At 40.1% G+C, this 985,951-nt stretch overlaps 17 protein-coding genes, 4 long non-coding RNA genes and 2 other non-coding genes across 48 annotated transcripts; 13 read left to right on the plus strand and 10 right to left on the minus strand.

Moving 5' to 3' along the window:
* Positions 1-63,606: 63,606 nt before the first annotated feature.
* Positions 63,607-219,727, minus strand: BMPER (BMP binding endothelial regulator). Of its 5 annotated transcripts, none has more exons than XM_071804832.1 (16): positions 218,547-218,562; positions 217,353-217,650; positions 216,431-216,516; positions 193,011-193,110; positions 181,789-181,871; positions 180,160-180,250; positions 179,260-179,342; positions 142,940-143,039; positions 139,201-139,310; positions 138,414-138,554; positions 136,024-136,128; positions 130,250-130,295; positions 121,029-121,358; positions 114,910-115,246; positions 77,293-77,423; positions 63,607-71,092 (listed from the first exon to the last, which is right to left on the minus strand). In XM_071804832.1, exons 2-16 carry the CDS (start codon positions 217,549-217,551, stop codon positions 70,911-70,913), a joined length of 2,124 nt encoding a protein of 707 aa, XP_071660933.1. In that variant the 5' UTR covers positions 217,552-217,650; positions 218,547-218,562; the 3' UTR covers positions 63,607-70,910. The 5 variants fall into 5 exon arrangements, with proteins under 5 accessions (XP_071660933.1, XP_065688684.1, XP_071660934.1 ...); XM_065832612.2 differs by lacking the exon at positions 218,547-218,562 and adding an exon at positions 217,824-217,841; XM_071804833.1 differs by lacking the exon at positions 217,353-217,650 and having other exon boundaries at positions 218,547-219,727.
* A 470-nt stretch (positions 219,728-220,197) lies between these two features.
* BBS9 (Bardet-Biedl syndrome 9) lies at positions 220,198-550,422 on the minus strand. Of its 5 annotated transcripts, none has more exons than XR_011737694.1 (24): positions 550,013-550,422; positions 548,803-548,923; positions 542,255-542,405; positions 540,922-540,986; positions 538,424-538,537; positions 514,717-514,891; positions 512,089-512,173; positions 510,122-510,305; positions 508,997-509,126; positions 492,138-492,319; positions 488,320-488,396; positions 485,999-486,052; positions 482,908-483,010; positions 482,613-482,717; positions 480,469-480,483; positions 470,379-470,519; positions 468,143-468,238; positions 462,637-462,809; positions 460,371-460,523; positions 408,516-408,698; positions 391,279-391,501; positions 352,639-352,749; positions 220,918-221,144; positions 220,198-220,285 (listed from the first exon to the last, which is right to left on the minus strand). XR_011737694.1 is itself a non-coding variant. In XM_065831489.2 (24 exons), exons 3-24 carry the CDS (start codon positions 548,912-548,914, stop codon positions 236,761-236,763), a joined length of 2,670 nt encoding a protein of 889 aa, XP_065687561.1. In that variant the 5' UTR covers positions 548,915-548,923; positions 550,013-550,115; positions 550,202-550,421; the 3' UTR covers positions 233,298-236,760. The 5 variants fall into 5 exon arrangements, 4 of the variants coding, with proteins under 4 accessions (XP_065687561.1, XP_071660931.1, XP_065687562.1 ...); XM_065831489.2 differs by lacking the exons at positions 220,198-220,285; positions 220,918-221,144 and adding an exon at positions 233,298-236,798 and having other exon boundaries at positions 550,013-550,115; positions 550,202-550,421; XM_071804830.1 differs by lacking the exons at positions 220,198-220,285; positions 220,918-221,144 and adding an exon at positions 233,298-236,798 and having other exon boundaries at positions 550,013-550,421.
* A 125-nt stretch (positions 550,423-550,547) lies between these two features.
* Positions 550,548-577,788, plus strand: NT5C3A (5'-nucleotidase, cytosolic IIIA). 6 transcript variants are annotated; one of them, XM_065832869.2, is made up of 10 exons: positions 550,548-550,862; positions 565,132-565,238; positions 572,123-572,221; positions 572,685-572,754; positions 573,457-573,503; positions 573,892-573,977; positions 574,238-574,327; positions 575,633-575,795; positions 576,257-576,457; positions 577,164-577,788. In XM_065832869.2, the coding sequence occupies exons 1-10, from the start codon at positions 550,751-550,753 to the stop codon at positions 577,263-577,265; spliced, it is 1,077 nt and encodes a 358-aa protein (XP_065688941.1). In that variant the 5' UTR covers positions 550,548-550,750; the 3' UTR covers positions 577,266-577,788. The 6 variants fall into 6 exon arrangements, with proteins under 6 accessions (XP_065688941.1, XP_065688936.1, XP_065688937.1 ...); XM_065832865.2 differs by having other exon boundaries at positions 550,751-550,888; XM_065832868.2 differs by lacking the exon at positions 550,548-550,862 and adding an exon at positions 564,614-564,774 and having other exon boundaries at positions 565,127-565,238.
* Positions 552,837-566,419, minus strand: LOC139827255 (uncharacterized). The gene is made up of 3 exons (XR_011737695.1): positions 566,010-566,419; positions 558,881-559,039; positions 552,837-554,011 (listed from the first exon to the last, which is right to left on the minus strand). It is a non-coding gene; the product is annotated as an uncharacterized lncRNA (long non-coding RNA).
* A 6,119-nt stretch (positions 577,789-583,907) lies between the features above and the next one.
* On the minus strand, positions 583,908-601,187 carry FKBP9 (FKBP prolyl isomerase 9). 3 transcript variants are annotated; one of them, XM_065831101.2, is made up of 10 exons: positions 600,769-601,180; positions 596,899-597,044; positions 596,119-596,308; positions 595,337-595,482; positions 593,932-594,121; positions 591,472-591,617; positions 590,053-590,239; positions 588,038-588,183; positions 586,845-587,008; positions 583,908-585,561 (listed from the first exon to the last, which is right to left on the minus strand). In XM_065831101.2, the coding sequence occupies exons 1-10, from the start codon at positions 601,029-601,031 to the stop codon at positions 585,379-585,381; spliced, it is 1,761 nt and encodes a 586-aa protein (XP_065687173.1). In that variant the 5' UTR covers positions 601,032-601,180; the 3' UTR covers positions 583,908-585,378. The 3 variants fall into 3 exon arrangements, with proteins under 3 accessions (XP_065687173.1, XP_065687174.1, XP_071660937.1); XM_071804836.1 differs by lacking the exon at positions 583,908-585,561 and adding an exon at positions 585,604-586,450 and having other exon boundaries at positions 600,769-601,182; XM_065831102.2 differs by lacking the exon at positions 586,845-587,008 and having other exon boundaries at positions 585,390-585,561; positions 600,769-601,187.
* A 16,023-nt stretch (positions 601,188-617,210) lies between these two features.
* On the plus strand, positions 617,211-629,456 carry RP9 (RP9 pre-mRNA splicing factor). Of its 3 annotated transcripts, none has more exons than XM_065832951.2 (6): positions 617,211-617,422; positions 618,671-618,701; positions 619,497-619,626; positions 619,929-620,020; positions 621,459-621,520; positions 628,761-629,456. In XM_065832951.2, the coding sequence occupies exons 1-6, from the start codon at positions 617,226-617,228 to the stop codon at positions 628,858-628,860; spliced, it is 612 nt and encodes a 203-aa protein (XP_065689023.1). In that variant the 5' UTR covers positions 617,211-617,225; the 3' UTR covers positions 628,861-629,456. The 3 variants fall into 3 exon arrangements, with proteins under 3 accessions (XP_065689023.1, XP_065689021.1, XP_071660940.1); XM_065832949.2 differs by lacking the exon at positions 628,761-629,456 and adding an exon at positions 622,414-623,595; XM_071804839.1 differs by lacking the exon at positions 628,761-629,456 and adding an exon at positions 622,414-623,595 and having other exon boundaries at positions 617,313-617,422; positions 619,497-619,726.
* LOC139827256 (uncharacterized) lies at positions 628,379-636,981 on the minus strand. 2 transcript variants are annotated; one of them, XM_071804838.1, is made up of 6 exons: positions 636,418-636,496; positions 635,415-635,579; positions 632,791-634,713; positions 631,697-631,822; positions 629,686-629,805; positions 628,379-628,648 (listed from the first exon to the last, which is right to left on the minus strand). In XM_071804838.1, the coding sequence occupies exons 2-6, from the start codon at positions 635,560-635,562 to the stop codon at positions 628,611-628,613; spliced, it is 2,355 nt and encodes a 784-aa protein (XP_071660939.1). In that variant the 5' UTR covers positions 635,563-635,579; positions 636,418-636,496; the 3' UTR covers positions 628,379-628,610. The 2 variants fall into 2 exon arrangements, with proteins under 2 accessions (XP_071660939.1, XP_071660938.1); XM_071804837.1 differs by lacking the exon at positions 628,379-628,648 and having other exon boundaries at positions 629,529-629,805; positions 636,418-636,981.
* A 1,325-nt stretch (positions 636,982-638,306) lies between these two features.
* KBTBD2 (kelch repeat and BTB domain containing 2) lies at positions 638,307-652,375 on the plus strand. 3 transcript variants are annotated; one of them, XM_065832292.2, is made up of 4 exons: positions 638,307-638,516; positions 645,882-646,411; positions 649,069-649,234; positions 649,670-652,375. In XM_065832292.2, the coding sequence occupies exons 2-4, from the start codon at positions 646,242-646,244 to the stop codon at positions 651,203-651,205; spliced, it is 1,872 nt and encodes a 623-aa protein (XP_065688364.1). In that variant the 5' UTR covers positions 638,307-638,516; positions 645,882-646,241; the 3' UTR covers positions 651,206-652,375. The 3 variants fall into 3 exon arrangements, with proteins under 3 accessions (XP_065688364.1, XP_071660941.1, XP_065688365.1); XM_071804840.1 differs by lacking the exon at positions 638,307-638,516 and adding an exon at positions 638,791-638,992; XM_065832293.2 differs by lacking the exon at positions 638,307-638,516 and adding an exon at positions 639,058-639,233.
* Positions 652,376-657,122: 4,747 nt separating this feature from the next.
* On the minus strand, positions 657,123-699,480 carry AVL9 (AVL9 cell migration associated). The gene is made up of 16 exons (XM_065831850.2): positions 699,280-699,480; positions 684,095-684,215; positions 681,983-682,068; positions 679,626-679,697; positions 678,769-678,858; positions 678,342-678,408; positions 677,625-677,665; positions 676,461-676,499; positions 671,961-672,030; positions 670,772-671,319; positions 667,822-667,956; positions 666,771-666,990; positions 665,253-665,370; positions 664,287-664,340; positions 662,243-662,331; positions 657,123-661,003 (listed from the first exon to the last, which is right to left on the minus strand). The coding sequence occupies exons 1-16, from the start codon at positions 699,343-699,345 to the stop codon at positions 660,909-660,911; spliced, it is 1,911 nt and encodes a 636-aa protein (XP_065687922.1). The 5' UTR covers positions 699,346-699,480; the 3' UTR covers positions 657,123-660,908.
* Positions 699,481-699,507: 27 nt separating this feature from the next.
* LOC139827257 (uncharacterized) lies at positions 699,508-702,519 on the plus strand. The gene is made up of 3 exons (XR_011737696.1): positions 699,508-699,975; positions 700,865-701,032; positions 702,266-702,519. It is a non-coding gene; the product is annotated as an uncharacterized lncRNA (long non-coding RNA).
* A 4,021-nt stretch (positions 702,520-706,540) lies between these two features.
* On the plus strand, positions 706,541-708,757 carry LOC136098739 (uncharacterized). The gene is made up of 2 exons (XM_065832397.2): positions 706,541-706,706; positions 707,168-708,757. Exon 2 carries the CDS (start codon positions 707,605-707,607, stop codon positions 708,547-708,549), a length of 945 nt encoding a protein of 314 aa, XP_065688469.1. The 5' UTR covers positions 706,541-706,706; positions 707,168-707,604; the 3' UTR covers positions 708,550-708,757.
* A 2,248-nt stretch (positions 708,758-711,005) lies between these two features.
* On the plus strand, positions 711,006-764,204 carry GLB1 (galactosidase beta 1). The gene is made up of 16 exons (XM_065830526.2): positions 711,006-711,132; positions 723,148-723,317; positions 730,973-731,123; positions 731,424-731,484; positions 732,286-732,380; positions 733,649-733,829; positions 735,109-735,167; positions 736,055-736,176; positions 736,271-736,311; positions 736,786-736,898; positions 739,818-739,892; positions 745,305-745,394; positions 747,305-747,418; positions 748,570-748,701; positions 753,749-753,979; positions 758,525-764,204. The coding sequence occupies exons 1-16, from the start codon at positions 711,079-711,081 to the stop codon at positions 758,780-758,782; spliced, it is 1,947 nt and encodes a 648-aa protein (XP_065686598.1). The 5' UTR covers positions 711,006-711,078; the 3' UTR covers positions 758,783-764,204.
* On the plus strand, positions 711,033-719,061 carry TMPPE (transmembrane protein with metallophosphoesterase domain). The gene is made up of 2 exons (XM_065830527.2): positions 711,033-711,132; positions 714,497-719,061. Exon 2 carries the CDS (start codon positions 714,586-714,588, stop codon positions 715,903-715,905), a length of 1,320 nt encoding a protein of 439 aa, XP_065686599.1. The 5' UTR covers positions 711,033-711,132; positions 714,497-714,585; the 3' UTR covers positions 715,906-719,061.
* An 11,488-nt stretch (positions 764,205-775,692) lies between the features above and the next one.
* CCR4 (C-C motif chemokine receptor 4) lies at positions 775,693-776,923 on the minus strand. Its single transcript, XM_065831526.2, has one exon. The coding sequence runs from the start codon at positions 776,909-776,911 to the stop codon at positions 775,835-775,837; it is 1,077 nt and encodes a 358-aa protein (XP_065687598.1). The 5' UTR covers positions 776,912-776,923; the 3' UTR covers positions 775,693-775,834.
* Positions 776,924-777,672: 749 nt separating this feature from the next.
* Positions 777,673-783,761, plus strand: LOC139827258 (uncharacterized). The gene is made up of 4 exons (XR_011737697.1): positions 777,673-778,330; positions 779,531-779,769; positions 782,706-782,775; positions 783,695-783,761. It is a non-coding gene; the product is annotated as an uncharacterized lncRNA (long non-coding RNA).
* Positions 783,762-789,323: 5,562 nt separating this feature from the next.
* Positions 789,324-802,386, minus strand: CX3CR1 (C-X3-C motif chemokine receptor 1). 2 transcript variants are annotated; one of them, XM_065831734.2, is made up of 4 exons: positions 802,251-802,386; positions 800,930-801,001; positions 797,684-797,788; positions 789,324-791,438 (listed from the first exon to the last, which is right to left on the minus strand). In XM_065831734.2, exon 4 carries the CDS (start codon positions 791,422-791,424, stop codon positions 790,360-790,362), a length of 1,065 nt encoding a protein of 354 aa, XP_065687806.1. In that variant the 5' UTR covers positions 791,425-791,438; positions 797,684-797,788; positions 800,930-801,001; positions 802,251-802,386; the 3' UTR covers positions 789,324-790,359. The 2 variants fall into 2 exon arrangements, with proteins under 2 accessions (XP_065687806.1, XP_065687805.1); XM_065831733.2 differs by lacking the exon at positions 797,684-797,788.
* LOC139827259 (uncharacterized) lies at positions 790,441-812,224 on the plus strand. The gene is made up of 4 exons (XR_011737698.1): positions 790,441-790,515; positions 800,656-800,820; positions 811,175-811,561; positions 811,914-812,224. It is a non-coding gene; the product is annotated as an uncharacterized lncRNA (long non-coding RNA).
* Positions 812,225-813,835: 1,611 nt separating this feature from the next.
* Positions 813,836-817,403, minus strand: LOC136098735 (C-C chemokine receptor type 8). The gene is made up of 2 exons (XM_065832386.2): positions 817,350-817,403; positions 813,836-816,160 (listed from the first exon to the last, which is right to left on the minus strand). Exons 1-2 carry the CDS (start codon positions 817,401-817,403, stop codon positions 815,081-815,083), a joined length of 1,134 nt encoding a protein of 377 aa, XP_065688458.1. The 3' UTR covers positions 813,836-815,080.
* A 4,871-nt stretch (positions 817,404-822,274) lies between these two features.
* Positions 822,275-833,016, plus strand: SLC25A38 (solute carrier family 25 member 38). 5 transcript variants are annotated; one of them, XM_065832925.2, is made up of 7 exons: positions 822,275-822,498; positions 824,840-824,961; positions 825,596-825,680; positions 826,202-826,381; positions 826,843-827,011; positions 827,612-827,778; positions 829,201-833,016. In XM_065832925.2, the coding sequence occupies exons 1-7, from the start codon at positions 822,472-822,474 to the stop codon at positions 829,321-829,323; spliced, it is 873 nt and encodes a 290-aa protein (XP_065688997.1). In that variant the 5' UTR covers positions 822,275-822,471; the 3' UTR covers positions 829,324-833,016. The 5 variants fall into 5 exon arrangements, with proteins under 5 accessions (XP_065688997.1, XP_065688998.1, XP_071660942.1 ...); XM_065832926.2 differs by lacking the exon at positions 822,275-822,498 and adding an exon at positions 823,809-823,851; XM_071804841.1 differs by lacking the exon at positions 822,275-822,498 and adding an exon at positions 823,831-823,884.
* Positions 833,017-837,811: 4,795 nt separating this feature from the next.
* Positions 837,812-842,020, plus strand: RPSA (ribosomal protein SA). Its single transcript, XM_065832503.2, has 7 exons — positions 837,812-837,886; positions 838,143-838,310; positions 838,802-838,920; positions 840,161-840,406; positions 841,277-841,405; positions 841,616-841,784; positions 841,877-842,020. Exons 2-7 carry the CDS (start codon positions 838,178-838,180, stop codon positions 841,969-841,971), a joined length of 891 nt encoding a protein of 296 aa, XP_065688575.1. The 5' UTR covers positions 837,812-837,886; positions 838,143-838,177; the 3' UTR covers positions 841,972-842,020.
* LOC136099150 (small nucleolar RNA SNORA62/SNORA6 family) lies at positions 839,499-839,658 on the plus strand. Its single transcript, XR_010651043.1, has one exon. It is a non-coding gene; the product is annotated as a small nucleolar RNA SNORA62/SNORA6 family (small nucleolar RNA).
* LOC136099151 (small nucleolar RNA SNORA62/SNORA6 family) lies at positions 840,557-840,715 on the plus strand. Its single transcript, XR_010651044.1, has one exon. It is a non-coding gene; the product is annotated as a small nucleolar RNA SNORA62/SNORA6 family (small nucleolar RNA).
* An 11,982-nt stretch (positions 842,021-854,002) lies between the features above and the next one.
* Positions 854,003-886,381, minus strand: TMC2 (transmembrane channel like 2). Its single transcript, XM_065830505.1, has 20 exons — positions 886,336-886,381; positions 885,975-886,022; positions 883,658-883,979; positions 882,774-882,926; positions 880,241-880,331; positions 879,254-879,335; positions 878,803-878,909; positions 876,936-877,034; positions 872,956-873,098; positions 871,396-871,543; positions 870,761-870,949; positions 869,140-869,319; positions 868,142-868,294; positions 866,636-866,764; positions 863,898-863,965; positions 862,814-863,053; positions 861,069-861,194; positions 856,286-856,364; positions 855,400-855,520; positions 854,003-854,256 (listed from the first exon to the last, which is right to left on the minus strand). Exons 1-20 carry the CDS (start codon positions 886,379-886,381, stop codon positions 854,003-854,005), a joined length of 2,778 nt encoding a protein of 925 aa, XP_065686577.1.
* Between the last annotated feature and the right edge of the window lie 99,570 nt (positions 886,382-985,951).

The following is a 985,951-nucleotide window of genomic DNA, read 5'->3' on the forward strand; positions in this document are numbered from 1 at the left end:
CCAAGGTAATACATGCTAGAGCAGTCAGCTTATGAAGTGATCATGTTGCCCAAGTGGCCATGTCCTGATGAGGTACTTACGTCCTTAATGACACCTTGTTAATGAAGATGCTGCATTTGATTGCTGCTGAAAGAGTTTCCATTGCAGCAGAGCAGACTCTCTTGAGATGGGGAACTTGCTTGCGTGTCTGAGCAAATCCCAAACCAAATCCCCTCGTGGAGGTGAATTGCCAGGCTTTTCCTGGTGTATCCCATCTATCTGTGCAGTGGAGAAAAGGTAGTACTGCATGACTTTAAAATGAAGCATTGTGCCCGTTGACACCTAACTTTCTTCTGGATATCAAAGTAAATATGATTTTTTCCCCAGCTCACAGTGAAAGCTCAGTTTGATCCCCAGCCTGATGAGACAAGACTAAATTTTATTTGCATGTAATTGTTGTCCCATAACTATATTAAAAAAAAAAATCAATAGCACAGCTGTTCTGTGGCATGCCTTTTTCATAAGGAACATTTATGCTACCAAAACCAGTGGCTTTCCCAGAAGCATACTGCCACAATCAAGTATAAGAAACTTCAATACAACAGCTTGCAAGCAACTGATCAGATTCTAGCATTTTGCAGTATTGTGACACTTTTTTCACCCCAAATGTCTTTTCAAAGACCACTTAAATTCCATGCATTCTCTGAAAATACAACCCACAGTACAGGGCCTAGGCTTATAAGAGACAGGAATCGGTTGCTGCCTGTGTGCGAGGCATCATGCTTGTTTCCAAACTCAGGTGGAAATTTGAGGTCAAATCCAGCGTTTAAAACTCAGCTAAACTTCTATGAGTTGTCTTGCAAAGTTAACGAGGGCTTGACAGAGCATCAGTGACAGCAGGGAGGATCTTGAGGAAGAGCTGGTACTCCATGACTCTAACCATAGGAACCAGCGAAAAACAGAAATGAAAACTGACTATGCTGATGTTTAAAAGTCAGCAACAGCACTCATCTAGCCAGACTCCAGCATCTCCAGCAGGAGCCCCACATGCTGCCCATTGGAACCAGCAGAAAATTCCCTGAAGATGAAGGAGGCAGCAGCATGGGTTTCTCAAGGTGATTACAGGTGCCAGATACACCGGTTCTGCCTACATATTCTGGCAAAAAAGTTATACAAAGGGCACAACTGACAAATTATATAAAACTCACCACAGTATTAGCCGCACTACTGCACCATTCTCCCATAGCATTGAATTTTCCACCCTGTCATATCCATAAGCATACCTACACCTTCAAGTATTTCCAAGTATTCTGCACAGACAGATTTCATTATTGTACCTTCAAAGGGAGGAAGTTAAAAAGCAGAATTCTGAGCTCACAAAAACTTTTTTCCCTTCACTCACACAGTCACTATTCTTCCACTTTGCCTTTCCAAGCTTTTGTACAATTTGACAAGCCAAAGGTCTGAAAGAGCTCTTCTCTGAGCAGCTGTCTACTGAGAGCCAAAAATTCGTGAGCTTTTGGTTTCTTAAAATTAAACAGAGATGTTGAAAGGTCTGGTGTGTTGCCTGGAATTCAGAAAAAACACACTAAACCTGACATGTTTGATATCTAGTAGTTCAAATAAATCACTTCTTTTTGATAAAAGAGGCTCCTGCCTCCTTCTTTAACAGCAGCTGGTTTTGCAAGTTCTGACTCTCAGCCAGTAATGATCTTTTTTACTGTCCATAACATCTCAATGTCATAAAAAGCAGTGACTCCTAAATCAGCAGTTCACTGATAATTTCTGCTCATCTATAGATCCTACTCAGTGCAGTGATAAACCAGCTTTGTCGGTGCAGTTATGAATTCACAAGAGGATGTAGGCTTTGCATCACTGTTCTCCACTACCCTACATGATACCCAGCCACCGCAGCAGATAGCACTGATTTAGACAGGTAGGCTCCATATGTAATGGGCCAGAAGAGTTCATAGAATAGAATCATAGGATGTCCTGAAGTTGGAAGGGACCCACAAGGATCATTGAGTCCAACCCCTGTCCCTATATATGACAACCCCACAGTTCACACCATGTGTTTGAGGGCATTGTCCAGTCTCTTCTTGAACACTATCAGGCTTGAGGCCGTGACTACTTGTGCTTAGAGCAATGATCTTACAAGTCAACAAGTAGAATAAATGAACGCTTGAGCTAAGAAAAAACACAGTGCTGCTTAAATCGCAACTACATTTAGAAATTCAGGATTCTCAGCTGCAAGAAACTTAAAATTTACAGTCTGTCCTCTAGGTGTAGGTAGGCATCACAGCATTTCCACATAGCAAGATGAGTGTTCCATCCAGACAAGCTATGTAATAGACAGGAGCAAAACAAGACAAGCATATCATCTCTTCAGAAAAAGGTCCAAACACTGAAAGCTTTTGCAGCTATATAGCAACTGCCCTCTTCAGTGTTTTCAAATAGATTTTGCAGTCATTGTTATTCAATTGCACCTCTTTCCTTAGCAAAAGAGAAAAAATAATGCCAGTGAATAGAAGATATATGATATATAATGTGGACATTATTAAGTGCCTTATTTAAGCATTAATCTTTAACCTGCACAAATGTAGTGACAACACACAATGATATTTGCTAGAGGCAACTGTTCTTTCATATGCACACAACAGCATTATTTATAGCAACAGTGCACATCTGAACAACAAAGGAGCATGAAAGGTAGTGATGAAAGATGCATTGTAACAAGCGATAAATCAGACAGCACTAAATTGTTGAATACTAAAAAAAGGAAGCCACCTGAAAATAACACTATGATATAGTAAAAATGTTTTAAAATGTGCTTAATGCTAAGCGCATATTTGTTTCTTACAGAAGTAGTGAAATGGAAGCTTTTATTCAGAAATAAGTATATTCTTAACTGCTCTGCTGAGTCAGGATCTAAAGCAGGATGACATTTATGATGATTTCCATCCAAGTCTACAGGATAAACAATGTTTTCAGGGAAATTCATGAAGTCATAAAACACAGGTGCATCTGAGTCGATAACAACAAATATCACTGTCAGAATAAACTCTATTAGTATTCATTCCAGATTGAATTAGTGGCATTCCTGTAAGCGTTCATTTTTCACTTTCCACTAAAGTGCTTTTACTCATGAAAAACTGCTTTAAGAGGCTTAAATACATCTCAGAGCTGTTACAGGTAAACCTTTCTTCTTTACCCATCATTTTCATGCAGCACTAGGGCAACAATTCAAGAAACTCAGGAATGAAACATTGAATTAATATCTTTGATCTCAATCTTTATGGACTGCCTATGATTTTCATATATGTGGGATTCTTTAATACATGTATATACTTGTTTGTGTGTATATGTATTACCCTAAACAACAATTTAAACATTTATCTAAAGAAATCTCCAAATTCCACACTTTCATTAAAAAAGTGCTTTTCAGCAAACCATTAGGATTTGGTCTTTCCAATATTTAGCACTAATATTTTATTCAAATAATTACTTTTGTACTGATTTAACATAAAAAAATCTGTCACAGTAAAAATGATCAACATCTTAGGGTATGTGGCCTGTGCAAAGACATGAAAGAACTGTTTAACCAGGAAAGGAAATGAGTGAAGAAAGACATGGAACTAGTCTTCAAATCCATCAACATGGGATGGGACAAGACATGATGGACATAAATTGCAGCAGAGATTTTAAGGTGGATATCAGGAACAAAAAAAATTCTCTAATTGTAAGGCAAGGGAAATTTCTGAGACAAATTGCCTGGGGATGTAATGGAAGTCTATCCCAGGGGCTTTTCTAGTTTGCTTAATGAAACATCCATCAAAAAAGGTTTTGGAATAAATTTTTCTTACCGCAAGGGTAGGAGACAGATCTCTTGACATGACGTTCATCAGTATTTTTTCTATTTCTTTTAGGTAAAAGCTGAATAGAAAGTACTAAAGGAAAGGAGAGCAGAGGAGAAATCATTCTAGGTTGCCCTATGCCAGACCAGAGAATCAGAAGCTACATGGTCCTTGTACAGTTGTGGCTTCCCATAGTACCAATCTATGATGCATGTTTGTATCACCTCAGCAGTAGGAATCAGCTGCCTCGATGCCCTAAAGTCTGCAGAACACCCCACAGGGCTGGTATAGGCTGAGTCATTTCCCAGTTAACAGACCTTTATATCGACTAGGTAATTTCCATTTATTATGATAAATGCAAATGCACCGACTCTCTCTTAGTGAATGTTTGCTCTTTGCTCACTCCTGCTCAATTGCTCACTCCAATTTTCATATACATATATGCTTCGACCTAGCAAAACTAGCTCCTGCTATTGGTTTTTGGTGACACAAGGTAATATATGTGATCACAGGAAGCAATCTTTGATACAAACAGAGAGCATCCTCATTCATTGAATTAGTTTCAACCTGAGTCTATAATAATGTGACAGTGTCTTCACAATGAAAGCCATTTGACTCATATTCTCTCTTTAAATACTGAGAATCTGAGCAGCTGCAGAGGTCATCATCAAAGTATGAGTCATAAAATGAGTTTCAAACTCAGTCGTGTAATGAATCTGAACATATCACCTCCTTTGCACAGAAATAAAGCAGAACTTTATGAATCAAATGAGAAATAGCCAGAAGGAGAAAACTGTTTTCTAGTCTTTGATGTAAGTCACTGGTCTTTTTCAGTTTGAAGACCCCATAAAAGCTTTCCAGTGAAGCTGCGTATTGTCTTCTGTGAATTTAAGCCTCTGCTGATAGCTTTGCTTTGCTTAGTGCTCCCACTGATCCTTTAGAAGTTGAAAAACACAGGCATATGTGAATTCCCTGAATCTGCTGAAGTTTAAAAAGGGAATAAAAATTATGTTCTTCACAAGCCTGCCTGAAAATGTTTATAATTACCTAGCTGTTCTATGTTACAACTGAGGACAGTGCATCCTGCTTTGTGTAAATAATCTAAAATGGATAACCTTTTCCTCTCAAAGACATGACACCAAAGGATGTAAGAATATTAGTATTTCAGAGCAGAAACAGGCTCCAAATAAGGCTTCTGTTGATGAATTTTCCAATGTCTCCATGCTGAATTAATTTCAGCAGTTTTTTAGGCTACCATTCCAAAATCAACTGAAGTCAATGATATTGATATTAACAAAGAATAAAGACCAACTTGTTGCGGTTTTAGAGTATTTTCAAGTTTTCTGTGAAAAATATCAAAAGACCAATAAATACTGGCCAATTTTGCACATCTTCTCTACGCTAGGTACTTCTCTAGTTAACTCATTCCTGCTGTAATTATGACTAGCCCAATTTTAAATTTTTTTCAGCAAAGTTTGTTTAATTCAGTGTGCAAATCTGCAGGATTTTGGCCACCAGTGCCTGGAACCTTGTCTGGAACTCTGGAAATAATCCAAGGGAGCATCCAGAAGGGATTTTGCAACAAACATTAAAGTCCACAGTTCAAGTATCAGACATGTCTCTCCACCAGTTGGTGCTTTGATCAGTCCAGTACACTGATGCTCCAGAAGTGATGTAGAACATAGCCAGGACCACATGGTTGCAATGAATTACATGCTCTGAACAGCTGCACAAAACAACACACTGCAAAGAGAAGACAATGAGATTTTACTGTAACCTCATCTTGGGCTTTTAACCACCCATTTATTATTTATGCCAAGCTGTTAAAATGACCTGTGCTTAGCAGTCCTAACAGGATTGAAATTACCTAGGTGAAGTGACATAGTTCTCAGCAGTTGACCTTCCTGCAAGTAGGGCATACCTGATGCAACCTGATTTTTATTTCATAATTTTTCCAGTAGGAAAACACTATAATAAATCTCTCCAGCTATCTCTCATAATAAACTTTATATGTGGTGCTATTTTATTTAAATGTTACAAACCGTGTACATATTTAACTTTCTCACCTAGAAGCAGCACAGAAATATTAGAGATCATGATCAGAGCATTTAATTTTTAGAGAGAATGTCATAGATAGTGAAAATATGATGGGCTCCTCATCCTTATTTACTGAATTTCTCTGTCTTGCACTGAAGGGGACGTGCTTTCCTAACTCCTCCTTTCTCTTTAGGGATTCATTTCAAATTCACTCAATTTAGAGCTTTTTTCCATTCACATATTGGGTCAGAATCCAAATGGAACAAACCTCCAGGTTCATATCCAAGCCATAAATTCTACTCTTAAATCCTTCATCTTTCAGCAAATCACCTTTATAACCACTTCCTTCCATTCTTTTTTTTTTTTTTAAAAAAAAGCTGTATTAATCCATGGCAGCATCTTGGTAATTTCTTTTTAAGTAAATCTTTCTTCTGGGCCTTTTCATGAGTAAGGTTTGGGTTGGTTGGTTTTTTTTTTTTTTTTGATCTTCCTTTCTATATCGCTTGGGAGATCTACAATAAAAACATGAATTATCTTCTAACAACAAGAACAACAAAATAAAGGGCCTGCTGAAATCTATGGAAAACCTCCCACCAAATTCAGTAAGGTGACAGTTTCATCCTCTAAGAGAACAGTAGTTTTTCCAATATTGGTTCATGTCCATGAACAGTCCCAGCTTTCAGGAAGTCATATCCTTTTCCATGTACATATTGCTTTAACTCAAAGCAGTAACAGGCACTAGTCAGAAAAATGTTATTTTCCCATGCCAAAAACAAAACAAAATCAACCATCAAAATATCCGGAACCACTATTTAATACTAATTAACGCATTGCCTACAGCCATGACTCTGCATGTCACAGTTTCCCTCTTCTACCTCCACCTGGTACAGTTATTGCACAGTAATAACATGGTGCCTTCACTGATGATACAGGAAATTCCTTCTTTCTGTACCTGGACAGCTGTAAACAGCATCCTCATCGACAGATCTGCTACCACACTTTTTTTTTTTAATCGGGGTGACCACATAGTCTGGGCCTTCTTACAGACCTTTGTATACATCTACTGCTGCACTGGCATCCATTATCCTTACTGTGAGCACATTCCACACCAAAACATCTTAGCACAGACATCAGAAACCCCTAACTTCTAACTCTTGCCCTGCTACAATGTCATTATTATACAGTTGCTAGTGGCCAAAGACAGTTTTCTGCAAGAGCACTACAAGCAGGCAGGTACAGTTTTTTGACTGGGAGAAAGGCAACTTCAGTAGCATTTTGGTTTCCCCAGGACTCACAGCAATTTTAGAAGCTCTTCATAAAAGACCTTTCATTTGTCAGGTAACCCAATAACAACACTGTTACGTCACCAGTATTTCACATAATATAATTAATTTTAAAAAAAAGCTTGAGTATTTTCATATAATTTCATAAATTGTTTTTATTTTGCAATAGATTTTTGCACATTCCTGATAAATTTTCTCTGCCTATCTTTGTAGCCAGTGTGTAACTTCTTACACTTGCCTTTCCCAAAGAACAAGAAGTACCATTGTTCAGTTCCCATTTTCCTATTTTTTCTCTCCTTTCCTTTCTGAAAAGTCAGATAGAGTAACAAAGAGCACAATGAAAACAGTATTGACAGAAAAAAGGCATTGTATTTCTAAAATAGAACTGCATTTCTGCCATTAATCTAAAAGCCACCTATACCATTATTTTAACATTAAATCTAACATCGTGAAGCGCTATTTTTTCAGTTATTATAAATTCCTGACAGGTTCCCTTTAATGAGTTTCTTCAGAAGCTGACAACTGGAAACTAATTTTAAGGTAAACTTCTATAACAATACATTTCTGCAGTAAAGAAACAAAAAATATCCACATGGATTCTGTCTAATCATGTCATATATTCAGTATTTTTTCAAACAAAGGTTTGTTGTACCAGCTGTGTCAGGCTAAGAACAGAGTCAAGAAGCACCTTTTACTTTCAGGTTTTTACTGTTACATGAGTTTTGGAGGAATTTTATTTTCCCATTCTTTTCTTTTTCTCATCGTACTTCTGGTTCACCCAGGGGAAAAAAAACACATTTTTTAAAACTAATGTTTAACAACACTTGTCTTCTTCCTATTACTTTATTTACTGAGCACTTTCATAAAGTCAAACACCCAGAAGTTAATTGTAAACATTTATTCTCTGGAAAAACAAACAAACAAAAAAGAAATAAAAAGAAAAAAAGAAAAACAAAGTCAAATTTCTCAAACTGACGTACCCAACTAACCCTGGAGCAAACCAAGAAAAACTCAGGAAATTCTCAGAATTCAGTGTCTCAGATTGGATAATCAGATTTCTGGTTTCTTAAGTGTTTTGGTCAATCTTCCTTCTAATGAAAGCCAATGTTTTTTAATGAATGAGCAATGGGAATGGCATTCAGAAAACTTCCACTGAGTAGCCTTGGTATCATATCTTTGCCTCAGTGTAATTGTAGAGCTTTAGACCTTAGCTTCTTAAAAGTTGATCTTCTCATGACATGTTTAAGACATATGCACAGCATTCAAGTTGCACTGTATTGTCATGCAAATTTAGCTTATTTAATTATAAGTGAAACAATGTTTTATTAAATTATTACATAGTTTTCTCATTTTGTAAACAAAATGCAAATTAAATGTTTTGTCTTTATTCTCTCCTTTTCCATTTCCTCTAAATTCACTGATATAAGCAAATCAATCAGCAGGTAGTTTATTTGCATATTAATGTAACGGTATAAGAGATGGGAATGTTAATGCTTTGGACTCCTTGCTACATTGCAGTTTCAGTTTTCTTCCTCTTTTAGCTAGCAACTCTACTAAATAGTTTTCAAAACTTTTCAAATGAAGACTGCTTGAGAAGGAGAAACCAGGTGCCCCTTCTCTACCTCTCTCGGAATCTTTCTGAATATTTATTCCCTCTGTCCACTCATTTTAAACTTCTGACATGGATGCCATCAGCTGCTGAAACTGTCATCACTCAAAGATCCTGAATTTTATCTCTTCTGTTCAAGAAGCTGTTTTTAATACAGCCCTGAATGTCATGCTGAACTAATCTGAAGTGACAGATGTAAATCATTTGTCCTTTCAAGCGGCGCATTCCCTCCCACCAATGGCAGAGAGACAGAAGGGCGCATCATTCCAACAGATTTCCAAGGGCTGTTTGTAAATACTCTGCTCGCTGAATATTCTGGCAGGATTTGCAGACCACGGGGGACCCACCACTCTGAAGTGGTCTGATCCTGAGGAACTGGACCCTGTGGGAAAGACCCACACTGGAGCAGTTCAAGAAGGATTGCCTCCCATGGGTGGGACCCCATGCTGGAGCACGGTAAATGTGTGAGGAGGAAGGAGCAGCAGAGATGAAGGGTTATCAGCTGACCACACCCCCCCCCCCAATCCTCATCCTCATGTGCCACTTGGGGAGTGAAGGGGAGGTGGAAGAGTCAGGAATGGAGCTGACCCTGGGAAAACGGGGTGTGGAGTGGTGGGAAGGTGGGTGTAGTTTATTTCTCACTATCCTCCTCTGTTGTAAATTAACAATTATTTAAATTACTGTTCCCTGAGCCGAGTCTGTTTTACCCATGACAGTGATCGGTAAGTGATCTCCTTGTCTTTATCTCAACCCATGAGCTCTGTCATTGTATTTTCTCCTCCGATTTTGCTGGGGATATGGAATAAGCAAGAGGCTGGTGGGCAATTGGTAGCCAGCCAAGGTCAACCCATCACATGTAGAGAGAGGAGTGGTGGTGGGATCCAACTTTACCTGGAGACCCATCTAGAGATGTGTGAGACTCCTTTTCTCCTTTTTTGTTCTGACAAGTCCCTGGTAGAGCTGCAAATGTGCTGGTGAGTCTTCTACAGCTTTGCTTGCTTGCTGTTCTTTAAACAGTGAATTTTAAAAGATATAATCTAGGCACATTTGTCTGAAACAAAAATGGACAAGTTCGTTGAACAAACCTTTTGAACAAACTGGTAAGATCAGCTATTCCTAGCTGGCGTTCTATATTTTTCTTATTTGTGACTTTCTTTATACGCATATGAGTGTTCCTTAACACCAAGAGAAACATTTAGCTTCTCACCTGCAGTGGAAAGGGCAAATTCCTGGAAGGCAGCAACGGCACATCAAACCCCAGCTCCATCCCAACAGAGTTAGCGTAACACACTGCCTCACACCCTGCAGAGAGGCATAATGAAACCAGATGTGTTAAGCATTTCAGAGCCTTGAAAGAGAGACAAGAGCCCTCCCTGTGTTATGACAAGTATTTTTGGAAAAGAAATACAGTTAATATAACCTTGCATTTTGTGAGAAGCATCTGCACTTAAATTTTACAAGGAATTTGTCAGAGGCCACAGATATGACCTCTGCCTCACACATTGGTCTGCATGATTGAATGGATGCAGGCTGGACCAGCCGGGAGCTGTGCTGCACTCTTAGTTAATGTGTGTTACCGTTGCCAAGTAACATAAATTCAGTGCAATAGTCAACTACTGCCATAAGTCAACAGCTTCCCTCCAGCTAGTCATCAATCTTGAAATAAGTTGCTGAGATGCAAACACAACCTTTTCATCATTTCTCTACAATGGAATATTGCTTTTTTCCTCCTATTTTCTCCCCTCTATTTCATTCTCCTCCCACCCTACTATGGGTAAAAGAGTGTGACAAAAATGTTTGCTGCTCTGTCACCATTTCTTTAACACTAAAATCAAGAGCTACTACACTCCGTCCAATGTTTTGGCATGTTGTTTCCTAAGCTGGAAGAACCCAGAGTCAGGCTTTCCAAGAGTTTCCTTCCTTCTCCTGCCACAGTCTACCCAACCAGCTATGCTTACATGATCTGGGGGCTGTGCAGGTTTTCAGTCACTTGTCTCAGGTATTCAAAGTGAACACGTCTCTATGCTTCACAATGTACAATGAAGTTGGAGGTAAGAGGACAGGATATCCTTGTGAACTGCAGAGCTCAGCAGCTTTCCAACCTAAGGGCCATAAACAAACAAACCCTTTCAACCTTTCACATACAGAGGTATGTACGGAATTTCAAAATACATGACATCCCACTGGATTCAATGAAAATGCAAAGACATCTTTACATACCCTGACAGGGCAAGGCCTTTGTGAAAGTTATGCAAGGTTTGTGCTCCGAGAGCTTTATGTGGTGGCACTGCATAAGGAGGCAGGCGACATCTTACCTCTACTGAAGTCAGCAATGCAAACCGCTTCCACTGGAGAGCAACAGATGTCAGGATGTCTTGATCCAGGATATCCAGAGGCTGGTCTTATAAAATGTGGCTTAACCTCTCAGAGGGAGGAAAGAGTTCAATCATTATTTACTTAGGTTCAACTCAGACTTTAGTTCATTCACAGTTAATGGGTTCAGGTTCAGTCCCCATTTAACCCACCAACAAGGAGAGATTGAACTTAAAATGGCAATATTAGAGATCTTTGGATTATTTTTAAATTTCACCAGTTCTAAGACCTTTGCAACTAAATGTATTTGAAAAACTCATAGATGAATTAGGTAGCCTGAAACAACATAATTTTTATTTGTTTAGTTGCTGAAGACCTCAGAGAGACTGATAACATCAGGGGACAGCAACATGGACTGACATTGCTGGACTAACTAGTTGAAACAGCTGAGTCACATCACAGAGAGTTAGCATGGTTCCTTGCTTATTGATATACGATCCATATGCAATGCATTCATCAGATTCTTCTTCAGAGCATTCTTCCATCCAGATTTCCATAGAGTTCATGAAATCTTCAAATCGGAAGAAAGAAATTCCACTTTTCATATGCACTTCCAAGGTCAGGTATATTTAACATTGATTTTGTGATGTCGTTGTTTTTGCTTTCTGAGTAAAGCATGTCTCAATTTATGTGTGTATAAGAGAAAACTTCATGCTACTATTGCCAAAATTTGAGAGTAGGACTACTGTCTGTGACCACTATACACATCTGATGAAATACGTATGTTCATACAGTGTTTGCTCTTCATCTTTTTCTTCAATGACATTTATAAAGCTTCAGAAGAAGAAACACCCCAGTGGTTAGAGATGACCTTTTAATAAAACACCATGGGGTTCCCCACAGCACTGTTCATATTGGAGAGTCTTTGTTTTTGTCTTAGCAGGCTTTAGCACTGCCATAATTCTTGCAGTGGTACCCCAAGCCCATTCCTGTTTCAGGATAAGTACTTCAGATCATTTTATATGGTAGTCAGGTGTTTTATATGGTGGTAGAAATTCATGGACTGAAAGAGTTGCTTAAACATACTTTAATTTGAATGCAATTTGACAGGACAAACTAGCCTGCTTTTCTAAAAAAACACCATAACTTATGTAATCACACTTTCTCTCCAAATCCCCTTAATTTTTGAGTCCACTGGCAACTTGCAGGCATACATGACAGCACTGGATATGTCCAAGATGTTAAGATCCTACAACTTCATGCACCTCAGCTGTAGAAAGCATGGGTGTCAGTACAGATTACCCACAAAGAAGAATGCTTTTTTCCTGCTGGAAAGATTTTTCCATGCTCCTGAGCAACAGCAGGCCGCCCAATATATACACACAGGAATGTACACACAGAAGCCACCAAAATGCATGGCACAGCCACCAAAATACGTGAACAATCCATCGCACATTGTTGCTTCTGCCCAGCCAAAGATGTGCAAAGACAGAAAGGAACATAGGGGGCTGCTGTAGTAAATACAGTATGATCTTTCACAATTGTTTTTAAGCAGAAATACATTGATGCCTTGAGAATTATAGGAGAGATTGCACGAATTTTACTTAGAAAATGAAGGAAAAACACATCCCTTTTATTATAAGTGCATAATTTGTAATGCCCACGGAACATTCTGTCCTGCAACAACACATTTATGGTATCTTAATCCTTCTGGGCTTGAGGCAAAATGTTCAATCACTAAAATTTTTCTTCCCTTAATTTTTATTGATGTTAATGACCTTTATTACTATTCTCCTACACCTCAAGTCTTTGTAATTTTCAGCATTTAGTCAAGCTTCAAGTCCTAACAGTACAGGGTCAATTATTTGGCAGATTTGTAAACACTTAGGGTAACCAAATTTAGGAAAGAACACAAAAGGTCATTTGCTGCACTTTTTGTAATAGTGACTATGAAATACAAAGAAGAGATCATGAAATACAAACCTTGTGTTGCAGTAGCCTTCTTGAATATGGAGTTAACCGAGAATGTGTTGTTGAAGGAAGAAGTTAGGATCTGAAAGAAAGGCAAGTGCAGCAGATTTCTCGGGTGGGTGTATTTGAGCGAGTCTCCATGCTGGCAAACTGCTGTTCTGGTCCACACACTTAGCCACTAAATTTGTTTCTTTACTCTAGCACTGTCATATCTCAAAGAACATTCCCAGCGAATGTTTTCTTCCATTCTCTCCATGACGGCAGCTCCACTGTTGCTGTGACATACACTGCAAGAATCATTTTATGAATTAACCAGAGGCAGGAGAGATGTCTGCCTACATTTTCCCAAAACTGAATTAAGGACAGCAACATGCTTTTTGAAAAATAACACTAAGAGGCCTGAGATGCTGCACAGTAGCCTTGATCTGTGCATGGTCCTTCCACTTCAAAACCCGGTGCTGTATACAAGACTTCTCCTACCTTTGCATGACCAAGGAAGTGGATTGAGTGAAAAATATCCCCCCCTCACCCCCTCCATGTGGCAAAGTGTGGCCATGTGCTTTTCTACATCAGCGTTACTCAATTTGTCATTCTTAGCACAGTTGTACAAAGCACCCTCTACTGCCTGTTATTAATGAAAAAAACAAAACAAAACACAACAACAACAAACCAAAAACACCCCAACAGAAATTAAAAAAAAAAAAAGAAAAAAACACCACACACTTTCAAACATAAAATAGTTTTTAGTGTTTTTTTCAATAAATCCAAGAGATCCTTCCCTAGACAGATACACACTGTTTCTTTCTGGTTTGGATTTGGTAGATCTGCGCTGGTTCAAACGAAAGCATGCATTCCAGTGAATTTCTGCTTTAACCCCTTGCTGGACAGTAAGCTCAGGAGAATTCAATAATGACTTCTAATGCCATGATTCACTGAGCCCTGGTTCAAGGGTTGGTCTTTACTTTGCAGCCTTACTAAGGTTATCTCAGGTGAGCACTTGTCTCCTCCCCAGGTGTGCAGGAGCACTGTAGGCAGCTTGCTCCATGCCACATTAAACTGTGGCACCTCAAACTGATCCTTTGCTAAGCCATACACCATCCTACCTGCTCTGCTGGTAGTGTCTATCTAGGTTTGCTGCCTACACAACCCTCATTTTCACTTTCCTCAAAGGATAGCCTGGGCTCACTTCAACATCTGCTCACACAGAAAAACAGCTCTAGAGCACAGCAATTGCCCAAAGGGACCTGGGGTCCCATACACAGGATGGAAAGAGATGCAGCACTGCACTTTTGCCCTGCTGAGGACCCACAAACACCCACCCTCACCTGTCGCCCTGCCTTTGGCAAGCTTGAAGAGCGGACTAAGAAGCCAGCACACTCTTTGTGGTTGGGGCAGCTTGCAGAAGCCTACCCAGCCAATGCCCTTGACAGCTCAGCTGCAATGTTCCTCCTGGCCCAGAGTCTTTTGGCACATCCTGACCTGTTTCACAGCTGGACCTTTCTCCTGCTGCTTTCTCTCCTCTCTGGCTTCTCCAGCAGCCTTCTGGGAATACTCTCCCTCAGCGGACTTTTGTCCCCTCACCTGAGGGACCATCCCTCAGATGGAAAACCACTTCAGCATAATACTAATATTGCCAAATTGTACAGCTGCATTGGCAGCATTACTGGGACAACACCACCACATTCAAACTTGTACCTGTCTGAAACCAATATTGGACAAAATCTTTGCATCTTTTTGTTTGCTTTTTAAAAGCCATGCTGCCCATTAGCTTTTCTACATGATCACTTTACTGAACAATTTTAATGAAGGAAGTGCTTTCATTATCACGTTTACTGAGTTGGTTTGTGTTGTACTTAGATCACTCAAGTCTTATCTGTGAGCAATGTAACATGCTTGCCTGTATTTCCTGTAGTGTCAGAGGTAAATGCTATCATCCTGCTTCAAATGGTTAATTTTTAATTCTTTGGATTGTACTGATCATGGAAAGACCTGTGCAATATTGATTTTCTACAACTTTCTCTGCAGTGTACATGTGTTTTGAGTTACTCTTCCCTTAAGATACTAAGAGTGCAAGACACTGCAAGTATATTGGTGGGGCAAGAAAAGCTGTATTTTATAGTAAACTACTCTTATTAAACTAAACGTGTATTAAGTTGTCCTTTAAAATGTATATGTCTGTTCCACAGTGTGTCTTGGTGCTCTGGAGCCCTTGGAGCCACAGAAGTTGCATAACAGGGGCTGTTCCACAAGTGCTTACTCACTAGCCACTATCAGTAGACTAATTATCTGTCTCACTCATAAGGGATCCTACATCCTCAGTCCCCATTATCCACATGCATTCCTGAAGACCATCTTCACCTGTAAGACTTTGACTGGACAACATCTAGCATGTCTGGTTGATCAAACAGCATGTAGGAGGGTCCACCTGTAGCTACCGAAGAGAGAAGCAGCCAGATCATAGCTCCTGTCTGCACATATCTGATCAACTCTTCAAACACGGCATCCTGTACTTTCCTATTAGTTGAAAGGCCTCATTTCATTAAGCACACAGTTGAGCCTCAGTCATTACCAGCAGCATGTGCTCAACTTAAGCTTTTGATTGCTATATTGGGCCATTTCCAGCCTTCACATCCCCAGCACACAATACTTCAGACATCTCATGTAGAACTCTTGATGTTCTGACAGGCTATAAAATCTCACCTGTTAGTCTGTTGTCTGACTGTTCATCAGTCGTGCTCCATTACCTCACCCATGTTGCAATAATAATTACACTTTGTGTTTACAGGCACAAGTAGCACTGCTACAGCATGTACATGTCTAAAGCAGAATTCCAGGCAAATAAAAATGGGTGCAATATATTCAAATCTAATGCACAGGCAAGAACATAATCGTTTGACCTCTGTATTGGATAATGCACTTCTATCAGTAGAGAATACAACACTGCCTTTATTTAGATGGTATTTGACATTTACTACATGATTCTAAGGTAGAACACAAATTTAGTTACTTATTTATTTATAAGAATATCTGCTTTTACATGAGTTGAATTTTCCCTTTGCTTTCTTTAGTGTGTTCCAGCAGCTCTGTACCAGAACACAGAACTTGAAGGGACATCCTTAGGTGTCATTGTATCCTGTCCCCTCTTCTTGCAGTCACAATGTCATATTATTTGTTTTACAAAATATTATTCAGCTCTGTCTTGGACATAGGTTTTTTTACCCCCACTACTGTCAGAATGCCACTTCGGAAACTCACACTTCTGATGGATGGGAATCCAATTCGCATGTTAAGTTTATTCATGGCTTTTTAATATCCATTTGTTCATGCTCCATTGTTGTCACTTCACTTAGATTTGTCTTTCTGACTCAGAAGTTGTCACTCTTGAGTGTTTACAATTGTCATGTTCCACCCAGTTTTCATTTCATTTGGCTAATCAAACCATGCTTTTTTAATGTTCTCTGCATGGACATTAGGCTCTTGCTCCCCTCATCACTCCTCTGTGACTGTTCTACTCTGACTTCGTCTTCAAGAGGAAAGACTGGAAGTTTACACAATTGTCCAGCTAAGGTCTTACAGTGTCTCATCCCATGATTGCTGTCTTTGTTGAAAAGTCATCCCTGAAACTTGATTAATTATCTCAGCTGCTTTTTTTTTCCAGCTAACTTCACCTTTTTCAAGTCACCATACGGTGACTGAACCATCTAAATTTTCCACATGAGATCCCAGCTTTACAGATGTCATTAGCAAAACTTGCTGAACTTCCAGTAGGGAAATGATTTCACATTCTGAATCCTGATCAGTGGCTTCAGCTTCCTCCCACCACCTGGACCATGACACACAAGGATCACAGCTTCTGTAATCGTGCACAAAACTCCAGCAACCTCAGCACAAAAACATTCATTCTTCCTTGAGTCCTATTCACCTCCCTCAGTTCTCACATGTTTGAAAGACTGTTCTTCACATCTCTTCACTTTCAGCTGAGGGGAAAAAAGAAATAAAACCCCACAGCCACACACAGTATAACACAGACAAAAGCTTCACTCAAGAAATGTCGGTAGATGTTTGAGCTTGTGCTTCTGCTCCACAGGAAAACACAATTAAAGTTGACCCATTTGCTTGTGGATCATAGTTTCATAAGACACCCTTGGAAATTTCATTACTGAAACAGTGCCACAGAAAACATAAACCTTAATTTTCTTTCTCTGGTAAATTTAATTAAATGCAGATTCTTAAGAAATATCGTAAGAAATTCCGTCAGTTTTCACATGCCCTTAATGATACTTGGATAAAACCAGTAAGTTTGCTTTCAAGCAACCTGTCTGTGTGAGCTGCTAGACTGCAGCAAATAGGCCTTTGTTAACATTCCAACACACATGATGGGTTTTATCACCAGCTAAATAAACTACTTGAGCCACAACTGGACATTTAATTTGGGAAAAATATTACCTTTGCCAGCACTGTGATAAGAAAGAAGTGTGAGACCTCTGCAGAGCTTTCAGATTTGTGGAGCAGTTTCCTAAGCTATTTACTAGAAATCCAAGATAGGCTGAGAAAGATTATGGGTGTGTCTATGTTAACCTTTTCTTTCAGATCAAGAGTACCCTTTTGAAGTGAACCTCCTGACCATCCTCACCATGTCTTAGTTCACATGGCTGAGCAGTCCTGGAGAACACAAACTGGATGTCTTTCAAACGAAACTTATTTCAAGATTTCCATGAATGCCCCTAAGGCACTCTAGTTGCTGATGGATGTAGACTCCACAGGACCAGACTACGCTAATTCAACGTAACTCCCCCTGAAATGCATGTATCTTGAATGTCAGGTCTTCAGTGCCAGCTGTTTTGCTCTGCAGATCCACTCCTACTGGTCCACTGTACTCACTGATGCAGGGGGACACCCCAGGTCAATCCAGATGTGGTGCTTCTCAGGCACATCCTTCTACTGCTTAATTTCATTGCTTTCAGAAGTTTCAGGGCTGGAATTCAGTTATACCTCAATACATTTGGATGTTTCTTTAAGCACATCTGTGCCTTGTAAGGTAGCAGAATGGGGCTAAGAATATTGTATGCATTTACTTACTTGCCAGGAATGTGGTGTTTCTGCTGGAGGTAACATAATGCAGACTTTTCTGCAGTTTAAGCAATTCTTCTTCCATGCCTGGCTGGAAACCAGTAATGAAAAGGAATAAACACAAAGCAATAAAACAGAAACAACTAACATCGCTCACTCAACTAAAACATGTCTCTTTGGCTAGAATGAATCATAACACCCAGTGGAGTTAGAAATGCCTGCTCATTTTCTGTCCCCAGTTGAAAATTACGTGGCTGTGAACTCACAAAAATCAACCTGGAGTCTTCAAATACAGAAGATACAGAACACTGTCTATTTAAATCAGTCAATTTACTTATGAACAACTCTGAGCATCCTTTCGGGTTGTGCTGTGTCACTTTTTGGATCACAAGGCTCAGAGGGATGAAGGTACAGTCTGGTGGATGTAAAACCATGGCAGGGACACTTGTATCAAAGACAGATGTGCAGAAATTTCTGTGGTGAAGCAGTGCAGCAGCTTAGTAGTGTATGGCAAAAAGCAACAGCTGAGAGTAAACAGTACAGCCTGAAAATCCTTATTCAGAAAGGCAGCATTATAAGGGGCTTTTAATATCATGAATGTGCCAAATTCTAAGCAGAAGTAAGGGCTTATTCATTTAAGGAATGGAATACAAATATAACCACATACAAGCAGCACACCACTATTTTTTCATTCTGTCCTGTCATACACACAGAGCTTCCAACTACATGCATCCACCGCCTGCCAAGAATGGTCTCCAAGGAGAGATTACCATGTGCTGTCATCCTGAAACGCATTCATTTGATCAAGGGAGGTTATTAATAGAGGCCAAATTCTTTTGCAAATTTCAACCTTGTTTGTTGCCAGTATGTTACCCACAAATATCCATAAATCCCAAACTATTGATGACTCTGTGAGTCTTGCTAACAATTGAGTTGCTGCCAGGGCCTTGAGGGCATGAACAGCCCTTTCTCTCTCCTCCTGACTTCTCCTGGGGACAACCCTACTCATGCCTATGGTCCAGGACCCCATTCTGTCCCATGCCCCAGTGTGCAGCAGTATCAGTCTCCAGCTCCCCACAGCCCTGCCCTGCCTGGCCATGAGACCCACTGATCCTGTCTCCTACTCATGGGCTGATGTCCCTGCCTGGCCTCAGCCCATCCCAATCCTTACAGAGGTGCCCGATGCTCTAGGCTGGAGCCCCTCATGATGCTCCAGCCCCAGCAAGCAGTTGGTCTGGCAGCACATTGGGACTGCCGCTTCACCCAGCACCCATCACTCACTGTCAGGGACTTGGTCCAGATGGTTCACACTGATTACTTCTGCTCCCTGGCACAGCTCTCAGGGTCCTCCATGAATACCACTGCTATAAATGCATTTGCTAGTACATCTTCACAATACTACTTGCACAGCAGGGCCACGTTTCCCTTTGTGCAGCATGCAATGAACTTTCTTTAAATAGACACACTAAAAAGAAATGCATGGGTTTATTAACAAAACATTGAAAATACAAGTTCAAACACAACAAATCAAGTTTAAAGCACTGGGTCCAGCCAAACATCATCCACCTGAAAATAAGTATTCAAAAGACTGAAAAAATAAAACCATCTCTTCCACGTCTCAGAAGTCACTGTATAAGGACAAGCGAGAGAAGAAGGCTTTCCACAAATGAAATTTGGGTGTTAATCTGAGAAACCTGTAGGGAACTGTATACTTCTGGTTTCCCTGTTCAGCCTGAGCTACTTGGGAACAGACTAATTTTCCAAGAAGTGTTGCCAAATGTTGAGAATTAGGTTATCCTAGATGCAATCCGCATCATGCAGAAAGCACTCATCATTTCTGAAAAACCTGGTTTTTATCTGTGAACTTAACAACAGTAACACATAGGGGACACAAGCAAAGCTACTCTCTGGATGGCAGAACCATCAATTTAGTGAAATTCTTATGGATGTATAACCTTCTTTCAGCTAATGACATAAAAGTGACCATGCCAGGTCATGCCAAAGGTCCACCTAGCCTCATACTCTGCTTCTAAGCATGGTCAAAACTGAAAAAAAGAAACAAATTGGTCAAGCACAGAACAATATTTCTCCAATGCTCTCTTCCAGCTTGCAGCAACTTGTAGTTCAGGACTTGGTGAGATGCAGGTAGGGTCACCAACTAAGACTACCAAAATGGTAGCCCAGTAGAGGTTATCCATTTGTACATACTTTGAATAAAAAGAAGGGTGTCTGTCAGAATGCTGCATGCAAGCTTTGTAACAAAGCAAAGCTTTCTACAAAGTCTGTGGTAGGATGCACTCCAAGAAAACATACAGCTTGGGACCAAATTATCAAGTATTTCATTTTCTCTCGAAACTTATATTTAGCCAATGCTGTTCACAATTCTGCTGTCATAATTGGCGTATGTAATCAGGAAAAAAAATATTATATGTAGGTCTTTATCAGAAGACATTTCTAAACTGCTGAGTATCAATGGTGATTAGGTGAAAGAAACAAAGGGACTTTTCCCATGCCAATGTGCAGCTTCAGCATAGACATAGCCAAATGGCCATGGACAGCTAGGATCTGTCGAAGAGATCATCTTTGACATTTCACTTGGCTTTCTGCTCCATCGGTCCCCCCATGCCCTGCCTCCTGGTTTTCTCAGGGAGTTCCTAGCAGTGTCCTTAGAGGAAATATCCATCAGCCCATTCTGAAGGCAAGAAAACAAGCTGTCCTTTGAACTGCCAGTATCTGGCAGGATTATAGCAGCTGAAAAGGAGTCTTTCAACAGAAAGCAGATACACCTTTCATGAAAGAGTTGTCTCCAAATTAATAATGTGTGTACTAAAAAGCAGACAAGAAAGAGAAAGTTAGCTTAAACCAGACCTATATCCTGGGGAAAGTGTGCCAGTCTCCCTTTAACAACACTGTGCAGCTCCCATGAAGCCATTCCCAACTGGATAAAGTACAGACAGGCAATTGTAGAAACATTTCTTTTCCCATATCCGTCCTCATCCCTGTCCAACCTCCAAGCCAAGCCACGGGGGTGCAGAGAGACCTGCACAGCCCCCACCAGCCTGGTCCCCTACTCTCCTGGGGGTGACGAGGGAACAGGGTGACACCAGTGCTCCCTTCCTCTTGCATCCCCTTTGGCAGCGAGCACCGATGCTCTTCTGCTCAGGAGATGTAGGAAGCCCCATCCTATGGGGCCCGTCCTGCAGGCTCTGGGTGTCAGCAGGATGTGCAAATCATTGCTCGGGTAGGAGGACATCAGTCAAGCAAGAACAACACTGTCCCAGTTCATTCACATGAAAGTTAACAGATAATTCAGCGTTTACAGAAGGTGAAACCACTCACCCAAGGCAGGATACCACAGACTCCACACCTAAGCTTTGAATCAAGGAGTGAAAAGCAACAGTTTTTCAGGGATTACCAATCTGACCCTTTCCCTGATTGATTCATTATCTTTTAAATCCACTGGGAGGAGACCTCTTAAAAATGTATATCTCAGTCTTTGTCACAAGCCCCCACAGTGCAATGACTACAGAGTGAGAGTATTTCCACTTCCTATACAAAGTGCCATTAGCAAAGAAGTAAAATCTGCAAAGATTTAGTGTGCCAGATACAACATACTCTGTTCAAGAACAGAGTTGTATAAGAGTCTAAAAACTAACTATGATGTTACCTTGGGCAATAATCATAACTAAGATATTTTACAGAGAGCCATATAATCATCCAGCTTATGTTCTCTGTGTGCAAGGATGAATTGTGTTTGCAGAAGTTTCATGAACAGGGGTATGCATGGAGATATACAACTTCCTTGTTCATATTCTCCTTAATCACTCAGTGCCATCTTATAACCAAGTCCATAAACTTAATAAACTGACAGAGGGAATGATTTAGCATGATATAATTTTGCCGTCAACCAACAATGTACTGCCGTTAGGATGTATTTTCACTGGAAGTTGCGGTCATTTCACAATGAAGCTAGATGAAACAAAATACAAAATATTATAGCTTCAGGATTGCCCTCACTGCTGTATTAACACCAGGAACAATCCTGCCATTACTGCTACAGGAACTCCAACTTCTGTCCACACACCAAGATCCCAAATCTTCACTTAAACTCTGCCTCACAAATCCTTCAGACAGGTAAAGGAAAAGAAAACTGATAAACTAAGACTAGTTAATAATAAACTTGATAAACTTAGACTAAATAATCAGTTGCTAATACAAGTATTCTGTCTTTCAAACATTCCTGCAAAATGTAGCCCTTCTTCCTCAAGTACAGCAAGTGCAGGATCAGGTCCCAAGTACCGCAGTCAGACAAGGCCAGTTCTGCACTTCTCCAGATGTAGACTGCAACCAAATCTCACCTTGAATGAGATGAAAAAGCATCAAATAGGTTACCTGTTCCTACTTCAAGCTCTGGTAAATGTATCTGACTAGAAGGCAGATAACCAGTTTGTATGTTATTCTTTCTGTTAAAAGACAACATTTTTAAGCTAATAAGCAAGATTTTAAGACAAATCTTTAGGCTTACAGCACTAAGGAAAGAAAAGACAATATTAATCTACCTAGCTCAGTCTAAGTTCTATCAGTACAACAGTTGTCTCTATCCCCAAATTGGTATTTATGAGTCAGTAGGTAACCAAGGGATACCATCCAAAGGAATCTGCTTCAAGGAGGTGAATACATTGTTGGTTCCTAACCTTGATTACCAGTGGATGTACTTCTGCAAGACTGCATTCACACATGGGAGGAAGAGTCAGTTTGCTCTCCTCTGGATAGTTTCATCTGTTTGCCTAAAGACAGGATAAACACTCTGTAGAAGATTAAAGGTGATCAAGATGAATGCAAAGATATTATAAGGGCAAAGTAAAGCTTCATGTAGGTATGATCTACTTACACTGCCCCTTCAAACAACCAGGAAACGGGGGCAGGTAGCTAAGCCAATATCTGAAATAGCAAGTAACATAAACCATGGGGGTGGACTTGCAGAGTGAAACACTTGGTGCTGAGGACCTAATTTCTAGACTGTACTTTGTTTTTATTTTCAGACTATTGCTAGTCTGTCCTCTTGGTCAGGATGACCTTTTGTGGCTGAAGCGCTGCACTCCAGCACATCATCTACCTTAATTTCCTCTTAAACAACACAGCTCATGAGCTCTGAGACCACTCCATGGTACAAAATGAAACACAGTAAGTGTGGGCAACCAGGAGGTTCACTTCAAAATGGCACTCTGATCCAAACAAAAACATTAATCTAAGTGCATCCTCAGTGTTTAATTGATGCTACCAAAATGCAGCTTCAGTCTATGATACCCAGCATGATGGGGAGAAAGGATAGAGGAGAGAGATGAGGGAAAAGAGGAATCCACTTAGAAGTCTGGCCGACTTGAAAATCCTTTTGCCAAGAACAGAAGAACTAATCAAACAGGTCGTAAAGGTACCATATATATTTTTTTTTCCACTGAGCTGTCCAACATTTTTTTCTTGTCATTTATTACAATGACTATTGGTTGTATTTTATATAGAAAAATCACACCTGATTTCAAGCATTTGAAGACTGTTGGGGCACAGCTGGGAGGGAATAAGATTACTTTTGGTAATCACACTGGAAGAAAGAGTCATCTAATTCTCCACCAGAAAGAAGAGCTTTTAAAGTACAAGACGACATTGGAACAAGAATAAAAGGATGTGAAACAGCAGTGAGTAAACAGAGTCTGGAAAAACAAGAGATTTATAATCATCAGAAAAATGGAAATGTGGAACTAGTTTCCAACAGAACCCAGAAGACAGATTTTTCAGGTGAAATTCAATCATTTTCTAGAGGAAATTGCTGGATGTAGCTGCCTGCAATGCTGGACCACCACCAGAACATCTCACCACGTTCCACAGGACTGCTTCAAAGCCCCAAGTCAGTAACAGCCACCAGAAACCATTCTCCCCCATGCAAAAGGAAGCCAGCTTTCTGTTCCCACAGCAGGAAGGTGGTGGGTTTGCATACTGTCAGGAGGAATGTTAAGGACAGTCAAAGTGGCAGCATTAGACAGAAGTCTCCATATCTCAAAATTCATTGCTTGCCCTCTTCTTTGGCATATAGATACATGATCATGGGTTCAGTTCTCATTTTGGACATATATCTCTTGCTACACAGTTTATTGCTTTGGCTAGCCAAACAGCAGAGAATACTGTCTTTGGAAAAGACGTTGTTATCCTGTAAACATGCAACTGACTTTCATTATAAGCTGTAAACTATGAAGTTTTAGACCAGCCTCACAGTAATATGAATATACAGAATCATAGAATTGTTTCAGTTGGAAGACACACTCAGGATCATTGAGTCCAACCATAATCTAACTCTGGCACTAAACCATGTCCCTAAGAACCTCATCTAAATGCCTTTTAAACACCTCCGGGGATGGTGACTCAACCACTTCCCTAGGCAGCCTGTTCTAATGCCTGACAACCCTTTCCATGAAGCATTTTTTCCTGATATCCAATCTGAACCTCCCCTGGTGCAACTTGAGGCCATTTCCTCTTGTCCTGTGACTTGCTACTTGGGAGAAGATGCCAGATCAGTGATCTACAGCAGTACGTGCACTATCGCACAGTACATTCAAGCAACATTGCCTAAAGATTAACTCATTTCCAGTGTCCTACTTCCTTTCAAATGCCCAGATTCTAGAGTTTTAACTATATGGAGAACTACTAACTACTGCATATGTACATATAAAACCCAAAACCTTTCATTAATGCTTTGGAAATGCAAAGAGATCTGTTCTTGTGCTTGGAATTATGGAGATGCACCGGACTGTTGTTATGGAAATGTTTTGCACTTCTTGTGAATGCTAATCATATGAAAACAAAAAGCAAGCCAAAAAAGTAAAAAACTATTTTCTGTATTGTAGTATTTCAAAGGGATATATTGACAGACCCTGTGAGATACCAGACAAAAAGAGCAAACCAGGAATAGCTAATTGCTAGGTTTGGTCTGTAGTAAATGTCAAAAAATAATCAACACACAAAAGGCATCAACTAAGCCATCACGAGCTCCTACTCTTGTTATCTTCCTTTTCAGAACTGCTCCTCTTAATTATCTTGGTTTAATTCAGCATTGCATACACATACACACTGGCATACAGAGCCTCAATTTCTGTCCTTTGGTCAAGACATAAAATTGTAAAAAATATATTAATACTACTCATATTTTGTTTTATACAAAAAAAATTAATTGTTTCACTAACAATGGGGCAGGGGCATGGGTCTTGCAGTGTTTTTCAAGCGGACACTAGGTCAGGTTTTGAAGAAAAGCATAAATTTGAAACAAAGTATTACAACGCTTTGATTTAAAAAGATCCACGGTTCTTCTGCTCTTCTGTTTTTCTTTTTGCTTATGGCTAAAACTATTCATTGACTTTTACACAAATTCTCTCAGTCAGTCTGAAAATACACTTATTTTAAAAAGAAAAGGCTATTTGTTCCAAAATTTTCACCGAACTCCATATGGACACATGCAGTGCTAATACACTAATAGCACAGACCTCGCCACCTCTTTGGGAGTGTATCTTACACCCTTGACAACCTAGGAACTGTGTAATTAGCTACAATGATGCAATATTACAGTCCCTCTCCTTCTGTTTTAGGGAAAAAGGAGATTTTTGAGGTCAGAACCTGGCAAGTGGCTTCAGAGTCACATCAGAACAACATTAGTAATCACAGAAATCATTGCCATCATGGCTATGATCTCATTAATCACAACTATCAACATGTTTTTTGTAACCATTGACGTTATTATTCAGCTGTATGTTTGTCTCAGTTTTGGATTTCAGTTACTTTCTTTTTCTGCATCTACTTCTTCCAAAAGAATTAAAAGCAAACTAATGCACATAATTTCCTATGTATGCTTACATTTTAATCTTTCAGTACAGTTTGCTTTTAACTACCTTTCCTCCCCACTTCCATAACTGCTTATCATTTATCATCTGAAAAAAAACCACTTATGCTTTTAAGAAGCCATAGCATTTACTGGCATCATTACCAGCACAGCTTTTTGTCTAGCATTAAAATTCATATTTACAGCCCAACATTTGTTTTACTCCCTGTGGTAGCAGAAATACCATATGCAAGGGAGCTCCCTGGGGAGAGAAAAAGGATATGTGTGTGTGTGAGCGTAAAATGAACCATAAATATGGGTGAGCACATGCAAACTTCTTAGAGCACCTGGTTATGGGGACATCCAAACATTGATGCCCTCTTTGGTCGACAATGTGACTATTTTCATTGACTGTTCTTCCTCCTGACCCATACACAACGGGCCCATACATTTGTGGCACACAGCTCACCACATAAAAGTGGCTCTTTGCTAGTAGCTTCATGCACTGGGAGACCTCAAAACACCTTCCAGGGGAGGTGAGGGTGGACCGGCGAAGAGGAGTAGGGTACCTGAGGTCTTGTGCCAGCTCAGGTGCTCGGGCATAACTCTGGTTCTCCTGGCACCACGTCCAGTGCCCCATGTGCTGGGCCACACTACTCAGTGGTACCTTCAGGCCACCAAGATGAGACTCTTCTAATCTGAGGTCCACTTCTCATCCAACAGTAGCACAAAAGCATGGGTGGTCCCTGCAGAATAAGCTGCTGTGTTTGGTGTTAAATGCTATGATATGCATTTCCCTTCCTTCCTGCTCCCTCACACTTCTGCAGTAGTGTAATTCCAGCCCCTATCTGTAAAATAATTATTCTTCTGATGAACCAGAGAATCCTGGTTTTTTCCATATTGGCTACTCAATGTGAATGCCATAAGCCCACTGAAAGGCCAAAGGCATTGATACAAGCTACAGATCATTTTGACATCAAATCAGTCTTGTAATGCTTAAATAATGAAGTCTCATTTTCAATAGTGACATCATAGCTGATTTGTAAAGGCTCTGCTCTGCTTTCAACCTCACATATGTTCCTATCTGGTGTCTTTGAAATAAGGAGGTACATAAGTCTCATTAAAAATAATTGGCATTGAATATGTAGCTACTTTGGAAACAAATGTCTAACTACCCACCTGTATCTTTAAGTACCTAAACACCTTTAAAATCTGAGCTGAAGTGAACACAAGTCATTTGCATTTCCTGCCAAGCACCATTTTTATTTTTAATTAAAATGATGCTACTTCTGTTGATCCCATTGGTCCTTTCAGTGACCAACTGCCAGGAACAGCAAGTTCTATATTGTCATAGTGCTGTGAAGGTGGGATGGAGCAGCACCAAAAAACTTGCATAATGAAAGCTTGCTGTGCAATACTCTTGGGGCATGCTGCAATCAGCAAAGGCAGAGAGATCAGACCTTTCCCACTGCTTCATTATCCTGCTTGCAGCAGCTCTGCAATACTCTGGGTTGCCATCTAAACCCAAACCTATGAGACACTGTCTTATAACCTGTTGGTGGTCTGCTTTTAATGTCAGAAGTGGGGCAGATTGCCCAGACTCCATGGATAATCTTATTAATTGTGCCTATGTATCTAATTATCAGTACTCACACCTTCAGGTTTTTGGATCAGACAACAAAAGAATAATTTGAGAAAGGTAGTTTACTTCTAATCTGCCTATGCTCAATTACACCAGCATATAGCCTTGACGAAGGAACAGGAAAATCTTTTTCAGGGAGCAGATTTACATTTATTTCTAATGAACAACAAACACACTGCTGAAAGGACATTTCAGTGGTGTTGCTTCTAACACCTAAGTGTGGCTAACACACCTTTCCCCAGGGTTATGCTAATTTCTCAAGGCCCATCTCTATAGGTTGACCCAGAAGCATGTAAATAGTGCACAACGCTCATATTACCTCATTTAAAAATACCCTGAGTACAAATTCATTAAGAGAAAGAAATACTGATACGTTGTTTGATACTAATAAGCTAATAACATTGTTTAGGAAGGAAAGAGAAGAAAGTTTTAATTTTTAAGGAGGAGTTGAGAGCTCAGTTTGCAGATGTCTGCTGCCCATGGCAGCTACTGCTCTGACAGAGCACGGTACTGCTTCTGCACGGCGGCTCCACATATGCCATCATGACCTATAGGTAATGTAATTTTTTAAGGCACTTGGTCTTGGAAAACTTCAGCTTACCTTCCTGAGCTGTTGCCAAAACGTCATCACTTTCCTTCCTGCCTCTGACACCAAGAGAACTACCATTTCTTGTAAGCAAAGAGTTCAGCACCAAACAATTCCATGTGGCTCAGAAACCTGTCAAGTGCAAGAACAGCTCACACAAATAGCCACTATTGTTCTTGCTTCAGAACTGTTACCAACAGCATACTGTTGTAATGGGTAGATGCACACACCCAGGCTAAAGCTTAGCTTTCTCACAGCAGAACTGTTCAGGACAGTTTAGCTGGGAAAGAATCAGCCCAGAGAGTCCTGCCTAGAAGCATGAAGTGTCTGTTTGTAGAGCTCCACTTGCTAACAAAAGCTTTGAGTTTGAACTCTTAAAACAATTATTTATCTCAGCCTTTGGAAGTGCATTTGCTAATAAGTACGCTCAGATTTGTTCTCTGAACTTCAGAATCAACTTAATCTCCTTGCAGTGAGACAAATTTAAAACTAACCTGGAATCTATCCCTTCATTCTAGTTTTCTTACCTCTGCTGCAAACATCCTTCCCCTTTAGGTAATGAATTTTGCAGGCTCAGCTTCCTGTAATCAGTAAAGCATATGCCACAGTGTAAGCTGCAATGCAAAACAAAGCATGAATTCACCATATTCAGGAAAACAAATACATAAAACGAACATATGTTTCCTTTCAGAGACTTAGCAGCTTACTTGACTGCCTCTGCATTTACCTTGGCTTTTAAAAACCATCCATCCAAGACATTCCAGTGGACACAGCTCACAGCCTCTAGTGAGTCCAAATTCACACCTCTTGGACACATGTATAAACTATGGCCCTTTCACAAATGGGAAACCAACATAAAGGTAGATTAATTATTCTTGTGCTGCACAACAGAAATGTGCAGCATATCAGGGAATCAAATGAAAACCTTCAATGTGCCATGCAACTACTCATTCCACTATGGCACATCCGTACTACTGCTTGTACAGATCTATGCTTAAAAACTCTTAATTTCTTCTTTTACCCCACTGGCCTCTAGACTTCCCCTCTTTCACTGCTAACACTCCTGCTCTACACCAGTGCCAGTTATGTCCACAGCTCTCCTGCCATAAGTAAATAATCCCCAAAGTAACTTCTCCTGTAATGGGTTAGCCTGAAAGTGAAAGAAGGGCTTATGTGCCCAAAAGTCCTTTCCATTTTTTTTTCTCTTCATCTGTTCATACAAACCTTTCTTAGGACCTTCACAACTGCAACACAACCACTAATCACTACAGTATCCTCTACCAGGAGATAAAAAAATTGAGCTGAAACCAAAAGTTGAGTCCAAAAAAATGAGCTGCAGAAAGAAAACTAAGTCTAGAGTTGAACTCAGCATTTGTTCCCTCACTTCTGAGGTGGCCCAGACCGAAACCTCCACCATGAAACCATTTAGCTGCCAGAGAGATGAAGACTGAATAAGCACTCTTTCCATGTCATTTCTGTATTTTAAATCCGACCCTGTTTTCCAGTCTCATAGCCCTGCATCATCATAAAGAAAGATGCTGGTTTGACTGAACTACTTATTTTTGTGTCTTCTCAGCCAAGGCCTTTGTGTGTCAGGATGAAATTGTGTCCACAGCTCTGTAAAGCAGCTTATTAGACTTACTATTTTCATCTCTTATGTATTGTTGTTTAGTAGCTTCTCAGCCTCAAATAACCTACTTACTTTCTTGCTGATATTCCAGTCAAGAAATTAAATCCTTACACTGTTTTAAAGTAGCACTTTAAATAACACACCAATAATACCTTCAAATGATTTCTATTGTACAGTAAGAAAACTCCTGAAAGAAACAAAAATCTTACCCTGTGGATTTATTACATCCAATAGTCTGTGTTTGAAAGTACAAGCTTTGCTGATTTGTATTAACTGCAAAAAATAGTGGTAATAATTGAATACTAATACCTCCATTTAGATAAGGAGAAGGCAAGTCTAAGAGCATTGAGTTGCAGGTTTTTTTGTGATGGCATTGCTGATGAGTTTATACAAACTCCTGTTTCGATTGCACTTATAAAGGTAGTGGTGCAAGTTCAAGAGAAACCTGAACTGCAAATCATAAACATTCCTCTGTTCTGTCACTCTTTGATGTAATGCTTTTTTTTTCCACTAATGAAGTAAATGAAGTAGTCTCCCTTGTTTCTCTTTTCAGTTCAGCTAGGACAGATCTAGCCTAACAAATCTTCACTTGAGGACTGAAGGAACTGAATAAGGGTCACAGTTCCATTTCCAGGAGATGCTGGCTCCTGAGTAGAACACACATTCATCCTGCTTAATTCTAGCCTGGTAAGAATGAAACCTCTAGACTAAGAGATCAAGTAATTCAGCTGGTTTTCAGTAAAGAGAAATAAAGTTTTATAGAAAATTTCCTCCCTTCTTGTAGGATGTGCTGGATCACCCTTGAAACTGCCTTTCTCTGCTTAGCCAAGAGAAAGAATCTACATGACAACTTGAAGTGATCACCTAGCTTTTAAATACTAAGCTGAAGGAGATTAGTATGTTGCTTGGATTCACAGCAATTCATTGCTGCCAGGAGAGCTAAGAAAAAATAGCTACTGGGCACATCTCTCAGCTGCAGTGTTGGAAAAAACATGAGTGAAACTGGAAAGCCACTTGACAGCTTGACTGCTTCCTTGTTTCCTGATTATTCCGTGAAAATATTGATAGAAGGAGAGAAAAAAAATATGGTAAGCCAGAGAAAGAGCAGATATTTCACTGTTGTCAAAAAGAGAGCATGAAATAAAGAGAGTGCTGAAATAAAGAAACTGATGACAGAGAACATGCAAGCAGAGTTCATAAAAACCACACTTTTAAAAAACTTTAAAATTAAATCTAAACATTAAATATGCACACATTTAATCTTTTCTTTCCCATGGAATGATGCAGCTGTTCAACTGAAGCAAGTCATCTGCCAAAGGAAACAGTGTGTGGAAACTCTCTCCCAAAAGGCAGGTTTCAAATCGGGGAAATAAAGATGATGTCTGGCTGAAGTCTCCTATTAGGGATCCACTTCCCTAGTCAGAAGCAGCCACGGAGATCCAAGTGCTAAGCCCAGACACGACGGGTGCCCACGGTGGCTGTCAGCATCCCTGAATCGCTCTGATAGGACGACTCCCTTTCCCCCTCACACACACCAAGAGCAAGTGCCACCAGAGAAGAGCTCTGCCAATAAAAATACTGGGTTGACTGGCTTGCTTACCTCCTCCTGTGATTTTAATCTCATGTTTTTGCAAATTAAGCAGAATCCTCTTGATTTCAGCAGGGACCAGATGAACCCCATTCGAGAGAACAGTATCTGAATATTAAACATCTGCCTTTACCAAGTTAGCTTGATAAAATATAAAAGAGCATACGGGCCATTTATTCAAGTCAGGAGTGTTTCTTTGGTTATAGATGTTGCAGCTGCCTCAAGACTACCTAGAAATTAACTGTTCAGAATTTGGATGACATTAATTAGCCCTCCAGAAAGGAAATGTGTAATCTACCATGAATGAGAGACTTCAAGAAAAAGCCATTTACACAGGGCTGCAGCTGCAAACATAAAAGTATGAGTGTGTGTACAACAAACAAACATTTGGGTTTCATATTTTAAGGCTTTGAACTTCGTGAAAACACATGGGAAGCAGAAGGAGACATCCAAACAACTTAGATAGCTCAAATTGTTGCAGCTACATAAATTGATTACAAGTGTCTATTAAATATGTTCTGAAATTACCTAATAATGCATTGCATACTTAAAAATCACAGCTGAAGACGGATTATCTCCTTCTCCTGATGTACCTGGGGCCAATCAGGGTCACTGAACTATTTTTAAAAGTCCCCATGGACTTTCAGAAGAGCCTTGTGGCAGGCAGAGACAGGGAAGAGAAGGACAGGAGTTCCCAGGGACCATGACACAGGTGGGCCACAGACAGGCTTGTTTCACATTTTTGTTTCATTTTGGACATTCAGTGTTTCTGAGCTTTTGGTCAGGTGGACATTTTAGTGCATTTATCTTTGTGCCTTAATTAACCAGGTAGGGGTGGGGAACACAAACCTACATATGCTTGGGAGCCACCATGATTTGGGTGAGATAAAATCAGTAGTACTGCTAAAGTCTCATTATTTTTCAAGACTCATCATGATTTTTTGGGGCATAAAACTTCATAGAGCTCTGGAAAGTGGGAACATTTGGAAATGGTAAGAACTGGGAAAAAGAAGCACAGTTATTAGTCTCTGGTTCATGTAATGATTTTAGGTCCTTGTCTCATTTTCAGACTTCAAATTTTAGCACAGTTTTTTAAATTAGCATTTTACTTCATCACTAATTGTGAGTTTGATGTAATAACATGAATTCAGGTGCTAGGACTTTGAAAATAGCATCAAGAAATGCTATACCAAATACCTCAGGACTAAAGATTTTTAAAAAGAGACCCAAGTGTGTCTCCATGGGCTGCATTGGTTGGGTTCCTGACAGGACTGTACACAGCACTACTACCACATCCAGGGACCCCTCTGCCCTTCACTCCCCAGTCCTGGCTGAGAGGAGAGGTTTATTGGTAAGAATGTGCCAGATGAAATTTCCTCATCAAAAGAGATGTCTCTGCTGGATATTAGCAACTGTTTCATGACTGAACCACCAGGAAAATATTTAATTAAGTTCCTGTACCAAACTCTGAATTGTTATCTAGTCCAGGAAGGTCATTAAGATTGCATTATAATGAGCTGTCATAAAATCCTTTTTTTCTAAACTGACAAACTCTTGGCAGTTCTAGATCTCAAATATAGTTTCACAGAAGAGTTTCAGACATCTATATTTTACTTAGATGGTTCAACACACCAAATCCCCCCACCAGCATTTAAAATAGATTTAATGTAAAAATTAATGAAATGTGGCACCTTTAGCTTGTTCATATAGAAGCCACGTCAAGGAAGGTGTTTAAATCAGCATGAATACAAATCAGTTTAAGACTGATCCTTCCCATTATGTTATTAATGCACCTATGCAAACTGTTATACTTCTGCAGAGTTAAATTAGTCTGTGACTGATAATGCAAATTCCTTTCCAGAAGCTCTTAATATAAACAGTCCAGTGTCTGCCTTCCTGTTCTCTGCGGGTCCAGGTCAGTCCTTATCAGAGACCACTACCCTGAATTGCTTTACTGAAAGGATTCAAGGTCCAAAGTGATAACGTTGAACACAGGCAGATATTCAAATCCACCTGGGAGCAGTGTGTTTCACTCCTTTTAGTCCTTTTGCTTCCTCAAACATTCAGGGCTGCATTTCCTTCTTTTCAGAGTTCAAGGCAGAAGTTAATTCAGTAAAAAAAGAAGGCATTACATTACCTGCCCGCTACAAGCTAGAGTGGTCCTAGGCTGCTCTGACTTGCATGGAGCTTGCTGAAGGTGCTGAGAGCCAATTCTGCATCACTGCCCATCATGTGCCAACATATGTGCGCTGGCATGTCTCCATCACACTCCCCAGCTAATTCACTGGTGATTATTGCTTACTCAAATGCTGAAGTTTCTCGTACCACATTTTCAGTAAAAGGTGACTCAAGAGGAGGGAGCTTCATTCCTCTGATATATTTCCCTGAGAAGTAGCAAAAGCTGTTTGCACTTTCCTGCCATCTGGAAAAGTCTTCTGGAGACTGAGCATGACCCCGTACATTAATGATGGTTTGTAAGAACACTGAGCTGTGAAGTGTAAAAAGCAAACACATGCATGCAAAACCATGCCTGCACTCCAGGATTCAAAAAGATGGAGAGCATTTAATGATTGACAGAGGGAACTTCTAAGATTAAACTGCATTTCTTTAAAGAATTACCAAAAGAAGGAAATAGCACATAATAAGTAGTGAAATTTTTCCAACTGTCCAATTGCTCTCCAGCATTGTATCTTTGATTGACATTGTACAACCCAATATTTACTAGCACTTCCAAAAACCTGGAGACACAGCATTTGAGGCAGCAAACCTGGAAATACTACCAAACACTGTTTACCTCCCACTTTCTGCCTAGTTCACTCTCCTCAGTTTTCTGTTACCAAAACCATATTTGCATGCACAGAAAGCCTTGCTGGAGCTGGAAGCATGTTCACTTACTTGAATCTGCCTGACAGATGTGATGCAGTGAGATAATGAATATGCAGTTGACAGACGTCTACGCTATGTACACACACATAGTAGGAACCAGGGACACAGATTTCCTGCTACGGAAAACAGAGGGAGAGATGCTCAGTGGAGCTGAGCTCAGAGATTTTGCAGATCTGTTTTATTTAAGATAACGACATGGCCTGAGCCGAGGCAGAATTTGGGAGAAGCTCCAGACCACTGGCTGTTATATACTGTCATATACTCACCACTGCTGGAAAAGGCCTTTGCTTCCCACGCTGGTCACACGACGCCCTCTCTGCTTTGCCAGGGTCCCGGTACTTGCTGTACCAGCGCAGGGCTTGCCAGGCAGCAGAACTGGGGCAGGGGCTCTCCACTTCCAAAAAGGAATTATGTTGCATCCCCTTTATTGTGCTCCGACTCATCACCTCCCATGCCCATACAGTCCTGCTTCCTCCGCAGCCTCGGCTCTGCCACTCCTCAGGCTCTTCCAGGAGCAAATTCAGCTGTTTACAAGGGTCTGCTTTATAACAGTGTGGCACCTGGAATAAGCCAGTCTGGCTGCAAACAGCAGTGATCATTTTGTCACTGTTATTCTGAGGCAGTGAACACTGATGGGGTGTTCTGCAATTAACACCAGGGACAACAGAACAGCACAAAGAGAGACTGACAGGGATTGTCATTATAGGTGATGGTGGCAATGGGATTTTGATGAGCAAGTGTTGCAAAACCAGCATACCAGTCCCATATATCATTATGGAAACTCAAATTCCACATGAACCAGGCTCAGTCAAGGATTACAGTTGAAGGTAGTATTTTAAACATCACCACAATGCAGTAGGTGGTGCACTAATTTCGTATGTATTTAAAAAACTAGATGAAAACTACCAAAGGGAGTATGATTATCACCTGGCAATGACTTCACCACCTGCTTTCTAAACAGTGGCACTTTAATTCTTGCTGTGCAAAAATTATGTCCACAGATTGGAAGTCCATACATACTTTGGCTGTGTGTCAGTCTAGAATTTCCTCTGGGACTCTTCACAGGATTCAGAGCCTGTGCCAGCTTCTTGTACCAGTGCCAAAGGCATGAGAAACTTTGAGCTTCTCCTGAGGGGCTGATTTTCAATTGAGATTTGAAACTAATAAGAAATTCAAAGTGGAAAAAAACCAAACAATTTAGGTCTGCATGTGCAGCAATCAAAGCTGAAGGTTATGTGAACAGAGGCTGTGATGTACCTGCCTCCTTCCCATATGCTTCATGAATTGGCTCTAACTTGATGCCACCCATGCCTCAGTGCTTCCAAGAGCTCACAGCATCCATCAGCATCACAAGGATCAGAAGGTGCTCAGCGCCTTGCAGAACAGCACAGCCTCTGTTTGAGAAGACACTGGAGAAAATGGGTGACATGTTTCCTTTCATCCCAGATTGAATGCTTGCCAGCTACCTTGCAGAAGTCACGCAGAAAGCACTGGAGATTCTGGGGCCATTTGCCATGTGGTTGAAAGTCCACCAGTGGTGAAGGCAGTGAGGCGTAACACAGTCATGGAACAGCAAAACTGGGACTTCAGAGGCTTCTTGTGAGTCATATAACCAACTCTACCACATGAGGGAAGGTAGCTGTGTGTTTCTCAAATAATAAAAACCAGGCACATAATTAAGGACGGACGTATAAATCCCCCTAAACCAAGCAAATAAACAAAAGAGCAAAAGCAAGAGAAGACTACAGTCTCCCTTTTTTAGATGGGAAACTGCAGCAGAAAGGTATTAGACATGTACCAGGCCTTTTTGTGTTCAAAACTGAATCTGTATCTCAGCCTCCTGGGACAATGCAATCCTTCCTCACACCTGTCTGTTTTGGAAGCTATGAATTCCAAGGAAAACCAACACTAACCAAAGAAGAGAGCTGTCAGTGGGTCAGCAAGAGGTACAGCAGTAGTCCATGGATTTTACCACTTTCCCCATCTGGAGAGCAAGTGGAGGTTGCTAATACATGGCCCCAACAGAGGTGGATGAGAAAAGCAGCCTGCCCTTAATAATAACCCACTGTCTGTCTTTTTATCCTTTTGCATTTGTGGGTTAGAGGGAGACATTGCTTTGTGGGTTTACGGTCTTAGAATATCCTTCTCTGCGGAACACTCCCATAGGACTTAATGTTATTTGGAGGACCCACACTAAGGAGACATAGAGAAACGTACCCTTACTTCATGGTACCAGAGTAGGAACATGAGTTAGCACAGGACAAGGTACTGAGAAACCTGTATCTGTATCCACACTTATACACAGACATTTACATACATGTGTACCTACATAGATAGACATATTTATATTACAAAATTGGCCTAAACCCTTAACGTTTGTAAATTAATTCTGAATCTCAGCCATGATCTGAATAATGGATTATCAATTATTCAGTCATTAACACCTTCAGCTGCCAACTTTTTTCTATGGTTTTCTAGTTGAAGTCAATACAAAAAGCTAATGCAAAAGATTGATCAAAGTTTGATCACGTTTGATCAAAAATGGTTCTATGTCAAGCTCAAGCTTTGCCAAACCTGTGCAAGACACAGATCCAATCCAGGTTTCTGTCCAGAATGTTGTACTGGACCAGTAAGGCAATTAAAATGGTATAGCTACATAAAATGAAATAGAAACTCAAGCAAACTGGCACACTCAGTTCAAATCAAAGAAATGCTCAGTCACACAAGCCCAGACTACTTATCGAATGGGTGCATAGCATCGCTTTGTGTTGTGTAATGACAGCATCACAGAGCAATTTCATGAAGGTCAAGGAGTTTCCTCATCCCCAAAGATCTCATCATCCCCAAAGATCTCAGTTTGGCACATCAGGCACTTTAATACTGTAAATACAAGTAAGGCAATAGTGACAGTAAAATGCACAGATCCTGACTGTAATAGTTAATCAATATTTGCATATATAACTGCCATCTAAAGTATTTTTGGATGTATTCTGTGATCAGTAGAATGGAAAGATATAAACTTGCACTTCATATAATTGTTTTCAAAGCTTGGCAGCATCAGGAATTAACATCCTGCAAAACTGCATGTTATTAACAGTTTCTGAAGCTAAAATGTGATGGTAAAATGATACTATATGTTAACATGTCACGGTAAAACAATACTATATGTTAAAATGTAGATACCATAATAAAACATACATGTGCCTTCCCTGTTGCATTTCTTGAAGTTACTTCAATCATTTTGCCATATTTGCAATATGTAATAGGGTTTTGTTTTGGTTTTTAATTTGCCAAGGATCATTAGAATTCTTTCTATGAGCAGAGGATTTGCACTAAAACATTTCTAATTGAATGTTTGATGAATGTGTGCAGTGTTAGAATGGTTGCTGAGTGTTAAAAGCCTTATAATTATGATTTTGCAGGTGATAAGCAGACATGCCTTGAGGCTTTCTGGAAAAGTCAAATGATAGTGAAGCATAGATAGATGACAGCCTCTCTCAGAACTATCCCATTCTGACAAGAACCTGAGTCTTAAAAAGGGTGAGCCTAACTCATCGCTCATTGAATGTGACAGGCAATAGGCAACCAAGACACCAACACAGAGAAGAAAAAAAGTGAAATTGGCAGTAGTCAGACTTGCAAACAGGAAGATGCCACCCATAAGTTGCCTGTGGTGGCTAGCAGTAAATAATGAGTGGGCTAGGAGACACTCATTTCCAAAAGCACATGCCTCCATCTGTTTCAGCACATGCAGCACTGTAACAGCAGGTACCTTCCAGCTGTATTTCTTGGCAACCATTCAACTTGTCAACTGCAGGCTGTGCACCTGGTGCTAGAAGATCAATTAAAAATGCCGGCAGGCTGTCAACTGTCAAATTTCTGCTTTCAGTTGTGGAAAAATTCACTCAACACAATTGTTGTCCTATTTAAAATTCTATATTTAAAAAAAAAAACAAAACAAAACAAACAAACAAACAAAAAAACCAAACAAACCCCACACACAAAACCAGCAGTAATGATGAACGGAAGGCAATAAATTGTAGTCCAACAGCTACAGCACCCTTCCTCCTCTCCTGATGCCTGCCTCTCCAACAGGCACAGACTTCCAACAGTTTAGGGTTTCTTATATTTCAGATGAAATATCCAATTACAGATCTATGAAAGCAATAATTATCACTACAGTTTTGCTACTCAGAGTACACGTTTATATGTGCTGATCACCCACTTCATAGATAATAATATAAAACACTCAAGTAGCTGACTGAAGGATACTACTATATAAGCCAGATGCTGCTGGGCTTGCTGCTGCAACAGTCTGGGAGATACTGTGAGGCAGCTGCCTACTTCATCTACGCTGAATGGCCTTCTGTGTTTGTGGACATACACTGAAGTGACCTTGCCAGTGACGACTGTCTTTGGCATGGTATTCTTTCAGCACCCCATGTTAGACCTTTGGCATGTGACACCATAGCTATGACAGAGATCTCATTTCTATGTCCCAGAGCCAACAGAGGAAGGAATATATTCATTTTTGGTGATGGTATGAGAGTTTAGCTGAGATTACGGGTAGGGGAAACGTCAGAAAAAGGAATTTTTTACAAAGTTCTCACAAAACGGAGAGCAATAAGTAGAAATGCTCTTGCTGTAAAAATGCTACAGTTCTGATAAGCAATAATTTCTCACCTGAAAAATGCCTTCAGTGCATACATTTTTTTGCCTGGATATTATTGTTGTTTCTATCTGTCTCTCAGATAACTTTCAAGTTGCACAAAACCAAAAAGACATGGAAACTGTGTAGACAAATTTTCACATCATACATTGTTCCAAAGAATATCAGTCAGGCATACCAGTCTAGTAAGGCAGACTAGAAGTCATCACCACTTTAACTGCCAGTTAATAATCGTCCACATGATATTTAATCTTGAAGGCACCCTACAATCTATTTAATCCTCACAGATACCAGAAAACATTAAATGCACAAAAATACTTGCTTAAAGAGTAAGGAAATTGCAGGAAGAATAAAGAATTCACCCTAAAGTCAGAAGAAAATCCACATAGAGTTTCTTATATGTGCCCTCTATTAAACTGATTTCTGGGTATGAAAAGTTCATACATTACAGGCAGTTGGGCTACTTAAAGTTTAGCAAAACACACAGAATCTTTTAACAGCTAGAGACGTGAGAGATGCTTAACCTGATCAGTATTTCAGAACATTCAGATTTCTCTTTCAAGAAATCTCTTTCATCTGGTGAATGAAAACCAGAAAAATAAAGTACATGGTACAATGATTCACAAGGGTACAAGAAGGGCACCTGATTTACATCTCTTGTCTGCAGAAGCACTGAATGAAGTCTTGGCACCAAAGTCAAGAACAATAACAGTGAAAAAGGTCGAGGGCAAAAACAGCCAAAGTTTTCACTTTTCTTCAGAATGCTTATGTGTCAAACCACATACACAATCTTTGTTAAAAACAAAACCATCAATGCCTTTTCATGCAGATAAACATTAATACTTAACCCTGTGAAACCAGCTGCCAGTGAATGGGACAACAAACTCCTGCAATTCACTGGTAGCAAAACTATATTTTTTACTCAAATACTGCAATATTTCGGAAGCCATGACACAGCATTTCAATAAGCTGCTTGAGGAGAGGGAGCAATTCCCTAAAGATTGCAGTGCAGGTGTAATGCCAGAACAAAGAAGTGAGCAAAAAAACATGGACTGGTTTGTGGTTAGAAATAGCATTTCTTGAAGCATTTCTTATTAAGAGAATAAAATGTGATGAATTATAATACCATGAAGATTTACACTAGGGTTCATTCACTTTGCTTAATAATAATAGTTGTTATTATTAGTGGCAGTAGTATTAAAATTATCCAAGATATAAGGAAATACATATTTTGCCCCAGCATCTTGTAAGAAGAGACACTTGCCTCTTCCCAGAATGTCTGCAAAATCTATTGAAGCCTTTGGTGTTGCACAAGTGAAACTGACAGAAGCTCAGCTGCTTTCAAATATTATTAGATCAAACGTCCACAGGAGCATCCTTTGGCAATAAGGTCAATTGACACAGAGCAATCTGCATTTATACTCTTTATCTCTCCTACCCTCCAAAGCAAGGTAGCCCCATTTAAACTGTCCACTGTGAGTGGCCCCTGGCTTAACCCAGACTCTGGCTCTTGCTCAGGAGTCGCTTGGGAGAACACTACTTGCCACCACTAGCTGTCAAGGACCTTCCTGAAAACACCATCACAGTCCACCTACAGTGCCCAGGACTAATCCCTGGCACCATGCACTGGTAACCATCCTCCTTCTGCATAACCAGTGTCTGATTATGAAATAAATCTGCAGCGTACAATTTAGATGGTATTTATCTTATATGACTGGTAGTTTCAGACACACTAGTACAGACTCTCCAAACATGATGTTCACAATACCTTTGAATACAGGGTAAAAAAGTCCTCTGTAGACATTTTATCAGTGTTTCATAAAACAGAATTTATTTTATCAGTCAGCCATTGGAATAATCTTCCCAGGGGAGCAGTATTTTCCCCAACATTGGAAACTTTCAAGATTCAGTTGGACAGGGTGCTGGGTCTCCTTGTCTAGACTGTGCTTTTGCCAAGAAAGGTTGGATCAGATGAACTTTGAGATCTCTTCCAACCTGGTCTTCTATGACTGTATGATTCTACGATCATTCTATTTTTTCAATACAGTTTCATAACATAGATTCAGGTTTCAGTCCCTCTCCCTAGAGCAAGTTTTCCAGATCTGCTTTGTTAATAAGGGATCAGTTAAGTTTACAGGAAATTCATACCTTGCTCTGGAGGGGGGTTCTTCCATGGTTTGTTGGCTAATTTGAGCTCACCATTCAGGTGGTGAAGGGGGTTATCCAACCTATCAAGACTGTTAAATGTTCCCATCACGATACCATTTACTCCTTCCTAATATAAATCTCAAGATGGTAGCAGTTGCAAAGCCCTTAGATAGTAGATGGCTCTCACATTGAGAACTATCCTTCCATGTGCAGCAGGTCTCATCCTCTCTGATCCGCATCCAGTTTTCTATATAGGGAACAAACAGCTGTGTTCTCATACAGCAGGACACAACGCCTCTTCCCTATGATATTTAACAGACACGTAGCGGGAACCCCAACTTCATCTCAGAGGGGAGAGGGGAGTAAGTCTGGGCATGTCTTCACCTTCTATGAAAGGAGGTATGTCACTCTTTTAATTAGCAGAGGTCTATATTAAAATTGATCATCCTCTGATCTATATAACTATTAACAGCTTTCCGTACTCAAACACGTCTACAGAAAACAACAGATGTAGTACTGTAATGCATTTTCTTTTCCTCCTTTAATGGTGATTTCTTTTATTTAAAGCACTATTAGGGGAATATGACAATAATGGATGACTTTAGTGAACGCAGACAAATTTTTTATGTTTCCAGTCAGTTCATGGCAATACCCCAGTTTAACTGCAGGTAGCCTATTAAGTCTCTGGTAAGCCATTTAGTGCTCTGGACAGATTCCAGAATTCCTCTGCGCTTAACATCTAAAACTACACAAATCAAAAATCTTCATTTTCCATCCCCTCTTAGTCTGAGCTCATTAACAGCCCTGTAGGACAGAGCTATCTCTGCTCCCGTGATAAGCCAGTGTAGTCCTAACAGAACAATAAACCATGCACCATCTACATCTGTCATAAGCTGATCTAGCCCCAAGTACTGCCAGCAAACTCCTCCTGGGTAACTGTATTTGGTTTTGCAGCCAAGTTATCAATTACAAACTAAACGTATGAGCTGGGGTCAGCGTTGTGCAACGCAATTCAGTTGTGCTTTCTTATGCTCTCAGTGCTAATTGTACCACAAGTCCTTGCAAGAGGTGAACTTGAGCCAAACGTTCTGGTGCTATGGACACAAACCGTTTCCAAGTGCAAAGCAGCCAGACATTCTGCTCCCACTTACTTCTATTTGCACAGAAGTTCACATTACTAGCTGATAGAAAGCCCTGAGCAAGAACTACTGTTATTCCCTATTTTCTAATTGACATTTGCACCTGTCAAGAGTAACGACCAAAACCACTTACGCTGCACGTGCACAAACTTTGAGTTAGGCAAAAGTGTTCTCATTCAGCTACTGAAATTGTACTGAGACATCAAGTTGTGGAGCATGTGGCCTGCCAAGGTCCTGTATTAAAGTCCTATTTGTACACACTAAGAAGTCAGTGACTTTTTTCCTTTCAGCATGGTTATTTATGCTGCCTTCCAGGTGGTTTGCTGGCCTATTACTCTCCCCGAAAACAAAACAAAACAAAGCAAAGCAACAAACACAAAGACCCAGTTAGCTATACATACAGTTTGTAAGGCATTTCCTTTATTCTGGTAAATGGTCTACAAAGCAGCAGGGAGAGAGATACAGACAGTAAACACAGAGGAAAACTCACAGAATCACAGAATGTTAGGGATTGGAAAGGACCTCGAACAATCATCCAGTCCAATCCCCCTGCCAGAGCAGGAACACCTAGATGAGGTTACACAGGAAGGTGTCCAGGCAGGTCTTGAATGTCTCCAGAGTAGGAGACTCCACATCCTCCCTGGGCAGCCTGTTCCAGTGCTCTGTCACCCTCACTGAGAAGAAGATTCTTCTCAAATTTAAATGGAACCTCCTGTGTTCCAATTTATACCCATTGCCCCTTGTCTTACCATTGGTTGTCACTGAGAAGAGCCTGGCTCCACCCTCGTGACACTCACCCTTCACATATCTGTAAACATGAATGAGGTCACCCCTCAGTCTCCTCTTCTCCAAGCTAAAGAGACCCAGCTCCCTCAGCCTTTCCTCATAAGGGAGGTGCTCCACTCCCTTAATCATCTTTGTTGCCCTACGCTGGACTCTCTCCAGCAGTTCCCTGTCCTTCTTGAACTGAGGGGCCCAGAAACTGCATGTCTCCCTTGTGTTATGTATTATTAACCACTGCAATAGGATCAGGCAATAACACAGACTGTAGTGTACCTAATCCTCAGCTCGTTGGTGGTAAATCTACATGAGTTCAGAAAAAAAAAAAAAATAAAAATCACGATTTCAAATGACATCCTTATTACCATTTGATATTGGGAATTGAATGTAAATGCATGATCATTGAAGTCTTTCTGGTAGAAAACTCATTCTTCTGCATAAACCTTTTCTTTGTATAAGGGCTGAGAGATTGGACAGTACCTTTTCTCTCATTATGCTAGAATACCTTTCCCAGTGTTGCTCAGGAAATGTCAGTCACCTGTGAAAGTTGCAGTACCGTGCAAGAATTCTGAACCCAGCACAGACAACTCTGCCATCACCCTCTTCCTCCACCAGAAAGAAAGGAAAAGAACCCAAAACTGCTTGAAAAGCAGAGTGAATGTGTTTTTGAGAAATATGCACCTTCAGCATACCTGTTTGTATCCTTCAGGGTTTTCTTCTTGGAGCCAAAGTCAGACAAGAAACGTTATTCAGAAGCAACATAAATTGAGGGTCTTAAGGCTGAGATTTCTTTTTTCAGTATGAAAGGCAATGACAATTTGACAAATCTGTAGATTTTTTTAGTTCCCCTCTGGAAAAATTAATTTTGGTCACTTTATTATCAGTATTTAAAGTACTGTTGAAGACAAAGGAGATAAAGACCTAATGTGTACCTAGGATATATTTACCACCCCGTCTCATCACTACACACAGCACAGTTTATGCCTTTCACTACTCTCCATGGGATATTTTACTATGCCTTAAAAAATGGTCTATACTTAAATTAAGAGATAGTTGATGAACGTCAACCATCATTTGGCAAAACTTTACTGTTGTATTCTAGAAACTCAAAACTCCAGCCTCATGGCACAACAGCCAGGTATCAGTGGCCTTAAAAGGTTTATTTAAAATGTATTAGCATTCATGAGGCAAGAAGCAGGCCTCTGCTCTGATTTTCCTCTGGAAATAAACTGCAGCATTAGGGAGGACATATTTTTGTGATAAAGACAAACATGTTATGCATGTTTTCAAGCGAAGATGCCGTGACGCACCTGTGCTGCACAGGTGCTCTGGCTGGGCAGGAGGCTGCTCTGGCAGGAACGCTTTGGAAGGTCTTTATGAAGATCCAGCAACAGAGAGACGCATCACAAAGGGCTGCAGAGAAATTGGTGGAAGAGAAGAGAGCAGTCACTTGTGTGCCTAAGAGGATGAATGAAGAAAATTTTGCAAGCTGCTGGGCTATTCGGGCATTCACTAATAGACTCAATAACTCAGACTGCATTTTTTTCTTCATCAAAGTCAGTACATTTAGCAAGTTTTTCACCCTATACAAGCTTCAAATTCATTTTTATTCAAAAGCATCCAAAACTTCAAGGAGACCATGACTAACAAATTATTGTTAGAACAGCAAGCCTCTTAAAGCAACCAAAACCCTTTGAAACATTCCTCCAGGAGAAGGGGAAAACAGCAATGAAATCTGCTGGGAAAGAAGAAAGAAACAACAGCGGGAATTTTTAGTTTAAGCACAAAGTAACAGTGTTAAACATTTGATAAGTCTCATGGTTTTGTTCTGAAAATAGATGAGAGCGAGTGTTTTCGTGCATGACTAGTCACATAGCAAATAAATTCATGCTTAAAAATATATCTTATGCACAGATGGCTGTGGAAAAATTACTACATATTAGTGTTTCTCATTCCACATTGAATTTCTGACGCACCAGGACCTCCCTCTTCATACACTCCAAAGATTTCTCAGAGGGATTTTATTGCATCATTAGTTCAATAATTATGACGTGGTTGTATCATATTTAACTTTGTTTTATTTCTCTGAACACATAATAGTCATCTTTCTTTTTAACCAGTTCCTTTCATATAACAAAGTTACAGTCTTCTTTTATTGGTAAGAAACTAGCAAGTCAGATGCCATCTGGCAACACCAACAGCCTGCTTGCCATCCACACACATCATTCAGACTAAAATTAAATTAAAAAAAAAAAAGAGAGAGAGAATAGCCAAGTTATCCATCTGCAATTTAAATGGTAGGTATTTCAAAATACCATACCTTAGCAGCAGCCTGTTTTTTTAGTACGGATACTATTCATTCAGCTGAACATGGTGTGCACAACCTGTGAGGAGGACATACCAGATACACTGCAAAAAGGATTCAACGGATTCTACTTCTGAGAACAGATACAGTAATTCTGTCAAAACACAGAGCTGACACTCAGATTACAGTCCCTTCTGGCTCAGATTTGGTTTATAATCAGGGAACAATTACTGACACAAGCAGGTTTGAAGATATAGACTATTTTCTCTTATTCCCTTCTAGAACTGTGTGGAAAGTAACACTTTTCATGCTATTATGCCATTTAATTCTGGAATGCTTCACTTTTTGTATCACAATTTAGATCTACTTGCAAGAACATATGCTCAGTCATGGGATCCTTTTTAAAACTCAGTTTTCACTTATCTGGAGTGTTCTGGGCACACAATCAATTTATGTCAGTGACTTTTTTTCCACATCTTCAAATTATAACTATGCCTAAGAGCTGTTTTCCTCACCTATCATGTTCTCTCCTTTTGTAAGTATTTGACATAGGAATGACGTTATAATGTATACAAAGTCACCTGGAAACCACATCCATTCATACTTTTTTTGAAAGCTACACTAATACAGTTTATTCTCCAGGAGAGCATCATCAAATAATGTTCTGGTTCTGTAAAACTGAGTCACTTTAGATCAGATTTGAAAATAAAATATCTATTTGGCTACTTATACCTCCATCACAATGCTGTCTTCCTTCACATATCCCTCACAGAAGTTGAACATTAAACTCACACTTGAGCACCACCTGATACAGGTCTTGTCTGACCCAATTGGGTGTTGTCTGTTCATTCAGACAACTGAACCCAGACACTCTCCCACCAGGATATATATGTTCATATACCAGATTATGATGTGCAAGTCATATATTGCAAGTGCACAAATGACACCACACTGGGAGAGGAGGCACATCTGTTGGAGGAAAGAGCCACCTCATAGAGACACAACGACAGCCTGAAACAACAGGTCAACAAGACCTGTATGAGGTTTAACAAAGGTAAATGTTAAATCCTATGCAGTAATGGATGGGATGTCTGACTGTCTGGGGTACAGCCTGGGGAGTCGTGATGGATGGCAACCTGAACATGTTCCAGCAGTGCATCCTTGCAGCAGTGAAGGCAAACCTGGTCGTGAGCTGCATCAACAAGAGTACAGTCAGATAATTGAGGTCTGTGACTATTTTAGTGATGAGGGTTAGGATTGCGGGGTGACAATGAAACCCTGGCAGATGTATTGTTAACCTCCTCTCCCCCCCACTTCCCCCTTTTTCCCCTCCCTCTCCCCCCTTCCCACTCAGGACAGGCGATCGGGAGGGAAAGAAGGACAGAGAGAAGAGAGTTGGAAAAGTTAAAGATGTTTTACTAATGCTACTAATAAGAATAGAGAAAATAATACAAAATATACAAAACCAATCTTGTAAGTCTCAGCAACTGCAGAGCCAGCACCCAAAGTCCTGGATTAGACTCTGTAGCCAACCGGAGCTGGATTCAGTCTCTCACTGGCCTCAGTTCGCAGGGACAACCAGCAAGGTCCTCTCCTAATGTCAGCCATGAGGAAAAAAAAAAGGGAAAGAGGGCAAAGGGCCGAGATCCTCGTGATCTCCCACTTCTATATGAAGTATTCACGTGAATGGAATGTTATACACCGTTGGTCAGTCTCTCGGTCATCAGTTTTCTCGTTGCCCCTCTCGCGAGGTATCCATCCGTGCTTATCGATAAGTTTGCATTCCATTGCTAGGTTTAACCAAAACATGTGTCGGGTTCTCCAGGAAAATGCAGCTAATATGAAGGCTTTAGCTGACAGGCAAAAATTCACTAAAAGAGAAACTTGTTTTTTAACAAAACCAGGACATTTAGTCATTTAGCACTTGTTAGGGCATACCTCTAATACTGGTTCTAGGTTTGGTCTCCCCAGCTCAACATAGGCACTAAAAAATTGAAGACACTCCACCAAAGGGCGACCAAGATGATGAGAGGGTTGGAGAACTTGACAGATGAAGAAAGATCGAAGAAATTGGGTTTGTTCAGCTAGAGAAGGCTTGGGGGGCGTCTAATCTCACTTTTCCAACACCTGAAACGTAATTACAGAGGAGAAGCAAGAACTCCCTTCACAAGGATGTACAGTGACAGAAAAGAAGAAATGGCTACAAACAGCTCCAGCAGAAATTCCATACAGATAGGGAAAAAAAAGCACAATGAGAAAAAATAAACATTGGAATAGGTTTGCCCTACAGAATCTCTCTTGCTGGAAGTATCAAGACTTAGCAGGGACCTGGGTAACTCAATTCAAGGACCTGCTTTCAACAAAAGTTTGGACCATGCCAGAGGTCCATGCCAACCTGGACTTTTATATGATTCTGCAATACTATGCAGATCTGCTGACTGGTCCATGTTCAACCCTGACAGAAGTAAACTTGAGGGATTAAAACTCTGCAAACAAACAAGCATCAAAAGCAAGATGATGTTGCTCCCATCTGTAACCAGGAAGGTGCACCTCCTGGGTATGAAGGAACTTATTGTTGCTATTTACAGCATTCAGTACCAGTAACTTGTGAAATAAGGTTAGAAATAGAATAATAACTATGTAAAAGTTGCCCCATATCTCAGAAGATAACGTTCATGAATTTAAGTACACAAAATGTTACAACAAGCATTTTCTCACTTTCCCTTTTCACTGCCTGTGAAAATCCACGTCATGTCTACTTCTATTTTCATGACCGCTCTCTTCAAAATTCAGGGGTTTGGGATTCTTCTGAAACCACTGTGGAATACAGCGTTTCAGGCCCCATCTCCAGCTGCGACAGAATGGCCACCCTGCCTACCAGCTGAGCATCACACCAGTAGCACTGCATCCCTTTCACCCTGCCTGCTCACCACCAGGGACAGAAATCATAAGAAAGAACGGGAAGCTGGGGAGAGGGGAAGGAGAATCACTTAAACAGGTTAAATAGGTAGTTCCATACTGGTAAATCACTATTTACACCGTTCGCCCTGTCTGCTAGCTACAGAAGAGCAGCCAAAAAAAGGTATAGAAGTCTGTCTTGTGAAATCATTTATTGCGATTACTCAGGCTGAGCATGATAATAACAAAATCGTATCTCAGAAAATTGAGATTATAAAAAGAGAAAAAAAAAAGAAAGAAAGAACGGAAAATACTCAAATTGGCATTACAGCTGTGGATATGTAAGATGAAAAAGCTCTTCAGTACAGTCTTTCAACAATACAGTTAAGTAAGTTACAAAGGAAACATTGGCCTTTCTTCAAAACCATTTTATCCAGAGTGTTTCCAGAGCATTGATCTAGCATATAATCAGGCTTTCAGAAGAGGCAGGAACCCAAATTTTTTCTTAGTTTCCCCCATTTACATGAATGCTACTAATGGAATTTGTTTAGCATCTTCAGCGTTAAAACATTATCATTACTCCCTCTAGTGGGTGTCCTAAATGAAGCAAATACTCCCTGCTCATTTCTGAATAAAGTATTTCATTATCAATAAAGTTACTCTTAAATTTAGCATGTAAGCATCTGCAGCTATCAGAAAACAGGGTGTTACCAAGTATCTCAGGAATTTTTGTTTCCTTAGAAGTTGTAGGGAGGCACCAGCAATCAATATAAGACTTTTCCTGGAACTGGTAGGAGCAAGCCAGATAGAGAAAAACACTGTTCCACAAGAAGCAGTGCTCACAGACACTGGTTTCCTTTGCATGTACTCCCTGCATCCCTGCACAACCATTCACAAAACCATCCGTGCCCCTCTCCCTCCAGTGCGTGCACACCAGAGGCTGGGCGGGAGGAAGCATGTGCTCTGGCTTGCCTTTTGGGTTATTTTCTATTTTATTCTGGTAACTTGAAAAACAAAGAGAAGGATAGAAAATATTAGAAGAACCCCAGTGCCAAAATCTGAAGGTGGGAGTTTTTAGTGAAAAAAAATTCATCTTCTTCCAGCCCCCCCATGAACAGCAGGCACAATTCTTTGACCAGATTTATTGTCCTTGCATGAAATTCTGTCTGGTTTAACTGATCAAAGTAAATCACAAAACTCTCGCTGAAATCTTTGCTTTCTCATTAAGAGCAAACTATGAAGAAAGTGATGCAAAACTGGAACCACTAATTGGAAGCACAGTATTGATTAATGTGATCGCTTCGCATGCTTTCTGAGTCAAAATTCAGCTTCTTTTCCTCTAATAGGAAAAAAAAAACTACACCATGAACAGAAAACCATGCACCATGAACTTGTGAATCACTGCCAGATGAAGCAATGGCAGTAGTTATTTATGAATACATTGCATTCTTCCCATGTTTTGTAAAACTATGGCTTAGTTCTTCTGAAGACATCTTTCCAGTTGATTTAATTGTTTGAAATGTCACCTCTAAAAGATGTTCAGTTTAACAGGGTTTGATACATGTTTTTAGAATAGGAAAAAAATATAGGTTGCTTCTGAAAAATAGATATATCAAGAACATATTCATGTTTTTCTACATTTCAGGGCTAGCACAGCATTATCTCATCATAGAAAAGCCCCTTAAAACTAAATCATCATGTTCACGAAGCTTCCATGCTTGTGTGATCTTAATATCTTTAGATCCCTTTCAGAATTCCAGGCAAAAAAAAAAAACCCACAAACAATCTTTCTCTCTCTAAATGTATCGATCAGGAAGCAATCTTGTTTTCTCTGGGCTGCTTCTAGTCTCTATTTGTTTACCTTACACCCCTCTGCTCACCATTAAAGGACTCTGAATTTAATAGCATCTTTTGCACAGCCATCTGCCCATTACAGATAAGACCCCAGGAAGGCACTGATACTGGAACCTCCCTCACACTTCCTTTTTCCAAAAATGCAAGATGAAACTCCAAATATAGATATTATCTTCATTCCAGTTGAGTTGCTAACAGGCTGCCTCAGACCACAATTTCAAATATAAATGTAATCTTTCTCTTCCAGCAAACCTTAAGGAAAAAACAGCAGAGTTTATCTGACCATGTAAAATGGGAAGACACGAAAATTAAAATGTAAAACCAAAAAGCTTCACTTCAGAAAGTTGATAAGCCTACACAATAAACAGTCAGGCATACAAGAGGAAGAGAAGATCTACCATGAACTGTTGAAGAAAACTCCTGTTTGTTTATATTATATATATAAGCTGTAGGTAAAACGGCAAAACAGGATATTAAAACCTTTGAGAAAGTGAATAAGTACACAGATTAAAAAAACAAGTCAGAGGAACGAATTATTTTGAATGTGAACGATTTCTAAAATCAAACCCAGAGTCTTTTACTCTTTAAATATCTTAATTTAAGCATTTGTCCTTCGTTAGTCACCAGACCATTGCCATAATACCTAGATATTTTTTTCGTTACTTTTCAAGAACTAAAATTTGATGCTGAAAGACGTGAAAACTACTACCCTTTTGTACTAGTGCTTCTCAAATTCGATTATACAGGTACCTGCATATGTTGAGCTAGGAACGAGAAAACTGATAGCTTTAAAAACTGGACTCTTTTAGTTCTGGCATGGTTCTCTCTCTCCACAGGCTACAGGTCCTGCTGCACCTCTCCCCTGCTGGCCCATGTCCTGGTCACTGCAATGGAGTTCCAGCAACTGCAACACCAGAAGAGGGATGGATATACTTAAGCTTCCAATCAAAGTGACTAAGAAAGCCCCATTAACCTAATAATAAAATAAACGTGATAGACCATTACTGAGAATCTTTTTCTAAAGCTGCATTTGTCCAAGCTAAGAAAAGGTATCTGCCATTTAGCCTGCACAGTTGAGATGCTAAGTTAGTGAAACGTTGTAAAACACACGTCAGCACGCTAACAAGTCTGAATGTCAAGAACCAAGTAAAAATAGAACTGTTTCACGAGCAAAGTGGTGACATTTATAGCACATCTCATTAATTACAGGCCATGAGACAACTTCATGAAGCTAAGCGTGGGAAATGCTAAGATGAATTTGAGGCCTTCAGTTACAGAAAACAAACTAAAAAATCGGAAAGATGTTAAGAAAAGTGATACAGCCTTAAATATAGCTTATCACCTTTCCAAATGGCCATTCTTCTGACTTTTAAAAGACACCTGTGCAGATAAGACAGATTCAAGACTGAAAAAAAAATAATTAAACAGGTAAAACAGAAGCATAGCACAGACTCCTACAGGTCTTTGAATTATTTTTTTAAATTCTTCTTCATGATCAGGGAATTCGCAAAAAGGTACAACCTGACCATATGCTGACATCTACGAAAAGATGCCCTGGAGGGGTTTCCCAACAATGAGGACAAAAAGACTGCTGGATATCAAGAACTTTGGAACAATGTGTGGGTACCCACATCTCTGAAGCCCACAAGAAACTAGTCACAGTCACTGAGAATTAACTCTGCACCAACATGTGAAGACAACATTAGTTTCCTATTCAGACTATAACTGAACAAAACTCTCAGGGAAATCAGCAGCAAATTGTCATAAATAAAAGGGATGAGTAGCAAACTCAGAATTGAAAACCCGATTCACTAAAGGAAAGAACATCATTATCTGCCACTAACAGAATAGGCAGAAAACACATATGCACGTATATATATAGATATGTGCGTACATATATATGTATACTGGATGGAGACACTCCCATGTAACCAGCACATATTGTGAAGGAATCATCCAGTTTAATAACAGGCAAAATAAAACCCTTTAGACTGGTTATTTCTAAATACTTTGTGCATTTTTTGCTGTAAAAGCTAGACTACTGTGGGTTAAAAAAAAGTTTCATGTTTAGGGATTTTTTTAAAACGATAATTCCCTTTATCAAAATGGAGCATTTAATTGTGAAGAGATCTGCTTTTGGAAAGAGCATGCTGTTACAATGCTTTGCATATATTAATGCAAATCACAGATGTTAGAGAGAATTAAAAAAACTATTCCCAGAGAGATTAATCCAAAATGAAAATTTATTCAGCACTAAGTTAAATAGGCCATACTGGGTCCTTCTTCGCTGATCGCAAATAAAATAAACTGTAGTTCCAGATTGCGAATTTCTTATGTTCTTGTAACAGTGATGACCTGTTTAATACTTTGGTGCTCTAGTATTTCCAGGGAACATTTGTTATGTTTTCGTGTGTACTACATATGTACACACCAACTGTATATATTCCAACAGCTTTATATCAAACAGGAACAATTTATAAGGAATGCTTTTACAACGGTGAGCAAGTCAGCCAAGACTTGAAAGACCAAGATAACTGACTACAGCAAAGTTTAGCAAGCTACCGCTGACAAGTTCTCAGCAAAGCAGTAAGAAATCATTACCAGAACACAGTTTAGAAAAGCCATCTTAACAAAGTCCCTTGACACTATCTTTATGCACATGCATTTGCCAAAATAAAAAAATAAATAAAAATAAATGCACACATAGTAACTAGTTCATTTTGGACAACATTTTTTGCTCCACTTCAGCCATTTTGATGTGCATAGAAGCCCACTCTGCTGGAGGCTTTTGACTGAAAATAAAATCAGTCACTGTAACATCCCTCTACCTCTATGGAAGCACTTACACAAAATTTGACCATCTGCATAACACAACCTGTTCTTTTCCCCCTTAAGGAGAAGAAGCATTCAGCAACTCACACCATGGTATATATTTGCAGCGACCCCAAGCCAAAAGAAAATGAACATGTAGTGTAGCTGGTAGATTTACAACTGCAGGTCAAAATACTCCAAAATTAAAATTGCCAGCGCATTGTCTGTCTAGAAAGAGGCTCAGCCTCCAAATTTCAAACCTAACCAGCAGCAGAAACCTCCAGAGACAGCTGGGAAAGCAGACATCAAAGCCTCTGAATAGGTGCAAAAACAAAACCATATTGATCAAAAGAGAAGACTGAGGTTTATTCAACATAAACAGAATTTTTAAAAGATTCACTGCAGCTGAAAATTTGGGTAAAGCAGGTGTTGGCAACTTGGTAACGAACCTGGTGGCGGGGATCTGGAGCACAAGTCTGATGAGAAGCAGTTGAGGGAACTGGGGCTGTTTAGCCTGGAGAAAAGGAGGCTGAGGGGAGACTTTCTCTCTCTCTACAACTACCTGAAAAGAGGTTGTAGCATGGAGGGGGTTGGTCTCTTCTCCCAGGTAGAGAGGAAATGGTCTCAAGTTGCACCAGGGGAGGTTTAGATTGGATATTAGGAAAAAATTCTTCATGGAAATGTTGCCAGGTATTGGAACAGGCTGCCCAGGGAAGTGGTGGAGTCACCATCCCCGGAGGTGTTTAAAAGTTGGTTAGGTGATGTTCTTAGGGACGTGGTTTAGTGCCAGAGTTAAGTTACGGTTGGACTCAATGATCTTGAAGGTCTCTTCCAACTGAAAATGATTCTATGATTCTATAAACTTCTTGCCAGGGACTTCAAATAAAATGGTTGAGCTCGATACAACACAGGAATGAGAAGCAAAGTGGGAGAGACCAGTTGTGTTTTCAGACCAGCAGGTGAAGATGAGCCCTGTAATTGTTCTGCACACCCTGATGAAGACTACAGCAGAGCAGATCACAATAATAAAGGCAGAAGATGACAAATTTTAGCTCTGAGGACAGACTGGGGGAGAAGCATCACCACAGCAGGAAGAAGTGGTTCTGTGTGAAGAAACTGAAAACACAAACTGCTTTGTATGGTGATACCAGCACCACCAGCCCCTGTTGTTTCCCTGAGGGGGTGTTTCTGGAGGCCTCATTGGCTGCCGTCCCAGAGACCCCCTGCACCCTGCCCACCCCGCGCTGGAGCGACCTCATTAATATTTATAAATATATTATTTATAAATACAAAAAGGGTAAGTGTCATGAGGATGGAGCCAGGCTCTTCTCGGCAGCAACCAATGGCAAGACAAGGGGCAATGGGTATAAATTGGAACACAGGAGGTTCCATTTAAATTTGAGAAGAAACTTCATCTCAGTGAGAGTAACAGAGCGCTGGAACAGGCTGCCCAGGGGGGTTGTGGAGTCTCCTTCTCTGGAGACATTCAAAACCCACCTGGACACATTCCTGTGTAGCCTCATCTGGGTGTTCCTGCTCCAGCAGGGGGATTGGACTGGACGATCTTTTGAGATCCCTTCCAATGCCTAACATTCTGTGATTCTGTGACTCCCTGCAGGTGTCGGAGCACTGGGCATGCTGCTGGGTGGTGGGGCAGCAGCAGCCCTCAGGGCTGCGGGAGGTACAGGTGCTCCTGGGTGCCACTACCTGGACAGCACCGATGGGGAGGGGGTTTCTGACTGATCATGCTGTGTGTAACATCCATCATCCCTTCAGCAGACTTATCATTACTGCACATAGCACGTAGCATCCCTTTGGCAGACTGATCGCGCTGTGGGTAACATCCCTTCATCTGCTGGAAGAAATCCCTGAAGTGAAATGCTTGCCGAACTGAGAGCTGCTGCTTCTTGAGACGTGGCCATCTTTGCCCAACAGTCTTCAAAGAAAAACAAACTTATGCACTTGATGTATAGCTGAGGATACAAACTTCAAAATAGCTTACTATCCTTCAAAGCAAAATGCTTTTATGTATTCATCTCTTGTGAATGAAGACATTCACACACACACACACACAGACACAACATCAGAAAAACAACAAAACAAACAAACAAACAAAAAGCAAAACAAAACACCAAAAAACAAACCACAAGAGTTAGGCCTTAATCTGTTCATAGCTATCACAGCTCTTCCTCCTTGACTGTTAACATTTGTTGAGAACTAATCATTTTACAAAAAATTTAAATTGCCTTTTAGTATTCAGAGCAAAATCTCTGGTTGTTTACGGCCAGCAAAGGTAGTTTGCAAAGATACAGTCTTCAAAGCTACCCATCTAAAATTTCATTTCTGTTGGTTTTTCCAGCAAAGGCAGTTCGCATAGATACAGTCTTCAAAGCTACCCATCTAAAATTCCATTTCTGTTGGGTTTTCTATCTAATGAGTAGAAGAATCCTTCAAACCAAATTCACAGAGGGACTGTGTTCTGAAGATGCACTTTTACCCTACTCTAGTCAAACTTCCTTTACGATTAAATGCACGAGTATGAAATTCTGCATGAGTTATTTACAGCTAATGAAAACTGTTCAAAGAGTAGTTTGCAGAGTGGTTATTTGTCTTCAAAATAAGCAAAAAAAACCTTGGATTTTTGTTTTAAATGCTATAAACAATGTATATAGCTTTTTAGGAATGCACCATTGGTGTCTTACAGTCCAACTAAAAATTGTTCTGGTGTATTTCCTACTAGTATAGGTAATCTATTAAAAGTTCCTTGGAGTATGGTTATGAATTCTTACCAAAAAAATGTAGCTGCTGTGTAGAGTTTCAGTTACACTAGCCTATACAACTACAGGGGGAAATACAAGGTGTTTGTAGTCAATGTTTCACATCACTCTGATAATATAATCCTTATTCATTCTACTATGGAGATGAATATTCAGCCTTGTCTTAGTTTTTAGTCATTGCTTGCAACAAACTTCAAAAGTCACTTCTCATGGATTTACCCTGAATTGTGAAAAGCCCTTTTTCCTGTCTTTCAAGAGAGGCTGATTTTCTAGACCACCTAGAACCAGACTTTTTAGACTATCTGGATCAGGCACAGGAGTTAAAATAGCTGACTGCAACTGCTGGGAAGTACTGTAGTACAAGGACAAATGAACTTGCCATAGATTATAGAGGTTTTTTATGGCTAATAAGTTGATCCCTTTAATAAAGAGTTCAGCTTTAAGAAGACTCTGGGACTTGTGCTTTGCTTGTCTGTGATATAGCAGCACAGTATGGACAAATGGACACATTAAATGTGCAAATGGACACATTAAGAGTGTTTTCAGAGCTGGATCTAAACTTCCTGATTCTGATTCACAGCTGTCTATAGAAACTGCATGGAGTCAGTCTGACAGTAATATAAGCTGGATTTTTCTATTAAATTCTCATCAGACCAGTGCCTAGATTTGGCTCAATTGTTTGGACTGCTAGAAAGACAAATGCATATCAGTTTTCCATCCAAATGGAATTCTTGTCTTTAGGAAATGTCAGAAGTAGTCAATACTGCTTCAAGACTAGTCAATAGTGCTATACAGAAGTAATACTGATTTATGCAAATAGATTATTTGACTAATAGATTATTTTTCCAAAAACTGGAAGCCTTTTCTTTCTGAAATGTAATCTTAAAGACCTTCATTTCTATCATTTTGATTGCCTTGCTGATAGGTAATCACAAAGGAAGGGTCTGGAAAAGTTTCTTTGTAGTCTTTTCAGAAAGTACTGCTACAAAGCCATCCTGTCTCCCTCAGAGTGGACACTACCATAGTATTGATCTGAAGCAGAACAGTGAGCTAGCTAGCCAGTCTTCCACCTTCCTTCTCAAACTGAGTCACAGCCAGAAAACCCAAAACACAAAGTCACAGCTGTGGAAGTCAATGGGAGACCTTGCAAAAGAAAGTGACAGGTTGTGGCCTGTGGAAGGAAGCCCTGTGCTTGGGAGGGTTGCAGGAGACACGTGTGGAACATCAGAGCTCTGAGACTGTTGTTCTAAGGATTCCTGATCATAATGTACCCCCTGCAGGGAGAAAATCATTGTTTTGACAGGTCAGGTGCATTTATGAGATGTAGACAGGGCCCTAGATGGTTTGCTGGTCAATAATGAAAGGAGCTGAAGGACTGTGTCAGCTGATACAGGCTGGTAGGGTCTCTAGCATTTCACTGCAGCTATACTGGAAACAGATTATGCGAACTTATGCTATTAAACATCCAGTCTAAACACCTACTTTTTAAATTTGAAGTATTAGTCCTTAAGCAGACAGCCACAACAAGAAGCTTTGCTTCCTAGAAATTGGTTGTGTACATCACCTTTGTCTGTCTGGAGTAAGGAGTTACTGTTTTCGATACTGTAGTCCTATTTACACACAAAGACAGCAGGAAGCATTTTTTCTAAAAACAATTCAGTACAGATTAAGTCTTCCAAGCAGTCCTTGAGCACCACCACCTTTTCTTACCCCTCTTCAGTCTCACTCTCACACTTGCTGTTCCCTCACTTTCGGATTCCAGTCACACAGAACTGCAATGAAACCAGTGCCTCAGCCCCTGTCCTTGCTGCTTGTTTGCAAGGACTCGAAGCAGAGTTCCGGCTCAGATTTTAATCATGCTACACCATGCCTTGGGACCATGATTTCTGCTGATCCAATTGACATTAAACAAATACATGTAATTGCCTTTCTGTTTCCTCTGAATAAGAAGTACGTGGCATACCTGTTGGTGTCAGTGAGAGACAAGCTTAGATGTAGATGGAATGGCAACCACCCACAGCCTTACAGGACACCTCAAGAGCCAGTTCACTGTTCAAAGTAGTAGGTATAAGAATTTATTTCTATATTATGGCTCCAAGATGGCTGGAGCTTACACTTGCTTAACTTCACTGATGCAAGTCACTTTCTTTCAGTTTGATTGGTGCAGTTCACAGTGGTAGAGGTAAACCCAAAGATAAGAAAAAGCAACTCTGAAGTCTTTAAATGGTACAACACAATAACTTCAGCTCCTGGGGACACCCTTACTGTACCCAACTCCAAGTTGCCATTTTCAATTTTGAGAAAATAGAGTAAATTTGTGAAATCTAGCTATATTTAGGCAAGCATAATAGAAACCTACCTTCTAAATAACAAAATTCCTTTTATACTTTCTTTCTAAATTTCACCTGCAGTCAAGCAGCTTCCCCTGTCACGGCATCTGACCATACCTTTCCCCGGCTATGGGGACAAGTTTTAGGCTAGAAGTGACACTGCAGCCAAGCTTGGTTTCATTTTAATTTTTTTTCACTGAAAACTGTGTCTCTGAATACACCTCCCTTTAGATGGATGGCAGCTTTGAAATTTCATAACTATGAAATTTTAGAGCGCAAGTTCTGATCAGCTACCGGTAGATACAGCAGTAAAATTTCTTCCTTTCAGCTTCAGCAGGGATTTGCTCTATTTCTATTTCTTCTAATGTTATTTTAGTCTTAACCAGCCCTTGAAGCAGGTCTGTGGTAAACCAGATCTACATTTCTGTTCAGCTCACTATAAAATGTTACTGACGGTGGTAGGGACAGAAGCAGGAAGGAGGACCTCAGCTGACAGTGTGACTCCTCTGGTTACCTTGGCATGACTCAAGGTGGAGAAGCACTGTCATTCTCCATAACAGAAAGGGATATTCTGATTTTGGGAGGAAAGAAGAAATTGCCTTCGCCATTAAAATGGACAATGCATTCTGCATTGTGTGATACAGTCATAGTGATTCTGCTTTTTCTGTGCCTTCCCCCATCACACCTGCATACACACATGCAACACACACATGTGCACACACTTGGGCTGATCTGACTTCATGCTGGAGAGCACACCCTTCGCAAGCCTGGATAAATCACACTTCCTTACTGCAGCCCATAAAAGATTTTTTTTCAGTCTGCTTTGGCATTTGCCCAGTGCTCTGTAAAATGAGGCTGATGAAAAGGGAGTTGATGCATTTGTGACAGATTAATATATCAGTGAATCTTTTTCCTATGACTTTATAATCGTAATGAAGTTGCAACTTAGCACAGCCTGACGTTCAAGTTTGTTTTCAAAAACTTCGAGATTGAACTTGGCTTTCTCAGTGGCAGGCGAGTTAAAATGAGAGCAGTATTGATTATTGCCTCAGCAGCACTGCGATCTGCTCGCAGCAGTCTGTAGAGAATAGAAATTTAAACAAAGGGAGAAGTTGGGCCAAGAGCTGCAGATGATGATTAAACAGACACTTAGTTGCACACAGGCTCTAAATGATCTTGGCTGTAATTGCTCACTCCTCAAAATGTTCTTAGAATCATTAAACAGAGGGTCCTTTAATTGTCTGTTGTTATAACAGTTTCAGAGAGAATTTGGCCGTTTCTGTTTGGCTACCCCTCAGATAAATTCACATCATTTCCCACTATCCATAAACAATCATGCCATCTTATGCCAGAGAGATGCATTCTCATTCCCTCCAGTTCCAGAACAGGGACCTCTTCACACAGCTTTCACATGTGAGGTCCTGGTAGATCTTCAATCTCTTTGCTGAATGGTTGGCAGCTTTTCCACTCAGGTCTTGGGGGCTTTGAGTCATCAAAGGACAGCTTACCTTTGCTCTAAAACCTGGGGTCTGGCTTGGTTTCATCAGCAAAGCTGATGTTTTTTTCCCTATCTGAACAGGTAGGTATGATTCATAACATCTCATGGCACCATGTATTTTTAAAGTTAATCTGATCAGGCCCATATTTGAAATCACTCTGGTTTTGAATCCTAGTGAATCTGCTAAAGATGTGAGAATTCTGTATCCAAGTCCAACTGGCAGGTCACCATGTGCATCCCTATGCAGATGTGGTGGAAAAGCGTCCAATTCATGCGTTCAGGCCCTTAAAGGAGTCTTAACACCAGAACTAGGCCTGCAGCTGTGTTAGGCTGGCTTGCCTTTAAAACTGCTACAGGCAAGGATGAGGACTGCATCCCCCACAGCTGCCCATAAGATGTGTGGAATTCTCATCTCATTCCACGAGTGGTCAATTGTCTCAGTTCTGATAGAGAATCAATTTTTGACCCTAAATTAGGGAAACTATGGCAACACTGTGGCATGACTGGGTATTTTGCAGGCAAGCAGAGCACCTAAAAATGCTCCATTCTTTAACATCAGTGCAACTTCAGAGATTTTAGGCCAATTATGTGTGCATGGAAGTTTTTCTTGATGAGTTTTGCATGGCCGTTGCTACAGCTTACAGGCTGCAGCCAGGTACCCTTCAGGGTTAAGAAGAGACTCAACAAGGCTGGGGTTGATACACCACTACTGAAGACTGGTGTAAATGTTTGTTTCCTGCTGTTCATACCTTATCAATGTTTGTGCAGGAGGAATTTCCGTCTCTGAGATGTTCACTCTGAGCCCTTTCATCAGTAATGGAAAAAAATCACACTTTTATATAAAAAGAAATTGTGGTTTTTGGGGGAAAAAAAAAAAACAAACAGGTCTCAAAAAGAGTAAAGCTTAGTTAAAACTTACGAAGCATGTCAGTAAATTCTCTTTAGCTTTCTGATTCATTGTACCCCTTCATGTTATTCCCTTGGCTCAAGGTAGCTTATGCTTCTGTATAATGACAGCTGCCTTATTAGAGATAAATTTTGAGGTTTTGACACTGCAGAATGTAAATAGCACCTCAGAGTCACAGCACCTTTCTTATCTTGCCAGTAAGGTACCAAGAGGGGAAACGGTGATACAAGTTCTAGTTTGGTCCTGAGACAGGTCCCACACACACTGGGAAAAGGTTGTCCAGAGCCACAGCACAGGCTCATCTGTTGGTACCAGCAGAAAAAACCAGAACAGAACAAACCGCACACAAACAAAACCAACAACAACACAGCAATGACAACAAGCCATACTTGTTTGACTGAAAGGTACACAAGAGGGAGTTCAGGAACATCGGACTAGGTCTCATCACATCATTTTCTTCATATTCTTTTTTTCATCTGGAAAATAGTACTTGCTTTGGATCTTTCCCATTAGTTAAGTAAACTGTGATGAGGCTAGAGGGAAAGGGCAACAATAAAGAGAGAAACAGTCCTGCTAATGCCTAATTCCTTTCCAAATCTATAGTTCCTTATAGCACACAAGAGGCTGTTTTCAAAGAACTGTTGCATCCTCATCCTTCAGACATTGTGCACACTGTATATATTGAAGTCAATCCTGTTGGAGGCCTTCCATCCAAATTGCTGTTTTTTCGATTAGAAAAGACCAGGAAGCACCATTAAAATCCAAATTGCCAGGCTTCACTGTTTTCAGACATTGGCTGTAAAGCATATTTGTTAAGCACCATCTGCTGTACACTCAGAAAATAGCAACCAAAATTGCTGTTCTCTTTCCATCTTCTTTTAAATAAAATTAAGATTATTCTAATTCTGTCTCCTATCAAATACATTATTTCAGCTCAGTTAAAGCTGCATTTATATAGTCCTCCAGTTGCATTATCTGTCTGTGTACAGTTATATTTAGATCGCAGACTAGAACTGACACTTGGGGGAGAAACTGGATTACGAAACACCATGTCCTAGAACAGGACAGTGGAAGGAGGTACGGAAATAATAGCAACGTTGAGCCTGATTTCCAGATGTACTAAATAAAAGAGGATGAATGCAACTGAAGACAAGCATTGTCTTTCAAGGGCAAATTTAATGTGTGGTAACCGCAGGACACAATGATAAAAACAGAAGCTATGCATCATTTCAGAATCCTAAATGGAGATTATTAGCTTTTCAATATGGTCTAATTAGCAGAACAATTATTACCAATACTCCCAAACATCACAACTCTATTGACGGTGAACTGTAAGTGATGAAGAAAAGTATTCCAATTATTAGACTGAATTAAGTGAACAGCCTGAAAGGCATAAATAAACCTAGAGATTCCTTAAATTAAATACAGCCACCAGGCTTTTTCCCAGCCTCCATGTAAGGCTGTTCTTCCATACTTTTCTTAAAGATCTTTCTCATTGAGCATTTTACTGAGAAAAATGAGTGTCAGAAGCTGTCCAGCTCAGAACGGCACACTCAGAAGCAGGGAGGGAAGGATTGCTGCTGTGATGTACAAGGCACAGGCTGCCCAAATGAACAAGACGGGTCTTCTGCTGGAGCTCCTTGTCCTCTTCTCCTGTCCTCCTGTGCCCTTCCTCATTGTCCTTGCAGCCCATCTGCCCATCATGCTTTAAGAGAGTTTCTCATTTCGTGCCTCTGCTTCCATCTCAGGGCATTTATTGCCCAGCTGGATCTACCCAGCAGTGAAGGTGAACCTCATAGGCTGGAGGCTGTCATTGGCAAGACCCATAAACCCCATGTTGGAGGGGGCAGTGGGTGAGGCAGGGACAGCAGAGGGTGGCATTTCAGGGGTCTAGGTTTCTATCCTGAAGCTGTGGATTGTAGCCTGGTCTTTTCTGGGAGTTTCCTATGTAAAGCTGGACATCTTTAATACTGTGTCCTAGACACTGGGGGTCAGAGCACTTGTACCTACAAGAGGCGCCCATGGAACCTCTACTCTGCCCCCATGAGCAGTGCTAGTGGTCTGAAAAAGGTCAGTCTGTAAAGTTGGGCAGACAAAATGTTGACTATTTTTGAGCTTAAAGGGCCAAGTGAAGTCTGGCAAGAGAGAACTGAGGATAAAGTCTGTAACTGCACACCTCTTGGGAGGAAAATCAATATTGCAGCATTCTTGGTGAGAAGGCTGCATCTGAAATGGGTAGGAAGAATAATACAGAGTAACCATCACCACCAAGTGGTAATTAGGGGTAAAAATTACATGTGTCATGCAAGTAGCCACCTGGTACAACAGTATGCAGGGCCAGGTCACCCAGCCTTTGAACTACAAACCTTGCCACCTCTGAATTGCCCTCACATCCCAGTGATGAGACAAGCCTGCCCTTCTCAAAATGAACATTCAGTGTCTCACCATACTGAAGCAGCCTGTCAGTGGGGAATTCACATCAATATATTCAGTACAGACCAAGCAAGGAGTCCCACACCTACAAAGCATGCAGCACCAGCAGTTCTATGAATATAAAGCAAAGTGCTGAATCTCTTACCTTCTGTGCTCTCCTCATCTTGCTCCAGGAGGAAGAAATCCACTAAAGAAGGTCTTCTTCTCGGTTCTGTGCAGAGCAAGGCCTGCTCTCAGCCCTGGCCTTTTGGGTTCATGATCCACTTACCCTTTCTGAAGTGGGGCAGGTTGCTCTTTGCAAAAACATAAAAACACCTGGCAATTGTGAGGTCTGATCTGGAGCCCAACAGACATTAACAGGAACCTTGCCGAAACACAGATCAGTGGATTTTTCACAAACTCATTGTTCCTAAAGTTTCTGTGATTTTTGCAAAGCATTGTAATTTCTGTTCCACCAGTGGGAAAACCAAGGCAAATAATCGTGAAGCAACTTGGCCAAGTGCTAACACATAAACAAGTCACCAGCTGAACAAAGCGTCCCAAAATTCCAGCTCCCAAATCACAGGTAAAAGTGAAGGAAAGCAGTTTGTGTGACTCCTCTCTCCTCTCCCAAGAAATAACAGTGTTTAACATCAGTTCTTACAACACAGTATTAATCATTGTGTGGGAGACATTCCTTTTCTTGCAAATCAGAACAGCAGTTTTCACTGATAGCTATGAAATAATCAGGCATCAATATGTATCTGCATAAAGATAATAAATATTAAGTTTATAAGGGAATAAATAATGTCTTTACAAACATACTCATCACAGTCCTATCTTTACAAAATTATATTAGTACAATATTCTCGCAGAAACTGTATAGACACTCAAAGACAAGTCATGTCGAAGTTACTGCACAGTTTTGCAGTTCTGTAAGATACATAGAACTACATAATCATGTTAAATTCAACAAAGGTATAAAGTGACATACTGGAGACAGAAATTTAGTAGAATTTTAAATAGATTTCTTATTTATATGAATGAACATCAGGTGAAATCTGATAAAAATTTAGCATGAGTAAGCAAAGCAATTCTAAACGTTAAAATGTAAACATTCTGGAGTGATGCTCTTGACACTACAGAGCATTCTCCACAAATTGCATATAAACTATTTCAAGTAACCCATCTGTACATTAATGGCTTCAAACATCTAATATATGTCCTACACACTGTAATTTTTCCTGTAGCTTCTCTCCTCCTTGATCATTTGCAGGGTAACAGTTAATTATACTGAACAAAGAATTAAAAAAAAAAAAAAAGCACATCTTGTCTTTTGAAATGACTGTTATTCTATGGGTTCCTCCAGAGTTGATCTTGATGCTCACCAACATGAAGAAAGTAAGGGCTGTATGTCAGACATGGTGGGGTTTAAACACCTGCATATTTATATCTCAAACTAGCAAACATTCAGGTGCATAAGATGAGAGAAATAATTTAATAATTTCCTCCAAACTCTGCTCATTTATTTCACTCCTTTCAAGACACAGTGCAATTTTAACTGTAGAAATGCATCAGTATATATCCACTTCTGGGTTTTGATCCATATTCTGTAGAATCCAATAAAGTTTTTGCTGTGGGCTCCAATGCCACTCAAGCATACTCTTTAAGAAGTTGAATACTTCAACTAAATAGTAATAAAAAACCCTTTAGTTTCAGAATTTCTTCATCAGTTTCTTCATCAGTTTCTGTAGTCACTCTTCCTTATTAATACTGTTTATCAAAGTTTTTGTGAAAGTAAGTTAAGTACAACAAATTACTTCCCCTATTTCATTTATAAATTGTGATCTCTTGTAGCAAATTTTTATACTGATTTGGGCTGCAAATTTTGTTATTCTAATACAGTGTTAACAGAGATTTATATTGAACTATAGCTAGAGGCAATGAGAAGTAATTAGAAGTCTAATTATTGAGAGTAGCCACACCAGGATTGTGGATTATTTGCACACCTATAAAGCCAGCATGGTGCTGGTATGATCTCAAACCAGTTTAAAACTAGTATACAGTAACAGTGAACTCACTGAAATTGCTCCCTGCTTTTACCAGTGCAAAAGAAAAAAGTCCAGTATGTCCCTTTCTTTTAACAATAACAAGAAATAAAATAGGGTAGGAAATTAAAATGCAATGTAAGATATTATTATATTGACATTGAAAATCAATACCAAAAAAATCTCCAATCTTCTAAAGTCTTAAAAAAAAGGCTTGCAAAAGCCTTAACTTCTATGATGTTCTAGCAGCAGATAGCAGCATGATCATAAAATAGATCTATGTATAGAAATCATGAAGAAATAAGAAACATCATGCTATGAGGTTTAATGGTTGATTCTGCCAGATGCTGAACTCTCTGGCCCTGACCCAGCAAACCATTTAAGCATGTGGTTAGAAGTCAGCATGCATGTTGCCTCAGTGAAGCCAATGAGGTTATTCAAAGTTTGAGCACATAGTTAAGTGCTTTGAACGATTTGGTCATTAAAGTACCAACCACTTACTGCCAGAGTATGAGGCTAAATTGAACAGGTTGTTGCATAGCTGTCCATTATGCAGCTTACATACCGCTCTTTGAAGCATTTCACCACCACTGGATAAGAAAAAAAATGTGGGTCTGTCTGGGCAGGAAATTCCTACATTCCCATCGTTTCACTTGCATGTGCAAAACCAAATTATATTGATGCCCAGATATAAGCATCACTTAGGGAAATACATAGTGCTATCAATAATAATGGTAATTATACAATGCCACCTCTCTCCGACCGCACATACACACTCGGTTAGAGCCAACTTCCTCCTGCATGCAGGGCTAGCATTAACTCACAACTTGCAATGAAAAGGATAAAGTCAGGCAAATAGCAAATGCTACAAGTCATATTTAACGTTGCTTAGAGTTTCTAAGCTGCTGCTGAATGCTGAGCAACATTGCTACCTGGTAAAAGTGTTGTCAATAAGAAAACTTGTGCCTTCTTAGCAGGAAGCAGAATTTGCAATTTTATCTCAAATTCAGGAACAACACTAGTGATAGAAGTGCATTCGTAGCCTTTGTTCTGACAGTTGTAGACTGGGAAATTAAAACACATATCCTGGAAGACACCAAAACAGGTTTGACATGCTAGTGGAAGCACAAGAACCAAATTCTGCAGATGTTTACCATGTCCAAGCCCAGGAAATAAGATCCCTTTCTTTAAGTTGGGTGATTTAAGGGTTGTGAGAAAAGTAGGAATAGAAGCTCATACACGTATTTTAATTATGGATTCTATACCTACCAATATACACCTGTTTTATTCAGATCTCAACATACAATTCCGCTGTGGTTGGCTGGGATTTTTTTGGGTGATTGGTAGGACTTTTTTTTTTGCTCAAGGGTTATGGGTGTACTTTGCCTTTGTCAGAGAACACTTTCAGTTTAGTTCTTACCATTTAGATGGAATATATCCACATAGAAAAAAAAAATCTTATTACTACTTTCTCCTTTGCCTCATACCTTTGTTCTGCTATCCTGCCTCTTCATTTCCTCACATTATCATCCCATCTTCATTCAAACATAGTGCTATGGGCTATCTGAGGGATCAAAAGTACCTCATTCTCATAGGAGAACCTTATTTTGCAGGTTTAGACTGTGTTTGGCGCTCAGGTGTCATGGTGATTATTGTGCTAGAAATATACATATTGCAAAAACCTTTACACAGAGAATGGATTCTCTAATGGCAGCACAGCTAGGCCTGAAAAAATTGCAGTCAGAGACTAGAAATGTTTCTGTAAGGAAGGAGAAACATCTCTCTCACTGCAGGGGTTTCTAAAATGGTAAAATCAGGGACAGCAGAACAAGGATTTGATCAGCATTATGTAATTTAAATGTCTTGTTTGTCAAACACCGAGACCTTGGCATAATGCCCCCTTAGTTGCGACGGTTCTTGAAACACCTGAAACATCTCACCACTTCATTGCTAAATGCTGTTGAGTGCCTCTTTCCAGCCTCTCCAGATGCAAATGCACGGGCTGTTATTCTCATATCCGTTAGCTCTGATATAACCTTGTCCATTTTTGATGAAGGAAAAGAAAATGTACCCTTGTACAGTCACTCAAGATCAGTCCAGCTATTGTAAATGCCAGGTTTTGACAGTGGGAAGCCAAGCAGTATCCAACTATAATTGAATCCAGTGTTCAAAAAAAGCAGAAAAGCCTCTGATGAGAAGAACTTGCTTCTTTTAGGTTATCTACTGGAAATGATGTAAGGATGGGGTCACATTTGGGTAGGATATTAAGAATCTTTTCCTTTTTTGCTCCCAGTGGATACCTTACTCTATAGAAGAAAGGTGTTCTTGGAAGATGTGGAAGTACCTACAGAGTCCTGGGCTACAACTCAAATTGCTCTACTTGGTTATGGCTTGTCTCCATGGCTTATAAAACTCAATATATATGACCAAAATAGACACAATTGAAAGTAAATGAGGAGAAAGCAAATGTATTTGACCTCCATGTATGCCATCTAAAAGCTGACTTTGAAGTGATGGTGACATGGGAGATATGGGACAACCTGATGCAAAGCAGACTTAAGTAGATGTGCAAAATACCAGCTGACATTTCCCTGGTGGCACATGGCATTTTAGAATATTTTCTATCCGTAACCTTAAAAAATACACATAAACTCAGAGCCTCATTTCCCCACTGAAGTGCAGAATATTGAATGACTTGCCAGGGAACACATGGCAGGTTAATGGTGAAGCTATTGATCCAGGTCTTTCCTTGATTCCACCCATTGGATTGCAGAGCTGTTTCTCAGACTTCCCTTCTGGATCATACTTTGGTTGGAACCTCTGCTCCTTCAAATATATTTCAACTTACAAATTGGCCCAAAGTTATATGCACAGATTGACATAAGCATAATCAAGACAAAAACTTACACAACCATCAGTTTTGCATGGTGAATATACCATATGGATTATCAACCTTATGCTATTATTAAAAACACATTATAGCATACTAAACATGTTTAGCATCCTAAAATGGGATTATCAGTGACTCTTCTCAAAAATAAATCTCCAGTGATATGCAGGAGGTTTCCATCTTTAGCATCTTAGCGGTAATATTTCATGAGCCCTAGCGTCCTAGGGGTAGTAGTTCATGAGCCAAGACAGCAGAATTAGAAGGAATGCTGCACTAAGGACTAAAATGGGCTGCAACCCAAACTCTATGAGGCCAGCAGTAATGCTGTTATTGATGTTATTGGGCTACACTTTCAACTTTTGAATAGCCTGAAAGAAGAGAGGCGAACGGAAGAGGGGAGTGAGACAGCCCCAGCTGGAACTGACCTCATCTGAATAGCTGGGTTGGGTGCAGGGTAACTACAGATACAGATATAAAACCTGTGCCAAGTTGAAACTTGGGCATAATTTCTAGAAAAGCAGAACTCCTTTACCTTAGACTGTACATGTGAACTGAGCAGATGACAGCCCATATTGCTGCCTTGAAAACTACAGAGTTTGGAGGAAAAAGCTCTGCAGAACCATAAGGGCACAATCAGTCAGCTTAGAGGTAAAACCATTTTCCTCTTTTCCTCAGTCTACATCATTAAACCAAAAAGCAGGGGGCTACCCTTAATTAGGCAGATGTGGAAAAGCTAAGCAGAGGAATGAGTCCTCATTTTGAGATGACCTATAGGTCAGGTTTCAAATGGAATTATTTTAAGATTTAGAAACAGTGATCGTCTACAGATAGACTGAGTCACCTCTTCACCTGGCATCAATTAAGCACTGCCTGAATGCGATCAGTGGACTAAGGGAGCTGCAGGGCTCTCCCTTCACCTTTCACTCACCTTTGTCAAGAGAAGAAAAGGGAAGGACAGTTCTATATAGCATTCATGTATGCAATTCGCTTTGCCTGTGTTCTTATTTTGGAAACACTGAGCAGTAAGTAATGCAAATCTATCAGTAATGAAAATCTATCCTAAACCAGAGCTAGGCAAATAACCTTTTTAATAGTTTAGACCCTGTATCTCAGTATCAAAAGCCCACAGGTTAAAATGCTTTGCAATGCTTTGAATTATCTTAATGACTGTCATTTTATACTTTAACTCGTTGCACCAATTGCAATTGGTCGAAGTTCCAGCTTCACCATTCAATTGTCAATGAGCCACTTAAAGCTCTTCTAGTTTCCTGCCCTGGTGGGATCTGCACATTAGCAATTCTGCTTCCCAGTGCACTTGTGTATGCAGCTTTGAAACCCCTTCTGACAATAAACCAAAATTATTTGATTGTTCTGAGAAAATGGACGCAAAAGGGACATACAAAGATCAAGCTGAGTTTATTTAAGATTTGGGTAAATGTCCATGGAATGCTCCTGGCATTATTTGCCCAGCTCTTTTTAACACTGTGGTGGTGCAACATTTTGGATAGTGTGGTCCCTAAGCTAATCAGGCTCATTCAGCATCTTTCTCCAGGATGGGATAGCAGACAGGATGTAAAACCCAACTGTGTTGTGCCCACTCACTGTAAACTCAGACCCTGCAAAACTTCCTGGAGAATGAAGAACTAAAGGAGACGATTGTTCAAAGCATTACGATGTGCAATTTAAATGCAAGGCATAATGGAAGTAGCTATGTGGGAGGATATTACTTCATTATAAACCTAAATCAGATGCCCAAAGATTTCTGTCATCTCCAGAGACTGTTCCATCACACTCTACAAGAGGTTTTCCAGTGGAAGAAAATACCCCTCCCCCCCTTCAGGCTTGAGAAAGTTGTATGGCTTTTTTAACAGTTTCTAATGAAATCCCATATTATTGCTTCTCCCCTGGGAAACTTCAAAAGTCATGCAAACTTCACAGAGCCCACATGTTCGTAAACCTCAAGAAAAGACCAGTAAGGAAATAAATTGCAGTTCTCCAGTTAGCTTTTGACATTTTCTACTGTTTTTTTGGTGAGGTGAATTTGTCTTTCTTCTAAACCATGCTGATACATTAAATGAGTTACTAAACCCGGCATTATTTCATATTTTAAGGCACACTGAAAAAAAACCACTCCAATTCACTGTGGGATTTGCTTTCTGCATAATATTTGGGGAAAATATGAAACAAACCCAGCAGTTTCAAACATATTAAAGGAGCTAATATGTACATGAATATTTTCTTCAAGCTCCTTATTGTGTATTCACAGCTACTGCCAAACACAACAACAGAGATGGGGCATTAGGATATGAAATGGGAAGTGGTCAAATTTTCAAAGCAAGCTGCTGGGTGCTGAACACTTTTGAAAATCTGGCCCTTGACTCTTTGGTGCTGTTCCAGAAAGAAATATCTCTCTGATGGCAGCTGGCCAACCAGCTTTGGAAATAATTTTGCACAGTTATTTCAGTAAAGCATAAAAGCCGATCCTCAGCTTTCTCTGCCTGATTAAGCACTGTCACCAATCACTATGCAGCACTAAGGTACGCATGAAATATTCCTAGATAAATCCTCCATCTGCAGAGAAATGTGTTTCCTGTACAACTCTGAATCCAGGTTCTGTGTTGAAAGTAATCCAGTCTGGCAGTGCTATGGCCCTTGCAAAGTTTCCTTGGAAACTACAAACTTATGCAATGGCAAAGTCATCCAATCTTTTCATGCCACTATATTATATTAAAAACACCTGGTTTATTTATACAATGACTTACAGATCAGGGTCCTAGAAATAATAATACATAAACTTTATAGCAAAAAATATACATATAATAATTCATCCTTCTATGATATATAGAAATGATGTATGTTCGTGTGTGTGTGGACATATATATAAATATATGGGTTGTACTTACGTTTAGGGCACTTGTGTACAGATGTGTATCGACATACACACAGTATACATTTATATCTTTCTAGGTGCCACGTGTGTTTACACAAACACACACACAGGAGCATATTTACACTCTGTGAGTAGACGTGTACTTTGCAGAATCTGCACGCAAACAGCTGGAGTCCTTCACTGGCTGTGAGCATCAAAGGGGTCAGTGACCACCCGCATCAGTGTCCACGGAAAGAGAACTTGTGTCATCGCTGTGGGCACAGGACTGGTTTGATGCATCTTCCTTTGTGAAGAACTAAATTTGCTGGACAGTGGCAGCCTGCAACGCAGGGCTTGTTGCACGGGCCAATCTCGTTCCAGTTGTCACATGTTTTCACACATCCTGGACCACAGGTATCATAAACTGCACCGTGTTTACACTGGGTTGCTGAAAGGCAGTTAAAAGGAACAAAATATGCATATTACATAGAGTCTCATAGGGAGAGTTATGTATCTGTTTGCTGGGTTTCTACTGCAAATATATTTTAAAATCATGTTTTGGTATGAGGATCATCTAGAGGAAAAAAATTACTTGTAAAGAGACTCCACTATATTAAATGCAACATCACAAATATAAAGGTAGCAAAACTCCTAATCGAAAAGGTATCAAGTTCCTAGCAGTCTTGAACTTTTTGAGAATTTTAGCACAGCTGATGGCATATAAAGCTTTGGCAAGGTTTCTATCTATAAGCAGACCTATGCTTTAAATTTAAGGGTTAACATTGTTTATTTATTTGTTACAGTGGCTTTTATCAAAGATTCCTAAAACATTTACAAGGACAGACAGTTATTATCACTCACACTCCTACACAACGAAGAGGAGAAAGAAGAGTCATTCACCATGTACAACTTTCTATTCCTATTATTATAGTTCCAATATGGCATATTTCAGCAAATCAAAACAATGCTGATAATTCAGCAGCACCATTTCTAAACTAAATAATTTTTTAAAAAAATCAATTATTTCCATGCTTTATGCTATTTTACCAAGGGATCACTGAGAATGAAGATTCTTGTACTTAATGATTCCAGTTATCTATTCATTGATTTATGTAGTTGACAGTTCAATGCATTTCCAACATAAGAGACCACTGAGGGCTCAGTTAAAAGCACTATACCCCCTCCCGATCAATATCAAAACTCTTAACATTTTATATCCTGCCTTTTTAGTATGGAGAATAATATACGGTTCGATAACGAATGAAAGCCTGTTATTCTTTCTAACAGCTGTGCTGATGGCAAAAACAAGTACCGATAAAATGGTTTATAGATGGTAAGGGACCCTCAAGCATCCACAATCATCTTTTGCTATTTACAGAGAAGTGATTGCATTAAGAAGGTTTCTTCCATGTTGAGAAAGACTGCAGGTCCAGATTTTTAAAGAACAGTTATGTTATGGACTGAAAAATGCTGGTTTGTTGTGAGGATTTGCCTTACATTGCCAATACAGTACTGCTATTATTCATAAAGAAAAAATAGGCAGAAATAAGTTCATTAAATACATATAAGAGTGTATCACAGAGAATGGAAGTTTTTGTGCTAAAGCATCATAAATTTAAGGGGTTCCTCTTCACCAGTAACAAAACAACATTCGAAGCAGCATCAACTTCTTGCAAGTTTTACTTCTCGTGCATTTTATAGCGTCTGTATATATATGAAAAGCAGTCTGAAGAAGGAATTCTGGCAAGAACGCATACAGGGTTTTCAGGACACAGATATAAATTAAGCAAACAAAACATTGGAAAAAATACAGCAGAAAATGACCCTGGACTTGCAGAGAATCAACAGTTGAATATTAGCTAGATATCAAATATTAAGTAGATATTAGGGGGAAAAAAAAAATCTTCCTAGCTTTAAGCATGGGAAAGCACTGGAGCAAGCTACCTAAAAGCTCTATGAAACATCTTTTATTGAACATCATTTTAGAATAGGTTGGAAAAACACAACTTTCAGCCATGTTGAAGATAGGCTTATTCTGCTTGTGGTCATACATTTTTTGAGAACGTCTTTCTAGCTTTACATGTTTGTGTTGCTTTGCATGATAACTTTCATGCACATTAAAGAAGGAACCAAGAAAAGGAATAACTAAATTGAAATTCAAATGAAACAGGAAATTTAGAAGGTGGGAAAAAAATGCAAACAATATTGAACATACAGGAAGATATCAGATTCACAACAAACTCTGCACTTATGTAGTGTGTTAAGAACAGAGATTGAATCTCTATAAGAGAGGAAACAAAAACGTGCAGAGCTCCCAGGAGCATTGCAAACAATGTATTAACTGTCTAGAAAAGTAGACCAAGATGTTCAAGATGGATAGTGATTGTCCACACACAACATGAATTACCTCAAGGGGGCTGTTTACTAGAAGCTTTTGTCCCTCCTCTCTGAAAACGAGTTTCCCTTTGAAAGACTGACCAACCACGAACTGAAACACCAGGCTTCAGTACACGCAGTTTCCATGTAGAAAGGTCTGCAAGCTTCAGTTTTCAGGCTGTACGGATTTAATACCACAAAGCTTTACTGCAGTAATAGCCAGCTCATTCATTCCACCTGAGCTGTGTTTGGTGCCTCAGCTGCTGGGTTTGAGGAAAGTTGGCCAAGGTCTCCTTTCCACTTCCTCATCCCTGCCCCAGAGCAAATGAGAATATATTACACTACAACATGCACTTGGCAACCGTGGTACATGGTATCTGTGAGTACTCCCCAGCTCTGCTCTACCACACATGGATGAGGTATGTCAAAACACCTCCTTCTCCTTCAGATGATGCCATGCGGAAGATATGATGACTTTATTTTTTGCTGTAGGCAGTCTACAATGGTATTATTAACTTGCTGTCAAGGGAAAAATCAGAAAAGTACAATGGCTGCTGCTTAAGTTCCCTGGATGGCTTTTATTGCTGAGTGCTTCAGTTGTTAACATGTGGTGTGATTGATCCAGAACATTCAACTTCATCAACAGTTTAAAAAATAAAAAATAAAGACATTCTGCAGTAGGCTTCCCAGGGACTGATGAAATGAATCAGTACCAGGTAAACACAGAAAACAGAAGTGATACCTTTGCACCCATCTTTCAAGGCAAATCCTCTCTTAAAGAACTGAGCTTTGTTAGTAATAACTCCCTTAGTGCACTAGCAAAAAAATGAATTTAAAAACAAAAACAAACAAACAAAAACCCCAACAAGCCAAAGTACAAAAGTTACTAATAATACTGCATTTTGCAACATTACCAGTCCCAACAGGATTTTTCCACTCTTCTTCTCAAACATGTGTTTGGCATGACGGATGTGAGCTCCCTCAGACCACTTTCTGAGCTGGTGGGATGATAGCCAGCTCCAGTCCAGAAGCCATATAGTCACATAAATACAGCACTGTGCCTGAGCTAATAAACCCTGCCTAATAAGCCTATACAGTTTTCAGACCAGAGCTGGCTTATTCCAGCCAGTTTGGCAGTTTCACAGAGAAGGCTTGTATCTGTCTGTGCCTGTCTTTGTAGACATGGCTGTAATTATTTAAGAGGAATACTTGTTCCCAAACACAAAAGCCAAAATATTTAACATGAAACTGTTGAAGGATACCCTTGGTGGATGATATCTGGTAAATCTGATTCCACAGAAATTTCTGAGCTAATATTTGTGCATCGATGAATCGCCCTACTTTTGTTGGTGTTGCACAGTTCGGGCTTTTGAGGTGTTTTAGGACTTTCAATCTGAATATCACTCATGGTGCTTGCAATTCATAACATCTCCTTCTAACAGAGTAGGGGGCAATAGATCTGGGCACTGACCTGCTAGTGTGTTATCTTTTCAACTTTGTGTTTTAATGAATTTCCACTGAAAATTCAGAATAGCCTTCTGATACACGTTCACATGGAACAAAACGATTAAACGAAAACAACATATAGCAGTGAAAGAGTGAATTTGCACAGAAAATTTCACAACAGAGAAGAGGGGACCCAGGAGAGAAGAGTCAAAATCAGATATACACTCATTCTCCTCTAGTTCAACCAATCATATGGGAAAAACTGTTCAGTTTTTATGAGGCTGTTGGAGCGTGTCAGCACATCAGTAACACATCAGTCCATACTTGCTTTTTCTTCTTGCTGGTGTAGTCATGTCCATGGCAGAGTTATTACCATCTGCCATCCTTGACTCTTCTTTCTCTCGGTGTCCTCAGAAATTCAGTGTCACATTACTACGGCCCAAGGCCTATTGCCACTTCAGTTTACTTAATGGCACTTTATAAACTGCTTGTTTAGCCTTTCTTGTGATAAAAAAAAATACTTTTTCTATCCCCTTTCCTTCTCAAACCTCTTCCTTCCATTTGTATCCTTTCTTTTCCCTCTCACTTGTTTCACTCTCTTATTTCTTATTCCCCTCATACTGGCTCTTCTGTGGTTTTGTTTTTTGGTTTTTGGTTTTCTTCTTTTCTTCTCTATCACACATCATATTTCTTCCTATGCCCAGCCTGACAGGTCTCACTCCCCACTACTTCCCATGGAAACCCATATTCCTTTCCAAACCCTCTCAGTTCCTGTGTGGATATCACCAACTCTTTCCTACCCTAAACATTTTCCTTACTCACTAGCTTCTTCTCTTCACTGCTCTGGTTAAATGACAGCTGACATTCCCCTTACTGAGCCAGCCTCAAAGAACAGCAAACCTTGAGCAGGAATATTTCAGGGAGGACTTAGAGGAGGATGCGCTGCTGCACTGGGAAAGGAGGAAGTGTGTGGAGGGAACAGGACACGTAATTCAGCCTCCTAAGCATCCTGTTCGGTTGGCCCTCCAGACAACATAGGCTTTCTGAAGATCACAAAAACAAGCTAAGCATACAGCCGTCAGGGTAGAGCAACTGGCAACCACACAAGATCTGGTTTTATAATGCACAAAAGAATAAAATCTGACTTTACTAATAAGTATACTCCATTTTCATCAGAACAGAGCTCTTCCAAGTATCCAACCAGCTATGAAGTGTCAAGCAGGAAATGAAAGTCACTGAACACCGAAGTTTTATTACAGATATATTGTTTCATACCCAGAAACTTTTATCCATAATTAGGACACAATAATTGTAACTACAACTTTCAGGGAGAAAAAAAGTAAGTTAAACATTAAAATCTTGATGCTGACCACTGGTAAAATATGGAGGACAGTAGATGTACGTTGATGAATATTGTATGATTTACCATAGAAGATGGTGCCACTTCTTTGAGGCTGGATGCTTAACTGTTTTGAGGGTACTTGACCATATACGGCTTATCGATATTTTCTGCTTAACAAGATTTCCCCTTTTGCTCTAGAAGTCTGTTTTGAGATTTAAAAACTCAGGTAGATTTAAACACTTATTTCATTAGCTTTAATGAAAGATGTGTATTTAAATTATTTTGTAATGTTCTCTCAAGGACTGTTTTTACCTTAGAAACTTTTCTTGTCTTTGACAAAATGCCAGAAAAAATTGCAAAAAGAAGCCTCAGTTAGTTAGGCCGTGATATGTCAACACTTGTATAAACTCCTTAAGGCAAGGACTGGACTTGTTATTCTTTTTACAGCACCTGCCACAGTGAGGTCTTGCTCTGAAGAGCTTTGGTCAAAAAAAAAAAAAAAGTCAGGATGCTTGTTTCAGGTTCTGCATGGATTTTCTACCAGATCAATAGATTAAAATTACATACATTAGTGCTGAGACCACATCCTTGAACAAAGCTTTCATTTAGTGACACCCTGTTTGGATTGTTCTGTTCCTCTGTAAGAAAAAAAATGAGCCTTTTGGGAACAGTCAATCAAATGCAATTTGCTCTGTCACTCACCCATCCCTACTATCTTTCCTTCAACATAAAAGGAAATTGAAGTTGAGAGAGTAGACCCTGAACTGCACACAATCATCAAAATGGACCACAGAGCAATAGCTCTTTGACCAGCACTGAGTATCCTTCTCTCTTTTTTTTTTTTTCCAACTGCTGTCAATTGCTTTACATAAATCTGAATGCATTTCCAGGCAAAGCAATGCCATTATAGAATGTCCTAAATTAATGAGATCATCATCAGGGGAAATATTCATCTGCAATATTGCATTTTACTTCAAGTGCCCATGACCACAGGCCAGCACTTCTCATGAAAACAATTACTCACAATTACTTGCAATTAATACAGTCCTAATCACATGGGGAATTTGGTCCAAGTACCAACATTAATGCAGGTTTGCATTTTAATATTCCCATTAAATACGTTCTCTCTTTTCCCCTTGTTGAACCTACTGCAGAACCAGAGGTCAAGGGAGTTTAAACATTGCCGCTAAGCAACTCTTTACGTATCCTGAAACAAAAAGGCATGGACTTCTTTCTGGAAGTACATAAAAAAAAAAAAGATTGGCATTAGAGGTTAGAAGTTTTGCAAAATAAACATTTCTAGTATTTGATTCTTGAAAATCTTTCCTTAAGGTGTTTCTCCAGAACTCTGAATGCAACTTTGCTGTTGGTACAATCTCAGTCTTTTCTAGACGGTTTATTTTTGATCTTTCTCCATCAGTAAAAGGATAGTGGCCTATTAGCCTATGCACTGGCTTACAAAGAAGCAGTCCCAAAATGCTTACCTGCACAGTTCTGCTCCGGTACCCACTGGACTTTCAGCCCTTCCCTCTGACAGGCTCGCGCGTATGCCAGGAATGACTCGCAGTAGCAGTTTTTATGGACCGGGCACTCGCACATGTCTGTCACGCAGGACCTGCAGAACAAAGCCCCAGATCAAATGAGCAAGGAAAGCTTTGGCAGATACTTGTCCGAGGTTTGGAGTTGGTTAATTTCCATGAAGTTAATGCCACAGCAACTTGTGCTAAACAGCAAGAAAATTAAATGTGCTGTCACATCACAAGGGCTCATCTCTGTTTTGATGTGCTGCTCTGATGCAGGGAAGTCTCAACAGCATCAGGGAGAGAACCACAGAGAAACAGGGAGGTGAGAAGAAGACCCAAGAAACATCAGGCAGAGAGGACTGAGACCACACTAGGAAAAGGTAAACTCAATTTTTGCAATGATTTTGTGTCAACACAAGATAATGACTTCTTTCTTATTCCTTGGAAAGTCATCATTTAAGAACTTTACCAATAATAATAGCAGCAGTGTTAAGTGGACAACTTCTGCAGATGATGAGCACATGCCCTTCCATGCAATAGATGAGAAACGGTGCCTTCTCTCCAGGTTACTTCTAGCCTTTCCCCAGTTTGAAGTCCCGAAAATAGCTATATGCCATTTTTTCTCAGTAGCATCACTATTGAATACCAGACTTCAAACAACTCCAAAGGAGCAGGAATGATGCAGCATAACTGAGTAGTTCTCATACTAGGAAATCCCCAAGGCACTTGTTAATATCACCATCATCTTCCATTACATAAGATGGATTCACCACAAAACACGGCAGGGAGCAAAGCTGCTAACATGGCCCTAAGTAAAACTGCTACTGTGTGTGTCACCACTATATTTCGAGTTAGCTCATCCAGAACACGTGCCCGTTTGGCACAGACCTAAACTATAACTGGCAAGAGCCAGCAGATCTGCAGTCAGCAGTTTCTGCATGTGCAAAATGCTTAGAAGCTTCTGCAAACGTAGCAACGCAAATTCAGAAATGCCAAGTATCTGTTGCCCCGAGTGGAATCATTAAAAGGCAGGGACAAGGTGACAGGAAGACATACTCAGCCCTCTGAAAATCACACCCTCAGTTCCTTGGCTTTCCACTGAGGGTGCTCTGTGCATGCACCTTGGCTGTCAATGGACAAGAGCCCCCTGGTTTATGCACATTCAGGAACGTATTCATTCCTGAGAGAGCAAGGCAACGTTTGTAAGAGGCATGAATCCTCTAGAAAGAACAAGACTTGAAATAAAAAATGAGGTCTCCATGTTAAGTGCTCTTACTGTGGACCAAAAATTCAGTTGTCTATAGGAAAAGGATGGACATAGCTTAATTTTCCAGAAACTTTCCCTATAGCTGATGAGGTAGTAGCTTGGAAAAGGTGCAGGCACCTCAGTCAAAGTGATCAGGAGCCCTAATGCCCATACAATGCCTTAGAATCATTGGGAACCCTTTATTTAAAACCAGGAGAGAGGATGAGTGGACCTTCAAACAGAGACAAGTTTGTTTCTGCATATCCAACACTGCCCCTTTAAGAGGAGTATTTCCCCTTGCCAAAGTCACTGGTTATTTCAGTGACCACTCATAAGGTTAAACCTGACAGTTCTGCTTGACATTTCCATGAGCTTTTAATAATTTTACTCTCAGTGAACTCCCAGCATGAAATTATCTGAAAATTCACTGCGACAAATAAGCAACATAAGTACTAATGCAAAAAGGTTACCTGTCCTGCCTTTATCAGTATATACGTACTTTGGATAAACAGAATTGCTTTGGATCAAATATATAACATTCACATTTACAGACCAGTGGTTTTCATTCGAAATTACTTTCTGGGGACAATGTAATTCTATTTCACTTTAGTTCTGCGGTAGGTCCCTTTACATCTTTCCCAGTAACAGATGTTGCTGTATGGATATCACAGCCGATAGGCTGCAAGGAACAGACTAGCACAGCATCCTTAGCTTTGTTTGATGTTGTTCGCTGATAAAAGACCTTGTATAAGAACAAAAGGTCATCTTTTTATGTGACACACTAAATAATTTTGCATTGATTCCTTTGGTCACAACATGTTTATGATTGTTTCCCAGCATCCCTGCAGCAGGCACTGCTCCACGTACCCCACACCAATTAGGAGGTGTATGTCTCATTTTAAAGTGAAGTGGGTGCTTGTTTGCTACTGCAGCAAAGTATTATCACAAAGAGACTCTGTAATTATCTCCACAGATAGAGTCCATTATCGAGATACCATTTCACCAACCTTTTGTTTCTGTGCTAGCTTCCTTTATCCACCACATTTTACTGCTCTACACTCAGATTTAGTAACCATTAATGCTTGTGGTGTTTAAGGATGCTCGCCAGTGCCAGGTTGGGTATATGTTCACTGATTTCCCACCTTAGAAATTATAGAATCCTAAATCCAAGGTACTTCTTCTGCTTTTTAGAGCACAAATACACTTTTTTACCATTACTCGGGGGGGACACCACCTCCTGCACTGATGCAATGCACCTACACCTACTTCAGGTGCGCATATCAGGTCAGGAAATCTCCAGGCAGACCATCAATCACCCAGTATTTTTCACCATTAACATGTTGGTGGCAAGGTTAGTACTCAACCTGACAAAGTCAGGGCATGCTCTGGGTGATTAGGGAGGCCAGGGCACGGTTCCCAGGAGGGCAACCATGTGCTTTGAGGGTGTAGAGAGTTTAGCCCCTACATGCACATGAGCAACGTGACACCATTAAGCCTTGGCATTGAGGTGGCCTTGGACATGCAGACAGGCTCCAGCATGAAACATCTCCTCTTTGCCTGAGATCAGCACTGTTTGCTACAATGTTCAGCACAGGTGTCCCCTAAGGAAAGTAGCGTGCCACATGCAGCACAAACAATCCTCTGATTCATTACACACCTAATTACTTGTGTAATTTTTATTTTCCTGAAGTGTTTAATCCCAGTGAGAGCTACTGGGCTCAAGCCCTAGGCTTGGCTGAGGAGTGATCACTAGATTGCGGTGGTTTTATTAATAAATTACAATTGCTTATTATTTGTAATGTTAAATTAATTAATTAATTAAGGTTAAATAAAAAACGAGAGTAAAGGAAACAATACCCACAGCTGCCAAGACTAGTCAATCAAAATAAATACTTCTTTTTCTTTTTTTCTTAATTAAACGCCTTGCTGGCAAGTTTAATACATTAATATTAATTACAGTTAGATGGATCGGCAGTCAGGGGGGAGGGGACTTCTTATATCGCTTCTGAAATCAGCAGGGAGCAGATACACAGTTTATTTGAGAGTCACTGTGAGAGTCAAAGGGCAGTTGTGGGAAAGGACGTGGAGACAAAAGGTGTCCAGGCTCTGCACACTGGCTGGTGGAGGGACCTGGCGATGGCCCATGGCAAGCTTTGACTTTGGGTTTGTATTTTTTCAAAATGTGTTTACTTCTTGCATTTAATTATATTTCTCACAGTTACTGTTCTCACAGTTGTATGAGAGGGCTATTATGGGATGCTTCACTAGGTAAATTTAAAAACCGATTTTTTTGTGTGCTGTCCTAATCCTTTCCCCTTGCAAAAATCACTAGTATGCCAATAGGTTTTTTTTTTTCTTTTTTTACCCTCTCAGGTGATTGATAGATTTTTAAAAATATTCCCTGCTACATTAGATTCTGCCTCCTCTTCATTTCTCCTTTAAATGTGATAAATAGATCCTGCGACACTAACTGCATGTATGCAGATGCTTACCTGTACTCTAATCTGACTGGGCTGTTAACAGAAAAATACATTTTTAGTAAAACTTTGGGATTATGCCAATAATGAAGCCATACTGACAAGTTAACGTGCTGCACACTAATAGAAGCTTTGGGTCTTCCAAGACATTGTGACTCTTTACCAAAACTAAAAATTTGCTTAAATTAAATAAAATTGAGAATGCATATGAGAAGTTTAGTCATCTAAACATTACAGTCATATAGAAATAATCCCACAGGAAGACTGCAGTGCAAGTTACGTATAAAATGAAGCCATTTTACCAGCTGTAGAAATACACACAAGATATATCAGGCAGCTTTATCTCTGCCTGCAGTATAATCATATAGAGATGTAACGATGTTGTGGTTCAAAAGAAAATTACATTTCTTTAAAGGACATATTTGCATTTCTGAAAAAAAAAAAAAAAAGGTGTTAGACTGTGATGGTGCACTTTATCTGGAGTCCCTGCTCTGAATAAGCACTGGACCACAGCTAATCTCTCAGTCCTCAACTGGTACCAAGTGATTCCTTTTGATGCTGCCCATGCTGCCTGCAGGGTGTGTGTCAGGGATGGCGCTAATTGGGTGTGCGTAATCGCAAACCATTGCGAGGGGAAATCCATGAAAGTGAAGGCATCCGCCAGCTGTGGGACACACCCTTGGAGGAGACAAACACACAATCACTCTGCCTACACATCTTCAAAGCGAACTGGATGAGTAGATTCCCTCAGCAACAGCCCTTTTTCACATTAAACCGTGGAAAGTCTCCAAGTCCCACAAAGGGCAAAGAACTGAGTCCTGTGCTACATGTACTATTAAAAAAAAAAGCAGAAAAGATCATAGCAACAAGTCCTACAGCCTTAGTCTATGCCATGTGGGATTGAAATTGCAGATGTTCACTTGCTGAACATCAGCAGTGCCTTTTCCTTTGCAGTACACACAAGTTCAAAACCAGAACCAGCCATTTTAAGAGGGACTATTTCTTTTTGGCCTTTTTTTTTTTCACATATCACAACAGGAATATGATGTAGTACATATGTCAAATCTTTTGGTACCTTCAAGAAGTTGCTCTATGCAGATGGAAAACATTAATATCTTCCTCTATCCACCAGCAAGTCTCAACAGACTTTAGGAATTAGAGATGGTGCGTCACTATATCCACTTTATGTATGTGAAGAGCCATCAGATGGTGAAGGGGTTTGGCCTCTATACCTGGGATAAGCTGTGCATTTGCAGACTCCAAAGTGTGAAGGGTCATTTGCCTGGGGAGGATTAATTCCCAGCCCCATGATCCTGTGAGACAGACGTCTTGGGATAATTTCTTATTGGTATTCCAAATCAGACTTTTAGTACAAGCTTTGCCTAATTTAGTGCTGGTTATCAAAATAGCCAAACCCTACACAACAGCCAGTTAGGATTCCTATAATCACTCCGGAGTGCTCACAATTCACCAGCATAATTTAGGAACCTTTTTTGTCCTGATCCAAAATTAGCCCTCCTTTCTGTTCCTTTACAGGAAAAATAAAAAGCCAATGGCTTCTGTCAGTAGCTTTGTTGTTACAAGAAATTTTGTTTGGGCTGGTTTTTTCTACAAAGTTTCAATGAGTTCCCATTATTTATGGCTCCATCTAGAGAAGTCATTTTGGAAGGCAAGAAGATGGGAAGATGAGCCATGTACAATGTGAAGATGAGCCAATGTAAAATGGAAAGGCTCATGCTGTTGCTATCACAAGCTCTCTCTTGTCTGAAGGTGCGTGTTTAATCCTACTGAAGTACTGAAGCATGGTATATAGAGCTGGAGACTTTTTATGGCTTTGAGGCTTGAGATCAGAGGCTTGCAATCACTCTCTCTTTCTCGAGAATTTACTAGTATTAATGCAAAAGCAGCAAATAACTCATAAGGAAGGTAATTTTGGAGGCTGCTGAAAACATAGAAGCCCTTACATCTTTTGAGTATTTGTTCAAAGCCCTTGCCTGGGGAACAGACTGTTTCATACAAAGGCAGTCATTTTCAAGGATCATTTTTTCCAAGACCAGGTAACTATATCTGCACTCCCTCTGTGCTATTCACACACATCATAACAATGGTAATACTGCCTTAAAATGACAATCTGATAAAGGCATCTGTGACAAAGTTAAATCAATCCCCTGACCCATTTTTCCAGTGAGTGGGAAAGTGCCCAGAAAAAGTGGCAGGCAGCCTACACGCACTTTGTCCTGGAGACTCCCCCATTGTACAAGAACTCCCACACTGCTGAACTGCCTCCAAAAAAACCCTAAAAATGTGGGAACAGAAAGGGAACTCACAGCTCATTTTTGGTGAGCAGAGTATAGCAGATCTACTGCAGGCTTATGCTTTCCACAGGGAAATCTTGTTCCTATAAAGAGATCATTGGCCATAATGCTTGAGAATATCACAGTTATTTTTATCAGATTGCAGAGGAGGAGTTTGCAGTAGTAGACACTTGAATCATGCATTCAAATTCCATTCTGATCCCCAATTTTTGTGCAACTTTGAGTCAACCATGGACTGCATTGCCACATGGAACCAAGCAGAAAGAAATAAAATATGCAACTGCACCAAAGGGCAAGAGCTGCATGTGATCTAAGATTTCTAGGACATAGCAGTCATGTTACACACACACCAAAAAGTCCTAATTTAGCTCTGAGTGCCATTGTTCCTGCTCCAGATATGGACTTGGCACTCAGAGATAATTGAATGGAATCACACAAGATATCCGCATCCATCCAAGCCTTGCCAAGGCATCTTCCCAAAGCAGTTATTTAGAGGAGTTCAGTCAGCTTGGGAAAAGGATGCTTCAATGCAAGTGGCAATTATTATTGCTAATTTCCAACATAACAGAGACAGACAGCAATTCAATTTTGATTTCATTGCATATTCAGCTCCTTTAAAAAAAAGTCAGAACCCATACTTTCCTCACAAAGGGTAAGCAAAAATAGTATTTTCCAGACACTGAATAAATGAAGGTCCATGTAGAGCTCTGAAAAAGCACACTGTGCTGCACAATATCACCATAAGCCTATACTACGTGCTGCTAAAAGTATTACCCAAAAGTCTTTGGAAAAAGCCAAAAAGAGTGTTCTATGTGTATTTTTAACCTTTATATGAAGAGCATGCTGTGCCAGAATTGCTTTTTATTGCCTTAACCAACATTACCCACAAGAATATGGTAAAATGAACAATGGAACATTCTGGAACATTTTCTAAAACTGCATATAATAAATTTATCTGCACATCACTATCCTGACACCTATTTATAATCTCTCTGAATATGTAGTAGCAGTGGTAAAGGCACTCAAAAGGACGGAAAGAGGAAGAACCAAATAAAGAACAAAGTAGTACAGCAACCTTCCCTAGTTCTTTCTTCATGGTATCGCTCCTACTAATGTGTCAAATAGGCTTTTTGTATCTTGTGCTTGGATCTTTACAGGCGTTTGTGGCTTTAAATGTTCTTTCTGGTCCTGAGAATGGAAAGGTTGGCTAAAATCCCTCTATGGGGAAATAACTGAACCATGACTGAGGAAGACAATGAAGTCCCATGCTGGGCTCCAAGAAGCATCTGGTATGACCCAGAATATTTCCTAGAGCTGAAGGTTACAGTACAGTTGAGAAGCTGACTTGCCACCTTTAGAGAGAGTGAATTTTTGCTCAGGCAACTCCAACAGAATATGAAGCACCATCCACAGCCTTATAAGTGCTGACCCCTTACTCATTTTCAGAAAGTGGGAGAGAGTTTTCACTTCCCCTTCTTCTGTTTCAGTTGTGTTCGGCCATGCAGAGTTTAACCTGGCATTTGAAACAAATACCTGTATGCATGAGAACTCAAGTGGTTTGAGTTCGAGTTCATATGTAGCATATCGCTTGAAGTGAAACAGTTAAAAACCACTTCTCTGTGCACATTACATACAACTTTGTATACGGAATTATTGGAATAAAGAGGACATACAGCATAAGTTTCTTAACTCATTTCAAACAAGTGTTCAATATCTCACTGAAATAATAAAAAAATGTTCTATTTCATTTGCTAACTTGAGCAGCATACATACAATTTGCTCCCCTTTCTTTGGTGAGATAACTTGAAAAAGGATTTGGCTGCCTGTACATTGTATGATCTGTGATTTGTATACCTGGCTGGAAAATACAGGGAACATAATAACTCTGCTCTAGAATAGACAGAGGTTCCAAAGTCATTTTAGAGAGGTAATGTGCAATAAAAAGTTTAGACCAACAAAAAGATACAGAAGCAAATTTAGGAGCATCAACTTGAACCTGACACTGAAGATTTAAAAGCTGGAACCTAGTTTCTGAAGACACATTAATTAATATCCACAGTTAATTAATATCCACAGTCATTCACTTGCAAATATGCATCACGTAATTGGTAAAGATTACAGCAGCTGTATGGCTAATGCTACCTGATACGGCTTATCACGCATTTGTGCAAAAATTTCTGGTGAAAAAACAAAAAACCACAAACCACAAAAAAAAGCCTCTTGGTTCTCTATGGATTTAATGTTCAAAAAGAAAGTCATTTCCTACCAAAAATCCCATCCTTCATAGGCCCAGTAGTGTAAGGTGTACAGCCTGTGTGCTTATCACTGATTCCCTGTGGCAGAGTGTTTTGACCAAACTGAACTGCTTTGTGTTTCAAGAAGCCCATCATTTCCCCTTAGAAGCCACAACCTAGACAAACTCCTAAATTTCATAATTTCCTGTTATGAATTTCTTAGGCCAATATGATTTCTTATTATTCATCCCATTCTGGCATAACGCAGTAGTATTCAAGCTACTCAACTGACCACATCATTCTGGTATTTCAGATGTTTCTATGTTTATGTCAAGTTTTTCTTATGAGAGGAAAAAAAAGAAATGGAGAATGTCTTAGTGGACCTTCTCAGTAGCTGTACTAGCACTTCTACATTTTCATTCAGCTCATTGTGCACACACTTAGCTTAGCACTTACACTGCTAATGTGACTTTGCCTTATGACAGAGTCACTCCATCGTAATGGAATTTTCAGTGTCCTCTGGCATAGCTACCATGGAAAATCCATCATCATTTTGAGCTTTTGCATTATGCAATTACATAAAGTTTTATCTTTTTGTCCATGTCTGGACTTGATTTTTAAAGAAGGCTCCACCCAGTCTCCAGTTCTTCAGGCACAAGTGGAGACTGAACTGTCATATCTTATCTAGAGAGAGGAAAAGCCAGTCATTTCAATTCAATTTTTAAAAGACAGGCATGTTTTAATATCTAACTTATACCATTCAAGTGGTACTTTCAATCAACTGTTAAACTTTGTTATTATGTTTCATACAGTGCAAACAAACATGGCACAAAGACTAAATGAATCTAATATGACTACATCAGCTTTCACTCTAGTATACTGAGAGCCCATTAGTGTATTCTGTGTGACAGCCCTTGTCTGAGAAAAGCCAGAGGTTTTTCAGGAACTTATAAACATCCTAAACAGAACCTCCAAAATTATTGAGAGTCATGGCCCTACAGAAACATAAACCGTGCAGATATACCAATAGCATATTGCCATAGTAATGAGATAAAAATACAAAATAAAACAATATTTAAATCTTCTAAAATAAAAATTCAAAACAGATCATCTCCTTCTCTCTACCGATAAAATATGCCATGGCCCTGCTATGCTATCTTTCATAAAAACATGTCATATCCAATAACAAGTACAATGATAACATGAAGCAGGAAATATTTCTGAAGTGTAAACAGAAATTGAAGTTATCTTCAGCTTTTGATGATGATTCACTGTGTATATTTCCAAGGAGGTCTTGAGATATAATAATAAACAGGCTGGCTAGTTTAGAAATTCACATTCTTAAACTCTGCAGAGCCCACTCACAGTCTTAAGCCATATAAGATTAAGTTAATCAAGTGTATTTTTCCTCTAGGTGGCTGCAGAGCATTTAAAAAGTTGCTGGTTCCAGATGGAATATGAAAGAAAGAGAGCAAGGGAAAGAGCAGATAGGAGACTGCTACTCAGAAAACAGCTTTTGTCCTCATCTTGCTCCTTTACAAACCAAGAGCCAGAATCTCATTTCAGCAAAGTCAGGCTCACTGAGCATGCCACCTTTCCAGCCTGTCACACACTCGCAGTGCATTTCATCTGAGAGGTCTTCCTGTTTGCTCTTCATCAAAGATAACTGCTAAAAATAGCACTTGCAAGAAGTGGCGTAAGACCCAGCTTACCTGAACTGAAACATTCAAAAAAACCACTCTGTTCCTAGTTTTATGGCTTCCTGTGTGGTCCTGGCCCAGATCCACACAAAGACATGCACATAAAGCATGATTTAGGCAGAATTCAAACATGCAAATGCAAAGCTGCGATCTCAGCTTGGTTGCCCTGACCTCATCAAGGATGACCTTTTCAGGCTGGATACTTAGCTTCTGTCTTTACATTTCCTCAGGCACCTCTGCTTTTGCTCTGCATGTTCTCAAGACTGTGTCGGCACTGATGGGCATCAGCCCAACCAGCATCCCATCAGTGAGATCCTCCTGGCCACTCGGGAGATCTGTATTAAAACAGTGGCAGTGCTGCTGCAGTCCCATAGATTGGATATTAGGAAAAAATTCTTCACGGGGAGGGTTGTGAAGGATTGGAACAGGCTGCCCAGGGAAGTGGTTGAATCACCATCCCTGGAGGTGTTTAAAAGGCATGTAGGTGAGGTTCTTAGGGACATAGTTTGGTGCTAGAGTTAGGTTATGGTTGCACTCGATGATCTTGAGGGTCTTTTCCAACCAAAATGATTCTATGATTGAATATTCAATAGACCAGAGGGAGAGGGTAAGCGCAACTGTTTGATAGTGATACAGGACTCAGCCAATGTCTCCAGTAAAACCGATGGGGATTTTCTTACTGACAACACAGAAACCAAGACTTAGAACTGTCATTAGCCTTTTTTTTTTTTGCAGTTCTGTACTTCAAAGCTTTGAAGGATCCATGCTCTTTCAGGATACAGCTAAACATGAAATTCAAGCTTCCTGAATTAAAATGCTATGCATTAAAATTTCCTGTACTAGACATAGTGACTCCACAACATATCAGCCTGGTCAGAGAAGCCACAGGAACCCACATGGATGTTTCAAAGTCAGAATGACCTGTTTCTGGGTGAGGTGGGATGAGATGGTACGAGCAGATGGAGCCAAGGTTTGTTCACCTTCATGATAAACTTACCTTTCAGTCTGTTGGTTTGGGCATAGTCACTTACTTGGCTAGATGCAAAGAGAGCTCTGATGTGAATCAGCAGTCTTTAAAGAGAAATACCGGCCATGAGCATGAGCAAACCTTCCCTATCACAGAATAATCATGATCACAGGTTATTTTCCTGCTCATCTGTGGTTTGATGCCCAGTGGAAATGATGCTGAGATAATTCTGGGCTTTGTCTTTTATACGAAGTCCTAAATATCTGAATTTGGCTTTGCCTCTTTTTGTTGGCTAGCCAGGGACCCTATGGAGCAGATCAGTGCCACCCTGAGCGTGCCGCCTGATGGAGCCACAAAGCCATTCATTCTCTCTTTATCACTTTTCACTCCATAAAATCTTCCCTGGCCTCCCCACAGAAGCAGCGAAGAGATGTCAGAGCTGTACCAGTTTGTTATGAAGCTTGCTGTCAAACTTGGCAGTGGTTGCAAGCTACTTTAAACTTTTCTCACAAGTCGAGTTTGCGGGTAGAATTTGTCAGCTCTAAGTGTGCCTTTCGGTCTTTGAAAAGAGGGAGATGGCACAGCTGTGGCAAAGTAGCCCATCCAGAACGTCTCCTGAAGAAGCCCAGCTGACAGGAGAGGGAAATCCCAGAAGGCAATATGGAAGGAAAAGCTTGTTGTGATAAGTTATACAGGATTCATAGTTCATGTTCTCCATGGGTCCTCAGGAACCACAACACTTAGAGTCTGTACCTGTGGGAGGCCACTGATTTCTTCCCTTTGAGGTGAGCGTGTGGCACCCACTCAGCAGTTTTCCTGCTTCCATGGATCTTTCCACAGGTGGGGAGCCTGAGGGCCCATATGAAAGCATGAGCAGATTAGCTCTGTCAAAACAAAGATCCTGTTTTTGTGCCAGTAAGGAAAAAAAGGAAGGAACAGTGAAAGCATAAAACAGAGCGTATGATATATAGAAGGAAAATGGTTTTTTAATAGAATCTTTTCAGAGTTTTCCATTAAACTTTGGTCGCTTGCAGTGCAAGTTTTGGAATGCAACTCCCTCATCCCCTTAGGATGGTCTGCATTTTATTACATTAGTAAGGAAGCACAGCTTACTCCTAGCAGAGCTACCGTATGAAATGTTTCAATCTCAAGCCAAAGTGGCAGGAGTAAAAACCTCTTCTGATTGATTTTCAGCCACTATTCTAGGGCCAGTGATTTAATGCAATTTTTATAATGTGCGAATGAAACTTTTGTTACCAAGCGACAGTAAATCACAAATGATTGCATCATAATGAACAAGATGATACGCATCCAAATGTTACCATATGATGACTAGATTTCGGCTGAGATACCTAATAAGAATGAGGAAAGGAATATATCAGAAGAGGGGAGGAGGCATTGGCTATGAATCAGGGGAGATGAACTGAGTAATGAGAGAACATTAGAAGCTCTTCCTTCCCTCCTCTATCCTCCCTTCCATTCCTGCTCCCTCTCCCATTTCAGTGATGTATGCACATGTACATTAGAAATAGCTGCACTGAAAGAAGAGGAATAACCTCAGTACCAGCAGTCCAGGAGAAAAAAAGATGGGGATCTGGACAAGTGGCAGTACCTTAAGTCTGGCCCCTTGGAGCAGGCAATGGTAGGGCAGTAAGGTGGAGTAAATACTTTTACACATATCTGTAGCAGTTCTTATGGTTCAGAGATAGCAGAGAGGCAGAATGAAAGCTATGCCTACCAAGATTAACCCGCAGAAAGAAGGAGACACTTCAGTAGGAACACAGGAGTGTAAAGAAACTTGTATATATCTGCATAAACCCTACCAGTTCTGCATATTAAAAGTGGCAATTTAGAAGATTTCATGAGCACTGGCAAATTGTTACACACTTAAGAATCAGAGGAAATGATCAAGTCTTTAGGGTGCAATTCACCTCACAGTGTAGCCAGGGTCTAGTCTTCTCAAGATTTCTCACTTTCAGATCTAACTTTCCTGGGTAAAGACTGAGCCTTCTGCTTTGATTTGTGCTGAATTCTGCAGAAAATACTACAGAAAGTGACGTGTTTTTTCCTTGCTTTCTGAAGCTACTTGTCTGGATGCAGTCAGCTTTAAACCTCTGCTTTCTCACAGTCTCTTCCAGAGATACATGGCCAGGACTCATTCCTCTGAGTTGCAAGATGGTGGTTCTTGAACACGCTGTGAAGAGAGATCCGTTCTTCAAAATACTTCAGAAGAAACACTCCAGTACCAAATCTTCCCTGTCTTCTACATGAATCTCATAAAAAAGATCTATGTTGATCAAAACCGGTACCATTTTGCTGTACTTTTCTCTTTCTCTGTATGTCTGTATAAAGATTTGCTCCTTTTCTACTCTCTCAGGTCAGTAATGCAATAGGCGATGTATTGCACTTTAGGTTAGACAAAAGTCTCGTTTACTCAGTTGCCCTTGTATTACATTAGATATCTTGCCGTTTGCTGGAAGTACAGTAAAACAAAAGGAATGTAAATTAGTTTTCTCACCAAATAGGTTGATGAAATCATACAGCACCCCCACGGAGATTTGTGCATGTTCAGCACACTCCACGTGGATGTCAGCTGCAGTCAGACCTTATCTCCCTCCACTTAACAGGAATGAATAGGACCATAGATGCAGAAGTTAGAATTTCATCTTATCCTGAAATCTTCTCAGAGAGATTATATTATTGTGAATGTCAAGGTCAGTGGTTCTTAGAGATCCCTTTTATGTAACAGTAGCAGCAGCCATGGAAAGAAAGAATCAAGAGGCAGTGAAGTTCTTGATTCCATCTGGGCAAAGAGTACAAAGGGAATCATCATGTCTCCATGAGGAGAGTGATGGTGATGGAGTAATAACAGAAGAGGCAGAGTCCCCAGAGTCAAACACTGTGGGAATGAGTAAAAGCCACAGGAGGAAATGCAGGCTAAAGAGAAAGGCCCACAGTAAATGTCTGCAGATGCTGTCATTTGCAATGGGGGCTGAACCAACAGGGATATAGTCACACTCATGTAGCACCTACTAGCCTTAAAAAAAAAAAAAAAAAAAAGGAAAAATAAAAAGCCAAAAAAAAAAAAGCCAGCCTCACCAGTGAAGGAATATTCTTTTCAAGATCAAAAGTCAAGCAGCAATAAAATCCGTGTCAAAAAACATAGGCAGAGGAGGGTGTGCATGCTCACTTGTGAACATCTGCACTCAGAAGCCACTTAAGTAACCATGCAACAGCATGGAAGAAACATCTGCAGCGTGTAGACCACCAGCTGTGCAGTAATAATACTTTGAATATCCAGAGTGCCTTTCATCTGAATACTGCAAAGCATTTTCCAAACAAATTAAGCTTCACAACACCACTGTGAGCTTCTTATTTAATGGTAGGATTATTTCATCCTGCACCAAAATGCCGTTGCTGCCAGAATGAAAAGTAACACCTGTTTATCATCTCACAGAAATGTTGTACAATTTTCATGACGGGAAGTGACAAAAAGGCTGTAGTTAAAGTGCAAGAAGACTTGAGGTGGTCAGAGTTAAATGTTTAGAAATGAAACTCAGAAAAGCAGAGTATTACCCCCTCTTTACTTTTTATGCAAACTGTCACATTAATTTTTATGCCCACATGCTGTTACTCTTTGGTCTTTATTTCACATTGGGAAGAGAGAACTTCCTCAGGTATATGCTTGCAGGGTGTTTACAGACGTGCTCAGAAGTACAGAAAAATACCTTTCTTGGTTGTGTACGCTCAATAAAATGTATTGCTGTGCACTGCAAATAGCTTTCCTTTGTACTCCTTCAGATCTGTTTTTATAAGGCATCCTGATGATTATACTACAGCACTGCCTTCCAAAGCAGCATGCAATCTGGTAAGCCCTAAAACAAACTTCTTGCTGTGTGTGCTTTCAACCCCATGGGTACTCTGTGTAAGCTGCATTCTGACCTGACTCGACTGAGTTAGCAAGATCTGACTGTACATTTCTCAAGAGCAAGGAGAAAGGCTGGAGAACATGACATTTAAAGACAGGAAATATTACAGGCACCCCATTACGATTTCCTCTCTCATCTTCTTAATACACCCGCTTTTCAATCCCATTGAAATGTTAATGGAGGAAGCAGTTTGATGGGAAGCTGTAGCAGCAAAGCAGGCTGGTTCTTTATCAAATGAAGCTCAGTACCAGCAGAACAGTGTATAATACTGTATGGGACAGACTGTCCTGAACTCTCCAAAGCTAAACATACATTTTTAAAACTTAAATTTTTGAGGGCAGCAATGAGATTCTTATCTGTGCTTGACACTAGCACCCTAGGATCTTAACCTATGAGGATAGCTTTTTGATGTTATGCTTAAATAAAAAATTCAGCTAGGACTTAGAAATAACTAATTGTATTTCTAAGAAATTATTAAGGGTGTTTGGCTATTAAGCACGTCGCTCTCGCTTTGGCTGAGGACTTTATTTTAAGCATTTCTACATTTACAATCTCTGAGCTGGTCCCAGCTGGGCATGTGGTGGTTAACCTCAGGCCAACTTCTCCCTTCTGCTGAAAAGATGGTTACAGGAGGACATGGTCTGGCTTGAGAAAAGAAGGCTCTTTGATGGTTAAGATTTTCCAAAAGCACTTGGTGTTGGTATAACTCCATTCCTGTTGAAGCCCAGGGTAAAATTTTTTTTGTCTGTAATGCAGGTATGGTTGGCCAGCATCAGCTGCTTTTGACGTCTCATTCTACACGACCAGCTCTGAAAAAGTTCTCTTATACTCACATACAGACATTTCTCCAGAAAGAGCTGTTTCTTTTCTCCATGGATGCAACCAAACACATGTGCCAAGTTGCTCACTATCCCACCAGGACTGACTACTTCATTTCAAATAAACCATAAAATGGCATGAATTACTTGGGGAGAATAAAATGTTCCCTTTCAGTATGTATGTTCATTATTTTTTCCTCTTGTATGCTGGTTTTGTCTGTTAGTTTCATACAGGATTTTCTTTAGCCATATTTTAAAATAGTGAGTAGGACAATTAAATCTTAAAAACAAAAAGATATCATTTTCAGTTCTATCATATGTAGGATAAGCAGTTAATCTGCTTTTTGATATATGATTTCAAGCTGCCCAAACAGTCTTACTGATTTAGAACAACAGTAGTAAACTGTGAGGGACTTTGAAAAGTTTCTGTCCATAGGAATATCAATGTTTTTTACCAACATCTATTTCCATTTTGGTTTTCTGAGATCGTATCATTTGAAGTCTATTGTGCGTTTCAGTTCAGATAAACCTCAGAGCTCAGAGAGTAATAAAGCTGCACACCAGCTCAAACTTGCCCGCTGAAATGATAGCATCACATTGTTTCCATGGGACAAGGACAAGAACTGAAATCTTCAATTCCAGATCTGACATCTGTTCCAATTTAGTAACGAACTAAACTCATTTTCCATCCCCCATACACATATCCGCACATATGCACAATGGAACACTCAGTTTTAAGGACATTTGCCTCTGAATCTGGATCCATGTTGGGCCACTTCTAGTTTCCAGACACAACCATAAATCAATCCAGCTTTGCTCGAGAGAGCGGAGATTCACAGAGAGCCTCAGGCAAGTATCTCTACCCAATTTTCCTAACCCCAAATCTGGCTCTACAATAATACATCATATTTGTTTTCAGCAGTGGAATAATTTCGCATTCAATCATAGTCCTAACAGTGACAATTTATGAGATTGTTCCCCCTAACCCTCCTACATCTGGTCCTTCACAGAGCTTCTATCTATATTCAGAAATCATATGAAAGCCATGTCTTTTTCCAAGTCTGCTTTGAACCCCTGCCGTTCAAAGCAGAAAATGAAATGCAGTAGTAAGAGGAACAAGAAGAGCTGTAAAGGACAGCAAGGTGGAGCCTCTGCTCTGGGGACACTGGAGCCCATGCGCCTGCCTGACGCATGGCTCAACTCAATCCCTTGCTGTCCAGGTTTGGAACATCTTTGCCCAGCAGCACTACGAGCTGGGGTCAAAGCATCCTCCAGTTGGGCAGCTGGTTTGTCAGTTTGGGAGGCTCAGCAGGGGGCCGTGGGGGTCTCATAGTTAACTAACCTCGAACCTTGACTCAGCTGCTTTTGCGGTGATACTAGATGCAGGAGTCTCCCTGACCTCTTCTTCCCTCAGCTGCCCCTTCCCACTACAGAAAGTGTTCTTCTTTCTTCTCTGTACATTCAAATAGAATCCAAAAGTTGAGGAAATCAGAAATACACTGCTGATGTACTCTCGAGATTGCAAACAGCAAGACAGGGAGGGAGCTGGTCACCCACAAACACGTTGCTCTTTTGCACCGTGAACTCCATGAGGGTAATAGCCAACCTACCACTTGGTGGGTTTTATGCCTATCAGAAGCTGCAATGATAGCAAACAGCCTTGAATGCCTGAGATCAGCAGATAAGCCTCAGAAGCATTTCATTTTCCCATGGTCTGCCTTCATACTTCATTTCACACACAAGTACATGGGCAATTTGGAGCCTCAAACATGAATGCACAGCACAAGTCAATACACTGTAAAAAATATTTACAGCCCCAAAGCATAACTACATTAATGTGCTAATACAGTAAATATTTTTAAAGTCAAAGTAGCTTGAAATGCCATTTTTCCCCTTATGTTTCCTGCTACACTTTTTCAGCTTGTGTGCTTACTAACTTGCAAAAAATCCTAAATTTTGTATTTATAACACACTGGCAGTGTAAAATCCCTGGCACTAAAATCTCCTATTTAACAAGAAATTAAGTGAAGCAATGTATTTCCATAGAGTACTGACAATGATCCTGCTGTACAGGTGGGGAAAGATGCCAGCATCTTTACATAGCTTCTGCTGAGGATACAGCTTTGCTGCTAATTATTTGTGTAAATGTCTAAAAAGAGAGGGAAGTCACCACCTCATTTAATGCAACTTGTGTACTGCTCTCTGAATGCAAACAGCTTTCAGCTCCAGCCTCAATTCAAACCAGAGGCCATTGTTGAAGTGTTTGTATTGATGGTCAGAACTCACATCTGTGGGGACGGAAGTGAGAAATTATGCCAAGTCTTATGTTTTTTCTTTGCAAATTCAAGTCCATGGTCAGATCCAACCAAGGAAACTCTGCCTTCCCCTTAGGGACTCAGTTATACAGAGGCACAGGAATGGCAACAATTTGGGAAGTGATTTGTCCCACGTAACACACAAGTCATGTCTTCAGCAGGGGGAGAATGGCAGAGCTGGCTCTGACCCCATCTGCCATCCTCTCCATCACTCTGCCTTGCAAGACACTTCATCTCTGTCAAGGCTGTTCCTCAGACCATCCCTGCATGGAACGCAGAGCCTCTCTCTATTTTTATTTTTACTTCCAGTGCATTCCTGAGGATGAACAAAATGTACAGATCACACCTTGTGACCACAGACTGATATATAATTCATGTTTCTGGGATACACATGCTTCCTAGGCCTTCCTCTGAGGCTGCCTGGCGCACCACAGACATGTGCTATCTGGTGTTTCCAAATACCAACCCTCTGCAAGGGCAAGCGTAGTGCACAGTCTGCTGCATCTGACTTGCAAAAGCACTGGGAAATATGCACAGAGGTGGATGATGTCCCTGCCTCATCAATATTATCATATTACTTGTCTAGTATTTACCTGATTTGCTAGACATACACTCTCCTAGTCCAAGGCTGTAGCTGCATTGTTTTAGATTAATCAGGCCTGAGGTATCCAGGTCAAGAATGGAATCATGAGGGGTGACATTCAAAATGGAGAGTTTGTCTTGACAACAGAAGAAACAAGTGCTGTCCCATATTATAGTATGAAATAAAACAGCAGCAGTTTTCCAGCAACTTTGTGAAAAAACTAGACTACATCAGTCATGATGACAATCCCAGCATGCATCTTCTTTTTCCCATTTTCTTGTGCAATAAAGTGATCCAGAGATGTTTTTCCATTCATTAAACAAATAGGGAAATGTCAGGTTAAAGGCTGAAAAGAACAACTTGGCTAGCAGCAATGTTTCCTTACTGTTATAATTATTGATAATGTTACTTTATTACCTAATGAAATAGCTGTATTGTTTTATGCAGCACAAGTTTCAGGCCCTATGGTTCATTGCATGCAGTTGCACAGTACTCTTGAGTAAGTTTAAACCACACTTTCTCTATTAATCCTGAATAGACATGTGAACCTGTATGTACAATGTCCTGGGGTGACCTCAAGCAAATCATCTCATCTGCAGTGAAACGGATGAAAACTCTGCCATTAAGGTCTTATATTGAGAGCATCCCTTGGAGCCAGAAACAAATGGCAATACGTGGTCCTAGACCTCTCCATGTTCTGCACCACAAAGGGACACTCCCTGTAAAAATATCCATTTACAGAGCAACAGTCAAAATAAATTTATCCACTTAGATATTCCATTTGCATTGCTGGTCACACTCAATGGTCTTATCTGCAGGAAACTTCAAACAACTTCATATTCTAGTTGGAGTGCAAATTCCTAGGACATGAAACAAACCCCACTGTCTCCTGGTGCAGCCCTTTTCCCAGAAACCTATGTAGGAAAAGTTATGGCACTCTAAAAGACGACATAGCAGAACTGAACCTTTTCATTCTAAATCCACTTTTATTGCTGCTTCCAGCCATCATGGGAATCGCACAGCATGTAAGTCAGAAAATGCAGACATCAGAGATCAGCTAAGTGGCAAATACTTTTCACTTGTGAGTTGCAGATCAAGCACCCAGCTGCTGCCCTCAGCACCAGACTCTTGCCCCAGCTCATACAGACTCCAAAATCTGGTGCTAACCTCAGCACTCCAGTCATCAAACTGGAAAAGATGCCAAATACAACCCCTACAGCCTGCCTGTGCAACTTGTCTTCCTTAAAACACACTCCCCAGCAACCCTGCCATAAGCACAACAGTGAACAGCAAAGCTGTTCGGTTCATTTGAGACCTAAACCCAGCAAAACAAGCCCCTCCACAAGGACATTTCTACTCCCTGCCCACTAATTGGGCAATGAAGACAAAGTGAAAACCCCAGTGCTGAGCCAATGGATAAGCCGCCAGGAAATTTCAAACTGCTCCAAGCATGACGGCCAATGGAAACCATGACGTAAAGTTCAGATGAAGGTCGCTGCTTCAAGATCTCTTTCTAAAGAGCAATTTTGTTATGATTTTTCTTTTGCAAGCATGCATCAATAGAGCTAGAGTACCAGAGAGCAACGGAGGAGAAGGGTGGATGTACAAAAGAGATCCAAAATAAATTTTAAAATGGTTTTTGCCTGCGTGGTTCGAGCACATGTTTCCAGCCTTTGGTACAATGATTGATAATATTTCAGCCTTTGGTACAATTATTGATAATATTATTGTATTTGCATCTGCAAAACTCTGCATTGATGGCCATGGAACTGGTTTAAATGGCTGCTCATGTTCTGCACAGCTGATAACCCACCTGAACCATAAGGTCAGTGGGGTTGGACAGACTCTACAGTAGCACTTGACTAGTGTTTAGAGGATTCACTCTGAATTTGGAGGCTTTATCTTGCATATTCACATTTTAAGACTTTGACTGAGGTATCCCTGAGCTGATTGATATGTGACAACAGGGCAGACCTAAGGTCAAGCCTCACAGCTCCCATTCACCCAGCTCCAAAACACCAGTTACCTCCTGAAGGCGTCAAAAAACTTATGCTTACTAAAAAACTCTGGAGATTCAAAATGAAAGCCCTTGGAAACCTGAAGAAAAGGGATTACTTCCTTGCAATGCAACTCTGGCCTTTTCCTGTATCTAACTGGGTACAGCTGAGTGTATCACCACAGTGCTTGCAGGTTTTCTATTTAGTGTCATAGTAACACAGAGAAATATTACATTAAAGTGGGTACTGTTCCTCTTCATAGGGACTGGATCACATTTGTATTTAACAAAGAAAATTTAAAAACAAACAAACAAACAAACAAAAAAAACCCCACCAAACACACCACACACACACCCTAACAAAAAGCTCTGAGTTTTCTGCCAAAAGCAGTGTGCTCTTCTTTGACTAAAGTCCTCTAGGAGTCCTGCACAAGCTAAGAAAACAGACTGAAGGTATTTTGTCTTGTGCAATTTGGATATAGAAATAGGGTTTTTTCAGAACTAAAATAGAAACATGACACCAGTTCAGCCCCAGGTGTGTTCCTCTTTTCTCATGTTGTGTTTCATGGCAGCTTTCTATATTTGAAGGCTAACACACATGGAAACCCATCTCTTATAACAACCCACAATCATTATGTGACTCTTCAGATCAAGTCCACATAAGAAACGTGTGGAATTCTGACAACAGAAAGGAGGTTCAGAGATGATCAAAACAACCAGCATGGCTACACTGCTGCGAGATCTGTCAGTCTAGACGAAGGTCACTTCTAAATCCCACTGGCTGTAAATACATAATTTGCAACCTGGCTGCTAAAGAGTTCTTGCTGGTCTGTCAAAATATTTGCCTATAATCTGTTGTGTAGTTCCCCGTAGGGTCCACTTCTCACAAGGTGATTGCTTGAAGCTTCTCTAAAATACAGAGCAAAAACATGCCACTGAGTGTTTTCAGAAAAATCAACTCATAATGAAAACCCAGCAGGAGACCAACAGATCTTCTCTCCCTCACGCCCAACACATGCGAATCTCCAATGTGGAGTCCTCTGATAAAGAATTAAATGACTTGTGGGTAGGAAATGACAAAGGGCAATTAAAATTGTATTAAACTTTCTCATGGCTTTTCTCTGGTATTTTCTGCAACACAAATGTCAGAAAATTAATTTGTTTACTGTGCACAGATGCAACAATAACCACAATTGCTTCCCAAGGAACATTCAGAACAGCAGCACTCCAGGTCCTTCTCTGCCACAACAGCATTTTTCCATGGCATCTACTGGGGACTGTCACTGTTGAGAATACCACCAGAGGCCCTGCCTGAGCTCAGAAAGCCAGAAGGAGAAAACACATGCTGTCTGCATGTGAAAGAGACCAAGAGAGACATCATGCAACCATGGGCTACAGTGCATTCTATGCCACTAACGGCAAAACTCCTGACTTTAAAATATTATCAATGAAAGAATCAGGTTAACAAGATTAGACATGGAGATGTTGCCACACACTGAACCACAGAACTGCATCCTTACATGCATCCATAAAAACTCTCACAAGGATTTTACTGAAGCCCATCAGTGACTACTCACCCCAGCAGCTGCCCATAGCTGCAGGTAAATTCCTTATCACATCACAGCCTGGCCTACTGCATGTTAAGCACATTCAAATGAGAGGAAAAAAAAGTGATTTGTTAGGCCTGCTTCCATTTTTGGGGCACGACTTTGACCTCAGTCATTTGTCTGGGCTGTTGCCATTACCCTTCCCTTTTCTGAGTGACTATCAAAGTTCTCAGAATAGCAGGAGGAAGATCTCCTCCTGAGCATTGCAGGAGCTTAGGATGTGTCAGATAAATGCATCAAAGAGGAGATTATTCCTGAACGCTAAAAACCCACTGGAAATATATATGACAGCCCCAAGGCAGTCTGACACTAGCATCCCTCAGCTGGGTCTGTTAGACAAACAGGTCATATTTTACTCAGAGTGAAAAAATCACACACACTGTGGTTCTCTGACAGTCTTTAATCTTAACACAGCTGTGAGCTGATTTCAGCAGAGAAACCTTCTGGGTGAATGTGACCTTTGGATAAATCCTTGCATGTTCTCTGTGGTGGTATTTATTGTCACGGTCAGGCTAATGATTCACTTTGTGAACAGCCCTGGGAGGGATCTTTTTTCCAGCAGCCTCACAGACCTGTAAACATGTCCCTTCATCACTGTCACACCTGTACTGCAAAAGGGGAAGACATAGGGTCAACCAAAAAAAAAGGCATTATTTCACACTTTCGTTTGGATTACTGCACAGAAAGAGAACATTCATGTTTACAAGACATACACAGGAACACTATAAGTTTTTAATGTTGAGGCAACTGGCTTCTGGTAAACTCTGTGAGAAGCTATTACTGTTTCCTGGAAACACCAGCTACCAGGACATAATGTATTTTCCTGAGCCAAAAGGACAAGTAAGGCGTCACTGCACTTCCAGAACATTCCCATTCAAAGCAGGCAGTGGATGCTACAAGAGAGGAGGACAAAACCAATACAAGCCTTGAAAAGTAAACCACACGTCTCTCTGATGTCTTTCAGGAATAGCATTAGTCTTAAGCTGGTTTTCTTGCAGTTGACACTCAATATTACAAAAATTGTTTCTGTCCCTATTGCACATAAGCATAGTCACCCTCTCTTGGTCATTTCACACTCAGCTCACAGAACAATCCTTTTGTTGAGCCACTAAGAACCCTGAATTTCGTCTGACCATGTAATTTGACAGGCTCCAAGCTGCCAAAGAAGGGACGTGTCAAAAGCTCCTGGATAAACTACTTCCCTGAGCCTAACTGTTGAATGGGTTATTGGGCTATTTCATGAAATACAATTCTGTCTAGAGCCCTGAGAGCTGAACTAGCCCCACTCTTGCCACTGACAAAAGTTGAATCAAAGAGCTGATTCATGTCAAACTGGAAGGCTTTCTCACATCTGAATGGAAAGCAGACTTCAGAATTTTATTAGTACCTTAAGCTTGAAAATGAAGGATGCTGCCAGCCTCAAGCCAGCATCTGCAGGAGATTAATTTCATAGCAACTGTTAAAAAATTGTACTCTTCAGATCTTTAAGCAATGTAATTCAGGCAACAGTCAGAAACAGGCAAAATACATACACTGTATATGTAGGCGTGACAATCATGTAAAATGTTGGTTTATTAGATCAGGCTCTGATCTCTGACTTCCCTGGCTCAAACTCTCTTCTTTCAAGCACCTGATATTTTCAAATGATAAAACTTCTAACACAAAAGCAAGAGTAGTGGTGACCTGGAATGAGTTCAGCTGCATTTTCTTGCTTCCCAGGAAAGAGCAGCCCATGTCACAAAAGTCACCAGATTGTTAGCAGTAATTCTGAGACAGGGACTGCGCAGATACATGGATGACACCACCCACGGGCTTCAGCAAGCTGTGCTGTCACAGCCCAAGGTGGAAACATAGCAGTAGGACGCTGCAAGAAGCTCCTGTTGCTGCTCTTCACATTGAACCCACTCAACACACAATGCTCCCTACCTGAGGCTACCAAGACACCATTTTCATGCACTCTACATAACCCCAACAATTGTATGTTGAAGGGGCATATCCACAATTTAAAAGGCTCTCTAAAGCAACACTGTAACACTAATTTCTCTGAAGCGTTGTAACAAACATTATAACAAGCTTTGGAGTAATTCTGAAAGTGGAAGAAACATGTTCCTGTCCGTGGAAAATGTTGCTAATGGATGTCTATACCATGCAACCTTCTGTTTTCAGTCAACATCCAGAGTTGGTAGGCCTTAGGGGAAAAATCAAGCTTAGTTTCCCCTCAGTCAATATTGGTTCTCAAGTCAATAAATCTTAATATTGACCACAACATAGAAACCAGTAACTGTTTAATATCTTTTTCTGGGTTTTAATTATGAACACTGAGGAAATTTGTCAACTCCTGACTTCCTAGTCATATGGAAAAGCTTTAAAACATTCTGCATAGACCACTGCTGATCAGGCCCATCATGGTTATGGAACTAAAAGATACTCCACCAACAATTCTCCAAGCATGTGCACAGGATCTTTAACCTTGGCATAACTCTGAACTCATTGCCTGCATCTGCTCTAGGGACAGTGAAGATAATAAATAGCATCTTTTTATGTTGCAAGAGTTATTATTTCCAGTGCCACATTTAAACTTCTGCCCATATAAAACTAACTTCCATATATAGGGAATGTTGAACAAAATCGCTGTAGTATTCCATAACTAAAAATGTTTCTGGCCAAGTACTTTATCATTTGGAAAGAAATATGAACAGCACTGAGAAACAAAGAGAAATGAAAGACACAGGTGAAGGAAACTCTGGGGGCTACGAGACAGCACAGTTTGCGTGCAGTTGATAAAGAGAACCACTCAGTGTGAATTCCTCACCTCGAAAAACAGATGGGAATCCTGGCCAGGGATACTGCCTGGCTGCTCCATAACACAGGCTATGGCTATGGAATAGATTATGTCAAGTCAGGCAGCAGCCTGGATGTCTTGGGAGAAAGCCTGGGCTCAGAAGAGAATAAGCCACCAGAGAAGGCTGTTCCCTCATTGCCTTTCTGCCACAGTGTTTTGTGTGATCTTGCCTGACCATGCAGATTACGTGTTTCACAGGTGCCTGCTAACTGCATTCTTCATCTCCAGGGGATGGATGGACACCAGTTTGAAATTACTGTCTAAAGATAAAACCAACCATAGACACAAACTATCTGGAGATCAGTACAGTTGAGTTAAAGGAGATCTGGAAGATGAGTCAAATATCCCTTACTAATGGGCTGAAATGTCTGTGCACTGTATTTCAATTTTGTGCTTATGGGTATTTTTGAAATCAGATATTCGCTGCTAGTGGTTGCAGTGAAGATCTGGATCTTCTGTAAAGTCAGGAATCGTGATGCAAATGGTTAGAACTACATATTGCAAATGCTGACAAAACACAGCCTAATTAGTGAAAAAAATCTGAGGGCATGTTAACAACTTCAATGACAGATAAAATAGCCACTTGTTTGTGGCATCTGTACAGTTCTTCTCTTATTAAAGAACAATCTTGAACCCCTTCAAGTGCTATCTTGGTGATCCTTTTCTATATTGTCAGGAAATCATCTTTGCCTTTGGAAACAAGGCCAAGAAGTTTATTCTTCATGCCATGCAGTCTATAAGCCTTTTTTGAAAAAGTTTTCTCTACCCACAGCAAATCTTGAAATAATTTAAAGTTTATGTCACCCTTTGAGGACACCTAGAACATCTAAGATCTATGTCATCACCTTGTCATGATGAAAAATATCCCTCCAGAGAATATGTAAAGTTTTTCATTAACAATGGACTAAGAAATCAGTACATCAGAGGAGAACCATGTAGACAGAGAGATGAGCAGAATGACAAAAATGGGCTTTCAAATCTCAGCCAGATCCTTGATATCCAAAACCAAAGTATGGGGTTTTCTTGCATGTTGACTCCTTCTGCTCCAAAAGCAAGTATTTTATAGTCCATGCTTCAGTCCTTGTTTTAAGGCTCTTACTTGCCAAAGACGCATTGCTGCATAGAGAATTACGAGGGCCTTACAGAAGTAGAGAAGACTTAATGCTTTCTTAAAAAGACCAGCAATGCTTTCTTCCAAAAGTTTGAGAAGAATTTGGGCTTTGACAAGAATAAGACAATACATTTCTTGTGCATGTGAAACCTCTTAAATCCCATCAGAAGGACTTGAGCTTGAAGCCAGGAACTGGGCACTTTCACATTTTAATCTCAAATCTGCTCTTGGCTTCCTGCACAGCAAAGAACTCTTTCTTCATTTCAACAACTTTAAACATGGGTGCAGTGAGAATTAAATGTTTACACTGCAATTTGAAAATGTAAAGTGCTAAGAAGGGGCACTTAGGAAATGAACTTTACAAACCCTTTCCTCGCTGCCATGGTATCCACCATCCTCAACAGCCTCTTACTTCGTGTACTCACAGACTACATAACCTTAAGCACTCACTCTCTGTAAACTACATACCTCACTTGAGAGCTGATGTACAAAAATCAGCTGTCTGAATACCTTAACACTTACGACAGCTTCCTCTGGACTGATCATACGAGAAATAACTTGTTATTAATTTTCACATTCTGGATTTATTTTAACTTTTATGTTTCAGGAATATGATATAAACAGAATGTTATTTGTAGGAGTACACAGGAATGCAAGAAAACATATGGCTCCAACTCCCTTTAGTATTCCCAGCACATTCCCCACCAATTTTAATTTCAACTGGCTTTAGTGGGGGAGTCAGGGAGAGACTTAAATGTTCTCATCCTCTGCATATCATGATGAAGAGCTGAAATCACAGCACCTGCTCTCACATATGCAGAGCTCTCCATTTGGATGAAAATATAACCCTACTGCTCTCTTTGGGTAAGGAAGGGACTGTTTATGGCGTATTTGGGGTCCAGTGGCATTTCAGATCTACCCCTGCTCCAGGACGGCACTTGCATTCTCCAGTCTTGAGACCTCACCATGTTAGCATAAGTCCGTGCCTGGTCTGACAAGTTCACCAGAGACAGCATTAACTATGAGACCAGAGCCACACACGAGCATTTCTAAGTGGCATCTCAACAGTTCAAAGGGTGGGCAAACCTGACATGCAAACCCATGCATCCAGCCTGTGCTGCTTACCTTGCCCAAGATTAGGGATTGTGATGGTAAATATTTGAGACGGATAAATACATATTCCATATAAGCACAAATACCTCCACCCATTCTTGCCTTACTTCCCTTGAGTCTGCTTTTTGCTCTGGTGTTGCGATGCCAGAGGGTACAATAATCCTCAGGTGCCAAAATTTGCCAGGGGGTATCACAAGCTTTTGCTATCATGCCCCAGTCCTCATCAGTGCTGGCCCTGTCACATACAGATGCGTAGGACCCCTGTGCTTGCACTTAAATGAGGGCTGTGCCTGCCTGTCACCACACTGCCAGTGCTTGGTGCTTGATCTGCTCTTGCTCTTGGTTCTCTGCTGCCCAGCAAGCGAAAATTTTGCAGGTTGAATGGCAGCAGTAGAGGCCTCCTGAAATGGCTTGTGCTGTGCTTGTTTGTGAGGCTGCATAAATCACTGCAATGTGAGGTGCTGACACCTCCATGTGCTGTGAAGACTGAAGGAAAAATGAGGCTTGAGTAATTAACAGAACCTAATTGCTTTACACATTAGTACTTTGCACACTTGAGGGAGAAAGTGTGGGCTGTAGGACCTTCACATGCCTATCGATACAGCAAGCCCTTACAGGGACGGTCAGGAGAGGAGCAGATTTGCCTTTATCCTGGATTGCTCCTTTATACTACAGACAGCTACTAAAAAGCTGACATAATGCAAAGGTCCCCAGAGATCTCAAATACTGGGAACACACCAGATTTTTTGGTTACCCTGTGAGACTTAGGAAACAACAGCAAAACTGAAGGAAAAACCTCCAGCTATTAAAAACACCCACAAGAAAGCTTTCAGTTAAATCTAACCCATATAAAGTCTCCAGAATGTATCCCTTTCATGCGGCAAGTTGGGTCTCTGAACAACAGCAAAAGCAAGGTTGATAAGCTGCTCAGAGCTGTCAAAACCTTCCTAAGGCAAACTTTCTACAGAAAAGTTTTTATGCCGGTCACAGCTCACGTCCTGCTTTGTCTGGTTATCCTGCCAGAAGCATAAATGAACTCAGAAGAATAACAGGAGGATTAGGTTAAGCTTATTTTTAAAATGTTTCCCACAAGTTCGTCTCATTTGCCTGCTTATAAACACCCTCATTCATCTTTGCTGTGTGTCTAATTAGGCAGGATATACTGCAGGTGGCTTAAAATAGGAGCTGAAATATAGTAGCTTTGCAGTTACGCATGTTAAAGGAAAGGTAATTAAAATTTCATGCTATGAGATGTAAACTGATCATCTCAGGGGCCTGGAAGGGATTTCTCCACCATATATGACATGGCACAGTTGGCCAGCTACAGTATGGGTGGGTTTCCTCTTCCTTGCAACACTTGTTAGCCTCTGACCAAGGCAGAATATGAGATCTGATGGGTTGGCTTCTTGAATTATTTATTCACAGAAATAGACATATTACCAACAGCTAAGCATCTCTGGATTTTATTTAAAATCAATACTGCAATAAAGCTTAAAACATAAAACACTAAAATTAAATTAAAACAAACTAGCAAAGAAAGCCCTACTGTGAACATGTCTTAGAGGTTACTTAAATTACATCGAACAGAGGTCTAGGATTTTGTAGCAGCTGTAGTTAAAATTCTGCGGTACCTGACAGAGACACAGGGTCGTTTCCTCTGATGATGCTGACAACTTTCTGAATAGCATCTCTCCAAAAAAAAAAAAAAAAAAGGGAGAGGGGTGGTATTTTTACAGCTAAAAAGAATACTTCAGTGTAGCAAGTATTTTTGCTTTGGGAATGGATCGAGTTGTACCAAATGGCAGGTGGAGTCTTTTAAAACATTTCCACAAGGGTGGATATCACTCTGTTTTTCTACCAGTTCCCCACACCTGCTCTCTTCTTCTTTTTTAAAAATTATGCATTGTATTATATAACTGAAACATCAGGGGTGTTTTCCAGAATGTGAAAGGGCCCTTTCAAAAAATATTTATTAGTGTATACAACAGGGATGTGCTTGTATTTTGCAATTATAGTCCTACAGCACACTCATGCTTACTGTGAAATAGTGGCATTTTAAGATTGCAGCTTCAATAAGGATATTTCAGAAGGGGAACTCTGTATTGAAAAAGTTATGCCTAGGGCACATTTAAAAGCCTATCAGATCAACTTTGAAAAATGTGAGGGACAGCAGAACTAGCACTGCAGTCTTTTTCTACAAATTTCTTACAGCCAAGAGAAAAGAGCCATGAGTGAGCTCGAGCCAGTGAAATATGGAAATGATCTCCCAGTTGCCTGTGGCCAGGCAAATTAAGTTTTCTGTCTTGGAAAGCCACCCCTTAGATTTCAACTAGGAGAAAAAGTGGCAAGTATATAGGACCTGGGAGCCCCAGTTTGCACGCATTTTACTTTGATTACCCCAGTAAATAGACCTGCCCTCCCTGAACCAGGTGAAGGTTTCTTGAATTGTCTGTGGTACAGCAAATGGTGGGAAGGCCAACCAAGGATTACTAACTGATGCAAGAGATTAGTATAATAAACCTGCATGGAACAGGAACACTCACAACAATGAAAACCTGTCGCTCAAATTTAGCAAAACTCCTGTTTACTTCAGTGAGAAAGGATCTTATCCCATGACTCCAAGGCACTGTAGAAAAAGGAACAAAACCACCCCCCAAACATATGTGAAATGTAATCCAGGAAAAACAAGTTCTGAGAATGCAGTCCATATAGACAAATGAGAAGGGCATTTATGGTACCGTGCTTTTCTGATAGATGTCGCCCCCTCTCCTCCCTTCCCCATAGTTCCTCCCATCTTCCAGGATCATTTTTGTCTCTGTCAAACTGATCTTACGTTTTCATAGAGAGTCTCACATCTGTCAGACACTGCGCAATGAGGAAGACAGTATTTGGTTATGAAACACCCGACTTGAATTTCATTGAGACAGGTAATATAGCAGAAAGAAATTAAGTTTTACTAGGCAGAAGTGGGTTTTTGTAGTAAGTCTCTATATACCTAAACGTGTGATAAACCCAAATTAAGTTATTTCCTGGAAAAGAGAGAAAAGAAGCCTGATATTGCTCTTGCAATCAGTAGGAAATAACATCTCATTCAGTGTAAAAGGACAGCATCAGGTAGGGTTGTGATCATGTAATTAGGTAAGCAAAACAAACACATTCCAGACATGTCATTTTTTGAAGGAAAGGAAACTTCTCTCAGTTTTAATCAGAGTAGTATGAGGCTTCATCTGATTTTCCTACCAAAAAAAAAAAAATTCCTTTTTATAAAAAAAAAAAAAAAGAAAAAAATCATTATCTTTCCATATAGGGAAGCACAAAGTGGCTCATCGGGGAAGCATGTGCTTCTCGGATGGAAGCGAGCCACAGACGGTCCCAGGTGAATGGTGTCTGTCCAACACCATGGTCTTGTCAGATTTTGGAGCCCTCCCCACCCTCATCCCCCCCATTCCCAATACCTCAACAGGAAAGGAGACATCTGTGAATCCTCTGGCACTGCTTCGATGTTTTACAGCTGTAATAACCACTGATACAAAGAGAAGAATGTTTTCTAGCCCCAAATTCCCGAGGTGCTTTTCTAAACAGACACAAGTGGATGGGGCTTGGTTACATGAAAAATACCCCACCAGGGGCAGGGATGTGGGGGGAAAATGAAGAGGAATCATGATCTGCAGATAATTTAACTCAGCTTGGCTTCAGATTTATCTTTCCTGACCACTCAACCTATTTGTCAAAATCCAAACTTCTAATCCTTAAATCTAAACAGTATTTTTCTGGCAGTTTGCATTCACTCTTGGCTACAGCAGATGAAAAATACTTCAAGCAAGAGGCTTAAAACAATGGATATCTATAGACTTAGATATATGCAGTATTTTTGTAGTACTCCTTACCATGCGCAAATAGGTAGCAAAGTTTCCTTACTGTCTGCTAGAAATCCCAGAGTGCATCAGACACCGCAAAGTCCGTTTTCTCCCATTTGTTAGCACTGTCAGTCACCAGCAGCATAAGTCATGGTGCCTCTTACTTGTATGTCAGTGAGCTCATCACAAGCCTCACACAAGACACACAGGCTGGCATTTAGAAGTGGTTTGTGGAATAACGTCCATTTACATAGCAGGCATTAAGTAAAGGCAGTAGGCAGCCCGGCCTAATGTGTGGAGAATGTGTTCCCAAGCACCAGTACTCTTGTGAGGGTTGGGAAGACCAGCTCTCCCAGTACCTACATGTTTAGGCTTAGTCCTTTGCACATTTCTCCAGTGCAGATCTGCAAGGATCACCATGTATAAGTAGCATGTTAGAAAGAAGAATATTTCTGTATAGAAAGCCTGAATTATTAAGCACTTAACAATGCAAGCAACTGAAGTTCCTGTGGTAGCTTCAAATGGATGAAAGACTCAAAGATGCTGAACAGAACAGACTGGAAAGTAGAGCATCCAGCTCATAGAAAACTTAAGTCCTGATGCAGATTTGCTTTAAAAAATACAATTATTATTTCAAATATTTTTCAATTCCTTTCTAACCAGAAGCCCCCTGGCTCATACAGCTGCACAGTGACAATTTGCCCAAGAAGCTGAGTAAATTGTTTCATCCTGAGCTCCTTTGCTGTGGTTACACTCCTGCTAGTTTCCAACCTCATGGCCAACTTCAGGCAGGAGGTCTGACAGGCATGGGACAATCCCTACCTTAGCAGGAGGGCAAGTGGGAACAACAGACCTTGCACTTTGCCAGGTCTGCAAGGGGACCAGCCATGGTTTCATGCATCATTCCTTTTCTTGGAGCCAACACCACCAGCCTGTCTTCAAGTGGGTGGACAAGCTGGCTCTGCCCTGGGATGGGTGGAAAGACAGATGTGGAGGCTGGTGCAGGGACGTGAGTGACCCTGGTGAGCAGTCAGAGCTACAGCTGCACTTCGCTTACACCAGAGAAAAGCCCTGGGGCAGCCCAGCCTCAGCTGGAGCAGCGCAGGCGACTGCTCTGCCCACATGCACAGCCTGGGCCAGGAAACCTCAGGGGAGAGAATTTTGCAATATGCCCCCTTGGCAGCACGCAGAGGGCTCCAGAGATCTCAGTTCCACCCACCTCTTTAACACTTGAAACCGGCTTTTCAGAAGTCATTCTTCAGCCTGCATTTCTTTTGCGCCACCCTGCTGTGTGAACATACAGGCATAACCACATGAATTTTACAGCTGTAGGACATCATTGTTAACAGGGGAAAAAAACCTTCAAACCTTCTCCTTCAAAGCCACAAGTCCTTGGTCCCCATCTTTTAAACAGAGCTTGTAATTAACTTAGCAAGGCTATGGCTCACATGCTCTCTGCAGCCATTCACGGCATGTCTGTCAAACTTAATAATAGGGAGCTGATGGACTAAACAACATTGCAATTGATGTTCTAACTCTAAACAATAATATTTTATCTAGTTAAGTGGAAAATTTTATAAAAACTGCAAGAATGCAGCAGTTGACTGCATAAAGTTAATTGGTTAACTGAAAGAGAAACTCATTAACTGATTAACCTGAGCTAAGGTGGAGCAATGTCAGCACAGTCACAAGGAACATCTAAGACTAGAATTGCAATAAAGTAGATTTGCAATTCCTGGATGTATTTGATTAACAGATTCAAACAAATGAGGCTATTACTATGTTAATTACTGCTTGCCATCAAATACTGAATATAATTAATTCAACTGTTTGAGAGAAAAACATACCTCTTAGGGCAATTAGAAAAGAGAAAAACAATAATTAATTATTTGGTATGCTGTTGTCTGTTAAAAACAGAATAATAATAATAACAATAGCAACAACAACAGAAATATTATAATAATAATAATAATAAGGGTAATAACAATAAAAAGGCTTGTCGCAAGAGTTAGAAGCACAAATTTTCCAGTCTCAAGTGGGGAAATCTACTGCATGGCAAAGGCAAAACATCTAATATTTTTCCAAACTTATGGTAGTAGTAAGAATCTTGAGCAATGTCTAATTAGTAATTTATGAATTCAGTTGCTAAGCAGGTGTATTAGAGATGGGTGATATACTGATATCACATTCCGAATCTGTTGGTGATACCAAACTATTTTTAAAAACCTACTAGAAAGCCACGTATGCTAACGAGGAAGGTGTTACAGAATGATTCGTGTTGAAAGGGACCTCTGGAGATCATCTAGTCCAACCCACCTGCTAAAGCAGGTTCAACGGGAGCAGATCACACAGGAATGCGTCCAGGAGGGTTTTGAATGTCTCCAGAGAAGGAGACTCCAAGAACTTTCTGGGCAGACTATTCCAATGCTCTATCACCCTCAATGAAGTTTATTCTCATGTTTAGATGGAACCTCCTGTGCTTAAGTCTATGTCTGTTGCCCCTCATCCTATCGTTGGGCATCACTGAAAGGTGTCTGGTCCCATCCTTTGACACCCACCCTTGAGGTACTTATAAGCATAAATAAGGTCCCCTCTCAGCCTTCTCTTCTCCAGGCTGAACAGACCCAGCTCTCTCCATCTCTCATCATATGAAAGATGCTCCAGATCCCTAATCTTTGTAGCTCTCCACCAGACTCCTTCCAGTAATTCCCTGTTCTTATTAAACTGGGGAGCCCAGAACTGGACACAGTACTCCAGATGGATTATTAGTCTTCTGCCTTCCTTTACAGTGTCTCCTGCAGGCCAACTTGTCCCTGTATCACACAGTATTGCTGAGCCTCTCTCACTGTGGTCCCCATACCTCTGTTTGGGCCTGCCTGCTTCTGTGCCTCCCAAGGAGGGTCCTGAGAGGTGTCAGCCACCGCTGAGCAAAGCAGGGATGGTGGCACACAGGGGACTTGCCCCCCACACCACATTGCTCCCTGGCCTCACTGGGGCTGGAGTCATCTCCAGGCTCCTGCTACAGCACAGCTTGAAGATACACAATGAGATCAACCATGGAACGGAGCTTGGCGAGCACAGAAAGTCCTCTTCTTCCTCAGGTCCCCTGAGCTCCCCAAATTCTCATCTGAGAGCTTAAATAGTACTGTAATATTTCTTGATAATGTAATAGAGCTTTTTTCTGGTAACAGCAGCATGAGAAATGCAGATGGTATCACCTATTTTTAGTATTGCTTATACTCAAGAGGAGCTTTAGGAGTGTGAGTGCAATCTTTGTTGCTTACATGGTCAAAGTATCCCCTCTAGAAACCTTCGACTGAGTAACCTTTGTAACTGTTTCTTTTTCGGTAAAGACTAATCCAGGATGTTTAGCCATATTAAAATAACAAAATAGACAAGTGGCAATGGTGATGACTGTCACTGCTAATCTCTTCTTCAACCAGACTCTACCAAAATCTCCTGGAAATCGAAAATTGTTTCCCTGCTTAATGAAGTTGCCTCCATAAAATTCAACCCTAAGGGTTATTTTTAGAGTATTACTCATGAATACTGAACAACTAGCAATGCATTGAAGACAAACAAAAAAATACCAAACCAAAACTAAACAAAACAAACCATAATTCAAAGCTCATAAAAGATGTCTAGTTACAAAACAACGAATTAAAAGAGTGGTATAAAATTAGAAGCTAAAATTGTTAATGTGCAGTCTGGACTATTTCAAAGTCCTTTCTTGTACACTTATATTGTGCTTTACTCTACCATGCGCTTTGCAGAGAAACACAAGTCACCAAAGTCACAATATTTAAAAAGAAAAGGATTAAGGACAAGCTCCTAAGGTGTCACAGGTTCTTTACCCCACAACCTTGCAACTGTATCTCTGCTCTTTAAAACATTAACCATATTCACCTAACAATCATGACAATCTTGCTGTATATGTTTTTTGGATGGCTAACGAAAGCAGAAACTAGAGCTGCAAGAATGAGACTTAAAATGAATTTGAGACTTCTTCACACGCATCTCCCCAGTAACACAATGTCAGACAAAGGTTTGCAATGCATTATCCGCTGCTTTTTTGGGTATTTGGAGAAAACACACCCTAATTTGTAATGTTCCTGCTGAGTTTATTTCTGTTTCTGAGGATTCTTATTAACAGCAGCTCACTACCAGCGCAATATAATGAAAATGAGGCCATGTTGATAATACAGGGAAGAATGACTCAGAAACGTTAACTCATGAGAATGCAGTATTTCAAACGGAAAAATTCCACAATACGTAATGTTGGAGGGAGAAAACTGAGAAGCTTTTCAATTCAAAGAGGAGATTAATAGAAAAATGAAAGATCCTGACCCTACCATTGTCTCTCTTTTCTTACTGCTAAGAGCTTGTTCATAGTCAAAAAAGCAAAACTGGGAATTTTTTCATTAAACTTAGCCTGAAATTAGAAAATATTGACTAAATATGCTTTTCTAAAAGACCTCAGTAAAAAGCTGTAAATGTTAATTTAAATTTATTTTAATTGTAATTTAATTTTTTTTTTTTGCAAAAGTACATCACCAGCAATGGCTTATTTGAAAAAAAAAAAAAAAAAAAGTGAAAAATGCAAATCTCTTAAGTACTTATATTTATGTACACAAACATAGACACACATGCATGGACATATCTATATATGCAAAGATTTATGTTAGAAAGTTTCCCAAAACTTTCTTGAATGTATGTCCTATAATCATTACTTCCTTGTGGGAATTTCCTAGTATGAGAAATGGCCATGGTCATTTAATAAATTGCTTGCTATAACTTTGTCAGTTTCTAACAAGAAGTAGCATTCTACTAAATGGCATTATTTAATTTTAATTTAAACTTATCCTTGATTCCTGTCTTGGGAGCTGAGCATTCTAACAGCTGGCAACATTTACATGGAAGGAAACAAACAGCTACCTCTGACAGAATATGATGGTCATTTCAACATAAACCTTCCTTAGGGAAAAATAGACTTTTCAACAAAAGAACATAATAAAATTAAATTCTTGTTTGATTTCATTGTCTTTTCAGCACAAATAGAAGGCTTCATTTTAAAGGAACAGAAATGCTCTATGGTAATTCTTGTGTGCAAGCATGTAGAGAATTTTTTTTTTCTGGCTGCTGTAGCCAAAATATAAATCATTTTCTGCTGTGGTGTCAGGAAGTGTATTGCACTAAATTAATCATGAGCTACTTTAAAAAAAGGGACAAAAAATCCACTGCAAAATGAAACAAATCTCTCTGTGCCTGTTTTCCATTCGGATTGTCATCACTTACCTTTAGAGGACGATGGAAGTGAGCTGGGAATGTTGCTGAAATGCATTCAACAGACCCCATGTGCATGTGTGTGTATCTCTAGTGCTCTCTGCTGTATCTCCAGCCATTGGAAAAGATAAAGTATTATAACCTGCACACAATATAATCTTCACTCTTTGCCAGGCTCCAAGTACAGGGATACTTTATAGCAAACTAAATGCATAAGCATATGGACTACAAGCCAAGTTGTGTATCTTCTTCTAGCATTTCCGAGTCCCAGACATATTCTGCTGGGGTAGATAAAAGTCTTTCTGTCTCATTATAAAAGAAGAGGGAAAGCAATTCATAAGGGAAATTGAGTCATTTTAGAAAGCTTTTCTTAGTAAGCTCAATAGTTCAGCAGATGTGTGCAAGTGGAGAAAGCTGGGAGCACAGAGATCAGGCAGCTCTATCCACCAACATACAACTCTGACTCAGCTTGCTTTTGTCTTTTATGTCAGGCAATCACAAGAAAAGCCAATTTTATTTACTGAATAAGGGGCAAATAAACTCATGCCAATTAAAGAACAGAAATGATGTCTCTGTGGTTTAGGCTGGAAGCATTTTAAAGATAAAAAAATCTTAAATAATGCACTCACACAAGGCTTCTAGATCCTCATCTGCCTGCCTTTGCTCCCAGGGCAGGATGGGCATGCACTGAACTTTTTGTTAACTCTCTCCTTTCAAACTCTCAACCCACAAACTACGTCATCCAAGAGGTACTAGTAATATTTAGTATCCCTGCTTTAATAAAGTCATTTTTGAAATGTTTCTGTGAAGACACACTTCTCTGGACCACAAGAAACAGCAATTAAAGCCAGCCTCAACTACAGCTGACTTTGAAATCAGAAAGTGCTCACCAAAATGATTTGAACTCCCTTCCTCAGTCTCCAAAAGTACTTTTTCTCTAGGTGATCACAAGCCTGCCTATCTTTCTCACTGTTGGCTGCTTGGGTCTTTATTAGCTCAGGACCATCTTCTTCTGATTCCTGACTGAGAAAAGCTCATCATATCGTAACTCTAAGCCTATATATTAATTCTTAGCAAAAGCAGCTCAAAGCATGTGCTCAAATGCTACTGAAATTAGGTCAATTGTACAGATTTTCCTCCTTGCACAGTAACTTACAATGTCCCTCCGCAGCAAGCCACACTTACCGATAAAATGTGGTATAATCCACTGTTGAATGGCAGCTCTGAAACTCCCATGCTTTGAGCTTCTGGCATTCCCGATGAGCTCGGAGTTTCACCCTGACTGTCCCGTGACAGAGCTCGGGCACGGGTTTTTTCTGTGGGCGGCTGCAGAACTCATTGGACTCCACGCGCCAGGATTCAGCAAAGTCATCCACATCAAACTTAAAATTTCCGTCACCCCCAATCAGGTCATCTCGCTTGTGCCCGTTGTAATTGCCACAAAGACCACAGAGTTTGCCTTTCAGATGTGGCGCGGCCATGACCTCCACAAAACTGTCTCCATCCCATGAGATTTCCAAGCCTAAGAAAGAGATGAGACAAAAACACACATGTAAAAAAAAAAAAATAAATAGGGAGAAGAAGAAGAAAAAATTGAGGATAACAAAATATGTCTTACGTTTGTGAAACAGTGTTCATGGGAACCTAAACAAAACCATGGGCTTCCTTCTGATAACATTGTTAGATTTCTATATACCTCCCAATAAGTGCCTCTGGCAAGTATAGTGTTTCTTAAATCACAGTCAATTACCATACATTCACGCCTGTCTATGTTTATTTTTGTTCCTCCTTGCTAATGAATGGGGTTATCCTAAAAAATGTGGAGCCAAGGCAGAACTATTCTCAACATCAGAAGAGGGCTCTTGCAAAATTCTGCTAAATGAATTTTCTAGAGCAAACTTCTAGCTGATTTTGCAGGAGGGGTAGAATTTCAGCCGTTGTCAACCATTGCACAGGACATACAAAGGTGTCCATGCCTCATGAAACACCACCAGTGACCACCTTGTGGAAAATATGCTTTTCTTGCCTGCAAAGCTGACAGTGATCACTCTTTTGGGTGAATACAACTGTTCCAATACAAGTACCTTATTTCGTGCGGTATAGAGTTAAAAAGAACTGTTATAAGCATGCATTCTGAACTGGATTCAAACTGTTCATTCAAGAGATGTTAATTACCAGCTTTTTGAAGTCATCTTCATAAGTCAGCAACACTGAGGAATGATGTTAAACATCCAGCCTTCGTCTAGTGGCTGGGATGTAACTGCTCTGCAACAATCCGTTTTACAGTAAGGTTTTGCATTTCTAGTATGTCAAAATCACTTTCTGTGGGTGAAATCCATTTTCTCTGTCTGGACCCATCTAAAAGCTAGGTGTCTAGTTTATGTCAGCTGTCTGGGTCCCCTCTTCGATGGCAGCTCTGGGTCACAACTTGGGTATCTAATCTAAAGGGAAAAAACTACCTTATGAATGCCTTTCTGTTTCCAGTGATACTCTAGAGGGCCCAGACATCATGTGGAAACTAAACTTCCAGTTTTTACCTGGGTGATTTTAAGTTAGAAGAATTCCATCCTTTGAGGAGTAAATACGTATATCATAAGGGAAAGCTGCTTAACTTTCACCCAAAAATGGCCTTTCTTTTAATTAGAATATTTCCAATACCTGATGAATGCTACTACCTCACATCTCTGCAGTAACCCTGCATCTGAAGGTCACAAACCATTTTTCTGACATTGATTTCTTTCCATAAAGTACCTGTGTGCATTAGTTAACTAATGATGAACACAGGAACCTGCTCTTAAATGGGACAATCCAGACTTCACCCTCTTCTCCCTGCCTGGCCAAGAATACCAAACAGCATCACTCCACAGTGCAGGACCAGGGCTTCACTCCAGCTTTCTACATCTGCTATGTGCACTGGCTTAGCACCACCACCCTTTCCTCTTGTAAATCTTGACACTATGTGATCGAAATCCTGCTCTATCCTCATGTAAGTAATTAACATACCAGTGACTCAGTTCAAAGCTGGAACCCTTCCTTTAGAAACATATCCCATTGTCTCCTGTGACAATTCCTATCTGTACCGCAGACAAACAGAGTGAGGCTCAAACAGCAACTATGGCTATAGAAGAGCTGCTTTGCCATTGATACATACTGTCCTCGTGCTTGTCTGGCTTACATCGTGTCACCAAGAGTTTGGGGAATGATGTACCTGCAAGGTTGTGCAGAAAATTCTGCATCACTGGTCACAACAGTCTATTGCATCATGTTTTCTTATTACTATAGGTTAGCAATGATAGCACAAATATGTCCTGAGCTGACTATGCCTGAAAGCAGCTTCAAATTATCCAACAAACCCAACATGGGTAGGGCCACTGTGTCCTCCTCCAAAGGCACTTCACACCCAATCAACTGAAAAATTGTAAAAGACTAAAATTATTAACGAAGCCAGCACAGTGGCAAGGAGGAAAGCTGCCTTTTAAGCTGCTTCATTCATTATCATTCCTGGATAAATTCAAATTCCAGCTGTCTTTGCTTCTGACAACGCTGAACAAAACAAAACATAGCTTGATTTGCAGACACCAGATTAATACTGCTGTGCTGGCATTTAGAAAAACCTTGCCTCTAACTTATAAACTAAGATTTTTTTTCAGACTTGGGAATCATATAAACTTTCTCAAAGCTTGAAGCATCAAGATCTAAATTCTCAGACAGTTCTCTTCAGAAAATAGCTACAGATTTTAAGGCGATGTTCAACTTCTTCCTCAAACAAGCTCCCTCAGAAGCTGCTGACTCTAAGCAGAGTCACAAAAGACTGGTTAATGACTCTGTCTTAATTTTCTTTTTACAGCTTTTTGTGAGCCAAGACTCACTGACTTTCAGAGAAACCACTCACTTAATTACAAGAGGTTAACTATAAAATTATCCCAAATATTTGTGTGTCGTTTATCAGATTCAAGTTAATCTACTTGGTACTTGTTGCTCTGTGAACTCTAGGTATGAGGACAAGAATAACAAAAATGTATGACTTTTCATCTCAGCGTATAAAAATGAACATTTTTAAAGACAGAGATTCCTGCTCTGGTTCTTGGATTTAATTGAAGAGACTCACAGTTTAACTACTATGAAAGGATGTACTTTCATCTAGCTGGGTATTGTGCAATTACACTATATTCTGTTGTAATTGCTCAGATGGAAGGATAATTTGTAGTTTTGATGAACAGACTAAAGGTTTCTGTCCATAACAAAGCTTAGTCCCCTTTGGGTTAATGAGGAAGGGTATTTACTCCTACAGGCATAACTTTGTTGGGGCCTGATCGCACTGTGAAGTGAATGCCTTTTTTTTGTTCACAAGGAGAAAATATATTTGTTTTCTGTAAACCAACAAGCGCTGTGACAGACAGGTTTATTCTATCGAGCTATGTTTGAAATGATCTCCTTGGCAGACATAAATGGTTTGGAAGAGTTTCTTGGTGCCTCTGCCCCCCTTTTGCTCCACCCCAAAATGGATGAGTTTCCCATTTACTTGGACAAGGATTGGAATTCAAGAGACATGAAGCCAAAGGATGCAACATCTGTCCCATCTGGGGATGTGCAGAAAAGCAATATTCTCTGAGTTACTTTTTAAGGTTTTCCAGTTTTCCCCTTTCTTTGAAGGATGCTTAACCAACTTATTACTTGATTTCTTGACTTGGGACACTATGTGCTCTATTGCATTTTAAAAAATCCTTCTGGATTTATGCACATCACATACTGAGTTCCCCATGCTGGGAACTCCCATCGATTGTTCTGCATGATTTTTCATGGCAAAGGTATCCTCGAGAAGTGGCAGACCGCTCTTCCCTAAAGATTTGGTACCAACATGCTAGAGAAAAACCTCATCAAGGCAGCTTCATGCAAAAGAGCACAGAAACAACAACAACAAAAAATGCTCATGCAGATAAGTAACACCAGCCCTGTCACTCTCTGCTCTCTCATCTTTTTAACACACAAATTTTCGACAAGGATGCAGCACCATCCCAACCACACCCACGGTGAAGCACCTGCAAGTGCAGGTTGCCAATATTGCTGCTGCATGGCATCCAGGGCTACAGCTAGTGAGGAATTTAGCAACAAAACAGGTTTTTCACTGGAAAATGCCAGTTCATCAGAACTGAAATGCTTCAGGGAGACATATCGGATTCAATGAACTTCCAGCACAGCACAGGCAAGGCCCCAAGCTGGTTTCCTGCCAGCTCGCCTGGTGGGCTGCCTGGAAACCTAGGCTCTCAGGGTATGCAACTCCAGGACAGCCCTGCCATGCAGATCACCCTGTAGCCAGGGACCACAAGGTTTCCTGAAGCTTTGGGCTCCCCTGTTTTATCCAGGGCTCAGCTCCCAGCTCTGTAAAAATAAAACTAAAAGCCGTGGCAATGCTGGTTGATCTGTAAGCACCAGACCCTGTATTTCCCAGCCCAGATTTACTTCAGATTTTGCTTCTAGTGCAGCGATTTTGCTTATTCTTCACTACTGCCTCCTTCCCCAACTTCTTCTCACCCTACACTGGGAAAACATATTTTTTTAAAAAAATCCATGTTTCATTCTGAAACAGAGAAAATTCTCCATTTCTTTTCCCCCAGCATTCGGAATTTCCTGTGGAACAAAGTTCGTCTTTAAACCAGTTCTACTCAGCACATTCCTGTTTTCTACAGCCCCTCTGCTGCTTGTCCTTTCCCAGCAAAATGGAGCCATGCTGTTCTGCCTCTTTCCAGGCCTTATGTGCTGAGGAAAGGAGGACTTGGCCCATCGTGCTGCACTCAGCAAGAGAAACCTGATCCTGCTCCATTAAGAGGAGGAATTATCTAGGCTATAATTTGCAGTGATTACACCCTGTTTGGTATGTTGTCATACGCCATGTTTGCACTCCCTCTGCCAACACATGGACAAGGATGTGTGTAGTCATTTACTAGGCTTGCACCAGAGACAAATGGAATAGCAGCAGGATTAGCTGTCATTCATCTTCAATTGAAAACCTTTCCTTAGCCTGTGGTTGGCTAATGAAATCCACATCTCCAGAATTCATAGCGTTCAGCTGGCTGCAAAGAGAAACCCTCAAGATGCTTTTAATTAAAAGTTGTGAATAATGGTCAACTTGTGTGCATTTTACAGACAGCCACAAAAATCTGCATTGCCACTTTGAGGAATGAGCCCAGAGCTGGGATCCACATTATGCAGACTTACATTTCCAGAGGTTATATGAACAGGTGTCTAAATGCTCAGCTCAACAGTGGGTGCTAGTGTCCCCCTTGAAAAAATATGATGCTAGATAATGAGTATGACTATGCGTCACGCTTGTGACCATATCACTCCATAAGAAAGATTGGTTTCACTGCTTTCACATGGCATTTAATTGAATTAACAGTAAATAGTATTCTCACTGAAACAGTGCTTCACTGTGTAAGTGAAATCTCTCAGGACTACAGTAGTACCTAACACATGCTAATGAGAAAAATTTAAACTTCCCCTCAGTATTTATCTATGCAAGGATACTATAGTTTCAGAACAGTTTATCAAAACAGATGTAAGTCCTCTGGTTTGGTATTTTGACAATTAATGTATTTTCCAAGAGTCTTCTATCTCCCCTCTCTGTTTCTACAAATAATTTACTAGATTCTCTGATATTTCTTATTTCCTTTTGCTTCTGGTGCTGCAGACTTTCTGTTCCTAGCAGACAAACTCTCACTCGAGCACAAAGCAAACCCAACAAGATGGCATTGAAGAGCAAATTAGGCTTTGCTTTTCAAGCCAGGACCTCCATTTCGCTGGGTAGCCCCAGTGAAATGTTTCCATTATTTGACATCTTGAATGCATTCCAGTCATTAGTAACTATGATTTTATATAATTGCTGACTTACATTGTCATGTCTATTGTTGGCTGCAACTGGGAAAAAAACTGACTGTTTTCTTTAGGAACTGATCTCCTCTCTGTTCTTATCTATAAGTACCAAACAATGACTCTGCATAAGCCACTTCTAAGTTACTGGAAGTGAAAACCACGGCACATTCATCTATGCAGGCAGTTAATTGTCAGCTGCGGAATGAAACATAGCTTAGCAAATGTTCTGCAAAGACCTCAAACTCACAGCTGGGATCTCTGTCCGCTATGGGCTGCAGGGGTTTTGAAAGCACTTTGGGTTCCTCAGATCTCTAAAGAGTTATAACTACATCTATTATTGCTATCATGCTTTTTTACTGACTGTTGTTCATGTTGCACTTGAGAAGTTCTTCAGGGAGAAAAGACACACACACACACACACACACTTGCCCTACCTGCTTTGGTTGTCACTTTCAGCAAATAACCATCCAAATCGATCTGAAATTGTGGTGTCTCGCAAGGAAGTGAGATGCGTGTCCCATTCCACTTCACTGTGAGGTGCTGCTGGAGGCTGATAGTGCTCCTGCCCAACACAAGGTCCACTGACTTTGTCCAGGAGAAAGAACGGGTCCGACGGGCATCGTTTTTTACCAGCACCTGGAAGGGCGAGGCAGAGGAGGAGCAGTCTTTCGTCAAAACGTACTGACATGTTCCCTGAAAGTTAAATGTCCGTCCATCAAAAGTGTTGTAGTGAGGGTCTCCAAATACAGTGCAAACTCCAGGCTCTGCAGGTGAGTGAGAAACAAAAGTGCCATATCAGGATCAATCAAATTTTGAAAAAAAAAAGACAGTTGATAAGAACTTAGAGGATGCCGCTCTCACACCTAATTTGTCTGCCCTACGGAGCAGATTTGGCTGATGCCCACTAGGAATATATGTTTTTGAGAAACAGAAGCTTCATGGATTTAGTAGAAGTCTTTCTCAAAGCTGCTAGGAACTAAAGGCCAATTGATCCTTGGGGCAGCATAGGAAGACTAACCTGCAGCTAGGAACCAAAGGCACATCTTCCAACCTATGTGTTTTTCCCTCAAACATAACATACTGCCTGAACAGCCTAGATTATTACAATGCCTGTGCAATTGTTCAAATTATTTCATTTCCAGAAAATAGAAGCCCCACTCATGATACCAGCGCAAGAAGAGCCCTGAGCTTGCAGAGCCCACATGTCTCTGGAGATGTGTGATGGAAGCCTTCCCACCTAGCTTCAGCTTTCCAAACTTGAAATGTCTGGTCCAATCAATTCATCCAGTCTCCCTTTCACTGACAGAGAGAAACAGACATGACTAGAAAATCTTCCATCTCACCAGTTTTAGAAATCTCTTTTAATATATAGAGAATTACTCTCTGGAGGAGCTTGTCCCTCTGCTGCCAACTGTGGGAGTGCAAACAAGTATCTAAGACTACAGATATTCCTCTCAGACAGTTAAATGTGGCTGGCATGAGCTCCCACCCTTAAGTCGTGTTGTAGGAGTAAAGCCTAACCCACTAACAAAAGCAGAATTCAAAATATCGCATGTATACTTTTGAGGCTAATTTAAATGTCCCCAGTTAGGCAAGGGTGATCCCCTGAAATTAAAAGCCATCAGATCACTTCAGCATGACCTGGTTCTGCCCGTATTATACATAGACATACTTATAAATATTATACATTTATAAAATATGTATATTTATGTTTATTGGGTTTTTTTTCCTCAAATTATATATAGAACCAGTATCTTTATTTAGTGTTACAAGGTATCATATATGTTGTTTATACACAACTGACTTGTATAGCTATTTTTACTATGCTACTCACTAAAAGCCAGTAGTACGTGACTAACATGATGCAATGACTGACTAACGGCATGATACCTCTACCAGTTATTTGCTTCATTACAAACAGAGGGAGATTTCTTATTGATGTTTGCAGCCATACACTGGTTAGAGAAGCCGCAGCTCAAAGGCAGAACATTTCCATGCTCGTGTCAATGATGCTGAGTTACCCTGCAGCTACCCAGCAATTGATTGAATTGCTTCACAATCAAAGAGAGCAGCAAACTTATTTGCATTGCAGCCTTCTGGTATAACAATAGGTCCTAACCACATCACATTGCTGCTGTTCCTGGAAGAAGAAGTCTCAAGGCAGAGAAATGCACACTGCTACTGCCAGCTGGATACCCATGGGCTGAGGCTGCTTTTGAAAGATGACGCCTGTTTCAGGAGGAGGGCTTGGCGCAGTAACAAAATTTGACTCAGTAATCAGAGAGCTGTGAACAGCATCAATCAAAAAAAAAAAAAAAAAAGAAAAACCAAAACCCAACAAAGGAGGGGAGAGTAACAGAGAATACAATTTATTCACTGAAAAAAAAAAAATTATCCAACTAACAATGGCTCACTTGAAAAGGCAGCTAAAATAAAGCAAATTCAAACCCACAAAAAAGAAGGGAACATGGATGTTATAGAGAACAGGAAGGGAATTTCTGCCATGGAGTGCAATACAACTCTGACTATGCAATACACCTTTCTCAGCAAGGTTTTTTGGCCTAGGCAGAGTGCTATGTTAAAGCAGATATGACATTTCTGGTGTTTTTCTAGCTGTTGTTAAAGAGTATCCAAGGATATCTACATGGAGATGCAGAGAATGAGGCTAAAGGGGACCCCAGGAGACATAACCTTTTCCTTCTCTGGCTGTAATGCAGAATCACCTGTACCGATGTTATTCCTGACAGACGTTTATCTGACCTGCTCTTAAAAAGCAGTAGTAACACCAACTACACAGCTGCATCTGGCAACCTGTTCCAGTGCTCAGCTCTCCTCACTGTGAGCAAGGTCTTCCTGAAATCTAAGCCTAGTTCCCCTTGCTGCATGGTGCAGTCTCATTACCAAGCTGGTACCTGGGAGATTTGTTCTTTACCCCTAACTTGCCACATGCATGCTTCTTTAGCTAAGCCAGAAACTAGTCTTGGCACCATTATTATGCCTGTTTACTACGTTGGGCAAATAGGGACCAAAAGTTTTGATTTCTCAAGGACATCAAGTTGACAGTTCCATTAGAAGGTCAAAATGAACTACACTTGATCAACACCTCTGGAAATCAGGCACAATGGACTTCTAGCAGAGCTCAAAAAGCAAGACGCTTAAGAGAGTGCTTTTAAAAATGTGCAATTCTAAGAGTCTCATTTTCTCCTTGATAACAATGAAGATATTATTAACTGTTTTCCACAGTCCGTAAAAAGGTTAATTGATTCTCCACAAATTGGAAGGAACCAGATTATTTTTAATCACCAATGTGATTTTTACCAATGGGAAAAAAAATCTGTATATTTTACATGGAGACCATCTGACTTTACCATTACTAAATCATACTAACATGTTTCTGATTTCCTTATGTACGTATGTAATAACCCTCATGATGAATATTGAGATACATTTTTGTTACCTGCTCAGTGAAGATTTCAGAGGAGAGAACTGGTTTTTGTCTGCCTTTCTAGAGGCCAAGAACATAGACATATTATACACGTCACTAACTAACATATTGGGAGGCAGAGGCTGGTTCTTCACCTAAGCAAGGAGCTAAGAGGCAAGGCATAAGAGGACCAAACATAATTCAGAGATATGCAAGTAAAATTGATAGTACCAATGGGATCCAAAGGAAATATTTATTTTTAATTTCCAATGTGTTATGCACAGTAATGTTGTTTTATGTTATGTTACATCGTGTCACATCATATGTCAACTTGATGCAATGCAGTTAAAATAAAAAAGAATATATTTTGGACTGGATAGCTGAATGTCTGATCCAAACTTCACTGTTTTCTTTAATAACCAAGGAAATGGGGGAAGGAAAATCTACCTAAAACCAGCCCAAATAATTGATTCTCTGATATCACTGTGTAAAACATTCTTGAAAGGTTTGCTAAAATCGTGGGTGTAAGAAAAAAAAAATCCACACCCTGCAAGAGAGTGTGTGATGACTAAGGCACTGCCAGTGAGAAGAACTGGTTGGCCTGGAAATAAACCTTAAATACTGGGTGTAACAAGACTGCAAAAGACAGGCAACATGAAAAGAGTTCCTGCCATTTTTAGATTTTGGGCTGCTGTTTATTCCCTTTTGGGAGAGTTTCAATCACATAACATTTTATGGTTTGCTTCCTTTCCCGCCTTCCCCCCCTTTTTCTTTCCGCTTCTGAAACAAACAAGTCTTCCTTCTTGACTGTTTTTGAAATCTATTGGAAGCACCAGTTCTCTATTAGGATTGTGTGTGACTTGCACCTCTATTTGGACATAATGGAGAAGTGTTGCTGCATTGCCAAAGCCAAGTTCCCCAGACCACTGGCATATGAATTTTGCTAGCTTGTGCTAGCAAGGCATAGGGTCATGGATGACCTACAGTAAATTGTTCCCAGCTCGTTGCGGATACTTCTTGTCTCTATCAGCTGTTGGTGGAGTTTAAAAAGGACAATTACATACAATATACAAAATACTTCCCCTAAGACTCTGCTAGCCTCCATCTATTTTCAACTTAGGGATTTCCTGAGCTAGACATGGTTTCTCTTTATTTAGCAACCTTTGATAGACTTATTTTCTGCGAGTGTGTCCAGTCTACCCTTGAATCCAAAAATGTTTCTAGCATCCACAACATCCTTGGGCAAAGTACATGAAAGACCATTGCCTCTTGCTTGTTTTGAACCTGTCATTCATGACCTTTGAGTTCTTCTTTTGTTCATCTACACATGCACATGAAGGCAAATATACCAATTCCTTCTCAGTCCCTGAAAAACACGGATTTTTCAAAGGAGAGCCCCAGACCTATGTTCAGGAGGCTGCAATTCTCAAAGTACCTTAGGCACTCAACTCTGATTAAACATTATTGGGAACTGGCTGCAAACACCACTAAACCTCTTTTGGAAATCCTGCAGTTAGGCTCCCAAATCAGTATTCAAATCTTCTGGCTTACACAAAGGCTTCTGGGAGCGCAGCAGTTTTCACATTTGTTTTTTAGGCAACTAAATGTGGACTTCACGCTTTTACATTTGACAGTCTTAAACTACATGCATGATTCATGCAGTTTGCTCAGCTCCTACCTAAGGTTCTACAGCTTACTTGCAAACTAATAATAATTTTCTTTAGCTTATAAAATGAATACTATAGAACTCTTGGCACGCTTCCCTTGCATTTACAAGTCATGCATCCACTTCAAATGAAATAAGAAAAGGTAATGGGGAAGGTAACTGTGGCCAAGGAGCACCATTTTTGAAAACAAATTTATCTGTACGAAAAATGAAGCTGAAAAAGCAATAACAAAGAAAAGAACATTTTAGCATTCCTTAAGTTTGAATGTACTCTCGTAAGGAGGGGAAAAAAAAAAAAAAGGTTTATGAAATCACAACCTGTTTTAGCCAAAACAGAGGGATAAAAGTCTAAAAGTCTGAAAGACTTTCTAGTAGTAGTATGCTGAGCAAAGGTAAAAACCACTTATTGAAATAAGTGGTTGTCACAAAGTACCTTTCTGCCTCCCACCCAATGCCCCCCACTCCCGAGACAGTATTTAAACCATCTAGAAAGGTAATATATATATATACATACTGCTTGGTGGAGGCCAGAAAGACAGTTCGCACACACATCCTGACCAGCTAGAAAGCGTGAGCATATTGGCTGGGCAATTAGTGCACCAGAGCAGCCACAGGATATATTGTCTCTAGCTGGGTTTATTATTTGTTGGGATATAAAGGAAATGGGACACAAATCCATAGGAAACCAGGCTTTGTTAGCTCTGGTGCTCGTGGAATAGCTTGTTTTATTTTTTCAGGAGATCAGAGCAGTCAATTGAAGTCCAAGATGTCCAGATGTCTGGTCACACTCTTCTGGGCTTGTAGCTAGTTAAGAGTGGCCAAGAAAAATACACTTTAAATTATAACTAAAATTGGTTTGGACACTTTCTAAGTAAGGAGAGAGAGGAAAAAATACAAGTTTACCAGTTAAGGGTGTTCTGGTTGCACATCTGTAATTCAAAAAGATCTCAGCTTTTTAAAAATAAAATGAGACTTTGAATGCAATTAGCCCATATGCTGAATTAAGCCCTAAATCAAACAGAACACATTATTAACTTTTGAAAACTAGCTACAGAACACGCATAATAGAATTTCATTAGCTTTTCTGTAAAAAAATGCATAGCCATAGAGTACTTTCCTCATAACTGCTGCATAGTGCAGCTTGATATCATACACATTACAAGGTGTGGTGTCAAAAACTCCACAGGAGTCTTTATGGTCTATTTCATAAATAAAACAGCTATTCCAATTTGTCCAAATACATATTTATACAGTAGACCATCATGGCTGAAATAGCTGAGGAGGTAAATCACGAACAGCATTCCAGTATGAATAAACAATTGCAGTCTTTTTGTTATTTCCCCACAGCAAGGAAATAACAGAAGAAATGAGACCAGCAGAGGCCTATGTGATCCTTCAGTCCCACACTCTGCCCTCACAGCTATCTACAATGCATAATCCCACCTTTTTTCTTCCTTTTTTTTCCTTTGCTTTGAAGAGTCAGCATTTTTCAGTATTTCTATAAAAAACACATTAAAAGGACACAGAAACAGTAGAAAGTACCAACCTCCTATTCCTAAGGCTGGGTTCAAATGCCCTTGCATTTGGTTAACTCCCTTGGTCATTTAGTCAATTTTAAAACCTGCAGAATGATTTGTGATGAATTAAATTTTCTGCCCCAAAAGACACCTTTACTGCAAAATTAATCACGTGTATTGCTACACCTAGATGACTGCTGTCCACTTTGAAAAAAATTCACCCATAAAACCTCACAATGACTTGGGTAAGACTGTGTTAGGATTATTGATCATTATTAAAGTATATTTACATAGTTGCAGTAGAAAGCTTTCTTACTGCATGCTGTAATTTCAGAAAGGCCTATCAATTCTTCTATGTCAAGAACTAAGATTTAACCCCCACTGCAAATTCCCATCTTCGCCTGGAGTTGAGAGCAGTCTGTCAGTGTTATTTGAACTCAGGTTTAGTGTTTTCTTTTTTTAATAGGAAAATGACCTTGGTCTAACATAGGATTACTAATTTATGGAACTGACGTCAGTGGTGATTTTTCTAAATCAAGCCCAAAAGAGTACATTTCATTACATTTTTACAGCAGGATAAACTAAACTGTTGAATTTTCCACTGGTATGACCACTGTGTTTTATTAGTGATAACTGTACACCAGCCATGGACCTTAAACAGCAACATGCCAAAACTAACCATAGTTAACTTCAGCAACAGTAGACAAAAGAGACTCTCCAGCCCTTTTGCAGATGAGGTACTTTTTCTCTCTGCAACAAACTGCTTTGAAAATAATCCTTTGATTGTTTTTTTTCTGTCTAAAGTGTATCCTTTAACAACGTGACTGTTTTTGATCCACTTCATAGAAATTGGCTGCATTTAAACTGTACTGAAAGCTCTCCTGTGTACAGTACGTTCTTGTACCTCCTATGTTGTTTTTACTTTGGAAAATTAATATCTGCTCGACCGCCAGAAATGTCTGGTGTGTTAATATGTGGCGAGAGGATCAACATGAGTGGGTGGGTGAGTGAAAGGGCTGTGCATGTACATCTTATCTCACCAGAAATTAGCTGAATTAACAAAGTTTCTAACTACTATCTGAGATAGCAATCATCACTGAAATCCTCATGCCTTTTGCTTGTCTTATGTCTTGATGAGATTTACAGCACTTCTGGCTCAAAGGTGGAAGTAGTTCCTTGCAAATGGCAACTGTTAAAACACTAATGGCCACCACTGCTCTATGGCAGTGGGTATTTAGGTTCTTTGATTACGTTACCTGATAAAAGATGGGAATGGCCTATTAATCATAGAAGTTTAGAATCAGCTTAGCATCAGCTCTCCTCCAAATACTAAATGGGTCCATAGCAAAACACCCCTCTGTTTCATGTGAAACAGAAAAACACACCACTGTGGGCCAGGGCTTTGAGCCTCCCAGCTGCATGTACAGCCACTGCAATGCAGACAGGATCCAAAAGAAAAGGCCAAGGGAATAAGGTTGTTTATTCTAAAGGCTTCAAGGACACCTAAGAGCAGCCTGCCCGCACCTAGAAGGAGGTTACTGGGAAGATGAAGTCAGTTTTTTTACAGATCTGCATTGGCAGGAGGACAAGCAACAATGGCCTGCCCTTGCTTTCACGTGTGTTAGAGTCATAACCATTCCCTTCTTATCTCACCACGAAGTTCTGACTCTTTCAGCAACCTGGTTCCTAGATGAGTTATTTTTTACTTTGAAGAAATCTATTTATTGCCTCCTTCTCCCATGAAACATTTATCACAAGTCATCATTCCCTGGCAGCATTGCTGAAGGAGTCACTGTACTCTCTTCTTTTTAACCCCCTACAGTAGAGGGTCTCCAATGCCTTGAGAGAATGGCTGGTCCCATTCTGTTCCTCCCCCCTCTCATGTTACAAGTGAATACATGAGAAAGGTTAAATGAGATTGAAACATGAGAACAGAGGCAAGACGGAGATCAGTAAATTCATTACACTAATGACATGTCATGTTTGAGCAGAGGTCTACGCAAACCTCATCTACCTTGAAACTGAGCTGACATGAAATCAATTGTTGGTCAGTTGAATCCTTTTTAATTTCTCCCTCTGCTCTGTATTATTTCAAGTGTTTTTGAGGTTCCCACTTGCATTTTCATTTTGATACTGAAAGACTCATAAACTAGATTTATTTTTTCAAAATGTTACATTACAAAACAATTGAGCTGCGGAGTGGAAAAGCAGGTATTTCACATATGGAGTTTGTGCAAACCAAGCACAACCAGAATTGAGTTGATCAGCAAAACCAATTTGATTTTAGAGAAAAAAATAGTTAACACTCTCCTTAAAAACCTGTTCCTTCTCTCTGAAGCCTTCCTATAAATCATAAAACCCCATTTTAGCAGTCTGTTTGTATTTGGTAAAATACTTAAACATGTTGTGAAGGAAATATGTAACTATATCCTGTTAACTTCAGTGAAGATAGGTCTCCCTGCTGGCTTCAATAGGACAAGCTTAAAGATAAGTCTTTGTGTGTTTGCTGACTAGGAGAGAACACAAATAATATCATAGGATGATCATTCCTGAAGTGAAGAGTAAAGGGATAAAAAGGTTATGGCTGAAGGACAGCTTTCTATTGTACTTTCCACTGCTGTCCCAGACTGGGTCTCAGATTTCTGCACACCTTTCTTTAACTCTCACAAATCATCTGTGTTGGATTATACATACACATACCTGGGCCATTTTTTACAGGTATAAAAGGTACCCAGACCTAAAAGTTACAACTCTATTAAATTGCTTGTTTTATTACCTACAAATTTCACAGGCCAGCTACATCCTTCAAAAAGCAGCACCTCAGATTTGACGAAAATAGTGTCATTTCGAAAAAAGGAAATAAAATAAAAATAAAATACCCAGGCATTTTATTTTAAATTTACAATTACATAGGAGGTAAAATCTGTGGCCAGCAATAATCACTTGCCCTTCAGCCCCCTTTAAAAAGAAGGCAGAAAAGCAAACATACTTATATTTATTTTCTCTGAAAGAATAAAAAAGAATTTATAGAATGAAGAAAGGACTTACTTTCAGTGCAAATAGGACAGCATCCTTTTCTGTTCAGGATTTTACCCTAATTGGGAGAAAGACAGGCTGATTTAATGAAAGAGTTTTTGGAGCAATGACTGTGTTATGTTGTAAGCCTGGATAAGCCTTTGAAAATTGTTCAAGTTGTGCTTGAACTCAATGCCCTGGTTACAGCTTCAAATATCAGGTGCTAAAACCAGACAGAACTATTCAAAGAGCTTCCTGGCAGTCTTATAAGAAACGAAATACTAAAAGGGTTATCTGTTGCCACTTTTCTCTTTAGAGGGATTGTGAGAGAATTTTGGACTCGGGTATTCACAGATATCTAAAGCAGACTAGTCACTGGGTTAACAAGATTGCTAACTTCCCACCCCCCCCGCCAAAATATATACAATACATTTCATACACACACCCTTTTAGTCACCACACAGAGGCGATCTGCTCCACACCCACTCCCACACTCCCCTCACAGAAGGGAAGGGAAGGGAAGGGAAGGGAAGGGAAGGGAAGGGAAGGGAAGGGAAGGGAAGGGAAGGGAAGGGAAGGGAAGGGAAGGGAAGGGAAGGGAAGGGAAGGGAAGGGAAGGGAAGGGAAGGGAAGGGAAGGGAAGGGAAGGGAAGGGAAGGGAAGGGAAGGGAAGGGAAGGGAAGGGAAGGGAAGGGAAGGGAAGGGAAGGGAAGGGAAGGGAAGGGAAGGGAAGGGAAGGGAAGCACTGATAGAGATCTAGTTTGGCCAGATTTCTTTCATGGCTAAATCTTGTGGTATCTCTCACCAAATCATATTACCAATCATGGTTTAGTCTCCCCAGTGAGGTAAATTGGCATGCATCCAAGGATGTGCAATGTCTAAAAGCAAATGCTTTGGTCTAGTCATAGTAATATGGACAAAAGTTTCAAGTCTTTATCACTCTGCTCAGGTCAATTTTTGTTATGGCTGTGTCTTATAAAAGGCTGGTTAGAAGCAGAAGGCATGCCTCTGTGTAGGTACAATCATGGTCCTTTTCAGTTCTTCATCCAATTAAAGGATGCTCTATCTGATTTTACTTAAATTTCCTAAAGCTAGCTGTCAAGCTAGAGGATAAGCCTGGAAATTTTCAGACTGAACAATGTGTTTTCCAAGCAAAAACTGGCAACACTTATGGTGATATTGGAGCTCACCTGCATTCCCATACAGGGAAGGAATATGCATATGGAGCTGTGCTGCTCCCCAACAGGTGAACATAGAGAAAGTCCCCTTTGCGGGACCACTGCTCCTGTTACCCACCAGGCGGGTGAGCAATGAGCAGCCAGCAAGAGCAAGCAAACAGAGCTGAGCTATTCTGTCCACTCAACATACTCAACAGTGCAAAAAAACTCATGAAAACAGACAAGAAATAGGTGGTAGGTCTACGCAGAGAGCAGGGAAGCAAGCATACACAGCAAGCCCTATTGCTGTCTGCCTTGCTTTCTGCCAAGCTTCGACAACGTGCATGGGGAGAAATGAACTCTTAGTATCTGGCGGCAGACTGGAGCGGAGCACACTCCGTCCTGCTAATGCTTGATGTACCCAGATGGCATGAACGAGAGCTTGGTGATGAGTGTGCTTGGGCTCAGCATTCGCAGGGCATACAAGTCAGTGTAAGCTTGTCCTTGAACGTGCATCTGTGTGTGAACAGACTTGAGGCACATCTGGACTTGAGAAAAGGGCTGTGTCAGAGTTTCACTGGTAGTGTGGGCAATGCTCAGACCACCAGGGCCTAGAGCAAAGAGAATAACTGAGGACCAGGCTGCAACAGGGAGACACCTCAAGCACCTGTTAGGAGAAAACTCCTTAAAGGAGGAACCATTAAAACTTCATAGAAATAGGGAGCTGGACAACACTTATCTGTATGAATGGAAGATGTGCAGCTGAATGCCACACACCGCACTGAACAGCTTTACCTTTCCGTTTCAGTAAAAGAGTTGAAATCATCAGCCAAGCTGAAAGTGGCAAGAATTCAAGTGAAATTGGAATCTCCAAGGCAGCCTGCTGAGGCTGGTTACTTGAGCCACCATGTTGGCCCGAGATCCTGTTTTTGTCTTGTAGAATAAGGAAACCCATTATTGCTAACATGTGCTGCAAGAGTTCGTTAGCATTGAGGGTTCCCTTAGGAGTGGGCTAAGTGATGTGATCCCATTTTTCCCTATGAATATTTATAAGCAGACCACATTTGAGTCTATTTCTTTTCTGGGACTTTTCTTCTTTTTTTATGAGGTTTTCAATTTTATGTCTGAGGTTTTTATTTTCTATTTTTTCAAGGCAAGACTAATTGCGGAGGGGAAGGGGGTTGTTTGGTTGTGCAATAGCAACAGCTGTTGTTTTTTTGTGCCTCATTTGGCACTAGAGTAAAAACAGCAACTTTTTGTTTGTAATAATAACAGATGTGTATAACATTAAATGCAGTCTGTGGTAGAGATGGGAGAACGTGTTCTGAATAAATTTTCAACTCACTTGAAGTTCACGGGTTCAAAATTTACCCACAGAATCGAACTCTGCAAATGTCTTCACATGCCGTGAATTTAATTCTATTAACTTTTGCACAGCCTTGGAGCTCAGAAAAGGCTGTATGCTGTAAAATTCACCAGGCTCTCCTCTAGCAGTACAGAAAGAGACGTGTCCATGACCACTGACCGTTATGACAGGATCACATTGTTAGTAGTGAATACCAAAGCATAAGGAGAGGAGGCAAGGTGGAAAATTACAAGGATGGGTAATGGAAAGGAGATGGCATGAGGCAAGAGGTTGCGTTCAAAGGGTCCAATGTAATTTTAGGACTGTATAAATGTAACTACTTGTTACTACTAGTTACATTTATACAGTCCTAAAATTACATTGGGTCCTTTGAAGGCAACCGCCAGGCTGATGTGACCCCTGGTGAAAATGAGTTTGACACCCCTGGTCTAAAGGATCTCTGAAACTCAGCCTTGCCAAGTGTTGAGACTACTCCCTTTCTATAAAGTATTTAAGCATGTGTTTAAGTCTAAGCACACATGGAAGGCCCACTGACTTCAGCAGGACAGGACACATGCTTAATAGCTTTGCTGGATGGGGCCCAGTGTGTAGCACACCTTGCAGGCCAGGTAACCAAGAGAGGAAATATCTATGTGGAGACAGTGGTCAGAAAGAGAGAAACAGAAACCACAAGCCACAGGGCTCACTAGAAGCCCAAGGAGGACTGATTTTACTATATATATGACAGGAGGGATTAAATTTGTGAGATGAATTGCCTCCACTGCAGATGAAAAGAAGCTAAGAAAGACAGTTCCTGATATTACTGATAGAGGCTTAAATGTGCCAAAAAGAAAACAAAAGAAACTGGATAAACAGCCTTATGAAGAAAATGAAAGAAACAGCAGAAACAGTCTTCAAACATATGTCACCCTGCCACCAACACATTGAATAATACACATAGCTGCATGGTATTGGAAGTTTCTGTAGAATCACCTCTTTAAAACTTATTCTTTCAAGAAATAATTGGCCAAAATCTATGTTGATGAACTAAATAATATTCCATCACCAAAAAAAACCCACAAATCATGTAAAGAGCATTAAGACTGCAGGGTAAAGCATCTAAGTCAAGGAATAATATTGTAAGTTCCTTGTGAATTTTCAATCCTTTCACACTCAGTGGTGTGCATCATAACATAATTTTAATGAGATAACTTTATGTGGCCTGACACCCTAAAGGACACTAAATAGCAGTCTTCAATAGTCAGGAGAGACTGCTTACTGCTGGAAACATTGTGAAGAGAGAAAACACCTCTACAGTTTGCAGAGGTAGCAGCATAACTGTGTGCATGATATCCAGACCTACAGCGTCAGAATCACTAATACATCTTTATCTTGAATAATGTGGTGTGTTTAATTAATGTTTATAGATTTGTGATAGAATATCTCATCAAAGAGAGTGGAACATAGATGAAAAGTAAAATATTTCAATCCATTAGCATACATTATTTTCTTTAAAATTAGTTGGTGCCCACTTGGAATAGGAAAATTAATCTCACTCTAGATTTTACATTCTTTGTCCTATTTGTTCGTCCAATTTAGCGTGGAAGAGTAGAAGTGTAATGTGTACCTGTGGAGGAGGGTGGGTTTGTATGCAGCTTGCTGTATACTCCATATTAAGGCAGGGAACAGGCTGACTGGTTAGATACTGGAGGGAATGTGCTGCAGGGTAACAAAGTTGGTCTTTTCAGCCCTAAGGAGCTGGACCTTGTCTGAAGACTCAGCTTGGAGGTCTAGGGCAGTTTAGGACTTCACATTAAACTTGGAGCAGAATGTGTAGCAGTGCTGAACAGATTTGTCAGTCAGTCAGTTACACTACCGCAGGACTGAGGATGTTGAATTTTTACCCACCTCTGTTTTCATTTTAGAAGCCACTTCAACTGATCATCTCAATGCTTAAATTTATATATTGGTACTGCTGAAATGATGTATTTCACTTAAGATCTATTATTAAGCTATATTAGTTATTTGATCTCAAAAGCATCTTAAACATTTGAAATGTGTCAGCACAGGGAAAATATAAACAAGATGCAGTGCACAGCAGGTTCTCAGCCAACAAAGAATTTGAAGAGACCTGAAGGGTCCAAGCTCTCACCTCCTGCTTACACTGTGAATGATCTGAAGGGAGCAAACCTGATTGTCATGAGCCTCATCTATTTCCCAGAAGAGCGGCTCCATTTGTTCACACTGTCGAAGATGTATGCAACACCTCCCGTGAGGCCCATTAACAGGAGAACTGCCCTCTGCAGTGAGCGCCAGAGTGACAGGAAAAGGACATCACCTCTTCTGAGGATGCAAGGATTGCTCTTGCAGCCCACTGTCACAGCAGAACCCGGAGCGCCAAGGTACAGGCTCTCTATTCTACCACCACTTCTGGCTGTCAAAAGTTCACACGTTTAAAGTTTTACAAACTAGAGTTTGTCATTTAAAATTTTATACCTAGGTGTCTGTGACTCATATTTTCCCCACTGGCTTCCAGGATGGAGAAGGAAACACTGAGAAGGTGTGATGCTAACGACTTGGCTCTTGCTTCTGCAGTTCTGTTCAAAGATCTGCCCCTACAAGAGGTGTTATTTAGAGCTCCCTCTTCTGAAAGCTTGAGCCATTAAAACAAAATAATTTGTCAGTGACAGAAATCCAAGAAACAAAGGCTGACTTCAGCTTGAAGTTTCAAGTAATGCTAAAATTTGAAGCAATTAAGTAAAGTTACAATTACACTGCTCTTTGGGTTCAGTTCAGACTTTCAAATAAAAAATACTCAGGCTATACCCTTAGAGAAAGTGGCATGGCTTGATTGATTGAAATTATTTGCTTTCCTTTGCCTAATTTTCAATTAAGTATTAAGCCTCACATGCACTGAGAAATGCAAATACAACCACCTCCTGTGGCTTGCTTTAACAACATGCATGCTCTTAGAAGATTAACATAGTCATCTCACTGCTTTATAAAGCTTTAAATATACGTGAAAGAGATGTTCCAGTGCAGATATTTGGGACAGAGAAAGTTAGAGGGACGAGGAGAAGCAAAGTCTTCAGAGCAAGGCCAGAGGATAGAAGCCCATATTCAGGGTAGCAGCAGCACATTTGTGGAATGCCAGCCTAAATCAATATGCCAGAGGACCCCTTCTTTCCAATCTGCATGCCCCACTGCCATGGACACACTTCCAAGAAACACTGAAAAATACAATGGTGCAGGAAAAGAAAAAAAAAAAGAGAGAGAAGAAAGCTCTGTTCTTTAAAAAAACTCACATGAGGACAGCTGCTGACTGGAATGCACTGTTTCTTGCGACACTCTGTCTTGCCTTTCACACAAGCACAGATGGTACAGTTCACAGAGGACCACATCTCTCCATCCTGGAAGAGGGAACATGATATAGTATCAGCTGGGGTGGCAACAGAAAGCTATTTCAGCAATGTATCATTGCACAAGAAAGGATGACTTTCCCTGTTGGCATTGTGTCACTGTTTAGTCTAAATTATTTTGAGGTGTCTGTCCATGGCTAGTTGGATTAAAGACAAAGACCAAATTCAGCAGGATTTTCTTCCCTTTGGCCCTCTAGGTAAGAAACCCATTTTTTTGCAAGGCTAACCAAATCACATTTGCATTTTTCATCAGTGTCTTGATTATTTGCATTGTTTTCTCTCCAGTATGTGTCAGATACGATCACACCTACCACAAATTTTCATTTAAGCTCACATAATTAGAAAAATCTGATTCATTGGGTTGAGCAACGTCTTTAAGTTCTTACACGTGAAAGTATTTGATTAAGACGTCAACATACAGTGAATTTATTCCCAGATGCAGCATCATTTTGACTTAGGGCAGGAATGGTCAAATAATGAATTCTAATTTAGATTACTTACAGAACTTTTACAGATACCTGATCTGCTAGACATCTGAAAATATTTAGAAGAGATACAGTGCTGAACTTGTCAAATGCAGAAGAGGTAAGACAGCCTATGTACAGCTCTTAAGTATTAGGTGCAGAGCCTCATGGTCTCGTCCCCACTTACTTGGGAAGGATTGCTTGTAGAACTACTTTGGCTCATTTTTACATAGTGTTGCATTTGCCAAGCATGGCTCCTAAAACATTCTGTCTCACCCACTTACAGTCTTGTGTTAGCCTGCTTAGAGCCAAAATGCGCATGTTTTCTGTTTAAAGGGCTGCTGTGAAGGAAGGGTGAGGATAGATGTGACAGGAACAGGAAGTCCAACCAGACAGCTGTGAACAATTACCTGCCCACCTCAACATGATGTTTTGACCAGAGAGAAAAACAGACTAAATCTGAAATGCCAAGGAGCCTATCTTATTCAGTGCAGCATACTTGGTCAAAGGCTGTCTCTCCCCTATCTTTTGTTTCCAGGTCACGTTATAATGACCTGGTGTTCCTGACGCAGCACATGTTCTTGTGGACCTATAATGACCACTCTCCAAACATCTGCTAAGGTACCAGGATATATCACAGGTGACTGCATGTAGCTACCCTGATTTTTTGTCTCATAGCTGGTCTTGCACAGGAGTGCAAAAACACATTCAATGTGCCCATTCTACCTGTGTTAGACCATTAACTTCAACAGAGCGATGCTGGATTTACCCTTTTGCACACGAGGCCAGAAATGGGTATACTGCCTCATTATTTTTTCTTACTCCGTAGAATACTTAGAAATATAGTAAAATCTCCACAAGAAGCAGAATATTTTAGTTGGGTGCCTAAGAAGCAGGCATTTGTTCTTGAAGCACAATAGCACCAGTGTGAAAGTGCCAATCAGATGGAGTATAGTCTCAGCGTACAGTAGGTTCACATGTAATTTCCAGAATAAACACTTTAGCTATGTACACAAAAGATGGAATAAATGGGAAGCAATTCTGGCTGAGCAAACCAAGTATTCACAAATGATTTAACATTTGATCTGATTCAAGGGTCTCTTAGTTCACAGATGGCCCATGAGGTGACAGAATCTTTTCTTTGACACAGTGTGAAAAAAGCCGCACCACTTGGAAAAACAAGCAGGGTCTCAGCAATAGTAGAAGTATTCTGCAGGGAATCCCATGTGATTTGAAAATATTGGGTGAGAGTGCAGTGAGTAGCAGTTATTACATGGTTATCCCAATATAACATGTCAGGGGTGCTGTCCTTAGCAGAGATGTGAAATGTAGTAAATTTCAGACAAGACTAACTTCATAAAGCTCCTGTGGATCACCTGTGGAAGAGACTCTTTGGCTCAGCAGATAAAGCCTACATACTAAGTACTAAGTACTAGGCCAACACTTTAGTTCTCAAACTCAGAATATCTTCTCCATGAATATTAGTGTTTGTTTGGGAAAGCAGAGTATTACTATCTCTTATTAAAAATGCATTACTTGTCATGAAAGAGACACTTGAATCTCTGTGCACAGAGATGGAGACAACATGTCACATCAAGAAGGAACTAATCTTTTACTATAGGATTTAGATGAACTCAGAAAAAAATTGCAGATGGTAAATTTTCCAAAGCTTTGCTTCCAAGTTGTTCCATCTTCAATCAGGATGGTGAGGATTCTGCTAAAAAACAAGCCACAAAAACTAATTTACAGTAAACTCATGCTGTTTCAGCTGTTACAATGGCACCTATTCTTGAGCCACACCTGAAACTTTACCTGGAAGATCTTATTGCCAAACTTGCACACTTTCACTTCCTCAGGAGGGATATATGAGACACACTCCTTGCAGCAGTGATCATTGTTTTTATTGCATTCACCAGGAAATAAGCACCTCTTCTTGCATATCACTGTTGAATCCTAGGTAAAAAGACAAAAGGAAAATCAAGAAATCATCACCGAGATGTTTGTGCTCCTGTGTGTCCTTACCATGATGTTTCTGCTTGCTCAGTCATCGCATCCATTCAAGCTACAATCCAACTGCTTTGAACAGGTCAGCTCAGAAAAAAATAAAATTGTTTACTGGATTAAGGGAATCTTTCATGGTCTATGAAGCTAAAGCCCAGCTTGTTCTTCTGTTGGCCTGCAAAATCTTACTGATTCTGTGACATTTTTATATTTTTTTTGCCTAGGTGCAGAAGTGCAATTGGTCACAGTAATGTTAGAAGAACTGAAAACAAACCCACTGCCCTTCAGCAGAGATATGGTATTATAGTTTACCATTTAGAAACTCCTCTTCCACTGAAATGCAAATTTAAAGAGGATCACATAATTTGACTAACTTCATTTTGCATCCCACAGAGTCAGACATCATGTCTCAGCTGAGGCAGCAAGAAACTTCTTAAACTTTCCTAGCACCACTGCAAGTGCTCTTCAGATCAGATTCTAGGAGACCACACAAGATGCCAAAGAAGAACAGTATCATGGTTTACAGTTCCACAGCCCTACAAATTACTGCTAAGCCAGACAACCACCAGCACACAACACCAAAGCACTGTGGACTTACCTTGCATGTACATACTGTGCAGTTGTCATAAATAAATGAGGACCCATTATCATACACATTGCTGTGGAAGAGGCAGCTTCCAAATGGGAGGTCAAACACTTTCCTCTGTCCTGAATATAAATAAATAGTAATAGAAACAGAATGTGGTTGAAAATATTTCATATTGTCAACAAAAATAGTAGGGCTTATTGTCACCAGACCAAATTCATGCACAATGTGTCATTTTGCTATGTGTTTCCATTTTGGTGTGAAAAAAATATGTACTTTTAACATTTCACTGTTCTTCTAGCACACACTCATCTGTACAAATTCTACCATTGGAGGGAATATAAATATGATTTATGGCATGTTTTTATTGGAAAAAGTCTTTCTTCTCTTTTTCATCATAAAGTGCACAGTGTAGTTTAAAGGAATAAAATGTAAGCACTGCAAACTCTTCGGGTAGGTACACTTAAAACTACTTTAAACAGCCTTTAACTTAATGCAGTAACTTATCAAATAAAGCAGCCTTTATTGGTTTTAGCATATCTACCTCAGGGGTTCACAGCAGCCAAACTAAATCAACTTAGTGGCACTGATGCAAAAAAACCCATAGGTGTTATCCTGCCTCATTAAGATAGCCTGGTGTATCATATTCACACAACGTTGCAAGAAATACAGGCATTTGCATCATTTTTGAGCAGAATGAGGGCAACACAAGATATTTAGTTTTTGTAAGCCATGAAATATTTGGGCTTCATCAGAGCAAGGTACGGTTTAGAGCACTACACAGGGAAGGCATCATGAATCTCAAATCCTTCTTGAAGTCCTGCAATGACTTTCAGTTCCCAGTTGCAATACACGTCGTGGTTCTGCAAGCTTTTCTTATTCCTCAGTTTCTTTCCTAGTAGGTTATTTTAAACAAGTGACCATTATGACACATGAACATGAGCTCTTTACAAAAACTCATATGAAATCACTATACTTATCGTCCTCATTTTGAATACCTTCCCCTGTTTACTTTTGGTGGCAGTCAACTAATAAGATCTTTTCTGAGTGGCTGCCAGTCTCTTAGCTTATCATTTCTGAGGCCTGATGTTAAATAGGCATTGGTTCTGAGGTAGGGAATGGCCACTGCAAGTACATACAATAAGTCACTAAGTACTAGGCCAATACTTTAGCTCTCAAACTACCAGGTCTTTGCATACTGCAATTCCTTCCCTTTTCAGTAATTCTTAATAATGTTGAACAGCTTAAAAGGTTCCATTTTCCTCTGAGATATAAGTGAACAAAAGCATTAGCACACAGAAAAATCTATGGGATTAGCCTGGAGTTTTAGCAAATCTAATGTCAAAATAGCTATTAAACAAATAGTTAAGAAATGATTGCTATTGTTCATTTAGACACAATTTGAACATCTCTCTCTTGCAAATCAGCTACCTTGGACTAATCTGTTCTTGCATAACCAGCCTTCCTTTTACTGAATGTGCATCTTTCTGAAAAGGTTTAAATTTTCTTGCAGGATTGACAAATGAAATCAGTTTTGGATACTCGGTAGCCCTAAAAGGAACTGTTCTACTTCCATGCACCTCTTTTGGGCAAAGCTCATCCATAGTTCTGCCTGTAACAACACTTCTGTTGCTCTACATAGGGTCAGGACTTCAATCATATAACTTACGTAAACAAGTGAACAAAAGTCCAGTTCTCTCTCACAACCTCTTGCCATGCCTTGCAAACCACCCAGTACAATTCTGGGTGGCCAACCTAGTTCAAACAGTTGGTAAAAAACCACTGACAAAGGAGCTACCACTTTAAAAGTTGTGGTGGTGAAGATATTGGCTTAATGGCCGGCTTTGCTGGCTCATAACCACTATTTAAACTAATAATTCAAGTCCCAGTAGAGTCTACTGCATTCTTCTAAGCTATATACGCTGAGTATCAGGAATTCAACTGCAGGGAGGTCCTCCACATGATACTCAAAAAACCATGCCTCAGCATCCCTGAAAATATTTCTCTTTCCTGACTGCCACGAGTGTGCTACACATTCCTTGGCTCTACCTCCACTCTAAAACACCCAATGTTTCCCTGTGCATAGACATTATCTGTTCACAGGTATATGACTTGTTTTAGAGCAAAGACCACATAAACTGAAAATCATTATTACTAGTGAACTCACAGACTTTTATAGGAGGGGAAAAAGAATCTGTAGAAAAATCTCCATGAAGCAGTCAGAAATTAAAGCTGGGTTTTGAATGCCTAGAGCAAGGAGAGGAATGTTCAGTTGGGAAAACCAAGGTGTGGAGAGGACAAGGGGATTTTATAGAAGGAAAGGAAAAATGTCCTCAGCCGAAATAGAAGCTCAGCATTTGGACTGTTTTCCTCTCCATTTCCTTTCTCTAGTGTATTACTCTAGGGTGCCGCAGTTAAGTGTTCCAGACAGATATTTAACTGTAGCACTTCTTAACCGGTAAATAAATAAATAAATAAAATCATGTTTGTTTCAAGCAGTCAAAACTATAAAATATTATGAGAAGTTCAAATTCTCTATGGCTTGCTGTCTCCAAGGCCAGACCTCTCTGTAAATCTAATCTAGCCCTGGAAACAGACTTTGCCTAGTTGCAAAGATATGGTCAAAATGTCAAAAGGTTTTTGTTGAAGAACTGAGAGTTATCAGCTCTAAAAAATTTCCAATCCTAGTTATAACCTCATAGACCAAATTAAAGCTAATTTACTTGGTAGGATGTGACTGTTCCTTGTTTATGAAATAGAATGACACGTAGAATCACTTTGGTTGAAAAAGACCCTCAAGATAATTGAGTCCAGCCATTACCCTAGCACTGCCAAGTCTACCTCTAAACCATGTCCCTAAGAACTTCAGTTACACACCTTTTAAACACCTCAAGGGATGGTGATTCAACCACTTCCCTGGGCAGCCTGTTCCAATGCCTGACAACCATTTCTGTGAAGAAATTTTTTCTAATATCAGATCTGAACCTTCTTTGGTGCAACAGGAGGACATTTCCTCTGGTCCTATCACTTGCTACTTGGGAAAAGAGACTGACATGCTAAGGAACATTAACCTGTGGTGTCTGTGGACATGGTAAGAGCAAAGTAAAGACTCTCAAAAGGCTTGGCCTTCCTTGGCATGACCTGGAAGAACTAGCCATTCTTAAAGGGCTCTGACTTATTCCTTTAAAATGTATTGGAAAGCCGTAATTGAAAATATTCCTGGCTGAAACTGCAATTTGACCTTAAGAAGGCAACCATGAGGCAGACTCTTGGGTCCCTGGCCTCTCTGACAACAGCTTCTAAGAATGCAATTTCAGTCCAGAAGTTTCCTTGGACCTGCATTTCCTCAAAACCAAGAATGCAAATGTACACTTGAATAAAAATATGAGAGGGTGAGGCCTTTTTCTTGTGGCAAATTCCAACAAAACATATCCTCCCACGTCAACCTCCTTCGTGAAAGGTGCAATGAAGGTAGGAAATATCTCTATATTTGTCTCTCTAAGCAAGCCAGCTGGTCTATGCTCAAATGCTCTTCTGCAGCTGCATGCTTAGCACCACCCATCACAACCCTACATGCTGACCTCAAGTACATGTTTATACCCTTAGATTACAAATCCACTGAGCAATATGTTCTCTTCCACCTCCCAGAATTTACCAGTGTCATGAAATACTGGTATAAAAGATGCTACACTGAAACATATAGTATTAATTACAAAATTTCCAGGGGAAAAAAAAAAAACCAAACACTCACCTAAGCATTTAGGGCAACACTGTCCAGCAGGAATATGACTGAGGTGCTGGGGACACGAGAGAATGGGGCAGACTTCTTGGATGCACTGTGTCCTGCCATCCTGAAGGAAAATAGGCTCAGTTAGAAAAAGAAAAAACAAAACAAACAAACAAACAAACAAAACAAAACAACAATCACCATAAAGCAAAATGTCAATGATTGCACACACCCCCACAGACGGGTAACAAGTCTTGAAAAGCCTTAGCCAAAGTAATATTTGCCAACAGAAATTTCTGCTTGCATCAGGCATACAAGGAACATGCACAATGCTCCTTCAACACTTTCTATATTGCTCGCAGAGACCTTGGTTTATTCATATTTTTCCATTCTCTCAAGAAAGGAATGTAATAGTTGAAGAAACAGTGTCTTTCTATCTTATTTCTTGGTATGAGTATGAGAAAAACAGGGAGAATAAAAATCTTTATCCATTGACCTTTCTGGATGTTCAAAAAAGTTATTGAGCAATTTTTTACATTACTGTTCACCTCCTGTGCCATGCCCTTCTAGGCTTGTCTGGGACAGGGATTAAGTGCTGAAGCAAGATGAGAGCAGGTGTTCTTCCACTATGCCCATGACCTCAGAAACCAAATAAGCCAAAATCACTTAAGAAAGCACATTTTTGTTAGCCTCCAAGCCCAACTATGCAAACGCAGAAGGTCTGCTTTCTTCAGAGGACTGAAAACCAAGAGATTATGAAATATTGGGAATTAATGTGGGGGTTTGAAGGGGGTGGACAGGGAAGAAAATAGAAAAAAAATAAGCAACCTGGATTTGATATATGCTATTGTACCAATGAATATCAGAAACAGGGAGAGGCAAAAAGCACAGCAAAGATGAAAGCAAAGAATATATGTCTATAATTAAGTCAGTCAAAAGAGATCTTTGTTCTCATTCTGCTCCACTGCGTGATTACTTCATTGTGCTTATAGAATACCGTGTTTAGCTCTGGACCCTCTACCAACATGTGCTCCATAGGCTCATTGGGGTCCAGGTTGTTGAACTTAAAAACTTTAAAAACCTTTGTCTCAGCAAGAGAAATCAGCTCTTTTCATCTTACTGCCCTGCCTTATTTATCACTCAGAGCTGCAGGCTCATCCCAACAATAAGCTTTGTGTTCCTGGATGCTGTGATGGAAGACTTATGAACAGTCTCCTCCCACCTACATGCTGGATGCCTCTCGGGGCTCCCCAGGGAAAGATGGAAAAAGCTGTTCACTTTGAAGAGCTCTGTTGCCTGAAATGATGGTATGCCATTCCCCTCCTAATGGCCTCAGTGAATCATGTAAAAGCTTTTACATACACGCAGACCCACATATACACTGTTATATAGAAAATAACATGCTGATTGTACCCCTGTTCTATCATAAGTTTTCAGGAACTGAAGTCTACCTGTCCCATGGGGCCACCAAAGCATCCTGAGTGCACATGGCTAAGGACTGCTCGTAATTCTTTCACTGTGGCATGCAGGAACACAGAGTTTATTGTAGACTGAAATGACTGCTCTAAATTAAGGGTCAGACCAGAAACTTGACAAAATGAAATTAATTCTTCACTGATGTTCCCTATGATGCTCAGGGAATAGCTCTGTGAAAAAGAGACACAGGTGCAGAATAAAAGAGAAAATACTAAAGAAGGGCTCTTTGAAGCAGTTCTGTCATTCAGCCCAGGGTAAAAGGCTACGAGAAAACAAAGTTCAAACTTCGGTGACAATTCAGCCAATGGGAAAGCAGGGCATGGAGAGCTCAGCTAGCCTGGTGACAGGATCAGTGATATATCCATGGAAGACAAATCAGTGTCCCAATGCACGGTCCTTTCTTGCAATCTTGTTTCTGCATTTAATACTCCCATATCCTATACCTCTGCGGAACTGCTCAGGAGCTTTGCTTCTGTGACAGACTGAATCAAAGCTCAGGTTTAGCACAGTATGGAGACATCGTCTTTGCAACATGTATTTTTTTAAATACAAAATGCCACAGATAATATTGATTATTTCTTCATTTTAGCCTCTTTTTATAGCTCCTTTTTTACCTTTTGTACTTGCCCCTCCTCTGCACACAACTAAGTACAGTTGCATCTCTTTACCACACTGCTGCTCCTACTTCCAGCCTGTAATGCTGCTTTTTAACACAAAACCATTTTCTATTTTGCTGTTGTCCCAGATAGGCTCTTCCAGCCTTCAGTATCATGACAGAGTAAAAGTTCAAGAACAATCTGAAACAAATCAACCTGTACCATTTAAAGTAAGAATAATTCTACTTGCCCGACAGAGCTTAGAGAGAGAGCTCAATGGACACTGTTAGGAAATGTCAAAACCTACAAAATATTTCTGTTTTCTTGAAAGACTCAGTCATTGCAATTCAAAACTCACAAAGCATTCAGGATACCAGCTTTCAAAGCAGGATTAGCTAGTGCTGCCAATCCTCTAAATTGCATGGAATAGAGCTGTGTAGGAAAAACCGTGCAAAAGATGTTCAACAAAAAAATAAAGGGAAAAAATAACTCCAGAGAACAAAAAGATTGGCTCTGGACGGCCTAAGCCAGGGCGGGAACGGCACAGTAAACACCTTGCCTCACATCCCAATTACATCTACAGCTTTTAGCCCACATTTCCCTGTTAAGTGTAACATCTTTCAGGCAGTCAGAATATTCCAGGTTTGAAGCAACACCTTTCAGTAAAACCAAACCCGAACTGGAAGCCAGCACAGACCAATAAAGTAGAAGTGACATCTACTTCCTGTGAGAAATGCTATTCAAGAGCTAGGCAAATAAATCCTTGAGCGATAGGGATGTGAAGCCTTAATCAGGGAATGCTGCTGCAGTCCACAGTCCTCTGGAGGTTAACGGATTTTGTAACAAATCTACAGTCTACGATGAAAAGACTCACTTTCCATCCCAGAGACAAGCAAAACCACTCCTGCTGCCACCTCATATCTGCAAAACAAAGCAAGAGGCTCCCTGGCATCAGCTCAGAGGACAGTACGGACTGAGGTATCGTCTCATTTCAGTAGCTTTCTTAAGAGGTAGAAGAGAGGGGGAGATAAAATAGCACTTTCTAACTCTCCCACAAGAGGTCCATTTTGGAGAAAGATGACGACAAGTCTTTGCTAAAACAAAAGCATGGAACTAGTCCAGCTACCCATCCATCTACTTCTGCTAAGTTCCCACCTCGGCTATGATACTTGACTGTTCAATAAGGACAGAAGAGACTTGACAGAGTTGAGAGATGCACCCATCCAGGCTGTGGCTGGATGAAGGGTGGAGTGCAGTTTCTGGGCAGGCTACTCACATGTCTGCGGCACAGCATGTATGTAGCTTGTGTGCTAGGACAGATGGAGAGAGACATGCCTGCAGAAAAAACTGTCTACCCAAAACCAGGTTGGGAGCTTGTTGCAATTAATTTCCAAGAGTCTTGGGCTTCATCTGTCATAAGGGTGAGAACAGTGACCACCAACAGCAGAGCTGCTCTTGTCGTAAGCAGACTTTTAATGCATTCAGAAAATCTCAGGAGGACAGAGATTTACACACTCCCAATTTGTTTGCTACTGATAATGAATTCGTCTAAACTTAACAATATTTATATACATGTTACTTAATGTTAAAGGTTAACTTCAGCAATATCAAGAACCATGTTTCTTGTGGGCATCTCATTTTCCATTCCATTTTCAGGCTTTTTCTCTGTGCTTTAGTGAAGCTATAAATAATCTAAAAAAGATTCGTCCCCAGTTTTGCCCTGTGTTCACCTTGTGCTTGAAAGAGTCTGCTAGTTCCGCAACAGAAGTAAAATTTCCATTGATTTTGTCTAAGTGCTAGCATTAAGATTCAGCCCACAGTGGATTGTAGGCATTTATTTTTAACTTTTACTCTAAAAGAAGTGTGAAAGGTTTCATTTGAAACCAGTGAGGCTATACTTATAGGGGGATAAAAGGAAAAATTATAAAGAATATAAAAATTGCATTTCTCTCAACTCCAGAATACATATTCCAGACACTGAGAGCAAGATCAGATGTATACTGTAGCCTCAGCAGGGGTTCCTGTACAAACTAAGACAGATGTTCAAGGTTGTCTTCAGCTATGAATAAAGATTTTATGCCACCAGCATGAAAAATACCTTTGAAGTTCAACAGGGTCACTACTGAGCGAGTCTGCCCCATGCCAGTGGCAAGAGAAGCCAAATAAACACACAACTGTATGACTGTCTTCAACAGCTCCAGCATAGTGCAGATGACTACAGCCACCATGAACATATTAAGAGACATTATTATTTTTGTGACAGCAATGGCATAAAGGCAATGAATAGAAATCTGCTGATAAAGAGATGGACGTATCTTTTGATATTCAGATAATGATGAGTATTACCATTCTGGAAAAAAAAACTAAAAATGAAGGCATACCAGGACTCCTTCACTACACCACATTCCTGATGTGTATAAGGCTTCCTGCATGAATTGGATAGTGAATTGGTTTGCATACATTTGTTGGTCACTAGAAGTTCTGTCTGATGTATTAACTACTATGTGATCAAAACGCTTCCACTATCTTCCAAATGTAAAACAGGCCAGCACCATGTACTATGCAAACATCTTCAAAACACCCCTGGAACTGCATGCCTGTAAACCCATCCCTTGAGTTTACAATCAGATGTGCAGTCCATGACTCATCATATATAATAAGTAGACTTGAGGCACAGAAGGGAGGGGACACCGTATTTAGAGTATGGTTTTAATCAGGAAATAGAATAGGTGCTCTCTCCCAAATCAGATGAAAGACACTTGTTCTTGTAAGAACACTGGTGGAGTATGTGGCAGACAGTCCCTGGGAGTAACTTCACCCTTGCACAGTATTTCAGGGTTCCTGAAATAGCCATGTCATGCACAGTAAGAGTTCCCTGGAAAGGTCACGGAGGTGAGAAGGTTTTTAGGAAACACACAAAGTAGCGAAACAGTTCTCAGTATAAAAGCAAATGGCATATCAATCAGTTCAGCAAACAGACAGACAAGCCAGAACTTCCCACATCACTGCAGTCTGATCTACTGTCTAGACAAGTATTTTTAAAATGTTTCTTTAGAAGGTATTGGATAAGATTCAGAATAGAGAGATCTTGAGCTTCTGTTCAAAAAACCAGGTATTTATACTGTCTTGTGTGTGCTAGATCTTTAAACTCTGGATCTAGATCTCAAACTGGATTTTTGCTGGGATATCATTGCTATAGGAAGGCTTTAGAAAGCGGCCCTCGTGCCAGTCTAAAGCAGTTTGCTATGAACCGCATGTGCGGCCAATGCTCAATACAGCTCTCCTTCATTTTAGTACCGGATCTTGCACATGAGTGTGGATATAAAATATTACCTTGAATGTCTTAAATATGAGCTAAAATCTATACAGATTAGAAATGGTAAATTGAAAGATTCTTATGAATAAATTTCTAGACCAAAGGCACAATTCTTAAACTATCATTTCCCTCTGTCTTCTCTCAATCTGACGCAAAGCCGTTCCTTGACACAGTCAAGAGAAGCCTAAAGAGCTCCCTTTATTTTTAACAGGTAAGAGTTTGACTCTACCGCATCCCCCTTCCTATGCAGTCTTATGAGCAGTTAGGTGTATTATGTTATCAACAAGATGTATTAATAAGAAAGTTCAATTAGTTGTCTACTACCAATGTGAATTCCTGTCCCTGAGCTCCTAGCAAATTCCAAGTGCAGTTGGAAAGTGTCACAGAGTTAGAACATCTTGACCTAAAACCAGGAGGTCAATCTGCATGTGGCTGTATCCCACTGCTGATGAATTATCTAAATTACCCATTAGTTACTAGTTTAGGGCAAGATGAAGCCTCTAAAATACTGTCATGCTTTCTATCACCCAAATACCGTGTGTACAAAGTGACTCCTGTAAGTGCCAAGCCAGTCTAATCTTTCCATCTATTCCACTTCCTGAAAGTCACATTTCCTGGGACTGCTTAGATGAAGAAAATAAATTTTCTCTTTTTCAGAAGGAAGTGGTGTGCTGTGTTTGTTTGCAAGTGCATGTCTGAAATAGCACAGCATCCTCCTAGAGAGTGAAATACGATATCCTGGGGTATAGCTCTACACTTTGAAATCAGACTGCTGGGGAGCTGCTGGTCCTGCTTCTTTCAAATTTCAAAACAATTTGCACCGATTCTCCCAAGGGAGGAGATGGAGGACCAGGGTATTTACTGCTGTGGGTGAAAGGAAACATTCTGGAAAATGAAATCTTGGGTTGCACAGTAGCTTTGTTTAAGTATGCACAGGCAGAGACACTGCTCCTAAAATTTCACAGTTACTGGAACTGCAGAAGGGCTCCTCAGGGAAGGTCACGCAGTGCTCTGCTCTCAGCTGGGGGACTCAGCGCAACCAGCACTTGGTCATATTTCTCTGCTCTAATAGCGCTGTGCAGAAGTGTTGCTGGGATTATGTTGCATCTGGCTTCACAATCCAGCTGAAATCAAATCGCTCGCTGACCCAACAGCCTAGCTGCAGAGTCTAGCAGCTGAGCAGCCAGCAGTCCTCTCCCCTCAGGAGTCCACACACTGAGCTCTTGGCTATGTTGAAAGCAATGCTGTAAATAGCCCTTCTTCACTTGGAAGCCTTGAAAGGTTTAATCACAGTGTGTACTTTTCCCCTTTCAGGCTGATTTCCTAAGAAAAGAAGGCTTATGCAGGCACAAACCAGGCACACCTGTAGCTTGTGAATCCCTGATCAGCTCCAGCCACAAATGATCAAGGGACTCCTCTGAAAAACGTATCTAGAGATAAAATAGCAAAAATAAAAATGACAGTAAGATCTCAAAGACATTAAGTTCCTACAAGTTCTCTCAAAACCAGACTGCTTCAGAGAGTACAGAGTCCCCAGTTTCTTTCCAAGAAGACAGCAGCTGGCTGTCCAGGCAGCATCTCCCAGACCTACTCCTTTTGCTTGGTGCACCTCAAACACCCTTGTTGGCTGTGTAATTATCCAAGGAACTATTCTCAGCAACAGAGCATCATTTCTCAGAATATTTTTCCCAGCAAGAGAGTATCTAAAATGTTATGTTCATTTTCTCAGCGCTACAGACAATGGTCAGTGTTACATAGCTGATGCCAGCATCTCAAACCCAGCTTTTCCTCTGGTCTAAATCCTTTCACATCACCTCCATCACTTGCTGCCATTTCACACACTTACTAAACAAACTCTCTTTCCTGCTGCAGGTCTCATTAAACTGATCACTGTCACCATGCCTTATATAGTCCATGCTGGGTGTTAGTATCAAAAGGCTTCAGAATTCTGAAATCTAAACTAGCTCTTTATTAAGAGAGTTACTTAACAGAAATGCTGCAACCATAGGTACCACTGCACATATCCTCAACACATTTTGGTGTTTCCTATAAGCTAGACATGCTTCTATAGGCTGTGATCCTCCTGTGATTTCCCCACAAGTTGCTGCATAGGGCACACCCAAACAGTGCCAAGTCATCTCTCTGAATGCTACAAGGGAAAACAGAGAAAGGGATCTAGCCATACAGCACTCACTATAGCACAATGCCTTTCTGTAATGCTGGAGGTTAAAAGACATACACCTTGTGGAAGAGGCAGATTTTAAGGCGGGATGCGGGAAGGACTGCCTCAAAGTTCATATGAACAAAAGTCCTGGAAGTTGCACAGGGTAACGGTGAAAAACGAGCCAAGATAACCACTTTGGTAGGAATGGGCCATGAAGGCAGCCCCACACTGCAGAAAGGGGCAGAACTCTGCAGCACCTTGGGGGTAAAGAGCAGCAGCTTCCTGGGGACAGCAGAAGGGAAACAAAGCCATTGGCAAGGAAATGGTTCTGGCATGCCACTACAGGAGAGAGTTCAGCTATTCATGATTAATTTAGCTGTTACACCAGAGGTCTCCAGTGACTATGGAAGCTTTGCCGTGAGCCACACAATTATTTATTTCTCTTCTAGAAAGAACTGTTTCTATGAAAAATTGCAATAAAACATGTTATGCTGGAAACCATCTGTTGCCAGAAAAACTATTAAAAACCACTAACAAGCTTCTTCAACTTATTCATGTCCCATCCCAGATAGTAAGAAAGTTAGGGTTAAATGCAAGGGACTTTCCTAACTTCAGTTATTAGAAGCAGAGCAGTAGCTCTGTAAAGCAGGTCCTGGCTTCTTGCAGCCATGACTTTTCCCCTGAATCAGTTGGAGGCTGCTTTGTTTTCATTGGCATCAAGAACACATGAAGCACAGTCCAGTGGGTGTACAGTTGTGTATACACCACCAGTGCATTTGCATAATGTTTCAAAGTCCTAACTCAATGCTTGCAAAATGATGGTCACTGCCACAATGTGTTTATATAAATAGCACTTGCTTTTCATAAGATAAACTTGCACAAAGGTTTTCTTTTGTTTTGTGTTTTTTTCTTTTACTGCAGCATGAGCTTTGTGATGCTACCTTACAAGCTTTTCTTGCTATGTCCTACAGTAAACAGTACTCCTATAAACTCCATACTTTAGCAGCTCTTGGCGACTACCTTCACCCCCACTTCCAGTTCCCACATTACAGCTCAGGACTGGCCTCCCTTCTGAGAACAGGTTTTCCTTCTGAACAGTCCATTTGCAGAGATACACAGTTATTAAATCCCTCCAGTGTTCCCAGCGTGTTTCTTGCACACACAGAATACTGGTACCATTGTGGTCCTGAGAAAGGTGACAATTCAGACTCTCACTTCATCATCATTCTTCAAAATACTTGGTCATGACTAGAAACTCTACAGATGTATCCGCACAGCTTCGCCTTAGAGTATTAGTTTTAAATAAGTCGCCTGAAGTTATCTGCAGGACTATATTGCAAGACTCAAGCGAATTAAATCTCCGAATGCCCAAATGCAGACATCTGGCATTTAGATACAAAATAAAGTCTTTATTTTCAGTGGTGCAGACACAATCATGTAGACAATATAAGCTTCATTTCATTGCATGGTTTGAAGCTTCATTTTTGGGGGATTCAAATGTATAAACAAGGTCATGAATAAAACCAATTAGGGTTGTTCTTGGAAGAAGAAAAAAGCACACAATTTAGAAGAAGGTCCCTACACACCTGAATTTGGAAAAGTTGTTACTAGGTCAAAAGCTGCCAGAATAACCCGCACTAAGTCACTGTTCCATTCACAAGCAAAGAGAACAAATCTCCTTCAGTGATTCAAGGCAATGAGGTATTGGAGAAGTTGAGATTTAATCCTTCACTGGCTGTTTCTACAATTTACAGATGCCCTTGCCTGAAGGTTTGGTAATAAAGCACGTTGATATCTGTAGAACATCCATGGTAAAATAAATCCTACTGTTGCAGTTAGAATGCTACTTCTAGTTTTTTACAAGCCCTTTATACATGTATGTACCCTCCTTAAACATTATGCTCCACACATACTGCTGAGGTAACCTCAGGAAGTATAGGATTACACACGCACTGCTTCCTTAATGCATCCATCAAAGGTTTTCATTAACAGGAGATCCTGTTTGTCCTAAGCACTTAGCAAAGAGAGTTAAAAATATACTTCAAAGCATTATGCAGACTTCAGCAAGAGAAAGTGCTAAACTACAGGTCATTCAGAAGATTTATTGGAAATAAAATTTTAGGAAAACTAGGCTACCTTTATGAAACAAGTAGATTACAAAACTGTTCCTACGGTGAAACAGTCACAGGGGTAGCTTCAGTCTACCTGAAGTGGTGAAGGATTAGACTTACTGTAGGCCAATGGTACTTTTCCATAGTAACATCCCTAATACCACAGTGCACAATTCCACTGCTTTGTATTACCCAGAGCTGTCTGTCCACAGAGATCTGCTTTGGCTTTACTCCAGGACAGGGCACACTCTGTCTTGTGATCAAGGGAACTTACACATTTTAGTCCTAAACACAAGCCTGAGTAGGGAGTGCTGAGAAATCTGCAACTCTCCAGGAATAGCCTTGGGAAGCACTTTGGTTAGGAACCATTTACAAGTCACGATTTCTCTACTGCTTTCTCCTTCCTCCAGGGCTAATGACTTACAGAAGCATCATCAAGAAATTTTAACATTTCCCAGTCCTGGCTAGCAAGACTGATAGGGGAGTCACAGTTTCTTCCCCTCCTTCCTAGCTTGCAAACCATCTGCACATGCATGGAGAAAGGGTAGATAAAACCCTAAGAAGCCCATTGCTCCTTCGCACCCCTGAATAGACCATGACACACACTCAGGTCTCCTCTGTGTTTTCTTCCAATGTTTCCCAATAAAGTTCATATCCAGCTACTGCCTTTCATTTATGGGTGGGATCCTGTTGCTAATTACTGGTTTCTCATTGGCAGCAATGCATCTGTAAAAGGCTGATGCCCAGATCTATAAAGATCGCAGGTTCCTCAGAGACAGCTTAGGCATGATGTGGAACCTACAGAAATGTGGATTTAACCATTTAGGCAGCTATAGCACACCAGGGCTGGCTAGAGTTTGGCCAGGCCATCTCTTCTGGCACCTGCTTAAAGTCCTGCTGCTGTTCTTGTGCAGGATCAGCACTGTTACGTTAAGCCCATCAGCCTGGCACTTTTCTCCAAGCTAAGCTCACATGACATTCACAAACTGGATAGTCTTATACCTAAATTCTTTGCAAGGTCAAATACATAGGCAACGTTTAGGTCACAGCACATGACAAACTTCATTCAAAAAGGCTGACAGAGGATTTTGAAATACATGTATCTACCTTTCTCATAACATCCTGCTAACCAAAGCACTTCCATATAGAGGCACAGCCCAAGGAGCAGGCACTCCATCGTCCTCTTGATAAAGCCACAACACCAAGTTGTCAAAAATTAAAAGGTCCATATGGAACCATTAGGTGATCTAGAAAGAAGGATTCTGTTTCTGGAGCCTAATGAAGAGGGCATATACCCCAAAGGAAGAATTTTTCACATTCTGAGACTTCTTGTACAGGAAGATCTTTCAGCATTTTGTATTTCAGAAAATACTTAAAACGTATGAAGACTAAGAATGGGGGTCACAGCAAATGCAATTGGAAATGCAAATTACAATGCATTCTCATATTTGGCTTACTGCCTCATCATCAAAAGCCATTAGTAGTCCCTAAGAGAGATAATAAGCAAGTGAGTAAAATCTAGTTTTGGTTGCGAGTGCAGGTCTCTCCTTGGCCCTGTTAAGTCTCCTTTGTACCTGTCTAATGATGTAAAATGGTCTTACAATCAGTGCAAAGTGACTCATTGAAGATTCCTGTAGGAAATAGAATCATACATTTTTATGTGTAGGATTTGTTGACCTACTGGAAAGAAGCAAGTTAATTAGCAGAGCAAAGACATTTGAAAAAATGTGATTTATTTATACTGCAACCCTCATCCCACTGGCAGAGAACTTTGATAATTTACTTCTTCAAAACTTCTTGTCCTTTTTTTTCCCTACTCTTTGGATTTTTTTAACATGCTCCTGAGATTACAATCCAAAACTCTCTGCTCAGCAAGTTTTCAGCATTTGCAGTGTTCTCAGCTGCATGCACTTCCAGTTATTAACCTTCCATTTACTCATTCTGGCCTTGCAGAGAGGTTTTCAGATAATGTGAGAAAGTGTCATTTGAAACTATTCTAAAGCAGTGAACAGTTATGCACTCCAAGCTATTATTGTAAATTAAAATTAAAGGCACCTATACCTTTCAAAATGATACAATATTTTTATTATTTAAAAAACAGGCCCATCATATAAAACAGCTGCCATGTTTATTTAGATAAGTGCTCCTCCACTCTTATAAGCGGAGGTTGATGACAGATGTGTTTTCAAGGCAAAAAATATTAACTCTAGAAATGTCAGCATCTGCTTCTTTTCAGGATAGTCTTACAGATTCACACATCATTTTTCATCTACAAGGAGGGGTTCTTTTTTTCTTACAGAGAATCTCAAAACACAGGTGTAAATTACTGGTCCTGGGGCCTGACAGTTTTATTAGCATGTCACCAGTGCTACACGTGTTAGGTCTGATCAGACATAGAGAGTGGCTGGTTTCCATGGCCTGCTCCTCGTGGGATGAGAAAGATTTGTGCTTCCCCTGCAGGAATTTTCCACCTGACTGCTCCATTTCTTTGAACCAGTATTTGCTAAAGTTACAAGATGCCATACAAAAGCACTGTACAGAGTTCCTGGGGCTACTGGAAAGAGAAAAAAAGCAAGATTTTTCTACTGAATTCAAGAAGTCCAGCCTTCTAGCTCACACAGCTAGCATGCTATAATCAAGTTTCATGTATAATATTCCATCTGGAATATTGTGTCCAGTTCTGGGCCCCTCAGTTCAAGAAGGACAGGGAACTGCTGGAGAGGGTCCAGCGTAGGGCAACAAAGATGATTAAGGGAGTGGAGCATCTCCCTTATGAAGAAAGGCTGAGGGAGCTGGGGCTCTTTAGTTTGGAGAAGAGGAGACTGAGGGGTGACCTTATTAATGTTTATAAATATATAAAGGGTGAGTGCCACGAGGATGGAGTCAGGCTCTTCTCAGTGGCAAACAATGATAGGACAAGGGGCAATGGGATCAAGCTGGAACACAAGAGGTTCCACTTAAATTTGAGAAAGAACTTCTTCTCAGTGAGGGTAACAGAGCACTGGAACAGGCTACCCAGGGAGGTTGTGGAGTCTCCTTCCCTGGAGACATTCAAAGCCCGCCTGGACACCTTCCTGTGCGACCTCACCTAGGCGTTCCTGCTCCAGCAGGGGGATTGGACTAGATGATCTTTTGAGGTCCCTTCCAATCCCAAACATACTGTGATACTGTGTGATAATTAAGTTTCATGCATAACCATTCTGCTTTTAATCATGTACATCGTACTGTTAGTAGATACAGCAGATGAAGCCCTATACCTTACTCATTGCACACACACGGAGAAACCTCCTACATCTTTAGCCTACACCACAGAGGAGCTCTGCAGTACTCACATTGCCTCCCAGATAAATGCATGCCAAAAGAAAACATCACTCAAGGATAATTATGTACAATCAAACCATGAACAGATGTATGAACAAACAGCAATTAGAAGGTGGCTGCTAAGCATCAACAATTCAAGACTAACCATCTTCCAATCAGTGACCAGTTAGAACAAATTGGAGTGGTAAGAACAAACCACACTAGCTAAAAAGTCCCTCTGGGCAAAATTTGCATACATGCCACTAACCTGTGCCACCTGAGACCCAGTGACTATTCAAGACTTTTCTATAGCACTGGCAGACATGATAAAGGATTTACCACTTGAGACCAACACCTTCCTAACAAAACAGGGAGGAGCCAGGTGTGCTACTCAATGGCACAAAAATGTCCATGTTGAATAACCAAAAGCTGTCCTACCCTGAAGGGTAGCTGTTCTCCACAGCCAGCTATCTTCAATTCAGACTATGCTCAGGTTGTAATGCTAGACATTTTAGTGACAATAAGACCTCCCCAGCATGACTGCACAAAAAGGTACTGAGAAATTCCCTCATTTTGACATTTTGAGCTGGCCAGAAATGAGACACCGCTCCTGACTTGCCTGCAGGCCACACTGACCTCTTAGCATGGCACTGTATCTAAGTGATACATCCCCGAAGATGAGCTGAGAATATGAAGCTGACCACATCCACTATAGATGTTCGTACAAAACACTGTTGCTAAATGACTTAACAAAATTCTCCCAGTTCTCCTTGGAGTCAGGCAATGCAGATCTTCTGTAAGTAATGTATTTACATAGGTACAATGTGCTGCAGGGTCTAACCATAAATAAAAAGCCAAATGATCAAGTTCTTGCCCAAGCAGTTCTGAGATCTATTTAGGTAACAAAAAGCCAGAGAAAAAATGAGAAGCAGCTTAACAAAACTGCAACTGTAACTGCCCTGTAAGCTTTGTGATTTCTTTGTTTGCTTACATGCTTTCAACAATTTATCCTGCTTTTCCTCCTTGGCAAAAACATTTTTACAGATGGGGCTAAAAATAGCAGTGGATGATAGAACAGAGGACCAAAGAAGATAAGTGTTGCCAAGTGAGCCTGCATGAGGTCTCTGCAATTTTTTGTCCAAGTTAAAGTGATATTAGAGCAGCCATTGCTAAAGGCTTTCTATTTTTTCTCTTTTTTTGTGGGTGACAAGCACTTCTGTTATTTGTTATACTTTATATTCCTGAACTCTTAATTTCTAGGATCAAACAAGTGTTCACTTTAAAAGAAAAAAAAAGTTACTTTGACTGACATTAAGCTGATAATTTTTCAGTAACACCACACAAGCCTGACTGGAAATTCCATTTTGTTTGTAGTTCAAAGATTCTATAGAGACATTATTTCCAAAATAATTACTTTTTTTCTTTTTTTAGGAGAATATGCCTTTTCTCTTATGCATTTTCAGATCGCAGAAAAAGATGGGTTTGAATTTTTTTGCAAGTGGAAGCACAACTCTGCCAAATCCTGCACACTTTAGAGTCCTGGTTAGGATCTGCAAAACATCATATTTTGAGAAGATTAGATAAAAAGGTTATTTTTCTCCTTGAGACTTCCATTTCTCCCAAGGTCTATGTAAAAATCATGCAATAAGGTTGTCCAGATGCTAATCTGTAAGCGCAAACTGTCTTCCCCAGCACTAATTAGGATGTATGTAAAGGGAAAACCAAAGCAAATCTACTTGGAAGTCTACTCTGCCTTTCAAGGAAGGAAAGTTTAGCAGATATTTTCAGTGGTTGAGGATGGCCATCAAACTGCATGTGCCAGGCATTTTCCAGGCGGCATTAGCAAGACAGGTCTCCTAGGAGAGGCAGCATAGGGGTCTTGTTTTGGCATAGGCATGACATGATTTCTTCCTCAGACATGAATGTAAAAAAAGCAGCAAAATAAGGATGAAGAGAAATTTCTACTGGGAACAACCCTCAAAATGCAGCTTCCTCTTCTCATGACATTTAAGAAAGTGCATGAAGCAAGAGGATTGTCTTTCAAGCGAAGACACAGAAAAATGCATCACTCAATAGATAACAACACTACATTTTGTGTGTGCGTGAGACCTCCCCCCTCAACTCACTTCTTCTGTTTTAAAGAATCTGAAGTAACTAAAATAAATGTAAAGAAAAAAGGATTACTTTGCAATTTCATCCTCCTCCTAAATGTGAAACACTTGCTTAGGAAGGGTTTCTCTTCAAAGCCAAATGAAATCTTCCCTGTATTATCCCTTCCATCCATAGCCCTCTCAAACTTTCTTAATTAATTTTACTGCTGGTTTCAAAGAGTTCTCCAAGTTGGCTCAAATCCCTTTAGATCACATATCAGTGTTAGCAACAGAAGATATATTACAACTCTCTCTTTTTCCTTTTCTCCCCCTCTTTCTAGGAGGAAGCAAGGAAGGATGATCAGTCACGTTATCACTCTGGAGTATGAGGCAACTACTGTATCTGAGACAAACTCTGGACTCCGCATGTGTAATTTTTAGACACAAAATTAACTCATTAGATGCTAGATTTGTTTTATCTTTTTTCCCTTTAGCTTTTTCTTTTTTTGGGGGGGAGGGCAGGGGGCAGCGGCTAGCGAATCCTAGAGGAATCAGTCTATTCCATAATAATCTCATCAAGCCAAGACAGGTATGAGTTATGTTTCTGTTTTCTTCCTTCTTTCCAGCTTTACTGCAAGGCTCAAAAAAAGAAAAAAATCACTCAGATTTTCGAAAGCACCACAACTCTTACATAGATACAACGAACTCTGTGTAAGCGGGACCACGGACAGGATATTTCCTAATGCAAGGATTTTTCAAGAAAGGTCCAGAAGCTTTCCAGTGTAGTCAGGTAAGGTTTTACAGCCAAATTCACACACAGCATAAGGTAACGCTACTCTAGTAATGGCAATTTGAACATAGGGAAATAGCATCTCCTTATACCAAAGCTGAACTTGACAGAAGTGATTTTAATGGATTCTTTTACTGAAGTAATTATTCACTCTTTGTTCCTAAAAGAGTGAAAGAGAGGGAGGGAGGAAAAAAAAAACTGTACAGATGTCAAACACTCATAAACAGGGATTATTCTATTTTGGTGCAAATTCTTTGCAGATTGCACCATGTATTTGTCCCATTTGCAAATTCATTAAAAGAGAGAGAGAAAAAGCATTTTTTTTCCTCCAGAGTGAAACTTTGTAATTACAAGCAGGGTTTCAGACTGACACTAGAGTGACACATAATGAAACAGAAATCCAACATTTGCAGTTATTTTTAAATGCAGCATACCAAGGAAAAAAAATTGCCTGCAGTATATGTTGAAGAGAATTACTAAAGCCCCTCTCCATCAAAAATCAGAAGAACCAAGAGCACTATAAAATTAACAGTTAACATATTTTTAAGGGAACACTTTAGTTGTGAAATTTCAAAGGAAAACAAGCAGTTCCTCCCTTTTCTTACTCTCGCTAGTAATGCTCAAAAAGATATCTCCAACTTCCACTTCTCCATGTTTCTAATCCACCAAGACTGTTTAAAAAATAGTTATTTTATATGGAGCATTTATCAGAAGGAAGCAAAATGGAAAGGATGGAAAACCTGAAGTAAACTATTTTCTGTTTATTTGGACTTGAAATTTAAAAATGAAAATAGTTGAATTGGGACACTTTGTTAGGTATTTGTTGCTGAGCAGCCTGTGTGGCACTTCCTTGTTAGGAATCTCTGGTACTGGCAAAAATTCCTCTCTGATTCATCCTTGCTGCTTTTCTCTTAGTTGAAAAGAGTGTTTCTTTAATTTCTCTGATCTCTCTTGGAAAACCAAAGACCATAAAGGCCCTCATCATTGTATTTGGCAGCTCATGGTCTGGATGGGTGTACTCTTTGATGGATAAAGAACTGGCTGGATGTCCAGGCCCAAAGAGTTGTGGTGAATGAAGCCAAATCCAGTTGGCGGCCGATCACGAGTGGTGTTCCCCAGGGCTCAGTATTGGGGCCAGTTCTGTTAAATCTCTTTATCAACGATCTGAATGAGGGGATTGAGTGCACCCTTAGTAAGTTTCCAGATGACACCAAATTAGGCAGGAGTGTTGATCTGCTGGAGGGTAGGATGGCCATACAGATGGATCTGGACTGTCTGTATCGTTGGGCTGAGGCCAGTTGTATGAGGGTCAACAAGGTCAAGCGTTGGGTCCTACACTTGAGTCACAACAACCCCAGGCAGCGCTACAGGCTTGGGGAAGAGTGGCTGGAAAGCTGCCTGGCAGAGAGGGATCTGGGGGTGTTGATTGACAGCTGCCTGAATATGAGCCAACAGTGTGCCCAGGTGGCCAGCAGGATTAGAGGAGTGACTGTGCCACTGTACTTGGCACTGGTGAGGCCACACCTTGAATACTTTGTTCAGTTTTGGGCCCCTCATCATAAGAAAGACATTGAGGTGCTGGAGAGACTGCAGAGGAGGATGACGAAGCTGGTGACGGGTCTGGAGCACAAGACTTATGAGGAATGGCTGAGGGAACTGAGGCTGTTCAGCCTGGAGAAAAGGAGGCTGAGGGGAGACCTTATTGCTCTCTACAACTACCTGAAAGGAGGTTGTAGTGTGGAGGGTGCTGGTCTCTTCTCCCAAGTAGCAAGTGCTAAGACAAGAGGAAATGGCCTCAAGTTGCGCCCGGGGAGGTTTAGATTGGATACTAGGAAAAATTCTTCACAGAAAGGGTTGTCAGGCATTGGAACAGGCTGCCCAGGGAAGTGGTGGAATCACCACCCCTGGAGGTGTTTAAAAGGCATTTAAGCAAGGTTCTTAGGAACATGGTTTAGTGCTAGAGTTAGGTCATGGTTGGACTCAATGATCCTGAGGGTCTCTTCCAACCAAAATGATTCTATGATTCTAAAACTGGAAGGCGAAATTTTGCCTCTCATACACAGCCCTGAGAGCACAGATCACAGAAACACAGTTGCAGTGCAAAGCTCACACAGCTCACATCTCTTGGCAAAGAACAACCATCTGAGCAGGAATACCGGCTGCGCTAGCATTCAGTATACACTTAAAAGCAGAGATCCATCAGGACAATGTGACTTCTGCTGCAACTCAAATGCTGTGATTCTCTCTGTTTCCCCCCTCTCTCTTCTTCTGAGCTTTTTCTCTCACCCTCCCCATCTTCAGGGATCTGTGTTTTTCACAGAAATATTATTCTTCCGTAAATTGCCATTTTTATCTCATGTCACAGATCAAATCCCCCTCACCTGGCTCATCTTCACCCTCATCCAGTTGCACTACAGACCCTATGAACCTGCTCACCCAGCAGTGAATCTAAGTGACCTGAGCAAGGAGTGTCTTGCAGCAGTATCACCACGGGCCTCTTGCTGGTGCATTCCCGGAGAACTTTACACAGCAAAAGGACAGCTGGGAACTGAGCTCTATGCAGCTCTGTGAGCCAGCCCATCCAAGTCCTTCCATTGTGATACCACACCAGACCTCTGTTTTCTTTCACTCAGCTGCCTGTTCTCCAGGAGCTGAATTAGGCAATACCGCTACACAGCTTCACATAGGTGATTGAATTCTGTAGGTTTAATTAGAAAAATGCTTTCTGTGCAGCAGGAGATTTCTGCTGGGAACCTCCAAATGACTACAGCAATGACCCAGAATCGGGCAACCTTCTGCCCAATCTTTTCCAGGAGGCAGCTACCCACTCTGCTCAAGGGGAGGCTGAGCACAGATGAGTTAAGATCACACATCAGTCAGGTGAAAAAAATCACAATGTCAAACACTGAAAGCAAAACCAGCTCCTCCAAAACCCCATCTCTACAGCAAGGTCCTCCACACTCAGCACTGGGTCAGCTTAGACTTTTAAAGCAAGGTTTGCTTTGAGTGCTTGAAGTAAGGAACAAACAATTCAAAACCATAAAGACAATAAAGATGGTTTAAAGCAACATTTCCCTCATTTTTGACCAACACAAGGGAAGGGATAAGCATGAATAAGGGTGGTAGTTTTGACTCTAAGACCGGGACTTGATGGTTGCCTTCCAGAGCTCAGAGTTGCCAACTGAAGGCTACCCCATACTCAGAGTTTTACCAAGGAGAACAGTTGCATGAACTTCAGGCAAAGGCAGTCAGATTATCTCAAGCCACCTATATCAGCTGCTTGAATTTATTCATCTAACTCTGCCTGAAGCCCATTTAGCAAGTGCTTTCTGGCTCCCTTCCATTGATGGAGCTCAGGAGACAGGAACATACGCAAGATGGGAATATCAAACATCTGGGGATGGTAACTTCTTTACCAGCACAGCTGCTGGCAAAGTGAACATCTGTCTGTTGCTCAGGTCTTCTTTCACAAAGGAAAATGCTCTCTCCCACAGGCTCATCTGTCCACATTATAAGTATCTGCTTCCTTACTAAGAAAATACCTTATTCGTGGTTAAGTTTGGCTACAGTGTGAATTAGCCTACGCAATGGTCTGTGTCACCACAGCTAGACTGCTTTGGATAGCAAAGCTAACTTGAGCATGCTGCAGTGTCAAGCACACCTAGCTTTTTTTTTATTGCAAGTTTAAGTGTAAATGAGCCATGGTAAAACTAAGAGGAAATGGCACCAAAGAGAATATTCTCTATGACTTTTTAGCATGACCAGTACTCCATATATACTGGATAATAACGATGCAATTCCCCCAGACTACTTTATTTCCCAAAAAAACACAACACATGGTTCGGTTCTCAATGTTTAAACTTTTTTTCCACCCAATAATAACTTGTCAAGCAGCTCTCCCATATGCAGGCAAAGCCATTGTTTATTAATGTCTGGGGCCTGCTCTAAAGCACTGCTGAGGATTTGGAAAGCCTCTCTGACTCTGCTAACAGTGTCACATACACCCCATCTACACTGACCTATGCATCATGAAGAAGGAAATGCTACCACAGATGAAGGATGTTAGTAAAGACACAGAGAATTCCAGATTCAGGAAATCCAGAGCCTCAGAGCAGATCCTAAGTCTCATGCCAATCCTGTCCAAGAATGTAAAGAGCGTTACAGCATTGCTACAATAAGAGAAGTGTCAGGTGGGAGGTAAATACTTACCACCTAGTGTTTATCAAGAACCTTTCTGGTCTGGAAATATCCTGTTCTCATGCCTCCCAGTCACTGCTGGCTTCACCCAGCATGAAATCACTGCTAACACTGCCTGTCTCTCACAGTTGTTTTTTTTCACTCCAAGATGCAATTAATTCTTATTTTACTCCAACTCGCACATTCCTACTGGTGATGTCTTTAGGTTCTCCTATTCTCATGACATCAACAAGAGATTGTCTTGCTCTTACTAACCAACAAAGTTTTCAAAGAACTGTGTCTGGAGAGGGAATGCCTGCCTGAGAACACAAGGAGCCACTTCTCTGTCTGGTTGCTTCACTACTTCTTTTATCAAATCTTATTTTGCTTCCCAAGCAAACACTCTTCTGCCTCACCTCCAGCTCAGTATGGCATAGCTGAGGGCATCTCTCAATTCCCCTTCCACTACTGCTGATTACAGAGAAATTACATGTTTTCAACCAACAGAGAAAGATAAACATATCCATGGTCTGTTTTTTCCATGCTTGGTTAAATATATCTTAGCTATTGCTCCTGAAAGTCTGTATTGCAGGAGGAACAGCAGGGAAAAAAGTAGCCATTCTTTTACCAAATTCCTCAGTGTAATGATTTGTTCTTCTAATACATTTCCTGTGTTTTGAGAATTTTCTGTGTTCTAGGGGAAGGTAAATAAATCCTGCAACTCACATGAGTGTTATATTTTTGACAGTTCTCAAGGATATCATATTAATGGACAACGTACAGTATCACAAAAATACTGTGCAAGAAAAGGGAAAAGCCACACTCCCTGGGAAAATGAATAGAGATTAAGTGTTCCAGCATGAAATATATTTCACTGCTCTCCTGCTGGCTCTTTGCCTGCCTTCATGTGGGGAGAAAGGATAAGGTGTGAAGCCAGATCAAGCTTCCTCTTCTGTCTCTAACAGGACAAGCCACAACCAAGGGAAGAGCTCTGCAAATAAGCCCTGCATACAGACGCTTTTCAAGAAAGCAGGACGGGCAGTCCCAGTGGAAGGTGAACTCATACTTAAGTTTGGTTGGCCACATGCCAATTTTCTACAGAGAAGGTGTTACCAGTCCAGGGATATAGCTGTAGTTGAAGTCATATGGACCGTTCCCTACTTCCTAAAATTCTTCTGCATTAGGGCTATCACTAAAGTAACACAAAAACATTTATCTCATTTTTAACAGCTACAGAGAATGTGTTCCACCATCCACAGTTAAACTCAAGAAAATTCAGATATGACTTTTAATCCTGTTCCTCTTGTGACCAACATATCTGCTAGGACATTTCCTTCAATGTGAGGCAATACCCAGCTCTCAGGATGCAAAACTCACAGAACTTGTCATGTTTGCCTACTTTTCATTTGTAGCTATTTAATGTTAGCCCAACATCTGTATGTCACATTCTCTCCTTAAAACCGTGTTTTTCCAAGCCTGCCGTATGCCAGAGTTTTCTCAGTTATTGCTGGTCACTGGAAGACATTTCTTCCTCTCCTAGTTTTTGGAATGTCATCCCTGTAAGTGACCCAAGCAGGTGCTGTGGAAACAAACACTGCCATGCTCTGGCTACCCTGAAGTAGCTCATTGGAGAGCTGGTGCTTACTGTGAGTCTATCATCATCCCAGTTAAAGGATCCTCCACTGTACAGTAAATGTGTGCCACATCACTCAGAACCAGCCCTACCAGCAAAAGAAGACAAAGGTTAAGAGAGTGCGTTCACTTAAAAGCACAGGCTAGCAGTACGGGAGTAAAGATACCAAAAAAAAAAAAAAAAAACCACACACTCCGAAATTCATAATTAAGCTTTGGTACATAACAAATGATCCCCCTCAACTGCCCAAATATCTCAGGCATCTTCCACTTGTCCTAAAAGAAGCCAGTCTTCCTCTGCATCCTGAAGACAGACTCTGTAGCTTCTGCTGCTTGAGATGGCATTGTCCTCTACCTCTCGGCCTCCCACTGTGCCTTCTTAAAGGAGTGGGAATCCCTAGAGAAAAACTCATGACACTTCTTCTAACTACATCCAAAGCTAAAATGCCTTTGACCTTCTGACTTCTTGTAACTGCATGATGGGGTTCTACATAACACTGAAGGGATGAAGTCAGTCTGGCTTACCCAAAGTTGTATAGTTGATATTTCTACTACACTTATTAATTAGTGCGTTCCTGGCCTCAGCATCTCTCACATTCATCTGAAGAAATTGTGATAAAACTTTACGTGCTGAATTAGGAATTAACATCTCCTTATAGCAACTGTTGGAGACAAGCCACTTGCCCAGATGAACCTTTGTCCTGCCTCCGTCTGTGGATCCTTATGTCTGAACAAGCAAACAGTGTTCAGAAAGCACTTGAACAGGTTAGTGTAGCAACATGCACAATGGAAAGGCATCCTTAATAGTTCTAGTGAACACAAAGACACTGGTTAAGTAGCCCAAGATATTTCTTTGTAAATAGTCAGTTGTGAGTGAATCAGTGATGACTCAAAGAAAACAGCTCTCTTGTCTCCCTATGAGAAGCCAAGCACATGGCATCCAGGATTGCCCCAACAGAAAATCACGTAGGCAGCTTTTTCCCAGGATTAGCAAGTCATTCTCTACTAGAGGGAAAAGGAGTGAAAGGAAAGCAGAAAAGAAAAAGAAATTAGCTGAAGAGAAGGTAAGTCAAGTGTGGACAACCCTGCAGCAAACCCACTGCATCCTGCTAACTGCTGTGAGAAGGCTGTGCTGAGCAGTGCTAGCTGCAGCAGCCACCTGGGACTCCGCTGTGTGCATTAAGACATTTCAGAGCTCTTTTCACATTGTGAGCTAATGACTGGTGATTTCATTTATCTTCATTCTGATAATAAATAACAGCTCAAATTTAGCACTTGCAGCTGACTGGACTCTGACTCAGTACTGCCTTTTTTAACTTCCCAGCAGAGCACAACTGTTTAGATTTCTTTCCCTTGTATCCTCCCATCATTTTAATTAGGCTGAAACCCAAAAGCCATCTATTAATGCTCATTATCCCAGTATTGCAAATATTTTATCAATCTATATATGCAAAAGTTTACTTTAAAAACTGCACCGTCACCAGAAATCAAATCCAAGAGTTTTACCCAAGTTTAATTATCAGATAAATCAGTATGGGGAGAAGCAAAAGCAGAGAACAGAAGCACTATTAAAAGGCATCAAAACACCTACATGATAACACCACCAGCCAAGAAGTTAGCTCAAACACAAAAAAAATCAAGTACTTCTAGGTTCTGGGAAATTATATTTAAAATGGGGGTTTACTGTATGCAGAAACAGAGCTGATAGAGTCTCTGAATATGGTTTTCATTAAATGTCTGTTATTAATTGTCTGTTTAGTCATAGTTGGCCATTTCTCTGCTTAGGACTTTCTGAATTCCAGGACAGCCTGTGAGACTGCTTGTAGCACTTCACAGCACCTTTCTACTGGTACAGTTAGTTACCACCACTTGGGGTAACTTTTCCTTTTGTCTCACTCCGAACTGAACTTCTCCTTCTGCAGCCCCATGTGCAGCTGGGCACAGGAACCAAACACTTTTTGGCCAGGCGAGGCTGCACCTCTCCCTCCCCACACAGCCCAGTGTTGTCCCATAAGTGGCTCCACCAGGGCCAGAGGATAATTTGGCGGCTGTTTGCCCTGTCACTTGCCTGTCACTTTTTGGCGACGGATATTCTGCGCACCTTGGTGCGACACATCTCGTCAGGCCTGACTAGCACTGAGCCCATGAGGCAACCCTGTCAAAGCCCAACGTGAAGAAGGTGGGCCATCTTGAAAATTCATTATTTTAAGGTGAATACTTTAAAAAGGGCCGTGATGCCAGGACTAGGCACAGCTTGCGCCCCTCCCGTCCCTCCCCACCGCCGCCAGGTGGCGCTGGGCAACAGCGCGGAGCTCCCGCCCGCCCGACGTGGCCGCGCCCGGCAGCGCCGCCCTGCGGCGGGGTGGGCTCACACACCCACCGCCGGGAGTCGGTGGAGGGACTAGCGGGGTCGGACACTTGAGGACACGCAGACAAGGACATCGAGAGGGGCACAGACCTCAGTGCACACACACGCAGACATCAGCAAGCACACTAACACACTCACTCACACACACTCATGTATGGGCACCCACCAGCGTGCACACAAAATAGCAATACAGTCATATGCAGACACTCACATACACAGAAGTACCTCCTCCCAAAAATACTTTCTCCATTTCACTGGGGGGGTCTTCCCATTTTGTTTGTTTGTTTGCTTTTTTAAATAAACAGCATCTCTCACCACCCCCCTCCCCTACCACGTTGCTTTTGCTTTTTTTTTTTTGCGATATGGCAAAACAATCTATTTAGACTAAATTTTCCATTTGGCCTCCAAGCCATTATGCAAGATGTTACTGTAAAGTTTGCCAGTATTTGGGTCTTCAGTACCAAAACTGTAACTTACAAATGCAGGACTCAATCCATCTCTGAGTTAACACTGCTGAAATGAACCTAATTAAACCAGGAAATCATGGGTCATGCAGGACTACATGAAAAACAACACTGTTTTTTCAAAATTTAGAGATAGGATACAGCAATCTCCAAAGACAGCAGTCTGCTGTTTTGACATTGTTCTAGCAAAAGGTGATAAAATTATGCAGCGGAGACAATTAGTTTCTCATTTTTATACCACTTAACCTAGCTCCCAGATTGCATTTTTACAAACAGAGTTATCTCAACTTTATCATAGAAAACCACATGCATTTTAATATTTGTCACCTTTTAAGTTCAGCATTGTTTAATTCAGATAAAAGGAGGAGACATCAAGTCTAAGTGAAATCAAGTTTAAAAGGGCTGGAACAAACTTTGTCTCCAGGGCCAGGGTTTCAAAGCCAGCGCTGTTTAGACTTTCTTACTGGACTAGGAGGTCATGATGTTCAGCACGATCTTATATGAGGCTGTTTAGATTTTGGAACTGAAACCCAAAACCAAGAGCACAATCATTGGCTTCCATGTTTGAAAATTTCCATCCTGTTTCTTTTCATTTCTTTCCTTTTTGCACCAAAATGTTGAAACTCTGAGTTGTCAAAAGAAACCCTCAATTTAATTTCTGTCAACAGACTGGGGAGAAACATCTTGATAATATTTCATAGGGCTGACACGTCCTCATTCTGGTGTTCTGGCTGTTGAAGACACATTGTCACACTCCTACACATTTTCAACATATTGATTCTGATTTATTAAAGTGGTAATTTTGCAAGCTGTTATAGAAGACTAAATTTTATCCGAATTACTGTTCAGCATTGGGGAAATAGGGAAACAGAGTTTAATACATTTTGATATTATAGAAGACCCAGAGATTGTGTGCTGAAATAATTTTTCATTAATAATATTAAATTGTTATTTATTCTGTAGTTGAATGACAAATACGCTTGTTGACATTCTAGATACAAATATTTAATGTCATTCTGACTAGGCATGTGTGGTATGCTACATTTTATTTTAATTTTCTTTCTGTGGGCAAGTGTCACTCCTAGGAGAAAATCTTCCGTCTGATAAAAGTTGATATGAATTTCAAATGAGATTTTAGAAATTATTTTTGTGATACTGACTTAAAGCTCCTTCTTCCAGTATGACTGGTTTACTTAGATTGCAAGAGCACAAATACTGTACAAATCTTGTACACTAGAAATTACAGTATATTTTTGCCTTTGCTTTCATCTGCCCACTTCCAGGACACATTTTATGTGTGCTACCTCACTTTAACAAACGTAAATATTTAGAAAAAAGATAAAGTTCAAAATGAAAGAATTAGTAGGGAGCTGGAAATTGCAGATTTTTATCTGTACCATCTGGATACCCCTGGGTTTTGATGGGAAAATTGGCACCTTCCTTTGCTGAAGCAGCTCCATGGTCCCAGTGAGTCTGAGCCCTGTTTGTTCCCCTTGGAGCACCATGTGCTTTACACGTTGTTTTGCAACCACTACATCATGAAGGAAAAAAATATTCCCTAAGCGTGACTCGGCTCCCCTCCGCTAAGCTCTGTCTCATCCTGAGAAGGGTCCATCCTTCCTGTTTGAAATCCATTGCCCTACACACAAAATCAGACAGGAAGAAAAAAAAATATATTGTAATTATAGTATACTGGGATACTCACTAAAGTCTGAAGAGCCATATCAAGGAACAAGCAGGCAACACCCAAGTCTACTTCGGGAACTTTGCCATCTTCTCTTTCCGTAAGTTTGAAGAAAGTCTGAGATAAAGGATTTCCCAGAGACTGACAGCAGTGACAAGCAGCCAGACAAGATGTTTAGAAATAGAAATACAGGCATTCACTATGAAAACTGTAAGAAGTACTTTTTGGCATTATATTATTAGCCTCTTGTCTGACTCAGAGAAATAATGCAAAACCAGTCGCAGGAACAACAGCAAATGTGCTACACAGGTTGACTAAGGCTCATGATATTTCTGCTGATGTACAAGCATGTTTCTTCTCCCTCCACCCCCCTCAGCCCTCAGATTAGCCTGCAACTTACTCCTCATTTAATATAATTGCTTGTTGTTACCTCTGCTGTACTGAATACTCAGAAAGCGAGAAAGTGTCCTCCAAACACCATAAACACTAAAGCTTCAAGCAATGACTATTTGAACACAGCATAAAACCCCGCAGCCCATACTTCAGGTTGCAGAGCTGTTACTGCTGACCACAAGGAATGTAACAACACCATGGGGAAAGAAAATGCCTGCCTGGATTGGTTTCCACCAGGTGTCAACTTTTATGGGTCCTATTCCCATTTAGCTACTTTATAAAAAGTGCTCACCGTGTTAGAATCAGGTTCACAATCAAAAAGACGTCATAGTAGCAGATACTGTTCAAGTACTACTGATAAGAGATTTTACACGTGCATGTCAACTACAAAGGGCAGTGGATAGTAGAAGATTTTTTCCGCTCTCTGCATGGTACCAGGCATGTATATAGCCATACTTGCTTAAGTGCAACACTAAAAAACCTACATGGGGGGAAGAATGGTAATTGCAGGAACCTTGGAGAATTAAAAAAAAAAAAAAACCACCTCAAAAGACAGAGAGCAGGGGCAGTTCAGCTGTCTGCTGAAAGAACCAATAGTACATCAGCAAATGAGATTGCTAGGAAGAATTGCTATTCAGCTGCATCCAGGAGAAGGAAAGTTATGCTGCAACTAGGAGAGGGAGCACAGAACAGACCAAGCGCTGAAAAACACAAAATCCTTAGACTTCTTGGAATTACTTATTTTCACATACACTGTCTAGTTTTCAAATTTTTGTTCAGCATGTTGAATATTTGGGTGCAAGGCAGAGGATGGTAAAAGCAATAGGACTCTCCTCACTGTCATGGACTCAGAGCCGAGGCCGACTGTTTTTTCCTGTGAAGAAAGATATTATTGGCAAGGGCACATTAGGTTCTGTTCTACTCTCTGAAAACTCCTATTACTGTGTTCTGGAGAAAGAAAAACGAAAACAAAACAAAAACAAACAAACAAACAAAAAGACAGAAAACCCACCAAATCCTTTTGCGCTCAGACACCTCAAACGTCAGATCTAAGCCTGCTGGATATCTGGAGTTTGCCCTTTCAATTGCATTGGCTCTGACACCCAAGTAGGAGGGTGAGAAATAAATTCTTCCATTTCAATTTTTTTAGCGCAAAATATTGAGTAATTCCACTAAACTTCAGTTTAAAAAGAAAAAAAAAAATCAACAAACCCCCCCACACACATCTGCTTTCCGTAGAAAATCTCAGTGCTTCATTACGAAGCTTCTGGCAGAGAGCTGAAAACTTCTTGGGTTTTCAATGAAGCTTGGGATTGTCAAGTTTAATGGTGTTCTAGTCATGCTTGGGACAGAAGTTCAGGTACCATAACAGTGTGACTTCCTGGAAGAAAGTTAAGACATCCAGGCACTTTCTATCACTAGAATTAGAAAGCATTTTTAAGGACTCACCTTTTATATTTAAACATCTATGGTGGAAGCTTGGGGTGTACATCCCACTGCTGGCTCTAACCCTGAGTTGCCCACAAGGATTTCTGCATCTTTCCTTCAGATTGATGTACCCACAGCAGAGTGCCAAAGATGTTATGATAGCCTGGTTCCTAGTCAAATTTTATTTCTGACAGGTTAAAGGCAGAATAACTAAATCACTGTCACGTCTCAAAGATTTTTTTTTTTTCTGTTTCCCATGTATCTTTTGACAGGCAGTGAATTATTCTGTCTATCCTGCTCTCAGCCTAAGAGTATAAGTTGTATTAAAAAGTTACAGCCTGTCACAATCCTGAAAATAATTTGCTGGGTATCATTTTTCTCCTGTTGACTATGCAACGTGTTCATCTCTCATCGTTAAATAATGCAATACAAGTAATAAATATGTTCATTAACATTTAAAAAGTTGAATCCAAGGAGCCTTTCTATATGACTGGTTTGTTGTAAGCAATGTCAATTTATCACACATCCCAGCTGGAGAATAGCTTATCAGGTAGGGTTGGAAACTTGCTCCTTTATCAACACAAAGTGCTTCCAGGGCAGCAAACAAAAGCAATGGTGTAGGATGCAATGGAAAGAGCAAGAAGAATTTAGCCAAACTGATACAAAGTCAAGCTGGAATTGGCAATTGCACTAGATCTCAACAGCAATTCAAACTTAATGATGCAAAGTTTCACTTTACATCTTCCACAAAACACATTAAATGTGAACAAAGTCAGTGGCCACAGCATGATTAAGTAAAAAAATATAGTAAACAAAGTAATGCAGAGGTCAATCTTGAGAAACGGAATATATCTAAAACCCGAAACCCCACATGCAGCAATGTATTGTATCCAATTTTTAATTTTTTTTTTTTTTAATTTTTGAAAATTGGACAAAGGAAAACAAGTAGGTGTTATGCAGTTAATTAAGCCCTCTCGTGTAAATTCATTTAGCAGTATTGTGCATACTAAGACATCTTGTCTCAGAACACAGAGAACTGCATGCAAGTTTAAAATCATTAACTATTCTTAACAGATAACAACTCCCAAACCTGTGACATCCAAGTTTATTTAAACTGAAAGGGTGACAAATATGAAAGCTGAGCACTCCTACTCCTCTCAGCCTTTCCTTCATTGTAACACCAGCCAGAAGAGTCTTGGACTCTCCATAAAATATTTGGCAAACAAAGGCCCTGTTAATTGACAAGCTATTGCTTTTACTGCTTCCTACCACAACTTGTGGGAATCTTTTAGACCCAAATCAATTCTGCGCAGAAGTGTTCCCATGAGATGCCACACGCATTCCCATTTGAAGTCACTTACAAGAAATGCTACAGCCGCCTCACATAAAACCTTTGTCTTCACCAGGGACTTCTGAAACCACGTGCAACCCTTTCATCCCCTGCTGGCCAGCAAGATCCCTTTTTCTTTTTTTGTTTGCTTAATTTAACCAGGTTCTTTGTTTTCTGCTGTCTTACTGCTTTGTTACCGCTCCAAGATAGTTCATTGCCTTTGCAAGGAGTGAGTTATAGCAGAGATGTTTGCAGTCTTAATTACAGCCCAATGCCAATAAAAAATAGTGCACTCATCAGAGGCTGCCTGTTAACAGCTTTCCTCTATGTACTTAATTCTTCTTTGTTAATAAGGACAATCAATCTCAGCCTGTTAATTAGGAAAAGTTGAACAAGGCAGGAGACAGACACCTGACAGCATAAGCTCTGTTCTTTTGCTCTCAAGAATGACAGCAACCTACACTCAAGGTAAAAGCTTTAACTATGACCATTTAAAAGTGGTCAACCTGCATATTTTTTTTTATATGCTCTGTGCATTCTTTTCCTTTAAATTATAAGAAGTCCTAGACACTCTGTACTGCAAGAGGTTGTTCATGCAATACACAGTCACGGGGTGTTGTTAATCAGCATTTACTTAGGCTCTTCAGGCTTCTAGTATCACTTAATTCATTAATTATCCCCAAAACATCTTGGATCAATAAACTGGAAAAACAGTCTCTGTCTAAACAACAGTCTTATAAAGACAGAGCTCCTTCATCCAATTCCTCAGCATTTCCACCCTCCTTTTCTAGCAGGAAAAATTCCCCTCAGTAATCTGCCAAATCATGCTTTTATCTTTTTTTCACATGCTTCTTCCACACTTTCTTCTATTGGGGACAGAAATATGATAAGATATCCTATGATATAAAGCACCATGAGCACTCATCTTTCACTGGTGGCCATAAGTGGAAAAGAAGGAAGAAAAACTGGAGGTAGACCCCACTGACTGCACAGCCAGAGGAGCATGGACTGTGCTGAAGCATGGAAAGTAAATTCAAACCAAATCCCAAAGAGCAGGACAGACAAGCAAAAGGCTCTGAGGAAGGAAGAGATATGAGAAAGATGCTGCATATTCTGTGCCCATGATCCTTAGAGAGTCACCTAGATCTTCAGGAAGATGTTCAATGCCTTTGCTCCCCTGGAAATGTGCCCAAACTGGGCAGAGTCCCTCACTGCACATAAAGAGTCCTTCAGTCCTCACCAAAATTAAAAAAGTATGACAAAGAGTTTCTGCAGCCTGAGCTGGGAACACACCCAGACTAGGTGAGCTATGAAGCTCTGCAAGTGGGAGGGATGGAGGACAAAATTCAAATATCCACAGAGGGAGGAAATGAGATCTTGCCATAGAAAGATGCTTTCTAAAGTCCGAGATTTGAAGTGCTTATGAATATGAATAATTGACACTGAATAATTACACTAAATTATGCCCACTTGCACTGTAATTCCAGAGTTTACTTGTATTTCAGAAAAGCAGTAATTAAATTTATTTTTAACTTTACTCCATTACTTTTATTAAAATTATTTTCTACTTTTTCTCAGACACATTTTTTGAGAAAATTTTTGCATTTTTTGAGAGAAATCAAAAGAAAGATTAAAAATGGCTATGCATGTCAACGGGAGAAAAGAAAAAAACTCAGTTATTTTCTAATAGATTTTTTTTAAATATCCAAACTAATTTTTTTAACTTTGATATTTCCAAAATTAAAGGAATTTAATATTTCAGACATGGCACATGTAGTGTACAATCCCCATGGAAGTGGGTATACTTTTTGAAGTCTGAAGAAAAACAAATAAAAAATAAATAACAGGACACTCTGTGCCACATTATTTTTCTTGATGAAGTCCTTGGCCTTCCACACCTACCTGCACAGCCACACTTCTTCACCTACCTGGAAGACTGTGTTTTTATTAGGTTAGTCAGAAAACCAAACTTTCTAGCCTTGCGAAAAATCTGCAGACAAAATTACAGGGGGTTCCCAGAGAGACATGGTGAGCACTCTGCCACATCCCATTTCTGAATATTTACTACTCTCTATTTGTATCCACCCATAAGCCAACCACTTCTGTTTATGTCACTAACTTTGAGAGAGTGAACACTCCTCCTACCAAAAGACCAACTCTTTCCTTTTCCACCCCTGACTAGAACTCTGTCTCCATTTCTTAGCCCCTGAAGTGGAGGAAGATGGTGTCTGCTGGAGTTTGGAGCTGAATCAAAGCAGCTGGAGTACATGGAAATTTGGGAAGATCAGCATTTGGCACCGCACTGAGGATGGAAATTTGAATTCAGACATAGCTTCTGCTACCAGCCTTCACCGAGGATATATTTAATTGTGTGTTCCCCTGAGTTTCCCAGTAGACTGCAGTACCTCCCCCACAGTCCATTGGAGTGGGAGCGTATTTCAGCAGCTCCCAATATCTGTTAAAGTCAAGTCTTTAAAGCAGTATCAGGACGCTTTATCACCTAGCTGACTGCAGGGGTGTGATCCACCTCAGGTATCTCCAGTCATCTCAGAGGCCAGGGAGCCAAGCAGGCTCCCTCTGTAGTTACTGGAGGAAGATAGGCATCTGCACAGAGTAATCCATGCCACCTCTCTCTCTCTCTCCATTAACTGAAGAGAAGCCCAGATAAGCAGTTCAGACCAGACACATTACTTCTGAGTGGCTGGAGCTAGACAAGAAGAATTCCACCCTCAGTGTCCAAAACACTAACATATGTAGTTTCTCATTACTTATTACAGTTGCAATGCCTGTTACTCATTGATTTAAAACCAGATTTTCTTGGTGTGATATCCTTTTCTTTGTGCAAAACTTTCATTAAGCAGTTTTTGCACCCTAGCACTCAGGAACAAGAGTGACAAGACATTTCCTGCACAGACCCACAAATACACCTGCAGACCAGGAGCCATGTGCATCTTGAGCACACCCGAGCAGCAGTGTATAAGCCCCCGATGATCCAAAGGAGATGGAGCGGAGGCTGCTTTTAAATTCAGCTCTCCAAGGGTCCCAAATCCCTGTGCTCTGCTTCCAGCCATTTGGGTTTCACTTGCTTTGAATTGTTTCGCAAGAGCAGCTAAGAGGCCAGCTTTGCTTATAAGAAACGATGCTGCTTGGCGACCAAACATGCGTGACCACACTGCTGATGGTCACCCCAATGACATGCCTCCATGCAGGACAACCAGACAGAATGACCCTTTCCGCTGCCAGCAATGCCATAATCCAGCCTCCAACCACTCCCAGAGCGGGTCCATTCCCCTTCTCCCCACGGGGGTGTGGAGGAAAACAGGTCCTGGGCTGGGGCGTCTCCATAGTGCTGCGTGCTCTCAGCATGGTGGTACCTCGTACCGCCGCATGCCTCGCATGCCGAAACACACAGCGCCCAGGGTCTGGGTAACAGCAATGTGAGTCAAAAGGGGGTAGTTATGAGTTTGGATACTACCATTTAAAGATAAGCTTCTCCATGGTTACTGCTCTCATGAAAGGTCACTTTCCTGCCAAACCTCCTCTCTTCCCTCCCTGGCTTTCCCTCCTTCCCCCTCCACTATATGTTTTGGGTTTGTTTTTTTTTTTCCTAAACGTGCTACATCAAAAGAGAAAATGAAAACATTTAAGATAATCACAGTCTGAGTATTTTAATGCAGGCTGTAGGAAAGGAAACATGTAAGCCAAGTGCTCTCACTGTGCAAGCAGAAACAGACTCTTGACCTCGTAAAAGTAGTATCTGAGAAATAACACTTGATTAAAGCAGCCAGTCCTTCATTTAAGTAGGTGCTTATGGTAGGGAAAATATCCAAGGTTTCTCTAGAACAGGCTGCTGGCCTATCACGAAAAGCAGGAACAGGCCAGACAGATGAATTATTGTGAGACAGCTGGGTTTCAGCCGGGGTGCGAGGAGATCCCTATTATCCCGTCCACCTTTCTTACACAAATGCCTCTCCCCAGAGAAAGAGAGTCATTAAAAGCCAGCTCATTCGCTCCTGACAAGCAATATCCATCGAGTGAGAGGTGATACATTTACATTTTCAGCGAGAAATCTTAGTCACCCCAAGGAGTGGCTCGCTCAGAAGAGCAGTAATGGAATACAGGGACTTTCATGTCCGCCTCGCTGCCGCCAGCATGGCCTGGCTCAGTAGCAACCCAAAAGTTATTAGCTAATGGGTTGTTTTGGTGACTTACACAGAATGAGTTTGATGGGTTTGGTCTGGTTTTCAGCAGACAATAACTAGAACCACAAGCAGTGTCAAACAGAAACCATGCTAACAAGTTGAGCGTGCAACAGGTAATGGCTGGATGAATTGCCCATGTGCAGCCATGCTTTCCCCACCCCTCTGGGCTGAGGAGCACAGGGGAAGCCTCAGCCAGTCTGCTTCACTGAGACAGGCTTCCCCAGCTCCTAAATCCCAGTTCTGTCTCCACTCACAAGCAATGAGTTTAAAACAATGAAACATCGTAACAACTGTTTCACACTCTTTAGGGGTCCAGTAGTACATATTAGGCACCAACTTGAGCTGAAAATACCACAAACTTGAGCTACCAAAGAGCTTTCCAAAGACTGGGTCCCACAGTCCAGGCCGGCTGATGTGTGATGACTTCTGAGTGCATCATTTTGCAATGGTAAAATTCCTATTTTGTAATTCCTCATTTTAATACATAAAGTGAGTGTAAGACAACCTTACATCTCTCCAGAACAACAAACCACAGCCATCCCTCTACTTTGATCTTGTTTAATGCTGCCTGCAGTCCCAGCCTGAACAATCCCAAAAATACTGACAACCCATGGAGTCCAGAATAATCCACTGTTAGAGAAGTTTGCTCCGAAGTAAAATGCAGAATTCACCCTGAAGTGAGAGTAGCTTGAATCCTTAAACCACAACCCAAAAATATCTTGGCAATAATTTGTGCCACTTCTTCTGCCGCATGTCCATAAACAACTCACTAAATAGCTACAATCTGAGATCCTAGAAGAAATCTAATTTGTGGTTAGGAGCTGCCTTTCATCTGTTAAAGCCTGCACAAGTTATAGAACATCACACAATCACACACAAGCTTCTTGCCACCACATTGCATGACTAGACAGGTCTCTTTAAAAGACATCCACTAACTGCTTAGCTAAGAGATTTATTGGAGACCCCTCCCCAAAAGGGAATGGATGTAAAGCACTCAGCAACTGCTATCACAGCCATGAGGATGCCCTCATTATTTGCTTTGAATTTAAATTATGTAGAAATTAGCATGGAGCCAAATTCTGAAGGAAACAGGCAAGAGAGCAAAAACAGGCATTGCAGAGAGAAGGAAGGGAGGTCAGGTGTGTCTTACACATAGATGTCATTTAGTTTGCTGTCAGTAAGACTCAGAATTAGAGCTGAACTTTTTATAAAGATGCCATTAACATCCAAAAACCATCATACCATTTTTCTCAGAAGAGATCATTAAGCCTCTTGTTTGAGGCTTTAAATGTCTTGCTATCAGTAGCTGATGCATTTACTCCTCTAACATAGCTAAGACTCCTAACTGTCAAGGAAAGCCCGACAGGCCTGGCCCTATATTCCTATATTTCTTTATATTACTCTTCCCAAATATCTCCCACCTCCCATGCTCTTCTTGGCAAAGTTGCTTTTGACATTTAGGGAACAAAGGAAAGTTGATGAACGAGATATTGGCATACCAACAAGCAGGTGATAGGCAATATCTGTACAGTGCTTAGAAACAAGCAAAGTACAGGCTGAAAAGACTTAAGTATGTCTCCACAGATTTCTCAACCATGCAGACCTCCCTTTCCCTGAGGAACATGACTGAGGAAAGCCAGAGTGTGAAGCTACTGCTTTACAGCTGAAGCTGAATTGGAAAGGGGACCCACCAAGTACAGAAGGACCCTGGGACAGGAGGCATTCAGCAGAGCAGGAACCCAGGGCATACATATATCACTGAGACATGTGTGATAGTATATTTTCATTATTACAGGATTAAAACTTAAAGAAAACTCAAACAAAAGGACCTGAGCAGCCTAATTCTCCATAGGACAAGTAACAACTTAGTGTAAATTAATTTTGCAGATTACCAGGATTTTTTTCCCCACAACAATCCCACAACAGAACGAAGTTCTCTGCAGCAGCTTCCTTAAATATGTGTACGCCTATGTATACATATACATTATTTTTTACATTCTATCATTCTCTCCTCCCTTTAAAATTTTATTTTCACGAAAAAGGAGAGCTGTGCCTAGTACTGACAAATCTCTCAGCTTTCTCCTGAAATGTAAAGTTCCAACACCTTGCATTTTCTGCTGATAACCAGCCCATCAATTGGAACAAAAGCAGTGATTTGAACTTTGCATTTTACTGGTCTCACAGATCGCACCAATGAAGTCGAAGTTATCTGCCCCAACTCATACAGCATTATCTTTTAACTTAAAGGAAGTGAAAGAGAAGCCTGTGCTCATCACCCAAAGGATGCAATTATTACTTCCTCTCTATATTGTTTCCAGTCAAGGATAAAATCCAGGATATGACCTTTTCATTAAGCATCAAGACAAAATCCACCTGGGACAGCCTAAGAAGGCTACCCTCATCCTTTCACTCAGCAATTCAGAGCAAAGGCACCTGCCGCATACAGCTGAAGGGAATCCTTGTGCAAGATCTGTTTAAGGAAACATCTAATAAATGTTGATCAACAGATGAAACCCAAAAAGCTTTCTGTCTCCTCCTGCATGATCCCATCACAAAAAAAAAGCATCAAAATTTAACACATCAACCCTCTCCCAAATATCCTGCTCTATCTGTGTACAGTGTAAGCCTGACAAAAGGATTATAAACTCAGAATATGAGTGATATAATGTATTAGTGCAGTAAAATCTTCAATAGAAACCTGAGCTCCAAGAGAAGAATGCATAATAGTGTTGAACGCCTCATATTTTTTCCTTTGTTCTGGCAATAATAACGTGCCTTTTGAAGTTCATACAGGGAGATATAATGCCAAAAGGCAAATACTTACAATACAAGAACACTTGGTACATTTATTTCCTTCAGGCCTAAATTCTTCTCCTTCATTGTAGTGCCTCCCTTCAAATATACAACCTGGAAACAGCATTTGAATAAGTTTAGCTCAGGACAGCATACTCCCTTTTTGCTATAGTACACCCCACCACAGGACAATATGAAAATCAAATTGTACCATCCTACCTGAAACAAATCACTCAAGAACCCCAAAATACATTTTTTGGGGAAAGAAAGCATCCTTCCATGGCAGATAAATTTGCACCAGCGAAGTTAAGGCGAAGTCAAGTCATCCATTGAAAGTGGCTTTGAAACACTTTTCTAAGTTGTTTGCTTTTTACTACTCATACTTACTCCATCAGCTTATATTAGATGTTGGCAGAAGTTTTAACAAATTAGAATATAATAAACCCATTATATTGTAATTGGAGCAGTGCTTACCTACAAAACTTCTGTTAAAATCAAATCAGCCTATAAAACTATGTTAATTTGCCACTGTGCTTCACAAAGGTAAACCATTCCCACTCCCCTTCAAAAAGGGAGTCTCCTTTTTTTAGGATTACTCTTATCTTTCGCCCTCTAACAAAAGCCCAGTCATCAGACAGGCAAACCCAGATGACAAACTCTCTGAAAAATGATGAAAATACGTATGTGGATATTGCCTATGCATCCCCTAGTCTGCATGTCTTCTACTAGAAAATATTAAGCATGCTGTTCTTGTGCTGTTTAGTGCACTTCAGGTCGCTGAAGTGCACTAAACAGCACATTTTAAGAACTTGCACATTTGAAGAACTTGTAAAGTATAATGAAGAAGTTAGAGGCAGCCTCCCAGGTAATGATGGTTATTACTAGAAATACAGTTGCACTTGTAGAACAGCATCTTCTCATTAAATCTCACCTGGACACACAGGACAACATGTTCCCATGAGTCTGGAAGGATTTTTGCAGTGAACAACACACTGTACCTCCGACTCTACTATCACTCCTTCCTGAAAAAGAAGCAGACCAGACATGCTCATTGTTAGTGCTGTAGCTGCTTTAACAAGCAAAATTCCACAATTACTAGTGGTACAATTAAAGCATAGCACATGCTGTGGAGCACTGGATTTCAAAAGCTCTTTTCTTTCTGTACCTGCTGCCTGGTATTAGGATTCAGGTTAATTCACAGTCAAAAGATCCACTTGAGTCTCCTTGACTCCAGACCCAGGATTTGCCTTCAAATGCATCAGGTAAGAAACTGGGCACCTTCTTAGGAAAAGGAATCCTGTTTTATCAGGAATCCTTAACCTCAGTAATCTCCATGCAGTTCTGGTGAAAACAGGCCAGAGACAAGGCATTCTCGTCCCTCTCCCCTTGGAAGAAAAAAGGACTTAGAAAGCAGATAAAAGCATCTTGTTCTGTAGAGGGGTGACGCTTATCTTCGATGCTTTGCCTGATAAGTATTAGTAAATTAACATTTCCTGTACTTCTTGTTCGAGAAGTCAAGAGTCCTCCTGAACAAATCTAGGTGTGAGGATCTGTGCACAAAAGGCTGCTATGGTGGGATTTTATTCCACTTACAGCTTTGCATTTGGAGGCAAGGGAAACCTGTTTTTTAAATGTATGTGTCTAGAGTAAACAGAATAACCTGGGTTTGCATTTATACACTAAAACAGGCAATAAAGAATTGCTCATTTAATGTAGTTAGTAGTGATCAGACTACCTAAATTCAAGCTGTATCTTTCCATTAAGTGCAAGGATACAGAATAATTCTGCTCAAACATCATTCTTCTTAGTACTTTTGTCTTTAAAAACATGGGTGGGGTTTGTAGAGCAGAAGTTTCACAGAAAAAAGAAAAATCTTGAAGCATCTTTTTCTTATTTGTAGAAGCTCTTCATGTTCATGTCTCCTCTTTCAAAGCAGCTGTGATTCTTAGTAGCTGCTGTTATTAAAACTGGATCAAATTATCAGCAAACATTGCAGATCTGTTCACAGACAGAAATAAAACTATCTACATAATTACTTGTTTTGTGCGTAAAAGTCGGCAATCTTGTAAATGTTAAGGTTGCAGATAGGCAAGCTACCCAAAATACCACTGTGTCAACAGGACAGAAGCTCGGGAAAAGCTTTGATTGTGTGTTTCTATTAAAAAACATCCCAGGTAAAATCCATGGACACATACACATGAAAGTGTGCAATTACTAAAATAATAATTTGTATTTCACAAAAGGTTTAGCATGCTAAAAAAAAGCGGGGGGGATTGATGGATTTATTTCAAGGTCAAAACAGCAGGAAATGGCACAGCTGCATAACTCTCCTTCAGTAATGTTCGGGTATTGCGGTACTTAGGTCACATATAACCTGTCCTTTAGAGTGTTTGGTTATAGCTGGCCATATCTGAGTGGATTTAAATGACTTTAAATGCAAAGTCCATATTGTGCTTTGGGTATAAAATATTTCAGCTTACTTGGATTGGATAAAAAAAGGTCCAGAATTTCATGGGAAAAGCCTGCAACTCCATTAGCATGATGCTGATGATATCCTTACCTGGCACTGGTATGTAACACAGGGATTGCTAGGGAGATGCCATTTCATAGAGCTGTTGTACGTATTTCCTCCGAAACTGCAATCTAGGAGAGACAGAAGCGTCAGTCTGGCTGAATAGAGTGATCCTGTGGGAGGCTACTGCTGAGAATCACAAAGCACCGTCCTCAGTGTGCCCCATCCTGTACCCTGGGTTAACAGAAGAGGTAGAACTGAGAGTTGGGACTGATGAGAGGGATCATGCCTTGGGAGGGCTGACAGCAACACCTCTCAGATGTCTTCTCCTGGTCCATGACTGGTCAAGCTCTTTACAAACTACAGCCATGCAAGACCAACCAAAATCAGTGACAATTTACCTAAAAATGGAGGTTGGTGGCTATTTTGCTGTCCATTCAGGAGCTGCTCAGCCACCCGCGCATTGTAGTGGGGAGAGGTAGAAGAGAGGGTAAGAGAAGAGCTGGAAACACTCATCATCCAGCCTGGCTCTGCTATCCTCATCCATTAATCAAAACCCTCGGGAGAGCTCTTCAGCCAACACAGATCACAGATGCACTGACATCGGCAGAGCTACTCCTCCTTTACGCCTTTTCACCTTCATAACAGAAGGGCTTAACATCCACATAAACTAAAAGCCATGAGGCCCTTCTGTGTGGGTGGTGAATCTCTCAGTGGGGACATTTTGGAGTCCCACAGGGTTTGGCTTTATATGTCTGTGTGTGTATTATATGACAATGTTGTTAACAGCAAATAGGTTGGTTTGCCCATACACAGGAGCAGCATGCATTTTTTGTGCATAATGAAGCTTCATTGAGCTGTTTTGAAAAAAAAAAAATTAAAACATTAATTTTCATATTTCTGATTACTTGATCCTACTTGTGTTCCTTCCCACCCTTCCATTGTTTTCTGGTACTTTGCAAAAGAAAAAAAAAAAGGTTAACAAAGAAAATAATAAAATAGCTCATCAGAAAAGTAAACTTGAAAACGTATACTAATTGCAAATAAAATATTTGTTAGTTTATTAATGCAGAATTATTTCAATTAAAAATTAATGCTTTGGAGAGCTGAAAAGTTTCTGAAAAAAAAAAAAATCAGAAGTATCCCATTTTCTGCAGGAAAAGTGCCCTTTTTTCTATATACTGCTCTAAGGGGTTTTTCCCAGTCTATTTTATTCAAAATGAGCTTGATCAAAGAGCCCATGAAACCAACGGGAGACTTGCCAGAGACTTTGAAACACAGCATAGAGTCACCAAGCACAAAACTACAATCAATCAAACAATGGCCACGGCACCATTTTCTTTCTACACCCTATCTCAACAGCTATTCTAAGTCATTCTATGCTGTGTAGTGTACTTTGTCCCAAACTGCTTTGGGCTACGTTTTATGCCCTTCTGAAAATAAAGGTAAGTTATCAACCCTACACCAGTAAATCTTTGAGCTCACTGTATAAGAAAACTTGAGGATCACAGCTCTGAACTGTCAAGGAACTTAAAATACCCAGAAAAACATTTTGCATTCAACCTCAAATTTAGATGAAACCTGATATACAGAGATCATTTCCAAATGTATTAACTGCCTCCAGTTAAGATCTTAAACAACAGAAGACTTGTACTTCAGGATTTGCAGTACTCAGACATTTTTCCAGGCTCAGTACAGAGCAACATAGGAGAAATTTGCTGACGTTGTGGCCATTTCACTTAACTAAGCTGAAACAGGTATGTTTTCAAAAGAATTGATCAGTAGTCTGAGACCTGGCTGTTATAATTTAATCTTTGATAAATATTGAAAGGTAAAAAGTTTTCATCTGAATCTCACTTTTTTAAAGCAGCAAAGTCTCTATGAAGCTTTCTTGAATAATAAAAAAAAAGTTCAGAGTCTCAGTATATTAATAAAGTGCTGTGTGAGCTCTTTTGCATGCAAGGCTACATGTCAAAAGAGGAACATGAAGCCCTATACTCCTCTTAAGCATTTTGAAGTCGCATTCTGAAAAACACCTAGCTGACTTTGTGGCACAGTCTCACTTAGTGCCCACTGGAAATTCTGACAAATAGCAGAGCCTATTCAATGCATTTTGGTGGTCTCAGGTTGCAGAAACCCAGGCCATACTGGTCCCAGTTTGAGAAAGAGTTTACACATGTGCTTGACTCTCAAGATGGAACAAGCTGTGTTGTTAAATACCTTTGCATGTTTATTACTGGATGGGTCTGGTGTCTTCAACACCATGCAGAATCAAGGGGCAGGTTGGAAAGTACTACTGACTGCAAAATGCCTTGCATATTTGCTCACCAATTATGCGCTTTAATTTGAAGTGTTCTCTCTGTAAGAAAGCTAGTGACCCTGGGCTAATCTGTGTGTACAGATATGCATATTAAACTGAAATTTTCAGTTCAAGGATTAGTCTACTTGAGAAAGCAGGAAGGTGGTATATCTGTGCAGTCACACGGCTCTTGCTTGAAGTGCATATCCAAGCTATGCTGCAAAATCTTCTGCCTTGCTCTGCCAGCTGTTTTCCCCGTGGAAAGCAGCAAGGGGGAAGCCAAACTCCACCTGCCCACAAGCCACTTCTGTCACTGATTTGTGGTGCTGGCAGCACCAGGGCATGGTACACCAGAAGTAGCTCTGGCAGGGAGAGCTTGTAGGCAGCAAAAGCAAAATCTAGAAATGGAGACCAGGATGGAGAAGTCTGCAGAAGCACTGGAGATACTAAGACCACTCCCACGCTTTGGCACAGGCCAGCAGGTTGAATAAGGGAGTCAGAGCAGCATCATGAGAGCACCAGCGTGAGGCACAGTGGGAGCTGGATTTCAGCAGATGCTCCGTTGAAGAAAACACACAAACACCGTGGAGAGTCAGCCAGTAACACAGGCAGGCTTGGTGAGAGCTGCCTGAGGGTCAGGCAAACTGAAGACAGAGCAAGAAAGGAAATGTTTTACAATATCCAGGTAAGATTTTAACCTGTCCCTGACCAGAGATGTGCCCTGATACTCTGCCCTTTGTACTCCTCAGAGTTACACCCTCCACTCACTCTTCAAAAGGAAAAAGAAACAAAGCCCACATACCTCACTTTCAACATACATATCTCTCAGCTGACACTTGCAAACATACACACAGAATTTCCTAGCCTACCTATCCATAGAATGAAAGTTCATGAGCCTCAGCTAAATTCAGCTGAGTTGAAATCCACCTGTTTCCATGCATTAACTCAGTTGAGCCATTCTAGCTCATCCATGGTGAAAGGTTCATCATACTTGACTTGGAAAGTAGTGGTCACTGAATAGCTCATGACCAAAAGCCTCAGCAAAGTCCCTGATGCCAATTTCTACAACCAAGTATAGTGGAACATACTTCAAGTTCCTAACAGCCATTTTAATTCCCTTTGGAAATATTATTACATTAACTTGCTGTCTCCATCTGCCATGTAAAAGGGAGATCAGGAGAAAAGAATAAATCAAGAAAGATCAGAGCTTAGCACAATCACTGAAATGCCATCCTCACTTCTGCCTGAATACACACTTTAAACAAAACTTACTTCAAAAGAAAGGGCTACACAGAGCAGGTTTTCAAGAGGGGAACAAGAAAAGCCCGAGAATGTTCTAAGTAGTACATCAAAAGTAACAAATTTTACATTTATAGGTAAGTTAGATCCCGCGACATATACCACATAAGGAAAACCTTTAGGATTCAACATAGAGGAGGAAGTTCAATATCGGTAGCCTACATCAATTTTAATAGAGCTAAGGTGATGTGTATCAGTCAAGGAGTATGTCCTATTTTTTTTTTTTTAGTCTTTCCTGCTTCTTTCTTTAAGAATAGCTAGTGTTTTATTAATGTAAAATATTAACTTTTGGTTAGTTGTAGGTTTTGTTCCTACTACCTACTTCAACCCAAATAGTTCAGATAAGTCCTGGATAAATATGCAAGCTGAAAGTTTGAAAGTTGCTTATCTGAATCAAACCAAACCATTGTATACTTTGAAGCTGGTCAGTTGTTGTATATGCAATGGAAACTACTGATTACCTTCTAGTTCCCTCATAAAGGCAAAATGATCCTCTAGACTTCACACATTCCTGCACAAAAAATAAAATGACGATATAATAGTTAAGTCACTTCTAATTTACTAATGTAGCTTTTTTTTTTTTTTCCAATATTGTGCATGCCTTACTTGGGCACCTTAGTTTTAAACATAATAAACCAATCTTTGGCTGACTTTTTTTGAAAGAGATCAAATTAATTCCAAAACAAGCATCCTCTCCTCACATGGAATTGGACTGGAATAACAAAAGAAGCAAAGTATAGCGGATTTTGTCATTGGCATGTGGACAAGTTGACAATCAGGAAGCCATTTGTCTTTCCAAATGCAGTAACATTGTTAAATGACCTTTCCTTTTTTTCCTTCCCCAGACACTCCAGCACAGAGCAGTATCATGAAGATAGAGAAACTGACTGTATGGACAGTTCAGTAGTGCTAAAGCTCAGCCAGGGTCCTCAGGAGTTCATTAAAAACAAGCCTTTATTACTCAATTTGACATTGCCTAATAAGATTTCAGAAGAGACTTTTGCTTATTTTAGGCTAATGAGAATTTTATAGACAAGTCATTTCCTTATTCTCCCAAGAGAAAGTGATAAATTGGTGCACAATAGACTGGCTCCCCATCCCTCATTTCTTCAGCATCTTTCTTCTCTCATTAAGTCTTTTTCTTGCTTTCCCTCCACTTTCTATTTAAAAAAAAAAAAAGAAAAGAAGTAACCTCTCTATTGGCATGGAAAATAAACATTAGGAAAAAGAAAACAACCAGAAGACATGTTTTATTTAGTGTTTGACAAATTAATCCTCAGGGAGGTATCCAGGCATGCTAACACTAAATACCAGTTCTAGCCAAAAAAAAAAAAAAAAAGTCCCACCACACCATCAAACAAAAAAAAACCCAACAACTTGCACATTCTGCAGTATATCCCTGGCATGAAATCTGTTGACCAAAATAAGAGAATCATGAATCACACACATACACCTATTAGAAAATATATTTTCACCTCTTAATGATGGTAAAGCCATTGACAGCTACCAGAAAACTGAACTTCCTATTGGGTAGCTCTGGTCTTCATTTGTCAACACAGAAGCATGAAAATATAAACAAAATCTCCCAAGCTTATTGTCTAACTCTAAACAGTGACAATCTAACCCTTTCCTCTGTAACTGAGTGCAATCAAATATTTTTGCAGCTGAGACAACGCAATTAAAATGCCCAAGAGATGCAGGGCACAGGGGCCGCAAAAAGGGCATACGACAGAGCAAAGTGGCCATGAGGGTGAGCGGTGCAGGACTGTGTGGTTCACAGGCATGCGATGCAACACAGCTCACGATTGCTGAGCAAACAGTGGCAGAAATAAAGACATCAAGTCCTCCCTGTGCTTTGGTTTTGCCCACTGCACCCCACTAGAACTCGGTTTCACCTTCCCAAATGACTTGTGTTTCACCAACATACTTAGGGGGTCAAAGTCACTCTGCAGGATCCATAAGAACTTCATGATCCAAAATGCCACTTACTTAGAGCTGCTGTTGATTCCTGAGCTGATACTTGATGTGCTTGCCAAGCCTGGCAGCTGGAGAACTGTGACCTCTCATGGCTGTGAGGAGCATCATGAATAATGCTGCTTGGTGAAACAATTATTTGCCATTTATACCTGTTTGCCTCATGCCAGCAAAATAATTCACGATCAGTACAACTTACAGTTTCAAAGTCAAATGGTACCAGAAATTCTTATTCCAGTGTTAACTGTATTAAAATGTTTACTGTGTTGTTCCAGATAAACGCATAAATGTTGTGTAAAGCCTCCATTCTGATCTTAAATTTCCTTTCGCTGTGCTGCACTGGACACAATGCCCACACACAAGATACAAGAGCATCCATGTACGGCCACAGTGGTTTTGTGCCATTTTCTAACACAGAAGTCCTGAAAAGCTTCTCTCTGATTGTAAAAGGTGGGGTAACTGATGTTTGACAGCAAAAATATTTATGACAAGACAGTTCATAAAAGTTCCTGAAGTAAATGAAGAATTATAGTAATCAAGGTATAAAGAAAATCTGAAATTTGAAGTACTACTGAATCCTATCAATACACCAGATAGTCAAGGGATATGAAACGTATGTGCTACGACCTTTGTAGAAAGAGCTAACTCAAAAGAAGCGGTAGAGCGGTTCTTACCCATACCAGAAGTAACCAAAGCTGACACCATGATGATATGGATGATACTGTCCTTAATGGCTATATGTGACTGCTTCAAAATCCCATTCTCTACTGAAAGTACAAAGCTAGAAACCAAATGAACGTTGAGAAGAACCTGTATGTCTATCCTCAAGAAACTGAGGCGGAACACAGCACCAAGATGTTGAGAGGCCGTGAGAAGGCTGAAAGAAAAGTTAAACTTGTTTATATCCCCAAACAATCTCCTTCCATAACCAGTCTCTCTCAGATACCAACACTAGATTATTCAGATAAGAGTGGTAAAGATGTTAGTAGGAAAATATGTTTTTCTCTTCCCAGCCCACTACACCTCCATCCATGTACTGGGTTGCACTCTGGTCTCTGAAAACTTGCCTCAGGACATGCAAGGATGGGCTGCAAGTTATAGTGCCCCACCGGGGCCCCACACAAAGACCTCTCTTCCCTCTCTTTTACAGCAGGGCACCAAACTGGTATCAGATATCTCATGCTAGAGGTGTCCACAGGCAAACAAAGTGTCAAAGGTATGCATAGCTCCTGCAGAGTGTTAGTAGAGTAGCCAGAACACTGATAAACTCATAACCTCCCTCTAACTTCCTTTGCAAGCCAGCTCTAATAGTTGAAATTGGCTGCAATCCTCAACCATAACAGTTGATATCCTTTCCAAGAAATACACAATTAACTGGGATAGCTTTGGATATTCAGTATTCAGGGGAACTAGTGCTGCTGTTGCCTGAGCTGTGATTCCATTCTCAGGTAGACTTCAGATCAATGGAGCACAGCATGTGTGTTAACTTCTAAGATCATTAATTAATAATAATAATTTTAAAAAAACAGCCTACAGTAACTCTCAAAAGTTAACAAAGGCAGAAAGAGCAAACTCGCACACAGGAAGTGAAAGAAACTTCAGAACAACAAGTCGCATCTGTTTTAACAAATACCCACCAATTTTATGTTTGCGCATTCATGGAAGATTCAAATTCTTCGAATAAAATAGTAGAATATGCTACACAATTTTAGAAATGCAAACTTATGCAGCCCTAAGACAGTAATACCACTTCTTCAGAGAGCAAATAACTTACTAGAGGTGTAGAGAGCTCTATATCCAAGTGACAGGTCTCCATCCAACTAAGTAAGAAAATGCTGCCAATTCTGTTTCTATAATGTCAGTGATCTCACGTGTTTTCATTAAGCATATTAAATAAAATGAGAGATGAAAAGTGGCGTATTTATCCCATGCTAAAGTAATAAGGGGGATTAATTTTTTAATATTTTCAAAATGAAAAGTATGCTAGAGGTATATAGTATGTTTTATAAACTATAGTAAGTGTTTCTCAAAAGAATAATCTCACTGAAAGTTGTCACTATTATACTTAGTTGCTTGCATTCTCTTTGTGGCAAGGAGCCATAATCATGGGCCTACATTTCTCTGTTCCAGATTTTGCACAAACACACAGTAAAAGAGAGCCATGCCTCACCAACTTTACTGTCCGAGGTCCTATGAACCTGAAGTCAAGAACAGTGTTAAAGCACATTGTTAGTCTGGAGGATTAAAATCTTAAGTAAAGCCAAATCTCTTAATATCTTAAGGAGAACAGGTTGTTTCCACCACAATGAATTTTCTGGTTGCAAAAGCTATACTTGCTGCTGTTTCTTACTTTTTTGTTTATTAGGAAAAAGGAAGAAAGTGCTAGAAATTATCTAAATAGCATGCAAATACCCAAATGGAAGCAAGGGAATTATGCTCAGCACACAACCACTTGCCGGAAAAATTATCTGCCAACAATTCAGTTTCTCCTGGATGAAAAGCTCTACACACAGGAGTTCAGCTGGATGCACTGTTGCAGGAATATAGTATTTCTTCCTTTCAGACTACTGCCTTGCTCTCAGAGGTGCTGAGCCTACATACCCAGTCCTCATGCACTCCTCATAACAGAGTAAAATATCCTGGCAGCAATGTCACAAATGACTCATGAGTGGTGGTTTCCTTCCTACATGAGCCAATTCTTGAAATAAACCCTTTGGTCTTGATGTTATCCGCCTGATGCTGTACTTAAATGACAGCAACCATTCATTCATTTCTTCACAAGGCAGGAAGACGTGAAGCTGTCAAAGGGAGCTGGCAATAGCCCGTAAGGCCTGATTAAGCTTTTCTACACTTTGGGAATGAATCCAAGAAAAAAGCCATCAGGTTCTGATGTCTTTTCTTCGTAACATTTTGTTCAGGTTTAGATGAAATGCAATCAGTAAAAAAAAAGAAAAAAAAAAATATTTTTTAAATCCCTGTTTCCCTTTTCCTGCTTGCATTCCTGATGGGCCCTCTGGCAGCCTGACAAAATAGCAACTGAGAACAAGTGCTGCAGGGCCAAGTCCCGGCTGCAGCTGAGCTCCACGCAGGGAGTGCCGGGGAGCTCCCGGGACACCAAAGGGAGTAGCTGAGGTTCTCTGCAGCCAGGCTGCCATTTGCACGCTTGATTCCCCAAATACTCCCCACAGGACACTCATTTTGGGTTTTGCACAGAGCAGAGCAGGTGTTTCAGCAACGTTCAGTGTGGCAGGAGAACAAGAAGAACAATTCTTGCAAACCCCAGGGACAGATGTGGCTCCATCATCCCCTCCATGGTACCTGAACAACCTGGTGACAATCTGTGGCATTTGGACTGCTATAGTTATACAGGTGCATATTTAGCTTTACCTTGTAGAAAAAGCAGAAAAACTTATTCAGAAATTTCTCATTTACTTTGAAAATTAAGCCCTTAAAAAAAAAAAAATCTGAAATGTAAAGCTCTTCTTGCATCCTAAGCACATAGGAACTGGCATCTTGGATCAAACCAAATGCCCTTCTAGCCCAAACTTGGTTTTCCCTTTTGAGATCTACTGAGGGTCGAGCTGATCCTGCTACAGATGTGTCTTTTATGACACTGAGAAACACTTGTTAATAGGTAATTTTCAACTCAGAGCCCAGGATGATGTTTGTATAGTTAGGACTGTTTTGTCCTGTGCACTTATTTATTCTCATCCACATTAACTTCCTTTGCCATTTTATCACCAGTTGTTCAGTGTCCCAAGAACCTCCTGCAACTCCTAGCAGGCAGCCTTCCTCCTTTACTATACTAGAGAGGTCAGGTCTGCAGTAGCAAATTTTGTGTCACTCTCCACCCCTTTTCTAGATTATTTTTGAGAACTTTGACAAGTTGAGATCTTTGCAAGGATCTGCTGGTAACCTTTTTCCATAATGAAAAATAACCATTAATTGTCACCACCTATTAGTTATTCATTGATGAGAAGAGTTTCTCTACAAATTGCTTAGTTTCTTTAGAAGCTTTTGGTGAGGGATCTTGTTGGATGCCTGTAAGAAATCCTGGAAGACAACATCATTTGGATCCCTCTGCCCACATACTTATAATAAATTCTAATTACTAGTATTTTTATAAGACATAAGTCTTCTTCCTTATATTTCAATTATCCACGTGTCTCCTAATTCTATTTTTGACCAGTTTTTACTAATTTTCCTGTTAGGGATGTCAAGCATATCAAACTGCAGATGCCAGGCTCAAGCCTATTAATAATGTTCTATAGGAACTCACCCCCATTCAAGATAGACAGAACAGAGTCTGAATTAAAATTTTTGTCTAATGATATCCCATACACACTAATATCTGTATCCTTATCTTTGAAACATTAATCTTCTTTAATGTAGATTCATTTCATATGTATATGTGCACATATGCATATGTGTGTATATAAAATTTTCATGCAATTGACCAACCATGTATTCCTTTATCAGAATGGAGAAACAGCTTCCAACTTAATCAAACCAGTATTTAGCAATCTTGCTATAAAGCTGACACAAAACACAATCTGACAAAAGAAATAACTTACACTTATGTAAAACTTGTAATTACAAATTCTTACTGTTTTAGTAATGCTTTAATTTCTCTTTTTTTCCCCTGTTCATTTGCTTTTCTATTAAGTGTCAGGCTTTTAGACAAATCCTAGATTTGGGGTTTGCCAAACCTATTGCAAAGTCGCATTACAGAAGCAAATCATGAGCACAGCAGCTAACACACCTCTGAAACCATCCAGGAAAAACACATATCCATCATATGTCTCTTCCTTCTGAATTTCAGTGTAATCTGTTTTCCTGCATTTGTATTTCCTCTGGGAAGGCAATAAACGCTTGCATTTCCCAAAAATGTATCCTACACTATGTGCCTCTGAGAGCTACTCTATCACCACTTGGGAATTGAACAACAAGGAAAAAATAAAGCTGTCTAAATCTGGCATTCTCCATCTCATTGACTGTGTCAGCAGTCCCTCACAACAATAGGTGTTTTAGGGCATATTACTTCCTGCAGCAATTTAAAGAAAGATTAGTTTTCAACTTCGTCTACTTGCACATTATTCATATGGATAAGTATGGTAGTTACATGCTATACATGCTTACACAAGTAATTTATTAATTTTTTTAGATCTGATAATTAGGTCATTCTAAAGAGCCTGGAAGATACACTGTCAGTCAACAAACAAATGTACGATGTTCAGATTGTTGCTCATTTTGGCTTTAATAAAAATGTCCATAATATTATTATTTCAATAGGAAACAGTAAAATGAATATCATTTAACTGGTTTGTTTCTATTATGAGGAGAAATAAAAATAGACAAATTGATTTTGACTTAAAATATTTCTGACAGATAAAGTTAGAACAGGAAATATCTCTCAAAAGACTGACAACGTAACAATGAAGTACAACAAAAACGTATTTCTAAAGGATTGTCATTGTGCAAGGACTAATAATTACAGGATGAATATGTGAATTTATACGTTTCCATCAGCTTTGGAAACATATTGATTTTAATTGTGGTTACTGCCCTTTTCAAGCCTTTGGTGACAGGCAAGTCCCAGATGAGAAGCTCCCAACTTGTCCTATCTCTGACAATCTGACAGTGGATGTGAACTGATGACATTTTTAGAAGAGGGGAAACAAGAGGAAAGGAACCGCACCTTTGCAACGCTCACAGCATGCTCCTCTCTGCTTAATTACGAGAGCACAGTCCTTGGAGAGCATCGGACACTTCTCTCTCTTGCATGTCACTTCCTTATTCTGGAAGAAAAAAAAAAAAAAGGAAAAAAAAAAAGACAAAAGCTATTGCTTAGCTCCTTTAAAACTCAGAATATAAAAAGTGAGGATAGCAATTTGCCCTCTCACTCAGGAGAGGTCCTTGTGATTCAAACACCTTTCTCTCCTTGAAGGAACGCAGTAGAAGACAGTCTGTAAATTATCCAGGAATTCAAGTAAATGGTGTTTAACCTCCACTTAGACAGCAATTCATAACCATTACCTGTCATAGTACAGAAAACGTGCTCCACTGCCGAAATCCACTTTACTTAAATGAACAACTAGCTACATGATGCTCTTGTTAAAACATCCTCAGAGTCTTGAGGTGCTGCCCCATGAACTGCACAGCTCAGGAATTATTTCTCACGGTGACAAAAGGACAGATGGCTGAGGAAGAGGTGGCACCCTCAGAGAGAACAAAACTCTGCCACTGCTGAAAGTAATTTTTAGCTGGCTGTACTACCTAGCTACCCAGATGGTCTTCAAAAGAGCCTGCATTATACTATACTAGAAAAGAAACTACTGTAATTCATCTTTCTCCCCAAAATGCTGAAAATCGATGAAACAACTGAATCACAGGCAGAATCGCTGTATATTATAGTATCATCTTTCTATGGCAAAAAGCCAGCTCCCAAAGAGCATGTTGACCACATTAAGGAATGTCAATAAGGATGTGCAAAAGCAGACCAAGGAAATATTCCATTTATAGCCCGGCTTGCCTCTGTGGTGTCAACCCTTCTGGTTATCCCTGCCTTTAAATGAGGGCAGAAAACAAATGCTTCGGGGGTTTCTTTCAGTAAAATTTTGCTACTTGAAATTCCTGACTGAAAGTAGCCCTCTGAAGCGACCTCCACCTATAATTAGTAGCTCAGTTCATTAAGTGACACAGGTGGCCATTTACTACAGGCAAGCACCCATCTCACCCAACCTTATGACTTAATTAGAGACCAAAAAAAAATCAAAGGGCTAGAAAAATGTAAATCATAAAACTAAAGGAAAGAAACTGCTTTCCTGCCTTTCTCTTTCGGTCCCGGTGGCCTTATTCAAGGTGCCTGTGAAGGATAACATGTAGCTTTTATTACACTCCAGCTCTTTGTCTGAAATAGGAGGTTTATTTTCTTAAAAGTCACTGCCTGATCTGATGGGAGCTATAAAGGCGCTTCAATCTTATCAGTGTAAATGAGGAATCTCTCTCACCAAGCCAGTGTGAAATCAGCAAATGAGAATCAGGCCCTAAAGCGCAGCTGCAGCAGCACAAACAACTACTGTAAAAAGCCAGGTCACTGCTACGTGCTGGCTGCTCTGCATCACTCCCCCATTTCAGACCAAACATAAATGCAATTTAACTGGCAAGTTAAGCTGAATTTATTATGGCAGGTCTGTAGCTCTGGACTGGTATGAAGTAGCCACGGCACAGCAGTGCAACTGGCCCAACAAGTAATTTTTAGAGCACAGGGTGAAATCCTCATTGTCTTTATGTGAACATAGTGCCCCCTGACTTTGCCTCCTTAAAGCCTGTTGAAGTGCAACTGAATCAAGTTCACCAAATCAACTACAAACAGTCTGTATTTTAAAGGGTTCTGCTAAGATCTAATTATCTCTAATGAAGTTTGCTCAAGAAAAGATTTAATAAGCCTAGCAGCCCTGTTATCTTTATCTGTGCAAAAATCTTCTGCATGGTGAAAGCAGGTTTGAAGAAAGGGCAAAATCCAGTTTAGAGTGTGCTACTTCGGAGAACATGATTTTCTCAGCTGCAACATGCATCATGGACCTCATGGTGCCCTTCTGGGTCATCCCAAATGGATTGGACCCATGTCAAGGTGTCCAGCAGCCAGCTACACATCAGACTCCCTCTTCAAAGGAAGAAATTATTATTGGAGATGGCAGCAACAAGAAGTAAAAACGTGGCTCTGATTTCTTTTTGTTCCCTGATTCCCACGGGACTCCTGGGGTAAATGTCTCATGTAGCCCAGCTTCCCAGGCAACTTCTTGCCCTCTCCCCTGGCTGCCTCCCTCAGGTACATCCTGACGTGGTTCCTCCTTGTTGGCAATACAAAAAGTCCCTAAAAATCCTCAGGATGCACCTGACACACATATTTCAAACAGGAACTACTTGCTGGGTACTGTTCCTAACTAAAAACCTCCTGTTTGTCCCACCTCACTTAAATCAGAAATCTTCTCTGCCAATGACAAGTTTGGTACCATTGAGCCAACCCACAGGGAAGCCTAACTTGGATTTCACTCTCCTTCCCTCATCACCAGCACTGCTGGTGGCTCAACCCTGAATTCAGGACTTCTATTACAGATGAGGATGGAACTGGAATAAGAAAGCAAAACCGAGCGGGGCTGTATAGCCTAGTGGCTGGGAGCTTTCCTGAAAGGGAGGATTTTGGACTTCACGTCCTGTTGTCAAGGGCTATTTTAAATTAAGAGCTGTTCCACATAAAGCACTTTAGTGGCCCACAGTGCAGCAACAGGAACTGAATCATCCTCCCTCCTTGGAGGGCATCTTAAGCAGCAGGCTACAGATTCGTATTTCCTTTATCCCAGTAGACCTTGAATGATTTGCTGTTCAGTGACCCAGCTTCAGCAGAAGAGGGGCTTGTTCCTTGCGCTCCTAAAAGGCACTGATCTTGACAGCAAGGATGCTTGTGGGGTACATGGAAGAGGAATCTTTGAACTGCCTCTGGACATGGAGGGCACTGAACCTGGATCACCATCTCAAAGGTGACAGCATGGTACTAACAGGTGGGCAGGAGGTGCTACATTCACCCCCCTCCTTTTTTCTTCTTTTTTTTTTTTTTTTTTTCTAAATAAAAGAACAAGCTCAGCTCTGTCCCTTGGAGAAGCAGCTGCATCCTCCTGTCTGCAGGGACAGGCCTGTGTATCCCAGATGAACAGCAAATTTTGCCACAACAAGAAGGGTGTGGCTAACCCCTACACGAGGTGGGACTGTAAAGCTATTGTTCCTTCTCTCAAGCTGGTATTACAGGCAAGCCCTTGCATGGGTCCGAAACTGGCTGTTTCGGATGCCACCCTGAGGAGCCTAAGCTCCCTGACACTGGGGCTGGTCTGCTCTTCCAGGCTGTGAGCTACAGCACCTCTCAGGGCTGCAGCCCCCACTGCTGCTGAGCAAATATACAGTAGAACCACAATTGCAACATACAACCCCATCAAAGTCTTCAGATCAAAATCCCTCTTGCTTCTTCTAGGACCATATTTAATTCTGAAATTCTTTCTGAGAAACCTTGTTCTGCCTCAGTGCTGCATCTTGGGGAAAATTAGGCCAGCAGATGTAGAGGAAAGGGTTAATGTACCATGCTGATCAACCACAGGACAGCAGCAGATAAAACAGGGCTGGTAAATCATTGTTTAGTCTATTGCAGTCGGACATTATCCAGTGCAGATCTCCTAGGCCCATTGGGTGTAAAAGTACGAAGATAAAACAAAGAGCAATTGTCACTAGGAACTAACTTTTTTTTTTCTTTCTTTCCTTCATGCTGTCATCCAAAACACTGCTTGATGTGTACTGTCCATCTGCTTATTTCAATTCTGCTGCCTCATTCCCTCCCAGTTCACAAGGGCAAGGCGAGAAGTGGACTTCAGCAACAAATCCTTTCCTTCCAAATATGTCCCCTCCTACCCTCAATAATCACAACATTTCATTACTTGTCCCAAACATACATTTAAAAAGTCGGTAAGTAGCTGCATGCAGTAGAGCTGTATTACCAAACCTCCATCTACGTTGTCAACAGCGTTTCTGGAGTTGTTGAAAGCTCTCAGGTACTTTGATTTTTGCTGTTCTTAAGAGAACACTTCTTAGACGGCAACATTCAGAAGCCAACAGCTATGGGAGGGTAGGGGATTTTTTTTCCTTTTGTTTACAGGCCACGCACTCTGGCACCGAGAAGTGCAGAAGAGACACATGGCTCATAAATACATAAACCATTTGTTAAATCAGAAACCTGGGAGTCAGTCAAAATCCATAATAGGGTCCTGAGATTCATAATAAATAACTTTTAATTATAGTTCTGCACAATAGTTATTTTAAACAGATGGTTTATAGATTCACATCTGGGATTTTTTTTGTTGTTGTTAATTTAGTGCTCAGGCACACACACAGAAAGGGAGAGAACCTCAGCTAAGGTTTTTATTGGTGTTAGAAAAATACATTTTTTTTACAAAGAGGCCAGGCTGATTCAGAACAATGCTGCTACAGCTGACGCAACTCCCCAGTCAGTGCTCAGTCGGCAAAGGGTTTGCACGGGAACCCCAGGCTCCCTCAGAAAGGAGAATTTAGGGAAGTGCTAGAGGATCACCCTGGACTTCTCTCCCACACTCACCAAATCTCACTGCTGGAGAACTCGCATTTTAATGCGTTAGGGGAAAGATCAGAAAGTTTTGTTGGGTGCCCACATTTCTCCCCTCTCCCACGTTTTGCCAGTGGGAAGCAAAGTTTTCTTTAACTTGGCATGCAAAGGCGACGTCACGTTCCTACACAGGAGAGATACACTAACCAGGCCTAATACCAGTGTTACTGCTCCATGTTACCTTTACTACAACCTCCTCTCAACGCAATTTGTTCACCTTCTACATACACCTCATATTTTTCCCTTCCATCAAAGAACTCCACACAAAATAGCCCTTTCTGGTGACAAAATTTATCAAACTAACAGCCTTAAAACTCATGTGGTACAGTTAAATAAAATGCCAACATGAAAAGAAAAAAAAAATAGAAAAAACAATAAAGAAATCTGAATATTTGGCAGAGGTCTGGGAGAGGACGTGTGCCAAACCACAGCTTGGAAGCTGCAGCCAACTTTCTACAAGGTTCCCTACTGGGCTCCTGACGGCCCACAGCAGCCACTGGGAGGATGGCTCTTTTCAACATGGATTTGGCTTGGAAAAGGAAGAAAAAAAAAAAAAAAGAAAACAACACCAACAACAACCACCACCAACCAGGAGTCCATTTCTTCAGGACTGTGCCAAGGAGCACCTCCATCAGTATCCCAAGCCCACTGTTGTGCTGTCACAACTGGCAGCTGAAAATCTTGCAGTAGTGGGTTCTCAGGGAACTAAATTTCCACTGTGAAAGTCTGTTTTTTCCTTTTGTTTTGTTTTTCTTTTTTATATGTTGAAAATGCTTTTAGGAGGCTCACAATGCATTTCTGATATCCTGAGATTATTAACTATTTATACGGAATAGGAAAAAATATTTCTTAAACTTTCATTTAACCAAAAAAGGCTGTGGAGAGAAAAATAATAAAAGCAGCAGTGACAGATTAGGTAGAAATATGAACTACCATTAATGGCTAATCCTGAAAACATGCTTTTTTTACCATTATTCATCACAAGCCCACTAGTAACTCTGATAGGACTCCTCACCAAGTAGTTCAGAGTGTCCTTAAATTTCTGCCAGGAGATGCCTGTGGGATCATCCACCAAAAAAACAAAAATTTTCAAACAATAGCAAAAGTTATCCCTGGGGAATTTGGGATGCAGCTTTCAAACGTGCATGTATGACCTTGGGAAAAGAAAAAGCCATTTAAAATTAATGAAGCAAGTGCACTCAAAGTCACTTTGGCAACATCTCTACTGCAAGGCATAGGGCAAGCTCAAACAAACACAAGTCAGGGCACACCGCATGCCATGACCCACATGTTCTCTGGCCGTGCTGCTGGCTCTCTGCCAGATGTTGCATGTGGCCAGAGCATCCTCTCCAGTGTGCATGGAGCCATGCTCAGTTCATGCAGGCCACAGGAGCAAAGGTTTGGGCCAGTGCTGGCCACAGGCTCTGTCCCTCAGCAAAGCCTGGGAGCACCAGGCTCCCAGGAGTGTGCCTGCACCTATGCTTACGTGCACACAACCCCAATGTTGGGCCAACTTAAACTTGAGGACAGGCTCAAACACGTGTGTAACTCATGGTCTAGATAAATCCTGAGGCGCTTTCTGAAAATAGTACCCTTGCTCCTTTGGCACTCCTGCCTGGAACTCGCTGTCTTGGGTCCAATTTACAGCCTTCCCTTTAATTGGCAGAGTTGATGCAAGCAAGCAATCTCTGCTATTACTGTGGGACTGCCATGAGCATTTCTCTGCTTGAGCAAGAGCTGCACAGTTTGGCCTCAGGGAGGAGACACCACTGCCCAAGGGAAGATGTCTGCATACATTTTGAACCACTGTCAAGGGAGATGAGAAAAAGATCTCATTTCCTTTGTTCCTCTTCAATAATCTGTTTGGTTTTTTCCTTGCAAAAACAAATTTTGTGGGTAAAATAACCAAAATGGTTTAGTACACTAGGTGTGTGTTTAAATTCAAGATGGAAAAAATATTTTTCTGTGAAACAATCTGTTTTCTGCAAAATGGTTCAGTTCTCTTTGTTTACCCACATAAACCTATGAACATCAAGGTATATGCTTTACCCCACAGAGAGAAAAGTCCTATTATTTTAAGTGTGTCTTCAGTTTCAGCGAGGCAACTCACAGGAGTGAAGCCAAACACATGCTTCGGTACTTTCAGCATTAGGTCCTTGCCTGTGGCACAACATGACCACAATTTCAGCATGAATTGCATTAGATGTAAATGATAGTATTTCATCAGGAACAAAATATGCCAGTTCAGTCCACAGAGCTTCTTTTTCCTTTTTTGAGCAGAGCACACAGTAGCCTCCAATTTATCCCCTCATCCCTGTAATCTCCTTAGCTTATCTGGCCTCTCTGAGGGTGCACAAGGAGGAGGCTGCAGCTCTCTCTGTGGTGATGCTCAGCCAGCATCCGCCACCCCCTTCATAATTTGAGCTCTTTCCACTCCCTAGGAAAGGCAATTAAAACAAAGGCCCAGCTGAAAGATGACACCGAATTTCACTGCAAACGGGCAATCTCCACCGCTGTAAGGAAGGCATGGGTATATGCAAGTCATTCAGGACACATCACCCACAACCTCTTATGAACTGAACAGGTTTTTATTTTCCACTGTGTTTAATGATGTTCACCAGCATGCGGAAAGTGACCTCGGTGGCCTGCTGCAATCCCAGCGCTCCCTGACAGCAGTTTGGTGCACGACTACACGGTGAAAAGAAAGTGCTTTCTTCCTCTTACATTGGTTTGCATTAATGCAACTACTGAGGCTGCAGCTGGGATCAGGGTCCCATTACATCAGACATCACGTAAACACATCATAGGACAACATCCCTTCTCCAGTGAGCTCATCGACAAAGACACAGCCACATTAAGTGACCATAACTGCAGATTAAGTCAGTGAAAAAGACAGAGCAAGATCCAGACTGCCACCTCCAAGTGCCATTTTGGGTAAGAGCTCTTCAGCTGTAAAATTAAAGGCAAAACTCTTTACCTGTCAACAGAATAGCACGACAGTCTTCTAGCAATAATAGACAGGGTTTTCACAGGTTCCCAGCAGTTCATACTGTAATCTGAAAAATTACATGTAGTAATCCAGGAGCCAGGTTTCAGAGAAGGAGCAAGCACTGGGGTTCTTGTGGGAGACCACACCTTTGCATATCATGAGATGCATGCATTTAAAATTAATGGCTTTTCCACAAAATTTAAATGTGTTTCTAAACAAACAAGCAAAAAAATTCTCTATTTTATCAATAAAGAATTCACATTAATTATCAGTCATCTAAATTTGACACCAATACCTAAGAAAACAGTAGACACAGGCAATACCTATCAATTCGAAGGTCAGGGTGCAAACCTGTGCCCATGCTGCTGCAAAATGTTACAGCTCACTAACCCAATTCTATGAGCTTACAGGCTACCCCTTACTGGATGTTCCCAGTCACTCAGATCAGCCAGCAAAACTTTCTGGATGATCACTGCCCAACTCATTTTGAGCAAAAGGAGTGATCTGGAAAGTGTGGTCCAGCCTAGTCTGCTTTACCCTGGCTGAAACTGGTGGGGCAGAATTCGTTCTCCCAGGGAAGGGACAGGCAGCTGAAGGCCATAAAATCTTACACTCCCTTAGCTGGATCCAGAGGCCATCCACACACAGCTGGAGTCAACAGATGTGGAAGAACATCACTGCTCTGGATGCATTAGGTCCTGGAGCATGCTGCTCTGCTGACCCCCCTTAAGTGCCATGGGATGGCTTAGAAAAGGAGGAGTTTGCTCATAGCATCCCTGAGCCAAACCGATCTGAAAACACTCTAAGTAAATCCTAACTCAAAAAATAGTTGAAGGTGGTACTGACAAATCATCAAGCTGATTTCATAGAAAGTAAAGCAGACTGTGCCAAAGGTTTAAAATAAATGATTACAGGATTTTAATTCAACAAATTTTATATCAAGTCATGGTGTCATGCTTTGTACCATCTCAAAAATTAACTTGGTCCCATCAAAATAATGTCCTAACAACACTCTGCTTTTGTTTCTTAACTACTGCCATCCTAGATGTATAGACTGCGTCCAGCTTATTTTCCAGCAGACATTGCCAATGAGAGAAAAACAAAACCATGAATACAATAAAAGTACATAAAAATCTGAGTCCATCAGTTTAGAATTCCTATTTTTGGATAAGATAACTATATCTCCTATTATAGACTGAATACCGACTGATAGTAATTTTTCTGATGTGAATTAAAACTTCATTTGACATTTAAAAGACATGCATTGCCTGATTTTTTTTTAAATAAATATCATTTAATCACATTATGATGGGCTAAATCTACAAATATATTATTCAAACAATAGTTACCTGTCATTGCATCTTTATTGCCTCCTGTCTGATGTCTGCTTACTCGACTTACACTGGAGATACAGGCAGTGGCAAATGCTCTACTTTTGGGCTTGAGCCTGTTCTAAAAACTTTGAACAAAGCAGCCCTTGAGGCCAGGTATTTCTTAAAGAGTTTAAAAAGCCCAATGGGCCTCCTAACTTACTCTGGAACAAGTCATATCCCATGAAGAAACTCACTTCTGTACAATACAAAAACAGGGCTAGATTAAAGAAAAAGGAAGAAAAAAAAGCAAGGTCCCCCGCTGCTCTGTCTGGCCAGAATCATGTCTTTTACTGCCCATATCCTCTAAAGAAACGATGTTCTCATGATATATTACCCTAATACATCACCAAGTGACAGTTTTCTCATGATACTGTATCCACAAAGATGTGATGCATGCCAGAAGCACCAACAGGAGATCTCAGCTGGGGGAGGAAAGGGGAAGGGGCTTTTATTTTCTTCCAAATTTTTAATTTACAAGTTGGTTTTCTAATGTTATTTTGTCAGGAAAATCCCTGTCAATCCTAGCTTCATAATCCAGAGGAGTCCTAGAGGTGTTGCAGTAGTAGCACAGCTTTTAAATTAGAAAGCACACACCAAAAAAAAACCCAACACTCTAAATTTAATTGAAGTGAGATTTGAAATAGGACCAAAACGCTTGAGGAACAACAACCAAATAAAAAGAGTAGCCCAAAAGAAAGCAACAAGAGCCTGTTTTCCGTTATAAAATTATTTAGGCAAGAGGTCTCCAGACACTGCTGTTTTAATGAACTTGCAAGTAAACTCAGCACTGACCCCGCATTTGTTTTCTTAGGTGATCTTGCCTGTGCTACACAGTGGTATTAGCAAAAAAAGAGGAGGTTATTCATGGAGGTCTGCAGAGAGAAGGGGAGCCACCAGCTTGTCAGTCTGTCTGGAGATGAGTGGGAAGGGACAAGGACCAAGAGCATCTCAGCCAGGACTCCTTGAAGGGGCAAGATCTTTCGGGGTCTTTTAGTGATGCCTTCAACTCACAGAGGCTCACTTCTTTCTGCTGCAACTGCTCCGTGTTAGTGACCTCTCAGAGGGGCAAGCATGAATCCTAACTCATGGACAGCTGGTGACAGCAGTTATCTTAAAGCAGGCTTCATCCAGTTGGTGTTGGCAAGAGGAGGCCCAAGGCCACAGGAGTACATAATCAAAAAAACTTAGCCTACAGTGATGTTTTATTTAACACATCACATTTTGGTGTGTTTCTACTTCATACCTACTCAAAGTTCTGATGGATACAAAGCTTCCATCAGATGCAAAGAAGGAGGGTGGAATGAGCTTTCCTTTGTTGTGATGAACAGCATTGCCAAATTAAGCTAGACTTTGACTTCCAAAACTTCAGCGAGTGCTGTAGCTACAAGGAGAAAAAGTGTATTTTGACTTGTGACCTAAGCAAAAGCCACTGAGAGGAAACTAAAAGCCAAAGCTGTCAAAGCCACTTTCACAGTCCTTGAGCTGACTTTGACTATATTTTGTGGCCTGGCCCTTGCTGCTTTTGGGTGAGATGTAGCAGCCCTCACTGACAGCAGCGATCACTTAGCCATGTGACAATACCATTGCAGTCAATGAAACCACCCACACGAATTCAGAGGTTTGAGCTGAGCTCTTCAGCACAGACACATGCACAATGCCCTATGTACTGGGTAGACCCAGTTAATTAAACAGTTATTTTTAAATGCTGCTCTGGAATGAAGTTTGCTGTCCAAAATAAGAAACTAACATTGCAAAACCACTTTCTGCTTGAAAAATCTAGTGGTTAAAACATGTTTTGCATAATAGTAGCCCTACAGGGACAGTTCTCACTTCTGAAAAGCAAATTCCCTTTTTTTGTTTTGCACATGTACAAACAAACAGATTCTGGTATGTCCAAAGCTTGCAATTCTCAGCTATAATAATACATTGAAAAGAAGCCATACAAGCAGATTTTTCCTCAGCCTGTCTTCCCTTCACTCCTTCCCTTCCTCTGCCCCACTTGCACCGCTGGAAGTAAAAAAAATACTTGTTTCTGACAAGTAAATGGAGCTGACATTAGAGCAAAACTAGAAGGTGAACAGGGTATGCACAAGCCATTTGTCATCTTGACAAAGTGATTTTCAGTCACCAGTGGGACACTTTGAAGACATCTGAATGGTCGGCCTTGACCACCAGCATTTCTTACAGCTTATAAAGGGACCTATGGGACCAAGAACACAGCCTGCTTTTGGAAGTGACTCCTGATGTGGTACCTCTCAGTAGATGTAAAGCCAGTGTGATATATCAGGTGCCATTAAGATCTTTGCTAGCAGGTTATATTTACATAAGTATGGAGCACAGATAGCATCTTGTTAACCCAATCAATGAGATTCAAATGTCAGGAAAGGGATTATGCCTGGTTGGAAGTCCACAGCACTGGTGAGGCAGCCAGAGATGATTCCATTGTGTGAGACAGCACTGTTCTCTTTGAACAGCAAGAACTCAAGCAGCAATGCTACTGGCTGGACAGCTTGGGGGAAAACACAGGAGAGGTGGAAAGATGGTCTGAAAACCAAAGGTTTCACACCTTTAGCATAAGAAGGGTTCTTTATGATGAGAGACTCAAGTGCCGTGTAAAGAATGAGAACCTGGGGCTGAACTGAAAAAAACTAAAATCTATCTACCTGAGGTCTTAGAAAGTTAGTTTTTAATTAACTGTACCTTCCTCTGCAATAAGAGCAGTCTCACATTGCCAAGTCACAGCCCAGTCTGGGTTGGAAGAGGAACAACATTTCATCCAGCGTGTCCACACTGCCATGTTCTACACAGGCAATTGAAACACACTTCTCTAGCCTAGAGAAGAACAGGAAATTTCCTAACCAAGATGACCTCACTAATTTCTGCATCAATGCCTCTTGATATACTTTACTATAAACTGCTTTTTTCCCCACTACCTCCAACTACTAAGTTGTATGACATAAGAGGAGATGCCTCCTGCCACCCAGGCCAGAGCAGGAACCCTTAAGGGCATAGCATGAGCTACCTGACCCCAAAACAGAAAGTGGGGCTTAGGGTATGGCCTCATACTCAGCAGCTCCTGTCGGCTCTCTGCTCAGCATGTCAGCTGTAAGAAATCCCTGTTCTGAGTTGTCTTCTCAATGGAGGAGACAAGACAGTTAAGCATGGGCTGCTTGGGCCAACAGCCCAACCTAAGCACTATTCAGCGGGTTAACCTAAATCCTTTCATGGTAGTGGTACCTTATGGCCACACAAGCTGTCCACCAACACACAGTAGTAATATTAGGTCTCCAGAAGATACTTAAAAATCCTTTTACGCCTCTGGTTCCAGAGTCATACATAGCCACATCCATGTCTTTTCAACCAAAGGTTCGTCTCAGCAGCAGTTTTTGTGCTGTCTGGTACATGAGACATAATGCTCAGTGAACAGGCTGGAGCTGCCTACTCATCTCTCCAGATGGCTGCCTTCCAGCAAACCTCCCTTTTGTTGTAGGTGATTTGTTTTCTTTTTCCCTTTTTGGCTCCCACCTTTGTATGCTTCCATATGTGGACCGGTTTAATCATGCCAAGAAACCTGATGACACTAGAGATATTAATCTTATACTAAAATTATTATACACAGTTTTAGGCACCAAATACATACACTTCGTGTAACAACAAGTACATAAAAACACTCAAATTTCTTACTATCATGGCCTAGAGTTCTAGATATTTTTTTAAGTTTCCACTTAAGATTGATTTTTGGGTCAAGTAGTTTTTGCTTTAGGATCGGAAACCTTGCGAAGTTCAATCAGATATATACGGACATTTATCCAGTAGCTATAAAAATCGCATGCTTCTTCTGTTTCCTTCGCATTTTCACAATAAGCAAGGTCTGGTTCGGTATCAGTGCACTATGCAGCATCTTAAATGTCCACATCAGCAAGTTTCTCCAGCAATGCTTAATGCATATAGATCAGACAAACTATGCCTCAAGCATAGTCTGTTCAAAAGGTTTCTTACACAACCACACCATCAACATTTTAATGTATAATGACTTTAATTGTCCAGCATTTTTTATCCACTGCTTTTACAAACAACTCATCCACCACTCCTTGGTTTACAGGTTAAAAAGCTTGCATGCTTTGCACTCTGCCTGCCAACATAATTTTATTCATTTATTTTAATCAAAAGCATTTGCCAGATTGAATCACCAATCCACCTAACACAGTTAACTGTGCCAGCTCTCCCCAGAACTGAGCATTTGATGGTACCCTGCCATATACAGACAAAAAATATTCTCTGTCACAGACAAATAACCACCAGTCTCCCTGTAGTAGGAGAGCCAGCTGCTCTTATCAGTATTTTAGGTCCTACAGGCAATCCTTCAACTAATAGCCTTATCTCAAGCCCAGTCATCCTGCCTGGCTCCTTCCCGCTCCAACGATTTCCAAGCAGCACAACCTGGAGGTGTTTCACGAACTGGCACAATCAGATCGTAACCACCACATAGCCCTAGAGCAGTCATTTATCAGCTCTTCCCCATCTCTTCCAAACCATGCCTCAACTGTACATCACCACCCAGACAGAAAAAATGGAAGAGGAGATAACCCCAGGATGATCAAGGTCTGCTGTTCTGCAGCCACTAATAAATCATAAGACAAGCCAGAAACACAGATTCAAATATATGACTCTGGCTGGCCATCAGAATACATTTTGATGGTTCCAAACCATTCCCATTGAAGGCACTTAATATAATTGAAAACAATATGTCAGGAACAGCTAAGAAAAAAAACCACTCACAATGTTTAGCCTATGAGCTGTCAGAAATCTGATTGTCCTGGTCAGGGCTCTATGACATGTTGGCTTGCATTCTTCCAGGTAAGGAGGAGTATGGAGTTGCTGCTTCCACACCTCAAGCAAGATCTTCAGCTACAAAACAGGTGAGCCATGCATACCATGGCCATCTGGAGAAAGGGGCAGCTGGCCCTGCAGCCAACAGGGGACTCTGGGGTTACACTGAGCACCTTAGCAGCCCAGGGCTGAGCAATACCTGGGTTTTTGTGTGAAGTAGGAATGGCAGACTTCAACTTCTCAAGTCTGGCACAGCTCTGGACATGGAAGCCAATGCAGTGCTCAGCACAGAGAAATTTAAGACTGAAATTGCAGCATCTACATGGTTGAGGAATTTGCACTAAATATGCAATATACAGGAAGCTTCAGCACTGCAGGTTGGGATTTATGCACACACAAAGCAGCATCGCTACCATGCGACCAACTGCAGATGCCTCACATGAACTAGACGTGCTCCATAGCAAAATGCAGAGTAACCATGTAAACACAACTCTAAGACAGGGTGAAAGATGACCTGATTCAATCTTTAACATTTAAGCTTTGCAAAAAGGTTTACTTAAAACAGGAACTCAGAAGAACTGGGGGCTTTTGAATCGTTTTTCTAAATGGCATTTTATCACATTCCCATCCTTGTGCTCAACAAGAATAGATCCCCAGCTCTAATGCTATTTCGCAGTACTGCATTTTGCCATATCACTTTACAGCACAAATACATAATGCTTCCCTCTCTGAAAAATCTAAGATACAATACAGAAAATGAAAACTACAGCCAGGAGCTTGATGAGTGGAATGGATGAGGAAATAGGTAAAGAGTATGCAAAACACAGACGGTGCGTGAAGATGTTATGTTTTTCAGTGAGGTGGTGATACACAGTCCTAATGTAACAGCCCATTTTGGACCACTATCTAGAGGAGCAAGTGGATCCCAGACACAGGAGTAAAATAGGGGAAAAAAAAAAGGGGGGGAGGGGGGCAGGATAAAAAGACTAATAAATAAATAGGAGAGACAGACAAAACTTGTATGAAATACAGGTATCAGAACACAAGATCAGCTCCTGGGGATGACAAGGGACAGGGCCCATGCTGTACTTGGGCCCAGAGCTCAGCACTTGGTTCAGCTGGAAGCAAAAGGCTGCCCAGAGCTCAATCGGACAAATGGTCAGGCAAGGAATTTTTTAGCTGCAGCTTAATGCATAAGATAAAGAGGCCAAGAAGCCTCAGAGGAAGTAATTACAACAGTTACTAGGTACAATATGAGCAAGTGCCAGTACGATAGTCATTTTAGTAGCAGTATTACAGTTAAGAGTTTTTATACAATATTGGGTTTTTTTCTTCACAACAGTCTTTTATTTGACCATAAGCTCGATATAAAAAGGTTGCATTTTCATTTGATTTTTTTTTGTTGTTGTTGCTTAATATTTTTCTTCCCTCAAAAATTTATATTAAAACATGATGGGGAAATAAAACCAGATATTTGGTAGGGAAAAAAAAAAAAATCTATTTTTATATAGCAGCACAAAGCAGAACAGCAGAAATACTGACACTGTGAACCATTCACTTACAGGACCATAATTCTTAAAAAGACCGTTAACAACTCAATGGAAGAAACTTGAAAGCTAATAAAAACTATATACAGGTAACCGTATGCTTTTAAAATGCCATTTTGATATTGGACCAGTTCTTTAATAATGTTTTTCTTATTGGCAATAAAAAAGTGCCTTAACTTAGGCTGATCCATTTTGCACTTATTGTAGACACATTCCAAAGACGTTTGCAACTTATATTACATTTTTCCATTTAATTTATGGCATTTTTGTGCCCTTCATATTTTTCCACATATTACTTATACATTTTAAATATGTTCTTTTGTATTTGAGTTCTCTGATCCTTTAATTGTGCTAAAGAGAATCGCATTTCCACACTTGACGGATTGGATCTTCACCATCGTTACAGTGACATATCACCAGCTCCCTTACAGGAGGATTTTGCCAAGATGTATAATCAATTCAGCACTGTGTGCATATGTATGTTTGCTCAATGCAGCTGACTCCATGTTAGAAATGCGTAAGTAGTGAACTCTTCACTATCCCACATGTTCTGAGAACACCGTGAAATAGCTTCTCCAAGTCTGCAGATTTCCAAAAGGCTTCATCATAAGCTGTCACATATAACAGTGTGTCGTGTCTCCAAAATAAATGGCATGATAAAGCACAGCAAGTTGAAGGCAAACATACCCGCGTTAGGGATGTGCCACATTCTGAGGAAGCCCTGGGATGTGAAGCAAGGTGCAGAAAGCGGACTTCAAGAGGTCCACAGGTGGCACAGACAACACCCAGCTATACAATCCATACTCATTGCTCAGAGGAAAAAATGAGATCAGATGAGATGCTGCATGTGTTACTGCTTGGCCAGGGTGGCCATATCTCTGTATGGCACCAAACTGACCTGAACATTGTCTCACCACTGCTGTTGGAAACTTAAGGGGATCAAGTCAGAGTAACCGTCTTCTGCCATTGATAGTTTGTGTTTCATTCTCAGGCCAAAGCCTTGTCTCACCTAAAGGTGTTACAATAATTAAGAACAATTACAACTGAATCTACATAAATCATGCTTCAGAAAAGCCTACCAAAGAAATCACCTCCACAACAGGTAATCAACCAGCTCTGGCTCTCAGTTCAATTCAATTCTCACTTGCAAAACCATCTTCACATAGATATATAATATATATATAAAATATATATTTTTATATATAATATATATTTTATATTATATATATCTATAATAATATATAATATATAGATAGATATAGACAAAGCAAATATGGGACACCCAGCTGCATCCAACATGGATCTTTGACTGGTGTTTAGTTTTGGGGTGTGAGGCGTTGGTTTTTTCATGTAAGAGGTGGCATATGCATCTGTATCTTTTTTAAATTGGATAAAAACTAATAAAGCTTTCATCATGTCAAGGCATGTTTCTGTTCCAGGAACCCTCCAAACACTGATCAAAACAACGTTCTCTTTTGCGTAATATGGGGGCAAAAAACACCAATACAAGAGAGACAAAAAAGCCTAAGATAGTGTTTGTTATTTTTGTGGGTGAAAAGAAAGTTGATTGTATTACACAGTAATAAAGACCAAGAATATTGAAATTGAAAGAAGATGCAGTCTTGGTAGATTCTGTAGTTGATGTATGTAAACTATTGAAATTAAATTAAATACAATAGGTATGAAAGAATTGTTTGATCATTTTTTTTTTCAATATGCACTACTCCACTAAAAGTCATCTGGGCCACATTATACCTTGATGCAACAGCAATTGAATCCTGATGTACTAAAACACTGCCATCTTCACTGAACATGTGTCAAACACTTGCTCTCAGGCTAGCTATGAGCTTTCAACTTGTGTACTGTGCCACAGAAATCAACTATGCTATAGGTAAAGAACCCCAGCAAATCTATTATAGTAGCTTTCTTGCTTTAGCCTGCAATGATGAGATGGGTTTTGGGGGGGGCAGTGTAGGGAGGACCAAGGGTTGAGGTTATTTCTTCTGTTCTTTGGTTTGCTTGCACTTGATTTCACTACTCTGTCAATTCAAACCAGATAGAACACTAGGTCTTATAACAACGAATTTAACATAATTTTTTTTATGAGCAAAGGTCAAAATCTACATTGTACATTTGGATTTAAAGGCGGAAATTTAAACTACAGAATGATGTTTCATGCTGAATGAAACGTATGCCAAGCAAAGCTCTGATTTCTAGTTTCCTGAGCTCCTGTCTCCAAACTTTTCTCAGGTTTCCAACACTTGGTTACACTTTCTGGCTCACATTTATTTCCTTCTGTTCTGGATTTAGGTGATAAAAGGTTGAGACATATGATTACCACTCCTCAGGTGCAGTTGGCAAGTTTGAGGCACAGGCATGAGGGAAGGGGGGAGGATATAAGGTGGGGGAAATGGCACTGATTTAGATGTGGTTTGTCAAGATCTCAACTGGCTTTTATCAGCTGTTTCTTGACACAACCCACTTTGTTCTAAAGTATTTTGGAAAAATTTAAAAAAAAAATAAAAAAAATAAAAAAATAGGAGACCTTTTCTCCTCACAAAAAACACACCAAAACCAAACCCTTTCATTCTCCTGAAAAAATAAAAGTCTCTTGCGATGTGAAAACCACTGTTACCTGAGGTGTACTTATCTATTTCCTTGCACTTCCTGGCTTCTCACCTGTCTCTTTCAGCTGGCAGGTTTGGGTACATTCATTTTAAAACTACATCTACCACTGGCCAACTGACAGGTTGTTCTTGGATCTCTGCTTGTTTCGGGCAAGGCATTCAGGGTCCATGCAGATGATTATAAATGTGCATGAAATGACATGGCTCTCCTCACCACCATGGGCAACACCACCTGTCATCGTTGTCACTGCTGAGCTCATCTCACCTCCAAAAAACTCAGCACTCAGAAGTTTAATTCAGGCTAAGTTACTTCTATGGGTTTTTACATTCTCATTCTATAATTATGCACAGGTTCCCATTTCACCTATTTCTGACAGACTGTAGCATTTTTATGTCTTTTCCACGTGTATGTTGAAGTATATATTTCTTGAAAGTAAATGCCATAATATCAGGTGTGACCCTACTTCTATTTTGAGTTTTAGATACCTTCCAGCTAAAAACCTGTACCAACAAAAACTCTTTCTGCACTTGATCATTTACCATGCTTTTACCAGAGTTGAACTTAAATATTCCATACCTACTTCATATGCTGACACCCATGTAAAAGAAATCTAACCAAAAGTTCCCCCTATATTCTCTTAATAGCATTTTTCCCTTAACATTTCAAAATACTCAATGTATATTTTGCACTACAAAAAGTACAAAACTTACCAAAATGTGTTAGGTTTTTGCATTCATGAAGTTTCGTTTCTACTAACAGAAACCGACCCATGCCTCCACTACCCTCAGCTTAAAACTTTCACATCTGAAATATAAATATCTGACTCTGCCATACATGACATATTCGGGTTCTTCAAACTGCACAAGGTGTATGAAATGCTCCTATGGATTGAAATAAACTCATTCTTCCATGTGTGAGTATATTTTTAGAATATTTTTTGCATTAGGTATTGTAGTTATAATCGTTTGCAGTCTTAAAGCATTTAATAACCACAATAAAAAAATCTATTTATCAAACTGAATCAATATAATTGCATTACAAATACTATCAAGATTATATATTTTTACCTATAATCATCATGCCAATTCAGATAAGTTCTTTAAAACCCAAACTTTTTTCAATCAACTTCATTACCCACAGTTTCATTACTTTGATTTTCAGAGAACAGCAGGACATGAGATTTTCTTACTATTGACCACTAGGTATAAAATCATTCCACAACTATATGTTCTCTAACATCTTTTTTGTACTGTTAAGTGCCACATCATTATCTGAAATAAGAGTTTCCCTTTTTTCGACAGTATTTTTTTCCTCAGAGTTGTTTTACTTAGTCCTTGTTACTGTTCATCACATCTAGTATTTCCTTTCGGTTGTTCACCTTCCTCTGACACAGAGCTTGCTGCAGCTTGGAGTGTTTTCAACCCTTTCCATCATAGAAGTCTTTATAAAGCCAGTCAACCATGCCATACTACACTGGCACTTCACAAGTAGGCCAGCCTGCAATTTTCACGTGGCCTAGATTCAGAACAACAATTTTCCAAGTGCACCCTCTGTATTTCTGTTTTACCCTTTAGCTCTAAGTACTAAGGATGCCAGTGTTTTATCCAGTTCTTGTGTTTAGCAGCATATAAAGTGAATGCCCAAGAAAGCAGGTAGTTTGAGTTGCCTTCAGCCTGCTTTGGGCTATATCCTTATGGAAAGCCAGGTGGTGCGGTAACTTCCCAGAGATAGCATATCTCCTGGGAGATGTAGAACCACAGACATTCCAAGTGGACATGGGCAGAAGACCAAAGCACATCAGTTCAAACAGCATTTTGCAGATAGCAACAGCAAGTCATAAATCACAGTTCTCAAAACCTCTGGATCATGAAGTCAGCTTGTATTTGCCTTTGCCCATTCCATGCCTCAGAACAAACTCGGAGAGCAGACACACCAAAAACCTGGCATCTCTGCAGCCTGCCTGTTGTCAGAGAGACAAAAAAGAAAGTAAGTGTATTCATACTGTGACTATACCACCCACATCCACTTGTAAAGCGAAAGTGCATGAAGTGAGAAGGGATGGCTTTGTAGTCAAACCATTAGACCAGGAGTTAGGAGACCTGAGCTTTCATCACAGTCCTACAAGAAATTCCTTGTGGATAAACCACAATCTTTCTTTGACTTAGATGTTTTTACCAAAAAAAAAACGGCCACTTTTTGCCGTCAGCTGTAATGAATAACCAGTTCTTTAGAAATCAAATTAATCCATGTTTATTAAGTGCTTAGACAGATGATTAGTTGGACAGCAATATACCATTGCTAAAGTGTTGTAGTTGTAAAAAACTCACATTGAAACTATTGTCTTGCAGATGTTAAAAATGACCACTTTAATGGGCATTATTAAGACCATAGAGACATATAAATTACAAATTAGGGAACTCTAGATTTGAGCCATAGTGGCTTGTTTAGCTGGTAGTTCTTTCATACAGAGGTACAGTGCACATTTACACACGTGTACATACTCTTAATCTTACCTGTTTCCATATATTAAGGGCAAGTATCAGTGCTGTTCGTGCACTCCATCACATTTCATTTTGACAAGTAGGGAAGTCCAAAACACAGCTATCTCATGGTGGGTGTGCTGCCTTTTTATTAGAAAAGTATTACCTATACTTTAGAAGAAAATTATTTACTACGTACTATATAAAAAATCTCCAGCACATGTCCCCGAGTCTAAATTTCCATATCACCACAACTTCTCTTTGCACATGCTACAGCAGATGTGCAAGAATGAACTCGCCTTGGTAGCTAGACTTGGCTGTGTCTAGGAGATCAGTGTGCCTTTTGTATTCAAGATACAGGGGTTTGTGTTACAAATAACTCTAAAACAAGAGCTAGAAGCTTTATTAAAGCAGCACCCCCAGAAGCCAGTGTCTGCTCTATCTGCCTTGTTCCTGTTCATATTCCTATCATGAAAATCAGTCCATCCTGTCTCCACTAATCAATGAGAAAATACAACTTTTGGTTTTAATCTTCCTTCCAAGACTTCTCGATGTGTAACGAACTGTGTTTGTAATTGCTGTTCATAGTCTTTGTTGCATGATTGCAACTTACTCATAGCCTATAAGTTTCTAGTTTTCACCACATTTGCTCTTAAAATATTACCCCTTGCTTTGTCCTCCCAGCTAATTTTGCCTGTTAAGAGAAAGCTGGAGATGATTGCTTTGCTTGTGCTGCCTGCTTCTTTCTCCCTTGCTAGGATGCATCCCTGTGCTTTGCCAGACACAACCTGCAGAGTCAGGTCTGTCAAACACTTAATGATTATTTGGTTCCAGCACTTCAGTTCTGTCTCCTCTCATTTGTGAAATGGGAATGTCCTGGAAGGGAGTTATATATTCTTCCCAGAGTCATTCAGATTTCTGTAACTTGTGCAGTTATTTATGGCAGCTTGCAGTCATGGAAATGTATCACTGCTAGGGGAGACCTGCCATAATCCCATCCAATATTTCATTTACTCTCTTTACTAGTGTTTCTAGCACAAGTGTCCTCTGTTGAATTTTCTGTCCTCTCCTGGACAGCAATTTGTTCCTTCCTGAAACAGCTTATTAAGCTCTTTTCGTAGTCGCTTGCTTCTTATGATACGAACATCCATCAGGTTTGCTCTTGAAGAGTATGATCAGTCTTCCAGAGAAAGTTCCTCACTGAATGGCTATTAAACAATCAATATTTCTAGTTGGATGTAAGGAAACCTGGTTCCCTCTTCCCTCCTGGTCACAAATCACCATATGTTTTTGTTTGTTTGTTTATGTCTCAGACCTCTTAAAATGTATCTTTTCCCTTGTGGTAGGCCTGAACAGAGATTTCAGCAACTGGCTGTCCAGTAAGTCATTGCTTTGGATGCCACACAGCATTAAAGTCATTTTCTCCAGACCAGTTTCCTTCTCCTCTACCAGGTGTGCCAGTTTCCAACTCAAGAAACAGAGACCGAATTTATCCTTTGGCAGAAATAAAACAGAGCATAGCCAGTGCAGGCAACTGTGGTAATTCACTAGGCATCCATATTCTTGATAAAATGTAGCGTCCTTCTTGCACAGAAGGGAGCTAAATGCCCTCAGTTGCTGTTTCATTAAAGTATGCCCTACAAACCACATAGATTTAGAGTTCTTACATCCAATGTTTTTTGCAGTTCTTCATGTTCATGGACTAAAAGGGTGCTCATTGATTTCATAAAGCCAAGGTCTAGAGAGATCTATAAATACAAGTGTTTTACCCTGATGCATTATTGCCCTGATGCCCAAGACTGAACTTCTGCTCCTTCACAGATAAATTGCTTCCTCGCTGGTTAACACCAGCTTCCATTAGCAAGAGTGGTGGCAGACATATTTGGGAAGGTGATCCATGACAAAACACAGCTTCATGTCTTTTTTTGTTTTCCCTTGATTTCCTTTACTCACCACATCCCATGCTCCTCCTTTCCCCATCCCCCCTCTATCCAGAAGAATAAATAACTTATTCTTTATCACTATTAGCTAAAAAATTGCCATTGTGTCTCACTTAAAATCTATTGAACTCAGTGCAGTGATATACATCAACCTCAGGAGGCTCAAGATCAGGTTCCTACAGTTGCCAAAACTGCCTTCTAAACAGCAGTTTGAAACAATTATTTAAGTCTTTTATAAATTTATAATGATGCTGGCTAATACTAATAATATTAATAGCGATAGGAGAAGGCGGGAGAGTGCGCGTCTTGATATTTAAGTCCTAAAGTAGAACACAGTTTCTACAGTCAGTTACTCTACAGCTTCCAAAATGTAAAACATAGTGCTTTCTGGTCTATACTTTTCTTTGCATTCAACAGCAAATTAAAGTTTATGGTTTTCTTTTAAATATGTTGTACAAAGTTTTCTTTAGAACAACTGTTTTTCAATAACTCCTAAAGCCTTGGCTTGTCCAGTTGAATTGCTCCCAAAAATGCTTAACTCTGAAGCCGAGTTACAATGAAAGGGAATGTTTCTCCCCAAAACGTGTGTCAGCTAGCGACATTATTAACCACTGCATTCCCAGCACAGCAGGCAGTGTCATCCTTGGAATAAAGTGGTTTGATGAAAGCATCACTTCTGCTTTCACTGTTGTCTTATCACAGCGTGTGTAGTCACGTTGTAGCCTTCACCTTGCACCCTTGAGCAGCTCTTCAGCCACTGGTGTGTGAAACTACACACATGGGAGCTTAAAGCAGCAGCATTTCCAAACCTTACCTTTTACCCTTCTTGCTGAACTATATGCAAAGACTTCTGTGTGCACCCCTGACTTTGTGAAAACAGTTCTCCCTCCAAATTCACATGGTAAATTCAGTTTCACAATGTCATACTAAAGTCAGGTATAACTTCGTGTCTGAGAGTTTAAAAGTCAAAGAAGTGATTGCCAGATCATGGATTGGATTACTTTCCATTAGCTCAGTTCGGAGATAACCTTGTGTTACATAAAGGCAACAGAGGCACCCAAGATTTGATTATGTGAAATATTCCACTCTCAGTGCAGTTACTTTCAGCAAAGGCCTGAATGTTCTTATTATCTGAAATCCAAACTTACCAGGCAAACACACATTATGCAAGGGTTGTCTGTGATAAACGGTATCTGCAGAATTTCTCCTTCATTTTCACATTTTGCAACAGATCCTGAAACAGAAATCAAAATTTCAAAATATTGACATATTATAATTCTCCCAGCTGGTTTTGGAAACTGTCTTTATCACACTAATGATTAACCTCTGTTCCATTCCTCGCCTTTGATTTTAAATCTTGCCTTAATTTGCCTGTTTTAAGCAAGCAAGGATGTTCAGTATTTCTATAAGATTCCAAAGGAAACCGGGAAATAACCGGCCTTTTATTGCTGCACAAACCTAGACCTTCTTTGTGCTCCAGTTATAGCAAAGAAGAACGCTGTTTCTCTTCTCAGATGACGTGTTGAGAATAATGAGTACTCCATGCAAAGCAGGGTACTTCTATAACGATAGATCCAGAGCTCACTGAAATCAGCAAAAAGTCCATTACCCTCTGAGGACTTGGACCAGGAGTACAGCATGAGCTTTGAACCAAGCATCCTTTTAATGCACGACAGCCAACTGGCAAATGAGTCAAAATTAGCAAGCTGACTGTCAAACAGAATCAAATTAGAAATCCCTTTATGGCCCTCACGCTGATTAGCCGGTACTGTGTCATGTTGGAATCACTTCTCAAAATCTAATGGCTCCTCGCTTGCACTAGAAATCAATTCAGCATTTCCCTCTGTGAAAATACATCAGGAAAATATAACCCTCGAGGGGAAGGGGGCAGAAAAAGAAAAATAAAAAAGGGAGAGGGAAGCACGGTTCCTCTGTTCACCTGCCCCAAATCACGCGGTTACACCTCCAGCTGTCCGCCCTTCCCGCGCTCCGGTGAAATGCCAGGCAGCCCCCGCGCCCGACGGCGGGTCCCGGCGGCAGGTGGGCTCCGCGCCCCCCGCGCCCTCTTACCTGTGAGGAGGGAGGAGGCCAGAGCCCCGGGGAGGCAGAGGGCGCCCAGGAGGACGGCGGCGGCGGCCGGGACGAGGCGCGGCAGTACCGCCCAGTCCCCGCAAAACCGGGGCATCCTCCCGGAGGTGCCGCTGCCCGCCAGCTGTGGGGCAGAGTCCGGCACGCACCGTCGGGTGGCGGAGCCCGGCCACCCCAGCATCGACCCCCGGCGCCGGGCAGCAGCGGGGGGGTGGGGAGCAGGACGGGAGACGGTGTCCCGCCGGGGAGTCCCACCCTGCGGCGGCACCGGGGGAGGGGACTGTGGGTGAGGGGAAAGCAGCTGTCAGCGCCTGCCCCTCGGCCCCACACCCCCTCTTTCCATCACCCCCCTCCCCTGCCCGCATCCCTTCTTATACCTTCCTCTCCCCATAGTCCCTCCTCCGGCACCCCCCGGCCCCCGTGCCTCCCTCCCCCAGAAGCGCACACACGCACAGACAGGCTGCCAGCCCCAGACCCCGTTTCCCTGCCGGGAGATGCCCGGCCACTCCCTCCCCCGGCCCCGCCGAGCACCGCCCGGCCCGGCCGCGGCGTCGGGGGGCTGCGCCCGCGGCCGCTCGGCGGGTGGGGCGGGGAGAAAGGGAGAGGACCGAGAAGAAGAGGACGAAAGAAGAAGAAGAGGAAAAGGTAAAAGAGAAGCAGGAGGGAGGAAACGTGGATCCTCGGACAAGTCCGGTGCAGCCGAAATCCCGGTACCTGGGCAAAGAGCGGCGGCGCCGGCTTTCTCCAGCGGGCTCCGCATTCCAGCTTGTGTCAGTGCCATTTGTGCTTGCGGACAGGTTTTACCGGCCGTCAGAGAGCCGGCACAGGGAAGGAGGGACGCGCGGGAGGGACGGAGGCTGCCCGCGGGGAACGCCGCGGCGGGGCTCCGCTCCCCGGCTGCCCGCCCGGACGGGGCCGCCGACATCCCCTCCCGCCTCCCTCCGTCCCCTGTGCTGCCCCCTCTCTCCCTGCAGCCGCAGCACAAACTCCCGCAGCCAGAGCCGGCCGCTTCCCGGGCCCGCTGCCGCCCGAAGGATCTTTTCTCCGGCCCTCCCCTCCCAGCTCCGGAGCTGCCTCTCCCCATCGGGGTGGCCCAGGGCTCGGCGGGGCTCGCCTCCCCGCCCGAGGGGCTAGGGAGCAGCAAGGTGGCAGCTACCGGGACCCCGCTCTCCTGACCTGCCGTGCGGGTCCCGCGGCCCATCGCTTCTCGGTGGGCTGTAGCTACTGCAGCTCCTCCTTAACACTTTCCCCCTTTGCAGGTCCACGCTTTGCTCTCCTAGGTATAAACACAAGCAATATTAGCTACAAATATCACCAAAATCGAGCTTTTGAACACATGCATGCATGTATGGTCTGGATGGGATGACGCTTGTGGTGTATGGCAGGAGGTTTTTCTGTGACACATCTTCCCAAGCCTGTTTTACGAATTGTTTTCCTTCGAACTATGATGTTTCATTTGGAAGAATGAATGCTCTCTGAAATAAACTAGTCTGACGACAAGCTGAAAAACGTTTTCAGATTTATACATGTTCCTATTTTCTTTGGGGGCGGTGGATGTGAGTTGCTATTTCAAAAAAGCTTACAGTAGTGACAAATCAGGTGCATGGCAGACTGGTACATACATGACTACTTTAAATATGTTTCAGTTCCCAGTAAGAAGCAAAACAATTAGATTTGTGTGTCCATTTTAAGAATAAAACCAAGACCAAAAGCCTGCATCTTTGTTCTAAAAACTAAGATGTGTACACCTCTTTTCCAATACAATTCATTACCTACCTTTGGAATAGCAAGCAAAAGTAATAAATTAGCAAAAATTGCACATGTGACAGGGACTACGGAAAACTGATACTTGTAAACTTGTAGACATCACTAGCAAAATCCTTCTCTGAGAAAAGAAAGCCTGCATTTTTCTTATCTCAGCCTCAATCTGTACAGGTTGAAGCTGCACACGTAAATACAATAATTTAGATGCCATTAAAATGGTTTCATATTCCATTAAAATAAAACTGTGATAGAAAATTTGCTTCACACATTATGCAAAGTACACAATGAACCCAGTACATAAATGTAGCCTGGATTTTTTTTTTTTTCTGAGAAACATTGTCTTCACCATTCTCTGCATTTTAAACATAGATGAGCCTGTAGAGCTACGTATTATTGCACAGTACTCCAGAAGAGATTTTCACGTCTGAATGTTTTTTCCATTGGAAATATATATTGCATCTTTTGGCAAACTGGCTTTTTCTTACCTCTCTATCTGTAATTAGTGGCTACATTTCCCTTTTCTAATTCCAGTGCAGCCACAGCCCTTCTACATCAACAGCCATAGGAAAAAAAAAATCTACCCTAATGATTTCTCAAGTGACAACTACCACAGGAGAGTACTTACATCATTGTGTGCATCGAATCTTCTCTTCGTGATGGCCTAAATTTCATTAAATATTAACATCACACAGTGTGAGAAACATAGAAATCACAATGAGGGCATCAAATAACAATTCAGGCATCCAAATAACATCAGGGAACTCACTAAAATACTCTGAAAATGTGAAAATTTTCATCTCCTTTATAAAATGAAGACAGGAGGCTACAGCAACTGAACTGCACGCTCAAGCCCTGCCATAACTCAATCAGTTAAAAAGGGCATATGATGAAATCATACTTAAGACAGGGCAGTTATGGAGCAATACACACAGATTTGTTATACAGTTTTGGTTTTCCTGTGGAAAAACACACAAACAAACAAACACTATGATTGTCACTAAAGCACCTTCAACACACTGATTAGGTATAAAACTTACCTCTGAAACAAAATCTGCAGGATGAAAATATTGTCCGTGGGGTGAGCTCAATGAGTCTGTGCTGCTTTCGTGGTAGCACCGGTGTTGGGGTGAGGAATTTGCCCATCTTCGTTGCTTAAAACATGTGAAACGAGACCCTAAGCCTCCCAGTACCATGCCTACACCACACTTCACAGACTGTTAGCTGCCCAGTAAAAGAGCCAGCTGGGGACTGGTGCTGTCTTGGAGCCTCCTGATGCCCTGATTCCATATCTCGCCTCTCATCGGGGAAGAAGGGAGATGCTTGTTGTGAGCAGCAATCTCCGTTTCTTCCTAATATTGATAATGGTGGCATGACAAGGAGGAAGGTCACTCTCTCATTTAAATCTCTCATGAAGTAAAACCCAGCCTGTGGGGGAAATCTACTATCTTAATCCTCCCCCCACCTTAGTTTCTCCCATTCGGTGCTACAGGTATGGGGGTTGTCTCAGCTTTTTACCTCTCCCTTAACCTATCTCCCACGTCTACCTTATCAGAGGTAAGCATCCTTTGTGGTTGTAATGCCACATTAAGTAGAATGTTAGGGCTTTTTTTTCCTTTTGCATCCCTGTTTGAAGAGGTACTGCTTTTTTCCAACCAGCCTTCAAAGCTGTGGTAATTTCAGCAAAATCAGGTCACACAGAAAACTTTGTCCTACTATTGGATATGCACAGAGACCTTGTTGTATGCCAGTAATTAAAACAGAAGTCACATCATCAAAACCTTACCTCTTTTGTATAAATGTTAATGCTCTCAGTTATTACTGACAGGATATATTCATTAGTTTTGATTATTGCTCAGCCTGGGTTCATCCAGCTTGACGGAGCAGTAGCTGTTCACAAATACCACTTTGTATGTAATTCAGCTCCTTCTCCAGTGATGCTTTCCCTGCAGTCAGCCATATAACAATGTCAGCCATTAGCTGGTCATAATAAAGGTTCAACTTAGCATCTGCCTAAAAAGAAAAAAAAAAAGCTTTATGGTTAACTGTAGTTAACAGTGAATAAGATGGCAGTGATCACATTCACACATTTCATCATGATTATCTGTTTTACTGGCAAGTCAAAAACACTAGAAGGCCTGTTCTTCATGGGCTAGAGAATTCTTCCAGAAGCGGAGGAAGGCACCGAATCACTAGAATTCACATGGATTTTACTTTGTTCAGGAAATTCATCCTTACCATGCAAGAAAGTGTGCAATAAACATGCTAATTTGGAACATGTATACGTCAGCACTGGAAGTGGCCCTGCTTTTATTATTTTCACATTACTATGCATTATTTTAGCACAGTTTCTTTGTATTTATGAGATATCTCAAAATAAAGAAAAAAAAATGTCTTGGATAAACACTGTATTGAAGGGTACATAAATTGGCACAACTCACTGTTTCCAGTTCTGTTTTGCTAAATGGCCATACATTCACAAGGCACTGAAGATGGTTTGCATATCAGATTGAACTTACACATTTCTATTGTTATTAACATCTTCCTAAAGAATTCTCCATCCAATAACTTAGATAATCATCACACATATCTGTTGCAGTTGGAAGCATGGCTCTGATAAGCTGCAACCCTACAAATTCTTGCCAAGAGACCTGTAATTTGGGAAAGTATTTTGTTATCATTGTTCATCAGCATACAGCAATTGGGAAGCTCAATAGTAACTCACAGCATTGCAATGGAGGGAAGCTCTGTAGTAACTCATAGGGGGATCGTGGTAGAGACATCGCACTTTCATGCAGGAAAGGGCATGGGAGTTACTCTACTGTTCATCTTTTGGTGTCTGATCAGGTCTTTGCAGCTCAGTCCTACTGAGCTGGGCTGCAGCCTCTCAAATGCTTATGCATGTTCCTTCACTCTGTGCTTAATCATGTTTTAAAGTTAAGAGTGTGTATCAGTGCGAACAAACAGTATTTCTTGGGTGGACTCTTTTCCTCCAGGAGATAATGTTAATAAACCTTGAGACTGGCCCACATATAGCAAAGAGGTGCTCCTGATAAAGCTCCCCTTCGGCAAAATACTCAGAAAACTAAATGGATGTAAATGAGGTCTGGAGACCCCACTAAGAGGGTTTTAAAACTGTAACAGGATTAAAAATGGTATATGGTAGATGTCCTTAAATAAAAGGCAAGTACAAGAAAGTATCTAAAATTTACAGTGAGACTTACTTGAATAAATGTTTATAAATTTTATCAAACCACTCATCATTTTGACAGTTTTCCATAAACCCCTGGAACATGCAAAGCATTTAATTTATTTGTGGCAAGATAAATATAATGAGTAACATTTTAAAAGTTTATTAACATAGAATGTCCTGGCACAGAAAAACTTGCATACTTCTGTTGTTTGAATTATATTTTCTATGAACTCAAAAAAGCCGTACAAAAGGGAGTTTCCCATTGCAAGAATCTTCAAAACCTCTATTTGTACAAATGCAACCCAAATGAACAGAGCATAAACTAAACTGGGCATAAATGCCATTAATATCTCAAACTGAAAAATACTTGTATGCAGCAGAAAAATATTGCTCCAATGTGGAGACAATGGACTGCTGTAGCAGTCCATATCAAATATGCTAAAACAACAAAAAAAGTAAATTATAACAGAAATGCTGATGCCGTCTTAACTATGGGACTACCAGCAGAAGCGATTCAAGAGGCCACAGGCCAAGCAAACAGAATGAAGTGGCAGATGCTCGAATTCCTCTTTGTTACTTTGCTGCTGTAAATAGTTTGTCTTCCAGAGATAATAAAAATTATTTTGTGTGAGTTATGTGTTTTTGTGTTAGGTTTACCCTTGAACATCTGCTGTGTCTGATAAAGGATAAGGGCTAATGAAATCACATGAAGTCTGACATACATGAGGTACTTCTTTGTTTTCAATTTCTGAGAGAAACCAAAACCTGCATTTTGCCCATCTGCTATGCTGGCTAATAAATGCAACAAGCAAGGAGTACTCTAGAAATGTTTTATAAAATGGAAAATTGATAATTGCAGATGAGGAGGGATCGTCTCCGTACTGCAGAGAGCCACTCTGCACAAGCAGAAACTCTTGATCCCACCCCCCGCTGCAAAAAGACATGCTTAGTTTGACAGATAATTTTTGCCTTCAGCCAGGATCCAGTTCAACAGCAGCTGCTCCTACCCAGCACAGAAAGGCAAAGGCTCATGTTTTTGCTCAAGAACAAGTTTTCAACAGCATGTGCCCTGTGAGATCATCATTTCACCTACTGAGACTCTAAGCAGCAAGTTCACTGCTGTAAAGCAGGAATGGCAGCAGCAGAAGAATTTATCCCAGGACTTTTTTCAAATGGCAGAATCACAGAATGTAAGGGATTGGAAGGGCCTTGAAAGATCATCCAGTCCAATCCCTCCCCTGGAGCAAGGAAACCTATGATAAGGCTACACAGGAAAGTGTCCAGGCGGGTTTTGAATGTCTCCAGAGAAGGAGACTCCACAACCTCCCTGGGCAGCCTGTTCCAGTGCTCTGTCACCCTCACTATGAAAAACTTTCTTCTCATATATAAGTGGAACCTCCTATGTTCCAGTTTGTACCCATTGCCCCTTGTCCTATCGTTGGTTGTCACCGAGATGAGCCTGGCTCCATCCTCGTGACACTCATCTTTACATATTTATGAACATTAATGAGGTCACCCCTCAGTCTCCTCCAAGCTAAAGAGACCCAGCTAAAAGACTTAAAAACTCACAGGTGAGGTCTGAGGAACGAAACACACCAAGTCGCAGCCCCCTCTCCTTCACATGGGTGCCCTCGTTCACACCGAAATGAGCTCGAGGAGACCGAGGGATGTTAATTTTACCTCGCCTATAATAAAATAAAGTGATAGCTTGTCGAGAAGGGCCGGGTGGGCAAGCGAAGGTGCTGCGCTGTGCGGCCGCGGGCAGGTGGCGGTGTTGGGAGCGTAGAGCCCGGCGGCTGCGGAGCGGGGACGAGCTGGAGCTGCAGCTGCCCCTGCGGGGAAGCTGAGCCGCGGATCTGTTCGTGGCAACCTCACCCGTGTGTGCAGACGCCTTGCTCATACACGAGCGAAACGCTCTCTTGGTTTTGTTCTCAGAACGTGCCTTTTCTTTTATCTCATTTGGCTTTGGCTGTACAGGGTATCCCGCTGTTAGCGTCCCTGCAATTAGTGTTACATACCTCATTTTATCTGGGGAAAAAAAAAAGAGGAAAAAGAAAGGAAAAAAAATAAAAAGAAAGAAAAAAGGGGGGGAGAAGGGAGGAGAGGAGGGGGAGAAGAGGGAGAAGGGAGGGAAAAGGGAAAAAGGGGAGGGGGAGGGAAAGGGGGAAAAGGGGGGGAAGAAGGGGGGGAAGAAGGGGGGGAAGAAGGGGGGGAAGAAGGGGGGGAAGAAGGGGGGGAAGAAGGGGGGAAAAGGGGGGAAAAGGGGGGAAAAGGGGGGGAAAAGGGGGGGAAAAGGGGGGGAAAAGGGGGGGAAAAGGGGGGGAAAAGGGGGGGAAAAGGGGGGGAAAAGGGGGGGAAAAGGGGGGAAAAGGGGGGGAAAAGGGGGGGAAAAGGGGGGGAAAGGGGGGGAAAAACCCACAGTTTACAAAGAACTCCCCCCCTTTTTTTTTTCTCCAGATAAAAAGCTTAAACAATTTACTGACTACCTTTTTTTTTTTTCCCTTAAGAAAATTTGCTACGCAACATTACAGCTAGTATAGGTAAGAAATCCTCCCTATTATTTCTTCTTGGCTTCTGATTTAAAAGAAGCACGCTCAATTAAACGGTAATAGCCAATCTGTACTACTGACTGACAGTACCACACATACAAAGAGCAATGAACTGACAGTCATAGGCAGTCTTTTCCAGATCCAGCTGTCAGGATATGTTCAGATAATATACATGAGCAAATCAGGGTAATCCTGCACCGATCTGTTGAAACTCCTGCTAGTTGTGCAGTTTCATAATGAGTGATATAAACATTATTAAAGCAGCAAGACTACAAGATTTCATAGTTACACTGAACGGCTCACCGGACTCATTAAATCCTGGATATTCCACATGTGCTTAAACCCCAAAATAGACAAGAGTACAGAAACAATCAAACAAACAAAACAGAAATAAGCAAGTATACTAGCAACACAGTAGAAATTTGTTAAAAACTCATCTCATTTTGCTACTGATTCACCCAGGTCAGATTAACCTTAGACCTTCACCAAAAAGAAAACACACAGTCACCCAAGGAAGAGGAAAAAAAAACTGTACTTCCAGAAGGCAGTGCAATCCATCTACCAGCCTCTCAGCTATCTAAGGCTCTTTCAAGGGGAGATGAGAGCATTATTAAATGTGCCAGAGGTGAGTTTTTGGTTCCACTACACAGATCTGCAGGGGGTTTCTGCCAAATCCCCTGGTTATCTGACAGTAGCATACCTCTAAATACATCATTTAGAAGCATGAGGCAAACAGAGACAGGGAATAGTATTTACTTTGGGAAAGTATCAGTCACATGTCTTGTATATATTAGGCAGGTTAAACCCAAGAGTCAGCTGAATTACTTGTGACTGAAGAGAACAATTAATCAACAGTTTTAAGGCTCCACAGAATTTTAAATGTGTATTTACGTGTGGTGTACGCTATTTAAGTATCTTTAAACATGGACTCTGAAGTCTCAAGATAGTGGCTGGCAGGTATTCTGACATACAAAATGATGTCTTACGAGAGACTGGTTGGTGCTAAGCTATTTTCAAAACATAATTTGACTTTGGGGATTTGGGCTTTTAATTAAGCTAGTTTGAAAAAACACAGAGCTACCCCTTTACCAAGTCATGTAAAATTCTAACTAGTTGTATTACTGTTAGGTTTTGATCAAATTTGATCAAAATACTCTTATGTTTTGATCACAGTGAAGTCAGTCTTTATGACTGTAGTGTAGTTGGTATGGAAGTCAGGAAGTCAGATAGCTATTAAACAAAAATAACATTGAGGCGCTGGAAGGACTTCGGAAACCACTCACCATGCTTATAAACCACATAATTTAGACCCTTCTCCAGGAAACATTCGCATATCAGAGTAGCCCCGACAAGGCCAATAAGGATATTCACATAATGGGCAGAAGGCCCTTCTCTAAAGACTTGCTGCAGCAAGTCCCCAGAGGAACCTGCCAGGATAACACCATTCAAAAGTGGGGTGACTACAGCATTGGGGTGCCTCTGTGTTCAGGTTCACTCTGTGTTGGGCAACCCAAGGAATAGGTCTCTTCTCCCAAAGGAATGCATCTCCACGGCTCCCAGGAGGAGTAATTTGGGTCCATAGCTCTCTGGAAGTGGCAGCACTGAGTGATGTGCATAGAGAGAGCCACATCTCCAGCCTGGTGGGATGCAATTGTGGTCCCAGAAGAAGTCAAGGACACCCCACTCCGTTGCAACCCATTTAGTTAGCCCTTGTCTTCAAACTGGTGTCAGACTTAAATTAATGCACAAACTCAGCTAAGCAGCTGTCAGTGTCTAGGGTCTACCAGGATGCCCTTGTGAGCCAGTGGTTTCATGGAAATTAGACAGAAACAAACCCAGAAGCCCAACTGGAAACCTTCAGAGGAAAGGCGTGAGACTGCCCCTGTACTTACAGACTTGGTTGCCCACTGGCATTGCTTGGATGGCTTGTTTGAGACACGCACAGCATGGAGCACCTGCAAGATGCACACTCCAATTGTTCCCTAAGAGATCATCTAGGATGGTTTTTCTTCAATTTCACAATTACTTTCTTTGATGGATTTGTTTTGAAATGTGTGTTTACCTTCACAAATGTTCATATGAAGAAAAACTTCAAGTAATAAATGACAGAACTGATGGTTTTGCCACCCCACAGTGGAGCTGCTTTCAGCTCTGTTGTGCCAGAAGGAATGAAAGCAACTGGATGTTTTTGAAGATTATTTTTGTGCGTTTATTTAAAAATAAAAAAAAAAATCATCCCCACACTCCAAATGATGATGAATTGATATCTGAGCATTCCACAAAATGACAATACAGGCCATTACAGAAATTAACAGTGTGAGCACTACCCACTGCTCACAACAGTTCCATGCTTTGCTTTTGTATCCACTCCAACTGGATGAATAGAGAGCACAATTCCCAAAATGCAGGAATTTTGCTGCTATGAAGCACTCAGAGGACAACAATCAAGCCTAGGCTTTGTAATGATAGGATTTCAAAAAATGGCCATTTATTTTAAAATAGTCTCTGTGGTTTGTAAAGCTGTTTCTGCAGAGCATACAGAGGATAAAATACATTTTTGCAGGCTTCCAGCTGCTGGCCCGAGTGCAAAAAAGAATTAAAACAGTTTGAATTTACATGATGCAAACTAGAAGAAATGAGGAAGAAAAGATGGCTCTGAAAGATATACTTTGTTTTCTCTTACAAGAGGTGTAATGCAAAGTAAGTACTTCTTCACAGCTGGTAGATTCCAGCTGAATTGCAAAGATTTGAGCATGGGAGCAGCTGAACAATAGCTCTATTCACCTGCAAACAAATTCTCCAAATCTGCAGTTTCACTTTCGAATTTAATGGGGCTATCTAGAAAATGAGCGCAATCCAAATTATCTGCTAGTTTTGATAATGCAGGCCTTAGTGAGGGAAAGGACAGGGACTGAGCACTAGCAGAGACAGTGCAGTACACTAACCCAAAAAATATCCCTTTGGGCACACGGTGGAGATGGAGAAAGATGTGGGAGCCTGTAGGGAGAGGTTAAAATTATTTTACCTGTTTATGAGTATTTGCTAAGCACCACTTGGTGCTATAGTTTACATACGGTGAAAAATACATGAAACCTCTGACGTGATCCAGGTGGAGGCATGAAGCTGCGGGAATCCATGGCGCATCTTAAAGGATGCTGGCACAGCCGGCCTGCAGATGCAGCCTTCACTGGAGTTGTGTGCTTGAGCAGGAGATTTGTCCTTAAGAGGTAAAATTGAGCATCCCTGCTCCTGGCCCTGCTCAGAAGCACAGACAGAGGAGTCTGTGTGTGCGTGGGGAGATAAGGAGAAGGGGAAAAGGGCCAGTGCGTGGCTCTGGGGCTGCTTGGGCACACTGTCAGAGCCTCGACTACCCCAGTTTTGGTTTGTCCTAGCTGAAAGTCAAACTCAAAAATCTCCTCGCCACAGAAGCCACATGACTAACAGTCTAGCTCTAATTAACAATGAAGTATGCACAAGAAATTAAGAAGGTGTTCCTTTTGCTTATACCCTCAGGCTTTTTTTTTTTCCTGAACAGACATGTCCTCTGGCCACTCTGGTAAGTTTACCATTTTGGAAACTGCTCCACCACACCTGCTGGATGCTGAATCAGTGAGAGTTACACAACTTCGCTGTTTACAGGTGGTTTGATCTGCTCACCTCTGCTGTGCTGCTCACTTTGCTTCCAGCACTGCACGTCTGCTTTTGAAGGAGATAGGTACCAACAGGGGTAAAAGTGATATGGAGAAGGAATAATTTAGCTATAAACTTGGCAAATCAAAATTTACAGTAGTGAGGACAATGACCAGAAAGAAAGAGAAGAATGAGTTTCAAATCAGAAGTCAACATGAAAGTGATTTGGTAACAATTCTCTGCACAAAAAGTTACAGTGCATGTGGCTTTCCGTAAATGTTATCACAAAGCCTCCCCTGGCTTTACTATAGCAACTCAACTAAACACACATACAGGTAAATGCCTGAACCCACTTCCTACCTTGGCCACAGAGCCGACATGCCCACTGGCTTGAGACCTAAGAAGCCTAACTCAGCTAAACACTGAGGGTCCAAGATTTGTGTACTGATATCTCTAATGGCAGAGAGGTGGAAGAGAATTTGTAGAAATTGTTTTTCTGGCCAGCGCAATAACCCTGAACAAGTAGGACCAGATTGTATTTTTGTGTGACCAAAATTATCAAGCCGAATGCAGGCAGCTCACCTTGCTTAGCAATCAGGTCCTCTCCTGGCATGCTGTAAACTGGAAGCCAAAAATGAGTGGCCAGGTTTGAAAAAGTTGATGTTAATGAGACACACAAAAGGTTAAATGTACTAACTCTGTTACTCATTGGGATTTATTTGCTCAGTTCTAATTTTAACTTTGGTTAGCCCAATAAAAGGTATCACATCACCGTCTGGGTAGCTGTCTTACAAAAAACAATGCAGCTACCAACTTTCCTTTGCTGGATGACATACTTGGGCAGTAGCCCTTTAAAAAAAAGCTTCAGTTTCTTTAGAACACATTTGGTTTTCCACTCATTATTTTCCTGATGCTGAAAGCAATGTTATTCATCCCAGAGAAGAACAGCTACATTGTATTTCAAATGTTTAACCAAAACACTCATTTTGCTGCAAGTTTTCCTTCTTTCAGGATTTTAAGACACATCTACAAAGTGGCTGCTGGGTAAAATCATCAATTCATGGTCAATGGGATCTGCTAGAAAACACCACAGCAAAAAGGAAAATAAATGAATGACATGATCACAAGAGTGACTGCTATCTACAAAAATGTGGATGATGAGAAGGACTCCTCTCCCCATGAGATGAGCTAATGAATGCCGAATGTGGAATGACTGTTAAAAGAGAGAGACAAAAATAGAAGAATAAAAATAAATTCTTCACACACTAAGTGTGTACCATCCACAATCTATAAGCACCTACACATTTTTAACTCCCAATTTTCTGTCAACCCCATCCATAGCACTTACACAGAAAATCACCCTTTACCTTCTACAGCTCTGTTCACCTGCAGTAAGAATTGTCATCCACTTCTGCTTGGACCTTACTTTCCTGTGGCTCACTATCTCTTGATTCACAGTGGTGTGGGATTAAGTAGGTACAACTGACACAGCAATGATAAACCACTAGCTATTTTGAAAAAGCAGTCATATTTTACATATTATTCTTTGTTCTTTTGGCCACAGAAACATTCATCTTTTACTGATGTCAAGCTGATTGTTCTCACTGCATTCAATCCTGCTGCCTGGCCACCAAACACCCAAATGTGCTAATCCTGGGGGCACAGTCTTACCCAGGTGAGCCAGGATTCCTCTTTTCAGGAGAGACATTGCTCTGTGGCAGCCACATGGGAGCTTTAGGACAAGATCCTGCTGGGAATCAAAGAGATAAGTGAACTCTCCACCTCCTTGAGTCTCCTCTTCCTCCTCTCCCAGGCCTCCTGGTCATGGCCAGAAGGGGGCAAATCCTCACAGCTGAAATACTGTTGCCCAGAGTCATGGGCAAAACACTCCCCTCACAGGTCACCGACCTACCAACTGCTTTTGGGACTTGCACCCTGACGTCTGTAAAGCAGCTGTCCAGTGTCATGATGAAAGATACGTGTCGTACCACCATGAAACATCCAGTTAATGCTGGAACATGGCACTCAAATATGCTGCCAAGAGAAACTCTCTTTGTTTCTACTGGATCAGAAGCAATCACACCATGTTAACCAAGCTGTATTCTCACCAGCTCCTAGTTACAGTCATTGCTCAAGCAGAAGGAAGATACTCCACATCCAGACAGCTGGAAAAAGCAGTTCCTGTTATGTATGCAGGAACTTGACTGTTCTCCAATATTTATGGATCCCAACTGCCTCCACTTCATTACACCATCAGGGGAAGAAAAAGTACAATAAACCCCTTTATGTCTCCTGTAATTGAATCCAACCATGTTTATAATATATTGTAAGCACTTCAAGTAACAATTAATTATTGAGTGCTTGCTTCATAATGAATTGGAATATCATCTGTTATAGACCAACTTCTTCATATATTCTCTAATACTTCCAAGATGCTGTGAAACTGGTTTGTACTTTAAAATGAAGTAATAAAATCAATACAATAAAAACTCATTTCTTTCCCAAACATTGCCTTTGCAATACGGTCTCATCAAATTTACCAAAGTAAAGAAGACTGGTCCAAGCTATCCTTGGATCAAAACCCTTGTTGTTTCCTAAGATTGTCTAAGAATAACACCTATGCTACATTCATTAACAATGATAAAATGTCTCAGCATAATGAGAGGAGACTGGAGGTGCCAATTTCTGAATAGTATGTGAAATTCAGGAAATAGTAATAACAACATCAATTTAGAGAAACCATGGCAACTTATTAAGAGATAGAGGGCCAAGCTTTCTGTTGATGAAAAGCCAAATTAAGTAAGTGCATTCTTCTTCATAGAACGTGTCCTGGAAATACTTCCCTCTACTCTCTTGGTTGAAGAGTAGAAGAGAAGCATGCTTTTCATTGCTTGATTTCCTAAACAATTTAATAGTGATGCTTTGATTGTTGAAAAGCTGCTATACATCTTATTGAGAGCGACTTCAGCCCATAAGTGGTTGAAGTAATATATAACATGCTCTGGGTTTTTATTTTGCAAGGGCCTGTTTCACATGCGGTATCACTCTCTACAGAGAAGCAACCACTTCTGGGGTGGAATGCAGCAGTTAATTAATATTGACTAATCAACTGTCATGCATATTGTATTTTAGGAACAGTACCTTTTGGAGGCACCCTCATAATTTATTACACCATCTAGCTAGGAGTTGAGTGGTGTTACACGTTATCTTATTACGACATGCAGCCTCCTGTAGAAGAGTATGGATGCTCTCCTGTCAAAATAAATGGCAAAATGCTCAGTTAAACTCAACAAAAGTAGATTTGGACCTCTAATCAGGTTACAGTAATGACTCAGGATGACTGACCTCCTTCAAGATTTCTGATCAGGCAATAGCTTACATAATCAGAAGAGCTTTTATCTTGTTTCTGCAGCTGAATACACCATCAGTCTGCACCCAGCTGGAGCTGTGGTGGAGGGCGAGCTATGATCTGCAATGATCATTCCCACTTAGGAAGCACTCCAAGTCTCTATTCTGCTTATAAAGAGGAATCAAAATATCTTATCAAACACTTATTTTCCTCTGGAGTCTTAACTGGTTTTGCCAAAAAAATATTTCTATTGAAAATTATTTTATGATAAGAGTATAGTGTTAAAAACCACTGCTAGCAAACAAGTGAGTAAAACAATATAGTCATGCTATATCAAATGTAAAATACTCCCATTACAGCTAACATCAATTTACATGCTCCAGCCTGAGGGTGTGGATCTCTTCCAGGGCTCCTGGTTACTTTTCAGATTTTTTCCTGCTATAAAAACATGGTTTTGCTCAATCCTTACATTTTAAGAATGAGGATGGATACTGGCATCTTCAATACAGCAGATTCATCTGCAAGCATGGATGTCTCAAACACATAGGCAATCTAAGCACATGACAGTGCACATGGAAATATAATGGTACTTTACTCTGTTTCCTGCTTTCAAAAACGCTTGGAAAATACCACAGTACTTTAAAATAACAGTAACACTTACTTAAGTGTGCTTGCATGTTGTATTTGCTTGTACTCCTTGCTATGGCAGATATAAAGATACAGCAATCAGGACACATTGTCAGAGAACACCAGGTCAAATCAATTAGTTCAGTTATGACTCCAACCCATGATTAAGTAAATCACATGCTATTCATTTAATGCTAACAAAAGTGCCAGGTGTGTCTGCTATGATCTGCTGGTCTCCTGGATAAAGCATATTCCTCAAAACTAGCAGCTTCTATACAGCAAACAGCTAGCTATCTTGCAAAGGAGAAGAACAGAAATAATCATTCATTATACTATTGACCATTTTAAGAATTTACAAGATGGGATACAGACAAGTAGAGAGGAATTTCAGACTCTAAACCAAGCAGTGTTTTTTCAGTCAAATTTGTGTTGAAATTAGTCTACGGCAATATTAGAATCAATTCTCATAGAAACAAGGCATTTGAAATCACTTCTAGTGTGGGTCACATTTGCTGCTTATAAACCCAGCCCTATAGACACTGAGCACCTCCCAGTTGTTTCAACAGGACCCGAGGGAATTCTGTCCCCTCAAAAGGATCAAGGAACCAGTGAGAAACTATGCAAACTTTACCTTTGAACTGCAAAAGAACTATGCACCACCTGCAAACAGCATATGAAGGTACCACATAAATACTGGACAAACCTTATGCTGCAACAGAGTAAATGAACTAAGCAGCATGACGTCAAGGGGTGACAACAAACAAGGCTATGGGAAACTCAAGGTTGATTTCAAATAAAGAGGCAATACAGAAGCTTGGTTTCAGGAGTACATCATGTATTTTACAGCACCTTTACAGCAGTTTTTTAAAAAGCTTATTTATAAACAGGGTATTCTGATAAGACGGGAAGATACTTATTCAATATGATGCATAACTTGTATTTTTTTATGCTGGAGGGACTTCACATAGAAATACAATCCCAGCTCAGAAGATTTCAGTTTATGGCAGTAAATTACTCTTTATAAGCAATACAAGAATATTGAAACATCTCTAATGCTCACTGTACAGTAAACGCTGAAGAGGAGAAAAAGACAAGACATTACAAAGCAAAACCCAGCCCCTTGAAAGCAGTGTTGTTTTTCTGTGTCATATTTTAGTAACAGTTGGACAGAAGAAGCAATCTGGGGCTGGAAAACACAGTTCTAGTTTGAAGTCAGCATTGTGTTCAAAGCCCAAAAGATGATCAGAGCCCAGACCTCCAGATTTTGGTCATCCGAATAGTAATTGTTTTAATCTGTTTTTCTAAATTGCAACAGCACAAAAACAAAATAAAAGCCCTTGGACACTAATATTCAGAAAATAAACTCCACCAAGAAAATAAACTCTGTAAGTACTCGCCTGTTTAATGGAATATATATATTTTTTTTTTATGCTAGGAATTATTTTAGAAAATGCATTTCAAAGTGCTATAGCACAAATATAATAAAGTTGCCATGACTCACAGCATGGTTTTCAAAACATCACAAAATTCCATTTGATATACGCACACAAAATTAATTTCAATAAAAGGAACATTAAAAACTCCTTTTTATCTGTGAGCCACCTAAACATAAAATTCTCAAATAACTAAATGTGCAGACGGGCTGCATATTTCAGCTCAGAAAGTAACAGTTGTCATATGAGTAATCTTTGCAGAATAAATCACTAGGTTTCTAGGTATGACATTTATATAACTTGATTTGAAAACATTATGATCTTACAATTAACAGAACAGCTGATCAGGCATTACTCTAAAATCCTGTTCAGAGAAGTCTGATTAGCCCGCATTGTCTGTCAGGGCCTCAGAAACATTGTCAACGGGAACCGAACATTTGGTCCCCCCCGAACTATCAACATTTCCTTACATTTTTCTCTTTAACTGCAAAACTTCCTGTAATTTGCCTCACTTTTTTCCAGCCAAAAAGAACTTAAAAATTCAAACTACTTTTCAGAACTGCTAAGAATTACTTTACAATATTTCCTTTTAGCCTGCTGCATAAATGACTACATTTCAATGACTTCCTTCCTCTGAATTAGATGGAGTATTTGGCATTGGGGGAAACAAAGTAATTTTTACACAAAGCAATTGTATTTCTCTGTTAAATCCTGATGATACTATCAAATACTATGCAAGAGGTCATACATTACTATTATAGACAGTTCTACTTTCTTTTTTCCTCTTTATTACCAGTATGTTTTCCCCTTTCCACAAAACTATTCTCATGAGAACTCATTTTACAAAGCATGAAGTAGAAAAGGCTAACAAGAGTGCTCCTAAGCCTTACATCTTAAAATAAGAGAAAATAACTTAAATAAGAGTGGATGATATAATTGACCTGAGTGCCTACTTGCTGTTTACCCTAAACTCCCAATGAAGCCAGGCAGCTCTGAGCACTGGGATCTCATTCAATAATGGTAATTATGACAGAGTAATATATTTCACAGAAGTCTCACAGTAGTGTACTTTCCAGCTATGTTATTTGCCTATAGCTTAGGGTTCTTTGGTCCAGGATTCTACACTATTATAGTACAGGCTTTTCAGTAGTAACCGTGGTTGATTTCTGTAGATTAGGTAGTAGCCACTGACAAGAGGACAAAAGAAGATTTGAGATCTATCGTTAAAGTTTAAGCCTAATAGCTACAGTAATTGATTAGTTCTCCATGGATTTTCTTTGGTCATTGAGGTGTGTACAGAAACTACAGGAGATTATTTTATTGTGTAATTTTCGCAGCGCAGCAGGGTACCTTGAGAATGGGTTGGATACCACCCTCCTGACAAAAACCACAGGGGAGGGATCAGAGTGAAGAAATCTCAGCCAGCAGAATCACTCCAGAACAAGCAGGGGGGAGGATTTTTCCATCCTGGGAAAGAAACAAGATTTCTGGCCCCACAGTATGCAGGTATCTGAGGTCTCCCTGGGGTACAGAGCCATTTTTATTGGAATAATGAAGGTTGACGGCTTAGGACATTCTAAAAAAAAGTCACATCTTCTTTTTGTCCACAGATCAAGCCTAGCACAGACCACAGAAACTGTCAGAACCTCTGCGGAAACCGCACAAAAGTGAGTTGGAGGGACTTCTTCGACAGCTAGAACAGGAGTGGTGAACCAACCACCAGAAACTGAGCTGAGACCAGTAGTGCTTTTTTGCATCTGTCATCCAAAAGACTGAAACTTGCATTTTGGAATGAAACAGCAACAGTCAGGTGGGGCCTCGTTCAAATGCCTTTTATTATATTTGACCCAGGCATCAGTTATTTTCAGTTTTGGGTACCTTTTATCGATATCTCAACTCATTCTCAGGAATCCACACATGATCCTGATGCTTCCAAATCCTAGGCCAAGGTCCTCTCAAAGGTTGCCTCAGTTGTTGGGTGTTGCATTTTAGGCACCTTGCATGGACTTGACTTTCAGAAGACAGATACTCAGCACTTCCTAAAAACTCAAGCCTCAAAACACCTTCCAACTGGATTAATTAAAATTAAGGCACTCAAAAATTGCTGGCTACTTTTGAAGATCTTACCCATAACTAGAATAGACTGATTGACAAGAAAATTACAGATAACTATAAAAAGATCCATGTGTTGCTACACTCAAGGTACTTAGAGTGTAAACCTTATTTACATCTGTAGTGACATAGTTAATGCCAAAAGGTTTGCCCTTTATGTTCAGTAACCATATTTTACTCTATATCTCTAGAGAGCAAGAGTGTGTATAAGCAATGAGAGAGGGGGAAAAAGTTGACAGATTACCAGTTTTTCTTCTCGTGGTGAATTAAGTTGTCTGGAATCACAAATGTTAGTACAGGAGGAAGTGAGATAGTTATCTTTTGTCAAAACTCTGATATAAACAATGTTAATATATCTCAAAGGGATGTACAGTTCAGAATATCTTTTAAAAAATAAATGATAAAACGTATTCTGAAACAAAAGTTGTTTTTAACTATGTGTAAACAGTCTTTGATCAAGCAAATGAATCCTTAGAAAGGGCTTACATTTTGCAGAACATAACATGACACCTTTACCACAGCTGGGTAAGTGATTAAACTTTGTTCACAGAAAGGATGCTAGTAGTTGGCAGGGAGACCAAATAAAAATTATTAGAATGGAACTTTTTGTATAAATTAGCCCATTCCTCTCCTTCCAGAAGCTGCAATCAGTACAAAATAAAATGGACTGGTACTGCTGCATTATAAATGCATTTGATATCAGATAGAAATTCTTCATGAGGGTCATCTTCAGATTTCATGGCTTTTCTTCCTCTGCTGCATCCTCAGACAAACCTACAAAGCAGAAAGAAAATGCTTAAAAATTCAGTGTACCTGGCAACTACACACACTATATTGTTGATTCCATCAGTTTGTAGAATGGTTATAGCTGGAGGAAACAATTTATTACATGCAAAGCAGTTAGGATAAAAATGCATAACTTGCAGATTCAAGCACTCACAAGTTCAGAAAACATAAAAAAATTAAAGCAGTAAAGGCAATTTCACATCAGCTTTTTTATGCATATGATGGATGATACAAGCCCAAGTTATAAAATCATGAACTACTTTTACATCAGAAAAAAAACCAGCAGAGAAAAACTGGGCCTATGATCTGAGACACAGTTGCTCCAATCTACTTCCATTTTCCTGCCCCTTTTTCTAGGTAGAACTTGCAATACAGATTGCAAAACAATAGAAAATTAGGCTCCATAAACTCATTAACAGTAATATTTATATATGTGTATATATATAAAAGACTAATACTTTGGGCACGGGGAAAATAGCAAAACCCTTGTCTTGATGATAACTGCTGCCTTAAACCAAGAGTATGAGTTTCCTGTTTTCAAGTGCCAGTGCAAGAGATGAATACACCTTGGAATGGAAATTAATCTTTGCAATAATGAATTTAACAGTATTCAAAAAGTGGGTAGACATAAAAATTTGCTCAGAATACCTAGGGAGAAAAAGAACAGTGGATAATCATGCAAATTTGTATATGCACATACTTGCATGACTTGAATTTCAAGTGATTGTTTAACCCAGCAGTTTCTTACGTGTCTATTCTTAATTTAGGTTGAAAATTATTTAACTTAAATCCTTTTCTAATGAGCATGAAGCAATCCAAGATAAATTGGCAACATCTCCAAATGTTTCATGAATAATAACATTAAAAATAACACACAGCTTTTGTGTTTGTTTCCTTTTTTATGCATTTTTTAAATTTTATTTTATTTTGTTTGTTGAGTTTGTGTGTTTTTTTTTTCTTTTGATGTTGCTATTGTTTGTTTGGTTTTTGTTTTGTTTTTCCCTGAAAGCCATGTCTGAAGAAGGCTGAAATCCCCACATACCCAGTGAAGTGAAATGATCCAGCAGGTCAGCAGAATAAAATTTGGGCATCTAGGTCTTCCAAGTCCAAGCCACCAATCGCCTGTCAGCCCAACTGCCTTCACAATCAGGTTGATACAGAATTTATCACCAATTTACCTAATTTTAAAAGAATACGCTTTCATTTAGATTTGTGCAATTCCAATATGAACAAAACCATACAGATTTCTTCTCCGGGTTTTGTTTTACACTATCAATGTGTTTTGGTGCTTGGGGATTTCAGTATTTCAAATAATTTTCATGGTTGATGGTACTGAACCAAACAAATTTATCTCAAGCCTTGAGACTGAAGCAAAGCATCAGTGAAGTTAACAGAGCAGGAGATCAAGGATAAAATTGTCAAGATACAAAAGACTAAAGCAGTAAAATTTCTGCAACAGCTGGAAGCCCAAGCCCCGCAAGGGGCTAAGAAGTTCCCTTACTGAAATTTCTACTTCTTTTCTTTTCCTTTTTTTTTTTTTTTTAAAAAAAAGGACAATTAAAAATACCATGTTAAGAGCTCACTTGGGCTTACAAAGGTCAGCCATCAAATGATAGTTCTTTTGTTCAAAACTCTTATCACATCACACATGCTGGGATGCCAAAGGGACCAGCAGCAGGTCCCATCTTGTTTCATTAATGATCTAGGGGAAGGAGGTAGGTAGGATGATAAGGAAGTGTGTAGATTATAAGAAACCAAGATCTACAAATACTGGAGAAGAGAAAGAAATATTGCTCTAGGATCTAAGAGATTAACAAGGCTGAGAGAAGATAAAAGGAGAAACCACTTGAAATACATCATGAAAATAACAATCTTAAACACAGCCACTTGCTGATGAAAGCCCTGCAGAAGTAGCACAGTGGAAAAAGCTGTTTAAGACATGCATTTGCAGTGAAATATCCTGTGTAGCTCAATACACCACGGGAGCCACTGCAAAGCTCACAGTTAATACTGTTCCTGACTATATAGCTTTGTTGAGATCACATCTGGAGCTGTTTACAACTCTGTACTACATTAATAGATGCTGAAGAATATCTTACTTTCCCACCGCAATTAAGGAAAATAACTCGCAAGAATTAGGAAACAGGTTTCTGCACACTCTTACAACAGCTGGACAGGCACGTAGTTCAGATGAGAAACAGCAAAAAAAGTGGTATGGTTATGGTTGGCTCTTTGTACCTGAAGAGAATAGCCACAGATTTTCAGAGACCAAGAAGCACTTACCTTTGCACTAATGCTGCCCACTAAGTTGCACAGTCAAGACGTGACACTGCACAGTGCCCTCAACCTCAATATGTTTGAAGACTGGCTAGAGGACATCTAAGCAGCATAACAGCACAGAAATTAAGGAAGGGAGGTTTACAAAAATATCAGGAGGGAAAAAAAAGGTCTTCATGAAAGGCTATAATATCCTTAATATCCTTATGCATATTTTCCTTTAGTCTGCTGAAAACACAGCAAGTTAAAAATTAAAATGTTATTAAAATAAAACGGTAGCACACACACACACACAAATATTTGAGCCATAAAATAGCACCCAGGGTACTGCTTTCAAAACCTGTTTCTTCCATGACACTGACTTCTTACAACTAACCCTTGTGTCTGTTTCTACAAATTGCCATGCCAAAATGGGTAATGTGAATGGTTACCCTCAAGCTCATGAAACACCGTGGATCCACTAAACATAATACATTAACTGTAATTGTGGGCTGGCAGAACCGAAGTAATATAGCAGGATTTACCTCAATTTTACACAGCTTTACCCGACAGCACTGGGAACCAGAATGCTTCTGCATGGATCAAAGAACTACCACATGAGAAACTGTGGGAGAGGTGAGCTGACAGGTGAGGTACAGACTGCAGCTATTTTTATTGTGTAACTCCAAAATGGGAGGCAGTATGAAAACACAGCTTGTAACGATCAGCCTTCCCACCTCTACCCCATATTTTTTCAACATGCAGTATTTATTAGTCACCTAGGAGAACGACAAATTTCACATTGATCTAACTGGCATGGCTGTATCACAACAAATTTCACATTGATCTGGCCCAGGCTGTATCACAATAGGTGAGATGATTAACATCGGAGAGGTTTATCATCGCTGTATTCTGACAAGCTTAGGCAGATCCTAAGAAATACTATTTATCAACACAGTTATGAACTGGAAAGCTGCTTTTGAAAATAATAATGATAAATTTTAACTCCTCTGCAGCAGACAACTCCAGGAGTTTTTGGAGGAAAGCTTTCAAAACAGAGTTAAAATATATGGTTAAATTAGTATCCTGGTTAGTTACACGAGATTGAGTATATCTGAGGTCAAGAATAGAGTCCACCTCCAGTCACTTAATCCCCTCAGATTGTTTGTGGATTTGTCAATCAGAGCACATTAACACCCTCATGAAAGCAGCTTCTACAAACAAAGACACAATACCTAAGTCATGTTAATTTGCCTCTTGAAAGTCACAACGTATGCATATCATTGAGTCACAGAAAGTTCATTTGTAGATCAAACTGTATTTTTGAGTCTTGAAAACTGAAAGTTCAAAGATATTCAGTTACAGTACAGAAGCACCAAAGATCGCTAAAAATACCAGCTTTCCTGGAATTATTATTCATGCAGCTAGAGAAAAAAAAAAATAAAGGGATGATATTTGAGCATGATGGCAGAAGGGAGGAGAAAGGATCATTTTCTGTAGTCATAAATTGTTCACACTGAGCATGATGTTGTAAGTTTAAAGATGATTAGGTTAAACAGTTAGGCAATGGAAGAAGGTACCCAGGGAGGTGGCTGAGTCAATATAAAATGTTTGCAAAGACAGGGTAGATGAAAACCTAATGGGGATTAGTGAAGAGGAAGATACACAGGCTTTGAACTGGATGACCTAAAGGATCTTCTCCAACCCTATCATTTATGCTGCTATGATTCATCCCAAGGAGAACATTTTGGACTCTTATGAATCACTGGCTGAATTTCCTGGATACTATTGTACATTAGTCTACTCTGAAGCATGCATAAAACTAAGTCAAAGTTGGCTTTAAAGTGTTTGAACTACAATATTCAGCACTTCCCAGTCTCTTTTTCAAACAGTGACTCAGAAAAAGGGGCTGTTGTAACAAGACAACAAAAGTTATTTTGCGTTCAGATTAAGTTAGAGAAGGGAGGCACTCCTTTCTTCAGCTATTGCCACCTAAAAGAGGAAAAGAAACACCCCATCTCATGACCTGATGGTTAATACTGCTATTTCTAGACCTGACATGAAGCAGTTTTAGAACAAACTACAGCTTTAAAGTAACTGTTTTTCATAACATTTTGGATCCAAAACTAAACGTTCCAAATGACGAAAGTTGAAAGCTCTTTTTGCCTTTTTGTTAACAAAAGATGATAGATTTTTCCCAGCACCTCCAAGTCAGATTTCTGAAAACCACGGTAATTGTCTTTTTAAGAATTCCCATCTATTCACCACTAATAATTTTCTTTATCACTAAAAACTGCTATAGGAAATATATACAGCTTCCTTTTTTCTTAGTATTTAATCTTATTCCATGAACACAATTGAAAGAGTTTTTGTGAAAGTTTAAGAAAGTACAACATCTTGCTTATCCCAAGCAAACCAACACGGTTTATTTGGAGTGCAAAAAGGGATTAGTGTAAAATCATCAACTCTAACGCAGTGCAGAAGACGGATCACCATGATGGACAAGCTACAAACTTTTCTAAACTGCTTCAGTAGCAGCAACTGGACTTGATCAATACTCTATATCACTTTTTATGGAATGATAAAATGAGACCAAGCCTTACCATTGTCTGCCAAGTCACCAGTGAGTCACATTTTCAAATGCTCCGAGTTTTGCATCTGATATGGGAGTGATGGCAGCTGAGTGGGAAGCACAGACTAACTCATTCATTAAAGAATTGTTTAAATCAGATAAATTTGCTTTTCCTTTAGGAAGTAGGGTGTCTGAGAAAAAGGACTTCAGTCATTGAATTTTGTCCTACGGGACGATATACATCACAGGATGGATAATGCGAAACAACAGTTTCAATCACTCACTCTTAAATACGCCCCCTACTAACTGCAACTAATGTGACAAGTCCAACCTATATGATGCTATCAACAGTTAAGTTTCTAAACGGCCACATAATAGCAGGGGTAGCAAGAGCAGCTCCACCTTGGGGATAGCAGGGTCTATTTCCACAAAACTTTAAAAAACTTGCTAAAAATTTTCCTTTTGTCATTCTGACTTAACAGTGACATGTAGCAGCAGTGTAACACAATGGAGATAACAAGGAGGTAACAATGACAAAGGCAACATTTACCAAGTGTCCACTTTTTTTTTTTTAATTAACTTTTAAACAGCTTACAAAGTCCTTGTGCATTCATGCCCCTAGGCAATATCCATCAATGGAGACTCTGTAGACATGGGCTTGTGGCAACTCAGGCCGACTGTGAAAAGGGACATGTTAGGAGAGGTTACAGCGTCCCTTCCACCACAGTTCCACTGTTTTGTTTCTTTGTTATCCAAAGTAGAGCCACGAAATATCATTAATTTTATCCTCATAATTAATAACCTATGCTATGCTTGTTTGTATAATACTGCTGTCTTCAACCTTCATCACATTATACGGTGTACACGCACACCCCCATACACAACGCTACTACAAAACTTTCTGTTGAGAACCCCAACAGCTAAAAAGCATTAGAGCTACCACCAATGGGTCCAAGGAATAAACAAATAGATTGAATTACTGCCCATCTGTTATGGCAGGTAAGGAGGTGTGCACCAGTTCACAGTTCCTGGGATCATCAAGTACTCCAACTATAAATGGTAGAGTTCAGACTCCTACATTTATAATGCTGCAAAGTTGTTATGCTTTCTTTTGGTCTTCTGCTTCATATTTGGAAAATGCAGAAGACATATGAAATATTTTTAACATAAAATTACCAAATTTAAACATCAGGAAAAACATCCAGTGACATGACCAAGAATTCCCAAGGTGCACAGCTGTTTCTTCTAAAGACCCTGGTCACATATAAATATGTATATACATATACACACATATACACACACTGCTGGAACGAATGCATTCTGTAAGAAACAAGGAGCTCCCAAAATACTGAATCTATCTTACATTTATAGATATCAAGGAGAGAAGACCAAGAGGAATGGGATGCTGGCTAGTTTGATGCAAGGCAGAGCTCTGTAAGCAGCACTCTAAGAGTATTCTAAGCTCAATTCAGGAAACAAACAAAATTATTACAGAGCAAACTGAATATGTTTGCAGAAAGACAAGCTACTTAAAAAGCAGTTACCTATCAGAAAGGAAGCCACTGATCATTACTGTGGGAAACATAATTTAAATTAAGCCAAAATTTTGGATGAAAAAAAGCCTATTTTCTCCAAATACCCAGCTTATCACAATCACCCATGAAATACTGGACATTTTTTCTAGGAAAGCTTGCAATTTTTTAGAGAAATGGTTGTTTTCATTTAGAGATGATCACAAGAAGCATAAATGACACATTTCAGCTGGAACAGATATTTCTTGCCAGGAAGTAAATCCCTAAAAATGAGTTCGCTTTTCAGTGGCCAAACCTCCCTCTTTCTAATTAGCTATCAGGCTTTGTTAGGGTAGTAAATTAGTCCAGTGCCTTCAAAGGCAAATATGTACAATACAAACGAACAATTTAATTATGGCCACACAAATGTCTATGCTTCAATTTATTCTTCATCATGCTTTTATCTTCCCATTCGCTGCAGCCCAAAATCCTACTAAGATTTTAAGAAATGTTGGTTCTTCAACAATTTGCTGTCAGAAATAAATAAATAAATAGAAGTATTTGGGTCATGCACGTTGAGATTAGACAGATGATAATACATTAAAAACAAGGCCTTTTTTTGCATAGATGTAACTCTTAGCTTTTTCCTGGGGAGCCACAGTAATCAGTCTTTTGCCTGTTTGACTCATTGTGCTGTTTTGTTGACTTCCCAGACAGACAGACCAGCCAGCTGACTATTAAACATCCTTTATCTTCCCAGACAAGTGATCACCATGACAGATAGGCAAAACTCCAGGGGTAGGTTAGCTTTAGGGCAAGATTTTACACCATTTTCATGTGAATGGCAGTGAATCTTATTCCTGGAGACAGCCACCCAGTGTCTGCCTGCAGGAAGACCTAACATCCTTCACAGATATGAGATATATATATATATATTACAGTCAATTTCTACTCCCATAGGTTGGCTGCAGCTCGTAATTGACATCTGAAGACCTACAACCTCCCTGCTAATATAACTTCAAACACTCCTCATATGCATACGCAACCTTAGCCAATGCTGAGCAAACTTTTCAGCCGAGATTATTTTTCTTAGAGAATTGCAAATGCAGGACAAACAGTTGGTCAAATTTCTGCTGAATTTGTCAGATCCATTTGGCTAAAAAAAAGAAAAACACAGCATTTACTTTTTTTTTTCAAAATATTTTGAATTTTAATTTCACACTGAAATATCGCAAATAAACTTCCTTGAATATGTTTGTGTTTGCTTTTGTTTGTTTTGTTTTTTAAACAAGTTAGCAGATATGAAGTCTAGGCAAAATACTTGATTTGAGGAGAAAAAGAGAAACTCGAATCAATCATTGGAGGTTGTCACAGAATAGCAAATTCTCTAATTTTTTTGCTTCAAGTCAGAAACACAAAAAACCCTTAAAAAACTCTGCTCTTGTTGGTGTGTATCGTGAGTCAAAATAGCGGAGTTAGCCTTTTAGTATACAACATGTAATTGTCAAAATGAAGCTTTCAACAAACTTAGCTACAATACATACATGAGAAGTATATGTGGCTTTACTCAACACCTCTTCAGTCAGAATAAAAAGTATATTAGGTTTATAGAGGTGAAAAAAACCCCTCACCTTTTTATGAATACTGAGTCTGATATAGACTTGAATCTAGTGCCTGTGCTGTGCTTCTTGTGAAAGTTTAACTTGTATGGCGACAAAACAGCTTAGTACCTTCATAAATAAACATCAGTTTCTCCAGTAAATTTTCTTTTTAGCCTCTGGTACACATAAGCCCATGGTTCCACAGTACCAGAAAGATACAACAAAATAGAAGAAATTTCAAAAGGACTAGAGTAAATAATTGTGTGATTTTGTGGAAAATAGAAAAGATGGGAGGGAAATAAACAGAATAGCCAAAGACAAAGCAACATTAGGAATTCAGTTCAATGAAGAGATATAAAAGAGGATCAAGAAGATGAAGTCAAGGAAAGGAATAGTCAAGGCTATTTTAATGACATATATTGCCCCAAGGGAAGTGGTGGAAGCCACATGGCTTATGACATTTGGAAATTAGTACCACAATGAAGACAACAATCTGGCAGTGTCAGGGAGATGGTCAAGCTGATACAACAGGAGTTTTCCATTTCTAACTCCTATTATCATACAACATATCTGAGGTGCTACAAATTCCTAACTGTTTTGTAATATGCACAGAAACATCAGCTTTTGCTTACCAGCAAACATTTAGCAACTGAATACTCTTCAATATGTTGCTCCTTTTAGCAATGGAACATTACAATGCAAATGATAAAATCATATTCAAAATTTCCATGGATTCTTCTGGAAATAACATACAACAGGATTTTGCCATTTGATGTAATTTTTCCTTCGGAGTCTTGTGGGAAAAAGATATTGGTAGAGAGGTAGGTTTGAGGAAAAAAGTGTTCAAAAAAAAAAGGAAAAAATATTTTTCTGTAATACTTTCCAGTATTGAATTTCACACATTCTTTTAAAGCTACATTATATGAGAAAAATGCTCTAAGAGTTTCCTTTTTTTTTTTCCCCAAATGCAATCTTTTGATAAGTCTCATTGTGCATTTAAAACCAAAAGAACAAAATAAAAAGAGCCTGTATTAAAGTAACAGATGAAATTTCTCCTAAATAGACACAGAATTTCTTTCTATTGTTCACCAAAAATCTATATCTGCTTGGGTTTTTTATTTTGTTAAGTTAGGATTTTTTGGTGTTATTTTAAAGTTTTATTTATTAACCATATATTTGCAAATGCAAAGTAAGTTTTTGGGGGGATGGAGGGGTAATGTGATATCAGATAAAAAAGATATGAACTGCTATGTACTTACCTATTATCTCCCTACACCAAAGACCTGTAATGTAATGCTCCTCATTTCCCTGACTTTTCCAGACATCAGTCTTGTCTCATCCAGATGGAAGTAGAGCATTACTCCCCTGCTACACCCCTGGATATTTCCAGGCATATCTTGACCTTAGTAGCTATAATAGCAACTTCAGTACTTACAACAAAAATTGTGCAGCTACTCAGATTTGATGATCCAGTTAAGAATTCCTTATGGAACAAATCTGTGCGTTTCTGAATGACGACTATAAAGTTCTCAGCCCTCCAACCTCACACCAAAATCAGCAGAACCAGAGGGAGAGCAGCACTTCACAGGACAGAGCCTTTTAGCACCTTAAGAAAGAGCAGTTGAAGCCAACATGCCTGCATTGAGGCTTGGAATGATGAAAGCAGCAGTTTCAAATGTATTATGGATTTTCTCATGGGCTCAGGAAGCAATAAAAACTAAGTATAGTCAGACTGCAGGAGAGCAATATAGCTTTCATCATTCTATGATTTTTTGTGACTTTAGGGAAAACACGCTCAACTTTTATAGACACGCAATTTGGTACTACAAATTTTCAGGAGACATCACTGCTATGGGATTCCCACAAGAAATGCAGGTTATATTCAAATTATGCTTTCTACAAGGACACTGCTCAAAATTAATTTGTCATGTAAATGAGCTGATTTAATTGCAGCGCAACACAACCAGCTGTCCTAGATTGCAGGTTTCTTATTGAACGGGACACTACTGAGGCTAGGAAGAGCAAATGATTTAATTCTGGTGGTCATGTAATCTTATTTCCTCATTGACTAATAAGGTAAGTGCCTGAACAAAGCACAAAAAGCAAAGACAAACATGCAAAACCAGGGAAAAAAAAAAAAAGGTAAACCATTTCCAGAAAATACACTGAAATACAGTGAGGAGGAGATCCTTGTTGTGCAATGGTTCAATTTATCAATCACTTCACACTTCTTTCCAAGATTGGAAGACACTTAACATCAGCAGCTCAGAACATTTAGAAACAAAATGCCAAATCCCATTGTTAAAAGGTATGCCACAAATAGTTAAAAAAAGATCGTAGATTTAAGGTCAGGTACTGTGAACACTTGTTGTGGTTTATGCATAAGTAATTCCACTGAACTTAAGGAGCCTTACAGGAATTCTCAAACATGTAAATGCTTGCAGATGTAGAGCCTAATTTTCATACTACATGTTTTTTGAGCTGCTGATTTTCTCTTTCTAGTCCGGTATGAGTAGCAAAATACATGCAAACAAATAATCTCTCTTGAAGTATGAAAGTCAGGTTTCCCAGACTCCATAGTTGTGTATATATATAGTGGAGAAAGAGTTGCCTCTGGAGCTGCTTTACTTCTCACTTGTCATCCACTTGAGACGGCATAAATACAGTTCAGTCATACTTGAAGGTAACCTATCTGAAGGAGGAACCTCACAGTTTTCTTTGTACTCTGAACTTGATGCTGTTCTTCCATACTTGATACATGCAAGGACCACAAACCTGTACTTGAAGACAGCATCTAGGCCATTATCGTGGGTCCCTTCCAACTTGGGACATTCTATGATTACCTGTCTTTATTTATGTAAGCAATAATGTAAGCCTCCCCAAGAAGATGGGCTTCCAGATTTTTACAAGCCTCCTTGAAGTCAGTGAAAGTCCTCCTCAACTACATAAATCTGCTCCTACTTAACAGCTTATAGGACAGAGCTTTAAGACTCAGATTTACTAGTTTAGACAGTAGCCAACTATTCAATCATGTACTTAATCAGCTCCAATTCCCATTTAGAAAACTGTCTCCTATCACCTAAGCGTATGATCAATTGAGATCACTGGAATTGAACACACCATTTTTGTGTCCAAGTTATCAATATAGGTTGGGTACATGCACAAGCACAGTCTTAGAAAAGAATCTAAGTAAAGCCTTAAATGCTTTCCTAAATAATGCCCCAGAATTCTTGGGTGCCGTAACATATTTTAACCTATACTCCAAAACCAGTGATATCAATGCATTTATGTATTTCAATATTACATAAAATTTAACCTTGTTAGATTATTAATTTCAGAAAAAAATCTTTGAAACATGACAGTGGTTTTGTGTATATTTTTTTCCTTTTCTCTTCCTCTTTCTCTCCTCAATTTTGATCTCTGAAACTTTGACATAAAAGAACTGTGGTGAAACAGAAAATAGAATTGTTTTAAAAATCTACATTCATGTACTGAATGAAATATAAAATGCTAATCAACAATGCTCATTTAGTAACAAAAAGGAAATTATTTTCTTTTAATCTTTTGCATTTTACTGTGCACATGACTTGCAAGTAATGTTGGTACAGGTTTTTTGTGGGAGATTTTAAGTATGAGAAGAACCTGCTGACATAACCTAAGAAAATACCTAATCATATTCCATATAACTCACTACAATTTTTTAAACAACTTTTTCAGGAAACATATGCTTTTCTGTCTCCAAAGTGGTCTCAAGGGAGTCTCTGCTTTTACACACAGCATTTCTGATCTCTCACTGCGGGAGAGCTTAACATCAAAGTTCACATAGAGCTCCAAAAGCTCCACTGGAGCCTCTCAAGGTGATAGTTTGGGCAAAAATGTAAAGAGGGATAGGTTATTGAGAGAGATTCTGCTACAGGAAAAGTGAAATATAAATATAGTATGTGGAGATTTATCAAAATGTAGACACAGTCCCACTGTGCCTGCCCATTACCTGCTTCTGCCTGGATCTTGCAACAAGTCGGATGTTGTTGCTTCTCTCCCAGTGCATTTGCAGTTTAGTGGTCTTGTTGCTGTAATCAGGGATTTTGTTGGAAGAAAGGCAATGTATTATCACATGTAAGATGTTTTGAATGGAGCTGTGGGTTAAGGTATAGATAATTTTTGCTTCTAACCATTACTTGGAATGGTAACAGCGTTTTCTAATCTGTCGTCTGCAACCCGTAAAACCAAATTAAACAGGAAAATAAATCTCATTCTTTCAGTTTTTTCAGTTAAAGGCACAAATATATGATCATCTGCAGAAAATGGGCCAGCAGGAACACGTGATTGTGAAAGTGTGAAAAACACTCATTCAGTGGTGTGTGAAGATGAAAGGTAGAGGACCAAATTGTACTTTTTACTCGTATTAATTTAAACTATAGATGATGAACAAGAAAACAGTAAAACACAAACAAGAAAGCCAATGTTTAACAAAGTTTCAAATACACTATTGAAAGTAGCACCCTACCCTTCTATCATGCCTTCTGGAAGGCAGTAAAACAGAAGCACTTCTGAAATAGGTCCAGGTATTAGCATGTCATCTAATAACGGGGTTGCAGCAAGAACTACTGAGTAGCTCAAGACAGAAAGTTCCTTTAAGCATGGTGGAACATTCTGCTGTCTCACACTTAACATGGCCAGATCTTCTCCACCCACACAGAAGAATTCAGATTGTGCTGACAGAAATAGTATTTGCCTGAAGGATTCCATGCATGTTATCAGACCGAGCGCCTGTGCAGTAGCTTGGAAAAGGATGGCTAGTCATTTTAACAAGTTACAGATTTAAAAAAGAATGTGCTATTCTCATATCTATCACATATCATGCATGGGATGACAAGTTAAATGACTTCATGTTTGTAAAACTAAACTGGATCATATTGAGATACCCATCCTCAGAGATGCTGCAACACCACTTCCCAATCAAGCCAGGATTGTTTTGAATGACTTCCTAGAAATACTTCTTTACCTTCCAAATTCCGGGATCAAAGTGTTCTCTTCCTTTATTCTTTCTCTTAAATCTGATCTAGAAATCCCTTTATCTAGCATATGGTGCCACCTTCACGTGACAATACCAGATCTGGCACATTTGAAGCCTGACCTGTTTCCCCAGGTTCTTCCAGGAGAGACAGAAGTATATAAGGAGGGTGATAAAGTCAGAAATAAAGTTGGATGATAAAGTTTGAAATAAATCACTTATCTTTGCAATATCGATCTTAGTCATTTTGACACACTGAGCTCTGGATTGGACTCAATGACACACTGAGCTCTTTTGACACACTGAGCTCTATTATTTGACTTGATTATCTTAAAGGTCTTTTCCAACCTAAATGATTCTATGGTGAGCGCAATCTAAAACTTCAGGTAAAGACTTTTGTAAATGTGAATAAACAATTAACTCAATTAGCTGATGGAAATAATACAAGGCTCTACCATATCTTCTTTAAAGGCATGTGCTCAGTTGTCCACAAAGCACATTATCTACTTTCTTAATGGGTATTCAAATCATGACAGGAACTGGCATTGGGCTTCAGGGTGGGAACAAAAAGAGACCCACAAAGCTCAGTGGGATTATGAGTCAACTGAAGTCATGAGTCAACAGCCTGTTGCTGATTGACTCTGCCTCACCAGTAGGTGTTACTTCAGCCATTAATGCAGATTGCTGTATAGCTGCAGGGATATGCATGCCTGCCAAGGTACATAACAAACATCCAAACCAAACTAAAATCTGCCAGATCCTGAAAATATCATGTAACACCCTGCTCTGTATCTGCAACAGCATCCAAAGTAATGTTTGGGAGAGCTGACCACAACCACACCCTTCCCTATGTCTGCAATACAGCCTGAAGGTTTTTCATTGATGACCGTTCCACTTAATCACACAAAGCAATGCTTGGCTATTTGATTGCCATGATTTAACACAGTAATAACAATAATCCAGACTATGTTAAACCACTCATAGTACTTCCAAAACTGTTTATTAGTATTGGCTTCTGCTTTACTAGCTATTTTCAACACCCTTAATACTGAAGTTCCTCCTCCGGCACCTCTGAGAAGGCCAAGAATATATTAAAAAGGAGGCCTTATTTTTTGTTTGACCAAGTATTTGATAACTGCACTTAACTTCACAGTTTGTTTATTTAACCTCAGCTCAAGCTAAAGCCATCTAATATGCCCTGTGCATTGTAACTTGAGGTTCAAGACAGAACTAACATACAGAACACAGTCTCATCTCTCTCTTGAAGTGAAATCCAATAGCTCCTCTTCAATCCATGAGTCAACTCCAAGGCCATCATACAATAATCCAGTCCTTTTATTGCAATTCTAGTCTGAAAATTCAGGTCCTCATGGTCAACACCTCTGAGCAGATCAGACATATCAGACTGAGGATTTCTGTGATGCTTTCAATCTTTGAGCTAGCACTTTCCAGATGGTAACTGAACCTGTTTCTGAAGACCCTGAGAACGAGCAGCTCATCACTGGCAGTCTATTCTATCCTAATCCTGGAACACAGATAACACTTTCCGTGGGCTGGAATGACTTTTTTCTTAATGTACAAATTTCATCCTTCTTAACATTAGAATTCACAGGAACTCAATGCATACGACTCATACCCCAACAAAAATCAACATTTTAACAAGCAGTCATTAAGACCGGACAAATGGAATTTCCTCCTAAAAGTAGGTTTTGTTCAACAGGCAAGGCACAAGAGCAATATACAACACAACAAAATTATTTGTGTATTGAACATAAAATATCTCGCATTTGTTTTCTAAAAATGTTACAGACTGTTTAATGTACCCAACAATATTTTTATCAGTGTTTCTATGAAACTTTTTTTTGTCTACACAAATGCAGTTCATAACAAGCAGAAGTATGTAGGCTTTCATCTATACACAATAGGAAAGAACAGCATTTATCTAGGCAACTATTTTACTGTAAATCCAAGGCTTATGAAAGCAGTGCAATTGAAAGCAGGCGGGATGCAGTACAAGGGTTTCTCATCATTCTAAGCACACAGTTCGGCTCACTCAAATAATAAAACCTCTATGCTTATTCAGTCTTGTACTTCTCTTAAAGCTAGGCCACTCAATTGTGCCAAATAACGTGTTGTCCAACTTGGACTAAACTGACAACACTAAGCTCATTTTCCTAGTGAACCATGCTGTACTTGTACAATTTTTACATTATAAACAGACACGATAAGAAAAAAAGAAATTAAAACTTTTTAAAGACAGCACTGTTTCCAATTTCTTATATTACTGGTGAAATCTTAAAGGATAATATACTTGAGATTAATACTTAGAAATAACATTATTACCATGATGTAAATATATCACATGATCATATAAAATTAGATAATCGTGTACATACATATGCAGGCCAAACTCTGCCAAATTCTGCACCGCCGCTATTATTTATATTTGATCTGATAGCGGGAAGACACTTTAGATCATTTTCTTTAAATCTGTAAACAGTAGATAGCAACATCCTTCACACTTACAAAAGATTAACAAGTTGCTAACAAAACTTTTACCACATTCATTTTTGCTAACTTAAAAGTAAGAAGATGATAAAGGGTAACTTGCATCTCATTATGTTAAATTGTAACAGTGAGAAAGGGAAACAAAGAAGATAAGGCAGGGGTTTACATGGTAAATCTCTGATTAGCTAAACTTGATGAGATAAAAATAAAGGCTATAAATCAACTTGAAATAGCTGGAATTATTAAAAAGATCAGGTAACCTTCTGGTGTCTTCCATTCTTCCCACGTCATGTTATCTATTTTCATAATAATCTTTTAAATTTGGCTTGTGTCTAGTATCAAACACTAAAATGAGGAAAGACAGTAAGAACAGGACTTTTCTCTGAAATCTGACTTGCTAAGGAGTGGAAGTGTCACCCAAATTGGCAAAGGCAGTTCTTCTGAGAGCCGTATGTAACTTTGAAGTGTCAAGAGGCCAGAATAACGAAATCAGAATTTTTAAAGTCTGATTGTCAGTAATTGTACTGGACAAATACATATCCTGTGAACTGTAAAACATTTGTGACTGCAACTCAGTTCTGGAAGTGAACTGCTTGGTTGCTAGAAAATCTTGGCATTTGCCATAGGTTTTTGTATTCTGCTATACCAAAAAGACAGAAATATAACAATGGAAGAAACTTTTCACTCAGGTTCAGATTAGCAATGTCACCATAAAACAAGTTGTAATTATGAAGAACAACAGAAATTACAAAGTCTCATTTCCTGTCCTGATTCCTATTCCTGATTTCTGTCAGAGTTACATACTCCCTCTACCACAGCTTGCCCAGCGAAACCCACTTATGTTTCTTCTCATCTCACCTCACAATATACTCAGCTTCCCTTCACATCTACTAATTTCATCCCATGCAAGAGGCACAAATTAGGCTGTTTTTGAGGTAAGGGTGTACTGACTCAAGATCGCATCAAACACAGTAGGTAACTATTAAATTCCTGTTGGAGACTTCCTCATTTGCTTTACACTCACCTGACAACTATGAAATTTGTATGAAATAATAAATTCGAGATTTTATCTCTCTTTAAAATGCACTGGAAACTGTCCATAGGGATTTAACAAGGGTGGGGAGAGAAGAACAAGAGACAGCCATTATGATTACACAAGGTTTCAAAGCAGGTTAATAACAAAACACATTTCTGTTAGATATGAAGTAGCTAGACATTATCAGACATTTTAAAACTATAATTTGTGAAGATTCCAGTTCAGCAGATCTACATGTCTGATTTCAATATGTCTAATTGCTTCAAGTCAAACAAAATTAGATGCATTTTCAGCTTGGTTTCATGCAATCCATCTGTGTCTCAGAGATATTTACTCAAGTTGTGCGAAAACCTTTACATAAACTAATCCACCACAGTGGAAAATAAAAATGGTATTGCTGATTTTCCCTGTATAAGAGTAGCTTTATATGAGAAATTCTGGAGAATCAAAAAGCACTCAAAATCAAAAGCCCACACCCTAACATTTAATTATATACTGTACTGGGAAAACAGCCTATAAGGAAGCACTTTCAACTCAGAGGCTTGTATCAAATTTAAAAAATAACCCTATGATTTATACTAATAGTTAGCTTTATAAAATGCCACATCTTAAAAAGCAAACATAATTTTAAAAAGCACAGTGAATTCAATACCTCTAAAATGCCTTCCTGATTAAAATGTTCTGTAGAAAGATGGTACTGAAAACTGCACCATTTGAAGAGATAAAGAAAATACCCTTTAACTGGAGATGACTTATTTTACCCTTGGGTTTCCATGGAAGAGAGCACTGGGTTCATTAATGCCAGCTCTGTCCCATACAGGTGTGATCAACACAGTGGCAGGACCACAGCAGATATCTCCATGCACATGCACAAAAACAGAGCTGGCACTGGAGACCTCACCACATGCCCTGCGCACAGCTCTGTCAGCCCACACAAGAGGTGACCAGGAGAGCTGTCACCCCCACTTCGCATCTTTCTGGCCCTGGGTCTCTCTTGAGGCATCGAGAAGATTTCTGTGAAACTGGTGGAAACCCATTTCTGGGGGAAGGAGCAGGAGCAGTCACTGAACTCTTCTCTTTAGTGACCAATGACAGAACCTGAGGGAATGGCAGGAAGATGTGCCAGGAGAGGTTTAGGTTGGACATTAGGAAAAGGTTCTTCACCCAGAGGATGGTGGAGCAGCACTGGAACAGACTCCCCAGGGAGGTGTCACGGTCCCAAGCCTGACAGTGTTCAAGAAGGGACTGGACAATGCCCTCAGACACATGGTGTGAACTGTGGGGCTGTCATGCGCAGGGACACGAGTTGGACTCAATGATCCTTGTGGGTCCCTTCCAACTCAGGACATTCTATTATTCTATGATTCTGTAGGTTGCTGCCTGTGAGATAAAGGAGAGGACAGGAATCCATGGAGTGAATACTTCTGGGTAAGGGTTTCCAAAAAGAGGTGCTTGTTTTCAAAACGAAATTATCAGGTCTTTGATTTATTTATTTTTTTTCTTTTAACATATACTTCTGGATGAAGTACTGAGTGAAGGGCCTTATCCTTGCATAAGAATGATGGGGACTTCTTTCAACTGGTACCACACATTTCTAAAGCACTTCATCAAAGTGACGCTTCAATGGATTGGCGGGGAAAGAAAGATGTGGTTGTGTGTCTGACACATGCACACCCAACACAGATAGCTCTGTGCCTGAAAAACTCTCCATTGGGAACCTACAAAAAACCCGCTGGAGCTAAACAAAGCAGAATTTGACTATTTTAAAGGAATACTGGGTATTATTAAGCAACCTTTAGAAGGCTGCTGCTCACTGGAGCACACCACTTAAGAAAACATAGCTCAGTAACACAAAAACATACACCAGGAGGCTTCAGTGTTCACATATTTTAAAGAAGGGTTTAGACTATGACAATCACAATACAACCATCTAGTTGGATACCTAGAATAATACAGAATATAGAACTTAATTTAATCAATAAGCCCTTAACTTCAAGTTGAGTTTTTTGATGTAAAAACTTCAGTGAAGAATGAATCACATCTGTAAGGAAGTTATATCTCTCTGCCCAAAATTTGTCCTTCATTTCTAGGTCCAAATTTTTCTTGTTTCTGCTTCTAGCCATGTACACGTGCAATACATTGGCTCTAAAATCATTGTCTGGTTTTGTTCATCTCTACATCAAACAAAACGTAAGAGGAAGTAAAAAATAGCTGTAATATGCACATTACAGAGCACTTAATCTCACGTCTAATGTCATACAAAGTACAAGATAACGATCTTGAATATAACACACATTGTCTACTGGAATTGTCATTGCTTGGATAATGAGTTCAGTTTGCCAGCACTAGAAGGATTAAGGCTAGGTAAAGCACATATCTGAGCAAACTATGCCCAACATGGATAGTTTCCCCATTTGTCAAGGAATGCTTAGGAAATGTTGGAGACAAATGACACCCACTACACTCTGTGCTTTTGCAGTTCCAGCAGATTTTTCTCTACAGGTTAAGTAATAGTTCAAAAATAAGCAAGAAAAGTTCACCAGACTATGTTTGAAAGCCAAATGACTTGACTTATGCAAAAACCTTTGCTTTAACAAGTCATTCTACCACCAGATGATTTTCTTTACAAAATAACAGTACATTTTTTTTAAAAAATGGATTTACTTCTCTGGCCATAACTATGCAATATGAACTCAGTGCTGTGTTGTGTGTCAGTCATTGGAAAAGCAGAGTGGAGATGCTGAGGGTCGTAGCAAACTAAATCTGTGTGTTATAAACTAAAAAATTCTACTCCGCACATTGAAACTTTATACCAGAAAGGTTCCTACTGATTAGAACACGGACGTCTTCTTCAGCAAAAGGTACTAGCAGGTTTATTTCCCCAGAAGCCTTCAACTTTAGCTTCATAACACTGTAAGAATGGTAGAATAAGCTTCTTGTTAGGAAAGATTCATACTTTATCAATAAAGAGGAAATGGCAAAGCTCAGAGGAGCTGTGTGTACAGAAACAAAGATAAACTGGACATTTGTTCAGTGTCCTAAAAATGCCATTTGAGCAAGTTGCACCAGTAGTGTAAGAGGGAAATGGAAGACCACAGTTTTATGCTGTTCCTGAATCAGGGGTGGTTCTCAATCACGTCTGATGGAAGGCACTGACTAAAGATAGTGGCTGGCAGTTGAATCTCCAGCCATGTTTGTGAGACTAGATGGCACACAGCAATGGAGCAATGAAAGCTGAAACAGAGCTCTCTGTGGGACACTGGCTAAGCTGAGGTAGCAGAATTTATAGTGTAAACAGAATAATTATCACTTTACCATGTCCAGCAACAAACCAAGAACAATACCAGGGCCACAGTTGCATCCACATCTACGTCATCTTTTACTAAAGCCTCAAGCCCTAAAGCCATTCCTGGCAGCTGCTCTGCAGAAGGTAGTATTACTAAAGACAGCGGCTTCAAAATTTAGGCTTACACAGACACTGGGACCAGGTCCCCTGGTCAGGTCATCTGGCTGAGAATCAACAAGCTACTGTTGCTTTGTTTCTAACCACTTCCTGCCTATAGTTTGGCTATTTAGTCTTTCACCACCTGGTTTGTATTTGATTTGCAAAAATAAAAATAAACAATCTCCCCTAAGGAACAACAAGAACATTGCACAGTATGCAATTTGTGACCAAAGCGGAGCTGAGGCATTACATTCACTGGTACCTAAGCCACAGGTCAGACTGGTTGCCAGCTAAGCCAATATTTCTGGTTTGAAGGATCTGTTGAACTCTCTCAAACAATAAGAATTATTTGTTCCATCATCAAAATAGAAAACCAAATTTAAGAACGGCTGTGTAAATACAGTGGAAGTTCATTCTAAACCAGTGACCCAGAGGCCAACTATTTCCGGATTATAAACAAAATTAACCCGAGAAGAGGTCTTAAAGTTTGAAGCCGTAATTCTAATGGTTTCCTTCAATATGAATATATACACAGAAATAAAAATTGCTCCAAAATATAAAATTTAAAGAACAAACCGTTGTTTTTCTTTCAGATATTTCTTTGTGGGTAGAACTTTAAAGGGCACCTGCTGAATTAAAAAACTTTTTCCTAGTAAATAATATTATATGTTTTATGGCACAATTGCATGTAATACTCCAACACCATAAATATTTTGTAAGCAAATCAATCCATTGTGATATTTTATAGCTATCTCATATCTTATTTTTTCCACTCTTAACTCTGGGATTTGTTCTCCGTATGCAATTAAGTTTCAGGCTCTAAGTAAAATCTATATTCCAAATGCCTGCTTAAAGTTACAGCATGTTCGCTTAAAAATACAACTTTTCCACTAAGCAAAACTGAATAACAGCACTTCAAAACCCCGTGTAGAACTTAAATTCTCAAATGAGTTCAGGGTTACCCAAATCTCACTGAAATTTGATTATCATTATGTTCCTCATCACTCTTTTAGGATGGTGACAGATGGTGATGGGAACCTGAAAAGAATCAAATAGCCACTTTACCATCTACGTCCAGAGGATATATAGCAAGCACATTTCATTGCCCCAGTTAATGCTCAGTGTTGGCAGTTGAGCAGAGTGGGAAGAGGAAGAACTGCTTCTGTTTACCACCCTCCTATTTTCTTATGCCCCAAACCTGCTGCATATCTGATTCCCCATCTGCCTATTCCAATTCCCAATTAGCCAATCTGCATTGAAAAAATCTATTATCTGGCAATGACTACAAAAAAAACCAATGATCTTTTGAGTTGCCATTTTATATGTTCCTTTATATCTCCATTTACTTCTGTGACAGTATTCACATGTTTGAAGTTAAGCATCATCTAATTTTTTAGAATAAACTGAGTAACATCTGCTTCCTATTTCTTTCTATGCCTTGTGTTTCTGCCTGAAAACAAACCTTTCTTTACCTTTAAGAAAAAAAAAAAAAATTGAAAGTACATACATAAAAGCACAGTAATGGCATACATAATTCAGCTTAGCCCAATAGCCACCTTTTGATAGTGACCCAAAGCAGACACTTTGTTGGTGTACATGAAGCAGAGGGCAAATACTCTGCAGCTGAAAAGATTCCTGAGCTACAGATCCGTTTTACACCTTCGTAGTTAGTAGTTCTCAACTGATTTTTCTTTCATAAATTCATCTAATCATTGAACCTATTTGTAATTTGCATTTCCACAACATCCTGTGGGAAAGTGTTCTACAACTTATATGCCACATAGAAGGGTATCCCCTTTATTTTTTTGAAACCCACTGCCTCCTAGTTCAGTCAGTAGCCCTAATTTTAGTATTCTGAGAACTATTGAATAATCCCTCCTGACTCCCACCATTCAAGTTTTTCTGTGTCTCTATCATAACACCTCATGCTTCATTCACCACTCTTCTATTCTGGAAAATGCTATGATGAAGCACCTGGTCTTCAACTTAAGTTTTGCCCTTTGGATCCATCTCCTCTCCCTCCTTTTCCTTTGCTGTCCCTATGGTTATCACCAGCAACTCCCCTCTCAATTTTCTGATAGATTTTCTAAGTGTATTGATAAGTCCACCACCTCTGCATACCTATCTCCTACCGTAAGTAGGAATTTGTCCTCCTTTGGTTAAGTGGTCACAGTTGGATAAACTAGTTTTTTTTTACTCCCATTCAGACTCTATTCCAAAAAGACTTCCAGTCACGTACTCTTCCCTCCCTCAGCAGGTCTGGAAGGAGATGGCATAGGTAAGGACAACACTTCTATTTTCAAAAGGCCCCATTGTTCCAGCAGGTGAGAGACACATGACACCAAAATGGCTAGATGGCTTTTTCACACTTTCCAGAAACAGTGCTTCCACCACCACTCCTCAGGTGCCAAATTCCTGCCAGCAGAATGTCCTCATTCATGACTGCCACAAGTACAAACAGGACTCACAAAATATATGGATTCATAACTGAACCTAATCCCCAAACTGTGACAGAAGCCATTTGAGTAATCCTTTATCTGTCAGGGCCATGTTCCACATCCTCTGCACATTCCCCACCAAAAAGGGCAGAGATGAGTAGAGTATTTCAGTTGTGGGAAGCTGCTGGCATGGAAGGAAGCTCCAGCTGAGCTTATAATGGAAACCACCTGCCCCTTGGTTAGGACAGAACAGAATTTCTCATTATATTCCCTCTATAGTACTTACTTTACATGACAGGAGATTTTCTGTGTCATGTTAGAAGAGAGAAGGCAATTTAAAAGGATAAATGCATATGAAGAAGGCTAAACATAGAAGGTGACTTTTTTTTCTTTTAACTGGTCCACCTAGCACCTGGATGGGTTAGTAAACCAGAACATATGCAAATGAGATGTAAAACATGATGGAAAAGACAGAAACTTTAGAAAGAGTTATTACAATTTCTTTTGATCTCAAGATAATGTCATCATTGCAGACAGTAGCAAAGAAATTCCCTCTGCTTTCAGTAACTGATGTATTGCTGACCTATGAATGTCCCAGCTCAGATTCCCAAAGCAAGTACTAAGCACCAATGGCATGAGCCCCTTCGTCCTTTCTCCATCTCAGTTATGTTTTCTCATTTTAGTAAAAGTCAAGCAGGGCACGTTGAAAGTCAAAATTCCACAACCTGCTACTCTTCAAAGCAAATTAGCCACAAACAGGCATGTTTGTATTCTACAGCACTCAAACCATGACAATCGAAAAATGTTTTGGTCTACAACTTTGGTAAGAGTTGATTCAATACACTAGCTCAGTTTTGAATGTAAAAGATAAATCAGCTAACAGAAATAGCAGTCTGTCTTTTTTTTTTTGTACCATGACATGATTTGAGAGGATAACTGTACCTTGTGTTATGATCCCATCAGATCTTACAAACACAACTGGGATGGACCAGTGTGGTACTTGCATGGTAGTCTTCCAGGGAAGAAAAAGGTGCTGCCAGTCCACAACTGATGGCAGAGCAGATGATATGCTCCATTCTTTAAATCAGTATCAAACTATCAAAGCATGAAAGTAGCAGACACAGTGTTTATTAGAGGGGACACCTCATCAAATGGAGCATCACAGCACTTTGAGCTGTCACACTTAGGCAAAGATTGTTTGGGGGGGACCTGGAAGCAGGTCCCTAACCCCTCGCAGTCATCAAAAAGGTGGTGGAATTTAACCTACAGCTAAGAAGGAAAAGTAACAAGCGAACAGATAGGCTGTCTAACAAGATTCACCCTGCAGTCTCAGTGGGATACAGTGTTTTCTTCACACTCTCTCCTGAACTGTTGTGCAGTGTTGCTATGTACTATTAAATACTTATCACATTCCACCCCAGGGGTGGCTCCGTTTCAGCGCTGGGTGAAATGATCCTTATTTAAACATTACTTAGCTCACAGGAGTGCTGTGAAACTTAATTAAATTAATGCCTGTAAAGTGCTTTGAGGTTCCCAGATGAAAGGTGCTATAGAAATCCAAAGTACTATTAGTGTTTCTAAGGATAAGTGAAGCAATTCGGACAAACTGAAAACCTACATAAATCTTCCCTCAGAGCAAGGTTTTTTGCAGTTTCAGTTAACCTAGTTTTTATTTTTGTTTTAATTTTTTAAGACCTTTACAGTTCCTGGTTTCACCTTCAATTGGAATAACCATTTTATAACTACAAAAGACAAAGCATGCTAATACCTCATTCATTTTCAGCCTCAACTTTACTTCTGTGTAAAAAGGCACTCAATGTTTCAAACCACACTACTCTTGAAGCTCATCGCTATCTTTTTATCTGTGATCCATTACACAAACAACTTTATTAGTCAAAAAATAACTAGGTCTTGGATCTTCAGTGAATCTACAGTTCCAGAATTAGCAATCAACTGTTACTGGAGAGTTAGCTCCAGTCTCTAACTACATCGAGCAATAAAAAGCTGAAATGAAAATACAAGCTGCAAGTACCATCATCTTGATTCTACAGACAGGAGAAACAATAGCTTTCAGAGAACAAAACAATAGCTGGAGAGACAGGATTTTCCTCTCAGTCTCTGTGACTGTCTTTGGAATAATACAGGGTTTTTTATATCTAAAACTAGGACACTTCAGAAAATTGTCTGTCTTAAAAAAATAAATATATATATATATATACACACTAATATACACACACACATATATATATGTATATATATATATATATATATATAAAAGTTCAAAATATAATCAAAGTACTCTGTTACCTTGCAGAGGGCAGCCTTTTATTTGACATGTAGTTGAAGACTACATAAGAAATGCATTTCTAAAAACATAAACATGGAGCATTATTAAAATCATGTTACAACATGTAAAACGTATATCAAACAAAGTAATTAAATCCCAGAAAAATCATGAAAATGCTTGTTCTCATGAAATTCCCAGCTTAGTTTCCAAATCAAAACAATATGAATAAATATGCTAAACCGAAAAACTACAGAAAGGGAGCTTTCAATTCTTTTGAGATTTGCCCCTCACCATTTATTTCCTTTGCAGACTGGAACTGAGGGGAGGAATGCTGCAACCTTGTCACCTGCCAGAGAGTGCCGAGGGATATGGGTACATAAAACAGTATGGCTACTCCACTTCAGTACCACTTTATTCAATGCAGACCAAAAGGAATTTTTATTGATTCAGTGCACTTTGGGGGTTTGGCATCTAGTTACAGGTTGTATAACACTACTGTGAGAAACCATTTTTAACCTTGAGTACGCATGACTGCTTATGACTACTTTAATGTTGTGAGGTAGCGATACAGGAACAGAGAAGGCTGTGGTCAAAGGGAAGGAAGTCCCAATCTTTGGCCTATATATATTCACTGTAATTGAACATCTGCGTATAAAAATATATGCTTGGTTTGACTAAGAACACAGAAGATATGTATGTGTTCTTTTGAGAGAACACAATAACATCAACCAAAATAATATCTTGCATGAGGCAAGAGAGTATAACACATCAAATGTTGCCAAAATACGAAAGTGCAATTTAGTGTGCAAATAAACACCCACCAGCCTAGAGATTGATCAAAATGCAGTACTCTCAACTTCAATGCAACCATAAAGGTGAAATTCAGTGACTACTAGATCATATACACCAAAAAAACTACATGTTGCAACTTCCCTGGTAAAGTGCCTCTCCCAGAGCCTGGCACAATTTCCTGTGTTGTCCACCACCATGGACCAGGAACCATCCATACAGAGATTTCCATAAAGAAAAGCCAAAAACCCATGTAGGACATTCCTCTCATTGAAGTCTGTACACGTTCACTATGTATTTTCTTTCAAATGCCTATTCATACCTTTTTTTGAAACCTCTGTTGTTTCTCTGTTGTCTTCTCTCTGGAAGCCATACAATATTAATAACCATGTTTATAAAACAGCAATTCCTCATCCATTTCTTGCATACATTGTACTTCTCAAATTTTGTCCATAACTCCTTGTTTTCTGCCCCAGACTCTTTTTCAAAAATCCTTATGGATCCTCTTGAAATTCTCTTAAAAATTACATACATTTTAAGTGGAATTCCTCCCCCTTATTTCAGAAGGATCCCCTTCTTCCTAAAGAGCTCAGACCTAGTTATTTTGTGTATCCAAACCCCTGTACTACTGTATTACCCTAGCCGTCCTTTGCTCTGCTAAAACTTTTCTTTCTGTATTTTTCCCTCTTTTAAAATAACGTGCATTCCTTACAAAGACCTAGAATTATTTCCCACAGCTATTCCTGAAATTTTAAACAGTGTTTTTTGCAGTTTAATACAAACAGTATTTATACAACACCTTCCAACCAAAAAGCTTGAAGAACTTTAAGTTACTTTAAGTGAAAGTTCAAGTTTTACCATATCTCTATGAACTGCCTCTTTATTTACAACTCTCTTCCCTCTGGGCAAGTAAGACTATATCCATATCACAGAACCAGAATCAAAAGCAGCAGGGACCAGAAAAGCCTATGGGCACAGCTTCACCCTTGGCTGAAGCTCATCTAGTATGGGCTGCAGCCCAGAATGAAGGCCCAGCCTTCCTTCTCCTCCCTCCTTTTGGGTCCCTGCAAACAGGGCTCGCACAGCCAAATCAGGGAATAGATCCAGCTGAAAATAAACCTCTCTTCTTTTGTCAGGTTGCTAACTGTCTTTTAGCTCAGCTGACCATCCCACCATGCATGCACTTGTGGTGTCACCACAAGGCAGGGACAATACATGGCTTAGAGGCAAGCACAGGCCCCATTCCTTTCAATATGAGCTTGAACTTAAATATGATCTGGATAATTGTAGAACTGCAGCCACAGTGTAGAGACAGGTAAGACAGCTGCTCTAAGGTGTCACTAATGGACAACGGTGTCAAGCTTTGCTCTCACCCTAACCTCTGTCTTATCCACTGTATTTTACTCCAGCTGCTTGTTCCCATTCCTTCCTTGTGTCGGTGCCAAGGCCCATTGGACTTCACAACTGAATCAACATATAACCCCAAGCAAAGCTACACCAGCAAAAACTGTACAAACATGTATTTTTCTGGTGGTTTAGAGAATGGAGTTCTAGCACATGGGCAAGACAGAGGGCTGTGCTCCAGAGCTGGGGGGGCAGGAGCAGGAGGAAGAAGGGAGAACAATCTCCTCTTCCAGCAAGGAGTGATCCTAGACCAGCTCAGTCATTTCACGTAACTCTACACTACAGAACTTCTGTAAAGGACCTCGGCTAGTGAGTTGTGAGAATTAAGCCAGAGAAACATACTACCCATCTAGTGCTGTACTCACAAACACTTCAGACCTTTATCTTAAATAGCCTTAAAGACCTTTTGCCTTGCTCATTGTTTTCCAGTATTTGACTACTTCTTAATTTCTTTCTCAATCTTACTTTTTAATATCTTACAATTCACCTATTAAGCTCTGTTAAGTGTTTACTGACTTCCACATTCCCCAGTCATCCAAACCCTGAATCACACTATTTCTTCTATTAATCTCCTTCAACTTCCTTAACCTGTTTTACTTTTCACCCAAGTTCTTCAAAACATTTATCATAGTACAAACGCTGTCCTCCTTGTAACTTTTCTTCACTAGAAGTGGAATTTACCCAGATTTACTTTCTACTTACAATTATGTCTTTCCTCAACATATCTCCAAATTGCCAGTCTTCCCCTTTGAGCTAGCTTTCAGCAGATTCAGTTTGTTTCCTCTGCCAGGGAAGAAGTGCCACCAAACCCAAGAATAGGCAGTAGTTGTGTGGTACCCACAACAGAATCCCATCCCAAGCATAACACAGACAAGTCATTAGAGACCATACGGCTACCAAATGAGACATTTATTGTAACAGACAGCTGTCACAGTCTACCAGTTATCTCCATTATCAAGTGTATCCTAAGCATCACACCATAAGTAAGTTTTAAATTGCATTTCACCTTCTGTCTGTTGGCTCTCCATCTTATATTCAGATATCATTAGACTGTGTTAATAAACAAGTTTGAACAACAAAAACAAACAAAAAAGTATAAAAAGGGACAGAACAAGAGCTGAGCAATATCCTCAGTAGAAGGACCTGATTCTATGAGGTTTTGAGTGCCCAGAAGTCCAATGCTATTAATGTGAGGGTTCCAACTGAGCAGTAAAAAAATTGTACTGTCTCAACAACAGTATGTCACCAGTGATCTGAAAAAAGTTTATGTGCCAGGCTATATAAGCTTTGCCTCTGCAAATCTCTAGAGATTCCATTTACGATAATGCTTTACCAGAAAACAGTAGATAATCTCTTACCCACATGGAACAACCACACACAGAAAAGCAGTTTTAAAAATCCCTCGGCATTGGTCCGGTCATGAGAACCTGTGATCACCCTTAACTTTAAACTCTCGACCAGTCCTAAAGCATTAAAGGGAATTACACAATTGCATAAAGGTAGACACACAGGCTTTTGCAGGCTTCTACAGAGAATGAGATCTACATTTCTTTAAAATAAGAGAAGAAAACTTTTAAAATTATTTTTAATGCAGGGGCACAAAGTATTTTATCATTTTAGTACTTGTAATATCATGGCATGTTTAGGTTCCTGTGCTTTCTTACAAAAATAGTCATGCAAAGAACGAAACTCCCAAGGAGAATGTGGTCCATACCTTCAGCTTAGAAAGCCTCCAAAAACCAATATTAATACATTACTACTAAGAGGAAAAATTGGCTACTCTGTCAACAAAGAACACCAAGAAGTCGACTAGCCTTCTTACGAGATGGGCAAAGATGAAATGTGATGAATATGCAGCTGATGAAGGAAATGTATAGTGAAAACTCTTCAGGATGGTACTCAGTCTGCTAGCAGAGGGCTCTGCCTTGCCAGCTGCCAGACCTCAAACAAAGCCTTTGATGAAATCACAACTACCCTTGTCTCAGTTTCACAAAAAAAAAAAAAAAAAAAGAGACTGTGGACAGTTTAATTATCACAGAACCATTACCATCAGCGGCAGTTTCATAATCTTGAAATGCTGCCATTCTCAAAAGCCATTTGCCTGAAAAAGAAAAAAAACCTTAAAACACAAGAGGCTGTCATACTGTCCAAACAATGGAGCAATTCTTATACAATCAGACGCCATAACTAATTATTCAAAACAAAAACACCCCCCACCCTTATTTTTAAGCAAGGGAACAGAGGATGTAAATTTTATCCAGAAATATTAGATTTTGAAAGGAGTAAAAATATCCTAAAATCAAAACAGATGAACACTATAGACTTGCTTTTCTTCCATGCCTGTGTGTGCACAAAACTGATTCTGTGTTGAAGGCATGAGTACATAAACTGTTCAATGTTCCTAACAAATGTAATAAAAAAAAAAAAAAAAGTAATAAAAGCAAGCTCTGTGGGAGCTTTTTTGGTCACTTTCACTTGTATTTCAAAGGAATTGCCTGCTCCATTCACACCGTATCTTGTTTAGGTTAATCAAACTGTATTTTATTTTTTCTTTGGCACCTTCAAAGATTGTACTGATATAAGTGCCTATTAAGATAAGTGTTTCAATGGTCTTTCTTCTTACCATTAGTCAATTTCCTAATGCTGATATTTTGCCAGGAAGACGGAGGAAGGAGTTACAAATGCAAGTGATTAGTATGTATGTGAGTGCCTTGACACACAGTTTTGGTCACTTACTCATACAAATACTGACCTGGCCTAAGGGCATATTTGTGTCATTTTCCATTAATAGAAAAATATGAACTCTTTGTAATAAGTTGCTACTAAGCATTATTTCCTTGACTTCTACTGAGTTAACTTCTCAAACATCTGATGTTTGTTATTCATTTTGTACAGCGTTTGGACGTTCTAAAAACCTCAGTAATCAAAGCAATATGCGCATTGGAGAATGTTCTTTTTGTTCGTCTATATTGGTCATATATCAATCATCTGACTATACAGAGACTGGAGTAAGTTCAGCTTATTTTTCTTTTATGAGACAGATCCATATGTAACAATTATATATGCAAAGAGTGCCCAAACACATGGGAAAAAAAAAAAAAAAACTACACAAAGAGGTACATGGCAAAATCCTCAGCCAGTTGACTTGAGTGAGGCCAGAATTACATTCCTAAAATTTTGGCTTAAGACATCCTGTTTGAAAAAGCAAAAGCAGTCCAAAATGACAGAGTTTATGAAGAGGAGGCTCAGAGGCTGCAATAAAAACACACTGCCAAAACAGGAAGATAAGTGAGAGATAACTAGAGAGGAACTGCTGCGGGAAAAGCACAAGCAGATCTGAAAGTCTAAAAGGACAGCGTGGAAGAAATGAAGTGAGAAGACAAATGTAGATGATTCAGACAGGCAAATAAAACCAGTGGCCGTCAATAAAGGAAGCGATAGAAGAGATGTATCTAGTTGGTGGTACATTTCATTAGATATAACTGAGCAGGAGGAATATGGTTATTAGGCATCAGAAGGGGTCCTGGACTAGCAGGGGGTTTTCAGGAGAGGTGCTATGAGCAGTTCCGTAGCATGTTTGAACTGAGCCTGAAGTGGGCACACAGGCTTGTCGCTCCTGATATCTCAGTACTTAGATGTGGGGGTAGTAGTGTTGGGATTAGAAGTCTGCATGGTCCAGATGGAGAATGGATGCAGTAAAGGTAAGCAGAACCAGCCCAGAGCTTGAAAAAAAGAATCAACTGACAGGAGCAGAGTACTGAAGAAGGAAGGCTTGTACCTGGAGGCTGTGAACACCGTAAGCAGCAGCTCCTGTTTCTCAGGTGGCTGACCTACATTAAGGCTCAAAGCAGCCCTTTGGAAGAAATCCAAAAGGATTTCTGCTGCTACAGGGGGGCCCTGGGATTTGGGGTCACCTAGCGTCCAAGAGAATGTGTCTCTGGTTGCCCTGAAACAAGAACAAGGCAGAAAAGCTATCTTTGCTTCTTTCTTCTGAGCTGCCTGTTTTGTCTGCAGAATCTTAACCAGGAGCAAAAACGTGCAAGACTGCTTCTACAAAAATATATCAGTGGGGATCCATGGAAAAACAGGTTACTGTGACCAAGACCTGCCTTTCTTGATTTTAGCTAGATATTTTCTAGCTGCACTGGAAAAGGAAAAATGCTTCTTCCTCTTTCTCAAGTGCCTGCCTTCCCTGCCCCCAAACCAGACAATTAACATATAAAGTAGTTTTGGAAAGGTGCAGTGTGCTATGTACATTACCTTTATAGGACACATAACAAACAGCCCATAAGGAATAGCTGCCAAGATGGCTTTAACTCACATCCACATCTAACTAAGTTCTGCACAGTTGGCAATATGGGGAATGCAAGTGTCACTTCAATGACATCTGTTTCCATTGCCAGTCCAACTTTCAACTCTGTCTCTAGCAAAATAACCACGTCTAGAGTAAAATGTTTTAAACTCTGTATAGCTGTAAGGCCAAAAAAAAAAAAATTGTTTCACTTCCAAGGAATCAGTTGGGGAAGGGATAAATTACAAAACAAATTCTAGATATAACTAGAGTTGAAGTGAGGTGAACTTGTAAACCAGCAAGGTACCACTGGCATCCTGTGAGACTTTTCCATGAAGTCTACTTTTTTTGTTGTTTTTTTCTCCCTTAGACACACAAAAAGGCTGTTTAAGCAGCATGCAGAGCCCTAACTAACCATGTTCTTAACACTGTCAAACACTTGGAGTCTCAGTGGCTGCCACCACACAAACCGGGAGAGCAGACTGGTGTGGCAAGAGATAACTGTGCACGTTGCAAAGCACTTGGATCTTGCAGCCATCTCATCAACATCACGTGCCAGGGGCTGGGGATACTCTGCTTGGCGGTTTGACTGGCTCTGTGTTGTACTGGAAAGCAAACAAGTGTCTTTGTACCTCTCTGTATCCATGAGCCAGGGATAGATACCAAAGTTTTTCTTCAGCCTTTACTGAATGCATAAACCCTTAAGGTTCTACAGCAGCTAAAATACAATGCAGAGAATATCTCAACCACCCTGATAACAATGCATTTGCAGAACGTAAAATAATGTAATATAGGTGAAATATAATTTACACTGTCAGTCTTCTACAGTATTCAGATATATATATTAGCTGAACTCAAAGACAGGAGGAAGAAAGATTATCTGGAAAGATATCACATTAAACAACAGAACAAATGCATAAGAAAATATGTATCTTCTATTTGGGACTTGGCATAAAACTGAAAGGAGGGAAAAACACCACCATGCATTGTTGACAGCACAGAAATGTATTTAACACTTCTTTGACCTTATATAAATAGTAAGCTTATTCTATGAAGATTTATTACACTAATTCCACTAGATTATTTATTTTAAATGAGGTATTTAAATCAATTCACAAATAGATTGTTCCATGCCAACTTGGATAGTTCACAGGCACTGTATAATGTTTTTAACATAGTAGCCCTTTTGGCAGGGGAGGGGAAATAGTCGTGTTTTCCCTTCCCCACCAAAAAAGGCTTTTCTATTAGAAATACAAACTCAAATCCAGGGTGACAGCTCATCTCTCCCTAAATCTAGGCATGTTTTTTTAAAAAGCCTATGAAATTAGAAAGAGTTAGGAATTATATACAAAATAAAAATATGACAGAAAGGGAAGCTTTCATCTCTCATGGAAGCAAAGACTGTTTTTGTTGATACATATGGAAAAAATCAGGCCCAATTATATGTTGTGCTTTGGCACTGGGGTTCCAACTTCACCACAGGCTTATTTTTTTCACAGATATACCATTACAGCCAATTCTACCCTTGAACATTTGAACTCAAACCTTGTAACACAGGCATTTTTGTTGCTAGATTACTTGTACCCTGGATGAAATGCTCTGTGTTACCGTTGTACTATATTCAGAGGTTAAAACAGGGTTATCAGTATAGACTCCAGAGAACATATATTCAGAAAAACATAATAAAGCTTAAAACATCTTGTGAATAAAAACCACTTTATTGTAGCATAATTTCTCATTTTCTACATTAGATTGTGAATTACAGTCCTTGAAATCATGAGCTAAATATTCACTCAAATTAAGTTTTTAATACAGCAAAACCATTTTATGTGATAAATCTTTGAATGAAGATAGTTGCTTTTGCGTGTTAAAAGGTGACATGATTACTGACAGAAACAAGACTAGCTAATCCTTCAGGCCAGAAATCTTGGCTGATAAAAGAGGAAAAATTCAAGAGTTTCACAACTCTTTTGTTACAACAGCCAGAGATGCTAACTTACTAGAGCCTAATTTACAAGAGCCTGTGGACTGCTCAAGTATGGTTGGTGACACATTGACCAAGATAACACTGTGTCTGGCACAGACAATTGGATGCTCTCTTTCCCCTGAGATTTTTCAAAGAAACAGAAAATCCTTAGCCAATGTGGGGTTGGAAAGTGTCTTCTCTGATTTCAGAAAGGCAGGATATTGGGGATCCACCCCTCTTTTACCCCACAAATGAGACAACCCAGTTAAAGCCTACAGTCAAAACTTGTGATCCCTATTGTAAAAAGAACTACATAGACTAACGTTTGTCCTCTGCACCCCTCTCTTCCCCACCAAATTCATGTAACTGTAAATATTTGGAATCAGACAAGCAAAACTGAAACTCCTGAAAAAGACAAGGTACAAAATGGAAAATGCAAAGGCTCATATTCATGGCTGAGCGACAATAATAAAAACATGCACTCAGGAACAAAGGCTCCTATACTCATTATAAACTCCATTCCATGGGGGTTTAAGCCAGAAGAGAATCTCTGAACAAGTAATCTGACCACCTCCCTATCAAAAACACTAAAGTTCATCCAGATATCTCCGTATTGATAATGCAAAACTTGTGTTTGGCAAAAAGATAGCTTTCTGAAATGCATCTCTTTTTCATACAAACCCACCAAAAATGCAAAGTTTAACTAGTAATCACCTCTTAGTATAAGAAATATTGACAAAAGACAGTTTTTCAAATCCTCAACATCTAAAACAATTAGGCTCCAAAATTCATTACATTAACTTCAAAAATGTTAAAAAATTATATTAGGCTGGTTTTTTTTGCTTTCTCATTCTTGAGCTTTTAATGCAAATCTTTCCATAACCATGATTTCTAGGGAAATAATTGGTTTAATATGAAAGTTGACATAATTTTCCATTCTGTTTTGTTCAACAGCTGAAGCTCTTACTGAAGCATCAGATTTTGCAAGACATACAACTGAGAGCTAGCAACATCATCAATAATTTAGGCACCATTAACTGGAATCCCTTTGCCAAAAAGCATATCACCTATGAGACATAAGAAAATGCACAGAGGAATAGTTAATGAAAAGAAGTGCTCCTGTTCTTCAAGTGAAGCTCTAGAAGGAGTTTGGGAAAAAAGGGTTCTGGAAGGATTGTTTCAGGCCTGGAGCATTAAACACATAGAAAGAAAATAAGACTTAAGAAGGACTGTACCCACCAGAAGAGCATACACCAAAAGCAGCCCAAAAGAAGGAAGCAAAGCAATGGGATTCTTGACAGCTGAGGGCCATGAGATTGAGTGTGATGTGGTGAGAGACAGAAGAATAGAGACAGGGAGAGAGACACACAAAAAAATTATCTTAGAAAGATATTTGTACAATTTGTAGACGAGAGAGATGATGGAGAGGAAGCCATGGTGAAGAAAAGACCATAACAGCCACGGTAATGACAGAAGCGACAAAAAGAGAAAAATACATTACAAGTGTGAGGTTTACAGTTGAATATTGTTATGATAATTCTATTAATTGTCATTTTAGGAAGGACAGTTAACAATACTTGAAAACAGGTATCTTAAATTTGTAATCAACGGTCTACTTCTAAAGGCCTTGAAAAAACAAATTTTCACTAGTCTGTCAGCTCTTTCAGAAAAAGTGTAGTAGTTTACAAATCAACATATTTTGAAAAAGCACTAGTCTTAATTAATCCATAAGCATTTCTGTGGCTAAGTCCTTATCAAAGTTTAATTATATTTTATTATTTGAATAGAGAACACAAAGGCACAGCTATCTTAAGAGTCTGTACTACACAGCTCTGCCTGAAATATCCATGAAGATCATTAGCCATTCCTGGACTAAAAATACAAGCTTCCCAAAGATCACAGGCATAAGTGAAGGTGGTCAGGCTGTCTACAACCCGCAAGAACAAAATGCCAGGGCAGACAAGCCATTAAACGTCTATCTGTGGTATTTCCTAAATGCCTAATATACCTTGATATACAATGTCACCTAACTGAAATACTATAACAATAATTAGTTCTTCCTGTACTTAGACAAGAATGAACATTATACACAGAAAATTGAGAGGGACAATAAAACCAAACATAGAGGACAAAGGAGAAATATTCACTGGAAACATAATGCATGTAGTGAATACTAATAACCTGAGCTATTGTGGCTTACAGGAAAGGATCCTGAAGTTTTCCCCTTGTGGAGCAAAGTCTGCCACAGAACTAGAAAGGATTATTTTCAAATGGATTTGCTAACAGCTACATGAGCATAAAAAAAAAAAAAATTTGCAGATTCACATCAGTTTTGATTAAACCTTCAAATGACTTCAAGTTCATCAATAATCATCAGATTTTGTATCCTAAATAAGGTTTACAATATCTCCTCACTTTAAAAACAATGGGGAGAAAACTGAAAGTGACTACATGTACCCACTTTTATCCAGTCTTTGGTGATGAAGACAGCAGAAACACTTTTCCCTAATGCCTGTATAGGACCTGTAATCGATTTTCTTTCTTGAGAATTAATGTTGTTCAAGAATGTCAACACAAGAAATCATCAGTATTATTAAGCAGAATACGAACTTACATGGTTTATTTAAAATGAGCTCCAGCCATCTTGAAAATACCAAAGATGCTTCTGTGAATACAGTGCCCCTTCCAGTCTTTCACGGGAAAATACAGCTACTGTTGATATCTACAATCCTGACAGTATGGATAATCACATCCTGATAAGATCATGTTGTCTGGGCCCTGCAAAAGTACATAGTTCTGTAGTCTGCTACACGCTTTTCACTACATGCACAAAGACAGAGCAGCAAATTCTGAAGCAACGTAGCATTTGCTTTTAGGGCAATACACATATCAGGCTGATGAGGCCACGTCTCTGGATTATCCAAATCAAATTTGTAACTAAAACCAGAGTTTGATAAACTTATCTGGATATGAACTTCATGATAAGATTTTAGAGGTCGTGTTTATAAAACAGACTAAGGATGAGATGAACAGGAAAAACAAATGAACGAAATCCCTTAAAGATACAGTCTTTTAATACATCTATTTCCAATTTTCTTACATTTCAATTTTGCTGTTTCCTAAAAACACCATAAAATTTTGGCTATCCTCCATTAGGAATAAAATAGTTATTCCAGTTGAAGAAACAACTGCATCAATACAAAATTATTAAATAAAATTGTAGTTATGTATTTGGGCTGGTACACTAATTTTAAAGAAAACTGCAACTGGCATTTTTGTTTTCTCTCTAGCCTTACAAATTGTTTTAGAATATAAAGTAGAAAAACATGCATATTTTCGTGGAACTATTTGTTCACTACTGAAAAATGGGTAGTACAGTAACATGTTAAAAAAATAATCAGTATTGCATCTTTTAAAGGTGGGAACTCACATTAGAGTAGACATATTTTCTTATAGCACTGGTTATTGATTCAGTGGTATTTGAAGAAAGTTTTTTAAAAGTGCCATTTTACATTTTATGTTTCCTGAAAAGTTTCCTAGAATAGCTTCTCCTGAAGGACACTTCATTTCGTAACTTTCTCACACTAGTTGAGAATGATGCTGAGATTGCAGAAGTCTAAGCTAGTAAATCTATATAATGTAACAGCACCATGTATATTTAAGAGAGGTATATTTAACACAATGGTTATGGGAATAGCATAACTGTCTTCACATGTAACTTTCACTTTTGGAGTAAAAGGGATTTTTGCGCTTGTTTTTACTTTGTTTTTCATTAAAATAAAATTTAAAAAAATCTTCCCATTCTGCTCACATGATGAAATTAAGACACAAATAAACCTCACATTATCACCACAGAAGCAGAGCAGTGATCCACTGTCTGAATTAGCCACAAGCATCTGCTTCATTCAGGAAAGTTAAAGTGATTAAGCAAAAAGGTTTGAAGAAAAATGCATCAAATAACATTTGTTACACCTTGTGAGGGGAGTATTTTTAGCACCCTGGTGGCATACTCTACCATCATCTTAATTCCAGCAGGACATTCATCAAATTTTTGTCCTATGTGCTTTATTTCTCTGTCTTAAATAAATTCACCTTCACTTTCTTAGGCATTCCTATACACACAAGCACTCTGGAAACAATTCCCTGGAATCCTCTTCCTTTCCCCTGTCTCTACAGAGAATTATGCAGGCCACAGTTTTAAAGAAAACACAGTTTATGAGTCAAAAAGACTGTCTGGGGAAATACAGAGTAGGTGACAGATTTGTAATACAATATGGAACTTGCATACGTGTATGTAGGGACATACAGGTTAAATTATTGCCTGATGGGTTTCCCATGGTAGTAAAATACAGGCTGTCATTCTGACCTTTTAAAAGTTGCCCATTGCTACTCTGGTGCTAAAAACCAATCATTAAATATTATTTTGTGTTGTAAACAGATGGTTCACCTTTGCAAAGGAGCTCTCAGGTGTTCAAGGGTATAGATAATGACTCCTGTATTTCCTCACATCCCACCTGCTGGTCATGAGGTAAGGAAAAAGGAGAAATAACTGGAACGACCCTAATTCTGACTAGACTCGTGCTGTTAAACAGCCTTTGGGCGCAGAACAGGTAATTTATGACATCTATTAGAAGACTCATTTTGAACACTGCAGAGAAGCAAACAGACCTATAACTGCTCATGTATATTAGGTCACCTATATCTCTGTTAAGTCAGTGAAAAGCAATCCAAGAAAGTAATACATTTTTATTGGACACATCTTTTGGGAGTTTTGTCTGAGTAGCATTACTACTTTTTGACCTGAGCAGGAAGCCAAAATTTAGCATCCTCAGGGTATTTCTACCACAACGAGAAAAATATGAGAAAGTTGCATGTTTCTTCAAAGCGACTTTTCATTAACAAGGTTATTTGCCTTTCACTCAAGATTGGGCCTGATCTTAGATCAGTCTTTGCTTTCTTCTGAGGCTGTGTTTTCACAATTTTGTGTCCCACAATTCTCCACAGGCTCAGTTTGTTTGTCTTCCATATATTTCCACAGAGAGAGGGAAGGCTTACCAGGAGTTTTGAAGACATGGCACCAAGGACAAGCCACGAGCCTGTCAAAGTTTCTCAGTCCTCTTTGGTATTGTTGGCCTGTGCCACCAACACCGGAGTAAAGCATCTTGTGCTGAAGTCACAGTCATTTACTTGCTTGAACATACATGTAAACAACATTCAGCAATACTCCTCAGTCCACATGTGTCTTACTGAGAGTGAACATTAAGTGGCAAAATACATCTGTATTTTTGGCTAGAAACAGCTTCTCCCCATCAGCCTCCAGCCGATTCCACAAAGTTTTACTATTTCTTACTCTGAATAAAGTCCTAAATTGAAACAAAGCAATGGGTTTAGGGTTTAAGGTTTTGATCACATTGAGAAAAAACATTATGGAGGAACTGTTCTAAGGTAACAGGCCTGGAGGTAAAATTAAGATAAATATAATTATCCTAAAATTAAAAACAAACAAACAAACAACTGGACCACTACCATTCATTCTGCACCACATCACTACAAAATACAGTACTTCCTGTCAACAAGGTGATGCCCACAATTCAGACTGAAATTGCCACAGACAACAGCCCAACTCTGGAAGATCCTTTCCATCTTCAAATGTTCACTGAAGCTCAGACCCTCTCATAATAAAAAATGAAAAGCATTGCAGCAGTTTTTAGCTACTAGCCAAATACTATGGTTTCACTGAAATTCACTGAAATTTGGACCTATCAAATAGGATGTTCAGGGAATTTGCAGGGGAGTGACAGATTACACACATCTTATTTTAAAATAATACGAATGCTATTTACTTTTGACATTTACTATCAGTAATATACTTTTCCAGATTCTGTGTAATTAATATATTTATATCTATGCACAGGCATAAAGGCAACATTTTGGTCTCTGACTTACTAATTCTTTGAAGTAGAAAAACTCCCTTTTTTAAGGTAACACTATCCTTCTGGTGTGGCTCTAGTACCAGACTACTTAACTAATCATTTTATTTTAATGATGCAATGAAAATACCACAAGGCTGTCCTTACAGTCCTAATTACTACTAAAGGGATCTAAGGGGATACTTTAGAATATATTCATCCTGTACTCTGTAAACCATAAATTCAATTAGGAAGCTATATATTCATACTTAGATTAATATATTTCAGAGAAATTAATTCTTCATTAGTGACAGGTGTACTACATACTTCATTCTTGTTTGTACCAGCTGCTATCCTAATTATGATTTACTCTAGTGACTGATTTTCAGACTTTGACATAATGGAAGACTACTGTTGAGTGGCACACAGAAGTGACATTTAATAGTATATATATTTATCATTCTCAAGAAGTTAATATCAACGAATCTGTCTATCTTAAAAAATACTCCCATTTTCCACCCAGCAAGTGTCCAAGCTAGATGCAACAGCAGAGCTTTAACTAGGGTACTTTTTGAATCTCTTGGTTTATTGTCCCACCTTAAATATCTTTCTATGTACTAAATAACCCATGTCTCCTCATTTTTTAGATTTAAGTTGTATTTAAATTTAAAAGGCTCCACACAAAAGGACAAGTTTAAACATCCTACATAATGAAATTAGATCCTTAGGAATTTCTGAGGCAATTAAAAAAACTGTGCCCCAAGAACGGACTTTTATAGGTTGGTCTAAATTCTTCTCTAAAGAATTGTTAAAATAATTGTCTTCCTTCCAAATTTCCTCTTTCCAGGAGGACCTTGAATATGTTGTTAACAATCAGCACGCTGGTTATTAACTGTAATATTAAAGATTGACATTAACTACTACATTATTCAAGACTGACATGCGTAAAATAGATCTGCCTTTTCTGAATCTTCTTTTTACCTGTCAAAGAAAGAAACAATGGGTTCTGGTTCATTTCACTGCAAGTGTACAGAAGCCACATTATTTTGCTGTCCACCAGCACAGATTTCTTTTTCTCTTACATTCAATTTATAAATGAAAACAGATGAACTCAATAAAATGTAAGTCTACAGAATTACGGCTTCCCTTTTTCTAGTGGTAAAGAAGTTTATATGTAATTGGCACATAATTTTATCCAGTGGTTTAATTTTTTTCTTAAACAGAGTGGTTCCCTTCTTGAGTTCAAGAACCTGATGGTTTCACTTCAGTGCAACCCATCATATTTTCTGATGCTAGTAGATGTGGATCGACTAAACATCACTGACCTACTACACTACTTGATGCTCAGGAAAGCTTCCCTATTCTAGTCTCAAGCCTAAGTGCAGACCAGCACAATGGACCAAGACAACCAGTAGCTTATCGAAAATAAAAACAGGGTGGCTTAAGAAGATGGAGGCCAAATGCTCTTTCCACATTAATGATATCAGGAAATTGTATTCCTTTCCAAGAAGGGCAGAACTTTGCCTTCTGTTACACCAACACAGTATTAGTGAAATGTACTTCTCTATGCATTTCATAGTTATATGTCAAGCTTTATTTGAGGTATATATTAAAGCTTAACATTTGGGATTCCTGCCAGCACTCAGATGGCAAAAACTGCTTTGTATTTTTATTTGTTTCTGGGCCAACCAATCAATTATCAAACCTTCTACATGCTTCATAAGCAATTAATAAATGCCAGTTCTAAAAAGAGATTGACACAAATATATGGCTCTGCAGTGTGGTTTTGAGACACTAATAAAGTAAAAGGTAAACATAAAATGTCCTCCACACTAGCTCCAGACACAGGCCTGATCTTCAGCTCACACAAAATCAGCAGAAGTCCATTGACTTTGGTACAGTGGCACTGATTTTACATGCAATGAGTTTCTGGCTTTTTAGTAAAGGCATTATTTCTTTCAAAGCATTACACCACTATAATATATAACAAACTAATGATGTTAAAGTTTCATTTGTTACCAGCTTCAGTTTTATCTGGCAATTGACTTCATTACATGGGGGAGGTAGGGGAGTAGGATTCAGCTCACCTTATGGCAATTGCGCAAAAATTAGACATCCGCTCGGATATAACGAAATAGACTCCTTCAATAGATAACGGAGAAAGGAATTCACAACCAGATTAATCCATTGCCTTATATAAGACATCCATCTTAGAGTGCAATGATGTTTCATCCTATCCTACTTTCCTGCATACTGGAAAGTCTAAGTAGCAAGCTCTGATCGCACATCCAACTTTGAAACTAATTGTGAAAAGTTGTTGATTTAGATATTTCATATTTCTCTTTTTCTGCAGCTTACCTGGAGCTGAAAGACGAATTAATCACAGTGTAGAATGTACATAGTAGCTGGTTCTTTGCTACATTGAATGAACTAACATTGATCAACAGCCTACTTTTTTAAAAAAACTATATGAAACTACACAAGCTGAAAACAGACAGGATGTGTAGTACTAATTTTTTCAACACATCACTGAAGATAAGTCGGTTTAAGATCACAAAGCAGTATTGTTTCCATCTTAAACTACAGTATACTCAAAACTTATATCTGCCTTGAAATAATAAAACAGGAATAGATTATAAACTACAATCTAGTCATTAGCTTGAAGTTCTTTCCATCACAACGAGACCATATGGAATCACTTTTCCCTCTTTAACCTCGCTTACCATTCAAAAGAAATTAGTTTTGGAAAATTTTAATGGTATGAATACATTTGTGTGGATGAATACAAAAATCCCACTTTTCAAGTCGCCTAAGTCATTCAGCCAAAGACAGGCTGTTTTATAACGCACACCTTGTTGTGTGCTGTAGCTTGCACAAAAATATTATTCATACAAAGTTTGTAATAACATACTTTTAGCATTATGATAATAAACATTGTTAACAAATGTTCTGTAGTTGGCAAGGACAGGAGCTGGGGGTTCCTGCTCAGCAACCTGCCCAACCTCTCCAGCACTTTCTCACAGAGTGTCACTTTAATGGGTTAATCCTTCCCAGCTGCAGCACTTTGCACTTGTCCTTGCTGAATTTAATAAAGTTCCTACTGGCCCTTTCCCCCAGCCTGCCAGGGCCATGGTGACTGGCAGCCCTGACCTTGAGGGTATCAACTGGTCACTCCAATTTCATGTGGTGCATATCTGATGAGAGTACACTCCATCACCCCCTCCTGCTGGAGGATACAGATGTTCAACGTCACAGATAGACCTCATTTGTGGCTGGCCTCCAGGTAGAGTCTCACCCACTACTACCCTCCGAGCCCAACCATCTAAGCAGTTATTTGTTCATCTAACTTGTCTCCCTCTCCAGACCATGAGGCCCCAACTTGGATACCTTTCTTTTTGAGTTGTTACAGTGTAGAGCTATGTTCTCATGTCAAATGTTTTATTCTTCATAAGTCTGCTCTATATCATTTATAATTTGGGAGTTAAGACATGGAAGCCAAAGCTTTTTCAAGGAATTTATCTTGCTAGTGGACTATACATCATAATCTATATTCCAAAATATGACACCTCATTTGGATAATTAATGTTTTTAGAGTATTTCTTCAATTTCCTTCACTGTTTGTAATTTTTATAGTTTAGGTTACATTATCTTAATAATATTATACCATGGCATATTTAAAATATTGCCATAGCAATTAAGTACTTGTAGTTCACACTTTCTTCCCAGCTCAATTTGGCTGCTAAGTCTGCCACACTAGCAGCCATATAACTTGGTTCATCAGATGTAGGCTATATACTTCTAATGCTTAGACTTTCTTGGCTCATTACAACAAGTTGTGCATCTGTTTTATCAAAGATTTTGTCCAAAATTTTAATATTTAGACCATGATTTTCTTTCAGTTTGAATGACTTGTAAATTTACTTTTGTTCTCTTTCAGCAAGATTATGGTATCAGCAATACGACAACAAAGCAGCTAAATACAGTTGCAGTAAACAACCTATTTAACAGGAAACTCTCAGTTTGTTAAGAACCCCAAAGGGCCACATAACATATCATATATATTTTCAACAATAGTCTTCTATTCCCGTGCTCCCACCCCCCGCCCCGGGAAGTATTGAAGGTATTTCTTTGAGCCTTTGGAAGGCTATCAATGACTTAATGGTTAGATCAGGAATCTCAGTCCCTCCTGAATTTATTTTAAGAACTCTTCTGACTAGACAACTCAGAATGCATGAAAGCTCCATTAGCTTTCTTTGTTTACATAAAAAAAAACCAACTTTACAACAGTAGAAAGTACATTCTCATTAATTACAGAAAAATGGAGCCAGTGAAATAAACTAGGAGATTCACTGAAAGAACATCCTTGTTTTCAGTTACGCACAAGGAAAGACTTAAATTTGGGTTGATGCAGCGTCTTGGAAAAATTAACATTATCAAACAACTGACATTTGGTTCCTGTTGCAAACTTTGGAGGACATAGCTTAGTACGACAACTGGTAGTTGACCCACTTCTTGTTGGGAGTGTAGCTTCAACCTTTTTAATTAGTCATATTAAATGTTATAATTTTAGCATAATGAAAATATGACCTTTATTTTTGTACTTGACTCAGTCACTGTGCACTTAAGAATGATGTAAAACTCCAAATAAAAAACTCAAATGAATTTCTTTGGCAAATTGAAACATTTGTCTGCTCTCTTGGTTTGAGAGTCACTACTTTCTTTTTGGCATAACCTATAGCAAGGCCAAATGAAGGAATAGATCTCAGATCACCTAATTCCATTGAAAATAATTATTGGGTTGGTTTTTTTTGTTTGTTTGTGTTTTTCTTTTTATACAAGTATCTGGGCGGTTCTTTTGCTCAGAAGCTGATAAGAATCTAAAAAAGAAAGATATTGGAGCCTTTGATCCCACCAGTGACTAAAAGCAAGATCAGAAGCACAATCCAGAAAGTCATGAGCTTTCTGGTAGTTTTAAAAAGACAGCATCTTCAAATGGGTAGAGAGGAAAAGTCAGTCAGGAAGCTATGGAAGTTATTCTCAGATGAATGAGAGCTGGCTTGAACTAGAAATAGGGTCATGAGAGAACAAATTCCTAGGGAAAGAAAAAGCACTCCTGTGTATTCCTTGGGAGAGAAAAAGACCACCTTTGTAAGACAATTAGTCCAGCTACAAAAAGCCTGTAAAATGCAGAAGCCACTGAGTCTTATCCAGATGCAAAGCATCACTCTTTGGAACAGAAAACTCCAGCTCCTCCATCTAAACTATTTTTCAGCATAGAAATAAACTGCAGATGCTTAAAGAACAGACTTTCAACCCAGCTCTCTTTGTCAGAAGCAAGCTGAAATACCAGGAAAAATAAAGTATCCTGAAGCACTCAAAACCTTTCAAAATGTCAAGATTCATTTGCTACTATACATCTTTGTATTCTAGCCACATCCTTAACAAAAATCTGCCTAATCCTCTGCACCATTTGGACAGTATTTAACCAAGAAGTAGAAACTAATTGCAATAAACACTGACACTCACTTCATCTTACGTCATTAATACAACTGGCCTAGGGGATTTACTGCCATTATTCTGTCTATAACCTAAACATTGAAAACTATGTGAAGGTAAAGATTCATCAATGGGTTTACTCCTCTGTTCGAAGCCACTGAAAAGGTAAAGGCTCTTTTGATCAAATACCAGGTTAAGTTCTTTGAATTCTGCTGCTAGCATGAATCCTCCATGACCATTTCAGTCTCATCTTCTGTCATTCAACCTCTACTCATTTTTAGAATTCATGTTTTGGCTGCACTTTACAGTAAATGATGAATCATACCTGCTGCTCTCTTACCACATTGGATCCAGGTTACCAGGAAAAAAGATTAGTCAGGAGTGCAGACCAGAGCATTAAAAGAGCATCTTGGATTTTTTTGTCAGAAACATCACAGGAAAGCCAGAAATGGGAAGGTCGCATTACAAAGACAAGCTCATTTGACAGAATATGAATATCAGTTACAAAATAGAGGCCTTTGAATGTTGTATTACAATCATAGAAATCTCAGATGGCAGCCTACATGCAAGTGATCCTGTGAGTCATCATCTTAATTATTCAATCTGTAATATTTTAAAATCTTGCATTGATACACTTATATGCACTGAAGCCACAAAAGAATAAAAATAGCAATATGATCAATAAAGCAAGACAGGAGCCAGTAGGATTGAACTCCGCAACAGATATGGACAAATCATTCTCCCCACTTGTACATTTATAAAGAGGTGATAATTCCAGCACTTCAACAATGCTTCTCAAAGGAAGTTCCAAAAATACCACCATGGTTCATACATCACTGCCTAACACGGGATGTGCTTAATGCTTGTCAATGTACCTGACTTCCATTAACACATTCCTTTAACTGCTCAATTTGTTAGCACATGATTCATTAGTGTCAGAAAAAATACCTTAAAATGTTCTAAGACAATACAAATTATTATTATAACTAGCATCAGCCAGAACTACATTCACCTTTCCCACATCTAACTGCGAACATCAGATGTGTCCTACATTTCTGGATAGACGTAAAGAAAATAGAACGCTTTTCCGTGACTTTAACTGACTTTCTGGTTTGGTTCTGAAAGAAGTTTGTACTCTGGCTCAGACAAGTAATAAAACTTTCCTTTGCCAGGATTCTATGACCTATTCGGCACCTTCAATTCCTACCAAGTTGACAGCACTTCGACCTTCAAGTTCATGTCACCCCCAGCGAAACATTTATGAGGTTTGGGAGTAGTTGCTGCTTATTTCCTTTCTTTCTCATCAAAATGATAATGCCAAGTCATCGTGTCTGGTTTGCAGCCTTGGATGTTATCCTGAACTTCCTGAAATTTTTCTGTTGTGTTGTTTTGCCTTATTTGAAGAATGCAAATGGAAATTCTGTCTTGAAATGAACAGCTCTGCTACAAAATCTCTGATTCCTTCCAGCAAGTTCTGTAAAAAGTTAAACATTCACATTTGCTTTTCTAAAGTCACTCACTAGCCCTTCCACAAGGAAAAATAAATCATCTTCACTAATGACCACTAATCATCATATTGGGTTAAAAAAAAATTCTCAAGTCCATTTTTCCTTTGATGTTGTCTTTGGGGAATTGGTTCCAGTTAATACATAGTGCACCCCTCCCTTGGCTAACCAGCATTGGCTGGAGGTGATTTATCCAACTGCCATTACCTAGGTAATTTGCCATGTATCATTACACTGTTGACCAGTGATTTGGGAGTCCCAGCAGTATCCCCAGGATGTAAAACTAGTGAGAACCTACTATATGAAAGCTGGAGTTATTATACTGCTCCTCTCTGAGCTATTTAAGCTACTTTTAGGAGACCCTGGAGCTTGCTCCTTAAAGTGCAGTATTTATTTTCCATGACAGTTACAGACTTAAAAGCTCAAGGCCTGATCCAAAGACTCCTGTAGTCAATGGCAAACCTTCTACTGATCTCTTCTGCATCAAAGCTTCACACACCATTCGCAAAAGTTACAGCCACAATAGGACCCTGTTTTAAAGACACAAATGATAGCTCATATGGAGTGAGCCCCTACATTTACCCCTACTGCTGCTAACAGCTGGGGAGAAGAATATGCTGCAGAGCCATTATGTTGCCAACTCACAAACACGTACATGGGAAGCAAGGAGACCCTTGACTTCAAGTCCTCAATTTCACAACTTGGGAAGAGTTTGGTCTCTTGTTCTTTAACAGCAGATTCCTTTGGGGGGGTGCTTTTGTAAGAAAAATTGTTTTCTGTAGATTTGCCCTGTGAACAGAAATACTGGAGTAGGTAGATTAAAATGTCCTTTTCCTTCTAGCTGTTCAAGATTTTGTAGATGAAGTAATTTCTACATGAAGTCTGCAGGTATCAGCTCTGACTTTCTACATAGAAGAATTCTTACCAAGTTAAAAAAACCAAGCAAACAAAAACCAACCCAAACAACACCTACCCAGACTATTTAGGAAAAAACATATATGGTTTCTGCAAATTATCCTAATCTTCAGTTTAAGGATTTTGAAACAGATATAGCCTATGTATAAATATTTTACTCTCTTATACAGGAAATTTTAAGGCAGCACGAGACATGTTTTATACCGCAATGATTTTGAATATAATTTTTCTGTCATACAGAGGCAGTTTACAGAGCCCTGGATCTGTGATTTATCCATTGGGTTTGTTTCATATTTAAAATCTCGTGTTGTACATTTAAAACATCTGTTGTTCTGAAAGTTCTTAGCAACAACGACAGAACAAACTCCAAATCCAAGATCATAATATGGCTAAATTACTCCTCAGTTTTACTTTTATAGTAGAGCTGCTTTGGGGTTTATGAGCCAGAGAAAGATCATCCCCTTACCAGAAGGAAATGAACATACACCTTGAAATGAGTAAGACTACTTATAGTACAGATTGTCATCAGACAGATGGTGCTTTCAGCAGCTGGAACAGAGCAACAACATATACTAAAAGTTATCAAAATAATATAACATGACTAAAAATCTCAAAGACTTTGTTTGGCCCATTAACTATAATAGAAATTAATCTGGTTTTAAAATACTAAATAGGAATTCTCCTCTCAGAAATGGTACAAACAATTCCTTTTAAGACCAAGCATGCAAGGTTCTATTTTTTTTTCCTAACGTAGCTATATAATGCAGCCTGAAAAACTACAAGTACTTTCACAGCTAAAGAAAAAACAAGAACATCTATAAAAACTTATCAAAAGGTAACTTGTTTTTTTCCAACCCAAAAACCAGAATTTTTTTTTTTTTAAAAAAGCACAAAAAACCACAAACAAAACAAAACTCAAACAAACAAAAAAACCAAACAAAACCCACCACACAAAACAAAATAAGACTAAGTATTAAATTTATGTATGTAGATTTATATTTTTCACATAACGGAATTAAATCAATCCATTAAAACATTTATATTGCCTATTTTCAGACCACACATCCTCTTGACTCTATAGCTTGCTGTAGGATCTTTCAACTTGAATATCCTTGTTTCACACCTGCCTTACAACAGCGATATATGTTTAAGTTATTACATTATGCACGTGCATATGTGGCATGCCAGAAGTTAATGTTTCTGATCTGTAAAGAAAACAATGGCTTCCTATTACCAGTTAACCAGTATATTGTGCGTATGAGTTCACTACAGCACAACTGCTGGGAAATTACATGCACCACATACACTTCTTTGACTGGTGCCAATATTTTCCCCCGTGTCTAACTTTTACACTCTAATTGCATAAATTCTTCTGAGGATTCCTCTACCTTATTCGTTCCACAAACCAGATCTAAGCACACCTTCGGCACAGCAGCTGCAGATAATCCTTTTTGAAGAATTCCACAAAAAGGTCAACTATGCTTGTTAAGATATTTAAGGTGTCTGTTCTATTTAAATCAAGTTTTAAAAAAATGAATGAAGTCTAGTAAGAGAGAACAGTTTCACATAAATGAAAAACACGTGGAAATGTTCTACAGGTCAACTATGTAAAAACGTGTTATATACTGTGTTTATAGGTATTTTATTCACAGGCAAGGCTGGCATTAGGGTTTTATTGATATCCTGGTGAAAAGCATGCTAATCTGAAGGTTGCAAACCCCTTTTCTCTGCATTTTAATACAGACCACATAACAGCACAGTAACATACAATTATTTTCAAAACATATTAACTTGCACTTAATTTACATTATATTTTGATTGTAAATCTCTTCTGGTTTTGTATCCAGATTTACTTGCAGGTGACCTGTACAAATATGCCATTCTCTTTCATATGCCATATGAACATTTCTGAACTTAAAAGCTGAGATTATAGATCCAAAAAAATCAGAATCCTGTATTATCTATATTATACTGCAGGAACTTCTGCAGTCAAAAATGCTGGACACTTTACCACAACTAACTAGACAATCTAACTCAAATAATATAATGTCTGATTTTGTTGTGCCTGGGATCTTTCAAAATTTGGCTGAAGGCATCTAGGCTGAGTCTAAACATGAAAATACAAAGGTGAAAAGCTATCACATAGCAAAGACCTTGAGGGTGCAACAGAAACAACTACATCCAGCAAACAACCTAAAGGGGGAAATTTGTGCCTGCAAATAGTCTTTCCTTTCAGTGAAACTAATGACATGATCATCAATAAAATCCAATTTAAGCACAGCGGTGCATTGAGCTTTCTATTTCTTGCTTCATTATCAGCTGGTCTTAACCAACCTGCACTCAATTGACTTGTCAAGGAGCTTCAGTCACTCTCTGAAATCCTATGCAACCTCTTTTTGGAGCAGATGAGACCCTGACTTCTAAAACCACGTATCTGAAAACAATCACACTTACATAGTTTTGGAACTGTATCACTACCACACAATACGTTTGCCCCTAAAAATCACACCAGTTCTGTATGGAGCATAGTATCCAGTTAGGTACTGCTAGGTATCAGTTTGATACTCCTAGGTAGCAGTTAGGAATCTCAGTACAACACATAGTATTCTGCTTAAACTATCACCTTGGTAATGGTCCTTATCCAGCTATACCACTAATGCATTTAAGGAACTATATTTAAGTCCTACAGGGAATGTATGAGCAACTATGGCAGGAAGTTGTTAGCTGCTGGGCTCACGGCTCAGAAATCTGCTTTCCATTTACACCTGCTCCAGCCAGAGCTTGCAGACCAGAAACAAACCTTTGATTAAGGTTGGGAGGTGTAATAGTAGGTGTGATTGTAGAATATGGGAAAACATTTGTGGGTTATGTCCCTTCTCATAAATTATTTAAGAAGCAACCATGGATAATAGATTGGTTTTTTTTCAATCAGCAGGTATGTGTGGTACAAAGGGTCAAATTTAAGGATAAAGACATCTAGTTTTTTCAGAAATTGCACTATTCTCCAATACTCTGATCCAATAAATTTGCTGTACTGAATCAATTTGGATGTCCCTACGCTCTTTTATAAACAGGTACTTCTTCCTATACGCACCTGTCACTCAACCTAAGCAGGCAAATCAATTTAGACTCTGGAGGATGGGGAAGAAGGAGGATGAATTTCAAGATGGAAGAGGGAAATGACAAAAAGGAGATGATTCATTGAGGAGACTTAACCCTCGCATTACCTTTAACTCACATCCATGCCCACTCTTCCATTATTACTTTTTCTTGAATTTTAAACAGTCATTATTGATAGTTGATGAGACTATTTTCTAAGACACAATTACTTTCTGCTTGGCCATGATTACTTCTGCCTTTATCATTTTAACTTCTGAACTCCTTTAATTAGAACATCACACAGATAAAATTTAACAAAATCTTACACATGAACTACAAGTCTCTGACAATTCAGCCAACGGTTGTCACTAGTGAGATGGAGCCATTATAGGATGACTAAATGCCTACAGTTAAGCAACTAGAGCTGCTTGCTTTCATTCTATACAAACATCATAAATGCTACATAAAAATAGACAAACATTTTAAATACTACAAAACTCCTAATGAAATCCAGTTTGGGCAAATACAATACTCAAGATGATCAACCTTCTTGTGATACATTCATATTAAATTAATGTTAGCATAAGCTTTCAAAAAGAATTTCCATGAGGGCCACCATTCAATGTACATGAACGTGAAATTTGAAGTGCAAGAGAGATTTCAATAGAAGAGCAAAGACAAAGACATGAAACAATGCCAGTGAGGAGAGGATGATACATTTGAAAGAGAAACACAAACAAACTGAAGTTGGTGGAACTTTTCAGAGACAGAATGAAAGCAACATAAAATTGGGTCAGATAATGACAGCAGTCACATAGTTCAGTCATATGGAGTAAACTTGGGTCCAGAGCATATTATCTGCAACAGTGTTCTGAAGACCGAAACTCTACTTTACAAGCTTACTTTCTGGGATTTGATCTGAACAAAGTTTTCAAAAGCAACTCTGCTCTTCCTGCATAAAAAAAATAAAACTCACATTACTCTTGAAAACACAGTAGCTCTTGAAGCAAGTATATAAACCATATACGTTTTATTACTTACAGTTTCCATTCAACTCATTTATGTGGAGAATGGGTGAACTGCAAGAATTTTTGGTAGCCTTATCAGAAGAAATAAAAAATACAGATACTGGGAATAGGAATTGGAAATCTTGTAATGAATAGCAGGATCCACAGGTCAAAACCCTCAAGCCAAATTGTTTTCCCTAAACATCTGGCTTTCTTTTGCAGGATTTTATATCTATAATAATAAATAAGTCAGGTTTAAGAGTGCCAGTTTATTAAGTATTTAAAAATGGCTAAGCTACAGCAGCTGCCCGGATCTCACAGCACGTCCAAATACACCAAATGTTCCTTGTTGGTAACAGTATATTCAAATACAAGTATTACTATTATGGATTGATACTAATAAACACAAGGTTAAATTTTAAATGGGGCTTAAAAATCCATTTCCTTCCCTTACCATTTGCTATTTATTTTTTAGCTACTGAATATTCGTGGACAGTTAGCAAAAATGTTAAACATTTCATCACTTTGCAGTACTGTTGAAGGCTTCAGATGTAACAGTACAATATTTCTGAATTAAAGTTACTTCTCTGGAATCAAGTAAGTAAATACATACCATGTTTGTATATTTTTCTTTTCAAAGTTTCATTTTGCTTCATGCCTTAAGGTTTCAACTCACCAAATGCTCTCATCTGCACTGAGGCCGAGGGACAGTGAACAAACAGGCTTTTAATGTCACCACTCCTACTTACTGCTCTCTCAGACTTTTCACTCTTAAAAGCCTACGGAGCTGATTAAAAAGGACATGTTTTTCATCTGGATTTAGTTTATAAAACGCACAAAATCCATTTCTGAAACTAAGCAATGTTCACAACCAACTAATTAGGATTTTTGACCCTTTGGGTAGTCATTTGGATGAGGCCACTAGGAAATTTTATTGCTTTAAAGGAAATCTCTGGGTAGCAGAAGGACAATTGAATTGTTAATAAAACTTGTTTTAGAGAATCATTGCATATCAGGTGCAGCATGGGGAAGGAAAAGAAGTTAACTACAAAGCTGTAGAGCTATGAGTGCTCTTGGTTAACAGCCAACAGCTGCAGACAGCTCCCACACTCCATTTGTCAGGTGGTCATGTTCTGTCATTTTGAGTCCATTACACTGACTGTATTGTAAAAACTAACTTTGTCTCCAGTTGTTTGGACACTAAGTAAGGATGTATATGGGAGAGAAAGCTCTTCAAGAATGGCTGCATATGACCACCATAATAACTGAAAGAGGACGAGGTCTGTTGTACGCACATGACAGATACAAAAAAAGTATTATAAATACATAAGAATCTCTGCTTTTGCAAGATATGTAAATCTCATCAAATATTCATTCCCATTTGATTGACTAGCCCTTCTCAACAATAGAAACAATATTTGACAAAGGTGGGGCTAAGTTTGGAGACCCAAACAACCCACTGAAAAGGTGATCTCTGCCTTCTGCCCATGATAAGACTGAATCCAACCTAATATGATGACTTTGCGCAGTACGATGCAGCATGCATTCTAGTATTTGGCACGTGAATGGATATTTTTTGCCTAATATTTTTACTGTGATTCTATTATTACAATTAAAATAATTCAAGCCAAGAAAAAATAAGTTCTCTTTTAAAAATTATTTTAATCATCTGGAATTTTTGGAAAAGAATTTTATAATCCAAAACACAGCCTGCATCAAAGCTCAGAAAGTTAACTAAATGGAATTTCTTTATCCTCCAAGAGACACTGCCAAAACTGCTTTTCAGATTTTGAGCTGAATTTGTTGTGACTTATTACTAGAAAATCAAAGTTGAGAGCATAAATAGTATATATTTAGGGATTTGTAGCTAACAAAGGGTGCAAAAGATCATTGAAATTATTCAATGGATTGCACAGCAAGGCATAAGAGAGGATTCTGAACTAGTTTAACATGTTTCTATTCTATCGAATGTTATCAAAAGCAATAAATTTTGAAAATTGAAATTTTGCAATATTATTTTCCTCTATAATGAATTTTTAAAAGCCAAAGTTTCATACAGCATTTGACATATCATTTTAAAAAGCACAAGAAATGGGAATTTATTATCCAAAACTAGTAAATCTAGAGTATTAGTCAGCATTAGAATGCATAGGAAAGAATCACCTAAATGACTACAAGCAATTATCTGAGTTAAGACACTACCTTTCAAGTTTCAAACTGATTATGTGGTTACTTGATACATGCTCTGCAAAACACTATTTCTGTAAAGGAAGGTGATGCTCCCTGAAGCGCTCGCAGTTACTCATCCCGACCCTCCTCACCAGAGATGCCCACCTTCTCCAGACCTGCCGACAATATCCTTCCTTAACCTATTCCAGACAAAATAAGCGAAGTTAACTTAGGAATTTAAATGGCACCTCTTTGCTAAGCAACATCATTTTGTCTGAAGTGGTTTAGACAGCATTCAGCAATTAGCTCCACTCAGAAGTCTAAATTGTTGCTAATCTCTGACAGGGTAAAAAAACAAAAGAGGGGGAAAAGGGAAACGAAAAATTATGTGTGCCCATGGAAAGGTTACACATTATTTCTTTTACTGACACAGCAGAATATAAAAGCCTGGATGTCTGTGACCTAAAGCATTAGACAATTGCACTTGTGCATTCTTATAATGCATATTTCAGGGAACAGAAATCTTTGGGAACGAAAGCCTGTCTGGATTGGTTAAGTCATCAGATGCAAAGTGTTAGAATTGCTGGTCTTGTTTCCCTGTCTAATCTCTTGTTGAGGGAGTCCCCAAGGCACTCTTTAATTGTGTTTATATAGCAAAGCAATGATATATCACATGTGGCAGTACAAAAATATTTTCATGCTGATTATATAGGTTTGTATAACTCTGATGAAGGTACTTCTCCTGTTTTAACTTTACAGCTGGACTTCCAAATCTACATCTGAACTTATACCTGAACACTTGCAAAATTTGCACTCACATAATTAAAAAATTCTATTAACAAAAAAATAACATCTGGTTTGATGTCATTTTAATTGCATTTCTTTTACATGATTACATTAAGACTTCATTTAAATGTCTACTGTGCATTTATTGCATGTACCTTCACAGACAAAAGCAAGCACATTCCCCTGTGATCACCTGTTCAGGTAGCAGAGTACCTAAGATTAACTGCAAGCCTGTGCAGAAACCTAATTCTACACATCTTTTAAGAAAAGCAGATTGCCATTGTTTTGTATTTTATTCACTTGTTACAATGTTGCACACTTTCCAAGCACAAATGATAAGAATAGTATCAGTTACAGTCTTTAATCATAGCAGATTCAATTCTCAGACTAGTTACAGTTTCACATGTGAACTACCATATGAAGAAAACTTTCCTTTTTTTAAAGCCTGACAGATGTCTAATGTTTTGCTTTTATTTCTTAATATTTGTATGATTTAGCATTGTTCAGAGAGTCCTGGGTGTGGCCAAGAAAAACCCTCCAGTGGTTTCCATTGCAAATGAAAGGCAAATGTTTCAGATTGCAATCTAGCAAATTCACACTATTCTACAAATATTTTTGGAAGGAACACCAATTGTTTCAGGGTTTTTTTTAGCCCCCCAATTGTACCAGCCTGAAGAAAAAATCCTGTTGGGTTTAACTCCTATAAACAGACTTCATGTACAGCAATACAAAACATCGACATTTACAAGGAAGGAAAAGGCATCTCGAGGTTCAAAAGTGGAAATAATTATACATTCCTAAAAAAAAAAAAAATCTCAGGTCTTGTTTGTGAAGTTGCAGCTAGCAGAGACCTGTAAAATCTCTTTTATATCTATTTTGCACAGACATATCCACTCATATATGAACTGTATGGATAAAGGTTTATAGATACTCTAATACTATGTGCTATGCAAGTAGGCTGACTTAATATCTTTTGAATTTGGGTAATAATGATAATCACACTATAGTTTATGTTGTTTAGCATGTATAACAGCTTTGCTAAATATAAGTATTTCCCTGAAATACAGAAGTATAGCAGCAAGTGAGTTACTCAGGCACGTTCCTATATAATTTTCTGATGTAGGGATCACATATGCAGCAGGAATTGGGCCTCCAATAAACTATTTCAAGTAATATTTATGTATACCAAACAACAAGCCCATATGAAACATTGCTGTTCAAATGATCCCACACGTACTGGCCAGAGACCTCCAAAAACAGCAATCAATGTTATGCACCATAAGTGTTAGACTCAACAGCAGAAAGCCATCAACAGTTAATTTTAATTGGTTTGCATTAGTTTCTGCCACTGCCAACACCCATTTCAAGTCAGATGTGCTTGTTTGCATGTACACCCTGTGCCTACGCTACTTTCATACAGCCATAGAACATATAAAAGTCTTTGCACATGATTTTCAAAAGCAGTTTAATAAAAGCAAATAAGCCAGGGACATTTTTAAAAGAAACACCACTTGCTGCCTATATTCCATTACATTTCAAAGGAATTTAAGAGCTCAACTCCCTTAAGGTCTTTAATGTAGGTTAGCTACATACCATTTATCAAAACAGTAACTATTTGATCCCCACTTGTTTAAAAAAAGATGGGCGCCAAGAGGCAGCTTCGGCATCTTAAAGTCAGTGATTTACATATATCAATTTAACCTTATACATGGTGACTCCACAGTCATTACCTAATAACTGCTTTATTGCTTCCTGGCAGGGGCCTCCTCCACTGTACCACAGCCATTAAATAATACACTCGGGCTCCTACACCTCTTCCACATCACAGGTCTATCACTGGATCACTAACCAAGCAGTTGTCATCCTAAGCTGATGGGAGTTCAGAAAGAAAGCTGAAGACTAGACCAGGTACGATGTATCTTTTCAAAAGAACTCAGGAGAATATTCAAAGAGTGCTACAAATCAATTGGATGCACCAAAAAGATACAGTTTTTAAATATACTGACTTCATAACTGTAAAAATAGCCTTAACACCATACACTGTCTTTGAGGGAAGAAGATATTTGAGAAGTGGATGCTCGCATGTGTTTTCAAGATATCTTCCTACTGTGCCTAGGCATGGCTCTTCAATGCCACCTAGGCAATTTTTCACTCTTCAATTTGGCAATTCTTCTTACACTCTGTAGGAAAAGCGACTGCCATTCTTATCACCCAAAATGTAATAGCACGTAACATTTAACACAAAAGCAAAGACGGCAAATACATGAGGCAACTACGCCCTCAGAATAGATCAGCAAGAAAGAAACTAACAGCAGAAACCAGAGCTTGACCTCATGTTGTTTTGTAACATAAGCACTTTCCACCCAAAGGGCAAGAGTCAAGGAGGGTTTGATTGTGGAGTCAAAATAGTCCTACCACTCTGTTATTTTAGCCTCCCTTTCTTCCTCCTGATTATTCCACTCAACATAACCCACAGCATTTAGCGATAAACCTGCTGGCACACAATTTATAGAGAAACAACACTTGACTCGCTCTTGGCCACTTATCTTTTTAAGCAGTCAAAAGGAAAAAAAAAAATACCACATATAGTGACTCCTTGGTGTCTAGCCGTCCCCCCCACTTCAGCCTTTGTTTTTTTGTATGTGCATGGGGCACAAAGGTTTTAAGCAGAGCCATTGAGAACATTTCGCTTTCCCAAAAGGACATAATAGATGATTTTTCATAGACCTGAAAGCAACTTGTAATGCATCGTTGATCATAAGAAGTAAATGCAAAGGGATGGTAAGATCAAGTATCTTTGTCTATATGAAGAACCCAAAGCCGTTATGTTTATACCACTAATGAAGAATCATTATGTACTCGCATATGGTTCAAACAAAAGGACTATTCCATTATAAGAATAATTTAAGGGAAAAGCAGCATAATTAGACAAGTATAAGAACAGCAAAGGAGAAGTAAGAAAAAGAAATCAGCAATTGAGGAAATGGCTTTCCTATTCTCATGAATCTGTGAAATACCGGTGACTGATGAGTGGAAAAAAATAGAGAACGGGAAAGGTATTTTGTAATTACTTTGTCAATCAGGGGTACAATTCATTTTTCCAAAGGAACGTCTCTAATATTACTATATCATTACCTTACACATTGTACATTTAATGTTGTAACTATTCTGATTTTATAATTAGACAAATTAATGTACAGAAAACATTTAAAAATTGTAAATGGCACTCCAGCACTGATTTAACTAATTAAACATTTCTAAGACAGATATTTTTTTTTTAAATATCAAACTGTTATTCCACTACTGATATAACCAGTGACCAAAAATAAGACACTTGCCCCTCAAATTTAATTTGTAGACCAATGCCAACCACCTTCTCAGATTGGAGACATACCTCTTTATGGAGTCGCACAGAGATCATATTCAGTGCTATATTTGGGCTTCTCTATTTGTGGCCAATAATATGACTAAGAAAGAGTTGAAGGACCTCCAAGAAGGTGTGAAGGAGCAAGTGAACACCAGGTTGCAAAAAAATTAATACCTGTTGCAGCCTGCATTGTGGAAAGGTAGCGGCCAGAGAAACTGGTCTCACACATCTCAGCCAAAAGCAACTATGTTCAAATCACAAGTGATATGCACACGAAACCAACACTTACTAAAGCACAGAGAAGTATAATTTAAACCAGAGAAAGAAGGAAAACTGATTTTGCATAAAGAAACAAACCCAGAAAAGAGTAATTTTATATCTCATCAAAATTTTAGAAATTTCAAAAATTCTCTATATTTTTTTATTTGTTGTCTTTTTGGCAAGAAAAGAAAAAAAGCTCTGTTTCATAAACTACAACCATGCTTCTGTTATAGGTATCCCTGCATCTTGCTCAGCCTGTATCTGCTTATTTTCTAGATAAAACAGTATTTTTTTTCAATCACCTACCACAAAACAATAAAAAGAGGCTACAGGGGAAAAAAAAAAAAAAAAGTCTGGATTACACATTTCCAAAACATCTAAGAAAAAAATATCAACTAGAAAGAATAATATCAGCTGATTCCAACTGTGGTTTTTGCATGCTTATATGTGGATGACGCATGAATCCATAAGAACCTAATCTGATTTTTGTATAACAGGCCAAGTTTCCAGAAGTGAAACTTACAAAATCAATAGTTTGTTTTTTTCTATAATAGGAAAATGGATCATGTTTGACTAAGAAACTTTCATTAGAATACTCCTAAAAGATACAAATGATTTACTGTTTTATTCTACAGTACAGAAAAACTGTCTTTCAGGAAACACTTATTATTTTAAATTTAAACCAGCTTTTAATCAGTAACTCACAAGTGGTTTCAAAACCCAAGTTGTTCACAATTATTGGTCAACATATGGTGACTATCGAAGTTGACCATAAAAAAAATTAATCAAATTAAGTGTACTCAAGAAAGATGTTTGGCTTCTGGGGGAACATAACTGAGCACTTTCTGCAAAGGTTTCTGCAACACAGACCTCCAATCTGCTTTTAACACAGATTAAAGGACAATATGAAATAAGGATAATGCTATCACAAAAACAATTGTACAGAAAGTGCACCTACAGACAGTGGCAATAACTTGACTTGGCTCTTACATCAATAGGAGCGAGTATTCTCGTGTGCAGGCCATATGCAGGCTGCGTAACAGCGTTACAACTATGAAGAAACAGCCAAGGGACTCATTTATATCTGTTTTTGCAGATGAGGCAATTTAATATGAGGATCCATGGGGTGCATAGCTGTAAATCTATGACTGAAAATTACACATGGAGGCAGAAAGCAACAGAATTATTGCAATACTTTGAGCCTAACAATGAACATCTCTGAGCTCCTACAGCATCAGTACAGGATGCCAAAGACATAAATCATTACCCTGAATAAAAATGAACAAGAAAATGTTTTATTTGTGTAAAAACATGAGAAAAGATTACTTAATTACAGAACAAAACCCTCAGTGTATCCAGTTGATTTATATGGGGTTTTTTTAATCTATGACACAACACTATTTTGCATTACATTTCCCTGCAATAAAGACTACGAGTTATCCTTCACTATCACAGTGAACACAATAATACATCAAAGGGTTTAGGAAAGGTATGTTTGATGATATCCCTTACAGAGTCCATAAAGTAAAACAACACTTATGGCTATTTCACTAATCCCAACCATCCTGCCTCCATGAGTATCTCATAAGGCAAGCAGGCTCACCACTATCTCAGCACAGCTTTACCAGAAAGAGACTGCAATGAGTCTCTTACTGCTAACATTTTATGGTATTATGTAGAATATTTTACAGAGTTTACAGTACTAATCAATAAACTCTGAATTAATACCTTTATTCAAGGCAACCATACCTTTACAAAACAGAAACCTAAGCATCTCTTTTCAATTCGGTGCTGCCCATAAGCCTCCTCGGTGATCAGGACAAGTCTTTAGAATTCTCCCTACCTGTGGTCTGTCTTCTTCTGAGGTGGGAGATCTTGCAAGTAGTCTGAAGCACAAGATGTCTTCAAGAGCCAGAACTTAATATTACTACTTGTCCAAGTTCACCCTATCCACATACCCTCTCTGCCCAGCAGTAATGAGGTCAAGCTCCTTTCAGCTCTCCTTCCTTACCAGCATCAGTCTCCTAACACCATTTTAGGGCCAGGTGATATCAATAAGCCCTTGGGCCAAGCAGCAGACCTAATTTTCCATGTTGCAGGTGAGAGAGTCTAGGATGCCATAGTCTTCTCTGTAGGGTTGTGATTGCGATCAACATCTAAGCTCAACAGATGGCAAATCTGGTCTTCCTCTGCACAGCAGGTGGAGACTGAGCTTCTGTATTACCATTTGCCAGCGGAGAAAACAAAATTCTCAGGTCCCCAATATGCGAAGGCTTAAAGGCAAGGGTCAAATGTATATCTCAGGCATTATAGCACTATACGTCATACCAGAGAGCCTCAGATCCACCTATGCTCCTGTGTCACAATCTGTGGCATAAACCTTCAGAAATATCTAAACATAAAACACAAGGTAGAGATGTGTTAGGTGGAATTTAGGTTACCTATATTTGGTATGGGTCCCCCAAAAGATGCTTAAGTAATTAGCCTCTACTGAGGTGATGAAGTCAAGTTTCTCCACAGTGTATTTAAGTTTACAAAACAAACAGAAGCTTGTATTAACAGTTAGTGCTATTACCTACTAGGATTTAGGCAGCATACTTAACTGAGCAAGGCACATGTGTGCATGTCCCTTCTTCAGTGCCAGCCTAGAGGACATATCACTTCTGAAGAAGCAGGAGGCAGAACTAAGTTTCTTTTTCAGACTGAATCAAAACCACGCTGTGCTCTTCTCAGAATACTAAACCACTTGGTTGCTGACAATTTTCATCTGCAAACCTCTCCCTCCAGGACATGCTGGGCACATTACCGCTTCTAAAGCAAAATCTTCCCAGAAGTATTATCAGAACACAGCTTTTACCAACCTCACCCCCTCTCCAAAACGCAGTAGTGATTCAGCTGCAGGATAGTAAGGCTTAAAGCATGCTGAAATCACTCCTTTGCATGCACACTAACACTGTTCTCCCTGTATTCCCATTGTCTTCTCCATTTTCACTTCCTCCCTTCTGTTTTGCCCTCTGACTGAAAGCTCAGGCACAGGCTGCCATGCTGCTCTCCGTTTATACAGCACCTACTATAAACAGGGTCACAGTCTGCGAAATGAATTCCAGTGCACTACAACACTATAAACAACCACCACCACCCAAGCCTGTCAGAGCAAATTAACTAAGTATATTTTGGTGATGCATGGTTCCCAATTGCTTCTTAAGCAGTTTCTCTTACTGATTTGTGAAATCCAGTTTTCTGCAATGAATTAGATGGCTGTTAGTACAAATTATTGAAAGTCTGCCTGATTTATGCAAAACACTTCATGGGCAGATCCTCTGCTGGTGCAAACTAAGAGCTTCAACAGGATAATAAGGACAACTTATATCACCATCTGCCCCTTTATCCACATCAACCTCAGCCCTCCTCATAAACACTCCAGTTGTGAGAGTATTACTCATTCCACATTTGTATTGAATTCTCAGTCCAGTGGTAAAAAAAGTATCTTTTATGGTTGGATGCAGGTACACTTAGTGAACTTTTCTATTGTATCCTGACATTGTACATACCTGTAGGTGGTCTCAGCTGGATGGCAGGGTGGAGCTTGCGGAAGGAAGATACGACTTCATCTCCACTCCTCTGCTACTGGCAAAGCCATGCTTATGTTTCAACCATGGGACAGAGATGGATGGAGTACACAGGACCTCACTGGCATTCAGAAGTTTTTCCCAGCAGTAGCTGGTTGCCACAGCTTGGTCTAGACACAAAGAATTTTAGAAGTTTCCTTCTAACCCCCAAGGGAAATGGCCAACTGCGAAAACTGCTGGAATTTCCTGATAACCACGGCATCCTGCCCTGTATTTTAGAATAAACAACACTGACAGCAATACAGCACCAGAAGTAGACTTGACCGGTTTACTGCAGCAACAGGGAACTCGCACCTACATTTCACTTTTCCTTATTACAAGAACTGATATGTATATCATGAGCTGTTCCTGACACACTCATACACATCCCCACAGTTGCAGAAGTGAATACATATGGAAGAACAGAGAATATACAGTAAAGCAGAATTATTTCAAAAAGCAGTAGCCATTCTTATAGTTTCTTTTATTACACATCCTACTATACTATAGTATATACAAATACTATAATCAATACTCTCTTCATCCTATTTTTATAGAGTAATTACATTAAACTAAGAATTCTTGTACTGTATAAAATCATACACAGGGAAAAATATATAAAGTATACATCTTTTTTAACCCACCTTTACCTCAAACTACAGGCAGCCATAAAACTGGCTTTATGACTTTTGTTTTTAAATCAGCATAGAGTCTGGATTGTACTTCCAGAAAGACCAAGAGATACCACAAATACTTCATACCTGTATGCTTTTTGCAATTATAATAACAATTCACAGATTTAAAACATCAGAAATAAGAAATTATTACTACATTACTTTTAACTATATCCCCATCCCTGCTTTTATGGAAGTCTGAAAGAAAACCTTTACATATCTGGTGAAAACTATTTTTATGTGAGGAACAAGATGTCAGGCCATGAATTAAAAAAAAAAATCATGCAACCTAACCAACAATATGTTTGCACTTCTTAATAAGAAAAACCCATGGAATTTCAGAAGGGTTTGGTTTCCCCATATGATTTTAGAGATAAGTGATCAGTTCAAGTAGCTGCATGTTTAGCCATCATCTGACTGGACGTGGTAATGTGTTAGCTATTGGTGACATGCCATTACACACTGTCTGTTCTTCCTATCTGATATATTCAGAATTTGTCAAAAATGTCCTTTCGGACTCCAGGAAATTCCTGCATATCCATCCACCAAGCTTGATTAGCCTGCAAAAACAAATGGTGAGGGAGTGGCAGCTACCAAAGACAGGTTCAAAGGCAGGTCAGAAAGTAAGAAAGCTCCATATGAAGGAGGACAAGTTGGCTTCAGCAGCTTGCTGTACCACCAAACAACATGGTAATGTCCCTCTTTCATTAGGACTACATCAAATTCCTCCATTACTTTTTTCCAAGCTAAACTTTAATAACAAACTAAAAATATCCAGCAGCAGACCCACAGCAAGTGAAGGGTGGCAGCAGCATCAAACAGACACAAATTTTCACAAACATCAGCAACTGCTTTTGGGGGATAAGGGTCGCAGGTCACCAGCTACACCTGGTCACACAGACCAAAGACAAAGAGATTAATGGAGTTGGAAGATGCCAGTAAAGTATGGCCTTGTTGGAAAAGGCATAATAGAAGATGGAAATTTGTCACAGTTGAGATGGACAAACGACATAGACCAAGTTCTTCTGTACAAACAGCACCCTCCATTTATGGCCACAAATGCTTTTTTATATAGTCTTTACCAGCTCAAGTGTCTTTTTGCTACTGGTTACAGGCTGCAATAGTAACATATCACTGGCAAATTATGCTATCATCACTGTTAACTCTTTTGCTCCCTTCTTTCTCATGGGTACACCTTAATATCTCTGGATACTCCTTTACTCCCTTCTTTCTCAGGAGTATACCTTAATATCTTCAAGGCCAAACTCTGTTCCCACACTCTCTGTCAGGGAAGCCACAGACCCACCATAGTCCCTCACAGAAATTTAGTGGCTAACAGAGGCCAAGAATAAGACAGAACAGATAGATTCAAACCAGGATCACACTTCTGTTGGCTTTCAGTTGGATTAAGCCAAGCAGCTCATGTCAAATCATGTTACACTATTGCGGCACGTCTGTGAAGTCCGAATCCAGCCCCTGATGTCTGAGTAACAGTGCCAGACGTACGGAGCTGCTCGTGCCTTCCGTCAGGCCATTAAAACGTGCTACAGGTCTCAGACCTGGCCCAGGAGGATAAGTTTTATTTGACCAGCCAAGCCAGTGAAGGTGGCAGGCAGCAAATGTGCGCTGATGTGACTGCCACAGGGAGAAGTTGAGTCACTCTTCACTGTGCCAGCTGGATTCAAACACAAGTTTAATAAACTGGTTCACTGCAGTGATCATGCCTGGTTGCTGCTGGCACAAAATGCTTTCATCTCTAAATGTCACTGGCAGGTTAGTGTGGCTTTTTTTTTTTTTCAGGAGGTGAATAGAAATGGGGAAATTCCAGCTCCAAAAAAACAGAATGAAAGAGAACAGAAAAAAATAATCTACTTTTGATGTTGTTTGTTGCCGGTATAAAGTGGCTCCACAATTCTAGTTCCACACTAGAAAAGGGAAACAACAAAAATAAGCCTGTCCTCCGAACTGATGAAATCTTGGAATTATTTTCAGTGCAAGTTCATTCTGCAAAGGTTTTCTTGGAATGGGTTGGGGAAATATCAGGCAAGGAAGTAACTTCTTGTCAGACAACCTGAAGAAACATGTCCAGGCAAGTGAGATGTAACTAACTCATTGCTTGCCAGGAAAGTTGCATGTAAATGCCACTGAAAATCCTCAAGAAATGCATCATCTGTACTGCCTTGTCATTTGTTATATTCCTTCTCTGGTTGAAGTTGGTCAATTTCGAACTATATTGCAATTCAGGAAAGGAATTGATATCTAGACAGGTATAAACACCACTTAGGCCTTTTTCAGAGCTTTTTAACCAGATCTCAATGTGATACTAGTAAGCATTCATCTTCTCATGTCACAACTAGGAACAGCAAGGTCAGCAGCAAGATTTTTGGGAAGTATCTTTGAATCCTAGTGTCCTAGTTGATTGCAAACTAAACTTAGCCCTCACTGCTCCCAGTGCTTCCAAAAAGTAAGTTAAAGTCATACCAAAAAGTTTGCCGCACCCAAATGTTGGCATCTAGTAGCAGAAGGACTTTTATAAAATTCCGGTTTATCTATTTTGTTGTGTCACACAAAAAATGCCAATGATTTAAAAAAAAAAAAAAAAAGAAAAAGGTGCAGGATTACTTTTCTTTCCTGAGCCATTAGGTTCCACATGTCTGCTGACCACTGAACTTGTTTTAATTGCAAGGGCAGCAGGGAACAGTAAGTTCTCCAACAGAAAGTGAAACAGAAGAGTTACAGAATCACACATAACTCTCCCCCCCCCATCCTTCTAATGATCAAAAGAAGAAATATAGCCATATTTTCATTGTGGATGATGAAATTTGAGATTCAGGTCATCTTCTTGCCTGCTTGTTGGCAGAATTAAGTTAAGGAGCAAGTCCCAATTTCCCACTCCAAACATTTATGCCATATTCAAAGATAATTCATACTTTTTCTCTTTCATCAAAGAAACACTACAGATACAAAATGGGCTTTTAGAAATGTGGAGATCATAAATTTGATCATATTTAAAAGGAAAGAACCTTTGTGTATTTTTATACACTTTTGCAGCATCTAAATAGGGAAAATGACTTACTTTGCTCCTGTTCATTCTGGATACAGGTCAGAAGTACCTTTCAACTACTTTGCCTCACCCATGGCATCACTAAAGATTGCCAAGCCTTCACAAGGCTGTTTCTAAGCTTTGAATATTGTGAAGAGAGCAAAACTGCTTCAATATATGTCAGGGAGACATTGAGGAACTTGCGTATTGTAATATTTGAGTTCTACCTGAGGCTGAGATTCAATGAGGTCTTGTTTCTTCGTGATAAAAGCTATTTCCTCAGAAGTATAACTTTACATGGACAACCAACAAGTGTAACAAGATTAACAGTCAGGGCCATTCACAGTGTCATTGCCAGGCTAGACAGTCATGCAAAATACTATGCCATGTCTCACAAGGCTCATTATATAAAACCATACAGAAAATAAACCAGGAATGAGTCAGCATTTTCTGCCAGGAATAATATTCTACGGCTTACCAGCTACTGAGGACAGGAGACTGTGAATTCAAAGAAAAGTATTCAAAGAAAATTATGTGATTCAGGATCTAAATGTCTCCTCAAAAAACAGGAGCCAGCCCATGGCAGGATGCATTAGCAGGATTACTGGAGATGACTTAAGCCAGTTCTGTACCTCAGAGTAGGAAATAAAAGCCTATTTATGTGCCTGCCTTAGTGCCTTCTTGGACAGCACATCAGACCTGTTAGTGACCTTGTAAGTTCTTTTTCCTACACCCATTTGCACATCAAAACCTTAGACTGCAATTTCTTTTGGTAATATTACAATAATCCATGTTAAATCAATGATGTTGCTTCATACCACTGGTTTACTATAAATTGATGGCAGTAAATTTTTACCTAACTAGACAGTGTGGGAATTCGGGTGCTGCATTTTAATCAAACAAGCCAACTGTGATCACAGCTCGGAGACACATGCACGAATTTTGGCTTAAATCAAACACAATTAACAGAAACATGATGAAAAACCCCAAATCTAGCATTCTTTCTAACTACTTACAGAATAAAAATGCAGAAACATGATTTATTTTGTAGAAGTAATGAATTTTTTGCCACTTCATGTGAGGTCTGACCGTCGCATGAGGTCCAAAATAGCCACCTCTCTAGTCAAACTCCTTCAGAGTTCCCCAATTAGCAAAGACAGGTCCAGTGACATAAGTGCAGTTGTTTTATTTAGATACTGATAGCCTGATACTGATTTCACTTTTCTAGAAACTGTAAAGCAGTGTATTATGTGGCTGGAAATATAGCAGCTTGAGGTGGAACACCAGAGTGCATCTCTTCAGATCTACTAAAGTTTTTAGTGACGATCCAAAGCAGCATTTGGATGTATTTCCCTCAGAAAAAAGGCCTTCTCTTGATACTTAAAAAAGTAACAAAAATTGGCTGTATATTCCAATGTAGAAGCTGACTTATACTGGTAGTAGACACTTAATACTAGAGAATAATTCCCATAACAGTAGAACAAAGTTTTAGAATAAAATTTGGATTGACTGATGAAGCAACAAAAGCAGAGTTAGGCTTTGAAGATTCAGAAAGACTGCAGGCTGGAAATCTAAAATGTCAGAGCTAATTGCAAAGATTTTTAACGTAGGCTCTTTGTGTCGTCTCCCTTACCCCCCCACCCCTTTTGTTTTCTTCCCCACAAGGCCAGAGAAGTCACACAGGGAAGCAAATTATTTTATTATTAAATGTTATTAATCATGCAGGATCTTTCTCATCCTTTGAACTTGAAGAGAAATCAGAGCCATCAGTCATCTGTAATGTTTGGAAAAACTCAGTTTTTCACAGTCAGGGCTGAATTTTCTCCAACATGTCCCTATAACTACTGAATTTGACTGCCACTAAGTGTTACACACATAATCAAAATATCATAGTCTAACAAACTGTGAGATTCAACTTAAAGAAATTCTGTATTTTAGTCCCTGATTCTTCCTCAAACTTATTCAACTAATGTAGTCTGTCTGCTTTACTTTCTCCACATGTATATACACCTAAATATCATTACCTGCATCACAGTGGTGCTTTGATGACTAATTAATCTATTAAATGCTTACACTCAGATCTGCAGAATGATCATGCAAAACTTTCTTGCAGATAGGGGCAACTACTCCCTCCCCAGTCCCTTGCAATCCTCATTTACACTGCTACCTCTTGCAAAACACTATCCAATTTTAGTAAAGACATTCTGCGTCAAGTATTTGGCATCATTCCTGAGACAGAAAATAAGACAGAGAGGCAAGCAACTACCTGGCGCATCCGCATACATTACAGAAAATGAATCAGAGTCAGGATTCACTCAGTATTTTTCTTAATACATCTGTGCATAATTTCTGTAGCACAAATAAGACTACAGTTGAAAGAAGGCAGAAACTGATTCAGAAACTCCTTCAAAAAGACTAATAGCAATAGCATATAACCTGCTTTGGATACCCACACAAAGCATCAAAGATACCAAAATGGAGTGGCCATGTGGACTTGGCAGATGTCCTTAAACAAAGACGGTTAAACTTTTGCACATTTTTTCCCCCCTTTTCTAAATTTCAGAGATGGACAAAATACAACATTCACTTGATTCTGGGGTGATCAATTTGTGCAACTGGAAGTACTTTTTATCCAAAATTCAAAAATAAATGGCTGCACGCCCTTCCACCATTCAAAGGGCTCTAAAGGATACAGGAAATGTACCATTGTTAGTTCAATGGCTTCTGCAACTATCACTCCATTGAAAGCAATTTTGGGAGGCTTAGATTTAGACTTTCTTCTACAGAGACAATGCCGCCTTCTTTGTTGTGTCTCATACCTTTTTCCTATCAGGAGCTTCAGCATTCAAGCAGTAACACCCGAGCAGATTAAAATACTAAAAAAGACAGTAAAAACGGGGAAAACATGAACGTGATTCAGATACACTGGGTAGTTTTTCAAGATCCCAGAAAGCCACGATATGAAGCTCTTTCTTCCAAAGAAAATGCAGCTTGTTCACTGCTTCAGATGTAGTATTTTCTGTCTACCACAATGACAATTTCTTACCCTGGAAAAATATTTATTTTTCAATTGAAAAGCTTTATAGTGATTAGGGGTTTAAAGTGCTGGTATGGAATCTTTACTCTTGATTGATTATAATACATCCACACAATTCTTTTTATAGTATGCAAACACAGAATAGTAAAATTTTAAAAAAGCTAGTTTATTATTTATCTGTTGCTGATTCATTCAAACAACGAGCACCATTCATATCCCTGTAGGTCTAATATTTTCAGAGTATTAAAGGGAACAACAAGTTGTGTGACACTTGTCAGTTTATTAGAAAAAAATTACCCATGGATTTCATTATGAAAGGGGAAGGTCATCAAAAGCTATCAAGATTTGATTAAGCCTTCTTGATCAAAAAAGTACCCCTCTGACCTTTCCTTTTCCTGTACTTGCAGCAAGGAAGTTATTCCATACAAAACATTTCTTGCAAAAGCTCCGATTTCCTAAAGACTACCGGACCCTTTGTTTTCCCAATTGTGAAAGTAGCAACCAGCAGTGCTAACAATATACCTACTTGAAATTTGCGTGCAATTATATTGTGTACAAACAGTCAGAAATTAGTGAATTATCTCCCTCTACCCATCAACAAATCATTTTCTGCGTATCATTAGATAAACCTATTTAGACATATATTTCTGTAAATCATGTTGTCAATTACCTTACTTCCAGCATCCCAATGCTAGCAGCTGAATGAATAAGCAGAGAAGATATTGCCATTTTCTTTAGTGACATGATATTCCACAGGATTGATTTCCACTATACCTTCCTTTTCTGTAGTGATGCTTATGCTAGTAATCACTGTTAATGTTATGTTCAATATATTTAGCACAACTTCTTGCTAAATTGCTAAAGCAATGAGTAAATACTAAGAAAATAAAAGAATGAACAGTTAGAAAATGAAAACAAACCAAACCATGGTCCAGTGAGCTCTGGCTTTGCTTTAAACACATTAGCAAATAAGTACCTCAGCTTCTCATTTCTCCCACATTTCATAAAGCAGTATTAACCCCTTCCCTTTGGTCGTGGGTGGGAGTTCAGTGCACCAATAAGGTATGTTTGAAACCAGACAGCCTTCAAGGAGTTAACTTTTCTTCCACAAAGGTGAAGAGTTTTGCTGACCCAGTGTGAGTTGGCTTGAATAAAACTCAATTCTGCTGTAGTCAACAGGAAAGTAGGAAGGAAAATAGGATTTAACAAACAAAGCATAAAAGGTTCACAGCAGGAAATCATTATTTGTGCAATTGTTCACTTTGTTAAGAGACTGGACTGTATTAATATCTATCAGGGCATACTGCTGTGTTTGTGGTTTCTCTTTAGTGCCACGTCCAGTCTAATTAGTTACAAAGTGGTCGTACAGGCAAGTGAAATCTGCAATTGTGCGAGGTTTCTGAAGAATACAGAATACATATGTCATTGAAGCATAATCTGGCATCAGCTTATTCTCGTTAAAGTTTGAGTGGTTGACTAAAATTAAATCAATACTAAAGGAAGCTCAGAATGCCAATAGAAGTGGTTTACAGAAATAGTTTCACTGACCATTACAGCTGCTATGGATTAGGCATGTTAAACGGTTCAGTTCAAGTTAACATTTTCAGTATAGATACACAGAAAACTGCAGCCACAGTATTCTGCCTGCATGTTTGCAGTTAAAAGCATTCTAGGAACACACATAACATTGTTCCAAGTTACCGTTTTATATTTATCAATTTCAGCCATTATTCTCACCACAAGAAGGTTAAATTAAAATACATTGAAATATAATATTAAAATATATATGTCTGTATGTGTGTATAAATATGAGACTGCTGTTAAGAAATAGGTTTGTAGACAAAAATCCTGTGAAGTGCTGGGGAAAGCCTGACATTCTATAGGGTTTTACAGATCACAGAGCCTTACTCATACAGGGATCATAATTATTATATTTTGAAACATAAAAAGTTACCAATAATAACAAGTGAACAAGGTAACATCAACTGTGTTTGTACTGAAACAGTTCCTTGACTTTCATAAGTATGAGAGCTGTCATAAACCAGTTTCTTTAGTGTATTCTGAAGGTTCTGGATACAAAGCAGACCCACAGGCCGAACATTTACCTCACAATCTAGCTATATTTTAGCTCCTCTTTTTCCATGCAAAGGGAAATATTTCCCTGGCTGCCTGCCTTACTCAAGCTCATTTGAAGCTACTTTAAAAGCCACAACCAGCCTCTGAGAAATGAACTTTTGGTCACCAGCTGTAGGTAGTGTGGTAAGAAAAGGCTTGCAATGTAACACAGCCAAACTTTTCATCAGACTTGGACAACATAGATCAAAATGAAGGTAGTAGATTGATGCCAATTTACATCGGTTGATAATGCAATTCAATGTCTTGTACTGAAGAAAGATTTTTATTTACTTGCTTTAGGATGGGGCTGTGGCCCCGTCAAACACTACATCCCGATACTGCAGAGACTTAAATGAGACACAGTCTGAAAATATCACCCTGATCCATGCATTTATCATCTTTCATGGAATTCGAGGGATTTGTTAGGGCCACTTTATTAACATTTTATCCAGTTCACAGGGCATTAATTACTCAGAAGAAAAATGAAAAAGGTCAACATGCACAGCCAGTTATTGCAAAGTCCATCACATATGTTGTATTTCACTCCTGACCCAATAACTCCCCTTTCCCAACCTTGATGTTTCAGAAATGTGGGTATTTTTTATATCTGACACTTGGTAGGACTATCATTTGCCTGCTCTAACAGTACTTCTTCATTTCAGAAGGGAGAGCCACCCAGCAGAATTACCTGGATAGGCTGGAAGAGCGGGCTAACAAGAACCTTATGAAGCTCAATGAGGACAAGTGTAAGGTCTTGTACCTGGGAAAACATAACCCAGAGTGCAGCACAGGCTGGGATCTACCCAGCTGGGGAGCAGCTCTGTGGAAAGGGACCTGGGGGTCCTGGTGGACAACAAGCTCAATATGAGTGACCAGTATGCTGCTGCAGCAAAGGCAATCAAGAGGATGCTGGGCTGCATCAACAAGAGCATCACCAACAGAGACAAGTAAGTAATTATCCTGCTCTACTTGGCTTGCCAGGCCACATCTGGAATACTGTGTTCAATTCTCGTCCCCTTTATACAAAAAAGATGTGGACAGGCTGGAGAGGGTCCGGAGAAGAGCCTCAAATATGACTGAAGGACTGCCATATGAGGAAAGGCTGAGGGAACCGGGTTTGCTCAGCCTTGAGAAAAAAAGGTTTATGGGAGACCTTATCACTGTGTTCCACTATTCAAAGGGTGGCTACAAAGAAGATGGAGACTCCCTTTTTACAAGGAGTCACATGGACAAGACAAGGGGTGATAGGTAGAAGTCACTCTTGAGGAGATTCTGATTTAACACAAGAGAGAAATTGTTCATGATGAAAACAATCAGCCATTGGAATAATCTCCACAGGGAAGTGGTGGGTTCCCCAACATTGGACACTTTGGACAGGGTGCTGGGCCATCTTGTCTAGACTGACCTTTGTGAGCCCTTCCGAACTGGTATTCTATATTTCCATGACACTATGCTTTGGCCACTTTTCAAGGTGTGGGATCAAAACCAGTATTTGGCAACATATTTAATCCCCTCTATCCAAGCTTTGTGCTGAAATGTAGAAAACTGGTGCAAGACTCTTTGTAGCAGTTAAGCCCCACATAAAATCAGGATAAGCTTGCCTCTTTTAGTAAGATCTCATTTGGGAAGTACAATAAGATAACCTTTATAAAAATCTGTTCTAAAACTTCAGACCACAATCTGCACTGACTTGAACTCAGGAAGAAAAGGGGCACATATAGACTGCAGTGACTCTGAACCAACTATGACAATAGCAAGAGTGCACTAAGTGCCTGCAAAGTGAAACCTAGGCATATTAAATATAAAAACTACCGTGAACAGCTATTTTATACTCCCTAAATTGTGTTACAATCACTTAATGTCTTTTATACTTCTTTTATCCAGTGGCATATTAATTGTATTTCAATTACATACCAAATCAATACTAAGACAATGTGAGACTTTTTATTCCTTAGATTCATAGAATAACTCTGGATACAACACTCTAAATCAAATCTCCTGCTCAAACCAAGGTCAATACTCAATTCAGGCCAGGTAATTCAAGCTTTTATCTCATCTATCTAGTACTGAAACCTCCAAGAAAGGAGATGCCACAGCCTCACTTCCAAGTCTGTACCAAGGTTTTACTGTCCTCATTGTGAAAAGTTGTTTGGGCTTTTTTCCCCTCTTTCTGTCAATTTGGAACCTTCCCTGTTACAGTTTATGACCACTGTCTCCTCTCCTACCTTGCAGCTCTGTGAAGACTCTTCCTTCTCAAAACCTTCTCCTTAAAACTGGCAAGCTGCTCCCAGGTCCACACCAAGTATCCTTTTCTCCAAGCTAAACAAGCCCCATTCCATCAGACTCGTCTCGCAGGAAAAGTGCTCCACCTCTCAACTTTGCAGTCCGCTGCTGAACTCACACAACTTTATCAACATCTTTCTTGTACTGGAAGGGACCAAAACTGGACACGATATTGTCAATGTGCTTATTTCCATGTGGTTTTGTTTTGGGGTTTTTTTGGCAATATTTTTGCCCAATTACTTGAGTTACTCTAAATAGAGCCATTAACAAAAAATAATATAACGGACTACTAGGAAAGATATAAGACCTCATGGCCTGCATCCTGATACTGTTGTGATCTCCTAAGATGAAGAACATTCCTTTTTGAGTATAAAGTTTATTTATACTTCCTTATTTACATCAAGATTTGGCAATATTTACTGTTTTAGGAGTGTCTATTTTAGATAATTTTATAGTTCAATACCATTTTGTTCAGAGATCAGATACGTTTTAGAAATACTACATATTCTGCATATACAGTACTTCTGCTATTCAAGAAAAAAAGTGTCAGATATAGCTATTAAAATCCACATCAACTTTTCACATTCAATGAATTGTCATTTCCTCTAACTTTAAATATTTGTGGACTAATTCCTGCATCAGCTATAATTATTCTGTTAACCAAACTACTAAAACCACTCTCAAAAGCCCCCACTGGGATTCTTTCTCCCTTTGGAACAAATGCAATTTTTTCCATCTACCAATCTCACACTGTTCTCAGTCGCCTACATTTACAGTAGAGAAAACTGTCTTCCTGCACTAATACTATGAAATTTAATCCTTTCACCATTGCTGTCTTTTAGAAATCAAGAACAATCATCTTTATCTTCATACATTTTAGTCACTGTTTTCTCATGTCACTTTTTCACTGAAAGTTTTATGAATATAAAACCTTTTTCAGACTAAAACACAAAAAAACCCACAAAACCCTACCCAGCCCTGCAGTAACAAAACTTGCCTTATTTGCTGTCCTCTTATCTTGATCTTATTTGTTTATCAGTACCTCTAGTCTTCTCCCTCAACCAACATAAGACATTTGAACAGAAAAATTGCCTTAAATCTTTTTGTAGGAAAATTATTGCAATGCATGACTCCTGTTATATGCAAAAAGCAATACAGCAATTACTTCATTTGCTAGGTAGAGGTTAACATCACTCTGTGGGCTCCTTGCAGAGCTCCAGCAGTCATAAAATGTCTTTGTGTAATGCATCAGAATTCCTGAATTTTTGTGGCACTGAAGAAAAAAAAAACAACATGAAAAATCAGGGAGCTGGAGTCCTTACATGAAATACAGTTTTGTTCCTACCACAAAGTGAAGTGTTTTTGATCTTGCTGAACTTCTCAATCATGTGTGACCAAGGAATTCTTCACAATGAATTATGTTTAGTTTCTATGTTAATGAAAAGCCAACATGTATAATTTATAGAGGCTAGGAACCAAATATTTTAAAAAAAAAAAATCGTAAAAAAGCCATAGGAGTCTTTAATGGGAGAGTCCTTACAATCTAAATGGCACTTTTATATGATATTTTTCTGTCAGATGTATTAGGTTTTATTTGAATAAGTTTGACTTCGCAATGATGTTTGTACAAAAATTCCAAGGAGTGAAAACATTAAAACCCAATAAAAATCAAACAAATGAATGGTCACAAGAAAAACAAGGAGTCTGTAGAAGAATTCACTTTCTTTTAAAGCCGGTATTAGGTTTAAATCTCAGTCATAAGTATCTTAAAAACAATGGCCCTCTTTCTCAAAGATGGATCCTGATGTTTTTCTTTCTTTTTAGCTTTTATGCTTCTATTCCTAAGTACAATGACTTCCCGTAAGAAGTGGTGTGCCACCAAAATAACTGTCATCTTCATTCTACAGTGACAGAGAAAGGCTTCTTCCAGAGGCAGGAACTGAAGAAGCAGTGGACAATAACATAAGGTCTGAATCCTGAGCCACAAACATCAAGAAGGAGCACTTCCATCAGGTTGTGTCAATTTGAAGTATTGGTAGCTATGTATGTTCTGCAGTGTTGTGTTATGTCCTCCCTCATCCTCAGAACGAGATAAATATTCTATTGAAAACAAAGCTAGCAATAGAAAATATATTTCTTCACTCTGTTCCTTCTTTGGGAACATATTACCTGCTTCTTACACAGAACAATCAGCTTTTTCATGTAATGAGTAAGAATCAACTCTCACCCTTTTAAAATCAGTGTACTTCATTTGAATTAGTCTACATAAGGCAAGATCTTTAATTTACACAATTCTAGCAAACCTTGAGTTGCCTTATAGATATTTGCTAGACTACCACTCTTAAGTGCTAAACTGTCACTGTAGGCACCAGACCATCTATGGGCTTATCTTATCTGCAGAATTAATTGAATAATTAATCTGAAGTTTCTCCTACCCTGAGTCATGTCTACACACAATCTTTCATATGACAATGCAACTTTCTGAGAGGTATTAACAGAGATTTCCAGATAAAACAACTACTTTGTACATCTGAAGAATGAATTTTCCAAAGTACCCCCAGTAACTAAATGTAAATACAGGCACCAAAAACTTGAGCAAATGGCACATAAAATATTCACATTTACCTTACTAGATCCATGAAGACACTTAATTTGTATTCAAATTACATTTAATACAAAAAAAAAAAGAATATTGACAGAATATAAATCTCGGATCTCAACCAAAATATTCAATAGATAGTAAGTTTGAAGGTACATATTAGGAAAATATTATGTTATTGGTAGTTTACTAATCTTATTCAGTGCTGATGCCAATTATTCACATATTGGCTGAGTTAAATACAATTAGATTGTTTATGTGCTACTTGTGTAAGCAGAGGAATGAAATAATTTCTACTTTGAAAACAATTCAAGAGCTGGATCTCATTCTCAAGGAAAGCCTGATGAGGCCAAAGTATTTGACAAGTGAGCTGGTTGGACAGCACAAAACTCAATTTACTTACAATAAAAACTGAATCATCAGCACAGTTGGGCAAGAGCTCTTCTGAAGAAGCAAATCCCTTGCTTCTTAAAATCAGTACTTAAGAAATTCATCCTATCCATTTAATATTGCAACATTCTTTATGAATCATGAAAGTATTAATTTGAAGAGGAGCCGTTATGAAATCCATTGCTAAGTTTAACAAGATAATTTGTTTGTTCCTACATCGCTTGTAGCCATAATTACAGATTACAAATCCAGAAACAACCTTGTGTTTACCTTCTCTTCCAGCTGACCTACTACCTTTTATAACAGCATATTCTGTTGGCCTATAGCAGCTCTGTCCAGAGGCTGCAAAAAAAACCCCAAACAAGCTAGGAGAAGAAACAGAAACACATACTTTTCACTGTGAAAGCAGTCGTCTTTTTCCTGAAAATATTTCCTATGGAAAGCCATTCATCTTTATAAACATTTTAACATAAAGACCTACTTCTCAAGGTCAGTCATAATAAATTCATCATCTTAGTTCCACGAAGACTTACATGCAAAGACCTGTTCCGCAGGTTGTCAAAAATAATTGACTGATTTTCTTAAACAATTGAATGGAAGGAAGCATTGACAAGATACTACAAGACAAAAAATTATAATTATATTTTTTCCAATTCCACCTTTAAGTTTTACAGGGAAAATTACTCGAATTAAAAACCTCATGAAAGAATTATTGTTAGGCATTTGCTTCCTGTACATGACTTAAAAGTTAAAACCATTAACTCAAACCTTTTAAAGTGTTAGTTTGGCTGTGACTATTACAGAAATTAAGCCTTCAGACATCTGAAAGCCTCACTAGTTTCATAAAGAAAGTATAACCAACTCCATATATCTTCCTACACTTCACAATGACATACGCTCCATTATGATTAAACAGATTGGGAATGGGAGAATAATTATAATAGTTCAAAATGTTCATTTAATGTATGATCATATTCAGTACCACTGGTATACAGATCCTGATGACTTTCATCACTGCACCAGTGGACAAGAAATTAATACCATTAAAAAAAAAAATCTGTGCAGAATTTGACAGGCTTTTTTGACATTTCTTTCATATTTAATTACATTCCTCTCAAATTTCTCTGGGAAGATTCAAATTTGACATTGACTTCTATTAATGCCTTCAGATACATTTACAACACATAGAGTTATTAGTTCTCTCTGGAAATTCTAGATCTTAACTATAATTAATTTTTACAGAATTTTGCATTAGGACACTAGCAAACACGATGACAACCTCAGAGGCCAAAAATTAAAATATCTTCACATGCTTTGATTTAGTTTCTCCAATACAAGACAGACACATCACAACACCATGACATGAAGGAATCTGTACCAGTGCTGTGTTTGATCTTCCTTTTCTTTGGAATACACAGTTAAGTAGGCAATGAAGTAATAACACAGGTTCTGTAGCAACTACTCTAGCAACCTACTGAATTGTCAGAAAATAAGATCTTTACTATTTGGAATCAATTATAAAACCCCATAACAAAGAAAGGATTTTTCTCTACCCTGTACCAAAGTCCTCTATAGGACAATTCACGAACATTATGCAAAAGTAACCTCCAATACAACTTTAGCACAAACCCAACTCATCAGTCATGATTTATCTCACCATAAGGAAAAAATCCACTGCATATAAGGTCACATAGTATTCATTATAACTTCTCAAAATGAAAATTCAATAACTACATTATTTATAGACTGTCATATTGAGTAACTAATATATTTATTGATGTTAAACAATGTGAATTATTAGTAAATACAATACTTAAAGCCATATATTTTTAAAGTACCCGCTGCAGTTAAAGTCTGAATTGCTACAGTGACCTGCACCCAAGAAGCCATTTGGCTGAATTTCAATCAGGGTTCTCCTATGTCATACAAATTCAAAGCTTCAAGATTACAGAATTAAAATGGTTTCTCAGTATGCAAAAATGCAATTAGTTTTAGCATTAAATGGTAACTAGCATATTTGTAACAGCCTAGAAAACCCTTATTCTCATAAGCTCTTTCTTTACCAATACAGTCATAGTAACAAAATCGGCAAAAACTTCTCTCCTCTGTTTTAACCATCTCAAAGTAAAATTAATATCAACATCAAATAGGATAATTTAAATACTACTGACACTTTCTTTTATGATTTTTTTTTTATATAAAGACTGAAGAAAATTAACACAACCCCATTCTTCAACAGAAAAGTAGATCTCCGTGGTTAACATAACGAATGAATTTAGATAATTTATTGTCTGGTCAAACTGTCAATCGGGGTCCTTTCTTAGATCAGAGAATGAAACTACTGTTGAATTATCTTATGCAAATACTCTAGATGTCCAAATATTACTTTTATAGTTGATATCCTTCTCTTTAAAAAGCATGATCTGATCGTGCACCTTTGATGCTTTGATAGAAAGACTAAAAAAGATTCAGTAATTGAAATAATCAATGCTAATAAAAAGATAAATGGAAGACACATGCATGTGATACACTTATTTAATTAATTTTTATCATTTTTTATATTAAACTCTGAGTTATCAATCATAAAATAAAGTTGATTTTGGCTAAGACAGAATTATATGTACAAACTTGATATACACATAGACCAAATTATTCTTCCCTACATAGCTGGAACCACGTAAAGCAGTAAATAAAGCATGATCAACAACATGACACAAACTTGAAAATCTCATTTCTGATGACCAGTTACCATATATCTACCTGTAAACACAGATAAACAACTTGCTAGATAGAATTTTCCGAGGTGATCAATGTTACCCCAAGCATGGTCATATTTAAATAAAATTTCAACTCATGCATATCTTCGATCTAAAGATGCCAAACAACTGCTTACCAAAGCATAAAACAGCTGGCGTGTTCTCACAGTTCACGAAGTAACTCTGTCTTTTACTGCCTCAATTTCATTCTTCAGTCAAACTTAGGGAATACAATGAATGACTTTGAGCCGCATTAGTAGTAAGGGTGAGTGTTCACACTCTTGACCCTTTATTAGTGCTTTTAACATAGCCATCAAACATTATGCAACTGTACATTACTTCCTGTTCAGCAGCCCACTAAGAACACCCTCTCAAAAAAGGAGAAAAAATATCAAAGTAAATATGGAAAAATTATTTATATTAACTTTTCACATTTTGCAATCTTAATTGTTCAGTAAAGCAGCATTTCAGTGAAAAAAATAGAACACACAAAACCAACAACAAAAAATTAAAAAAACCAAACAAACAAAACAAAAAAAAAAACCCGAACACCAAAAAACCCAAACCACAAGTAACCTTAGCAAGCCTGCTTCTAGTTAACTGCTTTCCTGTTTTTAACAGTAAGAAGACAAACACAACCATACAAAGAATACAAATCTTTCTATAAGAGCAACGTCCCGAGTTGACTGTTGGTGCACATGAGAATTTAGCACAAAGACATTTTCTGCAAAACTTGCAGTTTACACAAAGATTACTCTCAAGATATTGTATCTCTGTTAAACTGACTTACTATTTATTGGGAAATTCTACAAGGGAGACTGATTTTGGACATAATATTTAAGAATGAATGTAGATATGGCATAAAGAGAATTTTCACTTCATTATTGAACAAGTCTTGCCTTCTACATCTCCCATTTGATCCAAATACACAGATATTCTTATACCTAATTAAGTTGTCACTGTATACACACTGCACCCATCATGGGCCTAAGCAGCAGAAAATTGCTAAGGGTTAAACTATTTACAACCACTGTCATTATTTTTTTCCTGAAAGAAAACACTGCAGCAGTATGTAATTGTTTTACAATGTCTATTGTTGAAGATTTCACAAGGAACATATAAGTTTGTGTGGAGAGCTGTTTTCTGTAAAGGGAGTAAGGTTACAGATCAACAAGAAAATTATATAAAGATTTTCACTGTCACCAAGCGGTCAGTTTGGTTAACCCTTTATCAGTAAAGCTTTGCTTCAGGAATAATTTTCCAGTTTCAGAGAATTTTCCCCTTACTTGTCCCAATAGCATTACTCCTTCTCAAAAATCCAGGCAGTGCTCCTGACTTTAATTTTAGATCTCTGCTAATTTACTTCTTAAAAATACTACTTCTGTCTTAATACGGTGCATTTTGAAACATTGCCCATTCTGTAGCACTTAGAGAAATGTATGTTTAAAAAAATAAAAAGTAATTATAAATATTCACTGTTTTCATGCACAGAACAGGACCAGAAATTTAATACTGTGTCAGCAGACTGTTTCAGAACTACCTCTACACATCCACACACTCTCTGGCAATATGTAAACTTGCTGCCTCACCCTTATACACTTTCTTCTTCAAAGCAGATACCAAAGAAATTAGTTTGTCCCCAGTTTTTTAACATCAAAGACAGTAAGTCAAATTAATCCCTAGTGTAATTCAATGAGCTTAGTCCTTGGTCTTATTCCTTCAGGAATGCACTATTCCAAAACATACATTGAATTAATATCCTCTCTCGTCTATAGATTCCTACAGGACTTTTGAACTTTTCCTTGTGGCATACTCTTTGTAAGCTATATAAGTTAATAAAAAGGCCTCATCTATGCTGGCGCTTTATTAGTGTTAGGAAATAATTATAACATGTATGTTTAAAGATGTTTCCAGAAGCATATGGATAACATGGAGTGACCACTCAACAGTGGAATTATGCAACTAACCTAAAGAAAAACCAAGAAAGTAGCTTTATAGTCTGTGACAGCGTAAGAAGTAGTGGTGGAAGAGAAAGAGAAGCAAGTCCTCAAGACAGATAAAACTAGGTATGGGAAAAAAATAATGACCATCGATCCTATCTCATCCACATTAATATTCAAAGGCAAAACTTCTATTAGCTAAAATTACATAGGATCAAGCTTTTCACGAAGAGGGATAAAGTTGTCTCAGGGCTCTCAATCAGAGATTATTACTGAATTGATTCAAGCATGTATTTAAAAGTCTATCTGAAAAAATCACCTTGAGTGTCCACAGAAACAAAGGAACGATGGACAGTTTCTACTGAATCAGACCTCACGTGAGAAAAATACCAGCCAGGAAGGGAAAAGTGAATGTAAGTATTATGGAGAGTAGTAACATATTCTCTTAACTGCATTTGGCTTCTTGCAATTAGGATTAGACAAACCAGATAAATCAAGACTCAGGATTCAGTGAATGTTGGTTTTAAAAATCCTCTCATCCATTTACCCTTTCTAGTTCTGAAGTGCAGTGATGCTGGACAGCAGAGTCATATAAATATTTCAGGTTATAATTTGTAAACGTGTATATTTTCAAGGAAGTTTTCTTGACAAAGAAAACCAAATATTCCCTAAGACCCCTGCTCCACAGTTAGAAATTAGTCAAACTTAATAAGAATTTAAAAAGCAAAACTATAAAACCAATAATAGAAGCAAACAAGAGACCACAAGATATGATTTCTGAATGGGACACCTCTGAAAGGTTGGGACTATAAAGTAACAAAAGGAAAAAAAGCGTTTGGGAAATGGCATGATTCTGAAAAAAAATTAGCCTCCAAGTACTGTTATACGAGAGAGAAGGAGGGAGGAAGAGAGCACTAATGCTACTCCAAAACTTTGGTTCATATCTAGGCAAGTTACATAAGTTTGGAACTTTCTTCTTGAGCAGAAGAAAAATGTGAGGTTAGATTTTAAAAAGAAAAATGATATCATTGTGAGATTGCTATGCATTAAAAAATACATTTCCAAAACCCACTGTGACATCATACATCTCCCTTGATTACTTAGAATGCTGACCTTTAGGACCAGAGATTCACACAAGAAAAGACTGGTAGAAGACCACATGGCCAAATCCAATGCTCTAGTCAGGGTATTTATCACATGAGGCTAATACCAAGAGTAGAAAACCTGTCACAAACTTTTGATTCTTGGAATTTATCCTCTGCCTTACACTTGCTCTGGTAATAGCCAGCTGAACCAAATGACTAGCCATGCTCATGCAAATGTATTTGATTACAAAGCATCCATGAGGTCAGAAAAAACTCAAATATCCGGAATTCATCTTCTGGAAGCATTTCAAATGGCATCTCATTTTCCACAGCTGATAAGAATATGACTTCATAGAATGTGCACTTTGTGGTGTGATACGATCTTCTAGTAAGTAGGTCATGCCAAACATTCCATATTTCATTATTTTCTTATGTGTGCAGGCTTTGTACATTAGAAATGTCAGCTTTTAATGCACTGTATTTTCAGCTGCTAGGACTCCTAAAGTACAATATGATTTTTGAGAAAGAAATTCAATGTAATAAGAGCTTGAAAACAAAATTAAGCTGGTGCCTTTCAAATCTCTTCCCCAAATTTAAGTGATCTTGCACATGCAATTTTTAGCACAATCCAGTTTAAAATAATTGATGATTTGCAAAGCATTCTAATATATAGTATTTACACAATTTTGAAATATAACACTGTTAATTTCTATTTTATTTTCCAAAAACTTCTGAGAAATAAAGCCCATCAGAACAGCACTCAAAATCGCTGTTCACCCGAATGCATTCTGCAGAGAAAGCTTCCTCATTACCATGGGAAACAACTGAACATTGAAATTCTAGAAACAATCTTCTTTTCAAGGGATAAGCTTTCTAATTTTATATTCAGCTTTTGTTCAATTAAAAATTCAGCACCAGTTTCCAACGATCACAGGGCAGACATTATCCTAACCATCTTGGTAAGATCCTAGACATATTGCACTCAAAGGGAAAGTACTTCAAGCTACTTCAGGGAAGGAAGCCTTCAGCCCTGGTATGAAGTATTACTCCACCAGCAGTTCCACTTGTCTGCAACTATGCAACAGCAGCAAAACATGGTAGAATAACTATTCATGCAGGAATACTTATGCTTATTGGTTTGAAGTTCAGTTTTTAAGAAAATATTTTGTATTGTAAAACTTAATTCTGAAACAGACTTTCTGCATGACCTTGGGTGAATCTCAAACTAAGTATACCTCAGCTCTTCCTACACTAAAATCAATGCAGCCTAACTTACCTCTATAAATCTTTATCCTGCTTAGATGAAAGGCATTTTGCAACGTAAGTGCAAAATCTTGTTATTTATTAAAGGAGGCTTCTACCCCAGCCCCTCGATTAATGTTGTTAGGGCTACCCTTTACCTTTAAATCTAGCAAGACATTTATTGATTAATGACCACATAACCTCTGTCAAAAGTATAAAAGCAATATAAACATGCCTGTGCCGGACAAAGCAGCCACCTTAAGCAATGATTTGCGTAACTTTATCTATTTATCCTAATGCACCCCCACTTTAGTAGTTTCTAGCAGTCTTAAGTGGGTACACTTACATTAGCCCATCCTAATTCCTGTGGGTGGTATGTGGGCACTAGTGCTGAGCTGCTCTCGCCTTTAGTTTATGAGCTACTCAGAGGTTATTGCACAGATCGGTTCTCTCTTCCTCACATTTAGGTTTTTCAACTCATTGCAAACACAGGTTCAAATTTCCAGCCCAACAGGTAGGACTAAAAAGTAAAATATTGGTTTAACCTACAAAATAGTTATAGTAGCCACCCTAGTAAACTTTATAGGAATCTACACTACCCAGGGCAAGATTGCCCCATTCATTTCAGGAAAAAAGAGAATTTACATTGACTTCAGTGACAGCATATCGGGAATGCTGGGATTGCTGTAGTTCTTAATACAGAACGTAATTTACTGCATATAATTAATACCTACCTACAAACAGAAAAGACTGAAAAGATACAATAATAGTTATTATTATTAAGTAAAAGCAGCCAGTTAAGAATCTATTTTTTTGAGTGTACCACTGAAAGAAATTTCCTAGTTATTACAGGGACCAGTTCTTTGGTGTTGCTGGCAACAATTTCACAAGTTACCAAAATAAATCTTAAAACTACACTTGGCCTCAATGAACCCTAATGGCAAGCTGTTTAAGAACATCACTATGCTTTGCAGATGGCAAAGTGGTGAATTATTTAGAAATTATTTCATCTTGGCAAGAAGCAATAAAAAGAAAGATATTCAGCTAGAAAGTAACAGTCTATCTGGAGTAGATTATATTTATATAATATATCATTGTTTATATAATATATATAGTTGATATATCTAATAATCAAAGGTGGACTTGCTAAGAATAAAACACACAGTCTCCTGCTAAAATTAATTAAAATTGGTAGACTCTGTAAGAATGATGAGTGCTTGCTGACTGAAAAATGTTATAGTAGTAGTAGATAAACTGACTGAAGTAAGTAAACTGTCACCATATGACAGGAGCAAACTGTTGCATCTGAAATATGAGGACAGTTTTTTTTAACATGGCAATAAATTATGACTAAGGAAGAATGCACACAAATGACTTTTTCATCCCTCATCACAAGAATTTGTTACAAACGGTAACTGACTACACATTAAAGCTACTGTCAAAAAATGTGAACCTGAGAAATGTAAAAATGGCAAATGTGTTTTTTAAGACAGTAGAATTAAAAATAACCAACCCAAAATACAGTTCTTCTCCATTTGCCAATTAATAAACCCATCTATAGATATTTGAAATTAAAAACAACAACAACAAAACCCACGCAACTCCCTGTAGCAGTTTTTGTAGAAGACCATTACTATTTTTTTTTTTTCTAACAGTTGTACAGGTATGTCACCCTAAAACAAGGAGAAGACACAAGGCATGCCCTAATTGTGACTCTAGGTCTGAAAAAAACCCTCTAAGCCCTAGGAAGCTTAAAGGAAAACCAAAGCTTGAAGGTCCGGTGGAGTATTGGAGGCATTTCTTTTACTGTACGCTGTACTTTGAAAGCATTAGTATCTGCTTTATCTAGAGACTGATGCTATAAAATATAGTATCTGGTCATACACAGAATAATAAAAAGGAAGTGCAACGACAATAAGAATCACTGTTTTAACCACTCAGCCTAGTCTGAAATCAGGGGTATTGATAGTTTTTAATCAAATATACTTCTGTGGCCTACATTTTGCTGAAAGCACTTGTATCCAATGGATACCACAGGCAGTGCTGACAGGCCATTGCCAGGGTAATTCAAATGTGTAAGAATGTGTAAGAAACAGAGACAGCCTATGCCAAATTAAACATCCTGGTGCCTCTTCCACTAAGTTACGAGAAGTTCCACCACTGAAACAGGCTGCTTTTATCTTTCTTTTATGCTCCATTTTCTTCCTTGCCCCCCCCGGGTACATTTCTTGAGCATAAATATTTGTTACCCCTCTGAAGAATCAGAGGCTTATAGTTCAGCATCCACAGATCTGCAAGACATCTTTGCTGTCTTCAACAATACAGTAGTTGCTTAAGCACAGTCTTGCAAGAGCTTCAGTGTTTAAAGGAAGCAAAAAATTCAGAATTTGCAAGAGGATCTAAAAAAAAATTACCCTTTATTTAGTAAAAGAAATTTATGTACCCAAGTAATCAGAAAGATATCTGTATGGCCATCACAGCCTCTACCTCATCCTATTTCCTAAGAGTTCAGAGGCAACAAACGAGATGTTTACGTATTCATAATGCCCCTTTCATTTTTTTCCTACAACATCACGTTGCTCTGAGTTTTTCCTTCTCTCTAAACTGCTTGGTAGAAAAGTTAAGTCTTTTAAAGTTGCTGTTCATTGAGCAGAGGATTTTTGATCATATTCACTGTATGACCTGTTGACTACTGATGAAAATGTTAATCAACAGAAACATTTAAGAAAAAGAGCACTGGGTTGTTTACAATTCAACACTTGGGAAAAAAATGGAAGTACGAATATTTAGCCATATTTTGTCAACAAAAGTGTTTGCCTTTGAAACAGTTACATATTTCATAATACAACTGAATAGACCTGGTCTCTAGACCTACCCACCTTTTCTCTCAAAATGTAATTTTTTTTTCATTGCTAGCACTGTGCCATGAGCCTGGAATTACACCCTAAGCCTCAGAAAAAAAGAAGAGAGGATGCAAGTAGCCTTACAATAGAAACAAAATTTGCAGTGTGATAAAAGCATATGCAGGGTGGCCACAATGACAAACCAGTATGCACAAACTGTAGATATACACAGTCCCTATGGAAAGCTTTTAAAGCTCTGCAGGAGCTGCAAATAGCAGCGAGGCCTAAAAGCAAAGCCAAGGAACACTTGGAACTTCTGAAAAACTGAACGTCAACACAGTATCATTTTTGAAGGTATGTGGTGAATTCTGAGAATCTGCCTCGCAACTCTCAGTTCAACCAATGACTTTAGCAGGAGGCTTAACTGCTTTTCCTGCCACCCTTCTTGAACCAGTTCTAGTTTGACCATAGAGTGAAAAGCAACAGCCAGTGTAAATTGCCTAATCCCTCACTCAAGACATTTAAACAGACTGTCATGAACAGTGTGATTCAGGTTAAATTTCCATTAAAGGACTTCCCCCCTTGTCCTGGTTTTGTTAAAAAACAAGTTTCTCTTTTAGTGAATTTTAGCCTGTCAGCTAAAGCCTTCATATTAGCTGCATTTTCCTGGAGAACCAGACACATGTTTTGGTAAACCTAGCAATGGAATGCAAACTTATTGATAAGCACGGATGAACATCTCGCGAGAGGGGCAACGAGAAACCGATGACCAAGAAACTGACCAACTGTGTATAACGTTCCATTCACGTGAATACTTCATATAAAAGTGGGAGATCACGAGGATCTCGTCCCTTTTTTCCTTTTCCCTTCTGCTCATGGCCGACATTAGGAGAGGACCTTGCTGGTTGTCCCTGTGAACTGAGGCCTAGTGAGAGACTGAATCCAGCTCCGGCTGGCTACAGAGTCTAATCCAGGACTTTGGGTGTTGGTTCTACAGTTGCTGAGACTTACAAGATTGGTTTTGTATATTTTGTATTATTTTCTCTATTCTTATTAGTAACATTAGTAAAACATCTTTAACTTTTCCAACTCTCTTCTCTCTGTCCTTCTTTCCCTCCCGATCGCCTGTCCTGAGTGGGAAGGGGGGAGAGGGAGGGGCAAAAGGGGGAAGTGGGGGGGAGAGGAGGTTAACAACACATCTGCCAGGGTTTCATTGTCACCCCGCAATCTTAACCCTCGACACTCCTTTAATTATTTTTTCAATGAAAGTTGACAATAGTAATGCACACACACACAAAATGACAAATAGGCAAATACGCTGGAACTCTACCAGAAAGCTGTCACGAGACACAGTGAAGAACTGAGTATCAGATGGTATCAGGAGGTTACCTATCAATGGAAGAAAAGTCATTTCTATACTAAAATCCTCATCTTTTGGGTCTGCATGAATTCCTTCTGATTGTGACACACTTATTGTTTGAAATAGGTAATACTGGAGTTCAGAGGACTGTAGAAATTCCAGACAGCAGAAAAGCAATGTAACGCAAAGATTAGTGTCAATAACTATTACTTTTCTCTACATCAGAGCCAATAATTCCAGGTAGTGATATAATGAATGCTGCAACTATGTAAGAATATATTTAGTATTCATACTGCAATGGCAATAGAAATACAGAGGACCGGCACATACAGGAGGACTGTTCCAGCCTTACCTTTCAGCTCAGTGCATGAAATAGTTACATGCATAAATCCATCCCTACTCAGTACAGCAGTCCACTGCTATAAAAACACATTCTGGAAAAACACTGACTTTGGTGGCCTGGATATCACAATTATCACATTAAAATAGTTCACTAATAAATTGGGTCCCCATGTGACTATTTCCATCATAAAATGTATCCAAATAGCTTCAGTAGTTTAAATGCCATTATTAAGAGAGATAATTGAAAAATCTGGTTCCCATTCATTTGCATAATAAATATTAGACTATAAAATGGGATTTTTCTCATAATTGTTAGCTAGTAAAAAGCTACTTGTTCTCTTTTATACAGCTGCTACTGTTTTCAACATCTGCAGTAACAGTTGAAAAGAAACTCAAAGAATTTACAGCTGCAGGAGGAATTACTGGATCATTGTCATAACTTTAAGAAAAATTGTCAGTAAGGCTTACAGAATCATACCAATGGCAAAATTCAGTAAATTCAGGAATATCTCCTTTGGATTGACTGAAGAATATCCGATATATTGACATCTGATAAAATATATAATTCAGTAAAAATTTATTCAACCCGATCAAAATCCGTACTTAGCTTTATGAAATGTGATGATGTAACAATTAGATGAGACTTAAAGCAAGCTTGTTCTACTGCATTCCCTTCATCAAAAAACACTGAAGAAATCTTGAGGGGAGAGGATGAAAGCCCCAGCATTTTTCTAACATAGAGAGAACTCTTTTTTTTCTGGTTAATGTGTCTCTAAAATTATGTCATTACCAAACATGAAAAAACGCATAAGATGTTTTAGAAAATCTATAGATGTGGCAAAAATCTATAGGAGATACAGGGAACTGACATCTTTTTGATGAAACTGTCAGTATGACTCATTCATTCTTCCTTTGCCATTAAAAAAAAAAAGAAAAAATACAGCCCTTGGAGATTTTTGGTGTTTATTTCTTAAATTCTTTAACTCCTAGGCGAGACATAGACACAGATAAAGGGAATACAGCTAAGCAGTGGTACCATAACCTCCTCATCATCTGACATACAAAGTGTGCCATGAGATGCTAAAACTGAGCTCTGATGCCTTTTCCAAGTACCTCCCTTTTCTTTATATGACTGTGAAACCCTCAAAAATAAATCACCATGTAACTGAAGACAATACAAGCAACAAAAAGGAGGAAGAAGTAGACCCAATTCACCCCTCTATTCACCTCCATTTCTTCAAACCAACAGCCCAATACCATCTTTCGCTTCAACGTGGAATTTCACAGTGTGTAATATGATCTTCTTTTTAACCGCCTTAGACATACAGAAAATGCAGAATGGTTGGTTAAACACACATATATAAAATCAGACAAAGCACTCATAATTAACGAGACAAGCTAAAATTGTATCAGCCCAATTCACTTCTCTTTAGGTACAAGGATATAATCAGTTCTTCAAACTGAATGTCAATACAATACAACGGAAATCTTGTACCAACAGCTTTTTTAAAAAGGTAATTTATCTGAGCATATCTTATACAGAGTAAATTTAAAGACAAATTATAAACTTGTCAGTTTTGTCATAGAGGCTGTTATTTGTAGTAATATAATTGTCAAGGAATATACAGATGTTATAGTCAAACCTCAAGCATGTGGCTTCTTGCAGAAGGCTGTAGTGTCAAGGAATGTTTTGACTACATAGTGTTTCTTGAATGAATGAGAACATAAGACCTTTTTACTCATATGAAACTATAAGTATGAAAATACATAATGTTGATGATGGTATAGCTTAGGAACAAATTAATGTAGAAGATTATTTAGATTTTTTTTTTCCTTTTAAAAATTCTACTTAGAGCATCCCTTCAGTAATGTGTCACGTGCATCAAGGATAAAAAGAGGGTGACAGAAAGTTATACTGTCTACAGCTATAGAAAGATTTTTATTGTGTGTTTGATGCATGAAACGCATAGAGTTTCAGCTATTACAAAAATTCAAATATGCCCTTCAAGTGAGTTGCACATGAGCAGGACCACTGTCTTCAAGCTAATTCGTGCTGCTTCATAAGCAGTTATTAAAAATAGTTTTATATTTTCCCAATGAATTTTTTGTTTATCCTCCAGTATAGTTATCTTTTTCTCCAGAATAATATTGTTTATGACCACAGTCTTTTAGTGTCTTGTGTCTAAGTCCATAGGCCTTGTTTTCAGAAAGCAGATCAGTCAGCCTTAACACCAAGTTGTGAAATAAGACCAAAATAAAAAGACACCTTCAAAACCACAAGAACTATTAATTCTGCTTGTCAACTACATTTTAATAGTTTTTACAAGTCTAATTCTGAGTTGTGTGAGAACTAGTTGGCAAAAAAACCTAACTATAACTTATCAGGGAAAGCACAAAGAAATGTAAGCTATCTTGAGTGATTCTCAACAGCTGCATTTTAAAAACAGAATTGGGACTGCAACTGCATAAACTCTGATGAAAACACTGATTTATTTTTAAGTATGTTGTACTTGGAAAATCATTATAAATGAAAACAAGGCAAAGCTCAGCAGTGGAAAAGAAGCTAAAAGAAATCCATATGGGCTTCATCTTTTCACATTTTTTCCCCAGGCAAATCCCGCTGCTCTTCACTGTTCTTTTCTGTGACCCAAAATGTGTTCCTGTCCTTCTCTTGTATTTGTGCCACATTCAGTATAGACCTCAGAGCTTCTAGTCTCTCTCTTTTCCTTCCCTAGAGCTAATTATCCATCTGATTGTCATTCAGATCCTTCCCAAAAGTTCTTTTCTCCAACAAATCTCATTCAACAACACTCCACAGACATATGCATTCATACGTACAAGCAGGACAAACTCAAATCCAGAAGAAATTAGGTTTTCAAGTCTACTTGTGAACCTGGATCTGAAAGATTAGGCTGGAAAAAACGAGAGATAACATAGCTGAATTTATTCTGCATTTGATTCTGCAGATTGGATGGCTGATGTGCTAAAAGTTGAACCAGAATGGTGGGAAAGATCCAGAAATACCTGCTCAGAAATCTCTAATTTAAAGGCTGAAATAACCAAGAAGTGGATGTCTGCTTCCAGAATACAATCCTGGTAATTTGTCTATATAGCCTACAGACACAGCAAAGTATCTTCAAAGTAAAGAGTCCAAAAGCCCAAAAAGCTATGTGTAGAGCCACCAAGGACAACCAGTAGGAAATACTGTACTTCACATGTGTTGGAACTTCATCTCTCTTCTTCTATCTAAAGCACGACTGCCTACCAAGTGGCTCCAGCTGGAGTGGATCAAGGGCAGAAGTCTTTACTGAAGACAGGCACCTTAATATACAGGGTCCCCTGTAAAACTCGCTTCTTGTGTTTTTGAATATATGCAGCGGTTGTGCCTGACTTTTGCTGTGAAACAGACAGTGTGGGTGCATTTTAATAATACTCAGGGAATGCAACTCTGGTAATATTCAGGCACAACCCGACTTCCATGGTGAAAGGCAGTGAAAGTGAGGGAAATTTCTAGTCCAACAGACAACCTTAGTGCACTTAAGGCATTTCTAATGCTGAAGTAGAGCATAAGCTCACTAATGTTTTCTTATGATTTTTGTTCGCTCCTTTTAAGTCCCATTTTAAACACCAAACCAGGTGTTTCAAATCCTGCCTTTAGAAAAGGGACACTGTGAAAGCAATCTCAGTTCAGTACAGCATCATGAAGACTATGTGATCTAATAAACAGATTAACTACTGTATATGTTCCTTTAAAGATCAAAGTTGTTATTGAAAAATAATTATTGTCAAATGTATCATTTCATGGTGTCAGTAACAACAAAGCACTTTTATATGTTTAAAGAGATAAAGACTCAATTATGAAAGGAAAAGATCATAAAACTGGATTTCTAGAAACATGAATGCTGGCTTCATCAAAGAGTATAGACTGTACAATAAAAGATTCAGAAAAAAAAAATAAACAAACACACAAACAAACAAAAAAATAACACGCAAGAGAAAACAACCTCTTTCCTCAGTAAGAAATTCTCTGTGTTATCTCACCAAACATCTGTAACTGCAGTCCCCACCTTCACTATTCATGGCATTGTGTACGTAGAATCAGCCAGCCATCAGCAATGATGCAACCCAATAAACAATAACCTGCTATACAGTTTCAGAAAGTAAAACGATTGAGAAAGGCAATAGAGCAAAAGTAGTTCCAACAGAAAGTTGAAGATACAGAGTTTGTTGCTGGCAACCCACTTTTGTACCTCAGGAGAAAAATCCTTTCCTGCCTACTTAAACAACAGCAATGGACATGTGCAAACAAAAAGAACACAGACCACTCAAAATTTTGGTTCAGCACCATACTTATGGGCGATACAAAAGCAGCAGGGTATGAGATGGACAGACAGTAGGTGCTGTATGTTGAGAAGTGCCAATCACCGCATGCAAGGTATGAAGAGCCTAGAGCTTCTGCTGAAATAATTTGCAGGCACTTGGGACCGAGCCTCTGGTTGCACACTGCCAGCTGTTGCACAACACATTCCTGGAATGAGGTCAGCGTAGATGAGCAATGCTACGTTTAGTGCAGGATATAATGGGTTATGAATCAGAAGCAGTGAAGACAAGAAGCTATTCTCTTTTTAAAAAGGACATATTTCCAACATGTATTAAAAATACCAATAAAACAGTGACTGCAACTTCGAAAATATCACTGCAACCATTTATTCCATTTAACATACCACCTATATGACAGAAAACAAAAATATGTGAATACAAACGGAAAGTAAAATTCTGCCACAGTTAAATATACCACACAGAGAGACCTTTTCATCCAACATTATCAGCCAAAATAAGAAATGTCAAAAAACATAACGTCAGTGAAATCTACTAATAAAATTAAATTTCATCAAGGCTTAAGCCAGAGGAGACAGCAATAAAACCTTGGTAAACAACCCTACACTATGCTTTAGGAAAAAATCGGAGGGAGAAAAGTTAGTACCGTTTTCTATTTTTATTTCAATCTAGACTACAATCTAATAGAGTTCTCTTAGCAATTAACTGGAGAATCAAATTAAGGGGTTTAGTCATCTAACTACCTAGCAGGCAGGTGCAATCAACTGGCTAGGTGACTAAATCCCAAAACATGGCTGTGCAATTTAACAGCAGACATAAATTTGTCCTTATAAAATTATAAGCCATCTTTTAAAAGTAACCCCTTAGGGGAAGAAGAAAAAGACAAAAAAAGGAGAGACTTACTTATACTTTCTCACTTTCTCTAAGACTTACAAAGTAACTGATCCTTATGTTTCACCACCAGAAGAATTTTTTGTTAGAATGACATTTGGAAAAAAAAAAATAAATAATTAAGGACTTGTGAGAGGTACATGAGTAACAGGTATGCTTTTTTCAGTTCCCTTTAATCTGCCATATAGCTTTATAATTAGACAGATCTGATCCAAGTGAGCCAAATTACTCCATAAACCCGATTAAAGCCAAACTCCAATTGAGGTCTCTACTCTCTGTTCTGTGGATTAAGTTATTAAATTACTTTCACCTCCACCAGCACAGATATAACATGCTCTCTTTTAAAGCCAGCAGATTTATAACGCCATTAATTTTTCTCAGAAGTCTCTGGACAAGTTCAAACGTAAGCAAACATCAAACCTGACCAATGTGAAATGGAGGTAGAGGGAAAACAAACAAACAGACAAACAAACTATCTCTTTAACTAGCCTCCAAATTTCTGTTAAATTAAAACCATGAAGTTATATGGCGAGGCTAATTATCATGTCAACTTGGTTACTTTTTCCTTCCTGGGTCTTTTCCTGATGTAGGTCTTGTAAAGAGGAAACATATACAAGAGATCTGGTATTTTATGCAGAGAAGATAATTTTATCAATGAAGCAGTACACAACAGACCACCTGACGGTGTTTTCCACACCCTGAGTTACAGAAAAATTGAACTGCAAGCACACTTAAAAGAATCAAGTTTTGTCCTGCTCTTCCTTTCAAAACAAATAGTTTTATATACTTCACCAAAACATAACAGAGAACCACAAATTCATGGTACACTGTATAAGAAAAACTGTGAATGCTGCAGTTCAAAACGGTTAAAAAAACAAACCATAACAGCACAGCTCTCCAGTGGTAGTGAAATAGTTTGGCTTAAAAATACTTCTACATTTAAACCAAAAAGCAGACAATATTTACTGAAAAAACTAAAAGATCAGAACTAGCTCAGGCCTCAGATCTGCACATCACCTGTATATGAATAGCACCACTTCTTATACACATAGTTATTGTCATAGCTATATGATTAGGCCCTAAAATAAGCATATAATTTTACTACAATGTTGGAATATCCTGTTTGTAATATTAAAAACATGTATATAAATGGTTAAACTAGAAGTAGCTACACAGATATAATTGATCCTGAAAAATGATACAGTGAATCTTCAACTCTATTTTTAAAGTATGGTTCTTTTCTTTATCCTGCAGGGCAAGATGAGAGAATATAAAACTAAACAAAACTTCAATTCAGATAAGAGAAAAGTGAGTTAAAAGATATTCAGCCTTTGTGCTGATGACACATCATTCTTCTGAGAAAAGGCTTTGCTTATCAGACAAACGTCTAAGGGAGAGTGCCCTTGAAGAAGCACTTTTTCCTAAGATAATTTCTGCTTAGAGAAAAGAAAACATGTTCAAATCAGCGGGTTTTAGATGCATGAACCTAATAAGACACAGCTGTACTTTTCCCTTCTCCAAAGAAAGAAGTTTAAATCAGATTGAGAAAACAATGGTTAATAGTCTAAAGAGGAGAAGTGGTTACAGCAAACACTTTTTAGACTGACCTTCTTCTCTACGTATGTACATATATTAAAACAAACAAACAGGTAGATGTTACTCAAATAACAGATGAGTGATCTCCTCAGGGGTTAATAATAGGCCCAGATAAGTATAGTCACTTCTGTTCCCACCTGAACTGCTGAAGATTGCTTTGTAGACAGGTGCAGATGGATATATGTTATACCTATGCCTGCATAGCTAGGCAGAGATCTCATAGATCTCACTCCATGGCCTCCTAGGAAGGAGGTAAGAGCTCTGAAAGGACAATAAATGAAACTCAGGCCAGGGAAGCTTTTATGTAAATTATAGAGAGGACCAAGTTGGATCAAAGTTTGAGCTGGTCAGAAAAGCAATATCCCTATTAAAAAAAAACTAATGTGAATGAAACTGTAGAACCCTTGAAAAATCCAAGCCACATGAACGAATTTCGTAACACCTGATTAATATTCTAGGCACTTGGCAATTATTGAGTAACCCACCTTTTCTGAAACAATACATGGCTCTGGAAGTTCCCTGAGCATGTTACTAAAGGTTTGTTTGATTGATGGACAGGTGTAGAGTGATTGCAAAATTTTACACCTGAGCAACAAAATAAGAAGTTAATTTCAAAATTATATCGTGACTTTGAACATTTCTCATGGTATTTGACTAATGTTAAACTCTCAGCCCAGAAGAATTCTTAAATTTCACTGTCTCCCAATTTTTGTAATCTATAGACATATACACAGGTCTGTACATTAAAAAGGCATCACAGCATGCGACTAGTTAACTTTTATTCTGCTTGTATCAAAGATGTATCCACTGAATGACAAATGTAAATATGACTGCTGCATGAAGACCAGCCTAATCTGAAGGTGTAACCAGTACTGGGCATCCACAAATCACAACAAAAAGTTGATCCATATTTGCTAAGTCTGTTTCATAGCCTCACAAGAGAGAAGCCATGGAGGGAGTAAAAGGCAAACTAAACCAATATCAAGGAAATAGATTTTAATCAAAAAGGCAAATTTCTAGTTTTGCAAAAGTTGATTGTGGATCATACTGCAGATATCTCCCATACTTGAAAATTCAGCTTACATTTCATCCTACTGATGAAAACACATTTGGCCAGTTCTTCACAGAGTAAGATAGCCCTTAGTAGAGAAGGATGTTTAATTTTTTTAAACTCATATTGCTATAAATTTCTACATAAAATCCACCTACAACAGGTTAGTATAAAGTAACAATAAGGGCACTAAGAAAATATCCTTTAAATTAAGTATCACAATGTAGCAACATTTCCTATTCCAGCTTGGTGGGGAATGTAGTTATGGAGGTAAGAACAGTGAGATTTAAGATTAAAATATACTTTTCAACATTTACTTGAATGTGGAAACACACTTAAATCAAATCCATACTTTAATGACCTGTAACAGGAACTATTCAGTTAAAAACAGAACTGGAGGACAAAACATTCTAGATTAAAACAGTGGCACTGCAATTACCATAAGAACATAATTCATTTAAAGCTAAAATAGCATAGGCTGAATTGGAATATTTTAATAAGCAGAGACCAATTACTGAAACACTTTACTCAAATATGAATAAAAACTGAACAGCAAGTTCAGTCAATTCTGTTGCCACTATCAGTGCCATATACTGTGCGCATCTACATTTCAATTTAAGTTTGGAACAGAAGTCAGCTTTTGAAGTCATTCCCCCTTTCTTCATATATCATGGAATAGTCTTGAAGAATACAGATGAGCCTCCTTTTAGATGGAGCAACACTAGAAAATGTACTTCAACCACTAATGGAGTCCATTGGACCAGATTAGAGAGAGTTGGAAGTGAAACACCGTGAAATATAGATAGTGTGAACATCAAGCTCTCCACATAAACTGTTTCCTTCCACAAGCGTTGGAGGTTTTCTGCCCTCCACCATTTAGCATAGCCATTACAATCACCATTTAGACCACAAATTATGCCTACTGTCATATGCACTTCCATTTAAGTACTACAGAGGAAACTGCATAAACAGCACTGAACCTGTTACTTCTCCCTGCTCTTTGGCATCTGAATTTCAGAGTGCTCAGTCTCCACAGCCCCAAGCGGACAGAGACAACCTGCTGATGCTACATTTCTACAAACCTAGAAAAAAGCCTAAGCGATACTGATTCTAAAATAGGCAACTGCATTTTCACAGCCCTCATCTTTTAACTTTCCAACACTGGCTCAAACATATTTGGAGCTGCACAGAGAAGTGGATCAGAGAACTGCTGGAAATGAAACTACCTCAATGGGTGAGCATGGCATGCAAAGTCCTGACACAAAGACACATTCAGTCATGAATGCCTGAACCCACAGCTTCCCCCAACATCACATGGTTCCCTGCATGGCACGCAGGAGCACCAAATTGCCACATCCAGGCATCAAGATTAAACCCCAGCACAATCCATGGGAAGATACAGGTATTGTCACTAGTTCTTCAGAGGAATCTGCTTTCTTCACTAAATATCCAGAAGCTTAGGCTGCTAATGCAGGTGGAACGAATGACCAAGCTTGAAACAAACACTCATGTTTTCAGATACTGAAATACTTTGTTAGGAGCCTGAAGTAAGCAGTCAAAACATAGCTCTTCATGTCTGATGCAAAAATCATTTAATTAAAAATAAAGCCTATCAGTAGTATCAAGGATCTTGAATATATTGGATATATATCTATATATTATGCTAATATATAGTAATCAATACTAATATTCAAAATAATTTAAGAGAAACATGCCATCTGCTTTCTCTATACTGAATACTGAGGTCAGTGGAACAAAACTCTGACTTTTGAGTTCACCGAAGACAGTAGAAAATTGTCTTCCCTTTCTTTCCTTTTAAAATGCTAGGGATCTTGTAGGGCTGACCTTTGGAAAAGGCAAAAGTCTGCTTTCCAATTCTAATAGATTAAGTCAATAACCTGAATATCTGGATAAACATTCCAATTAAATATCAGTACTTCTAAGTAAATCTCATACAGATCCAGATGCAGAATTCAAAGCTACCCAGGCACAAACCCTCAAATAATAAATTATATCTCAAATAACTCAGAAGTTCATTCCAGAAGAGATTTAAAATGTTCATAATTCAATAAGACATTTTTGTTTAAAGGTTTAATGAATGAAATGTAAGATACTGGCAGCTTTGCCTCATTCCACTGCTGTGAGCTCAGTAGAATTAAAGGGACAGAGGTGGATGGACATGTATTTCAAGTCACATAAGCATGAGAAGTAGGTGTTAACATATGGTTAGCACTGTTTTCTTTATTATACTGTGTGCTTAGTAATGTACTTGGCTAAACATATTTTCAGGTTCCATATGTACCACTTAAGCATACAGAGCTCTGCAGATCCTCCAAAGGTGGAAAAGCTCATACTTTCCTATTCATACTCTTTTTCTCTTGGATCAACCTAATCAGTTACACTAGAATAAAACTGCACTTCTTGTGTTTGGTATTGTGTTGCCAGTGTTGGTGGTCCTAAATTTCCACTGCTATCAAACTTCCCTGCAGGTACTCAGACATCATTTTTCCCTTCTCTATTAAATACCTATTTTTTAACATATCTAAAAGCATGGCAATGATTTGAGGTAGCATGGAAGAAATAAAGAGCAGAATACCAAGTCTGTAATGTAGCTCTGTCTTAACACTCTTAACTGGATGGGAGATGGGGGGAGGAAGCACTTAAAGGTAATTTTCTGAATTTTCTTACTTTAAAAAATAATTTTAATTTAATTTCTCTTTACTTTTTAAAAAATATTTCCTTACAATGTTGCTAATCCCTCATTGGCCTAAGATACACCATAAATTGCTATCAGGTATCTGTTACATAGGACAAGATTTAACCGTACTGAAAATTCATTCAATGTTTGTTCAGCATTTAGAAAACTGGACTTCATAAACGTTCAACTTACTTTATCTCTGTAAAAACTGATGATCAAATAATTTCAAAGCAGGTTGATCTATATTAAGGCTACTCTAATCACAACATGACAGACTGTTTCTGTTCTTGCCTGAACTAATAGGTTGTCCTGTGCAGCAACAGAAGTTGGACTCAATGATCCTTTTGGGTCCCTTCCAACAGAGGACATTCTATGCTTCTATGATACCACCCTTAAATGAAAAGAATATGCCCAACATAAGTTGGGCTAGAGGAAAGATTTGAGCCTATGCTACAACTACCTTTCCAGTGCTGATGTTTCTACCATCAAATGACCTGACAAATCAGTTTGCTTATCATTGCTCCAGTATCAGAATTCTTCTGTTCCTTCAGCAAAGTTGCATCATTTACCAAGACACCCCCTTTTCTATTGGTCATAAATCTGTGTTGGAAAACAGCTTTTGGAGAAGTTTTTTGAAACTTCTCAAATTCAGCTCAACATGAGACAAATTGCATCTTGCCAGAACAACTCAAAAATACCGACTCCAGTCTTTACTGGTATGGCAGGTAGAAAGAGATGTCATAGCACAGGACAAATCACAGTATCACAGTATCACAGTATGTTTGGGATTGGAAGGGACCTCAAAAGATCATCTAGTCCAATCCCCCTGCTGGAGCAGGAACACCTAGATGAGGTCGCACAGGAATGTGTCCAGGCGGGCTTTGAATGTCTCCAGGGAAGGAGACTCCACAACCTCCCTGGGTAGCCTGTTCCAGTGCTGTTACCCTCACTGAGAAGTTCTTTCTCAAATTTAAGTGGAACCTCTTGTGTTCCAGCTTGATCCCATTGCCCCTTGTCCTATCATTGTTTGCCACTGAGAAGAGCCTGACTCCATCCTCGTGGCACTCACCCTTTATATATTTATAAACATTAATAAGGTCACCCCTCAGTCTCCTCTTCTCCAAACTAAAGAGCCCCAGCTCCCTCAGCCTTTCTTCATAAGGGAGGTGCTCCACTCTCTTAATCATCTTTGTTGCCCTACGCTGGACCCTCTCCAGCAGTTCCCTGTCCTTCTTGAACTGAGGGGCCCAGAACTGGACACAATATTCCAGATGGGGTCTCATCAGGGCGGAGTAGAGGGGAAGGAGGACCTCTCTCAATCTACTGACCACCCCCCTTGTAATACACCCAAGGGTGCCATTAGCCTTCCTGGCCACAAGGGCACAGTGCTGGCTCATGGTCATCCTGTTGTCCACCAGGACCCCCAGGTCCCTTTCCCCTACACTGCTCTCTAATAGGTCATTCCCCAACCTATACTGGAACCTGGGGTTGTTCCTGCCCAGATGCAGGACTCTACACTTTCCCTTGTTAAATTCCATCAGGTTATCCCCCGCCCAACTCTCCAGCCTGTCCAGGTCCCGCTGGATGGCAGCACAGCCTTCTGGCGTGTCAGCCACTCCTCCCAGCTTAGTGTCATCAGCAAACTTGCTGATAGTACACTCAATTCCCTCGTCTAAATCGTTAATGAATATATTGAATAATATTGGCCCCAGTACTGACCCCTGAGGCACTCCACTAGATACTGGCCTCCAACTGGACTCCGCACCATTGACCACCACTCTCTGGCTTCTCTCTTTAAGCCAGTTTGCAACCCACCTCACTACTCTATTGCCTAGACCACACGTCCTCAATTTAGCTGTGAGGATGTTGTGAGAGACTGTGTCAAAGGCTTTACTGAAGTCAAGGTAGACCACATCCACCGCTCTGCCATCATCCATCCACCTTGTTACATTCTCATAAAAGGCTATGAGGTTGGTCAAGCATGACTTACCCTTGGTAAAGCCATGCTGACTGCCCCTAATGACCCTCTTATCCCTGATATGCCTTGAGATGACACCAAGGATAAGCTGTTCCATTACTTTCCCAGGGACAGAGGTGAGACAGACATGACTGACAGGTAGATATTTTTCTGAGAGAAAGGAGTTATACAAAACACAGGAATGTACCTTTTCTATCCAGAAAATATGATGGAAAGTTTTGTGTGTTATTTTCTGTATCTGTACAAAGGCCGCAGGTCTCTTGGGATCTCTCTCATCATAAGCCTGTTAATCCCACTTCAAGCAGTGCCTGCCAAGAATAGTCTCCCTTGAAACTGTTACTTATTACAAAATCAGGCAACATGCATTAGTTAATGTACATTGCAGATTTTAAAACCCAGCCCCTTTGCTGTAAAAACAGAGATTTTCTTTGTGGTGTTTTAGAATGAAGCACATCGCCATGGTTCTGCAAGGAGGACAACAATACATATCTAACAGAATCACAGTCCAAAGATGTAGAACGGCTTTTAAAACTTGTCTCAAGAACCCAACCCAACTCCTGTTTTTCTGTGGTAGCAGATAATGGTGAGCAAACACACTCAAAGTACCTGCTTCCAGAGAGTTAGCAAAGTATTTCATTATTTAGGATTTAAGGAAGAGAAGGCAGGAGGGGAGTCCCCTCCATCTGCTTTTGTGACATAAGAACCAAGTACTTCTTGAAGCTGGTGCAGAGGAAATTACAAACATTAGCACTCAGGGTTTGTTGTTGGCGGTGTTTGGTCGGTTGTTTTAGAAAAACACAACAAAAATGGAATAAATTAAAAAATAAAAACAAACAAACAAAAACACTACCACAACAAAAACCACCTTTATGGGTTGTGTCTCTCAGAACTACAGGGCACTCAGCAGGAAAACCATGAAAGACGGCTACTTCAAGAAGTACTGAAATCACAGGTAATTCAGATACCAAAAAACTGTTGGGAAAAAAAAACAGTGATTTAGGTAGAAGATTTTTTGAGAATTAGAGAATGGCCAATAATACTTAATTTGTCCTATAGGAATTTTTAGTTGCCATATGAACTCTATTATCATCTTCTCCACAAACGTATTCCCATTTATTTGCAGAAATAAGTCTGAAAACACTTTCAGGTTCCTAGACTGAGCTGCATGCATACCTAAAATTTCAGTTGGCTACTTCTTTGTCCTTTATTAACAACTGTATTAGACATGGCTTTGGCCTCTGTTCTGTGAGTCTATAAATAACCAGAATCTGACTTTAGGAGCGAATAAACAAGACCAGCGCCACACACAAACCTGTGAGGTGTGCTTCTGGAACAGTTTTAACTGATGTCTCTGTTGCCCTATTTGTGGCTGCCCACATGTAATCTTCTGTTTGTATCAACACCAGTTCTCATTGGCTCTTCTGGAGAACAAGCTCAGGGATGTAACCTGGCAGAAAACCATTCTTTTGGGCATTAGGAACTGAGAGGCAACACACAGTTCCAGAGTGAATGGCAACCTTGAAAGCCATTGACCTAAAGTACTGTAGAAATGATCCCGAATTTGAAAGAAGAAACAAATGGGTAGTAAATACAGATAAGGCAAAATCCAGTTTGGGGAAAATGTACTCTAATTACTCAAATTAATGAAATTTTTTATTCATTTCAACTACATTTCTCACTTCTAAGTATTACCTATGATTGTTCTTTAGATTTCAGGAACATTCTACACTTTGAGAAATAGTTATCTGATTACTCTTAATGAAATTCAGACTACAAAATCGCAAAACTGAATATGCAGACCAGCTGTGATATCTGGACAGGGAATCAAGCAGTCCTGATGACCAATAACCATTAGCATCTTCTGCATCTCTACAAAATATTACAAGCAGAGCACTGAAAATAATGCATTATTCTCCAGGAAGAAAAAAAGACTCCAAGATTGAAGAAAGAAAAAAGAAAGTAAGAAGAGCAGAAGGGGAATCAGTCCAAAACAAAGCTGATCAACAGAAAAAAACAGATCTGAAATATAGATCTTAAGGGTTACCACAGGAGAGAGGGATGCAGTTACTGGAAAAATACATCAGTTTTGGCTAAATACTCTATGTTTTCTAGATTGTCTTTGCATCAAGGTAACAATTATAGTCATGTAATACATCATGACCAATAATATCCAATATTGGGGAACCAGAAAAGAAGCAGTGAAATACAGGATATGACACATTACGTTAAGTCAGTGCATAATTGTCAGAACAGTAGTCCAGAAAGCAAATGAAATTTAACAGAGGTTCTTGTGTTGTCCTCTATCCCCCCTCCTATTTTTTTTCAGTTTAGTCACGTTTATTGTATTATACTGTACGTATCAGACAGCTTCTCTGAGAAATCCTTTTAACAAAGGGAAAAGAAAAGAAAGACTGGTAATTTAATTTTAGACCACTCCAGATTGATTTCTAATCCATGCTCAGATGTCTGGAATTCAGCCAGAAGAAAAATTGTATTTTAGAGAAAATGAACTAACACAGCTCATGAACAGTTTATTATCCTGAAGTTTAGCTGTTAGCTATAAATATTCCAAAATGTTAAAACTGCTGCTCAAGGGTATTTATGTGTTGGCTTAGCTTCATGTTCGTGATGGAGCCTTGACCTATTCTCCATTTGATGAAACCAACAAAATGCTAAGGAGAATAGGAGAAGCAGCTGTCCTAATATGACATTTCTTTCAGGTTTACAACCAATTTTATTCCAAGAAAGAGCAAATACAGTTGATATAGAAAGACCAGAGGGTGTTTTCACTTTGCCTACTATACTCCCTTGTGAGTTTGGTGAGACCACATATACTTAGCAGTGGATGTTCTTATGAATTTTTTTGGATTAGGTCCTGTGTCTACAACTTTAGAGCTGTACGAAAATTGCCAGGAAAAAGCATAAATGAGTTCTGGCACAATGGATTGTGAACACAAGAATGAAGAGGCTCCCCATCATACACAAACCACCTTCCTCGGCATAAAAATAAACTAGTATTTCCAGCACTGACTCATTAGGTAACAGAACTCAGAATAACTTTACAATTTCACTTCATAAGGCATAGCACACAACTTTTAAAAAGTCCTAAAAGCATCCTGGGTTCTTTTCTCAGTACTCCTGTTTATTAAGGGTCTGAATGTGCTTCAGCTACTGCGGCTGCAGGTCACACGGCAGCATAAGCTAATGTGAGCTGTGGCAGTCATGGCTTCCCCATTCCCTTCTCCTTCCTTGAAACAGCTCTCGTGACCCAGAACTTACGTGGTGAAGGATTCAGGAAGCTGATTGAGTCAAAAGCTAGGATGCAATTTCATCTTGTACTTAATTTGATGTATCTATGGCCTACTGCCAAAATGGATAGTCATATTCTCCTCCATGTATCATGATGCACATACCAATTTTCTCCATTGCAGAACTAAAAGCTTTGTACCTGTAGACTCAGTTACAACTCATTGACCGCACAAACTAATAGCCTTTCCTTTTGATTGTGTAAATATAATAGATAAAAACTAAGGTAAAAAAGCAGTTTTAACCACATTTGGGGCAAGGTTTCAATCAGCTCAGCTCCCTAAAGCTGCCTTACCACCTGGTCATACAACCAGCGGTGCTGGCACCTGCGAATGGAGAAACACTTGGTGGCTGGAAGTGAAGATAAAACTGTGGCAACAGCCCTAATTTAGGCCACAGCTCATTGGGACACAACCAATCTAGTTTTAAGTGAGCTAACCCAGGAACTGCAAGTAGCCCAGCTATGCAAAAGTTATCTTTTCAGGCACATTTTGCAACATGCACTGAGAACAGTTGCAGTGATTGTTTGCTTAATGCTGCTAGCAATGCAGGCCACATGAAAGCATGCACATGTTTTTAATCATGCTTTTTTTCACAGTTTAAAACTTTCCTGGATTACGACTACAGGGGAGAGAACTAATACCCATGTGATGTGGAACATTTAGTGTATTTTCTATTTTTCTCATTTTCTACTGCGCTATGTTCTTCTATCCTCTGTTCTTACCCTGCTTCTTTTCCCTCTTTCTCATTTGCACTGATAGAGGTTGCCAATCTCAAAGTGGCAAGTTGTTAGTACATGAAAAAAAAAACCCAAACCTAACATTTGCTGGAATATTAAACACACCAGAATAAGCCAAAAAACCAACAGAATTTTCTTGATAAACAGAGCCATGGGAGATCTCTAACTTTATCTAAGTGCATGTAATTTCAATGTTTTTAACTCCTAACTTTCACATTTATGGGTTTCTTGAATGGGATCAGAGGTCACATCAAAATCCAGGTTACAACATTTTGCTAAGGCTACTTTCCAGAAAACAAGCTTATCTTCTATTTTTTAAAGCAGTATTCTCCAGGGTGCTAATACATAGCTGGAGTATTGCACAGTGTGAATCAGTCTGTCCATGACAGTCAGGGTACTGGACCTGAAGACAGATATGACATCTATTAGCCAAAATACATTAAAAAAAATAATCACAGATTAAATTCATTATTAACATGAAGACAAGGGCAACCTTTACAAAGAAACCTTAAACACAACTGAATGAAGTATGAGTTTAGATTTGATTAAGTTGTAGATTATTTGCTGTCTTGCTAGTTAGGAGCTACACACTAGGGTGAAAAGTAATCTGGCCTAACTGGTGTCACAATTTTTTTTTACTCTATTTAGGAAATGTAGCAAGGTAAGGAACCACAGGGTTTCTGTTGTTCACCTTGTTCTGTGAGGCAACATGTGCTATAAATAACATGCCACTGATAAAAGTAAACATGTCCTCAGTAAGTGGCATAGTACCTTTGTTTTGAGGGTAGCAGGAAAGGAAACAGACCTAGTTGTAGCACCACTCCAGATATTACATCCTGTGCTGCTAAACATTTTGGAATCTTTCTCTTTTTCCCGAAAAACAGAACCCAATTTTCAAACCAAAGTCTGCGCTAAGAAATACAAGCTATTTTTCCATCCACCATATGTCAAAGACCCAAACTTGATTAGCCTTATGCACTGGCATCCTGCTTACTAACACTCAAGTCACAGATATAGATTTACTCTTGCAATAACACAGGGTGGTAGGACACAACACCACTTTGTGCAGCGTATTTCTGCTCATACATTCCAGTAGCTATTAGAAAATCTAGCACTTACACTGTTTTCCATTCACTTCTACTTTAGCCTTATATCCTACTTTTGGAAACACTGAAGCAGGCTTAATACTAAACCAATAAGGGTGACACCGCAACCACAGGAAGACACGATTATTGTTACAAGTGAAAAAGATGAGAGGATACTCTGTGGAGTGTGAAAATACAAAATAACTCAGAATTACAATGTGCTTAACAGAGATGGCTGATAAATATTTGACGACGCTGACAAAATTACTATTTACCTCAGAGTAAGTAAAAAGCACTGCAGTGTTGGGACTGTTGATTTTAATAACAAGTGCTCTTGCTCTGCTGTTTATTGTCCTGTTTGTGGAAGTCTTCCTAACATGTAATACTAGTTGGTCACAGCATATCAAACAATTCCTTAACAAAGTCATCCAACCATTCTCATTCAGCATGGTGAACATGAACCAGTGCTTGAAGCCTAACTTTTGAATTCCGTTATTGTAACTGATGTGTCCCTTGAACAGAAAATGTCAGAAGACCTGAATTAACTACAGTCAAACTTACAGAGTCATCAATTACTTAATTTTAAGTCTTCACTGGAGTTGGAAATATGACACATTCAAGCATTAGGGACAACAGGATCACACACGCTGCATCTCATAGCTGCAGGCAATGAGAATCAAGTCAAGAACCAAGGAGTTCGTGACAGGCCATCAGTTATGATGGCTGTGATGGCACACAGGGGTGGGGCCCCAAAAGACATTACTAATAAAAGCACAGCGTGGTCTCCTGTTTATTAGGTATATGATTACTCTGGGGAACTGTGTCACCAAGCATTCAAAAAACTGCAGAAGAGCTCTTAACGCTACTGCATACAGGCGTAGAATAAGAATTTTACTGTCCACTTTAAATGAACAAGTCTTAAGAGCTACAGCCAGCATGACTGAAATGTGTACTGCTCCAGCATACACAAGTGAGAGCAATTCTGAGCCACAACAGACTACTGGGATTCGAGGTTTAAGCCTCTTCCGAGATACCACAACCCTAGCATTGCAGTATCACCCTCCTGTACAAACACAGAAAACCTGTTGCCTCTATAGAAAAACTCTGACTTATAAAACCTTGATGATACAGTAATATTTTGAATACTTCATTATAATAATTAAGAAAAAAAAAAAACTGACACAAACACTGAAAACATTTCAGTACTAGTCACAACTTTATTTAAGACAACATGCTCTGGCATTGTACATCATCCATATTACCAACAACGTCCATTCCTTGACAATTCAAAGCTCCACCAATATTCCAAAGTGGCTTATAATGGCACTGATAATTTCCACAAAGTGACACGGAAAACCTATTTGCAATTCCAGTAACAGTCTCCAACAAGAGCATGCGGGAATGTGCTCCCTCATTTCAGGCATGTCAGCAGTTCTTTAAAAGAGAGTCAACGTTTCCATTCAAATCCCTTATTTTTCAAGAGGTTGCAGAGTCAGCCCTCAGGGAGAGAGAACCGATACTCGCAGTTTCAGGTGCTTTCATACAATCTTGTATCTCCAAAACAGTCTTTTTTCTAAAGAAAGTTTAAGCCATTAGCTCATAATATGGATGGCTGCCTTCTGGAATTGGGAGGGGAGAAAGGGGCACAGGACACTAAAATTACTTCTAAAAGAAGATCTTTTGGAAAATAACCGCTAACACCTCCACAATGTCATTTTTTTTCCAGCAAACAGTTCCTAAAGACCTAAAGCTAATCTCCCTTTGGTGGCCAATGTTGACAAGCTATGAAGTGAGTCTTGGCATTTTGTGTAACCTGGAAAAAAGTCCTGGAAAACCATTTTACAGCCTCATCCTAGATTTAACTAATACTCATCTGATCAGACGATTACATTAGTATTAACTTTAAGATTCTGAGAAAGGTAGCAAAACAATCTGAGGACAGAAGTAACCTTTATTATGTGTAGTGTGACTTACACATATAAGTCACACAATTCTGACCCCAAGTTTCTGCATCAGAAAAACTCCTGCTTGGAGCACTCAATGAGTTTTTGGGGTTTCCTGAAACTTGCAGTACTGGTTTTCTGGTTTGTGCTGTTGAACACCTGACTTTTATTACAAAGATGGATGGCAGAAGCCAAAAGTGTCTGTACTCTCTTCTACCTGCCAACCTTGTTGTCCAGGCCCATGAGCAACTGGCCAGGATTCAATAATAAACCTGGCAGCCACTAAATCCTTCTTGGCTGGGAGTGCTGAGTGGGCATTCAAATAATATTTTGATGAGTTGCTCTGTTCTTCTATTTTATTTAATAATACCTTATAAGAAACCAGAATTATTTATATTTCTCAAAGACTGACAAGAATATATAGGAGCCATTAACATCCAACACAAATGCACATAAAGAATCATTAGGAGAAAGTAAATTTTAAAGACACGTTTCTATAATGTCAAGAAAGTAGAACAGATATCTCTGTACTATCTCATCTCACTAGCCAATAAAGATCTGACAAAAGAAGTTAAGCCAGGAATAATATACTAATCCAAACAACATATAATTTTCAAAGTTATCCGTGTTCTGAACAAAATGATGGTTTTCCAGTTAAACAAAAAACTAGATATAAAAGTTTGTGAATATGAACTGGAGAGACAGTGAAGCATTAGGTAGGAAAACAGATGTCTTTCAAAACAAGTTTCGCTGAGTATTCAGTGAAAAGATTTCACCACAGAGTTAGAGAAAACAATAGCCAGCAGTTCATATGTACCAGAAACAAAGTGCTGGGCATGTTTGCAGTGTGCATTTTAGATGGCAACACTTGATATGATGGAGAAAATAACTGGTGTGAGGAAGCAAAAACAACACAAGAAATCTTACAAACACTAGCAAGGAAAACACAGTATTAACCTTCACCTTCACACAGGAAAAGTAAGCAACAGCAAATAACAAAAAAGTCAGACTAGTTTGTGTCCTATCCATCTTCACTGGCAGAGGTCGTGCAAGTGAATGAATCCTAGTGACAACCATCTACTTCTCGTAAGCTCATAGTTATTTAGTCACATAAAAAGCTTTTAAACCTCTCTTTTTTTATTCCTTCCACTGTGCTATAGTTCCCCCTTCTTGCATACAAGACCCATGCAGAATTTGCAAAGTGTTTAGCTTTGATTTGTGTTTTGTTCCATACTTAGCATGCCCTTATATGTGCTCATTATCTTCTATTATCCATCAGCAGTTCTCATGTTCACGACTTGACAAAATAAGGAAAGGCTTTTTCATAGATTCCAAAAAGCTTTCGATATGGCCATAAGTACATTGTTATGCCTTGTGCCACTCTTTACTGCACCTTTAACTGCAACAATAGCAACCTTTTGCTAATAATTTTAAGAGTGCCTTTGAACTCTCTAATTAAAAGCCCTTCAAACAATTTTTCCATTAAAGCCACTGAATATGAAGGAAAAGGTTCAGGCTCTCTGTACCATGACTTGTTCATTTCATACCTTTTTTTTGTGATCTCATAGCAATTTCTGAGTCAACTCACAAAGCAGAGAGTAAAATACCCCTAGGTTCTTTGTTTCATTGACAGTCATGAAACAAACTGGAATTAGTAAGAGATTGTTTCAACCTCCGAAAGGAAGCATTCTGTAAAACACTACCACAACCATTGGTATAGGGCAAACACACAGAGGCTGATCTTTTTACCCACTGCAGTGGATGATGTACATTCTAATATACTTGAATCTGCAAATATTAGAACATAAATATGGCTTGTTATGTCCTCATGCTTTATATTACATTTCATAGAAGACGTATACACAAGCTCCTGCTAAAAGAGAAATTGTATTTCATTTGGTATTGACTTAATGAAGGAATTCTCACATTAATCTCCTAAGCTGCACTTCTCTTTAGAAAAACAGACTCTGTGGAAAAGAAAACCTCAATAAATCTCTTCAGTTCTCTCCAGAAAAATAGGCTTTTTGTAGCCCAGTCATTTTCTTTGCACCTTTTCTTGTGGAAACAATTAGCTTAGCAATTTTGAAGTATTAGGTGGGCTCAGGTACAGGCTCCTGGTATCTTTCCTATTATATAGTAATGTGCATACAGAAAGAAACAAGGACCTGGTCTCATAGTACTACAATACATCAGTGGAAAATACATAAGTCGGCTACTAATAAGGTTAGGTCCTGAAGGAGCTTTCACTTACTTGAGGCCATCACAGGTTTCAGCATTTTTGTCAGATTTGTTTCAAATTCAAGACTCCTCACTAGCTCAAGAACAACATATTGCGTTGCAACTCATCTGTCAAAATGCTTGAAACTGAACTCAAACTGTCAGAGGCACATTTAATCCCTCAGATAAGTGCCATTAATTGGTCCAATGCATTTAAAAAAATTAGTTTGAAGTCAGGTCTGTTCTTACTTTTGTCATGAGCATAGAAACCAAACTACAGACAGAAGTTCAGGTTCAAAGCTGTGACTACGGACAGCTGAAAAGTCTGCATTGCCAACAATACTGATTCATTTGACTGATTGTTTTGAAAGCTTATTATGGGCATGAAATCCTATTCCAGACAGCACGTACATTTTTCCAAAATGATCCTTAGCTTAATTTATACCTTTTCCTTTTATTTAATCTCATGTACAATACAGTTTGTATTGATTTCTGTCCTATTATGCTGTCTAACCTGAAAAAGATAATTGTTTGGCTACATATATTGAAAATACTTTTGCTGTAACTGGCAAGAATATCAGTATCCAAATGATTACCAGTATAGCAAACAATGATAATTACAATAACAGCAGTAAGGCCACCTGTATCTTACTAGTTGAAAATTTAGTGTGGTTATTAGCCCAATATATAAATAATATGTCTGATCTCGAGCAAACAGAAATCCTTCATAGATGTGTTTTAGAGGTTTTACAGCATATTTAAGCACCCTTTAAAACATATTCAAGGGTATGCCTCTCCTTGTTTATGTAGGTAGAAGATAATATTAAGAACAGCACAGTACAAAAAAAAAAAAAGCCTCAGTGGATAGCTGGCAACAATTTATATCCAAAAGCTCTTTACCATCTAACTGTTTGTACAAAGCCAAGTGTTTAAGAATACTCCTTTCTAAAATCAATTAAATGAAACACTATCATAAAATTCAACTTATATTACATCACTTTGTGATGAACTACTTTATAGACGGCAGTTTCACACAGTTGTGCATTCATGTAAATAATGATTCATAAGAAAAATTAAGCACATAGCTAAATTTAAATGTGTCACCAGACCCTTTAAAGAAAAATAGTTGGAAACTTGTTTACTAACAAGAGTTGTTTACGCAAGGTTGTGTAACTGAGCATCTTTGTGGGCTGGAATCATCTGACAGTTCCTAAAGCTGTCTAGCCATAATAAGGACAGCAATCTTCAATTAGAAGGGTAAAGTTGAAAGATCCTCTTAAACAGCACCCACGTCTACATGAACATTGCCATGCAATGCTGTAGGTAAAGTAACAAATAAATAAAACACATGAAGTAAAACTTGTAGGAAAAGATGTGCAGCTGTGCAATGTCTGGGTGCAAGTTTGAAGGGTGTTTTAAAAATTTGGCTCAGAATGTCTGTTTTACTGGAGTTTATAATTCAACCTCACAGTCATTTATGTATAGCTGCCTGTGTATTTAATCAAAAGTAATAAGCCAGATGCTTCAAATTAAAGACAGTTAAAAAATCTATTCCAATATATAAATATAAATGCTGAGACAGTTTTTGGTCTTAAATACTATGAGTATTAAACTATGAAAGTTTATTTATTTTACTAAGTATAATCATACAAGACGAGAACTTTGAAATTTAATCTTTAAGTCATGTAAATATTTGCATGACAGCAAAATAAAAGAATTTAACTAAAAACAGTGGCAGCACAGTAGCGAGTGCAAATGCCAAGCCTTCGGTCTCATGAACAGCTTCTCAGAAATGTTCATCTTTAAACAATAAATGTAAATACTGGGCCATGTTCTCTGTTGCTCTCTCAGGAAGAGACAATGGTTATTCTGAATTATCACGGCAAAGTCAGGCAAACATTTCCCTTAAATATTTAAGATTTTTTCCTTTAGATAGATCATTTACAGGATAGATTTACAGGATCTTTGGCGAAAAATTCTGCCAGGAAAATCAAGACTTACAAGTTGTGAAAATTCCAACAGCTGCATGACATGACATTTGACAAATCTGACTCCCAGTGTTGTAAAATCCTGAGCTACTGATCAGCACCATTGTTCCACACTCCCCACCCCCCAAAAAAAAATTCCCAAAGATATATTTTTCATCCCAATCATTCTTTGATTCAGGCCATCAACTTAGTGGAGTTACTCCTGATTTATCAGCATAAAACTCTTTCCTCACAGAAGAGCAACCAGATCCTTTCTGTCTAAAATATTCAGTAGGAGTACTGCTAAGAGAAATACATTTTCGGAAATTCCCTTTCGCGGTAAGTAGTTTGCAGCAGTAGCATATGAGGAACACAGAACACTTACTTAAAGGGCTCTATCCTGATAAATACAGACATTGTTATTTCAGCCTACAGCTCATCACCAGCACACTTTAATTGTTCAGAGAAAAGTTCACCATATCTGTTAGAAATATCTCTAAAAAGCCAGCATATACGAGATCTTCCTTATAATTATTTGCTACAAACAACATTTTCAACTCATTTCACCAGAAATATTTAAGAACAAGGGAGAACTTAAGAAGTGTGTTTCTGCAAATCTCCTTCTAGAACATATTAAAACTTCTCCTGGAAATCAAACCACTCATCTCACACAGACTGCAACCCTAATGAGAAACTCATAACTTCTAAAGAAGAAAATGGAAGACAGTGGGAACAACATAACAAAGAGAAAGCAAATCCACAGGACCTACATGAAAGAGTAACTACATTTCTACTTGTGATTGCAGCAGAGGTCAGCATATCTGCATTGGTACTGTAGCTGCAAGCTCATGGAAAAAGTAATGAAGTAACAAAAGAGACTTCAAAGCGGACTCAACTTCAAATTATATTCAAACTCTCCACCAGGCTTGTCCAGCCCACGATGAAATTTGTGCTGCTCTCTCCTCACTCTAAGCAAAAGACCAAGATCAAAGTTAGCAGGGATAGATTTATCATGCTAACGTTACTCCCCAAATTCGGTACACACAGTCTCAGTGCCTTGAGGAGGCAAGCAGGAAGAATTATTTTCCATTCACCAGGGCAGAGAATGTTTAAGGGAGTACTTTTGTACCTACTCAAAGCAAAAGCTGTTGACAAGAAGCTGATCCTACAACTGCAATAATATCATTAATTTCCAAATATCATGAAGCTGATGCCATTCTTTACTACAGAATCACAACATACTTGGATCCAAAAAAGATAAATAAGAAAAAAATCAGTGCAAACTATTTCAGCAACAAATAGAAAACATCATATAACCATTAATTCCCCTTCCAAAGAGACTCTGTGATTGGGACAGAATCGTTCATTGTCTCCTTTAAGAGGTTTGCAACATGCTTACCAGATATTATTTTCTGCTGTACTAAGTAACTATTTCAAATAAAGCCAAAAGCCTCATTGATACGTTTAGCAGCTGCCTGGAAAGTCTCAATATAACATTTTGTATGAGACAACTTGCAAGTCTGTGGCACAATGCTATCCTACAGCATAATTTCTCATAGCACAGCACAGTCTTCCATGTCTTAGTCCCTCATTGCCTTCACAGTGCTTTGTATAGCTCATATAACATATTTAAGGCAGTGAACTCTTCTTGGTCTACATCTACTCATTAAATTCAAAAGGTTTTTAAAAATTCTCAGCATGTCCAAAGAGCATAATAGCATACAATGGAGTGACAGGGAGTTACCTCCATACACTACATACTATATCTCAATAGCAAGAGATTAGCAAGCTCAGATATTAAGAGTTTCATGTAAATTAACTGTTGAGCAGTTCTTTTGAGTTTTGGTAAATTCTACAGCCAGGCATACTATCACAGGTAGATTGCTAGCAATACTGGAGTTTGGTAGCTCAAAACTAACTGAACATCATCTATGCAAGCAGCAACCACAGCAGTAATAACATAGTCGTACTCATAAGGAGCTCACAGAGTCTGCACAGAATTCAGGTCTCCTCTTGCTCTTGAGGCTTCCTCCTTTGCTCATAATTCCTCTGTTTAAAACGTTCTCGATAGCACTTCTCTTCAGCAGATTTAGACACACAAGCAATTTAACTATAAGCAACAGTGTCCAAGTTCAGGACACCACTGAGAGGACTTATTTCTTCTTTTCTCAGTGAGGAATTCTCACTGCTTCCTGCTGAGACCTTTGCAATTCAGGTCTTAAGCGTCTTTTCAGTAGGTAAGGCACTCTGTTCTGCTTTGTTTTTCTACCTCTACAATTGTACTTTTGAGAACTGCTTGAGTTTTCTCCTAAGCCAGTACACTGTACCAGTGGGAGAAATCAGAGCTTACCTTTCACTCTGATATAGAAATATATGTGTTCCAACTAAGGCAACTTCACTACTCCCCCCCCGCCATTGTGTATAACTACAGAATTCAACCTGTACAAAATCCTGTTGCTAAGATTTGGTCTGGCACCAGATGGAGAAGTACGTAACTGCACTTCTCACTCTGTTTCCATAGGTGGTAGTCCATTGCATTCAGCTCAAGTCCTCCCATGACCTACAGAATCCTCTGGAATATTCTAACTTGATCAGCTCATTTTATTCATTCGATTTCCATCTTCCTCTGTGAATGCAATCTGTTACTCTTCAGTAATCATGTACTGTAATCATGTTTCTCTTCAGGTTTCCTACACAGGGATTATCAACCATTGTGCCCACGTTCATATTAAACTACAGGTGAAGAGACCCAATTTTCACTCTTCAGTATTGAGCTATTTGGTGTTGTAGCCTCAATCTATTTTTATCTTTTTAAACATCTATCATTAAACTGTGGGAATTTTTTGGTAAAGAACATTAAGAAGCTTAAGCATGACATATCAGTTCAGGTGATACAGCCAAATGAAAAATATTAGCTGGACACAGAAACCTTTCTAAAGCCAGCATAATTTTGCATTGCCATTAAACTACCACTACAGATAGAGATACAAATAACAAAAGTCATCTACAAGAAGAAGAAAAAACTTCTCAACTTATAATCAACATCTATCTTGAACTCCCTCAGTAAATGAAGAGAGATATATCAAGAAAAATATTTTTTACTTTTCTTTATCACTTTTTTTTCTCTCTTATTGACTGGACATAGTTAAATTAAGTTCAAACTTATTTAAAAAAAAAAATACATAAGACACACCAAATATTACTTCCTGGAGCCTTTGGTGCCTGAGCAAGAACTCAGGCCAAAAATATCATGTACAGAAAAACATTGCAATGCTGTGATTTCATGCCTAGTGTTCCCTTATGGTTTAAGTAGCTCCCTTGGCTCTTACACTTGTAGCAATTAGAATTTCCAGACAGCTCAATAGCAGATATTCTAGGTGCCCTATATATTGCAGCATTAACTGGCAGAAGGCAGTCAATTCTTATTGTGAATGAATTAAATTCACTGGTATAACACGTGGCTGTAAACCTAAAGATGTTTTTAAAGCTTTCAAAGTTTTCATTCTGCCTTTTATAGTTACAAAGCAACAACAGCCAGCTGTGTGATGTAAGTCTCAATTTTTATCACGGACTAGGATTTACAGTAGGATATGGTGTATCTGGATCTCATGAATACGCTTCTACACTTTTCCTCTCATGCTAGTATTTTCACCGATAACGTTGTTTAAACATAGCAGAACACTGTCTACTGAAGAACAAATATGTGCTTGATCAGAAGAGTGGAGCATCAGACAAAAAAGAGGGATTGCCTGCCATATGTTCTTGATTTATCGGTCTAGTTGCCTGAATTTGGAATTTTATCAGGATTGTATCCTACCTCAGAGAGACAATATACTTTTCCACTACCAGAAGGGTACTTAATATATCCAGATGATAAAGGTTAAACTACGCGTATGTCAACTTTGACAACTTCCCTTCTTCTTACAACCTGAAGTGCCTGAGGACTGCAAGTAATTAGCACTCTAGAAAAGCCAGAGCTTTAGGCCTTCAGTAGATTTTTCAGGTCATTTTTGTGAGCAGATACTCACTTTGGGGTTTTAAGTTACACTATGGCATTATACATTTCTGCATTAGACATCCTTCTTCCCTGCCCACTATTAAAAATTTGCTAATGCAAATTCAGCTTTTGCAATTAACTAATCATTCCAATTCCCTGGCTCTCTGTGTAACAGTTAGCTGGGCAAACAAGCAACTGAATGCTTTTTAAACATACAGTTAACTGATTTTTGCAGATCTATAACGACTTTCTGTCTATTTCTGACTTTTGTTGTCACCCCTAAGCTGCCATTCTTAACTTCAACACTCATATATTAATATAATGAACACATCTTATTTACAAACAACATTCAAATACATTTAAGAATAAATATTACAGGACATAAACAGATAATGAGGGGGGAAAGAAGAGTGAAGGTACAACTTAGTAAACAAAATGGGAAATAGCTGCAGTCAAAGTCTGAGATCTTACCAGGCACTTTATTAAACTGCAATGCACTATTACACAGTGCTGCTTTTAAAGTATGCTAACACTATATCACAGTTCCCGGCAACATGAAGTCTTTCCAGAAAACGTGTCATTACTGTATGCAGCATATTTTATAGCCAGTATAATTTCATTTGATTATATCCAATAATATTTTTCTGAAATTCTAGTAAGTCTTTCCACAAAAGATAAGTAATGACCATATTTTAATCAGCTGGCACAAATACTAACCACAATACTGCAGGGGAAAAAAAATAAGCCTTTATTACACCAAAATGTCCTCAGTTTCATTTTGCCCCTGTTGAAGAAGTCGTGAATAAAACCTGCAAGAATCTCATTCAAGTATTATGTACTACAAAAACTTTCAACTGTGAAGGTATTTAATACCAAGATTGATCTCTAGAGTTTACCTATTCTTTGATAGGAGAAGCTGAATAAACTCAGAGTCCTAAACATCGTATTATTACTGCAAGAAAAATCGAAAATTTTGCTAACAAAGTCTGAAATCTGTTTCGTATGTCCGCAAGCATTCTGAAAAGATGAGCTGTACACCTCTAAGTAAAATAATATAATGTTCCTTTACTTACCAGGCTTGGATTTCTGCTTTGCGACCTGTCTGTGAGTGGGAAACTTCGCTGTGTAGCCCGGTATAACTGGTCTTTCCTCCAAATCAGACTCTGGGATTGTAGTACAGCCACCTAGTTGAAAATGGAGGAAACTTAATGTGGTGTTCGTGTAACAAAACAAATTCATCAGTGCATAATTAAGGAACAGAGGTGATAAATTAACTGACAGGAACATACACAACTGAAATAATCTTTAACTTCACAGAAACATTTGTTGAAGAAAACTACCACCATTGTCTGGAAAGTTAGTTGTGCCTTAATGGCTTCTCTCCACTACTTATTCTGGTTTCAAAAAAAGTTTGGATGTATTAAGACCACAGAATATGTAAAATTACTTCCACATAAAAGATGGAAATAACACGATTTGTATTAAAGACCAGATTATTAGGAGCTAATTTTGTAATAGAAGTAATTACGTGTTAATGAAATAACTTTACCAAGACAACAAACCTTATGAAGATTGTTAGTTTGCCACAGAGAATGACAAGATGGTCTTTTTTTTGGATGAGCTATTAAATACAGTATTTTACCACGTAGTTCTAGAGATATGGAAACACAGGGACATTTTCACTGGCTAATAACACACTGCACTGGCAATGCCTTACTCAAGTTATTTTAGGTTGCATAGAGTAATAGATTCTTCATATTTTGCAATATTGCTTTCTGAGTAGTTCATTAGAGAACATAAGGACTTCCAGTTTTCTCTCCAAATGTGTTTAAATGCCTATGTTTAAAATATGGAAAGGGAAAATCTAGCAGTATAATAGTATCAACTGAAGATAGCTGCAGTAGCTTGCAGTGGAATAGGTTAATGGAAATTTATTTCAAAACAGATGTGATCAGGACATTGGAGGATGTGTCATTATTCCACAGCAAAAACATGGCCATACAGTAAGTGTATTGCCAACAATTTAGTACACAGCTGAGCTGCATCTCTTTCTCACAGCCCTCCCAGGATCACCACTAGCAAGCAAACAAATCTATGTACTTATCTATTGTGTTCTGAAAGCACGTGTTTATAAACAGCACATCAACTCCCAATGGGGTGCACAGACTTTTCACCTTCATGGCAGCTTTGCTCTGTTTTGAAAATAAATGTCATAGTCCCAGCCCCATAACCGGTGGTGTTTATTTGCAGCAACACAGGCTATTCTCTCCTTACAAACTAAATGAGTAAAACAGTTGTTAAAAATAAGGTTGCATGCCCAAGTAGAAGAGCTGCAGTTTCCCCAGCAGTTTCAGAAGCACTGGCAAAGCAACACATGATGTCCTGCAGAATGTACCGCACCATCTAGGGCAGGGCAAAGCCCGGCAGCTCTAGCGAACCCTGTGAAAACACACATTCCTACCAGAAGAAGAACTGATACAGAATCCTTTGTTCCTAAGGAAAAGGAAAGACCCAGATATACCCTGGTAGAAAGTATGAGGCACATTGTGGGGTTTATGTTTGATTTAGAGCAAGCAAATTTTTTCAGTTAGAAAGGAAATTTAGGAGTGAACATAACAGCAATGTGCAAACTTAAGACCCATGACTACTTCAGATATTTAGGGTACCTGCTATGAAACTGAAGGAGAAAATGGGAAATGAGAAAAACGTCTTCATGTTGAAAAACTGTAACGCTGGGAAAATGTCTGACAATTCATTAAATGTAAATGTACCTACACCCTAAATGAAAATAAATATCAGTAAACTAATACTTCTGTTCCCATTTGCAAATTGTGACTAAAATGTAAACTATCAGATTTGATGAAATGGAAACCCCTACTTTAAAAGTCAACTTGGATATTTTTCACTTATTCTTCAGATAAAATCTACCCTATTAAACAGTAATCTGTAAATACAGGACACAAAATTAAGGTTTCTTGCACAAAAGAACTATTAAGAATGGCATCATACATTTTAAAAGGCTTTATAACATTTTCTAACAGCATAAGTGAAAACTTGCCTAGTCAATTAGTATTTATTGAATTTCTACATGGAAGTAAAACAACTTTTACAATGTTCATTCTAAAACCTGAAATTTGGTAACTTACACAGCCTTGAGAAATGATGGCCTTTGATGCCAAAATATTTAATTAGTCATCCAAGCTGATAGTAACTGAGTAAGAGTCGGAAAACTTTTATTTGCCCTTGGGTACAACACACTACTCACTGAAAGGAAACAAGACTTCCTGTTCTTGATTCTGATGTGAGAGATTTGTTAAGATTTACTTGTCATCTGATACTATCAGAAGTTATTAAAACGTAAAGCAAAATTCACTTCTTCCATAATTTTATTTTCTTGACACAGAATAGTGAGGACTGAAATGTTACCAGTGATGACAGATTATTTTACAAGCAAAGTGTAGCCAGAATATAGAGCAATAGTATCATCATCAATATTAAGAGTAGTAATTATTTCTTCTGCAATGTTACTAATACCTGTTTCCAGTGTTTTGGGTTTTAAATACTACTGTTTCATAAAGCATTCCATGTGCTGAAAGCACTGTTCTCAGTGGGGCAGGATTTCACCAGGATTCTTGCACCAGTAATTATGCAAACGAATGACCAGACAAGAAAGTAATATAATGTTTTTACTTTTTCAGGCAATGAGGCTTACATTATCAAGGTCTTTGTGCCCCCACTGCATTTCTTATTCTTTTAATACTAGTATTACCTTCTAACTGAAGGAACTACTAGGATTCGCTGGGCTATGGTCCTTAGCTTTTTCAGCTGCATAGGGCTAGGTAGAATGACTGCACCCTCATCTACACATCAACCTGCATCAACATAAGTGGTATCTGCTTCTTCCAATGGAACTAATGGCAAATTCCATTTTCTTGCTCCACTAGGCACAGGTATCCATCCTCCAGATAATGATGGATACCCTTGACAACATGGATACCCTTGGATGGATACCCTTGACAACCCTTCCCCACAGGAAGAAAGGAGTGGACACCACACTAGGACAACTGTCACACTGAAAGAACTGAAACGTTCCAAGTAAATTATAAACTTTCACAAGACTAAAAATGAAACTGGATAAGGCACAAATATACACCACTGAATATCATATTTAAACCACAGTAGATCAGGATTTTGTAATTCAGAAACATTTTACAACTCAGAAGGATAGATATCTTATAAAAAGGAGGGGAGGGGAGGGGAGGGGAGGGGAGGGGAGGGGAGGGGAGGGGAGGGGAGGGGAGGGGAGGGGAGGGGAGGGGAGGGGAGGGGAGGGGAGGGGAGGGGAGGGGAGGGGAAAGGAAAGGAAAGGAAAGGAAAGGAAAGGAAAGGAAAGGAAAGGAAAGGAAAGGAAAGGAAAGGAAAGGAAAGGAAAGGAAAGGAAAGGAAAGGAAAGGAAAGGAAAGGAAAGGAAAGGAAAGGAAAGGAAAGGAAAGGAAAGGAAAGGAAAGGAAAGGAAGGGAAAGGAAGGGAAGGGAAAGGAAGGGAAGGGAAAGGAAGGGAAGGGAAAGGAAGGGAAGGGAAAGGAAGGGAAGGGAAAGGAAGGGAAGGGAAAGGAAGGGAAGGGAAAGGAAGGGAAGGGAAAGGAAGGGAAGGGAAAGGAAGGGAAGGGAAAGGAAGGGAAGGGAAAGGAAGGGAAGGGAAAGGAGGGGAAGGGAAAGGAGGGGAAAGGAAAGGAGGGGAAAGGAAAGGAGGGGAAAGGAAAGGAGGGGAAAGGAAAGGAGGGGAAAGGAAAGGAGGGGAAAGGAAAGGAGGGGAAAGGAAAGGAGGGGAAAGGAAAGGAGGGGAAAGGAAAGGAGGGGAAAGGAAAGGAGGGGAAAGGAAAGGAGGGGAAAGGAAAGGAGGGGAAAGGAAAGGAGGGGAAAGGAAAGGAGGGGAAAGGAAAGGAGGGGAAAGGAAAGGAGGGGAAAGGAAAGGAGGGGAAAGGAAAGGAGGGGAAAGGAAAGGAGGGGAAAGGAAAGGAGGGGAAAGGAAAGGAGGGGAAAGGAAAGGAGGGGAAAGGAAAGGAGGGGAAAGGAAAGGAGGGGAAAGGAAAGGAGGGGAAAGGAAAGGAGGGGAAAGGAAAGGAGGGGAAAGGAAAGGAGGGGAAAGGAAAGGAGGGGAAAGGAAAGGAGGGGAAAGGAAAGGAGGGGAAAGGAAAGGAGGGGAAAGGAAAGGAGGGGAAAGGAAAGGAGGGGAAAGGAAAGGAGGGGAAAGGAAAGGAGGGGAAAGGAAAGGAGGGGAAAGGAAAGGAGGGGAAAGGAAAGGAGGGGAAAGGAAAGGAGGGGAAAGGAAAGGAGGGGAAAGGAAAGGAGGGGAAAGGAAAGGAGGGGAAAGGAAAGGAGGGGAAAGGAAAGGAGGGGAAAGGAAAGGAGGGGAAAGGAAAGGAGGGGAAAGGAAAGGAGGGGAAAGGAAAGGAGGGGAAAGGAAAGGAGGGGAAAGGAAAGGAGGGGAAAGGAGGGGAAAGGAGGGGAAAGGAGAGGAGAGGAGAGGAGAGGAGAGGAGAGGAGAGGAGAGGAGAGGAGAGGAGAGGAGAGGAGAGGAGAGGAGAGGAGAGGAGAGGAGAGGAGAGGAGAGGAGAGGAGAGGAGAGGAGAGGAGAGGAGAGGAGAGGAGAGGAGAGGAGAGGAGAGGAGAGGAGAGGAGAGGAGAGGAGAGGAGAGGAAAGGAAAGGAAAGGAAAGGAAAGGAAAGGAAAGGAAAGGAAAGGAAAGGAAAGGAAAGGAAAGGAAAGGAAAGGAAAGGAAAGGAAAGGAAAGGAAGAAGCGAAGCAAGAAAAAACCCACCACCTTTCCTGCTAGGACTCTAAATTTTTAAATTTCATGCTGCAGGGGTTCTACTGAGGGTATCTACTGTGACTTCTCTGGTCAGAGACTAACGGAACTTTTACTTTAAGTAAAAACCCTCTTTGAATTCCTGTATATCTCTCTATACATTTCAAAAAGTATCCACTCAATGTCCATTTTAGCAAGCATTTAGAATTTGTATGCACCTGGAATCCTAAAAGAAATCACAACAACAGAATAATCCACATTAATTCATAATTAAGTGGATGGTACAAATCAGAAGTGAAATATTTAAGGAAAAAAGGGGGAAAAGTGAGGCAGGAATAGTAGTACATAAATCTACACACTGGAAATGATCCAAGTTGAGAAGTTCTCCAGATGTCAGTCTGTAAACAGTGCTTCATAAAATGAATTTCCCCATTAATTGTTGGCAGGAATAACATCTAGAATATGTTATTACATTTGACCCACTCTTTCCCCCTTTTCTGTGTAGCTAAATTCTTGTCTGACATCACAGATCTTTTATCAGTTGTGATAAATCCAAGAAAGCAAGCTTTGGTCAGCAAAACCATTTGATAGGGTACAACATGCATAAAACTACACTCAAGCTAATTGTGAACTTTTCACCAAAGGAAATGAGACTTCTCTTGTTTATTTTCACTACGTTTGTTTTTGTAACACATTTGGTTCTTAAGTTGGAAAAAGACACCCACACCCAAAGGAAACATAAACATATAATACATATAGAACAAAAATAAAGTACTGACAGTTTTCCTACAGGTTCCTATCACCATGTTTTTACATGTTTTAACATGGCTCTAAAAGTTGAAAAACAGGAAAACAAAAGTAGTATACATCTGAAAAATGAAAAGGTACTTTGAGGGAAATACTGTTTGGGTTTCCTCTTTCTCTTCCACTCAATCACACTCTAAACTATGCATAAAGTTTCCATTTTCCTCCAAAATTAACTCTCAAAAAAGTCTGCAGAAAGAAAAAGAAAAAAGCTTCCTGAGCAGTCTTTGGCAGCAAGAGTCAAATGTGAGCAGGAAGCTCTCTAAATAATGGGTTTGCTATCCACTTGTATACCATTATACAATGGAGATAGATAATCTAAACAGCAAAAATATATCATAGAGATTCCAAAACTATATGCAAAAGCATGTTCAGCTAGTTTTTCTGCACTGCCCATAATTTTTAGGGAAGTGTATACTAAAAATGCAGTCTACGGCATTAGAGATTATTCTGAAACAGAGTTAATCAAATACTTCTACTGATGCTACTGGCTACATTTATTCAAGTCCTGTAAATTTTATTAGGATCTGTCCATCTGAAAGTAGCTTGCCTGTTGAAGTAAACGCTGCATGTAGGTTTTGTAGACAGACAGTGCTATTGTTGCTTTCTAGAAGGAACATGATAAAATCTACAAAAGAAAGCAATACATATTTGAGTGCATGATGAGGTCCAGAGAACATTTATTCACACACCAGATCTGGATTAGAGGCTGTCATTTGAATAGACACATTCCAGGAATGCAAGCGTATTTCCATTGCAGAGAGTAAGGGGAAAAAGAAAAAGCAAGAGAAAAAGGGAGAGGAAAGGGGAGAGGGAAAAAAAGGGCTTTTTATAAATGGGTGTGTGATAATGAACATGGTTACCATTCACAGTGGAAAAAGTGCAGGCTTAGTTCAGATATTAACTAGCAAAATGTAGAGTCACTAATTAATCAGTTATAGATTTCAGAAGATAAGCACTTAAGTCTAATAGTGTGGCTACAATTGTGCATTCATAAAATTCCATTGTTTTGGGGCTGATTTGACATAACCAAATGTAATTAAATGACAGAAAATACTTCTGTATTGCATTCCATTAGAATAATAAATTAATGAAAAATCATAGCAACTGAACATGCAGTCCAAGGTCATCGAAGATCACCAAAACATATTTTCAATGCGAGTACACAGAGACATACCAGACTATTGTTCTGCTTTACTTTTGTTATACTGAAATGTATCTTAACAAAACTTCCAGTTCATAAATTCCATAGCTTGTGCTATAATAAGTTGCCACTATTTGCATCGAGAGCTGTGTAGAGATAATTTGCACCAATTGTGTGGCTTCTGTTTGACCTTGTAGCCCATGCAAATAGTTTGGACATGCCTAAATTAATAAAATCTTGACTTCAGAAGTTCAGGGTACTTTGGTAGTATAACCTTTTCATGGGAGCAACTGTGCTGTTTAAATTGTCAACTTGCCTTGGCCATTCTTCCAGGATGAAGCTCAGTGTATGTGCTGTGTAAGTCATGGGAATGGCATTGGGAAACACATTGCATCTAACAGCTGTTTTCATTAAGGAATCATTATTGGACATTTAGCCAAGGACACAATGAAGATCAACATTCAGTAGTACCCTTACTAATGCAAGACTGAGAACGAAATAATGTTAAACTATATAATGCCATTCAATATATACCTTTACTCACTATTCAATTATATTCAATATATACCTTTACTCACTATAAGCAAAGGATGAATGATGACAGTTGTGCTTCGAGCACATAAATGTACTGTTCCATCCAACAACCTATTCACCTGATGAGCGCAGACTGGCTGAAAAACACGCTCCGTGTTCTGGTATGTGTTGGAAGAGGTAATTGTTGCTGAGTTTTGTAGTGCTTGGAGGACTTCCATCTGCCTTCATGTAATAGCTTTTAAAAAATCAGCTTATAACAAGAACATTTCAAGGGGAATATCAACTCCTGACAAACACCATAAGCATAAAACTCACTGTATTTTCCAGAGCACACTGCCTCACATAACACCTGGTGTTTTTTGTTAACTGGATCTCATATCCTCTTCCGCATATTCAGTGTACCACTAAGTGTAGCTTTCATTTAGCATAACTAGAAAAGGTTGCATTTCAAAATGCTTAAATACAGCAGTAGCAGAATTTATAGAATATACTGGCATCAGCATATTTCAGGACAAGATTCTTCATTCAGTAACAAACCCAATGTCATGCTACTCCTTTGGTGAGCAAGAGGAATATCCAAGGGTTTTGATGGAATTAGGGGTTTTTAACATATATAAATTCTTTTGGGACATGTAAATATACATACACGTGTATTAGGACATACGTGTGAAATACATAAAGAATTTTATACCAAATATTTTGTCTTCAGTAAGACATTCTTCCACTTCTCTAAAGCTTGTATTTATTGCATTGTTTTGCTAATGCACTGTGGTAAGTAGGCTATTAGATCTTTGCACCTTTTTACCAATTTACATCAAAAACTTATATAGGTAATGCTCCCTTGATAAACACTTTCCTAATTACTTTTTCTAAAAGTGTATTCTCTACTGTCAGTTCTGGTTTCTATCTGCCAACACACCCCAAGAGAACAACTGAAAGTCAATGTTCAGAGCAGCTGGGATCTCCAAAGCATGCTTGTTAAAAAACTATTCACAATCTTGTCTTTGTGTAGTCTCTAACCTTTCTGAAGCATACACTGTAAAGGAGACAGACTACAACTGACTGTTGTAACCTTGATACCAAACCCTCCTGGTTTTCATCTTTCTAAAAAGTTTAGAGAAATGTTTTTCTCCTATTCCCATTTAAACACTTCTATTTCCTGGAGCAGATATATGAAGCATTCTTCAATTTGAAGATGCAAGCATGCAGACACATATATAGACACTATGTGTCAATATGTATATATACACATATTTTGGACTTATTAGTAAAGAAAGAGCAAGTCCTACTACCCTGCAGTCAGAAGTTGAAGGGAGAGTAAATGTTTGTGGCATGGTTTGCTGGGTTGTAACCCACAAGTTACAAAAGTGTTGCGTCACACAACCATACTGCAAGACTTTCAAGGTGAATATTCTTTGGCTGGTTCAGAGGAACAGACAACTATTTACTTGCAAGGAGACTGAGGCATATTGACCTATGTAAAACACTGTTTACAAGCTCTTAACAACAAGAGGAAGGTCACTAATGCCAATTACTGAAAACTGGATTTTTGTCTCAGCTGTGAACATGAAATAAAAGATAGTGTAACTTGCTGCATGAAGCCTTGTTATGCAGGATCTTTTGGATCAGCCTTGATGAAACAGTAGTCAGACAGAAACAGTTAATGAGGGGCATATTCCCAATCCAGATCAGAAACTGACTGAAATCAAAGAAAAAGCATTTGAGATGTACACTAATGCTTTGTTTTGGGCAAGAGAAGACAGGAATAAAACCTACTGACATCAGATGCAATGTCAGATATACTGTGCATAACAGAAGGCAATGGACTAGTAACTGGGATTCAGACATATATACTGAGGGATATATGTTGCTCCAAAAGGCAAAATTAAAGTGGTAATGATGAGCTACTGAAAGAGTCTTATACAGAACTGGTCAATTTGGAAAAGGATGATGAAGAAGTTTAATATCCAAAATGTCAAATTTCAGCTACAGAATGCCAAGATCAGATTTCAATAACAATTGCAGTTGCTTTAATATTATGAGAGAAATAATTGTTATCAGAAGTAGTGTTGTTACGGAAATCAAAGAAGATACAAAACCCACAGAAATAATCATAGGATGATAAAAGAAAAATGGTCCAGTGGGACGACCAGGAAAAAGTTGAATGCAATTCTGAAATAGACCTGACATTGTTCCAAATAAGTATCAAGAAAGCAATAATATTATTGAACAAGGCACTGCTAAAACGTGGAACACTGTGTTCAATTCTAGTTACCATGTTCATGATAGATTAAATAAACCTGGAAAAATCCAGCTGAAGGCTACTAAGATCATATAGGAATCACTGACCTTATTGACACATGAGCAGACGACCAGTCTTGCTTAGCAAGAAGACTAAAAGTGGAACAGACTGATCCTTACCGATAATGCAATTAGGCCAGAAATCCTTAGTGTCTGGCAAAATAAGACACTCTTAGAACAAAAAGGAATTGATCAGAAATTAATTTTTACTTGAAATTAGGTTTCTGAGTACCAAGAGAGCAAGGGCTTTGAACAACCCCTGAACAGAAACCATGGAGGTAAACAATTGTATTTATGAATGAGACTGAACTACCTTATTCTAACACTGAGGAGTTCCTGAACCAGGAATTTCTTTTCATCTTTTCCCCCTCCCCTTCACCCCCTTCAAATCAAAGATATAGTGGATACAGGACAAAACAGATACAGATTTATCTATCAGTATTCTGAAATTATCCAACTATCTGTTATCAAAGTATGAGTAGTTATTTAATCATTAGGACATGAATGAATTACTATTCTCTATTTATCTAAAAATATTTTCACAGCATTCAAAGTGAACATGAGACACCACTAAAAATAGGCTACCTGGCTACTTTAACAAGCTGTAGGTAGTAAACCATCACTTCACAACAGAAAATTAAAAAAGGAAATATTCTGGGACCAAAGCATCATTGAAAATATTTCATTAAAAACCAGCAGTGATATTGCAAACACTTAAAAACTCTAGTTCTGACAACTCTGGTTCCCAAAAGTATTAGGCAATCAAGCTTACTAAATCCACATTTGGAGAGACACTGGACTATAAAATGTAAAATGTCAAGTGCTGAAATTTAACACAAGTAATCAGACATTGTATTTTTAAGAGGGTAATGAACTAGCCTATGTTCTTTTGTATGTCCAGATATTACTTGGAAATAACTCACTGATGAAACAAACATGGACACCGTCCTCCTCTTTTAATGTTACTGAAATAAGCCCAATAAACATCTATCTGGTGCCTTTCCAAGATAAACAGTATATAGAACCTTTGGGCACTAGGAGTCTAGAAATCAAAGTGTTCATAAGAAAGAAAGAGAATTCTCTTTTATTATAACACAGAAGTTCCCTTCTGCACTTGAAATGCAAACTTTGCTGAAAATACTTGCTTTTCTGTTAATCATATCAAAGATTGCACATTGTTTTCATGTATTGTAAATTTCTACTTTCTCAGCTGTACCTCAATATCAGATTTGTCCATAATATGTAAAAGCTGAATAACACTGTATTTGTTTAGTCTAAAAAAATGTCACTTTTATTTAATGACCAACTATGATTTTTATTAATTGTACTAGGAGCTAAGAACAAATCAAATTATAACAACCTATCTTCACTCCAATACTGCAATATGAAACATACATTGCTTATATTTACTTTAATCCCAATAGTATTTAATATTTCATTTACTGTATACTCCACTAACCAAATAAATCAAAGTATTCTCTTATGTTAGTTCAACCTTTTACAACATGAAAATCTCTGGAATTGATTTTGGGAGGAATAAAAATAAAAGCAACTTTGGCTCCATTTAGCATCATAATGCCATTCAATTAATGAACTTTATTTGGAGGAAATGAGTACAGAATTGTACATAATACTTTAAAATTACATCTTATCCTGCAGACAGATTTTTTTCCCTTTGTTTAGAACTTCCTATGCAGCAAATTTTGCTTTACAAACTGCATAGAATTTATTTCACTAGTACGACACCTATATCTGTGTAAATCTTGTGATTTTACTAACATCAATAGTGTTCAAATGTTATGAAAATCATACAGCTGAAAGACAAAAGAGATGTTCCATTACTGTGGTTACTTTGGACCTTTCTTCTTGTTTAAGAATGAAGTACATAATTCATAGAAGCCAAAATTTTGTATAGTACCTTCTGCAAGTATTTTCAGAAGTAGCCAGGACATTTGGGTGGTTCACATGAAAAACCTTAAAGAGAATCAACTAACCAACTTTACAAATCTGCCAAGTACTTTTTTACCAAACACAACAAAAGGTATCTGAAGATATGAGAAACCACACTCCCAAAAACCTCTAATAATCTCGGAGAACCTTGGCATTGAACTATTGAGACAGGAGGAAGAGTCTGAATCTGGCCAATGTCATAAAATAAATTACATCCACCAGATGATACTGGATATTTAGGGAGAACAGTGTTCAAATCCAACCTGCTTTTTTTTGGTAAAAAAGCAAAGTCTGTTTTTACAATGAAATGCTAGGTCTGAAACAAAGTGGCTTTTTATATGGGAAGGCATAGGATTATTAACTGTTCTGTTTCATCCTATTTAAAAGCTGACATTGCTGCTACTGTCCAGCATGATAAATAAAGTAAGTGACAGAGCAAGTTGAATACAGAGATGCTCTCAGTCAGCTACTTTAATGCCTTATGCTTTTTTAATTCTCTCAGTCAATTCTGTAGCTTTTAAGGATCATCTTGTTGCTTTACTGGAACAAGGGGTTACTCATTTTTTAAAAACTGTTTTTGTAACTGTGACTGGATATCCTGAAATCTGCTGAAGTACAAAGTGAAAGTTGTACAACAAGGGTAGCCTCTACTTCCCTTCCTCTCCAAATAATATTTTTCTTGGTTTTGTACAACACTAGTACATGTTAAAGAAAGTATATGTCAAATTAATGCATAGTTTAAGTAAAACATAATTTAGAAACATCTACCTCATCTGCAGGGAAGCAACACAAAGTAATCCAAAGACTAAAGGATCAAATATGCTATTCAAAATACAACTAAAAGAATTAGAAAAATAACCTGAAACTGGAGAAAATAATTGAAATTACAGAATTTTACAAGTTGCTTTGCACAATCACACCAATCAAGAAAAAGAAAGGAAACAAGTTTAGAGCTCCTTTTTACTGTTCTGTATAATATTGTTTCATGCCTGCATATCTCTTTTTTAAAAGTAAAAATATTTCTTTCTCCTCACTTAATAAAGCTGCAGCTTAAGATTCAATTTTATACGTATTTTAAGCCAGTCACGTGAACCCCCAATAACATAAGAAGCTCATTCTGTCATCCTGTTTTTCAGTCCCCATTATCCTCTCTGTGCCAGCACAAAGATACACCTGAAGTTATGTGATACAACAGATCTAGAAACTCATCTAGCTGAAAACACAACAGTAAAACAGTAACGTGACTGAGTCTCAGTTTCAATGTTCTCACTATGATTCACAATAGAAATCATAAATGAGATCTTATGTATAAGATCACTTAAAGACAGACTTTGTCACACATTTTGAATTTAGCATCTACTACCTGGAGTATCTACCCTAAAGAATTTCTGAAGATTTTCTATATTTGTTTAACAAAACATTTGATCCTCTATTTTCCTCAAATATCCCATTTTCCCTACAGTGTCCTATGGAAAGACCAACCTTCTCTTAATTGTGAGGCTGAACATTTTAGAATTCCTAAACAGTACAACTTTTTTGTCATGTATAGTTATATTAATCTTCAGTATTTTTTTCCAAGGAGAATTCTGTGACAATTAAGTGACAGATTTATCAATATATATTGTTTATGAAAGCCATAAACAATCCAGTTAGTAAACAGAGCTTCAAACTATCATAAAGAATTTCCCAAGGTCTAACGTGGTTGTGTAGTTTATATCTATTCTGAATAACATTACACCCATGTGTGGTGGGTTGACCCTGGTTGGATGCCAGGTGCCCACCAAGCCACACTATCAATCCCCTCTTCAGCTGGACAATGGAGATAAAATTTAATAAAAGGCTTGTGGGTTGAGATAAGAACAGGGAGAGATCACTCACCAGTTACTGTCATGGGCAAAAGAGACTTGACTTGGGGAAATTAAACTTACTGGCAACCAAATCAGAGTAGGGTCCTGAGAAATAAACCCAAATATTAAAAACACCTTCCCTTCACCCTTCCTTTCTTCCAGGGCTCAGTTTCACTCCTGCTTTTCTCTACCTCCTCCCAAGCGGTACAGGGGAATGGGAGTTGTAGCCAGCTCATTATATGTTGTCTCTGCTGCTCCTTCCTCACACTCTTCCACTGCTCCAGCATGAGGTCCCTCCTATGGAAGACAGTTCTCCATGAACTTCTCCAGCATGAGATTTCCCATGGGCTACAGTTCTTCAGTAACTGCTCCAGCGTGGATCCCTTCCATTGGCTGCAGTCCTTCAGGAACAGATTGTTCCAGAGGCGGGGGGTCACAGGTCCTTCCAGCAAACCTGCTCCAGCCTGGGTTCCTCTCTCCATGGGTTCACAGGCCCTGCCAGGAGCCAGCTCTAGCACTGGCTTCCCACAAGGTTACAGTCTCCTTCAGGCATCCACCTGCGCCAGCATGGGGTCCTCCACAGGCTGCAAGTGGATACCGGCTCCGCCATGGACCTCCATGGGCTGCAGGGGGATCTCTGTACATCACTTGCAAGAAACTAAGTCAAGTCCAAATACCTGTACCTGAATGGCAAACCAAAGATCACCAAACTATAGTTTGCTGCCAAAACTATGAACTTTTATTGTAACTTTTCATAGTGTATTTTAACAAAGTTTTAATAACAGCAGTAGCAATTAGTCCCCACAATGTGCACAACATTTTAAGTTATTCTAAATATTTTAGAGTCAAATTGACTACAAACACTGTCAAATATTATCCTCTTTATATCATCAGATAGAAGGAATATTTCAAAGAAAAGTAAATTACAACTTTTTGACTGATTTTTTTTGTTCTTCGTAACAAAAAAACAAACAAACACAACAACAACAAAAACCCAAAACAAACAAACAAACAAATACCCAAAACCAAATCCAACCAAACAAAACCACACACCAAAAAGCCCCACAACTTGATGGGAGACAATTTCTATAAAATACCACCCACCAAAAATCCACAAGCCACATACTCCACAAAAAATCCCACTATGTAAACATAGTGCTATTTAATTTCCTTGCTTTAAAAGTCTGGGTTCTTATAAAGAATTGGTTGTACAGCCAAGTTCACTGAATGTCTGTAGCATTCTGATTCTTTTGCCTCGTCAAAGTGACTCAAAGACACTGTAAGCTGTCTTGACTCCCCCACTAAAATAAGCTTAATGACTTCATACACAGAATGACCAAAGGCCAGGGATATATTTAATTGGTAAAAAGCATTCTCTGTACCTTTGCTTCAATTTGGTCATGTTTACAACACAAAGTAAAGTAGAGCAATAGTAGCCTGTCCTAAGTGGAAGAGTTCAGGCTGAGGATTCAGTGTCCCCTCTGACCAATTCTGAAAGGTTTTTAAGTCTGGTCTGTTCCGAAACTTCGAATTTTCTTCTTGATTTCGCATGCAACGAACAGTTCCCTACAGGTCAATGTGCTCTCCTCCTCACGCAAAATTTATGAAATCAGGCCAGTATTTAGAATGCAACACATCCCTCAACACTCTATGAGTATATGACAATACATTATAGGGTTTTAAAGACTTGAGAAAGCTTATTTTAATTGAGCAATCATTTCAACACATGCTCATGAAGGTCTCTTCTACATGTAAGTATCTACCATTTCACAAACGAACTCAGGAATAACTTTAAACATAAAGTGCTTAAATGATTATTGCTATGAAGCACTACAACATTTACATTAAGACACTAGCTATACTTCATATATATGAAAAAAATATTTGTTAGAAATACTAAAGAAGAAACTCCATTGACTGCGTATAGACTTTCCCTTCCCAAATGACCCAGAACGAAAAGAGAAATTGAAAAAGACATTGTCTAGATAATGATTTGCCTAAATAGAGTTACTGAAATCCAGATTCAGTTTCCGTTATGCAGCCAAATAGCCTGCAGGTATAATATCTTCAACTGGCACCAGGCTTAATGCTTTTTTATCGATCTGCCCATAGCTTAAGTGCACACATAAGGATATGGATTGTTAAACAATTCTTGTTATCTATCACCAATTATGGAAATATAATACATCTTGCAGCAGCATCTGCACTTTCTCTAACATGAAATGCTACTTAGAGCAGACTGTTCATTTCAACACTTGTGGTATTTTTGTGCACCAGCTAAATGGCTGGATTTGTTAAGCACCAATTACACAATGGGCCCTCTCTGTGTAAGGAAGCTTATGGTGTAAGCAATAACATATCATTAGATTCTTTGTATTAATATGTGAGTTGCATCACATGTAATGTAGAATTATCTCTGTAACTAACAAGGTACATTCAAACTCTTTGTATTTCTTGTCTTCCCCAAGAGATCCTCAGTTTCTCCTCATCCAATGATTTCAAACAAACCAAAAATGTTAGGGGGAAATATAATATTTCAAGTTCATATTTTGTGGCAGTTGCTAACGTCAGCCTTTGCAAAGGGTTTGGTACAGCTATTAATACAAATGCTGAGTGTTTCCTGCTTGGGGATTAGTAGGAATAAATAGAAACCTTTTTTGGCCAGACACTGAAGGAAGACCCTCCTGAAACTACTTCAGACTCTGAAGGTACTTCTTTTAAAAGAAGTCTGCTTCAGAGTTCACTCTCTTGCATTGTGCTAAGTCAGAAGGTTACCAACCAATACATGAATACAAGTAAAAACAGTGAGGCAGAGTACTGTCAGGTAAATAGGATAAATGCTGACTAAATTAAGTCAATGGCAAAATTCCCAGTGATTTCAATGGGGCCAGGATTTCACCCTTATCTTGTTGATCAAAACAATTCACTGTTCAGAAGGACCAGACTGCTGTGCCTGCCAAGAATTTCTTAATGCAACCTACCACAGCGAGTAGTAATTGTATATATGTCTATGACTACTCCTTTTTCATTCTACCAAGGCAAACTGTTGACTTGCCAAAAATATTACAACATAATCAAACAGCATCCATAACAAATATCTTTCTTTCATCTTAGCAAAGAGCCAGATGTACCACAGCTCTCCTTAGTGTAACCTTACTACTGGTCTGCAAATAAATAATTATCACTCCCTCAATACTCGTTACCAACCACTGATGTTGATTCCTGATGAAGTGGAATACCTGCATTAAAAAGGAATGGTTTGCACCAAGAAATTAAGTGCTTTCTTGGTTTGGCAATGTCGTGTTGCAGAAAAGTTCCTATTTTTCAGTGAACCACAAAGCACATACTTGAAGGAATATCTTCTACCTAGCATGGACCCAAATTCAGAGTAGACTAGCCATGAATAGTATAACTAAACACTTCTTGTATTTCTTCACAGGGCTTACAATCTACATCATAACTATGCTAACCAAAATGATCTAATGTATATGCAATTCAATAACCAGAGAGAATCAAGTTATCCACATGAGAATCAATTTTACACTAAACTAGAATAAAACTCTAGTTTTAATGTGCTGCGCAGACGACCAAAAATAAATGATCCTTTTTGACATAGATGCCAGTACTTCTAATTTGGAAATATTTGAGAAATATTGTAAGATTGTACAACAAGCATTTTTCCCTTGATAACTAATTAAATGAAATAATCAAGTAGAACTTGTTAATTTGTTCTCCTCAGACTGGGAAAGAATTGCGAAGCATCAATTCCGCCAATACAGTGCCTTCGTAGGGAAACAGCAGTTGTTTACTGCCACAGGCGTCACAAGAACCTATCTTAATTTCAGAAGGGCATTTAGGATGGAATCACATGAGCATAAGGAAAATTCTATCTATAACACAGGATACTGACCCTTGCTCGATCTTAACCTCTTTAATTATCTCATCATATCTGCCTGGATTCTACTTTCCATTACTCCACAGAATTTCCTCCTTCTCAAAAACTTATGGTAGAACTTAATCAGACACAGGATATCTAACACAATTTATTTCACTAACTTTAATCTCCTGTGTAACTGTGAACTCCTGTCACATTATTGCCTGCTTTATCAATGACCTGATTCAAATGAGAATGTCAGTTTATAACTTCATTTAAGTATCCCTGAACAGCAGCCTAATGCCCCTAACAACTGCTCTGGTTACAAGAAACCCTCTCCATTTTAGAGAAGATAGAAACCAAGAATTACTAATTCATATCTATTTAAATAGACTTTAAGACTGGCAGGAAACAGTCTGATCATCCAGCCAGACTTGACTCCGAAACGTTCTCCACAAATTCCTATATGTAATTCAAGCATCCATTTATTTCTAAGCTGCTTTCAAGAATGTCACCAGCAATTATTTTAACTTTAAAAACCCTCAGTTTTGACTGAAAAGTTTATTTGAAAAAAGTGCTAGAAGAAACACAAGCTTATCAGTACTCTGATACAGTTTTAAGATAATTGTGAAAGATTTCTCAAGGCAGCTATTAAATTTAATATAGTTCAGCACCACATAACTTACATTAAAAAAGGTTGTTCATAATATTTATTACCCTCTAGCTGCACTATTTCTGTTCAGCCATCCATTTGAATTGAGGCATCCTTCATCATCCACATACATCAGACCTTCTCTTTGATCTCTAATGGTAAATTTAAAGGCTGAGTAAATGTTCTTTGAAACACACAGTGTGGCACAGCTGCTTATTGTTACAGAGAAGACAGTAGGTCATTAAAATTGAAACTTGATTAATACAGTGGAACATCCCCCTAATCATATCCCAACTTTGAAGTAATACCCCTTTCGGTGATATCTCTAATTTACAGTTAACTAGTTTTCTTCAAGTGGAATAACAGTCAAGCTTTGGTTAAGGTCAGAGTTAATAAAGTGCATCTTTCATCAAGAGACAGTGAGCTATTGGCAATGTACCCTGCTGTGGTATTTGCACTTATAATACACAGTAAACACCCAACAGATATGCAGCCTACCACATTAATCACATGGAACTCATCAAGCCCGTGGTTTTTACCAGTTTGCTGAAGGTTTCTGTAATCCTACAAGAAAGTACTTTAGTATTTTTTAGTTAACTACACACTATTTTTCACTAGTGCTTTAGCAGCATTCTAATTAGCGGAGGCTGAGGTAAATTTTTGTCTCAAAGTGTAACTGAATCAAAACAAAACTTTTGGGATTCAACTTTGCGTAGCTTTTCACTTTTGCTTGCCCCTTATGACCACTGTGGTTCAGCCAGTGACACAATTAGAAGAAAAGAAAGAACTATTTTAAAGAATTTTCAAATCTGCCAGTGTGATGAAGCATGTTCGATTTCATTACATTTTCCAGCTCAAATACCAGGCCAAAGCGCTAGAGATGGGTGAATCTGAATAAACATGGAACAAGGAAAACATGAACTTGTGGACCTCCACTTACTGTATCAACAGTAGCTGAACTATCCATACCAGTTTCAGGATTAGACTAACAGGTGACTGCTTACAAGAATTGAACAGCCATAAACATGACTGGTCTTCCAAAATGCTCTTGTTCTTCAAAGATTAAAAATAAAAAAATCTGCAAGTTCACTACTGATGATGCACAACTTTGTAACAATGTCAGGCATTTGAATTCAGGAAGATGTCACCCTCTTTCTTCCTAAGAAAAAGACATCAAGACTATGGGGGGGCAATTCATAAGGTAGCTACTGAGAAGCTTTACTTCATCCTGAGTTGGAGGTGATCACTTAAAAAAAGAAAAAAGGAAATTGAGAGAGACTCTATGCCTCATTGTTCATTGCCTGCCAGTCATAACCCAAGACGCCACCTTAAAATGCCACTATTTTAACCTTAGGCTGATTTTCAAGGATATGAGCTATGCTTGCTGAGGCACAGGCTGTCCCCCATGCTCTTGAAAACCCAGCCTGGCCAACTGCATCTACCTCCAAATCCACTGATCCAACCACCCAGAGGCAGGGAAAACCGCCCTCCGTCACCAGATGTGTAATACGTTCCCTGAAGTTCAAGCTCTCTCTCAAATTGGTGTAGTTAACCTCTGGGAATGATTCTTTAATTGCAGTGTAGTTTTCCATTGTAGCAAAAAAAAAAAAAAAAAAAGAAAAGAATTTATTGGGACAGACATCCCTAGCTCTCTGAAACTCACGACCCAAGAAAATTTCAGCTAAATTGATTATAAGATTGTCATTTTAAGCTTTGTTATCATGTAGTTATGCGTTTTAAAAGTAATCTTCTGGTATAGAAGTTGTCATGCTCAGACTAAGACCCAAGGCAATTTCTGCTTCAAATGTTAAAGCCACCTTTTACCTACTAAAATTATAAGACCTTTAAAACTTTCCTGTTTATTTGTTTCCAAAAAAGCATTGGGAACTTTTCTGAGTGCAACTCAAAACCAGCTGTACTTTGCAAGTAAAAACTTTCCAAGTGCCTGGTTCTCTGCAGATTTTTGGCAAATCTATTTGAAAAATTGAAAACCGGGGGTCGGAGCCAAAGCTTACTGAAGTGTATGGAAAAACTCCCATAGATTTCATCAGGATTTGGATTAGGCCCTAAAAAAGTCTGAAGTAATTGAAAAATCAGTTCTGCATGGACAAAATATGAAATTTTCACTAGGTATAGATTTATTAGACTCTTTTATGGTAATATGGAAGAGTAAATACATTATAAGTGGTGTTAGTGATGTACATATCATTTTGCACTGTTAATTCACCACAGAGTTCCACAGACTCATACATGTTACTTACACTGCCTACATAGTAAAAATGATGAAATCAATCCCACATAAACAAACACCTTTACTTCATTTTAAAAAGGCCTGAATGTTGAGAAAAAACATTCAGACTATCATAGCTCAAGTGATTTTTTTTTCTGTTTTGTTTTTTTTTCTTGAGGACCAAACAAAATATGGAGCGTTTCCCTTCAAGAGTTGTAAGCCAAATTCAGTGATAACACACAAAAAAAACCCCAACCCTGCAAATAACTATCTCATTCTGGGCACACTTGCTTAGAACAGTTTAGAATATAACACCAGCCATTTCAGCTAAGATGCATCTAATTTATGGCAGTGTAAGAGAAGAGTCAGGTTTACTCAACCTATCTAGATGTGCCAGAAAACAAAGAAAAGTAGTAAATACAAAACAAATGGGTTGTGGTACCTGAAACAACAGCCACAACATCTCCTGATTTGTAAACGGTTGCACCTCTATTGACTAAATGATGCTGCTTCCAGTCAGAAGAAACTGAATAAGCCATTAACCATGACATATTCTGGCTTGAGGTATATATCACATTAAAAGAAATACTTACTTAAGAGAAATGTTGCACGCACATATATATACATAAAAAATTTAAAAATTAAAAAAAAAAAAAAAGTAACAGCTCCCAAAGAACTTGTTTTCAGCATTTTAAGAGAGGAGGGGTGACCTGGAAATTATTTTCCAACACGTCCCTTTCACCCCTCTGTAATATCTCTCCCCTAATACCTTTTTGTGGATGGATATACTTTGTTGTGATTGTTCTTAAAAAAATTTTGTGGTGGCCTTGTCTAGATAGGGACTGGAAAGGAAAAGTAATATCATCTAAACAGCAGAGCTAATTATGTTCTTCAAATGCCTACAGCTCATACACGAATATTGAGGCACTTCATCATATAGGTTGTTCTTGAAACACCACAGGAAACTAAAACTTAAAGTAACCAAAGGAAACCTGTTAAGTGGAAATCCAAAGTATGACTGGTGGTATAAGACTGACTCCCCATTAATAGCACACCTTACATAAAAGGATTAAGCTACATTATTAAAGTGTGATTTTATTTAAAAATAGATTACATCATTTGTTACAGCCTCTTGAAATAACTATCTAGGTTTTACTTTTACTTTTTCACTTGCTACTATTGAGTCTTCTGAAACTGAACATCAGTGGCTGTATACTTTCTCCGCCAGCAATACTTTTTCCACAGTTTTGAACAATTAGATTATTAGTGCAGATTTTAGAAGTTTATTTCTGCTCGTGGTCTCTCAAGGAATCAAACAATATAGTAAACAAAGCCCAGTGACAAGCACAATCATTACAGAAAATTCTTTCAACTGACAATTATTTTCACCAAAAGCTTACCTCAACATTATGAATCATTTGTGACCACTTATACTTAAGCAGGACATATTAAAATGTAATGGATTTCAATACAAAGAGCCAGCAATAGGATTGTACACACTGAGGCACTAATGTGTTGATCCTAACTGTACTTAGATGAGGCAAGTTGGAATTGCAATGCTGCCAACTAAATTTCATAAGTACAACAAATGAATGAATCCCAAATCTCAAGCAGGATTTCTTTTTTATTCATTATGCATGACATTTCCCTCTTTAAATTATTAATTTAAAAAAAAAAAATGTTATTGCTTTAGCCTTCTTAACCTTTGTATTCCTTCACTCTGTGGTTTTTGCCAGCTGTAATATCAATTGAGGAGGGGATATTTTCCTAACAACATAATAAAAACCTTTTCACAACCCTGCACGCAAATGTGTTTTTCTGCCCTTCCATCTTATTTTGTCCCTTTTCATAATACTAGAAGTATTTCCTATCAATGCCTTCTTTTCAATTGAAAAAAAATCATTCAAATTTTACCATTGTTTATGTGATCACCGAATCACTGTAAATTAACCACTTGGAGAACTATCATTTGAGTCCAGCCGGGTGATTAAATTTGACTGAATTCATTAAAATTGAAGAAGATCTCAGACATTCTTCCTCACTCTCTTCCCATGTCTGATAATGAGATTTCCATTTTTAAATGAGTTCACCTGTACCATGCAGAATGCTATAAGAACGAGCTGCAAAGCAAGCTGGCTCATCACAATATATTAATTTGTAGCCTGTGTTTTTACAGTAAAACACTTTTAAACAACTGTACGTAGGAGGTATGACACAAGACTGCGAGGCATATTTGAATTTTATTTATACACAGGTGTTACTGGCTCATGGCATGACCTTAGGAAAGTCACTTCTTTGTAGCCCAATTTTCCTATAAACAGAAATAAATTAGCAACATTGCTAAAACAACAGAAATACAAGTTTTAAGGAGTAAAGAAACTAACAATGGAGAGAAGTTACAAAGAGTCAAGGTTCACATCACAGAGCCAAACCATCAGTGTTTCTGGCTTCACTAAGCTGCTCTTAAGCTTTTCTTGAGCAACCACAAAATCTTGTTGCTGTAATCACTCCCAAAATTCTCCCTAAGGATTTGCTACTCCCCTTCCTTTTCACTAAATCAGCTTTATGGGGCAAGGGACATATTTTAGTCTCAAAAAAAAAGAGCTCAAATAATTAGTTTAAAATGTCTGATGTATTACTATTAGCTTATTTCTAGACTTTTATATTAAGAGAGAACTGGTCATCATAAACAGCCTATAAATTTCTGCAAAAATATTCTAAATGTGGAGAACTAGAAGTCACAATGCAGCACTGTATCATGTTCCATTATATACCATATAATTCCTTATTATTAGTTGGCATGACAGAACGTAACAGTAGTGCATGACAATGCTAAGAGCTGTAAGAATTACAGCAACTTCTTTATTCTTGTTATTGTTTTTATGTGATTATCATCCACAATTAGTTGGAGACAAGAAAGTTACCTTTAAACTGGCACAACAGTTCAGCCACGCAAAGCTGCACAAATAGGATACAGAAGTACACAATGATCACACATTTCTGGATTTACTTTCCATTACGCCTTTGTCAAACCTTGCTAAAAATCTCATTGCCTGACAGATCCATAGTAGTACCACAGGATTTTCTCTGCAGCTACTGCTTTGGGCCACACAGATTGACAGCTGACCCGGAAAAGGGTCTTCTTACCCTTTTACTGCTCTAGTGATGGAGTTACTTGCTCCAAATATCATGGTGAAGGAACTGTGCTTATGGTTGTGTGGACATTAAAGGGCACAGTATGGAGAAGCAAACCAGTGAAGCGCAATGTAGAAAGGTGAAAAGCAAAAACTAATTGAGGAAAAATAGAGAAACCAAACAAAGCAGAGCCGTAAGCGGTAGCCTTACTAGAAGGAAGAACTAGAAAGAAAAGATTAAAAAATATGCATTTTACCAAATGTTTGTTTGTTGACAGTAAGAAAAGTATGGGAAGTTTGAAAAAACTTATACAGTGATGATAGATCTGGTTTGGTTTCAAAGCAAGTAGTATATAACTTCCCACAGAGAAACCTTTACCTGCATATGGGAACCCCAGCTTCTACAGGCAAGAGAGAAAAAAAACTCCTTGTTAAAACGAAAACATACATAAACTTTTGAATCGGGTAAATATGTCTGTAAGTTTTGAGCACTTAAGAAAATGAAGGTTAACGAATGCAATACTTCAGTGACATACATAGTTATACTTCATATGTATATATAAAATAAATAAATTTAGCCAGCAAGTGTAACACAAATCTTATCATCATGTTTAAATGAAGAGTTCAGTCTTGTTCGTGTCATCTCATACATTAAAAAAATACTTTTTCACTCTTAGTAAACAACCTGCTTCCTGGGGTAATCAGTCTTTGAAGGTACTTTATTGATCATCCTAGATGATTTGAAGCTAGAAAAGATGAGTTAGAGTTTTCACTGCAACAGTTAAAGTAAGTTAATGTTAAATTCATATTTAAGGGCCTGAGCCAACAAATCCATAGCAATGAATTGGCATGCAGTGTTTTAGAAATGTGCTTTAAGAGCCTCTCGGTACATTAAAGAAAAAAGTCCTCAGCAAACTGACTTTCAATGAGAAAAAGACACTTTTAGAAAGGTTTAGAGCCCTGAGATCACAGATACCATTGTTCTCTAGATACTTTGGTAAATGGTACTGTCTCATGAAATAGTGGAAACAGGTGAGGAACACTATGAAAAAGATTGGTAGAAGCCTGAATCTAGTTCGGTCAATGACAGTTTCCACTGACCTCAGTGTACTACCAGTTCCTTAAATCAGTACCATCCAGTCTTCAGGCATACAAAATTCTTGAAGTACCTGCAACAAACTTTGTGAATAAAACTTTACTGTCACTTTTCCTTACATAGATCTATTAAGCATTGTTTAAAAGCTTTATGAATACCAAATATATTTAAATTAAATTAAGAAAAAATATTTAAAAGCACTAACGTAAGGGTTACAAAAGGGCAAAAAGTAGTTTAGTATTTTATTGCTACAGAAAACATATGGAAAATATCTTCAGTGAGAATCACACTTCAAAATGGATCATAGTCTTCTGCGGAGATAAATGACACTGGTTTTGTGTCACCTTTATGAGAAAAAAAAAACATATTGGCAATTTTTACACACCCCTCTATGCCAGGATGGGTGCTATCCAAAGCTGTCAATACACTATGAGTTCAGGTTTACAATACTTAAGTTACAGGAAAAGTTTTCAACCAGTGGTCCATCTGCCTTCAGTCATTTTAAGAATGTCTGCTGGTAGTTAGAAAGCATTCTCTAGTCCTCAGTGCTGGCTTCTGTGCCCTCTTCGGGCTGCTAAATTACTTTAGAATAACGTTAAATTACACAATTCTAACTTCTCCATGCAAAAAAAACCTCACTGCAGTTGCTACTGAGATAATATTACTGTGACAGACAGAAGACTGGAATCTCAGTACAAAAAAAATCTTATTTTTTTCAGATCAAACATACCATCACCATTCTGTCTTTACAGTACACTCTCTGTGTACTAAGAACTTTGCAGCAATGTTTATGTCTTTATATATGTATATATGTATATATATGTATATATGTATATATGTATATATATATATATATATATATATATAAAAATGAATATTGCTCTTCCAGGAACTGAAATCCACATGTTTTTCCAATTAGTCCTGACATTCTCCTCAAGTTTAGTAGCACGTAAACAGAGAGTTCCTTAAGGAATATGACACATTCTGTTGCATCCCAGTTTTCCAGCTCAGAATGCAGCTTTGAAATCAGTAATATTCACTCACAGATATCACCACACGATTTTGAAAAGAGGTTGCTATAAGCTTACATAAGACAAAAAAAAAAAAAGTAGAAAACTTTTGTCTCACAGAGCATGACTTTTAATACACTCTGGGTGCATATATATATTTAGTACAATGTGGTGAAGAACATTGTCTTTAAAGTTAGCATTTATGTATTTATAATCTGAATGACAGAATTATGATTATACAAAGCAGAATTATAATCAAACTGGGTCTGGAGACTGAGACAGAGCAGAGTATAGCAGGGTATACTCCCTGCTACAGACATAAGGAAAAGCATTCCATTTAGGAAAACCAACAATAAAAATGGAAAATCATTGTGAAAAAAAAGACCAAAATAATTAAAGTCACAATTAGTATAAAAGAAAAAGTTACAGAAGTTACCACAGTCACTAAAGTAAATACCTTTTAGTAACTTCCAGTTACTAAAAATCTTCCAAAGCTTTCAACATTATAATGAACATAAATAACTTCTACCTCCATCTTCAATATTGACAATAAACCAGTTTGATTTGCAGGAAAGACAACATAAATCAGACATTAGGAAACCTTCCTAGAAAGACATTAAGCTAGCACACAAACTATCAAGAGATACTGTTCAACCATGTCCGAGGTGTTTAAGAGTTCAGGTAAACTTTGTCACTGATACTCTGGTTATATTAACCCCGTTGCAACGCAGAGGAGAAAACTAGATGGGCAGTCAGCTTGAATTCTAGCTCTACGTTTATATAAATCTTAAATAGTACACTGACACAAAACTATTTGCAAATACTATTTCCTGGGAGCAAAATACTCCTGCTTTTCCTTATAATTGCAGTTCTCAAAACTCAGTTGACCTGAGGAGAAAACAGTCTTTGGCAGTCCACAGATTTCAGTGACACAGTTCTCAGGTTAAATAATAGTTTCTCTACTGCTCCAGTTATATTCAACTATGTATATCCATAATACGGCTTAGGCAATACTGCAAACAGAGCTCCAATCAATCAGACTGACACCTAAGTAAGTCCCCGAACAGTCATATCTGACACTGCTCAAGGTTTTCAAAGCAATGCTGCAAAACACACAGGTATTATAAGAGACCTTTAAAAGCTACAGAATTAATTCACTACAAGTAATCAGGATCTATACTATAAATTCTCGCACCCATTAAGTTCCATCCATGACAAGCCGGGTGGTCTATAGCACCTTGCCTCAGCACTTGCCTGGCCCTGACCCACATTTTGGGTTGGCACCACTCCTAAGCCCCTCACCGTTCCTCTCATCCAACTGCTTATGCACAGCCAAAGGCAACACAGTACATGATAGAGCCTGATGTCACTTACGGTTACCATCATATTTACCCAATGATTCTGATAACTTTCAATCCTCCTTATAAGAACATTTTACATACTGGAAAACTATCACATCCCTCCTCAACCTTCTCTTCCTTTTTCCCTCAGAAGAAATGAAAAGCAAAATTGTTTCAATCATTTATAACTTTTGTGCTCTTCTCTGAACTCTATTAATTAGTCTAAGATTTTTTTTAAAATTGCATTTACCCTGTAATTTCAACCAAATGTTTCTTATGAAGAAAGAAATAATTATACCTCCTCATTAAAGTCAAATGACTATATCCCAGAGTTGGAACTCACCTTTAATAGGATCATATCGCTGACTTTTATTCAGTTGCAGTTCTATTATAACCCCCAGCAGTCTATTCTACGGCAACAGTGCTTAAGGAATAATTTTTCAACTTTTATTTTGACTGATTCTTATTTGCTAGAGTCCTTAGCACTTGTCTTGACTAAACACCATCTTACTGACTTTAAATCCTTCCTCTCATTTATCAAGTAGTGCTTGAAAGTACTTCTAGCTTCTTGCAAAACCACAATTTTAACATTCATGCTCCATATTCCATCACTAAAGCCATTAAAGAAAATAATGAACAATACCAGACACAGCAGAAACCATGGCATAACTCTAACACATACTGTTGGATTCACTACAAATACTGATAACTATTTTCTGAAGGCACCTTTCAAATAGTTGCACACTTAAAGATAATCATCAGCTTTTCAATGTGGCTTCAGACAATTTCTCTAGATTGCAGGGTACACCATCTTGAACATGTTAAACATAGCTTCTAGAAATCCAGCTTACTGTTACAGTGCTGCAATGCCAGAAGGGCCCTGGGCACTTTTAAACCAATGTTAAAATGTTGGTTGCTATAGAAATAGGAGTTTCCACCACGAAGAAAAAGAATGGGCTTCAGAAAAAGTGGCACTGAACAAAATTCTCAAGCTAATGACAACTACACTACTGGACAACTATGGGACAATCTTTGGCTTGACTTGGAGCTTAAACATCCTGAAGAACCTTCCTCTACATTAACAACCAACATTTAACTATAAATCCTCAGACACAAATTCAATTATCACTTTTCCAGGTATAGTTCTACTTCATTCTCCTTTACCTATTCCTGTTCCCTTCTTCAAGGACTGGGAGGAGTTCCTCTATTTTATAGGTATTGTCAAACAGCTCATAATTCAACAGCATATAGTCATTTCATATACTGGTTTCCCTTTATAAGACATCATCCAGTTTCTTCCTAGTGTAGACTGAACAGGTATTTTTAGCTGGAATCACGACTGAGGGAAATTTCTTGGTTATGCCCACTGGTTGCACTGTTTTCACACTGAGGAGCAGTCTTGGGCAAATGAACTTATTTCTTTTAGGTGAATCTAACTGGGCAGGTGAATCCCAGGAATGCACCTAAAGCACTCCAATTGGTACTGGAGGATCAGTACACCAGACAGGAACAGAGATAGTTCAAACCTCCTCTGAAACATAGAGGTAGATGATAGAAGTCATGTTGCCAGCCTCAATTGCTTCCACCTCCATGTCTGCTTCTAATGGACACTTTACTTATAATCATAGAACTACAGAAGGTCCTGAGTTGGAAGGGTCCCACAAGGATCATGAAGTTCAACTCCTGACCCTGCATATGACAACCCAACAGTTCACACCATGTGTCTGAGGTTGTTGTCCAGTGTAACCTGTTGTCCAGGGCCCTGTAACCATCACCTAGTACAACTGCCTGACTGCTTCAGCACTCACCAGAAGTTAAAGCATGGCATTAAGGGTGTTGCACAAATGCCTCTTCAGCACTGACAGATGTGGGGCATCGACCACCTCTCCGGGAACACTCTTCCAGGGTTTGACCACCTCTCAGTAAAGAAATGTTTCCTCATGTCAAGGCTGAACGTCCCCTGATGGACACCAGCCCCAAACCCATCAACCTTAAATGGCCTACAAACACACAACCTGCAAAAAACCTACCTCAAACAAACAACCAGCCTCAACAAACCACTCTCCAACAACTCACAGAAACCCGGCTAAAGCAACCAACTTAAACCACCACTCAAAACAACAACAAGCTCCTAACAAGGTAGAAACAAACAACCTACAAACAAAGAACCTACAAACAACCTAATTAGAACCTAATTCAGTGTAGAAAAAGCAACCAAAAACAACCAGCTGTAAACAACCAGCCTCAACCAACCTCAAACAACAGACCTCAACCAACCTAAACCAGCCTGGAACAAACAACCCCACCCATCCTAAAGAAAAACAGCCTCCACAAAGCAACCTAAACCAAATAACTTGAAACAACCTACCTCAAACAAACAAGCCTAAAATAAGAAACCCTAAACAAACAACCTCGAACACTGAACATTCAACAACAAACCTCCAACTACCTACAATCAGTGCACAAACAATCAGAATGGAAAAGGAGGTGTCAGGGCCACCCAGCAGCTGTGCCCAGTGCACGGCTACCAAATGGCAGGGACAGCCGCTGGACCTCCTGGGCACAGGAACTGCCTCGGGGTAGTACCCTAAAGGCTTCCTCCATAGGGCACTGGGCGGAGGGCTGGCAGGCGGGGCTGCTGCGGGTGGGGCTGTGGGCGGGGCTGCACACAGGGGCCCCGTCACCCCCACGTCACAATGCCAGCACCCGGCAATGCAGCGGTCACAATGCCCCAGGCAGGATAAGAAGGAGCAGCCTCCCGTGTCCACTGCCAGAGCTGACCCAGGGGCAGCCCGGACACATCCCAGAGGAAGCCCTTGAAGAGCTGGTGGAATTCCTTGGCGGGGGCTGAGGGAGGAGAAGATTGGAGGCTGGATGAGGCTGCTGGAGGTTCTCTGCTGCAAGGCTTATCTTTTGGATGGAAACCCTTGTCAGCTGGACAGCAGTGGTAAGACCAAGTGAATGACACCTGGAGGAGCACTGCAGAGCTCGATGTCCTCATCCCCTGCAGAGCCAGAGGCAGCAGTGGTAAGAAATAGGATGCAGAGATGCTGCCAGGGATCCCAGTGCTTTGGAGCAGCCACTGCTGTCCTGACAGGTATGGGAAAGATTCTTGCCCCCAAGGCACACTCTCGGAAGTGAGGCCCCTTACTACGACTTCTTTGGCACATTTTGCCAACCTACTTCAAAACCACATTCATACGCTAACCTACTGAAACCACCAACCTAGAAGAACCAATCTAAAACATCCAACCTGAAATAATCTAAATAACCTATATCCAGTGACCTAAACCACGATAAAGCAAACAAGCTCAACTAAACAACCTAAAACAACCTAAAACAACAACAAAAAGAGAAAACATCCTCAACAAAAAACAGCTTAGAACATCCCACCTAAAACAATCAACCTAAAATACCAGCCTAAACCAACCAACTAAATAACCTCAACCAAAAATCACCTCAACCAACCAACCCAAACCAGCTAACCCTAACCACTCAGCCGTCAAGAACCAGCCTCTAACAACCACCCTCAAAACAACCTTCCTCAAAAAAAAACCTAAAACCACCTAAACACCCTGAACCAAGATACCTCCACCAAAAATCTAAACCAGACTAACACAACCTATCCCAAAGAACCTTTCTGAAAAAACATCAACCAAACAGCCTAACAGAAACAAGGAAAACCAACCCACCTAAAACAAACAACACAAATCAACTTTCACAAAATGACACCAAACAACCTAAACCAAGCTAAAACAGAAACCTAAAACAAGTAACGTTAGACCACCAACCTATACCAAACTCAACCAACCTTCAACAGCCTAAACCAACAAGTTTTAAATGCCTTACGAACACACCACCTCAAAGAACACAGAAATAACCTAGACACAACCTCACACAGCATCAAACAATCAACCGCACAAATTAACCCTAAAACAACCAATGAAAGCAGAGCTAAAACAACCAACTTAAACCAACATTCAAACAAACAGCATTCAAAAAAACAAGGTAAAACAAACAAGCTGGAAAAAAGAAAAAAAAAAAAAAGAAGGGAGGAACATAGAAGATAGAAACAAGCTACAAAGAACTACACAGAACCTCATCACCAGTAAAAAAAGCAACCAAACCCAACCAACTGTAAACAACCAAACCCAACCAACCAACAAATCTCAAGCAACCAGCCTCAGCCAACCAGCCTCAAACAGCCAGCCTCAAACCACCTAGGCCAAACCACCTAAGCCAACCTAAAGAACCTGAAAGAAGACACCTAGACCAAAAACCTAAACCAAACTCTAGTAGCCAACCCTAAAGAACATTCCTGAAACAACATCCACCAAACAGCCTCAAAAAACCAAGAACTACCAAAACATCTAAACCAAACAATAGAACTCAGCCTTAAAATGACACCAAACAACCTCAGTACACCAATTAACCAACCTCAACCAAGCTAAACCAACAAACCTAAATCCAGCAGCATAAGACAACCAACCAAAACCCAACTTCAACAACCCCACAACAACCAAGCTTCAATGGCCTACGAAGAGACAACCTGCCAACACCCTACCTCAAACAACCAGCCTCAAAAAACCACCCTCAAACAACTAACAGAAACCCAGCTAAAGCAACCAACTCAAACCAATTGACCTAAAAACAACTCAAGCAACCTAATCCAACCAACCTAAACCTAGCTCAACAGAAACACGCCAACCCAAATGACATAAAGCAAACCTCCTTCTAAAACATACAACCTAAAATAATCTAAATAACCTTAATCCAATGATCTAAACCACACTAAAGCAAAGAAGCTCAACCAAATGACCTAAACCAACCTAAAACAAACAAACAAAAAAAAACATCGTGAACAAAAAGAGCTTAAAACACCTCACCTAAAAGAACCAGCCTAAAAGAACCAACCTTAGCCAATCAGCCTCCAAGAAACATCCTCTAAGAAACACCCTCAAACAACCTTCCTCAAAAAAAAACCTAAAACCACCTAAACACCCTGAACCACGATACCTCCATCAAAAATCTAAACCAGACTAACACAACCTACCCCAAAGAACCTTTCTGAAAAAAACATCAACCAAACAGCCTAACAGAAACGAGGAAAACCAACCCACCTAAAACAAACAACACAAATCAACCTTCATAAAATGACATCAAACAACCTACAACAACCAACTTGAAGTAACCAACCTAAACCAAGCTAAAACAGAAACCTAAAACAAGTAAGGTTAGACCACCAATCTAAACCAAGCTTAACCAGCCTTCAACAGCCTAAACCAACAAGGTTTAAATGCCTTATGAACACACAACCTACAAAGAACCTACAAAGAACCTAGAAACAACCTCATACAGCATCAAACAAGCAACCACAAAAATTAATCATAAAATCATAAAGAACTCATGGAAACCCAGCCAAAGCAACCAACTTAAACCAACGTGCAAAGCAACAAGCTTCAAACAACGTAGAAAGAAAGATTCTACCAACAACCTAATTAGAACCTAATTCAGTGTAAAGAAAGCAACCAAATACAACCAGCTGTAAACAACCAGCCTCAACCAGCCAACCAACCTCAGCCAACCAACCAGCCTCAACCAACCTCAGCCAACCAACCAGCCTCAACCAACCTAAACCAAATGACCTAAGCCAGCCTAGAACAAACAACTTAAACCTAAACCAAAAGAGCCTCCACCAACCACCCTAAACTAACCAACCGGAAACAACCAACCCCAAACAAACACGCCTGAAACAAGAAACCCTAAACAAACAACCTCGAATCACAAACCTTCAAAAACAGACCTTCAACAACCTACAAACCGTGTACAAACAATCAGAATGGCAAAGGATTAAGTTCAAAGTGCACCTGACGGACAGAAATCCTGCTTCGCTGTTCAGCGAACAGATGCATACCCCTCAGGAGAACGGAAGAACCACCAACCCCTAGAAGTGCCCAAGGCACAAGCAGTGGTAAGACCAAGGGAACGACTTCTGGAGGAGCACTGCGGAGCTCACTGTCTTCATCCCCTGCAGAGCCAGGGGCAGCAGTGGTAAGCAATAGGATACAGAGAGGTTGCCAGGGGTCCCAGTGCTTTGGAGCAGCCCCTGCTGTCCTGATAGGCACAGGAAGGATTCTTGCCCTCAAGTTCAATCTGGCCAGAGGCATTTTGGCACTCTCAGAAGCCCATGAGATTACTCCAGGTTTAGTGGTAATAGGGCTTGGGCAGCTCCTGGGAGGCATGACCGGCCTATGGGACAAGGAGCCAGGTCTGGCTCACATGCTCAGGGAACAGCCGATCGCCAGCATTGGGGTCAGGAAGGAATTTTCCCCCGGGGCAGATTGGCCCTGGTCCCCGGGGGTTTTTTGCCTTCCTCTGCAGCATGGAGCATGACCACTTTGCAGAGCTCCTCTAGTCCCTTTTGGCTCGGTTCCTGCCTGCTGCTCAAGCACCAGGAGGACGGCCTCTCGTGCCCTGCAGCCGGGACGAGGAAGCTTCTTGGAGTCCCAGGGTGAGTCCCAAGTGTTCTCCTAGGAATTCTTTCTTGTACTTCGTAACATTGAGCACAGCCCCTGGCTCTCTCAGGCTTTCTTGCCCAGAGCAACTTTGCAGCAGGAGCCAGCTCTTCTCTTCCCTGGATTCCATTTCCCCAGGGGTTCTAGCTGCTGCAAAACAGCCTGTGCTTGGAAGGGCTCCCAGCTTGCTGCACCATCTGGATCTCCCACTTTTCAGCTCTCCCTGCATGCAACACAAGCACCGGGCAGGAACAAGAGCGCTTTTCATGCAGCCCTAGCCAAGTAGCGTAGGAATCAAGAAAGTTTTCAAAGGGGAAAAGCTATGCTTGTCATCACTATATGCCATACTTTGGAAAATACCTCACAGTATCACACAGCTCTTCTCCTTTTCCTCATCTTCTTCTTCTTCTTCTTCCTCATCTTCCTCTTCCTCTTCTTCTTCTCCTTCCTCATCATCTTCTTATGTGTGTGGTCTGTCCTGATCCTCATTCCTCACATTCTCCCTCTTCAGGACACAGGGACAGCTTGGCCTATAGTTCTGCTGCTGTTCTTGCAGTTCTGTATCTTGCCTTTGCCAGCCTGCAAGGGATGTTTCTTCAAGGTAAACTGAAGAATGCATCAGCCTGCTCCTGGCATGTGTTATGGGCATGTCATGGGCATTGTGTTAATGCTCATGAGCATTGGCTCTGTAAACAGAGTCAGTAAGTGACAGAGAATAATCTAAAATAAAATAAAATATAATCAAATGTTGTTTCCACTCGTATCCTTTGTGTTCTGTGCACTTGAAAATGTTTCTGGAGCTGAAAACCCCCTGGCATTTCATGTAAATAATATTCCCATCCTTATTTGACTCATGGTGAGCACATGGAATAGAATACAATACATAGGACAGAATAGAAAAGAATATAATAGTTATGCTGTGTTATGCCTTGAATTCTGCATGACAAGTTCTTACAGAGCCCTGAAGGCTCCATCCAGGAGAGCCTCCCTCTGCAGGGCAGGGCCCAGGCCCAGCCAGGGACAGAGGCAGAGACAGGACGGGCACACACACCTACAACACAGCTCAGGCAGGGACCCAAGGTCCCAGGCTGAGCTGAGACACATCCCCTGGGCCCTTGGCACGAGACGGTGGCGGTGGGTGGGAGTCCCAGAGGACTCAGGCTCTTTTGTTTTAGCATGTTTTTTCATGAAAACCTGATTGGGTAATTCTAAAAATGAGTATAAGAAGGAAAAAAGAATCTATAGGAAATGAGCAGGCATTGTTCACCTCAGAGAGATTTGCAAGCCCTTAGGTGAGGAGCAAGGCCTGCTTCAGACTGAAGGCTTGATCTCTGAGCCTCACTAGTGTCAGAGGCATGAGGTTTTGCCACCCTGTGGAAACCCAACTCAACCAGGCGAACAGAGAAGAGTTTCAAAAACTGTACTTCATACTTGCTTTTTGCCAGTTTGTACAGCTGGTCCAACTACCTTGAGACGATTCCCAGCTCTCACCCCATCAGAAGGTACGTGCCTCCTTCCCACAATGTGACAGACGCAATGCCTATGCTGGGATATGGTTACAGGTATTCAGTGCCTTCTGCACTGAAATGTCATCACAGATTTCCTCAATATCTGCTTTTGGCAAAGCAGGCGATAGGAAGAAGAATGGGATAGAATAGAACAGTTCAGATGGAAGGGCCCTGTAACCATCACCTAGTACAACTGCCTGACTGCTTCAGCACTCACCAGAAGTTCAAGCATGGTATTAAGGATGTTGCACAAATGCCTCTTCAGCACTGACAGACATGGGGCATCGACCACCTCTCCAGGAAAACTCTTCCAGAGTTCAACCACCTCTCAGTAAAGAAATGTTTCCTCATGTCAAGGCTGAACCTCCCTGATGGACACAGCTGAGAGCCATTCCCATGCTTCCTGGCACTGGGTACCAGGCAGAGGAGCTCAGCACCTCGCTCTCCACTTCCCCTCCTCAGGAACCTGGAGACAGCAGCGGTGATGTTGCCCCTCCGCCTCCTTCTCTGCAAAGCAGACAGACCCAGGGTCCTCAGCTGCTCCCCAGTGGACATGCCTTCCAGCCCCTTCCCCAGCTTTGCTGCCCTCCTTGGGATGCATCCAAGTCATGGAAGAAACTGCCATTTAAAATATTTCAACAGTAGACACAGCAATTGGAGATGGGTAGCAACAAGCCAGGGCAATACACTACTCTGTAGAAACATTAAAATTTAACAGGAAAAACAAAAACTTTGCACCATTTTAATTTACTGCTGCTAAGATCCACCTGTGTTTTTACATGGAGAGAAATTTGAAAACTAAATGAAGTAAAAACATTAGAAAACACACTGTCTAGAACAACCTTTGCTATTCAGAAGACAGAAAGTCTTTTCTGTTACATGAGATGATACCTCTAGTATCGACATTCTGTGACTACATAAAAGCATAATACCATAGTGTTTCCTGTGAGGGTCAGATCATGTCAGAGACCTATTGAAAAACTATTCCCCTAAAACTTCTAGCTTAACTTACACGTAAATATATAGAAATAGGCTTCACAGAATCATAGAATGCCCTGAGTTGGAAGGACCCACAAAGATTGAGTCCAACTCCTGGTCCTGCATAGGAGAACCCCAAAATTCACATCACGTGCCTGAGGGCGTTGTCCAGTCTCTTCTTGAACACCGTCAGGCTTGGGGCCGTGACAGCTCCCTAGGGAGCCTGTTCCCGTGCTCCACCACCCTCTGGGTAAAGAACCTTCTCCTAATGTCCAACTTGAATCTCCCCTGGCACATCTTCCTGCCATTGCCTCGGGTTCTATAAGTGGTCACCAGAGAGAAGAGATCAGTGCCTGCCCTCCTCCTCCCCTTGTGAGGAAGCTGTAGACCACAGTGAGCTCTCCCCTCAGTCTCCTCTTCTTCAGGCTCTACTTGTCAATGCAAAGATAGACACAGAAAACTCAAACAGGTGACTAGACAAATGTTTTAAACCCTCGGTAAAATCTCTCAAGAAAGCTCTCACTTTTCTCCAGTCTGTCCAAAGACAAACACCCACACCATTTCAAAGCATATAGCACATTGTACTAGAGAGTACCTACTTAAATACTACAGTATTCTAAGCATTTGGCAGAACTATTTCTCTCTAATGAGTCTGTCTTGTAAACTAAGATGAAATCTCTTATTTTTAAGCTCTTCCATACTTTTCAAGAAAACGTGTTCTCAACAGTTAATCAGTAAATGCATAAGCGTACAGATTCTTTCATCAACGCTGCAGGCTGAACTCTTAGTGAAAATGGGGCAGTCATATTACATTTTATAATTTCTTTAAGTGATACCATCTTGTGGGTCTCTGAAGTATAAGCCTAATTACATCATAATTTTTATTCCTAATTAGGTGATTTGATATTCAAAAGGGCTATACACTAGAGTCAGCAATTTTGAAAGCAAAATTGCGTATTTGGGAATCTGTATTTGGATTATAAATTTTAATTTCTTTTTAATGTAAATCACAGTCAAAAGGTGTTTCAAGTATAGCTAAAACAGTTTGTGTTGCTATACCAGGTCTCAAACAGCACCTTACAGGTACTTAATTTTTCACTATTCATCATGTAAAATGGTAATCCTGGTCCCACATACCATCAATACATGGCTAACAGCCCAGAGTCAAGTATCTTATGTTTGGCTTGGAATGTACCTCCTCCTTGTATTATTTTTATTTGAGAGGTAGTATAAGTGTCTATCTGTACCACCAGGGTAAAAATTTTTCTAGTACACATCACTCATGAATTCTTGGTGTTATTTTGGTCCCATGTAAGAAAAAAAAAAAAAAAAAAAAAAGTGGGTTTAGCAATATTAAGAATTTTAATCTTTATGCATGCAATGTGGAGAGCATGACCAGACCGCTTTCCTGAGGTCCTTCACCAAGATCAGGGCTTCTAATTTCTTTACAATTTTTCAAAATTTTACTATTTTGTTAACAGAATTAATCATACTCAACTTGAATAGTCCCCTGAACACAATAACACTGCCCAATTGAACAGGGAGAAGTGAACTTTCTTATTGAATCAGTTTGACATACTAGCTTAGGTGGAAAAAGATGAACTGCAGCTATTTACATGCCTATATAACATTTTCCAAGTTCAACACATTTTAGTCTTGCAAAGGAATACAAACAAAAGTTTGTAAAACTAATTTAACACTTATTCTGGCTCACTTTTTCACATGATAATCAGTCTGCTTCCAGATATGGGCATAGCGTAGCACTAAACAAAAGTTATAAATATATGGTTTCTACCATTGCATAGTCTGTAGCCATTTTACATTCTAATAACTAGGACTTCTGAGTTGGTGAAACATCGCACAGGCCGTTCCGACTATATTAACCAGGAATTATTCTTCATAATGTAAGAAAATACAGCAAATCAAGATACTGGCCTAATATAACTTCAAACTTTATCAAAAACAATACCCATGAAGACAAAACAAATAACCTCCCGATTTTAAGCATGAAGTGTGTATACAATACATACTCTTTCCTACAGATGTGAAGGCTGTTGTAGGTGAAGGATGTCATTGAGGCCAAAGACCATAGTGATATTATGTGGTTTAGGAGACTATGAAGCTGAAGGAACATCCAATCAAATTCAGAGTAGGAAGCTTGGAAAAAAAAAAAAGCATCCTGTTTCCAAGTTAGCAGGAGTACATGATGTTTATTAAGATAGACACAGAACACTGTCTTTCTCACTAGAGAAAAAACAGCAGGAAGAAAATCTCCTGCAACAGTACTCTGCAGAAAAGTGTGGCTTTGTTCCAACTGTTACTAAAAAGTAGAAATGTAGAAAAGAATGCAAATAAAATTCCTTTTAAAAATGGTAACTCCATGACATCCATTTAAACCATTGTGCACTCTGAAATCTCCACATTCCTCTTCTAAATGAGAAATATTAATTCAACACCTACTTAGTTTCATCTTTACTTTCATGCTTTCTGTGAGCTACCACCCAGCCAACTGGTCCTTCCTAAAGTTGCAGATTTTTCATTCCGTGTTATCAGTACTTCATATTTAGTCATACAGATATGCCCTAAAGCAAATAATGCTACCACAATCATTTATCTATCAAGAAAGTAGGACTTTTCACTACTCCTGTTTCCATCACACATTAGAAATAAGTACATGTATACATTCAATTGAAAAGTGCAAAGAAATAAATGATAAGACATTTATAGCATAAAGATGACCATCTGGGGTTCATTTACTACATTACTATGCATGTGCTGTAAGAACAGCCATAAGTGATCAAACTGAATTAGAAATTAGATTTAAAATTACCTTATTATCTAACTCATTCTATTGGTCAGCAACAAAACCAGTGTCTGGTTTCCACAACCAGTGAAAAACAAATTTCTCGCACAATCAAATGTGCACAATTTTTAATTTTAATGCACAAATACAGATTTTGAATGATGAACATGTACTTCATGTCTTACCTGGCATGACAGCAGCTTGCTGAGTGGCTGAGTCTGTGCTTAAGGAAAGGCGGCCACCTTTGGCCAATCTATCACAGAAGACTGTGATGTTCTTCTTCAGTCTGCTAGTATCTTTGGGCATGCACAACTCGCTGCTGAGATTCAGGGCCTGCTCCTTAGAGCTCTTGGACAAACAAGTTCTTAACAAATAAGAAATGGCAGCATCCACAGCTTCTTCCCAACCCTGGATTAAAGAAAATAAAATTAAACAAAATTAATTGAACTGTAATATGATATAGCACATTAAAAACAAAGTAGCAAATCAAGGACTAAGAATTTTCAAATTATACAGATACATAAATATAATTTGGAGGTGAGTGACTGTCACGAACACTCAGTTCTTCAGCTTCTACAAGCAAAAACTGGACAGAAAATTTAAAAAATAAAAAAATAAAACAACAACAACAAACCAACAACAACAAAACACAAAACCACACCAAACAAACTTGTTCCAATATTAAGACTGACAGATAAATACCATTTCAATAAAATATATCGACAGTATGTGACATAACAGTTCAATTTAGTAGTTTTTTTTAATAACTAAATTCCAGAAGTTGCTGGATGCAACATTTAGAATTAAGAACAGAACTGAGGTGTAAATACAAATATAATATGTATTCTATAACATTATGCTGGAAACATGTCAAAGGCAGAAAAAAAAAAAAAGGTATCCAACCATCACTAAGATTCTGCCAATATCCCCATAGCATGGAACACCACAATTGCAACCCACAGCTGCAGTTATTCAGTATCCATTTATTAAGTTATGATACCCACAGCATTAGCACAGGTGTGTCAGTGCTCTGATGAGCTGAGACTTAGATTTCTAACAGTACAGTATCAAGCTGTAAACTCTTATGAGAATCACAGAATAGTCTGGGTTGGAAGGGACCTTCAGTAGTCACCCAGTCCAACCATCCTGCAATAAGCAGTGACATCTTCAACCAGATCAAGTTAGAGAAGACCAGCTTAGTAATCAGTTCAAACAAGCAGCTACCTACGGAAAAGCTTTCAGGATGAAAAGCTATATTCAGTGTCATAAAGAGTTAATGTATTTTCACAAAATGAAGTGTTTACTCTTGCACATTACACTCTGTGAAATCAAGTTAGTTTCTTTTAATGAGGCACCTTAAAAAGCACCTTTAAAAGTTAGTTTCAAGTTTGCAATTTGTACTACGGTTTTCAGTGACACAAACAAATCAAGATACTCCTTCAAATAAGAAATCTGTCTAGCAGAAGTCTTATTATTTGTGACAAGGTTATTAGGTTAATATGTAAAATCTAATATATGGCATTTATCTAATTTATGCAGTGTGCAATGCAGAATTGACTCTTCTTGATGCACTTTGTAATCTTAAATGTGACTGTGATTAATCCAAAGTGTCTATAATTAATGAACCTGCAAGACAACCACAAAGTCTGCTCACGCCTTTTCATTACAGTCTTACAGAGCTTGGACAGAGTTAGCAACTCATCTGAAGGGCTTTGTGGTCTGCTAACTTCGGGACTCGTAACGTCTCTTAGCATTCAGCTACCCATAAGCACGTTTTACATATCTGCCACCTGCATGTACAGGGAAGTAATGTTCAATCACTGCAGTATTAGTGGCCTGCTTTCTCAACACTCCTGATTAGTTCGAACTTATTTTGGCAACAGTCTTTATTGACTTTAGAAGTTTTGAGGCTATGGTCTGGAACCACCCAGCTCTATCAGCTGCTAAGCTAACAGAAAGTAACACCAAGGTTGTTCTTTATGTGATGATTACTCACGCAGAACAAAAAAAGAGAAGTCAAGTATCCAGTTGTACTTAATACAACCCCAGAGTCTTCTAGTTTTTAAGCTCCTTCTCATGGTGCATTCTACTTGACTGAAAGTGCTCTGAGGAACAGCAAAATCACCTACCTATACAAATTTCCATGACTGAGTAAGTGTAATATTTGAAACAATGACAGTGACAACCCTGTTGGAGTCCACTGTCAAGCAAACAAGGTTTGTGAATTTCTTTTATTAGATACGTATGGCTTTTGTGAAGGGTAGGGTACTACTTTCAACACAGAGGAGCAAAGGCCACCTTTCCTGACCTTTTTGCTCCCTAAGAACAGGTTCAGGACAGACACTTACTAGCGGTCTAGCACATCAGCGAGACCACACAGTCACAGGCACTTCATTCTAGTCCAACCGTACACCATTCTTAATAGTGTCATGAAAATGCGACGTTTGTGTATAAAACATTGAAACAGAGGAACGGGATCAACTAGTGGGGTTTCCTTAGTCAACATTTGCCTTTCCTGATTTCAGAACAATAACATGAACCTACTGCCTCATCTGAATTTCCCCCCTGAAAACAGGTAAATTCGAAAAATTATGCCAGTCAATCAATGCTGTGGTAGCTTAACATTTGTCAATTATTCTAGAAAAAGTCCATTGGAGTGTAATCCATCCACTGACCTGTGATGGCGACAGGAAATAATCCATTCCACAGCCAATTTAAAGAGGTTAATGAGCTGGTAAATGCTGTCTGCATTCCCACATACTGGGCAATGAAACTTAATATGTACAAAGCATCAAAAAACAGTGAAACCAGGCGCTCCTAATTATACTACAAATCATGAAAAGCAAGACAACATAAACATAAGAATCTTGAGTTTCACTACAAGACAAAGAAACACGTGATTAACTGGTGTCAGCATACAGTAGCTGAGAAGCTGGCCAATATATCCCTTCACATAAGTTATAAAAAAGCAGGCAAAAGGAGCATTTAAATAACGAGACTGAAATACAAGCTAACGAAAGTCAGGAAATTAAAAGTGGCTATTATTCTGGCCTTGGCTCGCACAGGTATGTTTTACTTCTTACTATAACCTTAACATTTTCCAACCCTTGTTCTTGTATTTAATTTCCATATAAAACTGGTTTCTCAGTAGACCATAAAACTATCTTCTCCAATTCAAGGACTGTTGACCTAGTAAGCACAGTAAAATCCAAAGCAGCCTTTATGATCAGTGAAAGAGTACCCAAAATCTACCTCTACGTGAAAAAAAAATCTTGATGGAAATCTGTTGAGGTGATTTCATACAACTAAGAATTAATGGCTGCCAATAAGGTTGCATTTGTCAGCAATTTTTATTCGTGCAAAGGGAGAATTGAAGGAACAGGAAAAATTCTTCACCCTTTACTCATTAAAAAAAAGGTAAAAGGTGTTTGAAACGGAAGGTGTTCTAGTGTATAGCACACACTGAAGAATGATTCTACAGTCATGGCTGTAATATTCACTAATGGTTTTCTGTGTAGTATTCTGCATATCTGAGGTCTGAAAGGAACACCTTCAGCAGGAGTGTGATACCAGTAATCCATCATCCTATGATCAGTAAGTGTTGCCATAACTGCCACAACAAACCTGAGTCAAGACTCACAGAAAGATGTATTACTAAACCATGCAAATTCTTCATATTGACTGTATCAGCTGAAATAGATATGAAAAATAATTAATTCATTTATTTAACTTTTTCACTGGGAAAGGCTTAGCTTAATATTTTACATGTATATATTAGTATTTTTCTCTTGTAGGTAATAGGTAGAGATTGACACTTTCTTTTGACAAAATTGTATACACTGCAGAGTCTGAAGAACAAATGTAGATTTGTGATACTAGCAGGCCTAAGGTGGAGTAGTACATATCACTTATATTACATATATATTATCATTAATGTTCCTCAGATGTTACAGCTTATCTGAGTGTGACTGTGATTATACATTCAATCTCATTTTGGCATAGGTTTAATCTAGAGTATCTAACTTTTAGGAATATTTTTAGGTTCTACCATTTGCCAAACAAGAAGAAACCTCCAAAATTATGTTCCTTGCAGACTAAATGACTAACCGACTGTTACTTTAAAACTCTAGACAATAAAACTGGAGGCTCATCCAGTATGTGAGATGCTGCAGATAAATTGTCAGGCTGTAGAAAGGGCATTGATCTTCTGACACAATGTGCAGGTGGGGAACGTGGTTCTAGTGAAGCTGGAGGTCAGGCCATGTTAGGAGGCACAGCACTGCGGCCTGCTGCTTGGCTGCAAGACTCCACTTCCCGAGAGCTATCAATAGACAAGATCAACTAGACACACACACAGAGGCAGGATCTGAGAGAAGGATTTCAATATAGTTGTTAAGATGTATAGGACATGCATGGAGAACCATGAGATAGGGCCTTTTATCAGATTTTATAAGTTTACTCATACGGTTTAGCTTCTTAACACATTTATACTGTATAACTGCCCACAAGCATTTTCTTTGTTTTTTAGATTCCACTTGTCTCCAACAACAGCATAATTCATAAATCACTGGAAGTTAATGAAGTGAAAAATGAAGTATTGGTTAAGTTAAGTTGCTGCTGCTGAGGTCCAGTCAAAATCCAATCTAGCTGCACAGCACAGACAGTTACAGTGGTTGGTTTCCATTGCAAACACATGAACAAGAAAAAGTACCAAGTCCAGTTTCTAAAGACACTAAAGTGATTTCACTTGGAAAACACCAAGAATCTAACAGCCCCTGCTGCAAACATCACACTGGAATTTCTGGCGGAAACAGAGGTTTTTGCCTCGTTTCCCCTCAGAACAAGGGTTGAACTGCTTCCAACACAGACAAGATCTAGTAACTATGAGAGATGCTCAAGTAGATAATAATACAGCACATTCTGTCACATCACTTTAAACAAAACACACCAAAAAAAAGTAGGATATTTTACCTACAAGTTTCACCATGTGCAGTTTGCATGCAAAATAAAACCATTTGTTGCTTTTAACCTGAAAAAATTCAACAGGTTTTAACAATTTTTAAGCTGTACTTACACAGGTAATGGATAAACTGAAAGTCTACTTTTCTCCATATTGTTTAATATTAGACTTTACTAAAAGTTCTTCTGAAACCTTGAAGGTTTTGAACACACATCTAGATAGCCAAGTCAAGCCCCATCTAACTGGTAAACTCTATGAACAGATCAATTTGACTAATCACTGAGAAGCAGCGGACTACCTTAAATATATAAAGGGTACATAAGACCCAGGTAAATATTTTTTAAAATATTATCAAGCCTTCTGAAGTTATGACACTACTAATAATAATCAACTTTTACCTGGACCATATTATAGCAACTAGTCATACAGGTATGTTGCTTTGTAGAAACAGCCTGATAAGTACTTCTTTCTTAAACCCATATTCTGAAAAGTTAAAAAATTATCATTATATTGAGTATGTTTATTTACAAAAGACTTTTGCTAGAGCAATCTTTGTGAACTACATTTTGTCCTGTGAGAAAAACCTGTAATAGATCTAAATAATACATAGATTTACTTTCAGATAGTTCTTGGGCTTTAAAAAGAATACACATAAGCAAAGAAACAATGCAACTGGGAGTCAGAAAGGAGCTTTGGGATGTGTTGAGAATGAAAGCTCAGACTTTATGACACAGCATTTCCTTTCTTTTAGCACTCTGCAATTGTCATAAATTCACATAATGCACCAGAGCTGAAATCCTACAAAGGATCTGAACCCAAAATGCCCAAGACAGAAGTAAGCCAAAGCACGGAAACTGAACATGCAGGGGCTTTTGTGAAGTTTGAAATTTTAACTAGTTCACTACATTGCACCATAACACACATAAAAGTATCATTTAGGTTTGTAATTTTAACCGTAAGAACACAATGACTTTTTTTCCTATTTTAACACAGACTACCACGGAAACCCAATTTTGCCAAGCTATCAGTTTTCCAGTGCTTTTCTTCTCTGGATATAAGAGATGAACAAAAAGTTTTCTTTGAATGTAAACCCTAGTTCACTTTGTGATGATTATTTTAAGTATATAATTGGTCAGTAGAATTAACTATTGTACCACTCAAACTGATGGAAACATCCTTGTGATATGAAAGCAAAACAAGACAAAGCGAATGTGTAAATGCCAGCTGCATAAAAGACATTAAACCTACAAAGTTTTAAAAGATACAAAGTTAATGAGTTAATGATTTAGACTGCAAAAAGAAACATTGTTCTAAATGCCACAAGAAGATTGTTTTGACTGTAGTTGAGAGGTGAATGTTGTCTCTTGAAAGTGTGCTTACATTAAATACGTAGACAGGACTGGAAGTCACCGAAATCTTTGCCATGCCTTTGACTCTGGTTAAAGAGTTTCAAGCAGAAGTAATTGCCCCCAAGTCCAACAACAAAGACTTTCAGAACCAATTTCATTCTTGTATGGGGTAATGCAGAAAAGCAGCAACTTCTCAACGAATGCTTGCTGATGATATAAGCCCACTACAACACAGTATTATTCTAAAAGGGTTAGATGTTTTCATGGCTCTTTGTCCATTAGGCCATTTAGTCTTGCTTTAATTAAATCTGTTCCTTTTAGCAAATCAGACAGAGCAGCTTGTGATCATCAGGGAAAAAAAAATCTTTAACATTCCACAAGACCCATAAAAGCCAGAAAAAGTAGAATTAAAATAGCTACTTCAATGCGCGTGATACTGTTCATATCCCCGAACTGCCAGAATACTGACTCCTATTCAGGACCAGAATCTAGAGGTGCAAAAGTAGCTCTAAGCAATCGCTGTAGTAAGCTGAAATCCATCCCAGTAACAATATCAGCTGCAATGCATCTAGAACACCTCAACCCACCATGCTATGATTTCTTTTTTCCATAAAAATGCCCAGTAAGCTACATCAACACAGCATAACAATTTGGCTTATTGTCCAAGTGATCAGAGAACATAGAGAAGAACATCTTAAAGTAAACTGAAATATGTAAAAATATTTCTCAGAGCTCACTGAAAAGTAGATAGTTGCAGATGGACAGTTCATGCCAGCAGGACTGCAAGTCTTCTGTACATTGCAAAATACGTTCACAGGATTTGGACTCGGGATGCTTACCTACTCCATACAAATTACATTTTACTTAAAATACAAGGGATAAAAGACAAATGCAAAAAACAGATCAGTAAAAGGTAACAAAAAAAAAGGTAGAAAACATTTTCAAGCTACATCAGATACTAAAATTTTAATTAGATACTCTCACATTTTGCAGTAGAAGAATGGAAATATCAGCTTTAGAAAAAGTGCTTTACAAGTTGTTGGGTTCTTTTGAAGTGTCACGGATAAACTTGTCATTTCCGCACAGCTGTGGTGTAACTGCCAGTGACAACAGAAAGAGCAACGTTATCTGTTCAGTGTAGAAATATTTATTTAATAGAAACTCCACCAGCATAAACAACTTTCTCCAAGAACCTCCCATTTTGAGTCCTGCTTGGTAAAGATATTCATATATTGACACCCTATGGCAACTTTACCTGACAGAAATCTGTATGACAGATTCTTTCCTGAAAAGTACACTTGCCATTTAAAAGTTTGTTCTTTCTGTGGTATTTTTGCCCTCACACAATTCACAAACCACTGGACACTTCTGCACTAAATATAAGATAAATAGTTTTTGGAGGATTCTGTTTTATGGACATTAAACTTAAATCAAGATTTGCCAAAACCTCCTTCTATAATGTCTTCAGGTATGGAAAGAAAGCTGAAAATGCATATGGCTTAGAAATCAAAATAATGTTCCTGATGCTGTCTTTACAGGATATGCAGTATTTGTCTTTTAAGAATGGTGTTCCTAAACTAATATTTTACCACATAATGTAGAAGAAGAGTATTAAAGTAGTAGGTGTTTTAGGAATCTAGCAAAACAAGCATTACTAAGCAACGGTTCTGAAAGCTGTGTTCCATCATGATGATGACCTTTATCATTCAATATCTTAATGCATTTTCCAAGTCCTACTCAGAAGAAAGTCCCACTCACAGAAACAAAATATAATTATTAGCAGTTGTAGGGTTTTCTGTATTAATGAAACAACAGATAACACAATTAGAGAGTGCATCACCTGTAAGAAAACAGAACTCTTCCAGGTGGGGATCATAGTAATAATATTTCTACAACTGCCTAACTGTTCCACGCTTTTGAGTTTAGTAATTTGCTCTCAGGAAAACGTATGCTTCACCAAAACATGTCAGGATGACTATAGATGGTGGCTCTTCCACTCAAATTTAATTAATCCCTGATTATTGTAGGCAAATTTCCAAATGAGCCGCATCCTTTAGGATCAGGTGTTTTTCATTTGCACAGAAAAACTTTCAATATTAGGTTAGAATTAGGTCAGAATTAGACTAGAATTAAATCAGTAGTTTTCTTCTTGACAAGTAATGTATCTATATTGCTCAACTCCTCTCTCAAGTTGTCTCATATATCAAAATTGGAGCAATAGAGTGTATTCTAACACTTGTTTTTTATCATTTTATTTCTGGACAACATTGCAGATCTTTAAGGTAGAGTGGGTGAGAGGCAGGGAAGAGGGTATGTTTTTCAACAGATAAATTCTAACCACCTAATTGTATGATTATTCCACTAGTAATGCTTGTTTGTTGTCATACAAATACATCCTGTCTGGAATAGTGAAAGTTCACACACATCATGGGTTTCTGTAGAAGCCATTAGCGAATCCTGAATTTTTGAGGGGTTTTTTGTCATCTTAATTTTCTTTCTAACTTCACTTCTTACAAACATTGATCCTTTTCTGGAAATTGATGAAAGAAAGTCTTGTATGCACTACATGAATGGAGCAGTTTGGCTTCCTTGTTGCCAGCTTCAGAGGTTTATTGTTTTGATTTTTAGCACTGAAATCATCTAACACTTCATCTTTCTTTTCCTCAAGAGCTTTTCACCAGCTACCAAGGAAAACTGAGGTGCTGTTTGGATTTTGCAGATGCTGTCAAAGCTGTCTGCAGGCATGCAAACACATCAGGAGTCATGCATCTTGCTGAAGAATGCTATACATCCAACACTGGGTCTGCCATAAATGAGGTCTATAACTTCCATGAGGTTCAGCAAGATAATTTTTGATATGGGGAAGAAAAATCAGACCTTTTTGTACTTAGTCTGGAGAAAAAAAATAGAGAAAACATATACTAAAAAATCTTTTTGAGATATCTCACTGCATCTCAGCCCACATTCTATTTTCATACCAGTGACACTTAGGGAGGAACTTTCTTCTCTTAGTACAATATCCTTCACTAGATTACCAACATAAGATGCTATGAAAGTCTGACAAATGAGTTTGTGTTTGCAAACGCTGTGAAATATGGAACCATACACACTCAAATATTTTAGCTCTGAAAAAAAACAAAAAGAAAAACACAAAACCACACACACACAACTTGGCAAAAAAATCATTTTGTATTTAAATTCTTACAGTACTTTTGATCTAGTCATCACTAACTTTAAACTCAGCTCTTTTGCTTCAAATTGTGGAATTTCTATTCTCCCAAAATGCACAGGTGAGGGCAATGAGGATAGTGGCAAACTGGACTTGCATCTTTACTTAGGTAGCCAATTTTCAAACTTATGCTGGAATCATTGTTTTTTTGCTTGAGCCAATAGCTTGGGCAAAGAAAATTAACTCCTCCATTGTTTGTACAGCCTTGTCTTATGACCAAATGCCTATTTTACTTCTGAGATATCAAAACCGTATTTTGACTATATCTAACTCTTACTTCATTGAAAAAGCCAGAATGTGGCAGAAATAAATTACGCATTCTTTATGTTCTTTTAATTTCATCTGTCCTAACCTATTGTAAAGTGAGTCTATCACCACCTGTGCAGATTAGAGAATACTGATATATCATTCTTAATCTAGGAGTTAAGACTAAGCATCTTACCATTAACTGAAAGCAAAAACTTCCATCAGAAAAAAATAGCTACTCTGCAAATCATAGTAAAAAGCTAGTGAGTTGTTTTCTGGGATCTTTTAACAAGATGAAAGATTCACATGACTTTTTTTCACACTACCTAGCAATAACTTTGTACGTTCTAGTAGACAGATTATACAACAAAACAATAATGACCAAAAAATGTTACATTATAATTGCAATTCAGAACCAAGAACAACTATCAATAAACCCAAAGCAGTAATACCAGAACTGGTTCCCACCGTTCCTTTCCCTGGTTTGGTGATTAGATCTTCATTTACCCTCTCTGAAACATTTCTGACTGCCAGATCTGAGGGAAATAATGAATTTAGCTGCACATCATTAAGTCATATATCTTCAAGATAAATAGAGAGCTTCATAAAATTATTGGGAGTATCTCTATCTTATTTTCTCAGAAAATGCCATGATACGTGGTTGGCTTTTTAAAAATCAAATACTAACATAGCATTACAGTACTTAAAATAAAAGTATCATAGCTTTAAACTGATGTAAGACAATTAGAAAATAAAACTAACAGTAAATATGCAATTTTTTAGTCTATAAACCCTGTCTTATGATGTAATATAAAGGCGATATACTAATAATGCCAAAACTGATAATTTTTTTCAGTACACAAGTAATTTCAGTGGAATTTTACAACCAATCATAAATCAGATAATATTTCTAAAACACTAGTACAATACTTTTCAATACATAGCAGAAGTCTGCCTATCCTTCAATTAGGACACAATATCAAGGGAATTCTCCACTGACAATCAGCTTCTTTAAAAGAAACAACCCAAAAGAAAGAATCACTGATTATATATATTGAGTGTTAAGACCTTTTGGTGAACAACATTGCCATAATCACTGTAATGCATCACTCTTGTCATTAAGCAGTTTAGATGACAACTGATCTGAACTTCTGGTATGCAGCACATATTCAGTAATTACCACTAGACTAAAATATTTTAGCTTCTCTTTGTATCTGAACTAGATAGATTATGCTGCCCTAACAAAGAGAAAGTTTAGAGGTCCCCATCACAATATTACATGGAGACAGATGTCTGATAACAGAGGGTTATTTAATCTGTCAAACAAAGGGTATGTCTCGCGGGACAACTGCAATACTTTGTAGGATATTCAAGTTAGTTTTAAAGGAGGTGATATATGCTGGAGGCAAACTAATCACAGCACAACACAGTTCTGCCTTGACTGATTTACACCAAGAAATAAGATCCCTGAGTAAGCTTCTGCTCACAACAGAGACAGCCCACAGAAGATTAACTTCAGTGTCTCTAATACTGGCAGAATAAATAAGGTGATAGCTCAAGTTAAATACAAAATTTATTCTCAAAACATTAAAAAAAATATATCTAGGCAACACATATGTCAGATTCTCCATAGGCATAAAGTTCATACCAAGGCTGAATGCTTCTTCTGAGCTTGATACGAGTGCCAGGGAATCAATTAAACAAAATAAGAATACAATAATTCTTTCTGTCCTTAGAATTTTACAATTCATAATGAACATCAAAACCAATTTATGCATTATTTTGTTTAAATGTATTCAATGGCATCTGGAAGAGAAAGAGAAAGCTTTTTATGAAAAGCAGTACTATTACCAGCCACCAGAAGTGAGTCCTTTAAAAAGAGAAAAATCTTATGTCCTCTTCTTACCAGCCATTACAAAAACAAATTGGAAAATACAACTGGGCATAGCTTCTTCTGCTAGTCCTTTGAAGTGGGAAGCAACCGATAAAGACATATTCGTTTTTCATTAACACACCAAAGTTTAAACAGACCACTAAGCCTTTCATTCTCAGACCAACAAACACTGACACTTTTCTACCCACAGAATTCACTGTGAAGAATCACACCAATTCGGCGACAGGTGAAGATCATTAGATAGTTGTGTAACATGCTTCCAACTTGCTATGTCTGCCACAGCCCACTGCCTTCTCGGTAAATACAATTAAGTGCAGGAGGACAATGATTCGCAAACATTTAAAGGAACCATGATAGTGCTTAAAGCAGTGGCGAGGCCACCACTTCACTCACCAAATTCCCTCTTTCACCCAAATTACTTACCACAAACAAAAGTAAAGTAGAAATGGTTACACATCAATTTGTAGTAACTTAATGGGGTTACAACCACGTCCTCTCCATCTACTCTAGTTGTCTCTGTTGTCCTCCAGTCCTCTTTAAAGCAGGCAAGCAGGCAGAGCACAGAGCAAAAGAGTTTAACTTCCATATCAAAACATAAAATCAAAGAAGGCTGGTATTTGAGCCTCATTCTTACTTCTCTTCTTCTCCAGCAGGGTCACATATACTTTCCTGAGCAAAGAACGTTGACAGGATCCAGCTACCACTATGCCATTTTTAACCTCTCCCTCATACTGGACCTTTGTTGCCCGGGGAGGAGTGGGAATCTCATTCCTTCATCCCATCTTTCCCTCATTTGTCAATCTTATGATGCTCTGAGCCAAAACTAAACTTAAGACTGAGGCTGACTTTTTTTTTTTTGTTAAAAAATGATGGTTTTTACCAGGAAAAACCTAAAGCTCCTTCCTTTTATTTCAGTGGTTAAAAGCTTAAAACCCACTACCTTTCCCCCCACACTTTTACTGGACTTAGATGTTTGACTGCAACAGAAGAGCCTTTCTGAATGGTTCTGTTGCAAGGCCTTGATTTAAACAGGAGGAAGACTTGTTTGTTAGTGTTGATTTTTGAAAAAGTATAGTCAACATCACTTAATGTATTTTTCCCAGCTGGGAAAAAAAGGCAACAAATTTCATGTGCTTCTCCCTCTAAAACTACTTATTTTAAGCTGTATTATCCACCTTGTTCACAGAAAGAAGAAGGTGGTGAGGGGGATAATATATCTTCTATAAACTTGTCTGTTTATAGAAATAAAGAATACAACTGTATGGAAAACTGATTCCAAGTTACAAGTTGTCACTGTCGGTTGCCTTGTGGTGGTTTTGAATTTGGTTGGTTGGTTTTGTTTTGTTTAAGAAATTTTAAAGGTATTTACAAAATAGCAGAAGCTAATTTGTACTGGCCTATGGCAAACAATAAAATATAAAATGTTTCAGCATATTTAAAAATATTTTGGTCTGTTACTCAGTTGGAGCTTCGCATTTTAAAAGTAGTTAAAACAACAAGGATAGTACAGAAAATATAAGACACAAAAATCTAATTCCAGATGTATTTTACTATAATTAAGACCTAGGTTGGATTATACTCTAACTAATTATAAGAATTAGTGAAAAATGACAATTTCCAATAAACTGTAAGAATAAGGCTCAAAAATTACTCTCACCACAGATGTAATTATTAGCTCAAAGCTTCAATAGCACTATACGTTAATGGAAAAATACAATTAAAAGTTTTCTACTGTCAGTCTTGACAGAATTAAGCCTCCTGGAATTACAGAAATAACCTTATCTTTAATCTTGAGAACTTTCACTCAGTAAAGGATTCTTCCCACAAAAGCTTATTTTCTACATTACTTAAGAACTCTACATTAAAATCCATCTGCTATCATACATAAAACCTAGCATGCTATCTAGTCTTTCCCAAGTGACTGATCTTTTCTTTTTCTGGTGATTTACATTCAGATCATTATCTTACAGAAAGCACAGACACTTTTGATTGTAACTCCTATGACTCTTACTAGGCACTTCATTATTTTCTTCTGACACCAACTCTTTCTCATCATTGCCTTAAAGTATATTTTTCTACTTTATCTAATCAACACTGTAAAGCAGCAAATTTATATTCACTAACTTAAGTTAATAACACTAGATCATAGAGTCACTTAAAGATATGCATTTCACCCTCAGGCACTTTTTTCTTCCAAGTTACAACTTCAATAAGAAATTAAGATCGAACACAGACATTTACTTGGTTGGTACGATTCCAAACATTAACTTAAGGAGATGAAAATGTACTTCCTAGATGCCATTTTATTGCTATTACTACTAACTACAGCATCACAAATGTGACTATACCAAGAAAGAGATGATTCTGAGCAACGAAGCATCTGTATGTCATGATTTGGTAACATCACGAGAACTATGAAAGTATTTATTCTTCAGTAAAGTTACTATCGGTGACTATACTGGTGATGGCCTTCCCTCAGTCCTAAAGTTAGAACATTAGCATTGACAGACATTTTTCCCTTTGTAATATCTTAAACAAAGAAAGCATTAATAGCTTAATGATCAGACATACAAGCCATCAGTCAGTCCAGACGCCATGCAACCATTATATCAAAACTATCCTCTGTAGCATGAACCCTTTGAACCCTTTAAATTAGCCTGGACCAATTCCCTCCCTTCCCAAAAGGATTTTCTATTGTAAATATATGTTTTATCACAAACTTGGTATTTTTCAAGTATCTTTTTCAATCTAGAAAATGCAGCTTAGTAAATTATAATCACTGAAAAACATCCTTTAAAATGTTCCTTGCTTTTTTCACTTTTCAGACTTCATAGTACTTCAAATTGTCGCTACTACTTGTTATAAGCTAATAACGAATACTCTAGTCCTGCAAAACAGTCACCAACTCTCCAGAAATAAAGTGAATCACATTTAAAAAAAAAAAAAAAAAAAATCTGATATATCACTAATATTATTACAGCGTTCATGGACTCTTTAGTCTCCAAAAGCACTTTAATATAGTTTTCTACCATATATTTCAAGAGACAGCAAAACACAGGACTCAAAATTAGTATACATTTTAAATATAGTTTGCATGGAGCTGTAACACTATGTTCTGAAATACTAACAATATATGCTTCTATATATTGAATACAGGTTTCATTTTAGTCCCACAGTTACAAAGTACGTTGGGACAAAACTGCATTTCATTTCCATGCAAATAAAATCAACTATTTTTCAGTTTTAGCATCACTTTCTTATAGTTTCATCAGCAGAAGTATTAGCTCATTTGTCACACTGGTCAAAAGCAAAGACCTGAGAGTCCTCATTCAATTTCTGGTGTTATAATACACTGTACACAATTCATTGAAGAATCACTGAAAAAGAGGAATGTCCATGTATTTCCAATATTAAACTAGAGCAAACCTTTTAGTCAGTTTAATCAAATTTATGCTATTCAGGTGCTAGTTAGAAGTTTACTGTTGGAAATAAAATACAACGCCAAATATCTGTTATTCCCAGAAAACACGTAAGTTCGCAGTATTACTTTGCTGTATCTTTGTAGACATGAAAAACCAAACTTCACATGTTCTTATACAAAAGTTTTCAGCAACACAAACCATTAAGCAGTCTGAGATAAAAATTGGTGACAATGGGAACACAAAACACCACTTCTGTATTTGCTAAATATCTAACTAGAATGATTGCCAGGTCTAGAAAACAAGATGCAATCTGTTCTAAATGGAATGGCATGTATGAAAATAATGTTAATGTTATGGTCAGAGAAGCATTTCTTTTTATGGTAACAGTATATTCTAAACATTTCCCTCCTATTAAAAAAACATTTCCATACTTTTAATGCTCACAAGGCAGAAAGTGTTCTTGAGATGTAGACTGCATCTAAACTGTCTTCTAACACATTCTCTCCAAATAAAAACACAAGAAACCATTGTGCAGAATTGTTTGAAGAGTAAATAAAAATTCTTCAGAATACTTTCTTTCACCAGCGTTCCACTCAACTGCCTGCAAGGAAACCTGAACGCTAGCTAGGAGCTTCTGTCTGTAAATATCACTGGTATGTCAGAAGATTTCCCCCTTCCCTGCCTGAATTTCTCCTTAAATTACATTCAGATTTCTGTGGTACCATAACAACTTCAATATGGCACATTTTTCAGTATGTTGTAAAGGTTTCATTTCCATTTCCACCTCCAGTTATTGTTGGTTTACATTTTTCATCTTGGCTGCTCTGCAGGATGGACATCCTTACAATATTTATGAGAGGTCTCGCAGCCTTAACATGGAATATTGGTAACTATCAAAACCACATCGAAATATATCCTGAAGTGATATCCTGTATTATAAGACATGAAACAGATTTCACCATGTTTTATCAAAACATGTGTCAGAGCAATGTAATTCCTGACGGCAAAATAAAAGTGAGTCATACAAAAAATGGTTGTTTGGTCTTTTATGAGATTCATATGAACTTTAAGCTCCATTCATGGGAATGCATACTCCTCAGTTGTGAAGCTTGATTTTTCAAGTTTATATGAGGAAAAATTCCAAACAAATCTCAACAAAACTGGTTTGCTTTTCCTGCTATGGGTGGAAATCATGTGAAATGCCAAAACACTTTCCCCTCAAGGGCAGAAATTTAATATGATCCTAGATTCACTTGGAACCCAGCACAAGCTTTCTACATGGCCACAAATCATTCTAAGAATTTCTGGTATGTACCAAAATCTGGATGCACTGTACATTGTGAAAACCCTGTGCAGAACATGAAAATTAAAATTAACATTAGTATATACTTAGATAATTATTATTTTTCATTCTATGGAAGTCATTTGCGAAAGGTTATGCAGTACACTTTATAGTTCAGATATCTAAAATAAACTTTTGAGACATATTAATGTCAGTGTTTATTTCTCTTCTAATTGTGGCACACTGTCTTGAAGTCCTTTCTTCTAGAACCCAGTAAAAGGCTGGACTTGAAACTAATTGGAGATCAACTCTGGTTGTTTTCAGTTTAGAACATTCCTTAATTCAGCTAAAGCGATGTTTAGCTGGGGACCTTAGGCAAGAAGAGACTTTCTTAACAGACCATTCTCCAAATTTTGCACACAATCTCACATCATCACACTCACTAAATCAGAACAGAATTTGCAAGATATCTATACAGTGCAGGGCTATCTAGAGCATGGTTTGGAGAACACAAATACATTATCTATTCATTGTTTGCTTGTTTGTTTTTTTAAGAACTTTCATCCACTATATAAACCGATGTGCAAACACTGAAGAAAAAGTATGGGAAATGCTTAACAGATTAAATATACTATATTGCTGTGTGCACATGTCTATATTTTATAGTTCTATTGGAATGTGTGCATGTGAGCACACATGAGTATGATATAGCATTTACATCATAGTCTAATAAGTGCTAATAAGTGGACAGAAGCTAAAACCATCTAAACTTATGTAAGACACTCCTACTTGGCTTGCTAAGGATGGATTAAGTAGAAGTTAACTGGTATCACCCATGTCTTCGAATAAAATACTCCATAATCTACTTCTTTACCACTTTCTTGTGAAGTCAATGTAGTTTGCATCAAACACCTACCTCATAATGCTACTAAATCACTTCAAAGGACAGTCTTCAACAAAGTACATGGGGAAATATGTAGATTGAAGCATTTACAGTTCTGTCAATGAGCATTTTTCAAGCAGCTCTTACAGATTCTTACCAGCTCTTGTGTATCTTCTGCTAATGGCAAAAATGTTGCTTCCAGAATAGCAACTTGATCAGCACTGAGCTTCTGCCACAGACTAATCAGCGTAATCACCAGATGGGTGGCACTTTTCAACTTTGTTAGTGCCCGGAACATGTTGGCTTGATTTTCTTCTGCTGCGTCTGCTAGAGCTATTACCTGCAAAAATTACAAACGTCTGTTAAGTACAATTTTACCATCCATGAACACTCAACACTGAAATTAACTTTGGCACACTCTTGTTTTCCTTCAGAAGATCCGAAGGAATTCTGTTTTCCATAAACACAGACCACAGAGTATTAAATGAGTTATCATTTACTTAAATTTTTATTTTGCATACCCAAGGATATTTCAAGTCCATATGGCAACAGGATTAATCTACCTAGTACAATTAGTGTAGAAAGAATGCTGTTTAGAGCATATTCTTAAGGCATTCCTGAAACGGATCCCCATCATATCACATATTACATTATAACAAGCTAACTTTCAGGTTTATGCCACACAAGACACGAATCACTGTATGACCAGTAGATCTACTCTCTTAATTAAAACCAACACATTTTATTTTATGGAACTAAAAATGCAGTATATAATTATTTCCAAATGAACAAAACTGCCATCTGTTATTTTATTAACTCTTGGGTCTCTCCATGTTTTGCACTACTTGCTTCAACTTTTATGCCAAAATGTAAACAGCATGGATCATGTATAAGAAGGCAATACCACTTCAACCACCAGACGTTATGAAAGAATTTTCAAAATAAAATAAAATGGCAGATTCAGTTCCTGTAAGGTGGTAAGACAGTTTTATTGAGTACTTCAAGACGCTGAAAAACAAAAGCTATTATATGATATTCTACTCAGTTCAGATATAACTTGTCATTGTATATAATATTGTCCACACACAACATTACAAAAATTGATATTTTGGAAAATATTACTATAGATGCCTTCTTCCTTGAAATACAATGTTATATCACTGGTGAAAGTGAAGATGACAGAGATTTTGATATGCAATTGCTATCATTTAAACACGACAATAAGAGATTTTCCACAGTATTTGCGCAGAATGACTTCAGCTAAAAGAAAGGAACAAAGGTCAGGGGTTTATCCTGGCAGAGCACAACCTACAAGACCTGTTCTGTTGAATGCCACTACATCTTCATGTTGCCTCAATAATACTTGGCTTACAGCAGGGCTGATTATCTTCACTGTCATTTAAATCAACACAAAGCATCTCCCTCAACCACTTTCTCCTTCTGCTTATTTATCTTCAAAATCGGGTAATGGGTGCTTGACTGGAGTTGTGAAAAGCCTCACAGAAATGCAGTTACAGTGTAATTAGTATTACAACAGAATTTACAAAGCAAAACTTGCAGAGCTTGATCCATTAACACTTGGCAACAGCAGGAAAATTAAAATACTATATGATGCATCTTCAGCCGGGAAACAAAGCCAACCAGCTGTTAGCATTTGGTGGAGGAAAACTATTTTTAATCTGCAATACTGGCATTAGAGATGTGTGTGTGTTCCCTCCAAGCTCCCATGTGACTGGGAAGATAAAGAAAACAGAATTTTAGGGAACTATAAATATGAAACATTTCAAACAAAATGTGTTAATAGCTTTTGTTTTAGATTTTAAAATGCAACGTTTCCAAATAAAATGAAGAACCCACAGGACACTCATGAGTCCAAATACTACATGAATCAGAGCCAACTAACACAACACACACAGAAAAAAAAAAGAGCCCAGCTAACCATGCAAAGAAGAAGTCAGAAATTAATCCCAACTAGTGGAAACCAGCATGACATACTTTTGTTAGAGGAGAGTAACAGTTATCACAGACTTGTCACTTGATGTAATTGTGCTCGCATTCGGTTTGGTCAGACCAAAGACCTGATGTTCTTCATACCTCATGTTCTGCACAAGGTGGAGTTCCCTACTGCAGTTACTTTCCAACAGTTTTGGGTGACAAAGCTGCATGACAAACACAATCTTACATAGTACCCTACCCACATCAGTTGCATCTGACCACTATAACCAGTAACTGTATGCACTACACAGCCTCATCTTTCTGAGGAGACAAGCAACAACAGCAGACAAGTTCTCCTCAGTCTAATAGCGCCCTTCAAATACCTAATCACCTTTCCTGTCCAATATTCATTTGAGAACTCTGGGAAGAAAAATATGCTAATATGAACTTAACACGCTGATGACATTCATCAGTATTCTTCCTATAATATCGTTACTGGATGGCACAGTGCAACAGATAAATTCAGAATTCCTGGAATTTGGAATAAAGGCAAGCTAGATGTATCTGATTATGGATAATGCTCAGTTAATATCATTTATATTGAAGAAGCAAGCAAATGCAGTTGCACTTGTTGCCCTTGTGTGATCACTACCCGAACCCCACTTATGCAACAAAGGTGAAGGACAGTGTGTAGACTGATTAATGAATTCCCAGGTCGTCTTCTCACTCTGTGCTATATTTCAGCTTACCCTGTACTGTATACCTCAGCAGCATAAAACCCAAAAAGCGAAGTAACTGACATAGCCTTTTACATTAAGGATCTTTCATTTCAGAATGGGCTTTCTTTCCATTTTATAGCCATGAACAAAGGAGATACTCACCCTTTCACAGGCTACAGATGTAAAACAAATATCCCAGTATTCCCAAACCATATCTGATGTACAAAGCCTATAAGTTATTTTGAAAGCAGTTTCATTAAAAATGGTAAAAAATACAACTGGTAAAAGAGTTTGGCACAAAATTCTACAGTTCTGAAGGCACAATTATACAAACAAATAGTAGATCAGTAACAGGCCTAAGTTTCTAAAGGACAGGTGCAGGTCACTGAAACATATAGCAATTAAATCTTTACATGACTGCATATACACAAGTTCTACTTTATCCTTGCAGAGAAACCAAAGAGGGAAAAGAAAAACATTTCTAAGTACCACTCATTCTGTTAATAGATGAAGAAGTGACCTAATATAGCTTTCTGAGATCTGGAATATCTAGAATCACAGTATCACAGTATGTTTGGGATTGGAAGGGACATCAGAAGATCATCTAGTCCAATCCCCTTGCCGGAGCAGGAACACCTAGATGAGGTCACACAGGAACATGTCCAGGTAGGTTTTGAATGTCTCCAGGGAAGGAGACTCCACAACCCCCCTGAGCAGCCTGTTCCAGTGCTCTGTCACCCTCACTGAGAAGTTACTTCTCAAATTTAAGTGGAACCTCTTGTGTTCCAGCTTGAACCCATTACCCCTTGTCCTATCATTGTTTGCCACTGAAAAGAGCCTGGCTCCATCCTCATGGCACTCACCTTTTATATACTTATAGACATTAATAAGGTCCCCCCTTAGTCTCCTTTTCTCCAAGCTAAAGAGACCCAGCTCCCTCAGCCTTTCCTCATAAGGGAGGTGCTCCACTCCGTTAATCATCTTTGTTGCCCTACTCTGGACCCTCTCCAGCAGTTCCCAGTCCTTCTGGAACTGAGGGGCCCAGAACTGGACACAATATTCCAGATGGGGTCTCACCAGGCCGGAGTAGAGGGAAAGGAGAACCTCTCTCGATTTACTGACCAGCCCCCTTCTAATACACCGCAGGATGCCATTGGCCTTCCTGGCCACAAGGGCACAGTGCTGGCTCATGGTCATCCTGTTGTCCACCAGGACCCCCAGGTCCCTTTCCCCTACACTGCTCTCTAATAGGTCATTCCCCAGCCTATACTGGAACCTGGGGTTGTTCCTGCCCAGATGTAGGACTCTACGCTTTCCCTTGTTAAATTGAATTACCATACAATAATAAATGCACACAGAGTCATTGTAATTTTTAAAAAAGCCTCTAACACAAACTGAAAATTTGTTGTCAAAACTGCACCCTTTGAGATATGCTGAGAACTGAAAGTCAAAGCAACACAGAAAGCAGCTGGGACTAAACATACTCTGACAATACGTGGTTCCACAGTAAATACTTAATATGAGGGGAAAAATAATTTTTTTTTTTTTAAAAAAGGAGATCTTTCCTTACAAAGGAAAATTACACTAAATATCTCCCAGGACATCTGCTATAAATTTCAGAAGCACTCTGGGGTTTTTCATTCAAACGCTTGCAGAGTTTAGGATTAATAAGTACTAAAACCATGACATTCGCAATTTTAATTATTTTATTTTCACCTGAACATTATCTGTAACTGTATTTTACAATAGTTGAGGAGAATAAAGAATCCATACTCTTTGCAAACTGAGATCCTTATATTCAGTCATGGTTTCTCCGTAATTTCTCAACTATATCTGCAATTCTCTCAGTAAATGTTCAATGTGCTTAGTTAAAATGTATTTTATCATCTTTCTAAACAGATCTATCCCTGTCTCACTTTTTCACAGGGCAGGTGGAAAAACGCATTGCAACTGGCAGCCTCAACTATACCTTAGATGCAAAGATTTTAGACACATTTTTACAACTGACCAAGACCTGCTTTTCATTTACATTCTCTTTTGTTTAAGTGTTTCTTACCAAATTCTTGTTCTGTTTCAATACACCTACCTACAGCAAAGTACAGGCAGTTATTAATGAAGGTATGTTGTAAAAAGAAAAGAAAGAAGAATCATTCTCTAAATTAAGAACACAGTTAAGATTTTTACTAAATTTCACAGTTGCAAAGGTAGAGCTGAAATCCAGAAGTATTTCTATAATCTTGAGAACTTTGCCCCTTAACACTGTTGCCAGGATTTGAGTGCAATAATTTCCAAGCATGGAGCATTTCTCATGTTTTCAGCCTTAAGCATTCAAGTATAATGATTTATCTCCATGTTTTCTTCATTGCTAAGTAGGACCTTATAAGATGTCATGCATTTGAAAACTGTAAACTAATGATGATTCAAGATTTACTAGTAAATTTGAAGTATCTTCATTTTTAGCAGAAATCAAGTCTGAAGAGACCAGAAGTTTGACATTTAAGGATTACAGAATCTCTTTACAATTCATCCCTCCTTTAAGTAGGAGTAAGTCTTCCATGCAAAATGTGTTACAATATGGAAAACAACATAGAAATGTAATTATTCTGAAGTGGACACAGCGATGATGAATTATCAAGACTATTATGCACTCCACAGTAAGTTAATCCAAAATCAAAGCCTTTATACTTGGTTTCAAAAGAGCCATTCTGTACACAGTTATACACACAAAAAGAGAGATCACAAGATCACAGGTTTTTTTCTGCAATCATTCTTATCTTAATATGGAATAATTTATTGCAAGGTACTTAACTGATCCAACTTCTTCCACCTATTTTTAAACAAAATTACATCTTCATAGAGCAGGATTTTAATGCATGTAAAGCAGGGGGAAAAAGGAGAGCTGAGAAAAGCTAGGATTACCGCTTGTTCATTCCTATCGCAACAGGACATTCAGTACTCCTCTACTTCACCTTTTCCCATATTCATTCATTTTGGAGACAGAAATGCAATTCAGTTGCTAAATCTGTAACACGATCTAGCATAATATTTCTATTGTGGTTTTAAGAAGTCTCCATCACATATCCTAGTTCACACAGAACATGTAGGCATTTAAAGTCAAATATTTTTTCCTCACAAGACACCTTGTTTACCTTGCATACATGGCATGCAGTCCCATACAAAAGCTAAGACACCAGCAAAGCAAACCTTTAAAACAGGTAAGACAAGTGATAATATCAATTTAATTAACAAAATCCTGAATAATCTCTTATTCTGGGACTAAATATTTTTTATTTTTTTAGCAAGCAATTCTCAAAAGTAATTTACAAAGTAACAAAACAGCGATTAGCAGCCAGATTCCCTGTGCAAACCATCTACCTCCACAACCATTGTGCACGCAGCTTTTGACAGGTGACTAAAGCTTTACGGAATGCAAGCGAAGATATCCATGTCAGAGAGTGATCTTTATCAAACATTCCGTCACCAGAAAGAACAACCATGTCACTCCTGCTCTTCTAAAAGCTGCAGCATTCCCATAGCACTGCAATGAGTGCCTGAGAGTGGATGTGAGGATTAAATACCTCAGGCCACAATTATGTGACCCCTGTAAGAACGCCTCAGCTAGTGCTAACCATGACCACAGTTTTGAAAAAAGCTGTGGCATAAACCCACCATGATGACAACAAAGCATCGATTCACTAGACACCAAATACTCAGCTTCCAAGTGAAGCCCAACACGACCTTGGATCTGACAAGATAGTGGAGACAAAAGACATTGCAGCAGTACAACCCATGCTTTATCTGAATGCATCCAGCTACCTCCTGAAATTCTATTGCCTCGCTTGATGAATGTGAAATTATTATCATCACAGGTAATTACTAGAGCAATCTGTGCCTCTGGAAACTAAACCAACCAGATTAAGGAAATCCTCAAGGTGACAAGGGAACTTGCATGTTTTTTTCTTCTGTGTTATTTCCGTGACAGAATTATCATTAAGAGTTCTACTGCACCTTTCTAAATTGGAATTTGCCATGAAGCAGCACCATCTACAAGCACAGCACAGGTTAAGATGGCAGTCAACTTGAACACTCTATAAGAGCCAAATGCCTGTACTGTTTAAATTCAGAACCCTCTTTTGAGTCTTCACATATATCAAAGCTGTCTTACCTCAACAAACCAAAGTGACAGTGTTTTATTATAATGGAGAGTCACACTGCATTGTTTATTTCATTTTAAGAACTAGTAACAATGATTTTAATAAGAAAATCTTCTGGGATAAAAGCACTATCATTTCAGCTACAAAGAGACGTAGTAGTATGACTATGGTTAGTTCAAAAGGAAAAAGAGATCTCTACCCTTTTCATTTTTCCTCTTGACAACACTCAATAAAAAAAACAAGCTATTCCTTTGTCTTCACAAGTCTCTCTTCTCCCAGCTATCTATACCACTATACTCTAACTAGAACTTTATTAAATTACTGCAAAATATTTAGTGGGTTCAGAACCTGGGTACCCAAAGTACTTGATCATTAATACACTTAAACCCACGTTAAAACCCTGAAAGATCAATGTCACCCTGCTCTGTAGGCAATTCTGTTTTGTCTGAACTAAGTATTTAAACAAGCTATGCCAGTAAAATCCAAGTATGAAGACCAGCCGGTTAGCTCTGTTTTAAATGGGTACAATCTAATTGAAGGAAGCATATTCATATTGCGTAAGTCTAAACCTGCAGCTCTTCATAAGTATGAATCAATTTTGAATTTTTCTTCTGCCTTAGCAATACTTATTTAGTGGCAAAATTTGCTTGTTTGCATCACTGTTGCCAGCTTAGTGGTTTTAGAAGTCTAGAATAAACCCACAAATCATTGCTTCCCAGAAAGTACACAGTAAAACACATCTCCTAAATCAGATTCATCTCCTATTTATATTTTATTATAATAATGAAGAAGAATGTTGACAGATGTATCTTAAAAAGGTCAGGAAATGCAAATGCAACTAACACAATATATATTTTTCCACCTGTATAGACGAAAACAGAGCCAGTCCGGCAAATTCTCTTCTAACACCTTTAACAATAAAAGTATCAATATCAAACAAATCAGCAAGACAGTCAAGACAGTGAAGTACTATACTAAATTCCAAGCCGTGAAACTTGCCCACCTAATTCCCCATTCAGGTTGAGCTATCATCTAATTTTAAGTTAATAGAAAACATTGTGGTTGTTAACACAGTGCCTGGGAATAACAGTAAGAATAAGAATGTTTAAATTAAAATAATACACTCTGGAAACAAATTCCAAATACACCAATCAAAGAAAATGGATGGCAGGCTAATTAGAAGCTCAAACTTAACTACAACACTGATTTCAGGACATCCTTCATTAAAATTACTTTTCTCTTTTGAGCCACTTTATAGAGTTTCTCTATTAATAGTAAAATCTTGAGAACATGTGCCAGTGCATTTGGAAATAAAATGGGCTTCTCGGGTCAAAGTGCAAAGGTCACATAATATATTAAATCCTTGCTTGAATACTTTGAAGTACAAGTTCTCCATTTTTTTTTTTCCTGAAAGACACATAAACATTTCAAAACAAAGGAACATCATGATGAAAAGCAGATTTTATAAAACTCAGTCGAAAACATAGTCTGCATAAAACTTGAGGAGAATTCAGCAAAAAAATATTGGAGTTCACCAGATTTTACTGGATTTACTAGCAAAGAAAGACAGTTTCAAAAGTGTCATTTAATGAAAGTAAAAATTAATTGCTGATGCAAGGTGCCACAGTAGTAAGTTTTGGAGAAAGCAGACTCCTGTGTTCCTCCTCTGCAGATGAAGTACAGCACAGACCATAATAATGCTTGCTCCAGTAAATAACCTTTGCAAACTTGAGTGCAGCCTAATTCATATGACATTAAACTTCTATGCCAACAGTTACTGCCATACAAGTGTGATTACTTTCAGTGATGCAGATTTCATTGTATGGGAGTATGAGAAATACTGATAGATCAAAAATATCCTACTGACAAGTCACACAGTAGGTGGACTTAACCTAATAATGAAGAAACAAAGAGCTTACAGGACCCTTCACCTATAGAAAAGAAAACAAAAAAGGAATCACCTGAAGTAACATTACAGTGTATCCAAAGGCAATTCTTCAGGTGTTGATCAAAAGAACATAGATTTTTAGGTCACCGGATTCATTCTGCTACAGATAATGGCAAATTATGCTCATTCTGCACACCTGCAACTGCACCATCTAACTTTGTTCTCTCAAGCTGACAAATTAAGAACATTCCCACCCAAAATACTCTGCTAATTCACAAGCACAAAGCTCACAGGAACAAAATCAAGTGCAGTTTTCTTTACATGTACACCTGCCTTAGCCAAACAATTAACTCAGGCAATGCATTCTGCCAGTTAAGCCTATGAGTTAGAACTTATGCAGAAATCAAAAAATAAAACCAAAATTAGCAAATGTTTGTCCCCCAAATTGGTTCATCCTATGTTCAAAATAAGATGAGCTGCAAAACTAGTAATTAATTTAGTGTTTAAAAATTACTGTATCACAGTATTATTCTGATGAAGTATGTCTCCCCATAGGCTATGGATTGGTGTCCAGTAAAGTAAACCCCAATATTATATGTGCATATACATTTTTACAGGACTGGGGCTTTATTATTAATCATAACATACTATGTTGTTCTCCTGCTGCACTTTTTTACATATCTAAAGCTATATGGCCTTCTAACATTAATTTCTAAATACATTATGTAATGATGCACTTATAATCTCTTAGCCTTTGAGAAATGTATTGAAGAACAACAACAACAAAAAAAAAAGAGTTCAAAATCAGCATCATAGGCAAAAGTCCTTCAACCAAATATGACTTTTCCCTGCTTTCAGTAGGGCAACTGCTAACTCCACTCATATCCCAGCTGTTGTTCTTTTCCTTAAAATCAGTGAAAACAAAGAAGAGCTAACAAACTGATTAAAGAAACTCCTTCCCATATGTTTAGCACCAATTTTCTACCGAAGGAACAGCTGTGTGGCAAACTTGACAGTTTTTGAGATAAACACATTTCTGACCTAGCCTCACCACCTGTGTACGTACGCTGATATGCTGGCAGAAAAGCAAGACAGTCCAGGCCAACCTAGAGGCCAACCTAGAGTTAAAGGGGGAACAACCACTCATCTTCAAAAAGGCTTTGGAGGCACAGTCAAAAAGATTCAAAGTTCAATTTAACTCTACTTACTAGAAGAAAGCCTATCTTTCTATGAAGGAAAAAAGTGTTAAACAGCCTACCATACCATCAAATGCACAAGAATTAATGCATTTACATCACAGCCTTCCATGCAAACATCTCAATCGTTGACTTTACTTTTATTCTAATAGGCAGTTGAGTCTATAGAGGAGATGGCACAAGATATGTAAGGTCTTTTTCAGGTTCTGCTGACCTAGACTAAGATCCCCACTGGGGCTGCTAGAAGGAGAGAAGCAGAGGGAAGAGATAGGAAGTGTCAGGTATGCTTCAGTGTCTGAAATGTGATAATTAACCTCGGAACTTCCTCTGTTTTAAATCTAGAAATAACTCCTCAATGTCTGAGCAGAAGTTTATGGATTTGGATTAACAAATAGTACCCTCAGTTACGTAGAGAGGAAAGACCTTGTTTTTCAACGCTAATATATAACCACATGCATACACATCCCACTAAATTAGTAACAAATGCTCTTACTGATTTTGGCTGAGATAGGCTTTCTGATAAGACAAGTTTCTCCTTTCAAAAATAGCTCTGTTTAAACATTTGTATTGTTCCCCTGATGTAATACAGCTGAAGTTCATGCCAGGGTTCAGTAAAATCTAATAGTTTTAACTTAGTTTGAACCATTACTGGTCATAACAAAATGTATTCAAAAGGGTACTTATGTTTGCTTTATTCTATTGCATCAAAGTTAGGAAAACATATCTGGGTAGCGTACACTCTAGCCACACTGTAGACCAAAAATCCAGATAAAGGTTTTGTCTGGAGGGATGACTAAATAAGTTGGCCAAATATCAGAAGAAATTCACTTTGATGTTTCAAGTTGGTGGAGCTCAGAAACATGACCTAAATTTACAGTAACATCCTCTAAAAGAGTAGCAACCATGTCTTCCTTACGCATCTGCTAAAAAAAAAAAAAAACAAACTCGTTATGAATGATGGCAGAATTAAATATGAATAAAATTGTAGGAATCTAAGGAAAAACATTTGTCTATTTTCACTCATATTCATTAATAGTTCATATTCAGCCTTTTTCAGGACCATCTCCAGTGCTTGCCTCCACTGTTACCAAAATTGACTTGGAATCTGCTTTGTAGCCCATAGATGGCCTTTGAGATTTACATTGCAGGTATGTGCGGTTGAACTCAGACTGCATCGACAGGTTCCGTGTAACCTTTTCCCTCAGAGTGATGCTGAGCCACGTGTCAAAAATTAATGATGAAAATATATAAAAATAGATAAAACCTCATATTGAGTGTAGAACCAAATTACTGAGCTCCATCAGCCACTGACAGCTGGCATGTTCTTAAATGATTGGACTGGAGAGAATTACTGAGCACAATTCCTGTGGGAAGAAGTACTAAAGAAAAGCCACTGTGCAGTGAGAATATGAACCCACCATTATGTTCTTTTCTAAATGGAAATTTCCTAGGTGAAAATATAAAAGAAAAAACATTTCCCAAAAGAAAGAACTCCATTGCAAAGCTTTCCATTAAAGGAACTGGACAAAGAAGTGTCTACTGCCCTTACAGAGCAAAGAAACCATGAAGAACCAGGAAGATACGCAGCCTTCCATTTTTTTTGGAGCAAATACAAGAACATAGATGTTTAAAACAGAGTGATCTCCCCAATAACAAATTCTAAGATGAGGTGACTAGTTTCCCTTAATTTCCTCTATAAACTGTGGAGGGATTGTTGTATTTTTTTATTTAAACCACAGAAGCTATGTAACTTCCAGTGCCTTTGTCTCCAGAAGACCCTTCTTCCTGTCCTTAAAAACAGCTATAAAAGCTGGAGTACACTGCAAATTTTAATTTTTAGAGTATCACCTGTCCTTAATACAGCATTTGTAGGCAAGAGCTAGTGATCATCCCTTAAGTACTAATGAAACAGGCTAAGAATAATTTTTTGCAATATATATGCCTATGAATGGCATTTTTTCCCACTGTTCACAATACCTCAAGACAAAAGCAAAAATGCAGAGAACAACCTATTTCATGTGATCAGAATGTTTTTTTCACGTTTCCGTTAAAACTGAAGTACTAAATCCAAGGGAAAATTCTGAAAAATAGTAACTTAACACTGCACTGAGCATTGAAGGATCTTGTTTGAAGTTTTTCTATTTACAAATTAACAAAGCATAGTAAACAATTTTATCATTTATATATTGGTAACTTCCTACACAGACATAATTCATTAATCCCACATGAGGAACATTTCTAGCCTTTCACTACCATTTGGAGCTATTTCCATCACTTCCTACAAGGAAGTAATTCAGTTAAAGGCACCGGTTCTTTCTCACATCGCAGTCAAGGATAACTATGTACACACCTGCGGTTTCCTTAACTAGCACTTTGACTCCCTCTGTACATACTCAGTTGACAAAGCTTTACCTACTGCTTTACAGCAACTGTACTACATTACAGTCTGTGTAGCACTTGCCTGGTTAGCATTCCTCGTCCCAGAAGAACGACTGAACTCCCAACATACAGAGCCACAGTATGTGAAGTAGTTTCAAAAATACATTAAAAACCTGCACCTCTAAGTTATGCTTTTCTGAAATCTCACTCTTCTTCAAAAGTATACATGAAGAAAGCAGTCATCATTGCTTTATTCTGTAGTAAAAAATAAAGCTATCCCCAAGACTGTCAGGTCATTTAGCACTACTCTAAGCCTGTAACAGCCACTTAAGGCAAGAGAATAGCATAATGACTACATCACACCACTTACCAGCCCCTCCTGTTTTGGACACTGGATACACACCTCAATTCCTTGGGATCAAATACAAAGCTATCCATGATATACTTAGGTTCCATTTTCCACAACTCCTGCTTGACAATCCATCTCCTGTAAATAACTACAGAAGTCCACCCTCCCTCCCTTTATCCACTTCTCCTCAATGCACCCCTGAAGGACAATAGGTTTCTAGAGGTGTGTACACAATCACAGCATAAATTCTCAGTCAGGTCTTCACCTGGCAGCAAAAGCATAACATCCAGAGGAAACTGAAAAGGGAGACTGGGAATAAGTGAACAGTTCAAAGCATGTTACATACTGGTATTCACCAAAAATTTCTCCCGCATAGTAGCACAATATTAAAGACACAAATTTCCCACCACTTTCCTTTAATGTGAATAATAACATGTTTTAAATCTACAAAAGCAGCCAAGAAAGTGGTCCAATCTAAATTAACCACAGACATTTTAGTTCCCTTAAGAACAAAATTTTAGTACCTTTGGTTTTGGATTCATGATCCGCACAGCTCAAAAGTTAAATAATTCTGGCTATAAGGAAACTAAAGCTTTACCTAGAAACTGTTAAGAATATTTCTTTCCTCATTGAAACAAGCCATTCCAACCTAAGTCAATATACCACATGCTTCATTTTAAAACAAAGTCCTGTTTAAAAGAAATCAACAAAACCCCAAAACAAGTAATCTTTATTTGGGGCACAGGTGGTTAAAGCATCATGTTTAAGAAAGGATCAATGTGAGAGTTGTTTGGACCCTTGGGTGCCTATACACAGAAAACAAAATTCCCCTGCTTCAACTGATATATGAACACCATAACATATTAAAGTTATTTTACATTGTTTTCCATTTTCTGTGCCACAGATAGGACATATTCACAGTATCAAAAAAGCTACAGGTAAACAATATTTTGTGATGGAAGAATATTGCCAAAATCTTCATTTTTGTCTGAACCTAAAGTTTTATAGCAGTCAACAGTACACTGAATTCACATAGCAAGCAAGTTTTGAAACAGAATACTGTACATTGTACCCTCAAGTAAAATATACATCTATACTACCCCAAAAGTATTAACAAGTAAGACTTAAAAACTACACTTTAGAACACACCACAAATGCCTCTGGTAACTGAGGGTAACAGTGCTTATGTGCCAAGTTATACACAAATAGCTTATATGCTCATTAGAAAGTTATTGCTTCAGGAAGCTTCAATGATGTGGTTAATATTAGGGTAAGATGCCACACAAGTTTGGAAAAAAAAATTCATTGTATCCTGCAGTCATCTTTTTTAGTATGCCCTGAGCACTGTAAAGGTAATTAATTTTAAGTAAATTCCTTTAATACAGTTTATGAAGGTCAAGCTTCAAGTCTCTTTATTTTTTTTCACAAACCTAAAACCATGGATTTTTGCTACATGGTTGTTCTATAGTAAATCTGTTAAAAATGAAATACTGACCAGTTATAAAAAAATAAAATTGGCTGTACGTTTTAATAAAGCCAGACATTTTCCTTAAGTCAAAGCAAGCTTTGTCACTGACTTCAGCATAACTGAGATTTTACATTTTCAAATGCAAAATGTAAACAAGTTGGTAAAATACATTTCCTCCAATACATAATCCTAATTCTTAATCATAAAATCATATATAATATCATATAAATATATTAAATATATATAACTCTTAATCTATAATTAAATTCTTATATAGCAGTTCTCTGAGTGTGGACAAAACATTCAACCACTATGATTCATAAAAATATTAACAGAAACAGAAAAACTGAAACTGCCCCGAACTTCAGCAGAGAGTTAATCCAATATAATAATTCACTAAACAAAAAGTAGCTCCATATTAAATGAAAAAATTCTTTTCCCCGAAGTTAATATTTAGCATTTTCAACATTTGAAGATCACTACCCTTATCAGGAGTTATTATCAGAGTACTGATGGACAAAATCCCTTTCAAAATGGCAAGGGGGTACTTCTGTCAGTAATTATCCCTGCTAATTGGAAACTGCTCTCTTTCATTTAGTCTTTTCTAGTGAGTGCTTCTCTTATCTGTTTTTCTCCATGTGGTATCAGCCAGTGCCTCACTCGGTTCCTCTGCTGCTTCATTTAACAGTCTTACCCCTCCATAATCACTTGTTTTCTTTCCAAATATCTTCCAATTTTCAACGTTTCAACTGGGTATTTCTCAACTTATTTCTTCATTATCAGTCTATGAAGATATTTCAAAGTTTGTTTTTTGGTCACTTGATATAACTTCTAATGGTAGATGAGTTAGGAGCATACCTTATTTGTGACAGGACATCAAGATATTATTTTCTTTCAGCTTTAATGACAATGTCTCACAGATGAAATATGAAAAGATTTTACAAAAAAAAGCTGTTACAAATCCATCTACAGCTCTTTGAATATCAGCGCAGTTTTAGCCCCCTCTCCTTTATCTTCTGGTACCCCTGTCCTTTTGTGGTGACTTTGCAAAACAATACCCATAGCAAACAGCAGAAATGGGAAGCAAACTACGCAGAATTAAAAACAATGGTAGTTATAAAAAGAAATCCTGGAATCCTGAACATACAGCTTTTTCCTTAACCACTACATAATAAAAATCAATAGCACATAATCAATTATGACTTTGGTAGAAACTCAACATAAATTATTTGAATAATTTAAACTAAACATATAAATAAAGCATTATAATAAAAATGTCATATCTTTCCATAAATTTGTATGAACTATTATTTATTATATTATACTCCTACATAACTTTCTAACACAATTCCATTTCAGCCATTCCATTAATTTACCCAAGATTAATGTCAGGCCAACATCCTCACACTTGCCTCAGTCTTCCTTTATTTCATTTGAACATCAGCTTTACCCAGTTCTCTGGAACTGCCCTCCTTTGTCACTTCTTATTAATCTCACCTGTACAGGGAATTGTTTGGCCAAACCTTTAAAATTCTTATATATAAACCAAACAGATGATTTTAAAAGCTTTATAATAATGTTTAGTATTTTCCTTAGTGACTACTGGAAACTAATAAATCATTTATTCAAAATTCAACTTTTTTTCTTTAGATCAATGAAGAATATATATTTGACATTTCTGCTTCTTGAAGTTGCTATATTATCACAGCTGGGGGAAAAAAAATCAATAAGGTAACATTCGTAAAGGAAAAAGTGTCTAATATGTATGCACCAGTCTCAGGTAACTGGAACTTCTTTCTGAGATTCTTGTAGATTTCAATGCAAAATAATATTTTAACACCTTTGTTTCCAGAATGGCTGCCTCATACTGACCCTTACACATACATTTCAAAACCCATTCAGAAGAAAGCTGAAGATACACTATTAACTAATTAACTTAAATAGGCAGGGGATCAAGCCAGTTTCTTCCCTATTGTGCTGGGGTCTTTTATCCCTATCTTCTGTTCTCAATCTGACCGATACTGCTTCAAGACACATAAATACCTCTGCAGGAAAGAAAAACCACACCTGCACTAAACTTACTCTTAGAGCTTTTCCTTTAATGTGTGTCACAAATGTAATTACAACAACTGAAATAGTTGTTGATAATTTTCTAATTTCTATTTCCTTCCATTCCTCTCTTCTTCAAGAACATCTGATGCCACAAATTTGCTAAACACGATATCAGCCCATTCGCTTTAAGTTAACACAAAAAAAAGTCATTTATAACTAATTTTTAAAATAGTTCAAATACACAGAAAATGTCGATCTCATTAGCAGTGTGTTCTCAGATTTCATGCCATGAGTAAACCATCTTATTATGTATACAGATACGTTAGTACATAAACACTTTGTAAAATGCACTTTAAAGCACCAGCGGCATTTACGACTATAATACTGATGTGCTTCTCAATTTCCTACAATATCGTAGAATCATAGAATCATTTTGGTTGGAAGAAACCCTTAGGATCATCAAGTCCAAACATAATCTAAGACAGACAATAAACCATGTCCCTAAGAGCCTCATTTACATGCCTTTTAAACACCTCCAGGGATGGTGATTCCACCACTTCCCTGGGCAGCCTGTTCCAGTGCTTCACAATCCTTTCCATGAAGAAACTTTTCCAAATAGCCAACATGAAATTTCCCTGGTGCAACTTGAGGTCATTTCCTCTCACCCTAGCAGTTGCTACTTGGGAGAAGAGACCAACACCCTCCATACTACAACCTCCTTTCAGGTAGTTGCAGACAGCGATAAGGTCTCCCCTCAGCCTCCTCTTCTCCAGGCTAAACAGCCCCAGTTCCCTCGGCTGCTCCTCATCAGACTTGTGCTCCAGGCCCCTCACCAGCTTCACTGCCCTTCTCTGAGCTCTCTCCAGCACCTCAGTGTCTTTCTTGTAGTGAGAGGCCCAAAACTGAACACAGGATTCGAGGTGGGGCCTCACCAGTGCCAAGTACAGTGGCACAATCACTTCTCCAGTCCTGCTGGCCACAGTATTCCTGATAAAAGCCAGGATGCTGTTGGCCTTTTTGACCACCTGGGCACACTGCTGTCTGCTGTCAAATAAAGTCTTGGGTGGCTGTAATTGAACTTCCTACTGTATTTTACATTATCCAAACTTCTGATTATATTACAAAAGCTTCATGTAACCTGGAAGCATGCAGGTAGTTGTGGTCCACAGTAATGCAGCATCACTCAATAGTTGTTTGCTTCTCTGTAAGATCAGATTTTGCTTATAATCTATGGCCCTCTAAGACTCACCAGGACACTGGTGTTACTCAGGTTTTGTCATGGGAGTTATGATTTGCAGGATTCAATCACTAAGTGTTCCTGGATTCTATTCTCCACAGCTAGGGAGAATACTTGGTAGGATATTTATAGAATAGGATATTTTGAGAGTGAGACAATATGTATACTCAACTCTATATATGGAGAATATGTATATCCTATACATAATACAGAATATGATATTTTTAGGGACACATCTTCACTGCTGAAAACCATTCTCTCAAGAAAACAATTAGCATTTAATTTGAGCAATTGTCAGGCAAAAATTATCTGTTTGGTCCTATTTCTAGGCATTTTTAGGAGCCAAACAAGTAGAGAGCTTTCCTTTATAGCCCATTACAACTACTTCTATTGATGTTCCAAGTAATTGGTGATTGACAACAGGGACCAATATACCTGTCAAAACAAATACATTCCACGTATTACCTGAACAAGATCCCCATAATTAAAAGGCTAATATATTAACCCGTGGTGCCGTGTACCATGCGGATAGCAAGAAAAGCTTATGCTTTTGTTATGTCTTCATCACTTTCTTTCCAACTTTATTCTGACTGCTTGGCAGATCATGAAATTATTTTAATGTAGAAATGCCCAATTTTAAAAATCATTTGGTCTCTTTAATCTTTTTCTGTCATATATTGGTTTAGTTCAAGAACTAACGGAAAAATCAAGAGCAGTAAACTCCCACCACTTTTTTCCTATCACTGCTAGGAACACTGTAGCCTGAACTTTTTCTCATTCTAACACAACTTGTAATTGCTTTAGAATGCATTAGTTGAATGGTCTTTAATTTGAATCATTAATCTGGCTAATTTTTAACTCTGGTTTGTTATATTTTGTAAGTCTTAGACAAGGTCTTCTATTAATAAAAGGCATACCGCAATTTTGCTTAAGCTCACTGAATTATACTATAGCGCCAAGGCTTAAGGGCAGTTTTATGACTTCATTTCCCTAAGTGGTATCAGGTCATTATCAAAAATTTTGCATACAAGCTTAATTAAAACATGACAGCAAACAAAGAACGACTTGATTTAAAATGCAAATAAAAAATGTACCCAAAGTATAAAGCACAAAATGTACACCACTACAGGCTGTGCTAAAGTACAACTCATAATCAGATTATTTAAATGTGCAGCAAAGAAATTTTTTGCAAATAGGTCAGCATCCATACAACTCCTTCGAAAAAGCTGTGATCACAAAGGGCAATTTTACAAGCAATGGTCCCCTAGGCTCATGCAGTTAATGTGAATGGCAAATACATTCCTAACAGCATAAAATGACCTTTATTGTTTCTAACTGGGTTTCTTTGTCTTCTTCAAGACAGCGAAAATTCTGTCTCATTAAACTGAGAAAATTTTTTACAGCCACCTGGTTCTGATGAACAGGAATACATCCACATCAGAAACATTAGTGAACTTCAAATTGTGCATTGTGCACTTTGACCTCTAAAGTCAAATGTACATGCAAATAAAGCCTTGAAATGGTTCAAGAAAGTAATTCCTACTGGTGCATATTAAAATGCAAATTGTAGGAGATAAGCCTAATAACTTACAATTGGTGACCTTAAAATAATTTCCTCTAATCCTCACTTAATTTAAAACCAAATATTTTAATAAACAGACTCTTTATCAACAATTTTCCCCATTAACGTTTTTCCCCTTAACACCTATACTATTTTTCTACAGTGTTGATTTTATGATATTTTCCCTTCAATGGAAATTAAGCAAGGGTTGCCCCTGCACTACCAATGAAACAGAATATGTTTTGGCCGAGTTCTCTACGCATTTAGCTGCCTTCACACTTTGAGAACAAACTTTACTACCTTTTTTTTAATCTTTATCTTAGCTAAAGAATTTAATTTAGTAGAAATGTTACAACCTCTTTGAATCTCAGGTGGAGAAGAACTTAATGTCACAGGGCACATTTTCCTCTTTGTCCCAGTTAGTACTATTAAGACCTTAAAGAATATTTTAACAAGTATATTCTTGATTCTGCATCTTTATCTTCACTTGTCAACAAGCTCTGCTCCCCATGGAAACAAACAATAAAAGACCAACTTGACATCTTTAACAAAGACTCTGTCCTTCAAAGACACTGGGGTGAAGGAGCAATTTAATTAAGATAGGAAAAGAAGCTGCCAATCAAATTTTAAAACACCATTCATTAGATGGGTTAATAGATAAAAAGAGTGCCACAATTTCTGGAATCCAATCTCTGTCACTGCTGCGAGCAATACCTCACTGAACATGAATTGCTAAAAGGATTGACATACTATATTTTGGGGGAGGGAAGGGTTAGAAATGTTCACATATTCCAGTGAATCACTCTGCCATAATGCTTGCAAAGTAACTCTGGTGCATTCCCCTTGGGCAAACACCTGTTTACGAATTGGGATATATCATTAAAAGTGACTTCACCTTCTTTCATGCTCCATGCCAAATTCAGTGCAACTCATTTGGGTTATGCCAGATCAGCATTCCATTCCCATGTTCTGGACAATTAATCGCAACCTTTAGTTTGACTACTTATCTAAAGTGTTTAAAACAGTGCCTGAAAACAGGGAAAGAGACAGAGACAGCTTTCAGATTTTCCACTAAAGAGTGGCCACTAGCTTAGTTAACACAAACACAGTCTCAAGACCCATGAATGAATGAGGCAAATTATTAACACAAAGCATACAACAGCACTTCTCATTTATTCATTGATGATGTCATACAAATTTACAGAGGAATCTTTCTTAAATACCAAAAGATAAACAAACACGTCAGCACACAGTAGGGAAAACATTCTACTCTGAAAATTACTCAAAGGGCTAAAAAAAGCCTTTTGTCATCAACAGCATTTTTGCTAGATTCAAGTATGCACATTTTTTGCTGAGATTTCTATCTTGCATGTTTTGCTGAAAATTTTCAACCAATTCTAGGAAATAATAAAAAAGTGACAAAGTATCTATTCCTTTGAATTTTCTCATTGAAATTCACACGCACAAAATCAGAAACCTACATCAGTAATATACAGGTTACTTAAGCCCCATAGATTGATGTTCAAATGCATGAAATCTCTTCCAATAATTTCAAAGTATATGAATACTCTAGACAGCTGAAAGTTCATTGCTATTTTAGGTAACTAAATAAGGTGTAAGAATCTACAGTAGAGTATGTAAATTTGAAAGTGTAAAGACTGGTACTTTTAATATAAAAAAAGTATTCACCCATCTGACATTTATTACCATGCATTCTCATTTCTGTTATTGCCATCAGTCACCTCTTCTTCTGATCGTGCTGTATTACTGTAGATAACAATGATTAGAAATAACGCTATTGATGGAACATTACAAACACACACTGTTTCAGTTGTAATGGATCGCATCCTGGTTACTAGGCAGGTGTTTGCTTCCTGCTAAAACACAGTAACTGTACACCATCTCAGCCAAAATGGGGCCAACTTCCTACACTGCTTGCTCCAGTATGAGCAGCTTCAAAGCAGCAAAGCCAGCTCCGTGCAAGCTTCCCTATCAATCTGCCCTACCTGTCTCCACTATCCTCGTAAGCGCAGCACACTCTGCCTTGGACCTGCTGGACCACTTCACGCAGAGCCTGTGAGATGCTCCACAGCACATGAAGCCCCCAGGATTTCAACATGCTCTAGAGGACATCTGAGACACATGCTGGCATACTGTCCTCACAAGCTATTTTTGAGGGAGCGATGTAGCCTCTCCTCAAACGCAAGATGGATACAGGGTCTGTAACTGCATATTCCACCCCTAGCATAGTGGTCCTTGAGTAATTCTGAGTGAAATAAAATTAACTTAAAAGCCCATGACAACTAAATAGAAGGCACGGGCTTCCCAAAATACCTCTAACAGGCTAGACTGGTACTTTTTCTGGTGCTAGATATTAAAACGCAAGATATAAAGGCATTAGCTAATGCTTTTCTCAAGTTTTGTGGGGTACTCAGCATGGTCCTATACACAGACCTCATGAGTAACTGCTATTTTTTATATTCTCATATAAAAATAATAAAATAAAATAAAATAAAATAAAATAAAATAAAATAAAATAAAATAAAATAAAATAAAATAAAATAAAATAAAATAAAATAAAATAAAATAAAATAAAAATCTAAGAATGTAAGTACAGATGTCCCAAGATTCTCTAGCCACTACCTGAACAGGTCAGTCAGGTGCAAGTCAGCTCTAGCCCAGAAATTCTACTGTGGTGTTTTTAGCACTGTGCTAACCCACTAAGCTTGGACACAGCACTTCACACTACAACTTTGGAATGGCAGCACGACCAGAATTAACTCATATCTGCCTGTAATAAATTTGCAGGCATACCCTACAAAAGGAGAATTTTCAGGATAATTTCTGATACTGAGACAGTAATGTTACACAGTCAAGGATCTTGCCCAATAGATGTATCATTGAAACATAAAATATATATGACTGCAATCTTAATTTTAGCTCACATCTCATAATTATTACTAGAGGAAGAAAGTGGCTCAGTGTTGAAAAACAAGTGTTTCAGCTCTGGGATCAATCCTCTGCCATCAAATCCTCACACACTAAATAACTAGAATAAAATCTCACAGCTCAGTCTCAAATGACAGATCAAAACTATAATGTAAATTATCAAAAAAAGAAATCTGTTCCACCACATCTCTGCCAAATTTTATAACATATTAGATCTAAACAACAGAAAGTATAATATCCAACTTGGATGATGTACAGCTATGTCTCCATCTGGCCACGGAGGCACGGCTGTCCCACCTGTTTTATTACGAACACTTCATTCACATGTAAAACATTTGAAACATCCTAGAAATCAAACTGAATTTATGTTGCTAGAGGGATTCTATAGTTTTTTTTTAACCTCTGTGTTTTATATACACAAGTATATATTTGCAAACACTATACATACTACACACTATATAAATATCCCAGAATCACAGAATGTTAGGGATTGGAAGGGACCTCGAAAGATCACCCAGTCCAATCCCCCTGCCGGAGCAGGAACACCCAGACGAGGTTACACAGGAAGGCGCCCCGGCAGGTTTTGAATGTCTCCAGAGTAGGAGACTCCAAAAGGTCCCTGGGCAGCCTGTTCCAGCGCTCTGTCACCCTCACTGAGAAAAAGTTTCTTCTCAAATTTAAGTGGAACCTCTTGTGTTCCAGTTTAAACTCATTACCCCTTGTCCTATCATTGGTTGTCACTGAGAAGAGCCTGGCTCCACCCTCATGACACTCACCCTTTATATATTTATAAACATGAATGAGGTCATCCCTCAGTCTCCTCTTCTCCAAACTAAAGAGACCCAGCTCCCTCAGCCTTTCCTCATAAGGGAGATGCTCCACTCCCTTACTCAACTTCGTTGCCCTGCGCTGGACTCTCTCCAGCAGTTCCCTGTCCTTCTTGAACTGAGGGGCCCAGAACTGGACACAATATTCCAGGTGTGGTCTCACCAGGGCAGAGTAGAGGGGAAGGAGAACCTCTCTCGACCTACTAACCACCCCCCTTCTAACACACCCCAGGATACCATTGGCTTTCCTGGCCACAAGGGCACAGTGCTGGCTCATGGTCATCCTGCTGTTCACCAGGACCCCCAGGGCCCTTTCCCCTACGCTGCTCTCTAATAGGTCATTCCCCAACTTACACTGGAACCTGGGGTTGCTCCTGCCCAGATGCAAGACTCCACACATATCAGCTATATAAAATTAGTATGAGGAATCTATGCATTTCCTATTCACTTCAACAAAATTGTCATGAAATTAAGTAAAAACATAACAATTTCCTGAATTTTTTTTCTTTCTAGTTTTCCTATTTAACAGGGCATATCGCCTACACTAAACAGAATTGGGCCTTTTCAAAAAGGACCAAAGCATTGTCATAATACAGATTTTTCAGAATCGAACTGTAGCATAATGCAACTAATATGCATAGAGCACTCTCTCTTAGGATCAGTATTCTGCTGCCAGAACAAGGGAGGCCAACTTACTCAGCTGACCTCCCATCCTGAGAGGTATTAGGACTCCTCCTCAAACTACCGAGTCTCAATCCTGGCATAACTCCAGCACTGCACTCGTTTCATAAATGTGCTTTCAGAGCCAAGACATCTGTGTACTTCAGTGACATGCAAGTTATAAAAGGAGTGTTTATATCCAACTTCAGTATAATGTGAAAGTTTAGCAGCCACAAGACAGCTTTATACAGTGACTGGACGTTACTTAAAGGCTTCATTGTACTTCCAATGACAGTACTCAGCAAAATAGCTAGAGCTCTATAAATTAATTACACTTTCTTCTAATGATTACTAAACTCTCCTGGGTTTATAAATAAGATGGTCTAAGCATCAGAAAACATGGCAGGAGGCCCAAAGACTGATTTAATAGTTATCCCTACTGACCAGTACTTCCCATTATCATTGTTCACTGCAGGAAACAAGAAAGTAAGCTTCGAATCACACAAAATGCAGCACTGCAGCTGCTGAGCTGAGTGGCTTTCGGGGCGTGTTTTGTCCCAAGGGCCAGTTCTCCAATGGGGTAACCTGACGGGAACTGAACTTCTTTCATGCCCATGAATCCTATTTCTGATGTGGCATTTGAACCTTCGTTTCTGTTCCCTCCCAGTTCAGTCTTCCTACATGTATCATTCACTCCGGTAAACTCAAAGTAGCAAACAACACGTACATTCAAATATTTTCCCAGTGGTTTGAAAGGAATGAAAAGAGTATTTTCAAATATCTGTCTAGCTCTTTCAGACAATAACAGTACATACTGCTTTCCTACAAGTATTTATTAGTTGTCTTCCAAATAAAGTTGGACACACAGAAAGCAACTTATCAAATGCATTATTACAGTGTTTTTAAAAAGCTACTGCTATGAGCTGAGAGTGCAAATATGTTTTATCATCATTCATCATCATCTGAGTGGAAAAATCACAACTGCTAACAGAGATACCTAGATAGATACCACATTGGGAAAGGAATGCATGAGTAAGGATGGAAGAAAACATCTGAAAAAAAACCCCACCATTTGTACTTAATCTTCCATGGAAATTGTTCCAAACATTCCCATAAGAACCATGTCCACTCTGCTTGTTACTTTCATCTAACATTCCTACTCTCATTTGCTAAAAATTCTCATTTTAAATTCTTAAATATGTAATTTATGAAAATCTACAGTGAAATGTATAGGATTACACCTTTAAATAAGTGAAGAATAACGTGCTGTCAGCACTTTAGTAATTTGATAGAATAATCTACATAATTTTTGCTGACTATAAGTTATTTTACATTTTAGTATTATCAATCATACTTTCCTACTTTTGCTTTTCCTTTAAAGCTTTTAAGGCCAGACATACTGGGATTTTGACTCACTTTCAGCAATAAGAAGAAAAGCAGAAGCTTGCAGTACCAGTTTGGAAAGGTTTACAGATGCTTTATTTCCTCAGAATAGCTAGAAAGCACATTCCTCTTCTCCCTTTCACCCTACAGATTCCCACTGCCGCTTGCATCTTCCCATGACTTTCTATACACATACCCCAAATTCCCTGTCTGGTGGCTTTCACGCTCCCCTGCATACATTTCCTTTCACTGCACACATTCCCTTGCAGTCCAGAATTAACATATGTCCAATATACCACTTTATCTCCTTAACTACTTACACTCTTGTAGACAAATATCTGAAGGGATAAAACAGGTTCAATAAAAACATTTTACACAGATTGGGATTTCATCATGTTTATCAGGTAACATACGCTTAAAAAAAAAATCAAGATTTTTATCATAATTCTTAGGAAAGTTTGTCAGCAAACATTGTAAAATAAATAATCTTTTTTCAGGTGGTTTACAAATTAATAGAGATTTGTTTGGTCTAATTTTTTTTCCTTGCTTCACTGATTGTCAGGCAAGATTGTAAACTCCGTCTTTTTCACGAACAATGAAATAAAGTCCCCATCTTAAAAGTGTAACTCAGCTCCACCTTAATTGCAAAGCTGCAACTGGCTCCATAAAATGTTTTACGCCCTTTCTAGATACATCTAGTGCTAAGTGTAAATAAATTCAGAATTCTTTGAGAATACAATATTTAAATACAGTACACAAAGCTGCTTCTGTGGAGCTGTGGTCAATACTCAATACATTACGTTTTCTGAGACAGCTCTACTGCCTCCTTTTCATAAAGCTCTACTTGTAGAGGGGGAAGAAATGCATTTTCCTGTCAAAGAGCTCATCTGCTAGCACTGCAATGAATACGACATTCTTAACTACAAGATGAATGTAGTGTGAAATGAACACAGGTATCTATGATCCTCCCTGCTTTAACTGTAGTTGTGTTATGAATATTTAAATAAACATCTGGATTCCCTTTAGAATTTAGCTGGGAAGGGAATGCTATGTTGAGAATAGTGGTTGGGAACAAGGTTTCAGACCTCTTTCTAATGCAAGAAATTATTTGTTACATGGTTTCTGTATCGATAATGAATATAAAAACATACCTACACAACAGCTTGAAAAATATAATTAACAAAGTAATGCAGATTTTAACATTTTCTTTTTTCAAAATACTTGGCAATTTAAATTTTCTATGTAAACACATAGTATTAAAACCTTGCAGTAGAATTTTCAAAATCATTTAATTTTAAAGCCATTTAATTTTGTGGGGTTTGAGTTTTGAAATGGTCGTGCTGTCAATATGGGACAATACATAGTCATTTAAAGAACAAAAATATGAAGAGTGAAAAACAATAATTCAAGTGAGACGTTCATTTAGCTTAATTTCAAAATATTATCTTCCAATTTTCTCCTTTGGTCTTAAGAAATACAAATCAGTTTAAATTTCAATGTGAACAAGAAATCTTCACATATGTTCCATCTAGAAAGTGTTTGAATAAAACATTCTGACAACTACAAATATTTCCAAAAACCTGGAAACTGGCTAATGCTAGTGACAGGCTAATTTTAGTGACCCAGCATTTTTGGATGGAAAAAATACTTTGTCAAAAAAAGCTAAATAACTGCAGGGAAGAGACATAACGAACTTCAGAATAATGAATAATGCTATAGGTGTAGGGAAAACATGAAAAAATGCAAAAGGCTAGTTAAATGTGGCAGAAGAAAGCATTCAAATTAAGAGCAAGAAAAAGAAAGGGACATATATGCAGCAAACATTCAGGATACCAGAAAGAAGTGGCTCCTGGACATGTAGATTTGTATGTCAAAAGACACAGAATTAAAATAAAATTGTAGAAAAAATACAACAAAAGTAAAAAAAAAATACTTCAAATTCAGGCTCAAAATATTGTAATAACTATTATTTTCAGATCATGACCTGTGCTACGAAACCACTCAAAAGTATCTTTAAGTATGTGTTGGAGAATGGCTTAAAAATAAGGGACATGGGTCTGCAGAGCAGTTGTAGGAGCAGAGCCTGTTCTGAAGGCCTTAGCATAAGTAGCAAGACTAGGCCGCAGTGGGAACCACTGACTGTTTCAGCAAAATCAGCAAGGTCACTGCGACCTCGGCAGAGTCTCACAAACGGCTTTCAAGAGCACAAGAATGTAGAATAAGCATAGCTAGCAACTACAAGTAGGAGGACCGTGCAAATGTGACTATTAGAGCTTAAGCCAATTAGTAGGTGACAGGTATGCATAATTATCGTGAACTGTATAAGTATATGCTGTTCAGGCTAATAAATTGAACTATGCTTTATCACTCATATTGAGTCAACCTGTGTGTTCCTCCGCCGCTCAAAAGTATGCTTTTAATATAACAATAAGCTTGAACCAGAATAGTACATTCAATACAGAACTAGCAATAGCTTTAAAAACAGTGATTGTGGAGTACAGTTTCTCCTACTATATCACCCATAATGCTCTGTAGTATAGCCCCGGTATACTTGCCTTTTGCTCCAATTAAAAAAAACAAACAAAACCCACACAAACCATAACAAGCCCCCAGGAAAGCTCAAGTACTCCCAAATCTCTTCACAGGCCACCTTAGTTCAATTCTTCTAGTAGCACGCAACTGCTTCCTCATCATTTATTAACAATCCTCACAAAGACTTTTTTTGCACTTCCCAGCGGAATATCGATTACCACATTGGAAATCTGATTTTTGTGTTTAATTGAACATCTTTCTTCATTAGTCTTCTACTACTGAAACATCCTATAAGCTTGTAATGTGAAATTTGTGAAGATACAGAGAATTCTACTCTCTTAAGGCTACAGGTTTATGACTTGATCACTAAAATCAAACAGTGATTTAAGTGGATGGTGGAACAGGAGTTACATGTGGACCTTAAGCTACATTGTAAGGAATACTCAACACCACTGGAAGAGAGCATCCCATGAGCAAAATGATGCTACACTGTCAATCAAGCTTCTATATTTAGAGGATCAATTTCACAGATTAATCTGCTGATCTGTTATTTTTTCTAATGTTATACAAAGCCATAAGCCTCCAAATGTGGAGCACCTTTGACCCGAAATGTGCAAGCCAACCTGGAAGAAATATAACTATTGAAACATACTAAAATGCACAGTGAAATTTCAATGCCAAAACAATATTTGTTCCTGTTCCTGGATGTTTTCCACCTTTTTGTACCTATCAGTGAAATAGTTATTTTTTATTCCAAGAGGAATTGCAACACCAAATACCTGGACAAAGATCTCCAAGAGGATTATCAATTCCAACAAATCTATCAGAGCGATAAAAAAGGTACTTAAAAATAGTATTTCAAACATTAATATGGAGCACAGTTAGCAAAATTTTAAAAAATGTGTTTTAATAGAAATACTTAATTGAAAAACTGAAAGGAGAAAGAAAGGTAGATGCAGAAAGAATTTCCTAAGATGATAACAATTATTCATTTTACTCAGTATGATTAAAGAAAGATTAAGACAATGTCTTAAGAAATAAGTCCTCTTATTACACTACCATTTGCAAATAGCATTCATTGCTTACATTGCATTTTTAGTGCACACATTAGTACCATTTACACACTAAAATGCAGTAACTTAAGATTGTAAAAGCTGTCATAGTAAAGCTGAAAAGAGATCCAGATCCTACAGTACTAGATCTCATAGATATTCACTGGATCACAGTGCCTACAATGCAACTAATTACATATTATATATAAATCCCAAACATCTAAGTACCTGCTGGACCTAACTATTTGTTTTCAACTGCAGTGCTATCAGTTGGAAGTAAGCAAGGAAAATATGTCCTTCAGTGTATTAAACTTGAAAAAAAAAGAGAAATTGCTTACAGAATGAACACAGAATTATATACTTAGCCGGTAAATTCACTTGCTGTTATTTGGTATCTGCTAAAAACATATTGGTAAGGTTTGTATGCAATCAGTTTGTGTTACACTAATAAGTCTGAAACTTCCTGGAGCTGGGAATAATTAATATTTTATCACCTGCCATATTTTTAAGTTATTTATATCTAGCATAATGCTGTTATGATGTAGAAACTAACCATATAACGTTACTTTTAAAAGTAAACACTAATTTTCATTGAGTTAAGTAGTACCTAAAAAACACCTCATTCATTGTTCTTCATTTGAATTTCACACCCGTATCGATTCTGACTAAAGACCATGGCACACTGAGGAGTTCATGACCCACACACCAGCTCACCTGCCCAGGCCCAGGGCAGTGCTGTGCTGCATGCCCAGAGGGGTCCTGCAGGCCTGGGTTCTGCAAAACAAATCCCTTGACCACAGGACAAATGCAACCAACTCACTGTAATAGAGGAACCCGTAGGCAGCTCCACCTTCACACCAGCAATCACACCATTTGCATGGCCTTGCACGTGCACCTGGAAGTGCAGCAAGGTATCCTTAGAACACTGTTCCTTTTTAATTGTATAAATGATAAAGCAGTGTTTCCTTGTTTTCCTAGAAAATCCCTTAACAGCTTGAATGACCAAAAGGAAGAATCTCTTCTACAGATGGTGCCTGCCCAGCACGCTGCACATAGCTTGGAGGTGCATTTGATGCTATACCACCTGGGGCTCTCAGCATAGAATCACAGAATCATTTCAGTTGGAAGACACCCTCAGGATCATCAAGTCCAACCACAACCTAACTCTAGCACTAAACCATGTCCCTAAGAACCTCATCTAAATGCTTTTAGAACCCCTTCAGGGATAGTGACTCCACCACTTCCCTAGGCAGCCTATTCCAATGACTGACAACCCTTTCCCTGAAGAATTTTTTCCTAATATCCAATCTAAACCTCCCTGGCACAACTTCAGGTCATTTCCTCTTGTCCTATCACTTGCTACCTAGGAAAAGACACCAACACCCTCCATGCTGCAACTTCCTATCAGGTAGTTGTAGACAGCAATAAGGTCTCCCCTCAGCATCTTAAGGGACATAAGATCACCTGTGCTTCTTACAGTGTTAGCTCCAGTGGACCACACTGTGAATGACACCTCACACAGTCTGCATGCCTTTCTTACTGAGATTGTAACTGACCAGCACCTTCCAGTATGAAAAATCATCTCACACCTGTATTCTCTTCTCCTAGTGCTGGCTCATCACACTGCAGCTGGCAAGCCCATGGCAACTTGGGGCACCACAGTAGCTCCTGCTGCTCACTGAAGACTCAGAAAACCAAATCAGGAAGGCACCTAATTGATGATGCAAATCTTTACAGAGGATCCTTTATAGCTGGATTAAAGCGCTGCACTAGAAAGTGTGACACGAGGTCCCAACCCTCCTTAATTCCTATTAAGTTCCCTAATCATCAGGATGAAAAGATCCTGGGATGGGACCCTCCAAAGCTGGACTCAAATGGAGTAGGGAATGCAATCTTTCTCATGCCAGAAAATAAAGAATATAAACTGCAAATCAGTGAGAAGAAATATTTTATAATCCACTGAGCTGTTTGGCTTTGGCATATCCTACTCTGGCCACACTAAATTATTTTCCCATAACTGTCCTATTCAGTGAAATGCATTCAGATGTATCTACTCTTATGAAGGTCCAATACTGCAAAAGACACTGTAAAAAAAACCCTTTTTTTCCCTTCATATGATAACTATTTTCAGGTAAATGAGGGAGAAAATACATCAAGGGGGGGTTTCACTGCTTTCTGGACCATTTGGTTGAAGCCTCTTCCCTGTTTTTTGCAAGCAAAGAGGTTTATCCTATACTGTTCTAATTAGGATTTTGATCAATTATTTTAAAATTAATTGTTATAGTTGGCTGACATTATATATTTGCACGCTGCAACTAATAAAGACAAAATATTTTAAGCACTCACTCTAGTGAAACATATTTCTGAAAAAAAATGACATAAACATGTTAGACAACGAAGCAAAGTCTACTCTGTAAAAGCCAATGGAAAATCAAAGAAAACCTGAATATATAAGCTCACTATATAACACACATTTCCTACACTAAAATCTACTAATCACTTCAGACATAAAATTTTACTACAATGAAGACATGATAACACTGCTGTAAAGAACTGAGTTTTCTCTGCCTCATTTTCATTTAACCTCTGAAAAGTCAGTGTTTTATAAGATATAAATTTATAAGCTCTAGCACGCACATTTTCTTGTCAGAGAAACAGAGAAAAAAAATCTCCATATATACAAAACAAGTACCTTTCAGAACACCCAAAGCCTTTTAAAGAATGCTAGCCTACTTATTCTCCAAAAGGCTGAGCAAATCTTGCCCCCAACCCCAATAAAGACCGAAGTACAACCATGCCTCTTGGAATAAGCACACACTTAAAACCAAAAATACTCAACCTCCCTTACCATCATTGTTTTTCTTTTAAACTTTTGTTTTCTATCCCTTTGGTATACTCTTCCTTGACTATCGAATCTATTCGTTCTGTACCTCAAACTGTCTCCCTTGTTCTATCTTATTTATCCCCTTCAAATCTTGAGATTCTTTACCATCCCTCATGTCATTTTTTTCAGAACTGTGGGAGTCAGTTTGCTTGATCTGTGAGCTTCCCCTTTCTCAGACAACACTCCCAACTTTGCCCAGGCTCTCCCTGTCTCCAAAGATAAAAATCCAAAGAAATATGGTTTCACAGATGCCAGCCACTTCTCCTTCATGACATATCCACCTTAAAGCAAGGGCTTTTTATTTTTTTTTAAGTATTCATGCCAGGAAGAGATTGTTTCATTGTTTATACAGCTGTTTTAAAAAATGAAGACATTTGAAAAAAACGTTCTTCAAACTTTTAATTTTATTTCCTTGTGAATCCATATCCTAAGTATTCAGGAACTAAGATTTGTTTTAAAATTAATCTTCATTCATTTGTCTAGAGGTTTCAATTTCTTATGGCCTGGATTCTCAGACTAGTGAATGGAGAAGTTCATTTTTTTCAGAGATAAAAAATAAAACCTTACATTTTCACCTAACCAGACCAGGCCCAAATCATTCAGTCAATAAACAGATTATCATTGAATTTGATATACATTGAGCTGGGCCTATGGCCTATGAAAAAGGTTCCTGTACTTAATGTTAAAGAAGTAAACATTGAAGATTTTTTCGTACTAGCATTAGGCAGACCTTTAGTAATCTTAACCATGCTGAGTTGTTGGCTTTAGTACACACTTATATCAGTTCTACACACAACAATTTACATTAACAAAATCATACCCATAGGATCATACATGCGGACCAAAATGCCAGACTATTTTATTTGAAGTCTGTTTTTAATTCTGTTCTTGTTATTTTTGTAATGTAATGGTTTTAGTTATTTGGCTCTTCTAAAAACATTAGCTATCAGGAAAACAAAGATATAATACAAGAACTAAAAATAAACCAGTTCTCATACACATTCTGCCTTTCACAATTTGGTTTATAGGTCTACAGTACATTTACGATTCTCATTGCATTGTGGGGACGAAGGGGGAACAAAGTCTGAGTAGTATCAATAAGGTGCTGTTGTTCACTCTGTCTTGTCACTAAATGTGAAATGGGATCTGAACCACAGCACAAGTCGCTGTACAAAGACTCTTCACACAAGATTAGTACCGCAGAATTCAGCATAATGTTGGCATTGCTAATGGGATGAAACTAGAACAGTATGAATAATACATTACATGCACCAATCAATGTTACACTGTAATGGACTGATGGAAAATAAATACTCTTCATGAAAACCAAGGAAGAATTTTCAAACACAAATATTTTATGATTATTCATTTATTATCTTTACTAGATGAAAAGAATCAACTGTGACAAAAGTGTAAAAACAGCATAAATGTTGCTTTATCTTTACCAAATATTTATTAAGGCTTTGAAGCATGACTAGCTTCTGTACTTCCTGGGTTTTATTTCCCCTCCACCCTCCTTTCCCCTCCCAATCAGGACACACAAAATCTAAACACCCACTCCTCTTTTAAATCATTTCTAGGCCTCTATAAATCAATTATTTGGATTTTTAAACTAAAATAAAGTAATACATGTAAAAATAATTTGTCTCATTTTGCCTCAAAGTTCCAGATTCTGTTCCTCTCTTCAGTTTGTCAACTTACTTATCTTTTCTTCCAAGTACAACCTGTACTGCCTTCCTCCATCCCCCAGTCTTCCTAAACTCCTATTTCCTGACCCAATAGCAACAGCCATTCACAAACAAGTAGCTCCCTTGAGCTAAGACTGATCTTTTCTCTTATTCGCACTAGCACTGACAACTATATGTAGAGGTTGCTTTCCTACACAATACTTCACAATTGTCTGCACCCATCTCTCCTCTAGGCTTCACAAAGCCATTCAAGGCTCTGATCTCCTTCCCTACTGCCCCACAACCTCCACGAACAGTCAGACTCTGTGCACATCATAAATACCTCCTGCCAGTTGCAGTACCCAGGAAAGTAAAAACGACGGCTGCAAAGGGTCTGGTATCACGATGACAAAGACAGCTCTGTATTCCAGGACCCTGAATCTCTCCTCTCTCTCTCTCTCTCTGCATACAGTTCATGTGCTATAGTCAGTCCAGGGGCATATAGTTTGTATCATCATTCAACCAAAAAAACACAGGCACATCATATTCTCTTCAAGTTATCATTATATCTTTTCCTCATGTCAAAGAAACTCAAACAGTGAGCATGCTCTTTGTAGCTACTACCTGAACATTCTTCCCACTTGCTGAATTTTTGAAACCTTCATTCTACTACTTACACAAAGTGGCTCTCAAAGCCTAATGACTTCTTCATATATTAATTTCAGAACCAATCTACTGACTCCCATCATGGTAATTAGCAAGGCATAATTATCATCTCAAACTCTCCTCAAACCAAAGGGCTTTTATGACTACCTTCAGGTTCATTTATTATTATTAAATCTTCGCAATGATACCTCTGTCGCGGCCATCTGCAAACTCTGCAAGTTTTTCAAATTGTGATTTCAGATCTACCAGTGGTCTTCCTACACAAGGCAACCAGCAACCAAAAACACAATTAAAAACTACCTACACAGAAATTCCAGACAGCTGGCAGGTATACCTCTGGGCCTGCCAGAAGGCAAAGTCAGAGGATGTCTCCTGACTGCTGTCAGTGCCAATTTAAAATATCAGTTTTTATAGGATTAAAGTAATGCTTCTGTAAAACAAGTAGCTGCTGTTTGTCTAAATTTGAATCACTTTATTTTCCATCTTTCCATTTTTGAAACTTCCAAACAGCAGGGTGGAAAATAAATAAATAAATTAATTAATAAATTAATAAATAAATAAATAGCAGTGTGAAGGTACCTATTATGTTTTTGGTTTTGTGTTTTTTTTTTTTTGGTTGTTGGTTTTTTTTTTGGTTTTTTTTGTTGTTGTTTTTTGTGTGTGTTTGTTGTTTTGTTTGTTTTGTTTTGTTCTGTTTTAAAAAAAAAGACACAAATACTGTATTATCTGGTACAATATTTGAGGTAATTATTGGTATTGCCTGCAGAGACGGGTTCCAAATAGAGTGTGGCCACACTATGCTACCACAAAAGAAATGTTAAGATAAGGAATACTGTAGAGCAGACCTTAAATTGGTCACTGCCACATGTCCCACACTATTCAGAGAGTATTGTAAACTTTTCTGCATGATCCTTGTAGCCTGTATTTGTTGACCACTTTTTCTTTAATTTACCAGGACTAACAATGTGCTCTGTAAAATGAAGCATCACTTTCACAAGAATAATGGCCATTCCAACAACCACATTTTCTCATTAGTGAGTGACTCTTAAATGTATTCCCCTTTGTCTTCTTGTAAATAAGGTCTTTACAAAGCTGAGGCAAGAAAAATACATGAGCTTCACACCGTTCTTGCTCTGTTAAGATTTTCTGGTATGGGAAAGGTCAGTAAAATAATTCCCTTCAGACTACAGACTGAGACAGATCCAAAAATTTAAACAAAAAACAGCATTAGAGAAGCCAATAAATGAACCCAGAATCATCTTATTGTGCAACAGCTTTCCTAAATCGCTCCATGTTCATATCACTCTGACCTCCATCCTTGCCCAAGGATATTAGATTTGTTAAACTCAAAACTTGGTTAGGATTTGGTGTATTGAAATGGCAAGATCTTCAGAAAAAAAGAAAAAGCTTTATTCTGTGCTTGCACAGCATCCAATACACTGGGTGCCTTAAGCCCAATTGGAGTCTAGAGGTACTCCAGAAATTGAGAGTTATTTCCACTGCATTAAAGGTCTTGACCAAAACAAAACCCAGGCATTTTCAACTTAAACTTTCTTTTACTGCCATCTGAGAGATTCAAGGAAGAAAATCATTCAGCATATATGAGAGTTTGTTACCACCAGCTGCTAGAGCAAGGGGACATGAGAAATTTGGGGAACTGCTGGTTGCAGCAGACTGCAATGTTGAGATGATCTCCTAAAAGCCTGTTCTGATTTCTCCTCAGCCATCCATCACTACCCCCTTCAGCATGGCAACATTAGCTTCTCCATAGGTTACTTCTCTCATTGTGCCCTGGAGAACCATCCACATCTAACCAGTGAGGAGGAGGAAGGAGGGACTAGTAAACCAAGCAATACCCTGTACGTCTACTGGGCAAAGGTGTCAAGAAAGGTGGCTTGTGCCAAGAGGGAAAAGGGATGGACTGAAGCACGGGAGGTCATACTGTGGGGATGATGGGTCTCCAGTGCCTATAAACAACTAGATGGGGATCCCAGACTCACTCATCCTCAGTTTCTCATTTCTCCTGTTCATGTTGATTAATGAGCTGAGAATGAACTTGTCTGGGAACGTTTCCTACTTTAACTTTGGCAGTGCAAGGCATTTTGAAACCCAGGATCAGGAGGACCAGGGGATCAGGCTGCAACCCAAACAGTGAAAACATAACCCAGCTTAGGGCTCTAAATCCACATTCTGACATGGGAACAACACTAGAACTATTAGTAAAAATGTATGGCTTGATTCAAATTATATAAATTTTAACAGATGAGTAAAGGAAAACTACATCCCTTTGAGATTTCTTAAGAAATATTTTACATATCCATTTTCATTTTCAATCTCTAAATATACATATATTCACTTTTTAATTAGCTAAATATGTAGCTCATACACTCAGTGTGTTTTAAGACTAAATTTCCTCTTTTTCAGCTTCTGAAAACTACTACTGGCTTTACTGTTATAAAAACCCCATACTTCTAGGTGGTCTCTTCACTATTCTTTTATATTGTTAATATCCAGCAAAGCTATGCCTGTATAAAGAAAAATATCTTAAAGTTTTGTGTCTAGACATGCAGACATACAAGGAACATGCAAGAATCCTTTTGCATCATTGGGAACTTTCCCCAAGATTACACTAGAAAATTGGCTCAAATTGTATACATTATCCAGAAACCAGTATTTGCACACTACTCTTACTTACATTTTGGAGGTTCAAGGTAACTCTACAATCTTTTCATTTAAAGTAAGGCTTCAAAGAGATAAGGGACATTTTAGCATGTTATGGTGAAAGAAAGAACAACAACAACAAAAAAGGCTTGATGACTTCTAAACAACCAAGCAGGGGGTGGAGAAAAAAATTACTAGCTTAAATTGTATAAGACAGAGGAGTCTAATAGTTTAAGCGTGGGGAAGAAGGCAAAAATCCTAAATTGTAATCTCAACTCTTCCACCAGTTTGCAGTCCAGCGTCAGATAAATTACTAACCAGTAGCATTTAGCTAACTAGAATTCAAAATTCTGCTTCTGTTTACCAGGGATGTTTGAGAGATCTTAGATTTCACTTATTCACTATATATTAACACTTCTCTAATGATTATTTCCCTAGTAAATTCTACCAAGGTCTCAGAGTAGCAGAAGGAAAAACCTCCAGAAATAACTAAGCCATAATCTCCTTGTACAGTTCCTCCACAATTTATCTGGTATATTATTAATTATAAGTTCCTTATCTAAGTTCTTCCTTTGTCAAAGCATACAAACGCTTGAAAGGAAAGCTTAACATATTTACAAAATTTGTCTTTTGCTGCACTCTGCTGGAACAATTCTTTTTTCAACTGAAAGCAATATTGTTCCTTACGCAACATAAAAGTTAACAAAAGAGAAAGGCAAAAATCCAGAAATCCTATTTCCCATGGTCTTTTGAAGGGCACGTATTTTTCAAACCAGAACTTTAACATTTAAATCCATATTTAGTTGATCTAATGAAGTGGCCTGTTTTCAAAGATAGAGCAACAGTCCTTAATAGAACAGGATTGAAGAGGGTTCTCTACTGCTCAGAATAAAACAACAAATTCGGTGCTTCAGTAAGGCACTGAAAAGCCTCTTGAAACACAGATTGGAAGAGTCCGAACTTGCATGAACTATCCTTCACCTGATAAACACAGTATTAAAAAAAGCAATAACAAAACACACATGCACAGAAACCAAATACCCTACATTTAATCCCTGATCAAAATACGAAAAAATTAAGAGATAACATGGGTTATTATAATATTCACATAAAATGAGACAAGACTTTCAATATCTTAAAAAAAATTACTACCATTTACTGGACATTTTAAGGAATTTAATAAATCTACAGTCCCATTTGTTTCATCGAAAAATAAAGAAACTTACCTGGGCTAGAGAACAGTTTGTGTCAACAGTCAGAACTATTAACTCCCATGATAATTCATTCTGGCTGAGGATCTGCTCCACAATCACCCAAACATGCTACACAAATTACATGCAACCTCCTACTAGAAAAATGCACCTGTGATCAAAACAGGGTTATGACTTTCTTCTTTCCTTCCCTCCCCCACCCCCAGAGAGTAAACTCCTTTGCAGTGACCATAAACTTTCCCCCCCCAACAAAACAAAACAAACAAACAAAATCTGGAGGGGAAGTAAATAACACAGATGCAACCAAACAGAAATGTCACAGGCTTGTTCTAGCAGTCTTCTGTGGGCAATGAAGAAAAGCATTCACTCAGACCTGCCTTGGGAGTTGCAAATACAGATGTTGGCACCAGCTCCAGAACACAAAGTTTTTACTAATACCTGCTAAAATTGTATTTGGGCGATTTTGCTTGGAAAGAAAATTAAGGAATGACACTTCTTAATGCTTTGTAATCCACGTAAGTCTCAAAAACTCTTCTCAGGGAAGGGTTTCCAAAGAACAACAGGGCCTCTTAGACAGTCATTGCCCTTACAGACTGCCTTGCTGAATTCAAAACCAAGAATAAATACAGTCGATAATCAACAAATCGCTCAAGCCCTCATACGAATTCTGAAGTAATGGTTTCAGACCTTATCAATATAGAATACATAAACAGTGACATAGGAAACAAAGCATGAAAAGAATTTTTCAGAAAAAACTATCTACTTCAAAGGTTGAAATACTTAGCCTAAAACTGGTCATGGCAACTGGTTTCTCTGTAAACGCACCGCTGGCATTCCTGCCAGAACAGTCCTCAAATAAGTTTAATAGAACACATATCAGAAATTAAAACTGGTTTTCATAGGAACAAATTTACACACTAGAGGCCAAATGTTTCTCTGTTCCATAGATGGATTTCCCACAGAAGAAAAAAAAAAAAAACACATGAGCAAGATGAAGACTTATATCAACATGTTTTTCTCCATTTGTCTCTGGTGTCTTTGTTAAAAACAAAAAGTCAGTGATACCACAAGAATAAATATAAATGGAGAGTTGTACTTTGAACTGTAACCATGCCAGCCTGCAATTTTTAATGCATAATGTAACGAAACATATAGGAAGAATGGGTAAATGAACTTTTTGGAGACACTGGGCTTCCAAAAGCAAATGAACAGCACTGGCAATGATTTAAGAACTAGGTAAGGAGATTAGTAGTTAAGTACTGGGTAGGAATGAAGGCAGATGGACAAATCTGTTGTAGACAAGCTTCTACTACTGTCGATCACAGAAAAAGAAAAGAAAAAAAAAAAAAGAAAAGAGGAAAAGAGGAAATTAATCAGGGTATCCTTACATATAACAGGGAATTTCACATCATGGAATTCTAACTAATTGCAACTATAGACTACAATATCTTCACATGCACTCTTATGCAAAGGAAAAATAGTGAAAGATAAAGCAAAATAAAATGCAAAACTAAAATCCAGTAGAAGTGAATAAAATACTGAAGATTAAGCCAAAATGCAAGCTGTTCATAAAGTCTGCAGTTTATAATTTCTGCATAGAATTAGAAAACAAAAACAAAGGTAAACAGGAGAAATGGTCTTTTAATTTGTCAGAAAAGACAATTTAACAGATGTTTTAATGAATTATATTCCTCATGATTCTGATCAAACAATACATACTTCTTCCTAAAAGGAGTTAAAAATCTGAAAGACATCTATTAGCAGCCAACAAGTAATCTGATTCATATTTTTTCCACAATAAAAAAAGAATTTGAGTGTATCAGTTGCTCATAAAAACTAAAACGAATAAATGTAGCTAGAAGAGATAGAATGTACTGATACACAACAATCTTTTTGAAAATACTTATTTTTACACAGACTTTCAGTTGCCTCTTGGAATGTAACAGACAACTAATGCACAACGAAATACTCATTAAGGAGAAATGAAAAAAATAAGGAACATGCAAAAAGTTTACTTTTCCACCAAAGCAAGGAATTTTCTCAAAACTGTGAAACCCCATTCAAACTAGAACAGAGGCAAGGGCTACTGTTTTCTTTAACATGACAAATCTAATTAGCTAGCAAATATTTAACCAATAGCTAGAGGTTGCTCTTTAAGTACTAAATAATGAGAGGTAATTGAGGTAGCAAAGGCAAAAGGTTACTAATTTAGGGCATTTCTATGGTGTAGTGTTTAAATTATAGGTTTTATACAAAACGCATGGGCCAATGCACAAGAAAAAAATCCAATTTTAACGGAATGCAGAACAAATTAACATTTTAACATTATAATACTACTCAGTTGTATAATGGGATTTTGCTAAGTGTCACAGAACAGAAAATAAAAGTAACACTCTAAGGTATGCTTGTTAACCTCTTCAAGCTAAATATATTATGAGCCTACTGACAGCTGTAAATAGATACATTGTAACATGAAAGACTCTGAATTCAAAGGCCTTTAATAGGTGTTGCTTTTTCTAAGTAGATTTGCTTTAGGAGTATAAACAATGAACAAGATAAAAATTATGTCACCCATGCCAAATACTTTCACATTACCTAAAAGGAAATTGAATTATTCCTTTAAAAATATCATTCAAAAAATTCAGTTCCTGTGATATGATGTCTTTTTCTCCACTTCTCCTTCCCATGTTACAGGAATTTAGCCTCACAAGTATAGTCTTCAGTACCCATGTATCTTCTAGGTTGACCAAAAGGCTTTTTGGGAAAACAAGGATTACAGCTGCTATGGCCAAAACGTGACACCTCAACATTTCAGTGTCCTGGTCATCCATCCAACAAGGGACTCAAGCAAACACTTGATTTTAAGATGTCTAAATAATAACAAGGCTGTATCCATAACAAATTGCCAATATTAAACCAAGAAAACGGCAGCCACAAAACTTTATCAAAGAACTCAAGGCAAGCAGAATGGGTAGAACATGATATTTAATAAAAGCCTTAAAATAAATATATCTGTAGTTATGATACTCCTCATTACTGTCTTCTGCCTGCCTGACTTCTGAACTCCTCTGTTCATTACACCAACTTTTCCTCCATTAACCACCTTTTTCCTTTTCATAGTGGTTTAAATTATCCACAACAGAATAATTAAAGGCTTCACAAAATAGAAATACCTACTCTTTGGAAGTTAGTAGTTAAGCACAACTGAAACATAAGCGAGCTGTTGAGATGCCAACTGGCAAGAAGAAACGGAGAAGAAAGTTCTTTTCCCTTTTGTTTTTGTCAATTTACAGGCTTAACCAACAGTTTAGCTCCAACATAAACTGTACCTTTTATTAAAAAGATCTAAATTGGGAGAATGACCACACAAGTTACATTTTTCCTCAGAGAGGTAGTGGCTAGAGCAGCAGCTCTGAGCTGATTGAAAGGAACACACACACAAAGAAACAGTTTGGGGTTTTTTTAATAAAGTGTCTATACTTACCTTTTTTTTTTTTCCAGGAATCCATAGTTCACTACTATACTGCCCCTGGTAAGTAATACCAAGCAGCATCCTAATTCAACTGATCAGAAGTGTGCAAGAAATAGGTAAGCAGTATTAGGTGTACTGGACAGAGCAGGCGACTAATGACCTGAAGTCAATTCCCACTTCTGACATTGGTCTATAATGGTCTATACAAGTCATTTTGGGCCAGCCACCATCAGTGACTAAATTAAATGTCACACCTGTAAGTGTATCCAAGATCAACAGAGCAGTGATTTAGATGCTCATTCTCTACAGGTTAATGGAAATAAGTCATTGCAGGGATTGATGTAAAATGGTTTTAGATTGAGTGAGCAGACAAAATAGCTTGGTTTTGCTGGGTTTACAGCAAAGATACAACAGTAACCAAATCCACTTCAGTACCAAACTCACACCAAGATCTACAAGCATTAGATGAGTAAATAATCTAGTTAATTTGGCCCTCAAATATTTATTTTTCAGCAGTTTTGGGGTTTTTTGGTTTTGGTTTGCTGTTTTGTTTTGTGGGGGTTTGTGTGTATGTGTTTTGGTTTGGGGATTTTTTAGGGAGGAGGGAGTTTTTTTTCTTTTGTGTCAAATCAGAGTTTGGCATAAAATACTATTAAATTACATGACTTATGCAGCTCTTCTCCTTATTATTTAGTTGTTTGTATAATTAACATATGAGTCAACACAAACCCAAGCATTTCACTGAATCTGAGTACCAAAGTTTGTGGAATATCTAATCAGCATGCAGTTGAAACCAACATACACCTGCCATCCAATCACAATGCAAAATCATCAGAAATCGTACATCAAAGAAATCAGTATCACTTATCCTGAGTTTACACCAGAAAATTATCTACTTCAACGTTATTTCAGCTACCCAAAGGCACAGCACCCATGTACACACTGGAAAAACAAGTACAGTAGCCACCCAAAAGCAAACTACTAAAACTACATCAGAAGCCACCAAAAATATTCAGAGTACTGTATGCAGAAATGAACTGAAAGCAATAATAATTTAATATTCACTTAATTCATCACAGCTGGACCACTCAATTAAAATAAACTATTTCACAAAGATCATGTATTCAAACTCGCAAAGTAACCATTGTATCTTCCAACACATATGCTCACTAGTTGTTCTCAGTTGTGTAGTTTTTATGCCTCAAATGCTTTTGTACTGCATAATTACAGGACTGATATAGGAAACTTTCTAGGGAGTATGAAATAGCAGTGTTTTCCATGCTTCTATGAAGACGGTATCAATTTTTTATTCAAGTTTTGATAACACTACTGCAAAGCACTTCCTCTCTTGCCTATGGAGTACATTTCTCCAGTGAAAGGGCCTGTCAGTGAGTTATGCTTCAGCACAGGCATCTGATATTTCAGATTATCAGATATGACATTTCTCTCAGAGAAATAAGACTTAGCAGCAGTATTCTTTTCTTCGTGGAATTGTAGCCAACTGGTTCCATTTTCACTCATTCAAATGCATACAGGTTCTTTCAGTCCCTATAGAAATCCCTCATATATGGTCTGGTGAGCTCATGTTAGGCTGAGGATACAAGATCTACTCCTACAAAGGAATATTATTTTTTCCCTTTCAAAAAGGCAATAGCCAATGAAACTAATGTCACAAGAAGTGTCAAAGAACATTTACATCAGAAGAAGTAACACAAATCACTTGCTGCCAATGCCTTTATGCACCCGAGGGTACAATCTGCTGGCATCCCTGAGGACTGAATCAAAGCTTGGGGAATAATATGGTAGGTTGCATTGGTGCAACAGCTTTAAAGTGGGAACAGCACCAAGAGTGGAGTGAGAAAAATACAAAGAGGGGGAAAAAAAAAAAGAAAAAAAAGTCACACCTCTGATCCACTAGTGATTTGCATGGAGCAGTGGGTGTTCAAACCCAGCTGTTAACAAGCTTGAGGGGAGTAATTCCATAGATAGGGCTGTATGACACAGCACAGTGTAGCTGAAACCCTCCTTTGTGGAAAATGTGACAGGCCAGACTGAATGCAGCCCAGCAGAACCCAGTTGAGACACTTTTTGCCATATCTACACACACACGGACATTTTACCTCCAATCTCTTTCTCTTGTGATGACTGTATTGTTTTCAGCTTTCATATGCATCTAACTCCCTCCACAAAATACCTTAACGAAGAAGAGCAATTTTACCTATTTGTCCCACGAGCTGGCTGACCTGAAGACAGCCCCACACTGCAGCAAGTAATTGCTACCACAGACCAAAATACAGAAGAGTTGTGCCAGCAATCTTAATATATGCTTCCTAAGCACAGCTAACTACTTTCAGACATTTTTGGAACACATCTTCCAATAAAAAAGGGGCTTTGATGACATTGTAAGTGTTCCACTGTTAAAGCTAAATAAGTCTTAGAGAAACAGAAACATAACACTATTTGAACACCAGTAAAATAGAGAATTTTAATTATACGTAATAGCCAGTAAGCTACTTTTAGTGGCTACGAAAAAACTACATTTAGCAGAAAGAGCAATAAAACAAGAGAAGTTAAATATAACTCCTCCAAAGAACAGCATATTTATTCAAGCCAAAAAGACCTAATTTATACTATGGGTGTAGTTCTCACTGACATTATCTGGGGAAAATGACTATTACAGCAGCGGGTGTGATATATAGCTCTGAGTCATGCATGATAAACCCTAATGGTTTTGCTTTGAGGTAAAAGTCATTACTAATCAAGCAATGAATCATTCCCAAAATGCAGAGTTCCTGAGGCCATGTGTGTCAAAAGTAGGATCCTGGAGAGAATACTCAATCATTAATGATCACTTTAGAGATTTTTATCAACCAATTAATAAGAAAGGAAAAGAGCTAAGGGGCTTGAACAAAGAGTTAATGGACCTTTAATGACATTCCATGTGTTTTAGTGAATAGAACACAATGAGGTTTATTTGCCACTGACCAGAAACCACCAAAGATCTAAGTGCTCCATGCACTGGAACTATTAAAATAATGCAAAGAACAGCACCTAAGTTTTCAAAATATTAGAAAATTATAGTTTATTTAAATAATTGTAATGCCCAAACTTATTTGATGTTAGACCTATGTAGTAGGTTATACAACGGAAATAAAAAGCCTAGCTTCCTAAATCAGTAGATGGACATCAGGTAAGGAGAGAAATGGGAAGATGTGTTCTTCTTTGTATATAAGGTACTAGACATGTTGGTATCAACTATCATGGAAGTAAAATTCTGGCTCTTAAGACACACTATTCTGAAAGACATTCAGGAACAATTCTGAAAACTAAAATGAAGATATGATGAATTATGTGTATATACAGATACAGATGTACGCACACATGTATATAAACGTACATGTTTTTATGCTACTGCCTACAAATTACCTACATCTAAGGAGGGCAAAGATATTTGAGTTCAATATACTCTTCATCTTCATGCTAAAGTCACTGTGGAAATATCCAAAAAAATTACTCCATCTAACAGCCTGAAACCACTGAGTATTACTAACCTTCAGTATTTCCAGTTCCCTAAAACAAACAAAAAAACCCCACCTGACTATAGGGAAGTCAGTTTAGTCACACGAGTCTGCAATCAAGTCCCAGAAATAAGAGATCCAAAAATCAAATGGGAGTGTGTCATTTGATAGCTGGGGGAATCTTATTCTGAGAGTAGATAAAAGAGAAAACAAATAAATAGAGGCAGAGGAGAGATCATGCTTCCTTTCAAAAGGCAGTGACAAGATCCAAATCTTTTGCTGAAGCAATGAAATTAACTCAGAAAGTTATAATCAGGGTGGCTCTGTTTTCCAAACGGCTGTAATTTTTATGCTAACAACAAAATGCATGTGCATATGCACATGTAAAAATTCTAATTTACTCTAAGTGTCAGATACACATATCTTCAGTACCGGAGAAATTCCATATCAAGATCTGGAGAAAGCTGGAAATCCTGTCACCAGTTTGAATTAACTGGACTCCAGGAAACTCTGAGCAAGACAGATACCAGATACAAGTTTGAAGCTAGAGCGCATGCCTACAGACCAGAAGACAGAAAACACCTGCAATTCTGCTCGTCACAGCACCCAACAGGACAGCAAAAGGTTAGCACAGATGTGCAGAGGAGAGTGCGGGCAATCACAGAATCGTTCCACTTCAGTTGAAAGACAGCAGACTGTGAACCACCTCCAACTGGGAGCAACATAACTACATTAGGGCAGGGTTATGAAGAAGGTGTATTAGTGTGGTTTTTGTTCAACTTTGGCACAGGTGCAAAGCTTCTAGATGGCATCACATTCACATGTAGCTGGTGCTGAATGCAGGCAAAGCAGACAATGTCCTCGGGCACAAAGGTAAGCCCTTAAACACTGAGCCAGAACGCCACATCTTCTAAATCAGACTCTCTGGAATAATGGCGGTTTAAAACAGTTAAGGATCTATTCTGAAAACTGATCAAAAGTGTTAGACAAGAAGGACAAAATATGCTTACATTTCGATATTTGTCAACTGTTAATTGGAAAATTGGTTTTCACTTGAAGTGCCAAAATTTCAGAGAGGAAATCGTATGATTCGGAAGATACAGTTCAGAGTCAACTAGTTATGTCAGTCTTGATAACCACTTACAATAAAAACTAAATACTATAAAATGGACAAAAACTGGGACACTATTTTAATGCTTAAAATACTGTTTGACAAGGTTTCAACACTCTTGCTTGATCACAAACCACAAAAAAAGAGAAAATTCCTCACAATTGTCTTGTTAAGTAAGATGTGCTCAAAGGGATTCTAACTCAGTTCCTTTAAGTTCTGTCCAAAATTCAGATTAATTACACATTCTGCTGAAACCTCAAGAAGCATAAATATTTAGTGCACTTCCCATGGCCTCCTAAATTATGTTCATGGATACAAAAGTTTTGCTTTTTCTCCATACATTTAGCTTTGAAAGTTTATTGTATCATAGCTTACTCTTTTTGGATGCTTTTCCAAAAAAACATTTAGTTAACACTTTAACATGAGCTGAATGTTCTTTCTGTATGTGTATTTTAGAGTAAACTTAAACAAAGCTGCAACTCAGATCCTACATACTTCAATGAAGTGTTGCTCTAATTTTTTTTCTTTCTTTGAGAAAAAGAATACTACAAAGCTAGCCTAGATTTTATTATTTAAATAGCAGCTTTCAAGACTAGAATAGATCCTGTCATGCAGTATGGCTACTCAATGTCACTCTGAAAATAAGATGGGATTAAAGGGCTCCAAAACGATCAAACCAACTGCAATAAAATCATCCATAAACAATGAACAAATGTAAGGACATCTAAATACCAATCCTGTGCTGTGGAATGAAACGGTGGGCCAGTCCTAAGTTTTAGCAGCTGGTATTAATCCATAGCACATTTGCTTAAATTCCATCTCAAAAACAACATGGTCCATCTTTCTGTTTAAATTAGGCTACAGCAAAGAAATAGTTGTACAATGAAGTTCATAAAGTTCTGAAAATATTAGCAGCATCTTTCTTCAAAACTGCCATTTGAAAAAGACATGGCAACTCCCATGATATTACTGATTAAAAGAAGCAGTGCATTCGTTTAGAGACATTTGACTTCCAAATCCTTCACAAAATTCATCTCTTTCTCCAGAAGTCTCTACTGAATGCTCGAGATTCCCAAGTAACATCCAGGGCAGTATATGTGAGAGACAGCTCAGATCACAGACCACAGAGTAAATGGGAACCCTTTGGTAGGGAACAGACTACCTTAGCTTGTTGAATTATTAAATTCCTATAACACCTCACATGCAGCTTTCTCAGTCACAGGCAACAAATTCCCACACAGTTTACTGCCATATAAAGAATTAAAATGCATCCTCCTGATGGAATTGACTTCCTTATTCTAAATGAGGAGTTGTGATATCTCTACCTGAAAGCAATTTTGCTTGTTGACCACTTCTAACAGACTGATGGTGAAATGCTACACTTTCCAGTGCTGCTAGCTATATGAACAAGATAAACAATACAGGAATGCTGAATGGAGAACAGATGAGGAAGAGTACACTGAAAAAAAAACCTGTAGGAACTGTGTTCCTGTTCCCTGTGAACAGTGACCTATGAGCACCTCTTGAAATCAGAAAGATTATTTGAATACTTTTCCCCTTGTTTCAAGCAGAGACTTTAAATAAAAAATTCATATGTGCATGAATCTCTTCCAGCTGAAATTCATATGTAAAACTCACATGATGCAAGAACAAGACCAGCCAAGATTAATACATATACACCATATACTACAGGAAGCAGAATGAACTGGACAACTTGTAGTTGTTTACAGATAAAGACCTGAAAATTACATTGTAATTCACTTTATTGCTGCTTACAGCCATGTATTTCTGCTATTCAGTAATAACATGAGTAAGATGACCATGACAGAACAGCTGAATTAGGAGAAAATAGAGGGAATAAACTTCCAGCATTTGCTAGTTCTAGCAGTGCTGTTTAGAAAAGTGTGTTATGTACTCTTCCTAATGGCAAGATGCTCTCAAATTTACCTAAAATGTACCTTAAAGAAAGAAAAGCTTGAATGTATCACCAATCAAAAATAAAGACCCACTGTGGTAGAACATGTAGTTATTAAGCCTAGGTGTCTAAGGCTATGCAACTGTGATGACCATTTTGTCAGACCTGTTCTGCTGGTCAGTCCCTAGTAAGTGTTTTTTCTAATGACCACACAAAATTTTATGGTGATAGAAAGATCCAGAAATCATTAATTTCCTCTGGATATTTTTTAAATTATCAGACTGGGAAGGGAGAGACAGTATTTTTGCTGAGACAGGGGACATCATCTATCTTCCCTGGTTAGGTGGCTGCTGCCAGTCAGCACTAGTACACGGGGGTGCTGAGGCAATGGGTAAGAGCTGAGGTGTCAGTATTAGAAACCTCAAGCAAGTCCATGGTATTACAGGGTGGGGGTGAAGAAGCCTCAGTACATCGGGAAACCTGAAGAACTATGCATCAAAGAATAGGAAGTGAGCTATGCTTACTACATATGATGGAAGTGTGGGGGTATAGGACTGATCCGTTTGCTTCATGGTTTGTCTTAATTTTGCTACCTTTTCTTGTAATACCATGCAAGGTAAAATGGATTGCTTTGTCATTACATTTTTTTGTAAACTTGAACTGCTCAGTCTTGTCTCAGATTCATGTTTTAAGTACTTAAGAGTGGTTAAGCAACAGTTAGTGTTCTAGGAGAACTCCAGCCCACATTCCAAGCTCATCCTTCCTCCTCTGTCCCTAAAAGAACATAACCGCAGCATTCTTCTAACCACAGTTACAGGGCTAAACACAGCTTACTAGACACTGCTAGTATTGCTTAGATTCACTAGGAAATAAGAAATTGAACCACCTGATTTTTATGACACTTAATTCCAGCTTGTACCTGGAAACCCAAATATATATGTCAAGAGTCGATGCACGAAAACTATAATTCCAGCACAAGCACCTGCAGCTCCTGCCATATTATTATTTTTTCTAATATGACAGAAAACACATTGTAGAGCTTAAAGATCATTAAACTACACGTTCAAGCAATAACGTGTCGCTAGTAAGTGTGCATTATACAAAATACATGCTGTTTACAATAGCTACCATAAAAATTGCTGCAATCTCATTTCATATTTGAAGTCCTTTAAACTACAAAACATCTATGCAATCTCAACTACTGTTCAATTGCTTTTAAATTTATCTAATTCAATACCTTTTTTAGAACAAGAGCTAGTAGCATCTCCAATTGTATTGGTAATTTTTTAACCAGAGATCAATAAATTAATTCATAGGTATATGAATAGCATCTATTGCAAATTTATTTTTCCACTATTTTTATAGCACCTTCCTACAAATCATTCCTAAACATCATAAGGAAAACTTTTTTTTTCCAATATACAAGGCTACTACATATATAGCAGCTTTTCCTTTCCTTCCAAAACAGAACACCTGATGTCACTATTTGTTAACTGTAGTTAATACTCACCCAACTCTATTTAGACCTATAATATTACTTCAGAAAGACAAATTCTAGCAGAAAAGACTAAACAGGACTATAAAACCAAAAGTTAGCTTTTCATCATTGCACACACTGATGCCTCCTTATACATTTCCCCCTAACTGTGAAGATGAAAGTAAGGCTAAAGTGTCCTTATAATAAACCCATTAGTAATTGTAGCACTAAATACATCCTGCCTTGCTGGTAATGTACGAAGACTAATACAAAAATTTACTTCATGCATAGAAACGTTTTTTACCAGAGGATCAAATGCAGATTGATTAAATTTCCCTGGTTTGGCATCTATAAGTTTGACATACATTGTACATGTACTACATATCACACAAACACAACTTTTACTTGAATATCTGAAAATTAATATTTACAGTCTACTTCAGTCATAAAATTCAAATCAGTTCAACTGTTCATAAAAATTTGCAGATGGACAAAGAAACTGTCCAGAATAAGTTTAAAGTAGGTATGTGTCACACATAGGCAATGAAACTACGTGAGTTGACTATTCACTATTATTTGATTCGCATTTAAAAGGCTGTTCACATAAAGGTTATATATCTGCTGTATAACTGTTCTGATGCAGGAAAATAAGGGAAACAATAGGAAGAACCATAGCTTCAATTTTAAAAAACTCTTAAGCTATAATAGTTATTCTATTAAGAATATAACTCATATAGAGCCCAAGTCCTGAAGATTCTGGGTTAAAAAGAATAATAAAATCACATACTTATACTAGAGTGGAAATTCCTTCCTGTTGCAGATTAAGGGATCTGCAATACACTAGAAAACTAAAACATACACATTTCCCTTCTGACTACAAAATTCAGTATAAAAAGTAACAAATCCTTTCTTCATACATAACAACTACTTTGGTGAAAAAACAAGTGGATAAACCAATCCAAATTTTTCTTTTTTCATTATAAAAATATTTAACATAAGGGAGGAGATGAGATTCTCAGATAATGGTGAGAGAATGAATATCTATTTATTTTCTAACAGAGTATTTTATTATGGGATTTATCGTATCTATTTTATTACAAAAGCCCTCAAAATTCTACATCACATATTCAGGGTTCAATCCAAATTCCTCTAAAGCAAACAAGAGCCATTCCACTAGAAGTGGAAGGTGAGGTGTGGATCCTCACTCTCCATTCAATGCATTCTGCATTAGGAAAACTACAAAACACAAACATGGTGCTCAGAACGGACAACTTTCCAAAAGGAAAAATAGAGATAACACGTTTGAACAATTCTTCTGAAAAGCAGCATTCTCAAAAATAAAAACATATTAATTCCAGTGTCAAAAATGCCACACACTTAAGACTTTTTGGAGTGACATTTTACACTGTCCACATTTATTCAGCCTCATTTCTTTAGTGAAAACACATGTACTGTAGTTTGAATACTTCAACTATTTGCATTCGATGTACTTGTTCAAATAAAGAGACAATGATACTGAATTAAAGAAAACAAGGTCTCCTTTAAAATAGCAAATGCATCATCAAGTAATTTAATTTCACTCATATAGCAAAGAGACAATATGAAATCCTACCACAGCTCTCACTTTCAAAACAACATATGCAGCAGTGGAGTCTCTATGATAATTACTATTTTACTATACTTTTGTTCGTACTAACAATAACATTTCTTTGTTGCAAGGGGATTCACATGAACAAAAGAAAATGACAAAGGAAATCTACCAAGAAAAATGTGAGTTTGCCTAAGTAAAGTTTTAACAAATGTAGAAAACATAAGCATTTGTTCTCTGGAAATAAATCTTTTTGCTCGTTCTCCTTTAAACTACACCAATTCTAATTAACAAAGCTTAAAACAGTAATTCTTAAGAAAATCACCCATCTAATTTTGGTTTGAAGTACCTTACAAAACAAGCTTCTGCAATACACATTTATTTTAACTACCTGATTTTTGTCATATTCTCAGAACTCATCTTTCAGTTCAATGGCATAAGAAAACTGTCCGGCACGTCCCAGTTGCATTTAAGTTTAAAGGCAACAATTGTACACAGCAAAAGCAGAGTCAAGAGACTCACTCTTGTTTATTGTTAGGGCTTATTTAGTCACATGATTTCAAACTGTTAAGGAATTGTCCATCAATCACAGTACCTAGTTTTTCCTAAAATAATCAGAAAATCCCCGCTTTCAAATTTCAACCATTTCATGGTTAATTCATTCACAGTAAAGAGTGAAATAAAAGCAAGGCTGACTCATGTATAATTAAAAAATTAAAGGCAGTTTTCTCCAATTTAGAGCAAACAGTAAGGAAAAAAAAATTCCTTAATTCCTTTGGTTTTTAGTTGTTGCGATATACAACAGCACATATAGGTAAGTCTTTTTTCCAGCGAGGAATCTAATTGTAACTCAGCTTCTCTAACAAGGTACGTTACAAAGCAAAATCAGATCCTCCAACAGAAAAGCACAAACCACACAAAGTAACATTTTAGAAAGGGTTATTCTAAATCAATGCAGGGCTGAGGCAGGAAAAGGAAGAAAAATGGTTTTATTCCTTGTGTACTTCTTCCAGTATGGGGATGGTTTAGGAATGATTTTTTTTAAAGCGTTGTTCTTCTGCAGTTATCACATTCTGATATGATTAGAACATAAAATCTCCATGAGGAAGGACATGGTCAGCCTCAGACAATTCTGTTGTGAATGTTACATCAGCCAAAAGATTCCACTAGTTTACAGTGTACCATAAAATATTTACACAAGCTATGAACTATAAAATATTTTCACATGAACTATAAAATATTTACACTATCAACATCAGTTAGGAAAGAATGATGTGCTGTCAAGTTGGAGCAAAGCAGGAGTAAAGACTTTGTGGTTGCAGATTAAATAAAACCATTGCAAATCATCTGGAAATTTACAGGGAATATTAGGTTAAACAAATTACAGCTTCCTGGTCACTCGGACAGTAAATGTAACCAGGAAAGCACAGCTTATGTGCTTTAAGCTAAATTTTACCAACAACATAAAGAAAGGTTGGACTCATAATCAAACTGTACTGACCTCTCTGAAAGTTCCTTCTAGCAAGGTGTCCAGATGTTGAAGAGGAGCAGGAGTTTTGTCTTTGAATCGTGTCAGCAATCGCCGCTCAATAGCTCGAAACTGTACAGCCCTTTCAGATAACAGCTCCTGAAATTTTTCAGCATTCAGACGTAGCTGCAATTTAAGGGTTTTCAAGAATCCAGGTTAAGGGTCATATGGACATATACATTATGTATGCACATTCCAAATGAAATTGGAGAATGACATTTTGGTGAGAGTGTGCCTTATTCAAATATGACAATGTCGTTTATACCAGTTTCACATTTTACACTCCTCATGAAGCTTATTAGTTTTCTAGAATTAACATTTTCCACTGAAATATAAACTAATTGTCAACAGCCACAATAATCTGTGAGAATGTGTATCTCATCAAGAAGCCTAATAATAAGAATGAAATTCCACCACCAGGATCTCAAGGGTTCTATTGGACTTGATATTCATTGCAGCGTAAAGTAAATGGTTATTCCCTTAAGTATGAATAGAAGTACTAAATTCTGCACTTCATGATTGCCTTTTTATGAAGTGAAATTCTTTTTCCTTTTATATATTCAGATCAGCTATGGCAACAAACTTCCTTGAATTGTTCATGAAACTTCAAACAACACTGTACATCAAATGCCCACGTAATAAGAATTCTATTTTATCTTTTAATTACCTTACCATTTTCCAGCACACATCTCTAACACAACAATCACTAAATAAGTCTTTCAAAAAGCTGTGACTCCTCTGAACAGCTGACATGCTGCAGCTAGCAGAAGTTATCAGAAGACACATCAAAACACACAGCTTTCCAGATGTGAGTATTATGACACATCCATTTTAAAGGTCCCCAAAATGAGCAGAAAAAAGAAGTTTCCTAGGTTTACAAAACATATTCTATTTAAAAATAAGTAAACATACCATTCTGACAGTACGTGGTTATGAAAGACATTTCAGGGAAGCTAAGAAAAAGAGAAACACTATGCTGCTTTTTTGAAACTAGGAGGAAAAAAGGGACATCTCAGGCAATATTCTCCCAAGCCATCAAAAAATAGTGTGTTGAAACTAACAGGGATGGGAGCATATGGATCTCCTTGACAGACCATTTGATACTTTTTAGAGCATACAATTATCGTAAAATTTCAGAAACTTCAAACTAGCCAGCTACAACATAATTAGATCCTAAATTATCATTCCAGCAATCACACCAACATTTTAAACTTCAATGTATTTAAGCTTGTGACACAATCTAATGAAGCCTATGTTTAAGGTATTTCTACAATACCAGTCACTAAAAGAAATCCCTAAACTTTTTGAATTTCAAATAAGTTGAAAGACTAACAGAATAACTACCCATGAGTTTGGGAGACAGACCTGGATGTAGGCTTACACTTTAAAAAAATCCCAGCTAAAATATAAATATATAAATATAAAATATCCCAAATAAAACTTGCATCTTCCTATGTGGTGGTGGCTCCACCTCACAGAAAATTTGGCAGCACGGAAGAATATCCAATAGTATTTCTCACTCTTAGATATATGTGTTGTTGCTTTTGCCCATTACACAAGTTTAATAGGAATTTTCAAATAGCTATTCTCTCTTTCACTATATAGTAGAGGAGGGAAGGAGCACATGTATTTTTTTAGCTATTTCTACAAGCTGGCTGTACTACTGGACATTTTTAATTGTCATCTGCACGACTAAACAGGAAAAAGGAATTACATTTATTTTATAGCTGGTCTGGTAAGCTTTCTTGAGCTTCCAATGCTACTTCTACAAGGGCGGGCATTTTTTTTTTTAAATCTGAAGGGACTTTAAACGTATTCACCATGATGATATAGAAAGAAAAACTGCTTCTGGCTTCATTATAATGAATAGAAGAGTAAAATAGCCTAAAACTAAGGACAAATTGTAGAAACAATTTTACAATTAACGTTAGTGAATGAAGAACCCATGGCTTCTGTATAAGCAGTGAGCAGAAGGGTAAATACTAGTACCATAATTTGTATCGTTTGCAGACTGCACACTAGGTACTTGCGCTCTGCGTATCACAAGGGCTGTTTCAGAGGCAAGGCACACTCCATATGTTAAAAACTAAATTATATTTTTTTACAGCACCATCTTAGTTGCAACTTTCTATTTTCTGAAAGCCAAATGCCTGTGATAGCTATAGTTATAATCTGATTAATATTAGTACTAACATACAAACTAGCAAAATATTAATGATATACAATTGATGTATCATACCTCAAAATGTTGATCAATTAGTTCAAAATACTCTTGCAGGGGAATTGAACCAGAAAAGGTACATGCAAAATCTTTGCAGTTTTGCTTCTTGAAATGTTCTTCCAGTCGAAGTATGAGCTCTTTTGTTATCAGCCAAAGGTCCTCTAACTGATCACTCTGGATCCTATATCGTTCTTTGTAAACAAGAACAAATACATGACTAATAAACACACGTGCAAAGCCACATGCATTCTCTACACACCATAGTTTAGATAAGACACAAATTTAACTTGCTAACTGTATCCAAAGTGTATATGAGATTTGCGTAAGAGATATATGTTCACTAGTGTTAAATAAATACTTGTATTTTATTGATTTCGGTCCTAAATACTTTCTAACTTTAACAAGCGATTTTGTAGCACAAAAGGAGGGTATTTGTTGCTTCAGGATTACTTACTTCAGAGTATGTGCGGAATAAATATGCGGAATAAAAAACAAGAACTACCATAACAAGGAAACAAGAGAATTACTAGATGATATCAAGTCATAACAACAGGCTGTCTGCAATTCTCTGCCATAACACAACCTTAACGAGCTTTTCTGAGGGTTGGAGGCAGAAAAAGGCTCAATTCACTTTGGACCATGACAGAAGCACAACACCCTAAGCATCTGATAACAGTGACAACAAACCAACTCCAATCCACCTAAAGTCTTGAATGTCTTGGAAACAGCTATTGAGTTCTTAGAGATAATACACTCAATATAATTTTTATTACACTGTCACTTTCTAGTCACTTCCTGCCTTCTAGTAGGAAAAGTATTACTCTAACTACTTACAGATAACAAAAACATCCAGATATGATAGTGTTGTGTGTCACTCCAGATACAGCTAATATTAGTAGATGGTGATTTTTATTCATCCACACACTATGGCTCTGTAAAATAGGCTTAGTGTAGAAATGGAAGTCTTTATATAAACTTAAGTGAAAAAAACAAATCATGTTATAGCCAGCATTTTCTGTCCCAGCAAATTCATTTAATTCATCACAGTTTAGTGAATTTCAAACTATCAAGCTAGTGGGATGACATTTTATTTCTGCTGTTTCTAGTCCACATTTATACAATATTCTCTTCTGTTTCCAGGAAATCAGAAACAAGTAAATGTTGAGAGGAAAACATTATAGAAAATCATAGTAGGCTTTTTTTTCCCAGATAAACACTTTCAAACAACAGTTCCTTATTTCTTTTCACTACTCATCTACCAATACCTTATGCAAAATGACAGATAAAAATGCAGCTGTGAGGAAAAAGAGTTGCTGGAGTTTGACATAAAATAATTCTTTTTTTGCCCTTGTGAACAACGTTAACAGTAAATCAAATTAAACAGAATTCTTTAGAACTTGAATGTACTTATTTAAAATTTTCTCAACATTAGTAATTCAAGATTGTTTGACATTAGCACTGGCATCATTCCCAGGTTACGTATTTCACTGAAAAGCAAATGACAAATTCTATTTACAGTGTAACAGGAAAGAAGCAAGTTTTATTTAAAATCATGCCTGTTAAAGAAAAGAACACCATCTGCTAAAGATAACATTTAACCTAATATCCATTTTTTAAACACTCACAATGTAATGGCTGGACTTAGTTGGATGTATCGCCATACTTTGCCTTAAGTGATTTTTTCCTTGAGGGAAATTAGCTCAGATGTTTTCAAGCCAAATTAACAGTCAGTCCATTGATAACTGACATATCTAATACATTAATGGTTTAAAAAGGATAAAACTAATTTCCTCCAAAATGCATATTTAGTTTCCATACATTGTTGGTCAATACAAACACAATTTAATTTTACCATGGCCTGAGTAGAGAGCATTGCAGTAATTTGCTTTACATCATCTTCCAGCTCTCAAAAAAGACACATTAGATTTAGAAACTACAAAACTGAGAATCTGTAGTTGTACTAAACACATGCTTTAAACAGAAATACAATGAAAAAAATAGAGAAGTAACTGTGCTGCTGCTTATCCTGTGCTTTTTGTAACAGCTAACCAACTTGTGTTAGCTTTTTGTTAAAATAAGCTCTGTAACAGAAAATTAGAACAGATTTTCAGAAAATTCTCAAACAAAAACCAAGAAGTCTGAGAAGCACCAATAGGTTACTGTGCCAGTTTTGTTTGGAGTAGAGTTGATTTTCTTCATAGTAGCCAGTATGGGGCTATGGTTTTGATTTGTGACAAAAACAGATTGATACCACAGGGATGTTGTAGTTATTGCTTCCACAGAGTCAAGGTCTTTTCCGATTCTCAGACTACCCCATCACTGTGCAGGCTGGAGGTGCACAAGAAGCTGGGAGGAGACACAGCTGGGACCAGCTGACCCTAACTGACCAAAGGGATATTCCATACCATATGATGTCATGCTCAGTAAAAAAAGCTGGGGAAAGAGGAAGGAAGCAGGGGATGTTGGAAGCAATGGCATTTGCCTTCCCAAGTAATGGTTACACGTTATGGAGCCTGGCTTTCCTTGGAGATGGCTGAACTCCTGCCTGCCAATGGGAAGTAGTGAAAGAATCCCTTGCTTTGCTTTACCTATGAAACTGTTTTTATCTCAACCCACAAGTTTTCTCACTTTTACCCTGCCAATTCTCTCCCTCGTCCCACTGCGGGGTAGTGAGTGAGTGACTGTGTAGTGCTTAGTTGTTGGCTGGGGTTAAACCACACCAAGGGTTACAAAGGCTTTTAACACTACAACAGGTTGTTCAACCATCACAACCTGTATGGTTACCCTGCCAGTAGGTTCTCTGAAGGAAGTCTAGACGATTCAGTCCACTTCTCAGCTAGGAAGCCCGTATCAACAGAAAAAAACAACAAACAATCAAACAAAAAAGCCCCCAAAAAACCCACAAAGAAGAAAAACAAAAAAACCAAAACTCAAACAAAGAAAAAACCTAAACAAACAAAAAAAAATCCAAACAGCCACAATTAGAAGTTAAGTCTTCTTGATACTATGATTAAAAGAATGTCTTAAAACATTTCAGGGGAAAAAAAAACACCTTAAAGTTTTAACCTACATTGGGCGAGCTTCTTTTTAATATGTGTTAACTGTCAAAATGAACATCAGGATGGGTTCCTTCGCAACAGTCCTCTTGACAGTCTGAAGTAACATCTTCAATGACTACACTGTTCAAAATGGATTAGCTAATACAATTAAAAACACATGTGAAAACAGGTATCATTCATATTTGCACCTTCAGCAGTAAAACCCAACTATAACGTGTAGACTTTCATTCCTACATGTAGTTCTTCCCATTCAGAACTCAAGGTCCATTTGATAAGTGATATAGAAAAAGTTGTCTTCTTCAACTGTCAAAGATTAACTCCTTTCATGGAAAAACAGAAATAAAGGTTGATGAGTCCCACTGAACTTTTTTATGTTTCTGAAACACCATTACTGCCAGTCACTATTTACCAACACATACAATTTCCTTTTTGAAGAACAATTCCACAATTATAATGTTACTTAAGCACTTTTACAAAATATAAGTTATATAGCAGAATAAGGACATAATTTGATCTGCATTCATTAGTTCCATATAAGATCTGTCCACTCAAGTACAACCATTTTAGTATCTTGAAATTCTACCAAACAATGCTTTTGTATTATGGATACTCTATTACATTTTTTCCAAATAGGTTTTACTTAGGTAACATTTCAAATAAGCAACCCCCTCCTAAGAAATTCTGTAACCAACCCAATCCAACGCATGAAGAGGATGCTGGAAACAGGCTGCTAACATAGAAGGTGGCATCACACAACTTGTTTGTTTTCTAAAGTAAGGATTCCCAGGCACAAGAAATGAGTAGTCACACCAAGAGAAACAGATATTTTGAATCTCCTTTGTAAAGTGAACTTCACAAGTAAAGCAGTGTGGGAAAGTTTATAATAAGACTGCAAGTGTCATTCCTAGCTAGTGAATAAACAAACCTGAGAGGAAAAGCTTGAGGGTCTGGGGTGGGGGAATTAAAAGTTATAGCCTCACTAGAAGCTAAAATACATTCATTACACAGACACAAATTTGTCCCTTGCTCAGCATCAAATTTAGCAACTATGCAAAACAAAGTCCAAGTGAAAGATTTAAAATGTAATCCAGAAAAAAGTTAATTATAAATCCTATAAATTCTTTAGCTTTTAGAATCTATCATTGCATGTCTAGTTAGTTTAAACTGTTCAAGATCTACTATTTAAACACATATTAAAAACAAACTAACAATAAAACAGCATGCAAATAATGTGTACACAAAGCAATGCAAACAATGTGTACACAAAGCAATACAAATAAATTTGAACCTTAGAAATGTAAAGTGAATCTTGGTACAATGAAATTTACTCTCCAGATGGTTTCTGTTTTTAACACATTTGATTACATTAGAAAAGATATTAAATATTATCTCATAGCCCACAGCTGACGCCACCAATATTTATATAACCCATCATGAATACTGATTTTTGAAAGCAGTGAGGCAGATTATTTTTGTGTTGAAAGAATTTCACATCAACAAACTAGGTTCTGATTTCTCAGTTAAAACAGTTTTCATAAAGCATTCACACAGTGTTCCATTTGAACTCTATGCAATGCACAATAGGTACTCTAGTTTTTCAATTTGTTAGTCTGTTGTGTTAAAAGAAGACTTTGTGCCCTGCTGGCATGGAAAATGGTAAACACAATTGAATTGGTCTGGTTCCAATGCACATGCCAAGAAAGGGTTTAGCAAGTGAAGTAGTTGTACAGGGCAAGATCATAAACTCTCCAAACTGAAGAGAACCGATCTTTTTTAAAGAGCTCAAACTCACAGGTGGTTGGAACATGACTACTTCACTAACTGCCCTATACAACAGAAACTGGACCAGGTAACAGTATATCTACACGCATGTTCATACATTCTGTAAACATAATAGGAAGGATATTGAATCCATAACCCTGTACTTAGAAAGGCATACTGGCATCTAAAGATACAGACAGGCATTTACTTAGGTGTAGGGAAGCAAGCAAGTAGGGTCTAGACGATGCCTAACTGAAGTCAAGGATTACTGAAAGTCAGTGCAGAGTTAGAAACCTGCTTTTTAATTCCTTCCAAATTTCCAGTAGATTACTACTACTAAACACAGGTGCTGAAATACCTTTGAGGAAAATAGGGCTTTTTCTATTATTATAATGACAATGTTAACTCATGAAGGAAAAAAAAAAACGCTAAAAACCTAAAGAAAATCCAGTTTCTTCAGAGAATTGTCACTGTAGTGTACTATATTATGAGTATGATGTTTTGTTTTGTTATAAAATGTTGTGCCTTCACCAGTAATGTAATTGGATACTTCGAAAAGGATAAGAATCAGTTGATTAACACTTTGAAACTCCTGTGTTAGTTCTCACACAGTGATTATCCTTCTTTCATGATCCATATTCTCATTCTTTACGTATATTAACTGATTATGAGGCTGCTTTTATATGTATACTAATAGCACTTACGTGATGTTTTTGAAGCAAGAAGAGTAGTTTTTGAACCAGTTAAAAACTGAAATCCCAGAGCATTTGCCTGGTCATCCCCAGATGGATCAACAAAGTCTGAAAAAGAAAATTAAATATGGTTTTCTATAGTTTGACACCACTACTCAACAAACCTCAAGCCACACCCAGGAGCACATCAACCTTTGCATGAGTAATTTAGGAAAGGCAATCTGATGAGACTGCTTCTCTTCTTAAGGCTCAGAAGTTAACAACATCAGCAGTAGTTGGGTGTACCCTCCCTCCATTCACAAGTGGAAGCTGAGCAACACACTGCAGATTTCTTTGAGGTTCAGTCTCTACCATCTAAAAAGAATTCTGATTAGTGTATACCCCAAAGACAACCACCTTTTACCAAATGCAAGGTCAGCTTTAATTCAGATATTTATGCAAAAATAATGTAGAAATTAGAATGAAAATGTTTAAGCACCCTCTGTTTTCAGTTTTCAGCACACAGCACAACACCTAGCTTGCTAAAACTAGCTACTCTGCAAAGTCCATGCAAATCCATCATTCTTTTCATCCCATGTAGTGAATGATATCAGCTTAAAAGGTTCAATTTTAGAGTACTGTATTTTACAAACTACTGCATGTCACCTCTCCTCCCAAACTTCCTCTAAAAATAAGGCAAAATGGGGAGCAGAAGAGACGTAACTTTTATTGATTACTCCAAGAATCTAAAGTTCCTTCACAGATCATATCATAAAAGTGGGATGAACAGAAATCAGATTTTAATATCTTCTGGAACACATTAGGCCTATGCTTTGTGCTACATTTTCAACAACGCATCCCTAGGTTAAAAAAAATACTACTAATAATAATGCTCTATTCCAAAAGTATGTCTAAGCAGAAATCCATAAGTTTATTACTGCTTAGCCATAATGGAACCCTATGATTAAAACCCAAAAATGTAGAACTTTGGAAAAAAAAATTATCTGTTTCAAGTAAGTATTACATAGCACACACATTTGAGAGGAATTACATATTTACTCTCAAAGTGAAGAAAATCATACTATCAAAAAAATATAATCATGCCCACTCCACCGCTCTCAGACAAATGTACTACAAAAGCATTTCAAAAAAGAGATGCAGCTCCACCTTAAAAAGTTGTTGGCCTGTACAGCTTTCAGAAAACTGTTCCAGAACATTCGGCCTCTGAAGTTCAGAAACTTAATCACTGCCAGACTGAGCTTACTCACAATCACTTATAGCCCTGTTTATTCATTTCTTCTTGTGCTAATAAGATCATCTAGATCAATTATACAGACACAAAATATTTACTGAAGGCAACTGTATTCCATTTTTTTGCCTGTGCTTTATTAAGCTAAATGATTCCGTTTATTTTAATTCTCCTCCTCAAATCCCTAGATAATGTTCATAGACTTTTTCTACACTTTTGAGCTTGAATTAACTTTTATTTAATACCATCAATGAGCACTCAGTGTGCTGATGCACAGTAACATGATATTAGTTTCCTGTGTGGCAACATTTTGTCTAATGCATACTCAGTTCTTTTTTGTTTGCTTATGATTGTATCACATTGTACCACAGAGTATTCCTGTGGTAACTTTCACCTCCTCAATCTCTTGCCAATTATGAGTACATAATTACAGCAGAAATTATTTTGATAGCATTACACTTTATAGTACCCAAATTCATTCTTCTTTTTCTGGTCCTAAATTGCACCTTAATCATCTTTCATACTATTTTAATATTCTCCTGACTATAAAATGTAGATCAGGTTTGTGCATCTAAGTACACCTTCTTTTTAGTCCAAGAAAGCTAATGAAACTATTAAATAAGATCAGCTCCAGAATGATATATCAAGAACTCCACAAATCTTCCTCCAAAGTAACCGTACCTCTTATATACAAGATTTAACACTTTTTCTTTGCCCTGCTTATCTGTTTTCCCAATTACAACACCACTGATGTGATTTTATGTAAAATGATTTTCTGGATACATCAACATTTGATCTATATCATGTCCCCTGTGTAAAGAAATCTGCAGTATTGCCAGAGACAGATATACTAGCCCAGATGGACTATTATTGAAATATTATGCTATCATTTCTTTTTAAATATCCTTTTTAAACATTTTAACATTAGCTTTGTTAAGTACTTCAGTACTTTGGACAGACAAGCAATTCCTGTTGAAGTTACTGACACATCACCTATTATAGATAAAATCAAAGACTTACCTGGAAAAATGGTGAGAAAACTGATGGGAGGTTTATTGGTATCAATCGTTAGCTTGTGGTTTGCTGCTTTTGAAGGCTGAGCTGGAAAGCAAACTAACCGCAAAGGCAGCCTGAAGTTACACTGTGCAACACTCAGTACTCCTAAAACAAAAGAACAGAGATTCATCTTTTGTATGCATCTCCTGAATACAAGATACTTCATACTGCTGTCCTCAAAGAGGTATAACAAGATACTTTTAACACAAGTGAGAAATATATTAAAACAAAAACTACATAAAACTCTAGATTTTTGTTCCATTTTCTACCTAAAATAACTTTACATTTGAATATTTTTAATTACCTTTTCAACTGAATGGGAAAGCAAGAGTTACTAGCCAAATCCACTACATACCTGTATTTACACCAATTACCATGCAATAAAGATCAACATTTCATTTAGTACTAGACAAACAATTCTACTTTAATATAGACTATACTTGTGTGATTACTCCTGATACTTTTAAACAAAATTGAAGCATGTACGTTTTCATCAGGAATATCACAAACTAAATCCTTTTTAAGAAGAACACTTTTATTTTTACTCTTTTTTTATACCCTTAAATAACATCTATGCAACCTTCATATAATCCATGAGGGTTTGGCTTAGAAAAAACTGTATCTAACAGAGATTATTACCCAAAGGTATGTGAAATTTTATCTTTCAACTCATTGCATCATAATAAAACAGAACTGTAGAACAAACTGCATACTACCTTTGGTACTGGGATTTAATATAATAAGCAATTTTATCAGAATGGTGCAAGAGGAAAGAGGAAGTTTTAACACTAACATTTAGGAAATATGTTCAGTAGAATGCGTACAATATTTGCTCAAATAGAAACATTGTTTAAAATTGCTGGCATGTCAGAAATTGCCCAGTATGTTTTATGTGAAAGGTAAAAGGGCTAGTTGCTCTGAAATACAAAGTTCTTGCAGAGTTGGGCAGCCAGATTACGGGGTTTTTGAGGAGAATTTTCTGAGGAAGCAACTAACAGGGAAACTTTGTTTTGTTTGAATACAGACATCACTACAGGCACCAATACTCATCTCACTGAGGACAGTATTAATGTCATAGCAGCAATCACTCATTCTCTCCCAAATAATCCATGAAAATCAAACACTAACCCCAACACTCACCTCAGCAGAATTTAACAAAGTACATTTTTAGAGAGAATAGAGTAAGTTACTGTCATGGATTGTATGGAGACAGAGAAGTCATGAAAAGTTATCAGTCATGTAAGCTTGGCAGGTTAGTATAAAAATAGATCTCAACCATTCAACAGTGATCCAAGCAACCTTTTTTGCTCACAACTTTGTTGCTTGGCGGATCCCTTCAAATGAAAAATTATTTCTGATACTCATATCAGGGGGAAAACGTTACTAGAAGGCTCAGATTCATCCCTCTCATTGTCAATTCATTAGCCCTTTTGGCTGGCAGATAATGCCTTCAAGTAACTACTCTGCAGCAGCTTGTAAAAAGACAAAATCACTGTAAAACAAGCAGAAAGCCCATTTTGAGGACAGGTCCTAAAAACTAGGATATCTCTGGGTTCCAAGGAAAATTCCTGAAAAAATGCTTGACAATAAACCCACGACCTTTCCGAATGATTCACTCAACCGTATCTTCATCATCTGATGAGAAAATTAAAATATTTTCTTGATGACAACGAAACACAAACATCTCATTATTGCACTTAAACATGAAGACTTGTCAACAGGAAAAAATTAGTGACAAAACTAGCCAAAAATATTTTGAAATATTCTTATTTAAACCAAGATGTTTTTCTTCTTGTTTCAAACCAGCTTTTCCTAGATAGTCTGTTCCCAGTCTGCCTTATCATAAACATAACTTTTCAATGTTTCAGATAAAGTTCAAATAAAAACTAAATCAAATAGTATCTGACTTTGGGAGAGGGCAGGGGAGATTTGTAGCTCATGAGCCCAAAACAACTATATTTTAGAAGCAAACCAAAAAGCTCCAACAAAATCTGTCACTACAGTGAAAAACTCTTGCTGGGAAATGTTTTCAGAATATTTCAGAATTTTAAATGGTAGTAAAGAAACACAAAGCAGTAGCAATGTGTGGAAGCCAGAACTTCCTCAGTGCTTTGGTGTTACACCTAGCAATACATCTCTATCTAGATTTGTGATACATTGCACAATATACAGTTTTAGCACTGTAATAAAGAAAAAATGTGATAACATTTCAGATCCTCTTCTAATTGAGACATAACAGAAATTTTGTAACATTATCGCATAAGTTACTACTATTTAAAGGCATACTATGCACTTATCTGATAAAAGTAATAAAACAGTTATATGCACTGAAGATTTTCCTTCCAAATTGCTCATTCATCCATCTTAATTATATACATATATATATATATGTATGTACGTAATTAAAAACATTAAAGCTCAGATCTCTGATTTAGGATATGAAATATTAAGATAATTTATACTTTTTCTGGTATTGATGTCCCTAAACTTAACTAATCCAGTGCAACTCACAGTAACCCAAGTAAATTTTGTCCCAGATAATTCTGTCTGTTTACTGTGCTCCACAATACTCTCTTCAACATCAAGTTTTCATCTTGAGTAGAAATTTCTTAAAACAAACTCCAAATCTTCATTTTTAGAATGTCACCCTTTCAAATTACATACACTTATATAGTTTACTGACATATTTACTCTATTTTTTAATAATTTTAAAAATCACTTTGTATAGCAGAAATCTGCCACATGGTGATAGATATTCTTGCCAAGAATAGTATTCTATTGAGATGGTTCAAGCATCTGTTTCCTGTATGGCACCTTAAGGTCCCCTGAAATATCCAGAAACCAGAAAGGGAAGGGAATCATTAACACAGTTATCTACTCTATTACTTCAATTAGTATGCTCGCAAGAGCATACGTATTGAAAAGCAAGACTCAAATATGTATACATTTGTTTAGGAAAACAGCAAAACTGAAAACACCCTTTCAGTTCTCTCTAAATCTATGACAAGCAACTTTTACCCCCTCCCCAAAACATGAGGGAATTTGTTTTCAATATATATTTTTTAAGTTAGTGAAATATCTTCTACACGGACTGTATTTTTTCAACACATATACACAATTACTTTGTAACATTACCCTTCTCTCTTTTTAGTCTTCCTATACATAACCTAACTAACTTTCCAGTCTTGTTTTGTTTTTCAATTGTACCTTTCGCAAATATCTACCACAATCACAGTTAGGTTTTGTACTGCTGGTATTCTCAGTTAGAAAGCAGCCTTTTAGCCTTGAATAAGATGTTTCCAAAAAGAATTGGAATGAAGAGATGTTAAGTGACTTAATTCCCAGAGCTACTCAGTCCAAACAGTACGGTATTAACTACAAATCCTTAATAGCTGTTTCAGTTGCACCAAAAAAGCTGTAATTTAGCTGCCTAAATACTTGCTGAAACTCAAAAAAAAGATCTCAAAATATGGTAAAGAACATATAATTGTGTTTTCCATTTCCAATCTCAATGCACAAGGCACTTAATAGCTTGCAAAATTTCTGTTACATATGAGAAAGTGCAATATACGTCAGGCTGAGAGAGCTGAGTCTCTTTAGTTTGGAGGAAACTGAGGGGTGACCTTATTAATGTTTACAAATATAAAAAGGGTGAGTGTCACAAGGATGGAGCCAGGCTCTTCTTGGTGACAACCAATGGTAGGACAAGGGGTAATGCGTTCAAACTGGAACACAGGAGGTTCCACTTAAATATGAGAAGAAACTTCTCAGTGAGGGTGACAGAGCACTGGAACAGGCTGCCCAGGGGGGTTGTGGAGTCTCCTACTCTGGAGACATTCAAGACCTGCCTGGACATCTTCCTACGTAGCCTCATTTCGGCACTCCTGCTCCAGCAGGGGGATTGGACCGGATGATCTTTCAAGGTCCCTTCCAATGCCTAACATTCTGTGATCCTGTGTGATTCTTCAGTGCAAAGAGAGAGGGGAAACCCAAGATTTCTCCAGGGAGCCTGCACTTGGTATGGTGAGGATGCACAGTAGGGTCATTGATGTAGTCAGATGTATTGTTTACAGTGAGCACATATTTCGAAGGCACGGAAGGAAATGTTTGCAAGTCTAGTTCTGCCAGGGTACTGGGGGTGCTCCCAGGCTTCAGCGGCTGGGACCAGTCTCCCCTGGGACCCCCACCCACTGCCACTGTCTCCTGCCAGGGGCCCAGGGGACGTGTCTCAGCTCAGCCTGGGGCCTTGAGTCCCTGCCTGAGCCGTGCTGTAGGCGTGTGTGCCCGTCCCGTCTCTGCCGCTGTCCCAGGCTGGGCCTGGGCCCTGCCCTGCAGAGAGCGGCTCTCCTGGATGGAGGGAGCCCTCAGGGCTGGGTCAGAGCTCGTCATGCAGAACTCCGGGCATAGCAGAGCAGAACTTTCCTATTCTGTTTGCTCACCATGAACTGAATAACGATGAGACTACTATATCCCTGAAATGCCAGGGGGGTTTTAGCTCCAAAACCACTTTCAAGGACACAAAACACAAAGAAGAAAAGTAGGATCAGGATTTTGTTTCTTTTATTTAGTTTTATTTAGTTGTTTAATTTTGTCCGTTTGTTTGTTTGTAGGTGGGTTGATGGTTGCAGGTTGGCTGGTTGGTTTAGGCTGGATTGTTTAGGATGGTCGGTTGAGATCATATAGGTCGTTTGCTTTTGGTGGTTTTGGTTGGTTTTAGGTTGTAGTTGGTTGTTTTGGATGTGAGAGCAATCTGGCTGAGACCTCTGTCACGCCGTTGATGGCCAGGGTTGATTGGACTGATGTGGCTGGCTAGACAGGTGTCCCCTTCCTCCCTCCCTGCTCCATGTGTGTCCTTCCCAAAGCCAGGCGGTCACTCCAAGAGGATGACCTTCCCTGTTGGAGGGGTACCATTCATGGGGCAAGGGTATACGGTAGTTGCGCTCCCCTTCTAGAAGCTGCAAAGAAGTTCAAGGTGCATTTGTAGGAGCTGGGGTAGTCAAGCTTTCAAGACTGCAGGCACATCCAAGTGAGGCACTGCATGGGGTAGGGTGTTTGTTGGTTGGGTTTTGGTCATATAGGTTTTTTCGAGTGTTTTAGCTTGTTTGTTGAAGTGTTGTTGATTTAGCTTGGTTGTTTTAGGTTGGTTTTGGTAGTTCTATTTTGGTTTAGGTCATTTGCTTTAGGTGGTTTTGTTCAGGTTGTTTATGTTGCTTGGTTTCATATTTCTGAGGTTGGTTTAAGTTGGTTAGCCTAGGTCGTTAGTTTAGCTTGGTTGTTTCAGGTGGTTTTATACTTTATTAGGTGGGGTTTAAGTAGTTTGAGATTGTTTAAGGGCTGGCTTAGGTTGTTTAAGATGGGTTGGTTTAGATTTATTTCATTTGTTTGGATTTAAGTTGCCGAAGGTTGGTTGAAGAACGCTGGTTTATGTAGTTTTAGGTAGGATTGTTTAGGTCATTTGTTTTAGGTAGGTTGGTTTAGGGTGTTTTGGTTGGTTTATTTTGGTTGGTTTAGGTTGCTGAAGTTTGGTTGAAGAACGCTGGTTTAGGCCATTTTAGGTAGGATTGTTTAGGTCATTTGTTTTAGGTGGGTTTGGTTTAGGGTGTTTAGGTTGGTTTATTTTGTTTGATTTAGGTTGGTTTAGGTAATTTGTTGTAGATTGTTGAAGGTTCTTTTTAGGTTGTTTGTGGCTGATTGTTTGAAGTTTTTTAAGGCAGATTGGTTTAGGTTCTTTAAGGTTGGCTGTTTTGAGTTGTTGAAGGTTGGTTTAGGTGAGCTGTTCTATGCTGGTTTAGGTAGGCTGCTCTAGCTAAGTTTAGGGCCACCTCGTGGAGCAGCAGGCACCCAGCCCAAATGGCCCAAAGAAGCCGTGGCAAGGGGCCGTGCTCAATGCTGCAGAGGAAGGCAAAAAACCCCCAGAGACACTTGGTGTCCCACATCGGGGGAAAAAAAAGCCTTCCTCCCCCCAGCTGCAGGGCACGAGAGGCCATCTTCCTGGTGCTTGAGCAGCAGGTAGGAACCGAGCCAAAAGGGCCCAGAGGAGCTCTGCAAAGTGGTCATGCTCAATGCTGCAGAGGAAGGCAAAAAACCCCCAGGGACCAGTGCCAATCTGCCCCGGGGGAAAAAATTCCTTCCTGACCCCAGTGCTGGCGATCGGCTGTTCCCTGAGCATGTGAGCCAGACCTGGCTCCTTGTCCCACAGGCTGCTCACACCTCCCAGGACCTGCTCAAGCCCTATCCTGTCCTATCCTATCCTCCCTCCACCTGGAGCCATCTCTCAGACTTCTGAGAGTGCCCAAATGCCTCTGAGCTGATGGAGCTTCGGGTCAAGAATCCTTCCTGTGCCTGTCAGGACACCAGTGAGTGCTCCAAAGCACTGCAACCCCTTGCAACCACTCTGTATCCTCTTTCTTACAGCTCCTGAGCCTGTCTGCGCGTGGGATGAAGATGGCGAGTTCTGCAGTGCTCTTCAAGAAGGCATCATGCCCTCGGTCTTGCCACTGCTATTCAGCCAAAAAGGCTTTCCATCCAGCCAGCCATCAATCAGATAGGTTTGGAAGGTTGCCCTGTCAGTCCCTGTGCCGTTCCTTCCCAATGCAGCAAGTGACATTTGCTGCTGCGCTGTCATTTACGGTGAGGTTGTCTGCTTGGGGAGAAGTCTTGACTGGTTTTGTGCTGTTGACCCTATCTTTGCTTGCACTTGATAGCTCTTTTCCTCCTTTGGCCTTCATCCTTGCTATCTTCCTTGAAAGTCATGGCAGCCCTCTCAGCTTTGTCTTGCTTCTTCTAGCCGTTGCCTTCTTCTGTAGGCCCTCCGTGTTCCTAACCAACTACTTAGTCTTGATTTGCTTTCATCCTGGATGGATTTTATCTTTCCTCAACCTGAGGAAGGAGCAATGTCTCTAATGGTCCAGGTGAGTGCTGACCAGGGCTTTGCACGAAGGCTTGCCTTTCCTGTGGCAGTGCCTTGCCTGACACACCAGCATGCATTTTTCTACTCTGATGTGTTCAACCAGTGCCAGAAACTGATGGTGCTCCGTCTGACGTTGTGTTCCCTATTTCTAGGTTGTAGATTTTCACGCAGGGTTTCTCGACGTAGGGGATTTCTCTTGTGTCGGAGCTTCAGCTTGTCGGGAGTATGGGGGCTGTAGAACTACTCTGTGAGCTAGTGCTTCTTCTGGTTGATGGATGCTGAGGACCTGGGATTTGTCTAGTTTGGAGAGATGGAGGCTGAGAGGTGACCTCGTTGCTCTCTACAGCTTCCAAGGAGGGAAAATGGAGAGGGAGCTGCTGATCTCCCTGATAGCCAAGAGCAGGAGGTGTGGGAACAGCTCAAAGCTGCATCCATCAGGGGAGCTTTGGACTTGAGAAGAGGAAGCTTTTCTTTACCAAAGGAGTGATCAAAGCCCTGGAACAGGGTTCCCAGGGAGGTGGTCGATGCCCCTTGCCTGGTCAGTGTTGAAGAGGCCTTCGGACAATGCCCTTAATACTATGTTGTAACTTCTGTTCAGCCCTGAAGTGGTCAGGCATTTGGAGTAGATGATCATTGTAGGTCCCTTCCAGCTGAAGTCTTCTCTCCTTCTGTTCCTACCTCCTCCTTTCCCTAGCAGTACATGCTGAAGAAATTTCTGCTGTCGTTGCTTCCCATCCCTGCACTACCAGAAGGCACTGAATACCCTTAAGCATGTTCCATCTTCGGCACTGGCTCTGTCACCTTGTGGCAAGAAGGCACATACCTTCTGATGGGGGTGAGAGCCCTGGGCCCCCTTGTAACATCTGGGTATCCCACTTCTTACAGCTACTGGCCCTGGCCCCACAGGGGATGAGAATGGTGAGCTCTGCACTGCTCCTCAAGAAGGAATTCCCTCGGTCTTGCCACTGCTATCCAGCTGGAAAGGATTTCCATGCATCAGATGAATTTGGAAGGTGGCCCTGTCAGCAGATTTCCTTGCAGCGGAGAACCTCCAGCAGCCTCATGCAAGGTTTTCCTCCCTCAGACCCTGCCCTGTGATTCCACCAGCTGCTCCAGTGCTTCCTCGGGGATGTGTTGGGGCTGCCCCCGGGCCAGCTCTGGCGGTGGGCACGGGAGGCTGCTCCCTTTTATAGTGCCCTGGGGCATTGTGACCTCAACATTGCCAGGTGCTGGCATTGTGACGTGGGGGTGACAGAGCCACACATGTGCAGCCCCCCACATCTCCCCCCTCTGCCCGCTCACCTCTCCACCCAGCACCCTTGGGAGGAAGCCTTTGGGGTGCTGGCCCCGAATCAGTTCCTGTAGCTACAAGCCAGGGGAATAATCAACCTAATAGTGTCCCTTTTTTGCAAAAATACAGTGTGGATTTGTTGCCGGTCCAGCCTTACTTCCTGTAGCACTCCTGCCTGTGACGATCTCCCGTTCAATTACAGGAAGGTGCCTTCTGACTGGCACTTTGCGCAATGACTCGCTGCATTTTGACCTTCTCTTCCTTAGATACCTCTTGCCTCAGTGGATGTTTTGGCACCGATGGGTTTGGGGACTCAGCGGGTTTTCTCTCTGTGAGTGTTCAACGCTGGGACCTTCCTACCCGTGCCCTACGACCGTGGCTTCCACAGCAAACTGTTCACTCGGGTGCAGTTTGCAAATCAACCCTTCCCCTGCAGCTCTTGACAGTATGTGATGGGGAGAAGGTAACAGTGCAATATTTGTCATATATATAGTCCAGTGGTGCGTTTTATTTCCAGCCATTATAGTGGTGTTTCTTTATGCTCTATACAGATCATGTTTTGGGGGGCTTGCTTTTGCTGGAAGCAGCTGCTAATTAACGAACAGTTGAGAAACAGTCTGCTATGAACTCACACACAGAGTCTTCTAATTGAGAAAATGTTCCTGTCTTGATGTTTTTTCTGCAAATTGCACATGGCACCTTGAATAAAAAGATGAAGCTTGATTGCACTGGGTTTAGTCTGACTTGTGCAGGACTGAGGCTGATGAGAACAGGCCCATGTGTCCGTGTGATCCCATCCGTCTCTTTGCTGGCAGGTTGATCAGTCCCCCTCATGGCCATCTTTTCACTCTGTGCCTTGACAATTTTTAGTGCATGAGAGGAGGAAACAGGCAAGAGGTCCCAAAGCTGGGGCTGTTTTCTGAGGTGAGGTGGCTGCGTGTAGGAGAGAGCCCTGGCAGAACTCCCAGCCGGGCTGGACCATTGGAGAACCCAGAGTCCCCGGCAGTTCAGCCGCATCTCCCAGCGCTCAGGGACCCGGCTGCTGCGGGTACGTCTGCTGCCTCCTGGCACATCTCCTTTTCTCCTTTTTCTGCCCTGGTGAGATCACACCTGGAATATTGTGTCCAGTTCTGGGCCTCTCAGTTCCAGAAGGACAGGGAACTGCTGGAGAGAGTTCAGCGCAGGGCAACGAAGATGATGAAGGGAGTGGAGAAAGGCTGAGGGAGCTGGGGCTCTTTAGCTTGGAGAAGAGGAGACTGAGGGGTGACCTCATTCATGTTTATAAATATATAAAGGGTGAGTGCCACGAGGATGGAGCCAGGCTCTTCTCGGTGACATCCAGTGATAGGACAAAGGGTTATGGGTACAAACTGGAACACAAGAGGTTCTGCTTAAATTTGAGAAGAAACTTCTTCTCAGTGAGGGTGACAGAACACTGGAAAAGGCTGCCCAGGGAGGTTGTGGAGCCTCCTACTCTGGAGGCATTCAAGACCTGCCTGGATGCCTTTCTGTGTAACCTCATCTAGGTGTTCCTGCTCCGGCAGGGGGATTGGACTGGATAATCTTTTGAGGTCCTTTCCAATCCCTAACGTTCTGTGACTCTGTGATTCTGTGTGATCACCAAAATATCTTTACTACTTTCTATTTTTCCCAATGAGCAAATGTCTTTTTAAGTCTAAGCCTCATTTACTTTCAATTTTCTCAGATATCCACCTCTTCATAGCATCAAATCAAGGATGATAATTACTTATAGAAATAATAGGTAAAATCACAGCTCCCTTCCAAATCTGTTTTATTCAGCATATGCTGTCTGTCCTGAAACCATTCTATCTTTGCACTTTCCATTTACTCACCTTCAGGATTGAACTCTGCCATATAACCAGCAATGGAAAAAAGAAAAAAAAAAAAAAGAATATATAAGATGCTAGTCAAGATAAAAGGGAAATGTAGTAACAGGTTTTAAAGAACTTAATCCACATTTGCTAAGTAGACAATGCGTAAAGACGTAATACTAGCCAAAGCCCAGACATGAGACCACATTCATCAATAGTGCAATCCCATCCAACTGAGTGACTCATTAACCTTCAGCTGTATGAATCCCACAGAGATACACCGAAGACTGATTTGGCCACAAATCTGGATATCTTAAAAAACAAAGGAGGAAAAAGTCCCTATTCAGATAAACTGAAGTTACAAAGGCACTTAACTTTTGTTTACTACTATATTAGACTTAAGGATTTGATTGCCTTGTACAAGTAACACTGCTATTTGTATGTAATTGAACAGAATTATCCCAGCTTAATAATTTAAACAAATATCCAAAAATTTAGCAAGGCCTTAATTATGCTTCTTTATTTAGAAGTTTTCCAACTTCTACTGTTAAAGGTAAGTTTTTAAAATTTCTTCTACAGTTCTGAAACTCTGTTAGACCTCATGTCTTCTGGAGATTTTTTTAATTGCATATAAAAAATCAGTCATAGTTAAGATACCATATTTCTTTACTTCCCTAACCAAAAGGCTTGCAAAATCCAACCTAATATCTAAAATACAAGCGTAAGCTTAACTAGCACCACCTGAAAGAAATAATACATTAATTTGCTGGTGAGAAATACCCTTCAAATTTGATACTCTGGTCTTGCAAAGCAAAATCACAGAAGCAAAACAAAAAGCAAGCTAGCAAAATCACAGAAGCAAAACAAATACCAAGCTTTCAAAATCAGAGGATCCAAGATACTCAAAGGTATATTGCCTATACAGTTGTACCACAAAATGTGTCTAAAGCCACATCACTAAGCTGGACAGTTATGCATGTACTGCATCTCATTCACAAGGAACAAGCAGGGTCATCACAGAAAGGGACTGAAGTTGTGCAGGCTTTTTGTGTGGGCTCCCAAGAAAGAGGGAGGAGCATCCTTCTCTCCCTCACCCTCTGAACATACCTACAAGACTCATCTAAGGAGGGTAAGATTTCTTTAAAAACATGAGTTTAAGTTTTGGCTAGAAATAAACATTTCTATCATCACACAGCCTATCAACATAAACACAATGGTTAAAGTGAGAAGTGATGTGAAGTAAAAGCTTAAATAAAAGTGTCTACACAGGATAAGGTACTCAAGACCACCACCCTTCACAGAAGCCCTATCTCCACATGCATGTCTTTGACGCCAGTCCACTCCATGTCACCCTTCCATTTGTGCTGGCACAGGCCTGTGTTTGCACAGTGAAACAAATCAGCAAATCTGGCTGAGAAATAACTGTTGACTGTGTGAGCACAACAGGGGAGGAGGTGCAGAAGCAAAGCCAAGCAGTGAGAAGTGAAGAACACATAGTTTAAACTGGTTTATGCAGCATTTAACTTAACATGGAAGCCCTGCCTAAACACAGTTTCTCAGTAGCCTGACAAATTCACAGGGCTGTGTGCAGAAAACTGAGCTAATCAGTCTTCAGTTATGGATAGCAGGGTAAATTTACATATTCTATCACTAGGGTTGTTAGGGCATAATAAAACAGAATGACTTAGTTTCTACTCCTTTGGATTACTTCATTTGTTTAAAATGAGTATGTTCACTTGTTAAAGCGGAAGTGAGGAATAATCACACCCAATGCTTATTCAAATCTCCTCCCCTGTGGCAAGGCAGTTATTGTCACATTTGTGGGCAGCCCAGAAGGCTGAATAGTCATAATGATGTAATTAACTTCTCACTTGAGGAGCTGGTCCCTTAAAAGGCAGCACAGAAGCAAACTGATAGGACAGAGTGGGAAAGCTTGTACAGCTGCTTCCCCTGCTATGAGCGCATGATTTTACCTCTTTAAAACCAATTAGATAACTTAATGATGCTATATAAAATATTAACTAAAACTGAAGACTAGACTCTGATGAACATTATTTCTTTAATTACTGCTGCCTGTAATGTATTTCAAAGGAAAATTTATAAGAAATATGTAAAGAAAAAGACCTCAAAAAAGGCAAAACAAGTTGAAATCTCCAGTGGCTTACCTGTTGGTGTATTATATGAAACCACACAATTTCCTTCAAGTTCTGATGGAGCACAATTCCCCTTCAAAAAGACAGACAGGACCACAGTTTCAGATGCATCTGGTTCTAAAAACAATACAAAATTAAATCAAGTAATAAGAGCATCCAAATGAAAGCAACGTATTTTCTAGCATTTTGGGAAACATTCTACTAAACTATGATAGTTGTTTCCATCAGTTCACATTTATCAAATCACTGGACATGCTTTCAAACATTCTCATAAAAAAGTAACATGACACAGACTATAATAATTTACCTAGATCATCCAAGAAGAACTGATCACAGGTCACTGCTAATGGAGCTTGTACACATACTACCAGGTTTGGTTTCTGTGCAGTCACTCTGCTCTCTATTGTTACCTAAAACGAGTGACATAGAGGAGTATTTAAAGGAAGCAAGAAATTAATCACTGTATAACAGAAAACAAACATAACCAGCAAAAAAATATCAAAAACTTGTAAAGAGCAATTCAGTAACGATGTTTAAGAATTTAAAATTTCAACTTTAAAACCAGTATTTTCCTTTTATAATTCTTATTTACTTACAGTCAATAATAAAACACAATAACTTGAAAGGCAACAAAAAACTGAGGGGATTTCTCATGTTCTTTGTCATTTTAACCCAAGCCAAGCTAATGTTAAAGTGTTAATTAAAATTTTAATATTTTCCAAGTGTCACGTGCATTTGTTCTTATGTAAATAACATGTTACCTCTTTTAGGTGACTAAAGCAATAATAATAATAATAATAATCATCATCATCATCATCATCTAACCAAAGAAATTACTTCCTTTAACTGCAAAGACAAACTCACAAACTCAGAGTCTTCTGAATAACTTCAGAGTCAAGTTCTATTTGATTGTTCACTGCAAACAAATTCTAAAATTCAATATACAGGATTACCCAGCACAATTGCAACACTAGATTATGAGAGCTGATCTAATCGTAAACCTGGAGTTGCTCTGGTTGTTTCTGTTGTAGGCACTTGTTTCTCTGCGAAAGCAATGGATATCAAAAGAATGTCCTTAGCTCAGATCTATAAGTAAAGTATAGTCGTGACCAAAATCTGAATGTGGTCTGCATATACATAAATCATATCTGCTATTTATTATCATCTGGTTTGTATTGCTGGTCTACCAAGGAGCTCACAGCCAGCTTAAATCAGTTCAGGAAAATATTATTAGTTATAAAATTACTCAGGTGTTATGAAGTTTGACTGCTTTATGAGAATTAACATCAACATTCATTTTGGCTTAACCATACATTTAGGCTGTAAACAAGTCCTCAGACCATCCATCACTCTTAATGCTACCAAGGAAAGCTCATGTCTAACTCAAGTAGATGTACACACATCAGGTAAACTTTGCCCCATTTTCTGAAGCCAGAATCTCAGTAAGATGAACAATGAACATGGAAACAATAGCCTTACAGACGCTATGTCAATTAAATGAGCTAAAATCATGCAGACATGAGACTGCACACTTCAGAATTTGTAATCAAGACAGTGACAACGTTACAGGCAAATGCTACTTCAGTGCATTTCTCAATTATGTTTGGCTTTGTGGTGCACACAGGAGCCTGAAGTGAATAATCCTCTTAGCCAGAAACTTTTGTCAAAAGTACCTGATTTTACTAAAACTCTTCAGACAGGACTGTCACTGGTGCATAATTAAATTTAAAAATTAAGTTTTTAATAGAAAAGTAATTGTCACAAATTACGGAAGGTTTTTTTAGAATGCAATGCACTGCCTACAGATTTTTTGGTACAATGATCACCATTACAATGCCAAATAATATCCACTGGTAACATTACCTACTTTGCAGAAGACATGTAACGTAGGCATTTACACACTGGTTGCAGTTGTACAACTCAAGAAAATATTTGATTTTAACATTTATCCCATTTGTTCTCAACTTATCCAAATTCAGTGGTTAAGTTCAAATTAATCTGACGGGAGCCATAACATGCAACCACCATGTACAAGTATTTCTTACTTTCACAGGAACCAATGCTTATAACTTTGTAAATATTAAAGCGTTTAATCCATTAATCAAAAGAACTTTTCCATCAACTGCCATTAATTAGAATGGAGACATATGAAGATCAATTAATTGAATTTTTCATAGGAAAAAATATTCTGGATAGAACCAAATGCATGATAACACCTACACTTACTATTTTTGTTTCATTAGAAGGTATAAGATCTCTAAACAAGAAAACGGAAAAGAAAGATTAAAATTACTATAGACGTGTTAATAGAGTTGGTAAAGTGTTTGTCATTGGTCTTACAATAGCAACGAGTACATGAGGGAGAACAATGGGAGTTACCCAAGTTCCAACATTGAAATCATAAACATTCTCCAAAACTTGAATTTGGCAACTATGAACACAATACTTTCCTCTGTAATAACTCACTTATACAATATATTTGCTCCAATGTAAACTAAAAGCTGATCAATTCATAACTTTCTCTGGAGGTAACAAATTTACATTACATATTTTAAGGTACCCTAATTTTCACAAACAGCCTGATTCAAAGTCCAATATCGTTCATCTGAACTGCATCGAGCAAAGCTGTCACAGACTTCATTAGGATTAGGATTTTATCCTGTATCATTTTAGCATTTAAAAATGCAGATAAATTTGTTGGACTGAGTAAAACTAAACCACAGCAGTGTTATGGAATCTGGTTCAATAGTCTGGTTACCCGCTAAACGTTTCTCTCAGGATGGACGGTTCTTAAAAACAAGGTTCCACTGATATTCCTAAAAGATACTCTCAAACTCAGAAATGAAAATCATTATCCTTTTTAGGTAATACTAAGGAGAAACTCCACTTGCGCACACACACACATTTTCTTTAGAATCACTTAAAGGCAGCAGTTCTCATGGAGGACTGCAATGATGACAACTTTCAAGTTAGATTTTTCCAGCATTTTTTTTTTTCATTAGCAAAAGCGATGAAAGTCTTTTTGCAAAAGAAAGTCTATTTTTGTTTATTGACAACTAAAAAGGCAGATGAAGATAATAAACTTCACATTTTGAGTAACCAGATATTTATTCCCTTTGAAATGCATTGGAAAAATTATTCTTATCACTTCGAAAACAACTTCCACCCTAATCGTGTTTTCGTGTCTGCTTCTCGATAAGCCTATCACTTTCTGACTTTTGGTAGAAGGCTTGCTAGAATGACACCTTGTCATATTAAGCAGAAAAAAAATTACATACATATTGCATTTCAAACATTACTCATTTTCACGATCTAAGTGAAATATACAGAAAGTGACAGGCTTGTTAAAATTTGCCACCAGTAATCCTGAATGCTACTGTTTGAGTTGGGCACAGTACCTTCACTGTGACTGATGGTACTGCCTCTGCTTTTACCTCACTGTCAATGGCTTGCTGTGAAGAAAAAGATGAAAACAGAGTAAATTCAATATGATGAATGAGTGGACACAATTAATGCAACAGTACTTTCCTACCATCAACTTGGTAAACAGGGAATTAACAGTAAAGGACTTATCATTCCTATGACAGATTAAAATACACAAAATACATTTCTGAGTTCCTTCTGAAAATATAAAGCCTCTGCTTGAAATTCCCTGTAAAAAAGACAGCAAAAGGTCATGAATGTTGGGTACATAAGAGACTAATACACTTTGATGTATATATGAAAATTTGAAAATGTTTTGTTTGGAACACTACTTTCCACTGTATATTGATTTAAATTCTGGAAATACCTTCTGTTATTCAGCAGGGAAAGGTGACTTCCAATCTGCTAATATATTGTATACATACCGTAGTTTGTACTATAAAATCACTACACACTATCTTATAATCAGAAATATATTTTGAACTTCAAAAGAAAATTATAGCAGATATCTTGTTACCTCTGCTAATTTCTTTTTCAACAGGCAATTCCATCTAATCCAAAATCAATCCTGACCTTGCAGCCTATTTCAATATCTGATTTTGTACTTATATTTCATTTTGTAATAGGTCAGCCCCTACAGTTTAAAAAAAAAGTTCCTGTTTGTTTAAACTGTATTATTTTAAGGAAACACTTCACTTCTGCTATAATAGCAAATTACTGACTTTACACCTTCTCATAATAAAAGAGTAAATTAAGAACAGTCTGATGTCCTCCACCCATCCTCCTTTTCATCCCAACATGCCAGTATAAGGTCCACATCTGCAAAGTTCCCAAGAAATCATAAAGTTCGTAGGCTCTCTGGTTCTAGAAATAGGCCTTTCCTTTGTACACCGTGTATCTTTTTCGGTTAAAAAAGCATAGCTATTTCCATACTGGCTTGCCATGCCCACTGTCGCTGGTGACCAGCAGTTGACCCTGAAGCCATAGCAGGGGTGCAAAGAGATTGATCCTCACGTTATTCAGCTTTCAGAAATCAGCTGGACTTCCGGGATCAGAGGGCAGACACAAGAGGTGGTGTCAAATAACCAGAATGGTTCTCCACTTGCTTATCTAATCCATTTTAACACAGCTATATCCTCTTTGATTTTACCACACACATAGCAATTTAAATCTTTTCACAAATGCCGAAGTAGTATCTGCAAGCCTGTAGTTTCCAAGATCACTGCAGAAGCCCTAAAATTGTTCCTACATTTGCTGAGTTGATCCTTCCGCATAAACTGTAAGATCTTATAAGATTTTTGCTTTTTAGATGGCTACTGAAGGAATCTCCAGCAAAGCCTACCACAAAGGTAACCGAGATATATGGACAGCCTTGGAAAATAAAGATTCAAGGTCATGGTTCAACTGATACTGAGTTACTTACATGAAACAGCCCATTTGCACCTGGAAGGTTAAGCAAATGAGCAAAGTAGCATTAGAGCATTCTATGGATCTAGCAGTTCTAAGTGTGGTGAACAGATTACTGCAGCTAGCTAAGACCCTGACACACTGTCCTTTTTTCCACAGACAAACACTAGGACATTAGCACACATTACAAAGAGGTCTCTTTTTTAAAGAATAATAGTAGTAGAGGTAGGAGTAGTAATACTAAGAGAGTTTGAATAAATATATACCTAAAAATATTAAAAAGCAGCTCCATGTATATTTTTTAAACAGTAAGTAGCCCTCACAATCAGTTTTGCAGAAATTAGTGGGCAGAAATGACTAATTACAGATGTTCTAGTGCAATGAGTATTTTCTGAAGTGTTAAAGTGAAAAGTTTTGAGACACTATTAGCTCTCTTGTGTTTTAATTTGAATTGATTTTCATAAAGTACATAGGCATACAAGATGAATAAACTAATTAGGTTGCAATAATGCCTTGCCAGAGAAAGATTATTTCTTACAATGCATGGTTTGTATATTCTATCTTTAAACTATCCACAGGGTGACACTTCTACTGTTTCCCTCATATTATTAACTGCTCACCATTACAAATGATTCTAAGTTCTTTTTCACTTAAGTTTGCTTAGCCAAGAATCTAAAGGTCCCCAGACAGAAGATATTAAATAATTTAAATAATTCTAGTTAAAGTCATTAACAGAAGTGCATTTTAACTGACAGAAAACTGGGGGCTATGCAGAAGCTCAGTCCCACAAATATAAATAGGCAACAATCACTATCCGCAATTAACTATTATTTACTCAGGTATGAAATCAATGTTTTCAGAGTAATTTCCTTTTTATACAGGTACATACAGATTCTGCATCCAAATCAGGCAAAACTTCTGCTGTAACAATTAACTTTCTGTGTTTTTCAGATTTGGGCAAAATATCTGAAAAAAAAAAAAAAGTAGATCAGCTCTCCTTTAACAAACATGAGGCTATGTTTCTAAAAATAACACAATATCAACAGTATCAAGTTTCAGACTTAGATCATTACACCTACTAGTGTACAGGAAAAAATAACAATGTATATGATTTTTGACCAAAGAAACTTCCCAGTTTTATAAGATTTCTACAGACAACCTAAACCTGGACCTCATTCTGGATTTCTGATTCATGTATGGAAAAGGACTTAGATGCCTTCTATAACAAGATTTCACACCTACTATCCATGATCTTCAGAGATTGTATGGAATTTTTAAACTTCTGTCTTCACGTGCGTATACTAAGACACCTATAAGAAATAACCATCTCCAAAACACATACTGCACATCTCATGGCTCTTTCATGTAAATATTTTGATAATGAATACAACAGACACAGAAAGGTTCAGTGACTAATAGTGTAAAATTAAAATAGATCGTAAAAATTCCTGTGTGTAAGAAGGTATACGAAAGTTTTATGTACAGAACATTATACGGCACTTGGTTACAATACCTGATGTTTTCCAGGACTGTCAACATACGAGGGAAAGAATGCTACGAACTCATATATACCCATGATATAAAACCTTATACAGATTCACAAATGTACAAAGGTTGTAAGGATTAAAACTAGGCATTTAAATACCATGAGAAATTACGTAATCTCCTCTTAAGAGTCCAAAAGTCCAGCTCTAAAGAATTTGCAAATATCTGAAAGGCACTTTTATTTCTTACTACTAAACACATCAGAAAAAAAAAAAAAAAAAAAGAAAAACCCAAACAGGAAATGCATAGTTCCTAAAGCAACAAACAGTAAAAGACTTAATGTAAAGGGGAAATTAACATATTAGCTGAATAACTGAGAACATGAGCACATTCAGAAAACTGCAAGAATTTTATTACACATAGGGTCCTGAAAATGACCCAGAACCAGCAGACAGCACATTATCTCTTTTTAAGAAGAAAATCAAGGGAAAAGATTTTTATGAAGACAGAAAATTCATTTTCTTTTGCTCAGAGAAATATACCTCCCTTTACTACAAGAAAAAGGCAGAACAAAACACATTCCTCCAATACCACCTACCAAAGAAGCCTATGCCTGTTTCATAACTGCCACAATCGCACACAACTGGTTCTGACAACCACACACACCTCAGTACAATCCATTCCACTGCCACAGATAACAAAAGATCTTTTTCTATCCCTTCTTAACCATCGCTCTTCAGGTTCCTTCTTCAAGCAAACTATAATGCAAGTTCTGTCATACAGTCATTTTTCTGTTAGAAATACAACAGAGATCACAACCAAAGTTTACATACAAGCATCGGCTTTTTGTTACTATTAAACTGAGCCAAAACACCTATGTTTAACCACTTATGTCATCCCAACTGATGCAAGTAACAGCAGATTTAAGTTAGTATAACAGTTATGTTTTAAAATATTTCATCAGTTCATAATGTAAATCCATATTCTTCAAAATGTATAAAACAGCTTAAGTTCAACAGTTTAATGGACAGAAATACAAATGGAAATAACTACTCTAAGGTAGGTTTTTTTTAATATGATGACCTAATCCTAAATACCTTCCATGTTTGGAAGTCAAAATGAAACAAAGAAAAATTATTTCCATATAAGGGTAGATATTTTCAAAACAACACAAGCTCTTACTGCACAAATGTGAATTCAAAAGACAGAAAAGTCGATGGCTCATTTTAAAGGTCATGCTTAGGACCAACTTAATGGTGACCAATGTTCAAAAGTGTTTTGTATTCAACTAGACATGATTAGCAGGTATTTTAAGATTTAGCTAAAGTTCTAAGAAAAAAGCCAAAATAAAACAAAGCAAAACCATCCAAAACTGAAAGGCATTCTTCATAAGTAAAATGTTCTGTTGTAAAAAAAGGTTTTCTCAAAAATTTTACATCCAGATAAAGCCAAACACAACATCATTGGAGCATCTCTCAACAACATAAAGAGCATTCATAAAGACTCATCTGAAAACACTACTGTAACACTTCAGATTAGGAAGATTGAGGAAGAAAAAAAAATTAAGAGGAAGAGAGAATAGGGAAAAGATCAATAATATTCATAGTATACTTGACAAGTCATACCATGACAGTTATTAGAAAAGTTGTGAAGGACAGCTATGTTTCCTTTCTCTCTCTTTACATCTTCTACACATATGCTAAAACTGAGAAAATGCTTCACTTCAAATGGATTTATTCCTTTCATCATGCTTTTCTTTCCTTTGGTTACAATAGCCAGACAAAATTGTCAAATACTTATTAAAAAAGGCTAAAGGGTAAAAAAAAAAAAAAAATAAAAAATAAAATAAAAAAAATAAAAACACCCACCTTTTATCAGTCTATCATAATAATGGACAAAGTTATATGTAATTAAAAAAATTAGAAATTTTTGAGTTGTAGAATCAAGCTCACAGCTACACATACATAATTTCTTCTTCTCTAGGGATTTCAACTGTGAGCTCTTTTGCTCTGTTTTTCACACAAAAAGCCATGACTATTTCTTTAATGCATTTTAAGAATTTGCTAACTATCATCAGGAAATAATTTTAATTGGTTCTTTCTATTTGCCTAAGATTTTTCCATAGTTTCCAGAAAAATCACATGCTTCAATTCCCTATGCAAGGCAGATACACTGTTTAAAAACTCAGTTATGCAAACACAAGCTCTGAAGGATCTCTGTAGAAATAATGTGGCCGTACTTGAACAAAATCAATCCAAGCTATTAGCAATGTATGTAAATTCCAGAATTTATCATTATTAGTTATTTGGGCTTTGATATCTCTCACTATGTTCTTCAAATACAATTGCTTTTGAAAGAAATTAAAACAACAGAAAAGTTGCTTTAACAAAAGTAATTCTTTCTTAATTGCATAACTTAAGTCATTCGTAATAATAAAACAGAATTTGGCAATACTTTTGGTCTCTCTGAAGCCAAAGTTTAGCAGACTGTTGCTGTGAAATTCCTTAAGTTATCTTGCCTTTGGGTAGTATGTGGACTGTCAGTTTTTTCTCTGAACCCTTGCACTAGTGAGAATTATCTGCAACCTGGTGTGAAAGAAATGAGGAAAGGCTGAGGGAGCTGGGGCTCTTTAATTTGGAGGAAACTGAGCGGTGACCTCATTAATATTTACAGATATATAAAGGGTGAGTGTCACGAGGATGGAGCCAAGCTCTTCTCGGTGACAACCAATGATAGGACAAGGGTAATGGGTTCAAACTGGAACACAAAAGGTTCCCCTCAAATTTGAAAAGAAACTTCTTCTCATTGAGGGTGACAGAACACTGGAAAAGGCTGCCCAGGGAGGTTGTGGAGTCTCCTACTCTGGAGACATTCAAAACCCGCCTGGACGCCTTCCTATGTAACCTCATCTAGGTGTTCCTGCTCCGGCAGGGGGATTGGACTGGATGATCTTTCGAAGTCCCTTCCAATCCCTGACATTCTGTGATTCTGTGAAAGTTCCAACATGCATTATGAAAACAGAAAGAAAAAACTTTGTATTCAAGGGCTTTACAGTCTAGAATTTTGCTTGTACTTTTTTTATTAAAACGTAAACGTAACTAAGTATTGCATTTCCTGCAGAAATATAATTATGGTTAAAGTATGAAAATAAAATATTTCAGCACTAAAAGGAAATTCAGGTGGTTAAAAGTGTGTACAAATATAGAAAAGGGAGAAGTATACCTTGTATTTTTGTGGCCTCCTTGATGCTTTTCTGCAGCTTTTTCATTTCAGCATCGAATTCTTCATAGTTTATTTCTCTAGAATCAACTCTAGGAGCCTGGAAGACTGAAGGATCAGTTCCAAGGTAGGAACACTGAAGATGACCATCGTCACTCAGAGTGACTATAACACCCTTCAAGCCTCTGCATTAAAAAAAAAAAAAAATAAAGTTCACTGAGAAACTGGGACAAACCGCAGAAGCAATAACATTGAATTTGTGCTGCCTTTACTGTTCCATCTACAAATATAACAGAACTTGCTGTTGTTAATTAGATTATTTGACCAACAGAAAACAAAAATATTTATTCTTTAATTCAGATGTGTTTATTAATATTACTTCCATTTATTGCAATTACACCTAAGACCCAATCTGTGCTTGACAGATGACTAAAACATCACCCAAGTATCTCAGAATCTATATAATCAAGACAGGTAAAGGAAAGTGTCAGAACAAACAAGCTGAGTAGACAGTACAGTTGTAACCTTGTTTTATTCAAAAATTGTTACTTAAGTTTTTCAAAGTATGGATATATTTAAGCTGGTATTCAGGAAGAAGAATGAGATAAATGGAACACTAAGGGAAGGGAAAGGATGCAACAGAAGAAACCACTAACGGATGGAATGTGTTCACAGTGAAGACAGCAGCAGGACTTTGATGGTTTCAGTAGCTGTCATAACCCATTTCTTTGCCTGCTACTGCAGCTACTGTGCTGGCTTCAAACCCTGGCTGGCTCTTCCCTGCAGCATCTTTCCAAAAGGTATCCACATGGATTCATAACATTCCCCTTACACTACTCTGATCAATACAAATGAGTGGTTTATTAGCTACATTATAGTCTCTTTTCCCTCAAGGGAACAATACTTCATTGAACTTACTCTTACAAAAATCTCACCATTTTGTTTATCTGATAATGTATGATGCAAATGCGAGATGTAGGAAAGTATTCAACAAATTATGAGACAACAGGGAGTACTGCAAACATTTTGCTTAACCTGAAGAATTCCTAAACAGAAGAAGAACTGATCAGTAAAGAAGGACTAGCATAGATATTAACAGCAGAAGTTAGGAGAAAGCTTAACTTCCATTTTATTTTTTAAAATGCTTCCTCTCAATTAAATTAAAAGCTTGTATTTATTTTCGTAATCATGAGCTGACACAGTCATACCAATAATTTGCTCTTATTCCATACTTTTATAGCAGACACTGCCTTTGCATCAAATACAACTGCCATATAAAGCGGAGACAGATCAAATTTAATTCTTAGATATAGGACTTAAATTTTTATAAGAAAGCCTAACACACTATCCCACTAATCAAAGCCACATAAAACACTTCATTTGCCTAAGTGTTCAAGCTATAATTCACGAAGAATTAACAAAAAATCCTTTAACTTACATATGCTGACACCTTTCAAGTGCCTGCTCTAGCACAATCCTCATTAAAAGCCAGATATCTATATGAAAAAATGGAATTCTCTTCTGGTTTCCTATGTAGTCTTATAGCATGGCTCCAGTATACACAGACAGAAAAACCTCACTCCAAAACTTTCCAGGGTAACAGTAATTATAAAGTCAAACAGGTGTCACAAATTAATTTTGATAACCGATGGTCCAACCGGATGATCCAAAATGCCTTTTTACAGAATGCTAAGATCACAATTGGAGTGTTGGTTTCACAACTGTAATCAAATATTCTGGAAAAACTATGCTGTAACTGAGATCATCTCAACTCTGTACAGTTACATTATAACTGCATACAGAAATTAAGACTCCACTGGGCAGTATCCAAATAAGTAGTTTCTGCAGACAAGTTTGAGCTTTCTCTTTCTACCGGACGTAATTTTTACTCAATGAATAAAATAAATTTCCTGGTTGAACTACAAATGTATGGAAACTGGTTGGGGCTTCTTTTGGACAACTGGTATCCCCAGTCAGCCCTTTGCTGCAGGTGGAACATGCAAATCTGAACCGCCTTCTGAAATGGAACACACATAATAGGCCTCAAAACACACAGTTCCCCTTATATATTCTATAAGCTCATCTTCAACAGAAATAGTCGTCTCTTTTGGGACTCCTGTTCCTATTGCCACAGAAGAGTTTCCAGCCACCACTGTAATTTTGAACATATATTAACATTCACTACAAAAACTAAGCAAACTGTAATAGGAAGCTCTATTCCTGAGCACCATAAGGCTGGAGACGCCAAGTCTCCCCCAACAAATACTTTAGGAAAGCAGAAGACTTAATACTGATTTTCAACTTACACATCCAGTACCTGCATTAGCAACCATCCTGCAAATGTGACAGCCTGTTTGTGACCTGTGAGCTTGGAGTTTGCATCTGTTCTTTCTGGTAAATTGTAAACTCTCGACCCAAAGTGAGAAGCAGTGGAACTAAGCATGAGTCCTTGCTTCCTCTGGCTGCTTGAATATTTATTGCCAGCTATAGTTGATTTCCTTGCTCAGGACTGGGTCTGTTGCTGGAATTGTCATACATGCAGAATTGTTTATTCTAGTTTTCTACATCCAAAAAGATCTGTACAACACACATCTGTGCTACATTTACAGAATTCTGGATGGCACATGGAACAAACACACTGAGCTAATGCAAGGAGACAGACTATTCTGAATACTTGGACCATAATGCAGTCTTGGTAGGGTATGCAAATAACACCTAATGCAGAGGACTTTGCTCAATGCTTGACAAATGTTAGCAAAGAACCTCGCCATACTGGCCATGGGCACAGCAAAGCCTTTAAAAAAGGGATATTGTTGAAGGAGATGCTACCATGCTACCCAATACACTGTCCCACGTTTTGCTATTTAGTTACAGCAAATAATGAAGTCGCCAAAAAAAAAAATGGGACAAGACAAACTGCATCATGAACTTGCTCCACAACTGGATAAAGAAAACTGATACCTGAAAACAAAACAATTTCTAAAATTCTCCAGTAATGCTTTGGATCATCTTAAAATTTCTTTCCTGAGGCTACGAATCTCTTAAGCTAAGAAGGGAAGATCCATGAAGACTTCTGAATGTAAAGGAAAAGGGCATGAAGGAATATAGCTACACTGTTAGCAAAAAATCTTTGATGATATACTACTAAAGTATAATACATTCAAAAGTGGTTTGTAAATCCAGTCCTTCCTATACACCTTTAAGTTGGTAATCATCTGCAGGTAATGAATCTATCAAATGAAATAAACTAAAATCAATGAGATTATTTTCCTTTATAAATTGTGCTTTTCTTAACTTCTGAGTTCATGTCTGCATTACAGAATGCACATTCAAAAACTTCATCTTAAAGTAAAACCAACTTTCCTGTTAGTCATGATATTCTTTAAGTCTGGACTAGCTCAGAGATAAAAGCACTGGTTTAAGAAAGCAGCATTACAAATGACACTTTTCCTTTACTTCAGTTGTTGTCCTGCTGGGTCCTCAGAAGATTGTTCAATATGAAAAATATAGAAAGATAAAAAAGCTTTTTTCAGTAATCTTTCCTTGTTAAAGCTGTCCATGAATTTGTACATCAATAGAAACAGTAAGGAAAATATGGGTAACCAGTTATAACATATGATTTTTAATACATTAATTTCTCTGTTGGAATATTCGTCAGCCAGTCAGGACTGCCTTATTTTCTCAAGCTTTTATAACAGGGGGAGAGGGAGCATATTTAACAGTTTCATACTAGTTTCCCTGCAGCTACTGCACTCATACAATATCCCTGCAAATATCGTTACTTCATTTGGCACATTTTGCACACAATCTGGAATTTCAATTACTTGTTAAATTTCTTTTATTGTAAACTATTATTTTTTTTTTTACTATATATCACACAATAGTCAAAGTAATAGCAAATCTAAGGGGACATTTCAACAGTGAGGAACTCAAAGTATGAAACAAATTATTCTGGTATCTAAAATAACTTTACAGTACAAAGCAACTCCCACACACATATGGTAATAATTTGAAAAACTATCTTTTATTGGATTCTGGGTAATAATAACAGCATATGTTTTTGTGGGTCTTCTCTTACTAAACAAATTGCTCACAACATAATTCTTGAAGAAATTAAAATGCTTTGCATGTTTCCAGTTATATAATACCAAACTGATCACTCAAACAATTGACTTAGAAGTTGAATCTGTAATTCTGAGTTCCATTTGAATGACACAAGCTAAGCCTTGGACAACTCTCAGAACAAGGTCTGGTTATTGACACCATTTACAGCTTTAATTATTTATATTTATAATAGCACATAAAACTTCTACCTCAATTTAAAAAATAGTTTTAATGGACATTACTTATACCAATCATTTTAGAAAACAAGATGCTCTGCAATACTACTGAAAATGTATTATTTATAAACTAGGAAACTAATTCCTGAGCTGTGCTCAAGTATTTTGGATCAAATTCTCTCCTGATTTTATCATCCCCTAAAACAATTATGTGCAAGAGCATAACTACAATAGCACTTTAAGTTCAGTGCTTTCGAAAACTAAAATTGTTCTAAGTTTCACTACCATTTCAATGTCATTTTAGATGTAACTGTGTGAAGCATTTGATGAAATGCTAAAGGAAGATCAGACTAGGATTAATAAGCTATAAGCATTTCTAACATGAACTCATGGGAGTGAAAGTCAAAAGCCCATCTTACTCTGATTAAATACACACTTCAAAATCAGACCTCCAGCTGAATATTTAAAGTATACCTGGTGAAACTCAGTGCCAGCTACCACCAATTTTTAAGTGGCTTTGGGTATCTGTGGAGCACCCTCATGTTCCTTTGAAAATCTCTTCCTCATTCTAAAAATCTTTACTCAAACTTACATCAAAAGTAATATGTGCACGTGTAAGACTTCCTCGTTCTGCTATTACACATGAAAATGGACAATCTGTTTGCTCTCGGAAACTAGAATTCTTTTAAGGCTATTTATCTCAGGTATTTAACACACTTTGCACCCTCTGTAGAGGGCATGCAAACAAAATATTAATTTAGTGTTCAATTATAATTTTACAACAATATGTAATTATATTGAATATCATTAAGTGGTATATAACTTGTGCTGTTGCTTCACAGAAAAGCATTCTTCATTTTTCTATTTGTGTGATAGCTTAAGATTGTTGATCTTAATGAATACCAGACACAAATCTAGTTTAAAAAAATTATGAAATGCATGTAAGAGGAAAAGGGAAATGAAACATGACTTCATCTTGATAATCTATGACAAAGCAATTAAAAAAGAAAAAAAAATAAAGTTATAACTAGAACAACAGACCAACACCTATCCCCTCTTATAAGCACTGAAATCTACTGAGAGTCAGAAAGACATTTTCACTAGCACCTTGGTGACACCTCACAGCACAACAGCAAACTAGTGCCTTACTGCACAACACCTTCAGACAAGTCTTTAGCTTGAGTAGATTTCTCTTTGAAAGAGACTCTGCCTAAAAGGCCAAATGCCACCCAGTGACCACATCAGAAGGAGCATCTTCCACCAAACAACAACACGAAAAAAAAAAAAAAGCAATGGAAATCATCTGGTTTTACTGCCAAGTTAAAATCAAATACTACTCATGAAAGTTTGGGTCAGGGGTCTTTTCTGCCAGATCACTACTGCCACCTGCGGGGAGCACCACAAGGATTGTGAGGAGCTTTAGGAGTGCCCCCAAAGCTACCAGGTCACATTAAATCAAGCAGAACGGTGGGTTTTTTGGTTGGTTGGTTGGATTTTTGTCATTTGTTTGGGGTTTTTTGGGGGTGTTGGTGGGGGTTTTTTGTGGTTTTGTTTCGGTTTTTAACAGGGTTAGTATGACAGCTTGACAGTTTCAGGGAATATTAAACAGGTTAAAACTTAACAATGCACATAGAGGGACAGACATTCATGCACAGCACCATCTCCTGGTTCCTTCACGAAGGAAACACACTGGTACAGACAGGCTAGACAGGCGATTTAAGCTCATGCTACAAATTACATAAATTATTTTGCATCTAAGTATTAATCAACTTAGCTTCTTGTTGTTTTAAATATAAAATCAAAACCATTTCAAAAGCAGAAAAGGTTTTATTAAAACTAGCAAGCTATACAAAACACAGATTTAAATTAAAATTAGCATTTATCACAAAGTCGAATAAAACCAGAATATTTAGAGGGATGACACAGGCCTCCAGAAATGTATTATCTTGCTTTAAGCAAAAAATGTGAAGAGTTCTGAAGAAGATTAGATGCAAAGAAAAGTCATAACTTCCACATTACATTCATTATTATCACAGTTCAATATCTAAGACGGTTAGTGGCATTATCTGAATTGAAAATGAATGTGAGGACTGATAAGAAAACCTGTTTACTTTAAATAAGAGTGCAGCCTCTAGTTCAGAGCTCCACATAATAAGAAACAAGAGAAATTACATTGTGATTTTATTTATGATAGCACCAATGTTAGTGACAGGAAAGAAATTAAAACCAACTGTGACACACGTAAATTATCTCCGTGCTTCACTCTTTCTTAGAGCTACAGCAAGGAGTACATATTTTTTCATTTGCACCTCCTTTGCCTCAACTCAAAAATCTGGTTCAAGGTCAGACTCCCTCACTGGCACACAGGTATATCGCAGCTTCCAAAGCCTCAAAGGCTGTGTGTGCCAAAAGGTATAATAGCTGCTATGGCGTCATGAACAGAGAATCTGGAGGGCCTCCAAAGCTTATCCTTCATCTGAACCTTCTCTTCTCCCACATCAAGAGAGCAGTTAGACTGCATTTCACTCCAGGCAAGCTGCAAAGGCCCCCAGCATCTCTGCTTCCAACAATCAAGAGATGCAAGGTGCTATACTGATAACATCTACACTCTAGTAACCTTATTGTTTTAGATAAAGCTTATTCTTAACTGTTGGCTTCATATAAGCTATTATAATATTAGACAGTACATGAGGAAAATTAAGACTGTCCACAGACTACAAAGAGGCTAACAGGAATAACCATGATGTGTCTTTACCACAGGTTTATTCTGAAAGGATTGACTAATTACGTAACTTGAAAAACACTCAATCTCCATCTCTTTCTCCCCACAGTTCGACAGTGATGTGCCTAAAAGCTTCAAAATTCACCAGCATTTCAAGCAGGAAAAAGTGCATACACTATTATTTTTAACAATACTTATCATTGTCCCTTCACCCTGTGTGAAGAGCAAAGCTGCTCTTTAAAAGCTCTCATCTCCCAAGTTTAACACAAAATGTCCCACCTGACGATCCTTGTAATAAAAAAAATGTCATTCATGTTAATAGCATAATAATCAAGACATTCAAAATCAACAGCTTTAGATTGCTCACAATAACTGTTTTTCAAACAAGATGTCCAGCACATCCAGACCAGTGTCACAATACAGTCATAAACTCCAGCCTACTGCTCAATATCCAACTTCAAGACTTAGTTCAGAACCTGATACAGTTATATTCTACTCTGGCACAACATGAACAGCCACAGATAAATTGTGGGTTAGCAAAAAAAAAAAAAAAACCTATGGTATTTGTTTAAAAGCAAGTATTTTATTTTAAATACGAGAGAGGGAGTTACTTGCCTTCTTGTTCTTGAGCAGTTAGAATTTTCACTTTTAAGACTTTCTCTAGAACCATGAGGGCAGGAATATTTTAAATGTTATTTTAAAGTAAGTTGAAACCCTTACAAAACTGTATGACTGTAAAAAAGAAGGCTTTTTGAAAAAGCAAGTAAGTGGCATGCAATAAAATTAGGAGAACTCACAATATGGACATGTGCTTAATATTATACACTAAATACCATTTAAAACAACTTGTTAGAAAGCCCAGTCATGAATCACAGTATATGCTGGACATGGTATTTGGCACATCTGTGTCTTTTGCAGGATCAGAATCCTACATGTTCATATTTTGTGGGTAGGCTTACAGACACTAAAATTATCTCTTCAAAAGACCTTTAAAAGAGTAATATTTTGTACTGTCATCTCTTAACAATCCAGTGGCAATTTAGTGATGAAAAACAAAGTTATGGGTTTTTTTCTTAAAACATTTTTTAAAGTGCAAGTATGTTTACGTATAAAGATTCCAGAATTCTCTGCATTTAACTTCTCAGATTAGGCAACATTCTCACAGAACACTCAAATAAAAATTTATATATGTATATGTATATAACTGAACAGTTTATACTGTGCGTCATAACTGGCATTGCTTCTATTACAGTACTATGATACAGAAAAAGGAAAAATGTTTCAATAAACTATAAAGTTTGATTCCTGTAGTTTTCTTTCCATAAAACTGTGTAATAAGTGCTAAGTTTTGCCACTTTTATATGTAAGTTTTGCCATTTTTATATGGTGATTCTTTAACGGTTGCAGTAGCTGTGGTGATGTCAGTTATAATAAGGAATACCAGATGGGCTGGAATGAAGAACAAAGTATTTTCAAGCATCTGGATAACTAAAACATTCAATGAGAGGGGTTTTATTTTGACTCCACCCACTACTACCCATATGTGAGTGCACTTTTAGACCTTATATACTTAATTCAACTACAACATTTCTTCGTATTTCTTCCAGTTAAATTCAGTTCCTGCTGCCCCTCTACTGTTTGGGGAGCCCAGCTACACAAAATGCGTTCATCTAACCACCCAACCTACTACGATTCTGTGCCAGAACACAAGTTTTCGTTTCAAGTCCATATTTGGACCAGAGCAATATTTTGTCACTTGCAAAGTGATGGCAGATTTTCATTTTCTTTAAAAAATATTGGAAGGTAAAACTTCATAAAGCACATTTTCAACCAACGGATATACACCAGAATTCTAAACTCCAATCTTTTGATTCATGTTCCCCATTTAAATTAAACTGACCAGTCTGTGCTGCTACACACAAGTTCAAATCTGGGAATTAATCCTTTGTCAAAACAAAGAATTTAAACACTAGCTTACGTTCTCTTCTTTATAGAGACAGGTTACTGAATCAGAGTTATATATAAACTTATTCAGACAAAGTGCCACAAAGTTACAAGCATGTTAACTACATCTGGCTCAAGCTATTTCTCACCCATAGAAGATAAGTCTTGGTTCTATGAAGCCAGCGAACAACAGTCTCCAGGGTCTTTTTACGTCATTATACAAATAAGTATAAAAAACACACATTTCTTACTAGTCATTCTAATATTATGAAATACTAACAACTAAAAAGAATCCAAAAGGAGTATTGTATTAAGCTTTTTTCTAGAAGGTGAGAAAAGTGATTGTCTCCATGGATGTATGCTCCAATAACTGTAAAATTCTTAATTGTTTGGTGTTGGTGTAAAGACAGGATTGATTTTAAATGCAATAAATGCAATACATGTCTCTTTCAGTATTGTGTTCCCCTTCCAAATGCAAACTATTAGCAATCCTGAAGTGTAGCAGCACATATCACTTGGCTTATGCTTAACATGCACTGGACAGGAACAGAGTATTGGGATACAGAGTAACCTACAAAGCCATGAAAACTACCCAACCCTTCTTCACATATTCTTTTGAACCTAGGGCTAAAGCATCAGGAATTTTTTTTGCAGGCGTTCATTGTTGCTGGTATGGTCATCAAATAGCCAAGACCAACAACAACACTGACAGTTCAAAGGTGACACATCAGACTATCAAGCCAAAAAAGCTTCTCACTTTGTGCTGCCATCCAGCAGGACCTGGACAGGCTGGAGAGCTGGGTGGGGAATAACCTGATGAAATTTAACACGGGAAAGTGTAGAGTCCTACATCTGGGCAGGAACAATCCCAAGTTCCAGTATAGGTTGGGAAATTACATATTAGAGAGCAGTGTAGGGGAAAGGGACCTGGGGGTCCTGGTGGACAACAGGATGACCATGAGCCAGCACTGTGCTCTTGTGGCCAGGAAGGCCAATGGCATCCTCAGGTGTATTACAAGGGGGGTGGTTGGTAGATCAAGGGAGGTTCTCCTTCCCCTCTACTCCACCCTGGTGAGACCCCATCTGGAATATTGTGTCCAGTGCTGGGCCCCTCAGTTCCAGAAGGACAGGGAACTGCTGGAGAGGGTCCAGCGTAGGGCAACAAAGATGATTAACGGAGTGGAGCACCTCCCTTATAAAGAAAGGCTGAGGGAGCTGGGTCTCTTTAGTTTGGAGGAGACTGAGGGGTGACCTTATTAATGTTTATAAATATATAAAGGGTGAGTGCCACAAGGATGGAGCCAGGCTCTTCTCAGTGGCAAACAATGACAGGACAAGGAGTAATGGGCTCAAGCTGGAACACAAGAGGTTCCACTTAAATTTGAGAAGAAACTTCTCATTGAGGGTGACAGAGCACTGGAACAGGCTGCCCAGGGGGGTTGTGGAGTCTCCTTCCCTGGAGACATTCAAAGCCCGCCTGGACACATTCCTGTGTGACCTCACCTAGGCGTTCCTGCTCCAGCAGGGGGATTGGACTGGATGATCTTTTGAGGTCCCTTCCAATCCCAAACATACTGTGATACTGTGATCTGTAAGTATGCTTACGTTGTTATCTCTGGTTAGAAAGAATGAATGCCACATGCCTGTAGTAGTATACGGCAAAACAGAAAAGTCAGAGACAGGTAACCAAGAAATGAGTATGTACATGCAAAACAGGCTGGAAATTACTAGATAATTAAGCAACACTGTACAGATCTTTTTACACTACTCACCTGTTATGCATGTTACACATCCTTTTATTAGAAAAGATGGAAGAAAAAAGGAAAGAGGCACCTAGGAGTAAAATGATAACTCAGCACATAGCAAGAGACTATTGCTTCAGTAAATTAGAAGTCATTGTCTCCAAAACTAACTTGTAAGTATTTAAAAATATTGTAAAATACTTTCTCATAATGCACCTGTGTAACTATAACACAAGCGAAGATTTTCCAAGAGATAGGAAAGTTAATAGCCATGGCTATCAACACCACATAGGACAATACAAATATTCAAACACTAATCAATATGATTACATAGAAAATTATTTTTCAGTACTTTCATTAGTCACCCTGTGCTCTTTTATTATTTCTGCAAGGCGAAGAAGGACTCATACAAGAACACTAGAAATTTTAGAGTTACCAAATTACTTTGTCTTACAAGCAGTAAGAAAATTGGACGTTACTATAGCATCTCAATTCTATCATCTGAAGTGATTCAGTAAGCTGCAGTATTTCCTGCATCTCAGCCTACATAACACAACTTTGAATTTATTACTTTAAGTCTTTGATTCAGTAAAATACATAATCAAATACATAAGACAGCATAAGACAAAATATAAACACAAATAGTCTATGGGAATGTGGCTTTAATAGATGGCTGATAAATACATTACTATGTGATACAGTCTTAATGGACTGGTGATTCACAACACTGATGTTACGGGTTCAGGTGTGACCCCTATAGTCTGCAATGATCATACTTGGAGAAACAATTAAAAACAGTATTTAAGTAATTTTCAAATATCATAGTCAGTTGTAGTGCTAGCAATTAACAGAAAAAAATCACTTTGTGATTTCAAACTGAGCAAAACAGAATCAGTGGTGAAGACATGGAACCCTGGGATATTTTTATGGGAGCATTCCTCAGTTTAAACCTAGGCAGATGTAAAGTTCATAAGGAGTTGAAGTGTGGATAAAGCTTAGTAAGTGTGCCTGCTTGCCATTTTGAACATATAAAGTCTACTTTTATTTCCTGGCTTTTCAACAGTTACTTTTGTTTATTAAAAAAAACCTCAAATAATGAAAACATACTTACTAGCTTAATTCAAGCTAAAAGGTTGGGTGCTGGAAATTTAATATTTTAAGAAACTCAGAAATTCTTATTCTTTAAAGGTGACAAATGACTTCTGGACAAAAAACCTTTCCAGACTGCTTTATATTTCCTCTTCAGAAAACATGCTGTTCCATTACCAAGTAAAATGATATTTATCTGACAAATAAAGTCAAAGCTAATATTCCAGTAACTTTCACCAACTTGTCCATACCTGTCAACCCCTTGTAATAAAAGAAACTTCACATTTTACAGGGCATACACATCATTTTGTGGGTTATTTGCTTCAAAAATCTTTCTTCCATGAAGAACAGTCCTCCTGCTCACAGATATGGTAGTTCACATAAATACTGACAAAATAACGTTCCCATATTCTAATTCCTAGATGTAGCTCCTAAAAAGCAAGAGACACCACATATGCGAAGCATCTAATTACCTATAAACAAGCACTACAGGTGGGGATAATTTTTTTTCAGTATTTCTAACCAAATTCCAATGTGGCTGAAGGTGAAAATATCCTTCATTTAAACATGAAGTTCACTAATAAACTGGCGCCTAAATTAATAAGTCCCAAATACATTAAGTAGAGAAGGAAGAATTATCTTTCCCACCCTCAGAGAAGGCTGGTTTGCTGCTAGAAATGTGCCTGCTGAGAAATTCCACATGAAATCAGCATTTTTTTGCCATATAGATACGATCAGACTTCATTTCTTGATGGATAGGCAAAAGCACAAAGAACCGAAATAGGCAACACAACATATTGACTTGAAAAAAAACAGGTATCTGAAGAAGTTTGCAGTCTATTTCAATTTAAAAGAAAAAAATGGCAGGCTACCTTTTAGCATCCACAGGCTTATCAGATGTAACTTAAAGGCTGCATACAAACAAAACCAAGCAGTAAAATCAAGACTAGTGAACTTTAAAAATGTTCAGAAGAAACAAAGTCCCTGACTGAAAGGCTTCATGCTTTCCTCTTGCAAAAAGAGATTTGTGACTTGAAAGTCATCAAAACAGAAATATCCTTCCTGAGACCACATCTAAACTGAATGCTCTATGTGGATTTAACTCAATCCACCGCAGCATGTTGGGTGTTTGTGATGGAAACATCCCTGAGGCTACGAACACGAGCTATTTTGCTTCAGACTGAATGCACGTTAACATAATGTTCTAGTTTCAGGCCAGCCAGGTCAGAGTAATACTTAATGCAATCAATCAGCAATTAAAACATCGTACTCTTAGGAACAGCTTTGACAAGTGAGTTAGTGTCAAATAAATAGAAAAATAGTTGTCTAAGTATTTTAATCTACTCCAATGACCTTTTATGGTCAAACACATGGAGATAGGATAATAAGGTACAGAAAAACAAATACAACTTGTCACAGGCCCTTAAGAAGTGACTTTCTGCTACTTTCTGAATAAGCTATTTCAGATTATTCAGACAAGCATAACCCAACTTTTTGGTCATTTGCCCTTACAGGCTCAAATCCCTGCCAACGGGAAAAAGATGACTTTTATATGAAGTGCTCGATCAAACGGGAATTCTATGTTCCTATGGGCTTGCTTCCCACACCTGAACTAAGGCAGGGAGAATAGGGAGGAGGGGAAATGGGGGAGGGTGGGGCGCAGCAGAGAGAGAGAGAAACCTAACACATCTCAAGAAGCCTCAAAAAGTGACAAATTAATAGAACTGATAATCCATAAAAGTAAGAGATACAGCTCATGAATTTCCTTCACAAAGGAGATGTGGAAGTACATGGAAAGTCTTAGAAAAGAGGTCTCTGGTGAAAAAAGGAAAAACAGAAAAGGAAGGGCAATAAAAAAGACAATGGACTTTGAAGTCAATGCTAAGAAGATATTTATATATTTATGGTGAATACCACGCAAACACTGGTGCTCAAAATTACCATCTCAATATCGAAAATTTGAGGGGAATAGGAAGTCTTTTAATTTCTTTGCGTAACTTTTCAGATTTTGGCTAACTGCAGCATATGGACAGTGTCTCTTCAAACTACTCTAGATGGAGTGGGTTGTTAGGGGGTTTTTTTGCTTTGTTTGGGGTTTTTAAATCAACTCAGGCAGAATATCTAAAACATTTTCTTCAAGAGTTTCAGCTTCAGTGAAAATGCTTTTGCACAGCCGCAACTTTAAGGATGACAACACAGGGTATGCAAAAATGTATAATAACTGTCCAAGCAGGCTTATCCATGGGAAGGTGAATTTGGGCTGAAATAAAATCTTAAGCAGTTTAATCCAAATTGGTAATGTAAGTGGTTATACCTCTGAAGCAATCCATGCAGTGTTAAGCATGTAGGAGTCCCCTTGACATTAAAACAATGTCATAAACAGCTAGTAACTACTACACATTAACAGAACCAGAATTTAAACTTCTAACAAAATAATGGACAAATTCGTATAACAATTATTAGAACTGAATTTCCAGTTCAGTGACCATAGTTATAGAGATCTCCAGGTAAAACTGAAAACAAGATAAGCTCTCAAATTTTTGCCTGTAGTTTAAGCTTCTGATCACAAGCTTTTATAGGGAATTTTCAACTTCCTGACAGAGAACACCCAGGTTTTAATAGAAGGCAAAAAAAAGTGTAGTTCAACAGCTTAAAAATATATCACTTGTAGAGTGCAGAGACATCAGTAACATGTTATAAGTAACACCTTATCTTTGATTCTATTTTTCCTTGCGTGTTTTTGAGAATGTGATGGAAATAAAGCAGTTTATGCTAGAATTCAATCCCAAATGTTGTAGTGTGTTGTTATCATTATTTACATACTGGTATTGCAATAGAGAAATACTGTATTTCACATTATTGTAAAAGGAAAAAAATCAATTCATAAAGAATAAGGAGGTTCACACACGAGAAACACAAGTTACTTAGGTGGAATTCTCCAAAGCACTTGAGCAGTCAATCTTAGAAGCAGACTAGCAAGATTATAGGATAAAGTATACAACTGCCTTTACGAGGAACTCACTACTCCTGCCCCAAGGGATTTACACAGAATAGCTTGTAATAATGCTTTTCTTATCCAGCAAGCCAGAGTCTAACATTAGAAATAACAGACATCATGCCAACAAGAAAATACAGATGAACGTATATTATCTGTAGAGACAAATACTTTCAGAATGCTTCATTTAATTTGTAAGTATTATAGGAATAAAAGTGGAAAGGATGTGAAAGTAATTAATTGACATACATCGTATTTAAGACACTTCAGTCTCTCGGCAATGTAAGATTAACAACTCTATGCTTATTAAAGTACTTACTATTATTTATGTTACAGTAGTGCCCAGAGGCCTCAACTGAGACTGAGGCCACTCTTGAATGGAGTATTAGAAAATCATTATCGCATTGACTCACAAAGAACCCTGTTTCAAATCATTTTTTTAAAGAACAAACATATATTTTGTTTAAGCCACATGACTACTGCTATAAGCTTTACAACAGTTTTTGCAATTTAGCTCATCTTTAATGTCAAAAAGAAGTACAAGCATACGGCATATTTTTAAATGGAAAGACAGAAGCACAGCTCTGAAAGACACAAGCCCTACACTTCTCCCTATCTCTCAGGCCATTGGGTCTAGACACACAGATGTTCTTTACTTTATCAGTACCTGTATAAAGAGGTTTGCATAACTAGACTGCTGTCTCTCCACACTCTACAGAACAAAACCCCAAACCAAACCCTAGCATTAGCAGGTCTGTGGGAATTCTGAAATTATCTGGGACACATTAGGCTCCCAAAATTCTCACTAAGATCAAACTATTGAGTGTTAAAGTTCACAGAGAACAGGCAGAATCTGCATAAACTTCTTAGAGGTATTATTGAAACAGATGGTTTAATAATATGTTTCAAAAAAAAAAGTATATACAAATGTTAGTACAATCTGCTGTTGTAAAAATCAATGCCTTTTCCAATTTTTTTCTGACACAAATATTTTGTCTGAACTTCTAAACCTGTACTGTCATATCCTGCATAATTAACTTTTGGTTTATACTAACTGGCCCACTGAGACTATTTGTTATATTTTACTTGTAAGACCTGTTGGATAAAAGCCAGCAGAACTCTCTCCAGAGAGTAAAAAAAAAAAACTTAAATTATTAAAAAATCATTAGGTAACCATTAGCACCAAACAAAACACAAACATCTCTCAAATTACTCTGCACAAGTCAGTAAAGCTAGTTACATGTTGCATTTTCATTTGTTACGAGATAAAACACACAACATGACCAAGTATTCAACAAACCAGTGTATGTTAGCACAAAAGTCAAACACCTGCCAGGGATCAGAAGGAATTTACCTGAAAAGGACACTCCTACTGCATCCAGTATGGTCACAGGCACTGGGCAGCCAGCACCTACCACAGTTCTGGTGGCACAAAGTACAGGCATAAACGGGATTGGAAAAACACTCGCTGAACTTTTCTGTAGTTTTCTTATTTCGGTGACAGACTCAGCAGAAGTTATTAATATGTCATTTCTCTACACTCGATTCCTCTCCCAACCAGGTTTTTCTTGACCTGTCTCGTGTATCTTACCAAGGATTTTGGTCTGTTGCAGTGCAATCCTGAGCAATTCAAATGGTTCTTTAATTTCCACAGTTTAACATTGGAGTTGAATAATCTGTTCCAACAAATTATCTCTGGAATTCATATGCTCTTAAATGCTTAATGAAGAACAGATTTTCAGTGAGATTCCCTATTTGCCTGTCTCAGGGAAGGATCTTACCAGATTGCAAAGCTTCTCTTTCCATTCTTTTAAAGAAGAAACTACTCCACTGAAGGTACGAGACCGCAGGTTCTACCTTCATTCAAGAAATCTAAAGCACAATACAGCAACTCTAGTATTCTTCTAGAATTAACGGTATGCCCATTATTTTGTAAAATATTAATATCATTAAAGAAAAAACACTTTGAATTTTCCTTTTACAAGTCACCCTATTTATTACATGCCTCAGAACTGTTTGTTAAGAACTACAAGCAAATTTCACAACTGGAAATGAATCTGAAAAAAAGTAAACTTTAATAAGTTACTTACTGTAAATTTGCTACTCTCACTGATACAGGAATGTGGGGAAGTTGAGCGGCCCACTTCAGTGTAACATCTTGATAAACATTCAAAATTTTATTATGGTTTCCAACTAGAGTGTTTATTGTTCCTTCTTTTACTGTTAAAGATATAAAACCAGTTTTAGCATGAAAGATTTTCAAAAGCCCGTACTTTTCTTTGAGGCTTATATCATTACAATATTTTTTCTTTTCCTTTCAAGCCATTAATTGTTATAAATTAATTTACTATAATTAAAGTATTAACATTTCTGAAAGTTACATTGACAATAACCAAGGATATACATGATTAATTATGGATAACAACTTCAATTGCATACTATACAACACATGCCACAAATTTCTACACTTCTAGCCAGAGTTGTCTGGCAATTTAAAACATGACTAAGACTCATAATTGCCATATTAGTATGCCAGGATAGGTACAACAAAATACACAGAGGTTAAATATCAGCTGCCCATGCTTAGTCTTCATTAATCGACTGACCTGTGAATACTGATTAAAGGTGTATGCATGTATAGATTTTATTTATAGCATAAATAAATCAGAAAGCATAAAATGTGAAGATTGTTAAGATCAAAGACTAAAATGATATTTTAAGTCTAAAATAAGACAAAGAGGCAAAAAATTTATCAGATGGTTTCTGAAACATTAATATAGAAAAGGTATTAAGAATCTGTAGTTCTATAGCGGCTTCCAACATAGTTTCATCTCCTAACAGTAAACTTCATTTGTTTTTTTTTTTAACTGTCAGTAAATGACAGAAGGTTCTCAAACACTAGTTTACTCTTTCAAAATCTCTCATTCTTCCATGTTTGTTGCTTTGGTAGCCTGGGCAAACTTACTCAAACACTAGACAATTACCTCAATTTGGTGATGAGAAAATATCTATTTAGATTCTAAAAATTATGACACTTCACACTAAGTAACATTGAAAATAAATCTGCTTCATCCAAAAAGAGAGCTCTAATTCCACATATTTTCTACAAATCAACAGCTTATTCAGAAAAAAATATACTTATTCAGTGGAAACAAAAATTCATAGCTGTAAAAAGTAACCAAGCTAAAATTAAGTTGAATTTTCTTTTTACAAACCTGAACAATAAGGAATGAAGCAACTTGGACTGTAATCAAGCTTTTTCATGAATCGAATTTGCCCATTATCCTTCAGGCAAAAGAAGTTTCTCTCACCAAGTACAAAAACAGAAGAAACTGCCTGATTAAAGGAGACAACACATATATCCAGTGCTTGTTCTCCGATGTTTAAAACCCAATCCACCTTCAAAAGAAAAAACATGCTCAGAGATCAGTTGACAGCTGCATATTGGAGACAAAACTTATAGATAAGGCTTAGAACTCATCAAATTACATGAATATTGTTAACATAGCTAGAAAAGCAAAATCAAGGTCTTTTTTTGAATGAGAAAACATTAGTTATCCTCTTATGTTGAAGGCAGTTGATAACTTTCCTTATTGTGACTAAAGTAGCAAAAACATCCTCTGTTTCTCGTAATAGTTGTGAATTGATGGCTACACAGTTCACTTAAGCATATTTAAATTTTAAAATACATACCCCATTCAAAATGAAAACACTTTAACTATTAAATCTAAGAACAGAGTATCAGAATCATTTAAATCTGCCTCTTTACATGTCCTCAGATATTAAGGGCAAGGTTAGAGAGCAAAAGGTGATAACTTATTCTGCCAATACATGTAAATGGAAAAACAGACAACATTTTAGGTGTGTAAGCCAATACTCATGTTTTCAGTCACTAACATACAGCCTTCAATCAGAAGAATGTTTGTGTATATGACAGCTTGTCTACTTTTCCACCTAAATACATTGATATAATAAGCAACTACTTGGAAATCCCACCATGCCTATACCCTTACATCTTTAAACAATACTACTGCTTATTGATACTTTTCATTAGTTTGTTATTTCAGCTCCTCTGAAAAATTTCAACTAATTCACATATGCAAAAATTACTTTTGACTACTGCCAAGCTGGTTAAACAGAAGTTCAGAATTTCTGAAGTCAAAAACATCAACTGTCAGCAAATTGCAAGTTCAACTGTCAGCACTTCTTATATGAACAGCATCAATCATTTTGCTTAAAGAAACATAGAATGTGTTAGTAAACATGCTGGTGCATCTGACATATGATGCTGTAAGTGGCATCGTAAAAGCCAAAGGGAAAAAAAGACAGGCTTATTACATTCATCTCCACATATGCTTCTCAGTTTAAATTTTTTAAAATGTATATAATTTGCATCATATCTGATAAAGCTTCCAAATTTCTTATTTTAAAACTATGTCTACTCCTAATTCAAAATGTAGGATTCTGACTGACAGTTTGAACAAGTTCTATGATTAGCCACTGCAAGGAAAATGTTCTCCCTATATTTTACTGTTATATATGAAATATGCTGAATCTAGCATTTTACATAGTATATTTAGCAGACAAGCAATTCTACTGCAGGACCACAGAGAATGAAAATCTCTTCTTCTGAATAGGAGGCTGCTCAAATATTAAACAGCTTAATCACATGGACCTCCTGAAGACCATTGAATCCACAGGATTTTGACAAAAAGAGTCGAGGATACTGCCTAGTTATGGAAATATTTTTCATTGCTGAGTTTTCTCAAAATAGAAAGGATTCCCCAGGTAGCATTGAGGTTAATTTTGTAAGTCCAACACAAAGTCACAAATGGACTGAAATTAAAAATGTGAGCAATATTTCAGGTGTACCTATTAATCTGTTTTACCACAGTTTAGATTCTATTACAAGACTGCCTTAGAAATAAGTATTTCCAGTATATGATTCTGTTCCCCTCCACCCCCACCCCTTAGAACAACACTGAGTTTGAAGGTCCAACCATAAACAACTGAAGCCCAAAGAAAACTTAATAGAAAACTACTGGAGTCTTTCCATTGCCTTTAATGGCAATTGGATCAGGTCCTTTGTCAGCAGACAAAGTTTCCATTCGTTACTTAGCACTGGTCTTCTTAACATGTATGCAATGCACCATACAGGTTATGTAAAATAAACAGGTTTTACCGCAAGTCTTTTTCCAGAACTAAGTTTTTGCTGTTCTGTTTCTTGTCTTTCATCAGCATCTGTCGCAAATGCCAACACTTGGTACCTGTTATAGGAGGTTTTAAAAAGTAAAAAAGATATATCTTTGTAGTTAATATCCTTACATTAAGTAAAAAATGAAATACAATTATCATGAGTATACATACAGAGTAAAAGCACAGTCTAAAAGGATTGTTAGAAAGCCTATTGTAAGACAACTATCACCAGCAAAGTTGAAATAATAAATATCACTGTAGGATAACAACTAAGTGTAAAGATGGAAATTAAAATAAACATTTCTACTCAGATGTCAAAATAAATTCAACAGCTAAATATATTAGAGGATAGAAATCTAGACCTCAAAGAAGATAGAAGTAAGAAACCAATATATTTTCAAATAGTGAAATTAGGATTATAATAAACCAAGTATTTTTGTTCTTATTAAACTTTAAGAAAACCTCCTAAACTACCCCAAAATACAATCTGCTATATCTAATAGTTATACTCTCAAGCATATCCATGAAGCAGATTAAGTGGTTCCAATCCAAGAGATAACAGTAAACTGGTACCAGCAGGTGGCACATCTGCTTCAAATTTATTTGGAAAACAAGAAAAAGATGGGAGGTTTCTGGATTTCTTTGTACGTCCGTTACTATTATTTTGTAACTGCTAACCAACCATACTAAGAAAAATTGGCAATGAAGACATTAGAACAAGAGATGTGGCCAGCAGGACTAGGGAAGCGATTGTTTCCCTGTACTCGGCACTGGTAAGGCCACAACTCTAATTCTGTGTTCAGTTTTGGGCCCCTCACTACAAGAAATTCATTGAGGTGATGGAGAGAGCTCAGAGGAGGCAACGAAGTTGGTGAGGGGTCTGGAGCACAAGTCTGATGAGGAGCGGCTGAGGGAACTGGGGCTTTTTAGCCTGGAGGAAAGGAGGCTGAGGGGAGATGATATTGCTGTCTACAACTACCTAAAAGGAGGTTGCAGCATGGAGGGTGTTGGTCTCTTCTCCCAAGTAGCAAGTGATAGGACAAGAGCAAATGGCCTCAAGTTGCACCAGGGGAGGTTTAGATTAGATACTGGGAAAAATTTCTTCACAGAAAGAGTCAGGCACTGGAACAGGCTGCCCAGTGAAGTGGTTGAGTCACCATCCCTGGAAATGTTTAAGACGTGTAGATGAAGTGCTTTGGGACATGGTTTAGTGCTAGAGTCAGGTTAATGGTTGGACTCTGTGATCTTGAGGGTCTCTGCCAGCCAAAATGATTCTATGATTCTATGATCAGTTTTGGTTATCCATGAAGATTCACCAGCTCTCCTGGGCCCCTCTGCCCTTCAGGGCAGTCTCTCACAGGATCCCTGCCTGTCAGGTCCTTGGACAAGCCCCAGTCTGTTCTCTTGAAATCTACTGTCTTTAGTCCACTGCTTATCTTCCTCCCTTCTCTCAGTATCTTAATCTATATCATCTCTTGGTCACTGCAGCCAGTGTCTGTAACACTCAATGGCAGATGCTGACCATTGTTTCTCCAAACATTTTTTCTTTCTGAGTCGTGGATTCAGCAACACATCTTACATAGCCAGGCTGTCTAGCACCTGTATCAAAAGGTTTTCCCTAATGCACCTCAGAAACTTTCCATCTTGCTGAGGTCCATTATGTTGCCCTCCCAGCAGACATTAGTCCCCCCTGAGAACAAGGGCCTGCACTTGGGAAACTTCTTTTTTAAAAAAAGGCTTCAGAGCAGATATCCACCACAACATCTCCTTCCTCAGGCATCCATCTGATTCTAAACAGATGGATGCTTGAAAAACTCTCAACATGGTGGTTCAATAAAAGAACCCCATGTACTCAAGGTGCTCCTCCATGGTGAACACAAATCCCCCCTTTGCTTGTCTTTTCTTCTTGAAGAGCCCCCACTCAATCCACTTTTAAGGTGTTACGAAAGCATCATCCCCCTTCGTGCACTTGACCCTTATCCCCTATACCATCACTTACATGATGGATTTAGCACCTGTCCCTCAGCCTAGCAGTCAAGGAGGCTAACAAGCCTCCTCTGCCACGTTGTCAGGTGGATTCCATCTCTCCTCACCAGCCCCCATTCCTGTGAGAGGATCCTATGACCACAAAAGCCAAAGCTCTGTTTCAAATATCTTCTGAAAACTGAACAGATTCATCAGACTAGTAACTATTTGCATCAAAATGAAAATCCAGTTGAAACGACTGGAAGGAACATTTTGCTAAAGCAGCAGAGTGCAGGCACAACAAAGCACAGATTAGACTGAACTGAAGCAGGGAAAAACCTGGCATTTGCAGGACAACATGATATGCCTTGATAAGCTAGTAAACTTAATACATTTATACAAATAAAACAGGATCATAAAGTTCTCAGGTCACACAGTATGCTTTCTTCTATGACTGTACAGAGACAGTAATCACTCAACAACATACAATGTTTTATTTTTCTTCTGTCCTATAACCAACTGTCTGTCACCTGCTTTGGGATGCAGTATTAGTAAAGGCAATAAAAATCAGACATGATTACTTCTAATTTGTTTACAGACTAGATGATAGTATCAAAATATGCTATAATTACTGAACACGAACACATACTTGTAACTCTCAACCTGTTGACAAGAAGACACTGTAATGAAAGAATCTGTCCGAGAGCTGTAAGTCAAGGGACCCGGCAGAAGAAAACCAGGTAAAAAACGGCCAAAAGCGTAGCTTTCCTGTTCAAATAACATGAGCATCCCATCCATGGACTGTATGCATATCAAATCTCGACCTAAGGAAAGCAAAAGAAAGAAATACAAAGGAAACAAAGCAATGTTATTTATTTAGTTTTAATCCTAAAATTGTTAGTAAATTAAAATTGTACTCATAAGTAATCCTAACAAAAATAAGATTAATTTTAATTTACATAGCTGTTTACTATGAGAACAACACTAAATATTCCAACCTCAATAAAAGCTCACTTACTAAAATGAACAAACTAGATTTTGGAGGGGAATAACATTCAGAATATATTAACAGCAAAAAAAATAGCTAGATATTTAATTTCGAAACAAAATTCCTAAAAATATAGCTATTAAAATTCAGTTTAAATAAATGTTTCAGTACTCCCCAAATCCCAAATTATTCTGATTCTTAAATGCCTCTATACCTTACAAACAGTCATAACAACTGTGGTTTAAAATAACCTATTATATTCTTTCAAGTCTGCTTAAACAGCACAACAGAAACTCCTGCAAATACGCATTGTTGTGGAAATAATATAATACAATGGTAATGTTTGCATTCACATTTTCTGCCTTCAAGGAAAGAAAAAACAAAACAGGCCCACTTAGCATTACCAGGAAGACTAAATAAAAATCAAATTAAAATATTCCGCTTGGAGTAAATTACTTCAAGCCTCCATTACTTAGGAGCCTCAACACATGACTCGTCCTGCCTCAAGTACACCAATCTAAATCCAAGTCTCATTTGGAAGACTTCTGAGATCAAAAGCTGCTTGTAAAGTTTGCATTTCACATGCAAAGGTAACAATTCAAATAAACAATATTTTGCGTGCATTCAAAGAGAGGATGATAGAAGTATCTCTCCTGCATTCTGAGATAAGCCCCATCTTTCAAACACAACATGAAATACTTGTAATTCAAAATCTCTATTCAGTTCCATTACAATAATCCATTGTGTCTCAGGAATTATTCTATGCACATGGTCAACTCAAACACATTGTCTGTTCACTAGGCTTCATCCTCAGTCCTTTAAGAACTTTTTTCTACCATAGGAGGGTGAAGAAAAACAAAAATAGACTAAAACTTCATTCTTACACTTAGAAAAGGTAATGAAGGTCAAAGAGATAGCCAGTATTTGAAATAGCAACAAATGTAAAGTACAGTGCAAAACACTGTTCATGTCCACTGTGATTCTTCATAGAAGCTTTACTTAAAAATAAACAAGTTCTCCCATTCTTCTTTCCAGATCATAGAATCATAGAATGCTAGGCATTGGAAGGGACCTCAAAAGATCACCTAGTCCAATCCCCTCGCCGGAGCAGGAACACCTAGATGAGGTTACACAGCGAGGTGTCCAGACAGGTTTTGAATGTCTCCAGAGAAGGAGACTCCACAAGGTCCCTGGGCAGCCTGTTCCTGTGCTCTGTCACCCTCAATGAGAAGTTTCTTCTCAAGTTTAAGTGGAACCTCTTGTGTTCCAGTTTGAACCCATTACCCCTTGTCTTACCATTGGTTGTCACCAAGAAGAGCCTGGCTCCATCCTCATGACACTCACCCTTTACATGTTTATAAACATGAATGAGGTCACTCCTCAGTCTCCTCTTCTCCAAACTAAAGAGACCCAGCTCCCTCAGCCTTTTCTTATAAGGGAGATGCTCCACTCCCTTAACCATCTTTGTTGCCCTGCGCTGGACTCTCTCCAGCAGTTCCCTGTCCTTCTTGAACTGAGGAGCCCAGAACTGGACACAATATTCCAGGTATGGTCTCACCAGGGCAGAGAAGAGAGGAAGGAGAACCTCTCTCAACCTACTAACCACCCCCCTTCTAATACACCCCAGGATGCCATTGACCCTCTTGGCCACAAGGGCACAGTGCTGGCTCATGGTCATCCTGCTGTCCACCAGGATCCCCAGGTCCCTCTCCCCTACACTGCTCTCTAATGGATCATTCCCCAACTTATACTGGAACCTGGGCTTGTTCCTGCCCAGATGCAATACTCTACATTTGCCCATGTTATATTTCATTAAATTTTTCCCCGCCCAACTCTCCAGCCTGTCCAGGTCTCACAGGATGGCAGCACAGCCTTCTGGTGTGTCAGCCTCTCCTCCCAGCTTGATTCTCCATATAGTTCACTGCATGTTCTATAAACCCCATTGCAAGTACCAACCATTTGACAGGAAGGACATTTGAAAGTGCAAAGTTGAATTTTTCAGTCTCTAGTGAAACAGTTAAAATATTTCAATCGTTCACACCAACGATTATATAGACAGAACTGCAAAACAATTTCTACAGTGTAATTTCAGGAACACTGATGGCATTTCAAGCACATAATCACACCACCTGTTTCTTTCCATATGTTCTACATAGACCTTTTCGGAGAACCTTAAAGGTCATTCCTATTTAGTGGAGTTTTGTGGTTTTGTCTGTTTGAGAACTCCTAAAGTGCATACATTTTGAGGAATAACATTAACTGACAATAACAAACACTTCAATTTTGCTTTAACAAGGCAGTAATAGCATTTCCAATTGACAAATTAATAAATTAAAATATAGATAATAATTTTATTCAACATTAGATAAATCCATTGTTCTTTATTAAACTTGAGAGAAGTACTCCATTAATGAAGAATCCTTGGTGGTTTCAAAAAGAAACTTAGCTAAGAAATAATGAAAACTCATCTTCCTGAGCTGAAAATTGTCAGAATCTGTACTAATAAACTAATATGTTTTATAGAAGCAACTCAATGTGGAAATCATTAAAGCACTGTTCCAAAGTAGTCAGACTGAGATTTTGCCTGATACTGAAGTCCAACCAATATATCTTTGGATTTTTTCTACTACTGCAAGTGAGAAAATTTAAATATATCATCTTTATAGCAGCTCATTAAACCACTGACTGCTTGTCACTAGCAACTTCAATTTGATGATTTAAGTCTCAAAAGTTTAATCTATAACATTCTGAAGTTTGTACCACAACACTAGAAACTTGAAACATTTTAAATGTTTCCTTTTCAATGTGCAGATTAAAGTCATATATCCTTCTAGGAAATGTAAACTCTTAACTCTGTTAACAGCAAAAGTCAACCAAGAAATGTTTCCTGTGACTAAATGCAATCATTTCTGAGAGAATTATGGGTTTGACATAGGTCTCCAAAAGCATTTTTTAAACAGAACAATTGGTTTAGAGCTATGATTTTCCTAGGATTTTCGATGCAGACTTCTTAAATTATAAAGTGGGGTGTAGTGCTTCTGTTTATTGTTTATAAAATTAGAAACATAGTCTACAGTATACAAACACATTAGATATGCATATATAAACACACATCCTAAAGGTGCATAACTAGTATACTTCCCTTGAGATTATTTGTATAAATCATCTTTATTAAGCCTTTAATAATCTTTAAATATTCTCCATAGGACAGATTCCAGAATTGTTTGATTTATTCATAACTTGTAGCTGACATACTGCTCCTGAAATATGTGGTACTCAAGAGGTTACAGCGACTACTGATCATAGACAGAATGAATATTTGGTTTGCTGCTTATACCAAGCCTCTGAAGTACTAGCCAAGAACACTGCAATGACTTTACTAACATACAATTCAAAAATTAATGAGACTGATCTATAAATGAGTATAGTATGTGTTTTGATTAAAAAATAAAGATGCATATGTGAATTTGAATGTTATTCAATATTAAGGTTCCTACAATTCTGAATGTCCTGCTTTTCATCATTAACAGTTGACACTATCAACTATTATTAGTGAAAATTAAAAAGAAAAATCATGTATTCATTAAAAAATTGTAGCAACCATATAAGTTCAAAGAGTATCACTCAAAAGCACACTAAGGTTGTGAGTAGACAAATGAGCAAAACCAATCTAATGTTTTGCTACTGCTGGCAGAAGTAGTCCTGCTCACCTCTTTTACTCTGGGCCTCCAGCTACCCTTGCTCAGGTCACATAGTTCCTTCTCACTTCCAAGCCAGATCTGGTACTTATCTGATGGCTGATAAACCGATAGTTGGACACCATCCCAAATTTGTAACTTTTTAAAAAAGTTTCAAACCAGTGAATCATCACCTCACGTAAATAACTCCAAACACGCCTAGCAATGGCCAGGGATTACCTGGAAAGTATAAAGTGTGACATGGCTCTGGGGTGATGGTTAAGGGCATGATGGCCCAGGTGGTCTTCCTCCTTGATCCTGCTGAGGAAGGGGAAGTGCATGAGGAAAACTAGATGTACCCTATGGGTCAACAATAGGTTGTACAGCAGGTATCCACAGCAGATCTTTGTTTTATGACCATCCTCTTTGAGGATTGACAGGTGTTTGGAAGAGACAGGATCCTCTGACTAAATCCAGAAAAAGTATCTTTGCCAACAGGCTTGCCAACTCAGTAAGAGCAGTTTTAAACTAGGAATGACAGAGGAGGCAGAGATTTTACAACAATTCAGTGAGGGAGTGGTAGACGAAGTAAGCAAGCAAAAGGCTCCAGGATGATGTGAACCAAAGGGACATGGCAATCAAGTAAACACGGCTGAAATGTAATTACGTCAAGCATAGGAATCCAAGTAAGGAAGTGCCCATAGAACAGTGGTCTTACCGAGAAAGCTCTCATGGCTTTTTGAATGCCTCTCTGAAATGTCTTCACAGTAATGTATTACCACATAGTAGGGGAAAAACAGGAGGAACTGGAAGTCTCTGCAAAGTTATAGGGCTATGACTTCATTGGGATCACAGAGATACAGTGGGCTAACTCACATGACCAGAGTGCTAAGATGGATGCATCCAGGCCCTTCAGGAAGGACATGCCAGGATGATGATAGGGAGTTGCCCTTTTTAGAAAAGATGACTCAAAATGCACAGAGACAGGTGATGAAGCAGTCAGGAGCTGCCTCATGAGGATCAGGATTATTGGGCAGACCAATATGACAGTGTGTCATAGGCCACATGATCAGGAAGACACCAATGAGGCACTCTTCAGATAGCTGGCAGAAGCCTCATTATTTGGTGGCTCTCGTTCTCATGGAGGACTTGAACTGGCCACATATCTGTAAGAAGGACAACAGCAGGGCACAAGAAATCTAGGAGGTTTCTGTAACACATCGACAAAAACTTCCCAGCTCAGGTGACTGATGAGCCAAACAGGAGAGGTGCTCTGCTGGATGGGATACTTACCGGCAAGAAAGGATGTGAGGGTTAGGGTACAGCCTTGGCTACAGTGACTATGAGAGGGTGAGGAGGATGATCAAGATAAGTTCAGGAACATAAGAAGAATGAGCAGGGCATAACACAGGATCACATCCCTAGACTTCGGGAGAGCAGATTTCAGCATTCTCAGGGATCTGCCTATGAGTTTCTAATAGGATATGGCCCTGGAGAGAAAAGTGATCCAATAAAGCTGGTTGAATATTCAAGGATTACCTCCAAGTTCAAGAACAGCCTATCCCAAGATGCAGGGAGTCAAGCAAAGGCAGGCAGCAAGACACCGACAAGGATAAACAAGGAGCTCCTAACTACACTGACATAAAAAGAAAGTGTAAAAGAAGTAGAAGCAGGGGTGGGTGACCTAGGAGGAATATACAGATACTGTATAATCATTCAGAGATGGTCTTAGGAAAGCAATAGCCCAGCTGAATTGAATCTGGCAAGGGATACAAAGGGCAACAAAAAAGTATTCCACAAAGTATTGTATTACAAATGAAGTAAATACAAAAAAGTATTCCAAAAGAAGACTAGGAAAAATGTGAGATTGCTGCTCAATGGAGCAGGGGCCATAGGGGCCATACCCTCAGTCAAAGATGTTCTGGTTAGGGAATATTTAAACAAAATAAACTTAAGTTCATAGGGCTTGATGTGATGCACCAACAAGTGCTGAGGTAGCTGGCTGATGTCACTGCAGTGCCACTCAATTATCTTTGAATGGTCATAGCAATCAGAAGAGGTCCCTAAAGACTGGAAGAAAGCAAATGTCACTATCTTCAAGAAGGACAAGTAGGATGATCCGGGGAATAGGCAAGTCAACCTCAGCTTAGAGCCTGGGAAGGTAATGGAACAACTAATGCTTGTAAAAAACTATTTTCAGACACCTGAAGGACAAGAAGTTAATTGGGAGTAGCCAATGTGGATCTACAAAGGTGAAATCACACTTAACCAACCTAACTTCCTTCTACAAAGAGGTGACTAGCTTTGTGGACGACAGATCAGTGGATGTCATTTATCTTGATTTTAGATGCTGTCTCCCATAGCATCCCCATATATACACTGATGAAGTCCAGGCTACATAAGTGGACAATGAGGCTGACTGAAGACTGGTTAAACTGCCAGGCTCAGAAGGTGTTCTGCCATTCAGAGTGACCTCAGCAGGCTGGAGAAGTAGGCAGACAGTCATGAAGTTTAAAAGGAAATGCAAAGTCCTGCCCCAGGAAGGAATAACTCCAGGCATCAATACACACTGGAGGCCAACCAGCTAGAAAATGGCTCTGCAGCGAAAGACCTGGATTCTCTTGGATGAATTATACCACGAGCCAGTAAAGGTGTCCAACAGTGTCCCAGGCTGCATTAGGAAGAGTATTACTAGGAAGCTGAAGGAAGCAATCCTTCTTCTCCACTCAGCATTGGTGAAGCCAACTGGGTCCAGTTTGGGCTGCCCAGCACAAAAATTACTAGGGACATACTGCAGCAAGTCTAGCAAAGGGCCAAAAGGATTATTAAGGAATTGGTGCATCTTTCAGATGAGGAAAAGCTCAAGAGCTGGGACCATTCAGCTTTGAGAAGAGATGGGTCAAGGGGAATCTCACCAATGTGCATAAACAACTAATGGGAGAGAAAGAAAAAGAGGGTGACAGACTCTTCTCTGTGGCTCCCAGTTACAGGACAAGAGTCAACAGGAACAAACTGTACCACATGAAATTCTATCTGAACTTTTTTTTTTTTTTTAAACTGTGAAGGTCATCAAACACTGTGTTCTTCCATAGACGTATTGAAAATACAATTGAACACAACCCTGGGCAACTTCTAGCTGAACCTGCTTAGGAAGTGGAATTGAACTAGAAAGACGTCAAGAGAAGAATCATTAAAATAAGGCATTCAAAAGAGACATTCTAACTTTCGTTTCTCATCTACTCCAAGGCACTATGGTAGATACCTGTTCCTCTAGGTTTGAAATTTCCCAGGATTTAGTCCTATCAGCAAACAGTGGAAATCATTAAAGAAAATTGAGATGTTTTGCACTGGTATGCTATCAATATTTAGTATACCCAGCTTCCACTTCCCAACAGTTGCTGACATTTTATCACACTGTTGATACAGTCAAAAAAAAAGTATGAGTTAGTCAGCTGTATAAAATTACTAGTAACCAGTAAAAGTACTGTGAGAAACTTGTACAAACACTGGTAACTAGTAAAAGGTGTGAGCCCACTGGTTGCCACCACAGTTGCTTAGGTACAGTTATTTTAAAGCTTGACTTGCAAGAAAACAGTGCTTCATAATTCATGTGCCCATGTGACCACAGTTATTCTACATCTGTTACCTCAAAATCACATATGTTCACATTCAGCATTCAAAGGCATACTGAAAACCCTCTCAACGTTTTACATTAGCTAACTGTTCAGTTCTACTTCTATTTTTCACCTTTATCAAGAATACAACCGTGTATGTCTGGGTAGAGAGAATCTTCAATTCTCTTTCCACAGTGTCCTATGAATTTTCCTATCATCAGCAGTGTGCTACAGAAGAAACCTGCAGCTGGTTGCCCTATTTTTCTTAATTTTCAATGTCCGGCTTCAATAGAACTCCTCAGTATCTGAAACCTGAAGACAAAAAGATCACAGGCATCTTGGAAAAGTTTTTTTAAAGGCACAATAGTAGAACACATTTGTCTTTTGTTTATGAAGACTTTTTATTCTTCATTTCTTCTTCCTTAGATAGATACAGATAAAACTGGGGGGAGGGGGCGGGGACGACACAGGGTGAACTGTGCATAAAATGATTTAAGTCACAGAAAAATGTAACAGTAGTTTAAATTTTTGCCATGTTGCTAGTATACTGTTTTTAAAATTTCTAAATATGGCTTGATATGTCATAAGATTAAAAGACATTTAATTGTAAAGTGGATGCCCTTACTAACACATAAATCTTACATATTTTGTAACAGAACTAAATGTCAGGTCCATCTGGTTATACTGATGGTAGTGAGAAAGCTACCTTTTAGACACATTCAGGGTTTAAGGTTGTCTAAGACATACAATTTAATTGTTACTTCTATTCTTCTGATAACATTTAAAGATAAACACTACACCAGATATAATCAAAATGCAGTGGTAACCTAGCATACTTATTACAATTCAACTGACAGAAAAAAATTAAGATCAGCAGAAGTGTTGAGGTGTTACTGCTTAAGAAACAAGTAGTAAAAGTTTCTGTTCTCATGTGTGAATATCAATTTTATTCTTATCAATTTCATTACATCATGAAAATGATTAACAGAAAAACTACAGTACTTTCTTCAATATATATGAAGCTAACTGTCATATCAGACATGGAAACATTAATCTTCAACATGCATAATCCCCAATCACACACAAATATAACTGTTAAAATATCTCCTGTTTTAACAGTAGTGATATGATTGAATATGATATGACATAATATGACAAGTTCTTTAGAGCACTCCAATGATTTCCAAGCATACTGCAGTACTGAACGATACTGTCTGAAGAAACAAATACAAGGCATCTAAGACTGAATCAGTAATGGCTCTTTATGCCTTTAAGAGCACAGCATCACTTCTTAATATACCTACCACTTCATATTTGTGTTGTTCATACTCACTAATTTTCAAATTTGTATTTTAACTAGCTTGTACCAGTGGATCAAACTCCAATTATCCAAACTATTACATGTAAAGCGTCATTAAAGAAAATTAAAATGTGTATGAAGTCTTATTTCCCAGCTTTTTATAGGTCAACTTATTTCCTTTGGCCATTTGTTTTTAATGTGTAGCTAGTGAATAGAGTTTTTATGTTTCACTTTAAGAAATGCAGTCTTCCAAAAAAGTCAGCCAGAAATGTCCATTTCAAATAAGCTTATTGCAGCCAGTTGGCTTTGCCAGTGACATATTTATAAAGTGAAAATATAACCCATAGTGTTTTCTGCAGATCAGATGGAATCACTTAGTGTACTCTGCATAGTTTCAGCAGCTTGTGTCTCAAGAGGAATGTCGCTCAGCCAAAAAGTGTTACTTTTAAGCACAAGTCCAGCTACTGTTGTTTTGTAGTTTTGTTATTCTAGCATGAGATGAATACATTTGTCACACTTTTAAACCACAACATATTTTTAGAGCTAATGCAAAGCCAAAATGAGAGGCAGGTGGTAGATCTTTGAAATAAGCTTCTAATTAAATCTATTTTGGAGCTCAAGATTTTTGCATGTTAATGATTTCCTCTACTCCAAGCCTCCCTTCTGGCACCAAATCATTTTCATAAAAAGCACATTATGTAATCACAAGGCCTGAGCACCATGTGAAAACTACAGTATCAAATGGGATAAATTAGAAATCAGAAAAAGCTTCATGAAGTTACAGATTTTAGGAGATGTCAGCAGAGATAACTTTACTGCCTTTAATGGTAATCCAAAGCTTCAGTCAGAAGCCTCCTGTGGAAGGAAGTCCCAATGAAATAAAATGAAAAGATAAATCAGCATTTGTGTGACACCCAGCAACCTAAGAGCCATTCAATGATACATGGGAAATGTCTTCCTAATAATGATAAAAGTTAAATCCACAGCACATTGACCAGTGAAGCAATGCACACAAACTGTATTCCCACATACTGCAACAGGAATTACTGTCCTGACTTGGAACAAGCAAATATGTCTTCCTTTTCCTTCATCATTGAAATTTGTCCCCAAAAATTTCTCCCAGCACAGAGAAAGAAGTCTCCTCTGGTTCAAACCCGTTTTGGAGAATTCAACTTGCTGCTGTGTGTAGCTCCTGAATCAAAACAGATCTGTGTCAACTGTGAGAAAAGCACTTCAGGGATCACTTCTGACTAACAGAAAAGCCATTTGAAAATATGTCAGGCAGTACTTAAAACAACGTATGCCTTACAAAAGGCAAGTCTTAGGTTACTTCCCTAAGCCAAAGCAGGAAGCACATGTCAGTGTACATTCAGAATGAACTCTAAATTGACGAACTTGGTGGTCTGGTGGCTGCTCATTGCATTACTACAGAAGGGATCAAAGTTCAGGACTTCAGCTGCAGCCATTCATTCTAGGCCAGAGGACCTGACAGCACCGCCAAGGCAGTGCAACACCCTGAACACACGTAAAGAGGAAAAGTGCTCTGCATCACTCAATGCTAACGCATGTACCCACCCCAAACGACGCACAAAGTGTATGTGTGTTCCAGCTGAGACTGATGAAATGCTTTACTGCTGGAATTGAAAAATCACTCCAACAGGAAGGAAATAGAGAAGTAGATAAGAGTTTAAGAGAAATCAAGGAAAGTGTTTAAGGAAAACACCAAATCCTTATTCTACTGATGTTAGCTTTAATATTAACGTATCAGAGTAAAACATGTTCATAAGCTCCAGCACAAGATATGCTCCCTCTGCAACAGCCCACTCTGTGAGAAGCCTCTATGGTCAAGACACAGTAAAGCATGCAGTCAGAGCTGCCATGAGAAAAAGAATCTTTGTGCTTCTCATAGGCATCATACTGTGTTCTCTCTACCTAACCTCTTGCAGATTTCTGCCTGTCATAAAATATAAGGAGGATTTTAGATGGAAAGGTAATCTTGAAGTTAATTATTAAAGTATATCCAAAGGTTAATCAGTCCTCACACACACAATCAAACATTTAGAGACCTGTGATATCACAGAATCACAGAATGTTAGGGACTGTGAGGGACCTCAAAAGATCATCCAGTCCAATCCCCCTGCTGGAGCGGGAACACCTAGATGAGGTTACACAGGAAGGTGTCCAGGTGAGTTTTGAATGTCTCCACAGTAGGAGACTCCACAACCTCCCTGGGCAGCCTGTTCCAGTGCTCTGCTACCCTCACCGGGAAGAAGTTTCTTCTCATATTTAAGTGGAACCTCTTGTGTTCCAGTTTGTACCCATTTCCTCTTGTCCTATATCATTGGTTGTCACCAAGAAGAGCCTGGCTCCATCCTCATGACACTCACCCTTTACATATTTATTACATTAATGAGGTCAACCCTCAGTCTCCTTCAAGCTAGAGAGACCCAGCTCCCTCAGCCTTTCCTCAAAGGGAGAAGCTCCACTCCCTTAATCACCTTCATGGCTCTGCGCTGGATTCTCTCCCGTAGTTCCCTGTCCTTCTTGAACTGAGGGGCCCAGAACTGGACACAATATTCCAGATGCGGTCTCAGCAGGGCAGAGTAGAGGGGGAAGAGTACTATTCCATATATTCATCAGCAACTTGGATGAGGGAATAGAGTGTACTATCAGCAAGTTTGCTGATGACACCAAGCTGGGAGGAGTGGCTGACATGCCAGAAGGCTGTGCTGCCATCCAGCGCAACCTGGACAGGCTGAAGAGTTGGGTGGGGAAAAATTTAACGAAATATAACAAGGGCAAGTGTAGAGTCTTGCATCTGGGTAGAAATAACCCGAAGTTCCAGTATAAGTTGGGGAATGACCTATTAGAGAGCAGTGTAGGAGAAAGGGACCTGGGGATCCTGGTGGACAGCAGGATGACCATGAGCCAGCACTGTGCCCTTGTGGCCAGGAAGGCCAAGGGCACCCTGGGGTGTATTAGAAGGGCGGTGGTTAGTACGTCGAGATATACTCCTTTATTCTTCATCTGACTCTTACCACAGAAGATGACGTATTTCAATTACACAACTTGGGAACAATCCCTTTAGACCTCAAATTGATCTGAGGTGGCAAAAGGACCCTTAGGAAAAACTCTAGTATCGTTCAAAGGAGAAAAAAAGACTGACATGCAGTATAGAGATCAGAAAGTATCCTAGCTGCAACATCCAGCACACTAAAGTTCCTACTAAAAGTAAGCTGGTATCTGGCACTGTGTAGACATGAGAGGTAAAGTCCCCTCCCCTAAACAGATTACAGTACTAAAAATTGTTTATTACAACCTTAATTATAAGCGAATAATTTTTCCCACATTCAAAAACAGATGTTTCTACCTAGTGCAAGAACATTTCTCAGGAAAATATGTTCAGGCAGCTGTGAAAGCAGTATTACAAACACTTTTTTATTTTCAATACAGCACATTAATTACAGATAGTATAAGTAGAGTGGGTCTTGAAAACAAAACATTACCTGTGCATGAGAGAATGGCTGAATCCATAGGTGTAGCCTGAATAATAATGATTCACGAAGAAATGGTAGTAGAATTCTTTTTCCTTAAATTTTACTTGTTGTTTTAGCTTGTTAACTACTTCCCAAGCCCTGGTAACTGCAGAATTCTTTGAAGACCCTGCATCCATAGAGGCATTACAATGCTGACAAATACACCATTTCTAAAGAAGGCAGGAGAAATTCTTGTCTGTGAACCTTTCCAATGTCAAGTACTGTCAGCAGTTGCCCTTCCAAATCAGTAAACTTTGACTGGATAGTTAAGGCACAGGGATGTTTTTAACGAATCACAAATCAATTGCAGACCTGTCATTGAGCTCAGTCAAATATAGGCCCTATTTTGCAATATTTTAGATATTTTCAAAAGTTATCAGTAAGATCTTAAGTCACCATCATACAATAAATCTACCATCTTTAAAATTCCATTAAAGACACTCCTGCAAACTTATAACCAAAAATAATAACAAAATGCCACTGTTAAAACACAGTGAATTTCTCCATCTTTTCTCCTACATGTCCAGTTCTAGTTGTCTTATAGTAAGAAGTTTCACAGTTCCTAAGCAATTCCCAAAGCACTTTGACTCTTTACTAATGCTTTGAGCTAGAGAACTGTTAAAAGAATTGCTGAAGAATGTTCTCCAGAATAACTGAAGTCACATCCAAAGAACTGATTGAAAATAGGTTATCACAAAGTCTAAGAGTCTAAATCTTACAATGTGAAGCTGAGAGTATAAAGAATCTTAGGTGGAACACTGTTCAATAAGCTTCAAACATCCCATTAAAATTAGAAATAAACAGCTTGACTAAATACCCTCAAAAACACCAATAAAATACAGCCACTTTTTATGTTCAGATCATTTGTCTATATATATATCCTAGGCTAGTAACCAACATACAGAAAGAACTAACTCTTACTTTGTGGTCAAATGAGTCAGAGAATTACATCTCTATCAAAAACAAATCCACCACCCCTATTGCTTTTCTTTTTGGCACTCTTAGAAAAGACATCATAGATTTAGCAAGCAAGAACAATTTGTTATCTTGTATTTCAGGACTGTTGGGAACACTGTGAATACTCAACTGATCTTACTACTTTGCCACTAACCTTGCAAAATATTATCTTCATACTTTTGCAGGTAAGCAAGATGACACACATTTTCATTCCAATCAATCATCCTACTAAAGAGCAGTTGCATACATTTTAATTCTGCAGTAATCCTTCCTTGTCTTTTTTATTCACTATAGATGCCAAATATATTTTGGTGGGTTATTTATGTTTTATCTTTTTTAAATCATGCTCATAATCAGACTTTATTAGAAAAGTGTCTTCATTATAAAGATTTGCACCAAACCTAATAACCCAAAGTACAATTAGCAGAAAGCAACATAGCCTATACAAGATATATTTCATACCTCTAGGAAAAGCAACTATTAATAACAAGGGTTTGGTGATCTTTCAAATAAATTTCTATAGGTACTTTTTTGTAATGGAATACTTTTTTGGTAATGGAATAATCACAGACAAACACTAAAAAAATAAACAAAAGCTACATACACACATTTCTGAAAGACTCTTGGAAAAGATGAAAGAAGCTAAATAGTTAAAAACTAAAACTGCATTCTTTCGTATGAAAAAATATGGGGCAGCAAACAAATCTGATAGACAAATGTATCCACATGAAATGCTGGAACATTTAATATGAAAGTACATATGTAAAAAATAAAGCTGTACGTAGGTTTGAAGTAACAGAAAATTCATCATGCCAAACTATTTATTAGACAGGGTAATAATATATACTGCATTTCTAAACTTTAGAGACAGCATCTCTAAACTTAAGTAAAACATCTGATATGATCTCAGACAATTGTCTCACAGGAAACCAGAGAATGGCAGGCAACAGCACTAAAAAGAAGAATCTGGGGATTAGAGTAGGATGATGAATTAAATATGAGTCAACAATATGTCACTAAAAAGACAAATGCAAGATTGGGTCATTATTAATATACATGCACTATTAAAAACATATGAGGTAATTATTGCTCTGCTTGGCACTCACTGATTCTTGGCAGGAATACTGCAGAAGCCATAACCCCACACGCAAGATTTTATACTACCAGTGCACAATGACTGCACACATTTGGGTACCATACTTCAACAAAAGAAATTAGAAAAAATAACATATAAAATGTACCAAAGTTTTGAAAAACAAGTCTTCCATTTACATATACAACTGCTCCTAAATTTACATATTTCTACAATTGTTTTTTATTCATTTTACTCACAGTGCTTTGTTTAAACAAAATGCAGATTAAGTGATATATCTAGCAATTTATAATTGAATCAAAATTCTGGCATACGGAAAGCAACAGGAGTTTTTACTTCAGTTAAGCTATGATCTTACTCATTATTGTTAAGAGAACTTGAAGAAGGTGAAAGGAAATGGATGATAAGAGATTCCGAGAATGTTTTCCTTGATTATTTTTCCATTCACATGTTCAATTTAGAGAAGAGGTACTAACTCCATTATTTAAAAAAAACACAAACGGCTTTCCAAAGTTACATGAGAAACCATATCAGAGTAGTCATCAGCAGATCTATTCCATGAAAAAACTCACTAAGACCAAGCTTTTCAAATAACCTGTCCTCATCCAGAAGCAATCTAACAGGAAAGTGACAGTTAAAATTCTGGTCCTTAACAGAACTAGCCAATAAATCAAATTCCAAATTTATACTGCTGCTGTATTTAAACATAGTCATAAGAATCATTTAACCTTACAGCATAAAACTCAGCTGATAATTTTTTTCTGACTAACACCTAATAAAATTAGTTCTTGAAGAATTGTGGAAAAGTTAAGGACACTCTACCCTTCTTACAAAGTTTTCTGTTACAAGGTTGCATGGTTTACACATACGTTGTACTTCTTTATTAAAAAAATTCCTCCATATAGCACCCTCTTTGTTCTAACACTCAAATACACTTTGCCTCTAGGCCAGTGCTATAATAAGAGTAAAATTAATTCAAGGCCATTTGCTGAGAAAAAGATATTTTCACACTTTTTTGCTCGTAACTTTTCCATGTCAAAGCTGTATTTTCTTTTTTCCTTCCCTTTGCTATTGTTTTATTATTTCCTTTTATTGGTGCAGTATCCATTGAACAACTCCAAATAAATCTGAAATATTCTGGAAGCCAACTTAAGGCATTAAGGTTTCAGATTAAAAAATAAATTCCCAAACTTGTGAATTATTGGGAGGATCAAATTCTGAATCATTTATCAACTCATTTGAACAGGTTATATAAAAATAAGATGAATTCAACAATTATTTAACTATTAGATAACGCAAGTATATTTTGTGGAATTGCACCAAACAGTAACATTACTTTTGCAGTGAAAATAAAAAGCCATTATCCGTAAGCAAACACTATTCAAAAATAACTCGGCAACTAAGAAATTAAGGTTATTAAACTATGCTTTGTCTCTGTCATTAGATTAAATCAGTATTCTATTCAAGAGTAGCCCAATACCTTGTGTGTCCCACTGGTAAGTTACCAATATGCTGTTTCTTTCATTCTTAAGTAGAAGGTAAAAATCTTAATAACATAAATTGAAAAAGAAAACTGGAAGTGTTGAGAATGTTCATACACCCACCTTACTGTACCACTTTTGCCCTGGAGAACAATCACAGCACTCAACCCTCACCTGGGAAAGGTCATCCCCCTATTACAGCATGTGATCATTCACACACTTCCTATGCACTTCAGACAGTAGCTCAGGAAACCTGCACTTCATACACCACTCCTCAAAGCACAGAATTTTAGTATTCACTGCATATGCACTGTTGTTTGTTCATACATGAGCTACCATCCTGCCCACCATTCAGTCTAATGCACAACCAACCACAGGAAATTTATGTGATAATCTGTAAAACTACCTAAACCTCAAGTAATAGTGGTTCTGTTTTCATTTGAAAGCATTTCTCCATTATTTATATCATTTCAGCAGAAATTTATTGCATATACTTTCCTCAAACATAAGCCACATCTGACTCAAGACAAACAAGGGGAAGAATGAAATTGTGGCCTGATCTGCACACTTTTTCAAAGCAGCAGTAAGGGCACTTTTACTACATGAGAGCGTAATACCATCATTTCTTCTAAGAGGGTTCCACATCAGTAAATCTCTCTTTTTAAGAACAGTCAGACACAAGTAGTATATTGACTCTTTCTCAAGAAGTAGGAGGACTTAGGCTAGTAGCTATAAGCTAGCCGAGTTGTAACCCATTCAACAGAAACTGGTAATGTAGGAATGAGAGTGATTTTCCAAGGTAGTGTCTCTTTTTCAGATTTCTCTAAGGGCAAAACAACATACCATGTATGAATACCTTCAATGTGAGCCAGACAAAGTTAAGGCACAGGACAGAGTTTATTTCTATAAGTTGTATGCACAAAATTAAAATAACTTCAGCCTTAACTATCTAAACATCACATTAGAAAAAGGCTATAAAAACTAATTATGAAGTAATATTAATTCATTTATGCTGAGTCAAAAATGAGTTTTGCTTAATGCAAATTTCCTGCAAATCTTCTGCTGTATCAATACATAACTTCATAAGATTCTTAAGTAAGCAGTTGGTAATTATCTCAACTATCTCTGAGTGATTATCCATCTATAAGAAGTTATAACACTACCACATGATTATAGTTCACTGCTATTCTTTCATCCAATTGAAGTCAACAAGTAAATCCATTAACCAAAATTCCTGCACAGCTAGAACAGATCCAATTCGGCATTATTTTAATTAAAAGAACTAGACCTACCTGATTTTAGAGGAATTTAAACAAAATTCAGGAATGGAACAAAACTATGATCAAATTATGTCAATTACAAAATTTCACAATAATTGTTTAAAACTTAATCACTACATAGCTAACAAAAAAAAAAATCTCACTTTTTTGATAAGCATTCTTTTAATTTTAATTAAGATTGAACAATATTTATAGTATTGCTTAATAAGAATTGACTATTTCTAGATTAATATCAGACTTACGCCTTCTGAACTGAAGGTACACTGCTGCATAAAGAAGAATAAGAAAAGGAATTCTTAACAAAAACACCGTATTCAATTCACTTGATTCACTCCATTCTATTCTTTTAACAATGTCAAAACATGCAAGTCATTTATCAGAAGCTTTCAATCAGCAGTGACTTTCAATCAGCCAAATGACATTCCACCACTTGGGGTTTACCAGCTCATTACGACATTTTAAAGTATTTTCTTTACTTGTCCTCAAAAATCTTGATACTTCACAGACAACATTTGAGAGATGCTGTCCAGAACAAACTAGAGTTCTAAGACAGCACATGTCATGCTGCGTCTAGTACACACACTCTTTTAAAACAAGCACAGCTGCCTCTGCACCACATAGCAATCACAGAAGCACACTTACATACATCAGAGAAACTCAACTCAGATCTTTGATAGACAGGGTAATAAGGAGAGAGCTCTGCATTTGGGTAACCAAAAATTCTAAACAAGCCTAAGATGTTCAACAACTTTCTCACTTCTCTCCCAAATAAAAATATAAACAAGAGTTAGGCAAACTCTACTCCTGCTGTTACAAACTGATCAGGTTCTTTAGTATAACCTTACCCAATAACTTGATATTGGACTCAAGCATCTTGTAAAGACCCAGAACAACATACTGCAGATGTGAAAACAGAAAATACTTCCCAAGATATTGTAAGCTATCAGCAAACATCACTTCTTATAATGGAAGTTGAAATGTTAACACGGCGATCTCTGCTGGTATAATTGCATGTTGCCATAATATAATCTGACCTTATAAAAGTTACGCGATGAAATAGCTTTATAAAAAGTAAAATTTTTGTAGAGTCGAGTCCTCACCACAGGTAAAGGTGCAATTCAAATCATAAAAGTGTATGCCTTTTATCTTCATTTTCTTTAAAAAAAATTAAATCAAAAGAGCTCACAGTAGAGTCACTTCAAGCTCTTTGAATTTTACATCTCAAATAAAACATGAAGACTGTACAATCTGTTCATTACTTAAGGGCTGTGACATTTTGTGGCTAGGTTAAGAGTTCACTTGGTTGAAAAACAATGTTCAGCACTACTAACTCATGGTTTTATCATGAATCATTCTTTCTAAAAAGATCCATATGCTGGAATCGGAGCATTGCAGGACAAACTCAACTTACAGCTCTAAGATCACGAGGAAGAGTTCAGAAATATGAAAAAGCAGATATGTGTATTCTAGATAACAAAGGCAGTGACTTAAAAAATAAATTCAATTTCTGAAAGTTTGGGCTAACAATACAGATTTTTTAAAATACAATATCATTAGTTGATCCTCCCATGTCATTTCTTCATAGTTTCATATTTTCATTTTAGCACCAGTGTTCAGAGACAGCAAGGAACAAACGTGAAGTTAAAGTAGCAAAGAAATGCAAAGTTGTGTATTATAATCCTGCCTTTTGCCACAGTTTTTTAGATTTGTAAATTACAACTAACTTTGCCTACACTGTGCTTGATTTATATTTCCAACTTTGTAGGTTTTTCCATTTGCTTTTGCTAAACATTTCCATTAGCTTTGTTTAGGATTCTAGCGAAACATAAGGTATTTCCTTGTTATTTCCCACATCCCTGGCCCCTTAACAATTTTGCTGAAAGTACCAGTCAAGTTCACTTTGCTTCTCTGCTAAGGTTCTACAACCAACACAATACATTTTGTTTTAATCAATAAAACACTTTTTGCTATACAGGTTTTCAAAAAGTGGTTTTGTGTTTTCTATACTTCATTAAGTCTTGCAGTAAATTCACCTGCAGAATCAGTTTGAGTAGAAATTCAGCTTCAGAGACACAGCCTACTAACCAATAACTGTAATGAGAGGCCCATCTAGTGGTGACAACCATGATTCACACGCCACTGTTTTGAAGACAAATGCCCACTGTTAAGCTACGCAAGTCAGTGGGAAACTTCTGAGTCTTTGTTTTTTTAATTGCTGCTTTAATTTAAATACCAGCCTTCTATGTTGAGACTAAATAAATGGGTTTGTTTATTTCCTTCATCTGTGTCTGTTGTGAGAACATCTATGTCAATTCTTCCACGTGTGAAAGTTGCTCATGGCATCAAATCATTAATCTGAAGACACTAGCAAGAATGAAGCTGTTACTAACTAGGCTACAAAACAGGTTCGTTTACCTCACAATTCTCTCCTCAGAGAAATCTATAATACCTTTTCTTCTTAATATAAGAGACAAAAAAATCACCAGTGGAGAAATGACACTTGTACTTGGTATGTTTTACACCTCCATCACATTTAAGTTAAACAGATGTGTTTAACAGACCAAATTATAACATAACAAGGGTCTAAGATTGCCACAAACTAGCAGGGACAGGAGAGCAAAAACTTACATTATGGGAAGCTGACTGAGAGTGTGATACACATCTAGTGGTATTTGTTGCTATATTTCAAACATGTCAAGCAACTGAAGAGACATTCTTCCCCAGATATCATAGTAGAAGAACCTGCAAGAAATCCTCTTCCCTAATGAAGCTGTAGAGATTAGGCACAGGGAGAGGTTTCTGTAAGCACACCTTTAACTACAAACAGCTGAAGGAAGCTTAGTGGAGCTTTGTAACCAAACCAAAACATTAAAGAGTACTAGAGCATTTTTTTCTAACAGCTATACTTCCTAATTTCTGAAAAGCTCTGATAGGACTCTAGGTCAACCAATATTCAAGAGAAACATTTCAGGCAGTTTCTCTTTAAAGACAGGCATCCTAAAGACACTAAGCTCCCTTGTAAATTGGAGGACCAGATTCTACCCCAATACAACCTAAACCAAACTCTAGTATCACGAAAACTGAAAGTTTGGTGCGAACAAATCTCTGCCTCTTCAACCCCTGTAAGGATCTAAAGGGAACTGCAGAATTTTCAACAACTCAGAAATCTAACAGAACTGCTGGATTGAAACAGAATTCCCTTCCATACCTTTATGTATACCTTGCTGCCTACTTATGAACTGTTCCCCAGTTGTAGTAGCAGTCTCCCAGCCTCAAACCTCTACTCCAACCTGTTTTATGTATCTCCTGCAACCCTGCCTACCCCATCCCACACTGTGGAATGTGAGGACAAAAAAAGCATGCTTAAGCTCTTTCCCCACAGGGTTCTCTATAAAGGGGCAGCAGTAAGTCTCAGATACCTTCTTCACTGTTCAACCTTCCCTTTTCAGAGGACACTGAAACTTTTTTCAAAGGAATGAGCAGAGGTCACCACAGAGGCCAAAGGGAGATGTAGGATGGGAAATGGAAACCATGTGCTGGTTTTACATCCCCATTATCAAAATGGACTATGCAACCTTACAGCATCAGGAGACTAACAGAGCACTTGGCATCTCAATTAAAGCCACAGCTGTAGTGGCCTGCCAGATAGCACAGACTGTATCTACACATGGGTGGAAATCACACTGTGAATGAGCACATGAGAAATCTGAATGCCAAGAGGCAAGTATTTTATCTGAGGTAAGACCAAGCAGTAGCAAACTGATTATTTTTGGCAGTATCCATTAAATTGACATGCAACTGATTGGACGCAGTCCAACAAAAAAGAAATAGAGTGTTAACTAGAACCCAAGTAACAGTTCGTCTCCAGAAAGGACAGAAAACTCTCAAGAATGCGTTAGAGGACACCAGTACAAACTACTGTACACAAACTCAACCCTATTTTCTTTCGCTAGTGTTAACTGGTATGGCTGTGTAGAATGAGTTTCCTTACCACTGGAGGTAGAGAATTAAGAGCTCCATAAAAAAGAAAAAAAGCATAATATTCAGCATGAGAAATCTGAGCAAGGCTGAGCAACTTCATAGATCAAGTGCTCTGTGTCAGCTCCTGCAGCATTCTTTGCTTCCTCTGACAAACGATTATGTTTCTGGGGGACTGACATTCACCCTCCTCTCCGACACTCCCACAGCATGCTTTCCCTGTGTGCGTGCTTTCCTCCTTCTGTTCAACTGCCATTCTCCTCTGCCTGCTTCAGTAGCTCTGTAAACATGACCTCTGAAGTGCCTCTTTCACCTTCTCATTGTTTCAAAAATGCTTGAGTATAGCAATAAGACACACATTAGTCACAGCAGTAACAGAAGGCAATAAATACAAAAAACTCTCTCTGTGTTTTGTTATTCCACTTCTAGAGTGTGGTGTAGGGGTCAGATCATTAGCAAAGCAAGCTCACTGCTGCACGCTTACAGCACTGCTACCACTATGAATTAACCTCTGCCAAAAGTGAGAGACTGTTGGCAGATGCCTGGCAAGAGTTCCAGAGAAGCCTGTGGAAGGCAGAAAGTAAAAAAAGAAAATATTTCTTTATTTACAGACCAGATGGCTCCCAACTGCATCCCAAAATATCTGCCAAAGATACACACAGATAGTATGGCAGGCCAGACCAGGACAGGTATCTGTTTAGTAAAACTAACAATGCCTGGTAGACTTCCTTCCTGATTCACTCTGGCTAGTCTTGCAAGATGGAAATAAAACCACAATACTGTCATTCGTAAGCCTCAAGGAGAGAACACGGTATTAAAGATGATATTTAAAAAACCTGAAACAGATCCACTGAAAAAGCCTAGGGGCAAGCTTAAAAGCACATCCTTGACAAGAAATCTAATCAGACAGTCCAGGAAAGCCACACAGAAAGGATAATCAGGCCAGGAAATCTACAAAAACGAACATTCTTTCATTTCCCCAAAAGAACTTTCTCCAGTGTCCATTTTGCCCATTTCTCTGATGCTTTAACATACGCCCTAGTTGTCTGCCATCAGGTGTCTGAACATTCCTAGCTTTAGGTCTTAAACAGAAAATAGCTTCATCTTATGATATGAACATGTGTTACTTATTACATAATAAACAAGGAAGGCAGAGATTTGTGTTAACACTTATGCCACCTCAAAACAAGACGTCAGGTCATTCTTTCTCCACAGCAATAAACACACTAACACAAACTGGAACATGTGGAAGAAGAAAGGAAAAGGAAAGCAGTTTGACATGCTTGGACAGAAGTGCTACTAGAAAACAAGAAAAGTTTGCAGAACTTAACCAGAGTTCCCTCTGCTGTTCTTGCTACTTTGTGAAGATTTGCCCTCATTTTGACCATACTGGGTGTCAAAAAGTGTTTGGCTGGCTGAGTAGTTTCTGAGGTAAACATTACTTTCTGTCTCCCTAGCTTGCAAAGACATTTTCTTCATTACATCATTTGCGTCTGCCACAGATCATGACAAGGTATATGAGAGACATGTCTGGCATCAAGACTGAACTGGTCGTCAGACCATTACTCAGATCCCCATGGTAAACAAAAATGCATGTCAAAAATCCAGAGTTTATTCTGCAGCACTGCATGGTGGTACATAGGTATTTGTTTTCTTCCTGAACCATTCCAGACTCACGACTCCTGGCTTATGATCCCCTCAATACATCTGTTGCCGCAATTCCACTATAGTATATCAGGAAGCACACTATTCCCTCTTTTCAGACTCAGGAGACTCTGTATTGTCTTTCTGCTGTTAACAGGAATATGCCCATGACCTATACACGCACTAAAGATATTCATAGCGTAGATGCCTACTCACCCATGTAGGCTGACTGTTTTTCCCAAGGTGGTTGTGAAAAATTAGTAGGTGAAAAATCTCTTAAGTCAGTATGGATTTCCATTAACTGAATTTAAGCCCAGGGATAAGCTTGAGTTTAGGATAAGGCACTGTAGAATTATTGCAGACACAGAACTGAGGAATTGTCTACATATATTTGCCATTTTGACTCAAAAGACTTTCTGCCTTGCTAAAGTGATATCAGTCTGCTAACAGTTTAGGGACATTACTTGTGTAGATGACAACCATTCGCCAATATTGTTGGGCAAACTTCACTTCTGAAGAGAAAGAGCTGTCATGTAAAACAAACCTAAATGCTTCAGATTGGAACACAAAAACATTCGTAATTATGTCCTAAGTTCACATCTGGTTCAAGATGTGAGGAAACAGCTATTCTGCATTTAATATTCTTTGCATCATTTTAACTTCAGTTATGTATCAGATAAAAGGCACCATCATTTATAGAAAGATTATTTCCTCTAGACAACAGTACCATGTTGCTTTTCAAAATTCAAGTTCATCCTTAACTGTTCACAGTTTAAAAGCTAATAAGAATATGCAACAAGAAGCCTACCTTTTACACCACCAAATGGACCATAAGTCATATTACAAGCAGTTCTCTGAAGATGATGCTCATACATCAGTTTAATCTGATACTGGTTCCCATGTTCCACAGTTCCCAGAGTTCCTACAAAAAACAAAGGGTATACACTTAAGTCTTTGATCCATGCAACGTGAAAGAAGTAAAGGAGTAGCAGTTTAAACAATCTGAAAAAACCCTATAACTTACTCTAGTGACTCTGAGATACGAAGGTTCACACTGCTACTTTCTTTAAAAAAAAAAAAAAAAGGCAATCCAGAAAATTCCTAAAGGCCAGAACCAGAAATAAGGTCTCACTACACTAAATATGATATAAAGACAGCAAAAAGCTGAGATTTTACTACTTAAATGTATTTTTCAGCATGTTAGGCTCATCTCTAAGGTTAAAAAAAAGCAGGCTCAAAGGGGAATTCTTATGATTTACTAGTTACTCAGTGAATGTACTACACCCAACAGCCAGCCTCAGCTGTAATACTCTGTCTCAAATTATGCTGCAGCTAGTCATTAGTTGTAATTTGACAAAGCTGTGCTTAGAGCACATTTATCACTTGCCTTTACTCTCTCTGAAATTCAGTGCAGTGACCAACAATGCAAAGATAAGAGGCAAACATACAGTAACAAAAATAATTCCATCATCTACATCACATTCTCTGAAAAGGTCTGAATACATTTTAACTTCCTCACTCCTTCAGGGGATTAGAAGAAGTTCAAAAAGTTTGTTCTAAAGAAACTGAAGTTAAAGCTCCCCTTTCAATAATCAAAAGTCTTGCCTGCACTCCATAAAGAAAACAAAGTTCATCATGTAGAATAACACTTAACAACTAATATTAGCAATCAAAAAAAAAGACCTTTGAGAACAGTCACATCAGCAAGGAAAAAGGCATTTTGAGTGATATCTAAGCTAAATACTACCACAGCTTTAAGTATACAAAGATTATTCCAACACTTAAACATGCTATGAAATATTTGTAGCTTATGCTAACCTTTCAGGCAATTTCTCCAGCTAAAACCCAATATAGCTTTTAAGCAATTACCCCTAAAGCAGGCCCACATTAGGGAAAGGATTGGAACAGACATGACGAAAAAAGCCCTGGTTGGATAAATATCTCACTATGTAGCAACACCAGAGGAAAAACAAGCTAGAAAGCAGTCAGCCTGTGTATACTGACTGTAATACAATATCCAGGTCATACTTTAGTCAGCCCTTAAGGCTGCTTTCATTTGTCAAGGAGAAGGAGCATAGTCATTTTATTATGAGTAACAGATATGGCAAAATGTATAAAGCAAGTAAAGATCCCACTTTATGGAACAGTAACTTGCCATGGAAGGATTAAGAAATAATGATCATTATTTCTCAAAGTAGCTTTTCCAAAAGTACCTGTTCAGATGACAGAAATTACCACTACAGCATGAATGCTTACAATCTATTAAAGGACTGTAAAACTTTACTTTTATTACTACTTAAATGCTTAAGCTATGTAGACCAAACAGGAAACTGTTACTAGAAAAGATTTCTAGTCTGACTTATGTTGTACGCCTTTAATACAAATTTTAAAATAAATTGTTTTAATAAAAATAGTACTAGTAAGCTACAATCCTAAGACTTAAACACTACTATAGAGAAGGGAAAGTACGAAGACTGCAATACATCTCAAAGTATCAACCCTCAACAAAGACTAATTTTACAGGTGTCTTCAGATAAGATAACTAGAAGGCAAACAGAATCTGGAAAGAGAGCATGTGTTTGTAACTTACCGGCTTATAGCTGTCCCTGCACAGAGAAAATTAACAATGTAAAGTTGTCTACCAAATTTTGAAGATGGGGTACAAACAATAGATCTCTTAAATCTGTGCTTTTCTTCAAGCATGTATTAGAGAGAACTCAATGCACAGAATAGGTATTTTGTGACTTGCATCTTTACATACAGAGAGGACAGAGCACTTAATTTCCAAAGGCAGTAGAAGTAATAGGATTTAAGAAAACACATAGTAGGTTCACCTTCTTACTAATATTAACCTCCTGTCTTCTCTTGGGCTGCATCACCAATGTTCTGACTTTCTAAGAAATTATCTGGATTTTTTTTAGTTCAGAAATAATTGTAACTGCTCCATTTTTAAGGAGCTAAGTTGTCATTACGCAATCATTTGTTCATTAGCATGCTGAACAGTAACCCCCACTCCTAGAACTATAATGAGAACTAGTTGTTCACAAGCTCTACCGATCACAGATCATGATGCACCCCACAGCATCTCAAGCACTGAGCAGATTAGCAAATCTCTGTTAACCATTGGGAAATATCTAGACCTAATTACTAATATTTCCTCTTCATACATAAGTTTGAATGAGAGAATATGACTACAACTCTTCAGCAATTATGAGCAAACACTGTATATACCGAGTTTAGTATTAACCTAAGTCAAACTTTAGAATACACTTAAAATCACTGGAAAGCCTATATCTGTAAACTGACCTGAAACAGTATATACACACAGTTTTCGGCAATGCAACACAGCCAGATGAAGTCCTTCCGTACCACTGTAAAGAAGGTTTAAAAAGCATTGTGTTCAGATAAATTCCAAGTAAAATGTACACAGGATAAAAGTCAAGTAACATGCTGAAATTACTTTCGCATGTGGGCAGAATCCAAAGGTTTGGGTGTTAGATGCTAGCATAAAAACCTCAGAAGTACTAATCTTCCTAAATTCATACTGCAGCACTTGAGCTTAACTTCAAAGTTAAAATGAATCCTTTAAGAACAGATTTTCAGATTTACGTATGAAAAGCAAGTCAACTATTTTCCCAGTTTAGCCTGAAATTAATTTCAAACAAGGTGCTGTTAATCCTTTCAAAAACCAAATGGATATGAGAATCATTCCTCCAAAGAAGTACTATTCAGAAACCACATACTTTTTCTTTCATTCATTTTTGTACCAGCTGCATGGAACATAAAATAACTAAACTATAAGGCAGTAGTCATAAACACAGAATCCTATGTTCACATTTTTCTTCCTCCAAACCAAAGTAGTATTTCTTGCAGAGGAAGTTCTTGTGCTGTAGCTATAGAAAATGTTTTAGACCATTTCACAGGGTAAGGCATTAGAATTCCTCTGTAGGGTCACTGCATGAGTACTTGAATAAAAGAAGAACAGTTTCCAACTGATGTAGGCCTTTCAGCTTGTGGCCTTTGGTCTCAGAGCACAAGTCTTTCCTGTGGTTAGTACAGGTTTTTCTCTCCTTTTAAAAATAAAGGTCATGCTGCAGTATTACAAGTTAATTTCAAAATTAAAACGAAACCTTTAAGAACACATTTAATTTTTAAAATAAAATAAAGTTCTCCTAAGTAGATTCTCTTACAGACAACTAAATATAAGGCCTTTTTCTTAGAGTCACAGTATCTCTTTTCTACCTGGCCACTTATTTCCAACGAATTCATTGGAATTAAAGATCTTCAGTCACCTGTCAAACCCAAAACAACCGGCTGACATTACATCTTAGATCATAACAAGTTACTCAAGTTCTCCTAACACCTAAAAAACCCTTTCAATACAAGGTTTCTCCTGTTGTACATACTTTAAAAAAGAAAAATTATACAAGCATCTGGAAGATTCTCTTCCACATATACATTAAGTAAAAATTCTCTCATTTCAAGATAATTCAAGAAGCAGATCAAATGCATATTACAGTATTCATAGATGTGTTTAATAGTTGTCCACCTGGAAACTGAAAACTCACTCCCCAAAACCAAGAAAGAAAAACACATCTAAGCCTTAAATAAAGAGGTACATAGGCTGTTGTTGACTTACGAAACGAATTTTCCCACTTCCACCTGTAATATTGGTTCTCGTAACTGCACTTCCAAGAGCAAGTCCTCAGGTTGTACTCCATCTCCAGGTTTCACAGGATGTGGATTAAAGATTCGGAGATATCCCATATAACTGCCCACAATAATTTTATCTAAAAAAAAAAAAAAAAAAGAGAGACTACAGAATACAATAGCACAGGCGGAATTCAATTTGCTGCAGAAGTGCTTCAAAGAATGCCCTTAAAAAGACAGACTATTTAGATGATTCAATTAACGTTTATTATGCTCTGTCTTCTAGATGAACAATTAGCTTTCTTGCAAATCCACGAAAACCTGTCAGCAAAGTGTTCAATATGGCAATTATGGTGGTGGCACTGACCATTACTACCATTCCATCAATTTAGACTGATGTTCACACTTCTTAAAAAGTCCCATTCTGATAAAACTAGGCTTACTAGAGATAAGCCTGGGGGCAGCACACCAGTGTTTGAGGGACAGTGTACTAGCATGGTCCTTTGGTCTGTCATCTCAGAGGAGGTAGGGGATGGAGATTCATGTGCCAGCAAAGCCTCAAGGGTTATTAATGTGTTAGAAACTATGGAAGCACCTGAGAACAGTCACATAGGAGTTGGGACTTCTGCCACAAAAAAGTGGCTGGATCATTAGCCCAACTGAAGTGCATCTACACCAATGTACACAGCTTGGGCAACAAACAGAAGGAGTTGGAAGCCATTGTGCAGCCGAAAAACTATTATATAGTTGCAATCACAGAAACATGGTGGGACAACTCACACAACTGGAGTACTGCATTGGATGGCTATAAACCTTTCAGAGGGATAGGCAAGGGAGGGGAGGAGCTGGGGTAGCCCTGTGTGTTGCAGACTGCTTTGATTGTCTACAGCTTAATGATGGTGATGAAAGAATTGAGTGTTTATGGGTAAGAATCAGGATGAAGGCCAGCAGTTAGATGACATGGTGGGAGCCTATTATAGACCTCCCAATGAGGTTGAAGAGATAGATGAAATATTCTACAATCAGCTGAGAGAAGTTTCACAATTGATGGCCCTTGCTCTCACGGGAGACTTCAACTTACCAGATATCTGCTGGTAATACAATACAGCAGAAATAGTTGTCATAGCTTAGCCCCAGCCCCCCTCCCAAGCCAACAGCTAAAACCACATGCTGCTCACTCACGCCCATGGGATGGGGGCTAGAATCAGAAAACAAAAGCAAAACTCATGGGTTGGAATAGGAACAGTTTAAGAGAAAAGTGTAGAAAAACTAACAAACGGCAACAACAACAAAAGAACAACTTACAAAGCAATGGACACACAGCGCAACCACCAAATGGGCACCCTGCCACAGCAGCCCACCCCACTCTGAAGTACCCTGAACTGGACCTCATGCCCAAAATACAAAAGCACCAAACCACGTGGTCCACAGAGAACCAAGAGGGTACTCCAGCGGAGAGAGTAAGAGAGAGAGACTGCCCCACCAGCCCACCCCCTTTGTAACTGAGCATGACCTTACGTGGTATCAAATACCCCCTTTGGCCAGCTCTGGGTCAGCTGTCCTGGCAGGGTAGATATTAACCCTATCTCAGCTGATCCAGCACATTCCACCCCTTATTCTATACCATTTATGCCATGCTCAAGTCTTACACTTACCAACACATTTCAACTAATTACTGCCACCTTAAATACATATATACATACAGATATTTTTTCCCTTAGTTCATGGCATAATCTTATTCCTTTGAAATGTTCATTGAGTCCATGACTTTGGATTCAATTAGGATGGTCTTCAGGGGCAAAAGAGATGGAGTATCATATTGGAGTGTTCTTTTGTTGCATGCTGCATCTGGAAATTGTAGGTCATGCTCACAATTTGCAGGTCAAAGGTGTCAACCTTGAGGATGTGGCTGGATGCCAGTTCTTGGAGCCAGCTCTGGCTCCATCATTGCTTCACTTTGTTCAGTTTTGCTGAAGTTCATTCTTCATTAACCTAAAAGGTACTTACTGAATACTGTTAGTATGTTGCAAGGTATTATGCATCAATTACCATCATACAATTCACATCATGGGATTATTCTCAGCCAGAATCAAATCTCCCTGAGGTACACATTGGACTCCTCCATCCTTCAACATTACCCACTAACTGCTCCCAGGTCCCCGAGCAAAAGCAATCCAACAGAAGGGTTTGCATTTGCCCAAGGCAGGAGTCACCCAGACTGTTTTCTGCAACATGTTCTTCATTCACACCACAGGGACTTTATCCCCTTCTACAGTGTGTGGAAGCTTCAACTGGGCAGGGCCAGCTCAAGTGGTAGATCCCCTAGTGTTAACTAACCAGGTGATCTTTGCTAAATTTGAATCCCAATTTCTAAAAGTTCCAACAGTGATTGCTCTTAAAATAGTCTTTTAACAGCCCATTGTCCCATTCAGTTTTCCCAGAGGCTGGTGCATGGTGGGGGATGTGATATACCCACTCAATGCCATGCTCTTTGGCCTAAGTGACTATGAGGGTATTCCAGAAATGAGTCCCATTGTCTCGCTCAATTCTCTCTGGGGTGCCATGTCACCACAGGACTTGCTTTTCAAGGCCCAGGATAGTGTTTTGGGCAGTGGCACAGTGTATGTTTCCATCCATCCGGTGGCTGCTTCCACCATTGTAAGCACATAGCGCTTGCCATTACAGTTTGTGGGAGTGTAGCATAGTCAATTTGCCAGGCCTCCCCATATTTATACTTCAGCCATCACCCTCCATACCACACAGGCTTTAATCACTTGATTTGCTTGATTGTAGCACGTTTCATAACCATGAATAACCTGTGCAATAGTGTCCACAGTCAAGTACACCCCCCAATGAGAAGCCTACCTATAAGTTGCATCCCCTCCTTGATGACCTGAGGCATCAGAGGCCCACCGAGCTATAAATAATTAACCTTTGTGTTGCCAGTTCAAATCTACCTGAACCACTTTAACCATGGCAGCTTGATCCACCTGATGGTTGCTTTGATGTTCTTCAGTAGACCAACTTTTAGGCACATGAGCATCTATGTGCCACACTGTTATGGGCAGGTTCTCTAGCTGGGCAGCAACACCTCACCACAATTCAGCAGCCCAGATGGGTTTGCCTCTGCACTGCCATTTGCTCCTCTTCCATTGCTGTAACCATCCCCACAGGGCATTTGCCACCATCCATGATTCTGTATAGAGACAAAGCACCAGCCATTTTTCTTGTTCAGCAATGTCCAAAGCCAGCTGGATGGCTTTCATCTCCACAAACTGACCCAATTCACCTTGTCCTTCAGTGGCTTCTGTGACTCACTGAGAGGGGACTCCACACAGCAGCTTTCTACCTCCAGTGCTTTCCCACGATACGACAGGACCCATCAGTGAACAGGGCATATCGCTTCTCATTCTCTGATAGTTCATTATACGGTGGGGCCCCTTCAACACATGTCACTTCCTCTTCTGGCGATACTCCAAGATCCTTACCCTCTGACTAGTCTGTCATCACCTCTAAGATCTCTGGGCGGCCAAGGGTTCACCATTAGAGCCCGTTGCATGATCAATGCAACCCACTTACTCCACATAGCATAATTTGCATGATGAGTAGAGGAGACCTTCCTTTTGAACATTCAACCCAGCACCAGCAGTCGAGTGCCAGGATGAGCTGTGCTTCAGTACCAACCACTTCTGAAGCATCTCAAACCCCTTCCTATGCTGCCAATATCTCCTTTTCAGTTGAAGCGTAGCAGGCCTCGGATCCTCTGTATTCCCAACTCCAAAACCCCAGAGGTCGAACTCGAGTCTCCCTGGTCCTTTCTTTCCTTCCCCCCATTCCATCTTCCCCATAGACTGGGTGCAATTACTAATCAATTCCAAGAGACGGTGTCTGAGGTATGGAAATAACATCAATGTCATATAAAAATACCACCAGAGACATGCAGGACAAGAAATCACAATCTCATAAGTTGATATTACACAGGACAGCAATATGATAAACCTAATCCTTTTCCCAGATGTAATAAACAGCACCATAGGGACACATAGGGCATGTAGGAATTCAGATAACACAGCCGCATCAATGAACAAAGAAACATCGTGACCACTTAACTAATATAGTAAATACGTATTTTAACATGCTCGGGTCAGCTCTGTCATTATCCCAGCCCTTTGTTTTCTCCTGGTTGGCTCACAAAAAGGACTGTTGTAGTTTAGCCCCAGCCCCCTCGCAGCCGACAGCTAAAACCTCATGCCACTTGCTCACCCCTCCCTGACCCCCAGTGGGATGGGGAGAATCAGAAAACAAAGGCAAAACTCATGGGTTGGGATAAGAACAGTTTAAGGGAACAGCAAAGGAAAACAAACAGTAACAACATTGAAAGCGAGTAAAAAGCAATGGACACACAATGCAACTACCACATGGCCACCCTGCCACAGTGGCTGCCCCCCTCTGAAGCAGCAAGTGGACACCCCGGCTGCAATCCCACCAAAACCAGCCCCCTGCCCCAAACAGTGCCTCACACCCAAAATACAAAAGCACCAAACCACATGGTCCAGAGAGAACCAAGAGGGTCCCTGACTGCCCTGCTCCTGGCAGAGAGACTGCACCCCTGTCCCACCCACTTTGTGACTGAGTTTGACCTGATATAGTATCAAATACCCCCTTTGGCCAGTTCTGGGTCAGCTGTCCTGGCAGTGTAGAAACTATCCCTATCTCAACCGACCCAGCACAACCGTCTAGGAGGTTCCTGGAGTGCGTGGAAGGTAACTTCCCAACACAGCTGATTAGAGAGACAACTAGTGAAAGTGCCCCACTGGACCTGTTGTTTGTGAATAGAGGCAGACTTGTGCATGATACAGCTGTTGGAGGCCATCTTGGGCGTAGCAATCATGAGATGATAGTGTTTTCAATTCTTGGAGAAGTAAGGAGGCGAGTCAGCTGAACTGCAACCTTGGGACTTCCGGAGGGCAGAATTTGGCCTGCTTAGGACCCTGGCTGACAGAGTCCTTTGAGAGGCAACTCTGAAGGGCAAGTGAATCCAGGAAGGCCAGACATTCATCATGAAGGAAATCTTAAAGGTGCGTGAACAGGCCATCCCTACATGCTGAAATATGGGCCAACAGAGAAGAAGACTGGCTTGGCTGAACAGAGAGCTTTGGCTGGAACTCAAGAATAAAAGGAGAGTTTATGAAGGGGCAGGCAACTCAGGAGGACCACAAAGATGTGCAGTTATGCAGGGAGAAAATTACAAGGATCAAAGCCCAGCTAGAAAAGGATCTGGAGGTGCTCATTGACAGCCAGCAGAATAAGAGCCAGCAGTGTGTCCAGGTGGCCAAGAAGGCCAACAGCATGCTGGTGTGCATCAGCAATAGTGTGGCAAGAAGAACTAGGGAAGTAATCATTTCCCTGTACTCAGCACTGGTGAGGCTGCACCTTGAATCCTGTGTACAGTTTTGGACCATTTTCTACAAAAAAAGATATTGAGGCACTGAAGCAAGTTCAGAGAAGGGCAATGAAGCTGGTGAAAAGTCCAGAGAACAAGTCTTATGAGGAGCAACTGAGGGAGGTGGGACTAAACTAGCCTAGAGAAAAGGAGCGCTCAGGGGAGACTTATTGCTCTCTACAACTACCTGAAAGGACATTGTAGCATGGAGGGTGTTGGTCTCTTCTCCCAAGCAGCAAGTGACAGGGTTGTGCCTCAAGTTGTGCCAGGGGAGGTTTAGAATCATAGAATTGTTTTTGTTGGAAAAGACTGTTCAACTGTTAACCTAGTATTGCCAAGTCCACCTCTAAACCATGTCCCCAAGAACTCCATCTGCATATCTTTTAAAGACCTCCAGGGATGGTGACTCAACCACTTCCCTGGGCAGCCTGTTCCAATGCCTGACAGCCCTTTCAGTAAAGATGTTTTTCCTGATATCCAATCCAAATCTCCCCTAGTTTATCATAAAGATCCCAAATATTTATCAATGAAAAAAACCCATACACAAGAACTCTCCATGACAGTAAAGATCATAAACTGCTGTAAATATGTCCTCAGACACATCATTTCAGTTCCACACTTTATTTCCACAATATTAAAGACTACATAGAAAAGCAATGTTTACTCAAACAAAGTCATTTATTTCAAGGGCCTCTTATTTTTCAGTCAGAGAAGGTTGGTTGTTTTTCTAAATTCTTAGCTTATTAGCTCTCATCTTCCTTTTTTCTTCCCTTAAGTTTTTTCAACAACTTAAAATGTACATTTCCTCCTATAGCTAACTGAAAATGTTCTATTTTAAAGATATCTGCCATTGAGGGAATAAGACATGAAACAAACTGCTATTAAACACAGTAAAGAATTAAGATGTTTAGAAACTTACAAATATACAAAGACAAATAGCATTGAATTTATCATCTTAACCTTAAAGGGACACATTAAAGAGAGTTTAAACTAACTAGCCAACTAGCCTGGTTAACAAGCTTTCACGATGCATTGGTCAAAGAAACCTGCAGCTGTGTAACTTAAAAGTCTCAATCATGTAATTCTGAATTTACCTTGTCCACTGCCACTATTATCAACATCACCAACACACAGACAGCCTTGGTCAAATTCTTCCTTTTCTCCAAGTATAGTAGACCACCAGTCTCTAGCTTTAAATAACGACATTCTTCTTTACTGAAAATGAAACAAACCATTGTTAAAGTGTATACTAATACATTTACGACTGTTTATATAAACAACTTTTTCTTTGATAGCAACAACTTCTATTGAGTATAGTCTATCTCTTAGCTTCACATTGCTCTAGTGTGAGCTGAATACATGTTCATTTCAGGTGTCTTGGGCATCTGATTACGTAGTTCAAAAAACAGCCTTAGGAAACTCATCATTAGTTTACAAATTAGTTGTGATAAATACTGCCAGTTTTATGAACAAAAGGAAAAAAAACTGTAAACTGTTAAAAGCCTTCTGTAACAAGTATTAAGGCTGTAATATAAGTGTTCAAAGTCAGAGAACTGAGGTTTTCTGTTTTACTATGGAGTATCAGGAAAAACACATTCTGATGCAAGTCGTCTGCAAGAAAACTTATTTTTAGAAAAGTAAATTAAGACATTGAAACAGACAACATCAAAACCTCCACCAAGTAATCGCCTTGAAGATGCGCTAGTGACACAACTAAAGAACTCGGTCAGATAGGGCACAAATCAGCTTTTCTGCTCCCTACCTACTGTTATTTTAAGTAGAGGGGAGAGGGGGCGGGTGGAAGAGAGAAGAGACTAATCCTTTCATAGGCGGCTTGACAATAACACCGCCCTGGCTCAAAACTCACAGTTACATGCCTATGCTCTGCCATCGGTGGGATAAATCTGAACAAACTCAACCCCACCGCAGCAAAGGGCAGCCAGGCAGCGCCAGCCCCAACGGTTCTTTCCGGGAAGAATGAAAAATGATGGGCTCATCCCTTGCTTTGCTTCAGAGCAAACTCAGCCTGCAAACCCGTGCTTTTCCTCTTTAAAAGAAACCATGCGTGGCGAATAAAAACTTCCCCCCAACACCTTAGGCGGTTACCGTCTTACCGTCGTTATGCCAGCTAGGCAACCTGCTGCAACCGAGCGCGGGCTGGCCCCCTGCACACACCTCCCTCTCCCTGTGCAGCACCTCCACCTAAGCCCCGCACCTCAGGAGCTGCGCTCGGACGGACGCGCACACACACACACACACACACCCCGGAGCGGGAGAAGACAGACAGCAGACCGGTGGGGTTACCTGGGCGGGAGATGGCACCTCTCGGGCGCGGCACGGTGCGAGCTGCACAGGGGGCACACGGCAGCTCCCCACTCCCCGCAGGAGCTCTTCGCTCAGGCGCAGCCTGAGGCGATGCGAAAAGTGAGACACAGACCGGCAGCGCTACAGCCCCCTCCCCGTTGCCGCCGCCATCTCCAGCGCCCTCCTCACCCCGCGTTAAGCACCGGCCGCGCCCGGCCCAGAAGGGGCGGCCGCGCTTCGCGCCGACGCTGGGAAATGTAGTTTGGGAAGCGGCGCGACGACACGTTGGGCTCTCTCATTTCTTCCTGTGTGGGGGACCAATGAGAGTCATTCTTTCCTGTTCCCTGAGGAGAAAAAAAAATAAAACTTCTCGACTGGTGCTTTTTCTTTTCAAAGCCCTCACAGAAACCTCTCGCCCTTGAGGTCGCCCGCTGCCCCGCCCTCCTCCACCAGCCCGCCGCCTTTCTCTCCCCCACTTTTCCTCCTGCGTGGTACCGCCGGCAGGCTACGCGCACGTGACGTCTCGCCGGGAGCCCGCGCCGGAGCTGGGGCGGCGGGGCGCGTGCGGCGGGGGCGGGCAGCGCGCGGCGCTGTCGTTGCCGGGTCTGGCGGTTGTTGTGGACCCGCTCGGGCCGGTGCTGAGGTGCGATCCCTCCACCCCCCCTCTCCCTCCTTCAGCGGCGAGGGGCCGCCCCCCGCCTCGACTCTCGGCGCCTTGCCGTGCCCCTGCGAGCTACCATGGACAGGACCGCCGTGGCGAAGATGGGCGCGGTGGCCAGCGCTAGCGTGTGCGCACTGGTCGGCGGGGTGGTGCTGGCCCAATACATTTTCACCATGAAGAAGAAGACGGGCAGGAAGACCAAGATTATCGAGATGGTACGTGGTAAGAGGCCGAGAGCGGGGGCGATGCGGAGGAGGCCGGCTGCCCTCTGCGCCCGGCCGCACACCCTTCTTCTTCTCCTCAGGCCGGCGCCTCCCGGGTGGGCCGGCTCCCCACGGGCGTGTCCGTCCCCTCTCCGCAAGCCGCCCTCAAATACCAGCCCCTTGCCCGAAGCACGCGGGTGCCTTCTGTTTCACATGCGTGCCCTTCAGATCCTGCCGTCAGCGGTTCGTCTGCTGGCGGGCACCAAAAGTTAACATAGGTCTTCTCTCCGATCAGTGGGGCTGTGTCTTGTGCCCGCCTCCTGAGGCGAAGGGGCAGAGGAGGGTTGTTGAGCCCAGTTTCTGATCGTAAGGACAGACACTGGAGGCAAGTGCAGCGGTTCCACCACAGCATGATCCACTAGGACTGATCCACTCTGTCCTGTCTCTCCCTCATATCCCTCATGCGTAAACCTATAGGTCTTGATGGTAGTTTAAAATCCTGTTCGTTTAGAAGAAAGGGAGGGCATGGAGGGGGTGGGGCGTGTTCAGCCAGCTGTTGAAACTGGGAAGCAGTATCTGTTCACAGTTACTATAAAAGGAAGATGGAGCTCTCCCACTACTGCCCTTGTTAAACTTATTTAAGGTATTATTAATATTTAATTATCTGCTTATCAGTAACTGGATGGTAAAAGGTCTTAGTTTAAACAATATGCTGATTATGCTGACATCCTTCAAAATTTGAGTTTATGATTTGGACACTGCTGTACTGAAGAACAGAACTGAAATCATCAAGTCACTTGCTGTTACCCGATGGCTATTTTGTGCTCTCAACTGCAAAACCTTACTGAAAGCTCAGACTTTTTTTTTTTTTTTGTTAATTAGACATGGAAACAGATTTTGCTAAGAACTAGGATTCTGTATGTGGATTGTGAGCTGTCTAGCTACTCACTTGGTCATGCGATGCAACACGTGCCAGTGGAAGTCATCAAATGCAGTTTGTGATAACCTGGGTCCAGAGAAGAATTCCGCTGTGCATTTTTACTTATCGTCAAGGCGTCATACTTACTGTTGAATAAATGTTTGGATGCTATTTCTGGTCATTGGTCACATGATTCAAGAATTTGGAGGGGTGGTGTCTTGCTTTTTAGTTTCTGTGAGCCCACTTACAATACCTTGTGGGAGAACAGAATGTTTGGGTTGTCACTTCAGAGAGGTTTTAGATCTATTTCTTGAAAAGGTCTTGGACTCTACAGTAGGATTTTACAAAGCACATTTGAAAACTTACAGTGGCGTAACACTGGTTAACTGTAAATTATTCATTTTTTTTAATTCTAGTGCTGTAATACTAGAACTTACTTTAGGGTTATATAACATTTAAAAGACTCTTTTAGTTTATCACAAAAGAGACCTTCCTTTGAGCTTTGGGGAGAAGTTGCTGTTTTCCAGTCTGTGGTTTAGTGTGAGTTAGGATGTGGGGGGCAACAGTACTGTTTTGTTGAAATGTATTTTTTCTAATACACAAGTTACTCACCAGGCTGGTCTTCTGTGTTAGATTAAAATTACAGAATTGTTCTTGTATTTTCAGTAGATTTTTTTGGTTCAAGTTTTCTTTGGGGAACATTAGACTTTGGTTTGATTTATAGCTTTTATCAAAATCAGCTGGAAGCAGGCCTATTTACACCTTAGTTATGTGACTTGAATCACAGAATCATAGAATACCAGGTTGGAAGGGACCACAAGGGTCATGTGGTCCAGCCTTTCTTGACAGAAGCAAAAGCATCCTCACCAATTAAATATTATTTCATTATAATTAACTACAGCAATTTTAAAAAACTTTTTTATTAATTAAAAGAAAATTCCATCAATATAAGATACAAATGTAAGTAAAAAGCTGACTTATAGCAGCATTTAAATGCTAAAAAGACAGCAACCTTTACAAATCAAATATAACATCTGTAAGACAAGTTAATATCACAGATTATGATGCCAAGAATGTTTGATGTGAAGAAAAGTGGAAAGGATTCTCAAGCATTGTGGAAAATATAACAGTAAACATATTTCCTTGTTGAATAAGAAAAATCAATAAATTAATAAATATCTATCTCACATTTCAGTAGATGAATTCTTTAGCAAAGTAATCAGCCTGGTACACATGTTCAAGCTTAATAAAGACACCATAAAATTACTGTACCTTATTTGGAAGCAAAGGTTTAAGTTTGTAATTAAAGAATTAATGTTGTGTCTTCGTTGACCATCTGAAGCTTGCGAATACAGCGTTTCCTTTAGGCAGTGATACATGTAAACAGAGTTACTTTGGCTCCACTTCTGAAGTAACAGAGGCATTAATAGTAAATACACAGCCAGCCACATGAAGTTTTACTCTGTGTATTAAGAAGCAACTATCTCCCAAAACCTTCTGTTTTACTTTGCACAGATAAATTGCAATTTCTTTGAAACTGTAGAAGTGTTCCTACAGTCAGGTGAAGGTAAAACTTAGCCACTAGGTTGCTAACTTTAAAGAGAAGGTTAATAATTAATTAGATTCTTGAAATAACTTATTAGATAATGTTTGATAGCTACTTTAAAAAGAAATTAGGCCTTACAGTAACATTCAATCTTTTGGATGTTTCAGGCCCCAGACAAGTTTGCAATGAAGTTGTGCATCCTTAAATAGCAAATCAGTTCTGCTGACAATAGACTCCAGTTTCTTGGTTACTCTTTGCAAAGCCTTTTAGAAACTCAGCAGAAAACAGGTGTTCACAAAATAGAGTGAAAAATGTTGCCCAAGTCTTTCAAAAACCCTCATCTTAAGGAATAGCCCATGCTAACTAAAATACGGTGTTAGTGTAAGAAAAACTGCTTAATGAAATAACAGTATTTTTTTGTTGTTCGTCTGTTTCATCAACAAAATCATTAGAACCTTGCATTTTTTCAGCAACTTGTTCCTCAGTCTTTAGTCTTTTTATTGAGTTTGCTTCATAAGGATGAGAACCATAGTAGAGGTGGTTGAAAACAGAATAGCAGAATACCTTAAACTGAGACTTATTCTCTCAGGTTTGTTTTCCAGCAAACTGGGCAAACAGTTAAATTTGTCTATTTCTCCATTGTGTCCCTGAAGTGAGAGGATCTAATTACCTGAAAAAAACATACTTTGTATCAAATTTCAACAACAGCAAAAAACTTAAAAAGCAGTGTCTCATTTTACAGGAAACTTTTCAGCCAGCTGTTGTTAAATGTCTCTGGCCAGTTTCCTTTTTAATATGTTGGGGGAGGAAAAGAAATTATTATTATTATTATTTACTTGCTAGTCTCTGGTGACACTAGCTTCTTGTTTCATAGGGCATCAGAGTATTTGTGCCACAGATGAAGGATACAGCCCTTTACAACTGGCAGCAATCACATACCACTCCACTTCTTTATTCTTGTTTTGTTGTTAGTAATTAGTTGTTATAGTAACTATGATGTTGTTACTCTGGCATGAGACACTGATGACCTCCAGCTGGAGAATAAAGTAAAGGAGTATGTAACATGTAGCATACATATTCAAGAATCTAAATAGCTAGTATGTGAAACTCCTTCATACATACTTTCTCCTTTACGAAGATGAGTTTGAGCCTGAGCAAACTTTAATCAATAAAAGGGGAATGGAAGGAACATGGACTCTGACGATACCACTGCAGGACACTGTCACTTTCTGGGTATTTCAGTGATAATATTTAAAACCTTGTGACCTTAAAAGCTATCCAGTGGTGTGATCCATGTGGGAATAATACTGTTCGAAAAGAACGGTGCCACGATATGAACCTAAGTAGTGAAAAGTGAAAGAACTCCTGAGACCTAGTACTGCCCCTAGCTATTGATGTGTGACTACAAGCCCATACATTACTAGCAATGAGAGTATTGCAGTAATTTTTAGATTATTGTTAAAATTTTAAAACCAAGTTAAATTTGATGACAGTACTGAAGATGCCATTTAAATATTTCTATAAAAAAATTTGTTTTGTTTAGACTGTATTCCTCCACAGAAAAATGACACTGACAGAGTGATAAACACCCACATTACTAAAATAAGGTTGTATTGCCCACAGGCTTTTTGAACAGATAATCATAATCTAGAATAACGTAGAATGTGGCTTGTAAAGCAAGTTTACGCAGGCCCGGAAAAACACTTCAAGCGTAGTTCATGTTGATGCAACTTAGATGCTAGTAATAGGTTTTTATTCTCACTGTAAAATACGTCAGCTGAACATTTTTAAAAATTGGATCCTAGGAGAAGAAAAATTGATGCAATTTCGGTGTTTCCTTCTAACACTATTAAGAATCAAAAAGTAGTCTGCTATAGAGATTATGTGCATACTAATATTTTATTTAGTATAATAAGCTGATCCTACAATTTAACCATCTGTTTCAGAAGTAGATTTTTTATTTTCTGAAATTGCCACTGCCTTTTTTTCTTTTCATTCAGTAAGTCTTGAAACATATATTCTCACAAGGAATGGGTATGGGATGATGGATTAAATCTTTAATTCTGCATTAGTTTGTCTAGAACTCATTTATACTAGTTATAACAGTTATCAAACATGTATCCTTGCATTTATAGGCAGGAGAATACTAGTTGTAAATTCAAAAGCAATTTTAAATGTACCTGTAAATGTAAAAATGTCACGATTTGTGTAAGTCTGGAAACTTAAAAAATACCAAAAAAAAAAAAACCAAACAAACAAAACAACAACCAAAAAAAACCCCACACCTGCTCTTACCTTTCATTTTCACTTGAATGGATTGCATAATGCAAAATACATAATCTTTTTCTGTGTTGGTTCATTCCGATTCCTGGTTATAGCCTTGAAGCCATCAGCCCCCTTTCTTCCCTCCATGTGTGCTTATGCAAGCATATTGCATATTTTGTGCAAGTAAACTACAGTATACTCTTCACCTTCTGTGAAGAGTACATCTTGGAGAGAGTTTAAGGAAGAATATCAGAAGTATATTGTTAGGTTTTATTGCTATAATTTGGTGCGTTTGTCAGATGGTAATTAATTTTCAAGATTTAAATTTTAGCTAGTTGAGCTGCAGCAGACAGTGCAGAGCAGCAGGTGGCACTCATGTGAATTTTGTATCTGCACAGTAGATCTCTGAAGATGGATATCCGCTATTTTGTAAATAACCTGTCATTTAAGGAATCCGGTCCCACAATGACTGGCATTTCTTGGCCACTACCAGGCTCCAGGTCAGACACGTACGACTGAGCTGCTCCTGCATGCAGAGGGCCTACAGTAGCAGCTATGTCTCTGCTGCCTGTCAGATGTTCAGCACTGAAATTTGGCTGATCCCATCACCTGCTAAGTGCAACTGAGAGGCAGGAATAGCTCACAGCTATTCGTCCTGGCCTCCTTTCCTAACAAGTATGCAAAGAGATATAAGGCCAGATAATACTGGGCAAGAGAGTTGGGTAAGTATACTGTGGTAAAGGATGTGGAAAATAAAAGTTTAGGACATGAAGTCTAGCATTTTCTCTGGGCTTCTTGCAGTCACATTACTGTGCAGCGGTTGATCTGTAGGGACTATTTGTTCATGGGCAGAGGTCTTCATATAGCAGTAATGTCAACCAGTTACTGGCTGCTTTCTCTTACCCAAAAGTAATCAATCACCAATGGTCAGCTGCTGTAAAACATCAAAGTACTTACGATGACTGCAGTAGGCAGATTTTTAGTCCCACATCAATCATACAGCAGCTTGACTGGCATTGTGCCATTAAGTTGGAATCTGTGGCTCTTGTGTTTGTCACCTCTATCTTAGGTTTGTTTGTGTGGAGTTTCAAACTTTTTAAGGAAAAAAAATTGGTGCTCATGAAAAGTCCACTGTATTTTTCTAATTGGGTGAATCCTTATATCAATAGAGTGTTTTACTTGAATGTTAAAAAGGATGAGGCATTTTTTAATACAAGTGGACATATGTGTAAGGTTGCAGCATGCAGGTCAAAGAAGACATCATGTTTAAATACTAAAAGTAACTATTTTCTTTTGTTCAGTAATACCACGGAAGAATACAGAACTGCACTGACTTACCTCAGACAATAGTTACAAAAATATTTTTAGTAACATTTCTATACATTATGTATATAATACCTATTGCTAGAAGGAAATATGGCTTCTGCTTTCATATATGCCAACCTTTACAAAGTTTTTTAATTTTTAATTTTATTTTTTTAAAGGGGTGGGGCAAGGCTCAAACTTGGACACTGAAGGTTCATTAAGTGTCTGAATACAGAATTTCAGATTTCTTGAGCGGGCTTTGCCACCAAGAAAGATTCCTGTTCAAATGTACTTGTTTTTGCTTGTTTCCCCACTTGTTAGCTGTAGCTTCCTTCTTGCACCCTTATATAAAGAACTGTTTGTCTACTTTGCAAATTGGATCACTGAAATAATCCAAATTTATTAGAGGTTTTGTTTTTATCTATGAGGTTTTTTTACTCTACCTTAATGCTGACAGAATGAATATCACTGAAATGTACCATTAATCTTGTCCCTCTGAAGCTTTCCCTCTGTTGTAATCTTGCTAGTTATCAGACTAAAAGTGTAATTTGTACACTTAGCAGTTACTAACACAACACTTATCCTGAATTGTATCTACCTTTACAGTGTAAATCAGTTATGGGCAAGCCTCAACCTGATCTCCATGTTACCATGCAAAAATTGTACATGAAGCTGATGAATGGGAATCAGCACAAAGCAGTAGCAGTATTGGTACATTAACAGTAGTAATAGTAGTATAGTACAAAGTATAGTAGTGGTAGCATTGCCACAAACTGGTTTTGAACATTTCCTGTATCACTTCCAGAGGGCAAATACATAGAGATGCAAAAAATAAGGGGCATCCAGGTGCCTCTTTGAATGGATCAAGCAGTCAGAAACACCCATAAAACAATGAGACATGGAGGCAAAACCATCCGTCACGCCTCAAGTCATCATGCTGCTATTACATTAAAAAGAGTGTACGGTAGCAGTATTTCATCTTTAAATTTAACAGATTATTTTTTTCAATAAGTTTAAAGAAGGGTCTGTACTCGAAGAGATCTAACAGTTAAAAACTTAATTAGTCTCAGTGTTGAACTTTAATTAGAATATTATATTAGCACTACATTCTTCCATCAAAATTGTAGTGTCTGGTAATGCATTGTGGATTAAACTTTGTCCTGCTGACTTTGCTTTCAAACTGGGTCCTGCAACTCCACTATTCAAGGGTCAGAGTTTATTTGATCTAGATACAGCATTCTTAGGCTTAGTAAAAAAAAAAAAAATCTAAGCAGACCTTTTTCTCTTTTTTCTTAGAACCAGATAAGAGAAGAAGAGAATCAGCAGCAACTGCTTCAGTCCAGGCTTTGGCCTTAATAAAATTTTGTTTTAGATAGTGTTACATGAGAAGCTTATAGGGAAACAAGCATTCATTTTAAGTTCTTTCAACACATGTGCATGTAGATATATACAGGATATTTAATTATAAAAAGTATACATGCAAATGCACAGTTTGGAGAAAAATAGTATAGGTCATCAAAATTACGTTATTATGCAAGGTGAGCTTTTGCACACCTGATAGCTAATTAAGAATTTATAAATATCCCACAGTATCTACATACTGCCAGTTCTTAGAATCCAGTGTAGAATTTGACTAGGTATTTTGAAGAAGGATTAGTTGTACCAACAACCTCACCTGTAAGCATTCTTTCCATTATATGAGAGAGAAATGGATCTTTCAGATAGCCAGACTCCAATGTCTGTTCTGTTACCATAGCAGTACTAAAGAAAAATGAGAGTACCACTCAAATTCCAAAATTCTAATTTGTCAAAAATGAATTTTTGGTATCTGTGCTCTCTGAAGAAGAACCATTAGAAAAAAGGAAGGATGGGGTAAAAAATAAGATACTTGAAATTAAATTGAAGCACTATCATGAAGAGCAAATTATTCTCCCTGTCGTCACGTTACAAACAGGGAGTGTTGACTTACCTTCCATGAAAGGTCTTGCCTGATACAGATAGTATCATCTGTCTAGCACTGGTCTATAGCAGAGGCCCAGGGGAAGCATAAGAATGTGTCAAGTTGTCATGATTTTTTTTTCCAGAATGATTTCCCAGCCTCCAGCAGCTTGTATTTCAGAGACAGTGTCTGTAATTTAAGATGGGTTTTTTTAATGTTGTTATCCAGTACCTTTTTAAGTCTGTGTAAACTTAAGAGTATCACCACAGAGGAATTCTACATCTTACTAGTTCACTTAGTTTTGTGACCTGTAGCTGACTACTTTCATTAGTTTTGAATGTGCCTCCTGTTCATTTTAGTTGAGGACCTCTACATCTTAACACTGGAAGGGATAGTGAAGAGTCTTTCCCTATTAACCTTTTTATGCCATCCAGTCATTTCTTTTCCAGGGTGAAGAATTCTATTGTATTCAATTGTTCATTGTATGGAAGCTTTTCACATCATAGTTCATCTTTACAGACCTTCTCAGGGCGTCTTCCAGTTCTCCTCTACCCCCTGTAAGGCAGGGCAGACAGAACTGCATTTGGTATTCAAGTTGTAAGTGCATAATGGATTTATAAAGAGGGCTATCCAGAAAACATTGGTAAGAATAGGCACCAGTGAAATCTAAGTATGAAGACCATGAAAACAGGCTGTTTTCTTCTGCCATGCATTGATTGTCACAACCTTAATTTCTTCTTTCAATTCTAGGTGGTTTAGAAGCCATTTGTAACATTTAAGCATAATAAAATAACTTATTTTGTTGATCTGAGCTCGCTTATGTTTACTTTGGTTTGGGGTTTTTTTTGGCAAGAGGAGGAGAGGAATGGTTAAGAAAACAAGTCAGGTTAAATTCTGGCTCAACTAGGATGTCATTTATAAACAAGTATTTCCAAGATGCTTGGTTACTGACTGAAGATCATTTGATCATTTCCAAATACTCTCTGATTACTAAACAACGCTTAACTTTTTTTTTAAACCTACCAGTTTTAAAGATTAATTCCTTCCAAAGTGAGGGAGTAGGAGCAAAGTACAGAGATGAGATGATTCCCCCAACATACAGTCAAAGGCAAAAGTTGCCTGTCCTGAGCTGTATTCATTCAATCCCAGAATCTTCAGAAGTGGTTCTGTATGTTTTGTACCCCATATATTCTCTCTCAGAGAGAGACAATTTTTTTTCCTGCAGTAATAACTGACAGGAGGAGATCACATGAAATACTTTAAATTCAGGCCCTAGTTAATATTTGTTCTTTAGAGGTTTCTATAGAGCATTGGAAATATTGCATAAAGTGTCAACTTCTATTGCCACAGTTGTTACAGTTCCTTCTGAGCTTCGTAACGTGTAACAACAACTCTGTGTTTGAGAAATATGTCTTTGATTAATATATAAGTCCATCAAAACCTCTTACCCCTATATACTATTAGCTGGACTTCAAGATACCAAGTAAGCAATGTATTTGGCTTGCCTTCATTCCTGCTTTCTTGTAAGATTCAAAATGTCTGTTAATTTATCACCAGCAGAGATCTCTGCTTTTAGAGTGTTTTTGTAAGCACAAAAGGAAGGTGCATAAGAGATAGTGATGCTGCAGTATCTTTTATTCTCTCATCTGAACAATCAATTCCATATAGAATTTCAAGTCAAGACTTCCTACATGTTTCAAATCTATGGTAAAAACTGTATTCATTTTAAAAAACAAAACAAAACAAAAAACCCCCAACCTTCCAATTCTGACCTCATCAATCACAGAGTAACTAACTACCTTGAGAGATCATTAAACCAGAATAATTAATCTCACTGTATGACCTCAACATAAGATAATCATTGTTCTTGCTTAGTCCTAATGAAACTGATGATCTACTCCATGCTTAAAAGATGTAGTTATCTTGCTGAATTCAACTGTGTCTTTGTGTAGCCTGATTTTTTTAATGAATGACAGTGGTTTCATTGAGACACTCTTTTTCAGTAAGTGCAACATCACAGTGATAGTTGTATCAAACACAGGAGTAAATACTTAAGTTTAGCTGTTCTTCAGACATTTGAGCGTATGTGTTAGCACTGATAACTTTGTGTTTAATACAGCCATAAATGCTCAGACTATAGATGATCACCAGTTATCTCATGTCTTGTAAACACAGATTGATCTCTGATCAGATCTAGAAGGTCTCTATCAAATAATGTTGCTAAATATGTCTTGTGATAGTGTTTACCTCCTCTCATCAATTCTGTGCATGCATTTATTTTTGCCTTTTTAAAATATGATAGCTGAGTAGACAACACTAATTCTCAGCTAAAATGGTACTGCTAAGTCTTAAAACTGTTCAGGTTAAGACCCTCACCTCAGCATGTGTCTTCTCTGCATTTGTCACAATTTAATGAATTCAGTCGTTAATATGTTCTTAGCACTTTTCCATGGCAAGTGCTGTCCAAGCTCTTTCTGTTTAAAGAAACTCTTACATTCCTCATGAGTCATCTGTATAATACACACACACTTTCATACACAAATAATGTTTCTATATAAGTGGTATCTAAAATTCCTGCCAGACATCCTTCTAAACCTTTATTTACACCAGCTTCATCAAACTGAACATTTATCTACTTTTCCTTGTAATTGTCACGTACAAATACAAAAAAACTATTGCTGAAACCAGTATGCTGCTCATTAACTCTGTTCAGTAGGGCATGAATAAAAATCATGTTTTAATTAATTTATGTTGGTTCTTTTCTCCTGCTTGATTTTGGTACTCAAGTGCTAAGGTTCAGCTAGCTTTCTGTGTCTTGTGGAGATTATATCAAGTAGTCTGTTTTGGAAAAATATGTACTAAGTAGACTTATTACAAAAGCAAAATTAGAAAAAAAAATACAGTTCCCTAATGTTTAAAATTGATCCCTGCAATTAAAAAAAAAAAAAAGTTTCTCAATTAAAGTTGGGCAATATATACGGGGATAGATTGAAAGTTGTTCAGTTGTTGTAGGCTCACTGAACAAGAACAAAAGGTAGTAAACTCATGAAAAGCCACCAACTAATGTTTATACTGTAGACAAGATTCAGTCACCTCTAACTTTTGTAGCAAATGTTCTAATTCTATTGAACAGAATTGAGTATTAAATATGATCTCTTTCTTGATCTTCAGAAGCTGATGTCAGTTTAGTTGAAGTATTCACCTTTTTACTTATAAAAAAAAAGTTCAGCTTACTTGCTTACGTAACTTATCTGTGCTGTACTAATTTCTTTCGACAAATAGGTGCAACCTAGGGCAGAGGTGTGTAAGGGCTGGTAGAACCAGTTTTTCTTTGCTTCATACTCTCTACAAACCCAGTTCACCTAACACACCACCATATAAAGTTGAACCTTTTCCTAGTCTGATATGAATGACCAAACATCTAATGGTTTAGGTGTTGTGGTTTTCGTCTCTTTTTCTGCATAGAATATTCTGCAATTGAGATACAGCCCTCAGCCAAAGAGAAAAGGTTACAATAAACCTATCTGTTGAAATAACTATACCTCTTTAGTTCATGGTTCTTAAAATATATTTAAACGACCTTTGGTATTGTGAGAGTAGAAATGTCATGCTGCACTTCGTTCCTGTCTCTATAATAAAAAGAAGTGGTAATTTTAATTCATCTCATACCAGAAGTTAAACCCTGTAAACAAAATGTTAAACTGGCTCAAATCAGCAGTAACAGAACATGGTCAGTAGCAGCTATTGTAATTAAAGTGTTTGACACAAAGGTTTCTCAGAGTTCCAAGACGGTCTTTCTTGTTTTGTAGATGAGGAGATTCAGATACAGCATTTTCTTTAAAGTGAAAGTAGATGTTTTTCTAAGAACTAGGTGTTGGCTGTATTAATGTTTACAGAAGTTTTGCTCATGTCATTTTCTATCTATTTCACTAACACCCTAATCATTCATTTTAAATGCTCATTAGTCTACTATGCCAAAAATTAGGCCGTAAAAGTTGGACTTAATTTCTGCAACTCTTTTCTTCAATCTTAAATTTTATATACATTTAAAAAAAAAAAAAACATGTTTGTTTCCCCAACTTTCATCAAGAGCAAACTAACTTTCTTTAAATTCTTGATAGCATTAGAATCAATTTTCAGTACCATTTCACCTTTGAAATATACTAAAGCTCAAAGACAGGTACTTTGCAAATTAAATGTATCAAGTGATGCCTTTACCTGAACTACATGATTCATTTAGCAAGCATATTTTACTTCATTGTTCATAAGACTTTTTAAAGTTGGGAATCCAGCACTGACATAAGCTACAGCTTTCTGTTGTATAAATAATTCAAGTTTATTAAAGATACTGCATTATACGTAGCTTTCTCAAACATTATTATGGAAATACTATGAACTGAAAGCATGCTAACTACATTAAAATACTATATCATTCCCTGTGTGTTACCTATTGCGAGAGTGTACAAATGTGATAACAAGTAGATTAATAGGAGCTGGCAAATAGCAAGGCCAAGTAAGTTCAATTTACTGTTGTAATTACTGTTTTTAGTCTTTGCAGGGATTATGTTGTGTTTTGAAAATAGCTTTCAGGCTGTTTTGCTGCTTTGGGATAGAGTAGACCTTAACATGTACATTTTGGGAGATCTTGTTCAACTCTAAGATGATAAATGTTGCTGAAAGTTGCATGATTTCTATCAGCTGAAGTATTCACTAATTGTTTAATTGGGTCAAAATGCAGAGAGCACAACTGGAAAAAATGAAAGTACTCTGTGCAGGTCAGAGTCTAAAGAATCTTGACAGAGTACATGTTGGCCTACGGTTGGAATGTGGACGCAAAACACATGGATCCACTGTACTGTTCAGAAAAAAGTCTTGATTTTTTTACATGTAGAAAAACAGCACATCCACCTTAGAATTTTCATAACTAATGAATTTTTAGAGTCCTGGCAATGTGGGGGGCTTTTTATAGTGTTAGAGGGTTTGTATGTGCTACACTACTGACCTGCCCTTGCTTCAGTTGTGACAATTGCACTGGTCACATTCATGGTCACATATGAATTGGCCTGATGTTTGTGGTTAGTTCCGGCAGCCTGAAATAGTGTTCGCAAACCTAGGGTTGAACATGAGTTATGGGACAGTCCAGGGAAGCTTGCACTGTTGCTATAGCAAGAGTTAACTTCACGCAACGCTTCCAAGCATTTACACAACTTCCAAGTGTAAATATGATTAGACAATACTTCCTTCATGCTCTCACAGTAAAAAAAAAAAAACTTTTAAATACATCTTTTGTGTCACCTAGTTACTGTCTTTGATCAGGCAACATGCCGAATGACAAACCTGTGAAAGCATGTAGAGTTCCTTGTCTCTCAAAAATCCTGACAAACACGCCTCCTCGATTTCCTGTTTCAGTATCACATAGATAATTAAAGCAAAGATTAAGTAATTAATTCTCTGCTTTTACACAAATAAATGTGTGCTGCCATGTAAACATTAACAAGACCATGTCAATAAGATGTAAGAAATTTGTGGTACTCTGCAACAGGAAATCCTAAAATACTTGGAAAGTTTTGTGAAAGAGTTAAAAAGTAACAAAGTGGTAAACTTCTGCTTTGAAAAACAAGTGCCTTCCTCTGTTGGAGCAGCCCAAATTTGCCTGCTGCATCCATGAAAGCTGTTCATTCAGTGAAGGTCAAAGGTTTTGTTGTTGGTACACCAGCTGATCGGCTGTAAGCCTGACAGGCTGTACTGCTGAGCACAACAAACTGCTGCGCAGTGCTGATGTGCGTCACAGGACCCTGGGGTTTTGCACGGGGATTAGTCAGGCTGTATTTGGAAACGCCCTCAACTGCACCTTGTGCTGCTATATTAGTGTTTCTCAAGCAAGAGGAATTTTCTTTTGCTTCTGCAGCTGCTCCTGCAAAAACCCTCTGGTAAGTGTTCATAGCTTCTGTCAACAGTACCAGGGTTATGAGCTGAGGCATTACTTACAGTTGTTTATTGTGACAAATTGTATTTTTAAAATAAAAATTTGATAGCACAGAATTGGCAACAGCATTGAAGGAATAAATATATTTACCAGTTTTTATTGAATACTTTAATTCAACTTAAATGTTCCTCTACTTTTAGATATGTATCAGAGTAGTCTTAAGTGTGGGTATATTCAGAGTGACGTAGCTATGGACCATGCATGTCTGGTTTTATTTGTGTACAGCAGGAATAGCAAAGATCACATAATGTAGCAAACCAATTCTTAAAAGGATTTGGTTGGTTTTTGTTGGCAGCCTGTATGCAAGCCCTGCGTCTCTGGACTCTGCTTGCCACCTATGCTGTTGCAGTAGGACAAAATCAAGGACAGAAGAATCAGGAGTGCCCTAAGCTCAACGCACAGGTACTCTCCTTTAAAAGCACAAGAGAAAATGCTGTTGTCCTGTTTTCTGTGAACGCTTTCCAGATTTTTTATATGTTGGGTTTTTTTTTCCAAACTAAATATTGGAGTCCAGTCCATTAAGTGTAAAAAGATGTAAATGAGTAAACAAAATAAAACAGGAAAATTACTTTTAGTATGCATCCTATTCCATTTCTTAAAATAGCTTAGGTAGTAAAGCTGCTTCCAGTTATTTCATATAACCTGTGCTGGGTATCTAGTTTTGCAGAATGTTATCAACCAACTGTGAAGATACTCAGTATTCTGTTGTTTCACTTCCATAATAACATTTGCCTATTTACTTCTAGATAAGTAGTCCTATGGCTATTTCTTGGCAAAACTTCAGAAAGAGTAGTTTGGTTGTTACCAGTTAGTAAGAATTTCTTACGATATTTGAGTTTACATCATATGAATATAAAATGTTACTATGTTTTGGGGTTTGGTGATTATAAACTAATAAATATCTGTCCTGAGCTCAGATTATGCTAGCGTACTTCATGATCACTACTGACTGATGTGACTGTACTTGCATCCAGTAGCTTCTAATTTTCCTATCTAAAAGATAAGCCTACTAACAGCTGGGGCAGCTGAGAGAAACCTCTGTTGCACACATGGACAAAAATTCAAATTGTCTGAATTAAAGCCAAAATTTGTTTTGTACGTATTTGAGTATATGAGCACATGTAGCTATATATGATCATATATAGATGGAGGAAAAGATACACAGATACTCACATTCTGTGGTTTTTGTTATGGCTCCCCCACTTCTTGCAACTCACACATTGCAAATAGCAGAAGTTACATGAAGAAACATGTATGCTTTTCAAAAGCTTTTTGGTAAGCTTTGTTTTGTAGAGCAAGTAGATGAACGTAATGTTCTGTAATACTACGAAAAAGAAGAAGGGGGTGGAAGATAAGATGTAAGTGTAAATTAAGGAATGTGATCCTCTGCTTTATAATTTCACCAAACTGTTACTTTCTGCCACCAAGAACACTGAAACCTATTTTCTGCAGCTTGCCAGGCTATCAAATTTCACAGCTATCACGATGCCATGCCCTGCCTTTTTTGGTACATGTCCATAAGTAAGTATATGTGATAGCTAGTCTCAGACCTTGGAATTGGGCATCTGCAGTTCCCAAAATAAATGTCATTTATTCTTGGTTTATACTCTTTTACCTGGAAGCTGTCACCATAGACTAGAACTAAAATTTACAAATAATTGAATCCTATCCATTTTATCACTTTGATCTTCATTTTCCTTGTTCAGAAATAACATTATTACTTCCCTCTCCTTGCCAGCCCAACCTTGTATGTCCTCTGTATTAAAAGTTAAAAGGTTTGGAACCTAGTCTAATCTAAGGGAGGGTTACCAACAAAGTAGAAAAAAAGAAAAAAAAAGAAATTGTGGGATCACTGAAATTCATATACTGTCAATAGTATTACGGCTAGTTCTTATTCGTTGTCTTATCACTTTTATGACATTATGGTCAATTGAAATTTGTGGAATATTTGTAATATGATGTAAGTGTGAGAACAGTCATTATTCAGAATTACTGACACCTAACGAAGTACTCTATCAGTCATTGAGAATTATAGAGAAGTTCCCTCTAAGTTTTATCCACCCATAATGCAGCGTGTTTTCTTAGCAGCGATACTGGGGACTAGATTAGTCTTTGTAACTAAGAAAACTTTGTATTTGCCAAGTAGTGTAGGCTTTCAGGGTATCAGTATAAAAATACTTTGCCCTGGTTTTTTGTATCCCTGGTCAAAGCATGACTTAGCAGACCTATGATGAAACCTCTTAAATTTTTAGTTATTACTAGTAATATTTCAGGCTGTGTATCTGAGTTCAGTTGTGAAATGAGCCATATCTCCATGTAGTTAAGATACCAAGTCATTCATCAGCCCATCCTTCCTAACTTAAAATTACAGGTGGTGAAAAAAACAGAAGGTCCCACAGTTGTCCTTTATATGAAGCTTCCTTTTTTATTGGACATTATTATTTTTTTTGTTTGTATTTTTTAATCATAGGGACTTAAAATTGTTTTGCTGGGTAGGGGGAGGGAAGTAACTGCTCTACCTCCAGCACTCAGTAGATTCAAAAATTCAGTATAATCTTAGCTCCAGAACATGACCTGACACATTGTGCACACAATCAGTTATTAGTTCCCTAGGATACCAGATTGGAAATGCCACCTATGGCAGCTGTGAACTCACTTAGATACCTGCGTTTCATTTTAGTGATTATCACCAACTCTTGTTTTATAATCTAACTGACACAGCATGTACTTAGATAGACACTGTCTCAAATACTAAGAAAACAATATATATAAGCAGCACACAGATACAACATAAAAGCAGTTCTATTTGCACTCCTGCTATCCAATTATATATCAGAAAACTTATTTCAAAACTATACTTCAATACAGTCTTTACAGTAAATACTTTTCCTCTTTATTTAAGCCAGCTACACAGATGCATGTCTTGTGTACTAAATAGACTTGTAATTTTCAGAACTATTCTTCTTGTAAATGACCCATTCTGTGGTTTGTAGGACTGGGGGATTTCCAAACCTGCGTGAATCCATTACTGTTCATTCATCAAGGTATGACTATAACATTGTCAGCTGCAAAAGAATTTCCTGCATCCTTATTCCAGTTACCTGCTATCACAAACAAGCAGATCTTTGCCTTTTTAATTATGCAATTAAGCTCAACTTTTCAAATCATCTTTTTCATTTTTGTTCTCCTTGCTTCCCTTTGAAAGCTTCTTATGCATGTCGGAGACTAGAAACTTGTAAGTTATTTGTGACCAGTGTATGCCAACCACAAATTACCTTTGGGAGTTGTCATCTTTTAACATGTGTGCTAAAAGAGATATCGGCTTCTGAGCTATTTCAGTAATGTATAGCTGTCCTTGGTAAGCAAGCTACACTCTTCTCACACTTTCATAAAATGACAGAATAAATAGGGGCACATAAGTGATTCAATACGGTGTATTTCCAGATGTCAGAATGAAATATGAATTCCTTTTCCTGTGCTTATATAATTTTAGTCCTGTATGTGGAAGCTCCTTTCTGCAAAAAGCTTGCTTTCTTGCCTCTGTTGGTTGCTGTGGAGTATTTTATTTCGTTTTTATTCCATATGTGTCCTTCCCAGTCAACTGGTGCATCAGAATTTTGAGCCTTTTGTGTATACTGAGTTCACTCCTAGAGCTCTCTTAAACAATTCATAGAAAGACAAATTTTAGCAGATTGACTGAACTTTTTGTATTAGCATTTTTTTACTCTTCATTCTTTCATCTGTCTTATCAGTTCTTTTCAACTTGAATATGCTTGTCTCTTTCAACTATGAGGAATGACAAATACACGAGAAAAAAACAACAGTGAGACTGGGCTGAAATGTAAGACATTCAAGGAGACAGGTTCCCAGAAAACTGGTGACTGCTTATTAGACAGTTTTGTTTACTTCTAATATAATAATGATAAAGCCTAAATAAAAGAACTGCTACTTAATGTTCAGTTGCAAATATGAATACAAGGAACTAGTGATGAGGACGGTGGCTATTTTGACTAACCATATTTGGCTGAGGCTTTATCAGATGCCATATCTGTAATGAAGACTTGGTTTTGCCTATGAAAATGCCTGCAAGACTGAAATTGTCTGGCTTATACTTGCTGCAGAAGACTACATTTTTTCCCTAAATTAAAGTACTCTTCAACTGAATTCAATTCTTGCGTATAAATGAAAGATGTATTAGAAATAAATGAACTTTAAAAACTGCTCTTGAGTAGGAGTATCAGTTTACAACATCAAAGCAGGAAGCTTTCGTCATACTTAAAATCTTAAGCAATGTCTTGTTTAACATAATCTACTGAAGTGTTTACTGAGGAGGTTTTTTTCCTCCGGTTGTTTCAGAAACTTACGAAAGGCCTCAGTTTGAAATAAACCAGTAGCAAGCAATCCAGTTTTCCTCATAGTCTCTCCCATCTCTCCATCTCCCTCAGCATCTGTTCTATTTAAATCCGTTGTATTAGGAAGTCTGTTGCTTAGTATGTAAGTAAACAAAATAGCGTTTGAACTACTTCTCACAGAAACATGCATTTAGATTTCACTTTGTTCATTTATTGCATTCCAAGTCTAAAAATACATATATAATTTGCCTTCTGAACATCAAAGGAATTAGATTAGTCAATTTACAGTGGAAAAAATTACAAAACAAATTGCTTTATCTTTCATTATAGAGAAAAATGCTTTATACCCACCAAACAAGCGGTAAGGTCACTTTTGTCCACCATAACATAAAAAAGAAATACCATAAAACACCTTTAAAGAGTTGCAGATTGTTAATATTTTATTTTGTGAAGCTAGATCCAGTGACATATTTCTGCTGAAAATTGTGAATAAATATCTATAAATGCTTTGTAGATTTATTTCTCAAAAGAGCAGGGAATTATTTAATGCATATTTTTCAGGGTTTTTTTTCAACACTCATTAGCTTTCTCAATGATTCCCAGCCTGGGATGTAGCTGATAGTTGGAAACCAATCCTAATCTACCTTTTTTGAATTTGCTGTGCTAATAAAAGTAGCAAGGCACTGTAACTGCATAGACAACAACGGTCTTGGTTTAGAAGATGCCACTTTTACAGAAAATGTCTCTGCCATAGGATGGCAAAGAAAAAAAAAATCTTCCAAACTAAGTTAAATTAATTGAGTTTGTGTCTTTATGAGACTTACCAAGCAAAGAAGTAGTAAACCTTGGAAAATTATCAGAGACTTGCAATTAGGGTTTTAGAAGTTTTCTGTTTTCATTAATATCTTTGAGGGTATCAGCTAGAAAGTAGCAGTAAGCAGACCGAGGATTATTATTAGTTCTTATATTGAAAAATGAAAGCACCGATGTGGAAGAAATGATACAATCCAACAAGACAAAATGTAAAATCCAGCACTTTGTACAGCTGCCTGATTCTGCCTAGGAGTAATTTTGAAGGATATTTGGTCCTTACTAACTGAATTGGAATCATTAGCACCATATTACTACTAACAAAGTAATATATTAAAATGTGTATGCAAAGGTATTATTCAAAGAGACGGGCTGAAGTCCATCCAGGTGTGGATGCTGTGTTTTAAGAACAGTGTGGTTCAAATGGATGGGCCAGGAAAACATCAAGAATTTTCAGAGGTTTAGAAAACTGTGCTCTGCAAAAGAAGAATTAAAGAAACTAAGGTTGTTTACTTTAGGAAGAAGGGGAAAATACCCAGTGAGCACCTGTGAAAAAGAACCCTTTCCTCCAACAAGAATCACCTAAAATTATGGCAAGGAAGGTTAAACAGAGACTAAGCAAACTTTTCTGAACATAAAGACAGTTGACCACTAAAATACATGGTTGAGGAAAGTGAAGAATATCTGATCAGAGTTTTGAAGAATGGGTTAGACAAGTATCTGCGGAGAATGATGTAGCTGGAATGGTTTATTCCTACCTGAGGGCAGAGAACTACAGCCAATATTTAAAGGTACCTCCAGCTTCTCCTTCTCCCTGACACGTCTTTTCCATTACAAAAGCATGTGTTTGCAAGCCTTGAAAATATCATCTTTTTCTCAAATGATAACCTAATTGCAATTAGATTGCAAGTTGGTGTTTACTAATAAACAAAAGCCTTAGTAGGATCAAGAACAGGAAGAGAATGTGTTCTGTGACTTATTAACAATTGGTGATATAAGAACTCTGGTTCCAGAAATGCGTCTGAAAATAGAAGGTGGTTTGGGTGTTTGGTGTTTTTTTTGTTTGCTTGGTTGGTTGTTGTGGGGTTTTATTATTATTATTTTAATTAGCTCATTTCAGCAAAGTTTACATGCTAGGTATAAGAAAAGGAAATCTGAATGATCAGAATGTGGAAAATGTAATTCCTAGCACTTCATCATCTCTGAAGTTCTATATACAGAAAATAAAATTCACTCCTCATGTAGGCCAATGGAGACAGATTGCAAATGGCTGATGCCTTTGCTTTAGAAAGAGTCCATACATTATTATAAAGGAAGGAAATACATGCTAAATCGTGAAATTTTTGTCAATACATAGTTCTTTTACTATTTCTACAAGGTTGAAGAGAAACTTTTGGAGTAAGGAAAGGCTTGCTGGGGAGAGTGTTGGGAATGTGTTGTTTGGGGAGGGATGTTCGTTGTTTGTTGGGTTTCTTTTTTTTTTTTCTTTTTTACCAAATTCACCATTTATCATAATATTCAAGAAATATTCTTCATTCAAAAGGAATATGTGGTGTGAGAGCGTATGTTACTTCAAAAGTACACAGTAAAATTGGTAATGGAAAATGACTGAAGACTGAAGTTCCACATGGCCTTGTTGTATTGGAATACTCTGTTGCCATGTGCAGCATTCTCAGCAAAACAATGAGTGTTTAAAATCAGCCTGTCTTCTTTATCTACATTGAAACTTTAAGGGCGTATTAATTACACAAAGACCAATTAAGGTTCACCATCTCCAAGTGCCATACTTGAACCACAAGGTGATCCCATCTGTCCTGTTTCTGTATATCTCCTTTATTTCCTACAAATACCATTATCTTTTCTGTGTCAGCTTATTGAATAATTTGATATTAGGGAAAGAAATGAAAACAGATGTTGAAAGCAAACAGAACTGTATGCAGTCATCAGTAAATACATGGAGAGTATTTTCTATTTCTTCTTAACTTGCCTTTCTGTCCTGAGCATATCTTGATGTCACATGAAACTGTTAATAGATGCAGAGCTTCCAGTCTGATGGATAGCATGTATTTCCTCGGAAGTTTTCCTCTGTAAGTATATTTTTGTCTTTTTTCTTACTCTTCATAGATGCCAGAATTTCAGAAGAAGACTGTCCATATTAAGGACCCAGAGAGAGTAGAGGAGATTATTTGTGGCCTCATCAAAGGTGGAGCTGCAAAGCTTCAGGTAAAGATAGTATAAGGTTTAACCAGATTGGAATGAAAGCAATCGTGATTGTTGTTCTATGCCAAAAAAAAAAATATATATATATATATATATACACATATATATACACACACACATATAACAGAAGTCAGCCTTCCAGAATTCTCCAATATTTAGATATCTGTTAACTCTTCTAATAGTCCTCATTGATTCAACTATAATTCAACCAGTAAATGATATAAACATATAAGCTTAGTAATTTCAAGAAATATTCTGACCAAAGGAATTGGAAAAACAGTTTTGTTAGAAAAAAAGGTATTCTTGTGGGATATTCTAGCTTACAATAGTTCAATAGAATAGGGAGATTTCTGTGACACTTATGCTACTGAGCTGTATCTATTGTTGATCATTCAGAATTTCTAGCCATTCTTTATTTTGTCCCTCTGTGTTGTAAGACAGTTTTGCTTTTTCTTCCCTTAAATAGATTATTACAGATTTTGATATGACATTAAGTAGATTTTCCTACAATGGAAAAAGATGTCCAACTTGTCATAGTGAGTACTTTTTTTTTTTTTAATACATATTGGTTTGTTCATTCCTTTCAGTTTTTCCTAGATTCTAATTTTCTGTCCCATTTATTCCCTGATATGTGAAATTTTATATTGACTTGTTACCTAACCTGTACATCCTAATGAAGAAGTATTCTAGTGACTGTCTATATGTGATTTTATGTATACATATTTTAATCACAATCTACGTAAATGGAAATCAGATAAGTTGTCATTCATAATTAAAACATTAAGTTCTGAACAATAACAAAGTTAGTGGCTAGATACAATAGGGTTAACTTTTATTTTTAAGAGCCCATAGGAGTCCTGATGCCTGCAAGAACTGGATAGTAAACTCCTCAGTATTCTTGACATTTTTATGCCATAGCCTTTTAGAACAAGGAGAATCCATTTACTAATGAAGTGGAAATCCCAGAACATGTAGGATGCTTCCTGGTAATTTCAGAAACAGTTAAATCTCAAGAAATAGATAAGAGAGCTTGTAACTGACTGTTTAATTCAGAGATGAGGGGTAGGACATCTTGATGCTAATGAAGAAAAACATGCCTTTTACTGGTCGCTGGTAAGAAAAGTTCTGAGGAAACCTAGTGGTGTGTCATCAAACATTCTCATCTATGCTATTTACAGTATTGTAAAGTAAAAGAAATGTACCATCTTATTTAACACTTTTTTTTTTCACCTCCCTAGACATCATTGATAACTCCAAGCTCATCACAGAGGAATGTCGTAAAAAGGTAAACAGAAAAACTACTAGCTCTTGCTTTGTTGTACAGACAACTGTTGTTATTCCCTGGCTGTGCTGTGTGTTGAATTACACAACATGAGGAGAGAGAGATTTTCAAATCCTTAGAGCTCTTTGAGCTTTCTCACTGACTATGAGGCATCCAGTCACTAACAGAAGTGAACAGAAATATCTGGGTTCTTGATACTGGCATGTAATTCAGTTTAACAGCATCCTCTTATTCTTCTTAAGATATATTTACAAGCTGTCTGTTCAAAGAGCATGTCAGATTCCATTTTATCTAAATGTTACCAGAATAAAAGAAGCTACTTTAATTGGTTAGATCAAATACTGTTATTTTATAAAAATACATTCAATATCTGGTGTTTTTTTCCCTTCAGTTATTGCAGCTGAAAGAAACCTACTACGCTATTGAAATTGATCCAGCTCTCACTATTGAAGAAAAATATCCATATATGGTAGAATGGTAAGACTTACCTCCCATCTTCAAATTATACTAAGATTAGATTTAATAAGTTCTTAGAAGGAAATTAATGGCAGTAATTAGCTTTTAGCTAACACGTTAACCGAATTAATCTCTTGGAGCATTATGCAACAACTGTGTTTGCTTTGCTGTTAACTTAAATGAGCAAGAATTAACCATACAGGATTATTTTCATCACAAGATTTAGTGAAAGATGAACCTTTACAAGTCAATTTCCACCCATTTTTTTGTTCATATTCTAGGTACAATAAATCTCATGCACTACTCATTGAACAAGGCTTACAAAAGGATAAGTTTGCAGAAATTGTGAGGGAATCTGATGTTATGCTGAAGTAAGTTCCTTTTTATTTGAACAATAGTGTTTCGGAACATTTTCTGTAGATTCTTACTGTGTGTTTTCAAGAGGGAAAACAACAAAACAACCAACCAACCAACCAAAGACATTCCTGAAAATGTGACACTGTAATCTGGGAACACAGTGAGCTCTTCATGCCTCTGCTTTATTGATATTTTGGAGCTAAATGCCTACAATGATCACACTGTATAAACTAGAGATCTTAAAAAAAAAAAAAATTGAGTCGGGTCTCTAGAAACTTAATTTCTTTCTACTTTCATCCTCTTGAAATTGTACAGGTAGCTCCTTGGTTTTTTATAAGAGGAATGTAGAGATCAACTTTGTTCCTTTGAAAAACCTTTCCTGTAGTAGTTTTATCTGAGATAAAAAAGCAGCGACTTGAGGAATATGTTTCATATGTTGCATTAAATATTTTTCTTCCTTTATGGCTAAAGGCAAGTTTAAAAGCCAGCTAAATCCTTGCTTGAAACATGCTGTGGCTCCCATCTCTTTTAAATTTCTCCAAAATTGTCTGTAAATTTTGGACTCCTGAAAAAAGATGTTAAGACTTAATTTGTGGAAGTTTTTGTTTATCATACTGAGTAAATTTTTCTCTTTTGCAATACAGACGAGCACACTGTATCTGCCTGTGTGAAATCTTAAGTCCATGTGGATTGAATCTTCATTGACAGGCTAAAATTCCCTCAAAAATTTTCATCATAGGAATTTTTTTAAATGTAAACTTTACCAATCAATGCATGTAGAAGGTGTCTAGAGATAATATTATCTTATTCCCTAAATACCATACATAGCTTTGATTGGGTACTGAAAACTAAAAAGCTTCAGGAAAGAGTGACAATAAATGTTTCCAGGATTTCAAAACAAAACGAAATTTGCTTTATGGTAATAACTCCCTAGAAAGTCCAATATTTAAGGAAGGAAGATTGAAGCAAAATGTACACCCTGATACTAGCTACAGCAAGTTCTACTAGTTACTTGCTTTTTCTAGGGTGTTTGGGGAGGGGGAGCTGTTTTTACATCTTTAAAACATGATTAGGTGTTTGGGGGGAAAAAATTAAACAGATCAAGACCAAACAGCTTGATGCAAGAGTTTCTTGCTCAAACTTCATGCTTTCTATTATGCTGATGGTTCTTGCTAAGCTGAAAAGGTGAAGTGAAGGAAATAAAGTGAAAATGCTCTGGGAATATTATTTTTCTTTTCCAAAGATGGTGTGAATGTCTTCTGACTTTTTTTGGCTTTCTTTACCTGAGATTTGATTTGTTTTTACATCCTGTGTTACAGAGAAGGATATGAGAACTTCTTTGATAAGCTCAGTGAACATAATATACCTGTGTTCATATTTTCTGCTGGGATTGGGGACATTCTTGAGGAAGTTATCCACCAGGCTGGGGTCTACCATTCCAATGTCAAAGTGGTTTCCAATTTTATGGATTTTGATGAAAATGTACGTATGAAATAACACATTCCAATATGACTGTTTGTGGTATTTAGTAGCTATTTATATATCTAGTACAAGATGAACATTTTAATGCAACAGATGTAGCCATCTGCCCTGCCAAAGAAAATGAGAATTGTGTACTCAGCTCTCTCCCAGGCAAAAAACAAGCAGAGGATAACAGTTCAAACCCTGTCAGTGTGGTGTGACTCATACCATTCATTTCCTTCAATGACAACCTCACACTTGGCCCAGGACAGCGCTGCTCATCTTCCACAAAGGGATAATCACCATCCATCTCATCTTAACAATGCTATTACAGTCATTATGTTATTTAACAGTAATTTATCTCATTCATCGCTGGAGATCACATAGTTCAATGCTAGTTCAACAGTAACATCAGCGTTTTATTGTAGATTCTATCTTGTCCATATGATAGTAGAAATAACTTCATTGGGTTTTTTTAATAGGGAATATTAAAAGGATTTAAAGGAGAATTGATTCATGTTTACAACAAACATGACGGTGCCTTGAAGAATACAGAGTACTTCAAACAACTAAAAGACAACAGTAACATCATACTGCTGGGTGATTCCCAAGGAGACTTGAGTATGGCAGATGGAGTAGCGAATGTTGAACACATTCTTAAGATCGGCTATCTCAATGATAAAGTAAGTGGCCTTATAACATCATGAACTTCCAGTGAAAGATTTTAGTTAGAAACCAGTTCATTATTATAAGTTCCAGATATCAAAAGTGTGTGGCTCATATTTGTTTTTGAGATTTCAAACATTTTTCATGGATTTTTTGCCTTCAAGGTTTTTTTCTCCTAGCCCCTAAGCTACAAAGCCACAAATATAAATTGCTTTGTTTTTTGTAGTGAACTACTTCCAAAATGGTATTTTGTTGAGAAATAAAATTCAGAGGCTAGAGAAATGAATTCTCTTAAATTCCTGTGGCTTCTTCCCATACTGGATTCATAACTGAGCAAAACTATAATCTTTGAAATAACAATTTTTTGGGGAGGAGACACAGAACTGATTGTTTGCTAAGGTATAATGCACATACATTTGCATTCAAAAGAGACAAAGCTTCAGTTTTGCATTTCGCTCTGCCTTTCAAGAAATTGAGGAAGTAGTTTTTCTTTCAGTGTATTTATGTGTAAGAGCCTGGAATAAACATGAGGTATTCTACCCTGGAACGCACAGTTATTTCAGGCCACTCCTACTCTGTCTTCTCATAGGAATGATGCAGATTTCCATGGCTCATTCCCTCAAATTGGTGGAAAGACTGGGCAATATTTTAATGACCAAAAAGTCTTTCAATAATTAATTCTATAACTAAGTGGACCTTTCTCTTTATCCCTTCTGCAATTAGGTAGATGAGCTTTTGGAAAAATATATGGACTCTTATGATATTGTTTTGGTGAAAGATGAATCCCTGGAAGTTGCCAACTCCATCCTACAGAAAATCCTGTAAATTGCAGTCTCAAGTCACTCCATTCCTTCCAGGAGGCAACTGGACAGAAGAACACACGTCTGCTATCTTAGATGTGTTTATTACTCATTTACAGAACTGTTTAATTTAATTTAAAACTTTTTTCTTCATTTTGGTATTTTGAAATACATACGCTATGACTTGTCAACTAAAGACTCCTTTTACTGCTCTTATGCTGTTCTTTATTGTCTCACACTCCTATTACAACTAAATTTAAATTGAATTTGTAGATGTGATAAACTGCTGCTGATTGGATACCATGGTTCACTGTCTTTTAATCAGGCATTTCAAAGGAGCATTTTAGAAAATGTGGCTATCTTGTAAAATTGAAGATGTAAACGTTCTGTGAATAAGCAGTGTGCACGTTTGTGTTGCCTTTTCTTCTTTCAAAGAAGATATTTCAGTCTCAGCTGTACCCTGAAGGATCTTACTCATATGCTACAGACTTTCACGGAAGTTTTTCATACATATATTTTTCTTCAGTAAAAATGCTTTATTCACTTAATTCAGACAATGTGTTTCTTCTTAATATATTTTTGTGTAATTACATCATATTCTATATCCTTACTGTTTCTTTACTCTCTGTGGAATGGGAAGATGTTTTAAGTTAGTCTGAGGTAAAATTTCTCATCTTTGTAACAACATATAGTTTCACAAGCTAAGAGGACACAGCCCTAATTTCAGCCCCTTTTCAGATCTTACTTTGTGCACTACTCCACTTCCAGCCTGCCATTTCACGTCAAAGCTAGCATGGCCCGCCTGAAATAATTTCTCTTGGTATTCTCAGTGAGCTGCTTCAAGCACAGAAAATCAAAACAAAGCCAGATCTTACTCTTGGATTTTAAAAGCTGACTTAGCCCTGTTGCAAAATCAAGTTTTCTTGCTACCAGCCCCACACCTCAGAAGCACTTACACAACACCTCTCCAGATTGGCTTTAGGTCACATTCCCACTCTCTGCAAATTGTAAGTGCAAGTATCAGTATGGCATCTAGCTCTTCTCATAGCTTCATTGTGCAAGTCTTCTTTACTGAATCTTCATAGAATGGTTTGGGGTGGAAGGGACCTTCAAAGCTCATCTAGTCCAACCTCCTGCCATGAGCAGGGACATCTTCAACTAGATCAGGTTGCTCAGAGCCCCATCCAGCCTGGCCTGGAATGTTTCCACCTCTCTCGGAAACTGTTCCAGTGTTTCATCAACATCATAATGAAAAATTTATTCTGAAAGTATTTCCCCTGTACTGAACGCATTACAGTACCTCTCAACATCATGTGCAGAATGATATAGGTTAATATAGCTGCAGCTTTAGAAACTTACTCTGATATATTGCAGGAGAGGTTAGAGATGGTGGTGTAACCCTGGTCCTAAGAGGTCTCAGCTGTACTAGCTCTACCCATTAATAAAATAGAGGCAATCATACTACTTCCCTAATGTGCAATATAGTCATGGTTCCCCTTTCTTTCATACACAGCAGGAACCGTGTCATCTTCCATTCCCTGAGGAACTGTAATGAAAATATGGGAGAGCCTAGATCTGCGTTCTCTCCCACCAGCGAGTAAGACATGTCTCACAAAATGGCCTCTTCATCCAACCTATGGTCCATTATCTAAATTCTGACTCAGTAGCACCAGTCAAATTTTTTCCAAATCACCAGGCTTCTATTTGTTCCCACACCTGCTGGGACCTTTCCCAGAAGGCAAGATGCAGTGCAGTTTCCTTACACCATGTCTGCATCCTCTGCAGTAAAATGGAAATTAAATCATTCCTGTTGTTTGAACACATGGCAGGGGCTTGATGCACAGCCTGTGGCAGTGTGAGCAGCCTTTCATAACCCCATTGCACATGCTGTGCCCACAGAGAACTGCTGAGCGCAGGAAATTCACAAACTCCGGCCTGCATCTTAACAGGCAAAGAGTGTTTGAGGGAGGATGTCCTCCATGTACACAACCCACAGTCATGTAATTCCCTACTCCTGGCACAGGCAGGTAGATCTGCAGAAGCGAGAGCCTTGGAAGCTGTCCATCTGAGCAGAAAACCACTTAAACCGTAAGATGACCAAGGAGAGGAGAGGAGAGCGTCTTGGCTGCCATCCACCCGAGAGCCGTGACTCAGGCGGCAGCAGACTGGAAGAGCTGAAATTGCCCTGGTGGTGCCAGTGACAGGAGGAGACGGGAGCAGCAGCTGCCAAGAACCTGTCAGCCCAAGCCAGGAGACAGGGAGCGCTTGACAGCGGCAGTGACAGCTGCTGAGTCAGTGGCACTGAGAGACAGCAGCTGCTCACCCTGTTTCGTACACAGGCACACAAAACCAAGTGCCCAGCGGGTGCTGGAGCTGATGTGTGACTGAGTCTGCACCACCCTGGGCATGGCAAGACTGTTGGGGAACACTACAGGGCAGGCTGGCAGACACAGTTGCTTTAACAGTCTACATTCTGGGTTTCAGGCACCTGCAGAATTTCCATTATCTGAGCTAACATCAAGGTTTTAACGGGGGAGGGTTGGTGGTGTTTTTTAAACAAGCAATCATGCTGGCTCTTTTGTCATAGCTGCTAAACAGAAGTCCAAAAGGCAAAGGCCTTCTGGAAAACACCAAGGTGTTTGGATGCACTGCTTACTCAACCATTCTCCAGTTGCAAGGGGCTAATTACCAGGCAATACTCCCAATGTTTACACTGGGACAAGATTTTCCATCTACAAGCAGGTTACCTTTGGAATACAGATAACAGTTAAAATCTAGAGTATGTGAAAAGTGGCCAATACCCACAGCTCCACAGCAACACACACTCTGGCACAAGATCATTCTGGCTACATCCATTCTGTGATGGATTTTCCTGGCCCTCCCAGCATCAGTGAAAAGGAGAGGGCAACTCTGGTCTCTCTGTGTGGTGTTTCTGAGAGGCAGGACTGTCCCATGTTCTCATCCAACCTGTCTCAGGATGTCACATGAACTCATTGATTCTCCTCCCAGAATTTTTCCTCAGCCTCACCCAACCCTACAGGCATCCAGCCATCACTCCTTCAGTGCAATGAAGATCTCATCATTCAACCCATTCACAATTGAGAAGAAAACACAACAAAAAAAACAACCAAAACCACACAGAAAAGCACATGCAGAGCAATACAGAGTAGGCAGTATCTTTAAAACTAGCTAGCAAAACAGATTTCCAACTAGATCTTAATCCCAGTTACTGAAATTAGTATTCAGCCTGCTAGAGCCCAGGCATACCCAAAGCGATCACTTGTTGGCTTCCAAACTACACGGACACTTAAAAGTCTTTGACTCGGTAGAGGGTTTCAGACCAGACAATGGTCTCTGAAGCATTTTATAAGGAAGGTTTTCCATTCTCACCTCCAAGCAGATGGATAATGACCAAATATTCAGTCCACAATCACGATCACTTAAAGAAAAGGATTTTTACCCTTCCACAAGGAGGCAGGTAAGTTAAAATCTCCAGCATGTTTTCTCCTTCTGTCACTAAATCCTGTCAGTCTCAGATTGTGTATCTGTGTCTGCCAGAGCAGGGAGCCTTTGCTGGAAAATAAGAGCAACTAAGCCACACTGCAGTCATCTGACAGAACTAATTTTATGCATGCCAAATAATTTACTTCCTGAAATGGCATACGTGTAGCTTTCTAGAAAAAACAGTTACTTACATGATCAACCTGAACCAGGAGGTGTGATTTTAAAAAAAACCTACATAATGCCACACAGATTACCAGTATCCTTTCATCATCTCATATCTCACTGCCAACTGTAACTCTTGCTGATAAGGTAGTTAAGGGAAAACACAAGATGCTTTTGTAGATATTATCCACTTTATCAAATTCCATCTTTTTGGTGCTGGTCTGTTGTCTAGAAATAAGAATAGATACTTTCAGCCACTGCTCCACAACCATGAACAAAACTAATGGCAAATAAAATTAACACCTCAGTTACAGGTTAAATCATCCTTCTCCAGCAAGTCTAATTCTAATAAATGTCACCCAGATTCTGCACTCAGTTTCAGGAGAGAGACACTATTCGCATTATGTCTTTTTTAAATTCAATCTCTAAATCAGAACATTTTACAACCCAAAAAGTTTATCTCATTTATGATTCAGTTTGGAAAGAAAGGTATCATACATTTCCCAGAACATTTTCCCATAGCCAAAAGGGTATTTCTGAAGTTAAAGGCAAGGAATAAGCAAAGTTAATTTGTTACTTTTCCCCTCACACACTCACAATATCTGTTCTGTCTGTAGCACATGTCCAAGGTCAAGTATTTAGGACCTTTATTTAGCTAAAAATGTTTCCTCCTTCTGAGAGGGTGTTGCAGGCAGCTCAAATGTCTCCTTACTGTCAAACACTGATAGTCCTGAACCAAGCCAAAAACTTGCACCAAGCACTAGCTAAAGATGCCATTATTAAGCTCAAATAAATATTGTTTTTTTCACAGACACACACAAAAAATAACATTTGAGTTCAACAACTTCAAAAAAAAATTTTTTTAAATATACTTAAGACATCCAGAGTTATACAGCAAAAAGTATCTCTGGTCAAATCAGGGCAGAAAAATCCCACAGAAAATATATTTATAAATACCTGGATTTTTCTGTTCCTTTTCTCTTCCACTAAGCCTCTGACAATCCAGTAGGCAATTGCCAGCCCTGACTGCAGGCAGCTGCCTTTCATCAGCCCGCTGCCTGACCCCAGTCAGCTGCCCCGCTCTGAGAATAGCACCAGCGCTCTGACCCTGGGGGAGCCTCTCCTTAGCCCAACCATCCCTTTTCATCCGGCTACTAATGACCCGTAAAGACCTATCATCTACTTTTCTAAACAAGTTGTCTCAGTGAAGTACACACTTGCATAAAACATTTATTTTATGCTTTGAGGTAGAAAATCTTTCCCTTACATCTATATCCACCGCGGACCACCCCTTCCAACAGGATGGTGACACAGAGGGATTGATTTGTCACTGGAGACGCGGGTTCATGGGCTGTGCTCAGCTCTCCCAGTCCATACCAGCATGGCTTGAGTTCCCAGCCAGCTCCCCCTCACCCCCAGTTTGGTTCACTGGCAGGCAGACTGCCCTCACTTTCCATGGGCTGCCACTCACTACGAGAAACAGTGAGTAGAGGCATCTGACCTAAGTGCAACCCTTTTTTGAGAAGGAAAGCAGCCCTGGGCCTTCCACTGAAGGAGGAGCCAACAGCTGCCCACAGGAAGGAAAAGAACTGACAGGGTCTGGTCTACATAAGTCATCAAAAATTCTGGGTTTTATGCAGTTTACCCTAATGCAGCCAGGTAGGGTAAACTGCCTTTGTTGCCTTCGTCTGTGCAAGTAAATGCCCAGTGCAAACATAATATTTTTTAAGCTTTTTTTTTTCCATTTAGTCTCTGCTTTCCCCCAAAGCTGCATTTCTTATTTCCAAAATGGCATCTCCAGACTTTGAGGGGGGGATGAAGTGAGGGGGTAACAAAAACTTCCTCTTGACAGAAAAAAGTCGTTTAGATGGATCATAAGCCATGTTTGCTACGGCCTAGGGAGCAATGGAATGAGAATTCCAGATGTACTTACTCTCACTGGCGGCACCGTTGAAGTTGTACCTGCTATCCCATCACTGATGTGCACTTCCAAGAAAATTCAGCATGAAGATCTTTGGGATTACCAACTGACTGTACTTCTCTGCATGGTGCTGCTCTTTGTCCTGCATCTGCTCTGGAGGACAACTCCACCATCCTGATTTACTAGGACCTCCTCAGACCACCTCCTGGGAACCATGTGGAATGATCCTCTGTGCAGAATGACCTGTTTGCTAAGATTTTCTCAGATAAAACAATCCTGGATTTTGGGGTACGTGTGAGAACAGAGCAAGGAGTGGTTTCCAGGCTGAGGACTGCTGCTGGCAGCACTCCCATCACAACTGGCTTCTTGCTCCTCAGCTCCGTAAAGGGTGCAGACGTGACACATTTGAACCCGTGACAAGCGAGCAACCTACTTCCAAATAAGACACAAAAGGGAAAATTTTGTGCTGCAGTCTTCCAAGAATGCTGCTTTCACACGATGAGCCGTTCACGTCGTAAACCTTTGGATCGCAAGTGCCCACTGCTGATATCCACAACGTTTACATCTGGTATAAAGGGCCTGTATTTACATTAGGCCCAAAACAGACCAGATATCCAGCATTTTACATGCAATAGGTGTGGTTTTGGAGCTACAGATGAAGTGAAAACATAGAATCTCAGATATAAAGCCCAGCGAGTTTGTTTTCACTGGCCTGGGGAATGAAACGTTTCTTACATAAAATGTTTTTTCAATGAGAGACTCAGAGCTCCCAGCTGAGAGAACGATCACCCTCCTGACCCCCACACCTGATGGCAACATGGGATGGGGAATGTGGGGAATTCACCCTATAGCCAAAGAATGACTTCACTTCACCTGTGTGAAGTACAAAAGCAAAATCTTGTATTGTGGTTTGTTATTCTCAATCATTTTGAATCAAATCATCTTAGTTGGAAATATCTTCCCCTGAAGATCAATAGCAATACTGAGCACACTCGTGATAGGGCTGCCATGTGCTGCATGAAGGGGTTTTGCTTCTAGTCGGATCCCCCACTCATCAAAATGCCAAGAAGAAAAGAAAACTTTAACAGTAAGAGTTGATCAACATTTTATTTAACAAAAAGATCAGTTATCCAACATTTAATGGTATCAAACTCAAAAAAATATTTCACTGCACTTTCTATAACAACTGTATTAAAAACCAATACAAAATGTTTTCACCCAATTGAAATATCAGTATTTAAAAAGAGGAGCTTACAACCCACATGTACAGATTCAGAAAAGAAAGGAACGAGGCACGCAGCTGGTAATGGCAACATAACTCGTTTCTACTTCTCCGACAGTGCCGCACTATACGTATTTGTGCTCTTTACACGGAGTGTACTGAGGGGGGATGCAGAAAAATGCGTCTGTTTAGTGTATTTTCTATTAAGCAGCCTGCTACATTTATAGATCTAGTGGGTCATTGCCCTGGGAGTTCACATAACCTAAACAGCTCTCCCAGGGATGATTTGGTATTGAGGGATAAGCCAGAATATTTGCAAACACAAACTGACGGGTCTGTTCCTTGATTCTATCACTGTCTTTTTGTTTGTTCGCCACGCCAGGCTGCTCTGCAGCATAAGCTCTAAGTACTTACTCCTTAGCCTAACAATTCCCAAAATAGGATGCAGAAGCCCAACATAAAAACAACTGTATCCAGCATTTAGACAGCATTTGGACCCCATAATACTAATATTTAAAGTCTAACAAAACTATAAATAAGGTTGCAACTAGAAAGGCTTGGGAATCACTGATCAGAAAACTTGTTTCAACAGGCCAGCAAGAAGAGCCAAGGTTATTAATTAAATACAATACCGATGGCAGTAAACTTTTATTCATAAGGTAAAAACCCAACACACGCAGTTAGAATTCTAGGGCTGTTTAATTCACAGCTTATGGAAACTTTGCAATGGCATAGCTGTCATCTGCATGTTCTCCAATTTGCAAATGAGAGTTCCTGCTGGCAAATATTCGTATGAGTTTGTTCAGTTATCGGAAAGAGTGCTCACGCCTTCTGAAAGGAAGCGGGCTCAATCATTTTTACAAGTTATTTTCATGGGGAATATTTTCTGGTTTGACGTCCAGCAGAAATGTTTTGCATACAGAAGGTTTTTTAAAACTCTTAAAAGTACTCGGTAAGTTTCCTCCCTACCATCCATCCATCCATCCATCCATCCATCCATCCATCCATGTGACTGAGTATTGTGCAATGATGACTTCTAATCTTTAGCATAAAAACCGACCACATGGTTCACGATGCCACATGTGGCACTACACCCTTTATCCATTTATACATCCTATTTTGAGGCACTTAATACTTTTTGTCAAATACACCAACAATTCCAAGTGCGATTCTCTTCCTGTTTTAACAGCTTACCAGCACACAGGCACAGGCAGGCACAGGCAGACACAGGCCACCTGGGTGCTCACCTTCCATAAACACGCTTGCCGAAACCTCTTCCAGTTCACACGTCCAAACAGTAGGTCAGCTCAGGACTCCTCTTCTTTTTCTTTACAGTTCATCGTGTTGCTCTTTGGCCTCTTGGTCTTTCAACTTGAATTCTTCAGCGGTAACTTTACCATTTCCATCCCGGTCTTGATTGGTGAACATATTTTTAACGATCTTTTCAAAATCAAAACCAGGAGCCAATTTTCCTTTGCCAGAATCAACTTGAGCTTGAATGTACTCTGAAAACTAGGTGGAGAGAAAGGAGGAGAAAGCAGCTCACAATGGAGCAGACCTTTAAAACTTAAGTGTATTTACAAAAGTAGCATTTATTTTTTGTTGACTATTTAGCATTTTACTGCTTACTATTAAGCATATATAGAACTACACTATTACTATCCTATAAAGCTTCCAACCTAAGTCAGACTAATTAGGACAGACACATGAGGTTAAACTTTGTGGAGCTCAACAGGGATTTCCTCACTTATTCCAGTGGGTCCTGGACCCATAACAAAGTTATTTTTCATAATTCAGGGGGAACATGACTTGAATAGAGTGTGTGACATAGGAAGAGATCTATATGGAGAGAGGAGGTTCATTTTGCATGCCGGTACAAGAAGCTGACACTGTAAAACAGACCTCCACCTGCATCTTAAGAGGAACAACATATAAGAAAACAAGAATGAAACATGGAAAAGAGACTTTAAGTATCAGGATACCATGAGATTCGTTGAAGTAGCTTCAGGCATTATGCCTTCCACTTGACTCCATGGTGGGGAAGGTTGCAAGGTTACGAGGTTAGTGTTCCCTAAAAATCCTTTTCATTATACATATTCTGAGGTTGTTCACGGTAATCAGACAACAACAGAGAGAAGTCGTACTGCTGGCTTGCCAAAAACAGAAAGTGCACGATCAAACACAATTTTTTCAATTACTGTTATCTCTGGCACTACCTGTTAAATGAGCTCCAGCAATGAGAGCTACCGCTGACATTTATTTACACCTTTTAGGCCACGCATCCTCTCATATCGCCTTGGCTTCTCCCTCTGCTGCTGGCCAGGTGACCAGAAGGATGTGGATATCAACAGTCACATCCCACCACGCTCATTCTCTAGACTGATAAAAGCTCTTTTCTTCTCTGCAAGGACAGAAGTGGAGGTAAACACAAGAGAGGAGATGGAGAAAGAAGGAAAACAAGAAGGTGGAAGAGAGTGCTAGCAAGAGGGAAAACAAGATTTTGATTTTACCCCACTGGCATTTTAAAACGCTGGAAGGCATCTCACAGCCAGAGACCACAATAGTAAATGGTCTTCAGAAGAATAACCAGTCTTCTGTTTATTTTTTATGTTTGGTTCTATCTCTAAAGCTAAATAACAATGTTTTAACTGACATGCTGCCTTTCTGTTAGCTTGATAACAAACACCATGGGAGAAGAGGGAAAGAAGAGGGGGAGAAGAGACCCCATTCTTCAACACCTGAGTTCTTGGTGGTAGGAGAAAACTACTGCAAGTGTCTTCATTGCCTCAGCTTACCTCCTCCAAAAGAACCTCTCCATCATGATTCTGGTCTATTTCTTCAAAAAGATTTGGAGAGACTTCACCATTCCATACAAACATGTACCCTTCAGGCAAGCCAGACACCAGTTCCAGCAGTTCTATGTCAAAAACTAAGACAGCGCTACCAGGCACTTCTCCTTCTGTCACAACAAATAGCAAAGAGAGGTATTTCCTTTTAATCCATAATTAAATTTGTCTTCCTGCTCCAACAGGTTCGCTACTGCGATCCCCAAGCCCATCAAATCTTCCTGTTCATCTCTGCAGAGGTGACCAAAACATAAACTGCATCCATTTTTTTTACTTATAAAGGTAAAACTGCACAAATTGATCAATTTCTCTTTATCTTGTCCATACATGATGTATCAAGGTGCTAGTGACGCACTCAACGGTGTTACCACAGCTTGGGATTTTACCCCAATAAAACCACAGAAGGAGTTTAATTTATTCTCAAAAAGGAAAACTGAGATCAACTCTGATTTCTGTCTAGTAGCAAACAAGCAATCTCTTCAGATATCTGGGTATATACCAGAACACCAACACTCATGCAAAGTTTCAGACCATGTCTATCAAACGCGATCTGAATGATGGCAAATGCCTATGACAGGTACGTTTATAACGTTTTTTTAACACAGCAGATTTTTTATGTTATGAAGAAATGTTCTATTTATTATATATAAATGTTCTGTTTATTATATATAACTATATAATTTTATACAATAATATAAAACGTTCCATATATAATACTAATTATTTTTCATGGAAGACAGGTGTAAGTGAAAAGGCTTCTTTATCTCTTATCTCAAACTGATTCTCCATTAAGCTTGACACATGATGCCTGACAAACAGCAACTTATGCAACTGTTTCACGCATATCGGAGTTTGTTGATCTTGATGGTCTCCCAACAAGACTCCTTTTCCTCAAGTCTTTTAACCCAGAAGAACAGCAACAACCACACATACTGAGATATGAGTCACTTCTATTAATATATTGTTCTTCTTACTATTGTTGTCCCCAATCCTGTTACTAAAAATTTATAAGGAAAAGAGCAAACTGCAAAAGAGACAGTCACCTTATGTCCTCATGCACAGCAAGTAACAAAACACACAAACTCATGTCTCAGCTACTCAAGAGATGCTAAGGGGATGTGCAATAGGTTTCACTCACTTACCAACGCCATCTTCTCCATAACCCAGATGGGGTGGAATAACGACTGTTCGTCGTTCCCCAACACACATGTCTTGAAGGCCCATGTCCATCCCCACCACCACCTGTCCAGATCCCAGAACTATGTTGTAGGTCTTGCCAAGGCTGTGTCTGGAGAGGGGGGAGGAGAAAGACAAAAAAAACCCCTCAACATATAATACAGAATTTCTGTTGAAAACAGCAGCTTCTAGTTAGTGTCCTGTCATTGCCAAAAATTAACTTCATGCCTAATGCTCTGTTTTACCAAGCAGTTGCAACTTACAGCCAACACCAAACAGAAGTGTCCTGCTGACAAGTCCTTTGGGACTAAATTCACCGGCTTCCTGAATGAAATCTAATTAAAATCATTAAACCCCAAACGTATTTTATCTCAAAATAAGGGCATTTGCCTCTCACATATTTTTAACTAATGAGGTTGGACTTTTTAGCAGATGTAAAAATTCCACATGTACATTTGTCCCAGAACTACCAACCTATATGGATGTGGGTGCATTCATATGGATCAGCCATCCCTTTACTGAAATCAGTCGCTATGAAGTTGCTACAACGTAGTAGTCACTTAACCGAGACAGCTCGGAAGTACACTACTATTACTGATATTTAACCATATTTTGAATTATACCTTGCTGCTGGTGGTTCAATTCTAAAATTAGAGCTTATCACAGGTTAAAATGGCAGGAGTTAAATATGTATTGTGATTCTAAACACAGAGCATGCAACATTAAGACTTTTTACTCAATATATGTCACAACAGCAGGACTCTTTCTTCTGTCGGTCTCCTTTCTTGGGTTATTTGGCTTGGCTGTACCACTGCAGGACATGCTTGTACAACAGAATATTATTTGGAAAGAAAACAATCCAGTGGCTGGGAGGTCAGCCTTAACATTAGCAGCACAAGATTTATGATCTTTGATTCTCTATAAACTGTTTTGAATAACACAGTCTTGACATCCCTTGGTTCCTGCTGCAAAATGGGAATTGAGCATTCCTGCCGTATAAAAGGTGTTTTGAATCCAAACACATTACTTGCATACATACTTGCCTACAGCATCGCAGCACGCGCTTCAATGTATGCCAGCTTTTCAGCTCTGCAAGCTATTGTGTACACTGTGAAACCTATGAGCTACTTCCTAAGTTAATTATAACCTGTTTAAAAATAGCTCTTCCCAACTTCCCTTCCAAAAATAAAATGTTATTGAGATGACTTGCACAATTCAAAAGACAAAGGCAGAAGTATTCCTGTAGCTGCAGCAAAGAGTGCGATGGGTTCACTTTAGTCCTACAAGAGACAGACTGGAGCAACCTCTGCTTCCTTCTTAGGGCTACTGTCAACAGGAAGGAGGAAGAGGAACACTATAATCACAGTCAAGATCAAGCCGTCTGATGGTTTTTCCATGCTGACACACCACAACACAACAATACGGGAAAACTAGTACCCATGTGCGGTACAGACACGATGGTGACTGGTTACTACAAAATACATTTACAATAAAACATCATTTACTAAAAATCACGCTTTAACAAGACTACACGAAGTACCTGTGCCAGATCTCTCTCAGGAGCACTGAATCAGGGCAGGGCACAAATCCTACCCAAGAAACTGAATCCACCTGGACAGTTCATTCACACAGAGCCCTGTGTTGTTCTAGTATGAGTGGCCAAGGCACCTGAATTAGCCCATGTAAACAGACTGCCATGCAAACAACCTGTTTCATCACTACACCTGTAGCATCTGTTTTTCTCCACCACACTCCTCCATCATCTTTGCTCCCAGTTCCCTCAACACTCTATAATAGATTGTCTCTTTTTTTTCTCCTCCTATATATCTTAGGCAGGCGGACATAAAAAGAAAAATACATTCTATATCAGTACTCAGTTTTTCACTTAAAAATTCTTTATTCCATGCCAGCCTGCTTTCAGGCAATTCATTCTACTTCCACAGCTGCTAAGGACATCTTCTCTATCAGGTGATATACTTACGTCGAGTCCAGCAAAGTACCGTCCAGGAGCGAAGCATTGTAATGATATTTCAAGTAATCTCCCTTCTTACTCAGTACGGTGCAGTTGGAAGGTTTGTAGTTAACAGTAATGCTGACCGAATCTGAGGGGTTGTGGAAATCAACCACTTGGATGTCAAAGACCAGCACTGCAGATCCTGGAATCTTTCCTAAATAGGGAGCAAATCAGGAAGATAAAGGAAGAAATGGAACCCAAACAGGCTTATGAGGACCAGGTACTGCACCTTGTAGGAGTACATATTCCAACTGCGGGTGCTGCGGAGTCATTTTGCTCTTCTTGTTCAGAATTGGAGCACTACATCTCCTCTGTATGCAACAGATGCAAGTTCCATTCAATGCAAGGAAAAAGAACTGGTGGCAAAGCACTAAACATGCACTTGGTTCAACACTGAAGTAAAAATTTCCGTTGTTCTGAATAGGCAAATGATGCAGAAATAGCCACATATTTCCTGTGACCATCCTAAATGACTGACTTCTGTTTCATGTACCAATTTATTATTGATCATCAAAACTCTGATAGGACTTCTCAAGCTTCAAGAAATGCCATTACGTCTGAAAGGTTATGTTTCATTAAAACATCCTGATAGCAAGCAATTTCTTCCCCGCTTCCCAGGATAATGTGCAATCGCATTACCAGGATCGATAGACACATACAGAACCAGGAGTGGGTTTTTAGCCTAATTCCCAGATCAACAGCATAGAATTTAAATTCCCAGAAGAGCTTTTCTTCTACCTCACTTTTTCCAAGTAACATCTCAGAAGGTACTTTTTGAAACATGAGCCATAAAATTAGAAGCTGGAAGGGTTATCATATTCAACCTCTCACAGCAATCTTTTTTGGGTATTAATGAGTTTTCCCAAAGGAATCCAAACTGTATGTTACACATACACAGATACTTTGCTGTTACATGCATCCACAGGTGGCTTAAGAGTCCACAAAACCTGTGGCTGTGGAAGGAATAGGGAAGAAAATTTAACATGATGAATTCCTTCAGCATAGAGAGCTTGTGAAGACACACAGGAAGGACGATCTCATGCTGCGAAGCTCCTGGCATCCAAGTACCAGTCTGTCTAAAGCAGTGATTATCCAAATGAGTTCAGGTCACCAAGCACCAGCCTGCCTGAAACACTAATTATCCAAATAATTTCAGGTCACCAATTACATGTGACATTGTTCTGCATTCTTATTGTCCTGCCTATTTAGCTAATTAAAATAATTTTGCAAATCCTGGGTGTAATCCTGTCATTTGCATGCCCAACAAATAACGAACTAGTTCATAAGCCTTTCAAAGGCCAAAAAAATTGAACTACACAGAGATGCACTAAACAATAAAGGCAACATCATTAATTATGGAAGACTTGAATGGAAAGTCAAGCTCACCTCTTCCTTCTTCTCCATATCCGAGATGAGGGGGGATTATTATTCTTCGTTTTTCACCAGTGCACACACCAAGCAAACCTTCATCCATCCCAGCAATCACATAACCTTTCCCGACATAGGTGTCATATGTTCGATTCCGTGAATAGCTACGGAAAATATTTCCGTTTTAGCAGTGGCAAGTGCACTCAAGAAAACACAGAATCTTGCAATAGGTCTGCAACACAATTCTTAAACCAGCTAAGGCCAAACACACAGTCATTAATTAGGACCGGAGAGCCACAATGCAATCACCATGTTCAATGAGTCCAAGCCACCAGGTTTCATCAGTCAGTGATGCATGTGTCATTTATTAACCAGTACTGGGACCCTGACTAGGGAACAGCTTATTTGCAAATACATTTCTACTATATCTTGAAACAAAATCTCACCTATTTATGGATTTTAAACTAAATAGAAAACATGCTTTGGTAAGTAACTGAAAAAAAAAAAAACAGTTTTCTCCTTCAAATTCTTCTCTGCCCCGATTCTACTTTACTAAGTGCTTATCAACTAGATATAGCTTACATTCATTTGCATGAGACACTCTTCAGTTATCTCGTTTTGCAACCACAGCTATGTAGTTCGACTACTACAAGCAGGAGGTGGGATAAATCAGTTCTCTTGGGATGCACAGAATTAAAATGAGTCATGACAACAAAACAGCATCAATACTATCCCTCTGTTCCAAACTATGCCAATCACTTTTACGTAGGTTGAAGGATCTGCTTCAGCACCTAAAGAGAATAAAGCAAGCCTACAACAACAAATGATGTTTATTACAAGGATGTGTCTGTCTTCTGCCTTTCTTCAAGGCATGCTATATGAAGGCATGACCCAAAGAAGGGAAGTCAGAAAGGCCATCCTTATGAGGTAACTCTGGGAAACAGCAAGACCAATACAGACCCTGATGTAATTTAGAGGTTTATTCAAATGCTCAAAGTCCAAATAGACCTGACTGAGTTGCCCAGGGGCAGTTCTGAAGCCGAATATTTGCAGAGAAAAAAAAGAAAAAAAAGGATGAAGGAAAATATTATAAGAGCTCTTGACCTCAGACATTCATAGTGCTTTTGGCATGCCTCCTGCAACAGTGAGATTTTTTTTTCCTGGACAACTCCAAGGCTTTCAATAACTATTGTTAGCTGCTCTGTTTCTTCATAGATACCTGTTAGATACTGGCCTTTCTTGTAAATTCTGCAGGAAGCCAGGATATGATGCTCTAATGAACAAGCCCTCTAACAACGATCAGCACTTCGGAGTGATGTAGAGGCTGCTGTCTATAAAGCATTTATTACTAGTTACTGACAACAACTCTTCCATAAATATTACAGCCATTTCAAAAATTGCTTAATTACTACTGACAATGATCACATCTCAAAAGAGAGAGATTCTGGGCGCACTGTGGATAAGCTTCAAGTTCTTAACTTCCAGATTTCCATGAGCTATGAATTAAGGTCTACAGTGATGGCTGTTGATGCAGGTCTCCTGCTTTCTATCCTCCCACCAAGCTGGGCAGCTGAGCGGGGAGGTCGAGGTTGATTCTGAGCCTCACCGCACCTCAGTTCAATTACACGAGATACAATTCCCTGGCTCCTCCTCATGGGAAGTGGCACACGTGGCTACTACACGGCTTACGTTTGCAAATTGATCCTGATCTTCAGCGTGCAGCAGCTATAGTAATACTAAGCACTTTTCCATGAGTTTATTTTGTAAAACATTTTACAGTGGCTGATCTTCAACTCCTTTTAGCTGCTTGTGCCAGGCGTTCCAAAAGCTGGAGTGTGGAAGTAAAGTACTGCTCATTAAAGAGCTAACAAAAGAGATGGGAAGCTACAAGGATATTTATTATTCACCAGATAATTCTGTATATAAGGCTCATGTACCCAGAGAGTTTTGAATCTGACATGACAGCAACCCCTCTTCCTTTATCACAGAAGCCTTATTGCTGAATTCAGTCTTGAAAAGACATTAACCTTCAAAATGCGAACAGTTTTCAAGTACAAATGGAAAGACTGTCTTGAGATTAACCTCAAACTAGCCACTAGCACACTGACTAAAAATTCCAAGGACATAAAATGGGAATCATATTTATGTTCTCTCTCTCTTCAGCAGTATTTCCTATTTGGCAGATGAAACTCTACGGGGAAAAGAGTCTTCAGGTATGTATGTCTAAAGCATACACAGCTTCACCAGGTGGATCACCACCCCTAGATGGCGTCTGTGACACTGTCAGAACACAAAATAGGTCTTTGTCTTCCCATACTGAAATTTTCTGTGAGTTTTTTTAAGAACGGAAGACTCCAACTCCACTAAAAAAAAAAATCAAAAAGGAAGAAAAAGCAAATAATTGTATCTGGGTCTATTACGGACAGGACAGAGGAGTCAACTGAAAATGGGATCTGTAGGGATGAAGGGTTTGGTTACCTGGAATCAAACAATGTGCCATCCAAAAGTGTGCCGTTGTAATGGTATCGGAGGAAGTCTCCTGTCTGGCTTCTCCGCTCACAAGATTCAGGCACGTGCTGGTTCTCAATAGTAATGCCATCTTTGGGGTTATGGAGATCTAGCAAAACCACATCAAAGACAAGGGAAGCCTGGCCAGGGATCTCCTTACCTACGAAAGTGTTAGAGCAGAAAACTGGTAAGAAATAGCAGGTGTTCTAGAAGGAGCTTAAACACATTTGTTGAAGAAAAGTATTATAACCTACTGCCGAATATCAGGCACCTCCCTTCCCAAAATAAATTGGCGTAATCTGCTTCTAGTCAGTCGTTCTTTGTTCCATGTGTGGGTTTGTCACTCAATTCTCCAACTCAATTATTTCATTCTGTTCCTATTGCGATGTGAAAACTAGCGCCTCTTCAGCAACACCCACCTCAGTCAATATACGCCAGCTCCATCTGAGCTGCATGGTTCAGTCTACCAGTATTTCCAACACACTTCATGAAAGTGCATAAAATAACCATCAGAATACAAATCTGGTACATAGGCTCTTCCCATACTGTTAGTATCAAAACAGGAGACCTCATGATGGAAGGTGAATGAGGGTAAATTGGGTATCTCAGTGAAAAAGTACATTTCCATCAATAAACAAATCATAGGGTGGGTTGCTCTGACTGAGAACCAATGAGCTCAAGATCTTACAAAATTTTCAAACCTAACTCCACAAAGTTGTGTTATCCACAAAGATGACTATCACAGTTCCTGGTAATGAAGTCACGGAAGGGGTATGAAACCTTGTACACCACAGACAGATCCTTAGAGTAGAGAAAGAATTTCAGGAAGGGTCCCAAACTATACCTAACTGCCCCCTCTTTAACACAGGGACCTCTATGTATGACCTGCAGGTTGCATATAGTCTCATAGGACAACTAATCCATCTTGAAATTATTACTAGAGCACTGGTTGCAAAAAGAACAACAAAACCAGAAGTAAAAATACCTTTTTTCTTTTTTCAAGTTTTCTGCTCTCTGTGACAGTCACTGAAGAATTACACAGGCACCTGACTTCACATTTTTGGAACCACTAGATATTAATCACAGATTATATTCTCTGAATGAAACAAAATTCCAGCATATAAAGATAACAACTGTATCAACAATATGTCTGTTAAGTAAGTTACTCTTGAATTTTTTTCAAAAAAATCTTGTACCTTCTAATCAGTCTAATCCTGTACATAATACATTTTGAACTTCTCTTTCCATCACTTTGTTAGATCTGTCTGAAATGGGTAATAATGCTGTTCATGAATTTAAAATACAAAAAGTACACATTTGTTTTAAAATATGGATGACTTGGATTACAAAAAAAAAAAAAAAGAATAACTTTTACCATCTCCATCTTCTCCATACGCCAGGAAAGGTGGTATGGTGATAATGCGCTTCTCTCCTACACACATTCCCAAGAGACCTTGGTCCATACCAGGAATCAGCCACCCAATTCCCACATAGGTATCATAAGTTCGCATCCGATTATGGCTAAAAATGAAAAGACAAACCAATAAATAAACCCACAACCAAATGTCAAACACCCACAGGAAACAACAATATCAATCCTCAAAAGCCACATGCTATGCACAATATAACTCATCACTTGTTGCTCCAAAAATATTGCTCCTCGATTTACCAAGGGAGGCTGGGCAGTGTTTTCCAAAGTGCTCAGCTATTTCAGGAACCTAACAGAGCTTTTGAAAACTGGCTCACAAACACAATGGCAGCTGATGTTAAAGCATCATCTTCCATCAAACTTTAATGAAATACACATGTTGTAAACTTAAAATCCCAGTATGAAGGTGTAAGTAGATCAATTTCATTACAAACTCTGCTTAATTTATAAAACTTGTCTCTAACTCAAATAGCTATGCTGCAGTGGTTATAGAATTTTTTAGCTGATACAGGCAATGATCTGGGCTGGTAACATCCATGCAGAAATAATGTACTGTTTTATTGGTACTGCTGCTCCATATTCTGACAGTTATGATGTTTGCTTTCATTTCCTATGTTTCTGGGCAATTAACATTAATTGTTACACCACTGAAGGGGGAGTAACTGATGGTTTTAAGTGACAGGAGATACCTGTTAAAATTCAAAAAGACACAGAACCCAGCTGCATACCTGGAATCAAACAGAGTCCCATCTAAGAATGTTCCATTGTAGTGGTATCGGACGAAGTCAGACACCTGGACTGTCCGAGGACACTTCTCAGGTTTGAAGTAAGTCTGAACCTGCACTTCATCCTCCGAGTTCCAGAGATCAACCAGAAGCACATCGAAATGGAGCACAGAATTGGGGGGTATCACACCAGCTGCAGCAGCAAAACAACACAACCAGTTTTATTTCCCTTTTTCTACAGGGCACCGTCAAAAAGAGAATGAATCCACACATACTCTAAATAAAAACACACAAAAAACCACTTTAGGGACAACTTAGTCCATGCCCCTGACCCCTTGTCACTGTTGCAACTACCTAAGGGGGAGAATCTGGCAACATGCACTGATATCAAATATGTCCATCAGGCAAACTGATCTTGATTTAGCACTTGTTTTCCCTTAGAGTCTGTACAGCAGAGCTGCTTTGGGCACCAACAAGACCTTTGTGCACCACTGCAATGCAAAAACACAATCACTAACAGTGAGGTAGGTATAAATAAAGTTAAATTTAGTATCTAGGTTAATTCGCTGGAGGTTTGCTACGATCTTTTCCTTCAGCATACAGAGGGAGCTTGGAGCAATTAGCGAGGCTGTAGGATTAACGAACACCCCTGAGCAGGGGAGAACCTCTGTGAAGTTCACTGCTTGCAATTTCTACCCTGCTCTTTTGTGACCACATTTCCTATTGACTCTGCCAAATCACTTGCGCAACTTGCACAATCCACTGGCCCGCTGCTGTACTTACGGACGCCTTCGCTCCCATAGGCGAGTTTGGGGGGAATTTTCACGAACCGCCGCTCGTTCACGCACATTCCGACCAGAGCTTTGTCCATCCCAGCAATAAGTTGGCCTTTTCCCACAAACACGTTGAACGTAGATCCCCTGTCATAGCTAGAGGTGGAAAAGCAGGCAAAAATGTTAGCGGTTCATTTACCCACCATCCCACTATTTTTTGGGGAGTTTAACCTCTTGCGCTGTTAGCATAACTTTGCCCCGAGACAGCTGCTGAGAGATGGGGGAAATCCAAATGTTGCTGAGATTTCAACCCAGCTCTCCTGTTCACTGCTCACCACCTATCTCAGGGGTGTCAAACTCGTTTTCACCGGGAGCCACATCAGCCTGGCGGTTGCTTTCAAAGGGTCAAATGTAATTTTAGGACTGTAAAAATGTAGGAGTAGCTATATTTATACACAGTAGGACCTCAGCATGTTGATTTCGGTGAGTAACACCACAAAAATATTACACAAGGTCCATACGTTTTACAACACAAAACATCACAGTTGGGGATTCTCTGTGGGAGAAGAGGAAAGGGAAAAAGATGCCTTTTCAGGTAATATCTGTGAGATTTGCCAATTGGTTATTTATTTTCTCCAATTGGTTGCTTATTCTCCACATTCCCAGCTCCCACGTCATGAAGATTTAAACAGCAAAAAATAAAGAGGTACTTTAATTAGCAAGTTTGCCAGACCAAGAATCAAGGTAGCTAGCTAAATCATCTTCCACTGTGATAATGTATAAACATTTGAAAGGTAAAATAGATTATGCTTAAATGACAATGAAGTTTTCCACAGAAAGCAGCAGTGTTACCACAGTGGAACACTAGCATTAGCTTACACGGTTAGTCTGACCACCTTAAAACTGCACAATGACCCCGCTTTGCCATGCCTGAATTACTGCTGTTATTTAATTTTTTTAATCACTGTAGAAACATAATGTAAAAGCTTCACTTCATGTCTATTTCTAAGCTTTCACTGCTTTGATTTTCTGAAATTCCTTTCATAATTTAAAGGACTTTTTCTTCCCTCCTCCCACCCTGATAAAAGGCAGCATTGGAAAAATACCAATTTTAAAAAAGGCTTGTATCTCTTTGTCTGCTAAAATATTCTGGAAAGCAGCCAATAGCCAGATATCACCAGGGAAATTATGTCAAACTTTCCTTCGAAGACTGTACACATCACTTCCACAACATACTGAGCCTCCTAACAGTCCCAGAGCCTTGAATCCCTCAAATATTCTACTGAGTGATCCCTCTGTTTGCTCCATCTTTTTTTTTTTCTTCTGGCAAACATTTCCCTTAAAACAGACAGCTCTCTATACAGACCATTCACTTTCGCTTGCACAAATATTCCTACTCCCAGGCAAGGCTGGAAAACATTTAAATTAACTCCTGACAAATTCTGTTACACACACAAAATCATAATTGAGATGTTAAGACTAATAACATAATAGATTCTAAGAAACCCCCAAAAGTGGTATTTTGTAGCAATTGGTAAAGATTGGTAAGACATCCGGGATGGACTTACAACAGAAGAGCTTTTTTTTTTTGCCAAAAATAAACCTACAATTAAAAAAACATTGATGCTAAGCAGAGAGTTGAACAAAGCAGTGAACACATCACGCATCTTTGCAGGATTGACTTTGTGGATTCCTGAAAACTAAGCAAAATTAATATCTACTAGAGGAATTTACCCAATTCACAGCAGATGACTAGGCAATTAAATTCAGACTCAAAAATGCAAGGCATTTTATGGCCACAGAAATAAAAATGCAAATACTGATGGGGAAAAAAAAACAATAAACAGGCACATTGGTTAATTCATGCAACAGTCATGATTATTACAAGAAGGGCTGCATTACTACTTTCTACTTGCAAATACAGAAAAATAATTTCAAACCTCAAGAACATTTTCAGCAGGTGAAGAAGAAACAGAATAAAACTGCCCTTAGTTCAACACCTGGATTATTTTCTAGACTGACTTCATAGCAGTGTTTGACTAATGTTGGTAAGCACTTTCCTAAACTTTAAAAAACACAGGTAGCAACTCTGACAGGTAGAAAAACGGGCTTTCTAATAGGCTAATTTTAGTATAAATTGACTGAATATGTTTAACTTGTTTGCAGGCAACATTAAAGGTTTCATGACAAATACTCCACAAAGTATTTCTTACATTAACCTACAGAACATAAAAATCTCCTAGTTTTCCGTTATCTTAACATGTTAGACCACTGTCATCAGTTTTTAAAAATATCCCAGTTAGCAAATAACAAAAATGTAGCTGAACAGGAGCTGCCATCTAGGAAAAAAACAAAAGGACAAGCTGAACAAACCTGACTTTTTGCACCCTTTTGAAATGAAGATGGCCATGCAAATACTCAGGTTAGACCATCGTAACTGTTATTTATTTACTGATATTTAAATGACAGAAAGAGATAAATGCTGTCCAGCTATGCACAGCGTGCTCCTGCCCCAAATAATCCAGAGCCAAATGACAACGAAATTGTAATTAAACCAGAGGCAACTCCTGGGAAGCCCCTCAAAGTGTCCTGCCTCTGCGCAAAAAGTTGCTGGTACAACTCAGTGCACAAGTCAGCCCCAGGATGTATCTGCAGAAATCAGAAACACATTTCTGAACTCATGGCTGGTTTTCCAATTGTCACATTTTTGTAAAACGAGCAGGGAGGATGCTGCCTTTCTTTGTGCGTCCTCACATCTGCAGCTAAGGCTTATTTGCCGAGGCTGTGAACATCCAATGAGTTCACTGCCCTTGCTGTGCTTTTCCACTGAAACTGCACCAACGCCAGCCGAACCGCCAGCTACTGCATCCCACACTTCATCCATAGACGTGCTGGTCAAATGGCACTGACGACGTACTGAAGCACAGCCAGCTCCAGAGGAAGAGCTGAGCTTATTTTGAAAGACAGTTATTTCCCTAAGGCTGTAGATTTTCCTTGAAGCACAAGGAAGATTAGCGGGATTACTGAAAATACATTCTGCTTTTTCTTTCCAAGTAATACTTTGATCAGTGGCGATGAATGAAGCAAGAAAAAACAAATAAGCTGTCAGCAGCATCGGCATCCTTCACAATCTCCTGATCCCACTATTTAGGCTTCTTGATCCCAAAATAACAGCAGGAAAGTGGCCAGACGCTTCACTGTACATAGGTCACATTTATTCAAGAGTAACTTATCCAAAAATTTCTATGTAAGCACAGCCTGATAATTATTGTATTTCCAGTAATGATTCAACTATGTTTGCGTTCTAGTAGGTTTGAGCCTGGAGAAGACACAGGAAGCATACAGCAAGAAACAGGCAGGAAATCACTAAATACTGTGCCTGACTGCAATATTACGTGTGCTCCCATTCACCAGGTGAACCAAACACCCTCACAGTCTTGACTCTTGGAGCAGAAAAGTGCCTTGGAGTAGCGGCTGGAAACCATGATGGGGATCCCTCGGGGCACACGAACTGCTGTGAACTAGACCCAGCCACAGCAGAGGTCTTGCCCTCAGTCCCCAGCAGTCACACCCCCGGCCTTTGCCTTTTCACACTTCAAAGACACCTTCCCATGGCGGTCTGTGCATCCTACGCTCTTGCTCGTACGGCGCTGCCCAGCTTGCCGCTAGCCTGCTTACGACATGAACTGAGCCTCAACCACGGCCCCCACCCGGCACCATCACCTCCGAACATCCACAAAACTGCTCCCGTGGCGGACACCACGGCTCGCCCCTCTTCTCTCTCCAAAGAGCACCCTCCCACGAACCCAACCCCGAGGCGGCTGCAACCAGAAACCGGCGGGGGCTACAAGCCAAGCCCCGAGGCGGGCGCAAGCCAGACCTGGAGTCGAAGCGGGCGCCGTCGGGGAAGGCTCCGAGGTAGTGGTAGCGCACGAAGTCCCCGGGCCGCACGGCCCGCGGGCAGCTCTCGGGCACGAAGCGCCGCTCCACGCTGATGTCGGCGCCGTCCCACGGGGGCTCGGCGGCGGGCACCGGCGGCGCCTGGCAGGCCGCCCAGCTCACCAGCAGCGCCGGCAGCAGCAGCAGCGCCCCGCAGCCGGGGCCCCGCCGCTGCCGCCACCGCACGGCCGCCGGCCCCGCCATGGAGGGCCCGGAGCGGGGCAGCCGCAGGGTGCTCTAGGCGGCGAGGGGAGGGATGGAGGGGGCCCGGCCCGGCCCTCCCGCTCCTCCTCCTGCCGCTGCAAACTTGCAAACGTGGATGGAGCGCTTCCACCCGGGACGGAGGAGGAGCAGCCTCGGCGCCGGCTCCCCCCACCCGCGGCGCGGGGTTGCGCAGCCCCAGTTGGGAGCGGAGCGGCGCCCGCACCGCCATTCCCCGGCCCCGCCTGCCCGTCCCTCCTTCCCTACTTCCCCGCGCTGGCGGGGACGCGGCCGTGCGACGTGGCGCTGCCCCCGGGACGCCCTCCCCGGCCCTCCGGCCCGCCCGTAACCCCAGCCGCGGATGAGCAGAAGGTCTTTGGAGCGGTGCTGGATGCCCCGGGATGGACAGGAGGCATCAAGGCTCTTCATCTGCCTGACTTTGAATACTTTAGATTTAGAGCCACAAGGATGATGAAGGGAGTGGAGCATCTCCCGTATGAGGAAAGGCTGAGGGAGCTGGGTCTCTTTAGCTTGGAGGAGACCGAGAGGTGACCTTATTAATGTTTACAAATATATAAAGGGTGAGTGTCACGAGGATGGAGCCAGGCTCTTCTCGGTGACAACCAATGATAGGACAAGGGGTAATGGGTACAAACTGGAACACAAGAGGTTCCATTTAAATATGAGAAGAAACAACTTCTCAGTGAGGGTAACGGAACACTGGAACAGGCTGCCCAGGGAGGTTGTGGAGTCTCCTACTCTGGAGACATTCAAAACCCGCCTGGACACCTTCCTGTGTAACCTCATCTGGGTGTTCCTGCTCCGGCAGGGGGATTGGACTGGATGATCTTTTGAGGTCCCTGACAGTCTGTGATTCTGTGATTCAATTGCAAATATTCCGTTTTTGATCAAAAGTCAAAAGATACATGTTTGTGACAGCACCTACTGCTTTATGTACACCAGTGCTGACACAGGTATTTGCAACAGCCTGTCGAGGAAACTTTGGAAATGATACACACAAAAAAACGAAAAGCACACAGTAAGACAGTAGCGTCCAAGAGAAATCACAGTCCCCATCAGCCAGTTGTCCCCTTTACCACTCTCGTTGACCTTGCACACCCCAGTGAGGAGGAACTTTCATTTGTCCTTGGTTATTCTAACTGGTTGCAGTGAAGAAGCATGGAAAAGCTAAGTGAAGCATCAAACTCTGAGCAAGATAATTTTAACAGCATATTTTTAAAAAAGCAGTGAATCTTATGGCAGCAGATTCAGAATGACTAGTAGGAAATGCAGAGACACCTAGGAATATAATTTATTTAAGAAACACTGATGATAAGATTTTGTTATTGATAAATTAGTACAGAAGCACAACTCGCAATCGGGTGAACTACTTGTGAAAGGGAACCACTAAAATCATGGCAGCTGATAAACACCAGAGCATCGCAGCTAGGGAGAGAACAGCTCATGGGCCCAGCTGCCTGTTCCTTGTGCATCCACCACCGAGCTGTATCGCCTCGGCATCAGAAAGGATGCAGCCAAATTAAATGTTTTTAAAGTACTTTCAAAAACACTCTTGTATAATATTGACACATTCCTGGGAAACGGCTGCTCTTCAATGAGGTAACCAGTGAAAAAAGTTAGCAACTTGGGCAGCTATTTAAAGATAACCAGATTTGCAGTTACAAATCACATCCTCCTTGCAACAACAAACACCCTGCACATTCCAAATCAGCCCTGCAAAGCATCCCTTAAACGAGCCATGTAAATTGACAGTTGCCTGGATTTAAATAGGCCATTTTGATGTTAGTTGATACAGGCACACTTTATTTTCTTAAGTAGAACTCATAGTTCACCATTGGAGTATGTTGATACAACCAACATGAAGATAAAGCTTAACCTGCATCTGGCACTTCTTTTTGCCAAGCAGTGACACAGTCTTTATTTATGCCCGTTTATTTAAGAAGTCCTGTGTTTCCAAAACAATTCCTTGGACTCTCACTATTTATGCAGTTGTGTACTCATTATTAATCACCTCTGTCAATAACAATTCTCCACTTCTGATGTCATTAACATTGCCTCAAGACTGCTCTAAGTGGTACCAGTTTATATTAATTCCTAAAAGAGCCATGTGTCTGTTCTGTTACCAAACCTGCGTGCTTCATGCCTCCACACCATTCTCCGCGCAGGTGATGCACCATGTACCTCTCAATAAGCACACACCGAGATCAGGATAGTTGTCAGCCAGGGAGGCGCGTTGCTTTCTGTCCTTCTAGTTTTGCTTGGGGAGCGCAAAGGTAGCAGAATGCAAAAGCTGTCCAGTGTTTTCCTTAGAAACATCATTTTTAACACTTTGCTATTTTTTCAAAGCACGCATAGAAACAAAACAAATTCATATTTATAGGCTGGTTTGTTCAAACACTAACCCAGCTTCCTTCCCAGGAAGCGTTTTGGGGATCAGATCTTCAGTCAGTCTGTTCTTCAGTCAGCCCAAACACAGCGATGACTACTGCAGTGTGAGCAGGGAGATAAGCACAGACATGTGTAAAGCTTGTAGAGAAGCAAGTCCTGGAGGGAGGATTATCCTTCCCAGGCTTAAAAACACAGTACAGCTAAGATCCATTCTCCCTCTGAAAACTTAGCTTTCAGGAATGTCACAGGTCAGACATTAAATGAGGATTAAGGAGCTGGGATTTGTGCCTTTGCAGCTTCTTTTGGAGGATGCTATGTGCTTCATGTAATGTTCCAGGGGCTGCAGTCCTCCTAGCTTTTGGCTATGCTGTATAAAACTAAATAATATCTCCAGGATTTGATGCTGTTCCCAAATCTTTTGAAGGGCAAGGAAGTAAAATGCCAGCTCTCATTCTTTACCTGTGTATCATCACTGCAGCGTTACTATTGGAGCTTGTCACACAGAGGAGAAATTCAAGAGCTCAAGTACCAAGAAGGTAGATAGGAAAATTCCTTTGTACACTGCTCCTACAAATCATGTCTCAGAAACACTGAAGAAAGCTAAGGAGCATGCTCATGAGTCATTTCACGTAAAGATTAATTTCTGGTAACATGGGAAAAGGAGCTAAAGCTTCAGCTTGAATCTGAGGTAGGCAAGATATGCCTCAAGTGTAACCTGAGATGCTGTTTTACTCCTTGGAATGTGCTTGAAGCCAAGTGCCAGGCAGTCATGAGATGGTGGGCCTAATGTAAATTGAAATGTTTGCAACACATTCGGCTACATAAACATAGGAGAATCATAGGCAAGTGGTTGTGACTAGTGAAATATTCTGCTGAGTAGCTGTTGGACTTACCCAGAGCTAAACCACCAACTGTTCTCAATTACCCATCATACAGCTAAGATTATAGGCCTTAGATGCCTGAAGTATGTATTGTGTTTTCATATGGAGCTTTTCTAAAAAGGCAGCATACTGAGACAGAAAAATATAGAGTAGATATACAATGTTTTCTAAATATCAATTATAGATCAAGAAGAACAGAGGTAGTCCTTTTTTTCTTAGAAAGAATATGTCAAATGTGGCAGCTTACAGATACCTTGAAATTACAGCAAGCAAATTGAGAGATAACTCAGATACTAGAAGGCAAAAAGTGAGAGCTATGGGAAACACAGCTTGTACTGATACAAAATCCAGTTAAAAAAAATCAATCTGCTTTTAATCATGTAAGTAATATTCAGAAAGATCACAGTATAATGCTGTTTTTGGCTGTATAATCTACAGGGGGGTTGTGTGAAGGAACTCTGAATTATTTTTACCTTCTGCAGTTTTCCACAGCTGTTCACCTCTGTATGTACTTTATTTCAAACTCCTAACAAGCTCTTTAGAGAATAGTTTTGGGTTACACCTAATGTGAAAGAACCATAGTGATCCCTCTGCTGAGTTGAATTTCAAGTAAGGAAAATAAAAACTCCAATTATAACTCAGCGCTCATTTCTCCTCGAGATCTGCAAAGTTTGTGGAGATCTTCACATACTGTCAAACAACCACAGAAGCACAGTGTATCAACACTGGGTTTAGGTATTAAATATGGCTAAAGTAAATTCAGAAAAAAACTCTCATTAAGTACTGGTTTTAGTAAATAGCAATTTGAACAAACACTATTTTTATTTTATGCTGCTACATGGTAAATTCAGAGCACCTGCAACCTGAAATAGCTTTTTGTACCTAAATAACTTTAATACAAATTCTATCAGCTACACATAATTTAATTGTGTGTAATTTACTGTCAACAGTGTAACTCATGAGGGATTGACATGACCCTAAATGCCTGATCCAGGTGACTTGGGCATCTTACTTGGTAAGATGCCATAAGAAATACTGTGACACAGAGCTCTTCACAGCAGGTCATGCTGGCTTATCGGTCACATCAGCAGGCTATTTGAAATGCAGAATTTATTCTGGTTTATTACTGGTAGCGGTTCCAGCAGTAAACACAGAAGTGCTTTGAGCATGAAAGAAATTGGTACACTTTAAATCACCGATTTACTGCAATTTGTCTTCAGCTTATCTCTACTCCACCCACCACGGATGTTCTAGTGAAAGTCAAACAAATAGCAGGTAACACTGTGAACCTCTACCATCTTCCTGCCCTGCCAGGAGAAAGTCTTACTTGCCCCCAGGTACCAAGCAGCTCCCCTGTTAGAGGTCGCAGCATAATGAGATAAACCAGCAGAGCTGTCTTAATTAGTACTTCTCAGCCTGTCATTCCAAATGTGCCATGCTAAATTATTATCGGAGTGATTTAGCAAATCCGGCTCATTTTGACGGACACGGGTTAGACAGCGCTTACAAAGGGCCGTCGCCACCAGAGATGAGGCAGTAGCTCCCAACAGCCGAACGCGAGGACTGATGACATTTGGCTGGTGTATCCTGCCAATGTGGCTCCTGTTTGTCAGGTAAACAGCTGCCAAAAGCACAAGCCTGGATTGCACACTTCTGAGGCATCAGTCACTCCTTCGTTTGTGTTTGCATTGTGACTGGTGCCGTCTGTACGCTCCTAGAAGTGAACAAATAATCGTAGCAAGACAACTCCACGCCAAACTATTTACTAATTACACTAGAGCAATGGTGCTGGCCTCAGTATAGATTGAAAACTAGTGTAAAATCAGTGTAAAACTACAGTAAAACTGCAGAAAAATGACCATATGCATCTAGCTTCTCCTACTGTTTCTCACAGCTATATATTTAAAAGCTACCGATTGCACTCAGTGTTCATGCATTTATCAGGCAATCTATATGTGTATGTGTTAAATATGAAAATGACATTATCCTCATTTCACAAAAAGCGAAGGGTTTTCAGACCTTTGAAAACTGAGACCTCAGAGGTTAAAACTCATTTTTTCAGAAAAGCTTAAATTTCAACAGAAGTACTAAAATCAGATACCATATTTTCAGAAAAGTGAACCTATGGAAGGGGTAAAATTTCAAAAATCTGGTCATAAGTGATATACCTGATGTAGCATAGGAAGCTGGAAACAAAATAGAAAATGTGTTGGACAATAAACTATTAAAACTCATGTGAATTAAAGCATATTCTAAAGACAGAGAATGGTTTTCAAACAATGGAGTGCTTATACTAAGCTTATGCTAAGCTGCAAAAAGACTTGGATATTCCTAACAAAGGATACAAGTGGTTTAACCACAGGTTTTCAGTCTGTGGATTTCCATAGGATTGCCCACAAGTGGTAAGGAAACCTGCTGTACATTGGCCTAAATTCCCAATGAGCATCTACAACAGAACTGGATCTAGGAGACTGCACATCAAAAAAAAAAAAAGGGGGGGGGGGGGGGGTCGTGGTGCAGAAAACCAGTGAGCTAAACTTCAGCCTTCTGCCATACGAAGTTTGGAAGAGAGTGAGACTCACTGAACTTTCATATGCAATATGCACAATCTCAAAACTATGTTGCTCAAACTATGCAGAAATGAGTGGTTCCTGCTTCAAGGATCTCGCTGTTTTTCTCAAATGCATTAAAAACAAATACAATCCAAAAACTACTGATAGTTTGCCTATTACAAAGGGTCTTCACTGAGTCAAAAGGGAGAGCAGAAGCGTTATGCATTACACATGTATTTGAAGACGAAAAAGCTTTTCTAGAGGCAGTATGGACACTAAAGTCTGAAAAGCAAATGATCACAATTGGGTAATTAATTTATCACACCTAAGTTTTATCACACTGATCTGTACTCTGTCTGCTAGAACTGTTATGGCTCCTTAATTAAAAAGAATAAAGTTTTGTTCCAACATTCTTTTAAACAAAGCTGCCTTAATAAAGTCCGTTTGCAAATTAGGTGTGGACTAGAGCTCCTGCCCAGAAAGACAGAACCCTTTTATCCAAGCTCCGGTCTACCCCCACCCCTACAGCCACACATCCCCTGCCTGCAGCATTTTGCCTATAAAATGCCTCCTGGAAGCTGTGTGTGTTGGGAGGAGAACAGGAAACGGTTCCTCTGCAAACAGCTTGGCACAAAATAAACTATGCAGATTTCCCTGAAATGTAAGGGTATCTGTTTTACCAGAAGGAAAACCAGCCTGTGTTTTGAAATGTGCGCACCACTTGCCTTAGGTAAAAAAAATATTATCTGCGCAGGTGATCCGAAAAGAGATAAGTCAGGTCAGTCACTTCTCAGCATACCAGTGCTGTAGCTGCCAGTGGCCACTGCCTCAGCAAACTGGAAAGAGGACACCTTGTTATTTTTCCCCTCCTTCATTAATATTCCTATGTGAATCCCCTTGGAAGTGCCCGAAGCACATAGGGGTTACAGAATAGTGCTCCCTGGTTCTTATGAGTGTATGTAAGCATTAAAGCCGGTGCTTATCCGGGTCCCCTACAAGAAGATCACTGCAATCATCTCCCTTAGTTAGTAGGCACTTAGTGACTCTTGCGTGCATTTTTGTTTACATTTTGCACCTTGAGAGAGAAAAAGTAATGTATTTAGACATTGACTCTTAACACTTCACTTCTACCAGAGTTTTCAACATTCTTTTGGAAGTAGATTCACATGGATTCATTGGATACTACCTGCATTTCTGAACCTGCTTTTAACAGAATGGAGTCCACCTGTGGAGCAACTGTAAGGTGATATTCCAATAACCCCTTCCAGCCATCTGAGCTGTGCACTAACAGGCTGTTTTAGACCCAGGCTGACAAAATTGGGTGCTTTCACATCACACAATCATCTTCAGGTGTTTGCACAGAGCTGGTAAGATCATACTGAGTGATGGGCACATTCTGATCCCATTCCTGTTTTGCTGAGCTGTTGCAGCACAGGCCTTTGTTGCTTGCCATCTCCACCAACAGCTGCAGCCAAGTTTTATCTGTCTCTCCTTATGTTAAGGGTCCAGACCAAACAACCCATGCAATCTATGTGGGCTGAAGGAACTCTCCATAAACTTAAAGCCAAGTCTTAGCAAATGGTAGAGTTATTATGAGTCTGGTTACAATCATGCTAAGACATTTAAGACAAATTAACCAATTACTGCAGCTCATTCAATAGTGATTTAATGAAAACTACTACACAGAAATGTAATACTATCTGTGCTTTTCTCTGGTGTCCTGCTCACCCTTCCACTGGACTCAAAAGTCAATCACACCCGCCTTCTTTAGAAGCAGCACAGGTTGGTTATAGTAAGTCGCCAGAGTCCCAAGTTCTTCGCTGTGATCACGGTGCTAATGTTTATGATTTCTTCTTCCTCTTTGCCAGAAGGAGAATGGTGTTGCACATTTCTTCGTCCTCACTTTAGGTCTGCTTGGGGTCATTTTTAAATGTTTGCTAATAGTCTGTTAACCTTTCTTTGTTGGCTCACAGTTCTGTGTTATCTCAGTTTACCACATTACAGGTTTTACTCATGTTACAGACTTGTTCTTTGTACCATTTGTTAACCCACAAAATCAATTGACTCAACTTCCAAGTCTTCCTTTCTTTAGTGACCTGTGGTTCACAGTTTGTGGTTTGTGCCTACAGCCCTGAGGTCTCTGTTAATGCCCTATCCTTGAATTTTCAAGGTTTCCACTGTTCCCTTGTATTTTGGGAGGCCCAAAGCACCCTGTTTTTTTCCCCACAGCCTTCAAGCTGTGGTTTCCAGATAATTTAACTAATGTTTTATTAACACAGCCTAACCACCTGAAGCCAACATCAATTTGTTTTGGCAATATCACTGGTACATTATTAAAATTACTTTATAACTGGGCAGAACACCTTTCTTTTCTTAGTTTATTCAAGCATGACCAAAAAGCACCTCACAAGGCTGGCAGGAGAAAGCCCTATTAGATAATGCAATAATAAACTGAATTTTTTCACACACTCCACAAGTGAAATATAGGAGCATGGGCCATGCACAAATCTGCCTAGCTAAAGACTTGACTAGGAAAGAATGTGTTTTCTCTATTTGTAATGATATATTTTTCCTTCCTTTTCTATATCTATATAACTACAGAAGACAGTAACTTTCAGGCAAAAGTAACCATGAGGGAGTGTTTCTGGATGTCACTGATAGCAAAACTAGCATAATGGAATAAAAATACAAATGCTCCTAGCGCACCATTGCAAAACATAATTTTTGTGTGTTTGGCATGAGTTTTAACAATCCAATATCAGAATTCCTTTCTCATTCTTGTTGGAGACACTCCTGGGTCAACTTGCTTAACTAACCCTTGCTTCACTGCTGTACCGCTGCTACGCTCGTCTTTCCGTATTGCCCTCTTGGGAGGGGCAAGGAAAGAAGAAAGTCTAGAACCATGAGTTTCCATTCATTTCTTTTCAATTACCTAGGGAGAAGCTGTTGGTAGCTTGACATATGGGAAGTATGTTAAGCTTAAAGAGCTGCGAACTTTGGATAGTTTTGAAAAAAACTATGGTTAAGTGGGAACAGCTGTTTTGCATGGAACTAACATATCGGCTATTTTAACAAAAGAAAGTCATCTTCCTGTTTAATAGATGTGGTAAGCAGAACAAAGAATCTTTGCCTTGAACTTTTTAGATTGTATTTTCAATCACTGTATTTCTGTAGTTTCTGTGACCCGTTAATAAAGGCTGGAGCCTTTTTAGGTAACTCAACCAGTGTTCCACTGGAAAGTTGGCAACTTGGAAGGTACATACCAAGGGCAGATGCTGGCGCTGAAGTTGAATTTGCCTATTTTACTTGATACACTAGGCATTGTTTAAATGGGAGCTGTTATATCAGTCACTATATTATGGAGGCAAAATTCAGGAAAGGAATCTGCTTTTGCAAGGGAAAAGTTATTGCAGATTGATCACCAAATTAAGAATATAGCCAAAGCTCAGAAGGAGGAATTTCCTGCACCTATGAAAAGAAAACTGGCTACCAGGCAAAGAATCTATCCTTGATCCCCACTAAATCAGTAGCAAAACTCCTGCCAACTTTGCTGACAGTAAGACTATAACCATTAGAGGTTAAGCAGCAGCATATATATAGATTTAATACATGAGGAACATCCAATCTGCAATAATTATCATTCCTCTAATAAGGGGTTCAAGTTGTAGTGATCCTGACTCAACCTCTCATCTGACAATAACACATAAATAGAGAATTAAAGATTTCATTGCATCTGGGTCTTTCCTACAAAACCAAAGTCCTGCCTACTCAGCGTGGGCACAAGCGACCCCACAAAGGATAGTACGTTTTGTAAGAAGTTGGGAGGCTGTCCAAGGGTTGTTGGCCAGAATCTCCCTTCCCTACTGCTGTTATATAATGTGCTGTTGGCATCTGAGTGCTCCTACTACTCATACAGCTTCCAAATATGCTCAGTCCTCACACAGGCAAAGTCCCTCAAAGGCTACATGAAGCTTTGCCTCTGTAATGACATATTTGGGGTCTCCTGTTATCAGAAGAGACACCATGTCAGTGTTCAACTGAAGATACAGGGCTATATCAGTAGTGTACTACAGAAATACACGCCTATTAAATAGAGCCTCGTTCCTGAAAAAATGTCAGTGGTACTTAATGCAAAATAGCTGGTACTACATACAGTCATTTGTATTTATTTATAAAAACAGAAAGCAAAGGGTGAAAATTCATGAAAAATGTAAGTTATTGAGTGATTTCATGTCTCTAAAGTCTTAAGTGAGTTGAAATAATGAAGAAAGACGAAAGAGAGATTATTTTCAGTGAGTAGTGGCTTGAAGAGACAGTAAGTATTACATTTCTGATTAGATCAGTGACTTTACCAGTACAAACTCCAAGTAATCAATATGGCAGTATCACCATAGAAGGATGGAGGGATTTCATCCATGCAATCAACTACCAGAGGCTTGGAGGACAGAATTTATAAAAAGGAAGACTGTCTTTCCTCCTGTAAGTACCAGCTTATCCGTCTTTGGAATAAATCCAATAAAAAGACTTGAATGCTTGAAACAGGATGTAGCTTTACAAAAGGACTTCAAACTAAAGCTGCAGTTCAAGTAACTTTCCCCAGCTGCTGTCCAACCCTAATTTCCAAAGACGCTTCCTTGATTAGCTGTAAAGCTTTCCTGCAAGTGCACATTTTTGAATACCCTGAGTAGCAACACAGTCTTTACAGAAACAAACAATTCAGTGCTTAGTTCATACCTGGGCTTGGTTGGGATCCAAAACTTTGCTATTCTTCTGCCCAGTTTTCCTACAGGCTTGCCCCTGTAGACATTTACAGAGTCCTGAACACTGACAGGATTGGGACGGTATAAAATGCAGCTGTGGCCATCATGTTCTTTTAGACATTTGCTCTCTTGCTCCCTTAGGTGATGACGTATGGCAGTAAACACCATGTTAAAAGAGCAGGTGTCTGAGAATACTTTTTGCCGTTGAGCAATGCCATCATAAACATGAGATTAATCTGATAAGCAGGAAGGAGGAGCACGATATTGTCACCTGGTGCAATGGGGCTAATCAAGGGAGAACTGGGCTCTGGCCCCTGCTTAGGGCATTGATTTTGTAGTTTAAAGAAAGAGGTATGGTTTCCAGTGTTGGGATGGGTACCCCTCTTAGGGTACTCACAGCCATGTTCAAACACATGTGTCCTTCTGACCCCATGAATCTCAAATGCTTTACTGCTTCTAAAGAGTGGAATATAAATGGCAGGTGACCCCCACCAACACAACCATTAACCTGATGGTTAGGGGATTTTTCCTCATGAGGCAGAAGCCACCATGCCTAAATACCTAGACCAAGGAGAGAACCGAATCAAAGTCTCTCATTTTCTAATTGTTAAGCTAGTATACAAAAGAAATTGCCAGCACTTCCACTTAAAACAAAACTTTTCATTTTTCTGTAAGAAAGGATGTCAGCACCTCTTCACCACTGAGGTTCCCAAGTGGTTAGAAGTGTCAGTGCTGTTCTGAGGGAGCCTTCCCTGAGGTCAGAAATGCTCCAGATGTTATATTTACTCTATTCTGAATGTCTCCAGTCACCCAGCTTCAGGCAGCCGTGGGCTGGCCATGTGGATTTAAACTGAGCTCTGCTCAGCTTGCCGCTTCTTCTGGATCCCATTAGGAGGTGCTGAACTTCCAACGGAGCCTAACATGGGTTCTGGATTCCTCTCCTGTGCGTAATATCTGACACATAATCAGAAACAGATCCTGGCCCAAAGCTCTAGCCAGCCAAAAATGGAGAAAAACAGATTGGCTGACATTCCACCAGGGTTACACTCTCACAGGCAGGCTGAGGCCCGTGGGATGACATAGATGTAAATTAATTTGGCCCTAGTATTATCGCCTGTAGTCGAAACAGTCAGTTGCTTATAACAAAAATAAACTTGTAGTCAATATTATGAAACATACAGGTCTTTCAGATACTTCACATGGTGACAGCAATTAATGTTTCTGCTTACATATTTTGGTGAAGCTGCAATTACAGTGCCATGACAGTCAGCTCTTATGGCAAGACAACATTTCGCCAAAAATTAACTTCTTGAAATGTCTGAAGCACTACCTTCAAAAAAAGGGAAACAAACAAACAAAAAACCCCCAAACAAACCAACACAACTTCAAATAAATATCCCGCTAAATACAAGGAGCCAGATCCTCAGCTAATATAAACCCTTTAAATAGATCAGAATTAAGCAATTTACAGATAGTGAGGATCTTTGCTTCAGAATAAATAGAACTGAAACTAACAATTACTTTTTCCCTACTCCCTCCTTCTTCACAATTCATTTTGGTTTGTTCTTTCCTAAGGACTGATACAAAAGCAATTGTCTCCTTGATAAGTAGGCAACACTCAGAGGAATCCAGGGCTTCTCTCAGCAAAGCGGGGGGAAAGACTTTTTGGAGCAACTTACAGCTTTAAATAATATTCTTCTCTTAAAAATGAGGGGTAAAAAAGTCTGAGCTTGCAGATAGGTACTTCTGAGCTGGGTAATAATGTGATAAAGTTCATTTCTAAGACAAATGAGGAAATGCACTAGAAAATTATCTGTATCAAACCAAATAGAGAACACATTTAAGCAACTGTGGCTGAGCAAATGTATGTACCTATCTAATTTTACCTTCTGTGTGCCCCTTTAAGTTACTGAGGTAAAAAGTATTACACAAATGCCCCAATCTTCTGAGAAATTAAGGCCTGGACATGCAAGCCGCTGGGATGCAAAGAACGCAGCCAAACTCTCATTGACGTAACACTAAGAAGATGATAATATACCATGGTCTGTCCTTCTGCCTCCACTTGCAATCCCATACTTCTTTTAAACTATGAGTTTGATTCCTGGATTTGTGTCAATTATTCTATCAAGGCTGAGGTCATTGAATCTGAGGTCATCTAAGCCATGCCCTTACCTCCTCCAAACTGGCAGAACTCTTCTTACTTCAGCCAAGCTAGGACACTCAAGGGTGTCTGAAAGCAAGACTGGCAAGGTTTCTGGAGAATTCCTGTCTCTTTTGCTATTGCACACATCCCTCCCATAGAACACCATTCATAAACTGGAAACTCTCCATCTTAGAATTAATTAGGTTTTCTGATACTGTCTTAATGTGCTGGAAACCTGTTCCAGTGTCTGACTGCTCTGTTGGTTTGAAAACATGATGTAAAAAGGCCCTCAAAAATAGCAAAATAACAGTGGAATGAAAGGTGGGGCTAAAAAAGTCCATTATATCACTTCAGCTTGCTGCCAAAATAAAGTCTCTATTGAGCAGGCGTCAACCCAACTGCTACTTGACTTTTAGTGACTATTGCCATTTCTCTAAATAGAGTGAAACATTTATATTTTATCTTGCTTAAGTTCTTTCAGATATTTTAAATGTAATTGTAACACCTTAAAATATTTCTTCTTCCTCACTTGTTTCTTAAATATATATGACCATGTAAGTGGCTGACTGTGATTTGACGTGTTAGCACACACTGGCCATGTCACAGCAGCAAATCTCTTAGCCTCCACCAAACATCAAGTCATCTGCTTAACCCGCTCTATAGTGCATTACCTTAAATCACGTTACCTTCCATTTGCCACGTACTAGGCGTAGACACACAGATATTTCACTCAGATTAGCAAATGAACTGATTTTGCTGCTGAGCATTTAGACAAGTGGAATTCAGTGAATTTTGCACCTCAGGTCAACTGCTGTCATCTGCCATGCAGAGAGATGGCAGCAACTCCGCCTCTCCTTCCCTGATTAGGCCCAGAGAAAGGCTCCTAATAAAATTCATGGAAGACCCACCACTAGGCAAAACACATGCCAGCTACAGACCCATGGGATGAACGAAGGTTTTCTCACAACTTATATGCCATTTCATGATATCTCAGCCAGATGGATATGTCAGAATTAGTTCATGAAGAGCAGAAGTTGGGTTTGATAAGTATATCTGCAACATTTTGTTGCTTTGCTGCTGAGTGTTGTTTTGCAGTAGAATGACTGCTGCAATCTTTCAAGTCCCAGCAAATCTAACAAATTTGGTGTGTGAAATAAAAATCTTCATCAATATTATATATTAGTAGCAGGACATGCAAAAGCTATATTATTTTGTTTAAAGCTTAAAATAAGGACTGAATCCTTGCAAAAGACTGCAACAGAATGAACTGGACAAAACCAGTTTCCCAGAATCTGAAGTTACAATAGCAGCCACTTAGCTGAACAAAAGTGAGAAACGAGACATGGCCTTTCATCCCAAATAAGTAATGTTTTACCAAGTAGGACCTAAAATAGTATTAAAATAGTGCTTGTTTAATGATATGGCATTGTTAAATAAATCCTGATTGATATTTCCCTTATAAAAGATAAGGATTTTTAAGGACTGTTTTCATCTTCTTGTACCCTAGAACCATAGGGTGCTGTAATAGTAATTGCCAGCAAACAGCATCCTTTGCCTTAGATGTGCACTTTTGAAGCACTAGGATGACCAGATAGAATCACCTTCAGTTCCTGGACTTCTCTTCAAGATACACTTTTTTTTTTTTTGCATTTCACTCAGCTTTTATGGAACCCCAAAAATCTCACATGCCCTTGAACTTCAGACTGAGGCTAAAGCAGCGATTTAAGCTTTGCCTTCCCAGCCCTGACCCACCTCCATTCCTCATCCTGCAACAAAAAGATCATGGCTGGGGCAAGAAACTACAAAAAACTTCTTTACTTTGAGGGTGTCAGAGCACTGGAACAGGCTGCCCAGAGAGGTTGTGGAGTCTCCTCTGGAGACATTCAAGACCCACCTGGACACATTCCTGTGCAATCTGCTGTGGGTGAACCTGCTTTAGCAAGGTGGGTTGGACTAGAGGATCTCCAGAGGTCCCTTCCAACCCCAGCCACTCTGTGATTCTGTATTCTGGCCTGTGGCAAGCGTAGCACAAGACTACCATGACAGGGACCACCTCCTTGCACACCCGGCTGCTCTCCCCTGCTCCCAGATGCCCCTCAGCTGCATCCCTGACCATCCTTGAGGCCTCCGTGGGGAGGCGACTCCCTTGCTGCCAGGCCTGCCCTGTGCTCAGCTGGCACCATCTCCCTGGGCCACCTGCCCCTTAACAACTCTAGGCCAACCTGCCGCCATATTGCCCCGGGGCTCATCCATACCCGCCTCAACCCCAGTGCGGGCACTGAGGTGGTTTTGTTTTAATAATGATGTTTTGAGGGCACACCACTGCACATGTGATTTTTAATCCTCGGGAAAGCTTGGCAGGACGCCTGGCTGCCTTACAGCACCTCAGGCTGCGGAAGGGCTGAGCAGGGAGAGAGGGAGGAGTGGCTGACACGCCAGAAGGCTGTGCTGCCATCCAGCGAGACTTGGACAGGATGGGGAGTTGGGCAGGGAAAAATTTAATGAAATATAACAAGGGAATATGTAGAGTATTGCATCTGGGTAGGAACAACCCCAGGTTCCAGTATAAGTTGGGGAATGACCTATTAGAGAGCACCATAGCGGAAAGGGACCCAGGGGGTCCTGGTCAACAGCAGGATGACCATGAGCCAGCACTGTGCCCTTGTGGCCAGGAAGGCCAATGGCATCCTGGGGTGTATTAGAAGGGGGTGGTTAGTAGGTCCAGAAAGGTTCTTCTTCCCCTCTACTCCAGCCTGGTGACACCGCATCTGGAATATTGTGTCCAGTTCTGGGCCCCTCGGTTCAAGAAGGACAGGGAACTGCTGGAGAGAGTCCAGCGCAGGGCAACAAAGATGATTAAGGGAGTGCAGCATCTCCCTTATGAGGAAAGGCTGAGGGAGCTGGGGCTCTTTAGCCTGGAGGAGACCGAGGGGTGACTTCATTCATGTTTATAAATATATAAAGGGTGAGTGTCATGAGGATGGAGCCAGGCTCTTCTTGGTGACAACCAATAATAGGACGAGGGGCAGTGGGTACAAACTGGAACACAGGAGGTTCCACTTAAATTTGAGAAGAAACTTCTCAGTGAGGGTAACAGAGCACTGGAACAGGCTGCCCAAGGGGATTGTGGAGTCTTCTTCTCTGGAGACATCCAAAACCCGCCTGGACACCTTCCTGTGTAACCTCATCTGGGTGTTCCTGCTCCGGCAGGGGGATTGGACTGGATGATCTTTTGAGGTCCCTTCCAATCCCTGACATTCTGTGATTCTGTGACCAGGGGAGACCGCGGCGCGGGCGGCCACAGCGCCGGGCGAAGGGGGCGCTGCCCGGCCGGACCTGCAGAGGAAGTCCGGGAGGGGAAGTGAAACCGAAATGCGCAGCGTGGAGGGCGGGGAGAGAGGGGGGGTGTAGCCGCGGCCTCGCCGTCCGCCGTGGCTCAGCCCGCCGCGCCGATGTCCCACAGGGCGCCGAGGGGGCAGGAGGAAGAGGAGGGGGGTGCGGGGGAGGGAGCGACGAGGGGCAGCCAGGCGCGGCCCAGGAGCCACCCGGAGTCAGCGGCCAGCGGCAGCAAGAGCCAGGACCGGCATGAGAGGAAACGGAAGCGGCAGGAGGCGCAGCAGCTCCAGAAGCTCCAGCACCTGGAGTCCTTGTAAGGAGCGCAGGAGGGGAGGCTCCCCGAGGGGGCTGGAGGTCGCGCAGCCCCCGGGCCCCGCCTGGCCGCTCCCCGCTCTGCCCCGCCGGCATTTGGGGCGCGTTTCCAGTGCAGGGTTGGGGGGCAGTGGGGGGGATTTGGTTTTTATTTTGTCCCTGGCCCCGCGGAAGGCCGGGGCTTGTTCCCTTCCCTCCGCGGCTGCTCCAGCTCCGTCAGATTTGAAAAATATGACCCATTTTTATACATAAGTGCAAACAGGGGGAAAATGCGTCTTTTCCAGCTTCCTAGGAGTCTGGGAGTTGCAGCATAGACGCAGAGGTTGTTCGGCTGGTTTTCACTAAAGTGGATTTAAATTAAACAAACAAACAAAAAGATAAAAAGGTTTGCCATCTGCCTAATGACTCCATCAGTAGCCCACAGTGCTGTGAAAGGTTTATGTTATTCCATTGAAAGGGGTTTTAATGGAATAAAAAGATCAGAAGGTTCACAAGAACACATTTTTTTCCTTTCCAAGTAAAAGTAAAAATGTTTGTTATGAAACATACCAAACAGCACTCAAAAAGTTATTGTTATAGAGACCATTTCAAAGCATCTTGGCATTCAACTCCTAAGCACATGACCTTTCTTACTTGCTTTGCTCTACGTAGCACCTGCTTTCTGTTTGGATTTTAATAAATTTTATATCTACTATTAACTCTGGAGAAATGCTGCGGGAAAGATGATCCACAAGGTTCTGTCTTCAGGCTTAATACACAGAGGGAAGAAGATGAAGTTATTATTATATACTAGATTTGGCTGGCAAAGCTAGATGTTGGGAATGGTCTGACTTGACATTTTCAGCTGAATGTGTATATGATTCAGCAGTGCTGGAGGGATGAAATTCGTGTCAGGAGATCTTGGGGAATGGTGCTACAGAAAAAGAGAATTGTGCATTTGTGGTAACAAGCTGAATTGGATGCAGCACACGTCCCCGTAAAGCAGTGTGATGAAAGTGGTTGTTCCCTCACAAGAATATGCATCTGAAGGATGGTTGCAAGAGATGTGTGTGATGACATGACACTGTCTCAGTCTTCTTGCATCCAGGTATCTGTGTTCTGCTATAGCTCTTAGTGATAATTGGTTGAGTAAAATTTAAAGGGAAATGTGAGGTGAAGGTTTTAACTCTATACCGTTGAAAGAGTATATTTTCTCAATTTATTTGTCTGTGCTAAGCTGCAGAATAACAATATTTCTATTGCTTTTCAGCTATGAGAAACCTCCCCCAGGGCTAATTAAGGTTGGTAAATGTAATACAGTAAAATTTTAGCATCACAAGGGATTTTCACACAACTTGTCTTTCAGCCATTTATCTTAAGTGTCTGCATTGGCTCTGTAAATTACAGAGAGAAATAGGTGCTTCCAGGGGAAAACTCAGGGCTTCTCAGTTACAAGCCAACCTCTTTGACTTGGTGAATCTGGAGTGAAATGCCCAGAATCAGACAGGATAATACCAGTTCTTTCCTCACCTCTTAGCCTGCACAACTAATGCAGTATTTAATAGCGTGGATAGTGGGGAGTCTTTTATGGTGAAGCAGTTTTTCAGTTTGAATGACATCTTTTCAGGATTCTTCTCCATTGCTTTTGTCAAGTAATAGTGTAAAAATACTTTCGTAATGATGATTGCTTTTGACAAATCTATACACTTAACCCATAATCTAGTGCTTTTACCCTAAAAAATACTGCTCTGTGTTGTAAAGGTTGTTTTTGTTATGTCTTGTTAGCAGGAAAAGTCAAGTCTCTGCTTGTCTGTTTTCATTTATATTATTTATTTGAATAAATTACTAAAATAGATGGGAAGTAATTGAATTAATAGGGCAGTGTAGTTCAGACTGGAAGATTCAAGGGTGAGGGAAAAAGAATATGACTTGGTACTGTTAAAAGGGTCAGGTATTTTGAATCCTTTATGTGTTACAAGAAAAAAGAAATGTTACAGGGGAAATAGGTTCTATATTAAGTGAAGGCTTGGACACATAAAGTATTAATTTTTACAAAGTTATATAAAAAAAATTATTGTCCTTCTCTTGTTCCATAGGAGAATGAAACAAAACCAGAAGACTGCATACCTGATGTACCAGGCAATGAAAGTGCACGAGAATTCCTGGCACATGCCCCAACAAAAGGGCTTTGGATGCCTTTGGGAAAAGAAGTCAAAGTCATGCAGTGTAAGGCTGAAAACATTCCAGATGTCATTGGACCTTCGTATAGCCATCCGTTTACTCTGGGGGAGGGCAGAATGTCTGGTGGACAGATGGCAAGTCTCAGGTAGTTTGGCATCATATTAATATAAAAGCAACCAGTACCTTGAAGGCTGCGTTTTATGGGTGTTATATTTATCAACATAATACTTGCATCTATTTATTTGTTTCAACCAGTTTAAAATATTTTCCATAAATATGCCTTTAAAAAAAAATTTTGTCTGGTCTAAGAGATGCAATTCACTGCTGCTGCTTTTTTTTTTTTTAAGGTTGGAGGTGTAAACGTTATGGACACAGAACAGGAGATAAAGAATGCCCATTCTTTATTAAAGGCAATCAGAAATTGGAACAATTTAGAGTAGTGAGTACAAATCCTGCAGTATCATTGCTTGTATTTTTTAATATTGATGATGCATAATCTTGCAAATGAAAAGTAGCCTGTTGGATGATGCTTTATTAAGGACTTTTCCTCTGTCTCTAGCATAATATAGATGCCGAAAATCTCCTAATAAAGAAAAAGCTACAGATGTGGTTGGATATTTGACTACTTTGCAGAAAAATCTACTCTTCAAGAGGAAAATTAGTAATTTTTACATTTAAATTGGAAATCTTCAAGAACCTGTTTCAACCATTATATTCAGTTTTTGTGATTAAAATCTCAACGTAACAAAAATGTTTAGTCAAGCTTGAGCTGCCCACATTACAGCTGCTTCAAGCCTTCTGCTCTCACTGTGAGCAACCACATCATGATGCCCGTTGTCTAGGTCTGTAATCCAGTCATTGTCTACAAGTCTGATCTCTTGCTACATGAGGCTACATTTCAGTTCTGCGCATCCTTTCTGCGTGACTTCTTTTAACTTTTCCTGTTGCTTTGCATTGTTCACTTGTATTTCAAGCTCTCATCACTTTGTTTATGTCCTCATTTCTGTCCTTGAGAAATGTAATCTGGACTCATTCTGATTGTATGCTACTGCAAAGGGTATTTTTAGCACTCTCCCATGACCAGATTGCCTCTATTATCCGTTTTCCCTCAGGCTTCTCTGTTGTATCAAACTCCTGCTGTGTGTCCAAGGCCCCTCATGGTGCATTCCCAACGTCTTTCATTTGCTACTGACACTTTAGTTCGCACTTCTGGTCAGCATCTGATATCTCCTCTCTGTTGAACTTGTTTGCTTAGTCTTCCAACAGAAATTATCACCCTGTCTTTTTGCTGCGTTCTTGCATGGCACGAACTCACCTTAAATATCCGCAGTATTTATTCATTATCTTCCATCACAACTACCTTTTGCTGCAATGCCTGTTTAATATGAAAATAATGAATTTAAGAGCCAGTGATAGTAGTGCATAGCATGCTAGGACAACTCCAGCTTTATTATCCGCTTGTCTTATATTCTTTGCTCCTGTGTTTGCATCCAAGTTTTTAAAATATGCTTTAAGGTCATAGCTCATTATTTTGAACCTCAATATTCCATCTATGACTAGCTATTCCTATAGCATATGTACAGGGTTCTCTTAGTTAACTGTAATTGGAGAAGGGAGAGAGGTAGTGTACCTAAGGAGGGTCCCGTTCATTGGTGATGTAACTAGATAAGCTTTTCCCAAAGAAAAAAAAAAGTGCAGATTAACAACGTTAAGTCTGAGAGTATACTTGTGAATTAAGAGCTTGCTAAGTGTATGTCTTCTTTTGATGAAAGCCTCTTGCATTGGGTTGCTTTGGTTTATTTTTTTTAGGAAATACAACGGTCAGTGATAAATACTTGTCTTTACCAACACTGGATTTTCTGTTTTCCACTTTAAAGGCACATGAAGATCCAATGTATGATATCATAAGGGAAAATAAACGTCATGAAAAAGAACTGAGGTAAGTGTGACTGTAGCAAATTGCATATTCAATTTGTTTTTCATTTTGATAATGTGACTAATGTATAGGTTAAATCTTGGTGTAAGTTACCAACTTAGAACATTTCTGATGGTAGTTTATGTTGGCAGAGACTAATGGATTTCTGTTTTCTCAGTAATCATGCAATAGTACTTCCTACCTCTTTCATTGTATTAGCTTCAATATTTCTTCCCAAAACAAAGTTTAAAGAGGAGTTATATTCATTTAGTTTTGTTTCAGGTTTGTTTGTTTGTTTTTTAAATTGGGTACATCAAAGTGCCATCAGTAGACATAACAGGGTGGATTTAGAAAATGAGTTCTAGGCACCTGATGTTATTCTTCATGTGAGGTCCTTGTTCAATATATAAAGCAGCACAATTTTTTAATGCTTTCTTACTTGAACTGCATCAATGAGATAACTGAACAAACTATAGATGGCCCATAGAGTGGTACTGCTGCTGCCCTTGGGGAGGATACTGAAAGCAACAATAAAATAAGCAAATAGTTTGTCCCCATTTGTCAGTAATCTGTGAAAGTTCAAAGGAAAAGTGCCTTTCAAGAATACCTCTGCATTTAAAGCAGAATCTACTCCGTCACCTTCGCCAACATCTCTATCAGCAGAGCAATGAATGTCATAATACCATAATCCGAATATGCATCTGTGTGTGGGTAAGCATAGAACTTCTTGTGGTGGTCTTTATCAGTCTGTGAAAACTGCAATGGGAATGTAATTCAGAAAAAGAGGAAGTGTTCCCTGTCCCTTTGCATGCAGCTTCAATTTCTCAAGCTAGGAAGGAAACCAGTGAAAACTAGAATAAATTATTACAGGTAGAGGAGAGCTGGAAAGAATTCTTATTCACATTTTTTAAACTCAGGATACAGCAACTGAAGCAGCTCCTGGAAGACTCTACCTCAGAAGACGATGATAGCAGTGATGACAGTGATGAGGATGATGAAGGTGGCAGCAGCTCCACTTCCTCAGAATGTAGAGATAAACACAAGAAAAAAAAGAGGAAGAAGGAAAAGAAAAAGAAAGAAAAGAAGAAAAAGAAAAAGAGAAAGCGTAAATCATCTAAATCTAATGAGAAGTCAGAATCTGACTGACATGAGTCACCTGCTGCATGCTTATTGACCTCTACTTGTGAACTGCGAGGAAAGATCAAAAGAAGGAAGAAACCACCAGAAAGGGCTTTAATAAACTCAGAAAATACAGATGGTTACATATAACATCCTACACTGGCTGTGCTCTTCTGCCTCTCTGCAGTGCTGCAGCCAGAAAGAAAAGAGGTGCAGTCAATGATAATTAACCATATATCTTTACACTGTAAAAGCTGTGCTGAGGCTCATCCATCGTGGTCACATTGGGCCTCTGAGTTGCCACATGTGACTCTTGGCAGAACACAATGATTACCAAGATAGCACCAACAAATCTGCAGAGTTCAGCAGACTGTCCATTGAAGTGTCTTTTCTCCATGAAGTTATTTTATTATATACAAAGCCTCATTGTAACAGGACTGCAGTTTGTACCATGCAGAGCACTGAGAGTTCACCTGCAGTGCTTACACTAAGCAGGTTGTACTGTATTTTTGTTCTCTGCGTGCTGCCTATATGCTGAAGTTCAGTGTACTTATCCTAGTACTGGCAGCTAGGGAAATAAAGAGCATTACTGAAGGTGAAAACATTAATCAAGGGGATTTACTTTAAGACAAAACTGCAGCATCAGCAAGACTTGGGGTTTTTTTGTGTAGAAAAATTGCATAATCATCACCATTAATACACACAGTTCTGCAGCACCTGAAGTGTTCTCCAGACCCTAGGAGTGGGATCTAAGTGTAATGATGTTAGATGTTCAACTTTACAGTAAAGAGGTAGTGATTTTAGTTATCTAAAAAGTGGGTTTTCATGCTAGAAATGAAAAAGATTAATTTCTATGTACACTTTGGTATCAGTTGTTTTGATACATTTGAGATTTTTTTGTTGTTTTGGTGGTTTTTTTTTCCTTTTAAAAAGGCCTGGCAAAATAAATTACAACTTATTTTTTATGTTTAGTATAATTATTTTATGTAGTATTTTATGAATAATCCCACAAGAGTGTAAGTGCTGAAGGCTTCCAAATTCTTTTCAACTATATACACATAAGCCACAGAACAGTAGTAAAGAACTTCTAAGCAGAAGGAAGGGAAAGTTTTGGGTACTTGATTGACTTTGTGGACTCACCACACTTTTCTTTTGCATAATCTTGCAGGCAGCTAGAAAGATTGTGATAGCTATAAAACACAAGAGTAAGCATTTCTTTGAAACTTTAAGACACAGTGGTACAAATCTGAGATTTGAGGACCTAGATTATGTGTATCAGTGCTTTGCAAAAGGAGAAAGAAAAATAGATTTGCTTTGAAAGGGCTAGGAAGGACTTATGTAAAAACTTAATCTCTGTGCTTGTGCTTACATTGAGAAAGACAAAAACCCAAACATGATAAAGATTTATCATCAGTAGAGCAAACATTAACCATAAAATCAAGGAACCATAGACTAAAATGTATTTAAGATTTCCCACCCCTCCCTCCATGAGCTTTGGAAAAGAACACAGAGGAAAGTATATGTTAAAATGTGTTTTCTCCCTCCTACATGTCTTTGGAGTTTTTTAGTAAAAATAAATCCACATTCCTTGCCAGTCATTCATAATACATTCTGGGGAAAAACAAAGTAGTCAACACATACATAAAAAGATCCTTTAATGTATTCACAGAGCCTGATTGTGAAATTGCTTTTTGTCCTTCAGATTATTTAGCACATCTCCTTGTGATGGGATTTACTGGTTACTCCTGATAGTTCCTTGTATCAGCATCATCAACAAATTCAAAGCTCCTGGCTCTTTCACCACAAAGAGAGTTAACAGCTGAAATAGTATGAGGAATGTGTAGTAGACTGGTTCTCCATAGTGCCACATGTGGTCCTGAGAGAATCCATGTGTTCATAGCATTGGTGATTGTTGGACAGATGCTGGAAGCCACAGCAAGTTTTCACCTGATGCATTCCAAGAGAATTCTTACTCAAGTTGGTCTAGAAAAGAGCTAAGCTAAAGATAACTTTGGTTACTTTAGCTTTTGTCATTTAAGATTCCTCTGAAGTTTAATAAAAACAAATTCAGTTTTTCCTTAATCTGTCATCCCATTCCATGTTAATGGGTCCTTCCCATTTTATCTACCAGGGCTTAATATTTGAACAATCAAGAAAAATACCATAAAAGATCATTTCTAACATATCAAATGTAACTTAAAGTTCTGAGAGACCACATCGCTGTTCGGTGATAATTTTAGTAGGTCTTTACTGAAACTCATAGAAGTTGAGCCAGCTTCAAAATGAAAGCTAACAGTTTCAACAGAGTAAGATTCTAGTAGTGCTGACTGACAGCCAGTGCTCAAGTGCTAAGAAACAATATCATTTAGCATTTTAAACATCGCCAAAGCAATTACTCTAGGTCAGGTGTGTCAAACTCATTTTCAGCAGGGGCCACATCAGGCTCATGGTTGCCTTCAAAGGGCCACATGTAATTTCAGGACTGTGTAAGTGTAACTACTCCTACATTTATACAGTCCTGCAATCACATGTGGCCTTTTGAAGGCAATCATGAGGCTCCCTTCTTTAGGTCTTTCAGAAATATGCAGAGATAAATACCAACACCCATTTATATTAACAGAAAACTATTCTATGCAGAATTAAATCCAGAAAGCAGGATAGAAAGCTAGTCTTGAAAGACTGATTAGCCTTATTTTTTAGGTTTTAACCATCAGACTATTTAATGTTTTTGCTCAACTAACCAAAGTTGTTTTTTCTAGTGATCCTTTTCTTTGTAGACATGTATTTCACTTTGAAAGTTCTGTTGAAGCCTGATTGGAAGGAATAGCATAATTGTATAGTCCCATGAATCTAAGTAAGTGTAAAATGCAGCTAAAATATATTTCATAGGCAATGCAGTTTCATAGGGCTTCAGCTCCCAGATCTGATTATCTTAATACTCTGAACCATTCTTGTCAGAAATAATATTTCAGAAAAAATACTGACATCTGTCTTACTTCTTTGGCCAATAAAGTACTTGGGCTTTATAGTCTTGTTGACTGAGATGGCTGATGGCAGTAAGCCAGTCAGGGGAATCTGAGGACATTTTTTAAAGAGTGCATTTGGTTTTCCCTGGTATGCCTATGCATGCAATGAGTGGAGATTTTTTTTTGCCATTGGCTCCTGTCTTCCATTGTTTGATTTTAATACAAAGACCTGTAATTAATCTTTTCCAACATAAGGCAGAAAACCAGACATTGTAAAAGGGAAGGCTTTATGCCACTCAGGTGCTACCAAACTGAAAACAAAAATGCAGAATTAGAAGCTGGCACTTCAGTGATTACAGCACACCCAGTTTGCAACAGAGGTTTTAGCTAGCTACAAATAATGATTTAAAAATTCCGAGTCACAGACAGCAAGTCTGTCCAAACCTCCCAGTATGGCAGTCTCTGAGGCCTCTTAAGGTTTGTTACTAGTGTGCCAAGCAGCAAATAGATTCTTCAGCAGCTCTTCAGTAGATGCTGCAGGAAACATGAAAACTTCAAAGACAATACAGTACTGCTACAGTTACAAGTTCACAATACTGCCAGCATTGCAGTTAATCACTGAGCCATCTAGCTTCAGTGGTAACAGACATCAACACATACGTGCCTCTGTACAATTAAAATCTCAAATATCACTGTGGCTGACTAAAAAGAGCATGGACTTTAATTCACAGGCTTTTAAAGCACAGTTTGTACTTTACCACCTTTCTGAAGCATGACCATTTTACCCACTGGAAAATTAAATATAGATGTAAGCCAGTTGACTTAAGATGCAGTCCACAAATCATCTGTGCTGCTGAGTGACAAAGAAGCCAAGTAGACTACTTAGTTTTAAGGTCACAGGACTAGTACTGTCAGATCAGAGTACATCACATATAACAACATCTAAGAAGTATTCCTGGAGCAGTGGAACATCCATGCATACTACTTAAGGCATTGGTATGGATCCATATCATGGGCACACTACAAAATTAAGTCATTAGTTTAAAATAGCATTTGTTTTCAGACAAAGAGCCATCTACACACTCCTACTCCCTCACATATGCTTGTGAGATAAGACAGCATTACCAGGTCCTGAATTGCTGCTTCTGGGTAGGAAGAACTGACTAGTCCAAAACCTGTGAAAGGATGATGAGCATGATCTTGGGAGTACCCATGAAATATTACCATTCCCTAAAATAAGAGGGCCAACTGCAAGGTCATGAATATTCATTTATCAGACAAGCAGCAAAAGACAAACAGTTAAGTCTGTCAGCAGAATTGGCTTAGTATTCAATCCCAAAGCTACACTCAAGTTCAGGGAAAAAGAAGTCAATCCTTACCCAAGAGGTCTCAGTTACAGCTGAGGATTACTCTTAGGTCATCACTTGTAGTCTTCAGATTAAGATATTTGACCACTCATTCCCCATCAGAATAAAGTGTATCCCCTCTAAGAGCCACAGATTCCTATATTAGATATCCAAGAGCAGCAGTCCTATATTTTCTAGAGTATTAAAGAGCACTGTGCTTGTAGTAATTCTCTCCCTCTTTATTCTTTGAGGTTCTGATGGAACAGAGGTTTTGTTCAGCACAAGAGACAAATAAGAATTTATAGTCCATATTTTCTTTCAGTGCTTAGGGTAGAGTGGCATCACAGTGTTAATGTGCATCCTTTACCTGAACAGCTTGGGGTAAATGTTATAATTACAGTAGCTCTAACAAGTAAGCAAGTGCTATTAATAGAAATATCAATGATCACTTGGGTAGGGAAGCCTCAACACTCCTCACTGAGGGAAAACAGCATAACCTCAGTTACAGGTGAAACTAGAAACAGGCACAAAACTTGAATGCAGCCACAGGAAACGCTACTTTTATCCATGTAGGTTACTCTAGGGCACAGACATAATAAGAACATCGGGAGAGGAGGCAAAAGACAAGTCCTGTCTGTTCACCCACCCCTTACTAAAGAAAAATTTGTGTGTTTGTTTTTTTTTTTTAAATAAAGTGTCCCTATCTTTTTCACTCATACTATCACTTTACTTGGGAATCATCCAAGAATGGCAGTAGCATGTTTATTCTTCTCACATGGTGATACTAACTTTTGTAGACATGAAAAAGATCACACATTTTTGAGCCATCCACCTCATCTAGATCAGTCTACTTCCATTATTCCTAAGATAGCTCAGAAACCTAGTTTTATCATCTTAGTTCTATAAACAGACTTTTTTGTAGTGACTTGCCAAGGTCAGTATAAACTGTAATAGAAGTCATCAATAGGAAGTCGCAGAACAGGGCACAGCACTTATAAAAAGTTTTGTTTCACCTTCAGAGTCTATCTTCCAGCTCAGAGTCTGCATTGAGGACTCTAAACTCTCCACAGAAAAATAAGGAAGGGGAAGCATCACATCAAATCAGTGCTTTAGTTTTAGTCCTCAGTCATGCATATGAAGAGATTAATATCTGAGGAACTACCTTGGAATTTCATGTAAACTCTTGACTTGATAAAGCTTTAACTATATTCCTTTACACTTTGGCAAAAATAAATCCAGCCAAAAATCCAGCTGATGGAAGAGAATCTTGTACCTATGTCCACATCATACAGACAAACTGACTACTGGATATGATGATCTTGACAGGCCTCACAATCCTGCAGAATTTAAGAACAGGGCAGCAGTAAATGGTATGTCATAATAGTATTGATGCATATACATCCATATCATTAGCTTTTTTGCTTCCATGAACAGATGGAATACAAGAAGTCTCAAGGTGCAATTCTATTAAATTTATTATTTAAATAGTGAATGTGCTAGTTGTAAAAGTGTGATTTTAGTGTTAAATACTTAATTGCATTTCAATAGTGTCCTCAGTTTTTACAGTGTTAGTTCTTACCCTTTAAGAGTGCACAGCAGTTTACAAAATATACAAGAGAATAGTAACTGAGTTTTGGATTTATGCAAAACTGATACTTTTTTCCCTCCTGCCCCAATATTTAGTTATCTTCTCTTATAGAGGGACTTTCTTGTTCCACGCCCTAAAAAAAAAAATATTAAAAAATTAAGGTAGGCATTCTCCCTCCAAATAACATATGTCAACTTGCTTCTAAAGAAAGACTAGACAACAATGACTGCCTTCTTCTGTTGCAGGAGAGGACACAGCTGGTTGATATTAGAACTTCATTCTCGACTTCCCAGCAAGGATAAATTCCACAGGAACAGTGTTGGACTGCAGAATGTCCCAGTGTAAGATAAACAAGTGTTCCATATGAAACTCAGCATATTGTCAGTATGGTCTTGAAACTACATTGTTGAATGTATCCAAGAAACATTTCTGGGGCAAATACAAGCAGCATTTTTGGGATTTTGCAAGTTCTTCTCTACTCATGTACTTCATGACTGAATATTTAAGTTTCCTACACGAGATTGTTCTTTTCCCAGAAGAAATTCTGGTCTTGTAGTTAATTTCTTTATGTACTGGTCCTTTTCAATTTACAAACTTTTCAGACTCTCCCACAAATGCACAAAAGCATATTTGTTATTGAACCTGTTTAATGTGATTTCCCCTCCATTGTTTTTCCCCATCTTCTTCCAAAGTAGAAAGAAGGTCCTACTCCATAAATTTGAAGTTCTTAATTATATATATGTGTGTGTTGTATCAAACTACAGTACTTTGGCTGCGGCAGAGCAGTAGCTTAAAGAACAGTATGTCGTGATACACTGCAAAGTGACAAAGGACCCAACATTTTTAAAAGTTGGTAGAACAATTTGAAGAGCAACTAGACTAAAGGAGTGGGTTTTAGCATGTGTTTTTTTTTGTTTCCCTCCCTCCCCCCAATATTTTCCCTTAAATAAAGGAAAAGAGCCTAACCTGGTCAATGCTACAGTGGTATTCATAGCAAGGTAAGTGTTCAAAGCTTAGCTTGCTTTTTCCTCATCCACATACACAGCATTTGCTATTATTTCACAAGCTATCCAATATCCTTGCAGTTCAAACCAAGAGCTATTACTTCCAAAGATAGTAATTAAAACTACTTGTAAGATTCATTTTTGTAGTTTGTCACTGTATACCAACCTTTGTGTACACTGCTTTTAGGCATCTCCCACGCTTCTTCCATCTCACATCTTGTGTCTCTGCGTTTTGAAGGTGGCTTGCCTATTCTTTTCTTCTTTGGTTTAACCAGAAGTGGGCACCCTAAATAGCAAGATATGAATGATGTTATTTTTCCAAATCAGTCTTAAAGCAAATTTGAGCTTGCCTTTCCCCTACTGCTTTGTAGTGTTCCTCTTTCTCCTTTCCCACTGTGTGCCCATTTTAATGGCAGATAAAACTGACACTACATATGTCAACCAACAATCTTGTAGATATACAATATTCAATCACTGTCTAACCGTAATTCTGGACACACTGTATTTTTGCTCATAACTTGGATAGGTGTTAATGTGGCAAAAAACCCTCAAAGAAACAACTCAGTGAGAGGTGGCTAATTCTACTCTAGTTCCCTTTTCAAGTGTTCAAGACTAGTTGACAGCTGTCCAAGTCACCCAACTCACCCATTGTCTTCAAAATAATGTCAATTCTTCAGACTTGTTAACTTACATATCTCAGGTATACAGTTCAAAAAGTCAATTTTAGCATATGGTATTACTGCTAAAGCAAAATGTAGTTTAGCCATATGTTCTTACTTGAAGGGCACTTAAGATTAATTTGAAGAAACCAGTCCTAAGATAAGTGACATTTCAAAAAGGATGTAATTTTACTAGCACTTCTGAAGCATCCATTGGCATGAACAGCACTCAGAAGAAACAGATTCCTGCTTCCTAATACTGAACATGATAGCTTCTTTAAACTACATTGGCTGGAAAAAGAGGGAGAGAAAGCAGGTAGTAACATGTAGGCCAAACATCTTCAGTATTCTGTACCATCTATGACTTAGAAGAGATAGAAGGGACATCCTGAAAGTTAAAGGTAAAATTATTTTAGAACTATTCTGTTATTGTCATGAATTGTTGTAAGGAACTAAGAAAGAGGCTGCTAAAGTAAAAGTGTTTTCAACTTTCATGGAGCAGGCTAGCATAAAAAAAAACCCCACCTCAACATTTTGAAGAGGTCTGTGGACAGAAAGGATAGAGACCCTTCAATGCAGGAGGCAAATCCAAAACCCCAACATGCTTAAGCAGGAAAGCAATGCAGAGAGAACCCTAAAAAATACAATCTAAAGAATAGCCTATTCGGCTGATGATGCAGGAAACCTGATGAAAATTATCACTGAACTGAAGAGAAGCAAATCAGTCTGTTCAGAAGATAACTCCATTACTTGATATACCGATCATGTGATACTTGAAAGCACATGACCTAGGAGAGTAGTAATACTCAGGCTACAAATTCTGTTGTTGTTTTAACAGCAGTTACACTAAGAGACACCCTTGAAGAGCATCTAGAAACAGATTTGAACTCCAAGTAGACCTTAATTGTAAAGAAAAAAAAACACCCTTCTGCTTCAGGAGGAAAGAAGAATATGTGGAAACTATCTACCCTTTTGCTTTGTTAGAATAACTTTGACTTGTTAATCTTAACCACACCAAAATGATTTGCATTCAGATGTCCTTTAGCAGTAGCAGGGCAACTGTTGGTCCATGCTAGTTTCTCCGAACTTTTGCCTATATAGCTCTCACATGTGACTTCTGATATGTTCTACTCATCAAGATTAGGAACTACCACTATATGTGCACACAAGAGAAGCATTATCCAGGCAAAGAATTAACACTATAATTTATAGCAGCAGCAATTCCGCACAAATAAAGGCTTTGCTTAGCCACAAAACATTTGATGCTTTGATTTCCCACAGTACTTTTACAAAAGAAATAGCTATAATGGATTCTCAAACATCCTCTGGGATGTTTGAGAAGGGTGTATATAGACCCTGAGGTGTACTGACTGACCAGCATTTCATCAATATAAAAGCAATGAGAATTAATTTTCATTATCTTCAAGTCTCATCCAAATAACATAAGCTTTCTGGTTTGTATCATATCCTTTAGAATGTTCCTTAAGAATAGAAACACACTGAGGAAATAAGTTGTACCTTGTTCTTCGCTCTTGGCTAGAGATGAGAGACTACCATGTGTTTGGCTGGTAAATTTAGGTTTAGCACCACTTCTAATCCAATACTCTTCAGGTAGTATGCCCATGTTCTCCCTTAACAGCCTTCCTAATTAAAAAAAAAGTTGATTTAAGTCCATTATTTAGTTTTTATAACGTTTGATCCATAAGTCAGAATGGAAAGGTAGCTACTTAATCAAATTAAAAGAGTCTATTAAAATAAAAATATGGTTTTCTGGAGACCACACTTGACAAATATTTACAAGCTACTTCAAGTCTGCAAATGCTGTACAAAGAAAACAACGTTTAAGAACACTATGCTGGTTATTAGAAGTAGATCACCCTGTTTTAGATGCCTTTCACAACACAAGATCATACTAAAGAGCAACCACTTCCTAAAGTACCCACGTAACCAGTTATGGACCCTGACTGATAACTGCTTACTCTCAGTTCAGATTAATCCAATTTCTACCAATATCTACCTTTGAGTAAATAAAATGTTTTCCAAATAAAATACAACTTCACACTGATTTTATGAAAATATAGCAAAACTTCTGTTGCTAACAGCAAGAGATCATCAGCTACAATTTAAGAAATTTTAATGGTTTGACTCCTCTTCTGTAGAGAAGTTACACAGAGTATGGCCACCAGATTATGATTGACTTCATGCTGTTTAATCCATCCACCATGAGTCTCTGATAGTAGAGTCAATGTTTATAAAAATTTAAATGCTGAGTTTCCAAGATGCTATTAAACAATGATGAATGCATAGTTCAAATGGCCTGAAGCTTTTCAAATGAAAAAATGACCACTTATGTAAAAAAGGTAAGTATAAATTAGAGTTTCTACAAGATTCTCTGCATGAGGATTCTGCATCTTCACAACCAGCAAGCAGTAAAAAATTACAGCAACTCCGTCTGCCTTAAAAATACTCTGCAGTATTTCTGACTCTAGGCCAAACCTGAAGCTACAACATTCTCCAGTCTTCCCAATGGTTCAAACTACAATTTGCAACTGCAGTTAGATGTTCTTTGTGTGTTCTATTAAGCAGCACTGTGTCCTCAGCAATTCCCTTACCTCCCAAGAACTTCCGCAGCATTCGCTGGTGTTCAAGTCCTTCTCTTTTTGCCATAGGCCTCTTTCTTCCATAATACCCATAGTCACTGTATACAACTTCATCTTTTTCTTTCTCCTTTGTCTTGTAAACTACACCAATGTTTTCATGAAGCCCACACCTAGTTTTTATTTTCTCTTGAGCAGGCCAGCTAATTAATTGTGCTGGTATAGCATTTTTAGGTGGTTTCCAAAGTACCCTGTGGCCAACTTGGTAGAAACTTCCTTTACTAGGTGTCAAGATTCCATATGGAGTAGCTTCTTGAAAGAAATATTCTGCTTCATCCATGTCATCATCATCATCATCCTCCTCCTCATCTTCTCCATCTTCATCCTCCTCTTCCCCCATCACAGAGTATTCTTCAGAGTCCTCAACTTCTGACACACTCTTAGCTGCTTTTTTCTTTAGAGAACTGACTTTACCCTGACTAGAAGATCTAGGCAAGGCTTCCAGCTTTCTGCCTTTACTGGAAGCTTGTTTCTTCTTCATAGTTGGAGAGTTTTTGACATTTTGGTCATTCAAGCTGTTCATCTGCTCCCTTCCTAGCACTTCATCTTCATTAAGGGACCCACCACTTTTAATTTTCTCTTTCTCCGAGCCCTCTGTATTTTTCTGGAAAGTGTACATGCTTTTCTGAAGCACATAGTCAGGAACAAAATAAGACACTGGGGCATTATCAATTGATGAGCCTTCCTCTCTAGAGGACATGTCATCAGAAGAAAGACTGAGTACACTTTGACGTTTCCTTCGTGGCAAACAAACATCATAACTGTAGCCTGTGTCCATACAACTCAGCCAATCATTAGAGGGAATGTACTTCTCAATTGATTCGTCACACCAAACACTTTTATCCGTTTGACTATCATTCATCACACTGTGGCTTAGATTCATCTTCTGCTGCTGAAAACTCAAGTCACTTATTACCTCCATACTAGATGGAAGTAGTCCTGCTTGTTGCATAAAGCTGGGCTCTTCTTGAGAAGTTTTTGAGCCTGCAGATTTTTTAGAGATAGATTTCTTAGCTCCTGCCACTGGTTGGTCTATGCTAACAGTTCTTGCCAACTCTGCAATTTGCACTGCCATGGTTTCACCTGGGGGTGATTTTGACCTTTGACTTGTATTCACCTGCTTTTCTGCATCCAGTTTCACTTCATTATTTTGGACCTCTCTTTCTTGCACAGTTTCAATACCCTGTTTTGAGGAGAGAACAGCTTTTCTCTCATCTAAGGAAGCTGCCGGCACCATTTTCTCCCCTTCACGAGGGCCATATATCATTCCTTCACACGAGCTAACAGAAAATAAGTCACGCTGCACTATATTCTCTGGGACTGGTTTACCACTTGCCACATCATACAATGGGATAGTTTCTTTAAAGGACTTCCACAGTTGAATAGCTGGAGAGCCATTTCCATACTCTATCCTCACTTCTTCCTTCTCAAAGGCATAGCTTCCAGTAGGAAGATTTCTATACTGTGTAGAGCTGGAAGGGCACTTGTTATGAAACTCTCTGTCTACTCCAATGGAAGATCCAGGTGAATCTTGTTTCTCTGAAGTACTCTCAGTCTCTGTACCTATACCAGAAGAAACACAGGCCATATTTCCTGCATCACAACCTTTCGTTTCAGTACGGATATCTTGATGCTTTTTTTGCTTGTTTTCAGGCTGCCGAGGATCAGTCTGTGTTTCTTTTGTCTCCATTTTTCTCCCAGAGGTACTATAGTGTCTAAATCTTGTTGCATGATAAAACATAGGGGAAGGTGGAGGAGCATTAAAATAATGCCTTCTGTTAACTCTCGCATGCATTGGATGCTGTGGAACAAGAAATCCAGGGTACTCATGCAGTGCAACAGAATAAAATGGAAAATACGGATTTCCACTTCGAAAGCCTAGACATTGGGGATTAAAAAAAAAGTCAAGACAAATCTTCTTTCTGAAATAAGTAATTCTGATTAATACTTGCTTGCATACAGAAAGACAGCTACAAGGTCAGACACAAGTAAAACACTCCTCTTATCAACACTCAGAAGCAAGTTTAGTGCTTCTTTGATATGGAACAACTTGTCTGAGCAGCTACACTTTAACCAGAACTTAATTCTGTTCCTTGAAATGTACACCAATTAGCTTTCTGTACTATTTTGCTGTTTTATAGACTATGCTATAGCATTGTCTTTTGAAAAAGCTCCAGATAGAAGCTCACAGAGGTATACCGTTCACAAAGTGTATTTAACAACATTGTTTCTGTGTGGACTTTTCAGTTTATATTTATCCATACCTATAATGTGCATATACATATATAGAACTTGTATATACACATGTATTAATTGTTAGGCATGTTCTAGACCTCTCTCTCTGTAGGATAACCATAATATTTTGTTAAGTTCCTGTTTTCCAGAAACAGATACTTTCCAGCACACAAACTACACACTTAACTAACACTTAATAAACCAGATCTTTGACAACTAAAACATTACTTTAACCCTACCAGAAACTCACAAGAAGCTTGTTTATACAGATACACATTTGTTCCATCCAGCCTAACAGTAATTTACTAAGCAAAGCTACCACAGTCCACTCTCATTTACCTTACCTGGAGTAGGTACACAGTATGGACTGTATGCATGACTGGGGTACCATGGATTTGAGAAAGGCTGTTGTACTGTTGGCTGTGCATAAAAAAAGGGTCTTGAGTGGCTCGTGGAATATGATTTATTTTCTGAAGTTGAGGCAGTATTCATTTTTAATTTTTTTGACACTGAAAGAGAAATGATCAGGATTAACCATTTAAAAAAAAAAATTAAGACCTAATGATTCCTGTGCTCTGTCGGAATTCAACAGACATTCCTGTCCCAGCCTAATAAAACCATATCATTCCAGAATACTATCTTCCAAAGTCAAAGTAGGAAACTGACATTACTATCAAGGTCAAAGATTTTAGTTCTCCTTTGCTAAGCAAGCTTTTCTATGCAGCTCTCAATAGTCACACTTCAAGCTAATCTTACAGCACATTTTATAGCTACAGGATCAGTAACTTTAATGTAGTCTTATATGCACACATCCATATAAGTGGTATTCTAGCCAATTAAAAACTAGCCTTCAGTCAATTAGCCTTGAGCAAGAGACCTGGGGAAAAACAAAAAAAAAAAAAGCTTCACACACTCAGAAGTTCAGTGCTTCGTGAAGAAAACACTTATTAATGCCAACACATGTATTTGAGATAATAATAAGAGCTCTCTTAATTCAGGATTTTTACTTTGTAATATAATTTAGAACAACAACAGCTAACATAACAAACTGAATATTTCAGTGGCAACATACTTCCTGCACTTAAATGATAGGTAACAAAAGCATTCAAAGCCCACTAAATTCACAAGACAGAGCTTCCTCCCACACTTACATATTTCATCAACTAATACATTAAGTCCAGCCCATTCCAACCCATGGAAGTGATACAACCCTGCCACACACAGCTTATAAGCAAGAATAAAAGAAATCAGAGAACACAAAAGACCAAGTGGCTACACACACGCAAATAAAGCGGCTCAACTTCAAAGTCAGAGGAGAAAAAATGAAATAAAATAAAAATTCAAGACCTGTTACAAAACAGCACACAGTTCAGCCTAGAGCACCAGGAAGCTTTCAGGACCACAGCAGCTCTCTTCAGTTTCCATCTAGAAAGACCAGCCCAGCTCTTGTAAGCACCAAAAAGCCTACAGACACTCCTCACTCTCTCAAGTCAAAGAATTAACTTTGACTTTTAAGAGACAGCGATGCAGGAAGGAATACAAAAGAAAAGCCCTCAAAAACTAAACTACTCCTGCCCCATTAAAGCCCCCCCAAAACTAAGGTCCATGCTGCTGCTTACAGCCCAGCAAGAAACTAACCAAATCCTCAGCCCACACTCTTTATGGCAGGCAGCTGCTCCTTGTCCACTCCCCCTTCCACCTGAGGCTCATTTAACAGTGATGTGGAGGCCTTTTTCCATCAGTGTGTGGGAGGGGGAATCAAAACATGAGGATAGGAATAGCAGTAAAAGCCTTCAGCTGGTGTACAGAAAGCTACCAGTCTCTTCTTGCAGACTTTTAAGCTGTATCTTGAAACAAATCCACTATTTTCCTTTTGTAACATTAGAACTTATGTTAAAAAAAAAAATAAGGAAATATTACCAATCTTCTGCCTAATACTGCTATAAGGACAATTTTTTGTAGGGACAAAATATTAGGCAATGCAAGGCAAAGTTTGTATTTGTTTCTAAAGCTTGTGAGTTGTTTGGTACAGTGCTCTTACAACCTAACATGGCTAAGTGAACTGACAAATGTAAATCTCTTTTTTTCATATAAAAAGAGGTGTGTTTATTCCAGTATGGTGTACTCTACGATGTTCAGCCAGAATTCATGAAATGTGAGGTTATAACTTGCCTCTGTCCTGGGCCTTTACTGGAGGTGAGAATCTGAGTGGCCACTTCACAACTTCTCATCTCTGAGAGACGGAGCACAGGGTATTGGGAGAGATTGGTGAGAGGAGGAAGCACAACAAATGTGCTGTGCAGATAGGTGAGCGACTGGAGGAAAAACAGTGGATGCTTAGAGACTGTTTACACTTCTAGGTTGGGAAATTCCTGTACTTTCTGTTCTTTCTGTAAGGTTCAGATTAAACTTGTGCTTTGCACCAAGACACAAATTGTAAAATCCTTGGGAAGGATTACTGATCTCGTTCCTCGCAGGCCTTCCCAGACAAAGCTTGTTCTTTCTGCTGATGGCAGCTCTTGTACTTTGTGTGTGGGTCGCTTTTGTGACTTGTTTGGGATGTTTTTAATCCCCAATTCCTGTGATTTACGTTTTTACTTTTTAAAATTCCATGGACTTTCTCTTGGTGGATGGACCGAAAGGGAAATGACAAATAAATAAATAGCACACCGTAGCTTTTAAAAAGTTATCTGTTCTCAGGATTTTCCTTTCTTTTTGACCAGATTTCAGCCTCATCTCGGCTCCCTTGCCCCTGTGGCTTCCCTCCCGCGGAGGGCTCAGGGCCCCACATGCCTCAGGTGGCATTTGCTCGCCTCGGAGGCTCTCGCGTTTGGCCGAAGAACGTTTCAGCTCCGTGGTGCCTCAGCCCGCAGGAGGTTCCCCCGGCAGACCAGGAGGCCCCGGGCGGCCGAGCAGGACGATCCCGGGCTGAGCGGCTCGGCCGTTACCGCCACGGGCCCCGCGCTGCAGAGAGCCGCTCCTCCCAGCAGGGGGCGCTAGTTCCGCCCGCACGTTGGCGCCGTTGGGGGGGGCGCGCCCACCCCGCTTTGCGCCTGCGCCTTAGGCAGCGCCGGAGCGGCCGCCGTTCTCTTGGCGCGCGGGCGCTTGCGTGGGCAGGGGCGGCTCGGGGGAGAGGAACAGGAAGCGGGGGCGGGGCCGCGGCGCCGGACCTGGCGCGCGGGGCTCCCCCCCAACCCCGGCTCTCTCCGCGCTCTGAGCATGCGCAGGGGAGGCGGGCAGGCGCGGCAGCGCGCGGCGCATCGTAACGGCCGCCGCGCGGCGGCGATGGTGCGGGGGGTGAGGCGGCGGAGGGCAGCGCGCCTGCGCCACTGAGTGGCCGCCGCCTCCGCAGCCCGGGTGAGACCGGATTCTCCTCCCCCGCTTTCCCGGCCCCCTCGCCGCCCACGCTCGGGACTCTGAGGCAGAAGAGGAAGCGGCGGTCGGAGGTTTGTCCGTGTGGGGGGTGGGAGGGGATGGCGGCGGCTTTCCCGCGCTCGCGTCCCGCCGCGCCGTGAGGCGGCGGCCGCCCTCGTCTGGCGCGGCCGTCGGGCCGTTTCCCGTCTCCTGGCCGGCGGCGGCCTGCGGGGCCGGAGGGGGGTAGGCCGCCCCTCGCCGGGAGGGGTCCTCGGCCCTGGCGGCGGGCGGGGAGGTCCGTGGGGCACTCTGCGGCAGCCGGTTGCTCCCCCCGCCTGGGTGCGGCTCCTGCCCGCCCCTTCCGCGACCTGTGGCCGCTCCCGCCGGGCAGCTGCGGCTCCTGAGGCTGCTGGTCAGCGGCGGAGACCCGCGGCCGCGGCAGCCCGGGAGGAAGGCGAGGAGGCTGGGCCGGCGCTCGGGAGAAGGAGAGGAGAGGGGAACGGACGGAGCGCGCCGGGCGCTCAGCCGTGCGGCCAGCGGAGCCGGCCGTGAGCCCCGGAGTGCGGCGGTATTGGCGGAGCAGGAAGGTGCCCCCTTCCTTAGGGCTGGCGGGGAAATTATTCAGGAATCAGGAAAGGAGTTAAAGCAACGGGACAAACCACCTGGGTGTCGGGAAGAGGAAACAAATGTGTTCCCTCTCTAGTATCGTGTCACTGCGTCCCGCGAGCAGGAGGGGACAGTAAACTCAGGCCTGTACAGGGGTGGTCAGCAGGACTTCCAGCATTCAGTGCTCCTCTTCAGCTGAGCGGGTTGGCATGTTTTCAAATGCGGCTTTTTTTTTTTTTTTTTTTTGAGATGCTTTAAGGGGCAGACACGATGAAGTCTTATAGGAGAACAACACTGTAGTGGCATTGCTGTTTCTTGTAACTGCCCACCTTTCCTTGCTGATATGGCTAGTTGTGTGCGAATATATAGTGTTAGTATCTACAGTGACCGACGGTGGGCTTCAAATGTTTGTGTGGATTTGAAGAGTCAAATTTCATAGTGAGCTTTTATAGACCAAAAATACACATAGTATAGCTTTGAAGTTAGCCATCTGCATGCTTAAGATTTTTCCGGTGTTTACTATTATTCCTGTTATGAATGGGATAGGTACCTGCTGTCTTCAAAATTACTTTAATTATGATTTAGAAATATATTTGTGTTGTAGTTAGCATCTGAATTTTTAGAGGTTTCCTTGCAAAGCTGCAGCCTGGCTTTGTCTCTTACTTTTGTTCATAGTGGACCTGAAAGGCTGTGTTCTTTTGTGAGTTCACCTAGGGCTGTATCTATGTGATTTTTAAGATGATATATTTAGGAGATCATCAAAATACATGGTCAACTTAGCTTGGTGTCTCATCAAGGTGCTAGGAGAAATAAGTAATTTTTAATATTTAATGTACTCAGATGTGCAAACCGTGTAGTCTTGTGATCTGGATGTAGGTGTCAGACCTCTTTCCTAACTATTTTTGTGTGTGGAGTAAAAGGGCCCTGTTATACTTGGTGTTGTGTAACTAACATCGTGCAGGAACAGACCAAAGTGAAAGAAAGGATGTTGCTGCTTGGTATTTCATTCACTACATTTTGAACAGGTTGTTGTTATTGCTAGGGTTTTTGTTGAGGGAGATTTTTTTGTTTTGGTCATGTGATTATGAGACAGACCAAAATTGGTGCAAATCATGAAATTCCTCTTTCTTAATTTAGTGGCTGTTGCATGTTGAGAGTAAATTTAATGTGCATGAATAAGATATCCATTGTAAGACTTTTAACCTTTCAGGAACTAACGTACAGTTAGTTAAGCTACATTAATTATTAATCTAATTTCTTAATGTAGAAGTGCTTAAATTTGTAATTGGGCATCATAATCTATCCTAGTGGATATCTAGGGGAGTGACATATACTTGTGAACTGGAATTTAAGTTGTTAAATAAAACAGACTAGCCTTATTAACATATTAGAGTTTAGAGAAAAAAAGCCACTTTTCTGTACATACGTGATATATGGCTGAATCTTACTGGAGGCATCCATGGCCCACTTTTTTTCAAAGGTTAATTTTCCAAAACAGGTCAAGTCTTTCCACAAAACAGAAACGCCCTTGGGGATGGAAACTACCTGTGCTCAGCATAGAAGCCCAGTTGCCAAGCTAAGTTGTTGGTTTATCTTGTGCTAATTTTATTTCTGAGCAGGTATTTCCTTTAGTGTATAACTTCCTTTAGGAGCAGAAAAGCAGGAAAGAAACTGGTCATGAGGAGCATTGTGACCAAACGCGTTGTTAGCATGGAGTCTGTCACTTTTAATCTCTAGCTTCTGCGTAGTTTCAGAAAGCTCACCTACGTCAAAGGTGTAAGTTACCTACTGAGCATAATATGTATGGAAAATAGTAGTAGTTTCCAAGTGAATAGTAATTTTCAAGATGGTAACATTGTAGGAATAAATAGGTTCTTGGTTTTTTTGTGAGATTTCATGTTGTTGCTTATTAGAATCTCCTTGATGTCTTCAGGTTTCTGGACTGCAGTACTATCAAAGACACTTTTGATGGCTTTAGAAGAGAGGAAAACTTCCAAGTCTGGAACTGCTTCATCAATTTCCTATTTCTTTTTCACTGCCAAGGATGCAAATTTGATACATTACTCAAGAATCTAGAGCTTCCACCTTCTTTTGCTTCTTTCTTTCTGATCTTTGAGATCTGTTGGCTAGGTGTCTTGATTTAAATAATTGATTTTAATCATTTTTGGTACTTGTATTCCGTCTTGCTGTTAGTTGGCATAATCATTTTGCAACGGGTTCATTTGTAACTCGGCATATCCTTAATGGTAACTAAGTATTTAAGTGCCTGAGCTCCGTGCTTTCATTGCTATCTGGGAGGATTGCTGTGTAGTTTGAATGCTTGTGTAGTTTGGTTTAACGTTGTTCAGTTCTTAATTCTGACGTTTTATTATGTTAAAAATAGTGAATGACTCACCTCTTTAGACGTGTTTTTACTTGTGATTTTTATGAAGCTGGCCTTGGATTGAAATAGGAATTTGATTAAAAGTGCACGAAAGTAGTATTTAAGGGTTTTTAAATTAATTAAGACTGGATTAAATAAGTTGAATGTCCAGGAAGTAAGTTTTGGTTGTTTTGTTTTCTTTTTCTTCCAAACATACAGGTTTATTGAAGTGTTAGTTGTAGTTAGTGAAGTTAGAATTCAAGAGGTATTTAGATGGCTGAGGATGCAGATAAAGACCTATGAAAGTCTCACAGGTTCCTTAAGTGTTTTCCAGAAATTTATCGGAAGTTAGGCTTCTAATCTGGCAGTCTTCTTAATGAGATTTTCAAAAAAGAAGTGTTTTAAAAAGTTGCATGTCTGCACATTTATTGTGCCTTTCTTATAATTTGGAAAAAATAAAGTGTTTTTTTTTTTTTTTTTAATTAATCCACTCGAAGAATATTGTACCTGTATATCATACCTTTCCCTACTAATTGAATATACTTATTCCATGTTATACATTGAAATATAGTGTTAACACTTCCGTGTGTGTAGTGCAATATGTATCTCTGTTGATCAGTCTTTGCCTGGCTTCAGAAGATAAACAAATTCAAGGCAGGCGATTAATAGCCTGTCCTACTACTCATTAACATTTGATGACTAATTTTTGGAATGGCCTCATTTAGATTTGAAGCACATGAACAAGTGTGAAACCCACCCCATTAAAATTGCGTAAGCTAAAAGCAGTAATTACTTAAAACCAAACCCTCTTGTCAACCTATTACTTAATGTTGCTCCCAGCTTAACAGGGAGTTACTTTGGATCAGCTGGTAGCATTTTGGTTTTGGTTTGCAACCCAGTTCTGCTGTGGCCTTCCAGCAGATACCTACCAGTCCTGTTCTATTTAGATAGCTGACTTCCAAGAAGCTACTCAGAACAAAATGGTCCTTCCAGTGACACCATTAGAGGGGAAAGTCTTATTCATAGAACTTGTATTCAAGGATTATTTTTATTCTATCAGAATTGCAGTTCAGAATATTAAGCTAACTTCAGCCATAGATCTTTTCATCTGTAAATCAGAAATGTTCACCACTGTGTAGTTATGAGAACTACAGGAGACTGTAGTATATCTGTAGACATCTTTTCAAGTTCATAGTTCTTCAGTTATCTGAGATCCAAGAGCTGTATGCTAGCCAAGCACAATGCAGTGAGAGAGGTGCTAAGTTGGGACTGGGGAGAACTGAGCCTCCTACAGTTCTTCTTTGGCAAGTATGTGGCTTTGGACAAGCTGATGCTTATTCCAGTACCTTGGTTTTTCAGCCTCTAAAGTGAAGAAAGTATCTCTTTTAAAAATTGTCTTGAACTCTTCAGAGAGGTGTGAGAGAGGTGGGTAGTCTTGGATGATTTTCCAGGCAGAAAATGGTGTTCCTGTGCCACTTATTCTAATGGTTTGAGCACATTCATTTGTCTTGGGCAAATGACAATAGAAGTTATGGTAATTTTAGGCCAGAAATTCAGAGATCCTTGATGTATGTATTGTTCTCCTGAGTAGTATTTAGCAGGGTTCCAGTAGAAGGGGGCGCACTGTGATTCCTGACTTTGCGACAAATACAAAATTACAGTATCACAGTATCACAGTATGTTTGGGATTGGAAGGGACCTCAAAAGATCATCTAGTCCAATCCCCCTGCTGGAGCAGGAACGCCTAGGTGAGGTCGCACAGGAATGTGTCCAGGCGGGCTTTGAATGTCTCCAGGGAAGGAGACTCCACAACCTCCCTGGGTAGCCTGTTCCAGTGCTCTGTTACCCTCACTGAGAAGAAGTTCTTTCTCAAATTTAAGTGGAACCTCTTGTGTTCCAGCTTGATCCCATTGCCCCTTGTCCTGTCATTGTTTGCCACTGAGAAGAGCCTGACTCCATCCTCGTGGCACTCACCCTTTATGTATTTATAAACATTAATTCTTTAGAGAATGTTTATCATTGGCAGCAATGGATGTGGAAAATGGGAATTGTGTATGTAGTATGTTCCTACCATGTGCACCTCGCTGGAGCATATAATGGAAATGAGATGGTTTCAGGTCAAGGACTCCAAGCTTTGTAAATTTACAGTTGAGATGTGGTTCACATCACTTAAATGTTCTGTGACAAGACTCCTGTCATCTCCTCAATCTTTTCTGCTGTTGAGGGTCATACTTAAATGTTCCAGCTATTTATAGTAATTTCACAGTTTCAACTCATCCTCTGTTGAACAGGTCTTCTTTTTCAGTTATCAGCTGTCAGCTGCATTCTGCCAAAAATTTATTTAATCTTACTAGCAGGTGTATATCAATTTCTCCATGGCATCCTTGGCTGGTTCTGTTACCTGATGACTGAAACAGTGTGTATTAGTTTTGCTCCTTTTTCCTGCTTTTGAAAATTTACATTCTTTAAAATTACATCAGGATAGGAAGTTATAACATCAATTACTTCTTTTGCTAAAGCTTAGTACTATTGATGCTCTGCCCAAACAGAGCTTAACCCACTGGCTTGTATTGTTCTTGAAACTTTACTCCCAAGCCAGGACAAACAATGCTGTAGAGAGACCCGGGATACCAGTAGAGGCATGAGCTATTTATTTCTGTGGGCCGAACACACTTAGGAAGTCTGCGTGTCTCTGTAGCCATTTAAAGTTCAGTGCAAAATCTGTCAGTGGATTAGGTTGCATGTTAAGCTGTTCTCAGATAACCAGGATAGTGGTCAGTGATGCAGAGATAGGATGCATACTCATTTGGTGAAAAGAAGCTGTGACTTGAAGCGGAAGGTTGTTGCTTTAGATGAACGGTATCTTTGTGTGTCCTTTATATACTTGTGATTTAGTGACTTCAGGGGTTAACTGCACATGAAACTTGAAGGTCTGAAGTCAAGACTTATGATATCTGTTGTTATAGCAGATAGTAGTCTCTCCTTCCTCTCCCAAATATTAACACCTTTTCTATTTTTTTTTATTAACTGGCTTCACCTGAACAAACAGTGAACATTGTGTTTGACTGTTTTGACTGTTTTCCAGTTAAAGAACCAGTGAAAACTAAGAGTTTGAGATTCCTGTTGAGGTATATTTGTTCACTGAAAAAGATCAGTGACACTAAATTAGTAGTGATTAAAGTGGCATTAATTAAGCATATCTGTTTCAAGTGAGTGAATGTTAAAAGACAGCTGTCTTTGAATTGTATTACAGGCAGGGCTCTGTTGAAATAGCAGATCTTTGATATGATTGGCAGGTATTTCTACAGCCTTCATCTTACCCTAAATCATGTATTTTTGTGTGGAATTTAAAGTATGGCATTTCAAGTAAGGTGTTTCTGCATGAACTGTTCATCATGAATTATAATATTAAATAGTGGTGTCTTAGACATTAGACGAACATGTCCCTGGTTATTCCTTGATTTTTGGAATGCGAAACAAACAGTGCAAGATTAAATAAATCTGAAAGTATTTGATAGAGCTGATACTCTGGTGTCCTTTATGATGGTGATTTTACTGTTACAACTATCCTATTCTAATTATTATATGTTGTGGTGTTCACCTGGAAGATAAAACCTGACCTCACTTGTAAGAGGAGGAGAAATGTCCAAACAAGAAAACAGACTTTAGTAGACTGTGGCCATTGCTTTATAACCAGTCCAAGTGTTTTGACCCCTGCTATTCCAGCATCCCTTTACTCCTGTTATCTCCTTATTTTTGTTTTCTTCTGTCAACAGCAGTTATGCTTACCTGGCTGTATGGAAATGACTAGGAAAAAAATGGAATGTGAAATGTTAATAGGTGAAGCCTTTCTTCACAGAGAAGATAAATCAAATAAGCATTGGGAATATAGGTGGTTAGGTTTTTTAATCTTTAGCTGCAATTCTGCTTGTTTTCTAGTAGAATGCCAAAGGTGAAATAAATGGGTTGATGATGATTTTGAGGGTTTAGCTGGAAAATGATGTTATATTGAAGAAAGTGCATTTATATTTTTAGTGGCCTGTTATTGGTAGGCTTTAGGTAGACAAAAACACACAAGCAGAAGAAGTAGCTGTTTAATGTGGAAATGAAAAAACTGTGACTATCTTATCAGTGATTGAAGGAAATGCCTGGGTGTACTCAGTAGGAAAACTGGGTAATTCTTGGAAGAGGATTAAAGTCTTCCTGAACCTCATTTTAACTCTCTGGTCTTAGAAGCTGTGTTGATGGAATGAATTATCTAAATTCATAAGTCTAGGTCTTGATGAGAATTAATGTACAAACTCTTCTGCTTTTCATTTCTCTTCAGTGCTTCCGTCGTTTAATTTTTTTCTCAACAAGAGTGTTTGTGCAAGTAATTAAGTACTAATTTAGAAACAAGCTTGTTAGACAATTACTTTTAAGGGGTAACTCTGAAACTTTTTTGAAGAAATACTAATGTGTATATTAATTTTTATTTTCCTGCTTTTAGTAATTCAAGAGCAGCCACTGATCACGAGATGTTACCACGAAATCTACCTCAGACTTCACGTTTGCTCATTCATTTGCTGCATCATAGATCTCAACAGGAGCTCTGCAGACACTCTTGAAAGTATCTGAACAGATTGTGACATCAAGTCAAAGCATGATGACCTAATAGGAGGTCAAAGTCTGAAACACTGATTCAGCAGTCCAAGATAACACTGCCTTTTTTATCAATATCACTTCTGAAGGCTAACAGACCTCCTGCTGTTTCTTCCCTGGTTACTTCAGAAACATTGAACTGACCTTTCTCTGGCGAAAAGATCTTGACTTTTCTCTCTGGTCCTGGAAATATTAATGGAATACAGTCATGTCTACCCAGGACGAGAGGCAGATAAATACAGAATATGCTGTATCCTTGCTGGAGCAGTTAAAATTCTTTTATGAACAGCAGTTGCTAACTGACATAGTGTTGATTGTTGAGGGCACTGAATTTCCCTGCCATAAGATGGTTCTTGCAACATGCAGCTCGTATTTTAGGTAAGTATTCAAACTAGGATCTGTTAATTCTATAAAATCTGTGATAGCTGGTTTTGAGTGTAATATTAGTTGATAGATTAACAATGTGTTGCAAAGAGTTTTAAAGATGAGTGAAGTAATTAAAAAAGCTAAATATAATTACTTGCCAACACTAAGAGAGTAAAATAAATTTTCTGGCATCTTGTGACTTTACTCTGGATAGATACTGTAGTTTTTAGAATAAATTTTCTGTAGGGAGTTAATATTTAAATTTTACTTGAAGTATTTCCCAAGGTATGGTAACAAGGGATTGATGAGACTTGGCTGTGGGAGTTCCATTGTAATGTTTATTAGCTGTAGTTTCTTATCAGGAACTTCTGTTAGAAGTAGGGATTGCTGTGCAACTTCACAACTTCATTTTCTGAATCATTTGGTTTTCTCTGCTCAGCAAAGAAGCCAGAAACTTTTTTTCTTGCCTGAGAGCCTTGCTGCAATCCAATATTTTTTTTTTCTTTGTGTGTAGGTGGTGGTTTGTTTTTGTTCCCCTCCCTGCTCCCAAGATGCTGTTGCAATTTTTAATTCAGTAGCAAGAGCTTCTGTCCTGTTTTTTTGCCTTTTGAAATGTTTTTATTAGTAAGATAGGTTGAGTGCTACTACTTTTTGCAGATACCTTCACAGTAAGACCTAGAAGATGAGGCACCATGAATTTTCTGCAGTGATTAATCATTTTTTGTTGGCAACACAGTATAATTAGCCTGCCTGTCTAGAAAAAATTTTGAAGCTTGAAACTAGTCTTGGTGACATCTGTGCATGTTTTACCTTCCTGATGCATTGTGGAAGGGTTATAACTTTTCTGTTTGATCAAGGGAAGGCTTGGAAATTCTGGTTTTTTTGTTGAGATGGGGTCACTATACAGAACACTTCTAAAATGTATTTTGTATTTTGTCTGCTTTCTTGCAGAGGGTAAAGTGAATAACTTGTAATGCAAGGAAGTATTCAGGGATTCATTGGTTACTTTCACATACATTTTTGTTGCTGGTTTTTGTGGTTTTCTCATCTCAGATGAGTCTGCTACAATTTCTAGCAACAAGTGTTGCGTGATCACTAGATAATGATTATTGCCGTTGGCTGCTTGCAGATGACATAGTTCCAACAGTTTATAAAATAACTGCCACTGGAAATGTGGCCAGATTTAATGTGGGTGGCTAATAATGGAAGCTGTCATGAGTCCACCCAGTGCACTGCATTAGAATATGCAGTCAGATCTCTTATTCATATGTGTTTATTATTTATGAAATGAGGCTTTGGCACTGGTTAAAAGAAGCATCAAGCTTGTGGTTTTGTCATGTTCTGTTTTTCTTCTCTACTTTGGTTTACAAAAAAGATGCTCAGCTTCGTAAATTTAGCTTTATTATGAAAAATTGATAGCCCCGAAGGAGGCTGAGGGGAGAGGGGGAAGAACAGAAAAGCATCTCATAGCATGATCCAGCCATTGTGTAAGGCTGCAGCCAGCTTACCTTCCATCTTTGTGCTTGAACACGGCGCTGCAGCAGCCCAGCTCCAGCACAGGCTGCTCTACCTTGTGCACTAGAGCCAAATTCTCTAGCAGCTCCTCCTGTTCTACAAAGAGAAGTCTCTCCTGGCACTTGTACTGTCAAAGTTGAGTGGCGAATTGGTACTCGCTTTGCCAGTCAGCGATTCCTCGTAAAATGCAACTTGCCCCGAGTTAAGGAGCTTAGAAGAAGACAGGAGATGGTGGTGGCGGCGCACTGTCTTTGTATCAGATGCTACTGGGAGTGGTGCTGCTTAGAGAGTGTCCCCTTCACCTCTGCAGCTGGGGGCAGAACTGCAGGGTGCACCCACCATCCCTTCTAGCTTGTCTCATATCTGGTTTCTCAAAGAGCCCCAAATAAATAGAAGAAGCCTTGAGTTGAATTTTCAATACAACCATAAATACCAAACCTGAATTAATATAAAGCTCTTAAAATCAATGTTCCCCATTAAATTGCCTTTCTACTTTTTAGGAAGATGTAATGGAAATATTTAGACATTGTTGTTTTTTTGTTGTTTGTTTTTCAGACCAAGTCTGGTAGTTTTTTCTGTCATTGATTATTCCTACAAACTGGAACTTTACTGCATATTATTATGATGAATATATAAGAAATACTTCATGGAGTGATAATGCTTGCTTCTTTTTCTGAGCTTTCTCCTCCTCCCAGAGGAGCATGCTTTTTGATGTGACTTAGCCCAGTCCATTGCAGAAATCTGTGTTTTTTTTTTTTTTAATTAGAATCTAAAATCTCTGTGTATATGTTTTGACAGTATTTTCTGGAGGATGTTTCTTCCCTCTTATCACCTGACATAGAAAAGGTTTTAAGTTTCATAGTTTAAACTCTAAAATAATTAGAGTTCTTTGCTGATTAAGACAAAAGAGTTTCCATAAATATAAAATATTTATGCAGAAGGCGTTGATGGTACTTTCTGAATGTTCTGTACAAGTGCTTTTTCTTAAATACTAGATTGTAGCCTAAGGTAAATACTAAACCCCTGTAAACAGTCAACCAAAAAACCTGTTCACCTTTTGGAGTGTAATCACTGAAGTCGTATAAGTGATAAGTGACTTTAAGATGACTATACTTACTGTTGGTCCTTGTCTTAATATGTGCATTTCTCTTCAGAGCCATGTTCATGAGCGGGCTAAGTGAAAGTAAACAAACACATGTACACCTGAGGAATGTGGATGCAGCCACTTTACAAATTATCATAACTTACGCATACACGGGTAACTTGGCAATAAGTGACAGCACGGTAGAACAGCTTTATGAAACTGCCTGCTTCTTACAGGTAGGAGTGTTTTGAGTATGAAATAACTGCTTCTAATCTCTGAACCATTATTTTTCTTTATCTTGTTAAACAGTCTTTTCTGTTTAGTCATTTCAAAATACTCTCTTGTCCAGTTTGCTCAGTGTAGACAGCAGTTGCTTGCCAGGTATGTTTCATGTACCCATCCCTCCTTGCATTATGGACCTTATGGAGAGTGGAATTAAAACAGTGCACTTCTAGTATTTAGATAATTAATTTCTCAAGCAGACATAATCATGTGATGTACTTGATCTATATGAATCAATTAAGTCACTGCTGTATTTTTGTGTATGTATCGTACTCTAAGCCTAAACTCTGTTGTTGAACGCAAAGTGCAGGTACTTTTACCTGCTGCTGGTATGTGAAAGACTAGATTGCATGCAATAATACTTAGCATGTTTCTTCTTTGTGTTACAGGTAGATGATGTGTTACAACGGTGTAGAGAATACTTAATCAAAAAAATTAACGCAGAAAATTGTGTGCGTCTATTAAGTTTTGCTGATCTCTTCAGCTGTGAAGAGTTAAAACAGAGTGCTAAAAGAATGGTAGAGCACAAGTTCACAGCTGTGTACCACCAGGAGGCTTTCATGCAACTGTCACACGATCTACTGATAGATATTTTAAGCAGTGACAATTTAAATGTGGAAAAGGAGGAGACAGTTCGTGAAGCTGCTATGTTATGGCTGGAGTACAACACAGAATCACGATCACAGTATTTGTCCTCTGTTCTTAGCCAAATCCGAATCGATGCACTTTCAGAAGTAACACAGAGAGCCTGGTTTCAAGGCTTACCACCTAATGATAAATCAGTGGTGGTACAAGGACTGTACAAATCGATGCCCAAGTTTTTCAAGCCCAGGCTTGGTATGACAAAAGAGGAGATGATGATATTCATTGAAGCTGCTGCTGAAAACCCTGGTGGTCTTTATTCTTCTGTCTGTTATAGCCCCCAGGCAGAAAAAGTTTACAAACTCTGCAGCCCTCCTGCCGACTTGCATAAGGTTGGGACGCTTGTAACTCCTGATAATGACATCTATATAGCAGGTGGGCAAGTTCCTCTGAAAAACACAAAAACCAATCATAGTAAAAGCAGCAAACTGCAGGCTGCCTTCAGAACTGTGAATTGCTTTTACTGGTTTGATGCACAGCAAAACACGTGGTTTCCAAAGACACCAATGCTCTTTGTTCGTATAAAGCCATCCCTGGTCTGCTGTGAAGGATACATCTATGCAATTGGAGGAGACAGTGTTGGTGGAGAACTCAACAGGAGAACTGTGGAGAGATACGATACTGAGAAAGACGAGTGGACAATGGTAAGCCCGTTGCCCTGCGCGTGGCAATGGAGCACAGCAGTAGCAGTACACAACTGCATTTATGTAATGGCACACAACTTGATGTACTGTTATTTTCCCAGGTCAGATGCTTGGGTAGAAATGGCTATGCGACAAACAAGTAGATGTTTTGCTTCAGCTGCTGCTTTTGGTGATAAAATATTCTATATTGGAGGACTGCATATTGCCAGCAATTCTGGTATAAGACTCCCAAGCAGTACTGTAGATGGGTCTTCCGTGACGGTAGAAATCTACGATGTGAATAAAAATGAATGGAGAATGGCAGCTAACATCCCTGCCAAGCGGTACTCTGACCCATGCGTTAGAGCTGTTGTCATCTCTAATTCTTTATGTGTCTTTATACGAGAAACCCACATGAATGAGAGAGCCAAGTATGCCACCTATCAATATGACCTGGAACTCGATCGTTGGTTTCTGAGACAGCACATATCGGAACGTGTGCTGTGGGACTTGGGGAAGGACTTCAGGTGCACTGTAGGAAAGCTGTACCCATCTTGCCTTGAAGAGTCCCCATGGAAACCTCCAACGTATCTCTTCTCACCAGATGGAGCTGATGAATTTGAGCTAGACGGGGAGATGGTTACCTTACCACCTGTATAGCTCCCAAATTAGACTGCGCAACTGATTGTGTGCTCAGTCATCTTGACATAAGTGGCTGTGAAAGAACAGGTCTGGAAACAGAAATGTCAAACCTGTCTTTCATGAGTTGTATTTTTAAGCCCTACCTAGCGCCGCCATTCAGTATGAATCAGTGAAATGAGCAGATATGCTTCCATAATATGAAATACTATTATCTGATAATTGAGAAACATATATGTATATCATGAGCTTGTCTGAAGAATTAATTTCTAGTTCTATGAAGTCTCAGTTCAGGAAAATTAGCTTCGGAAAAAAGTAGTTACTGTTTCTAGGATGATGTCACAACTCTTTTGACAGTATCTTCCAGTTATATTTGAACTACTTCTGGATATTCTACTTAAATGCTAGTTCTATAATTGTCAGTGTGGCCTAATGAAAGGACTGTGCTACACTTAATACTAATATTCATGTTGGTATAGTAATGCCATTAAAAGAAAAAGAAACAAATCCCATGGATCTACCTGTGGTAGGAAGGGTAGATCTTCCATTGTATGGTAACATGCAGGGCAAAATGACTGCAGGTTCAGTCAAGCTGTATTATTAGGTGCATGTATTCTATTTTCACTAACTTATACCTGTCTGTTTAGGATACAGGTCTTCCAAGCAGCTGGTAGTTTACCAGGTGTGGACTTAAGTTGCTGGGCTTGCAATAGGAATTGTCAGCCCTCATAGTGCGGGTCTATGTGGAGCTTTAATCAGTAAATGTCTCCACATTCTGTATTACAGTAACATTGGCTCATGTATATTACTTCCTGCTGCTGATGTGTTTTTCCATTGTAAAACAAAGTTTTAGTGTGGATTAACCAGGTCTTTATTTTCTGTTAATTTAATAACAAGCATTACTGTAGTGTGATTGTGTATAGATATCCCTTAGCTATCAGGTTTTTTACTTTGGGGCGGGGGGGGGTGGGAGCAAACTGTTCAGGAATAGCCTGTGCTCCGTGTGCAGGAGAGCAGATGACTAGTGCTGCTCTGGCATTAATCCCAGGAACCACTAGCAGTAGCGGGGTGCCGCCAATCTAACATGAACACAGGTGCTTCATGACAAACCTTACTAGCATGTTCAGCTGCATCATGTTCTGGCACTGTATTTTGAATGACATTAATTTATTAAAAAAAGACTGAATCCAATTAAGTCTGAGTGTGCTTTCTGGTTGAAGTAGGTACAGTTACAAAATCCCTATACTACATGCAAGTAGTTTGTTGAGGGCAGCTTCAAATAGTTAAGCTGTGACAAGCTTGGAGATGTGTATGTTAGCTGACTGTTCCTACTGGTCAGTGAATGCTGGACATCAGGTATTCAAGTAAAACTGAGGATTATGTAGAACTTGAATCCATTTCTCCGGTCATGGGACAAATTGTGCTTTACTGAAAGTGAAGAATGGCATTAAGGGGATACTGAGGAATCTTCCATAAGCTCAGAAGAGCTGAGACCTATTTTGAGTCTTTAATATTAAGAGTAAATTTATTTATTTCATCATCCAGATTGTCACTGGCTTTTTCTTATTCCAGTAACTACCATTACAGCTTTCAACAGGGAAGACACCTATATATTTTTGAGGCTAGATCTCAAGTGGATTTTGTCTTGTACAATTATTAAAGGTTTTGATTGGAAAAGGGATTTAAAATAAAAAAGCTCCCTTATGTATGAACTCTTCCTAATGCTTCGGCATTTCATACCACGTAGCAGAATCATGATGACACTAACAGGATGAGGGAAGCTACTGATTTTTTTTTTTAATAAAGGTGACATGTTTGCATTTACCATTACTTTAAAAAAAAAACCCAGAAAAACCAAAACCAACCAAATGAAAAACACCACCTGAATTGCTTAGATAAGGGGAGAAGCAACTCAGTGGATCCTGCTGATAGGTCTGTTTATATGGCTTTAATGTAGCCTGGGACATCCAGCTGCAAGCCTGTTGAAGGGAGTATACCTTAAAACAGTGATGCTACTTTATAATTAAATTTGGAGAATCACATACCTCAGGCAAAAATACATGTGGTGTCCTAGCCACTCCAGCCTGGATGGACTGCTCAGTTCTGTGGTCATTCTCACTTCAGCCTACCAGGTCAGGCTGCCTTAGGCTTCAGGACAAGCCTGTGTTCTTCAAGTGTAGATCACCTATAGCTAGTGAAGGAACACAGTGTGTTTGTTCTGTTACTGAGAACTTTGAACTTGAGTTTAAAAATCTTATGAGTAGTTCCTTACAAAAAAGGGAAAAAAAAAAAAAAAAAGAGGTAAATTTGAACAGGAAAGAGGAGACATTGAAGAACTGTCCTTGATTTTATCCATTTAGGAACATATTTTAAAATATAGATGGTCTACATTACTTCCTGCTAGTCTGTTTTTTTAATATATTTCTTTATACTGTTTCTAGATATTATCTGCATTTTTATGTTTTATATGGTCTCAGATGATGTAATACCTTATTTAAAATTAAATCATACAGCACTTAAAAGACTAGTGAAGTGTTGAACAGCTATCCAGCAACTCTATTAAAGACATACTTACTATTAGTTCACTTACTTATACAACTAGTTGCTGCAGTCATTATTCAATCCCACAAGAAAACACAGCTGGCAAATGCTATTCTCAAGTCTGAATTTTTTCCTTGCATAATTTAAGAAGGAAACTGCAGGCAAAGTGTTGTCATGTGCCTGGAAATGGTCACTAGTGGTGGAATTAACAAATGAAAAAATGCAGCTCTTATTTCATAAACAGAACAAATATGATTAAAGCCTTCACCAAGTTGTAAACTAGTATCTTGCTAACAAAGCTTCAGCCTAATAGTAGCCTATTCAACCTGTACTTGGCTTTGAAGTACATTTACATGAATCAACTTTGTCTGTCCTCAAGCTTTGCTGTATTTGCCAAAGCTTGTTTCTTTTCTGATAGAACTACTTCAGGTTATTCCTACAAAGTTTCAGTTCCCCCTACCTGAAGTAGTAAAAAGAAACAATCTGGCCTCTGCTAATTTTTAATGCATCCACTCATTTCTATGGTGGTTTAAATACATAATTCATTGCAACTTTAATTTTTGTTCTAAAGGGATCAGTCAGATCTAGGGCAGTGAATTGTGTCAAGCTTTACAGAGAACAGAATCAGCTGGATAGTTAATTTTAGGGGAAAAATAACCTGATACAATTCTAAATGTTATTTTTAAAAATATTTTAAGCACCGTCTGGTTTGAAACAGTGCTTTCCACATTTCTCTTTTCAATTCTCAGTGCTTCTGGTAAGATGCACAAACACCTGCCACATTGCAGTGCAGCTAAAGAACACACCTGCAGACTGCTGAGCTAATGTTTTTCATCCTCTGTTTCCTATTTACATTAAAATAGTTTTCTCTTTTTGGATCTGGATTCCTACATGAAAGGAACTTTAATTTAGGCAGACTCTGAAGCGGGCTTGCCCTTAAAAACCAGTTTCTTTCCACCTCATGCTCAACATTAGCCAGACAAACGTCTGTTTAGTTCCACTCCAGAATTATTCAAAATATCTCCCTCCTGCATTTACCATGAGTACAATTCAGCAGAATCCTTACTCATAGAGTTCATAGCCTGAGGGAGGATTAGCAGACTGAATGAAATGCAGGGATCGCTCATGATGCTGACAGGGATTCTGTATGAAATCTGTGCATCTTCACACACCTACCAAGTTCAGTACAGAAGAGGTTGGTTAAACAGCCTGAACCAGCAGGTGAGAGCAACACCTGGGTCAATACTGAGTTAGAGAAGCTTTGACATGGGAAAAAAAGGGCCAATGGAGAAGATGAGACAGCATGAAGGTGAAATAAAGTCACTGAAAATGAAAGTAGTATCTCTCTCTGATTTTCTCCTCTCCTGCTCTCAAAACACATCACTCTTTTGTGGCTTGGTCCAACTTGTAAAACCAGATACCTTTGTTTGAGCAAAGAAAGGGTTTAAGCAAAGTACATAATACCAGTGCTGAAGTATGACTGGTCATATTTCATCCCTTAAAACAGTATATCGTACTGAATACATACACACTACTGCAATAATGTGACCAAAGAGCCAGTAAACAGGACAATAAAAGGTACTAAAAAGGTAGTGATGTAGTGTAGACCTTAAAGTCTATTCAGATAATGTGCTAAACATCAAGCTAAATCTTGATGCTGAGGTTTCTTTTAGAAAGTGCAAGAGCACATGTTTTTATTGTAAAGAAAAAAATATATTAAGAAACAAGTTCCACACTTTAAGAGTGGACATACTCTTCAGCCAGCTCTTTCACAAAGCATTGCACTTATCAAAATACATCTACACAAAAGTTATTAAAAGCAGCAAAGGCCAGTAACCACTGGTCATATTAGGCAATACATTAAGCTCAGCATTATTTTTTGCCACTATTTGTTATGCCTGAACTTTTAAATTCTCCACTGTGTTTCTGTGTGCATTTCATAAAGCCTCTGAATTCAGAGATGAGACACGGAGTTTGCTTCCTCGGTATTTTCCATCTCTTTCATATAGTACATAAGTGATGTTATTCCTCACATTGTTTTTAAGACAACAAAATACCTCTACATCTGCCCTCACTTCAGATAACTGTTCTTTCTTCAGTCTAAACATTCTTGATTTTCTTTATGCTCGCCTGACCCAGAAAGCAGTGCTCCTTTCTTGGTGACCTAGATTAAGACAAGAAGATCATGTAGATGTTCTCCGGTACTATTGAGGTAAATAGTAATTATGCTTTCATCAATATTAGTAAAAAAATAATTCAGGCAGGGAAGTAACAGGGAAGTTTTGGAATCGTATTACATGAGGAGCAATGTACAATTAAGCAATTTTGAACATATGTAGGAGGACTCAACAAGACAGCTGGACTTCCAAGTTCCACCACAAACGAGATTAAGCCACCTGTGTACAGATGCTGTGCACATATGATGTCAACATTCAGGGAATAAAGTCATCTGAGTAAGGTCCACTATTTAACTGACAGAAGTGATCCATCTCGATATTTTGTTCACGAATCCAAACACTACTTCTAATGTTTGGTATAGAATGGGGTCAGGACCAGAAACATCACAGAACTAAAGCTCTGTTCCTGCTTTTTGAAGTCAGTTTCTCCTCTACTATAGTATTAAAGACTCAGAACACCATGAAGCCATTTGTCATACATCTTTAATCACAGTACAATAAACGTAGTGTTTCTGCCTTTAATGAATACTCTCCAAGCTGCCCTTTTTAATGAAAACCCAATACGTGCAAGAAAGTAAAATCACACTGCATGAACAACGTGCTGCAGATTTATCTGTCAATGTGTTTCAACAACTATTTGCAGTCAAAAAAACTTTACATTTTAGATAATTGCAACCGTCTTCTAGGCATAAGCTACATGAAACTCACATCTGAGTGTTCCTCAATGCAGTTACGTTTCTTCCTACTGGAAACAGTGATTTGCCAAATCATTCTCAGATGGGTACAGTGTCAGTTACGGTAGAAGTTTTCAAGTTTTAAAATAAACTTTTAGTGACTAGCTCGCTATGGCAGAGAACTGGATGTGAAGCAATTAATTTACTCAGCATCCTGATTTTGATGAGATGCGACAAACCCCATGAATGACATACTGTTTGCAAGTTTAATCTAGATCAAAATTTTACAGCTGTACCTGAAGTTCTTAATGATGTAACAGAGGTCTGTGACCTACTCAAGACTTTAATCCATTCACAATGAGCCATAACCAACAGGGAATAAAAAGTCACACCAGAGGATCCTCTTGTCCTAAATTTGTGGAAGGCACATTTCAAAAAGACTGTCAGTGTATTACAAGCAGCTACCAATATCAAAACCAGATGCCTGCAATTGTCTTCCAGTGGGATTAATTTCTTAAAATAATACAGCTTTTTGAGCAGCAGAGCTTTAAACAGGCTGGGTGTATTTATTTATTCAAGCAGCACAAGGAAAATCAAATACATTACTTGTATGTTCAATTATCAAGCAACAGTTTCTATGTTTAAAAACTGCATTCACGCCTTCACTTTTACAATTAAATACTGTCACATTGATTCCTCTGCTTAGTAATAATTTCTATGGAAATCGGAAGCTTGTTTAGGCAAAATACTAAAATTTAATTACAAAAGGTGCTTAAAACAGCTGTGCAAGGTCAAACAAGTGCGATGTACTAGAACACTGATCTAAAAATGATAATTACATTGTGATATTTGAGGAAACTGGTGTCAGATGTGCACAGAAATTAAGGTTATGACATAAAAATGACTGATGAAAAATGCTGAATGTTTTAGTCAAACGAAATACTAGGCCGACAATAGTTAGTCTTGTGGGGCTTGGGGGGACTTAAATCTCAGATCTGTGCTCAATAGGCAGTTCCTCAAATGGTGGCACATATGAAAAGCAGAGGTTGATTCCTTTGATGCCAGAAAGTTGAGAGGTGCACTGTTGTATTACCTGTTCATGCTGCGCCCTGCCAGCCAGCAATGCCCTTGTTTCATACATCACAGAGCTGTAACCATCACTTCAGTTGACTCATTTGAGGCACTATCACCAATTCATTTAGGACTCAGTGCTTGCAGTGCAGGAATGGATGTCAGGGTCTTTGAAATGGAAGTCGACTGCCTAAATATATCTGAAAAAGCAATAATGCTTGCACTGGAAATTTTCAAACAGAGGGGAGGAAAATAACTTGTATTTGCATTGGATTTAACTAAAGAGGTTATGACCATGAAATTTAAAAGAGAACTACATGAACTTAGATGAACCCCAGTGGCTGCATGCCTTCCTACAGCCCAAAAGTAAGTTTAAGCAAATGTCAAAGAGCAAACACACATTAACGAAGACCACATATTATGAAGATTGCTTCATTTCCACCCACTGCATGAGTCTTAATCACTATACGAGTTTAAATGACAGTCCAACTTGCTAGCAGGATGCCGGTTCTTAAAAAGATGGAAAATGAATACAATTTTCTTATTCCATCATTTGTAAACAAAGGAAAATACTCTTAAATCAGGTTGTATGTTTGGCTCCACAACAGAGACGGCTGGGACAGTGGGAAAAAGACTGCAGAGAAAGATCTTGCTGGTCTTCTTGCCCATAAGAGAAATACTGTGAAGTTTCATATCATAACAGCGTCCCTGTAGAAAGCAGCAAGCAGCCATGCATCAGTTTAGCACTGCAGGGAGCACCCCATTCTGCCTTTCCTCACACCCATCTACTAAAAAGAAAAAAAAAATATATGTACACATATATAGTCAGCTTTCTAAATATCCCTGGGCCAGCAAGGGAGTCTGTGGGAGAAAGGGGAATGCAGAGAACTAACAAATTTGCTATACAGATTTGGGGCAGAGGAGAATTCTACAGAAGAAACACAGGTGAGGTGGTGGCAAAGGTATTAAAAAGGGATCCTTGCAGATCCTGTTTCTATGCCTTGCATATGTAAATACCAACCACTGGCCTCACCACTGTGAGCTCCTAAGCCCAGCTTTACCTAGCGTGCCTTAAGTTGCTGAAGTTAGTTTTATAGGTGCTTTAAATCCTTTACGCACCCTCAGTCAGTCTTCACTACAACATGAAGCCTCACTGCTTAAATTCCATGTAGCAGACAATATGTTAGCCATTCCACAAAAGCAAGTAATTATTTTAGATTATTTTTGTATCTGCACACTGAATCTGAAAGCTTCAGACTCATCAGAAATAAATGCAGCCCTAGTCTTATTTCACCAGAGCTCTTCCTGCGTATTAAGTATTACTTAAGCCTTTGAAAATACATAAATATCTATTACAGAGCTGAGGAATAAACCAGAAAAGAGCATCGGAAGTTTTAGGAGACACAAATACACAAAGAGACCAGGAGCAATAGTTGCAGTTCTATAGATACGTTTTACTTGTATGTCAGAAGCGGTAGATTAGTAGAGCTTTAGGGGCCTTTTTTGCCCTTCTCGAATGAAACTACTCAAACCAGGTGCATACTCCCAGGTTTTCCATGGCTATTCTATCTAGTTTGCACTGGAAGGAAAAAAATGAACACTTTCCACCAGATCCTGTGTTTTTGAATTGCTGTTTGAAGCAATAAAACTGAAAACTAAGTTGTTGAAGAGTAATTACGTGATTCAAGTGCCACTTTTCTTCTAGGTTTTCAAATGCACCTAAATAAATGCGAACTTAATTTCTTAAAACAAATTACATTCAAGCCTTCTTGTTTATCTCTTGCACAGCTGCTGTATTTTATTTGAGGAACAGAAGAAATAACCGTGACTTGAAATCTTGGCCCCAGAGAAGAACATGGTAAAATGCTGACAGATACTGATGAGGCGATAAACAAAAAGCCTTTTACTACAGAAAGTTGGAACATTTGATAATGTAACATAGTAAATGTTAACAGCTATTACATGGGGACGTTAGAAGGCATATAGAGGCACATACATTGCAAGAAACAGGAAATAATCTCTCTCAGAATCAGGAGATGTAGGAAGTGGAATACACTTGCATACAGAAGATACCGCATGCACGTTACGTAAGAAATACACCATTATGCCCCATCTTTTCATATAATCTATTATATTTCTTCACGCGAGGATACGAACCGAGCCGTTTCAGTCACTCTCTCAATTCTAGTGTCACTTTCCTTATGAAAAAAGTAGTTATCCAAACACAACATTCCCTGAGTCGACACAGAAAATCGATAAAGCTGATTTTCGTTTGGAAGAGTCTTCATAACCTTACTGGCAAAAAATAAAAAAGCCACGCAGAGTTTGCTACTGTGCTACTTCTAGTTTTAGGAGTTCTTAGTACTTGGTATTTGTATGTATGTAACTACATTGATGGTGTAATTACATCCCAATAGAGCAAGACCTCACAAAACTGGCTATGACCCAATCCCAATTTGGGAGAATTGCATTGTAATACTTTTCCTGAAGAGATCTCTCCAATCGGAATCCCATTCATGTCCCAGTGTAAAAATACAGCCAAATCATAGGCAAATTTATAAAGCCCTACTGCATAACGTCCAGAAAATAATGACTGTGCAACCATCACACAGATCTGGGGACCTAAAGAGAGTTGGAGACAGACTAATGCAAACAACTGTAACGTGGCTACAGAGGAGAAAGGAATAAAACCTTTAAGTCCTACTCTGCACCCTACTGATTTTAGCTTGCAGGTAAAAGCGAGAAAGTTCCACCTAGCTTGGAACCCTTTAAGGGTTTCCACCATATACTTTTTGCGGAGATGCTCTCCAATCCAACCTGAAAGAGGAATCAGTATTTATACTCTGCTTATTTCTAACAAGAATTCACAAACATTTGGCTATTTAGATTGAAAAATATAACTAGTTTACATAAATATTTTTAACATCCAAGAAAATGTACAAATCTAAAGTCAAACACGTTTGGCTTGCAACAAGCCCTGTTTGCTAGTGTCTTTATAAAGGCTCAGTTTTAAAGAAAAGTAGTCATTTTAAATATAACCAATATGCTGCAAAGGCCATCCCATTGCATGGAGACACTCACCGTTCTCTATACTTCTAGTGAAACTGAATGATAACATTTCGCATCTGCTTGCAAGCAACATATACCTTATTTTGGTCCTGTGTAGTTAATTCCCACTCCTATGTTTTGGAGCGGTCTTTTTACAGCTCAGAGAAAGCATTGCACCTGAAATATCCAGCAGCATTCTGAGAAAAACGTAATTTAGTCCCCGAGGCTTTGGGTTGACTGCGTGAAAGTGGAAAACCACGATGACATAGCTGATTTTGCACTCGTGAAGGCTCCTCCGACTGATTGACCTGTATTACAAAATAAAAGAAAGAAGGTCAATAGTGTAGCGCGATCATTACTGAGCTACTACAAAGACCAACGGAAAAAAAAATAAATCGCACAATCAGTTGTCCAATTTGGGATTTAAAACCCAAGTCTGTAGTAGTAGCTCAGCAGATGGCCTATGTTGTCCTTTGCCCTGGAAGGCCAGTTCTGGGCCTCTCAGTTCCAGAAGGACAGGGAACTGCTGGAGAGAGTCCAGCGCAAGGCAACAAAGATGATTAAGGGAGTGGAGCATCTCCTTTATGAGGAAGGGCTGAGGGAGCTGGGTCTCTTTAGCTTGGAGAAGAGGAGACTGAGGGGTGACCTCATTAATGTTTACAGATATATAAAGGGTGAGTGTCACGAGGATGGAGCCAGGCTCTTCTCAGTGACAACCAGTGACAGGACAAGGGGTAATGAGTACAAACTGGAACACAAGAGGTTCCACTTAAATTTGAGAAGAAACAACTTCTCAGTGAGGGTGACAGAGCACCGGAACAGGCTGCTCAGGGAGGTTGTGGAGTCTCCTACTCTGGAGGCATTCAAACCCGCCTGGACACCTTCCTGTGTAACCTCATCCAGGCGTTCCTGCTCTGGCAGGGGGACTGGACTGGATGATCTTTCAAGGTTCCTTCCAATCCCTAACGTTCTGTGATTCTGTGCTTGCCAGACTTTGTGCCAAAAGGTGCTCCTCGCCAGTGTGTGCAACAGGGAGAAAAGAGTAGGAAGACTCCCAGTGAATAAAAAAGGGAGCTAAAAAATTCAGCAAAGTTACTCCAGAACAACTATGAGATTCTTCAGTGGGTGAACTCACATTATCTCACACTGCAAGGTGACAATGTGGTGTTGTCCCTGTTCAAGTGCAGCAATTGCTTTTCCAGAACATTACAGACTATTGCAAAACCTGCAGAAACTGAGACAAAATCTCCCTCTGATTTCAACCAGCTCTGGACAGTTTCAAAGTGATATAAACTGAGAACAGTTCAATGCAGAAGGTGGTGTTGGGGTCCAAGCAACCCAGGATTACATGAAAACTTGAAAACTGAACATCTCGCTTCCCCCATTCATCTCCAGCACAAACTGGAAAATGAATTTACACTAATTCCTTTGTTTAGCTACTTCTCTTCCCAATACTACACAATATATAGCGCCTCCAGCAGCAGCTTTACCCCTCAAAATGATGCTTTTGTTTTTGTGTTTGAAACTTGTGTTTGTAAGTTTCTTACCTACAGCTTTTCCTGTTTGTACAACATTCCGGCTGGTAGAAACCATCACATTTCCAATCTTCTTTCCACGTTCGCTGTTCTGCACAGAGCTAAATAAGAGAGATACTCAAGACTGTTAGCTGACTGACTTCTTACTTCCAGGTGTAAATAAAATATAGAGAGTTAAAATATTTATCAGTGCTCGCACAGATTTACATAGCATACATATAGTTTTTTTACATATATATGATCAAGCCCATAATTCCTGCATGCATCTTATCCACATAGACTAGTAAGGCGAGCTTCGCAGAGAAAGAAAGGACACTGTCAGCAAGACAGGAATCAAAACACCCAACAATTCATTCTTATACAGTACACTTTATACTTTTCCTAAATGTTTAGCAAAATGCATTTATGTTTTAAATTACAAAGTCAGATTTGCAGTAGTTTTGAGAAATTTTAGCCCCAATATATAAACTTTAAACAAAACAGTAAGTGCTACTGATCAGTCATTCTACTTTTTCTAAATAGAGTTTACTTCGTATCTTGCTCTAAGATTAAATTTTTTATCAGGTACAGTTTACACTCACGCTTTTGTTAAAGAAATGTAAAATGATGACAGACACTACCGTCATTTGGAAAGAAAAGCACAAAAGCTATCAGTTCTACTGCACAAGTGTTATCACTTGAAAATAATTTAATTCTAAATTGTAACATTCAAGTCCACATTTCAGGCTTTGCAAACCCATTTATTTTAAACTTAACAACAGAGCACACCACATTCTTTTTCCACTTTCAAAATTCCAGTGTAGATGCAAAAAGCAGAAAGAATGGAGTACATCAAGAACAAGTTTAGGCTCAGTTTGCAAAAGCAAGTCATTTTGATGAGTATCTGATAGCAAAGTCCCATCTGGATAATAAAGGCACTGTTGTAAGACTATTTATTATTAGGTACATACTAAGAACTGCTGCTCCTTCTACATTCATTTCAGGCTCAGAAGAGTTAACAGCCTTCTTTCAAACACAAAAATAAGGCAAGTAAAAGTCTAAAGTCTATACACACCTTGACATCTTTCAAATTACATCTTTCTACAAAGACCACCCATTAATAGTAAGAGCTGCTATCACATGCACCTTATCAAAGGCAATTACCTCGAGATAATCTTGATGCACTTGCATTCTCAGTCACTATCATGGAAGTTTTATCTGTTATCAATCAGCAAAATCAACAGAAAAGATTCAGCAGGCTGAAGTCTGAACCTTTTTATTCCTCAAGCTGTTCTTCAATGTCTGCAGGTGCTTTAGCTCTACAGACAAGGCAGGTGCAGAACCACCATCAAGTATATATTGCTGATTTATAGGCACATTAACAAACCAGTCCCTGATGTTTTATGGTCAACACAGCTAAGTGAGAAAACAATCTATTTTTGGTGCATAAACAAGAAGAAATAGTTAACTGCAAGACTGAATTCTGGCTTCAGTAGAGCTGAACAGCTATGGAATAACAATGACCACTGAGTTTTGGACTTGAATACTACACGTAAGGGCTGAGAGCAACTTAAAGTTCAGTTGAGTGCGGTGCAACAAGAGATTGCGTAAAAGTCATTTTAAACTTCTAAATTGAAGAAACAGAACCATCTCTCAGTAAATATGCAGTGAACTTGGAGAGTTTTAGAACAATGCTGTATTAAAACACAGCTAATTTTTTAAAAAGGTGTTTTCTCCTAATAATGGGACCTGATGTCAACATACAAACAAAGTTTTAACAGCTTCAGTGTACAATTTAAAATGAAGATACAAAAGCCTTATAACTGCAACGCAAAAAATCAGAGCTCTATTATGTAGAGTCCAACACAAAATAGTGCATTAGCACTGTTTTTCTCTATTTTAGGCAAACGTTCTATCTCCAGATGTGGTGATGTTTCATAAGAGAATGCTGAGTATAGTTTCATGTACATGGCCAACTCAAATTATTATTTTGTTTAGTTCATTACAGCAAAAGTTATATAGTTATTAATATTTGACCACATTTCTAAAGAAAACACACAAAGTACCATATACTTACTGTGACAATCTTAACTTCACATCTGATACCGAGTACTGTCCCTGGAATGGGTGGCTAGAAAAGGAGGAAAAACCCAAGAAATCATTAAGTATTCATTTTTTCACGATTAATCCATCTCATACAATTATTAGTTGTACTCCTCTCTGCAGCTTTTGTAGCTATACTACTAATCACTTTACAGAGGTTAGGTCCTAGTCACTATTCAACCTTGGATTTCTTCTTCACCTGTAAGGCACCTTCTATTTACAGACCAGACAGTAACAATCTCTTCATGCTAAGGCAGAAGCACCTCCTAGCAACACAAAGCAAATAAAAAACTGAAAAAAACATCCCGTAAGTAGACCTAAAGAGCCGTGTAGATCTAAAGAAAAACCTTCTTCAGGCTACAGCAGCTGACAAAGCCAAAGCAAACAAAACTCCCTGCAGTACAGCAACAACCCACGTCAAACTATACTCATGCACAGCCAACAGTGTTACCAAGCCTCACATCATCTAATCTTCAAGTGAAAATACACATAAAACAATCCAAAGTGTAGCAGATGCAACATGAACCAGCCAGGTCCCCTTCATCCCCATCAATGACAATCCTGGACCTGGCTATTCCCTGGACACCTGGGAGTAATTAATAAAAAGCAGAACCATCTGAGGATAATTCCTGAGGAATGACAAACTTTTTATAGCCGGGGACAGCCAATAATGAACTTGCTCAAACAAGCTTCACTTCTCCTGACTCTGGATATATTATTCTTCATAAAACTATAGCCCAGAATTACTATAAGGTACCAAAGAACAGAAATATTTGGTTTCTGTACTTACAGAATAGGGCCCCAAAGTTTCACCATCGAGGCTTTATAGGAGGAACAAGGGGAATGCTGTAATTCTACAGAACTGTGTGCCTGACTACACATGCTAGGAGGTCGCCATATTAAATGTTTAAAAAAAATAATAATAATACAGTTTCCTTACCTAGAATTTACCTCTGCGATAGCTGGATGCTTGTTGCTATTCCATACTCTGTAGTTGTGGGTATTTTTCCAGGCCGCTACAAATGCGGTTCCAAAGTCTGACAAAGTCTTTTCATTGTCTGTTAAATTAAAGATATGAATTTGCAGCAATTCATTAGAGATGTAATACAAGACAAATTACTCTTTTTCTTCTAAAGAAAAATTGAATTTTTCCAGGGTCTTATCAAAGACAAGTAAAATTCTAGCACCAAGAACTGGGCACTTCAAAAAGGTTTTACCATTTTCACTTTGAAGTCTCCCAAATATACAAAGCCAGGACAAGAGACAAAAAAAACCCAAAAAACAACTCCCTCAGCCCTCCCCGCCAACAAACAACAAGGCAGCTTAAAAAAATACTCGTCTTATTTTTAATTTGTTTCTGAAGTTCTAAGTAAAGAGCTCATCTGGAAAAATAAGAAAAATTCATCCAAACATAGGCCTCAACTTATTTCCTGGGCAAAGACAGGAAAGGGGAGAGAATGGCCACATAGCAACTAAAACCAAAAACATCATTTGCATTCGTCTTTGTCAGATAAACTGGGCTTTACTGTACTGTGTTGTTACTCAGTCAGATTTAGTAAACCCCAAATCCACTCCAAAACTGCAATATCAATATAACAATATCCACTTTAAAACACTGAAGAGTATAGCAAATCATTTTAGAGCCATCCAGTGAAGTAGCAGGAGTTTCCAGAAAACCCTGACATTTCATACTGACCAGGTAATCACCTTAAAATATTAAAGTTGTCAAAGAACTTAACATCTCTCAGACTTTAAAATCAAGTTCTCAATCCCATGTTTTCTCACAACTACCTCAGAACAATATCTGAATAGTTAATTGATGTGAACAGAGAAAAATCGTGATGAGAACTGAGTTAACAGGGTCAGTGCTGGGCAAACTAAACATTTTCCACAAATAAAACACCGACTCTTTCAGTTATTTTTACGCACAAAAGGTTGGAACATAGAGAATTTAAGACAAAAAAAGCTGAGCTTCAGAAAACACAAGCTTATAGATTCTCTAGATAACACTTTTCACCTATGTGAATCCCTAATTAAGACCATGGCAGGAAGGGAAAAGGGATGGAACAGCCCAGTATAACTTTTTCAAAGCAGCTGCTTAACTTAATGTCTCCTTGAACTCAAGTAGTTCCCCAAAATTAACTTCAGGTTGCAACAGAGTCTCTAAGACCCAGTTTGTAAAGTCTCATCATATATGGGGTTTCACGTACTTCTACTTCTGAGGTAAGGTTAATTAAATTAAGGAGGAGAGAGTCAAAGAAGAAAACGTCTGTAAGGCTGTGGAGTAAGAATTAGTAATAAGCTTGCCAAGGAGTAACAAGGATGGCCAAGGAGAACCAAACAAGCAGCCTAAAATGAAACATTAAGCAGAGGGAGATCCAACAATAGGCCACATGCTTAACGCAACAGAGCAAATGGTTATTACACCAACCCGCATCTCAGTCCCTAGACAAGGTACCTGGTTGCATCACAGCAGCGAGCAGGGCATGAAGATAAGCACTGAACTGAGCCCTGATCCACTCATCTCCTCCTTCCCAACCAGTGCCGTCCAGAAAAACGTCATCTCTGTTCTCAGTTACGTGCTTCACCAAGTAATCTGCAAACCGGAGGTCAGCAGTTGTTGGGTTCAGGATCTTACGGAGTTCTGGGTCGTGGATTTGTACAAGGGCATCTTCTATCTGTTTGAAATAATTCCAAGGGTAAACATCTAAATAAAACTGCTGATGTATGCTACTATATATTGCCACCTAAATTTAAACCCACAGTCCATCAAAATATCAAGAAGAAACAAATGGCCCAAGGAATAATGAATTAACTGTTCTCAGAAAGTCAGATACTGCTCTGATACAACCAGAAACAGATCGTGTTCCTGGCACATAGTAAAACCTGCTTATTTGACAGGATTTGGCAGGGGAATTTGGTGCTCACATGTATTTCTCTAGAGGCTTTTTGATCATCACTTCACTATATTATGTTGGTTACCCATATGTAGCTATCTCAGGTTACCAAATGCTGATTATACAGTTGTATCTATTCACTAGAAATCACAGTGTTTTCTTAAATACTCTTTTTTTTTTTTTTTTAACATCTTGATTATATCAGGAGGAAGTCAATAGCAATGTGCTTTATTATCCAACTGTATCTGTTTCTCAGCAGAATGCAATTATTTTGGAAGACCTTATTACAAAGCCATGAAAAAAGCCCGTGACATGAGAAGTAAAATTATACCTGCAACAAAATAAATATTTAAGAAGTGCCCTGCAAATAAAAATACTGGATATAAGAATATACAGAAAAACATGTATCAATTTTGCATAGTTTATCTAATCCTATCCTAACAAATGATACAAATTCAATAAGCTTCTGCATTTAAGAATTTATCTCATAGGAAAGTAATTCAAAATCTGGGCATCAACGTGAAACTTGAAAGCTGTATTTAAAACGCGATCTCTGCTTCTCCTCTGAACCCTTCTCCTCAGTTCAAGAAGTTTAAATGCAAAGATTCGTACTTCCACAATCGCATCACTCAGATACTTCTGCTGACGGAACAGGATATTGGTGGCTCCTGCAACAAAGCCGCGGACTGTCACATCTGACAGGAGATGATGCTGCTGCAGCGCCATGTATGGCAAACAGAGGTACCCCTGAAGTAACAGAGATATTTAGAGAATTAACATTAAAAAAGTCTATATTCAGAGTTTTTCCTAACAAAAACCAGCACATTCGACCTTGGTTATTACAGTTTCAGTCAAGACTATCTATTGTTTTTTTACATCACATCTGCAAAGCAAAGCAACCAGATTCCACATCAACTACATTTTTCAAGAGGTTGTGTTGCCTTTCAGTTTCAGGACTGAAACTGAAATACAGTGCAAAGGACAGGAATCAAATGGCGCTCACAAAGCAACAGAATAAAAGTGATGGCTCAGGTCAGTTCAGAGACAAGAAGTCAATGGAGATAAATATTCATCTCTCTACTTGCATGCCATGGTGTCCTTCCAGTAGCCCTGAGGTACATAATCCAGGAAAGCTACAGCCTGCTCTCCACATTTTGTAGGTGGAGATTTCCAGGCTCCAGAGACAGCAATTGGTTTTTTCATGAGCATATGCACGTTCACTTTTAAGAAAGAGCGGCATAGAAAGCACACTCTGCTTTTTAGGCACTCCGTGCTTGTAAATTAGTCTGGTATCCTACATTCCAATTATAAAAACCAAAACAAAACAAAACAGACATGCTGAAAAAAGGTTTTGAGGTAAGTCATTGAGAGATCATTGAGAAGCAGTTGTAGGTATTGGAATTTTCTTTTTAAATATAGGATCAACATACCCCTGAAGTCTAACACAGAAATCTAATTCCAGCTGTTCTACTGCATAAAGCACAAAGCAATTCATTCACTAGTAGAAACCCAGAAGGGTAACAGTCAGAAACCGGACAGAAACAAAAAGCACGTGCACTTTATCACACAGTATATGGTAATTGGAAACACATGGAAGACAGGAGCACAACTATTCCCTTTTGTTCTATCAGACACAGGGATGACTTTCCAGATGACAAGCACTTATCAGTTGAAAACAAACAGCCTGTGTCAAAGGAACAATGGTGCTTTGAGAGGAATCACCAACCTAAAATGGAAAATTTTCAAAAAATATGGCTTAAGAACCTGGCAAATTAAGGTTTATTTACTGCATATTCAAGTAGCAAAGCCTTGGAAATTTTTCACTATTTAAATTATTAAGTGTCAGTTCCCAAATTCACATTTCTCTAAGTATAAAAGTTTTATTTCCATAAACGTGTTTCATTCATTTTAGAAGAGTGCAAATGAAAGGAGTATTAGATCTTACAGAACTCGTATTAAATAAACAAGTATCACAACCTATTCTTTCTCATGCTTGTGCGTACTTGGATAGCGCATTATGCCATCTGGCAAAATCTCCTCCCATTCACATTTGTCAGATTTATTAGTCTTTCCATGGCTCAGCATAAAACAACTCTGAGATGAGAGCTCTAAAAGAGAATTAACTTTCCAGTAAGCGGTTAAACTATAACTTCAAATTACATTTTTCTGATAACTTAGAGATGTAAACCCTTTTCTGCTTCAATTACATTGCATGAACTCAAATGAAAAGTGCCTTTGTGGGACAGAAGGTAAACACACAGAAACTGTCAGCTTCCTTGAAATTGTTTACTTTTCCATTTTATGAGCTCAGTAGCAAACTAAGTTTGCACTCGTAGGGTCCCTTATCAATTATTTTCTTCTTGCTTTCAATCTAGTATTTTCAATAGAACTAGACTAAATACAATTTACAGGCTATTCCTTTCATTAGCAGACCATAAGGACAAACACCAGACTGCAGATCTTTGTTGAAAAAGCATTTCTAACTGTGACGTGAGGCAATACAGGGCAATGACATTTGAGCTGCTCGCTTGGGTCCACACGGTGTCCCGTTTCCAACGAAAGTTATTGTGAGAAACACAATCATCAAATACAGTGTTCTGCCAGGAAATGCAAATCAGCACCTCCAAAGGAAGAAACACCACTTCAAACCCCCATCAGCTTGAGGAAAGAAATCTGAATCTTCTACTTTCTGGGCAAACATTAATCTAAAAGGTTATTACATTAAAAACAAACAAACAAACAAAAATAACTTGTTTTACTGACAAAACAACTTTTTAAAGGGACTAATTTTCCTTTTTTTAAAATAAGTGGGAAAACAGCCCTAGTAAATGTATTACTTGCTATCTGACAATGACTATCAGAGTCCTTACAGAGACTCTGGAACACCTGGAGTTTTTAGGCATCAGGACAAGCTTAAAATTCAGCAGCTCACCACCATGCACAGGGAAAAAGCCATAGGCAACTGGGAAGAGCTATCATGTAAAGAAGGGTGAAATTACATATATATATATATATATATGTATAAAAATTGTGTGTGTGTGCATATGTACACACACATTTATATACATATTTTCTACATATATACAGACACATTTATAAATACATATATGTAAAAATTACGGAGCAAAACACAGGCTTAGGTGTCAGCTAAAATACACCTTAGTTTAGATTAAGGTAAACACTATGTAAACACTTCTTAAGTACTCTGATCTTTCCCCATGTTGGTTACATCAACAACTCTTCAGAGTAAAACAGTAGTTACTGATACATATCATTTATTAACCACAGTGGGGTTTGCAGGTTACCAGTACGAAGACTTGCTAATAGTATGTGAGTATACATATGAAAGAAAAGTGGAGTGCTTGCGTGCGTGCACACACCCCTCCAGACGTGCACTCGTGCTTTCCGCCTGCCTGGGAACACAGTCACTTGCCAGAGACCATACTTACACGTTTTGTAGCACCCTACTGTCCATTTGGAGTTGGGTAATCAAAATTATTAGCCACTTCTGGAAAAACAGATGTCTTTATGAGTTACCAGGTATCACGAACAACATGTTTACCTTTGTAAAAATAGCCAACGGCATACCGTACTGGTCCTCTTCCAATCCAGATATCAACCCTGGAGCCAGCACCGCGTGTCCCGCGTTTGCTTGCGGCTGCACGGTGATGGGAAGGCTTTCGGAGCTCAGGCCTTCGCTCGGAAGATTTTCAGCCTGTTCGGATGCTGTATTTTCACGTTCTCCTTCCTTTGAATTAGGCCACTCCAAAATGCCAGGATCTAAGGTCTCCCAGTCACTTTCAGAGGACGCTGGAGAAGCGCGGGAAGGAACTTTCAAGCGTTGCACAGTATCATTGGAGGTCTGAGCTCCATTGCAAGTCTTCTCTGATGGGGAGAAAGGCACCTTCGCTTTTTGACCTTCACGTGAACGGTTTCCTGCCATCTTCCTGTCTTCTCTTCCCACTGCTAAGTTTGTATTTGAAGTATCAGCAGCAGACACAGAAACAGAGTCACCTAACCGTGGTGTATCTTCCTGCAATCCAGCATCCTCCGATATGCTCTTTCTTGGTCTGTAGTGAGAGCAGTCAGTAAGACCGTGTTCAATCATACCTGGAAAGCAATAGCACGCACAAATATCAGCATCTTAATAGAAATGTAAGTAACTTTTGTTAAAGTAAACGAACAAAGTTCTCTCGTTTGCATAGTGGAAATCACATATTTTAAAACACTACTTTGGGGAGGAGGAGGTGTTAAAAAGCAAACCCCCACATTTTCGCTCCTAAAGAATCTGCCTCAACTTTTTTTGCTATGAGAAGACCTGATAGATGCTAAGAATTAGCAAGGTTAGGGGTTTTGGTCATGTGGGTTTTTTTGTTTGGGGTTTCTTGTTTGTTTGGGGTTTTTTCTTTCTTTTTTTTTTTTTTTTTTAAGTGGGCATGTAAAAGAGGTGTGTGTTTTTTAAGAAATTTAACAGGAATCTGTGACTTTGATTCAGAGTCCTGTCTGTGTTACCCACAGGCACACCAGAAGATTCAGCAGCTCAGATAAGCACGATAAATAACCTATCAAGTGCAAATATTAAACATTAGGATACATGTACATAGTACCTGGCCATGCATACAAGTCACACATTTTTCAGGCAACATACCAGCATAACTCTATTGTAACATAAGTTGTTTTCCAAATGAAACACAGTATGGCCAGTCTAAGCTATCACCAGAAAGTATATAAAAATAAGTCCAAAATCTTACCAGGAAAGAGGGACAGGACAGTCATCAGAGCTCCCACCAATCTATTTACTGGAGAAATATAAAATAGCACCTGGTGGCAGAAGGAAGGAGGGTGAGGTGAAGAAAGTATGCAAAAGAGGAAGGGGGAATTAGGGAGGAGAAAATAAGAAAAATAACATTACACTTAAGTGTGACAAAGACAGAACATACGCAAACTGTTCAAGGCATTGCTTTGTTATTTTAGAAAGTCTGCTTACCAACAAAAGCTCTTACAACAGTTCAAAGGAAATATTTAAATATATCTATTGTATCCTTATATATAGTAATATTTGCAATATATATGTTGTATATATACATGTGTGCATGATATATACTTGTCAATCATTCAGATTTTTGTCAGTCATTCAGACTTTTTTCCCAAATTGACCCAGTTACTGAATGACTGACAGTAAAAAGTTATTTCTGACATGTTGCATAAATTCTTTTTCATTTGCAGTACATTAAAATCCCTGTTATAAATCAAAGAGGCCAAATCATCCCCACTTCAGAATTCTGACAAATACCTACGCAAAAATATCTCTTCCAAGAAAGCATATGAAAGGTGTGCAGATAAATGAAAAACAGGATGAATGCAGCATGCGTTTATTATAGGTATCTTCCTATGATTAGAAAAAGATTTTTTGGAAACAGAGGATATGACTGACATTAAGTTTGGCAAAGCACCTAAGGCATAACATGGGAAATGAGAATCTCCTTAATTAAATCACAGACTGGGAGTAGTAAATTAGTTAGGAATTCAACAGGGGGTGTCAAAGGCTAACAATGAAAGAAGAGACACAAGGAAGACTGAATATTACTACTGGAGTTCCTCCAAGACAGGCCTTCAGGGGAGAGGAGAGAAAGACAGAAAAGAAAGAAACAAAACAAAACAAACCCGACAACCAAACAACAAAAAAAAACCCACCAAAAAACAAACCAAAACAAACCCAAACAAAAAACCCCAACCTCAAACCAGAAAAACCCCACAAAAGTTAACTTGTTTAACAATGCCACTTCTACATCCTCACGCAGCACAAGACTAGGAAAAAATACATGATCATTACAAGGAATCAACAACGCAAAGGAATCTAGAATGATCTAACTTTATGACTTTACAGGCCACTTTAACAGACATATGATGACATTAAAAGCGCAAGTTTGTGGACTCAGACTTAATCAAAGACTTGTGTTTTAAGCCAGGAAGACACCTCAGAAGTGACTGATGAATAATAACTCATGTTCAGCTAGTATTCGCAAGTCTACAGTTTGGTGAATTGATGGAGCCAAGAGAAAGACCCATGCAGTCCAAATGATGTTTAATGGTACTTCAGCCGGAAATAGACTATGGATATTATTTTTCTCTTTTCTGTGTTCAAGATAGGTGAATTGCAACAGCCACAGAAAAAGCACAATGAGAAGAACAAAAAGGTCACCTGAGGAAAGAATTTTGGCTGACTCAGTGGGAATAAAAAAGTCTAACTTCTTTTAAATACAAAAGTCTAACTTCTTTTAAGATGCTGCTCTAAAATGCACGCATGAAAGATGCATGGTATAATAACAATGAACTACAACAGAAACCCCGTGATACCCCTACCAGCCAAACATGTTTTTAAGTCTACAGAATTAATTCAGCCTATGAACAAGTACCTTGTTTTCAAGAAATCTATTCCACTCTAGGTTTTTGTTTGGGAATCCCGCTTACTTAAGCTGAGGACTTTCCTATATTTGTTCCATCAAGTCCCTCTGCCTTTTTTCTGTCTATATGGGTACACACCTCCTTACCCCCTCTGTCCTGGTTTTGTTAAAAAACCAGTTTCTCTTTTAGTGAATTTTTGCCTGTCAGCTAAAGCCTTCATATTAGCTGCATTTTTCTGGAGAACCCAACACACGTTTTGGTTAAACCTAGCAATGGAATGCAAACTTATTGATAAACACGGATGGACATCTCGCGAGAGGGGCAACAAGAAACTGATGATCGAGAGACTGACCAACGTTGTATAACATTCCATTCATGTGAATACTTCATATAAAAGTGGGAGATCATGAGAATCTCGGCCCTTTTTTGCCTTTTTCCTTCCCTTCTGCTTATGGCCAACATTAGGAGAGGACCTTGCTGGTCGTCCCTGCGAACTGAGGCCTAGTGAGAGACTGAATCCAGCTCCGGTTGGCTACAGAGTCTAATTCGGGACTTTGGGTGCTGGCTCTGCAGTTGCTGAGACTTACAAGATTGGTTTTGTATATTTTGTATTATTTTCTCTATTCTTATTAGTAGCATTAGTAAAACATCTTTAACTTTTCCAACTCTCTTCTCTCTGTCCTTCTTTCCCTCCCGATCGCCTGTCCTGAGTGGGAAGGGGGGAGAGGGAGGGGCAAGAGGGGGAAGTGGGGGGGAGAGGAGGTTAACAATACATCTGCCAGGGTTTGATTGTCACCCCACAATCTTAACCCTCGACACCCCTCCCAACGCCATTATGTGGCCTATGACATCTGCATCAGGAAACTGGGTGGTCCTGGCAGCAGCAAGTCAGATGATCACCATCTGGAAGTAGTCTTCCAGCCCAACAATAGCTGAGAGGTGAAAAAAAATTCCTTTTGCTTGTGGAAAGGCACCAACCAAATTTCTAAGGATTAAAGGAAATCAGTCTGTCGCAATCAAGCATTTTTCAGCTCAAGGAAAATTGGCTTTACTAGTGGCTTCTTGCACATTATATTTAAGGTCTTTGAACACGCAGACTCCCACAGTTATTCCAGACACTTAACATCTGCCAGAAAACTGGCAGTGCCAGAAAGCCAAAACTCTTCCTTTTGAAATTGTAAGTGTTGTCTTCCTGTTTGATCTTAAGGAAAAAAAAGCAACCTGCAGGTTTATTCAATAAGCATCCAGTTATTTTTGAAACTATTTCATATGTTTGAATCATATGAACATGCTTGGGAAACCCTCCCTCTCCATCTGTGCATTTATGTCTTATGGTTTAAGCAGCTTCAGAAAACAACTGCAGCTCAGTAAAGTATTTTGTTTATGTATGTCCAAATGCTAAACTGATCTGATGAAATGCTACCATAAATTTTCAAACAGATCAGTATACATACTTTACAAAATCTTAACTGGAAAATATTTTTACACTTATGGTTAAAAAAAAAAAAAAAATCAATGTAGACTTTCAGAATATATCGAGTTATTTTTGGGAAAAAACTTGCATATTGAGCCTTGATTACATACATTTCTACATGCATACTCCTGCTATTTCACAATAATATTTTCTCAAGTATACCTTTTGCATATAGCAGTCTTCAGCACATGGCTTTTTAATGCAGAAACTGCATTTATTCTCATCAATAAATACTTAAAACTCTCAAGGTACATCTAACCTAGAGAGTTAAGTGACAAGTGCAAAAGCTTTTTAGAAGCCGCTGCTTCTATTTTAATAGCCATACTTACTGCCTCACAAAAGAAACCTAGGCCTTGGATATAGATTAAAAAAACCAAACCAACCAACCAACAAACAAAACAAAACAAAACCCCAAACAAACCACAACTGTTTCAATATCTCATAGATTAAGTCCTACTGACTTTCTAGGTGCAGCTAATGCAAAATTCTAATGTTCCTCCTCAGCACTCTGAAGAAGACGTGTTTTACCACAGCAAGTTCACTGAAGAAAAAGTGAAACTGAAACAAAACTTTAAACAAAAACGTTAAAAAAGCAAAACAACAACAAAATATCCTTGCATAAATGTGTCTGGGAGCTGATACATAGTCATTTTACTGAAAGTTCTTAATCCAGGGTATTAATATGTACACAGAAGAAAATAAACCTATCTACTATTTCGCATCTGTTTGCATATTTTACTTAAATTGCTAAGATAGCATTGCTTCTGAGGCAGTAAGATAGCCCAGAGAAAACACTGAGCCTGGAATTCTACAGTTCTTATCAGTTTGTAAGCTGAGTTCAGCCTGACCTAACAGATAGGGCTCTTCAGCTCATCTCCTGCAGGTGTCCCTGCAGGCTGGGTCTGAAGGACACTTCCAGCACTCATCTCCTTTGGTCTGTTTCTTTGAAGCCTGAACCAGAAGTTCTACTTACTGAACCCCTGTAAAGCTGTACATATCCTTTTAGGTAACAGCCTTTCCTATTGGTTCCTTCACACAGGTACCTATTTGCATTATGCGTATCCGTTCCTACCTTTTATGATACGTTAAGTTTTCCTACTCACATTCAATCACATTTTATTTACTGTGGCTGGGACGCTACTAGTCAGGCTGATTGCAGACAGAAGAGGAGGATAATTTATGTCAACAGACAGCAGTTACTTTTAGTATCACTTCCCAATTTATATATGGATGCAAAGTTGTTGATATGACTTCAGATACTTTTATTTTACATTGATTTGGTTTTCACTAGTATATTCTACATAACTTCATATAAAAAAAATTAAAATTGCATTTTTATTTCAATTACCTGCCTCAGCCTACAAAACGTTACCTTTTTCTCCAGAAGAATCAATTTAAAAAGGATCAAGACCTGAAAAAAACCCAAAAAGGAAAAACATGATGAGTGAACTGGTGTCATTTATCAGAATAACATGCAAGCATGATCTCTTATTCAAGATTTCATGTTACAACACTGCAATCACTGCATAGTTGTCAAATGATCAAACACATTTGACCAGTGAAAGCCACTGTTCCAATATCCTTTCTCCACCTGAACACTCCTTTTAAAATAGTATGAGATGCACAAAGAAAAACCTGTGCAAACAACATTTGTGTAATTTGAATCATACAAAGCTTATTAGGAAGATAAGCTGGGTAATTCCAGAATTTTAAAAAACAGTAAACTGCATAAAAGAGTTCCCTCACAAAAACACAGAAAAGAATTCTGCAAAACACCAAGAATACGATTCACCTCATCTAGTTTTAGGTATCCACAGATGAGGCATCTAGATCAGAGGTGGCTGTCCGGGCTCTCTATACTCAAATTAAAAAAATAGATGCTTCTGCGGGCTGACTGCCAAACACCTGAAGTTAAACAAAAATGAGTTCTATCCCAGTAATCTACTGAGCAGGCACAAATACCCCATGAAATCCAGTTTCTCAAATTTGTTTCCTTGATGCCTCTTGGATAATAAAAGACTCTAAATGCTATCTGTACATTAGGTATATGATACACACTCAATTTCAATAGTTGTTAGAAAAAAAGAGAGGTGCAAGTTCCTTCAGGTTCTATGACAGCAGAAGCTGCAAAAATTACAAGATATAGGGAAAAACGCTTTGAGTTGTGTCTGCATAGACTTCAGACATATTCTTCTTTCACGTTAATCTGATAAGAAGCAGGAAATAGAAACAAGACCATAACTGAGATGACCACTTGCACTTTGGGACAGGCCTAAAGAAATGTCACACAAAACCTAGAAATCTCCATGGAATCCAGCAGACAGACAAAACTTCTCAGTCTGGAACTTATTTTCACTGAAGTTACATAGGCAAAGGGGAAGGGAAATCAGGAGGCCATAACCAGAAGTACTTAGGAAATAGTCTTCTTACTCCCAGCTCAGATATGTCTAGACATCTTTATTTTTCAGTTCCTCACAAAGCATTTTACTCCACAAAGTAAGTGCTGTACCTGATATATCTAGCAGAGAATGCCTACCTTGTGTCTAAAGTGAAGAACAAGATCCCGAGGAGACAGACCTGAGATACCAAAAAGAGAGCAATTATTACAGTTCAATAGCTAGTAGAGACACTAACTTACCCCTTGCCACTGTTTTTCAGGGGAAGGGGACACATACTGTGCATTCTGTGTGAACCCAGTTACTTCAACAGCTGAACTCATATAAAATTCCCACTTTTGAGTGGGAGCATGAGTTACATCTACAATGGAGACAATAATAATGTGAATAGTCACGCTCTGAGTTACTCCTGTTGGCTGTCACAGAGCATTATGGGAATGCTCGAGTAAATACTACATTGTACATTTAGAAAACACAGGGAAGAGTCAGAATCAACTGCAAGATATCCCAGATAACAAGTAAATGAAACCCTGAGCACCCCACACCACCAAATGGTTCCACCTAAAAAATACATAGGTACTGCTTCCCAAAAGCAGCCAAGCAGTCGCTTGTCAGACTGTTAGGTCAAAAGGTAACATGTCTTTCAACTCACAACTAACTCCTACTACAAAAACACCACTATATTTATTTGACAGTTATTTAAATCTGTTAATAAAGAAATGCATAACAGAATAGTGTGCAGGCACACAGACCTCTGTTGCTTAATCTGTTAACGCACATAAACAAATCAGCTCGGGAAGAGGATGTGTTGGTAAGCATAACATTATCTCTGCTGCTTGTACAAAAAAGTCACTTACCAAGATAAACTTGTGAACCTTCTAGCAAAGTACTGCCCAAGGAACTATTCATATGATCATAAAGTTCCTGTAAAAGTTAAAACACAGGCAAAAAAATCCCAGAAGCTGTTAATGGCACATGGTCACACAAAATCCAGAATAAATAAAGTTCACTTATTCAAGGATATCAATGTCTTACCCCAGAAAGTCAAATTTCACTAACGGAGTCAGTGGAGATACAGGCTGCCAATACTGTATTTCATTACAAATCAGAAAGTTGACCCTCTGTCAGATTAGGGTAGTTCATTTAGCTCACATTAAGTTACTACAAGAGCTGAATAACTGAGTGACCTATGCAAATGGAATATTTGAGCACCAACCAAAAACACTGGCGTTCACAGCCATACACTGAAAGCTTTGTTCCGTGTGGCTGTTACTTAAAAGTTACCTTTAGAATTGAAATTTGCGAGAAGTCTTTTTCTTCAAAGTACGCATGTGTGATGAGTTGCAGCTTTGCCTGAAGTAACCCATACAAAGGCTTGAAAGAAAAACAAACACAAAAGCAAGTGAAGAAAACTTGTTTAGTCATTCATTTTGAACTTTAATCTCTCATTCTTATCTTGCAATTAGATACATTATTACACATAGAATTCATGGAGGGCCACTCCTGAGTTGCTAATTCCCAGTGCCTTTCTTCTGCGCTCATTTTAAGGGACAGTGACTATTTTCTTTCCATTTGCACATACCATACAATCACTGAACATCTTTCTGGAAAAGATGTTTCCTGCTTTAACACTGCTTGTGCAACTCCAGTAATAGTTCGTTCTTCAGCTTTAAGCACAGAATTTGTTTTCCCTGCCTGGTGACCAGTGGCTTTGCTAAACAATTGGGAAAAAAAGATATTCCTTCAAAACAAGAGTATGTTGACTATATGACTATCTTGAAACCACTTTCGTAATTGTCAAAAGGCACTCTCTCCAGTTATTGTAATGGCCAGCCACTCAATCCTACTACATGAAATAAAGTTAGTAGTACTTAAGAATATTCCAAAGTGCAAACAGATATCCCGGTCTCTGACAACAGGTAGATAATTCTACAATTACTCTTAAGAGGAGATAACAATTCAAGGCCACTCACTCAAATGCCATAGTCTCCCAATTCAATTTTATTTCAGTGTTTTGTTACCCTCTGCAATGATTTAAAGAGAGACGTTGGGAGCCAAAGGTTCCAAATAAGAACATGGAAAACAAATTATTTTTAATTTGTTATCTGAAAGCGTTTTGGGAGTTAAAGAAACATTCTTACCAGCTGACTGAGAACACAGACACTTTTCTGTACCGTTTCTCGGGTGATATCTGCTTGCCGTACTTTCAATGCCTAAGAAACAGAAGTATTACAGTATTTTTACCCACACACAATTTCAACAAGAATTCTTTCACAGGTCTAGTTGCCACATACCACCCCTTTATTTAAACAAAAACCTAAAACTGACTGCCTTCAATAGTCCTTATTTAGTAAGAATGGTCATAACACTGACATGTCAGAATTGTGTCTCACCACAGTGTGTGCACAGCAAAGATCCAAATACAGCTGTGGGGACAGGGAGAAGACTGATAAAAGACACTAGTGTGACAAAAAGGCAATAGTCATGGAAAAGGTAATGGCATTTTATCTCAGGGTAATGTAACTGAAGAGAAGCCACAACACCGCTCATTCTTCTCAAGTAAAGTAAAAGTAAAGTAAAAGTAAAAGTAAAAGTAAAGTAAAGTAAAAGTAAAAGTAAAAGTAAAAGTAAAAGTAAAAGTAAAAGTAAAAGTAAAGTAAAAGTAAAAGTAAAAGTAAAGTAAAAGTAAAGTAAAAGTAAAGTAAAAGTAAAGTAAAAGTAAAGTAAAAGTAAAGTAAAAGTAAAGTAAAAGTAAAGTAAAAGTAAAGTAAAAGTAAAGTAAAAGTAAAGTAAAAGTAAAGTAAAAGTAAAGTAAAAGTAAAGTAAAAGTAAAGTAAAAGTAAAGTAAAAGTAAAGTAAAAGTAAAGTAAAAGTAAAGTAAAAGTAAAGTAAAAGTAAAGTAAAAGTAAAGTAAAAGTAAAGTAAAAGTAAAGTAAAAGTAAAGTAAAAGTAAAGTAAAAGTAAAGTAAAAGTAAAGTAAAAGTAAAGTAAAAGTAAAGTAAAAGTAAAGTAAAAGTAAAGTAAAAGTAAAGTAAAAGTAAAGTAAAAGTAAAGTAAAAGTAAAGTAAAAGTAAAGTAAAAGTAAAGTAAAAGTAAAGTAAAAGTAAAGTAAAAGTAAAGTAAAAGTAAAGTAAAAGTAAAGTAAAAGTAAAGTAAAAGTAAAGTAAAAGTAAAGTAAAAGTAAAGTAAAAGTAAAGTAAAAGTAAAGTAAAAGTAAAGTAAAAGTAAAGTAAAAGTAAAGTAAAAGTAAAGTAAAAGTGGTGTCATCTGCAGAATCAGCTACATTCTCAGTCAGACCAAATGGTCCCAGCACTTAACAGCAGACCTAGAAAGGGTGTTAGCAGAAGTACAGCCAAGTGATTCACTTAATTGTACAAAACAGCAAGCATTGCAGACTGCAGCACACACATCAAAAAGGAGAGATAGAAAGAGTGCTCGGACTGTCAGATGAAATACATTGGTTTAGATCCTACTTTTTCCAAAGAGTTTATTTTAAACATCTGTTTATCTTCTTAATTGGTTACTAAACAGCATAAATTGGAATAAAGAGCACCACAAAGTCAAGTTATTGTATAAATAGATCAAGCCTCTGCTCACAGAATGCAGTGAAGACTGGCTGCAAAGACAGCGAGTGAACTAAAATCAACATGGATTTAGTTCAAAAGAAAAGGAATTAAAATCTGCATGTGTAAAATTTCTCCTATAGTGTAAACAGGAATTTGAAACATAATCAAGGTATGATTAACTCCAAAATGGCATGTAGTTTACATCTTCTGAATACAAGACTCATCTAAAACTCAAACCCATATGGCATTCCAGATTCTTGGCATTTCACTGGAAAAGGGAGTAATTTTTAAAGAAATTCGTAATAACTTCTCAAGTGCACAGATCATACTACCGCTACTATTTTGAAAATATGAGCAGATTCGAGTAGATAATTTCCTCACTGTGATCATGTGCACACTGTATCTGTCATCAGTTTTTCAGCTTTACCGCTAAAAGCTCAGAATCGGTAAGCAGCAACACTGAATGTGAAGATTCTGGTCTACTCTGCAAGCATACTTTTGGCAAAGGGGGTAGGTGAAGAGAAGTATCGCTACACTTTCATGGTCAGAATCCAGGAAATACTCTCAAATTCTCTGTGGCGAAACACTGGAGAAAATTCAACTTTTTCTACTCAAGAGGCCTACTTTCTGGAAACACAACTTGGCCGCCTGACAGACTGTCAGCTTCATGTTGCTACTTGGTGCTGATGCCTGGGTTAGCTCTCAAGGAGCAAAACATATTTTTCAATTGCCTTGGACATTTCAAAAGATCACAACATGGTTGTTGAGGTAAGGGAAGGAAACAGTTCCCAAGTTCTGTAGCTACCTGCTGTGCACATTTTCACAGATTTTCAACGCAACTTCAATGATGTAATGCAAGCCACTGAATTTTAGAGTCATTAATGCATCAAGCCTATTATTTCATTAATATAATCCACAACTTGGAGAGTTACCTTTGCTTCAATCTGCCTATAGCAAGAGACACCATATACTGTGGTTCGATCTCCACATCTCGGTGGCAAATGGAAAAACACGGTATCTATGAAAAAGAAAAGACACTTTCATAAGTCACTAACAAGAGTTCAGTATTTTCATTTTCAGCCTCATTTATAAAAGGTTAAGTGTGCCAATATTTTCAGCAGTAATTTTCATTGACTTAAAGAAAAAAGGCCAAGTGGCAGCTGGGGGTTGAGAAGCATTGGAACAGGCTGCCCAGGGAAGTGGTGGAGTCACCATCCCTGGAGGTGTTTAAAAGGTGTTTAGACAAGGTTCTTAGGGACATGGTTTAGTGCTAGAGTTAGGTTATGGTTGGATTTGGTGATCTTGAGGGTCTCTTCCAACCAAGATGATTCTATGATTCTATGAAAGATTAGAGTAGCTGCTACCATTGCCAAGGTAGATATCCATGCAGCAGCACCACTATGCCAACAAAAAGGATTTGTGAATCCTAGTCTCAAACAAAATAATTACTATGTATGTGCATGTGTGACATGAAAGGAAAAAGCTCTACAAAATATAAGAAGAGAAAGGCTTTTATGGCTTGAAATATATACACATATACACACAAACTTGCTACTACTGCAAAAAAATTGCTAAATCTTAAGTAGAGGACATTATGACTGCTTGCCTTTCAAAACATGAGTTAAATCTGTTTTGAAACCAACTATTAATTTTTTGCTTGCATCACAGTAACAAAATTAACAGAAGAGACAATCCCATACGCATTAAGTCCAATAAAAAGAGGGACTGTTTATAACAAAGCTTATTCATTTGAACAAGTTTAATTATATCATGGAGATCACCTAGGGTTTCAGAAAGTTTTTAAGACTATTTCCTGTAACAAGTCATCCTCTTTACAAAAATGTAACTATCAGTGGGAATTAGTTTAAAACTCAAAAAATATATCTAATAAAGCTACAGATTCATGTGTATTCTTGCCTACAAAACACAAGGATATGCATCCGTTTTGCTGCCAAAAATACACATTGATAATCTTCAGTGCAGCAATGAAAATGCTTGAGGTTGAGCATTAAGTGGGAAGGTACTGAGACAAGAGGGAACAGGTAAGGGCAGCTGCATATGATTTTCCTGGCTTTGAATGCAGTCCACTGCTCATCATGCTTTAACAATGCAGAAATTGAACAAAACTCATGACCCATAGTAGAGTAAGAGAGACTCTTATGGCTGCTAGGAAGGGAATTATTTTTATACTGCTTTCTTTCCTTCCAAATGAGGTCTCTGGAAGTTGGAGAATTAGGAAACTAAGTATATAAAGTTAATACTGCTTTTAATAAGATGATTTTTAAAGGGTTTCCGTGATTTTGCTGTTTTAAGTGACTTCTTTGTTCAGTATTGTGCAGAAAAAAGATGCAACAACTGAACATGCCTATAAATGTCACTGTGACGAACTGAACTGCTGTCAAATAAACAAAGACATAAATGCAGTACTACACACACACAAAACAAACAAATAAACAAAACGCAACAAACAAAAACCAAACAACTCTGCCACGAACTTGCTGGTAACTACATGGCAAAGGAATCTTCTGTCTTCATTCTGTTGACAAATACACTAAAATTTCTATTCCTTCTCTTTAAATTTGTTGTTTCTTCAAACTAAGTAATTCTACAGACACTGAATGACTTGTAGGTCATTCTGAGAATCTCTAAATTAGTGGAGGAACATACATTACAAAGTTAAATTTTAGAACTGAATTTTTCCCTTCTCTCAAAACCGGATTAGATTTTACTGAAGAGTTTATTCCCACTTCAAAGAATTCCTGAGAAAGCTTGTAGCCTTGTTTTGCACTAGGACTACACACAAGTGACATGTAACACTTCAGCTTCTATGTACATCTGATTTCTTGATGTAGGAGGTACACCTTCATGATTTACTTTCGCTTTAAACTCTGAAGCGACATCACTGCCAATGTACTTTGCAGCTTGAACAGGAAGTAGAGGAAGTCTAATAAAGAAAACAATTGTTAATCAACTGTTCAGATATCAGGATTTTTCTTTTGGTGGCAGGAGCAGTAGTACATACAACTTCTTCTCTTGTTTCTTACCTTCCTGATAGTTGTGAGCACCATCCGGCAAGGCGAGAAATGGCAAGTATTTCCATTCCTCTGGTAAACTGTGGCTGTCATGTCCTTCTTCAGGCTTTAGAGGGGGATAGGAAAATTCAACCTAAACAAACAAAAAATAGAGGGGAGGTCAAAGAAAGAATACATTAGCAAACAAGCAAGCCTCTGTGATTCAGCCTAGAACCTCTTCTTTAACAATGATATGAAACAAAGTTCTGCTTCCTACGAGCCTTCCTTGTCTCTTCCTCTACAGCACCCATGGACTGACTTGTGTGGTCTCACCAACAGGCCCTGGGCAGATTTGTCTTCTACAGATCTTCCATCCAGCATAGTCCCTTCTCCTCCAGAGAAATACAAAGCAGATATTCAAGCAGAAAACATCACCCAACAGCTGAAAATCTTCTCCCCAGTACGCACACAGCCAGCAGTGCATCGCTGCACCAGTGACAGGCACGGTCACTGCAGGGGCACACCCAGCCTGGAACCACATCTGGCTTCTCAGCCCCTCAAGCACTCACAACCAGGTAACACTCTTAATGGGTGCAAGCCTCTATTTTACCCACCTGGATGCTGAATAATCGCAGAAACTACACTAATAACAAAATACTGCCTTTAAATATTTTTATGCCTGTGACTGTAATGTATGCCACACATCGGCCTCCTCTTCCTTTCCCCAAGCACCTCCCTTTCCTTCCCTTCCCTTTCCTTTCCTCATTCATTTATTTGCCACTTACCTCTTCTTCCCAGTAACAGGGACAACCTTCCTGTTCCTCACACTACACTACACATCTACCATAGATCCTCATATTCACAGTACTATCCTTCCATCTTCTTTTCCTATGGAGACCTCTCCAGGTTTCCAGCCACCTTCACTAACTCTGTTTTCCACACATGCATTTCTAAAATTACTGAACAAAATCTGAACACAAATTTATCAGTAAAATAAACTGCTTAAAGATAATGCAACTTCTCTTGAAGGACATTTAGCAATAAACTAATAAGCTGTAAAATGTACACATGAAAATAAAGAAGCACACAGAAAATCTTAACATCTGATGGATGATAAAAACATTGTCATGGAAGAGAGTATTGAAGAAATGGGAAACAAAACAAGAAAAGTGATATTCTTCACTTTAACACACGGTGTCACTCTTTCTACAACTGTTACCAACTTGGGAAAAAAGCACAAAGGACACGAAAACACCACAAGAAACCAGCCTTGCTGCTTGCTGTATCAGTATCAAGTTTTCTTGTTCCTTGTATTATAAAAGATACCTTGAAAACATCCACAAAAAAAAAAAAAAAAACAATCAAACAAGCAAGGTCTGGTGAAAGACCAAAGTCCTGAGCTAAAGATAAGTAACTCAGAAAGAATAATTATGCAAGGGTCGGAAAAAAAAAAAACCAAAACAAAACAAACATGCAATAGAGAAAGGATTAATTTTGGCAGGGGAAGGCAGAAGGAATCCAGACCCTGACTTGTAGTTACTTATCAAAAATCCACAGAGCCTTTTAAACAAAATACGCCATTAAGCAAAACAGAAGAGCACCTGACTTCCAAAGGAGAGACAAACACTGGAATTAGCAACCATATAGGGAGCAGAGAAACTGCCTGCCAGTTAGTACACATATAAATCCTAAGAATTCCCTGCTATCCTTTTCAAATCATATACTATAAGAAAATTACAATGTTAGAAGCTTCAGGTAAGTATCTGCAATACAGAACTAGATTGTATCATACAATTTGACACTGTCTGGATTCAAACTTGCTGGCTGAAAACACTGTAAACAGAATTGTTACTGGATTCTTGCAGGAGGAGTAACCTTAGGAACCATGCTTTATTTATTGCTAAGTTTTAAAACAAAGACAGTCAAGGAGCATCTACACTAATGTTCTGGAGTAGGTATTTTATTTCAGTGCATAGCCAACAGAAAAGGGTTCAGATTCATGCTCTGCAGGAGCCTTTTTTTCCACAGAATATAGAGGAATACTGGGAACCTTAGATTTCAGTCAATGCCTTCAAAGCACTATTCTTGACAGGGAAATTCTGTAATGATTTAAGACATCATTGCTTCCACGCACTCACAGAATTACAATTGTATTTTGCTCTCCAACCAAAATAATGAATTAGAAGACATATTTAAAGGAAAGAAAGGTAGGAAAATTCAAGCTATATGAAAAACATGTATTCACTAAGGAATACTCCTTTTTAAAGTCAGAATAAACATGAGAGATCTGGCTCCTCTGTTCTTTTGACAGCGTGAAATCTGCTGAAGAACCACTTTGTTCCAGCTCACAATAAACTGTCAACACCTCAGCTGCTATCGGATACTCCCAGCAACAGAGATTTCTGCAGGCTCTGACTGTTCCAAATCAAATTCAACAAACAGAACAGGCATTAATGACACTGCTGATAACCTTGTTTTATATTAGTTTGCTTCTTTCAATAGTATGTGTCCTAATATAGAGACTTCTGTATGCGTGTGTATCAGTGAGAGAAGATCACAAAACTCAGATAAAGCAGAACTAAGATTATTTACATCACAGAATGCTGGGGATTGGAAGGGACCTCGAAAGATCATCCAGTCCAATCCCCCTGCTGGAGCAGCAACACCTAGATGAGGTTACACAAGGAAGGTGTCCAGGCCCTAATATACACGGCCCTAAATAACCTATTCTACGGATATACTTTATGATAGATCTGATTCACTTTATGACACACTATTCCTCCCTATCCCCAAGAGGATCCACGTAAGAAGTACCCTGGTACTACACAGTTGTGTAGTTTAATAGATCACTGCTTATAGAAGTATCGTCTGAGAAGGTGGAAGTTATAAAGAAGCAGAAAAAAAGAAAAAGGACAATCCAACAGCAAGGACAGCATCTAGTGCCATGGAGAACGCCCTCCGCCTTGAGAGCTTACAGTGATTTCATTTCAAAGAGTTAAGTCAAGCTTTTTCACAAGTAGTCCCTGCAGGTGGGATTCATGTCAAAAAGCCAGATCTCTGGAACAGTTTTCCTAAGCACTCTGCACAGTCACAGAAAACAGACACCTGCAGAGGATGATTCACCCGATTTGTTTCTTTCCATTGTCTCTGAATAGAGCCAGCTCACACTCCTAAGTCTAACTTGCAGATGACTGAATTAATGCAGGTGAAACTCATCCTAACAGCTCCTCATCTTCTAGACTTCTAGCCTGCTCGCCTCAATTCGCACTGGCCACAACTGGTGTTAGGAATCCTTTCCATAGAAAAAGCATTATTTCAAAAACAAAGTCTTACAAGAGCATTGAGTAGCCTAAAAAAAAGAAAAAAGCCAAACCCCCACAGCTCTTGAAAATCTTGAAACTGAGCAGTAACACATACAAAAATCAAAATAATGGGGTAGAGAGAATCTCAGTTCTGTCACTTCTGCGTTTTTGAACAACTGGAGCATCAGTAAAATCCTGCTCTCAGCTGATGCGTGCAAACTGTGCAGTACAGTGTTCCTGGTTAAAGTTACTTAAAAAAAAAAGTTATTTTTTTCTCATCTTCCACTTTAAACCCAAGACTAACCATGACAGGGAGATGAGACGGGACTACAGAAGAGACCTGTGTCACAGCTCTTTTTCTCCCTCTTCACAGAATTAAGGAAGAGGACCTCATTTTTATTTAAATACAATGGATCTTTATGTAAGTCCATATATACATGCATGTGGATGCATAAACATGCTCTTCAACTTCCCTATTTGTCATTAATACATATATGCGTTATAAAAAATGCCTGCAAACAACCGAAATAAAGTATTTTGATACAGCTCAGTAGCCAATAGGAACAAAGAAATACATGCAAGTTTTCAGAGCTGACTGCCACAGCAGATTTTAGAGTTTTTTGTCTCCTCAAGTAAATTAAGAGACTCCTCAACAAAATGAAATTCAGAGCTGGACTTCTCAAGAACTTCAGAATAAACTACATAAAACATGAACTACTAGAATCTCCACTCATTTCTCACTCTTCCAAGCATCAGGGGTGTGTGTACATGTAGAATAAATATGTATGATACACATTTATATAAAAATATTTTTAAATCCATCACATACACACACAGTAACGGCGAAGGAAATCTATGTATTACAAAGAGGTATGCTTTCTGCCTGTTCAGATTATCTTCTTCTGTAAACAGCTCTTGATGGATTTCAGAACTAAGTATCAATACAGAACATTGTGTTGTGATTTAGTGGAAAAATAAATAACTGTGCTCTTCACTACACAAATTATTTCAACTCTTGTGGATTACCAAGTTAAAAAAAGAACAACTGAAACAGAACTGAATTTATTGAAGCAACAGTTTTATGTTTTGCTAATTCTACTGTGTTAACTAAACTTTTATATGCAGTTTGTATTGAATCTAGCAGTCTGGATGCAAATCACCTTCTAAAACACAGTACTATTCTGTTTGTTGAATTAAAAAAACATCCAGGTAATCTGTTCTGGTTCATTGTCTTTAAAGGGACTCCCTAGCCAGAACAGATTTACTAGACATTCATTAACTTGCAGTAAGAAGACTGCAGGCAATAAGAAACATACTTCAGTTCCTACATTTAGGAACTAACATGATAGTTTTTCTTTAGAAGAATGCATTGATTATGTCTTCTACTAAATTACAAGCACACAATCAGAAGAGAGGTTAAAACGACACTGATAAAAGAGGAATTTCCAAAATATATGTGCATGTCCTCTTAAACTATCACACCCAAACATTAGACAGGTAGCTGAAATTAATTTTTGGTGAACTTTATATTCAGGTAAGGTTTTCCTCATCTGTGAGAAGTGTTAAGTGTTAACAATCACAGTGAGAACCTCAGCAAACACTAAACAGTGATAATTAAAAATGCACTGGCAAGTCAGTATAAACTCTCCGTCCTCACTCCATCTACTGTCACATGTTTGAATTACTTCACTTACAGGTTAAACCCTCTTACAGCAGTCACAATATAAGCTTCCCTCTTTAACGTGGGTATTTTGGAAGATTTCAAACTAAAAATGAAAAAAGCCTAGATCCAAATAAGTTTTTCCATTGGTCCAATGGAAAGGGGATTTTATCTCAAATCTCTGAAAAAATCTGAAATATTTAAAATGACAATATTATGTTAAAGACAAGGATGCTTTCAGTAAGTGGCAGAATCTAACTTACAGGGAGCAAACCCATTCCATTTTCTAAACAACTACTTTGATGATCTCTCTTATTGCTTGTACTGCACAAATAGGTAGAATAATTGCTTCAAATGAAAAACAGGGAGATCAGCAAAACCCACTCACAATATTTCTATTTAGAAAAACTTTTCATAAATCATTTCAATACATTTCATTTAGAGGATACCAACTCTTCCTCTCTCATTTAAGAAAGAAAAGCAGATGGATGTTGAGCATTGAGTATAATGCTAAGCAGCAGTGTCAAAAAAAACTAACAAACCCCAAAAGATTAAAATTACACCTAAAACTTGATCCCTCATTTCAACTAAGTCAGTACTTGTTCTTCACTCAAAGTAGGGATTTTTAAAATAAGTTTTCTTGATATAATAGTCCTAGCACAGCCAGATCTGGAAAAAACCAGCACACCAATGATTTTATCTGAATCACTGTGCAGTGCACAGCGAAATGAAAATATAAGAACAGTGTCAGTCTCTCAGCACTGAGAAAAATATATTACTTAAATCACAATTTTATCAGATTCAAATGACAAACTTTCCCCACTGTTGTATGACAAAACCAACAGATCGGGATCTACAGGTGGAAGAGCCCATCCATATAACAATAATGCCTATGCAGTAGTATAATGAGCACTAACAAGAGATTTAAAAAATATATTAATACATTATATATTTATATAAATAGGTATGTGTGTAATAACTATCATGCATATGCATATTTATATAAATATGTACATGTAGAATATGTATGATACATATTTATAGAAATCTATTTTAAAATCCATCACATACACACACAGTAACAGCAAAGGAAATCCACATATTACAAAGAGGTTGTGCACAGTCTCTACTATCCTTCCAGTTCCTCGAATTGGAACATCCTCATCTTCTTGTATCACTAAAGCTATAGGGTGGCCACTTACACAAGTTCTAAGACATCGTTTGTATTGCTACAGATGTGCAATATAACCATTCTAATTTGCTTTGAAAACTCTGACTAGGTTAGTTAAGTTTTGGCTCTTAAAAGATAAAATAACCTGAAACACTGAAACCTTGCATTTGTTTTCAAAGTCACGCTAGTATGCATTTTAGACACTTTTCAATTACTTAACACTTTATAGTCATACAGCCCAAGTCAGACGTAAATCCTGTGCTTGGGAATTTTGCTCTTATCTGTCTCCTCAAAGAAAGTAAATAACAACAAACAAAACCCCACACTCCTCCCAGAAGAGAAACATAACACTGCTGCGGCCCTTCCAGCCCAGGGGACTTGCCAGGGAACTCTGTGCCCTCAAGACAAGACTGTGGTCTTACAGAAAGCAATTAGAATTCATACAGGACAAACTGTTAAGAAGATACAAGGTACCAGAGAGGGCAGCTTCCTTAGTGAAACAATAGAGGGCAACCCTGGGCTCTACTCCTAAATTACCTCTGCCCTGCACAGCAAGTTGTACAGATCAGGGTCAGCAGCAGCCTATTTTCCACCTGCTGCACCCATCGGCTCTCAGTGAGCACACCCAGGTACAGGGATGTCTGATGGTCCCAGAATGGCTCTTTGTGAACATGCTCCTTCCTTACAAGTTTTAACATTAGATTTACTCCTGCGAGTGCATAAATCCAGCTCACTACCAAGTATGAGGCTGAGAAGCTACACACGCACAGTAACATCGTGATGTACAGACCACACTCTTACTCTGGGTAACCCAAATGAAGCAGCAGCCCTGTGCCCTATCCCCCAGCATGTCGTAGAATAATTTTGATTAGAAGAGACACTTAGGATCATTGAGTCCAACCATAACCTAACTCTGGCACTGAACCATGTCCCTAAGAGCCTCATCTATACGTCTTTTCAACAGCTCCAGGGGTGGTGACTCAACCACTTCCCTGGGCAGCCAAGCAGAGCAATGTCAGAGCAGGCAAGGAAGTTGCTTTCACATCTTTTACCCACAACTTTCTGAGTGCTTTTAGAAACAAGCAGCCCACCCAGGTGTAATAATTCAGCACCACATATAAGCTATGGGATGGATTACCAGAATTAGACACTATAATGAAACAAGGCAATAGGAATAAGGACACAGAACAAAAAGTTGAGACTTGCAAGTTCCAATTTACTCCGTCTGGAGTGATCTCTGTTCAGTGTTTTCACAGCTTTGAACTTCCCTTTATTATATATGTATGTAAACTAAGTTGCTACCTTTATACAAGTGCTGAGAGCCTGAGCTACTCTTTGAAAGCATTCTGAAATAGGTAGATGAAAAGTGTGACCAAGGTACAGAAACACATATTTCACTGATTTACCATTAATGCATTTATTCAAGAGAAAGGTCAAGATTCCTGGTATAGAATGTTTAAATAACCACTTGGATGTTATGACACATACAAAGAACAGATAGATCATAAGACAAAAGTTAATGACAATGACTATGGGAAGTGTTCCGTAACTGTAAGTAGTTATTTAGGAAACTTCTCTCAATTCACACATCAGGGCAACTGTGGAGAAAATATCCAGTATGGAATCCTCCACAGAAATACTTTCTGTTCAGGACTTCCAAGGAAGCAACTGAAAGATTATCAAAGTATAATGTTCTTTAAAGCTTGAAAAACTAAACAAAGAAACAAAACAAACAAAAATCCACCGTACCTGGGAGTTTTTCTTGAACAGCAAACACAAAACAATGAGTAAGTAGATTAAATAGACACGCAAAGAGTGGAACCCATCATTATTTCTACAAACAAGATCAGAATCTGTGGTATTGTTTAAAGAACTATAAGACAGCAATGTGTACTCAGCAATGCATTGTGTATTTAAAATTATTAGCATCCCATGCTATTTTGAATAGCCTTTCTAATAAAAGCTAAAAGCTTCTTTCGAAATTTCAACCTGTTGAACATAAGCAATTCCATATATTTTAGACAACAGGCTAATCTTTGATACTTGATGTATGCTACTGTTAATTTCTTCAAGAGATTTCACGCTTATAATGGCCCTTTGAAGTGCTTAAATAATATTATTAAAAGCAGGGAACAAAAACAAAGGAATTGTACTTATATTTACATGTTATCATCAACAGAGCCAGGAACAAAGCTCTTCGGCTTGATTCCAGCCTAGTTCCTTTTTGAGTTATTTTTTGTTTCTCTTGTTCCTTTAACAAGAACTTGTTTAATCACTAGAGATTACCTATTGCATAATACCTGCTCAGTGTGCTCCCCAAAACAATGACACAGAGACTTTAAAGACAACAAAGCATACACTTCACTTACATGGTCAAGGGAGTCAAGCACATCTAACAGAATCACAGCAGCTACTGGGTTGGCAGAGATCACAAAAAAAACCCCACGGAATGCTCCAGTAAAGGGGAGTATTCAAAGAAAGACAGCAAACAAACAAACAGAATGAGACAAGCTAAAAGTGTTCCCCTAACAAAAGAAAAGAAAGATGCCTCCAGAAAGGCTGCCCATGGAACCTACTGAAGAGGGTGACTTCAGTGTTTCCCTCTTGGAAACAAGTGCTACAATCAGGGGTGCAGGAGATCTGAAACTTTAAGCAGTTCTCAGAGCCGGTAACAGACTGAACTCTTTCATTCCTTAGACATCTCCTAATTCTGCAAACAAAGTCAAGCCTACCTTGCCAACAATTTCTCAGGCCACGTTACATACTGATTTCCGCAGATCACAGGCATTACCTTCCAGAACTCAAGTACCTGAAGCTCTCAAACGACATGAGGAGCACATACACAATTCAGGAAGGGAAGAAGTCTTAAGGGGCATTCTTCCCTCTCAAAGATCACATCCAGGCTCTTCTCTAAAACCTAGGTACCAGCTGTTTCATTCCTGAACTTAACCTTCCTTTGCATGCCAGGAAGAAAATCTATGGTCAGGCAAGATGGGGACTGGTCTTCAAATGCAGTCCACTCAAAAACATACACACACAGGCAGGCAACTCAGACTCTACTTTGGAGAAAGCATCTACATTAAACATTTAAAGTACTTTGAAGATTCTTAGGACAAACTTTGGGATTCCACAGGAATATGCCTTTAGGTATTTACAATAATCCACTCCCATGTCTGTGACACTAAGTTTGAAGTGTCTTTCTCCACTGGTGTACAGAGAAATGAGTCAAAATCAGCTGCCGTTCTTTTACAGAACAAGGATTCCAGGCAAACAAAAGTAACCAGCAATATGAGAAGTCCATGACACACACACACCACTTTCCCTACTACCAACACTTTTTATTTGCCACAACACAGTTGGAAATGCCTGTTTTTAAATCAAGAGCGGTATGGAAGGCAGTCAAGCCTTGAGAGGACACATGAGACAATGGTCATCCACCACACAAGGTAAGATGCGATCTGCACAGCTGCTCAGGACTTGGAGTGCAGAAAAGCTGGGCCTTGCACCAAGTTATGTGAGATTATGTATGGCCTGAGTGCTGGTGACACAGGGCCTGAGTTTACACAGATGTAATAGACTCAACACCTCGTAGCATCAAGAGAGGATAGAGATTATTGTTCTGGGTCAAGCAGTAGAGTAGCAAAGGCACCATCTACTTCCTCAGCAACCAGCTGGGGGCTTACAGAGACTTGTGGATACCTCTCTTGCCTTCAAAATGAATGGTTTTTAGAGTACTCAGGTTATTTTAAGCCTTCTACACCCTCAGAGACTATTATCTCTCTGCCTCCCCATGTAAATAAAGCTCGGAGACAGAGAGCTCAAATGAGGATTGTGACACACAGGATTACTAGTGGAGAACTACACCTCATGACTCTCACTCTTCCACCTTCACCATAAAGCAAAGGTATCTCCATATATTTTTCAACACACAATTTGCATATACTACTAAACGTTCAGGTTACATTTTTGCTAAAGATCTCAATCATAAGATAGATACAGACTTCCCACACCATTTAATGTTTTCAAAAGTTAAAATATTGTAAAGCAAATTAAGTGTTTTATTGCTCACTTGTAATGAGAGGAAGTGTTTAATGATTCTGAAAAAAAACACAAACTTCTCCTTTTATTTGCTCTAAAATCACTAGCTGCTACAGCTTCTGAAAACTACCGAGGAATTTGTTATCAGCTACTACAGAAGGGCACAAACAGACCCAAAATCCAAGTCTAACCATCCTGTACCAACAGAGGAGACCAAGAGAATGTAATAAGAGCCAGGGAGCTGGACCAGTAACCTGCTGTAGTAACTAATGAGTCAACCAGCTCCTAATACTCCAAACCTGAACATACCACTTCCAGGGCAGGCTGCCCTTTCTATCAGTTTATGGCCCAGTGCTTTCATGACTTCAGTCCCGTAGAACCCAAGAAGCGTGTAAAAACTCCTTCCACACCAAAACCATGTGCTTTACATAAACAGACAAGAGTATGAGTGAGTAGATATGATGAAGGGCTGTGTTTGCTTTTCCTTTCTCCTTAGGCAACTCCTCTTAATAGCAGCAAATAGGTATCAAAGAAGCAATTTTTTTAAAAATATTAATTAAATATTTGTCTTTTCAGATGAATGAAAACCCTGATCGAGCTCTGCCCATTTCAGGACATTTGCTATTTAATTATACATTGAGGAAAGGTCCTGTAACAATTCAGCTGGTTCATACAAAGCAGAGCAACCTTTCCCCATGCCTGCTTCACACCGGTTGTCCTTCCCTTAAACCGACCTGTTGAGAATGTGTCAAATACTAGGTAGACCTAGCGTTCAGCCAGGCTTCTCCCATTCTCTAAGCCCTCTGCTGTAACTACCTCTTTTCCTTGGCAAAGAGATACAGCAACCAGCACTTTTTGAAGATCTCATTGCTATCACAGTCCAAGTGAGTAACTAAGAGGCTCAAAGAAGCAGGCTGGCAATCTGCTCGTGTAAGCAAACAAAAACCTACAGTTTGCCCAAAAGCTTACTCCACACTTGCTAGAGCAAACTCCTTCCAATGTGTTAAGGGTTTTCAGTTGGAAAATGCAACGTGCTTCTTTCACACAGCACAAAGCCTTCCTAACAGTGAGCAGGTCCAGATTTTTAACAGTTGCACAGGAAACTGCATCCTCAGACTAAACAACGTACATATGGTAAACCTTCACTTTGTTTCTAACATCATCTTACTTCACCCAGCCAAAATGACCCATGGCACAACAGTGGGCCCTTGGAACAATCATCGTGCTTGCGCTGTCAGTCAAAAGTCACACAGAATCCAACCAGTTTCTTGATTCTCCCTCTCTTTTGTAAACAAATGCGTATGGATTGTTTTTCAAGTTTATGCAAGAAAAAGATGTTCCTATACATTTCCAAATTGTACATAAAAAGTCTTTGCTCTATAGGTTAAACATTTCTTATACTGTAAGTTAATCAACAAGAAGAGCTGTACACTTCAGACATCAGGATCTAACCAGAACACTTGACTAAAAACAAATAAGAATCCAATTATATCTGTCACCAACAGCAATCCCAGACGGAGAATCCACATTAGAGCTCAGTTTCAAGTTACACACCTCTGTACACATCAGCTTTACACCACACGCATATTTCTAACCCCTTCATTCCATAGTACAGCTTCAGAGAGAAAGCCAGCTAATAAAAACAGCTAGCATCAAGAAACTAATCAAAACATCTAACTTCACATCCATTCACTAGTGAGACTATTTGAGAAAACAGAGGTGGAAACACAGAACCCAAAAGGAGCCTTCTCAGGCATACCAGGTAAAATCCTGTTAGGACAGGCAGGCCAGCTGGATGATGTCTCCATCTTAAGTTCCCCAAATTCACTCTGAATTACTGCCATTTGAAAGCAGTTTTGGAACTTCGCTCTTCTGCAAATCATAGTTTCTTGTATGCAATCTGCAATGCATTCACAGACAGTTCATATCCACTTGTTCCTGTGCTGATGTTGTCTTTTAAATAGTTGATTTTTCCTCCTTGTTTTTCACTTTCCAAAGCCTCGTGGAACACAATTGCTTTTAATGCAGTGGTTTAATGAATAATTCAAATGCCATTATTAAACATTGCAAGCAAAAAGAGAAGTCCTAGGCTGCCACTTTCAAGAGACTCTTTTGTACCCCCATACTAGTCATCTTGTGTGCATACAGCTGTCCTCTGCAGATGTCCTCTTGGCAGACAGAATCTGTGAACCAACCGGCTCAAAATCAAACCATGAAAACAAGGCTTACTTTTTGGTCATCTCAGTTCCCCATTTCAGCTTAGCACACAGCCACCTCCGCTTTACAGCTGTGAAGAAGCAGGAGAGGAAAAACAGAGAATGTTCCCATATTCACAGAGGCAGCTCACAGTCTTCACATGAATACAACCTCAACATCCATTTTGTTAGCCTACCTAGCCAAGATCTTCCATGTTCTCCTTCAAAACAGACTGCTCAAGGACTATCTCATCCGTTCCTGGAAGTGACAGAATATAGGACTTTAGGCCTGCATTTGTTGCCACTCTCACTCCCAAATCGTACCACTTCTGTGACATCTCCTTGATCATATGCTCTTTTCTCTTCCAGAGGTCTCCTCATGTTAATTCCCAAACCTATACTGTCATTATTCATTCTTATTGCATGACTTTGTAATGCACCCCATTTCTATCATTTCAGCATTCTCTATCACCCAGTTCTTTGCATGACATTCCAGTCTTCCTTTCTAATGCTCATTCCTCAAGTTTGCTCCTCACAGTTAGATTTTACTGTGTAAACAATGCCAGCGCCACTTACGTGGGCCCAAATTCAGTCTTGAAAAACACTTCAGACAAGCAGTTCCTCTTCTGATACTAATGTGCTGCTGCTTCCTCTTCTGCATACTGTTCCTTACCTAAGTACCAGCTCTTGTACTAATCCTCCAGTACCTTAAAAAAACCCAGATTTTAATTTTTTTTTTTAGTGCTTTGTCATCTGTTATCAAGTTCCAGGCAGATTCAAGCTACTCTGTGTCTTTTACAGAGAACGTAAATCAATCATTTATTCTTACAAAAAATGCAGGTCAGTCAGGCATGATACATCTTTAGTGAATGCCCGTAGGACTCAGTCTACTTAGTTTCATGTTGTTAATTAATTCTCTGCTTCACAAATTCTCTAGAGCATTCCATGCTACTGATGTCAAACTCATTAGGCTATAGCTGCGCAGCTCCCTGCCTCCAGTTCTTTTAGGAAACTATTTTTATAGTTCAGTAACAAATCTTCTAAGTCAGAGGTAGAATATATTTAAAATTAGATTTCTGATTAGATTTCCCTTAGGAAGCCTGGCTGTTTGTGGTTCTACCAACTGTCATTATATTGCTGCAGTTCTTTTACCTGGGACACAGCTACCCCATCCCCTCCTCCAGCTGGCTTCCCCTCCAACTGCTCTAGTTTATTTTTTGAGGTACTTAAAGAAGACCTTGATTTACAAGTATTCTGACCCAATTTTTGACGCCATCTGAAAATGAACTTCTGCGAACATTTTACTGGCAGCAAGACGCACTGCTACTAATTTATAGTTTTGTGTTTTGTTAGATTTTTCTTTGCATCAATGCTACAAGATGTTACAAGAAAATAAATACAGACCCCAAAAGAAGCAACAAAAGCCACCTCTGCTTTTTCCTCCAAACTATGTCTCCTCCAAGAGGTCAACCACAAGGTGAGGGCAAAAATGTGGACTTCCTCCTACAGACACCCAACTCATCTCCTAACAGTATTTGACAAGAAAGAGGCTGGTAAGTATTACAACCCTTGCAACCTAAACGATCCAACTACTTCACAAGAACTGATCCTGTGAACATCCACATGTGCACAGCCTCTAGACAGCCTGAGGAGAAAGGATGCATTACAAAACCATGCAAGTCTTTCAGAAGAAGAGGTAAAACACCTACAATGAGCTATTGCACTTCCGCTTCAGCCTCTATTGGTAGGAGGAATTGTTTTACATGTTACCATGCTGTGCTTGTTTTGTTTCCTGAAGCATCAACAAATACTAATTTAACTCTGTTACCTTGTATGAAACACCTTCATGTCAGATGAATTCTTGTATAACGACCACCACATTCATGGTTGTTTTGGCAATTTTTTAAAGACTAAGAATGCTCCATGAGAAAAGACCCACTGCAATTCCAGCATTATATTGTCACAGCAAAGCAACTGTGTGTGCTGCCCAGCTGTGCAACAGCACCTCCTGTTACAAGGGTTAAAAAAAAAAACCAAAAACATAAAATACCTATGAAATGCACAACGTAAAATTCTTCTACCGTACAGGCCCCATGAAACAGTCAAGCACTTATGAAAGAAGGGACGAGACACGCAAAGAAAATTTAAACCACGGGTGGACTTACACCCTGGCGCCATCCGGCTGTTTGTGTGGAAGTTGTACCTCAGAGAGTTCAACGCGGTGCTGCCCGGGCGGAACACAAGGTAGATTAAAAAAACCAATGTTTTTCTCTTTAATTCTCTGCTTGAATGTACTAAAGGCACAGGACCGACGGTAGACACGGGTGGCACGATGTGAGCGGCCTCCCAGCATCCACGGAACGGGGTCCAGGCCTGCGGCGCGGCGCCCTCCCCGCCGGCTCTCGCCCCGCCTCGCCGCCCGGCGGGAGCGCCCGGGCTGGGCAGGGCAGGGAGCGGTCACGTACACACGAACTGCCCGGGGCCGGCTGAGTCACGGCCCCGCCGGGCACCCCCGCCCAGCGGCGGAGGGAACCCCCAGCCCAGCCCGCTCCCCTCTGCGGAGGATGCCGCGGCCAAGCGGGCCCTGACGCGCTCCGCCAGCTTCAAACTGCTCCTTTACCCGCCCCCCTGGAGCTCAAGCAAAGGACCCCCCAGCCCCATCAGACGCGCCCGCTCCCGCAGGGGCTCAAGCTCTCCCGGCCACAGGCTGAGAGCAGCAGCCGGGCAGGGGCCGCTCCGCGCCGGGGAGGGGGCCCCGGGGCGGGCAGGGAGGACGCGCAGGAGGGGAGAGGCGGGAGACGAGGGGCACCCGCCGGCAGGCGAGGAGGCGGGCGGCACTCGCGCCCCCTCACCTGGCAGCCCTTCTTGTGGTGGAAGCCCACCACAACGATGTGCAGCACCGGGCCGCGCTTCTCCATGGCGCCCCGGCGATGGCCGCTCTTGGAGGGATGCCGCCGTGCCCGGGCTCTCGCTCCGCCTCTCGCCGCCGAGAGCCCGACGGGGACGCAGCCCCGGCGGCCTGCGCTTCCGCAGCGCCCGGACGGGGGAGGGCGGGACGGTGCCGGCAGCGCCTCCCTCTTCCCGCACCAGGCGGAGTTTCGCTTTGGCCCGTCTGCGCGGGAGGTGCCTTTGGCCGCGGAGCGCGGGCTGAGGTGCTGGCTCTTCGCACCTGTTCCACAGAGAGCTCCGCAGGAAAGCTCGCTTCAGCGAAGGGGCCCCCAGGGAAAGCAGCTTCGCTTTATTCTGCGGCCAAACAAAACACATGGCAGCCGGGCGGTGGAGCTGCCCGGGCCGGGGCAGCCCGCTGGGGCTGGGCCTCGGTCTCGGCCTTCCCGCCACTGCCCCCACGTCTCTGACAACGGAGGTGGGGCTGACAGCAGGGCCGTTAACGGTGCCTCCTGCTCCCGATCAGCGGCTTCTGCGAGAAATTCTCATAAAGCCGCCATGAAGTGCAGGAGACAGCACATCCTCAGGCTGTGTCCTTCCAGCGTGCAGGCTCATGGCAGCACGAAATGAAGTCTGGGGTGGCTGCGGTGCAGGCATGTCAGGTTGGTGGCTGAAGGTTAAAAATGAGAAAAATCGAGTTAAGGCCTTTTCTGTTAGCACTTTTCAGCTGCTAAGCATACATTAGGGTACCTAGAAAGACAGTTCAAAGACTTGTCCAAGAGCACAGGCTAAGTTAGTGCAAGAGAAGAAAAATGTAAAAATATTTGTCTTGCTGCATGCACACCATGCGCCCTCTTTAACCTTTGTTACCATTCAGTTCTGGTTATTTGAATCAACAACATTTGCTAGAGACTGTACTCTTTAACAATTAAGATTCTCTGGAAATCTGAGGGAGAGATCATTTTTGAAAGAACTGTAAAAGGATAGTGCTTAAAGAAAATCTCATCACTAACACAATGCCTAGAGGCTCAAATTATAACAATAAAGCATGTAATTACATATTGTTCCTCAGCTCCAACAGAAGTGCCATTATAGAAAGAATATAGCATAGGGAGCACTTGATAAGCTACATGGAACCAACCAGCTCTGGCAAGTGAACAATTTCTTATTAGGTTTAGTGTGTGGCTTACTGTTTAGTATCATTAAGAAAAAAAAGAAGTATGAAATATTGGCCATTATCTCCTGCAGTAATGAGATATCCCCCAAAAGATGCATGGGAGTGTTATAGCTCATACTCTGTTCATTTAGGAAAGTGCAGTCTGGCGTCACTCTTACTGCTGTGGATTTTGCATTATGGAGATATCTTGGTGATAGTGCTGGAAAATTGCGGCTTATTGCTTCTCTGAATAGATTACTAGAACTTTTTGTTTCTACATGAAATTTTATTTCCTGCTAAGGCAATAGAAATGTTGGACTGACAATATCAGCCTGTTCTAGGAAAACTAACTGACTGATATCTTCTATGTTTTGGTTTGTTTTGTATTTTCACAGCTCCCACTGCATGTATTTATGAGGAAGAAAGGAAGGTGAGAGCTGCTATGAGACAGAAGCTCTTGGAAAAGTCTCAGTCGGAATTTTCCTAAAGGAATTTTCTTTTTCAGTGCATAGCTAGCTAACAGCAATGAAAACTCAGCCCTATAGTTCTTCTATTACTCAGAGGTAATATTTTACTTAAGAAGCACCAGCTATTATATCATTACCATAGTAATCATGTTTTGTTGGTCATTCTGCATTTCATAACAATAACAAGGAGTTCTCAATTCAGCTTATGTGCAGTGAGACTTCTTGAGATGGATAACCTTCACCTGGGCAGCATGATAGCTTATGTCTGGAACTAGCATTAGAGGTGAGCAGTGCCTGTGGTGGCTGGTAGCTCCGCTTTATTTCTCAGGTATAGCCCGGCTTCCGAAAGAACAAAATTGTGCGTTTATGGAGACGAGCATGTGAATTAAAAAAATAATAATTCTGGGATTTGTGTTGAAGAAAAGTGTAAATGAAGTCTTGGCATGGATCTAAGGTTTGTAACTAATTTCTTCTGGATGGCAATCTCACTTTGTGTTTGGAGATTTTTTTTAAGCTCTTGTCCTAAATTTTAGAAAAAACAAATTGTATACAGTAAAGATCATAACGTTGTTTGGGATTGTGATCTCTGACTTGAAACTTCTGTAGAAGATATAGGAAGGAGAAAAGACTACAAAAGAATTGATTTGACATAAATTTAACAAATCTTTCACAATATTAAAAAATGGAGAACATTTTACAGAGATAAAAATCTTAGTTGTGAGTATAAAAATATAGAAAAATACTAATTAGTTAAGTAAACAAACAAACAAAAATAGCATGAAGAAGAAAGGGATTATTTTGTGTGAAATATGTAAAAAAGCAGTAAGGCAAGATGAGAAAACACTACCATGTGAAGAGCCACCCACATTCTTTATAGTGAATGAAGCTGCACAAGAACTTCATTGATGTGATGATTAGGATATGTTCACCCTCACTGACTACATCCATCTTCCACATGGGGAAAAAAATACTCAGTTGAACTTGGGGTAACTGCGGGTGGCCCTCAGTTCTGTGGGAAGTGCTGGCAATGGGTCAGGTCTGGGTGCAACATGGCAGCCAACACGACCACCATCCCACCTCAGCTCTCGTTCTTTAGGGCAGGAAGCTCGAGTGGGGCGGGTGCCTCATGTTCGGCCAGCTGGGGATGGGTGTAGGTGCTTGGCCATCACACAGTAATTAACTGCAAACCAGCAACACGGAGGTGCTCTCACTGGAGGGGATGTGTTCTGCAGTGTGCCAGCCTCCTGCCTCAGAAACTCGTTTATGTACTAGCAGCAGTAAAGTGTGCAAGAACACTAGAGTGACTGTCTTTTCTCCCCACTCTTGCAGCGTGTAGACAAGTGGTCATTTGGTGTATACACACTAAATGGTGCCAGTGGGGATCAGACACTGAATGAAATTAATTTTCTGTGAACTTCTCACCAGCTGTGATGTGATATGATGTGATCAACCATTCCAAGGTCAGTAGTTAGAAGATGCCTCTCTTCTTGCATCTTGGACTTTATTGAACTTCCCTCTCATCCTGCTTTGTTCCATTCAAAATACATTTTTAGTGCTATTTGAAGGCTTTGTTGACACTGGAGTTTCCCTAATGGGTTAATTTTTTTTTTTTTTTTTCAGTACCGGGACCAACTGTTATTTGAGTAGTGCGTTTAATTGCAGTATGGCCCATGAAATAGGTGGTGTTCCAAACAGACTTCCCCATGGGAAATACTGCGTTTGATCCTGTGGGAACAATGGTGCCATTCTCCTGAGATTCAGAGGACTATCAAGTGTGCAGGCAAAAAAGAAGTGCTTGCATTGTTACAGAGGTTTGCAGACACAAATGTGACGTATCTTCTGCAACTTTGAGCACGCTTAAATTTGGATGGCAGAAACATTGCACAGATCTTGACTGTTCTCCCCAATCAAATACTCCACTGTCCCTTCCACTCTTGACAGTTCCACTCCTTGAGGGTCCCCACTCGCTTTGTCTGGAAAGCGTTTACAGATCTGTGGCTTCTGAAATACCTTTGAAAAGGGACTAGAGAAATTGAATGCACACAGATTCCAGGGTGGTGAACAGCCGTTGCAGTTTGGGTCCCCCTGGTGGCTCAGAAAGTTGCTGGACCACTCAGGAGAATAAATGGCAGGGAAAGCTCAACGTGTACAAGATAACACGTGCGCCTCATTCTCTTCTTACTCCTGGTTACTGCCGCAGACAGAAAACGCAATGCCTTTTAGTCTGATCCCGTGTGGCAGCTCTTTCCCACCTCTTGTTGCCTATGTGGCTGAGTGGGGTTTCATATTCTGTCTGTGAGCACAATAAAGCTAGGCAAGTGTTAAAAAAGAGAGAACTGAAAGGACATGAAAATACATGAGCAAGCGTTGGAACAGTTTGGATATTTTTGTTCTAAGAGAGAGAGAGATGATGTAGCAGACAGAAAAAAAAGAAAAACCAAAACAAAAACAAAAGAAAAAACCCCCACCACCCTAAGCCAACCCAAACCAAAAAGCCCCAGTATTTTTACTCCTATACAGAGCAAACTTGATGCAAAGGCCTTGAGGTGCAGCAAGACAGTCAGTTCAGTGTGTTCCCTGGTTTGCTGCAAGCCCTGGGCTCCAGTAGCCGATGCTGCAGACCTGCCCATCTGCTCCATGGCTCCACATGGGAGCAGACCACATAGTGCTGTTGATTAGAAACTAAGGTGTAACAAAATAGTTGACACCATGGCCCGCTCCCCACTGGCTGTGGGGTTGAAGAACTTAAAGGGGAGAGTTCTTGACAGAGGAGCTCACAGAGGTATTTTTTTTCTGTAGGAGCAGTTTTCACAGCAAAGCCCCACTTCCATGTTTTATTCCTACCATTAAGATGCTTTTTTTCTCATGCATCTCATGAAGTAGTGATGGGATGCTGCTTCCATGCACATTGGCAAAGAAACGCTTGCCTTTGAATGCTCTCATCCTTCTTTCATGACTAAGACTCAGGAAACAGGTAGGAGAGATGAGCCCATGGCTTGTATCCTACCACAGATAGTAGGAATGCAAGCTGGGGACATCAAGCTCTCTGTTTTTTTGTGTACAAGGCTTTTGCTGTTCTGTGTACCCAAACTTGCAACGGTGAGGTGTGTGTAGGAGATAAATAGGATGATTTTATAGGTGGTACTGGGTCAGGACAGCAATGTCGCTGTTCTGGAAGATGACCAGTCAGACACAGCCCCAAGCCTTCTCTCCTCCTAGCTGCGCAGCGTCAGTTCCCTCCACCTGCTCTTGTGTTCCTTGTGCCCTTGCCCCTCACCATCTTGAAGGTGCTGGGCTGAGCCCACAGCACATATGTCAGTGTCCCGTCAGTGACACAAGGCTCCGTGTGCAATCCTGTGGCGCTTTGGGCACCATGGTGCTGGAGGCAGCCCAGCCCTGGTGCTGTGGTGCCCCACCAGGCCAGTGCCAGGTCCGATGCACATCCATGGGCTCATGCTTCTCTCAAGGTGGATTCAGCTCCATGGGCTCATCTTCATGTTGTGGAGGGTCAACCTCCGTGGGCTCCTCTTACCTGTGGGAGCTGCTGCTCCCTCCAAGCAGCTTCAGTTTTCTGGGAAGTGGAGGCATCTTCAGGGGTTCCCTGAACCTCCTCTTTGTTGTCCCACTCAACGTGAGCACTCGCTTCACTGGGCTCTCCTCTTGGAAGCGTGATCCGACTATGGGGCAGCTGGCAGAGTTGTGTTCCAGCCGCAGGGGTGACAGCTGCTGTAACGGAAGGCTGGTGACATCACCAACAGATACTGCAGTGCTGGGATCCAACCCAAAAGCATGCTGCACTTTTCCCTTTTCATTCTCTTTTTCTTTCCCTTTTCCTTGTCCTTTTCTGTCTTTCTCTTCCTCTTCTCTTCCTGTTTCTCTGCCTCTTATTCTCAGAACACTCCCTGCCTTGGTGCAGCAGTCCCAGAAGTCATCAGCCCACAGGATAGTGCCCCATAAGCTGCTGAACACCGGGTCCGTCACCTTCTCCTTGTTCCCAGACAACTGCATCCTGCCGAAGGAGGCCCAGGAGGCCCTGGAACTCCACCTTCTAAAGAAGAAGCTGCACCATGACTGGTACTTGCCTGGAAAGTCACCAGGTTCAGTCCCTGGACAGCACCGTCCAGAACTAGACAGCCAGCTGTGCCGTGCTCCCTGGCCCCGCAGTAGGGAACCTGAGGTAGAGGAGGACCCCATCTCCCATTGCGCTAATCTGCCTCTACCCTTGTCCTCTCCTAGCTCAGCCCCAAGAGCTTGGGGAGCAGGACTGAGGATGGGGCTGGCAGAGAGGCAGCTGCTGGGCACCAGGACAGCAGCTGGACATAGGGGGTCCTCCAAGAAGCCAGCCCTGTCTCATGGGCAACTGGAGAGGCACCGGGCAAGAAGCCCTCTGCTGCTGGCTGGCACAGGGAGCCAGCAAAGCTCGGTTGCCCTCCTGGTACAGCATGCAGGAAGAGCCTGGACACCCACAGCAAGATGAGGGTTTCACACCCAGCCAGTAAAGTGATCACCTTCCTCATGGAATTTACCCTGCGCCCTGCGCTCCTGAAGTGAGCAATCTACAGGATCCTGGGCTTCCGTTGTCTCTGTCCAGAGCCTCAGGAAACAGCAAACACAAGGCCTTAGCAAGGATCAATGGATGAAGGACAGGGACAGGAAGCCACAAGGCACGGAGAAGACTCTGTTGAAATGGCAGCTGAGTATACCCATCCAAGCCATGAGCTGAAATTGAGCTTCACCAGGCATGAAATTACTGAGAAGGTTATTCAGCTACAAAGGAACTTTTTTTTTTTTTTTAATTAATAAATATAACAATGGAAAACAATCCTCTAGCACTTGCTGGTAATGGACCATTCTGCAAAACTGCTGCAATGGGTGCAGGAAGCTGCCAGCCTTTGTCTATTTGTGAAGGAATCTCCACATTAGGTGCCAGCTCCATGTTAAGCTACAAGCCCTTGCACATCTCCAGCCGTGGCTGTGATGGATCATCAGGCAGAATGAGGCTAGAGACTAATTCCGTTGCCAGGAGTGCCCCCAGTCCAGAGGGCTGTTGCAAGGGATCCTTGGCTTCCATCGTCTATATCCAGAGCCTCAGGACACAAGGCCTCAGCAAGGAACAGTGGAACGAGGACAGGGACAGGAAGCCATAGAGCATGGAGGAGAGGACTGTGTTGAACTGGCGGCTAAGTATAACCGTCCCGGCCACAAGCTGCCAGTGTCTCCAGGAGAATGCTGTGGGAAACAGTGTCAAAGGAGAGTCACCCAGCCCCTGGAGTGCCTCTTGCAGCATTTGTGATGCGCTCAGGAGGCTCACAATGGCTGTGACATCACTGTCTCCGCCTCATCCCCCGAGGACAAAAGGGAGGCCGGAGCAGGTTCAAAGGAGAGCGCTTGCTCTCCTGCTCTTAACCTCAGCCCCAGCATGCTGGACGCTGTGGAAATGACTCCGTACAGCTGGCTCCCCTTGCTCTGGGCCAGCACATTCCTCTTGCTCTTGGCAGCCTGGATCACCCAGTGCTGCTGGCGCAGACTCTCTGGCAAGCGGCACCAGGTAGGAGGAAGGCTCCTGGGGAGCCCTTCCCAGGAGGATTGGCCAGCTGACTGGCTGCTGATTCGTTGGAAGTTCCTTTGCCTTGGGGGAACTGGGGCTGGACAGGACCCACATGCACTGTGGGTCAGGGCTCAGCCAAGGTCACTGACGCAGTGCTGCTGTGCTTGCAGGTCTCCCCGTGCAGACGAAGGTGCCAGTGGCAGAAAAAGGCTCGGGACCCAGGTGAGGCCATGCTCTTCCCCTGTGCCAGCTGCTGCTGGGGACAACGTGCCCGGCTGGCCATCCTTGTGGCCCCTGGTAGCCAAGCTGCTGTCACACCCTCACATCCACGAGGGATGTGCTTGTCCCAGGGTCTGCTCTAGAAGGCGGCTCAAACCAGGGCTCTGGGGCTCCCCATCCGCCTTGCTGCCTTGAGCTTGCACGTCCCTCCCGAGGGAGTCTCATCCCTCCCACATGACCCCTTATCCCTCCTGTGGCCTTCTTCCTCTGCCATGGGCCCTCTGCACGGTGCCCAGACAGTCCTGGACTTGTCCCAGCTGCTTGGATTCGTGGTGCCCTGGCTGCCGACCAGGTCTGGGCTGTGTCCATGCCCATGTCCTACTAGAACCGGGCCCCTTGCCACAGCACTGTACTCAGCTGTGAGGCCTCTGCTCAGGGTGCTGCATCCCCCGGCTGTGTTGCAGGCAAGAAGAGGTGGGTGTCGGGCTGCAGGTCTCTGGGCCAGTTCCTGTGCTACGACCTCAGCTGTGTGCAGTGCGCAGAGGCGGCCAAGAAGAGCTGGCAACTGTTTGCCCCGCGACGAAAACGCCAGAGCACCTGCGAGTGGAACTCGCCTTCCTCATCATGCTGTAGGCGCTGTCTGGGACGCCGTGTGCAGATCAAACTCCTTCCCCAGCACAGGGGCCGGACTCACCAAGAGCCAGAGGCCCTGAAGCCGCTCGCTCTAGCCACAGCCCCGCCCAGCGGCAAGCTTCACAGCCAGGCTGACGGGCTCGCAGGGCCAGGTCCCTTGGTGCTGGACGGACACATCAGCCACCAGGCCAGCTCGCCCATCACTCCAGTCTCACACGCAGCTGACGACGGTGGTGGCCAGCCGCTTGGTGTTTCGGATCCTCGTCCCATGTTGACACTGGAACGGGGAAAAGAGTTCTTGAAGAGACTAGAGGGGCACATGTGGAGGAAAAGCAAACAGATCCGTCTCGGAACGCTCCCTGCTTTGGTGCAGCAGTCCCAGAAGTCATCAGCCCACAGGACAGTGCCCCATGAGCTGCTGAACACCGGATCCGTCACCTTCTCCTGGTTCCCAGACAACTGCGTCCTGCCAAAGGAGGCCCAGGAGGCCCTGGAACTTCACCTTCTAAAGAAGAAGCTGCATCATGATTGGCACTTGCCTGGAAAGTCACCAGGCTCAGTCCATGGACAGCACCGTCCAGAACAGGACAGCCAGCTGTGCCGTGCTCCCTGGCCCCGCAGTAGGGAACGTGAGGCGGAGAAGGGCCCCCATCTTCCCTTGCGCCAATGTGCCTCTGCCGTTGTCCTCTCCCAGCTCAGCCCGAAGAGCATGGGGGGCAGGACTGAGGATGGGGCTGGCAGAGGGGCAGCTGCTGGGCACACGGACAGCAGCTGGACACAGCGGGTCCTCCAAGAAGCCAGCCCTGTCTCATGGGCAACTGGAGAGGCACCGGGCAAGAAGCCCTCTGCTGCTGGCTGCCACAGGAAGCCAGCAGAGCTCGGTTGCCCTCCTTCTGGTTATCAGGGTTTAAGGCAAGGTGGCAATAAACCATGGCAGATGCTCCCTGTTACCCAAAACCAGGACACTGGTACAGCATCCAGGAAGAGCCTGAACACCCACAGCAAGATGAGGGTCTTCCACCAAGGCAGAAGAGCGATCACCTTCCTCGTGGATTTCGCCCCACGCCCCGCGCTCCTGAAGTGGGCAATCTACAGGATCCTTGGCTTGCATCGTCTCTATCCAAAGCCTCAGGATACCACACACAAGGCCTCAGCAAGGATCAGTGGAGTGAGGACAGGAGGAGGACAGGCATGGAGGAGAAGCCTCTGTTGAACTGGTGACTGCTCAAGTCATGCTGGGAACAGGCAGCCTCTTTCAGTGTTTCACCAAACTCACAATAAAAATGTGTTTTCTTGTGTTCAGATGGAATTTCAAGTTTTCATTTGTGCCCGTTGCCTCACCTGCCCTGCCTATTCCTCCTGAAGAGCCTGTAGCCATCCATCATGGCACACTAGTCACAGGACTCATCCCACCAGCTTTCATTTATGCCAATGATATCATATCCCTGGGACAGCACCAAGGCTTCTAGCTCCCCTTGCTTGTTCCTCATGCTGTGCACATTTGTGTAGAAACACTTCAGGTGTGCTTCACTGTGCCCATCACCTTGTGGCGCAGTCTAGAGAATCTCATTAGCATGCGACTCCTTGAGCTTCGGTGTGTCATCCCATTGCTCATTAATAACTAGCCCAGTACCGCCCCTTCTGCTTTCTAATGTAGTTTAAAGCTCTATCAATCCTTTACAACGCTTTCGTGAAGAAATTTTTCCTAATATCCAATCTGAACCTTCCCTGGCACAACTTGAGGCTATTTCTTCTTGTTCTATCACTTGTTACTCTGGAGAAGAGACCAACACCCTCCATGCTAAGACCTCCTTTCAGATAGCTGTAGAGAGCAATAAGGTCTCCGGGCTAAACAGCCCCAGTTCTCTCAGCTGCTCCTCATCAGACTTGTGCTCCAGACTCTTCACCAGCTTTGTTGCCCCTCTCTGAACTCTCTCCAGCACCTCAATGTCTTTCCTGTAGTGAGAGGCCTAAAACTGGACACGGGGTTCAAGGTGGGGCATCACAAGTGCTGAGTATGGTGGGACAATCACTTCTCTAGTCCTGCTGGCCACAGTATTCCTGATACAAGCCAGGATGCTGTTGGCCTTTTTGGCCACCTGGGCACGCTGCTGGCTCATGTTCAGTTGGCTGTCAATCAACAGTCCCAGATCCTTTGCAAACCAGGGAGCTTTCCAGCCACTCTCCCCCAAGCTTGTAGTGTTGCATGGCATTGTTGTGACCCAAATGTGGGACCCAGCACTTGGCCTTGTTAAACCTCATACAACTCACCTCAGCCCAATGATCCAGCTAGCCCAGATCCCTCTGTATGGCCATCTTGCCCTCCAGCAGATCAACACTCCCACCCAGTTTGGTGTTTTCTGCAGCCTTACTGAACGTGCACTCAGTCCCCTCATCCAGATCATTGATAAAGAGATTAAACAGGACCGGCCCAAATACTGAGCCCTGGGGAACACCACTCGTGACCGGCCGCCAACTGGATCTGGCTCTGTTCACCGCCACTCTTTCGGCCTGGCCATCCAGCCAGTTCTTTATCCATTGCAGGGTACACCCATCCAGGCCATAAGCTGCCAGCTTCTTCAGGAAAATGCTGTAGGAAATGGTATCAAAGGCTTTACTGAAGTCTAGGTATACAGTATCCACAGCCTTTCTCTCATCCACCAAGTGGGTCACCTTGTCATAGAAGGAGATCAAGTTGGCCAAGCAGGGCCTGCCTTTCATAATCCCATGCTGACTGGACCTGATTGCTTGGTTATCTTGTATGTGCCGTGTGTTGTTACTCAAGGTGATCTGTTCCATGACCTTTCCTGGCACCAAGGTCAGACTGACAGGCCTGTAATTCCCTAGATCATTCTTCCGACCCTTCTTGTAGATGGGCACCACATTTTCCAACTTTTAATCAACTGAGACTTCCCCACTGAGCCAGGATTGCTGATAAATAATGGAAAGTGGCTTGGTGAGCACTTCTGCCAGCTCTCTCAGAATCCTTGAGTGGATCCCATCCAGCCCCATACACTTGTGCATGTTGTAAGTAGTGTAGCAGGTCACCAATCATTTCCCCTTGGATTATTTGGGCTTCATTTTGTTCCCCATCCCTGTCTTCTGGCACAGAGGGTGGGTAACCTGAGAAGAACTGGTCCTATTATTGAAGACTGAGGTAAAGAACGCAGCAAGTACCTCAGTCTTTCCCTTGTCCTCTGTTATTATGTTTTCCCCCACATCCAATAAAGGGTGGCGATTCTCCTTAGCCCACTTTTTGTTTCTAATGTATTTACAGGTTGCCCAGAGAGGCGGTAGATGCCTGGAGACATTCAAGGCCAGGCTGGACTGGGCCCTGAGCAACCTGTTCCAGTTGAAGATGTCCCTGCTCGTTGCAGGGGGGTTGGACTAGATGGATTTTGAATGTCCCTTCCAACACAAACTGTTGTATGATTCTATCATTCTATGAGTCTGTGATGTGAAGCAAACCTCCAGATCAAGGCCGGATGGAGCGTGTTGTGTGCTGGGAGGGAGTGGGAGGTGAGGTCAGAAGCCGGCTGGCAGGGCACTGACGGCGGGGTGCCGGTGTGAGCGGGACATGCCGGCGCTGCGGCCGGGCCGTTCCCGGGCAGGCGGCGGGGCGGGGCGGAGCGGAGAGGGGCGGGGCGGACAGGCCAGGCCCGGCCCGACAGGCAGTCAGCTGACGCCGCCGTTTAATGGCATGGCGGCCTGAGCGGCGCAAGTTCCGCTGTCTCCTCTCGGAATGCTTCGGTTCCTGCTCCCGCTGGCCGGGTTGGCAGCGTTCCTCCGGGCTGCGGTGAGTCCTCTTGTCTCCCCCTCCCCTTAAGGCCCCGCTCCGGGGAAGCTGCGCCGTGCGGCCCCTTGCACTTAGGGGCGGCCCGCAGCTCTGAGGGGAGCGGGAGCCGGCCTGGCTCCCGAGGAGGACGATCAGCCTTGGTCCGTTTGTAGTTCGTTAGCGATTTGTGGTTCATGGGAGGTGTTATTCGGGGCGCGGGCGCCGGGCCTGTATCTGCATGCAGGAGGGAGCTGCCGGAGCAGCGGGGGGCGGCTTATCCTGAGGGGGCTATCTGTTCTCGGCCACGCCGACCCTCGGTGTGGTGTAGTGAGAAAGCGCCGGCGGTGCCTGCCCTTGCCCCTCGGGCGGTGATCGCCGGGGTCGCTGCCTGCGGGACCTGGGGGCCGGAACGCAGCTGCCGGCTGTGCCTCTTCCACCGTGCTACAAGGGCTCATTAAACAAGCCACGGGTGGGAGGGGGGAAGTGGAAGTTGAGCTGCAGTTAACTGATCCTGACACCCCATTAGCAGATCCCATGGGAGAACTTGCTCTTCTTGCTCTTCCTGTGGTGTGTGAGGAGACGGAGAGGAATTTTTCCCATTCTGCCCAGGTTCAGCATCAACGAGGCTGGTGAGGGGCTTGGAGCACAAGTCTGATGAGAAGTGGCTGAGAGAACTGGGGCTGTTCAGCCTGCACAAAAGGAGGCTGAGGGGAGACCTTATTGCTGTCTACAACTGCCTGAAAGGAGGTTGCAGCATGGAGGGCATTGGTCCTTTCTCCCAAGTAGTAAGTGATAGGACAAGAGGAAATTGCCTCAAGTTGCACCAGGAGAGGTTTAGATTGGATATTAGGAAAAATATTTTTGTAGAAAGGGTTGTTAGGCATTGCAACAGACTGCCCAGGGAAGTTGTGGAGTCATCATAGCTAGAGGTGTTTAAAAGGTGTTTAGACAAGGTTCTTAGGGACATGGTTTAGTGCTAGAGTTAGGCTGCGGTTGAACTTGCTGATTCTGAGGGTCTCTTCTAAGTGAAACAATTCTATGATTCTATGACTTTCTTGCTGCTCTGCCCCCTGGCGCACTACTACTACCTAACCAGGGGCCTTAGTCTTTACGGTTGCTCTGCGAACTGTGCCTTCTTGTTTTTGCCTTCAGTTTGAAGCACGGTGTCAGTATTGTCTTAATAGATGTTGCTAGTTGAATGATGCACAGGTTGTTAAAGCTGTGTGAAAAGTTGCACAGCCTCATGGGAGACACTAATCAAAGGGAAGATCGGATGACAGCAAGTGTGGTCTTTGAGGGGTGAGTTTATAGCTGAGGCTTAAAAAAAGTCTGAGGGTGGTGGGTAAGACGAGTGGGGAACCAATAGTCACCAAATTTGGTAGGATTAGAAGAGGAGCACTTGGTGGATTTAGTAGATTAGCCTAAAATGGATAAAATACTTTAGAAGTATATAGTGATTTTTCAGGAATTTGCCGCTACAGGAGCTTGTAGAAGTGGACAGTATTTAACACATTCCAAAAAAAGGATTAGTGAAATTAAAATGCATCAGGTTCATAAACAACATACAAAGATGGTTAGGTAAGAATTTGCCTTCCAACGTCTCTAACAGCTTTGTCTGATGGAGGAGTATGAAGGATGTAGACAACAGGCAATGGCCAGGATCATGTAGTTTCTTTAAACAGTGTTTCTTATTGCTGTTGTCCAGACAGAATATGGCCTGATATTTAGAGGAACTGCAGACTTGAACCCATAGGACACTTATACTCTTATCTTCCTAGGCTTGTTTGTTTTCTGTAGAGGCATGTGTGTAAAATAACACTGTTTTTTAAGAATAGTGTTGCAACAGCCAAGAGGGCTTGAGGAACTGAGACTGGGAGGCACGATTCTTTATCAGCCCACAGTTCCCTGAACAAGCAATGAGGGAAGGGGGTCTTCTTAAAACTTGGTCTAATCCTCAAAGTATGGCAAGGTCCTGTCATCACGGAGGTGCTAATGTTCTTTTAAACTAGTTTGGCAAGGCATATGCTGCAGATAAGCAACCTGGCAAACTAGGTAGGGTTTGTAGACTCAAGCTCACTGCAGAGCCTTACAAGGCTGCTTTGGTTCCCTAGGTCTGAGGAAAAAAAATATCTGGGGTATAATGATTAATTACTTTTTCTCTGGCTAAGTGTTGACTAGAGACAGGAAGTGTTGTGAAAACCATGCAGTGACATATAGTTATTTAAATAAGGTAGTTTGTTATCTCAGACTTGGTCTTGTATGTTATGAAACACCATCCAAACTCTTTTTCATCTATGGTTAAAATAAACCTACTGTTTTATTTTAAATAGAAGCATGTAAACTGGTCACAAGTAGGAACATTCTGTACTCTGAGCAAAATACAGAGCAAACCAGGGAATTCCAGTATGATTCAAGCATGACTGATGCTTGCTTATTTATTTTCAATCTGGGAGCAGAGATACATGAGACTTAGTGCTCCTTTTACTTCTAAAGAAGCACAGTATGTGATGTTTTAATCCTTTTCAGCTTAATCATGTCCTTTTAGACCAGGATATGCTGAAATGGGTGTTGGGTCTTGGGAACTGTACATGCAGTGGAAGTCAATGGCAAGTCAGTAGCAGAACACAATGTGTGTTTCACTGGTCTTACCAATTTTCAAGGCTTTGGAGAAGTCTTATTCACAACTGGAGGCAAGAATGTCTGCCTGTGCAGTTTCTGGGAATGCGCTTCCATCTGGCAGCTGTTCCAGTGGGGATTTCAGTGCTGCTGTAGCATTTGTTAAAAAACCTCTTGCTATTAGTAAGTAACTACTCCTACATTTATACAGTCCTAAAATTATAGTCATCCCTTTAAAGGCAACCGTGAGACTGGTGTGGATCCTGGCTAAAATGAGTTTGATACCTCTAATGTAGGGTGATACCTGCTTTTGAGATGGAGCCAACTGCTTGGGAAGAACAGAAAACACACATGCTAAGTTAACAGCAGAACAGCTTAGTCACAGAACATGTACGGGGTGTACAAATTACTATAATGATTGTTTGTAAATACTATAATGATTAGTTCTAGCACTCGTATCACTGTTGTGATCTATTGCTATCTACCATAAGGAAGTCTTAATGAGGAAATACCATATTTAGGAAAAAAAGAGGAGGAGTCATTGAGGGAGGCAGGCAGGGAGCTTAGAAGTGGACTGCCAGGATCCAGTGTTTTCAATTGTCTGGTTTATTCCACATTAAGAAATCTTGTCCCTGTCTTTGTGATAGTAATTCTGCATGACCCAGTGTCCTGGATACTCTGTACAGAGTTAACAGTCCTTTATTGCAGTTTGGGAAAAAGGGAATGCATGTAATATTTTAAAACGGCTGATACTGGTTCCTGGTTGCAGGCTTTGTTGACCCAAGGCATCCCTTCATAACCACATTATTGCCTACTGGAGACTTCTGCAGAACACAAGGAAACAGTCAGAAAGCAAAGATGATATCCTTCAAGCAACTGCCTCTTGAAGCAAAGGCTGCAGTGGCTGCAGGAGTGGTTTTCTTCTCCATGATGCTATCGCGGAGTTATCTGGCAGAACAACTTGAATTCAGGATGCGGCGTCGGCTTCTAAGGCTGCAGATGGCACTATTTGCTAATACACTCATGTTGATAGGATCTCTTCATGTTTGGAGATGCACAGTCACTACGTTCTCCAGGTCTTCAGCTGCCAGCTCCTTCTGTTTCATGCCATGGAAAATAGCTGTGTTCATGTTTCTGGCTTTGGCTCATTCAAGCTTCTTTACATTGCTATTTCTTGTTGCAGAAGAGCCTTATTTCTTTTCTTTAGCTGCCTACACTTGTCTGGGGTCCTATATCCTCCTTATCTTCTTCCTCTTCACTCTAGGCTCTGTAGAGCAGGCGTACAAGTTCTTGGCTGGAAGAAGTGCTAAGGCAATCACTGGCAACAAGAACAGCAGAACAGCGATGAAACCAGTTCTGGCTGTCATGCTGACTGCTGTGCTGACTGTCATTGGGCTGCTAAATGCTTCCCGGCCTCCTGCTGTGAATTCAGTGGAGGTTCCAGTTCACAAGCTGCCCTCAACAATGAATAATTTGAAAGTGGTGTTGCTTTCAGATATCCATCTGGGGCCTACAGTTGGGAAGACCAAGCTTGCCATGATTGTGAGAATGGTTAAGGATTTGAAACCAGATATCACGGTGATTGTTGGGGACCTGACTGACTCTGAGGCAGCGATCATCCGACCTGCTGTTGAGCCTCTTGGGGAACTTAACTCTCCTTTGGGTACTTACTTTGTCACAGGAAATCATGAGTACTACACATCAGATGTTAGCAACTGGTTTGAGCTGTTAAAATCGTTTAACATTCGACCACTCCATAATGAAAATGTGAAGATTGTTTCACCAAAGAGCACTGATGACTGGTTCTGCCTGGCTGGTGTTGATGATATTGAAGCAGATGTATTGCGCTATTCAGGGCATGGCATGGATTTAAAAAAAGCTCTTAGAGGTTGTAGCAGTGAGCACGCAATAGTGTTGTTAGCTCATCAGCCAGTTGCTGCAAAGTGGGCCCTTCAGGAGAGACCAGACATAAATTTAATTCTCTCTGGCCATACTCATGGAGGGCAGATGTTCCCCCTAAATGCTGGGGCTTATTTTCTGAATCCCTTCTTTGTGGGCTTGTACAAAGTTGGGCAGAATACCTTTGTCTATGTCAGCCCTGGGACGATGTACTTTGGAATACCTATGAGGCTGGGCAGCAGAGCTGAAATAACGGAGATAATTCTACGTTCTCCTTGAGGTGCTTTCCATTTGACAAACTTTTACCATACTTTTTGGTCAGCGTATTGGATCTTCTGCTCTGAAAGCCAATCTTTTTTCAAGGAAACCAGAAAAGTCGTGTTAGAGTGGACTTGAGCAGGTTCTGTTAAGTTTGAGCAGAAAACACTAACTGTATCTTGGGCCTTTAAAACAAATCAGGCATGTTAAAATACTGAAGAAATTTATCCTTTGAGTTCATTATTATTGCAGTTCTGCATTTAAAGATAACACTGATGTCATGGAGATAATGTGTGTCCTGTGCATGTTCAGTAACATCTGTGTCCTCAGCTACTTCATGTTCTGTTATGTTATCCATCAGGCAGCTGCCTTATCAAATCTCAGACAGGTGAAGTTCTGATCTCTTGCAGTATAATCGCTCATGCATGTTTTGCAGGAGTGACTGTGGAATGTTCACTGTGTATGTGAACTCCAGAAACCTTTTACTAGAAATGTTATGGCAAGGGGTATGTGTTTAGTTTTGTTTGTTTGCTTGTTTTGATTGGATACGTTTATCCTGCTATCTGTCTATAGCATGCACTAGGGCTTCCAATCTGTTCTGCATACCAGTACAGAAAATTGCTAGGCATCAGTTCCTGAAATTCTTTTTTTTTTTTTTTTTTTCCAATTAAAAAACTGGGGAGACTGATACCAAAGGGTAAAAGTAGCTTTCTTTCAGCAGGTATTTTCCCCAGAATAACTTGGCATCTAGTAATTGCTTGCTGAAAAGTGCTCTAATAAAATCAAATGAGAAAGAAAACTCATATTTAAAATAACTTCTGCTGCTGCCTGAGCATACAGTACCTCCTGACGTAAAGCACAAAATCCAAAGCTGAAATAGTCAATTTTCTCTTCTTTCTATATTTTTTTGTTTATGGTTAATTTCTCTTCTGTGATTTTTCTCTTACATGAGTTAAGGAGATGCTATTTGAAAACAATGCAAATGAGATTCAATGGGTTAATACTTTAACTTTAAGGTTTTAATATTTCAAGTAAATGGTGTCCTTTTTGGGAAGACTAAACTCTGCAACAGGTGACTTTCTTTAAAAGCATTTGCCTGTAAACATCCTGGTTGTTTGACAGGCACATAGCAGAATAACTGCCACAGGATAATGGGGGATGGAGAATTTCTCTGTCTTTCCTAGAAGGGTTTAGCAGTAATTAATATCATTCCGAGAAATCCGACAGATTAGAAAATACTAATAAAAACATTCTTGCTTCCATATCTTTGTGTTCATCTAAGAAAGCCAGGATGTAAATTAATGTGCATATATTGTCCAAGCTGATGGAAGAGTTTACTTCTGCATGCCTTCCTCTTTCCTTCCCGTCTACTCAGTGTTGCTGTATGAAACACCACAAACAGTACAAGTCTGGGACTCCTGCCTCTGACTCCAAGGTCTCCAGCTGCAGCTGCAGGGTCTCCCTTGTGCTGCCTTTCTGCCCACCAGGACCTGTGTTCCTCTCGGGGACACCTGTGTGGCATGAGGCGAGAGAGACCAGTGCTGACCCAGGAGGTTGAGGATGGCAGGACCAGAGCTGTGCTCGTCAGCTTTTCCCGGCCTTCCTGTGTGTGATCCTGAGCCAGACACACTTCTGTTTTATTCTTCAGCTCCTGTTCTCATTTTGCAGGAGGTGTGGGGTGGTGTATTTGAAGGGTACCTTAGACTATGTACAGTTGGGCTTTTCTGGAAGCAAGATTGTGAAGTTTCACTTCATCCACTCCCTTCAGCTCCCCTCTACCACCAGGCAGTTTCTAACTGCCAAGCTGGTTTTGTATCCTGTTTCTCTGTACAAACATCTTGCATTTTTACTTGCAGGAGAATATAAAGAAATGCTATAAATGTGTGCTGGAAGGCTGACGAGATGGAGAAATCAGTCCTCTTTTAGTCTGAAAACTGAACACCCCACCAGTTTACTTGCCGGACTAGATAATTTCTGTTGCCCAGAACCTATAATTTTGTACACTTTTTTCATGCTTGTGCAATAATATCTGCTTAAGTATCCTAAAGTTTCCACATGTATTTAACACTGCCTGCATGGGGTCCTTCCGAGGTTCTTTCCCATTAGTGGCTTAGTGTCAAGTTGTCTTCTGTAGAAAGAATTTGTCATAGCCTGTAACTTGTTTACTTATCAACATGCCTTCAGTTAAAATCTGGGTTCTGGGTTTAGTAGAACAGAGTGTTCCCTCTAGGCCAGTGGTCCAGGAGGACAGCTTTTCATTTGTCATGCTGAGGGTTATTACTGTGTTAAGAAGATTAATTGTTTAGCTAGTTCCCTTACTGAGAGGCTTTTGTAGGACTGTTTTTAGGTGCTATTGGTTTCCCAGTGAGTTGCTAGTGTTACTTTTTTTTTTCTCCTGCCCTTTTTATTTCCTCATTCAGTCCAAATGTGCACAAAAACCTACCTGAAGCAATCCTTCAGTCCCAGGGGTGCGTAGAAGCTTCATTGCTTTGTATGTGCTCCTCTTTGAAGGTCTTTGTGTATCCTTTTAGGAGCAGATACACATCCTTTTAGGAGTGGTCCTATTAGAATTTCATAAATTTATTGCAACTGCCTCCCTCTGAAAGCTTGTTTGCTTGATGATTTTCATTAATGTTTTCTTTCTGTGCCAGAACACTTCAAAGCCTTTTTTTTTTTTTAAAGTATGACTGTAAGTTGTCTGAGATCAACTTTCTTTTTGGTAGTAAGAGGAATGAACCTTTTCTTAAAAAATCTTTCCAAGAAAGCAATCCATAATTGTCCTCCAAGGCTTTTTCGATACTTTTCCTAATTTGACTTGAGTGTGCATAATTTAGACTTGTGTTCAGTATTCCAGATGAAAAAAAAATGCTGTGCTGCTTATTTTGTAATTTTTTAATATTTTTTTTGGTATTTTTTTAAGAATGTGTGGAATGTATTTGATCTGGATAACTTAATTAAATGAATATATATTTTTTCTTATTAAAGGCCAGTTCACTGGAAGAGGGAGTTGATCACTGTCAGAATAATACCAGAATAGAATAGTATAATCACTTTGTGAAAGATACATTTATTACATCATATAATCATTACCGAGTGGATTTGAAAATATGTAAATTGTAGTATAACAACTGCTTTAAATGTTGGGATTTAATAAAACTTTATTTGCTTGTCAAGAAAGATGCCTCTAATGGCCTTTTATTTTGTACCAATATTTATTGTAGCAATACATGACAAATCATTTTAGCACACTAATTCTGTTTACCAACAAAAAGCTCCTGGCAATAAATCTGACTAGTTTGGGGGGATTTTACACTCATACTGCTTAGTGAGGCATGGTGGAAAGTAGAAAAGGTAAGGCCACTGTTAAATCTGCCTGATGCCTTCTAGAGGGATGAAGTGCAGGCCGAAGAGATGAGGATGTGATGCAGAAAAAAGAACCACTTCAAGGGCAGAGAAAGGATACCAAGAGTTTTTTGGAAGGAGCAGAAGAAAACAAGTGGTTTGGGGTTCTCAATTTTGGTACTTAAGCTTTGGGATAGAGAAAGGGCCTTGAAAAGGGGTGTTCTGTGATGGAATGGTCTCTGTAAGAGATGCTAGAAATCTTCCACAGATGGGGGAGTTCATTGAGGATTTGTGTCCACATTTGTTTGCTTTCCAAATAATTAAATAAGCCCTGCATCGTTAATTTGCAGAATGAGGCATCCTAGCCACTATTAAATAGTGTTGTGTGCTGAAGCTTTGACTTTTTTCCTGTATTGAGAGACATAAACATTATAAGATATTGAAAGAGCATTAAGGTTGCAAAAATAAGTTCTTACTTGATTTAAGAAAAGAGAAAATCTTTAGTTCTCCCCACTTCTCTGCAAGTGTGTTCTGAGCATATAAGATACCATTGCCTCTAAGGGTGTGAGTTTTCAGCTGGGCATTAGTATGATGTGGTATGGATGAACTGGCATCTTAAGCTGTGCAGTTTGTGTCTGTTGAATCTGCTTACCAAACCAGCAGACCCACTACCCCAGCTTTTCAGGAGATGCAGAGAGTTCATTCACGCTCTGTATTAACAAGCATGAGTATACAACATTGACAGAGCCAGACAGAAATTCTTGATGTTTAATTGCAATCTCTCCTCTGCAAGCCATGGGTGGAGCCATGCACTGCCAATAAAAGAATGCTGAATAATTGATCGTGAAAAGAAGTCCGTTTACAATGGGAAATGAATGAGATGAATCAGCTTAAGGACTCCGGAATCTTCCTTCCCCCTGTTCACCCCCATAGTAACACAGTATCAGGATGTGTATGTGTAGGGAAGGTGATTTACAGTTATGGTCACAGCTTTAAAAGTGTGGCCTTTAAATGGTAACCAGTTCAATAATGATCACTTTCATAATTAATATTTCATTGTTTTATTGTTTTAAGAAGTTATTGTTTTTCTGCCAGAGGTGTCTGTCCCCTGAGTGTGGAACTATGTAAACAGTTTATTTGATGTTCATCTCTCAACAGTTACCTGCCATAAATTGAGCAAGTGTCTTTTCCATAAACCTCTTGGTGTGGTTCATCTAGGTGAGGGGGTTAAAATCCTTTTTCAGAGGGAAACAACAATTTATTTTTACTCGCCTTCTTTATTTCCAGGGTTAATGGCCTTTTAATGTGCTTTTTTTTTTTCCTAGTACTTTATTTATTTAGTTGATATTGCAGAATTGCATTGCTGCACTTGGGTTCTGAGTTTTATTTAATCACGATCATTTTGAAGCACTGGATTCTACATTAATGCTCCAACTTGTCACAGTGTCCTAGAGTAAAAAACATCTGAAGAATGTGGAACATCTACTTGGTGTTCATTGGTGTGAATGGTTTCCTTATAGGATGGATACACACAGTACAGATCCATCCTAGTGCAGCATGCCCAGGAAATCAACATGCAGGTTATAAATTAAAGATCAGCAAAATGTCACTTAGATTTGAATTGAAAGAGTAAACAGATGGTAGATACCTGTGCATCCTCTGTAGTGGTAATTTACTTGAGGTTTAACAGCTTGGAGTTACTCAACCAACTTAATTCCTCAGGGAGAATCCCAGCCTTTGAGTTACAAAACAACTGCTCTGGAACATAAGTATTTCTCAGCTTTGTAAGGGTCTGACTTTGTGGACACCTGGCACATCCATACCTTGGTTTGGTCAAGATTTATTTCAACTCTCATGGAACTCTTTGTTAAATCATCTTAGGAATGGGTCTGTGTTTGTGGGATGAGGGCTTAAATAGCTTCTCCTGTGCAATACGTGGCAATCCCTTGTAGTTCTTGTTTCTCTGCCAGCTCAGGGATGTATCTTCTCACATCTGTTGTTATATGTCCACCACACAGACAATTTCACTTGCTCGCTGTTGGCAGAATGTTTTGCATTGCTATGTGCATTTAAGACATTTTTCACTACTTTGTTTAGGGCTTTCTGTGAAGAAATGCCATTATTGCAGTTGCAACACACTGTAGTCTTTCTCCTCCTTGGAGTTTGTAGTCTTCAAATGTTTGTAGAGTGTTATCTCATTCAGTTGCTCCATTTAATATCAGCCTAGGGATAGGCATGTTTACTCAGCAATTTAATTCTCCAGTTTTCCGGAGGGTGTGGGTTTTTTTTTTTTTTTCTTTGGACCCGTGACACATTGCACTGGCTCCTTTTTGTTGTCTTGTCGATCAAAGAGTATGGTCTTGGTTGGCAGTTGTGTCCAATTGTTGGCCAGGAGTCTCAGTACTTGCAGCTTTCTATTTATACATGCCTGCTGTATTTTGCTTTTCTTTGCTCTACCTGTAGTTGTACATGTTGTTCACCAGTTAACAGAAAGAAGTGGTTTCATGGGAAGGTTCTTCAAAATTGTGTGGTCTGTTGGTCCCTGCTTAACCTCTGGGCAGATCTCCTCAGATGGTGGACAGCTCTTGTGTAGTGGGGAGTCAGGTGGGGTTGTATGATGGTCTGCATCTCTCTTGCCTTTCTATTTCCATTGCTTTTATTTCATGTAATCAGTTTTGTAATTGCTAAGCCCTATCCTCAATATGGGGCAGGCCAAGGCCAATCCTTGCAAGAATAAGGCCGCTGTCCTTCAACAGCTTTTAATTTACACGTTGGAAAGGTGTGTTTCATTTGGACTAGGATAACAACCAAAGAATAATGAGGCTTATTTGTTTAAGACATTTTCTGATAGGTATGAAGAACTAACTGCTTACATTTGCTGACTCGTAATTTTACTTCATAAATCCCTACTGAACTTTCATTGAAGGGATTTTTTTTTTAATGTGCGCAGTAATGAATCTGATAAAATGTAAAGTCATAGAACATGAGGACAACCAACCAACTATTCAGTGGTGTATGAAGGGCAAAAGTAGTACTGGTGAAAGGGATGCCAAAGACACATGGGAGATACAAGATTGGAGGTGTTAAAGTTTGTTTAAAAAAATTAAAGGTTCTTAAAGGCATAGGGCCAGACACTTACGAAAGGTTTTTCATTGTTTTTAACAAGTAAAAGAGGTACTGTTGTTGGTCATAGTAGTTTAAAATCTTACTAAGATCATAAGCTCATCTGAGGAGTAATCCCATGCTCTTGAAGTTAAGAGATTTTTCTTATTACTAGGAAGTGCAGATTCTTATTCTTGACCTGCTCCTTAGTTAAGTTCCAGTGTTTTGGGTGTGCTTAGCTGAAATAGTATTGAAAGTAGGACTTTCTCAGAAAATGACTAATTTTTACTGGCTTACATAAATGTATGCAGTTTATCAGACAGATCTATCAAACAGTTTTACACTTATTAGAAACTGAGCTTTCGAACGTATTATTAATTGGTGCCCTGGAGCATTTAGAATGTGGTATTTGTTCCTCAAAAGCTCCCAGCTGGCCTTTACTTCTATACTCGAGTGTGGCATTAAATTGGAATTAGCGTTGTGAAGCATTGGGTGCAAAGTGTTGCCATTTACCACATCTTCCGTAATTAATTCCTCATCACTTGCAGTGGTGTAAGCAACTGCAAAATGTAGAAAGATGGTAGTATATACTTGTTAAAGGTGGAGAACGTGTGTGGCATATTTTGGTGTAGTAGAGAATCCTGTCCTTGCTGAATGGTTTGCAGATGTATTGTACTGTGTGGTGTTAGGCTCAGGTGGGCTATATGTAGCTACTGAAGAGCCATTCACCGTCACCTACAGATGTTGTGTAGACTGTTCTCAATGTCTTTCAAGGCAGGAAATGATTATATTGTGTATTTAATTGTATTTTGTACACAGGATATACCCGAGAGGAGTTTTGGGATTGATTATGACTCTGGCTGCTTTGTCAAGGATGGGAGACCTTTCCGTTACATCTCAGGTAGCATTCACTACTCACGGGTGCCCCAGTATTACTGGAGCGACCGCTTGTTGAAGATGAAGATGGCAGGACTTGATGCCATTCAAACGTAAGTAGCTGGTGACTTTCAAAGTGATTTATAGTCCTGGGGGATGTATAAGAAGTACTTAAGTGGAATGCTACTGTTGCTTACTTGGTTTATTAATTTTTAAATAATAGGTGAGATGACTCTGGAGAAGTGAAGGGTGGTACAGGGTGACCTCGAAGAGGCTGGGACAGCTGGGCAGGTTATAGCTGACAGTCCACTTCCCTGCTGATAAACAGCACCTCTTGGTTCACAACCCAGAGTACAATTGTGACCTGAAATAAATTGTTGGACTGTGAACCTTGGCAACTACAAAATTGTTGTATGTGCTCTGCCTCTGCCACGGGCATCATAATTTCTGGTCAAAAGGCAGATGAGATGAGAAGGGATGATAAAGCCTTGAAAATATTGGTGAAGGCTGCAGTAGCACTTCAAGCTATTTCACCAGGAGTGTTTAAGTTTAGAAAAAATGGTTGGGCAGTAAGTGTATTTATTTAAAAACAAACAAAAACCAACCAACCAAAAACAAACAAAACAAAACAAGCTGAACACCACAACAGTTTAAACAACTTTCGGTTGCATGAACCAAACCTTTAGTCCATCTTTTTTGTCTTTCCTACCTGGTTGTGTACTCATTGCAATAGGTGAGGCACAGATTAAAAAAAACACAGTTTACTCTGATTTTTTCCAAAGCTTTGTTCACAAGGGAAGAAGAATGTTAGAAAAATGTAAGGCACAGTCTTCTCAAGCATTGGTTGTAGTTCCCAAACGTGTTTGTTTTTCTTTCCGAAATCATTACAGGACTCATTATAGAACTTCTCTTTGAAACAGCCTGCTTGTGTGCTATGGGCTGCCCAGCCTGCAGGCCAGGGCACTTTGCTCAGCAGGAGTGTTGTACCATCTCTCCGTTCCCTCCCTTGAAATCTGTATTGTTTCACCTGCAAGTGGCAGGGTTGCCTTGTACACTGAAGGATGTGATTAGTAAAGGTTAGTATGTGAAGAACAGATGACAGGGAAAGAAAAGAACTTCCTTTTTTCAAATTTAGGCGTCTTTTTTTTTCTGTGTTGTAAAACTCTTCCCTGTGTTGTGATGGTGTAGTGACTTTTTATTTGGTGGGTGTTTTCTTTTGTTTTCTAACAAAGAAAGCAAGTTCTATCTTCCCTCACATAAGAACAATGAGATTAAGGGACACACTTGCTCAGGACAGAGTTGCTGGAATTGCCCATGTAATTTTTTTTTTTTTTCTGCAATAAAAGTAATCTTAAATGGACCTGAAAATTATACAATTTGATATCTGGCTTGAAGGTCAGCCCGAGTCCTGACAGTGGCTCTGTCACTTCTATGATCTGTAGTGTCTCATATTTTCCTTATGTCTCTGATTTATTTTCCTCTTCCTACTAACACCCATATATCTTTGGTGCCCTCTGTTCATTTCCAGCTTTTTCAAGGAGTCCCTTCCTTTTTTCTTTGAAATGGCCTGTTCATGCCTCTCCTGCATCACTGGTCTTTTGAGACAGGAATATTTTCTTTCCCGTTACCACCCTCTTCACCTTCGTGCCCCCACCCCTGTGACTGTTGTTTGATGTCAAAATTGCTATGGTGGTTGTGGTGGTTGCTCCCTTTTTTTTTTTTTTTTTTTTTTTTTTTGAAAACTGGACTCAGAAATGGGACTCCTCCAGGCTTCAGTATTTTTGCTAATGACCTGGGTGGTAAAATATCCTACGAAGTTTGCTTAGGATTACCAAACTGGAGAGGCTGCAAGTTTATGAGAAGACAAGATTTATATTGAGAACACTTGCAGCAAAATGCAGAAGTAGTCTGGAAAAGAGCAGGAAGCAATTTCATATGGAGTCTCTTTCTCTGGAGACATTCAAAACCTGCCTGGACACATTCCTGTGTGATCTGCTCTGGGTGAACCTGCTTTAGCAGGTGGGTTGGACTAGATGATCTCCAGAGGTCCATTCCAACCCCAACCATTCTGTGATTCTGTGAGATATGTATATATATATATTTTTTTTTTTTCTTTTTTCCACTTGTTGAGATCTCTTACTCTGTGCTTCGCTGTTTTGCATTAGTGTGCTTCCATTATGTGGGATAGAGTGGAGATTGTCTTGTGTTGCTGGTGTTGACTGGTCTCTGGTCTTGGGAGAGCTGAGTTGTTTCTGTTTAGGCATGTGCAGGTAGCATGTATTGCCCTGTGGTTATGTGACCTATGGCCTTAGGTGTGTTGTTGCAGCATCACTGATGACAGATAACATGTTTTTTACAATCTCCTTTTCTTTTTGTAGAGCAGATTGCAATTCTTTAACTTTCTCCCCCAACATTGCTTACGTTTGGATTTTTCCTACTGTGGTGAAAGGTAGCTCCTCAATTTATACCTTATGAGCAGAAGGTAACCCTGTGCCTTGCATTTTCTAAAATAATCAAATCCATGCATATTTCCATTTGACACTGGTATCTCTCTCTTTCTCTCTTGATGCTAAAAAAGAAAAAGCCAAACCACGCACCAAAACCCTTTCATTTTTCTTTGAAGTAGTCAGGTTATCAAGCCTTACTGTTCTTGATTATTTCCCAAACAATTCTGCTGTAATTTTGTGTGGATTTGGTAAAAATGGAAATTGCTCTAGGAGATTATTTAGTTGTGGGTTTGTTTTTTTCTTTCTTCAGCCAAACTTTCCTGGATCAGTAAAATCATTAGCAAGGGACTGAGATATCAGTTGTGTGAAGTTGTTCCGGAATGGGCCCCAGCACTGCCGGATCTTCTGGCAGAATGTGGGAGTTGGACTCCCAGCCTTGGGGCCACCTGTGAAGAATGTGATTTTGCTGCTTGAGTTTTTTTCCCATGAGACAGGGAAAGGTCTTGCTGTTATTTGAAATATGGGAGCCATCCTTGTTCTTACCAAAGTGAGGCTTAACCACTTCAAGGGAAACAGGATCCTTTTATTACAGGTTTGCCCTTGTACATACATTGTGGTCAAAGCAAGCCAGACCTGCTCTCCGTCCTGCTCTCTGCTGCCTTGTTTCCAAGAGTCCTGTGCTGTGCCTTGATGCATTGTTAAGCTAATGAGTGAGTCAGCAGCTCACATGAGGCTCTTGAATGGGTGTAGTCAGAATATCTGTATCTCTCTCTCTCTCTCTCTCTCTCTCTCTATATATATATATAGATAGATATAACCATCTGCACCTGGAAACATCTAACGCAATAACAGAATATGAGAAAACAGGTGACAGGAAGCTTGGTCTTGCATTAGAGCTTATGAAGGCCTAAACCTTCCAAATAACAGGCTGAAATTTGATGTTGAGGTTGGCATGCTATCCCAGAAGATGATGGAGGTCAGCCTAGGAGCTCTGCTCCTGACCTTGGCAATTAGCGCACAGAGACACCTGTCCTTGTTTTCAGTTCCTGAGCCGTGTTTGCCAGCTAGAAACAAGTGTCAGAGACATCTGGAGAGGACTGAAAGTTAGCAGTTTGTTTTGGTTTTTTTTGGCAGGGATGAGATAAACAATTAACCACCAGGTGGGGCTAGATATTTGTAGGATTTATAGATCAGTGGAGGAGCTGCTTAGAAGAATTAGTAGTTACCTTACAGGATCATAGGTTAAAGAATTTTGAATGTTTTATTTGTTTTAGTGTGTTTGCTGACTAATAAGCAGAACACTCTAAACCTGTAGACATTCCTTCTAAGAAAGAGCTGCTGTTTAGAATATCTATTAATTTAAAAAATAAGCACAATTTACTTTTGAGAAAGACTCATAAGTATGTAATTTAACTAGAAATGTATAAAATGCTGCTCTATTATTTATGAATAGTACAAGTGATTTAATTTTACACTATTAAAAAAAAACTAACCTGGTATTACAGGGAGAATTATCTTGTACTTTAAGGTAGTTAAGTGAGTTTTTTTGCCTGTTGACATATTTCTGAAGCAGGAGAGGAAAACTGACTTTTAAAGAAAAGAGAAGTTATATGATAAAGCGTAGAAGTTGTATCGAAGTGGAGAGTAAAAGTCATTACATTATTCTATAGCTGAAGCAGCACAGCATTAACAACTGACTATATATTTGTACAATGGTGTATGGGAAATATAATTGCTAATAATAACAATTTTAAGGGAAAATGATTTAGTTTGAGGATGTTGCTAGCTGTAGAACATATACAAGGGGATTAAAGTGTATTAGTCACAACTTTTAGACCAGTGTTTAAAATACATTTATATCATGATTCATTCTGTAAGAAAGCATTTCACATAAATTTTGTTCCCCACTTTCTTCCCTTCTTGTCCACTAAAATTTGTTTCTTTTCCAGCCTCGTGGGGAAGCATGGGTCATAAATTGAAGCTGTTGCTAGAAGAATTTTTCCATCTTCTTCCATCTGGAGTATAAGGGAGCTGGGGAAACCTTTTTGTCCTCACCTCAGACACTATTAAGCATGTCTAGACCTTCAGACTTGTTTCTAGAAGAAATTTGTAAACTCTTCAATGAGGTTACAAGGTGTAGTTAAATTACAGCTACAATGCTTTTCTCATATTAACCTATAATTTACTTACCAGTTATAAATAACTTGTTCAGTAGTCTAAAGAGAAAGGAATATAAGTAGTTGCTGGTTTTCTGTAGTAGTATTTTAGGCAGCTAGAAACTGTTATGAAGTTAATATCTAGTCATCTTTATTTTGCTCAAACACATGCAGCTTTCTGCTAGAAGCATTTTTTTCAGTGAATGAGTTGCTACATCAATGTGCCTGTTAATTCCTCCCAGAAGGAGCTTTGTCATGCTGGTGATTCATGGTCAGATGGCACTGTTCCATGGTACCTGCAGACCCTTTTCCTATTAATACTTCTTCTGTGTGTCTTCTTTCTCATTTTGTGTTTTTTGCTTTTTCCTATGCAAGAGAGGATTAAGAAGTGATAACTCTGAATTGCTTATTGATGTCAGACTGTGTTGCTCATTAGTTAAGAGCATTTAGAAACCTGATCGTGTTCACAGACAGACTTGCAGCTGCTCTCTATTTACAAAGCATGTTGTGTGTTTCATCACCTGAATGTCAGTAAAAGCTTTGGATATAGTTAGACCTACAAAAGAGACTTGGGATATTCCTCAAAATACCAGATTGCTTTCCCAGCAAATTGTGGGTTTTCTTTTGTGGTTAATTTTTATTCTATGTGAATCTTATACCAACTAGCCTCTATTTTTTTTTCATGTTTGAATATAGGCATGTCATACAGCAAAGTACCAAAAGTCTTGCTAAGTCAAGAGAAATCACCTTTTTTTCCTTTTCTCTAATCCTTTAGGCAAGCTTTTCTGTGAACAAATTAAATTATGTTTACCTGTCCTTGATAAATCCATAGTCATATATATATATATATATATATATATATATATATATATATGTATAAAACTGAAAACAATTCTGTGGTTCTAAGCAATAGCCTTGAAAACAGTTGTTATGGCTTAGAGCAAACTAAAATTATTCTGCAGTGATAATCTGGATAATGGTATATGGAATAGGGAAAGCAAGCACAATACGATACTCCAGTATTGGCTTTTTTGAGATAGATTGGTCATTTGTTTATTTTAAATAGTTTTCTACTTTATCTGCTTTCATCTTAGATGTCAGCAATCAGCTTGCACCTCTGCTTGAAATTTAGATGATGTGCACAAAACTAAATTAATGTTCAATGTGTTTTCACATGGTTCATGTATTCATTAAATGCGCATTTACTTTGTTTTACAAATGAGTTAATCATGTGCTTTGGAAACAATTAGAGCAAATTGACAAAGAAATAAAATATACTACACAGAGAGGAGAAACTGCATTTTGATTCCTTAGTGTGTTACTTTGACTCCGTGCTGGCATACAAATTTTAAGCTTTATCTTTTCAAACAGAATCTTAAGATTTTGGCATTTGCGAGGCTATAATATTAACTAATGTTTCTGTTTGATGTTTATGTGCATATATGTCTGATTGTGGCCACTTTGGTAGTGTGCTCATGTGAAGGTTCCTGTTTTTCTTGCTTTCTGAGAGCAGTGTTATCTGAATTTTTGCTCTTGGGTAGTTCTTACAAAATTAATGCTGAAACATACAAACCAACACAGAGAGTAAAAAAAAGTGTTGCTTGAGAGGATCTTTGCTTGACTAACCATGGGTTTTGTTTGACAATTTTTTCTCAAATCTGTCCTCTCTGGAACAGTGGGAACAGTTCTCTTAGAGGAATTACAAAACTATGCACAAAGAAGTAAGCACTTGGAGGATGAGCTTTCCCATTCTCTTGAATCCTTGCTCAGTCTGTACTCATCCGAATTTTGATGTCTGTCTTTTCTATGAATGCCACTTAGTACTGTCCCAAGCCAAAATTCTCATGGTTGTCAAGCATGGGCCATAAGACAGAGCATTACACATAGAAGTTGGTGGGTAACATGTTTGCTTGTTGCCTTACAACCAAGCATGTGTTTTTTATCTTGCACGAGGTGTTCTGTGGTGAGGTTGTGGTTTCTCAAGTTCTGTAGGTAGCAGAGAAATGTTCTCACAAATGGTCATCTGTTTGCGCGTTTTATTGCTTGGTTGAAATGAGATTTTACTTTGTCCAGGCTCCTGGGCACCTTATCATCCTCTAACTTGACCATTCTTCCCATGCTGGCTTTCCAGAACCTGCATTGCTCTGGTCAATGAAAATATTCAGGACCTAGATGCAACATCATTTTAGGCTTAGACATTAACTGCTTTGTAGTGGCAACACCATGGACCTGTCAGCCTACTTGGTGTTTCCTGTGCTACCTGCATGATCCATTCACAAAGGGTCATGGGCTTTTTTGAGCAAGCTCATTCTTGACCACCTCCTTTGTGAACGGTTTACAGGATTCATGTCTTCACAAACCTCCCACCACTATACAACTGACAGCTGACTTGATAACATCCAAACTGTTAACTGCTTACATTTTGGAACAGACATCGTGGTTTCAAAATGGCACTACTAAAATCTATTCTTGCATTGCCATGGACTCCTGCAGACATACTGCGAAGTACTAAACCTTATTTGAGTATTAATTTTAACGCTTTTTGCCATATGACGTACCTCACAGAAGAAAGGCCCTGGAGTTATTCTTGTATTTTACTGATCCAAAGACCAGTTCAGTATTACAGATCTCTGGGGCATGTGGTGCAAACAGTTGTTATTTAGATTTCTGGTTTAGTCTCAGTTTCCTGTTGGAGATGGTCCAGAGGAGGCTGCAAAAATGATCGGAGGGCTGGAACACCTCTGCTGTGAGGACAGGCAAAGAGAGTTGAAGTCATTCAGCCTGGAGAAGAGAAGGGTCTGGGGAGACCATATTATGGCCTTTTAGTACTTAAAAGGGGCCTATAAGAAAGATGGGGACAGACTTTCTAGAAGGGCCTGTTACAACAGGACAAGGGGTGATTGTTCTAAACTAAAGGAGGGGAGAGTCAGGTTAGACATGAGGAAGAAATTTTTTACAATGATGGCACAGGTTGCCCAGAGAGGCGATAGATGCCCCATCCCTGGAGACATTCAAGGCCAGGCTGGACGGGGCTCTGAGCAACCTGATCTAGTTGAAGATGTCCCTGCTCATGGCAGGGGGGTTGGAATAGATGACTTTTGAAGATCTCTTCCAATCTGAACTATTCTATGATTCCTAATGGAGGGTGATCTTCTCTCTTCATAGGTATGTGCCATGGAACTACCACGAAACCCAGATGGGTGTGTATGATTTTTCTGGTGATAAAGATCTGGAACATTTCCTGCAGCTTGCTAATGACACTGGTTTGCTGGTTATCCTGAGAGCTGGACCTTACATCTGTGCAGAATGGGACATGGTACAGCCTTTTGTAACAGTTATCTCATTTCTAGGGTAAATCTAATGCAAGTATTTCTGTCTTAAAGTAGTTGAACATACTTCTTGTGTCCTTGGACAAGACTCTTGGTTTAGTGTGTTAAAATCCATGCATCTTCAGTGATTTCTTACAATGCAAGCTTAATTTGTATTTATTTTTTCATTTGGAATTATTACTTCTAGAAAATCAAGCTTCAGGTCTCAGTATATGTTTGGTAAATGCCTAAATTATTCTTATATTTCGTAGAAATGGTCAGTGAAGTGCTATCCTTTCTTTTCTCAGGGAGGTCTTCCTGCATGGCTACTGGAGAAGAAATCTATTGTTCTCAGGTCTTCTGATTCAGGTAGAGGCACCAAAGAGGACTAGCAAAAATACACTTTAGCAGCAAGGTGACTTGCTGTTTGAGACCATTGCAAGATATTTCACATTTCAGCATAAGTTATCTTACGAGCAAAACCTTCAATACTTTAAATTAGAAGTGTGCATTTGAGAAGTATGCAGAATGAACAAAGGAGGGCAGAAAATTTCCAGGGTATTGACAAGTTTAGTGAAAATTGGTGCCAAGAGATAAATTATTGTCACCATTGAGGAAAAGACAGGTAGCTCGTAGATTTGAGTTTTTCAGCAGCAAACTGGCCATTCCTTGTGGGGGTCTTTCCTGGCTGGTCAGTGTGCATGTAATTCCAGAATTTGTTACGGCTTTCCTGTGTGCTACCTGGTCATTGTCCAGACATACAAGGATGGGATGACACAGGAGATTAATGTGCTTACTGTTAGGGTGTTAGGGGACAAAGATATATATCGTATCTGATTTCAGTTATGCATATTGTGGGATAAGTTATCTGTTAAAAAAAATAGTACACATAGCAACATTCTAATTTGTTTTCCTATAGGATGACATGTGTGAGACATTTAAGTCTGTGGTGATTTTCAAAGTTCATCAGCGTTTAAATGTTTTATTTTTTAGTAAACTGTACTGGAAGCTGGCATTTATGAACAAGTATAGGAGCACATCACTTTATTAAATGCTCTTCTGTTGTAATTTGCATATTAAGGACACTAGGTAAAGACTACCCATATGTAATTTAAAACAAAAACTAGAAAAAAGCTGAAAAGTGAAACATTTATACTTTGTGTATCACAGATTACCTGGCAGCAGTGGAGAAATGGATGGGTGTCCTTTTGCCAAAGATGAGGCCTCACCTCTATCAAAATGGAGGTCCAGTCATCATGGTGCAGGTAACTTCCTGAAAATCAAATGAACCCAAGCAGCATGGATGCTTATGTTGCTCTTGCAGACACTCCATGGGTGTTGCGTGGTAATGTCACATGTTCCTTAACAGTTTCAGGTAGCTGAAAGATTCTGATGAAATTCCTTATCCTAAAGAACTGAATGCACTGTTTCCAGAATGCAGAAAGCACTTGTCTGCTCTATCGAAGTTGTTTCCCAAAACTATAAGAAGCAATAGAGGAAACCTGTGGGGCTTTTTAGATGCGAGTTTCATGCCAGTTCTCACATAAAGCCACAATACATTACAATGACCTGAAACCCTCTGACAGGAAAAAGGCAAATAAGGATACCTGCAGATAGAAGCAAAGGCAACATGAAGTAAGTCTAAAGCTTGTGACAAAAACAGCCTCAAAAATTAGGCTTTTTAGTTCTTAGCATCTAACTTAAGCTGTAAATGTTTCAGGACACAATGTTGTGTGTTCATAGTGAGTAGCTGCTTTCTAGCTTCTCTTAAATTCCTTCTAGATGTGCAGTGGTGGCTGTTTTGTATTCTTAGTATTTGACCATAACAGAAGCTTTGTTTTAATACTTTTCCTTTTAGACTCAATGGTTGGAGACCCTTCTTATAATATACCCCAAATCATTGCTCTTTACTCAATATGTCTATTGAGTAAAAGCACTGGGCAAAATTATTCCTTGTCAGAAATAAGATGCTTATAACAGGAATGTCAGAAGTAACCTTCAGGTGTGCAGGGCATTGGATCTGAAGCTTGAAAGTCCATCCCTTGAGAAGAGGGCAAGATATGTACCTCTCAGTAGCAGCAGGTTTGTCCTTTTCACCGCAGTCCTTTGAGTCCATTGCAGAGCTTTGCTGGTCATGTGTGTCTCTTAAAGGTGTCTGTGTTCTGGAGGTCCAATTTTGCTGCAGTTTTGATCATGTCATAACCTGTTCTATAGTTTTACTTGGGAGATGGGTTGTAGCTCTCAATTTTTTAATAGAAACTGTGGTTTGATCACTGTTGCTAAGTAGCTAGGGTAGCGATTTTATGTGGAGAGTGATTTTTGTAGAAAAATTACCTATTTCCACAGAATGATTGTTCCACCCTAAGATACAGGTGAGAGGAATGAATGCCTAGAAGTGTTATCTTCTCTTACTCCTCAGGTCTGGAGGACCTGCTGTCAAAGGAAGAGGACAGTTTGATTTGTGCTTTCCATTCAGGTGTCAGATGCAGACTGAAGCTGGCCACTGCTTTACTGACATGCTTTTACTGCGCAGGTAGAGAATGAGTATGGAAGCTACTTCGCTTGCGACTATGACTATATGCGTTTCCTTCTGAAGCTCTTCCGCCGGCATCTTGGGGATGAGGTGGTACTGTTCACAACTGATGGTGCAAGCCAGTTTCACTTGAGATGTGGAGCTCTTCAGGGTCTTTATGCAACAGTGGACTTTGCCCCAGGTTGGAAACTGCAGCTTGTTACCAAAATTCTGTTTTGTGTGTGTGTGTTTGTTGCAGGACAAACTCTCCTGACTGCTTGACAAACCTGATGGCTTTGTTTAAATGAGGTCATAGAATTGTGAAATCATAGAATATCTCAAGTTTGAAGGGACCCTTAAGGATCATCAAGTCCAACTCCGTAGCATTTATGTATATTTGATGTGCTATTAAATGTACAAGAACCACCCACAAGTATCCAGCTAGAGGGTCATAATCACTTCTTCACATCATGAAATCATGAATAAACAATTCACACTGGTCATAGTGCATATCCTCTAAAAATTAGAAGTAATAGTTGGCATTGATTTGATTTTTAATTCTTTTTTACATTTCTTTTTTATGCGTGTGGTGGGTTTTTGTGTTTGTTGTTGTTAGGTTTTTGTTTGTTTGTTTTAACATCCTCTGTCTATCCCAGAATTCAGCCCTCATGGTTAGTTTATTTTTAAGCCACTGGTTACCGGAAAAATATTACTGCTGAAGAGCATAATGAGAAATGTGCACACTGCCACAGTTCACTATGATATAGGCCTCAAGAATGGATAAGCAACCACAGTGTGTTCAAAAAATGCCCTCTAGATAGAAGATGTAAATATTCATATACTGGACAGACTTGGCAAAATCAGTTTAAGGCATAAAAAACACTCCAAAGTAGATCTTTCCGTAATGTTTTATGTAGCCTTTTTCATACAGGATTCCTTCTACAACCAAAAATGTGTGCTAGCAAGAATCTGCCTTCTTACAAGCAGGTTGAAATTGTGAACTCCTTCACATGTATCATTTATGAGATGGTGAGCTACTCTTGGAAGTAGTTATTTCTAGTCCCTATGGCTTGAGCCACTGCGAGTGATCAGAAGTGAAACTCCTGTCCAGAGGTTGTCTGGCTGATGTTTTTCCCCATAGCCTTGGTACCACAACCCCAGGCCTTGACTTTCCAAGTAGCAGTTCTGACACACATCAGACTTTTTGATGCCAGGATGTAATTCCTGAGAAAAGCTGGATTCTTCAGAAGATGTATCTCGAAAGCAAAACATACATTTGTGTATATGTGTACATATATATTTAAAATAAGTACTGTGACTTAAGCACTAGAATCAAAGGTATTTATTCTCATGTTTTCTGAAGTAACTTTCTTGTCTGGGTTTTTGCTAGATGTTGGGAGATAAGACACCTATTTCAGCAAAATGAAGGACTGAAAAAGTCATGGATGTAGCAACTCAGTTTTATTTCTGTCTGCTTATAGGTGGTAATGTCACAGCAGCATTCTTAGCTCAAAGAGGCAGTGAACCTACAGGTCCTTTGGTATGTCTTTTCACTTAAATTTCTTGTATCATTCCTAATCTTGTAGTAGTTAACATGAGAGGAGTTAGCAAGTGTATTGGACGGTTTTAGGGATGTGTTTACAAAGACATAACTTCGCAGTCAGTCAGAAAAACCGAATAGATGAGCTTGTGTGTGTTTGTCAAATCCACTCTAACTGCTGTTCTGCAAATACTGTTTCAGTCTCAAAAGTTATTGATTTAGCTACAGTACTTTTCCTTGTTAAGACAAATGTTTACAAAGCAGCGGAAACAGTATGATTAGATGAGTTAGTGAGGTACATGTGTGGGTGGAAGTTAAAAGCAACATTAAAAGGGCAGGTTAGAAGTTGCTTCCTGTTTTCAGCTGCCCTAGATGTTTTACACAAGCTATAATGGGATGCGAGATCACTGGAAGCCATTTTGACAGAAGGAGAAAGCCCACTGAGGGTGCAAGATTATCTCTGTGCTATGAAATTGTTTAGAACGTCATTTGAATATTTGAAAGATTTAATTTTCATTGCGTCTAGTCTATATATGCTGTTCTTCAGAGATTTTATTTCTTCCATCATTTCAATGCTAAGCATCTGAAACACATTCATATTGACAGGTTCCAAGGAAATCCATGTTCTTGGGTATTTAAGCAATTATCTTCAGAGGGTCCCTATAAAAGTATTGAAACAGTCCTTAGATTTCTTTGACCAGTAATTTGCTGAAAAGGACTAACTTAGTATATTCTTTACTGTATTTATAGTGGTTTAAAAATGGCTCAAATGAGTCAAGGTGCCTTTTTTCCTTCCCTCTTAGAGTTAGTAACCTTAAATCACATTGCATTCTGCTCTTTTTCCTGCTTCATGTTTTCCCTTCCTCTTTTGCCCTTCCTCCTTTCAGGTTAATTCTGAGTTTTATACCGGATGGTTGGATCACTGGGGGCACCGTCATTCTGTTGTGTCCACAGAAACTATAGCTAAAACACTTAATGAAATCCTGGCATGTGGTGCTAACGTTAACCTGTAAGTGTGTTAAGTAGAGGTTAATTTTGGGGGGATTAATTTTCCTAATTCAGCAAAACCTGATTTAAGTGGATGGTTTTTTTTTCCTTTTTAGGTACATGTTTATAGGTGGGACTAATTTTGCCTATTGGAATGGTAAGAAATTATTTAAATGGTACTAATGATGTGCGGGAACTGTTCATAAACTGCGTAGTAATGTATTCTGTGAGAGAATAAGCTATGCCTCCTTTCACATGGCAAAAGGTGACTGCACTAGCTGTTCTCTTTCTATGGCTGGCATGTTATACTAAATCCACATGGTGTTTATCCTTGCAAAGGTTACTTCTGCTTCACTCAGTCCACTTCACTGTGAAACAGTGGAAACACAGATAAATCTGTTTCCCTTCAGAATATTTCTGAAGACTGTATAACAGAGCGGTGTGAGCTCAGAAGGACAGTGTCCTCCATCAGAAATAGTTTCTGTATGCCAATCCCAAAGCCTACGTTGAATCTAAAACCATAGCAGAGTCTGGCTGTGACTGGAAAGAATTCTGAAAGTTGATACCTCTGGAAAAAAACCCAACTCTTTCACTGTTTCTGTTGCTTTTTTCCCCACTCTCCCTCCCTTAGGTGCTAATATGCCCTATGCGCCACAGCCCACTAGTTATGACTATGATGCTCCACTGAGTGAAGCGGGGGATCTGACAGAAAAATATTTTGCCTTGAGGGAAGTCATTGGTATGGTGAGTGTCCCTAGGACATGTTTAGAATGTTTTTTTGAAGCGTACCTGATGTACTGCAAACTCTTGCTCTTGTGTTGGTATGTTACTTCTGAATTTAGCTTTTTCTGCAGGCAAGGGAAGTAAAGTAGAACAAGGCGATTAGGCCAACCTAACTGCTTGTTCTAACAAAAGGGGAAAAATCCTGCAGCTCTCTGGCTATCCTTTCTGTCCCGATGGCTCTCTCCTTTCTTTCAGAGCTGGGGATACAGGTGCAGGTCTGACACCAACATGATTCAGCTCTTCCTTTCTGCTGCATTTGTTTTCTTTTGACTCAAGGTCAGTGAGCTGGTCTGGCTGGCTCAGTCAGATGAGAGCAAGTGCAGGCACAAGGGGAGCAGAGAGAGGCAGAAAAGCTTTTGCTGGGAGTAGAGATGGAGGAGGAGGGAACGAAGCTTTACCCTTGTGGTATCAATCAGCCATTCAGTCAACTTGGGCTCATCACTTGATGTTAGCCCGATATGCACTGCAGCTTAGTGCTTTGGCTGTTTCTGTCCTAAACTTCATGTTGTGGTTTTGGGCCTCTGTGAGAAGGAATGTGCTTATCCAAATGAACACATCTTGTTTCTGTGATGCCACAAACAGTAGCTAGTGGGTGGGACCAGCTTTGCCCTTGCTCTAAAAATGGACAGTAACTCTACAAACTGGAGATTGAAGTGATACATGGAAACTGCATCTGGATTTTGAATAGCCTTGCATTGGAGACTGTTCCGACGAGGCTTAGAAACAGATTCCCTGGGAATCTCAAGGCTCAAGGCTTGTACTTGCTGTCCTGTTGCATGCCAGCAACATTCCTATTCACTAGAAGACATTTTTTTTTATAAGAGTAGATGTACCAAAATTATACTACACTTTCTCTAGGGTCGAGCACGCCTTTTTTTCCGTATATGTGGAAGGCCTGCTGTGGATAATTTTCTTCAATTTCTCCATTATTCCTAAGCATTCCATGGATGGGATAATTTTGATAGCCATTCAAGGGGAACCTCTTGTCTTGATACAACTTTTCTCACCAGATAAATTCCCAAACTTCCTGTTTTTGAGTTGTTTTCTTCAAGGCAAGATCCCTATCTGAAATGTAAGTAGCGTTCTGGTGTACTGAAACAGCTTTGGTAAGATCTGAAGCATTCAGTATAACCTAAGGTGTGTTGGGTAATGGCACAGCTTCTTTTTGGTGTGGTTTATTTATCTCTTGCCTTCCATATCCATAGGATCTCAGTGAAGTTTTCCTGTTTCTTCTATGAGTTCTGAACACATAACAGTCCACCTGCTCAGCTGCGGTTTGAGGTGGAGTTGATAAAAAAGAAATTAAGTTGCCTGTAACTAATGACTACATTCAACATGTTTGCTGTGCTACAAAGCCAACACATTATAATCTTCGTTTACTGTTTCCCTCAATAAAGAAGAAAGATTTCAGTCTACAAATTTTTTCAATTGCTGACAGCATTCTCTAATTTTTCCTGTTTGGGTTGAACTTTCCTGCTTTTGACTTTTTCTTTTGGGTGAATGTTGTTTTTTCACTGGAGGGCTTTGGGAGTTACACTGCTGTGGTCTGTTTAAAAACAACCAACCACAAAGCAATAGACCAACTAAAGAAACAAACAAACCCCCCCTCTTATCTTGGTTCAGAGGCAACCTTTTAAGCATGCGTTTTGTGCTGGATGTACCATGTGTAAGCCCATCAAATCATGCCTTGTGCAAAAACTTTCAAGCTGAAGTCAAAGTAAAATCTCTTTCAGAAAAAATGCCCTTTCAGCCCCTCACCAATTTTGGGGTTTTTTTTTAAAAAAAAAAAAAAACAAACGTAGGAGTTGCCTAAGTAAGCACTCAGAAGTCAGCGAATGTGCAGATTAAGACAACCTTCACAAGGGTGGTCGTTTGTGCTTGTGTATTAATTAACATGTAGGCTTAGAGTGCTTGATCATATGGGTATCTCGTCTGCAGAGGTTTTTTTTCCCTATAACATGCAGACAGGGCCATGTTCAGTAAATGAAAGAACAGATGGGAGAAGTGGACATCACAGGAGACGATGGTAGAAAAGGGAGAAGGGGATGATGGCAAGGAGGAAAGAAGGTTGTAGGCTCAGAAAGGAGGTGGCGAGGGTATGGGGCAGAAAGCCACTCTCTAGACTTGCCATTCCTCAAAGGTGTCCAAGAAATTGGTGGACATCCTTCACCCCTTCTCTCTGCTGGTCTCAGGTGCTGCTTCTTAGACAGAGAGGACAGGAAATAGCCTGGCAGTCAGAGTGTTTCCTTGTCATTTTTTCCTGTGATTGATTGGGCAGTTGTCTAGACCAGGACCAGAGGGAAACCAACAACGGGACCTCAGGGGTTCATGGAGCTGTGGAGGAGGATGTGGTCACAAGAGCTGCTTCTCAAACCAGCCCAAGCAGTAATGATTAGCCAGTGGTGGGGGCGCATAGGGAAAGGCAAGGCATGAGAGGCTAATAATTTGCATAGGGAAGTGCTGCTAAGGAAGGGTCAGGTGGAAACATTGCTCTGCAGACTTGGAAAGATTAACTCGAACTCCCATGGACTGGGGAGATGACTGCAGGGTTGTAGAAGACAGTAACGTGAGCTCTAGCCACAGGAGGGCTCCAAGGGTGCTGTGATTCTTTGGCAGCACCTTTGTTTGCTGTACTTGTTACTGTTACCTCGAGTTGAGTAGTTTTAGAAAACGTTTTCCATTTGTCATCACGTCAGGTATTGTTTTAAAAAAAGCCCTGCATCTCAGACTAGATGCAGCAGTAATCCTTTAGCACAGTGAGATTGTCTACTTTTAGCTGAAATTCTACTTTTATAAGTTGTGAAGTGCAAAGTGAGGTTTCACTTAAAGCGTGTTTGTATTTAAGTTTTGTGTGTTTTTTTTCCCTCCTTCCCTTTCTAGTATAAGCAGTTACCAGAAGGTCTTATCCCTCCGACGACACCCAAATTTGCATATGGGAGGGTTCGCTTGCAGAAGGTAATTTAACATCTGTAATACGCTGTGTATCTTATTGTAATGCTGTATGTTTGCTTTTAATAGAAAATATTTGACGGTATCATGGCAGTCTCTGGATATCATACAAAATAAAGAGGAAACCTTGACAGCATCCTTTCAGGAAGGAGGGAGCAGAGCTTGGGAGTTATCTATTAAATACTTCTACGTGTTTACATTTTTAAACATGGAACACTTATCAGTAAGACTTTCAAATTTATTGAGAGGTTTCTTACAAGGTTTGTGAACATCTGTGCTTGATGAGAGAAATTAAATTAATTTCCTGCCAAGGGAAAATCATGCAGAACCCGTGCCATATCCTTTCTGACAACAGTGGTGTAACTGGTCAGCACATGAGTAAATGGGGTTTGTCCATAGCACCATCATTTTAGGACCAGTGACAATTTTCTGTGAAATATGGCTGAGAACTAGGTTCCTGCAGTGAGGGTAGAAGATGGTTTAAGGGGGGCAGAAGAGACAGCAGGTATGAATTTGACTATATTGATTCTGCTGGGCACAGACAAGTTGTTTTGAGGTGGAGGATTACTGCAGTTGATGTGCTGGATACTATAATTCATAGTGCTTCAACTCTGTGCTTTTAATTTGGCAACCACCTTTCCAGCGTATCTGATCTGTTACACATGGCAGCTGAAATGTTGCACAATTTGGTAGTGATAAGGCTTTGCAGATGTTTTCAAGTCATCCCACTCAAGTGGTGGGCAGAAATACTATAAAAGTGATTCACCAGTGAAATTGAAACAGATCTGTATCATTTTCAGGAACCTTTGAGTATCTTCAGACCTTTTTAAGGCAGGGGTTGCCATGTGAGGTTTCATTGAACTCTCTTACGTTTGGTAGTAACTGACAATATACCGTTATCAGTACACCCACTGCTTCTACTGCTATCATAGGCTGCCAGCATTTGGGAGCCTATCAGTCTGGTTTTTGACTCTCCCATCTTCTCGTGGTTCCCAGCTCACAGACAGGGCAGTCTGATTTCAGTAGAACAACGAACTTTCATGCCTTCAAGAAATTAATACTGCAGGGTTCCTGGCCCACACACCTGTCTTACAAAGGAGGAGTCAGATGACTAAACTTGCTCAAATGTCACAGCTTTGACACAGTCATCATACTGGGAACCCTGTTCCTGCAACTTCTCGCCTTCTAGACTTCCTGCTTTTTTGAGAGGAGGTGTCTGATTCTCCACCCAGCAGTTTCAGGAATCTACATGGCATGTCTGAAGTGCCAGGTGTGAGGTTCCTGTCACTACCCGTACATACACTACCATCTGAACTGAAGGCCTCTAGAATTGTTTTCTGGCAAGAAGGCTGCTTTTTGCAGTTTATCTTCAGCAGCAGTTTTTTCTTCTGCTTGGTTACTGTGCAACACAGGATGAATCTCAAATCACAGAGGGCTCATACCCTCCCAGCCAAAGCCATCCTCCCAACTCCATCATGCATTCTAGCCCCTGCTGGAACCAATCTTGGTGCACCTCATTGTATGGAGAAGCCTGAATGTGTTGGGGTGAATAGCAAAGAGGGAATATTCTAAATAATGAGACTTTTGGTAATGGTAAACTTCCCAGCTATATCTTTTGCAGTTACAGTGCTAAAAGAGTACTACATGAAGCTTCACTGTGCAGTCGAGGTCCAGCAGTCAGCCTACTGTGCAGAGTATTGAATCTGCTACAGTGGACCAACTCCCTTAACACTTTTGTGGAAAGGAAGAGGGAAAGGAGCCTCCAGGGTATTTTCAGAAGTCATATGCTGTAATTTACAGAGGTGCATGTAACCAGAGCAGGCTGATCTTCCTGTCTACCCCAAGGTATTCTGTGACTATTCAGTCCTTAAGTACCTGATCAGCTACTCAGGACCTAAATTTGAAGAAGAGAGATCTTTGCCTTTAGTGGTGCTGCCTGTCATATTTGCTGGTTTTGGAGGTTTGCTAATAGGCTCCCCCTGATTAAAATAATTTAGGAAGCCAGGCTAGTTGAGGAGGGAAAAGAAGTAAAAAATAAAATTAAAAACAAGCGAACAAAAAAACTCCGCAGTGGTTTTCCAATCAGGCAGTTGTTCATTTTGAACTATTGAATTATATTGAAGAATTCCCCAGGGTGGGGAAAAGAAGGTAATTTATTAAAAGATGCTGGGGACACTGACATTGCTACAGAAGTGCAGAGGACAGGAAAGCAGGTGATAAGGAAAAAATCTTCTTACATGTATGCAAAAGAGAAGTGTTGAAGGTAAGGAATGAGGGCCAGCAAAGGCGTAACAGCAATAGATGAGCTCAAGAAACGCGAGTAAGATGACAGTGTTTAGGGACTTAAGACCCAGAATGTGGGCATCACCCTTTCCAGAGGGAAATGAATGAATCTTGGTGCCTGCAACGCGTCTTTGTGTCCTGGGAGCAGGTGGTAGTTTCTGGTCACCACTTCAAAGCGCCCTGAGGAGTGCTTGGTCACAAGGAAATGTCTGTCCCAGCACTGCAACCTGCAGACTCTTATGTTCTGGACATGTCCTCAGTTCTTGGGATGTGGAGAGCTCAAGAAATAGCAAGTAGCAGGTAACACTGATATGAGTTGGGGGCAGACAGAAGTTAAGTAAACAGGATGCTGCCAGTAGTTGATATCGTTCCTGTCGGAGCTATTTTGTTTCTTGTTTTTTTCATGTTTGATCTTACTCTTTGGTTTTGAAGATAAAAATTATTGCTATTTTTTGTTATTAATAGTAGGCATCTGATGTTTTACAGGTCGAATTTTTAAAAATTCTTGACAGTATTTGTAATTTTTAGATTTACTGTTAAGTTTCTGTTATACTGATTGCCCACTAAGTAGCGGTCAACAGGAACTTGCAGCAAGAACAGATCTTTTTTTTTTTTTTTAACACACCACTGAAAAGTGAAATCTGAACAAAAATAATCCATTGAAGTTTCAAAGAAACAAACATCTACCAACCTAGTCCATGAGTGGATCATATATGGTTGACTTGTATTGAGAACAGAAGCCCTCTTGGTAGCAGGAACTTTAAAAAAGTCAAACAGGCACATGTACAACTGCCTTTACTCAGTTCAGAGGGCACAAAGCAGCACTTATTACCAGTTTGTAGCTCATTCAAGTGACCGCGTGTGTCTTAATACTACCTTATTTCTAATTTAATTGTCTACCTGGAGTCAAGACTATTCATGCTCGTATGATTGTTTAGTTCCATAAATTGACTCTATCAGTGCTTGTGCAAAGATCCTCATCTCTTGCTTCACAGCTGTTGTACAAGTCCCAGCAGTTCGATCTCTCCCATGGCCTGTCAAGTCCAGCATATTGCTTTGACATGAGTGGTGCCCTCAGAGGAGCACAAGGAATGGGGCACATACACAGTCCAGAGCATTTGGAGAATTTTTCTCTATGAACGCTGATTGTTATTTTAGTTACAATGCTTAAACTGAAAATATAAAAGCAAACTATTAATACTTTCATCAAAGTTTTGCAAACCATCGTTTGTCTGACAGCCTTCTCGCCAGGGTGAACACACTTAACTATGGACTAGTGAGGGTGACCCAACCTCCAGGTGGTGATGGCATCACCCTTTGTATAGTTTTGGCCTCTTTTTGCTTTCTTGTTCTTTGCTAAAGGGTTGAGATAAGCTAATTTCACAAGTCCATTTAGGTTTATGTGTATGTGCTCATTGTGGTTTAACGCTGGTGGACAGCTAAGCCCCATGCAGCTGCTTGCTCACTCTCCCGTAGTGGAATGGGGGAGAGAATCAGAAAGGTAGAAGTGTGAAAACTGGTGGGTTGAGATAAAGACAGTTAACTAGGTAAAGCAAAAACCGTGCACACAAGGAAATAAGGAGTTCATTCACCACTGCTCTTCAGCAGGCAGGTGTTCAGCCATCTCAGGAAAGCTGGGCTCCAACACGTCATGGTTACTTGGTGAGACAAACGCCATAGCTCCAAACATCTCCCTTCCTCTTTTTTCCTCCCCCCAGCTTTTACTGCTGAACACTACATCATATAGTCTGGAATATTCCTTTGGTCAGTTGGGGTCAGCTTTCCTGACTGTGTCTTCTCCCAACTTCTTATGCATCCCTGGCCTAATTGCTGTTGGGGTAGTCTGAGAAGCAGAAAAGATGTTGACTCTGTGGAAGCAGTGTTGGGTGGTAACTAAAACATTGCTGTGCTATCCAGACTGTTTTCAGCAGAAATCCAAAACATAGCCCCATACTACCTGCCATGAAGAAAATTAACTTGCCGCCAAAACCAGTACTATACTGAAGAAATAATTTTGTGTGCATAGATGATTCATACTGACTCCTGTCACATACAGGATTTACACAAAGTAATGTACATTTTAGTATCTAATTTAATATTTTAGCACTGCTGACTTTCATGTGCACTCTGCGAAAATTCAGCACTTCTGTTATTGAAGTAGCCTCAGAAGTTTGTATTGCTGTGAATGCACTTATAGTGTACGGTTTTACATTGCTTCAAATGCCTATTTTTTTTTATCTTTTTTCTCGAGCATTTGAAAGTCAATCTGCATTTAAGTATTTTGAGTGTCTGGTGTGTAATTACCACTGAACAATGACAGTACTTCTGGTGAAACAGGCTGACACCTTGTGTGAAAAATTTGAAAGCACTTGATTTGTTGAGCTTGTAAGATGCCCGGCATATTGTATACATCTTGACTAACGTAAGATTGATAGCAGACTTTGAGAAAGAACTGTAGATGGATAGGAAACTATAATGGCAAAAGGAAATTGCTGATGGCAATGAAAATAAATTTAATTGTACTCGTAAGTACTTATTTTGCAAGGTACTTATGCATGTGACTAGCCTAAACCTTGCTCCCAGTTTCACTAAAACCAGTCCAGCTACTTCTCTGTGACACTGAATTGCAGCCTTAGGGTTTTAAAAAATCATTTAAGACTAAGTAGGGTAAACTAATCTTTCATAACTCTTGATGGAACCAAATTGTATCCCTGCTTAGCTCAGGATGATTCCAGAGTAACTCACTGGAAATCAGTGGCATTTTCCCTAGCTGGATCGTAACTATAGTTGAATACAATTTAGATAATATAGTTGTTTTGTGTTACTTGTCCAGAGCAGTTGTTTTTTTATAGGACTTTTGTGAGAAACTCCTGGGTTAATTATCATTAAACAATAAAAAGTCACTTTTATTTTTATGAATGCATAGCAAATTTAGAACATCTGGATTTTAAAAACATTGCTCCACCTGTAGCATGTTTCTTTCTGTTGTATTATTAATGTGTCTGTCAGGTTGATGAAAGGGCTTAAGATTTCTTTGCTTTCTGGACAAATGCAGGTAGGTGGCTGGATGTGCAAGGTGTTACATTTGGATTGAAATTTACTGTCCTTCATATGTCTGCTTTTTCTATGCTGCAGGTGGGAACTGTGGTGGAGGTTCTTGACAGGCTGTCACCTGCAGGACCGGTGAAAAGCACTTACCCTTTAACCTTTGTTCAGCTAAAGCAGGTGAGGATTTCTTCAGCAGGCACTTGGCAGTAATTTTGTAAAGTTTATTTGAACAACCCTCTGTACTATATGACTCTTCTTATGTCCAGTGTCTTAAACCTTACCTCAGCACAGAAGTAATAGTATAAAGGTTTCCAGGATTTTTCCATTGGAGACTTTTGCATATTCTAAAGTTTTGCTGTCTTGCACCCAAGGTTTTCCTCTTTCCATAAATGTAAGTATATATGCTATCCAGGCTCTCACCTTTATCTCTCTCCTCTCTGAAGTACTGATTTTCAGGGTCTTAAGAGACTCTTTTTTTTCTTCACTATTCATTTTCCTTATCCTGGCTTTTCTTTGCCTCTCCCTACCTGCTATCAGAGTCACTGAGACACCAATTTCTCATACAAGTCAGGGGGCCTGGAGATGGGGCAGTGCAATCCATTTGACACTTCTGTAGGACTCCTACCTACATAGTAAAAGAAAAGGACTACAAATATGTGGTGAGATGAGAGAGAGAGAGAGAGAAACCTTTGGGAGCAAATTAGAGTTGTTGCAATCCACTGTCAGAATCATTCACCCAGTTGGTTGAGATAGGAAAAATACCTTTCTCTGCATCTTCCTGTAACTTCTGCTGATTCGCAGTCTCCCCGTTTTCTCTGTCAGTCTCTGCCTCAGTTTCCCTGTCAATTTTGGTGACCCTCTGTATCTTCCCACACAGTCAAAGATCTGTCCCTTCCTGCTAAGGGGTTGCCTTTCCCTTAAGGTTACATAACTCCTTGGTCGCTTCTGCGCCAAATTTTGCAGAGACTGGACCATGGGTGCTAATTGCCTGCAGCTAAAATAAACTACTCAGGGAGAATATGGCGATCGTAGTAGCTGGGGAAGGGAGAAAAGGGGAGCAGTTCAGCAGGTGCCTGGGATATGGCATTAGTCAAACAGGGGTTCAAAGCTCAGATCTTTCCTTTCCAAGCCATGAATACAGATGTGTGAGAGAAGTTGCACGTAGTGTGTTGTGGCTGGATGTAATTTCTAGTGGGCTTTTCTGTTGCACCCTTGGGCCTTCCCACTCTTAGTACTCTGCTTAGGAGAAGTCCTGAGAGAAGAGGGCAGCCAGTAGAACTTCCTAGCGTATTATTTTTTCCCTTCTCTCTCCCCTATTTCCCCTCCTTCCCCCCCATTTCTGGGCACCTCGTTGCAAGTGTAATGCAAATATAATAATTATAACAGAATGAAAATGATTTACTCTCACTTCTTCCTGCCAGTGTTATGTTCTAATCCAAGTCTTGAAGATAAATGGTTTTGTGGCTACTGAGTGAAAGAGATTATACATATTCTGACTTGTTTTTAATTTGTGTTTCGCATTGTGATGACAAAAAAAATCTAATGAATGTTACTTTTTTTTGCTTTCCTGATAGGGAACTTAATGAAAAATTTTCCAAAATATTCCTGATGTAAATCAGGTGGTTTTTAAAAATGAGGTCAACTTCATGAATGTGTCAGTTTATGGGCACTGGGTGACAAGTGCGTTTTCAAGTTTGTTATATAGGCGCAGTTATGAAAGTATTTTCCAGCTATCTTTTCATTGATTTTAATGAAGAAATTATACTGTCAGTCATTAACTGCTTTATTTTATTGAGGAAATACGTTCATAGCTGAGTCCCTTATCTTTTAAAGTTACGTAAATATTCTGATGAAACATTTATAAATGGAAACTCTGTGGAATTTATGCCTGTTACTTAAAGGTCAAAGTGAACTCTAATCTGAAGTTGGTATCTGTCATAGATGCTATCTGAAGTGAATTAAAGTTAACGTTTCAATCTGAGAGTGTAGGCAGGAATGTGAGATGTTTCTAATTAATGATCTGAACTGAAGCTACGGAATGACTGGGTTTATTAATCTGTTTGGTGTTTTTTCCTTTCTTTTTACAGTATTTTGGGTTTGTACTGTACAGAACTAAGCTTCCAAAAAACTGTACAGAGCCAACACAACTGTCTTCACCTTTAAATGGAGTCCATGATCGGGCCTATGTCTCTGTCGATGGGGTAAATGCTGTTTGCTGGTATTCATTTCTGCTATGAGTTTTATTCACAAAAGTCATGGATACAGTCTGCCTTTCTTTTTTTCTCCTTCTTCCACCTTACCAAAACAACTTTATTAGATAATCTTCCTTAACCAGATGAAGAAAGTAAGGAAATATATAGTTGATTAATACAAAATGTACATATTCAAAGTTCAGAAAATATGACTGTTATTTCTAATAAAATGTATCCATTTTTGAGAGATTTGAATGTTGATACAGATTCATGACCAGTGCGGGGGGGAAAACACAAAACCAACCCAACCAACCAAACAAACAAAAAAAACAAATCCAGACAACAAACAAACTACAAGAAGGGTTTACTTGCAGGTTGATGAAATACGTTAATGATATATATGCTTGGTGGCTTTCTACAGTATTTCCATATTATTTTTTTTCTTTTTTTTACGGCTTCTCTTTTTTTCCTTTGAGGGTGGGGGGGAAATGGAAACCTGAGCCTGTGTCTTACCTTATGAAACTGGCTTCTGACCACAAGTTTAAAAAAAAAAAAAAAGAAAAGTTTATTTTGCAGGATGTGAACTTTGCCTTTTTTTTCCCTTAAGCAGGGTTTTGTTCCTGCTTAATGAGAATTAATATAAATTCATAGACTTTGATAGCCTATCTTTTAATTATTCTTTGACCTGTGCTGACTTTCATCACCATTGTGTCCAGGTCAATCTCTTCTTTCCTTATGTTGTGGGAGTGGAAATAAATAAAGCTAAATATTGATGCGAACTTAATTGGACAATGAAGCTCATTTTAATCACTGATATTGCCAAAATCTTTTCAGTCACTAGACTAAATTTGGGAACTTGCTTTTTGTGAGTCAGGTGCACCTTCGAACAGTTGATGAAGTTAGTTGAATTCAACTAAGGAAAGAGATGGTGTCAGATAAACGCTGTGTAGTAGCACATCCAGTTGATGTACTACAATGTGAATATTGACATAGCAGCTTTTTGTATCTATGTGTGCTTGCATGCAAGAGGAGGAAAGGAAAACTTTTTTAACTTTTTTTGTTTCCTTTGTCCTGTCCCTTCATGCAAGTTTAAGAGACAAATAACAGGGTTGTGTTGTTTTTCAATGGTTATTTTCTTCCTCTTGGTGTCATTCATATAGGTTCCTCAAGGTGTCCTTGAAAGGGACAAATTGCTTACGATAAATATAACTGGGAAGGCTGGAGCAAATCTGGACATTTTGGTAGAGAATATGGGCCGAGTCAACTTTGGTAGATACAATAATGACTTTAAGGTAAGTAAAATCAGTTGTGTTACTGGCTTATGGTGGCTTTTCCTCTTTTCCATAGGTTAAAAAACGAAGCAGTAGATTAGAAAAAGCAAAAGGCTCAGGATTACACAGCTGTAACTTTACCTCAAAATTTAACTACTCGATAGGTTTCATTTGAGTTTTTCCAGTCACTGAATCATAGAATATTTTGGGTTGGAAGGTACTGCTAGAAGTCATCTAGTCCAACCTCCCTGGAATAAGCAGGGATATCTTCAACTAGAGCAGGTTGCTCAGAACCCCATCCAGTCTCTGAATTCGAAGTAGAATTAGAACTGACAGACATCTTTTAAATAGTTTTTGTTGGTTCACTTACGTTGTCAGCCGAAGTGTTGCCCACAAGACTTTCAGGTTGAGTTGAGCCTATAGCTAACATTTGAAATGTGTGAAGCTGCTTGGATAAACTCCAAAAATGGGTTCAAAATTGGTTGAGATCTTGGTCATACTTTGAGAACTGTGAGTCCTGGAGTTGTAGTTGTGTCTGTATGTGTGTGTATATATGTACACTTTTTTAATCTCTTTCCGTGTCCTATTTCATTTGTTAGCAGCATACCCTTGCAATATTTCTGGTGTGGCTTGGAAAGGCTGTCTCATGAGCACTTTACTGTGTAAAATTGCCAGTTCATATTTGGACTGATTGGGTATTAGAGATAATGATCATAAAGCTTCCGAATGCTTCTGGGTCCATGCTACACTTTGGGTCTGTCACCTCCCTGCATGAGTGGCTGTGGTGGGTTGCCCTTAGCTGGCTACCAGGTGCTCACCAAGTCATTCTCACTCCTCCTTCATCAACAGGACGGGGAGAAAATACAACAAAAAGCTCATGGGTTAAGATAAGGACAAGGAGATCACTCAGCGGTTACTGTCACAGGCGAAACAAACTACTTGGAGAAACTGATTTCATTTATTGCCAGTTAAACAGAGTAGGATAATGAGAAACAAGAACACATCTTTAAAACACCTTCTCTTTACCTCTCTGTACTTCCCAGGCTCAGCTGCACTCCTGACTCTTCTGTCTTCTTCCCCCAAGCAGCACAGGGAGGTGGGGAATGGAGGATGGGGTCAGCTAATAACACTTTGTCTCAGATGCTCCTTTCCCCTCACAGTCTCGCCTGCTCCAGCATGGCATCCCACCCACAGGAGACAGTCCTTCATGAACTTCTCCAACACGGGTCCTTCCCACGAGCTGCAGTTCTTCAAGAACTACTCCAGCGTGGGTCCTTTACCAGAGGTGCAGTCCTTCAGGAACAGACCGCTCCAGTGTGGGTCCCCCAAAAAGTCACAGCTCCTGCCAGGAGACTGCTCCTGTATGGGCTCTCCAGAGGTTGCAACTTCATTCAGGGCACATCTACCTGCTCTGGCATGGCGTCCTCCAAGGGCTGCAGGTGGGCATCTGCTCCACCATGGACCTCCACAGTCTGCAGGGGGACAGCCGGCCTCACCATGCTCTGCACCACAGGTCTGCTCTGACACCTAGAGCACCTCCTGCCCCTCCTTCACTGACCTGGGTGCTCAGGGCTGCTTCTCTCCCCTTTTCTCTCTCCTCTCTCACAGCTGCTAGTGTTGTTTTTTTTTTTTTTATCCTTTCTGAAATATGTTATCACAGAGGTGCTACCGGTGTCACTGATGGGCTCAGCTTTGACCAGCGGTGGGTCCATCTTGGAGCCGGATGGAACGGATTCTGTGTGACATGGGAGTAGTTTCTCACATCTTCTCACAAAAGCCAACCCTGCTGCCCCTGCATTACCAAAATCTTGCCACATAAACTTGCTACAGTGGTGATGCTGTTAACATAACAGTAAGAGGACCAGGGACAAAAAGGAAATTTTCCTGGTTTTAGACTTTATGGAATATTTACTGAAGAGAGGAATATTGTAGAGGCTGGTCTTGTCTTGTATTTTTGCTGTGTTCAGTCCCACAGCATGCTATTTTTTTAGTTTTCAATATTACTGGGTTACGAGTAATAATGAAGTAGTGACAAAGCTTTACCATTAGAAAGAGATTTGCATCTCCCTAAATGCAAGAATCTCTTAAACACCCCCTAGATTTGACTTGGCCTAAATTGATTTGGTGGTGTTCAGAAAGCTTGTCAGGTGTTTAATGACTGTCCAGATTAATAGCTGTCTGATGATTGTGGTGCCTTTTGTTGCTAAGGTGATGCAAGGTAAATCAGAATCAACTTTTTCCTCTCAGTCTAAATTCTGTCTGTGACAGGTGTCTCAAAGCAGAATTAAGACTCATCCAAAGTGTTTCTCAGTTGGTTTGGATGCAAAAGTTGGAGAAAGATAAACATTACGGTAAAGAGAGGCAAGTAGGATTTTTAAGGTTATAAGTGGGGAAAAAAGTAAAGTGTGGATGCACCTCTACTAGCCTAGTTGATGGGACCACAAACTCTGGTCAACTTTGGGCCTATTAAGAGAATCTAGTTCAGTCATAAAACATAGACTCTGAAGAAACATGCAATATCGCCAGTAGGCAGAAACTCCTATTCTCACACTTGTGCTTTACTACCATGAGAAGGATGAGCCTGTTTGCATATTTGAAGGATATGCTGGTTATGATTAGGCAGCACAGGAGAATTGAAGCTGAGACTTGTTTTAAAGGAGTCTAATTGACCAGTTGTCTTATTCTTAAGTGTATTGTGGCAAGGACTTTTAGGTGTATCTCCAATTATGCTAAGACAGTAGTCAGGGCAAAACAATATATCTCTCAGCATTTGCTAAGCTGGTAGGCTACAGGCTTTCACAATGTAAGAAAGCAGGTCTCCCCTTCCTTACATTTTGGAAAGCATGCAGTTCTTTAAATGCTAACCAAAAACCACTAGATATATGTGGGAACTGTTAAGATGTATGAAAGCCTCTGAATTAAAAGCGTCAGCAACAGAGGCTTTTCTGTGCTTGTGACACAAAAATTCAGTGAGTTGCCATAATGCCAAGTCTGTTCATGCTGTCTTTTCAAGGCACCTTGCCTGTATGTGAGTGGCAAGAGAGGGCAACTTGTTCCCCAGCCTTCATGTTGAAGCAGCAGAAATGTTGCATTTTATTTGTTTAATAACAGACCAGGTGATAAGGAAACCTCTGTGCTTAGTGCTAAATTAAGATACCAGAGCAGAGGGCTAGAGGTTGAATTAGGGAGGTGCTCAGTGTTGCTGTGGTTGAGCTGAAATTCACACTTAGGCGAGGGTTTCAGCCTTTTGAATAGTGAAAGCAAGTTTAGTAGATGTGCATTGTGAGAACAATCCTCTAAAAGCAGGATCCTTCTGTGTGAAAAGGCGGCCTTTCTCAGGTAGATTTGGAATATGCGTATTGCTTCTCCCCATAGAATTCCTCCTTTAAGCTGTTCTTTGTGTTGATTTGGAAAACTGGGTATAATTATACCTTGGGTTTTAGATATTTTTGTGCGTTCAAAAATAATTTCAGGCGAAGAGGTTCCTACCTTGTGCAGCCTTCCATTTTAAATCAAATGGGGTAGCTTTTCTGGGTTTTGTTTGGCTGGTTTTTGTCGCTTTTTTGAGCTTGAAATGGAACTAGCTTCTAGCTTGTGGGAAGGAATCTTAAAAGAGTTTTGGTTTTAAAACATCCTGCTGATCTAAGTCTTGTTGATGAAGGACACAAAGGAAGGAAGAGTGTGGTTTCTTTTGGTTTTTTTGTTTGTTGTTTTTTGGTTTTTGCTTTTTCTCTCTCTGTTTTTTCACATGCTCACTGCCACTTGTATCTTTGTTTTACTTGGAAGATTTATATCCATATCTGCACCGTTATGTACACCAAAGAAAGAATGCTTAGTAGGCACTTTATCTCATTTGAAAAATCACACCATTCGTATTGCCTAAATGGTTTTAGGGAGGTAGGCTAGAAAGTTTAGGCTAAAGTTATGTTGCATCACTTCAGTTGATTGCTAGACAGAGTTAAGTCTAGGTTGTGTAGAAAACTTTTGCCGCTTAACTCTGTACAGATATTGTATTTTGACAGAAGAAAAATAAGCTCCTGTTTTGTAAAGTAGGCATCTTGGTAAAGGAAGAGAAAGCCGATTAGTGCTTGTACTGATGATGAGGCTTGTGGAGTCAGTGCCAATGCTTATTAGGCATCAGAACAGACGCATGACATAGTATCAGCCCTCCAAGACCATAGAAAATGTAGTTTTGCTTGTTCCTCTTCGACATGTGGTGTTTGCAAAAGAACTTAGGTTGCACTGCAAAGCAGCTTCTACGCAGGATCTATTCAAGCAGTTATATGGAGGTAGACGCATTGGTTTAAAACCAACTCCTTGCATTACACTGAAACACAACTTCAGAAGCTATTATCATAACACAATTAGGATGTGTGCTGGGTTAACTTAATGTTCTTTTCACTCTTCTTAAATCATTACCTTAACTTGCTTTTGCATTCATTGCACGGGTACCCTGGTGTGTGCTGCACACGTGGTTCAGAGAAATGAAAGAAGATTCTGTGGTCTTGAAGCTGACTGTAAACTTGATGTACTTTACTGAATCAGGGTTACAAAGTGTGTGTCTTGATTTTTGTGATACTGTATGTTAGCTGTAGAAGATTTGTAGGAAGTCAATATTGTCTTCTCTGCTATTGTGCAGGTGGTTATCTTGGGTTAGTGACTCGTTGTTACCCAATCTCTTGATGGTATCTCAAATTTAAAATATTTGATACTTTCCCCCCTTTTTATTAAACCTTGGGTTTTGGAATTGTGTTCATTTTTGAGCAAACCAGAAATTTTCACAGTTACAGGAAAAAAAGTTAGACAAAACAAACTAATCTTGGTGAAAACTGAATACTTTGAAGAGGAACAGATCTTCCACAGAGAGTAAATGAAACCCTTTATTCTTAGGCAGAGCTTATCACTTGAAGACCAGGTGCTTGTATTTTTCATACACAGATTGACAGCTGTTGCAAGTGCTTTGATTCAGTTTTTATTCCTCACTGATTTATAGTTGTAACCAAAAAAATCAATAACTTGAAGCTAATTTTATATTTTGGTGTTTTGTTTTGTTTTTTCCTCCTCCTAGGGTCTAGTTTCAAATTTAACTCTTGATCAAGATACACTTGTCGAATGGGAAATTTATCCTCTAGACATAGATGGAGCAGTGAACCATGGCCATCTCGACCAACCAAAGAGATTTGTTGGCAATCCACTGAGTTATGAAGTGCCTACTTTTTACACTGGTAGACTTTCAATTCCTGGAGGGATTCCAGACTTGCCTCAAGACACCTATGTCAAGTTTCCTGACTGGACAAAGGTACAACTTTTTGCTCTAAAAGTCCGCTCAGAAAGCTACTGAAACCTCTATGGACAATCAAAGTCAACTTCTCTTGTAGTGGTTGTAGTGGTGGGGTGTCTCAAATATATTTAAACGACTAGGAAATGGGTTCCTTGGTTTAAGTAAATTTGGAGATAAACCATTAAGAGAAGGGAAACATTCAAAAGATACATAATTTTAGTCTAGAAAGTGGAGAATCACACAGAGAAAAACCTAGTTTTTCAACAGTGAGAAAGATGAACTGTCAGGCTATTTAGAAATGCTGCAATTAGTTGTGTTGTTTCTTGGGTTTTCTTTGTCTTGAGATGTTGCTGTGGTTTAACCTGGCAAGCAGCTAAACACCACACACAGCTGTTTGCTCACCCCCTGCCCCATAGGATGGGGAAGAGAATCAGAAACCAAACACCAACCTTGTGGGTTTAGATAAAGACACCTTAATAGGACAGAAAGAGAAAATAATATTAAACAACAACAATAATAACAGAATGCATAAAACAAGTGATGGACAATGCAATTGCTCACCACCCATCGGCTGCCACGCAGCCAGTCCCCAAACAGCAGTTCCCCTGGCCAGCTTCCTCTAAAATATATACTGAGCATGATGTCATATGGTATGGAGTATCCCTTTGGCCAGTTTGGGTCAACTCTTCAACTCTGCCCCCTCCCAGCTTCTTGTGTACCTGGCATGGCACAAGAAGCTTAAAAGTCATTGAATACTGAGCACCAACTAAAACATGAGTGTATTATCAACATTATTCCCATTCTAAATTCAAAACACAGCACTATACCAGCTAATAGGAAGAAAATTAACTCTATTCCAGCTGAAATCAGGACAGATGTGGAGCAGAAGCAGCTTTTTGGAGGGAGACAGTGAATAATTGCCTTGAGATAAAACAATGATTCTGGAGGAAGTGAGATGCTATGCAACACTTTCCTGGTTATATTGATTCATTAAAAGTAACTAAGAACATCTTTTCAGTGTTGTGTGAGGAACTGTGGATCCTGTTACAAAGCGTAGACAGTGCTGGACACAACTGCTGGTGTTGCACCCATAAGCATGGACCGAATGCGTGGAAGATGTTACTGCTTGTCTTGTGGAGGTTACCTGTAACTGACCTGAACAGATCGGAGAGCTCTGCACTGAGAAGCTTGTTGGCACAGCTCTGTCAATGGAAACTTCTCATAGGGCTGGAGCGTAGCTAGAGCAGCAAAGAGTGCGTTTTCACAGTGCCGTGTTTGCAACAGCCAGCATGCAGGGTGGGTAGGGACCAGCTCAACCAGCTGATGGGGGACACAGGGAGCAGAATGTGTGCACTGAGGTGCCAGTCCGCTTGGAGACCTAAGTGTTTAAGTCCAGGCTTCAGGGAAGTGCTTGTGATAGTGTTTGGTAGCAGAATTATTACTTTCTGAAACAATTATTTTACTGCTATTAAAAGAGATTAGGAGAAGGAGTTGCTAGTGATCTATCTACAGTGTTGTAGTGGTGAAAAACTTTCCAATATGCAGGGGACCATGATTCATTTCAGGCACTCAGTATTGCTGGCAACAGGCTTGAATGAGGAAGTCTGACTTAGTCCTTGTTCCTATATGCGTGCATATCTCACACAATCACTGAATAAAATCCAAAAATAGCTCTTTGCACAGGAACTGGAATCTGAGACTTCTGCAGTAAATTCTGCAACCTGAATTAAAATGAATAAACCCAAATGAATTTTAAGTCTTCTTCAGGAAGTGGGATGACCATACCTGCCTGTTAGCGAACTCATATTTGATATGGCAAATGAGTCCAAGAGTTCTTGTGTGTTTGTGGGAATTTTTCCTCTGATCTGTTGAGCATAGAAACCTGTTTTGTGTAGTTTGTATACCATTTAAAGCAGTTAAGGCGAAGAGATCCCAGACAAACAGTAAGTAGGGCTATTGAATTGATCCTTCAGGCTTTATATTGATTGGACCAAAGTTTTAAGTAAGATATCCAGGAGTAATAAGATTGAGGTGATACTGGGTGTGGAAACTGAGACTTCCAGATAACTTTACCAATGAGCAACTGCCTTTAAGGCAGAGGGCTGTAAGGCTTTAAATTCTACACGGGTGCCCACTGGATCTGGGCCTTAAATCCTCGAGTAGCACTGTATAAATTGCTGATGCCAAGGTGTGAAGAGGGACTTTTAATAGGGGTTAAAACCCACCTGTTTGAGTAGTTGGAAAACCATGGAAATGACATGTAACCAAGACAACATATGGTTCTAATAGTGATCCTGCCTTTGCATATTAAGACAAGGAATATGGCCTGCTGGATGAAGGGTGCAGCATTAACAGTCATGACCTGTGTTGTAGCTTGCTTGCCTTCAGTGGTTTTTAAACTCTTCACTATTAATAAAACTTCCTCCACTTTCACTTGAGGAGGCATGATGCATGTAAGCATATGTGCCCCTGAATGTCTGGTTAGATTTATTGGACTTTTTCTTCAACAGAAAAGAGAATTTGGAGCCAGGACTGTTCTTGATTTCTGTGGAATTATGGGTTGTAGTTGCTGACCCTGCTGAAGGAAATCCTGTTACCTAAGATAGGGATCCCCTCTCTCTTACTTTGTCTAGGGCATATTTGTTGATAATGTGTATAGTATCATGATTTGCTGATTTAGGGCATACGAAAGTGTGCAGTCTTTAGATACTGCAGTGTTAGTAAGGACAGTTTGAAGTTTAGAAATCAAGTTCGTAGCTTAACCAGAAATCAGAAATCAGTTACAACCAGTGACTGATTAAGATCAGGATCAGAGACCTGTCTGATTATACCTCCTGCATAAGAACTCTAATGCACTTGATTTCTACAGTAAACTCCTACTTCCCACAGGGTTAGTCACTCTCTGTATTAGGTAGGCTACTGTCTGGTGGGTATAGTCACTAAGTCATCTTGTGTGTGGGGAGGTTGCATTAGTGTCATATATTCTGAAACTGCTACAGAACCAGGGTAGTGAGCTTGAATAAATAGCTCTTCTCTTGCCTCTTAATACAGCAAAACCAAGCCACAAAGCAAGATAAACTCGATTTAAAAAAAAAAAAAGTTTGAGGTCAAAGTTGAGTAACACCTTGGCAGAACTGTGCAAGATAGGATCTCATACCATGGAAGTGGATACAGAGCTGAAACAACTCACCTGCATTTGCAAATGTACCAACTTCTTATAAAATTTCTCTTGTGAGTTTCATAAAGTTTGTGTTCATAAATGTGTGGAAAAGAAAACACAGGAAAAATATCTCTGAAACAGCTTGAACAGCAATACTCACTATATTAAAATTGCATTTCTAGAAATCCTTTAAAAATATTGTTCTGATTTCAGCTATCCCAGATGATTTTAGAAATCATCAAGTGCATTTTTATCAGTTTACATCAATGCCTTGAATTAGTTTATTTTTCCTCTATATTCTGGTTACCAAAGACCGAAGCAAGAGGGAAGACAGAGATGCTGTTATCTATTCCCTTCCTTTTTCTTATCCACTGGACTCTTGTCTCATGTGGTGAAAGGACACTTAAGAGTAAAAGCAAATTATTTGTCCAAATCAGCTGTATCTCCTCCCTTCTGTCTTGTTTAATGAACCAAGATTCAGCGTAACTCAGTAGGAGTCCATTTATAGTTTTACTAAGCATTCTGCAACTCATCAGTTCACAGACTTTTGGGAGAATCTGCATTTGTGGCACTTCAATGTGTCTGTTTTGTGGTGTATAAATGACTGTTTTGACTTTCTTCCCCTTGCCTAATTTTGTTTCATCTTTTGAACTTACAGTATTTATAATGTTAGAACAGTATTTTGAACTGGAGATTCTGGTCACCTCCACTATAAAAAGCAATTTAAAGAATTTGTATGCCAAGTTAACCACAGTTTAATTGAACTTAAATTAGTGCTAGCAGACCCCCAAAGATTTTAATGGTTGAAGGTAACTACAACAAAATACAGTACTCTCTTGCTGTGTGATTTCACAAGTTCTTTTGTTGACTAAGCTATTACGAATATAATAGACATCTGAATTTTGTGTGCCTAGACAAGCTGTATCTTTTTAATGGAATCATGCAACAGGAAGGGGCTACTGAGGTAGTGTAGTTTTACATTTGTGCAGAGAGACATGACAGAATTAGGATCTGCTTTTGTCAATTGTCTGTTCTTCCTCCTTTTAACAATCAGCTCCTAGCAAATAGAATTTTCAGGTTTGCTTCAGTCTTAAACTTGGTGCAAAATTCAATGCCAGGAACTTACAATTCCATTTTCCTAAGTATTGTAATATTTTGAAATTTCTGCAGTATTTGACCACTTTCTTTTTAAATACTAATTATAGCTTTAACTCATCAGGGAATTCAGATTCTTTTGACTATCATTAGCAATTCTCTTGAACAGATTTTCTACCCTTGTGTTACATCAAACTGAAAGATAGAGGAAATTCAATTATGATGTGAAGAGTGTTATGCTTAAAGCTATTTCATCCTTTGATCTCTGTCAAATCATTAAAATGTCATTATTTCTTCTTTCTCAACAGGGGCAAATTTGGATCAATGGCTTTAATCTTGGTCGCTACTGGCCAGCTCGTGGTCCTCAGTTGACGCTTTTTGTTCCAAGGAATATACTTGTTTCATCAGTGCCCAATAACATAACAGTGTTGGAGCTGGAGCGTTCTCCTTGCAGCACCTCGGCGTGCGAGATAGAATTTGTAGACAAACCTATTATCAATGCAACCACACAGTATGAAAAGTATGACTCCCGACTCTATCTTAGAGACAAATTGAACCATCTATAGAACCATCTATAGAACCATCTAGAATGACTCAAGCACTTCCTTATCTTTCCCCTGCTTTGTTTCTCTTTCCCTCAAACCATACTTCCCATTTTTGAAGCCTTAGTGTTAATTTTAAATCTGCCAGAGTTGAATACTGAAATTCTCTTAAAAAATAAAAGCTATAGATTTAGAATTTGCTTTGGACTGTGAAACTGAGCTCACCTGGAAGACAACATTCACATCGGTCAGAGTTCCAAATAGACTAGACAATTCCAGCTGGTTTTATCACTTGTTGTTGGTATAAATATCATTTTAGTCTGAAGAGACTCACTGCGATTGTTGAGTGGACCTCAGGTTTTTTCACCTCCATGAAAGCGACCTTAGAAAATTTTCAATTGGTTTATCATGAGAACAGTGAGAAGAACTGTGGAAGAGAGCACTCAAATGCAGGCTGGTCCAAACAGGAGTAACATTGAGAAGGGACTTTGTAATCTGCGTCTGTCCCCTTTAGCTAAATTGATAAGTACAAGGACATACATAAAACTTAGGCTGTTTTGGTTGGACCATAGCCTCTGATTAACCTGCATACAGAATGTAGTCTTAAAATGAGCCATTTTTCATTTCATGGATCCTGTTTTTCATAAACCAGCACCTTGAAAGTGGTAGGCTTTATATTTCAGTTCTCATATAGTCATCTTGTAGTCACATCTTCTGCTTTGTTCCATTAAACCGATGATCTTTGTAAGTGCCTGACATTTGTAAAGATGCACAATCTCTGTCAGTAAAGCTGACTTTCTACAGCAGACAGAATCTTTGTTTTGATTCTTATGATTTTGATGTCAATCATGCACACTCCTTGGTGAGATTCAAACAACAAAAGATTAAGATGGTGGAATCAGTTGTTTTCATAATCTGTGGTTTCTTTATTTGATTTTTCCTATCTGGAATTATTAAAATGATTCTTTAATGATTAAGTCCTCCCTCTGTGTGTTTGAGAAGGAAAAGGGGAGAAGGAATAGTTATGAGCAGTTGCAGTATTAAGGGAGAAATGAGATTGTAAAGTCGCTAAGGATGAGGAGTTATATATGTTGAAGTCTCATTTGTTTTGTGTTATGAAGACGCGTGTGAAGAAAAGCAAAACAAAGTAGCTGCAATGGGCTGTATGGACCCTGGAGGTGCAACACTTTTTTGAGATGGTCAATGCAAAAACCTGATTATTTCTTATCAGCTGATGAGGACTGAAACTGTCACTGTAAGAGAGAATGAAAAGGAGCACCCCTTGTTTGAGTATCTACATCTCTGCAATGTGTTTGAGCTTTCAAACCAGATGCCTGTGGTTCACCTGAGCCAGAGAGCTTCTCCTCTTAAACTCTTACCTCAGATGCAAAGTCTAATGGCTGGGCGCTGTCTGTTCAGTACCAGACACACTTCATTCTTGGAATAAAGTGGTCTGCTCTGGCCCCCATCCCTATGCAGACCCTGGAGTGTGCTCTGCAGATGGTTTATTATGAAGTATTCATTACCTCAGAGCCAGGCCTTGAAAATAAGGAATGGAACAGAATTAGTTTCATACCGGTTGTGGATTTTGTGGCTTGAAGTGTGCAGGATGACAGTACTATTTAGTTATTATTCCTACAAGAGTTCAGTGCTTCAACAACCGGGAGTATTTTTATTTGTTCTGGCAGTTAGTACCATGAGGGGAGTGGAACTCCTGGCTGTCATTCGAACTTCATTTCATTTTGCATTATACTGGTGAAAATGTAGTGTAATCCATGAGACTTCCCTTTTTGCCATAACTATGTGCAATATTACAAGCAGAAAGGCTTTGCATTGAGGATTACAAACATGTGTGGAAGAAGAACAAGAACAACATGGAAGAAAAAGGCTTAAAGTTTGTTGAGTAGGGTTCTAGACAACTTCATTAACACACCAGCCTATTTACTGCTTTCAGTGAAGGGATCTCTTGCCTACAGAAAGGAAATGAAAGTTGGGGCCTTGATTCCTAATCCTGGTTTACCTACATGAAAATACCTACTAGAGGTTGCCAAGCGATGCAGTATTTGAGAATGCTGAAGGGTAGATCTGTGTGATGAGGGACCTTCAGCATGTCTACCAAGAAGAACCTGTTGACACTTGGTTCTGCTTTGCTTGGGGATGTGTCTGTAGGTGCTGGAGGAGGGTGTTGTGCCCTTCTGCCACATGCGGTCACTGTGCCCACAATGCTGCTGCTATTGCAGTATAAGTTGGGGAATGACCTCTTAGAGAGCAGCGTAGGGGAAAGGGACCTGGGGGTCCTGGTGGACAGCAGGATGACCATGAGCCAGCACTGTGCCCTTGTGGCCAGGAAGGCCAGTGGCATCCTGGGGTGTGTTACAAGGGGGGTGGTTAGTAGATCGAGAGAGGTTCTCCTTCCCCTCTACTCTGTGCTGGTGAGACAGCACCTGGAATATTGTGTCCAGTTCTGGGCCCCTCAGTTCAAGAAGGACAGGGAACTGCAGGAGAGACTCCAGCGCAGGGCAGCGAAGGCAATGGAGTGGAGCATCTCTTGTATGAAGAAAGGCTGAGGGAGCTGGATCTCTTTAGTTTGGAGAAGAGGAGACTGAGGGATGACCTCATTCATGTTTATAAATATGTAAAGAATGAGTGTCACAAGGATGGAGCCAGGCTCTTCTCTGTGACAACCAATGGTAATATAAGGGGTAATGGGTTCAAACTGGAACACAAAAGGTTCCACTTTAATTTGAGAAGAAACTTTTTCTCAGGGTGACAGAACACTGGAACAGGCTGCCTAGGGGGATTGTGGAGTCTCCTTCTCTAGAGACATTCCAAACCTTCCTGGACACCTTCCTGTGTAACCTCATCTAGGTGTTCCTGCTCCGGCAGGGGGATAGGACTGGATGATCCCTTCCAGTCCCTGGCATTCTGTGATTGCATAGCTGCGACTTGCCCAAGTTTCCTAGTCTTGACACACAGTCCTCCAGGGATGGGGTGTGTGATACAAAATGGGACAGCTTAGCATTTGCTCCTTTGCAGTCTCAAGCAGCTCCATTATTTTAATATATCTCCCAATGTAGTTCTGTCAGCCATGTATGGGGTAGAAATAATATTGGAATGAAACCTTTTAACTGAGGGCAAATGGCGTAGGAAAAGAGGAACTGTGGGGAGTTAGCAATCTTACCTTGACCCAGTGGTCAAGGCACTGGTCGGTCTAGTTTCAATATATTTTTGAAGGGCATGGTGTGAAAACATTGTCAGACCCCTGGCTGGTATCTGTTGTGTAACTGTGTGACCAGTTCCAGATGATGAAGCTCAGCAGGATGGTCTGTCTGGTGGAGCCAGCTGCCTTCTGAAGGCATGGTAAGAAAGAATGTTCCTAACTGTAAAACTGAGGCTACTCAAATCCTCCATCCTGCCCTGTCCTTGGGAATCAGCAAGTGCTTTGCTGGCACAGCATCTGAACAATGACCAGAGTGTTATCTGATTGTTGCAGACCAGCGCAAACCTGGTATTTAGTCTGAATCACTCTGTAAGAAGTGGAAATTTTACACTGGTCCCATCTGGAAGGTAGGTGTGATCTTTGCAATTCTATAGGGGAGTGGTGTTTGAAATCTACCCTTAAAGTGTAGCTGTAGGGGCTCAGCTTAGTACAGATATTTTTTCCAGCCCTGGAGTGGGGTTTGTAAGCTTAGACTGTAATCCTGCCTAAGCATGAATGAAGGCCTTTTAAATGTGATTACTTGGGATGAATGAACAAGCAGGTGAACATGCGCAGTATAGTTGAATTATCTTTCTTAACCTATGCATAAGACTACTCTTCCCCTTATGTTCATAATATAATTATCTTCCTAACTGTTGACCAAAATTTCACAGTCCCTGAATCACAGGGGTGAGACTTGACCTTGTCCATACCTCTTTAGACTCTCTGTGCCCTCTGTAATTCTCCTGTGCAGGCAGCTCTCTGTCTCCCTGCTCTCCCGTCTCTTTGGGGACTCCACTGTGCCTATGTTTGCCTTTTACAGTTTTTTATATAAAATACTAATTTGCACAGTTTGAATGTTTACATGAGTCTGACTCTAGGAACAATCCTCCTGACTGGACAGCAAACACTGTCTACCTAAAAAATGTGTCAGGTGTTCAGAAATGGCAATTACAGAAGAAGAATATTGTGTTCAACAATGTGCTTTGAAGGAGTTGATACTATATTATCCAGACTGAGGAGAGCTGTTAACAAAGCACTTAAGTTTGGACTGTGAGGGGAAAGAACCTACTCTCTTTGGGTGGACTTGCTCGCCCTAATGTAATTGAATGACTGAGTGGCCTATTGCAGTTCCCTTGTATTCTCATTTCAGATGTGCTGAAATCACTGGGAACAGCATCATCTCCACACATATGAAGTGGATATTCTGACAGTTTTCCTAGGATGCACTTCCTGGAAATCCTTCCATGTTTGAGCAATTAGCTCGCAGTGCTGACAGATCCTAACCTGAGCCTCTGACAGCAGCTTTGTTATTTACTGAGCATTGTTCCCTCTGTACCAGCAGGAGAATACTTGAGAATGTTTTTCTGTTACATGGCTTTACAATCACTCATCTTCTCTTTTTTCCTTGCAAATGCCCCAACTTCCCAAGGAACTGCTGATGTGAAGTCCCTACATTTTCATATCTTCTTGTATATATCTTTTGCAGACTGCAAACACCATTTTAACAGATAATACAAGATGGAAGGTTTTTGAGAGATCTAGCCTTATGCCTCTCTACCCTAACCCCATGTCATCTGTATCTAAAGTTTTCCCAGTGTATTTGTTTAACTTGTTCTTCAGAGTTACCTGTGATGGAGACCCTGGACTTCCCTAGGCAAGCTGTTCTAGTGTTTACTGTTGGGAAACTTGTCAACAGCTAACTGAAGTCTTCATTGCTGTATGTAAGCCAGTTATCAGTTTCACTGTCCACAGCCAACATGAAGTATGTCTTTGTGCCCTGAAACTATTCTGTGCCCTCTCTCTTATTTTCTTACCTCCCTGATGGACTGGATTTATAGAAATTTTAAGAGGTGCAGAGCAACATAGAGAAGACTCAGCAATGATGTGAAAGGGTAGCCAGGTCCTGAATGTCCTGGTGCAGGTGCTGCAGCAGCTTTTCTGAAATAAATGGCTGAACTGCAAGAGAACTGCTTTGCAGGCCAGGGCTTAAAAGCATGGTAGTCAAACTTGAGGTCCTGGCTAGAAGATGGTGTGACAAAAGGAACCGGAAGCTGTGGAAGAACAAGGTTTGCTTTAGTGGTTCTCCTTCAATGAAAAGACAAAACTGGACAGGAAGAGATCATCTTAGGACTTGATGCAAAGGAAGGACCGAATGGATAAATGTTGGAAAAGATGTCATGGGGGTATTTGTCATACTTTTGCTGAATAAAGTGTATATGTTTAAAAATTGCTTTTTGGAAGGTATTTTCTGTTGCTTGTTATGTTACCAAAAATGGGAGTAATCAACCAGAGTATCCAGCTTTGGGAGGAGTCCTGAAGGTGTGTGTTACCTACAAGGGGTTTCACAGAACCAGTGTTAGTGTCAGGCACTTGGTAATGCAATCCACTTTCAGTGGGATATACAGTCTTTGTGGCCAAGGATGTATTTAAGAATTCCTGTTTTGGACGTTAGCACACATCCCGGTCTCTCAGGATTCCAGTATAGGTAGGACTTCAGAATGGGGGTCTTGGGAAAATCTGACTTCTGACTCTGTAGTGGTGTCATGGGAAGCCCAGTCTTGCTCATGAAACTCCCCAACATGCATTCACAGAAGACTATGCAAGTGTTGTGATAAGATCATTATCTTGCACTTTGGTAACATGTTTACAACTGCATGACCGTAATTTAGCCTTTTGAAACTCAACAGAAAGGGCCTTCTCTTAAGTACAGTGGATCTGTTTAATGCAGTGCAAATCCAGTAGGAAAATGCAGGCAGAATCCATGGTTTGAAAAGATTTTTCTGGTAAGTTTCTTTAGTCCTTATAAGTGTATACACTATTTTTTAAACACATTTTTTTAAACTTTGTGCTTCTATACTAAATTAACTGAGCGTTTTCAGTGTTTGTGGGCCAGAGCACAGATAGGAGCACAATGTGGGGAAAGGCTCTGCAATTGTGGGTCATCCCTCTAATGCTGTAGCTAACATTTTTTTCTGCTGTTTCCTGTTTCATTCTTCCTTGAGCCTTACTGGTTCTTCCTCTTATGCTAGGCAAGTCTTATGTGACAAGAAACTAAAAAGATTTCCTTCAATGTGCTTTTGTTCGCCTGAAGGGGAGTTGATGGAAGTGGTGGAGTCACCACCCTGGAGGTGTTTAAAAGGCATTTAGACAAGGTTCTTAGGGACATGGTTTAGTGCTAGAGTTAGGTTGTGGTTGGACTCAATGATCCTGAGGGCCTCTTCCAACTGAAACAATTCTATGATTCTATCTACACCCCTTCCACCTATCCTTAGTTTGCAAGCTGGACAAAGATGCCTTTGCTTCCAGCTTGCTTATGCCTTTCTCCTTGTTTCCAAATCCCATTCAGAAGTTCCATTTCTCAGGGCCCACAAACCTTGACCAGGTGCACAGGGTGAATGCTCTTTATGGACCTCCGGTCTAAATTTAGCCAGAAGTCTCCCCTGTTCGTGGACTTGTGCAATAACACTCTCCAAAGCGTTTGCCTTGGGAGCAGGTGAATGGCTGTGTTGTGTGTGGTGGCTGCGGGATCTGGACGTGTTCCTGCACTACAGGGGAAGGGGCCTTCTGAAGCACAGCGGAATTGTTGAGGAGGAGGAAAAGAAACTGATGGTTGGCTCTTAACCTTCTTCATGCCCTGTCTTGTTGCTGAGCTTCAGACTGTAACCTTCCTCCTGTTTACTGCTAATGTTAGTCGCTGTTTTCACAGCAGACGTATGGGATGAGAAAGAATCCACACAGAAGGAAAATTTGCATTCCTTTCTTGCCTCCTCCATGCTGAAGTTTATTTCTGGATGTTGTAATATTCCACTGTACTAGCGAGGCTTCCCAGAAGACCTTAGGCTCTGAGAGATGGGTCTGGATCCTGCACACACGCTACAAATCTCCTTTCAAGCTTTCTGACTTCTTTTTTCCCCTCAGTTTTAGGATGTGGTTTGCACTAATCATGAATAGGTAGATCTGGTGTGCTGAAGAACCTGACAACATAGTACTGAACTCGTGAGGGGTTAGCATGATTTCCTGCAAAATTTTGTTAAAGCAATGACTTCTGCTGCCGTGCGTTCCTGTGTTGCTCTTTTGGTTCTTTGATCCAGAGCTATGTCTACTTCAAAAGCTGAAGTTAAAACAACATGAGGCTTTTGACTACAGCCAAATGCAGACACCTGCAGACATGACTTTCTTTAAAATGCTGAGTCCACCTCGCTCACCTAGCTCCTGTTGATATAGAAGAAAATTGCTGCTGGTTAGTATCTGCGGAAACAGCGTTTTTTGGTGTGTTTTTTTTTTTTTTTACCTTTTCAAGTCTAACCTCTCAGGTCTGGTTGGTTTGACTCAAAGGCTTCAGACGATGTTGAAGAAAACCTAGAACTTCTGCAGATCCTTTCTAATTTTAACTGCCTGATGCCAAGATAGTTGGTGTTGTAGTATTCGTCAAAATTTGGACTCCTCTTAATGTCTTTAAAAAGGGACACATCACCCCCCTCTCCTACCCCATAATTAAGCTTCATCACCCATCCTAGGAAATAGAACTTTGGACAGAAGCTGTCAGTAGTTCAGATGCAAGAGTAAGAACTAACTGTGCTGAAATTGCCCCAAAGGTGCTTTCTTCTTCTTTTTTAATTCTGAAAATCCCAGTCTGTGCGAAGATGGTGAAATGAGAATATAGTAGTGGCAAACCTGACTTGCATTAAGTTTGTTTCTCCTTTGTACTGTACCTGCAGGAACAGTGGTGAAACGGGATGTTTGAGCACTACGGAGGTACAAGCAAACAAGAATATTTAGTGTTGCAAAACATGATCTGGATGAGAAGCCTTGTGAAGACAGAGGGCAAAGCATGATCATGTGTCATGTAAATAGTGGGTTGTGTGGTGTGGTGGTTGTTGTTGGTTGTTTGGGTTTTTTGTTTTGTTTTGGGTTTCCAACCCAAGCAGGTTGGCAGTGAAGAGGGCAAGGAAAATAATTTCCCTTTTGGTGCCTCCAGCCAGTTACGGGCTATGGCCTCACATCTCACTGCACTGGCAAAGGTGAATGACACTGAGCTCTGTAGTTTTCAGATTGTCATAGCTACAAGTGGAAAATTTTACATGAAAGAAAGGAGGTGAACTAGGGTGAAGATTCAGCTCCCATGGGTGGATTTGCAGAGTGTGGAAAATACATCCAAATCCTAACAAAAATCCGTTGTACCGCAAGGTTGTGAATACCTGTAGCTCTGCTGGTACTTGCTCCCCAGCTGCTTATCACCATCTTGTTTTCCGTTTTGTCCTTGCAATTCAAGGTAGGAACTGTGCTTTTTCTGGAAGTCCTTCTTATGCATCACGTGTTTTCAGTTTTTCACAAAATAATAAGGCTAGACTATGCCTGGTTTGGTTTCACTACAGTTCTGATGAGCAAGTACCTTCTTCAGAAATACAACCATGCTGTTGTAGTAGTACTACAAGGTGAGTGAGAGAACATTCAGGGATTCCCACTGCTATTTCTCTATGTAATGAGTTTGTCAAGGGTCTGCCCCATTGGCACAGCACATGAGAATGCTTTTGTCTTAGAAAGTGGGGCCCTCAAAAAATACACAGAGCTCAGCTCATATTATTTGTTATCTTTCTTTTTTTTTTTTGTTTTGCATTTAACAGAAGTGTATCTTTTCATATAAGAATAGTACTGAGTTTGACTAAGGTCCATCTAGCCCTGTACCCCCTTTTGAAGGTAGAACATATCGGATCATCTATTTCTGAGATCTCTTTCAGGTGAAGTCTTTTTTTTCTGACTAAGTTGAGCTGGAACTTTAGTGCTTTTAAAGTCTGTTCAGCAGAAGAGACTCAGCTTTGGCTGCTGATTCAGCTGCTCACTGCTTGCTCATCTTGACTTAGTTTGCAACAAAAAGCTCCTGAATTCTAAAACTACTACTCTACCATGCAAACTAGTGTACAGCAATTTAGATTATTTAAAAGCATCAGCTCTCTTTCAAAAACCTTGTTCTGTGCTCCACAGTGTATTTTAACTTGGGTGTTACTCACTTATTGTCAGGCTGCATGCCTTTCGATGTGAAAATGTGATGCTGGTTTGACTTGGAAAGAATGTTCTTGTTCTTATGAAATACTTAGTTTTTTCCTGCTACCTGTTTTAGCATGTTCATGCAAATTGCTGAAACCCCCTGCTGATTACAAGTGTCAAAATGTGAAGTAAATTAGGCAAGCAGTTCTAAAAGGGGTAAGGGTCTTGGTTGCAAACCTTCATGGTTCAGGACAGCAATCACCCATTCACTGAGAAATGTTAGGAAGAAATTGCTCATAAACAAGGGCTTTTTTTTTTTTGAACAATGCATTATGAAGTTGTTTTTATCTTCTGTGGAAGGAGGTGAAACTTTTGGGGCTGTGAGTAAGAGTGTGCATAGTTCTTGACATCTTGAGATAAGGCAAGAAATCTAGAAATGAATACACAGATTTTTTGTCTATAATAATAAAGACTTGGTTTCATTTTAGTACTTTTCATCTTCAAAATGTCTTGTTTTACAAAGGAGGGCAGAGTCTTGATTTCTGTGTAGCAGGTGCAATAGTTGATTTGATGGAGATCCCTGGAAAGGCTGAAAGCAGAACCTTAGAAACTGGTTTGTTTGGTGTTGGTTTTGGCTTTTTGTTGTTGGTTGGTTTGGTTTGGTTTTTTTGTCTGCACCATTGTTGGCACGATCGTGACCAGGACCAATTGCATTCTGCCCCCATGTCCCTTGGTCTGTCTGTGTGGGACTCTCTGCATTTGCTGTCACAAAGGAGAAATGTCCTTCTGTTCAAAGAGCAGGTCTGGCTGGCGGGTCTGCATGACGTGTCACGTACCAACTCCTCAGCTGCTGCTCTTGATGGAGCCCGCTCATCCAGCTTGTGCTGTTCACTGACCAGGCAGATGTGGCTTTTGATGTGAAGGATCTCACTGATTTATTTTTTTTGAACTGTGTTTTGGGCTCGTGTGGCCTCAGGTCTAGGAAACACGGCAGATTTTGTTAGGTGTCACTAAAATGAACATTGATATTATCTATTTGCTCCGTTATTGGGCAGTATCACTGCTGTTTCTGCACAAGCAGTTGACATTTCTAAAGCTCTTTTTACATTTTTCCAGGAACCTGGAAGCCTCTACATACCCAGTGGTTTATGTTGTCATGAGTTCATGAACTGGGCATGTGCCCTCCTGAAAATCCAGGCCACATTCAATCATATCATATTAAGATCGAGGTCTTTATTGTGAATTATCTTACAGAAAAGGTGGGCTTTTTTTCCCTGTTTATGAGACAATTAGTAGCTACCCTGCATCTACACAAACCCATCCTAATGTTGCTTTCACAGTCTCTGACACAAATTGTTAAATAATTATCACTTAAGAGCTAACATTCAATAAATGCTAATTTGACGTCTGATCATTTAAATTTTATTCAGGTAGTCCCATTTTGATAGTCTACAAAATGCTGTAGTTTTTAACACTATAGAGGTAACATAAATTCATTTGCTAGGATAATTCTGATGAACAAAGTCAGTAGGTTAAACAACAAAAATAAAAAGACAAAAGAAACCCAAAACAAAACCACAACAAAACACCTTCTTCTGTTTGGTAGTCTTCTAGAGTAATATCCATCACCTTACTGAAATTTTGCTTCTAATGCTAGCATTTTTCTAAATTCTGGCACATTCCTTTGTAGGTATGTGGAATAAGCTACTGACTGAGCAATGCGGTGGATTTATTCTATTAAAGTTGTTAACAAGAAATAATGTGTTAAATGAGACAAATCCAAGAGATCTTTCTACAGTTTTTCATTACTTGGAGGCTTTTGAAATTATTTCCCCATCAGAATAAAATTTTAATGAGAATTCAGAGCAGAAATAATGAAATGTTTTGCTTCAATAATGTTGAAAAATAGCTCGTGTTTACTGTAAAATAGTTTTAATCTGAAGCCGAAACGAAAATACAGAAAACAGCGTTAGGTTACAAGGTGTTGGTTGTTAACCAGTGCAGCTGCTGCCAAAAATCTGTTCTTTCCAATGTCTAGATTTTCATGAAACTGCCTTTCCACGGGTGCAAAATGTTGTGCCGGTGCGGTCACAAGACGGATATCGTACTTGCATGACCACTGCACGCGGAGAACATGCGCTTTGGCTGGCGAGGAAGTGAATGGATTTACTCTGTGACTGTGGGACAGGAGGTTGTGACAGACACATTCATGCAAAAAGCCAGAGCAGGAGCAGATGTGAGCCAGCCTCCCCATGGTGGATTTTAGGGGTTCCCCTAATATTTCTGAGGAAAGGAAGCGAGTACTGACCTGCATTATGCAAGGATGGCTTGGTGAAGCAGGACTGAGGAGAAAACAACCTAAATCCAAACTTCTTTTTTCTTTCCTTTTGTCAGCTCTTTGGCCCCTTCTCTGTAGTGTTGCAGGTTTTTTGTGTGTGTGTGTGTGATACCTCAAGCTGTGGGTTTCACTCTTCTAGAAAGCGTAAACAAGATTTTTGATAGCAAGGGCAGACCTGTGCTCTGCAGCTTCTTAGCACTCTTTGTCTGCTGGGGCTGCAGACAAAATTGTTGTCCTTACCATCAACCAGCCTTATTTTCTTTCCATTCCTGGTGCTTGTGAATGAGCAACAAGGGCACGAGCATCGGGAAAAGCCATCCTTCTCTTTTCTTCTCTATGTGCTTTTTACACCTTCCCCACATACTTTGGTAGCAGACAAGGCAAGTCACTCAGTCTGCGGTCATGGTCTTACTTGTGGTCAAATTTCAGTTTGCCAGTTATGAGCAAGTTCAGAGATCTGTTGTGGTCTTTCTTCACTTCGATTAAGGTACTTTCGTGTTACTACTAGCTGTTACTGCTCTTTCTATTTGTGTGTGATGGCAACAGGTTAAAATTCAGGGAGGGACCCTCTCTTTGATCAACTTGCCCAAACGGCAATACTTCTGTGGAGATATTTTAAGGAGTGCAAAGTCCCTGGGCAAAAGCGACAAATATGCTTTTCACACAGGTACGTCCACCTGTGGTTCCAGTCACTGTTCCACGTACAAAAATCTCTTCCTGAACTCATCTGCGTGGAGCTTCTCCAAAAACGCTGTTCAAATGCCACTGGCTTCTTTTCAGCAGAAAGTGGATCTGGTAACGTCAATCTTCATTCAGGCTGTGTTGTATTACAGGCTGCTAGCAGCACTGAGAGTGCCTTTCATGAGGGTTTCATATCTGTGGAAACAGATCAGGTTCTTGCAGATCAGATTCTTGATTGCTTGCTACTGTTGTTAAAAGCAAAAGCAAGGAAACAAGCATCTTCTTGGAATTTAAAAAAATTCTTAGTGCCTTAGCCGTTTTTATTTTGCAACACCTGAAATCACAAAAAGCTTGCAGTGTACAGTTGCTGAGCTATTTATACTGAATGCACGCTGTTACTCTGAAACAAGAAACTAAAACCCAGGGACACTTTAACCTTTCCAAGGTGACTTGAAATGAATTCAAAACAAAAGAAAAAAATCAACAAAACAGCACAAAAATTAAAGGAGTATGATGCACTGATCAATCATGTATTTGGGCTGGGTTGATGCGGAGGATGAAATTTTTGTCGGTCACCTGCAAACAGGAATCCTTGCTTTCTGGTGTTTTCAGACAAACAAATCCCTCTGTACCAGCAAATAATATCTTTTATTGGAAGGTAACATTAGCTGTTACCTTTATCCAGTTACCTCCAGATAGCCTTTGTGTTAACGTGTGGTCCTCCTTGCAGAACTTGGATCCTAGACGGGGACTTTCCTGGCTGAACCATCTCAGATTTGGCTACCAGAAAGGGCACAGTGTGGGTGGTTCTTACTTGGAGTCCCCCTCACCAAGCTGAAATGCAAATCCTCCCCAGGAAGAGCTATGAGGGCCCTGAGATTCTGTCAAAAGTGTGCATTGTGCTCAAAATGTCTGGGCTCTTGCTCTGCTTCATCTCCCCTAGCTATAAGACAGCAGCTTTTTACAAATAAGGTCAAGTGGCCAGTGGTGCTGAAGAGAAGACATTAATTACTTTTTTCGGTAGAGATATCATAGCCATGGTACCATTTCTGAGAGTGCAAAGGAGGATCAGAAATAAATTAAGACAAAAGCCTGAGTGTGACCTGTGAGTAGTCTTCTTTTGAGTCAAGCATGTGAGGGATTTGTGGAGGGATATGCTCTGCCAAGGAAAAGAGAACAGTGGCATTGATCAGTCATGCCGCTGCTCCATCAAGGAGTTGGTAGAGGACTTGAATTTTGCTGGTCTGGAGCAGATAAATTGTGTTTTGACTTTTAAGCCTTATTTCTGTGAGAAGGGTCTTTGACTCAATGGCTGTCCCATAAGATGGGACTTGGTTGATTTTTCTGATGGGTATTGGTGCTGAATGACTGTGAAAAAGAAAATATTCCTGGAAGCATCCATCTTGGTGTCTCCTCATTGACAGTGCCAGCTCCACGAGGAGCGATTTCTGCATGACTGCCAGTGGCACCTGCACATCATTGCTGTGCTACAGTAAGATGACTGCAGATACGACCAGTGCTACATCACCTTTGAATGGTCTTACCAGTTACACAAAGCATAGAAATCTCACCACAGTTGTATTGACTATTCATTTACAGTCTCTTACTTAAAGCTGCTTTCATGCCTGGACTAGCAAAGTCCTGTTGAGCTCTGTATGCATTGCCTTAAGCACCATTTTAATGATCATTTTGATTTACATTACTAAATGGCTCTTGATTTGATCAAGTCAAATGGAGATATTTGCATAAGAGATGAGAGTTGATGAGGTTGTTCTCTAGCCGTGTTGAGAGAGATGTTGGATAAAACTGGAAACCACTAAGGTCTCCTGAAGGAAACTGTGAGTGTAGATCCCTGGTGGCAGTTTTAGACGGGAAGTGTCCTGCTAACAGAGGAGCACTGTAGTGCCTGTTGTATTGCACTCTCGTTCAGACCAGGCGTGCAAAGCTGGTGCTGGGACAGTGACAAGCAGTAATAGTGTAGGAAGCAGAACAGCAATTCCTTACTTTCTTTCCAGGACTGGCACTCGGACTGAGAGGAAAAGGAGAGGAGGCTGATGAACATGATGCTGCTTCTGCACAGTCAAAAGAGATGAAACCATCTTCCAGAGTAAAAGATTCAGCTTTTTGTTTAGGGAGTGACTGTGGTGACCTAAGCGCTGTATGAAAATGAACCAACCAACCAACTTGTTTTTACCTTTTCGTCATTATTTCTATTTAATATAATTAAACTGATTTTTCCCCTTGTCTACCTTTCTACGGTGGCTTAGCACAACTGAAGAGATGATGCAGGCTGGCCTTCCGAGGAACCCTGATGTAAAAATGTGGTTTTATGAATTAGTCAGCTTCACTTCACCCAAATGTCTATCCATTCTCTTTCATGGTTCAGTAGGTCTGTACAAGCCATCATTCATTGCTTGGAAACTATTGTTCAGCTAAAATGACACCTTTGGTCAACTGACATTTTGAAAATCCCTGCTTTATTTTTGTCTGTATTAATATTATTATCTTGTCCTTTCTCATCAGCAGATTTCAAAGCTCTCTCTCGGAAGACAAGTGGCATTGTCCAGTATAGGTCGGTACATGGTGAGGAAGGTTTGTTCCAGGTGGCAGAGAGGATGAAACCACTCATGTCATGGTGAGCTCCAGTCCTGAGCCTATCACTTAAAGGTGAGCTCCCCCTTGCACCCAATTCAGCAAGGCTGCTCAGAGCACAACTTTCAGCTCAGTTATTCATCCAGCACACACGTTGAGCAGCTGTAAGTATTACTGGGAGGAGTGGAAGAGGTTGTTTGGGCAGAGAAACAAGGACAATGTTCACTCTTGGCAGAGCTCTGGCTGCATCAGGCACCCTCTGCACCAAGTGCACGTGGACACAGGCTGCAGGGCACAAAGTGAGCAGTGATGTGAAGCACCTTTGAGATTTGTGTGGAAAAGGGGCTTTACACTAGCTCCATTTATGTCAATGCTGCACGGCCGCTGGGTGCGGCCCGTTAATTCCACACATGAGCAGACTCAGTGTCCTCCCCCACCACAGAGTGTGTGCCCAGAGATGGACCAGCCTGTGAGCTCTTAGCACTGGACTTATCTTATGGCTTGCTTTTTGCTTGCTGACCATTGGTTTGGCCAGGCCAGCACAGGCAGCCCTTCCTTGGGTCTGGAAAGCAAGTTTTCTTGAAAGAAGCCCTTTATTCTTGTTGACTAGAAGGATCACAGAGTTGAACCATGAAAAAAACCCTGCAGTGTGCTATCTGGCTTCCAGGTTAGTCTGTGTGCTTGGCTGATGAACAGCTCAGCAGTTCACACTGCCTGCGCCATCAGTGTCATGTCTGTGAGGACAATGTTGGGTGTTATTTGGTTCAGTGCCATCTGTGAGGCTTTGCAACACCTGGCACTTGCAATTTGTCTTCCTCATCCTTTTCAAAATAGGTAATGGATGGTTTAACCCACCCCTTGCAGCGGTTGGTGTGTGTTTGGTTTTTTTTCTCAACTGATCTACTCAATGGATTGTAAGGTTTTGAGTAGTAAAAATTTAGTCTTTTTCTTGGGAAGGAAGACACTTTCTCACCACAAGTAATGTCTTCCACAACTGTTCTCATTACCTGTATTAATGCAGATTGTTGATTGTCAGTCTCAGCAAACTGCTGATGGTAACACATTCCCAAAATTAATTATGACGGATATGTGTGCACGAGTGTTTAAGTGTGCTGCTTTTTATTTTACATCTTGTTTCACAAGAGAGGTCTCACCGAGGTGAGCTTCCAGTTAAATTTCTTATTTAGTGTGGTGAGAACAATTGCACAACGATGTTTTTACGTTTCTTCTTCTTTCCTTCATGTTCCAGATCTCTGATTAATATCGCGTAGATCTGTGAGTGGCTACTGGAGCGTCAGAGTCTTTGCATTTTGCTCTGTTATCAAATGCTAGGATACTTTGTGTGGTTTCTAAGTTGTGACAGACTGTTTCTACTCAGTCTCTGGTTTTATATTATTTTGTTTTGCTAGATACATCTCCAGTGAATGAAAATTGAGTCTTGGGGTTAAGTACTTTTGGAATAAAGAATATTCACTGTAAAAGCTACACTTTTAATCAAGATACTTCAAATTTATTCACACGTGCTGGAAAAGAAGTTTTTAAAAACATTTTTATTCAAAAATATTTTAAACATTTTCTATGTTGATTAAAATACATCATTGCTATCCCGAATTACAGTGATAAAGTAATTCAAAATCCCTAAATATGCACCTACACATGGGCAGATATGACAGCTCGGATACCTAAGAGAAAACATGTCTATAAGACAAGGTAATGCAGTTGCTTTGCGTCTTTGTGCACATAAAGAATATATTTTTTTGTCCTTTCTCTTAATGACAGAGTATCCTCTCCCTGAGATGAAACATTGAACAGTAGCAGGCACTGTTAAAAGCTTGCTAAGAGTCAGAGCAAACTCCTGCACAGATCAACTGTATAATAAAAAAATATTATAATAGCCATCCTTCTTGAATAAATGAAGGTGTTTTCCAAATGCACGTGCTGATGACAGGCAGCTGCCTCTCTGCTGACCCCCCCATTCAGGCCAATCTCTGTCTTGACGCTGGTGAAAAAGAAGCAGGATGGCACAGGGCTTTGCGGAGAGCTGAGGCTGCTCTTGCATCTGCCAGCGACTTGTAATCGCAGCCGATAAAACCTGCATGTGCATCTCCCACCTTTCACATCTAGGACACCTTCTGAAACTCTGGAGGCAGAAATCAAAGCTGAAGTAATTATTTGGCACTGGCTCGTGGTTAAACATATGTGCATTTGCTTAGCTTTTCAAAGTTCCCGCTTTTGTCAGTTTGCTGGCCGGCAAGTTCAGTGGTTGGTCTGAAACACATCACAGAGCATCTTGATCCCCCGTGGATTGTGTGTGGAAAGAACTGGTAGATTCTGTGTGGTAAGTGATGTGAACCCCGCACCACTTGCAAACATCTCCAGGTAACCACCAGTTCTTAAAAAGCATCTTCAGGTACTTCTTAAATTTTTCCCCCATGAAGAAGTAGATGACTGGATTGAGGCAACAGTGGAAAAGGCCAAGGATTTCCGTCACCTGGAAAGCATAGTCCAGATTCCTGCTCACTTGACAGTCCCTAATGATTCCTGTAGTTTCCAACAATTGTAAGAAAATAACAATGTTGTAGGGGGTCCAAAAGAAGAAAAACACAATCATGACAACGAAGATCATCTTCACAGCCTTATTCTTTTTCTCGTTTCTGCAGTGAACTAATGTTTTAATGATCATGGAGTAGCAAAATGTCATAACTATTAGAGGGAGTAGGAGCCCTAAAATGTTGATTTCCAAAGTGGAAAAAAGTTTCCATGTTGTGAAGTTGCTTGGATATCTCAGCTTGCAGGTAGTAAAATTACGTTCATTGAAAGATTCTCTGAATACAAGTTCTGGAACTGAGGCTGAAAGAGCTATTAGCCATACAACAAGGCTAGTAGTCAGGCCATGAAAGGCAGTCCTTGCCTTCAGGGAAAACACTGCACGAACAATTGCCAGGTATCTGTCTATGCTCATAAGCATAATAAAAAATATCCCACTGTAAAACCCAACCAGGTAGATCCATGAAATGATTTTACACCAGGAAGTTCCAAAAACCCATTGGTCTACTGTGAAATAAGACCAGAATGGCAAGGATAAAACAAAGAGCAAATCTGAGATGGCGAGGTTTAGCAGGTAAACGTCAGTCATGCTCTTCAGCCTCTTGTATTTGAAGAGGACTACAATGACCAGAATGTTTCCCATCAGCCCGATCAGGAACACCAGGGTGTACAGAACAGGTAGGAAGGAGGCGGCAAACCTCTTGACGCTTTCCTTACTGCATGGTTTTGGAGCATCGTTATAGTTTTCGTAATAGTCATATAAGGTTGAGCTTTCGACTTCAAAGGACTCTGTACTTGAAGAACTCATGTTTTTTCCCCAGTTCCTGAGAAAGAAAGAGTATAAAAATGTCAGTGGCTTTCAGTGCATGAAGACCAACTGTGTGGTTACTCTGCAAGCCTGAATCACTAGCGATGACTGACTTGCATTTTCAGCACACTGTTCATTACAGGTTCTTAAACACTATGTAAGCATTATGGGACGCATATGCACACGTGCAAAATGTACTGTGCTTCACATGCATGTCTTTAGTCCTTCCAACACTGTGCAACTTGGATGTCAAGCACAAAGAACACTGTTCAAATGGCAGAGAGGAAAGCAAATAGGAATGGTCCACAGACAGTAAATCAGAGAGGGATAAATCCTATGTGAGATAAAGTAAAAAGCAACACCACTATTCATGGCAGTTCAGGACTTCAGCCACCTTTCCAATCAGGCAAGCATCAACATAAGACAGTAACAAAAACACATCAGACTCTTCTTTCTAATGAAATTACACTGACTGAAAGCTGACGTGAGTTTTCAGTAAGTGCTGTCTTTGGTGGCTAAATGAATAACAGGAATTTGCCATTTTCGTATGTATGTTCTTTTCTAACAGGCAGAGGCAGAGTTTTAAGCAGTGTTACTTCAAGGTAAGTGACTTGGACACACTGCAAATATATTGTTGATGTATTACTCTGTGTGCTATTCACATCACAGCATGCATCATTTTTTATCCTAGAATACCAGAATTTTTCTAAGCCTGAGTTATGTCCTTCCCCTTTGTCTTTTTTCTTTTTTTTTTTCTTTTTTCTTCTTTATGAATGAACAGCAGAAAAAAAAAGGAGCATCATTGCTTTATTTGTCTTTGCAGTGTATGTTGCTGCTGAATAATGACAAATATTGACTATCATTGACCTGACCCCTGCTGTGTGTAGTCCCAGGCATGATACCTCTCCAGCCTACAGTTCTGTTGTACATGAAGAGGAGATTAATCTGAATTACAAGGCACGGGGACAAAAGTGTTTGATGCCGATGGTCTAGGGATGACAGCTTTGCAACAACTGCACATACCTGACTCACACCTAGACACACCTGAATCTAATCTAGGTTGAGCATAATACACTTAAATATTTAAAGCTAAAAACATATGCTCACATAACATGCATACACCCACTTCTGATGATTCAAGAGTTCTTAAAACTACTTTAAAAATTACCTGAGCACCAACAAAAAGTAAATTAAAAAAGCATTACAGTCATACACATGATGAGTGTATATGATATACAGTTGTTTCAGCAACTGCATTTTGTGACTTTTACCTTTTCTTCTCCTTTCTTCTCAGCTAATGTGAAGAAGCTTCTTCGCTTTCAGGGTGCAGAATCACTTGCTTCTCACCAGGTAGCTCTGTCGGGGAGGTGCTGCCTACACAGCGATATCCAACAGCTGCAAAAAAGCAGATGTCACTAGGTAGCTGTGTCTCTTAACGGAAACTTCGTACTTCCTTACAGATTTTATCACAAGTGCTTCTCTCCTCAGTGCTCATCAGAGATATGGTCCCTTAAACTCAGAAACAGAATTATACACATCTTATAATGTGTAAGGAAACGCAAAGTTTCCACTGAGAACCTGATTACTGAGTTAAAGCGGCTTCGCCTTACCCAATAATCATTAAAAGTAGATGTCACTAAGCAGCTCTCATTCAACAGAAACCTTGTCCTTTCTTATGGCTTGTAAAATGTATCTTAATCTCAGAAATAAATAATCACAGGATCATCTATAGTGAGCACAGAGGAGGAAGGTACTTGGGTGTGTGGGAGGTGTGTTTCTAGTCCGTCTCTGCCAGATAACTAATTTTGCAAGTTACACTACGTAATTGTAGAAGAAAAGAGTTACATAGATTTAGTGTAGGGATGGCTCCTTTTATTCATTGTTCTTCGATCTTCCTAACTCTTACCTTGCTAAGAAAATAAATGAAGGCATGTTAATTCACTCTACATTTTTGCTTGATGCCTCCCATAAGGGGGTTTAAAATACAGCAAATCTACCTCATACCACTGACCTGGCACAAATGATAATAGTGGTCAAAATAGAAAATAAGAAGTAGGATGTGCGCATGAGTGTGTGGTGTAAGGGCAGAGGGTGCGGAGGTTTACCATGGTTCTTATCACAGCAGGAAGCTCAGCAGCTTCTATGAGTTTCTCCTGAGAGTGTGGTGGGCCCTATCTGTCTTTTGGGGGATCCTGGGAAGAGGGAAGAAAGCACAGAGGATGTGTGCTAGTCAAATGGGATGGTTTTGAGTCCTGCCAGCAGAACAGCTGTGCCAACAGCTGGCAAGTGCTGTTCTCCTCTCTGTCCCAAAAAAGTCACTCAAGCAGAAGTAAGAGCCATTTCTCAACAGGAGAGGCTGCTTGCTTGTTAGCAAGAGAAACTGAAGAGTCACAGTGAGAAGCAGAAACAAGAAAGCTACGGGCGGTGGTTAGGAGGGTAGGAAGGATAATAATTCCCAGTCCAAGAGAAGTGATAGGTCTTCTAGTTCAGCATCTTGTATTATTCCAGACACAGGTATAGCTTTTTTTTTTTCAGTTATCCTATTTGCTGCTTTCCTATATGCCTCTAACATTGTTACTTTGCCCAATAACTTACATTTGGCTGAACTTTTTCTTCCAGAAAAGCTTGATGTGAGGACAGCGTGAGATGTGGGATCTGCTGGTTTCATGTTTTGCTGGAATAAAGTAGTCGTATGTGAAGTAGCTCCTCAGCCGTCTTTCATGACCTGCATCTGTGGACATTTTTAAATCTGTCACTGGGAGATGTTCCTCTGGTGCAGGTTATTGCTCTGCATATCATGTATACCTTCTCTTCAGTTTACTAGCAGTCCTTTGAAGATGTGAACACCAGATGAGCAGGTAACACTGTGGTACCAGTTTCATCAACTCTGCTCACACAAACTAGAAGCTGTTCCTCTTGCTGCTCTTTTTTCCACTTAAGAGTCACATCTGTTCTCTGACATGTTGTTGCACTAGGGGCATAAGTTCAGGTCTTCACCCACAATAACAACAACATAAAATCTTTCTTTAAGCACCTGCTTTTCAGGAAAAAGCAGCGCACCTCTTGCTCTGTAGACGTTGTTCTTTCTTACTTTTGCCTGTGATGCTCGTGCCTCAATAAACCACCATGCATCTGCATGCTGTCTCCTGCCCACTCATTACTTTCTATTCCATCAAAGTAGGTGTCTTCCTTGAATTTAATCAGTGGTGATTTTTCTTGGTTTCCAGATGAAGTAGTGAATAGAATTGAATCCAGATACAATCTATCTTCTAGCATGTAAGAACCTTTCTTGTTTAAGGGATGATTTCCCACTACCAGGAACCCTTCGAGGTCTGTCAACCTGTCCTTAGCACAGATGCAACGCTTCAAATATGCTTCTGATATTTCCATCCTAATGTTACCAGGGAACAAGTCTGCAGCCTTATGAATACCAGTTTCGCCTGATTCATATGGTACTGACCTGAAGAAAGGACCTATCTGGCCTATTGTCTTCTGCCCAGTCCTTCTTTGGAAGAAAGACTTTCACGTAGCAACTGCTTCCTAAGCAGCTTTCTGTACCTGCTCGCTGCCTTGTATGGAAGGCTGGGCTGCTGCCACCACAGGAGTAGTGCAGCAAAGGCTTCTTGTTAGGGCAGGCGTGTGTGGCTGTGGTGAGGTGAGGGAAAATGGCTGGACCACAGCATCTCGCAAAGTAGCAGTTGTGTTGCTGAAGCCTGCCACACCAATGCATTTCATGCCATGTCAGCACACGAGGTCTTTGTAAGGAGACTTTGAACAAGAGCGTGTCTGCAAAAAGAGGAATGCTCAGCCACAAGAAGAGAGAAGAATGGTTGTGGCTACAGATGATGAAAACTTAGGATATGTGAGCTCCAGAAAATGAAGCTAAAAAAAAAAAATATGCCAGTTCATGAAAAGCAAGAGGATAAAAATGAACCCTGAAACACCTTCTGATGGCCTACAAATGAAAAGAGTCCCTGGGAGAGCCTGTGAAGAAAACTGCAGGGAAGACCAAAAAAATAATAAGAAATCTCTGAGCAAATGAGATGCTGCAGAAAATGGATGAAAGGTGGTGTGAGTGAAGGTCCTGCAATGACTTAAAGAGAAAAAGAGTGAAAGGGACTTAGTGTAACTTTAGTCCGTCGTGGAAGAACTCTGAAGTTCCCATGTAACATGACAGGTTTTTTTCTCTCAGCTCCTCCTCAGAGAAGAACCTAGCAGAGAATATCAAAAGGGGGATGGCAGGAGACAGCGAGGTTGAGAGGAAAGCAGGAAAGGACCTCAATGAGATGTAGAGGATGTTGCTGTAAAACTCACAGACTGCCAAAGGAGAGGGAAAAGAAAGAACTCTTACCTCTTTACTAGATGGTAACAGGTATATGGCACTGACCACATAAATCACAAGAGTGCAGAGAAGTGGACCAAACCTGATTAGTCTGACTGGGAGGAGATTAACCTTTTATATGGGATGGGGAAGGGGGGGAACATAAAAACCCACAGAAAGGAACTTAATAGAAGTAAAAAGCAGAACAACCCAAACCATTAAAACCTTACTTCTTGCAAAAGATTATTTCAACCACTCCTACCTTTTACAGAAAGTCTTATCATTAACTTGCCATTTTACAGGATGCATGAGAGTCTTGCCCAAGGAAGGACTGGAGATACACATTTATCCAAATCACTGGCTGGGCTGTGAGATACTCACCAATGATATACCACTGCATCACCCATTCCCTCTGAAATCAGTGTTGGCCATGGATAGATAATTCTGAGGTGTTTATTAGAGAAATCCCCATCTGGAAGAGACTGCCTCAGGGGGGAGGCAGATAATGGTAGCTAAAGATAGCCAACTATTGCAAAAATCAGTATTTTGACTGATTGCGTGGATCAGCGCAGGATCCAGGTCACCAGAGTCACAGCTGGACAAGTGATCACCTTTCTCAAAAAGCTGTCCTCTCCATCAGGCCCCCAACCCCTTCTTGTGTGGTCAGGCCTCGTGCAGTTCTTCTTTTGCAATTCGAGTGAACTTGAATCACAGTTCATACATCTGTAGTTCCAATCTTTGCTTGTTAGCGAAGTGGTCGTGCCATTGTGCAGTTCTCTTCCTCGTAATTTTTAGTTTATTGTAAATTCCCCATGCATAAGTAAAACTTCAGCAACCTGACAGAGAAACAAAAAAAGGAAAATGGATTAATTTCCTAGTTTTAGAGACAACCACTGTCTGCACTGTTATCTCAGGTAATTCACTCATAATTTACCTCAGCCTTTTTGAACATGCAAATTCCCTTTGACTACCACAACTGCTTGTGCTGACAAGCAAAAGATTTAAGCCTCAAACATATTTTCCTTGCTCAACAATATTGAGTTGCAGTTCTCCACAATTTTTTTTCTTTCAGTGGTCCAGTCCTATGTATTCTGCTCTTTGTGTCCTCTGGCAATTCTGTGAATGGTATCTGCCTTCATTATCCTCAGCTTAATTTGCTTTCTTTCCATTCTCTGTGCTTGCAAAGCTGCTATATTCAGAACTCCTCATAAAGAAGAACTGAAACTTCAAACCTCAAACATGTCAGACACAGTTATTTCGTATGCTAAATTTTACTTAAAATAAAAAACCACTGACAAAAAACACATGAGTTGTATTCTTCTTAATGTGAAATGACATCATGAGGACATTTCTTTGTCTCGTTCAGTGATCTGTCAAATGTTCCCAAGTTGTTTCTACAGGAAGATGACAAATTTGAGTTGTTTCCACTCTGAGGAACCATTGATAGCTGAGATATAATTTTTCTTTTTTAAGTTCCCAGCCATCACCTAACCATCACTATGATGTCTCTGCTAAAGGCTGGCCTCTCTGAAGAAAAACATAGGTAAGGCAGTGATGGATAGCAGAGGTCCCCTCATGCCAGCTTGTCTCACGTTTATTGCAAGTGTAGATACAGAGGAATTATGGGATTCTGGCATAAAGTCTTTGGTTTCTGTTTAGTTTGTGGTAGCACCTCTAAGTCTCAAATGTTGTAGTTGTTGGTAGTTTTCAAAAGCTTATTAAATGACTGGTGGCCTTATTCTAAACATCTACACAACAAATATCTTCACAGTCTCTCCTGCAACGTTCCTCAGATGGCAGTTGTAATGGAAAGGAAGCTAGTTAGAAAACCCAAAGTTTTGCAGAGGATCAAGACTGAGAGGGAACCTGTACTTGCTCTTATCAATTACTAATCTTTCTATGTTTGCTAAGACCCAGGAACACTGTCATCACGAGGTAAAAGCTGTTTCACTGCAAGTCCTTTCCAAGACAAGCTGTACAGACAACTTACGTAATATTCAGTTTACTTTTAGTAGAAGGGGAAACCACTCAGGGCACTGAAATAAAACTGCAAGAGCAAGAATAAAAGGTTTTCACTGGGGAATTTCTCTGTTCTTTGTAGTTCCCAAGATATTTTGATACGTTTTTTGAATTGCTGGTGAACTCCAGTGTCCTACTTTACCATGTATGACTTTAAAGTCTGAGTTTAATAATACCACCCTCTGGTGGAACTGCAAAGAAAGCATTGACACTAAAGATGGGCACAAGAAATGATGGAGCGAGCTTGGGGCGGAGGGTCCTGCATGAGCAAGGATGGTTACAGGGACAATGAGAAGTTATGGTGCTGTTATCCTTGTGAAAAACGTTGTGTGCCACTGCCTACATTTGCCTTTTCTGAATCTGACCTGATCTGTAAATTCTGGCCTGTGCATTGAGTGTTGTCTTCATAGTAGCTTATGTTTTGTCCTTCCCTTGCACTGTAGCCTCCTGAAAAGTGACCTACAAGGAGGACAGATCCAAGAAGAAGGAACTGAACAAGAAACCAAGGGATGGTAAGCCTTAATGATTCCAACGAGAGCTCCTTCAGAAAAATTGGCTATCAGCAGTACAAAGATACTTGTATCCTAAGATAGGACCCCAAGGGGAAGAGGGGCTCTGAAGCTAATTGGGGGTTCTGACTGGGTCAAATGACCATCTTTAATACTGCCATATACAAAACAGACAAACCCAGCTTTTACCTTCCTCAGACACCTTCCTTCTAAGGCAAAGAAAATGTGTTGGTGAAGCTCCTTCATCTACTAATACATATGGATGTCTAGTAAGACATCCATAGGAAGCGTTGAAGAAGTGATTCTTGTGCATGCTTACCCAATTCATCATCCCTGGGTGGTTTTAGGTCATTAGGAACTATTGCTTGAGGCCCTTCCAGTGGGAAATGCTCCCCATTTCCATGTGCTCCAAGTTGGGGTCTGTGTTGCTCAGCAATTGCCTGGAGTAAAGGGAATGACAAAGGTGGTGCAAAAAACTGCTCCAGGTGCCTCTTAGACATACCATGTCCTTCAAATTTGCTCCTACCTGGTTGGACCCCAGAAAAATAAGTGGAACTGCAGGGTTTCAAACACGTCTTACACGTAAGGAACTGTGCTGGTGAAGCGCATGGGAATTTGCACATAGAAATAGCAGCGTGTGTCTGGCACTAGAGGGAACTATCTTGACAGCAGATGCCTGGAGCCATCTTCTGTTCTGCTTCATCAGCTTCTTTGGTGTCCTCTAACGTGCCTTGCAAATTATGGCCATTGTGAACTGTGCAGCCATTCCTTTGTGCCATGGTGCTGCTGCGTTTAATTTTAATGTGGCAAATGTAGCATTTATGGGCCAAATGCAAACTTCTTGTGGAGGAAATGCAGCTTCTTTCAGTTGCCTGCATATCCTGACATACAGGTCTATATGTAGCCGGACTGTTGGGCTGCAGCTGAATATGGAGCAGTGACAAATGCATGAAACTTATCAGAGACTTAAAATCTGTGTGGGGTGGAAAACAGACTGCTCCAGTTACAGCTGCAGTTGGCAAGTGGGTAACAACATAGTGAAGAAGCTGTGCCTGTAGTTCTTGCTTCTGTTCCCTATCCCATTCCCTAACCTCTGCCTTCAGTGATGTAAAGTTCATGTGCTGCTTCCTACTGACTGAAGGATCACAGCTGGAAATCTGGTGAATACAAACTGTTATTCACAAGCAGTTATGGTTGTGAATGGTTAAAAAAATGGTTATTTTGCCTATATACACTGGGAGCTGTCTTACAGTATTTCTTTAGGGAGAGGAATATAAAATACAGTATATTAGCTACTGATATTTGTGTATTGAATATTAGTGCAACGAACAAAATTATAGAGGAGAAGCTAGTGGATATTTTTTCCGCTTTAAAAACAGTGCATTAATACTAACACTGCAAAATGCAAGTCTTGAGGTTTGGGTGTGTATGTGTTGAAAACCAAACTTTTACAGTAGTTACCAAGTAAATTAGGAAGTTCTTAGTAACAATGGCAGCAGAATTATTACCACCTTCAACAGAAGCTGCATGTATGTGACATGTCTGAAGCCATCCTTTAATAGATATAAATTGTTCTTAATTTTAGCTTCAATTACCGAATTTGAATTTCAAAATATTAACTCTGGATTCACAGGTTTACATTAGAGTTCTGGGTATCTTACAGACTTAATAAACTGAAGTGCAAACAATGAATCTTTGAGCAGGACTGGGTAAGTCCTTAATACAGATAACATTTTGTTCGCTATGAAAATGTGTCCATTTAGGAAGTGGTATGTAAATGGCCTTAGATAAAGCACAACCCCATGCATGGGCAGAAGAAGAGTGTTACCAGCTAGGAGCTGCAAAAGCAAAGGTGGGCAGAGATACTGCAACTTCTAGAATTTTAATTTGACAAGAATAAAGCTGGTAACTGATTTTTTTGTTGTTGTTTTTTTTTAAACTCTTCTATGTTTGGGACTTGCCTGGATGCGACTTGTTGGCAACAGTGCTAGGCCACGAGTTTTGTACTACCTGTGAGATCTCAGTGAAGGACCTCGCAGAAGTGATAAAGTGAAAATGACCGAACTGAACCCGTAACCAGTGCATCTATAAATAGTTTAACTGTGAGATTTAACCTTAAAACTTCAGACAACCCTGAACCAGGACTTCAGGTCCACTCCCAGCAAATTCTAAATCCAAAGGAAATCTGTGGCTAGCAACATCTTCTGTTGCCAGCACTGAAAACTACAGCTTTCACTGCTGAGAGATTTCCTGCTCAGTGTGATGCTCTGACTGTCAGCATTTCTAAGTTTTTTGTACAAGTTAAAAACCCCAAGAGGTCAATGAAAAAAAACGCAAAGCAGCCATGCATGGCTTAAAAATGAAGAAACATAGCTCCTATGATTTTGGGACTGTAATGTGATATTTGAATGAGAGGGATTTGCAGTGGTGCAGAAGATACTGATGTCTGTGTATCTCGCTGCAAACTGTTTGGCTAAATATGTGTCTTGCTCATTCTATTTATAAGTAGAACAGGAATTATATAGTTATGAACTTGCTGAGACAAATTGAATTCAGGTTTTATTAGTTCCTCAAACTGTAACCCAGCTGGGAAAAGATTGATGTTGTGTCAGTGTGATTCTCAAAGAGGAAAAAATTTGAAAAAATAAGATGCAAAGATAGCTCACCATCCCTCAAAACCCCGAAGCCCAATCCCTCCACCAAACCCAGAGACTTCCTGACCTTTTGCACAACCAAATGCTATTCAATGTACAGATGCGTACAAGTGTGTGTGTGTGTGTGCGCATTTTCATGTGTAAGTTGTAACTTGCTAAGTAAACAAGGGTCTATCCTTAATTTCAGGTGGATGGAAAGGTTTTATCCCATACTGAGAGGCTGGTTTACTTTCTCATGTGTAATGGGTAGGAACTGGATGTTGCTAGTCCTTTGGTATACATTGATCCATTCGAAGGATATATGCAGCATTAGTGCCGTACATAGAAAAGTGTACGTTTTAAACTAGCTGGGCAGTTAGAAAGCACCAGTTTCCTGCTGCAGAGATTTTGATAGAGAAGTAGCATGTTTAAGTAAAGGCTACAATGAAGTGAAGGTACAATGTAGGGACTTAAAGAGATGTCAGTGGGCTTTTGGTCAAGCTCAAATGGTGCAAAGGAGTGTAATGTATCAAATTACCAGAAACCCAGAAAACCACACAATATTAGCTGTCACAAATCACAACAGGGGCATGATGTGGGCCGGAGCTGGAGGACTGCGGCACCCTGTGTGTGCTGGCACAGTGCAGCACAGCGAAGAGCAGCAGTGCCTGTCTCAGCTGCAGTCAACCCAGTCCTAGTAAAGCTGGTTACTGGCTTCCCTCAAGTAACTGATATGTTTCATGGAGGCTGAACTTTTTAAAGGAAAAATTGCAACAAAACTCTTCCAGCTAATGACTACAAACCAAAAATGTTGATTTTGGTTTTCAGCGGGTTTTCAAAGAATTACCACTTCTGCTATGAGGAGGCATCTGCATAATCTGGCTATTTGTTGCAGAGCCCAGTGCCTAAAAACCCTCCTGAAGCTTTTAATCTTGTACAAATGCTCAAATGTGGAGCAATAAGACCTTGCACGTAAATAGCAAATTCTAAATAATAACTTGCAAATACATGGCATAAAAATGGATGATGTTGCGCTGACAATCCTTGGAAGTCTTCATTGTGCAATGTGGCAAAGAAGACAGAAGAAGTGCAGGTTGTCAGGAGGGACCCTTGAAAAGTAAAGGAATTTTGCAGATGCAGTTTCCCACACTGCAGCTTGCAGAGGTCCCAGGCAGGAAAACATTCTCCTTTCCTAGAGAGCTGGCAGGAAGATCTGAGCTTTGTGCCTTTCATTCTGGAGACAGCACATGGATCACATTAAAGGTGTCTTTTACTCTTTCCACTCAATAACTCGCCATTGTCTGGAAAAGAAAAGGCAAGTTAAATAAACCAAGTGAGACTGCACTGCTCAGCCTGGCAATCCACCCTCTTCAGGCTGATTTCATGCAGATGACTTCTTGTTTAGTCTCAGAGTACCTTCCTCTTTCTTTCTGCACATCTTAGCATTTCTTTAAAAAAACATTGTAAAAATACCATTTCTTAAAAATACCACTTGCATGGGGATGGGAGCAGAGGGAGTTGTCTTAACGCACTTGCTTAGGCAGACTGCATTTTGAAAAGTAATTTAATGTCAAGTGACTTTTATGCTGCACTTGATCTTAGGCAATAGGTCTGGAGTCTAGAAGTCTACATATAGCCGAAATTTTTAAAGTTGAGCTTATATAGTATATTTATACCTAATACAGGACATCTTATGAAAAGGGGATATTATGCTGTAGACTGTGCTGAATGTTTAGTAGCAAAAATTGGAATATTTAATATTGATTGAATTATTGCATGTGGAAAATTGCTCAGTGGAGAGGCTCTCCTGCAGGCTTTCTAAAAGCAAGGTGATACTGAGGTCCATGAAGGGCCTACTCCTTCCACTGATACTCTAGGACAACTCTCCACATTAGTCAGAAAGTGGGAGCGCTTAATCAGCTTTTATATATTGCCAGTTCTATCAATGTATGGAAATAGGGTCCCGCTGGCATGGCCTCACTTCGTAAGATTGGTCCTTGATTTTTCTTTGTAATGTGATCTCGGCTTCATAGATGGCAACAGTCCTTTTTCCAATCTCCTAACTCCAGCCCACAGTGCCAATAACAATCTCCTTTGCTCTTGCAGCAGATGATGGTAGGAGCTTCCCAGGGAGGTCCCTGGGGAAGGACTCTCATTTGTCTTGTCTGATTGACATTTTCCACCCCAAATGAATGGTCATTGCAAGAGTAAAAAGAATATTTGGAGGCTGTGGAGTGCATATTGTAGATGTGTCCTCCAGGACACAATAAATCTGGGTACACCTGCAGGTTTCCCTGGGGAAATCAGCTGTGGTGGGGGAGTCAACAAAGACTGAGGAAGATTGTGGTAAGCAGCATGGGCAAGTGTTTATTTTGCCCAAAAATGACGTTGTCCATGGTGGTGTTTTACAACGGGTGGCAAGCAGAGCACAGGTTTGAAGCACATACTTACCATGCTCTGCAAACAATTAGCAGCTTGGTCGTGCCATACTCGGGCCAAGCACAATGATCCCCAAGCCCATACCTCCAGTTCCCGTTGTCCCAGTGTGTGCTGATGTCCACTGATTAAGCCGGCTGCCCCTTGCTCAGCAGAGCAATTGGGCATGTGCTGATGGAAGGGCTCCACCAAACTCCATTCTTTGGCTCAGGACACAGCCCACAGAAAGCAGGAGAAATGCCTGCTGGCTTGGATCAACTCCAGGTCAGGTCCCAAATCCTCAAGGACAGTCCTTGCTCTGATTATTGCATGCTGTGAACTCTGAGTGCATTGTTGGCACTAAATGTGTATTCAGAAATAGCGTGTTTGGTTGTTGTTGTGGGTTTTTTTTGTTTGTTTGTTTGTTTTTTTTAACAGTAGGATTTTATTAGGTATGAAAGCACAGTTAAAACATTTGCTACAATCAATAATCCCAAAATTATTTCCATATGGATATACATTATCAAAACTATACCCCTTTACTATGATACCGAAGTCAGCAAAAAGACTCCTTAACACCGTTTCAAAAGTGTTGAAAAGCAGGTGCTTTTATTGCAGCGTTCCAGGTGCTCAGAGGATTGTGCCTCTAATTGAGCATGCCCATGATTCGTACTTCTTGGTATTTATTACATGTACCTATTGCGTATTCATTTGTTTCTACCACTTAGTTAATGTATTCAACATAAATTATTTACATAACCCCGACCTTTGCCAGAAGTCCATCTTTGGTATTCAAGAGTCTTCATTGGGGTCTCTAGTGGCCCCCAGTGGTCTTTGCAGCCCGGTGCCCCTGCTCTGGTGTCGGATTCTTGACCTAATTTCTTGACCATGCATATTGTCATTTTGTGCTACTAAGCAAAAGTCATGTACATCTTTCTTCATTTAGTGGAACATTCTGCTTTCCCAGCTTGCAAGCCAACGACATCCCACTTTGCCTCATGTCCAGTCTCTATAGAGCTATTGTTTCTCTATTAGTTTCTGTTGAATTATGCCTAGTCTTGCTACATTAGGCCCAGGGGTTTCTAAAAGATATTTGTTCCTCTTATCAACTATAAAAAATATTGCCCTTTACTAACAGTCAGCTATCACTCATTAATGAGATCTCTCTTCGCTTAAAAAAGGTGTTTAGGTCTATGTACATTTGTACCATGTGTGCCTACACTGACACACCTGCAAGTTTTGATGATGAGGCTGTTTAACAGCTTCCCTGTCCTCAAAATCTTTTCCATCTCTCATTTGAGGCACAGAGCTCTGCTTTTGATTCTACTTCCCATCTTCCTGTCTCTTGATTCAATTCCATGTTCAGCTTTGACATATTGTATTAATACTGGTTTTGTTCTTAAAAACTTTACTGTTTCAGAATACTTAATAACAGGCATGTCAGTAATTCAGTGCGGCCATAATGCTCTTCATATGAGTAACGGCAATCTCTCAGCAGTGCCTAACCCTGCAGAAGATATATTTACATATATTTCTTCTTCACAGAGCCTTTTAGACAAAGACAGAGCCATCCTGGTCACTGGTGTTCATGGTTATGTTGCTGTTCACGGCGCTTTCTCCATAGCCAGATGAAGAGGTGACCTGGTAGCGACTGCAGGGGCCACAGAAACACAGGAATGGACAGTACTTCAAGCAGACACAATAAAGGTATTTTCTGAATTTTTCCCCAGCAAAGGCATAGATAAGAGGATTGAGACAACAGTGGCTGAATGCAATGGTTTCGGTCAGGTGCATTGCGTAGTCGAGTGATTTAATTTGGTTGCAACTTGTGAATACCTCATAGTGCTTTAAAGTCTCTAGAAAAATCAGTACATTGTAGGGGGACCAAAACAGAAAAAACACGACCACCACAACCAAGATGAGTTTTACGGCGCGTGCTTTTTTCTGATTTTTGCAGAACAGCAGGGTTTTGATGATCCCACAGTAGCAATAACATATGATACAGACTGGGATGAAAAAGCCAATGGCATTCAGCTCCACATTGCAGAACACCGGCCAGATGTTCTCCAGCTCCTGAGGGAAGACAGAAACGCAGTCGTTTTCTACTAGCTGGGAGAACACAAAATGTGGCACTGAAACTAAAACTGCTATTGCCCATACTCCGCAGGTTATAAGTAAGCCATGTTTCACTGTTCTGGATTTCAGAGAATATGTTGCCCGGACAATGGCCAAATATCTGTCGATACTGATGACAGTGATAAAGAACATGCCCCCAAAGAAACCAATGTAATACAGTGAGGAAACGGCTGTGCATGGAATAGTCCCGAGGGTCCATCCACGCACCGTGTTGGAAGCCCAGAAGGGGAGGGAGATCACGAAGAGAAGGTCCGAGATAGCCAAGTTCAGGAGATAGATGTCAGTGATGCTTTTTTTACTACCTTCTTTCACAATGGCTAGAACCACCATTATATTCCCTGTGAGGCCAAGAGCAAACACTGCAATGTAAAATATTGGCAGAAATATTTTCCCGAATTCTTGGATGTCAGTCTTATTGCAGGAAAAAGCATGTTCGTCGTAAGTGTATTCAGCTGTCGTTTCTGTGAGTGCTTCTGTCATGCTGAATATTCTGGCTAGAGGCAACATGAGAAGGGAAAAGAGAATAATGTTAGAGAGAGACATCCAGTATCTGCTACAGTAAAATACTGCGAGACCTCACCAACATGCATGCTTTGGGTTTCTGTCACTATTTGGGTTAATAAGAGTTATATTACTGCAGAGGTGATGGTTGTTACTAAGAAAAGCCCATATTCTGCTGTTACATATACTTCACCGAAAATTAACTCTTCAGGATAGCAAAAAATAAATGAGAATTTCAAGGGCTGTTGAATAAGCCCCTGCATATCGGAAGAGCAGCAGAAACAGCAGCAAACAAACATCTGAACAACTGAGCTCTGTGGGTGGCTGCATCACAGCATGAGAAATGCAGGGGCTCTCCCAGCCCTTTGTGCAGTGCTCAGCAGGACATGGTACCTCACGTGTCACTGTTGATTGGCAGGTGGTGCCTGTCAACACCACCAAGGGCCCAGTCTCGCCCCACACGTTAACGCCAGGGTGGAAGTGTGGTAAGACGTCCAGTTTGGCCAGGTTTGAGTTGATGCTTGCTGACATGGGAGGAGCAAAGTTGGCACTGGGACATCCCTTGAGAGCAAGCATATCTTCAATGAGTTTGTTTTTTGCTTTTGTTTTTTTGTTTTTTTTTTTTTAATCATCCTATGATCAAAAGAAGAAACTATATTAACGCTTTTCCTCAAGCACCAAAGTGTCTCATGACTGCTTCTACCTCGGCTGAGAGGCAGTCATGTTGGAGCCAGGGCTTGCTACCTTGGAGGCTGCACCATAAGAGAGTATGGGGTGTAGGTGTGTGACCTCTGGGCCCACTAGTCTGCACATCCCATAAGTGGGGCACCTCTCAGTTCCTCCCTTGGGATGTGGTGTTGAAGTCTCTGCAAAGATTTCTATTTGAAGGGAACCAAAAATCCTGGAGGGGTGCAGATGTTACTTGTATTCGATCTGCTCCCTGTTTGGGGTAAAGAGCTTGTAAGTATCTGTTACTTGCTCCTACTGTAGGAAATGAAGCAAATTGAGTGTGATATCCTGTGCAGAAGCTCAGGGAGATGACAACATGACCAAACCAGCCTGTTAAAGCCGCTTGGTCACAGTGTTGCTATCTTCTTACAGGAACCCCTGTTGACTGTAAAAAAAGGACTCAGTTCAGTGACTATAAGCTGTCTCTGGATGCTATCTATATGTCATGTCCTGTTAGTGGGGGTAGTCAGTACAGCCAATGAAGAGCAGTGCATCCGTTCCAATGCAGATCACGCCAAATCCACTTTGAGACAAGACAGATTGCTTTCCAGGCTCTGCTGGCCTCATTGATGAAACTCCTTTTGACTATAAGGAGGGCATGGGCACATTACTCAGTGATAGTTATCTGCTGATGATGTATAGCTACTCACGCTCCTGACACGTAGCACGAAGTGGTGGGAGGGTCAGCCTACATGTCCACGTCTCACTGAGAGCAATAGTTTTCATAGTTTCTGTTTAAAATCAGCCTTGTGAGACTAAGCATAAAATAAAGATGGCCTGAGGTATGAAACAGCCCTTGTGCAAGAAGTTTTATATGATGTAGCGGTAACTAAAACAAACTCCTCCATGGGTGCTTCATTGCCAGTGTATCGTTTGTGGTGTGGGCCATGAAGTTCTGGCCTCTTATTTTGTAGCCATTTCTCAAAGAGTTGTTTGTTTTGGTTTGTGGTGGTGGTTTTTTGTTGCATGTTATTTTGTTGGTTGGGTTGGGGTTTTTTTGTGCTTATTAGAAATGAAGGCTCTCCATTTTAAAGTATCTTCTTATTCTGAAAGTTCAAAGCCTAGTTGTCCCCAAAACATTTCAAGGAGAAGTGCCCACAGTCATTAGAAAACAATCTCTGTGGTTTTGCACAGGAATAGTGGGCTAGAAGATGGGCCGTCTCAGTGCTGGTTGTTTCGGGGCATGGGCACGGCATGGCGAAAGCTGTTTGCAGCAGGCAGGCACACCCACCGGCTGAGCAGCTCCTCAGCTGAGCAGCTGAGCCCACCTGTAGAGTCTGTCCACCTGCTTGCTTGCAGCCCAGTTTAATTCTCCAGCTGCTGGACATGTGGTGTCTGACAGCAGCGGAATTAAAGGGGATACATAGGAAATGCCCAGGTGCTGGGGCAGAAGCTGACAGCAAGTGCAAACAGGATATGGATTTTCTACTGGTGAGATAACTAATTAGTTGTCTACAGAGATATGTGACAGGTTCCTCATCTCTTCATGCGTCTGTCCAGTCATTACTTTATCTGCCCTGTTGAAGGATACAGAAACGAGCAGGAGACATCGTACATAACCCCAATAGCCCAGCATCCTCTGTCTCCCATCCTGACATTTTCTTTCTCCTCTTCTGAGACTAAATGTATGCAGCAGGCACCTTTAAAATGAAGTGTCAGGGTACACCACATCTTTTGTGCTGAAAATGAGTCACTATATTACTGCACCCATCTGCTCAGCGCCAGAGCCTCTGTCTTACTCTGTGATCTGAGGTGCTCCATAGCTGGTTCTTCACTGATGCACTGGTGTGCAGTAGCTGAGGGCCACCAAAATAATTTGGGCTGGAGCACCTGGAGTATGAGAAGATGCTGACAACTGGATTTGATCAACCTCAACAAGACACATCTCAAGGGGGATCTAGTGAGAAAATTTAAAGGTGAAGCAGACAGCTTTTCTGATAGAATGCCCAAAGAAGTGGTAGATACCCCATCTGTGGAAGCATTCAAGGCCAGGCTGGACAGGGCTCTGAACAACCTGTTCTAGTTGAAGATGTCCCTGCTCGTTGCAGGGGGCTTGGACTAGATGATCTTTGGAGATCCCTTCCAACCCAAATAATTCTATGATTTTATGAATGAGAGGGAATGGTCATTGGAAACCATGAGGGTGGTCAAGCACCAGGACAGAGCTTCAGGGAGGTTGTGATATCTCCATCCCTGTAGGTACTTGAATCGAGGCTGGCTCTGTTCTGAGCATGGGTTTGGATAAGAGACCTCCAGAAGTACTGTCCTAACTTTGTGACTCTACAACAAAGGCAGACAGAGGCCACAATGTCTCTGCAAAGTGCCCCAGCTTCTTCTCTGCCATGTAAAGCCTTTGTTTCAAACACGTCTTTCTTGGTGTGACAAGCAGAAGACCCATCATGCACAGAGAGAAAGCTGGGCATGGGAATGGTCACCTTCTTCACAGGAGAACATCTACACTGAGGGGCACAATGAACTACTTGCCTTATTGCAGTAAAGAGGAACATCACTTGGGCTGGAATTTTTCCTGAAGTACCTTTTCACGCAATCACAGAATGGTTGGGGTTGGAAGGGACCTCTGGAGATCATCTAGTCCAACCCACCTGCTAAAGCACGGTCACCCGGAGCAGATCACACAGGCATGTGTCCAGGTGGGTCCTGAATGTCTCCAGAGAAGGAGACTTCACAACATCTCTGGGCAGCCTGTTCCAGTGCTCTGGCACCCTCAAAGTAAAGAAGTTTCTTCTCATATTCAGATGGAACCTCCTGTGCTTCAGTCTGTGCCCATTGCCCCTCATCATATCACTGGGCACCACTGAAAAGAGTCTGGTCCCATCCTCTTGACACCCACCCTTGAGACATTTATAAACATTGATGAGATCCCCTCTCTTAGCCTTCTCTTCTCCAGGCCTGAACAGACTCAGCTCTCTCAGTGTCTTCTCATAAGAAAGGTTCTCTAGGCTCCTAATCATCTTCATAGCCCACCACCGGCCCCTCTCTAGTAATTCTTTGTCCTTCTTAAACTGGGGATCCCAGAATTGGGCCCAGTACTCCAGATGCAGCCTCACCGGGGCAGAGTAGAAGCAGAGGACAACCTCCCTCGACCTGCTGGTCACACTTTTCCTCACGCACCCCAGGATACCCTTGGCCTTCTTGGCCACAAGGGCACATTGTTGACTCATGGTCAACCTGATGTCAACCAGAACTCCCAAGTCTTCTGCAATGCTGCTTTGCAGCAGCATTTTCAGTCAGGTAATATCCTCTAGCTCACTGATGGGGATAGTCTATTTCTACAATAGCAAATTATTTCCTTTTTGGTTTATGGACAATTGCAAAGCCTATGATACCTCCACCACCAGGAAGGCTGAGATGCTGCATAGCACATCCAGGAGCAAGCAAGAACTGCACTTACCTAAATGACATGGGCATCTGAAACTGTGAGCACAGTCTGTGGCTTGTTCACTCTCTAGCTCCAGGATTTTGGTATCACCAGCCACACACCTGTACCCTCCCACCACCACTCATACAATTCTGTCAGTTCTTTTTGAATTTTTAACTCCTCTGATACCACTTTGCTCAGTTTAAGCTGATGTTACTCAAAAGGTGGGCTGCAAATTCCAAAGGGCTCCCAAAACCCAGCCCATGCCAGATAGGCATAATATGATGAAATTTTGTTGCGTCCTAAAGCAAGGGAACTTAGCTCTGCTGTCCATCCTTCCCTGCCAGGTGTTCTCCATCAGCCTCGCAAAGCCCACTGCAGTACACACTACAGTCTTCTCACAGCCAGCTTCAACCCAACTTTCTCTCTTGTGCTCACAATAAATGTTCACCTATGGAACAAAGTTAACTGAAGAGCGCAGAGGACACTGAAGAAGGGACTGCAGGGCTGAGAGGTCCCTCCACCAGACATTTTCCCTTGCTGACTGCAGGAAATAGTAGATTCACTTCTGCTTCTCATGGAACTGCTCAACCACTTTGCTCTCTCTCCAGATTTCCCCAGCAGTTTTACACCCTACTCCCCGCAAACACTTCTGCTTTTAATCATGTTTATAGCTATCAAAAAGACAATATTCTGCAGGACTAAAACCTCTGTTTCTCAACCCAGCTACTCCCAACAGCCATGTGTGCTATATGGAATACATAGAGAAGTGAAATTATGAGAGCTACACAAACTCCTCTAAGCAACAGAAGTTGCATTTCAGCCTTCAAAGAGCATTGGCATCTGGCTGGGTTATACAAGAGCCAAATCCTGTTCATGCATCTGATCTTTCAAGGTGTCATGCCTGGTGCTTCAGCCAAGTGCCATGTTACAACTTTCCTGCCAAGAAGAGGAGTCTGTGAGCACTTTGCCTCTCTGTGATGCCTCTGCTGTCACCGAATGAAAAGAATTTAAAAACTATAAGCAAACCCACACCTCTGCCAGAGGGTCACACTTCAGATTTGCACAATATACTGGTAAAACTGTTGAAGTGTCAGAAGGATTTTCACACCTTAGTCAGCATTTCTGGGTGATGCTGACTTGCACGTTTTTCTCATGCAAAGAAAGCATGTTCCCAGCACAAGCTGAGCAAGCTGGAGCTGCACAATGAAGATTCAGCTGGCCCAGGGAAGCTGCAGGCTTTGTGGGAAGCCCTGTGAAACCCTATGGGTGCATTATGCCTTTCTCACCCTTCGATGTGAGCTGTCACCACCCTAGTCAAATATAAACACCCTTGCTTTTGTGCATTTGCAGCTACACCCATCTGCTTCTTGCTGGCTCAGCTGATTCTCAGCAAGAGCATAGGGTATCCTTGGGTACCTTCAAATGAAATGTCATGGCTGTTGGTGGCACTTCTGACATACGCACACACACACAAGGAGATTGAAGGGAATTAACCAGAACTGGCTGGAAACTAAGGAAAGATGTGAGTATTAATAGCAGTCTGGGTGAACCTCTTAACCAGCCTGGTGCCAAGTAGCTACCACACAATCACCAGACTGCTGTGGACACCTCTAAACACGGTTTGGATGATACGCTAACCAGAGCTGGGACCCAGTTTGTAGTCCTACACCCAGCTGGTGCCCGTAATTCACTTAGTTTAAATCTTAAATATGAGTCTTTTATTCAGTCCTGAAGTGGGGAGGTGTTCTCCCCATTCCACCTCTACAGGCGCTGGAAGCAGCTGATACAATGTCAGTCTTCGAAAGTGGGAAGCAAGGCAAAACACTTAGTGTAACCTAATCCTTAACCTAGGCAAAATAAAATGTTAACAGTAAAGGGAGAGAGTGCAGCTAGTGCCAAGCCACTGCTTTATATAAAAGAAACTTTAGTTTTGATGTCTGATGAGATGATGAGGTTGATAAAGGGTACTGTGCAAGAGAGTTGGAGCTTTGATTTGCACTGCCTGCTTGTTTGATTGACATATCTCACCAGCCCAAAGCAACAGAAGCCCAACAAAGCATTACAATGGGGTTTGGGTTGGTTAGCCGTCAGATTTCAAAAGCCAGCCATCTGAGGAAGAAGCCTTACCGAACTAGGAATATTGCTTGTGAAAACTCTGCAGGAAAGGCAAGTTGAAAACCAAAAACTCTTCAGTATTTCATCATCGGTCTGAAAGCATGTCAGGAGTTAGAGCTGGCAGGGGAAGTGATAAAAAGAGTTAGAGAACTGGACAGTGATTCAGACAGATCTGAGTAATCTGGAGCTTCTTGGATGATTGACGTTTGCTTTAATGCAGCCAAAGTGGCACGTTTGGGAGTTAAACAACACAGTCTGTGTCTCAAGAGTGGGGACACTTCCACTAGGCAACCTGACAGCTGATACAGACCCCGAAACCGAGCTGCCATCCAGATGTCCCAGTACGAACAGCTGATGCAACCCTTGGATGTTTAAAGAGGTGCCAAATAGGAAGGAACAAAAGAGGCAAGAGGTATACTTTGATAACACTTGATATCACTTTTGCTTGTGTTAATAATCTTGCTGATTTAGTGGGATTAAGCCACACTATAAACACATGCATGGGAATTCAAAACAGAAATATGCAAGCTAGGAATCTGAGACACATTTTTAACGGTGAAAGGCTAAAGACTGGAACAGACTTCAAGTAGGAAAAGGAGATTTTTGCATGTCTGAGGGTCTCCAAGTTCAGCAAAGATATCAGCCTGAGAAATGGGTTTAGGTTTAGGCCAGGCAGAGTGGAGGAGCTCAGCAGGGGTGGTGCTGGGTAAAACCCTATAGCCCCTGATAGGAAGGGAGACAGAGCAAATGGGCTATTGGGCCACACTCATCTTAGCAACCGTGACTCTGTTTTGGTAACGAATGGCTGAAAAAGCCAAACTGTCCTCTCCCCAGGTCTTTCACCAGCACTAGGTAGCCCAAATCCTGGGATGGGACCCCCTGGAAGAAAGTGGGGTCCTGTGAAGAGCACGGAGCTGCTGCTGGGGTTGGGTTAGAAGGGGGGCTGTATGATGGCTGTAAGAAGAAAACAGCGTAGTCTGCGGAAGGGGATGTTGTTATCAGCCAGTCTGTACTGCCTCTGTTAAAACCTGCGTGTTTCCCTTACTTCTAACCTCTTCTTTCATTATTCCTTCATCACGTCTGAGTGGGTGTGGTATAATCCCAGATGCATCCTTGCTCCCTGCACCCCCAGTTCTTCCCTGATGACCTTAAGGTAAAGAAATTCCTTTCTTTGGTGTTTCTTCTTTCTTCTGTTATTTATTCTCAGGTCATTTATGTGGCCCAGCAGAGTTCTGCAAGCTTAATAATTGCTTATTGATTTGGGTGATTTAATTTATGGAGGCTCCCACCAAGACTCTGAGGATAAGTTTTTTAAAAGCAAGTAGTGATCTGGACTGCTTCATTATTGGATTTTCCAACTTAAGGTGGAGTTGAAGGTGCAGAAGCATTATGCTGAGGCTTTCAGAAAATGAGGGCATTTAAGGTGTCCTAAATAAAGGACCCAGAAATGGAAGATGATCAAACCACTGCTGATTAAGATAAATACAAGCCTGAATATTGCAGATGCCTGTTGTCCCTTTATAAAAGCATTAAGGTCAAAGAGATGAAAAATATTCCCTTTCCCTAAACCAGTTCTACAGTTTTTTACACCAACATGACAAACTAAATTAGAAGGAGACACTAGCTGGAAATGAGCAGCGTGTAAATCTGAAAACTTAAACCAATAGTTTTGGGTAAAAAAATACATTTTAAAAGATCAGTCGTGGATAATGGAGGACAGGAGGGGATAGTACAGAGTCCAAAATGCCCAGGATCCCCAGGATCATTCTCACCTTCACCTGAGGCTTCATAGCATTGCAAAGTGCATTCTCAAATATGCTCCATGCTAACCTGGAGATAACAGCAAGGCAGCAAGTAACCAGGGCACATATTTCAGCTCAACCCATTGCAACAAAATTAGATGTACTCTGACTCAAAAAGAAAACACAAAAACAAAGACCTACTACTGTCTCTGCTGCAGTGAGGGCTTCAGAGCAAGCACAGAAGTATCATTTTGTACAAGATCTTGCTCTTGCTCCACCAGTGCACGGTCCAGCTGGCCAGGCCAGTGGCCTCACTTGGGCTGGTTGTGTTACCATCACAGCAAAGTGGGCACAGGGGACTGAACCCCAATGCCCGGGGTGATGCATGCCCCCAGCTACATCCCTCCACTTGCTGGTTTTGTCACCCTGCCAGGAGGACTTGCTGTGAGCCGTCCGGGAGGGACAGCAGCACCACAGAGGTGTGTGGTGTGCCAGGGCCATGGCAAACCCTGGCAGACCCCTGGCAGCTCGCCCGTGTGGCTACTGGTGTATTTATAGCAAAAGCTGCAAGCTTTCAGTGATTTCAGCTCCTTCCCTCAACTCTAGGGATGACAAAGCCCCTCTGATGCTGACAGGCTGGCCATGCAGGAGACTTGGTGCCACACACTGGGGGTCCCACCTGCTCCTTAATGGAGCAGGGAATAGGCTCAAGTTTCAGGGCATGACCGAGGCTCTTGAGTAAGTGAAGATGCAGAAAGTCACGTCAAGGCATTTTCCTGGGGTGCCACTGCTGATTCAAATCATTCTTCTGAATGGGAGCTAAGCACTGGGGGGCTTCTGAAAAATCCCACAAGGCATTGGTCTGAACCTCTGGTGGTCAAAGTACCTTTAGAAATCTGGCTCTAAGGAGGTCAAAGCCTTAGATATCCATTTCAGAAATCACTTACAAATTTAGGAAATTTAACCTGACAGTATGATTCAGATTCCTGTGTCTCCCCTGGATCTTAAAATCAAGGTTCAAAAATCAGTGGAATGTTTCTGAAATTTTCATCCATGACTCTCAGGGTCATGATTTTATGGTCTTGATTGTATGACCAGACCCAAGGACTCTCTGCAGAACATCTGCAATCTGAGATGGTTTCCAGGTAGTGTCCTGCCCCCGCGGACTGGCCAGGACATGGGAAATAAGGTAAATGGTGTGAGAATCCTGTTGAAGAGCAATATTTATTTTTGTCCTCACAGAGACTGGGGAGCACTTAAACTCAGCGACCAACGGGGCAGTGGCAGAGCTGAGGAGTGACCAGACCCTTCCCAAAAGCTGCCCAGAGGCACTGGGTGTTTGGGGTTGTCATCTGACTGGATGGTGATTGCCCGGATTAGGATTTTCGTGGAAAATTTGTTTCACAGGTATTTCCCACAGCCTGTTAGTTCCCTTTTTTGCACCTTCTGCTTGCACAGTTGCTTGTGAAACTCTGTATTATTTTTAGGTGAGTGTTTTGCCGGTGTTTTCTCTTACCTGCTCTTCCTCAGTATTTCTTTCTCCCAGGCCTTCCCTTCTAAAACGGCATTCAAATGTCTTTTGTATTTTCTGTTGAAGGGACAATGAAAAAAAGATGATTGTTTGTAGCTATGTGCACTGTTTTTACTTGTTTATGATTACTGTTTGCTTCATCCTCCCACTGACTTTATCATAGCACTTATTTACTTCCTGCCCTCCTTTTTGTTATTAATAAGGCCACATTGCTTCAACATCCTTGAGAAATCTGAGAAGGCTCTCTAGAAATGGGAGAGCTCTTAAATGGTCTTCCCCATCATTTTAGAGAGCAGAGCACTCTAAACTGTGTCTGGATGAGATTTAAGTTCTGGAGTGGCCAGCCCCTCCTGGGAAGGTCACATTTACGATGCCATTTACGATGCCATTTGCTCTCGATTTACTAGAGTGTTCTCTTGTCAAACTTAAGCCTTTTCCTTTCCCTTTTGGACTTTTTCTGTGCTGCCCAAGCCCTTGTAATTCATTGCAGTTGTTGTCTTTTATCCTGTCACCCAGTTCACTGCCTCTGACTGCGATGCCTCCATGCAGAGTTTGCCTCAACAGACCAGATTTTGGCAACCGCTGTTTCTGAATCTGTGCTTATATCACACAAGTACTGAACGGGCTGCTGCCACTGTTATTACCCAAATGTCTCCCCAAAAACAGCAGACATCTTTGTGCAACATCCTTCCTATGGAAAGCTGAGTCATAGATAAATTAAGTAATGTGGTCTTACAGAAAGTTGATATTTCAGGGTTTTTTTGTGTGTTTGTTTTTTAATATTATTTTTTTCTATTGTTTTGCTGGTCTGTCCACATTAGACACTTTCTATTGTTTCTACCAGATTTTCTCTTTTGGGCTGTCATTCGGTGTCAGTGATGTCTGGGATATTGGTTCACTGACTAAAACTAAAAGCAAGTAATGCTGGTGAGTTGTGAGATCCCTGCAGACATCTAACAAAAAAAACCATCTAATGAAGTAGAAGGGCTGTATCTTCTCAGTCTGCCCTTCTGAGCTAAATCTGCACACTAGTCATCTATCAGCATTTTACTTTAACCCTGAGCACTTCTAAGATGCCACGAATAATTAGTCACCAAGTAAAATTCCTCTGCCCTGGTCCGCTTTGATTAATAAAAGTGTTCCACTTTCTACTTTCCCAATTTGTAAACATTACCCACATCACCTTTACTCAAATTAATATAATTTAGATTCCAAGCACCAAGCAGTGAAGAGTTTTCTTAAGTTCGTGAAACACCACTTCTTGTCATCCTGCTCTGTCAAATTATAGGTAAAATAGGTCTCTTACCTTAATTCATAGCTGCACTGAAACCCAATGTTTCCTTCTAGCTGAGCCTGTTTGGGTTTAAATGCGTATTTCCTCTTCTTTAATGCTGTTGCCTACCCTATGAAACTTGTGAAGACTGGCAGGGCAGCTTCCTGGGCTGAGCTTCGGGGCTGAGCTGAGAAAGCATTAGCGTGCTCTGCCCTGGTCCTTGTGAAATTGCGAAGTAGGATGCGGCCACTCAGGAGGGCAGAAGAGCTCACAGAGGACAGGACCTGCACAGGAGACACAAATGCCTGGCGAGCTTCATGCTCAGTGTGTAAGAGCTCTCACCCCTTTGGTTCCCCCTGTCCTATGCAGAATCAGATATTTTTTATGCAGACATAATGGGTACAGTGTAGAGAAATAGCAAGTCTAGCACGATAGCAGGGACCTTGAGCAGTGGGATGGAACATAGAGTACAGGTATGAGATGGTAAAAGATGGGGGGCAGGCTGGCACTGGGGACCCCCACGGCTATAACACAACTCGGTGGTGGTCAGCAAAATTAATGCAGACCTGGAGCTGGCAAAACTGGGTGAAGTGGTAACAGACAGAACAAAAATAGTATCTAACATTCATAAGGGGCACCACACAGAGTAAATTGAGTGTTAACATGAGGTTGCAGACCAGCGAAGACAGAAGAAGGTACAGAAGCATGTTGGAACACATATACAAATGACCTCCAGCAAATCCTAGGAGGCAGCAAAAAAATGCATTAGCATGAACATCATATTTGTCCCAGGGAAGGGCTGGAGATGCTGACAGCTCGCTCTGCCACCCCACCCCACCACCACCTGGGTCACACCACTGGCCTTAGGACTCAGAAGAGCAGGAGAAGGGTGAACATAACACCAGGAAAAGGACTAGAAACTATATGTGTGCAAAACAATTCTAATTGTATCAGTATTCTTCCTTTTTCGGCGACCAGCAGATCTAGACTGATAATTATGAAAACCTTGAGATTGCCGTTACACTAACAATAAATTCTTGTCTTTACCTATACATATGTTGCACCTCCTCTTTGCCCATAAAAAAGATTTTGATCGTAACATTTCTCTGCAGCCCAAGGCTTTGTGCTGGTTTGACTGAAAGTGAGTTAATTTTCTTCATGCAGTTAGAAACCTTTCTCTTTTTTGTAGCTAGCTTGGTTGTTGTTTGGATTTAGTATGAGAACAAAAAGATAACACCCTGAGATGGATTTAAAGTTTTTAATTGTTATTGCCTGGGAGCTAAGGCCTCTGAGCTCTGCCCACAGGTGCGAGGCAGCTAGTAAAGGGGGCATAGATGAGGCAGACCTTGATTGGCATCCAGGCTGATCAATAAGAATATTCCATGCCATTAGCATCATGTTTCATATTTAAGGAGAGTCACAGTCTTCTGGCTAGAGGGACGGACAGGCATGGAGACCTGTTCTGGTTATGCTCCATTGCGGTGTAGTTATGTTCGAGAGTTTCTTTAGTTTGGGTTTTTGCCATCCTGCCATTTTGCAGAGGCCTCTGGGTCTTTTTACCTTTTTTCTGTTTTCTCTTTCTGGGATCAGCTGTTCAGGACCAAGGTGCTGCTGCCTGGGACTGGTTGCTCAGCATGGATGGAGTTAATGAGGAATTGCATTGAGCATGTTTTATTTTATATTTTATTTCCATTTTATATATATTATTAGTAGTATGCTAGTATTATTTTATTAAACAGTATTTGTCTCAATCCATGAGTGTCTCCCTTCCCTTTGGATTCTCTCCCCTATTTGAGGGTAGTAGCGGGGAGGTGAGAGAACGCCTATTGTGGCTACATTGCTAGCTTGGGTTAAACCATGACACCTATGCATACATTGTGCCTCTTCTTTGCTCATTAAACAAGATTTTAAGCGTAACATCTCTCTGCAGCCTAGGGCTTCCAGTGGACTGGAGGAATCTGAGAGTTTAAAGCATTGCCATGTTCATTAATCAAAGGAGCCTTCTTGGCCCCTGACCTGAGCATCGCACTCAGGGTTGTGTTACGGGTGCACCCACAAGTGGGATGCCCTGTGGCATATTTCCAGGCATGGCCGGCACACACAAAGCAGTTCCTCTGGGCTGAAACCAGGCAGTGAGGTGTGTTATTATGGGGATCCAAGATACTATGTCTGATTGGAAACTGTACTGATACCACGGTCCTCTGGCACATGTGGGGATACAGTCCTGGAAACGCCTCCACGTGCTGTCCCTGCCTCCGATGCCAAGGGAAGTTAAAATGCCTTCTCTCCAAAAGCAGGCTTGTGCCGCTTCCGTACAGTCTAAGCTGGATGGGGTTTTTGGGATGGAAAGCGTCTTCCAGGTTGTCTGTTTGTTGATTGGTGTAGCGAGTTGCCAGGCAAATATTCGTGTATAAGTTTAGTTCTGATATTTCTGCCAATGATGTGTTTTTTTCATGACATTAAGCTTCATCTAGCAAAGGTTACATCCCCAACAGCTACACAGCAATATATACCAAAGGTCAAATTGTGGGCCTCCGACATCAGCCGAATCACGCAAGTGATGTCAGTCACGTGGGCCAGGACAAGCGCCCATGAAAATAACGAGAGAACTGACATCTGGTTAAGTGTTGGCCAGGAACAGCAAAGATACACTGCTGAAAATGAAGTTTATAAAGGTTAGGGAATAGTATAGGGCCAGAGCAGTAGATTTTCAAAACTTGTAAAGAACTCTGCACTTTTTCAGGACAACATCAAGAAGCTGACAGTTTGTTTCTCTCTGCATACTGAAAGTAGGAGCCATGACTGCCAAAATAATGAACTTTCAGGTTTCAGGAAGATAATTTCTGGTGTATGGTACTAAGCTGTATGGTACTGTGTGAGAAACCAAAGATTCAGAGAGGCGAATGAAAGCTTCCTCGATGACAGTGATAGTCTGATGTTATCCCTGCAGTGCTGCCCCAGCCGCGGGTCCTGCGGAAGGTGTGCTGTGCCTCAGAGGACACCCAAATCTAAACCTATCTCCCACATCCTCAAGGGGATGATGAAGGGCTGTGTCCTCCTCAGAGGCTGCTTCCTGCAGATAAGCTGTGTAAAAACAAAAGTGTGGCTAAACCAGTAGTAGCTTCCCCACTGGACACCTGCTCACACCAAGCTGGTTTGCCACTGACCTGTAAAATGTGGGTTGCCAGAGCTGCCCTCATGCCGGGGGGGGGTACCTGCTCCTGCGTTGCCAGCACTCAGTACATTACCTCTGGCGTTGCTCTTTACAGTCAAAAATCTTGCAAATAAGGGTTAGGACTGCCCATGGAACAGCAGGACAGACACTCCCCAGCCACCACTTGCCTCCAGGTAGGAAGGACCTCCTTGCAGCTGGGTTTCCCTGCAGGCAGCCATCAACCCCTTCCCTCCTGTGCTTGCCAAAATTCAACTGGAACCAAACACAGGGCAGGCTGTTACGCTCGTGAAGAAATGAGGTTTGCCAAAAGTACCCACATGATTTTTAACTGGAGGACTTCAAAGAAAGAGAAATCAAGTCAAGCTGATTCACAGATGCCCTCAATAGATCTCCCAGGGAGACAGAAAAGGCTTTCAGTTGTATTCTGCTGTTAGTGATAACCTTAGATAAGAGTGCTGCTCGTTGTCCTGATGTGCGCTTCTAGTGGAAGATAAGTAGGCATGAAATTAACACCATCTGAAAAACAATTGCAACACCAAGAAATATCTCTGCTCTCCATCTTTTACCTGTGCTTACTGTGTGGTATTCAGGACACAGCCCAGGGATAAGAGAGTCTGAGAAAGCTGCTGGAAAGGCTGACATTCTGGTCCACAGGTGAGGGGGGAAAGCACTTTTGTTTCTCTGAGATAAAAAGAGAGACATTGCATCCCTCATAATCAGAGAGAGTTTCCTGGGAAGGATTTCCTGACTGCAATGCACAGGAGGGTTTCAGAGTAGGAAATCAAGACTAAAGGATGTGGCCTCAAGGATACAGTGGGAAAAGAGGGGACAAACCCCCTCTTATTTTTATTCCATCTCCCTCTGAGTTTCCAAATTTGAGAAGTTATTTCTCTCAGCATGTGGGGAGACCAGCGGTACTTCCATGCCAGCAGCATCTCCTCCTGCTCCACGGCCAGGCTGCCAGGTCAGCTCATGAAGAAAGGCTCCCTGATGCAGAGCTGCCCTGCATGGCTCAGCAGCACGACATGCACCATATCTGTGACTGCACTGAACCCTGCTGGACATATTTTCCCCTCCTTCTTTTGAGTTCTTCTCCAGAGTTCTCTTCTTGTCTTTTCTGTCAGCTGGGTGGAAGCAGATCCCTGCTGTAGCAGTGTCCTCTTCCTTTCATGCTCTCCTGCAGCAGAGATGCTGCCTGCCCAGAGCCCACTCAGCAACTTTTGGTGTGGATGTGGGCACCAGCTGATTACATGCACACACAAACAAACCTTCACAGAAATTATTTTTTTGCCTCAGTTCTGAAAGAAAACCCAGCAGAGGGAGCCTTGTCCCTTCATGTCACTGTCCTGGAAAGATGAGAAAACTCAGCTGTGTTGGCCACCACTGGGAGGCACATTTATTCCTCATTCAAAAGTCAGAGAGGCAAAAATTACCCCAGCAGAGAGAGAGAAGCAATGTCTAAGCATGAGAATGTTTTAGTCCAAGGGCTGCTCAGGGGAAGAAACACAGAAAGCTGAAGGCTTGCACACTTGCTGCACGCAAAAGGAGTGCAGCCCAAACAGATATTAAAAGCGAAGAGAAACAGTCATCCCCGTATTAGAAATAACACTGAAGGGATAAAGGCATTGAATCAGTTTAGTGCTTCAGCCCACTCGTGCCTCGGTGAGCACATCTGGGTTCCTGAGCCTTCATTACCCTCCTCTCGTTCCAGCTGCCATGTGGGGATGGTGCTCTCCTGCCCTGGAGAGGTGACAGAGGCTCAGCCAGCTCTCCTGGGGAGGTGTCCCATCCACTGGGACGAGTGATGTGCATGAGAGCCCCACAGATCTGCCTGTTTCAGTGTGTACCCGGGTAACATCCACCACTCAGAGCGCATTGCCAAGGCTGTGTGCCTTGTGGGGTTGGTTCCAATGATAACAGTAAGACACGAGAAAGTGGGCAGGAAGCCATCAGCAGAAGGACCACATCCCTTTTCTCCTGGGCTCACCCAGGCAGGGGGAACGGCCACACAGCCACCGTGCAGCAAGCTGCCATTCAAAAAGAAATTCTGTTCCTCCCTCTCTGATTTCTGCTTCTCTCCCTCCCTCCTTTTCCTTCCCTCTCCTTCTCTTGTGCTGCTTATGAGAGCTGAAGCTGGCAGGTACATTTGGACCAGCACCACCCCTCTCTCTGCACCGCTGTGGCCAAGCGCCCCTTGGGGCAGAGCCGTGTTGGGGACACCGGACACTGAAGTGTACAGGGATGGTGTGAGAGGCACAGGGGTGAGGAGACACAGAAGAAGCTGGTGCAAGTGAGGGGTGGAGAAATACAGTCTGCCTTGCAGTGAGCGTGGATGAAAGAAACAAGGAAACCACCCCGTGTTGCTCTTTGCTCTCAGCACAGTTGATAATCTGAGCACTGGGGAGCAAGAACCATTTAATCCATTGCTTCTTGTGCAGGAAGGTGGTGCTTTCTGACAAGTGGTTTGCAAATCTTGCTGATGTGTTATCTCTTTACCTTGCCAGGTGCTACAGTCAAGGCTGGTGTTGAGTCAAACACAAGGGACAACACTTTTGTAGTATCCTGGTAGTCTGTGCTCAGCCAGGGCCGTGCCCTTCTTTTCTGTTCATTGCTGTGCTCATCCTCACACCCTATGCATGCATTCACACCTTGAGGTCATGTTTTCTGCTGGAGCTCTATTCAGAACAAGTAATTTATTTCTATGGCCTTGCTACTCAGTGAGAGCCAGCGCCAGTGTGCTCAGGGCAGGATGGGGCATGAGGGGCTTGATCTGTCCTGGCAAAGCTCATGAAGTGCGTGGGGAGGACAGGGAAGAAAATGGCACCTAGGCACCTGCTGCTTCCTCCTTCTCTACAACTGGTGCCACTCCTCCAAATGGAGGGACAGTGGCCACCTTCCCACCAGGGCTGGTGGACAATTTGCCTTGTCTCTGAGTTCCGTGCAGACAGGGCTTCCTATTGCCATGCAGGGAACAGGCAGTGTCTCCCAACAGTGGCTTTTGGCCTTGTCCCTCCCCTGCACACGTGATGCCAGTGGCCTTTCCCACTGCTGTCACTGATGCCCATTGACATCTCGTCTCCTTTGGTCAGTGCTTCCCCTGTAGGAGATGAGAGACAAGCAGAGACCCTTTGCTGTGCTCCATTTCTTGGTGTGCCATCTCCCTTTGGTGGGGCTGAAGCTCAGGCCATGCTTTACCCCTGCAGATCAGTTCACGAGTACAACACACATCTTGGCACTGTGCTCACTTTTTCCAGAAAGATCACATTTCTCTCCACATGTGGGTCAGGAAATGTTTAGGGCTTTAATAAATGGTTGCCTTGTTGCAATTCATTGGTTAGCTGCCTGGTTTTGGTTTTTTTCTGTAAAAACAGAAAATCGTGGACTGCTGAAAGCATGATAGCCTTGTTCTTAAGTCCCTCCTGAACCTGTGCTGCAGGATCCTTTATGGTAGGCATGGATATCCAGGCAGGTAATGGCAGACAGATTTGACATGAAGACCTCAGCTGGTTGTGGTGCTTGAGTGCCCTCTTCTCTCAAATCTCAATTGCTTTACCTTCTCTAAACCCAAGCATGTGGAGGATCATGGAGACTGAACATCCTCAGGGAGTGCCAGGTGAAGAAGGAGATAAATGCTTTGGTGATGCAGGTGCATATGCATGTCACACATTCATTAATGTTAGTGCAAAGTCTGCCTGGATACCAGGGTATGGTGAGGAAGACCAGTATGCACTGGGGTAACCACAGCAGACATTGCTGTTTGCCTGGTAGCACTCTTCTCTTGCATATATCTCATCCTACACGATAAGTCTGACCTGGCTGCTGATGCCAGGGTTACACTGGTTGTGCTGACTAGTGGAAAGCACACGGGACCCACACGGGGAGTCCCGGCCAGCTGCGAGACAAGGGCAGTGTTGGGTCAGGATGAGGACCCAGCAGACGCACTTGTCAGCAGAGACTGTGGGAACCCCAATCATGCTACTGCTATTCTGAGGAGGGGATTTCTGTGACCTGGCTCTGTAGATTTTGCCATTTCAGCTGAGTCAGCAGAAATACAGATTTATGCAGAGCTGCACGGACGTGCAGAAGCCCACGCTCAGATGCCGTGCACCAAACTGACAGAGTACAGCAGCAGCTTTGCTTTGCCCAGCCTTACTTGATGCCTTTGAGGTACAAATATTAACAAAAAATGCATGCCAGCCTGCACGTTACAGTTGAAATTGACATATTAGGATAGGACAAGCTTTAAAATTATAAAGTCATAGAATCATTATGGTTGGAAGAGACCCTTAAGATCATCGAGTCCAACTGTTAAGTCCAATCATTAACCTAGCACTGGCACTAAACCATGTCCCTAAGAACAGGAGGAGATGTTGACACTCTTGAGAGCAGAGAGGCCCTGGACAAATAGGAGAACTGGGAAATCACCAGCCACATGAACTTCAACAAGGGCAAGTATTGGATTTTGCACCTGGGACACAGCAACCCTGGTTGTGCATACAGACTGGAGGACGAGATGCTGGAAAGCAGCTCCATGGTGAGGGATCTGAGGATTCTGGTCAATGGCAAGTTGAACATGAGCCAACAGTGCCCTGGCAGCCAAGAGGGCAACCATGTCCTGATCTGCATCGAGCATAGCATTGCCAGCCGGGCGAGGGAGGTAACTGTTCCGCTCTGCTCTGCACTGGTGTGGCCTCACCTGGAGCTCTGTGTGCAGTTCTGGGCACCACAGGATAAAAAAAAATGCAAAGCTACTGGAGAGTGTCCAGAAGAGGGCTATGAAGTTGGTGAGAGGTTTGGAGGGGAAGCCATATGAGAAGCGGCTAAAGTCACTTGGTTTGTTCAGCCTGGAGAAGATGGAGGGGAGACCTCATGGTGGCTACAGCTTCGTCACAAGAGGAGCAGGAGAGGCAGGCAACTAACAATAGATGAGCCAGGGGAGGTTTAGATTGGACATTAAGAAAAGGTTCTTCACCCAGAGGGTGGTGCAGCACTGGAACAGGCTGCCCAGGGAGGTGTCACCGCCCCAAGCCTGACAGTGTTCAAGAAGAGACTGGACAACACTCTCAGACACATGGTGTGAACTGTGGGGTTGTCCTGTGCAGGGACAGGAGTTGGACTCAATGATCCTTGTGGGTCCCTTCCAACTCATGACATTCTGTGATCCTATGAGTCATCTACGTGTCTTTTAAACACCTCCAGGGATGGTGACTCAGATGAAAGAAGGTAGATTTAGAGGAGATATAAGCAAGAAATTATTCACCATGTGGGTGGTGAGTCAATGGAACAGGTTGCTCAGAGAAGCTGTGGATGCCCCATCCCTGGAAGTGTTCACGGCCAGGTTGGATGGGGCTTTGAGCAACCTGGCCTAGTGGAAGGTGTCTCTGCATTGGCAGGGGGGTTGGAACTATATGATCTTTAAGGTCCCTTCCAACCCAAACAATTTTATGATTCTATGATATTCAGACTAAGGATTTTTTACATCCAGACAGAATACATAAAGTCATTTTTATTTTATTTTTTTTCTGTCATGATCTTTTCTGTATCCTCTCCTGGCACAGTTAGTAATTTCCATGGTGCTTCATAACTGGTGTACTAAATCAACATTTTCAAGAGGCTGAAAATAAAACAGGATTATCCTGGACATGATACAACTGCCAGAGGCTTGGGGAGTTTTGTGCATGCTAATGCAGGCCCATCCCTGCACAGAAGCAACTTTCAGCCAAGACAGGTGCAGGACACAAATACCTTTAATGAACCTTTCTTTTTTTTTTTCCTTGTAAAGCCTTTAACTGGTTCTGACCTCTGGATGTAGCTGGATGCTACCACAGCAGAAAGAGGCAGAGTTGCACTGCTGGCTGGGAGGACTCCTCCAGAAAGGATCAAGTCAGAAGCTCCCATCCTCACCTAAAAGAGTGACTTGAAAGCCAGAGATTCTGCCAAGGATTTAATTAGTGTTGTCTTCATGTTGCCTTGGGAAGGAGGCTTCAGTATAATGCCAGAAAAAGCCAGATATGGACTAGTTTCATACTCTAGGATGCCATTCTGGAACAAGACGCTGAGCCTGTCATTCCCTGTGCTGAAGTGTCAGTCCTGCAGCTCAGAGCTGAGAGATGTGGAATAATCTGGCAGGGCCCACTTCACACCATTTCCTGAGGGATCTAGCAACACAGTAAGTTACTATTTCCTCATACATTCCACTTTTTGCTTGCGTAGTTCTACAGCATGAGTGCTTAAATGCACACCCTTTTGCTCTCTGCAAGTGCTGCACAGGTTTGCACAGCGCGGTGAGTGATATTTGTGCAAGACGAGGTCCACTGATGCCACTGCAGTGCTTCAGCCTGTCAAGGCATTTCCAACCAAACAAGCATCGTGGGTGGCACCAGACAAAGTCTCCATCTTTCTAACAGAGACCCTCTGTAGAAGGGACCCTCTGGTGCAAATAGCACAAATAAAAGAAAACAAGTACGTATTTCAGGTTTAAGCTTGAATGTGGGTAGTGATTACTCTGGTTTCTGTTTTAGGATGACATGCTGAAGAAACAACATGAGAATATCAGACTCTTTAATGTGCCAACATCATCCTGAATACTCTTTAACCTGCATCACCTCAGCAAAAAGAAGCAGTAAGATCAGGATATAAAACTAAGTAGCGGATTTGAGCAGGACCAATATAACAACTGTGGTGGGTATTTTTTTATGCAAGTAGGTGAACAGGCACAAGGTCTGTGCAGGATGGTCTGGCTTCAGCAGCTGGATGCTTCTTGTTCTCCCAGCTCTTGGGATGACCCTAAAATTTGAAATTAGCCTCAAGCTGCACAGCAGCTTGCACAGATGCAGGAAGATGACTCCTGCTCTCCTGTGGTCTCTCAGTGCCCTCACAGACACTGGCAGGGCAGCAGACTGCTCCCAGACTTGTCCCTTCAAAAAGGAGAGGAACTCTGAGACCTGAAGGGATGGCCACCCACAGCGACACAGGCAGGTCCTGCCAGCCGTGCAGCCTCCGGATGTGGGTCTCACCTTCTCCCTTTGCACAGGAAGGCAGCGATGGCAGATCAAAGCAGCTGGGCTGCAAGGAGAAGTTGAGGTCAGGTCCAGCTTGACAAAGGAAGGAAGCTGCCTCTGGCAGGAAATCCTTTGAGCCACAGAAAATGTCTCCCACCTCTCTGTTGGAAGGCTTTGCGAGTGGCAGAAGCAAGGGGAAGATACTTTTAGACTCTAGTGAGGACTGCAGAAGTGAAAGACTTTGCAAAGAAGGTTCTGCACCTTTATGCTACTCCCATGCTGCAGGATTATGGCTCTTGTGGGGAAGCCCTGTGCCACAGCCTTGCTCCAACAGCTACGCAGCAATCAATGAAACCTCTGAAAAGAGGGAGATAGTCCCTAGCAGAGACGCTCAGTAGTGCCGGGAAAAGGCCATCCTCTTCCCAGCTTGGGCAAATGGGCTCCAGCACCTGTCCCAAAGTGCTCGCACAAGGGTTGCAGGATGGGGCTGCAGAAATCACTTCCATCTCTTCTGTTTCAGCTGAGTGAGGTCTGATGCAGAGGGCTCAGACTATGAATCTGTAGGGGAGATGGCTGGTGCTGTCCTCCTGCCCAGCACCCTTTGGCTTTGTCCTGAATTTCTGTAAATCTCCTTCTAGAGCACCTGAGTGTTTGCATATACAACAAAAATCCTGGTTGCCTGAGGGTGGTAAGGCACCCAAAAGGCAGGGGCTGTACTGCTGCCCCAGGTTGTGGTCCTGCTGCTGGGACCTCTGCTCTTCCTCTGGTCACAGCCTTTGCTTTGCAATCTGCAGAATGTGTGTCATGGCCCACATGAAGCAGTGTGTATTCCTTACACACCTTCTGTTACTGACCTGTTCTTGCAAAAGATTGTTCCTTGCAGATTGCAAATATGAGTACACATTAAAATAGTAACTCCTGTCCAAAGAACGGTGATTGAAAAGAAATGTATTTTGTGTTTTGTTCTGCTCTAGTCTAGGAAATAAGCCCACAAGTACTCAGTATGTGTGGAAACACTACAAGGGCAAACTCCTACAGGAAATTAAATTTCTGTAATAAAAGATAATCTACTCTCCACTTCTTTTCTCCAGGGGAGGAGGAAGAGGGAGAGAGAGAGAAGAGGGAGAGAGAGAGAAGAGTGAGAGAAGAGACAACTGGAGGGATTGGCAGTTTGTAGAACTGCTCAGGACAGAAGAAAATGCACAAGCTGAAAGAATAAACAACAAAATAAGTTCCTCAGGTACAAGGATTGTGTAATTACATTGCATGGAATATCTTTATTATAAAACTTCAAACATGGTAATGCATTGTAGGGAGAAATAGATCAGGTCTAAAATCTTCAGAACACCATTGCATTTATCAATCAATCAATATTTGTATATATATAAAAATATAAATATGCACATATATGCATGTGTATATATATATACACATACACATATGTATGCATATATACATCTATATGTATATTCTTGGGTAACCCTTCACATACAAATCAGTCATTCACAGTTACCAAGTCAGAACAGTAAATGGGAGGTCAACCCCAGCTGTATGCTCAAGAGCAGTGACCAGACTGGCACATCAGTTCCTTTATGTGTTCAAAAAGTTCCTTCCTGGGGAAGTGTGGGTGTTGTCTGGGCTTTACGCATCTGTGGAGCCTCTGGCCACTCTAACCAGCCAGTGCTATCCACTTTAGATACCACCTGAGTTCCAGGATGGTTGTTGTATTACTGTTGTTCGTGCCACTCTCCATCCTTTTGCGGGCACCTGCAGAGCAACCAGCACCTCAGCCAGCGGGCCGGGGCTCTGCTGAGAGCAGCCACCGCCCTGGCCTGTGGTTTACAAGCCAGTGTGTCCACAGGAAGCTTTGATATATGACTCTTACTGCTCTTTCAGCTCACATTTACTATTTTTTCCACTCAGCCTTTTTTTCCTGGTGTCTATTTCTCCACTTGTCCCTAAGGCACTTAAGGGTTTTTCTTGACACCCACAATGTCATTTCGAGGCTACAGCTTCCAAACTCTTCCAGACCAGGAGCTGCAGGCCCTGGTAGAAGATGGGAAGTCAGGATTATACCTGGATATTCCTACATGTTGATTTTGACAAAACATATGCATAGCATGTGCTTTGTTGCTTATCTAATTATTCACTCACTAAACTCTTTCTGGGCTGGAAACCTCATTCAGATCTGTCAACTGGGAGCCAGGCCCTGGCATGATGCCTTAACCTTGGGCACTGCTTCCCTCTAATGAGCAAATTCCTACTCCTGCTGTGAGCTCTGTCCCTGCCTGCAATGCCAATCCATTCTGCTGAAATGAGGGAAGGAGTGGCCAAGTGTCCCAAATTCAAAAACATAAACAGTTCCTTTCAGCACTGAATATGAGGTGGGGGAAGAAATGTTTCTAAGGCACTTCTCTGTGCTGCTCAGGCAGTGGGGGAGTCCACTGGTCATTTTGGTCTCCCTTTCACAAAGCAGGTAGGGCAGGATGTGCCAAGGGAAAGAGAGAACAATGATAAAAAAGATGCTAAAAAGTAAGAACCCCAAAGGCAACCTTGATAAAAACAACCTCAAGCAGTTGCTTCCATTTTTCCTGTCACCCAAACAGTGCATCCCTGTGGATGCCCTGCTGGGAGGATTCCTCAACTTCAGGTCACCCACTCAGGATGAAAGTTTCTGACCTGTAGCTCTACAGGACAGTGCCAACAAAAGATGACTGTGAGGATGTCGTATGCATAGAGGAGTGCTTGTCCAGGCTGCGCCCATTGAGAGCACCGTAGTCTTTGCAGATCATCAGAAAACACGCGTATTTTCTGAAAGCTTCGTGGAGATGTTTCTTGAACTTCTCACCCACAAAGGCGTAGATGACTGGGTTGAGGCAGCAGTGGATGAAGGAGAGCACCTCAGCCAGCTCTGTGGCTAGGTCTAGCCTTTGGCTTGTCTGGCAGTCATCGATGATGTGCATTTTCCTCAGAGAGTCCAGAAAAAGCACAATGTTGATGGGGGTCCAAAAGAGGAAGAACACAATGACGACAATAAAAACTAGTTTCATTGCTTTGTACTTGTTCTGAGTATGGCAATTCTGCAGGTTTTTCAAGATGTTGTGGTAGCAGAAAACGAGGACAACAACAGGAATCAACCACCCCAGGACATTGACTTCAAAATTACTGAAAATCTTCCAGCCATTGTTGCTATCAGGATAGTGAGGGCTGCACTTAGTCCAGTTATTGTCATTTGTTTCCTGGAAAAAAATGAAGTCTGGTGCTGATGCTAAAATGGCAACTGCCCAAAGGACTAGGCTGGCGATAACCCCATGGGCAGCTGTCCGAACCTTTAGAGCATAGACAGACCGGACAATGGCCAAGTACCTGTCGACACTCATGATGGTTATGAAGAAGGCACTGCTGTAAAAACCAATGAAGTAAGCTGAGCTGATGATTTTACACATCGCATTTCCAAAAGTCCACTGGTTCCTGATGGAGTAGTGAACCAAAAACGGGACGGAGAAAACAAAGAGGAGGTCAGAGATGGCAAGGTTCAGCAGATACACGTCAGTTATGGCCCTGACTTTCCTGAAGACTGTTAGGACCCAAACGACCAAAACATTTCCCATGAGGCCAGTCACAAACAGTAGGGAGTACAGCACTGGAAAAAAAGTAGATGCAAATGCTGGGATATTTTCAAGATCACAGTTGATGTCCAGCTCTGGGTAGATGAAGGCATATTCATAGGCTGCAGAGAAGTTAGATGTTGGTGACGTGTAATCTACCTGTTCAAGGACAATGCAGTTCATGAGGCCCAAATCCCAAATTACCCTTTTTGTATGTATACTAAGCACAAGTCAGGTCACACCAAGCTGCATGAGGACAAAACAGCTCTGCCTCAGTTGTGTTGGAGGATGCAAATGAGTAATGAATATGAGTGACCAGTTCTCCCCTGCAAGATCTGGGATGAAGTTTTGCACCAGAGGTGCAGAGGAAATCAAGGAAAATGGAGCTGTGGTGGTAAACCAGAGGTTACCAGTATACCCCCACCAGCTGCATGTGGGGTATCCAACCCCATGCCTGCAGTCCAGGTGAACATGGTGGGGCACTGGGGCCAGACCTAGGGTGCATCCCCAAACCAGCAACCAAATGGGCATGGTCATAGGGCTGATAACCCCTGACAAAAGTTTTAGGGTCCTATTCACATTTCCTTCAGAAAGGAGAAAGGGAGCAGTGCTTAGGGAGGAACTGGTATCTAAATGCTCGTCTCCTAAAAGGTGTATTTCCAGTTAGCTAAGTGCCAGAAACAGCCCTTCCTGGGACAAGTTACTTTTGCAGAGGATTCCCACATGGTTCAAGCAGATTTTCAGCTGTAAAGGCACCACCATGTACAGGTCACAAGTGGGTGCTTCACATTGCACACTCTCTCCACCCTGGGTAGAGATCAGCGGTGGCAGTTCTGGCCCAGGGGGCAAATTCCCAAAGACCAAACAGGGGTTTACACCCCTTCTTCTCCCCTCCCCAGCAGGAACTTTGCTCTCTTGGCCTGTGCCAGTACAAACCACTCTTGGCAGCAGCTGAAGTCCACCAAGATTTTGCAAATGGGGACAGCTTGCTTTCCTTTCGAAAGCAGCAGCTCTGCGCTCCTGACACCTGTGAGGATGCACCAGCAGCAGCAACATTCCCCTTCCCTGCTCCCTGACCCTCGCATCCCCGGCAGCAACCACTACATTCCTGGGCAGCACCTGTGACAGCAGAGAGCTAAAGAAGGTGGATGGCAGCACATACCCTGGTCTCACCAGCCAAAGGTACTTTCACTCTTAGTTTCTTTTAGAGAACAAAAGTCATACTGATTTCTTCTAAACCTCCGCTGTCCCAACCAGTACTATGTGTCCCCTTAGGAAAAGCTGGACCCCCTCAGATGTGCTACTGGCCTCGGCTCACAGGGCAGCAGCCCGGCAGGGAATCACTCACCGACGCGTCCTCAGAGTCCCCTCTGCCCAGCAGGTACGTCAAGTTCCCCTCCATAATCCAACACTGTGTCTGAAACAGTGAAAAAATAATGCTTTTATATTACAGATTTTTAAGAAGCAGCACACCTTCACACATGTATGCTGGCAGTATTTACCTTAGCTGATGATGCAATGACAAGGCACAGGCAAGGTCCTCACCGTAGCAGTGCACAGTCATACAGTGCCTCTTCTTCTGTGTGATACATGTTACTTTAAAGGCGTGTAAAACCCCAAGCCAATGAGTTCACCTCTTTAGTTGACAGAGAAATGGAAACACGTCAGGTTTATCTTTTAAACAATCTGCTTTTCACTTTGAGCATTCATATGGACGTCAATGGAAGAGATTTGCAATTTCCCCCATGCATCTGCAAAGTGCCCCTGTCTCTCACCTTCAGCCCCTGCTCTGCAGCTCCTGTGGCTGGGAGAGGGGAAGCAGCACTGCCTCTCCTCTGCTCCAAGGATTTTCAGTGAAGAGGTCTGTGGGTCAAGGCTCAATGCTGCCAATAGTCAGTGATGGCAAAGGGCACCACGTTGGACATTTTTCCTTGGAAGCTACCTTCCTCCTCCAGCCACCCACCCACAGAAATACTCGAGGGAAATGATCATAGGATCAGAGAATCATTTAGGCTCGAAAAGACCCTTAGGTCTTTAGACCTTTAGGGGCAGATTTAGACCTTTAAAGTCAGATCTGTAGCTGACAGGGGTGTTTGCAGCCAGCACCCCCCATCTCCCTGCACCACTGCAGCTGAGCACCCGTTGAGTGCTAAAGGTGCCAAATTTGTGGTTATGAGTTAAGAAAGGCATTTTCTAGCTCTTCACCCAAGCCAAAAGGATCCCAACACAAGATACATGTGAAAGAGCAGCACTACTGAGCAACGGGCAGCATTTGAAGTGTGTGGTACCTCCTTCAATACTGCTGCTCCTCACTGTACCCTGGTGCTATTACTGCAATTCAGGCAAGTCACATCAACTCTTTTTTTGTTTGCTTTTGAGCAAACAGTACCTCACTGGATGTCAGTCTGTAGATGAGATGTGCTACTGGAGATGTCCGTGTTGAATCATCTGTTGTCTCTCTCAAACCCTCCGAAGGCCCACCTTCATTCACTGTCACTCCAAAGGCAGAGGGATAAATCTCCATGAACTGAGAAAATCTGCAACTGTTCCATACGTGGAGTGGGTGGCTTTCTTTTGCTGTGGTGGGCAGTGTGACATTGGGTCAAAGTTTTATGTGTTAGTCAAGCCATAGTCTGATTGACAGCCAAGCTCTTCTGGATATTAACTCTTGCACTAGTAGAAGCCAGAAACTGAAACCAGAAATGAACTCCTTTGTCAGAGGAGTTACTGACAGTGCTGAAGTGGGAATCCATTGTCCATTTACAGGCTTAAAACAGCACTCACATCTCTGTCAGTGTTGGTGGCAGAGAAGATAGTCAGGAATTACGCAATGTGGACAAAGAGGTGGCAACCAGACAGGAATTTGGCCTCTTAGGCAGCTCTGTACATTTAGTCTCCTAAACAGAAATGACAGGCTGTCTGAGCAGAAGGAAGAAGTAGCCCCAGCAGCACCAAGACTGCTGGGGAGCCATGAAACATCCAGGTATCTCCCAATGCAGCAAGGACAGAAGCTCACAAGCCATCCCACATGGTAGCTGGGACTGTGGGTGACACCTGGGATGCTCACACCACATGGCATGTGCTCAGGGGAAGCCTGAACAAGAAAGGAACAGGCTCCATGCGGTGTTTGCCCAGAGCCTGTGGCAGAACATCCTCCGGTGCCTGCACTGGCTAGTGCAGACATGGCAGCACAAAGAATGCTCAGAGCCACTTCTGCTCGCTGGACACACGGCACAGGGGCTTCACAAGTCTTTCTGGGGTCAGGCTTGGTCCCTAGCCAGACATGACAAAGGACCAGGTTTTTCCTTAGAGTGAAGCACTGGCCAGAGGAGATGAGATGTCAACAGGCATCAGTGACAGCAGTGGCATAGGCTGCTGGCACCTTGTATGCAGGGGAGAGACAAGGCCAAATGCCACTGTCAAGAGACACTGCCTGTTCCCTGCATGGCAGTTGGAAATCCTGTCTGAGGGGAGTGCAGCAACAAAGCAAATTAGCCACCAGCCCTGGTGGGAAGGTGGCCAGTGTCCCCCCATTTGGAGGAGCAATGCCAGTGGTAGAGGAGGAGGCAGGTGCCCCTGAGGAGCAGAGAGGGCTGCAGCTGTCCCTGTTTAGCCACCCTGCAGGCAGGACAGTGTCCAGGCGCTGATGCTGCTTCTGCTGGCAGTGGGCCCTGGCTCTGGACAGGATGCCCTGCTCTCACCTGCCCACTCCTTGGCCTCGGAGCTGCACTTACGGTGTTACGGCAGATGGAAAATGTGAGTAGCCGCAGTAACCTGTTTCTTCTGGACAGAGCCTTGGCAGAAAACTTCCTATAAGCATTGCAGAGCCAAACCCTCCTGGTTACAGCAGGGTCCTCTTCTGCAGCATGGCAGCACACATCCCCTTGGGGATCCTTTTGGCTTGGGTCAGGAACTGGAAAATGCTTTTCTTAACCCATAACCATGAATTGGGCATCTTCAGTGCCCGAGGGCTGTGCAGCCACGGTGGTGCAGAGAGAGGGTGCTGCTGGCTGCAAACACACCCGCCAACTAAAACTTTGCCTCTCAGAGCTCACCAGCAGCATCTTTCCTGCAGTCACGTCAAGGCCATTTGCTAATCTGCCCGACACACACCAGGACATGGCCTTACTCATGCACTGCTGTGCACCACGAGCCACACCTGAGCCTCCGTCACATGCAAGTGTGTGTGTGCAGCTTCCTGGCATCTCCCTGTTTGTAATGGGGTGAGGCTGGTCCCTGGTGCTGGGTGGCCATGGTGACCTGCAGATCCCTGTAAAGCCCCGTGGGATCCTCCTGTGGAAGGTGTCCTCGTGGCACAAAGCATGCAGGGCATATGGTTCACCTCCCTAGTCACAACCAGATTGACTGCGTCAGCATCACCCCTGCATGTTGCCTGCCTGTCAGATTGCCAAAAATACCCATTGTCTGCTCCAAGGCCACAGACCCATTGGTTCTGACATGAAGGTGGGTTTGTTGACCAGTGCTGTTACTGGAAATTATCTCAGGTGAAGGAGTCTCTCCTGCATTGGCAGTGCCTCAAAGCAGCAGTTGGCTCTGCAGAGAGACTTGCATCCTTCAGCAGAGTCAGTAATACTTTGCCTTTCCACTCCTGTCTCTTAGCAACTGGGAAGTTTTGGACTATGAACAAACCATGGTGTGAGGTGCAGGGGCAGAAGGGACCATGGGTTCAGACAGAGTCATCCTACACCTAAAGCCAACAGTGCCTGTGCACCCCAGCTGCAGCCACCCCTAAGCAGGGACCAGTCTGGACCCAGACCATGCAGGTAAGTTTTGCCTCCCCCCCGTTTTAGTGAAGAATAGATGTGTGTCCCATTGGTGGCTGGAAAGCCACCAGAGCTGAGCTGTCTCCTTGCATCTGTCCAGGACAGTGATACGAAGGGATGAGGCTCCCTCTGCTGGGTTTTCATGCAGAAGTAAGGCATGGAAATCAAACCTCCAGAGATGTCTGTTATCAGCAGCGCGGCTTCACCTCCTCATTTATCATGAGGCTTATTTTAAGACAGCAAAATTATTCCAGGTCCACAGCAAGCCAAGAACCTGGAGAGTGATATTACTGCTAGGGTTTCATGCTGGAAGAGTTCTTTCTTGCATCATATGGCCACTATTGTTGCAGTCCCTGCTTTGCTTTGGGAAAGAACAAAAGTGTCCGCTGTAGCTCCAGACAAAGTCATGGAGGGAGAGGATCCAGCTGCAGCACCCTCAGCTCCATACAAAAACTCAGCTGCATACAGAAGCATTTCAAACAGATCACTTGGGTTTGTCAACCTTTTTAGTGCTGTTAAGCTCACTTCTCTAAACAATAATTTAAATGTTTTTACTGTGTCTTCAAAGCAAAAGTCAAACAAGATGCAAACTGCCATGGCTAAAGCCAGAATTAGTTCTGAAAACAAAACATTCCCTGCAAGTGTTCGGGTACCTACCCAGTTGCACCCAGCACAATACAAACATGCCAAGGAAAACCAGCCAAAAGAACTTTTTCAAAATGTCATCTATTTCCCAGACAGCTCCCTTATATAATCAATGACGATGTATTTGGTTTACATGGCAAGGTTTTGGTAGGGGGCTGCAAGGGTGGCTTATGTAAGAAGATGCCAGAAGCTGCCCCCATGTTAGAAGTAGCCACTTCCAGCCAAATCCCAGAGAGACCTGCCACTGGCCAAAGCTGAGCCCATCAGGGATGTTGGTAGCGCCTCTGTGATAACATGTTTAAGAAAGGGTAAAAAATGCTGCACAACAACAGCTGTGACAGAGGACTGAGAATACAAGAAACAACTCTGCAAACATCAAGGTCAGTGAAGAAGGAGGGGCAGGAGGTACTCCAGGCACTGGAGCAGAAATTCCCCTACAGACTGCAGTGAAGACCATGATGACACAGTTTGTCCCCCGTGGAGGTCCACAGTGGAGCAAGATGTGAGCTAGGGAAAAAAGCACCAGGAGGGACAGGAATGAACTCATGCTGTCATGAGTTAGCAGGCAGAGTCAGTTAATGAAATGTAAGACAGACATTCCCCTAAGGAGGGAACTGCATAATGAGAGAAGCTTGCTAGTCAGAGAAGTACATTCGCTCTTTCTGAAGGGGCTGCCATATGGCAAAGTGAGCAAACAAGCGTAACTGGTTCATCCATGTGGCTATTGCTGCACCCATGATTTTCTTTCTAGGAACAGCCGAACTTAGCTGGAGCGTGACGTATCTGTATGTTCCGTCCCCTAATCAGCCAGGGCACAGCAAACTGGCAGGCGGGATTCTCAGAAAAGCAGCTTGTTGAAGCCGCTGCGTACTCCTCCCAGCCTCGTCCTGCTTTGCTGACAAGCAATGGCTGGCTCTGCAGGTGCAATGAAGACACACAGTCCAAGGGCTCACACGGGCCTAAAATAGAAGTGCGTCAATTCGGCACCTGGCTCCTCCAGTGCTCTGGAAACCCAGCCCTCCTCTGGTCCTGGCTCAGGATATGGAAGACCAAGTGGAAACAGTAGTGGTAAGAAACAAATGGGGAGAACGTAGGAAACTATTACCCTGCCAATATAATAGGCCCAGACAGGATCTCTCAGCAAAGCATATTTTATTTTACAAGACCAGGTGTTCTACCTAAAGGTAGGCACATGGAATAGGGCAAAAAGCCCCTGCTTATATCCCCCTCAAATTCTGGTCGTGAATTCCCTCCCCTGTTCCCCATTGGTTGGGTACTGCAGGGTTTACAGAGTACCCAACACCTGCCTTAGTTTACCTGTCTCATCTAATTCTAACAATCCCCTCCCCTTATTGATTTATTTAAAATATAGATTCCTGGCTCTTTGGTTACCCTTCCCCCAGCTTAACTTTTTAAATACAGTAATCAGTTTGCATTCCGGGATTAGTTCAAAGAGACTTTGTTTTACATTAAGGATTCATAGTCTGATGCCTCTCAGTCCTTTCCCCTGCTGGGGGAGGGAGAGGGCTGGCCCCTGTTTTTTTTTTTGTAAAAACAACATTCCTCCTTCAATGGCTCCTTACAGAGAAGCTCAGGTTTTTGAAAACCACAGTCTCCACAACAAGGCAGCTGCAGGGGCAGAGGGATGACAACTACCCGTTATAAACTATCCCCTTCCCACTGCCCGTGTCTGACAGACTCCATGGGGTCTCAGTTGTTGGATACCAAACATGCAAGAGACGTGACAAGACTGAGAGAGCTGGGTCTCTTTAGCTTGGAGGAGACTGAGGGGTGACCTCGTTAATGTTTATAAATATGTAAAGCGTGAGCGTCAGGAGGGTGGAGCCAGGCTCTTCTTGGTGACAACCAATGACAGGACAAGGGGTAATGGGTTCAAACTGAAACACAGGAGGTTCCACTTAAATATGAGAAGAAACTTCTTCATAGTGAGGCTGACAGAGCACTGGAACAGGCTGCCCAGGGCGGCTGTGGAGTCTCCTTCTCTGGAGACATTCAAAACCTGCCTGGACACCTTCCTATGTAACCTCACCTAAGTGTTCCTGCTCTGGCAAGGGGATTGGACTGGATGATCTTTTGAGGTCCCTTCCTATACCTTACATTCTGTGATTCTGTGACAAACACGCGATCCCGGGGGCGAGGCGGCTCCTGTGGCTGCCCGTTGCCGGCTCTCAGGCCCGTGCCCGGCGCTGGCCAGGTCGCTGACCGCAAACTGCGAGGAGAGCGCGGGGACCGGCACCCAAAGGGTTAAAAGAAGGCGCATGCGCCCTGCGGGGCCGCGCTCTGCCCTCGCGTTGGGCTGCTCGGATTGGCTAGTGGGGGAGCCGTGTTGGTGACGTCACTCTCACTCGCCGCGCTCACTGGCTGCGGGGCGGCGCTAGGATGCCGGAGCGACAGTCAGAGGTAGCGACGCGCGGCTGGTCCGTTGGGATGCCGGTAACCGGCCGTTGGTCCCGCACCCTCCTCGTTTGCTCTGCTGAGGAGAGTCCGGCGGCGGCGGAGGGCTCGCTGCGCCCCTTCTCATGTCCTGAGGCCGCCCGGCTCTTGGGAAGAGGCCCCCGGGGCTGCCCCGTAAGGCGGCGGCAAAGTGCGGGCTGCGTGGGGGCTGACGGGCTGTCGGGCTGTCGTTGCCTCGCCCGTGCACCGGGGCCAGAGGGTCGTAACGGGTCTTAAGGGAGGTCCGAAAAGCGGTGGTGGAAGGTACCTCAGTGGCTTTTAAGCGTGGCCCTCCAAAAAGCACCGTGCTGCAAAAATGATCTGTGACGTGATTCTGCTCCGGGGGGTGTAGAAACTTCGTTAACAAAACACAATTATGTATTTTAGTAAAAAGATATTCACTTTGCTGTGTGGTTTGTGCCTCCTGCCTTATCACCTGAGAAGTGCTGAGAGGTGGTAGCTGGTGTGGATAGGAAAGTCAGGCCTTGGCTGAGCCAGCTCTGCTGTGCTTTGGATGCGTTTGAACTGAGTTTGGGTAGTGGGGAGTTTTAGGGGAGAGCCCCACTCGTGCCCATGGTGTGCAACAAGGAGGAAGGGTTGGGGGTGCTGAGCATAGGGGGATGAGATGAGGGCTAAGGCACAGGTAGTTGGAGTGGTGGGAAGAGGGTACCCAATTCCTTTAACGTGGCAAATGGTTACCAAATGTCTGTCAATACATTTGATGTTGAGAAAACTCCACCAAATTACAAGGAAATTCTGCAACAATCTCCCAAGGAAGGTAGAGAAACCAAAAGCCACACATAAAATTTGATAAGGCTCTGAAAAAGTTTCTTGTGTCCTGAGCAGCAGTCCTTAGCTAGTCATTCCTATAACAAGTGACACATCACTTGCTGTATTTCCTCTTGTGCCAGTCTTAATTAAATAGCCTTTTAAAGTCGTCTTCTTCCTCTTCCAGATGCATCCAGTCCTAAAGGCCTTTGTGTGTGGCTCCATCAGTGGGACTTGCTCCACACTCCTCTTCCAACCCCTTGACCTGCTGAAAACCCGCCTGCAAACTCTGCAGTCTGCTAGGAGTGGGTGAGAGAGTGGGGATGTGTATTCATGGGGGGCGTGGGGGTGCTCCACCGTAGGCTTCTGCCTGATTTGCTGGCGAAGGCTTGGAGTTCAGAGTTGTAATTCAGATACTGAGAGTCTGTCTGAAATAGGAGGTATATTTGTATAGCATGGAGAAGGGTTGATGTTTTGCTTCAGAAGAAGCTGCTCTTGTGAACACTGCTTTAATAACATATAACCTCAGCATTTGTCTGTACTCATCTGAGAGACTGGTGTTTGCTCGAGTGGCCACCATGCAGTTTCAGAGGGTGTCCTCTGCCTGAAAAATTGCAGGTTGTTGCCACATAACCTGTCCACATGTGCAGCTGCTCCCATTTGCCCAGTGTAGTCGACTACATCTGCTGCTAACAAGGGGAGTGAGCAACTGAAGACACTAATGAGAGAGGCCTCTAATGTGTATTACAAGTGATAGGAAAGCAGAAAGTGACAGAGAAACCCTGGCAAGAGTGACCAAGGAAAGCAGCCGAGTCTAAAACGAGTACTTCTGAGGTGCTGGGTAATGCACTGAGATACAAGTAAGAGTGGGTGGCCATGGAATACATCTGCCAGAGAGCATAAGCATTTCGTCTCTGCAGTTCCTGTCTTGTCTTCCTTTCAGGTCCAATCATGCTGGGATGGTAACACTGTTCTTTAGGGTTGTCCGTACTGAGAGTCTTCTGGGGCTCTGGAAAGGTGTCTCTCCAGTAAGTGGCTGTTTTTAACCCTGACTTCTAAAACCAAGTAGATAAATAAACCTACTGTTTATTACTAATGGTGGCTGCTTGAATTTACATAGCCAGCTCTTGTACAATTATGAATGAAACTATGTGATTTAGATTAAATCCCATTTTAAAGAGTTAATGTTGTGAATTCCACTGATTTGGTCATGGCACTCACTGTCGTTTTGCAGTCCTGAGCAGTTGAACACTTGAATACTTTTGCAAATGTAGGGTGGCAACTGCACCAACTTGATTTTGTTTTGAAATATCTTGTATCTAGAAAACTGCCCTTGAAGAATGCGTTAAATCCTAGCATCATTTGAATCAGTTGTCTCTTGGTGCTGTAAATTATTTTTACTGTGTCTTCTTTCTTCAGCATATTAGCTTTAGTGACTTTTGTTTCTACAAAGCTTCCTATCAAGTTTAACAGTCTCTGAAATGTTGTGTAGGAAATTTTGTCTTATGAGTGCTTTTTCTTTCTTCGTCTGATTCTGTTTCTTGTGAAGTCCTTTGCAAGATGTATTCCTGGGGTTGGGATTTACTTCAGCACTTTGTACATGATGAAGCAAAACTTTCTAGTGGACCGCTCACCCACAGCGCTAGAGTCTGTCTTTCTGGGTGCCACCGCACGTGCAGTTTCTGGGATTTGCATGTTGCCAGTGACTGTAGTGAAGACTCGATATGAGGTGAGTTTGACTTTCTAATTAGTTCCCTGTTAACAATGTCACACACCTTCCTTGTGATGAAAAATAAGTTATTCTGTCTGGAGAAGGTTGCTGCTGCTTCAGTAGAGCCAGGGCTGTAGTCCTGATTTCATCCTGGTTCACACATTGTGCGTGGAATACTGCACACTGATATTTAGGCAAGAAGTATAAGATGAAACAGCATTCACCCTGAGATTTTTAAGTTTCAGTTGTATACAAGGTCTGTGTAGTATATTTCAAATTTTACCTTCTTGAAGGATTGTTTTGAAGGCTGAGGTAGGTAAAACCCACATTTTGCCCTGGGCTGTCCTCTGTGCTGCCATCTTGGGAATCGCATTGAGCGCATGTTACTGTTTGTATGGATACTATGGCGTCAGGGTGTGTGTAGGGCTCCTTGGCCTGTGCCTGGCACATGGATGACTGACAGTTGTCTACTCTTGCAGAGCGGAAGATTTGGCTATGGGAGTGTATATGGAGCTCTGAAGAATATCTATGAGACAGAAGGGGCTCGTGGCATGTTCAGTGGGCTCACCGCAACGCTGCTGCGGGATGCACCGTTCTCTGGCATCTACCTGATGTTCTACACACAGACCAAAAAACTCACACCTCAGGGTAAGGCTGAATGTCAGAGTCTGTAATGGAGAATGTTTTTCTTTTCACATCTTGCTCTACAGTTGACTGCCTGCATGATTGGCTTATTGCCATCTACTTCACTAGTTAGTCTCCTGTAGGGCTTTAGCGTGAACATTCACATTTTCCTGTGAACTGTAGACTTATAGCACAGATTAGTGTAGAAATGGAAATCAGTCCTAAGCTGATTGATTGTCTTTATGAAGATTGATGCATAAGGTGGGTTAGTGAACAACTGGAAGAGAGGATGTCATCAGCAATTCTTTCTGCTGCTGGATGTCTGGTATAGTGGTCAGTTGCCACTAAACCGGGGCTTCTCTGATGTTAGAACTGTCTGGGGCAACACTTGCACAATCTTTCTGAGTTCCTGTCAAATTCAGCTCCCCATCAAGTGACACTTTTTAATAGTGCTAACTTTTGACTAGTAGCCACTTTTCCCCTTGAAAGGTTTCTCTACACTGCATGGGTTTTAACTTCTCTTAGACATTGATTTAATAATTCAGTAGCTTTTCGCTTTGTCATGCAGCATGAATATTCCTGGCCTGTTTTGTGTCTGAGTCCATTCCCTTTGCTGTGTTGCAGACCAGCTGGAGCCAGTGGTCATGCCCTTGCTGAATTTTGGCTGTGGGATCTTTGCGGGAATCTTGGCCTCGCTGGCAACACAGCCTGCCGATGTCATCAAAACTCACATGCAGCTGTCTCCTCAAAAGTACCGCAGGACAAGCCAGGCCATTGCCTTCATCTACAAGGTGAGGTGAATCCCTTCTAATATGCGCAATCGCAGCCTCACTTCTAGTCTCCTTGCCCAAAGCACAGCTCTGCTAAGAAATTTTTTGCTTTTTAAAGAGGTGAACAAATGTGAGTGCTTGATATGCTTTTGCAGTCAGGCCAGTCAGTGGCAGCATTTTCAGGAGCTGAAGTGGGTCATGCTGTGGGAGACTAAGGTGGAATCTCTTGTCACTGGTCTATGTGTAGGCCTGTTCAGTAATAACTGGAAAGTACTTTGGTTGATGGTCTGAAAGCAATCAGAAGCATCAGTCCTTTCCTTGCTTTTTCTCGTAATTAGAGGGGCCATTGTCACTACTCATATGTGTTTGTTGCTGCTTGTAAATGGATTACAAGGCAGTGAACTTGTTCCCTGATTATTCTTGCCATTCCTCAGTCCTCGAATTCACCACGAATGGTGGTGAATTGGAGAGTAAGCTCAGAGTGCTGGAGCACAAAGGTGAGCACATTCCAGCAAGCATCTCTCCACACAGACCCACTTCATGTTCCAGGCTGGTGAATTATTTCCCTTCAGTTCTGTCTGTTACAGGTTGATTCTTATACTGGTAGTGATGGAAAGCACTTAGCTTATTTCATCTTAACTTTTTTTTTTCAACTTAGCTTAGTATGTAGACTTGGAGGAACTGTGTTTACAGCTGCAGCTGCCTCTGGTTTATCTGTGATTACCACACTGGGGCAAAGGGTTTCTTTAGTATCTAGTGTGAAATGCTGGCTTCAGATACAAACCAGCTACAAAACAATTCTTTCCCCTTTGGACAGAAGAGGAGAAATAAATGCCCAAATCTGTATCCCAGGAATAGGATGGAGATGTACTCAAAGCCTGTGTTTCCCTTCCTGCCCTCAAAAGGGCAGATCCTGGCAGGTTTGATTTATTTCCATAGTGAACTCTATCCCTAAACAGAATCTGTTTATTTGCACATGTTTTTTTTTTGTGTGTGGTACATTTTTCTCGTATCAAAATGTTTGTGGTTGTTTTTTTTTTTTTTTAACTTCAGTACTTTAAAATTTCAGTTTTTACAGAATAACTGACTTTTATAAACATGAATCTCTAAAACAAAGACAGGTGGTTTTCCTGAAGGGTCTTGAAACTGTTACACCCTCTCCTTCTTTTGCTGGCCTTGAGTGTGGCTTTCTCCATCCATTGTCCCCATCCTTACATTCCCTCTCCACTCACTGCTCTTCCTGTTTTCTTAGGTAGCCCTGCAGTTGCATGGTGCTACAGGTTTTTCCTAAACATTAAATGCTATTCAAGCCTAGGTCTTTCAGAAACTGTTCTGGGTCCGAGCTGATGTATATCCTGTGCTATTCCATGTAATAGATGATGAGAAATTATAACATCAGAGGCAGATTGTGATGGATTACTGTTTGTTTATCTCCTGTTGCAGGACTTTGGGTTGGCTGGCTTTTTCAGAGGTGGTGTGCCCCGTGCCCTCAGGCGGACTCTGATGGCAGCAATGGCGTGGACGGTGTATGAACAGATGATGGAAAAAATGGGCTTGAAATCTTGAGTGACTTGCACAAGCAATGACTAGCTTCACTCCCTTCTCCTGCTTGCTGTGATCAACTGGCAATAGGAACTTCCCAGTTCCACAGAGGAATAAGCCTTGCTCGGCCAGGAGGAAGAAAGCCCTTCTGAGACAGGGGATTAGGCCTTTTGGCAAGTAGAGGAAAGAAGGATCGGATCTTTGTGTCGTTTAATCACTGCATTCCAGAAGGACCGTACTGGCAGAGTCCCACAGAAATGGCCAGGTTTCCACAACCCGTGCTCTGTGCTCACCTCTTTTATGCAATGAGACATTGCTGAGCAAAAGTGTTTGAGGAGAAAACAGTGATTGCAGAACCTGCCAGCCTGTTCCTTGCTGGTCTGGCCAATAAGGGCCCAGTGTCTGGTGTAGATCCTCTTTCCTCGTATACTTTGTTCTCGCAGGGGAACATTGCAGACCTCAGTGGGAGACTGGATGTGTCTCTTAATGCTTATAACGCAGGAGTGGGTGGAAGAGAAATGAAATGAAGTGCTGAAGGAAAGCTAGGAACACAGTCGTTGTCATCAATTTTGTACTGTGCTTGATAGCAGAGAAGGTAACTGGAACCTCTTTGGTGTGTCATGTATTATTGTTTACTTGAGCATCTTAACACTCTCGGAATGTGCTTCTGCCTCTGCAGCAATTTTTGCTCAGGGATTTAGAAGCATAAGGCACTTTAGAATTGATTGCTGCCAAAGTTTTACTTGTTCTCTGAAAAGGATTTTTTTTCTGCTGGTCTGACTATGTCAGGAACACTCAAGTACTTTTTAAATCCAGCTGTACTAGAGACTTATTTGCTTCCTATTATTCATTTGTTAATCCCTGACCAACACCCTCAGTGTGAGCTGCTCCTTAGATGTAGCTTTTAGGGTCATAGCTCATAATGCATAAATTTATAATGGAAGCAGATATAGATACTGACACTGCAGATGTCTCTTAAAAGCTGCTGCTTGATTGCATGTGGAGTATCTTTGGGTTTGGAAAGAAAATGCTGCTGCTTTCTGTAAGCTTTCTCCAGAGTTTGAGACCTATGACCATTTGGTAAGGAACTTTAATTCTCTTCGGGCTCTATACAGACCCTTCACAGTTTCCCAGATGATAATTTTCTCTTAGCAGGTAGTCCATGTTTCAGTGTTCCTGAGTTTAGACTTAGAGATAAATACACTTTTTTGAATCCACTGTGCCTTCTTACTCATTCCTACTTTGTTACAAAAACCCTACCGTGTGTGTTGTCCAGATTTGGGTACAGCTTGCTCCCCTCTTCACTTGTGCCTCTGTGCTGGCTGGCTGGGTTGTGACTATTGCAGCTCTGTTGTGGTTGCCACAAAGCTGAGCACAGAAGTGTGTGTCCTGTGTAGTGTGCCTTGCAGGAAACATAGCTTTGGCTTTTTGTTTTTCTAGTGTGTTTTTTTGTTTGTTTATTTTTGTGGTTTGTGGGTTGTTTTGTTTTTGTTAAATATCTAGGGATATTAAAATTCGCTTTAGAAACAGAGCAGATGTCTCTACCTATGAAGACATGACACTGTAGCTGTATGAACAACTGGTACTACTTACTTCTTGTTCTTAAAATTTAGGGTGTAATTTGCACAATCACTGCCTACCCTGGCAACCTGAGTACAAGACTAGAGGGGGTGTGTGCTGTAAAAGATGTTCTTTACCAGATTTCAACTGCAAGAAGGTTTGATGACTGACATGAATGTTAAGTCCGAGTAAAATGTAAGGGACAGGCTGGAGGAGTGGAAGATGCTGCCTGTTTTTAGCCTCAACCCATCTGTGAGGAGAGATTGGCACTGCACAGTGCAGGAGTCTCCAAGAATGGTGGTGGAGGGTCCTGTGGGCACATGTCTATATCTTAATGATAGCACGCTGCATCAAACCATTCAACATTGTGACTGACAAGCTGTCAGATTCCCTCTCCTGCTTCTCGTTGTCAGGCGTGTGGGCACATCATTTGCCAAATCCTAAATATGAAGAACTGCTCCTTTCTTCTCTTGCCCATCCTACCCTTTGATGTGAACTCGTGAAAGTGCGTGAAACAGCAGGAACTGCTTATCCTGCTGTTTGTTATAGTGAGCACTATTGGCACAAAGAGCTGGAGAATCAAGTCAAAGATTGCTGACCTGGCAGAGTAAGGTTGCAGTTACGTGTGTTACCTCGTATGTCTTTTATTCGCCTATGCATGGGATCAAACCAACATATTGTACTGGAAGCCTGAATTTATTTAGGGCTTCCTTAATCTGATGCGTGAGTTGGATCTCTGCTGTGGCAGCCAAGGGCTGTGTATGGAGTTACCTGGAAGATGTTTCATTAATATTTTAGCTCCTGATTTAGCAATGGCAAAGCAGTGTGCAACTTGTGCAGACAGAAACGTAGGCTTTTAAAAATGAGGCAAGTGAGCAAAGAATGCCAAGTGATAAATCCTGAATTAAGTAACATCCTCATCAGAAACTTAAAATGCAGGAACATTTCAGTGGCTTTTATGCCCTATAGTTCTGCCTGGTCACATAACAAAGGGAGAACTTGAGAATTTATTCTGATGTGCCAGTGTCTTAAAGTCTGCTGGGTTTTTTTGTGTGTTGTGTTGTTTGGTTTTGTTTTAATCTGGATTCAGGCCTTAAGCAGTGATAGCTTTTCCTTCATAAAAATTCTTGCATTCCCCTCACTTTGTGAAGAATGAGGAGGCTCGTTGTTGTTGCAGTAGAGTGAAAAAGTATATGCTTTTGACTTGTGAATTAGCCTGAGTTCTGCCGAGTTAAAAAATAGAGAATCTAAACTGCACTGTGTTTCATCAACCCTTGGTGCTGCAAATCCAAAAACTTATCTACATGGGAACTGGGGAGAGTGAGTTTTGCAGTGCAAGTTTGTTGTTTGTTTTCTTTTATTATTTATTTTGTTGAGTCTTATGTATATGAGGGAAGCCTAAAGTTCTGTTTCATTGTCTTTTAAAAGCTGTATCACATAGGCAGACACAAGACTGTTTCTCACCTCTGATCTTTACCAGCCTTCACCCTTTTCCTCTCTTCAAAAACATTTTTCCTAAACTGATTTATTGAAGTTACTTCGTGATATCTATAGCAAGTCAAGAAAAACAAGTGTGTAGCCTTGAAGTTTAGATATATTGCCCTTGAGGTTGTATGCTTGTAATTAAAAACAAATGGTCACTGTACAACCTAAATTCAAAGTAAATCAAAAGATCCAGTCACAGGTGCTTAATCACCTACTTGCATTATGCCAGCAATTCAACATTACCAATCCTATCAGATAATCATATCCAAAGCCATCTTAGCTTGGATTCCAGAGAATGTGGTGTGATCCCTTTTGCACATGGCAGGATCATGGTCAGATCCCTCCTGGAATGACCTCTGTTGCTGGCAACACGCTATTAGAGACTGTGCATGGGCTGTGCTTGCCCATGCAGCTGTGGTGTCAGACCACAACTGGTTCACATGTTGAGGCACTCATTGAAGTGTAAGGACACAAGAGCAATAGTCTGATTGCTTATGTTTTAGAAGCTTAGCATTTCCCTTCTTCTTGTGCCAATGATTTCTTTTTTCTTGCACCGTTTAAACAGAACTGGAGCTTTAGGACATTGCATTGGTGTAAGTATTTATGTGTCTATATAAAATATTTATGTGAGAAAGTGTATTATATGTTTTTATTAAAAACTGGTTTCCATTATGAACCGTGTCATCTCTTCAGTGTTTCTGTAAAAAGAAAACAACCCCCAAACCAGTCAAACCCACAAAGGAGGGGATGGCCTGGGATGCGGCGGGATGGGATGAAATAGCAGTTTAAGAAAGCAAAATAAGTTTCCCAAGATGAGAGGACTGTTTGATGGGTTCAGAGCCCATACAAGGGAATGCATATTCTCTTTTTCCGTGGGGTATAATATACACAGGCCATACTAGTACAACCTAAATCAGCTTTACCTAAATGGAAAAACCGCATAGCAATGAGGAATCTTGTTTTTTTCACAGCTTCCTCTGCCTGCATGCTGTGTGTAAAGACTAATGGAAATTGAATTTCCATACCAGCTGATAAAATACCCACCTTTAGCACAGTGGAGTTTTAAGCTCTCTGGAGAGAAATTCTTTTTAACTTCCTGCCAACCAGGTCTTTGCTCCTCAGGCAGTCTGATCTTGGCACGGGACCAGAAATTGTGCCTGGGACTTGGTTCTCTGCTGCAAGGCACACTGTAACGTGATGCTGGATTACTGGGATTTCCTCTTCCGTGGTCCTGGGATACTGGAGGAGGCAGGTTTGTGCTAAGCAAAACATCAATATTGTTGATACTGAGATGTACATCTTCCAGATGTGAAGATCTCAAACTGCTCCTCTTTTCAGATGATGCCTAGATGTGGCATTCTTATATGGAGCAATTTTCATGAAGAATTATCTCTGTGTAACAGACTGACCAGACAGTCCTGGTGTGCAGCTTTGTGCCAGCTGGACCCAAACTGCTTGTGTGGGTACCTGATAACCAAATTAGGCCAGCCATAGTGCCTGCTCTTAAATGCAGGGCTCTTCAGAGCTCTCCTGCTGCCTTGGGGAACCACCTCATTCTGCTGACAGCTGCCCCAGCTGTGAGAAGAGATAGCAGACAGGGCTCCCCAACCCTCTTGGGTGGTGAAGGGTGGGAAAGGTCGAAAAGGAACAGTTTAAAGGCATCGTCCTTGTAATAAAGTATTGATTTTCAGATCTCATTTCCACCTAAAAACCAGGCAAACGTTTTGCTTGCTTTTTTAGTTTTTCTTTTTAGTGTATTATGTGCCATGCATGATCACTGACACCAGTATTGAGCAGAAAATATTCCTCATGTCACACACCATATATGTCTACTTTTGCAAAACCAATGTGGAGCTCTTGAATATGCTTCTCCCTTCTACAATTGCTTCTGGTTTCAAAGTATTGAGTTGATTTTCCACATTGCACTGTTTCCTAATTTCCGATGTTATCACTATAAAATGCTTTGGAAGATTTTATCATAATGCATTAAAGGATTTTGGCAAAAAATATAAAAAATCAGAGGTTAAAATTAGACCTCCACAATTTTTGTGACAGATGTTAGACACTTCTGGCTTTGTAGAACTAGAAATAAGAAGGGAATAGATTCACCAAAGTACGTTTCCCCAAAACATTGAAGAAATAGTAACAAACCCTTGAAACACAAGCCAGGGTGGGGTTTACAAACAAGCATGGTATTGTGCAGTTTTTGCTGGATGTGGGTCTATCTCCACGGGTTTCTGTTTGTCTTCTGGAGGCTCTAGCTCCAGGAGTGCCACACCATCTCTTGGATGACACCCAGTGCCTTTTTTGGTGGGATAGATACTATGCAAACATCTTTCTGAGCCTCTTTCCAAGAGGCACCATTTGATCTATTGTCACAGATCCCCTTTGGGCAGCAGAAACACCTCCGCTGCAGCCCAGTGGCTCTCTCACTGCTGGGGCATCCCGTTACAGCCCCCAGTTTGGGGGTGAATAGACTGGATTCAAAGGGAAAGCTACCAGTAAGCACTCCATGCTGAATTTGTTATTTGGCATTTCTCTGTGTGTCAATAAATACGTGGCTTAATTGCACGTGTATCAGGCTCACAGATCTGGGAAATGCTTTAGTGTCTGCCTTTCACAGAAGCTGTTTTCTGCCTGTAGGTTTAATATTTGATGTGATTTGTCTGCTCTCTCTTCCACTCCCCATGCCCCTTCCCTTCCTCAGAAATTTCTGTGTTCGCTCCAGGACTGGTGATAATTCTCTGCCAAATGCAGCTTTCCTCTGGTGACACTTAACAGTGTGTGATCAGAAAACATCCGCACCCAAGTGCTGACCCTTGCCACTCATTGCAGAGTTGCCCAAGGCTTTGGGAGCAGTTCTTTGGTGAAGCAGAGGTTTTGTTATGCTCCAGGCTGTGCACCAGAGACCTGGCTGAAACGGGGCTTGGCAGGATCTCAGGTCCTAACCAGAGCTTGGCAGGAATATGGGAAGCTTTGCTGCTCTGGCAAGTCAGGTGTTGGCACATACAGGATGAACCTGCTTGTGCTTCACTGGAGGAATCAAGGTTCAAGGAAAACATTTCCTTAGCAATTGAATGAGTAAAATCCAACCAGATAAATCTGGACAATAACAGGGGCCTTTTGGGGTGCACAGCAACCCACACTGAGGAATCGTGTCAATAAAATCACACATGCCCCTCATATAAAGGTGGCAGAAATGCCAGATTCGCATATGGATGTAGCCACCAAATGCCTTGCTTTTATTCTCTAGGACCTGAGTCTGGCTGAGCTGGTTTCTGCAAGCACAGTCCAGCCCATGGAGGGGGCATGTCACAGAAGCCATCCCAGGTATGTCTGTGTGGGAGAGAATGAGGCAAGTGTCATCCCACCCCCTGTCCACACCAAACCAGAACAGCTCAAACAGGAGCAGCCCTGGCTATGGCCTTGTCTGCCCAAGTTACTCAATAACTTGGCCCACCATCTGTGCTGCTCCTCACAAGTATAAGGTCACTTGTGACGAGAATGGCAGGGGGCATCATTCCAGGCGCTCTTCCAAGCCTCTCACTGATTGTTGTCAATGACTGACAACAGTTTGCATAACAGAAGTAGGAACAGCTCTATCCTTCACAGCCAAGCTCACTACATTTAATACCAGCTTCAGTATCTTTGCAATCAGATATGGTGTCTAAGCTGTAAGAAGTTTCTCTCAGTTAAGGAATATTTTGAATCTCACTCAACTTTTAAAAAACAATGTCTGCCATGCTCTGCATATAGTGCATATAGTGGTATAACCAAGTTCAGTCTGAATAGTGACAGGAGAGACATGGTCTAAAATACACTGTAAGACAGATACGCTTTTACCTGAGGGTCATGTTCATTAGTGACAAAGATTTATTTTAAAGTGTCTCAGCATACAGTTAAAAAATAAAACAAATTTTCACGTTGCTTAAGAAAATATTTAGAAATACTTTCTCGTCAAGCTCTGACATGACTCTTCCAAGCCCTCTCATGAGCTGTGGATCTCATCGTCTACCAGAAAGGGCTCAAAACTGTGACAATAAGAAATAAGTACTAGAGATTCCAGAGGAGTCTTGAATGCTGACCAGTGGCACTCCTTTGAAAACATTGTATTTACTGCAATATCCATTACTGAACTTCCGACTGTTATGTTCAAATACACTTTTAATACAGTTGTTTAATGATGATGCAGAAGAGTTCTCCAGACTAACACCACCACCACCCCTCTCCCCCGCCCCAGCTTGTATTCACATCGTGCCTCTGTTAGGAGATACATGTTGTACATAGCCCGAAGAAGTCAGCTCTCACTATCCACAGCCCACTTATCAAAATGCAACACAAGTCTGTAATCTGTTGGGTACCTGTGTAATAATAGTCCATGCTCTTGCTGAGAGCTCACTTAACCATTTGCTGAGTTTCGTTTTACTTACCTTTGTCACCACCATGTGGCAAATGTGTGAATTATTCTCCTAAAGAATATTTTAAAACTGATCTGGTAATCTTGCTAATTAAGATAATCTGACAAGCATACAGAAAAGAAGAACGGTGTGTGAGCCAGCTCCTGCCTCGCAGGTTGAAGTTTTGTGGGAATGATGGAAAGTGACTGGCAGTAAACACACGAACTGCTGCTCACCTGAAACAGGACAAGGTCTCATTTTATAGGAAGCAGAGAACATACGTGAGATGATGTTGTAACCTGCTACTTTAATCTCCAGAGCAACTCAACGCAAGGGGCTATCAGGAGGCTCAATGCCCAACCACACTGCTATAGTCAGGTTAAAATAGACGAGAGGGAACTAAAGGAGTACTGTTATTAGAAATATTGGAACATGAATTATTGCAGAAGGCACTGGCTGTAGTGTCAGCACTGTCCAGAAATTTACTCAGATCTGGATGATAGCAAGCATAATAAAGTAAATATCACTAGGTGGTTGGATTTTTTTTGTTCATTTATGGGGTTTTTTGTTTGTTTTGGTTTTTGGTGGTGGTTTTTGGTTTGGTTTTGTTTGTTTGTTTGTTTTCTGGGAAACTCTGCTCTCAGGCTGCTCCCTGAATGTGACAGAGGGAAAGGATGATAAAGAAATTTACCCAGATCTGGATGATAGCAAGCATAATAAAGTAAATATCACTAGTGGGTTTTTTATTTCGTGTTTGTTTTTTTTTTCTTTTTTTTTTCTGTTGTTGGTTTTTGTTTTCTGGGAAACTCTGCTCTCGGGCCTCTGTCTGCTCCCTGAATATGACAGAGGGAAAGGATGATGGAGGGTGTAACGTCTGATCACATCCTGCCTCTTCTTAAAATCAAACAAACAAAAAAATCCCGCAAAGCAGAAATAATCGCAATAATGTCCGCTGCACAACAGAACGTGTAAGCTCAGTGCCCATGTAACCTAATTGCAATGAGCACCTTCTGCCATCCCAACCGGCGAGGCCCCGCCCTTCCCGCGGCTCCCCATTGGCTGGGGAGGCTATATATAGACCTCACGAGCAACTGCACTTCCTTTCCGTTTCGCTCCCGCAGGGGCCTCCACACGGCGTTGCCAGCGTGAGTCCGGGCGGGGGGCCCGCGGGCAGTGGTGGGGCGTGCGGCCGACGGCGCTGCCGGCGGGTCTCTGCGCGCCCTTGCCGTGCCGGCGGCAGGACCTGGCCGAGCCGCGGGAAAGGGCAAGGCCTGCACGATGCGGGGCGGGGGGGTCCGGCGGCCGGCGCAGCCAAGATGGCGGCGGAGGCGCCCGGGCCCTCGTGGCGCGGAGGGAGACGCGAGTCCCCGCGTGGCTGAATCCGGATGCTTGTGCCCGCAGGTTCCCTGTCGTTGCTTCCAAAGGGAAACCCCACAATGTCCGGAGGTCTCGATGTCCTGCAGATGAAGGAGGAGGATGTTCTCAAATTCCTCGCTGCCGGGACCCACCTGGGAGGCACCAACCTGGACTTCCAGATGGAGCAGTATATTTACAAAAGGAAAAGCGATGGTAAACCCGCAGGGTGGGCAGCAGAAATTTTGCGGGCACAGCTGAGGAAAACGGGGAAGTGCTGATGCTTGAACTCTCCAGCAATTTCTCCATGGCCTGAAAGGTGCAGACATCTTTGTTGATTAAATCGTGTTACTGAGAGAAGTAGGATGGAATACGGATTTTAGAACTTGGTAAATCAATCACAGCTGGATTTGGGCCTTTAGGCTAGTTCTTGATTATAGTAATGAAATCGTTTTCGTGTCTCAATACTGATTTCTGCTGCTTGTTTGCATTTTTCAATCTGAGCTGCACCCTGTTAAAACATGAAAGCTCCTACCAGGCCTTGGTTGATGTTGATGGGTGCTGGAACTGGGGGGGCATTTTCCTTGGAATAACTTTCCACTGGTTAGAATTTTGGAGTAACCACAAGTTTAAAGGCAGAAGAGTGCTGTCCTGTTTTAGAGTCTTGTATTTGCGCTGCTTGCTCTGAAGCCTTTTGTCACCAATAGGTATTTACATCATCAATTTGAAGAGAACCTGGGAAAAACTTCTCCTGGCAGCTCGTGCCATTGTTGCCATTGAGAACCCAGCTGATGTGAGCGTCATTTCTTCCAGAAATACTGGACAGGTATGGACATGTGTTGGTCATGAGCCCTGCAGTCTTGGGAGCAGGACTGTTTTGCCACACATCAATGACTGCCAGTGGCAACCTGAAGATAAAAAGGAGTAACCCGGATTTTGGTACTAGGAATGCTTTTTGGAAGCATTTTTCTTTCTGTATTGCACTTGCATCTTAGAACAGATCAATTGATGGCCCCCTCCACAATTTCTCCAGGTTTCAGGGAGGACAAGGGTTGTTAAACAACTTGTTTCATATCCTTCTGTTGGTGGTTCCTTTTGGACTTATGGCATATTAGTGCTCAGTCCTCTGGTGACCCTCCCCACTAATTCCCACTACTTTCTGGGGACAATAAGCATGTGATAGAAAGTTTTCAAATAAATAATTTAATTTTTATCTAAATTTTTAGCAAAAAATGTTCTGTTATAGAAGGGAACTTAGCCTTTAAGTGAAGTATAATTGGCCACAGAAGTTTATCTGTAAGCTTAGCTTCTCTGGACTAATGCAGGTGGTGCCACAAATATTCAGGGAGATTGTGAATGACACAGGATGGATTTACAAAGAAGTCTGAGTTCCTATGGACTTGACCTGCACACTGTTAAAGCTTGGTGCCGAGGTCAGTTTCTGGCCGATGAGCTCTCAAGTGTCGGAAGTGTGCTACAACAAACTGGCTGGCAGGGTTTTCGCTAACGCCAGGAGAGGAGCCCCCTCTGTGAATGGAGTTTGATAGTAGGCCCTGCCACATGCCCAGCTGCCTGATGCCTCAGAAGTTGAAAGCTTTTGCGAGTACTAACTGCCAACTGTAATTTTAATGGACACAGCGACAGGTTGTGTATATTTTCTACTGAGCTTTTCTTGTAGTTATTGAAGTTATGCTGCTGGATAATAAAAGGATGTAGAAATAATGAAAAAAAAAAAAAGGCTTTGTCTTTTTCATAACCATTTCTTATTCCCCGTACATGATTTGATTACGAGACTTTGGAGTAGAGCTTGCAACCAAGTTCAGGAAATATAAAGAAATAGTTTTCTGTATCCTGACTTGTTGCTTTGCTGGTGGATGTGATCTTTTTAACTCCTGGTGTTTTAAAAGCATTTCTATTTTGTTTCATTCTGAAAGCAGAGCTGTTGGTGAGCCCTGATTTCACAGGAATTGAAACAAATAGTTCTTGTGTTTCCTGATAGCGTACCTGGGTGACTTGGTTGAAATGCAAGTTTCCCTGCCTCACCTCTGCTGTGGTCCATTTTGCAGCGTGCTGTTCTGAAGTTTGCTGCTGCCACTGGGGCTACTCCTATTGCTGGACGTTTCACCCCGGGTACCTTCACAAACCAGATCCAAGCAGCTTTCCGTGAGCCACGACTCCTGGTTGTTACAGACCCCCGGGCTGATCATCAGCCGCTGACAGAAGCATCTTACGTCAACATCCCCACCATCGCACTGTGCAACACCGACTCCCCGCTGCGCTACGTGGATATTGCCATTCCCTGCAATAATAAGGTAAGAGCTTTGTTGAAGTGCGCAAACCCCAAGTTGCAAAGATGGATGCTTTCTGCAGATGGGAGTTGGCTTGTATGGCGCGTATCTCCAGGGTCAACCAGCTAATTAAGGCCTCTCTGTGCTAGCAGGTGAGTGGGGAGGAGGAGATGAGCTGCACACAGTTGGAGCTTGGAGCTGAGGCCCGTTTCTGGCCGAGGAGCTCTCAAGTGTAGGACGTGTGCTAGAGTAACCTTGCAGGACTTTTCACTGACACCATGAGGGCCTCAGTGGCCCAATGAGTGGAGTTTGGTAGTCATTCTTGCCACAGTTTATGAATATGAACAAAAGATAAAACGAAATGATGAAAAAAGTGCTCTGAAACGTTACCTTATCAGAAGCCGTAAGATAGGTAAAATCTAGGGAGATGGGAAAATATCTTTGATCTCTACCTAGATGTTGTCGTTCACTGAAACTAATATAAGCTAAATCTGAGTGTGCATGCAAGATCTGCTCATTTGGTCAAGTTTCCTATTTCTTCATTCTAGCATATGTGATGAGCATAATCCTTGTCTTTTGGGCAAGATTCTTGCGGGGTAATGAGTGGTATGAAACTCCATAGCAGGACAGTTGCTTCAGGCTGTGTTGCATACAGCAGATGCTGGTGATGGGAGTGCGCTGTGATTTCTGGAGAGACCTGAAAACATCACTGGGAACTTGAAAGGTTGCCCTTTCCTGAGTTCAAGCACATAAGCGTGCGGGTGTTAGCAGGCAATGCCTTTCTCTTGCCAAGCAGGAGCCTCGGACTGAGTGCAAATATGTCTTTTGCTCTTTTAAAGTGTTTTCAAAACTTTAGCTTCCCAGGAAACCTCACATTACTTTCTTCTGTCACAGGGAGCCCATTCAGTGGGTCTGATGTGGTGGATGCTGGCTCGGGAGGTCCTGCGCATGCGTGGCACCATCTCCCGCGAGCACCCGTGGGAGGTCATGCCCGACTTGTACTTCTACAGGGATCCTGAGGAGGTAGGAGGCCTGTGGAAGGAAGTGTGGCTTTTGAGGTGTCCTGCCTGCCTGCTGTTGAGGACAGGTTTTACCAACGTAATACTGCATTTCACCGTTAAGGTGGTGGTTAATTAGCTTTGTCTGTTGTTGGTTGGTGCATATTGTCTGCTGTGCGACAGTGAGGGTGGTGAGATGTTTTTGTGAGGCTTGGCCTATGCTCTTCCATTGCAGATCGAAAAGGAGGAGCAGGCTGCTGCTGAGAAAGCGGTTACCAAGGAGGAGTTCCAGACAGAATGGACTGCCCCAGCTCCTGAATTCACTGCTCCTCCTCAGCCCGAGGTGGCAGATTGGTCTGAGGGAGTGCAGGTGCCCTCTGTGCCCATCCAGCAGTTCCCCACAGGTCAGTTTGGGGCACGTCTGGGGTAAGTGGGGTGCATGTTGTAGTGTGTGTGAAGAGCTGGGGTGCACTAAGCGGTGTCTTTGTCATTGCAGAGGACTGGAGCGCCCAGCCAGCCACTGAGGACTGGTCAGCAGCTCCCACAGCCCAGGCTACCGAGTGGGTTGGCACTGCCACCGAGTGGTCTTAACTTCAGTCCGGCTCTGCTGTGAGAGAAATAAAGGCTGGTTTGATACACACCCGGCTTGGTACTGCTTTATTACACTCGGCGGGTGAAACACGTGGGTTGCAGTCCTTGGCCACGGGCGGCGGAAGCGGTAAACTGCTGTTGCACCCTGTTCCGTGGAGCTGGGTCTGGTGTCTCCGGCCCTACCCGCGCTGCTCTCCCGCCCCGGCGTTAGGTGAGGTGTGCCCATTTCCCGCCTTCCCGGGCTGCACGCCCCCTGTTGACGTAACCGCTCCCCGTTGGCCAGCGAGAGAGGTGAGGGCGGACGTCACCAACTGACGTTCGGGGCGGGGCTGGCTTTCCCACCACTCCCTGCGCGCGGGCGGGGCGGTGGGCGGAGTGCCGGCCTGTCCGCGTAGTGTGGGGCGGAGAGACCTTGAGTGGCAGCTGCTCACGTGGGGAAACACGAGTTCTGTCCGTGTTACTGTTTTTTTTCCTCAAAAATGCTGCAGTAATCCTCAAAAAAAGGTGAACTCATCTGCCTTAGCGATTTTGAGGTTTATATTTCTGTGGTTAATAGCAATAACAGCTACCAAGAGAAATGGGAGGGTTATAGGAGGTGCAGAAGTGTTCAAATTGGATCCCTTTTTCCATGTTACTGTTGTCTCACTATTATTTTTCAAACTCCAGCTGATGTCCCTGTTAAGTTTAATGGAGTTTCACAAAGCAGAAAGCAGACCAAAGCAGACCATAAAGCGAAGAATATGATTCAAACAGAACAGGAATTGGTTACTTATGAGAGGAACTTGATGGACAAACCCTGAGGTGAAGCTTGAAGAACATGCATATACTAACAAACCATGAAATTTGGCAAGGATATATCTGGCATATCTTGAACTTTGGTGAACTATGCTCATTATACACTCATTTTAATACAAAAACATGCCTCCTTGTCAAAGGCTATCCACCTTCTCGAGAAGATCTCTACTCACTGACCATGCATAGAAGATTTTACGTTTACTGAACCATTTAAACCAAGGTGAGAAAAGAACAGTAGACTTTGAGTAGGCATAAATATGCATAAGATGTTAGGAGTGGTCAAAACCCAAAATGTATAAATATGTAACCTAGCCTGCTCCTGGTGTGTTAGCTTTGCGAAAGATTGCCCAGCGTGCTTTTCTGCACAGAACTACGAATAAAGCAAATACCTTAACCCTGTGTGTGTTTTGGCATCTGCATGCTGGGTAATGATCCCACCTTTTGGGATAACAGCCATGGCAACCATCCTCTGAAGAACGTATTAAATTCTTTTCTCTTAGCACATGTGCTTGTTTACCTTTATTGCAAGATGCATATTAACAGTAGCAAAGCCTAAAGTAAGCTGCGCATATTATTGCACAACATCTGTCCAAAGGAAGCTGCATGTCATGGTGGGGTGACAGCCTGTTCGCTTTGGGACTCTGGGTGGGTGCCGTAGCTGGACCAGGGACAGCCTGTACAGCAGCTGCTTATTCTCTTCCCAGTTCAGCTCAATAACTTTGGACTGATCTGATTTAACCCAAGATGGCTTAGGCTGAGCTACATGTAATGAAAACAATTTGTTTCCCTTGAGGTTCTGGCAGTGTTCTTCTCCACAACCTTTTTGCATTTAGTTTGGGTTGGTTGGAGTAGGCTGTGTAGGCTTCTTAGGATAGTCTTTCTGTGCCACATTTTGTTTAAATAGGAGATAGCTGGTGTTTCTGAGCATCACAGAATCCCTCTGGAGAAAGGAGCTGTTGAAGAGTCCTCTTTGCCAATAAACTACTGTCTGATCCATAAATCTCGTGCATGAGATACATGCTTTCTAATTCCCTTCCTAATTTATGTGCTCCCATTCGCAGATGTTCCTTGTCCTCTCCAGTAATTTCTTTGCCCAAATAATGACATGATATTTTTAATATCAGAGTATTGTTGTATGATGGCATCAAGGCTTTTCTTTCGTAGGAAACGAAGTGCTTTATGCACAGTTGAAGGGACTCAGCTCTATTTGCTTAAATCCAGGCTGCAAAACTCTTCTACTCATTCCATCTGTAGGCTGTTTTGCTTTCTGAAACAGTGTAAATGGTTGTAGGATGATCGATGCTATCTTTTAGGAGCATGGTCTGCTCATTTGAAACCTGTTTACTAAAATCAGCGTGCAGCTTGTATGTGTGTATGGTTGATGAACTCTACTGCTCCTCTTAGAGGTTTCCTCCTCACCCCAGAGTGCAAGTGTGGAGCTGGAGTGGATCTTGTAATGTTAAATTATTTTTCTTTCTTTCTCAGGTTGATAGCATCCTGATACAGGGAGACTTTACATGGAGTAAAGTACATGGTAAATCTGCAATTGTCACAAACTCAGCGCTCTCCAAAGCTGGTGTATCTTGAACCTTCTCTGGACCCTGTTGTCTTGAATGCATGCATCCTAGCCGAGGAATAACAGCATTTCAGATTTGCCTTGTTATGACTGTGAGACCAGGGAGCTGCTGGGTCATTTTCCCCCCGTGCTCTGCAGCTTCCAAAGAGACATTGGCCAGTGCTTCAGGCAAAATTTCTTTCCTCCAGCCAGTGCTTGACACTACCAGCCCCCAGCCCTTGCAGCCTAGAGTTTGTGAAAACCACAAAGCCTCTGAGTTTATGGAAACCTCACCTGCATGTATGACAGGTAAAGGTAGAATGACGCATCACAGCTGTATGTATTAACAGGAATGGGAAGGAAGAACATCTTTCATTATCAGGCCTGCAAAGAGGCAGCCTGTGATAAATACCTTGAGCATGGTCTTGCTATGTATGATCTCATCCACAACCGTGTTTTTCTGAATTTCTTGCTTCCTGGGACACTGATTTCTGAAGCTGTTTTTATTTGTTCTTTTAATACTTGTATTTTCAAGAACTCTCACTGCCATGTTTCTGCTGTCCAAATTTGAAAGTGTGTCATTTTTATTTATACCTATTCCTCTACATTCGGTAATCACTGATGAATAATGCTACACAAGGAAGCTACTTTTTTTTGTTTCAGTTACCTCTGTAGTTGAAAGAACATATATTTTAGGCTTTTTTTTAAAACCTCAGTTAATAAAGTTCATAAAGTCTGAGTTTAACTAGTGTGTCTCTTCTCATCTAAAAGTCATAAATATTTCTGTCAGTGTTTGTTTCACTAGCTACAAGATTACTGTTTTTACTAGTACTGCTCAAGCATGAATAAAATAAATCCTCTAAAGGCCATTGGATGTGTCCTTTGAAATGATGGCCCTCTGGCCCTGCTTTGAAGGCCAGAGAAACCTACTGTGGTACAAAATTCTTGCGCTCGTTTTAAATGCCATTGCACTACACCCAGAAGGTATTCTTGGGTTGAATCATGTATCTTATTCTCCTCATTTTGGTTACAGAGTCTCGCCAGTGACTCTTGGGCAGAACAAGGGGTACCACAGCATAGCTGTGCCTCTAGCACAGGCCATATTCCAGCAGCGTCGTGTACCCACCGCCCTTACTGTAGGGGCTTGGTTTTTAACAGCAGGCAGCTCAGAAGAAGAGGGAATGAGGTGTATTTTGTGAGTCAGAGGTGGATCCTGAGGGATGAAAAAAATTAACGTCTCAGATATTCAAAGGGAGTATACACCTACCCACCTTATATGTGAGTTAGGGTTCAGTTTAGGGTTATGCAAAGCAGGAAGCTCATTGTGGGAAGAAGTGTGGCATGTTGCATGGTTCCAAGCTGGTCTGCCATGAGGACAGTCACATCAAAGATCAGTACAAACTTTTGCCATAGCTGTACACACTGGCACTGCTCATTGCTGTTCTGTGGGTGGAAACCCCACGGTGTGGCTGTAAAACCTTGAAAGCTGCTGTGTGAAGCTCACAGCTCTTAAATATCGCTTGCAATGCTGTGTTTGTTAGCACTGTTCAACTGGCTGAACATGAGCCAGCAGTGTGCCCAGGTGGCCAAAAAGGCCAACAGCATCCTGGCTTGTATCAGACATAGTGTGACCAGCAGGACTAGAGAAGTGATTGTGCCACTGTACTTGGCACTGGTGAGGCCCCACCTTGAACCCCGTGTTCAGTTTTGGGCCCCTCATCATAAGAAGGACACTGAAATACCGGAGTGAGTGCAGAGAAGGGCAACAAAGCTGGTGGAGGGCCTGGAGCACAAGTCTGATGAGGAGTGGCTGAGGGAACTGGGGCTGTTTAGCCTGGAGAAAAGGAGGCTGAGGGGAGATGTTATCGCTCTCTACAACTACCTGAAAGGAGGTTGTAGCATGGAGGGTGTTGGTCTCCCAAGTAGCAACTGCTAGGACAAGAGGAAATGACCTTGAGTTGTGCTGGGGAGGTTTAGATTGGATATTAGGAAAAAATTCTTCATGGAAAGGGTTGTCAGGCATTGGAACGGGCTACCCGGGAAGGTGTTGGAATCACCATCCCTGGAGTTATTTAAAAGGCATTTAGACGAGGTTCTTATGGACATGGTTTTTTGCTAGAGTTAGGTGATGGCTGGACTTGATCCTGAGGGTCTCTTCCAACCAAAATGATTCTACAATTCTATGATTGCCCAAGAAGCTGCTTCTGGTCCCAGACGCTGTTTGCTACCTCACCTCTGGAGGGGTGAGGGGTTGCTGAGAGTGAAGGAGACGGTCTGGATATTTGCCTGTTGGGTCTAAACTAGGTCAGGATGACCATACCAACCTTTCATCACTCTCAGATACAGGCATGTTAGCAAAAGGGGTTTTCTGGGGGCTGACAAGCACCTGAGCATTGCTTCTGCCTGGCAGGTTTCAGGTGGATGATGGTGATGAGTTGCACAGTTGCAAAATGCGAGGATGTGGATCATCTCCAAGACTCCGGTAGATGGGGCTGTTACTCCTGGTTTGTTTCAGCTGCTGCTGGTGGCCTGGTCGGAGAGCTGAACTGGGCTGGCAGCAGGCAAGAGAAGAATGGCCAAAAGCTGCTTGGTAAGCACACTTGGGCCTTTCGGAATGACTCCCTGTGGTGAGAGATATCGTCCACCCCTCCTAAATATCCGAGCTGCTATTTAGTGCTGTAGGAGAGACTTAATGCCATTGCAAAGCCCCAGGCTATGGTGACTAGTGAAGTGTCTTCAGTGCCAGCCTCCATCTCCTGCAGTTGGAGCAGAGCTGGTCCAGCCAGCACTTGCCCTGCCTCTCACCTGGATTTTTGACTTTCCTGTAGCAGGATGGTGCTGTCTCACAGGTATCATAACACAATTTTTGTAAAAGAACCCCAAACCTACTCTTTTTTTCCATATGTGTTTGTGTGTTAAACTTGTCGCACACATTGATCTTGCTTTTAAATTTCCATAAGGGAGCAAGTGTGGGATGCTGCTGGCTTCCAGTGTAGAGAAACACAGTGCTCCTGGTTGAAGGTGTCTTGGAAACTTTCTAGCTTGTCTGTTCTGCTTGGCTTATTGCTTCCAGCATTTCTAGAGTGACTTGTCTTCTCCATGGTACTCCCAAAGCTCACAGGTAGACAATTCATTGCACCAGTTGGCTTTGCTTAAGTGGGGAAAAATTAAGCATCACATGTAGAGAGAGAATCAGATTATGTACCATTTTCCTTTACTTGTTAGTTTACTGTTAGAGGCTCTAATTTGAGAGGCAAGATTAAAATAAATAAACAAACAAAATAAAAAACCTTCCACCACTTACCTCTTCACAACAACTTTTCTGGAGGCTCCTTTAAGACACGTTGCCTGTTCCCAGCTGGATAAGGTTTTAGGAGCCCCAGGTGCCAGGGGCTGGAGTGTCTCCTCCCCTTTTCTCAAAAGAACAGGTGTGGGGTAGGTAGGAGTATGATGCTGGCTTTTCTTCTTGGCTTTGTGGGACAAACTCACTTTGTCTGAATGCTACAAGCAGCCAGTGGTTCTCCATCAGCTCCTTCAGGAGGGCTGAGAAGTCTAGCAATTAGTTCTTCTGATTTCAAGGGTTCAACCTTTTGAAAAGTTCTGAGATTAATTCTCAGTCTTAATTTAGTTAGCCTAAGCATGGCTTGGATTCCTCCTTGACTTTTAGGCTGCTCCTGCACCCTCTTTTAGATTTTTTTTTCCCTTCTGTGAAAGCTACATATTTTTGTTTCAAAATGAGAACTGGGATTTCTCAAACCATACGTTGAATATAGAAGCAGGAACTTCATTAAAATGTCTAATCTGAGACTTGCGATATAAAATTCTGCAAGTTATCAACACTGCGAATTACCGATACTGCTTGGTGCCCAGGTGGCAGGAGTACTCTGTGGAATCATCCTTTTGCAGTGGCTGGTTGGTCTATACTGGCTCTCCTCCCCTGGGATCTGGAGATTGCTCTGTTCAGGTAAGTGTCAAGCCTTTGCATGTATTTATTTTTTATTTTAAATCTTAGGAGACTACTTTTCTACCATGACAAGAAGAGTGGATTGATCTTCCCTTCTAGTGTCTGTTTGGTAGGTCCCTGTGTCAGAGCAGTGCGTCTCCCAGCTGGCTGCACCCTGGGAAAAGCTTGGTGTGTTTGTGTGGCCCATGTGTGCCCTGGGACATGAGGGCTTCTGTAAGGCTTTGATGTCTTTTGAGACTGTGGCTTTGTGATCAGTGACTCTTGGGGCTCTTCTACTAATAAGATAATTGCAACACAAAATATGGAGGAGGACAGTGAGTGCCTCCACTGGGGCAATGTAAGACAGAAGGGAGTAGCGTAGGGACTGCAGAGCAGCCTTCTCTTTCCTGACCAAGGTTGGGGTGAGCTTAGCAGTCGTGGTAGCAGCTCAGGCAATGTGTTGCTAGTACCATAGGGACCCCTGTGGTGAGTGTGTGCTTGGTGCATCTTCCTGGGGTAGGTGAGGTTCAGTGGAGGCTGCCTAGGATGTGTTTTGATGCTGTGGAGCCTCTGAGTCCCACCTCTCTGGTGCTGGTGGGGTGCATTTCTCATGGGGAAGGTTTGGGATAAGTGGTTATGGCAGGGTGTGGCGAGCTGTCCCACCGTGTTGGTGTTTGTGGACCTGTTTAGGTGCTCATTGGCAATAGAGGCTCTGAGCTGGTGCCTTGGCTGACCAGAGAACAGAGCTGCCCCCAAAACCACCAGGAGGCTCCCTTCTTGCCCATGGCCAGGTGGAGCAATAGCATTGCAAATAGTTTTAAACAGATATTACTTTCAGAGGCTCTGCTTTGCATCCCTTATTCTTCCCTCTGAAGGTGAGGTGCCAGGAAAGGGGCACTGTGCTGTCTGCAGGTGGCTTGTGGCTGCCAGCGCATCAGTGCCAGCTCCCCATCACCCAGGGTGGATAACAATCTGAAATTAACTGTGACTAGGAGAGACTGAATTGGCACCAGGTTGGCATGTGCTCTTGGCTGGGAGGTGCATGATTTGGTGGTGGGTGGGAGTGAGCCAGGGCTGCCTGTCCCCAGGCGGGTTGTACTGGAGGGGATGGTAGATGTGGGGTAGGGTGGAAGGAGAAGGAGGAGGATCAGATTGAGCAGGTGTTTTTTGCTGTGTCTCTTATTGGAGTGACAATGAAGACATGAAAGCTTTGCATGATGTCCAGGCCAAAGTCCAACATGAAAGACCCTGTTCTGTCTACATGCAACCCCCCTGTATTTTTAGATGGATATTTGTTTTTTCTCCTGGACTTGGGGTTGGAGAAGTGCTGTGACTAATGTATGTCTGACTCATCCCTGATGAAGTTATGTTTTTGGCTGTTTGGTGGATAACTGCTTCAAACACACAACTTTGCTTTGGCGCCACCATGGTAGCATTGCATATCCAGGTGGTGACTTGTCCTGTCCCAGGGCAACTAGATTAGCTCTTCAAAGTCAGCAAAAGGTTTTTAAAGCTACTTATCCTCCATTTAACTGGCATTGTGGGAGAGGTAAATGGATGAAAGGGCATGTGCCTGACATCTGGCTTTCCCTGGAGGTGGGTTACAGCAGATTTCCACTGCTTTTGCACGAGGGGACTGGCTCTGTCTGTGGGTCAGTGCTCAGGGCAGCGCAAAGGTGGAGGTTTCCGCACTGTCAGCTCTCTGCTGCTGTGGCACAACCCCATCCAACACGGGGACGATGGCAGATGTGTGGGAAGCTGAGCAGGAGCTGCACGGAGTTTCCCAGGCTGAGCTGGAGCTGCTTGTAAAGGAAAGCTTGCCAATGGCTTGTTAGTGATGTTTGCGTGTGCAGTGTTGAAATGCTTCTGCGACCTTCTCCTCCAAAAAGTGCTGGGCTTCCTGGGGAGCAGAAGCTTGGTTTGCTGGGGCCCTCTGCAAAACCCCTGCAGCTCTGGCCCTGGGGCCATTTCCCTGGTGGAGCTGGGGGACCACAAGCTGCAGTGATGCTGCTGTGGTGGCAGTGAAGCTCTGCTTTGTGTCCAGGTGGTGGCTGTACTGCTGTGCCCAAGCTGCTGTAGTATAGCATTTTTTTTTAGTGAAGGCATGTTTTTGTTATGATTTCTCTTTGCTCTCTTACCTGGCCTTGAGTCCTCTCAGCATCCGATTTAAATAAATCTGATAATAACCTTCATATTTTGAAGATCCTAAACATCTGCTTAGGCACTGAATTATTTACTGCTGCTGCTATGCAAAAAAAAGAAAAAAGTCCCATGTGTGTGAAATGATTTTTAGTTACAGGAAGGTTTGGATCTGCAACCTTTTGCTGAAGAAGCCTTGGTGTCCCTAAGTGGCTTTGCTTTGAGGGAGGGAGAATGGAGAAAGGGAGATGACATAGCTGCTTGGGATGTTTCTGCAGCTGCTGTTCCTCAGTAAAATGAATTTACTAACTAATTTTTAATAACATTCCACCTACCACTAACCTGACCTGCACGCTTGATCACTGTGATGATTTGTCCATGATTGAGCAGTCCAGGTAACAGTGCTATGTTGCTGTGGTGGTTTTTATTTTATCTTCAGTTGAGCTGAAGTTATTTTCTCTCCCTCCCACAGTGCCTGGAGAGAGATGGCATTGACAGCTTCTGTGAACATCACTCAGTCCCTACCAGAGAAGCTCCATTCGCCTCTGTTACTGCTTTAATATCCTCCAGTTGTTTCCTTGCAAAATATTTTCAGTGCTTGTATGCAGCAGTGGTGGGTGCAGTGCCTACCCCTGTGCTGACCCCGAGGGGCATGCAGGGCTGCTGAATTTTTAACTCGCCCGCTTGCTATGCCAGGGGCCAAGCCATTCTGATTTCCCAGTTCTGCGAGCTGGATTAAATTATGCTAAATCCCTCTTTGGCTCCCTTGGGCATGAGCCTCTGAAGCGCCTGTCTGGGCTCAGCCTGGGGCACTGTGGTGTCCAGCTGGTGCTCTTCTGCATGGGCCTGGTCCCCAGGAGATGGGGAGATCCTCTGTGGTCACCCCTCTCCTCTCCTTGGCTGCTCTAGCATCTTCAGGTAGTTTTTGCGCGCTTAACCTTTTTATGGGGACTTGATGGTGATACTCGCAAAGCTTTTGCCCGCTGGGAAATGACATCTGTCCACCATCCCTGGGCAGCTCCTCCCTCCATCTGCACAGTGCACTGGGAGGATACTCAGCTATATCAGCTGCAAACGCAGCCCCTCGCTTCAGCGCTTTCTAGTTTTTCTGTGAATCATGAAGGAGTGGTGCAGAAAATAATATAAAGCCTGAAAGAATTAAAAATCTGCTCATCTTTACCTCAGTGCCCATGTGGATATGTGCATACGCAGACTGTCTCCCAACAGGTGGGAGCTTAGTGGTCTCTGTTTGCCGAGTGCATGGAGGAGGCGGTTATTCCTGTGTAGCACCACATGGTACCAAATTTAAGATTTAGAGACAAAGTTCACCACTGGTTTCACCTGACTATAGGTGGCTGAATTGAAGGGGACCCAGAGAGATGGGTTCTTTGATTGCAAATGAATGATTGCAACAAAGCCAAGCCTCCCCTTGCCACAGCGTAGCATTACATTAGTATAATCCATTTAAAATGCGATACTGAATTTGGATTCAGCAATGGTGACTGCGTTGTGTGAGAAATGGGCCAGGATCTAGAAATCCTTAGTTTTCAGAGTTGCCTTTTTCCCTAAGGGAAAACTACATCTGAGCATTTGTGAGCAATTAGGACTTGGCTGCAGATGAAACGGGGCTGCCACCTGCTAAAGGACAAGCTGCTGCCTCAAGGCTAAGCAAGCAGCAAGAATAGCATGATAGAGAGAAAAAAATCCTCATGGTTGTCAGGCCAGAGAGCTGATAATGTTGCATGCAGCATGAGTCAAAATGGGGAGATCACTTTTATAAGCCTTTTGGTGAGCACTTCATTTGTTTTGTCAGGACATTGCTTTGAAGAACTGTGGTTTAGAGATGCAGTGGAGTCCAGCTTCAAAGGTCCCTGTCTGACTTGCTTTGGTGACAGCAAAAGCACCTGATATATGGTCACGGAGAGGGGTCCCAGCACGCTGGGGTGCAGAGAGGTGGGCGACTTGCTGCACCCATGGCCTGCTGGGGTCAAGTCAAGCACCTGGAGGACATTAGATCGAGGCTTAGTGCATCTTCACTGGTGTGGAAGCCACTGTGATGCTCCTAGCACTGGCTGAGTGTTGAGCAACATGCTTCATGCAGTGAGATAAGCTGCAAAAATACTGGTCTCCATCACCAGGGAGTTTCTTTGGGCATGAGGAATGAGCTAGGTCTCTATCTACAAATAAGCACAGCACAATATTTAAGCTTTTAATTGAGAAACAAGATGCCTAAATACTGTTGTTGTTTTGGACCTGAAAAATTGAATCCTTTTCCCAATCTGCATCACATCTGACCTAACTGGACCCCTTTGCCCAGCTCCTCAAGGTGGACATTTCCAGACTGAAGATCAAATGCTCTGTGCTCTGTCAAGTCATAGAGAAGAAACAAGTTACTGAATTTCCTGTCCTGAGCATATTTTTATGACAGGATTTGTAGCATTTAGTGGAAAAATTCAAGGTAAGCACCTTTGATCCCAAGCAACTCAGCTGTAGTGGAATTGTTGCTAGCTATATTTATGGATTTGTTTTTACTGAAGAACATGAGTTTATTTTTTACAAACATTTTAATGAAGAACAACACATATGTGAGCACCAGATCTAAGCTGGCTGGAATTAATTTCTTTCAACAACAGGAAGAAACAGTAGGTCTAAAAGAGCAGGTCCAACCTGAGAAGTCCTGCCACGGAGACCTGGGATGTCCTATAGATCTGGGAGATATGATCCTTAAATTGCACCAGAAATTTCTAACTAGTCATAATCAGAAACTAGGGCAAAGCACTTTTAGTCTCTGGGTTGTGCTGAGTGGTGTCACTGAATTAGGAGTTTTATCTATGGACTGAAATAATGGTGCAAGGTACTCTCAACAGACTGTGAAAACAGGAGCAGAGTGGGAACCCAGAGAAAGCAGTAGTGGGGTACACGGTGGGGTTGAAACAAAAAGGTGAAAGTTTGGAGGAGATATACTGGAGGAAAGCTCTCACAAAGGGTGGAATGCAGCTGACAAAACCTCCTCCTGTGCTGGTCTAGTAGGAGTCCTCTACTCCTAGTAGAAGATGCCATGCAGCTGGGCAGGGACACTCATTGTTTTTAAAGAATACTTAATTCCTCCAGTAGAGGGACAGGAAAACAAACAAAGAAAGCAAACAGAAAACAAAACAAAAGCCCAACAAACCAAACAAAAAACCACTACACAAAACGACCAAAAAAACCCACACAGAAACTCCCCAAAACCCCGACTTTGTTGAAAAGACAGGTAAACTCATGCTACTTTTATTAACTGAAGAAGCCTATGAAGGGATCAACAAGCACTCACACCACAGAGTAAGCTGCTGTTAGTGGCCACAGAGCTGAGTCCTGTAGATATAATAGTAGTTTAGCAATGCCACAGCTGATTTTTGTGATCAAAATCAGCACAGCCATTGCGGGTTACAACTCTGAAGTACCACTAACCTTCTAAACAAAGCTGTTTTAGATAGTCACTGTCAGATATGGATCATCACGAGTGGATGACCAACATAAAGTAATAATTTTATACTAAAACTACGATAGTTCATGCAGCACCTCTATTTTAATTTCAAACAGGAGAAACATCGCTGAGCTTACGGAGCATAGTGGGGGTAGAATGGCCGTCCTCTCCCCCTTCCAGGGACCGGTCCCGGTGGGTACCCCCTTGGTCTGGGCTGGCCCGGGTAAGGTGCCCGAACACCCAGAGTTGGTGGCTGTGTGACGAACACGTGTGGTGGTGGGGTGAATGCTGCTCCTCTCCCACCAGACATGGGGCTGCCACCCGGGGCTGCTGCTTTGCCTTGTTTGCTGACAGGGCTGCTTCTGTCAGAAGACTCTGTTTTCTTGACTAGGGCAAAGATTATGAATGTTATCTTCCTGAGAGCAAACACAGCCTTTCTTCCTCTGCACAGTGCCTGATGTTTTTTCTATGTGTGATAACCCAAGTGTTTGGGGATTTGTATTTGAACATCTGAATGATGAAACCATAAATAATACTGTTAGCCCCTGGCTAAGAGCCAGTATGTGTCTCTGCTGCCCAGGCCCACTTTGCAGGTTCTTACTGATGCGTTTATAAGACATGATAGTCCTACCAGCCATGCTGGTACACCTCTAGCTATGTGATGGTCATGGGTAATTGCTGATTTTAGTCTTTATTTTCAACGCACCCACAATGCTGCCGGCACTATTTCCATTTAAATGAGCACCCCGGGTCTGCTCTGGGGAGAAGTCAGTATTGAGTTGGTCTGAATTTACCAGCTCATTTTGGGGTCTCCAAGAAACAGCCTATCTAAACGTGAGGAGGTTTTGGTGACAGTGGTCTGCTTTTCTTGTCTGCGTCAAGGTAAAAAGCTTTAACACATGTCGTGCTGTTTCTCAGAAATGAGAGCAGGAGACTCTGGTGGTCAGGAAATGCCCGATTCAGACCAAGCCTGGATGATCTGTCTTCCTTGAGAGTGCCTGGACCCTGGTGCCAATGTTCCCTCCTGCATCTTTCTGTCCAGCCATGGACAACCTCAGCAGAGCTTAGAGCATGCATTTATTTGCCCTAAGACCAGCACAGTCCCATAAAAAACTTCTGTCTTGCTCATAATGAATTTTCCAATGAAAACCTCAATTTGGAGAAAAGTTTGTGCCTGGGTCAACTCACCAGCCAAGAGTTTGTGTTATTCCCAGAATAAATGGCTGAATTTGTGACCAGCATGGTTAATAGCTGGGATATGAATCATAACTTTGGATTACAATTCCCACACTGTGATAAGCCTGTGTGAGACATAATCCACTCTAAAACCTAGCCCTGCCTGGGTGTTCATTGGCGGGTGAACTTCTGTAAGCTGATAAAATCTGTGCTAGTTATACTCATCCAATCCCTTGCAAACATGTATTACTCTAGTTTCTCAATCTTTCCCTCTCATTGGTGGCAAAAGGAACCTTTTCAGGAGGGTAGAGGGGAGGTCGTTTGGTTTTTACCTTCTGTTTGTTTGGTTTTTACCTTCTGTTTGTTTGGGCTGACTTTCACTCTTTGTACTTGGCATGAGTAAATCCTCCAGATCTTCCAGCATGGGGTTAGTGCTGGCTTTGTTGTTTCTCTTGTTTTTCTCCTCTTCGCGTTGCTACATCAATAAAAGACATTTGGTTTAGTTTGAAACTGCAGATGTGATCTGTGAAGTGGTCGGCCTGGCTGAGCATTGTTGGTATGAATGTAATCTCTTTGCCAAGTTCAAGGTGCTGTTTCTCACTAAAACTCATTCTGTGAGCGGATTTGTGCTTTTGCAGGTATCCTGCTGCCCAATCTAATTTGTATGAGTTCAAGGGTCCCTGCTTTATGGTCCTCTGCATATTGCAACCTCTTTCAGTTGTGGATATCATGAGGTCCAAATCCTACCCTGCTAATTCAAATCATTGCATCTGTCTGTATCTTGGCTTTTTCTGTCTGCGTGGTGGAGACAGACACCGGCCTCCTCTGTGAAGTGCTTCAAGAATTGATGGCAAAAAGTGTTATTGGTCTGTTGTTATTTATGGCTCTTGAGTTTGTGCAAAACCTGACTGTGGTTTTGATAGGCTTATCATTGTCCCTCAGAAACCTCAGGCTATGAAACATTACTTGAACTTTGAGGTAACTTATTTTTGTAGGTGGAAAGCACAATTTGTGGGAAAACTCTCTGTAGTTTTGGTGTACAAAATGGCAGCCTATTATGGGATGTCACTGCTCTTTGCAGTTAGCCATTAAATGCTACCAGAGAGGACTGAACAGGCATAAAGTGCATCTTCCCCTTGTGTTTGTGTTCGGAAGTGAAGAGCAATTTAAAAGCATATGTTGCACATCAAACTTGGAGTGTGTGGTATTTCAAAGGTGGCTTTGAAAAATCAGTACTTACCATTTGCATTTTCTTCTTCAGCTCTGCATTGGCGCGCTGGTATGCTTCAGACACAGCGTTTAGGTAATAGATGGCGAGGCTACAGAAACAAATGTGTTGCTGTGGTGATAGGATCAGGGCAGAGAGAAAGTTTCACAGGGAGGGAACATTTAATTTCTGCCTACCTTCTAGCATCTAGTTTTCCCCCCAGCCCCTGCAAATTGCCTTTAGAGGCTCAAGGCTTAGGAATGATTCAGGCTGCCTTGTGGCATAGTCAGGTAAGATGGGCTGAGCCAGTCCAGTAGCTCATTTCTGTTCAAACAGAAGAAAAATTACCATCCTGCCTCTGCCTTGCCTGGCCACGGTCTCCCTCTGCTTTGCACTTGCCTTGGCCCTTGGATCTTTACTTGATGGTGAGCCCATTCAACTCATTACCTGGGTGAAAACCAACTCAGCTGATAAGATACATGAATTTCTGCCAAGAGCCAAGGGAAAACCAAAACAGTCACGAAGTCACACAGGGAACTTAGGAAGAAAAAAAAAGGAGGAAACAAGGAAAATAGTGGCAGGCAGCAGTCCTTGAAGTACAGTCTGCATCACTTCTCGGCCAGGACCAGCTGCCTGCTGCAGCCCGATGAGGGGCTGTTGGGAGCCAGCAGAGATGGAAACTGAGGGGGAGCAGCAGCCAGGTGGAAGCAGAGCCACCGGCTTTTGTTTTGATCCTTGATTCTGCAAAAAGGGCATGCCAAAACTGGGGGAAAAAACCAGCCAAACTGGAGGGAACTGAAAGGCAAGCGGGATGGGAGAGGGTGTGCTGGCAGCCAGCCCTTGGCACACGGGGAGGAGCGTGTTTTAAAACGTGCCCAAGCGTGTGGGCCTGTCTCGCCACCACTGCCGCTTGCCAGCCAGCCATATTTTGGTTGTCAAAAATGTCTCCTCCTGCTTTTGTAGAGTGCTGTTATTCTTCTAAACTGTAAACATCATCTGCTCAGTAACTTTGAGCCATTCAGAGGAAAAGCACCAGCCATTTTAATTCACCACTATAATTTATTTTTTTTTTTTTAAGTAGAAAATACTTTTATAAAAGAGGAAAGAAAAATTTAAAAAGGCAGGTTAAAAAAAAAAGTTTTCCTGACAGTTCAGAACCTGCTTGGGTGGCTCCAGCCCAGGTTCAGCATCCTAAAGCACCAGGCTTGAGGATTTTGTCAGCAGAGGCACCATGTACCAGTGTATTGGTTTCCAGGTGGGAGATCAGGAAGAGGTACTTTAGAGGGCCTTTCCTGAGGCTTTTTGCAGGGATCTGTCTAGAGGAAACAAATTTATGTCCTTTTGCCTAGTATGATATTAATTCAAAACTCAGTCTTGGAGAGTTTGAAATTTGTGATTTTTGACCTTCTCTGAGGATGCAATAGTTTTATTTCTTCTTTATTGTCAAACTAATTGCCAAGGAAATATATTGCTTTGTAATACAGGGCTTTGGTGATGCTCTGCCATTTTTGTTGTGACCAGCCAGGATGTAGGTGCCTGGAGTACCCCTGTTTTCATAAAGATCTTTTATTCAAAGCCATCTGGGATGCTATGTGCCCTATTTCTGAGCTGCCTTCTCAAGTTCATTCAGTAACTGAGGAAATAAATTCCTGTTACTTTTTCAGTCCCTTCTCACCCCCTGCTGTAGCAGCCAGTAGCGTCTCCAATCACCACAGCTTCCTCCCAATGACTCCTGCTTTTAGTGGGGCATTGATGGGAAGGGTATGAACTCACCAGGTGCCTCTCCCACAGACTGTGAGATACAAGCGTGCTGTGTCTACCGGCTAAGCCTGAGTTTCCTCTGTCCTTGGTTTATTACAGGTTTATTGTTCAAAGGAGGCTGAGTTTGTCTATGACTGAGCTGCCCTTAAGGGGTCATGGGAGAGAGAGGGGAAAGGGACAGTGCCATAGAAAGGGGATTTGAGGAGGATGCCTTTGTTAGAGTTCAAATCTGCAGGCAGTCAGGCAGATTTGGACTGGGTTGTTCAGGCCAAGACTCAGCAATACTGAAGCAGCCTGGGTGATCCTCCAAGGTGCTGCCATTGTCCTGGGGAGGTCCTACAGGTGTGCTGGATTTGCTACTGAATTCCTGATTCATACTGCTAGTGCTGGTTCTGAGAAAAGGAAAAGTCATGTGCTGGTCTGACTGCGAGCAGCAGCATGAGGAGCTGGGAACTTTGCTGAGAACTCAAGTAAGCATTAGCAAATGGACTTTATCCACTTTTAGTGGGGTGCTTCAGATCTACCTGCCTCTAAAATGAGCCTGCGGATGGACTCTTGTGCTTGAACTGCTTAGTGTGGATGCTGTGTGGCTCTGGCACTCCAGTTCTCTGATTTACTGTTCCCCCCAGAGCTGGGAAGAATGTGTGGGTCACTGTCCTTCTCTATCCTGTACAGTATTTTTTTTTCTCCTTCCCCTTCAGTCAGGAAGCTCTGCAAGCCATGGCTTGAAATCCTGCTCCCAGCCCCAAACGGGATTAGGTTATATGCCTTTGTGCAAAGCATCTCTGCTTGTCCTTGCTGTTTCCTTTTTTCCTTGTCCTCAGACAGCGAGAAACATGACAGTAAGACTGACACTCATGTCACCTTCTGGAACGCATCGTTGTCTGGGACCAGATACAAAGAACAGAAATAAATAGAAAGGGCATTTTCGATTGCACCTGAAAAGAGATAGGAGGCTGTCATGGCTATCAGAAAGCCCTTTTTGAGTGTTTGCCATAAAAAAGCAACAGACTGTCCATTTACGATCCACCTGTTTCTCTTTGTAGAGTCTATTTGTTATTTAGTCTGTGTTGTAGGTTGCCTTGCTTGCTTCTTTGAGAGCTGCTGGCTCTCTGCTCACCAGGACCAGATGAAGCTCCAGCAATTGCATTTTCTGGGTTTAAATCTCTTGGCAAGCTGGATGGGGATCAGTGCAAGGACTGGCTCCAGCTTGAACCTGTCTACCCGTCCACAGCAGCAGTAGAAGCAGAAGCTGAAGACTTTCACAGACAAGGCAGGAAACTTGGGACTTGTGTACGATTTATAGTTATCTGCTTTCTGGAGAAAATGGCAAAAGAGACATTAAGTTTCTCACTACTGGTAGCCAGTTACAGGACTGTAAGCAAAAGGATTGTTATCTCGTTCTTCCGGCAAAATTCTAATTAGGTAATTGGATTCTGTCTCCCTGTATATTTTCGTCTGCACAGGCAGTGTATCTGGGTGGGAAACAAGGATGTTTTAGGTAAGGTGACATAAGGTATCTTTCAGTTTGTGGAGGGGATTGGAGCAGAGACAAAATGATGCCTCGTGGAGAGATGGAGCTGGGAAGGCTGGGTATGGGAACAGCCCAGACTGGGAAGACGTGATAAAAGGTGTTGCTTCAGGACATAAACTGGATTTGTGCTGTTCCTTGTCCTGGCTGTCAGTGGAGGAAAGGGCAGAAGATTTTCACTGAACAAAACATTTTCATAGGTCTACCACTCTCCCATCACGTTTTTTGGGGGTTTATGTCAAAGCCTCAGAAGCCTGACCTGCAGCCCTTCTGTAAATGTCATCTGTTTGCAGTGAATTAGTTCTGTGATCTTCATCTCGTGTTTGTTGTAGCATCTGCTAGTGCTACTGTGAAGCTCATAGGAATAGAGCTAATAACTCCGTAATGTGCTTGGCTGTAGCAGGGATGTAGCATGACACTTCTTGTCTCCTATGTGTATCTGATCCGATTCTTTGAATTGCAGGATCTGTCTGCAGAGATTACAGTATGTGATCAATATTCATTTAGACTAAAATGAGTAAGTAGTTCGAGGCAGGTGGAGGGATGACAGGTCATTTTTAGTTGAATTGGGATTTTTCTCAGGCTGTTTCTATAAGAAACTTCATAACATGGAAACTTTGATTTAATTCGATGGCATTATCTTCAGCATAACCTATTCAGAATGAAGGATCACAGTAGCCAAGAGCAGCTGTACTGGATCACCCCACAGCCCCATCTTCAATGTGTATGGATGCCCAAGGAGAAGTCTGAGTGGGCAAGCATATGTAATACACTCCCCAGACCTTTCCTTGTCTCCTACCATTTAGTCTGGAGTCTTCAGAGCTGCCCATAAAATTTGGCCATGGCTCTCCCGCTCATTTTGATAGCTATGGTAACTTCAAGAACAATGCCAAAAATATATTTTTAAAAAAGAGAAAAAGAGAATGGCCCTCATCCTAATGCTGCTGAAGGTGCTAGGGATTAAGTGTCGTTTCAAAGCTGAAATGATCAGACAGCACTGAAACAAATTCCAGATGTATTAGTTGGAAAAAGAATAAACAAACAAAACAAATAAACCAACATACTAACAAAACCCCCCAAATCCCCCAACAATCCAAACAAAAAACCACACCTCTTTGTATTTTTGGAACGTGTAATTTTTGAATACCCTGGTTTGGCAGTTCTGTAAATACCACCAGCTGTGACAGAAATTGCATCTCCAAAAGGCACCAGGCTGAGACTGTCCATTTATTTCTTGCTGGCTACTGAAAATTTTTCATATGGAAGCTGTGACAGCTTTGATATCCACAAGGCCTCTGTCAGCAATGCGTTTCATCTACAAAGTTGTGTTTAATTGGGTCAGGAAATCAAATTTTGGGAAACTGGGTTGTGTGAAGATGAGGGGGGTAGGGAGCATGTGCCTGCCCTAAGCAGGCTGTTATCTCAGCAGAAGCTGCATTTAGACTGCACTAATGTGCCAGCATTTTCTTTTTTTTCCAACCTCCTCCCCCCAGCCAGGTGTGTAATATCGCAACAAAAACTTACACCATGAGCAGAATTGCAGGTATGATCAGTCCTGGATTTGCCACATAGCTGAAGATCTTGGCAACAAAAAGTGGGAAATCAAGCTCGATGGTCTCTTGAATGACTTCATACATCCTTTTCTTCCCACTGGAAAGAAAAAGGCCAGTTAAGGGGTGTAGGTATTTCTGGGATGGACAAAATAGCTCCTAATGGAATGATGCTAAGTACCGTGTTTCCCCTGTCTTACAGCAAGCATCAGCTTGCTGCTGGCTGCCAAGGATTTTGAGATGCCTTTATTTTAAATTATCTGTTGGTCCATCAGTTTCTCTCCACATTGATTATGAGAATAATCTTTGCTAGGCCAGCTTACTCCTGGAATTGATACCTTTATTTCCACATATGGCTCTTTTATGAGTTCTGACTACTTAGCCCTTTGAAAAGTATGAAAACCTACAGATTGCAGTAACTGTACATTTCTGACCAATATCTTGTTAAATATGGCCTTTTCAGAGTGAAGATGACTTTCCGTATGCAAATTCTGGCTTTCTGAAATAATGAGCCAAGTTCAAGAGCTGCTAAGTAATGACAAAAATAGCAAGCTGTGATTATTGCTTAATAGGAAACTCAGTGAAAGAGTCATTTCAAACCAGATTGATAAAGCAGATGAGACTATTCTGTATGAAAGGAGAACAAATCTGTAAAAGCCTGGGTTACATAATTGACCTTCTCTCCCCAGCATCCCTGGGTCTGTAAATCCAACCCGACAAGTCCTATTCCACATTTTTAGGCTTGTTACCTCCTGGGATCTTGCAGAACTCTGCTCAGGAAGGTGTTGGACTCTGTCCTGATGATGAGAGTCAATAAAGACAAACTTGGCTAAACCGTGTCCTAACTTTATCAGCTGTCTTAAGCCCAGGAGAACTGAGCTTTCAGTTGAGTTGAGAGGGCGTGCCAAGGGTCTGAATCAGGCTGAGTGGCTTTTGAAGGGTTGATTTGGAACTGAAATAGCTCTTTTACGTTGCAGATTAGTCATCTCCAAATGATAGTGTGTGCGCAACAAGTTTCTCATCAGATCTCCTGACGTTGCTTGTTGACACCTGTCCTTGTTATAGAACTGAGATAATTTTGGTCTCTTGCCTTCTCCCCTGAGCCTTTTAGCTTTCTATTGTCATTCTTGACTAGCAAGTAGATAACCTAAAACAGGAACAATTTGTTCCAAGCTGGCTCCTTGCTGAGTCAGGCTCAGTGGGTCCAGGAAATGGTGTTACTCAATAAAATTAGGCTTGATTGGCATGTTAATCTGCTCCACTGAATCCTCTGTGAAGTGCTGATTCTGTCCTAATTAAAAAAGAAAAAGCAAGCTGCAACTCTTCAGGCTCAGGCCTATTAATTTCCTACAAAATTCAACATGTAAAACATATCCTGTAGTGTGGGAGTTCTTGGCTCTATGGAAGGAGGCTTTGGACCCCTATTTGGTTCCTGTGATGCTCCTGAGAGCCTTAGGGGTTTGAGCCTTACGTGCTGACATTGCTTTTTTTCACTGGGGGCTGCACCCTGATCTCCCACCCCTGCTGTCTCCTGTTGCTTTCATCGGTGTGTGTTGCCCACAGCTGGGCACAGGCTGTTGCCTCACATTGCTAAGGATTTAACCAGATGGAGAATGGAGCCATTTCACTACCTCTGCTGGAGTCCAGGCCTTCTAACTTCATTAAAATAATCCCATGTGTCAGAGCAGAAAACTGGTGTTTTGGGCGTTTTGCTAGTACCTGAATGGTCCACAGTCAAAGGAGGGAGGCAGGGACATGATGGTGTAAGCCACAGGCAGGAGGCTGAGGAACAGGATCAACAGCAAAAGTCCCATGTAAAAGTTATTAGACTTGGATGCTTTGAAGACTCGTTCATGAGGGACATTGCTACTCATGACAGCCCAGCACTGAAAATACATGGAGGTTAATAAGCGCAGCACATTTATACCCACAAGCCCTGGTGCGTAAAAGGATCCCATCCTGAAAAGAAAAGAAGGAGGACAGGTTCTATTTTTTGATGGACTGGAAGGATTTTTATTTTCAGAAGAAGGAAAAAAAAGTGTTGATGTGGTGGCAAGTTTACCCACAAATAAAGTCTGAACGGGCTGGCTTGTGCTATTCCTGTGTTCCCAGAGGAGGAGCCGCCTGCATCCACGTTAGGGTATGGTAACCGTACATGGAAGACCAGCAAGGTCTCAAACCCCTCAGTGCTTGTAAAGAAATATTTTCAGTTTGTGATAAAAATCACTTGGGGATTGCTTGGAAAATATCAGGCAAGTGCAACCAGCAGGGAGAGACCTCCCTGAGCCTGCTGAGATGTTGTAGTAGGGGAATGGGCAGAAATCATCAATCTGTGGCAAAAGAAATTTTGTCTCCAGAGGAGGTGAGTGTGCTTTGTGTTGTTGTCTATTGCTTCTCATACAGGAAGCTCCCATTTGCCCTCCCTAGGAGCGATGCCTCTCCTGCTCATCTGGCTCTGTGCCCACCCTTGCATTGACATGTAAGCTTGTGATGTCCCCAAACCTCTTTCTGATCCCCTCCCTAGTATGTGGGCCATCTTAATACATTTCTACCACTGGAAAAAAACGACTGTATAGAAGTCGGAGTGGGGCAGGGTTTGCAAAACTGTTCTCTGCTGCAGTTGTGTCACTTCTGCTCCTCTTGGATGAGTAAACTGGAGTTTTTAAATTTCCAGTTTTATAGTCAAGCACAGAAAGCCAAACAATCAGAATATTTCTAACTCCACTGGTAGAGTTTCTAAATAATGCAAACCCTGCCTCTTCCCCTAAAAAAAAAAAAAAAAAAAAAAAAGAAAGTATCTTACCAAATCATTCCCTGGTTGAAGACCAAGCCCAAAACATTGCCGCTAATGTCAAACTCTGCATAGGATGGCTGCATGGGGAAAGAAATGAGAGTTGTTTGCTGCTTGAGGTACCTGCTACTGTTTGCTGCAGGGTATAAAGATGCTTATTTAAAGTCGGTAGGGATGGATTTCTGGCAGGGCTCCCATTGCATGTGAACTGCTTGAATGACCGGCAGCAGTGCAGTGAAGGCAAAACTGGAGGTACTGCACTGTGAGTTGATGCTTACTGTAAATTGGAAAGATACATGGAAGTGTTTAGAGTTGCTCTGTGTTTATATATTCTCTCTGCTAATACAAAGCCAGCTATGAGCAAAGGAGCCATGGCATGGGACTAGGTTTTATACTCCAGCTGGTGCATCTGGCTATGGACTTACAGTTCTACCCTGCTAAAATATGGAATGTTTAAATGGTGATAATGATGAACTGAAGGGCAAATGATATGCCAGATATATCCATGTCCTCAGGTCTTGCAGGAGCAGGCCAATGAACAACAGAAATAGAGGGTAAAGGGAGAGAAATATGAGGGAATATATGACCTGATGTGTATCTGGTGGCATTTTGCTCTGTACTAGCCAGTAGTTAAAATACTGATTTATATGGAGAAACCTGTCTAGTGTGGGTATTAGTAGTTGTAAGCCCAGAACAGGCTACTCTAATCTGTTGACAGGATTTGTTTTATAAATTATTATTCTGATATATTTGCCTATGATGAACCTGCTGTTTCTTCTACATATGTCTGCTTTTGTGCCCACAAAACTCAGATTACTTTTGGCAGCTTGAGCTATGTGTAAAGTTCTTCTCTTACACTTTATTGAAAAAAAAAAAAAAAGTAGTATTTTTTCTTTACTGCAATGCAGAAAACACAGTTCTAAGAAATAATGGGTGATACCCTTATATGTTTGAAATGTCCTGTGCAGTATGTCAGTTTTTCACCCAATTTGCATGTACTTAGTACTGTCAGTAGTTCATGGAATTGAGGTTTAAGATGTTTGTCTTTTATGATGAAAACTTGAAAAGAACCTATTCAGAGTCTCGCTTATCTGACTGCTCACAGCTTTGGGAAGAGATGGGTGCAAACATTGTTTTCTTTATGATTTTGTTTTTGTTTCTTCTTCTGACACTACCATAGGAGCTTGGCATGAAAGGAGAGTTTTCTTTTGCCAGAGCACAGAGTACAAATCCTCTAGTGCTGCCCTATGTTATGGGCAACTTAACAATACTAATAAACAACCATAATAAATAACAGTCCTAATAAATAAGGGCCTTGCTTTGCTCCTATTAGGTTCCTTGGGGGCTGGGTTGGACTGCTTGTTTGCAAAAAACAACCTGCTGGAGCATGTTAATCTGGTCATCCCCTGACAGATGCTGAATGGGGTTTGTTTCTCAGTGCAACAGCGCCTCACAGCCTGCCTGGGGTGATGCCGAATGCTGCAGGAAAGGAGAGAGGGAAGCGCAACATAAGCCCTAAAGCAGCTCTCTTTAATGTCACCGAGAGATGGAGGATGGATGTCCAGGATATTTTTTTTTTTTTAACATATGTACATCAAGGAGTACCTGCAGGACAGAAGAGACTTTCAGCTGTTTGTAAAATGGACATCTTAAGAATGAAGAAAAACCCCGTGTGGCATTTCTAAAGGTTGTTTTGGGGAAATTGTTTAAAAAAAAAAACTAAGGTGGCTAACAAAGTGAGAGAAGGTCATGGCCAGGAGGAGAAAACTAGAAGCTTCAACAAGACTGTGATCTGTGAGCACATGCAATGGGAGCAATAACATGCTGCTTGGCTGCCAGGGGCTTCCTCTAAGCTCTGAAATCCCTCGGCCACCCTGGGAAACATCCTCTGCCTCCCCCAGAAGAAATGCATGATGCTCCACAAGCAGCAAAATGCCTGCTGTGCCCTGGCTGCCCTTGCTTGCCCCGGACCCTGTAGACACCTGCAAAACCCTTATCTGCTCTTCTCCAGGCCCCTCCTGGAAACTCTCTCAAGATGATGGTTAGGCAACCAGGGCACTGATATAATTGTTATTCTTGCCAGGTATTTCCATTTCTGTCTGAATCCATCTGTTTTTGCCACTTCTTATGTGAAACAACAGAACTTTTTTTAAAAAAAAAATATTATTCTGTTCAATATTTGTGCAGCTCCAGTACTGACTGCTTTGGTAATGTAGCCTTTATGAATACCGAAGAGTCCAGTGCTGCTGTTGGGTGTTACGCATACGGGAGAGAGGAAGGAAACTCTCCTTGCTCCACTGCAGCAGAGGTTACACCAGCTTCCAGCATCGATCAGAAGATGATGCTGTGAGTAAAGCATGGTACTGCCTGAGGGGTGGGCAGCGAACAGGAAAGTCTGGGCCTTTGAGAAGAGGAACAGAAGGGCTCAAAGATTTGGGGTTATAATGACCAAATTGAGATCAGATTGAGGTTTGTATCTTGTTGTGTGGTTGGTTGGTTGGTTGGTTTGTTTTTAATTCAACCTCATGTTTTGAAGTCCTGAGGTGGGGGAGAGAACTGCATTTTTGTAGGATTCTTTCTGGGATGAAACTGACTGAGCCAGAGAAGTGATAGAGAGACTGGCTACACCAATTAGTTTATCAGACAACACCAAAGGGCCACTGGAATAATTCAAAACCAGTCTGTTTGTAGCATTTGACCAAATAGCCCTAAATTAATTCTGTCTTCTCAGCTATAAGATATTGACTTACAAATCCAGCCTCTAGGTCCCAGCACCAACAGTAATTCACAAATCTGACGAAGCAAGCTCGGATGAAATCTCCCACCAGGATGGTTATAAAGGTCACCAGGATATCAGACACGGTGAGCCTTACAAACTCCTGCAATTTGAAACAAGGAAAAAACATTTAGCTCCTACAATTTCAGTAGCGTATTCAGGACTGTATTTTTTATTAAGCCATTTGTCTTTATATGACGCTAACCTTCAGAAAGGCACGCCATGAGCAAACTCCCTGCCTCTTTTCAAACACTTGTCAGTGCCTAAGCTGTACCTCTATGTTTGGGAACGATGAGCTTTGTTAGAGCCATTAGCCCTGATAGTTGCTGCTGGTGTTACTGACTGCGCTGTCTGTTGTGACAACACGTAAAACATAGGCAGAATGTTAATGCTGCAGTAATGCTGGTGTAAAACATACATACACTGGGGGTAATTTTGATTGTGTATAGCTCTGCTATGGCTCAGCTCCAGAATCTTCCTGTGAACTCCTGAGAAATTGCTCAGCTGTAAACAAGAGCTGTGAGGAAGTGTAGAAAGGGGAGATGTGCGAGACAAGAAAGGTAAAATAGCAGGCAGAAGTGAGACTTGTCAGATGGGGATGGCTGGTATCTCAAGGATTCAAAAGAAAAACACTGACAAGTGAAGGTTTAAAAGCCTGAGGGGAAAACACCAAGGATTTGGAGGATGACAGCTTAGTTGCACTGAGGATCAGCACCTTCCAAGGAGTGATGGTGGCTGGTCTTTCCCTACTTGACTGAAAACTGCTTGGCCAGTGAAGACTCAGGGGGTGTATACTGCAATGTGTAGCCTCATTACCTTAGTTAAGCCCTAGCTATCTATATCAACCAATACATAATTGCTTTTAGTTTTTAGGTTTTGCATAGTCTGGCTGCAGAACTTCTTGGTTAACTAAGAAAGTTGCCCAAAGTGGGAAGTTTGCATAGTGGGTTTGTGGGGTGAAACTCTGAAGACTCGAAGGCCATCCTGCAAGCATTTCAGGGAGGTAATTTTTGCCTAATTCTGCTCTCGTCTCATTGCCTCATGACGTCTTACTGGTTGAGACATGTCAGGAGTTCCCTTTGGGCATGTCCTCTGGTTGGCTTTTACCCATGTGCTCCAAAGCCTCCCTGCAATGCGAACCGAAGTACAGCAGTAGGGGAGAACACAGGTTCGTTCAAAGGTGCAGTCATGATCTGAACCAAAACATTATGCAGACATTGCTGCAGACTACCTGGCCTTTTGTGCTTTTAATGGAAAAGGCAGCAGAGCTGTGCATGCCCTGAGTAAGTCCAGATCTCACCACCACAGCATGAGAACTGTGGCCAAGGATTTATACTGCCTTGGTGCCGCTATGCGAGACTCAGGAAATGAGAAGCCATTTGTAAGGAAAACTTCAAGCCTGGAAATGCTGAAAACATCATCAACAACAAAACCCCATCCCAAACCAGCACAGACACTTGCTACACAATGAATTTCTTACAATGCCAACGGTTGTCTCCCAGCAGGGTCCCCTGGGCACATCTGCGGGATCAAGGGGAGGTGGGGTGGCGATGCTGCCGTTCTCCACAGATGAGTTGTGGTGGCCAAACAGTGTCCAGTGCGTGATGTTCTTCACCACGTCCTCTTCAGCCAGCTGTAATGAAGAAACACCCCAGCCGAAAATGTCAGAAAATGGGCACACCAAAGCATGTGTTTTGAGAGATCCAAGGTGTAGGGTTACCTACTCCTCCCTACCAGTTACCATCCATCACATACACGTTTGCTTACAGCAGAGCTGCAGTGCTGGCATTGCAAAAAGAAACAGTACAGAAATCCTTCCCTTTTGCCAGAAGCAGCAGCTCCTCCAGATGGAAAGCAGCTTGGGGCACTGTGAGTTTTGGGGAGCTAGCAGCCTGCTCCCTGTATGTGGAGGAGCCAGACTTCCTGCAAGGCTAGTGTATACACAGGGAACCTCCGCACACTCCACCTTCCTCACTTTTTAATTGTTTTCAGAGCAGAGCAAACTGCCCTGATTCCTCCAGTTCTTCTCAGCTTAAAACAGATTCATTTTTTTCTGTGGATCAGTTAGACGTTTATCCTTTCCTGCAGTTATCTGCCTGCAACACACTACCAGGATAATGTTAAAGAGGGGAGGGCAGGGGGAAAAGGATTATAAACTATATCCTCGGGGTCTGCGTTAATAGAAATTGCAAATGGTGTCTGATGGAGGAAAAGAATCAAATTATCCTAATATGCCGTGATTATAGGAGACAATAACCGCTCTCTTTTCAGGGCTGTAAAGGGAAGCTGAAGACTCTCTGGAAGCCCCTCTGGGCTGTGGGTCTCTCTGAGTGATACAGCTGGTGCTTGAGAGGACTGGGGAGGGGGGAAGCCTTTGCTGCAAAGGGGTGTTTGTCCCTGCTGGCTGCAGGGATGGGGTGCACTCGTCCTCAGCTCTGGACAATGCTAGTGAACATGGCTTTTCGACACAGGTCTTACTTTTTCATTGACGTCATCCATCAAGGCCAGCAAAAACGTGTAGAGGTTCCCCAGGAAGAGTGCAAAGATCCGCCCCAGCTGCCATTTCAGCCCGATGCGGGGATGGTAATTTTCTAGCGCAGCGATGGTTTCAAACAGTGGAGGGCAAAACATGCCCAGCAAGGACATTACAATTTCAACCTGCCACATGAGGAAAATGAGATTACGGCTAATAGTAACAACAGTGAGCATATTACTTAGAGCAGAGCCGGGGGCTGCCAGCAACTGGTTGGAGCTTTCTGAAGGATTTATAAAGCGGAGGGAGCCAAAGCAAGCTCAGCTCTCAGCTTTGCTTAGTGTGCAGGCAGCACAGTGTCAGACTTCAGGACTGGGTTGCACTGATTGCTCTTGCAGGAGCACTTTTGCTGTTATCTCAAAGGGATGAGCTCTGAAGAATTTGTTCCCTGTCAGTCCAGACTCATGAATATTTAAGTTCCTCAAGTTCCTCGTAGTACTGCTTGCATCAGCTCTGAGGTTCTTATTTTAATTTCAGAGGGAGTGCAAGACTTGGCTTGTGTGCATAAAGATAATTATTCGATGCTATGTTTATTTTCCACGTCCAGCACCTTAGCTTTTGTAATAGGCAGTTACAGATCTGAATGGAAGCACAGCAAGGACTCAGTTTTGCAGCTCGAGAAAAATATGTTCTGGTGGTATTTTTGTTCTTCTATATGGTGTGAGATGCTAAGTTGTACTGTGGTCAATGAGGTCACTGGCAAGTCATTAGCTCAGGCATGACTTGCAGGCTCAATCTTTTTTCACAGCCTTACAGTGCCCATTGTCCTGCAGGGTACTGTGTCTGTACAGCTGCTGTCAGGCTCTGACTCACAGGTCTCTTTTGTGTGCCTTACTTTGCAGGAGAGGGAACAGTACCCAGAAGTGTATGTATTCAGATCTCAAGTTATCACTAGGAAAGTCTCAGACACTGAACTTTTAAAAATAGGATTATTTTTCTTTGGGAGAAGTTCACTGAAATAAATCAAAGCATTTTGTGAGGAAGTACTGTCTTGCTAATGTTTTCTGAGAGTATTATCAAAATATATAGCTTTGAATTTAATTTGGCTTTGATATATAAATACACGAGTGTACTATACATTGAAATTAAGCCTTTTCCTAGGCTGAAACTTTTGTGTGTGTGTGTGAAGAGCTTTGAAGAAAAATTTTGACTTTTTTTTCTATAGGTTGCAAAATCTTGTTCCCATTATTTAAGATGGATGATAAAGATCTGAGTTTAGCTTTATGTCTGATCATGGACCTTTCTAACACCCAGAGAGCTTGCTACTGCAATAGAATTTGTAAGCATTAATATGCAACTTGACATAGATGTTTCATAAAATGGCCAGTGATGTAAGTGTTGAAAGCCCACGGACTTTGTGATTTATTGTAAGAGTATTCACCCCAGAAACTCTCAGTGAGACCAATTTGATTTCCAGATAGAACAAGTACAAGGTACTGAAGGGGACTCCTGGGCCCTAGTTGGGAATTGGTCTGCCTTGGATGCTGTCCTCAAGCTGTGGCAATGATTATGCTGATGTTCAAGGCAAAATATCACAGCAGAAAACTGCAGGCAAAGTTTCCTTACCTCATTTCTTTCATACCACCCAACATTTTGCATTTTGGAAAATGTCTGGGAGCGTTTCACCACAAAATAAATGAGGTAGCCACTTCCACACAAGCAGCATATGATAAGGACATTGGCCAAAACCCGCAGGAACCTTCTCAGGTGGATGTTCTCGTCCTTGTTGCTTTCTTGCTCATCCACTATAGACTCCTGAAAAAGTAGGGATGCTCACAGAATTGGAAACCGTACCATGCAGCACTGAGCCTAAGGCAACACTGGATGTTTTTCTACCCTGTGAAATGCAATCTCATGCTGTTTTGGCTATATTGAATTTGGTAGTTTGCATTATGCTAAACAAAGCTTCATGCGAGCATCCCATTTTGAATGAAAGACATCAAGTGGCAAACAGCCTGCCATATCCCAGGGGAATGTGGCAGGGAATTTGCGCTCTGAAGTAAGCCAGATTTTTTTTTAAATCCTGAAATGGTGGTTGGGGTGACCCATGGCAGGGGAGCTGGAGCTGCCATGATTCAGTGCTATACCCTGTTCATACTGAGAGATGCTGTACAAGTCCCCAGGTTTTCCCTTAAACTTCTGACATGGTAGGCACGGGGAGCATCCCCAGAAACAGGCAGAGAAATGCCAGTTAGGGTTACCTTGAAGCTGGTGGTGATGGATGCAAACTTGTTGTCTGCTGTCTCTGGGTTGCCAATGAGGTAGTCCCAGCTGGTGAACATTTTCCAGCTGAAAATGAAGTTGTCATCATCTCCGTCTGCTGTACTTTCATTGGCATTGCGTGCCATCCTGTGTGAGGACAAATGTGGTAGCAAGGTCAGGGATTGTTTCACAGAGCTATCTCATGTCCTTCAGCTTTGCAAAGCAGCAACTGGTGGCTTGGGGATTGTTGGTGGGTAGTGACAGAGTGGGGGTGACCTTTCTTGGGGTTTGGGTGTGACTGTCTATCGTGTGTCATGGGATATTAAGCTTAAGGAGAACTGAACTGTCAAAAGGGGTTTCCAGTGCTATGGAGGTCTTGTATTAAAAATAGTAATGTAGAAAAATCCTAGCCTAGGTGATTAAAGCAGGTTAAGGATTGCTTTCACCAGTTAGTACATGAAGCAAGTCTATTTGCAGTGCTTCTGAGTCCTAGAGTACAGTATATGGTTATGGCTCCATTTAGCTAAATTTATTCAGAAATCACTGGTGCTGTCCAATACACCCACTGCAACACAAAGTTTTAGTGAGATTTCAGTAGGTGCACAATACTGGAGTCAAACAGCTTGTAGCAAAACATGCAGGGAGAGAAAAAGGATTATTCTTGTTAATCAGCATAGGACCAGATACAGCTTCTGCTGTTCCTGCTCTATTATTTGATCCCTGAAATCTTTCTGTAACTCCCACTGGAGTTCCTAGCACCAGTCCCTCAAGGAAAGCAAGACAACAGATGCTGCAATTTCATGGCAAATGTGCAGCAAATCCCCATGTCCCACTCCAGCCAAAGGCTCAAGAGGATCTTTCTGCCGCACACCAATGGGGCCTGTTTCAATAGTGATACAAATCCATGGGCTTATTCCTTCTTGCAAGGGAAGGATAACCTTTGAGTGCTCTGGCCTCTAGAGAGAGACAGGGTTTTGGTTTCAGCTTTGCAAAGACTGTCTCGGCAGTGAGAGCTGCCTCAGCTGCATCCTTGGTGCCCTGGAGAAGCTGTGGGGGCCTCACTGGTGCCCAGCAATGGTGTACCAGGGGCAGGGAGATTTGGATCCCACTTAAAAACTCTGCTGATGGGTTTGGGGATGGATCAAAAGCAGTCTGGTAGCATTTGGCTCTTTTGTGTAGCTCTTGCACCATCTGCATGAATTATAGGCTTTCAGGAATGATTTTTGCAATGAAAGGATGGGAAAAGGAGCCTTTGAAGTTTACTGTAAGTAAAATCCTCCTTCATGTACAAAGTCCACCTGTTTGAGGGCCCTGTAGTAATGTTGGAGGAAAGATTAAAGCAATCCAGACAGGAGGAGGAGGAAGAGGAAGAAGAGTCCTGGAGAAGGGGGCGGAAAGGTCCAAAATAATGCACATGAGCACATGGCTGAGGCGGGACACTGCCCAGGTCCACCCAGCCAAGGCTGGACCGAGCTGTGAGCCTTCCCCACGGAGGGGAACCCAGCCGTGAGACACATCTGGGTGGATTTTGCAGAGAGGGCAATGCCAGCCATACTTACGATCTTATAACAACCATGAGGCTGTAGCCAAATACGCTGATCCCAACCATGAAATATGCCATTGGTAGCCTGTATTTTAACCAGCCAATTGTCCGCTGGTTGTTATAGTATCCATAAAAGAGCGCTGAGTATTTGATGTAGCCCTGGAGGAAAAGTGAAAGCAAACCTTAGTGTAAGCTCTGCAGCTTTTCTTCCGCAGGGAGGAGGTTTCTGGTGAAAACCGAAGGTTTAAAACAATAAAAATCAACTTGGAAAAATTGTTCATGTCTCGTTCTCAGCTGTTTGCTGCCCTGTCACCTTCAAGAGCCATCCTCCTGAGAGCTTATCCTCTTAAGAGAGGGATGAAGAGGGAGAGCGTGGCAAAGGATACTGGCTCAAAACTAAAATGTAGTTTCTATCCATCACTCTGTCATCCCTCCCAGAAAAGCCTCCTTACTGCTCTTTCTGGCTATAGCCCACCTGCTTCTCTAAGTCAGTATCAAACACTTGGATCTTGTAGAAATGTTGTAGCAAAGGCGTTACCCACCATGATATGAAAATTTTCCTTTCAGCTAGGAGGCAGCTGATGCTTGGTACCCTGCAGATTTAGTTCCTGTTACTGACTACCACCTGCAGAGCAAATATAACTAAAGACTAAAATCAAAGCATTGCTTTCCTGTGGAAAGCGGAGCTCATACACAATATCAACTATGTTGTTTCAAGTAGATGTATTTTTTGCTGTACACACTGTTAGGCATTTGGCGAGTGTGCACATCTCCTAATCTGTGTTAGCAATCTCTCCCTATTTTTCTGTCATATTTCATCCAAGTTGATGTGTATCATTGCATATTGTACTTCTGTATTTTTTGCCTGTTGTCTTTCAGCTCATAAGCTAAGTGCAGTTAACCAGTCTGGCCATGGTAGTTGAACAAGCTCCCCTCTGGTGAAGCCTTTGGAAAGACTGAAATTGAAACATAACATGAAGCTCATATCAGAGGCTGTGTAACGATCGCGTATAGAGACATTGAATAATTTACATGGGAAGGAACCTCTGGAGATGATCGAGTCAAGCCCTCAAAGCAGAGCCAATTTCAAAATTAAGTGCTGTGGCTCAGGGCCATGTCCAGTTGAGTTTTGAAAATCTTCAAGGATGGAGATCCCACAGCCTTTCTGGGTCTCTCTTCTAGCGTTTGACCATGTTCATTTAACCAATTAAACTAAGATTCCCCAAAGCACTAGGTTTTTCATTCCTAACCTAATATAAAACTTTGGTATTCCTGGGTGCCATATTAGCTGCATGTTTGCCCTGCACAAAGCGCAGTGCCACAGGTACGGGATGACTTTGCACGTGTTTCTGCCAGTGCTGCTGAGCCACTGGGGGAAGTGCAGCAAGCCCACGGCTGGCACACCACAGCATGAGGCCTGTAATGTGTTATGTATAACGTGTGCTGGCAAGTTGTAATGAAAAAAGCCTCATAAAATATAAAGATGATGTTCCTGGAAGGTGCTAGCGAAGTGTTTTTTTCTCAGGTTGTAATCCCAAACCTTTGTCTTTTTGATTCATCAAATGATGAAGACTGAAAGATGAGTTTCTCTGCTCACATCATCCAGTATATTCTTTAAGCTCCATTTGTGAGACATGGTGTCTGAGTGAGATTTATTCCTTTCTACTCCTCTAGAAATCCATGATGTGACCTCCTTGCTGCCAAAGCATATTAATACATTTCCCTTGCTCCTCTCTCATGAAATGTATTTTTCAGGGTCACAGTATTGACTCTTCATTTTATGCCTGCTCTGAAATATGTTTCCCCTTTGAGATTCTTCCATGGAGTGCACTGGAATAAGCATCTATTCATTTTCGAAGTGCAAGCCCCTGTGAAGGGCTGAATTTGACATCTTCTGGCCGCAGGAGGGTATGGGTGTACATTGCTGTCTCACAGCTTGAGATTGCTTCTCAAGGTTGCATGGGTGCTCCTTGGTATCAAGCAGCAAGGGAGTGGGTACAGGGTGGGGACCTGTATGGCAGAGGGTTCAGAGGATCAAGCCCTTGGTGACAGCAGGGGAATGTAGATCTGTGTACCAAGCCCCAGGCAGGAGACTGGCAGGTCACGGTAGCCAGCCTTTCATGCAATAGTACAGCCTCATCCAAAAGCAAATTTCCTTAGTGATATATGTATAATTATGGCCTCCCAGACAAAATCAGCAGCCACCATTCAGCAATGCTCCTGCAGGTGTTTTTGTTTGTGTGGTTTTGCACTTTTTTTTTTTTCCCCTAGATAAATGAGTTTAAATGCTTTTTGCATTTTTACAGTGTGATGCTCAAATGAGCATTCAGTGCAAGGTTATTCAAAGTGTTGCTAATTCACCTCTGAATTTTGGATTCTGGCAAGTGAGTGAAAGTGCTGGGAGAGCAAGAGCTAAAATGATCATCAGCAGAAAATGGGTGCTGATCAAAGGTTTGGGTCTGTCAGGCTCCTGGACACACCAGTATTTGATACCTTATTAATAAATTCATTTTGATAATTTGGCTTATATTAAAGTAGATGTTTCTTGTTGTTGTTTTGAGTGTTTTTTTGCTAAGGAAATTGGGATGGGGTCTATTATATAAGGTCTCACACTTTGTAATATGTGGGCCAGTGCCCACAAGCAAAAAATATTTCCAGAAGTAGCAGCTTTGAAAGTTGGGTCTGAAGGTATTTGCCACAGCAGAATCTTTTCTCTCCCCCAGTGCACATATTTTTTTGGATGGTCCCCTAAAAACACTTAATGCCTTTGGCCTAAATCTTAAAAGGCAAAAAGTAACTAGGAGGGGGTCTGAGTCAGGGTTTCAGGAAAGCACTTGCAGACAGCTGGAAACTCAGCCTTTCCTTTTGGGTGAAAGTCCTAAACTTTGGTTCCAGCTTCAGGCTCATATAAATATTTCAGGGGAACAGAAATGGCCAGGACATACGGAGTGATCCCCTTCCCAAGGCTATAAGCAATTTCAGTGATACGCCAAGGTGCTCCCCGCCCACAAAGGGGTTCCACAGCTGGAACTTGCCTTCTCACTATCTGGTTCTGAGCAGCTCTCGCATTTCACCTGTGTGCTGGCTGCCTTTCTAGTTGGAAGTAAAACGGCTCTTCTGCATTTTTTTTTCTTTAAATAATATTCTGCATTATCAATATGAGATGATTATACAGGTTTCTACAGATTGTTTTATGTATATCTAAAATACAGCGAAAATGTATTTATTTGGTATTTTTTTCCTCTGAAAAATGATTTTTTGTTTTTGCCTGATTTCATGAGGCAACCCTCTGAACATGGTTTGAGTTGCACCAAGCTCATCACTGGGCAGTTTGTATAGTCACCTGCTTCTACTAATGCTCATAGCAAAAAAATCTAACTTTGGCTTCCTGTGATTCACGAATAAAAATACTGTGTAGGTAAAAGGAGGCTGAGGGGAGACCTTATTGCTCTCTACAACTATCTGAAAGGAGGTTGTAGCATGGAGGGCATTGGTCTCTTCTCCCAAGTAACAAGCAATCAGACAAGAGGAAATGGCCTCAAGCTGCACCAAGGGAGGTTTAGATTGGATATTAGGAAAAATTTGGGTTGTCAGGCATTGGAACATGATGCCTAGGGAAGTAGTGGAGTCACCCTCCCTGGAGGTGTTTAAAAGATGTGTAGATGAGGTTCATAGGGACATGGTTTGGTGCTAGAGTTAGGTTAATGGTTGCATTTGATGATCTTGATGGTGTCTTCCAGCCAAAATGACTTTATGATTCTACAGGGAAGTGGTTCAGATCCATATGCAAGTGTCTGCATGTGCGCATGCTTTTTTGGCCTGAAATCTCTGGAGATCCACAAAGATTTCATGGCAGCAGGTGTCTTCATCTTCTGAAAGAAATAGGTGCGTTGCTGGTTTATCTTGGAACAAATTTGTCCCTGTAGCACCACTAGCTTCTGAAGGGTTTTAGGAGGTATTCAACTCATCTCTTATGACAAATAATCCTGTACTTACCTCAAAATCCCAAAGAACTGAAAAATCCATAGCTGTTGCTTGTTCAGCTCGGGGTACAGTTTTTCTCGGCATGCTCCCATATGGCATTCCCATCAGGACCTGGTGAACGTTAATAACAGTGGTGCACATATAGTATAACACATTGTACAGTTTTTAACAGTTTTGGAGGTTGTTTTGGTGTTGTTTTTTGTTTGTTTGTTTTCTTAATTAGTCCCTTTGGTTTACTTTTGGTTGGTTTTCATTTTGGTTGATTTTAAGATATATGTTATTTCTTAATACCAGAGCAACAATTTAGAACTAATTTCACCCAAATAATCAGAGAAGTTCCTTTTCCCTGGTAACATCCATTGCACAGGAACTATTTTGCTAAGGAACTGTGTCCCTCAATTAACAGCTTCAGTTTAAGTGTCCTTAGTTTAGCAAGAAGCTCTTTGCTTGAACTTCATGGGTCTAATGCAGTAAAGGGATTAGCTTTATCTATTTATGCAGGGCTCCTCCTTTGAGAGAAGTCAAGAGCACTAGGTCGAGCTTGCAGTGAATTTTGTATTATGTCATCTTGAATTAAAAAATGATCTCAAGGTGAGGTGAAGGGAAGTTAGGTTTGGGCAAAAAGCATATGGCAAAATGATGCAAAGAACAGTTTTCATGGCACAGCCTCTCCTTATGGCACCACACAAAGCAGGTCTTGCAATAAGTCCAGCAGCTATTGAAGTCCAGAGAGAACATCAAGGGCTATGGAGATTTACTACTATATTTATTTACAAGCAGACTCTGACTTCTGCCTATACCCAAATACCCCATTAGCATTCACAGCCTAGAAAGGTCCTAGCATATAGTCTATCATTTTTTAGGGCTATCTAATTAATTTCAAAATAATTTATGATTAAATGTTTATTGCCCAGCTACTCTCCATATCATAACAGCTCAGTAGGCAATGAGGAACAGTATGCATACTTTTAAGATGAAAGCTGTTTAGTCTTCTACCATATGCATCATTCCTAACAAAATATATTTGTATTGTTCAGTGGTAATGGTTATGTCTGTTCATCCTGGGAGGAAAAAGAGCATTTACTTTTGATAGTGTGAACAACCACATTAAGGAGAACAAAAGCACGGTCCTCAGGAGAGACTCTGTGCTGCATTTTTGCTCCATAAAAATCTGCATTGAATAGAACAGATGCAGCTGTCTGCAGATTGCACAGCATTGAAAGACTGCACTGAGTAATTTAGCCAGAACTGTAATGGCTACATTAAAAAATTCTTCACTAAATGATCATGTAAAGTTGGCTATGAGATCCTTTTCCTTCCCCAAGAACAGTGAGATATAGAAAAACTGAAAATAAAACGCTTCTTTGTGAATCATCTGAATTAGAAGTACAAAAAAGGGAGACCTCCCAAACAAAAGTTAGTAGTGTTTGGGAGATTGTTTGTTCCTTTCCTTGATGGTTCCTCCTGAGGGGGCTCTGCCATGGCTGTCGCCCTGGGGCTGTGGGTATTCTTAATCACTTTCAGAGCACAGCCCATTTCTTATGGCTCTTTTAGACCTGAGATTGTACCTGGAAGTATTACTAGATCATGTTTTTCACTTTAGTCAAAATATAAATATAGCCTTAAATAGGCTTTTTGAGCTCCTGTTTTAGCTGCTGGATGGGCAGGATCTTCAGTAACAATTTAGGTGTCCTGATTTCAGTCCAACTTTTGTTCCCATGTCAGTAACAGCCTTGTAAGTTTTCTTTGCAAATAATTGTCCTTACACATTTAGTTTTTCTAAAGCACTGCCTGTTATATGACACTTGTTTGTGTCATCAGTCTCATGCTCGTGTTAAGCAATGGCAAGATATTACTGAATGAAGAATTAAGCACTTACCTCTGGAATTATAACCAGTCCAAAAATTAACCCAAAAAGGACAAGATTTACTCCGTACATCCACCGCAGAAATATGAAGTAGGAAGCTACTGAGGAGCCAAAGTGACCTTGAACGAGAAGACATTTTGTGGTTAGGAGGGTTAAACTGTTCTCAACAAGACCTGGACCCCTTCACTCTCAGGTCCCCTGCAGTGTGTTGCCCAAGACTTCCTGACAGTCCCCACTGCTGATGGGACATGGCAAAGCAGAGTGCTGTTTGGGGTCTGTGTTTAGCACTGGTGCCCAGGGAGAGTGGAAAGTGGGGGCCAGGGGGCTGAAGCATTGGGGGTTGGACTAGATGACCTTTGAAGGGGGCCCTTCCAAACCGAAATATTCTATGGTTGTTTGGATGAAAGCAAAGCTGTCTTACAACATGTCTCACTGCCAACACACAGCACAAACTTCCACTTACTCTCCACTTCTTTTATCTTCATCTCCCAGGGTATGCACTGGGTTTTAAAATTGTCAAAGTCTCTCTTAAATTTCACCCATTTCTGAAACAAGACAACATCGCTGTGAGCAGAGAGGAGCAAAGAGGGAGGCTGCTTCATCTGCAGGGCTTTCTAATGCCAAGGTTTGGTAGCATTGCTACAAGTGGGTGTAAGGTCCAAAGCAAAAAGTCTGGTCTGAGTCTGAGCTTTTGGACTATTTCAGAAACTATTGTCAATTCCAAAACTCCCCCGTCCCCAAGTGTTTGTATTCATTATCTGAATTTTAACCTTCCCAGGCTTTTGGAAAGCTATGGTTGTGCTATGAGTTTACCATATTATATAGGGGTGGAAAATTCAGACCTAGCCCTGGAATAAATGAATTGATGCATAACCAACTCTACTTAAAACAAAATTTAATTTGATAAAATACTGAGCTTGAATTCTTTCTCATCAGACTGGTGGCTAAACTCCCATTGATTTCATAATCTCAGGCCTGTCTCTGTTTTTCACTTCTCAATATAATCTCCATGACAACATGCAGCTTGGTTACCAACTTCAGCCTTAAAACACAGTCATCGTCCTTCTTGTTGTGTCATTAATGGGAAGATGAAGTTTTACATGGGTCCATGGGGCAGTGCAAGAGTTTGGCATGGCCTTGCCTCTTTAGGGGTACCTCGTCTCACAGATCAAGGTTTTGGAGATTGCAGCCAGAAAACCGTATTTTATCCTGCTCCTCTGAACCCTCTCTTACTTCAGAGAAGGTGGCATTGAGATTCATCTTCCCCTTGTTCTTTCTGTAATTATCACAGATTTGAAGTAGGTAATATTTTTTTGAATGTGGGCAGGAAGTTTAATTCTGATTTCCTGGTGTCTCTTTTGCCAAATATGGGTCAATAAACTCCACCAAAAATAAACTGAACACACAACCAGGTAACCAAGCTTTTCTCTGACATCACTGCAGCACTTACCTTTGCCATCATCATCTTATAGGCATACAACTTTTTGCCCTTTCCTTTTCCCAGAGCTCCTTCAAACTTCTCTACAAAAGCTTGTGCCTCCCTAATTGGAGAATAAACAAGGGTGTTATTGAAAGAGTAAAGGGGTGTTTAGCTTTTCACCTCTGCCTGCACTGGTGGGAAAGCAGCCTCCCCACCCTACGCCTGCAAAGGCAGGGATCTGGGCTCTCTGCAGCCCGTGCTGTGCGTGGGGTGCCAGATGCTATCTGCTGGTGGTGTTGCTGTGCCATGCAGAGCTCACATGCTCACCCAGGGCTGGTTAATGGGTCCCCAAAGTGCTCATGCTCTGGAGATGTGCCCTCAGTCTTGCTCCCTGCTTTTCCTTGGGTGTAGATCAAAAGCCTGCCTGTTCCTCTCCCTCCAGAGCTCTCCCACCCTGGAGTGCCTTCCATAGTTTCTCTCTCCCGGTGCATTGGTCAAGGAAAAAAACCAGAACATTTTCTAGTGAAACAAGCTCCAAGAGGGTGCAGCATTTCTCTCCATGAACACCTCTCTGAATGAATATCAGACATGTAGAATTGGCCTAATGGGATAATGTCAGTGCCAGAGAAACGAATGTAAACTGGTCAGGAGCAAAATCAAGCTACAAATTGAAATTAATTTTAGAATGGATTTCTAAGGGAAATACAGGGAAACGAACCTAGGTAGATGTTGTTAGAGTATGCTGAGTTTATGAATGAGATTACATTTATATTGATGTTGCTGGTGCAACATGAGAAGATAATAAATTTAAGGAGTCAGGAGGTCCTTTGCAATCCTAAGCCTGTGGAGTAGACAGACTTCTATTCAGTAGAAATAGCTGGCTAGTTCAGCTCATAACCTTGGGAAAGTTACCTATTACTTCATTTGAAAACCTAAAGCAAGATTTCTAAGTCTTGCACATAGTTTCAGTCTCCTTGTGTTTCACATTCTTCATCTGTGCAATGGGGCTAATTCTTTCTTGGCTCAGAGTTGAGTTCGTGCAGCCAAAATAACTAGTGAATGTACAGCACTCTGAGGGGATTTTTGGAGAACCCTACACAAGCAATACAACAATTCTGTTTGGGTTCATTAGTGAGCAGCAGTGATTGCCATGGTTCAGGGATAAAATGAAAGGATGGATACCTCACGACCAAACAAGATCCTAGGCAGAATTTTAGCCAGGATCCTGCAACAGAGGGAAAATATAATACTGCTTTCTTTCATTGCAGAACTTTAGATTTTGAGGGTCATAAGATCTATTTGTAATGAGCTCAGGCTTGTAGCATGCCTGCATGATAGAAAAGCTGCTTTAATACAGGTTTCACTACATAGAACTTTACCCGGATTTTTAGAAATAATTGGCAGTGTTCAAGGCTCCTGATTTCAATGGAAAAAGAAGCAGGTCTTGGCCTTCAGGGTACAAAAGAGAGAAGCAGAGACACACGATGACTGCCACCCTTCACAGCCTGGTCACTGCACCTCTGAGGAGCCTCTTGGCAAACAGAGAGCAGGGACATCACCACTCCCTGTGGGGCTGTGCATGCCTTGCAATGCTATTTTGAAAGCTCTCCTGGTAGAAAGGGCTTACAGAGGATTTTTAACCAATAGACCTGGGATTTGAATCACTGCATTGATATGGGAATGGCTTGTTATGAGCTGTTATGTGAAAGGAGACTGTAGCATGGAGGGTGTTGGTCTCTTCTCCCAAGTAGCAAGTGACAGGACAAGAGGAAATGGCCTCAAGTTGCACCTGGGTAGGTTTAGATTGGATATTAGCAAAAAAATCTTCATGGGATGGGTTGTCAGGTGCTAGAATAAGCTGCCCAGGGAACTGGGGGAGTCACTATCCCTGGAGGTCTTTAAAAGGTGCATAGATTAATTTCTTAGGGACATGGTTTAGTGCTAGGGTTAGGTTATGGTTTGACTTGGTGATCTTAAAGGTCTCTTCCAACTAAAATGATTCTATGATTCTGTAACCCTGCCCCAAAACCCCCACATTGGCCAGCACTAGGGGGTCTCTGCAGCTGCCTGAGTTGTTACCACATTCACTGCAGGCTGGGTAGCAATATAATCTTTGCTCCATAAACCTTTGCAAATAATACAGTAATTTTTCCAAGCAGCACTGTCTCAGAAAGTGTGAAGTAATGTGGCACTTTGCTGCTCTGATTTCTGCCTGACAGAGGGCATGAATAAGCAAACCAGGGCACAGAGTTTGCTTTAACAAGTGGCCTGACAGTAGTGAATCATTCGGTTTTAAATACAAGGGTAGAATGACCTGGCCATGGGTATCAGTTGAACAGATTTGCACCTTGTCCGTTCTTTGGTTACAGAGGCTGAAAATCAAATTCCACATTTTAACTTTGATCATTTAAACCCAGACAGGCTGGCCCGACTCTGCTGGTTACTTTTTCTGAGACTGGGGTGTTACAGTAGAAGAACGAAATATGCAATTTCTAGGAAAGTCAAAGTGCATCTGACAGTCAGCAAAGACCCCAGGGGTGTGGATTCCTGGTGTGAAAAGTACCTGAGCACCGAGAGCTTCTTCACCATCCTCCAGGGCTTGTTCCTCATGGTGGAAATCAGTTTTTTCTTTTGCTCCACCTCTTCCATCAGCATCTCGAGCTCTTCCTCCGACAGTGACTCCTCATCGGATGAGTTGGAAGAAGCAGAAGAAGTGCTGAGAGAGACACAAAACGAAGGGCACAAAATAGAAAAACTTGCAGGAGTCGGAGGGAAGGTCTTGCTTGGGGTGGGCACAGTGTCGCTGCCCCCTGAGGATTTCACTCTGATGCGGGCACACCTGCCTTGGTGTGATGTCAACGTGGCTGCTTCGTGCTCACGGCAAGGCTGCTTCCAGCCTGGATGATGGAGAAGTTTGTACCCCATCATAACTCTCCCAACACTGCACTTTGGACCATGCTTCAGCTACAGAAGCATTGCCTGGGGCTGCAGCCGGCTCTGGAGAAGTGTGTTTCACACCTTCAGAAAGAAACGGAAGGGAAGAAGCAGAGGGTTGGGACAAGCAAGATTTGGGAGAGGAAGGGACTTGAAAACATGAGAGATCCATTTTAACCTGTTTCCATAGGCCAACCAAAAAACTGTGCCCAGGTCTGAGTTGTCCAAGCTGTCTTGTTTTAGTGTGCTTTTCTACCCCTAGCTGTGGATGCCATCACTCCACTGCATGCATGGATATGGTCCTGGCTGAGAAATGGCAATGACAGAAGACCTTGGAGGCAGTTTGGTTGTGTGGCATTTTACACTGCTGTTTTCCACTGATATATCTCCTTTGGGAGAGCAGTAATTTACTTGCAGCCTATTGGTTTTGTAGTTCTGACCCATGCACCACTGGCATGTCGATACTGCTGCCAGTCTGACACAAGGCACCTTCCTCAGGGATTGTTTCATTACCTGTTTTTCCTGTCTTGCTTCTGTTCGTTCTCCCCCTCCTTTTCTTTCTTGTTTGTTTTCTTTTCCTTGTTTTCTGACTCCTTTTGTTCTTTGGTAGGAGCCTTTTTGTCTCTCTGCTGGCCTCCTTCCTCTTCTGCCTTTTTTTCATCAGTGCTTTGATAGTTTTTTTTCCTAGGAGCTCTGTTTTGTTGGCTACAACCGTCTTCCTCTTTGCTCTCATCTTCTTCTTTGTCTTTCTCTTGCTTTTTCCTTTCAAGTCTGCTTGCTCTGCTGGTTTTCCTGAGGGGCTGTTTCTTAGGTGTCTTGTGCTTTACTTCATCTTCTGCAAGGGATAAAAAACAAACACTTCGGGAAACACTTAGCTTTGCATGCTGGCAAAACAAGGGTTTATCAGAAAAGTGCAGGTAGCCAGGATATCTGATGCAAACCCTAGCGAAGTCAGTGAGCCCGTTGACCTCAGTGCGCTTTGTGTTATGCCCCATCCAAGACCCACATCCAGATCTTTGGTTATGTGGCTCCAATTTCAGACAGTACAATTCATTTTAGCACACCAGTGACTGTGAAGTTACCATAAGATAATTGGAAATAAGTTACAAATGCAAAAGTCTATCCATCAGAGAGCACAAATAAATATTTTCCTGACCTGTAAACACATCAGAGCAATGGAAACAGAAATTGCAGCCGATTAAATTGTATGTAGTGTGCTTGTCGGTGCAATGTCCTTGAAAGCTGTTTAGTTTTCAAGGCTGGAAATGGAGGTCTTCTATTTATATAGAGAATAGCTACAGCTTAGGCAGCACTAGATCTTGTTTCTCTGAGTTTTCTTTTCAATAGGAAGGTCTCTATGCAGGTAGTCTCTGTTGCATGTTTCATTCTTTTTGGCATTGCAAGCTAAAAAAGTCATTTGTCCAGAAGCTGGAAGTGTTTCCAGTTAGAAGGGTTGAAATAGAGTGTGATTTAATTGCCGAGTATTATGGAAAAGGGAAAAAAAAAAAAGCAAACAACCTCAAGGCCCTCCATCCCTTTTGCCACCTAGTACACTAAAATGGAAGTTTTCCAGATTATTTTGGCTTCTAATTTTCCAAAATTGATTACTGATGAAAATAAAATGGAAAAAAAAATAACCAAGTAATTTTTGCATTTTCCTCAGGGTTGGAGAAATTGTAATGGAAGAAGGAAATTGTGCTGGAGTGGGATCCAGAGTGACAAATAAGCAGCCTAAGAGATGAGGAAAATAGAAGCAAGAAGAATTTGAGTATTTGAATTTTTGTTTTGGTGAAAAGCTAGAAATAAATTACAAACAAAATACTTTTTGCTTGCTAGTGGTAAAAAAACAATAGGTGATGGTTGTCACACTTGTCACTGGGAACAAGAAGAAGCAGCTTTCAACTTATTTCTCAAGTGCCATTAGGTAGGTTTCAGCTGCTGCATAAAGGTGGATCTCAGCTGAATTTCAGTTAGTGATCCAGGTCAAAGGACCACCTAGCCTCTTTGGAAAAACGTTCTTTTTGAGCAGCCAACTATCATGGTTTTCATTTGCAACCTATCAAGTACTAGGTTAAATGTGGAGCATGCATTTGTTACTTTTATTTAATTTCCTTGTTTGCCTGTGTGGGAAAGGTGGATGTGATTAAAAAAACAAATTCCAGTAATTTGCTAATTACTTTCTCAGATTTTATAGATTTTACAGACACGGCTTTGAACCATTTATGCAGTAGTATCTACATTCATATCACCTATCCAGTGCTGTTGTGGTCTTACCACTTAGCTATCTCTATTTGTTGTTATAATCCTACCCCTTGGCTATTTCTCTTTATTTAGTGTACACACAGGGTTAAGGCTGTTTTTAATCCTGTCACTGACTCTTCCTGATTTTCCTGACAGCCATCAGTCTGCCTCCAGTCCATTTTCATTTTTAGCTTCTCATGGTCATGATTAATCAAGATAACAGTGAGTTATGGTCTAAGCAAGCATTACAGGGAGGGAAAGCAGGACCTTGGTGCAGTGCAGAGCAACCCGCAGCCCTGCATAGGGTGGTGTCTTACCATGACGCCTGATTTACTGGGGATGACTGCCAAGGGACGTGGGCACCAACAACCTCTGGCTCCAGGAGCATGGTTGAAAGGACACAGGCTGCTTCAGAATGGTGGTTTACATATCACTAGTACAAGTCAAACCTCAAGGGAAAAATCTGCTTGCCTACAAGTAGCTCATGAAATGGTTCCTGCTTCAGAGCAAGTCACAAGCCAGCGAGAAAGAGAAAAGCTATCACTTCACGTATTTTAAACAAGACCGCGTTTTTTAATCTCTACGTTACCTTCACTCTCTGTGTCACTTTCGATTTGTCCATCAATCTCTATTCCGGCTGCAAGACAAAGAACAAAGAGTAATTACATTTGTTGCTGGGATTTATACATGCGATGCTTTACACAGCTGGTCCTTAAATGCCAGCTGAGCTTGGCAGGATGTCCCTTATTGATTATATCTTATATTATTTTCCTACAGCGATGCTCTTAATATTTACTTCTGTTTGGCAAGTTCACAAAAGTTCCCTGCATGAGAAAACTGAAATTGCATGACCTTTGAGAGAAGCAAAATGATGTGCTTGGAAAGTCATGAGATGTTTTCTCAAGTATTTTGCAGCGTCCAAACTGAAATGACCTCATAGTGATACCAACCGTCTTCCATGATGACCTGTAAAGCACATTTCTTTTTCTTCCCCATGACGGCTTCCCGTCTTCTGCACAGACACTGTAGCTGCTATGCCACGCACGCACACCCCAATCATGGACAAGTTGCTCTCTCTTCCAATGCCCATGTGCTTGTCTTCTTGTCACTGCAGACAGACGGACACGTCCAGCCGCTGCTGACCTCCTGCTTGCAAGCCATGTGGACAGGGGAGGACAGGGAGGGGTGGAAGAGGCAGGGAAGACCCAGGCTCTGCCTCAGTCCACCCAAACACTTTCCCTTTGGCTCCCTTCTACCTGTGAAAAAGCACCTGTCGGCATTACATTGCATTTCATTATTTAAACATGAAGGAAAGCCCTTTGGTGGGTACTCAGTGGTATCGTATGAAACACAGACACAAGTCACGTCTGGTTCTGACATAAGCATGTGGCTGGAGGTTTGAAAGGATCAATTTTCTTAATGCCATATTCTTTACTGACCTGCGTCAATCTGTGTAACTCTGTTAGTCATTCTTTTGCACCTTATTAAACCCCTCAGTGGGGTGCCCCTCGGGGCATGGCTGTGGGTCACCTTTTGTCCTCCATGTGCGTCCTTTGGAGGGGACTTATGAGCTAATAGATGCAGCAAGGAGTCAGGACACCAGGATCTCTCTTTCCTTTGCTCCTCTATTCTGTGTGACCTTTGCCTACTCATTGAACTTGCTGGTAAAATAGGATAGATTTTCCTTCTAGGTGTTCTGAGGCTTAATTAATTAATGCGAGACCCTCATTCGGAAGGTCCTTTAGTACCACAAAGTATTGTATTGCAGGCTGCAGCTTGCAGTCTTTCGAGGGGCCAAGGATCGGTTTGTCTGAGCAATCTCCGGTGTAGAACCTGCAGCATCTGCCCCAGTTGTAGCTGTCTTGGGGAGCCAGTGCACCCCCAGTGCAGGGTTTCTCCTGGGGGTATGTGGATCATGCAGGAATGGTTTCCAAAGAGCAAAGCTTGCCCTCACGCCATCCATGAAGTCTACTACGGTCCCCCAGCTTGTGTGGATGTCCATTGGGGGACCTGGTGTGGTGACAGTACAAAAAGAATTTTTTTCCAAGTATTGGCATGGAGAGGGTTAATTTCCCCCTTCCCTCCTTGAAGAGAGGAATGTTGTGGAGGTCAGCTTTACACTGCTGCCACCATGACTCTTGCAGATGACTCTGGTCTGGGTGCAGCAGCTGAGGAGGTGCCAGCCTGAACAGGAGACACCGCTTCTTTTTGATCACCGAGTTTTGGCCCAAAGGAACCCTTCCATGTATTTTAAGTCCCGTCCTGTGGATTGTTTGATCTGCCTTTGACTTCAGCTCAGCTCACCTGAGCTAAATACAAAATGGCCATACATTAACAGTTCTAATCATACAAGTTCATTACACAGGGTATTTCCACTGTGTGTTCCCCACACCAGTGGGTCTGACTGGGGCTGAAGACAGCAGTAATGGTCCTTGAAAGTCTTCCCAGTGAACAAATTTCAACTATAACCCTATGTGTTGATGTGATAGGTTGAAAAGTTGTTCCAAAAGTGATCATTAAGTCATTGCGTTAATACTGCTCCAGGCAAAATGGGTGAATTCACAGCTGCTGGAGGCTACTGGAAAAGAATTTCTGCAGGCTACTTCAGTTGCCTGAAGCCTGAATCCTAAGCATCTCTTTCCCAAGCAAAGCATCTAGGGCTTTCATTTTCCTTGTTAAATAAAAGTCAGATTTCTGGAGAATCAAGTGGCAAGAGGCAAAAAGTGTGTGGATGCCCATCACACCCCCACAACACTGTGCTCGGTGCTGGCACTGCTTCTGCCTCAGGACACCCTTGTTCTCCACCAAGGCATACTCAGATGTTGTTTGCATGCTAAGGGTATGCTCATGTGAGCATCTTATTGCCAGAGGTATGCAAAATGCTTCAGGAAGGAGTCAGTTGAGTGTCCTGGTTTCTACCCTGCCACATGGTCGGTAATTCACCCATCATCTGCACTGCAGCTGGGGCAGCTGCAGCCTCTGTACCTGCTTGTGTCACTTGGCATACTCACAGATACCGAGGACATGATTTTGAAAAGTGATGGGGACTTCAGATTCATTTTGCTGCAGTTTGCTTCATTTTGGAGAACTGTGTACCTCTTTCCTGAGAAATACTCTGCCTCCCAGAATGGCAGCTCGTGAGGTGCCGACACATCAAAATGTGTGGCTAGGTAATATCTCTGCTTCCTGCTCTGAGCCAAAACTCCCATCCTTTGATTTTATCATCTGCACTCCAGTTCACGGAGGTGGTGGCAAGGCTGTGATGGTTGTTCATGCAGTCACAGGGACCCAGGGCACAAACTTGGAGGAAATCAGTGACCTCCGTGGCACCCCTTGCTGCATGGTTTGGAGATCACCCGCACCATTGGAGGGTGTGGTAGATGAGGGATCCCAGTTTATAAGACAGAGCAGGAATGGTGGCTGCACTATACAATGCTCCTAAGGCAGCACATTGCTATGGATGTTTAGCAGCTGAAGATATTTGTGATAAGCTCTGTTTGGGTGTCCCTTTCCCCCCTGTCAAATGTGGTAAGGTTGACCCTGACAAAATGGCACTCTTACAGGCTGGCTGGCAGCATTTTACCTTTGCATGGGTAGGGATTGTTATTTTTCACACTGCCAGATTCCTTGGACTCCATTGCATGGAGAGGAGGGAGGTGCATGACTGGCAATGGTTTCCTAATGAAGTGGGTTATTAAAGTGGCTGCCCAAGCTCTTATCCTTAAGCAGAACCCCCTAGATTACCTTTCAGACTTGGCCTGTGGTACAACAAACTGTTTTGTGTATGATCTGCTGCTCCCTTTGCCTTAAAGCCTCAGAATCAGCAAAAACAGAAGAACCCACCCCAGCTGATGGCATCTTCCTCCTCATCCACCTGCAACTGACGTGCAGCCACACAAGGGTGATGAGAAACCTCTGGGTCTTTGCCCTTTGTGGTGCGTGTCCTCGTGGGGAGAGGCAGAGTTGCTGCTGCTTTTGGGTTAGCCAGGCAGTGCCAGAGGGTGTGATGCAGAGGACAGACTGGGCAGGTGAGCCTGGGAATTCAGGAGCAGGGTTCAGTGCAACAAAATGGTGTCATGCAAGCTGAGATCAAGAAAAAGTGCAGCATGGTTAGGCCATACCACAGACTTGCCAGCCTTGTTTGCCTACTGTGATTTCTGGTAAGCGTTTGGAGATCTGTGATTTGTCCTCCACGATCAGGCTGATGGAGATCTTGCTGAACCTCTTCGCTGTTTCTGCTTCTGTGATACTGCATTTGTAGTGCGTTTCAGGTGGGCTACACACTGAAGACTGTTGGTCAAAAAGACAAAACCATACAACTGTTCATATGCAACACTGAAATACTCATGGAAAAATATTAAGGTGGGATATTCTATAAAATGCTGCATTTGAAGTAAGAAAATTGTATTTCATTTCATGTCCTTTTGACACACATCTTTCTCTGAAGATAGCAGATGCCTAATTAAAACAAACATGTACAAAAACTTTGCAACAACCCCCGAGGATGGCAGGCCTGGGAGAGCAATGAGACATCGCGTCTGCTGTGAGAGAGGTCGCACACGAGGACTCCCCATGTCTGTGCGTGTGCATCAAACAGATGACAGATCCCAAAATAGCTCTGTGTAGGGCTGAGCTGAGCTTGCATGGCTGTACAACGGGGAAATGCTGCCATACTCAGTTTATAGTCTGATTTTCCTAAGAGGATAAAGTGTCTTGCAGGTTTTATGATTTCTTAGAATTATGGATCAGGGGAGATTAACGAATTAGTGTTTTACCTTTGAGTTATCCCACACAAGGTATGAATAAGTAATGCATGACCACAAATCCTGCTATTACTTATGTAAATGTCAGACTTCGTATGCAGAATGCAAGCAATTTGTGGAGTAGTAGTGCTAAATTTTTACCCTATACTGCTTAACTTGTTTCTCCTCATGTTCATGACTAACACTATATAATTTGACAGTTTTGAGTTTTAACATACAAGAACATTGGACTTCTCACGCACCTCCAAGTGTTAAATAAAAAGCAGTTGTGTTATGGAGAGAGGGTAACTGAATCCTGGAAGCACACACAACATGCTTCTAAATGCTTAATGAGCTAGTGTTTCTCCCTTCCTTGCTTTCTGATTAACATAGGTCTTTAGCTAATTAATGGATTACATTTATTCAATATTCATCTCATCTATAAATAATCTTTACTTGAGAAGGTTTTTCAATTATAACAATAATACCTGATCTGCGTGTGGGTATTTTGATGAGGGCCTAAAACTTGCAAATTGCTGGAGCCAACTCCGATGATATATCTGAGGCAGACATTTAAAAGTTAGAGATCACTTCCAAACACTGACTCAGCTCTGTCTGATTGTTAAAGAAAACTATGTTTGTTTGTTTTTTTAAAGAACACAATGTTTTCCAGGGTCTCTCAGGTGTGCTTCATAAAGCTGTATTCAGCTCAGCTGTGATCCAATCTGGATTTTCACCAAAATCTGCGGTTTACTTCGCAAAAAAAATTAAAAATCTCACTAAAATGTGGAAATCTAGAATGGGCTACATGCTAACCTGAGCGTATATGTGTGCAGAGGTCAACCTTGCCATCGTGTAATCTCTGCAATGCTGTAGTGTTTCTCTGCATTTTGGTACAAGGGTCTGGAGTGATGTCTGACAGAGCAGCGTGGAAACACTCCGAAAGCAAGGACTCATCAGCAGTGTTCACTGCAAATGAGAGTGTAGACAGTCTCATTAGTTTAACATAATCTGGCAAAGAATTTTCTCAGCTTATTGGAGTCTCTGAAAATAACCCTCTGTCTCCCATACAGAACAGTGGGTCTTGCCTGTGGCTGGAAGCAGTAAAATGGCACCAAATATATGACCTTTGTTCTTTGTGCAGTATGGGCATTAGTTACTTGTAAGGACAATGAAGTCCCACTGGAAGAAATTGTGAGAGGTTAATCTCGTATTTGGGATGCTCGATGCAGTGCCTTGCCAGCTCATACTTTGCCCATGGAAATAGCCTTTATCTGAACAATCCCAACCCAAGGTGGGGAGCATGAGGTCCTTGGAGGCATAGCCATGGCTTTCTGAATTTCTTTCTTGTAGTTATTTTATAGTATTCTCTCTTCGGCTTTCCCTCACCTCACGCCTCAAAGTACAGGTGGGAGTTTCCTGGGAAGGAGCGCAACAAGATCTGTACATGCTTTTAGTCTGTGTTTTCACTGAAGAGCAATTACTGCCAGAGGGCTGCTAATTCATGTGGACTGTCAGGAAGAATTAAACCAAAAAAGGGGGAGAATGTGCACTGGCAGGTCTTGGAGCCTTGCCAGCTTGAAGAGATATCTTTGAACATCAGATCAATCATAGGATGTAGCCCCTCAGTCTTCCATTACTTCTTATCATGTAGAAGCCAGTAATAATTTTTTTTTTGAATGACGCCTATATTGCCCAGCTGTGTGAGAATAGAGTGCTCCTTTAGCAGCAGCCTTATGGGAAAAACTGCTGTTATTAAGGCCCCAGTCTATGGCAAAAGACAAGCCCATACCTGTCAGCTTACCGCCATCTCACCAACTCCATGTCCTAGGCTAAACACATGCTTAGAGCTGTCCTGGATCCACGCGAGCCTGTCAGTGCTCTCCAAACATGGCATGTAGGTGTTTGGCACTTGTGCTGATGGCCTATGTTGCTCCTGTATCACCACTCCCCATCGCTGGCCTTGACAGGCTTTGAGGACAGGAGGCTCTTGTTAATCTGAAAAGGCATGCGCACCATGGCCCTGTAGTCTTGGCACTGCATGAGTAACTAAGTAGTGTTGGGAAAACCATTCTGATTTCTAACCAAAGACAGGTATTTCCACCTATCTCCCATACTCTTTGTAGGGAATGGACAAAGCACAACATTATTTTTCAGCCCATTGCTCCCTATCTGAACAATTAATGAAGTCCAAAAACAGAGATTGTGAAGTTTCCAAAGATAAGAAAACAGGAAAGAATGTATGTGCGAAAACAAGAGGAGGGAAGATTTTTTCATGAATTCTGGAGTAGGAAAGAAACATTTTTGTGGGCTCCATTCCTACCTTACATACCTTCTTGGCCTTCTTGGTCTGGAGGAGAAATTCCAGCATGGTCCTCTCAGTTTTGTAGGAGATGCTTGAAAGGCCAGCAATGAAGGGCAAAGTATGTGAAGATCAGGAGAAGAATATTGTTCACTGGAGCTGAACCTTTTTTGCTGCCTCATGTCTAGCCCAGACATAGAGGAGATGCTGCTGCTGGATTTCACCCTCTTTCATTCTGGGTCTGAGAGGATTTCTATGGGAAAAATTTATTACACTTTTGTCTAGAATCTCTTTGCATGAAAAACAAGGTGAGTTTTTTTGTTGTGTTTTTTGTTTGTTTGTTTGTTTGGTTGGTTTTAATATAGAAAGACAGAGGGGAGGCTGCCTGACAATCCAGTCATGACAGGAGGATCTTGCATGCTTTTAACCTCTTCCAAAAATGTGCAAAGCTCTCAGAGGAGCTCTGTCTCCATCTGTACAAGCCAGACCCTCCACTGCTGCAAGCTCTTAAAGCTTTAGTGACTGCCACAAGGCTCTGAGAGGTTTGGCACAGCCATGGGCTTGTGCCAAATAACCCAAAAGCTTCTGCTAGATCATGGGCTCATTGAGGCACAGGACTCTGAAAAGATCCCGTCCCATGAAGCATTTGCAGAGTCAAAGGGTCTCTGTGAAGGTCCTTGTCTGTGTCTGAAGACAAGAGGAGAGGGGATAACCAGAAGTCAGAACTAGGACCTCTGTTTAAATTATCTCAAGGCCCTACACACTGTTGATTTCTATTGGAAAAAAACAAAACCAAACCATGCTCCTGTACCATTATTAGAAATGTAAAGCCATATTAATGAAATGCTTTGCATTATTTTTTTCTTAGGCTTTCCCAGTAAGCCTTTAAAAAGAACAAAATGCAGCATAAAACCAGTGTTGTCATAATGCACAAAACTCATATAGCATGAGCTTGAGCTAAGACAGAATAGAAGCAGTTTGTTTGGGAAAAATAAATACAACGATTAGGTATCTTGAGGAATTTTTTTAATAAATTCAAGTTGTGCCACAGTAACCTGCTTCCCCCTTTGCCTCAGTCTCAGTTACTCCCTGAGTGATGACCAGATACTACTCACAAGACTTGCACCTCCTTTCTGCTTCTAAGAAATTACTTGCCTTAATAAACTCCTTGCATTGTCCTAGCTAGCTGAGATCTGGCCCAGGTCAGGAATGACGTACGATCAAAATATCTTTTAGCCATTGGCCATGGACAGCATCTCCATGGGCAGGGAAGAGATGCAGTGAGGTGATAGGGGAAGGTAGAGTGTTTCAAGTGAATAGCATCCTTCATGTGCAAGATGGGCTCTAGAAAAAGGAGAGGAAGAGAAGCTGGTTTCCATGGCAGGGGAATGGAAGAGGTGGGTGATGCTTCATGCAGCTGAGGGGAGGGAGCCCAGCTGCTGTGCAATGGGACCTCCCTCTTGTGGCAGCCACTTCGCATAGCAAATTGCATTTCAGCAGGTTTACCACCTCTCCTGGCAGAGGCAGCACACTTGATAAAGGAATGAGGGCTTGCACTGCATAAAATTGTTTTATTTTGTTTTTTTTCCTTCACACTGTGTCTGCTTTCTCTCTGATTACTGAATCAGCAGAGGTTTCATTAGCATCTAATTCAGAAAGAAATCTGGTGTGGCAGGGCAGACTTGGTACTGAGTTAAAACATTATTCTTAACAAAGTCCTTTATGTGCTTGCCATAACCCCCATGGGTGTTTCTAGAGAGCAGTCTCTGCATTTTTAAAGCACGTTTCACACCCTGGTGACTGGTGATGCCATAACTGTTTTATTAGAAGAAAATGCTCACCATGCTCAACTCTGGGCTTCAAGGGTCTTTCAGGGCTGGAGCTATAATCAGGGCTGAGTGATATTAATAAACAGCTCTTTAAGTGGTTGCCAAACTGAAAAGCTGAATGGAAAAAAGGACATTTAGGTTAAACAAAATCTCTATTTTAAACCCAAAGGTTTTCTCATTGAAACATCAAAAACAAACGAACAGAACATCAAACCCCCAAACCAAGGTTCAATTAAAATGATGTGTTGTTGGGAAGAGAAGGCCCAAACTGGCAGAAGTGAGGACGAAGGGGAGGCACGTCCTTTACATTGGGTGACGCCCTCCTCTCCACACAACTCCCTGGCTCCAGCCACTAGTTTCTTTTACAAGAGCCAAGCACAATTTTGCCTTCTGCCTGAATCTTTTCAAAGCTCCAATTCTCAGACACACCACTGCATGGCACTCTGCAAGGCGGATACCTGTGTCAGTAGCTTCTCTTCAAGCTGGGTGACTTTCTGTAGGAGGTGGAAGTGCTTTTGGGAAAACTGGGGTAAATTCTGGTTGAGGATGGCAATTTTTCCAGAAGAATAATGGGAGAGGACTAATTGAAGCAGATGTACAGTTTCTGTGATTGCCTCTGGATTCAAACCTTTCAGGTTTTCAGCATCTAGAAAATGTCACAGTGTAGCTTCTTGACCCCAAAGCCCTCCTTTCTGGTTGCTGCCCTCTTGCTCATCTGTTTTTTTATTTTCCACCCCTCTGGATATGGTCCAGAAAGCCCATGATGTGCCCCAGGGTGGCTGCAGTGGAGTCTGGCTCATCCTCTGCTGCTGTGTTAAATCAAGAGAAAATACGGTGTGTATTAAAACCTGAAATCTTTATCTTCTGCTCTCTTAGGCAGAATTTGAGCTACTGCCTCAAAAAGCAGAACAGAACTGAGAGTATTGTGGGTTTAAACATTCATCATATCCTAAATTACATACATATTGACCTGCTAGGCCTTTTGTAATATTACTTTCATATTGTGTAAGTCCTTAATAGAAGACTGTATATTCAGTCTCTTTTTTTTTTTTTTGTAAGTACCATTATTAAACATCTTGATATTGAAGGGCATGTTTGTTTGGTTTTGGTTGTGGTTTGGTGGTGTTTGTTTTTGTTTGTTTATTGGTTGGTTTATTTTTGTTTTGTTGTAGTTTGTTTGTTGTGGGGATTTGTTTTGTTTTTATGTGTTTGTTGTTGTTGTTGTTTGTTGTTGTTTGTTTGGGTTATGGTTTTGGTTTTTTTGTTTTTTAATTTGCATCCCCTGTCTTTAACAGAATAGAGCTGGGGTTGAAACTACCACTTGGTAACAAAAACAGATTGGGAAAATTTATTAGGAATATTACCTTGAGGAATTTTACAGTAACTTATCACAAATATCTTTAGGAAAAGCCCCAAACTACTGGGAGAGGGGCTGGAAGGAAATGAGCTCATTATTTCCCAGCAGGGTGAGATGAAGAGGAATTCATCACAGCTGAGCTCTGTGAGTCAGTCAATCTGTGCAGGAGGGCTGAGACTGCAATCTGAGGTCAGTAATTCAATGTAATAATTGAAAAGTATTTAGATATGGAGTTGAAGTTAAGCAAGTGCATAGGGGTTTATTTTCAAGCAACTAAGTAGTTCAACTGACTCAAGCCATGCCATGTAAATGCTTTATGTTAGGCATAGTTTCAGAAACTTGGTGAGTCTGGGTCTCTTAGGGCATCCAAGGCTTGAAATGATACCCTGTTGTTTCTGATACAATTCTACTGATGCTGGAAAGATCTATTTTACAGGTACCTGAAGTCCTTGTTGGTCTGATGAAAAACTGGGCTGTCTCTCTACATTGTTTTAGTTGTTTTCATGATGTTTCTTTCCTTAAATATACTACCAATAAGCTTTATTATCAAATTTCAAGGCAACAGGCCAGCATGTGTTGAGAAAATCTTGTTAGATTGTCATTCATAGCAAAACATTTCCCAAGTTCAGTGGAAACTTTCGCCTTTCTGTCTCATGAACAAATTAAATACTTAATAAGTGTCAAAGGAAGAAAATCTCAACAAGTTGTGTGCTTTCCATGCTTATTATTAAAAATGACTCTGTATTATTAAATACTGAGGAAAATGTAATGATAGAAAAAGGCTTATCCTTTACCAGACCAGGGTGTGTTGATGATTTAATTGGCTTTTGAAAAGTTATTGCTTTTATCTGGACTTTATTTGAAGTCCCCAAGTATCTTCTGGTGCATTTACTCCCTTTAGATGATTTGTGAGAAAGTTGCCTTTGTTTAGACGTGAAAGGAGAGGGTCATTTGTTACTATCATCAATTTGTGTGTGTACATATGTACTCCTATATATAAATGACCATATATGTGTACGTGTATACATGTATGTATATATATCTTCTCTTGTTCACAGTATCACAGATTCACTAAGTTCTGGTAGGGCTGTGTGCTCTGAAACTTCATGTCCAGCATTAAGTGTATAATGTAAAATACATCTGCATGCCTCTTCTACAATATGACCAGGACAGTGGCGTGTTCTTATTCTTTCATGCTTACAAATATTTACATTGGTTTCATCTTCTGGAGGATTCAGTGTTTGAGTTGGGTGAATTCATTGTTAAAACTAAAACTCAGCTGGTATGGGTAAGGTTTTCAGTATTGTAAAAGAACTGATTTTTTTGTGTGTGTGTGCGCGAAACTTTGAACCAAAAATTAAATGCAGGTGTGTCCAAATAACATTTTCCATTATCTAGGGCTGAGTTACTGCCTGGGACAAATCATGATATTCCAGTCGCTGAAGCAGGCTGGTGTTAGGCTGGCAAAATGTCTGTTTCTGGCAAATACCTAAGAAATGTTATAATGTTCACTAGGCAGGTTAGTCTGAATGTAATTGTTGAGTGTCTGCTGTTAAACCTGATGCATGTGATAGTGTAACAAGAGTGAAATCTATCCTGATATTGTAAATTTTATCAAGTATGTAGGCAGTGGCCCAGTTCTATGGCTGCTTCTTTGGTTGGAGGTTTTTATTACAGGAGCTTCATTTGTTAAATCACTGTTGAGAGAATTTGAGATCAGGTGAATTACACTGCCATGAAGATCCAAATGGAAATCATAGAAAGATAGGTTATTTAAGGATGACAAAATACTGTTGATTAAAAAATTAACCTTCTATGTGGAATGCAGAATGGAATTTGGTTTTTGTTCTTGCTTTTTCTTTTAACAGCATTGGCCTGTTTCTGGGGCAATTTGTTAGCACGTGATCATTTACACAGTCACTACACAGTCACATTTTTGGCTTAATAATGTGTTTTCTGTTTTGTAGTTGCTTGTTATGACTGCAGGACTCTCTTCAAAGCCAATATTAACTTGCTTTAGCCATTAAAGAGGGAGAAAGAGCAATCTGTTTTTATTTATTAAGACCAAATGGATGAAGTTCTAAGCAACCTAGTCTGAACTCAGCTTGGACTCCATTTTGAGCAGGGATTCAAACTAGAGACATCATAGGATTACTGAAAAATACCACGCACTTCTGAGCTAGTGGAAAGTCTCCTGTAGGGCACAAAGATGGGGCTGTTTAGACCATTTAATCTAGACTATATTGTCTAAGCCTTTAGCTTGGGCTGGAGTTCTGAATCCTTCCTTTTCTTTGCAAAAAGGATGTTAGTGTTCCTTCTGTGTGACAGTGAGAAAAGGTGATTGCACCTGCTGTTTCTAACCTGAACCCTGTCCCTGTCTCCCCCAAGCACCAAACTGTTTGTTTTCTTTGGCGTTATGGAGTTTTAAAGAGCTTTCCTCGAACCTCATGCCTTTATGCATACAAAAGGTATTTGAAATGTCTTCCTTTTGACCTGCTAAACTCAGTGTTCCTCTGGGGTTTGCCTGTGACTCAAGCTTTTGTCTTGTGAAGTTATGCTAAAATAGTTTCCAGCATGTGGTGCTTTGAGTTACCAGAATACTGCTGCTCTTCTGTTTTGTGTTTCTGTAGGGAAATACAAGCAAATTGTGCCCTAGCAGAAGTATAGCTTTATTCTTGTTTTGCTACAGGGAAACTGAGTCTGAAGGGTCTTAATCCATGAGATCCAGAAGGCCAATAAAGGTCTTCAGCTTTGGCCTTCTCGTTCCCAGATTTGTGCTTTATCCACATGTATTTGCAGTTGTTACCTCCCACCTTTGGTTTCATGAGCCCGTCTTTCCAAAAAGATTTGCATGCTGTAGCGTCCTTGAGTCTATCAGTAACACATTGCCTTTACATAGCATTTCACTAGTTATGTTATCTGCTCACTGTGATGCCACGGGTTGAATTGAGAACCTGTTCCTCCTGCTAGACATTTCTAAACAGGGCTAAATTGCTGTTTTTATTAAACTGAAATCTTCTAACCTAGAAATTCATAATGCCATTATTAAGGTATTTCCCTGCTGAATAGGTTAGAGTGTGAATGCAAACTGGGTAGAGCAAAAACTTCTCTTGGAAACAGCAGTATTAGCAGTCTCTGATCATGGCTAGAGAGGGACCTGGAGAAGCAAATGGAAGCACTGTCTCATGCCAGGGCCAGGAACAACACTGTCTGTTCCTATCTCTGCTCCCAATACATCTTTGGGGCCCAGCATCTTCAGTGACAACAGTGCTGACCAAAAGTAGGTATTTTGGTGTAGTGAGCTAAAAATACAAATACCTCAGGCATGTTGTAACTCTTGGCTGTATTCTGGGTGGATCGAGAAACAGCTGGTGGATCCCCTGTTTTATTTGAGCAGATGAAGTATCTGAAGATCACTGCAACTCAAAGTATGTTCTACATGGGCAAGCGACAGCCTTCTTGACCAAGACTGGCTCTTGAAAGGAGACCCCTGAGGAAGTGCCTGGCAGTTCAAGCACAGACCTGAGCCTGTCCCTGGCATGAGTTCTGTCCAGTGACTTTGCAAGCCCTTGTGCCCCTGCATTCTGAATGTGTACCTTGCAGCCCCCGCCAGCAGCCAAAACTACAGGGGTGGTCCAAAGCTCCTCCACGACCAGCTGTGGAGATAGGCAGGGGCATGGATGAGGAGACAGCAAGTGGTGGGCTCACCAATGCAAAGTCTGCACTTAGGCAGACTTAGTTGACATTGTGAATTTGTTTTTAAATGCACTACAATTAAAGCAAGAACTTATGAAATTTTTGTTCTGAAGATTTTACCCTTTCTGAGGTAGTCAGTATCTTAGTGGGTGGAACACTTGTCTGAGGTTTTGGAAATCCAGGCTGAGGAGCCTGCTCTGAATCATTCAGATCTGTAGCTTACAGCCACTTCTGCTAGTTCTGTCCAAGGCAGATGCCCTAATCCCTCATCTGAGACTTTTGGTCCCTCAGTCTTGTATTGTGGCTGCTCTGCTTCTACTAAGTGAATGTGAATTGAATTAATCACAGACCCATATGCCCAGGATGGGGAAGCTTGCCCCATGCAGACAGATGTGAGCCCAGGTGCCTGGGGTGCTTCACCCACTTCTGCAGTCAGTGAGAGCTAAGAAACTTGTATAGCATCAGTTTTATTGCAATTTCCAGTGTGTCTGTAAGAAGATGAGTTTTTTTTTTTTCTACTTGGAAGAGTTTCCTGTCTGTTCTAAAAGTCTGTGCCTCAACAGTTGGGCTCAGGGATGATGAAGGGAGCTGAATGCTGGCAAAATCAAGGACCTGCTGTGAGTTGAGCATATGGATTTAATGGCTGAGCTATGTTGTATTAGTTAGTTATTCCTCTGTTACCTCTATTTCTACATTGAATTCAAAGTGCCCTTTAAGTGGATTTACCTAAAGAATATCTCTACCTAATGTTTCAGCAAACTGCAGGGTGATGTGGGTTGTTTTTGTTTTGTTCCTTTTAATAAATACATACTGACTTATTCACCGGAAGTTAGTCTCAAGAAAACACCTCTGAAAGTGATGGAGACACACAGATTTATGCTGTCTAAAGATTTGGTACACCGTTTTGCCAAGCCTGTTCAAAACAATGCTTTTTGCTCGTGCTTAGAATCACAGAATCCCAGGTTGGAAGGGGTCTCAAGGATCATCTGGTCCAACCTTTCTTGGCAAAAGCATGGTCTAGACAAGATGACCCAGCACCCTGCCCACCCAAATCTTAGAAGTGTTAAATGTTCGGGAACTTACCACTTCCCTGGGGATATTATTGCAATTGCTGACTGTTCTCACAGTGAAAAATTTCCCTCTTTTGTCCATTCACAGTCTCCCCAGGAGTAACTTGTACCCCATCACCCCTTGTTTTTTCCATGTGACTCCTTGTACAAAGGGAGTCTTCATCTTCTTTGTAGCCACCCTTTAAATACTGGAACACAGTGATAAAGTGTCCCCTAAACCTGCTTTTCTCAAGGCTGAACAAGCTGAGTTCTCTCAGCCTTTCCTTGTGTGGAAGCTTCCAGTCCTTTGATCATTTTTGTGGCCCCTCTCTGGCTTGTCCACATCTTTTTTTTTGTATAGCAGGGACCAAAGTTGAATACAATAAAACAAAAAATTTCTGCTTCACTTCAGTTCAAACTGGTTAGTTCACCTTAAAAAGTTTTAGTTCAGTGTAAGTCTTTCATCTCTCTATAATTTCAGGCAGTACTGAAGGGAAACATGCCTTCAGGTTTTAGTATCAAATCTCTTGCAGTTTTAAGAAATGTAATAATCATTACACAAAGATATCCACTTCCCACAAAACAGAAACTAATTCGGTGTGCTTATTTGAGCCAAATTATTCTGCTGTAATGGATACTATAATGTATGGATCTGAAAAATATTTACCACAAAGTCTTTAATATTTGACATGGATGGTATTGCACCATTCCAGTGATCTTTCAGTTCTGATCCCTGCCTTCCCCAGATGCTGCAAATCAGTGCTGTGCCAAGATTTTTGTATACGACTTCTTGACATCACATGGGTTTTATTACATTGTCAAGTAAAAGGAGGATTCTTACTGCTTCTCAGTGAATGGTGTTGAGCTGTATTACTGCACTCACTGATAAAAATAAATTGGTAATTTACTGGGAATGAAATGTCACTATGATAAAAAAATATAAATTATAAAAATTAGATTGCTCTGTCAAGAAATTCAGAGATTAAAGTGCCTATTTGAATATATATATGCAGACCTAATGGATGCAAAGCTATAAATGCAGAGGAGGGAATGATTACAGCAGATTTATATAGTTATCAATCTATGAGAATCAAACAGCCAAGACATTTTTAAAGGAAAATCACAATATCATTAAAAGGAGAGTAAGATTTCAGACAAGGTAAATGGTAAAAAGAGGTAAATGGTAAAAAGGTAAAATAAACTGTGATATTTACCAGCTAGAAGGGGGATGCTTAAGTTCAAAACTTCATGCCCCTCCAAAGTTGCTTGGACAAATTTACACTATTCAAAAACATGTCTGTCTGTCTGTCTGTCAGAGAGGTCCTCCCAAGTCCCTACAGATAAAAACCATCCTCTTCTTTACATAGCAAATTTCATTGTTTAATTTAGTACTACCAGCAGCTGCCAGGATGGTGTCCAGGCCGTTCTTTTTCACTCCCTTGAGTTTCACACTAGCTTGACTCAGTTGGATCCATTTTTATTACTACTTGCAATTTTGAGTAACGCAAACAAAGACATCTATTTCAAACAGCATTCAAAAAACCCCCTTATTTTTGATATTTTTGTTCATGCGTGGCTTTAGTGGAATGATGAGTAGAATTTAGCAGAATAATTTCATGAACAAAAATTGCAAGAGTAAAAACCAGTATCAGAAGTTGAAAGCACAATGAAGAACCTGTGTGAAATCAGAAAATTCTCCTGGGTGATCTGTAAAAGGATATTTTAAAAAGAATCTATTTCTGAATGTCAGCTTTGTGAAAGATACAAGGCAGGATGAAAAGGAAGTTGCCTTCAGGAAAATGGACATCTGACTTTCAAAACATATAATCAGTCACATTTAATAAAAAGGTAACTAGTATATGTGTGTATCTTTGTGTCAACTAACAGAAGACAAAGTTTTAATGTACGTAAGACCGAAGGAAAAAAAGGCCATTGTACCGTAAGTCATGAGAAAAATGAGTAAAAGAACACCTCAGCAGTCTATGACACTGTTCCGTCACAAGCAACTCTATTGATAACAAGCTACAAGTTTTCAGACACCATGCCAAAAAGAAATGTGTGCCACAAAAGCCTGTGGATTGTATCATTGTACTGGAATGCAAGCAAAAGTACATTGGGGCACCTATTGGCCTTTCAGTATTACTTGGTGGAAAGAAACATATTATCAAGTATTGTGTTTTGTTGATTTGCTTTCAAAAATATTATGTTAGAGTGAAAGCAGTCAGTACAAAGCAGCCACAGGAAATCACACCATCATGACGAGCGCTACCGTTACCTTCACAGTGAGCAAGAGACACTGGGCAATTCATGGTACAAAGCATGAATGTTAGTAGGGACATCCAACAGTATGGCTGTAAGGATGTTCTGTGGGCTGTGCAGAAAGCTCTTCACATTTTTAATTTTGATTTTCATAATGCTGGGACATGTTGTCCTTTTATCTGCATTTATTTCTTCCTAAGGTGCTTATCATGAGTTCTGGTATGGCTGTAAGGATGTTCTGTGGGCTGTGCAGAAAGCTCTTCACATTTTTAATTTTGATTTTCATAATGCTGGGACATGTTGTCCTTTTATCTGCATTTATTTCTTCCTAAGGTGCTTATCATGAGTTCTGGTACATGTACAACCAACTCACTGTGATATGAAATGCTTTGGAATGTCTTCTCAAGACTCATGGAAAGACATAACAGAAAAGTTATTCTTCTGAGTTCTTCAGAATTACTTGCTGTGTATATATGTGTGTGTGCATATATATATCTCTGTCTCATGCAGGTGAAAATAATGTTGTGACTCGTATGTAAGTATGAGGACCTAAGTGATGTCTAAAGTTTCAGAGAGTGTGAGTGTGCTGAACTGAACAGCAGAACACCATTATCTTTCCTATTCAGTGTTGGAAACCTGGTCGTAACCATAAGCACAGATATCCATGCTGCCTCGCTTTGTTTGTTGTGTGTTTCCCCAGACAACCGTACTTTAGAGATGCTGGACAGAGCTGTGTTGGAGTTAATGCTGGTTTGAGTGCAGAGTAACATCAGTTTTTCTAAGAGATGTCAGGCTGAGAGAGCTGCGGGTGGTTGTTCAGCCTGGAGAAGGCTCCGGGCAGACCTTATTGTGACCTTTCAGTACTTAAAATGGGCCTATAAGATGGGGACAGACTTTTCAGCAGGGCCTGTTGCAACAGGGCAAGGGGTAATGGTTTTAAACTAAAGGAGGGGAGATTCAGGTTAGACATGAGGAAGAAATTTTTTACAGTGAGGGTGGTGAAACACTGGCACAAGTTGCCCAGAGAGGTGGTAGATGCCCCATCCCTGGAGACATTCAAGGCCAGGCTGGATGGGCCTCTGGGCAACCTGATCTAGTTGAAGATGTCCTTGCTTATTGTGATAGGGTTGGACTAGATGGCCTTTGAAGGTCCCTTCCAACACAAACTGTTCTATGATTCTATGATCATTAGTAAATCATCATAATATATTCATTCCCATAGTTCAGCTAGGCTCTTTCATTGATATTAGGAACAACTATCGTCAGGCTTCCCAGCCTGAATTTAGATATGAGAGTAACACAAAAAGAATCAGTTTCATATATGGTTTGGAAACCTGAGGGTATTAGTTCTTTCTAGGCACTGCAGTACCACTGCAATACTTGCACAATTACGAGTATCAATGAATTCACTTTCCAGAACCATATGAAACAGAGAAGACCCTTTATTCCCCAGAAGGAAAGAAAGCTGAAGATGGTTTTGCTGTCTTAATGGTGCTTGGGTACAGGACGAGGTGTGGGCTGTTGGCTGCAGTGAGGATGTGGGTTTCTACAAGCTGACTGGGCAGGATTCACTCCAGGTCATCACTGTCACCTCTGATGTGGCCTCTGTCTGGCTTCTGTCTTCTTTTGAGACAGTTAGCAGAAATGCACAGCCTTTTCTCTCTGGCTGCACTTTTTTGGGCTGACGTGTTGAATTTTAAACAAGCTATCTGGCTCTTCCTCCAGTTGACAATGGAGGGAGTATTTGCTGCTTGACTACTGATGTATTCTTAAAATGGAATAGAAATAATTACAGTATCCCAAATTTCAAAATACATGCTGTCTAGTATGCCCTGTGAGGCGCCTCCTTATTCTCAGTAGAAAAAAACTGAACTTCTGATCATAGTTCAGTGCATTTAATGAAGGTGCGTTTCTTTCCTGGGAGAAGTTTCCACATGGTACTTGTGGGCTAGAGAGAGAAAGGAGGAAATTATTGGTAAAACTCCTGCTACATCCTGATTTTCTTTCTTCCCTTCCCCAAATATTTGAGAACAATTCATGGGACGAAAAGATGCGCTAATTATTTTCTATGGTCTGTAAGTTCTTCCATATATTAGGCCACAGAAAGGTAACATATTTCAGACATGTACCCATGTTCACATCTGCGCATGTTGGTTTAAAAAAAAAAAAAAAGGCAAAGATGGCATAGTGAGGTATGGACCATAATGCACAGACTTTTTACACTTTGTAATAGTACTGGTATTATCAATTCACTCTGTTGTTACAGTACTGGGAAACAAAGCCAGTTGGAATTGTGCTGTGCCAGGAGCAGAACAAAAAGTCTCTGCCTCAAAGAGATTCAAGTCTTCTACTTTGTCTTACTTGCTTGAAAAACCCAGCCAGGATTTTCCATGCTTTGCCTCGGAGATGTTCCTGCTTTCAGGAGGGAAGGCTGCTGGCAGAGGGGAGGACAGGGTCAGCCTGGGCAGCTGCTTTTGATGCCAAAGCAGGATGGAGTTGTTAAACTTCAAGTGCTGGGAGAAGAGGAGGTGGTTTGGGACAATAGTCTCACAGTAGCCAAGGCACGTGAAAATCAGCATCTTGGTTAATCGGCAGGCACACTGATCTAAGCTAGAGAAACTGTTCAAAACGAGAGGTAGAATTTCCTGAACAACAAAACTAACCGAAGTCAAAACTTGTTTCAGTTACCGATTGCTTTCCTGTACTATGCATGTTAGTCTATCACTACCCCTTGGAAAGACTAGATTTCTTTAAAATCCCCCTTCATCCTTCTTCTCCTACCCGTAAAGATGGTGTAGTCTGATCTCAACTGGTCTGTGAAGCCTGGACAAAGAAGCATATCTCCATCATTACCAGTGGTTGAGACGGAGTTACGCTGGGTCAGGATGGTCCCTGTAGCTGCAGGGGCATGGGGGGAAGATTGCAGGCTGCTCTCCAGCAATATGCAGATTTTTCACGAGCACTAACTGTACCCTGGCCTTTGTCCGGATGCTGAGCTCAGGGCTAAGCTACGGACTGCTTGTGATTAAACATCCAAGGTCATGCACAGCAAAAGCAAGCAGTGCAGATTTTGAAACACAAGGTTGATCATGCATGGGGACAAAATCATTGAAGAAAACGATAGAGTAAATTAAGTGTCAGGTCCCGATGTTGGACAGTGATGGCTTGTGGGGAGTTCACCCAGCTCAAGGGACTGCGTGGGTGGTGCTGCCAACATGGGGGCTCTTCCCAGAGGGAAGGGGACACCATGGATGCCAGTTCCTCTGCAATTTCTTTTTCTTCCCAAACTCAGGTGGCTACAGACCCATCGCTTCTGGTTCTGCCTGTATTCAAACAGGCGAGATCCAGAATTAATCTCTTAGTTATTGCATAAATACTCATGGAATGGCAATGTCCCCATGTACAGAGTGGTATAGAGCTGTGCCTGCAACTGGCCAGCTGAGTGGAAAATAACCTTTGCCTCAGATGGAAATGGATAGAAACTGAAAAATAATTAAAAAAAAAAAAAAGGCTACAGAAGCCTAGACACATATTTGAGAAGCACTGGTGTGTTTGATGTCACACAGCAGTATGCACTGGCCACATCAGTACTGTGTGTACAGCACTTGCTTGTGATAGCCTAGCTTTTCTGGGTTTTTTCATAGGTCCATAAAGTATATAAGCTACTTGTTAGCTAACAAAACATGCTGTGTAGTTTAATTAGCTTCCTTAGGAGGGAAAATCCCCATGGATTTAAATTACGAGAAGTCTCATGTATTTAAACAAATTCTGCAAACACAAAGCACATTTTGGGCTTGTCTCCCGACTTCCAGTTGTTTTTGTCCCTCTTACCAGTGCTCTGTGCTGCCTCCCTGTGTTTTATAGTGTGAAGGGAACAATGCTTTCACCTATAGTGGTTCGTTGTTGTTATGTTGTTGTGGGGCTTTTTTTTCTTTTTTTAATCAGGGTTCCTTGACTGCAGTGAGCAGAAGCCTCCACCTTTCTGCCCCACCACCCTCAATTTCTGTGTCCTGGGAGGAGACTGCTACCCTGCTGACTCCGGCATGTCACCCCCAAAGCTGCGTGCTGATCCTCCTCCATGGGAACCCTTTCCTCAAAATCCCACTCAGTTCTTTAACATCTGGCATCAGACTACGGTTAGCTGCTTTTTCAGCAGTTAAATCCAAAGTTGCCTGCCCCAGGAGACTTGGAAAAAGCAGAGAAAGCATCTGTTAATTTGTCTTGGGCTGTATTGCTGCACCTTTGTGGCAAATTGTTTCTTGATTATGAAATGCAATATCAAATCTCCCCATACACAGTGTAGGGACCATGGAACCCAGAGAGGTGTGTCCATCCCCCATCATCCTCTTTTCGTTATTTGTGTCAAAAACTGCTCTTCAGTGTTGCTTCGTTGTAAACTGACATCTGCTTCCAGAGAAAGGTTCAGATGTTTTTTTTTTCTCTGATGGATGGTTAAAAGTTTATTTTTTGGGGCATTCACTAGTACAGACACCTGGTTCCAGTTTCAGTGTTTCTCTTTGAAATAGTTAATACCTAAATGTCTGATTGCATACTGCAGAAAGAAGAGTTATCTATGGATTGCTGAAAAACTGAGTATTTTGTAGAAACCTGGATAAATGTAGCATAGGATAAAATTTAGAAATAATTTGTGTGGGAATCACAGAAATCCCGATTCTGTGCAGTTCCCAGATCATTAAGGGAAAACAGGTTTTCACAACTGTAAATCAATATGTACTAATGGTGAGGTGCTGAACAAGCAAAAATCCTATTGGAGCCCTTCACAGAGGGCTTCCAACAGCAGCCAGAAGCTGAGGGCATCCCCCACCTGAAGAACTTCTTCTGGCAGAGGTCCTAATGCTGACTGTCAGAGAGGCAGGGAACAGTCCAGTTAAGTGCTGGACAAATCATTACGATCCTTTAATCTGACTTTTCCTATCACATGGTCATGTGATTTAATTTTACTTATTGATTAATGCCTATATTTTTCAACTGAACTCAAGCATCTCTCTTCTGAAAAGTTAAAGACTTTGCACAGTTAAGATAGAGCACATCGTGAGCTGCCTTGTTCCATCAATCAGTGTAGAAAGGAACTTTCTCCTTTCTTTTAGCCTGAATTCAACTAGATTAATCTTGTTGACACTGAATTTTTTTAATGCTTATCTGATAGTTTGGGTTCACTTGTAAATATATGTGTTTTGCCTCATAAGCCTAGAAAGATTCTTACCGAATCAGGTTTAGACAAAGTTCTGGATACAGTTTGTAGATTGAACTGCATCTGCCTAAAGCTATAAGGTAGACTCGCTAGATCACAAATGATTGTTTTTCTGTATTTTTGCCAGTTAAGAAAATTCTTTGAAATGTGGGTGGAAATGGTAAAATCCTGCTTCATGGTCTCCTTCACTGGTGTGTAATAGAAATGTTTGCAACTTATTTTGACTCTGGATGTACATTCTCACCTGTCCCAGACCTGCCTGTCTTTATTAGTGCAGCATTTTCCACCTTCTTTTCAGGTTTAGTGGCCCCTTCAAGTCGAGTGCTCAGTCGTGGCAAAGAGTGTGAGTCTCTTCCCCCATACAAAGCACAGTATGGAGGATCAGGAGGGTTACCCATGGTACCCTGAGCCGGGAACCTCTGAGGCAGTGAAACAGCCTAGGGAAGGTACAGGATGGCGTACCATATGGCTGCACAGCTCCCTGGTCATTTACAGCACCTGCACGTCACCCTAGGTTTGCTTTTTTAACATAATCACCATGGTTTTGCTGGTGGTGCGCTGGTTTAAGTAGGTACCGCTAAGTGACCAAACTGCCCATCGTATGCATCGCATAACATCCCCACAGGATGGCCAAATTCTGCTTTCAGAGCAGCCTTGAAGGGGATAAAAACTTTAAAATTTTAACGCCCTGCCATCCTCACATCCTCTCTCATCCTTTTTTTCTTGTTCTCTGACTTAATACAGGAGATAATCATGTTCTTTATGAGCCTGTGCTGCAGAAAGGGTGGTCAAGTTTTCTCTCTTCATGACACACAAAGAGAGCACCCTGCTCTTGCAGGAGAAAAGAGAGAAGTGCTGCTTTCACATGCCCCTGCTGTCACATCCACAGTGACACCTCTCCAAGGCAAACTCAGTTCTTTAATCTAGGACTAAGTGGTAAATTGATGCAGAGGGCCATGAAGCAAGCTTGCAAATTAGTCTGCTTAAAAGGTTGTGCTTTACATATTTGAAGATAATTGGACCATCATGACTAATTCATAGAATGATAATATGTCGACATGTCTGTCAATCCTCACCTTCTATCCTTAGATTAAATAGAACAGTCCACTTCCCCACCTCCTTTCTAATGGATGTGATCACGAAACATATTTGGTTTTTTTTTTCAACATAAGAGTCTTTCTCGATTCTGCATTATAAAGGCACGAATAAGGCAATGGGCATCAAGAACAGGCTTACTGTTATTTATGTATCCTTGTATGAGATGCCAAGGGCATCGTTCCTATTGCATCTCAACCTTGTTCAGCAATGAAGTAAAAAAAAAAAAATTAATGCCACATCTTCTTCTGCTGTGAACAGTACAGCAATGATATTTGCAAGGAGAAGACTTCTGTTATTCATACATTGGCTGCATCTAATTGATGTCAGCACTCTTGTAAATGGATATCTATCTTGCATAGCCCTGTTTCCATGACAGTAGCCAACCGAGGACTGTGCTGCAATGGGAATAATAAGGTGGTCTTTCCATATGGAGCACCTTGATGCCCACAGCTATTCCCAGAGAATTTCTTTCAGATTCCTAATAATTAGCCCTTCTGTGCAGATACAGAAATGAATAGTGAAGAAAAAAAAAATCCTATAAAAACATCCTACTGTAAGAAAGAATTAGAAAGTAATTTTCTTGTCCCTCTTTAATGCTTCTCTATAGGCTGATCTTTAAGCGTGATACAGAGACTTCAATACTGTGAAAATCAGTGGAAAATTGGAAAGAGGAAAGGAAGCAAAATAGCAAGAACCTGAAGTTTCTATGCCTTGGGAGCAAATAAGCAGTTTTTCTAGTAATCATTGGTATTAGATAAGCAGTGCATGATACAAAATATCAGTGACTTTCTTTCCTGTCATATTTTTAATCGTTCTGTCATGTCCTAGAAGGACTGTGTGTTCAGCTATATGAACTGACTGAAATGCAAGTTAACAATGGTGGAACAGTTTTGTCTTCGTTTGCTGAATTAGTGGACTGACTGATATGCTACAAGTCTTATCCTCTGTCACCCTTTGGTTTGCCTCACACTTGCTAACACTCTTGTACAAGCTGTCTCTGTGAAACAGGTGTTCCCTTGTATTAAGTAGAAACTTACAGACCTGGGCGCTAGCATGGGAAAGCAAAAAAGACAGAGAACTCTTGCTTCCTCCCCCCACACTCCCCTTTTTTCCTTGTTCTTTTAAGCAGTCAAGAACAATCCAATACAAGAACAAAAATAGGCTGAAGAAAGGATTTTTCAGAAACTAGATCCACTCAGGCAAGTTCTGGAGGCAGGAAGATGTACCCAAATATTGGTTTTCCAGCCTGAAAGCTAAGAATGGGCAGAAACATATGAGCTGACAAAAAAACCTTACTTGAGAGCATCTAGGTTAAATTTTGAATGTACTCAGCAAACATCACACATGTTAAAAACTGTTCCCTCCAGCTTTCAGCTGGTTTGTAATGTTTTGGCAGATGCATGTTAAGCAAGTAGGATGAAGTTTTCTTTTGCTTCTCTTCCCATTTTTCTGTTTATGCTGTTTTCTCCCTTACCTCTCTGGATGTACAAACAGGCTTGCTGCCCACCCGGCTCCTGAACACAATGCTTTTCCACAATAATGGATTCAAACCTGTGTAGTAACCTCTGGGTGAGCCATGGGGATTGGGTCTGTGTCTGGGCACCATGTTCCCTAAAACTTCACCATTCCAGGCCAAGCTCTGCTGGCTTCCTGCTGCCGGTCTGTCCTCTCCCTGTGCTGTAGGACAGCATGAGCTGAAGCCGATAGAGAGCTCTTATCGTGTGCCCTGCCTGTCTTTTGAACTAATTTGAACTAATTGTTTTACTGACCTTGTGTGCCTGATGAGTAGAAGCTCTGTGTTAGATAACATAGGCCTGTGAGAAACTCCAGGCACCTCATCACTGTGTCTGAGATTCCTGCTTTGTTGTGAGAAAGAGCGGGAGGCTGCGCCTGCCTGAAGCCTTGAAATACAGGCGAGCTCAGCAGGCCCAGCGATCTTCCAGCAGGGCTGAACTGACCAGCGCCTGTGTCCCCACTTGTGTCACCTCTGCCTGGGAGCTCAGGTGTGGCTTCGGAGATCCCCCAGTAGAGAGGTAACTAAAATAAAACTTGCTCTTTGCAATGCATTCATGGCCTCTGGCTCTTGTGACGTGCCTGCGTATGTGTACACATTTGCTCAGTCTTTGTTGCATCTCTCAAGGCTCTGTGCTGCAGTATCTCTGACGTCCGCACATCACTTCCAGCTGTTCCAATTGATCTGTTTCCTCCTGCTGTTGCTTTTAATATTTATTCTTCCCCTCAGCCTAGACACAGCTTTTTCAGCTTTAATACATCTGTTTCTTCCAAGCCAGGGCTTGTCTGATCTCCTTTACTGTAATTATCTCAATTATTTCCTCTCTCATTTTCAAAAAAACACATCTTCACCTCCTTTCTCTGTGCCTGGTTTGAGGTCCCCCTGCCCAGGTCCTGGCACTTCTTGCAGTTCCAACCTGCTGCCTGTAGCACAAATGGTTCATAGAATGTCCTGAGTTTGAAAGGACGCACCAGGATCATTGAGTACAACTCCTGTCCCTGCACAGGACAACCCCAAAATTCACACTGTGTGTCTGAGGGCATTGTCCAAATGCTTCTTGAACACTGTCAGGCTTGGAGCTGTGGCTGCCTCCCTGGGGACCCTGTTCCAGTGCTCTGCCACCCTCTGGGTGAAGAACCTTTTCCTAATGTCCAGCCTAAGCCTCCCCTGGCACATCTTCCTGCCATTCCCTTGGGTAATGTCAAAGGTCACCAGAGAGAAGAGTTTGGCACCTGCCCCTTGTCCTTCCCTTGTGAGGAAGCTGTAGACCGCAATGAGGTCTCCCCTCTTCTCCAGACTGAGCAAACCAATGCTCCTCTCTGAGCCCTGAAGTTACCAAGGCATCTGGCTTGCAAATCTGGAAATATGGCCAGATCCTGCATCCTGATCACACAGGCACAGGCAGCCTTGACCAGGCTGCACAAAGCTGTGGTTAAGGAGCCTGGAGCTGCATGAGGAAAGGGTTTAGGAATAGGTGGGCAAGTGGGTGTCCCCTGTACTGCACTCCCTGTGGACACTGCAGAAGGTAAGGAAAGCCTTCGGTGTGTTTTTGAGCAGTCAGGCACAGGGCAGGTTATCACTTATGACAGTGTGAAATGAAAGGAAATCAGTCCCTGAGGGGCAGCCTTGTGAACATACATATTTCTTTAAGTAAAGAGTTTGTGTTATTAGAGCAAGTGATGCTATAGGTAGGAACTGATGGGCTCGTTGCCATGGGAACTGCTCTTTCTACTTGAATAGCAAAATCAATAATTGCCTAAAACCTCCACTGTGTGTTTGGAGTTTGGTCCCTTTTTGTCATGTAGGTTTTGGGAGAGAGGATATGATGGATTCTGCAAGGAAACAAAATCTCTGTGGATGCTTTGAGCTGTTCCCTGCCCATCTCAGGCCCTGAGAGGTGATACATTAATGCCATACTTTAAGTTAATGGAGGCATTATCCTGCCATGCTGAAGGCCTAATCCTATAACCCTTACCTTTATTTTAGGGGAGCAAGGCCCCTGTTCATGGTAACTAAAATACCAGTAGGACTACCAGCACTGATCAAAATTGCTGGCATCAGTAAAGACTATGTAGTCTGACCACAACGTGAGAAGTGTAGGGGCTGCTGAGTTTGACGCAGATGGTCACAGTAACTACCTATAATTTTGAGTCCCTCCCTATGGAGGAATCTTTTTGGAAGTTGGTGATCCAGGCTCTTCCCCGGCACAGCTTCCAGAGCTGGAGGCATGGCTCCTTCATGTCCTGGGGACCACCTGGGAGCTAGCATTGCTTGGTCACCACACTGCCAAAATAAGGTATTGCTCCAAATACGTCACGCATTTTTCTTTTTGCTTCCACCTCTTAAACACTTTGGTCAGGAGCATAATAATTCACAGTGTTAACGCATTACAGGCTTTTTACCGGTAATGAAGCTAGTGCCCCACTGAGATGAACAGAGGTGATTCATGCTGCTCTGAACTGCTGGGTTCACTTGTTTACAAACACAAACCACTGATGTGAATGCTCAGTTACATCCAAGTTTATGAGTTAGATTTTTCTTATCATGAATTTCCTTTCTGATTATTTTTTTGGGGGAAGACTTAAAGGATTCAATTTAATTTCTGTGCATGTTTTATGTATTTGTGCTAGCAACATGAATAGATAGATGCACTGATTTATATGTAAATATTTGTGTTTAGCAATTTGATGTATTCACCAAAATGATTTAATGATGACAGGCTATAGTTCATGAACATTCCCTCCCTCAGCTACTTTCACTAGTGCTGATCTTTAACACCTGGGAGCTCCAGAGATCTCTCTGCAGTTTACCAATATGAGAATAAACTTTGAAGAGAATACTTTGAAGAGAACTTTGTCTTCCTTCCTGTCATAACTGTCTTGTTTATACTGTTGTTTTGGGGGTTTGCTGGCTTGCAACATCTCATAGAGGGGCTATTTACATTCTCAAAATATCTTTTTTCTTTTCTTTTTTTTTTTCTTCCAAGGAAGAATGGATTTTCTGTTCTATATATTATATTAGGGAGTCTGAGGAAGGCAGAAGTCAAGGCCTGGAGTCCTGTTAGAGCCAACAGATGCAACCAATGCAGACATAAGTACGAAGATAAGGAGACCACTAAAAATGGCAGCAAATAGGATCATCACATATTTTCAGAGTGATTGTTTTCCCAAGGCATGGCGTAGGCATGCGAACACCTGTTATGAGCCATCACTTAATGTCTTAGTAGATACTGGTCCCAGTTTAACCCTACAAATTCAATGCAGTTTGGTCTGACCATTTATTTGGCATCTACAATTGTAGGACACTGCTAGTGAATCTATCAGGAGTTTGTTTCCAACTTATTAAATTAGTTAAGCTTGGCCAGTTTTGTACATTTGAAGTTTGTTATCTTCAAAGCACTAAGGTCAGAAAAATGGCCTCAGACTGAGCAGGGAATAGTGGTATTGAGTACAGTATCAAAATACGCCTCTCCACTTATTTTACAATGTTGGGGGGATTCATTAGGTTCATGAACTGGAAAAGTTTGTAAATTGGAGTTTAACTTCAAGCAGGCTAATTAGTTGTAGCTTTAAGTAATTTAGGGGATGACTCGTGACTGGAAGCTGGGTCCTGATCTGCTGCACAACCTGCTGAAGACTGGTTGAACTCTGTGTGAGACAAGCCTTTCTGTGGCATAAGCCGCAGAAAGCCGCCTGAGCTGGCATAAATCTGTCAGGAGAATCTTTAAAAGCCTTATAAAGTAAGTGACAACTTTAAACGATCTCTCTTATTCTGAGGTAGCAAAACTAGTCCAGGAATCTGCTTTTTCCAGATCACTGAATAGAAGCATAATTCCTTTTTTTTTTTTAGGAGCGGGCTGGGGTGTGGGTTTGGGGGTTTTTAGCTTACTGGGTTTATTCATAGGATTATTTCATAAAGAATTTGAGCTATTTCCATTGGCTTGTTCTTCCATTCCCACTCAATGAAAATATTATATCCTGTCCCCAGTTTCTTCCTGGAAGCAGCAGGGGTCCTCTGGTGCCCCCTCCAATGTCTGGCTTCATATTCAGTAGTCCACATTCATTATTTCACTTTGTCTGACAATGCTGTCAGTTGAAACATCTCTGGTTGCTCTTAGTGATTTAAGCTGTTTTTCGAAGACTACTTAAGTTTCCAGAAAGTGAATGTTGAGGAGTCTCAAATGTGTGGGAGCCTAATTGATTTTTTTTTCTTTTTTTTTTTTTGAAGAATAAAATGATATCACTCCATCTAAGATGCAATTCAGTGTAATGCACAGACAAAATAAACAGGCATTTGTAATTAGGATGCACCAACCATGAAAATAATGAGTCATGGTAATTGTTGCTATTTTAAAAAAAGAGAACACCCCAGTCTGCAAGAAGCTGGAGCTCTCAAAGTGCAGATCTCCACCTTCTTCCAGTTCCCCATGCCCACCTGGATCCAGGTTCTCCTGGAGTTAGGAGATCTTGGTTCTCTCTTCCTGAGAGAAAGGACAAGGCCAAAAGCCATGCTGAAGAGATTATAGCAGAACCTGAGACTTGGTCTGATCCTGTCTGACAGCTGACTGGGATCTCTGTGTACAAAGCTGTTTCCTTGCACTTCTCCTCCAGGGTAGGGCGGTCCCTCAGCACCACAGGCAGAGATGTCGCCTTGTGTGCTGGTTGGAGAGGTTTAAACATTCCTTCCTCTCCACATTTTGGAAGACTGAGCAAGGAATATTCCTTTTCTAATTTTTTTCTCTAGTTTTCCAGAAAGAATAACTTTCCTCTTTTGGCCACAGTGAAGCCTTGCTGGCGTGTTCCCCCATCCACACTCTTTGGAGTGCGTCTTTTTTATCGTCACAGACGCTGTCAGTTTTGCCAGAAAAACAAACCATCTGACACAAAAGGCATAAAGCTGACGCGAAGCAAGCAATGGTCTGTACTCCCAGATAACTGGGAGTAATTGAGGCTTTGATGGATGAACTCTGTTACTCCAGTCATCTGCTGCTGAACCTTTGCACCTACTTGAAATTCATAGAAATTCCTGTTATTGAGCCTGTTTACTGTGTAGATGATGAATATGGGCCTGGCTTGCTGTAAAACACTTCTGCAGTTTTCCTTATGCTTTATTTTACTGAAGATCTCCCCTCTTCATTGTCTTGATGGTTGGCAAAGAGCCAGTTGTTGGGGCAGGCTTCGTTTCTGGGGGCCATCAGCTTTTATTTTCCTCTTACGTGCTGCATTCTCCATGCCTGCACACTGGAAAGCTGTGTTAGAGCCTCTAAATCAAGATGACTACTATCCCTGCTACAGAGAAGAGTTGCTACCAAGCTTGCCAGTACATTGCTGTAAATTAGAGAAATTCCCATCTGAATTTCTGGAGGGAATCAAGCTAAGATAATGAGAGAACTGGGCAGGACAATCAAGGAAATCAGAAGTATGTTGGCCTGGGAAGTCAGCAGTTTAAATAATTCTTTTTATTGTATAACAGCACCAACATACAATATCAATACCTGGTAGAATAACAGCATTTTTCTTGGATATATGCTTCATATTTGCATATTGCAGCATTTATCAGTATAGAAACGGAATCATGTGTTTGCAGAATAGTCTGCAGAAGTTTGCTTCACTGCAGTCTTACAGTGGGAAACAGGAAAGAGCTCAATACTACTAAGAGCTGATAAGATCCCATGCAGGTGTGAAGTAAACGCATAGCTACATGAAACTGTCATATGTTTAGGACTGTCTGAACCCTGACATGCCTCTACATATACAGCAAAATCAGGGTTCAGACAAAACTGATAGTACCCAATCAAGGTCAGCTTGTTTTCCTTTATTCGTATTTTTGCTTACAGAGATAATACAGAGGAACTCTAGTGACTATATACCATGCAGTAGCACAGTTTAAGGGTAGGAGTTTTCCTAATTTCTGCTAACAGTATCTGTGATAAAAAGCTTTGAGGAAACAAGAAATAAATTATATGGGAAGTCACAGTGTAGCATCCTGTGGACTCCAAGTCCAAAATAGATTTGCTCTTCTCTAACACATAGACTGTGCTCAATGGCATTTTTCAGTTTACTTGATAGATGAGGCAGTGACTCCAGTGAGGGCAGAATATTATCACCTTCTATAAAGTGATAATCTTTCATGTTTTATCGCCTTTATAGAGTCCATCAGTCCCTGCTCCCTGGGAGAGTGTGTAGTGAAGCACTTCTATGGACTTGCCCTGTTCTTGCACTCTGCCTTAAGCACTAGTTGGAGAAAACACACTTTGGAGCTGGGTCACCTTTGGTCCCTTGCAGTACAGCCATTCTTATGTCTTCCGTTCCATCTCCTGACCTAGAGATGTGAGGACAACTGCTTACAGTCTGAGTCAGTACATAATTCAGGACTTTCTACAGCCGCAGGTCTGAGCCTCTACTATTGCGAGCCACCACATTGCATAATTCCCACCATTAATGAATTCAGATCCACTTTGGAGGATTAGTATTTTTCAAGTGGTTTGGATTTTATGTGCAAAGATACAGTACTCCTAGAGGAAAACCTCAGCAACTCAGAGGCAAAGGGGAAATCAGAGGCTGGAGACATCTGCAGCATACTTCATTCCCAGTGAGCTGTGCATGATTGCAGCCCTCACTGTTGCTGATTTATAGAATATTTATAGACCATATAAAGGCTGTAAATTTAAAAATGTGGTAGTTCAAATTATTTGGCCTCTCTAATTTATTTTGGATGCTGCTTCAAAACCTGAGTGCTTGAGCTCCCAAGGTAGATTTATTCCTGGCCAGTTTATACTCCTGTGCTCTTCTACTAAGGGCAGCTCTGTGCTTCTGACCCCTTGTTTATTGCCCTTCTCTATCCAGAGGGCAGATATGTGTTCACTCAGTCCTGTGTCACAGCTAGAACAAACTAAGCTCTTAGCTGGCGATTGTAAAACAGATCCCTCTTCCCCACTCTTCCTAGGATCCAGCTGAGAAGTGTCTGAATCACTGTAGCATTTAAGTACATGATCCGGCACTTTCTATTTTCCATCATTCCTCCCTTTCAGGGTTGTCTAGTTTTTCTTGGACAATTCTTACTGTCCTCTTTGCTAACAGTGAGTTCCCACTTTGAAATCTTGGTAGGAAGTGTGCTAATGATATCATCTAATTAATGGAAACATTAATGAATATGAATAGAAAAGTTGAAAAGATTCAACTGTAATGAATTCTGCTTATAATCTTCCTCTGGCCTGATGAAACCTTTCTTCAGCCCAGCTGGTTGCTGTCACTTTAAGCACTTGAAATTTCCCACAGTAATTCTCAGTTTATGTAATAATCCTTTGTAGTGGTTTAACAACGTTCCAATAGATGCAATTTACCACATTTGCCTTTGTCTATAAAATAAGTTTTTCATCAAAGATAGACAAAAGTCTAGTCTGACGTAACTGATATTGGGTAAATATATGCTAAATGCTGTCACCTTTTATGTCTTCAATGACTCTCTACTTCCTAGCTTTGTTCTGAACACTTGCATGCTGGTGAGGCCAGACTGTTAAATCTACAAGGTTGCCCTCAAATCTCTTTTCCTGTCTTTCTTAAGCCAGTAATTGTGTTTGCTCTTCTTCCATGTACTGCTGCACAACCCCCTACAATGGAGGTTGGCTGTGCTGCTTTTGCCCCTCTAACACGATTGTCCTGGATGGAAATGGGCAAAAGCATCTCAACTTAGGTTTTTGGATGGCCTCTAGACCTTCCTTAATCTTTTGAGCCTCTAAACCCCATCCTTGCTTTTCTCTGTCCTCCTTCCCTCTGGGGACCCTTTCCCACAGGCTTCTCCCATGACTTCAGGTGGAAACTATTTTTCCCTTGGATGTATGGAAATATCAAGCCTTTTGCATTTCAAAGACTGAGCTGTTCAGTCCAGCAGACTTGTGTTTCCAGAAGTTCTCCTTATTTCTTAATCTGTGCTTTTGTAAGGAACTTCCATTTGTCTCTTTGATTCTTTAAAGATAATCAAATCAGGATTTCTTCATCCCAGACAACTTTCTACAAGCAACTCCTTCATAGTCCCTTCATTAGGTGCCAAAACCAACTTCAAAATAGTGTCAACTCTTGTTGACTGTTGTCCATCAGCTCTCGCATCCAAAAACCCATCCCTGAGATGACTCATGCACAGAACAAAGTCTTCACTGTTAAGCCAGCCCAACAGCAAGGCCTGATCTTTGCATGCACTCTGGTTCTTCGGCAGGAGGGTGTCACTCTAATGACCTGACAATTATGTCAGCTAAAATTATCATAAAGCACTGCAAGTAGCTGATTGTTTTCTGTACCAAGTATCAGAAGGTTTAGTCCAGAGCCAAGTGTCTCAGGTTGAGGACAGGAAATAAAGCCAATTCAGTGATGACATCAATCATGTTAATAGTGATGAGTAAACAAAATGTCACAGCTTCTTGGCCAGGCTCCTGGGGCTAAGTAACACCGGTGGCTAAACTAACTCGAGGATGCAGGAACAGTGAAATAGCGTTATGCTAATTTAGGAGAGTCAATAACACTAACTGAAATCTAGGATGACTCGTTGAATTTGTCAGATTAGGGCAATTTGCTGATGTGATTATATTTTGATTCGTTATAATTTTGTCTTGGAACATTTAATTTCATGTATTTATTTAATTCTGTATTGCAACTGAATCTCTTATCTTGCAAATACCTAGCCTAGATTCATAGGCCTTTGGAAGAAAGAGGCTGTGATTTTTAGGTATGACTTGTAAATGTAGATATGCTGGCTACATGTTCCAAAATGCTTCCATGATCAAGGACAAAAAGTCCTGCTCATAGGATTTTTATTGGGGTGGGTAGTTGCTGAGAACTCCCAAAAAATACTCTGCACTATTCTTGGTGACATTAATACATGTCAAATGCCTGGCCCTGCGGCCAGCTCCAGAAACACCACTCTTTGACATCCTGTGCATGGAGGCATACCTGTGAGTGTACTGCTAGAAGTCAAATTATACTCGTCCTAACCTCCTAAACTTGCAGGTAAACTACTGGTGTGATGCTGGTCCTACAGGGCTGCTGAGCCTGAATGACTAGGGGTTTGGATGGGACCTGTTGGCCATGTCTAGATACTGGCTCCTGCCCCATTTCCCATTCTCACTTTGGTTTCGGCAGCACCACTTTTGGGTTACTCTTGACAATCAGCAACTTTGGTGCCATTTGCAAAGTACCTTATGTTGCACAAAGGGATGCATCCGCTTCAGTCCAAGGAAAGAGCACTTAGATCAGCTCCAGCTGCCTTTTGGGAAACAGACACCTCTTGATTTCAGAGCTGTGGGCCATTGGGAGGGAGGGAGGAAGGGAAGGATAACCTGGAGCCTTTACTGTCCCCTCCTGGATGGCAGAGTCATGGTGCTATGCAGAGGACTGGACACACAGTCAGGAGCAAGAGCTGGTCCCTCACCATCAGAGAGGCTGTGTCAAGAGGAAATGCAGTGCACAAAAGAGAGTGGATAATGCAAAATGTAAGGCTTAAAAGATTTTATTTTTTTTTCCCCCACCTGGAGACTCCTGAAATAAAATCCAATGTTCATTGACTTGAAAGGGTGTATGACTGCAGGGCGCTATAAAGCTAAAGCATCATATACCCTTGAAATAAAACTTTGCACAAAGGCAGCTCAGCTTGCCTGGATGCTTTTTAGAACTCCCCCAGTTCAGAAAACTCTTGTAGTTGTTTTCTGTCTGCATTTCAGGCACTCCAGGTCTAATCTTTGTTTTGATATCATGACAGCATTTGCTCAAAGATGCATGCAGCCTTCAGCCAAAAACTCCATTATTTTGGCACCTGTTGGTCCCTAAAATCTGTGGGTTTAGCTCAGGGAGCCTTCATTTCCACCTATGCGTATAGAGTTTGTCATCAGTTTGGTCATGGAAACATCATCCACATATCTGCTGGATCCTGCATGTGACCAGTGTTACAGCCCTATATCTGGTCCTTTTTATCTGCAGAACAGTTTTTCTGCCATTAATGTAACTGAATGTTCAGGAGTGTGAATGAAAATTTTGCTTTTGTTCTGGAGTTTGCTTTGACTGAAGCTGCAGTTTCAGAGAGCTGCTAATTGAGATCTTTTGACCATTCTTCACAGAGAAGGCATTAAAAATAGGAGTCTTATTTTAAAGAACTTTGATTTTTTTGATTCTCAATTTCAAAACTTGTGAACAAATCTGATTCCTAGAAAGGACGTACTAAAAACTGTTTTTCAAAATCATTCAGTTACCTTTCAAAGTATTTCAGACTTTGGTACCTGAAAACTGGAGGTGTGCAAAATAATTAATGACTTTCGGTAATCTGTTCTGTGTCCCCTTTGCCTTTTTTTCATAGGATAAAATTTGCTGCACAAAGCTCATTTAGGAAAGAAAAAAGAAAACATGAGAATTTTATAGTGGATACTTAAAATCAGGACGCGTTTCAACTTGATGTGAAAATTGCACTGAACGATCCAGATCTAAATTGATGCCACTGGGTTGAGGTTTCTCTTAGGAGTATTTTTATCCTTGTACAAAAAGAAAGTTTCTACTGGAAAGGAAGATCAAATAACCCTAAATCCTAGCTTCAGAGTGTTTCAAGTCTGTGTCTGATATTCACCAGATATGCCTCTCTGTAGCACTCACGATGATTTTAGCCCTGGAAAAGTAGAGGCTGGTGCCTGCACGTGTGTCCTTCCTACCCCTGCTGCTTATCTGGAAAGGTGTGTGTGCTCCCTGCCTGGCCATGATCCAGCAAGGGGCAAATCTCTTGATTAAAATGCCATCCCCCCTTGTGCTTCTGGATAGTGTGTTACAGATTCAGTAAGACACTGACAATCTAATCAGATATTCTTCTGTCTCTTGGAGAGAAGCTCTTCTCTGGGTTGCTGTGAGGCAATGGTGTTGGGAATCCATTATCGCAGGTGAGTGGGCATGGGCCCTTCTGCTGTGAAATTGCTGTGAATGCTTGTGTCAGGTCGCAGCAGGTGACTTCAGCTCCTTCAACATTCCAGTGTCCTCTCCACCCCCTTCACTGGGAATGGGAGTAGTACCTGGGTGTATTTGACTTGAGACCATCCACTCCTCTCTTCTGGCAGAGCTGTTGCCAGCAGTATTTTCCCTTGACTTACTGAAGCACCCTGATTTTATAGTGCTGCGTATTTATGTGACTGTTAAGAGCAGTAAAAACTGTTTTGAAGTGCACCGTTCCCCAGCAACTGCCCTCCTACGGCTGTGCCCCTGAGCAACATCCCCCTGACCATGCTGCCTTGGTAGGGATTGCTCATGCGAAGAGATGCTTTCCTGTGTCTTCCCCAGGATTTTCTGTCCTCTGAAAGGTGTATGGCAAGCTCTTCTCTGGTATCCTTCCAGAAGGAGTCGCTAAGAATCAGCTGCTTATTCTCTTAAGATGTCAGGTATTTGTGTTGTCTGTTTTTTAAATTCACTTACCAAGAGAGGATGTGTTTCAGTCTCACCCTAATACTTATGCAGACATACATTAACATTAACCATCAAGGAAACCTCTTACCAGTACTCATGTTCTTAGTTGTAATGTCCTATCAACCTTACTTTGATTTTCTTGCTTCTCCTCACAGATTGCTGGCTTTTGCCTCCCAGGCTCCTGAAGATTTCTTCCTTGTTTACAGATTTAATTTTGGTTGGTTTGTTTCTCCTTTATCACGCCTTATGAAAGCAAACAAGCATTTTGGAGGTTACTCAGCATCACTTTTTGACATATCTCCAAGCTAGTCTTGGAGAGTCAGTCTTTATCTGCTTTGCAGTTTTTTATCAGACTACTCATCATGAAGTTATTAGTTTCAAATTACCTTCCTCCCTGCTTTCCAGGTCCTCTAATTTTTTAGTACGGAGTTCTCCACTCCTTGTTTTTGCCTGCAGACACAATGTTTTATTGCATCTGTGAGCTCTGACTTCTCAGTTTTTCTCCCACTTGTCAGATTTATGTTCTGAAATTTCAGCTACTGACACCACTTTACTTGGCAGAATCTAACGATGCTTCTTGAAGGTTTATGTATCTGTGGTTTTTGTTTAGCTATGTAACCAATACTGAGAAGTAGCTTAGAAAAAGTAATCATATTCTTAATGACAAACCTTTCTAGTTGATGATGCATACATTTTTGTTATGACACTGAATTTTTATCTATTAACTGGTCAAAAAAGAATCCCTGCATACTAGAAATCAGCTAACATATCCCTCTAATAACTAAATGAATAATAAATAGGTGACACAATTTAATTCTGTGCATGACAGGTATTGTAAGGCATTTCTAGGATGTTATGGACAGAGGTTGTCTCCTGAATTTTGCTACCTGCAATGTTGATGTTTATTTCTGAGCTAGTCTTGTTTGACTTCATTTCTAGTCAATGGAAAGCAGTAAGGACTTCAAAGGATTTCAGTTGTCCATCACGCAGACATCTCAGATGTGCTGAGGGTTGGGGCACTGAAGTCTCTTACTGCTTTGCTGGCCATAAGGTGCATCCTCAGATGCTTGCTCAGATGTAGAAATCCATCAAATGGAAGTGTAAATAACAGAGACAAACCCTTCCCTGAATGTCTCTTTAAAACAACATCATAAGTCTCTAAATTTTCATTAAACTCCTCCCAGACAGCATCATGCTCTCCACTGGTCAGTAGGCTAATGCAGGGCAGTTCCTCACACAGTCTCCTGTGACTGGCACACAGGGGGACTTGATGGCATTTCTTCAGGCACAGATGATGTCAGGTGCTCCTCACATGCTTAGCTAATGTGTGAGGTTAGTTCAGCCTCTCTGGGCTTTGATAGAGTCAAGGCAGCAAAAGAGGATTCTTCAGAAGGCAAGTCAGCACATTACAGACCAGCCTCTGGCCCTTTTATGCAGCAGCAGAGTTCAAATACAGTTGCACTTGTTTGAGAGAAGTATTTATCAGAGTCTTACTGATGGAACTATAGACCACATTGGCCTTACCTTGACATTAGAGAGCCAAACCAAGGTCATAGGAAAATACAATGAGAACTCCACAGAAGCAGCAGATCGAGCTAGAGATTTTCCAGCAGCATGGACAGCTAAATGAGACTGATCATAAATAACCAAACAGATACCTTTGCTTTATATGCAGTAGGATAGCTTTATTTTAGTAGAACAGATAATAAAAGAACAGCCTCAGTCCTAGGCAAAACCTTAATATTTCTGCATTGGTGTGTGTGTGGGTTCTCTTCTGTAGACAGCCCCAGGTCTTCACAGAGAGTTTAGTCGGACTTCTGAGTTCATTGCATTTAATTTCTCTTCTAGTATTTATACAATATATGTCCATACATTGTGCATTACATATATTGCTTTTATTGTTTATCGATACATTAGGAAGCATAGTTAAGATTTTGAATCAAGTGTACTAGTTGTTTGCCTTTTGTCTTTTTAAGGTTGTGAAAAGGTGTTTTTCTCCTGCTGGGAGGGTTGTTCATTGAAAATCTCTTGAAATTGTGCATGAAGGTTGGCAGAAGGAACTGACCCTGTTTTGACATGATGTGGTCCATAAAAAACCTCCTGTTCCTTCACTGACTGTGGCAGGGATGGAGCCCTAGGTTATTATTAGCCTTTCTAATCTTCATGGATAACACCAAGCAGATGAAATAACTCTTAGTTTGTTTACTCACTGTTTGGCTAAGATGAGCTTAGCTAGGCAGCAGGTTGTCTACTGGTTGTGTGTGCCAGGCATGGCAGCCTGGGCGATAGGGGACAGGCCAGATGGGGGGCATCACTCCTTCCCAGCAGCTGTGATGCTTCCCTGTCACTTCCTTATGTCCTGGTAGGTGGCCTTTGTGGGTGGAATGTTGGCAGGAGTCAGCTTTGGTACAGAAGAGCTAATACTGGTATCTGCTGTTGCCCATTGAGATGCTGGCTGTACTCTACTAGTTCTCTGTGGTGTGGGTGGTAGATCTTCAGTGGCCGGGGTTCCAGAAGCGTTCCCGTTCATATGGTGGGACATCTCACCTCCACTGCTCACAGTCCTTGCATATCTGTCAGTGATGTCCCAAGGCCAGGGTGAAGCTCAAAGGAGAGATTTTTCACTTTTATTTTGTTATTTAAATAGCACACTAAGATACACGCTGTCTCAATCTAATCAGTATTAATGACTAGACTTTATTAATGATTTCACAACACATGGCAAGAAAATGTGCTTCAGAGGCATATTTTCTTCTCCATATGACAGAATAACAAGTCCATTCAGGAGCATATCAATTGCTTTATCTTGGCTAATCAATATGAGTCTTCCATCTGTCCTGGTAACACTGCATAAAGGAAGCAAGCAAATGAAACTGTTTTTTATATACCGATTCTGCTGCCATGCCTCAGGCCTGAAAAGGTTACATCTTATTTCACTAAGACCGAAGTTTTTGGCAATATACAGAATTTAAATAGCTGATTTCATTGCATGTTCTTCACTGCTTAGTTCCATAGACATGACACATATGCTTCAAACCTTCAATAACAATCATGTTTACTGCAAACAAGTCAAACATTCACCAGCAACACATAAATAAGAGTAATAGCAGCAGATGTCCAAACAAAACCAGTACTGTGCTATCCAAGTTTCGACTTGGCACCCAGCTTAGACAAGCTATTCGCAGTTAAAGGTTATTGCATCTATAAAAGCTACGTTAAAACAGTGAAATAAATCTATCTGGCTCCGATTTTGCCACCTTGGATGCTACTGCTTTAACTTTGTATTAATTCTTCCAAAGTTTATCATACTTTAAAGTAGATTTCCAGTATGATAGCTCAACTTGCATAATTCTTAACATGACTTTTCTCATCTTCTAATTAGTTTTGTTGCTTAGCTATTTCCCCATGAGTGTATCAGTTACAGGGTCCCCCAGTATGTCTTATTGAAGCTGACTCTTGCTGGAGGTTTCCCTCCTAGGTTTCCAAAGTACAGTGCACAAAGAGTTTTGAAAAAGCTTCAAAATGCAGCCTTTCCTGAGAAAGTGTTTAACATGCAAGTAAAATGCATGTCTAGACTGTCTTGTCAGTATTAGATTTGAGCATTTGTCTTTGCACTAGACAGATTTCAGTGACAGCATGAGGCAAATAGTCATGCAGCTTTTCTGATCTTCAAATTTCTACGTGATGTGGTCATAGGATATGATTTATGATCATCTCTTATAGGCAGGTAGGGTGACCCAAGCCACTTTTCACTAAACATGGTGACAAGCAAAGAGGCAGGGAGGGCTGCCAGGTGAAAGTGCAGAAGGACTTAGGAAAGAGAAAATCCTAAGGGCAAATGTTTGAGAGTCCCAAATTGGGAGAAGCTTCAACTGAAATTTCACTAGTGTTGTAGATTGAGTTATTAATAAAATCAAGGTTGACACTCAGCTGTTCTCAAAGCACCACAAATAGGCTTGGCTGCAGGGCCTTCAGTATTGTTACACAGATTTATATGAAGAATAAGACTTTATTTTGAGGTTTCCATACTGTATTGAGGGCTGTAGCTCCATCTATTTGCAGTGTATTTGTTGGTGCAGTAAATACAAGGGGGAATTCTTTTGGCTTTTGTTCAGATGGCTGATTGTTTTGGTTTACCAGCTATTTTACAACATTCTGTTCACAGCTGCTCTTAAAGACACGAGTGGATCTCGATATCACTTCTGCTACTATTACCTATTACCCTCATGGTATTCCTCTGAAGCCCTTGGCAAAGGTTTTAGCTCACAGTAGGATTCCTTTTTCTTTTTTTTTTCTAAAGGAGTAGTGAATGTGTGAGACATGAAGAGGCTGAGCCTGATTCCAGTGGTGTTTAACTCTCCTGACAGTAGCTATGTTATGCTTGATTTTGACAGATGCCATTGGAGTAAGATATAAAGATGACATGAGCCCAAAATCAGATCCAAAATCTAAGTTCTTCTGTTGTGTATCCTTACAAGCTTTTTTTTTACAGTCTTGTTCTTATACACACTCAAAAAAGATTTACTATCTATTTGGTTGATTTTTATTCAATCTCAAAATTTTCCTTAGAAAAATATCATGAAACATAATTTTACCTTTCCAAACACAACTAAATTTCTAGTATAAGCTGTAATTGTTTGACTAGAGACACTCTGAGGGTTGGTAAAAACAGTCAACTTATTGCTTTAGCTCACTGGCAGAGAAACTGTCTAGAAAAAGACGCAGAGAAGGAACATAGCCTGCCTACGACTTCACTGCGACCATAACTCATGCCTATTCAATGTACTAATCTTGATTCCAGAAACATCACTGCCCCTCGGTGCTGCATTGCTGGCAAAGGCATGCCTTCTAGAGAATGCAGACCTTTGATTTAGGAGGAAATAAATCCCAGCTCCAACTCGGACTCATTTGTAGCCCACAGAGAAAAGTATTGTCTTCCCACTGCATTTAACTTATCATTTCTTCAGTATCAGAAAAGAAGTCTTGCTGTGAATCCCTGTTTGCTGTGAAGAAATCGCTATCAGTAGGGATTTACTGTTTCAGCACAGAGCTCTATTCCCTCCTCTCCCCCACTGATTTATGTCTAAAACGTAAGAAAAAAATATGATAGATACATGTTGTGCAAAATACAGAATGTAGCAATAAGTTCTCTCTTGCAGAGTAGCTCGGGAAATTTCCCCTGCAATCGTTTTCTGCTCATGCACTTTATGTATTCACTCACCTCTTTCCTGTCTTTTATTTTTTTTTCGAATGAATGCAGCTGCTGGTTCTGTTGTTTCCAATTTTATTGTTTAAAACTAGAACAGATGGTGATATGTCTATTAAATACTAAACTGTGCCATGCACAAATCATTATCAGAGCTGAATTGGCTCCTTGTAAGAGTGGTTTTATCCTTTGAAATAGATTAAAAGATTCTGAAGAAATTCACTGCGCAGCTGGATGCCTGTGATGGGCTGAATGGACGACACTCCACTTTTGACCAAGAATAAAGTGTGTGGGGACAACTAGTGTCCTTTCCTATAGTAGAAGATTTACCCCAGGTTTCTGCATCCTCTGAGGCAATGTAGAGTTGCAGCATGGGCTGAGAGCTGAGCAGGGCTCCATGCTGGAGAACTGCCCATGGGATATGGGGTAAAAGCCCTGCCAGCTGCTGAGCTGCTTCTATGGTGGGTTTGCATGGACCCATTGATCAGAGCTGCATAAAGATACTGCTGCAGTAACCATGTTTTCTTCTATTTAACACAATTTTCCAGGAGTCCCTCTGCATGGGTTTGAAGAGCTCAAGGTCTTTGGGGCAGCAACTATTTTATCTTTTAAATTTAGGATGCGCAGTGGCTGGGTCAATGTGCCCCAGTTTCTTCTCTTGGTCTCTCATTGCTGCAACAAAATTAATAAGAGGGCTGGTTGTAAAAAGCCACAGGAACTGCAGCCCTCTGAGTGATTAATTACAAAACAGGATTCAATGGGCCTGAGTTTGACTTCCTGAACTACAATTGCCTCACCATCCATTATCTCCTTTAAAGTAAAATGAAGACATATTCAAAGTACAGGACTGTACTTTTATTTAATAAACATTGCCAGAAGGAATCTCTTTTAAACAGAAAGATTCAAAATCTTCTATTCCTTTTCTTTCCTCAATAAAATCCATTTTGCTCTCAAGATACTTTAAATGTCCTTTCCGTGCTTATCAAGTGTCACCATACAGTGCAATGAATACAGCTGGAGAGCTTCATGCTGATGACACTCTGTGTGGAAACATGTTTTTCTGGACTTATACTCTCTGATGGAGACAAGATGAGATATCAGACAAGGGCTCTTCTTGTATCACAATCGAGCACCTCCCTGTTCAAATAGCTCAAAATACTTATTTAAACACAGGCCTCACTGAGGCCTCATTTCCATTCTCTTATTCTTGTGATCTCTGCTGAAGCATCAGCCAAGCTGTGCTGTGTGTCCTGGGTAAATGTGGAAACATTTCTGTTTGGCCCAGAGCAGAAGTGTAATATTTGGCTGCATGGCTTTTTCAGGAGCTGACCAGCAGAATGGAGGCTATTGCTGTTCCCTCCACTGCTGACCATTTTTTCAGTTGTTTTGAAAGCTTCATTGAATTTTTGTGAGTTTGTAAACCTTCGTGCTGGGCCAATAATGCGTGTGTTCCATAGCCTAAACAAATGGAACTACACTTCATTGGGTCACTGACTCAGCTGTCTCCCAAAGCAATCCTCTGCTGGTCCCACCAAACACTTCTGTTAGCCATAAACCCATGCTTTTGATCTGCTAGAAAATGGCATGCTCTTGTATTACAATGGAAGGGGAACAAAAAGGCTCTTAAGGCTGAGCAAAAAATCAGTTGTGTGTGTGTTTTATAGAAATAGACAAAGAAAGCAGCACCAGATTATACGGGTATCATAGTAGCATGTACTTTTCCACTACTCGTTATTTTAATTGCCCTAGTAATTCACACGTCAAAGGGACCAGATCAACCTCCAATTGTGGACCTGAGTAACAGAGTACACTGTGGTGTGACTTGCCAGATCCAGGTATATGTACTTGGAAATCTATGTATATCCAAGGGGATGTAATACTTGGCAAGCACTTCGGGATTTTCACTTCTCAGCCTAGTATATGGCTTCACCAGCTCTGCATCCCTATCCTAATTTCTGTCTAGGTCAAACAAATCAAGGCCGTACTTAGTCTGAAAAATCTGTGACTTGAAGAATTTTGGACTGACTCTTAAAAAAATTCAGTTGTGCTGTTTAGTTCCTAGATTTTGAAGCTGAGATGTAAGCGTGGATTGATTGGTTGGCAGCCTGACTTTCTTGTGTATTTGACAAAATTTAGCAAGCAATACCAAACCTTCCTTTTCCTCACTTCTTTATTGCACAGTAAATTATATTTCTCTCCAAAATGAGAACTCTCATTTTATTTTCTCCTTTATATTTCTCTTTGTCACCCCTCTTAGAGATGGAAGGTCAGGCCAGCTCCCACATGGTTGCTTTTGTTCACTACTTTAAAGAGGGCATGTGCACAAGCAAAGAGCCAGAGGCAGAGACTTCAGCCTCAGCAACTTGTTAGCTCTGTCCTTCGGATACTCTACATGTGCATGTTAGTAAACCATGTTTTCCATTGTTTGCAGATACAGGCTCATCATCATCAGAGGATATACAGTGGTAAGAAAGTTTTTTCATGGGGTGTAGAGAAGATAAAATAGCCATAGAAATTTATTGATACAACTCTTTGGGAGGACAAAAATGAAAGAAATTAGAAGCATATTGTCTTCTTGACCATTCCACCCTTCTAGAAGCAACATCACCGGTTTCACTATTTTGTTGGTAATGGTTAACAAACGTTTCTCAAATTAGAATAATGAGCCAAACTTTTCTCATTCTAAACAGTTCTACTAGGTAGGCAAACTCTAAACAAAATTAGAGCCTGGCAATACAGATCTTGTTATCAAAGCTCTTGAGAGTCACTTGCAAATGTCAGAGGAATACATTGCATTATCTATTAATGAATGGCAACTCCACAGATAGTTTAAGCTAAACAGACTGTTTAATTCATTTTCTTTGCAACCAGAAATCCTTCTCTGCAGGTAAATGAATTTTTTTTCACCCTCTAAGCTTTTCTCATTAGATTTTTGTTCAGTTTTGGAGGCTAAAATCTCAGTGAGCCATTGGCTCAGCAGAGAAATTCCTGAGATAATCACCATTGTTTGAGGTGTGTCTGTGTTCCTAACCTTGCTGAAGAAATGAGGTGTTAGTGAAGGCCTCCTAAAGCCCAAAAAATAAGTAGCTACAGCCACAGCAGGAACTGTGGCTGCGTCTACATAGCCTCATCCACTCTTCGCATTGGCCACCTTTAGCATATAAATATAAATAATAAATCTGAGAATAAATGTGCCATGGTGCATCAAAGCCACTGTGCTACAGTGTGTTTAACCAAGACGTGCATTCAGTGTGGAAAGGCAGCCTGGAGAAGGGTTTCTTAGATGGCATTATGGCAAAAAGGCCAAGGTCAACACGGGCCTCAGGCACACTGAGGTAAGACAGTACTCATCACGGAGGAGAAGACAGCCCTTTCCCTGACAAGTCTGCAGCATGAGTGGATGTGGGTGTTAAGTGGAAACACTGCCTTCACAAAGAGCATTGAGTGGGTTAGTAACAGAGCTGGGGGTAGGATTAGGACTTCCTGCCATCTCTTAAATGGTGGATGACATCACCTGTGTCACTGTGATGAAAATTGTTCTTCTTCTGTAACGTCCAGGGAGGGAAACCCAACCTTTCCTGCTTACCCATGTGAGTGAGGATCTGGGATGGGAAGCTCTTACCCAGGGTATCTGGAGGCTGTTCACCCCAGTTTGGGAGCTTACACTTGCTCTTTATCCCTTTTTTCTCTGATAACTGGCAGGCTGCCTGGAGCCATGCTTAAATATAATACAAGTGTTTAAATTGACTGTGCTTTGTTCATGCTTAAAATCTGTCTGTAAGGGACAGGGGTTTTCCCCTGTCATTACATCTAACCACGTCACTCCTTTCATGTTTTGACAGTAATCCATCACTATGCCAGTCTCCTCTATTTTGCTGGTTTAAAGGGAGGAATGATCAGCCCAGGGCACCACTTCTAAAAGTCACATTCATGTTTAACATGTCTCATTGGCCTAATATACTATAGAACATATCCAGACCATAAAAATGACAGAATCCTGGAGCATCAGAAGGAGCAGTGCACAGCAAAGACCTGTCGGTGAGTGGGATGTAGATCAGATTCAGTTCTATGAGGCTACTTTGTCCCTAAAGTGTCCTGTAGATGCTTTTGTTTTTTACATTTAAGGAACTGAAATATAAAGGTTTTCTTCTGGCCTGTAGTAAGCATCCCCTCAAACCTCTTAATCCAGATAACCAATTCACCTACCCATGTTTGAATAGAAGAGAGGCTTCAAGATTCAGGGAACATGGTTTTGCTTTGCTTTATTTTATTTTTTCCTTATAGTAGACAGCATGCAACAGATTATGGAAAATCTATTTTTTTCCTAAATTCAGGAGAGAGTTCAGTTATTTGTATTTCTGAATGACTTTGTCCCCAGATGCTCTGCATCGTTACTGACAGAGAGCACACATCTTTGTCAAAAACTGCCATTTCTGAAGGCTAAGCTCAGATGGGAGTAGTTGATTCTATACTTGGCAATTAGTGAGTACCACTTGGTTTCCCTCAACACCTGGAAGCTGGATTATTAAATGGAAAGTCTGAATTGATCAACAAACTTGTACATGGAACTCAGGAAACATTAATGAAAAACACAATGGCTCCCACAGCCTTCTGAGAATTGAAGATAGGACGTTCCTCAAACAATGATACCCTAGTTCATGCAGCAATCTGCAATGGTCATTTTTTAAAAATTCTGCTACAGAAAAGGGCATTTTAAAACAATTCTATTTCCTGATGAAGCTTTTGCAAGAAAAGCCTGTAAACTGGCAGCTAATATTTTCGAGCAAGTAATTGTAAGAGTACGTCAGTGTCTGCTTCTGAGTAAAAGTAAGCAAGTTCACAAGCATGGCGATGTAACCCATGCTAATATAAATAATTATGTGTACTGACCATGAACGAAACCTTCCTTGTGTCATCATCCATGAGAACTCAGCCAATAACTTTATAGAGCCAGGACTTAAGCCCAGAGATTTATGGGTTTTACTCTTTAAGAGTTTTGCATGTGGAAGTCCCTTTTATTGCATGCAGGTGGTAAAACTGTATGTGAGACTCCTAAACTGAAAGCTTAACTGGTAAGAAAGTGTGGCAGTTGCACTCCCCCCTGAGAACTGGTGTGGTGGTTGCACATCGCCCTCTGAGAACTGGAGCCTTCAGTGGGGCAGTTACTGGCTCTTTTGTGGGACCCAGAGCTGGTTGACAGGGTCGTTAGCAGAGGAGGGGCCCAGATAAGCTGACAAGTTTATGGAATGCCCACAGCCAGATCTGATCAGACTATAAAACAGGTTTCCTGCCAAAGATTCCTTTTGTGTGGTCTTCTCGGAGCAGAGGGTCTGCTGAGCTGGAGCCCTCCCCTTAGAGGGGAATGCCATCTAAGGAAACTGCCCAGGACTGGGAGTGCCTCACTTCTTCGTTTGTGTGAGTGATAATTTACTGGATATATACCTGAATAAATTCTTGCCTAACCAGGTGAATGGTCGTCCTCGCCTAACTCAGGTGAGTGATAGTTTACCCTGGAGTCAGAGGGCTCTGGTTTGTTTCTTGTGAGTGTGTGCATGTATGCTGTGGATCCTCAGTATTCTCATTTTGCTGCACCCCAATAATCTCCTCAACTGATATCTGAACCTTTATGTTATGTTGTCGGAGTCATAACTAATTGTATAAACCCTGTTTCTAGTCTGTTTATTGGCTGTACTTTTCCAGCCAGAATAAAGTCTGTTTTGGAACTTATTGTCTTCCTAAAACTGACTTTGGGGTGCCTCCGTGACAGAAAGTTTCTGTGGAGGTAGGTGTGGAGAAAGCAGTTGATAATATGAGGATACTACCTATTTTATAGGCTGGCTTAACACAAGATAGGGCTCAAAATCCAGCATGAACATACTTGATCTCAGAGCCTGAGTTCAGCCATTGAACTCTGCATCGATGTGGTCATTAAGCTATGGAAAGATACAGTGACATATGGGAGATTTTGGATTGTCTCTTTGAAAAATATTGTTATGGTTAGGAATGTTTGTGAAAACATTGAGTTGTTGGCTTCATCAAAGACGCATCCTTATAGCCAGACTTGCTTTACAGCTGAGAGTGAGCAGGCTCAGTAGGGATGATCACCAACAGCTGTGAAGAAGGTAGCTTCCTTAGGAAAAGGTCCTTAAGGTGCCTGAAAATTTTTATGCCTTTATTTCCTTGAAATGTGCTAATAAGGTCTGAAAAAGAAAGATCTCTTCTGCTGTAGTTACACAAAATCCAGCCTTCACTTTAAAAAAAAAAAAAAAAAAAGGCCTTTATGCCAACAGCACTATTGATTCCTCTGGGAATGGCGCTGAGGTCTACATGGGGAAGGGAGATTGCTGACCAAAAACAACAAAAAAAAAGAGTGAATCTTCTCTCAGTCAATCTTCATACTCGTGTCTTCTGCCGGTTCCTTGATTAGTCAAAATCTCCAGGGAAAACTGAATGATTTGCCTTCAGTTTCTAAGGGAAAGGGCCCTCCATCCTCCTACAGACTCCCCTTTGCCCTCCTCCCCAAAATGCAAAAGTAAAATATCTCATGTTCTCAGGCCAACATAAAGCATAAGGAAGAAAACCAGGCACAAATACAGGTTTTCCCTTTTCGGTGACCTTTAATCTGTTTGAGTTGTGGGAAGCAATTAATAAAAATATAGAAAGAGTGTCCGTTTTTTCACAATAGTTTTTAGATGACAGATGGCTTACTCTCTTGGACTATTTCTTAAATACATGATATTTTAATGTGTAAATTCACTCGTCTTCACTCAAGAGTTAAAATCACAGATGAGGTCTTTATTTCTACTTTGCACGTCTTGCATTGCATCACTGCTATTTAAAATGCTTGAAGAGGGGAAGAGAAGCATCTCCCAGGCAGCTGGATATTCTTCTTATTTCTTATCTGAAAATGACAAACCCTGGCCAGGTCAAAGATCATTTGAATCTGTCTTTTAAATTGAGTATCTTCACACACACACAGTCAGGATCTTGTGTCCAGTTAGGAGAGGGAGATAGGAAAGATTCAGAACCTTCTGGCTGTATGAAAGCGGGGAAGGGCAGCTAGAGCAGCCACGTGATCTGGCTGCAAAAGAGACATGAAATCCAGATTCAGAGACATTTTTGGTTTTAATCAATATTTTTTGCTTTGGAAAAAGAAGCTTTATAAACCTGACCAAAAGTTTGTTGATATCAGCAGAAGCCTGCGAAATAGTGATAGCTGCCCAGTCCTGCGGCATGGCACCAGCTCCCACAGGGACACTGCTGAGACAGGCAGGGCACCGGATTTTTTCCTAGCTCTTCCTCTGAAAAATGCCACACAATCACCAAATGTTGCTGATGTGGGTCCACGGAAGCGCAAACAGCCCAGCAAGGAGAGCAGAGAAGTGATTTGTCTGAAGAGGAATGCAGAGGTGGCAGAAGCCTCGGGAGGTTGACATTGTGCATCAGGATGAATGTAACCCCATAGCTGCGTACAGGGACTTGTCTCCACCACAACCAGCTGCTTGTGTCCCTCTCCCAATGGGGAGGATGCTGAATGTCCCGTAGGAGCATCTCTAAACATGTACCTATGGTGCAGTTACATGTCCTGCACCTGCTCTCAGTGGCATTCGAGATAACCCCATCTGAGTTTTCCAAGGTTTGGATTAGGATTATTTTTCCTCTTTCACCTTATATTCTTTTTATTTAGTTTCTCCGCTCTCTTGGGCACTGTGAATATCCTTGTTTGATTTAGCTGCTTTCTCCATTTGTCTTCTCCGATTTCTTTCACGGTGCTGTCAGATGAAAAATAATTCTAGGCAAGAAGTACACCTGTCTGATGTGTTGGAGGAGCAGCCCTGATTGCATGTGGCACTGCAGCACAGTGTAAGATAATTGCTAGAGGCAGATCTTCTGTATTGTACATACATTCATGATCCTAAATCTGTAAGTGCCTGTAATGATAAAAGAAGCAAATTTCAATGAGAACTGATATTTTTCCTCTTTCGGTCAGGAAGGCAATTGACTGGTGTGCCAATCATGCCTGCAACCTTCATCTCTTATGAATATGTCCCCAACCCTCAGAGAGATTTGGGGCCTCTATGACTGCTCTCTGTCCAGTTAGCTTAAAATGTGCAATTACTTCCACATCTTCCAAAACATTCAGTGCTAAACTGTCAGTTAAAATAAAAGTCTAGATTCAAATAGATTTAAGAAGGTATATGTATGCACAGGGTCACCTCATTAGTCATATCAATCGCCACTTGTATTAAATCATTTGTGTTTTGCCCAGACCAAATCTCAGACAGCAAACCTACTGTACACCTCATGTTGTTGGCTGAACTAAACCAATATGAGTTTTGTTTCGACTAAAGTCTGTCGGCACTTAGTTCACCAACATGTCCAGAAGCTCCCAAGTGACCGGATGGCCTTACCTAAGGAATTACAGCTGGGCTGCAGAAGATGGCCTCATGGGCCCTCTTACCCTCACTGGAAGGTAGAAGCCTGTGTGTTATCATGAACCACAGACCTGGCAAAGTTGGGTTACAGTAGCTTGGGTGACAAGCAGTGATTTTTCAGAGATGGCCTAATGTGGACAGGCTTGGTAGAAGAGTTAAAGGTAGTTATTACACCAGTGCTTATGCTGGTGAGGGAGAAGGGAAAAACACTGATGGGCAGCTGAAGAAATTTGGTATATAGCTAGTATATTTTCTCACATCAGCTTCAGCCAGTGCAGAGTATGTGGCCACATCGTTGCTTTAACGAATTATCTGTGGTCGTGCTGTCACTTGCCATGGCTCAGCTCAAACTAGGCACAGAAATCTCTGTAAGATTATACCCAAGAGACAGCCTGGGAGGACAGAAAAATAGACTGTGCCTAGGGCACAGTGAAAGCAGTCTGAGATTACATTTTTAGGTGTTGTCCTTCAAACATCTCCTCTTCAGTTAAAAATGTGCTGAAGTTAAGACCAGGGCTTGGCTCTGGTCAGCATTCAGGTAATGAGTGTTTTCTGTAGGTGAAATGTTATGTGATTTTAGTATGGGACTCGTACTGATCCATATGTGTGCTTGCAGCTGTTACTGTGGGCATACAGACTGTGTAGGTCTAGATAGTTTAGCTTGCGCTCAAAAACCCCAAAATACCTTAAAATGCCATGATGTTACATGGAAAAATATTTCAAACTCAAATCGGAGGGGCTGAGGTTGAGATCAGCCAGACCCACATCCTTGGCCCTCCACACAATCCTGCCTAGGCTGAAAAGAGCAGCTAAACTCAGCTCTTCAGCTGTAGCATCTCCTAGCCAAGCTTAAGTCATGTGAAAGTTGATTTAGAAGCCATGTTCATATAAATAAACTAGAGAGGATGGACACCTAGTGCTTTTGGCCCAGTGTGCTCTCTGCCACATGTATGTTGTTGGTGACCTCTAAGATTGCAATATAAAAAGCAGTACAATTCTAGTAGCAAGAAATATAGAAGAAGGATTCTTTCATGTCCAGAAAATAAATTTAAAGCTGGTTAGGTTTGATTTCCCTCTGGTGGACTGTTGGTCCCATGTTGCTGAAGAGAGTGTATTCAGCTCATGGTCCATAGCTGCACCATGTGATAGCCTCTCAATCCCAGTTTCCAAGTGCCTCTGGCTTAGGAAAAATCTGTTGCCTTCTCAAGTGTTTTGGAAGCAATCCTGACCTCCTCCCCATGTCCCAGGTTCAGGTGGCACGCTCCGGAAAGGGAATGGGAAATCCTCAGAAGTGCTGAGAAACAGGATCAACACAGGCCTGTCCAGCATCTCAGCTATTATCAACTTGATTGAGTTTAAATTCTCAGGTTAAAATTTTAATTGAGCACTTGATCACTTGTGCCACTCTCTCAGTAGTTTATTTGCCTTTTGAGAGAAGAAGAAAGGAGAAAATTTTCCCTTCAATGACATTCTTCCTACCCAAGTATTGATAATAGGATTTAATAATTTCTTGTCTGAAACTGTGGTGCATTGTTGCAGCTAAACTACTATCATATTTCATGCCTGAACCAGTTCTGCATCAGTGATGGATGGAGCATTGCATTTTTATGTACTGTGTTTCAGCCACAGATTGTAAATTCTGCACAATCCTTTTGGGATGAAAAGCAGTAGGTAATGGTAGGTCTGAATCTTTTTATGCATTATCTAGCCGCAGTTATTACTGGTTTAGATATTCATCTCACATCAGTGCACAGATGTTTAGAAGACAGGCTTAAATAAAACAAAATTAAAAAGAAGTCTGCCTGTGTCAAGAGTTTGCATCACTTAATGCTTTTTGCATATTAAGGTCGCTATATTCTTTTTAAAAATTCTATATTAAATCCTATTTCTTGTCATGGCTGATATGTTTTGGTTTCATGCTGCTCATCGTAATTCTGTTTCTAAATAAAACTGAAATATAATTAACCCCTTTCTCCCTCCCAGTGGATTGAGAAACATAATTAGATTCTTATCCAGAAGTTATCTGAAGAGTGGTATTTAAAAGAAGAAGTTACCAAAAATAGGGTGTCTAAGGAGTACGGTGGTATGCTTATAACTGATATATTTCCTGCATGAAGCACCAGCTCACTGCTAGTCTTCCTTGGCAGACAAAAAGCTGTCATATCAGAAACAAATTGTCCCTTCAGCATTCCTGTTTAGAAATGACAGTTTCTCGGCACATGTATGTACGCAATTCGGTGTTCACATTCAGTGCTGGTAAAATAATATTATCTTCTAAGTGTTTCTACACCTTGTCAAACCTTGTTATGAATGAGTGAAGCCTAGAAACAGGCTCTGAATCTCCTCCTTGATGCTTTGCTTGCACCTCTCCGGGCAGCATCCTCCCTGTCATCTCTGACAAACCTGGTGCAGTTCCTGGGGGCAAAGGCTTCTATTTTCGAAAGATGCTTTTAAAACATCTTTTTACTTCTCCAAGCCTCTGTATAAAGCCAATGAGTGGTCATGCTTGGTGTTGGGTATCTTAAAAACATCCTTGTGATACCATGAGAGGTCTTTCCACCTTTAAAAACCTGAATTGTAACCTAGAGAGATGAGAATGGTAGAGGTGTGGGAGGAGGGCTCCCGTCTACAGAAGGAGAGTCTGTGCAGAGCCTAAATGAACTGTACAAAATCTCAGGGGAAGCTGAGGAAGCAGCAGAGGGTTGAACTCTGATCCAGAGAAGGGTGGTGACTACAAAACTGTGTCCATGTTCAGGTGTGCTCCTTGCATTCAATGTGCTCTCTTGTTTTCAGCTCAAATTCATTTTAAGTTGGTCTGAGCTTTATTAGAACTAAATAAGTAATAATATTAGTAACTGGTTTCTTTTGTTGTGGTTTTGGTTTTTGTTTTGTTTTGTTGTTGTTTGTTTGGTTGGTTTTGTGGTTTGTTTTATTTTTTTTTCATTTTGAGTTGGATGAAGCATTTCCTTTGATGCTCAAAATACATTCTTCAATTCCAGTTTGGCATCATCAAGCAAAATGGGACTGTGGAAACAGAGACCAAATTCATGCACAGATTTGAATCTTGGGTGTTCTTCAGTGATAGTCATCCTCTCTTGACCCGTTCCTCTTGTTGTGTGACTTCAAAAAGGGCTAGCAAGAGAGACCAGCTCACCAAGGGATGTGGTACAGTGTGGTACATTCCCAGCATATAGGGTGGTCTGCTCTGTCCTACCCCTTCACGAGTAACAGGGAGCTAAGCCTCCTCTCATCTGCTTTACTCCTTTAGTCTTAGGGACATGCAGCAAGTTGGTAGTGACTCTTTCTCCTCTATTTTCATAGAATCATTTCATTTGGAAGAGACCCTTAGGATCATTGAGTCCAAACATAACCTAACTCTAGCACTAAACCATGTCCCTAAGAACCTCATCTAAACACCTTTTAAACACCTCCAGGGATAGTGACTCCACTACTTCCCTGGGCAGCTTGTTCTAATGCTTGACAACCCTTTCCATGAAGAATTTCTTCCTAATATCCAATCTAAACCTCCCTTGGCACAAGTGGAGGCTGTTGCCTCTTGTCCTATCACTTGCTACTTGGGAGAAGAGACGAACACCCTCCATGCTACAACCTTCTTTCAGGTAGTTGTAGACAGTGATAAAGTCTCCCCTCAGCCTCCTTTTCTCAAGACTAAACAGCCTCAGTTCCCTCAACTGCTCCTCATAAGACTTGTGCTCCAGACCCCTCCCCAGCTTTGTCATCCTTCTCTGCACTCACTCTGGTATTTCAGTGTCCTTATGATGAGGGGCCCAAAACCGAACACAGGGTTCAAGATAGGTCCTCGCCAGTGCTGAGTACAGTGGCACAATCACTTCTCTAGTCCTGCTGGCCACACTGTTCCTGATACAAGCCAGGATGCTGGTGGCCTTTTTAGCCACCTGAGCACACTGTTGGCTCATATTCAGCCAACTGTCAATCAACACCCCAGATCCCTCTCTGCCAGGTAGCTTTGCAGCCACTCTTCCCCGAGCCTGTAGCTCTGCCTGGGGTTGTTGTGACCCAAGTGCAGGACCCAGCACTTGGCCTTTTTAAATCTCATACAGTTAGCTTCAGCCCAGTCATCCAGCTGATCCAGATCCCTCTATATTGCCATCCTACCCTCCAGCACATCAACACTTCCACCCAACTTGGTGCAATTTGCAAACCAGCCTTCTGAACGGGTCAAAGTCTGCCCATCAGAAGTCTGAAGCAGCAGTTCTGCTGACCACCCTTCTAACTTCTCCAAGGATAGTAAACTCAATGATTTCATGATTGCTATACCTAAGGCGACCTCCCACTGACATGTTGCCTGCGAGCCCTTCTCTATTTACAAACAACAGATCCAGTGGGGGTCTTTCCCTGTTAGGCTCACTAACCAGCTGTGTTAGGAAGTTGTCTTCCATGCACTCCTAGACTGCTTCCTCTCTGCTGTGTTGTACTTCCAGCAGACATCTGCTAAGTTGCAGCTCCCCATAAGAACAAGGGCTAGTGATCAAGAGACTTCTCCCAGCTGCCTGCAAAATATTTTGTCTGCCTCTTCATCCTGGTTGGGTGGTCTGTAACAGACTCCCACCAGGATGTCCGCCTTGTTGCCCTCCCCCTTGATTCTCATCCATAGACACTCAACCCTATCATCACCCTTCTCAAGTTTCAGACAATCAAAACCCTCCCTAACATACATGGCTACCCCATGTCCTCTCCTTCCTTGCCTATCCCTTCTGAAGAGCTTATGGCCATCCATTGCAGTACTCCAGTTATGAGAGTCATCCCACCATGTTTCTGTGATGGCAACTATATTATAGTTTTTTCTGCCTGACAAGGGCTTCCAACTCCTCCTGTTTGTTGCCCAAGCTGTGTGAATTCATATAGATGCACTTCAGCTGAGTTGATTCCACTGGGTTGGCAGACTGAAGGGCATCGTTAGGGCTAACCTCAGATGTTGGCATGTTGGCCTTGGGTGTGCCTCTGCCACGTCTGGTTTCCTCCCCCTTCAAATCTAGTTTACAGCCCTCTCAATAAGTCCTGCTAACTCTTGCCCCAGGATCTTTTTCCCCTTTTGAGACAGGACCATGTTCTAGACTGTGTTCTGGATTGCTTGAATGTTCTTGAGCATATTCCAGACTGTGTTCTGGGTCACTTGAATGTTCTGGGGCATGTTCTAGACTTGGTTCTGGCTTGGGGGGCATGTCTAGATTTGGGTTCTCGTTTGTGTTCTAGCTTTCTTTGAGTTTTTCCTCCCTGGGGTGTGTTCTAGATTGCTAGCTGGATCCAGATTGGGTTCTAGCTCACTTGATGGTCCTCCTGACAGTCACCTGCTGGTGTCTGTCTTGCTCACTTGGTGAAGTGTGTTTCTAGGTCGCTTGATGGTTCCAGATCACTTGAGGGTTCTAGATCACTTGATGGTCTTAGATTGGGTTCCAGAGTCAACATATGGTTCTGAAGAGGGATTGTGTTCTGAGAGGCAGAGGTCCTAGAATCTCGTTCAGGTGGTACTCCTGTTTTCTTATCTCATGAGGACTTGTGCTGCTTCCTGATGATAGAAGTCTCCCTGGGGTTTTTTTGTTTCCTATTTTTGTTTTTATGCTTTGTTTTGTTTTCATGTGTGCTTTTTTTCTTATTTATGCCTTTTTTTGAGTTGAAGGCCCAAAGGATGGAGATCCTAACATCCCATAAAATGCAGGTCTCACAAGTTCTAGCACACTGACTCATACTCTTCTTGAGTTCCTATGAAACCCTTTTACACTAGCAGGTGCTTGAATTCAGACTGTGCCACCAGCTGGGAAAATCAGCTTCAAGGGACTGAAATTGAGGAGGAGCACAGATGAGAGATTTTCCCCATGAAAAAATGCAATGTTGTGCTCTAGTGTTGCACTGAATGCTGCTCAGACACCTGCCTTGAGGCAGCTCTGCTCTTGAAAGGGGGGACATCAAAATCTGCAAGCAGCATCTGTTGCAGTCCAGAGATGCACGCTAGAGTCGAGACCTGCACAGTGCCGTGTACTGTCATCAAAACCTCTTAAAAAACAGGGCAGTCTTGGTTTTATGTGTAATTTCTCTTCCCTGGGTATATTTCTAGAGGTATTTCAAGCCTTAGCTTTTAAAACTTGTGGTTTTATAGTTTTGGGAAAGATAATATTTTAAATCGAATTGATCTAACAAGGTGCGGCTATGAAACCTGTTCACACAACGCAGTGCAATGTACAGAATTGTGTGTTTACTCATCTCTTCCCCTGGTGTTAAACTGGTGCTCTTTCAAAAGACTCTCTTACTTTAATTTATACATCTTTCTAGCTTGCTGGTGATATTTGGCCACCTCAGATTTTAATTGCCATTCTCTGAGTTTCTGAAATGGTGCGTTTGTGGTCACAGGTCAGTAGCTATTATTACTCTTGCTGATGATAAATGAAAATTTGCACTTTCTTCCTACTATCAAAGGGTTGTCGTCTCTTAAAAGTAGTTTGTGCTGCAGCAGGTGACAAGTGGCCGTTACGCATTTTATTTTCAGGAGGTACACACAGCCTTGGCTGAATAACAAGTAAGGCTACAGTAAAATTCATCTATGTTCATCATCTGCCTACTCCAATCACAAAATATTGGAAGGCTTTTGAGTAGCGTACCTAATTCCAGCTTTATCTGAAATGGCTGTGGTAGCACAACATGCAGAGGATGTACAGCTTATAGGAAAAAAAACATATGGGTGGCTGGAGAGTATGAGTCATTGATGGGCAATTTGAAACTGCGTCATCTGGTAGCTGCGAGGTTTAAAACACCCCAGTTTTGGTGGGCTCTCAGAGACTCAGATCTTTCCAGACCAAGGAAAGCTCTTCGTAGTAATTTTCTTGAATCATCTGTAATTTTGGTTTTCCTCACTCATACATATTCTTGGGAAATGGCTGACAGGGTCCTTGAAAACGGAATGACACTCTGACAGCTGCAGCTTTACTGTGATCTACTGCTAAATGCAATGGTTTTGTCATTAGATTTTAAGAACAGTATCTACTTCTTACCCATTTCCTTATATAAATCATTTACACAGTGGAGATACATTGAATGTTACATTGTGAGGGTAAAAAGAATGGTGCCCATAGAGAACTGACTGCCTTTATTAACAACCTTGTCAAGTGATGCTACTGTGGGTAATCTAATCTCAGTCTTCTGATGGGTACTCATATTAAGAAAATAAAAAGTGAATTCAGGTAGCCAACTACTTTAATATGCCTGGAAGAACATGAATAACTGTAGATACATGGCAAGCATGGCAATATCTGTGGGCTGTGTTCTCCAATCACACACCTGCAGATTTGGAGCTACCTACAGAGAGAGTCCCCAAGCAACAGCAAAACATTCCTAGCATTACAGTTCCCCTGCACACACAGATCATGCAGAAGGCTAAATTATTGTTTACACACATAGAGATTATAGAAATGGCAAAACTCTATTTTTGGTGTGGACTTTAACCAAGTAGTCCCAAACTGTATGAAAATGCATTTGGAAAACATCATGTAATCAGAAACAGAAATAATTACCTGCAGGCATTCCTGAATTTCTAAGGATTACTTGTAGCCAGATTCTAATTTACAGGGACTTTCCACTGAAGCTGAATTAAAACCTTTAGGTCAGCATTACTGTAAATGAACCATTTATGTCTGAATATGCCCATATATCTGAGAAATTAGATTGGGACCGTCGCCTCATTACAGGACAACCACCATATTCCAACTTTCAGAGTTTTTTGCTTATGTATAAGTAACTTCATTAAGGGTCAGCCTGGTAAGAAGCATTTTGGGTGAGGTGTGCATGGGATCCACAACAGGTACTTTTTGCTCTCTGTCTTGTTTCACTGTTGATTGACTGATTTCTGAACCAGCTCTTCTTGTCGATTTGCACTCGGGGCCTTGCTTTCCCCCATTTTCTTCTTGAAAGCCTATTATTATCTTCTTTTCTCTTTGAATATTTGACGATATTGATTCCCAGCTTCTTCCTGACATGTTGTTACATATTTATGGTAGTTATCCCATATCATCTGTCAGATACTGTTTTTCTAGGGTAAAGACTGCCATTTTTCAAAAGTTTTCATACAAGGATGAATCACTGGGTCCTTCTCTCAGGTTTCTGCTTCTGATTTTGCTTCCGATCTTTTGTTACCTGTTTGCAGGTAATAAACTACTGCATGTGAGTGGGAAGGTGGCTACAGATTATGGTAGTGACCCATATAGGGGGCAGCTGTCAGAGCTTGGGCTCTGGTCTTGTCAGTACCCAATGAGACAGACAGGCCTGTTCAGTATTCAGAGCTGATCTTAGGATGAGCAACTGAATAAAGCAGCGTTGGTACATGAATGGGTGCAGTTCCTCCCTTGCCAGTCAGAAGTTGAAGTTTAGGCTCTCTCAGTACCCAGTTGGAAAGCAAACCCAGAGGATCATCTCACAGGGCTGTTGATCGCCAGTTGGTGACACCCTTTTCTCTCTAGCAATATTTGTTGGCATATTCTCCTGTAAAAAAAAAAAAAAAAAAGTAAATCTGAGAACTGTTTTCTGTCCTTAATAAACCTCTATCTTTCAACAAAAGCCCAGATGTTAGTTGCTGTGCTCTTGTTAAAGTCTGGTAAAGGTAAAGATTTTGTCTGGAGACCTTTGGTTCTCATTTAACTGTGCCCTTATTTTTTTTCACTCTACCCTGATCTGAAGCAGTTGAGAGCTGCTGCGCTACTGTGCATGTTGATAAACAAGCTGTAGTTGTTGGGTTATGGGGTCTAGATAAGAGATTTGGGTGATGTTCCTGCAATGGAGGCAGAGCAACTGCAGCAGTTGGGACTCTGCAAGCACTCTTTTTCCTACGGTTGAACTTCTGGATTAAAGAGCATCATGCTTGTTCTGACTTTGCAAATAGATTTTCCTCTATAAATTGGAGAAAATTCCATTTTTAAGAACAATAATTTAGCTTTATTAGTATGAAATGTTTACTTTAGTTACAGAAAAGTGATAATGATAAGAAATGGCATAGGATGTTCACTGAACTGAAAGTTTTCATTTAATATTCATGGTAAAAGTCTGGGTTTTGAACTGAAACATTTAAAAGTTCTAGATTTGTTTTTTTCTCTAACACATTATGGTCTCCCAGTGATGTGAACACAGCTATGGAATACAGAGACGTGATTTTATTTATATGTATAACAGACCTCTGAATGGCTCGTTGTCTGGCTTCAGAGCACTGTGAGGAAGGCCAATGGCATCTTGGGGTGTATTAGAAGCGGGGTGGTGAGTAGGTCGAGAGAGGTTCTCCTTCCCCTCTACTCTGCCCTGGTGAGACCACATCTGGAATATTGTGTCCAGTTCTGGGACCATCAGTTCCAGAAGGACAGGGAACTGCTGGAGAGGGTCCAGCGTACGGCAACAAAGGTGATGAAGGGAGTGGAGCATCTCCCTTATGAGGAAAGGCTGAGGGAGCTGGTGTCTTTAACTTGGAGAAGAGGAGACTGAGGGGTGACCTCATTAATGTTTACAAATATATAAAGGGTGAGTGTCACGAGGATGGAGCCAGGTTCTTCTCGGTGACAACCAATGATAGGACAAGGGGCAATGGGTAGAAACTGGAACAGAAGAGGTTCCACTTAAATTTGAGAAGAAACTTCTTCTCAGTGAGGGTGCCAGAGCACTGGAACAGGCTGCCCAGAGAGGTTGTGGAGTCTCCTACTCTGGAGGCATTCACGACCTGCCTGGACGCCTTCCTGTGTAACCTCATGTAGGTGTTCCTGCTTCGGCAGGGGAATTGGACTGGATGATCTTCTGAGGTCCCTTCCAATCCCTAACATTCTGTGATTCTGTGAAGACCAGAATCTTCAGGCTAGTTAGTGTTTCTGACTAATTTTCCTCATTGTCATTTTTACAGATTCTTTAGGACATTCCTGGATTGTATGCTTTGAATCAGAGATTACCATTTTATTAATTGCGCTTCTCTAGTAACCTTCAGACTTTTGTCTCAGGTCCCACACTAGGTTTTTCTTAGCCTGTCTTACATTTGTGGATTTCATTATTGGGGTTCCAAAGTGAATCACTTGTCCTTTGGAGATTGATTTAATTCTCTTTTGTTAAGTAGTCTGTATTTCTGTTCCATTTTCTCCTTTCCCTTTTCCACTCTGTGTGTCTAAATTCATAGAATCATAGAATGCTAGGGATTCATCCTCTCATGTGATCACACTAGAAATCAAAATTAAAAATGGATATAGTATAGCCTGCTCAAAGAGTGACCTCCTGGCATTTTAGAGAGGTTGGACATTTTGAACTAATATTTTTCAGCAGATACAAGCTGGAAAAAGGGGAACTTTGATTAGCTGCAAGGAAAAACCTTTTCCCTAGGTTGAAAATTTTTTGACCCAGGGTGGTCAAACACTGAAACAGAGTTGGGCCGGAGACCCTTGAAGCCACCTTCTCACTTATGCTGCTCTGTGACTCTCTGAGGGAAAAAAATAATACTGAGCCAAGCTGTAGTGGAAACCAGCCACAGCAATGAAGGCTCCGGAGAGTCAGCGATACTGTGTCTAAGCTAGGAGTTGGATGGTCTGCATACTGGTACAGCACATATGCAAGATAACTGCAATGTCAGTATATTATATCTTGGTGGTGGCTTTGATCCTCCCCAGTGACACATGTTCCTCCCCATGTTCTTGCAAAAACCTTTTTATCACATCACTGTGCTCCACCTACTGCTTTTTCTTTGGTTTTCAGTCTGTTTGTTGATTACCAAAAGTAATCTTTAAGGCCAAGACAGATTCACGTTTGGAAAGGCGATTGCCTGTCTAGTGACAAAAGCCATGTATTTGGGGCAGCTACCAGCTCTGCAGCCAGGGTTGCATGTGCTTGTTTAGCCAGCTGTGCTCTGCTGTGCAGGAAGAAAGACACAATTTTCCCTGTTTTGGATTTGCCTACAACTACTTCCCTCCTTCATTTTTCTCCTCTAGTTAAAACAGGGAATTTATTGATTGTCTGCAGACACTCAAAATTGTTCTCATCTGCAGCAGCAGTTCTCTACTGAACATTTCCTTCTGGCTTTAAAGATACTTTCCAGCCCTTCCCTGCTGGAAGTCAAGATGTGGTTTCCTTGCTTTTACCCTCAGGAACCTTTTTTTTCTGAACGTGAACATTAGCACAGCTTTGCAAAGACAACACACGGCCAGACACTTTCCCCTCAAGCTCGATTCACAGTAGCTGAGAAATGATCATCATTTGGGGTTACCTTACATCAAGTAAGGCTATTTTGGTGTCAGGTTGTTCTTTTTCAGCAGGGCCGCCATTTAGTCTCCACCTACATTTCTTCCCAACAGCTGTGGAGCGGGGAGCGTGAAGCTGCAGAGGCTCCCAGACCTCAAACCACCTGTCGGTGGGAGAAGGTGAGTAAAGGGACTGTGGAGGTCTGAGTGAGGAGGAATGAGAGTGAGAGGAATGGGAGAATGAAGAGCCTGGGTGGCTCTGTCAATGTGAATACTCCAAACAGCTTGTATTGCACCAGCTCCTCACCCTGACCCCTTCCCCACTGGTAGTGAAATACTGCAGATTTAATACCCAAGCAAAAATTGCTTCTTCTCTGCCTGTGCAAGTACACTGGCATATGTCCCATATGCTGCTTCTTTCAGGGGTTTTTGATTTATTCTTTGGAGGTACAGATGTGGTCTTACGGCACTGCCCCTTCACAGAGCAGATTGATTCTTGCAGTCCCCAGCAGCTCCAGTCACACTGGTGCTGGGCAGCTGGAGTCAATGCACCCCTCTAAGACATAAAAAGTGCAGGAATCCTTCTGTAGCAGCAGTCAAAAATTTCCCTTCAGAAGTATTTAAAAATGAACAACTTTTTTTTTTTTTTTTTTTTTTTTTTTAACCTGTAGGTTTTTAATTGAATCAGGAGCTCTCATGTGCCCCTTCTTTTCTCTTTCTGTCATTAAATCCACAATAAAAGGAATACAAATAGGGGTTTGGGTTTTTTTCTTCCTTTTCTTTTCTCTTGCGTGGTTTTTTCTTCGACCTTCAGAAGCTTTCTCAACTTGGAGCTGACAAAAGGAATTATGGGCCAGTTTAGCTCTGTGCTTTGACTGAGGCCCTGACCTGAGAGGAAGGGTTGAAAATCACCAGGAAGAATGAAAAGCAGGAGGAAAAAAAAAATGATTATTTAAATAAAAAACTCTCTGGACATCATTACTGCATTTTCTTGCATAGAGAACACTGAAATCTTTGTTCTAGTAGCTAGATCTGCAGAGAAAACCTCATCTGCATTTCCTTAGCAAAGACGCAGATGTAATAAATATTAACTGAATATTGACTTCTTTGGAGTTTTTAAGATTTAGTGTGATAATAGGATGCATGATAATGCACAAATGAAGTCCCTAAAGCCTTCAGTGGGTATCAAGGACTCCACTGCTTATGCATAAATCTTATTTTTGTTATTTGCTTGTCCAGAGGAAAGAAATGCACCCTGGGATCCCAGGAAACAGGCAGGCAGCCTCCTGCTTTCTTCCCAAGGGGAGAAAGGACCCCTCCCCTTTCGCAGGAGGAAACCCCTCCTCCCAAATCAGGGACCTGTCCTTTTCACTCACCACAGGTGTTGGCTGCGGAGGTGTGAGGTTTTCCCACTACGACTGGATTTGGGGTCACTATGACCCAAAGGCTTTTTACCTGGAGAAAAGGAGGCTGAGGGGAGACCTTATCACTCTCTACAGCTATGGGTGTTGGTCTCTTCTCCCAAGTAGCAAGTGATAGGACAAGAGGGAAATGGCCTCAAGTTGTGCCAGGGGAGGTTTAGATTGGATATTAGGAAAAAATTCTTCATGGAAAGGGTTGCCAGGCATTGGAACAGGCTGCTCAGGGAAGTGGTGGAGTCACCATCCCCGGAGGTGTTTAAAAGATGTATAGATGAGATTCTTAGGGACATTCTGTTGCATGGTTTAGTGCCAGTGTTAGGTTATGGTTGGACTTGATGATCTTGATGGTGTCTTCCAACCAAAATTACCCTGTGGTTCTACTTCCTATTTCCCCATCCTTCAGCATCAGGAAGCTGTATCCTCCTGCTTCCTCTCAGCTGAGGGTATTAGCCGCTCTCATTTATTTGCCAAATTTTCAAACAAATTCTTTCCTGCTTCCTCCTGTGCTCCTCTGCACTGGATGGAGAAGAAAAAAATAAAAACTCTGATAATGGCAGTAAGGCCACATTTTTAAAAACACTTCCAGCAGCTCTCCCTCTGCCCTTTGCACAAGTTGCACTGGACAGCCTTGAGATGGCTGGGGAGGGGGCCAGTGTGCATCACATGGGGCAGCACTGCCACCTTGTCCCTTGGGCTATCCCATGGACATCTCAGACATCCACTCTGAAAAGCAACTTGGGGCTGAGACGGGCTTTCTGCTTGGCACAGGGAGGCTGTAACTCATCGGGAGAGCCTGTAGATGTTACAGCAGCATAGGTGTTAATTATAAATAGCAAGCAGCGACCTTTGTTTCCATGAGGAGGTTTAGCAGTGCTGGACGTGGAGAAGTAAAGACCTCTCATCACTAGTTTTCTCAGCATTCCTGGTGTGCCAAGCATCATCTCTACCTGCAAGAGTTATTTTTACTCCTCCTCCTGTGGCATTTCATTAGCTTTTTGTCCCTCCTGAACCTTTCTGTGAGCTTCCTGCTTTGAAACACCAGCACAAATGTGATTGCCTCATGCTCAAGGTTCATGGGTGAAGCCACCATCAGCTCCCCCGGTGCCAGTTATGGGGAAGCTCAGCTGTAGATAGTGCTGCAGATGCTGCAGCTGTGAAACGCAAAGGAGCGCAGAGAGATGGAAGGTACAAGTGAAGGAGGAGGAGGCTAGAAAGCAAAGCAGATACATGATTACAGAAAATGAAAATAGGTCTGTTGTAAAACAATTTCAAATTTTTTTTTTTTTTTGAAGAGGGGAGTTTTCCATATATTTCTATGTCAGACAAATTAACTGAGAATTTTGTATAAGGTTTTCTGCATTTATAACAATTAATTCAAAAAGAAACTTAATTCATATCTGTTAGCATGACCTGTAATTCCTTATAAAGCAACAGTAAATATGAATATATTCATGCTCCTACCTCCAGTGAAACAGCCATGGGCAAGTCTGGTAATTACTAAGCTCCTCTTACAAAACAAAACTGCATTTCATCTACAGCCAAATACTCAGTTCTTCTGAATGCAAAATAGAGTATTTTTCCCTACCAGAATCTGATTTCTGCATAACAGCATGTGTAGTTAAGCCCTCTCCAACAACTTATGTATGTATAGCTCTCAATATATGTTAGTGTTTGTAATGGCAGAGTAATATAATTTTCTCTCAATATATGTCAGTGTTAGTAATAACAGAGCAATGTAATTTTGAGTACATTTTAACCCTGCTTTGAAGTAGTATATTTGGCATGGCATATGTTTTCCTGAGTAACAAGCCAAGCAAATTGCTGTTCAGATAGAGGAAGAAGTTGTAAAATATGAGCTCTCTGAAGTACCCCAAAAGGGTTTTAAATTGATAGTAGTAAATAACAGAAAGATATACCATCGCTTGACTCGCTGCATTTTGAGACAAGTCACAAAGCAAGAGCTATGTTCAAGCAATCAGTGTGACATATTAATTAAGCTGCAGACTTGAGGGTGCTGTCATTGCTGAGTTTTTCAGGCCTGAGATAACTGGACGTGCCGTGAGCTAGCACATATACGTTTATTAGTCCGCTTGCGTATCCCCTGATCAAAGTCTTTGCTAGCATGTTACCTGTTGAGCTCACACCTAGTGAGGTGCTACACTGAGCCTTGGTCATTCTCAAAATTTCAGCAGAAGCCTTGTGCCTTTCTCTGTGCAGTGAGAAGTTGCAGGACACAGAGCTCCCAAGTTGGGTAACAAATAGTGGAAGACTTGAGAATTCACGGAAGTTGCAGGCACAAACATCTCTGTCTGCTGCTGGAGCAGACTGATCCCCAGGAGGGACTCCTTGGCCAGGTCAGTTAGCAGTGGGCTTGCCCCAGATGAAGAGGGGTGGTGTCTCTAGATGCAGGTAGAACTTCATAACTGAACATTCTGATATTTCCATCCAACCTTTCTCCTGCCTGTATAGCCTTTCCACCCAATTTATATTCCAATTATCCAGCTGATACCACACCTGTTTGGTTATAAGGAGACTGTAGGAGACAATGCCAAAGGCCTTGCTAAGTCCAAAATATGCTATATCTTATTGCCTAATAACAGGCTATGGAAGTCAGACCTTCATGAAAGCTTCCTTTGAGCTCGGTGCCATGCTGATACAGCCACACAGTCTCCAGTTTGGCACTGGTGTGGCTGGTATTTCTAGCTGGCACAAAGCTTGGGCAGAGCACAGGCTTGTGCTTTTCTGCACAGTTACTCATGCATATCTCTTCTTTCCAACATCGGTTCAAACAGCCCTTCCATAAACAAAGCAGACCAGATAAGCAGTTTGCTGGTCAACACTGATAAGATGCAAAACTTTGAACAGGCCTCAGGGAAAGGGCTGAATTATGTTCATCAACAGAGTTTAAATAGGGATAACAGCTTTTAATATTACTTGCAGCCCCAGGAAGGCTCTCAGTGATTTCTCTAAAGTCTCAATGTTGATCTTAACCATTTTTAGCTCAGCTGAACTTTAAAACATACTGAAAGCTCAGGTGCAATTCCTTTGGGGTGCAGGAAGAACAAACTCTATATAACGCTAAAATGTTCTGTTTACCATAGTCAGTGGGTTGGTTCAAATACAGAGCAGATGTCATGAAAGAGTATACAAACATTAATGAGAATTTACTGGAAAGGGTGGGAATACCTTGCTGCTTTCATGCCAAACATTTTATCTCAAGCAATTTCCACCTGATTGGTACTCTGACTGGGAGATGCACAAAAGGCAGTGCCAAAGAAAGCAAACATATGATCCTACTAAGAAATAAATCATCCTGCTCATGAAAAAAGGCACGCTGATCAGGAATATTTCACGTCCAAAAGCTAATTATCTGCTAGGAGATAAAGGACCAAAGCATTGGACCACAACTGATCCTCATTCACTTACAGACTGATTTAGTGATGATTGGAAATAAATGTATTTTATATGCCTGTTTTGTGAAACAGGTTTTTATTGCTTCCTCTGCAAAAGCTGAGCTGTCACTAAGTAATGGCTTCTAATCTCTGAGGCCCTGAACCCAGTATTTTCTGTCATGGGGGCTTTTGTTGGCTCATGAATTCTTTCAGAAATTGTTTGTGTTTCTGAGTATCTTGGTTGGAAACAAAACAGGCACCAAGATTGGGATTCTTAGTACACTGGTCAGGTTGGGTGTTTTTATATCTTATCTCTTGAGGGCTGCTTGTACGAGTATGGTTTTCAGAAGAAAGTGGGTAGTAAGACTGTTCTGAAAATCAACCCCTTTAAAACTGCTCTAACTTGGTTGCCCAAAGCCATAAGCCAGCCTGGAAAATGCTGGACCAGTAAAAATTTTCTAGGACCTTTCTTGAAGTATTTAAAGGCAAAAAAATATGAGAGATTTGCCCTTGGCTGCAGTTAGTTTTTAAAAGAATCTGAACTGAATCTCATTTAGAGAAGATTTAGACACAAGGTTATGATTTGACCCTATGCCACCTTGTCAGTCCCATGGGAGAGAGGGAAAGATGTGCTCCCTTACATCCGCTGATGTAAGTGGGCTTCTCAAAATCCCAGGGCAAGAGAGCATGATGGGTGTTGGAGAGGACAGCAGGCATGGTATGATTAGTGTGCTCTCCTCTGCCCTGCAAGGGCTGGGAGGAAAGCAGGGAGCGAGGAGCCAAGAGTTGGGCTGTAGAGAAGTCAACACATTTGTCTTCCTTGCCATGGCCACCAAACAGCTTTGAGCTATGGTGCCTGTCCATGTCTACAGCAAGAGCATCAAAGCAAACATGAAGAAGTTCCTTGTGTGTAGGTAAGGAAAAGGTGGCATGAGCATGTGCTGGGGAGAAGGGAGGAAGAATGTGGTCAAGAAAGAAGTTATTGCCTTGCTAAAAAAGAACTATTCCACTACTGCATCACACCTTCAGAGAGATTTGAAATGTGGCTCCCCAAGGAAGAATGAAAATGAATCTGCAAAGTTCGAAGCAATGAAAATAAGGAACACCCTAAACTTTTAGCCACCCACAGTATGACAGGGCTGGTTTAATAGCAACCTATAAATTCTGAAGAACTGTAGTATGCAGCTGTTAGCTCCTTTGCATAGCTAGTCTGTCAGTGCTAACAGAACGGTATTTTGGCTCCAGATCTTCCTTCTGTGTGGTACTGGTATCTTAAGAAGGTCATTACATAAAAATGTAGAACACACACATGTGCACCAGGAATGAGGCTAAGAGTCAACCAATTTCCTTCATTGCAGATATGCACACACAGTTATATGAAAACACACACAAACAAGTAGGAAAATTCTAAGACAGAACTGTGTTGCTTTGATGATCTTTTTGATAGAAGCTTCAAAAAATAAAAAAGAGAGAAAATCACAGTGTCACAAATATCACCGATGAAAACAGCTGTTCTCTGGTAAAAGAATGAAATACAGAGGATAGGAAAGAGGGGGTATACATGCCCCCAGCCATCCTGCTGCCACACTCTTGATGCACTATTCAGACTGTCCATCCTGGGACAGAGCTACAGGATCAAAGTGAGTGCCTTTGCTTATGAGCCTGGGGACAGCCCAGCACTGTGATAAGGATCACTGTTTTCCCTTTGTAATGTTTCTTTCAGCAAAGAGGTTTGATTTACATTTGCCAGCTCTCATGTGGAATCACTTTAGCTTTAAGCTTAGCTTTTTGTCACTGGGGTGTGTTTCTTTTCCTCTCCCAGCCTCCTCCCTGCCCTGCTTCGGTGTTCAGCTCTGGACCCTGGAGGTACCACTGCCTGACACTGCACTGGGGGATAAACATCCCTCCAGCTTCCCAGCAGCTCCCACAGCCCACCTGAGGAGAAGTGGTTTGCTCTGCACCGCCTCAGCACTGGGTCACAGATCATAGAATAACTGGAGTTGGAAGGGAGCTCTGGAGATCATCTAGTCCAACCCAACTGCCCAAGCAGGTTGACCTAGAGCAGACCACGCAGGAATGCATCCAAGTGGGTTTTGAATGTCTCCAGAGAAGGAGACTCCACAGCCTCTCTGGGCAGCCTGTTTCAGGGCTCTGGCACCCTCAAGGTAAAGAAGTTTCTTCTCATATTCAGATGGAACCTTTTGTGCTTTAGTCTGTGCCTGTTGCTCCTCATCCTAACTGTTGAGCACCACTGACACCTGCTCTTGAGATATTTAGAAGCATCAATAAGGTCCCCTCTCAGCCTTCTCCAGGCTAAACAGACCCAGCTCCCTCAGCCTTTCCTCATAAGAACGATGGTCCAGACCGCTTTGTAGCCCTAACCTTTGGGTCCCTGGCAGGCTGTGTGTGTGGATGGACAGCAGGAGACAGAGACGTGATCTGGAGGAGAGCAGGGCTGCTACTGAGAATCATCATAGTGTGTCATTCCTCAGCGCCAGTGCTGCTGGTTTTCAGAGGAAGCCTTTTACTCTCTTGTGGTTAAGTGTGGGAAGAACCCTTTGATGAGTCCTGGAGTCCTTGTTTGGGACCTGAAGCATTTGGTAAAACTGAAAAAGTTGGTGAGTATATGAGAGCAAAACATGTCAGATATGCTGCTATTCCTATGGGTGTAACAAGAAATGCCCCCGTGGCTCAGGGTAGATTTTAATATGGAATATTATGAGCAAGCCAAGTGGATGATTATAGTTAATAAATAGAGCTATGACATTACACAATTTAATATGTCACATATGGTTACAACATGCAAAGCATACAAAAGGATTGTATAAGGGCAAGTGTTTTGTTTGGGAGTTAAAGTTGCTGGTAATGCATGGGTACTGTTGATGTATATTTTATCAGAGAAGTTGAGTGCTGGAGACTATTTCAGGTCTGAATGCTGGGGCTGATTTGCTATTCTATACTATCTGAGTGAAAAACTACAAGATTATTAACACAATTTCTTGTAAGCAATACTTAGGTATCTGTATGCTATAGAAAAGCAAGTTTCATTGGCAGTTTCATTGTCTTCCCCTTTGCACATTGAGGTAAGGAGTGGTGGAAGGCAAGAAGCTTCTTTTTAATTATATGGCAGATACTTTTCCTGGAGGAGAGCTGAGTTCACCTGAGTCTTGGTGATTTCCCACAGCTCCTCAGAAAACAGATGACTCTTCAGGGATGTACCTCCTGCTGTGCCTTTCATCTGTACCTTGGGGTAAGAGCAGGACATGGTGGAAAGTCCTGCATCAAAGATCTGGCTTCATTGACTTCATCAAGTCAGGACCACAACTGATACTAGCCCAGGTACCTTGTATAGGGACTGAGTTCAAAGCTATGCTGCCCTCAGATTAAGACCTTATTCCTTAAGCTTAAGCTATATAAAGGGGTTCTTAATGCAGCAAGCCTTGGAGACCAGGGTTCATTTCACATATTTAAACCCATGCGTAATTCACATGTAAATCAGAGGTGCATAAGCCTGAGGGCTCCTTCTAGTGCTTAACGCAGTAGCTGACTCAGGCAAACTGCAGGGTTTGAGGAGATTTGTTGATAGGGTTGCTACATATTCCATAGACTCTCAGGCGATCTAGCCACTTCTTGAGAGGGCTAATGTCCATGTTGTGTTTAAGGGCTGCAGTTTTGCTTTCTTGTTTAGTTTCTTTGCCAAATGTGAAATGAGATGTCTAGGAGTAGGGTACTGTGCTATATAGTTCAGCTTCTCTACTAGAGTAAAGGAGTTCAGCTTTTGATTGCACAGGGCTAGACAGATAAGACACAGTCTGTATTTTTATCCTGGTTGTCCAAAACTATGAAACATTTTCATTATTTTCTATATGAGCATGGGACACCATCTTGCTTCTACACAAAGCACAAGGTTGTCTCTAGCTCTAAAACATTCCCTTTGCAGAACAAGGTTAAAATAGGATCTGGCTAAAAATTCCATCCACTCCTAATAACAAAACAAACCAAAATGGTAGAAATTTTAAATTTAAAAAATGAAATCTCTTGAGGAGCTGAGGTTATGAATGTCCAGAGGACAGTCCCCCAGGTCACAAGGGTAGGAAGGGCAGCCCACCCACACCTGAGCCTGCCAGCCACCAGCCAGCTTACAAAACCCTGGAGCAGAGGACCGAGGAGATCCTGCAGAACTTGTCACTGTTTGCTGGATCAGCCAGTTCTGTCCAAAGAAGTGAAGGATCAGGAAGGAAGAAGACTAATGGTCTTCTGGGGAGGAGGAGAGAGGGAGGGGGAGAGAAGGAAAGGCCAGAAAATTGTGGAGAGGGCACTGGCAAGGTTGCTGCTAAAGGCAGCAGTGCAGCTGCATCTCTGTTCATCCTCTGCGGCAAAGCATCCGTGAACATGGACTAGTGGGACACTTCAGAGGGGTGTTGGAAAATCCTGCATGTGTCAGTGTGTGTGAGAATTTGCACACCATAGATATCAAAAAGCCACTAGACAAGGGCTTTGGTGTTGTAACCCACTGCAAGCTCATGGTACATCAATACCCACCATGGTTCAGGGCTTATCACTGTATTTATTGTGGTGTTACATATACTTAGAGGAGAGGCTGCTGCAAACAGCACCATAAAATTAAAGACAGAAAATAGCAATATTGAGTTTTTAATGGCAGTTGTGGTGTGCTGCAGCTCTAATGAACAGTTTAGTTTTGTAGTGTGATTAATTTGCTGGCACAGGGGAGGTTTTGTTAATCTTGGAGGACATAGAATTGGAAGGGGGAAAGGAGTGGAAAACAGGCATTTGAAGCCCAGAAATTTAATTGCAAGATAGTGTCTGAAGTATAAATTGATACATAAAACTGCTTTGAGAGATAAGCATTACCAATGACGTTCATTTCTGGCAGACAGAATCATTATGCTATTATAAAAAGATACTGCTGTGGGCTTTACTTTGTAATTTATATGGACATGAATTTGTTTGACAAAATTATCTTAGCTGCTACTCATCCTGTAACATGGCAGTGAGGCTCTGAAATCTTGCTGTGGGCACATGGCTTCATGGAAGGGGTGGGAATGCCCAGATTCTCCCTGAAATACAGTTGTGAGAATCAGGTTTATGATGACTTTTCTCCAATCACCTTAAACCAAGTGTTGAATTCACACTCCTGCACTCTTTCTGTTCTCCATAGTCTAGCCTAAGCCCTCGTACAAGATAAGCAAGCTTATGTCTTGCTAGAATAAGGCAAGGCAATTCCCATTTATTGGGATGTAGCTGAATTAGCTCATAATCATTAAAATAATAAATGGCACCACTCATTTAATTTCTTCATTGCTCTTCAGTGTTTGACTTTCCAAGTACCTGCTTTGTTTTGATTTTTGGCTAGTCTTTTCTACACTGTCAGATATTCACTAATTAGTAAGAGAGATATATAAAGCATTTTCACATCAGAGAACCAGGCAAAGTTTACAAGTACTGATAAAAGTCTAAGAAAGAAATCCCACAGAGATAATGGATGAAATGTTTGTAAGAGCCATTTATCCACTGAAGCTGACCTTTTCTCTGTTTGGAGGTTTTAAGTGAGTAAGTGATTATTTTTTTTAATCATGACTTCTGAATCATGTTTAAAGTGGACAGATTTGAACTCACAGCTGTGTGGCTCTTCTGCCTCTCTTGCAGAAGTACTGTCTTGTGTCTTGGTAAGGTGGGTGAGCACCATGTGCAGGTTCTCCAGAGTTCTCTGCCCTTGTGTAGAGGACCTTCAGGCTGCTCCATCCCTTCGTGGTAATGTCACGCAGTGCAACACCAAACTACGCAGAGGTCCCAGCTCTGGCACAGAAGCCGTGTAGCTGTACTCATGAGATGCTTTAACTCCATGGCAGGTCTGTGCAGTGTTGCACAAGCATAGCTGAACTGCCTTCAGACTTGGTTCATGCAAAGCCCACGTGGTGCCACCTTGTACAGTGCTGCTCTTCTGACTTGCAGGTTGCCTAGGACCTCTTTGCTGTCTTCCCACCCCTGTGGCTGGTGTGACCTTATGGGTGGAACAGCTCCACAGCCATGAGCGGTGCACCCCATGCATCTGAATGTATGACTTTTAGGGACCAAAAGGAGGATTATTTCATATGCATGCCTAAGCCAAATGCTGGTCTTTTCTAAATTTGGAAGACCAGGCACTCTCAACTGTGAAAACTTAAAATCAAGACTGTATCAACTTTCTGGCACCATCTGGATTGAATCCACTTCTGAAAGCTTGTTTTCTGTTTTAAATGTTATTTTCAATAGAAAATTACAGCTATATCCTCAGGAGCTTGTACTTACCACATCAGTCCTATATTGTATGTATTTGAAATCTGTTGTAAATTGGAATTGTGTGTTATAGAATGCAGATAAAACTGCAAACCAACAGAGACAAAACAGTTGGTTTTCCAGCTTTGTCTCATTGGATTACCAGGGACCCCACAGACTGTCTGTAATTCCTTTTCTTCGCAACTCCAAAACCACAGTACCCCACAAAATACACTGCTCTCAATCAGAGTGGCCCTGATGAGGGTTGCAAGAGTACAGGAGGAGCAAAGATGGCAGGACAGAGCCGCTTGCTGTCTTACTAGATGGATTTCCTCAAGGAAATGGTAGGTGATTGACCCAGGAACAAGAGGCATTTTTGCATCAAAGACTTCAGATTGCATGTTGACACATGTGAACAAAGCATATTGGCTGATCCCACAATACATAATCTTAATCCCACCCTTAGGAGGCTGCAAGAGGAAAAGGTATTTCTGTATCATCTGAGATCAAAGCAGGAAAGTGCAAGAGGGATTCAGATAAACTACCCTAAGTTCTACCCAACCTGAGACCAAATTTTAGGTGAGGTCTGATCAGATTGAGTTGATTTCACTTTCTGCCCTGCTTAATTCCAGCCATAGCATGAGGTACAAGATACAGCTATCTGCAGAGACTTGTGCCTACTATGCATATATTTCATCTCTGAAAAGTGAGTAATGAAACTAAAATAAGGATAAGAGTGTTCCACTTGTATACAAAAACTTGTGCAGAAAGACTTGAAAATAGCTTGTAAGTAAACTACTTTGGTTGTAATCTTCCTATTGTAATCACAATCCCTTTTCTACACTGCATCTCCAGCAGGTTATGTAAAATTATTGTAGGGGGCATAATTTATTGCAATATTCAGTAATCAGATAAGTGGTGTATTCACAGGAAGGAAGACATTATAGCATTCAGCCCTCTGTTCAGCTCAAAAATAGCTGAGATGCTAAAAAAAAGGTAATGATTGCAGGCACTTACTGATGCTGGGTTCCAGAGCCTTTTTCAGTCATATGCACTGCATTGCTAGACAATATAAAAGCCATTTGATACTTAACAAAAGAAAACCGCAATGGCTCAGACAGGACAAATACACCCAAGTGGCCACAACACAGAGCTGTGTCAATGAATCATGGACAATTATAGCTGGCATTCATTTCAATTGGCAAGAAGCTAAACTAGGAATTTCAGTTCTCGAGAGAAAACTTTCCCAACGTTTGTCAGCCTACCCACGAGTCAGATACTTCCTTATTGTTCCTTTAAATGAATTTTTAGCTGATGTCTTTTTGAACCACCTCAGAGAGTCATAAAGGGGAAAGCATGCATGTGCACTTACTGTATCTCAGAAACAAGGGCATTAGTGGAAGGCAGAGGACAGGTGAAGCATGTACAGGGCAAACACTGGCCAGACCTTCCTGGGCATAGCAGGGGCAGCATGCCAACAGGATGCAGGAAAATGCTGATGCTGATGCCTCACAAAGTGCCTGCGCAGCAGCATCGCATGAAAACTCTTAAAGCTCAGAGCCTGAGCCTTTACCCAGCCACAGGCATAATCCTCTTCCTTCAGACTCAGCTCACCTTTGGCATAGCCTTTGCTGATTCCAAACCTGAGATTTAGCCCAGGAGTGCCCCCTGATCCTGCACTTGTCTCCAGCTCAAATGAAGACAGCATCCTTAAAAGCAGTGTTACCATTAAATCTTGGTTTGTAAACTGGTTTTAAGTTCTGATGAGAGAAGCATTTGAGATTAGGCATTGCAGCATGGGAAGAGGGGAACTAGATTTTATGTTGGTGCCAGTAAAAGCTTTCTCCTGAAGGTTAGGTTTGACCATGTCCAAAAACTAAGTTGGGATTTAGGCTGAAATTCATGACAGAAAGATGGGAGAAGAGAGATGTCACTTAAAATTGGGCTGAGTACATTAATAGTTATCTTTCTAGTTTTAGAGTGCGAATAGCACTTTAAGAGAACAGTTAAGCATGGGGTTGATCCTAGAAGAGCATATGTATATGGTACAGCACTGACTGGGTTGAGAGCTCACCCCAATAGGCACCTGCCAGTTCATAGGATGGAGATGACAAGGCTCCAAAGGGATACTTAGACTTCCTCATCTCATCTTTAACCCCCAACTGCAACTGGATTTTTTCTCTAAATCCAGAAATGCTTACTAGCACTAGATCTAAATATAGAAATTAACATGATTTTAGCCTGAGTCATTAACTTCATCTGGCAGCTTTTTTGGGCTCCAACGAAATCCTAACTCATCAGCTTCTGATTGCATTAAAAGTATTTCCCTAAATTCTGCAATCCAAAAGTATTTTCATAGGACAGGCTCCATAATTTAATGTTTTCATATGGTTTAAGTCTTTGCAAATGCATTCTTTGAAAGAAGGAGCCAGGTGTCTTAAGATTTTGTTGTGCTAGGTGAATGAATCTTCAGAACTCTTCTATTTTGCTTGTAGTATTGCTGCTGTAGCTTTCTTTATTTCCTGTCACATTAATGACTTGTCCATGTCCTGAAACTGGGCATTAAAAAAATAATAATCTTATTGTTGAATGTATACTTTCAACTTGTTCTTTGTTCAAGGAATATCTAAAAGTAATAAATGTGATTAGAGGTGCAGGGAGGCACTAGATTTTCTGGAGAGCAGCATATTCTAGAAAAAACTTTTTGGAGACATCATGTTTAGTCAAGAGTTTTGCATCTCTGGTGATTGCCAGGGCCCAAGACCTAGGCATGACCATACCAAGTCCGTACTAAAGATTTAACCCATGATCTGCTGATATATAGACAAAGATTATATAAAAGAGGAAGCCTGCAGAAAAACTACCACTTTCTGTTCTGTGGGTTGTTTCTTACATTGGTGCCCTCCATTTGACCTAAATGTGCTTTGAGGGACCTGGAAAACTAGCAGCTGGTTGGTTGGTTTGGTTTTGTTTTGTTTTCTACAGGAGTTGTAATAACTAGTCACTGTACAGCCTTCCTAAAGACAGGAATTGCAGATTCGAAACTATTGCACTTTGAGGAAAACTGATCATAGAACAAATTGTGCAGTGCCTGCGTTCCTTTCCCTTCACCCAGAGAACAAAACGGAGGCTACGCATCCTCCCTTGGCACTCTGTCCCACACCGAGCGATGCAATTAGAATTGAAAGGAGATAATTATATTTAAATGGAATTTATTTTTGTTATTATTATTTCCACTTGGTAGAAGTCACTAAGTGAAGGGCTACTGGTGATTTGTCAGTCAAACGTTAAAAATGAATACTAAAATGGGAATTCTCCTCACCAGGTTGGGCTGAGTGGCAACCAGCATCTTGGTGAGTTTCTAGCTGGGCCTGTTTTCCTGTAACCAGTGACGTGCCAGTGGTGTTAGCAGAACTCTGTTAGAGTGTCTTCAGGGCTCTCTTTGGATCTACATCTCTGTTGTGGTGTTGGCTTGTGAGCTAGTTTGGTGGGAAGAACTAGATTCACACAAAAGTTTTCTGCCTTTTGTGATGAGAGCTCCTTCATGCCCATGCTTGTCACTCCATCGGTCTGTTCTAGTGAAGAAGGTCAGCAATAAATCTCAATTTATTGGCACATTAAGCAGACAGACCAGTGTTTAGAACACCTGCTCTCCCTTTCCTCCCACCATGAAGAGCATCCTCATAGAGAAGCATTGTAACAAGTTAGCAAGCCCCACTTGCAGAAAAGTCTACTGCACCTTTTTCCCTTGTTATCAGTGGAGAAGCTTTTGTAAGCACTGAATAGACTGATTTTCATTCCATATTAATAAGGCAATAAGGGACAAAACCACAAGAAACAATCTCACAGATGCAGTGATATACACAATCAAAAAGCAAAATAGAAGTTCTTTCCTACAGTATTAAATTTGATTGCAAAAGGCTAGATAGATAAGCACTCACTTAGACTTGTCTAACAAGCAGCTAGAACATCTTACTCTTCAAGCTTAGTTGTTGAAACCTCTGATGCTCAGATATTATTACCTCTGCAAGGAACCCCAGCATCTTATCCTATAAATCTCTTAACCTGGATATAACAAAAAATAGAAAGGATAATGGAAGAGCACCAACATAAAGGCTTGCAGAATAAGTATTTTAAATTGGAAACAAACAAACAAAAACACAGGAAAAGCTCTCTTTTTAACAAGAGTGCCCACTACAACGTTATAGTACAAAAAGGCACACATGAAACAACTGATGTTTAAAACAATCTGGAAAGCCAGGAGAGTGATATCTCATGTTGGACAGAGATATCTTAGTTACTGTGCACCTCTGACCCTCTTGGACCTGTCAAATGCTTTCCCTCTCAAATCTGAAAATTTTACTCTTCTTGGAATTTCACACTGTTCTCAGACTTCGATCCACAGTTGCCAGATACTCGCTGTGTTTCTACTGAGGGCCTTGGAGAGGTACCTACCATTCTTGTCCTTTCAGATCTGTCACAGATCATGGTCTTTCAGCAAAAGATGGGTTATTCGAAAGCAAAGTACTGCAGCAGAAAACAATCTTAAGGCAGTAAATGGGCTACACATATGTCAGGTTCTTTGGGTCCCATCTGTATACTCTACTTGATTCGTGTGGGAAGCTCTGTTGAGCAGCTACTGTCTCATTTGATATTTCAAATAATATGTTGTTTGACGTGTAAAGTACTTAACAGAGAGTATCTCAGATGTAGTTGTGTTGTCTGCTCTCCATGCTGGATTCAATAAGGTAGTGTATTCATGATAAAAAATACAGACATTCATGCTTACAGCAGCATTAGGGAAACAGCAATACATCAAAGACCCTTGTTTACTTTTATTCTAGAAATCCTCACGAAATTGTCCAACAATGGTACATTCACCTGTCTTGAAGAAACCCATTGATTGTTAATTGTGGGGACCTAGCTAACAGGGAAGGGCAGTTGCAGTATCATGGAACAATGTTACTGCTGGTCACTGGGGAAAGAATCTGACACTTACTGCTGATTTTGAAGACTTTTTTTTTCCAGATAAATTAATGAATGTGATTATACACAGCATGTGATGCTACGTGGGTTGAACGTAGCAGAATCCAAGTAAACATGGAGATATTTGAAGACTGGATCCAAGAGCAGCTGAAGAACTAGCTGCAGTTAATATCACTGGCATCTTATAAAGTCAGAACTCAGAGCTGTGAAGAGGAGTTAGTCATTGGAAGGAAACCTAAATAGTTGCTCTGTCCCTAGTTACTCAGGGACTCTTTTTTTTCTCTTGTGCTCATCAGTAGCTGTTACAGATTTCTTGTCACCTCCTTTGCGTCTTCATATAAAAAGACTTAACTCATGGGAGCACTCTCATGCAGAGTGTGGATCCTGAGCCATGGAAAGAGTGTTTAGCTTAAAAGGGCTGGTCCCCGCAACTCATTGCAGTCCCTCACAGAAACAGCAAACATTAACTCATCCCAGCTGCACTAGCCCTAAAAGTCTTATCTAGAGGGATATGCCAGTTATGTCTTCTGTTCCAGCTGCTTCAAGTAGTACTACCCAATTGTCTGCTCACAAAGAGCCTCCTGCATGTGATCAGCGCAGGTCCTTCCCACCAGCACATTGCCAGATTGCACTCACACATGGCAGAATCAGGACCGAATAGCCAGTATCTGTGGACGACTCTGCTAATCAAGGAACACATCCTAATGCTCTGCTACACCCACTTTGGGGATGGAGAGATCATGTTGTAGCTGGTAATTAAGAAGCATACCTTTTCTTGTTTGATCTTCATCTGTCCTGCTAGAAATCACCACAGAGTTTGCAAAAAGGGAACTAACTCATCAATCCTGGAAAGCAGCTTTAAATTTATTTATTTAATTTTGAGTCAGTTAACTCACAAGAAAATTGCTCTGTAATCACGGCAACTTGCAGTCCACTGGTAATATTCCCTTTGATGTTAAAAAGTTTGTTAGTGGAGCTGCATTCTGTATATAAATAATGCATTATCCTATGATTTTGTACTTAGGGCTCCTCTCTGCACAAGCAGCCAGAGGCGAATGGGGGAGTCCTTTCTCCCCAGCATCTTTTGTATGATCCTTGAAATCTCTGACTCTTTCATGCAGAAGATTGAGCTTCTGAGAAGAAAGCGTTGTTTCCAACATGGTTCAGTGTTGGCATTCATCTTCTTACTCTTAAGAATTAATTATTTCTGCCAGTGATTTAGTACCTCAGATGGACACTCCAGAACCAAAGCTTTGAACAGAGGGCTGGAAGGGACTCCGTGGGACCACAGCATCATGTCCCCTGGTATGGCAAGCAACTGCGCCAGACTGTTCCTGCTGGGCAGACTCCATATAAAAGCAACTAGGATGTTTTTCCCTAGTTTTTGTTTTTCTTGGCTCATTTAGCCCAGATCTTTCAGCCCCCAAATAAAAATGTCTCCACTTGTTATCCTCATAGGTTTTATTCCAGCTTGGTTTGAATTCTCTTAGACATTTCAAAGTGCTCAGGCATGTGGACTGTACCCTAGAGGAGGCAGCAGCAATTGCTTGTGCAGCAGTATTAATAGTTCCCTATTTCTACTAGAAATCCCTTTTCTGATGCATATTAATTGCATTTGGCTTCTGCTTTGTCAGCTTCTTTACATCAGCCTGTACTTCTGTCTTTTACTCGACCCAGGGGACATCAGCTCCCAGTGCCCCAGGTGACCTCCAGAAAGCTTTGGACAGCCTGCTACACTGGGGAAAAATCCACCTTGTCAAATTAGATTGAAAGATTATATTTTAGGGTGTGTAATTCATGCATTTTGCTGATAGCCATGGGTTGCTAGCGTGAACTAAAGTTATAGTGACAGTCCAGCTGCAGAGTTGAGCTCTGGGGGCAGATTAGGACTTCCTAACTGTAGGCAGCATCAGGGCTGACCCCAAAATCTGGCAGCACAAAACAGTGGTACTTGGGGAAAGGTTAAGCTGATCATTACATGCTTGTAGCAGCAATATTAGCAACGCTGGCATGAAACTCCCTCCTACAATGAAAGGCACTCTCCTTTAGTGCTCACAGAGATTTTGGAAACAGTTGGTCCTTCCCTGGAAGCAAAGACCTGTATGGTAACCACCAACTTGCCCAGCTGCATGTTAGAGACACTTGCTGTTCCCTGTTGTATACCACTGCAAGGTTACCCAGCCCTCCTCTGTGGTTTGCCACCACTTCTCTACTGTTTAAATCTCTAGGTAAAATATACCATGTTTTTGTAAGATTTAAAGCACAAAAATAGCATTTCTGGGTTCCTTTCCAGTGGAAAGTGAAGTCCTTAACAGCTTCTGTATCTCCTGGCTGCTGTCTTCTGCTGTGTTTCACCTTTACCAGTCCTCAGAGAAGTTCATGCTAGCTTAAATGCAGTAAAATGTTTTTCACAACTTTTATGTGCAGTTAAAGAAGTTGTCCAAGTAACTAGATGGATAGATAGATATTTGCTCAACTATGTATCCTTCAGCTTTTCTGTTGAATAAATTATGGCAATTATTGGCCTTCAAGTGAAAAATGTTTTCTGAATTTTTATAGACTACATATTCATAGGAGGTGAACATTTTAGCTGCTCACAGAGTGAATACAAATGTAAGCATTAACATCCCAGATCCACATCAACTAGAAATCTCTGGCACAAAACAAGAGAGATTTGAAGTGACAACAGTTTCCCAAACCACAGACGATGAAAAACAATGACATAATTATAATATTCAAAACACCAACAATTGATGCTTTGATGATAATTCATTTCAGAATTTCGAATTAATGTGTAGGCATGGGATGTGGACAGCTCACCGCTGGTCACCCACACAGTATCCATCCTCAGCCTTCCTGTAGTTCTGACACATTTCCTCCTGGAAATTTAATGCTGATGAAGAAACTGAATACTTCCAAGTTGTTGCAATCATTCACAGTAAGTTTAACTCTGCCAGAGAAAATGGAAATGTAAGGCAAGGACTAACAAAGAACATCTTCTAGAATTTGCCTTGGGTTCTTATGTTTATTTCCTACCCCAGATAGTTTTGTCACTGCTGTGTTTGATTGAGCATAGTATGATGGTATTGCTGCATTGAAATTATTCTTGAGGAGACAATGGAATATGTGGGGTATTTATTCAAAGATTGGGTTGAATGTTCTTGTCCTGAGGCTTCCTCTGGAGTCTTCATTCTTGCTGTAGGGCAGTATTTTGGTGATGAGAAGCACTGTGTTACAAATTTCGTCAATGTATTTAACGCAACAAATAAACCCTCATAGGAATACAGTGGATGTAAGAATTTTCAGTAATTATGTGGCAATTTTTGTCCCAAAGGCAATGAAATGCAGTGAGATATTTGGGCCAGGAGAAAAAGACAAAAGTTGTGGTTGGACCCAGAGATATATGGGCTCAGATTTTGGTTTAGATGATGTGCTGTTAAAGTCCTTTCCTTTGAGTTCACTGAGGTGGGTTGGAAACTCACTGTTGGTTTTAAAAGTTTCCATTAGCTCAGTGTCTTGAGCAACAAGACCTGAGTTTTCCTTGCTGTCCTGGCTAAAGGAGGACAAGCATGGAACATTTTTGGTGTTGCCTGCACTGTTTTGTCTTTGCACCACCTGAAAACCACAAGCAGCATCATCTTTCAAATCCCTCCACAAGCAGACCTCCCCTTCCATACTGCCTACGAATGCCTAACATATGTGAAACTGCCAACAGTTAATCTGCTGGAGTGCCAAGATTATTTGTTACCTCTGGACCAACATTCTTCCATCTCAATGCTCTTTCTTGATGAATTTGAGGACAGGAACTCTCTTTGCACTTCGCACTGGCACATTTCCTGGTGAAACAGCCATCTGGTGTGGCAGTCCTCAACATGGCGCTGGTACAGATGGGAAGTAACGTTGGATCAATACTGCACATATTTGTCTCACTGCTGTAAATATGTTTAATGTAAGGAAAAATGGGTTGCCTTCAAGACATGGCTGTCAGGCTGCCCAGAGGCAAAAAAAACCCAGCCCTCTCCCTGCCATGCTCCTCTGTGGTATCTCAGAGGCTAATGTAAGAGCCATCTGAGTTACCCTTTTTCTGATGGTAGGAGAGTCACAACTAGCAGGAGCATGGGGGATGCTGCCTAGGAGGTGGTGAGAGGGACCAGTGGCAGGGACAGGCAACCAGACTTGCCTGAAGTCTCTTCTGAAGGATGGAAGGCTGCTAGATAAGCATTCAAGGAACTTCTAGGTGTGGGTTAAGTCTCTTCTCTCTCTTGTTATAGAATTACATGGCACTTTAATTTAGAACCATAGAATAATGTGGGTTGGAAGGGACCTTCAGATGTCATCTAGTCCAACCCCTCTGCAATGAGCAGGGACATTTTCAACTAGATCAGGTTGCTCAGAACCCCGTCCAGCCTGGCCTTGAATGTCTCCAGGGATGGGGCAACTGCCACCTCTCTGGGCAACCTGAATCTTTTCTCCTTTAGTTTAAAACCATTATCCCTTGTCCTATTGTAACAGGCCCTGCTCAAAAATCTGTCCTTGTCTTTCTTATAGGCCCCTTTTAAGTACAGAAAGGCCATGATAAGGTCTCCCCAGAGCCTTCTCTTCTCCAGGCTGAACAACCCCAGCTCTCTCAGCCTGCCCTCACAGAAGAGGATTTAGGATGGTTATATTGGGTTGCCTTGGTCTTGGGCGATGACCTGGGCTAGGAGAGGCAGGGTAGTGCTATTCTCTACCAAAGCCTAAGAGCTGAGAGCTCTGTTTCATGCTGGTAAAAACACTGACCATATCACACTCACAGGTGATATACAGCCACATGTTGTATTTTCATGTGATTAAAAAAAAAAAAAAAAAGTGGAGTCATAGTCAGCATCAACCTGATTTTTTCAGGGCTATCTTTTTACAGATTACTCTTGTAAATGTTCATATTATTGCTACCTCTTATTATTTTGTTTGGAAGTAACAGTTTTTCCTTTTCATTCTAGGTAGACAGAGAACACACATAAACTGCATAATTTTCAAGTATTTCTTGATCCAACTACTGACATTGTTTTCCTTGTTTCGAAGGAAACACACTACCCTTCTGGGTAGGAGTCTGCCACAAACTGTCCTTTAGGCCCATGAATTACCTCTCTCAGCCATAACCAGCACTTGGGACCTGAGACAAAGACAAATCTGGGTGGAAAGAAACAGTGTTAATTCAAGCACCAAAGATCTCCAATAATACCAAAGGCTCTGAGTGAGTACAGAAAATTAATGGAAAAGTAAAATACTTTATGCATAGATATTCATGTTGGGTTTTTTTGTTTGTCCTGATGTGAAAATCCCTTTTTGAAGTAAAATTAGCAGTGGCATAGTACTTTGTGTTTAATCAACGTAAAACTTATACAAGAAGACACAGCTAGATAGATATGGAAAATAATTATATAATATGAAGGAAACAGTAGTAGTAATTATCTGAAGAATGATCTGGCTTTCAACTTGGGTAGGAAATGAAAATACATGAAGTGCAAAACTTATTTCAAAAAATGTAGACAGATGGGCTGAAATGCCATAAAATTACTGTTGTCTGTATGACATTTTGAAGAAAGAAAGGGGTATGCTTTTAATGGATAGAGACTCCCTTTCTGAGAAAATATAATAAGCCAGGAAGGGAACTACAAAGCATAATTGTTTTATTCAATTTTGTATTTGACGCTAGTTGAATGAAAAATTGCTGCCAGAGGATGGAAGCAACAATATCTTTTGGATGGCCAGTTATAACTACTGAATCAAAGGTATAAATTATTCTGGTGAAGAAAGCTAATGTTCTCTGCTCATGTCCTTGTGACTTAGTTTAGCAGACACACACACAACAGTACAGCAACCTAAGGAAATGTTTCTCTCTAGAGAATGTTTGATCTTCAGCTGAGGCTGGAAAGCAATAAATCAAAGCAACTCCAACAGATGGCAAATATTCAAATTTCTGCTTCCTTTCTTGGATAAAATGCGGGATGAAATGCTCTTACATTTCTCCTAGCAAAAGCTAGTAAAGTAGAGGGAAACACAAAATCTGCTAGTCTGGAGTCTGGGATGGCAATGAGAGCACTTGACTTCTTTTCTCAGTTCTGACAAAGATGAGTTATATGACCCTGGGAAAGTAATTTAACTATTCTGTGAACTGTGAAGGTGTAATAACCTCAGTGCATAACACACAAGTGGGTAGAAGTCTCATCGTGTCAGCACCTAGCAGTGGCAGAAGCACCAAATAAAACTTTTAGATGTAATGGGTTTTGAGTTTGCACCATTATAATTTTTTTTTTCAGTTTTTGAGCAGCTCAGTCTATCTAAATAGATGTAAAACCACTGATCGATCAGACTTTATCCATCCAGGCTTTATGCTGTAGAGGGGGTCACTACTCATATATAGCAACTTCCTTCCTCTAAGTTTCATATGTGTTTGGGTTATCTGCATTCAACCTGCATTGTGTGAGACCAAGCTTGCTTCTGCTGTCTCTGTCCACAGACCATCCCACCACCGACCAACTGCTGCACAAGCATCTGTTCACTGGGATTCAAAAACCAACGGTAAGTAAATCGAGTTGACTTGCTCTGTTCCACATCTCTACTGTGACACATCTACACATGTCTGTCACTGCCTCTTCTGCACACCACGTGTGTGCGCTTTGAAAGACCAATATTAGTCACAGCAGGTAGGGAGTCTTCTGGAGGATCTTCTCATTTTCTCTCTCTGCTTTACTACATTTTCCCCATAGCACTGCACATCTCACCTTGAAACATTCCAAGAGACTGCACTGGCATTCCTCTGAAGTCTGTGAGTGGCACCAGTTAACTGTGGCTAGAGAGCAATTTGCTTAATATCAGAATCTCAAAAGTGAGCAAACCTGCTTCTTCAGACTGCTTGTGAGTGAATTTGGTTGCTCTTGTTTTGTTAAACCACTTTGTTGTTGCTGTTGCCTAACAATTGTTTGACAAGGGAAGTGGTTTGGTCTTCATTAATTTACTTCACATTCCTGCAAAGAAGGAAACTACATGTAAAGGAATTTTAAGCCTCATCCAGGTGTGGTATTGCCCCTAGAGCAACCTGGGCTCTTGCAGAGGGAAGCATTCATTCATAACAGATATACTGTAAGTCTATCTGATCCTTGGTTAGGGATGGACTAGATGTCTCTATGAAACAATCTCTTCCAACTCTGTTTTTCCACAGTGCAGCAGTAGAGTAGCTATTTAATTGCTATGCTTCATTCTGCAGAAAATATTGATGTCTTCATGTAGTATGAAAGCCTGTGGGACTGAATTAACCATATCTGTCTGCAGGAAAATGAGATTCCTTAGCCCTGAAGGGTCATGTTTGATCAAGGTCCTGTAACACTTTTTTCATTATATTATTTTTGCAGTATGATTCAAGGCAAGCTGGAAAGATCATTTTATGAACTATTAGTTGGGTCGTTCTTTTGCCTTTAAAATATGAATACCTTCACCTTATACTAATAAAAACTTTCCCTCGAGGACATAAATAACTAGATGCTAAATGGTGGTAACTTAATTTTGAAAATGTTCAAATTTGCCATAGAGTTTCCAGAGCTGAATTGCATTAATGTGTTTTCCCACAGGTTAATTCTGTAGCAGGGCTTAGAAATGGCAGGATTAGCAGCATTCCTGTGCAGCAAGATGTGGCTAAACTGATTTCTTAGACAACTTCCACAGGACAAAATCAGTGTGTCTGACGTCTAGAGCTATATTCTGCTCACATAACCATAATATTGCACCAATAAGGCCAATAGCATTTCCTGCACCATTTTATTCAATTTTATTAGCTTGCACATTTCCCCTTCAGTTTCCGTGTTTCCTCAGCATCACTTGTGAGATGGCACCTGGTGAGGTGACAGGTGGAAGCTGTGACATGCGTGACCATGGACCTGTCATGATGGTTTCCTTCTGCCCTCTCCTGTGTCAGCAGTGCCCTGGGACCACACTGTCATCCTTCCACTCCAGGGACCTTCCTGCCAGCCAAGATGAGGGAGAGAGGTGACAGCTGTCAGTCTTGTGGTCATTACTTGTCTCCTGCACCAGGCACAGGGGAGCTGGTGTGGGACTCTGGCAAGGTGACAGACCCATGTGAGTCTAATGGTTGTTCCCTTATTTGATCCCTAAAACCACCTCATGTAACTTTAAGAATTAAATTTTAAAGGTCTTGTCACAGTAGAGTGCCTAGGATTATATACACATTATTTCTCTCCTACCCTCATCCCTGTTTGATCCTCATGGCTATCTTGCTAGCCTAAAGTCTTCATCCTGATCTGCTGTGACAGGTCAAAACAATTTGCACTATTTAAGGAAACAGCGATGGGCCCTTCTGTCACCTTTGTCATTTAATTTGGCCCTGAAACCATTGGCTCAGATGATTAAATCAGCTCTGGAATTATGAAAGATTGAGATTAGGAGTTAAACGTCATTTTTTCCATGCGTGTTGATGCCATGCTCATGTACCTTCATGGACATATCAGGAATATCCTGGTATTCTTCTGGGCCATAGAAGTTTGCAGTAAAACCTTGCATCTCAAAAAGTTCCTCCAGAGCTCTGTTGATAGAAACATCTCTGGATTTCACGGGAAGGGTAGTCAGCAGGGGTAGCTGGCCTGTTTCTTGTGCCTACATGCTCTCATAGTGAGGAAATTTCCCTGCAGGGAGAATAGGAAGGTTTGCAATAGCTGTGCCACACTGACATTTGGCTCCCAGGACAATACAAACCAGCTGAAAAATGCTGAAATCTACCTGGGACCAAATAACACCACCCAACAAATTTTGAAGTGCACAAGAGATTGGGGGTGTTTAAGATTTTGATTATCTAATTCAAGGTATCTGACGTGATTTAATGGAGGAGGTCAAGTATTCGGGGGGAAGCAGGGGAGAAAAACCAAACAAGAACAGGGGCCCTAGAAATAGTTGTCTCGAAAATAAAAATTCTTTCTTGAGTCATCACACTTGTGTGTGTGTGTATATTAAACTTCATTAAATCTCAGCAATTTCATTAGCAAGCAACACCTGTTTTGGCCCCAGAGGGGAATGTAGGCAGGTAAGCATATCCATGTCTGAGCTATGGGAGGCTGACTTTCCCACTCTGATTCAGTATGCTGGTTTAATACTGAAAAAGCATTTTGCAGCTTCTCTAACTTAGGCTACCACCTCAGTAGACACAGGCAACTGAGACAAATGTGCTATTTCAGCTGAGTATTTAATGTCCTGTCATACAGTGACATCACTTTTCGGCTAATAGAGATAATAGTAGGTGCAGAGGTGAAAATTGGCTTACTAGTCAGGTGTGTGGGAAGGCTTTGGTAACGTGTCTGGGAAGCAGCCATGTGAGAGGGCTCTTCTTCTGTCTGGTGACTGGCAGCTGCCATCCTGCCATCCTGCTGGGCTTCAGGGTGGTGGAGCACTTGCCTCGCTGCATGACATAAATATATTCTGTTAACTGAGTCATAGCAAGGGCTGGGAGAAATCCTGGTTCTCATGCCCAGTATGCAAGATTCAATGGACCAGTGGCAGGGAGAGCCACCAAAACCTCTCATGAGCCCATGAGGCTCTGCTTGTAGGCACGGATTTCAGAGTATGGCCGTGTCATAGAGGTGGAGTTGTCATTATAGGGAAGGAGCTCTGCTACCCCACAGGTATCAAGGGAAGGATCACAGTGGAGTCTGAGGAGGCATACCCCAGGGAGGGCCTTCCCAACTCTCTTCCCCATTTCACCCAGCATACGAGGGCAGAGAAGATTTATGTAGTTAGGACCCACCTTCACACCCACCAGAGTGCCTGGATGTGCTTTTATTTGTAGCAAGGGTGCATTTAACTGTCAGCTCAATCCTGGCAACTCTGTTAAATATGAACTGAGAAATTAGGATGAGCACCTCAAAGGAGGTGAGACACTGGGAAGAGCAGAAAGCATCTATCGCAACATTAGACCTGGAATTTGAGTTACTGGGGGGAAGAGGGTACATCTCTGTGTTGTAATGGCAGACCTATTTTTGGCCCTCACTAGGAAGGAATGGCTAAGAGTGGTAGGGAGCTGGTCAGGTTACTGCCTCCTGCCTCTCTTAGTAGATATGCAGGGCAGGCACCAGAAGTTGTTGGCTGCTAGACTGAAGGTGGGTCAGAAGCTTCAAGGGTGATGAGGTGGGGAACAGCTGAAGAGGAGCTGCAGGTGACTGATGCAAGTCCTGCAGCAGAAGAAATTGCCACCCCAAGTGTTGGAGTAGGTTATCCAGAGAGATCATGTCTATCTCCACCCTTGGAGGCTTTCTGGACCTGACCGGCTAAAGCCTCTGCTCTGATCCCAAGGTTAATCCTGCTTTGGGCAGGAAGTTGACTGCCTCTGGTGGTCCTTTCCTATCTCTCAGCATCTCATGACGCTGTGACCTAAGCCAGCAATGCTTACTGTGCTGTCTGAGCTGTAGACAACAGCTTCTTCACCAGCTCAGCTGGCAAAGTTGCAGTGTAATTGCAGGTCATCTACTTTACCAGTCTTCATAGTTACATGGGGTGAAATACATGCCGAAGTTCTGTGATAGCTCCTGACTTTTCTTCACATTTTTCGAAAGCTATTTCCACTTCAGGTACAGAAGAAAACAAAACAACAAAACAAAAGCCAAAACCAACCAATCAAAAAATGACGACAAAACCCCGCATTTTCAAGAGGAATGCAGATGAGGCATGAACTTTTCAAAAGGGCAGATTCACAGTAAAAACAGAAGGACCAATATTAAAAAAAAAAAAAACAAAAAACAACAGATTTTTATCAATTCTGTATTTTCACCTTTTTTATTGTTAATGTCTAGCAAAATAAAATTCACTTGGTACTCTCCAGAAATACCAAAAATTAATGTTCCAGTACTTGCACAGGAGGGGTTCCTTGAATGAATCTAATCCAAACAAGAACCTAAAATAATCATCTCACTCGAAAGTAATTCTGCCATTTGGGATGGAACAGATAAATAATCTTCACGTGATATGGAATAATCTGCAATACAGCCCATATCCCAACCCTGAAACAATCTTTTCAAGTTATTTATTCAATCATTTGAATGTTTCTCTGGCTTAGGAAAGTTCTGTGAAAGCAAAATGCCAGTATGATAAGGGAGGGGGCATCTTGAGTACACTGACACAAAGTTAATTCTATTATGACTTTTTGTTTTACGAGCTGCAAGGCTGATGGAGAGTAATAAAAATGGAAAGGTGTTTGCATTTTATCCATTCCGGGATGTTGATTTGCACCTAACCCAGACCTGTGGTATGAATTGCCTATGCTGAGCAAGTGGGAAACATCTTTTGTCACCAGTCTTGGGGATGAAGGTGAGTTATGGGACAGAACACGCTGGGATTTCGGAAGTGCCAGCTTGCGGCTGCTTCCATGCTTTGACAAAACCAACTGCCAGATGAAAATCAGAAAAAAAAAAAAACCACCACCCAGCATTATGTCTTTTAAAGTTTTTGTTTATTGGGTTGGTTGGTTTTTTACTTAAATAATTTATCAGGCTGTGAGGATGTGCTTCACAGATGTGCAGGAGGGGACGGTGGTGCCTGGGAGTGCTGTGGGACCAGCTGCACCTAACGCCCCATATGGGGTTGCCGATATTTGCCGATATTCACAGAGGGGTGCAGCCAGTGACCCTCTGGTCTTGTGGTCCCCTGCTTCCTACCAGTGGGTATAATGTGGGTCCTGACTTAATATTTTTTGTACACATCCAGCCCTGGAGCCAACTGGGGCTGGAGCAGGGACAGGAGGGTGCACATGGGATAACACGAAGCAGTCCTGTCTTTGGTGGGTGGATGTAAACAGGAGGTTTTTGTTCTAGATCTCTTAACTTCATCTTTTCTGACTTGCTTTTTATTCACTCGTGAGAAAATGAGAAATATTTTCACTACTTCTTGTGTTGCCTCTCACTTCTTGTTAATTTTCTCAAGCTCTTACCTCTCCTAGAAAGGATTTTTCACTGCCAGAATCTGAAAGGGGAAAAGAAAGCAAGGACTTGGAAATCAGTTTATTATATTTGGTTGTTTGGGTCTTTTTTCTTCCTTCAGCAAGCAAGTTTTGCAAATGCTGTATTTCTGCTGGACAGTTTTCAATCCTCTAACGTCCATGTACATTTTTTTCTGAGATGACATCTACCTCCAGAGAGGAAGTAAAAAAGAAATATATAGTCTGTGGCTGCTATCTAAAGAGTAGCCAGCTCTCACTGAAGCCCACAGATGAGACCATATATATCGAAATACATAACTTATGGAAAACAAGAGTGATTCAGTTAGATTTAAAAGATTGTAAGAATCAAAGGCTGCAGAAATCTTTGCATGCCCTTTTGATTATTCTTTTTTTTTTTTTTTTTTTTTTACAGCAGCATGATGATTACCTCACAGGGGTTTAAGCTGTTCTGTTGATAACAGATCTAAGGAAGCCTCCTGTCCTACAAAGCTGGATTTTTTGTATCATGTGTTTCCTCCTGCATTTCTTTGCAGAGGGGTGCGAGCAGCAGTGAGCTGTGCTGGCCACGTGTAGGATGGATCTCCTCCATCCTTTGCCAGATGTGCTCCGCTGCCCCTCTCCCTTCCATCCATTCACATGTTTTCAAGGGCTTTGAGGCATCTCCTCCTCCCTGAAATGTGGTTGATGTTGTCCTTTGGATTAAAAGTAATGATGTGAGCACTCACAGACAGACAAGACCATTTCATGCCTCCTTTTCTTAGAAAAACAGGGTAAGAGAATGTGTCACTGGCCAGCAGCATAAACCATTTGCATTAAAGAATGAGAACAGCTCTGGGCTGTCAGGAAAGTAATGTATGCACAGAGTCTGAAATGTAATTACAGGGTATACTCTTCTGCTCAGATTTGTTAATAAACCACATAACATTGTATTTTATTATAAAATGGGGTTACACAATCAAGGAGCATCACAAAAGACACCCATCAGGCCTGCTAAAGCACCACATGCAAGGACATGTTTTTACTTCCTTACCTCTGAGTGCCTCTGCGAGGTCCTCATTTTCTCTGCTATGCCCCTTTTTAATATAGATGTGTATAAGTTATGATATCCAGGAAGAATAAGAAACCAAAAATACTTGTCATGGCAAAATCAATTACCTATCCATTTTCATTGGGAAATGACAGCACAAACCATTTACAGAGGAGGGCAAACCAAAATATTTTCCCCTTGCATCACTCAGGGGAATGAATGAGAAACATCAGCTGAAACCTTCTCTACTTTCCTGCTGGCAAGCTGTCTTGAAAATTTTAGCCAGAATGGTTGAAATTTACCACAGTTTAAAAGGTGGTTTGGTTTTTTTAAAATGTATTTTAAAGGAAATTTTCAATACATTTAGTCAACAGGCATTATAGCCTGAATGCCCTGCCTGCCTGTGCTAAACGCTGTCTGTCAGACCTTAGGGCTGGTTGGTGCAGCCTGAGTTCAGATGACTGGCAGACTGGTGGTTGGGGTATAATGGGAATGGTGGCATACCAATAGCAGCTTCTTAATGGTAATTATGTTTTACCTTTCATGTCTTCTTTACACAAGCCTTTGAATTATTTGTGTGTGGCTTTTTTTTAAGAGAAAAAGGAAAGCCTTGTAATTTGAAGACCTGTGTATTTAGGGTGATCCTAAGCCTCTTTATAGAAATTGTGCATTGCCATTTTGATATCTGCATGGTTTCAGCCTTGCACAAAATCAAGAGGTTGTTCCTGTGCTTGTTTATGTCTGGTGTAGCCTCAAGGAGAGTGTTTGCAAATGTTCCAGCAAGAAGGATTTGTCACTCCTGTAACATCACAGGTAAGAGGGCTGGTCTTGGAGGTATCTCAGATCCCCCTCTATTTTTCTGCAGGTTGTGGGAGAGCTGAGCCTCCTGTGTTCCTGCACTGGGAGCAGCCCCAGCACCCACTGGGCAGGAGCCCCAGGATGAAGCTGGTGAAGGGTCTGGAGCACAAGTCTGATGAGGAGCGGCTGAGGGAACTGGGGCTGTTTAGCCTGGAGAAAAGGAGGCTGAGGGGAGACCTTAGTGTTGTCTACAACTACCTGAAAGGAGGTTGTAGCATGGAGGGTGTTGGTCTCTTCTCCCAAGTAGCAAGTGATAGGATGAGAGGAAATGGCCTCAAGTTGCACCAGGGGAGGTTCAGATTAGATATTAGGAAACATTTCTTCACAGAAATGGTTGTCAGGCACTGGAACAGGCTGCCCAGGGCAGTGATGGAGTCACCATCCCTGGAGGTGTTTAAAAGATGTATAGATGAGGTTCTTAGGGACATAGTTTAGTGCTAGGATCTATGATCCTATGACTGCTGGGGCATCAGGATGTCTCCAGCCGCAGTTTACTGGCTTGGAGCTGGCTGCTCTGGCTGCCAGAGGCTGTTCTCAGCTTTCTTAGATGCAGAAAACACCCAAAAAGTTGGACACAGATTTTCCCTTCAGTTTGGAGTGACTATTTAGAAAAGTGGCTATTTTAGAAAAGACCTTTTCTCTTTTTTTTTTTTTTTGACAGAGCAGCCTTTTAATGAAAGAAAAAGGCATTTGTCTCTATCTCCTTTAGCCTCTATAAGCAGCTTTGTTCTGGCAACTTCATGGCTGGTTCCAGTGCTGAGCAGCTCCAAGGAAAGAAAAAGGGATAGAAGAGACAAAAAGGTACCCAAATAGCAAGGGAGGGGGTGGCTAAATGGGGGATTACCTTGCTAAAAGCCAAAACAAAATAAATGGGAAATTCCACCAGGATCAAACCCAGCTTTGAAACCTGGATGCAAGTGGGAGCAGTTTGCTGTAATGGAAGTGGAAGAAACTGCGTGGCTCCACATCCAACAAACACACTGTACTTCCCAGAAAGAAGCTGTTTGTTTTCAGGCACTTGCCATCAAGGCAAAGGAAGTAAAACACTTGATTTGCAGAACTGCTGACATGTGAACCGCCCAGGGCTTTGGGCATGCATCCAGGGGTGTTGGAAATCAACATATAACACTCTTCAGCGCCTTAGGGAAAAGATATCTCAGAATCTGGTAAACTCACAAAATCGTCTTTTCAGAAAAACGCCTTTGGATATATGTGTTCCTCTCTAATCTGTCACTTACACTGTGGGCCACGGTGAAAGTTAAACAACCTGTTATTCTCATGATACTCTCTGGTTTGGAAAACAAAGGTATGTCTTTGAAATTACAATAGGAAGGTGGAAACAGGGAACACCTTTCAGCATGTGGTGGTGGAGCCTGAAAATATAGTAAGAATGGTCCAAGATCCCAGCATTGCAACTTTTATTGCACAGAACCAATTAAAACAGAGTGTCTGTGTATCTTAATTTCCTGCACAAAAGCTGCAGGACTACTTGATAAGCAGACATGCTCACTAAGGAATAGCTTCACTACTTGAAGTTTCTCAGAAAATGTGTTTATCTTGATCCTCAAGGGAAATATCAGAATGGCATTGTCCAAAATCACTACCTAAGCAATAAGGATTTTTAACTTTTTTATTTGCACAGCTTGAGAGGTGTATTTCATGCGATGCTGGGAGCTGATTGTTACTGCAGTGGAGACAAAGAGGAACTTAAGGGTTATTTGCTAGCTTGTATGTTTATTATCTCTAGGCTCAAGGAATAAAAACATCTGCTGTACTACTGCTCTCTAACTGTAGGGGAAATGGCCTTCATTGGACCAAAAGGGCAGTGACGCTGCTGTTTTCCTGTGATCATCTCCTCTATAGCCTCGGAGGGGCAAGCTGGGACACAGACCAGCCAGGTAGCAATGTGGTGAGTCCACAAAATGAACACCAGCCATGTACCCATGTCCTGATCTAATGCCCCATATAGCCTGTCCAGCTGTCTGACACTTTTGGGTGTCTTCAGCATGGCTCTATTCACTGCAGATACTTGCTGAAACTGGACATACTCTCTTTACACTAGTGCTGTGCAAAGATGCTCACTTTTGGTCAGGGGCATGCTGGAGGACTGTCAGGAGATGTAGCTGCAATGAGCTCTCTATACAGTGACTGGAGCACTATGTGCAGTTCTGGGTGCCACAGTATAAAAATGATATAAAGCTACTGGAGAGTGTCCAGAAGAGAGCTACGAAGTTGGTGAAGGGTTTGGAGAGGAAGCCGTATGAGGAACAGCTAAAGTCACTTGGTTTGTTCAGCCTGGAGAAAAGGAAACTGAGGGGAGACCTCATTGTGATCTACAGCTTCCTCACAAAGGGAGGAGAAGGAGCAGATGCTGATCTCTTCTCTTTGGCAACCAATGACAGAACCCGAGGGAATGGCAGGAAGTTGTGCCAGGGGAGGTTTAGGTTGGACATCAGGAAAAGGTTCTTCCCCCAGAGGGTGGTGGAGCGCTGGAACAGGCTCTCCAGGGAGGTGTCATGGCCCCAAGCCGGACAGTGTTCAAGAAGAGACTGGACAACACTCTCAGACACATGGTGTGAACTGTGGGGTTGTCATATGCAGGGACAGGAGTTGGACTCTATGATCCTCGTGGGTCTCTTCAAACTCAGGACACCATATGACTCTATGACCCACAGGCTTCCAGCAGCTCTGTCAGTTTAAATCCTAGTGGGAAACATTCAAGTGACACTTGAGCCTGTAGATGCTTGGAGAGATTTTCCATTAAGTAAGAAAAATCATGCAGCTTGTTTTGTTTGTGTGTGTTTAATCACTGTTTTGATAAATTTCTGTTAGTCAGCAGGCTGACCCTGCAATAAGCTGATCTGAGAGCTTTTGTAAAGGACACTTGATAATTTAATGTGCCAGTTCGTACCAGTTTCTCTCAGCCTTTGATTGTGCCATCCGCTTATATTGTTCTGCCAGACATATTCACAATCTAGCACTATAATTAGGAGCCTGAAAAGAGTGGCTGCACCATGTTTGCACAGTATATGTCCTCCCATAGCTATTGCATTGCTGTCCTCCAAATCCTGGACTTCATTTCTCCCCATGCCAACTCAGATAGAAAACTCCGTAAAGGAAAAGGTCAGCCATACAGAAAATGTGACATTTATAAAAATAGACAGGTTGGAAGAGAATTTGCTATTTAAGACAGACACAATTAGAGTAGCTTTGCCCCTCCAGGCTCATGCGAGCACGACTTTGCTCGCGGAGCTAGAAAGTGGAGGTAGGGACAGCAAGCTTGGGACGGGCCAGTCTACATTCCCAGTGTCATAAGGGTTTCCACCACTGGTTTGCAGCCCATCCCATGTGTTTTACCAGTAACAATTAGGCACTTACTGGAGACATTAGAAGCTCCATATAACATAGCTAATGAAAACCACCCTTTCTTAACTGGAGCCAGTGAAGGAAGGATCACGATGGAGCAAATTACTGGGTACATTTCATGGGAAGATCTTGGTGCTCCAGAATCCTATCGAGAGCACCCCTCAGCATGTGACTGGAAAAGTGTAGGTGTGTGTGAGACAGAAAAAAGATTGTAGGGGACAAGTGGAAGAAGATATTGCTTTTCTTCTTCTTCTTCTTTTTAATTTTTTTTTTAAATCCATCTGGTGTTTAAAACAATCTTGCCAAGTCGTAAGAAAAAGATATGCTCTTCAGCAGTGTTGCTTTGAGTTCCAGTTGATTTATGTTCACAGATCATTAGGGAAGTATCTGGAGAGGAAACAGAACTAGGAAAAGCCTCACAACTTTCCACTTCTTATGCAGTATGAAAAGCAGTCCAAGGTTTATAGGGTGAGCCATCCACTCTGACTTCACTGCTACCTAAAAGAAACTGACAGTATTCTTTCTTTAAAGTATTATATTATTAAAGGTTGTCAGATCTCAATGGGGTCAGAAAATCTAAAAAGTCCTTACATAGGTGAAACACATGTTCTAAATATAATATAGACAATTAAGCAAATTAAGCATATTTCTAGTGTTTATTTTTTGCCATCTTAAAATTTTGGCTAAGCTGAAATATATTTATCAGCCTATCACAGGAACACATTTTGTTATGCAGTATGGAAATTCAGGTTGGAACAAATGGTGATATTTTATATAAATCCATGAGTTGAAATTTATTTTTTCTGAAAAATAATTGCCTGTTTCTGAAGAGTATCATAGCAATTATCTGAGGACAGTTTTTGCTTTAAAGCCTTTGCCCAAGGATTCTTTCAGGATTTTATAAGCAGTCATTACTGAAGAACCATATCAAATCTGTGGGGAGGCATAGGTTAAGTCCATAATAGAAAAGTAAGTGGAAAGGTCAAACTTTAAAGATTGAACATTTCAAAAATTCTAATTTGTCCATCTGAGGAAAGTCAGTTTCAGAAAAGTTTTGACTTTTTATCCCACCTTTGAAAAAAAACTTTTCACATCTTTTTAAATTCTAGGGATTATTAGAATAAAATAGAAAATGGGAATGATGTGAATGGGTAAGTCTTTGCTGTGCTGCTCTTTCCCAAACTGTAAAGTTTTCCTTTTTCTGTCTCCTAGTGAGTGTTTCAATATCCTCAACCGCCATGTGTGAGTTTATATTAATGTGAGATTTCAGGGTAGTTGTCTGTGAACAGTGATTTCATTATTCCTCATTAAAGCTTCTAGGTAGAGAATTTCATTTGGAGCATTTAACTTCACAGGAATATAATTTCAGGTTTTCCATAGCTAGTTTAGAATTCGAAGTTATACAGCATTTTCATTAAACAGAAGAAATTAGAAATGCAATGGTTCATTCTTTTTCTGCCATTGCAAACCAAAAGTGCAGCTTTCTGTAGCAAATATTGTTATATTTGAGACAATGGTTACTGTTATGTGAGACCCAAATCTGTTCCTCCAGGAGACCCTGAATGTGTAGAGATGCGCATTATTTGTACTGATCAAAGAGGGCTCCCTTCTGCTTTCCTGTTACTCCCACTGAAATAACTTGGGGGACACAGAGGAGAGGTTTGGACACTGTGATCTCCTCAGGAGGACCAGCCTGTAGCACTGGAGCCTTGTACTGCTGGTACCGTACGGTGCTTTTGGAGCTGCTATGGACAGAAAGCTTCCGATAAATGCAACTAGTTTCTCTTACCAACTATAATATGCTGCACATCCAGTACAATTGAGCATGGGAGCATTACGGACCTAAGAGACAGCAGGAGAGAAAAAAAGACATGAAATCCAAGTCAAACCATGCTAAGCATCTCTGTCACTTTGTGACATCTGTCATTTGAAGCCTGTGAGTAGTCCCATTGAGTCAGACTCTGTAGCATGCTGGGGGATACCTCTTCAGGGGAGGAGAGAGATGCTTTCCTTAATTCTAAAATGCTCTTAGTAAAGAAGGGCACTTAAGATTGGCTTGAAACATGCACACAGCCTTACATTTATTTGGCAAGCAGTCCACAAAAATGTCATAACTGTATCTGAACCTCAGTCTCGGCTTAATTTTAAAGCATGTGCTAGTTGTACCAGGCTCTGATAGGCTATTTTTTCCAAGTAACATTGTTATTTCCTTCAGGATGATTAGTCTGCACTGTCTGTTGTGTTAGAATACCATGTTTGATATGTCTCCCTTCACTATAACCCTTTAGAAAAAAATACTTAAAACTTATTATTGGTTATTTTAAGCAGCTGGCTCGAGCTCTTGTGGCTCACCAGATGTTTGCTCTCTTTTTGCCTGCTTTCTCAGGCACCCGCCAGCAGCCATGGTCAGACAGGACTCTGGGCTTGTCAGGGCTAACTGTTCTGCTTTTTTTTATGAAGTAAATATTACATTTGAAGTGCAAAGCAGCATGAGTTTTTAGGTTATGCAAGTTTTGATAAAAATCTCACAATTCGATCTAAATGGTCGTCGATAACCAGAGTAAAAGTTAAATCATCGACCCATTTAGCAGTCATAGTAGTTTTCCCAATGCCAAAGAAAATATCCATGGGTTTGGGAAAATCACTTGAGCAGGGAGCACCTTTTGTGCTCTATTCTCCTCATTCATCACTTCTTGAGGAAAAAGGAAAGGGGAAAGCAGAGAGCAAGAGGTTGAGAAAATGCTTCCCAATACCTCAGATGAAACACCCTCCTCTATTCTCACCCTGACTTGCTGTTCATTCACAGTAGCAGCAATACGATGGTTTTGAAAGGGATTTCCTTCAGGCTTCTGTGTGCCCTGAGGAATCCCAGATGATAAAGATGCTCCCTGCCCCCTCACGCATTGGCAAAAGGCTGTTTAGGTTTGTTTTGTTTTCTGCCTTGGAACTTTATTCACATGTGTGTTTCAGAGAGGGCAAACACATTTATTTAATCTAAATGATTTAAGACTGACAGGTTGCTTCAGCAAGATCATGCTTAGTCTCATGTACCCTAGCAGCAAAGTAACATCTGTATGAGGAACTTTGCAAGTGCATCATTACAAATGTTGCTCCAGGAGAAATGCAGAGGTGGAGGTCCCAGAGGAGAGGCCGTTTGACTGACTCTTCGGTGATCACTCCTTGAGACGTATTAACTGAGACATTTAAGTGCTAGAAAATGCCTGACTGCCCTACAGGGATAGAAAGAGTAGGTGAGAGGCTGGTCGTGCTTTGGGACCAAAGCGCTCTCTGATGGAGAGGCTAGAAGGTGATGTTAGTGGGGGAAAACCATGCAAACCCTCCCACTCGATGTCTCTGCACCAAGGGCATCCTCTCTTCAAAGGAACGGAAGGGAACGGTACAGGTGGCAGCATGGAGACACTGTCCCCACTGCTGTGGGCATTGTTTTGGAGAGGCTGAAAATCTCATAAGAAAAAGGTCTCTGCTCAGTTGGAATCAATCACAACTGAACAAGCAGCAGAACGGTGCTCCTGCAGGAAAAATATAACCTGTGGGTGGTTCAGCTTCTCCAAGGAGCAAAGAGGAAATTTATAAAGGTGTGACTCGGGGGAGAGATAAAAGGGACGTATGTTCCTGCAGCAAAAATAAACTACATCATAGATTAAATTGGGAATTTATTGTCATAGTTTTAGGGGAAGTGCGTTCAGTAATATTTGGTTATTGAAATGCCTGTGAACAATAAGAAGTTTATCAGGGAACAGAGGAAAGCAAGAGTCAGATGTAGCTAGGAAAAAACATGATGTTGAAGGCATTTCAGTTAAGAATTGTTACTAGAAGAGGTTTCTGTTTGTACTGTTTATATGAAATGGATAAATAGCACTGGCTTCAGTCAGACAATGGGTAATTTTATTTCCTTTTCCAGATTTGTTATGGTACTGGCTTGTGGTGTGCAATGCTGCTGTTTCTTCTGGATATTAAATGGCTCTGAGCAAAAATAACATCAAGTGTTTCGTCCTGTAAATAGAAGATGACAGGGTTGTGGTCACTACATTAATCTGCTTTGTTCCCAGCTGATGTGTAAGTTTCCAGAGCTGAAAGGACTCCCTGACCTATTACAACAGAATGGATTCACCACTGTTTGGAGATGATTTTTTTTTACCTTTCCTCTGGTGATAATTGCATTTCTCTGAATATTTTGTTGGAAGTGTCATTTCATTTTTGTAGTTGGGGATGAAGGGGAGGTTTTCTATTATAGTTAGTGCAGACACATCTTAAGTGTCTTTGCAGATGTCCTGCAAAGCTCTCCAGAAATGTTAATTTTTCTGAGCATTAATAATAGGAATACTTAATTTCCTCTTCTAGATGTTATCTGCTGTTCTCCAGCACACCAGGATGTGATTAATTTTTAGCATCAAGCAGGTGAGAGAACTTCTTTTTCTTCTTCTGGATCTGTGTGGTGCACCAAAGCAGAAGACATCTCCTCTTAAGTCAGGTTGACTTCACTGATACCCTGGACCTATCCATGAGCAAGAATCAGGCCTACCATGTCTACAACTTTACAGAAGTAATATAAACACCTGAGATCCATTAAAACAAGCCCAGTTCTGAGGCTGGCAGTGCTGTGCAGGTAGGCCAACATCAGTGCTGGGTAACTTGCTGCAGGACTAACAAAGTTCCCTGAATAAAATTGCTGTTGGTCTCTGCAGTGCACACTCTGATTGGAGTTTCGTAGTAAACTAGCTCTTATTTTGTAGCCTAGGATTAAGTTGCTGATATCAAAATTTCCATTACAGTATAATCCACTGGTGATTATGAAGAATTACTGGGTCCAGTGTGTACTTTTAAAGTAAATTTTCTGAGTGTATTTCTCATTTGTAGTATGCATTAGTTGAGTACTTGGTAACTGGAGTATTTTCCATTTTCCACTGATGTATTTTCACTGCAAAATAAGTATCTAAATGTTATTGAATTCTCATCACAACAGTTGTCTCAGTCTAAATGCCAATAAGAAATTTAATTGGCCTTCTACTAACCCGTGATAAAAATTTATTTAAATGGATTGGATATCATCTCCTTATAATTAGGAATGCTTTGTTCTTGGTGGGCACTGCTGAGTATATAATTTCTTTTCAGCAACCTTTCAAAGTAATAGGAACAACTTTCAATTAATTTCCATTGTCTCGGCAAATCTGATCTTCCTAACCAAGCCAAGACTGTGCAATTGTCTTCACTAAAGCTGCCGCTGAGGAGAACGGCAGACAAAACACACAAATTGGTTTTTAATTGTGTGTTTGATTGTTTAAAGAGTTTACAATGTTATGCACTGTTCCTAATATTTTAAGGAGCGAAACAAACAAACAAACAAAATTAATTGCGTATATTATAGTTGTTTCCAGGAGGCTCAGAAGGGTGATTTGAAAGGTGAAAATGCCCAGCCAAACATGAACACATCCCCACTGTGTTTCCAGATCTTAATCTGTCATACATCAAATTGATCTGCAGTAACTGATGAGATGTTATTTTTTTTCTACTGCAAATATGTCAGGAAACTGTGTAAGCGATTAAGGCAAAAGCTGTATGGTTTGGGATTTTTTTTGCTATGTTGGAGGAGTGGATTAGATAATGATCCCAAACAATGAAATCCTTGCATTTTGACAGTCACCCAGCAGTGTACCTTGCTATCCTAGTTAAATACGTACAGTAAATCATGTGGTGACACCAGCAGCATTCAAAGTGCCTGCAGAAGCCGCATGTGGGGGAAAAGAAACTTAGTCTACTTTCCTATACCCTTTGCAGCACATCTATTTTTAAAACCTCAGGGAGGGCTTTGCCCCTGCTCTCTTCAGAGCATGCACTTGTCAGCACAACTCGTCACTTTTATTTTCCTCTGACTAGGGTAACTTGTAGAGGGAATTCAAGAAGTAAT

The sequence above is a fragment of the Patagioenas fasciata genome, chromosome 2 (genome assembly GCF_037038585.1).
Source record: "Patagioenas fasciata isolate bPatFas1 chromosome 2, bPatFas1.hap1, whole genome shotgun sequence".
Classification (NCBI taxonomy): Eukaryota; Metazoa; Chordata; class Aves; order Columbiformes; family Columbidae; genus Patagioenas; species Patagioenas fasciata.

Bases quoted from the DNA above. Each gene is read 5' to 3' on its own strand.
- SLC25A38 (XM_071804841.1), top strand. From the start codon at position 823,831: ATGCCGGAGCGACAGTCAGAGGTAGCGACGCGCGGCTGGTCCGTTGGG. The intron at 823,885-824,839 runs GTAACCGGCCGT...TTCCTCTTCCAG, and splicing joins GCTGGTCCGTTGGGATGCCG to ATGCATCCAGTCCTAAAGGC. The intron at 824,962-825,595 runs GTGAGAGAGTGG...TCTTCCTTTCAG, and splicing joins CTGCAGTCTGCTAGGAGTGG to GTCCAATCATGCTGGGATGG.
- FKBP9 (XM_065831101.2), bottom strand. From the start codon at position 601,031: ATGGCGGGGCCGGCGGCCGTGCGGTGGCGGCAGCGGCGGGGCCCCGGC. The intron at 597,045-600,768 runs GTCTGGCTTGCG...TTCCACCTCTAG, and splicing joins GGCGCCCGCTTCGACTCCAG to CTATGACAGGGGATCTACGT. The intron at 590,240-591,471 runs GTGAGCTTGACT...CTCCCTATTTAG, and splicing joins ATATGGAGAAGAAGGAAGAG to GAAAGATTCCAGGATCTGCA.
- LOC136098735 (XM_065832386.2), bottom strand. From the start codon at position 817,403: ATGGAGGGGAACTTGACGTACCTGCTGGGCAGAGGGGACTCTGAGGAC. The intron at 816,161-817,349 runs GTGAGTGATTCC...GTCCTTGAACAG, and splicing joins GGGACTCTGAGGACGCGTCG to GTAGATTACACGTCACCAAC.
- RPSA (XM_065832503.2), top strand. From the start codon at position 838,178: ATGTCCGGAGGTCTCGATGTCCTGCAGATGAAGGAGGAGGATGTTCTC. The intron at 838,311-838,801 runs GTAAACCCGCAG...TGTCACCAATAG, and splicing joins TTACAAAAGGAAAAGCGATG to GTATTTACATCATCAATTTG. The intron at 840,407-841,276 runs GTAAGAGCTTTG...CTTCTGTCACAG, and splicing joins CCATTCCCTGCAATAATAAG to GGAGCCCATTCAGTGGGTCT.
- NT5C3A (XM_065832868.2), top strand. From the start codon at position 564,629: ATGTGCGTCACAGGACCCTGGGGTTTTGCACGGGGATTAGTCAGGCTG. The intron at 572,755-573,456 runs GTGAGTACTTTT...TCACCTCCCTAG, and splicing joins AAGATGTCCAACTTGTCATA to ACATCATTGATAACTCCAAG. The intron at 575,796-576,256 runs GTACGTATGAAA...TTTTTTTAATAG, and splicing joins TTATGGATTTTGATGAAAAT to GGAATATTAAAAGGATTTAA.
- LOC139827256 (XM_071804837.1), bottom strand. From the start codon at position 635,562: ATGAATACTGCCTCAACTTCAGAAAATAAATCATATTCCACGAGCCAC. The intron at 634,714-635,414 runs GTAAGGTAAATG...CCCAATGTCTAG, and splicing joins ATACTGTGTACCTACTCCAG to GCTTTCGAAGTGGAAATCCG. The intron at 631,823-632,790 runs GTAAGGGAATTG...TTTTTTAATTAG, and splicing joins GCTGCGGAAGTTCTTGGGAG to GAAGGCTGTTAAGGGAGAAC.
- CCR4 (XM_065831526.2), bottom strand. From the start codon at position 776,911: ATGAGTTCTTCAAGTACAGAGTCCTTTGAAGTCGAAAGCTCAACCTTA.
- RP9 (XM_065832949.2), top strand. From the start codon at position 617,226: ATGTCCCACAGGGCGCCGAGGGGGCAGGAGGAAGAGGAGGGGGGTGCG. The intron at 619,627-619,928 runs GTAAGGCTGAAA...TTTTTTTTTAAG, and splicing joins AGAAGTCAAAGTCATGCAGT to GTTGGAGGTGTAAACGTTAT. The intron at 620,021-621,458 runs GTGAGTACAAAT...TCCACTTTAAAG, and splicing joins AATTGGAACAATTTAGAGTA to GCACATGAAGATCCAATGTA.
- TMC2 (XM_065830505.1), bottom strand. From the start codon at position 886,381: ATGGGGAAGAAAAAGAAATGTGCTTTACAGGTCATCATGGAAGACG. The intron at 878,910-879,253 runs GTAAGTGGAAGT...TTCTCGTTCAAG, and splicing joins GAAGATAAAAGAAGTGGAGA to GTCACTTTGGCTCCTCAGTA. The intron at 863,966-866,635 runs GTAAGTCAATAT...TTCCCCATGCAG, and splicing joins GGGACCTAGAGGCTGGATTT to CCATCCTATGCAGAGTTTGA.
- GLB1 (XM_065830526.2), top strand. From the start codon at position 711,079: ATGCTTCGGTTCCTGCTCCCGCTGGCCGGGTTGGCAGCGTTCCTCCGG. The intron at 711,133-723,147 runs GTGAGTCCTCTT...TTTTGTACACAG, and splicing joins CAGCGTTCCTCCGGGCTGCG to GATATACCCGAGAGGAGTTT. The intron at 723,318-730,972 runs GTAAGTAGCTGG...CTCTCTTCATAG, and splicing joins GGACTTGATGCCATTCAAAC to GTATGTGCCATGGAACTACC.
- AVL9 (XM_065831850.2), bottom strand. From the start codon at position 699,345: ATGGAGAAGCGCGGCCCGGTGCTGCACATCGTTGTGGTGGGCTTCCAC. The intron at 682,069-684,094 runs GTAAGAAACAAG...TCTTTTTCATAG, and splicing joins TGCTCACAACTATCAGGAAG to ATACCGTGTTTTTCCATTTG. The intron at 667,957-670,771 runs GTAAACATGTTG...CTGTTACTTCAG, and splicing joins CGTTGGCTATTTTTACAAAG to GGGTACCTCTGTTTGCCATA.
- BMPER (XM_065832611.2), bottom strand. From the start codon at position 218,454: ATGGGGAGAGGCAGCTCCGGAGCTGGGAGGGGAGGGCCGGAGAAAAGA. The intron at 216,517-218,084 runs GTACCGGGATTT...TTTCTGTTTCAG, and splicing joins CGCCGCCGCTCTTTGCCCAG to GATCTGTTGCAAAATGTGAA. The intron at 180,251-181,788 runs GTAAGGATATCA...CTTCTTTTTCAG, and splicing joins GTGTTACATACCAGTGCCAG to GAAGGAGTGATAGTAGAGTC.
- KBTBD2 (XM_065832292.2), top strand. From the start codon at position 646,242: ATGTCTACCCAGGACGAGAGGCAGATAAATACAGAATATGCTGTATCC. The intron at 646,412-649,068 runs GTAAGTATTCAA...ATTTCTCTTCAG, and splicing joins ACATGCAGCTCGTATTTTAG to AGCCATGTTCATGAGCGGGC. The intron at 649,235-649,669 runs GTAGGAGTGTTT...TTTGTGTTACAG, and splicing joins AAACTGCCTGCTTCTTACAG to GTAGATGATGTGTTACAACG.
- TMPPE (XM_065830527.2), top strand. From the start codon at position 714,586: ATGATATCCTTCAAGCAACTGCCTCTTGAAGCAAAGGCTGCAGTGGCT.
- CX3CR1 (XM_065831733.2), bottom strand. From the start codon at position 791,424: ATGACAGAAGCACTCACAGAAACGACAGCTGAATACACTTACGACGAA.
- LOC136098739 (XM_065832397.2), top strand. From the start codon at position 707,605: ATGTTGACACTGGAACGGGGAAAAGAGTTCTTGAAGAGACTAGAGGGG.
- BBS9 (XM_065831489.2), bottom strand. From the start codon at position 548,914: ATGTCGTTATTTAAAGCTAGAGACTGGTGGTCTACTATACTTGGAGAA. The intron at 468,239-470,378 runs GTAAGTCTTTGA...TTTCTTTTTCAG, and splicing joins TTTTCTCACCATTTTTCCAG to ACTTTGTTGATCCATCTGGG. The intron at 236,799-352,638 runs GTAAGTAAAGGA...TCTGCTTTGTAG, and splicing joins AAAGCAGAAATCCAAGCCTG to GTTTGTCTGAGGATGCAGCA.